Source organism: Hippopotamus amphibius, chromosome 6 (genome assembly GCF_030028045.1).
Source record: "Hippopotamus amphibius kiboko isolate mHipAmp2 chromosome 6, mHipAmp2.hap2, whole genome shotgun sequence".
NCBI lineage: Eukaryota > Metazoa > Chordata > Mammalia > Artiodactyla > Hippopotamidae > Hippopotamus > Hippopotamus amphibius.
In genome coordinates, this window is record NC_080191.1 from 48,736,633 (window position 1) to 49,890,065 (window position 1,153,433).

The 1,153,433-nt window shown below is 38.0% G+C and overlaps 3 protein-coding genes, 1 non-coding gene and 2 pseudogenes across 15 annotated transcripts; 4 read left to right on the forward strand and 2 right to left on the reverse strand.

Moving 5' to 3' along the window:
• The first annotated feature begins 20,588 nt into the window (after window positions 1-20,588).
• STX11 (syntaxin 11) lies at window positions 20,589-52,818 on the forward strand. 2 transcript variants are annotated; one of them, XM_057740168.1, is made up of 3 exons: window positions 20,589-20,809; window positions 32,138-33,220; window positions 51,201-52,818. In XM_057740168.1, the coding sequence occupies exon 3, from the start codon at window positions 51,206-51,208 to the stop codon at window positions 52,067-52,069; it is 864 nt and encodes a 287-aa protein (XP_057596151.1). In that variant the 5' UTR covers window positions 20,589-20,809; window positions 32,138-33,220; window positions 51,201-51,205; the 3' UTR covers window positions 52,070-52,818. The 2 variants fall into 2 exon arrangements, with proteins under 2 accessions (XP_057596151.1, XP_057596150.1); XM_057740167.1 differs by lacking the exon at window positions 32,138-33,220.
• Window positions 52,819-63,185: 10,367 nt separating this feature from the next.
• Window positions 63,186-71,192, reverse strand: LOC130854891 (uncharacterized). The gene is made up of 5 exons (XM_057737759.1): window positions 71,103-71,192; window positions 69,200-69,331; window positions 67,894-68,215; window positions 65,547-67,789; window positions 63,186-64,667 (listed from the first exon to the last, which is right to left on the reverse strand). The coding sequence occupies exons 1-4, from the start codon at window positions 71,190-71,192 to the stop codon at window positions 66,729-66,731; spliced, it is 1,605 nt and encodes a 534-aa protein (XP_057593742.1). The 3' UTR covers window positions 63,186-64,667; window positions 65,547-66,728.
• Window positions 67,759-67,841, forward strand: TRNAL-UAA (transfer RNA leucine (anticodon UAA)). The gene has a single exon. It is a non-coding gene; the product is annotated as a tRNA-Leu (tRNA).
• A 32,635-nt stretch (window positions 71,193-103,827) lies between the features above and the next one.
• On the reverse strand, window positions 103,828-104,258 carry LOC130856051 (single-stranded DNA-binding protein, mitochondrial-like; annotated as a pseudogene).
• A 19,306-nt stretch (window positions 104,259-123,564) lies between these two features.
• Window positions 123,565-624,703, forward strand: UTRN (utrophin). Of its 11 annotated transcripts, none has more exons than XM_057739402.1 (75): window positions 123,565-124,097; window positions 128,624-128,790; window positions 226,981-227,042; window positions 243,254-243,346; window positions 244,539-244,616; window positions 244,961-245,053; window positions 247,226-247,398; window positions 250,060-250,175; window positions 250,870-251,030; window positions 255,480-255,683; window positions 256,594-256,775; window positions 257,461-257,611; window positions 258,797-258,916; window positions 261,483-261,584; window positions 264,997-265,104; window positions 265,374-265,553; window positions 266,389-266,558; window positions 271,996-272,119; window positions 275,800-275,887; window positions 279,317-279,558; window positions 279,722-279,902; window positions 281,866-282,011; window positions 282,661-282,873; window positions 295,053-295,166; window positions 295,945-296,100; window positions 299,601-299,771; window positions 301,551-301,730; window positions 305,545-305,679; window positions 307,695-307,862; window positions 308,950-309,111; window positions 309,552-309,680; window positions 310,391-310,564; window positions 312,260-312,415; window positions 316,854-317,024; window positions 321,265-321,444; window positions 323,591-323,719; window positions 325,883-326,053; window positions 327,538-327,699; window positions 328,126-328,263; window positions 333,976-334,164; window positions 335,036-335,208; window positions 339,234-339,384; window positions 340,623-340,798; window positions 344,893-345,028; window positions 346,340-346,489; window positions 350,005-350,080; window positions 358,414-358,628; window positions 361,432-361,549; window positions 366,886-367,091; window positions 368,677-368,831; window positions 393,495-393,684; window positions 468,866-469,038; window positions 483,598-483,754; window positions 506,182-506,311; window positions 519,986-520,254; window positions 525,723-525,869; window positions 528,284-528,362; window positions 531,463-531,523; window positions 546,101-546,162; window positions 547,804-547,878; window positions 555,233-555,434; window positions 563,997-564,082; window positions 568,592-568,749; window positions 570,502-570,668; window positions 571,557-571,668; window positions 593,990-594,126; window positions 599,751-599,789; window positions 600,015-600,080; window positions 601,373-601,438; window positions 609,476-609,634; window positions 610,024-610,264; window positions 613,081-613,189; window positions 614,522-614,614; window positions 620,234-620,256; window positions 622,608-624,703. In XM_057739402.1, exons 2-75 carry the CDS (start codon window positions 128,712-128,714, stop codon window positions 622,614-622,616), a joined length of 10,317 nt encoding a protein of 3,438 aa, XP_057595385.1. In that variant the 5' UTR covers window positions 123,565-124,097; window positions 128,624-128,711; the 3' UTR covers window positions 622,617-624,703. The 11 variants fall into 11 exon arrangements, with proteins under 11 accessions (XP_057595385.1, XP_057595387.1, XP_057595389.1 ...); XM_057739404.1 differs by having other exon boundaries at window positions 307,695-307,844; XM_057739401.1 differs by lacking the exons at window positions 123,565-124,097; window positions 128,624-128,790 and adding exons at window positions 170,863-170,997; window positions 183,662-183,767.
• Window positions 624,704-914,466: 289,763 nt separating this feature from the next.
• On the forward strand, window positions 914,467-914,583 carry LOC130856239 (U2 spliceosomal RNA; annotated as a pseudogene).
• Window positions 914,584-1,153,433: the final 238,850 nt, after the last annotated feature.

A 1,153,433-nucleotide genomic window follows, 5' to 3' on the forward strand; every position in this document is an offset into this window, starting at 1 on the left:
TGTTTATTCGAGATTTTTCTTGTTTCTTGAGGTAGGACTGTATTGCTATAAACTTCCCTCTTAGAACTGCTTTTGCTGCGTCCCATAGGTTTTGGGTTGTTGTGTTTTCATTGTCATTTGTTTCTAGATTTTTTTGATTTCCTCTTTGATTTCTTTAGTGATTTCTTGGTTGTTTAATAGCATATTGTTTAGCCTCCATGTGTTTGTATTTTTTGCAGTTTTTTTCATGTAATTGATATCTAGTCTCATGGCATTGTGGTCAGAGAAGATGCTTGATATGATTTCAATTTTCTTGAATTTGCTGAGGTTTGATTTGTGACCCAAGATGTGCTCTATCCTGGAGAATGTTCCATGCGCACTTGAGAAGAAAGTGTATTCTGTCATTTTTGGATGGAATGTCCTATAAATATCAATTAAGTCAAGATGTCTGATGTGTCACTTAAAGCTTGTGTGTCCTTACTGATTTTCTGTTTGGATGATCTGTCCATTGATGTAAGTGGGGTGTTCAAGTCTCCTACTATTATTGTGTTGCTGTCGATTTCCCCTTTTATGGCTGTTAGCATTTGCCTATGTATCGAGGTGCTCCTATGTTGGCTGCATAGATATTTACAATTGTTATATCTTCTTCTTGGATGGATCCCTTGATCATTATGTAGTGTCCTTCCTTGTCTCTTGTAATAGTTAAAGTCTAATTTGTCTGATATGTGTATTGCTACTCCAGCTTTCTTTTGACTTCCATTTGCATGGAATATCTTTTTCCATCCCTTTACTTTCAGTCTATATGTGTCCCTTGGTCTGAAGGGGGTTTCTTGTAGGCAGCATATAGAAGGGTCTTGTTTTTTATCCATTCAGCCAGTCTGTGTCTTTTGGTTGGAGCATTTAATCCATTTACATTTAAGGTAATTATTGACACGTGTGTTCCTATTGCCATTTTCTTAATGGTTTTGGGTTTGCTTTTGTAGGTGTTTTCCTTCTCTTGTGTTTCCTACTTAGAGAAGTTCCTTTAGCACTTATTGTAAGGCTGGTTTGGTGGGGCTGAATTCTCTTAACTTTTGCTTGTCTGTAAAGCTTTTAATTTCTCCGTTGAATCTGAATGAGATGCTTGCTGGGTAGAGTTTTCTTGGCTGTAGGTTTTTCTCTTTCAGGACTTTCAGTATATCCTGCCATTCCCTTCTGGCTTGCAGAGTTTCTGCAGAAAGATCAGCTGTTATCCTTATGGATTTTCCCTTATATGTTATTTGTTGCTTTTCTCTTGCTGCTTTTAATATTTTTTCTTTGTTTTTAATTTTCATTAGTTTGATTGATATGTGCCTTGGTGTATTTCTCCTTGGGTTTATTCTGTATGGGACTCTCTGTGCTTCTTGGATGTGATTAATTATTTCCTTTCCCATGTTGGGGAAGTTTTTTCCACTATAACCTCTTCAAATATTTTCTCAGACCCTTTCTTTTTTTCTTCTTCTTCTGAGATGCCTATGATTTGAATGTTGGTGCACTTAATGTTGTCACCAAGGTCTCTGAGACTGTCTTCCATTCTTTTCATTCTTTTTTCTATTTCTTGCTCTGTGGCAGTTATTTCCCCCATTCTATCTTCCAACTCACTTATTCATCCTTCTGCCTCCATTATTCTGCTGTTTATACCATCTACAGTATTTTTAATTTCATTTATTTTGTTGTCCATAACTGTCTGTTTGCTCTTTAGTTCTTCTGAGTCCTTATTAACTGTTTCTTGTATTTTCTCTATTTTGCTGTTGAGATTTTGGATCATCTTTACTATCATTACTCTGAATTCTTTTTCAGGCAATTTTCCTATTTCTTCTTTGTTTATTTGGTCTTGTGGGTTTTTTTCCTGCTCCTTTGCATGCATGGTGTTTCTTTGTTTTCTCATTTTGTCTAATTTATAGGATTTGCTGTCTCCTTTCCCTATGCTGCCTAGTAGTCATTCCTCTTGTTTCTGCCCTCTGTCCCCAGTGGTGGGGTTTGTCCAGTGTCTTAAGTAGGCTTCCTGGTGGGGGGATCTGGTGTCTCCTTTCCGGTGTGTGGCTCTGTGTCTTTTCTCTCTGATGAGCAGGGCTGTGTCAGGAGGTGTGTTTTAGGGTATCTGTGAGGTTAATATGGCTTTAAGTAGTCTGGTGTGCTGATGGGTGGATTTGTCTTCCTGTCTTGTTTGTAGTTTTGTGTGAGGTGTCCAGCACCGGCAGTTGTAGACAGTCAGACGAAGCCAAGTCTTAGACTCTGATACAGGGCTCTGTGAGAGTTCTCTGCAGTTAATCTTCCCTGTGGGATGGATTTTTATGCAGCAATAATCAGATCATTATACCAGTATACTAAAAAACCAATTAAAAGGAGAGGAGCAGTGGAGGAATATTTCCAGAATCTTCAATTTGACTTCCTTCTCTTCCTTCCTTCTATCTTCTCTCATTTTTTTGCATATTTAACAATATTTACTTGTTTGACAATATAGATGACAAGCTTGTTTTGCATAACTACAATGAAGCTTTCCATTCAAGCTGGAATGTATTTCCCTAAAGAAATATTCTGGGCATCATATCCTATCATCCTCCACTCACCATTCCTAACATCCTCTACTCACCATTCAAAACCCAGGACAAGCAAAGTCCTCTCTAGAATCACCAGGTATAGCAGATTACTCCATCTTTTGTACTTCTAAGACACAAATATTATATTATATTATATTACACACTGCATGCTTACTGTTCTTCCCACCTTGTACTTATACACACAACTTGGAGCAGGATGCTTGTGTCTTCATATTTAACAAGTGCCTTTCTTGGAGGCAGCATATAATTGCATTTTGCTTTTTTTCTAATCTGATGATCTCTGCCTTTAAGCTGAAGTTATTAGGCCATTTACCTTTAACATGATTATTATGTGTTAGGTTGAAATCTAACATTGCACCCTGTTTTCTATTTGTTCTGTTCTTTGTTCCCCTTTCTCCTCTTTTTCTGCTTTCTTTTGAATCAATTGAGTATTTCAATAGTTGCATTTGTTCTTTTCCTTTGCTGGCATGTTAGTTTTATCTCTTTGTCATTTTAGCTGCTTTTGGGTTTATAGTATACCTCATTAACTTATCACAGCTTACTTTCAAGTGGTATTATACCCCTTTACATATAAGAACCTTATAATAACATACTTCCATTTCTCTCCTCCCAAATGTCATGCTATTATGGTCATACATTTTACATTAACTTATTTTATAAACCCCACCCTATATTATTATTTTTGCTTAAATAGTTAACTTTTTAAAAAGACATTTAATAAGAAGGAAAAAAGTTCATATGTTTATTCATGTAGTTACCATTTCCAGTGTTCTTCATTTTTGTGTGTGTAGATGTCCATATTTTCATATAGTATCACTTTCCTTTTGCCTGAAAGACTTCATTTTACGTACCTTATAGTGTGAGTCTGCTGGTAATGAATTCTTTCACTTTTTGTTTCATCTTCATTTGTGAAAGATATATTCATTGGGTAGAGAATAAGTTGGCCATTTTTTTCTTTTAGTATTTTTTTCTTTTAGTCCTCTACTGTTTCTCTGGTGCATTATTTCATGTGAATTTTGCTGTTGTCCTTAACTTTTTTCTTATATTTTCCCCCTCTACATTATGTGTCTCTTTTTTGCCCTCTGGCTGCTTTTTCCCTTTGTCACTGGTTTTGAGTAGTTTAGTTATGCTGTGCCTTGGTATGCTTCATGTTTCTTGTGCTTGTGTTCATTGGGCTTCTTGGATTTGTGGATTTATAGGTTAATGAAATCTGGAAAACTTTTGACCATTATTCTCTTCAAATATTTTTCCTATCCCTTCTCTCCTTTGGGGACAGCATATATATAAAAGCTTTATCAAATCATCTGAAGTTTTACCAAACTTGTTGATATACTGCTAATTAAAATTGTTTTTTCTTTCTGTGCTTCATTCTATGTAGTTTTATTAATATGTCTCCAAATTCACTAATCTTTCCTTCTGCAATATCTAATCTGCCTTTTATTCCACTACTGTATTTTTAATCTCAGATATTGTATCTTTTATCTTCAGGGTTCATTTGGGTCTTTTCTTAATATTTTCTATAGCTCAACTCTTTGAACCTATGAAATACAGTCACAATAAATTGTTTTAATATCCTTATCTGCCAAACCTAACATTTTTGCCAGTTCTGACTGATTTTCTTCTAATTACAGTAAGCCCCTACATACAAACCTTCAAGTTGTGAACTTTCAAAGATGTGAATGTGCATTCGCATGTCCAATCACGTTAGCTCACGTGTCTGGCGTATATTGTCAGTTGTGTGCATCCTCTATGAGTTGTTATGCTTTTGTTTACTTTACTGTACAGTACTGTATAGAGTACAGTATCTTTATTTCAAGTAGTACAGTATCTTTATTTCAAGCCCAGGAAGTCTGGAAGCAAGCATAATAGCAGCGGTGATGTAGCTGGTACTGCTAAGAAGCACAAGCTGTTGTACTGTACTACTGTACTCTTCAAGGTCCTGTACTGTAAGATTAAAAATGTTTTCTTCACATTTTGTATTTGTTTGTTTATGCATTATTTGTATGAAAAATATTATAAACTTGTTACAGTACAGTACTATGAGGTGAGTGGTAAATTATCCACACTCCGGTTATATTAAAACTTCTGTAAATTCTACAGAGTGTGGATAATTTTTGACTCACTCCTGTATATAGCCAATTGTGTTAGCTGGGTACCTAAGCCAACTTTGTTGTACTTACAAACAAATTGGACTTATGAATGTGCTCTCAGAACAGAACTCATTCATATGTAGGCAATTTAATGTATTGATTAAAACTTCCTGTTCTTTAATATGCCAGTAATTTTTAAGTGAATGCCATAGGTTATATATTACACCTTGCTAGTATACTCAATAGTTTTGTATTACCATAAGCATTCTTGAAGTTCGTCATGTTAAATTACTTAGAAACAGTTTGATCTTACTGAGGAAAAATTCTTCTGGACATTCCACCCAGTAAATTATGAGGTTTCCCAGTCTGGCAAGAATAGGCACTATTTCTGGCTCTGTGTGAGCAACAGTTATTGTTCTCACCAATCCTTTTAGGTGGTTTTGCCCCTAGGCTCAGGTAGTTTCTGACATTCGTGTACTGATAAATTCTCTGCTGAATTCTCGAGAGGGATTCTGTTCAGATGTACTGGGATCTCTCTCTATTGATTTCTCTCTCTCCCCAGTACTCTATCCTATGAGCATTAGTCACCTTGGTCTCCCTGGAAATTCAGTTGGTCTTCTCAACTAAGGCAATCTTCCTGGCTTTTCCTACCCTGTTCCATGTGCTGGAAGCTCTCTCAAAGCATTAAGATGGGGCAAGCGTTTTCCACAGTTTGGGAATTGCAGTCCTTCATTAGGTGATATCCAATATCTCGAAAACTGGTGTTTCATATATTTTGTTTGCTGTTATTATTCAGTGTGAAGGGCAAATTTGGTCTTTGTTCCTCTAAAAATGCTGGAAGCAGAAGTCAATGAATGTTACCTAAGCACTATAGCAGCACCTTGGTTCATTTCACTCAGCTGGGGGAAGAAAAATGGCTGTTAATAGCCAAGACTTAAGGTGGGCTTCCCTGAATTTATGGATTTATTATAAACTTTTAGAGTTAGAAAGATGTACAAAAATTATCTAGCCTAAAATGATATGATGCCTGTGAATAGTCCAGAGTAGAAGGGATAAGTATGAGGGAATGAATCAACCACGAGCTGATAACTCTTTTAGCTTAGTGATGAACTATTCTAGAGACTTTTGTATAGGCCTGACATTTGCCATCATAAAAAGTTAAAAAAAAATATCCAGTCCAACTCCTTGATTTAACAGATAGGAGACCTGTTAGGAGAGAGTGGCTCTCAGTTGGGGGTAACATAATGATGATGATGAAGATGATAATGCTGCTGCTGCTGACAATAATAATAATAATAATAATGTTCATTTTTTATTGCACTCAGCAATATACTTTCTCATTTCATCCAGCACAAAAGAAAGAAGTGAAAGAATGATGAGTGTTTGGAGAAAGGTAACTAGGTCTAACTTATTAACGTGTGATGAAGATTTGTGGTTGTTGGAAATAAAGCTGAAAGTGATCCTGATAATTAGAATAGCTTACTACTTTCTAGGCATTGTTCTAGGCAGTTTTCATGAATTATTATTTCACTGAATTATCATAACTTCCATACATAAGATAGTCTACAATGCACATTTTTTCACATTTTGACATTTCTGAAATCAGTATGCATCTTTTGACTACTGGCATGGTACAGTTATGGTCAATATGTATAGAAGTCTACTGTTTTCAGAGAGGGTGTGACTATTCTTCAGCCAGTTATTTGGTGGCAAAACCAAACCAATTCCACTATAAATTAAACTGTCTGCTTGAGGCTCTTTGTCCCACACAGGTAATGTGATTTCAGACTTCAAATTTCTATGACTGTCAACTTTATGCAAATTCTCTGGGAGAGATTTTTTTCCCTCCCCACATCTTGTGTCACATTTAGACAGAGGTAAGACTCAAATAGAGGCAAGATGGTGGGCTTGCAATGAGGAGCTGTCAAGGGATGAAAATTGGTGTGACTAGAAGCAGATTGTGAAAGCCGTTTGTATCAACATTTTTTCCACTCCATCTGTAAGCATCTTGATTCTTTATGGCAGTAGCAGAAATAAAATAGGCAATATCAAAGAGAATTATCTTGAAACATTTATTTTTAATTCAAAATGGAGCTTTAAACTGTGTTTGCTATAAATCTACATATTCTTCTCTTCCAGATGACTATACATGCAAAGCAGAGCTTGCTTTGATATTTTCAACAATGAATAGATCACCCAGGCAGACAATCAATAAGGAAACATGTTAGACCAGATGGGCTTAACAGATATTTACAGAACATTGCATTCAACAGCAGCAGAATACACACTTTCTCCAGTACCCATGGAACATTCTCCAGGTTAGATCACATATTAGGCCACAAAACATCTCTTAATAAATTTAAGAAGATTGAGATCATATTAAGCATTTTTTCTGACTACAATGGTATGAAACTAGAAATCAACTACAAGAAGAAAATTGGAAAATTTGCAAATATGTGGAGATTAAATAATGCTACCAAACAACTAATGGGTCAAAGAAGATATCAAAAGAGAAATTCAAAAATATCTCAAGATAAAGGAAAATGGAAGTACAACACCTCCAAACTTATATAATACAGCAAAGCAGTTCTAAGGGAAATCCACAGCAATAAATGCATACATTAAGAAGAAATTGAGACTCAAATAAACAACCTTCCTCTATATATCAAGGAACTAGAAAAAGAACAAACAAAGCCCAGAAGGAAATAAGAAATATCAGAATGGAAATAAAGGAAATAGAGAATAATAAGACAGTAGAAAAGATCAGTGACTCTAAGAGCTGTTTTTTTGTTTGTTTGTTTTTTTAATAAAGAGAAACAAAATGGACAAATTTTAGCTAGACCCACCAAGAAAAAAAGAGAGGATGTAAATAAATAAAATTAGAAATGAAAGAGGAGATATTACAAGTGATATCATAGAAATACAAAGGATTATAAGAGGCCACTATGAACAATTACATATGAACAAATTGGACGACCTAGAAGAAATGGAAAATTCCTAGAAACATACAACCTACCAAGACTGAATCACGAAGAAATAGAAAATCTGAACAGTTCCATTACTAATAGGGAGATTGGATCAGTAATTTAAAAAACTCCCAACAAACAAAAGCCCAGGTCCAGATGGCTTCGCTGGTGAGTTCTACCAAACATTTAAAGAAAAATTAATACCAATCTTTCTCTAACTCTTCCAGAAAATAGAAGAGGAGGGAACACTTCCAAACTCATCTTATGAGGTGAGCATTACCCTAATACTAAATCCAGGCAAGAACACCACAAGAAAAGAAAATTACAGGCCAATATTCCTGATGAATTTAGATGCAAAAATCCTCAACAAAATATTAGCAAACCAAATTCACTAATACCGTAAAAGGATCATACACAATCAAGTGGGATTTACTGCAGGGATGCAAGGATTGTTCAACATCTGCAAATCAATCAATGAGATACATCACAATAACAAAATGAAGGATAAAAGTCATATAATCATTTCAATAGATGCAGAAAAAGCATTTGACAAAATTCAACATTCATTCATGATAAGAACTCTCAACAAACTGGGTATAGAGAAAATATACCTCAACATAATAAAAGCCACATACAACAAGTCCACAGTTGACATCATGCTCAAAGGTGAAAAGCTGAAAGCTCTTCCTCTAAGATCAGGAACAAGACAAAGATGCCCACTCTTGTCACTTTTATTCAATATACTACTGGAAGTCCTAGCCAGAGAAATTGGGCAAGAAAAAGAAATAAAAGAAGTCCAAGTCTAAAAGGAAGAACTAAAACTTTCTCAATTTGTGGATGATATATTATAAATAGAAAACTATAAATACTCCATCAAAAAAACTATTAGAGCTAACTAATGAATTCAGTAAAGGTGGAGGATACAAAGTTAACATACAAAAATCATTTGTGTTTCTATACACTAACAATGAACTATCATAAAGAGAAATTAGGAAAGCACTCTGATTTACAATTGCATCAAAAAGAATAATACACCTAGGAATAAATTTAACCAAGGAGCTGAATATCCTTGTCAGCCAATCCTAACATTTTTGCCAATTCTGATTGATTTATTTTCAATCAATTGAAAATTGAAAGAAATTAAAGAAGACATAAATAAATGAAAAGGTATTCTGTGCTCATGAACTAGAAGAATTAATGTTGTTAAAATATCCATACCATCCAACAAAGTTTGATAGGTATTCAATGCAATCTCTATCAAAATTCCAATGGCATTTTGACAGAAACAGTATGGTATTTGACATAAATACAGAAACATAGATCAATGGAATAGAATAGAGAGCCCAGAAATAAACTTATGCATATATGGTCAATTAATTTTCCACAAAGGAGCTAGGAATATACAAAGGGAAAATGACAGTCCCTTCAATAAGTGGTGTTAGGAAAACTGGACAGCCAAATGCAAAAGAATGAAACTGGACCTCTATCCCACACCAAACAGAAAAATCAGTTCAAAATGGATTAAATACTTGAACAGAAGACCTGAAACCATATGACTCCTAGGGATAAGCTCTTTGACACTGGCAATGATTTTTTTGGATTGGACACCAAAGCAAAGGCAACAAAGGCAAAAATAAACAAATGGGAGTACATCAAATAAAAAGCTTCTGCACAGCAAAGGAACCCATCAACAAAGTGAAAAGTTAATTTACTGAATGAGAAAATATATTTACAAATCATATATATCTTGATATGAGGTTAATGTCCAAAACATGTAAGGGATTTCTACAACTCAAAAGCAAAAAAACCCAAACAACCAGATTTTTAAATGGGCAGAGGAAATGAATAGACATTTCTCCAAAGACATACAAATGGCCAACAGTACATGAAAAAGTGCTCAACATACTAATCATCAGGGAAATACAAATCACAACCATAATGAGTTATCACCTCACACATGTTAGAATGGCTATCATCAGAAAGACAAGAGATAAAAACTGTTGGCAAGAATGTGGAGAAAAGAGAACATTTATGCACTGTTGGTGGGAATATAAATTGGTGTGGCCACTATGGAAGACAGTATGGGAGTTCCCCCCAAAATTAAATAGAACTACTATATGACCCAGCAATCCCAATTCTGGATATAAATCCAAAGGAAATGAAAACAAGATATTAAAGGTATATCTGCACTCCCATGTTCACTGCAGTATTATTCACAATAACCAGGATATGGAAACAACCTAAGTGCCCATCAACAGATAAATGGATAAGGAATATATGTTATACATAAATACATATCTATATTTATATAAATATAAATAATACACAAAATAAATATGTAATATGATTTGTCATGAGAAAGAAAGAAATCTTGCTATTTGCAACAACATGGTGGACCTTGAGGGCATGATGCTGAGTGAAGCAAGCCAGACACAGAAAGACGATTATTGTATCGTATCACTTATATGTGGAATCTTAAAAAAAAAAAAGTCAAACATAGAAACAGAGATTACAAAAGTGGTTGTCAGGATCTGCAGTTTGGGGGAAATAAGGAAAGTCTGGTAAAAGGCTACAAACTTTCAGCTATGAGGTGAATAAGTTCTGAGGATTTAATATAAAACATGGTGACTATAGTTCGTAACACTGTACAGTTGACCCTTGCACAACACAGGTTTGAACTGCACAGTTCCACTTATACATTTTTTTTTCAATTAAATGCATACTACATGATCTGTGGTTGGTTGAATACTTGGACTTGAAACTGTGGATACAGAAGCCTGACTATAAAGTTATATTCCGATTTTCTACTGCGTGGGAGGTTGGTGCCCCTGACCACCATATTGTTCAAGGGTCAACTGTATTATATAATTGAAATTTGCTAAGAGGATAGAACTTAACTGTTCTCACCAAAAAAAAAAAAAAAAAAAAGGATAAATATGTGATGTGATGGATATGTTAATTAACTAGATAGTGGTAATCCTTTCACAATGTGTACATACATCAGATCACCACCATGCATACTTTAAATTTCTTACAATTTTATTTGTCAATTATACCTCAATAAAGCTGAAAAAAAATCATCAACCTGGCTTGATGATTCAAGATGAATGTATAGTTTAAAAGGAAAAGCCATAGCAATGACAAGGAGGATCATTCAAATGAATATGGTGTTCAAAATAGAGTTTGATAAATTAGTGAAATGCAAAATACCCCAATGCACTTTTCTACTTTTGGAACAAACATTTGTGGTTTTGCTTGATCAAAAAAAATTAAATCAATGCTGTTTATTTTAATGTTATTAACTTTACACTTGTGTGGATTGGTTTTGATTTTACAGTTTCTTAAAGAGTCTATAGTCCTAAGGAATTTGTGCCATGTTTACAAAGTTACATGGCATTTATATTATATTCATGTAATTTGTCGACACTGGGTGCCACACTCATTACTCAAGCTGGAGAGATGATGTACTAAGACCGTGAAAGACATAAGGCGTGAATAGATTAGGTCCAGCACCCATATTTGCATTGTAATAAATTATGAATTTGTATGGGGGCATTTGTTTTGTAAATGTTTCTTTGTGACTGGGGATATAGAGTTGTGTCAAAAGTTCCTGTTTCATAATTGACCTTTGCCATCATCAGCCTACAGAAAATAGGGTTTCAAGAGATCAGATGGAGTGGCCCGCTTTCAACACCCAGAGCTAGTGATGCAAGACCATGTCAGCTTCTACCAAGGATTCTTGTTCACATTGGGACACGTAAGTAAGGTGAGGAGCTGTGGATCTGAGAGTAACATCTGTCAGCTTCTCCAAAGTCTTCTCAACAAGATCATCATCCCAAGAGCAGGTATCCTCAAGGAAAGACTGTCCATTGAAACTATGAGTTCACTGCTCAGACTTTAATCTATTTTCATTGCATCATTTTTTACCAAATTCATCTTAAAGATGCTCATCACTTGAAACATTTCTTTTTGCGTGGTGCCAATATTGTACTTTTACGTTTTCTTTAGGGTCATGAAAGAATGCTGGTTGTGGTCCATGAGCAAACAGAAATTATAAACCATCTTTGATGAAGGAATCAGTCCATCTAAAGAGTGTATTAAAGGGAAAAATATAAAGACATGGAACTGCAGCAAGGGGATGAAATGGATGAAGAGGAAAAAGAGAAGAAAACCACGTCTCAGCCCCAAAGTAAGGCCTTTTGTTGTAGAAACATGTAATTTCTAAATGGATTGCACAAATTCTTCTATATGAACAAAATATGGATGTAAAAATGTTTAGTCTATTTGTGAAAGCTACACTTTTGAGAATTAATTTAATTATTCAAATTCAAAACCAGTATTTAAAGACTTATGACTAAATATTATCTGTAACAGGCATGGCTTGTTTGTTACATTCTTTTTAAGCTTTTTTTTGTTTCACTTTTATCAGTTCCGCAGGACAGGGCTATGGTGCAAAAAGGGGTTTACCAGAAGTGAGTATTGAGTAACAGTCTCATCATAAAATACTTTTTTAAGTTGTTATGCAAAAATCACAGTTGCAGAAAAATCACTGAGCTAATTAAATAGATCAATTATGTGATCTCTAGTCCAGATTCTTTTAGCTTGTTCTCTTTCACAGAGAATGTTCCATTTGTATGCATGGAGTAGCCACTACACGTTAAATGTCAGGCCTCTTATAGCACATATGCCAATATAGCAGAGGAAAGTTTTCACTTGATTGCAATTTGTGTTAAAATAAAAATACAATGGTGTCATTTCAGGAACTGTAGGCAGGGATTAAATTTAGCTAATACCAAAATAGTAAAATTTCCACTCTCATTTTCTACCCCTTCTTGTGTACCATGCACAGAAAAATAAGCTTACCAAACAACAAGATATTTGCTTTTCTATGAGAGTTTTCTGTTGCTTTTTTTTTTTTTTTTTAGTAATTGTTCTAAGCTTACTTAGATTTTGATACTGCTCTTTGAATGCAGGGAACAGGAAGCAATAAATTTATGTGCTTTGGAAAGTTCTTATTATTGGTTTTCCTGAGTTGCTATTGGATGCTTTATTGGTAGTTAAGAACACAGACTTTTGTATTGGATACTAGGATTTGAATCTAGGGTCCTTTGTTTGCTGGTGCTGGGACAGTGGACAGGAGGTTTGAAGGCTCATTTCCTCTTCTGTCAAATGGGGTTGGGTTGTGCATACCTCATACATTTGCGATGCAAATGGTAAGTGTTGGTTATCTTTGATATAGGTAATAGCAATACAGGTTTTCTTTTTAATGATCTGTTGCTAATAACTGTACATTTACATCTTGAGCTTCAAAGGTGTCTTAATTTGTTGGGTTATATGCTATACAAAAATGCTCAGACTGGGTGGCTTATGAACAACAGAAATTTATTTCTCACAGTTTTGGAGGCTGGGAAGCCTAAGATCACGGTACTGACAAATTCAGTGTTTGGTGAGAGCCTGCTTTCTGGTTCACAGATGGCTATCTTCTTGCTATGTCCTCACACAGCAGAAGGGGCAAGGGAGCTCTCTGGGGCCTCTTTTATGAGGGCACTAATTCCATTCGTGAGGGCTCCATCTTCACGACTCAATCACCTCCCAAGATTCCACTTCCCAATATCATCACATTGGGATTGGGTTTTAACATATGAATTTCAGGGAAACATTCAGTGTATAGAAAGGGTTAGAAACTGTGTCCTCTGGTAAGCTGTGTATACTGAGTAACGATGGCTTGTTTGAAATACTGAGGTACGGATTTCCTCACATACCTTTAAAAAGCTTATTAGATATTGGGATATTTGAAACCTTAAAAAGTTACCTATTTACTTTATAAAGTCTAATTTCTGTATTTCCATAAATTACATTTTATGTAGAGAAGCTGCATGCAAGAAGATTTGCCTGTGAATCTGAGAATATTTTTCTAGTCTGAGTGTACTAGAGAAAAATTTATATCATACGACATACAACATTGTTTCTTCAAAATGCTAACCACTGGATTTAAATAAGAAGATGAAAATATCATCAGGCAACATTTTCATAGACTGTAGTTATAAACATAACAGAGCAGGGATTTGGATACTATGCTCTAGCTACCATTTAAGAATGCTGTATCACTAATATGTATAAAATAGATAACTAATGAGAACATGCTGTATAGCACAGGGAACTCCACTTCACTGTATAGCAGAAACTAACACAACATGGTGAAACAACTATACCCCAAATTAAAAAGAATGAAAATAAAAAACAATGCTGTATCATTTAGGGTCTCAATGTGAAAGAGATAGCTCATGCAAATTAGAATAATTCAAGGAAGGTTTATAAATAAGGGTATTATCATGAAGGTATAGGCAGAGGGGGAACCTGTAGGGATCCCTGGGCTGTTATACCCCAGGCCTGAAAATCACGAGTAGAGACAGGTATCAGGAATGAACAGAGAGAGAATTACATAGAACAGATCACCTTAGAGGAATAGTAAGCTTATGCTGAGGGAAACAAAGCCCTTCTATTTGGAATAAAGTCTCTGACCTCATCCCCTGCAGGAGTTCCCTTTTGGCCAAACCCAAGGGAAGCAAAAGGGCACAGGAGCCTGTTAGAATAATATATTCAGATCAACCTCCCAAGGTGGAGAGCAGGATAGAGGGTGGTAGAAAGTGGATCTGAAGGGGCAAATGAAAGATATCTGCACACATGCTGACATCATAAAATCGAGAATTTGTTTTTTCTTGTTACATCATTGCTGGCAAGTATTCATAAAATAGAGTTGAAATTTCATAAACATGCAATAGACAAGCTCCTTATAGGAATTTTAAAGCTACTTTTTCAACAGTGGGATCAAAGAACACAGCATAAATTCCATGTTCTGGTTTAAAAAAAAAAGTCTTTTTAAACTGTATCAATGCTAGAGATACATTCCTAAATCTCGTTATGCCTGGCTGTCACCCTCTAAAAATGCTCTCTCAGTGCCTTGAGGTTCCTTAGGTTCCATTTGGGGCTTACTTTGGTCATTCACTCACTCATCACGTAATAAATATTTATCCAGGTATTGTACTAGGCTTTGTACCCAAACAGTAGTAAGTAGAATAGACACAACCTACACTGTGAATCTGAGAATGTTTTTCAAAATTTATGGTTTAGTAGGTAAGTGTTTCAAAGGATGTAAAGAAAGATTTAAATAGTTTATGTCTGTGTTCATAAAGGTAATCATCAAGTGCAATGGAAACATGTGATCACGAAAAGTCCAAATTAATATGTAAACATAAAAATTTTGAGAATTCACAGAGCAGCCATGTATGTGCTAAAGAGCCATAGACATTTTAGGCAGCATATTTCCTCCCTTCTAAAAGAAGGATTTTTTTTATCTTAAGTTTTAGTTGTCCAGTTTTGGAAAAGCTTATTCAAATATGATTTATGAGACAAAGAAGAAGTAGCTACCGGGATCTAGAAGGTGCTCTCCAAAAAGAAAAAAAAAAGGAAGTGTTGTCCAATAAAGTAGCCAAATAATTGTTTGCAATAATAGAAATGTTCTATTCTGCACTGTCTAATATATTGGATACTAATAATCACTAGTTGTTACGGTGCAATGTCACTAATGAGCTGATGAACTGAATTTAAAAATTGGTTTAATTTTACTTAATTTAAATTTAATTAGCCACATGTGGGTACAGTAAGATAGAACAAGATGTGTTAGGTGGGGCTTGCTGAATACAAGTTGATTCATTTAATCTCATTTCCCTTCTCAACAGTGTTAATAACAGTTATTTGTTTACTCATGCATCATCATGTGCCCAGCAGGGTGTCAAATAGAGAGGAAATCAAAGATAGGTTATATGGAAATAACAAGTGTTAACAAAGAAGTGGAAACTTTGGAACTCTTGTGCGTTGCTGTATGAATCTAAAGTGGTGCAGCTGCTGTGGAAAACAGTATACTGTTCCCATAAAAACAGAATTATCATTTGACCCAGCAATTCCACTTCTGGGTATATACCCCAGAAAAATGAAGGCAGATGCTGAAAGAGGAATATTACCAGTCTTAAACAGGAAGAAGATTCTGACACATGATATAACATGCACAAACCTTGAAGCCATTATACTGAGTGAAATAAGTCAGTTATAAAAGGACAAATATTGTATGATTTTACTTATTTGTGGCATCTAGAGGAGTCAAATTCACAGAGACAGAAAGGAGAATGGTGGTTGCCAGGGGCTGGGGAGAGAGGGAATGAGGAGTTGGTGTTTAATGGGCACAGAGTTGTCAATTGGGAAGGTGAAAAGTTTCTGGAAATGGATGGTGATGGTTGCACAACCATGTGAATGTACTTAATGCAACTGAACTTCACATTTTAAAATGGATACAATGGTAAATTTTATGTCACATATATTTTATCACAATTTTTAAACGATAGGTTAAACACACGTCCTCAAGTAATTTGAAAACTAGCATAGAAGAGAAATGGCAGCTGGTGATTACTACATGGTGTGGGGATATAAAAGAACTATTTATAGATGATCTTCCAACCCTGAGATCCAATGGGCTTATGAGCCCTTCAAATGAGGGATGGCGGTAGTACACAAGATGATGTATACAGAACACAGGGGATGAGCCTTTATGTGGCAGCTATGCGCCTCTTCAAGCGCTTGCCCTGCTTTATCTAGGCTTTACCCTAAACTACTCATGGCTTAAAAAACCCAGACTGGAGGTGAGGGCCAACATCTCCAGAAAAATGTCTAAAACACAGAAGACCTAGCTGGGAGCCTAGCCAGGGTGATCAGGTCAATTGCAGAGAATCCAGGTCAGTCTAGACCTTGCCATTATGAATAATCTGCATCCCTGCATAGTCCACTGTCTGACAACCAACCTGTCTTTTTTCCAACTGAATCTCTCTAATGTCCCAAATGCAGTAATTTTTTGACACCCTGGAACTTCCAATCCTTTAACCTAATATCTTTTCACTTGGCCTCATCACTATCATTCATGTCCTCCCTTCTCTCCTTACTCGGTTTAGATGCCATGGTCCTTCATCATAATCATTCCCTTGTGTAGACCCTCAACACTCTTGTCCCTGTCTCCTCCATCATGTTCACCTGGTAGCTCCAAACTCTGGTTATATCTGAATCCCTGCCTAGTTTTATTGTAGCCCAAGTGGGCAAATGAGGCTCGTGAAAACACACAACTATACTGGCTGGCCTCCCTTTGTACTCCTGACTGATCCCTGACTTCAAATGAACCCTTAGTACGACTCAACAATCTATTTTCAAAGTCCATTTGCTCTCTCCCTGTCACAAGATGCTACTTCCCACTTTCTCCTCTCTTCTCAAACTTCCTCTTACTCCTCACTCGCAGCTGATGGCCTTGCTCCTTCGCTGATAATACACGTTCCTGTCTCCACATTGAGCATCTGCGCTCAAACATTCTGCCTGGCCCTCCACCATCAGGGAAGAACCCTATCTTCTCCTATTTAATCCCAGCTTTCCATCTGTGCCCTGGATCCCATCTCTGCTCATCTACTCAGGAGCATTGCTCCGGCAATTATCTTTTTTCTCTTCTGCATTGTCACTTTTTCCTTTCCTTCTGGCTCAGGCCCGTGAGCATACAAACATGTATATCTCCTAATTTTAAAAAATATTCTCCCTTGACCATACATTTCCTTCCAGCAACTGCCTCATTTCTCTAACTCCAATTCCTCTCCTTTTATTCTCTCTGGGTTCCACAGAGGCTTTTGTCACCATACACCACCAAACTCTTCTTATCAGGTTCACCATTGACCTCCATATGGCCAAGACCATTGCTCAGTTTTCAATTCCAATTTTACCCACTTTAGCAGCATTTGATAGAGTTGACCACTCTTGAAACATTTCTTCATTTGGCTTCTGGAACGTTCTTCGTCAGTTTACCTCCTCTCTCACTGATTATACCCTCTTATTCTCCTTTCTCGTTCTTCATCTTCCTGCCCTCTGAACTTTGGAGTTCCCCAGGACTCAGACTTCAGACATCTAAATTCTGTCTGCACACCATCTATGTGCTGAAGACTTCCATACTGAAACCATCATCCCAGACTCACCAATCCAACTGCCTTCTTGACAACTTAACAACTCCAAACTTCAAGCATCCAAAATGGAACTTTTAGTCCCCACAAACCTCCCCTTCCCTCCCTCAACCCCTACAACTTGCTTCCCAGGCAGTCTACCCGCCCTCAACATAAGGAACCTCTTTTCTTCTCGTTGCTCCAAGGAAAACCTTGACTCATCCTTCACTCCCCCCTCTCTCTCTCTCACCCCACATCCACTTAATCAACCAGTGCTCTCAGTCCGTCTTCGGGAACACATCCGGAATCTGCTTACTCCTCACCAGCTCCACCGTCATGGCTTTGTGTTAGTCAGGGTTTTCCGGAGAAGCAGAACCAATAGGAGATATCTCTATATCTATACTGAGAGATTGAACTGTATCATAAGGAATTGGCTCAAGTGATTATGGAGGCTGAGAAGTCCCAAGATCTGCAGGTAGCAAGCTGTTCACCCAGAAAAGTTGATGGTATAATTCCAACCTGAGTCTGGGGGCCTGAGAAGCAGGAGAGCAAATGGCCTAAGTTCCACTTTGAGGTGAAGTCTGAAATCAGGAGAAAACTGATGTCCTAGCTCAAAGACAGTCAGGCTTAGGGAGAACAACTTCTCCCTTATCCTGTCTTTTGTTCTATTCAGGCCTTCAATAGATTGGATGAGGCCCACCCACACTGGGGAGGGCAACCTGCTTTACTCAGTCTATGGATTCAAATGTTAATCTCATTTAGAAACACTCTCACAGACATACCCAGAATAACGTTTAACCAAATACCTGGGCAACCTAGGCCCGGTCAGGCTGACACATAAAATGAACCATCACAGCTTCCTAATGGGCTGGCCCACTTCCATTCTTGTCTCTTAATGTATTTTCAATACAACAGTGGCCTGAAGGAAAAAAAAAAAAAGCCACATCGGATCACTCCTCTGTTAAAAACTTTTCAATGTCTTCCCTTCCCAATCAAAGTAAAATTTAAAAGCTATCATGACCACCAAGGCCCTGCATGCTCTATTCCCCACCCCAGCCCCACCACCTATCACTCTGCCCCCATTCATTCTGCTCCCTCCACACTGATATTACTCCAAGAAGCCGAGCATGCTCCTGTTTCAGGGCCTTTACATCCGCAGCTCCCTCAGCTTGAAATGGTCGTAACCCAAATATCCACATTGTTTCCTCCCTCAACTGTTTTATCTTAGAGGCCTTTGCATTAAATCTATTTTCTTCAGTTTATTATAGCACCCCTTCATCTCTCTTACTTTGCTTTACACTTAAAACAAACTTAATTTTTTCAGAATGGTTTTAGATTTACAGAAAAATTTGAAAGATAATATAGGGAGTTTCCATAAACCTTGTTCCCATTTTCCCCCATTATTACCATCGTACAATTAAGTATGGTACATCATCACAACTCATGAACCCCCATCTTGATACTTTATTACTAACAAAAGTCCATGCTTTATTTAGATTTCCTTAGATTTCATTTAGAGGCCTGTTTCTGTCCCAGGATCCCATCCAGGACACCACATACATTTAGTTGTCAGGTTTCCTTAGGATCCCCTGGGCTGTGGCAGTTTTTCAAACGTTCCTTGTTTTTTATGACATTCACAGCTTTGAGAAATATTGGTCAGGTATTTTGCGGGGTATCCCACTATTGGAATTTGCCTGATGTTTTCCTTATGACAAGACCGGGGTTATGGGGTTTTGGGAGGAAGATCACAGAAGTAAAAGTGCCACGTGCATCACATCATATCAGGAACACATACTATCAAAATGATGTATACTGTTAATGTCGACCTTGATCACCTGGCTGAGGCAGTGTTTTTCAGACGTCTCCTCTGAAAAGCTACTCTTTTCCCACCTTTTCCATACTGTACTTTTGGGGAGAAAGTCACTATAAGCAGCTTATCCTTAAGGAGTGGGAAGATGGGTTTCTACTCTTTGAGGGTGGAGTACCCACACAAGTTATTAGGAATTCTGAAGGAGAGCTTCTCTCTTCACCACTTATGTATTCAACCATTATATCACTATGCACTCATGGTGAGGGGAGTTGTTTTGGTTTTTTGTTTGTTTTCACTTTAGGTTGTAATCTAATACTACTTAATTCTGTTGTTCAAATTGCTCCGCTTTTGGCTGTGGGAGCTCTTTCAGTTGGCTCCTGCGTTTCTTTGACATTCCCCATCAGTGCAGGTCTTTTTTTTACCCCTTTTTTGAGCACCTCCTAACTTTTAAGCCTCAGCCTTATTTTCCAAGATACCACTAACCTCACATGATAAACACTTTATTTGTTCACCTTTCCTCACTGGAGTGCCAGGTCCTTCAGGGCAATGTCTTGGCGGTGCTTTTGACCACGTAGTATCCTCAGCAGTTGTGTGGACGCTGGGTTGGTATTGAATGAATGAATGAATGAATGAACGGGACGGGTGTTTAAAGCTCACCGGAAAGGGGCGAATCCGGGTGGGTTCTGGGAAGGCGGTGCTCAGCCTCGGGGTGGCCCGCAGCCTCCTTGCCGGCCGCCTACAGGGTCGCGCGGCAGGTGCAGCGCCGGCCGCAGCCCCTCGCAGTCACGCCCACACTCAGAGCCGCGCGGGAAACTCACCAGCGCCGCCAGCGAACGGCACCAGCGCAGGGGGGATCCCCAGGGAAAGTCCCGCGCCTTTGGGCCACCCCCCGCGCTGGGGGCGCCGAGGAGGAGGGGGCTCATAGGGAAGGGGGTGAAGTGCCTCGGGCTGCGCACACCGTGGCTCGTCAGCGCCCCCGCGCCGGGTATCCGGGGGCGCGCAGGGGTAGGAAGAGGCTGCAGTGGGTCCGCCGGGCCGGCTCCCCTCAGTCCGCAGCTCATCGGTTCCAGGCGGGGCGGGGCGGGGCGGGGCGGGGCGGGGCGGGGCCGCGCGCGCGGGGGGCCGGCGCCGTCGTCCAGGGGCGGGGCCTGGTCCCCAGCTGTGGGCCCTTGCGACGCCTGCGGTGGGGGGGCCCGGCCGGCGCCCAGATGCGGCGGCGGCAGAGCGAAGCTAGGACGGCCGCGGAGGAGCCGCTGGAGGCGCCGGGAGCCCTTCGGCCAGGAGTCGCGCCACAGGTTGCCATCCCCGCGCCGGCGCGCGCCCGCTGGAGAGGGCTTCTCGGTTCGCACGCGCGGTCCCGTTCCTGGTTGGTGTTTCTCTCCTTAGGTCTCTTTTTCTCTCCTTCTCCGCCCCGGGAGCGAGGACGCGCCCCGCTAGGCTGTGCGCTGAGAGCTGCGGGGCGGCTCGCTCGCTCGGGGACACGAGGGCTGCCTCCGGGCGGGGGGAACGTCGGGTCCCTCGCCGCCTCTCGGCACGTCGAGGAACACGGCCTGTGGGTTTCTCATACCGAGCGAGGGATTGTTTTCTCCCAGTGGGCAAGGGACTGCGCATTTAGGGCTTCATATAAATGATTTCAGGGACACCTGTTGGTAGGCTTCCCTTATACAGTATCCACCCAAGACTACTTTTGTTTTTGAGTCGAAAGGCTGAATTTTTTTTTTTTAAATGAGTGGGGACATTACTTCGGTTTGATCACCTCCACTTCCTATTAGGTTGCACTTTTTCAAAATACCAGAATGGGAACAATTTCTTGGCTTGAACTTGGCAGTATGACTTAGGAGCCAAGAAATACGGAGAAGCTGATACCGCCCTGAGGTTGTTCTTTCCAAGCCCACATAAGACTTTTTCTTTTTGGAAGAATGGAGACAGTGGCAGCGCCTAGGAGCACCACAGCGTCTCGAGAGGGAATTCTAGCCTGGGCTCACAGTAGCCGAGATCTGTATTACTTCCTGTGGTTCTCACGCACTTGTTTAAGCCGTTTCTCAGCAAAGGGAGGAGTTGTTATTTCCACACGGGTATCCAAAAATGAGTCACAGGGCTGCTCTCTTCATTGTGAGACTTTGTTAATGAACTTCTGAAAAGTGAGGTTTGCTCTGGCCGTATTTAAAATAAGATTAAGATGTGAAATGCAGGCGCTGCTAAGCCGGAGCTGGTGGTATAAGAAGTTTAAAGTTTTGTTTCCAAGAGCGCCTGATGGTACAGCGTACCAGCTAGGGTCACTAGGCTGATGTAAGATAACCATTAAAATCATGTGCTTTGCCACAGAGGCCCAAGAGAAAATTAATTTCATTATTCAATAACTGGTTTGTTATTACTTTCACTGGAATGGTGTGGTAGAAATATGTCATGTTACATAGTGATTGTATGTCGCTGAATCAAAATCTTTTGGACAGTGTGTCTTTAGTAAATTAGTGCCACATGAAAAATTGTGAAGATAGTGGATACCAGTTGGAGCTGAGAAATTAAAATGTTTAAGCTGATAAGTCCTGTTGCAGCTGGATAGTAGCTCTTAGGAAGGTTCACAGTAGAGAAGTGGAGAGCATCACTGTTGGAGCTGAGTTGAGCTGAATTCAGCCCAGCAAACAGTTATTGGGCACCTTCTCTGTGCCAGTCGCTTTACAAAGCTCTGGTTATACAGTTGAGAATAAGACAGGATCTTTCTGACAAGGACCCTAAAGACCGGTGTAGAAGGTTGGCAAATCCACTGAAAAATCCAATAGAAGGAGATGAGTGCAATGACAAATCCATGCCCAGAGTAGAGCCTCTGTCCCAGTGTGACTGAAGTTCTCAAAGATCTGGGGTTTTGAATGAAGTGGGTCATCATTGCTGGAAGAACGAGGAAGGTTTTGCATTTAATCATCTACTTGTCTTTGTAGGCAGCCGGTTGGGCTTATTTAGTCAGCGTTTCATTCAGTAAGTGATTTAACAATATATTAATTAGAAAGGCATAATTTTTAGAGATTTTGAGTTAACCATATTTCATATTATCTAATAACCATGTAAAAATAAGCCCAGCCTATTATTACCCCTAGATAATCACAGGCATTTTTAAATGACTAATTCATCACATATAACGTTGTAATGCCATATTGAAACAACTTTCTGATCATTGTTTTTAGAGTTCAGCTGTATGACTCAAAATTAATAAACCCACTGTTGGGACTGAAATCTGCTGAGGTGCTTTTGGACCTGATACCAAACTATATTCAGTTTCTCCAATTCCATAAGATATTCAACTAGTGAGGGAAACAGTGCTAAATTTGAGACTTTACCTTAATTTCCGTACTTTATTTCTCTCTCAAGAACCTCAAAATTACTTTTTCTGTGAGAAAGGGTTGAGGGCGATCTTCATTGCTTTACTCTCTGAACTTGGCACCGGCTTCAGTGATGATAAGTGTTAGGAAGTATGTACTGATTAAATAATGAACTTTAATGTAAGAGGAGGAGTCGTCAGCAGACGAAGGGGTAGACGACCCAGCAGAAGGATCGGCCTGTCTGAGGTGGACATTGGCTGGGGATAGGGCTGGAGGGACAGGCTGGGTCAGGTCATGGAGGCCTGTATGTTGCGTAGGAGCTCTGAGTTTATCTTGCAAAGGACTTTAATCAAGGAAATGATATTGTCAGATACGCGTTTTAAGAAGACAGCTCAGAATCAAGACAGAGAATAGATTGGATGAGAGCAGCGCTGGCCTTAGGGAGATGCAGACGAGATTGTTGTAATATTCAAGATGAGAAATTAAAGGCTTGAGTCAAGCAGTGACTGTGAAGAGTGGAACAGAGGGAAGGAGCTGACAGGTGTTTGGTAGGCGGAACCTGGCCGCAGAACCCAGAAGTGGGCATGAGGGAGAGGGAGGAGGTTAGGGGGACTCCCACATTTCTAGTTGCTGACTCAGGTGGGCGCATAAATGGAAGAGTAGGCTTGGTTTCAAGGATAACAAGGAGCTTATCCAATGTTTGGCGTATCGTCAGTACTCATGAGAAATATTTGAATGAAGACTGATAATAGCTAAAGTGTATGGAGTGCGTGTTAGTTCCAGGCACTATCCTAGGCTTGTTATGTGAATCGAGTCTTTTGTTCCTTATTGCAATCCTGTGAGATAGGTCCTAGGGTTAACTACTTCTGACGGGTGAGGAAAGTGCAGTGCTAGTAGTTGTCAGAGCCAGGAATTGATCCCAAACCTCTGGCCCCAGACTTTGCATTCTTTTTAAAACAATTTTAATGTAATTTTTATTTTATAGTAGAGTATAGCTGATTTACAATTTTGTGTTAGTTTTAGGTGTACAGTAATCCCGTTATACATATCTCCATTCTTTTTTTTTTTTTAAGAACTTTTATTGAGATACAGTTAACAGACAATAAACAGCATATATTTAGAGTGTACAATTTGGTATCCCAATCTCCCAGTTCACCCCCCCCAACCCTCCCCACTTTCCACACTTGGTGTCCATGTGTTTGTTCTCTACACCTGTGTCTCTATTTCTGCCTTGCATTTCCTCTTTCATAGTTGTTAGCATTTGCCTTATGTATTGAGGTGCTCCTATATTGGGGGCATATATATTTATAATTGTTATCTCCTCTTCTTGGATGGATCCCTTGATCTTTATGTAATGTCCTTTCTTGTCTCTTGTAACATTTTTTATCTTAAAGTCTATTTTATCTGATATGACAATTGCTACTCCAGCTTTCTTTTGATTTTCATTTGCATGGAATATCTTTTTCCATCCCCTCACTTTCCGTCTGTATGTGTCCCTAGGTCTGAAGTGGGTCTCTTGTAGACAGCATATATATGGGTCTTGTTTTTGTATCCATTCAGCCAGTCTGTGTGTTCTGGTTGATGCATTTAGTCCATTTACATTCAAGGTAATTACTGATATGTATGTTCCTATTACCATTTTCTTAATTGTTTTGTTTTTGTCTTTGTAGGTCCTTTTCTTCTCTTCTGTTTCCTGCTTAGAGAAGTTCCTTTAGCATTTGTTGTAAGGCTGGTTTAGTGGTGCTGAATTCTCTCAGCTGTTGCTTGTCTGTAAAGCTTTTGATGTCTCCGTCGAATCTGAATGAGATCCTTGCTGGGTAGAGTATTCTTAGTTGTAGGTTCTTCCCTTTCATCACTTGAAATATATCGTGCCACTCCCTTCTGGCCTGCAGAGTTTCTGCTGAGAAATCAGCTGTTACCCTTATGGGAGTTCCCTTGTATGTTATTTGTCGTTTTTCCCTTGTTGCTTTTAATAACATCTCTCTGTTTAATTTTTGTCAATTTGACTACTATATGTCTTGGTGTGTTTCTCCTTGGGTTTATCCTACCTGGGACTCTGAGCTTCCTGGACTTGGGTAGCCATTTCCTTTCCCATGTTAGGGAAGTTTTCAACTAGAATCTCTTCCAATATTTTCTTAGGTCCTTTCTCTCTCTCTTCTCCTTCTAGGACCCCTATAATGCAAATGTTGGTGCATTTAACATTGTCTCAGAGGTCTCTTAGGCTGTCTTCTGTTCTTTTCATTCTTTTTTCCTTATTCTTTTCTGCATCAGTGATTATCACCATTCTGTCTTCCATGTCACTTATTCGCCATTCTGCCTCAGTTAATCTGCTGTTGGTTCCTTCTAGTGTATTTTTCATTTCAGTTACTGTGCTGCATATCTCTTTTTGTTTGTTCTTTAATTCCTCTAGGTCTTTGGTAAACTTTTTGATCTTTGCATCTAGTCTTTTTTCAAAGTCCTAGATCACCTTCACCATCATTATTCTGAATTCTTTTTCGGGAAGGGTGCCTATCTCCTCTTCATTTAGTTGCTTTTCGGGGGTTTTATCCTGTCCCTTCATCTGGTACAAAGTCTCCTGCTTTTTCATTTTCTGTATCTTTCTGTGGCTGTGGTTTTCAGTTCACAAGACGAAACACTGCTGATACTGCTTGATACTGCTGTCTTCCTTCTTGTGGAGGAAGGTATCTAAGAGGCTTGTGCGTGCTTACTGATGGGAGGGACTATATCTCCATTCTTTTTCAGACTCTTTTCCCATGTAGGTTATTACAGAATATCGAGTAGAGTTCCCTGTGCTATCCAGTAGGTCCTTGTCGATGATCTATTTCGTATGTGGTAGGTGTGTGTATGTTAATCCCAGAGTCCTAATTTATCCCTCCCCCCACATTTCTCCTTTGCAGACCTTGCATTCTTCACCACTCTGCTCTGATACGGTGTCTCTATCAATGAGCGAGTGAATGAATGAATGACGTTGTGAACACTGTGGTTAAACTCAAACTAGAGTCACCTTCCCTGTCCTGGCAATTCTCCCTCACCCAGGAATAGCCCCATCAATACGTGAGATGGGCTCCCTGTGGTCCTGTTGTGCTGTGGTACCCTCCCAACTACCTTCACCTCGAGAAATACCTAGTTAGTCTAGGAATAAACCTAAAATAATCAGAACATTTCTCCTGGGAATTTAAAACATTTTAATGGAGACTCACAGTGACTGAAGGTTCTCAGAGCTTCCACAACTGTCCTCAGAGTTACCTCAGTTACTGCCCTTCCAGAGCGCTGGATATTCAGCACTTTGTATTTCTTAGATACACTTCATGTTTTGTTGCTAAGATCTGTAGTATCCCTGCCATGGCGAAGCAGAAAGGTTGACCAGGGGTCATTAATCTACAGAGCAGGATCCGGTGGTATTAAGATTTACTAACAGATGCAGGCAGGTCCATAACAGCTCCAAGTCTTACACTCCTGGTTTATGATCTGCCTCCTGGGGCCTATGTTGTTCTGGTTTACCCTGAAGCAGGTACTTGCCAGCCCCTCTTCTTCTAACTTCCAGAATTTTGGTAAGTGCAGCTGGCCCTGCTGATTCCCGTTTTCTTGATTTTGGCTGGGCAAGTTGATTTAAGTTTCCTGAATTCGGGTCCTCATTTCTCTTTACAGGTCCATTCCTTTGGTCCTGATAAAGATGTTTCTCACTAACAATCCCTCCTCCCGGCTCCCCCCGCCCCCATCTACCGCAACTCTTCACTATTCTCATCGGGTCGTGATTCAGCCTACCATGGCTTGAAATAATTCTCTGATTTTTTTCAGCAAGCAGGGTCTAATTCTCTTTTTCCTCAGAGGCCTCTACTTTGGACCACATAAGGATTATAGACACTGAATTAATGTTATACCTCAACAAATCAACAGACTTACTTAAAGTTTGAAGTTTTATAATGTTCAGGTATCTAAAACGTGAAGTTTTGAAATGTTTTCTCCACGCATGAATGAAATGTTTCATTCAGCATTTCTTTAGGTTTACCAGGAAATCTAGATAGTTATAGTTGCTCATTATATGAAACTGACATGAAGCCTTCCGGGATGATCCAACCCACACGTTTACCCCTTGGTCTAAATTCCTATATGCCTGCCTGTAATTCATTCAGTGCTCAGAGAACAAGAAAGGGAGGGTTTTGGTTAATATTTCATGTGGGTTTGTCTGGCCTCCTCATTTCAACTGTGGTTTCCCTGAGAGCAGAGAATTACCAGAGTTAGGGGCTCTGGTAGGTCTCTTAGCCTTCTCCGAGTTCTAACCATTCTGTGACTTTTACTAATAATGAAACCATCTGTTAGAGTAAGTCATTTGCTGGTCACTCCTTCTGAGTCTGTGGATACCAGACATTTGTGTATCTCATTCACGTTCTTTGTAAGGCTCAGTAATTTGGTAATTTTTAGTAGGAAGAAGTTTTAGGATTGGAAATTTCCAGGTATCTTTCTTAAGCTAATTAAATGTTTTCAGTTAATGTACTTCTTTTTTCTTTTTAGTGTATACAGTATCAAGAAATCGAGAAGTACAAAGTTGCTTAGAAAAGTGTTCCCCATTTTGTTTAACCAGTTGTTGTGCTTGTTTCTCTGTTCAGAGATATAAAATGGCATTTCACTGCTCATTGCATAAGGTGTTGGGTAATCATGTGAGTTCTGACTTTTCAGAGTAGTGGAAATAACTCTGTTGCTATCTTCATATGGAAAAAGAGTGAACAAGGATAGTTCTAGCTTCTGTTTCAGTTTCAGGGTTTCAGCAATGCATGTCTCACCTCCTGGTTTTGTTTTCAATTTTCTGTTATGTGCTTGGGTGATTAGTGACACAAATCTGTTAATTTGAGATAAAGCTGGACACAGCATAAGCTGAATTGTGTAATATTCATAGATATCCCACTTCTTCCTTCCCTCTTCCCTGATTATCACATGGTAAACCAGCATCGAGTGATATTTGCTGACAGGATTATACAGTTCTTCATTACTTACAAAGTGCTCTCATAGATATTTTCTCTTTTAAATCTTGTAAAAGCCTGGGAAAACAGATATAATAAGTATTATTACTGTTGTTGTTGTCTATATTCACTTTCTACAGATGAGGAAGGAGACCCTGGGAGAGATTAAGTGACTACCCAACATTAGCCGAGAAATCAGGGGCAGAGGCCTAGTACGCTATGCTGTCACTGCTTGACTAAAAGAGGCAAGTTCAGTACCTTAGGTCAGGCTTCCTGGAAACAAACTCTGAGATTTGCATACAAGAAGTTTACTGGGAGGAGCTCTGGGAATAACACTGGGCAGGGAGAGAGGACAGCAGGATGATGCAGAGGGAGGAATTAACTGCAGTTCATGTACCATGGTGGTCTTGGCAGTGGGGAACTTTGGAGGTGGGATGGCCGTTCAGGATTGTTCTGCCACCATGAAGCAAGGCAGCTGGTCATTGTATCCCACGTCGTGTGGGCTGCATCCAGGCAGAAAGTGTAATCTTGGACAAAGCAGCTCCCTTTAGTCAAGGGCAATTCCTGGAGCTGTGAACCTTCCGCAGCCAACGTTCCTGGCAGCCAGGGGAATGAGGGCCTTGGTCGTAAAGGGGTCTGAGTATCCCATCATCCATTACATTTCTCTGGAAAACAGCATTCTCTCTATGAGGGCCTTGCCGTGTCTTTCTGACCTAGACCATTGCCTTGCTGAGTGGAGCCCAGAAAGCTGGCATTGTGTCCAAAGCTCTTAAGGATTTCAAATAGCTGACCAGAGAGCAAGAAGACAGTAGCCTTAATCCTGGGAAGATTAGGAGCAGAAGAGCCAGGTGAGGGTCATCCAGGATGAGTGGAGTGGGGTGCATGCTAGAGAAGGCTAACCAAACACGCAGGCTGTCCAGACCAACAACAGAAATGCTGGTCTTTGCTGCAGTTCAAGGCTTTACCATTGTTAAATGGTAAACAATTTTGTGATGTTTTCTCTACCTTTTCTCTCTCTTGTCTCCCCCTCCCCTCTCCCTTTTTTATAAGCCTTTAACAGGCCCCAAACTGGTCCAGTGACTCTCAATATGTAGCTTGCAGGTTATAAGATCAGAATTGCCTGGGATATTTTAAGACATCCTCAACAAACAAACAAACAACAACAAAAAGAAAACAGAAAGGGAAGACCAGGCCCACGTTCGAGATCTACTAGAACAAAATCTTTAAAAGTGGAGCCCATGAATTGACATTTTCAGCACATTTTCCCCAGATGATTTTGATCCTTGCTATAGCTTAAGAACCATTGCCCTGACCTGTTATGCCCTTGATGGTGACCAAGCCTTTTGGGATTTTTCAGATTAGCAAGAAGCCATGGGAACTGTGGAACAGAAGGGCACCTGAGCTTTAATCCTGGCAGGCTTGATAGAGGGATATTCACCCCTTGTCTTTCATAGCATATTCCTGGTGTGGCCAATGGAGAGCTTGGTGCAAATTCTTTGGCTGGCTTCCAACCAGGATTGCTGGAGAGAGATGTTTCTGGCTTGGCCTTTTACTATCTTGATAACTGGGGGAGAGATGCCAAATTCCTGGAATAGCTGTAGATAAAAGGGTGGGAGGGGGAGGAAATCAGTGAATTTATAGGAATCAGTAAACTTTCTAGGAGAGGAAGAAAGTTCCAGAAAATCTTATGCCAGATGAAACTTTGAGGTGCTGTCTTAAAGCTTTAAATGAGCATCTAATAGGATGAGCCAGATAACTGTGACAGAAAAATATATTATCTGATTCATTGAAATAGGGAATAGTTATTTTTCCTCAAAGGGAAAAGCACTGATTTTGAGTCAGGTCATTGCAGGAAACACAATATTAGTCACCTAGAGAATAATCTGGTAAACTCCTAGCACCTACTGATATGTTTGGCTCACTCCTGCGGCACCAAATTGCTGTAGTTCCTGTACCTTCAGTGCTTCATGCCTTTGCTTAGGTTGTCTCTGCTTGGTCCTTTCCCCTTCTCCTTGCCCATCTAACTCCCACTAAACCATTTAGAATCGGCTCAGACATCACCTTGTCTAGGAAGCCTTCCCTTCCCCTCATCTCGTTGAGTTCGCCATCTTCCACTGAGCTCAGAAAGTACACCCATACATCCCCCTGTTGTTACATTTTATCATTACCCTCCCTACCAGCCTGTGAGCACCTTGAAGGCAATGACTGTCTTCTTCATCTTGGTGTGCAAGAGAGCTAGCCTCATCAAAAATGATTGAAAGAAATAATCAGTCTAGTTATTCAACAGATATTTATTGAGGCTTTCATTAGCTGGACACCCTGGGCTACATGGCAAACACAATAAGTACAGCCCTTGACCCCATGGAGCTTGTTGGCAAGCAAAGAAGACAAGCAATGGAACAATTAACAGTAGAATGTGATGAATATCAGGAAAGAGGAAGTATCAGAAAGTGTGAGATCATGGAGCCAGTAACCCAGCTTAGTCTAAGGTCAGAGAAAATTTCCCATTCTCATGAAACACAATTTATATAAAAACAGAAGCTATGAGCCTGGCTTTGGTTATGAGAAAAGGGACCTCTTTTTTGAAAAGGAAGATCTTTTCATCTATCTAGTTCAAAATTGACCATCCTTCACATGCGTGTGTGCATGTATGGGTGTGGTGTGTGTGTGTGTGTCCAGTATGTGAGCACACAGACTGGCAAAGAGTGAACAAGAAAGTGACTCCTTCATTTAATGAATAAAATAGATGGCAAAGAACAGAAAAGGAAGTTTCTGTGTATCTCTTTCAATGTGACGTTGCTAGAAGCCAATTTGTTAATATTTTAATATGTAATATACAGTAAAAGAATATAAACTTAAAGCTCTGAAAATCATGAGCTTATATTATAGCTTTTTAAGAGTTAATTTTAAGAATCTGATGATTATGGCCTAGGAGCGTGCTTGACAGGTTTGCCTTTGGGTGTTATTATAGACCAAGGTTGGAGCACCTTTGCTCAGAGGTCAGTGTCTGCTCTGACTTCTCATCCCTCCACTTCACTCTCTCAGCCCTGCTGAGAGAGGATGCAGCCCTGGTGTTGCAATTTGTAGCCTCTACCTGGCTTAACAGCTCATGCTGGTTCCTTTAATTCCTATTAGGGCTAGTTCTTGCTCTTTGATTATTTCTGTACCTGCTTCTTTCTCCCCATACACTTTTAAGCTTAGCTGAGGGCAGGCATTGTGACTTCTTGATTTTTTAATCTTTGAATCTCCTGCATCTCTTCTACTGCAACTTATTTATGTTTATAACATTAGATAAATAAATAACCTTAAATATAGTATTTGAATTGAGTCCTTGGGTTGAGAAAGTAACCAGATTGCTTCTCTACAGAGAACCTATTTCATGTTTAACCAGACATCACAAAGCAAATATGTGCACATTTAACCTATGAATGTCTACTCGAACTACTAAGAATATCATCCATTGGGGAATTCCCTGGCAGTCCAGTGGTTAGGACTTGGCACTTTCACTGCCAAGGCCCGGGTTCGATCCTTGGTAGGGGAACTAAGATCCCGCAAATTGTGCATTGCGGCCAAAAAAAAGGAAAAAAAAGAATGCCATCCATTTGGCTGATTGCAGGGAAGGGAGGATTAAACTGTCACAGGGCAGCATTTACTAGATGTAGATGGAGGTGTAGAATGCTCTTCTGTTTCTCATTAAAGTCAACTTAAACACATCCCCACCATCCACCATCCAGCATCTCAAAACCACACTGATACTAAAAAATGGAATTAAAGACTATAGTGCAAGTGAAAATATAACTCAGACTTGAAGTGCGATTTTTAAGTGAATGGACGTGTGATGTCCTATGATGACCATTTGCCATGTTTTGATACATCTTTCCTCCCATGCTTTGGCATATTCCTTTGGTATTGCAAGTATAAGTTAATTTATGTTCTAATTTTTTTTCTTGCTTTTACTATAAATAGTGTATATAGGGAGTATATGAAAGGCGAGGAAATAATTCTAAACATTTGTTCTTACACTGTCTATTTTACATAGTTCAAGCTTGGTTTATTGCTGCAGTGTAGATGGGTGACAAGTTTAACCACTGTGCATCCAACTGAATACTTTTGTAAATTAGTTCAACTTTTATATTTTCATTAAGAATGAGAATTTTTTTAATAAAAGGCTATGGTGGTGCACTGAAATATTTTTCTCTTTTTGAAAATGTAGATCTCTTTAGAGGATGAAGCTTATTCCTTAAAGAGTCAAAATTATAGTAGTATCCACTCATCTGAAAAGATTAGCAGTTGGTAGAAGAAAATTCCATGTAGTCAGCATAATTTTGTTGTTGTTTAATTAGGAAATTTCTCAAGGTATTAATTGCCCTTTGCTGAAACTTAGAGTGCCATGGACATTTTCTCCTTTCTGTTGACATCTAGATACTTACACCTACTACTGACAGCGGCATAAACATACGATAAGTATTTTCAATTTTATTCTTTCATCTAGCAAGTAAAGCATCAATAAACCTTGTATTGTGTTTTTTTCCCCTCATTTCTGTTTAAGTTAATAAGTCTAAATTACTATCTTATTTTTAATTTGCATTTATTTTCTAAAAAGCAGATACTATCATTTCATATTTTTATTGAGAATATTTTAGCTCCTGTTATTGTCTTTCTATATATTTTCCTCAATATATTTTGTCATGTTATTTTCTTATCAGTTTAGGTTATCTGTTCGCTTAATAATGTGTACCTACCTAACGTACAAATATTTTCTTCCAACCTCTTGCTTTAATTTTTAATATTTATTATTATTTTTTGTTGCATAGGGATTTCAAATTTTATGTAGTCAAATTCAGTTATCTTTTTCTTTGCGAGTTCTTCCACAACCTCAAATCCCATAGCAAGTTATTATCGCAGAGTACTGGTAAATATTCCACTTTATCGTCTATTAATGTTTCTGTTATTGATGTTTGCATTTTTAATTCTTTGATGTTCTTGAAGTATATTGTGGAGTATATGGTAAGGATCAGAGAGAAATAAATTCTTGCTAGTCACTCTAGTTGCTTAAATTTTTTCCTCCCCTATTATTTTTTGATGCCTGCTTCTTCATAAACTAATATTTTATATATAATTGGTCTATTTCTCCACGTTTTATTTGTGTCCATTTATCTAATTTTCATGTTTGCCTTTAATTATTGTCTTATAATAGGTGTTACTGTCTGCTAGGGCTTCCACTGCTTCACCAGTACTGTGTGTTCTTTCCAATTTCTAAAAAAATTCATCATTTATTATTTGAGCTTTATTTTAGGATCACTTTCTTTTTCAGATTTTTTTTTTTAACCCCAGCAAGAATTTTGGATTCAGTTCAGTCAAAATGTTAACTTGAAGAGAGTTTTGGATTCCACTTATAAATGTGTATGTGTTAACTCTAAAGCAGAACCTGTAAAGAGATGTTTACACAAGAAAGAGAGAGAAAGAAGTAAGCAGACAAGATAGAGGATTCCTGAAGAGTTTTAGGTTAGTGCCAAGCCAAACTCATGAATTCACACCACTGCCCTTTTGATTAGTGTTTTGGATTTCTAGAAAGCCTTTTTCTTCCTCCCTCCCTCCCTCCCTTCCTTCCTTCCTTCATGCTTTCTTCCCTCCCACCCTTCTTTTCTCCCTCCCTTCCTGCCCTCCTTCCTTCTTTCTCTCTCTAGTTTTTAACTTCATCAAATTTACACATATATAGCCAACTAGTTCCAGAAAACATTTAATGAAAAATAGAAGTCTAATGACAAAAGATCTGTTTCATTTCCCCCTTCCTAAAGGCAGCTACTTTCGACTATTTTTGCTGTTCTTTTAGTATCTATATTCATGTCTCTAAATAACACACTTCTATTACTGTTTCTTGATTGTTTTTTGTTTTAGGCATACCCTATTGACTTCTCTGTATGGAAGATGGTGTTTTAGCTCATTTTCACATCTCTTTTCCACAGACTTGCACCCTTTCTGTCCCTTCCTCCCATCCTCTCAACACAACTCCATTATAATTTGTTAGGTCGGTATTCCATGATTGTATTTTTAAGATGATGAAAATGCTAATCACAGCTGAGTCATGTATTATATCATGATTACTTTCCTGTAACTACATAATATTTTTTGCTTTCCTGGAAGTTAACTGGTTTTTGTTGTCGTTGTTAGTCTTATTTACACTTACAACCTACTCAACCCCAAATTGTCTAAATCTCCTTTCAAGCAATTTTGCCCCATCAGGAATTCTGTCAGTTTCATCTTTCTGAAGAAATCTGTCCTACTCACCTAATCTAGGCAGATATCTTTTTAGCTAGCTTCATAGCTGTCATCTTAGAGTTTCCCTTTGCCATCATCCTGGGATGCCTTTCCCTCTCTCCTCTGTTAGAATCCGTTAGGATTCTATATTTTGTATCTTTCCTGCTTCACTTTCTTCTTTTGTTGGAATGCATTCCACACCTTCTTCCTGAGAAAGAGAACAGAGGAGATAAAAAAATTTTCAGACTTTTTTGAGACTGAAAATGTTGTTCTTCTACCTTCACATTTGATTGATGGTTTGACTGAATTCTGGGTTGAAAATACATCTTCCGCAAAAGTTTAAAAGGCGTTGTTCCAATAATTTTAAGTGTTTTGACCTTAAATGTTTTGTAGGTGATCTGTTTCTCTCTCTCTCTCTCTCCCCTTGTATAATGTCCTCTCTCTGGAATTTCTGTTATTTGGAATTGAGCTTAAAGGATTGGACCCCTAAATTCCTCTTCTTTTCTGTTATTTTTTACTTCTTTTTTTCTTTCTTTCTACTTTATGGAAAAGAGTCTTCCATTCTCCTGTCTATAGGATCTAGGTCAGTGTGGCTGGGTGGTAGGTGAACGAGGCTTGGAGGTCCAGCATTCTCTATAAAAACATTCACTTAATCCTCCTCTCTCCAGGTGGGTATCTCTAACCCAGTCTAGAGTCAGAGTCCAGCCTTGCTACTCTCCTGCCACAGTAGCACGAGATGGTGGATACACTCACTTCTTAAAATGGCTTCTAACCAAACATATTTGTTGTTACCCTGCCACCATCACCTCCTTTTCTGAAAGTACTCAGCCTTCAATTCTGGTTCCTGAGCCTTGGAGTACTTACTTATGGTGTAGTTATTTCTTGGCCTTCTCTTTGCTTAGAAGTCAGCTTCTTGTATCTGCTGGGCTAGTTATCACTTGCCCATTTGCTTTACAACTTCTTAAATTTTGTTGCTACTCTCTTCTACGTTGTTCTTCACCTCATGAGCGTATGCCTTTTCAAAAGTTCCTTTAGTGGAATTTTGGAAGGGAAAAAAAGTAATGTTCAGTTTGCCATTTTACCCAGAATATAGGTCTTCTTTAAACATATAAGTGTTTTTTCTGGATTGAGTAGTATATTAAGCTACTAGCACATAAGAACAGACACATTCATCAAAATAGCTATTTACTGCCTTAAAAAGTGGAGAGTGGAACATAGGAATGGGATATTGAAGTGGCCAAGTTTTGAGTTTGGGTAGGGGTTGGGGAGGGGTGAGATATCGCTGGTTGGAGGGCATATGTCAAAAGAGGGCAGGAGGAGATGGCCACAGTGGAGTTTCTTTGGGCCAGGACAGACTAAGAGCAGTAAAGTTAAAAGTAAATAACTCTCATTTATAGGTTTTCCTATTGATAGTTATGGAGAGTGTGTCTGTTTACCAACATGAGGAAAACACTTGCCTTTGTTGAAGATTCACTCACTGTGTGTCAAGCACCTTACTAAGCCCCCCTGGAGACTGATAGCGTTATTCCAATTTGCTTAGAACTGCGAATCCAGTGCAGGTTTATTTGACTTTGCAGCATGGTTTAAACTCTAAGCGGTTATATCTTCATGTCATAGATGACACCAGTTATTGAAATTAAGAAAAATTTTGTAATTACACAGAAAACTGAAGATGTATTTCCCTCAATATCTTCATAGTTATGTCTTTAAATTGTTGAGAATGGGCAAGTTGCATAAGTTTAGTTTCACCTATACCTGTATTTTAGATATTTCAGAAGTCTTAGCTCACGTTTTTGAAATTTTCATTTATTTCTTGAAAAATGCTTTCTGTAAGCATTCTTTGCTTATCTAAAAAAAATATTTTTAAAGGACTGAGACCATGACTCTTTTGCTCATTGAGCTAACATCCTCTCATATTTCCTGGCACATAGTAGATACTCAGGAAATACTAGTTGAATAAACACATGAAAGTCTGTCCCAGTAGCCTGTGGAAGCATGCTTGTCCCGAAAGACTTGTATAAGAACAGCAATCACATAGTCTATTTTATGAATATTACTTAGAAGCTAATTAACACAGTGCCCAACTTGGTTTATCTAACAGATGCCATTATATATTTTGTTATATATTTTGGTTAAAACAATTGAGATTTTAGAATATAATGTTCAAATCTGATTACAGTATAATGAATACTCAACAGAAAATAAAAATGAAAGATATGATATTTAAAATTGTATGTGTTTCATGGTTACTGGTAATTATTCTACACTAATATTGATAGTTTGTTTGTGAGAGAACAAATAAAGTTATTCTTTAGCTATAGAATTTTCTGCAGTTTTAGTCAGATAGAAAGTTATCCCCTACTCGAGGATGGAAGATGCCTTAGAGGACTGGGGCAGGGAGGGTGGGGGGGACTCGAGGGGGGGGAGTCAAGGAAGGGAGGGAATATGGGGATATGTGTATAAAAACAGATGATTGAACCTGGTGTACCCCCCAAAAAAAAAAAAAAAAAAGTTATCCCCTGATTCCAATTATGAATGTTACCAATTACCACAGCAAAGATGCAGCATCCTTTTTTTTAAAATTTTTTTTATTTTATTTTATTTTTTTTAATTTATTTATTATTTTTTGGGGGGGTACACCAAGTTCAATCATCTGTTTTTATACACATATCCCCGTATTCCCTCCCTCCCTCGACTCTCCCCCCACCCTCCCTCGAGTCCCCCCCATCCTCCCCCTCCCAGTCCTCTAAGGCATCTTCCATCCTCGAGTTGAACACCCTTTGTTATATAACAACTTCCCACTGGCTATCTGTTTTACAGTTGGTAGTATATATATGTCTGTGCTACTCTCTCGCTTCATCTCAGCTTCCCCTTCACCCCCCGCCCCCTCCCAAACCTCGAGTTCTCCAGTCCATTCTCTGCATCTGCGTCCTTATTCTTGTCACTGAGTTCATCAGTACAATTTTTAGATTCCGTGTATGTGAGTTAGCATACAATATTTGTCTTTCTCTTTCTGACTTACTTCACTCTGTATGACAGACTACAGCATCCTTTTAATATAAAATAGAAGCTCAGCTATAAAGGAAGTTTTTTAATCTTGTTAATATTGAAAGGTCCATAAGATTATATTTTTAACACCTATTTGTGTTGATTCTGTACAGTACTAAATAGCACAGCTGCTACGTGGAACAGTTTATGTTGGAGTAGATATATAAGAAACTTGGTCAGCTCCTGCTTTTTAGTTTGTTAGTTTTGTTTTCAAAACTTGTTTTTCAAAATTTGTTTTCTTTGATAAGTGTAATATGAGATATTCCCTTTGAAATACAAATTTAATTATGATAAATGAGTTTATTTCCTTGAACATCTTTTATACAGTAAATGCAAGGCATCTAACTCATACTTTGCTGAGGTTCTGAATGAATATAGGGCATTAAAATTCAGTCACTTGAGTTATAGGAGTAATATAGAAACCGATAATAGAATAGTTGTTTGGCTTTGTAGGATCATTTAAAATCACTTAGTCTGCCCGTGTTTCTTAAGGAGTGGTACTTGTAATATTTTGAATAAACTACGTGGTGAAATAAACTGATTATGGATGGCAACTCTGCAAAATAATAACTCCTAATACCATGTTTGTAAACTACTCTTAAATTTACAGAGTGCTTTTATATACATTATTTACCTCATTTAATGATCAAAAAAGAAACCCTTATGAGATAGATAGGTAGTGTCATTACCATTTTACAGATGGGGAAACTGACACTCAGAGATATGAAATGTCTCGCTCCACTTTATACAGCTAGCGATGGAAATGAGGCGAAGTCCTGTGACACCCAGGGGAGCACTCTTTCTCCCATGCCACATCTGTTTTCAGGACTCAGGTCAGTTAGCTGATGAGCAAGACTTCTTCCCTGCATGTTCCTGGAAAGCAAAACGAACACCCCCACCACTGGCAACAAAACCTCGTAGGGTGGGGTGGGGCATGAGGCTCACCTTTGTGAGACATTTCTGAGAGAGATGTTCGAAGGATGTTTACTGAATTAAAATTGTTCATCTCTTCCCCAAAGAAAGCCTAGCCACTGACTTTATAAACACTGAGTCCTGAAGATACCAGTCCTCACACCGGCTTAGGCACTTCAAGACTCACAGTTTTCCAGCTGTGTGGAATTGGGGTAACTACCTTGAGATTCTTAAGCATGAAAGTGAAACATACATATTCTCTTTAAGAATTTCCTTTACCTTTCTTGGTTGCCTTCAGTGTTCCTTTTTACCTGATTTCACCTGCATGAAAATGGTGGTGGTGAAAGTACGGTGGCACCTGCCCTATGGCCCTGCATCCCTGAGAGGTCCCCTGGCAGGAAGAAACCTCAGAGAATTCTTGCAGTTTACCAGAAAAATGTTCCATAGTTCACAGTATCAGGGTCAGTTCTTCTGGGTGCTGTCTCTTAAGAATTCACAACCTTCTAGAATAGAAAAGAGTCTGGGAGAATGTGTATTATTAGACTTTTATCATTGGTTATTTTATAGTTATTATATATAACAGTATTAAATAATGAGAAATTTTTACTTTCCATTCTGTCATTGGATTATTTCTTCTTCTTTTCAAAGAGCAAGAGTTGCTTTAATGCTCAGAAAAAAAAAAGAGATTTTTACAAAAAAAGAATTGGAAAAAAAAGTTATTGAAAACTTTAAATAATCTGGTGACCCCCAGGTATTAGTGTTCACTTATGATTATGAGATGAGTAACAGACTGTTAGTAATAAACCGTTAGTAGTATATCAGCAAATGCACTCTTTATGCTAATAGTTACTGAGTCTGTGTTCATTTTTTGAGTGAATTAAAATCACAGAATAGATGACCGCAGGGTGCATATACAGAGTGCTTACTCTCTGCTGGGCACTCTCCTAAGAGCTTCATGTGGATTATCTCATTTAATTCTATTCCTCATCTTATGCAGTCAGTATTTATACATGTGGAAGATAAGGCAGAGAGAAACGGATTACAAGGAAATGTGACATCAGCAGACATTTGAAACGCACTTATCTATTAGGAATTGCCTTCTCTTACTTCTGGGAACCCTGAAACCACTGAGGAAGCCCAGCCTAGTCCCAGTGGTGGCAGAGTTTGTCTCCCCAGGCTGAACACTTAGCCACTCTCTTCTACTGCCCTGAGTGGGTGTGGAATTCTAAGCAGATTCTACAACTGAGAAGCAGTATCCTGATTGCCTTAAACACTCTGATAGACTAGTAGGGTCTTAATCAACTCCTGATGTTCCTTAGGAACCTGGTACATATTACACTAATTTTTCTTCTTTTTAATCTGATAGCAAGAAATGTCTCTGGTTCAGTCTTGGATGACAAAGGAAGGTTTGGAATATGGCAGGAAAATCATGTTTGGAAGTTGCATTTTGCCTACCTGGTGTTCTTTACTTTAGTGATCTGAGCAGTGCACTTGTGATACACTTAACTCTCTACCTCCGTTTCAAAACTGGCTTTTCAAGTTTTCAGAACCTCTTATCAGACTGAAACTCAGCCAAGGTTAAAACTGCCTAGTATCTCTGTGCTGTCCTACCCCCACTGCTCAAGAACCCCAATTTAGCATACTGCATTATCAAACAGCTTCAGCAGAGTCTTTCTTGTGGAGGCTGCTTGCATGTGAGATAATCTTTTTTTAGCATCATTTTTTTTTCTCCTTACCATGCTTATGACCACAATCCTCAAGAGGAAAGGAAGGCTGTCCTCAGACTTGTTAAGAAACACATGCTCCTTTTATGTGTATGCTTTACATTCATATTTGTATACAATAAGAAAAGAAAATTGTAAGTGTATATTGTATCAAAATCCGGGGGTGTAATTAGGCCATGATCGTCAAGTAGGTGTCAGATATCATCAGGACAGTTATCTGGTACACATAGCTTATGTTTGTATTTTTAAATTGTAGCAATGAACTTTGTTTTAAATGCAACAGCATTTACTTTCCAAAAATTATGGTTTATGCATGAGTCACATCATCCTCCTAGGTCCTCTTTAAGAAGAACACACATTATAGGATATACAGAAACCTAAAGAGGGGTGTATCATTTAACTTTGTCATTATAACAAACCACCTCCAAATCACGATTTGTTATTTCTCATAGTTATGAGGATTAAATGAGATAATCTATGTAAAGCTTCTACAACAGTACCTGGCAGAAAGTAAATACCGAGTGGTTCTTCCAATGGGCCTACCTGGGCTTAATCATAGTTGTAGTGGTGGGTCACCTGGGGGCTGGCCTCACTCTCCATGTGGTCCTCATCCTCCAGGAGGCTAGCCTGAGCTTCCACACATAGAGTTTTTGGTGTTCTTGATAGTAAGAGGGGACAAGCCCCAAGGTGCTAGTGCTATTCCAGCCTCTGCTTGCATCATGTTTTCCGTTGTCCTCTCAATCAAAGAAAGTCTCATGGCCAAGCCCAGACTGAAGGAGTAGAGAAATTGAAACTCCTTCTCCTTTTCCCCTCCCTCTCCTCCTCCTCCACCTCCCCCCTTCTTCCTCTTCCTCCTCTTCTCCTTCTCCTACTCCTTCCTCTTCTTTGAGAATGATACTCTTTGTCGCATTACAAATCGTATAAGCATGCACAGGGAATTCCCTGGTGATCCAGTGGTTAGGACTCCATGCTTTCACTGCCGAGGGCACAGGTTTGATCCCTGGTCAGGGAACTAAGATCCCACAAGCTGCACTGCACGCCCTACCACCAAAAAAAAAGCACACATATATACAAGTATATAGATTGAAAGCTTTTGATGCCCCCTCACTAAGGAAAACACTTCCAGACAGATCCAATTAGTATGTTAACTGCTGCTCAATGCAGGCTGGTCTCCTCTTCTTCCACGTGCTCTCTAGGTACTGTTGCACCTTCTCTTCTGTAGGGACCCCACTTATTTCCAGGTCTATGACTTTCCTAGTCCTTTGCCCTGTCTGTGAGTTGCTGCACACTGCCTGCTGAGAAGGCAGCAGATTACTGCTAACGAAACTTTGCCTCTTTTATTAACAGGGCATGTCTTTTCCGTCAACACCACTTCTTGATCAGGGGTGCTGCTAAGAATTTGTGGCCAGTTTTTTTTTTGTAATCAAATATAGTCTGCCTTTGACAAAAATTACTCATATTTCTCCTGGAAGACAGATACACTTACCCCCATCATAGGATTTCCAGAAGCCTCATCCCATTAAGGCATCAGCCTCTAAGTCTAGAGGCTTATCTGTGATCTGCATCACTTCTGGATACAGATGAGACTGCTCAGATACAGCCCTTCAGAGGTGGATCCTCTTGATCCTGAGACAATGAACTTTTTAGTTATCTAGTTGTCATTGATAACTATCATATATCTGTATAGCATATAGATATGATATATATACTATATATGATAACATAACTATCATATATTTTTGTTATCTAGTTATCATAGTTTTTAGTTATCATAGAGAAATTCTCTCCCCATACACAACCAACATATAATGGTGAAATAGGGAAAAGATAATCCCCCCAAACTACAGAACCAATACAAATAGCACTCAGCAGTCCACAGCAACTCTATCCAGGTCCGTGCTGCTAGGTGCTTCCCACTCCTGGGCCAGGGGAGGTTCCTTGATTAGGACCCAGTTCTCTTCCTTGGGAATGGATCACTGGTGTCTATTTCTCTACGGCTCTTGGCTCTGACTCTCCGAAACATTCTTCCTCTTCCATAAGAAATGGCTTATTTTTACTTCTAAATAATTTCTTTGGCCTAATCCTACTGTAAAAAAGTGAGCATCCGGAGACCTCCTTTCCTTTGAATGGCTTTTTGTCTCTTTTAGGTCATACTTTTGTGCTTTTCAGTAAAACTCTCAAAAAATTTTGGTGGCTTTCCTAAGAATCTCATAGGATTCATGCCCCTGAAACCCTCAGCCACAGTTTTTTGTTTGTTTGTATTTTTGTTTTTCCAAGTCAAGACAGATCTATCTCTACTCTGGGCTGAATGTCAGACTGCTATGAGACAGCTCCTCTAGGAGTCTCAGAGGCCCTTTTGTCCAGCTGAGAAGAGCTACAAGGAACCACATTAAATTTTACAAAGGACTTCACTCTGAGGCCATTTCTTGCTCTAAGAATCTTGTCCTTCAGGTGAAGAGACTGGAGAGATAAAAGATTTTCTTTTCCAATCTCATGAGTTTTGGTTCTTCTCTAGTTTCTCTAAACAATGCTCATTCACTAGATAATTCATTTTTCAGCTCATCTCTATTTTGCAGAACCTTATATGCACCTAGAAACACTCAGTGAACACTTCCAACATTCTTCCTGGAGATCTTTGCAGCTAAATGCAAAGTTCATTTTCTATCTCCCATGCTGCCACAGGCATCACTTTTGCCAGTTGTTTTGCTGCAGTAGAATGTGGGTTGCCTTTTCCCTGACTGCTCTACAGTTTCCTGATCACTTCTCCAGCCTCTGCTAACAGTTGGCATGCTATTTTCCTGGTTTTTGCTAATAATTACCTCACTACTTTTCACCTGCTATCTGGTCCCAAAGCTGATACTGAATATTTTAGGTTTTTGTTATGGCAACGTGCTACTTCTAGGTACCGACTTCTGTATCAGTTTTTGTGTCTTAAGAAACTGCTGCAGGGACTTCCCTTGTGGCACAGTGGTTAAGAATCCGCCTGCCAATGAAGGGGACATGGGTTCAATCCCTGGTCTGGGAAGATCCCACATGCCATAGAGCAACTAAGCCTATGAACCACAACTACTGAGCCCTCATGTCACAACTGTTGAAGCCCATGTGCCTAGACAGCAACCCAACACAGCCAAAAAATAAATTAAAAAAAGAAACCGCTACAAATCTTAATAGCTTAAACAACAATGATTAATTATTTCTGACAGTTCTGTTGATTGGCTGATCCATCTTCTGTTGGTGTCTCCTGGCTCATTCATGTAGCTATAGTCAGTTGATCTGTTAGCTGGGGGCTGGATTCAGCCGGCATTACTAAGACTCCTGGGTGCCAGCCCAGGCTTCTTCATATGGTTGTATCGGGGTCCCCAGTAACAAGCTTTTTTGCACAAGTGCTTTTCAAGCCCCTGCTTGCGTTATATTTACTGATATCTCATTAGCAAAAGCAAGTTCCAGTCTCATGGCCACACTGCAGATTCAAGGAGTTGACAAGTAGTCTATACCTGTTGATTGGAGGATGTGCGAAGAATGTGTAGTGCATTTGCTTCAGCCTTCCACAAAGAGTATGAAAAAATTTGGGAGGGGTGGGGGAGAATGAGCCACATAGGAAGTCAGATTAAGAAAGTTGGATGTGAATTGATGGTCATCATATCATGGAAATAATCTTACAATTTGAAGCTTTGATAGTTATCATGAAGATTGTTGGTAGATTGTATATCAGTTGTCCAGTACAAAGGCAGGCTCGTAGTGGACATTCAAGTTTGTCACTGACAATTTTTCCTTCCTTGCTTTACTTAGTAGGTTTGACTGCAGAGGGTTGCTTACCATTGTTAAATGCTTGGTTTTTATCTAATTTCTTGGTCTGATACAACCTGTAAGGGGAGTGAGAGGAATGTCAGTAGCAGTATATGGGGATGTCTGAGGTAAGGTTTGACATTGTAACCGTGAGAAGAGAAACATTTTAAAACAAACAAAAGTGCATGGGAATTCCTTGGCAGTCCGGTGATTAGGACTCAGTGCTTTCACTGCCAAGGGCCCAGGTTCAATCCCTGATCAGGGAACTAAGATCCTGTAAGCCACGTGGCATGGCCAAAAATATAAAAAACAAAGCAAACAAATGTGTATCATCACACAGTTCAAAGATGTTAGTAATGATAATCTGAGTCACTAATAAATTGTGTTCAGTGTCCGCTCTTTTTTGGGCGAGGGGGGAGCTTGCCCTTGGAAGAAAAGGTCATAAATGATTCTGGAAACTCTACTGACTTTTCTTTTTTAAAAAAGTACTCCATGGAATAGTTATGAAATATAAAATTCAATCAAGCTAGACTCAATGATTTATTCCCCATCATTTTTTCTTTCTATATAGATTTCTTCTGTATTTTCCAGTCAAAAGTTTGCTTCACATTCCAGGGCCAAAGCCAAATCAGATGTAACATACAACAACCACCACTGTGTTTGTTTGTAAATGCTGCTACAGATAACAGTGGAAAAACTTGTAGGGATGATTTGACTCTTGAACCTGGAGAGCTCCTCTCTTTACTTTCTCCCTTAGCAAGGCTATCTACTAGCATTCCCTCAGTTGTCACTTCCACATCCCCGACTGTAAAACTTCTGCCTCCAAGTAGCAGTGCTTTGATACTTCAACAGTCTTGGGCCAGTCAAAACCACGGTGAATCTTTGTTAGAAGAGAATTATCTTTGGTTGTTAATAATTTTGTGGGCTTTTAGACAGTTATGATGAGTGACTATCTGACTGCTTTAATAACTGAAACATTACAGTGTTGGGGAAGCTCTGATATGAAAAAACTATTGTGGGAAAGAAAGTAATGGTTGTAATAGTGAAAAGATTTTCCTGTGTTCATCCAGATCTAGGTTATTAGAAGCTAATAATTGCTCCAAATATAAAACCTCAATTCAGGAATGCTACGATCTGGGTACCCCCGCAAATTGCCGGGTTGAAATCCGGCTCATGTACCCCCGCAAATTGCCGGGTTGAAATCCTAACCCCCAAGGTGGTGGTATTGGGAGGTGGGGTCTTTGGGAGGTGACTAGGTCATGAGCATGGAGCCCTCATGGATGGGATGTGCCCTCATAAAAGAGACCCCAGAGAGCTTGCTTGCCTCTTCTGCCATGTGAGGTTAAAGTGAGAAGAAGGGCATTTACGAATGCAGAAGCAGACCTTTACCAGGCCAGGAACGTGACCATACTGGCACCCTGATTTCAAACTTCCAGCCTGCAGAACTGTGAGAAATAAATTTCTGTTGTTTACAAGCAAATTTCTATTGTTTATAAGCCATCTAGTATGTGGTATGTTGTTACAGCAACCCTGAGTTCCCTATAAGATTAACGATTTCAGAAACCTTTCTGGAGCGAGTTCAGGAAAAAGAAGCTAGTGTAGCTTTATGGTTTACAGAAGGGCTCTCAAGTCAGATTTTCTGGATTCAGATCTCAGTTCCATATTTATTAACTGTGTGACTTTAGGCAAGTTGCTTAAAACACTGGGTTTTACTCATTTGAATGAAATTATTATTTACGGATCTGAATCAACCTGCCTTGGAAAGTACAATCCTTGCCCTTTAAGGTTCGTGTTACTCTGGTGTGTCCTAAAAAGTAACCACTGAATTACATTGCCAGAGGACCTATGGGATTTCCTGGCCCCTGCTGCATGTGTGTGGTGGTGATGGGCAGGAGGAACTGGGTGAGGTAGTCGAGAAAGGTGTTTTCAGGATGATCATGTAGGGCTGTGCAAGTTGTGTTCAGCACAAGGGCTGGAAACCCATCCCGTGCCCAGTTCATCGGTCCCTGTGCCCTGGCACAGGGCTGCATCTACCCAGAGATGTCATGTGTCATATGTCAGATGTCATATGATCCCTACACAAGGGCTCATCAAGGCACCATATCGACCAATGGAGGACTTAGGCATAAAGACACATTCTGATTTGTAATCATCATTTTCTTTTAACAAGATTTAAAAAATTGGTATAAAATAAGGATTTAGGAGATAGAGATTATAAAAGCTAAAAATCAGAATGTGGGTGCTACATTCTTGTTTTTTGTGTTTTTTTCCTTTTGTGGTTTTTGTTTTTGTTTTGTTTTGTTTTGCCACACCCTGAAGCATGCGGGATCTTAGTTTCCCTGACCAGGAATTGAACCCGTGCCCCCTGCAGTGGAGGCATAGAGTCTTAATCACTGGACCTCCGGGGAAGTCCCTGGGTGCTACATTTCAAGTCACTGCTTGAAAGTGCTCATTTGGAGCACATATCTGGGGGCAGGATCTTTGTAACTTTATTAATAACTGAATCCTCTGTGTGTGTATGTGTGTGTCAAAATGTGTACTTTAGTTCCTGCTGAAACAAGAGTCCTAAACTTTCTGAACTCACATGACATAAGAATAGTCCCTAAAGCATCTCTTTGTCATCAATACAGAAAGGAAGGCTCTTCCCTGCTTTTGGATTTGTTCCCCTCCTGTCATCTACAAGTCGATCTCCATAATAAACCTCACATGATTTGTACATTGCCCTGCTGCTCTCCATTGCATCTTGCTGTGTCTGAGTTTCTCACATATTGCTGCAAAGCAGGAAAAGTTTTTTTTCCTGATAGTAGGCAAAATTTACTTAATATATGTATTGCTTAATGTATTATAATGTATGTGTTACAAAAAGATATCTTTTTCATTTAATTCTCTCTTTAAAGACTTTATTTCCAAATAGAATTATATTCTGAAGTCCTGGGGTTAGGGCTTCAACATATGAATCCCCACTGCAGATTGGGGAGGTGAGACAATTCAGCCCATAACTACGTATGAACAATTTTTTTCTTGTTTTCCTTAGAATAGTAGGCACAAAGCCTCTCTTTTGTGTGTTGTGTTTATAACTGGTTCCCTTAGAAGCAAATGGGGAATAATGCTTTCGTGGTTATTCCTTGTAGCACCCAACATGTTGTGTTACCGACGTAGTTATCACCCCCACTCATTGATCTGCTGAGGTAGGTAGAAACCTGCTTTTGGAGTCTTCCTTTCCTGCTCCTTCTGAATCCTTCTCTATTAGTTGTTTGCTTACCAAAACTGCCCCACCCTGGGGACTATTATAAGTTGTCCAGGACTGCATGCTGTTTATGAATAGAAAGGTGCCATGATAAGTATCTATGGAATGGGTCACAAATTTGAATGTGCATTAAAAGCACCCAAAGGTCATCCTGGGCCCTCTGAATCAGAATCTCCAGGGTTGCAGGCATCTGCACTGTTGGTAGCTCTCCAGAAGTTGCTGTTGCCTCCTGAAGTCTGAGAGTCACCAAGCTGCCATCATCTGTCTCTTTATTTTCTCTTACATCAAATCATATTGCTCAATGAAAGAAGGCTTACACAATTTCCCCAACTTCTCTATGGGATCCAGGTCTTAGGACAGATGGCATGTGTGCCTGAAAAGAAAATTAGAAAATAGAAGCAGATTTCTGGTAGCTGGTTGTAAATTTTCTTTTGAATTCATCTCCATGTGAATCAAAGCAGGGCTTATTTTAACAGCTTTATGAATACAATTTACCAAAGTTTATGACATTATCCTTCATCATAATGAAACAAAAAGGTCAATAGAATTGTTTGACTTTTCTTTCTCATTTGCCATAGTTCCCTTTTTCAGATATGACAGTACAGAACCAAGCTATTGGGTGTGTAACTTATTTTGATGTTCTTTCTATGCCTACTTCTATGTATTGGTATAACTACAGTAAGGAGTACATTTTAACCTTTTGGGGAACGTTCTTAGAAGACTCTTCGTTGACTTTCTGTTGTAGTTTTTCTCATGTTTGCTTCTTGGCAACCAGGAAACCTTCTGGATCCGTGGGAGCAACTCATTTGGGGCTAGGCTGGGCCAGGAAAGGTGGGCAGGAAGGCAAGGTAAAGGCTACTTTCTTATCTACACTTCCTTAAAGAATCTTGAGTTCCCCACACCCTTCTTATCTCTCTCTTTATCAGATTATGGACTTGAGCCTTCAAGTGAGCTTAGACTTTCATGTGATTTAGGACCCATGGCTTCGGGCTGTTAGGTCTTCAGAAGGAATGACTGTCTCTGAACACCTTCTTCCAAGGCCATTTTCTATATGATTGCAGGGCACTTTTCTCTTCATATTATAAATGAAATGATTTTCCCAAATAGCTTTTTCTGGGCTTTAAGAAAGCAATACAGAGCCTGGGACCTGTCTAGAACGAGTGGGAGACCAACAAGCAGGTCCCTCATGTTCTGGTGTGTGATGCTGCCCCTTAACCACCTTCCATGCGAGTGCCTCCTAAGCCTTCCTTGCATCTATTACCATTTCTTGCCTCATTCATCAAAATTTATCCATTCTCTGTCTTATCCACTTGTTGCAGAATAGAATATATTGGCTACTAACTTAAGCAGATAAATACAGCTCAGCTCCTTACTAACCAACTAATGGACCGTCTCTATGTCACATAAGGTGGTATAACCTGATTGTAATGCATACATCTTAAAGAAGGATCTTAAGGAGGTAGTCCTTTAAACAAATATTTATAATTTTGTGGGGCTTTATTTAATTAGCAAATCTACATAGACATTATAAAAATGTTTGGAAATACAGAAAAGCACAAGGAAATAATTAAAACCACTTATAACACCACAATTTAAAGAAAACTACATTTTGATGTATATTATTCAAGTCTTTATTTCATGATGTATGCATGATAGAACCGCTCATTCTCTTCCTTTTACATACTTTTTCTACCTAAAATGGTATTTACACTTTTCATCCCATTAGATAGCCTTCTAAACTCTGTGATTATGTAGCAGTCAATACCTCATCTTTTGCACCTTTTAATTATTTTTGAATTTCTGTGAAAACTGTGGTGATGAACATATTTACAGCAATGAACTTCACACACCCCTGCATATATCCTTAGAATAAATGTATTTAAGACAAAAAAAATACATATTTTAAAAGCTTTTTAATACATATTATTAAACGGCCCTCAAAATGTTTCTATCAATTTGCCCTCCTACAAGCATTTTTTCAGAGTTCCCAGAATTCTCTTTTAAATTATTATTTTAAAAAGTTCCTGCCAGCTTAGTGGCTTCATTTGCATTTCCTCGTTTTAATAGTGAAGTCCCTCATGCCTCACCTTTATACACCTGCTGGAGATAGTTGAGTATAGTAGTTAAGTGGGGCTACTCTAGAGCCGGACTATTCACTTACCAAGGACCTTGGGTATGTTCCTTAATCTCCCTAAACGCACTTACCAACTCTGATAATGACAATACCTACTTCATGAAGTCCATATGAAGAATATAGAGAGTATCACATGAAAAGTGCTTAGAACATGCTTACTGGCGTTACAGTAAGTACCTGATACATATTAACTATCTCTGTGTTCTCTGGCATTTGTATTTGGTCTTATACGAATTGTCTTTTCATTGTCATTGGGCAAGTGGTTCTTTTGGTTTTTGTTTTGGGGAGGCAGGAGTTTTTAATATTGATAGTATGTTAACCCATTATCTATAATATATTGAAATCCCCATCCCCCCAATTTATGTTTGTCTTTAAATTTTGTCCAAAATGAGGAAATATTTGGATATCAGGCAGTTCAGGCCAGGGAAGGCATAGTTTTGGTCCAGCCTGGGTCTTTTTTCTGCCTCTCAGTTGTGCTTCTGTGAGTCACCTTCCCTATCACTGAGAAAGTCAGGTATTGATTTTTGCTACCAGAAAGGAGAAATGGCATTTTAAGCAGGATAACTTGTATTAAAAATCACCACTATGGAATAAAACTTTGCTTAATTTATGTAAATTATGATCATGGCGATGAGAACCCATGGTTAATATTTCACCATTTTCCATTTATCACTAAATCCAACTTGTCAGCATTCCATTAGTGGTGCGATAAAATTAATTACTTCAACTTGAGGGAAGCTTTTAATTTAAGATCAAGATCCCTGATAGACTGAGTAGCCCTTAAGTGCTAGTACTTTTCCCTTTTCTGCAAATTATATAGAAAGAGAATCTAGCCACAAAATCTTGTATAAAAAGGTGAAATGTTCATTATTTTGGCATATATACACACTATTAAAAATGAAAGTTTTTCACTTCATTGGAAATAATATGAGAAGAGAATACTGTTTTTGCCTTGCTAAGCAGGGAATTGATCAGAACCACCCTTATAAAAACATGCAAATACTGCTTGAGCTGCCAACTTGTTTCAAAAAGCTATTAAGAATGGCCAAATATTGGGGCTTCCTAGGTGGTGCAGTGGTTAAGAATCCGCTTGCCAATGCAGGGGACACGGGTTCGACCCCTGCTCCAGGAAGAGCCCACATGCCGTGGAGCAGCTAAGCCCATGCACTGCAACTGTTGAGCCTGCACTTTAGAGCCTGTGAGCCACAACTATTGAGCCCATGTGCTGGAGCCCGTGCACCACAACGAAGAGTAGCCCTCACTCACAACTAAAGAAAGCCCGCACACAGCAAAAAAGACCCAATACAGCCAATTAAATAAATAAAATTATAAAAAAGAAAAGAATGGGCCAATATTGCGGCTGTGTGATGGATAATTGGGAGTGTGTTACATTATTGCCACTTGGCTTGTGTACGATTGAAATTTTCCACATAAAACGTTTTTAAAAAGCAGTTTTGTTAGTGACACTTACCACTAGGGACCTTGGGAAAAACTGAACGTCTTTTACTTCTGATTCTTCATCTGGCTTTTGCTATGTGATTCCTGCCAAATAAATATCTTCTTTCTGCTCACCTCTCCTACTTATTAAAATCACATAAAACACTTAACTGTTTTCTTATCTCTTTTACTCTTAATATCTTCCATTAGAATATATTTTGGGGTTTTTCTCCCCAAATATTTTTAAGTACTGACTATCAAACAAACATTCAAACTTAAGTATGTACGGGTGATATTAGGCAGAAAAGCAAGGAAATTTCAACTCTTTGTCTTTATTTTGTCTTTTTCATTTTGTTGTTTTACTTTAAGCATGTTTTATTTTTTATAACATTTTAAAGATAAAAAATTAAACCATGATTTATATTGTGATGATGTACAGGACTGAGGATGCTCACCAGTGCTGAAATAGACACAGAATAGACAACACTTAGAGTTGGCCCCAAAGCCTTGTAAATTAACTGTCCTTATTTAACAATATTTATCTTTGCAAGTCTTTCCTTCTTATTTTTCCTTTCTCTGGTGTGTTTTGATTTACAATTATTGGAGAACTGTAAAGCAAGAAAAAGAGATGGGTTCCCAATGCAATCTAAAATTTGAAATTGCTGGTTGAGTTCCGGGTACCTCTACTATTGAACTGAGATACCTACAAGCTATGAAATACAAATGTGTTCGTGACTCTCGGTCACATTAGTCCTTTACTCATAAGCAAAATGTTATGAAACATTCAGCTCCTTTAGTACATTTCTTACCTACACCCGGGAGTAAAAAATTGGGAGTGCTGAACAGTGAGCAGAATGTTTCTTTATTTCACTCTAATTCTCTCAATGCAAATATTTGACTCTTGCTAGAGGAATTTAACCTCCGTATTTCTCTTTGCAGGCAAAATGAAAGACCGGCTAGTAGAACTTGTGGAGTTAACCAAGAACTATGACCAGCAGTTCCCAGACAACGACGATGAATCTGACTCGTCCCCTGAGGACATCGTGTTCGAGACCGACCACATCCTGGAATCCTTGTACCGAGACATCCAGGACCTTCAGAATGAAAACCAGCAGCTGACTGCTGACGTGAAGCGGCTGGGAAAGCAGAACGCCCGCTTCCTCACGTCTATGCGGCGCCTCAGCAGCATCAAGCGCGACACCAACTCCATTGCCAAGGACATCAAGGCGCGGGGCGAGAGCATCCACCGGAAGCTGAGCGCCATGAAGGCGCTGAGCGAGAATGCCGAGGCCGAGCACGGCGCAAACTCGGCCGTGGCGCGAATCGCGCGCGCACAGTTCAGCGCGCTCACCCGCACCTTCCAGGCCGCCATGCACGAGTACAACCAGGCCGAGATGAAGCAGCGCGAAAACTGCAAGATCCGCATCCAGCGCCAGCTGGAGATCATGGGCAAGGACGTGTCGGGCGACCAGATCGAGGACATGTTCGAACAGGGCAAGTGGGACGTGTTCTCCGAGAACTTGCTGGCCGACGTGAAGGGCGCGCGGGCGGCCCTCAATGAGATCGAGAGCCGCCACCGCGAGATGCTGCGGCTGGAGAGCCGCATCCGCGACCTTCACGACCTCTTCCTTCAGATGGCCATGCTGGTGGAGCAGCAGGCTGACACCCTGGACGTCATCGAGTTAAACGTGCAGAAGACCCTCGACTACACCGGCCAGGCCAAGGTGCAGGTGCGCAAGGCTGTGCAGTACAAAAAGAAGAACCCCTGCCGGACCATCTGCTGCTTCTGCTGCCCCTGCCTCAACTAGCAGGTGGCCTGCAGCCCGCCACACCCCATCCCCGACGGGAATGGGCCGGTAAGCACACTGGGAAAGATTCTGACGCCATCTGCACGGGGGTGAGTTGCCCTAATCCCTAGGGTCCTCAGCCTTTAGAGAAGGAAAAAACTCGAGGTCCAAGAATTCCAGCCTAGCTCGTACTAGGAACGAGGGTTGATCCCACCCGCGTTGTCATCAGTAAGAACTTATGCCCACTAAGATTTCGTGAGGTCATTATATGGCACATAGCACCCTTGCCTCTTAAAGGAAGACAAATAAGGAACTGACGTTGTAGCCTACTCTAGGGTAGATGGCCAAGGCATGTTTGTATATGAACCTCTTAAGGAGGAAGTCAGTTCTGCATCGGCTCACAGTATGAACTCGTTGTTAAAACTTCAGTTCATTTACCCTATCCTAAAAGTACCTTGGTTCTGTTCATTTTCAAGTGAACTGACCTTGGGAAAAACTGCACATCTTCCATTTCTGATTCTTCATCTGGTTTATGCTATGTGATTTCCACCTGGATGTATATCTTCTTTATGCTCATGTCCTCTACTTATTAAAATCACATTTAACACTTACTCTATCCTTACCTCTTTCCTTTTAATGTCTTCCATAAGAATGTATTTTGGGATTTTTTTTCCAAAAATTTTTAAGCACTGAGTATTGAACAAGCACTCAAATTGAAGTATGGATGTCACATTTTATATATATATTTCATAAATAAAAGTAATTTAAAATTTATCTTTGTAGTTGATTATTACGAATGTACCTATGTGTAAATGTGAAGTACCAATATAATGCATGTACATAATGACCAGTTGGTTTAACTTTACTTTTGTAAATATAGTATATAAATATCAAGAAAGGGACTTCCCTAGTGGCACGTGGTTAAGAATCTGCCTGCCAATGCAGGAGACACCGGTTCGATCCCTGGTTGGGGAAGATACCACATGCCAGGGAGCAACCAAGTCTGTGCTCCACAACTACTGAGCCTGTGCTCTAGAGCTCAAGAGTCACAACTACTGAGCCTGCATGCTGCAACTACTGAAGCCTGTGTCCCTAGAGCCTGTGCAATGAGAAGCCACTGCAATGAGAAGCCCATGCACCACAATGAAGAGAAGCCCCCACTCGCCACAGCTAGAGAAAGCCTGTATGCAGCAACAAAGACTCAATGCAGCCAAAAAAATAAATTAAAAAAATTTTTAAAATAAAAAATAAATATCAAGGAAAACATTTTTTAGTGGCTATTGGTGTTTTGCTTGTTTTGAATTTATCTCACTCCCATCTGCATCTCCATAGTCCAATTTGGGTCAAAACTTTATTTTGAACAACTCTGAGTTGGTTATAATGGCAAAAAACAGATGTAAAATGCTGAAAATGCATACAGAACTAGAAATAATAAAACACTGTCTTAGAAATAATTACTTTTGTTTTACTGTGGCCCATTCCTTCATACATTGAAATGTAGTAATTCAAAATAAAATAATCCTGTTTTTCAAGTTAATTTAATAAACATTACATTATAAACATCCTTTTTCATGCATTTGTGTCTTGACCATTTATATCTTAGTCTCCTTTTTCAATTATTGTTTTAAAAAATTCTTCTACTACCTGCCTGAGGCTGCAACAGCTGGATGGAACTCTGAATAGAGGTGTGGGAATGAAAAAGAATTCACATGGGGGTGTGTTGCTTTCTCTCCTGAATTATTTATAATAATTTAGCAAAGTCATCATGTTTTGGAGATGTAGTTTCGTTTGCAAACTTTGTGATGCCCTGCCCACACTTATCATGTTTCCTGTCTTTCGAGTCAACTCTTAACTCTTTCCTCTCCTTATTTAATAAATGAGAGTTTATTCAGTGGTCATTATTCTCAGGTCCTTCAGACAGTGAAATTTTAAAAGAAGTAGAAAGTAGAGTATGTGAACTGTTTGGAAGTCACTGACTAACCTGCTTATGACCATGAAATCTAAGCCTGCTTCTAATTTTAATTTCATGGTTAAATATGAGAATTGTGGAAACCAAGTCCCGCTGGATTCTTTTCAGATTTCTCCCAATTCTTTCTCAGCCAATTCCAGGAATACGTTTCACCTTTGACCTAATTCCCTTTCTCTAAAAAAAAAAGAAAAGAAAAAAGAAGAGGAACTGTGAAAGACACAGCTCCATTGCTATGTCTTTCATGGTAGGGAAGAGATATTGGAAAAACAGGCCACCAGCCAGTTTCCACAGAGAGTTCATGATTTAAACCCGTAAAGCATTTTCTTCATTTGGAACCATTATAAAAGTCAAGGAGTTTGCTGGCTCTGTGTATTTTTTAATTGGAGAATTAGGTAAACACTTTAATATACTAAGAGATTAGTGAACTGTTGCTTATTGGAAGGCAAGAATTTTTCTTCCTACTTTTTAGTAACTGTCTGGGTGTGGCATAGCGGTTAAGAACACAGATTCAGGACCCCACTCTCTGGGTTTAAACCATGACTTAGCCATATACCAGCTGTATGAGACTTGTGCCTCAGTTTCCTCATCTGTTAAATGGATGTGATAGGATCTACCTCATACAGTTGTTGGAAGAAGTGGATGACTAAATATGTAAAAGCACTTAGGACAGTGCCTGGCACATGCTAAGTGCTGTGTTCATTATTGTTTTTGCATAACTTTCTTGTAGACTGAGAGAACTGCTATTAACTTAGTTAAATGAATAGTTATTAACTTCTGAGGAAAAATAAATGCTTATTATTCTGTTAATAGTCTTTAAAAGAATAAAAAAACCAAGACCCTATCTTCTTTGAATATTAGGGTTATAAAATCTTTTTTTTACAATGAAAGATCTGTTTTCACAGTGGCATTTCATTTCTGCTTATAACCAAGCATGTTATGAAGATGAAATTAGATGTTCCACTCAAAAAAGAGTTAAGCAGGAAGCAGCTGTTCTGCTCAATTTGGCAAGTGCTGTCCCCTAATTCTTTCCAAGCTGTGAGTCAAAAAGTCCCAGAAGAATTTCAGTTGTGGCGGCCAGGTCACAACAGACTAAAGGAAAGGGATCAGTTGGCTTTTCCCACATCCTGCCCTGTTTCCCAGAAGCCCTTCCTGGCTCTGACTGCCATGCCAAGATGTGAGTGAAATGCTGGCTTTTTCCTTAGGAAAGGGTGCTCCAGTGACACCAAGAGGGCCTGAAGAGCTGGGTTTACCTGATCCTGTGATGCTCGTTTGGCAAACTCTGGAAGTTGACTTTGGGTAAGAAGAAGACTTTGTGGCAAATCTGCAAATTTCATACACTAATATCACTTATGTACACAATGAAAGAACCAATCACAAAGAACAATAGATCCTTCAGGGGGTGAAGGTGGCATTCTTTTAAAGCTATTTTAACATATGCAGTGACTCCTTCTAACTAGCCAAATGCTCAATCCTACAGTCACAGCCACAGACTATAGGTGGTGACAACTCCAGAAATATCAAAAATAGGAAAGGTGCTCACCTAGAGTGCATCAGTATCCAGGATAATAAGAGTTAGAATTTATAAAAAGCTGATCAGGGACTTCCTAGGTGGCTCAGTGGTTAAGAATCTGCCTGCCAATGCAGGGGACAAGTGTTCGATCCCTGTTCCAGGAAGATCCCACATGCCTCGGAGCAACTAAGCCCGTGTGCCACAACTACTGAGCCTGCACTCTGGAGCCCGAGAGCCACAACTATTGAGCCCGTGTGCCACAAGCCTGTGTGCCGCAACTATTGAAGCCCTCGTGCCTAGATTCTGTGCTCCACAACAAGAGAAGCCACCGCCGTGAGAAGCCCATGAACCACAACGAAGAGTAGCCCCTGCTCACCGCAACTAGAGAAAACCTGTGTGCAGCATCGAAGACCCAAAGCAGCCAATAAAAAAATTAAGAAAAAAAAAAAGACAGTGGTCTCCACATTAAAAAAAAAAAAGCTGATCAATAATATGAAAATGTTTGAACTGTGACATCACAGGAGTAAATTGATGGCCTTTCACGATAGCAACTTGGAAAAAGAACAGGGTTCTTCTTGTACCAATGCTTTATGTATATTTAAAAACAGTTTCAGTGTTTTATAGTTAAATGTCATATGCAAATATTTTTCAGACTCTACAGTATAAACTTCCCATCTTGACAGGAAACTACTGAATATTGTGCATAGCTTAAAAATAATAAAATAGGAAAAAAAATAATAAAATAGGGTAAGACTGGTCTTGATCCTACCATTCTATTTTCTACCATCAGACGCCCCTCTTCAAAATACGCAAGGTATCTTGAACTACAGCAGGTAAGTCACTCATTTGTAATCAAGGTGATAGTTTGAAATATCCATTTGTAACAGTTGACTTGCTTTGGTAGCAGAATTGAAAATCACTGGAATTAATAAAATAGTATTGTTGGGAATGGAAAGTGAACAGGATCTAGAATGTAACTTCACCATCATATAAGTGTTGAGCATCTTAATTACCAACATGTGTTATAAAGAATGGACAAGATGTCCTTATACACATAACAATACATGTTGGTAGAATACTTTTTTTGTTTCTTGGCCACGTGACTGGCAGGATCTCAGTTCTCCGACCAGGGATTGATCCTGGGCCCTGGCAGTGAAAGATTGGAATCCTAACCACTAGGCAACCATGCAACTTCCCTATAAGCTGCTTTGATTTCATTTTTTTTTCATGGCAATTCTATGAAGTAATATTACCATCTCATTTTTTCTAAGAAGTGGAAACTAAGAATGCAGTCCTGTGCTTGGCACTGGGCCTAGATTTGGGGGCAGTATCCTGGGAGCAGGGGTAGGTCTTGGTGAGAGGAAGAGAAATGGGACTGCAGAAAAAGCTACTTTGGAGAAGCAGATCATCCAAGGGAATGGTCAACCTGAAAAGGCTGCACGGAGAGAGAATGAAGGTCTGTGTCACAGGAACTGAAGTTGGCAGAACTGGGGGCAAATTGAGACCAGGATTGGCTGCCACAAGGTAGAGCCAGGAAGACTCTGTACCTTATTAAAGGTACAGACCAAGGTGGGATGCAAAGAAAGTTGTAAAACTAAGTTTTAAGAAGGGATTCCCCCCCGTCCCCTTTTTATTCTTCCAGTCAAACGAAACAAAGATTATTTTAAAAATTGTGGACAAAATACGTTGGCTTAGGTTTCAGCTGTACATATTCCTCTCTCATGAGGCATCTAGTAGGGTAATTTACACAAAACACTTAGCTCCCTGCTTCTAGTCATAAAAGGCTGTGTTTCAGGGAGGTGTCTTTGGGCATCGGTCCTAAACTGTCCTCAATCACTGAGGTCTCTTTTTATGAGGCTGCCCCGAGATGCTTCGGTCCATTTTCCTAAGTATGTCAGGTTAGCTCCACTTCCCCACACACATACAGAATCCTAAGGGATTTATAATACTTGCTCAATATAAAAATGCTCAACAGCAGTTGTATTGTGCAGAGAAATAACTGGCAAGGTCATTCCTTCTGCTGTAGGAATTGAAGATCAAGGAGAGATTGGAGGACCCCAAACTGCCCTTCCTTTGAGCTGTGAGCTTGGCTGGCTTGCATGGCCTCACTCTCCCTGTTGAAGCCGTCCTGGCAGACCTCCTGTTACGTGCCTCCCAGCTGCCAGTAGCTGGTGCTCCAACTCTTCCAAAAGATGGTTTTGGACCATATCAAGAAGAGAATCTCCAGCGGGGTAGAGAGGATATACAAGGAATGTCACCCCTAGGTAAGAAGAAATTATTTAGCCTGCATGTGACAAAACAGGAATTTCTCTTGCGGCTAGGAATGTTTAACTAGTTCATTCTTTCGCCCTGCCCTGTGGTTTACCCTGGTCTAAAGCATCCTTAAAAGGGCATAAATGAGGTAGCGCGGTCTCTCTTCATGACCTTCATTGCACTTGGTAATCTGGTTCGTGGAAGAAACCTGTCAAACAAGAAATGTTACTGAGTGGCAAGATGTTAAAACATGCCTGTACCCAGGAGAAAGTAAAACTGTCTGGGAAATGAAAGAATGTGCCAGTTATTTCAATGCTGGGACTCAGTAGGGGAGCTTCTTGTGTTTGGCACCCTGCCTTGGCTGTTATCAATAACTTTGCAACAAGTGCTCATTTCCAAAAGGAAATCACAGCTTTATTAGCAAAAGTTGCATCCCTTCTGACTGATAATAGTTTGTGTTACATTAAAAATGACTGGCAGTACACATCGGGGATATGGAAATGGTGGAGAGAAATCCTTTCCTTCTTGATAAGACAAGAGGCTTAAAATAAATATTTTTGGAAAGAATCATCCAGTGGTGTGAATAAATTTGAGGTTTAAATAAGATGAAAGGAAGAAGGAAGGATGACCTATTCCTAAGGCCAGACAGCAAGATAAACCTGGACACCCAAAAGAGCAGAGTGGGATCGGGGACATGGCTGAAGTGGACTGAAGAAATTGAATCTGGAAGCTGAAAATACTAAAAGTAGACTTCCCTGTGAACTAACCCAATTGATTTTCATCTGTGAACTAATAAACAGAAATGGTGAGCAAATGACTTCCTTGGCTGACGTCAACAGGGACCATAGTTTCGCTTAGAAGTTGGTAGGTTATCTTTTTTCCCCCTTTGTGTATGTCCTGTGAGTAGAATTTGGTTGAATTATGTACTGTGATATTCTGTAATATGATTTTGTTTGGGCTTAAATTCATATAGTAAGTGGGTTGAAAATTTTGGAAATTTCTCCTCACGCCTAAAGGCCTGTATAGATTGCTGATAACTCAGAGGCTTTATATTCACTTGCATATTGATTTATTTTCCTTTTACTTTTTTGTAAAAAAAAAAAGTGTGCCTCATAGTTTGATAAAGTATAATTGCCAGTCCTCTCTTCACCTCACTATTGCATTATTCTTTAACAGTAAATAAAACTGGGGGACACTGATGCGAGTAATTCCATTCAGTCTACTGTTTCTTTGCTTGGTCTGCTTTTTTATTCAGAAGAAAATTTATATGTGTGTGTATATATACATAAAATAAAAAGCATAATATATACATTTATATATACATGTATTTCCATTTTCAAAAATTTCACAAAGACATGAAAACAAAATGGATACTACAGGTTATACCTCAAATGAAAACTCCTGGAATTAAGGTACACCATGTAACAACTGAGTGATTGAATCACCTTCTTAAAGTATGTTGCCGGAGCAAAACAGAAGGAAATATTCATGCATTCAGATTTATATTACCAACTCTTCTGATTCATTTGACAGGAGAAAGAGGCTGTGATTTGCCAATGTCCACATACCTTGTGTGGGCTCAGCTGACAGGATTTGCCTTCTGCATAGCTACATCTGCACACTACACAGCTATAGTACATCATCAGATGTGGTTAACGCAACTAAGAAAAAGGGGGAGGGAAATGACTGCTCCCTAGTGCTTGGTAGCATAGAAACACAGAGGTGCCTCATATATTTTTCAGAGTATTGGGTCAAACGAGTTAGCCCACACACCGCCATGTGAAATGGCCAAGGAGTCTACCCTTGACTCTTTCTTCTCTATACCTTCTTTGTAGGTGATCTCATCCATCCCATGGTTTCATTACCTTATGGTGATAATTTCCAAACTTCTATGGAGAGAAGATTGGTCACTGGTGACCCCAGCAGCTCTCTTTAGTTTGCTTGATAAGGAGGAAACATACAGTCTCAATTGCACCCAAGGTATCCAGGTGCTGTCAGCGTGAGTGGGCAACCTCCCTGAGCAGGTGGCACTTGAGCGAGACTCTTCTGTTCGCAAGACTGCTCTTATTCTCATCTTTGAAAAATATTGTTTTTGAGTTGCAGGGGTGAGCTCATAATGAATGTAGCTGGGTCCTGCCCAAGCATATCCTGGGATCACTACACACAACATGGCATTACCCTGGGGCTACTCCCTCCCCGCCTGTGGTTCCGCTGGCGCGTGGGCACAGGCATTTGCCTGAGCCATTCACTCAATAATCTACATCTTTGGCCTAGACTTGTCTCCTGAACTGCAGACTTTTATATCCTACTGTCTACTTGACTTCTCTTCCTGAATGTCCCACAGGTTCTTCAAACTCAGCATTCTGTTCTTCCTCCGATGGACCACCTTCAGTTAATGGAATCATTGCCCTCCCAGATATCTAGAGGCAAATCATTGCCCTCCAGAATCAGCTTCATTCAGTTCTATCCTCTCTGTCCACAACCAAATGAAAATAAAGAATTGCTGTTTATACTTAAAAAAAAAAAAAGAATATTTGTGGGCTATTGCGTGCTTAGTGTCATCCAAAACGCACACCAGATACTTGAGCTGCAAGGGCAGCTACAATTTTCTGTCTGGATTTTCCTAATTGACCCAACAAGAAAGCTTCACACATCAGGAATTGTGTTTTGATTTACATTTAAGTTTATATAATCATCAATGTGGTTGTTCATTCAATAAACGCTTAAGTACAGAGCTGATATTTCTTAACTCTGGTGCAAACTTGCATACATATTTCTTTTACATACGTTTTTAAGTTGCCTGGAACCAGCTTCTTGCAGACCTGTTGTCCCAGCATAACTTTTAATAGCTTTTCCTTTCACTTTCACAAGTGTCTGAGTTTGGACAGTAAATTGTATGGCCACCCAACATACATGCGATATACAATTTGGGTGTCCCTTTGTATGACATTTTCTAAGTTCACCCTGCCCCTTAATATCTAGACAATTTAGTCTGAGTCTCCACGCTGAGTGGCTGCAGGAAGACCCTACCTTTTGTTAGATTGTCCCTCTTCTTGCTGTGGAGGCTGTGAGGACAGAGGATATGGCCTTTCTTCACTGCCACTTCCTGAGGCCATGTTTCTTACTTGCCAAAAACACAAAGTGAAATAAATATCCCTGAAAAAAAGATTAAGTATAATAACACAAGGAAGAGAGAAAATTAAGAAAAACTAAAATGTTAAAATAAAGGGGTTAAGATAGAAATGTCATGAAAAGTGAACTATTACAAGATAAAATAACTAGATTTAATTATGAAATAAAAATTAAAAGCTACAACGTATAAAATAAAATCAAAACATGAATATAGATTAAGAGAAAACTCTAAACTTAACAAGGAATAAATATAATTTCAATTGGATGTAAAGTAATAATACTTTTTTAAAAATGTTTTTTACCTCATGATGAGAACCTTTAAAAATTTATTTATTTATTTATTTATTTATTTATTTACTTATTTATTGGCTGCGTTGGGTCTTCATTGCTGCACATGGTCTTTCTCTAGCTGCAGCGAGCAGGGGCTACTCTTCATTGTGGTGCGCAGGCTCCTCATTGCCGTGGTTTCTCTTGTTGATAACCATTGCACCACTTAAGAAATCCAGTCATAATAATTTTAAAGGAAATGCAAATAAAGACAAAGTAAGGAAAACAAGATAGAGGCAGAACACTTAAAGAATGAAGAACTAAAATAGAAATGGGGAAAATTAGATAAAATGAGTAAAATGAGATGATACATGTAAAGTGCTTCTCACAGTAGTGATGTTAAGACACTGCTCCATAAAACAAAATTTGTCTTTAATAAAATTGGAAAACAAAAGATGAGGAGGAAGGGAGGAGAAAGTAAACAGCCCTGAAGAAAGCGGGGTAAGAGTCCTTTGCAAAATTCCCACTGGACTTCTCAATAGTTGAGTCCTGAATTGCTGGGAGATGGGAGACACCAGGAAATATGAACCTCCATCCCCTGACCCTTATCCCATGTCCCAGCAAACTTGCATCCCTTTGTGGTACCTCTGGCTCAGAGCTGTCTGAAAGAGCCTCACCACAATTTCAGCAGAGTCAGGGTTGGTTGGCCTCACACTCACTCAGCCACCAACTCTGTTCTTTGGAACCCAGAAGAATAGCACACTCAGGTATCTGAAAGTGCCTGGAAAGTATTTGGTAATCACCAGTGTAAGCAAACAGAATGCTTCTCATTCTCACCTTCGCATGAGAAAATATGTCCTAGTGTTGATGCTGTTTAGTGATAATGTTACCGACCTGGCTCTTGCACTCTTTAATCAATAGAAATTGGTAAGCAGGACTTCCTAGGTTGTGCAGTGGTTAAGAATCCACCTGCCAATGCAGGAGACACAGGTTCGATCCCTGCTCTAGGAAGATCCCACATACCGCAGAGCAACTAAGCCCGTGTGCCACAACTATTGAGCCTCTGTGTCACAACTACTGAAGCCCAAGTGCCTAGAGCCTGTGCTCCACAAGAGAAGCCACCGCAATGAGAAGCCCGCATACTACGATGAAGAGTAGCCCCTGCTCGCTGCAACTAGAGGAAGCCCGTGTACAACAACGAAGACCCAACGCAGCCAATAAATAAAGTAATTAATTAAAAAAATAGAAATTAGTAAGGGGCCAGACAAGAAATTCAGGCAAGGCTTTACTGAGACTTGGGCTAAAATGAGTAATACGTTCCCTTTCTCGCTCCCTGAGGAGGGGTGAGGTTGTCCCTTAAATCTGGTGAGGGTAGGACCAGATCCATGCGTTGGGGTTGGAGGGGTGATTTAAATGGTCTGCCCACCCCCTTGGTGGTGCTGTGTGCAGAGATCATGTCCAGTACCCTGCTTTTGCTCCTGACACCTCAGAAGTGGCAGTTGGGTTTTTGGTCTTATCGTACCTTGTCGTTCACAATTTGTCCCAACTGCACATGTACACAGTTACTTTTAGTCCCTTATAGTTTCTTTGTATCCTGTTACTCAAGGAGAGGTTTGTCCTGGTGCAAGCACTGCAGCAAAGGATCCCAGGTCCCAGATGCCAGCCTGTCTCAATAATATTCTGAAAATCTATGATATGGCCATATTTCTTCATTATTGAGATAAAGAAGGGGCTTAACAGTAACCTGGAAGTTGAAGTGTTTATCTGATGTTGAAATAAAAGGGTGTTAGAATGAGATTAGGAAGTGAGAGATGTCTGGGAAAGTGAAAATGAAGATTCCGTCAAAGACAAGACACACCTGAGGAGAAGGCAGCTTCAGTGTTCCACACAATAACTGTGTATTTATTTAAATACAGAAAGACAGCAAGTGCACCCTCAGGAGAAAGGCTCACTTAGCAGAAAAAGATAAACAACAAGAAATCAAGCCAATAATGGAGAATCAGTCAAGGAAGCTACCTCTGGGGAATACTGTAGAACCCTTTGACCATTCTGCATGGACTGTTTGAGCCCGCAGGAAGGTTTTGGCAGAAACCCTACTGAGAAAACAGGGCCATTAAAATCTGAGCATGCCTCATAATCACCTAATTCTGAAACACAGATTCAGGATGTTGGGGTGGGGGCTGAGAATTTGCATTTCCAACAAGTTCCCAGGTGATCCTGACACTTTGAGAACCACTGGCATACATTTAAAGACATGTTAATTATCCCATATCTCAGGTGGATTGGAGGTAGGTAGTTTCTGGCTAGCTGTGGTTCCTAAAGGTCTTTTAGCACAAAGTTACTTTCAAACATATTCTTCTGACATCTTTGGGTGTTAGCTCCTTACCCATAGGCTTGTCTCCTTGTAGTCACAGGATGCTAACACAGCTCCAAGAATTTCACCTCACACCATCTCATTGAGGGCAGGAAGAAAAAGGGAAGGAATAGCACAAGCTTTCATTTCCCTTTTTTTTAATTCTGAAAGAATATCTTTCTCAGAAGCCCCAGCCAATTTTCCTTACCTCTCATTAGCCAGAACTGGATCACTGGCCCACTCTCCCCCTTATCCCTACCCCAGGCCAATTATCAGCAAAAGGCCAATAATAATTCACCCCCTGGGGCAGAGGGAGGAAATCAAACAGGGAACGGCTGTTGGAAAAGCAACAAACATTGATTATCACAGGAGCCCACCTCCAGCCAAGCACCCCGCTAGATACTTTACATTTCTCTGAGGCAGGTATTATTATTCCCACTTTACAGATGGGGAAACTGAGACTTGAAGACGTTAAGTATATTACCTACACAGCTTGGAAAAAAACAGAATTTGAACTAGATCTGTTGACTCTCAGACAGGAAAGGGGCAGGCCACAACATTTAAAAGAATGATATAGCCCGAGGACACGACATAAACTGATTAGAACCAACTAGGTTCAAGATGGCAGACCACTGACTTCCACTAGACCTTGAGCCTCAGTATAGCTCATTGCAATACATCAGCAAGCTAAATGACACACCCACAGGTGCTGTGACAGTTCCAAAGCTACCCATAAAAGGTCAAAAAGTGGGTGGTGGCTCAGTTCCTGGAAATCCCCACCCCTTCCCCCAAATACCTGGAATATTCCTCCCACTCATTAGCCTTTGAAATTACCCATCCCTATAAAAACTGACAACCACATACCCTGGTGCCTCTTGCCTTCCAAGATGGCCCACGGTCTGCCTACGGAATGTGTATCTTCCTAAATAAATCTTATTTTACTTTACTATGGCTTGCTCTTGAATTCTTTCCTACATGAAGCTAAGAACCCACACTTGGTGGCTGTCCCAGGGACTCACCTGAGACCTGTGAACATCCTCGCGTGCCCTCCTCTCTTCCTTGCAACAACTCCACAGCCTAGATAATATCTTTACATTATGACATCTTGCTGCCTTGTTTCATCAGTAAAAAATCACTGCTGTCAAAACAATAACCCTTAATTATGGACAAAAAAGACTACTTTATATACTGCTTAATATATAGGCAATGTGTATTCCACATTTCATGAGATTTGAGACCAAAAATTTAAATTCTATAACTTGGAAAATTACGTAAAAATTTTGTTTTCAGTAAAAAGAATGTTATCACATATTGTTATCACGTACCTTACTGTTATCCTAATGTTATCACATACCTTAATTTTTATTATAATAAACAAGATCAGGCAAAATGATAAGGATACTTCTGAAGTCTAATTTGAAGTTCCCTATGTTTTGTACACTCATATTTGCAAGTAAATGTAACTTATTTCACTTTACAATTCTATGTGTGGTGGGAAGGTAGGGTTTATGTTGGGCCTTGGAGGAGAGTTGGGCAGAAACAAGCAGGAGGAGAGAGACAGAAAATGGCTTAACAGCTTTAAGGGGCAAGGGGTCCCGATTTAGTATGACTGGAATGACTGGGTTGAGGAAAGGGGTTATGCATTCTACTTTATTCATGTCTATATTGTTTGAACTTCACAGAGCTTTTGCAACTGGAATCTGTTTTAGTAAATACGTTATCATTCTGAAAAGATAAAGAGAGAGAAAAGGGTAGAAGCCACACAGCAGAAGACTCTGGGGAAAAGTGAAAGTAAGTGAGTGGACTTGGAAAGTTCAGGCAACTCCATTCAAGAGTTTGAAAACAAATGGAAGAAGGAAAGTTCAGTGTTAGCAAAAGTGTCAGCAGGATTATTTTTTTTAGGGTATATGTATGGAAACAAAATATATGCCTGTGGATACATTGTTAAAGCTAGAGAAACTAACTTTGGCTAGTATATCTATTAGTTACCTATAGCTGCATAAAAATTACACACAAAATATTTATCTTATGTAGTTTCTGAGGGTCAGGAAATCAGGGTTTCGCTGGGTGGTTCTGATGCAGGGTCTCTCAAGAGGTTGCAGTCAAGATGTTGGCCAGGGCTACAGTCATCTGAAGACTTGACTGGGCTGAGACCTCAGTTCCTTGCCGGCTGCTCTTTACCACCTGGGCCTCTCAAAAGGCAGCTGGTTTCCTCTAGAAGGATCATCCAACAGAGAGAAACCAAGCTGACAGCAGCAGTGCCTTTTGATGAGCTAGTCTCCGAGGTTGCACACTGTCTCTTCTGTTTTATTCTACTCGTTAGAAATAAGACCCAGCCCACACTGAAGGAGAAGGGAATTAGGCTCCACCTCTTGAAGACAGGAGTATCAAAGTAGTTATGGACATATTTTTTAAGCCACCATAGAATGCATAAAGAATATCATGGCTTACACACACACACACACACACACTGAAAAATACAAGGGTTAGTCAAAAATTATCCACACTCTGGTTATATTAAAACTTCTATAAATTCTACAGCCAGAGTGCGGATAATTTTTGACTCACCTTCGTAGTTTAAATCGAGTGAAACATTTCCCCATAAGCAGTATGTCAAATGCAACTTCCTGAACATGAAACCATTTCAACATTATAAAATCTGTCTTAGAACTGTCTTTTGCTTGCTAATATTGTCAGTTATAACAAATGTCATTGCATAGTGCTTTTCACATTTTATCCTAACATTCTAGTGGATATTTGTCATGCCTGGCAGTTGCCAGCATCTTTTGAGCACCCTCCTGCCGTTTAGAGAATTTCCTCCATTTCGAGGCCCGCTTCCGAAGGTACAAGACAGAACTTAGTCTCCTAGATGGAGATGGTGAATAGTGGGTGGTGATCCTGTGTCATCACCACATTAATGCCTCTAGACCCTGGCAAGAGTCCAAGTCCTCCTTCTTCTCTCAGCAGGACAGGGCCAGGTCTAATTTAGCCGAGGGATAGTACTGATGCCAGAATGTAGACTCAGGCCACTGATCCCTCACTGTGTTATATGGCGAAGTGGGTAGGGCGGCAATGCCACCCCTTACTATCCTGGGGAGCTCTCTTAGGGTCGGTCCATGTTATTGACTGGAACTCAGAAAACCAGGGCAGCAGGCTGGGCGAAGGTCTCCGCAGGTCATGGCAACGTTCCCAGGAGTCACAGGCGTCCTGGAGGTGGCAGGGCAATGGGTTTCTCACAACGTGACCCAGTGGGTGAGGAGCCAGAGGGTGACGTGAATGTGAACAGTCTCCGGGATGAAGGAAGTTCTTGGTCAAAGACGGCCGCCTGCACTGTCTGAACAAACGGTGGCGCAGTCCCCAGGCTCCCTGACGCCCCAGGACACAGAAGCCGTGGCTCTGTGGTGGACTCCAGGTCCTCTGTAGCGGAGAATGGTGTGAAAGCCCCGGAAAAGGAAGTCAACTGAAAGGACGAACTGAAATCTCTTTTGCACAAGAAGGAAGGAGAGCATTGCAGAACAGTTAAGAGAACACGAACATCTAGGTGCATGGGCGGGTCTGGGAACAGAGAGGAGGTCCCCGCATCCGCATCTGCAGCGTGTCCGCAGCCAGCCAGGAGGGCGAATGTGCCGCGCTCCCCGCACGCGGCGGCGCAATGCAGACACAGGTTGCCACAACACTCCCTGCCCGTGTGCCTTGCGGGGAAGAAAAGCGGCCCACGGGCCCGCGGGTCCGGGAGCCCTGCCGCCGCCCACGCAACCCAGTCCTCGAAGTTCATGCTACCTGGGATAAAACAAACCACAGCAACAAACCGACCGCCACTCTCTGGGCCGCGTCCCAGCGCCGCCACCCGTCCCGGGCGCCTCCTAAACGTGCTCCCAGGAATCCAGAGGTGTGCTGGCGTGTTTGTTTCCCGCGCCCGCGCCCCTCGAAACCGAAAGCAGAGCGGCGGGGCCCGAGTTCCGCCTGAGCCAGCCGACTGCCGCCGCCGCCGCCGAAAGCGCGCCAAGCTCGGCTGCAGTTGCCCTGGCGGCCGCGGCGGGCCAGGGGCAACAGTGAGCTGCGGCGGCGGAAAAAGGAGGCTCCGGCTGGCACGCAGCTCCAGCTCGGGCTGGGAAAACGAAGGGAGCGGCGGCGAAGGCCCCCTGGCATTCCTGAGGGAGGGGGGGCGCAAAGCAGACGGTGGAGTAGGCCTTGTAGGAAGAGCGAACGACAAGTCGTGCGCCTGCACCAGGATGGCCGAGTGGTTAAGGCGTTGGACTTAAGATCCAATGGACATATGTCCGCGTGGGTTCGAACCCCACTCCTGGTAGCTAGTTTTTCCCATTCAAAAAATTTTTTAACTTTTTAAATATAAATTTCACCGAGCCCATCACGCCTGGGACGCAGGAATTCTGTCTCCTGGCTGAGAGAGGGGCAAGCCCCACAACACGCGGCTCCGCTTCCCACAGGCCAGAGGCGACTCAGCGAGGTGGCTGGGCGTGGGCCGCGGGCGCTGTCCCCGGGCCGGGGAGGGGGCCGGGCAGGGGATGTGTGTGTGCGGGTGGGATGTGGAGTTGGGGGGGGTGGGGGGCGGGGTGAGCGTCGCACCCGGTCAGCGGCTTCGCGGGGCTCAGGTGGGGTCTGGACTCGGGCGGCAGCGGGCGCTGCGGGGCTCAGCTTCCTCGCTTGCAGGGAGGCAGCCAGCTGGGCAGGAAGGGCGCTTGTGATAAAGCAGCGTAGTTAGAAAAGTGCCTGTGCAGGAAAGTAAGAAATGCATCTCTACCTTTTCCTGTTTTTTCGCCAAAATTAATTGTGTGCACACAGTTCTTCCGTTAAATTCATGAAGGCGGAGACAGTACTTACTCATCATAGCTACAAAATGGACTCATTGGTAATCGGCTAAGAATTTTAAAATACGAATGGCACGGTCTAGGTTTTGGGGTTTTTTTTTATTACTTTAAAAAAAGTGAAGGTAATCTAAAATCGGGGCGGGGGAGGCGGGGGGGGGGAGGCGAAGTTGCAACTACAGTGGAAAGAATTTTTTTTCTTCAGATTATTTGAGAGCAGTATACCAAACAGATGCTCCAGTACAACCGTTAAAATCAGGAAATCAACGTTGATAATTTACTGCCATCTAATCCTCAGGCTCCATTTAATCAACAGCGTCCTTTAAAGTAAAAGCCTCCTGTTCAGAATAATGCATTGTATTTACCTGTCACGTGGCCTTAGGCTTCTGCAGTCTGGAAAGATTCCTCAGTCCCTCCTGACTTTCACGATCTTGAAACTTCTGAAGAAAATAGGCTTGTCATTTTGTAGAGCATCCCTTTGTCAATTTGGGTTTGTCCACTGTTTTCTCGTGATTAGATTCAAGTTATGCTTATAAATAAAGTGGGGCTATCCTGGAAGTGATGCTGTATTTGCACTGCAGTCTCTCAGGCAGCATGATTTTGGTCTGTCCTGTAACTGATCTTAATTCATTTGATAAGACTTTTCTGCCAGTTTTCTCCACTATAGTTAACCCTTTGTGATTAATATGTATTTTGAGGGGAAGTGCTTTGAAGCTATGTAAATATCCCATTACTCACCAAACTTTCCATTTTATTCAATTATTATGGAATAAGTTATGCAAGTATGTACCCATAGTGTCCTATTTTAATTAATGGTTACAATCCATTTTATAATTATTACTTTTGATGCTGAAAGTGTCCCAGATTTGGTCAGTGGGAGGCTATTCAAGCTGAGTTTTGACACGTCTTCATCATTTTTTAGCACTTCCTTACTTCCTAGTCCAAGATATTCCATGCTTGCCTTGTATTCCTCCTGATCCAAACAATGTAGAGTCAGACATTCTGAAAAGAATCCCAGTTTCCTTTAGTGGAGAATGGTAGTTAGAAACCAAGATCTCAGTACTAGGTGTGCTCATTGGTTTTGATGTGTTACTAGTCCCACATCCTCTCAGTGGAGAGAGTTAGGGAGTGTGTGTGTGTGTGTGTGTGTGTATGTGTACATACCTATATTTATCTGTCTATATATCTACTTAGATTTAGGAGTTCATACCAATACTCTAATTCTGATCCAACACTATAAATTTTGTTCCCATTTTTCTATCCATATTTGTAATTCCCCTACCCCAGTGTAACATCTACCTTGCTTGGGCCCATCTAACGGACTTAGAATTGAATTGTTCAAGAAGAAGGGAAGAGGAAAAGAAAGAGTGTCTAAACAGTTTAGAAATAAACATCCTGCCAGCACTGAGAACTGGCTATGAGCCAGTCACTGTTAGACATTTGAGATGTGCAGATAAATAAGCCAGCCTCTCCTTCAAGGAGCTTAGATAGTGACAGAGATTTTAATAAACCACACTTATACTGAGAAAATATAAATTATGCCCAAGGTGCTAAAGGAGCAGTTCTGAAAGTCCTAACTCTTTCCCAGAGCGTCAGCTTCAGCTGAAAACTGAAGGAAGAGGAGTAGGTTCAGGAAGAGGCTGGGAAGAGAGGGAGAGGGATACAGGTGGGGGAAAACATCTTGAAACCATGCTAAGTTTGGTGCCTGGAGTCCACTGAAGGATCCGAAACAAGAAGCAACCTGACTAGTGTTGCATTTGGAAGTATCTCTATCTATTGATGTAGACACTCAGTCAGTCTATATATGCTCAGGACAGGGGCGCGTGTTGAATTGGCAGAAAATATTTTTTAGGGAAAAATTGTTTGATTCAGTCAACAGCCAGTTAGACTGAGCTCAGTCTATGTCACTCTTCTTCCTTAAAAGCTGAGCAAAGGGAAGGAACAATATTGACTTGAGGCCTTTCCAGTCTGAACTCAGGGGCTCTTGCTAATTTGTTTGCATTAATATGTTCAAGTGCAAATATGGAATAATACTTCCGAGAATAGGCAGAGTAGTACAGATTTTTACTTTGTTCCTTTAAAGCTATATTGTAAATCAAGCTTCTAGTCAGTAATAACCAGCTACTGTGCTATAGCAGAGATGGTAAAAGACCAGCTAGTATTCTTCCTGTGCTTGTTAAAATTCTGACACACAGATCACTGAGATGCCAGAAAAAGGGGTGAAATGACGTCTGAAAGCTGCTGCTCTGGAAACAAGAGAATCTATCAGATGGATCCTGGGGCACTGAATCACAACTTTTTGATTGATCAATATATGTGGCCTATTTAACTGCCATCTTCACATGCCAATTTAGAGGGAATCTTTTGCTTTACTATATCCTTCTTTATAAAATGTTCTATCATTAATTTCCTCTGACTAGCAGGATTCTGTAAGTGAATTTCAATTTAGTGCAGCAAACGTGAAGAATATGATTCAGTTTATGAAGTATATATTACAAGGTGACTCAGTAGGAAAAACCCAGGCTTTGGGGTCAGACACACTTATCAAGTTTCCCAGGTTATCAGCCTTCTTTCTTAATTTGCAAATAGGAAAATAATATTTACCTCCACAAAACAGTTGTGAGGGTGTAATATTCTTCTCACAAAAGTGGGTGTTTTGTAACTGAGTTCCCTTCCCTTTTCTGAAGCCATCTTTTGTGGGAAGTACAGTAGAAATACACTTTGCACGTAGGAAGAACTCTTACCTTGCATGTGTAGACCACTTTGCAGTTTTCCAAAACACTTTTACACTTGTAGCCTCCTTTGACAGACAATATCATACACCCAAGACCCATTGTACCTCCGTGGTAGGTACGATTACACACAATTTTGCTTAATAAATTTAAAGGATAATGTTTTCTTTCACTCAAAATCACATAGATAGAGCTAGAGAATATCAATAGTTCTTAAAAATGCAAACCCTGCCTAAAATATAGCAGAATTTTTACCTTTCCTTGAGAAGTAGACCTGTTATATTCAACTCTTTATTTTTAAAAATTCTTAAAATATTTTGAATTTAAATTTGAGCCATTTGTGGATATACCACCGTTTAGAATGATTTTCCAATGATTATTTTAACAATAAGAAATTAAGACACTAAGTTGAACTATAAATATGAGTGTGGATTTATAAGCATATTTTAAGTTACTCAAATTTTTTTTTCTATTGGACTTAACACAGAACTCTGTAGGAAAAGTGTTGCCAATGCATTTAAATAGTGACACCTACTGGTTAATTTGAGGCAAATTTGTTTGTTCACTTCTGTCTGCCTTATTCTGACTGTAAAATCCTGATAGTTATGCCACAGTTTCTGTGTTTAGGAGCACCTTAAAGCTATGTGTAATCCAGCCAGTAAATTGACCTTTTTTTTCCCCCTCTCTTTCAATCATTAATGATAAATCTGCCACTGAAAAGAATCTCAAGTCACTGGCACCACTTACATGAGCTATTATTTTAATTGTATGAGTAGGGCTTTTATCTCATCATATCCATCATCTTTGTTTCTTTCAATATAATATATATATTTTTCAAACTCCAAAACTCACTATCAAGTTGAAGAAAAATAGAGATTTGGATTAGTCATCAGATTAGTCATCATGACTTACAGAAGTCATGTCCAATTTGAGAAATCCTGAACAAGAAGCTTTCTTTGTCCTTAGTAGCAAGTTGGAATTTGGAGAACTTAATTATTATCTTTGCTTTACATTTTGCTTTGAAATACAAAATTGCTGCTATTTAATGAACAAATTAATTGCATGTCACGCATTTGCTAATTGTTCAAATGATATAAATGATAATCCCCCAAGTTTTAATGAGTGTGTTCAATTACAAAGATGCCATGGAAGAATCAGGAACATAATCCCAGGTCCCTTGCATCCACTCTTTTACTGGATAGAGGACCATTGTGAACCACCTGGTTCATTTGTGAACCACCTGATTTCATTTTTATCCATATAGGTTTTGATGTCTCTGAACCACTTATCAGAGTGGTGGGCAGAGAAGTTCTTAGCAGAGAAGCAATAATTGCACTGTGTCCTTACTGAAGTGAGATAGAAACTGCCTAGCAGAGTGTCTCTATACATTGTATGCAGTATAGAAATGCTGGTTGAATAAATGAACAACCCTGAAATCCAATGAGTATATTTCACAGTTCATTCTATTTATCGTACACACTTTAATCTTCATCTGGGATATGCATCTTAAAATGTACCCAGGATTTGCTTTAATCAGGTGTGGTAAGATATGCAGACACGGAAATGACCGTCATGAAGGGAGAATTTTTTATACTCACAGATCGCAAGAAACAAGAGCCACAGTGCACCATTGCAGGACCATTTAGGGAAGAATCAGGGCCAGTCAGGAGGCAGAGGGAGCAAGGGCAAAGCATGGGCAGGAACTTTTATTGTGATTTTCACATGAAGGAATGAGCAAGGCAGGGCGGACAGGTTTAGGACTGGCTAGTTTGAATAATTTCAGCAGGCTCTGGAGTGTAGGGGCTGCCTTGAGTTTTCTGGTATTTCTAGGAATTAGCTAACCCTGGGAGGAGCAGTCCCTCCCTGGTCAGCAAGGCCCCAGAGCCAGAGCATCGAGAATATAGAAAGTGAGAAAGTATAGTTAGCACAGTGTGGGTTCAGGCATTCTCACACTTTTTTTTTCCTTCTCTTTCCCCTCCTTCTTCTTCAGCTAGGGTAGACCTTACTCATTAGGAGAATCAAGATTCAGAAGCCCAAAGAGACAAACGTTTAAGTAGTTTTTGAATCATTTCCATCTGGGTAAGCTATACAATATACCCGTGCAATTCAAGTCTCAAATTTGTCTTTGGGTTTAGGTTGTATTTTCAGTCATTTTATTCATTCCTATGCTGTAATGAGGCTAGCAGTTACTGAATAAGGTAACTTTTTAAAATTTCATGGGAAAGATAGGTTACTAAAAAGAATATCGCATATTTGTCTCAATTCTACAATCTCCTTTATATATAAACATAGGAGTATATGTACTTGTGAAATATGCAGTGTGGGTCCTAAGTGGCAACATAGAACTGTGAGTAGGAGTCAGATGGCCCAAGTTCTTTTCTTTAACATGTAAGTCTGAGGTGTACACCATTATAATTTGACATGTGTATGCACCGTGAAGTGACCCCCACCACGTGGAGTTACCATCCATCGCCATACAGTTAAGCCCCTTCATCCATTTTGGCTCCCCCCTACCCCCGCTCCACATGCCACTTCCTCCCTGGTAACCCTAATCTGATCTCTGTATCTGTGAGCTCGTCTTTGTTTTATTTTGTTTGTTTGTTTTGTTTTTTGATTCCACATATATGTGAACTCCTACAGTATTTGTCTTTCTTCTGACTTTTCATTTAGCATAATACCTCCAAGTTCCATCCGTGTTGTCGCAAAAGGTAGAATTTTGTTCTTTTTTTTAATGGCTGAATAATAGTCCATTGTATATAGAGATATAGATATAGGTATAGATGTAGATATAGATACCATAGCTTCTTTACTCATCCATCATTAGAAACTTAGGTTGTTTCTGTATCTTGGCTATTGTAAAAATTGCTGCAATGAACATATGTCTGTATATATCTTTTTGAATTCTGTTTTTGTGTTCTTTGGATAAATACCCAGATGTGGAATTGCTCGGTCATATGATAGTTCTATTTTTAATGTTTTGAGGGATTTCCATGCTGTTTTCCACAGCGCCTGCAACAATTTACAGTTCCACGAACAGTGTATGGAGGTTCTCTTTTCTCCACATCCTCTCCAACATTTGCTATTTCTTATCTTTTCTATAATGGCCATTCTAACAGGTGTGAGATGATTTCTCATTGAGGTTTTGATTTTCATTTCCCTAACGGTTACTGATGCTGAGCGTCTTTTCATGTGCTTGTTAGCCATCTGTATGTCTTCTTTGCGAAAAAAAGTCTATTCAGACCCTCTGCCCATTTTAAAATCAAGTTTTTGTTGTTGAGTTTTATGAATTCTTTATATATTTGGATATTAGCCCCTATTGGATATATGATTTGCAAATATTTTCTCCCATTCGGTATGTTGCCTTTTCATTTTGATAATGGTTTCCTTTGCTAAGATGCTTCTTAGTTTAATATAGTCCCATTTGTTTATTTTTGCTTTTGTTTCCCTTGCCTTTGGAATCAGATCCAGATTTTTCATTACTGTTTCATTCCCCTTACTAGTAATTGGTCCTTTTATATTTTCTATTTCTTTATAATTCACTCAGAAGATTGAACATTTCTAGGAATTTATGCATCTCTTCTAGGTTGTTCAATTTGCTGATATATAGTTGTTCATAGTAGTCTCTTATGATCCTTTATATTTCTGTTGTATCAATTGTAACTTCTCTTTTATTTCTGATTTCATTTATTTGAGTCCTCTCTCTTTTTCTTGGTGAGTCTAGCTAAAGGTTTGTTGATTTTGTTTGTCTTTTCAAAGAACCACCTTTTAGTTTCATTGATCTTCTCTGTTGTTTTCTTAGTCTCTATTTAATTTATTTCTGCTCTTATCTTTATTATTTTCTTCCTTCTGCTAATTTTGGGCTTCACTTGTTCTTCTTTTTCTAGTTCCTTTAGGTGTAAATTTAGATTGTTTATTTGGGATTTTTATTGTTTCTTGAGGTAGGCCTATATTGCTATGAACTTACCTTTTAGAACTGCTTTTGCTGCATCCTTTAAATTTTGGTATATTGTTTTTCTGTTTTCATTTGTTTCCAGGTATTTTTTAATTTCTCCTTTGATTTCAATGACTCAGTTGTTCAGTAGCATGTTGTTTAATATCCATGTTTTCATGGTTTTTCCCATTTTTTTTTTTTGTGATTGACTTATAGTTTTATACCATAGTAGCCAGAGAAGATGCTTGATATGATTTCAATCTTGAATTTCTCAAGACTTATATTTTGACCTAACATATGGTCTATACTGGAGAATGTTTCATGTGCACTTGAGAAGAATGTATATCTGCTGCTTTTGGATGGAACATTCTATACATATCTGTTAAGTTCTTCTGATCTAATGTGTTATTTAAGTCTGAGCTTTCCTTATTGATTTTCTGTCTGGTTGAACTACCCATTGATATAAGTGGGGTGTTAAAGTTCCATACTATTGTTGTATTGCTTTCATTTTTTCCCTTTAAATCCATTAATATTTCCTTTATATTTGTTGGGCTCCTCTGTTGGGTGCATGTACATTTATAAATGTTATATCTTCTTGCTAGATTGACCCATTTATTATTATGTAATGCCCTTATTCATCTTTCATTACAGTCTTTGTTTTAAAGTTTATTTTGTCTGACATGAGTATAGCTACTCCAGCTTTCTTTTCACTTTCGTATGCATGAATATATTTTTCCATCCCTTCACTTTCAGTCTGTGTATGTCCTTTCTTCTGAACTGAGTGTGTTGTGTGCAGCACATAGATGGGTCTAGGTTTTTTAAATCCATTCAGCCACTATGTCTTTTGATTGTCAAATTTAGTCCATTTTCAGCAACTTCTTATTGATACATATTTTGTAATTTTGTGAATTTTGTTCATTGTTTTCTGACTGTTTTTGTAGTTCCTCTCTGTTCCTTTCTTGTCTTTCTCTCTTCCCTTCTGTTTCGGTGGTTTTCTTTAGTGTTGTTTCAATTCCCTTCTCATTTTCTTTTAGTTATTTACTATAGGTTTTTTCCTTTTGGTTACTGTGAGGTTCACTTATAACATACTATGTAAATAATAGCCTGTTTTAAGTTGGTAGCAACTGTAATATGAACACATTCCAAAGCTTTATCTTTTTACCCTCTGTAATGTGAATATTATTCTTCTTCATGTTGTCCCAAAGGTCCCTTAAAGTATATTTACTTTTTTTAATTCTTTTTAAATTTTGCTGCTCTGTCTATGTGAGTTCTATTGCTTTGTCTTCCAGCTTATTGATTTCTTCTTCTCCCTTGTCCAGTTTTCTATTGAAACCCTCTAATGTATTGTTCAGTTCAATTATAGCTTTTGTTTGGCACTTTCTTTTTAAGATTTATTTTATTATTTATTATTATTATTATTATTTATTTTTTTGGCTGTGTTGGATCTTCATTGCTGTGTGCAGGTTTTCTCTAGTTGTGGAGAGTGGGGCTACTCTTTGTTGCAGGGCTTCTCCGTGTGGTGGCTTCTCTTGTTGCAGAGCATGGGCTCTAGGTGCACAAGCTTCAGTAGTTGCAGCATATGGGCTCAGTAGTTGTGGCTCACAGGCTTAGTTGCTCTGCGGCATGTGAGATCTTCCCAGCCCAGGGATTGAACCTATGTCCGCTACATCAGCAGGCAGATTCTTAACCACCGTGCCACGAGGAAAGCCCTTGTTTGATACTTTCTTTCTTTTTTTTAAATCTCTTTGTTGAAGTTCTCACTGTGTTCATCCATTCTTCTCCTGTGTTCAGTGAGCATTTTTATGACCACTACTTTGAACTCTTTATCAAGTAGTTTGCTTATCTCTGTTTCATTTAGTTCTTTTTCTGAGTTTTTTGTCTTGTTCTTTTGATTGGAACATATTCTTTTGTGTCCTTATTTTACCTAATTTTCTGTGTTTGTTTCTATATATTAGGTAAATCAGCTCTCCCAGTCTCAAAGGACTGGCCTTATTTAGGAAATGGTCTGTGGGGCTCAGAGGAACAATCCTGCTGGGCCACAAGATACAGGAACTCAAGGGATGTCCCCTATATGGGCTGCATACACCCTCCTGTTGTATCAGGGTTTTGGCTACTGCTGTGGTGTACTGGTGGGCTAGGCTGGACCCTGGACTGGCTGCAGGGCCTGGCCATGGCCATTCCAAGTTTTAATCTCATCTCCAAACCTCATTGGTTGTATGACTTTGGACTGATTATTGAGCATCTCCAAGTCTTTGTTTTTTCACCTATAAAATGGGGTGATAACAAAAGTATCTATTAAACAATTTGTTGTGAGAATCAAGTGTGATGTTGATAAAGTACTTAGGAAATGCATGGCATAAGAGTGCTCAAGAGATTAATCCATAGTTATACTTTAGTGATTCTTACAAAATATACCTATGGATTGACTATGAGCCCAGTTTTGTTAAAAAGGGAAAAGTTGTTCATGGAATTGATTCTGCTGAAGGAAATACATTGTATTTGTCATAGAAACTGCAACAAAAGACACGATTTTTAAAAGACATGAAATTTGGGAGAAAGGCTTAGATTGCATTCTTCTGATTTGTTCATTAAACAATTTTCCCATTTAAAAGTCTTCAAATGCCTAATTTTCCATTTTGTTTCTCTTAATAAACAAAATTCCCATAATTCCTTTAATAATTTGTATGTTAAAAAATAGCACAGAATTCTAAACTCTAAGTTTTCAAATTCATAATAAGTGAACTTATTGTTTTCCCTTGAGTGTCACACCCACTGGGTTAGTCACAAATAGCTATATTAAGGATGTTGTTTGCATTTTTTAAACACTAGCAATTCTGACCCACCCAGTTCAGCTTCAATTTTAAAAACACCCTGACTAAAAATTTTGTTTTTATTCTGCATGAGAAAAATAAGAAACCCCTGTCACTTGGAATGTATGCAAAATAATATATAATGTAATGCTTTTAAGTGTGGAAAAGTGCTTCATACAACATAGACTGGCATTGAAGTCTATTATTTTGCAGGAGAACACTTTTACAGTGATTCAGTGTAATGCCGAATTTTATTAGTGCATTACAAAGAACAACATGTAAAAGTGTACATAGATTTTAAAGTGGCCTAATGAATTGAAATTACCTCAGTAATGTACTAATTGAATCAATTAGTCAATTTCTTTAATGCTGATTTTAGTCTCCTATGAGTAATTCTAAGACCAAAGTGAAATGGGGATGAATTTGGATAATTCTGGATGGAGAAGCCCTTTAGGTGAATTTGGGGTGAAGAGGATTCCTGCCATTGGATTTCTCTATTCTGCTTCTACATCTGAGTACAATAAGCCAGCCCAATGCCAGCTACTGTTGCCTTTTGCCCATGTTTTCAAAATGTCTAGGAAATTCTCATGGAGAAATATCAGCACTGGAAGCCGGGCAACCTCTAGTTCCAACAGAACAATTCACTCATTCTATAAGTATTTTTTCAGTGACAAGAATGAGCAGTGCTATGCTGGCTGCTGGGGTACAGCAATGAATAAGAAAGACAAGGTCCTGTGCTCACAGAGCTTACATTTTATTAGGGAACACAGGCATTAAACAACTTATTAAATTTTTCATAGTCACAGTTTCCTGTGGGGCACAGTTCAGAGTAGGAGAGGAGAAGCAGAGGCCTTTCAGAGAGCAGATAGAATGTGAATAGAAGATGGCCCATAGCCATCTGCCCATCACCAGGAGAGAGCCTGGATTCAGCCCGCACAAAGAGAAAAAGAAAGAGAGAGATATAGGGAGAGAGTGAAGGAAAAGAAGAGGGGATAGAGGTAGGGGGAGAAAGGAAGGAAGGGAAAGGAAGGAAAGGAAGGCAGGAAGGAAGGGTAAGGGTACCCAAGACCTCACTTGAATTCTTGCATCCTCTTGTTTCGGAATCAGCTCCACACTCATGTTTCCAAGTTAAGACAGTAAATTCCTCTTCTGTGTGTGGAAGGATGCAAATTTGTGTTGGTTTCTTGTTATGTGAAGCTAAAAGAGTTCTCACTGATATAACTTTTAAGTATTGGTATAAATTGAGTATCTTTTTGAATATCAAAGAAGCAAAAACCTATAATAATTCAGAAGGTGAACGAGTAATTGCTTCATGAGATTTAATCGTGGACTTCTTGAATATTAGAGTTCAAAGGGATTTACTTAGACAAAGCTTCCAGTAAGGCAGGAATAACCCACTGACCACTCCTAGCAGATGTAAACTTGTCTCTAAACCAATGGTCCTTAACACTGATAACACTGGTGCTCGAGGACATTCTGGAAGAAAGTAGGACACTTTTGGCTTGTCACAATAATTCATGGGGTCTCCTGCCATTAGGGAGGGACCGGGGATGCTGGGCATGCTGCAGTGTGTGGGTGTCCCACACGATAAAGAATTATCCCTCATCCTGCAAGATTTTGGAATGTCCAGCAGGATATCCCTGTAGGTTAAAAACCTGTTTACCTGAACCTACAACCTAAAGGCATTTTTCATGTTAAACATAAAACGTTTTTGCAGACTTTCAATATGCAGTGCATTTTCCAAGTGCACAACTACCATGTAAATCAGGGGAACATTGTATTTTGTTTTATTCAGAATTTCATCAAGAGTTAGTTTCCCTGTTGGAAAATTCACGTCACTCACAGCAAAAGCTCTGGTGGTATCTGAGTCACTGATTCAACACACCTGCACCAGCATGTGTTTGTAGCTGTTGTACTCCTCGTGATTCAATGGGCTCTGCCTTCTATAGTCATGCTCTAGTACTTACATACTGAGGTATAATTTAGAACCAGACGTCTTCAGCCTTCTCATACATCAAGATAGGCCTTTCTGGTGATGTTCACTTTTATAACTTGGATAAGATGGTATTGGACAGGTTTTCCACTGTAAAATTAATTACTAAGAATTTTATATTTTCACCCACTAGCATTAGCCTCCATTGATGATTTTGTTTGAAAAAAATTATTACTTTGACTTTTTTCTATGTCCATCATTCCTTCTGTATTTCTTAGTTGGCCTTCTACTATAAGTTGGCCTTTTCTCGTCTCCCTCACATATTAATCCATTTACTTACTTATCATTAATATGGGCTCATGGATTCTTATTTTATTCAACTAGTTATAATCCATACAATCAGTAACTAAAATTTCACTGTTCAAATTTTTAAAGATTTGGCCAGTAAGAGCCCCTTCAAGTTGATCATCTTCTCCCTGACTTTCTTCATACCTGCCAGCCAAGTGGACCCAGTCTGCTTGCTCTGGTCACGTTGACCTGACACCCTTCCTAACTCTAGGCCATACCCATAGCCCAAGGAGCTATGAATTTAAATGCTGAACTTGACACAGCTCTTTTAATAGCCTTTATTTCAGCTATTTTTTTCAAATTATTGAGATCATTTTGAAATTTGCTTCTGTCATTCAGTGCGTTCACTGTCCCTCCTACTTTTGAGCCACCCAAGCATTTAATACATTTTATATTCAAGTTGTTGATAAAATCTAGAACATAATAGAGTGAGACTTTCCTGCTATTAGATATTCTTTCCAGGGGGAATTGATACATTAATACACATCTGTGTATGGCATTGTTCAGCTAACTCCAAACTTAATGATTATCCATTTTACATTTATTCACTGTGACCACTAGAATATCTTGAGACATTTTTTCTAATGGTGTGCCAAAATTAAAATGCACTCTGTCTGTGCATAGTAGTGACCTCATAAAAGATAAAAATCATGTTAGTTTGAGCTAAGGTGTTATTAATGAACCCATGCTGGCTTCTGCTTCTCATTGCTTTCTTTTTTTCTTTTTTTTTTTAAATTTATTTATTTATTTATTTAATTGGCTGTGTTGGGTCTTTTTTGCTGTGCACAGGCTTTCTTTTTAGTTGCGGGGAGTGGGGGCTACTCTTCTTTGTGGTGCGCAGGCTCCTCATTGCCGTGGCTTCTCTTGTTGTGGAGCATGGGCTCTAGGCACATGGGCTTCAGTAGTTGCAGCACATGGGCTCAATAGTTGTGGCTCACGGGCTCTAGAGCACAGGCTCAGTAGTTGTGGCACTTGGGCTTAGTTGCTCCGTGGCATGTGGGATCTTCCTGGAGCAGGTATCGAACTTGTGTGCCCTGTGTTGGGAGGCAGATTCTCAACCACTGCACCACCTAGGAAGCCCCTTTCATTGCTTTCTTATCAGAGGGTTTAAGTAACTTGCTCAAAGTATTGCTACTAAATGAAGTCCTGGAATTTGAATCCAGGCTGGTGTATCTCTAAAGCCTTACTCTTTTTTTTTTTTTTTTAAGTGAATCAGCTGTATTTATACACATATCCCCATATCCCCTCCCTCCCGTGACTCCCCCCCACCTTCCCTGTCCCAGCCCTCCAAGGCATCATCCATCATCGAGTTGATCTCCCTTTGTTATACAGTGACTTCCCACTAGCTATCTATTTTACAGTTGGTAGTATATACATATGTCTATGCAACTCTCTCACTTTGTCCCAGCTTCCCTTTCGCCAATCCGCCTCAACCCCGTGTCCTCCAGTCCATTCTCTGCATCTGCATCCTTATTCTTGTCCTGTCATTGATTCATCAGTACCATTTTTTTTCTTTTTTTAGATTCTGTATATATGAGTTAGCATACAATATTTGTTTTCCTCTTTCTGGCTTACTTCAGTCTGTATGACAGACTCTAGGTCTTTCCACCTCATTGCATATAGCTCCATTTCATCCCCTTTTATGGCTGAGTATTAGTCCATTGTATATATATGCCACATCTTCTTTACCCATTCACCTGTTGATGGGCATTTAGGTTGCTTCCATGTCCTGGCTATTGTAAATAGGGCTGCAATGAACATTATGGTACATGTTTCTTTTTGGATTATGGTTTTCTCAGGGTATATGCCCAGGAGTGGGATTACTGGATCATATAGTAGTTCTATTTTTAGTTTTTTAAGGAACCTCCAAACTGTTTTCCATAGTGGCTGTATCAACTTACATTCCCACCAGCAGTGCAGGAGAGTTCCCTTTTCTCCACACCCTCTCCAACATTTATTGTTTCTAGATGTTTTGATGATGGCCATTCTGATCGGTGTGAGGTGATACCTCATTGTGGCTTTGACTTGCATTTTTCTAATGATGAGTGATGTTGAGCATCTTTTCATGTGTTTGTTGGCCATCTATATGTCTTCTTTGGAGAAGTGTCTATTTAGGTCTTCCACCCATTTGTGGATTGGGTTATTTGCTTTTTTGTATTAAGCTGCATGAGCTGCTTGTATATTTTGGAGATTAATCCTTTGTCCCTTGCTTTGTTGGCAAGTATTTTCTCCCATTCTGAGGGTTGTCTTCTTGTCTTGTTTATGGTTTCTTTCGCTGTGCAAAAGCTTTTCAGTTTCATTAGGTCCCATGTTTATTCTTGATTTTATTTCCTAAAGCCTTGCTCTTTTCATAACCCCTCCATTAGTTTACATGGAGATGGGGGAAGGACTTCCTCTTTCTGATTTTACATTATGCTACTTTAATGAGATTGCCAGGGTGCAGGTCTTGGCCCATAGGCATGCTCAATGGCAAGGCAAGGGTTAATCTGGTAGGACCCAGGAGTTACCACTGTCTCGGGCCCCTGGGTGGTATACAGGCAGCCTTTACAGTAAGTCCCCTACATGCAAATGAGTTCTGTTCCGAGAGTGGGTTTGTAAGTCCAATTTGTTTATAAGTCCAACAAAGTGAGCCTAGGTACCCAACCAACACAATCAGCTATATAGTACTGTACTGTAATAAGTTTATAATACTTTTCACACAAATAATACATAAAAAACAAACACAAAAAATAAAGAAAACATTGTTAATCTTACAGTATTGTACCTTGAAAAGTAGAGTAGTGCAGTACAACAGCTGGCACACACAGGCTGGCATCAACTGAACAGGCAAGAAGAGTTACTGACTGGAGGAGGGAGGGGAATTGGGAGATAGTTGAGCTGCAGGGTCGTCAGCATAAGAGACGAAGGGCAAGGTGCAATGTCACTCACACCTGATGTTGATGGCACGGGTTCTGGTTTCTTGCTGGATTCAATTCTATCTACCCTCTTAAAAAATCGATCCAGTGATGTCTAGGTAGTAGCTCTTTTTTTCTCATCATAGATGACAGGTGTAGCACTGGATCATGTTCTGAATGGCTACTGCAACCCTCGTGTACCATTCTGTGTTTGGGTCCTCTGCCTCAAAAGCTAACAATGCCTCCTCAAATAAAGGAAATCCTCTTGCCATTTCCTGGGTTGTGAATCTCTTCAGTTCTTCCGTTATTTCTGCTTCCTCCACTTTTGTTTCCATCGTTATCACTTGGCGATTCCTTGCAGTACCAATTACATCACCACTGCTTTTACACTTGCTTCCAGATATCCTGGGCTTGAAATAAAGATACTGTACTACTGTACTCTATACAGTACTGTACAGTAAAGTACACTAAAGCACAACCACTTGTAGAGGATGCACACACTTGACAATGTATGCCAGAACGTAAACTAACATGTGATTGGACATGCCAACGCATGTTGGCATCTTTGAGAGTTCACAACTTGAAGGTTCATAGGTAGGGGACTTTTAGTATATTTACAATTTTTTGAACCCCTTCTTAAGATGTCCTACAGAACTGCCCATTTGATGTATAGATTGAAACCTAACTTAGAAAAGCAGGTGTGTGTCTCTTTGATTAAGAGCCAAGCATTTCTCAGGGGATGTGGGTTTGATCCCTGGTCAGGGAACCAAGATCCCACATGCTATGGGGCAACTAAGCCCATGTGCCACAACTACTGAGCTTACGTGCTTCAACGAGAGAGCTTGCAGGCCACCAACTGCAGAGCCCACATGCCCTGAGGCCAGCGTGCCACAACTAGAGAGAGGCCTGTGTGATACAATGCAGAGCCAGTGTGCTGCAACAAAAGATCCCGTGTGCCTCAATGGAGATCCTGCATGCTGTAACTAAGACCTGATGCAGCCAAAAAAAAAGAAAAAAAGAAAAGAGCTAAGCATTTCTAAAACACAATTATGAAATTGAATTATTTGAACATGTGAAATATTTACCCAACATTATTGTATTTCTCAGAATATCAATATTTCAAATATGGATTTCTATGTAGCTTTTTAGTTCAAGAAAGTTAAGAATTTTTTGGTTGTTGTTTACTTCCTTTATAATGCCTTTAATCTAAAGCTCACTACAGGGGCTTCCCTGGTGGTGCAGTGGTTAAGAATCCGCCTGTCATTGCAGGGGACACGGGTTCAAGCCCTGGTCTGGGAAGATCCCACATGCCGTGGAGCAACTGAGCCCGTGCACCACAACTACTGAGCCTGCACTCTAGAGCCTGCGAGCCACAGCTACTGAAGCCCGCTTGCGAAGCCTGCTTGCCTGCCGCCCGTGCTCTAGAAGAGAAGCCACCACAATGAGAAGCCTGAACATCTCAACGAAGAGTAGAGGTGCTCAACGCAACTAGAGAAATCCCACCTGCAGCAACAAAGATCCAACACAACCATAAATAAAATTAATTAATTAAAAAAATAAAGCTCACTACAGCTTAGAAATGCCACAAAACCATGGAAGACATACCCATACCCATGTACTTGATGAAGGTGGCTTTGCTAGACAAAAAAAAAAAGGTAAAAACAAAAATCCCCTTAAGTACTAAGAGTGGTCTATTGAGGCTTTTTGCTGGATTTGTTAGAATGTTTTGTGCAAAGATCACATTCTTGAGGTTGTGGTCGTGTTGAAGGGGTAAGAGCAGAGGAAGAGGAAAGATTCTGAACAAAGGAAGATTTTAAGTTGACTAGCAGGGAGAAAAATCCCCACAGAGGAGTCTGTAAATTCAAGAGAAGTGGTGGGAGTCCTCAGTGGAATACTTGGAGATGAACTGCACGAAATAACAGAGGCCCTTCTGTGGGGAACCATCCCAAGCTGGCAGCTGCTCAGACAAGTCCACCCACCAGGACCAGAGGCACTTATGGCTCTATGGCTCTCTCGGCTTTTGGATAAGTGGTCCCTGCCTACTGCCTCTTGGGAAAATGGCCTGTGAGCCCCTAAATCCCATGCCGTGTCCCACCCGTGCCGTGTTGCACCTGAAACTGAGCAAGCATGAGAACCCTTGAAAAGAATTCTATGTGCTCATTGATTTTTCTCCACAAAATCTTTATGCAAAAGTAACATTTCCATTCCCTGTCACGATCAAGCAAATCTAGGTATTTTCTCAAGGTTTTATTCATTGTACAGAAAATGATATTGCTGAGACTGCTTGTTGTACCCCTCTCCATACATATTCTTCATGTCATCCACAGTAATTGAAGCACAATGTTTGATGGACACAGAATGGCCTGGAATAAAGACCACATTGTCTAGCTTTTCCCTTAACTGCAAGCAGCAATGTGAATAATTGGGCAGTGACTTATATGTAGAAGTGTTACTGGAAAGCATCCAGAAAAAAACATACTTAAAAGACTGTGCCCTTTGCCTGCTCCTGGGAACATCAATTTGATGGCTGGTGCTTCGACCATCATATTGGACCACGAGGATGGAGGTCACAGCCTAGAATTGAAAGAGAAGTGTACTAGAGTTTTTTGCCTGAAGCCTTACTAGAGTTTCCATCCCAACTCTGGACTATCAACCTTCAGACTTCCATGAAGACGGAGATAGGCTGTTATTTGGAGAAGGTTTCTTTCATCTGTAGCCAATGCTAGTCCTACCTGATATTAGTACAAATTAGTATAAATATTAATATTAGTATAAGAAATACATGAAAGAAGTCACTGACCGTCTCCCCATAATAAAACTATAGCTTTTTCTTTTTATCACGTCCTCTCAATCCTGTTCTGAAATAATGACATACAGTCTAAAGGAATTATTAAATTTTCAACTTGTCTACCTAAGTGTTGACTTAGAAGAGAAATACATGCTGAACTTCTTTTCACTTCTGAATAACATTACAATACACTAATATTAAGGTGCCAGGCAAAACAGACATCATCCTCACATATTTTAAGTTTATTTAGGACACTAAAGGAGCAAAAGAATCTCTGAAACTGAGGGCTCTGGTCCCATTAATATGTCCCTCCTCTCTGGATCCTCCCATTCTCTACTTCCCCAAGGACCCTCAGATATATGAGATCAAAGCTCAGGAGAAATATCTGTTAAGAGGACAGACGTCATGTCAAATGTTCTTATCATAATACATTTTTAAAAATTTATTTTAAAAGAAGAGTATTGACTTCAACACCAGGTGTGAGAGAGAAAAGAGTTAAATTTTAAGAAGGAGATACTTTCATAGTAAACTGCATACACTAAAAAACAAAAAACAAAACAAAAAAAAAACTCAGGAGAGAGGCAGGCTAGAGCTGTTAGATGAGAGTCATCCACCTATAGGTGACAATGAAACCAGAGGGCTGAAAACAATTATTCAAGAATAAAGAGAGAAGTGAAAAGAGGGTCCCTGATGAAGTTCTGCAGAAAGTTCACATTTAAGTAATGGGTAGAGAAAGGAAACCCCACAAGGAAGACCATGAAGAAGTGGTCAGAGATTCTGAAGGAAAAATAAACAACAAAAAAGACATTATCCATGTCTTTTGTTGATTAACTGGTAAACAGTATCAGCTTCTTGTGATCTGGGAAATAAGATATGAGTTTATGACTGGTTACTTGGATCTAGCAACTAGGAGGTCATCAGTGAGGACTGATGGAAAGAGCAGTTTCAGGTGGCAGGACTGCGGGTGAGGAGAGGTTCAGGCAGGAGTGGGGCTGAGATACTGTGCATGGACTTATCCAAGGCTACATCCAGCACACAAACTATTAGGCTGCTTTTTGTTTGTGTTCAATGGCAAAGTCAGCTGAAAAGTCAGTTGCTTGAGTGATTGGACTTTTTAAGTCCTTTGAAGCAAGTTAAAATTTGTATGCAGACTCAACTCCTGTTAGAGGAAAAAGAATACTGGAAAGCAGCTTTTCTTGGAGGGTAGAAAAATTTTTATGGCAGGCACCATAGTGCTGCCAAAGTGCCTGTTGGAGCTTTTAGAAAAGGCAGGGAAGCCCTAATGGCCTCCACTAGGTTGAATCTTCACATTAGCCTTGAAAGGCATTAGAGATCTAAGCAACTGCTCCACTGTATACAAAATCAGACACTCATAACAGGGAGGGAGGCTGGAAACTGGGAGAGAAAAAGCCAGGCCAAGTGCCTGAGAAACTGGCCTGTCTTTTGGCAGCTAGAATTAGGATGGAAATTTGGAACTTGGAAGACTTTCTGTTTTTTCACCACTGTTTGTATATTTTATAATTATTTTCTTTTTGCAGAAGCTTGGTATTTTGTAAAGTTCTCTAATCATGTAGAGACAGTTTCTTCTTTTTTATCTCTGTTTCTCAGTGCCTTGCGTTATCGTGTGCTAAATATATTTCACCATTTTATTTACTTTGTGCTGAAGCGCTGACACCATTATGTGACTTCTCCACATCCAACTCCAAGTTGCACATTTCAAAGATAAATCACTGTAATTATTTATTCTCTTGAAAAGGAGCAGGAGGTGTAAAAGCCAAACTAATATGCACCTTTAGCTCACCCAAATGACACTTTGGAACCCGATTGCTCTGAACCCTTAACTCTCGGCTCCCTAATTTCACATCCTCTAATAGTCTGAGATAATTGAGGTTTGTGGAACAAGTTGGGAAATTTTACTTATTTTTCAAAGACTACCAAACACAGCTACATATTTACTTGGATTTTTACTGAGTCCCACAGTGTCAGCTCTCAGGGCTGGTAAATTCATCAAAAACTCAGAAATAAACTGAAATCTAAATGTTTGGAATATAGGGTGAGCTTTCAAAGCTAGGGCTAGGGAAGTTTTTATTGGGTTGCTTTGGTTTATTTGTAGAAGGCAATTTTTTTTCTCACTAGCAATTTTTTTAGGTAACTTAAAATGCAATCATAATCACAAACTCAAATCCCCTTCCCTTCCTGGTGGCAGAAAAAGAAGTTTATTGCAAATTATTTCCTATTGCATTCTGAGGCAGAAAGAGAAGTTTTCTGGACATTTTTTCTTTAGATGGATGGACAAAAAAATGGCCCACATAAGTACCTTGAACTAGCTTTGTAAAAATAATATGCATAAAAGTACTCACTGTTTTCTTCAGGAAATGTACCAGTGTCAGGGCCTAATGTCAAATACAACCTCTTACGCCGACACAGTTGCCAAGTTGTGCTTAAAAAAATATTTTCTACTGTAAAAGTTTCTTGGTTCATTGTCGACAAGTACCTCCCAGGCCTTTGGGAGAAACCTTGGCGGGTCAGAAGTGGTTTATGTTTTCCTTCTCCCTACCCCTGCTTTTTTATTTTTAAACGCTTTAAAAATGTAGTCTCTTAATTACATGTTACTCAGAGAAATCTTTGTGGAAAATACTAAGGTTTAATTCATTTTCACATAAGCAAAAGTTTTAAATGATAGAAGCTAATCATAAGCAGAAGCTAAGAAAATAACATGCAGATTCATCCAATTCATTGAAGGCCAGTATTTTAAAAGCTAATTTGCAGACTAACATGTCAAAATTATATGAATTTACAAAATTCACTCTTTTACAAAATGTTCAATTTAGCAAAATGTAAGCATTTCATATGGGAATCTTTCAGCTCTTACTTTTTTCTTAATATACAAGATTGTTTTAGGTAAATTCTGATTTATTTTAGTCAGTTTTATATCTGAAATTAAAAGTGAAAGCTGATAGGAATGTGAAAATGTTCCTATGAAAGCTGATAAATACGTTTGTAAAATCAATAAATCTGCTAAGTTGGTCATTTGGCAAATTTTCATGAAAACTTGATGTGTGGTGACTAGATCAAGACGCGGACCCCCTGCATAGTGTGTACACTGCATAAATCCAGGGCACCATTCACGTGGGCTATGAAACGAATGGGGCCGCTTAGAGTTGTGTAACACAGAGACCCCAAATCTGAGCTGGATCGCAAGAGGCCTGGCCGCAGCCAAGTAGCCTATTGGGAGCTCCATTAACCAAACCAACAATTTCAGTCTAATTTGGAGGAGCACACATGTCCGAGAAGTTCAAACTAAGGGGATAAACCAGGGCCATCGACACAGCTTATAGGGTATGATAGAATTGTCTGGCAGAGATTTTTAAAATGCTATATCGAGGTTGTACCCCAGACCAATTAAATGAGAATCTCTTGGTGGGATCCAGGTATGGACATTTTTAAAAAAGCTTATTAGGCAATTGCAATATGCAACTGTTGTAAAGCATTTGACTGCCATCTATCCCTAGTTCCTGGAGGGGAGTCTAAATTCTTGGAATTCCCGCAGTGATAGGAGTATCATTGTTATTCAATGTGGGCCCTTGGATCCCACCTGTGTTTATACTCAGAAGATGACTCGGAATGGGGGCTAGTCATGCCTAAAAGACCAACGGTGGGATCAGAGAGTTGAGTCTTTGAACCATAGTGATATATATTTTTTAATGTTTATTACTATTAATATTATTATTTTTGGCTGTGTTGTGGGCAGCATGCGGGATCTTAGTTTCCAGACCAGAGATCAATCCCATGCCCCCTGCAGTGGGAGCAGAGCCCTAACCCCTGGACTGCCAGGGAATTCCCTGAACCGCAGTGATATTTGTACAACCTCTCAATCTCCAGGGAGGAGAGGAGAGCTAGAGATTGGGTTCAGTCACGTGGCCAAGGATTGAATCAATCATGCCTATATAATGAAACTTCAATAAAACTCTGGACACTGAGGCTTGGGGGAGCTTCCTGGTTGGTGAACGCATCAATGTGCTGGGAAGGGCATGTGTCCTGATTCCATGGCGAGAGGGCATGGAAGCTCTGCATGCAGACCCTCCCATATCTCCCCCAATGTATCTCTTCATTTTGCTGGTCCTGATTTGTATCCTTTACAATAAAACTGTAATCATAACTATAGCACTTTCCTGACTTCTGTAAGTCTTTCTAGCAAATTATCAAAGCTGAAGGGGTAGTAGGAACTCCTGAAATTTGCAACCAGTTGATCAGATGTGCAGGTAGCCTGGAGACCCCCCAAACTTGTGGCTGGTGCCTGAAGTGAGGGCAGTCCTGTTGGGGACTTCCCTTAAACCTGCAGTCTCATGCTAACAGTAGGTGGTTAACATCAAAACTGAACTGTAGTTTGGCAGCAACCACGTTGAGAACCACTATTCTAGGAAATGGTGGTTCAGAGCATTGAGCGGCAGAATCAAATCATCCATCCAGGTCAAGGCAGGGGCACTATCAGGGTCCACCTAGGATGGGAGTGAGAGTATGGAAGGAGGCAGAGGGCAGGCAGGAATGAGATACAAGGGCTTGGCCTTAAAGTCCCTTATGGGAATGAGAGTAGATATTATGAACCAGAACAAAAGGTCAGTCCTGCAAAGCGCCCATACGTTGTAGCTCGGTGCTCAAACAAATGAGCTCCATTGTCCCCAGAGGCAGAGGGTACAAGCCACAGGCTCTTTCCAGTATCACCACCAGCAAACGTTATTGGAAGGAAGCCCTCTATTTAACTAGTGTGGAATTGAACCAGCATGTGCTAGAGTTATCATTGCTACAGCTGGATGGATCTGGAGTCTAAGACACGATTTAAATAATTTAAATCCTTCCTATACGTGGTTTCTTTAAAAAAAAGTATGCCGATCAGAGAATAATTTCAGTATATCTTGGTGTCTTGGATTTCTTGGTAGTGAAGTCTGAATGAGAGGCTCTTGTCAAGGTTGGGTTGTCGCTGAGAAAGGTGGACCAATGGGCTGGCTTCCAAGTGGTCTCCCAGGGTGGCATTTATCTTAATGCATTTATCACACTCCACTGTCTCTCTTAGCTTTCCAGATGCATAATTGCCATCTTGCCACCACTGTAGAGTTGATTCAAGTTGGACAAGTCAACTCACACTGTGTAAACACCAGGTATACATATACATATATATACTGAAGTATATAAACCAGAATATGTGTTAATTCATAATATATCAATATGACTAGGATTTCTCTGTACATAAAACTACTTGGGAAAAATAATTTTAGGAAAATGTTTTGTGGTGAGCATGCAGTGTATTTAGAGTGCCCAATGGCCCGAAGCTCTATGAGGTGTATGGCATCCATCTCTACCCAGGAGCTGTGCACACCTGCTCTGTGACCAGCCTTCAGACTCTCCACATGGCACAGGTAAGGCCCTGCAACGCTTGCCTCTACCACGGTCCCTTTTCTTTGCTTTCTTTATTGATCAGTGTTCTCTGCTGATTGATTCTTTCTTTAAATGCATTGTTAACTTTAATCACGTTACTGTCAAATCTTGCAGCCCTGGGAGCCATTCTGTCTCTTTATCAAGGTGACTTTACATAACTCTCCTCTGGTCCATCATGTAGTAATTTTATTTTGACTTTCAGAAGATAGTTTTTAAAGATTATCTTTTTTGTTTTCTTCTGACTTAAAAATACACTTTTTGTTGGAAAATTCAGAAAAATATAAAAATAATTCCACCATCTGGTTGAAACTTTTTTTTTTTTTAACTTACAAAGTTTATTTCTGCATTACTGTGAGTGTTCTGTTTTTGTTTTTTTTAACAGCTCTTTTGATATACAACTTACATATAGAATTCACCCATTTTAATTGTACAGTTTGGTGATTCTTAGTAAATATATGGAGCTGTGAAACCACCATCACGATCCAATTTGAGAACATTTCCATCAGTTCAAATCAACCCCCCATTGCTGGAGCCCATTCCTACCTCCAGCACCAGCAACCACTAACCCACTAGTGTCTGTAGATTTGTCTATCTGGACATTTCATAGAAATGGACCGTATAATATCTGATCTTTTGTGACTGGCTTTTTTCACTTAGCATAATGTTTTTGAGGCTCGTCCATGTTGTAGCATGCACTGTTCCTTTTTTATTGCAGGCTAGTCTTCTATTACGGATATACCACATCTTAACCATTCACTACTTGAGAGAAGTTTGGATGCTTTCCACTTTTTGGTTATTGTGAATAATGATGCTGTGAACATTTACGTGCAAGTCTTTGTGTGGACATATGTTTTCCTTCCTCTTGAGCAGATACCTGGAAGTGAAATTGCTGCACTATATGGTAAATTTATGTTCAATATTTTAAGAAACTGTCAAACTCTTGTCTAAAGTGGTTGCCCCATTTTAAATTCCTGCCAGCCATGTATGAAGTTTCCAATTTTTTCAACACTTGGTATTGCCTGATTTTTTTATTGTAATTATTCTAGTGGGTGTGAAGCAGTATCTTATTACAGTTTTAACTTGCATTTTCCTAATAACTAGTGATGTTGGACATGATTTCATATGCTTATTAGCCACTTGTATATATTCTTTGGTGAAATGTGCATTAAGCCTTTTGTCTATTTCTAAAATCCAGTTATTGGTCTTCTTATTGATTTGAAAGAATTCTTTATATATTCTAGATACTAGTAATTTATCAGATATATAATTTGCAAATTATTTTCTTTTTCTACAACTTGTCTTTTCATTTTATTGATAGTATCCTTTGAAGCACAAAATGTTTTACTTTTGATGAAGTCTAATTTAGCATGATTTATACTTTGCTCTGTGATCTATTTTGAATTTTTCTGGAATATAATGTGAGGTAAGGAACTAAGTTCATCTTTGTGCATGTGGATATTTAATTAGTCTGACACCATTTGTCGAAAAGACAAGTCACATTGAATTGTCTTGGCTCCCTTTTCAAAAAATCTAATGACCATAAGTGTTTATGAGCTATAAATTCTATTCTATTGATTTATATGTTTTTAAAAAAATATTAATATCACACTGTCTTAATTACTGTAGTTTTATATCAAGTTTTGAAACTGGCAACTCCGGTTTTCTTTTTGGCAGTTCTACTCTTCTTTTTGAGCTATAGTCACCACTTGGTATGCTTTTTCTATTTCCTTTCTTGCTATCAGTTCTCATACCTGGTTGCTATCAGAGTATCCAATACTAGGACTCCCTTTTTCTCTTCTTTTCCTTCTTCTCCACTTCCTCCTCCTCCTCCTCCTTTTTTTCACCAGCTCATTTTAAACATATACTTAGGTCTGGAAACCAAAGAACACTTTTTATGTTGATGTAATGCTTTCTATTTCTCACATCATGTATGAGTTACCAACATAGAGAGAGAACTGGAAAATAACCACCCCTGGTATAGTTTTACAATGGGGAACATGTGCTCAGTCACTCCTATATTGATATATAAAGCTCATGATAAAGGAGGTGATTGTCCTGCTGTATTTTCTGGTCTTACCTCACCCAGGGTACTGAGTTTGTATCTGGACAACACGAGATAAGTGTTTCTAGTAAACACAACTTGCTTTCCCTCTGGGACACCAACTGCTTCCCCACATAAGGCCATGTGTTTCCGATAAAGATGTCCTTACTCCTGACCAACCAGCATATTGCATTCTTTTGGTGACAGTGGTTAGCTCAGGGGAAAGCATTTGACACATTCAGAGCTACTAATATGCAATGAGACTTTTTCTGGAATTCCTGAAAGATTCCCTCTCTTCTCTACTAGACTTGAGATTGTAAGAAGGTAAGACTGGAATTCTTTAACCATTTTGCTATCCTGAGGGAAAAGCCTGCCTGAATTTCTTTCTTAGAGAAATGGAGCTGGGAGATGAGAGAGACAGCAAATCCTGATTCTGGGGATCTTCTGTGAGCTCCTGTTTCAAACCATGTCTTTAATGAAACTTATTCTGGAGTTTTAAATTATGTGAGCCAATAAAATCTCCTTTTTGCCTAAGCCAGCTTAAACCGGGTTTTCTGGGTTTTGTGCAACCAAAATATTTTTTACTAGTTCATTTTAAGAGAGACACTGATAAATTAGACTAAGCCCAGAGAAGAATTGCCAGGGGGGTGAGTGTGACCAGAAGTATGCTAAAGGGGGAGAAATCGAAGAGAGTTTGGCTTGAGGAAAGACGGTTTGGTGTGTATGTGGCCCAGGAAAAGAAGGATGTTAAAAGTATGGGGGAGGATACTAAAGAAAGAGAAATATCTTCAAATACGTAATTAGAATTCATGATAGGAAGAACCTGGGAAAGAAATTTCAGCTCAAAGTGTTAAAATTTTAACAATTTAATGTATCTGAAAACTGAATAAACTGTGTTGATAATATGCTTGCTAAATCTAGAACCATTTAAAATCACTTATCAGAGATACTGTAGAGTGAATTCAGTAGATGATGTTTTCTGAACTTCAGTCACTTGAATATAGTTTTCACAATTTTTGCCATATGGGAGGGTGCCATTGTACCATTTTTTTTTCTGCTCAGTGTTTTCTTTGCATCAACTCCCTTTTTTGTCTAAGTAAGTTTATTTTTAAATAAAACTTTAAATCACTATAAAAGAAAAAAGCTCTGTGCCTGTGATCTGGTCTCTGTTTGTTAAAAGGAAAGTTAATTTGTTGGAGACATAGTAACACCAAATCAATCATTTCTCTTTCTCTTGTTAGAAGGATTGAAGGACAATTGAATGGGAAAAATTTTTTCTCACTAAACAGTTCAGTGTTTTTAGTGTCCTACCTTTGTGCCATCTAAATCATCAATCTATTCGCACATTTGGAAAACCTACACTGGGTGTAATTCACACCAGCGTTTCCCAATCTTTTCACAACTTGTCACACACAGAGAACCGTATTGTGTGGCACACTGGGGTAAACTAAGGCAGCTGCTTACCAGCTGGCAGGGACAACGGGCCTAGGGGAGCCGACTCCAGCCCAGGCAGCGCCTCCCCCCCGACCTGGGGCAGAGGAGATGGATGTATTGACACACAGTTACTTCTTAACATTCTATTAAGAGTTTTTTTTCTAGAAGTCTGTAATTCTATACAACTTCCTCTTCAAGTTTCTGGAATCCAAACCTTCAGCTTGAAGTAGTTACTTTCTGTGTATATGTCTATGAGCTTACAGGCTGACTACAGACCATCTCTGCACCTTCTGAAATATTCTCTTTCAGAGTATTTGGCATCTCCCTTTGTACATATGACAGAGGAGCAGCACTGAAATCAAGTTGCTATGTTACGATGGGAAAACAAATCCCCCTTGCTCCCTAACCATTGAATGAAACCACAGACAGCTTCTCTTCTTGGATTATAAATCCTTTTCTCCAACTGATCCACTGGAAACTCTGACTCAGGAAAAATGTGGTGTGAGTGTGTAAAGAAACCTTTTTTTAACAATCCTTCCAATCTTACATGTATACATGCACTATAGTTCTGAAAACAATCAGTTCATTCTAAACCAAGTAGATAAACAGGTAAGAAGAAATTGTTGTCTTTAAGAGCATAGCTTTTGGCTGGGGTTACCTTATTTGGAAGAATTTGAAATGTTGCTAAGGCTCCCTGTGGCTCTATGACTGGAGAACATCTGATACCAGTTTACAGAATCCATGATTCATTAAAGGATTTTGGTCTGTTTCTACTGTGTTAGTCTCCTGTCTTTATTCTAAAGATTTCCCCACAAACAGACTTCAGCATATTCCTAAATGGACAGATTATCTCTCTGAGTTTATTTGTGTGGGTTTTTTTTTTTTTTTTCCATTGTCTTTTTTTCTAATTGTGATTTACTGTCACTGGTGTTTTTCTTTTGAGTTCCTTTCTTGGATGGGAGATCATTTTTGGCTTCATACTGGAATTTCCCAGAATAACTGCTGTTTAAAAGACTATTTGTGTGTTGCAATTTTAAGGAACTCTCATGATTGAGGCCGAGATCTATCTATAGGCACCAAATAGAGTGGGACTATTTATATCTCTGATTTCTGTACTAAGACTCCCATTACTTCAAAGTACATTTAGCCCAATTTTCTTCTTGGGCCTGGAAGAAGCAAAGCAGTAAATGGACACCTAAGTGTCTATAGACTGAATGTTTTATGTGCCCCCAAATTCATATGCTGAAAGCCAATCCCCAATGTGATGGTATTTGGAGGTGGAATCTTTGGGAATTAATTAGGTCATGCGGGTGGATCCCTTATGAATGGGATTAGTGCCCTTATAAAAAATACCCCAGAGAGCTCCCTGCACCTTCTGCCCTGTGAAGACACAGCCAAAAGACAGCTGTTTATAAACCAGACATCAAATTTGCTGGCGCCAGTGATCTTAGACTTCCCAGCCTTCAGAACCATAAGAATAGATGCTTGCTGTTTAAGACACCCAGTTTATGATATTTTTGTTATAGTAGCCCAAATGGATTAAGACTGCATATTATAGTAAGAGGCAGGATTTTTGACTCTCGGTGCTTTTCAATCATCTGAGGACCTTGTTAAAATGCAGATTCTGAGTCAGTAGGTCTGGAGTAGGGACTGAAAAATTGTCTTTCTAACAAATTCCTGGATGATACTGATGCTGCTGGTCTAGGTACCATACTTTGAGAACCACTGGTATATTGTACTTCCCAAAATTGCCTGAAGGTAAGGCTCATCAGAAGTGGCTGTTGTATATACAAAATACCAAATCTTTCCCTGGGAACAGTGATTCAGAGGTCTGCTTTGGGATCTTTAGTCCACCATTTCAAGAACCTCTTCATGCTCTTGTTCCAAACTACCTCTGACCTGATGTACTGGTACTCCTCTACTCTCCATTCATTCATTTTCTTCCCACCCTTCCTTCCTTTCAATCTTTCTCTTTCTCTCCCTTCCTTCTTCCCAACAAATATTTGTTGAGCATGTCTTTGGGATTTATATCTGAATAAGAGAGACAGACTCCACCCTTACAGATAATAGACAAATAAACTGGTAAATAAACAGGAGAACTACAATTGGTGATATAAGCTAAGAAGGAAATAAATAGGATGATGAGATGCAGAGGGATGAGGTGGAGGTGGAAACCATTTAAGCCAAGGTTGTCAGGGGTGTTCTCTAAGGAAGATGTTTAAGCTAAAATTCTTACTAATCGTCCAGCCTAAGCCTCACTGCTTGCTGAAGGTACCTGTGTTTTGTGGACACGTTGCCTTTGTTCACGCTGTTTTTTCCATCATGAGTGTCATCTCACTAAACCCATCTGCCAATTAATTAAAGACCAATCGAAATGCCACCACCTTCACCCAGATTCCCCCAGCCATATGTGATACCTCACCCCTCTGAGCTCCTAAAGCACCAATTATATTTCTAATCTTGTCTCGATATTCTGCCTTAAATTGTAGTTGTTTTGCGATAATAATAGCTGTCTTTTGTTAGGGTGCTTTATTAGTTTGCATACATTCTCTCAAATTATTCAGCAACACTGACAGGTGATCTTGTTATCTCCATATTACAGGTAAAGAGACAAACTTGGGGAAGCTAAGTAATTTGCCCAAAGTCACACAACAAATAAGCAAAGAGCTGAGATTCAAAGTATGCCCTCCCAGTCGGTCTGTTTTATCTCCTGTAGCAGATCTTAAGCACCATGAAGGAAATGACTATTTTATCATTGTATCTTATTTATTTATTTATTTATTTGGTTGTGTCACGTGGCTTGTGGAATCTTAGTTCCTTGACCAGGGATTTAAACCAGGCCCTCAGCAGTGAGAGTACAGAGTCCTAACCACTGGACAGCCAGGGAATTCCCTGTATCTTTAAATATTTTTTAAAAATTCAAGTTGCATAAGAGCCCTAACATTAGTGTAACATTAAAGAGAAAAAACATAAAAGAGAACAGAATTCCCTTCCCATCTTGTATTAGTTTGCTAGGATGCTGTAACAAAGTACACATATGAGTGGTTTGAACAATAGAAATTTATTGTCTTACAGCCTTAGCGGCTAGAAGTCTGAGATTAAGTTGTCAGCAGAACCATTCTCCCCCTGAAGGTGCAGAGAAGTATTTGTTCTGGGCCTCCCTCCTGGCTTCTGGTAGTTCCTTGGTTTAAGGCAGCATAACTCTGCTCCTCCATGGTGTTCTCCCCGTGTGTGAATCTCTATGGCCAAATTTCCCTTTTTATGAAGACACCAGTCATACTGGATTAGAGGCCCATCCTACTGACCTCAACCTTAATTTAAGTAATTATGTATGTAAAAATCCCATTTCCAAATAAAGTCACATTCTGAGCTACTATGGGTTAAGACTTCACATACAAACTTTTAAGAGATAACGATTCAACTGTAGACAAAAAACGTCACTGCCTGCCTTGTCATCAAGCCATCATTCACTGCAGCCACCCACCTAGGGTGCACCCTGAGGGGATTCAGGATGAAGAAAACTGGACACTGGCCCTAGATAGTTATGGTGCATATCAAAGGAATGATTTCAATGAACCCAGACTCTTGCATCTTCCCATGCATAGAAACGTGCTAAATTCATTAACTTGAGATGGCTGTTTTTTCTTTAAGTAACAGTAATCTTTTGATGTTCTGACCATGTGGGGCTTTTTTTGTTTGTTCGTTTGTTTTGCGAAAACTCCTGCATATCCTGGCGCCCTCCCTTGCCTCTTCAGAGCAGTGACTCAGGGCTATCTGAGAGGGTGTCTCCCAGGCTTAAGTTTGGTCTGTTGAATAAAACATAATTCTCAACTTTTAGGTTGTGAAATTTTTTCAGTTGACATAACCCATAACACATTTCTACTACATAGTTTCTCTCACAATGCTGATCCCTAACCTAGAGAACCTGACGTAGTTGTCCTATTTGCCCTTCCCCAAAGCTAACCCTGTAGAGGAGTCAAATGGTCCCCTCAGGTCAAGTGATCCTCACAGTTTCACTGCGGCAAAATTGAACCAAGTTTAGTGTCGATCTTCAATAGATGTAGTTGTCCTACAGTCACTCCAGCTCCAGTGTTAGTGAGTTTTTCACATAAGCAAAAGAGGTCACCTACATAACACCAAAAACTCAGTCTACTTTAAGCTGTGATAAACTGCGATTCCTTCTGCCCCTCACTTAAAGGGTGAGTTGAGTTGATTTCTGTATATAAAATTACAATATCTAGAAGTTATGTTTGATGATGCTTAAAATACTTAAACTTTATTTCAAAATGATTTTAATTTAGTAAGTTTCACTAAATTTCAGCAGTAAAGGGAAATGAAACATTGAAACTGAGCAGGTCCCTGTGGGGCACTCCTGGGTACAAAGCCTTTCTGCGTCCTTCATTTCTTGTTTGTAGGGAAAAGGCTTCATCCTCCTAGACCTTCCCTGAGTTCCAAACAGCAGATTCAAACAGTTACTAATTAGGGAGGGGAAGTAATGCAGAAACAAACGAGAAGTCAAGAAACAGTAGTGCTGCTATAAAGCAGGATCCTGGTTCCTCCTCAAGGGATGTACATAACAGGAAGTAAAGCCTCTGTCCAGGTGGAGGATGGTAGCTTCAGGTTGAGCACAAGATTCCTGGAACACTGCCCTCACCACCAACCAATCAGAGGAAAGTCACACACTTTCAGCCTTTACCCCAAACTTTGCCGATTAAAAATTTCTTCCTCCAAACCATTGGGGAGTTTGGGGTTTTTGAGCCATCTGTTCTCCTTTCTTGGCCCTGCAGTAAACCCTTCTCTGCTCCAAACTCCTACATTTTTGTTTGCTTGGCCTTACTGTGCATCAGGCACATGAGCTTGCATTCAGTAATGCTATTAATATCAAGAAATAGTGATAATCAAGAAAGAAGTGGGGCTGGTAATTTAGGAAGCGCTAAATGGGAAATGGACTATACACAGTATGTCATAATGCAAAATAAGTTAGTGTTGCAGAGTCAAATTTTTAAAGTCCAATCAACCGTCAAGCACAGGGTATGTAAATATTAACAATATTGACTAGGCCAATAGGGCATTTTGCTTACTAGACTGCAGAATTTCTGGAGAGAGATTCTGTCATCTGACTCAACTTTGATCCTTAACAGTGCCTAGCCCAAGGCATTGCACAGAACAGATCTTGATACATTAAATTGAATGAAGTTTTTAAAGTGGCTTATCTCCCTTAACAGAGATAAGAAGCATTCAAAGTTAAATTTAAGAAGTCAAATAAAGTAAAACTCTACTTGTCAGGAACTGTTCCAAGTACAGAGACTGAAGTAGACTCTATTATCTCCATCTTAAACATAAAGGAACAGAGAGATGAAATAGCTCTCATAACTATGGAATAATAACCGTGGGAATTCACACCTGCGGAGTTTCCATTTACAACCATTACGGTCCACATTCTCAACCATTGTGCTATATGTCAATTAACACCACAGGTGAATAGACAAAGATGCAGAGCTTCCTTTTTCTAAGGAATTCTTCGGCTTGCTATCAGCTTATCAGTGTATTGCTCCTGTTGAGTTCAAGAAACACACTGTAGGGATTATGCTTTCCATCTTCCGCATTGCTCTATACCTAAATTCAAATTCTGGCTTTGGCATAGTGTGGCTTGTGTTACTCAACTTTTCCAAACTAAGTTTCATCATCTCTAAAATAAGGCTAATTATTTCTACCTCATAGAGTTGTGATTTCATGTTTAAAGCACTTAGCACTGTTCTTGGTACATAATTAAAACCCAATAAATAATATCTAAAAAGTATGCTTATTTTGTAAGTAATATGTCATTGTATGAAAATACATAATTTGTTTATTCACTGTTGATATATATTTGGGTTGTTACTAGCTTTTGACTGTTACAAATAAAGCTACTAGGAACATTCTTATACATGTCTTTGTATAGACTTATGCTTTAATTTCTCTTGGGTAAATTCCTACAGTGGAAGAGGAGATATATTTTTAGTTTTTATAAAATTGCCAAAGTGTTTTCCAAGGTGGTTGTACCATTTGATAATCCCACTAGCAGTGTATGAGAGTTCCAGTTCCTCCACATTCTTATCAACAATTGGTATGGTCAGTTTTATTTATTTATTTACAGAATTTGTGTGTGTGGTAAAAATAAAATTTACCATGTTTATTTTTAGTGTATAGTTCATTAGTGTTAGGTTTTACACTGTTGTGAAGCATCTTTGAACCTTTAAATCTTGCAGAACTGAAAGAATCTATACCCATTAAACAACACCCCTTTGCCACTTCCCCCCAGTCCCTAGCAACCACTATTCTACTTTCTGTCTCTATGAATTTGCCTACTTTAGATACCTCATCTAAGTGAAATGATACAGCATTTATCCTTTTGTGACTGGATAATTTCACATAGCATAATGTCCTCAAGATTCATCAGTGTTATAGCATGTGACAAGATTTCCTTGCCTTTTAAGGTGGCATAGCCTTCCATTGTACCCATACTCATTTTGTTTATCCATCCATCTGTTGGTGGACATTTGTGTTGCTTTTACCTTTTGGCTATTGTGAATAGTGCTGCTATGCACATGGATGTGCCAATCTCCTAAATGATGCTTTCAGTTTCAGGGGATATATATCCAGAAGTAAAAATTTCTGGATCATATGGTAGTTCTATTTAAACTAAAATTGTATGAATAATTAAATTAGTAATTACTTTAAGGTAATTAACTGAGTAATTAAAGTAGAAATCAAAAATAATATGAGGAACTGCCATACTGTTTTCCAAGGTGCCTGCACCATTTAAAAATCCCATCAACAATGCTTCAACTTCTCCATATCCTTATCAGCACTCCTTCCTTCCTTCCTTCCTTCCTTCCTTCCTTCCTTCCTTCCTCTCTCTCTCTCCCTTTCTTTCTTTTTCTTTCTTTCTTTTCTTTCTTTCTTTCTTTCTTTCTTTCTTTCTTTCTTTCTTTCTTTCTTTCTTTCTTTCTTTCTTCCTTTCTTTCTCTCTTTCTTTCTTTCTTTCTTTCTTTTCTTTCCTTCTTTCTCTCTCTCTTTCTTTCACAGTAGCCTTCTCAGTGAATATGAGGTGATATCTCACTGTGGTTTTGATTTGCATTTCTTTGATGATTAATGATGTTGAGCATTTTTTCATACACTTGTTGGTCATTTGTATATCATCTTTGGAGAAATATCTATTCAAGTCCTTTATCCATTTTTTAATTGGGTTAACTGATTTTGTTGTTGTTGAACTGTAGGAGTTCTTTCTATATTCAGGATATTAATACCATATTAGACATAAGATTTGCAAATATTTTCTTGCACCCCATAGGTTGCCTCTTCACTCTGTTGATTATGTCTTTCAATGAACAAAAGTCTTTAAGTTTGATGTAGTTCCATTTGTTTATTTTTTGCTTTCATTGCCTGTGCTTTTAGTTTCAAGTACAAGAATTCATTACCAAATTTAATGCATGAAAAATTTCCCCCTATATTTTCTTTCAGAAGTTTTGCATATTTAGGTCTTTATTCCATTATGAGTCAATTTTTGTGTACAGTGTAAAATAAAGGCCCAACTTCATTATTTGCTTGTGAATATCCAGGTTTCCTGGCACCACTTGTTGAAGAAACTGCCCTTTTCTCATTGAGTGGTCTTATTATACTTGTCAAAGATCATTGGAGCACATACTCAAGGGTTTATTTCTGGGCTCCCTATTCTATTTCATTGGTCTATAAACACTGTTTTGATTACCATTTTGTTATTTTTTTTAAGGCAGTAAGTGTGAGTTCTCCAACTTTGTTCTTTTTCAAAATTATTTTGGCTATGCCAGGTCCTTTGTGATTCCATGTGAATTTTAGTATGATTTTTTTTCTATTTCTGCAAAAACTTCCATTGAGATTTTGATAGGGATTGTTTTGAATCTGTAGATCACTTTGGGTGGTGTGCATATTTTAGCATTATTAATTCTTCCAATCCATGAACAGGGAATGTATTTCTATTTATTTGTTTCTTTTTAAATTTTTTTCAACAATGTTCTGTAGCTTTCAGTGTACTTGCATTTCATTTCCTTAGGTATATTCCTAAGTATTTTTTGTGTTATCATAAATGGAATTGTTTTCTTAATTTCCTTTTCCAATTGATAATTGTTAGTGTATAGAAATGCAACTGATTTTGGTTAGTTGATTTTGAATCCTGCAACTTTGCTGAATTTGTTTATTAGTTCTAACAGGTTTGTGTGTGTGTGTGTGTGTGTGTGTGTGTGATCTTTAGGGTTTTCTATAGATAAGATCATGTCATCTGCAAACAGGTAATTTTACTTTTTCTTTTCCAACTTGGATGCCTTTTATTCCTTCTTTTTCTTGCTTAATTGCACTGGCTAGTACTGACAATACTATGTTGAACAGAAGTGGTGAAAGAGGGCATCCTTGTCTTATTCTTGATCTCAGAGGAAAATTTTTCAGTCTTTCACCACTGAGTATGGTGTTAGTTGTAGGCTTTTCATATATTGGCTTTATTATGTTGGTGGTTTATTATGAAGGTATTTCCTTCAGTTCCTATTTGGTTGAGTGTTCTTACCATGAAAGGGTTTTAGATCTTGTAAAATACTTTTTCTGTATCAGTTGAGATGATTATGTGCTTTTTGTCCTTCAGTCTGTGAATCTGGTCTATTATATTGATTGCTTTTTATATGTTGAAACATATTTACATTCCAGAAATAAATCTGGCTTGGTCATGGTGTATATTCCTCTTACTATGCTGTTGAATTTAGTTTGCTAGTATTTTGTTGAGAATTTTGCATTAATATTCATCAGGGATATTAGTCTGTAGTTTTATTATAGTATCTTTATCTGGCTTTGTACCAGGGTAATGCTACCCTCATACAATAAATTTGAATGTGTTCCTTTCTGCTCAATTTTTGCAAGAATTTGAGAAGAATTAGAGTTAACTCTTCTTTAAATGTTTGGTAGACATCTTCAGTAATATTGGCTTGTCTTAAGCTTTTTGTTAGGAGATATATACCCATTCCTCTCTAGAAACTATAAACTTGTCACTAGAAACTATAAAGACTATACATAATTTGGAAATCAGACTATACCAAACAATGGCCAAAGAAAAACCATCCATTTTATGCCTTCTCTTTTGTCAGGTTACTCAGAAATATAATATTATCAGCTATAGTGTTTGTTGCTCATCTCTTTGAATTATTCTTTATTTATGCATTCACTTGCATCTACTTTCCCTTCCATATAAATTCAAGACCCTTTTTCACATACTATTATGCCAAGTCTCTGGCCAGAATACTGATGTTCTGTGCCATGTTGTCTTTTGACTGACATTGCCCTTTTGGTATACCTTACTTTCCCCTGATCGCCACATTTCATTTATTGCTAGAGAAAAGGATTGCTGGATTTTTCCTTTCCACCTGTCTCATGACAGAGTCCTAACCCTCTTGCCCAAGTAACTGCACACAATTCAAAGATCTTTTGAGAACCAAACTGCTAGCTATTTGAGACTCACAAACTGATGAAATACCTGTAATACAGATTTTTGAAACATACCTTCTATTTTTTTCTTACAATCTTTAATTTTTTCTGATGCTCTAGCCTTGACATCTGAGAGCTGGGAGATCTGTTGGGAGGTTTTTGTTTACTGATTCAGTCTCCTTACTAGTTATTGGTCTGTTCAGATTTTCTTTTTCTTCAATATTTAGTTTTGGCAGGTTTTCCCATTTCTTTTAGGTTATCCAATTTGTTGGCATACAATTATTCATACTATTCTCTCATAATCCTTTTTACTTCTTTATCATTGGTTGAAATGCCCCTTTTTCATTTCTGATTTTAGTTATTTTTTTTCTTTAACTAAGGGTTCCTCAATTTTGTCGATCTTTTAAAAAAAGCAACTCAGTTTTTTTTTTGTTTGTTTCGTTTTGTTTTTTAACACGTGGGAGGCTTTATTGTCTGAGCAGAAAAGACAGAGCCAGGACCACTCCTGTTCGACCCTGGGCTGTTGGGGACTCCCCCAGGCCAAGGAGCTTGGGTGGCAGAAGTGGACGGTTCCGAGTGCCCAGGATAGACAGGGAGCACTGCCCCGCTGCCTACAGCATGAACATCTCTGACCCCACAATAACACACCGCATGTGACACCACACGCATCTTGAGGCTTCCTCCCCTGGGGATTCTGGGGCTCACCCCCACACTCAGATTCTGCCTGCAGCCAGCAAGCAGATGCAGTCTGAGTGCTAGGACCCCTCCCTGGGGGCTGCAGGAGCGTCCACCTCAGTTTTATTGAATTTTTCTATTTTTTTCTGTTCTCAATTTCATTAATTTCTGCTTTAATCTTTGTTATATCCTTAAGATAGTAATTTTATGTTTTTTATCATAATTTTTAAAATTTTAAAATATTTTTTAAAAAGGAGATGAATTTCCCTGGGGGAAGGAACAAGTGTGAGGAGAAGGGTCCTGAGGAAACTTTTGGAGACGGATAGATTTTTTTGATTGTGGTGATGGTTTCACAGATATAAACATATGTCAAAATTCATTAAATTGTACATTTTACATATGTATAGTTTATTGTATGTAATTATTCCTTAGTAAAGCTCTCAAATGGCCGATTTCTAAAAACAAGTCAAATATTTAAATCTGCAGGCATACGTTATTCCAAGTGAATTTTTTTAAAGAACGTTTGTGGAGATTCCAAGTGATTTTACTCTAAGTGTAGTCTATTCAAAACTACTGCACTAAAAAGTCAATATTTGATAATATTTGTCTCCTGTACTTTGCATGTTCCTGGCTCTCCAGTTTTGATCCTGATCTGCTGTTCAATTCTGAGCCCATCACCCTCAGTTTCCTTCAGTAGAGGCCTCACTATCAAGGCACTGACGTTCAAAAGAGATATGCTACAACCATTTTTCAATTAGACTCTTTCATCATCATATTTTCAGATAGCTTTTCACCCCATTGAAGAAGATTGTATCTGTGAAATGATCTTGTTCTCTTAATTTTTAAAAGCAGATAGTATTTATGACACTACTGCAGAACTTCATATGTTTAACTTTGGAGATTTATTTTTCAAGAGCTTTATTTATCAACAACAATAAAGCCAGCAATGATATTACACTACCCTAGATGGCTTTAAGATGCTAATCGTGTTGCGGAAATTGTACAGTTTAAGTCACAGATGTGACTAGTTTTATACTAGTACTTTGAAAAATCTACAACTCCTCTTTGTTAAAGTAACTGAACCTAAAATAGTAATATGTGTTCTGTAATAGATGAAAGATGTTTTAAGATAGGCAGACCTATGGGCAATTTGGCATTTTTCTCTTTGATTCTTAATTATTACCAATGTAACCATACCAGGTTCAGTGTAATCGCAAGATTCTTCCCTGTTTTTGCCTTCAAAACTAGAAATTCCCACTTTTTCATCTAATTGATTCCATTATATACTCCATCACCTTGTACACCTATAGCAACTCCAAATTCACCTAGTGGTTTCATCTGTAATTTAAATCTACTGGCTCCAATCATCCCTGTTGAAGGCTATGGCTTCAATGTAATTTATTCAGCATTTTATTCAAAAGATATTTGTTGAATGTCAAACTATGTGCCAGGGCTCTATACCAGATACACAGTAGTGAATAAGGAAAAACATAATCACTCTCATGGAATTTGTAGTCTAATTGGGAGGCAGATATTGAACAAGCAATTATAAGATTGATAAATGTAACAGTAAAGTAAGTACAGGATGTTTGCTACGGGAACATTTCTTTTTCCTCTGAGCTTCGGGGAGCAAAACCACTAGATTAAAAATGAGTGTGTGTTCCTTCCAACTGTGTGTTCCTTCCAACGCCCTGCTCCTGACAACTCAAAGGAAAGACTCCACATAGGGAATATCGTGTCAAGAGGTAGAAATGAGCCCCAATGACTAATTCTTTTTTTCCTTTTTAGAAAAGTAGAAGCATCCTTCTTAACAATAGGCATTCTTTCAGTTTAGCTGCTGCTGATCAAGACGAGGTATTTATAACGGTTCTCCTAGGTTTCTCTTGGTGGCTACAACTGTCCCCTGTATTTTATACGCTCTCCCTACCTGGGAGATACTTAGAAACACTCTCCAACAAAGATTGCATTCCTATGTTTTTAAACAATAGTTCAGAGAGTTGTTAGACCATATCTACAAATTGGTTTTATGAGAATCTTAAGGGGAGTTTTTTGTTTTCTTTTGTCTTAGATTTCTTGACATACCTGGGAGCTCTCAGAGAAAAGACTTTATTGACTTTAAGGCTATGTTTACAAGTCAACAACTCAGAAACATTTTTGCTATGAAAACCATTTGGTGGTTCTACAAGCACAGTTAAGCTTGTCAGAGAGGAAGTAAATGAACAAATTAGGCATCTTCTGAAAGATCAGTGGGTGCAAACCCAACCCCAATGTCAACAGCAGCCGAAACAACAGAAAAAGAGAGGCACACCTGGTTAAAAATACAAAAGAGAGATAAGATGCTTTTCAAAAGGCTAACCTAGGATTATCTTTCAATCAGGGCTAAACCAAATAGAAGATAAATTACATGTTTACATGCAGAATCCTATCGTATTCACGCAGACCCGGGGGCCAGGCTGGCTTAAGTGAGTTGCTTTCTCTCCATGTTTGTCACCCCAGTTCACAGAGGAGGGCAGAGGAGTTTGGGAACCTGCCACTCAGGTCTTCCCCCAGCCCTCAGCTTCCAAACATCCCTGGTGTGCAGGGGTGGATCTGTGAGACTAGTTCAGCATTTTGATTGAGTCTATAATTCTCCTGGCTGACAAGGACAAAACATTGTGCTGGCAACAGACCTAGAATAATCAGGCAGCACGTCGGCATGAATGTTAGCACCTAAGCATGGAAAGAGCCCTAAACTTTGGGAAAATCACGTAACCTCTCTGGGTCTCATTTTTTCCTTGTTTTAAAAAGGGCTAGATTTGAAGACTGCACATCGGAATCACTTGGAATTCTTGTTAAATGTAGGTATTTCTGGCCCATCCTTACAGATTCTGATGAGTGGTCTGGCATGAGCATGGGGGTGGGAGATAGGAGTCGGGCTGGGTATGGGAGTGTGGGTTGCAATCTGTTTTCTAAAAACTCTGCTGGTAATTCTGCAGGGTGGCCAGTCAAATTCTGTTGTAAATTTTTCCAGGGATGATTTCAGAAACCACAAAGTTAATATTCCACGAGGAATATCCTAGTATTGTACTATGTAAAGTATTACGATCTGTGCTGAAAAGACAATATTTGGTACTCTTTCCTCCCATCTCCCAAAGACTAACCTGAGTTGACCCCGAAGTTATAAGTTGTAGTAGTAGTAGCAATAACAATGATAGTAACATTAAAATTTACTACATGCCAGGCACTGTCCTAAATACTTCATAGGTCTTCACACAATTCTCTCAACAACCCTGTGAGGGAGAGTATTACTATTATCTCCGTTTGACAAATGAAGAAACTAAGGCACAGAGAATTCAGGTAACTTACATATGGTAACACAGCAAAATGGACCAGTCGGATTCAGGCTGGCTCAGAGGAACTTTCTATCTGGAGAAACCCAAGTAGTTTCCCTCTAACATTTGGGGGCAGCCTGGTTTTAGGGAAAAAAGCCAAGGCTTCGGTGTTGAACACTTATTCAAATTCTGCTGCAATTACTCACTGCTTGTGTGGTCTTGAGTGACCTTACTAGAATACCGCAGGCTGGGTGGCTTAAAAGACAGACATTTATTTCTCACAGATCTAAAAACTGGGAAATCTGAGATCTAGCTGCCCGCCAATATTACTTCTGTTTTATGTTTTAGTTTTTTGGTCATGAGGCATGTGGAATCTTAGCTCCCCAAGATGACAGCTAAGATCTAACCCACACCCCCTGCACTGAAAGGCAGAGTCTTAACCCCTGGACTGCCAGGGAAGGCCCCCTGCCCTCTACTCTTAACATCTGTTACCCAAGGCCAACTTCAAGGGGAGAAATATAGCTCTGAAATCATTAGCCTAAGGGCAACATTCTTTTCTAGCTCCAGAATTCTTTAGTGTATGAGCTGTTGTGCAGCTCTTAGTTCTCTGTTTCTGATTCACCGATGGAGTACATAAACATTTAATACTCTCTCCTTTAGAATAATTCTTCCGTGACCTTTTCACCTCCAGCGCAGCCTGTAGGCTGAACATCTCGGTTAAAGACAGGACAGCTTCGGTTTTAGGGGAAATGATAAACAAACAGGGACTGAGTTTCCTTCTTAGGGAAAATTTTCTAGATTAAAAAAAAGCAGTGTTATTTTAATATTTTAAAAATGTGTTGGTTATGAAATGCTTGGAAAAATATAAAGTAGTATTGAAATTTTCTGAGGAAACTGCACGGTAATCACAAAACCACACAACTGGTATTAGAAACAAAAGCACTGACAGAAAAGCCTCTTTTCCAACATAATCGGAAAAATGGATATAAACCACTGAATCTCTATTTGGCAGGATGCAAACACTCAGCTACTTAAGGTAACCACTGGAGAAGCTGGCGGTCAAGTCCAAGAAGGTGCCACAGAGAAACCACACTATTCATCCAGCCAACACAAGACAGCTCATCAATCACAAAGACAGAAAAATTAACAATGAGACTTCTAGAATTTAAAGAAGTTAACCCCGGGAATCTCGGCTCTGTTGATGCAATGACCCCTCAAGTTAATATTGGACAGACCATACCATTATCTGAAGGGAGATAAGCAAAATACGTAGGGCTCTGGCACAGCTGGATCGAGCCACTTACGGGTCTATGAGTAATGGCCTGTACTAACATTTTGTGATAATTAAACAAGCATTGTTATTCACAATAATTGTGGCACAACACCAAGAAGTAATCAAAAATTTATTCATGTGTTTCTGGGTCTTAACCTCGTTCCTGACCTTATTTTATCTTTCCAACCTATAATTTTAACTTGGTCCAGCTTTCCTCAGCCATCTAGTTTCAATTTTATTTAATCGTTATATAAATAACCTTAAATCCCATGGAGAATCAGCAGATCACTAAATAATTAAATACTTATTAAGACAATGACAGCAAGAAATTTCTCTCTCCCTCTCTCCTCTCTTTTTTAAACGGAAATTGGTTGAGAGTGTGGTGATCTCAGGCCTAAAGTATTTGGCTTTACCCTTTGTTCAGGACTCCCTGAAAGCTGGGGTGGGCTATTGATCTACAATTAAGATGACAGTCTCTCCTCCCTCCTCTTCTGCCCCATGCTTTGCATGTAGAAATTGAAACTTTAGGATTTTACAATGTGCTAGCACTCTAAAAAGCTATTAATACAATTGCCTTTTGGTTGACAGATTTGTAGTTACTGTAACTCATCTGAGCTAAAAGATGAAGTAGAGATTTGTGCAAATTCAAACAAGATCTATTATTATTATGGAAAAACAAGCAAACAACTCAGCTTCCGTAATTAATTTCAAAGGACAACCATCAGAGCAGTATTCTTTCCTCCAAAGTGGGAAATTTAAAAAAATATGTATTTTAAATGATTTTACAACTGCCAAACAGACAAAAGTTCCTCCACTTAAAATTTGAGGTTAATAAACTTCAGAAATCTTGCAAACGAATGAATGAGGCCTGTCTCCTAAGCACCCCCTGTTGTAGTTAGGGAAGAAAAGGCTCCTTTCTGTACCCTTCCCCCACCCAGAAGGAAGAGCTGGAACAAGACGTCTGGTGAGAGGCCACCAAAGGGAGGGTTTATCCCTTCCCAGCTTGGGTACCGTGAGTGCTACTAGGACAGCATGCTGGTTGAGTACAAGCCTGGCTGGAATTCCTAAAAAAGAGGCACAGCCAGGGTGGGACAGAAGCACAGGCCTCCACAGTCACAGCTGCTGTCAGTTTCCCAAACTGTTTTTAGAATCCACAGGGCTGAGAGCGGGATAGGTTATACTCAGTACTGTTTGGTTTGCAAATCTAGGAAGGGAGCCAGATAGAGTTTTCTCCCATGATTTTGGAGATGATGTGTCCTCTCCAGAGACATGTGAAGTTACATAGAACTGGGCCTTTGGAGATCATCCAATGAATCCCTCCACTCGTTTTACAGAAAAGGCAATGGAGGCGCCAAATGTTAAGCAATTTGTCCGAGGTCATCACACAGTTGTTCTCTGATCCAGCAACGGCTCAAACCCAGTGTTTTCTTCCAGCTCATTCATATTTGATAAACCAAGCAGATAGCATATCAAAATTGTCAGATATAATGTGAAGATACATAAAACATGGACTCTGGAATAGTATACATATAATAATTTTAATTGTAGTAAAATATGCATAACAAAATTTACATCTTGACCATTTTTAAGTGTATAGTTCAGTGGTTTTAAATACATTCATATTCATATATATATTCATATATATTATATATTCATAGGTATTATATATATTCATATATATATATAATGTCAGATACCTACATGGAAGTAGAAAAGCTCAGCCCAACATATTTTTCTCTTATCAATCACTTATTCAATGGACACATACTATGTAACTAATACCATGTTAGGATCAGACAGACTCTAGGCCCTCAGGAGCTTACAATTTGTTCAGGCAACAAGATGCATAAACAGGAGCGTACAACTAAACATAAAAGGCAGTATGATCCTTTTTTTTTTTTAGGCTGTGCAGCTTGTGTGATCTCTCAGCTCCTTGACCAGGAGTTGAAACTGGACCACGGCAGTGAAAGCACTGAACCCTAACCACTAGACCACCAGGGAATTCCAAAAAGCAGTATAATTCATTTTAAATGAATGGTACTGACAATAAGTGTGTAGAATCCAGAGGACACAATCATTATGAGATGAGTAGTCAGGAAAAGCTTCAAAGAGAAGATGGACTTGAGCCACATTAGTAAAAAGGGAGAAGTCATAAGAGGACACTCCAGAAGAAAGAACAAAGTGACCAAAGGTATAGGGGTGCACTGTAAAAGACTTTTTGACACAAACTGAATTAAAAATCTGAGAATAGCTGAAGAGTAGTTTGCTGCAAGATGCAAATGGCCAATTTTATCCAGGAGGCAATTGAGAGCCATCGAAGACTCTTGAACAACATGATTATAACAGCACGATGTAATGGAAAAGTGTAGGCTGGACTGAAGGAGAAAGAATGAGTGAGGCCACTTAGGAAGCCATTACAAAATTTCAAATACAGAGAAGAAAAAGGGTGGTGAGTCTGGGAACTGGTGCCATAGCTACGTGAAATATTGCAAAGGAAGAATCAATAGAGCTTATTAATCAGATATTGAGAGTGGGGATGAGAGGGCAAGAATCCTAGGTTCAAGCTAGCATGCCCAGAATTGTGGTACCAATTGAATGGATTGAGTCAAGAGAGGGAGATAATATTAAAGGAAAGTTCAGTTTTAGATATGCTGAAATGGAAATAATAGAAAGACATTCGAGTAGAAAAGAGAAAGTACTTAGACAAATGTATAGAGTTGCACATATGCAAGGTATTAGTCAAACAAATTTTAAAGAAAATCTTTTAATTTTTACCTGCATCTTTGGGAACAAAGTCTTGATCTCTTCAACTTAACCAACTGAAATGGGAATGATTAAGTCGATCACAATGTATGATGTAATCTTCACATAGAAGTATAAAGATTGTAACTCAAAGTTTCACTTTACAATAATGGAGAAAGAACTGGAGACAGAAAAGCCTTTTAATATTGTATTCAGTTGAGAATAAACATATGAAAAACTGAAAATACATCCAACTTTAATATTGGTTTACATTAAGCTGTGAGATTCAAACATTTCAACATAATGTTACTGCCATGAAATAAATTTAGAAAAATCAAGAGAAAATACTGTGTAAAATGGTTTTGTACTAACAATGTTGGGATCAGAGCAAAAATAGTTTTATTGTTTATAATATTATCTAATTTGCCATCATTCTGACCTAGAAATTTCCCTAGCAGAGAGAGCATTGTTAACTACACAATAAATAGAAATGTGTGTTTTTCTCCTTTCTTTCTCCTGTAGGGTGGATTTAACCAGTAGGCACAGTGCTAAAGGCACATGATAGTCTTAAAAAGTCAATGAAATTTTATTAAATGTTCTCTAAGAAGAAAAGTTGAAGTAAATTACATCAAAAATAATTTAAAATATTGATACTATAGTGGGAGGGGCCCACAAAGTCAAAAGTGCCAGGACCCACGAACGTCATAATGTGCCCTGCCTCCTGTACTTAGATCTGGGTCTCTTGTTCTAACGATAAACCACTGCTTGTCATACTATTCTGCATGTACTTATGAATTGTCAGCCTGTTATTTTCTTTTTATTAAAGTCAAATAGGCTCATAATTTTAAGAATCAGCTAGTTTCACAAAGTTAGCAGGGGCAAATGTCAGTCTCCAACTGCTTTTCTCTATATCCCCTTTCTCAGAGACACCTGCTTCAAACTTTTAAAGCTACTCTTCTATTACCTCCAAATCTCTAAGTGACAAGCTTGTGATGTTCCTTCTTGTCTTTTTCAGATATTATCTACTGACATCCTATCACGAAGAAGAAGATTTGAATACCTTGTCTCCTCCACTCTTACTGAACCCAGTCATAAACACCTCTGCTGTTCATCTTCCGGATTGAGATTTTGTTTTTAAAGACATTATTTTTTATTTATCTACGTATTTTGGGCTGTGTTGGGTCTTCGTTGCCATGTGTGGGCTTTCTCTAGTTGTGACGAGTGGGGGCTTCTCAGTGTGGGGGCTTCTCTTGTTGCAGAGCATGCACTCTAGGCACTGGGCTTCAGGAGCTGTGGCACATGGGCTCAGTAGTTGTGGCGCATGGGCTTAGTTGCTCCAAGACATGTGGGATCTTCCTGGCCCAGGGCTTGAACCTGTGTCCTCCGTATGGGCAGGCAGATTCTTAACCCCTGAGCCACCAGGGAAGCCCTCCTTGAGATTTGCTGTGGTTTTAATTGACTCAACATTCAGGGTTAACATTATTATGACTCTGGAGGCTATTCAGTGGTGAGTCATCTAGTAAATATCTATGATCACTTTTCCTTTACTGCACAAACTTGTAGTTTTCCCTCAGTTAAGAACTGTTGTTTTCTCATTTGCCTAGTTTTATGTGTACATACTTATCATTTCTGGGGACACGTGTCCACCAGATGTTTAAATATCTTCTCAGTACATTTATTTGTGTTGCGTATTATATCACTTTTATTTTCTTAAGACTCTTCCGGAGCATTTGGGTCTTTATGAGTCCAGATGGGTCGTCCCCATGCTTGATGCATGATCCTGGGTAAATAAGAGAGTTCCTTTGCACCTATCCTGTGTTGGATCTCCTTTATTCTGAAAATCATGTCTTCTTTTCTCTTGATTTACTCCATTGTGTTGGTTGTACATAATTCTTGAGTAACTCTGAGAAAAAGTATGCATGTGTGGAGTGAAGGTAAAGTTTTTCACTGAAAGATTTTTATCCTCACAACTTAGTTGAAAAGTTGGCTAGACGTTTAATATTAGTTAAAAATCACTTACCTTCGGAATTTTGAATGCATTGCTCCATTTTCTTCTAACTTCCTGTGTTGCTGCTGAGAAGTTTGGAGTCATTTTGATTCCTGTTACTTTGTCTGTGTTCTTTTCCCCCGCTTCTCTCTGGAAACTTATACAATCTTCTCATTGTCCTCTATGTTCTGAAATATCTCTATGATGTATCTTGGTGGGGGTCTATTTTCATTGCTGGACACTCAGTAAGCCCTTTCACACTGGAAATATATATCCTGCAATTTTCAGAAACCTTGAATTATTTCATTGATGAAATAATTGTTTTCTCTAGTCTCTCTTAGAGGAAATTCTCCAGGACTAGTGCTTTAATTTGCTTATGTTTTTCCTTCTATTTTTCATGCTTTTTTCTTTTTGTTTTTCTACTGCAAGATTTCTTCTACATTATCTTCCAATCCATCTATTGAGTTTTTGTTTTTACAACCATGTTTAGATTTTGTTGTTGTTGTTCTCTAACTTTTCTTTTTGGAGCTACCTACTTTTGTTTAATTCAGAACCTTCTACTATCTTCTGTAGATATTAATAGTAATTAAAAAAATTTTTCCCCTGCCAACCTAGTCATTGTTTCCTTCAAATTGCCTTGTTCTATTTATATATATTTATCCAACATTTACATGAGAGGTTATCCTCAGATGTCTGATAGTTCAAAGTTGTTTGTTGGTGCATGATTAAGGGTGTTCTAATAAAAAGTTGAATGAAACTCTCAGTGCATTGATGACTTTCATTTTTTCTTTTTCTTTTTTTTCTTTTTTTCCTTGCTGTTTTATTTATTTATTTATTTACTTTTTTTTTAATAAATGATTCACATTCTTTATTAGTATTTATTTACTTTTTTATTGGCTGTGTTGTGTCTTTTTTGCTGTGCGTAGGCTTTCTTTAGTTGCAGTGAGTGGGGCCTTCTCTTGTTGTGGAGCACGGGCTCTAGGTGCATGGGCTTCAGTAGTTGCAGCACATGGGCTCAAGAGTTGTGGCTCAAGGGCTCTAGAGTGCAGGCTCAATATTTGTGGCGCACGGGCTTTGTTGCTGCGCGGCATGTGGGATCTTCCTGGAGCAGGGATGGAACCCGTGTCTCCTGCATTGGCAGATGGGTTCTTAACCACTGTGCCACCTAGGAAGCCTGACTTTCACTTTTTCTGTATGTAAGTGATGTGGGTCATCTGTTCTGGAACCTCTATTGTCTGCTTTGTCTCTTGGGTGTTCAGATACCCCATAGGAAGTACTTCCAGTCTCCCATGTGGAGGATATAGACCTGCTGCCTATATTCTAGGAGTCACACTGGGAACAGAGGCTGGGGACATAAGCTTTGAATATGCATACTCAATCCCCCCTTCTTTGGGTATAGTTCCCTTACCTTTGGCTTGGTTTCCCTGATCCAGAGAATACATTTCTGATCTTCGCTAGGGTTAGGGAGAGGCCATCGTCCAGCTGTATGGGGTGGGCTGAGGAACTGAGGGATCTAACTTCTTATGACCAATCCTTTTGATTTTCTCCCCATCACCCTCATCTTTTAGGGTAACTGGTGCCATCATTTCCTGGCTGTGGGGCTGATATTTCAGTAGAAATCAGATTTATTCTCAGCCTCCCTCCACTGCTGACTTAATTAGTCTTTTTCAGGCCTGCAAAGTCAATTTCCACTTGATCATCTATTTGCTTGCTTCAAAAGTAGTGTTGTCATCGTCACCTTTATCTTGTGGTCTTATGCCTTAAAATAAGTCTCTTAGGTGCAGGTTCAGTAGAGTTTTTGAAGAAGCAAGATTAGATGATGTTTTTTATTTCCATCTTTACCTAGAAGTCACTGAAATTGAGTTGTTGATTATCCAGAGATTCAAGTATTCAGCGTTATACAAACACAGTGACTTACGGGGGCTTTCGATGCTTCTGATAATAAAAAATCTATGATTGTACTGACCAGTCTTAACACAATATGTGTTAGCCCAATGTTTTTCAAACTTGAGTAATGTTCTAACCCCATTTAAGGAAAAATAAAATCTATAGACATCTGGCACTGAGTTACATTATTTTAATTATATTACTTTAATGTGTATAAATGTAAATTTAGACTATTTATGCTTACAACTCTTGTGCATTTATTTAAGCAAAAGCAAAACAAAAACCAAAAAACAAAACACTAAGTTAATACAAGAAAGTCATAAATGTTGTTAATGTAAGATGTTATTTTAATGGAACTAAATTGCAACTCTAAATGTAAATATGGTACTTAAATTGTGTCCACTGTCTACATACTACCATGTATTGCATGAGAAACAAATTTGTCCATTTCCCTGAATTTGAAACAGGGAAACCTTTTTTTCAGATAGCAAGATCTGTTATCATATGGGCATCATTTAGCAAGAATGCAAGCTTGACCTATTGAGCCTGCATCTGTTCTTTTTATATTAGTCTCTAACAAATAAAATAACACTTCATGATGCCAAGAGGATCATAAATGTGAACAAAAACTTGCCCCATAGTTTAATTTAGAAGTATTTTCTCAGGAAGGCTCTGGCTGCACACGTGAGTTGACCAATGACCCCCTTAGGTCCTTAGATCTCTGGGACGCCTCCTTGGTGGACGTGACTGCTATGTCAAAGTAGGGGCTCAGTGTATACCTGAGTAGAATTACAGAAGTGAAATACCTTTACCTTGCTTTTCTTCACAAAGAGCAGATACGTGAATAAAGATGCTTATTGGAGGACAGGTACAGTTGACCAGGTGACATAATTTCATTCTAGCGCAGGTAGCCACTAGTTGGATATCTGTGGTGTCTGTAACTACACCAAAAAACAGTTTGTCCTAATTTCATAAAACAAAGTAGTTGAATTTAGTAAAATAATCAATACTTAAAATTGTCTGCACATTACCAATAAACTGCCCAAATATTTTACCCTGTTACTGTGATTGGATCTTTGGGTTCTTCTTCAGGCCCACGTGGCTGGAAATGCGCACTAATCAGCAAGGAGCCACTGACTGGTGTATCTGCGGTCCCTGCTAGTTCTCCAGGGGGAGAAGTCTGCTGACTTCCAGGCACACATAACACAGGATGGGGAAAGGGATGTGGTAATATGTCTTTTAAAAGCAGGGTGAGAACACAGGCATCTACTTGAAAACTTTAAGAGAGTTTTCAATATGCAAAAAAAAAATGTTTACTAAAGCAGGGCCAGTTGGTGAACATCACAACCTGGTCAGGCTTGGGTTTAAGCCGTCCCACAATACAGTGAGGCCGCTGCCCAGAGGGAGGAGTCTTGGAAAGAAGGGCTATGGAAACAGTTTGGGCTGTAAAGCATGTCCCTTTTGAATCATGCAGCTGAGCACTTTAGTGTTTGCCCTCCAGGGGGGCTTCAGGAACACAGACCTCACCTAATGGAGCCTTCCTGTTGCACTGGAACCAGAGGAGCACAGCCCGGGCTGGATTGTCAATGCCAGAGGGGTGTATCTATGTGTAAGTGGACCCAGAGGCACATCCAGGAGCCTGAACTCTGGCCCTGGGCAAGCAACCAGGCAGAGCTAGGCTGAGCGTTAGGGCTCTTGCCAGATAGGCTGTGATTCAGCACATATTCCAGTTGGAATATCCAACTGGAGTTTAAGGTGGTGGAACTAATTCACAATGTAGGCACATAAAATGTATGACCACAGCCTAGACATCTCGATGGTGATCCCCAACCTTACCAGGCTAAGGCAGTGGATGTATGGATGTATTTGGGTTGGCATGTTTAGTGTTGTCCATAGAGAACTGACGGGGTCGAGCAGGACTTCAACGAAAGGAAGTGTTCCTCCTTCAACCCACCACCACACATACACATCCTATGCTTATTCTTTCCCTCAAGCTGTCACTTAGGCCTCCCCTTTACCTGGTTAATTTTTAAATTAGATTGGGCTCCTTCAGTCACAAGTGATAGAATTCCAACATGATTAACATTCAGAAAAAAGGGAGCTATAAAAAGGACACTGCCTTTGTGCGTGGAAACCAGGGACTCTCACATCTTCGAGTTTCTTTTTTCTGTATTTATTCAGCTCCTGGTGCGATGCTTTCATTTTCTCCTCTATCGGTATAGAACTCCGGCTAGCAGCAGGAGCAGGAGAGGGGTGTGGAGGGATTCCATTTTATGCTACTCCAGTTAACGAATTCCAAAGAGGAAAAAGAGAAGTTTCCCTTCCAGTGTTACTGTGAAATCTCCTCTGGAAGGACTCAGATGGGCCTAGCCTGGATCTCCTGTCCTCACTTTGGGTTAATCACTATCACTGGGGTTGAGGCCTATGATTGGCTGTTCCTGATCATAAACTCACCCCAAGGCAAAGTGGAGAAGTGATTGACAGCCCCACGGAAGTTGATTGACGCAGGAGAACAGCAATTACCTAAAGGAAGAGGTAACATGCCTTCCTAAAGAGGAGAAAAGATGCTGGGCAGAGGCAAGACAATAGTTGTCCTCTCTGATCCCTATGGTCTCTTAAGGCTCAGCTCAGATGTCGCTTCTTGATACCCTGCTGTCCCTGTCTCCTCCTGTTGGGTTACATGTCCCTCTCCAGGCTCATGTTACATCTTGGCTGTACTCGTGCACCCATATTCATTTATAATTGTCTGCCTATGTGTTGGTCTCTCTCTAGACAGGAGCTTTCTGAAGAGAGCTACTGTGGCTCATTCCCATTGGCACACCCAGCCCCACAGCAGATAGTGGGAGCTCCAGAAATGTTTTCAAAAAAATAATAAATGAAGATGATTACAAAATGGCACCAAATCCTCTTAAATTAAGAGAAAGAGGAAGGAACAAAATAAAAGTTTAAAAGTTTAAAAGTACCAGACACTGGGATACATGGTTTATGTTAAGTCAGTCATGTGATTCTCACGACAGCATTTGAGGGAGATATTCTTTCTGTTTCACAGACAGGAAGTTAAAGGTTAAGGTCCACAAGCTCATATAGCTGATACCTATCAGTATAATAGTTCGCACTTCGGTAACTTCAATCTAGCCTGTTCTCTTTCAGCTACATCTTCTGCCCTCCTCCTTCTTTAGGGAAATAATAAACTTATGTAACATAGTGATGCTCTTTTCCCTTCTTAGTAACTTGGACATTTTCTGCCAATTGATTGTTTTATTTTACCTAGATGCACTCCTTAGTCAGTTTTGCATCTTTCATTTGTTTCTTTACCCACAAAATTAGAGGGCTGAAGGAGAGACTCTGTAAAATTCCTGCCAACATTATAAAATTATACAAAGTAAATGAAACCAAGTAAAAGTAACAAGGATGATAACTCCAGTTTTCTGGTTGTCAGTGGGCAGGCACACCGTGTAAGAGTTGGTCTGGATTTACACCCTCCGCTCTCTGCTCCTCTTTCTTCTGTTTCAGAGCCTCCTTTATTCTCTCCTTTTGTATCAGTTGCTCTTTCCTCCCCAACAGTTTGGTCCTTTTATTTTGTCCTTAGCTTCTTTGGACCCTGCATTTCAGCTCCCATACCCTCCACAGTCCTCTTTTCCCTGCCCTCCTGCCATCAGACTTTCCCTGCAGAACATCCGGGAGGGCTTTGTACCACGGAGCAGGTTGAATTGCCCAGAAGGCTCCTGAGGTGTGAATGACCTTTGGCAATCTCAGTGGTGACCCACGACTGAATGAAACACTTGAATGCGAAGAGCTAAGGCTAATCGTAGGTATTCTGAAATTATGATCGATCCAGGATGGATTTTTTTTTTCTTGTAGGGCAATTTCTAGACGCATTCAATCATCCAAAGCGGTCTATTTGAGGCCAGCCCCTTAGGGAACAGTGGCTCAAAGTGCAATTCCCCAACCACCTTGATCTAACCTCATGGGTTGCCTGTTAAAACTGCAGCTTCCTGGGCCTCACCAGACCTAGTAAATCAGAATTTCTTGGAGCTGGCAGGCAATCTGAATTTCAGATATGTTCCTTGGTGATTCTTAAGTTCACTAAATTGTGAGAAACTCTGCCTTTGTGCTTATTATCCTCTAAAAAGTTCATACATTATCTTTTTGCTTCTTTAATTATATCACAAAGAATTTTATTTGTGTCTTCAACTTGCACAAGTATAGATATTTGACTTAAGAATTTAGCAACAATATTCAGCAAATATTCTAGCTTTATTATAGATAACCCACAGAGCTATACTTTCTTGACCTGAAAAAGATAAGAAGAGGCAAATTCTTCAACCTGTGTCCCTCTTTTAAATGCTTCTGTGTGGGGATTTATTCGTAGTCAACACCAACGGTAAAGCTGAAGGAGAGCCTTGTTCTTATTTATTTACTTAACATTTATTTATTTATTTATTTACTGGCTGCGTTGGGTCTTCGTTGCTGCACACGGGCTTTCTCTAGCTGCAGAGAGCGGGGGGCTGCTCTTCATCTCTTCACTGTGGAACTCGGGCTCCTCACTGCTGTGGCTTCTCTTGTTGCGGAGCACGGGCTCTAGGCGCGCCGGCTTCAGTAGTTGCGGCATGTAGGCTCAATATTTGTGGCTCACGGGCTCTAGAGAGCAGGCTCAATAGTCGTGGCTCACGGGCTTAGTTGCGTCGCGGCATATGGGATCTTCCTGAAGCAGGGATCGAACCCATGTCCCCTGCATTGGTAGGTGGATTCTTAACCACCGCACCCCCAGGAAGCCCTGAGCGCCTTGTTTTTAAACATTGTGCACTTCCTCATATTTCTGTTGTTGAGAGAAACTCTGTTTATACAATTTTTCATAAAAAGTTTAGTAGCAAAGTTTTCTTCTTGGCTCTTATGTTAGGATGCACTTCCCTGTATATGAACCATATCTATGTAGAATCATGTCTCTATGTATTATATATACCTACACATGCCTGTATCTTTATATAGAAATCTATACACTACTCATGTCATCATATTTTCTCCTATGTTAAGGGCTATATTCCAGAGACATCAGTTCAGTTTTCTTGAATTTTAACTGTTCTCTGGTGACTGGGAGGCAATTCAGAGTTTGAGTTAATGGCAGACCCAGGCCACACTCCTATCACTTTCTCTGAATGTTGTACATCCATCTTTGGGTTGGCAGACAAAACCCATCACAGGCACATGGACTGCAGCTGGAATGTTGGTCTCGGGTGCACTAACTGCTACCCATGTCCTGGTGGTCTGTCTCCACTTTCCCCTCAACTCCATCCTCAGCCTGTGAAGGAAGGTCACACTGTCTCTTCTATGGAAACATAGTCCTCGGAGATCAAAATCTCCCACTGAATGTGGTTTCCTTACTTACAAAGCAAACAGGGAGCAGGACCAGAGTGGGAACGCTTGGTTATCCCATCAGTAGGAAGTTCTTTCGCTTCTTTTGCTCATGGCCTACAAAGAATATCAGTCTCTGGGTGAGGGGAGAAGGGCTCGAAACAGGTAGGGCACAGGTCCCCAGGTAAGACACCATAAGCCTCTGAAGGTGGGTGTGGCTGGAGTCGGTGTCATACAGGTGGTGGATGCTGTCCCACATGTCCCTTTCCGCAGTGCCTTCTGGGAAGCTTAACTAAACATCCCCTCAGAGCTTGAAAACTCAGAAATTCTAGGTCTCCAAATGACTGTGTTTTTCCAAAATTTTGAGTTAAATAAATATTTGTGTCACACTTTGCAATTTACAAAGTGCTTTTCACTTACATAATTTTAAGTAATGAAATCCTTAAACACGCCAATGTGGTTTTATTTTAAAGGAAGAAATCTGAGTTTCTATCAACTACACTGGGGTACCGTGCATGACCAGCAGATTTAAAGGTCTGTAGAATTATCAGTTAAAAGAAACCTCAGTCTCCCTTGATACAGCCAGACTCAAAAAGCTCTTGATGTGTCCTCCCAGGGCACTTACCGCTGATCTTGCATATCCTTACTTATTTACTTGCCTTATCTCATCTACTAGATTTGAAGTTCTTTAAGGCAACATCTCTATTCCATTTATCTTTGTATTATTCATGGAGCCAGTGGGCCTGGCAGGCCCCAAATTGGTGTTTGTAAAATGAATGAATGAATGAATGAATGAAGGCGGATAAATAAATTATACCCATTTCCTATTAATCTCCTGGATTTTATTTGGCTTATGTGAAGAAAATTCCCACAAAGGAAGGAGGCTAAGCTAAAGACTTTATAAGAAATACTATCTTTCAGACCCTCCCCCCACCCCCACTATGGACTGGGGAACCTTTTACTTTATAACTAATAAAAGACTAGTAAGTTCTTTCTGAAAAATTTGTTTAAGGTCCCTAGTGGTTTATCTTTACGAACTCGTAAACTGTTAACTCTCAGATATTAAACCAGCCGTAAACCAGAGCTCCCTTATCAATCATCCTTTCCTCACTGTTTATACGAACTCGGAATTCAGGTTACTGGTTTTTTTCCCCCTCCCAAGTGTGATGGTCATGTAAAAGAATCACAGGAACACATCGGGAATGAAATACGTAAAAAAGAAAAATGCATACACAGCACAAACTCATTTCTTCCCAGATACTATTTTGCCATCAGCTCAGCCTTGCAACAGGCTCTGTAACAGATGTGTCTGTGTGTATGTATACTGGAAAAATAGAAAAATAAGGTAGCGCAAACACTATTTGTACATATGAACGAATGTAAAAGGAAATGTAAAGTTTTTCTTAATATTAAAAGCGACACCAAGAAAATTATATAAAGTAAATATACCCTTGGAACAAGGATCAAAAATTCAGCAACATCAGCACTCTGAGATGGGAGAAAAAAAATCCACCCTGACTAGAGACCGGGTGTGCCTGGGGTGGCTGTGACTCACATTTTCGGATAACCTGAATAAAGGGGATCGTGTCAGCTCGAGGCATCCATGCTAGCTCCGCGCCCTGGGCACGCACAGCCCGCTCCGGGTGCGCCGCCCCAGGCCAGCCGAGCGCCAGCCAGGCTGCTGCCGGCGGGGAGGGCGCGCCGGGCGGGCGCTGATTGACGGGGCGCGCGGTCAGGTGACCCCAGGCGCCACGTTCCCGGAGCGCAGCCTGCGGTGGCCGCCTGGGCCGGGCCGGGGCCGAACCCGGAGCCGAGAGGAGCTGATCTCCCGGAACAAAGTTGCCGGCCCCGCAGCGGCGGCGGCGGCGGCGGCGGCGGCGGCGGGGCAGTGGAGCCGAGGGGCAGCGGGAGTGTCGGGGCGGCGCCGGCCTGCGGGCCGGACCTGCTCGGCCCCCTTCTCCTCGGGAGAGCGAACCCCGAGAGCCGGATTAAGAACCGGTTCCCAGGAGGACGGCCGCGCGCACCCCGGCGGTCCTGCGCCCTACGCTCCCCGCACGGCCTCCAGCGCTCATCTGGCTTCCCCAACAAAGGGGCAGGCCCGCGGGGCGGGGCTCGGGGGGCGGGGTGGGTGGGGGGCGGTGGTGAAGGAGGAGCCGGAGGAGCGAGCGGCTCGCGCACAAAGTTGTGGAGTCGCCTTTCCTCGGAGGAGGGGAGCGGGCAGCCGCCGCCTGCCGCGGGCTTTCTCCCGCCGAGGGGCGAGGAGGAGCCTCCGGTTCCCGAAGCCGATTGGGGGATCTCGGGGAGCAGTGCCCCCCTTCTTTCGGGTCATTTCTGCAGACGGAAAACTCTCTAGTGTTTGGCAAACTTGGTGCCTATGCGCCTGTTCCAGGTTTGCACTTGGACTGTTTTTTGTTTTTGGCGGAACTACGGGGCAGGAAGATTGCACAAGTTAGGGGCGTTTTCAGTTGGGTGTCAAAAAAGAAAAAATCTTTTTTTTTCCTTTCGGATCTTGTCTGCTTTTCCATATTTCCTTTTAAAAAAACATCGCACCACAAAGCTCACGTTCGCACACACCCCCGCGATTAATACGCCTCAAACACATCTGAGGAGCCCTCGGCCCGCTCGGGACGCGGCGGCAGCGGCGGCGGCGGGCAGGCGAGGCGGGCCCGCGGGTCACGGGAGCAGGTAAGCCCAAGCATTATTGAGCCTCGGGCCGGGCAGGGTGACCACAGCCCCGGGGAGATGGGGCGTAGGCTGCGGGGAGGATGGACTTTTCTACGACGTCTGCGCCCAGAATCAGCGTCCCGAGTTCCTTCTCAAGGCTGAACCTGAGATGTAACCAACTTTTGCGTGCACTTTCCTTGGACCCTCAGTTCAGCTCCCCGCGGCGGGACAGAGAATGCCAGAAAGAGAGCTCGAGAGAGGAGGTCCTCGGAATCCGTGTCGTAGCGAACGACCCAAACTCCTCTGACTGGTTCTGGACTCCCGCTTGACTCCCCCAGCCTTGCTCCCCGCTGGGGTGAGAGGGTCGCGCCTCCGTGCGCGCTGGGCCAGGGATCTCCAAGAGGGGACGTGGCTTCCTAGGAGGGCCTGTCACACGCACCCCAGCCCCCAGGAAGGCGGGGCCCCGGAGGTGTCCGCAAGGACAGGGTGGGGAGAGGTTCCCAGCTATCCGCCTGGCAGGAAACGTCCTCGACCTCCGGGCCGTTGCTGCTCCCGAGGGTGGGGCTCTGGAGAGGTGACGAGGGGTGCTGGGTCGGTGCGTAGTCCCGCGCGGTCGCCTCTTCTGGTTTCCCGGGCCCTTGGCATCTCTTGCTGCCAGGTAATTCATGTCCCTGTGTGGCTCCGGGTCCGAGGCTCTGGTTGCCCAAGGCCCCCTTTAAAAACCAAGACAGCGCTCATTTTAGGCTGTGCAGCTTTTAGAAGGCACGCTGTTAAAAGTGAATTTTTTCGCCAAGCCCCAGGTTACGACAGGGACTCGTGCCAGGGTTGTTTCAAGGAGGAGAAAACGTGCCCGACTTCCAAGAGCCAGGGGACTCACAATTTGTTTTTACGCTGAACTGGGGAGCCCGGGTCTAACCTGGGTCTAACGGCCCCTCTCTCTGGGTTCCCCGGGGACAGCCTCCTCTGCACCAACCTCCAGGTCACCTGGGTCACCAGGGCCTCACGGGTCGGTTCTTCATGGACCTCCCCTTGGGAGGGTCAGTTGCCGTAGCCGGCGTGCACCGAGTTCGGGGAAGCCCGGATTCCCGGCGTTCTGGCGGGAGCTCGCGGCCTCCGGGACCCCCGGCAGCAGCCTCTTCCACTCCTTTGTAACTTGCATGGGCCTCAGGAAGTGGGGTGGGCCGCTCGGGCTGGCTGCGGGTGGGTCTGGGGGACGCAGCCTGCCGACACCGCCGCGCGTCAGGCGAGGGCTGCAGGAATGCGAAGCTCTTGCGTGCTGTGGCTTCCAGAGGACCCGGCGGCGAGGGCCGTGGTTTACGCCGAGCCGTTCCCCGCCCCCTGGACCCGCATTTACGGGACCGATGAGACAGCTCTTTAACTCTCCTTCAGATGTTTGCCTAAAATTGATTGCCCTTGTAAACAATATTAACCACAACAGTATTAACCTTCCCTTGGAGCGCTTCCGAGAATGAATGGCAGTTCTTGGCACTGGGCGGTGTCTTTTACGAAGTTTCAGGCAGAGCCTTGCAAACTCTGGCCCTCTGGGCTTCCCTTTCCACTCTCCCTGGCATTCTTAGGTTTTGGTTCCCGGTGTAAATGAATGAATAGTTTTTGTCCAAGGACCTACACTATATTTCCGTCATAATTGCACGTTGTTAAACATGTTTGTATTCTCACATTTTGTAATTTCCAAATTTTTCAAATATTAAAGCGTTCGTTTTGCCTTTAAGGCCATCCCCCATACTTTCAATCCAGGTTTATTGCCACACACTCACGGTTTCTGAGTATGCCATGCCCTTTGACAGCCAGAGGCGTTCTGAAGAAAGTTGGCGAATATAGAGTGTGTTTCTCCCTTTCAGGGAGAAAGAGCTGGCTAAACTTTGCAGAACATCATTATGAGGAAACGGAACCGTTGTAGAGGGCTTGAAGCGTGTAAAGCAACATCCCAGTCATTTATTCGGTTTCTCACCTAGCTTGGTGGGGAAGATGGCCTTGCTTCCATACTATAGATGTGGAAGTGGAGGGTCACACGGAGGCACGTTGTTACTGATGAAACTTTGATCCTGTCTTCTGACAGCCAATAATGAGCTGCTGCCTTATGTGACTCAGCTTGGAGACCCCTGCCCATTAGTGGCGCCGCGTGTCGGTGGCTGGCTGTCACTGTTAAGATGGTCTTCTGCGGTTCTCCTGCCCTCCCATGCTTTCTTGTTCTCTGATTCCCCTTACTGCTATTTCTTTGTAGCGTATAAAGAAGAGGAAATTTGAGAGATTAAGTCGTGGCAAAATAAAATATTGTGATGAAGGAATATTAATGTGCAAATGAAATAAAGTTCTGTGTGAAGTTAACTTTTCTTTCAGGAAATGGGAAAAGTCTTTGGAAAGTGTTGAAGTGAAGACTCTTGGCTACGACCATTTATGAAGGAGAGCATTAGAAATATCTTTTAAAGGGAGTAATTGGTAGCTTTCTAGTAAAGAGAATTTTTTTGTGGGGCAAAACGGATTTTCCATAATAAAATTTTATGTGCATTCTTCTGAACAAAGTTTTTTGTTCTTGAATATAATAAAATACACTTAAAAATCCAACAAATCTTTTGCAGTTATGTACCCTCCCAAAGAACTTAATTACATAATAATCCATACAGTATAATGGTAGTGGACGATAGAAAAAATGAAAAATTTTTTTATACCCTCACAGAATCTGTCAGGCTGATGATCCAATCCATATATTCTTCCCTACTGGAGAGCAAATTGTTCCTAAAGCTTTCATCTGCCTCAAATGCTTTAACACTTAAAACTTTTCCTTAAGTAATTTTGATCTCTTTATTATTAGATCACACCTTTTTCTTAACTGGTAAGGAAAAAAATAATATATTTTATATATTTACATTATTATAAAATAATATGGTGTTTCCTTGAATGTTATGCCATAAAGCATTGTAATATATAACACTTCTAATTATTACATAAATATGTAAAGTTAAATATATTACAAAATAATAATGCCACATGGCATATCCTTGAAATAAGAACTGAGTTTCTAATCCCAGTTAGCAGTAAACTCTGGTTGTGATATCTATTGTAATATGTGAATTAATGTCTATTATGTGTAGATTAATATTTGGATGTGTTGACTGTTATATTCCCAATTAAATGATTAGTTTACTTAACTGGCATTTGGGGTGCTCATAAGGGGATGCTAGGATATAGCCAAGTTGCTGAACTTAAACTTGAATTCTGATTCTGTGTGGGTTGTTCGGGCATTGTGTTCCAGAAAGTACTAGGGCAATAATTATTGACGTTCCTAAAGAAAAGTGGTACTGCAGGATAGAATCCTCAATTCTTTAAATTTTAAAGATGACTCTGACTAATTGCTAAAGATTAAAATTATTTTGAGTGATATCTATTCTCAGCAGAATTCTTATGATGTATTTTCCAGAATAAAATCTGTGTCAATAACATGTAACTGTCCAGATTTACATATAATCCAGACCATTCCTGAGATCATACTTTTTTGTTATCTCCACTTGTATATCTCAGAGGCATCTCAAACTCAGTAAATCCAAATCACATGCATTGTTTCTTTCCTTGAAGACTCATCCTTCAGTGTTCCCCAGCTCAGTGAATGACTCAGTTGCCCAAGTCAAAGCTACGCAGTCATTTTGCACCTCAGTATCCTGAAGCTCTCATATCAAATCAGTTTCCACATCCTATTGAACTTCTTGATTAAATATCTAACATATCACATGTCCACCAACCTCTTTGCATCCACCGTTATTTAGGCCACAATCGTGTTGCTTCCCAGCTTAAAACCATTTACTGGATTTCTACTGCTCTTTAGGAAAGCCTTGACCTGGTCTCCAAGGCCCTGGTCCCTGGTCCTGTCTACCTGCCTCACCTAGTTCAGCAGATCTCTCTCCTCTTGGCTGTCTTCTCTCCCAAAGCACTGGCCTTTGCTCAGATTCTTGAATGCTCCATGATTCACCACTTAACATGGAAAGTCTTACCTTTTTCTCTTCCCACCTCTCTTTTTGGCTAAATTCAGCTCATCCTTGAAGGCTTGGCTCAAATGTCACTTCTTCAAGAAAGCCTTCTTTCATTGCCCAGAGCAGGTCAGATCCCTCTTTTGTATGTTCATATTACTCTACCTTTCTCCTTTGTACATTTGTAACATATTAGTATTATAATGAAGTAATTCATTATATAATTAATTGCTTGGTATCTGTGAATTTCAAAATAGTAGAGGCTGTCTCTCGCTTTCTTTTTTTTTAATGTCTCTCTTTTTGATAGTCATATTTCCAATGTCCAGATCAGTGCCTTACACATAGGCACTGAATAAATATTTGCTGAATGATTGGTTACTGTATATAATTATATATAACTGCGTATGACTTGTATATAAAGTATATGTATAATTTGATATTTGTAGTCACGTATAGTCACTATATATATTATAGTTATGTATTATAGCAACAATATATATGTCAACATATATATTGTAGTCATATATATGTACTTTTCAAATTGATGCTTCCCGCTTTTCTCTTTAGGTATTGGTGTTGATCATTATAGAAAACTGAAAGTCTTAAAAAAAGACGACCTTGTAAAATCTTTGGATTGTACTGAAACTCAGCTAAGATGGCCAAGTATGGAGAACACGAGGCCAGGGCTGATGATGGGCAGAACGAGTTCAGTGACATCATTAAATCCAGATCTGGTAAGTAATGGAAGCTTAAGAAAATGACTGATTTTTATGTATAAACTACGTAGAAGATACAGGGTTTTTTTTTGGCTTGTTCTTTACTGTTCTTGTGAGACAAACTTCTTTTGAGAAACAGAAATCTGGCGAATGACTATTACATTGTAAAAGGTAATATAATATCTCTGTGTAGCCTATCTTAATTTCTCAACCCAATTTGGTCTTCCGGTATGTTGATTGGCATTGCTCGGTGAAACTGCCACCTGTTATTTGATTGCTGTTCATTTATAAGAAGCCCCTTGAACATAAAATGCAGCTTAAAAAATGATGCTTAAAATAGGAAGTACTGTGGCCTCTGGTGGGATGGATCCTCTTGAGTTTTTCTTCCATACCGCCTTTCCCCCATCTGCTTGGTGACCAGTGCTAGGCCAGCAGGTATCCTCCTACCTGTTCTTCTCTTTTTGAAACTTCTTATGAACCTTCTCAAGGCACAGTTTTCACTTAGGTAATCTAATAAACTAGACTAAGACAAGATTAATGGTTTTCATACGAACATTTAAATTGGGGACCAAAGGGTACCACTCCCTCCCCTAATGTTTTTATATAACCGAGTGTTTTTTGACTCTGGCTGTACAAATGAATCAACTGGGGAGTTTTTTTTTTTTTTAAATGCAGATGCATTGGCTCCACTCTAGATCTATTGAATAAAATTTTCTGTATTTTTAAAAAGCTTCAAATATGATTCTGAGATAGACTCTACAGCGAGATATTTTTGAGCAGACAGGACCTTTCCGAGTTTTGAAAATTACACAGAGCTCCACCCTGGGTGTGAACACTATACTTAAGTAACTTTGAGAGTTACTTTGGGCTATAAACTTACATCCAGTGTCACTTTAAAACCAAAAAAGGAACCTAAAGTCTGTTTATGCTCTGTGCACCATCTTTATTTATTTTAGGAAATTATTCCTTATTATATGAATCTTCAGAAATATGCACTGAAAATAAGCTCTAAATTAACAGAGATATACATTTCAGATATATTTCCCTCCATGACACTGCTGTTGGTTGATTGGAAAAGGTTTTGGTTATTACAGTCTTGGCTCTACATATGTAGCTGCTGTTGTGTAGCTTGAAGGATCTTTTGGGGGGTACAGCTTAATATCTTATTTTAAAGTGTGCTCCGAGAATGTTTTATTCCCCCAGAATTAGTTTTGATTTAAATGCTTTAGTAGCATAAAGTACTGTGTCAATATAAGGGATTATTAATATCTTCTTAAGAGTATAGAATGTATATCCAGAACTATATAAATGTAACAAGGAGGAAAATGAAAGTGAGACAATTTAATGTATCCATGCTTGTCATGTTCTATAAATTGTGAGGAGTTATGTTCTTAAATAGTTTTCTGAGTCAACCTCCATTACAGTAAGACCTTTGATATTTATAACTATGTACTTTAGCCATGTCCATAAAAAAGTAATTATATAAGTTTAAAAATACTGAGTATATATGATGAGTACACATAACTTTCAGACTGTTCTTTAAATTAAAAATGATCGTTTCAAAAGACTGCCTATTCTCATACACTATTGGGGGATAGTTGGGCAGAAATTATTACATATTTTCGATATATGCATACCAGTTGGCTCAGTAACTCTATTTTTGGAGTTTTGTTCCCAGGGAACACACAGAAGTATACAAGCAAAAAGTTGATCACAGCATTTTTATTACAGAAGAAACTTAGAAACACCATAAAGATCCAATATTGAGGATTGGTTAAATCATAATTTCCCAAAGTGTTTTAAAAGGAGCATAAGTTCTAATGTGTAATTCAAATAAGGATGTCATAGGCAAATAACTTTAGGCAACAATGGTTAACCTACTCTATTCCTTTTAAGTGTGGGGCACTTGAATAGATCATATAGAATCTCAGTGGAGCTAATTAAATTAGGATGTATTCATAAAGTAGAAGATTCTACATTCATCAAAATGTTATGAACGTGTATATATATATGAGCATAGAAATATGTTCTTGAGGTTGTTATGTAAAAATTATATGCAATATGAAGTCATGTATGTGAACATTTTTTTTTTCAAAAAAGTTTAGCAGGGTATATACTAAAATGTTAATAGTGGTCATCTTGGCATTTGGGGATTATTATTTTTCTCTTTCTTGTTCATATGTACTTTCTAAAGTTTTTCAGTGAGCCTGTATAACTTCTTTTTTTTTTTCCAGCTAATTAGTTTTCTTTTTTTTAATTTTTTTAAGGTCTTTATTGGAATATAATTGCTTTACACTGTTGTGCTAGTTTTTGAGGTACCCCAAAGTGAATCAGCTGTATTTATACATATATCCCCATATTCCCTCCCTCCCGTGACTGCCTCCCACCCTCCCTATCCCACCCCTCTAAGTCATCACCCATCATCGAGTTGATCTCCCTATGCTATGCAGCAACTTCCCACTAGCTATCTATTTTACATTTGGTAGTGTATACATGTCAATGCTACTCTCTCACTTTGTCCCTACTTCTTATATATTAAAAGTATTTTTAAAGTAGTCTTAAAAATCTTAAGTTGCTTCGAGTGTTTTAATGCCAAGGTGATGACTATTACTTTTTTTTTTTTTGATGGTTACTACTTCAGAAAACATTGAAAAGTTAGCTGTTGCATAGCTGAGATCTGAATCACATTCTTTCAGCTGGATTATGTTGCAAAAGGCAGTAGATAAATTTGGATTTGAATGGGCCTATTAGTTCCAGTCTTGCTTTCTGGAAGGCACTTTTTTGATTCTTTTGACATAAATATTAATACAGTGGTCAGTTCTCATGGTACTCTAAAATTTACATATTGGAAAGGGATCTTTAGTTCAGATTAGGTCAAAGAAATCATCTACAAATAATGCACATTTTTAAAGATCCTCCTTGGATGTGTTCTGTGCTGAATTTCTGCTTTTTCATTTTTTTAAGGGAATGTTGTCCTATAGGAGAATTTTGATTCAAATCTGTTCCTCTATGTTTATTCCTTTTGAGGGACTAGCTGTGGGGGAGAGGATAGAGGTTGGAGTGGGAAAGACATAATGTTGAGATTATACTGATACATTTATCTCTTGGTTTATGAAGATTCTTCTCCTTCCTCCCCAAATCCTTGAGTTTGGACAGTCTAAAAGCCTGGCATCATAAAAATATTGGTGCATTTTGTGTTAAGGTATTAGGATTGTTTACATTGCCCTCATTCAGTATTAATTGCTTTATGCAGTGTATGAGGTTTAATAATTTTTTAGTCATTTTCACCATCTAGCAGAAATTGGAAATATCAAGAGTAGGTGAGGAAATAGTTTCATGAATATAAAAGTCATAAATTTCTTTATGGTTGTAATACATTTGCCTTGGATTTGAGTGAATTTTCTTTTATTTTCTCTTTATTTATTTTTAAAAATATTTATTTATTTATTTGGCTGCCCTGGGTCTTAGTTGCAGCAGGCAGGATCTTCATTGCCACAGGTGGACTCTTACTTATGGCGTATGGGACCTAGTTCCCTGACTGGGGATCAAACCTGGGCCCCCTGCACTGGGAACACGGAGCCTTAGCCACTGGGCCACCAGGGAAGTCCTTGAGTGAATTTTAGAAAAGAACTTGAAAGAATATGACCTTTAATGATTCAGGGCTTGGGGCTGGGTAAAAGCAAATCTTTCTCTAACTTAAAGACCTGCAAGTCAAGTTTGTCCATCATTACTGAGTGCATCTTTGATAGCCTGAATTAGTGAGCTTCAGAAAGTTTAACAATTTATTAAGTATGTTGAGAGTAGGCCAAGAGTAAGAATTTTTTTTTAAGTGAACTATATGGTCAGTGGAGTCTGTGATGCATAAACTTTTGCTCGGAGAATTTTAAACATGAAATAATAAAATGGTTTGCGATACTTGTAAAATCAAAGAATATCCTCGCTGCTGTTTTATTCTGTCAATAGCTGACACTTTGATGCCAATAACATAGAATAAGTCGATCTTTTCTCTTCTTCTCAGTGCTGTTGTGGTGAGTTTTAGCTCAAAGCCCCCTAAAGAGGTTAGACCTCAGGGCTAAAGACTGTGCCAACTAGTTCCATGTGGGGATTTTAACTATTTAGGGATTAGAATCATTGCTTCTCAGATGGGAAGGGGCCATTTGTTGAGGAATTAGTCAGTAAACTCTGCATTGTTGCAAGATTCAAAGCATTCTTTAAAAGCCTTTAGGCAAGAAGCCTGACTGTAACAATTTTATCATTTCTTCCTTGACCTTTTCTCTACTTGTGTAATCCTGGGATCTACTTGTTGAGGGAGCCTTAGAGGCCCTATCACCTGACCATGCCTGTGCAGTGGCTACCTCACCTCTGCTTGCACACCTCCAGTGATGGGATCTCACTGATGATGATGATGGTGATGATGATATGATGATGATGATATGATGATGATTCCAGCAGCTTACATTTATGGAACACATACAGTGTGCGGATGTGGTGCTCAGAGTTTAATCCTCACAACCGCAGTTTTACAGAAGACAGACAAGAGCCATGCAGAAGTAATTTGCCACACTGGCCCTCTTTTTATTTCTCTGAAGGGCCTGGTCATGCCTACCTCAGGGCCTTTGCATACCCCTCTTCCCCTGCCTTTGCTTGATGGGCTCTTTCTTGTCATTTAGATTTAGGCTTCACTGTCACCTCTGAGAGAACTTCCCTGCTGACTTTAGAAAGTAGCTCTCCCAGACATGCTTGACTGTTATCACTGTATTTAAGTTCCCAATATGCTCTGTCACTATCTGGCACTTTTCTTTTTTGTGTGTGTGTTTCTTAATGTCCTTCCTACTAAAATTTAATTCCACAAGAGCAGGGACCCATATATCCCTGGCACCAAGCCCAATGTCTAGCTCATAGTAGGTGAGCAATGAATGTCTGTTCAATGAAAAAGGCTACAGAGCTAGAAAGTGCCAGAGCTGGGGTGAGAACTCAGGTGATCTGACTCCAGAAATCCTGCATTTGACCACTATGGAATGTCCAGTTTCCTCATTTACCAGGTAGTTTATTCTGTTATTGCTGGATGGTTCTTTTTCATTTTGTGCCTAAATCTATCCCTTACAAATTTTGCAGAGTATTAATTGTATTTATACATCCATCTGCCTCTGCCTTCGCAGTTACAAGATTGGGACCCTGGGCTGTGAGACAGCTGCTCTAGGCCCCTGGCTGGCATCACAGCCCTGCCAAGGGAGGGCTGATTGCAGGAGACACAACCAGCTCTCCTGGCCTTGATTACTGGCTCTAGTCTCTGTCATTCTCTGTTAAGAGTTAGCAAAGGGGAAAATACCAGAGGACAGGCAGTCCTCTGGGTGGAAGGTAGAAAAATTGATAATCTGTTTCTGACGTGAATTCCCTTTTCTCTTTTCCTCTGCCTGCTGCTCAAGGCTTTTAACTGGCTGGTGAAAAAAAGGTAGTGGATTTCAGATGCACTGTGATCTGGCTCAGTTTAAGTCCTGGTCTGATGCCCAGATGGGTATCTGTGGTGTTGAAAGAGCTGGTAGGGGTGGGGGGAAGGGGAGGGAAGAAAAGAGAGGCCAGCGAAATAAAAATAAGACAAATTATTTAATATGGAATATTATACCCGGTTACATTTATAGCAGTTCTAAAAAGATGCTATGTTTGCAATAAAGTAAACTTTCTTAACAAAATGGGGTTTTATGAAACTATGAGGAAGATTACCTTATTTATCTTTTTGAGGCTTTTCTTTACGAAAGACAGTGGTTACCTTGTATTTCCCATTGGTCTACCTCTTTCTCTTTCATTTGAAGAAATATCTGTGAAGGGATTTTCCTAAAGAGTTTAAGGGACTGTGAAAAATAGTTTTTCTTCTTCATTTTTTTCCTTTCTGAAGCTTTACCAGCTGGAACACCTGTGCTTTGAAGAGAGTCTTTGAGCAGGTTTGTTTTTTCCCATGAGCCCTGGGGATTTGTGGTGAGGGACAGTGACCCTGGTGAAAATTCAACTCTGGCTGAGGAGAGCAGCTATTCTTGTCATGCGCATAAAAATACTCTCTGTGTTGGTACCTCATTATACTGAGGTAGTGCCATCATAGAAAAGATTTTTGTATTCATGTGATTCTCATGACCTGTTACTAGAGCTGTGATTCTCATGACCTGTTACTAGGGTTGTGTACGTCGTCTGTTCTCGACGGGAAAACATGAATTGCAGAGAATGTTCTATGTGGTGGAAGTACTTTATTATATAAACAGAACGGAAAACTCAATTTTATTGAACCTAATTTGAGCCCAGATTTGAGCTAGATGCCGACAGGATGATTTTGTGGGAACAAGGGAACACGCAAGATGATTGAAGCAGTTGTGGATATTACTTAAAATTTTATTGCGAAAGATTACTCAGGTGGTTTTACATGTATTGGTTAGATTTTTTTTTTCCTCCTTTAGCTGTGTGTGTGGAGACAGAGGTATTTATCGTATTACTCTTTTTACTTTTTTGGTATGCCTTAAGCGGTCAATAATAAATACAGTCAGTTTAGTATTTGAAAGATGAGTCAGCGTGAGCTTTTAATATATATTTACTTTGGAAATGATGGCTGTGGACTGAAGAACTAAGCTGGATCTTGTCCTTTCACTTTTCTTTCCTCTGCTCCTGGATTAACACATGGCAAGTGTGGGAGGCAGGTAGTTCCAGCTCTCTGGAACGTGGCACTGCTGGCTTTGCACAACCAAAGATTTATTTATATTCCATGGGCCTTCTCCGTCAGAAGCGTGTTCTTCTAGCCTAGCTAATAAGGGGAATTATTTGTGTGTGTGCTCATTTGGCAGCTAAGATTAAGGTGGGGAGCCTCACAAATTGAGTTTTGAGAACTCAATTTACTAAAAAAAAAAAAAAAATCAGTTTTTTCTGTTATAGCCATTAAGCTCATGATGTAGAGAGAGAATTACACTTCCTAGGTGAATATTTTCAAATGAACTTTTCTTGGTAAGTGGGTGGCATGCTAATTATTATGACTTCTGTCCAGGTCAATAATCTTAGCATTGAATTATGTATTATTTTTTTTTCCAGAGAGCAGAAAAAAAGTACATAATGACATTTCTGATGTAGCAGAGAAATCCGATAAAAACTATGACTTTACTAAAATAGCACAACTTTGAAAAATACCATGGTTGAAAAAATATTATCTGCTTAGATCATCTTCTCTAATTCCATAGTTTTAATATTTGCACATTTCTTTTTTTTAAGCTTTTTATTGGACTATAATTGCTTTATTTGCACATTTCTTCCATGCCATGTTCTAAGTAAGATTTTGGTGTAGGATGTTTATGTGGAGAAGACCTGGGGGTGGAGAATAGCATTTTGCGGTTAATACTGATTGGTTTTCTTGCTCTTCATTAGCTACGTGTGAGTCTTGTGATTTCACATTAGTTCAGTGATTACATAGATGTAGACATGTGCTTTTATTTTGAAAGTCGGGTCTTGGGCTCACCTCTATGAAGTTCCTAACTCAGGCTGCATGTCAGATGGATCCTTGGGGATTCCGATTCAGTCACGTGGGATGCTGTCGCGGCATCTGGAGTTTTAACAAGCTCCGCGGGTTATTCTGTTTAGTGCCCTTGATTTATGGACAAAGGAGGTAGGTTTAAGACTCTTGGAACCAAAGTAAAAGTGGTCTGTGCATTTCAGAGGAGTAAGGAGAGCTATGGTCAAATGTTGATTATTTTTTTACTTACAAACTCTTCTTTCTAAATAATTTAAAAAGGTACCGGATTTCTTGGTGTTGCACATTTTTTCTTATGCCCTGTGTTCTGAAGGGTTTTGGTTTGGTTTAGCAAAGGTAAAACTGTGAAAGTGAGTCAGGAGAGTGATGAAGCTTGCTGCATTTCCTCCTGTGGGCTGTTCAACCAGAAGATCATACCAAAATATTCAACCCTGAAATATTTCTTCATGGGGCACCTTGGCCTTCAACTTGGTGCATTTAACCTCTTCCTGCTGCAAGCTTAAAGTCAAATCCTGAATTCTTTTGTGGAGTTGTCTGAACGCATCATAAAAATTTATTGTCTATCTTTTCTAAGGAAAATTCCCAAGACAGATGTGGTTTGACTCATGGTGAGGAAAAATCCTCACATCCGTCTTCTATGTTGGTTTTCTTTCTTTTTTTTTCAGTTGTTATAATTTATTCATACAAAAGAATGGTTTGCAATGAAAAAAATCACGTCCTTTCTGTATTTATATGGGATGATTTCCAAGATATGATATAAAATGTAAAAACAATAACGTTACGCTAGTTTTCTTATCTTCTTTGAGGTTAATAGTTGCTGCGAGCAGAGCGGGGGCTACTCTTTGTTGCTGTGCGAGGGCTTCTCAGTGTGGTGGCTTCTCTTGTTGCAGAGCACAGGCTCTAGGTGTATGGGCTTCAGTAGTTGTGGTGCACAGGCTCAGTAGCTGTGGTGCACAGGCTTAGTTGCTCTGAGGCATGTGGGATCTTCCCAGCCCAGGGATGGAACCTGTGTGCCCTGCATTGGGCAGGCAGATTCCTAACCACTGTGCCACCAGGGAAGTCCCCCTCCTTGTTTTTGTAATTTTTAATAGGTGAAATCTAGTACTTATATTTAATAAAACTATGTTTTCTTTTTGATATAAAGTAATTTAAAAATGAGTGAATTTTAAAAGATGAATAATGATTTTTTTTGTCAGTGATAAGTTAGGAGTTAAGTAATGTATGGACCACCACAGCAAGTTCCCTAAGTATCTACAAATATAGCCCAGAGGTCTTGGGATGTCCTTATATTCACTTAACCAAACCTAACCAAACACCAAACCCCCAATCTCTTATAGTCCTTCAGTTATTTGCAGTAAAGTCTTTGAGCTCTAATCTTTAACCTCTTTGAAGATGCAGAAAGGGATCTTCATTTCTTTATTGATTAAACAACCTTCAGGGTGGTCTGAGATACATAATTGCTTTTCCATGTCTTCCGTGAATTTGAGATCAGTCTCAGAATTTAATGAAATCTGTTCCTGAGGCAGTTTTAAGATTGAGGCTTACAAAGAGAGCACCTGGTGAGGCCTGAGTGGAATGATGATTTCTATTTGAACAGAGACTTTTGTGCAGAGGTTGTGGAAGTGTGAGTAAATTTTGTTTCCTCCAATTTTATTGAGATATAATTGACATACATCACTGTGTAAGTTTAATGTGTACAGTATATGCATAAGGTATAATGATTTGACTTACATACAACATGAAATGATTAGCATAATAAATTTAGTGAATATCTATCATCTCATTTAAAATCAAAATTTAAAAAATAGAAAAAAAATTGTTTTCTGTTATGAGAACTCAGGATTTACTCTCTTCCTAACTTTCATATATAACATACAGCAGTGTTAATTACATTTATAATGTTGTACAGTACATCCCTAGTATTAATTTATCTTGTAAATGCAAGTTTGTCCCTTTTGACCAAAATATGGGTAAATTTTTTTTTGTGATTTTTTTTTTGGATAATGTTTTTATTATGGGAAAATATACATAACATAAAATTTACCCTAAAAAATTTTAAAGTATACGCTTCAGTGGCATTAAGGTACGTTCATATTATTGTGCTGTCATCATCACCATCCACTTCCAGGGCTTTTCCATCTTCCCAAACTGAGACTCTGTCCTCGTTAAACACTAACTCCCACTCCCCCTCTCCCAGCCCTTGGCCCCCATCATCCTTAGGAGGATTTATCCCTTTCAGATTTATCTGAAACAAATAGACCACAAAATAAAACCAGTAAAATCCACCCCAAAACAGACTTAGAAACAAAATTTGGTTCTAAGTTGTAAATGATCCATTTCTCAAAGCGAATTGTTATACTGCCAGTTTAGAAATTATGATGTCTTTTGGGCTTCCTAGGTGGCACAGTGGTTAAGAATCCGCCTGCCAATGCAGGGGACACGGGTTCGATCCCTGCTCCAGGAAGATCCCACATGCCGTGGAGCAACTAAGCTCGTGTGCCACGACTGTTGAGCCCACGTGCTGCAACAACTGAAGCCCACGCACCTAGAGCCTGTGCTCTTCAACAAGAGAAGCCATGGCAATGAGGAGCCCATGCACCACAACGAAGAATAGCCCCCACTCACCACAACTAAAGAAAGCCCTCGCACAGCAAAAAAAGACCCAACACAGCCAATAAAATAAATAAATTTATGTAAAAAAAATTATAATGTCCTTTTAGAATTGAGATATAGTTGACATATAATATGATATGAGCCTCAGGTATACAACATAATGATTCAATATTTGTGTATTTTGTGAAATATACTCACCACAGTGAGTCTAATTAACATGTCACCATAGTTACAGCATTTTATTTTCTTGTAATGAAAACTTTTAAAAATCTACTCTCTTAGAAACTTTTAAATATGCAATACATTATTAACTATAGTTACCATGCTATATTTTATAGCCCTAGGACTTATTTATTTTATAACTGGAAGTTTGTACCTTTTGACCCCCCCCTCACTCATTATGTCCACTTCCCAAGCCCTGCCTCTGGCAACCACCAGTCTGTTATCTGTATCTTTGAGCTTTTCTTTTTTTAGATTCCATATATAAGTGAGATCATAAGGTATTTGTCTTTTTCTGTCTGACTTATTTCACTTAGCATAATCCCCTCAAGGTTCATTTATGTTGTTGCAAGGGGCAAGAATTCCATCTTTTTTATGGTGGAATAATATTCCAGTGTATATTTTTTTTATTCATCTGTTGATGGACACAGTTTGCTTTCATATCTTGCCTATTGTAAAGAATGGTGCCGTGAACCTGGGGGGTTCATATATCTTTTCTAGTTAGTGTTTTCATTTTCTTTGCATAAATACCCAAAAGTAGAATTGTTGGATCATATGGTAGTTCTGTTTTTAATTTTTTGGGGAACTTCTATACTATTTTCCATAGTGGCTGTATCAATTTATATTCCTACCATCAGTGCACAAGAATTTCCTTTTTTCTGCATCCTCACCCACACTTATTATTTCTTGTCTTTTTGATGCTAGCTATTCTAACAGGTGTCTGGTGATATCTCACTGTGGTTTTGATTGGCATTTCCTTGATGATTAGTGATGTGGAGCACCTTTTCAGGTACCTGTTGATCATCTGTATGTCTTCTTTGAAAAAATGTGTGTTCCAATCTTTTGCCCATTTTTAAATCAGATTGTTTGGGGGGTATTTTGGGCTATTGAATTGTATTAGTTCTTTATATATTTTTGATATTAACCTGTTGGAGGAGGTCATCCAGAGATGTGACTGCTGGTTGACCTGCAAGGAGGATCCAGGCAATCAGAGGCTCCTCACCCCCTCCCCATCCTTGGCATGCAGTCTTGAGAGAGTAAAGTGTTATTTATTTTTTTAATAAATTTATTTATTTATTTACTTATGTATGTATGTATTTTATTTTATTTTTGGCTGCATTGGGTCTTCGTTGCTGTGTGCAGGCTTTCTCTAGTTGTGAGTGGGGGCTACTCTTTGTTGTGGTGTGCAGGCTTCTTATTGTGGTGGCTTCTCTTCTAGAGCATGGGCTCTAGGCACATGGGCTTCAGTAATTGTGGCATGTGGACTCAGTAGTTGTGGCGCATGGGTTTAGCTGCTCTGTAGTGTGTAGGATCTTCCTGGTCCAGAGCTCGAACCCATGTTCCCTCCATTGGCAGGTGGATTCTTAACCACTGCACATAGGTGTTTTGAAAATGTTACACTGTAGAATGTAAAGACATTTATTTTTGTGCTTTCACATATGGTATCAGTGGCCACAGTTCTATAATATAACAGACCCTTAGTCATAGGTTAAATGCCATCTTAATGCTTTGTCTGTAAAGAATTATCAGAGTGACTTGAATTATTTTAACTATGTATGTTTTTCAAGAGACGTAGCCTGTCAGAAGAGTATTGGTATTTGGAGAATGCACACACATGCTTGCTCTCTGTCTCAGGCTGGCCTTATTGAGCGTTTGGTGTAGCGCAGATCTTCTTCTGGGGACCTAGCGTCAAGGCAGAGTGCTCAGAGAGGGGAACTCATTTGCATGTATGTTTCAAAGAAACATTTAGGGAAGTCTGAGGCTGACCTATATTTCTGGCCTCCCCCCACCCCCCACCGCCTGCAGAATACCCTGTGAGGGAGGCAGATGGTGCCGTGTGAGGACGGCCTGTGGTCCTTTTCTTGCCTTTGGGACGTGGCTTGCTTTGTTTTCTGTGCTCGATTGTTTGTCGCTCCCCACCCCTTACTTTTGAAACCTCCATCTTTCACACATCAGCATAAATGCCACTAAGCGTTCTATTCTTCGATCGATCACAGAGCCACAATCAATCTCCTTTCCTCTTGTTTGCTCTTTATATCTATTTTTGGCTCTTCTTGCTTGTGTATGGGTATATGCTTTCCTAATTTGACCTGCCGGTTGCGAGTCTTTAGCTTAGTCTCCACACACAGTAAGTGCTCAGTAAAGGCTTACTGTGCACTTTAATGGTTTAATGAATCACACTTGCTTATATACATACTTTATTATTATTATTATTTATTAATTAATTTATTTATTGGCTGTATTGGGTCTTTGTTGCTGCACACGGGCTTTCTCTAGTTGCGGCGGGGGCGGGGGGCTACTCTTCATTGTGGTGCGCAGGCTCCTCGTTGCCGTGGCTTCTGTTGTTGTAGAGCACGGGCTCTAGGTGCGTGGGCTTCAGTAGCTGCGGCACATGGGCTCAGTAGTTGTGGGGCACGGGCTTAGTTGCTCCACGCAATGCGGGATCTTCCTGGAGCAGGGATCAAATCCCTGTCCCCTGTATTGGCAGGTGCATTCTTAATCACTGCACCACCTAGGAAGTCCGCTTATATACATACTTTATTCACTCAGCAAATGCTTGTTGTTCAGTGAGTGTTGTTAGACGCTGGGCCCAGAGGTAAGCAAGACATGCGTCTCTTCTTCATGTGCTCTCAGGATGGCTGGGAAGAGAGGCCTAAAGAGACATTCCTGCACAAAAGCCGGCGCAATGTACACAAGGCTGTGGGAACAACAGGAGGAGGAAGGACAAAGTCTTACCTTGTTGGGAAGGAGCGTAGAGCTGGAAAGAGAGACCCCTATGAGGAAGGAGGTTCAGATGTGCCTTGAAGGTTGCATAGGCGGTAGCCGTGTAGACGGTGAAGGAAGGGCATTCCAGGCTGATGGGAAAGAACAATGTATTTTGAGTCTGCAGCTGGAGGTAAGGGTGGCCCGGGTGTCACAGACAATGGGAGAGGTTGGGACCAGATTTTGAAAGCTCTTTTGAAGCAGGCTAAGGGAGCCACTACAGGATTTTAAGTGGGTTAATGATGAACGGGCTCAGTACTGTTTTTCAAAAAGATAACTAGGTTGACAGCATGCAAGATAAATTTAGAAGAGGGCAGAGTTGAAGGGAGTAGGTAAGAATTGTATAAATAACTAAGGTTAGAGATCATGGGGGCTTGGACCAGAGTGGTACGGGTAGAGAAGGAGTAGGGGAAAGGATTTGAAAGATGGTTAGCAGTAAGTAACAACGTGTATAAAGACACAATGTAAACTTCATTTCATGGGGTTTGTTTTATATATTTCAATCCTGTGTACAACTTTTCAAATTATAGTTCATATATATATTTTCAATCAGATGTATAATTTTAAAAGTTATGTTATAAATCATGTTATAGCCCTTTCAGTATTAGCTCTTCCTCTAGAATTAATATTCTTAACTTGATTAATTTCTACATTTTAAAGGTAGTTTTACTCCTTAGTTACATTGACTACAGCTGTTTTTCTAAAGTATTGCCTCTTGGTCAGTTTATTTAGGTAACTTTGAATTGAATTGTTTCAATAGCATTTGTAATTTATTCTATACGTATATTCTGAAAGAAAGGTCATGCTTTGGAAAAAAGTATGAAAAAAATTAAATGAAAAAAAGAAAAACTTCATTCATATTTATTTAGTACAATATAAAAGTTCTTTGAAAAGATAGCAAAGAAAGGTAATATTAATCTCATATTAAAGGGAAGATAATAGTCTTGGACAGCTAAAAGAAAATCTGTGTGTGAAAAGAACCTGGAATACTATTTCAGAGGAACTTATTTGTTGTTTCATGTGAGGATAATGTCATCCTATATTACTAATTTCAGCTTCAACAGATAGGATAGAGTAAATGCAAATTAAAAGTAAATTAAGAACAGATGTTGAGAAATACCTTTCATTTAGGGAATAATTAAATGGTGGAAAGGTCGTTGGAGTTCAGTCAATAAAGCGGAGAAGCTCAGAAATGGAAATTATTCAGGTAACAGATGCTTTTCTTAGTGTGATGCTGTGCCGGGGAGGTTTGAGGAATAGAAGAAAGAAGAGGTTATTATTGTCATCTTGTTTTTCTTTTGAGTTCTATCTTTCCAATCCTAATATAGTAAGTCCCCTACATACGAACCTTTCAAGTTGCGTTCGCATGTGCAATCATGTAAGTTAATTCAAGTGTCTGGCATACATTGTCACGTGTGTGCATCCTCTACAAGTGGTTGTGCTTTTGTGTGCTCTACTGTACCGTGCTGTATAGAGTACAGTAGTACAGTGTCTTTATTTCAAGCCCAGGATGTTCACTTGATGCCAGCCCATGGATGCCAGCTGTTGTACCATACTACTGTACTTTTCAAGGTGCTGTACTGTAAGATTAAAAAATGTTTTATTTTTGTGTTTGTTTTTTATGTATTATTTGTGTGAAAAGCGTTATAAACCTATTAACAGTACAGTACTATATAGCCGTTGTGTTAGTTGGGTAACCTAGGCTAACTTTGTTGGACTTACGAACAAATTGGACTTATGAATGTGCTCTCAAAAGGGAACTTGTTCATATGCAGGGACTTACTGTATTCCGTGGGCTAACTTTAAATGCTAATATAGAAGCCAGTATTTCAGAATGATGGTTCCCTTGACCTTTAAGGAAAAGCAGAAGAGCTCATTTGAAAATTCTGCGTTGTTGAGTTGTGCATTGTGGTTCCTAAGGTTTTGATTCAGCCAGTTTGTCTCTTTAGGCTGTGAATCCGACTTTAAGATTTAGCCTTATTTAGGCCAGACACTATAAAACTCCTAGAGGAAAACATAGGCAGAACACTCTATGACATACATCAAAGCAACATCCTTTTTGACCCACCTCCTAGAATCAGGGAAATAAAATCAAGAATAAACAAATGGGACCTCATGAAACTTAAAAGCTTTTGCACAGCAAAAGAAACCATAAACAAGACTAAAAGGCAACCCTCAGAATGGGAAAAAATAATTGCCTATGAAACAACGGACAAAGGATTAACCTCCAAAATATACAAGCAGCTCATGCAGCTTCATACCAAAAAAGCAAATAACCCAATCCACAAATGGGCAGAAGACCTAAATAGACATTTCTCCAAAGAAGACATACAGATGGCCAACAAACACATGAAAAGATGCTCAACTTCACTAATCATCAGAGAAATGCAAGTCAAAGCCACAGTGAGGTATCACCTCACACCGATCAGAATGGCCATCATCACAAAGTCTGGAAACCACAAGTGTTGGAGAGGGTGTGGAGAAAAGGGAACTCTCCTGCACTATTGGTGGGACTGTAAGTTGGTATAGCCACTATGGAAAACAATTTGGAGGTTCCTTAAAAAACTACAAATAGAATTTCCATATGATCCAGTAATCCCACTCCTGGGCATATACCCAAAGAAAACCATAATCCCAAAAGAAACGTGTACCATAATGTTTATTGCAGCATTCTTTACAATAGCCAGGACGTGGAAGCAACCTAAATGCCCATCAACAAATGAATGGATACAGAAGATGTGGCATATATATACAATGGAATATTACTCAGCTCTAAAAAGGGATGAGATGGAGCTATATGTAATGAGGTGGATAGAACTACAATCTGTCATACATAGTGAAGTAAGTCAGAAAGAGAAGGACAAATATTGTATGCTAACTCACATATACGGAATCTAAAAATGGTACTGATGAACTCAGTGACAAGAATAAGGATGCAGATACAGAGAATGGACTGGAGAACTCGAGGTATGGGAGGGGGCGGGGGGTGAAGGGGAAACTGAGATGAAGCGAGAGGGTAGCACAGACATATATATACTACCAACTGTAAAATAGTCAGTGGGAAGTTGTTGTATAACGAAGGGAGTCCAGCTCGAGGATGGAAGATGCCTTAGAGGACTGGGGCAGGGAGGGTGGGGGGACTCGAGGGGGGGGGAGTCAAGGAAGGGAGGGAATACGGGGATATGTGTATAAAAACAGATGATTGAACCTGGTGTACCCCCCCCCCCAAAAAAAAAAAAGATTTAGCCTTATTTTATGTTATGGAGATTGTTAGGGAAGGACTTATTTGCCTGTCTGTCTGTCTGTCTGTATCTATCCATCTGTCTGTCTGTCCGTCCATCCATCCATCCCATTTGTAAAAGACGTCTTGAATAGCATGTTGTTGCCTTGCTCCTACTGTATGTTAAGCACTTGGATTGGCACAGGGTGACTGAGACACAGTTCCAAGGGTCAGTTACCTTTCACTTAGAGAGGGCAGTTGCACAAGCTTTTAAGTAAACAGATTGAACAGGCAGTTAGAGTTTTAAGAAGTGAAACAGCACAGGATGCTCTGTGAGCGCCTGAGAGGGGTATCTGATGTCTAGGGGCCTCAGGAAAAGCATCTTGGGAGAATGGATATCTAAACTAAGATTGGAAGAGTGAATACAAGTGAGAGAAAAAGTTAAGAGGTGGAGGTGAGGAGGGCTGTTACGATTGAGGGAATCAATGACATATCAGAGGTTTGGAGGTGCGAACTGAAAATCCCTCTATGGCTGAAGTGGGGCGTGAGAAGTGAAGATAAAGGCTGGAAAGTTAAGCTAAGCCCAACTAATGAAGAGTCTTGTAAGCCACAGTTAGGAGTTTGGATTGTATTCTAAAAGTGACCTTGAAAGGATTTTCTAAAGTTTAAAATTTAACATTATTTAAAAAAATATTGAAGCAGTCAATATAAATAAATGTAGAGGAAATGATATATGAGATATGTGTGCCCTCGTTTGAAATGTATCAGCTATTAGTATTTTGACATATTTGCTTTAGAGGATATGTTAAGGATCTAATCATATCAACGTTGATAAACCTTAAAAATAATTTTGAGTATAAACAAGCTGTAGAATGTATTGAATGGTATCATATATAAAGTCCAAATACCCTCAGAAATTACTATGTAATGTTTATGTATTCATAAATACATTCATAAATACATAAATGTTCATGGAAATGATAAACACTGAATTAAAAATTGTGGACTTCTCTAGAGATAATGGGAGAGGAGGGTCTTCAATTGTGTCTGTAATTCCCCAGTGAAAACAAAAATAATATCTGAAGCACATATGCAGTAATGCTAATTTGTAAAGCTGAGTGATGATTGCCTTAGTTTCAGTTGCTTGGAAATAGAATTTGAGACACAGGTTTGTGTGCCCTTGAGAATGATTCCTAAAACAAATGAGGGAAGAAGGTTTGGGTGGAAGGAAAGACTGAACTGCATTTCAGTTACAACAGGGGCACCATCAGATTCCATAGGGAGCCCTGGAGCTGGGATGGCCCTTCAGAGGTTTCCCCAAGTGAGACCATGGTGTTGAATCTTGGGACCCATGTTTTTTACCTGTATGTTGACTTCAGGCTGACCCTGGGAAGGAGGTGAGGTGAAGGTTTGGCCAAACCAACTACCTTCAGCCAAATGCCATTCCTGGAGTGATGCCCAGCTCTGAGCCCTCAGCTGCCAGCACTTTGTGCTGCTGGAGGAAGGAATGTGTGCATTGCCTTCTGCGTAGTGCACCGTAGAATCCCTTACAATGATATACATTGTGTCATATTACTATTGTATGTTTGCAGGTTTGAAATATTTCATATTTTTTCAAACCTTAGCATTAAAAAAAAAAATCTTCCAATTTTTAGGTACTTCCCAAACTACTCCTCCAACACACACACACATGCACACACACACACACACACACAGAGGCACGCACATAAGCACACACCACAACATAAACCCCGATTCAAATATCCAGTCACATACTTACTATTTGTTTTTCTCTGGCAATTGGAGATGCCCTCCTCTCTCTCACTCCTGATTTTAGAAGGTTTTGTTGCCTCTGTGAGGTTTTAAACAAAGGGATGATCTGCTCAGATTTACTCTTTAGGAAAATAGATGACTTGGGTTAGGGCAGTGACTGGGGCAAGGCTAGAGGCCTGGAGGACACTGTGTGACTGTCACAGTTGAAGGGGGAGGGGTATTGTTGGCCTGAACTAAGGAGTGGTGATTGGGGTAGAGAAGAGGGGAAAGTTGGGAAGCTTTAGGTAGGCATAGACTTGATGGGACAGAGTGGTAGGGTGGTGCTTTCTGTCTTCAGCACCTGGCAGGTGAAGCCTTTCTATTAAGGTTTTGGGGGAGGGAGATGGTTAAGGGGATGCATTCTATCTATCTGTGTCTCTCTGTCTGCTGATAGATCTATCTTATCTTAATCTTATCTTATGTACCTGTTACCTGTATCTCCCAGGAGAGTGGCCCAGACTGGGATCACATCCTTGAAAATTGACAACTGGAACCTTCAGTATTTTCCTCAGTTTCCATGGAACTCTTTTAAATATATGCTTAAATTTTCTCAAATTTCATCAAGAACTATTTTATTTCCTGCCATATTTTTTGAGATTTTTGACTGACCCTAGAATGAACATCTGGAGAAAGGGTAATTTAAGAGCTGGTAGATAATGCGGTGGAAGATGAGGAATTAAGAAGTATTTAATTTTTAATATTTTTAGCAGATATTGGTAGCTAACCCTTTAGGAGTTGACTGTGATTATCTCCCAGAGTCATAGGAAACCAACTTGCAGATATTTTTCTAGCTGACTTGGTTAGCTTGGGAAGGGAGTAGGGAGGGTTATTAAGAAATGCTTGTAGGGACTTCCCTGGTGGCGCAGTGGTTAAGAATCCACCTGCCAATACAGGGGACATGGGTTAGTTCGAGCCCTGGTCCGGGAAGATCCCACATGCCACGGAGCAACTAAGCCTGTGAGCAACAACTGTTCAGCCCACATGCCGCAACTACTGAAGCCCACGCACCTAGAGCCCGTGCTCTGCAACAAGAGAAGCCACGGCAGTGAGGAGCCCGCACACCACAATGAAGAGTAGCCCCCACTTTCAGCAACCAGAGGAAGCCCGTGTGCAGCAATGAAGACCCGATGCAGCCAATAAATAAATAGATAAAATAAAAAAATAAAGACTAACACTTATTTAAAAAAAAAAGAAATGCTTGTAATGTGTACAGAATTTTTACAAATGTGCCTGTGCACATTTTTGGGGAAAGAGTATCACAGTTTTCATTTTTTTCTCAAAGGAGGTCTGTGACCCACCAAAAAGTTGAGTCTTAGTAGGGTTGTCTCTGGTGCTGCTTCAGTCTTTTCTGATGGGACTGAAATTGGTGATCTGGCACTCTTGCTGAGTTTGGGATCCACACTATTGCCACAGCTTAAATTCTGGGCCATATGTTTCCTCTGTTGTCTCAGAACCATTCAAACAAAAGGGCTGATTGCTAGAATTAGGGTGAGTAGACACAAACTTTGAAGGGCAGAATTTCTGATAATGTTTGACCCAGTTTTGCATATAATGAATTTTTATTTGTTGATGATTCTTTCCCTTTTGTTGCTAAAAGTGGCAAATAATCAGACATAAATTACTAATTAACAGTCGGGTTGAGAATTTTTTTTTTTAATTAGTGGAACTTGTGCTTCATCAAGCTCAGGTGGAGTGGGTATCACAGTGCTTTATTTTTTCTGCCATCAAACATTTTTCAAAAATGTTGATGTGTTTGTTACTTGAAAACAGGCCAGGCAGTCTCTCCCATACTCACGGAGTAAGAATAGTGGTCCTCACCGGAGGACTCCGCTTCCTGTTGGCCTTTCTGGTAACTCCTTTCTCTCACCCTCTCTTATTTCTGGAGAGGTCTGGTCGTGTTCCCTTTGCTTCTCATGTCACATCCTGACCAGACATCCCCAGCTTAAGTTTCATGTCATTGAATCACATCACTCGCTAAATTCAGTGTTGTGATGGCATGCTCTCTAAAAGTCACTCTTTTAAAACAAGCTTATGGTTACCAAACGGGAAAGGAGTGGGGAGGGATAGATTAGGAGGTTGGGATTAACATATGTACACTACTATATGTAAAATAGATGACCAGTAAGGACCTACTATATAGCACAGGAAACTCTACTCAAAATTTTGTAATAACCTATAAGGGAAATGAATCAGGAAAAGAATACACACATGCACTCACATGTATAACTGATTCACTGTGCCGTACACCTGAAACTAACATGATATTGTAAATCAGCTATACCTCAGTTAAAGAAAAATTTTTTTAATGTTACTCTTGTTTTAGTGATTTCAATCACAAACACAGATGATTCTTCCAACACTCTACTCTCTCAGTTTTTGAGCTCTTTCTAGTGAACTTGTCTTCCACTTCGTTGCCTTTATCCTGGCCACACCATACCATCATTTAGGGCTGCAACACCTCCATAACCTGAATTTCAAGTGTCACACTTTCTGCTGACCACATCTTATATTTATAGCTCACTCCGTCTTTTTGTTTGTTTGTTTGGCCACACCACCCGGCTTGCAGTATCTTAGATCTGGACCAGGGGTTGAACCCAGGCCCCCTGCAGTGGAAGCTCAGAGTCCTAACTGCTGGACCTCTCGGGAATTCCCTAGCTTAGTCCCTCTTGTATCATAACAGCAGTCTCTGCTCCAATGGGGTCTATAATCCATTGATTCTACTACCATTATGTTGTTGCCCATCCCTTCACATCCTTTCTTTGCCCTTTACTGAGATTGTGTGGTCAGTCAAAATCACTCCTTTCTCATGGCTTCAATTCCCTTGCTGTCCTTGCTTCATCACAGCTGTGTCAAACTCCACTCCTGGTTAAATCTAACTCTCCATGTATTCTGTGCCAGCCTTCATGCAGAGGAACATTGCTGTAGAAAAGCATATCCTTCATTCCCTGCCTCAGTGTAATTTATGATCACATGTGAGACCTTGATACTACTTGGCAATCATCTCCCACTGTTCGACATGATTATTTCATACCGTCTCCTCTTTCCTGAAGCCTTTGCCCCTTCCTTCCTATTCTGACTCTTAGCTCATGACTTTGCCTACTCTTGTCCTAAGAAAACTGAAGTCAACTGAAGAGGAATCCACAAGGTCTGACACCACATCTACCTCTAACTGGCACCCACCCAAGGCCACCCCAACCGTGTAATGGTATCCCATTCTGTCTTGCTCACTCAAGGACATCTTCCCTCTCCCTTCTGCATCCCTACTGTTCTCCTCTCTAGTGGATTTTTTTTTTACCATCAGCATACCTACTATTACTTTTATTCTCCTAAAAACCCCTTTACTCTTGATCTCCCACCTCTCTCCAGCTATCACTTCACTTCCTTGTTCCCCTTTATGAAAGACTTCCTCAGAAGACTTTTACATACACAGTGGCAATTCCTCTCCTTTCATTCTCTCTTGAAACCACTTTAATGGCACTTAAGGTCATAGCCCCTACCATTCAACTAAAACTGCTCTTAGCAAAGTTACTAGAGACTTCCCTGCTGCTCAATCTGGGGGTCAGTTCCCAGTCCTCATTTTGCTTATCTCTCAGGAGTATCAACACAGTTCATCATTTTTTCCTCCATGAGATCCTTCCTTCACTCGGCTTCAGGGATACACGACACTCTCCCGGTTTCCCTCTCATTGCTGATTCTTCTTCCTAACATTGGTGGATCCAGGGTATAGTCCTCGGACCTCTTCGTTATCACCACTCACTCCCTTAGTCATCTCCCCAGTCTCGTGGTCTTAAATATCATCCGAACACTGGACTCACGTTTCCATCTCTGGCCTAGACCTGTGCTCCTGGGCTGCATACTTGTATTTCCAGTTGCCCACTTGACATCTCCACTTGCATGTTCAAATCTGAACTCCTGATCTCCCCCCAAGCTGAACCTAATCCCACAATCTTGCCCATCTCTCCTCTAGGCAGTTGGATTTTTCTAGTTGCTCAGGTTGAAGGCTGAAAATTTTGGAGTCATCCTTGCAGTCCTTTCTCTTATAACTACATCCAGTGCATCAGCAAATCCTGTTAGCTCTGTTTTCCAAATACTATTTGTACAGAATCCTAGGCTTATTTTACCATCTCCACAGCCACCACCATGGTCTAGGCCACCATTACACTTGCCTGAATTTCTGCAGTCACCTCCTCACTGGTGTCCCTACTTTCCATCTTGTCCCACTAAAGCTGGTCTGAACCAGCAGCAGAGTGAGCTTATTAAAAACAGAAGTAGGACTTCCCTGGTGGTCCAGGGGTTAAGACTCCACACTTCCACTGCATGGGGAGCTGGTTCGATCCCTGGTCAGGGAAGTTCCACATGCCACCTGGTGCGGCCAAAAAAAGAAAAAAAAAAAATACAGAAACAAAAGTAGATTATGTTATTCTAGGTTCACAATTCTGTAGCCACTCCCCATGTTATTTATAATAAAAGCTAAAGACCTGGCAGTAACCCACAGGCCCCAGGTGATCTGGCTTTCTCTCTCCTCACCCTCTTTCTCCTTGTGCACAGCCAGTGCCCTCCCAGTTCAGGGCCTTTGCTCTGGTAGCCCCTGCCTGGAGCATTCTTCCCTCAGGTAGTTGTCTGGGTGACCACCTGATTAAAAGTGTAAACCCTCCTTTCTTCAGCACTCTCCACCCACTTTACCTGGCTTAATTTTTTCCCCGTTAACACTTCTCACCTACTAGCACACTCTATAATTTACTTGTTTGGTATGCTGATGTTTGTCTCTTTCCACTAGAATGCAGACCCCACGAGGGCAGGTCTTCTGTCTTAGTTGAATTGCTAGCATCTCAAACAGTAGCTGGCACATAGTATGCATTCAATAAATATATGGTTTTTTGTTGCTTTCAATAAACGTGTAATCCCTGGGACAAATATCAGTTTAATCTTTATTATAGCTTTATTGTACTGATTGATTAGCTCAGTGTTAGCCTGTGACCGTTTCCCAAATGCTGATTGGCAGACCACTTGATGTTTTCAACTCTCAGACAGGAAATGAGAAGACTAAGGCCAAAATAATGTAGATATATGTCAGTGTAAGCTTGTCAACTGCCTTTTCTTTTCCAAGATTGTCCTTTAGTTGGAGAATATGTTAACTTTTTATTTGGCACAAGAATGACCATTTAATGAAATGATAGTGATAGTTTTTCTATGAGGTGAATTCTGGCAGTAGGAAGGTTTCTTTAGAGTAAGCATGCCAAAATGGCCCAGGTATAGGGTTCTTGAAAGTAAGGATGCTAATACTTTGTAATCTTCCCTCCCTCCCTTTCTTCTTTCCCTTCTTCTTTCCTTTCTTTCTTTTTCTTTTTATAAAATGTTTATTCTCTTAAATCCAATGCTTCTTTCCTTCTTTCTTCCCTCCCTCCCTCCCTTCCTTCCTTCTTCTTTCTTTTCTTTCTTCCTTCTTTCCGTTCTCTTGCCTTGGCAGTCTTTCTGAAAACAAGTCTTAGCTGGAGGCCCATTTTTTAGGAATGTGACAATGCATCACTCTTCTCTTTAAAGGCTGACAAGCAGTGGGTAGCTTTAGGGGATGCGAGTGGCGGGAAGCCCACCTCAGGCCTCTGAGGGTCCTTCATGGTTTTTGGAACCTAAATTAAAATCACTGCTTTAGTTGATAAATTCTGGAAAAGCTGGACACCCTATTGAAAAGAAAGACCTTACCTTAGTCTCAGAGAGAAGTTAGGTTCTAGTTTTGTTCTTCAAATAACCAGGTTTGGGACCTTGAATTAATCAGTCAGTTTCTCTGTGCAGTTAATTGATTTGTTTGTAGCTGTAAGGATTGTGGGCTAGATGATCTCACACTGATTGCTTTAGAAGCTCCAGAGAATCGAATTGTTGCCGTTTAATTGTCAAATCTATGTTAGGGAAGGTTGTGTTCTGTTACTTTCTTCCTTATTGCTATAATTTCAGTTTTATCTGCATTGATCTTGTGACTGTCCCAAATATTCTACAAATGTGGATTCTTACAAGCAATATTGTTGGTGGGATTATAGAAGGGATTCTATAATAGCATTTGGGATAAGCATTTTATCTCTCAGTTGGGTTAGGAATCAAGTATAGATGATATATTTCATACAATATTTGAAAATCAGAATAAGAAAATCCTACAGTATTTAAAAATTTTATCAGTACTCTCTTGTAGGGACTTCCCTGGTGGTCGAGTGGTTAAGACTCCATGCTTCCACTACAGCCGGCACTGGTTTGATCCCTGGTCAGGGAACTAAGGATTTCGAATGCCACACGGCAGCGGCCAAAAAACAAACAAACAAACAAACAAAAGAAAAGAAAAGATAAAAAGCACTTTCTTGTAGTGATACTATAGGCAAAACCGTATCAGAAGAGGCGGTTTTGAATCAAAACATGGCTACCCACTGGCTGTGTAAACTTGGACAAATTGCTTAGCTGTTCTGTGCTTCAGTTTCCTTATCAATAAAGTGGACATAGTAATAGTACCTCCTTCCTCGTGTTGTTGTAAAAATTAAATTAACATATGTAAAAGTACTTTGATATGTTGAAGCACTCGGTAAATGTTAGTCACTACCATATAAGTACTTATTATAATTGTGGTGGTATTCTTTCCAGTCTTTTAAAATAAGCATGTAACAACCGCTTTAATCATATCACATGAGCAAAATTTGTGTTTTTATTTTTCAAGTATATCCAAAATTTTCTTTTTTATATCCAATAAGACAACATTCTAGGATAGACTGAGCATTTTCAGGTCACTCTATAGACCTTTTGATGCTATGATTAATTCTCATTTGGAGCTCTTTATTTTTTCTTGTGTATTTAACTGTATATTTGATGCATTTTTCTGGTAGGATTTTTGAAAAAAGTAACTCTGCATGCATACAAAGCCCCTCCTCCCTTTCTGCATTTTTTTTTTCTTGCTAAGGCTTGGTGCTGTAGTCTTGTCTAGGATCACTATAGTTGACATATTGAATGCCTTAGCACACCCCCAAGTATCTAATTTATAACCAGTTTATTTAGATCATTTGCAAATATATTACTTAGAAAGAGCCTAAACCTAAGAAACCCCCAAATTCAGTGGCTCAAACAAGAGCAGAGTTCTTTTCCCCCTCACCTTACAGTTGAGAGTTGGTGGGTGCCTTGGTGGCTCTGCTCCATTTGGTCTCTCAGGGATCCTGGTTCCTTCTTCCTTGCCGTTCTGTCACTCTGCAGTGTTGTCTCCTCTTCTTGCTTGCGGCTGCCCCTCCACACTATGTCCAAGTTCTATCCAAGGAGAGGGGAAAGAGAAGGATTGAAAAATAAGCAATTTCTGGGCTTCCTAGGTGGCGCAGTGGTTGAGAATCTGCCTGCCAATGCAGGGGACACGGTTTGATCCCTGCTCCAGGAAGATCCCACATGCCTCGGAGCAACTAAGCCCATGCGCCACAACTATTGAGCCTGTGCTTTAGAGCCCGTGAGCCACGACTATTGAGCCCATGTGCTGCAGCTACTGAAGCCCACTCGCCTAGAGTCCGTGCTCTGCCACAAGGGAAGCCACGGCAATGAGGAGCCCACGCACCACAATGAAGAGTAGCCCCCACTCACTGCAACTAAAAAAAGAAAGCTTGCGCCCAGCAAAAAAAGACCCAACACAGCCAATAAAATAAATAAATCAATAAATTTATTTAAAAAAAAAAAAGAAAAATAAGCAATTTCTTTTGTGAAGGATGTGACCCGGAGATTGCATCCAAGATTCCTTTTGCCTTCCCATTGGCTGCAGCTTGGTCACATGGTCTCTTCCAGTAGGAAGGAAGGTTGAAAAGTGTGATTGGTGGTGGGTGGCCATGTGCTGAGCTAAAAATTGCAGGGGAACCTGGAGAGTGCTGGGTGTCTGATACCAAAAAAAGAGGAAGGGAGAATGGATAATGCCAAGTATACTTTTATAACAACTTGGTGGGCCAGGTTTGAACTTAGAGTTCTCTACCTCCTAAGAGTTCTGTGGCAGACCATTGTGGCCAGAAGAGCTGGCCTTCCCCCTTATTTTCCCATGTCTACTCCATTCTGCACTGAGAAGGACCCTGTGCACACGTTGGTGGTCACCCTGGCCAAACCTCCATGGTCTCTCTCCGTATCCCACTTGCAAACAGCGGTGTGGCTCACCCTTGGGAAGTGAGCTTGGGCCTCATTTGGGCAGAAGAGGTTGCATGGATGCATGGGTGCATGTGTCCCCTTGGCCCTGTGTTCTCTGCATCCCATGGGGAGGGATGGGGCTGGAAGAGGCCAGAATAGAGCCCCCAAAAGGGCAGTGTTGAAGGCAGGGCCCTTCTTGTTTAGGTCAGAGGGTGGTATTGTAAAGGGAGACATTAACTTGATTTAGTTCTTAAAGTTTTCCACTCTGCCTGTCTGCTGCTTCATTTTCATGCTTCATGGTACTCATATTTATCCTTTATAGTATATACGTTATATATTTAATCCACTAAGAGTGGAGTATCTTTGGAATGAGTGGAGTGTCATTTTAATGGATAGTAAGGGTGGGGAAGGACAGTGAAGGAGGCTGGAGAACATTCACTTATTTAGCTTAATGTTTTCAACAGCTTAAAAAAAAAAAAAACAAAATCCTTTGAGCGGCCCTTGTGATTCAATGGCAGTTTGCCCAGACTCAAGGGAGCCAGTGTTGGGAATGAAAACTAGATTCACTTTGGAAATTTAGAAAAAAAAGTGACTAAACAAGTTATAAGAATGTGCCTGATGGCTTGTGTCCTCTGAGAGCAAGTGAGGTACTGTAGCTGGCTTGGTTTCCACATTCCCCTCTCCGCTCACCCCTCAGCTTTTCATCCTCTGCCCCTGTGACTGGCTGGCTTAGACCCAGGACCCAGATCCTGACCTGCCCCTGGCTTGAGCCCCCTGCTACACTGACAACATGACAACTTGCTGATGGGACATGTAGTTGAAATCCAGCATATCAGACTGCTCTTGGGTTGATTCAGCAAACCATCACCACCTTCAGTTTAGAGATGGGTTGTCATACACACTCAATCCCTTATCCAAAACCCTTGGAACCAGATGTATTTCAGAATTAATGATTTTTTTTTTTTTTTTTTTTTTTTTTTAGTTTCAGAGAGTTTATGGTACTTATATGCCCTATACGAACATCTCCGGGGGAGTTTGGGACAGCACCCTGTAATTAAATAGATTAATATTTCTGCATTAAAATGTATGCGTAGTCACACAAATGGAACATAAATGAGGTTATAAATAGCCTCAGGTCATTTCAGGTTGTGTTTTGCTGCCAAATGGTTTATGAGAAAAACTTTGGTTTTCAGAGATTTTGGGATGCTGGCATCGTGGATAAGGGATTGTGCACCTGTGATGGTCACTATTTTCTCTGTGCCAGACACTCCCATGTATTGAGTTTTGTAGCGCTCACAACAGACTTGGGAGGAAGATATTTCATTATCCTTTCTTCTTTCTCTCTTTCTCCCTCTCTCTCTCCTCCATCCCTCCTTCCTCTGTCTCCGTCTCTCTTCTTTCTTTTTCCAGATAAGGAAATTGAGCTTTAGTGAGGCTGAGTGGCTTGCTTGAGATCAAGAGAAGGGGCCCTGGATACTTGGTCTGGGCACTTACTGTGCTACAAAAGCACTTACTGTGCTTTCAGATTTGCTTGTTTGAAAGTCTAAGTTGGCCTGCAGAATCCTATGTCACATTTAATGGTAGCTGAAAGACAGGGCAGCACTAACAGTGCCCTTGGAGGTAATCATCCTTTATAACATTGTTTCTTGATAAAATGCCTCTTAGTTCACCCAGCAGGGCAGGGAGCAGGGTCCGGGGACTGGGCTTGTCTGTAACTGATCGCCCTTCTGGCAGCTTTACGGCTCCTCCTCCAGGCCTGGCAGGGGCAGTGGGTCAGGGCACTCTTCCAGGGCTGATGGGAGTGCGGGCGGAACGTGGGTAAAATGCAGGGCAGAGAAGGGGAAGGTTTGGGTGTTTGGTGTGATAGAAGAGGTCAGGGAAGGGGAAATTGGCTGAGATTCTGACACTACTTGGTCAGGGCCCAGCTCCAGACTCTTGCTCCTGTTCTCATAGTGGTTGCCGTGGGCACTGCAGAAGGAGGTATCAGAGAGGTGGTGAGTTCAGTGAATCTGTTGGGGCTGCTGCTTGGCGATGTTTTGTCTTTATGAATATTAGGCCAAAGCGGTCCTCTGGGTGGGCAGTTGGACAAAGGTATCCCGTCTGGAGAGAAGCACACAGTCTTTTGGACTCACTTACTTAGTGGGCTGTGCCTTTGTGCAAGGAAAAAGGTGTTCCTTCTCTGAGTCCCTGTGCTGGCTGGGTTTCATTCAGCCTCTTTGCCCCCTGGCCCGGTGCCTTCATGCAGTGTCCAGACTTCATACCTGACTGTGGCAGCGTGGCAGTAGTAGGGATCTGGCCGAAAAGCCCTTTATCCATGTTAGCATCCTAGGAACTGTTTTATGATGATCCAGGGAATGGACGTGACTGCTGTTCGACAGATGCAAGGCCGTGGCTCTGGGTGCTGCTTGAGCTCATCCCAAGAGTCTGTGACTGCTGGCTCCCTGGCATCCTGTTCAGGTCGATTTTTTGCCCACTCCCTCCTCCCAAGTGGAAGATGCAGCTTTGTGATTTCAGCATCTGTTTTCCCCAATGTTTCATCCTTCGCTACTCTTTCATTATTGTACTAAAAAACGGCTAGACCGATATTATTATCACTTTTAAAAGTTATTTATTTATTTACTTATTTATTTTTTATTTATTTATTTCTTTTTTTATTGTCTGCCTTGGGTCTTTGTTGCTGCGTGTACGCTTTCTCTAGTTGGGGTGAGCAGGGCTACTCTTCCTTGCGGTGCCCAGGCTTCTCATTGCGGTGGCTTCTCTTGTTGCAGGGCAACAGGCTCTAGGCGCGCAGGCTTCAGTAGTTGTGGCTTGTGGGCTCCAGAGCACAGGCTCAGTAGTTGTGGCGCACGGGCTTAATTGCTCTACGGCATGTGGGATCTTCTCGGCCCAGGGATCGAACCTGTGTCCCCTGCTTTGGCTGGCGGATTCTTAACCACTGTGCCACCAGGGAAGTCCCCTGATATTGATTATTACTTGGAGGAAGTGTCAATTGTTGGCTCTGCCCGACCTCATAGCTGTCACTCCTGTAGTTTGGGTTACAGTGGGCTCATTGGTGTACCACTGAGTGGGGAAATGCAGTTATGTTAAAAGAAAACGTTGCAAATTAGAAGGTCTGGGTAAATATATTAGTATACCATGTTACAGTGTCTTCATTTACATGACCCTCATTTAAAATTCAACATAATTTGTTAAACTTTTACTTCATGTAATATATGGGTCCAGGAGTCTTAGCCAAACTCAATTTTTTTTTTATGGGAAGTATCTGGATATACATTAACCTTTTAGAATTGTAACTGGTTAGTTACACCATAAAAGCTAGCAATGTGTGAACTCATTGATTGCTTGCTAAATCCAGAGAACATGAGGAAAATTAATTTTAGGTTGAGAAGGTATTTCCTAAAAGAGGAGGAGGCAGAGGGGGTCAGCGTATGTGCTGGGACTTTTCACATACATTATTTCATTTACCCCTACACTGATTCTATGGGGAAGGTATAATTGTTTCTGTTTTGTACACCAGGATACATCTGAGTTATTAGTTGGGTCTTACAGTAAGTTTTATGTAATATTTAAAATATTACACCCCATCTGATTCCAGATTCCTACAGAAAGTCACATATGAAGTAGAATTTGGAAAAAAAAAATCAACAAAAGTGCAGAGAAGAAATGAGTTGATTAGTAAGATAAGGCCAAGAGGAGTTAGTACACAGACATTCTGCTTGCTTTACATAAAATGCCCTGTCCTGTTATTAAACTTTGGATGCAGATTTGTCTATTAGGCAATGCAAAGAGGAAAATATTTATAAGATTGACATTACACGTAAATTTTCAAAATGACATTTACTAATGTGGAACAGTTTTTTTCATGGCCCTAAGCCATGAAAAACATTTTCCCTGGTACCTCATAATGGAATAGTGAATGATATGGAGAAAGCTATCTCCTCAGCTCTATGTGGTATCTATACGAATAGACTCTTGACTTGTGGCATCCTTTATTGTAAACCAGGTACATATTTATAAAATCATTAAAAAATAGATATGGGAAGAAGTTCTCTAGTGATTTGCCTTAAATCTGAAACAAATTTAAAAGATTCTATTATCTCGATCAGTTATCAAATTGTTGTAATATGAAGATAACACCTACTCTTACCTTCCTTTTCATAAATTAATTTTTAAAAAAGTGGTCCTCAGACTTTCCTGTCGAGAAACCCTGTGATATCTGATCATATCTCATGGAACTTTTCCCATAGTTGTGTATACATTTCTGCTCTCACAATCAGTAATTCTTAACAGAGGCTTCCTATCTGGGTTTTGTTCTTTCTTCCTTTCCCTTCCTAGAAATAGCTTCCAGATGGGAATTTTTTTTTTTTCTCCAAACCTCAGGTCCTTATGTTTTACCATTTTTTGACCTATTATCTTTTTTGCCAAGTTTCATTTTTGGCTTAGGTACTCTGCTTTTAGGATTTTATTACTCTGTAATATACGCTGAAAATGCTTGGCAACTGTTGTGAGGCTGTGCAATAATTCTGCTGCTGATGCTGTGCTCTGGACTTCTCTGGCACTCCCAGTTCTTTGACAAATAATCTTCCTTCAGTATATTCCTTCTTTTGTACTCCTTTAGGTTTACTTAGAATCTAGCAAGAAATATATGGTTGCTTAGTTTAATTCCTGTATAACCTCTATTGAAAAAATAGTAAAAAGACAAACTTGTTTGAAACTGTTTTGGATTAAAGTGAATTTCTATAATATTAGGCTTTTCCCCCCCTCATTATTCTTTTGTAATTTTCTAAATTAAGCCACATGCCTTTCACCCCTATAATGTCGGGCCCAAGGTGGTGTTCCTGTCCATAAGGTCTTTTCCTTGGGAGTGCTGGTTTTGGGTATGCCAGAGTTTCTGTACTTACATGCACTCGCAGTCAGAGACCTTGATACTTAAGGATTTGTTGATAGAATGCTTTCAGTTGTTTGTTTTATGAGACATTCACTTGGTTCTAAAGATTTAGATGATTGTTCCTCCGGAGTAACTTGGGTCCTTAATATCCTGCTTCTTTTCTCGTCTTCATTTCAGTAAATAATAGAGTCTGGTAGGTTTTCCTGTAGAATTTTATATACCATGAGATTTATTTGAGACATTGTATCTGTCTTCAATTTTTGTCCCACGTTATTTAAAGTAAAATTTAAAGAATGTAAAATCCGGGGACTAAGTAGAAGGGAAAGAATGATTCTACTAAGTTCTGATAGATCTGTGGAGTTGCTGTGAGGATTAAATGAGTTGAGTGTTCAGGGAATACTGTTGGAGGCTCTTGCTTTTGCTGTTATTATTTTTATTCTTGTCACTTTCTGCCTTCGTTCGCCTCCTCCTTTTCCCCTTTGCATCGTTGCTCTTGCCGTGCTGAAGCCTGCTGAGTGAGACAGCAGGTACCTCTCTTGGTCCAAGTTACCAGGTCTGGCTGAATGGACTCTGACCCATGTTTCCGGCTACTATATTGGTTGGCACATGCCTGGTGCTCACACAGTGTGACATTCTGGTTGGGTTTCACAATGTAGGGAGTAAGGGGAGCAGCAGGAGAGCAAGGAAGTGTATAAACTAAGGCGAGAGGGGGGCTTTCTGGAGCAAAGGACAATTTCTCCTAGGTAGGATTACTGAGACAAAAACATTAATCAAAACAGTTAGTGCCACTCACTCTGTTTTTTAGCCCTTCCTTTCACTCTGGCTGTGAAATATTAGCATTCAGGTTGATGATGGAGTCACATAAGCCTCATTTAATACTGGGAACATTCACCCGAGTCAGCTTTTTAAAATCTTTTATGTACTTTCTCAACTCCGAGATGCTACTTGTGCTTTATTTACCATATTCTCTTATGGCCTTTTTCTGCTAATGGGGATGGAGTGGGGGAAGGTGCTGGTGGAAAGCACTCAGATAAGCTTGCTGTGTATGGATGGCTGTATGGGCACAGATGTTTGGAATCAGCTGATAACTTTAAATAATCTCTGTCTCATCATATTAAATACACTTGCACATGTTTAGCGTTTGCTTAACTTTAATCTGAAACACCATGTGAAAAAATTTGGTGTATAAGAAGCGTTGCAGTAACAAGGAGACTAGCTTAATGGTTTTTGGATGCTTCAAGTGCCAGCCACTGTTTAACTGCTTTAATATTATTTATTTACACAAACACCCATATATGTGTATATGTGTTTATACACATGTATATGTATATATACATAGGGACACACACACATGAATTTAATTCTCAAAACAGCACTGTGAAAGTGGCACTTCTGTTACCATTCCCATTTTACAGTGAAGGAACCGAAGCGCGGAGGGGTTAAGTAACTTACCCAACGTAGCACAGGTAGTGAGTGGCAGATCTAGAATTTAAACCCAAGTAGCTGTGCCACAGTCTAAATCACTGCCCTGTAGTACTTCTCAGTGTTTTTCATCTTTAACTCCAAGCAAATAATAAGCATAGTAAGTCAGTCCAAAGTTATCTTATTACAGGAAAATCTTAAAACGATATATGGTTGACCCTTGGACAATGCTGGCTTGAACTGTGCAGGGCTACTTAAACATGGATATTTTCAATAGTAAATATTATAGTGCTACACAGCTGGATGGCTGATTGAATCCCCACATGGGGAGGAACCATGGACATAGCAGGGCAGCTATAAATTATACTTGTTCAGCAGTCAACTGTAATTTAAAATCTGGAACCTGGTTTCTGTTGCATAGCGTATATTGGCCTTGGTTTGGGATTTCGCTGTTTCTGTTTGTTAAGTAGAATGTTTAGTTGCCTGGATGTTTATGTGACAGACGTCTTTGTGACTCCCTGCACTGTGTCCTGCATTAGTGAGCACTCAGCAAGTGTGTCCACTGGATCTACTGTCTCTCATCTGGGAACCTGTATCAGCTAATTCGCTTTCACAGTGGCCTTTCACAGTGGCCTGGCAGGTAACTTTGTGGTGCAGGCATTCATTTCAACCATCAAACTCATTGTTGTGACTCATCGCCTAGGGCTTATATCTTTCCTTATTAGGTATTGGAAATTAAAGAAACTAACTCGGAAATGTTTTCCACACAGGGACCCATTAAAGGAGACAGATATCTTGGTATGCTGAGTATTGGAGAAAAAAAAAAAAAAGGATTTCATGGACCATTTTACGTCACTGTGTTGAATGATGCTTGACACATAGGGACTGGATACCCATATAAAGGATTAATAAGTAGAATACCTTAGGTTTGAATGCAGGAAAATTTGTAGGGAGTATTTGATTTTGATTTTTTTTTTAGAAGGTAAATTCTGTTTGCATGTAGAGAGTGGCACTATTTTGGCTTGCCCAGGAACTCGAGGACTAATTCCCACATTTGTGTGATAAAGATGGAACGAAGGAACTTCAGTACAAGTAAAACCTTGGTTTGTGAGCATAATTCGTTCTGGAAACATGCTTGTAATCCAAAGCACTTGTATATCAAAGCGAATTTCCCCTTAAGAAATAATGGAAACTCAGATGATTTGCTCTACAACCCAAAAATATTCAGATAAAAATGATAATACAGTAATATAATACAAAATAATAAGAAAATACAAAATATAAAGAAAAATAAACAAATTAACCTGCACTTACCTTTTGAAACCTTCGTGGCTGGTGTGAGGGAGACAGAGAGGAGGGTTATTGTGTAGGACGACTTTCACTATCACTAACGGAATCACTGCTATCTATTGGCTCAACGGAATCTTTTTCTTTTCATGCAGCTTTAACAAGGAACCTATCCAATGACACTTGCTTTTGCCTCCTTTTGAGGATTTCGCAGAATTGTGACATTGCATTGTCATTAAACAGATTCATCGCTCACACTGCTACAGCCTTATTCGGGTGGTGATTTTCTATAAAATTTTGCACCGTTTCCCACATTTTACACATCTTCCTAATCTCATTTCAAGTGAGGGATTCCTCCGCCTTTTTCTCCTCCTCCTCTGCAGATGAGATCTCCTCCATAACCTCTTGCTGTTGCTCACGATGCAGACCCATCAGTTCTTCAGTGGTCAGCTCCATTGGCTCAGTTATGGTCATGCGATGTTCGGCGTCAGTACTACTTCCTATTGCAAAACATTGATCGTTTATCAAGTTAAAATTTACTAGAAATGTTTGCTCGTCTTGCAGAGCACTCGCGGAACAAGTTATGCGCAATCCAAGGTTTTACTCTAATTCTTAAATTTGGTAATTGGATCGATTATACTTACTTAAGTAGGCCATTAAATTGTTGTGACCACCAGGTAGATTGAGGATTAAATACTAAAAATATTATTTGTACATATTTTAGTATCTTCATCTCCATTCATGTTGCCAAGAATAACTGATTACAGTTGACACAGTTTGGATGAGAGCAGAATGATCGTCCATCTCTAATGATGTGATAGAAAGGAGCAGGGAGACACATTTTTGAGATACTCTGTTTTGAATGTTAGGCGGTATTAAATATTCCCCCTAATCTACGGAGCACAACACTGATACTTATTTTGCTTTAAAGTTTGAAGTCATGTAATAGTCATTACCGTAATTAACTTCAGCTCTCTCAGAAATATAAAGTTTTAAAGGAAATAAAGGAAAGAAATGTAATGTTATTACATTTTTTTTGCTTCCTTTCCTCACTTAGTATCCTTTTGTGGTACATTAAAGATATATCACAACCTTGGTAAAATATTTTCTACAAGCTTCTGTGACTTCCAGTGGCTTAATCAGACTGGCTGTATGTGAGCTTCTAAACCAAGTGTTTTGGGCAAAAGTTTGTAATTTTATGAATATGCTGGAAAACCTTACCTTTCTTAGCGTGAGAAGTTTCTACCCTCCTTAGGTAGCCACAGTCAATTTCACTGGGTTTTGTAGGGGAATATTGACATGCAGCTGTGAAGTTCTTTCTAGTCCAAAGGAAGGTATTGAGAAATTATTTCTGTATTTCTGCATGTTACTATTATGGGAATTGCTTCCTGTATTTTAAAACTTATAGGCAGTTCTGTGAGACACTAAGCATTTGGGTTATAGGAACATCTACACTGGGTGTTTTTTCTTTCGTTATTAATAATATGCTTGATACAATTATAGACTTTTTCTTTAGTAAAGATGAACTTTGCGCTTCTGTGTTTATTTTAGCATACATTTTTCAGAGATAAAATTCATTTGAATTTTTAATAAAGTGTTAAGATAATTTGATATTTTTAATACATACAAATCAGTCTGCATTGAGGTCCCCAAATAGCAGCAATGATTTGGCTGGATTGAATTACTAAGTGTAAAGTGAAATTTCACATTTAAAGATCAAAGAAAGAAATGTAATTTTATACTGTATAAAATTTCATTGTCATTGTGTTGTAAATATTGAATTACAATCCCAAATTGCGTCCAATCATGAAGAGAATAATTAAATGACAGTTACATCTGATGCTATGAATATTACTGTACAAAGTCTGGTTTGACCTTAAAATATTCAGCAAGATTGTCTCTTGGAATTTGAGATTGTGAGAACCAGGTTTTGCCTGCACCCTCCTGCCACGTGCAAGCAGTGCCTGGCTCGTGGTAATGAGACCACCTTAGGAGGCTTCCTAAGCATAACTTGAAGGGTGCAGAACTTGTGGTAAAAAGTAAAAGAGTCCATATGTATTCATCATTGCTACTGCAGTAGTAGCACTAGAGTTACCGCAAAAGACAAAAAAGGAATAAACTTAAATGACCAAGGGGAAGTGGAGACAAGGTAGCTGTGTGTGATTGAGGCATCACATGTTGGAAGATGCTGGTAGAGTGGGGACTGCTGAGGGGACCAGGGCAGGGTGTGGCAGCCAGAGGCTTCCTGATGCATCTCCCACACTTGGCAAGCACCCTACCTTAGAGTCACCAGTACTGTCTGAGGTTGGGTCAGGGGAAGTGGAAGTTTGAGGCTAAAAACTGTAAACTGTGTACTTTGACTCCCAGATCTTTCCCCTTCATCTGCTCTTGCACAGGAGCACAGAGATTTATACATTCTCTGGAGAAATCAAACTCTGTCTTGGGATCCCTGTCCCAGAGAGGATGGTGAGGTTCTAGTTTGACATCAGGAAGATGAAGGGACATCAGAATTCCTGAAGCTACCCCAGCCCAAATCAGAGGATGCTTTCCTTGGGAGTATAGTATAGTCATAGCATGGAATTTGATGACCTACTTTGAGGCCGGCAGTTGGCAGGTGACACCTAAGCTCACAGAACTTGAGCATTTGACTGCTTCATTTGAAATGTGAGAGGCTGCCAGGAGTCAGATATTGGGGGAAAGCCTCTGTCATTAAAGCCACACCCAAACAACAGCAAAAAGGAACTTAGGGGAAATAGAAATGATACGTAATATTATATCTATCAGAGAGGTGGGAAAATAATTGCATCTTTGAAACAAGAAAATGTTATAAAAAATCAGATTCAGAGAATAAGAGACTGTGGAAATTAAAAGTATGACATCAGAAACTGAGAGAGTGAATATGAGAGTTAAGTTCTTATCCACTATAACAAAGATTCTGTAAATAATGTTTGACAATCAGAAAATAGTAGCATAAGCATAGTATTTAGAAATGCATAAGTGAATGTCAGAATAAATAGATAACAGATGAAAGGGGCAGCCTCTTGAAAGCAAGACTGAAGCAGGACTACTACATTTTGTTGTAGTCCTATTAGATTTGAAACAACTAAGTGCATTTATTACTGTGGTAAGAATAACAAGAGATTTACTTTGGAAATAATTTTGTTGAAAAAATTTATTGACAGGATAGAAGATGCGGCACAGTATTACTCTTTGGCAATTTCAGAAGTAGTATGGTCCCTTGCATTTTTTTAGTAGCTGTCTTTTCTCAGCACCTGATTTCTTGCTGTAGTTAGGTATGGTTATCCTAACATCTTCTATGCCTTCTGCCAGGCCTAACAAGCTTCGTGGCTTTTGAAATCATTTATTGTGCACGTGAATTACACACATTCAGCCAGATACTTTCTGTATTGCTAGTGATTATGGGAAGATTTTCTATTAGATGTGTCACAAGTTGTGGTTGTAATAGAATACAAATGTAAGGAATGAAACGTTTTAAATGAACGCTAAGAGCGTGCAGACTTTCAAGCTGAAATGGTCTCTCTCCAGCGTTTCCTGACTTAGAAATCATTTTTAGAGGTAAGTGGCCTCCTTCGGCTCTTCCCTCTCACTTTTAATCATGGATGGCTGTTGTGGTAACATGCACCTTCACAGAATTTTAGAGCAGGAAGATGCTTTAAGGGGCCGTCTAGTCCACTTCCGTTGCCTGATAATTGATAAAATTCATTCCAGGAGTGGGAAGTGATTTTCCCAGGATTATACAGCAGCCCCAGACTCAGTGTTCTTTCTGCTTCTCCAGGCTCCCTGGACCTCAGGGAAGTGTCTTGCTCACTTTCCTTCAAACCTCATTTGGTTGTTGATGGTTGTCTGATGGATTTGTGTCTGAAAAGAGACAGATTTCCAAGAAATATTCTGGTGGGAAGAGTGGGGTGTGTGGACGTCTTGAAGGATTTTAGGTTTATATTTACTGTGTTAGGGGGTTTTGTTAATTTCCTGAAAGAGGTGTGACATGTACCCATGGTTTAAAATAGGCAGATCTTGGGCTTGAAGCCTTTAGTTTTAGCATAAACAGGGAGAAGGTGAGAGAGAGGGGAAACAGGAGGAGGAAGAACAGGGCAGGGGTGCAAGGACCATTTCTTTCCTATTATTTCCCTTTCAGTGGGGGAGACAGAATTAATTTGTGTGAAAGAAGAGCTGCGGTGTTTAGTCTTCCAGAGCAATCTTTACAATGCAGCTGGGACCTGCTGGCTGCTGTTAAGGTTCATGCAAAATTGGATTTTTGTACCTTCTCTGAACTTTTCGCCGCTGACCCAGCCCTTAGATGTTGTTCACTGGCCTTCTAACTCCATCCAGGCCTGGCATCTCCCAGAGATCCTTTTTTATTGGAGTGTTGTGGGTATTAAATGATTGGCTGATTAAAGCAACTCACAGTAAGGCTGTTAATGATTACTCTGTTACTTCTCCTGGAGGGCATGTGTGTATTCTCACAGAGCTGTTACAGAAATAAGATGAGGCGAACCTCCAACTGGTAGGTTGTAACTGTGGAAACACCTGGTAGAAGTCGGAGTGTGATATGTTTTGTAATCCTACCTGCCTAGTATCCTTACTTTGCAAACCCCAGGGGCTTAGTGGCTCAAAGATGAGTCTTTCTGGAAGAAAGTTGGAGAAGTTTCATCATTATCAAGAAAACATTGAAATGGTGCTCAATCAACATTACTAATTATCAGGGAAATGCAAATCAAAACCACGAGATAGCATCTCACACCTGTTAGAATGGCTGTTATCAAAAAGACCAGAAATAATAATTTGGTGATGTTGTGGAGAAAAGAGAACCCTTGTGCACTGTTGATGGGAATGTAAATGGATGTAGCCACTATGGAAAATAGTATGGAGGTTCCTCCCCAAAATTAAAAATAGAACTACCATATGATCTAGCAATTCCACTTCTGGGTATATATCTGAAGGAAATGAAATGATTATCTATTAAGAGGTATCTGCACCCCCATGTTCTTTGTAGCATTTTTAACAGTAGCTGAGACACAGAAACAACCTAAATGTCTATTGACACAGAAAGAAGGTGTGAGATATATATATATATACATATACACACACACCCAATGGAATGTTATTCAGCCATGAAAAGGAAGGAAATCCTGCGATTTGGGACAACATGGGTAAACCTTGAAGGCATTAAGCTAAGTGAAATAAGTCAGACAGAGGAGAACAAACACTGTATGATCTCACTTATATGTGGAATCTGAAAAAAAAAGAAAGAAAGAAAGAAAAAAAAAACCCACCTGGACTTATAGATACAGAGAACAAATTGGTGATTATAGGGGCAGGGTGTTGGAGGTGGGGATAAATGGGTGAAGGTGGTCAAAAGCTACAAAAATAAATCCTGGAAATTTTAAGGACAGCATGGTGACTACAGTTAACAGTGCTGTATGGTGTATTTGAAAGTTGGTAAGAGAATAGATCTTAAAATTCTCATCACAAGAAAAAAATTGTAACTGTGTGTGGTGATGGATATTAACTGAACTTTTTATTGTGGTAATCATTTTGTAGTACATACATGTATCAATTATTTCTGTTGTGCACGTAAAACTAATACAATCTTATATGTCAATTACATCTCAAAAAAAAAAAGAATATGTCAAGGATATCTGTTAGTTGAACTGTGCAGTAACTGTTAAGCTTGTGAATGTCCCTTGAGAATTTCTTCTTTAAAAGCTGTTTTATGCTAAAACTACTGAAATACATATTTTTATTTGTTACAAAAAATGACTTCTTAATTTAATAATACTGTTTATGTTAAATCATATTTCTTTCAGAAGTGTTTTATTCATTTCCCCAGTGAGTAAAAATGCATTCAACCTATTGGAAACAGAATGTAAGGGTTTCCCGGTGCATCAGATGTTTACATCTCATGCCGAGGATGTAGAGCAGGGTTTTAATTCCTCCTCATCACATCCCTTCCTTTTTGTACCCAGGGACCCCCTTTGGTAGCTTGGTGAATCCAGACAAAAAATTTTTTAAAAATTTTTAAAATTTTTTAAATTTGGGGAGTTTTTTTTAAAAAAATTGGAGTATAGTTAATTTACAATGTTGTGTTAGTTTCAGGTGTACAGCAGAGTGAGTCACTTGTACATATGCATATATCCACTCTTTTTTAGATTGTTTTCCCACATGGGCTATTACAGAAGTATTGAGAAGAGTTCCCTGTGCTATACAGTAGGTCCTTATTAGTTATCTGTTTTATGTATAGTAGTGTGCATATGTCAATCCCAATCTCCCCATTTATTCCTCCCCCCTGCTAACCGTAAGTTTGTTTTCTACATCTGTGACTCTATTTCTGTTTTATAAATAAGTTCATTTGTACCATTTTTAAGATTCCATATATAAGTGGTATCATATGATATTCAGTCAAATGTTTTTAAATGCGTAGAATAAAATATATAGCATCACAAAGGAAAAGACATCATATTGAAATTCAGTTACAAAATGCTTAAAAAGCCTGTGATAGAGTAATACTTGTTTTTTACTAATGCATTCAATGACAAGATTGAACAGTAGGTCCAGTAACTTCCGTTCTAGTCTAGTCTAGTCTAGTCTGTTCTGAGGTGTTTATGAGCCAAATGATTTTTCAGCTGTAATGTGATGTGAAAAATGGCTGTGATTCCTGTTGGTAACCCAGCCAAAGATACTCCTAGTAGTGTGTTTTGTGACCTAACTTTGTAATAGAAGCAGATACAAATTTCTGTTAGAAATGAGTGAAGATATCTAATTTTTTTTCCTGTCCAAGTTCAGGGAGCCCTGGCGTTGTAATAACCCTGGATGAATATGATGGTTTAAGATGAATATTTATTTCCTTAGAGCTTTGGCAGTGACAGCAGTAGGCCATAAAGAGTATTTTTTAAATTAATTTTTATTGGAGTATAGTTGATTTACAAGCAGCAAAGTGAATCAGTTATGCATATATCTACTCTTTTTAAAATTCGTTTCCCATATAGGTCAATACAGAATATTGAGTAGAGTTCCCTGTGCTATACAGTAGGTCTTTATTAGTTATCCTTTTGTACATATAGTAGTGTGTATATGTCAATCCCAATCTCCCAGTACCCTCCCCGTGACCATAAGTTTGTTTTCTACACCTGTGACTCTATTTCAGTTATGTAAATAAGTTCATTTGTACCATTTTTTTATATTCCACATATAAGCAATATCATATGATATTTGTGTTAAAAAAGTATTTTTACAGAGATGACAGTTTGAAGTGGAAATAACTCTTTGCTGCAGGCCACCCCCCTTCTTCCCCCCCTCCTCCCCAGACCGGTCACTGTCAACAAAACTGGCGAACACACAGTAGTGGTGTCTGGCTTCTGCAGAGTACAGACTAGTAGAAGGAACAGATACTAAGCTTCAGCATATACAAAGAGTTGTTTAATTGCTGAGAGGAAGCATGTCCTGCAGTGCTGTGATAGTGTGTCATGAGGGGGCTTCCCTGGGCCTGAAATGGGCTCCAGTGGTGAGGAAAGGCCTCCTTAAGGAAGACAGATTTAACTCGACACACGGGTGTTGGCAGAGGGTGGAGCTTGGCCCAAGGAAAACCTGAATGAGGGCATTGATGGGGAATGAAGTGAGCAGAGGGCTGTGCATTGAGGCTGGCAGAAAGATGCCATTTGTATTTCACTCAGTAGTGTTTTTACTCCTGGTTGAAGAGGCAGAGTTTACCTTTTAGCTTGACAGTGTGTATTATTTAGTGTATTAATGGCTAGATCTCTAAAAGCTTTGGAGATTAGTTTGGAGTACATAGGCTGAAAAATTGATTGTAAAATTTATGAGAACAAGCTCTCTTGCAAAAAAAAGCCGGACACTTAAGAACATTTTTTATCGTTTAATTCCTAAACACTGTTCCTCACCCACGTTTTCATTTGGCACAAATGTAAGGAAAACCTAAGGAGAATTGAGGAAAGCGCTAGGCTCCTCTGTGTTTGTAGAAATGCAAGCCTTCGTTACCTGGCTATTCCTAGGCAGGTAAGTGTTGTTGCACGTCTGATTTTAAGGTGACAGGCACCAGAGCCTGGCAGAGGCTCAGACGGAGTAGAAGGGGATTGGGCTGTGCACGGGGCAGGAATGCAACCATTCTGGTCAGGCCAGTTGGGGAGGGACTCCTCTTCCCACGATTTCCATACTGTTTTTCCCTGTTTGAAAATTTGACTCCGGCAAAGTACGCTCTCCTGCTGAGGGGTACACGTATCTTTGTGACTTCAGAAAGCATGCATGGTTGGTTTGTGAACCTGAACTACCTTTGGAGGACTTGCTGAGCCAGAAAGAAGATGGAAGTGACATTTGCTTTTATGCGTGGGGACCGCAAAGGGTCACAGGCAGGTAAAGAAGACTCACTTAGAATGTTATGGTTCCTTAAATTTTTGTGCATTGGTTGTAGAAAGGAAACCTCAGCATGACTCAGTAAGCCAGGAATTAGTGTGAAAAATCCTCAGCAACAGATTCTAAATAATTTTGTCCCTTGGGTGACCTTGGAATTTAAAAAGAAAACATTTTCTTTTAAAAATATTATGAAAAGTTAGTTCCATGTAAGGAATCTTACAGTGTGTGTCATTAACAGTATTTTGGAAATAGGGTTTGCTCTTGCTAGTGCTGCAGGTCTTCCAGGATAGGACAGAGCCACTGTCAGCCACCGAGCCTAATACCTGGCCTGGAACCCACATCTAATGACACTGAAAATTATACCATCACTTCTCTGTGATGCCAGAAGATTTGTCCCAAAGTGTTTGTTGTATGGAAATCATTTGGGGTTAGAAATCATCTTGCCCTCCCCCCAGACTATAGATGGGTTAATCAGCTGTGACTGTGGTGCTGTTCCAGACCTCCAAGGCTGAGTAATGAATTGGCATTGGTGGCCCTCCGGCGTTCATTTCATTTGTCCTTTCCTCTCTCGGTTTGTTCGCTTACTCACTTCTCATTTATTGCGTGTCTGCTGGTGCTGAATTCCGGGATAGACTGTTGGGAACCAGAGACAAATAAAGCAAGACCCCTGCTTTGCGGCTTTTGAACTAGTGATTCCGTGCCGTGTATTAAGGGGTTGTAATAGTGGCAAGTACTAGGTGCAGGGGGATGAAGGATTGGAAGCGATTCATTTCTGGAGTTTTATTCTTCCTTGGAGAGTCAAGGGATGTTTTCCAGAGGACGAAGCTGCAAGATGGCTCAGGAGAGTGTGGAAGGGAGGGATTCCAGGCCGAGGGGAAAGTGTGTGTTAGGGCAAAGGCACGTTGGGCGAATTACGTGCTGAGATGCCGCTTCCGTATTTATAAATGAGCCTCCTGTGTCGCTGCCGATCGCCTCAGCCGCGGCCAGCTTGCTCTCCGGAAACAACCTCTTTACCGGCTCTTTCCTCTGCCTGGAATACCTCCCCCAGCTCTTGGCTAGCCCCTTCTGCTCTATTTGGGCACTGGATTAAATTGCACCTCTTCTGAGATGCCTGCCCTGACTACTCATCAGAAGTAGATTCGTCCTGTTACTCCTACCATCCGTCCTGTTGCTTGCTACAGCACACTTGTCACCATGCTGATTGCTTTGTTTAATTAGTTGCTGAGAGGTCCCCAGACTGTGATCTCCATCAGGGCAGGGACCAGGATTTTCATTAGTGCATCCATAGTGCTTTGCACAACACCTGACCTGTAGGGAGGATAGATCCTTGCAAATGAATGACTGAATGTATGGGTGAATGAATGAATGAATTAAAAGGCCTCACTTGAAAACCAAAGACATTCATAATGGATCTGCTATTCCAGTTTATTGCTTGAAGTTTGAGGTAATTCTTAACTAGGCGCTTAGGATCTCAGTGAAGAATTGTATTCAAGACCTTTGGGTGTTTGTTACCTTGAGGTAAAAGAAAGAGGGAGTTTACTCTGGATCTTGGAAGGAGTGACTTGAAAAATCTAAGGATTCCTTACATTGAATACACAGGGATGAGAGAAATTCTACTCAGAATACTTAAGGTGTAAACAAAAGAGAAATTCATGAATGTAAAGAAAGTTGAATGAAATGCATCATTAAATCGTCATTCTTTATAGTCATTTTATAAAATTATTTATTTTTCCTTTATCTTTCTTTTCAACTTTATTGTAGTATAGTTGACGTAGAATATTATATTAGTTGCAGGTGTACAACATAGCAATTCAACATTTATATACAGTACAAATTGATCACCATAAGTCCAGTAACTGTCACCAAATATATTGCAATATTATTGATTGTATTCTCTATGTTGTACACTATATCCCCATGACTTACTTATTTTTTAAATTTTATTTTAGTTATCTATTTTATACATATTAGCGTGTATGTCAACCCCAATCTCCCAATTCATCCCACCCCCCAAAATTATTTATTACACTACATTTTTATTTGTACTGCTTAGTTCTCTATGTCCTGATACTTATCTGTGCTCTGAAACCTTATTTTCATAATTAATATCATTATCATTATTTAAGCCCCTTATATAAATCAGTGATGTTCTCATACCAATAATTATTCTTTTTATGTAATGCAGTATTCATATAACATTCTCCATCTGTGGACTCAATTTCATTGCCATTTTCCTTCACTTTTTCTGTCAGTTTTTATTGCTCATAAAACGTCTTCATTTCTCCTTCATCTTACCCACGCTCATATTTTTCTTGTACATGTCACATATAGCACAAGATATTTTCCATAACATATTATCAGCAGATTAGTTTCATGTTGAAAGATAATACGACAAAATTTATTTTGTAAATTCTGTAGTGATGGCAGGTGGAAACTGTTATGTGAAATGGCATACTGAATGAAAGGAAAATCCGAAAGTGGATTGCTGCAATGCTTATGATTGTTTTTCCCTGTTGGTCTTCTCCGAATGAGAATTCCCTGCGTAGATCTGTGAATCCCAAGGGGCGGCAGACAGGGCTTCTCGGCTTTAGCCAGGGGTTGGGTGGTTGGCACTTCCTAGTATGTTTTATTTGCAATATCTCTTGCTCTGGGCTTCTGATTCCAGCCTTTTGTTCCCTTCTTGGAGGAATGGGGAAAAATACACTTATATACTCTTTTGAAGGTAAGATTTTGGTTATCTTTATTTGTGAAGATAACTTTTAATTTACCTGCTTGTTTGATTCCTTCATCCAATAAATGCTTATTGCCCACCTACTCCATACCAGGCTAGGCTACTTACTCACTAGCACTAAACAATGTTTTAGTATGACCAACATTTGAATTATTTTCGAGTGAAGTGTTTTGGGAGAGGACAGCGCAAGAAGTCTGATGTCAGCAGAGGAATATTTTGTGGTCTGTCTGGTAAATTTTTTTTCCTTCAGAGTTGCTACTGGCTAGGAAATGATGCTGGCTTCCACTTCTGAACAGCGCTGCTCATGTCGGGTTTCTGTGCTTGGGTCCTTTGTGCTGCGGAGGCGAGAGGCGTTTGGAGAGTCTTAATTTCACCGGAACGCTGCACCTGTTGCTGGCTAGTCTCGCATACGAAATCCAGAACCTAGAGTCGCTTGCTTTCATTTCCTTTTCCTGCCCCCTCTTTCCGGCGGGGAGGGGCTCAGTTTAGTAACTCGCACGAAGAGGCATCGCCTGGTTTCTTCGGGGCTATGGTTTTAATGCCCTCGGGAGTGGACGTGTCAGGGCCTTCTGTCATTCTGTTGCGGAAAGACGCACATCTGAGTGGCCTCAGGATCCTGAAGCTTGTGTTTGTGCCAGAGTTTGGGACTGGGGTGGGGGTGGGGCCGGCTTCCAACAGCTGCGGAGGCTACCTGATACCTGGAACCTGATTGCTGTTGAGGAACATGTATTTCCTCTTGGTTTCATATGGTTTTTGGCTATGACTTTGAGGAAGAGAGGAAGTATTGTATAGTTTTATTTACCCTCAGAAAAATAACTTTGAAATCTCTGTTTCAGGCGGTGCTGTTGACAGCCAGTGAGCTGCTTCTAGAAGGCCCACGGTGGGATGGGAGGAAAGACTTTGGGGCTGGGAATTGGTTCTGAGCTTCACAACACCCACGGCAGGAATGTGGTGTTTTTCTCAGTGTCATGAAACCTTAGTTACCTCATTTTTCAACCGGGACTTGAGATATTGATACAGCTTAACTTATAAGAATTGTGCAGGCATGCATGAAAATAAATGTGAAAGGACTTTTGAAGTTCAGAGGTCCCTAAAATTGGTCAGTTTTTACTGACCAAGTTACATAGTGATGTTCCAATAGAAACATTGGTAGTTCCAGCCCTCTACTGAGTTGGCAACCTCCAGGAAGTTATTTTTAGTGCAATATTCCTAATTTAAAAACAGGTTTCTTCTATTGGCCCTATTTATAAGTCTTTTATAGACAGATTTGCTCATGGACGTTCTCTGGAGGAGAAAGCTTTTATGGAAAGTGGAGCTTTGTGTGAAATGGCACCTGAATGGTCCCATCCTGCAGACTGTGGGATAGCTTACTTACGGTCAGGGATGGCCCTGGAATAAGAGCCTGGCTTTCTTCTCCTCTTCTTCCTGGATCACTGTTGTTTTCTGTTTTGTACCTTCTGGTAGTGTTTCCAAGTTCCACCCTCCCATCTTCCTCCCTCTTCTCTGTCTCTTCTTAGCATGCTTTAATAATAGGCTGTTTGTGTGTTTCTTGCCTCTGTGGTGTTCACTCCCCCCTTGCTCGGCAGCCCTTGCCCTCTCCTTTCCCCTTTTGGAGGCCCCGGCCTGTCTCAGGGGCCGATCCCTGAGGCGGTGACAGCAGCACCACACACTTCCTCTGCAGCACTGGTGTTACCTCACGTCACTGGCCTGGGAACTAATTCTCGTCTGCACCATGTGGAACATAGTAGGCACTCAGTAAACAAATCAGTTAGCTGACTGCCTCTGACAGACCCAAGGCCCAGGGACCTTGTTCCTTAGTCCTGAGGATCATAAATTCTTCTTTTTTTTTTAAATGAGCAATTGTTTCTCTTTTTCTTATGGACAATTTCTATTTTTTTTCCTTTTTTCTATATTTTATTATTTTTTTTATTTTTTGGCTGCGTTGGGTCTTCTTTGCTGTACGAGGACTTTCTCTAGTTGCAGAGAGTGGGGGCTACTCTTCGTTGCAGCGTGCGGGCTTAGTGCAGTGGGTTCTCTTGTTGTGGAGCACAAGGCCTAGAGTATGTGGGCTTCAGCAGTTGCGGCACGTAGGCTCAGTAGTTGTGGCACACGGGCTTAGTTGTTCCACGGCATGTGGAATCTTCTGGGACCAGGGCTCAAACCTGTGTCCCCTGCATTGGCAGGCAGGTTCTTAACCATTGCACCAGCAGGGAAGTCCCAAGGCTCATAAATTCTTGACCGATAACCATTGCTTGCATTGTCTGTTCCTCACCTGGTTATCGCTTGGCAACTATATCATCCTAGAAACCCTGGAATGGATTTAAAGTACTCGAGGTCAGCTCCTTGGCATTGGTTCTGTCTTGTTATTACCAGGATCCTTCATTTTCTCCCCACTCTCAGCCCTCAGTTATCACATGTAGATGATTATATCTCATTCCCAAGGCGAGAGATATGACACATGGGAGTGGGGTGGGTGTGCCTATGAGTAGGCAGGGCTATCTTTGTGTGGTATCAGCTGCAGACTGAATATACAGATGACTCATACAAGTTAATACCCATATCTAGTGACAGACCAGCATCTTCAGTTTTGCATAAGTGCCTAAGAGCTCCACGGGTAACATTGAATTGAAATTGTCACTGCAGGTGACCAAGGGACAAAGTGTTATGAGTGTCACATCTAGACTCATAGGCTGTTGTGCCTTATGGGACACTTAGGTCACTTCTCCCACTAGATATTTTTAACAGCAAAGAATGATCCCCATGCTTCTTTTCTTCACACCTTCCCATGAAGCTTGAGAGTTCTGGAAACTTCTAGAAACTAGAGAAGTTTCCCTCACAATGGAAGCAGGTGTACTTCCAGAAAACTCACTGGCTGATCTTTGATCCACAGCTCAGCAGGTTGCCACTGAGGTTGCCGCTACTCTTATGGCGCTTTTATTTCCAAATTAATCCTTCTTTTACATTCCCCAAAGCACCCTTCTCACTTGGTCACAGCTCTCTAGTTCCTTTCTGCAATACTGCGGTCTGCCCCAGAGCTGAGTCTGCCCCAGAACTGCTAGTTTTGATTTAGCTCATTTTATAGACTGTGGCACCTCCTTTCTGCATCAGGCGGGCTTGTTGCGTGAGCTCTTTGGGTGTGAGAGACACCCAGGGTTCCTCTCACTGTCCTGGTCCACTCTTACTTTTGCTCTGATGTCTTCCACATCAGCTCCTGTCTCTTCTTTCAGTAAATGCTCATTTATTAAGTCCTTATCGTGTGCCAGGCTGCATGCTAAAGGATGACAATACAAAGGTAAATGAAAAATGACAGTGCTTATTTTTCACCTGTTTGATAAAAACAGAACATGTAGAAAATTCAGGAAAATTACTGCCATTCTCTTTCTTTTTTGGTAATGTTTTAAAAATCCTCTTTCTTTTTGAAGCATTTGAGTTTTATTCATCTCTTTTCATGTCTCCCTAAATAACTATTTCTGCTCCCTGAGGAACCACCACAATAACCTTCCTTTCCTTCTGCTAGAGTGAGGTGTTTGCCACCTGAATGGCTGTCCTTAAGCAACAGGCACTGCAGGGTTCCACCCAGGGCCCTGGCAGATTACATCCTGGCTTTTACAGAGCAGTTGGCATCCCTCGGCACCCATGCAGTGTTGGCCTGTTCTACCATGATTGCTGTCAGCTACCGGATACCTCACCTCAGCCGGTTCCAGGCAGTTGTCACTTCTGTTTGGAAGCAACACTGCCAGCGAGAAACCTGCCATGCGTGTGCGCACGCGCACACACACACACACACACACAGTCTGTTGTGAGAGGAGGGCTGCCTTGGCAGAGACCCCTCCTCCCCTCTCTTGGTGTAGGGAAATCACGTGTATACCTACTACCTCTCTCTACTCCCCTCATTCCGAGATATGGTGGTGGTGTTCTTTACCTCTTACTGTCACTGCTTTTGTGTACTTTTTTTTTGAGATAATTGTAAGAAAAGTTAAAATTTTATCTTGAAATACAACTTCTAGGAACTTTTCTTTTAATTCATCATTCCAAGTAACTGTCTTTGACTGTTTGCACATTAGAAAATAAAACTAACATGCTTAAGATGTGATTTCTTTCCTCTTTCATTGGCATGTTCCTTAAAGTCTGTGTCGGAGATCAGCCTCTGTGTGGTTGGGGATAAATCTAAACTCTTCGATGGTGGGATTTTTGTTTAGCTCTCTCTAACATAACTTTGTTGGATATAATGTCATTCAATTCCATTAGTATACTAATATGGAAACAAAGGCATGGTTTCAGATTTTATTTATATCTTTGTGCTTTGGAAAAACAATCTCATGAGAAATCACTCAACCCATTAAATACCATCTTTGACGTTACTTTTTTGGGTTTGCTTGTTTTTAGAAGTTTTCCTGGCTTTCGCTCTTTGTAACCTCAACAGTAGCATAGCAAGTATTTTTAGACATGTGTTGTTAGAATCATGTGAAAAATCCTTTTCATGTCAACATGTGGGATTTTGTTAGTAATCTTTAACATGATCAAGAACTAAGGTAGAATTTCCTAGCTAGAAAAGAATGAGTTAAAAAAAAAAATCCCAATATATTCTTTGATGACTTGAGAAGCTATATTCTATCTTTTTACTTTGATGAAAATATTCAAGAGATTGAATTAGATTGGAAGCTCCCGGAGGACAGAGACTATGCCTTTTTCATTTTTGTATTCTTCTTGGGTGTAACACTGTATAGATCGTCTGTACAGCCAGAGGAGTTGGTGCAGATGGTAGAGGGCCTCGTAAGCTTTGTGAAGATTAGACTCCAACTTCCTTCCTTGCATGAGTAATCTTTAAGGATTTTGAAGCTAGAGAGTTGCAAGTAATTTAGAAGGATCACTCTGGAGGCTCTGTGGGAGGGTGAATTGGAGTGAAGAGAGCCTGGGGGCAGAGGCAACACTGGAGGTAAAAGAGGGTGTGGTGTGAAGGTGGGTGCATGAGGCCACGGATTTCGTAAGTACAGGTTCCACACTCCCTTATTTGCAGTTATAATAGCTAAAAAGAGCTGGAAAACTGAAAGGTATTTTCTTTATAATTCATTTGTTAGTAAAACCTGAGCTTGACCTGAGCTCAATTTAGTGGCAAAATTTGACCTGAAGTGTTGAGATGCTTTTAAAATCTTTACTTATCCCACTCACCTCATAAAATACACATATTTACTGCAGAAGTATGTGTGTTTGATTAAGGGAAATTGCCTTGGATCTTGCTGTTTTTGTTTAAATGTAATGTAGAGCCTATGTGCTGTTTAACTTTTCTCAAATGGAAAAAGTTCTGATTTGACCACACATCTGGTTCTAAGGGTTTTGGACAAGAGATTGTGAAACTCTGACCTGTGTTTACAAGATGACGTTGATGAGACTCACAGATTAGGTGTGAAGAGAATTGTGGAGGAAATAACTATTTGTAGCCTGGAGCACTCAGTGGTCAATGATGAAACTACCTCATCAACATGAAAGAAAACAGGACCTTTGTGGGGGAGGGACCAGAAACATCCATTAGATAGTTCGTGAAAGGGTGCATTATTGAAGTGTTGCTTGTGTGCATAATCTGGGATTGACTCATGAACCAGAAAAAAGGAACAGCTGGAGAAATTCGAATTAAGATTTGTAGAGTAGTTCATTGCATTGCATCAGTGCTAATTTTCTGGTTTCGATCATAGTACTCTGGTTATGTAAGATGATAACATGTGGGGAAGCTGGGGGAAGGGAGTATGAAAACTATATGAACTATTTTTACAACTTTTGGGGTAAATCTAACATTATTTCAAGTTTTAAAAAATGAGGAGAAAGTTGCTTGTCAAACCAAGAAATGGTATCATCCATGCTCCCTTTAAGTAGAGTATATCTGTTAGCAGGAGTAGAGTTTTCTTAGAGATTTTGAACTCTAAAAATGCAAGTTAAGTGGACTTTCAAAGTCATGTCTCTACCCCTCCCCAATTTTTTTTAAGGCTGACCTTGTTTTTATAGAAGAAGATTAATTGAAAAAATTTTGATCCGAGAAAAAGTCTTGATCCTAGCTTACATGCATCCAGAAGAGTTACAACGTGAAGCCAGTTGTGTCAGGACAATTCATGGGAAGTGTTGTAACTTGTGTTCCCTTACATTTGGTCTCCCTGGTGTTGGAGGGTGTGGTTTAATCTCTGGCTTATGTCTGCTGCTCTGCGGGCTTGGGTGTAGGTTCAGTGTTTAGGACGGACAGTTGTTAATAAGATGTTCGAAGCCCAGAGGGTTTGCAGATAACAGATGGAATGAAGAAAATGTCTGCCTTTAGTGGTCAAGGTTGGCTGACCTGGGCTTGGCTGTGCTGATGTGCCTGGTGTGTGTCTCTCCAGTGGAAGGAGGGTTAGTCTTGAATGCCTCTGCTTCACTCTCTCACTTCCACACCACCTCCTGTAGTTTCAGCTGATTTGCTCTGTAATTCTCTCTGCAGTCCACTCCTTTCTTTCCTTTTGCAATGAGAGTAGACCCAGGCTGTCAGCCAGTTGCTGTTGAGCTATAATAGAGCTAGTGGTATGTACAAAATTTGATTACTGCTGTCAACACCAGATTGAATAAGAAAGTGCATGCCCTAGACAGATACTTGCAACATAAATGGTCTATTGATTTCACAAGAACTAGAAATGAGGCCACCGTGTAATCTAGCAGAAGAAGGGGTCAGTGGATAGATATTACAGAACAGTTTTTAAAAGTGCCCTTCTTTTAGATCTTTTTGGAAGAACTTTCAGATAACTTTGATAAACTGATTGTTGCTTCTGATTTTCTTCACTGTCAACTATTTACAGAAACTCCAGTGTAGGCTTTGTACTTGTTTTTGTTCAGTGGTTTGCCTTTCCTGTGTAGAATCCAGTTTAGAAATTGTACTGGGTGATACAGACCATATTTGCTCCTGAACTATGATGACATTTCCACTTAGCTTAATATGAATGTTTTAGAAATTTCCCACAATGGAAAGTTCTATTTGACATAAGAAAGTTCAGTAGTCAGTTTCATAGTCAACTGTATGCCAAGAAATAATGAAAACAATGGATTACACAGTGCAGCCTTAGGACATGGAAAATTTCTTAGAAGATGAATGAATCATATTATTAATACATCTTGTAAGGTCTGAGGCCATATATTGAAAAATAAGGGAAAAAGTTATTTTTTAAAGCTTGTAGGCTTTTTGTATATTCTTATGCCTTATGTAGATTTTATTCTGTTTAATTACTTTAAGGGATTAAAAAATTAAAACCCTAAAATAGAATGTTTTAGGAAAGAGATAATTAACATCATTGTAAATGAATTTATTCAAACGCCAGAAGGTCTGAAAAATGATAGTCTGTCTGAATAGGTTGAGTTAGATTAGCTAATCCCTTTGAATTAGAAAATATAATCCCTTTGAGTTGGATTAGATTAGATTTTTTGAATTTTGAATTAGATAATCTCTGAATTTTATTGGATAATTGCTTTGAATTAGAATAATTACTATCCTTCCAATATCACATTTTTTAGAGAAAAGGGAAAAACATTGCTAGTGTCTAGATCCTGACTTGTCCCTCTTGGCTTCCTTAAAATTTTGTAATGTCCTTAATCTTAAATCAAATCTGGTCTAAAATTTCTTCCTGTAAATAATTATGGTTATTTACTTATAAAAGGCTGCTTTAATGGAAACTGTTTCTATTTAGGAAGAAGACAAATATAGAAAGACAGGCGGAAACCACTAATTTATAAATGATTAAAAAGTCATATTTTCATTGAGAATTTAATTTTCTTGTAATTTTTTATAAGCAGCCCTTGGGTGAAGAGGAAGAGCCAACTGCTTTAGCAGCCTCTTGCTAGAGAAAGAATCTGAAGGCCAGCAGTATTTAACTGGTATGTTATACCAGATTAAAATGTTGAAATTCTTTAATACCTATTGGAAAATTGCCGCTGATAAAGCTAGACACCTTCAAGATCTTGCTTCAGTACTGTAGCCAGTATCTCTTCTGATTAAGTGGTACCCATGCCTTACTGATTGTTGTGTATTTTGAGTTTTTAGCCCTGTGTATAAAGATGGAGACATTTTTGATGCAGACATTTACTGATGCAAATTGGGCTTTGATAACCATCAGGGAAATGTATATCAAACTGAGACGAGATGAGATGTCCCTTCACACCCACTAGGGTGCTATAATAATAATAATAAAAAAACAGATAATAAGACCTCTTGGTGAGAATGGAGAGAATTGGAACCTTCATTTACTGCTAGTGGGAATGTAGGGTGGTGTAGCCACTTTGGAAAACTGTCTGGTAGTTCTTCCAAAGCTTAACCCTACAGTTACTATATGATCCAGCAATGCTACTCCTAGGTATATATACTCAAGAGAAATGAAAACATATGTCAACCTAAAAACTTTCACATGAATGCTTATAGTGGTGTTATTCATATTGGCCAAAAGGCAGAAATAACCCAGATGTCCATGAACTGATTAGTGAATGAAGAAAATGTAGAGTATTCATACAATGGAAGATTATTTAGCAATAAAAAGAAATGATATACTGACATACTACAATGTGAATGAAACTTTGAAAACAAGTGAAAGAAGTAAAAGAAGTCAGTCATAAAAGACCACATATCTATAATTTTATTTATGTCAAATGCTCAGGAGAGGCAAATCTATAGAGACTGAAATTAAATTTTCATGGTTGACTAAGGCTGGGGTGTGGGGAGAGAATGAAGAGTAAGTGCTTTTTGGGGTGATGAAAATTGAACAAATTTGATTGCGGTGATGGATACACAACTCTGTGAATATACTAATAACCACTGAATTATACACTTTAAATATGTTAATTGCATACTTTGTGAATTATATCTCAATAAAGCTGTTACCAAAAAAAAAAAAAATGGGCTTTGACTATGTGACATAATCTGTGTCATTGTGCTTTCCACTGTCTCTCTCTTCACAACAATCCCAGGAGATAGGTGAGGTCCCTACTCCCATTTTACAGATTTGGAGATTGAGGCCAGTCATATGGCTTCCAGTGTGGAAACTAACAGAGATAAGGAGGAGAGTGGGGCAAGTACTGCTTGGTTCTTTTTCTGATCTTAGCCAGTAGCAGGAAGAGAATTACCTTCTGATTTAAATCTGTGTGTATCCTGACAAGGGTAAATGTAATATGAAAATCTTTCCACATAAGTAGAAAGTTTCTGTTTCAAAGCAGAAGAGAAAAAAGAGATACATAGGGATAAGAAAGCAGATGAGGCAATAGGGGTAATGATTTTCCTTGCTTGTTGTGTATATGTGGATGACATCTGCATAAATGTTAGCAAAAGCGCAAGGCAAATACACAAGATAGAACAGACTGGAAAATATGAATCAACACTGTCACCTCTCATCTTATTATTCTGTGTGGTTGAGCTTATTTTTTCCATAATAGCAATCTCTAAGGAATGAAGAAGACATCCTTTGGAGTTTCATTTTTCCCAAGGTGTATATGCATATTAAAGTGAAATAGCAAGTCTGATTTATTCTTTGAAGTATAATTAATATGTAACCAAACTTTTCAGCCCAGTTGTATACCAAGGCAAACGCCTCTATTTATATTCATAGTGGGTAAGGAGGTGGGTGGAGGTGTCCCTTACCAGCTGACGCTGTCAAAAACAGGAAGCAAAGTTAAAATCTCTTTGTAGTAGATGAGAAACATTCAAAAGCTCTTAGTTGTGACAATTAAAAAAAAAACCCAACAAAAAATGACCTGAGGAATTTTCACTAACTGTGAAGTGTAACTTCCTGTCTGGTATTTGGAAGAGATTCAGTTAGGTTTAGTCAGATCCTCTCATGGGAAAAATAAAAGCCACCCCAAAACAGGACATCCCAGTGTGCAGTTCGCAGGCTGCTTTTGTTAAAATCCACTTCCTCTGCATCTTTTTCCTCTTCACTTAAGCAAATGTAGGTGATGAGCGGCCCGGCAGCCACCGCATTCCGCTGGAAAAAGTGCAGATTTGATTTGCCAGGGCAGATAGCTCGCCAGGCCGGCAAGCATTTACCAGGTAAGTTTGTCAGCTTGCGTGACTCCCTGCCCTCCCGCCTGTGAGGTTTTGAAAAGAGGATGTCAGCAAAGACAAGGCTCTCTCAGTCACTGAACTGAACTCAGCCTGTTAAGTAACAGAGCCATTGGAGGCAGGTCCTGGCTGGGGAGTGATCGGAACAGCCCGGCCCGTTCTTCCTGATGCCACCTCTGTTGTGGACTCTGACTACTTGAGACCAGCGCTGTGGGCTTCACCCTTCTCTTCAGAATGCGATGATTTTCCAGTTCTTGGCTTCTTAGAGAAAAGTACTCAAGAAACCATACGTTTGTTGTGACAAATGTACTTCACGTATTTTCAAACTAGCTTGTAATGTGTTGACTGTTTACTGTCCTGCAGAGAAAGTTTCCTTTGCGCCATTGTACAGGGATAGTGCTTGTTGTACTTGATTTACTGTGCTGACTAAAAATGTATTTTACTTTTAAAAATAGTTCAGGGCCGATTAAGGGGAGAATCAGACATTTGTACTTTTGGAGAGCAGGCTGTAAATGGAGGGGTTTTGTTTTAAGGCAGACTTGTTCAGGAGAAACACAGAGGCAGAACTTCATGTTGGATGTGGTCATGCACTTTGCTGTCACTGGAGTTTACTTCCAGGGTGACCTAGTTTTTCTGATCGGTTCAGATGTCCATATGTTGTTTAATCTGTATATTCTAGTGTTGGTCATATAAGCTTTATGAAGAAAAAAAAAGTGATGTATAATATTTGACCCTGCATATCATGCTTGAATATTGTTACTTTGGGACAATTTTTAAGCTGGTTAGAATTTTTTTTTAATTGTTTTCTTTCCTTTGGAATTACTCTTTCCTTCTTAATGTTTTCCTTACTAATTCCATATGAGCGAGGTGGTAAAGGTTGGTAGGCATCCTCTCTCTGGATGCCAACTTAGTTCACATTTGAACTGAAATGATTGGAGCAGCCCATATTGTTTTAGCCAATTTGGTTTCTTGACCAAGTGTAATAGGAGATCAGTGTACTATCATTCTCATCCTTGGCTATTGCTTTTCTCTCTTATGTAAAGAACCATGTGGTCTCAACAGAGAATCAAAACACCTATCAGGGACCTGAATTAAAACCCCATGTACAAGAGCAGCATTGCAGCCTGTGGCTTTTCAAAAGTATCTCTTGACTCTCACTTAATCCTCTTTCTTTCCTTGGCATGAATAGTCTGCATCATCTGCTAGTCTGTGTGTTACTATCTTGCTACAAAGGGTCTCAGGTAACTATAGTGGTTGAAATAAGAAGATAATGGAAAAAAAATACAAACAAGCCTTTAAATAACAAGCAGACTTTTAAATGAGTAGACTGCAGCTTTAAATATGAATTCTGGTTCATTCAGATAGCATTCTTTCCTGCCCTATGATTAGCCCAAAGGCTTTAGGAAAATAGCAGGCATTAAAAAACAAATTTCAGGGCATGTTATTTTAATAAAAATAGAAAATCAGTATTACATGATTTCAGATTCTACAAGGGCCTACGCGCTCTTCTTATTGGCTGTTATTAATTTACTGTTTTCTTGTATCTGCAGGGTAGATCTCTTTAGTGATCTTGTCATAAATAAAGATATAAAAAAGAGTACATGTTTATGGATGGCATATTCTATTACAACACATGGCCTTTTTTTTGGTCTTCAAAGCAGTCTCTGTTATAGATTAAACTTTGGGGTGAATCCTTTATTTACAGACCTCAAGTAAGGTGGAAATAGTGAAACCTTAAGTGTTTTCATTAAACTCTTGACAGTACAGGGGTTGATGTTTCAAATAAGTATTGCAGAACCTAATGGGAATAATAAAACAAGTAATAAAATGGAATAAATTAAAATACGTATTTGTTCAAACTTAGCCTGTCGTTATTTTTGAAATTGCCCATCTTTTTGCTCTCTGTTCTCTTAAAAAGTGTGGAACTCTGATTTAGGGAATTTGCCTCACAGCTATCCATTGAGATACAACAAGGGAAAATTGAATACGTTGAAATCTGAATATCTGTATCTGTCCATCTTTGGTATATAATTTTTATATTTTAAAATGTTTACTTTTCCTTTACTTAATCTTGATGTCTGGGTACAAATGATCAAATGTTACAAATAGTCTAATTGAAGGAGAACAACTTTAAAAAAAAAATCCTGCAAGTTTGAAATAAAAAATTATTTGGAGTTGTAGACATCTCCTAAAGCACAGATGATTTAGGTCTAGAAGCTGCCCTGCTCAGGAAGCCACTTCTGTGAGGCCTCGCTTTTCTTGCCATCCTTCCTGCTTTCTTGTCAGGCTGACAGGACTCTGTGTCAGCCGTTTCCTTTTTAGATGAACAGGTTCAAATATTCTCGACTTGGCTCCACATGAGAATCACCGGCATGCTGGAGCCCCCTACTCAGAATCCTGGTATAATTAGACTGAGGCCTTCACTTTGTAGGTGTTCCAAAACCGTCCAAGTGATTCTGAAGTGGATTCAAGATGGAGGTGCACAGGGGAAAGTTATTGGTTCCCTGCTAGACTGAAAGCTCAGAAGCGGGGCAAGAAGGAAGCTTTGTCAGTGCTGTACCTCAGCACCAGACCCACAGCCTCTTAGCAGCAGAGCCTCCGTCTCTGCTTGCAGAGTGGTGGGATGAGCAGATTCCTCTGAGCAGCGGGAGGCTGGATGAGGGCTGGACCTCCTTGTTTCCGGTTCGTGCTGATGAAGGGGCATGTGTTATATGAGACGGTGGCCCATCTGAGGGTGAGCTGTCATCAAGAAGAAGCTCTTGGAAGAGATCACAGGGGAACAGGCTAGCTCAGGGCACACTGAGCAGACTTCTCTGAAGAGACAAGGCACCTGGTTGGTGGTGTCTTCACGAAGCAAGGCAGGTAGAGAACTTCCGAATAAGAATTTCATCAGGGGCTGAGGTGTCCGTGTGTGTGAACCTGGAGGTGGGGCCGGTTGGAGACACCACGGGGTGGGCGGTGGGCATTGCTCCCAAGGTTCTCGGGTGCCAGGGTTAGTTTGAAAGGAAGGGGTGTGATGATCTTTGCCAGATAGCCGTGGCTTCCTGACTCACCGGTTGCCTGTTCGAATGAAGGAAACGGTATCAGACATTTGGAGTTACCAGAGTGCAGTGAGGTTTGGGAGAATTTCTCAGGGCTTGTGAATTTTTAGCTGATCTTAATGTTTATGAAGAAAATGAGTTCGTGGGTGGGCAGACCAGGTGGAATGTAATTTGCAGAGGCTTGAAAGAAAAAAAAAAATTGTTCCCTTGGGCAAAGGGTAGCCAGACGGACTTGTTTGAAATAGAAGAATTTTGGGGGGAAATGAGAAGTGTGATTAACATGGTACGAAGAGTCATTTGAAGGAGGGGACCTGGGTCCCAGTTCCCTCTGCCATCGACTGTGTAAGACACAGAACTTCTGAGACCGGTCTCCCAACTCGTAGTCTCCCCCAGGGGATTGTGGTCAGGATTAATGATGTAACACGTTTTAAAGCACCTTGCAAGTTATAGTAACAGTTCCAGGTAAATACAAGGAAGAATAAGTTCTGTAAAAATGATAAAAATATAGTCAGTTGATAAGGAGATTTGCTTGCTATCTTCAGTGTAGGAATGGAGATCAAGTATTATGTTCATATGGTACTTAAAATATATTTAAGCTGAAGCTGTGCACTCTGTCATGTCTTTAGTTGTGTTTTTCCTTGGCATTACTTGAAAGGCATGATTGCAACACAGATCCTGGTTTCATGTTTCACTTGGGTTCTTTGACCCTCGTTAGAGGGCACCAGGTGCTTCCTACTCTAATCGTTTGCCAACTCAGGATTTGGTTGGAGGGCCACAGAAAGGGCTTGTGTGAGAATTAGGATCTGGAGGCAGTGACTCCCTTGCCCTTGCCCCAATATTTTGACCTTGATTTGAACAGTTCAGTGAACTGGCAGCTCAAGTAGTTTTTTCCCACTGAACTAGAACTTTCATTGTTTGGCAGAGGAAGATGAGTCATAGCTCAGTCCTACCATTGTGACAAAGTGAAATTTTAGTCCAGGGCTAAAGGAACACAGGTCAAAAACTTTCTGTCTAAACCACAAAGTATTGAAACTTGGATTGTGAGCTAGGAGGGAATTAATGTGGCCTTCTCTGTGGGGTTGCTCTCAAGTTAAGGAAGCATTTTGTTGTAATACATTTTTGATCCTAAATCTAATTTTTAGTAATATATGTAAATAATCAGGCTCCTTCTTCCCTTTTTTTTTTTTTTTTTTGGCTGCACCATGTGGCACATGTGGGATCTTAGTTCCCTGACCAGGGATCGAATCTGTGGCCCCTGCATTGCGAGCTCGGAGTCTTAGCCGTTGGACTGCCAGGGAAGTCCCCAGGCTCCTTCTTAAAAAAATTCAATGCAGAATTAAAATTATACGGAGTGGAAAATTGTCAGTTCTTCTCCCCCCCTGCAATCATTGTTACTAGTTTTGTTTGTGCTGCCAAACTTTTTTCTATGAACATACAAATGTATATATAGCGTTACATCCAGAATTCCCACAAGTACAGTTTTTCTTTTTAAGCTAATGTTGAAACCATCCTGTCATAGTGCATCCCATTTAAAAATATTGAAAATAATGACCTGTGTACGTATATTTTAGTTCATTTGGGTAACTTCTGGGGCCAACATGCTTTTACTGTTAAACTGCTATCCATAAAGGGAAGATGAAAAGTAACAGGTAATTTTTTCAACTTACATTTTGTGTGTGTGTGTGTGTGCATGTGAAATTGAATTTCTCTGCATATGTTTTTTGTCTCTTTGGACAAATTCTTCAATGAATTGTCTTTTCATACATTGCCACCCCCCCCGCCATTTGTGGGTCTCTGACTTTTAAACCCTTACTGATTCTGAATGAAATGAATGCAAAATGGAAGATTTTGAATGACATTTGAATCTTGAGCTTTAAGATGGTTAACTTTCAACTTAAAAGACAGACCTGATTTCTGGATCTCTGGGACAGAAGTTTGAGTCTTTGCATTTGGACTCTATATTTTCTTTCTCTTTTGGCTGTGAAAGCTGTCATCATCCCAAACTGTGCTGAAGCTAGTAATTATTTAGGTGCCCTCAAGACTGGTAATTATTGAGGTGCCCTCACTATTTTATTACATTTTCATCTCCTGATAACTCATTTTCATATGGATGGTGAATCCCAGTTTTAGTTTTAGAATAATCCATTTTCTGTATAATTTGTGGAACATATTAGAGTTACCAGAAAGGCTCTGAACTGAGACTTACATGGTTGAATCCCAGCTTCGCTGCATCCTGTGTCTCAGTTTCCTCTCTTGCAAAATGGAGATAATGGAGCTGTTCTAAGTCTTTAAAGGTATATGTGTGTAAAGTCCCTCACGCATTAGCTGGCAAATTGAAGGAAGGGTTATAATAAATGCTGGCTATTTATGTTAGTAGACCTTTTAAAGTTAATAACAGGAAAAAATACAGTTTAGATGTTAAGTGAAGATAAAACATTGGCTTAAATGAAGCCCCACGTGCACCATCATACCGAAAATTCACCAGTTTTTTTCTCATCCTTCGATCGAGATTTATTAGTGATTTTTTCACATCAGAGCATTGAAGCTGTAATTCTCTGCTGGGCTTGTTTAACCACAGATCCAGTACGTGGCAAGAAATTTAGAGCTATACAGGACAGCAAACAGCCTGAAGTTGCTTGGAGAATATCCTTGTGGCAGGGTGCCTGAAATGTTTTGCTGGTTGCAAAGTTCACTTTCATTTGTTCGGAAAGGTTTTTATTGTTTGCAAGCAAGCAAGGCAAGCAAAGGGAAAGGGCACAAAGCCTTGCACATGATTCTGTGCTGTGTGACCTGTTTGCCTTTTGGTACCTTATATAATAAAAAGCTTTTAGTGTGCAGAGGCGACCGTTTCTCCAAATAGAGGGAAACTGTCATAATGGTCTGGAAACGTGATAGATTTCAGTTTAATGCCATTGATCCAGATACTGTTAGAGGCTGGGCTGCACAGCAGTCGTAAGATAGGCATCTTGCACACATTCTTCCAGGCATCTTGCACAAATTCTTCCAGGTCACTTGCATATCATCAGTGGGAATGCCTCATCTGATAGCCATGCACTTGGCCTTCTGAGAAACAGCTCCTCGTATCACACCAACACTGACCCTTTTCTTCTGGCCCAGCCAGCCCATCCCTAGCTAGGAACCTGCTGCCAGAATGAATCTTCAGACTTTTGACCTGACCTGTTTTCTTGTTTGACTCCTGGATTCTGTGCTTTTAGCTTCTGCTTCTGACTCTTAGGAAATAACGCCCTTTCTGGTATTAGAAGCTACTGGATTGTGTTTGACAGAAGAAATTTATTTCCCCAGCAGATTCATTTTCTCCCTACATCACTCTGACCCATCTGTGCAGTCTGGTATCTGACAATACTCTGAGAACTGTTTAGTTAGTTGTTAGATATTTATTGCCAAATGCTGAATAACTAATGTTACAGCAGGCAAAGGAAAAGTATAGTTTGTGTGTATTTGCGGGGCCAGTGATTTATGAGACATTTGGAGGAGAAAAAAAATCATGAAATACATTTCATCTCTGACCTTGTGAATTCTTTAAAGTAATGATTACATTCTATCTTTGCTCCTATGCATTTAAAAAATCATGCAGTGGTTAAGAATCCGCCTGCCAATGCAGGGAACATGGGTTCAAGCCCTGCTCTGGGAAGATTCCACGTGCCACGGAGCAACTAAGCCTGTGCGCCACAACTGTTGAGTCTGTGCTCTAGAGCCCGTGAGCCACAACTGTTGAGCCCATGTGCCGCAACCATTGAAGCCCACGCACCTAGAGCCCGTGCTCTGCAACAAGAGAAGACACTACAATGAAGGAGGAGGCCGCACACCACAATGAAGAGTAGCCCCTGCTCGCAGCAACTAGAGAAAGCCCGTGTGCAGCAACGAAGACCCAACGCAGCCAGTAAATAAATTAAATAAATAAAATAAATAAATAAATAAATAAATAAATTAATAAAAAAAATCATGGTGGATTTTGTAGTGATGGATTTTAGGAGGGAAGTTATGGGTACTTTGTAAGTGGGTTGAGAAAGCAGTCCTCATTTTCCCCTCCATGTCCCACTGGATCCTTCTTATCTCCACCTCCTTCCTACCCATTTGTTCTGCTGTTACAAGAAGAATCCTATGTTTTATGATGAGAATTTTTCTGCGGCTAAATGAACTGAGCACCATTAAAAAAAAGTCCGTGAGGGCTTCCTAGGTGGAGCAGTGGTTAAGAATCCGCCTGCCAATGCAGAGGACATGGGTTCGATCCCTGCTCCAGGAAGATCCCACATGCCGTGGAGCAACTAAGCCCGTGTGCCAAAAAAAAAAAAAAAAAAAAAGTCTGTGAGATTGCATTCTGTGTATTTACTGAATTAGTTGCTAGGCCTTATGCTGCAGAATTTCTCTAAATAATAAAATCCAAATAAAAATGAATGGTGTTGAAGGTAAATCTCCCTCTTGATTACTGTAATAAAGAGTTGACATTTACTTTCCATAATTTGGAAGTCATTCAGTGGGTAATATTTGCCTGGTGTTTCATGATGAACAGTTCTTACCCTGTTGGGTTTGTGTTAGGAAGAAAGTAAGCATTGCTTTCCCTTTAATTTTCAAAAAATTTGTTTCTCATCTTTGTTTCTTACATAGAGTAGTGCTCAGTTTTCTGTCAACCTCAACTCAGCCACACATGGTTAAGAATGAGAAAAAAAAAGAGCCAAAAATAAATGATTCAGAGAATACTTATGGAGACCTGCTGTTTTCTGGGTCCTGTTGTCATTGCTGGGCTGTTTTAAATCAAGTTTTAAACTAAATGATTCTGTTCACCAGCAGCCCAGGACCACTGTGTACCCTGCGGGCTGCACATAGATGGCAACGGACATTTGCACATGTGTGCAATGCGGGGGCATCAGTGAAGTGCCTTCGGCTCTCGTTTTAGTGACTGTTTCCTTAATTCAGACTTAAGTATTCAGTCTTGAAGTAAATTTGAAGGGTAGGGGGCCTGAGTGCCGCTAAAAATGGACACACTGAAAAACATGAGATGTGCCTTTTGGCAGGCTGTTTATAGAGGAGACAAAAAAATAAAGAGCAAAAAAAATCTCAAAGCCAAGCAACCTGAGTCAATATGACATAATATTTTGCTACTCAAGTAGGCAAAAATGGAGAAAACCATTAGCACATGAAAAAGCTCTTCCAGTGAGATGACACAAGTGAGAGGAGGCAGGGTTGTTTTCTGCAGCATCCAATCAGGCTCTTTGCGTATTTTGTCGGTAACTGAATTCAAATGAAGAAAGCCCCTTTCTCTGGCCCTGGAGCGGTCTGAGTTAGGCTCATCTGTGCTGCTGGTTTCCAGCTGCTGGGTTGGTACTTTGTAGTCAGCGTTCAGTTACTTTCAGAAGCTATAAATGTTCTTGGTACTGAGCCTTCCCTGCTCTAAGCGGGGTGTGTCCTCAAGTTCATTCTGTTAGATAACTAATTCACGCCAACGCGTGATCAAGTAAACCTTTTCTACAAATTCTTCCCTGACCTCCAGGTGTGAGTTGGGTGCCCTCTCTGCTCCTCCCAACTTCCCTGCCAGGATCAAAGTCAGTGATCCCTAGAAGTGTTCATCTGTCCCAGCATTTATGGCAGATGTTATAGATCAGTGTTTTTGAAAGTGTGGTCTGTCGCTGCATTTTAACAATCTCCCCAAGTGGTCGTTTTGCCTGTTGAGAACCCCAGTTCTAGACTGTGAGCTTGGAGGCAGCGCCTGTTCTTGTGTTTGGATCCTCAGACCTACTGCAGCTCCTGGCACGTGTTAGTCGCTCAGTTTTCTTTTTTTTTCTGTTCAGTTAAGGAGAGAGAATTCTGGTCAGAAATGTATGGAAAGCAGGTGTGCACGTGGAATCCAGCAACACAGTCAAAAGCCACCCAGATGATTCTTGACCATTTTTCTTTATCGTTTTGTAAGTCAACAGTGTGTGAGACGGAAAATGTAACATGGATGTACCCAAATTAGCTTTTCTTAATTTCTAGTACAGAAAAATATACTGTAACTTTATTATTTGTATTTTTATCTTGTTTGGAGCACATTTTATTTTAGGATGGTTGTACATTTATAGAAATTAAATGCAAAGATGGTGCAGGGAATTCCCGATATACAGCTCACTGTGTCCCCTTCCCTCTGTTGTTGACATCTTACATTACTATGTGACATTTACTGTGTCACAATTAATGAACCAGCACTGATACATTATTATTCATTGTTATTATTAATAGCATTAACCAAAGACCTCCTTAAGACTTATTGTTAAAAGTTTGTAGATTTACAGATGAAATACTATTTATAACTTGTATCAAGTTTTTCTTTAAGTTAGGATTTTGCATTTGAATTCTTACATGTAGTCACAGTCGCAAGTATATTCGCAAAGCAAGTGGGCCAGTTCCTGAGATAATTAGATTATGAAAAAGATTTTTCAGGTGTCATTGGCCTTCTGAGACCTGGAAAAGGGGAAAGTTATTTTCAAAGGCTGACATGCGGTTTGTATATCTGAAGTACTCCATATTAATGAAATTATTTATTGACATCTCAGCTGTTGTTAGGTATAACATTTGTTTTTACTGTTCATAGTATATTCAGGCAGAGGTATACTATTAAAAATATTTAACAACTGGTATGGCATGGGACCCCACCAATCAGATGGATGTCCAAATAATCAGAAGGGATAATGTCTGGTGAATGTGTTTGTCAGTCCAGCTAATGTCTAAAATCTCCTAAAAATATCTCCTGACATTGTCAAATGTCTCCTCAGGGGCATGATCGCTCCTGGTTGAAAACTCCTGATGGAAAGCATTTCCCTCAGCCTGTTACTGCTTTTGTAAGTGTTGTATAAATAGTTGCTCTTGTTGTTATTGTTGTTGGTATCTTCCTTCACTTCAGTTCTTGCTGATGTTTAAAAACATACAGCTAAGAAAGACACATCAGGATTCTTTATATAGTGAAATCTCCACATATAAATAAGGCTATATTTTTGATAAGATTTACTCCCAATTTGTCAGACACATACCTATGGTGGGAAGGAATCTCAGCTCCATCCACAAAGGAGGTTTTCTGCTTGCCTCACCTGCCACCTTCCTGACTGTGTAGCCTTTCTGACTTTGTGACTAAGACAGCTCACAGGTGTGGAGTTTGGAGGTTTTTGTAGGTGTGGAATGTGGAGACCAGTTGTTCCTCCTCCCTCACACCAACCTGTAGCCTGTTTTGAGTTGATAGTGGCTCAGCCTGGTAGGAGCCTGTACTTTGGTTCATGCCAAATTCCCCTCGTTTCCCCATGATGATATGTTATTAGTGTCCTGATCCCTGTTATTTGTTAAGTTAATCTTCGCTTCAGGGATATCAGAAGATCACAGCATTTTGTTTTCAGTGACTTCATTTCGTAATATATACTCTGGGGAGGTGAGACTAGACTACAGACATTTAAGCCCAATAATTTAATATCTACAAATAGTGTTTTATATTTAACCTTCCTAACCATTCCTCTTTAGCATTCTAGAAACAGATGCTTAAATGGTTTAAAGAGACAGTCCCCTGTGCCTTAGTCTGAGTATCCATTTTCCTGTTGACAGGAGATACACTTATTTTTTTAATCCTCATATCTATGAATATCCAATAGGCTATGAGGATCAGATAAAATCCCCTCATGTTAGAATCATCGATCATAACTCTGTGGAAACTCTGACAGAGTTTTGTTTTTTCCCCTTTGAATCCACTCAGCTGTTTTTGGCAAGTGTTTATTTGTCAATATTGATTGATTATTAAAATAATTATTTATAATATTTAAATCTGAAATAATAAAAATTAATTTTAGTAATTTAAAATTATTTAAAATATAAGATCCTATTGGTTAAGTCATTGTTAGGTCTACTCAGAAAAACTTAGGAAATGTATTTCAAAAGGCAGGTTTTACATCCCGTGTATCAGGTACATGGTCAGTTCCTTGCTGTAGGGAGAGGAGCAAGGGCAGGGCCTATCTTTCCCTCACTGCCACCTTGTCCCCAGCACACTTATATTTTGATTGGAGCAGTTGGGCTTCAGAGTCAGACTGCCTGACTTTCAATTCACATACCTCCCTTTACTGTACACCCTTGGCAAATTCCTTAATTTTGAATGTCTCTGAGCTCTGCTGAGAAATGGGGACCATTTATTTTACCTCATGTGGATGTTGTAGGGATTAGATTACATAGTAATTCATGTAGGAAGCATTGAATACATGTTGCTTATAATAGCAATAATAATAATGTTACTACTACTAATATTATTACTATTATTAATACATTTAAAATAACAATTTAAATTACCTATGTAATAGAGATACCAAGATGAATCAAATGTAGCTGAATTAAAATTTGATTCTTTTCCCCCATTATCTTTAGGTAATAGTGAGCCATGAAATCAAAGTAAATGATAGAGAAGTAGATATAAAATCTAGCTAATTCCTTCTTACCCCCAACAGGAATATTATGACTTCAGAATTTAAAGCACTAACATTTGGTGCTATTCTATGGAAATCCTTCTTAAGTATCTTGATATTAGCTATATTCTTAGCTTGTTAACTCTTGTGTTGTTAAAATAAGATATTCCTTATTTCATAAAAACTTTCATTCTTTACAGAAAATTCCAAATTTCTTATCTCCATTGTTGAGTGTTTTTTCTTTTAAAAATCACAGTAAGGACTTCCCTGGTGGCGCAGTGGTTAAGAATCCACCTGCCAATGCAGGGGACACTGGTTTGAGTCCTAGTCCAGGAAAATCCCGCATACCGCGAAGCAACTAAGCCCGTGCGCTACAACTACTGAGCCTGTGCTCTAGAGCCTGTGCTCCACAACAAGAGAAGCCACCACAATGAGAAGCCCGCCCACCCCAGCGAAGAGTAGCCCCTACTCTCCACAGCTAGAGAAAGCCTGCATGTAGCAATGAAGACCTAATGCAGCCAAAAATAAATAAATAAATTTATAAAAAGATAAAAGCAAACTATTAAAAAAATCACAGTAGTATGAAAGAATGTTAGAAAAAATAGTATCCATTCCTATTTCTGTCGTCTTAACAAAATAGTAACTTTCATGTCCTTATTTTCCCATTTAGTCCTTATATCCATATCTTAAAATAATTGTAATAATATGAAACATAATTCTTTGTTCTGGTATTTTAGTTTTATTATATTTCATAAGTAATTTTCATACTTCCATTGGGTTGCTTTACATAATTTATTAACTCCTTGTTTTTTCATATTTAGTTTATTCCTAGTTTTTCCACATTCTGGATAATAGTGTATCAAAAAATTATCTTTATTGATCTGTAAAATGGAGATAATAAAAATACCATAGGATTGTTGAGGATTATATAAGTGAATGGATGTAAAGCAGGGTTTCTTAACCATGACACTGTTGCCATTTTGGGCAATAAATCTTTGCTGGGGGAGCTGTCCTGTACATTGCAGATGTTTAACAGCATTCCTGCACCCTACCCACCAGTTTTGATAACCAAAAATGTCTCCAGACATTGCCAGATGTCTCCTAGAAGGCAGACTTGCTCTCAGTTGGGAACCCTGATATAAAACATTTAGAGCAGCCCGTCACTGCTCTAGTGTGTGCTGTATAAATATTATTTATTATTATTGTTGTTTGCTACCATGCTTCCTTTCAATTACTTATTTCCGTTAAGTTCCTAGAAATAGAATTTCTGGGACAAGAGGTTTAGTTTTAGCGTTTCTGACATGTGTGACTAAATGCTCTCCAGAAGGGCTACGTTTAATGCCATCAGTTGTATATAAATATGTCAATATCTCTGAGCTCCAGCCAGTATCCAGTTGTGAGTACCACATAGTGTTTTATTTTCAGCCCGCATAATTACTAGTCAAGACAAGCATTTCCTATGTTTCTTTATTTGTATTGTCCTATCTGAGGAGTCTGGCTTATCCAGCCAGCCCACACACTGTTTTTTTGGAGCTCCTTTGCCATCCACCACTTGAAGTTGAAAAGTTATACCCTCAATAACCAAGTCTGTATTAAATCTCTTTGCTTGACCTTTAATTGCATCCAAGCTGAACATTGTTGAGGTCCTTTCAGATTACTGTGTTTTACCCAAACAGTCCTTTGCTGTTTCAGATTAAGACACAGTAATTGACAGTGTCCCATAATATGAGACCTTTCAGGATTTAAATATAAGGTGGCATCCTCTTTTTTTGAAGGATATTTTGGTGGAAAAGCACTCAACCTTGTATTCTGTGATATGTGTCATCTAACGTGGTTGCCTCTGCCTTACCCTTTGGGAAATAATCCCGATCCTAGCTGTAGCAGAGGCTGTTGGTGCCCTACCTGTAACCCCTGCTTTCAGCACTTTGGTACGCAGGGACTGGCGATTCAGGTACCTGCATTCATCTGCATTCCCTTGCTTGGCTGGAAAAGCTCACACTCAGGGTTGGCAGGAAGTGCCAGCCTCCAGCAGCCCACAGCCAATGACTACTGTAGTATTTATAAATGTCCTGGCTCTCTTGCATCTCAGGTATGATATCTTTGAGATGATTCAGGTGAGATACCTTTGAGATGAGCATTTGACACTGATTTTCCCAAGTTCCCTGGTGGAGTAAGATTCAGTGATAACTTAATTGCAAATGACCCTTTTGTTGGCTACCTTTTCTTTCCTGCCTCAATTCTTCATTCCCCACCAATGTTTCCTGGGATCACCTCCAAAGTAAACTACTTATCCTTGAATCCTTATCTCATGGTCTCTTTCTGGGGGGAACCTAAGATGTTAGCCAACTTTTCCTTTGACCTTGATGAAAGAAGAGGAAAAACAGACCAGGAAAATAGAAATCTTTTAAAGATGTGGCTGTACAGGAAGTAGATGAGTTTAGTTTCACTGACTGAAGAGACCGTTTGGGCAAGTACGGTGTCCCAAGAAAGAAAGAGTCTCTGGACTGCCTGATGGGATTAAAGCCATGGCAGGTTGGCTTTTAGTGTTCCTGCCTAAAGTGACTTTCCACCTACTTCCTTCACACCATGCAGTGACTCTGGGGCTTGATGGTTTTCAGAGACTGGTTTTCAGTTTGTGGCTTTATCCGTATAGAGATGGACTAATGTTAGGAAGAAAAAAAATTCCTCATCTGTTGTCCTCCTAATTTTGTCCATGTTTTTGAGCTAATTATTAATGCCTTGGGAAAAATTTTTAGCTTGCAGCTCCTCTAGTTTGGCAGGCAGGGCCATATTAATTTCCACTTCAGGCTTAGTCTAGAGGGCTATGTTTGAGTTAAAAGCATCCAGGAATTGAGGGAGGGACCGGATGGATTTATTTCTGGATCCTAAAAGGGATAGCTGATAAGGAAAGAAGTGCCTTTTAAATTAGAGACATAAGTTGATTCCAGGGATTTTTTTCATTATGCTGCCACTGCATTACTAAAATTTAAAAAATAAAAACAAAGGCCAAATTAATGACACATAGTAATAGTAATGGAAACAAAGAAAATGAATAAAATATTTGCTTCGCTAATTAAAAAAATCAACTCATTGGAGCTGATTTTTAAAAAGTCAAATTTGGCTAGCAGGTAGTAACTCAATTTCTTTAAATGGGTGGAGTCAGAATGCTGAGCTCCTGGTGTTGGCACCCTAGACAGGGTGGAAATTTCTCCCTCAGGCACTCACTGAAAGAGCCCACCTGGGGAGGGGAGGTGATCAGCATATACAGAGGCATCTGTATCCTTGCCCCTCCCGACACTCTCCCATCTGCCTATCCCCCAGCAGCTGTCTGTCAGTACACCCTTTTCCGAGTGCAGACCTCCAGGAGCACTTATCTAAAAGTCACAGAGCTGTGCTGTTTCCTCGCCGGCTCAATGTTGAATGTAGGTTCTAAAAAGCCGAGGTCATTCCAAGGGCTTCAGTGATCTTAGCTGTGAGCGTGACCCAGAGTGACACACAATGAATGTTTGGTCCGCATAAGTTTTACATTTTTCATGTGAAAGTTCTTCCTTTGTTGTTCGTGATTAATAACTGAATAGGATATAGAGCCAAATGATTTCATTGTTGAACACAGACTTGAAGGTCATGAGAAAATGCCTGTTCAAAGTAAACTTTGCCAAGATATGGAGAACAGGTCTACATTAACACCTGGATAGTTTTGGAAGCAAAGCAAAGAAAAAAAGAAAAAAAATTAAATGTTTTTTATATAATGTAAAATTTGATTTCAATTAGGTGAAATGATCACTGGATCTTTAGAACAGATGATGACCCATAAGGCTGAGTTTGCACTGTGAGTAACACTTTTGAAACACAGGTATATTTGAGGACCTACTCTGTGCAAGGTTGTCCAGAATAGAAATGTGGTGAACAGTTAGTTGTAGGTATGTCTGCTTTGTTAATAGCTTGATTTTTAAGTTTGATATTGTATTGCTTTGCTATTTGAAATATGATTTTGAATTAAGGTTCTTAGTACTTTGCACTTTGAATTTTATATTTTCAGAAGAATTAAAGAGTAACATAATGATTGAAGGGATTAACTACTTAAATTTAAAAGCAGAGAGACAAATAGACAAAATATTATGATATGAAAACCAATATCTTATGGAACTATATTTTGTGCTTATCTTTTTTTCTATGTATTTTGTAGGCTTTTGAGTCAGAAGTTAGGAAAAGATTGACTTCTAGTCTGTCCATCTTTACTTGTCCCACTGGAGATGGAAGTGCCCCAGCTCTTAGTTATATATTTATGTAAATATGTCCATTGGTATGGTGAATTGCTACAATATCTAGTGGCTATAACATATTCTAAGGATAGATTCATTTAGAAAGCTGAGAGACTGGCTTTCCCAGGACTGGTGTGATATAAAATGGTTGAGAGGTGAGTGGGCCTGGTTGTATCCTGTTTGTCCTGTTATTACTTGCTTGCTTTCCAGCTGTGGTTTTTTAAAAAATATTTATTTATTTATTTATTTATTTATTTATTTAGGCTGCTCCAGGTGTTAGTTGCAGCACGTGGGATCTTTGTTGCAATGTGTGGCTTCTTTTAGTTGCAACGTGCAGGATTTTTTAGTTGCGGCATGCGGGCTTCTTAGTTGCAGCATGCACTTGGAATGTAGTTCCCTGACCAGGGATTGAACCTGGGCCCCCTGCTTTGGGAGCACGGAGTCTTAGCCACTGAACAGCCAGAGAAGTCCCCCAGCTGGGTCTTATATCTCCACTTTCAGGACAGCTTCTAGGCTCTAAGTCAGCTGGTAGGAATTTGATTGTCTGGTAGGAATAACTGCAGATGGGCAGAGATTCAAACTATTTACTCAACAGTTCCTATTAGCATTTTCCCCTGCTTGAAACAAGCAAAGAAAACAAAACAACCCCCCCCCCCCAGATTATAATTTTGTTGGAGTTGAATTAGCCTTGTTAAAGAAGTTTTCTTTTTTTTTTAAAGCGATTCACTTTGAATTCCATGTTGACTCTTTTTTTAAAAAATTTATTATTTATTTATTTATTGGCTGCATTGGATCTTTGTTGCTATGCCCAGGCTTTCTGTGATTGTGGAGAGTGGGGGCTATTCTTCATTGCAGTGCATGGACTTCTCATTGTGGTGGCTTCTCTCGTTGAGGAGCATGGGCTCTAGGCAAGCGGGCTTCGGTAGTTGCAGCACGTGGGCTTAATAGTTATGGCTCTCGGGCTGTAGAGCGCAGGCTCAGTAGTTGTGGCACTTGGGCTTAGTTGCTCTGTGGGCATGTGGGGTCTTCCGGGACCAGGGCTCGAACCCATGTCCCCTGCATTGGCAGGTGGATTCTTAACCACAGCTCCACCAGGGAAGCCCCTACATGGCTAACTCTTAATTTCTTCATAATGATCAGGATTTTTCTCTTTTCCCTAAAGATATATTGGGTTGTTTCTTTGGTAATTCCAGAAATATTTATTGTGTACTTATGATGTGTAAGGAACTATGTGAGAGAGGCCAGGAGATAAGACAGTATCTTCCTTCAGGGAATTAAGGATCTCATTAGAAGGGGAGATCAACATGGGAATGGATATATATATATATACACACACATACATATATATAATATTATTAACTTTCATAATCCCCCAAATATTTTATTGTAAGTAAGGAACAAAATACAATGTGAATTCAAAAGGTGGGAGTGGAGTAGGTATTAGAATTGTATCAGGACAGGAAATCTATCTACAGGCTTCATGAAAGAGAGGGTACCACTTGATATAGAAACTGATGGGGATACTGGGCTGGAGGAGAATTCCCAGGCAGAGGGCACAGATTAGTAGGGAATGACTGTAGGAAAGTGTGCTTAATGCCACTCTGTATCATAGAGATAGCTACGCATGACTTTGAAGGCACTGGGCGATGTTTGGAGGTTTTATGTGTGCAGAACTTTGTGGTCAAAGTTAATCTGTCGAAGGTCTTTAGGATGCAAATAGGAGGAGGGTGGACAGAATAGGAGGTTACTGTGGTACATTGAAGGAAGGATTGAGGACCTGGACATTGGGGTTGGCCGCTTGGCAATATCTTGGTGCTGCTGAAGAATTAAATTGAGTTATGGCAAAGCTCACTACATGGTTTTCAGTATTTAAGATTCTGCTGCCAGAAGCTGAACTCACGCTTCTCCTGGGTGTAACTGTGATTGAGAGAACCTGTGTGTGAATGATTCTTCCCTTTTGTTGCATTTACAGTGTCAGTTTCTAGTTTAGGAGCTCAGCTCATACCTGCAGAAATTGCTTCTGATTGTGACCTGCTTTTCCCTTCCTGTCTCTTTTGGTTTTTTTTCTAGTTATTGTTCCCTTGAAAGACAAAAGGAGGCTCTTAGGCCAAATTTCATTCTTTTGGTTCAGTTTGTGTGGGATTACACCCAGTGCAGGCTTTGTTAGTAGGGTCTGATGTATATATTTTGCCTAACGAGGGCTAGAAGCTTGGATAGCTACAGCTTTGCTCTCCTTGCTCTCCCTGCTTTGTATTCCTACTTCTGATTATATTTCCAAGACTGTGATTCACAGGCAAGGATGAATGGCTTGAGAAATGTTGCAGAAGAGTGGGTGTGTTCGTTTTCTGTTGCTGCTGTAGCAAATGAGCATGAATTTGATGGCTTAAAACAACACAAATTTATTATCTTACAGTTCTGGAGGTCAGAAGTCAGACACAGGTGTCACTGTACTAAAAGCAGGGTGTTGGTAGGCCTGCATTCCTTCTGAAAGTCCTAGGGGAGAATCAGTTTCCTTGTCTTTTCCAGCTTCAAGAGGCTGCCCACGTTCCTTGGCTCATGGCCCCCTTCCATCTTTATTTTTTTTTAATTAAAAAAAATTTTTTATGGTCTTTATTGGAGTATAATTGCTTTACACTGTTGTGCCAGTTTCTGCTGTATAATAAAGTGAGTCAACTGTATTTATATATATATCCCCATATCCCCTCCCTCCTGCGACTGCCTCCCACCCTCCCTATCCCACCCCTCTAAGTCATCACCCATCATCGAGTTGCTCTCCCTGTGTCATGCAGCAGCTTCCCACTAGCTATCTGTTTTGCATTTGGTAGTGTATATATGTCAATGCTACTCTCTCACTTCGTTCCAGCTTTCCCTTTACTGTGTTGTCCCTGCCCCCCTGCCCCCATCCTTAAGTCAAGAGTCTGTTCTCTACATCTGCATCTTTATTCCCTTCCATCTTTAAAATCAGAAGTGGTGGGTCAAGTCCTTCTCATGTTGTGGTGGATAACTTTTTTTTAAAAATAAATTTATTTACTTTATTTATTGGCTGTATTGGGTCTTTGTTGCTGCACACGGGCTTTCTCTAGCTGCTGGGAGAGGGGGCTGCTCTTCCTTGTGGTGTGCCGGCTCCTCATTGCCGTGGCTTCTCTTGTTGCAGAGCACAGGCTCTAGGTGCATGGGCTTCAGTAGTTGCAGCACCTGGGCTCTAGAGCACAGGCTCAATAGTTGTGGCGCATGGGCTCAGTAGCTCCGTGGCACGTGGAATCGTCCCAGAGCAGGGCTTGAACCCGTGTCCCCTGCATTGGCAGGTGGATTCTCAACCACTGCAGCACCTAGGAAGTCCCTGGATAACTCTTAATTTGCTTTTTTTTTTTTTTTTTTAAAGAAAAGAACTTCTGCACAAAGAATTTGGCGTGGTGGTTGATTCCCCAGTCATTTCTGCTTATCCAAAATAAATGTCATCACTTTGCTTTGGCAACTGACATAGTTAATTTTTACAAATGTTGGAAGAAGTGTGTGTGTGTGTTATTATATTATGATCTGCATGTTTATCTGATGATGGGAAAAGGGAAGGAATAACCCATGTGCTTTCAGCTGCAAGGACAGCATAGGATTGCAATTCTGGAATGGATCATGAAGTGTAGACTTAACTTTGCTGTGACAAAAACATGTAAACCGCTCATGATTCTCCACTTTTTATACTTTATTCTGAACATGTATACTTCAATTAATGTCATTTCATGGTTTTCTCTCAGTGTCGTTTGGCAGGATGTTATTAAGGAGAAATATCCAATGTGGTGTTGAAGTGTATTTGGGAACAAAACAAGTGACTAGTCAAATTAGAAGTGGAATTTAAATGACTCATTTTATGAAGAATGAAGAAGGTCAGAGGTTACTTAACCAGGTGCTTCTTTGTTCATCTGTGAATTCAGTGATAGTTTGGCCTTTGGAAGGAATTTATTTTAGGTCAATTAGTATTATTAGGGCCAATGTTAGAGATTTTATATTCATTGCACTCTACTGTTGGCATAAGAACTTGGACATTATAATTATTTTATGAATATAAAAGTTGATGCTTATAGTAGTACAGTTTATGTTAATTTAGTTTAAACTAAGGAGCATACCTGTGGGAGATGTCACTTCCAAGAAATCTCACCTTACATTCTTAAGGACCTATATGTGAGTCAAGGATTTATTAAGAAAATACTACCAAGACAATAATGGATGTCATTGAGACACATTATTCTTCCTTGATAATTTTATAGATATAATTTTTTTCTGACTCCCACCCCAGTCATCATTATATAGATGATGCAACTTTTGTTGAATAATATTTGGAATTTTTAGAATAATAATATTTAGAATAATTTTTAGAAAGTATATACTTCATAGCTACTCAGTTTACTGTTAGAATTAAAGTAAGGTTTTGTCATAGAAAAATAGATGTCACTTTAATAACCCACTAGCTTACATAGTGCCTGAGTCTTTTGTTTTCCTGTGATAAATTTGATTAACTTTTATTTTCAAGGAGAAACTTATCTTCAAGGAGATAAATTATTTGTTGAATGAAGGCCAAGAGAAAAAGTCTAGGAATGTTAAGCCCCTATATAGGAGGAAGTTCGTGTTTCTTTTATTACTGATAATCCTTAGTGATCTACCGATTGAAGTCCTGTGAGTTTATCACTACTCTTCCTTTTCATTTCCCACAAAGAGCCTTTGTACAGGCAGTTGAGAATGATCACATGGACGTTTAAGATGGCCTGATGCTGGACATTCATTCCTTCAGTTTCTGTATTCTGCAGCAAGGAGAAGAAAGAAGGAAAAACCCTGGGCTGTAACAAATAAGAATGACATTAGCTAGGGAACAGCGGGTCTGACTTATCATAGATGCTCAATAAACAGTGTTGAAAGGAGTGAACCAAGTAATTTGTTTGTAAATGTAGTTAAAACAGTTAGTTTTCCTAGGTGGACTCTCTCTCTCTCTCTCTCTCCCCAGCTCCCTTTCTTTTTGCTTTGGGAAAGGTGTTTGTGTTGTAGCTAAAGGAAAGAGAAACATTTTTTTAATGTTTAGAAGTATGAATAATAAACTTAAAAGTAAGATTGGCTTAGGGTTATCCTAAGAATTACAGAGGAGGGCCTAAAACAGATTTAGTGACTATTTTTTCATGATTTAGATGTCTCTACTGTATTTAGCTTAAGGGATTTTGTTTTGTTATTTGATCCTTTAGTTTCTGTCTTGACCGTTCATAAAATGAGACCTGATGATAATCTTTTGAGATAATTTTCTTAAACTTTTTTTGGGTCAGGGAGTCATTTAAAAATTGATAGGAACTATGAAATTTCTGCCCCCACTCTAAATCACATATGCAAGTACACAGTTTTTCTCACAACTTCAAGAAGTTTGTAAAGTCACTAAAACTTATCCAGATATAGAGCAAAATATAGCCTTTTGTTCATTTGTTCATTTCATTCATATTTGTTCATTCATTTCCATGGCTTTTAAGGTTTGTAGGATTATTGGAGAGAATGCTACCCTTTTTTAAAAAAAACAAAATATTATGTATATATGTTTAAGAAGTCAACATTTTCATCATATACAAATTATGTCCTACTCCCAGGGAGGGAAATCCCCATCATGAGATGATTGGTTTTTTTTTTTTTTTTGGTTTGTGTGCATGTACTAGCAGGTGTATTACAATATATAGTCATAATGCCTATTTTTAATAAATAAAAAAATCATATTTTTTTACAGGTTTTTTTGTTTTTGCTTTAGCTATATGTATTGAATCCCTTTCCATGGCAGTACTGGTAGATCTAGCATATTCCTTTATTTTTATTTATTTATTTTTTTTCAGATCTTTATTGGAGTATAATTGCTTTACAATGTTGTGCCAGTTTCTGCTGTACAACAAAGTGAATCAGCTGTATTTATACATATATCCCTATATCCCCTCCCTCCCGTGACTCCTTCCCACTCTCCTTGTCCCACCCCTCTAGGTCATCACCAAGCATTGAGTTGATCTCCCTATACTGTGTAGCAGCTTCCAACTAGCCATCTGTTTTACATTTGGTAGTGTATATATAGCATTTTCCTTTAAAACCGCTACTTCACCGTTTATGTACCATGAACCTAATTCTACAGACATACTAAAATTATTTGCAGATTGACTTATATTTAACATGGTTGGTGGCAGAAATAAGAGGAGAGTAAGGAGCAACTGGTCAGAATGACATCTTAGTTGCTGAAACTCTGCTTTGTTCCTCTTCTCAGAGAGTGGCTGTGTAGAGCTGGAGGAGGCATACATTTTGAACAGAGGGGGGTTGTTGGCCAAGAAATAGGCCTCCACCTAACACAACACCCACTGTGAAGATTTACAGTGTTTAAATCTCAGCAAAAATACCACTTGTATTCTGAATTCCTTTGTTTCAACTACATAACTCAATAAGAAAGAAAGTTTCCTACAATTGAAAAGAATAGACACTGTTTAGAGGCCAAGTTTTGCCTTTTAAGGCTGAATGTGCTTTATTTTAAGCTACTCTTTCTTCTCAAGAAGACTGGTATAAAGAAGAGGAGGGCCCTCTGGTATTCTGTGCAGAGCATCACTGATACTGTTTTTTTGAAGTTAATTATTTTGAATCCTGCTTATTTATTTAGTGCCTAATGCTGTAGCACCTAATGAGCTGAGTGTTTCTGACAACACATCCTACTGATGACTGGAGGCCGACTGCCTGGGTTGCAATCTCTTCTTCTTAAATCTTGTTAGTTATGAAACCAGATAAGTTTAGTAACTCTGTTTCCTCATCAATAAAATGGGGGGGACTCATGTGGTTGTTATGAGGATTAAATAAGATAACACAAGTGAAAAGATAGTCCAGGGAATGGGAGAGAATATTTGCAAATTGTATGTCTAATAAGGATCTAGGATCCAGAATATATAAAGAATTCTTATAACTCAACAATAAAAAGACAAGTAGCCCAGTTTAATTTTTGAATAGACATTTCTCCAAAAATATACAAATGGCCAATATACTTGTGAAAAATATATTCAGCATCATTAGTCTATAGGGAAAGGCAAAACAAAACCCACGAGATTGTACTAGGATGAGTATAATAAAAAATATGGGCAAGAAGTGTTGATGAGGATGTGGAGAAATTAGAACCCTCATGCACTGCTGGAGGAAATGTAGACTGGGTATAGCACTTTGGGAAACAGTTTGCTGTTTCCAGAAAGTTCCTCAAAAAGTTAAGTGTTGTGTTATCTAACTCAGAAATTCCACTCTATGTTATATCCCCAAGAGAATTGAAAACATATGTTCACAGAAAAACTTGTTCATGAATGTTCATAGCAGCATTCTTCATAATAGGCAAAAAGTGGAAGCAACCAAAACACTACATTAGCTGATGAATGGATCAACAAAATGTGGTCTGTGCATACAATGGAACATTACTTAGCCATAAAAAGCAATGCAGTATTGATATAAACATGAACCTTGGAAACATAAAGGTAAGCGAAAGAAGCCTGGCACAAAAGGCCACATATCATATAATCTATTTATGTGAAATGTCTAGAATAGGAAAATCTGTAGAAAGTAGATGAGTGATTGACTAGGGCTGGGGATGGGGAGGGAATGGGAAATGACTGATAAATGGGTACAGGGTTTTGGGGGTAATGAAAATGTTCTAGAATTAGATAATGATGATTGTTGAACAACTTTGCAAATATACTAAAAACCTCTGAGTTGTACACTTTAAATGGATGGATTTTGTGCCATGTGAATTATATCTCAACACAAATATGCGATAATGCAGGGGGAGTGGTACCATGCCTTCACATGGTAAGAACTCTGCACATATGAACTATTTCTGCTACTGCTATCATTATTACCCTTATTGTTATAAAAGGATAATTGTTTGCAATGTGCTTATATTATTTCTAGTTTTCTTCTTCAGATTACTCAAATATTAGTAATTTGGTGCTTGCAAAATGTTTTTCACGATCTGCATTTGTGAACAGGTTCTGTGATGGAAAGCTGTTGAATTATTGTGAATGTTTTCTCCATTTGCTTGCACTGCATCTTAGTGTAAAATAAAGTACTTCTTGGCAGGTCCTATGGCATTTATAGATTTTCTTTTTCTTTCTACTCTCTTTCATTTGATTTATTTGATTGGACATACTCAACAACTGTGATGAAGAGAAAGGAGAGGAACCAAGAATAGGATAATCTAGACGAATTCCTCAGTCTTGATGAAATCTCCTTTTAATATTTTTCCTCCCACTGTTAAACCAGGAATATTTCTTCTTCTGGGCAATAGCTACATCTTACAGTAGTACAATGTGCTAACGTAACTGCACTTGGATGTTTTTTGACAACATTTTATATAAAATATATGTAAAAGTCGAGTCTTTACATAGTCATCTGGAATAACATTGGACTTGGCTACATATGTCTATGGTATCCTCAACGCTGATCCTTTTAGAACAATTAATAGATGAGACTTGGGGGCATTTCATGGTTTTCAGGATTAAATGGTATTTATGTAAGTATACAGACTTTAATACATTCTGGTTTATAACATGTTAGAATATTTGATTATGGCTAGGGAAATGCACATTATCTGCCTGTTACAGGATCTAAAATTGATCTGAGCTGTAACTTTCCTTTCCAGATTTACTCCTTCAGTCTTAAAGGGTGCTCTAATTTCATTACCATCAACATCAACAGAAGATCATTTCAGTTTCCTTGTAGCTGGGTGTCATGGTGATTTTTTTTTTGGCCAGTTTCTTTTTTTGAATGTGTGACCTTGTTTGAGTTGTCTTTGATTGTTATATATCTCTGCTTAGTCTGATTTGCCTGGCTATTGATTTGCTACTTCACTTTGACCTTTGATAAAGCTGTTACACTGACTCTTTCTTTCCTAGTGGGGACCTACCTGGTTGCCCTGCCAGTTGGAGGCTTTGGTCTTGCTTGTTGGTTGGAGTCAGTCCCTTGATGGCCTTAAAAGCTGGTGTCCTTGTTTCCTAGCTCCTGCCTGGGTGCTGCCTGGAGACACCTCTTTTCTGTTCTAGTGCACAGGCTGGTCTCTGACAGTTGCCAGCTTCTGCTTGGCAGTTTTATGGCTTGATTTCCTGCACCCCGCCCTCCCACCAAAGGTAGCAGCCTTTTTATAAACTGTATGTTTAACGTGATTATTAATACTAAAGTCATTACTTATATATGAATACATTATATATGGCTATTATTTTGATTTGAAAATTTCTATAGTAATTGTGTCCTAAATGTATTATTTATATTCTTATTGTTCAAAAAAATAGTTTAATCAGTGAGCTCTGGTAATTTATACATTAAAGAATTATGTATACAACTGCCATAGGTGTCTTTGGTTAAATTCTTTTCTTAAAATTTCACTTTTAGTGAAGTGAAAAACTTACCATTATTTCTCTGTGTGCAAGTGTGAAATATATTGTAATGTATTTATATGTATAATTGAGGTTATATTATATTTGTATGTATTCATATAAATCTATTAAGTTAAAACATGTGCCGTTTATCAAAGTTTGACACAATTATGTGTTTGTTCATCTTGAAATTTAGCCTCCATGCTGGGCTGATAGTCTGTGTGTATGAATGTAGGGGAAAGACCGATGCGTGGTTTCTGTTTTTCCACCATGCGGGCCCTGCACAGTTTCTTCTCTGGTTAGTTGCTGCCGACATTATTGTGGGGCTGCTCCCTGTGTGTGGCTTGGCCTCAGAACCCACACTGTCTGCTCCCAGACCCACTCCTTCTCCGATTGCAAGGCAGTGTAGTATTTACTGGAAATGAGTAACTGCGTATGGTTGCTTTATGCTGTGCTCCAGCTTGCCCTTATTAGTATTTCTTGGTTCTCCCATCAGCAGGTCTCTGATTTCTTCATCAAAAATAATCTTGTTTAGAGTCATGATCCCTGTCTTTACAAATCAACCAAGCTTTGGAAAGGGAAATGATTGTTCATCAAAACTCTAAACACTGGGATAAAATGTTCCTATTTAGATGAATCAGGGGTCAGCTTAGTTTTCTAAAGAGCTTTAGAATTGCTTTTCTTGTCTGCCTTTAGGGACTGTTTTAATTCTAGCTCTTCTTCTTTTTAATGTTTCTAGAAGTCACATTTTCACTCTTTGCCAATAATAAAATGATCTTTAAACACGTGGAAAAGAGGAAATGAGAGAAAATCTGGGTCATCTCAGTAACCATGATTTTAAAATTTTGCAGATGGATGAAGAGGCCATAGATATAACAGAATCATGTTCTTTTATTGACATGGACAGTTTATAAGTCTAGATTGAATTATCGTCAATAAACTGTTTGGACTTAGTGAACACCTTAAATACATTCATTCAATAATTTTTAAAATTGACAACCTGTATTGGGAGCTGTATATACTATGGCGATCAAAGTAGATTTTTCTTGCCCTCATGGACTTACACAAATCAGTATGTAATCAAATTGAGATAGGTATAGGGTGCAAAAGAAAACAGGATACTTTGAGAGGTTGGGGAGGTCTAGATGTCTGCTCTGAAGAAAAGATGTTTAAAATTAGACCTGAAATAGCCATAGGAGTTAAGCAGGTTGAGAATGGGGTGAACAGCATTGTAAGCAGACATAGCAGAGTGAGCAAATATCCTGGGGCAGGAAAGGGCTGGGTGCATCTAAGTAACACAAAGGCCAGTGTGGCTGGAGCTATTGAGAGGAAGGGAGAGCACTGGAAGATAAGACTTGGCACAGTCAGGGGTCAGATGATTCAGAGCTTTGTAAACCATGTTAATCTAGTTGTTGCAGAGTTCATTGTCAAATTGGCTACCATTTAGAAAGTGGGTTGGAAAGGAACAAGAACAGAAATTAGGAGATGGTGTCAGGTTATTGGCATTAGGTTAGTGGATTCCAAGCAGGAGATGACAGTAGCTCAGACTGGGAGATGACTGGGAGATGAAGAGTTGTGGATGGAGTTAAAGTATATTTAGGAATTTGGGACCAACAAAAGTTGGTGATAGACTGCAGTATTAGATAGATTGTGGAATGCCAAGGATTGGTTTTAGTGTCCTGGCATGAACAAGTGAGTGGATGAAGGTGTTGCGTACTGAGTTATGAAAGACTGGAGACAGAATTGATTTCAGAGAAGACCAACAGTTCATTTTCAGATGTGTTAAGTTTGAAATGAGTCTGTGAGATATCTCAGTGCAGGTGTCAGATCAATGGTTGGATACATGCTGTGCTATTTATCTCTTGCTGCATGACAAATTACTCTGAAACTTAGCATCGAATCTATGTTAGTTTTCCATTGCTGTATAACAAATTACCCCAACCTTTAGAAGCTTAAAACAACAAGTATTTGTTATCTCATGCAGTCTCCTGAGTCAGGAATTTGGGAGTGACTTTGCTTGGTGATTCCAGCCTTGACTGAAGCTGGAGGATCTGATCCCCAAATGACTTATGCACATGGCTTTTGGCTTACTATCGGCCCAAACTGGGCCACATGGTTATCCTTAGCTTCAAGGGGAAGTGAGTATTGTAACTGGCTATCTTGCTTCAAGGAAAAAAAAAAGGAGATTAGGCTTGTAAGTAAGAAAGGGAAAAAGGATGATTGAGTAGGTAACCAGCAGTATCTACCACAATGAGTGTGAGCAGATGTTTCCCTCTAAGATGACTAGAAGCATGGTCATGGTGAGAACAATTCTGATTCTAGAATTCAGAATACCTGCCTTTATAATCCAAAGGAATATGTTAAAAATATGAGTTTTAAAAGATGAAATTGGAACCAAGCGAAATTTCCTCATTTGTCTTGTTGGGGCATGTATGTGTTGAGACGTACTAAATATCTCTTGTTTGAAAATCAGGTTGAAATAGAAATGAAAAATGTTTATTGCAGATGCTTTCTTTTTTCCTAAATTTTTTTTGTGGTGCAATACACATAACATAAATTTTTACCATCATAACCATTTCTAAGTGAACAGCTCAGTGGTATTAAGTACATTTACATTATTGAGTAACTCTGACTGCCATCTACCTCCATAACTCTTTATCTTGCAAAGTGGGAACTCTGTACCTATTAAACAATGACTCCCAATTCTTATCTCCTCTCAGTTTCTAGAAACCACCACCTACTTTATGTTTTTATAAATCTGACTACTGTAGGCACCTCATATAAATTGAATCATACAGTATTTCTTTTTTTTGTGTGACTGGCTTATTTCATTTAGCAAAATGTCCTCACGATTTATCCATGTTGTACAGTGTGTCAGAATTTTCTTCCTTTTTAAAGGCCGAATAATATTCCATTGTCTATATATGCCATATTTTGTTTATCCATTCATCCATGGGCAGACAGTTGGGTTGCTTCTACTTTTTAGCTATTGTGAATAATGCTGCTATGAATATGGGTGTGCAGATGTCTCTTCAAGATTCTGCTTTCAGTTCTTTTGGGCATATTGTTGTATGTGCTTTTAACTCAGGTTCAGTCAGGTTTGCTAGTTTACCCTTGTCCTGAGGGAAGTGCTAATGCTTTGAAGAAAGATTATCTGTCCAAATCTTTTTGTTTGATTCACTCTCTTGCTAACTTCAAGAAAACTTTGTCATCATGAATTATATTTTACAGTATATAGTCTAGGATGATGGAAGAGAGGGAGCAGTTGTAGAATTCTCAGAAGACGCTGGCCATTGGGTTGCTGCAGTGTTAAAGGACAGTGGTTTTTAGGGTGTCATTAGGAAGGAAGCATGAAAGAAAACAGAGAACATTATCCTTTCTTTGCAAAGCTGCGTTGACTGTGCAGATGGATTACTCTCTGAGATTCTGGTCTCCTACTTAAGAAATGATTTTACAGTGAGAGAAGTCTAGTAAGGGAACCTAAGTCTTGGAGCAAAGGCTTTTGTTGTTTTTATGAAACTGACTGAAATGGTTCAGACTCTTCAGCCTGAAATGGTGAAAGTGGAGAGAAGATGTGATTACTGGTTATAAAATCATTTATTTCAGAAAAGCAAACATGAACTTGTTCTTCTAGTCTTCAATGAAATTAATTAAATTAATCTTCAACTAAGTTAAATTAATCTAGACTTTTTGATGCTTTAAGACGAAGAAAAGGAAGATCTGTTATACAGACAAAATTACCAAGTTTTTGCTATTCCCAGAGATGGTATAGACTGAGTTTACAAATTTTCAAAAAAGGCGAATAAAAGATCAGAGCCACGGTAGAGACTGTTAAATAAAGATGGTGCTGATTTGAGGCAGGATCCTAATTTTCGAAAGTGACTTAGGTCCAGTGGTTAAGTCCTGGCGGTTCAGTGGTTAAGTCTGTGTGCTCCTAATGCAGGGGGCGTGAGTTTGATACCTGGTCAGGGAACTAAGATTCCACATCCTGCGCGGCGTGGCCAAAAAGTTAAAAAAAAAAAAAAGAGACTTAGAGGATAAATGATCATAGAGGATAACAGTGTGCTAGAGGAGTGGCGTCTTTCAGTTTTGTTCATACTTCGGATTTTATCTTTTATCTTCTTGTCCAACCCCACCTAAATAAGCTCTTCAGTAAGAATTATTAATAACCCTTGTAACGTTTTTACATAGTTATGTAAATTGAAAATGAGGAGATGTGCATTTTTCAATATAAGGCTGTATTTAAATTATTTTACTCATTAACTTTCAATTTATACACTTTTAAGCAAGGAGTGCTGTGCTTCATGGGCTGATTTCTTAAGTGTGAGGTTCATGGGAAAAATCTTTACCTCGGAGTTTTTTTTTTTTTTTTTTGGGCACACAGGCTTACTTGCTCCGCGGCATGTGGGATCTTCCTGGAGCTAGGATCGAACCCGTGACCTCTGCATTGGTAGGCGGATTCTTAACCGCTGCGCCACCTAGGAAGCCCTACCTCTGAGTTTTTAAGGGGAAACATAGTGTTCCCTTCTGGCATGTTCTTCCCCTTTGCCACCCCTCCCCAACCCCGTTGCAAAGGTGTATTTTAAATGATGAAACTTCCTCTTCCCCAATGTGTCTATAGTGAATAGACTGGAAGATGGGGAGAGATGGACTGACTTAGGCACAGTTATTTCACATCTGGCTAATGACTTCTTCAGGCTAAAGCGGAAAACTCACTGGAAAGACAGATGCAATTAAAAGCAGTTTAACCTGGAGAGTTTCATTTTTAGAAATATGTGCCCTTAACTGCATCTAACTTAGGAGTGTGGATCCTGATGTCTCTCACTCATCCTCTGGGGTTTGGCTCCATAAGGGAGCCCTTCCTGGGTGCTGAGTTTTGGTATCTAACATCTCTCCCTCCTTCCTAGATCCTTCCTGTCTGCATGTGATTACAGATACACAGAAGTCTCCTGTTCTCACCATCCCCCCCAAAGCAGACAAACAGGCAGACTGACCTCCTCCGAGCCCAGTTTATTTTTATAGCTGCCAAATTCTCTAACCTTCCTACTTGTCCACATTAAAGTGGAGAAAAACAGACCTTCTGCAGGATGGGTGATATAAAGAAAAGAATGGTACAGAGTATTATATACTTATTTCAGAAATTAGAAAATATAGCTAATAAAAATAGAATATAAGAATCAGGATCTTCTGAGAAATAAACAATGCTAACATTTTGGCTCTTGCCTTTCTGGTTATATGTATACATTATATAAATGAAGCACCCTGTGTACTCTTTGGCCTGCATTTTTATTCTTTAATATATTGTGAAAAATCCTTCTATGTCTTTATATATTCTTGTTTAGTATCATTTTTGGTGGTTGTATTTACGTATGAAAATATACTTCTAAATAATCCCCAAGGATGGACGTTTAGATTAACAGGTTTCTGCAATCATGAAGAGTGCTTTGAAGAACATCCTTTTAAAGATGTCTGAATATTTGTGTATCTAATGATTTCCTTAAGGTAAATTTCCAAAATTTCTGGGTCAGTGGTTACATAATTTAAAAATATTTTAATATAGATGTTGTCACATTGCTCCAGGAAACTTGTAATAATTTATACATCTGCCAGTGCAAAGCCAGCTTATCTGTTCCCTCACAACATCACATACCATCTCGGTCTTAGGGGTTAAGTTCACTTATCCTTTTTCCAGGCCTCATTTTCCCCAGCTTCTCTGGTAGCTTGCTTTAACGCTGTGGAATATTTCTTCCTTCTGAGCTTCTGAGATGGTCTCCTCTATGTGAAGACCGTCTCCCGTTTGCTCTAGTCCAGCTTGATATCTTCACCTAAATATCCTGCTAACCTCTAACTCATTAGGTGCAAAGAAGAACTTCCTTTCCTAATCCATTTCTTTTCTTGTGTGTATCTTTTTCTTTCCTTCTTCCTCCCTCCCTCCCTTTCTTCCTTCCTCCCTCCCTTTCTTCCTTCCTCTCTTTCTTTCTTTCTTTCTCTCTCTCTCTCTTCCCTTCCTTCCTTCCTTCCTTCCTTCCTTCCTTCCTTCCTTCCTTCCTTCCTTTCTTCGAGAGAGGCACTACCATCCTTTAGGTTAACCCAAAAGCTTGGGAGCTTTTTGGACTCTCTTTCTCCTTCATTACCCTTGCAATAATTTGGCAATCAAGTCCTGGCAACCTTACCTCTACAACTCTCTACCTCTTGCATCCATCTCTTTTTCTCTAATCTCGTTGCAACTCCACTACTTCAGGCTTTCAGATGTGTAGCATGGGAGATTATAATACACCTCAAACCAGCTTCCTTTCTCCCAGCCGCCTTTCCTACTAACCTAGTTTTCATAGTAAACTCAACTATAGGACACTTCTAATTGTGTCACTCTTTTGCTCAGTAAAAGTCAATGGCCCACATTGCTTGCTTGTTTAAACCTTCAGCTTGATATTCAAAATCCTCTACAATCTAGCTTCAGTCTGTTTCCAAAATTCAGTGACATTGTAGCTCTGGTCCAAAACCGTCCAGCCAGAGAAATGACTCACATTTTTGTCTGCCTGCCCTGTTCTTTTCATGCCTTTAGGACTTTGCTTTAGCTGTTCTTGTCCACAAATGCCCCCTTTAACCATTTTTATATGCCTTTAACGTATCAATTCAAGGCCTAATTCAAGTATAACTTATTCCTTGAATTCTTCTCTGATCTCCTCCTCACCTCCACAAAGAAGAAATAGTTTTCCTCTGAATTTATATATGTTTCTGTACCTAGTATATTTGCTATAATTGTCCATAATAGATAGACAGTTCTTCACATACCTCCCCTTGATGGCTTCTTTTTTAAAAAAGTAAGTAATTAATTAATTTTTGGCTGCACTGGGTCTTCATTACTGAGCGCGGGCTTTCTCTAGTTGTGGAGAGCAGGGGGCTACTCTTCGTTGTGGTGCATGTGCTTCTCAGTGTGGTGGCTTCTCTTGTTGCAGAGCATGGGCTCTAGGTGCACAGGCTTCAGTAGTTGTGGCACATGGGCTCAGTAGTTGTGGCACACAGGCTTAGTTCCTCCAAGGCATGTGGGATCTTCCCGGACAAGAGATCGAACCTGTGTCCCCTGCATTGGCAGGCTGATTCTTAACCACTGCGCCACCTGGGAAGTCTTGTTTTTCCTTAATGATTTGTCTTTTCTGCTGCTTGGAATAAAAGTGCACATTACACTGTAGTATCCTGGTATCTTGACTTTATCCCTGATGACAAGTAATGCTAGATAAGTTTTATCTCATTTATTTTCCACGATGAAATCAGAGAGTGCTGTTCTGTATTCTTCAGCAACCTCCTCTATCTTTATCCTTTTTTAACACTAGGAACCGCCATCTGCCAGTGTTGGAGGGTTGCCTCTAGAGGTGGGAGGGCGGCCGTGGCTCACCACGGGTCGGGGACGCTGGCGGTGGGGGTTCTGGGAAGTGCTCCTTGGCGGAGGCCTCTCGGAGTCCGCCATGAGCCCGTCCAAAGAGCCTGTAAGCCGATGACTTCATGAAGGCAGCACTTGGATCTCTTTTGGAACCGATATAGTTGGTCTGATGCTCAGTAAATGTCAGATGGGCATCTGTTTCTTTGTACAGTGTTTTCCACAAAATAGATGAAGAACTAACTTTCATTAAAAGAGTAGGAAATATAAAACTTTAAATGAAGAATATAAGAAAGAGCTAGAAATATATCCTATTCTTACTGTCTATTTATTGGACCTTACAAAATGGACAAAACCAATTTGTTCACGCACAACTGTAAATTTTTGCTTTACTTTTGCTCAGTAATGCTAGCTCCCAGTCCTTAAAAGTAGGGTGTCAAGGGTAACCGTTGTCCCACTCTCAGGGTTATAATAAAGGCAACTTTCGGACCAAAGCTGCCATGCATATGGGCATTCCTTAAACAATCATTATTAGCAAAATGGCTCAAAAAAAGTTCACGCAGCCTGTTTCGTGAGCTTGGCTCTCTGTCCTTTTGAAGCACATGAAGGTTTTAGTTGCAGGAAATGCAGCAATATTCTAGAGCTGTGCAATGCAATGCGAAGGCTGCTGTGACTAGTCCAAGATGAGATGTGCTATAAATGTGAAATACATACCAGATTTCAAACACAGTAAGAAAAAAAAAGAATGTAAGATATCAATAGTTTTAAAAATATTGAGTTTATGTTGAAATGATAATATTTTGGATATGTTGGGTTAAATCACGTTACAAAAATTATTCTTACCTCTTTTTTTTAATGTTGATACTATAAAATTTAAAATTATGTATATTTCTATTAGACAATGTGATTTTAGAGAAAAAAATTAGTCTTATAGACAGCATCGGGTAACTAGAATCCTCCCAGCTAAAGGCTGAACACAGGGCCTTAAGGGATCTAGCCTCCTGGACGCACTAGATTTTAATTGTTTAATTGATGTTGGGACATGTCTATAAAATATTTTGGCCAGTTCACGTGCATTGAATAACACTAAATTCACCAGTGGGAGATTGTTTCTAACCTTCTAATTATGCCAGTTCTCAAGCCACAGTAAAAGCACATTTCTCACATTCATTAAATTAATTAGCAAAGGCTCTGGTGTTAATGGTGACAAAGATAATTGATGGCTTTGTAGTGGCCACCTCTGGAGTTTAGCCTTTCTAATTAAATTACAGCTCATCATCTCTGGAGTGTTATCTTGGGTTAGGACAATTGTGAGCCCCTAGAGTGGTTTGCACACTGGAATATGTGTGTCTCTTTGTGGCCGGCTTTTCTAGGTTGTTTAAGCCACCTGAGGAGGCATCTTAGGTATCTGCCTTCTGCTTTCTCATCTTTCTTTTTAGGTTCTCCTCTTGCAGTTTACTAGAGAAAGACACACCTCTCACCCTCCCCAAATCTTACTGTGCTGCATTACTATGAGACAGTAAACAAGGGGACAATTTAAAAATGCAAAGCAAAGAACACTTCCTTAAGAATGATTAAAATAGTGCCTTACTGCATCCGGGGCAAGCTTTTGTGCCCCTCTTCCATCCATCCATCCATCCATCCATCCATCCATCCATCCATCCACCTTAGAATGAGAAATCTGAAGTGAGCCGTTACCCTGTAGGTACATATGAACATGGTTTTTATTTTAAAAAATTTTAAATATTTATTTACTTATTTGGCTGCACTGTACGGCTTCCAGAGTCTTGGTTCCCTGACCAGGGATCGAACCCTGGCCCCGGCAGTGAAAGTGCTGAGTTTTAACTACTGGACCACCAGGGAATTCCCTGAATGTGGTTTTTATTTGTATTTTATTTTATTTTTTAACTGTGTGTTCTTTATTATAGAATATTTAAAATCTGAACTCGGTTTTTAAATAGAAAACTAAAGTAGACTTCCCATGTCAGAAATTATGTTTGATTTAGCTGATTAGTTTGACACTGAGGGCTAGTTTTGCCAATTAGGGAATAGAGGAGACATTTTCTATTAATCGAATGATCTAGATTTGCAGCTCTTTAACAATGTGCTGGGAATTACATCTTTTTTCAGTATTTAAGTTTACTATAAATATTACTTGTTAACTTAAAATGTGCCTGGGAATTCTTTTAGAGGCTCACGAGTGAAAAATGTTTGAAGTCTCTCGCTTAAACGAACACAAATGTAACATCACACTTCCTATGTTGAAATCTTTAAGTATATTATAGTCATTATACAGGAAGTTTTAAGAAGAGAAAGAAAAGATGCCAAAAGACACTAGAAGAGAAATGGTAAAACGAAAGGTACTCAGATGGTGTTTGGATTGCCTCAGGGCAACCAGGACCCATGCAGCCATGCAGGCTTTATGGCTGAGAATTCCAAAATGGTGATCTAGGCCACGGCAGGTCCAGGGAAGAGTGGTGGAAAAGAATATTCAGGGAGGCAGGATGTAGCAAGGTTTGGATGTGCAAAAAGCGAGGCAGGCAGAAGAAGGAGGTAGGTAATGAATATGAAGAGGAGAGAAAGTGGGGAAGAGTTCCAGCTCAGTGATTCTCCAGATGGTGGGGTGTAGTCAACAGGCTGGCAGCTCTGTTTATGGGAATGTTCATTCTGGCCTCTTTGGTTGTCCAGACTTTTGCAAGTGTCCAGTCTTGATGATCCTTGAGTTCCTTGAGGTTGCATTGCCCTTTGGGGCTCCCTGGGCACTTTTCTGCTTCGCCAAATTGAATGGCAGCCCTTGTATCTGCGTGGATGGTTGCTTTCTGGGTCTTCATCTGCCTCAAGGAGTTAGTATGGATCCTGACACGTAGAGAACTAATTTGAAGTAGTTCTAAGGAGGGAAGCCAAACCGTATTGCCTTTTAACTCACTGGAGCTGTTGGCTTCGGAATGTTATCATTGGCGTCTCCAGTGCTCATTCACTGGTTAGCCATTGCTCCCTGTTTTTCAGTGTACATATATTTTTATCTGGTGATGACCTAGAGTCATGATTATAGTTGTGATTATAGCTGTATCTATAGCTTTAAAGGTTTTCTACATCAGTTTTATATAAAATAATAGCGTTCCCACATAGGAGTGCAGGGAAATATTTGGGTACTGAAAGTATTGTTTTCTTTTTCTTCGAATATTTGTCTTCAAGTTTTTTGTTTGAGAAGTACTGTTTCTTGGATATTTTTATTCTTTTATCATATGGATTTATGAAGAATCAAAGAATCTTTGAGATTCCTCATAGTACGGAGAAAATAATAAAGTAATTAAAAATCACAAATATGATAAGAATATTAAACTGTCTTGAAAGGACACATTTTTGCTCCTATTTTGGAAAGTAGAACTTGTCATGACAAAGAACTTGTCTGAGGTCAGATCACTGGAATGCTTTTCATATTAAAAAAAAAAACTTTTCCTCATTCTTATGGAAACTCATTTGCATGGATTTTCTACATCTAGAGATATATGTTTATGAAATAGTCACTTTTTTCTTGAGCCTTCTCTAGACAGTATTTAGAACATAATAAATCTTTATTTAACAAGAATAAAGTGAAGAATCAAATTTCACAGAAAATCTTTTAATAAGTGTAACTTTTGTCAATCACTACGAAAAAATTAGTTTTCTGTTGGCTTTTCATGACAGTGACTCATCATCTTTATGACTCATTCAGCTCCTCCTAAATAACCTCTCTTTATTCTATGATATTTCCAGTGATTCTAATAAAACTCTCTTGCTCTCAGGAAAAAAAGTCCAAAGTGAAGTGTTTGTATGTAAAGTTTATAATTTCTGTCTGCATAAATTGAATCCTTGTTCTTCTGCATTTGTAACACATATAATATGGTTATGCCTGAGATGTTGAGTTCTTCCAAAAGATGTTTCCACAGAGAAGGTTTCAAACAATGCCAGATGCTTATAAGCCTTACAGACATCTTTCAGTTAAGTTGAGCAGCTCTAAAAAGTGAAAGTGGGAAAACATTCCCTCCTGTATTCCTGTGCATTCATTTAAAAAGCATGAGGAACTCATCAAGGAGAAAATAGGTAGGAGGTAAATAAATTCTAAAATTAGAATATGGGCAGGAATTAATGGTTATATCTAATTCTGAAAATAATTCTTTGAGGAATAAATTAATCATTCTGCAATATTGTGTGGATTAAGTGCAAAAGAACTGTCTCTGAATCCCAGCCACTTTGTAGTAGCATGCTTTTGAACTTGGGCTTGTCCAGAAAGTCTTCGGGATATTTTGAGGGATTTTGCTTGGTAGTTTTTTTGCTTGGTAGTTTGCATTTCCAAAATGCAGTCTTATGGTCAGCATCATTAAGTCATTAGAGAAATGCAGATACAACCATGACATACCACTTCACACTTACTAGGATGGCTATAATATTAATAATTTAAAGAAGGGAAGTAAATGTTAGTGAGAATGTGGAGAGTTTGAAACCCATGTACATTGCTGGTAGGAGTGTAAAATAGTGCACCTGTTATGGAGAATAGTTTAGCAGTTCCTCAAAAATCTAAACATAGAATTGCCATATGACCCAGCAATTCCACTCCTAGGTGTATCCAAAGGAACTGAAAGCAGGGATTGGAACAGACACTAGTATGCCAGTTTATTGTAGCATTATTCACAGTGGCCAAGAGATAGAAACAACCCAAGTGTCCATCAACAGATGAATGGATAGATAAAATGTGATATATACATGCAGTGGACTATTAGCCACAAAAAAGGAATGAAATTCTGACACAGGATACAACATGGATGAACCTTGAAAACGTTATGCTAAGTGAAATAAGCCAGACACAAGATATTGCCAGACACAGTTATTGTATGATTTCACTTGTATGAAATATTAAGAAGGGGCAGATACGTAGAGATAGAAAATAGATTAGAGGTTACCAGGGCCTGGTGAAGTGGGGGAATGGGAGAATTATTGCTTAACAGTTACACAGTTTTCTGTTTTGGTGGATGAAAAGTTTTAGAAATAGTGACAGTGGTTGCACAGCATTGTAAATGAGATTAATGCTACTGAATCGTACACTTTAATATTGTTAAAATAGGAAATTTTCTGTTATATATATTTTACCACAATCTAAAACATTCACAATTGAATATACCAAAACCCATTGAATTGCATACTTTAAATGGCTGACTTGTTTGGCATGTAAATTCTATCTGAATAAAGATAAAAAAAAAAAAAGGAAGTTTTGAGAGCATGAGGAGTATTAGATTAGGAGACCTGGACCCTGATTTGATTTGTGGCTCCAACTAACTGCTTCTGACATTTCTGGTCTCAGGATGGGGTTCGCTAGATCAGGTACCCTTTTATACCATCCTGTTCTTATACACTCTGATTCTGTGATAGTAAGGTGGGTAGTTTCTGTTGTTTAGGTTGGTTCTCAGCTGTAACAAACATCTTCCCCTAATGCTGAAAATGATGGAAATACTCTACACAGTCCTGGTAGGACTGTGGACTTTCTGAAACCCAAGGGCTCCAGAATTGTGATGAATTTGGGAGCAGAGTGGATGGGTTACATGCTAGCAGAGCATGTTTTGGCTTAAAGAGGTTGATTTTCAAAGAATCTGTGTTTTCTTATGAAAACATTTTTTGAGCATTTATTTCTAACTCTACCGTGTAAACAGTTTCCAGGATTGAAAAGTTTCCGAAGTTTGGATTATTTTAGGACATTATTTTGATATCATTATATGTTACAGCCCTCTGTGTTTTCTCATAGGTACACAATTATGTTTTTATTAAATGTGCTCTTTTTTTTGGTCAGGTATTGGGTCTGAGGGTAGTGTAGTATTCTATCATGTGTCTGTTGTGTCTAGAATGCCCTTCTTGCCATCTTTGCGTGAACTAGACTTCATCTGTTCTTCAAGATGTATTTTAAATGCCACTTTCCTCATGAAACTGTCGCTGACCTCGTTGGTCACTTGGCAGTGCATTGAACACAGGCTCAGAAGTCAGTCACACTTGTCCTGTTTGTGATTCTGCCACTTGCTGGGTGGGGGATGCTGGATGCTTCACTTAACTTTGGTCCCTGGCTCTCAGCCTTCTCATTTGATTAGTGGAATTGTTTTCCTTTTCCTTCTCATCCCATCCATCTCCATTTCTCTCGAAGAGACCATCAGCTTGCTTTTAGCTTTTGAAAGAGTGAAGCAAAAGCCATTTGTTTGTTTACTTATTTATTTATCCTAAACATTTATTTTTGTTTACTTATATTTGTTTACTTAACTTCTAATAAAAGTGACTCAAATATATTAAAAAAAAACAGTTTTTAAAACTGTAAATTTGCCCCTTGGCAAAAATCTATTTTAAATGCAGTTTTTAGCTTTAATCACTTCAAAGTATAAATGTGATAAGCTTATAGAAAGATCAGTTGGAATGTTAAACTTACAGAGAGATCAGTTGAAATGTTAAATATCTGAACTTCTCATACATTTAAATAGTTTTAACAGTTTTGAACAGGACGTTTTTAATTTTAAGGTTTTTTTCCCAGGTCTTCTGAGAACGTCAGATTAAAAAAATAAAATTTAAAAATTAAAAAAATTTCTTTGGAGTTGAATTTTGGTGTATAAAAATGAAAGGAATTTTTTGTTTCTGATAGGATTAGTTTAACAAGTGACTTGATTGATTGATTGGAATATAGTTGAAGTACAATATTATGCTAGAGAATGTCAGATTTCGAAACAGACTTGGGAGTTTAAGCACTCGGCTTGAGAGCAGTGTGTCTTGTCTTGTCTCTCTTTATCTACCTGCTTATAATATTTTACAGATTATTACAAATATTTATATGTTTCCATATGACATTTTGGTGCATGTTGTTGGAATAAATGAATTGGTGTTGTTCTGAGAGCACAGATTGGGGATGAGAAAACAAGGGAGGAGGATGATGTGACCACACCTTAGTGGGAGATGTGTCTTGGGTTGATTCACATACAGCGCCCAGAAAAAGAAGTGGGAGTATGGTCTGTAATGCTTTCATTGCTTCCGAAATAGTCTCTTTTGTTAATGAGAAACTGGCTTTCTAGAGTGTATTAAATTTTATGAAAGAGGCTTCAAATAAGGTCAATCTAAGTTTAAAATCATCCAACAAGATATTTCTTTTTTGGCCTAGAGTCTAAGGATTTCTTTTCCAAATTGTTGCATTTTTTGGAACTCAGGTTATTACCAGCCAGGCTGGACACTCTTCAATTGCTTTGAAAGATGTACTTTAAGGATCATGCTTTCTCTCTAACTGTAGTAGAGTTTTAATGGTGGTATACATATTCCTAAGACTTGTGTGTTTCCATAGGGGAAACAACTCCTAATTTCCCTGCCACATTTCCAGATTAAGATTAAAATTGAGATTTGCTGCTAGGTTCTGCTAAAAGAATTTCTGATGTGCATTGGAGCTGGTGAAGTGAAAAAAAATTTAAACTAGTTTCCTTGAAGATTTATCAGGCGGTTTTGTTGATGTTTCTTGCTTCACTTCTTTTACCCATGACAGAAATAAAACTCCAGCCCGGGCAGCCGTCCCTGGAGCTGTGTGAGCTTGTCAAAAACATTTTAAGAAGAGCAAAATATTTAGAGGAAGAATTTGGAAAATCAGCCTTAAGGGATTTAACACATTTTTCTTCTCCTAATTCAGTCTCGTGTTTGTCCCCCCTAATGGGGAAAGGTCATTAATGGGTAAGATTTACTAAGCCAAGAAAGGGTTTCAGAAACTAAATGGTTTTGTTTTGTTTTTTTTTTTTAATCCAAATTTAAAGAAAACATTTGTTTGGAATCCTGAAAGAATATATTTAGCATGTGAATTATACTTACTCACTTAATACGTATATAAATAATCCAGTTATATATAAATTTGTGTTGTCTGCTTACACATTTTTATTTTGGAAACATGAAATAACTAATTGGTTTGATAATGAAGAGTTGAACAACTCTGAGACTTGAAATTCAGTATAAATTTCTAGGAGGGCAAAATGACTGATCGGAATCTTGGGGGTTAGGGTTTAAGTTGTCCTGGGCATCACTTTGCTAGCAGATTTTTGCCTCCCTGAAACAGAGACCTTGGCCAAGGTTTTTAGCTTAATTTTCTTGTGGTGTGGAGGGCAGCTCTATACTACTAACTCTTCCAAATCTGTTACATTTTAAAAACCTCATAATTGAAAAGCTGCAGGCTAATTCCTGTTCTTTTACTGAATTCCTGCCTGGTAGAAAGTAGGAGGGGTGTGTGTGTGTGTCTGTGTGTGTGTGTGTGTGTGTGTGAAAAAAGGGAAATGTTAACTAAAGGCTTACTGAGAAATAAATCCCTTCCCCCCACCCCCTTTTAACTGTACCAGGAAAATGAATAAAGAAGAGTGTTTATACATTTTGGAGTATTTTTGAAAAGTTTGAATGCAAGACAATTTATCTTTTATAAGCCAATACTTTATTTCATATAATTTCCTTAGACTCATATTCAGGCTTTGATTTGACCCAGAGATAAAGATTATTATAGAAACATTACCTTTTAATTTTTATAAACAGCTCTGTATGATGGGAACCTATTTTTAAGATTTGATCTCATTCTGTGTATGATTAAATCGAAGTTTCTTAGTTATCATTTGATAAGGTGACAGGTACTCATTTGTTTGTTCATAATATTTCTGGAGAGGAACCCATTTAGTGTTAGATATTTTAATATGTTTTTGAAAATAAGAAGGTTAAATGCTCAGAAAAGAGGTTAAGAAAAAATAAAATGTAGAAATGTGGAACAAATAAATTAAAAATAAAATAGAAAATAAAGTTTATTTCTCAGAATTCCCCCATTTTATGGTAAAACATTATTAAATTGTGTGGGTTTTATGGAATTAAGAGAATTAAGAGAATTTAATATTTATGACCTTCATATATGTTTTTGTTCATTTATTGGACTTTCCAAGTACTCTGAACACTGATATTTAATATTAAATTAATATTGATGGGGCTGATATAGCACTCTGTCTTCCTGCTTTATATACTGTGTATAATCTCAGCTCTGTCTCTCCTGGGTGTGATGGCCAAGGCTGAGACCTTCAGAGTGGGTCAGCAAGTCCTCTTGGTTAATAAATGGCTTGTATGTGGAATTGATCAGATGGTAGAAAGCCTGAAATCGAGGCTGATACTGACTGTGTTGTCCTTTCTGGAAGGAAGGCCACCTCTTAGCACAATTAACAACATGAAGTTTCTTAGAGAACAGTTTTCTTTTTGATCTAATTGCCCCCTTTGTGCCTCAGAGCCAGTCTCCAGTTACCCTTATGGATCTGTAGAAGTGCACTCTTCTCTGACGCTGCTGCTATGTTTATTCCAGGAGTGACCTTTTAATTACAAACTCTCCTTCTAGAACAGAGTTAAGGCCGAAAGATACCACTAACTTGGTGAAGTAGTGGGTGAAGGTCTAATTATGCTATCAGGGATGAGCAAGGAGGTCTGGGTTGAAGGGAGAGAGCCCTTTGAAATTGACGCACTGGGGGGCAGAGCACACTTGAGCCTTCTCTGTTATTATTTTGCTGTTATCATGTGGGAAGCAGCTTGGCAGTATGGACGGTCGTGAAACAAGCAGTGTGTATATATACAGTTAAAACCGCAGCTTTCTGCACTGTTCCAAATACTCCTTATGCAGCTTTCAGAACTACTTAGAGACTGTTAACATGCTGCTTTGTAGGATTTAGGCCAACAATGACTCTTGCTAGTTTTAACAGAGAATTGGGGAGCAGCTGAGGATATGATTACAAGTAACAGAAAGGGTAACATGGATATTTACCTGCCTGTTCACATATATACTATAATAGTAATAATAATGAGAACAACATCAAAGAGCTCAATGCCAGCTCTTTGCCAAAGGTTTTCCACTCATATCCATAAATCCTCACAGTGCCCTTGTAAGTGTTATTTATTCTCATTTTACGTGGCTTCCTTATACTTAACTAAATCACTCTGCCCATCGCCAGTAAGTTAAGGATGCTTTACTTTTTTAAGGTCAAGTTTTATTTGTGTGGCCTGGAAAATGAATTTGTAATCCAAACCACAGTTGGTCATTTTAAAAAAAAGACTCTGATTTCTCTGCTTATAAAATGCATAGATTGCTTTTATAGATCGTTAAAACTTTTGTCATGTCAGTCTCACTACAGGAAAACGGGTTATGGAATTGGCTATAAACCTTACAGTAGTGTTTGTTCTGGAGGGTGTAGGACTTGTACGAAAAGGAGGGAAATCATGCGTTTCTAAGTTTTTAAAGGATAACTTTGATTTTTTGTCTTGAAAATGCTGTAACATTTTTATCATGCTAAACCTGTACTTAAACAAAATGCAACAGAAAGTATTGTGTGTAATACTTTAAGAATAAGGTCCTGATTCTTTTCTCACAAACGTGGGTTTAATGGCTGGTGGCAATATGCTGAGGTGTCGGGTGAGAAAGCCAGCTCCCTGGGAAGGTGCCTGGGGTTGCCCTCTGCTACAGGCGTTCGTTAGCAGGCTCCATATATGCTGAACTTGTCAGCCATCCCTTCTTCATTAGCTGGGGATCATTGTGCCTCATGAATGCTACTAATAGACAAGTTAAAACTCTCCAGGATGGAGATGATCTTATTTAGCACCCTGAGTAAAGGTACAAACTCTCATACCTTTCCCTTCTCTCTCCTTTTCCCTCCCACAGATGAACACAATGACGTGCAGAAGAAAACCTTCACCAAATGGATAAATGCTCGATTTTCAAAGGTAACGGAGCCCTTCAAAAACTCTGATGATTCAGATGCCGCATTCTGGTTGATGGAGTTTGGTTGGAGGTGCAGTGAATTTTCCCCCTGAAATGTGACCTAACAGAAATCTTCTGAGTATGCAGATACATTTATGTGTCCTTTATTCTCTCTGAAATATGTTTAAGTGGAAATTCTGGTGTAAACAATTCATGGTATAAACATTCATGGTGTAAACAGCTCTTTATTTTTACCTAGCAGTCTCTAGATACCAAGCCAACAGTGTACGGCTTTGGACTCTGAATTCTTGGTACATTTAGGAAGTAATATCTCATTGGGGAAATTTTGTGTTCACTTAGCTAAAAAGATGATGCTTTCATTTTTGCCTGGTTTAAATCAAGTTGGTATCGTTCAGGCGGCCTTTCTACCTTGTGTAGAAGTGCTTAGGGATTGTCATACTCAAGGGCATGGCAGATAATGTTATCTGTCCCGTGGTTCTTTTTTTGTGAACTTCCTCACTTATTTCCCCCAAATCTGTTCTGTCTCAGCATTTCTAAGCGCTTGGAACAATAATCAGTGTTTTGATCAATATCTTTTTAGGGGCAGAAAATGTTGAAGAGAGAAATTGATAGTGCTATTTTTAAACTTGTTCTAATATAATTATCCATTGGTTATTGGAGTTGAAATTTTGTCCTCTAAATCTGAGATGGGAGGAGAATTTTCAAGTTAATGGATTATAGGACTATACTATAGCAAGATTAAAAAATAAAGAGAGATCTGCTATGGGGTTTTAAATTTTAAAATTTCATATTTTTCTGTTTGAGAAGGTTGCAAAGGCCAGGAAAATAAACATTGGTATTTCTCTGAGGCAAAATGAGAATGTTTTAGGATTACTTTGAGTAGCATTGCAGTTTAAAAATTGTTCCACATCCCACTATTTACAGTTGATTGTTTGATTGCAATGTATTTTTAGGTTTTGCAAGGTTTTGTTGAGGGACATTTTATCTTGCTTCTGAGAATGTAAGGAATGTGAAAACTGCCTGACTTTGACAGAGGGTCAAGAAAAAAATTACTCTCATAACTGGTGGTTTTATGTGTAGGATTATTCCAAAGCAGACATAGGTGTTTTCTGGTAAATTTTTATTTGTTTTGTTCAAGAGGCACAGGTAACATCTGTGTGCTTTGGATTTAACATTATTCAAAACTTTTGAAGTATCTGTCTTTGTGTGACTAGATTCTAGGCAACATAATTTTAGGAACTAAGAGGGTCTGGATATAAGATATTTCATCCCAGGGTTTTCGTGAGTGCTCAGGTGTGTAAGATTATCCATCCTGACTATTACTGAGGATAATATGGTCATTTCCTAGGTAGAGCAAGTTAAGCAGACCTAGTTTTTAGAGCTTAATTGAGTCATTGGGGAAGAATTTACCTTAGAACTGATTTTGAAGACCGATTTGAAAGCTTCGTAGTCTTGGTAGACCTACGTTTAGGGAACATTTGAAACTAGGTGAATTACTTTTGTTCCTATTTATGAGACTAGACAGAGGTAGACAGTATGATAGCACACAAAAAGGTGGAAAGTAGGAGATAGAGATGACAGTTGAGAAAGAATGGTTGAAGATGTTTAACCTTTTCATTATTGCCATGAATTTGGCTCAGACAAGACATTACCTTGATAGCACATGATAGACTTTTGAACTGGGGCATCACCCAGCAGATCCACACCATTTCCAGGTCCACTGCCATCACTGATACATGCAAGGTTAGAACCTTGAACCCAGTGCTGCCCAAGTACTCCTTCACTCTGAGCTTTAAAAATATCCTCACTGCAGTTATTGTCCTGTGACTTATTTTCCACTGGACGGTTCTCAGTATCTGTTGATCATTTGGGTCATGTACCCAACCCCGAATTCTCTCAAGAAGTATCTCAGTATTTATCATGTGTCACTGATATCTTTAAAAAGATCTGAACACAGAGCCCAGTAGTACTAGAATAGTTTATTTAGTGAACTTGGTATTTAAATATATACATTTATAATGTATATATTGTTTTGTAATATTAAATGAGGGCTTTAAGTCCCATGTAAATTCTTTGCCCCAGGAAGCTTGTAATTATTACCAAGACAATGAAAAGATCAGGTGATGTGATAATTTTTAGTAACAGGTCCAGTTATGTAAACTGACATGGAAGCTAAAAGCTTGTTGTTGTTGTTTTTCAAGAACAATTTTTATTAAGGCCACTATTCGATTTTTTTTTCAAGAACAATTTTTTTTAAGATTACTATTAAAAGCTTGTTTTGTTTGGAGAAAAATATCAAAGTAGAGCTGACCCTGGAAACATTTCTTTTCAGATCATTCAGATTACTTCTAGTAAGAAATCAAAGTCTAGAAGGAAATTAGGATGGGTCTAGAATACATTTATCAAAGGAATTATGACTATTTAGATATAAAGAGAAGGAGAGCTCATAGCAGTCACACTAAACTTCAGCCACAGTTTTTCCTTTCCTCTGGCTGTTTTAATTCCATAAGGCAGGCTGCTTCCACACTGGTGATCGGGAAAGGGAATAACAGTTCTAAACTGGGAGATTTCCATAAACCTCCCACAAACTCTTGCCGACTTGGGATGAGGTTGTATTTGGTCATGATATCACTAGATAATCCAGCAGCTAGCAAGAGAAAAAAAATTCCTGTTGAAGGGAACAGATTTTATTTCATTTCTTTTTTATCCACATCCTTTGGCATACTGTGGTGGACTTTAAAAATATAATTATTGATTGAATCGGCTTCTTCTGTGCAGTGAGTCCCTCTGCAGAGCAATAGTGCCCCTGTGCTGAGAAATCCAAACAGACCCAGATGGCATCTTCTGCCATTTAGGAATTTGTTTTAAATTCCTTCCCTGGACATCTCCTTCTTGAGCCCCACCCCTACCCCACCCTGTGTGACCCCAGCCAAAGTCTCAAATGCCAAGTCTTGTTGATTCTAGTACCATATATATTCAATGTTGTCCATTTTCCTCCATCTTTACTGACACCCCCCTTTGCCAAGTCATTATTATCTGAGTTAGAAATAATGGTGAAAGACTTTACAATGGGCAGAAAAATTAGTGGGAGTCCTGTCAGCTCAGCCATCTGGGAAATCTGCCTTCCATCATCTTTGAGCTACTGTACAACTCAGCGAGGTGTAGAAAGCAGATAGTAATGCAAATGGTTCTTATCCATAAAAATGCAAAGTAACTGGAATGCAATTGATTATTTCCCCTTGGATAGACTTGTTTTTGCATCTGTTGTAAATTTATTTCAGCTTTCCTTTATTGCATAGAAATGCGTGTCTTTTTTGAATTTTTCTTTGAACCGGTTGTAACACCTTACTGGTTTCCTCATTACTTAATGAGTTAAAGTCTTTAACATAGTTTAATATTACATTTGTATGAGAGTTATGACTTTACTACTTTTGGAAAAATATCCCTGAACGCGTGGGCTACTGTCATAATCTACTACTGGTTGTTCCTTTCCACCGTTCACCGTATCCATCTCCTTCCTTCCATTTTCTACAGAATAGCTAGAGTGTATCTTAAAGTGTAAGCCTAAAAACCTCTTTCTCTTCAGTAAAATCTTTCAATGGCTGCCTCTTGTTTTTATTTGGCTTTTAAGAGCCTAAGTAGTTGTCCCCTCCAACCTACTCCTAATTTCACTTCAGCTCTTCATTGTACTCTGGCCACCGCAGTGGGCCTTCTCAGGGCTTTTACACATGCTCCTTCCTCCATCTTTTTTGGGCAACTCCTACTCCTCCTTCTTGTCTGAGCTTAAATGTCACTTTCCCAAGGACACTTTTTTGGAGTTCCCAGACTAGGCTACACATACTCTATATTCCTAAGGTGTTAGCTTATCACAATTCTTCTTTAAATGATGGCATCTCAAAATATTTGTCTCTCCTTTCCGAGACAGTGGTATGCTCCATGGGTGCAGGAATGGTCTATTTTGTTCACTGGCATAATTTCTGGCATTTAGTAAGCACCCAGTGAGAGTTTATAGGCTTAATAAATAAATGAATGGCAGTGACAGAAACATTCATTTAAATGCCTAATACTGTATATATCCATAAACCAGTTGGAAGTGGTTGTATTGGAAATAGATGGGAGTAGAGTGTGGACTTGAGTGCAAAATGGCATAAATTGTGTTATTTCATGGAAACGAATGAATCAGGGATTTTGCTACATTTATTCACAAAAACAAATCCAGCTATGCAAAGTTTCCACATTTACCTGGTGTCTTGGAGATGTGCTGGAAAGATTGTTAAGTCATCATTTGGATTTAATACATATGATCCTCTTATTTATGGGATAGGATTCGTCAAATAGGATCCATCTACTAAATGCACAGTAACGAAAAATGAGACTTAAAACTTAAAATTGGCTCAATTCATTCCTCGATAAGGGATTTGGTAAAGAGCTTGCGAATATTAAATAATATTTTGATAGCTATGACAGCATTCACTATAAACTCATATTTTTTTGCTGCAAGTTCTTGTTACTATGTCACAGAATACACAGCACTTTGGAGTCTGAGTATCCTAAGAAGTCGCACAGGGTAAAATAACTTATGCTTGTTGGATTTTGAGAAGTTATGAAGAACTCAGGAGAAAATGATTATCTAAAGGAACTGAGAATTAGGAAATTAAGTACTTATTCCTGGATATGTTGCTCATTTATTTATGACCTTGGGCAAATTATTAACCAATTTTTTTCGGCTCACTTGGTTTTTATTCCTTTAGCTATAAAACACATTTGAGCGTAATTACTTGCCTCATATTGCTAAAAAATATTGAGGCATTATTGTGAAACATTATAGGAGATTATAATTACGTAGGAATGCTAAATTAAAACTCTATCGGGGGCTTCCTAGGTGGCGCAGTGGTTAAGAATCTGCCTGCCAATTCAGGGGACACAGGTTCGAGCCCTGCTCCAGGAAGATCCCACATGCTGTGGAGCAACTAATCCCATGTGCCACAACTATTGAGCCTACTGAGCCCATGTGCTGCAACTACTGAAGCCCACGCGCCTAGAGCCCGTGTTTCACAACAAGAGAAGCCATGGCAATGAGGAGCCCGCGCACCACAAAGAAGAGTAGCCCCCACTCACCGCAACTAGAGAAAGCCCTCTCACAGCAAAAAAAGACCCAACACGGCCAATTAAATAAATTAATTAATTAATTAATTAAAACAACAAAAAAACTCTATCAGGGACAACAACAACAAAAAACTCTATCAGGGACTCCTCCAACTTGTGGTATCCCTGATCTGTGCTATACATATATTTTAAAGCAGAAATGGAAAAAAGCATTGGCCATTAAGGTACTTTATTCCATTGTCTGGTGGGTGAAGTTTGAATGTTTTGTTCCCTCTAATTCTGAGAGCTTCGTTCCTTAGTGGGCTGGTCTCCCAAGGGAGGCAGTGAAGGCCTCACTCTTTCAGTGCTGGAAAATTTATTCTAACTTTAAGCCTGCATTTTCTTTAGCTGACTTTCAGAGCTGCTCATCTGTGAGAGCAGAGACGTACAAATTGCAGAAGCTCTTTTATCAGTTTGGTGAGGCAGCTCTCAAAAGCAGTTTAAAAAATAAAAGTTAGGTGGAGATTAGGCAAACTTAAAAATGCTCAACTTCAGTTTGGGCAGATTTCTGCTTTTCCTTTTTTGAAGACAAAGGTGAGCCAAGTTTTCATTTAGCTGCTATTCCAAACTTGAACTTTAAATGGATGGAACCTAAGAGAGGAAATCTGTGAAGCATTTTTTAAACATTTCAACGTGAGGAGCCATTCCAGTGTGTTGCTTTTGGAGACAGTGGGACATTGCTTTCAGTGTCCTATTGTTTGTAACTTTGTTCACGTTGGAAGTGGATTGTCACAAAAATAGGAGTGGGAAAGGATGTGTGGGAGGGTGCAACAAAAGCAGCCTGTAGATGTTTAGTCCTCTTTTTAGTCTCATGAAGGAGACTGTACAGGCTTCCTTGTGTGACAATAAATAACATCTATAGTAGAGATTTGAGCTGGAGTTACACGCTTGGTCTACTGTTGATTTATTTTCATGAATATATGTATGGCGACTCAACTAATTATTTTAGGGTGCCATAAACATTCAAATGGTCCCTTAAATTTCAACTTATGTCTGTTCACCAATACCTCTAAAGCAAACAATAAAATGCGTTTCATATTCCTAAACAGCTTCCAGACGTGTTTTAGCTATATTATGCAAATATGTTTGGGGTTTTTTTTTTTTTTTTGATTGTTGTTTGTTTTCATTCAGTTTGATTGTTTTGGTTCCAAACATTATACTTGCAGAATGACTTTCACCTGGTTACTGTGGTTAAATTAAAAAAAAAATACATAAATATTATTTAACGTGCTCTTGTCTGTACATATTGAGGACTTAATAAATGATTGTGATTGAGCCTATTAGTGTTTGTAATTGTTAAACAGATTTGGAAATTTGGTAGTATATGCTAAGTCTTTGCAGTTGATGGTCAATTTTGGGATTGATCTGCTGAGAGGAAATGACTTTTCACCCTTCACCTAGAGAGGGGAGAGCTGAGCCACCTACCTTGTGCTTTTGCATTCAGCCTGTGTGACCCCACTATCTCCGCCTTCAGAGATGGGCTCTGATTGGTGCATGGCTGTGTGGGCCAGTGAGTTATAAAGAGAGGACTGTTGGAGAGGTGGTGGTTTTGGGGGAAGGAAGCTCTTCCTGTTAAAGAGGGCTAGGGGACACTGGAGCCATTTTCAACTGTACTTGCCCTAGGAAGCTTTTAACTCCGGTTTCTACTGGTAGCCACCCTCTAACCATGGCTAATCACGAGCGGAGCCAGACTGGGTGAGAAGAAGAGGGAGTTGACACCGCTATTTTTATTTTTATGATCTCTTGGGGAAATAAAAATCCTCTCAAAAAAGATCTTTATTCAACATAGGATGCAGAGAAAACACAATTTATTATTGAATATTTGTATCAGATGAGGTGCATGCAGGCAGTTGATAAAAGACTGGAAAGGCTGGACAGAATTTCATACAAACATACAGTGAAGTAGAATAAAGAATGATTGTGTATCTCCTGGAGAGAAAAGTGGATGCTCCTTGTGCTGGTCTCCTGTCAACCTCCAGAGAGAATGAGCTCATTTTGAGGCCTTTGTTATCTTGCATGGGAAAACTGGAGATGGGTTTACCTAATTCCTGACCCCAAAATTGGGCCTATTATGTTTTTAAGGAGACACCCTAAGGAGAAGGAAGGGGCAGGGCAGCTGCCTCTCCTTTATTAAACAAAGGAAATGTTTTCTTTACCTTTACATTATCATTATCAATGCCCTAACTAACACCTCGCCCTGGTCTCATGGAAACCTATCTTTTGAGGAACTGCATTCTTCAAACCTTTCCACTGCTCTGCCAGTTGTGTGTATATGGAGTGAGCTGTATTGTTTATTGAGTTGGCTTGCAGACCTTGCCTGGTGGGCATATGGAGTCCAAGTCTATTCAGCCTGCAGACCTCGCCTGGTTATTTGTCCATGGAGAGTGAGAGTGGCCCTGCCCCGGGCCGCCAGGCGTGGGAGCCCACGTGTGGTTCCTTTTCATCCCAGTTTTCTCAGCACTATTTCGGGTACTTTGCTTACCAAAATCAAAGTAAAAATTCTGCTATGTGCTCTGTGACTTTTGATTCTCTGAAAGATATTACTTGATTTAGCTTGGTTTTACAGTTTTTTTGTAATTTCTGAGGTAGATGTACCTTCCTTGCTTTGACTCCTTTGTGAGAACTGCATAAATCACTGCTGTGTCGTTACTATGACGTGAATAGGATTACCTGAGCCATCTGTTTCTCCAGTTTCTCTCTCTTCTTCCTTTTCTTCTTTCCCTCCCTCCTTCCAAACAGGCGTCTAAATGGAATCTTGTTCAATTCTTAAGAACTTGCGCTGACCACCATGAATCCTTAAAGAGAATGGCTGAGAGCTGTGCACTCAGTAATTCTTCAGGTGACTGTGGCACGTGTTGCTGGTTTTCCTTTGTCAAGGTGCTTAATGACCTCCGTGGGCATTTTAATGCAGTCGTTTTGCTTTTCAGTTGAAAGCAATGCTGCTTTCACTCTTTCACCACGGGGTTGAATCATAAAGTAGACACTGAAGATTATGCCCTCTTCATTTCATCCATTAAGCTGTATGCTTTATAATGGTGATGAACCATTGTAAAGTTTCATCAGTTTGCTTAATTTTAACTAGAGATACCACTTTTTAAACAATCTATATTTTATACAATAGTACACATTACAGAAGATTACATAATAGAAGAAATCCAAGGAGACTTTTTTAAACCACTTTTATTTCCATCATCAAGAGAAAAAGTACATTTTTGTTGTAAAATACTTAAAAGAAATCCATTTACACATAACATAATTAACCAAAATGACATTGTTCATAGCACTCACTGATACATTATTGATTTTTAAGAAAATAAAGAATTACAAGAGCTATATTTTTATTAGCACTGAGATTTGGGATTCATAAATTAAAAGACTCTGGTTTTTAAAATATTAAAAGAAATATTAAATTAAATCATTTACTTCTTTTTGAGTTTTTAAAATAACCAGCTCCTTGCAAAAAAAAAATCACTCAAAGAAAGAGAGAGACTATAAAGCTTAGAATATGTTATCAGATGCTGAAGCATCATTTTAAAATTGATCGGAGCATCAGACTGACCTGAGAAGAATGCAAAAACATGGTGTATATACTGTATACGTGTATGTATGTGTATATATATGTGTGTGTGTGTGTGTATATGTATGTGTGTGTGTGTATATATATGTGCCATACATATCCATATGTATGATATACACAGAATTAGACACACACACATACACATATGCTCACACACACATGCTGTAAACAGTGGGGATATTAATTGAATTGAATAGACTGCCTCAAATCCTGTTTTGAAAATAGGTAGAGTATAAATAAATACCAGAATAATCAAACAGTGTCAAAGGGCTCAAATTTATTATTTGTTTGTAAGATACCACCATCAGACCTGTTAGTGGTGAAAGCATTTAAAAACTGTTATCTTTTGGGACTTTCCTGGCAGTCCCGTGTTTAAGACTCCATGTTCCCAATGCAGGGGCCACGGGTTTGATTCCTGGTTGGGGAACTACAATCCTGCATGCTGCACGGCACGGCCACAAAACAAGAACAGAAAAAACTCCTGTTATCTTTTCACCTTTCTCCATGTTATACACAGTTATAACTTTATTATTGATGATAGGATTAGATAAATCCCAGGATAGAATCTGTCTCTGTACTGTATTTCTTGTTTGCTATGACTTTTGCAGAATCAAGCTAGTTCATCAGTCCCTTTTACTGTTTTCCCCATGCTATGTGGCACTGGTTCTGTTTACTCTATTAGGTTCTGAGTGCCGTGAAGGCACGGGCTGCGTTTGTCATCCTCCACTTGTCAGGGTCAGCACAGCACACCACAGAGAGGAGGCAGTCTTCTGAACCCCAAATCCAAGTCCCAGTGCTACCTCTGGTTTGTGTGTTGTAGCTACAAAGCATTAGCATTTCACCCTTTGAAGAACTCCAAACTGTACTTCCTAAACTTTACTTTCTTATTCAACCTTTTACAGATTTTTTCCCCTATTATTACTACTCCTGCTATTAAAAAATTTGACCCATGATGGAAATAATTATGATTTGTGAGTATTGAAGAAAGGGGAGAATAATAGAGTATTCGATGATTAGATTAGAGAGAGGGTAGAGAGCAGATCACATGGGATCTCTTATTTGGAGTTTGAGTTGTATTTCCCTATGATGGGAGTCCATTAGGTTAAAGCAGAGACATGACGTGATGTGATCTGCACCTTAAATTAGAGTTATTCTGACTCTTAGGCAGAAGTAAAGTGATTGGTTGGCCTGGTATTGGAGACGTGGATGAGAGTGGGGCCGATAAGGATAAGGAGTAGTGGTGACCTTTGAAATGTGTTTTTAGAGGTAGGAATGACAGGGTTGTTATGGATTAGAGATGAGGAATGAGTGAGAGGAAAATAATCTGGTGTTGTTTTTGGTCTGAGCAAGTATAATGACTGCTGGTATTTTGCAATCAATCATATTCCCTAGTCTGTGGATGTTGCGTGTGTGTGTGTGTGTGTGTGTGTTTGTCCTTTCACAGAGCTTATCAGTTCCTCAGAGGACTCACTGTTGACTAATCTTATATTTCACCTGTTCATGGTTGTGCCCTGTGAGAGAGATCGCTGATCAGTCATCCTAGGAGCCAGTGTGCCTGTAGACAAAGTTTGTTTATCTGGCACAATGTTTTAGGATGTTACAAATATCAGGAGATTATACACATAAATTCAGATTTCCAGTTTTTTTGAGAAGCCAGAAGCCCTACACACAGTGGACTGGGATTCCCACGTGGCCACTGCTGGCTGGAACTGAGCACTCGCTGTCGCTTTCAGCTTCTAGGGCTGGCTGGTTCAGCAGGTGTGATGGGCCCATCAGGTTTGCCGCATTCCGTTGTACAGTCACTTATCCATGACTGTATTTGCAGCCCCTGCATTCTCTCAGACCCCCGCTTATCCCTCCTGCACTGTGATGACTGCTTGCTTCAGTCCTCTGACATTTTATTTTTTATTTTTTTTATTATTTTATTTTTTTTAAATTTTTTATTTATTATTTTATTTATTCATTTATTTTTTATTGGCTGTGTTGAGTCTTTGTTGCTGCACACGGGCTTTCTTTACTTGCAGCGAGCGGGGGCTACTCTTCATTGTGGTGCGCAGGCTTCTCGTTGCAGTGGCCTCTCTTGTTGCAGAGCACAGGCTCTAGGCACGTGGGCTTCAGTAGTTGCGGCACATGGGCTCAGTAGTTGTGGCTCACGGGCTTAGTTGCTCCGCGGCATGTGGTATCTTCCTGGGGCAGGGATCGAACCCATGTCCCCTGCATTGGCAGGCTGATTCTTACCCACTGTGCCACCTAGGAAGTCCCTCTGACATTTTAGATTCAGGAGCTTCAGTGTCTCCACTGTAGATATTAATGCCGGTCACTTTTTTTTTTTAAATAAATAAATTTATTTATTTATTTATTTATTTATTGGCTGTGTTGGGTCTTCATTGCTGCACACGGTCTTTCTCTAGTTGCTGCAAGTGGAGCTACTCATCGTTGCAGTGCGCAGGCTCCTCATTGAGGTGGCTTCTCTTGTTGTGGAGCACGGGCTCTAGGGCGTGGGCTTCAGTAGTTGCAGCACATGGCCTCAACAGTCGTGGCTCACGGGCTTAGTTGCTCCTCGGCATGTGAGATCTTCCTGGAGTAGGGCTCAAACCTGTGTCCCCTGCATTGGCAGGCGGATTCTTAACCACAGCGCCACCTAGGAAGTCCCAATGCTGATCCCTCTTGAAGTCAAAATGGTGTTAGAACTGGTGTTCAGAAAGTTCAAAGACCAGGGGACCAGGGGATGAGAGATGAAGGCAGACAAAGCGAGTCACCTGTTAACATCTGTCACTTGGATTCCTATCATTGTTGCCTTTTTTTAAAAGGCTAAATGCGACTTGAATCTTATATGTCTTTCAAGTTCAAGATTATTCATTTGTACTATTTTGTGTTTATTGGAAAACTATGGAAACCCTTGCCTGTAAATGGGGAGGGTGACTTGAAGTTGGCATTTCTGCAGGGCCAGGCACAAAGGAGGTATTCACCAAATATTTGTCCAATTGAATTATTAAACTGTATTCTCTCTGTCAGAGAAGTTTCTACAAATAAGTCTTTGCAAAGAATTAAAAATCTAAATAAGAGTTTAACTGTCAGGCTGAATCATCTTTTATTTTTATTAAACGACTTCTGACATTTCCCAGCTGTTTCCCAGGATGGGTCCTGTGTTTAGAGCCTGTGATTCGTTAGTACCAGAGATGCTTTGAAGCCATGAGCTTGTAAAAATTTTTTCATTTTGAGTTCACTTAAATGTGGTATGTATCTTGTTGCCTCTTTGGGCAGTCATTAAATATACTTCCCCCTATTCTCCCCCAACACCACCACTGATTGACTGTTTCCTTCCCTATATGTCATGACGCCGTACCCTCATAATTTTAGTTGCAGTGTAGCGTGGACTTTGAAAACATGGATTTGGGGTCAGATCTTGTGATGTCACATCCTGGTTCTCCCTCTCACTTGTCATGTCATCTCTATGTCTCAGTTTCCTTACCTTAAAGTTATATTTAAAGAAACAAAGAATGCATCTAAATCTCTGTTAATCTCTTAGAACATACCTGATACATAGTATGTACTGCTACCATTATGTCTGGGACGTTTCATGTTTCCACTTTTGTATGGCGCATGAGCTAAGAATGGTTTTCATATTTTTAGGTGGTTGCAAAAAGTCATAAAAAGAAGACTATTTCATGATGCATGGACAGTATATGAAATTAGGATTTCCATGTCCAGAAATCAAGTTTTGTTGGAACACAGTCACTATCCCCATTGGCTCATCTGTTTATATATTTTCTGTAATGTTTTTACATCACGACAAAAGAGCTGAGAAGTTGCAATAGGGCCCACCTGGCCAACAAAGCCTAAACTAAGTACTAGCTGGACCTTTACAGAAGCCATTTTCTGACCTCTGTTGTAAGGCACAACGCACTGAATCACTGTACTTACATATAGGTGCTACTCTTCTAGGTGGCAGATGGAGTGGGCTCTTTGTCATAGTTTGGTTCTTTCCATCTGCATGTGGGACACTCCTAAATTGTGTTTGTTAGGAATAGGTAGTATTTGTAGTGATCGGCCATGTGTGCAGGGAGTATGGGTGTGTGTTTTATATGTAGATTTTGAACCACAGTTTTGGATTTGCAAGGGCCCTGGTACCTTCCTTCATTGCCCAGTGAGGATATCCACGGGCTGTGTTTTCCATCCTGCAGGTGTATGCGGCTCTTCTGAAGGTACCAGATGGGAGTATTCCACGACCATGCCATTACTGGGGGTGGGGTGGGGGAGTATTAGGAGTATGAGCACAAAACATATTCTTACTGATTGCGATCAGTATTTATCTGAAATTTGGAAAAAGAATAAAGAAATTGAGTTGTTGTTACTGTCAGGTTTGTTTTTGTATTTATTTATTGATTGATTGGCTGCATTGGATCTTCCTTGCTCTGTGCGGGCTTTTCTCTAGTTGTGGTGAGTGGGGGCTACTCTTCGTTGTGGTATGAGGGCTTCTCATTATGGTGGTTTCTCTTGTTGTGGAGCATGGACTCTAGGCGCCTGGGCTTCAGTAGCTGCAGCACGCGGGCTCAGTAGTTGTGGCACATGGGCTTCAGTAGTTGTGGCACATAGGCTTAAGTTGCTCCACGGCATGCGGGATCTTCCCGGACCAGGGCTCGAACCTGTGTCCCCTGCGTTGGCAGGGGGATTCTTAACCACTGTGCTACCAGGGAAGTCCCTGTTTTTGTTTTCAAAGAATATAAAGGCATTGGTTTCCCTTGTATGAGTGATTGACTTCTAGAAGGACAGGACTGTATCTCTGTCACCTTTGTTACAAGAGAAGGCCTCACAAGGAGTCTTCCTCAAGATTTGTTGCTCAGAAAATGAATGACTGGACAAGAGAGAGGATAAGAGTGTCTCGTGCAGAAAATTAATGCTGCCTCTTAATGAACACCTCCCGCTTTACCACTGAGCAGCAGTGGAGCTTAGGGAAGCATCCATTGAGTTTGTCTCACAGTGCATACCTAAAGCACAGGTGTGCTCTTGTATGGTCATGCTTGTTATTTTTGAATGGGATGTATTGCTGCAGGTCACTGTATTAGTGAATTTGGGACTTGGAAGATCTTTCTCTGTGAAGCGACACTAACATGTACTCAGGTTCAAAATCTGCTTTTACATTTCTGCCTGAGATGAAGTGCTTATTTGTTTTATCCATTCTTTCATCTATTGTTGAAATTTTATGGCACTTTTATGACAGTAGAAAACATTAACGTTATGCTTCTGATATGAATGATAATATCAACCATGGATCTGTCATCTTAGTGTTTAACAGACGAGCCAATAGATGTAGAAAGGCCACTTTTCCAAAGTTACATGTCCGGTAAGAGGCTTATCTACAGTGAAGTCATCGATGGGCATTCATAATTATTTGTAACATGGACTAGTATTTATATTTATTTTGTTCAGTGCTGGTTTGTGTTACTTTGTTTCTTTTTTGGAAAATGGGTAGTGTAGTGGATTTGAGAAGGGTTAAATGCTCCCCGGACATTATTTAGCTGCTCTTGTCCTCAGTAATTGCTAAGATCCTTTCTGTGCCTAGATATCCCTATTTGTTTTTCCCATGAACTTTACCTATATTGTTGTCTCTTTGCTCTAAGACTAGAGTTGTTCACCTCTTCCTGAAAGGGAATCTGGGTATTTGGTGGCTAATTTGCTGAAGTGTACTTGGGTGGGTTTTGAGAGGAGGAAGGTAAGAGGTAAGCAGATGACCAGGGCCACTTCTGCCCTTTGCGTTTACTGAGAGCAGGTAGGAAGTCTTTAATGTGCAAAAAACTTCCCCGCTCTGCCCCTTGAAGTATTGTCTCTGGATCTGGTCTCCTGTATCACTCAAATCTGTTTATTATTGTGATTGATGGAGATAATCCTTGTATTTCTGACATCATCATTGCTCACACAGTGGCAGCTGGAAATAGGAAAGCAGCTTTGTTTCAGATATAAATAAGTCATAGTTTATTCCTTACTGATTCTAAGGGGAAGACTTTACCATACTTCCCCTCATTTCGTGCATATGAACTATGGAAAAGCTATATGATAGAAACCACTAGTTGACTATACATTATACATAATTAAAAATGTAAGAAATCAAGAAGAGAGGGAAAAAAAAGGAAAATGCAAAATTTTAGGAAACTTCAGAATAGCTTCCTTCCCTCTCATCCATTTCAAGCTCAGAGTAAAATTTTGTTTTGTATGACTATGTGCATGTTTTAAAGTGAAGAATAAAGAAGATGCAATAATTACTGGTTATAAAATATCTTTATTATTGACAGGAACTAAATACTGACAAGAACTAAAACTATGAATCTCTGGGGATTTCATATTAGAAGGAAATAATTTAATAATTTAATTCAGCATAATCATACAACATTTATTACATTGTGCTTTATAGCTATCTGGACATTTGCGCATAATATTCTTTACTTGATCTTTACGATACCTGTGATTTAGAAGAAGGTAAATAGTAGTAAGTAGCTGACTTAGGTTCACCATTTATTTAATAGCCAAACAGATTAAAACTGAGGAGTCCTGATTTTCTGTTTGGTAATTGTCCTTTGCATACAATCATGATATCACACACAGACAGTCAAGGTCTACCCTTGAATGGGTAGGAGTTTTCAGTATGAGATGCTAGAATACGTTTATCAGGGGAAGTTGATGCAGTTTATCAGTCAGAAACAAGAGTTTAGAAATTCTATAAATTTTGTCGTTCAAAATACAGGATTGGTACTGGATTTAGACACAGAGCCAAAAGTGTCCTAATCATTCAGAAATTAATAGCTAGAAATATAGACCTAGCGCCTGAGAGCGGAAGTTGAATTGGAGAGCTGAAATTGATGATGACATGACCTGGTTCCATAGTAGAAATACCAAAAGCCATGCTAGACTGTGAATGTAAAGTGCAAAGCTGGAATAAGAATCTGCATACTTTTCTTTAGCCTCTGCACCCAGGTGCTGTATGCTCATGTATATTTTTAACACATCTTCTCTCTCAAGAATACATTGGACCCTTGAACAACGTGGGGGATTAGGGGTGCTGACTCTGAAGAATTGAAAATCCATGAGTGATTTAGTCAGCTCTCTGCTATCCCAGTTCCACATCAGCGGATTCAACCAAGCACAGAACATGTAATACTCATGTAATACTCTCATATTTACTACTGAAAAAAAATCCACCCATAAGTGGACTTGCACAGTTCAAACCCGTGTTGTTCAAGGGTCAACTGTATATACAAGGCATATTGACAGTAATCACAGTTTTATTTGCCTCCCTTTCTAAGAAATAATGCAATTTATATCTTTCAGCTCAAAACGTTTGTTATAGATTTCAAAGTTCTTTGTACTTCTATCCATACAAGGCAAACTTGTATAATCTGCTGATTATCCTGACTTTTAGTTGGAAGAAATGAAACTATTTATTTTCAGTTTACGTATGAAATTTCTGCTGCTGAAATTGTACTTTTTCTTTTATAGAGTGGAAAACCACCCATCAGTGATATGTTCACAGACCTCAAAGATGGAAGGAAGCTACTGGATCTTCTAGAAGGCCTCACAGGAACCTCACTGGTGAGAGATGTCATCTTCGTGTATCTCTCATCATTACTGATACTTGAAGACCCTCTGGGGGTTCTTACAATGTAAAGGCTGAAATAGGAAAATTAAAAAGGGGTTTTAATGAATTTTTTGATAGAGTGATATTTAGGCTTTATTGAGGGTTCTATTTTTATTAAAAAATACTTTGTGTGTTTATTGCTCTCAGACAGTAGAGAACTACAAAGAAGAGCAGATATGTAAAGAGGGCATAGTGTTTTGAATAGTAGAAAGTACAGGCAAATACATTTAAATGTTATTTAACAAATAGTAAAAAAAGGTTATAAAAACTGATGGCATTTATTTTCATTCAGATTTTCAGTATTATCTGCATACTCTATTACTTTATGTGTAAGGTACGCAATACTCACACAGAAATAACTCTGCCAATGAGGAGGATGCATTTTATGGTACAACCTTTAACACTAGAGCTAGAATTATTATAAAAGGTGTAGAGAGATGCACTTCTGAAGATGAATTTCTTCTTGCCGAAGTGTGGGGTGTTACATTCTACCTTTTGCCTTCCAGATGGTGGGTAGGCACCTCTTGGAGAGGCTGATCCCTTTCTCAGATAAGATTCCCTGGCCAGTGAGGCAGAAAGAAGCCTCCCAGATCACCTTTCCCCAGGTGGCAATTCCAGTCTTCCCAGTGGGCCCTTGTAATGCTACCTGGAACCTGGAATAGCACCTCTGAATCCTCTCTGCTCTGTCTACACTAGTACAGGGTGGAGGGGACACAACTTCTAAATCTTTCTGCATCCAGCCCAACTGAGATAGAAGAAGCTTTGTCCCTGGTGGAGCACTGGTTCCCAAACTTGTTTGCACATTAGAATCACCAGGGAAATCTTTAACAAATTCCAAACCCAGACTATCTTCCACACTCATTAAGTCACAATCTTTGTTGGACACAGACATTGGTATTTTTGGAAGCTGTCTAGGAGATTCCAGTGTTCAGGCAAGCTAAGGAGCTACCACCTTCAGATGCTGTTAGTGGGAGAATTTGCACTGTGTCATCACCAGCCTCCACGGTGGCCTGAGAACCCAGCCAGAGCTCCTGGCACAGAGGGGCTCTGTATGCTGAGCTGCTGTTCCACGTGCATCTCAATGTCAGTGTTTGACAGCAACATGGAGGGACTCTGCCTCATTTGATTTTGTGTTTTGTTTTCCAGCCAAAGGAACGTGGCTCCACAAGGGTACATGCTTTAAATAATGTTAACAGAGTGCTGCAGGTTTTACATCAGAACAGTGTAAGTTTGTGATGTGACTTTGGGGGGGTCCTTTGATGCCATCGGGATGATTTAGTATGAGACCAACCATCTGCTCTGGGCATTGGCATCAACTGATTTTTGGAAACATTTTTCTTATGAGAAGTATTGAACCTGTTTTATGAGTGAAGGAATAGTTGTGCTTTTTGTGATTACTTTATTGATCTATGGTGTCAGTAATACATTTTTGAGATTTAGGTTTACGCGATTCTCTAAAATGAAATTTTTCTTGTCATTTACTTATATTGCCGTCCAAACATGCTAAAACAAAAACCTGGGTTTCCATAGAAAAATTGTCTTAAAAGTTATTTTTTTCATCTTACTAGGTGGATTTAGTGAACATAGGAGGAACGGACATTGTAGATGGAAATCACAAACTGACTTTAGGATTACTTTGGAGCATCATTTTGCACTGGCAGGTGGGAAAATTTTCAAAAACTTCTTAATAGGAGTTGGAAATGTATCATTTGTGTATTAGTTTCTTAGGCTGCCACAAAGTACCACAAACTGGGTGGCTTCAAAACAGAAATTTATTTTCTCCAATTTTGGAGGCTGGAAATCAGCAAGGTTGGTTTCTTCTCCTTTGTTCATAGATGTTTGCCTTCTTCCTGTGTCCTCACATGGTCTTCTCTGTGTATGTGTGTGTGTCCTAATCTCCTTTGCTTATTCCAAGACACCAGTCATATTGGATTAGGGCCAACCCATATGATCTCATTTTACCTAAGCTACTTCTTTAAGGACCCCATTTCTAATACATTCATATTATGAGGTGCTGGGGTTAGCACTTCAACATATGAATTTGGGGAGGGGACACAGTTCAGCTTATAATAATTTGAAGTGAAAGAGCCTGACAAACTACTCTATTTTCCTGGTATAGAAAAAAAAGTATCTGTTTTTTAAATATTAAATTTAAAAAATATCATACTTATAAAAAAAGTTGCAAAAATAGCTCAAAGAATTCCTGGATACGTTTCACTCAGATTCTCCAAATGTTAACAGCTGTCTGTATTTCTGTGTTTTCTCTCTCTCTCCCCGTCTTTCTCTTTGACTAAATAGTTCAGTGAATATTTTGCAAAAACAAATAATTTTTCTAAAAACAAGGAGTTTTGTTACATAACTACAGTATATTAATATCATAATATAAAATGTCTAATACATAATATTAACATTTATAATGCTAGTATTAATTATCATACATATGGTAATTATGATATTATGCACTAACAAGTAGCATGTAATTATTAAAATCAGGAAAATAATATTGAAACAATACAATTATGTAATCTATAGGTCTTATGGAGATTTTGTCAAATGCCCCAGTAATATCCTTTATAGGAAAAGAAAATACACGATCATTCATTACATTCATTTGTCTTTTTAGTCATCTTTAATCTGGCATAATTTCTGAGTCTTTCTTTGTATTTCATATTGACACTTTTGAAGAGTACTGAACCGTTATTTTGTAGAATGTTCTTTCATGTGGGTTCGGCTAATATTTTCTCATGATTAGACTCAGGTTATTCATTTTTGGGAGGAATGCCACAAAAATGATATTGAGTTATTCTTAATACACCATATCAGGAAGCACGTGCTGTCCATTGGCTTTTTTTCTGGAAGCATTAACTCTCATCATGTGGGTCAGGTGGAAACTGCAGATGTCTCCGTTGTAATGTGACTGCCGTTTGTTGTTAAAAAGTCCCTTGTGGAGATATACTTTGAGACTGTAAATATTCAGCTACTTATTAAACTTTTGTTTGCTAATTTTAAGATCCATTCATAGTTCTTACCTGATCACTAATTATAATGATGCTTGGCAAAGTGACTTTCTAATTTCATCATTTCTTCTACATTTGTTAATTGTCTTTCCATTTGTGAGGAAGAGCTTTTCCTCGCCTCTTGTTTCTCTGTATCATCTATCTATCAATCATCTGTCTATCCATTCATTTATATATCTGTGTACACTTATGGGTTTTTACTTATTTAATAGGTTGTGATCTTTCACTATCGTTATTTATTTCACAAGCCTCCTTAAGTTGGCTCTTGCGGAGTCTGGTTTTTTTGCTTTTGTTTTTTTTGATATGTCCACATCATTCTTTGAACACTTTCTTAAAAGGTATCTACTAATTTGGAATAATAATATAAAATATTAGTTCTAGATTATAATTATTATTGCCATCAGGAAGTGCACTTCATTCTTGAATTTTGTAGTCAGCCAAAAGTTCTTACCTTCTTTCACGTTTCTGTAGAAAATAAAAATTGTGTTTTCTTCCTTTTAAAAGTTGTTTGTAAATGTATAGTTTTAAAATATTACTTTTTTGTGGTTATGAAAGTAATGTTCACTGTAATCAAATGTAATATAAGTATTGCTAAGACATAGAAAATGCCATAATATACAAAAGTGAGGTTAAAATCACCTCTAAGTTGAAATCATTGCTGTTAAAATGTATTTATCTTTCCAGTGTTTAAAGGAAAGTTTTGAAATAAAATGAATACCAGTGGCCTGATCCAGTGGTTCATGAATATTCTTTATTCAAGGACTGGATTCCAGTGACTGCGAGAGGTTATTGACAGGCATGGTTTCTTTTGAACAGGTGAAAGATGTCATGAAGGATATCATGTCAGACCTGCAGCAGACGAACAGCGAGAAGATCCTGCTGAGCTGGGTGCGCCAGTCCACCAGGCCGTACAGCCAAGTCAACGTCCTCAACTTCACCACCAGCTGGACGGACGGGCTTGCCTTTAATGCTGTGCTCCACCGACATAAGTGAGATGTGACTCTTCTTAGATGTGCAGATTTGTACAAATTTGTGCCTCCTCTCTGTCCCTCCCTTACTTACTCCTCCCTAAAGCCCCTTCCCACTACCACCTCTCTCCTCTGTCCTCTGCACGTGCTCTAAGAAGACATAAAGAATGGGGGCTTCCCTGGTGGTGCAGTGGTTAAGAATCCGCCTGCCAGTGCAGGGGACATGGGTCCTAGCCGTGGTCCGGGAAGATCCCACATGCCGTGGAGCAACTAAGCCCGTGCACCACAACTACTGAGCCCACATGCCACAACTTCTGAAGCCTGTGTGCCTAGAGCCCATGCTCTAGAGGAGAAATCACCGAAATGAGAAGCCCCTGTACCGTGACAAAGAGTAGCCCCTGCTTACCACAACTAGAGAAAGCCTACGCACAGCAACGAAGACCCAGTGCAGCCAAAAAAAAAAAAAAAAAAAAAAAAGAAAACATAAAAGAAAGAAATATTGTGGAAAAAAAGCTACCTATCACATCTTTGTTTCCATAGGACTTAAATGTCAGAGTGCAACGTCCATGGTTTCTTCTACATATTTATAAGTTAAAAAATGTAAAATAATTCACATAGTTCAAGCCCACTCATTCAGCATTAACCAGTAATATACACAAAGAACTGTGATAGTTTTCAGCTTCCTACTAAAAGGAAAACTATACATTCAACACAATCCCGATTAAAAATAAATGATTTTTTTCATGAAACTTTTGAACAGATTCTAATTATGTAATAAAAGACGAAAGGACCAAAAAAAGCCACTACTCTCCTGAAGAGACAGGCTGAAGTACTTCCCAAACAGAAACCAAAACTAATTATGAAGCTATATTAATCGAAACTATAGAAATAAAATGCTAATATAATAATAGGCTGAAGCATATGAAATTGCCAGTATTTGACTGTTTTTGACATAAAAGGCAGTTTCATATAGTTCAACCTAATGGAATAAACAGCTGAGAAGTAGCTCCATCCTGATCTACAGCTGAGCCGATGTTGCAGATTAATAGATGGTATGGAACAAATGGAATTCGGTGAATTGGAGCCCGGTCTCACCATACCCTGAGCAGACTCCAGATGCATCAGGGGTTTAAATGTGAGAGGCAAAATTCATCATGTGCTTTATTCCTCTTGTAAATTATTTATTGTCTCAAGTTTTAGTTCCTTTATGTTCTTTGCTGATATATGAAAATGCAGCTGACTTTTCTATACCTTATATCTGGAAACTTTTTAAATTCTTAGAAATTTTGAATTTGTTACTGTAGGATTCTTTTTTGGGGGGTAGATGACCATGAATTATAATAGTTTCTTACCTCCGTCCCCTTCTCTCCCCTCCCCTCCTTTCCCTTCCCTTTCCTTCTTTTCTATTCTCTTTTCTGATCGTTTGTGCCCTGTCCTTCAATACAATATTGATTTGACTTGGTGGTAGTGAGCAGAATGTTTTGTTCTTGATAACAAAGGGAGTGGTTTTAATGTTTGATCATAAGATTGCTATTTGCTGTAGCTTTTTTCATATACCTTTTATCTGGTTAAAAAAATCCACACCCAATCTTCTTCTACTTCTCCTTTATCAGTTTAAGGGGGTTGCCCTCTGTTTATATTTGGTTAACAGATGCTATCAGAAAACTTGAATTTTAGCTAAAACACTTTTCCATCTATTACTTAATTGATTTAACAAGTATGTGTGGAGTGCCTTCTATGTGCTGGGCATAGGATGCAGAGCAGAGAACAAAAATCCCAGTCCTCCTTGGAGTTAATGTTCTAATAGAGGGAGGCAGACAGTTTTTAAAAAATGAAAATGTGAGTTGTGCAGCATTTAGGAATGGTAAATATTGCCGAAGAAAAATATCAGGCAAAAGGGGAGGAGGTACCTGGCATGTGAGTAAGGGGAATAATGGGAGATGGAGTCAGAGAGGGAACTGGGAGTGAGGGTGAGGGAGGCAAATCCCAGGAGGGTAGGTGAGTCCAAGATGCAAGAAGAGATTGAGCACAAGGAAAATGATCAGCTTTTGAGTAAATCAGAGCAACAATAATGTCCAATTTGTAAGATTAAAAGAAAATCAAGATAGAAATGAAATACTAGATAATAGCTGTATGGAGAGGGTGGACGGAAATTCTTTCAGGGTCTTTGCTTTAGGAGTATCCTGTGAAGAGATTTTAGAGCTGGATTTTCTATTCTGCTAATCTTGGTCTTTTAATTGGAGAATTTAGTTCATTAACATTATTGTGATGATGTATTTATGTTCATTTTTACCACTTATTTTGAGCTTCTCATTTTTCTTACTTTTTCTGTGTCTTCTTTTCTTTCTTGTCTTGCACTGGTAGGTTCTTCCTCCCTTTTTTTCCTTTCACTATTTGGGAAATATTATACCCTTTCTAGTTTTTCAGTGGTTACTCCAGAATTTTAACAGGCATGTTTAACCAATACAAAAAACCTGAGAATGTTTTACCTGTTGCTTTCATCTTTATAATTACTATAAAATGTTATATGTTTGACAAGCCTTTGGGATATAAAAGATAAACTTTTAAATTTATATTCACAAATAAAAAAATCTAAAACTGAAATGTATTAGATTATAACAATAACAACTTTGTTTCCACATATTTCATCTTCACTGAATTTTATTTGCATGCTGATTTCAGACCTGATCTCTTCAGCTGGGAGAGAGTTGTCAAAATGTCCCCAATTGAGAGACTTGAACATGCCTTCAGCAAGGCTCAAACTTACTTGGGAATCGAAAAGTTGTTAGATCCTGAAGGTATTGTTCAGTGTTTAATTTCAACCTTGATTTTGCTTTACAATTTTGAATACTTGAAAAGCAGTGCTTTTTTGTTCCCCCTTTTTAGAAAGAATTGTGAGAATTGAAGAAGTGTTTTTCCTTTTGAAGTGTGGTACAAGCCATTTTATTACAGACATAATACTTCTGTGCTTAACAATTTCTAGGATCCTTCAGGAGGAAATTTAATTACATCGTTGGAGAATAGTTAATCAACACCAGCATAAGATTTAAAGTTTTAGGAAAATAAAATAATTAGATAAACAACTTAGTATTTGGTTTATTTCATTAAAGTGTGTTTTTGTATGAGCTTCTTGTATGTGATGTGAAAACTTTAGTTGCAAATGTTGCAGGATTGAATTCTAGACTTATTTTTATAATATGAATGAAATCTGTGACATTATCTTAAATGATAGCTTATCTTTGAGCCTCTTGGGGAAGCTTTCAGGGAAGATTTTTAAGAAATAGGATATTGAACAAAATTAAGCAGGTAATCATCTTTACCTTTGTCTCATATATTAAATGAAATAGAAATTTACTGAGCCGTGGTATTGCAAAGACTATATACTAGTATTGTTTATGGGTACTAAGGACAGTTATTTTATACCTAATATCGAGCAATTCACATACTTTGGACATCTAATTTAAGCTGGTTCTTATTTTCTTCCACTTTTAGATGTTGCTGTTCAGCTTCCTGACAAGAAATCCATAATTATGTATTTAACATCTTTGTTTGAGGTGCTACCTCAGCAAGTCACTATAGATGCCATCCGTGAGGTAGAGACACTTCCAAGGAAATATAAGAAAGAATGTGAAGAAGGAGAAATTAACATTCAGGTACAGGTACATTTTTATTAATATATTTGACTTGCCATATTTGTTTTCTCTTAAGTACTAGATAAAAACACTTTCAGAGGATTTTTTTCTTGACTAAGAACCTCTTGGTTTCTCAGCATTAGAAGTTCAGTTTATGAGTTAGGATGCTGTCACATATCACGTGTATGCAATAGAGAACCATAACTTTACTGATTTTACTTTTTAAGAAGGAGACTATGTTATTTCATACAGCAAGGCTACAGTTAGAGTCTAGGATTGTGGTCATGCTTCTGCGTAACATGCTTAAGGACCTATGTTTTTCTGTCATCTGGTCAGCATCTTTTATCACTGTTGTCCTGTGCTGAAGGTGGTATTTCTCACGTCAGCTTAGTTCTGTTCTAAGTACTAATTTTTTTTTCTTTTTTTGCCATTAGAGAATGGCTTTGTACTGTCACATTCTCACAAGGGCCATCAAAATATAAGCTTTATTTTCCCTTTCATTTAGGAGGAATAATTGTTACTTGGTGAGTTTTTTCACTTAAGGGCTCGCAGTGGTTTTATTCATCAGGATATAAGTGAAGATTTTTTTTCAGGAGATATAAATAAAGTCATGAAATTTTCTTCCTGAATTATCCTGCCTTGAATCAATCTGTATTTTATCTTATTCTGTTTTAGTCTAACCAGTTTGCCTAATTCATAAAATGAGAGAATGTTAACAGTTGGATGAGACCTTAAAAGTCATTTGGTCTAACATTTATCAACAAAGCAATCAAAAGATACACATGGATTTCAAAATAAGAAATACATTTTAGAGAGGCAGAAAGCATGGGCTTTGAAGCTTAAATTTCATCCCTGTTACTACTTGTTTTGGGTTGGTTGCTTACCCTCTCATCCTGTTTTATTGTAAAATCTGAATAAAACCACCCACTTTATAAAGTTAATAAATTCAAAGTACCTAAAACGATATTCATAAGCAGCCAACAAGCAGCAGCTATTATTATTATAATTTTTCCTTCTCATTTTATTTAGGTATTATCATTCATTTTTATTCAACAAGATTTTTTTTCAAATGTTAGTTAGTTCTCATATAATTAATAGTCTTGAATTGGCATAGCATTTGTTTTTCCTTCTCCAAGCTTCAGAGGACTTACTATTTCAGGTTTTCTTTGGGTAGTAGGTACCACTTCTTTTATTTTCTCCATTTCAAAAAACTACGATTTATAGAAAAAGAGAAAAGCTTTTTGAGGAAAAGAGGGCATGAGATGGGGCCAGAATGTGAACCTAGGGCTCTTTTTAGTAGTTCTGAAAATCAAGTGATATTGAGGAAAAGGCATCATGTTTTATAATTGACTGAATGTGTGCTGAGAAGCATTTGTCTCTAGTTGTATAGTCATTATCCTACATTAATGATACACCCTTTTCAGTGGCTCAAATAATCTTTAAAGTTTGCCTTTTGGTTTAGAATCATTTCTTCATCAGATTGGGGTTCCTTTTGTTAGAAAGATGGGATATTCTACTTCTTATAGTGAAGTCTATTCTCTTTTAAAAAGGAGGGAGGTTTCATTTGCCTTTCATGTTGTGCAGATAAAATAATCAGTTCTGTTTAGGGCTCAGGTTGGCATGATAAGAATTGTAGAAGCCATTGGCTGTTTGATTAAGAGCAAGAGTGTTAATATTGACCTCTTCATTGCCATGATTTCATTAATGCCTTAGAGGTTGAATTAAGTTAATTGAAGAAATAAAACGTGATCAAGTTGTAATCATCTACTGTTTGATATATCTTGCCATCCTCTACTTTCCAGTGGACACTAATAGCCTGGCTTCCTCTCTTACTCTTTCTACCAACATGTGCTATAGAGCATTAGGTGGTCAGCAAATAATTCCTGAATTTCTCTTTAATCTCTCAGTTGAAAGTCTCCTCTTGTATTTGAATGAATACCTCCTGAACACTTGCATTTAGATAATGCCTTCCATTTCCCACCTCATATATCCTAGTGCCTGTCTCAGTGACCTCTGGCTGGTCACTAACTTTCTTAGTTCTCAGATATCCTCATTAGAATATTGAGATTTGGTACTAAATGATCTTCAGGATTGTTTTGGCTTTCCAGTTTGAGGGTTTTAGGTCCAGAACTTAACTCCCTTTCCCTTCTTTGTCTTTGGCACCATATCTCTCTCATTTCATCTGTGAGCCACTGATTCATTGTTTTTAACTCCTGCATATCATTTACCGGTCCATTTGGATTCTTCCTCTGAAATATCTTTGGTGTGTGTTTTCTTTCTGTTCCAGCCCTCATAGTAATTAAATACCTCATCTCCTCCTGTGGTTTACAATGTCCAGCCCACCGCCCCAACTCATCTTAGGCCACTGCACTGCAGTTGTGGTGGACTTCTTCCTCTCCTTCTCCAGGATTCTTGTATACGTGGGTTGCGCTCTGTGAAATGCTCCTCCACCCACTGTTTGCATGGCAGGCTTCCCATATTTCCTCAATTTCAATGCAACTGTTTCAGAGAAGACTTCCGTGATTAACCTAATTGAAATCCAACCCTACACACACACACACACACACATGCACACATACACAGAGTCACACTCACACACTCACGCTGTTTCTTGCTGTCACAGTGTTTTTGTAAACTATGTTAAGAATTTTTAATTGTAACTTAAGAGCATTGAGAATGCAGTGAAAGATTGTAAGCAGGGAAGTCATGATGTGATTACATTTTCCAACATCCTTCTGGCTGCTCTGTGAGAAGTGGATGGTGGAGGTAGAAGTCTGGGTAACAGCAGGAAAGTAAAGACACCAGTTAGCAGGCTGTTGCAGTGCTGAGGACAAATCGTTGTTGTGAAGATGGAGAGGCCTGGATGGATTTGAGATGAATTTTGAAGGTAGGAATTGCTTATACATACATATTAAATGTGGGAGGTGAGAGAGAGGAACCAAGGCTGGTTCTTTTATATTTAGCTGGAGGCATTAAGTGCAGGGAGGAGCGACTTACTGAAATGGGAAGCCTGAAGAAGCTGGGGAAGAAATGAAGGGTGTAAAGACTGGCAAAGTTTGCTATGCCTATGAGACATCGATGTGGAGAACTTAAGGAAGTAGGACATAGGAGTTTGGAGTTTGGGACCAGGAATATAAAGGTAATAGGATATAGATAGCTCTTTAAATCCAAGGGGAATGGATGAAACGATGCAGGCCAAGTACATAGAGAGAAGAGAAAAGGGCCTGGGACTTAATTTTGAGGAGCTTCATTACTTACATGTTGGCAGATGCTATTGAACTAGGAGGAAAGCCAAGGTGGTGTATTTGAAGCAGGGAAAGGAGAGCTTCAAGAGGATGGGGACTGGTCAGGTGTATAGAATGCCACTGAGAGTTTAAGAAACATAAGGTGACCGGACCTCCAGGTTTGCTTAGAACAGTTCTGGTTTATGTGTGTTGTTCTTGCACTGTGATTATCAAAAATGTTCTAGTTATTTGTTAATTACATGGTCATCCTAAAGATGATGCTAGAAAAGTAGATTTGTCAATAAGAAGGTTATTGGTGACATTAGTGAAAGCCTTTCCAGGTGTGTGGTGGGGACCAGTGCCTAATCAGCATGAAAGGGAGTGTTAACAAATGTAGCTGTTACATACACGAGCATTTCTTATATTGTTCTCTATTCATTTGTGTATGTTTGAGATACATAGAAATTGTGGATGAGAGGTGATAAAGTGGAGACAGGCTGTAGGCAAATTTCAAAGAACTTTTGCTCTGGAAGGGAATAAATAAATGAAAGAGGTGGTTGGTTTGGATATACGATTCTAAAGTATATAAGAAAATGCTCTCTATTGCTTAGAAGGAGCTTGGAATAACTTATTCTGTGGGCTCTTCAAAAAAAAAAAAAAAAAAAAAAGCCCAACTAGGAAACTAGAGGACAACTGCCTCAAAAAAATATCATCACTACAACAGCCTGTACGTGTGGCTGTCTTTCTGTGTCTAAAATGCAATGCTAAAATGCACTTCAGTAAAAGCACTTTACCTAAGGTCAAAGCAGAGTTCTAATGTCTGTCTCTTTAAATGACATCCATCCTTCAAGACCCAGCATGTTCGAGATCCTCTATGAAACTTTCCTATTTTAGTCCTTGGCAAATTCAAATAGCATTCCTTGTTGGACCCATGGAATTTATAACTTTGTTAATAGCCTTTTTATTTTTGTTCAGAAGTGATTTATGTTATTTGTCTCTTCCCAACTATATTAGAATGTCCCCAAGAACAGAATCCATGAGTGATGCAGCTTTTGTACTCTTTGCCATCGTAGTATTAATAACTGCATTCTGACTATTTCATGGCGTTCCTCACCTAGCTCCTGAGAATCGGATGGATGCCTAAGACACAGTGATGCCTACCTTAGGTTCTCCACCCAGTGTGTCTTTGTTGAATACCTTCTGGTCTTCATGACGCTTGTGGGTTTTCTTGGCTTTGTTTTTATAGAGCTCAGCGCCAGAGGAGGAGCAAGAGAGTCCCCGAGCTGAAACCCCCAGCACTGTCACCGAGATTGACATGGACCTGGACAGCTATCAGATAGCACTGGAGGAAGTGCTCACCTGGTTGCTCTCTGCCGAGGACACTTTCCAGGAGCAGGATGACATTTCCGATGACGTTGAAGAAGTCAAAGACCAGTTTGCAACCCACGAAGTAAATAATCTGTAGCTGATGAGCAGGATATATGTGCCATGGTGCCTGAGCCTTAATCAGGGGCTATACGCTGATGTTTGTTGTTTACAGAATTCTGCTCCACAGAAAGGTCATGGCATATTTTAAGACTTGTGATATTTAAATAGGGCTTTGTTATAAAAGTGGTGTGGGTGACTTAACTGTGCATTGGAATTAGATTTCGGATTTTAATCTTATCATAATTTGTAGATTCTGTGGAGCCACTGACAAAAATCAGTACATAGTACTGCTCGTTTCTGAAGTGTATTGTTATAGTTAAAATACAAAATGGCTAATTAATACACCAAATCTTTAGATTTGAATGTTCCCCAGGAAGTGATTATTTTTATTTATTGTATGTTTAAGCAAACTCATATCTGCTATTCCTGTGTAATTTTATATAATGAAAATTTCCTGTTATTTCAGGGATATATTGCAGTTTAGTGATTGGATTATGGGAAGAGTTCTTTTGATTAAGTAGTTTTTTGGTGTGGATATATTAATTGACAGGCCTTATTTGCTGTTTTGGCTCGAAAATAATAGAGATGGTCATTTTCTTTAAGAAGTTCCTCTTGGGTGAACTTGGTGTTTTATTTATTATATCTTCTCATAATTCCATGGTCACGACCTCTCAGTAGCATAATCAGCAATTACTTAAAAGTAGCTGGTGTCGTCAAAGTAACATTGTCCTCTTTGGTCTATTCTCCTTTTTCCTTCAGGCAGCTGCTTATTTCCTCTATTCAGAGCTTAAAAAATTGGATCAACGTCTTCTTTATTTGCACTCTGCATGGTTACTTTTTTGTCACAGCATTGATATTTAGGCATTAACAATTTATTAAGATTTTTTTCCTTCAACGAGCAGCTCACAAATCATAATGATGTTCTTTCCCAGGCTTTCATGATGGAGCTGACAGCGCACCAGAGCAGTGTGGGGAATGTCCTGCAGGCAGGAAACCAGCTGATAACACAAGGAACTCTGTCAGATGAAGAGGAGTTTGAGATTCAGGAACAAATGACCCTGTTGAATGCCAGATGGGAGGCACTTAGGGTGGAAAGTATGGACAGACAGTCCCGGTGAGTGGAAGCACAGAGAGGAACACTGCGTTGCCCAGTTTAGCACAAGTAAAAGTCTGCATGTCTGTGAGAACAAGGTAACCAGAGAAATGGCCTTGTAAAGTTTTGACTCTTTCCTTTACGTAGTGTTGCTGGAATTTTGTATGATCTTTGTTTCCCTTTTGATATGTTAACCAAATGAAAAGGTCAAAGTTGCAATACAGAAATTAGCAAAAAAAGGCAAAGTCATTTTATATGGACTTTGCAGTATTAAAATTGGCTATTAACTCTGATATGAAGATAGGACTACGTTATATTTATCCACAATTCCATTTTGTAACTTTTTTTAAAGTGTTTTTTTCCCCATGTTTCATTTTATTTCATGTATTGTGTGTGAAGGAGCAAACTGCATTCCATGGCAATTTCCACCTATTTAATAGGCAGGAATTCCTGACTGAAGAAACAATGATTCTGATACAAATAGAGGGTGCTGTTTTTTGCATTCTTTGACTGCATTTAATTGACTCCATGTAGGAAGAAAAAAAAAATTTTTTTTTGCTGGTTTCTATATTTAAAGACCAAGTGCTACTTTAAATGGTTTAGACAAGAATGTGTTCCCTGCCCCATTTCTTTGGTGCCTGGAGTGCGTATTTGCCTTTGCAAAGGGAAGAAGGAGTAGGAATAATGCTGTGTTCCCCTTGGACAGGCTGCATGATGTGCTCATGGAACTGCAGAGGAAGCAGCTCCAGCAGCTCTCCGCCTGGTTAACACTCACAGAAGAACGCATTCAGAAGATGGAAACTTGCCCCCTGGATGATGATGTAAAATCCCTACAAAAGCTGCTAGAAGATCATAAAGTAAATCTGGCTCATATTTCTTTTATACCTTATCAAATATGAAAAAGCAGCACTTAGCATCCTCAGGGGCCAATGGCTTCTATCATTAGTGCAGAGATGGGACACTTCTTCAGTGTGCTCTTTTATTCCGCAGCTTGTAGGGTGAAGTGCATGGGGATGTGACTTTTCTGAGCCAGGGATGAAAGTGCAGGAAAAATTTTATTGTGGGTGTGTATAGTTTTCTTAGGAAAGTACATAGTGTTCATAAGATTCTCAGGGTTTTTTTGGACCTGTGAGTGGTTAAGAGCCTTAGTGCTTTGCGTGAATAAGGAGATCCTCAGATTGTTCTGTAGCTAATCCTTCCAGGGAAGCTATTGCTTCCTCTCCTAGTGAGGGTTCCAAATTTGGTGGGTGATTTAATTTGGTCACAAATTTAGGAGATAACTTTTCATAGTCAAGGAAAGGTAGAGTAAAATAGCCTCTCTGCAAACTGTTTGAAGAATTTTATTTTTCAGTGAAATATCTAGTTAACTGATAAATAAAACTTTAGGGATACATCAAACAAAAACTTTGACAACACTATTGGTAGTGTTTGAATAAATTAAATTGCCTATATACATATGTCTTATGACCTGCCTGTACTGTTCCCATGGAAGAGGTGGGAAGGCAAGTAGTCTGTATACCTCTAATTGTTTTCCTAGGTAACAGATCAGAACAGCTTCTGACTATCAATAGCATTTAACTTATCTCCCACTTTTTATGATGCTACAGTAGATAAAATGATCTCTGACTGTATTTAACTTTGGGACTTTTTTGATTTAACGGTTCTATATTCTTAATTCCTACTATAGGCACTCAGCTTGTTTATGTGACACCTGTCTTCTTTTTCTTTTGGCCAAAACTTGGAATAAAAGTGATAACATCCCATTTGCAATCTCTTATGACATTACATTTTCAAACTGCTTTGGTTTATAGTGAAATGTAAAGATATACAGTGGGCTTGTTTCATTAGTAGAAACACTCAGGCTAATGATTAGAAATTTAAACACGATGCCTCATTGTGTCCTTAATTACTGTTGACAACCAAGTGGATTTTAAATAGGTCAGTGGGAAAGAGTAGACATAATGGTTTATCTTAATTTTTTCTCTAGCATTTGCAAAATGATCTTGAGGCTACATAATGGTTTATCTTAATTTTTTCTCTAGAGTTTGCAAAATGATCTTGAGGCTGAACAGGTGAAGGTAAATTCCCTAACTCACATGGTGGTGATTGTGGATGAAAACAGTGGCGAGAGTGCTACAGCTATTCTGGAAGATCAGTTACAGGTAAGGACCCTGTGAAGTAAGATAGTCCCCAAATGTCCTGTGGTCTGAGCCCCAATTACACATTGCCTCTATTCTGTATGTGCAGTCTCATTGTTGATTTAGAATCAGAGAACAATCTTTTTTAGATTGTGCTTCCCAGTTGGGGTTCCACAGCGCAGGGGTTTACAGGAGAACCGAGGTATCATTCCTTTACTTCAGCCCTTGGGATGAATGGTGGTGCTGCTTGTGGTCCGCAGCTTCCTTGGGCATATGAATAAGATTTGGAAGCATAAGAACTGATCTCAACAAGTGGTCCACAGACTTCTTGCTCAGAATCACTTCACAACTTTGTTAAAATGCATATTTCTGGGCTCCACGTAGTCCCGAATCCCTGGGAGTGGAGCCCAATGAATATGTTAAAAAAATGTAAAGTTTGAGAATTTCAGCTGTGTGGGATTTAATATCCCTGTTTCTTTGGTAAATCAATGGGTGAATGTCAACACTAGTTTTGGGAGCCCCGACAACTTGCTTCTTTTTGCTTAGTGACTATAGTGTATCTTTACACGTCTTTATAAAGAGAATTATTGGTACAGTTGACCCTTGAACACATGGGGTTAGGGGCACTGACCTCTCAAGCAGTGGAAAATCCAAGTATAACTTTTTACTTCCCCAAAACTTAACTACCAATAGCCTATTGTTGACCAGAAGCCTTACTGGTAACAAACAGTCCATTAGCACATATTTTGTATATGCATATCTACAGATATTTTATGCATTCATGAATACCTCACTTTTTCTTAATTTTTTCGATATTTCTAGGCTATGTGGTTTGTCTTTATTTCAAATTGTCACTAATCTCCAAAAATTTTTCCAATGTATCTACTGAAAAAAATCCAAGTATGAGTGGACCCAAGCAGCTTAAACCCCTGTTGTCCAAGAGTCAATGTATTTTATTTGAACAATACTTGGATTACCTGACATAATATTGTCAGTTGGTGATTTTCGGTAACTTTCAGACTATAATTTAACTATATGAAATCCTTTTTCTTTTATAATATTTAAAATTGGCCAGTGGTTTTTAGACTTTGGTGCAATAGTATTTAGTTATTACAATAATCTGAGAGATAGGCATTCATGTCTTGCCTATGTAATAGTGAGGAAATTCAGAGAAGTTAAGTGATGCCCCTGAGGTTTAAATAGGTGATGAGTTTTCATGCTGAGACAAGAGACCTATCTTCTGGCTCTAAGTTCTCTACTCTTCGCACTATACAAAGCTTACTCTGGTATTAAATATCAAAATGAGATAATATGAATTAAATAATTCTTGCTCCCATGTAAGTAACAAAGAAACAAAAATTTACAATTTGTTAATCATTATTTATAAAGTGATAGTAAAATAATTTGTTGGGAAAGTCATGAAGAATCATTTTTTAAAATTAATCAAATTTATTATTTAATCTTCTAATACTTGTAATATTCTGTTGCTAAGTTTTGTGGAAGTTATCTATAGATCATGCGGTGTAAACAGAACAAATCAATTAAGTTTTTTTTCATAGAAATTCTCATATTCAAAACATAGTTTGACGAAGTGAGAGAGTAGCATAGACATATATATACTACCAACTGTACAATAGATAGCCAGTGGGAAGTTGCTGTATAACAAAGGGAGTTCAACTCGAGGATGGATGATGCCTTAGAGGACTGGGACGGGGAGGGTGGTAGGGAGTCGAGGGAGGGAGGGAATACGGGGATATGTGTATAAAAACAGATGATTGATCTTGGTGTACCCCTCAAAAAATAATAAATAAATAAATAAAATGAGAAAAAAACAAAAAAACAAAAAAAAACAAAAATAAAGTTTATCAGATGCTTTTTCAGCATATATTGATTTGATCACATCATTTTTCTCCCTTAATTTGTTGATGTAATAAGTTCTCTGAAGAAATTTCGTGCTAATTGTACCACCCTTACATTGCTGGAATAAGCCTTTTATACTCATTGTGCAGTTTGCTGGAGTCTCCTTGCTAATATTTACTTAGAATTCTTGCATCTATATTAAATAATAAAAGTAATATGTTTTGGAGGGAAAAAAAGAAATTCTCATATTCAAAACATAGTTTTTATAAGTTAAAATTTTTTTTTTCATGATTTTGGTACTATGGATGAAAATTGTCTTGGCATGTAAAAGATGGTTAAGAAATAATTGATGCACTGAATTCTGTCTTAAAGATAATTATAGCCTGAAAAAATGGAAGCACCGAAAATAGATGTTTGTTTTATTTTGAAGGTATATATGAAATTGTTAAATGCTTATATAAAAACCACAAAGTGGAAAAGATCGGGAGTTTGGAGTCAAAAGTTACAGGATGGAGTTCTCGTTGTGCCACTTCCTAGCCATGTAGTGTGAAATAATTAAATTCTGTGGAAATTAGTTTTTCTTATCTATAAGTTTACAGGATTCATCTGTATTATTTAAAGCAACTTTCATAAAAATATTTTTCATGAATTGCTACTTTGTAATAGAGAACAATGGATGTCAAGAATTTCTTTAAGGATTGTGACCAAGGTTGGTTTCTTCCTTTCCTAGAAACTTGGTGAACGCTGGACAGCTGTGTGCCGATGGACTGAAGAACGTTGGAACAGGTTACAGGAAATCAATATTTTGTGGCAGGAATTATTGGAAGAGCAGGTATGAAGCTGCTATCCATAATGGGCAAAATAGATGGTGAAAAGTAACCCATTGTTAATTATGGCATTTGAATAAAGTTGTTTACTTTCTTCAAAAGGAAAATTTACAAATATTTATTATGTTAGAAGTCAGATTTCTATTATTTTATCATGCAGTTGATTCATAGAGATTGCATTATAAATTAGCTCCATTGTAATAAAAGTTTGACCTTGTTATTACTTAGCATGTTTGTATTTAGATATCCTACTTTTAGGATTTGCTTGGCATACTTTTTTTTACTGCATTTGTGTTGGGTAATGTATTTGAACTTGTATCCACACAGGTACTTAGCATATGGTGTGCACCCAGTACCTAGTGATAAATGAATCCACTCGATACTTTGTGAACTTTAAACCACAAGGATTTTTCATTATTTTTAACTAGATTAAATACTGAAATTAACAAGGAAAGATTACATTGATGGAACACTCGGTTAATAATATTTTTTTTCCACTAAGGGTTAACATAGAAAATGAACCTTTGGTGCAAAGCTGCCACTTTAAGTTTTCAATCTGAGTGGTGGCCCTTTGCCCATCTCCATCCTTCCAGAAAAGCAACTGTTAAAACAGAATACAAATAAGCAAGACTTTTCTTCAAAATGCCAAAGAGTTGTGGTTTAGAAAATAAGCAGATACTCTGTTCCTGGATCTCAGTGTCCATTGTGATTGTGTTAAATGCATTTCATTTCCATCCACAAAAAGCGACTATATTCTTTTTACAGGATAAAAACAAATGTATGATGTTTTGTGATTTACTAAATATAGTGGCAGAGAGAACATCTTAGAAAGCAGGTGGCAAAATTTGTCCTAATGTAAATTGTAAGTTGCTGCAACCTGCCCCCAATCTTTGACCAGAATTTTCCTATTAAGAATGGACCTGGGGGCTTCCTAGATGGCGCAGTGGTTAAGAATCCGCCTGCCAATGCAGAGGTCACGGGTTCGATCCCAGCTCCAGGAAGATCCCACATGCCGCGGAGCAACTAAGCCCGTGTGCCAAAAAAATAAATTAAAAAAAAAAAAAAAAGAATGGACCTGATTCTGATTTCTGAAATGTACATTTCGCTTTACAAAGATCTAAATTTGCTTAGACCCTTTTATTCAGGCCAAAGAGTCACACAGTATAATTACATTTTACTTTATTAACAATTATAGGAGACATTGATTGCTAGGGAACCATTGTGTTACTCTTCTAAGGAAAATAATTTAAAATTGGGAAAGAATAAAAATTTGGTAATTTAAAGTATTTAAAAGTAGAGAATGGCTGGGATTTTGGCCATTTATTACCTTAGGTTTAAAACTGACCTTTGAATGGCCTTCTGTTAGTGATATGGAAGGAGGAATCTTGTTAAAATGTAGAACTGATGCCAACATTGGTACTTAATTGATAATTTGCTGTTACAGAGAATGAGACCAATTAACTGTGTCTGAATTAAAAAATCTTTCAAGGGATTATTGTTCACTCAGTTGCAAAGGCTTTAAGATAGTTAGAAACGGACTCTGAGAATTAGTTCAAAATTTCTGCAGCATATGTGGCAAGCGGGGTATTCTGTGATTGTCTTTAATCTACCTTTCCAAACTTAACTTTCCTCAGTCCTTCCGTGTGCCCATTGCTCAGATCCTGAATTTCCAGCTTGTAGTTCATTCCTAGACTGTCATGGCCACGAGAGTAATGCTGGTTCTTTTTCACGGCTCTATTCCCAATGCCTGGTGCATCGTAGATTGCTTATGGGTTTTGTTGTATTGTTTCCATTTTTTTTTGGGAAGAGTGAACTAGTTTTGTAGCCTCTGTGTTTTTGTTTGCGTGGCATCTGCCTTGGAATGCTCATCTCTTTATTTTTAAGTGCTCCCCACCTGTTACCAACCCTTTTGCCCTCTTGCCCAGTGACGTTGGAGCCAATAGAATGAAACCGAGTTTGGTTCAGAAGCAAAGGAAAGTTTTATTCTCTGAGGAAAGAATGGAGAGGAGTGAGCTTGTGCTCTAGAGTTGATGCTCTCCCCAGCAGTGATCGGCCAGGCTGCTTTAGAGTGTTCTTCTTTTTGGGGAGGGGCTGGAGTTCTCGCAGGTCTGGGCCAAGTGTGTTGCTCAAGCACCAGGTCACAGTGCCGGGTGCAGCCTCTGCAGCCACTATCTTGGACTGAGGTGTCGTGCACACCAGCCGTGGAATAGAGGTGTCGGGCTCAGTGGTTCTCCTCTGGGAACTCTAATCCACCTTGTTAGGTGACAGGACTCTGCACATGGCCCCCTATAGGCAAGTGAAACTAGACTAAGCACAAAAGAAGAGGTTAGACCTTATCACACAGATTCCACCTTAGTTTCCCAGTACTCCAGTGGGCTTTGCTGATGACGTATCCATCAAGGACCATGAAATCACGTATAAACTCCCTGCCCCTCCCCCACTGTCTCCAAACTGGAAGCAGTCTCTTCATGGTGCCACTTTCTGTCTGGTGCCACAGTTATTTTTGTGAGTATCTTATCACTCTTACTGCATTGAGGACAGGATCCATATTTGTCTTGTATTTTCTCAATCTTTGTCCTTCTTTTGGTGGAATATAAAGGCAGAGAATGGTTGTTAAATAATGATAAATAAAACAACTAGAGAAAGAGTTGATTCCAAACACAGAATGAATTCCTCCCCTCAACTCTATAGAAAAAGAGTTTCTGTGGTAAATACTACATTTTGGGAAAAATTATCCCAATGCAACCTGTTTTTTTTTCTTTTTCTTTTTTTTACTCCTCCAAGTTTCTCTCTCTACTTTACTAAATATCTTCTGCCTAAAAGACATGCATCATTGGCCAATGAAGTTTAAAGATCTTTATATTGACTTTGGACGATCCTCAAACTTTGTCCTCTAATCATAATTGCTGTTGAACCTGGAGCATAAGTGTTTCCATGCAACATGCATGGAAAAACCATTGGCTTTGCAGTGTGGGTCTTTGATCTGGCTCTGCAGTTAACAAGCCAGGAGATCGTGGACATATAATTTGGCTTCTCTCTCTTTCTTCCCTAAAATGAGAGGCTGAGACAAGAAAATCTCTGACCTTTCCTCTGCATCTAGAGAGTTATAAAGTGATTCTTTTGCAGACTTGGGTAGTTGGATTTAGCCTTTTAGACCCACCTACCTCCCTGAGAATTAGGTTTAGTTATCCAGGTGTGGGGCTAACTTCAGGTTGATCTGTTGCAAATCTGAGAAGGGTACTATCTTCAAGAAAGATGTCTTCCTGGGTCATTTATGCCTCAGGCTTAGGTGTTTGAAATCCTTCTTATCTCAGATAAGCCTCTAGTAACATTAAAATTAGAGATTTTGGAACTTGATTGAGTTGAATTACCAAATGATTCCTTAAATATATTTCTAACTAACTTTATTATTTGTAGTGCTTGTTGAAGGCATGGCTAACTGAAAAAGAAGAGGCTTTAAATAAAGTCCAGACGAGCAACTTCAAAGACCAAAAGGAACTAAGTGTCAGTGTTCGACGACTGGCTGTAAGTGATGTCATTGTCAGCATCTGTCTTGTAAGCCTATGATATCTTAGTGTTTATATCGATGGTTCATACAATTTCGTGAATAGACTCATTACCTAACATGAGAGTGCTGGCATGAAACGATCTAGAACCAGGATTCTTATGCTTTAGCTTAGGGAATTGCAGATAAATTTAACTATAAAATATACATATTTACATTTTCTGACTGGAGAACAGGAAGATAAAGTCCTCTTAAAAGGGAGTCATCTAATAAGTGTCTGAAATACTAGATTTTGAAGGAAGACATGGAAATGAAGCGTCAAGCATTGGATCAGCTGAGTGAGATTGGCCAGGATGTGGGTCAATTACTTGATAATCCTAAAACATCCAAGAAGATCAACAGTGACTCAGAAGAACTGACTCAGAGATGGGATTCCTTGGTCCAGAGACTAGAAGATTCCTCCAACCAGGTACCTTTTGCTTTGGGTAATATGTTGTGCCATTAAGTAGAAATTATATGTTTAGGTTTGTTTTAGTTTCTATGAAATAAAAGTAGTAAACTAAAAAGCTGGTTTTTTATACCTGGTTTACTATAAAATTGAAAAATTGACATGTGAATATCTTCTTTAGTTTTCTAAAGTAAATTTTAGTAGACCTTCAAAACACTTACTGCTACCCAGTCATTTAACCTGTAGGAACTGATAACACAGACACGAATCCATTAAATGATCTTTAAACCATAAACAACCTTATTAATTTAAAGTATATTTTAGCAAATTGATCAAAAATAACACTTTGGTTTGTACATGAATGTTCATAGCAGCATTACTCATAATAGCCAAAAAGTGAAACAACTAATGTATCCATCAATAGATGGATGGATAAGCAAAATGTGGTATATCCATACAATTATCAGGCAATAGTAAAATGAAGTACAGATACATGATACAACATGGATGAACCCTGAGAACATTGTGCAAAGCAAAAGTAGCCAGTCACAAGGTTAGTGCACTATGATTCTGTCTATGTGAAATATCCAGAATAGGCAAATCCATAGAGACAGGAAGTAGATTAGTGGTTGCCAGGGGCCAAGAGAGAGAGAAGAATGGGGAGTGACTGTTTTGGGGGCAGGGTTTCTTTTTGACATGATAAAACTATCCTGGGATTAGTGGGCATGGTTGAACAACTCTGAATATATTAATAACCATTGGACCATGCATTTTCAAGGGGAGAATTTTATGGCATGTGCATTATATCCCAACAAAGCTGTTATAAAACATTAAAACTGGCCAATTTTTATTTCAGGTGACTCAGGCTGTCGCAAAGCTGGGAATGTCCCAGATTCCGCAGAAGGATCTTTTGGAGACGGTTCGCCTAAGAGAACAAGTAACTACAAAAAGGTCTAAGCAAGAGCTGCCTCCTCCTCCTCCCCCAAAGAAGAGACAGATCCCTGTGGACTTGGAAGCTAAGAAAAAGTGAGAACAGATAGAGACTATTTTCCAAACCCAATTCCCTCACATAATGTATTTTGTACTCGGTACTTATTTTGTACTAATCACTAATCATATGCAAATTTAGACATAATTATTGTAATGGAAATTCAACTACTGAACCACTCACTACCTCTGAGTCTTCTGAATATTCCACTTTACACATGTAAATCATCTGGATGATTTTACTTATCTTGGGTTCAATTGGAAAAACTGTTTGACAGAACCCTTCTTCCTTTCCCATCAGTTACCTTGGGTGCATGTGGTTGTCCACGAGCCCTCATTTATTCTTTCTTTCACTATCACAGTTCCTACAATTTTGCTTTAGATCCATCTCCTTATTCTTTGTGACTCTCCTTCCTCTTCTTGCCTTTAAAAAATAATTCACAGAAGTAATTCCTTTTTAGTATCCTTTTTTCTTCCTTCTCCTCCTTCATTCTTTTTCCGTGTTTTCTTTCTTTCTTTGTTAGTTCCTTTGTCATATTTATTAGCAGATTCTTCGTGTTTGGCTTTGAAATCCATCTTTGATAAAATATCTTTTCATTTCTGACTCAAAAGAAACTCGGAGATCCTTATAGGAGGAATAACCATGGCTGGCGTATATTGAGCTTTTACTAGAGTCAGATCGTCTGTAGAGCTCTCCTGTGGGCCAGGGACCGTTCCTCACAGGCACTGGAGCAGGTGGTCTCAGAGCAGCCCCTGAGTAGTGCGGTTATTCTCGCCCTTTCCCAGTGGAATCCCAGTGCTGGGGTGAATGAGCAGTTATTTTTGCCTGAATAAAAGTGATATGATTTCCCCAATTTAGCTTTTGTTAGACAAAGCAGGATTGCAGTTTTACCTGATGACTTTCATTTTGGTCATAAGGCTGCGTTCCTGCCTCCTAAGAGCATCTCCTTGCAGGACCAGTGGACCTCTGAGTTGCAAGCAGCAGCTGTGGAACTTTGACTTCTGGCGCCAAGACAGCAGATGATGAGGGAGACGCTTCAGATGTTGATTTTACCATAGACCTTTCATTTCCTGAGTGTTTATATTCTGTCAGTGTATCTGGCAGTGTGTTTCTCCAGGGCTGACTTTGTGCATTTGGAAGCTGGGAAGCTTGTGAAAGACTAGGGTGTATAAATAGGTTCTGGTACCAATTTCAGTTTTGGTGGGGGGGATTCCCTACACCAACAAGCAATTCTTGGGACACCAGCCGAGTATCCTACAGTTCAGCTCAATCCTGACACTGTCTACCGGGAGATAGCGTAAGATTTCCCAGGTTAAGGGTTTCGTCCTAAAAGACTGCCTTTGCCCCCTCCTGCCCCGCCCCAGATCAGTTGCCAATCACAAGCCCAGGTTACCTGTGCTTGTTACCAACTGGCTACAGGTTGGAGGTTTCCATGACCTCCTCCTTGGTCTTCAGACACCAGTTGCAAATCCAAGTTGTCACCTACAGTTCTGACCAACTGGCTGTAATTCAGAAGTTTCTAACATCCCCTCCTCTGGTTCAGTTAGTTGGCTAGAGCAGCTTCAAGAACTCAGAGAAACATTTTACTTGATAGATTACCAGTTTATTATAAAAGGATGTAACTAAGAAACAGCCAGACTGAAGAGATGCACAGGGCAAGGCGTGGGGAAAGGGCGTGGAGCTCACATGCCCACTCCAGGTGCCCCACTCTCCCTGAATATCCACGGGTCACCAACCTGAAGCTCTCTGAACCCCATCCTCTTGGGTTTTTAGGGAGGCTTCATAGCATGGTCACGACTGATTAAATCATTCGCCTTTGGCGACTGCTTCGACCTCTAGCCCCTCTCCCCTCCCCTGAGATCAGGATAAGACTGAAAGTTCCAGCCCTCTCATCACAGGGTTGGGTCTCCTGACAATCAGCCCACCTTTTTACGTGGGATCCAAAGGTCATCTCACTAACATAACAAAGGACACCTTCATTACTCTCATCAGTTTGGAAATTCCAAGGGTTTGGGGAACACTGTGCCAGAAACAGGGACAAAGACCAAATATACATTTCTTACTATAAATCACAGTATCACAGTGCATAATATAAAATCTTGAACATGACCGTGTTATATAGGGTGAATTCTGCTGCAAGAAACAGAATACTGTACCCAAAGTGACTTAATGAGGTCATTGATTATCTCACATTACAAGAAGTCTGGAGGTGGGGCAGTTTGAATAGGATGCTGTGGGTCAGCATCCTGGCACCTTGTCTCTGCTCTCCTCAGCATGTTGGCTTTTATCTTGTCTTCTCATGGTCCCGAGATGCTGCTGTAGCATTGGGCATAACATCCTTGTATAACCTGCTTTATAGACAGGCAGGGCAGGGAAGTTTTTCCTTATTTGTCTTTTTTTTTTTTTTGAAGTTTTATTTAAGTATAGTTTTTTTGTTGTTGTTTTTGGCTTCATTGGGTCTTCATTGCTGCATGTGGGCTTTCTCTAGTTGTGGCGAGTGGGGGCTACTCTTCGTTGCGGTGTGCCGGCTTCTCATTGTAGTGGCTTCTCTTTGTTGCAGAGCATGGGTCTAGGTGCACAGGCTTCAGTAGTTGTGGCGCACGGGCTTTAGAGCACAGGCTCAGTAGTTGTGGCACATGGGCTTAGATGCTCTGCAGCACTTGGGATCTTCCCAGACTAGGGATCAAACCCGTGTCCCCTGCATGGGCAGGCGGATTCTCAGCCACTGTGCTGCCAGGGAAGTCCCCTTATTTGTCTTTAAAAATTTTTTTTAATCAGGGAGAAAGACCTTTCCTGGAAGATATTAGCTAACTCCCCCACCCTGGTCTCACTGACCAGGACTTAGTCACTTGCCCATATCCTGGATTCCTGGGAAGTTGAAACTGTCTTGCCTTTTCAGTCTTTATGGTTGTGTTCTGGGGTACTCGGGCAGCAAGGAAGAAGTGTGGTGGGGGGGAGGTGTCTGTTAGGTGGGCAACTAGCTGTGAGTTCCACAGTCTTCTACCCATGATTTGCTTGATGCAGAAGTGCCTTCATTTCATTCCCGGACAAACAGAGGCTTGAGTACATCCAGTTCATTATAATAGACAGCAGTGAAATTTCATTATTAGAAATTTTGCCCAGACAAAGTTGGCCCTCTCTGTCTACTGAACTGTGCTAGTTTTGCATTTTGGAGTGATCCAGAACCACATCAACCCCCTTCAATATGGTACCTCTTCAGAATTTAAAGATAGGTTTCATACTCTAATTTACCTTGTCTTAAAGTCCAGAGTATTCTTAAACATCCTAGTGTGACATGGTTTCCAGATCCTTTAATGTTTTTAGTCTGATGTAGAAACCACCATTAGCTTGTCTTAAAATGGGCTGTCCGAGCAGATGTGAACCTTGAATAACTGCTTAGCGTAGCTTACAATAGATGCTTCAAAAATGATGGTTTATTTCCTCTTGTCCTCTCCTGGTGCTGCTAGTGGCTGTTTTTTTTGTTTTTTATTTTTTTCCCAGGTACCACAGGGAGAGTCATCTATAATCTAGATACACATCTGTTGACATGACCTGAGATCACTGCAGCTCTAATGCATTCACATAGCTCTTGCTCATATTGAGGGCAGAGATGGACTAAGTCTCCAAGGTCATTTGAAACATATGATCTTTGGCTTGTGCTCCTCTTCTCTGAAAGATTAAATAGAAACCTGCTGTTAAGATGACAGGAGGAGTGTACCATTGTTTGAGTGATACTGTGACCCCTGGTTATTTACCTAGAGTGTCACAAAATCCTGTTCAAATTACACGAAAAATTTACCTTGATGAAAAGACAAATGTTCATAATTCACTAGAAACACTTTGAGCCAAGTTCCCAGAAGAATCAGCAAGGACAACCTGTGCTTGCCTGAAAGTCTCTGAAAATACCCAAACGTTGTTTTGAGAAGCCTTGCAGGCAGAGCACTGGTTAAGAGGACAGACTCCTCGCTTGAATCCCAGCTCTACCCTTTGTTAATGTTGTGGCCTGGAGTAGTTATTTAAAACCTCTGTGAGCTCAATTGCTTCATCATTAGAAGGGATAATAATAGTGTAGACTCGTAGGGCTGCTGTGAGGATTCCTTGAGTTCATAATGCACACAGAACATTTAGAAAAGGGCCTGGCATATGGCCAGCAACCAGTGACTGTTTCTCCTCTTGTTCCTCCTTACTGTGTGTTTTTTTGTTTTGTTTTTTTGTTTTTTCTTTTGGGCTGCTTTGGGTCTTCATTGCTGTGTGCGGGCTTCTTCTAGTTGCAGCGAGTGGGGGCTACTCTTCGTTGCAGTGTGCAGGCTTCTCAGTGCAGTGGCTTCTCTTGTTGCAGAGTAGGGGCTGCAGTAGTTGAAGCACGTGGGCTCAGTAGTTGTGGTGCATGGGATTAGTTGTTCAGCAGCTTTTGGGATCTTCCTGGCCCAGGGATCGAACCTGTGTGCCCTGTATTGACAAGAGGATTCTTAACCACTGTGCCACCAGGGAAGTCCCTCACTGTGGTTTTGACTGACCTTCTCAGCACCTCTCAGGTCTGTCCCCTTTGCTCCTTTTCCACAGTCACCTGCTTCTGGCTCCTGTTACTACCACAGTCTGTTCTCTGCACTTGCCTCTCTTTATTCTTTCTCCTCAGTGAACACAGAAGGATGAATATAATCACATCTGTCCCATGCTTTAAACCCCTCACTGGCTCTCAGTTGCCTTTTGGTTAGGGTCCAGCTCCTTAATCTATCCTGCAGGGCTTTCCAGTTGCTGGTCCCTGGGGCTCTCTGCCACATGGGCAATTGTTCCTCCCCACCTAGTACTCACTCTTCCAGCCACACCTAACTATGTACAGTGTGCAAAGTGTGGTCCTCCCTTTCTTTGCAAGGAAAACTCCTGGGCATAATGCTGTTGTTCTCCAGGAAGCCATCCCTCCCGCGTTGGATTAGGAGGCATCCTGTGAATTCCTGGGATTAGCACCTAGCAAATTATTTTGTTATTGCTGTTATTTTCCATTGCCTATATGAGACTGGAATCTCTGGGAGGGCTGGGATTGTGTCTGGTTTACCTTCATATTAAGAGCCTAGTCCTGTGCCTGGCATATAGGAGACTCAGTAATTACATGTTAAATTAAAGAAGGCATTAACTTAGGACTGTCTGTATTTGTTTTTTTCTGTTGTTATCTAACCAGATCTGTTTTTCTTGATCTACAAAGGGTTTACGAAAGTATAAGTGACTTCTTATAATGCTTAAAATTCTTATTTATTTTCTTTATTTATTACTGTTTTGTTTTTGTTCCTCTTTTTATACTTTTAATTGTAAAAGTATGATCTTATTTTGTGTGGTTACTGTATTTCTGGGTTGCCTTTATTTTTGAGGAGCGCTTAAAAACACATGCCTGATGGGTATTGTGGTTGCTCTCTTTCTTGAGCCAAGTGAAATAATAGAAGAAAATGACTGACAATTGGTAACATCTGAATCTTAAATCAGGTTTGATGCTGTAAGTGCTGAGCTGTTGAAATGGATCTTAAAATCAAAGACTGCCATTCAGGCCACAGAGATAAAAGAGTATAAGAAGATGCAAGAAACATCAGAAATGAAAAAGAAATTGAAGGTAAAACACAACAAAAATATCCTAGTGAATAAAATTTTTCATCAGGATGGTTTTGCTGTTGGCATAAAGATGTGATGGGATCCGGAATTTTCCTGTTAAATAAATGTAGCCATAAGATAGCTTTTAGAACATTGTAGTACATTTTGAATCTGTTCAAGCTGGCTGGCATCGGATCCCTGTGTGGAGGAGGAGTTTTTTTCCTCCTTCTGTAATCATTGAGTTGTGCAGGAGGGGACGCTTGCTAAAGTGACCCAGTTGTTATTACTACGTTTTAGCTTGATTAGAGCTACCTAAATCTGGTACCTGACAGTATACATGTGTATGTTGAAAATGTTTTCCGAATACAACAAACTATTTCAAATCTCAAGATTTCTTCTGTATACATCCTTTTTAGAGGATAGACATATTTAGAACAAATAAATACTATAAAAGGTATGGGATTGTAGCTCTGCTACTCTGTACTGCATGTGTGTTACTGTAAATTGTGATAGGGAGATTGCAGTGATTTATGTCATTGGTGTTCATTAAGTCTCTGTACATCCTTGCATGAATTATTTGGGCACCTAGAGCAAGTCTGGATCACCATCTACCTCAGCAATGGAGTTTGTAAAGAGTTTGGAGATGGTTTAAAAAACAAGATGTGTGTGTGGATATCGATGATGTGAGTTAGAGAGTGGTAGGTACTGAGAGAATTGAGAGGAGGCCGGCATTGTGGCTGTCTCTATACACTGGTAAAATCCAGAGGGCAAAGTGACACTGAAGGAGGGGGCTTGGAGCTGGGCAGAAGGGCACACCAGGCAGGAGGCGCCCCTGAGCAGAGGCTTGGAGCAGGGCAAGTGTGTTATGATGCTTGGAACAAGTAATTCATTTTGTTTTGTGCTAGGTGTATGTGTAAAAGTAGTACAGAGTTAAGTTGGAGAGGTGGCTTGGGATCAGACCCTGGAGGACTTTGAATGTTTGGATGAAAAGTTGAGACTGACTTTTGCCTTATCATTCCACTGTAACTGTTCTCATTTAGATGGCACCATTGACGACTGCTTTCGAAATCCAAAGGATAGATTTCCATTCTCATCAGATTTCCTTTCTCTGCAGCATTCGCCACTGTTTACTTTCCCTTCTTACATGTCACTTAATAAAGATATTTTTTAAGCTTAAATAAAATGCTAGCAACTAGAACTCAATAACACATGAAAAGGTAGTCTTTTACTTATAGTCAAATGGTATTTTTTATAGGAACCCGCAAATAGTCTAAAATTAGAAAATCTATTAATATACAGCATTAGTAGATTTAAATTCAAATCAAATAAATTTTAAAAGATACTCATCTCCATAGTAGAATTCTTCTTAACATGTCTTTAAGACGTCTAATTCAAACCATTTGTCAACATTTTACTTAATAGCGAAATAAAAAAATAATTCCCATTAAAATTACACATTTATGAAATTACCCTTATTATTTAATGTTATTGGTACTAATAATATCATCTGTCACTCGATGAATTCTAAGATATAAATTTGGTTACACAGCTTTAGTGCTTGCAATTAATTAACGATTTCCCATTGCTGTGGGGATAAAATGTGAAGGCCACAGTGCCCCAGCGTACAAGGCCTTCCAGACAGCTCTCTTCCCTACCTCTGAGCACAGCCTCAGCACCTCTCATTCACTCATCGCAGCTCCAGCCCTCCTGACTCGTGCTCTTTTCTCAGTATCCTGCCTTCACCATGTGTTGCTTTCCGGGCTTCAAAAGATCCCTTATTAAGCCTTTGTGCTGTGTGGCTGAAATGCCCTCTGCTTCAGAAAGCCTTTTAACCTCATTAGGCAGATTCCGTATTGCTTTGACCATACCTCTGTTAAAGCCATTATTGCATTTATGCCATTATTTGTTTTTATGCCTGCTGCCACTGCTTAGAAAGTGAGGATGATTTTCCATTGAAACCTGTAGTTTCAGCACTCCATAAAGTTCTTGGCTCATGGAAGGAGAGAATGATGACTGTGGACAGTGGGGATGTGGAGCTACCACCATCAGAGCCCTCTGCACAGGGGATCAAGAGAGCCAGACGTGAGGGCTCTGTTCCACCATTTCATGTTCCTCTGAAAGACCCGTAGATGATATTAATAATCATTCAGCAGCCCCATTCTCAAAGGCAATAAAGTGGCAGAGAATTTGGAAGTTACAGTGATCCATATGGAACAAGTCCCACAAAATATTGATAAGTTAAATTCCATCCTGTGACCTAAGAACAATTTTACTTCCAGAAATTGTTACGATAACATTTGAGGGGGTAAAAGTAACAATTGTGTATGTTTGCCTGAGGCATGATTGGCAGTGCCTGTGTTTTTCCCTTATTTATGAGTTCGTTTATTTTGTTGTTTTAGACAAGAAGTAGTAGATGCCAAAGGTCTGGGGAAAATGGAAAATAAAGAAAATTTAACCATTGCTTTAATCATTAATTTTTCTTGCAAATTTGGGAAATATCAACTTAATTTTATTTTAGTGAAGGAATAACTTGTTCCAACTGATGCAATACCTGGATGGAGAATCCCTAGTCTAATCTACCGCCACCATAAAAAATAGCAAAAAATCAGTTTGTATAAAGCAGGTAATAATTTTTCTCCAGTTTGATGGTGACTTTTTGCATTGATAGTTAAACAAAAGTAGTGTTTCTTAGAATCTCTTGTTCTTTCTTGATCTTTAACTATAAAAATGGTTGTTTTACTTAGTCACATTAAAGTCTGTGCAGAGCAAAATAGGAGAGCTAAGTTTATTTGATAGTGCTTTACATACATAGACCCTGGAAGTGGGATTCTTCTCTAGATTGTCTGGTTGAAGTAATATGCGTTGCTTGGATGCTTTGATTGTGCTATTTGGGACACTTTTTGAGTAGTTAGAGATAATTATCAAATGGAGAAATTTCAAATACTGACTGTGTACATCATTCGTGTGTGTGTGTATGTGTGTTTATGATTTTACTCAGCCCTTTCTAACTAATTCTGGAAGATTTTGTCTTCCCTGGTCTCTGAGATATAGGGACATTGAGAATATCAAATCATAGAGACATAAATATTAAAATGAAGAGCCATTCTTTGAATATAAAGGATAAAATACTTTGGTTTGGGTCCTAAAGCATATTGTCATTGTTTAAAAGTTCTGTATGAATTAATTATGGTTGTGGTTGAAGTTTGCGTTTGACCTTATGCTTATTGTAGCACCAACAAATAATATTGAGGCTCAGATTATTTCTTTCATATTTATTTTTGTTTGGTGATTTCTGTCTTCATAGCACATTCAGTTCATGTGACTCAAACTGTTATTTTTATGGTGTGGAGGATACTGAGGCCATGTATGGGAATAAATATTCTGAATCTGAAATACTAATTTAAATTACTTCCTCCTGATAGGAACTCATGTACGTAGTGTACAGTTTTTTCTTCTTAAAAAATAAACCAAATTTTTATATTGTTTGTTTGAATTTAACTTTTGAAATTGAATCATCTCTAGTGTTCTGGAGGGCAGGCTGAAATGGCATAGTTTCATCTTGTAGTATTTTCTTAGGTAAACTTTGACTGTAACACCTAAAGAGAATGTGGGGGGGACATTAAATATAAAAACTTCAGTAAGCATTAATATTATATCGAGAAGAAAGTTTGCAGTATTCTTATGTCGGGACTTTATTTTCAGGGGTTAGAAAAGGAACAGATGGAAAGAAGTTCCAGACTGGGTGAATTAAACCAAACCGGACAAATCCTTTTGGAGCAAATGGGAAAAGGTGAGAACCTTAATTTTTTTTTTTAAAGTTTTCTTAGATGGTGGCACTGAATACTGTTTACAGTTTAACAAATCAAATATTCATTTTAACACTCTTTGCTAGACAAGTGGTTTTCAAAAACATTTTTAGGCAGAAGAATCTTTTTAGAAATGAAATTTATGCTGAAGCTGATGTAAAACAGATAAAAGCAAAGTTGTTCTGCTTTTTGTAGGGGTAAGGGAACCTGAGTAAAACTCTGATACCTCATCAGAAGAGTTAAAATCCACTGGTGGTAGAAGATTTAAAAATCTCATCTTTGGGGTTATATATGGGAAATTTTTTTTGGAGGGAGGTAGTAAAAGAAAATTTTGGTTTGGCAACATTGGGGAAATGTCTCTCTCCCTCATCCCTCCTCTCCCTCTTTCCTTCCTTCCTTCCAAACAGAACAGTATTTTCATTCAAACTTCACCCTAGCTGGATGTGGGCACCCAGCTTTGAGATTACTTTTTCGAGTAGTTACTTGAAGGGACTTAGAGACTGAGAGGCAACATAATTTCCCTTGAGATACTTCAATAATTACAATAAATCTTGTGTTAAATTTATGTTAGTTACAATCATAGATTCTTCACTTCCACATCAACATTGTAGCTTGGAAACCAGACTTTATATGGGTGATGTGGAGTAATTTCATGAGTCTGTGAACTGAATTAACTTCATGTCTGTGTCAGCTTTTAGGAGTGTGGCAGAATTAGAGTACAGAGATTCATTTATTTTAAAAAATCTGTTATTAAAAAATTTTAAGATGGGGTGGGAAGCTTAGAAATGGGGATATTGTTCTGAACAGGGTCTATATGTTCTGGGTTTGATTTTCTCATTTTGGGGGAGTGTCTGCCTTTTGTTAGTGAGAGAATAACAGTGATTTTTAAAATTTCCCACTGTCATTCCATTTTATCCATTATTCTGATTTTACAGTATTGCATTTTACTTCTCTATGTGTGGTTAGTGCTGTTAATCCTACTACTGTTTTAAAACCAGAAATGTTGAACAGAAATGAAAGCACAACTGGGTGATTCTCCTTGCCTTTCCTGTTCCTCAATACATTTGAAATAAATCCTAGACCATGGATAATTAATGTAGAAGCTTTTTGTACAGAGTGTAATTTGTCCAGAGTCTGCCTATGTAAGGATGCAGATATATGATTCAGTTCAGTTAGAAAAGCACATCAAATTCTTCAGTAAAACAGATGTTCGAATAATTACATCACTAGTTTTCTCAAACCAGTTTCATCAAAAAAATCCCAGCACAGTGAAGTCTGATAGGACCTTTCTACCTAATACATGTGAATTAAATTTTGTGATATCTCTTGTAGCACAAAAATGTTTACAAAAAATGAAATAACCTGTTTCAATTGACTTTCACAACTGCTGTACCAAACCTGGTTTTCTTGGTTTAACTTATTTTGTTCCTAAAGATAGTCAACTGCGCTAACAGAGTAATGGGGCTCTTGGATGATGTAGCTTTAAAAATTGACTCCCATATGTCTGGCAAAGTATATAAGCCTGTGGAATTTGAGGATGATCCTATGTTTTGTAAACATTTCTCTTGGTTTTAATAGTGATAGATTGAAAAGCTAAAGTCAAGTGAGAGTAAGTAGCAGGAATATGTTATATATTATTCCTTCTAGAAAATTAATAAAAGGATGGGATATTGATTTTGGCTTTTGATTAGTCATCTAAGAATTGGATGTTCTATAGAAAAGCTACAGCTCTGGATCTCTAGGAGAAAAACAATTATTTTAAAAGACAGTGTACAGTTTTCCTTTTTTAAGATGTAAATTGTGCTTTATTTATTACTTGATACTGATCCAAACTATAATATCAAGCTTAGAGGAGGGAGATTTAAATTTTGAGAACTGGTTTGAAAGGGCAAAGTGAATGGGTCATAAAATACTGTCAGTGAAGAAAAAAAATTATTGAAGAAGTTCCCTTACCTAGTATCTAAAGTGATAACCTCTTTCCTATTTTCTGGATTAGTGGTGATAATTTTCCATCTCAAAAATTTTATTTGCCAGCTTAATTTTCTTTCTTGTTTATCATAAATTGCCCTGGCATGTAAATGAAGTGGCTGATGTTAGTCCTTTGCCCACTTAAAATAGAAATGACCTGGCAGAAGCACAGCCTAGATCTCCATTGCTCAGATGGTTTGTCAGAAAAATGGTAATTTATTTAGTTTATGACCTCCATTAACAGGGATAATTGAACCTGGACTGTGGTGTGAATGTTATGTCTAAGTGTAATATTCTGTTACCTGTGTGATGGTGGACAGTTTGCCTCGGCAGTTGACATTGGTGATGTATTCAAATTATGTAATGTCACACTTGCATTTCTAATTTTCAGTGGATACAGTGTGTTATAGAAATTTTCAAAATTGCATCATCTCTGGATCCTAAATAATCTTTTGTTTTACGTGCCATTTTTTTCCCCTTACAGCTCTCATTGCCCTGGACTTTGATTGCATATGTTTACAAAGTTTTATTGCCCTCCTACTCAAATAACGATGTTAAGTCCATTTTTCAACATGCATGCTCTCCTCAGGAGATAAAGATTCCTTTGTAGATTTCCCATACTTTTTCATAGTAATTTTCAATGATTTGATGGTATTTTATATTAAGGGAAGGACTGTGATAAAACCTATTATTATATATAATTCTTATTTCTATGAACATTCTCTCTCAAAAATATGAGAAACAAAATTATAAGATGTCAGTAATAAACATAATGGCATTTTTTTCTGATGTGTTTCTAAAGTAGATAATGTTAGCATTGCATTGATATTTTGGCATTTACTGGTCTATGTATAGCATTCCCCGTAGGCTTACTGATGCTTCTTGGGCCTGGCTGCTGGCTTAGTATTCCTGCACTCACCAGGCTGCTCCCAGTTCTAGCCCTTCGCTTTGTAATTCCTATGACGCTGAGGTTTGGTTACCGAAGTTTCAAGTTGCCGCCTCCTTTTTCTAGCCAGTTTTCTTTTTCCTGATGACAGAGGGTCTGCCTTCTGATGTGAGAGCCCCAGACAAGTCCAGACAGTTCATTTCATTTCTCCTGCTCAGACGAGAAACTAGTAGAGCAGTAGGAGGCCAAGGATGGAAACACACGTTCTGTATAAAAGGCAGTGGCTGACACTCCACTGATGTGCTTTTCATGATGGTCATCCCACTCCTGAACTGCTATTTTAAGCCCCTCTCTTCCCATTTTTATCAAGCAATTAAACAAAGTTATTTTTAAGTGCATGATTGTAATGTTTGTTGTGGTGTTAAAAAGGATTTAAGGGAGTGATCATTACGTATGACATTGCATCATTATTTTAAATAGGTTAGAATGCTTATAACAAATCCAAAACAAGTTTTGTAATAATATATGAAGCATCTGCTTATTTTTCATGGCTGCGTAGACGGTCTTCCTACTGAAGAAATAAAAAATGTTCTGGAGAAGGTATCATCAGAATGGAAGAATATATCACAGCATCTGGAAGATCTGGCGAGAAAAATTCAGCTACAGGAAGATATAAATGCTTATTTTAAGCACCTTGATGAGCTCGAAAAGACCATAAAGACAAAGGAGGAGTGGGTAAAACACACACCCTTTTCAGAATCTCCCCAGCAGTCCTTGCCAAGCTTGAAGGATTCCTGTCAGGTAAACACACAACCATCCAGAACGTGAAAGAATTCTATGTCCAGTCCCATATTTAAAGAAGATGCTCCTTGTGTCATGAACCTTAGGTTAATTCTGCTCTGATTAACTTTCTGTGAGGATGTTCACCTTCAGTGAGTAGAGCGATCGTATTTTCTCTTCATAGCGAGAGTTGACAAACCTCCGTAGTCTCCACCCCAGAATTGAAATGCTGCGTGCTAGCTGCTCAGCCCTGAAGTCTCAGCCTTCTGCCCCAGCCTTTGTCCAGCAGGATTTTGAGAGCTTTGTGGGCCGCTACCAGGCTGTGCAACAGGATTTAGAGGAGCATCACCAACAGCTCGAGAACGGTAAACCCATTCTCCTGGGCTTTTTATTAGACAGTTCCACCATCTCCCTTCTCCGTTTGCCTTAACTTAAAAATTACTCCCAATATTTAGACGTTTTTAGTACACTTGCTTGTTTTGCACCAGCCTTACTCTGTTTTCCTCCGGGCCTGCTACTGCTCCAGTTCTTAAAGTATACTCAGACTATTTCCTGCATTCACGCTTGTTTGTAAAAATGCAGACAGCTTTCATGTGCTGTTAAAATTGTGTTAACAGGATATGATGATTTTTAAAGAGTTTCTTTAAGGGTGTTGTTTCTCCCTTTCATGGAAGGAGGCCAGCTGATATCCTCACTAGCAGGGCTAAAAAGAATGATCCCTTGCTTCTGTTTGCTCAGAATGGTTAAAGTTTTAGCAATACCACCTCTTCTTTTCAAAGAAATCATGCTCCTCTTTCAAAGTCTGAAAAACTTTGAAGAGTTTTTACTTTTGAAATAAGCCTGGTTTGGGAAGGTTAGCCATTAAAGGTTTTGAAAGCTCACCTCTCATATATTGTATTTTTTTCTCCTTGGCTCTTAAGTCAGGAATTGTCTTGCATTATGTAGTGTTATGGGGAGTGCATGCTAAAAAGCTACCCACTTCACCGTACCCTTCCTTGCAGCAATTGTAGGTTATGTAATGACTTGTAAGACTCTGTTTGTGTGCATGGTAAGAAAATGTGTCAGGTTTCCTTTCTTCTGGAAAGGCATTTGGACGCCATACTCTTTGTTTATTGAATTCAATTAACCTAGACTGTGAAGTGTTTGAGAGTACCTCCTTTTCAATTTGCTTTTACAAAATATGCTTTCATTTTTGACAAGGCAGTTTAAATGTTTAGTTTTTTAACTTTGAAACAATTTGTAAATTTATTTTTTTTTTTGTTTTTGATTGTGGTAAAATATACATAACATACAATTTACTGTGGTAACCATTTTAAAGTGTAGAGTTCAGGAGTGTAAAATAGATTCACATTGTTGTGCAACCTGTCCCCAGAACGTCTTCGTCTTGTAAAACCGAAACTATACCCATTAAATGACAGCTCTTCATTTCCTGCTCCCTCCAGCCCCATTCTACTTTCTTTTTCTAGGAGTTGGACTGTTCTAGATACCTCACCTAAGTGGAATCACTCATTTTTTGTATTTTTGTGACTGGCTTGTGTCACTTATCCTCAAGGTTCCTTTGTGTGGGTTGCACGTGTCAGAATTCCCTTCCTTTTTAAAGGCCGAATAGTATTCCATCGTATGTGTACACCATGTTTTGTTTATCCATTCTTTTGTAGATGGGCGTTTGGGTTGTTTCCACCCTTTGGCTGTTATGAGTAACACTTCCAGTTTCTTAACTTTTGCTGCTGGTTGGTTTCACCTCTTTGTGCTTCAAATGAGCTGGCTTCCTCTCTACACAAGAGTTGCTTGTCTGTAAATCTGACGTCAGTGGCTGAAGTAGACACCACTCCAACTGCCTTGGACAGCCATTATTTCTCAGGGTACCTGGGTGGCTTGGCTGTGGTGTTCAACATAACGTCCACCCCTCTGTGGATGGCAGTTTGTCTACACGCATGAACTTAGAGGAGGACTGGTTGAGGGGATCTTTGTCTCCTTTTATTCTTTGTGTAGCTACTGGGGAAAAGGAAATTATATGAGACAAAAGGAACATTGTAGTACCGTCTTCAGAGAGACATTTCATCATGATGAAATGAAGAAAAGTGATGGTGGGTTACTTAATATTTCAAACATCAACATCCCACAGGAATGAAGTCACTGTCTGACTCTCAGAAATGCCAGTGGAGTGATTTATTTTATTTCTAACAGAGACTGTTTTTAATTTTAATTATGGAGTTTAACCTCTTATGTATTAGAATTCATTTATTATATATGGAAGATTAACAGTGTGAATAACAATATTAGTTTCCTAACATTATTTTCTCAAAGTAAGTATTTTTCAATAAACAGAACTGAAGAGCCGACCTGGACCTGCATATTTGGAAACACTGAAAACGCTGACAGATCTGCTAAATGACTCTGAAGATAAGGCCCAGATGTCTTTGAATGTCTTGAGTGATCTTGCAAAGGTGGAGAAGGCCCTGCAAGAAAAAAAGGTGATATATATTTTAAGCCTTAGAAGTCTAGGCTCATTTCTAATATCTCATATCACATATTTTGAAATATTTTTTCAGCTACTTAAAAAATATATTAGTTTTGGTTAAAATTGGTCAAACATTTCTTATACTTCTTATAATTTGAAGGTTAATTACTATAACATGGGACCTCAGCTGGAAGGTAGTTATTAAATATTTTTAATAGAATAAAAGCATATTTTCTCCTATTGTGACTAGCTTAAAATTCTCAACTGGATAAAATATCTTTAATGAAATGAAGAGTATTGACTGTGTTATTCTTTTTCAGTGTTGAATGAAAATGCTTCCCTGGTCATTTAAGTATGTGCCTCTGCATTCTTTCATCAGATACAACAGATCCCCTGGAGCCCTGCACACTGGGCCTTCACTGGACCTGTTGTTCAACTGGTTTTTAGTGCAGAGAATACACTGTATCAAAACTACATACAACTCATGTAGGGAAAGCTGTGACTTTTTAGATTACACTTATTCTTTTTTTCATGAGTTTTTCACAATTCTTTTTTTTTTATTAAATTATTTGTAAAAAGTGATTTTGACTGTTTATAGTCAGTGTTATTGCATCTGCACAGACAAATTATTTGTATTTTTAATCTTAAAAACTATTTTCCAGGCCCTTGATGAAATCCTAGAGAATCAAAAACCTACATTATATAAACTTGCAGAAGAAACAAAGGCTTTAGAGAAAAACATTTCTCCAAATGTAGAAAAAACATATAAGCAAGAATTCGATGATGTTCAAGGAAGGTGGAACAAACTAAAGGTCAAGGTTTCTAAAGATCTGCATTTGCTTGAAGAAATTACCCCCAAACTCAGAACTTTTGAGGTAAATCTAAATGTCATTAGGAGTTTAAATTTATTACAGAGTAAATAGTAATTATAAGTAAATATCTATTATTTGAGTATTTTGCATCCTTTCTAGTCCCACACTTATTATGTGCTTAAGTTGGGATATATAAATCCCAACCGAAGACATACTTTTAATGTTCTGGAGAACACGTTTATCTCCTTTTGCCTTGCGAAAAGGCTTCTTGGTAGAGGTAAACTGGACCTTGAAGCCTTTTCGCAAGTTTTGATTTGCATTTCTCTAATAATTAGTGATGTTGAGCAGCTTTTCATGTGCCTCTTGGCCACCTGTTTGTCTTCTTTGGAGAAATGCCTATTTAGGTCTTCTGCCCATTTTTTGATTGGGTTGTTTGTTTTTTGGTATTGAGCTGCATGAACTGTTTATATATTTTGGAGATTAATCCTTTGTCTGTTGATTCATTTGCAAATATTTTCTCCCATTCTGAGGGTTTTCTTCTTGTCTTGCTTATAGTTTCCTTTGCTGTGCAGAAGCTTTGAAGTTTCATTATATCCCACTTATTTATTTATTTATTTATTTTATTTCCATTACTCTAGGGGGTGGATCAAAAAAGATCTTGCTGTTATTTACGTCGAGGAGTATTCTTCCTATGTTTTCCTCTAGGAGTTTTATAGTGTCTGGACTTAAATTTAGGTCTTTAATTCATTTTGAGTTTATTTTTGTGTATGGTGTTAGGGACTCTTCTAATTTCATTCTTTTATATGTAGCTGTCCAGTTTTCCTAGCACCACTTATTGAAGAGGCTGCCTTTTCTCCATTGTGCATCCTTGCCTCCTTTGTCATAGATTAGTTGACCATAGTTTATCTCTGGGCTCTCTATCCTGTTCCATTGATCTATATTTCTGTTTTGGTACCAGTACCATACTGTCTTGATCACTGTAGCCTTATAGTATAGTTTGAAGTCAGGAAGCCTGATTCCACCAACTCCGTCTTTTCTTCTCAAGATTGCTTTGGCTATTTGGGGTCTTTTGCGTTTCCATACAAATTGTAAAATTTCTTGTCCTAGTTCTGTGAAAAATGGCATTGGTAATTTGATAGGGATTCCATTGAATCTGTAAATTGCTTTGGGTAGCATGCCAATATTTTAACATGGAATTTAAAGAGAATAAAGATTCCTTCAAAGCACAAAAGAATGTCCTGTAGTTATAGTAGTCCATCTGTAAGCTTTAGTGGGTTATTACTGATGTAGCAAATCCCGGAACTTAAAAGTAGCCAGTTGGAGCATATGACACATTTATTTCCATTAAAAATATCTCACTTCAAGCACCTGTGTCTGGATATTTAGATTTTGGGGGTTGTTTTTATTACAGTAACAGATTTGTAATGTAAATTACAAATTTTTAATTTACTTTTTGTGTCCTGACTGTTGACAGTGTCTATCGTGCAACTTCTGTATTGAAAGATTTATTTTTTAATTCTAAAGAACATTTTGCTCCTTTATTTGCTTTGAAGGAATTGCTTATTACTTAACTACTCACAAGTCACTTAGGAAGACTTCTAAATTTTCCCTTAAAGATAATTGCAGTGAATATTCATTTGCAGGTTAAAATTGTTTTTCCTTTTTCAAAGACCTGGTGTCTGTTTTTTTAGGCATTCAAGTTCTATTTGTCTTTAAGGCATGAAGTACAGTAGGTTTTCAACTCAGTGCCAATTTATGATGATGTTTCTTAGGAAAGTGGTTGACTTGTTTATTTTTAGAATGCATTTTAAATTATATGAGAAATACATAAATACTGCTCATTGAAGACATTGAATAATAGAGAAGTTTGAGAGTGAGCATTTGGAATTCCCTTTCTTTCCCAATGCCATTTTCTTTCCTGGAAGCAGCTAACATTAACAGTGATCCTTGCTGGAGGTTAACATACTCAAAGAAGAAAGTTCATGAATATTACTAATTCTAATCATTTTTTCCCACACTAACAGAACCAAATGACACTGGAACTCCATAAGGGATATTTAAATAGACGGTACACAAATGCTCGAATATGGATAGGCGTGTGAATCCTGATACTCAAAATAATAATGCTTTCTGTTGACACAACACATTTAAACTTTGAAAGTACTTTCATAGCCATGTACTTATGCGTACCTTTTTCCTACCATCCTACAATACTTGTAAGGTGATCTTGTTACCTGTTTATGTTTCAGTCTTATGTGATTTGTTTCCCTTATGTGCCTGCATTTCCTGTATCTGTATGGCTGGTTTCTTCTGTACACGTGGAGGTTGGATCTGCATTGTTACTCATAGTGTCATGCTCAAATATGTTTTTAAATTCTTTTTTTGTCTATTCCATGCCAAATTAATGACCTAAATTCCTGTACTTAAGAATTAAAATGTGAATTGGTGCTTTTAAAAACTCTCTTGGAAAGACCTACCACTCCTTCCAGGAAGCAAAATATTTAAAAATACACAAAAAAGGTCATATTTTCACTATGGATTTTACTGACATGACTTTTTTATGAATTATGAGGATTAAATATTATAAAATCCTAAGACGCTACTTACCACCAGCAATAATATCTTTGAATTCAGGGGCTGCAAAGATATTTTGTATTGTGTCCTTTCCCCTATTCAAGATCCCCTGCAGTGTGGTATAACCATGAAATTGTGAACCTGTCTTCAAGGCCCGCACAAAACTCTCTCTTATGTTTACCAATGTTCCCGCCTCTTTGGACCCCCTCTTTAGCCCCTTCCTTCTGTTTGCAGACTCTCATGTAATCTTTTGCCCTGATGATCCCATTCCCTTTAAATCTGATTCCTGCTTGCAGTCTCTCCTCTCTTGAATTCATTGTCCACACGGATGCCAGAGTTGTATTTCTGGAAAGGATTGGTTGTCTTTGCCATAATAATACAGAGTGCTCTCACGGACATCTCATAGCTCCTGCCCTTTCCTTGCCCTGGAGCCCTGCCTGCATCTTCTCCTGTGCACTGCTTTGGCTGGGAGACAGTGTGATGGGTCACAACGAACATTCACATTGGACAATTGCCTTTCTCTGGAAATGTCACTTACTTGCTAGGGATTCACAGACTGCTCTTCTCAGCTCGTTCTTTAAGAATAAGCTGCTTCTACAAGCAGTCTTACTCACCATCACACGCACCTTCCTCTGCTACATGTTGTTTATACCTTCACAATAACCCCATCTCAGGCCAACTTTTATTATGACTGAGACCTGCCTGTCTGTCCTCCTGCAGGGCATGAGCTCTTTGAGCATAGGAACCTTGTCTGGTGTACAGCAGGTAAGCGGTTGTAAGTTTCTGCTTTGCAGGTGCCTAGAGACATCATACCTACTTGTACCTCTATAGTGAGGTTGGATCTATAAAATCTAAATGCCTGATTGTCCTTGGCAGGACACCCATGTAGTCACACCTCTTCCTTTAATTCCTGAGCAAAGACACACACTGAACATTCTGTGTCCTCACCCAGAGCGGGAAGGGGACGTGCTGGAGCTCTGAAACATGTAGAACCAGGTTTAGAAATTGCTTTGGAACACATTTCAGGGTAAAAACCCAATGGTAAATATATTCTAACAGTAATATGCAGTCAGTATAGCTGATTTAATTCTTTCTAGGTAACACATAACTGATAGAATGATCTCATAAGAGTTTTTTTTTCTCATTCTGAATGCATTTTAATATAATAAAGGGAATCTTGGTGCTTTCTGAATCTTAAATTTAAGAACTCTCTTGGTTTCTGATAAATAAATGTAGTAGCAATGTCACTGCTGGCCTTCCCTACTAAGTGAGGGAACCCTTTTTAGAGTGTTTTGAGGTTAATGAATATTATCAAACAAACAAACAAAAACCCTATTGCCTTAAAATGCTGTTTTAATTCTGTTTTCACAATTCTTTTGCCTGTGTCTTTGTTTAGATATTGGCTGCTTAAGAAGCTGTGGACATTCCAACAGATGGGGGAGGAGCAAAATAAACTGCCAAGAATTTGGCTGTAAAAATCTTGGGAAGAAGTTGTATACCTTGGAATCTTATTGTCTTGAGTCCAGAATTACCAAGCTTCAGTTTTCCTCCATCCCTGGCTCCGGGGGTGGGGGCTGGGAGATGGGAGGGTGTAGGGTTAAAGGAATTGTTTTAATGACCTCACATTCCTTTTCTGTGACCCAGCAGCAGCAGGTGTTACTCATCCAAAGTGCTTACAGATCCGTGCTTCTGAGCAGTGATGCTCAGTGTAGCATTTTGACCCCTCCAAACTAGAGAATTTGATACTTTGGTTTTCAAAGCTACCATATGAATCATTTTCTATTTCTTTGAGAATTTATGAGTATAAATAGGAATGGGAAATGGTTACCCGATATTAGTACTTGCAGTTTGTTCTCGCGTGTGAAATAATAACAGACATTTATTGTAGAAATTTTCTAGTATTTTTTATTTTAGTATTGCTTTAAAAGAACTGAAGTCCCCCAAAGTAGATAGAACTTTAGAAATTACCCAATTTAAATATCTCTATATATCTCTGTCTATTTCTATATTCATTCTGCAAGTGAATGTAGATGGTGAAAAAATTAAATACTCATTATTGTACATTAGAAACTCGTAAGTGCATCAGCTGATGCACTTTTAAATGGACAGAGAAACACTCTTCATGCGAGCTCTTTCACTTTCTTTGTAACCTCTTTGCTGTACAATTGACTTAAAGATGAGCCAATTCTGGTATTTTTTAAAAGCACAGGAAACATCTGCTACAAGTGGATTGAGACAAATATTTTCCTTCTAGGGAAAGAGGAGATACTGGAGGGCAGAGCAGAGCTCTCTATCCCCTACATTTACCTGAACACAAGTGGCTGTTAGTAGTGACCTTAGTGCCCTGATAACCTTGCCCACATGGTGTGGCCACAGGGTAGGGATGCCTTGTGAAGCTGCTGCTATCAGGCATCTCTAGAGTTTGGGCCTTTCCTCGTGTACTTTGCTTCCTTCTGCTGAGCTGAATTCAGCCGGGTCTAGTCAGAACTACCATAATTATGCAGGAGCCCTCTCAGTCACGTTTGAGCAGTTATGTGGTGGAACAAGCATTAATGCTGGCAGCGATTAAACACATTAAACTGATGCTTATGCAAATATGTACTCACCCTGGCTACTCATTCCTGTGAAGTGTCTGTTGGGAACAGACACTAGAGCTTGAAGTGGTAACTCTTTTACGGGGTGAGTCTTGGTAATAAAGCACTTGATTTTGCAGAGCTGAGTAATAACAGCTACCATCTACTGCATACCTGCTCTGTACCAGGCCCTGTCCAAACCATCTCTGTTTTTCAAGCCAATCAAGTGAGGTAGTTGTTGTTCTTCCTGTTTTACAGGTGAGCTGTAGAAGCTCCTAGAAGAGAAATTGAGAAATTAGTTTCTCAAGCCCTCGTGGCTGGTAAGGTGCTGAGCTAGGTATTCAGACCTTGGTCTTTCTTTTCATGGGGCACACTGCCTGTCTGAGAAAACTCAGTGTGGTCAGGACTACCTGCAGGATTTTTAGTTGTGAAAACAGCTTTTCGGATTCCTCTCTGTTCCCTTTGTTCCTATTGGGACGATCAGTTGGCCTGTGTGGCTTGTCTGTGTCTGTTGCTTCTCTCTCTTTTTTTCTCATGTGTCACTGTAAGGGGAGGAGCAGGTGTGTGTGCATTGTGTGTGCTCACACGGGTCCGTGTGTGTCTGAAGGAGGGAGGAAGGGGGTTGACACCGCAAAACCTCCTCTCCTGTGCCAGCGACGGGGGTCATTGAGGCTGCTTGCTTCAGTCAAGGCTGAGTGTGGTTAAAACCTTGGAATACAATGCTTCCATGTAATGTTCAAAATTGTTGGCCCAGGAGACTATTGCTTTTCTTTATTTCAGAGTAGATTTAATGAATTTGCCAGTTACACAGCAGTAATGCTGCCTTGAATTCTTAAAAAGCTCAGACTGGAGATTAACAGTGCAAGAAGTGGTGACAAGTTAAATGGACAGTTAAAAAAGGCCCTTCGTGAACTCTATAGATGCATTCGTTCTTGCTCTGTTTTTGCAGTTTTATCTTTTACATACTCCATCCTGCCCTGATCATGTCTTCCTCAGCCATCTTCCAGGATAAGATCTGAGAATTCGGGAGCAAACCTAGAAGAAGGGATATGTCATCGATTGAAAATGTATAAGAGTAGTGTGGATGTATGAGAATAGTGACAGGCAGGCTGAAGAAAAGCGGGAGAGGAAGCTTGGGGAGACTGCAGGGTGTGACTGAAAGAGCTTTCAAAGCTGTGCTTGGGAGAAGGGGAACGAGGAAGTGCTTGCACAGGATGGTGTAATATGAACAGAGGAGACAGAAAGGCCCAGCCATATAAGCACTTTTTGCTTCCCATTTTCATCAGAGAATGACCCTACAAACTAGAAAGTGGAGAATGGTCATTATTGAGAGTGCATTAGAGCCTGAATTGTGAATTAGATGGAACAACGACACGATCCTCTAGATGCCTAACCTATATCCGGAGTAGTGTGGGATTTTACTCATGATCTCAAGGTTGCATTATGTGACTTGTGAGAAAATTACCTGAAAAAATGGAGATGGGTGAATGTCCTAAATAAGGGGAAACATTATTTTCTAGAAGCTAAAGATCTGAAGTAAGCTTGATGTCAGTTCCTGACAAAGCTGTAGATAAATGACCAACCAGAGATCTTATATGGGCTTAGGAAAGAACGTGGTGGTCACCAGGAATCAGCAGAGATACGACTCATAAGCCCTGTCCAGACTCATTTCCTTTATTTATTTATTTATTTATTTTCTCTTACTTTTGTCCCCCCTTTTATATTTCTTTTCTTTTTTTTTTTTTTTAGAACTTTTATTGAGATACAGTTAACAGACAATAAACAGCATATATTTAGAGTGTACAATTTGGTATCCCAATCTCCCAATTCATTCCCCTCCAACCCTCCTGACTTTACCCACTTGGTGTCCATGTGTTTGCTCTCTACATCTGTGTCTCTATTTCTGCCTTGAATACTGGTTGATTTATACCATTTTTTTTTTAGGCTCTGTATTGGAATATAATTGCTTTACGCTCTTGTACCAGTTTTTGAGGTACACCAAAGTCAATCACCTGTATTTATACACATATCCCCATATTCCCTCGCTCCCTCGACTCCCCCCCACCCTCCCTGTCCCAGCGCTCTAAGGCATCACCCGTCATCTAGTTGATTTCCCTTTGTTATACAGCAACTTCCCACTAGCTATCTATTTTACAATTTGTAGTATATATATGTCTATGCTACTCTCTCACTTTGTCCCAGCTTCCCCTTTGCCCCCCATCCCCCAACCTCGTGTTGTACCATTTTTCTATAGTCCACATATGTGTGTTAATATACGATATTTGTTTTTCTCTTTCTGATTCATTTCACTTTGTATGACAGTCTCTAGGTCCATCCATGTCTCTACAGCTGTCCCAGTTTGTCTACTAACTTTGGGTTTTGTTTGCGCTTCTTTCTCTAGTTTCTTTAGGTGTAAGGTTAGATTGTTTATTTGGGATTTTTCTAGTTTCTTGAGGTAGGATTGTATTGCTATAAATTTCCCTCTTAGAACTGCCTTTGCTGCATCCCATAGGTTTTGGATCATTGTGTTTTCATTGTCATTTGTCTCTAGGTATTTTTGGATTTCCTCTTTGATTTCTTCAATAATCTCTTGGTTATTTAGTATCATACTGTTTAGCCTCCATGTGTTTGTGTTTTTTACAGTTTATTTTCCTGTAATTGATTTCTAATCTCATAGCATTGTGGTTGGAAAAGGTGCTTGATATGGTTTCAATTTTCTTAAATTTACCAGGGCTTGATTTGTGACCCAAAATGTGATCTATCCTGGAGAATGTTCCATGTGCACTTGAGAAGAATGTGTAACTGCTGTTTTTGGATGTAATGTCCTATAGATATCCATTAAATCAAGCTGCTTTATTGTGTCATTTAAGGCTTGTGTTTCCTTATTAATTTTCTGTGTGGATGATCTGTCCATTGGTGTAAGTGGGGTGTTAAAGTCCCCCACTATGATTGTGTTACTGTCGATTTCCTCTTTCATAGTTGTTAGCATTTGCCTTTTGTATTGAGGTGCTCCTATATTGGGGGCATATATATTTATAATTGTTATCTCTTCTTCTTGGATTGACCCTTCAATCTTTATGTAGTGTCCTTTCTTGTCTCTTGTAACATTTTTTATTTTGAAGTCTATTTTATCTGATATGAGTATCACTACTCCAGCTTTCTTTTGATTTCCATTTGCATGGAATATCTTTTTCCATCCCCTCACTTTCCGTCTGTATGTGTCCCTAGGTCTGAAGTGGGTCTCTTGGAGACAGCATATATATGGGTCTTGTTTTTGTATCCATTCAGCCAGTCTGTGTCTTTTGGTTGTTGCAGTTAGTCCATTTACATTCAAGGTAATTGTCGATATGTATGTTTCCTATTACCATTTTCTTAATTGTTTTGTTTTTGTTTTTGTAGGTCCTTCTCTTCTGTTTCCTGCTTAGAGAAGTTCCTTTAGCATTTGTTGTAGGGCTGGTTTGGTGGTGCTGAATTCTCTTAGCTGTTGCTTGTCTGTAAAGCTTTTGATGTCTCTGTCAAATCTGAATGAGATCCTTGCTGGGTAGAGTATTCTTGGCTGTAGGTTCTTCCCTTTCATCTCTTTAAATATATCATGCCACTCCCTTCTGGCTTGCAGAGTTTCTGCTGAGAAATCAGCCATTAACCTTATGGGAGTTCCCTCGTATGTTATTTGTCATTTTTCCCTTGTTGCTTTTAATAACTTTTCTCTCTGTTTAATTTTTGTCAGTTTGACTACTATATGTCTTGGCATGTGTCTCCTTGGGTTTATCCCACCTGGGACTCTCTGCGCTTCCTGGACTTGGGTAGCTATTTCCTTTCCCATGGTAGGGAAGTTTTCAACTATAATCTCTTCCAATATTTTCTCGGGTCCTTTCTCTCTCTCTTCTCCTTCTGGGACCCCTATAATGCAAATGTTGGTGTGTTTAACATTGTCCCAGAGGCCTCTTAGGCTGTCTTCAGTTCTTTTCATTCTTTTTTCCTTATTCTTTTCCACATCAGTGATTATCACCATTCTGTCTTCCAGGTCACTTGTTTGCCCTTCTGCCTCAGTTAATCTGCTATTGGTTCCTTCTAGTGTATTTTTCATTTCAGTTATTGTGTTGCAGATATCTGTTTGTTTGTTCTTTAATTCTTCTAGGTCTTTGGTAAACTTTTCTTGCAACTTTTTGATCTTTGCATCCAGTCTTTTTTCAAAGTCCTGGGTCATCTTCACCATCGTTATTCTGAATTCTTTTTCTGGAAGAGTGCCTATCTCCTCTTCATTTAGTTGCTTTTCTGGTATTTTATCTTGTCCCTTTATCTGGTACAAAGTCTTCTGCCTTTTCATTTTCTCTATCTTTCTGTGGCTGTGGTTTTCAGTTCCACAAGATGAAATACTGCTAATACTGCTTGATACTGCTGTCTGCCCTCTTGTGGAGGAAGCCATCTAGGAGGCTTGTGGATGCTTCCTGATGGGAGGGACTGATGGTGGGTTGGGCTGGGTGGGAGGAGCTCATTAAAACTTTAATGTGATTTGGTGGGCGGAGCTCAGTGACACTTTAATCAGCTTCTCTGCCAATGGGTGGGGCTGTGTTCCCACCTTGTCGGTTATTTGGCCTGAGGCTACCCATCACTGGAGCTTACAGGCTCTTTGGCGGGGTTAATGGTGGACTCTGGGAGGGCTCATGCTAGTGAGCACTTCCCAGAACCCCTGCCACCAGTGCCCCTGTCTCCTCGGTGAGCCACAGCTGCCCCCCACCTCTGCAGGCAACCTCCAACACCAGCAGGTAGGTCTGGTTCAGTCTCCTATGGGGTCACTGCTCCTTCCCCCTGGGTCCCAGTGAGCATACTTTTTTGTGTGCCTTCCAAGAGTCAAGTCTGTTTCTGCCAGTCCTGTGGAGGTACTGCAATCAAATCCCACTGGCTTTCAAATTCTGATTCTCTGGGGATTCCTCCTCCCATTGCTGGACCCCCAGGTTGGGGAGCCTGATGTGGGGCTCAGAACCCTCACTTTAGTGGGTGGACTTCTGCAGTATAACTGTTCTCCAGTTTGTGAGTCACCCACCCAGCATTTATGGGATTTGATTTTAACGCTGTTGGGCCCCTACTTCTATCTCATTGTGGTTTCTCTTTTGTCTCTGGATGTGGGGTGTCTTTTTTGGTGAGTTCCAGTGTCTTTCTGTTGATGATTGTTCAGCAGTTAGTTGTAATTCCGATGCTCTTGCAAGAGGGAGTGAGCGCATGTCCTCCTACTCCACCATCTTGATCTGTGGCCTAATACAGACTCATTTCCTTTAAGTACTGCTTGCTTTTATTTATTTTTTGAAGGAGGGATACTTGGTTATTAGATATACAGATTCATAGTCTCACATTTCACATGTGCTCATTCAGGTCAAATAATGCTACTATTTTGGGTAAAGCTTGATTTCAGTAAAGTATTTGAGAAAATCTCTTATAACCTTATAAGAAGGAAGTGGAAAGCTACCTAGATGCTAGTATTATGTTGATTCCCATGTTTTGAAAACTAAGCCTTAAGTGTGTTGGTTAATGAATGGGATGGTGTCCTTGTGGGCGAATGCTCAGGTAGGCACTGTAATTGGCCTTATTTTTCACCTGAGAAAAAATCCAAAACTCAACCCAAAAAACGCAACAGAAAAAGAATACCTCACTGTCAGATTTGCACATAAGAGAAAGCTGGGAGGCATAGCTGATAAGAAAATGAGGAGACTAAAAATTCAGATCATTCTGTTGGCTTTTTATTGTTATAGTGTTAACTAGTATCGTTAACATAACAAGGCAAAATTTAATATTTATAAATATCAAGTTCTGAATTTATTACAGAAGTCAAACAATATGGGATAGGGAAAATGTACTTTTGAGGTAGTTGTGGGAATTTTGGAGTTTTAGCTAACCATGACATTATCTATAAAGAAATAAAAATACTAAAGGCAGCAAAACCCAACCCTACAATAAGAAAAATGAAACTGAAAAAAAAGTTTAGATTGCATTTTCTGAGAGTAATATTCACATATGAAATACCAGTTAGGTTCCATTTTTGTCATTCATTCCAACATTTTAAGAATAAGAGTACTTGGTTCTCGGTGGCGTATTTGTAGTACATTAAAAAGTTGATGTAATTTCCAGAGCATGCTGATCAGAGTGTTGAGTACAATATCTGGGTATCATGTCCTAGAGACATCACAGAAAGAATTGGCAGTGTTTAACCACTAAAAGACTAAGCAAAGACATAGTGGCTGCCTTCCAATCTGAAGATTATTTTTGAATAAGATAGTTAATGTATTTCCATTCCCAGGGAGGAGCGAGAAACAAGTAATTGAGGAAGGTACAAGCAAACAAATTCAGCTCAATGTAAGTGAAAGTAACAGGTCAGGCTGACCAATGATGAATGGTGGACCTTGGAAAGAAATGACAATCACTTTAGTTTCGGAGCTCAAGTTGGACCTAATTATTGCATTCTTTAAGATCCAGTTCCAATGTTACTACCTCTCTGAAGTCTCATTCTTTCTGCAAAATGTTCCCTTTCTTATTCCCCCCAGCACCACACACAGTAGCTGGATTACAGTGGGTGCTTAGTAAATGCTGGATGAAAGAATGGAGCTGGGTAGTGGACCATACTGGGTTCTTAGATAACAAGGCACCCAAACACAGAACTAAAAACAATCTATTGTATTCCCTCCACTGTGCTGTTTATTTAGTCCTGCTTTGTGTTGCTAACTTAAGGAGAGAATTGTTCTAAATTATATGAGAATGAATGATTTTTAAGCTGATTATACCTAAAACATTTTTTTCCCTTTAATTTGAATTTTTAATCATAGATATTGCTCACATTAAGCAAAATAACTTTGCTCATTGGAGATTGTTTTGAAATTTTTAGAACGATCACCAAGATATCATCTCATGAGGATTTTTGGCAACAATGAAGAAAATAATTATTTTCAACGTTGGAAGTTAAAAAAAAAAAGAAATAAAATAAATGAAAATGATGCTATCGAAGTTTTGAAGAGTTGCCTTTTTTTCCAGTAGCAATAGATCGTGGGATATAGTAGGTTGAATGTCACTGAGTAATATCCCCCTTTGTTATTGTGTTTGATTTAGACTGATTCGAAAGTCATTGAGAAGTGGATGGATGGTGTGAAAGACTTCTTAATGAAAGAGCAGGCTGTCCAAGGAGATGCCGAAGGGCTACAAAGACAGCTTGACCAGTGCTCTGTGAGTTCTGCTGATCTAGGGAACATACTGTACTAAATAACATTTTCTTATTCTTCTTTATTATTTGCTGTTGTTATTAAAATTGTAAGAATATGGCATGACAGTAAACCTAGATAAAATGTCTTTCATCATAAACCTTTTTTTTTGACTTTATGACTAGTCGAAGAATGATTTTTCATATTTCTATTTTTGGCCATGGTGATAGAATTTTTAAAAAAATTTTATTTTATATTGGAGCATAGTTGATTAAGAATGTTGTGTTCATTTCAGATGTACAGCAAAGGGATTGAGTTATACATAAACATGTGTCTATTCTTTTTCAGATTAGATTTTGGATGGAGAACACAAGAGCAATTTTAGTTCATTAGTAACTGCTGTTTTGTGTTACAGTGACAATCCTAGTTTCATAATTACCAATTGTATATGGCTCTTATTGTGTTACATGGTGAGGTTTTAAGAACATATTTTAAAAATGAAGTTTGCCAGTAATACTTCTTGCATTTTATATATGGTGAAATCATTAGACTTCTCTAAATTAATTAAAAGTACTATTCCCTGCTGAGAGTCAAGTATTTCCAGTCTAATTTGGAAGATGGCTGTATGAAACACCCAGGTGAAATGAATTTCTTAAGACACAGTATTTCTTAGGTAGTTAAAAGTCCCGACTTCCAAGCAGTCTGTTCTTAAAGTATTTGCAGGAATGCAGGCAGACAGACTATAGTAATGGTATCCACTTATATAGGCATGAACTCAGCAAGGACTTATTTTATGTGTTCAGGCATTTGTTAATGAAATAGAAACAATCGAATCATCTCTCAAAGACATGAAAGAAATAGAGGCTAACCTTCGAAGCTGTCCAGTTGCTGGAATCAAAACCTGGATGCAAACAAAGCTAGTTGACTACCAAACACAGCTGGAGAAATATAGCAAAGAGGTGAGTTTTTCAACTTTACTGCCTGTGATTTTCAACAGGTAGTTAGTGACTTCTCTTGACTGAGTAAACTGATCTTATAGCCCATCCAGTTTGAAAAACAATGATCTTGAATAACTACAGCGTGGGTGGCAGGTTGGGGAATGAATTGGGTCATTTTTTTTTAATGAAGGGAGGGTATTATTGTACCTTTGGCCCCTGGGTGGGAATGAGCTTGATATGTTCAATAAAGAACAAGAAATCTGTTGTAACTGGAATAGAATGAATGGAGGAGTTAGCAGGTTGGAGAATGGGAAGATTTGAGGTCAGAAGGTAGGTGGAGATGGATTGTATATGGCCTTTGAAATATAGATTTTGAATTTTATTTCAAGTATGATTTTACATAGAAAGCAGAGTGTTTTGAGCAAGGAATTGACATGTGATAGATCTTTTAAGATCATTCTGGATTCCATGTAGATAATTTGCTCTGGGAAAGCAAGAATAAAAATGGGGCGAATACTTAAAGGTTATTGCGGTCTTGGAGAGAGAGGATGGCCCCTTGGACTAGGGAGATAGTGGTGGAGGTCAGGGGAAATGTTAGGTAAATTGTGGTGCCACAATTTACTGAAATGGTGGCGACTCAAGGAGAAGCTTCTGTGAGAGCGGGTTAAGTGATGGTTTCTGTACTGGAAGGATTAAATTCAAGATTATGAGTCATGCATATGGGGTCTCTAGCACTTATCAGTGGCCAAGAATGCTAAGAAAGAAAGGTCAGCTAGAGGGGAAATGCCAGGAGAGTGTGAAGCCCAGTGGCTGGGTGTAGAAAGCTTTTCACAGTGCTCAGTACTGGGGACTGCTGAGGGCAATCAGAACTGGAAAGCAGGCTTTAGATTTGACAAGGTGATCACTTTTATTGACCTTGAGAAAAGTGGTTCCAGTGGAGTGGTGGGCAAGAAAGTCACACTGGAGAATGTTGAAGAGAGGAAAGCAGATGAGGTACTGGGGCAAGTGTAACCAATTTTGAGAATTTCTCTATTCAAGGGAGTAGAGAAATGGGGTAAGTGCTGGAAGGGGGTGTAGGATCCGAAGAGCTATTTCTGTAATTTTTAAAAATAAGGGGTATTACTGGAAGTTTGCATGCCGAAAAGGACTTCACTTAGAAAGAGAAAGTGGTACAGAAGAGCTGGAGAGAATATAATTGCTGAAGCAAAGTCTCTGATTAGGCAAGAGGGGAGGAGGTCCACCCTCTAAGGGAAAGAATTGTTTTTCACATAGTCCCTCTGTTAATGAAAGGAAGGCACTTGTGGGTACAGAAGGAATATGATGTTGTTCTCTTCTGATTGCTTCTGTTTGTTAGTGAAATAACAGAGAGGCTGCATACAGCTGCGGTGGGTGAGAAAGGGGTAAAAAGCAAGAGGAGATAATGTGAAATTCAGGAACACCCCACAGACAGTTGTGTAGATAGTACATATCTCTTAATACAATGATTTTTGTTTAATGTTTATACAGGAAAATTTTATATTTGCATCCCTGAGTATTTTATTTTGTTTTCCCCCAAGTTCCTTATTTTGAACAAGTTGAAATTTAAAGAAAAGTTGAAATAGTGATTGAGAGAACAGCCATAAACCATTCCTAAATTTGCCAGTTGTTAATGTTTTACCACATTTGTCTTTTCTCTCTCTCCCCCTCTCTTCACACACACACACACACACACACACACACACGTATACCTTTTTTTTCTTTTGCTAAATAAATATGTAGTTTTGACAGCAAGTCGAAAATATTATGACACTTCATTCCTAAATACTTCAGCATGCTTCTTCCATGAATGAGGACAGTCTTCTACAAAACTGCAATATCTTTGTCACACTTAAGAAAATGAGTTCATAATATCATCTTACATTCTAGTCAAATTCAAACTCCTCTAAATGTGCTATAATTTGATGACGTGCTTGAAGGAGCTGGGTTTTTTGGGGAAGTAAATAAGGAAAATGGTTTGGAAGTGACAGTAAGGAGCAAGGAAGGCAATAGATAGACAGATAGATAGATAGATGCATAGACACATGTAGATATTTAGACGTATGTATCTATTTATCTATCTACATATACACATACATATGCAAATGACAACATGGAATTAATTGTGGATTATTATTGATTCAAAGTATGGGAATAAATGCTTGGGAAATTGTGTCTTCAGCAAGGAGGCAACCACGTGCTGTGTGAGTAATTATCTAAAGCAGTTCTAGACTATTGTATATCATTGAGTAGTAAAAGGTTGAAGAAATTTTGCAGAGACATAATGTTGCCAAGTTTTGATTTTTCTAAGAAAGGATAGACATGTAAAATCAACAAATAAAAACAGCCTATTATATCCATGATATCATGAAAGGAAAACATTTTAATGCCAAAATGTAGACAGTATATAATCTCAGGATAATTAATGATAATTGTGAGCTTCCTTTTTTTTGAGAAGTTTGCTACAGTGTCTTTATTTTTCTCACTTTTCTGTGGATCCATGAAAATTATATAACTGACTAGTGTTTAGAAACTACTAATAAAAGGACTTTTGGGGAAGCGGGGCCCTGAAATCTGTATTTTTTTAAAAAAGCTCTCCAGGTTAAAGTGTTGATCAGCAAGACTTGGCGAGCAGGGCTGTGTATATTGCTGGCGGTAGGTTCTCTGAGTACCGTGTTGGGCAGTGAAATCCAAGCTTCTGTTTAGTGCCTATCTATTTTTATGGCTGTGATCCTGTTTGGAGAGTGGAACAGGAGGGCCACTAAGTATTCCCCCTTAGTCTCAAGAGTCATCCTATTCCTGTACTGCCCTTTCGTCACCATCCGTTTCACAGCCAAGCAAGCCCTGGCAGGGTGACCACTACTGCGAGATTTCATTCGAGCGGGAGGTTGAAGAGTGGAGTGAGCCCTGGATGATCTGTGTGGTGTGATCTTCTTCCCCCAGTAGAAGTCAGTGTGTGGTTAGAGGGAGGATCTCTCTGAAAGATATTTTTAGGCTTCCTGAAATAGTTAACAAAGTTATTGAACCAGGTTCAGACACAAACCTGTTTTCTAATGTAACTTTTTTGTGTTTGTGTGGAATATACAAGTATAGCAGGTTATCAAATCCTGTTAAAAAGGAGAAAAAGGACATTTTGGCTGCTTCGGTTTTTTTCTCATAAATAAGGCTACAGTAGATTTCCTTGAAATATATGCTTTTATTGATGTAGGTTAGAATCCTTCAGTTGAGGATTACTCTGTCAAAAGTTACACATTTTCAAAATTATAATAGATGTTTCCAGATGAATGTCCAAAATGTGATATCAAATCCCAGTTATAATTATCATTTTCATTATTGCTTATATTCCACAGCATCAGCGCAAAATGTATAAAGGGAATTTCATGGGAATTTTAAGCCTAAGATTCTTTGTGGAGAGATATTACTATGTCTTTAGATATTAGAAATTAGAAGTTGACATTTAATGTATTAAGATTTGTTTATTTGAGTGAATGGCTTTTCCTTCCTAGATTGCTATTCAAAAAAATAGGTTGTCTGAAAGTCAGGAAAAAGTGGTGAACCTGAAAAAAGACTTGGCAGAGATGCAGGAATGGATGACCCAGGCAGAAGAAGACTACCTGGAGAGGGATTTTGAATACAAGTCACCAGAAGAACTTGAGAGTGCTGTGGAGGAAATGAAGGTGAGGCTGGGACAGTCAGCGTCAAGAGACTTTATATCTCCCCTCCCCCCTTTAAAGTCAATCAGTCCATCAATCATCTACCTAGCTGTAAGGCGTGATAGGTGCATATAATCTTTCACAGTAAGATTTCAAATTACCAAAAAAAAAAAATAAAAGGAAGGGCAGATGCTATGATTTTAGTAGGGATAGGAAGCTGAAACTCTACAGTGTTAACTTGGCCCATGAGTTGAGTCCTGAGGGCCCCTGAGAAAATCTCTTACTAGAACCTTGGTGAGCCACAGGGAATGACTCAAAAATTTAGTGGCATCAATTATATTCACAATGTTGTGCAACCATCACCACTATCTATTTCCAAAAATTTTCGGGAAGAATTATTTTTTGTAAGGAACAAGAGAGACTTCCCAGTTTAGTTGGAGTTTGTCTTTATTTCACCAGCTGTATTCTTCTAGTTAATCTGTGGGGCACACACGAATACCAGAATTTTGTTGGAGCAGGTAAGAGGAGCAGTAGGAATGTTGTCCAGGGATTTAATATCAGTTGGGTCACAGGATATATTTCCTGTTAACTTATATTCCTGTGTCAATAGTCTTGCACGCTTTCTTTTTTTTATATAATAAAAGAACTGGGCATCATTCCCACATTTCTAACACTGCTTGAAGTGTCCTTCAGTGTTAAAGCCAAGGGAGATAGTGTCTTAAAAGCTACTTTTTAAAAAATAAGAGTTGCAACTTGCCTACAAGTATAACAAAAGCAGAAATCTCTGTGCAGATAGTTTTTAAAAGGATTGTATTTTGTCAATGGATTATTGTATATGAGTCAAAGTAAATAAAATAGACTTTTATTGTAGTATTTTCACAGAAACACTTTTTTTCTTTTAGTATAGCTTTCCTTGAAACTTTAAAACTATTCAGTATATAAGGTATTTTAAAGGTAGCCTACCATGTTAAGAACCATCTCATTACTATTGGCATTGTAGTTCTGTGGTTTTTTTTTTAAGGTCACTAGGAATGAAAATTTAGAACAAAGAGATTAAAATCCTTGATTAGGCAACATTTTATTTTTATTCTGCCAAACAAACATTAGAATTTAAAAAACCACTACACTTAGTTATTTTATCCCAACCTAGAGAAATTTAAGACCATTAAATAGTAAAGAAAGCTACAAGAGAAAGTGAAAGGCTGTTTTGGGTTGATTTTCCTGAGTATGAGACTTCATCTTAAGCACGGAAGGAGAGACAGGCAAGAAGCTACTTTTAGATTAGATCTTCCCAGTATAATTTTGTCATCTTTGAAATGCTGTTAATTATCAGAAGGGTAGGTATATTTACGTTACAGGAGAAAAAAAATATATTTATATTATTTTTAAAGAATACTTCTACCATGGTGCACTTCCATTTTTTTGTGAAAATGTATTTATTTCAGTCTAATAGGCTCAGACTTCCAGTGGTCAATTAAAATTAATTCACTTAATTCTTATGATGGACACAGACTTTGAAAATACTTCCTGTCAGTAAATGTAAGTTAGGATAACTTAGGTGTTAATAGTGCTGTTATTACATGAAAACGTCTGCATGGGGACTGTGTACATTGGAATACGAGTGAAAATTTATAGTTAGCATTCTTATTTGACAAGTACTCTCTAGTGATTACCTAAATAATACCGTTAGGTGATTAGAATCACCCGGGTGCTTTAGTTTTAGTTTTGTTATATTTTGAAAAAGAAAGAAATTGATTATTGAGATGGGGAGTTGGTTTTCAAGTTCATTCTGTCTTGGAACAGAGGGCAAAAGAGGATGTGCTGCAGAAGGAGGTGAGAGTGAAGATTCTCAAGGACAACATCAAGTTATTAGCTGCAAAAGTGCCCTCTGGTGGCCAGGAATTGACATCTGAGCTGAACGTTGTGCTGGAGAATTATCAGCTTCTTTGTAATAGAATTCGAGGAAAGTGCCACACGCTGGAGGTATGGTATTTTTTCGCTGAAGCATTTCTGAGATTCAGATTCTGTAACATACTTGCTGTTTCCTGTATCTTAGAAAAAAACCCTCCATTTTTCTTTTCAAATACTAGATCGCAAAAGAAAAGTAGTTCTTTCATGATCGAGATAATAACAATAATAATATAATCACTAGATAATAATTTAGGTAGTAGCTTGTGAAAAATGAAGCAGAGAAAAGAAAATTGAAGATTAAGATCTGCCTTCAGTTGGTGGAAGTTTCTTGGAAAAGTCGTTTCTAGCTTTTGACGTTTATTAATATGTGAAATCAAGGTTTTCATATTATAGATGACCTGTAGGGTCAGTTCCAGTTCTAAAACTCTAAAATAAAATACTGTGAGTATCTCCTTTTTTTTTTTTTTTTGCCTGGTTAGTACACAAAGGTGAATTGAGGTTTCTTTTTTAGAGTGGTGTCTAAAATTATAGGTTTTATTTAGAGTGAAAGAAAGACTAACTTGAATGTGCTGGCATTTTACTGGACCATTTCCCTTACCTTGGCAGTTGGGTTTAAGATGTAGATCATTCTATGAGTTGTTTTTTTTTTTAAGTAAGATTAAGTTTTTGATCATTTGTTTTCACATTAGTGTGACATTGTCACATCTCATTGAAAAGACCTAAGAAGCCCTTTAATTTATAGCAGTTTAATTTAAATTCAGTTCAACCTAAAACAAATGATTTCATTGTGATAAATCCTAAAATGGTGATCTCAACTGCAGTATTTAAACTAAATTCACTCCTTACTCACTTGTTCTCAATCTATTTTGTGCTAAGATAAAATATGTGTAATTTGGATTAGTTAATAAGAAAGCTACAAGTCAAACAAAGCCTCTTTCTTTAATATTAAGATATTGTCTAACATAAAACACCTGAGGTTACTCATTTGAGAATTTAAAATTCTGTGAACATAATATGTAACATTATGTATGGCTAATCTTAAGTCCCAGTAGATGATCTTGGAATTGAATTCTATTACAGTCTTGTCCATGTTTTCTTCTCTGTCCTGACCACCCATGATTTTGCTTTTTTGTTTGTTTGTTTTTCTGTCTATTTATAGCCAAAGTGACTACTCATGTATGTTTAAATAATGGAGTCCCCAGGTTATCCCACGCTGACGAAAGACCACTATGAATTGTGTCATTTCTTCACTCTGTCTTTATGACCCAGAGGTGACAGTTTGAGGATGAGGAACGAAATATTTCAAGGTTGTAGTATTGCTTGGAGAATTACTTTTAGAATTATTTTGGAATTAGTTTGAGAGAAGAAAAGGAAAAGTGTAAGAAAACAATATAGATAAAAGAGAAAAGATGACACCCAGATATCTTTGAAAGGGGAAGTGACAGGAAGAAAAAAGAGATTTCACAATGGAAGCATTCTTAAAATTACATGAGGGATTACCGAGAGATCTCGGGTAGAAACAGCCCAAGTTTCGAAATTAGAGTAAGGATGCCTTTCTTCCGAAAAGTCCAAATTTATTACCTTGATTATTTCTAGAGTCCTTTTAAATATCTTAAATCATGAAATATTTCAAACTTATAGAAGAGTACAGATAATATTACTAACTCCCATATACACATCCCTCAGCTATAACTAATGTTTACATTTTGCTATATTTTTCCAGATCTCGTTTTTTAAAATAAAACTAATTGGCCTCATAGAACCTGTTCCTTTTTCCCCCATCTCATACCATCTCTTGATCCCTCGCCTGAAGTAATCATTATCCAGAAGGTGGTGTATAATCTTCCCAAATGTGTTTTTGTATTTTTAACATACACGTATGTTTCAGTTATTAATTGCTCTGTAACAAACCTTGCCAAAACGTAATGGCTTACAAAAACAACCGTCTATTATTTTTCATGATTCTGAGGTTGGATTTGGCTCAGCTGCATCGTTCTGCTCCATGTGATTTATGGATTTTCTACTCAGGTCCTCTCTTGTCCACCAGGTCTCCTTCCACATGGTCTCTTAATTTTACGGCTTCTCTACAGTATGGCGGCTGGCTTTTAAAAGGGAGAAAGCGGAAGCTCCCAGTTCTCTTAAAGGCTAGGTCTGCACTTGGACACAGCATCACCTCTGTAGCCTTCTTTTGGTCTAAACAAGTCACAAGGCCAGCCCACATTCTAGGAGAGGAGAAAACAATGTCACCGTTTCATGGGAGTAGCTGCAATAAATCTGTGGCCATCATTAATGCAGCAGAGTTCTCTCTCTGGTCATAGGTTAGTTACATTCCTTCCACAGGGAAGATACTCTTATACTCTCCCAGGGACTCCTAAGGTCTTACCTAGTACAGCATCAAGCTCAGAATCCAGTATTTTGCCATCTGCATCAGGTCCACATGCAAATGTGGCTCCTTGGAACAGTTTCTTCAGGTGCCGTTGTGTAGGTGTGGCACCTCTCCACCTGGCGACCTGGACTCTAAGATGATACGTTATCTGCACCCCATATACCCAACACAGTGGTGAGATAAGTATAGGGAAACCTCAGCGGACATTCCCCTTCAAAAATGGTGCGGCAGTGGAAGGTAAAACTAGCAGGCACTGGTATTAGTGCTCTGAAATCTAATGCTGTTAGTTCTGAAGTCTAGCCAGGCACGTGCAGTCAGGGCCCCCTCTCGCAGGGGGAGGGACTGTTGCTTGATTAGGGAGGGACAGTGCTGCTTCTTGGGAGAGCTTCTCTGTGAGCCGTCTTTCCCTTCCCAGAAGAAATAGGGCTCTTCTTGCAGCTGAATAGATTTCTCAGCCTGCTTTCTGCCTATAGAAATTTGGGGACCAGATACCTCTTTTCCTTTTTTCGTCTTAGCCAGGGGTTGGCACATTACAGCTTAAGGGTCAGATTTGGTTTGTGGCCTGTTTCTGTATGGTTCAGGAGCTAAAAATGGTTTGTATGTTTTTAATTTTTAAAGAGTTGTTGAACACAACACACACACAGAAAAAATAAACAGAGAAGAACTTGTGACAGAGACCAGATGTGGTCTGTAAAACCTAAAATATTTATATCTGGCTTTTTATAGAAAAAGTGCTGACCCCTGACCTGGTAAGTATACCTCATACAGGGTGCATGCTGGAATGTATCCTCTCTCAGTCAGTGGTCTGAGAAAGGACCAGCCCAGGAGGCTCCGTGCTGAACTCTTGTCTTCCAAATTTATCAATAGGCTCCTCCCAAGGGGCTTGTTCCTCCCATAATTTTGCTCCTAGGAAGCAGAGGATAAATTCATGCCCTAGCCCCCACGTCCCCACAGAAATGGGGAGTAAGTTGATTGCAACTAATAGAGTAAGCATAGTAAAACTCCAATTTGGATAAAATGTGGCTCTCTTCATACAAAGACACATTCATACGGATTTAGAAAAAAGTTGGAAAGCGTCTACATCAAATGCTTAAACCCATTAGCTCTCAGTTGGAAGAGGGTGGCCCTCAGGGAATTCCAGTTTCCTGTATAGTTGTTGAAAAGTGTTGCAAGTCTGAGTATTATTTACTTTTCTATTAAAAAAAAAAAAACTAATAATGTTTTCCTCTTGGTTTCTTCAACTAATTATATAATTTTATTTTTGACACTTAAACAGATCTCTTTGCCTCCCACCTCCCTCCAGTTGGTCTAATGCAATTAATTGAAGAATTTGATTTTATTTCATTTATTTGAAATTCCAGCTTCATCAGTTTCTAAATGCCCATTTATACTTGTATCTAAATGAAATTATTCTTGATTAGAGAGAATGTGCAGCAGTAGAGATGCACCACATCTCTAAATGGCTTCTTATCTTGTCCAACTTTTCCCTGCCTGTTTTAGGAGGTATGGTCCTGTTGGATTGAACTGCTTCACTATTTGGATCTTGAGACCACCTGGCTAAACACTTTGGAAGAGCGGGTGAAGAGCACAGAGGCCATGCCTGAGAAGACAGATGCTGTCAGCGAAACCCTGGAGGTGGGATCCTGCATTCTGGGTGGTTCTTTTTGTTGCAATAAGTTCGAATGAGTATTCAAACAAGGAACATAGTGCCTTATGCCAGCAAACACTTTTGCTTCCTTGGTGGTTTTCGGTGTAACTTGTGTTTTCTTCCATTGCCTGAAGTATTTATACATCATGTATATTTAGATTATTGGTGACCCGCTATCCCAGCCTCATGAGGTGGTTAGTTGTTTGCTAATTAGTACATTTTAGACATCATAAAGCACTCTAGTGAATTTCCAGATTGTTTTTTACCAGTCCCTGGATAAAACTCTGCCTTACGTTATTAGGACAGTTGCTTTCTTGTTTCTTCATAAAGTTATTTTTGCTCATTAGATACGGCAAGGACTGTGTTTACAGTGGCTCCTACTCTGTTGTCTTCAGATGTGGAAAGTTGGAGGACAGGTTGGAGAGGGCAGTGTCTGAGGCCTGGGATCCTGTCCCTAAGCCTGGACATGAGCTCCTTGAGGCTAAGAAATGTGCCTGAACTTTTTGTTGTTCCTCAGTTACCAGCACAGTGTGACACATGATAATAACTGTTTCTTAGGTGGATTAAGTGTGAAAAGAATAGATTTTCTTAAAAAAAAAAAAAAAAAAGAGGGAGATGCTTTTAAAACTGTAGGAATGTGATGTAGTATTTAAGTAGATGACTTGATTAAAGGTCAGAAATAAGTCAAGGGACTTTCCTGGCAGTCCAGTGGTTAAGACTTCACCTTCTTATGCAGGGGGGTGTGGGTTTGATCCCTGGCTGGGGAGCTAAGATCCCACATGCCTCATGGCCAAAAAACCAAAACATAAAGCAGAAGCAATATTGTGACAAATTCAATAAAGACTTTAAAAATGGTCCACATCAAAAAAATCTTAAAAAAAAAAAAAAAAAGAAGAAGTCAAATGTGGTACCTAAATTCCAGGAGCCACATTCTCTGCTGGAGAAAAGATGTCACTTCTCAAATAAAATAGCATAGTGAGTGATTGAGAGTATTAAAATAATATTATGGAAGCTTATTTTAAAAACACGTACTTGGAGGGTGGGGGGGAGTCGAGGGAGGGAGGGAATACGGGGATATGTGTATAAATACAGATGATTGAATTTGGTGTACCTCAAAAAAAAATAAATAAAATGAAAAAAAAAAAGTACAAGAAATTTTAAATGAGCTGTGAAAAAATAAAAGTTAGATGGGTCATGCATAAATTAAATGCTCATGACACCCAAATTTGGTAACTTTCAAGAAATAAAAAAGTTTAACCTCAAAAAAAAAAAATAAAAACACATACTTTCCTAACATGGGAGTTAAGACATGTACATCCTAGAAATATGGAAAATGGAGAAAAGTATAAAGTCTAAGGTAATACTTTAGAACAATTTAGTGTACTTCTTCTGAATTATTTTTATTATTTTTATATATACATGCTGGAAGGTAGCAGTTTATACTAACTGGATCAAAGGGCTTCATAATCACCTTGGTTCCAAGTTGGAATCTTAGCTCTTCTTTTTACTTTGTGTATGATGGCAAATTGCTTAACCTCTCTTAGCTTCAGTTTTCCCATCTGTAATATGGGAATAATATTTAGCCTGATGATGAATTAGGTTTATGTATAAAGTATATGTATAAAACAGTGCCTTGCATTTTATTTATGTTATAGAAAAATAAGTACCTATTTTTAGTAATATAATTAATAACAGATAATTTTATTTGTATAATATTGTTTTCTGCTTTTAAACTTTGTATCATACCATGAACATTTCCCCATGTAACTAGTAATTATCGAAATTATTTTTATGGAATTATCATATATCATCATTCGTGTGGAGTTCTCAATTTTATGTATTTACTAATACTATGCAGGGTATTTTGTGAATTAATAATTTATGATCTTGTTCCTTAGGTAGATTTCTTAGAAAAAGGAATTATTTGTTGAGAAAAAGATTTAGAATCCTTGATACGCTTTGCCTTCGTAAACGCATTATTTTTTCCCCCATCCCTGCCCAGGCTCTAGAATCTGTTTTGCGACATCCAGCAGACAATCGCACCCAGATTCGGGAACTTGGCCAGACTCTGATTGATGGAGGGATCCTCGATGACATAATTAGTGAGAAACTGGAGGCTTTCAACAGTCGGTACGAAGAACTGAGTCGCCTGGTAAGAGCCGGGCCATCTGTGAGTGTCCATTAGATGTTTATGGTTTGGAGCTGACCTCCAAGACACCAAGGGGAAAGTCGGTAACCAGTGGGAGTGTTGAGGACATTGAAATACGAGGTAGGGGAGGGCAGACCTTACACTTATAACACAGGCAGAACTTGATTAAAAAAATCTGTCTGTGGGATTGTTTCTACTTATGAACTTTTTGATTTCCTTTAAGGATCATATTGTAGGTGTATATAAGAATAATAACTCCTATTTTCCTAGCAGATGTTAAAGCCATCAGAATTTGACATAAGCTGCTATTATAAAATGCCAGTCTCTTAGATACGTACTCAGAATGTATCACAACGTGCATGTCCATATCAGTAAGTAGAGAAAGGAGACTGTTTTCATAGGAGAGTTGGGGGCATATTAGAAGCTTTCAAACACATATTAAAAAAAAATTATTGATGTTTAGATCATGAATAGTATCAGCCTTAACCCAAAAGTGCAATAAACAGTGGCTCAACAGCATACACATCTATAGTACTTTTTTAAACTTTGGAAAAAGAATCATATGTTCACTCTATTCAGAGACATTTGTTGTATTTTATATTTTTATCTATAGGTTTATTGCTGAGGCCTAAATACCCTAAATTTGTAATAAATGACATATTTTTATTCTCTCCTTTATTTTAATATGTTATGTTTATTGAGGTATAATTGACATATAACATTATATTATATATGTAATAGAACATATTTTGTTTTTGTTATTTTTTAAATTCCACATATAAGTGAGGTCATATAGTATTTGTCCTTCTCTGTCTGACTTATTTCACTTAATACAATGCTCTTAAGGGCATTTTTGTATTTTGTCATTTTGTTTAGAAAGAAGTAAAAATTAGTAATTTCCTGCAAGTTGCATAAGATACTAGAAGGACCTTTTCACTGTTATCATTGCTAATTATAATTTGTTTATAATGCAGGCCAAAGTCTTCAAGTAGTGCTTTTGTAGTATGTTCCTTTTCTTAATAGTTATCGCATAAGGGTTTTCTTATATTCATTATATTAGCTGTTTATATTTGTGCTGAGCGACTAATGATAATTATCCCCCCTGTAGGCAGAGAGCAAGCAGATTTCTTTGGAAAAGCAACTCCAGGTCCTGCGGGAAACTGACCACATGCTCCAGGTCTTGCAGGAGAGCTTAGGGGAGCTGGACAAACAGCTCACAACGTACTTGACTGACAGGATAGATGCCTTCCAAGTTCCGCAGGAAGCCCAGGTACTACCGTGGATGTGAGGGGATTTGAGTTGTAAAGAGAGCATATGTAATCGTCTCCTCACCTGCAACGGCAGCAGCCCCTCCTGCCATCCCAATCGAGAGTCAGTGAGAAAGGCCGGTCTTACTTACAGGGCAGCATGTGGGTTTGGGGGTTCTCATGTAAGATACTAGCAAATTATCATTGTTTAAAAATTATATTTTCTTAGCTATGAAATTGGGAAAATTCCCTCTTTATAAATAAGTGGTGAACATTCGAAATGACAAACTCAAAGACCTCTGTGAACAGCACACAGCAGTCCTACAATACAGGTGGCCTGTGTTATTATTATATGCACACTTATTAAAGCTTGTATAGAGGTCAATATATTCTTATCTGTTGTATGACTCTATGAGACTTAAAAAAAAAGACATTGTCTCTCCCTTTTCTAATCTCTTTGTAGAAAATCCAAGCGGAGATTTCAGCCCACGAGCTAACCCTCGAGGAGTTGAGAAGAAATACACATTCTCAGCCTCCGAGCTCCCCAGAAGGCCGGACTGCCAGAGGAGGAAGTCAGATGGATGTGCTGCAGGTGAAGGGGGAGGAGGGCAGCTTCCTTTTTATTTTTAGCCTATTGGGCATGAAAAGAAAATGAGAAAGAGCTGATGACTTGGATGGCTTTGGTCTTCTCTATGATATAGAGAGTGGGATGGGAGTGATGTGTTGAAGGTGCACTGCATCCCAGGCAGGGCAGCAGAAACAAATTATTGCCTGGGTGGAAACTATTGGATCTGAGTTCTCTAGTTAAGTTGAGAAGAGAGTGCAATCTAGCTTTAGAAGTTCACTCTGTGTGGGTTTTTCCATTGACTCAGAGCCTCCATCTGTAAAGGTATGGCTGGTACACTGGGCAGCCTGAGTGCATGGGATGCAGTACCTTTTAGGTCCTCAATGGGGGATGCAGAAAGACGTTCACTGTGAGCTTGTGATGAAGGGCATTGTGAGTTATAGGTTCCTGAACTGTGTTTTTCAAACAGACAAAATTAATGCAGTTTTAATTCTAGCAAGGCTAGCTTAGCCTTTCATTATATCTCATACTGAGACACTGAGCGTCAAGTAATTCACGACACTGGGCTGTGCAGTTCCCCAAGGTGATCAGGCAACTTCACTGAGCTCCTTTAAAGAATGTTTTTATTGGTGCTTTATTTTACAGCTTTCTAGCAGTATGTATTATGCTAATATTGTCTGCTGAGAAAGATTATCATTCTGATGTGAATTGCTTATTATTTTCATTTCTGCAAACAGAGGAAACTTCGAGAGGTGTCCACAAAGTTCCAGCTTTTCCAGAAGCCTGCTAACTTTGAACAGCGCATGCTTGACTGCAAGCGTGTGCTGGATGGTGTGAAAGCAGAACTTCATGTTCTGGATGTGAAGGATGTGGACCCTGATGTCATACAGACCCACTTGGACAAGTGTATGGTGAGGCCATTGGGTGGTTAATGTGTCCAGTGGGTTTTCCTGTCGCTGATATGGCTTCTTCTAGCACTTTATATACATGGTTTGTTCAATAATTGTCAGTCTAAAGTGTGCTAAGAGTAGGAATATATGATGAAAAACAAGTTGAAAAATTAGAAGTGTGGTCATTTCTTCCCAGGAAATTAGAAGAGATAGGAGAGATAGCCTGCAGAGAGTAAAATCAATTAGTACAGTGTAATGAGATAAGGAAACTAGAATAGACATGTATATAACATGATTTAAAAAAGGTAAGAAAACATATCTTAATCACAGTATGAAGTTAGGGGAGGCTTTGGCAGAATGTGACTAATCTGCTAAATTTTAAAGGATAAATTTGAGTTAGCTAGAAGACCCATATTAGAATGAATGTCAGGAATATTGCAGTGTACAGCAAATTCATTCTCAAGGGAAGTAAAATGTAAAATTTTAATTTATAAAGTTTAAGCCTAAAGTGTGAAAGAAGAAATTATACTTAGAATGGATGTCAGAAATGTTATAGCATAAAAAATCATTCTCTAGGAAAATGAAATTTTAAGTCAGAGTTTAAACCTATGATGTAAAAGAAGAAATTATTTAAAAGCCCTTATTACTATTTTAGTCTTGAACTTTAAAACTCAATTCCATAGAAATTTGAAAATAACGTGGCCAAACATGCATAATCTTAGAATTAGTGTTCTGCTTGAGAAGAGTCACAAAAAACTGAAGATGACACGTGTTGAGGCAAGAAAAGCCTGGGAAGAGTTCTTTGTGCTTTTTGAAATTGCAGTCTCCATGTGTCTGTTACGTACTGAAGGTTGTTTGATTACTTGAAAGCTGGAATGGGTGGAAGAATGAACAAGTAGGATGAATTTTTGTATATAATGTGTGCGCATGTGCACATATGACTGTAAATATTTATTTAATGACATATAGAGCAGAGCAAGCACTGTCCTTGACCTTGTGTAATTTAGTCCATTGTCTGTTATTATGTGACAGTTTCACATGAGGTGTTTCAGGTCTAGATTATGATGAATGGAGCTAAGAGAACCTGCCCAGAATAAAGCTTTTTAGTTTCAAAGTAACGAGGATGAGGGCAGCTCTGAATTTGACCCACATAACTTTGACTTCCTACAGTCATATATATCTTGATGTATTTAGTTTTTATACGTCTTTTCACTGTGTAACTAATATGTGCTCATTGTGGTAGACTTGGTACTTCAGAGAATTGTAAGAAAAAAGATGAATCTTAATATTTCCAAATTCCAACAGCCAGAAATAGCCAGCATTGGCTTTTTTCTTGTAATAGCATTTAGGATTTTAAAAAATGTAACTAAAAAAATGTTAGACATTCAATTTTTATTCCTAATATTTTCCCATTTTATGTAGAAAAAATTTTCATATTATCAAGTACCATCATAAACCTTAAAGATACGTGTTTGAGTTTTTTTTTTAAATAAAATAAGTATGATCTCTATGAGTATATTTTCTTACCTGATTTTAAAAAGTTATTGCAACCTTGGTTTCATTTTACTTATCCTTTGAACCAGATCTGAGAAAGATAAAACCTTTTGATCTCCATAGTTAGTTCTTAGCTGTCAATCTTTGTAAGTCATGTTCTGAAATGGTTCTAGTCAGCACCTTTTCACTAATATGTAAAATTTGTCATGCTTTATTTTTAAGAAACTCTATAAAATTTTGAGTGAAGTCAAGCTTGAAGTGGAGACTGTAATCAAAACAGGAAGGCACATTGTTCAGAAACAGCAAACCGACAACCCCAAGGGGATGGATGAGCAGCTGACTTCTCTCAAGGTTCTCTACAATGACCTGGGTGCTCAGGTGAGCAGAGCAAGTGCGCTGCCCGTCTCTGTCTCTCTTATTCATGTATTTTAAAATTTCACCTTTGGGGGAATGCATCTTTGAATTTTATGGCATCAATAATATATGTTTTCATTTATTCCAGTAATTTTCATTATATTTCTTTAAATGTATGTGTTACTGTTACAATGATGAATAGTGACATAGAAATGTATTTTTAATATTTAATTCAGATTCATTTCTGTATTTTCAATGGCTAGTGACATTTCATAAGTTATTCTAAGGAAACTCTGTGAATAATAGTCTCTGTATAAACTCAAGTTATTGGTCCTTGGATTTCTAGATTGAATAATCTACTGAGAAATGTTAAAAACATTAGGACTCTAATAAATAGTAAGTGACAGGAAGTTCACATTAATCTAGCGGGATTTAAAATTCTTTCAAGAAACATCTATAATTTGGGCATTTTAGTGAATTCATGGGGAAGATGTTAGGCCCTGTGAATGACTGACTGGATCCAACAGGCTTAAAGTCTTCTCTTATTGAGACTCTCTGCCCTGAAACCAGAGAAGCAAAAACAAGGTAAAACAAACAAAAAAAGAAACAAATAAAAAATGTGTGGAAGTGAAACCTTCTCATCAATATTGAAAAGCTGTGATAGAGAATATATTAGACCCTTCTTTGGTTATTAAATATTAACTAAGCTTCAGCACAAGCCCAGAGAATACTAGCTGAAATTTTGTGATCACTTTCAGTTTAGAAAGAAGGAACAGTCCTACATTTCCTGGGCAATTTGGACCTCACTTCTGCAAGATTAGATTACTGGTGTGATACATTGTGTATCATTTTGATACACAGCATATCTGGAACACATATATGAGAGCTTCTTTGTATATTATACAGCTGAAGTTATTTGTGAAGTATTATTGTATTTATTAATTGACTGGGCATTTTATAAATGGGAATGGTGTGGCTGGTTTGTATACCAGATCTCTAACTGTGATTATGGTTTTAGAATTAAGTCATTTTCTCACTCAGCACAATTGAGACTTTACTGTGTGTGAGGAGTTATACAGACAGAGATACAGTGGTGAGCAAAAACATAAGTTATCTCTCTGCCTAATGGAACTGAGAGAAATAAAAGAAGAAAACATTAAGTAGTCACACAAAGTAATGTCAGAATATCAGCCTGAAATGTTATGAAGGAATGTATGTAGTGCTTTAGGCATATATGTAAAGGGGGATTTGGTTCACTCTGGGTTAGGAAAGCTACCCTGAGGAAGTGGTGCATAAGCTGAGATCTGAAGGATGAATAGGAGTAGCCTGGGTGAAACCAGTGGAGGAGCTTTCGAGGCTGATGGAACAGCGTATGTGAAGGCCCTGTGGCAGGAGGCAGCATGGTACATTTGTGTGCCTAAAGCAGAGAGAGCAAGTGTGGGAACATGGTGTTGGAGAGAAGGGATGAGACCAGATCCTACTAGTGTCTTAGAGTTTGTGGTAAAAGTTTTAATCTCTGTCTTAAGAGCAATGAGCAATCATGGCTGGGTTTTAGCAGGGAGATAACATGCTCAGATAGATGTTTTTTAAAAGGTCACACACTGCAGTTTGGAGGGTGGATTGCAGAGAGAGAAGAATGGATGTGAGAAAACCAGTTAGGAGGTCATTGTTATGCTCTTAATGAGAGATAATGTTGCTTGAACTAGGGTGAAGCAGTGGAGATGGTGTGAGCCAATTTTTAAAGACATATTTAGAAAGTGAAATGAGTAGGACTTGGTAAAGGATCTGATGTGGGAATGCAGGAGAGAGAGATGAAGGATGACTCCTGGGTTTCTGGCTTGATTATGTGGAAGATCATTGTGCTGTCATTGGGGTGGAGTGCTGGAAGGAAAGGCAGAAGCATGGAGAAATCATAAGCGTGTATTGGACATGTTGACATTTTAAGTGCCTTTGAGAGAGGTAACTGCATACGTCAGATATTCACAAAGTTATTCGAGTCTGGAGAATATATCTGGGCTGAAGATGTAAATTTTATGAGTCATCTGCATAGAAGTGGTAAAGTCTTCAGTGATGATGTGATTGCCTAGGGAGAGGTTATAGTGAAAAAAGAAAAGGGCCTGAATTCAGTCTTGAGGGATTACATCATTTAGGAGGGAATTTTAGGAAGATGAGCTTGTAAAAGAAACTAAAGTATGTATGTGTATAGATATATATATATACATGCATATACCACATTTTCTTTATCCATTCATCTATCAGTAGCTATTGTGAATAATGCTGTAATGAGTATGGGAGTGCAGATATCTCTTTAAAATAGTGATTTTGCTTCCTTTGGATATGTACTGAGAAGTAGGATTGCTGGATCATATAGTAGTTCTTTTTTAAATTTTTTGAGGAACCATATATTATGTATATATAATATATACATTATATTCTATGATGTACATAAAATATATGTGAAATATATATTACATTACAAAGTATATTATGCGTATATAATATATATGAAACCACAGTGCGTAGCAAAAATTGGTGGCACACCAAGAAAGTGCTAGGTCTGGGAAGCCAAAGAAAGGAGGGTATTTTGAGAATGAGTGTAGGCTACTGGTTTGAATATTATTGAAAGTTAAATATGATATCCACTTAAAAGTGTCCATTAGATCTATTGCCATTAGGGTCATTGTTGAGCTTAGCAGACAATTTCTGTGCAGTGATAGGGATAGAAGCCAGAATATCATGGCTTGAAGTATGTATGGGAGGTGGGAATTGTTTTGAGAATATGTATGGGGAAGGTGGGAGAGAGGGAAGTCCTTAGGAGAGGCGAGGCCAAAGTAGGAAGTGTGTGTGTGTGTGTGTGTGTGTGTGTGTGTGTGAGAAAGAGAGAGAGGGAGAGAAACAGAAACAGATGGACACTTGAGCATGTTTCACACCTGATAGGAATGATTCTGTTGACAGAGAATGGTTGCATATCCAAGGAGAGGGGATAAATGGTTAGGTAAAAGATTTACAACTTGAGGGACTTCCCTGGAGGTCCAGAGGTTAAGGTCTGTGCTTCTGCTGCAGGGGCGAAGGTTCGATCCCTGGTCGGGGAACTAGGACCCGCATGCTTCAGAGCACAGCCAAAAAAAAAAAGAGATTTATAACTGGATATGGCCTAATTCAATATGCAGTACATCTTAAAATGTATTGATAAGGCTGAGAAGAGTGTAAATTGTTATAAGTTGAACTGTGAGTTATCTTCTTCCTGGTATACAGAAATCTTTGGTAGCATTAAGTTTTAGGATGATTGTGTAGTTGCCTGGGCGTGTCAAAGTCTGATAAATATCATAATATCTTTTAATAGAATTCAGGTATTTGTCTCCTAAATTCTACATTGAGGTACTATTAATTTAGAGTCATGAATTTTAATTAAACTCCATAGGAAAAAAATTTCACTTTTAAGAAGGAATTTAATAATAATCAGTCCTTGAGACATGAAAGAGTAAAACTGAACCTATGGGACCAGTAAAAAAGAAATGTAATCCTGTTTTACTAATTAAGAAAATTTGGTCTTTATATCTAAGAAATTTTATATCATCTAAATAAAAAAATTTCTTCCCATACATGACATTACTACTACCTAGGTAATGATATCGAATATACATATGTGTACTTGAAAGGAAGACCATGTTTTTGTGCATGTATTGTGTTGTGACATCCTTTAAAGTGTCAACTCTGCGTTAGGTTGTGAAGGACTGTTTAGTTTGAGTACCATCATAAGTGCAAAGGGTCAGACCAGGCTCATTCTGATGGTCATGCTGCCCTGGTCATGGCCATAACCTTTTTAAGCGTCACTGTCCTGTTCTGTTAAATGGAAAAGATAGTGCCTTTCACAGGGTTTTATTGTATAGCATGTGTAGATTTGTTAGCACAATACGAGAACTGTATTAAGAGTCTGATAAATATCAGTTCTGTTCATTTTGCTTTCTGTCAATTTACTGTATTTTAAGTGGTTAATTGTAAAACATATGATTGTAAAAAATCTTGCTGTTTTCCCCGCACATTGCTAGAATACGTGTGTGTTTGTGTGTTTTTTAAACAATCCCTCATTGAGAGGATTTTAAGGCATCTTCTGTTCAAAATGATAAAAGATACTATTCATTGATTCCTTAACTTTGCTGCAGGGACTGGGTCAAGCCCTTTGCGGATAATTTTTTTCACTGAAAACTCATAGCCACATTTTGAGGGCTGTACCTCCACCAAGGTTTCTTAGGAAGTAAGTGGTAGAGCTAAGGTGAAAACTCAGGGTTGCCTGACATGTAACCACTACAGTATGTTGTCTGCAAGGATGAAGTGATTCTAGGTTTCCGAGATAAAGGTTAGGTATGTCTTGGGGGTTAAATATGAATCTGTTCAGATCTTTAGTTAATGTTCTGATTCATTCCCACTCATGTTGATCTCTCTTGCGCTCTTTTTCTTTAAGGTGACAGAGGGAAAACAGGATTTGGAAAGAGCATCTCAGTTGGCTCGAAAAATGAAGAAGGAGGCTGCTTCTCTCTCTGAATGGCTTTCTGTTACTGAAACTGAACTGGTGCAGAAATCCACGTCAGAAACTTTGCTTGGTGACTTGGATACAGAAATTTCCTGGGCTAAAGTAAGTTGCAGTTCAGGTGAACCACCAATATTACGCCGGTGTGATTTGTGGCATTATGGTCAGGGAGATTTGGGGTGGGTGTCATTTCTTTCCATTTCATATTAAATATAGGCTTTTCTTTTTTCCATTCTTTTTTCCGCATCTCTGTCCTGAGAAAGAAGAATAAGAATATTTTAAAAACACAGCTGTCTTCAGAAGATATTTTTATCTTGATTCTGAAAGAGTTAAACTCACGTGGCTCCTCAGCAAAGCCCTTGTACATTATGCTTAGGCTGTACTTGAAAACATTATAATGATCACCTTCGAAAGCAGTGACTTTTTTGGGTATTCATTCTTCACAAAGTATTGTGCTGAATTTATTTATTAATTCTCCTATAGTAACTTTTATACCAGTAACTAATCTTTCTGTTGCAAGCTAACTGGTGTGAAGAGCATAGGAACAGAATTTTCAAAAAAAATTAATAAAAGATCCAAGTGTTTTTTCTAGCCCTGAAGTTACTTAGAAATCACAGAGATTAGAGAGTTGATTTGCCAGTTCTCTCTTTTGAGGTGGACAAAGAATCTAATGAAACACAAAGTAGCTTTTCCTTTTTTTCCTTTTTTTTACCGAGGCATTCTGTTCCTGAATTTATTTTCAAAGAGGGAAGCATGCATACTAGAGATAAGTGCTGAAAATAAATGACCACTACTGTGACAGAACTTTACATAAAGCCACAGGTGTCAGTTTTGACATCCTCTCTAGAAGAGGAGGTGTTATGAGGTTGTGGGGTAATACAACTCCTAATTTGAATGGTCTTTGGAGATAACTGTTGTCAGAAAGTCAAGATGTTAGTCACTTGAAAGAATGTTTGCAGTTTAGAAAATAGCTCATGAAAAGTATAATTGCCATGGGCTGTGCGAAGTGAAAAGGGATGTATGAAGGAAATGAAAAACACTGGAATTCGTGGGTTACAGGGGATGAATGCCAACCAAAGGCACCGAGCTTTATTTTTGTTAAAATTTTCAAGGAAATATTATCTTCTTTGTATAATACACTTTGAAAGTCATTATTTTCTTATTAGTACCATAAGTGATATAAACTAATTGCATGACATTTGCATAGTGTAATACAAAACAAAAACAAAAACAGGAGCAAAAGTCATCTCTAATCAAAGAATACCCTGTTATCATTTCAGTTTTTTATAGGCACATGTAGACATAAAGGCACAAGCATATATTTTAAAAAAGAATTATATTGTATCGTTGTTTCATGACCTTCTTGAAAAGCCTTATATCTTTAACATTTTCCTTTACCTACGAGTGTTTTTGTGTCACACATTGGAGATAGGAATCGTATTTCATTGTATATTCTATTTTTTATTATCCCATTCCTCCATTCATGTCCATTTAAATTATTACCAATTTGCACTGTGGTAAAAAATGCTCTGATGAATATATTTGTGGCTAAATCACATCATACATTCATAATTATTTCCTAAGGATAAATTCTTAGCTCTAAAAATATTGGGTCAAGGGATATATCCATTTTAAAGTCATACATGTTATGAAATTGTCCTTCAGAAATGTTGTGAGTGAGAATTCCTACTTTCTTGTTTTAACTACACTTTTGACAATGGTAGGCAAATAACGTTTTGGTCATTTAATTAGAACGTTTTCCATTAGTTTATAGGCCACTTGTAGCTTCTATCAGAGTTTGATCTTTTAATTTAGAGCTCCTTACTTGTTACAATTCTTAATGCTTAGTGTATTGTGTATTGGTGCAAAGTTTTTTTGTTGTTGTTGTTTTTTCTTTTGTTTTGTTTTTTGTTTTTTGCCACTGTAGTTTCCTTTCTGTTCTCTATTTTTTTTAAAAAAAAAAAACACATTTATTTATTTAAAAAAACACATATATTAAAAGAATAAATTTTTTTTTTCCTTAATTATTTCTGCCTCTAGTGCTTAGAAAGGCCAACTCTACTCCAAAAAGTTATGTAATTATTTACTTATATTTCATTCTAGATCTTTTATAGTTTCATCTCTTTACCTTTAATGCTTTAATCCTTCTGGAATTTAGTTTGGTGTATATAATGAGGTAAGGCGCTAACCTTTTATTCCAAATAGTTTACCAGTTGTTTCAGCACTATTTATTGAGTAGTTATCCTTTCCCCACTGATTTGACATGCTCAATTCATATATTCTTTTTGCCTATTACTTTTCTTTGTTTTCTGCTTCACTGATCTGATCCTCTGAAATGCTCTTCAACTGTTTAACTGTGCAGCTTTATAATATATTTTAACATGCAGTTAAAGACAGGATTTCCTGACTTTATGTTTCTTCTTTTGTATATACTCATATGAATTTTAGAATTATTACTCTCAAATTTTTAGAAGAATTCTGTTAGAAATTTTGATTTGAATTGCTTACATTTATAAATTTGTTTTAAAGGGAATTTACATCTTTGTTATGTTTGTCTTTTTAGTAATGTGGAATGTCTCATTTCCCCCCCAAATTCTCCTACATAATGCTTTGGGTTTTCTTCATTGTAAACATTGTCATATATGCAAAAAAGTTTATTCCTACATATTTATTTGATTTTATTGGTATGTAAAAAGTATGCTTTAGCTTTTTTTTTTTTTTTACTAATTTCTTTCGCTTCTGCATAAGTTATACTGATTTTTGCATGTTTAATTTTTAATCGTACATCTTTGTGCACTCACAAATTCAATTAGTTTTTCACTTGATTCTCATCATTTTTAAGGTCAAGACAGTAAGTAATGATAAATTTGTTTCCTTTGGAGCTCTTAAATTCCCATTTAATCTTATTTCAGATGTGAAATAATGAAGATGGTATATACAAATCATGAATTCATAGTACATTCTCTTCACTAGAGTAAACCAAATGAGACATTAGTATATAACATAATCACCCTTTTTTTTCAATGTTGTGCTATCAGATTTAAGAAGCATCCATATTTCAAAACATTTTAATGTATTTCCACTATAATATTATGTAAAATTATTTTCAATGCAAAATTTAAATAGTGTCTTCGTTCTGGAACTTCTGTGTTTTTATTCCATAGCTTAAAAATCATTATTTTCAATGTAGCCATTTTCTTTATGATAAAATCTATTAACATAGTGTGTGTACTGTTTAAATTTAATTGCTTGTAGTTAATTATTTCTTATCATTTTTAAAGACTACTCTAGTCAATCAGTCCATAGCCAGTGAAGGAATGCAGAAAGTTATTAACTGCAGAGAGCATGGCTGTGGGTATTGTTTTGTTTTTGTTTTTTCCCCACCCTGCTGGAGGACACTTGAGAGAAATATTTCAGTGTCTTTACAAATATACTAGTCACTGATGTGGCCAAATGAGTCCTTACACCTTGGCTCACTTGCGAATTTGTAGTTTTTATGCCTTTCAAAATGTGATTTAATGATGTGAGATTAAATGTAGACTTGAGCTCCTTGAAGTGATTTATTTAAATATTGTTCTAAAAAGGTGCAATAGCAGTAAGGTAGATATATGCATGTTACTTTCTGATTGAAAGAACTTTGTAGTTTTAATTTTGGAACCTGACATTCTCTTTGTAATTCTCTGACTGCACACTTTGCCTGGTCAAACTTATAAATGTGAGAATCAAGTAATCATAATACCATCCAGAGTATTAGCTTTACATGTTATGACAACTGTAAAACCAAAGCTTAGATGCACTAGTTCTCCTATGATGTACAGTACAAGATGAAATATTTTTTGTAATGCTTATAAACAGACTATATGTTAAGTCATCTAGTTACAGGATGTAGCCCATACAAATAAATATAGTGCATATCAGTAGTTTCCTGTAGTAGTCAAAGAGATAAATTCATTATGAATTTTTTAGAAGTTTGAGTTCTGGGATAGTCCTGCTTTGCCAGCTTGTAGTTACTGAAAATGAAATAGATTCATTACTTCTAGAGTTTTGATGAAGATAATTGGTGTTGGTGTGTAATGAATGGAATTTATTCTCAAAATAAATGAAATAATTATCTTTCAACATCTGTTACATTCTTTGATATTTGCATAACTAAATATTAAATTTTTATTTGAAACAGAACCTGTCATCAAGTTAGTAAATTGTGTAATCTTGTGAACTTTTGACATGTGTAAGTTATCTAGGGAGTCATGTATACGTGGAAGAAACATTTTTTAAAAATGAAGGTTGTATAAACTTTTATAATGTTCCAAAAGATCGAGTAGGTCTTGGAATTTTTATTTTCTAGAATATTCTGAAAGATCTGGAAAGGAGAAAAGCTGATTTAAATACCATCACAGAGAGTAGTGCTGCCCTGCAGAATTTAATCGAGGGCAGTGAGCCTGTTTTAGAAGAGAAGCTCTGTGTCCTTAATGCCGGGTGGAGCCGGGTTCGCACCTGGACAGAGGACTGGTGCAACACCTTGATGGTATGTTTCAGGAACAATTTCGTGGTGAAATCTTCTTTCCTTTAATTATGTAAAAACGAATACAGTTTTGATTACAATTCCAAGTCCTATTTTCTGTTTATCACAATAATGTTTTGCTTGTGAATTAATTTCATTAGACTACATTTTATCTTTTCCTTTGAAAAGATAATAACTAGAAAGAGTTCAAAATGTCTCTATTAAGTAATAAACCATTTGTGATATATATAGAAATGTGTACTTTAATATCTTAGCAAATGTACTTTATTTGCTACATTTTAATGACATTGTATTTAATTTTCATACTATTATAAACTATATATATAATATTTGCAATATTCTAATATTGGTGTACTAGTTAAGGGCACAGGTTCTAGCATCTGATGGCCTAAGTTAAAGTTTGACTACAAGCTGGATAACATTGGTCATGTTATGGGTGGCCCACCCAATACTTAAACGCTAAGTCTCCGTTTTCTCACATGTAAAATGGGCATTATTATAATTTCTACCTCACACAGTTTTTGTGATTATATGACATAAATCATGTAGGGTTCTTATATAACTATACTGAAAACAACCAATTTTGTTAGTGTTATTATGATCATGGTAATTGTTAAATGTTATATGTTGTTAGTCTTTGGTTATATCAATACCACTACACTGTTAACCAGTATTTCATGGAAATAGTGACCATTTAATTTCATAGTGGTTTTCTGTCCCTCTTATACTAACAATGAAGATATGGCAACCGTACCCTCTCTTCCCATAAAAAGTTCTTATTTATAAATTATTATTTGTTCTGATATATCTGAGATAGAACTTTTCCCAAATTCATAGGATTACTGGGGTAATGGATAGAAACAGAGAAAAATAAATTATTGTGCATTTGGATATTTATTGAAATCAATCAGAATGTATAAGGCATTGAAGCTGGTGGGTTTACGTCTTGGTCTGTCAGATTCATATCCAGAGTTCATCTGTGACTTACTGTCTTCATAACCCTGGGTAAATTACTTAATGTCACTATGCTTTAATTTTCCTATGTATAAAATAGGATTAAAAGAACATATCTAACAGAGTTGTTAAATGTTGAATAACAAATGTGAAATTCTTGGCTCATAGAATATGTTCATTAAATATTTTATGTATTCATTTTTATTGTAATTAGTTTTATTCCACATTCTCATGGCCCTTACTTCTGTCTTCTTCAGTCTGTACCTTCTAAATTCTCCTTTCAAATAATATCTTTCTACTTCTTTTAGAACATTTGATTTACCTGCGTTATCGAGGTAAATAAGTCTGGTGTTTATCAATCTTCTTACTTAGAATCCAGACCACTGTCAAAACTTTCCTTATGACCTTTATTGGTTCTGTTTTATTTTCTCAGTGATTTTTCCATATTATAGATTAATAATTTGTTTCCTTGTTTTTAAACACTTCTCAGTTTCTTCTAGTTTCCTTCGTCTTATAAAATATAGCTTCTAAAAGTTGTTGATTTCATCACAAGGCTCCCCTACTCTTTTTCATCAAGTTCTAAATTCTTGCCTTAGCCTCAGCAGTTTTGCCCACTTTTAATCGGCTTAAGTGTTTGCTTCTGTTTTCAAATGTATTCTCTCAATCACATGTTATGTCTTGCTTCAGGAAATATCACTGAGGCCTGTTCCAGGTGTAATGTTAAGTGCTGATGGTACTGAGGTGGAAAGACACAGGCCCTGCCTTTAAGTACTTACAGTCCATTGAGCAGGCAAAATCTTATTCAACTGTATTTGAATCACTTTTTAATATTATTACTTACTTAAATGAATTTTAACAAATATAATCAAAGAGGGACCAATGGGATTATTTGTAATATAAGAATGAGGAATAGGGATTAAAACAAAATGAAATTCAAAAAGAAACTTTCATCTTTTATTCTTCTTCAGCTTTTCATTATATTGAGATCTAAATTAAAATTAAAAAGTGCTCAACCACAGTGTACATTTTTAAGGAGTGAGATTTTTCCATTGGGGAAGAGTTTTGCAGGAAGGTGGAGATTCTTCTTGAAATTCAGTGCACAGTTAGCACTTTGAAGGTCTTTTAAATGTCCTCTACGATTGTTGTCTTAAATATTTCAGGTGATTGCATCAGCATTTTATTAATTCCTTTCTAGAACCACCAAAACCAGTTGGAAATATTTGATGGAAATGTTGCTCACATAAGCACCTGGCTTTATCAAGCTGAAGCGCTGTTGGATGAGATTGAAAAAAAACCAGCAAGTAAACAGGAAGAAATTGTGAAGGTAGCAAACATAGAGGATCAGTAACACTTCTGGGAATGGAAGGTTTTGCTGTTATTTTTCTCTCGAGGAGTACTCCAAGTTACTTGCTTCTTATGAAGTAGATTCATTAGCTTTGATGTTGGTGGGATAAACTGAATCAGTCTTTTTTTGTTTGTTTTTTGTCTTAGCTTATTTTTTGTTCCATTCCTTTCAGGTAAGAATTAGCATTTAAAAACACCACATTATGTGACTGTTAATAAAATTTTTCCATTGTAATTTAATAAGCTATAAAAAATACTTCTCCATTTTGTCATACAAGGTAGTTGAATGCTGGGTCATTAGTTAGAGAAAGGTCCTTCTTAGTTACTTTTTTAATGACTTGCAAATTTGGTGGCAATATAGAAAACAAAACTGACTTCAGAATGAGTATTTGGCTTTCATTTATTGCTGCATATTGCCCCCGACCCAGCTTTTCAGAGGAATCAGCTCTATGAAAAAGATAGTATACTTTTTGAGAAGCACGAAGTCTGGCAAACTTCTTCACTTTGCTCAGCCTCTTGATACTCTAGCTCAGTGGTGTTCAGCAAAGAAGAAATTGTTGTCTCCGGGGCTTCAGAGTCTCAGAAAAGTGCCTCGAGTACCCCTTATTCATTCTTGTGTTTCTGCATTTAGTTTCAAAGTTGAAGGTCAAACCTAGCTTTTAAGAATTCCTCTTTGGGAATCTTTTCTATTTACCACTCAGGCCCCAGCAGTCCTTCCTTCAAACCCTCTGTCATGTCAGGCATGGGTGAACAATTGAATTCTAGGTTACAAATGTACTTTCTCAGCATTTTGCAGACATCACTGAATGAATCTTTTTTTTCCCTTAAGTTGCTTATTAATGATAGAAACAGTACATAATTAAAGATTTTATGAGGAACCTGCAAACAATAAAGAATGTGTCTGTGACCAGCAAAATACAGTTATTTCAGGTCCTTTAGACGTTACAGGTAGAGTTATTTCACACCAGATGGTTCATATGTAACAAAGACATTTAAAAATGTTTAATTGTTCTTCTATAAAACCTTTGAAGAATGAGGTAGTTTCCTTTACTCACCATGTTTCCCACATTTCCACGATTATACTTTTAGTGAATTTATTAAATCCTTTTAACATAATCTTTAAACAATTTTTCATGAAAGCCAAGCCTTATTTACAAACTATTTCTTTCCATTTGATTTTTCTTAAAGAGAATTTCAAGAATCACTCACAGCTAGCAAAATTTGAGAAAAGCAATGGCTGTTCTTTTCTTTAATTACAATCAGATTTAGATGCAAGAGAATACATTCTAAAAATTACAAGTTAAGTTGATGTTCTTCTGTTTCTATCTATATACACTGATTTAAAAACTACTTCCTCAAACTACTTATTTTCTCTCAGCTACCATAACAAGTAGCACACATTCTTCAGAACATTGGGTTAGGCTCCATGTATTAACTAATTGGGTGCATTGCTGGATCATTCTGGTAAATCAGGAGGAAAACATCTGCAGGATTTATAGATGCATACAGATTAGCTAGCGTATTTTTAAGACTTCATTCAAAATCCACATACAGCCATACTCTTGAGAGAATTCCAACACTCTTCAAAAACTTATCGATGAAGTAGATACTGAGGCAGGTATTTGCAATCCTTTCTTAGCCCCGAGAATGAATTTAATGACAGTTGTGAAGTTAGCTTGAGAAAACTGCATAATGTTGTTGCATATTTTAGTTAAAACCTAAATGATAATACTGAAGTAATTTCCAAATCAGTTCCTCTTTACCGAGGAAAGGGGGATGGTGATAAACAATATTTCTAGGGGAAAAGAAGCCACCGTCTACTCCTTGCCACTTATTCTTTTATTCAGCCTCAAGAAGCTTTACAACTCAGAATAAAACAGTTGAAGAAATGACACAATAAATCTTACAGACTATTCAATTACAAAGGAAAGTTTTATCCAATCTGGTAGTGATTGAAAATGCTTCCTATGTAATGTGAATGAGTCATAATATATGAACAACTCTTATTTAAATTGATGGTGCTGAAATCTCTTACTAGGAATCTCAGACATTTATTTAAACTACCTTTACTTCTGAGTTAGCATTGCACCCATGTTTGGTTTTGAATTTTCCCATGTGATAATTTTGTTTTTCTTACAATTAGCGTTTGCTCTCTGAGCTGGATGATGCTGACCGCCAAGTAGAAAATGTCCGCGATCAAGCTGTTGTTTTGATGAATGCACGTGGGGGCTCAAGCAGGGAGCTTGTTGAGCCCAAATTAGCTGAATTGAATAGAAACTTTGAAAAGGTTTCTCAACACATCAAAAGTGCCAAAGTAAGTAATTATGTTTTTATATAAAACTATTTTTCTTATAGCTATGTAGCTAAATGATAGATAATTATACGGTATATACATCAAAAATTTTTAAGTTAAAATGATTTTATCACTTTGATAGGAGCATTTGTTCTTATTTATTTATGATTATGCATATGAAGGAGAGAGTATAAGAAATTAGTATTAAAGAAAATAACCCATTTGGCAAAAGGTTTCAGAGTATTGAAATTATCTAAGAGGAAGGATCATCTTTTGCAGAAAGTAAATATATTCTAACTTTGTTTTGAAATATTGGATATAATAGACCAATCTTTCATAGCCTATGAATATACTTAGATTATTTGTAACTTAAAGAAAACAACAAAAATCTGGCTTTAACTTTTGTCTTCCTTAGCCTTGACCCTACTTCTTTACCTTCTGACATCAGCTCACTTATTCTTTTCAGTAGATCTATGGGAGATTTTTCCTACATATGTAAAAGAGTAATGCAGGAGACATAGGAGATGGAGTGAGAGAAAGTACAAAGAAAATTATTGTTCTCCCCATAAATAATTTATGTTAACATTTTGGCATTCATATCCACTTTTACTCATGTGTATGTGATATTAAAATATCAAAAATTTTATATTGTTTTGTATATTCTCCTCTGACAAGGTTTTTGACAGCTATTCAATTAAATGATCTGTTACACTGTTCTAAGTCAATTTTCCACTTCTATTGTGCTTTTATAAATACGGTATTGTTAAAATTCTTTTATGTATGTCTTTTTGTTCATTTCTTAATATGCCCTTAGGATCACTTCTTAGAATTCCTTGAAATTGTTGTGAAAGTTGGACATATAAATGCTATTAAATAGATTTTTCTAAAGAGCCCTACAGTAAGTTTGTGCCAGTTTATACTTTCATAAGCAGAGTGTGAGATTGGTAGCTTCCCCATGCTCAGCCAACACTGCTTGTTATTTTCCTGTGTTTGATTTTATTAAAGTTGTTACATTGATTTTAGGCACATAAATATTGATATAAATAAAGTCTTTCTATATAGATACTGCCTAAAAATACTGCATTGAGAAATATGTACTTTTTTGAAGTTTGGGTGTCAAAATCCAAGGGGCATTCTACTGGGGAAAGTTGACTGGGAGGCATTCTTTGGGATGTTCCTGTACTAGGTAGTGGCCTTTCTTCCTCTGTGTGGCCATGGCAGGGATAGCTTCTGGATCCTGGCACTGTTTCCTGCTGTGCTCACCTGTGGTCCCAGAACCCTCCTCATACTCCAGGCAGCCACAGTCATTTGCACACTACTTCACATCCCTGGCTGGGGTTTGGAGAACATGGGTAATCAGAGAAGCCCAAGTTGGTAAAATTATTGCTGTGTGAATGAATGAAATTAAAGTCAGTTCAAATAAGTGTGAGTTGTTTCTTGACATTGATTAATGGTGAAAGGTCAGGTTAAGAATATCTTTTCAAAGAACATTTTTCCTTCTATAGTTGCTGATTGGCCAGGAACCGTTTTCATACCAATGTCTGGTCAGCACTGAAGCTTTTGAATCTGGTGTGCCTTTCTCTGACTTGGAAAAATTAGAAAATGACTTAGAAAATATGTTAAAAGTTATGGAAAAACACTTGGAATCCAGTGATGAAGATGAAAAGGTTGGCTCAAAGAGATTTTCAAAACCGTGGTGTTCTCACTTTTCTTCTTTGTTAATTATATCTTTACATTAATGATATTTACCCAATATCTGCCAAACATGATAGAACAGATTTAAATGTGATTTTCTGATGAGTGTCAGTATAAGATTTGTCATGTGATTTACATAATGCTTAAAAAAATAGACATACTTTCTGACTATAAAGGTAGTGTTATCTTACTGCTATTTAACTTCTGCTAAGCTAGCATTCTTTGTGAGTTATTTTAACTTCATATATGGAATATTTTAGAAAAACTTAAACTTTTGTTGTGTATCATTCAGATAAACATATGATGACATAGTTTGTAGGTTAGTTCTGCTTGGAAACTGATGGTAAGTGACCCTGTGCATTTTTCTTTTGAGTAATTTTTATCTTTTAAACATTCAGATGGATGAGGAGAGAGCCCAGATTGAGGAAGTTCTACAAAGAGGTGAACAAATGTTACATCAACCTATGGAGGATAATAAAAAAGAAAAGATCCGTTTGCAGTTACTGCTTTTGCACACGAGATACAACAAAACTAAGGTATTGTCATGGGGAAGTCTCTGTTCTACTTAAATAACTTTTTCAGCTCTTGCCATTCAGAAGTGTGGTGCTGCATTCAATGACATCTCAAAACAAACCAGTTGAAACGCAGTCTCCTTCTCCTTTCTAGTGTGCATTGCTAGATATGTTTATATTTTTGGATAAGGCAAGAAACTCAAAGAAAATAGAAACATGAAACGTTATTATCGGACATCTCTTTTGGATTTCTGATAATGTTTTAAATGATTGGGGAGTGACTTCCTCCTTCAGTTTTGTATTGTATGTGTGGAGTTCTTGAGCACGTCAAAAAAAAAAAGTTCTAGTTTACAAATAACTAAATTTGTGAAATTGATAAAATACGATTTATATTCTAGAAAAAGATTCACCAGCAGCTCCCTTTTTAATGGCCGTATTTGCAGCTGCATTGTAAATGTGCTGGTGTTCCCCAGAGGTCTGTACTTAGGTAATCCTTCTAGAACCAGTTTTAGTTGATGATGTTGGAATCTACTAGAAAATTCGGGTTTCTCGGCTTGCTGCCTGTTGGATATCTCTGTTTGTACTGCAGCCTTATAACAGGTCCCAAGCTGAACCGCCCTCTCTGCCCCTACAACCTGTTTCCTACTTTATTCCTTATCTTAGTTATTACTTATAAAAACTACTCGTTCTCAAGGTAGAAACCTCAAAATCTTCTCAGTCATTTCCTGTTCCTCACATACCTTGTTCCTTACACCACATTGAGGAAGGATTAAAGCCATTGGGTCTGAATGAAGTAGATACAGGTCTGACCCTGAAGTTAGATACAGCTCTACCAGTTGCTTGTTTTGTGAGCCTGGGAAAGAAGCTTAACTTCTTTAGTCTACTATCCTTTCCATAATTCAGACTCTTATGATTTTCACCCATTAGTTATTTCCCAAGTTGGTTTTTAAGTCCAGTTTTTCTTAATTCCAGCCCATCTTCTGTATTTTTCTCCGAATAATTCCCCCCAAAGTCGTGGCTGATCATATGATTCCTTTCCCTAAGAACTTGTTCAGGGAAATATTGCAAAATGAAGAAAAAGCCATAAATGCAAGGTTAGTCATGGTAATGGTATATAGAGGTTTTGGTTTGACCTCTGGCTACCTCTTTGATTTACTGTCATTCACCATGTAGTACAGCTATATCGGTTTTCTCTACCTTTGCCCAACATACTGGTGCCTTAGCACCTCTGAAATCTTGCTAATTTTATTGTTATTCCCTGGTGTGGGTTTTATCTTCTTATTTTACCTGAAAACTGTGTTATCTTTTAAGACTCGGTTCTGTTTTTATTTCTAATGTCTTTCAGATTGTATTATAGTTCTTAGTTTAACTGTTAAAAGTATCTTTCTTCTCTGGAACTTCTTTATCTTTGGGTCCCAAATCAGAAATCATCAATGGTCCAAAATAGAAATAATTTTTAGACTTTTAATACATAAATAAACTTGTTTTTCAAAAATACTAACATATACTGTTACAGGCTCATTTCATTTTGGTTTCACTAGCATTAGTTGTTATAATTAAAATTATTTTAAAACATTAAAAGTTTTTTGTTCTTATTTCATTAGCCCATATACTTCTTCAAATCTGTAGTTTTTAAAACTATTTTTTAACTGTGAATATTAAAATCCTTTGTGGAACTTAAAAAAAAAATCAAACCTCAAACCAGTTAAATCAGAATCTGTCAGGTTGTGCCTAGGTGTGGGTGCTTGGAAAAAAAAAAAAAACTTTGTAGAAGATTCTAATGTGCAGTCAGCATTGAGGACCACCAGTTTACAGAACTTTTTTCTTTCCTTTCCTTTCCTTTCCTTTCCTTTCCTTTCCTTTCCTTTCCTTTCCTTTCCTTTCCTTTCCTTTCCTTTCCTTTCCTTTCCTTTCCTTTCCTTTCCTTTCCTTCTTTTTTTGTTTCATTTCTTTTCCCTTCTTCTTCTTCTCCTCCTTCTCCATTTCCTTCTCCTTTTAGATGAGCAGTGAGCTACTGCATGCTATGAGCAATATTTTATCCCTGTTGAGTGATTTGAGAAAGTTTATGTGGACAGGAGGAGATAGGGAAGGGCGTAGGAAGGATTGGGTGATCTGTGCCCCAATAAAAAGCTGGAGCATGAGGAGGTTTTTAGCTGAAAAAATTCTTTCACGTCCCCCTCAGTTAGTTTTCATTTGGATTAACCTCCTTATGAAATCAGGTTGGAAATGGGAACAGGCATGAGACAGGAGAAATGGGTGGAGGTTGGTGAAGAGAGAGAAAATGGAAGGTGGTGACAGGCAGTGGGTAACCAAAGACTATTGAGAAGGGACATTAAATTTCTTGTTTGTTTGTTTGTTTTTGCTCTTTTAAAATTGACTTTATTTTTTGGTGCAGTTTTAGGTTCACAGCAAAGAGTCTCCGCATTCCCCCATCCCCTCACCCCCAACACGCACACAGCCTTCTCCACTATCAACATCCCCCACCGGAGAGGTGTATTTGTTACAATTGATGAGCCTAACATTGACGCATCATAGTCAAAGTCCCTAGTGTATGTTAGGGCAGGGACATTAAATTTGTTTCAGTCAAGATTAAACTCATCCGTATCAAATTGTACACTTTAAACATATGCAGTTTATTGTATGTCAATTGTATCTCAATAAAAGTTCTTAAAAAAAAGTTATAATGCACACACACACACAAAAAGATTAAACTCATCCTCAGGGACTTCCCTTTGATCCAGTGATTAAGCATCCGCCTTCCAGTGCAGGGGATGTGGGTTCCATCCCTGGTCGAGGAGCTAAGATCCCACATACCTGGGGGCAACTAAGCCCACAAGCCACAATGAAGATCCCGCGCAACTAAGACCCAATGCAGCCAAAAGTAAAATAAGAAACAAACAAAAAACCCATATACAAACTCATCCTCAGTGGGTCCTTCTCTTCCGTCCCAGGTCCCATATTTATCATGTAAATGGTTCCTCAGGTCAAGTACCTCCAGAGTCTCCCCTAAGGGTACAGAGGGGCTCGTGTCTGTCATTTTCATTTTCATCCTCTGGCTTTCATGTGGTTTCTCCTACAAAGTTATATAAGTGGCTTTTTAAAAATTATGAGTTTATTTAAACTAAAAAAAGGACTCATTTTCTTATTTCAAATCTTTATTGAATGACCTTTTCTCATTTGTTTACTAGGGTATTACTATTTTAAAATATGTGCAAGCTCTTCATAAATAAAGATATTAACCTCTTGTCATATTTGCTATAAAAAGTATCATCTTAGATTTTTATCTTCTAATCATTTTGTCTTTAATATAAAACCATTTGAAATTTTTGTTTAGCCACACATGACTAGGTTTTTCTTTTGTGATTTTCTTAAAAAGTCCTTATCCTCCAGAGAGTTGATGGATATTCAACTCTGTTTAGTTCCAAGTTTTCCCTATGGTTTGACAAAAACAAAACTTAGAACATTTTTGTAAAGTGTCATTTAAAATCAATTTTTTAATCTATCTGGAGTTTAGGTTGCTTTTATGACATAAGCTGCATTATGTAACATTATCTAATTTTAGTGCCTTGTATATATTTATAGATGTATATCTTGTAGTATATCTGTATCTTTGTGTCCTAGCTGAATTCTTTAAAATAAAATTATCCAGAAGTAAACTCTGGGTCAGATCTGGAGGACATTTTTCTTTTTCTCCTAGGGCATTTTGATTGATCACTCTCCTGCGATGAAATCTATTTTGGGAATATAGAAAGCACATACTTGAATCTTGAATGGCCTTGCTGCTTCTGCAAGAGTATAGAGGCTCAGGAAATCCTAGATTATGTGTATAGTAATAGAAAAATACGGTGTTAACGAATATGATTTTTTTTAAAAAAAACCTTGGAACTTTCTATTTACAATACCTACTCACCTCCCCAGTTCGTCCTAAAGACTCAGATACATGTGACCTTGCAGAATGACACTCTGTTGTGTAACTGAAGCAGCAGCGCAGAATTCCTGGCCTTGTAGTGGTTGTTAACGTATACAAGTGCCTCTCACCAATTATCCAGCAGAACAGATTAAAAAACAAAAATATAGCATATGATGTTTGGTGATACTGATGAGGAAAGTACTATAAAATTGAATGTCCTACAAGCACAAATCAAATAGCTGGTGGCCTGGAGTCCTTTTTGGTCTTGGAAAAACAGAGGCTCTCTGCGCAAGACACTGGTTGATAGATGAGAAAGCCAAGTAGGAGAACAGGTCCCTGTTTTTTTACTCCTTTGATATGATTACTCAACTTATAAATACTTTCTTTGTGTCTTTTTCTTTTTCCTTAAAGTTAAGAGGAGGAACAATTGATCTTCCTTTTGTGATCTGCCAAAATATTGGGCTATTCAAAATTAAAATATGAAAAAATGTTAAAAAAATTTAAATTAAGACATATTTCATATCTTTTTATTAAAACTGGTTCCTGGGTGAACACATTATTTATTTCATCATTCTTTTATATTGGCTTAAAATATACAGTTTGCCTTCTTAGACCTAGAAATGTTTTCTGACTAAAATTTGAATGTGTGGCATTAGGATAATGCAATTAATATTAGTGTCAAGTATAAACAAGCCTGTGGATAGTCAGGAGATCAGAAGACTTGCTTCTCACCTGGTTATCCAGGACTTGACTGCCCATCACTTGGTGAAAGTCGTAGTTTATCAAATTCTGAGAGACAGATAAATGCAGACCTTGAGATTCAACAACATGTTATTCACTCAGTGTTGTTAATCTTGGGAATTGGTTTCATTTAGGAATTGTACCCATTTTCAGAGTCACAAACTCAGTGAACATGGGCTTATGATCATTTGCACTGCCATCTGAGTTTAAAGAGGAATATCATTTTTCAGAGGTTCAGTACAGGAATATAGTGAAAGTGTTGAGGAAACTACCTTAATTCATGAGTGGATATACTTTGGCCATTTGTAAGCAGTCAGGAGCAGTTATTAACTGGTAGGAGTTAGGACTTGAACCCAGGGACTAGTGGTCCATCCCAGAGAGCACTTTATTGTTTAGAAAGCTCTGATTAGAGGATACAGAAAATATTATGCTAGGGTAATTAAGTTACCCACTCAGCTTAGAATCTGTCTGAATTTAGCATGGAAGAACCTATCATCTTATGTAGGATATTCATGGTTTGTAATATTCGTCTCAAGGGTTAAGATTATGTATTGAATTGCCTGGATATTATTTTAATTAAACCTCCTGTTGCATTTGTTATGTTATGTTACAAATATGTTTCACTTAATTTCTTTTTCATCAGCGAGGCCCAGAAGTGTTTAATTGAATTGTGAGATTTAAAAAAAAGGTGAAATAATAATGGTATTAAAATTTTTACTTCATACGGAATTTTATGATTTGCAGCATATTCTCATTTTTTCAGTAACTTAGGAAAGGAGTCATTATGTTTTCCTGTTTGCTAAATGAGTTTAGGTGGCTTAAGTCCTAAAGGAAAACCTTTCAAGCATTAACAGCTTATTTAAGCCTTTTAACAGCAGGCTACAGATGAAAATTAAAATAGAGATTGTTAATGGTTTCTAGAGCAGTGCAGGGCACATTTTTAAAAATTAAAACAAGTTTTAAAATTTTTGCTCATGGAAATGAATTTCTTCACAAATTAATATTATGTTTTTTTGTCAATTTGCTACTATTCATTGTGGGGATAATTTAAGAGATGTGTGTTATTATTATTGATGTCTTTATAGGCAATCCCTATTCAACAGAGAACAGGTCAGCTCGCTTCTGGAATTAGATCACCACCTCTCCCCACAGATTATCTGATTGAAATTAACAAAGTTTTACTTTCCATGGATGATGCCGAATTATCACTTAATACTCCAGAGCTAAGTTCTGTTGTCTATGAAGACTTCTCTTTTCAGGAAGATTCTCTGAAGGTAAATATCCAGGGACTGCATTTGAATAGCTGCAGTTAATGTAGAAATAAAGCAAGAAATTTGTCATTGTGCCTACTTAGGTTATCCGTAACCTTTTACATTTGTGCTAAGGAATTAATATTATGTATGAAAAATAAGCTTTTCCTATATTCACCTGTGAAATACTGTCAAAAATTTAAATTTATTAAAAGTAGGTATGGAGTTTTAAGCATGCACATTATTAATTCTTTGCAACATCAGAGACTTTTTAAAATCAAACACATGCTCAAACCATATTCCTTTCCTATAAACTCGATTGTCATTTGATGTAAAATGTCAGCATTTATCTTGCCACCTATAATGATTAAGATTGGCTAGTGGTTGGGTATGGAATGACATGCTGACTGTAAATTAATTAGGGATCTGAAAGTTTTCATTTAATTCACAAAACTATTTAATATCATCAAGACTTTCATATAATTTGATTGCACTTATATATCAAGTCACAATAAACTTGCGGATGGAGTTGATTGGTTTGATAGGTCGTCTGTCATTTAAATTAGCATTATTAGATATTTGAAAATATAAATAATTTCTGTCTTCAAACACTTCATTGCCTTTACAGAATGTTACTGAAGCTTTTTATATGTCCTGTACAAATGCCACTTTGAACATCTCTGAGGAATTTTTTCCTGCCATTAGGTATTATGTAACATTCCTCATGCTTTGGCCAATACAGGGTATTGTATTTTTTTAAAGTTTCCAGTTCTGGTGAGCCACAATTATGGTGTCTCATTATTTTAAGTAACTTAATATAAATTTTTAGTCTCCTGTGATTCCATTATTTTATCTCTTTGCTGGATTTTATTAATGTATGGCAATATATTCATAGAATATCAAAGACCAACTGGACAAACTTGGAGAGCAGATTGCAGTCATTCATGAAAAACAACCAGATGTTATCCTTGAAGCTTCTGGACCTGAAGCCATTCAGATCCGGGATACACTTACTCAGTTGAATGCAAAATGGGACAAAATTAATAGAATGTACAATGATCGTAAAGGGTATGTGTAAATTAATATTTAAGTTTTTAAGAAGGTCTATGAGTTCATATGTACATTAAGATTAATGAGGATATGTTTCACATTCTTATAATAGTCCTTGTTTAATAAATTGTGTTGTAGTTCCTTAAAGAGGAATCAGTTCACATATACATGATCATTTGCAACTAATATATTAATATCTTAATAATTAAGGGAGCATTTTTATTTATTTACTTTTATTGAAGTATAAGAATCTATAGATTCAATCCCTATCAAAACACCCATGGTATTTTTCACAGAACTAGAACAAAGAATCCTAATATTCGGAACCACTGAAACCCAGAATAGCCAAAGCAATCTTGTGAAAGAAGAACAAAGATGGAGGTATCATGGTCTCTGACTTCAAACTATATTACAAAGCTGTATTCATCATTACAGTATGGTACTGGCAGAAAAAGACACTAGATCAATGGTATGGAATAGAGAGCCCAGAAATAAACCCACATATACACAATCTGTGACAAAGAAGGCAAGAGTGTACAGTGGAGAAAAGGAAGCACCTTTAATTCTTAGTATCTGAATAGTGTCCATTTTCTTTAAAAGCCTTGGGAAGAATTTTCAGTAATGTTCACGTTCTCCACACACTGGATGATTAATGTGAGTGAAGAGCAGAGACAGCTGCAGATAATTGGAATCCATATATAACCCCAAAGCCTTTAAAAAAAAATAATCTTCTGTTTAATAGAATGTTTTTGAGCCTCCTTCTTTCTAGTTTTTCAACCAGGCCTATTAATAGGTAGAAACGAAAATTGGTAAGACTTTTGCTGGTAGCTGTGTATGTTTGGAAAGTCAAGTATGATGTGAAATGGCTCAGTATAAATTACTGTGTATGAGTAATGTTAACCCAGAAAAGTATACCAGAAAACTTTAGAGACATACACACAAAAATAGACATCGTGCTCTTCATCTTTTTTGTTTTGGCTTACATATTTCATGTGATATTTATCCTCTGTATCTTCTTTGTGCCTCTCACTGCTGTGTGGACAAAGTTCAGTCTTCTTATCCTGAACTTAGAAGCTTTTTAACAGTGTTCTCCAGTCAGCCTAATTTCTAATACCTTATACATACTGCTCAAAAAAAGTTTTCTTCACTCATTTCACACAAACTTGATTAAAATTTCCTTTGTCTTCTTTGCCTTCCCAGCTTTCTGATTTTTACTCAGAATTCCATCTTTTACCAGGATTAGTTTTCCTTCTTAATTTAATCAGTCTTTCTTTTCCCATCATTTAAAAAGTGTTTGAAACTCAGTTTCATCATAAAAGACTTCACCCATCCTCCTACCTATGTATACCTATACCTGTCTATCCGTGAACCATTCATTTGATGAATATTTATTGAGTGCTGACTAATGCAAGGCACTTGGAGCCAGCATATAAGTAGTAGTTATAAAGGATTACAAGGCAGATATACTAAATAGATACAGACTCTTTCTCAGGGTCCAAAGGTATAGTGGAAAAAAATAGACCCTTATTAAACATTGCATAGTGCTATGATGAAGGCAATACCGGAGGTCATGTTAGGGACTCTGAGGGACATGGGAAGGGTTTTTAGAGATTGCAAAGTTAGCCATGTGGAGGGATAGAGGGAACACAATATTGCATAATGTCACAGATAAGAGAAAGTGTAGTGCTTTTGAGGAAATGAAAATAGTTCTGGAGGGCTAGAAATCATAGCAAGGAGATGAAACTGGAAAGGTCTAAATAGAATATACCAGAAGGACCTTGTATATCATGTTGATTAGTTTGTGTTTTACTCTTAGAACAATAGGGAGCCACTGCCAAGGGAATGACATTTGCTGAGTGTAGAATGGATCAGTAGAGAACAAAACTGAGAGCTGGAAAACCCGTCTGTGCTTGTCACATGATAATAGCTTGAGTAGGGAAGTGGCTGTGGATGTGGAGACTAAGAGGAAAATTTGATAATTAAATAGTTGAATCAATAAAATGTGATGAGTTGATGGAGTTAAGGAAGAGGGAGGAGTAAAAAAATGAGCCACAAGTCTTTGGCTTGAGCACTTAGGTAGGCGCTGGCACCATTGTCAGAGATAGGGAACACACATGGTGAGATGAGTTTGGGAGGGAAGATAGCAAGTTGGAATATTAGAGACAGCAAACTTACATATTTCTAGTTCAAATCCAAACCAAGGATGGGATGAGACTTGGACGTTGTGTCCTTTGACTCTCTGGAAGTCCATAGCCCTTCAGAATTCCCTATTGTCTCCCATCTAAGCTGGCTGGATTAGAGAGGAGGAGATGGCTTTTTGAATCATACCTGAACATGAGTCTCTCTCTCTCTCTTTTTTAAAACAAAATCCACAACTATAATGCTTAGATTTGTTTGAAATTTATGTTCTTTACTGAGTAATGGTCTTTACTAAGTTTAATATTTGTGTTCTCAAAGTCTTTAGATCTTTGGGGCAGCCTTTCTAGCAACATTTTCTGTTCATATTGCACCATCTCAAAAGTCGGAATTTGTGTTTGCTGCTTAGTTATTGCACATTTTTATAAATGATAGTGAAGATTGTCATAATATAGTCTCTTAGTGCTTTGTTTGAAGTGCTTTTATTTTCGTTATGCCCAATGGAATGTTGCTTCCCTGTGGGCGCTCAACAAATATTAATGGAATTTTTATTCAGTGATTTTCATGGAAGAAGGAAACAAAGATTATTTAGGAGTTAGTGATATCAGGGACCATTTTATTATTTTTTAAAATAATAATATCTTTTTTATTATATAAACATTTTAGTAGCATCAATAAAATTTCAGAGATCTCTTCTAAACTTCTACTCTAAACAAAAAGGCAGAAGGAAATTCCATAGGATCCCAATCCAACAAGGCTTTTCCTTTTTACACTTATTTTATGTGTTCCAAATATGACAGGCATGGAGTTTGACTCTATCTTATTTCTCAAGGAGGTAAGTATTAACAGAAGTCTTGGTAGTCTTTGTCTTGTTGCCTAACCTGAGCTTTGCAGATGCTCCCATCCTGTGCTGTATTCAGATCAGTGGGACACACCGGATTAGTCCCTGCACAGAGTATGTTAGTCTGCTAGGGCAGCCATAATAAGATACCGCAGACAGAATGGCTTACACAGCAGACCTTTATTTTCTGTCAGTTCTGGAGGCTAGAAGTCCAAGATCAAGGTACCAGCAGAGTTAGTTTCCTGTGAGGTTTCTTTTACTGGCTTGCAGATGGCCACCTTCTTGCTGTGTCCTTACGTGGCCTCTCCTTTGTGCTCTTGGAGAGAGAGAGAGAGGCAGAGAGATGGAGAGACAGAAGGAGATACACATAGAGAGAGATGTCTCTGGTGTCTCTTCCTCTTATTTGGACAACAGTCCTATGGGGTTAATAACCCATATGATGTCATTTAACTTTCATTACCTCCCTAAACACCCTGTTTCCATATATAGTCATGTTGGGGGTTAGGGCTTCAACATATGAATTTTGGGGGACACAATTCAGTCCATAACACAGAGATAATGGACTGCAAGAAAATTTTGAAATGTGTTAGGCTTTTGGATTTTGTTCTAGCTGGAAACTAAGTGTTCTGGAAGTAAAACACCCTATTTTTTTTTCCTAAGAGAATAGAGTAATTAATCATATTTTACATTTCATGATATTTGAAATGTTAAGTGTTTAAAGTTGGGTGGGTTATCATGCCTGCAGCTAATCTATCTTGATTTTCCAAGCCAGAGAAGGCTGTCTTTTCAGTTAAAAAGCTGCCTAGTGTGTGTGTCTGTGTGCATGAATGTGAGGAGTGGGGCTGGTATGCTAATTGCTTTGCTCTTGGTATGATGCATGTTTCTCTAAGAGGAACCCTTAACTGTAATCCACTACAAAAACTGGTCTTATAGAGCAGTGAGCTGTGAATTCACTCATTTTGAGGCTTTCAGTTGAAATGAGATTTGAATTTCCTTTTCAGAAAATTGCTTCTAGATGGTCCTGCAAAGTTTGGAAACCTGTTTTATTTTGTTTGTTGTCCTCTAGTTATTTTGATAGGGCTGTGGAAGAATGGAGACAGTTCCATTGTGACCTTAATGACCTCACACAGTGGCTAACGGAAGCTGAAGAGTTACTGGCTGATACTTTTGCTCCAGATGGTGGCCTGGACTTAGAGAAAGCCAGGATACATCAGCAGGTGAGTGCTTTCTCTCAGAGGATGAGAATCTGCTAAAAAGATGTCATATGTACTTAGTATGTGCCATTTAAGACAGATTTTGAAAGTAGGGGCTCACTATATTAATTTTTCCAGGAGTATATAGAAAATCTGTAATTTTTGTTCCAGTTCTAGTTTCCAGTTTTAAAGGTTTAAGAGAAAATGGTTATTTCAATTTTTAATTAGGATTTTAAAGAAATTTAAGTAAAAAAATACTCTTTAGTGGAAAATGTGAAAAAAAATTTTATTTTTAAAATTTTATATCCAGAATAACACTTGTACAATTTTGTACACCAGACTGTATTAAGGAAAGAAAGATATCTGCATACTTCACCACACCTCTACTTTCTATACTTGTACACTTAGGCAAATTATTTTTCTTTGTATCATTGATCATTATCATAAAAGTAAATTATTCTTGAGCTGTATATCAGGGCAGCTGCTCATGTGAGTCTAATTCAGTCTTGGGAAAATATAACACAAATAAATCAGTTCTGCTGATAATAATAGGTCCTCAAAAATAATGGTTGAAAGCAAGCAAAATTTAAATTTACCATTGTTGAAAATATTTTCTCTTTTATTAAATTTTTAAAATATATTTTATGTATAAGGCTTATGAAGAGTTAGAGAATGCTTCTTTTTTCTCATAAGTATGTTAATGTATTTTTTCTTATTTTTAGAGTTATAGAGAAGTGCTTAAATTTGACTTTAAAATATCCTTTCTTAATTCGTTGTTTAAAAATTTACAGACCAGTGAAGCAATGTCTCAGTAAAATGCACATTGAGGTTTACTTACATATGGTAGGACATAATGGTATATGGAGGTGGAGGGTTTAAAAAATTTTTAAGAGACTTTCAAGCACATGTTTCGAAGATAGGCAGTTCACTTCAGTCAAACATGATTGATGCTTGTGCGTCAATGTAAACAGCAGTGATTTATTTTATGGTATTAGGCTGTCCTCTTCCACTCTATTTTGCCTGATGACGTTCATGAGAGTGGGTTAGATTTCAAAAGAGATTTCATTTAATGTGTTCATTGAAATGTAATTAAAATGTTGAAAATGCCTTTTTCATGTACATAAAACATCCTTCCCGGGCTTTGTTTCTCTAACACTGAAATTGACGGCACGCCACAGTACCTGGGTGGATTTGGTGGAGTCATTGCCTGAGAACAGCTTAGTTTAGTAGTGAAGTGAATCTTGAGTTGTTCTCTGTCACAGGAACTCGAGGAGGGCATCAGCAGCCGCCAGCCCAGTTTTGCAGCACTAAACAGAACTGGGGACGGGATTGCACAGAAACTCTCCCCCACAGATGGAAGGTTCTTGAAGGACAAGCTGGCAGGTTTAAACCAACGCTGGGATGCTGTCACTGCCGAAGTGAAGGATCGGCGGCCAAGGTGACTTAGCCGTGGTAACTCGAGGGTGTGGGGTGAAGGTATTTGGGCAGAGCCTTTTGAGATACAATCCAGTGAATTTCAAACTTTTGTCGTCTGATATTACAATAGGAGTTTTATTGACGTTTAAGACTTCTACTGCCCATGTTCTGTATTTTTAGAACATGGTCTCTTTCTGTGTTTTTAGGGTATCCATAGGCTTAGGCTTACTTTTTTACTCACATATCATACATGTCCAAAAAAACCTTTATTCCTTATTTTGATACGGCGACTATGTGGCAGGAGTTGAAGTAGGTGGAGGAACACTCTGGACTCCCAGTCTGAAGATCTGGATTCAGGGTCAGGCCTCTCCCTCCGTTTCCTGACAGGCCTCGGGGTCTTCGTGAGTAATCCCTCTTACTTGGTAGTTTGCAGTGTCTAAGGGTGTCCGATATCCTTATATTCCAGTGCTGTGTACATAATACAGTTCCTCATCTATGTGACATAATAAATATATTGTATTATTGTGTGTTTTCATGATTATGGTACAATGCCCCAGATTTTATCAGTGTGTCTTCTGGATGCAAACACGTTTGATTAACTGTGAATATAATACTCAACATTACACATATTATTTTATATATTACTTTACAGTTATTTCAAGTTATGTTTTGAGACAATCGAGGTTTAATGGATGATTCCTACTTTGCTTAATACATTTCATCTCATTAATGGCCTTTTTTTGGGGGGGGTTAATGATAGTTTGGGGTTAAAAAGTCCCAGATCATTTTTTTCCTGCTAATTTTAACTCTGTAGATGATGTATTATTTTCCTGATAAGTTATTGTTATGTTAAAGGCTAATCTAATACTTTATCAAGTTTAGTATTATAGTATAACATAAAATATTGAATTTCGAGTATTTGGCTTATGGCTTTTTTAAAGGTTTATTTTATTCTCTTTTATTATAAAAGTAATACATGCTTATTGCAAGAAGGGCTTATGGCTACTTTTTATAAAATGTCCTCTGTTATTTTGTGTGTTTTGGTAAGAGTCAAATCACAGTTTGTGTGTCTTGGTTGAGAGGTTGCCATGTGGAAGAGACAGTGTTTGGCCTCATTTAATCCTCACAACTACCCTCTGAGGGTACTATTCAGACCCATTATACAGTTTTGGAAACAGACTCAGAGAGGAGAGGTTAAGTAACCTGTCCAGGGTCTCACAGAAAGTTAGTGACGGTGCTAACTTACGCTCTCAAATACTCTGCCCGTAAAACTTTGGAAGACCTCAGAGTTCGCTGGCCAAGTTTCCTCCTCTGTGAATGAGAACTAGGATATCGTCTCAGAGGAGTGTGATGAGGGTTAAAGGAGACAGTTTTTGTAAAAAGCACATGCCCTGACTACTCATAGTGAACATTCAAAGTATCTAGTTCTGTAACAGGAAGTTAACCTATAACTTATTCTCTAAGCTGAATTTTGCCTGTGACTGATTGAATGATTTGATCAATATTAATTGAGCCTTGTGTTTAGCATGAGGGATACAGCATGACTAAGGAATTCAGACTAAGATGAAGAAAAAGTTTAAAGGAAAAAATGATCTGATGTGAATAAAGGACATGTTATTAAGAAGACAGAGTGTTGTCGCAGACACAGGGGTGGTGGGCTGTGGAATTTAGGCATCGCAGGGGAGGGACCCTGAAGCTGGTTTTGAAGCATTTATAGCAATTTCCCATAAATTGCTCTTAGGGATGGTCTTGTAGGGTAAAGGCACAGAATAGGCAAGGTGAGAGGTATGAAATAGTATGGCCAGATAAGAAATCTGTGAAGGTTAGATGGGGAGGAGGGGTCAGGGGACCAGGAGTAGGGTTGGAAGCTGAGATCCTATAGGATTTTATGTGCCGTGCTAGGGAGTCGGCAGGGAGAGTCCCTCTAGATTGAAAATGATCTTCTCTTAAGGAAAAAAATGTGCCCGCTGGCATGGTATTAGCAATAACTGCAGAAATTCCCCTAATCAGTTTCATATGGGTCTCTGTGAAATTATTGCTCCTGGGACTGAAGGTGAAGCTAATACATGTTTTACACATTTTTTGGAAGAGAAAAGAATAGTGAATCTCTCCTCCAACATCTTGTATTTTAACTAAAACAATATTTGTTTTCATAAATTCATGTTTAACTTTACTTCAGGTTGTAATTTATCTTAAAATGGGGCCACGTTGCATTTTTATGAGCTTGTGTGTACTGTTATCAGTCATTGAGAAATAGCACATAGCTCAATTTACTTTTTGTATTGATTGCCTGTTAAATATTTGCACAGTTCAGCAACTTATGGTGTTATTCTGTAATGAGCAATTGTTATGTACTGTTTGAACGTGAATTTATAACTTGTTTTTACTTAGTGATAACATTTAAAATGTAGATTATGTTTAGCTAGTTTGCAGATGAAAATTTGTGTGACTCAAATATGTCTTATTTAAATTACTTGATAATGTTAGTTTTCTTCAAAGATATATTTTCAAAACACTAAATCAGTCATGATTATGAAACACTGGAAATTTAAATTACACCTTTTTTTTTTGAAACACAAGGTCTATAGTAGTATTTTAGTTGTTTCCAAAGTTGTTGTTTAATGACTGTTCAATACAGAGGGTAAATTACTTGTTTTGGTACTGGCAGTCTAAACAATTCGTACTATTGCTTTATTTATTTATTTATTTATTTAAAATCTTGAAGCAGTGTCCTCTCCTGTTGGATACTTAAAAATGAAAACTTATGATTTTGTAGTGAGTATCATTAGGTTTTTTTTAATTGAATTATAGTTTATTTACAATGTTGTGTTAGTTTCAGGTGTGCCACAAATCGATTCAGTTATATAGATAGATAGATAGATATGTTCTTTTTTATTGATAGATTCTTTTCCCTTATAGGTTACTACAAAATATTAAGTATAGTTCCCTATGCTATACAGTAGGTCCTTGTTGGTTATCTGTTTGTGTGTACATGTTAATCCCAAACTCCTAATTTATTTCTCCCCCGTTTCCCTTATTAGTTTTTTAAACATTAAAATATCTCCTTCAAATATTACTGAATCTCTGTTAAGTATATAAGATTTATTTAGCATTTTGTTCTGTATATATATTACATTATTATGTTAGGTTTATTTGTGATTAAAAAGTCATAGCCATAAAAAATGTAAATTCTTATTAGGGATGACATAATGTAATTCATTTAAAAAATTGCTTTCTATTTTTAAACCAGCAGCTAATAACAGTAGCTATAAAAATGATACCACCACCAAACTCTAAATAGCTTTCAGACTCTTTCTTAAAAATACGTAATCTTGTCATATGAGTTCTAATCATATTCTCATTTTTTGACAGATGGTTTATATAATTATAAATGTTATTCTTATAACATTAACAAGATGTAATTAAGACAGTTCCTTTTTTATATTCATATGACTGTTTCCTTAAAGCCTTTAAAACTTTGGCTTTGTTTTTTCTAGATCTTTTTTTGTAACTTTGTGCTATATTCAAATATAATACTTGTTTTAATGAGCTAATCGAATCTCTTTTTTTTTATTGTCTTTACTGGTATTTGTAAAAATTTCCCTTTCTCAGTATCTTGCCTTGTTCTTGTTCTTTCTTTCCTGTGAATAAAGTAGAGTAATAGTTGCCACCTAATGTGAATAATATATCATGTAATGATACCTTTCTATCTCCATGGAGTACTCAAAGAGAATTATGTATTTTTCGTTGTTATTTTAGATAAAGACATTTTTCATGTTTTCTTTTTAAAACCTCCATTATGTTGTGCAGTGGTATCTAGCTTAAAAAAAGTCCTTTGTATTAAATTTCTATATAGTTTTTCACGATAAGAGACGATGACATTCTTTAGTTTTGATGTTTTTTAATTTAATGAATGAAGAAATCATTCTTATGTTTGCAAATAATCTTTGGTATTGCAGAGTGTGTACATTACTATTAACACTCATTTAGAATATATATTAAAATAGTTATTTTTTTGTGTGTGACATATTTAGTTAGAATATCCAATGCAAATATATAATGTTCTAGTTAATTGGATAATTTTTCTCAATATTTTTCAATAATTTATTCTTTTAGGTTAAAAGAAGAAAGTAAGCAGGTGATGGATTATAGAAAAAGACTAGATGAGATTATCTGTTGGTTAACAAAGGCTGAAAGTGCTGTGCAAAAAAGATCAACCACTGAGCTGGAAGAAAACCTGCAAGAATTAACAGTAAGTAGTTTATTTGTCTCTATATTTGCCCGTGCTTTTGATGTATGAACATTTACACTAAAAATAAGATATTGCATGACTAAAGAAGGGGAAGAAACTTTGAATTTTGCGGTAAATGTGGTGAACTTTAAAGAGAAATATCCTTTTTTTTTTAAAATGTTAGAGAGCATCTGTCATTTTATTCTTGCAGAGGTAAGGCTTCACTCACATAAAAGTGATAAGTCATGTGGTCTTAGTATTAGACCAAAAGTTTTTAGAATATTTTAAACAGAGATCATTTCAGAATATAATAATGCTGTGAAGTATAGTGTTTTGCTTTAGGATTTAGATGATAATTACTGATGACTATCTATAAGACTGAGTCTTACCACCTCAACTTACTGTGGACTTACATCATGGTTGTATTGATATTAATCAAATTTTTTTTGCTGATCTACAACCAACAAGAATTGTGTATAGTTGTATAGGTATATAACATATAAAAACCTATAAAGATATACAGATATGTTAATATACCCTAATATCCATATGTTTTTATATCCACAAATTTTATATTTTTGTGTTAGGAATTAAAGTACTTTTTGCAGAACAATATGCATAATGTGCTCACCTTTTTATTAAACAAAAACAAATTGCATGTGAGTGTGGATACACACGTCTGTGCATCAAAGTGTACCTAAAAGGATACCCACTAAGCTGATAAGAGATTTTGTCTAAAAGAATCTAAGTATCTTGGGAAAGAAACTTTTAATAATCATGAAAAATACGTGGCAAAAAATTATTGTTTTTTTTTTTCAAAATGTGACAGATATCTAACAGACTTGTTCCTGTTTTAACTAAAATTTTCGGTAGTTTTCTTGGAATATGCCTTTTGTAAAAAACTTGGGGACAGTCACAAGGGCTGGGACAGTATGTATATTAGGGTAGGTAGAGGTAAGGTAGAGATGCTTGCATAAAATGGTCCTGTTGCTTCCGGGGGTTTTGGCCTTTCATTAGAATAGACATCATTTTCTTGTTTAAGAACAGAATGTTAAATTGTCGAGGTAAATATGATATAATATGACACCTGTCAAGAGATGGGGGGTCAGGGGGTAGTAGTTCACGTACATACAAACGCACACTGAAAGTGGGAGTTCATTCCCAGATTAGTTACAGTTTGTTAACTTCAGGCTTCTTAGAAGTTTATTTTCCATTTAGGAAATTAAAGGTCCACATTTATAGGAATATTTCCCAGAGGGATTTCTAGTATAGTTCTTGATCTTTTCCTGGTATGACAACCTTTTAACCAAACCTCTCTTCTGACTCCTTTAGGACTTAACCCAGGAGATGGACATACAAGCCGAAAAACTCAAATGGCTGAATAGAACTGAATTGGAAATGCTTTCAGATAAAAGTCTGAGTTTACATGAAAGAGAAAAAATTTCAGAAAGCTTAAGAACTGTAAATTCGACATGGAATAAGGTGTGTATTAAGAATTACTGTGACATCTTTCTCATGTTTATTGATTTTGTTGTCAAAGAAGTGGGATCTTGCAACTGTTTTACTAAATATACCCAAATATGGGCACATTCTACTAATGCTTCCTAATATTGATAAATTATATTTTTTTCATCTGTCATGGATGGAAGCATATATTCTCAAAGAATACTTTTTATTTTACACGTAATTTTTTGGCCTAGGAGATTTATACATTATATACGATATTAAATAATGAGTATGTATTAGAATGTCAATAAAGTGCTAATAATTATACTCTGAAAATGAAAGCATTAAAATAACTGTGATGCTGCACGTGACTTTTCACATATGTAGATTTATTTTTAATGATTTTATTCATTCAACATGTATTTCCTAGGTTCCTGCTGGGATGTAATGGTATGTGGCTACACATGACTAAGATAAAGTCCTTTCTCTTATACCGTTACTTTTTTGCAGTTGAAACAGAGGTAGATAAACTAATAGATTTCTATTTATTTTGGCTTGGGTACATACTATAACAGAGAATGAGGTCTGTCTGGGACATTGAATGGATATGTTTCTGCCCTGGTTTGGATAGGCCCCGTATCAGTCATTTTCCTCCCTCTCCATCCTTTTAAAATGATAGCAATCATTCCGTATCTAATGATTTAGGTGCTTTATTGATCTAGCCTCTCTGCTTGAGAATTACCGTCTTGATGAGTCACTGTTGCTGATGACTCACACGTCTGTATCTTTGGCCTGGGCCTCTCTCATTACTCTAGACTTCATCACAGCTGCCTCCTCAGCATCTCCACCTTCCTCCTGTGCCTTACTACTTCTCCCACTTCAGTTACTGGTAATTACTTCCTTGTTATTGTTTATGCCAAAAACCCTGGACTCGATCTTATGGTATGTGAATTATATCTTTTCAATTTCTTTTTTTTTCTTTTTTAGCTCTTTATTGGAATATAATTGCTTTACACTGTTGTGCCAGTTTTTGCTGTGCAACAAAGTGAATCAGCTGTGTTTATACATATATCCCCACATACCCTCCCTCCCTCGACTGCCTTCCACCCTCCCTATCACACCCCTCTAAGTCATCACCTATCATCAAGTTGATCTCCCTGTGTTATGCAGCAGCTTCCCGCTAGCTATCCGTTTTACATTTGGTAGTGTATATATGTCAGTGCTACTCTCTCACTTTATCCCAGCTTCGCCTTCACCCCCCCCCCCACCCCCCGCCAACCCCCGTCCTCACGTTCATTCTCTACATCTGCATCTTTACTCTTGCCTGTCACTGGGTTCATCTGTACCATTTTTTTAGATTCCATATATATAAGTTAGCATATGGTATTTGTTTTTCTCTTTCTGGCTTCTTCGCTCTATATGACAGACTCTAGGTCCATCCAACTCACTACAAATAACTCAGTTTCAGTGAATTATATCTTGATTAAAAACAAACACGTAAACCTTGGAGTCACCATCATCAGCTTCTGCTTCAAAATACCGGTCTCTTTGATGGATGGTTTGAAGGATGACCAGATGACTAGATACAGGATAGGGCAAATAAAGCAAAATTTTAACAGTTGTAGATATTGAGTGGCACATGGGTGTTCCCTGGGCAATTCTTTCAGCTTTTCTTAGGTTTGCAAAATTTGATAAATTTGACTACTTCTCACTACCCCTATGGCCGCTAAGTTGTTTCAAGCCACCATCATCTCGTGTTGTGGGGTTCCTGCCATGGCCACTTCACTACTCTCCCTGTTTCCTGCTTTTCCCTTTGTCAGTTTCTTCTTAACAAAGCAGCCAAAGTATTTGTTAAAACATAATTCAGATCTAGTAACTCCCCTGAGCAAAGGCCCACTAGTGCTGTTCCATCTCATTCAGAGTAAAGGCCAGAGTCCTTGCTGTGACTTAGGCTCATCATGTTCTGGCTTCCTGTTATCTCTCTGACTTCATCTGCTACTCTTTCTCCCTGTGCTGCTTTCCAGACATGTTGGCCCCATGTCAGACGTGCCAGACTCAGGCTTGTGCATATTCAATCAGAGCACACGTTTATTTAGCACAAAGGATGTCAATGGGTGTTGTGTAGAATAGGGCGTGGTGATCACTTTGGGAGCGTGATGTTAAACAGAGCCCAAGCTTCCTGTATCGCCCGACTGCACAAGATTTTACACAAAGTATGTGAATTATGAATGTGCAAGACCAAGCAGTGCTTACTGTGTAGAGGATTTCAACAAACACATCTTAGGAAGTACTAATCTGGGATATTTCATTCATTCATGCTTTTATTCACTCAATAGGTTTTTACTGGACTCTCATTTTATGCCAGGCAGATGGTAAGAACTAGGAATAATACATCAAGCGTAGGACACTGCTTCTAACCCAAAGAGCTTATTGTGGGTAAGATAAGTAGATAAGTACTTATAACACAGAGGTATCCGTGGGGACATAAAGGTAGGGCTCCCACCTGGCTTTGGGTGATAGCCATGGAAGATTTTGTGGAGGTCATATCCAAGCTGGTTTATAAAAGACGAGTAAGTATCCGTCAGATGGAGAACAGATGGAGAATGGAGGAAAAGGCATTGCAGGGAAAAGAAGCAGTATTTGAAATGATGTAGAGGAGACAGAGACTGAATCTGGGTCCTTGAAGTAGCTCAATACGAAGTGGTAGGACAAGTGATGCTTGCAGAGATGTAGGGGCCTCACCATGCATTACAAGGAATTTGAGTTCTGTGCTGAGGCCATTTCACCACCTTGAAAGCAATGGGAAGCTGTTGATGGGTTTTAAACAAGTTACACTTTGAAAGGTCACCGTTAGCTGCACCATAGAGATGGATGGAGCGATCCTGAGAATATCCTTAGGACATCAGGACATCAAGTAACTCCTCTGAGCCAAGCCCACCATCCAGATCAGGGTAATTGATCTGGAAAAATCAGTTAGTCATTAGACAACTTTGCAAAGAGGGAGTCAGGGAGACAGATGATGAATCCAGATTTGGATATGTGTGAATATACAGTTGACAGGGAGAGCTGGACTGAAGATATGTTCTGGAGAGTCTTCGGCCTCTTAAAACTCCACTTGATAAATGAAACAATTAGAAACCAGGGAGAGAGGCCAGGGTCAAGGGTAAGAAGACCGCAAAACCTACCCTGTAGGATATTGGTATTTGATGATGGGCAGAGGAAAATGAACTGGTGAAGGACACTTAGAAAATCAGTCAGAGAGGTGGGAGTAAAATGGAGATTGTAGAATATTAACAGAATTCAAGGGAGAGGGAGCGGCAGCATTAAATGTTGCAAGGGAGCAGGGCAGCTAAGGACTGGATGACGTTCTTGATGTCGGTGGAGCTGGGGGAGGTCAGTGGATAGTGAAAGTGGACACAGAAGCTTAGGTATGGAGGGGAAGGAAAGTGGCAGGGCAGCGTTATCATTTAGAGGAATGCTTCCTCTTTAGAAAATATAATCATCTTTATTTATATGCTACCCTTCTCTTTCTGTTTTGCCTGATGCTATAGATATGCAGAGAAGTGCCTAGTGCGCTGCAGGAATGCATCCAGGAATCCTGTTCTGTTGCTCAGACAAGAATTGCTGGTAAGATACAGTTTTTTCCTTCACAGAATTTTTTATAAACATAGCAGAATTTTATGATTGTGATCATTGTGTATGAATTAGAAAAGCTTATTTAAAAACATGATGCGGTTGTGATTTATTATTTTGCTTTCAATCATTTGAAAAGAACCTCTTCTCTACACACAAGACATATTTCACTGCCCAGTGTGTGCAAGGCATTTGCTCTTATGGGAAATAAGACGTTTAGCCTTTCCTGGGACCAGAGTGGTACTTGAGCCTCTACAGAGCGGGGAATGGTTTTCTGGGGACATGCAGCTTTTCAGCAAATCAGCTATAACTCACTGTGTTAACATGTTCTGGAGATGTGTGTAGACGCTGCTGTTGACTGAAAACAAGAAGTTTGGATGTCCTGGGGACCAGGTGGGAGATGGGGATGTAGAAGAGTTCTCCATCCCAGGGGAGCTGTTTATTGACAGATGCTGATCACTTAGATGTGGGGACAGAAGAGTGTTTTCTCACTCTTTATTTCCTTCTCTCCTTACTGAGATTAGAGTGCAGACTACTGCGCCATAGCCACTGTGACCTCTGCTAGTTAATCACTGCTTTGCAAGCTCTCTGAACCACCTTGGCCTGCTCTCCTGCTGTTGAGTCGCCAGGCAGAACCCTGAATGTGATTAACCCTAAGTGCTTCCTCTGTGCCTGCTGCTGCTGTTTCCCCCTTCTCCCGCCCCCTCCTCCCTCCCCCCTCTCCTCACCTCTCTCCCTTTTTCCCTCCTGTTCCCTTCCAGGAGTCAGAAAATGATGAGTGACAAGACTTTGGTTTTTTTCCTTTTTTGAGATTGCAAGCTTGCTAAGGGCCAAGTTTATGTTCCATTTTCCTTGTATCTCCCAGTACCTTGTACAAGAGATACCTGGCACTGGATCGGGTTTGTTGATTAAGATCCAAAACACGTGGATTAGCATTTGGGTACTGCTGCCTTACCACCTCGAGCTCAACTCCGTAGCGGTAGGGAAGAGGCTTGATGCGTTTTGTAAAAAACATTAGGTTATCATTATGGCAAAGGAGCAGGGAAAATTTGAATGTCTATTTAAAAGTACAAAAAACTGCCAGCAAAACTATACACTCTGGTAGGCAGGCAGTTCATTCTTCATAAGATAGTCCTCCCTGAAACAGGTAGGAGACCTGAAACTAATTCGGTGTGCCCCTCTCCTCCTATATGGTGTTTTAGTTCAGCTTTTTATTCTTTTAAAATTATATTAAACAAAATTAACCATTTTAAAGTGAACAATTCAGGGGCATTTAGTACATTCACAGTATTGTGCAACCCCCACCTCTATCTAGTTTCAAAATATTTCCATCACTCCGGAGTAAACTCTTACTCAACAATGTCTCTGTTCCCGTCTAGTCCCAACCCCTGACAACCACCAATCTGTGTCCTGTCTCTATGGATTTATCTGTTCTGGATATTTCCTGTAAGTGGAATTGTACAGTGCTTCTTTCACTTCTGTACTGGTTATGAGGTTTATCCATGCTGGCTTCTTGCTGACTTTACTCTGATGGGCACTCAGCACTGAAGACAGTCCAACTGCACTTTCTTCTCGGTGCCCCTTGCTCCCCGTTTCTCTACCAATAACCTCATCTTGTTTTTAAAAGATAAAATACTGTTTGTTCCACAAAATCTGCATTTTCCTTTATAGAGTCCCTCATCCTACCTGCATCTATACCCACAAACTCTACATGCTTTCTTCCTATTCAGTGGAAGAGGTCTCTCTTCCTTTCTAAGACCATCTCCTCCACCTGTGGTTTGGATCACATCTTCTCTTGACTTTTATGCTCTTTGTCTCCTCTCTACTGGATCATTCTCATTAGCATACATTTTGATGCATGTATATTCAGTGCTAGTATATTCATTTAAATTAATGTGTAGTATTTCATGCGTGGATATACTTCAGTCCTCAGAATTTTCTTATCTGGCTTTGTTCACCAGTCCCACAACTTTAGACATTTTTAAATTTTAGATAATTCAGCCAGTTCTTAGGCCAATACACTTGGATTCATCCTTGACTCTTCTCTGGATTTCATATCCAATCCATCAGCATATTGTATCGGTTCCATGACCCATCCCAATTACTTCCCTGGTCTTAGACACTCTTATCTTTTGTGTAGATTGTTGGAATATTCTCCTAACTCACTGTCTGATTCTATTCTTACCTTACCACTCCTTGATAATCTATTCTTCTGATAGTAGTTAAGTGATGCTTTAGAAACAGGTTTGATGTTACTCCTTTGATTTCAGTCTTTTAATCACTTCCAACTTACGTAAGTGAGTTCTACAGTCTTACCATGGTCCGGAAGACCATGTCTGCTTCTTGTCTTTGTAATCCCATTTCTTATCACTTTTTCCTTTGTTCATTTTGCTTCAAACACACTGGTTGTCTTGTTGTTTCTAACATGCCAAGAACATTTCCATTTATGGCCCTTGGACTTGCTGTCTCTTCTTTCTTTCTTACCCGGATGTCCTTCCCTCAGATATTGCATGTTTCACAGACTTCATTCAGTTCCCTTCTCAATATTCCCTTCTTGGATGGGCCTTTCCTGACCTGAACACCATATCGCAGATACATCCTCTCTCTCTCCAACTTCTCACATTGGTTTTACTTTGGGACATATATCCATCCACTGCCACCAGAATGTAAGCTCCACGAGGTCAAGGTCTTTGTCTTATACATTCCCATACCTGCAGCATCTAGTAAAGTGCCTTGCACATGGTAGGTTCTTAATAGATATTTGATGAACTGAAACAATGAATGAATATTTAGGCTGTTTTCAATTTTTTAAAACTGCAAAAAGTGACAACCAGGATTGGGCAGAATGATGTATGAGTTATTCTCTAGGGTACATAGTGGTGAATCACTGGGGTGATCATGGTGACTGTGGGCAACTTCACTTCACTAGCTGCTAGGTGTTCCAGGTTACCCTTCCACCAGCTGAATGTGAGGGTTCTCATTGTTCTACAGGGTTCCCCGCACTTCAACATTTTACTCCCAGGATCCCTGTAGGCTCTTAAAACTTACTGATTACCCCCAAAGACCTTTTGTTTGTGTGAGTTATGGTCATCGGTATTTACCTAATTAGAAAGTAAAACTGGAAATTTCACAAGTTATTTGTTGATTAATTTGTTAAAATAACTAATAAAAGTATATTAGGTAAATAAAAGAATATATTTAAGATATTAACATAAGAAAGTATATTTTCCAAAACAAAAACAAATTAGAAAAGTGACATGACATTACATTTTTGAAAATCTTAAAATATCTGCCACAAGAGAAGACACCTGGATTCTTACATCTGCTTGTGCATTGGCTCTGTTGTGATAGCATGTCACGTAGCCTTGAGTGAAATGCCACTCTACATTTGAGAAAGCATGAGCAGGGAGAAGCAAATAACTTAGGGTGATGATGATGGTGATTTAGGCATCCACACCCCTCGGGGGGATCTTGAGGGACCCAGAGCTCCCCGGACATCACATTTGGAACCCGTGACCTGTGAAGATAGGGCACTTCATTTTAATTTGCATTTCCTCAATTACCTGTGTGCTTGAGCCTTTTGAAAATATGTTTATTGTCTTTCTTATTTCCTCTTCTGTGGATTGTTGGTTGATGTTTTGTGAGTTTGAAAAACTCTTTTGGTTACTAATTCCTTGTCTGGAATGTGCATTGCAGATACCTTCTCCCTTCATCTGTGGCTTTTAAAAGTTTTATTTGTAGTACTATTTTCAGAATTCTTAAACATTAATGGTCTATTAATAGCTTTCCTTTTTGTGATTGATTTTAGAGCTCCTTTAGTCTTCTGAAGTCATGAAGATATTCTGTATTTTACAATTTTAGTCTTCATATGCAGGTCCTTAATTCCACTGAGAATTAGCTTTCCTAAGGTGCATGTGAGGTCAGAGTATGTCCCATCATCTTCCCGCTGCAGCCATGGCTTTTCCCGGAATCATTTATTGACCAGTAAATTCCTCCTCATTGATCTCTGATGTGTTCTTTGCCAAGGTCGGGTTTCTCTGCCACCTATGCACTGTGGCTTTTCTTTTCTAGTGGTCTGTTTGAATGTCTGGATCTGTGATACATGAAGTTAATCATTCATTATTAGCTAAGTAATACAACTAAATATCTGGTAGCACATGACCCTCTATCAAAAATAAAAAATTTTGACTGTTTTTGGACCTTTTCTTTCCTATATTAATTTTAAAGTCAAAATTTGGATGTAAAATTTGGTCAAGTTACACACGCAAACCTGTTGGGATTTTTTAAAAAATTGTGCTGAATTTACAGATTGACTGTATTTTTTAGAAAATTATTTGAGCCTCATTTAATATACCACATGCTAAAGTGGGTTCCAGATAGACCTAATAATTAATTCAACCACCTCTTGTATAAAAATTAAAGAAAAACAATAACTAATCTCCCACTGTTCTAAACAAGACAGAAACGTACAAACAAAAAATATAGAGAAAATATTTCTCAAATCTTTGGAGAAGACACGAGTAAGTTCTGGGAACACAATCCGCCAAAACAGATTTATGGATTTGATCACCTCAACTTTGTTAACATCTATATGTTGAAAAGAACTTAAATCCTAAAATAGAAACATTGTTTCAGCAGTGTGACAAGGATTTATCTTTGCTGTATAAAGAGTTCATCCAGATTCATAAGGAAGCAGATAAAGAACACAGACAGTTATAAATTATACCACATTTGGTTAACAAACATGAAGAATGTTTATCGTCACTGGCAACAAAAAAGATGTTAAATGAAGCAATGGTGAAAGATGTGTGTTTATCTATGGTGATAGAGTTTTGTTTGTGTGGATGCAGGATGTTCGTCAGTTCCACACACTCTGCTGGAAGTCTAAATGTCCAACTTACAAATTTTTACAATTTGGCAATTAGTAATAGATACATTAAATTTTTTCATATTTTTTAACCCAGTGGTTCTGTTTTGGGAAATTTCTACCATGGTGGCAATCAGAAATGTAAAGAATACACAAAAAGATACTTCTTGCAAGTTCTTTTTTTCTGGTTTTGTTGTTATTGTTTTTGCAAATTTTTTTTTTAATTGAACAAATGTTTATGGAGCACCTGCTGTGGGCCAGGTATAGTTCAGGTGTCAGGGATTCATCAGTAAATACACATGATAAATAAGTGAAGTACATGGTATATTAGGAGAAAGATAGAGACGTGTAAGAGAGACTGTGCCACTGAGGTTGGCTGTGGAGCACAGGAGGCGAGCAGGTGTGCTGAGAGGAATAGGAAATTTTAAAAAGAATATCAAGAGGCCTCATTTAGAAGATACCAAGTAAGCAAAGGCTAAGAGCAAAAGCACTTTTGTTGAATTTCCTTAATATTGTTGTTTATGTTCTCTGACTTTCAGTGTTGTGATAGGAATTTAAAAATATCCTTGACAGATGTCTGTAGCTGCACCTGTGTTAAAGTTCTGTCGATAATAGCTTATCTGAAAACCGACAGGTGTTAACCACCTAGGTATAAAAAGTTTGTTCTAAAGCATTCAGAATAATGATTTCTGAGCTGTTTTTATTCTTTTGAAAAACAGGTAAAATATGACTAAACACTCAATAATACTGTTAATTAAATTTATTGATTGGGGGGGTCCTGATTTATCAAGCTTTTCTCTGAACTTGGAATGTTACATCTAAACATTTGTCTATGGCTGACTAGCCCCTACATATGGACACAAGAAAAGCAAAGTAATCGCATACACAGTTTAGGTCAAAACGCTACTATTTAGGGAAGGAAAGAGGTACTCTAGACTATCTAAAGTGACTGATGGATGACAAGAAAATATCTTAATTTTCATGTCCCTTGGAGCCGTGAATGGAAGCTAGGTTTTATCGATTTCTTTTAATTGTCAGTGGCTCTATGAAATGTTGTGTTGAAAAGGATTCTGATGCTGCATCTTAAATCACTGAAAAAAATGTTTGTGATTGTTAGAAATGTCCACAGTGCAAGGAAAGAGGGCAAAGGGATAGCCCTTGGGCAAAGGGGTAGCCCTTGTGCCAAGTTTTTATCAGCTCGACCTACATTAGCAGCGTAGCTTACATGCCACATCAAATCCAGGCCCAGCATGCCAGGGTTTTGTAAAATCAAAACCAAGGGCTTGTGCTTTCTCTGCTTTGTAAAATCTGTACTGAGAGTCAGTGAGCAGAAACGGACTGAGTCAATAATCTAAAAGGTTCAGCCATGGAGAAGGCAGAATAAAGCCTATGTCTCTAAGTGTGTGTCATAAGTCTAAGCTGAAAATATAGCAAATGGATAGACAAAAATGGCATTTATGTATCAGAACCTGTGAAGATCAAGAAAGGCAACTAAAAATAGGGATATTTAAGACATATTTATTAAGTGAACCTATTGGAACTCTGCCAGCAGGTGTTTCTGAATCATGGTGCCACTGTTCATGGGGTTCTTGTATACTCCACCTTTCTTTGCTGCCTGTGAGAGGCTGTGCTCAGAATCTGGCACTAACAAAATTATTAGAATTGCAGAGTCTATTATTTAGCTTATTATGGCTAACTTTGATATGCATACTCTATTACTTTGCTTCTTTAAACCTAGTTTTTTTTCCAGTTTTATTGAGAAACAATTGACATACATCACTATATAATTTTAAGGCATACAGCATGATGGTTTGATTTACATGTATTGTGAAGTGATTGCCACAAATAAATTATCTTCTCATGTAAATACAGTAGAAAAGAGAAAAAAAGGAAAATTTTTCACTTTATGATGAGAACTCATCATAAGGAGAAATAGGATTTACTCTCTTAACAATTTGCCTCTATGTCATGTAGTAGTGTTAACTGTACTCTTCAAGTTGTAGATTACATCCCTGGTAACTTGTTTATCTTGTAACTGGAAGTTTGTACCTTTTGGCCATCTTTCTCCAGTTTCCCTTCCTCCCACCCTTCGCCTCTGGTAACCACAGGTCTGACTGATCTCTTTTTCTGTGAATATTTTTTTTTCTTTTTAGATTCCATATATGAGTGAGATTATACAATATTTGTCTTTCTTTGTCTGACCTATTTTACTTAGCATAATGCCTTTAAGGTCCATCCATGTTGTCTCAAATGATAGGATTTTCTAAGTTTTTTAAGTCTGAATTACATGCATGCGTGTATGTTTGCATACATATATATATGTATTTCAATATTAACCCCTTATCAGATTGTGCCTTGCAAATTTTTTTTTCCCATTCTTTGTAGGTTGTCTTTTCACTTTGTTGTGTTGGTGGTTTCTTTTGCTGTGTAGAAGCTTTTTAGTTTGATGTAGTCCCACTTGTTCAATTTTGATTTTGTTGCCTATGCTTTAGCTGTTATATTCTTTAAGGTGTTATTTTCAAAAAGTCAGTACCAAGATCCATGTCAAGGAGCTTTATTCCTATGTTTCCTTCTAGGAGTTTCATGGTTTCAGGACTTACATTTAAGTCCTTATTCCATTTTGAGTTAGTTTTTGTGAGTGCTGTAAGACATGGGTCCAAATTTATTCTTTTACATGTGAATGTCCTAGTACCATTTATTGAAAAGACTGTCTTTTCTCCATTGCATATCCTTGGCTCCCTTGTCAAGTATTAGTTGACTGCATATGCAGGGCTTTTTTGTTTGTTTGGTTTTTGTTTTTGCTTGTTTGTTTTTTGTTTTTGGCTGTACCATGTGGCTTATGGGATCTCAGTTCTCTTAGCAGGGATTGAACCCAGGCCACAAGAGTGAAAGCGGAGAATCCTAACCACTAGACCACCAGGGAACTCCCCTGCAAGTTCTTTTTTAAATTAAAAGCTCAGGAGCAGTCTAAGTATCCAGCTATAGGAAAAGGGGTAACTAAAAGTTAGTGACTATATATGTAGATTATTCACAAAGATGTTTATTAAGAATGACTAATGCTTATGTTAGAAAGTTAACTGAAAAAGAACAGAAAATTACAAATAAATTGGCTTTATAATTAAAGCAAAAACATCTTGACAAAGTAAAATAACACTCCTGATTTTCTCATGGTTGATGTATTTTTTATTTTATTTTCTCTTGATATCGGTATTAGTTACTTGTGAGTTATTGCTGCCCTAGAATATAGTGAAACTATATGTTTAATTGCCTTCATGGTGACCAAAGACATGTAGATACTTAAGGAAATACCATTGCCATTTCAGTGTTAAAAAATAAAACTCTTTCATTTGTTTTACTTAAACTAATTTTTACATAAATACACACACACACTTCACCATTCCATCACCGCAGTCAGATTATCCTGCTGTGTTTCTAATACTTTGCTACATTTTTATTTCAGCTCATCCCAGTGTCCAAAAGGTGGTGCTAGCATCATCTGCGTCAGATATTCCTGTTCAGTCTCCTCGTACTTCAGAAATTTCAGTTCCTGCTGATCTGGATAAAACGATAACAGAACTAGCCGACTGGCTGGTATTGATCGACCAGATGCTGAAGTCCAACATTGTCACTGTCGGGGATGTAGACGAGATCAATAAGACAATTTCCCGAATGAAAGTAGGTACCTAGTGTAAAGGCTTGTCATGGAAACGCCACAACACAGAGGTAGATAAGATCTCTTTGGATCACTTTTATCTTAAACTCTGGGAGAATGAGCTTTTAAAAATGCTTGATCTGCCAGACAGCCATCCTGGGCTAGAATGAGTGAAGCTTTTCTTGCATTGGTGCTGTTTTCGTAAGAACAGGTTTAACAATGGGAGCTATAGACTGAGTGAATTTTAAGATCTGAAACTGATACCGTAAATCCAGCCACATCAGTATAAATGTAAACTAGTATTACATTTAATGCCTAGTGTCATGCAGGATAATTTGTTAAAGTGCCTTTTCAACTTATATTTCATAATGAGCATATTTGTTTAATAGCTGACATCATGAGTGAGAATTTCCTGACTATAATTTTATTTCTATACATATGCCATCTTACATCAACTTGTAAAGTTCTTTTTCCATATTCAGTGTGTTTTTTTTTTAAACATTTTTTAAAAAATATATTTATTTATTTATTGGCTGCCTTGGGTCTTCGTTGCTGCACACGGGCTTTCTCTAGTTGCTGCAAGCGGGGGCTACTCTTCATTGTGGTGTGGAGGCTCCTCATTGTAGTGGCTTCTCTTATTGTGGAGCACGGGCCCTAGGCATGTGGGCTTCAACAGTTGTGGCAGATGGGCTCAGTAGTTGTGGCTCACGGGCTCTAGAGCGCAGGCTCAATAGTTGTGGCTCACGGGCTTAGTTGCTCCATGGCATGTGGAATCTTCCCAGGACAGGGCTTGAACCTGTGTCCCCTGCATTGGCAGGCGGATTCTTTACCACTGCGCCACCTAGGAAGTCCTTCAGTGTGTTTTTGGTACTGGGCTGAGTGTTGTCTAGGGATACTGGAATGAATAACCAGATAGATAATGGGAATGAACCATGAAACAATAATGACAGCTATTGCTGCCTCTTATTAAGTGCTTAATGTATGCTAGATATTTTCCTGAGTATTTTACATGTATTATCTGATTCACTTTAACAATCCTGTGAGGTAGGTACCAGTTTTATTCGCATATTTAAAATATGTGTGACCAGGCACAGTCTAATAAAAGCCATGGGGCAGGTACAAGCCATCTGTAAGGGGGAGCCAGGATGATGAAAGGGTTATATCCACGGTTAAGGAAGACAGACTATGTGGAATTTTGACCTTTAGAGACAAATGAATGGCATTCCTGGTATAGGGACCAGGGTGAATAAAAACGTGAGGCGGGGAGCATGAAGGATGTTGGGTCAAGAATTGCGCAGTAAAGAGGTGTAATGGGAAGTCAGATAGCAAAGACAGCTCAAGTTCACATTGTGAAGGAGCTTGTAGACCATGCAAGGCTCTTCAGACTTTTAGTCTGTAAGCAATTGCCAAGCATCTTCTTTTCCCTTTTTTAAATTGTGGCTGGAGACTGATGATGATAATGCTCTGCTTGAGTAAGAAGACTGGGAATAGTGCAAGAGATGCTTAAAACAAGGAGAAAAGCCCTTTCTGAGTGGCTGAGATGATGCTATTGCAATTAGCGGAAATCAGGAACAGAAGAAATGGAATTCTGGATGAGGGTTTGATCGATTTCGTTTCAGATAAGTTGTGTTGAGAGGCCCTTATGCCATTTAGAAAGAAATGATCAGCATTCATTGACCTGTCTCTCTGCGACTCAGAATTAGAAGTTGTGGATAAGGCATTTAGAAATAATATTTGACACTAGAGGAGTAATTGAAATCTGAAAAATTAGTGAATTCACAGAGGAAGAGCTCAGAGAGAATCTTTGGAAACTGGGTGTTTTTTTTTCTTAATTTTAATTTTTGGCTGCATTGGGTCTTCATTGCTGCGAGCAGGCTTTCTCTAGTTGTGGCGAGTGGGGGCTACTCTTCCTTATGGTGCATGGGCTTCTCAGTGCGGTGGCTTCTCTTGTTGTGGAGCACAGGCTCTAGGCATGCGGGCTTCAGTAGCTGTGGCACGTGGGCTCTGTAGTTGTGGCAGGCATGCTCTAGGGCACATAGGCTTCAGTAGTTGTGGCTTGCAGGCTCTAGAGTGCAGGCTCAGTAGTTGTGGTGCACGGGCTTAGTTGTTCCGCGGCATGTGGAATCTTCCTGGACCAGGGATTGAACCCTTGTCCCCTGCAGTGGCAGGTGGATTCTTAACCACTGTGCCACCAGGGAAGTCTGGAAATTGTATTTTCTAATCTTTATGGCTATTTATTTGTTGTATAATTAGAATACACCTTTTTCCTGATATTGCTAACTTTTCTCCCATGTTTATTAGTACTAAGAGACACGAACTTTCTAGAGCTGCAGTTTTTCATGTCTAAGATTATTTAATTTGCAGTTATGCCAATTAGCATTTTTCTAATGCCTCACCTCCATCTCCGGAAGTGCCATTAATTTATGTTCATACCTGATGTAGGGCGGATACGCAGAGCATCAGCTGTAGAAATCACTGCTAATGTTTTGAAAGCGCTTTTTAATTTTCAAAGGGATTTTCTTCATTTAATTTTCTCAGACTTGATATAGCTGAACTGCAAGCATTTTATTATTTCCTTTTGTGAAAACAAAAACACAGAGAGGTAAGGTGCCTTTCCTGGTGATCCAGGTGATAAAGTGGGGGAGCTGAGATTTGAACCTAGGACCTCTGACTTCAAATCCTGTACTTTCTCCCCTACATCAGTGATGTATCACTATCCTTTATAGGAGGAGAATAACAACTTTCATGTCAGCGACCACTTTTGCTTTGTTAGTATTTTATCATGCGGCTTTTTAACCTATCTTAACAATCATTTTGTCTTAACAGATCACAAAGTCTGACTTAGAACAGCGCCATCCTCAGCTTGATTATGTTTTTACATTGGCACAGAATTTGAAAAATAAAGCTTCCAGTTCAGACGTGAGAACAGCAATTACAGAAAAATGTAAGTTTTTAAAAAAATTACATATCATCATTCGCTTTCCCTGAAAATGGAAACACACACACACAGACACAGACACACACAGACACACACACACACACACATCTTTGAAGATTATTCAACCAGAAATTAATATTATTTGATAATCTGATATTTGATACTCTTTATCCATTAATAAAATAGCTTTCCTTTTGTGAACATTGTCATAATTCCCTTATGAATTCCTTAAGGTATTAACATCATTACTTTTAAGTAATTACTGATACATTGAAGTTTTTTCTTTTAAGTTAGAATTTTTTTAAAGGAACAACAACAACAAAAAGTTAGAGAAACCCTTAGGTATGTAAATGCATTCTTCTGTTATATTCACTGAAACCTTATCGTACCATGTCTTTTAACTCATCTTCTCAAAATTCATTACAAAAATATTTACTGAGCAGCTACTATGTACTTGTATGTCTGGCATTAATTTGGGACTGCTTTAGTTAAGTACAAAATAAAACAAAACAAAAATTAAAAACAAAACAGCAACAACAAAGTTCCCTGATTCAAGTTTGCTTTCTGACTTAAAGGCATCCGTTAAATCTGTATGTCATACAAAACAAAGTCAAAATTCTCAAGAATGTCACATAGGGGATAATCACTGTCTGCTTTCATCGCTCCCTCTCTTTAGCCCGCAGCACTGTCTGTAACTATTCTGTGCTATATAAATTCTTTAAAACATCCTGACATCTCTTAGTCTCCTTACCTTTATTCACATTGTTTTTTCTTCTTCTTGGCCTTCTCTCCCCAGGAGAAATTCTACTCAGCAGCTAAAATGTCACCCGCTTTGTGAAGTCTTTCCCACCCTCTCCTACTCCCTGGTGAACTATATTTTCTATCTTTAGTTCCTGCTGTGGCCTATTCCCCCATAATTTCATTGCAGATCTCATAGTTAATTCTCTCTCCTCTCTGTAGATTGTACATACTCCCCTTTTTGGCTCTGAGGCCCCTCACAGGGCCCAGCACCAATTAGGTACTTAATAAATATTTATTTGTGGCAGACTATAAACTGGAAAGTATTTTATTACTTTGTTTAATATTTCTGAAGGAAAGTCAACTATCTGCCTATAAAAACTGTTTTGATTTCAAAATAAATGTGGCAGCAGCAAGGTTATTACAAGAGATGAGTTAGCAGAGAACTTTTAGTGTCTCACAATGTTGGTTTATTTTTACTAAGTAAGCCATTTCCTTTCTTTCCCCCTCTTGTTATTAGCTGATGGGGTGCATGTACCCATTAGGGAACTCTGGAGTGACCCTCTTTCCCATCACATGGCAAAGGAGCTCCTTGGCTTTGGTGATACCCAACTATTTACAAAGATGTCTTCACGTTGCTTTTTCTACTGTTTTGTGTTTGTTCCACCACCTCTCCTCTTTGTCGAAAGTTTCTTTTAAGATTTTCTATGCCCGAATATCTTCCTTTTCCACTTTAACTCCCTCTCTTTGTTTTCGTTCAATTTTTTCTGGTATAGAGACTGCCTAGTCTTTATCACTATTCATTACATGAAAAACCTCCCTCAGCAAGAGGGTACTACTAATAGTGACCCGCTTTTTGCACTTCTTCCCAATGAATAGGATAATTTGCTTATTTTTTATGATAAACCTATGATACTTGCTGTCACTTGATGTCTTTAGTTTTATTTGTTCAGTATTAAAGAATTCTATTAGTTACAGAATTGGTGTAAGTACTTTATGTATCTTTATAACTGACAAGTAAAATGTTATTACAAATTTGCCCTCTCCCTAAGTTAAAAATTGAAGCAATTTATTTAATTACTTTGTTTAATTTAAACTGTTAAATAAGACAGCATAAAACAATCTCATTGAACAATTTTTTAGAATTATTATACATAAGTGTAATTTACATTTTTCTGAACAGTCTTAAATGGATAGCTTGTATGGTTTACTATAACCCAGTGTTATTTGAAGAATTTTATGGAAAGGTGTCATTGTGACTTAGCTGCAATGTTACTTTTTAGTTAAGTTCTTCTTGGCCTGGTACTGAACTATAGCCCTTCAGTCTTTCATGTATACAAGGCATCTTCTACAAGTTTGTTTCTAACTTTCTACCTACTTATTATGAATGGGTTGTTGAAGATATTTAAAGTTATTGTTTACTAGTACTTCAGTTCAAATCATGAATTGCCCTTGAAATTATCAATCAAAAGCTTGTTTCCTTAGATCTCTTTTTCCTTAACTCCATGTTAAAAATAGAAGAGGAAAGAAAGTAGGGGAGAGAAAGGGAGAAGAGAACGGGACAGAAAGAGAGAATGAAAGAAAGAGAAATAGAAAGGAACAATAAAAAAGAGAGAGGAAAAGAGCCAATATGGATTTTTTTTTTATAATAAAAAACTGCTGAGTACATAGAACTTGAATCTAATTTACTTTTAATGCTTCTCATGAATGTATAAAAAGACTTCCTTTTAGAGAGGTTTCATGCTACAGTAAATCAAATGTGAAAAGTATTCTAAAATATTTTGTTTTCTTTTTTTTTTAAGCTCCTTATTGGAATATAATTGCTTTACACTTTTGTACCAGCTTTTGAGGTACACCAAAGTGAATCAGCTGTATTTATACATATATCCCCATATCTCCTCCCTCCCGCAACTCCCTCCCACCCTCCCTGTCCAGGCCCTCTAAGGCATCACCCATCATCGAGTTGATCTCCCTTTGTTATAGAGCAACTTCCCACTAGCTATCTATTTTAACAGTTGGTAGTGTAAATATGTCTATGCTACTCTTGCACTTCGTCCCAGCTTCCCCTTCACCCCTTGCCCCCCCAACCCCATGTCCTCCAGTCCATTCTCTGCATCTGCATCCTTACTCTTGCCCTGTCACTCGGTTCATCAGTCCCTTTTTTTTTTTTTTTTTTTAAAGATTCTGTATATATGAGTTAGCATACAGTATTTGTTTCTCTCTTTTCTGGCTTACTTCACTCTGTATGACAGACTCTAGGTCTATCTACCTCATTACATATAGCTCCATCTCATTCCTTTTTATGGCTGAGTAATATTCCTTTGTATATATGTGCTACATCTTCTTTATCCAGTCATCTGCTGATGGGCATTTAGGTTGCTTCCATATCTTGGCTATTGTAAATAGTGCTGCAATAAACATTATGGTCCATGTTTCTTTTGGGATTATGGTTTTCTCCAGGTATATGCCCAGCAGTGGGATTACTGGATCATATGGTAGTTCTATTTTTAGTTTCTTAAGGAACCTCCAAACTGTTTTCCATAGTGGCTGTACCAACTTACATTCCCACCAACAATGCAGGAGAGTTCCCTTTTCTCCACACTCTCTCCAACATTTATTGTTTCTAGATGTTTTGATGATGGCCATTCTGACTGATGTGAGGTGATACCTCATTGTGGCTTTGACTTGTATTTCTCTAATGATGAGTGATGTTGACCATCTTTTCATGTGTTTGTTGGCCATCTGTATGTCTTCTTTGGAGAAATGTCTATTTAGGTCTTCCACCCATTTGTGGATTGGGTTTTTTGCTTTTTTGGTATGAAGCTGCATGAGCTCCTTGTGTATTTTGGAGATTAATCCTTTGTCCGTTGCTTTGTTGGCAAGTATTTTCTCCCCTTCTGAGGGTCGTCTTCTTGTCTTGTTTATGGTTTTTCTTGCTGTGCAAAAGCTTTTAAGTTTCATGAGGTCCCATTTGTTTATTCTTGATTTTATTTCCATGATTCTAGGAGGTGGGTCAAAAAGGATGTTGCTCTGATGGATGTCATAGAGTGTTCTGCCTACGTTTTCCTCTAGGAGTTTTATAGTGTCTGGCCTTGCGTTTAGGTCTTTAATCCATTTGGAGTTTATTTTTGTGTATGGTGTTAGGAAGTGTTCTAATTTCATTCTTTTACATGTCGCTGTCCAGTTTCCCAGCACCACTGATTGAAGAGGCTGTCTTTTTTCCATTGTATATTCTCGCCTCCTTTGTCAAAGATAAGGTGCCCATATGTGCTTGGGTTTACCTCTGGGTTCTCTATTCTATTCCATTGATCTTCCTTGTCTACTTTTGTGCCAGTACCATACTGTCTTGATCACTGTGGCTTGTAGTATATTTTGAAGTCAGGAAGCCTAATTCCACTACTCTGTCTTTCCTTCTCAAGATTGTTTTGGCTATTCGGGGTCTTTTGCATTTCCATACAAATTGTAAGATTTCTTTCTCTAGTTCTGTGAAAAATGCTGTTGGTAATTTGATGGGGATTGCGTTGAATCTGTAAATTGCTTTGGGTAGTATAGTCATTTTCACAATGTTGATTCTTCCAATCCAAGAACATGGTATGTCCCTCCATCTGTTTGTGTCATCTTTGATTTCTTTCATCTGTGTCTTATAGTTTTCTGCGTACAGGTCTTTTGCCTCCTTAGGCCAGTTTCTTCCTAGGTATTTTATTCTTTTTGTTGCAATGGTAAATGGGAGAGTTTCCTTAATTTCTCTTTCTGCTCTTCCGTTGTTAGTGTATAGGAATGCAAGAGATTTCTGTGCATTAACTTTGTATTCTGCTACTTTACTAAATTCATCAATTAGTGCTAACAGTTTTCTGGTAGAATCTTTAGGGTTTTCTATGTATAATATCGTCATCTGCAAAGAGTGACAATTTTACTTCTTCTTTTCCAATTTGGATTCCTTTTGTTTCATTTTCTTCTCTGATTGCTGTGGCTAAAACTTCCAAAACTATGTTGAATAATAATGGTGAGAGTGGACACCCTTGTCTTGTTCCTGTTCTTAGAGGGAATTCTTCCAGTTTTTCCCCATTGAGAATGATGTTGGCTTTTGGTTTCTCATATATGGCTTTTATGATGTTGAGGTAATTTCCTTCTATGCCTGTTTTTTGTTTTCTTTTAAAATCAATGCTACCTTAGTGCATTTCTTTAGAGGATGACAAGTGACTATATCTTTGGTCATAAAATTCTATCATAAGGTACTGTTTAAAATCTTCCTTCTTCAAGCCATGTTCTGTAAATATAAATTAGGTAGGAATTTATTTTCTTTATGATTTTTGTTTTATCAGTTTATAATAGTGAATATCTTTATTGTTGAGGTATTTTAATACATTTAAAATAGAGTTTAATTCAAGATTTTTTCTTCAGGGGTGGTTTCAGAAATATATCAGTCATATTGTATGGCAGACATAATAAAATTCCATTCAAATGTATTACCATTTTGCCTCCTTTCTCTTTTCTATATATGACCTTATTTAGGATAAATTTGCTATCAGTTATTTTTTTCCCTTTCCTGATAGTTACTTTCTGGGATTTTTTTTTTCCTTTAATATATATAATGCCTCCTCCAGTGGAAAAGGTCAAGACCCAGTGGGATAGCACCCAGCATGGTGTGGAGTTAAGACAGCAGCAGCTGGAGGACATGATCATTGACAGTCTTCAGTGGGATGACCATAGGGAAGAGACCGAGGAGCTCATGAGAAAATATGAGGCGCGCCTCTACATCCTTCAGCAAGCTCGCAGGGATCCACTCACCAAACAGATTGCTGATAATCAGGTCAGACTCGTTAGCTACTTTCTGGCATTATCAATTTGTGGGATGTGTTTTTTTCTTCTATTGTTAACTGTAATTTTTAGGACCCTTGTCATAATGTTTTCCCAAATGCTTAGAATGTATACTGAAATTTATGTAAAAAATTTGACCAGGAAGCATTTTGAAAAATTTCTGGAGGCATAACAAATAGAAATCTTGTAGCCTAGATTTATACCTCACTGACTCTTTGCAAATGGAACTCACCCATGTACCAGCATCTAGAAAGAAAACATTTTCAGGATCCCAGGAACCCTCCTTTTGTTCCCTTCCATATCTACCCTGAAGGTTTTAATTATGTATGAAATCACCTGAGACTTTCATTTGAGGGCTACTGTAGAGAACAAATCAATTATTAAGTAAGTTTAATTTCTTTTAATACAGTTTATAACCAAACTGTTTTATCAATATCATCATAACAGGTACCTTTTTTGTGATTAGTTTGATTATAGAGTTGATGCTATTGAACACTTATGGTATTTTTGAAGTGCTATTTTAAATCTCTCTGCAATCATAGAAAATATTCTTGAATTGGAGGTTATGGTTGTTAAGTTATATTTTTGTGTAACATTTATTTGCCCTTCAGATAGCCTAAATAAAAGTGTATGCTTGTGAAGAATATAATAAAGGATATATGGAAAGCAAAGTCTAAAACATGAGAGTATGTTTTTATTCTTCAGACATGTAGACTTTCCATGGTTACAATTTAAAAAGCAAGTGGCCAGGTATCCTGGTTTCCTGGATCATTCTCTGTGTTTATGCTATCTGCTGATTTGTTTTCACCAAATGACTCAAAAGTAATAATCATCAAAGCCTCTAGACACTTAACCAGAGGAATACAATTAAAAGTGATGCAGGTGTTTCAGTCATCACATTCAGAATATTCTTTTCTAAGAATATTCTTGTGGTTCTATTCTTCTGGAACTTTAGGGTAGATTTTTCTGCTGATTGCTACAAAAATCATTATAGGAAAATTCATTTGTCCTTTAGATTTCATGGAGAGTATCTTGATGCAGGGACTCTCAGAGGTGGAAAGAATGTATCAAGGAACCAATTAATGCCTGTGGATACACTACATCAATGTAGTTTACTCAGGCAACTCTCAGTAAACCTTGCTTGGCTACTGGATCCACCCAAGCAGTTACCTTTGTAAATATACTCAGTGATCCAGGGGCAAGAAAACTTGCGTATTGTCACCGTTTCCGTATCTCCAAGCACATGTAGAGGAACTAGCTTTCCTGTAAAATGCATGTTCCCATTAAGGATCAGACGTATAGTAGTAGGAATGAAAAAGACAAATGATTTGAGGAAGTAAAATATATCAAAGAGGAAAAGAGTAATCTTTTAATATCATCTGCTATGTACCTGCTCACTTTTCACTTCCAGAATTATTTTTGTTTGAGCTTATATGCAAGAGCTTGTTTTATAATTTGTTTCCTTCTTTTGATATCTGTATCTAAAACATGTTAAAACCTATGGGAAGGGCCAGTGTTTTGGTCATACTTATTACTAAGTGATCCAGTCTAACAATTACATCTGAAATTACACCTAGGTGTTGCTTCAAGAACTGGCTCCTGGTGATGGTATCGTAATGGCATTCGATAATGTCCTGCAGAAACTGCTGGAGGAATATGGCAGTGATGACACGAGGAATGTGAAAGAAACCACAGAGTACTTAAAAACATCATGGATCAATCTAAAACAAAGGTAATGCTAAGGCCCTGGCAGGTGTATGTGTGCATGTTGTCAAGTTGAGAATTTGATTGCTTTGGCTTTCTTATGGAAGCATGTGGAACAGGTCACTGCTAGATGCATATTTTATTATTTTTACATTTTTACGCTGTACTGAGTTAGTATTATCACACTTAGTATAGAATGTATATTTATACATTAGGTACTTGAATTTCTGCAGTGGAATTTTTCCTTGAATAAGTCTAAACCTTTCCCGTGATCATTTTATGTGTCCTGATTTTCTTATGCCTCTTGGCATTGCCTCGAGTACACTTTGTAGTACCCTGATAGTAAGGGATACTTAGGTATTGCAGAGGCATCAGGGTAATACTATCCCTAATGGTAATTAAAACAGTGTGCTGTTGGGTCAGGTTATCCTCGGTTGAAGCTGAGAATGCATGGATCCACACCAGACTCCTGAAATATACTAAGTGTATGTTGGGCTTCAAGTAATTTATTATCTTTTCATTACTCTGTCTCGTCAGTATATTTGGAGCAGTCTAAAATAGCATATGTGTTTATAAGAGACATTTTTCTGTCACTTGAACATGTAGAATTTGAGGCCCTGTGAACAGTGGTTAGCCTCTCTTTAAGACTGCATATTTACATTCCTCATCTGTACAAAGATGTTTTCTTCCTGCGTAGTTCTGGGTGTACCTGTGTCTAAATGAAAGTATGGCTTCACGCACATCTTATATATTCAGATGCAACTGCCTGAAAGCCAATTTGATATCAAAACCACATTTACTTTGCAGTGAATAAAATGGATAGTATTAGAACACTTGATGATATATATATTACTGGTAATGAAGTATGGCCAAGTGTTTAGTAACAGTTTGGTGTGGAGGTATTCTATGCATTTTTAGAATGTCATTTTTAGTTAGAATCTCCAGTGTAAATTTTGGGAAACTCAGGAGAATTATGAGTCAGTACATGAACATGAGTGTGTTGCTGCATATTCCTAGGATTCTGGAGAAAATAAAGACAAGGGTAGCAAATAGAAAACTTCAAAGTGGTTAAAGCAGAATATAGTTATAATATTAGTCTCTCTGGCATTTTGGTACAACTGCTTTTCTCTTGTTGTAACAGGTAATATGGTAAGGATCCCAAAACTAAGGCAGGGAAGAGGGGAATTAAAAACAGCTTTAAATACAAATTTCCAGTTACAAGATAAGTTCTAGGGATGTAACATACAGTTATGATGACTGTAGTTAATGGTACTGTATTGTGTATTTGAAAGTCACTAAATCTCAAAAGTTATCATCACAAGAAAAAAATGTGTAACCGTGTGTGATGATGGATGTTAACTAAAATACTGTACTAATCATTTTGCAGTATATACGTATATCAAATCATTGTGGTGTACACCTAAAGCTAATACAGTGTTGTATGTTAATTATATCTCAGTTAAAAAAACTCAGCCTTAACACTAAGAGAGATCGTCCTTAAGCATACTTTACCTGTGTGTTTCCAAAAATTCCGTCTGTAAGAATTATGACTTTTTTTTATTGTAAACAGTACCAGAAAAATTGATCACTTGGGAATGTGTGGCCAGCTTTATTTAGCAACTCCAGTTCTTTCTTTGCTTTTACTTTGTAAATATTTTAAGACACTCTACAGCAGTAGTTAGATTAGATGGAAGAGGCAATTAAAAATGAATTATATTCCAAGGTGATCTTTCATTTATCATAGCTAAGACGACCACAGTGTGCCAGTTGTATGGTAGTTGCAAGTCATCTTTATTCTGTTTTCTTTCTGCATTTTAGGGGAAATAAGTAAACATGTTAATATTTTGACATGATTTATATATATTATATATAATATATATTATTATTATATTAATATATAATAATATATAATAGTATATTATTATCTATAAAGCAGAGAAAATACAACAAAATTGTGGCTCACGGGATCCCATCAGAGTGGTAGCTGGGTTTTCTATGTATTGCCAGGATTTTCTCTTTTGAACACAGTGTTATTTACAATTTTTAACTGTTTAGTTGGAGATCTTTCTGGAATATACAAATCTTTCCTTGCTTTCTTAAGCAAAGTACATGAATCTATATTAAGCATTTTTTGAATTCTTGGCATTATTGTTCTGAAGATAGAATTAAGGAGCTATAAGAGCTATACCTGACCTTACAGTTCATTTATACCAGTGTTTCTCGACCTTTTTTACATTATCAACCATCTAAGGAGCGTTTTCAGATACTTGTCCATAGGACATTTTATTACGGTGGGCATACTGTGTATCTGTTTCTGTACTTTATAGTTATAGTTTATACATAAAAGAGTAGGTTTTTCCCACTCCCCATCCACCACCTTGCCCCACCAAAGAACCATTTATCTCTTCCATTGAGAATGTTTGGTTTACTCTAATGCTCTGAGGCTCAGAGAAGTTAAATGTCATGTTCAGAGGCATAGAGCAGAGCCAAGGTGATATTTTTCGACACTAAATTATAACAGTGCTCTCCATGCTCTGAAGAATTGGTAGTGAATTTATTCAGGCTGCTATGCTTTGTGACACTGTGTGCTTTGTTTTTAGAGTATACATTTTATTGGGCATCTCCTCATTGTCAGGCTCTGTGCTAAGCTCTTCACTTGCATTATTTTATTTAATGACCATAGGAGATAGGCAGAATTTTCATCAACATTATGTTGATGAATAAACTGAAGCTGGGAGAAGTTAAGGAACACACAAGATCACACAGCTCACATGGGCAGAGCTGAGATTGCAATTCAAGCCTTTTTGACTGCAGTTGTGCTCTTACCTTTCTTTAAAAATAGTTTTACTTTTCTTCTTTGCTATCAGAACTTCAGCGATTGCTGATGACGACTCTGGGTACCCACCTCTTGGATCTCTGTGATTCTGCTTACTGGTTCTTATCTGTGTTGAACTTAGAACCAGGTCTGATTAAAGATATGGGGGCCTCTGCAATGAATAAATGCAGCTCTCTCCAGTACAGGGCCACTGTGCCTGCTGTAGTGGCCCTGAGCGTCCTTATACGTAACGTGTCTTTTCTCTTTTCTCCCAGCCATATTCTGAATATGCGTCATGGTCAGCCAAATTCTGGAGGGGTGAAAGGTTATTATATTGCACATGGAATACTGTTATTGTGGCATAATGTGTGAAGTTCAATATCAGCTTTCAAAGGAAATGTTTTGTCTGAATTGCAGTTGGGCTAAGTAGTTTGGCCATTCACAGTTACAGGTCCACAATCCCTTATCTTACCATGCCTGAATCCAATATGCTCTGATAACAGAAAGCTTTGAATTGACATGAGGCTATTTATTATGGTCTTTATTTTCTTGCTTAGTGTGAATAGCCTTGCTCCTAGCTGCAGAAATATTAATGTGTTTGCTGCCTCAGAGCATAATTGGGGGTAGGATGTCGTTTAGATACATTCACAAAGATAGTTTTCTAATGTAAAAAATTCTTAGTTCTTAACACAACTGGTTCCTGATATTTTGGATTCTGTAAACAACAGGTCTGTCTCTAACATTTTAAACTAATTGACATATCTTGAGCACTACTCTTTTCACTGGTGAAATTTCTTTTCTTACATCTCTTAATGCTGGTTAACAAATTTTGTAGTGCAAATTGAGATAATGTTAGTTGAAATGTACTTATAGTAACTTTTGGAGTACAGATGCCTCATTTGGCTCTGAAACATTATTTTAACCCTGGAGTGCATATATTCATGTATATGTGTATGTATATACACATCCACACTTTCTTGCTCACATACATATACATGCACACAGTTATTTATGCTGAAATATTGTGAAGGAAATGAGACAATGTAACTTTATGTTATAAAGAATATCCTATAGATCATTAATTACTATATATTTTTGTCTTTGCCCTCATCCCCTGGAAGCCATCTTTTATTGCCTACTTTAAGGCATTTCTTGGTTTGTACAGGCAGGACAAAAAGCACATTGGCTACTGAGATTAGCATCTCAACTTATTCACTGTGTGAACTGTGACCAAGTTATTTCAACTCAGTGAATCTCAATTCCTTGCTTGTAAAGTAGAGAACATATCTAATGGGTAAGATTATTATGAAGATCAAAAATTGTGTATATAAGTTCCTTGTACACGGGAATGTGCTTAACAAAAGATTACCCCAAGTTATCTTCATCTGCTCTGTCATACTGTGTCTTCCTTCTAAATTCATTGCCCTTCACTCTGTTTTATAGTACTGCCTGTGGTTAACTTAGCGGGAGGTTGAGTCATAAGTAGTTGTTTGTCTATAGTCATTTTGAATAGTCTCCACTTACGTTAAGGATACAATGGTAGTTGACGATCTGATTTACTGAGTGTAGTATAGATATTCTAAATGTTTATTACCAGATGAAACTTTTAGAAAATGCAGTTTTCGTGGTTAGTGTCTTTGTCTGTTCAGTCTGCTGTAAGAAACACCACAGACTGGGTGGCTTATAAACTATGGAAATGTACTTCTTGTGTTTCTGGAGGCGGGATGTGTGAGATCAGGGTGCCAACATGGTCGGATGAGGACCCTCTTCTGGGTAGCAGACCTCTCGTTTCCCCACATGGCAGAAGGGGTAAGAGAGCTTGCTCAGGCCTCTTCTATAAGGCCATTAATCTCATATATGGTGGCTCTGCCCACGTGACCTAATCAGCTCCCAAAGGCTGACCGACCTCCTAATATCATCACATTGGGCATTAAGATTTCAACATAGGAAATTTGGGAAGGACAGACACATTCAGATTGTAATAGTTAGTAAAATCATCATGGTTGCTGAATTTACGTTGCATTTAAGTGTTTTTTGCTTAAGTAGAAGTCTAACCATCCTGGAAAGAAAGGGTGTAGTATTTTTAAAAGTTTATTTCATGTGAGAGCCACAAATACAGTTTTATCTAGGAAAGGAACTTTACTCTCTTCTTTTGAAATGACACTGTCTTTCTAATTAATGTTCATTAACTTATTAATAATGGCCTGCTGGACATGTGGAATGCACATAGTTTACAAGGGTTGTATAAATATTGTGTATACTAAAGACTGAATTTGTGAAGCCCTTGACTATTTTGAAAACAATTACATTCCGAAAATTTGAATTTATCTTTGATTGCTTTCCCAGTTATTTTTATTGTATATTTTGAAACTTTCATTATTTCAGTCATTACTTTTTCAGTAGTGATTGTTTATTGTCCCAGCTGGCTAATAAAAATGAAATGTTCTTCCTCAGCATTTATCCATTGTTTGATTTGGCCAATTTCTTTGAACTGTGGTCAGTGGAGATACTCATATGGGGATTGTGTCCTATGGCCTGATATCAACCTGGCTCAACCTTTTGCACTCTTAAAATGAATGTTGTAGTGGCTGTCACTCCCAACTTAATGAGCTTAGGTGAAAAGTACTGGTAGCCATATCATTTGAGCCTGTACACTAGCATGAGGTTCAGAGATTTGGGTCAGTCAACTTGATTTATCCTCTCTGAAGCTTACTTCTTTCCCGGAACATGACCTTTATTTTCCAACCTGCTTCTTTTGTTTTCATCGCTAGCATTTCATTTTTAGTTTTCCCTTCTGAGCTGGGAAGGAAAGTGGTAAAGAAGAAAAGTGTAAAAATTATTCTCTTTATTTTCCTTTTTTGTTATATTGTTTTAATATTTCAATTACTGTTTTATTGTCTTTGAAAAAAATTTACCAACAATGTCATTGTGGTAGATGCCTAACAATACTAGTGTTTTCATTTTGTACATATCAAGCTCAAGCAAGCAGATATTTTCTTAGTTCATTTAACTCCATAAGAAACAAACTGAAGGACCAGTATCTGTAGCCTTTGTCTTTGCTTTCATTTGTTCTTTTCCTCCCATTAATTAGTTAATTAAATGCTTGTTTATTTATTTATTTTTAAGCTCTTTATTGGAATATAATTGCTTTACACTGTTGTGCCAGTTTTTGCTGTACAACAAAGAGAATCAGCTGTGTTTATACAAATATCCCCATATCCCCTCCCTCCCTCGACTCCTTCCCACCTACCCTGTCCCACCCCTCTAAGTCATCACCCATCATCGAGTTGATCTCCCTGTATTATGCAGCAGCTTCCCACTAGCTATCTATTTTACATTTGGTAGAAAGGCTTATTTATTTAACCTTCTCTCTGTCAAGCTCTGTGTTCAGCCCTGAAGGTTCAACCATAAACGATGTCCTGTGCCTACCCCCCAGGAAGCTTACCTTTCATAGGAAGAGCCAGGTAGTAAAAAGAAAATAATACATAATTATATATGATTATTTTGCAGGCAAAAGAAATTAAGAGGTACTACATAAGAGAGGGGAATTATTTAGCTCGGCTAAATTTAGAAAGCATGATGTAGAAGGTAGCATTTGAGCTGATTCAGGTTAAGAAGAACCATCTGAAAAAAATTCTAGAGTAAATAGCAAGGGTAAAAGTTATGAGGCAGGAAACAGCATAGAATGTGGTTGAAATCTAATGAATAAGGGGTAGAAGAGGGAGGCAGAGGCAACATCATGTTGAACTTTGTAAGACATGGGAAGGGGTTTGGATACTGTAAGTACAATGGAAAGCTCTTGGAATCAGTAAGCAAGGGATGACACCGTCTAATTTACTATATTAAATTTAATCTCTCTTAATCTTATGTGGAGAATAGATTTTAGGGGTACAAAAGAGTAATTGCGGAGGCCAGTAAGGAAGTGATTGTTGTGGTCCAGATGAGAGATGGTGGGTACCCTGGGATATTGTGTGCCAGCCATGGTGGAAAGAAGGTCATGGGTTTGGGTGTACTATGGAAGTAGAAGAGATGTTTGATTAGATATGTGATTTGGGGGAGTGGAAACAATCTAAGATGGCACTTTGTGAAAGGATGAGTGGTCGTACCATTCACTGGGAAAGGCTCTGGGCGTTTTGGGGAGGAAAAAAATCAAGAGCTGGATTTTGACATGCTTATTTGGCATGCCTGTTAGGTATCCAAGTGTATAGGTCCAATAGACAACGTGAATCTGGAGCTCCAGCATTCCAGACCTCAGGTAGGAACTAGGGGGTGTAAGCATCTACGCTGGAGAGTAAATCTGTGAGACTGGATGAGATCACTGGGAGAAGAATCAAGATGCAGAAGAGGGAGCCTGATTGAGTTCATAGAGTCTAAGGTTTGACGATGAAGCCAAAAAAGGAGAAGAGAACAGAAAAGGCTCAGAAAAATCTTCCCATGTAGTAAAAAGAAAATCCAGGTGTTCAGAAGTATAGGAAAGAGAATATTTCTAAGAGGGACTGGAGAGAGGAGAATGTTTCTAAGAAGGAGTGATACATTGTGTGTAATTAGGCTGAGAAATTCGAGAAGATGACACAACGCCATTACTGGAATTCCACATTTTGGAGATACGGGTGATTTTGAAAATTTCTGGGGAGTAATGGGGTAGAAGCTAGCGAATGAGATGAAGTTGAGGAAGTGGAAACAATCTGGGGAAAGATCACTAGAGAAGCTTGTTGTGAAGAGGAGCAGAGAGATTAGGTAGTACCTGGAGGGGAATGAAGGGTAAAGAGAGATGAATGACTTTTCTTTAAAATGGGGCATGATAAATAAAGCATGTGTGTATTCTCAAGGGAATGATCTAGTAGAGTGATGATTCAAGACTGAGGGGATGGAGGAAGAGGAGAGAAGCCCCTCTGCTGATAAGAAGGTGAGATCTGTAGAACTGAGTTTAGTAAGAGCTGGGATGCTTTTTCCATTATGACAGGAAAGACAGTGAGAAGATGAGTACAGATGCACGTGGATTGAAACTTTAGTAGTGGAAAGATGAAATATTCTCAGTTCAGTGACTTCTGTTTCTTTATGATCTGTGATGCATGCTCTTGGTGAGGCTGGAGGTGCAACTGAGAGAAATTTGAAGAAAGAGCATCAGTTGTAAAATCAGAATCTAGGTGGGTGGGACAGAGAGCTTCCCAGGGGAGCTTTAGTTCTGGGCAGTGATGGGTGCCCATTTGTGATTTATAATAATAATGTAAAGGGAAGATAGCCCTGTTGTAGTGTTCTTTAGCAATACATATCTACTCAGAGGCAAGTAGAAAGAATGCAGAGGAAAGAGAGGGAGCAGGGGAGAAGAAGGTATTTGTAAGGGAGTGGAGACCGGGATGCCTCTAGTCCATAATGGTGTCTATCAGGTCCCTTTCCTTGGGGGGTGCAGCCCCTCACTAGAGCCTGTGGTTTAGCAAGCAGATCTTGAGTTGAATTTCAGACTCCACTTACCTGTTGAGGCAGTGAGCAACCTATATGCAGTTACCATGGACCTGGAAATCAGTGTTTGAACATAGTGGAAAATGTCTTTTGCTTTGAAGGAGTAGGATTTTGCTTGGGAGATCAATGGCTTGGAAGTAGCAATGGGAAGAAGGCAAACCCTTATTCCAACTCTTCACCCTGAGGCGTATAGTGTCTGCAAGAAAAAAGGAAAAAACTTTGTTAAGAGTTGCAGACAAATTGATGGCCCTAGCGAAGCCAATTTCACTTAAGGGAAAGGATTGATCTGAGGAGTCTGCCAGTCATAGAAAAGGTTTCCAGGCTTAAAAGAAGAAGGGTTTTGGGCATAGTTTGGGGAAAGTATGGAGTAATATTGGGGTTATGGTCCCATATTGGTTGGCTAATGAAGACTGAATATCTGTAGTGACTTAGATAAGGGGAGATAGGATGTGGTGTGATAAATCCTCACATAGGAGTAGTTCTGTCTTGGGGGGGGGGGCTGTACCTCTCTTAAGCTTCCCAAGTGGTGTGGCATTAGCAGCTTAGAACAGTCTCCTTGAGTTCCGTGGAGTGAATGTTTAAGTGCTTGATGATGACCCAATCATGATGTAAGAAAGACTGGTCACAAAGTACCATAGATGGTTAATTTGATTCTTCATTAAATCCACTGCATTTCCTCACTGCATTAAAGTGTGCTTTAATATATTTCCTAGCTAAATGATATCTTATACACCAAAGGACAAATTACTTTGTGAAGGTACTCACTGGAGAGCTTAAAGAATTGTTTCATTGTAAGTTTTCCACATGCCACTCAAACTACTGATGCTACTCTTTTCCACTCTAGAAGAGATAAATATATTTAAATCTCATGTAACTATAAAGGTCACCTTTAAAATATACCAGAATTTAGCAACACATATCTGTGGGTTTGCTAAGGCACTCTTTTCCATTGAAGTCTTAAAAAAAAAAAAGACATACCTACTTGTGTTCAGACACTCTTTTCACTAATTATAAGCACACGCACATTTGATTAAACAATGTTATATCTTGTAGCTTCAAAATGAAGCATTATTCAACAATTAAAATAACATTTTAAAAAGTCAGTTATATGGGTGGCCATATTTTGTAATGGTACAAAATGACTGTAAGCTATTTTGTAGCATATCATAGCTGCTTTTATAACAGAAATCTCTTTCAAAGCTAAGAGTTTACATTTAAAAAATCCCAGTTCTCTTTAATATAAACTATTATAAATCTGTCACCCATGCATTCCTTACATCTTTTATGAGAAGTTATTTATGCTTTCAGTCTGCACCATTTCTTGCACTGCAGAATTCTATAGTGTGTTACTTCTGTTTGAAGTAAAAATTTTATTTTTGCTAAAATTATCCTTCTAAACTTCAAAAGTTGTATTTTTGAGGTTTTCAGCCTATCCTTATTCTTTATGATTTGTGGTTTTTGAAAGATTAGAAAAAATCTTCTGTGCCTTTGTCTAGTAGCCACAATTTCCTGAGCTTAAAATCATTTGTTTTTCTTTGCTAGTGTTCCTTCTGCTATACTGTCTCATTTGCATTGCTCAGAACATCCTTCAGCTCTGTTCTGATCATAAGATGTAGCAACCAGGACTGCCAGATAGAAACTCTGCATTGAGACTCATAGACTAGCGTAAGTTCAGTGTTGGATGTGATTTTAGGAATGAATCTTCCACATTAGCGCTTCCCAACCTCTTTGCTGTCTGCATACCAAATATCTATTCCCTTCAGTAACATTTCATTTACATTCAGTAAATGTAATGATGCTGAAATTGAAGCTAGGGATGGAGTGAGAATAGGAACTCTTCCAGTAGATTTTATAATCTCTGTGAAGGATTATGTAGTTTTAAAAAACCCCTAGTGATTCTGACATAGGCCCTTTACTCAACTAGTCCAAGCTCCTTATTTTAAGGATGGAAAAAGAAAATTGGAGACTTGAAGTGGTTTACACCAAAGAATATAGCTAGTAAATGGCAGAGGTGGTAAAAATAGGTGGTTCCCTTCTGAGAGCAGTATACAGATGGCATTAAAAGTAACCTATTAGCCTGTGTCAGAAAGTGTGTGTACATGCTCCTGAGCATCTAATTTTAGTGATTTTTTTTCCCGTATGGTATTATGATAAATCGTGTGAAATTCCTTGAAAATAAAGATTCTTGTAGTATCTTGTGTTCAGTACTTTTAAAAGTACTCCTTACCTCAACATAAATAAAGCCGTATATGAGAACCCAAAAGCCAACATTGTTCTAAATGGGGAAAAATTGAAAGAATTCCCTCTAAGAACAGGAACAAGACAAGGGTGTCCACTCTCACCATTATTATTCAACATAGTTTTGGAAGTTTTAGCCACAGCAATCAGAGAAGAAAATGAAACAAAAGGAATCCAAATTGGAAAAGAAGAAGTAAAATTGTCACTCTTTGCAGATGATGATATTATACATAGAAAACCCTAAAGATTCTACCAGAAAACTGCTAGCACTAGTCAATGAATTTAGTAAAGTAGCAGAATACAAAATTAATGCACAGAAATCTCTTGCATTCCTATACACTAACTACGAAAAAGCAGAAAGAGAAATTAAGGAAACTCTCCCATTTACTATAGCAATAAAAAGAATAAAATACCTAGGAAGAAACTGGCCTAAGGAGGCAAAAGACCTGTATGCAGAAAACTATAAGACACTGATGAAAGAAATCAAAGGCGATACAAACTGATGGAGGGACATACCATGTTCTTGGATTGGAAGAATCAACATTGTGAAAATGACTATACTACCCAAAGCAATTTACAGATTCAACGCAATCCCCATCAAATTACCAACGGCATTTTTCAAAGAACTAGAACAATAAAGCTTACGATTTGTATGGAAATGCAAAAGACCCTGAATAGCCAAAGCAATCTTGAGAAGGAAAGACGGAGTTGGTGGAATCAGGCTTCTTGACTTCAGAGTATACTACAAGGCCACAGTGATCAAGACAGTATGGTACTGGCACAAAAACAGAAATATAGATCAATGGAATAGAATAGAGAACTCAGAGGTAAACCCAAGCACATATGGGCACCTTATCTTTGACAAAGGAGGCAAGAATATACAATGGAAAGAAGACAGCCTCTTCAATCAGTGGTGCTGGGAAACTGGACAGCGACATGTGAAAGAATGAAATTAGAACACCTCCTAACACCATACACAAAAATAAACTCAAAATGGATTAAAGACCTAAATGCAAGGCCAGACACTATCAAACTCCTCGAGGAAAACATAGGCAGAACACTCTATGACATCCATCAGAGCAAGATCCTTTTTGACCCACCTCCTAGAATCATGGAAATAAAATCAAGAATAAACAAATGGAACCTAATGAAACTTAAAAGCTTTTGCACAGCAAGAAAAACCATAAACAAGACAAGAAGACGACCCTCAGAAGGGGAGAAAATACTTGCCAACAAAGCAACGGACAAGGGATTAATCTCCAAAATACACAAGGAGCTCATGCAGCTTCATACCAAAAAAGCAAAAAACCCAATCCACAAATGGGTGGAAGACCTAAATAGACATTTCTCCAAAGAAGACATACAGATAGCCACTGGGAAGTTGCTGTATAACAAAGGGGGATAAACTCGATGATGGGTGATGTCTTAGAGATCCAGGACAGGGAGAGCGGGAGGGAGTCATGTGAGGGAGGGAATATGGGGATATATGTATAAATACAGCTGATTCACTTTGGTGTACCTCAAAAGCTGATACAAAGGTATAAAGCAATTATATTCCAATGACGAACTTAAAAAAAAAAAAAGTACTCTAGGGATTTCCAAGGTGGCGCAGTGGTTAAGAATCCGCCTGCCAATGCAGGGGACATGGGTTCGATCCCTGCTCCAGGAAAATCCCACATGCCACAGAGCATCTAAGCCCATATGCCACAACTGTTGAGCATGTGTGCCACAATTGCTGAAGCCCATGAGCCTAGAACCTATGCTCCACAACAAGAGAAGCCACCGCAATGAGGAGCCCGCACACCACAATGAAGAATACCCCGCTCACCACAACTAGAGAAAGCCTGAGTGCATCAATGAAGACCCAACACAGCCAATAAATAAATAAATAAATAATAAATAAGTAAATAAAGTTTTTTTAAAAAAGTACTCTAGACTTTCAAGAAAAAGAGTAAAATGAGTGATGTGGAGAGCTAATACTTTTGAGCTATATTTTATTAGAGATTTCATAAGAAATTATACTAATTTCAAAAGTTAGACTATAAATTAATATAAATACTATGATTATACATTTAAAAATGTATATAATGACATGAAGACAACTGGACTGCTGTAAACAGAGTTTAGTTTTCAGCATATTCATTGTTTTTAGTCATTGATTATGATCATGATAAAAATATGACACCAGATATTTGTGAATTTAAAAAAGTTCCCTAGGGCATTTATTATCAAATTGCACATTTGCATCCTATAAATAAAATTAATTTCCCAGTATTTCATCAAATCCATATACAAGGTTAGGGAAAATGTTATAAGCCACTATGTTTGTGATGATTTGTTGTTACAGCAGCAATAGCCTGCTAATAGGCACCATAAGAGAATTTATGGGATACTATGGAATGAGATACCATTGGCTTGGAAGGTGTCTGCACCAAGTTCTATAGGGCAAATAGAAATTGACCAGTGGAAAGGGAAAAGTTTGTGGGGGAGATGGAGGGGTGAGGAAGGATATTTAAAGTGAAAGAAGTAAAAAGTAAAGCTCTGAATGTGAAACAGTTGCCACTTTGAAGGTTAGTAATTGGTTCATTTTTGTAGGTAGCATGAGGCTTGAAGTAATGACATGATCCTTGGAAAGGTAAGCAAGACTCAGACCATGGAGGACCTTGTGTGGCAAGTGGAGTTTAGGGAGGATGAAAACGATGGGTGAGGAGATGGGCAGCTGCCCTAGGTTTCACAGCTTGTCGGTGGTGGAGCCATGTCTACCTTGATCCAAAACCTATATTCTTTTGCTGTAGTAATCAACAAAGTAGACATCTCTTAACCCGTTGTCTAAAAGTTACTTTTTAGCAGTTTCCTACAAAGTGAATATTTTTAAAGGAGGATCTCTTTTCCCACTGATGACTGGTAGATAATTTCACAGTTTTACAATAAATGCCCTAGTTTCTGAATTCAGAATGTTCCACTGGTCACCAGAGTGTGCTGCTGGTATTACCCAACCCAGTGGACCCAATACTGTCTAAGCTCAAGGGCTCATGATCCTCTTACCTCCCTTTTCCTCTGAAGAGTTGCTTTAGGCTTTCCACTTACCCTACTAGCCTGGTCCTTCATGCTTGTTAAGTATATAAATGTCTCTCATGTAGAGGGAATCTCTGACTGCACCCATGAAGTTTCTTAGACATTTCCATCCTTTTTCCTAGTCTGGGGCATTCTTAGGGTTTGATAGGCTTAATCCATGATGATTTTTTTTATTGGAATATAATTGCTTTACACTCTTGTACCAGTTTTTGAGGTACACCAAGGTCAATCATCTGTATTTATACACATAACCCCATATCCCCTCCCTCCCTTGACTACCTGCCACCCTCCCCATCCCAGTCCTCCAAGGCATCATCTATCATCGAGCTGAACTCCCTTTGTTATACAGCAACTTCCCAGTGGCTATTTTACAGTTGGTAGTATATATATGTCTATGCTACTCTCTCACTTCGCCGCAGCTTCCCCTTCACCGCCTGCCCCCCCAAACCTCGAGATCTCCAGTCCATTCTCTGCATCTGCATCCTTACTCTTGCCCTGTCACTCGGTTCATCAGTCCCTTTTTTTTTTTAAATTCTGTATATATGAGTTAGCATATAGTATTTGTTTCTCTCTTTCTGCCTTACTTCACTCTGTAGGAAAGACTCTAGGTCTATCCACCTCATTACATATAGCTCCATCTCATTCCTTTCTATGGCTGAGTAATATTCCATTGTATATATGTGCCACATCTTTATCCATTCATCTGTTGATGGGCATTTAGGTTGCTTCCGTGTCCTGGCTATTGTAAATAGTGTTGCAATAAACATTATGGTCCATGTTTCTTTTGGGATTATGGTTTTCTCCGGGTACATGCCCATCAGTGGGATTACTGGATCATATGGTAGTTCTATTTTTAGTTTCTTAAGGAACCTCCAAACTGTTTTCCATAGTGGCTGTACCAACTTACATTCCCACCAACAGTGCAAGAGAGATCCCTTTCCGCCACACCCTCTCCAACATTTATTGTTTCTAGATGTTTTGATGATGGCCATTCTGACTGGTGTGAGGTGATACCTCATTGTGGCTTTGACTTGCATTTCTCTAATGATGAGTGATGTAGACCATCTTTTCATGTGTTTGTTGGCCATCTGTATGTCTTCTTTGGAGAAATGTCTATTTAGGTCTTCCACCCATTTGTGGATTGGGTTTTTTGCTTTTTTGGTATGAAGCTGCATGAGCTCCTTGTGTATTTTGGAGATTAATCCCTTGTCCGTTGCTTTGTTGGCAAGTATTTTCTCCCCTTCTGAGGGTCGTCTTCTTGTCTTGTTTATGGTTTTTCTTGCTGTGCAAAAGCTTTTAAGTTTCATTAGGTTCCATTTGTTTATTCTTGATTTTATTTCCATGATTCTAGGAGGTGGGTCAAAAAGGATCTTGCTCTGATGGATGTCATAGAGTGTTCTGCCTATGTTTTCCTCGAGGAGTTTGATAGTGTCTGGCCTTGCATTTAGGTCTTTAATCCATTTTGAGTTTATTTTTGTGTATGGTGTTAGGAGGTGTTCTAATTTCATTCTTTCACATGTCGCTGTCCAGTTTCCCAGCACCACTGATTGAAGAGGCTGTCTTCTTTCCATTGTATATTCTTGCCTCCTTTGTCAAAGATAAGGTGCCCATATGTGCTTGGGTTTACCTCTGAGTTCTCTATTCTATTCCATTGATCTATATTTCTGTTTTTGTGCCAGTACCATACTGTCTTGATCACTGTGGCCTTGTAGTATACTCTGAAGTCAAGAAGCCTGATTCCACCAACTCCGTCTTTCCTTCTCAAGATTGCTTTGGCTATTCAGGGTCTTTTGCATTTCCATACAAATCGTAAGCTTTATTGTTCTAGTTCTTTGAAAAATGCCGTTGGTAATTTGATGGGGATTGCGTTGAATCTGTAAATTGCTTTGGGTAGTATAGTCATTTTCACAATGTTGATTCTTCCAATCCAAGAACATGGTATGTCCCTCCATCAGTTTGTATCGCCTTTGATTTCTTTCATCAGTGTCTTATAGTTTTCTGCATACAGGTCTTTTGCCTCCTTAGGCCAGTTTCTTCCTAGGTATTTTATTCTTTTTATTGCTATAGTAAATGGGAGAGTTTCCTTAATTTCTCTTTCTGCTTTTTCGTAGTTAGTGTATAGGAATGCAAGAGATTTCTGTGCATTAATTTTGTATTCTGCTACTTTACTAAATTCATTGACTAGTGCTAGCAGTTTTCTGGTAGAATCTTTAGGGTTTTCTATGTATAATATCGTCATCTGCAAAGAGTGACAATTTTACTTCTTCTTTTCCAATTTGGATTCCTTTTGTTTCATTTTCTTCTCTGATTGCTGTGGCTAAAACTTCCAAAACTATGTTGAATAATAATGGTGAGAGTGGACACCCTTGTCTTGTTCCTGTTCTTAGAGGGAATTCTTTCAATTTTTCCCCATTTAGAACGATGTTGGCTTTTGGGTTCTCATATATGGCTTTTATTATGTTGAGGTAATTTCCTTCTGTGCCCATTTTCTGCAGAGCTTTTATCATAAATGGATGTTGAATTTTGTCAAAAGCTTTTTCTGCATCTATTGAGATTATCATATGGTTTTTATCCTTCAATTTGCTGATATGATGTATCACTTTGGTTGATTTGCATATATTGAAGAATCCTTGCATCCCAGGGATAAACCCCACTTTATCATGGTGTGTGATTTTTTTAATGTGCTGTTGTATTCTGTTGGCTGGTATTTTGTTGAGGATTTTTGCATCTATATTCATCAGTGATATTGGTCTGTAATTTTCTTTTTTTGTGACATCTTTGCCTGGTTTTGGTATCAGGGTGATGGTGGCCTTGTAGAATGAGTTTGGAAGTGTTCCTCCTTCTGCGATATTTTGGAAAAGTTTAGAAGGATAGGTGTTAGCTCTTCTCTAAATGTTTGATAGAATTCACCCATGAATCCATCTGGCCCTGGGCTTTTGTTTGTTGGGAGATTTTTAATCACAGTCTCAATTTCCGTACTTGTGATTGGTCTGTTCATAGTTTCTATTTCTTCCTGGTTCAGTCTTGGAAGATTGTATTTTTCTAAGAATTCATCCATTTCTTCCAGGTTATCCAATTTATTGTCATATAGTTGCTTGTAGTAGTCTCTCGCGATCTTTTGTATTTCTGTGGTGTCCGTTGCTACTTCTCCTTTTTCATTTCTAATTCTGTTGATTTGCATCTTCTCCCTTTATTTCTTGATGAGTCTGGCTAATGGTTTATCAATTTTGTTAATCTTCTCAAAGAACCAGCTTTTAGTTTTATTAATTTTTGCTATTGTTTCCTTCCTTTCTTTTTCATTTATTTCTGCTCTGATCTTTATGATTTCTTTCCTTCTGCTCACTTTGGGGTTTCTTTGTTCTTCTTTCTCTAATTGTTTTAGGTGTAAGGTTAGGTTGTTTATTCGATATTTTTCTTGTTTCTTAAGGTAGGACTGTATTGCTATAAACTTCCCTCTTAGAACTGCTTCTGCTGCGTCCCATAGGTTTTGGGTTATTGTGTCTTCATTGTCGTTTGTTTCTAGATGTTTTTTGATTTCCTCTTTGATTTCTTTAATGATTTCTTGGTTGTTTAATAGTGAATTGTTTAGCCTCTATGTGATTGTATTTTTTGCAGTTTTTTTCCTGTAATTGATATCTAGTCTCATGGCGTTGTAGTCTGAGAAGTTGCTTGATATGATTTCAATTTTCTTGAATTTGCCGAGGTTTGATTTGTGACCCAAGATGTGATCTATCCTGGAAAATATTCTGTGTGCACTTGAGAAGAAAGTGTATTCTGTCATTTTTGGATGGAATGTCCTATAAATATCAATTAAGTCAAGATGGTCTAATGTGTCATTTAAAACTTGTGTGTCCTTATTTATCTTCTGTTTGGATGATCTGTCCATTGATGTAAGTGGGGTGTTCAAGTCTCCCACTATTATTGTGTTACTGTCGATTTCCCCTTTTATGGCTGTTAGCATTTGCCTTCTGTATTGAGGTGCTCCTGTGCTGGGTGCATAGATATTTACCATTGTGATATGTTCTTCTTGGATTGATCCCTTGATGATTATGTAGTGTCCTTCCTTGTCTCTTGTGATAGTCTTTACTTTAAAGTCTAATTTGTCTGATATGAGTATTGCTGTTCCAGCTTTCTTTTGACTTCCATTTGCATGGAATATCTTTTTCCATCCCTTTACTTTCAGTCTATATGTGTCCCTTGGTCTGAAGTGGGTTTCTTGTAGGCAGCATATAGAAGGGTCTTGTTTTTGTATCCATTCAGCCAGTCTGTGTCTTTTGGTTGGAGCATGTAATCCATTTACATTTAAGGTAATTATTGACATGTGTGTTCCTATTACCATTTTCTTAATGGTTTTGGGTTTGTATTTGTAGCTGTTTTCTTTTTCTTGTGTTTCCTACTTAGAGAAGTTCCTTTAGCACTTGTTGTAAGGCTGGTTTGGTGGTGCTGAATTCTCTTCACTTTTGCTTGTCTGGAAAGCTTTTGATTTCTCCATTGAATCTGAATGGGATTCTTTCTGGGTAGAGTATTCTTGGCTGTAGGTTTTTCTCTTTCAGGACTTTCAGTATATCCTGCCATTCCCTTCTGGCCTGCAGAGTTTCTGTAGAAAGGTCAGATGTTATCTTTATGGGTTTTCCCTTATATGTTATTTGTTGCTTTTCTCTTGCTGCTTTTAATATATTTTCTTTGTGTTTGTCATTAGTTTGATTAATATGTGCCTTGGAGTATTTCTCCTTGGGTTTATTCTGTATGGGACTCTCTATGCTTCTTGGACTTGGTTAATTATTTCCTTTCCCATGTTGGGGAAGTTTTCCACTATAACCTCTTCAAATATTTTCTCAGACCCTTTCTTTTTTTCTTCTTCTTCTGGGATGCCTATGATTCGAATGTTGGTACATTTAATGTTATCACTGAGGTCTCTGAGACTGTCTTCTATTCTTTTTATTCTTTTTTCTTTTTCCTGCTCTGTGGCAGTTATTTCCCCCATTCTATCTTCCAACTCACTTATTTGTTCTTCTGCCTCCATTATTCTGCTGGTTATAGCATCTAGAGTATTTTTAATTTCAGTTATTTTGTTATCTATTGCTGTTTGTTTGTTCTTTAGTTCTTCTGAGTTCTTATGAACTGTTTCTTGTACTTTCTCTATTTTGTTATCGAGATTTTGTATCATTTTTACTATCATTACTCTGAATTCTTTTTCAGACATTTTTCCTATTTCCTCTCCATTTATTTGGTCTTGTGGGTTTTTTCCCTGCTCCTTTGCCTGCATTGTGTTTCTTTGTTTCCTCATGGTTGTCCAAACTTTTGGGGTTGCTTGTCCCATTGATAGAGGGGTTTATAGAAGACTATCCAAGTGCCAGACTAATGTCCGAGTGTTGGATTAAACAAATACTAAGTCTAGGAAACAGATACATGTATAAGACACACAATTACTGAATCCGTTAGGACATGAGGCTCTGGAAAGACTTGACAGAAGAACCCCAGTATGCTATCAGATATTCAAAGAGAAGCCCAACAGAAATTGAAAATGAAAACAGAACAAAACAGAAACAAAAGCAAAAACAAACAAACAAACAAACAACACCTTACACTTACAAACACAAATCCAGGGAGATATTGAAAGCTAGGATCAAATATAAAAAAGAACTAGGGTACCACCAGACAGAATGGAGATTCTCAGAATGAAATTAGACAATTGTACTAAGAACTAAGATAAAGGCAAAAACCTAATATTAAATACCAAGGTTGTGTGTCATCTGGAGAATAGAGCAAGGAGTCTGAGCAGATCGATAGTGTTGCTTATATGTTAAGATAAAATAAACTAAAAATGGGTGGAAGACAGGGTAACAGAAGATCATAGCATGCCTGGAAATATGTAAATAAAAAGAAGGGAATAGAAATGTATAAAGGATAGAGATGAAAGGAAGGTAAGGAGAGATATATAGTCTGTACTACCAAAAACTTAGCTAGAAATAGAAGTATCTAAAAAGGGCTAACAATAAAAATAGAATAAAAATAGAATAAGAAATATGTTATAAAACTTGTAGATCCCTTAGGACTAAGATCATAATTAATAAAAAAAAAAAAAAAACTGGAACTGATCCCAGAATGGACCAGTTCAATAGAATTTTTACTAATATTTCTGTTTCCTTAGATTCTCAGCTGTAAGTGTCCTTCTACTCGCCTTGGGTTTTTTGTATTATTCTGTGACCAGCAGAGCTTCCTTTATTGTTCGTCTGTAAACGTTGGTGTGTGAGGAGGGAGAGAGTACAATAGTGGCTCCTTCCCCTGGGAGTTAGTGAGCAGTGGCGCTGTGTCGTTTCAGTTGGGCTTGGAGGTGCCTGTTGCGGAGGGGTGCCAGTGGCTCAGGTGTAAACAGAATGTCTCAGAGTTGGGCCTCTCTCTGGGCTTCTTTGTTCTCGGCAGCCTCCCTGCTGCTGGCATTCCAAGGGGTTTTAAGATAGCCCTGCCTGAGGGCCTGAGGATCGCTGTTATCCCTGAGTGCCTTAGGTGGCCCACAGGGGTCACTCCACTGCCCACTGCAGGCACCGAAAGAGAGAGAGAGGCTATGCCTGTGGCTCCTCTCCCCCGCCCGTGAGCCTGCAGCATTCAGCTGCCATCATGGCCGGGCAGCTCTCAGGGACAGGCACTCCTCGCCGCAGAGCTCTTCCCTCCTGTCCTCTCGGTCCGTCACCCTACTGGCAACAATTTTTCTCGCCCTGAACCAGCTCTCTGGTTCCCATGCTCCCACTCCCGGACCCTCTGTTCAGCTGTGAATCAACATCTCAGTCCGGGAACACTGAGCTGTGGTGTGGACCCTCCGTGTGTTTCTCACTCCCTTCCGTCTGCCATAGCTCAGCCACTTCACCCTCTTTGAGCCATCGTAGATGCCTCCCTACCAGTTATGTTGGGATCCTTGCGGTCCTTTCTGGTGTCCGAGGTCTTCTGCTGGTGTTCAGTTGGTTCTCTGTGGGAGTTATTGCGTCTTTTGGTGTGTTCCCAATGCATCTGTGGAGAGCGATGCATTCCACGTCCCTCTACTCCGCCGACATCTTTTCCCACCTCAATGATGTGTTTTTACATTAGCTGTTTGCCATGTAACCTGGCATGTACATGTGAATTTTCTTAAGAATAAAGGATACTGGTTATGTAAGATGAAGGTGTTTGACTTCACTAAATTTTATAATTACTAAATTTTATATGTGCCCTTAAAGTAAGAACAGTCTACTTTACTAAATTTTATAATTACTAAATTTTATATGTGCCCTTAAAGTAAGAACAGTCTACTTTACTAAATTTTATAATTACTAAATTTTATATGTGTTCTTAAAATTAGAATCTTCTGTTCATGGTTGATTAACTGTACATGTGTACTCTAATTCTAGTTCTTTTTCTGGCATAGCCTTTATTTGGCTATTCTTAATACTTTTTTCAGTTGATATTTTATTAATTGAAAATGTGGGCAGGGTTAGGTGGAAGATTAAACACCATCACCACCAACCACCCGAATTCTGGTGGATAACTTCTAAATATAAAAAATTAAAGAAACATATGCATATGATTACCAAAAATATTTAAAATACTGAAAGACTTGTAATAGAGTATAGTGGTGCTCTCACTATTCACCACAGTCCCCCTTCCTAGGGGCAACTTTTTTCCTCTCCTTGCTTGATCATGTTAATTTTGTTTTGAATTTTTTGAGGAACTGCCATATTGTTTTCCATAGTGGCTGTACCATCTTATCATTGAATTTTTAGAGACGCAGATATTCACGGTTGACATTATTATGCTTGCCTAAACATCATTAACAGCCAAACCTTGAAGTTTACTATAATTTTGCTTCTTCTCTGTTTATTTTACCTGAAATTAATAATTGCCTTGCTTTTATATGCTTTTTATATGTTTTCTTTGCACCTCTTGCTAACTCTTCCCACATTTTCCAGTGGCCTGACAGTACAATTTCCTACAAGGTCAATCACATTAAGCGGTCTATCACTTCTAATATTTTTTCTTGTAGACATTTCTTCTGGAGACAGCTTTCCAGGCCTGCTGCATAGCCATTATCCTGGGGATTTTCTATGGTTTCCTCCCAGGATCTCATGGAGTTTGTTTGTTTGTTTTTGTGCTTTTTTGAGTTATTATTTTGTCAGAGTGTCTCCTTTGTTAATTTTGTCAAATTAAAACAAGAAACATAGCAGATGAAATGGTGAAGACAGCCCTCATCTACTCCAATTTGGATGCATTACCCTCTTTTCTGAGATCTCCTTTCACCATCAGCATGAGAGCCTGTTTGCTTCTCCATGTGTTGGATTTCTTGTTTTTAAGCTTCTTATATTGTCTTCTTTCTGGATTTATGAAATGAGTGTTGTAGAGGACGTCTCTCAGTAGCTTCTTGAAAAGTGGTGTTTGGGAGGTAATTTTAAAGTCATATGCTAGAAGGATTTCCATTATTCTGTAAACACTGTTATAATGCTATAATAAAGACTCTGAGAAACATGGAGATACAAAAGACTGCTTCTGCCCATAGTGAGTTTATGGAACAGGGCGACAGACAAGAAACCTCTATGATACAGTTAAAGTAAAATTTAAGGGTGAAATAAAATCACAGTCTAAGGGCCTTTCCAGGATACATGTGATGAATTTCCAAATGAAGAAGAGTTTTGACCTTTTGTGAACTCAGAGCAAGAAAACCTAATTGGGCTGAGATGTTCTGGAGGAAGTAGTCCTTAACCCTAAAGAATTGGAAAGATTTTGATAGGTGGCTCTGGTCAGAAGGACTTTTTTATGTGGGTATAAAATTTTTATGTGGACATAATATTAAGAATATTCTAGAGAAAAGGGAACATACCACTTTGATCTGAACTAAAAGAACTAGGGGGGTAAAGGTGGAAAAGTAAGTTAGCGATAGATTATGGAGGACATTTAGTTCCAGGAGAAGCAATTTGAGGTTTAGGCAGTCAAAGCCTGTTGGCGGTTTTTCAGTAAGTAAATGCTGAGATGAGACTGATGACATTCCAGAATAGTGTATAAATGGGATCATAGTATCTAGCTTTTATGTTTGTCTTCTTTCATTTAGCAAAATGTACTTGAGGTTCCATCCATGTTGTTGCATCCATCATTAGTTTTTAGATTTTTATTGCTTAGTAGTATTGCATTATATGCATGTACCCCAGTTTATCTGTTTACTAGTTAATGACATCTGGGTTATTATCAGTTTTGGACCATCATGAATACCGCTGCTATGAGCATTTGCATACAGGTTTTGTGTGGACATATGTCTTTGTTTCTCTTGGGTAAATACTTAGGAATAGGGTTACCAGCTTGTATCTTAAGTGCATGGTTAACTTTATAAAAAACGCCAAACTGTTTTTCAGAATGGCTATACCATTTTATACTCCTACCTGCAATGTATGCAGTTGCAGTTACTTTACATTCTTACCAGCACTTGGTTTGGTCTTTAAGCCGTTCTAATATGTAGTGATATCTCATTGTGGTTTGCATTTACATTTTTCTGATGAGTAATGTTGCTGAGCATCTTTTCATATGCTTTTTTGCCATCCATATATCTTCTATGATGATATGTCTGTTTAAATGTTTTACCCCGTTTTTTTTTAAAGGAATGTGTTTATTGATATGTAAAAAAGATATTTGTTCAGTATAAATTAAAAGAATGCAGAAAAGTACAAATAGGAAAGGAAACTACATTAAATCCCAGCACTTGGAACTATTTTAAGTTAGTGTTCCAAACATTTCTTCCTCTCTCCCTCTATGTATATATAGATAGAAGGACAGATGGGTGAATGATGGTTGAGTGGATGGACAGATAGGAAAAATATGTAAATAAGATCATATTACATGTATTGACTTTTAAATTGTGATATAGTTCATATACCATGAAATTCACCCTTTTAAAGTGTACAACTTAGTGGTTTTAGTATATTTTCTCTGTTGTGCAACCATCACCACACTGTTAATTTCAGAACTGTTTATCACCCTGAAAAGAAACCCATCGCTCATTAGCAGTCAGTCCCCTTTCCCCTCTACCTTCCAGTCCTAGTCAGCAACTAATCTACTTTCTTTTTCTATGGATTTACTTCTTTTAAATGTTTCATATAAATGGAATCACACTATATGTGGCCTTTTGTTTCTGGTTTCTTTCACTTGGCATAATGTTTTTTCAAGGTCCATCCATGTTGAGCATGTATCGGTGCTTCATTCCTTTTTATGGCTGAATAATATTTTGTGGATGAATATAGTACATTTTGTTTAGCATATCTTCTCTCAGTTGGTGAATATTTGCGTTGATTCTGCTATTTGACTCTTTAAATAATGCTGCTGTAAACATTTATGTACAAGGTTTTGTGTGGACATATGTTTTCAGTTCTCTTGGGTTTAAATACCTAGGAATGAAATTGTTGGTGCCCATCCGTAAATTGTTTGTTTTCTTCTTACGGAACTTTGAGATATATGAAGTTTTAAAGGTTGGATTTACAGGTGGATTATAGGTCTCTTAAACATGCAACTCCAGGATAGTTACATTCTTTAATTTTGATGTAGAGTTAATGAATGCTTTATGAAAACCTGACTGCCTAGTGTTTTCCAAATATATTATTATATCAGCTTAAAGAACCAATTTGCACTGATCTGAAGTGTTTAAAACGTATCAAGTAAATCCTTTAAATTATTTGATTGTATCTTAAACATTTCTTCAGATTTTACTTCTTCCTAGAATCCATTTAGTCCCTTGTGTGTTTATTGATACTGCATTTTGAGTGTCAGGCATGATACTAAGGTATTGAAATAAAACGTATGGGGAATAACTTATACAATTACCAAGTTGTAAAATGTTATAATTATTTTATAATATGGATGTGATTTTGTTAATATTTATCTCTCTCTCCCTCTCCTTCGTCTCAAAATTCACATTACCCTCCCCATTAAGGATTATTCAGGATGCACACATAAACAAATCTGCCAGTTACATTAGCTACTTAAATACATAAAGGTTGCTTGGAGGCCATCCGTTAATTGTTCTTTAGGGTGTACATGATGTGGACTGTCACACTGTAAGTAATGGAGACGTGCCTGTCATGTTGTTACTTGCAGCATTGGTGACAGACAGAGTGCCTTGGAGGCTGAGCTGAGGACAGTGCAGGCCTCTCGCAGGGATCTGGAGAACTTCCTAAAGTGGATCCAAGAAGCAGAAACCACAGTTAATGTGCTTGCAGATGCCTCTCAGCGGGAGAATGCTCTTCAGGACACTGTCCTGGCCAGGGAACTCACACAGCAGATGCAGGCAAGTGCACGGGAAACTGCACCTTGTATTTTAATTTTACTGTGCTCTTTTGATTCATCTACATACAGAATTTATTACCGTTCAAAGGTGAGGTTGTCACCTTATCCTGTTATGAAATCCATGCTCCCCTATGAATAATTGGTTTCTGGAAATAAGATCTATAAAGTACTTTTACTTAATAATTAAGGAAAAAGCACCTTGTTTTATGGAAGTAATAATTGTTTATTTAGACTTATAGGCTCATAACTATTCTATTTTCTGTCATTTTAAGCCCTATTACAGTTAGCCTTATTGACGCCTGAATTATGAGGACATTTCCTGTTAATACGAAGTTATTTCTTTCTCCATTTATTATAAATACTTAATATAAAAGCTTCAAAGGCTCTATGGCTTAGTTTATAACTAAGAATATTGGGCTTGAGGGTATTACTTTTCTGTCTTTAGCTTGATAACTATGATTGTGAATGTAGTCTGAGGTTCAAATTTTCTTCTACATGAAATGTGATAGTACAGAATCTTTCCTTTAAAATAACTTATGGGGAATCTTATGAAACATGTCTGAATCTTTTTTCTGGCCCCAAGTACAGCTGCCTCGGTGGCCTTGAATTTCCCATTTTCTTTGTGCAGAATGACCTACTCTTGCCAATCATCAGCCTGCTCACTTAGAGCTTGGTTTTAAATCTGTTTCAATGGAGAAGTCTCCTTGTTTACCACAGTTTTACACGTGCTTACTTCTTTATGCCGTGTCATTCTCACAGCATTTTGACAGTTATTATTTCTAATATGCTTGTGAACTCATGATCCATTGTCATCTGATGCCTGTCTCCTCCTTTCCTAGTTGATCACATGGTTCTTCAAGGGCAGAGACTACATTATCCCATATTGTTGCCTATGCAGAGGTCTGTGTGGAAATTCTAAGTAAATACTGACCACTGCCCTTGGACCCTAAAGCTTCATCATTATGAAATTCAGTATGATGACCTTTTCTGAATCCTTTCTTTGGAAATCTTTTCCCTTGAAATATCAGAATGTTAACAAATATGTGGGTCTGGATGAAGGGTATAGAAGCTTTCTTGGAATTATTCTTACAAATTTTCTCCTAAGTTTGAAATTATCATTAAAAAGTTATAAATTAATAAAAAGACCCTTTTTGGAATAGACTTATTAATAACTTATTCCCATGCATAAAGGCTATTAGGGAGTTTTATGGTTGAATTCTCAAGAATTAATTTAACAAAAATCTATGTTTACTTACATTACTTCTTATTTCTTATTCATTGATTCATTGCATAATACACTTGTGACTTGATAATGAGAGTGAGCAGACAAGTATCAAAGATAAATCTATTCTTTTTTGTCTTACCCTCTAGAGTCTTATGAGGTCACCACAAATGTTAATTGATAAAATATTTAGCTATCATCTCATTTTTAGAGGGTTACAGAGGGCTCTAAATGTGGGTATATGCTAGAATATATTATTTTTTATGACTTAAACAATGATAAGCCTGACCTAGTAATGCTCATAGATACTGAATTTATGTAACGATGTTAAACTCAAAGCATATCCAGGCTGTGCACTTGAGAAGGTAACAGTTTTAGACAAAGAGCGAAGGAAGCTTGAAGTGGACCTTGGTGATGAGCACCAGCAGGTCTGAAACAAACCTGTTTTAGAGTTTAATAATGTCTTCCAGTACATTTTATCCTGGGATATGTTCTTACATAGCCAAAGACTCTTCTCAATAGTTAATGAATATTCAAATTGTGGAAGAAATACATGTAAATGGAGATGTTTAAAATCTTTCTGAATAAAAATAACTAAGCACAGGATTACTTATCTTATGGCAACCAGCATCAAGAAAGAAACGTTGCTGACTAAAATACGTTATAACACAAATGGTAAATGCTAACTCATATATACGGAATCTAAAAAAATGGTACTGATAAACCCAGTGACAGGGCAAAAATAAGGATGCAGATGCAGAGAATGGACTGGAGGACACGGGGTTGGGGGGGCGTGAAGAGGAAACTGGGACGAAGTGAGAGAGTAGCATTGACATATATACACTACCAACTGTAAAATAGATAGCTAGTGGGAAGTTGCTGTATCACAAAGGGAGATCCCTTAGAGGGCCAGGACAGGGAGAGCGGGAGGGAGTCGCGGGAGCGAGGGGATATGGGGATATATGTATAAATACAGCCGATTCACTTTGGTGTACCTCAAAAACTGGTACACGAGTGCAAAGCAATTATATTCCAATAAAGAGCTAAAAAAAACCAAACTAATTTAATATTGCTAAAATAATCTGTTGTGGCTCATAAGAAATATTAAAACAGGGCATTTATTAAGAGTCTATTAAAATCTATCTAAAGATAAACACATGCATCTGTTTATATTTCAGATGTTTCACATTATGGTAGTTTGCATGATTTTTCACTCCCTTGCTCCTTTGTTAGGTGCTCTTAATTTTAAAACGTTCTCTTCACTTTGTTAAAGAAATCCATGACTTTGTTTTGGGCATCTTATAGGTAGATGATTTTAAGAGTTAGTACCATTGCTGAGTATTTCTTAGGCAAGAGAATTTTAATTTTCCTTTGGGTTTTTGTAGTAATGACTCCCCTTTTGTGTGAGTAGATGGTTAAAATGGAAACTTATTTGGAAATGGAAAGATGTTTGTTGAAGAAAATGAAAGTGGAAGAGCACCTGAAATTATAAAATAAATGTTTTGGTGGCATGGCGGCGGCGGTGGTGGTGGTGATGGGTGTGTGTGCACAAGAATTATGGAATAAGGACCTTGGCAAGTGTGTGCTCTGTGTACAAGGGGTGTATGTAGAGCTGCTTACACAACACATTCTTGGGTTGTACTTGCTTCGTGTCTTAAGACAGCTGGATGCAGGGCCATGGGAATATTTTAGGAAGGTGAAGAAGTTTACTCTGTATTTGGTTTAAGGTGAATTTGGGTACATTTTGAGTACATTTTGATAAAGCACGGTGTGGAAGCACAATGGAAGATGAAGATTAATTTCTGGGAGTATGCTATGATATGTGCCATTTCTGGTAAGAGTGGATGATCACTTAGATTTATGTTTCATTGCCCTGCTACAAGGCAGGTTTTTCTCCTCAGTAGAGGACTATTGGCAAGAGAAAACCTGATCTTTTGGAGATAAAAGCTCCTGGAGAGCTGAGTGGTCCAGATCACAGAGGGTCTTGTATGACTTGCTAAGTATTTCATATTTTAACCTGGTGGCAATGGGGAAAAGTCTTTAAAGAATATTAAGCAAGAGAGTGACGCAGTGGAATTTGTATTTTATAGGAATCTAGTCTATGGCTTTATGGAGAGTGGGTTTGAACTGGTCGTGACTGGCATCCGAGCAGTCTGTTAGGATGCTCTAGCCATCTGGTCAGTGGTGATGTTGACCAGAACTGAGGCAGTGACAAGGAATAGACCTAATGACTTGACAGTATGGGTAGACTAAGGGCGGGGGGAGGGACACTGACAAAGAAGATTGCCCTATGGTGTTAGAATCTGAGATTGGAAATATAGGAAAAGTCAGGGCAGCAATGCAAGTTAGTGTGGAGTATGATGTGATGCTAAATTCCGTTTTGACTATGTTGAAATGGGCATCTGAGTAACATCCAGGAGGAGATGCCTAGTATGCAGTTGTCACTGTGGGTCTGTATTCAGATGAGAGAATTTGGCCAAAGATGCAGAAACTTTTTTTTTTGCTTTTAAATGAAAGTCTACTGTTGACTTCCCAATCAGTTTATCTATTAATTCAGATGCATTTGTTCTGAATTTTCCATGCCCATATTTTAAGATATTATTATCATTTTAATTATATTTCAAAATATAAGCTTTAAATTTTTACCCGTTTCAATTAATTAACGTACTTTGATTCTTTCCTGGGTAAAATTCTGTTGCCCTGCTGCCTTTCTGGGGTTGCTGTTTTTGCTGTATATGCTTTGGGATTATTATGTTTTCATCTCCTGTGTTCTCTTCAGCCTAATTTTTATCCTCTTTTCCACAGGTGCAGACTTTGATTATTTAGATTGTTTCATTACTTCCCCTGTACCCAGCTCCATACCCAGCATGGTATTTGGCGGGTATTACCTGTACTGTGGAAACTTCACCTGCTGGTTTAGGGACAGGAATCACAACTTCTTCTTCTTCTTTTTTTTTTTTTTGATAACACCTTTATTGACATTTCACATACCAAAGAATCCATCCATTTAAGTTGTACAATTGAGTTGTTTTTACTATATTCTCAGGGTTGTGCAACTATCACCAGAATCAAATTAGAACATTTTCATCACCTCAAAAAGAAACCCTGTACCCCTTGGCCATCAATCCCCTATTGCCAATTCTCCAACCCCTAAGTAATCATTGATCTACTTCCTGTTTCCATATATTTGCCAAATAAATTGCTATTTTAAATTACATCATTCATTGATGATCTCTTCCGGTTTTGGCTTTATATAGATATTTTGACATTGTTAGCCTATCCAGAGGGAGGCAGTATAGATTCTCAGGATAGAGCTGCAGGGAAAAAATAGACAAGAAGAAGCCCACAAAAGCAGTTTGATAAACACAACCCTATAAGACCCAGTTCGGGGCTTTAAGTCATGCTAAAATTGAAGGAATGAGAACGCAAAGTAAAAGAAGAGAAATTTTTTTTTTTTTTTTTTGAGAAATATTTTTAAGTGCTGCATTTCTTTTAAAGAATCATGACAATAGTAGGGAAAAGTGAAAATACAGACTTACCCAGGTTATTAATTTGAACAGGACATTGATAATGAGAAACATCTGGGTTCCATTTCTGGCTGTGCCCTTTGACCCAGTCATTTAATCATTCTGGGTTATTTTGCTTATTTCCTAACAGTACTTTGCCCCAATTGATACTTATAATGGTATTCAGATATAAAGGTATCTGAAATATATACACAGAAACATAAAACCCCAAAATTCTGTGCTGTGTTTTTCTACTTTTATGACATATATATAATATCATATATATATGTATATGGTCTTATATTTCTTACTCATAAAATTAAAACAGCTTTATGGCAAATAAAATGAGATGAAGATGCTGTCTAAGGGGAAATGTGGTAATTTGGAATGTAACAGTCAATTACAGACTTTGTTGTTTTTTATTAACCTTACCGTTTAATTAGAGGAGTCTTAACCTAATATTAGAATTCTATTTCTGATGTCTTTCCTTCTAGGCAAGCATCTGAGAGCCTGTGGACGGCTCTGTTTTTAGGGTGTCTTAGGTAAAGCCACATAGACCCTGCAGGTGCTTTTTGTTTTGTTTTAGATGATCTTGTTCTGAGACCTGTGTGGAGGTGATTTATTAGCACTTAAAGTCTGGGCTGATATCATTAGAGTCCAGTACCCTTCTTTTCTGCCTAAAATTTGTAACGGGCTCTATTCACTCATCGCACAGAACACAGCCAGAGCTGCATTTAGTTCGCTAGCGAACGCATCCCTCTTTAGAGTGAGGGAGTGAATGGCACTCGATCGCTTAATATAAGCCCGCTACAAGGCATGCATCTTGGTGATGTGTTGAATCTCTGTTCCCAGGGGATGTCTGCTTTGTATCTGCAGCTTTAATGTTTCACTTAATATCCTTTTTGGCTACTGAGCGCACTCCTCTCCAGCAGCAGGCAGCGTTTGGCTGCCCGACAACTTGCCTCATTGTCTGGCCGCTCTGGGCTGAGCAAGCACTGGCTGTGAGCATCTGCTGGGGGCTTTCTGGGTGGCGTTTGTGTGTGTGTTTTAAATTGAAAAGAAGTTGAAGGAATACCAGCTTCCGTTTGCCTAGCACCTAAGTCCCCTGTATTTTTCAAATGCTTTCCTGGAAACGAGCATGCTCAGAGAACTGGCAAATCATTGTCCAGTGACCGGGAGGAAATGATCATTGCTCTTCATTTATAATGCAAATTCTGAGGTGTCTGCAGAAGTGTGGTAAACTTAAAATGATGGCTGTGGTGAGAACGTCTCTGCAGAAAGTTGTGGTTTTGTTACATCGTTTACAAAGGATGGCAGTTTCTTCTCCTCGGTATCAGAAGCTCTGTAAGGTAACTGAGTGATTGAAAATGAGGATCTCTGGTGTCAGACAATTTTACTGTTTCTCAGACTCTAAAATCTAATCTTTCAGGGTTCTTATCAAGGAAAGATTCCTTTTCTTAGTGACTGATTGTAAAATCTGCTAAATTGCTTGATTAAATTTTGTTTAAGACTCAGAAACAAGTACTATTTTAGTGCATATTTTATTTTGCAATTGACAAAATCTTGTTTTTTGAGAAGGGCTAGTGAACTGTTTGGAGAAAATACAGCGAAACTACATTCATTAAGACCTGTTACCTCTGAGATACTTATGGTCTTAATATTAAATGGCAAATTAATCTTACGTAAATGTCAGTAAATTTTTAAAAAGTTTAATCTTTGGGTAGGTCACTTAAAAATGGTCTATGTCTTTATACTTAATTGTTTATCAATTAAAAAAATTAAAACACATCTTAGAAACTACTGGATTTCATCTCATGGTAAAATATTCCCCATATTCTTGAATCTTTGTATGCTATGGTTAAAAGTGAAGAACTGAATTTTATTTGGACAGGTGGATTAAGTACACTTTCAGAAGGCAACTTGTTTGACAGTTGCAAATTTCAAATACTACATCATCCTAAACATAAACGATTGAATGAGCTCCTGTATTTTTTTTAAAAGTTAGCTATTATATTTTTGATCATTGTTTTGTTTTATTTATACTAGGGTCATACTATCTCATTACTTTTGTCAGAAATTGGAATGATTTGATATAAAAAAGGAAGGGAGGAATTATAACTGGAATGCTAAAGCAATTTATCCAGCACCGCAGTACAAAATTCTCCCTTCATGTCATGTTCTTAGTACCATTCCCAAGAATGATCTTCTTGCCCTGTTAGCTGCCCAAACCCATTTGTAATTAGAGCAACTGTCTCTAGGACTTTATTTTTCTGATGTTATAAAATATGACATGTCTGAGCACCTAAATTGTGCTTATTATATGGCAGTGGATTAGAGGGAAAAAGCAGAATTCTTTTAACTTTATCCTATAATATTATTTCTTACATTTTGGCCAATTAAATGTATTTATGTCTGGAATCTTTTTTTTTTTTTTTTTTTTTTTTTTGAGTTTTAGGAGACAGATTAAGGTAGTGGGCATTCTTTGCAGAGATACTTAGAAGTGTTTTCATTTGTATAAGAAGTTAATTAAACTTAATACAACTTAATAATTTATTTAGTTGTAAGAATCCATAAATTATTTATTTTAATACGTTGTGTTTTGGTTCACTTCAGAGAATAAATTTATTCTGGTGAAATGTTTATGAACAGGCAGTTTTGATAATAGAGAAGAAAAGGTCATTCACTAATGCATGTTATTTTATCCTTTTAATCTACAAGTATGAATATAGAAAACATTCTGTTTTATTAGCTGGATTATTCTTCTGATCCATTTGTATACATACTTTCACAAAATTAGGTATTTTCCTCAAGTCATGTGACCAAGGTATTAAGATGGTAAAAAGTGGACGTTCAAATACTGGGGAAGGTTGCTTAACTAGTTTCATAATCATACCCCAGATTAGCACAAATTAAGTTAATGAAGTCATTGGATAAGTTAATTCCCAGCAGAATTACTCTTTGGGCAGACTTCTTGAGATTTATAATACCCTAAAGAAACCATTACAATTTAAATGTTTAGAATTAAATGTTGCTTTTTTCTTTAAAGAAAATTAAAATTTGTATTATTCTCAGTTAAGATGTTATCTTTCACATTTCTTTTCTCAAAAGCAAGATTAACAACTGTCCAGATAATGAAATGAGAAATATACAATTCCAGTATTTTCCAGCAGGTGTCAATATAAGGCAGTGATATATGAAACTTGGCTGAAGAACCCGAAACCTAACATAGGAAGTGGCAAAATTACTATGAAATAAAACACCTAGTAACAGATATATTTTATTTGCTTGGTTATATTTTGAAAACTGATCTTAATTACTGAACTATATTAGCTCATAAAACATGAATAAAAGTTTTAGTTGCAGAGGTGCATATTAATTAAGAGTTACCATCTCAGATACTGACATAGGTAAGATATCTATACCAGCTGAAAGTATTTAATTGTATTTTAATTATCAATAGTCTATGTAATACTTAAAAGTTTAAATAAGGTTGGTCTTTATTTACTGTAAGACACTATAAATTCTTTTCCCCTTAAATTTTAAATGCTATCATGATTTTATCTCTCCCTATACCTTCTACATTCTCTAAATTTAGTTTCTTAGAAAGGAAATGCTGTAAATTTCAGTGTTTCTTCACAGAAAAATAGAGGTGGTCTATTGTAAATATGTTTACAGACTGGAATGGGAAAAAGTGTTAGGAGACATGACTATTTTAAATTCATATTTGCGTTTTGAAATCCAGTGTCTGTTAATATTTTATCCCCTTTTTTATTCCTCTTTAGGATCTCTGTTTTTACATATTATATGGAAATTCAGACTTTTTCCTCTGTGATACCTTGTCTTTCTTTACTTATGTTCACACATCTTTTGTCTATAGGAAAATAGATTATGTATGACACAGTTGGAAATTTGCTTTGAATATTATCATTTTGTGTTTTTTTCCTATATGTTTTGAAGATTAGGGAGGAATGAAAAGAGGCACATGGAATTTATAGCTCTTGGAGTTAAATATCTTTTTTCCCTTCTTTTAACCTATTTACACTTGTATTTTTGGCATTTAAAAATATTTCTTCCTGGTCATACATCCCATAAAATTTGGACAGGAAACTGAAACATAAGTGCTGCTTACATGAAGATATAATTAGCAGCATTGAAATTGCCCTGATGACCTAAAATCACCTTATGCTGGATGCTGATTTTTCCAGATGTGGTTTTGATTGCTTAGTTCCTTAAAAATATTAATGACTATAACAACAATATTTCTTCTAATAGAGCACAGTAGAAGCAAAGGTGAATGTAAATGATTAAAAAAATGAAATTAACTTTTAATTTGTTTTCATTATTATCTGATTATTTGTGGATATTTCATCACTAAATCTTTGCATTGGAAGCTAAATAAATTTGTTTTATAAGTGCCATTCTTTTCCTTAGTGCTAATTTTCATGAAATATTTATTAATTGAGGGCATGGAAAAAGCAGCTTTTTGTAAAGTAGATTGAAATATGAACCATTGTAGAAAAATAAGAAAAAATGTAAAATTATTATTATAAATTGAATTATTTATGATTTAAGCATTTAAAAAAATTTGGTTTAAGTAATGTAACTTCTATTTGCCTGCATATATGTATGTAAAACTCACTTTAGCTTACATGGTTTTGATCACCTCCAAACTTTTTAGATCATGTAAGTCCTATCAGTAAAAATATTTTAAATATATGTGTGTGTATGTATATATATTCATATAAAAATTACACATATGCCATGGTAAGATTCCATGTTAAATATTAGTAGAGTATAATTTTGTTCATACTTGCTACTGTTCTCTTCTTGTACCCCAGTTGGTTGTCTTTTTCTCTCTATGTGATATATCCACACCAATTTGGTGACTACTGGTTCATCTGTACAGTGAAACTCTGACTATTCTTAGCCTAGTCTTCTGGAGCACTCAGGTTTTCAGAATGGTGCTGATCTCAAAGTTATCTCTGAAAAAACATGTCTTCAATCAGAGCAGCTGCCTCTTAGCACTCTGTGAACAGTAGAGACCAGAAGATTCCACCCAGCAATCTGGGTTGATGGGTGATGTCTGTAAAAGTCTTGCTCTGTGTGTGTCTGTGTGTGTGTGTTTGCATGTAGACAACAGAGAGCTATGTGGAGGCTTGTGGTGCCAAAAAGCAAAGGTATGTGATGACAAAGGCACTTAATCTCTGAATAGATTTTCAGATTCACTGATGAAGTATGTTTACGTACCACTTTTCATCTACATGTGTGGGTCCCCTTTATTTAGAGGTAGTTAAGGTTGATTATTTGTTTTTCAAGAAGACATAGAGTAGAATGGTGCTCTTCAAATGATTTACACCCAATATAGTTAAATTTTATAGTTTTTCCCCAATCCCCCTCCCCTTTTTTCAGGTGGAAAATTCTGCATTGCTTGAATAATTAAATCCTCAAGTGTTCTAGGGCAATGGAACTTTACTTTGTCATGATCTGAGTGTTGAGATGCAGCTATTTGAAGCTCAGCCCTCAGATTCCCTCAGTTTCTTTCCGTAATCAAATCACACACATATTGTTTGAACCATGGGAAAGGTCAGAGTCATGGTCTCCTGCCTGGAGGTGGAACTCCAGTTGATCACATGAGTACTGTCTCTTCTCAGTTGTATGAGAATTATGGTTTGGTTAGTTCAAAAAATTTGTGAAGCCTGAGGTATTTAATGGAAAAAAGTGCCAGATATGGAAGTATTTGCCTACATCTCCCGTCTCCATTGATGTCCTGGGCATGTTGCCTCAGGGCTGTGTGGGCAGATTACTTCCCTTACTCTCACTCTGTTTCTGTGCTTTCTCAATAGGTTGCGATTATAGCTAAAAGTGAGGCAGGTCAAGAGAGATAGTACCTACATTCATATTTGTCGTCAGATATTTTCCTGTGGCTTCCAAAAGCAGCAGCGCTATTTACATGACTCCCTGATGTCTGTTTTGCTGTGGCTCCCCAAGTCAATGTGTATCTCAAAATTATTTTTTAAAAGTTATCGAATTAACATTTTGTTGATCAGAAAACTCATGCTATCAGTGACTTTTAGCTAAAAGCAGTATAATCAGATATGATGTAATGGTTTTCCAATTAACTAAAAAATAATTGAAACCATTCTACAGGATTGCATTTTAAATAATTTTTTAACAGCCAAGATATCATCATTTGTGTAAGTCTAGATATGTAATCTACAAATCAGGGACAAACAGTCATTCTGACGGTGTTGGAATAGCATTATGGATATGGATAAAGGGTCTCCTTTTCTTTTAGAGTATCTAAATTTGATAATTTGTACAAAAATATTCATGATTTGTGTTTACTTAGGGCTAATGTTTATTAAATTTCAAGGGGAAGTTTCCAAGTGGAAGGCACTGCTAGATTTTAAATGTACAGAAATCATCCACTCTCTTTACTAGTGACTGTGAGCATTTCCAGCTTCTCTTAGTATATTTGATAGTTTACTTTTAGCCTTCTAAAATAAGCAATTAGTAGAACTTCTATCATAGAGATAGGAAAATATAGAAAATTTCATGCTATGGTAGCTTTCTCAGTTACACAAAGTTTACTCATTTCTGGGCAGGGTAAATGAGTCCAAATAATTGAAATTGGAAAGCATATGAAGTGCATCAGAGGGTTTCTTTTCATTTTTCTTCTAGTTTGTTCAGTTCTGTGGAATTCCAGAAGATTAATTTATAACAAAGCTCACTTATGAAAGCAGACAGAACCTTTTAATGCTTAATAAATAATAGGCTGATATGAAAGTAGAGCTAAGTAAAGCTTAAGCAAGAATTTTGGAAAACCATCAAATGGAAGAACACATTGAACTGTTTCCACAATAGGCTATTTTACTTTTGCTTTAAGAAAATTGAAAGAAAATGGTTAAACACAGCAATAAAATAACTGCAAGCTTCTGTGACTGAAAAAGGTCTTGTTACTACTGAGGCGATTTTTTGGGAGTGTTTTAGAATTTACAGTGTATTTTCTTATATATTTTATCATTAATACATATGGCATTAATTAATAATTACATGATTATTTATCCTTAAGAACTAGGTAGGAAAGAATTTGTCACTATTCCCATTTAACAAGTGGAGAAGCAGATTTTGTAAATTGGCAAGTTAAGAAGTATGTCATTAATTGCTCAGCTAGTATGTGGCACAACTTGCACTAAACATAGGTTTTCTTATTCCAGATTCAATGTCTCTTTACACTTAATTTCAGGTATAATTTTAGGAGTTATACTGGACTGGTGGGTGGGATGAATTGCGAGATTGGGATTGACATTTATACACTATTATGTATAGAATAGGTAACTAATGAGAACCTGCTGAATAGCATAGGGAATTCCACTTCGCTGTACAGTGGAAACTAACATAACATTGTAAAACAACTATACCCCAATTTAAAAGAAAAAGGGAATTATACTGGACTAAAATGAGCTAAGCATTATAGAAGGTATAGAAAGAGATTATATTAAATAGTAGATGTTGTTTCATTCTAAATTATCTTTATGTACATCTCATTTTCAATTATTTTTATGTACGTTTATAATAGTATCCTTTAAGATGTGAGCTATAGAATCCTGGAGCAAGAGATGTTGGAAAAAACCATTTAATTCATCCATTTTATTTGACAGATGAGGAAACAGATCATCTATAATGGATATTTTATTGCTGCTAGTTTTTTGTGAGGTGGTGATATACTTATTTTCTTCTAGAAGTTTAAGCAAAATGAAATATGTTCTTTTCAAAACTATTTTGGTATTTGAGTTCTGGCTATGTAATTTTAAGAGAACAAAGACTTTGTTCTAGTTTAAATTTGTACATTGGATGCTTTTTTAATGGGCTCATTTTGTAGATTTGAGAAGATGGATTGGTTCATTTTAATGCAAATTTTAACATAGTTTTGGTTTTTGATTCATAATTTAGTTAGAGTGCCTGTACCAAAAGTATTGAATTATGTATTCATAATTTTCTATACTTAAATACAGTTTTTTTTTAAGTTATTGTGTTTAAAAGGGCATAATAGCTCCTTAAAAATCAAAGTGAAAAGCCAACTAATTTTCTAGACTGGATTTTTCTAATAAAAATTTTGTCTTTTTTTTTTTTTTTTTGGCAATTCAACTCAAAGATCATGAATTGAATGGCTGTCATATGCCAAAGGTATGTGGTAAGCAGCATAAACATAAACACCGTGTTGCATTTTCCATGAAAAACAATGAAGTTCAAATAACTTGTTCTGAAGCATTTTAATGGTTGAGAGAGTTGACGCTAGTCTAGAATTAGACTGTGAATTCAAATAATCCAGGCTTTGCTACTTACCAGTGATGTGACATTGGGCAAGTCATTTAGCATCTCTGTGTCTCAGCTTCCTTTCCAGAAAATGGAGTTGGAATTAGTCTCTCTCTTTCAAAGGGTGGTTGTGAGAATTTTAAAAGTTAAAAGTTTTATCATTTATAAAATAGTAAAACACAACCTGGCACATAATAAATGCCACGTGTGTTGGTTACTCAGAGTTGGTTAGTATCACTATTACCATGATTGTTCTCACACGTTGGTGGTGTGTGGATCAAATGAGATGGTCTACGTGATGTGCCCAGCATAGTGCCTTGAACATAGAGATTTCCTAATGTCTCTGGGTGTTGGGGTGTTTTCATCATCCTTATTATCCTTATCTTTGAAGGAGCCTTTAGATCTTAACAAAGGGATTCACATTGCAGTTTTCCAGGGAACTTTTCCAAAAACTTCATGCCTCATAGATTTTGACTTGCTGGGTCTGAGGTGCAACTTGGGCCATCTCTGCTTTTAACAATGGGGTAGGAAAAGAATCTTTGACATTTTTCTGGGGTTATTTTCTGTGTTTGAGATTCAGCTTGAAGAAGTGCAAGAAAGAGCTTCCCTTGACCAATAAGCTTGTGACAGAAGTTCTTATAGGATGAGTATTCACCAATTTATCAGGGCTCCTCTAGGTTATTGATTAGATTCCTAGATGGCAGCTAAAAATCTAGTTAGCATGCAGTGAAACTGATGTAATCCAAATTTCCATAAAACATTATATTAAAAAGATATCCTGTTCCATTACTAGAAACTGAACAAAGCAAAGGAAAGGTTATCTTTACAGTGACTGATACAGAAGGAAGCACAAACATGCTTGCTTAGAAGAGAATGGAAAGAAATACAGACTCTTAAATGTATTCTTAACACTTTTAAGAGTTATTTTGATGCCATCAATTTTGAGTCTAAGTTTACTCCCAAAGCATCTGAATTTACTGTTCTTGGTATAGGTATACTATTAGTTGTAGCCTGTTATGTAAAGCTCTTGATATTTGGGTCAAAAATAGTAGACGATGAGTTGTTTTACTTTTTTCAGGGTACTCTTTGCAAGAGTTTAAAGCAATTGAGGGAAAAGGAACTTTTTTTTTTTTTGCTTGAAAACATTATCTGAGATCATATTTACTCAGGGTTCAGAATTTTAAAAGACCAAGGTGTGTGTGCACCTACTGATATCCCTCATGCCAGTGTGATTATGATATGGAAAGCAAGGGAAGTATTGTTTGTGATTAGGTTTCCTCTGGAATTCTATAGCCTTCCTTTTAAACTTTACACATAATGAATGTTTTTCCATGTCAGTAAACATTTTGTTATATTGTGATTTTTTAAAAATAGTGTAAATAAAAATTCTATTGAATAGCTGCAGGATAATTTATTTAAGATAGTTAGGTTATTACCAATGTTCTCATGATAAATAATTCTGTGATGAACATCCTCATAAATCATTGAGACCATCCTGATTATCTCCTGGGTATGTTTTTAGAATACAGTAACTAGATCAAGTGGACATTTAATGACATTTACTATATATTACAAGATTTCCCTCTTGCAAGGTAATAGCTATTTACATGCCCACTAGCAGCTTGAATGCTGATTTCCTGCATCTTCCCAGAAAATAGATGATATCAATTAAAAATATTTTATGAAATTATTAGATGAAAAATGAAACCATGTTGTAGACTATAAACTCAAATATGGTGATGTTAACTGATTTGCTGAATTGTGGGAACAAATCATCTATTCCAAACTGTCTGAATTCCAGATGCTAGGCTGGGGATCCAAACACTGTAATGTCTAAAATGGGATGTGACAAATATCTTATAATAAAGTTAAAAGCTGCTTGAATACAGAAGAGAGTATATTTTGACTAGAAAATGTAAGAGAAGAGTTTAGAGAAAAGGTAATACCTAATAGGGATCTTGAGAGTAGGTAGAGTTGAATAGAGTAGAGAATTCTGGGAATAGACAACTCATTGAGCAAAAACATAGGGCACAGAAGTGCACTCTTTGTATTTAGAGAACATTGGGTACTGGTTTACCAGAAGTGGCTGTGCAAATCACTCATTAACATTTTCATCTCAATAAAAAAAATTACTGTTTTGATTGTCAGCTATGTATGCCAGGTCATTCCCTTTTAACTGTTTCCAAAATTTAGAGCAGTTTTAAAGAAGAAATGTTTGTGAATATTGGAGATATTCAAACATGGAGATCATTTCTAAGACAGAATTCTAAAATGAAAAATTATACAATACTCATATCTTTGAAATGAGAACATAGTTCTTCTGAATGTTTCCTTTAAATGGAAGAACATTCCTTTGGATGGTTTTGGTATGATAGTGACAAAAAAAGTTACACTTTTAATTGTAACTGAGTTAATGAGAAAATGACAATTTTTCAAGTAAAAAGGAAAAATAATTCATGGTAGCAGTCTATCTAGTATTAATCTAAATTATAGATTTTTAAAAAAAATTTTATTTACTTATTTATCTGGCTGCTCTGGGTCTTAGTTGCAACACGTGGACTCCTTAGTTGTGGCATGTGGGATCTTGTTCCCTGATCAGGGATCAAACCTGGGCCCCCTGCATCAGGAGCATGGAGTCCTAACTACTGCGCCACCAGGGAAGTCTCTAAATTATAGATTTATAAAAATTTACAATATATAGAAGTTGTAGAAATTATTTAACCATTTTTCTCATTTTATATATGAGGAAACACTGCCTTAACATTTATGTAATGCTTTATTCTTAATGTGCTTTAATATATTATTTTATGCTGCCCAAGGTCACACAGCAAGTGATACTTGGCTACATATTTAAGTTTCCAGGGGATTACTCTAGTGTCCGTTACATTTTATGTGTTCTTATTTTTATAGAATTTATATTTAACTTTGCCTGGTGTTAAAATTCACTGTGTATTTCACTGTTTTACCTTCTGAATAATTGTCAGTTTCTTGAATTTGGGGCCATATCTTATTGTAAAAGTGTTTTGAACAGAGCAGGTATTTATAAATGTTGAATAAATAACCCACATTTCAGTTTTTCCTTAGATTTACAACATTATTATGATAAGTAAAAATACTGTACTTTGACTCCTTGTTTTTCTTTTTAAAATAGCTTTATTGAGATATATAGTAATTCACATACAGTACAATTCAGTCACTTAAAGTGTGCAATTCACTGTTTTTTAGTATACTCACAGGGTTGTGCACCTATTACTACAATGAAATTTTAGAACATTTTGGCATATTCTGAGACTATAAATAGCTGGAAGAGTTGGGAGATTTCAGAATTATTTATGACATGTAGTTTGTGCTCTTGATTAATTACTCTTGATTAACCTCTCTGCTCTTTAAATTAAATCAAAATTAACAAATATTTAGTGCAGTCTGGGAGAAACCTCATTTGAGGCTCAAAGCACTGCATAAAACAGTAGAATATTTCCTTTAATAAAAGCCAGAAATTGAAGACTGGGAATCTACCACCCCATTTCCTGATATATACCTGTTTTGGACAAGTGCGTATCAGGAAATGGGGTAGTATATTAGGGCTGGAAGGAATTGAGGAAGGGCACTCATTTAAATAGTTCTCCATGTTATTTTACATTGAAAAGACCTTTTGGGAGGTTAAAGAATTAAGGTATAGTTGACCCTCATTACCCTCATACCCTGTATCCATGTAGCCAAAGCTCAAAAATATTTGAAAAGAAAAGCTCCAGAAGTTTCCAAAAAGCAAAACTTGAATTTGTGATGCACCCAGCAACTATTTACATAGCATTTGCAGTGTGTGTACAAGTATTTACATAGCATTTACATGGTATTAGGTATTATAAGTAATCTAGAGATGATTTGAAGTGTTCAGGAGGATGGGAGAATGTGCATAGATTATATGCAAATACTGTGCTGTTTTATATAAGGGACTTGAGCATCCATGGATTTTGCTGTCTCTGATAGTCCTGGAAGCGGTCACCCCCAGACACTGAGGGACGACTTCACTTCTGAAGCAGTGAGGGGCAGTGGAGGAAACCCTGGAGCGGGGGTGGGGGAATTATCTTTCTGGACATGAAAGCTGTACTGAGTGAAGTGGGTATGTCACTTACCTTGCCGAGCCTTGGTTTTTCATCTTGAAGTTGATATAAAAATTGTTTTTTAAGAAAAAGCTGTGAATTATACTGTTGTCAAAGACAGTAATGACAGTCAGCTTTTAAATATGTATGTGCATATATAGCAAACCACCTTTAATTTTTTTTGCAAATTGAAACAGATTTCATTAGTTTTAAAGATAGCATTTACATTTTTACCCCTGGATATATGAAAAAGAAAGTGCTCTTTTTGTAAAATGCAGAAAGAAAGGAAGAAGAAAATAAAACTTACCGGTTAATTTTGGTGCTTAGAAGGAAATGTTATTGATGCTTTCCACTATTTCATTTTACTTTTTTTGTGTAAATATATTTGTATAAAGCATATTTATACAAATTTGGTATCATATTTTATATCATACTTTTGCCTTTTTGAATATTGATTTTTCCTCTCATAAGAGTATTTTATAAACATTTTTATATTTCTTTATATTAAAAAATCATGATTTTTTAAATGGTAGTGTTAGATATTCCATTGTGCTTTGTGAATTGGACAAATGACTTTTTTCTAATTTTGACCTTATAATGCTGCAATGGATTCTTTCTGTATAAATCTTTGGCCGGTTTGTGATTTTTTTTCTTAGGATGAGTTCTCATAAGTGGCTCTGCTGGATCGAAAGTTGTACACTGTCGGATGGCTGTCACCAAGTATACTCCTATAGTGTATGAGAATATTGGTCTCATCATACTATTGTTGGCCATGAATTTTATAATTTTAAAATATTTGTTGATTGCAATTACTAATTACTTATAAGAATTTTTTCCTTATATTTATTGGTCCTTTGTCTATGACAAAATTTCAATTTCCTTTGAGCTGTTTTACATCTGTTTGCTATTTCAACACTTGGTCGACATCTATTTGATGTTATGGAATTCAAATTTATTAGGAAGCAATTCCATCATTGAAGTTATGAAGTACATAGTTTCCTAAGTATTTGAGAGCAAAATAGCAAATCTCAGTTCCTATGGTAAAAGGTTTTGACATCTTACGAAAAAAATCAGATATTTCAATGATTTCTAAAAGATGTTGATTCACAGATATATCTATTACTCCTCAGAATAACAGCAGGTTACAAGCACAGTCTTAGCATTATTTAAACAATTATTATTTTCTTGGGAATTCACATATATTTTTAATTCTGAAAGGATCTAGTCCACTCCTGACACAGGAGTAGTGTATCAATATTCATAGTCTCATAAGATTTAAATAAACGAAATGTTTGAATTAAATGATTTTAGATATGGTTGAAGTAGAAGACCTTCCAGAATATGAATTACATCTATACCCTTGTATCTTTATCTCTACTTCTATTTCCATATTATTCCAGAGCCTCTGATCTTTGATCACACTCTGTTTTGTCACTTTCAAGCTGTATGAACCCTGTTTCTACATCTATGTGGTAGACAAAGTAATTCATATCTATGAGAGTTGTCCATGAGACAGACTCTGCATGGCAAGTACCTGCATAACACACAAATGTAGGAGGTCTCCCAAAAACACTTCAGAAAGACCAAACAGGATTATGAGAGGAAAAGAAGAATGGGAAGTAAGCTTAACTTCTACCCAATTATGAATGATCTAGTCTTAAGAAATCAATGACCTGATTTTAAGAGTTTAAATAATTAAAAATTGAATGTTATTTTCACATTTCAAAAATTATAGGCTTATATTCAGATATAATTGACATATAACATGTAATACAGTATTGTTAACTTTAGTCGCCATGCTGTACCATAGATCCCTGGAACTTATTCCTCTTATAACTGAAAGCTTGTACCCTCTGACCAACAATCTCCCCGGATGCCGCACTCCTCAGCCCCTGGCATCCACCACTGTACTTCCTGTCTCTGAGTACAGTGTTTTTAGATTCCACATATAAGTGAGATCATACTGTACTACAAGTGACTTATTATTCTACTAAAGATAGCTTCTTTATATTATAAGAACTTGTCTTTCTTTCATCATCTGTCTGCCTGGTATAGTGGATAGGACATTTTGTAATTGTTGCTTAATTCTAAATATTGCAGTTTGGTAGTGTGTTTGGAGGCTTTAATAGGTGAAAACGGGAATTTCTTGGCAGTCAAGTGGTTAGGACTCTGCACTTTCACTGCTGAGGGCCCTGATTCAGAACTAAGAGCCCCACAAGCCTCACAGCGCGGGCGGCTGGGGCGGGGATGGGGGGTGGGGTTGAAGACTAAAATCACTAAAGTCTGCAAATATTTGATCTAAGCCTAGTCTCTTGTAGTATTTGTGGAAGGATCCACTTATCATTGTCTATCCTTGGCTCCCCTGTAGCTCTGTTGCTATTGAGTAAAATTCTACTGCCCTGAAAAGGTTTTTCCAAGTCCCTAGCGAACACAAGATCTCTCTCTGGCACTAGCTTGATATTACCTCTTGGGCCTTAGACTTGATTATATTGCCTTTGTACCACCTCAAAGGACCTACTCAATTCATCACTTCTTTCTGACAGTTATATTCAAAACAGCAAGGTACAAAATTTGTAACAAAAATAGATTTTCTATGCATCAAAATTCTATAGCACATCTGTCAAAGGTTTGCTGTACACTGAAAATCACAGCCTTGATATCCAGCATTGGTACATAATAGGTATTCAAAAGTATTTGATGAAATAAATTAGGATAGAATATCAGTTTGCTAGGCAGGGCATTGATAATAGAACTTCCTCTGCAATTTCATTGTTAAACTTTAATTCCAGATCTGTTCCCACTCTTCTTTCATTATGACTGAATAACTTTTCCCTTATCATCACTTTGGCAAGAGATAACCTGTCAATTACTTGTAGAAAATTACTTAGAAATGAATCAATATTCTATTTATTGTGTCATCTCTACTTTAAAAGGCTACAGGCCCGTGTTTCTTGCAACTAATCTCAGAATTCTTTTAGTGTGTGCACCATTTTTTTTAAACCTTCCATCATTTATATCTAACAACTGAACTTAATACTAGGTATGAAGTAATACATTTTCATTTTCAGCTTTTATTGGTATAAACTTAGGTTAAGTAAGTTTTCTGGTATCTAGGATATTTAGAAATTAAGCAGAAGAAGTTATTTTGAGGATTTCAGACAGCTTTCTATTCTCATTTTGGATCTCCCTTTTCTTTGTAAATGTTTACCTTTGTGAGTTGCTAAAAAAGAATAATTTTCAAGTTATATACCTGTTTTAATGATATTTAAGTTCACACTGCAAAGACTTTTTCTTGGAAAGTTAACATGGAATATATTTTGTGATATTTTTCTGTGTCTTAACATTTTATTTTGAGCATATTTGTTTATTAGAAGCTAACAGAAATAAATTCTGATTGTACCCCATCGACCTAAAGTGTGACAATGGTCAGAGATCATAGATGAACTTCATTTTATTCAGTACTATTTATAAAACAGTGTTTAACAATGGGGAGTAAAATAACTGATCTCTTTGTTATTTTGGTGTGGTGACATCCTACACAAAACACAATTTCAAATCATATGCAGTTTATACATGCACAGATGTAGTCACTAATACAAACCAAGAAAGAGAGAGACAGAGAGACAGAGAGAGCTAGATGGTGGCTAGGGCATATAATAATTAGCATTTGCAGTAACAACATCTGCTGCTGGCAATATTGGCAGCATTGGAGGAGAAAGTGATCATTTAAAATTAGCTAATGCTCAGTTTAAGTGCCACGCAATGTACTGACATTTTCAATATTTTTACTAGTTTTCTATTTTCCCATTTCAATAAATATGTGTTTTTGAGTTTGTATGAATGCCTTGTATTGTATTTAAAGGAGTCTTTAGACCTTCTCTCCAAATCGATCTGGTGCTAAGGCTCATATATCCAGTTAGCGTTGATCCAAACTGTCATAAACATATGTCATCCAGCATCCTTGAACTGGATCTTTGTGTGTTTGATCCTACTTGATTTAGATCCCCTCCCCGTTAGAAATCTCCTCCCCCCCAACCTGAAATACACAAATTCCCCCAAATCTTATTCTCTTACCTTGATACCTCATCCTGCAGTTCCTATTTGAAGTTTGTGTCAATATAAACTTTAAAAATTTAGTGCAGCTTATTAAGTCAATTAGATTAATTTGACAGGTATCCCATTAACTCCAGACCTGTGAATTCTGACCGGTAGAGGGACGTGTCACCCACCAAGCCTCACATAAGCCCCTTAAGGAGGCAGAAAGTGAGTGCTTTCTGCTGCACACTTGGTGCTTTTGATCTCCTTGCACAGTCTTCACTGTATACTCGTTTGCTGGTTTGGGAGTATGGCAAAGTGGAAAAAGAAAAGTAATATATGCTCTCTTTAAAGGTGAAACTCATCAGTGAATCAATATTTGAATCATATACTAAGATGCAAAGCAAATGTGGAGTCTATATAATTGCTTATGAGCATCAATACAGAACTAGAAATTGTGTTTCTGGAAACATTTTGATGAACTGAAGTATTTCCCATGTATTGACATATCTTGTTAGGCCTGTGTTTAACAAACTGGCTATCTGTCAAACCCTGTCCTGGGAAGATATTAAAATGTCTACTGCGAATGTGATTTCTGTGGTCTGATTAGTTTGGAAAATTCTGCAAATTATATCTTCCTGTGGTGCCACACAATGTACATTATATATTCAAGGCTATGAAAAGTCCCGTAGGAAAGAAACGTTTGATTTTGTTCATCTCAGTATTTTTCAAACATTTTTCCCCTTGAGCCGGTTTTTATTATGGAAACCAGTTTCATAAATACTGTTCCAGTCATTCCAAAGTTTCACTGCTATTCATGTTTGTTGAAGGTTGCAGAAAGGGATTCTAGGTAAAGGCTGGTTGTCTGACTTGTAACAGGCATTTTCATGGCTGGATTGGCTCCTAGATTTTATCAGTAAACTTAGAGATGGATCTTTAGTATCAAAATTCACAAGAAACAGCTATATAAACCACAGTGAATTTACTCATTTATATTGGAGGATGTCTTTTCCAAGGACTGGTGTGCCCATGAACCTATATAAATGTAATGTAGATAAAGTTAGAGACAAACTGGAAGAATTATTGGTGAGATTTAGATGAGGATAAAGACTGATGAAACATCTTTCCCTTAGGATGACCTTGTCTGGTCATGCTTTGGACTTTCCCAGTTTTAATACTGAGGTCTGTTTGCCCTGAGATACCTGTCAGTCCCTGACAAACCAGGATGGTTTGTAGCACAAAACACATTTGCAGTGGCTTCTTGTGTTCCCCATGGTTCATTTTTCCTTTTCTCTCACAAGTTGTAACAGTTAATTTTATCTGTCAACTTGGCTAGGCCATATTACCCAGATATTTGGTCAAACATTAGTCTAGATATTTTTATGAAGTTTTCTTTTTTAAAATGAGTTTACCATTTAACAGTAGACTTTTAGAAAAGCAGATTACTCTCCACAATGTGGGTGGGCCGCAGTTGAAGCCCTTAATAGTGGAGAAGGAATTCTGCCAGCAGGCTGCCTCCAGACTTGAACAGCAACACTTCCCTGGGTTCCAGCCTGATGGCTTACCCTGTGGATTTTGGACTTGCTAATAAGTCTTTCAGTCATCTCTCTCTCCCTCTCTCTCGACATGAGAGAGAGAGGGAGAATATATACATATATTTTGATTTTTTTCTGCAGAACCTAGTCAAAGATTTGTTACCCACTTTTGTTCTTCTGCTCTGTGTTTTTCTATGTTGGCCACCAATTTTTTTGAGACATTTGTTTTCTTAGACACATTAGTAAACTTGATTAAGCTACCCTCACTTCCACCAGACCCAAGAACAGGAATTCACTTTCTTCTAATTATGATACCAATTAATTTTACTTTGAGGACAGTTTTCCTGGGAACAATCTCTTTCACCACAAATGTGTACCAGTTTTTTTTTTTTTTTTTAATACTGAAAGTCCACAACAGTGAGAGTAACTAGGTTTTGCCTACAGAGAAGGATTTGTGATGTTTAATTGTTATCCATCGCGATACTCAATAGTGTTGCTATAGACTCTAGCTTTAGGAGACACACAAGGTCAGAGTCTTACAAAGAAGGAAGACAGTAACTTTTAAAAGTTTATTTTGTTTTTTTTAAAGCAATATTCAAGGAGAACGATTCTGCAGCTCTGTTTGGTGGCCTGTCCTGGTGTTTAATCAGTTTTACACTCAAATATTTTCTTTGTCAGAACCCAAACCATCTTGTAATTGAACTCATTTTTTTTCCTTAAAGATCTCTTTTTTAACGAATAAGCCCAAATATCCAAGCTATTTCAATTCTGAGGGACATGAAGCTGAAAAGGGCAATGTCTTGCATGCAGAAGACAACACTCAAAGATAGCAGTGCTCTGCTGGCATTCCAAACCTTATTCAATCCCAATGAGATTCAGATCAGCAGAGATTTAAGTAAATTCCTGCATTTAAAAAAAAATGCAGTGCAGAATTATGGGATAGAGGAAACTCATTAATTGTTGGTCATTTCAATTGAAGAGAGTCCATAGAACATACTGTAACACAGAAGTTTTGAGGAAATATGTAACTTTCTGTTTTGGCTTTATTGAGGGAAAATGAAGACAATACTGCCTTTTCAGTGGAGCCTCATCCTTTTCTCTTCCCAACCCACATCCAAGGAGAGGAACATTATTGTGTTTCTAAAGGTCAAAATTTGGGTTTCCTCGCCCTCTAAGGAAGACAGGTAGATAGACAGACAGACATATACACCTTTTTTGAGGGAGAGAAGAATTTGAGAATGCTGTTGTTACTAGGGTGGCCCTTGACATGACTCTCTTTTGTGTTTCATAACAGCACCGCAGGGCAATTAGGCTAGGGTATTTGTAGGAAAAGGAAATAAAAATGTTTTTGAAAAGTTGATATTAGTAAACAACCCTAATCTATTAAGGTGTCTCTGGGTTGATCCGTATGAGGGTGGCAGATGCATTTCTTCTTTCAATTATTTATTCATCCATTCCCAGACTCATTCGCAAAGCATCGATCAGGTACCTGCTGTGGGCAGGCAATGTTTTGTGGCTGGGGATACGTCAATGGGCAAATTCGACCTGCCCACCTGGTGCTCACATTCTAGCGGGGGAGTTAGGGCAAGTGCTGTGACGGGCAGGCGAGCTCCATTTGTGAGTCCTGGGAGGACAGATCTTTCATATTTGCACAGTTCACCACTAGTTCATTCTGGTTAACCTCAGCTGTGTTTGAAAAAAGAGCAAAAATGGCTTTGGGAACTCTCTTTGCCCTGTATGTGGGCTAGAACCATGTCAGTTTCCCATATAATATGAATATTGAATAAAGGATGTAGGTTTGCAGAGAATTTTCACCAAAATATCATTGGAACTTTACAAAAAAAATTCATGAGATGAAAGCTCCTTTAAAGTTGTAAGGGAAGTCTTAAATGTTCAGAAATGGCATTTTCATAGTCAAAATAATATCAAGATTGACTTCCTTCTGCTTTATATATTATCCTTTTCCCTAGCGGACAATAAATGGATTGAAGGGTCTCTATGGAAAACACTAAATTTAAGTTTAAAAAAAATAACAGTAATACCGCCATTAGTGACGTTTTTGAAAGATTTAATGAATAAATGAGGGTAACATATATTTTCCACAGCTGAATCCATAGCTGTATTTTTTCACCTAAATGTTGTATATGTTGATATGATGGTGAGCTTGAGTTTGTGGATTACTGATGAGCTTTGGGGTCCTTGATGGAGCGTAAGAGACAGAAAACTGAGAAAGGAATTTTGGAAAATTGTGTTAAGATTTAATTATATTCTGTAAAATATAAAAATATATATGCATACATTATATTAAAATGTATACATATACTTACATGTATATTTTTAAAAAACATTATTCTGACCACTGCTACTAAAAGTATCTGTCAGACTGTTACTAGTTTCTCTTGCCTTTCCCCCAGCTTGTTACTGTAGGAAGGAATGGATTCTCTTCTTAGGAACCAGAGCCTTTTTCTTTTTTTCCAAACTTACAATAACTTCTTAGCACTAGAAGTGCTCTTAGCAACCTGGTTTTGTCCATCATTAATTTTTTAATGGAATGGAATGTATATGATAGGTTATGCAGTACAATGCTGTCGTTTAATGCTTTCTGCCTGCTTCCAAAACGTGCTATTTTCAGATGTGTTGAGTGAGATTCTCGGTGGTAAACAAGAACATAAATTCAAATGTTAGCTTAAAACAGAAACAGTAAAGCACAGAGGAAAGATTCAGCAGATTCTAGGAAGAGCAGATGAAGCAGAAAAATGAGTGAAAAAATACATAAGAAACATTATATTATTTTCTCAGATATATAATATGAATTCTGTGTCAGTTACATACTCTGCAAGCAAAACGAATGAATGAATGAACAAATGAATGAATAAAAGGCGCCTGGTTGTCAGCTTCCATTACAAGCAGCAGGTTAATTAGTTACATTGAACCTGTAAAAGAAGTAGTTGAATGTTGTGCACAGTAGTATGAAGTGTGAGGAAGGATAAAGTCCTTTCAGTACTTTGAGCTATGGATTCCATATGAGTTTAGAAATAATAACCTTTTCCTAAATTGTTTCCTTCCCAGGGAAGAATTTACATCATAATTACAGAAGTTCATAAGCAATTCTGGTGTTAAACAAAAATAACTTCTGTCTTTCAATATATGAATCTTTAAGAAACCCTAACTATTCCAAAGTGTTCCAAATTAGAGCACTTCATTTCCTTTAGCAAAGCTTCAGCTTGGGTAGTATGCATAAGAGGTGCCTCTTTCCTGGTGTTGATTTACAGGGTGTTAAAATATTGACAGAGAATTTAAGATTAGAAAAAAAATTACTAAATTGTTTAAAATATTGTTACAAATCGATTGTGTTTCAGTGTATGAAAAACTTGTAATTGTTCAAAAATATGTTTATTCACACAATGTCCCTAACTGGTAGATCTATAGTTTCAGTGAGGAATCAGTATGTATATCATATAAAATTGCACATTTCTCAATGGCTCACTTCCAAAAGTCCTTTTCTTTACTATTTGGCCGTTATTCAGTTTCTGAAGTATGTGGACCTAATCTTTTAATTCTGAGCCTTGGTAAATATTATTCCTTCTGACTACGTAGAGTGCTCTTTTTAGCAGTCTCCTATCTAATTCCTTCTGCTGCTGAATCAGATACTACTTCTGGAAAATCCATCCGACTGCTTCTGCCTTCAGACCCCTGGCCTAGGAATTTCTCTGTACTCATGTGGTACCCTCTCCCACCTTGTTAACTTAATCCCGACTAGCTTCTGAAATTTTTAGCTCAAAATAAAACCCTTCAAGTAATGCTTAATTGCTCATTTTTCACCTGTCTCATGCTCCACCACTATTTGGTCCACATCAAGGAGCACATTGGTCTGTCTCCAAAGTGTATTCTCAGTCAGACCATTTCTCTGCATCTTCACTGTTAATCAGTGAAAGCCACGCCATTTTAACTAGACAAATGTAGTGGCCATCTAAGTGTTCTTTTTACTTCTATTATTACTCCCCTGTAGTCTAATCAGCAGCCCCAGTGATCTTTCAGCAACATAAATCAAGTCATATCAGGTTTCTGCTTAAAATACTGACTCATTTCTACCACAAGACCTTGGCATCACTTATCCTGAAACGGTTTTCACAGATCTTCATGTGGTAATTCCTCATTAGCAGCAGCACTAGGGCCTAAAGACATACAACATTTAATCCATGTTTCATTCAGTTACTGTGAACTAGATAGATAGTGGGCCATACAGCATATCCAAGTGAAATCTTGAACCATTTAAGAAGTTACTGACTCTGAACTGTCTCTTAAATAATTCTCACAGTTAACTATAATTAGCATTGTTGCTTAAGAACTACTTAATAAAGTGAGGCTTGGGGTTGGAATTTGAAGAGAATTTATTAGATATCTTCAAATAATAAAAATGGCTCACACAGATGAGAGGAAATACCTGTTAGCAAATCTCTTTGGATTAAGCCACAAGCTGTAATAATTTGCAGCAGCAAGGCTTGTGATACTAATCACAATTGTGAATCAGTTTTATCTGTTTCTTATTTAGTCATGAATCAGTGGTTGCTTTGGAACTTTGCATTTTCTCTAACAGATTTTTCTTTTATAGGCTTTTTTATTTTTGGATTTGAGAAATTGAGGTGAATTTTACATAACATAAAATTGACCAAAGTGAACATCTTTGATAGACTTTAAACTCTGCTTTTCATCTATATTACTACAGTTATTTAGTATTTTCTAAAAAGACCCAGAATGTTTTTCCAATGTTTGAAAAGAATTCTTTCGTCTCCCCAGATCATATGCCTACTGGCTCATTGGATGGTCTCTCTGAAATCTATGCCAGTTCTGCTCTTGTGAATTGTGAGCCTGCATTTCTTGTGCCAGGTTCTGCTCCAGGCGCAGGTGGGCTGCAACACAGCCAACCTGCCGTGGAGCTCTACCACCTGGTGAAGAAATCTGTCAGGAGTATGAGAAGACTGTTTGTGGCTTTTCTTGACTATTCCTTTGCCTTTGAATCTCTGAACAGAAATCCACGATTGAATGAAGCACCATGAATTCAGTTCAGGCCCTGCATTATTGATTTTTAAGCAGAACTAGTGCCATAATATTGTTATACTCTTGGTTACATTCAGGGTCAATAGAAATGATCTCTTGAGAAATCAGAGTGCAGTTTTCATTGATATTAGACAGGAGTGTGTTCTCGTCTTCCATCTGTCCACATATTTTAAGTTCTTAATGATTTAATACCAGTTTTGGATGAGTTAGTTTCACCACCACCTTACTCTGGTGAACAGAAAGAGAAGTGTTCTCTAGAATGCAGATAACATGTTTAGTAACAGAAACTAAGAATATTTTACATCACCCATTGACCCAGCTATCCAATCCTTGCCATCAATTCATTATTCTAAAACCATCATGTGTTCTCACTTTACGTTCCCTGAATTTAAGCTAGTATGATTGGAAGTCTGAAAGAGCAAGTTGCATCAATTTGGTACCCAGGTTTGTATTTGGCAACTAATTCCTTTTAACAGCATCAGGAGAGCACATGTTTTAAAGCTCGACCTGCTGAAGTTATGTTTATGAAGTCTAAGGCTGTGAGTGTGAGGTTATGTTTGCGTTAAACATCCTCCAAGTTAGAGTCATTGTGACCATTCTCTGTGGATGAACTGTAGGAATTTGATTGCCCCTGAGTTTGCATTAGAGTGATCTTAGCCCCTGAATTCCTTCAGGTCATCTTAGGAGAGTTGAGTTGGGCTTCTCTTTAGAACTGTGTTCTTTTTATTTGGCTCCTTATAAATGTCCATCAGCCCTGCTCTACATGCCCAGATTGTTGAAGCATAATCACTTCCCATTTAATAAGCTACATAGATAGAATTACTGTTCTACTGGGAAGTATACTTGCAGGGAGCGTAATCTTAAAGTTATTGCCACCCACTCAGTATCATTCAGCGCTTGCCTGAGAATTTAGGAAGGATTACCTGAAATATGCAGTCCAGTCATTCCTCCAGATCATCAAAATCTATCCCCAGATTTAGCAAGCCTTTGGGAAGTCCCTTACTTTGTATTGTGTTGGTTCTCTAAAAGCTTGCTTTAATTAAATTGCACCTTGGTGTTTTAAAAAGAGAACACATATGAGTGTTAATACACTTATATTGTAATTCAGAAGATGAATTTTTTTCAAACTAAATGAAAAGTTACAGTGACCATTCAGAGACGTCATCTGTCACTATTTGAAAGTTATAGTTAAGATAATAATTTTTAATGTCACTGTCATATGTTGGAAAAGAAAAGCATTGGGACATAAATTTGAGGTTCTTCCCCCTCCTCTGTAATGTCACACTACTTCACAATTTGGAAATATATTCGGCTGAATATTTTTTCAATTTTTAAATGATACTTATTTTTTAATTCTTGATACTGCTGGGCACAATGTCTTCTTGCATATGATGTTCCTTAATCAATATTTCTTCAATTTATATGAATCCTCTGCCACAGCCAATCTTCAATTTGAACTTTGAATTTATACTCCTGTATAAATTAGATAAGTACAAAACAGGAAGTTGATAACTGCATTTTAGTTACAGACTAAAAAACTTCAGAGTTGATTTTCAAAATCCATTTGCTTCAAATAATTTTAGTCCTCAGTAGTTAACCATGAAATTTAAAAAAATGAAGCCCATTTCAATTTTATTTATGTGTCCAGCTATTTATTCGTTTGACAGATATTTATCTGTGCTTACTATGTACCTGGCACTATGAAAACCTTTGCTCAGTTCTTTTTCTCTGTCATAATTAATTTTTGGAGATTAAAATACTTTATGGTTACGTGCTTTATTAGTTAGAGCTATGCATGGTACTGTGTCATCAAGCATAATAATAACAGCCAAAAAATGTCAGGATGCACCAAATATACTTTATTTATAGTCAAAGATTTAATATGACATATTAAGATGTAATGTTTAAGTTTCATGTTACATCAGAATTTATATTTTCTCGAGAAATATTTGTAAGAGGAGAATTAAATTGACCACGTGTGATTCTTGATGAAACTAAACGATTTAGCATTTTAAAACAGAACCATTTCATTGTGACACTTAGCAAATAGCCCGTTATATTAAATATAATTGCTTTGTGATCATAGTAAGTTTAAAATCATAAATGACTCTCAAAGTTTTAGTAGCATATTATGAATTTGCTCACTATGTGACTCAATGAGCACAGCAAATTCATATCATATTGGTCAATGCATGTTTTATTACTGTGCCAGTAGACTAGTCGGCTTTTATGTTATTATTAATTTTTTCAATCAATGAGTAGAAGTATGACCACAATTTCATACTCATTAGTCAAGTACAACTGCTTTTTAGCCATTAGGAATATTTGGCACTTAAGCAGTGCTTTCTACTTTAAATAATGCCATTATCATTTGAGAACTCTACCTATCAATTTGGCCAGTGTAGAAATGCAACCCATTATGGGATGAAGTAGAATAACTAACTAATGAAGCAGAATACAGCTTTATAATCTCTTATATCAGAATATGGAAGAAGTCCAGTTTACTTTTAAAACGTTTTGGTGTCTGCATGGAAAAAGGTGTTAATATGCCTTGTGAAATTTCTCAAGAAGTACACAATGGTGAATACATTTATTGTTCTACATGATTTATTCCTGAAGAGTTCCTTTAATCTATGTGAAGTTGCCCTGGAATTTTGTTGTTTGCCAATGTACCAAAAACGTAAAGTATCTTACCTCTATGACTTGTAGCACATAATCTGAAGACAGTTACACTGCCTCCATGGGAAAGAAGAGAATTTAAATGACCTCTTAAAATCTCTCCCAGTCCTGAAAGTGTGATTTTTGTGAATTAATGTTTATATATTACAATTGTGTTAGAAATAAGGAAGCATTTTAAAACCATATGGGTGTTTAAACACCAGACCACCCAGAAAAGGCATTTGACAGCTAAAAAAAGGCCTTTAACCCTGGAATAGCTCACCATGTGTATTGTTTAAGTAAGGACTTCTTTTGAGCCAGAGCCCTAAGCCAGATATCCTGTACGCATACATGAATGCGTCTGTTTGTCTGTCTCCCTTTCTTTCTCTTTTTTGCTGAGAATGCAGACGGAATGTAATATATTGTATTCCTTTTGTATCATTAGTTTACTGTAGTTACCGTCTGCTTCTATTGAGCCTGGTTTATTTGGGGTTAGCCTGTGAATTTAATGAGATCATAATGCATTGTGATGGCCATGATTGCAGAGTGGAAAATGTCACCACTACGTGCCAGTTCATTTAAATCATTTTTAAGTACCCACCTGTGCTGCTAAACTCTCCATTTGAATTTTATTGGCTAATGTGTTTTGCTCCAATTTCGGTTCCTTTAACTCTTTTAAGTAGGTAAATTAATCTGGGTGTCTGTGCTGTTGCCCTTTTAGCTTCTGTTCTTGTTCTAATAAAGGCACCATCTGCTTAATTGGTAGACATATAGTCCTTTCTTATTTTAAACATCAACTTGAAAAACATAGTTTGTAAAGGGCAAAAAGAACCACGACACTTTAAAGAGTATTATTTGGGAGATATTCAGTTTCTGCTGTTGATCTGCTGAGTTGTAATGAATGAGAAACAGCATCCAAAACAATGATTTTTTTTTTTACAACTTTTTTCCACCCATGGTGCATCTTTGTTTCTGTATTTCATGAAAATCTGCCTTCTCTGGTAGAGGCTTTGTGAGCTGGGGACAAGCAGCTCTGGGGATCTTCCTGTCTGTCTCACACAGACGCTGTACTCTTTTTCTTTAATCCTACTGTCCTCTTGGTGACATTACCATGAGAATTAGGAGGGAATAAGGGATTCACAGAGAGTGACATGAAAGTTTTGCAGTCTGAAACAGTGAGAGGAAAGAGGAAGAGGAAAGGAGTGGAAAAGGATTCTAACTAGAGGCAGGAGGTGAGTTTGAGGTCTGGGATCTCCTTTCCTTTTGTACAGAGTGCATTAAATTAGTCAGGCATAAGGAGATACTTGTATAGTAAGGGCTGCTGTGGTGCAGTATAATTAGGGTTGATGTTTCAGTACATGGGTTAGATCATGGCTCTAAGGTCATCCTGAAGTGAAACTGTGTGACTTTGGGCAAATTAATTAACCTCTCTGGGCCTCAGTATCTTCATCTATAAAATGGGGATAGTAATAGTAGTGCTTACCTCTTAGGGCTGTTGTGAGGATTAAATGAGTTATTATAGACAAAGTGCATAGAAAATGCTTATTAATTATAATAGTCTTATTTAATAATTATCATTAGTAGGAGTGGGAATAGCAATCTGAGTTCCATTTTAGAGAGAAATGGTTGTTTTGTTGCTAATGTGAATAGACCATATTGTACGTCAAATTTTTCATGAGTCTTCAAAGGAACCATGCATTTTTCTGATTTTGTGCCTCTCCTTTTGCCCAGAATGCCTTCTTTTTAGAAACACTTACTGATCCTTCAGGGCTCATCTCAGATGCCATCTTCTCAGGGAATTCTCTCTGAATGCCTGTAGGCAGAATTAGTTTACCCCCTCCCAAGGGCTCCCATGGTGCTTATAAAGTTAATATCTTTAATTTGGCACTTATCTCATTATAATGAGACTATCTTTTTACATTTGTGTATTCCATCCTTACTGGAATAATAATAATCGATGTGTGCAGTCTGTGTATATGAAACAAGTGGATGTCACTAATACTTGATTAAGAAAGGTATAAGATTCTTCTAGTGTTCACAGGTAAGATTCTCTTCATACCTGGACACTGCCATACCTTTTACCCTGCATATGAGATCCCATTTTGAGAATGTAATAAACATCTGTTTCATTTCCCAAGAAATGCTCAAGGGAACTGGTAAGCTGATCTGGATGGTTATGGAAAAGAAATGTTTATTTTGTTTCTTCCTCTTCCTTTTCTCCTTTTCCATCTTCTCTTCTTTTCCCCCCTTTTTCCTCTTCCTTCTTTACCCCTGCTTCCTTTTTTGGGTATAGTTAGTTTATTTAAAGCTGCTGTTTATTTTTGCTCATCCATTTAGACATTTACTTAATCTTGGTATAAATAGATTTGCATCATATTTCTGAAATATTTTATCACATTTTCATGAAATTTTAATTGATAACCAGTTGAATATTTTCTGTGTATAAAATACTTATATAAACACAATATCCACCCCCAATATGTTATTCTTTTATTTTACAACAGGTGGTGTTCTGTAATTAAGGGAAAAAATAGTACAACTGTGACACCAAATTTAAGAACAATAGCCATATACAAATTTGTGGGATCAGCTGATAAGAGATATATACTGGTTTATTATTCTTAAATGGATTAATACTATGTTTTGTTCTGATATCTTTACAGGTATTTTAGAAATCATCTGTATTATAATGCTATATCATCTAATCTAAGGGGAAATAAAGCATAAACATTTATAGGATTTTATTTATAAATGGATCTTTTAGATATGTTTCCTCACAAAGAGGAAATTTCATTCTAGAAAACAGGAAAGGATTGTAGAAACTCCCATTTACTTTGCAAAGTGTCTTTTCTTCTCATACTGGGCCAGTGATTGTTGCAAATGATATCTATTTCATTCTGAATCACCTCTATTTAAAAATTAGAGACTAATTAATATGAGTGAGATTATTAACAACTTCATAAATACTAGTATAAAGACAGTACTGGTGAGGTATGTTTGGAGCACAAAGTAAGAGTTGTCCCTTGGTATCCATGGGGGATTGGTTCCAGATCTTCCCTCCTTGCCCTCGCATCTCTGCCCAGGATGCCAAAATCTGAAGATGCTCAAGTCCCTTACATAAAATGGCTTAGTGTTTGCATGTAGTAACCAATGTACATCCTCTCGTATACTTTAAATCATCTCTAGATTAATTATAATACCTAATACAATGTAAATACTATATAAATCGTTGTAAATATAGTGTAAATGCTATGTAAATAATTGTTGGGTGTGTGGCAAAGTCAAGTTTTGCTTTTTGGAACTTTCTGGAATTTTCTTTTTCTTGAATACTTTTGATCCAAGGTTGGTTAAATCAGTGGATGTGGAACCTGTGGCTGCAGAGGGCTGACTGTATGAGAGGCATTATAAAGAAATGCCATGACAGTGCTCCCAATCAACCAGGTTTTTTCCAGAAAATTATAGAAGAATCTCATATAAACTTATTTTCTTACTGGTTGTATTTTATCACTCAGAGGAGTGGCTCTGTTGACTTGAGGACTGAATGCAATGTGGATCCTGACTTTGCAACTTTATCAGCTGCATGCATTGAGTCATTTAAGTTCTCTGACCTTTATTTTCTTCATCTGTAAGATGGGAAAGGTTGAAATAATTGACTTGGTACTACATTTTATCAATCTTAATAGAAACACTAGTGACATCAGTAAAGCTTGAGCCTATGAAGTCATTTCAGTCATTTAAGGAACTTAGATATAAAATACATCTTTGAAATTCTTTACAAAGTGTTATATTTTTATTTCATTCATAAATGGAAATGGATCTCATTTAGGACACTGGGGAAGGTTTCTTTTAATTTCATTATGGCACACAGAATTTAGTAAAGAAAAAGGATAGCCTCCTTTGGGGTAGATGACTAAATCAGCTGTTTGAAATTCTTGGTGTTAAAGGTCCTAGGGACCTGCAAGCTATAGCTATAGAAACAGGAAATATATTCGCTTCAATATTCCCAATTCATTCTTTGGTGTGTCAGTGTTTTACAGATGTCAAGGCTTTTTTCCTTTCGTTTTAATGAATATTTATGAAATTTGTTCCCTTCATTCAACAACAGGTTATAGCGCACATCTTAGGGAAATTATCCTGCATTGGTAGGGGAAAGCAATATATAAAGATGAAAGATAGTGATACCTTTAAAAAAACTCTGGAATTTTGGAGGACAGATAAAACTATATCACTGTAGCAATAAAAGAAAACAAGTAGAATGAAGTTATTATTGAAAGAGAGGCACAAAGTGTTACAGTGATTCAGACTTGGGAGACATTACTTCTAGTTGGGAAAACTGGCAAACTGGTGAACGTTTCTCAAGGTGAGAGTGGTGGAAAAGGGGGACAAGGGCACCGGGGACAGAAGGGATAGTTTGAGTTGCAGCTTGGGAATGGGATTAAGCCAATATTGCCAAGTAGTACTCAGTAAAAGGAGAAAGGTAGAATTAGGTCAGATTACAGAGAATTTGGATTTCTTGTAAAAATTTTTGAACTTGATGCTTTCTAGATTCAAGGAGGTTATTAAAGGTTTTTGAGCAAGTGAGTGCATCATTATATTTTGGAAAGATTAATCTGGCCACAGTGTATAACATAGAAGGGTAATAGGTGGAAGGAAGGGGGAGAACCAGGTATGATGACCTTATTAATACTTTAGGCAAGACAATAAACAATTGAAGAATGGAAATGTCAGTGAAAATCAACAAGCAATAGTTGATTTGGGCAGTTAGAATTAGTAGAAAATAGTTGTTGATATCTGGTTATCAGGGATGTTTGAGAGAGGGAGAGGGAAGAGTTGGAGATGCTTCTCAAGATTTCGGCTTAGCGGACCAGAAGGCATGGTTGGGAGGACCATGACCAGAAAGAGTGAAGCGAGGCTAAGGTTGGTTGGGGCTGGGTAGAGCGGACAATGGGAAGGGATGAAGAGTTAGGTTCTAAATTCATGGAGATTTTGACACACATGTCGGCTCTCCAGTGAGAGATGCCCAGCAGGCTTCTGGCCATATAGTACTAAGTGACTATAGGAAGTCAGACCTTTAGGAAAGTATCTGAGTAAGTAGCTCTAGGAACTTAGATTAAAAGTCAGTGCTTCGTGAGGCAATGAGTATAGTTAAATTTTTGGCAGTGAAAGTAAACCAAATGCCATGAATAGGTTGAGGGAGTAATGGGGCTGAGAGATTTGTACTCAGACTATATACATGGATGAATTGATGAGATGCTACTGGAAAGAAACCAATGGATGTAACTCAGGTTGAGCACACAAGCAAACTGAGTTTCAAATACAGAGCAGACACAGAGAAATTGCATAATACTAGGTCAACAATGAATTAATTAATACCAGATAGATTTCTTACAAAAATTTTCTCTTCTGCCTTCATCAGATATTTCAGATACCCATATAGGCTACCTGGCATATGACAAACTATGTTCTTATACAATTCTGACTTGTGTTTTTATGGTGTCTGCTTTCCATGGAGAAATTTGATAGGATCACTTGTTGGTAGGGCATTTATTTGTGTATTTAATTCCTGTGTGTATTTGATAGCTGTGACTCATCAATTTTGTTAGTTTTCAGAATTAAAAACTTGAATTTTGTTAAGAAAGCATTTTGTGTATTTTTGGTTTGTAAACAATACCTGACATAAAATCACTACCATTAGAATTCACTTGGAGTTGTCAAAGGAGGTGGTTGAAAAGCTTGAGGATTCAAGGGGAAAAAATTGGTATGTTTTGTTCAGTGAAAAGCTACAACATGCATGAGGAAATGTAATAACAAACACGCTTATGAATTTATTTGGTCTGAATATTTTCCCTTGTGCCCTTTAGTCCTTTGTTACTTACTAGAATCAATTCTATGCAACATGAAACAAAACATAAGTGATTTCTTTGGATCAGTTGAATATATTTCACCTTCCATTTATGCATGCATATATGACAAAAATGATTGGGAAACACTGAATGATGCTTAATTATTTTGAAAAGAGAAACAAAATTGGAGATTTAAAATGCTTAGTTCTGAAACTGAATTGGGGAAAAAATCAGTTTCCAGCCGAAAATCTTTATGTTGACTCTGGACCGAGTAAATAGTTTTCTTTTGAGACAATATTTCTGTAGCTGTATCATAGATATTAAGGCCTGACAGTGGCCAGTAAATAATTCATTTTCACTGCCTCAAACTTTTAAAGAAAGCAAATGTGGATTTGGAAAGTTCTTGATTAAAATATAAGTAGATAAGCAACAAGAATTTACTGTATAGCACAGGAAATTAGACCCAATATCTTGTAATAACCTATCGTGGAATATAATCTGCAAAAAAGACAAAAATGAATTAGTATGCTGTACACCTGAAACTAACACTGTGTTGTAAATCAGATGTACTTCAGTGAAAAAAAACTATGTATGTTAAGTGATGGGTGTTTATTTAGAGAATTAATGAGACCCCTGATTTACATTTTTAAACCAGTCTTCCTATTCTCTTTCACCTTTTCCATTTGTTTTCCATGGTACAAAAATTATTTCAATAAATCTGAAAAACTCTTGCTAATGTATCAGTAATAACAGTCCATAATTCTTAGCAAGGCTTTCAGAAACATCTGCAGATTTTCTGTTCACAAAGTATCTCTTTTCTTTTCCTTTTTTTTTTAATTTTAAAAAACTTTTTATTTTGAAATGATTTTAAACTTACAAACAAGTTCCAAAAATTGCACAGTGAGTTTAAAGTACCTCTTTACTAACACTAGATCTTCTACTCGGTTAAGGACCAGGTTTTATAAGTACTGCTATGGTTTCTCACCTCAAACATGTCATCTGCTCTCATTCTACAGTTTTACTCCACCTTCAAGACACAATCCCAGAGCTATATTTTACGAGAAGCTTCATTTCCATTAGCTCAAAATAATTTCTCTTGGAGAATTGGTTGTTATAATAGCAGTGGACTTGTACAAGACAGCAACTGTCTGGAAGTGAGCAGATGTTCCCCTGCTCTGTTTCTCCACAGTAGCCCTACCAGCCACTGCATTTTCTCCAACATTGAGGTCGTCACCTCTCTGACATCAAGTTTGTGATGTTATTTTCCTTACACACAGTTCGCTTTGTGCATTTATGGTACCTACATTTCAGTTTGCAGCTCTGGTAAATAGCTTATGTCTGAGGAGATCAGGCCTCTTTTGATAACTATTTTAACCGCTTTTAAGTGTACAGCTCACTGGCATTAAGTACATTCACAATGTTGTGCAACCATCACCATTATCCATCTCCAGAGCCCTCGCATTATCTCAAGCTGAGTCTCTGTACCCATGAATCAATGACTCCCCATTCCCCGCACCCGGATAGTTCTACTTTTGTCTCTTTGAATTTGACTTCTAGGCATCTCATATAAATGGAATTATACAATGCTTGTCTTTTTGTGTCAGACTTATTTCACTTAGCATAATGTTTTCAAGGTTCATCAATGGTTTATCATGTATCAAAATTTCATTCCTCCTTTTTTACATAAAAACAGTATATATTAATATTTATTTTGCACATAGCCACCAGAGAAAATAAGCCTATTTTGAACCATTATAGATTTTATATGTGTATAAATTATGAAATTATACATGTGTAATTTTAGTAACAGGTATGCTATAAAATAATTGTCTTGGCACCATATTGGCTGATATTTTTCTCTTTTAAAAGTTGTGGGATAATACACGTAAATTGGACAGCAACGTGTAAAAGAATGAAATTAGAACACTTCCTAACACCATACACAAAAATAAACTCCAAATGGATTAAAGACCTACATGTAAGGCCAGACACTATCAAACTCCTAGAGGAAAACATAGGCAGAACACTCTATGACATCCATCAAAGCAAGATCCTTTTTGACCCACCTCCTAGAATCATGGAAATAAAATCAAGAATAAACAAATGGGACCTCATGAAACTTAAAAGCTTTTGCACAGCAAAAGAAACCATAAACAAGACTAGAAGGCAACCCTCAGAATGGGAAAAAATAGTTGCCTATGAAACAACGGACAAAGGATTAACCTTCAAAATATACAAGCAGCTCATGCAGCTTCATACCAAAAAAGCAAATAACCCAATCCACAAATGGGCGGAAGACCTAAATAGACATTTCTCCAAAGAAGACATACAGATGGCCAACAAACACATGAAAAGATGCTCAACATCACTCATCATCAGAGAAATGCAAGTCAAAGCCACAATGAGGTATCACCTCACACCGATCAGAATGGCCATCATCACAAAATCTGGAAACCACAAATGTTGGAGAGGGTGTAGAGAAAAGGGAGCTCTCCTGCACTGTTGGTGGGAATGTAAGTTGGTACAGCCACTATGGAAAACAATTTGGAGGTTCCTTAAAAAACTACAAATAGAACTACCGTATGATCCAGTAACCCCACTCCTGGGCATATACCCAAAGAAAACCATAACCGCAAAAGAAACTTGTACCATAATGTTTATTGCAGCACTCTTTACAATAGCCAGGACATGGAAGCAACCTAAATGCCCATCAACAGATGAATGGATAAAGAAGATGTGGCATATATATACAATGGAATATTACTCAGTTATGAAAAGGGATGAGATGGAGCTATATGTAATGAGATGGATAGACCTACAGTGTCATACAGAGTGAAGTAAGTCAGAAAGAGAAGGACAAATATTGTATGCTAACTCACATATACGGAATCTAAAAATGGTACTGATGAACTCAGTGACAAGAACAAGGATGCAGATGCAGAGAATGGACTGGAGAACTCGAGGTTTGGGAGGGGGCGGGGGGTGAAGGGGAAGCTGAGACAAAGCGAGAGAGTAGCATAGACATATATATACTACCAACTGTAAAATAGATAGCCAGTGGGAAGTTGTTGTATAACAAAGGGAGTCCAACTCGAGGATGGAAGATGCCTTAGAGGACTGGGATGGGGAGGGTGGGGGGGAGTCGAGGGAGGGAGGGAATACAGGGGTATGTGTATAAAAACAGATGATTGAACTTGGTGTACCCCCTCAAAAATAATAAATAAATAAATAAAATTTTAAAACAAGGCAAAAGTTGTGGGATAATACACGTAAATGTAAAATTTATCATCTTAACAATTTTGAAATATATAGTTCAGTGTTAAGTACATTTCCATTGTTGTGCAACCATAATCACCATCTATCTCCAGGAGTCTTTTCCTTTTGCAAAACTGAAAGTCTGCCTATTAAACAATAGCTTTTCATTCCCTCTTTCCCTGCGACCCTGGCAACCACTGTTCTACTTTGTGTCTCTGATTTTGGATACTCTAGGTACCTCATAAAAGTAGAATCATACCATATATTTATTTTGATGACTGGCTTATTTTGCTTAGCATAATGTCCTCAAGGTTCATGCATGGTGTAGCATGGGTCTGAGTTTCCTTCTTTTTTAAGGGTGAACACTATTCCATTTTATGTTGGGTAACACATTTTGCTTAGCCATGTTTCTGGTGGTGGACTTGTGTTGCTTCCACCTTGTGGTTATGTGAGTAATGCTGCTGTGAACATGGGTGTATAGTACCTGAGTCACTACTTTCAATTCTTTTAGGTATATATAAATGACTTTTTAATCAAGTATTTTATTCACCTCTCATAGTTCTTGTCCCAATGAATATTTCCTTTGATATCTAAATGTATATACTATTCTTTCATTATTATATTCCTAAGAGGAGTGTGGTAGCCCTTTTCTTTGAAATGTGTACAGAACTCCAGTGCGTGAAACTTCCATCTGAAACCATTGGTTCCTATCCCACAAGAACTACACTGAAGCTCTGCTCTTTAGAAACTCTGCTGAAACCATGCTTCTTTAGACCTTCCAATATTTGTAGCTTTTCTTTGACTTTTTCTGTAGTAGATATTCTTTAGGTAAAGCTCATTCACTTATTGATTACTGGATTTTCTAGCTTATGGATTATCTAAATTGAGTCATCTAATTAGAGGACATGGAAACATTCAGTGGATTTTATTTTGGTTGGTGTGTTGAGACCGAGGGTTTCTTATTCTAGGAATGAATCTGATTTCCCACTCTGAGCACTCTGAGGCCAAGGGTTATAGATGAGATGATTCACAGCTCTTGATTTTCTTGGGGTACATCAGTTGTCATTGTAGAGAAGTGCAACCTGCCTGGGAGATGGGAGGATCTGGGGTAGGACTGGTTTAACTAATCAGGCCACTTAAGCTGTACCTGTAATGCATCATGAATTTGGGGACTGTAGAAGTAAGGCTCTACAGCTGTTAAATTTGACGAATGATCATAATTGGTTACTACATTTGCAGCTCTTTTTTTTCTTTTTTTTTTTTAATTTTCTATTGTGCTGAGTGTGGGCACTAGGAACACTTACTCCTATATTTGAGATGTTTCCCTTTAAGTGTGAATGCAAATCTTCATTACCTACCCTCAATTTTTTTTTATAAATTTATTTATTTTATTTATTTATTGGCTGTGTTGGGTCTTTGCTGCTGCACACGGGCTTTCTCTAGTTGCTGCGAGCGGGGACTACTCCTCACTGCAGTGCGCGGGCTCCTCATGGTAATGGCTTCTCTTCTTGTGGAGCACAGGCTCTAGGTGTGTGGGCTTCAATAGCTGTGGCACACGGGCTCAATCATTGTGGCTCATGGGCTCTAAAGCACAGGCTCAATAGTTGTGGTGCACAGGCCCAGCTGCTCCGTGGCATGTGCAATCTTCCCAGAGCAGGGCTCAAACCTGTGTCCCCTACATTGGCAGGCGGATTCTTAACCACTGCGCCACCTAGGAAGTCCTATCCTCAATTTTAATGTGATGTATGGGTGAAGTTTTAACATATTTACTTATTTGTTGGCTTTTACTTACTTTTCAAAAAGTGCTACATATATTTAGTTTTTTAAAAAAGTGGAAAGGATGTGTAGTGAACATTTTTCTCCCGTTTCTTCTGTGTTCTTGTGTGTTCTAGGGATGCTCGATGTATTCCTTTTATGGTAGAGTGCAGCATATATACAGAATGGTATATAAAACATGTATGTACAGTATAAAGAATTAGAATAAAAATGAGCCCTTAGGAAAAAGTTATTGCTGGTCCTTCATATCTGTCTGTGTGTGCCTCCCCGGTTGGACCCCCCTCTCTTCTCTCAAGAAGTAACTGTAATTCTGACTTTCATGATAACCATTCTCTGTGTCCAGCAAGAAAGCAGGGACACTGGATCATAAATGCCCTTTTACATACATTATTTAAATACAGAGACTGAGTCTTTAAAGCACTGATGATTCTTCATAATATTTTTAAATTACATTGCAGGTGTTTCAGTGTAATCACAGTGTTCCTCATCTAGCTGAAACTTTGCTCCTTTAGCCATGACATGATTTAGATATTTGAAGAGTAATTCCACCTATAAGAGCAATTCAAAATTTAATATATTCATGTTATTTTAGGCATATTGCACACCTGCTAATGTAGAATGGAGATTTGGAAAATGGAAGACAATTTTTAAAATTTTAGAGCATTCAAAAATGGCATCTGGGAATTACTAAATTTTTATTGTGGGAAGGATTAACATTCAAAAAGAGAGCTTAGTCTTGTTCATTCTGATGGTCTACAGGGTGCTTATACATAACAGGTTATTAATAAATGTTTATTGAATAGTACTGAACTGAATTGTTCATTTGGCATATGTGTACCTAAGTCATTCTGCACACCACTCATACTTTTTCCTCTGTTTGGTGGCTTGAGGTTAGTATTTATCTACCTGACTCTGTCCTGTGCTCCAGTTGTCACCCTTCCGTGTCCCTCACTCAGCTCTCCATCTTTTACAATAAGCATTCTAAGACTTTTTCAGGTTTCTTTTGATCTGAGTGAGAAAAGAAGGAAGAAAAGAAGATACTTTTATTCAATTTCAGTTCTCTCATCCCTTTGTCCATGTAGTGATATTAGTGATAATGTCCCGACATTGCTTGTGATGGAGCAGAGGCTGTCAGATCAGCTACACCGAGAAGACTCTTCACAATCCTAGTCTGTTGCTGAGCCTGATAAGTGACACCCTCCCCCAGAATGAGAATGGAGGGCATGTTTTTAAGATTGCTTTACTAGAAGTAAAAACCAAAGTGTGTATATGCATTAACAACTGTTCATTTTAAGATGTCCTGGGACTATTCCTGAGTAACTTCCTGTCTGGAATTCACTCATTTCACCTGGCAAACTCCAGCTATGCTGTTCCTTGGATATTTTACCGTACAGCTCATATTCCAAATGTTGGAACAAAGAGAGGAAGCTTGTAAAGAAATTTCATTTTACAGAACTTGTAAAATATTCACGGCTCATGATTCATCATTCTTTAAGTTTCAGAAACGACAGGGTAATTTGTGTGAACAAATAATTAAGGAAAAAAAAGATTTTGTGTTGGAAAGGAGGAGCAGGCAGAACAGAGCTAGGCACAGTTATTGGAAAATCACGGTAATTTAGCAGGTAATCAAAGATGTTGAGAGCAGTGCTTGTCATGATTTCAAGGAAATAGAGAATATTTTCTTTGGTTTCGTCTACTGTGGGTCAGTTCTCCTTCAGTTTGCTGCTTCTCCCACTTCTCATTTGTCAGGGCTTTGAGCTCTATTTTTTTCCATTTATAAAAAAGACTTATTTTGTTTAAAATTATATTCCAGTTGGCATTGGGAAAGCAATAATGTCTTGTACTTCAGTATGGCATACTAACGCTTTGAAAAGAAAGAAGAAGGAAGGAAAAGAATTTAGAAGAAACAAAAGCTAAATTTTCCATGGTGAAGTAATTATGAACTTTTCTGAGTAATCCTGGAGGACTGACATTCAGATGTTAAGGGAAAAGTCTTTCAGTTGCCTTGGCTTCTGAGGGACCTGAGGAGGCCCCAGGGTACATCAAAATGTAAAGAAATTTATTAGAACCTGCATATCTGTAAGCGTTCTGAGTTCCCTGAGGATCATCCAGCCTTCAGAGTATCTTGAGAGAAAGTTGTAGTAAGAAAACTCAATTTCCTCTTAACTCAGTCCTATTAGAAAACAACTTAAGTCTCAGCTGCTCTAAAGAATACGAAAATGAATCATTTTTTTTTTAATTTGGTTTTTTGGTTATTCATGCTGTCTGTATTCTGCATGACAGCTGTATCCAACAGTTAAAGAAATCTTTTCTAAATATACTGAAACAGAAAAGGAAATCGAGTTGAGAAACATTTATGGATACAGTTACAGAGTCTCAGTAAGAGATGGACATCTGCCCAAATATAAGATCCAGGAAGTACAGTTGTCCTTAGGTGTATGCAAAGGATTGGCTCCAGGAGCTCCTGTAAATACTAATGCCCAAGGATGCTTATGTATAAAATAGCTTAGTATTTGCATATGACTTTTGCGCATCCTTCCATATACATTAAATAAACTCTAGATTACTTATAATACCTAATACCATGTAAATGCTATATAATTAGTTGCTAGCACACAGCAAATTCAAATTTTGCTTTGTGGGTCTTTGTGGGGTTTTGTTTGTTTGTTTTAGTATTTTTGATTTGAGGTTGGTTGAATCTGAGGATACAGAACCTTTGGATATGGAGGGCCGACTATAATAGAATGTTATAGACAGATTAAGGTATGGTTTAACTACTTGTTCTCTGGGAAATTCCAGAAATGTGAAGACTGAAGTAATAGCAAATATGGCTTCCATGTCTTCAGACCTTTAAATGGTCTGTCTTAACAGCAAAGATAAGCAATTTTGTAAAATATTGTTTTCGGTATTGAACCACGGAAACTCACTTCTCTAATGGCTGCTGATAGTTAGACTTACATGTTTATTTTCACCCTATGATTATAATGAGACCTACCAATGATAAGCTTTCACAAATGTTTGAGATGCTGTGTAAGAATACACATCATTTTATATTCTGAACTTTTACCTTTTTACAGTGTGCTTTTAAGTGATTAATATATGGTATAATTTGCCAATACTTCATTGCATATTTGCAAAGTGGCATTTAACAGAATGAATTGGGAGTGTAGATTTATAATTCTTTCACCTATTCAGTCAGATAATGTATTTCTTAAGGAGTGAAGAAACTTGAACTATAACCTCCTGCTTCTCCATTTTAAAAACAAAAATGTTTTTTCCTCAGAAATGTGATATTTAATTATCCATTGTTTTGTAGTGAGGACATTATCTCAGTGAACACAATTTCTTTCAGATAGCCACCAGAATAATCATCAAAAGGAAAAGCCGTACCATTTAATGTGCTGTAATACACGAATATTCTATTGAGTTCTGTTTGAGGAATTGACTGGATATTTTTGGTGATCTGTTTGGATAATTTTCATTCTTTTTCTTCCATTCAGTATGATAAATTCTTTCCAAATGCTTTTATTCAACCCCAGGAAACCAAAAATAAATGAAAAAAATCTTATTTTGCACTATCTCAGAAAATGTTTCATCAATACTTGACTGTCTTGTAATCTCTTATGTTGTCTGTAGAGTATCTGTTTAGGAGGTGGAAAGTTCTGGGGTTCAAAGTGCAGTAATAGGCATTCCGGTAGCCATAGGTGTCCAGCTGCACAAGCTGGCAGTCAGATCAGGCTGCCCAAGGGAGTTCCCACTGTCAGCCACATTCAGATAGGACAATGCTGTGGTAGCCCAGTGTCCAAGCTGGTGGCTGAAGCACAAGGAGGACGAATCCAGGCATAGGATTTGCGGATGTGCAATCTTACCAGTGGTAAAGAACTCTGGAATTTAGACCCTTTAAGTAGGGTGAATAGGCTGTGAGAACTAGGGTTTAGAAAAATCCTGACAGCTGGGGCACCAAGAAGTTCGAGGAATTTGGGCATAGAAGTCCTGTTATACATTGGGAGGTGCCTGTCAATTTCCAACTGTCTGTTGAGTGAGTCTGCTGGTCATCTGTGGTTAGAGCTGCATGTGGGTGACAACTAGAAGACTTTACAGTAGATCTCCACAGATTCCTGGCTGGGGTGGTTTAGATTCTTTGTGCCCTCTGGCAGGGTTGGCTCAGAAATAGGGTTTATAAGGTTGAGATCAATGAATACAATGGGGGGGGGGGCGGGTCTTGATTTGTTAATATGTTTCCTTTTTTAAATTTTTAACAGCTTTATTGAGATGTAATTCTCATACCTTGTAACTTAACCCTTTTAAATTATGCAATTTGGTGGTATTTAGTATATACATGGAGTTGCACACCCATCGCCACAGGCTATTTTAAACCATTTTTATCACTCCAAAAGGAAATCCCATAACCCTTTGCCAGTATTTTCTAATCTCCACATTTCACCAGCCCCTGGTAACCTCAAATCTACTTTCCATTTCTATAGATTTGCCATTCTGCATATTTCATATTAGTGGAATTATACAATTTGTAGTACTTTTGTGACCGACTTTTTTTCACTAAGCATGATGTTTTCAAGAATTGTCCATGGTGTAGCTTTTATTGGTATTTTCTGTTTATTGTTAAATGATATTCCATTGTATGGCTATACCACATTTTATTTATTCATCCATCCGTTGATGGATATTTGCATTATTTCCTCTTTTTGGCTGTTATGAAAAATGCTGCTATGAACATTCCTGCACAATTTTTTTGTGTATGAATGTATGTTTTAATGTATTTTAGGTCTTCCACGTAGGAGTAGAATTGCTAGGCTGGTTAATATGTTTTTAATTTTTTATATGTGCTTGGGGCCATTATCAGCTAGTGTGAAATGTTTTATCAACAACATAAAACCTCCAGTTATTTGTGGTTGCCATTAGAAAGCTTTTTATATTTTCCTTTTAGTACAATCATGTTTTCTGAATTGACAGTAGCCAGCCCTTCTTTTCTATCCAAAGTTTTAAAATATTTAAGCCTATTCTCAATTTCTTTGGCTCACGGTCTCTTAGACAATTGTTTTGTTACTTTTTTATAAGAATGTGATGTTTTGGCACCATATAAAGGTTCTTGCTTATTTATATGTATGAATTTTAAGTATCTTAAAAATTATAGTATGTGTATGATAGTATTTTTAAAATAGAAAATTCTAACACATAATATGTTGCAAGTTGTTAATAAATAGTTCCCTTGTATTGAAATGTGAACTTCCATGATTTGATTTGTGACTTCATTATGCTTATAATGAAATTAGTCTTTTTAAATTGGATTCTCCAACAAAGTTTTCCTTTAATGATGAAGATAATAAAGATAGACTAGAGCAACAGAAATATTCTTTTCTCCATTTTTTTTCAGACGTTTTCATAGTCGTCTTTATAATTTACTCCAGGACCATAACTTGGAATTATAGTTGTTTACAGTGTAGAATTTTATGTGTTTGAATTTTTATTTTCTTCTTGTGAGTCATTCTGAGAATAACTCTTCCTTTTTATTTTTTTCTATTTATTCATTTTCTCTCTCCCTTCCTCTCTCATACTCCCTTTCACACCATCTCTCACTGGTCTTATGAAATAACATGATTAGATTTCTGCTTTGACCTATCTTTAAATTTGATTCCACACTATAATAGAATAACATTGAGTTTTTTAAATGGTAATTGTTTTGTAATCATGTGGTAGAAATCATGCTTCTTTATTTTGATCATATTATCATGTTTAGAATCTAAAGCAGTTATTTGGCCCTTAGGTTATAGTGATATCCACTATCTTCTTTATTATTTTGCTCTTACTTATATTAGATTTTGAAATGACAAAATAATGCATTTCTTTTAAGAAAAACATGAATGTAGTAGCATATAAATTGTAAATATCTCCCACACTGTGATTCTTTATCTCCCAAGTACCACAGCCCAGAGCAACCAGTTTTGTATGTAGCCTTCCAGAAAATGTTAATGTACATACACGCACTTATATTCACATACATGCTCTTCTAAAATAGAAATGGTGTTATTCTATACATTACATAGGTTTCAACATCTTGCCTCCCCTCCTCCTACTTATGCTTGACATTGGAGAGTGATATAACTGATTTCTGCTTTTATGTTTGCTTTGACAGTCAAGGAGCTTTGGACTCATTCACAATTGCCAGGAGCCCCTTGTTCAATTATAGTTGCCTATTATAGCCCCAATTTTCTGGTTTAATTTGTCTTTTCTCTTTTTAAAATCTTTTTTTTTTTTTTGGTGGGGGGTGAGTTATTATGTCTTCTTTACATAAGCCATTTAAACAATTTCAGTAAATTAGAATTGGAAAATTATTATTAATAAAAGAGATCTATTTGACCTTATGCACCAGTTATTCTTAGATGCTACTCTGTATAACTTTAGGACTTTGGAAGCTCTAAAGAGCAAGACAATATTTAGGAAATTGCATTTTCATTATAGCAGTTTGTGCTGAAGTACTCCAAATGGTTAATGTAGTTCACAAACTCAGGAAAGCTTTTTATCAAATGAGAGCACTATTAAAAAAAACACTAATGATTTTCTAGTTGAAACATTTTAAACAATTTTGAAATACAGGGTAATTTTTTTTTAAAGGTAGCGACCATTTTATCCTTAAGATAAGCTCTTGTGCATCTGTTATCATCCTTGTTGATATAGTTACACTGTTTTTATTCTTTGGCACATATTTAAATAGAAAATATATTTCATGAATTTTTGTTGTTCTCTGAGTCTGCAGTGTTATATTTTGAATGTGGTAAATATTGATTTATTACCCTTTGGGACTGCTTATCTCTGGACCCTAGGTTCTTCCCTTGAGCATGGATTCACAAGTGGTAAAATCAATAGAATTTTTGTTTAGCAATGAGAGATGTCATTTCACATAGGTCTGTTTTTGTTTGCCTTTGTATGTAGAATTGTTAGTAGCACAGTATCCATTTTCTTAGCAAGGAAATTAGGCCTAGGATATATCTCTTTGGAAAATTAGATTATAATTGATTTTCAATTAATCAGAGTTACTAATTAGTGTTTCTGATTAACAGTAGTATTAAACATTATTTTTGAAAGGTGTGTGTGTGTTGTTTCCTGTCTTTTTTTTAAATGATTGAACACCCATGTATTACATTGTGGCTCCTGCCTGTGATCCTTTTCTAGAGGGCAATGAGATGAACTGGCCCATCACTATCAAGTGACTTCAGTGCTAGGATTTCAGTTATTTAATTAAAAGAACTAAGACTAGAATCACTACTGTTCATACGTTATTGCATCTGTTAGTGGTTAGCTCAGCCAGTCTTGTTTTTCAGTGTTTAATGACCCATCAGGATAAGCTGTTCTTTAACATTCATTCATTCATAATTTCTTTCATGGTCAGACATCTTGAAACAGTTTCTATTCACATTGTTTTGACATCCTCACTTCCCGTTTGCCCTCAGTATAATGCAATCTAGCTTTTACTTCAACCACAGCATTGCCATGGCCAGGATCGTCAATGACTTTGTTGCTTATGTGTTCCCAGGTCTTACCTAATTTTGTCTTTCTGTACCATTTTACACTGACAGTACTCTCCAAGTGTTCTCATCTCTTGGCGTATCACATACTCTTAATTTTATTGCTGTAGTTGGCTGTCTCTTCTCTTTATTCTTTGTTGGCTATCTTTCCTTTGTTCAATATTGAGCTAATTTTCCAGAGTTCTGTCCCTCAAACCTATTTCATTTTCACTTGATGCACTCTTCCCTGGCCTCTGTAACTGTCTGTTTGCTGATGACTCCCAGATTTTTATTTCCAACTCTTGTCTTTCTCTGGCTCTAAATTCTTGTGTCTAACTGCTGACTAGATATTTCAGTTGGTGCTTTCACAGACCCTTTAAAAACCCAAATCCATGTCTCTTACTATATTCCTTCTGTTTACTTAATCTTGCCCAGTTATCCAAGACAGAAATTTAAGCATCCGTCTTGAAGACTTTCTCTTCATCATTTGCCACATCCAGGCAATCAAATTCCAAGTCCTGTTGCTTCATACTTTTTTTCTTGTCTTATTGCTTTTTCTGCCACTATTTCTTGAATCACAAAGTCACATAAACAGACAAGGTAAGGTGGCAGGTATTATATTAGGGCTGTCTGCAGGAAGCTGCTATGGGAGTTGCTAGGTAGAGAGAGGGGGCACTTAACCAAGCCTTGAGATGTCAAAGCATACTTTCTAGAAGTTACCATTTGCAGAGAGAAGAATGTTTTGGCATTATCCTGGACAAAGGGGCATGAGGCATTATTAGGAGAATGAGAGAGAGGGACTATTCCCAGGAAAGACTCCAGCATGTGCCAGAAACTATGCAGGCAACATTAAGATAAAGCTATAAAATCTAGCACTAAAAAGGAGTTTAGTAAAAGTGGTTTAGCCAAGAAACTATTCTAGGCTAAAAACAGAAGAGAAAACTGAGAGTCGTGATCATTACATTCAAATAGAGGAAGGATCATCTTTTGAAAATGTGAGTTTGTTCTGTGATATCAGCAAAAGGGGAAGGTAAAATGTATCACGGAGGCACCTTTTTTCCCCTCTTTAATGTAAAGTAGAAATCTTGGAACCTGATGCATTGAGAGGCAGTTTTTCATCGGGTCAGGTGTTTGTATAGGAATTGGAAAATACTTACCAAGTTTATTTTAGATGGAATCATCATACTGATTATTATAATGATCATACTACTAATAATATAATTATGGGAAATCATTATATTAACTGTCATTATATAATTGTAATTGTAGATTAGAGAGCCCTCTAAAATCCACTCGAAACATCCTTTGTTGTAATACTAAAGAACCTCAGAAACTGTGGTTTACTGTTAAGCCTGAAAGTATTTGCAAGAATAGACTACTTAATGGACAAAGTCTAAACTTTCTTTTACATCTATTTTCTGAACAGGTATCATAAATAAAATTTATATATTTATTCTCAACTAAGATTATTAGCTTATGATTTCCTGAGAAATTGCCAGAAAAAGAATGTCTTGCTTTATTTTTATATTCTGTAAAGAGCATCTTGCAACATCCATATTTGAGGCAGGGAGACATATAATCATGAGTACAGTTTATATTTATTTGTTCAAAGATCTGGTCTCATGAAAATTGCTATATGAATACTTGTTTTCACAACTGTTATTATTAGGGATTTGTATGAAAGTCTGCCAACATGGTCCCAATATTTATATTATAGATCAAAATATTTTGAAAAGAGCTGCTTCTCAACTGTGATCTTTGTTGTTTTTGTAGTTCAAAATGTACTGTAGTTATTTTCATTTAATGCAGTTGAAATAGATTGTATTGCAAGTCTTTTTTCCCTTTTTAAACTTAAAGACCAGAAGTTCTTGGACAAAGAGTTTCTGTTTCAGACTACTAAGTAAGTAAAGTAAAATAAAAGAATTTTTTTTTGGAACAAAGGAAGGTGAACTAAGAAAATTTACATCCTTAAATGTTGGTATCTTAGTGATCCTACACATCCTCACCAATGATGATAACTCATTATGAGATTATTCTTTGGTCCTAAGGTTGTCATAGATTCTGAATAGTATGATTATATTAAGTGATATAACACAAAACACTGATTTTAGAGTTTGAGTTTGTCTTACCTTCAGTAATTTCAATTGAGCAGAATTCAGTTTTTAAGGAAAAAATACTCAAAATCTGAATAATAGTGCCATGAGCAAGGTACTTAATTTGTGATTGGTTCATTTTATGCTTTTAAGTTCACAGAAATCTTACTGCTCAGGAATCTTGACACAGGCAATGCAGGTGTTTACATGAATATAAAATTAGCAACTATATTTAGCTGTAATTAAAATCTACTATGGTATGTAAAACCTGTTTGTCTTTTACTAGAACTTATTCCAAGTTAATGAGATCTCAAACAAGGCATAGAGTGTATGTCCCTTTTTGAAAAGATGATGATATTTTCCTAATGAGTGTCTGTGTGTGGGTTAGCCAATTTTGACTTAGTTAAAAACCTGCAAAAGCATGGTCTGAACTTCTTTGGTAATTATGGCTAATTTTCCTTTACATTTATACTACTTGTACAAATACCCTGTATAGTGAGCCAAGAAATTTCATAGGTATGGATTTAATTTGCAGTGTGGGTCCACAGAGGTTTACATATTGTATAAAACTTCAGTTTTTTTTTCTTAGTTGGCCTAGTCATGTTTAGATCTTTTTTGTAGTCATTTCTCTTTTACTTCCTGCTAATCTGACATCATTTTCGTCATAATCAATTTCTTTTTTTTAATGTGATCTTTTGTTTTTTTAACCTTAATCCCAGGAGGTAAAATTAATATATTTTGAGGGATTTGGGAAGAATGTTTTCAATTTCTGCCTTCTATGTTTGCTTTCTTCTTCCCTCTCAGACAAGTTGCACTGCTTACAGCTCATCCCAACTGTTTTATGGCGTAGTGACAGAAGGCCAGTTTAGAGATAAAATGTCACAAATCTACCCACTCTCTCCACCTTCTCAAGGAACTCTGTAACTTCCCATTTTCTTACCTTTTAACTGTAAATTATTTCTTTGTTTTTAGAAAATTTTAAAAACACTGATACAATATCCCTAACCCTTGAAGGAGATCTTTTTCTCATGGGGTAGTTGTTTTATTCTGAGGGTAAAGGGTAGTCATCTTTATTTAGGGGAATAAATATTGGTGTGATTTTATTATATTGACTTCCCTGCATAAATTATATTTGTAACTGTGCAAAGTATTACGGGATGTGCTTCTTAAATTGTTGTTCTATAAGCAAGAAAATTTTGACACTGAGCCTAGTTTAATACTTTTTGCTCCTTCTCAATTTACATAAACTTTTTGATTTTCTCATAGAGACTATCAGAGCCCAAAGCACTCTTTTTCAGTTGCTCCTCTGCCCAACAGATCATACAGCTTTAGCGAAAATCATAGTACATTGTCCTGGAAAATTTGTTGATGCATGGAGGTAAAGTATAAGGCAAGAGTTAAAGGTACTGTGTCATCAAAGACTTTTGTCTCTCTCAGAGAATGATGAGGTCTAGAAAGTAAAATGAGTGGTCACCATTTTAGAATTAGAGAGAGTTTCATGGAAGAAATGGGGAGGGGACTTTAAAGGTGGAAGTTTAAATTTTGATTTACCAGAAAGAACTGGAAAATAATGTATTTTAAGGGAACTATCCAAGGTTTAGGTTCAGGTCAGAGTATTGTATGCAGCAAAAACAGGAAGAAAATGAGCTTAACTTTGTCCAGTGAAGAGTAGGTTGGATTGGATAGTTTTGTTGGAAATATGCAACTTTCCGTTTATTTTATAAATAATTCGGTTTTGTTAAAGATGTATGTTAACTTTGCTGAAGCTGTCCTGGGACTGGATCAGAAATTGTACTGCTATGTACTTATACATACCTGCATGTGGACACTTCTCAAAATTATGTTTTGCACGTACAGTGGAATTCCTAGTTATCTATGGCTTGCCGTATTTGTGGTTTAGTTAATTATTTTTGTCATCTTCTTCAAAAGAGAAAAATCAGTAGGAAATTTTTCTCTTTAATATGGTGTCATATGTGACTATAATTTATTTTTACCTTTGCATAGGTGGGATATTTGTGAATAAAAGCATGGCTCCGTAATTGCAGAAGTAAATTAATACCATGTAGGAAAAGCAAAACCCTGTAGTACCATGTACAAAACTCAGTGTTTATTAAGAAAAAATTTCTAATCTTCATCCTTGTCAAATGACAAAAATAATACCATTTAGCAAGTTTGATGTCTTTTATTCAAGGGAAACAGCCCATGGATTCGGGGAGTACAGTGCCTCACAAGCAGTGGGGCCCTCTTCCCTCACAAGCAAATGAGGCATTTGGGGCAAGACTGAGTTGTACTGTATTTAGAAGAGGCAGTGTGGAAATGAGGGCATGGTTACTAGGAGGTCGGGATTTTCTTATAAGGCTAAAAGGCCCTGTTTTCTAGAGTAAGGTAAGCTAACTGGGGCTGATTGTGACTGGTGTATGTTGTTTCCTTGACAGGATGTGTTTCCCCATAAGTGCAGGCTGACTTAGGTTCAGATTTGTGACCTGAGCTGGTCCACTGGGGCAGCCTCTATTTTGTGGGTCCTAATATACATATCATCTTTATCATCCTCTTATGCTGTTTTAAATGAAATCTAAAATTAGTATTGAAAAAGTCTCTCTGACTAGTTCAAATGGCTTATGTTTACAACATTTTCGATCCAGATATCCAAAATATAGAGTTTTCTACAAAGGTACAATAATTTTCTTAACTGAATTAGGCTTTTGGTATAAAATACCAGGGTATTCAGGGTATAATGACCTCTCATCTGAGTGATTAAGGATTAAAAGAAGAAAATTCATGACACGATATTTAGTTTTATAAACTGTTAATATCCTAATAATAATTCTAAGAACTTTAAAATAAAGAGAAAATTATCATAGCTAGGTATATGTTTAATGATATATTTGGTCATACATTTATTTTTAGAGGCCTAATTTATTTTTTCCCTAGCAGTTTTTTAGTTATATTTTCCCATAATGTTTTTTAAAAAAATAACTATCATTTCATAATTTTTAGTTGCTCAGAGAAACAAGCTTTATCTCATTTTTAGTAAATAGTATTAATGAATTCAAATCTAATTGGCATAGATTCTCTGAAGTCTTGGAAATATATCCATACCAGTGATTAACTGAATTCTTATTCTCATGTAATTTTTTTTTTCTTGAGGATACTATAAAGAATCATTTTGTCTGTCCTAATTATTATGCATAATTTTGTTCCTCTAGTACAATAGAATTGTAAGTCTAACTTTAAAAAAAATAGTCAGAACTTAGATACTGTTTAATTATAAAGTATTTTGTTTTGAAGATTTGTTTATATTTAATGGCTCCAAAGACAACTTTTGTATTCCAGCTTGGACCTTGTACCTAGTTCAATTTGAAAATAGAGAAAACACAAGAATTTAGGTAAATGACGCAAATATGATCCACATGGTAGAATGGTGCTTTGCAGTAGTAACAAGGTAGTTAATACAAGTCAACAGGGTAGGTTGACCCTTGCTCTTTGATTAATAACAGGAGACAAAATATTAAGGGTTAGAGACAATACGTAAGAATCTGTAGAAAATAAAATAAAATGTACCAGAAAAGGCAGGCTTAGAGTTAGCTGGTAATTAAGAAATTTGTGCTGAATAGAGGGGATGTTAGGGCTTAAGGAAGCAAAAAAAAAAAAAAAAAAAAAAAAAGGCGGGGGTGGGGTGGGGTGGTGGGAGAGGGAGACATGTAGAAAGCTGTGTTGGTGAGTGTGCTGAGGTGATGGGAGCGTGATTCTGACTGGCAGCAAGTGGGAGATGCCCAAAGGTTGACTGCTAGTGAGGGGATGAGGGAGAAAGCACCTCTTTAAAAAAATTTATGTCAAAATGGTGTTCAGTGGTCTATCACATTGAATCAACACACCTTTACTGAAAACATTATTCATCACACGCTAGGGGGGCACATTTCTCTTATTCTTTGAACTTGAAAACCTTTTCTCGTTGATCTTTAGTATGGGTCATTGAACAGATTCTGTTTTACCTGATTAAATAAATGGTAACAAGACAGGTTGACTTCTTCTGTTTTACTGTACATACTTTAACAGTGCACTTTGTCAAATGTCTACCCCCTCTACAAGATTAAGAAAATTAGTGGTTACAATGTAACGTAATTTATTCAGCTTGAAAAGTCACTGAGGCATATATTTTCCCACCTTCTTAACCATCATTTATTTGTTAGAAGCATTCCCTGAAGTGTATGATGAGTCAACATTTTTCTTGCCTAAGTCCAGTAAAATCAAAGCATTATTGAATTCAAAATGTTATAAATCATGTGCCTGTTAATGTTCTTTTCTTAACATTTAATTGGAGATTTTTTTTTCAGTTAGCTCACTAAAATGTTACTAGGTTCCTCTGTGGCTGTCTGGTATTTGAACAGAGAGGCAGCTAATTAGAATAAGAGAACAGCATGATTGTCATTCCTGCATTTTGATAGGTTTTTTTTAAGGGATTTTTTTTTTAAAGGAAGGAGTGCCAAAAATGTATTATATTACTAAATACAAGATCCATACTCTTCCTTAAAGCACTTTTTCATCTTGCTTTCTAGACAGTCCTTTATTCTCTATCATAATACTAGTCAAGAAATCAGGTGTTTTCCCAAGTTAAAAAAAAAATCTCATGCATAAAAATTCAAACTGCTAAAAACAAATATATCAGGGGGTGGCTTTTAATTTGACAGCAGATCTTCTACATTAGAAAAGAATTTCCTGAAGATTACTTTAACTAGACAACTCCCTTAGTGTGCTGGGAATCACATCAAAGAATGTTCCAAGTTTTAAACACTTTCTTTTATGGGCACACCTGTTCCTAATATTCATATGTAAATGGAAGCTATTTACATGTGTGTCCCAGTGTGGGGGGTAAGTGAAAACTGTTGTGAATTGCTAATGTTGGAAAAATAGTCAAGATGGCTTAGTCTCCTCTTGCTGTATACTATTTTGTCCAGCTAACCTCTCATCCTTTCATCCCAGTCCCAGAGGAGCAGGTGGGAGGGAAAGTGAAATCTCACTCTAAGAAGCATACTCTGTGGAAAGAGGAAACTATTAGATAACACTAAACTTCTTTTTTCTTTCCTATTCTAGTTCTCAGTACCCTTAGATTGAGATAATCTATATTTGCCGCTCAAGTAAAGTTTTCAGTAAGTCGGTCTATTGGATCCTTAAAGCCGGTAGGATTTATAGCAGTCATTTCTGTGAATTGTGAATTGTGAATCTGCTCACATTTGTTCTTCATGAAATTGTGGGAAGATTTTCCATGTATTTTCATGGGTAGCTCTGAATGTGAGCTCCTTCAAAGTAATACTTTCGTGGCTTTTTTTTTTTAATGGTACCTGTTACTTGTACCTGGTACCTTGTACCTAGTACCACATAATGGATGCCTGAATAAAGGACAACATATATTGCAATTGTTAGACTTTATTTTACCTCTGCTATTTCACTTAATCTCAACACAAATCTATGCAGTTGGGGCATTATTAGAATACTCACCTTACATGTAAGTACGTGGACTTGAAGACAGATCTTGCCCAGTGTCATACGGTGAGTTGACTTTAGACTTGCTGTGTGGTCATTGAGTCATCTATTCCTTCACTGGCTCTTGCTCCCATTCTCCCCTCAGTAATACAAATGAAAAAACTACAGTGTTTTATTCTTATTATTGTGAAACTATACCAGTCATTCATTCATTCATTATTTTTCAGTTATAGTACAAGTGTAAGCAGTTCACTATGATGACCCATTCCTCATTTGTTTGGAAAATTCACCAAGAATAGGAGCGAGAGACTTCAGAGGGGGAAACACATACAATTTGGAGATAAACTATTTTGTTTTAATGTTAAAATTTAACTTTTAATCCCATTGCAGATTTACTCAACTGTCACTAAAATGATAAATCTTCTACCTCATTTCACAAGAGGGCAGCACTTTCTTTTAAAATTTAAAGTATGACTCAAAAAATACAGTCAAATTAACTTTTTCTCTCTTGAAGTTAAGCTTGAGTGGTTTTACAGAAGGACTAGCACCTCTCTTTCTTTGGGGAAATTTATGAGTAAGATAAGTGCAAAATTTTAGAGTAACTTGGGATCCTTTCAGAAAATGGAAAGATGGATTAAAACAACCCTTCAAATTTTTTACTTGAAAGTTGAATTAGATGAACTACTTTAGTAACTTTGTAATTGCTAAGAGTCTACTACGATCATGACTTTCTCTTCAACTGTAAAATCACATTCAGGGTTTATCATTTTAGTAAATTCTAATCATTTTACTCTTGTCAATTAAAAACTATTTATTGAACAAAGACTATGTTAAGCAGTCTACAGGTCATCTGAGGCACAAACTTTTCTCCTTCTCTCAAAGAGCTTGCTCCCTAATGAGGTGAAAGGAAAGGTAAAACAGATTCACAAAACAACCTCTAAACAAAACAAGCTATGTGTAAGTAAAGTACAGGGTAATAGTGCAGCATGATGGAGATTGTTGAGTGAAAGCTATATTACCCGGCGTTGAGTAGGGGGTGGCGATTGAATTGGAACTTGATGGCTGGATAAAATTTGAACAGATAGAAAATAAAAGACTTATTTAAGAGAAAAGAATTCTATCAACAGAGAAAAAGTTGAGTATGTATTAGAGAAAGTTACAAAAACATATCCTTGAGAATATTGTGAGGAAATCACACCTGGAATGTATAGCAGGGCCACTAGCCACATGTGATTATTTACATTTAAATTAAAATTAACTAAAATCAAACAAAATTAAAATGTTGTTCCTCAGTCACACTAGCCACATTTCGAGTATTCCAAAGCCAAACTACTCTTTTGGATGTCAAAGATAGAGAATATTTCCACCATTTCAGAAAGTTCTATCGAACAGTGCTACATTACAGTTCAGATATTTTGGGACTGGGATGTGGAAAACCATTAAATAAAGATAGAAGGGCTGATATGATAGTATCAAGAACTTTTGGTAAAAGTGGCATATGTTTGGAAAAGTGAGATCAGTTTTATTATTTGGCTTTCTTGTTCATTATAAAGGCATCTCTGAAGCAATATTCCAAAAAGGTTTTGTGCAGTAGCAACATCATCTGGGTATTTGTTTAGCCTCCAAGGTTATAATTTTAATGTCAGTACTCCTTTTATAAGCATAAATTCTAGATTCGGTGTTGTGCTTTCAAAGGCTCTATTACTACAGTTGTCTCGTAGTTTTATTTTAAAGTTAAAACACCCACCAGATCAAATTTTGGATTTAAACTGTGCTGTAAATCCTTGGCTTGACAATATTTAATGTTGAGCTAGCGATTATAAACCTCCTTCTATTATTTAATATGGCCTTAAACAAGAAGTTGCCGGATTTTGGTGTCCCACGGTTGCTTAACCTGTATGGTACATTTCCTGAAGTATTTTGTTAGAACATCAGGGATACCTTCTCCAGACATGACAAGCATGGTAGGGTCCACAGCCTTTTCTCTTTCACTACAGTAACTTAGATCCATGAAAGAAATTGTTATTTGTATTTGCAGCATCTCTTAAGCCATTAGTGGACCCTAGTGCTCAAATCTCTCTGCCAACCTACTAGATAGGATCACTTAGCCTAGTTTGAAAATGAAGCCATGCTTCAATTGCCTTGAACAAATCAGGCTAGATTTTCTTTTCCTTTTTTTTTAAGGGGGGGGCAGTATTTCAGTGGATTTTATAAGCATTTCCAAAATTTTTATATGGTAGAATACCACAGAATTAGATGACAATAGGATTACTGGTTTCCTTAGAGAATAACTTGAATTGTATAATACCTATTTAGACACAAAGTTATTACTTAAATAAGCTGGAGTTACTAGTTATAGAGTAACTTATGAGAACAAAAAGGCTTTGTCTCTGTCTCTTTTAGAAAAGTTTACTATTGACCAGCCCACTGCTGCTGAAGGCTTGTTTCTATTGAGGGCTGATTTGCTACAATGTCAGACCATCTGGCACCTCAAAGCTTCTGAAGCTTTCAGAGACCAAAATGATTGTCTCTGATGGCATTTACTTTCAGATCTAATGAGGCCACCATTTTTTAATCGCTGTCTACCTAGAAAGATAAATGTGTTTTACTTGGGAATTTTCTATTTCTTGACTTAATTGTGTGTGGAAAAAAGTACCATGTGCCTGTGGTAAAAGGTTCACACAGTATAAAAGACAAAGTAAATAAAGGGTCCCATTCTAGGCACTCACATCTCCAGTCCCTCTCTCAGAGGTAACCATCGTTGCTATCTTATCTCATTCCAGAAATATTATATGTATTTCATGGATTGTACCTTTACATAACTGTATCAATCTCCTCTTTTTTGGTGTGTGTGTATATATATATATATATACACACATATATATTAGAGATGATTTCTTATCAGCACATAGCCATCATCACCCTCTTTTCCATAGCCATATAGCATTCCATTGTGGGACTCTGCCATAATTTATTTACATAATTACTTATTGATGGACAGTTAGATTATTTTCAGCTTTTTGCTATGTCAAATATGACTTACTGAGCATCCTCCTACATATGTCTGTACGCATGTTTGCAAATTAAATTCCTAGGGATAGAATTTCTGACTCAAAGTTTATATGCATTTTAATGCTTGATGAATATTGCTAGATGATCCCAAGCCCCAAGTTAGGCGGGTTTTTAAAAGTCAACTCTGCTGCTTTTAATAATCTCCAGGAAATGTAATGGCTTAACTTAATGCCATCAAACATAGCAATTCCTCATTCTGTAATCAGCCTACTGATTTTATTATGAGCTGCGTAATGCGTTGTCTGGGTTCACTGTCTAGAAGTTTTATTGAACCTTTTTTAGGAAAGAAACAAAGACATAATGTAGAACTCGTTGCTTAGTGTAAACATATGAGGGAACGGAGATAAAGGTACAGAAAGTAAATAAAATTGAAGATCCCCAGGGGGGGAAAAGGATGATTATATTCTATGACTTTGCGGGAAGCCATGTTTGTAAGTTTGATTGGTTCATGTGGTAAGTGTATTGACTGGTTATTGTTGAGACGAGTGAGGGTGAATCATGCTTAGGGAGTCGAAGTACGTTTGGGGTGTGATTTTGCGGAGAATTCCTAATGGGATGCTAAGGAGAAAGATGGCAGGAGCATGGATCTGAGTTGAAGCAGTAACTCAGCTCTGAATGGATTGTCCTGCAAGCATCACAAAAGCCCGGCTTGTTTTATTATACACAGAAGCATAGATGATCTCACTGGGTTAGTTTGAACTTCTTCGGGGTTCACTGAATGTCTACTTCCTTAAATATATATTCAGATTTTAGGAACACTGCCCTCCTGGGAAGAGTACCAGTGTTTTACTTGGGAGTGAAAACAGCACCTTCAATTCTGATTTATCTTGACATGTTTGTTGTTATTAAAATTTGTATTTTAATTTTGGCTTTAATTTTCTCAATCTGGAGAGCTGGGGAAAGTTGGAAAAACCCTTAGAAAATCTTTAAGGACCTTCTCCAAAGCCTTGTGCAATTTAACTGTGTATCCCATAGGCTTGTACTGTCACTACACATCTGGAATTGAAAGGCTGGGCCGTCTGAGATGGTTTCACTCTTGTCTGATGCTGCATATTTTTTAGAAGGATATGGTTTTGAAATATTAACTTATCTTGGCATTATTTTTAGTCACCTAATAAAGTGCTCTCTGAATCATTAAATATTTAGAAGGTTGCTGAAGGCTGACCTCTGCACCTGGTTGGCTAATTCAGAAGCAGATCAGCCAGCATTTTTCTTCCTCAATCCCCACCACACCCATCCACTCCCCTTAAGAAAAAAAGCTCTTTGTGCCTTTAAAAATGTCTATTGGAGTCTTCTGGCTATAGGTTACGGAAATATATATGGGGTCATTTTCTTACGAATTATAATTTTTATTTCCCAATTGCTACCGGCATGATTATCAGAATAGGTGACATTATTGAAGAGATGAACGTTAAAAATAACTCTTTGTGTACAAAGCATATTGCCTGAACTTCCTGGGATAAAAGGAGAGTTCTGCCTTTCATCAGGGGGCTCAGGCCTCCATTTTAGATTGAACCCTCTGCCCTTTAGGGCTGTATATTACTTTAAATAGCTACCAGCTGACAGACTTGGTTGCTGGCTGATGTTAACTAGAAACCTGTACTGTATTGAGTAGTCTCCCCTTAATAGAACCACGGCGGCAGTAGACAATGAATTGAAATCCCAGATCATGATTGGGGTCTAGAGTCTATCTAAAATAAACCCCAGGTTAGAAAAGTTATGAAAAAGATAATTGTGTATATTCCTTTCTAAGCCGTTATAATTGGGATCTTTCCTTAAGTCTGAATGTGTTTATAATAAGTACATTTTTCTACCCATGCCTGAAGCTCTTCACTCTGAATAAAGCCATGATGTACTGATTTATTTGTAATCACCTATTGACCTCCATATGCTTTGCTTTAGAAGCTCCCAAGAAACCTTTCTTTTCTTCTTTTTGTTCTTTATCTTGACCAATATAAAAAGAAACCTGTTAGGTTTTGCATAGAAAACATACTTTGTCTTTACAGTGTTTATAAATATGAAGTTTATGTTTAGTGGGAAGGGTACTTTAAGATCCACTACATGGGTAAGGCATTCCAGCAAAGTGTTCAGACTTCTCTACTTGCATATATTTGACTGAACCCTAAAGAATGTCTTCTTGCCTTGGTGAAATTGCTAAATAAGTCATCTGTTAACAAATTAAATGAAATATTGTTTTTAATCATAAAAAGTTTTAAAATTAGCCTAGCATTTAAAAGTTTTTGCCAAAGCCATATATACATTTAGGTCTCTTCATTTTGGCAGTGGAATGTGGTTTTTATTAAGTAATTTAAGTTTAGATTTTATTGATTCCATTTTTGAGTTTTTCTGTGCTTCTCTCTGGTTCTGTGACCTTCACTTTCTCATGAAACTATGTTGTCTGTGTTGGAGACATGGCTTATTTAACTGGCGATTCTTAGGATAGTCAGTGTTTGTTGATCTGTTACAAACAGATTGGTAGTATTATATTATGTTTATTCCAATTCTTGAAGGTTTAGTGCACAATTTATTTGCACACTAGTTTAGACTGGCAAAATGTCAACTACTTCAAATTTCATCATCCAATTTACTAAGTCTCTGTGGTGATGTATTGCTTTCACTGGGGGCCTGTATTTTTTGTTTTAATGATTACAGGATTATAGGAGATAATTTATCAAAGAGGTGCTTGGTTAAAAAAAGAAAAGGCTGTGAAGATGTAAGGAATATTACCAAGAGGTTATTTTGTATACAGAATTTAAACTGAGACAGTATTCTTATTTATGGATCTCAAACACAAATACATAATAAAATGTGCTCACAGTTATGAACACAATTCACATTTACATTTTACAAGTCTTCTAATGTGTCACTCAGTTATTAAAGAGCACAGTACTTTTGAATAATATATTAAATGTTTAGCTATTTGAATTTTACGGAATATCTTTGGACTTTTACATAAATAAGTTGTCTTATTGTTAATGCCAGTTATACTTCAATTTTAAAAATAACATTTTTAGTTGCTTTTCATTGTTTAAATGAGGATGTAGTTACCCTCATTAAAATAAGGTGAGAATTTAATTTTTTTTTGTTTTGAAGGGTTCCATGTGGATCTGCTGAGTATTTTGCCCCGTTTTTATCCTAAAGAGGGTATCATAGCTAGGTTCATCAATATCTTAGTTTTTGGTATTTTATAACTGTGAGTAGGGAGCTTTATTTAAGTGTTTCTTTTTCTCCCCAAGCAAAGGATGTCAGCTCTGAAAATGGGTATCAAGCATTTGCAGGGAACATCAGGGAAGCGAGTGGCTGGTACAGGCTCTGACTTGTGGACACTCCACTCTTGAATTCCCTGTGAGAATATACGCTTCCTCTCTTTCCTTATCCTGTCTTTATCTCTTCTACCACTGAAGTGCCAATCATGCTGACAAAGTTTCCCCTGCTCTTTTCTTTTGTGAAGATTCCCTAATACACTGTTTCTTTTCCTTGAAAAAGATTAGCCTTGTCTAAGGATACAAGATACTGGGAGCTCTGATGATACCCCTTCTTGTCTTGGTATAAAAACCCTCTAAACATAAGACTGTGCTTTAGAGAAAGACTGTGGTTCTCTGTTGTTACAGAGAGTTTTTACTTGATTCACCCTTCTGATATGTGCATGGGGGTTGCCTGTTTGCACATGTCTCTGATCACAATCACCCAGCACCCTGGGTGGTAGTTGGAAGTTTGCCCAGCTGAGAAAGAGTGTTCTTTTTCTCTCTTTCCTTTATTTATTTATTTATTTTGTAGTGGTGTTGCTGGAGGTGGTGTTGGTGCTGGTGGTTCCTTTTGTCTTGTATTTATGTAAAAAGTTTATTTGTTGCTGCTGAAAGATCTCAGCATGTGGCCCCAGAGCCCTCACAGATCTGGGTTGGCCTGGTCAATTTCTGTCTAAGTTTCTTTGCTCTATTTCTCATGACTGGCCTTCATGCTGATGTCAGTGTTTTTTTTCTGGATACAAACTACATGGATTAATTTTATTTATAAATTTCTGGGTAATCAATTTACCACACTTGTTTTTGAAATTAATAGTGTCTATGTATAATTCTGAATCAGGCACTTTGAGGTGAAACACATTCTGCTAGAAATCTCCTAAAGCCAACTTGCCTCTGGAGACATGTTGGTTTTTATGAATAAATGATGAAAATATTTATGAAAGCTTGTTAAGTTTTGTATAGATTCGCATATGTAAAACATATGCTATTTCAATACTGATGTGAATAACTTGGGAGTGACATGGAAAGAAAAATGGTTTGCAAATCCAAAAAATAATAACTGCATTGTTTACTATTCCCTGACAGCATTTTGTTTCTTTCTGTTGTTAATGAAATCACTTTCTCTCTGTGGTTGAATGAATACTAACAATTTTGATATTTAAGTAATTCAAATAGCCTTTTAAGAGATACACATTCTAATTTCATGGTTATTTTTTTCCTTTGCTCTATGCCCTGATGCAAAAACAAAAAACTTAGTTATATTAAGATTAGTATCATTCCATTTGTGAGACTGTCACTTTTAAGAACATTACATATTTATGCTGAAATTCTGCACACAACTAGAGAAATATGTTTCATATGAACATATCTGTCATACTTTTATTGGTATACCAAATAGCTATGTAAAGCAAAAACAAAATCACATTTTTGCCTTGGAAAGATGTCCATAATAGCAGTGCAAAGAACACATCATTTGGATTCAACTTTTTCCTTGAAAGCACTTAAACTCTTAAAATTTTGTAAAAGATAGTTTCTCTCAGTGCCAGTAATAATTTAACATCAAAATGGAGGACACGTTTAAAAATAACTGGTTATTACTCACATTTTGAGTAGTTTCACTTATTAAGTTTTATTTCAGAAACAAGTAGATTCCCAACATGAAAACAGTCAATGAGATTAAAAAAAAACAACTTTCCTTCGAAAGGATTTTCCCCATCCACTTTACTGTTAAAATCTTTTTGGAAGTAATACAATTGACCACACATATTTTGTTTGATGATTTGTATTGTTCTGTGCACCCAGCCCCTTGTGTTTTCTTGGGTGAGCTCCAAACTGGAATATGGACCCTGTGATCATTTAGGACCGAGACAATTTGAGAGATCCCGTACTGCAGTTTGGGGGGGGAAGACCTCCAGGAAGTGGGAGTGAGCTTCACTTCAAACTGTGTGTGAGGGGTGGTGGAAGGGAGGATGCTGATTAAAATAATAAACAACTGCTGGAAAGAGATGTGGCTTACCACACTCTTGTCATTGCGGCGAGGGGAGCTGCCAGAGCTGATGAGGCTGCCCTCCCTGCCGCAAATTCTGCAAAGGGGACCGTGGGACCTGCTGCTTAAACTTTTCTCCAGGTGGATAGAACGACTTTTTAAATAACTTAGTTCTGTTGCACTGACATAGCATCCCTTAGGCACAGCCTGACTTAGGGAAATGGATTGAAACTAGCTTGGTGGTTACCATAGCAGCGCAGGCTGCCAGTGTCTGGGAGAGTGCAAGCCGGTGGCCTCTTGTCCCCTGTTTGGGTGTTTCTTCAGACAGGAGTGCCCTCCTTGCTGTTCGAACTCTACATAAGTCATGCTTTTTGAAAACTGGCTCCTTACTCAGGATTTTTTTTTTTTTTCTTTTTCTTCTTGAAACCAGTCTGAATGGAGGAAGTTGGTAATACTTGGCTCTTTATTTATTTTTTTTTCCTTCTTCTTCTTTTTTTTTTTTTGGCCTTCTCTCATGCAAGTTTCCAGGATATAGCTTCTTTTTTGCTGTATGTAATTGAGACCAAACTCTAAGCTTGGGGCCCAGGAGAGAACAGTTGTGGGCTGCAGGTCATTAGTGAGGTGAACAGAAGGGAATCCTGGGCTTCCCAGAGAAAAAGGAGACATGCCAGCCTCGTGAAATGCAGCTACCAGAGAACAGACCAGCAGGTCTATTCCTTGCGAACTCCGAAGCCCATGCAGTCCCGGACTCGCAGTGGGGTGGCTAAAATGTCCCAGCGCAGGCAGCTGCTGCTCATGGACCGTAGCTCAAGGGCAAGGCTTGTAAAGGATTTTACAAAGGATTTTAAAGTATAGCCAAAAAAGATACCGTTTTTAGACGTTAAACACTGTTGTCTGAAGGAAGTTTGCCGGAAAGATGTAGGCTTCAAGGGCTGCTGGACGATGATTGGTCTGAACTTCAACTTACGGGAATTGCTGACAAAATTTGAAAAGGTATGCAGAAAGCAGACTTCATGAATGTACTTTTTTCTTTCTTCCTTTCCCTTCCTTTTCTTTTCTTTTTTTCACTCTGCATTTAGATGGCAGATATTCTATTGATTCTGATTATTTAATATAATTTCTAAGGCATATTTGATTTGATATCCTAAGTTTTTTCTTTTTCAACTAAAGATCAAGTTAGCAATCTTTCTTTTGGTCAGGAGGAAAGATGCCTGATGCCTGTCAGTTTTAGAATTTCACATCAGAAGAGATCCTTTGTACTCTAGTCGGCTGGTAATTTAATTGAAAGTTATTTTGGAAAAAAACAAACAAACAAACAAACAGCAACAACACTGGATTTTCGTGCCAAAGTCTGACTTCATCAGGCATGGGTTCTGTTTTCCATGCCCCTCAGGTTTATCTCCCTGCAGCAGCTGAGCACTGACTTTTCCAGCCTCCTTTCTGAAGATTCAATTCTGAGAGCTGGGAGTGGATGCCTCACAGTGACGATGGCATCGCTGACCTCAGAGTTTTCCTTTTCCTTTCTGATTGTGTCTTTCTTAAATGTGGAGTGCTTGCGTGCACTGTGGAGCTTTAATGCGTGGATCATTATTTTTGCATTTAGTTCTTTTTTCCATAGGAAAGTTCTTGGCACACTCTAGGATTGAGCCTAGCCTGCCAAATGCTACCTTACATTTACAGTTAAACAAAACAGAAAACCCCAACGTGCTGCTCCTGCCTTCCTTAGCCTTTGGATGCCAAACACCTATCTTCTTTCAACTTCCCAGCTGCAAAGAAAAGGAAAGGGGCGAAGTACTCTCTGTGCATAAAGCACTTACTTATCGGTTGTTAAAGATGTACTCAGTGGCTTTCACCACGAATACCCTATGGTTCATTGCAAGTACAAATATAAGCAAGACTGTATTGAGTCATTTACAGAATAATGGGCTTTTTCTTACAAAACCACAATTGCCCGAGGAAAGAGGCGTAAAACCATGTCATTTAAAAAGTTTGAAAGCTTTTCCAAAACAATTGCAGTCATTGCTTGCCTCCTGATGGTAGAAGCAGTGCAGTGGGAAGAGGATGGAGAAAGGAGAATTCAGCTTCTCCTGGTTGAATCCTCCCTCCTTCCCGGTTCTCTCCCCACACCCCAACTGTCTTAGTGAGGATTCTAACACAAGGCTCACTTTGACCTCTCCCTTTGATATGTTATTAAGCACCTACATTCCTGAGGGTAAAGGATGGTTCCTGGTCAACTTGCTCACCATTTAGAAGGGGTGGAGGAGGTTAGAGAAACTTTCTTTATGGCAGCTGGTAACAGCAGGTGACAAACTTTATGACCATAAAGAGGTCTGTTAGCTTGATTTGTATAGATTTGTCTGTTTCTTCCTAAAATGGTATAGGGCATACGTTACATGAATAATTCATTACTTAGACCCCCTGAGAGGCAGTAATTGTGGGCAATCGCTGGACTTTTGTATTGTAATTGCTGCTATTAGTCTTGAAAACCTAGGTCAGAGAGGTTAGTAACCTGCCTCAGCCTTTTGGCCATTTTATTGACAAAGTGACAAGTTCTGGTCATGTTAGTTTGTTTCCTCCTTTAACTCCTAAACCTTAGTGTCTGCATATTCCTTATTTTTATTATAGTAGTTAAATTGACAGTAAAAGAAGCCTACGGGCTTAGTCCTGTCAAAGGCTTGATTTGGGAATTTTTTTTTTTTATTTTGAGACCAAGAGCAAATTCAAAGAAACAATCTTGCTGCCATTCACAGTCTGAAGTTCTCCATACGTGTTTATTTTTGTGTTAGACACCTTTATAAAAGTCCCTGTGAAAGTTAATCTCTTTGCCATATTTCGTTTGTAGGAAGTTGTCATATATGAATGTATTTTTCTCCAACTCAAGTCTTTTTTAAAAAAAATCCCTTGTGTATTTTCACAAAACCTGTCTCATATATTTAGCCTATGCTACATTGAGTCATTGCCAGGAAAACTGTATTATGGAAAGGTACCACTACCTCACACCTCTCAAATACAACTAGCTTCTCCCAACTCTGAAAGCAAAAATGTCATTTCTAGGGAAAGACCAAGGCGTACTGCTCTAACACAAAAGCCACATGATACCTTCAGAAGCTGAGTTACAGTCTTCCCATAGTCCCTTTATTCTTATTCTTTATTCCTTAGTCTATCTCTTCCTCAGTATTAGTGATCTGCTTCTAGGGAGAATACTAACCTTGGTGATTTAACACTTATCATCAGTAATTGTAGTAGTTCAGGCTGATGTTTAAGTTCCCAGAGCAAAAAGATGTTTTGCTGGATTCCTGAAGCCATTTCAGGCTTTAAGAAAACTAGAGTCCAAGGTTGGGATCGTCGTGGGTCTTCCAGTGATGTTAATCTGAAAAGTGGAAGGCTGGTCAAATAGCTGCAATTTCCAGATGACAGCAGACCTTCAGCATAACTTCAAGACAGCAGTTTGTTTGTGAGGTAAATTGAAAGGGGGTATCGAGTTTATATTTTTGAATTTCAAAGAAATCTAGTGGTTTGTAACTTATATTGGGCATCTGTTCATACATAGATGTTTGGCATGTGGTTGGGATCTGTAATTTAGTTATCTAGTCCCAAAATGTGTGATGCCAGAATTGTGGTTTTCCAGCATAGGCAGGATGGGCAAATTACACTTGGTACTCAGAGTTCCTGGAGAGCCAGGGGGCAGGAAGCATTATCTACTGTTTTCTTCAAGGTGACAGCTCACTAAGGATCAGGAAGCCCCAGTTGAAAGGAACCACACGTTCCCCAGAGTGGTCTTAAAGAGGAGACTGAAACAGGAACTTCTCACCAGGGGAGAATGACCTTACGGCAAGGAGTGCCAACCAGCAAGCAGGTCCTAATCACCCAAGCAGGTGATGATGGGGGAGCGGTTGTGACCAGGGTGACTGTACAGAGTGCAGACTCACAGCTGACTTGACACAGAAAGCTGATCCACCAAAGCACCTTTCTGAAATCCAGCCTATGAGTTGGTTTTATTGCCACCTTGATTTTAATGAATTAATTTTCTCCTTGAAAAAGTACTTCATAAAGGAAGTATCTGATGGACTCTGTGGTTGTTAATATATTGTCATACTTGAGCCATCTGCACTGTGTACTGTCTGTTCCATTTATTTAGTAGCCATAGAAGATTGAATAATGGACAATTTTAGCTTAGTGACATTTTGAGTGACTGTTGCTTGTTATTAACTTATACAGTTCTGCCACTAGATGATTAATGATAATGGTAGTTCTCTAAGGGGGTGTGTGTGTGTGTGTGTGTGTGTGAGAGAGAGAGTCTGAGTAGTACCACCCTCTTGGTGAATCCTTTGGGAAAGATGCTTCCCATAGTGACAACACAGAGAGAAACCACTCGATGCTAAATTTCCTTTATGATATTGACCTCCTTTAGGGTGCCCAATATTTAAAATTATAATTTGAAGCTATATTTTGCTGCTCAATTTGCAATATCTAATTTTTAAAAATTTTATCTTGAAAAGACACAGTACTTCCAATTTCAAGGTCTACTCTTTCTTTACGAACTGCATACTATGTACCAGACGTTGAGCTGGGTTCAAGGATGGGCTGGATAACAGGGTCGACCTCCTCTCTTTGAGCTTACAGCCTAGGTGGAGAATACAGACCTTAAACACGTCTGTACTCTGTAAGCCTGTGATTGAGCAAAAGGAGGGAGCTGTAAGAGTAAGAGCTAGACATAATCTAATCTGAGTGCTGTGAAGTTTCTCCTGAAGAAATAACAGTTAAGCTGGGACTTAAAATGACTTTAAAATTGAGGAAGGAACTGAGTGGGCTGATATGTGGGGAATGTGTATTGGGGAAGAAATGGAGAGCTTTCTGGGCGATAGTAACTGCTTTTTTCACAGGTCAGGAGTTGAAGAGTTGGCTGCCTCAGGACTGTAGTTTAAAACACTTAAAATACAAAAACCTTTGAGTTTTCAAACTTGTTCAGTTTCACTTAGACAATCTGATTTTGGGAATTAAGGTGGGGCAAGAGTTTGACGACTTGAAAACATTTGTTAATAACTGTTCTTAAACTCATGTTCATGTACAAATCAAACCTGCTTATATAAAGTGCACCTCAGAAGGAAAGCCACTGTGTTTTAACCCACTACGATGTTAGTGTGTTTTAGTAACAATTGGTATAGAGTCAAGGATTTGGATTTTTTGTCATGAAAAATATTTTTCTTAATAGCAGTGTTTGCTGAGTTGGAATTTAAAATGTAGTTTGTTTCTTGATTTTCTATCCTTTCAAGCTGGCTTGTTTAGATTATCTTGAAAGTGCAGTTAATTGTAAATTTGTTCCACTTACTGATTTAACTTTTTTCCTACTCTACTGTCTAACATATATTTATAATCACAGATAATGGGAAAAGAACATTACTGTCATTGATTTCTTACTTTTTAAATGCTTCTGTAGGCCAGGTGATACCACTTTCTTTTGTCTGTTAAAATGTGATTCCATAATTGTTAAGAGTGGCTAAAATTTATGAGATTAGTTGTTGAAAGAAAGTCTAATTTATAAATAATTAATTGAATAATTTGTTGAAAACAGCAAATTAATTGTAATAATTAATTGGCTAATTAATTGCAATTACTCACTATCCCAGAAGTCTCACAAACTGTCTCAAAGCAGGTTTACATAGCACGTAACAACCTTTGAGGATGTTATTTATTCGTTTTTTGTGTGTTTGTTTGAAGTAATACTGTACCTGACTATTTTTTTATTATCCCTCATTTTCAAAACTTGAAACTCTGGCAGTGATCCTGCTGAGCTCTTGACACCAATCGTAAACTGTCTCTGAATTCCGGTCTTACTTTTTCTCTTTTTTAAGCTCTTTATTGGAATGTAATTGCTTTACACTCTTGTACCAGCTTTTGAGGTACACCAAAGGAACAGTGGATTTCCTTTCCCCTAATGGTTAACTTTGTTGATTTAGCCTGAGCCTTGGGATATAGTTGGGAAGTTGTTGCTAACCTCACTTCTTTACCTTCAGAACAGGGCTCAGAACTCCAGAGAAAACACTGCTATGGCCGTGTAGGGTTAGGTAAATATGCCATGCAGAAATAAACCAAAATTATGTTAACAAGACCCAAAGAGGATGAATCTATCCTAATAGCAACTTAGTTGTTGAAGACTTCCTAGTGGTACTGTTCTAAATCTGTTTCTTATCAAAAGGTTCGAACAGTTCTATTTATTGTAACCTAAGGACATATCTTTGTTTACATAGTTACAGACACTACTTGATTATAGAACATTATAAAGAAATAAAATGTATGTGATTTACATTATAAAATGTTTGCATATAATATCTCTATGGGTTATAACATTAAAGAAATGTCCGGTTAGGGCAAAACTGGTATTAAAATATCAATTATTAAATAAGTAAATAAATGTTTTCCTTTATTTGTGCAGTTTATTTTGACCTGGGTGGTGGGTGTTTCATACAAAAAGACTAATTGTTGATCAGTGAACCTCTGTAAGCTATCTCCTGCAAGGTTCTTCCGAAAGTGTGCCTCTTACGCTTTTGATAGTATTTTACTTAGAGAAAAATATGTGGTCCCTTTATTCTAACCCCTAGCTTTTCTTAACCTGCTACATTATGCTTACGTTGTTTGAAGGTACACTGCAAGCCTTTCAAGGGAATTCTTAAAGTACTTCTTCTGTTCTGTTTTCAAATGTTTAACTGCTTGAATACCTTGCTGTGGTCCCTCTGTGCACATGACTGGCTTATGCTAAATGCTTGGAAGAGCATTGCTTTGTGCTTCTAGATGGGTTACATTGCCGTAACTATTATCAATAAGCATTTTGTGCTTTAACATTTATTTAATGGTCAGAAAGTCTATCAGGTGACAGAGGTAAGCATTAGTAGAGCAAGTCTCCCAGCTGTGCAGTGAGAGTCAATCCTCTTTCATACAACTTTAATTTGTTTTAGCATTTGATGTTACATCAGGGTCATGATCTGACAGCCCCGCATACTGGCATCTTGATTTTAAAACCAGTGCATCATTACACAGGGATTTATGGAGGAGCATGATTCATTAACTGCGTGTAATTCTAAATTTCCAGCGAAAAGCTTAGGCAAGGCTTTGCAGTGCAGGCTTCTAAATACTTTTAGGTTCTCCATGTTAAATTTTTTAAATGAAGAGATTAAACAAAATGATTACCACATTTCCTTCTAATTATTTGCCTGATTTTTCTTGGCATTACAGAGGCTAATATGACAGTCAATCAAGATGAACTTATTCACACATTCATTTATGCATTTTTACATCCATCTGTCTTTCTGTCTGTGTGTCTATGTATCTTTGTATCTATGTATCTATGCATCTGTCTGTCTATATCTATCATCTGTCTACCTATCTATATCTATCATCTATCTATCTATCTATCTATCTATCTATCTATCTATCTATCTATCATCTTTCTGCATCTATTTTTCATTAGGCTTACTCTGTGTAACAGAGACTCTGAAGGATACAGAAGAGATATTAAGATGATTTTCTGTCTTTAGAAACTCTTGATGTATTTGGCCAAATAAATATGTCACCAAATGTTAAATTAAAAAAATAACATCTGCTGATTTCCTTTTCTTTGATCATTTTCTGGTTGTTGATTTTCTTCCTTCTTTTTGTTGAGGCTCATATATGGAAGGGTTTCCACATATTGAAACTTACATTCCAACATGAGTATGTGATCACTGGTGGTGCTCTTAACCAAAGCTTTATAGAAATATTATAATCATTGACTGGGCCAGTGATGCAGTTCTGTTTTACTCCATTTGTCATTGTGGCTGGATTGGAAAAGGCAGCACCTGATCTGATGTGAAGAGCCAAATTTGCTTCATGCTTTTGGGATCCAAATTTCCTCATGTTGTGGAATGCTCTTGTGAAACTTAGAAGACAATTTATGAATCTTAATGTGTTCTTTCTATGTCTCTTGAATATGAAAAGAAGCAAATAGGTCAGGCTGCTTCAGGGGGTTGTGGTTTGAAGTTACCTTGTGATTTTAGGTGTGGTCCTCTGATAATGACATTTAGGAACCTGCACAGGAAATTAGAGGCCAGATTCTCCTCGGCAATACAGAGCAAACAGAGGCCTTGCTTATTCACTCTGTCACTGAACCTCTTGAGAAAGATGGCTAGAATACATATTTACAGCCCAAGTTTAAAATTTGGCTTTTAAGGTATCTCTTTGGCTGTCTTAAAATACATTTTGGAACACAAAAATAGAACAGTTCTATTCTAAAGAATAGGACTGTGTAATTCAGGCGATGTCATCAAAAAATCTTTCAGCAGAACTTTCTTTTTCTTTTTCTTTTTTACTGAGAATTTCTATTTGAAACATCCCAAATTGTGATTATAACCAGATTTCATTTACATGCATAATGTTGCCCAGGCTGAGAACCTTGAGTCAGTATCTGGCTCTGTTCCCCTGCTTTCCCATCAGTGACTGGGATGGAGGTGCTAGTAAAATGCAGAAGAGTCAACAGTGTTAGAGTTTTTGTTCAGTGGTTAACCTTAATTCTGGGTGTACTCAGATTACACTTTGCAGGAAGAGCCGATTTGGTTTTGTCATTAGATAACACAGAGACCAATGGGCTTGCAAATCTGGAGCATCTATTTTGCAGAAGCTGTCCATCAAACTTTGTGCACACCTCTCCCACCTCTCAAATATGACCCTATTAATGTCATGTTAGATGTCACAGATCTTCCCAGAAGTTATAATACAACAGTTCTGCCCCTTCACCTCCTGTGACACCTTTTTACCATGCTGACTGGAGTAGTGAGGTGCAAAAGGCTTTTGCATGTGTCCTGGTTTGTGTAGGTCTGCAGATGATTGAAGATCACTTCAGTCCTGGCTACTAAGCCTTGGTTCTTAATAGAATACATGGGTTGCTTATCAGGATTGAGTTCTGAATTAATAATAGCATTCTGAGTATTCTAAGAATTTCCATTTAAATTTTTACTATGCTCATTTAGAATTGGAGAAACTTAAGAAGAATGACACTTATAAAGGAAAATTGAAGATAAGTGTAATAAAATTATAGTGTTTAAGAGTTTGCTCTTCTTTTACTAATTCTAGTTCATTACCAGAAATACAATTTTTATTTCTGCAGTATGTTGCCTTAATATTCCTTACCAATTAATGTCACGGAGACTCACCCCACACCTTCATGACCCCTTCTGGTGTCTGTTTTTCCATTTGTAAGTTCACAGTTGTTGGATGGTAGTGGCTGTCACACAAAAATTAGCTACAGATACCATTTTTCAAGAAGAAAAGGTGATTGACAAAATAATACAGAAAATTTTGCTGACAACCTTGTAACAGAAGAGTACTAAACAATCAGTAAGACCCTCTGTATTTTAAAGTTTAAATTTGTCATATTTATTTAATCACAAAAAGAAACCCTGTTTTTTGCAGGAACTTCAAAACTCAGAGAAGTGTAAAGAAGAAAACTAAAATCACCTTTAATCCTCTTATACAGAATTGCAATATTTTGACTTATTTCTTACAGTCTTCTAATGTATATGCATGCAATGATTTACAAATACACACGCTAATTTAAACACCTACTTTAAAAGTTGATACCACAATATATAGTTTCGTATCCTCCATTTTAAAACCTAATAGTATATTAGCCTCAGTATATTACGGTATTTTTTACTTTTTTACTTTAAAAAAAATCAATGTGGTAAATATGTTTATACATAAATCTTCCTAGTATAGATAATTTCAACAGTTTTAAGGCTTTTGATACAAATTGCCAAAATGCTTCTTCAAAGTCTGAACCAATTTTTATTATTAATTTATAATAATTCTTATTTTACTTAAAGTATACTCAAGTTAACTTTATAAAAGTGAATAAAATATTTTCCTTTTTAATAGGGGAAATATTTTGTCATTATTTTTTATTTCTTCATGAAGATAAATATTTTTATGAAAATGCTTTTTTAAATTTTAGAAATAAATTTTATTAGGTTGAAAGGATGAACTATTAGTAAGTTTGTCTAAGTGTAAAAAAATTTTTTTAATTATGTAATATCTTAGTGACATCTGTAAAACTTCATATTTTGAGGGAAGTTTTGTCTGTGTGGAAGGGGAAGAAAGAATTTGTTTGCATATTAAGCAAAGTTGAATGATTTGGCAACCACAACGGTACAGAATTTCAAAAATTTCTCATTGAATCTGAGCATTTAACTAGCTGATACATGAAATTTAGATTATAATATTGATGCATTCTGTTTTTAAGAATGGGGGGAATCAGTCTTAAAGATTTAAAGACTGTTATTTTCAATGTAGAAATTGTGAAAACAAATTTGTTAGCATTTAAGGTAAAATTAGCTATTTTGCTTTTTAAAAACTCATCTGTTATATAAAAAAGTAAAGCTCTGTATAGAAATCCCAAGTAATGTTGACACTAATACCTAATATTTGCATTATCTCTTTGCCTTTTTCTGTTCAGGACATCCAGGCAGAAATTGATGCCCACAATGACATATTTAAAAGCATTGATGGAAACAGGCAGAAGATGGTAAAAGCTTTGGGAAATTCTGAAGAGGCTACTATGCTTCAGCATCGACTGGATGATATGAACCAAAGATGGAACGACTTAAAAGCAAAATCTGCCAGCATCAGGTCAGTGTTGTCAGTATCAAAACAAAAATAATGGGGGGAAGAATTTTCATGACTTTTGCATATCAGGAAGAGAACAGGAAGCCTTACCAGCATGCTACTTCTTCAGAAACAGTTAAGATTTAAATGCAAAAACTATTTTTTAAAAGTTACAGTTTTAGCTCCATTTATGTCCAGTGCCCTCTGTCAGCTGTTCGTGACTATGCACAAATTTGCATATTATATTTTAAACCTAATAATACTAATGATGTTACCAGTACCTGCCAGTTGTTGAGTGTTTACCTTGACCATGGCCATCTCTGTGTTAGGACCTTTACAGACATTACTATATTTAGTATTCAGAAAATCCTAGTGAAGTGAATAGTAAGATCCTTTCTTGCAGGAGGTAACAGAGGCTTAGTGAATATAAATACCTTGACAAGTTTTTGAGCTAACAAGTGCCACACCAGGATTTGAATCTAGATCTTTTTGACTCTCGGCAATGAATGTGTTTTGTTTCATCATGCGATTTGTATGTCCAATTTGAAGAGGTACTTTTAGAAATTAAATATCACTTATGGAAAACTGATGATTCATGTCTCCATTTGGAGAAAGTAAAATTAAATAAGGATGAATTTGAGGACCAGAATGTTGACTTAGAAAGGACCTTGAAAAAAGACCTATCGTGACAACTGTTACTGTTATGGGGAGTTAAGAACATTTCAGAATTATGTTTACTAGATGGTGGATAATACCTAACTGGATGTGCGTTTAGTGGAAACTGAGAACATATTATTGAGCAAAGGTCCAAAAGAGGAATGTTGGTAGAAAGACCTGAATCTTGCACTTCGGTCAGATTCTTAAGTTTTAAAGTTCAGAAACTGTACGATGTATTGAAAAATGTACAACCTTAAACCAAATGATCTTGAATTTGACTCCTAGTTTACTGTTTACTTATGGATCTTCGGCAAGTCACTTAGTTACTCTGAGCCTTGCTTTTCTCATTTACAAAATCAAAATGTAAATATTTAACCTACATGATTGCTATGAAGATTGAGTAGGATAATCTGATAGTTCCTTAATCTATGTAAGGACTGTCTAATGTAGCATCTGGTTTATTTTTTCTTACATAAAGTGGCTCAGTGGATCTGGTTCCGCTGGTTTCTGCATTTCATAGACTACTTCAGGGAGAGCAGAAATCTTTCAGTGATTATTTATTGTGAATGAATTTTTTTAAAAAATTTATTTCTGAAGAAATATCCTGAAGGTTTTTATTCTTCTGGGGCTCATAAAGGGAGTTTTGTACTTCTTTTTACACTTAAAGAAGGAGGTAATGTAGCATGACTGTGGAAGCATCTGTATAAAGATCCTGTTGGACATTATCAACCAACTACTCTTTTTCAGTAAGAGAGGAAAATTAGGGAGTATTGTACAGTGAGAGAATATACTTATGCTTGCTTAAAATTGAATTTTCAACTGTCCAGATCCCATTGGGTTTCACCTTTCTGTTCTACATAAATATCAATAAAAAGATTTAAACTGTTAATATAGTGAAAAATATTCACTGAGGTTCTAGAAAAACCAACTAGTCTAACAAGCTAAAATCCACAGGGCTGACCCTGGTGAAGGTTGTACACATGGTGCTGGAATTTTGAGAGTCTGGAGGACGAGTTCTTCCGGAAGGAGAGTTTAATAAAAATAAAAAAATCTTTGACCTTTCATGACCTTTATTGCCTAAGCCTGTCAAGTCACTTTTTTTTTTTTCTAACCTGGAAAGAAAGGACTCATAAACTGTAATTGGATTATTATGTAATAAATAATGTTATTTTTAGCAGATGGGAAAATAAGCTTTTGCCAATGGACTTCTGCATCAAGACAAATTATACATTCCAGTAAAATGTGTTAGTAATGTGATAATGAAGTAAAATAATTTTTAGCCTTATTACCCATCTCTGGAGATTCAAGCATTTAATTAGGACTTACTTCTAAGTTTAAGGCATTATGAATCATAAATAAGATCTGGCCCCTCCCCCTAGGGGGTTCAGAGCTCTGTTCAGGCTAAGATGGGTCCAGAGGAGGAAGTGGTTAGTTTTACTTCAGATGATCATCAAAGGCTTCATAAAAGAGACGATTACTAAGCTGAGCTTTGAAAATGTATAGTTTTCTCCAGATGGACTGGTTGAGGACTGGAGAAAGACATCTAAGCAGGAGGCTGGAAATAACACTGTGTTTTCATGGAACAGTTGAGAAGTTCAGTCTGACTGAGAATAGAATTTGCTGAGGATGTAGAGGGGAAAGATTGTGATTGGAGAAAAAGGTGAAGAGAGAGATAAGACACAAATCATGGAACACCTGTGTGCACCATACTTCATTCCACTGCTAATGAAATTTGAAAATTTTTAGGTGGCATAATTAGATTTAAGCTTTGGAAAGATCCCTCCCACACAACTATGGAGAGTGCATTATTAGGTGAGCAAAGTTCTAAAGACAAGGAGAGCTGTTAAGAGACCCTTTCAGATAAATACCCAAGAGTGGAACTGCTGGATTGTATGGTAGTTGTGTTTTTAATTTTTTAAATTAATTAATTAGTTTATTTATTTATTGGCTGTGTTGGGTCTTCGTTGTTGTGCAAGGGCTTTCTCTAGGTGCGAGAGCGGGGCTACTCTTCATTGTGGTGTGCAGGCTTCTCATTGCAGTGGCTTCTCTTGTGGAGTATGGGTTCTAGGCACGCGTGCCCACAGGCTTCAGTAGTTGTGGCAGGCAAGTTCAATAGTTGTGGCTCGAGGGCTGTAGAGCACAGGCTCAATAGTGGTGGTGTACCGGCTTAGTTGCTTCTCGACTTGTGGGATCTTCCCAGACCAGGGCTTGAACCTGTGTCTCCTGCATTGGCAGGTGGATTCTTAACCACTGTGCCACCAGGGAAGCCCTATTTTTAATTTTTTGGAGTACCATTATACTCTTTTCCATAGCGGCTGCACCTATTTACATTCCCACCAGCAGTATACAAGGGTTCCCTTTTCTCCATGTCCTCACCAACACTTATTATTTCTTGTCTTTTTTTTTTTTTTTTATGGCGCACGGGCTTAGTTGCTCCGTGGCATGTGGAATCTTCCCAGAGCAGGGCTCGAACCCATGTCTCCTGCCTTGGCAGGCGGATTCTTTACCACTGCGTCACCTAGGAAGTCCCTATTTCTTGTCTTTTTGACTATAGCTATTCTGACAGGTGCAAAGTGATATCTCATTTGATTTGCATTTTCCTGATGATCAGTGATGTTGAGCATATTTTCATGTGCCTGTTGGACATCTGTATGTCATCTTTGGAAAAATGCCTATTCCGATTCTCTGCCCATTTTTAAATAGGATTGTGTGTTTTTCTATTGAGTTTATGAGTTCTTTACATAGTTTAGGTATTAACCCCTTATGGGACACATCATTGGCAAATATCTTCTCCCCTTCAGTAGATTACCTTTTCATTTTGTGGATGGTTTCCTTCTCTGTGCAAAAATTTTTTAGTGTGATTAGATCCCATTCATTTATTTTTGCTTTTGTTGCTTTTGCCTAAGGAGACAAAACTAAAAAAAAAAAAAAATTGTTGCTAAGACTAACAAAGAGTGTACTGCATAGATGTTTTCTTCCAGGAGTTTTATGATTTCAGGTCTTACATTTAAGTCTTTAGTCTATTTTACATTTATTTTTGTATACAATGTGAGAAAATGGTTTAGTTTCATTTTTTTCACATATAGCTGTCCAGTTTTCCCAACACTACTTATTGAAGAGACTGTCTTCTCCCCACTGTATAGTCTTGCCTCTTTTGTTGTAGATTTAATTGACCATATGTGCATGGGCTTATTTCTGAGCTATTCTGTTCCATTGATCAATGTTTCTGTTTTTGTGCCAGTAACATACTATTTTGATTATGGTTGCTTTGGGTATTGAGCCAAAGAAAATGAAAACACTACTTTGAAAAGATATATACAGCCCAATGTTCATAGCAACATTATTTACAATAGCCTTGATATAGAAACAGCCTACATGTTTATCAAGAGTTGAATGCATAAAGATTATATGTGTGTGTTTGTGTGTGTGTGTACACACATACAATGGAATATTTATATGTAGATAGACACACATATATATATATCGTGGAATATAATGGACTATTACTCAGCCATAAAAAGGAATGACATTTTACCATCTGCGACAACATGGATGAACCTGGAGGGTGTTATACTTACTGAAATAAGTAAGACAAAGACAAATGCTGTATGTTTTCACTCACAGGTAGAAGCTAGAAAATTAAACAATTGAACAAATATAACAAAACAGAAACAGACTCACAGATACAGAGAACAAACTAGTGGTTACCAGAGGGGAGTGGGGGGGGCAACATAGATGAAGGGAATTAAGGTATAAAACAAATAAGTTTCGGGGATGCAATGTACAGAACAAGGAATATAGTCATTATTTTATATAACTGTATGGAGTATAATCAATAAAAATATTGAATCACTATGTAGTACATCTGACACTGTTATATGTCAATTATATCTCAATTTAAAAAAAGGTAAAATGGTTTATTATTCTTAGTAATGCGCCCTCATATAGGAAGCACACCTCAGAGCGAAGTGGTACAGGATGCATTTAATACTCTGGAGCTAGTCTGCCTAGGTTCAAACACTGGTTTTATCCCTTGGCAGCTGCAATGCTGCCAGGAGGTTACTTAGCCAACATGTATTTCCTCATGTGCAAAATAGGGATAACAAGAGTAAGTTCCTCAGAGTCATCATGAATAGTTGATTTAATTAGCCTTTATAAAGTACCTAAAACAATGGCACATGGTAAGCACTAAATAATTGTTAACTATTTATTATTGTTACTGCTCTCATTGATTACCATTATGTTCAGAACTAATTAGTTCAGAAGACATAGGAATTCTCCCTACCCCAATCTTTTTCTTAGTCACTGATATTAGAAATTTCTGAGAAGGTCCCCAACAAGTAGCATCCCTCTTTCCTGCCTGGATTCAGAAGGAATATGAAACAAAAGTAAGGACAAGTGAGAACAACAATGTCATGTTATTACTGACAGAGGCCAGGCTGGAGGAGGTATTTAGAGTGAGAACTAAATGGGGCTGTTAACCGAACTCCAGAAGCAGACAGAATTACCAGCAATCACTGGACAATGTGGCCTCCCACGAGGGAAACCCTACATGGAAGAGTAGAAAAGAACTCAGTCTTTGCAGACTTGTTCTCAAAGGGAAGGGTGGGCTGAGCTAAGTGTATCCAGTTATCCCCCAAATCTACAAATCAGATTCCTCACTCTACTTCTGCAGGAATGGAGAGAGTAAAGGGGTGGAGAAGAGGCCAGGAACGTGCTTAGTGAGAAAATCCCTTCCCAAGGAGTTGGGACGTGGAAGTGTTCTCATTAATAAAAATGTAGGGTAACCCATCCCCCCCAGCCAACTGCCTCCCTCAGTCCTTACTGAAAATGATGCTTGCTGAGTGCTATGAACTTCTGTTCCTTTGTTCTTTCCTCTCATTCCTTTAAAGTATAGTCTACCTTTGCACTGGCTTCTATTGTAAACAAATTCTCCTGTGTCTTTAATATTTCTATAAACTCTCGCACTACTTTTCTCTATAATTGAAAATTGTCCCCTTAATTGCCTACTTAAAACACTCTATAATAGAGTTCAGTTTTCCCATTTTCCTCATCTGGCAGTCAACAGGAATATTCTGAATATTTAACAGCTACTATGGACACCAAACAATTAAAATGCCAGCCATATACTCCCAGTATGGCGCCCGCAGACACTGGCTGAGCCAGAGCCTTGCCTGAGGGAAAGTTGGCAGCCTCACTGCTATTTCTTTAGCATTGCTTCTCCATCTCTCAACAAGTTGTCTTTAGAAGTGAATACATCCGTTATTCGACCCTCTCACCATCTTAGTCCTGCTTCCTCCTGATCTGTAGGACCCTCTTCTACTTTACTCATTGATTTGAGCATCTGACTTCCTTTTTATTCTCCATCTTTTCCTCAGCTATCATTCTAAGTATCGATATCTATACTGATAACTTTTTATGTTTTGAGTTAGTTTCTTTTTACTTTATAAACGCTTTTATTCCTATTTTGTTTCTAAGCCCCATAGATCTGGCCATGCCTGGGACTCAGTTAACATCCCATGTTATCTTGGCATCTCTGGGATGATCAATTTCCAGGAAACCAGGGGCAAATTGTTTTCAAAGCACACATTTTATTTTATTACATCCCACCTGGCCGTGCACGTCTGAGTGCCATTGATTTTGCCATGTTAGTTGGAGAAGAGCCCTCTGTTGTAGCAAAGCAGGATTGTTTAGAACATCATCAGTAAAACAACTCTCCTTCACAGTAAAGTTATAGATTTTATGAAGAGGACCTTTCTTCATTAGCTTCTTACAAACCAGGACCATCTATATACTATCCTCTAACTTTATAATTTTATTCTGTATGTATAATTTGTCTACAGTATTCCAACTAGATTGTTTAAAAATGCACATCCTCTATTATTTTCAACTGTGAAATTGCTAGCTTTCTTTTTATTTTTCCTTCATCTTCCCGAACCCACCCATCTTTCTCTTAATCTTTAGTTGCTTAAACCCTTCCTCTTTTCAGACTTCATCAACCCCTCTGCCCAGCTTGGATTTCATTATAAGCCATTTCAGTAATGTTAGGACGTTGAAATTCCTCTCCTTCTTGAAATTCCTGTCTGCTTTTCCAATCTTTGATTCTCTGGTGACCATACCCTCCCTATCCCCGATCTAAATTCTGGGCTTCCTCGTGTTGCACTGGAAAGTAAAAAATAACATTTCTTCAACTATAATTTGACAGTTTCTAGTTATCATTGGCATTGTGATTCTGAATGATTTTCTATCATATTCACCACTATCCCTAACTTTTAAAGATTTCGATTCCTCTTTAGCTTCCCAGACCTCTCCAAGTCTCCCTTGCTGCATGCGGCCTTGCTTCATTCCTTACGCAATAAGAGATGGTATATCTTTACTCCTGTTAATTTGAATCATCAAATTCTTTGGCAGACCTACTACTTTCCAAGTGTATCTTTACTTGTCTACAGGCATATCTGGGCAGTGTCTACCTGCCCTCTTAAGCGCTGTCCATGATGAAAGCAGTGTGGTGGAGCACCTGCTCTAATATCAGGCACTATACTGTTTCAGAAATAGAAGATAGCTAGTAATTTGAAACTTGAGCTAGAAGATAGGCTCTTAAGAACGTTGACAATGTTTTTTACTCCCTGGAAAAATGTGAATTGGAAAATTACTAATAAACTCAGTAATGTGAATGCCATGGCTTCAACTTTTATGTTAAATTTGTATAATTTAGGATTATGTTCATTAAATATCCACTTATCAGCTTAATGATGTTTAATGTGGATCCTTATTAACATATGGTTTCAAAGGCCAGTGAAATTGTCAAATCTAATAAAAACAGAGTTCAAAGATAAAATTCTATCTTCCCTTTCTTTTATGAGCCTCTTAAAGATTCAGAGCACCTTTTTAGAAGCCCTTAGAGAAGATTAACCTTTAACATCACTATTACATCTAATGTTATCACACTTTTACAGTGTCATTGACACCACTTTTAACTTTTGCTAGTTGATTTCGCTCACCATGTTAAAACTACTAAAATTTTCTTTCCTCGAATCTCATAGAGGAAGATTCTGCAGCTTTCCATCTTTTTTTTCCTGTGGCTCATTGCTTTTCTATAAGACTTTCCGCAATGATGGAAATGTTCTGCATCTGCACTGTTCATTATAGTAGCCACTAGACATTTGTGGCATGTTGAGCAGTTGAAATGTGGCTAGTGCAGCTGGTGAACTAAATTTCCCATTTTACTTATTTTAGATACCTTAAGCTTTAAATTGAAATAGCTATATGTTGCTGGTGGCTACAATATTGGGAGCACAGCTCTGGTGTTCTTTTTAGAACAAACAATTCTGAGGACTCCACTTTTTTCTCCTAGTCAGTCTTAATTTCCTTTTCTGGGAGCAGGAAAAATCCTCTTTAAATGTTATTGGTTATTTTTGCACTAATGAAGGTGTTTTCTTTCATTATAACTTTATTTTTTAAAATTTTTTTAAGAACTTTTATTGAGATACAGTTAACAGACAATAAACTGCATATATTTAGAGTGTACAGTCTGGTATCCCAATCTCCCAATTCATTCCTCCCTAACCCTCCCCGCTCTCTCCACTTGGTGTCCATAATTTTTTTAACTACATCTGTGTCTCTATTTTTGCCTTGCAAACTGGTTGATTTGTACCATTTTTCTATATTCCGCATATATGTGTTAACATACGATATTTGTTTTTCTCTTTCTGACTCACTTCACTCTGTATGAGTCTCTAGGTCCATCCATGTCTCTACAACGGTCCCAGTTTCATTCCTTTTTACAGCTGAGTAATATTCCATTGTATATATGTACCACATCTTCTTTATCCATTCATCTGTTGACGGACATTTAGGTTGCTTCCATGGCCTGGCTATTGTAAATAGTGCTGCAGTGAACATGGGAGCGCATGTCTCTTTTTGCATTATGGTGTTCTCTGGGTATATGCCCAGTAGTGGGATTGCGGGGTCACGTGGTAACTCTAGTTTTAGTTTTGCAAGGAGCCTCCATACTGTTCTCCATAGTGGCTGTATCAATTTACATTCCCACCAGCAGTGCAAGAGCGTTCCCCTTTCTCCACACCCTCTCCAGCATTTACTGTTTGTAGATTTTCTGATGATGCCCATTCTAACCGGTGTGAGGTGAAACCTCCTTGTAGTTTTGATTTGCATTTCTCTAGTAATTAATGATGTTGAGCAGCTTTTCCTGGGCCTCTTGGCCATCCATATGTCTTCTTTGGAGAAATGCCTATTTAGGTCTTCTGCCCATTTTTTGATTGCATTGTTTGATTTCTTGATATTGAGCTGCCTGAACTGTTTATATATTTTGGAGATTAATCCTTTGTTGGTTCATTTGCTAATATTTTCTCCCATTCTGAGGGTTGTCTTTTCGTCTTGCTTACAGTTTCTTTTGCTGTGCAGAAGCTTTGAAGTTTCATTTGGTCCCACTTATTTATTTTTGTTTTTATTTCCACTACTCTAGGGGGTGGATCAAAAAAGATCTTGCTGTTATTTACATTGAAGAGTGTTCTTCCTGTGTATTCCTCTAGGAATTTTATAGTGTCTGGCCTTACATTTAGGTCTTTAATGCATTTTGAGTTTATTTTTGTGTATGGTGTTAAGGAGTGTTCTAATTTCATTCTTTTCCATGTAGCTGTCCAGTTTTCCCAGCACCACTTATTGAAGAGGCTGCCTTTTCTCCATTGTATATCCCTGCCTCCTTTCTCATAGATTAGTTGACCATAGTTTATCTCTGGGCTTTCTATCCTGTTCCATTGATCTATATTTCTGTTTTTGTGCCAGTACCATACTGTCTTGATCACTGTAGCCTTGTAGTATAGTTTGAAGTCAGGAAGCCTGATTCCACCAACTCTGTCTTCCCTTCTCAAGATTGCTTTGGCTATTCGGGGTCTTTTGTGTTTCCATACAAATTGTAAGATTTCTTGTTCTAGTTCTGTGAAAAATGGCATTGGTAATTTGATAGGAATTGCATTGAATCTGTAAATTGCTTTTGGTAGTATAGTCATTTTCACAATGTTGATTCTTCCAATCCAAGAACATGGTATATCTCTCCATCTGTTTGTGTTGTCCTTGATTTGTTTCTTTAGTGTCTTATAGTTTTCTGAGTACAGGTCTTTTACCTCCTTGGTTAGGTTTATCCCTAGGTATTTTATGCTTTTTGTTGCAATGGTGAATGGAATTGTTTCCTTAATCTCTCTTTCTGATCTTTCAGTGTTAGTGTATAGAAATGCAAGAGATTTCTGTGTATTAATTTTGTATCCTGCCACTTTACCAAATTCATTGACGAGCTCAAGTAGTTTTTTGGTGGCATCTTTAGGATTTTCTATGTACAGTATCATGTCATCTGCAAACAGTGACAGTTTTACTTCTTCTTTTCCAATTTGGATTCCTTTTATTTCTTTTTCTTCTCTGATTGCTGTGGCAAGGACTTCCAAAACTATGTTGAATAGTAGTGGAGAGAGTGGACTTGTTCCTGATCTTAGAGGGAATGCTTTCAGTTTTTCCCCATTGAGAATGATGTTTGCTGTGGGCTTGTCCAATATGGCCTTTATTATGTTGAGGTAGGTTCCCTCTATGCCCACCTTCTGGAGAGTTTTTATCATAAATGGGTGTTGAATTTTGTCAAAAGCTTTTTCTGCATCTCTTGAGATGATCATGTGGTTTTTATGCTTCAGTTTATTAATATGGTGCATCACATTGATTGATTTGCGTATATTGAAGGATCCTTGCATTCCAGGGATAAACCCCACTTGATCATGGTGTATGATCCTTTTAATGTGCTGTTGGATTCTGTTGGCTAGTATTTTGTTGAGGATTTTTGCATCTAAATTCATCAGTGATATTGGTCTGTAATTTTCTTTTTTTGTAGTATCTTTGTCTGGTTTTGGTATCAGGGTGATGGTGGCCTCATAAAATGTATAGCTCAATTTATAATCTATGAGTTTTACCATAAACTAAAAAGAAGTTTATTTGTAGTAAGAATGCCAAAGTGAATATTTAATTATGTACATTCATTCCTTACACAATAGGAGATGGTATATCTTTACTCCTTTTAATTTGAATCTTCAAATTCTTTGGCAGACTTACTGCTTTCCAAGTGCATCTTTACTTGTCTACAGACATATCTGGGCACTTTCTATCTGCCCTCTTAAGTGCTGTCCATGATGAAAGCAATGTAGTGGAAAAATCTTAGAATTTAGTGTGAATTCCAAATTCTCACCATGGCTTCCTGAACAAGTTTCTTTCTTCTCTGAGCTGTAGTTGCCTCAGAGAGTTATTATGAGGTTTCCTATCTCAGAGTGTATTTGGTTTACTTATCTGTCTCCTAACTTGACCCTAAAACCTTCTGTTTCTGAAACAGTATAGTGCCTAATATCATAGCAGGTGCTCCACAGATGTTTGTTTTTATTGAAAAAATGAAAAACTATGTTTTATTTTAATAAGTGCCTCTGTTACTTATTCACACTGCTTGCTCTCTTCTCTTATATCTGTACATTGGGAGAAGGGATAAAATCTTCTCTGAAAAAATATAAAAGGTAGAGGCTTTTGGTGATTTGAAATAGATATTAATAGATAGTTTTGTCCATAGTTCCCTTTCTACTATATTTAAATGAAGAGGTGCTATTTTTATGGATGTTTACTTTCTAAAAACTTTTCATATTGTCGTTTTAAAAATAACTCGTCACTTAAAAAATGTTTGGAGAGTTGTAAAATAGATGATTCAATCTAAAAAGAGGTAACTTGTGTGAAACATTTTCTGTAGTAGACATCACCCTGAGTTGCTAATATAGCAGTGAAAGTATCTGTTGCTTTGTACGTGTCAGGTACCCAAAGAATGAACTAAAGCAGGTGAGAGGATAGTTAAGTTTATTTTCCAAAATGTGAGTGCCCACAGATATGTTTTAGATAAAGAAATGTTTTAAGTGAAAATTCTGAAATCATGATTGATTATTATTTGTAGTCATGGGGAAATATAAGCTTCAGAATATTTAAAGTAAAACTGAAAAAGTACGACTACACCAAACAACAATGTAAGGTTTCTTTTTGCAAAGCATTCAACCCAGTGCCCAAGAAAAGGCTTTCATCTAGAAAGATGAAAGAATTAAATTGAAACTAGGACACTGAAGGCTACTACGGAAGCATGCATTTTTTGGGCATATGGTAGTAATCCACTAAACACATATTTATAATCTGTTGGAGAATAATCAGAACAGATTTTCTAGGCAGAGATTCTGTCAGATCAGCTTGCTTGTTATGATGGAAAAAGTAAGATGCAGAGAAGCACATAGACCAATGTTATCTTCTTTATTTCAAAGTCACTTCAGTGTCTCTCTTAAAAAGTATTGTCTTCATCTTTATAAATAGTTCTTCAGGTGCTGGATGCCATAGATTTCAATGATCTATTTCATTATTTCTGTGCAGTCAAAAAGATAATTGCATGTGAAAAAAACATTTGCATGCTTTTCAATACAATGAGTGTGTAACTGGATTTCAGAGGAATATAATGTCTGGTTTGGTTATTGATTAAAGAGTTAAACTATTGACATTGAAGATGCAGAGTCAAATAATCTAAAATAAGCGGTCAGGGTGTGTGCCTAAGTGTTTTGCACACAAAGACACTCAAGCACTTCTCGATTGGCTAAGGACTTCTGACTTCTAGCCATTATTTATTTATCAGTATTTATTTTTTGCATTTAAAAATACCGGCAAGAAATTGCACCAACTCAATCAGATATACTTAGGACAAAATGCATTGTAACTGGCAGAGAGAATTTTCCGTTAATATAATGGAAATCATTTAGTTCTTTTCTGTGCCAAGTAAAATTATTGTTTGTCAGGGATGGGTAATTACATATTTGGCCTGAAATTAATCAATATGAACACGGAAAAGCTGGCCCTCAAACAGAACTGGGATCTCATTAAAGCATAAGTTTGTAATGTGAGGTCAATCATAGCACCATAGAATGAACAGAAAAGACTGTAAATACAAGAGAATTAAATTTTTTAAAATTGTAATTATAAGCTACCTCCAACTTCTTTCTGTATTTATAATTTAAAAAATTATATCATACCTAGCTTTTTTGAATAAGACAGAATTTTATAGTTTGAATAGTTTATTTTATATTAACCAGTTGACAATGGAAGTATAAATAAATTGCAGGACAATTGGTCTTTTGTGTGTGACTGAATGCAGGTTCATGGTATTTTAGAGATATACAGAACTCCCATTTTTTTCTTTTAGCCAAAAGTATTGGCTGATAGACTATGGCCATTGTTTTAGGAATTAGAGATGAATTAGAGATCAGAGATACATAGTTGTTCTTCTGAAAACATTATGAAATTTTAAACAAGACATGATATGGTTGAATATCCACTGCTGGGAATATCACCTAATGTAATCAATGGGGAAATACTTGTTTGAATGAAGTATAGCAGAGCTATTAGCTTTGAGACAAAGATTCAAGTGGATCAGATATCCAAAAAGAAAACTACTGATAGGTCTGAGGGACAGTAGTTGCTGTGCTTGGTTGATTTGTTTCATATCACTGAGTAAAGGAGCAGTTTTGTGGAAGTGGGGATCATAAGCCAATGTTAAGGTGAAAGTTGTATGAGAGGCTGTGAAACTTGGTCAACAGAGGTTCCTTGTACCTGGGGTTGCCCCAAATGAGTCATCTTTTGCTGTCATAAGTCTTTAGTCTTTGGAGGCTATTGTGTAAGGCTTATGTCTGTCTCCATCAACCTTGCCCCTCTCATGATGAAAGGTCATGGAGAGTCAAGATAATTCCATTTCATGCAATTTAGTGTGTAAGTCCACTGGGGTGATGCAAGATTGAGGAAGCACTGATTCCTTGAGTCTTTCAAGATGTTTTTGACTGATTCATCTTTTCAAATCCAACTCATGTGCTGTGGGCTTGAGGCTGGATAAGTGGGCTTTCTTATCCAAGAAAGACTCTAACAGGAGCAACTAGCAAACTTGTCATTTATTTTCATCTCTATTTTCAAAGACTTTTACTCTTACTGAACCCTTCGTCTCATAAAAGTGTACTTTCTAAACATAGTTCCCTAATTATGAAGTTCATAATTTAAGAATGTGAAGGTACTTTTCTGTGCTAAAAACAAATTATTATTGAAACAAAGACCTCATCTTTGAATCAGAGTATAAAGTACTGCAATCAATGATTTTTCCCCAACTGTTTTCTACTCATAATGAACATTTGTCACTGGACATCAGTCAGCCATAAGCCAAATAGTGTTCTGTCCAAGTAATGCTTTATTGTTTTTCAACTTTTTGAGGTAAATGTTTGTGATGTTCTGCTCTCAGTAATGTATTTGAATAGAAGGGAAATCAAGACATTAGTAACACCCCCCCAAAAATTAACTTTTTTGTAAAGAAAAATTATATGAGCCTGTTGCGTATACTCAATTAGTAAAAAAATATGTAAAAATTAAGTGTTCATTGTGTTCTCAGTAGTAGCTACATGTGGTATGTATCTTTCTAAACATTTTATATGCATATAATTTCTTATGTATCCCTCTCTTCATATATATAGATGAAATGAGAAAAAAGTTACATTTGAATGTACATATATACTATACATAAACTACTGAAACTTGCTTAAATAATTTTTTATTATATCATGGACATTCTTCTTGAAAGCCTCATATTGATGCCTTTGTGGTGTGGAGGTGTATGTTTTAACATTTGACAGGTATTACCAACGTATCCATAATATTCTAGCTTATTCAAAATAACTGTTTCTTACAGGAAATAAATATTCTTTTTACAAAATTTCAGCCTCTTTCTTAGACTTGAGCATTAGTTAGTTATACATGATTATTAGGTCAAAGGAAAGTGTGTAATTTTTTGGATGCATTTCAAACGTGGTCAGTGTTATCTCTCAACAGGGCTCATTTGGAGGCCAGTGCTGAGAAGTGGAACAGGTTGTTGGCGTCTTTAGAAGAACTGATCAAATGGCTGAATATAAAAGATGAAGAGCTTAAAAAACAAATGCCTATTGGAGGGGATGTCCCAGCCTTACAACTCCAATATGATCATTGTAAAGTAAGTTGACCACCTATGATGGGTACCTTTTATATTCATTTTTATTTCGATGAAGTAAATACTCAGAATAAAATAAATATGTGAGTGGAACCAATTATGATAGGTTTTTTTCCCCCATTGTTTCCAGTTATCAGTATTTAGGCATTTTTTAAAAATTGCATGCATTGCTCCCTTTTGTTTCAAATTAAGTTTTCATGTTTAACTGAAGTTTTTTCAAACATTGCAAGTATCTAAAGCATAATATTGCTTTTAGCTGATCATGAAATTTATCTATTGTTAATAGATTTTAAAATATTAATATATTATATTGGGGAAAGAGTTACTGTAAGTTAATCTTAAATTCAGAAGTTATAAAATCATAAAGAATTACAAACGATCTTGTTTTATTAAATGAAAGTAGAAAAAAATAAAGACTTGTAGTAGTAAGAAAATAGAATAGATATAAATCTGAAAGCAAATGAAAACCATTGTATTTAAGATCATTTTATGGGTTTTTTTTTTTTTGTCTGAACTTAGACCCTTTTTGTTACGTTTTTATTCTGCTCAAATATCTATCTCTATGCAAATTTGTACTTTTACTCTGAAAAAAAATATACTGAATGTTATTAACTGACACGTTGATTCTTATATCCTTGTATTATTTAAATTCTTTACCTCATTAATTTCCATTCGTTTATATAATACCTCTTCATACCCATTTTCTCATATATCACATATCACCTTGTTTTGTTATATTTTTTACTCTTCACATGCAACACAAGTTCTTATTCTAAATCTGTACATTTTAATGTGATGTTAGAACTCTTTTCCCATTAAAAAAATCATAAATACTGACACATGCTCCTTCTAACGAAGTTGTCCTGTGTGTTATAAGTTGCTGCAATACAAAGTGATAAGACCTTGAAATGTATTTTATTTTGAATGCTTGTGACCAGGTTATTCAAGTTATCATCTGAGTAAATTTTCTCTTTGTACTTGAAAACAGAATATGATAGAGATATAGCTCTAAGATTAAAATAAAAAAGGAAGACACTGTTGGTATATAATATGCAAAAAAAATAATAATGATAGGAGATTTAAGATTACTGATTTAAGAAAATCAATTTCTCCTTACTTTTTTTCAGTTTTCCCTTCTATTAATTATTCATATACCCTTTTGAAGGATTCAGGTATTAGTGATGAAATAGAATAATACAAAGCTCTTCTAATAGAAGTGCTTTGTTAAGAAATAAAATGTCTTATGACCATGTGCTACCATTTTGATTAAAACTGAAATCTTGAGGTAGGAATTTGTCCACTTCTAGCTTTAAGAAGTAAAGTGCACATCAGCATTTCTGGTATGTGCTGGCTATGTTCTAACCCCTGCTCCCACCAAAGGTACCTGGTTTTAGGTTGTGTTTTGTTTTGTCTTAGGGTGCAGTTGCCCTGTGTCAACCCTTTGGCCCCAGGCGTTTAGATTATACAGACAATATTGATAATGATGCCGATGATAACATCAATTCATTCATTCAGCAAGTCTCTGAGTGCCTAATATGCACCAGGCACTATCAACAAACGAGCATAAGTTCTTGCCTGGTTCTGAGCGATACAGACACCAGACCGATAAGCTGTCCTATGGTAATAAGTGCCATGAAAAAAGTAAAGCAAGGTCAAGGAGAGAGAGAGGGAGGGGATAGTATGTGGAGAAGGTTAGAAAAGTTCTGTAAGTGGGGTGATTTTCAAATAGAGACCTGAAGTTCAGGAGTTCAGGAATGTATTTCAGTCATCCAAGTGTGGGACGGTAATGACTCGGACAGAGATATCACATTGGAGGTAGTAAGAAATAACTTGTTTCTAAACATATTTGGAAATAACAACAGGATTCGCTAATGGGTTAGATATATGGGCTGTGAGAGAAAGAGAAGAGAGTGTCAGGAGTCAAAAGTTTTTGGACAAAGCAAATGAAAGAATGGAAGTGTTCAGAGAGATGTGGAAAATGCTGGATGAGCAGTCTGGGGAAGAAATTTAAGAGTTTGTTTTTTGACATTTTAAGCTTAAGATGCTTATTAGGCAGTTAGATATACAAGTCTGATGTCAAGGGAAATGTCAACAAATCAAAATTATCAGCATATATATTAGCCATGGAATTGGATGAGATGACCCAGGGAGTCAAAAATTCCAACACATGACCCCCCGAGTCACCGTATGTTTAAAGGCTGGGAAGATGAGGAGACTGAGAAGGCTGAGCCAAAGCGTGGAAGAACCAAGAGAGAAGAGAGCCTAGGATACCAAAGGCAGAAAGTCTTTCATGAAGGAGAGTGTAATCACGGGGATCAAATATTGCTGAGAGGCAGAATAAGATGAGAACAGAAAATTGACCATCTATAGACTGTCTTGTTGACCTTGACAAGAATCCTTTCAGTGGTGTGGTGAAGTTGGAAGCCTGACTGGAGTAGATTCAAGAAAAAATATGGGTCGAAGAAGTATTGAGAACCCCTTCAAGGATTTTTACAACAAAGGAAACAAAGAAATGAGACAGTAGCTGGAGGGAGATTATGGGGTTAAGTAATGGTTTTATAAAGATGGAGAATAATTCAACATGTTTCTATGTTGATGGGAATGTTCCTGTAAAGCAGGAAAAGACAGTGATGTGAGAGAGAGGGTACCATGTAGGAACAGTGATGGGATGGGATCCAGTGCAAAAGGGGAACAGTTTGTGTTAGGTAGAACGGCTCATCCATTTTAACAGGAAGAAATGTGGAATATATGGGTACAGGTGAAGGTAGGTTGGTAGATGTGGGTGTGAGAACATATAGACATTCTCTTTCTATTGTCTCAATGAAATAAGATGCAAGGTCATCAACTGAATATAAGAAGAGGTAAGCAGATGTAGATGTCTGAGGAGAGAAGAGGTAGAAAATGTAGTGTCAATGTGGGTGCATCAGTAAACTAGGAAATATACCAAGATCGCAGGGCAGCAAGACAAGCCCACCTGGGGTCAGTGCTCGTGAACTAGAAGTGAGAACAGCCAGTGTGAATGTTTTTCTTCATATGTGTTTAGTTGCTCCAGTGAAGGTGAGGAGTTAATTGGAGAGTTGAATTGAGACAGACAAATGTGATGGAGGATGAGAGGGGCAGGGGAGTTACAGAAATACAAGGGAGTTATATAATGAGTGCACATGGGATTGAAGCTGGGTAAAGGGAGATGTGAGGGTATGGAAGATATGAGGGGCAGTAAAACAGTGTTCAAAGTCAGTGCTTTGGCGGGCTGAAGAGCTGTTCAAAGTGCGGAACTGTGGGAGCACGTTCTATAAAGAAAGCAGGTGGTGGTCAGAGAAGGGATGCCGAAGTCGAATTTATGGAGGGGTGCCTTTACGGTTTATGACAACATCCAGTGTCTTTTTGTTAAAATGAACTGTGTAAGTTGGGTGGAGAATGAAGTCTTAGAGGAGAGCAGGTTGAGGAGCTGAGAGGCTAGGTAGTGGAAGGATCGCATATGTGGGTAGTAAAATCACCATGACCAGGAGAGAGAGCCAGATGTGTCAAAATGATGGTTAAAGAAGGGAGGGTAATGGTGATATAGTTTGGGATTATAACATAAAGATGATGTTTTCATATTCCTTTAATCCTTCAAGTCTTAAAACTACTCAAAATCCCCTTAGTGGGAGATGGAAGAGGGGAATAGTATAAGTTGGATATAGATTGTCCCAGCTTTCTAGATTTCTTGGTGCCTTGTTCTAGACTTTACTCAGGTTATTTGTTATCACAATTGCTGTCACTTAGCAGGTCATGCAGACCTGGGTCCAGACTACTGTTGAAGGATTTTCCTTATCAGTAAGTCAAGAGTTTCCATTTAACAGTCTGTACTTTTTTAACTTTCTGAGTTATATATTAGATGGTTTATATGAATAGCCCAGATTGAGTTTCTGAGTATGTGTTCTCATCTCACTGTTATAGCCTCACTGGAAATAGTCCTTTGTAGAGAGGTTCATGTTGATTCCAGATTCTAGAACATATTTTATCATAATCTGCCTTCCAATTTGTCAGTGATCCCAAACTACAGGTTTTCTTAACATTATATATTATTAGTGTTGTGACAAAAGTTTCATATTTAACTCTGAGAACTAGGCAGGGAAAGATGCTAGGAGAATTAAATTATGGAAGAGTTTAAAGTTTGTGGAGATGTGTATTAGTTTGCTAGGGCCACCATAATAAAGCTAATAGACAGGTGGGTCAAACAACAGAAGTTTATTTTCTCATAATTCTGGAGGCTAAAGAGTTTGAAATCAAGATGTAAGCAGAGCTGGTTTCTTCTGAGGGCCCTCTCCTTGGCTTGTGGATGGCCATCTTCTCCCTGTGTCTTCACATGGCGTACCCTCTGTGGGTATCTGTGTCTTAAAACTGCTCAAAATACCCTCTTTTTTTTATTAGCACCCCAGTCATATCAGATTATGGCCCACTCTGATGAATGTCATCATTTTAACTTGATCACCGCTTTAAAAACCCTGTCTCCAAATATAGTCACATTCTGTCAGAAGTAACCTTCTTTCCCAACTGCCAAGGGTAATGTTTCTAATCACTATAGATTATTACAAGGAGGGCGAATCACTGCATTAGTACAATTAGGGCAATATTTAAAGATGTGACACTTACCTGTAGTAGTTTCCTTTTCTTGCTGAACTTCACCAGCTGTAGACATTGTCTATATGTAGTGGAACCTCAGCCTTGCCAGTGTTCTAACCTAATATAATTCTCTAATTTATCCTCAGTCTTTTCTTAAAATCAAAATCAGTTTGGATGTACATGTGGTAGCTCTGTGTTTCAGGCAAGATTTTTCTTTCCTATGTCTTTGGAGATATCTTTTCCCCTGGCCTTCAGATTTTTTTTTTTTAAATCAGGGGAAGTCGTGTGTGCGTGTGTGTGTGTGTGTGTGTGTGTGTGTGTGTGTACAACTTAGAAATATCAATTATTAGGACTGAAAGGAACCCAAGAAATAATTTAGTCCAATCCCCTTATTTATAGTGGAAGCAAATGAGAGGCATGTGATTTAATGATATCTGAGTTTTATCTCCTTCCTTCACTTCCAGCAAATACTTATCATTTACTTCGTGTGTGTCTGGCAGTTTCTAAGACACCAGAAGGACACAGGTACAGAAAAGAGACACAGTCCCTGTCTGCATAGAGCTTACAGTCAGGGAGAGCCTGTGTTTGTCGTTTTCAGACATACAGTTCCTGTGTCTTCTCTGTGCCATGAGAAGTCATTGCCAACAAGGTTTGTAGCTGAGTTGTGAACTGCACATTGCTGTCCCAAATCTCTGGTTGTCTGCCTAACCATCCATTTCTCTAACTGCCAACTTTGGTCCCTTGGTTATTATTCAGGCGTGTTTTCTGTTCGTGTGCACATTTATTACCAATCTTTTTTCCTTAAGAGATTGTAGAATTCTCCTCAATTATAACATTATGATGTAGCTTTAAACAGAACATAAAATAATTTTAAACTAATTTTTTCACAGATATGTTTAGCATGAAATTTAGCATTTAATCTTTTCTTTTAGCTTTTTCTGTTATTACAAACTGTAATTTTTTTCTGACTTCTTGCTACTTTAGGTCTTTAATTGTCATAATAAAGTTTTAAAAACTCTTTTTAACTCCAAAGAATTCTTGCTTTATGACTTAAAAATATTTAGTTAGAACAATCAAAATCAACCCTTTAGTGGTTTGATACTAATATTAGGCAAGATGTTTTATTCTCTCAAATTTTCCCGTAGAAAGAGGGGGAACTTGTATTTGCTTTGACTCATTCTCCCATTTTACAGTGGCTGTCTGAATTACTTTATTTTGAACAACACATTACTATTTAGGGAAGTTGAGTTAATTTGACATGATCTCTCCATGCTTAATTAGAATGTCTAGAGATTACCAGATGGATTTTTAAGTGAGAGACAAAGAATTTTAACTTTGATTTGTTAATTATTCCAAGAGATATGATTGCATGAATGCAAGTTGTATACAAGTCTTTTAAATGTCATTGTATACAAGTCTTTTAAAAATCAATTTAGAAAGTGATACCGTATGTTCTTCAGTTATGGACAAGACAAATACACATCTACCAGACGCATCTAAGAGCCACCTGTGCTGATGTTACACCTAATTAGCACTTAAGTTTTACATTAAAATTTCCTGTGACATTATTATCTACAAAAGTAAAATACGAATTTGTGTCTCAGTACTTTAGGTGGATGTGGAATTACTACATGCTAGGGAACTGTTAGGTGACTCAAAAGTTGCTTCCAGTGATGTCAAAGTCTAATGTCAAAGAGTTATATGAAGAATTTAAAGAAAATAATTATAAGTAGACATCTGACTTTTTAACCCATATCCTTCAGCAGTACATGTATTCAAGTTCATGGAAAACTTTTCTTTGGCTTTTCTCACTTGGATAGTGGCGTGTTATTTATTCTCTATTCTGAGGCACCTGATGTTGGGCTTGACTGTGCAGAGTTGTTCAGTGTGGCACATGGGCTTAGGTAGACCTGATTTCAATTCCCACCCCCTCCATACACTAGCCCTAGAATCTGGGCTTTGGGGCATGTTGTCCGATCTCTTCTATCCTGTTTCTGACCATCGCTATAAACCACTTAGCAGAGTACAAATACTAAGTGTTCCATAAGCAGTAGCTGTTGGGGTTATTCTTTAAACTTATATTTTATAGTATGTTTTTAATTTTAGTTGCTCTGTGTCTGCATTTTGTATGTTTCCTTGGATTCACCATGTTTGAACACTATAAATTCTGATATCATAACGTACACTTAATTGTTTTAGCCTATTGGTGCTGTAAAAAACTTAGACTTCTCAAAAAATTGGATGAAGCCATTGAAACAATATTTTTAAGAATTTGTATGGGATAAGATATGAGCCTAGAGACTGGATGGTGATTTATTTCTTGTTCCTAATAAAAGAAAACAGCTTATCATGGAAAGGCCAAGCCCACAAGACATATCTGTATGCACTGCCTTTAGTTAACTTATTAAAACTTAATAGGCAAATTGTGTATGTTTAACCATGAATCTAATTACCTTAAAAGGCAATATTTGAGTGTTTATAAGTAAAAGAACATAAATAATATACATTATCTTACATTTGCATCTCTTTACCCTGGATCCAGTCTGCTTTCACCATCACAGATGGTAAGAGACTCTGATATCTCAGATATATGTGTCAGTCACCTCAGATACAAAGGGGTTGGTTTATGGGAACTCATATATTCTCAGAGTTTTCTGAGTCCCACACATATTTCTATACTATAGTCCTTTATGTGTACATCAGTGATTTAATGACACTTTTTCATAACTATTCTTTGATAATGGCAGTGCCAGTCTCACTTCACCATCCATCCATCCATCCATCCATCCATCCATCCATCCATCCACCCATCCATCCGTTCATTCATCCACTCACACTATTCATGGATTTTTTTATATGTTGAAATTGATGCTGAATATACAAGGGTGAGTCAAAAATTATCCGCACTCCGGCTGTAGAAATAAGTTTTGACTCACTCTCATACGTAGGGCAGTAAGGCACAGGCTCTACTGCAGTGACATATGTTAGTCATTCCTATACCTAAATGCTCTATGCTTATAACTGTACCCAGAAGGAATACTATACATTTAAATATTTAGGTGATGCTTCTGAGACTTCAGTTACAATGATACTGTAAGGTCACACTTCAAAGCACCTTATCTGCTCAAACACCTAACAATTATAGATAAAATATAAAAAACAGAAAATCAAACATGGCAAAATTGGGCTCCAAAATACAGCAAACATTCTATAGACCAGAAACAAAGCAGAAAAGCAAAGTACTTAGTAGGGTTGGTGCTTCTGAAAAAATGTAGCAGTCCTAGGCAATGAGCAAGCAGAAAGCCCAATAGCAAATCTCGGCTCAGAATCTGTTTTATACAGTGAAATGGGTGACTCACAGATTGGCGTCTTTTCCTTCTGTTATCTAAATGTCTCAGGAACTGATATTATGAAACATTGATATATTTTCGACCCTTAATTAAATACCTATACTTTCTTGGATGTTTGAACCAGTGACAGAACATTGATAGATTTTCAGCAACAACCATAATAAACACTTTGTTCAGCGTTTTAACAACCCATCACATAGGCAGACTTGTTAAATCATGGTCATAATCATAAGTCTAAGTGCCTTGATGGTTAAGTGTTTGGCATGGGACCTGGTCCACAGTAAATACCCAGTAAATGGTGTCTGATCTCATCTCCTGTAATTGCTGAGGATCTGTCTTGATAGTTTTGTTTTGTTTACATCTGTCTAGGCTATATGAGTTGTTTTAATTAAATAAAACCATATTAATATCTGTATTTATTGTCCAGCAGAACTAGCCCCTTGTTACAATCTAGGGTCAACTTGTTAAATTAAACAGGAATCACCCTCCAGACTTTTTAGGTATCTGTTTGGTAAACAATACAATCATATTGTTTTTTTTAAGGTAGATACAAATTTCATCCCCTCAAATGTCAAAATAAATTACTACTTTAAAATATATAATATTTCTAATGACTTCTAGGATAAATTGATAAAGTTGAATTTTCCCACTTTTAATGACTTAAATTTGTATTATCATTTAGAAAGTTTTTTGGCAAGTGAGGTCACTTATATGTAGCTTCACTTTCAAAAGTGTGAGATTATCATTCAATCAACAATTACTTAGAAAGTACCTATAATGTGTGTAATGTTCATTTGTAATGTTATGAATTTACTTCAGTCAGATACTTGTAGATTGTATAAAATTGCAGATTCGGTTTTTGCTGTTCAATTTGCACTTCATTTTCATAACAGTGTACATATTGTTATGTAGGAACAGTTATCAGAGCTCTAACACCCTTTCTGCAGCTTAATGCGTGTTTGACTTTAGAAAAGGAAATCACCAAGAATAATTGAAAGTGTATGATTCAAGTCAATATCTTAGGGGCTTTTCCATTCCTTCAGGGCTATTCTGTCCTTTGCTTAACCCAATTTAATTCCTATATTCAAAGCTAATTAAATAAGAATCAGGACATTTGGGCCTTACACTGAATTGCCAAGATACAAATTTGAACATTGTCTTTAAAACAGCAACACCCCAGTGTTAAATTTAGTGTGTGCGTGTGCGCGCGCGCGGTTATTCTCCCTACTGACACTCTGCCTGCAAACCTGTAATTTCAATGTCTTGCTGTATTATGAAGTTACCTAATGTGAAAAATTGGCCTTTTTTGAAAATTGATTAAATTATTTCCCAAGTTCCTCTTCAGCCTTTGCCACTTATGTTGACTGCCTTGTTATTAAAATCAGAGCCCTGCAGGGTCTGTTAGCAAAGGCTGTGTGAAGACCTGAAGCAGCAGTTCTCTATGTGAGCCTGCACCTATCTGCCACACCCCATTCACTTAACTGCATTTATCTCCCAAGCCTGATATGGGTAATTGGAACCTCACCCCAAAGGGCCATAGAATATCCAAGTTTATAGGGAGAGGCAGGACACCCTAATAATTGCCACTCCCTAATGGTGAAATTAAAGAGTGGACAACAGATGTAAGCAAGTAGAGGTCTATAAAATCAAGTAATACAGCCCATCCCTAATGAACTGCCTCTGGACATATTTAGCCCAGAGACAGTTTCATTTATCTAACAGTTCATTTATTCATTCAGGAAACTTTTGAGTTGCACCTGATGTTTGCTATGTACTTTGCTAGGTGCTGAGATTACATCAGTTCCTAAGGCTGTTTTTGCTGTCACAGATTTCACTGTCTAATGGCAGAGACAGGCTTGAAAACAAGTGACTATGGTAGATATCAAAAGCTCTATAATGTGAGTATGAACACACAGCCAGGGAGACACAGATGAATCAGATTGTTTGTACTTGGGAAGATTGGAAAAGCTCCATAGCGCTAGTATGTAGCCTTTGAGCTGCAAAGAGACCTTGGAATAAGAATTCACTTGACTGTTGTCAAAACTCCTGGAGGGAGAATCCTCCAAATTAGCCATGGTGTGACGTGGAGTATGCAAGAGAGCAAGAGATGTTGCTCCCCTCCCTCTTTGATTATATTTAGAAAAAGGCTGAAAGAGAAAGAAAATACAAGTTCAGGACCTAATGCAGTGCCTGTTGATAGTAAACACTGAATGTATTTGCTAGATGAAGGAACACACTTTTGGTGCCCATATTTTTTAAAGTGTAGGGAAGAATACCGTTTTATTACTGTGAGCAGCTAGAGGATTCCCATCTTAGTTTTAGCATTCATACTTAGTGTGCTGATTCAGGCATCATTATTTGTGTCAATGGGGTGGAACCAAAATGAATTTATATATTAAATGTTCATTGAGGGACGTTAACCAAAACTTTTAAAACACTATGGAGATTTTTTTTATTTTGTCTGCATTCCAGTGAAAAGTAAGCCTGTTTTCTTTCCCTTTTTTTCATGTAGTTTTATTAGTGCTATCAAATTTAACGACTCTTCTGCCTTTTTTTTGCTGTCATACTATAATGACTTCGGATCCATATATGCTGATTTAGCTTTGAAAGCAAGTGGGGAAAAAAGTAAATTATGTTCTAACAGATTCTCCTTATGTTTGTATCATTTTTTTTTCTGCTTGCATTCTCCAATAAGCAGTTAAGTGCTTTTTCTTGAAACCAGAAGCTAGGAAAGCCTGCTGTACCAACAATACTTCTGTTTGTTATAGTTCAGAGGCCTTGCGTCATGGGCATGCATGCTGTACAGTCATGGTCACACAAGGTTCTGCTCCTGTGGGGGCCCTGTACTTGATTTAACGCTCCGCTGTTGCCATCTTGAAATCCTTAGTAGTATTTGGACGAGGGGCCCTGCAATTGCACTTTGTATGGTGCTCTGCAAATTATATAGCCAGAGCTGCTTACATCAAAAAGAAAAACATTAATGTATGTTTTGACATATATAAAACAGCACTTTTACAATAACACTCTTATAACTTACTGCAAGCTTCTCTTTTCTTCTCCAGTAAGAGCCATCCTGAGCCCCCTGTCTGAGTTATATGTCCTGCATCGTAGCTTGTGTCTCTGTTGATGTTGGCTGAGTTGTGACCATTCTTGGTCCTCCCTTTCCTGTTGACTCACTGACTGTATTTCTGTCCTGTCCTCTTACCTCACTGCTAGGATACTTCTCTATCCCGATTTTCTTCTTATCTCACTGGTAACTCCTTCTCAGTTTCCTTTGTTAGTTCCTCCTTCTTTCCTTAGCCTCCTAAAATTGGGATGCTTCAAGCATCAGGCCATGCCAAATTCTCTACACTGTACTCATTCCTTCCTGAACTCATCTGACCTCCTGATGAGTTGTACATGTCATCTAAATGGTAATCACTCCCAGATTTATATGTTTACCTACTATCTCCACCTGGGAATCTCCAGCTTTGTATGTCTGAACTAAATTCCTGAACCTGCCCCTCAAAACTTGATCTACCCAGTCTCCCTCATTTTAATTGATAGAGTCCTATTCTGGTTGCTAGGTAAAAAATAATCACCTTCAATCTTGTCTTTCTTGCATATTCAGTCTGTTAGGAAATCTTGGTGGTTCTACGTTCAGAACATAGAATTTGAATCTGTCTACCCTCTTACCAGATGTTCAGAGCTGCAATTACGTCTCTGTTATTCTCACCACAACAGCCAGAGGGTTCCTATTCAGATACATCAGAAGTCTGTAGTGACTTCCTATCTAATTCAGAAGAAAAGCTACAGTTCTCACAATGGTCTGCAAAACCCTACATGATCTGACCTACCTCCCGCTCACACCTTGCTCATCTCATTCTTACTATTTTCTCTCTTTTATGCTGGTGTCAGCCATGCTGTGACTTCAGTCACAGAGCCATGCTGTCTTCTATGCCTGGAATGCTCTTTCCCTGATATGCGCATGGTTAACTACCCACTGCTTTCCAATGTTTGCTCTAAGGCACCTTCCTAGTGAAGCCTACCTAGACTTCTCTACCTGAATTGTAAGTTCCATCCCAGGACTCCTAAGCTCTCCTACTCTCGTCTGCTTTTCTCTTTTTCCATAGCGTTTATCATCATCTAAGATAACTACTTATTTTTTATTGTGTGCTTGTCTACTTCTGGCACTCTAGATGCTCAGTCAATATTTGTTGATGTTAAGTGAATGAAATATACCCAGAGATAACAGGTCCTTTGGTAAGAATGTTCCTTTTTCCTCTTTATCTCTCTATAATCCTTTTTTATTTGTTCAAAAAAATGTTACATTTTGAAAATATTTCTATTTTAAATAGCCGACTCTTTAATAAAGATAATAGCTGGCAGAAATGTAGGCAGCAGTCTTTCCTCAAGAGCTGGAAATAGCATACTCGAAGTTGTAAGAAAATTTATCAATACCATTATACTTTATGCCTTAATATGTAGTCAGGTAAGAGATTACCTTTTTCCTGTCTTAATACTGCCTAAATTATTCAAAACAAGAGCTGGAAAGATTTTTTATGAGGGGAAAAGAATTGGTGTATCTTTGATTGTTGAGGTAGGTTTTAAAATATAGCTTATTATTTTACCCTCTTGTGCTGAGTATCACCAGATTCTCCCAGTGTTTGAGCTTCTCTCTTGTGTAGATTTGACACCTTAAAAGCTAGATGAGTTAAGATCCCTAACAAACGTAGGGAGTTGCTTCAAACATATGGAGTCTCTCATTTAGTAACTGTGTTGTCATGTATTCCATTTTGTAAATAAATCTAGCTTCAGAGAGCTCATTGGAGTAAAACATAATGGAAAAGTTTTATGATTGTTATAGATATAAAAAGTATGCTTCTAAAACACATTTGTAATTCTTAATAATGCTGTTCTTTAAAAGTGGTAATTTGTTCAATTATAAATTAACTTGTTTCCCTTTGGCATTCTTTTCTTAAAAGCATAATTTTTAATTGTGAAAATAATTTATTATAGATTTCATAAAATAAAGAGCAAAATATTGCCATAATTTTACCACTCTAATACAACCATTTTCATTTTGGGTTATTTTCTTTTCTCATATTCACCTTTCACACAGTTTTAATAGGGTACATAATTTTTTTTCCTGTCTTTTTCACGTAGATACATGTCATACCTATTTTTTCATGTTGCTATGCAGTCATTTTCACAATAATTTTTCACAGTTAGTTAATGATCCCCAGTGTAACTGTACTGTGGTGAACCTAAATATTTTCCAGGTGTTAGATGTTTAAATTGCCTTCATTTTTTTAATCATAAATGATGTTATAAGGAAAACTTTTGTGTTTGTAGCTCTTTCTGGATCATTTTCTTAGGATATAGTCCCAAAGGCGAAATTCTTGTTTCACACAATATGAACATAGTAATGACTCTTGATATATTGCCAACTTACTTTACCAAATGGTTGAACCAATTTTCTGCTTCCACCAACGTATAAAAGTAAAGTTTCATTGTAACCTTGCCTATGATTTCTCATTTTTGTCCCATTTTCCTGTGGACCTTGTTCTGTTAGCATTAAAATACTGGTATTCCATGTCAGCATGGGAATTTAGAAAACAATTTTAGGATGCCTGGTTTAAGTTCTCTCTCAAAAAGAAGAAAGAGGGAGAACGGGTGGCTGTATTTGACTTAGTTGTGCCTAGAAGGATAGGAAAAAAGTCCACTGTTTGTTGGACTGATCAGTTGAAGAAATTTGATATTTATACCAAATTAGTGTGAGTGATGTAATCTGGCTAACCATTTTTACCACCACAGAGGTTTACATTGCCATTTTATTCTGGAACAAAGTGGTTCACGAAAAGACACTACATTTATTTCTTTGCCTTCCAAGAATCTGAATTGACTTAAGAGTCTTACAACACAGTTTTATGCTTACCAAACATTTTGACTTAATCTTGGAGGACTGCAGAATTCCACTTTTCTCATAATTAAATAATTTAGCCCTTAGAAAAGTTAAATTCAATTGTCTCTGCTAATGGAGGTTTGGGTACTGGTTTTGCTTCTCCCAAGCTGTAGATAAAACAGCTAGAACTTTCCCCCACAAATAACAGTGAATAATGGCTGAGGAAAGAAACTCAGTCTTGGAGAAGAGCTGAGATTGATGGTAAGACTTTATATTACTATCATCTTTATATTAGTTGATATTGATAGTAAGACTTTATATTAGCATCATGTTAGTAACTCATTATTCTACAGCAGTGAATAGTTTCAGAGTATGTTCACATTCAGTATATCACCTGTGAAGTTAGTAGAATGATTTTGTTATTAACCTGCAGAGAAGTTATGGGACAAATTCAAGGGCCCGTGGTGGGTAAAGGTGTGCCTAGATGGTGTGCACCGAACTGTTAACACATGGCTTTTGGCTGCAAATCTCTATCTGGTTTTACTGCACCACAAAACACTTTTTAAATACCTCCTGATTCTTTCATACACAAATTCACTGAGTTTCTACTCTACCCTCTGGGGCATAGACATGAGCCTTCAGAGAGTGTTCATTCTGGTGTAGCAGGCAGGTCTGCAAAGAAGCCAGGACAGACATGCATGGTGAATGTTTCAGCAAAGCAGATGCCAAGTGCTGTAGTGGCAAAGAGGAGGGTGGGCTGGCTCTGCCGGGGAGACAGGTGATGTTTATCCTGATGGTAAGTTGAGTATTAGAGCTGGGTCCCTAAAGGGTCAGGAAGGGTGACCCTGGTGTATCCCTTTGACTTTGACCAGTGAGGATCAGTGAGACTGCTAAGAAAACACACAGATATTATGTCTTGAGAAATAACTTTTTCTGTGAAGGGCTGTGAGACGACTGCTTCCCTCCTCCCACTGCTCAGAATTGTTCTATACTGCTTTCTTCTACAGACCAACTTCGTATGCGCTACTTACATTTCCCAGGAGTTTTCCTTCCTTGAGTCCCACATCTTCTTTCAAGTCACTTGACTCATTTCTTTCTTTATTCACCCAACGGTCATACTGAATGTGGAGATCTAAATAATGCGAAGGAGCCAGACTTTGGAGATTTGAAGCAGAAGCTTTCTGGATTGCAAAGGCCATGGGGCAGGAGAAGCTTGACATATTCTAGGAATAGGAATAAAGACTTTGAGACTGGAAATTAGGGTGTATGAGTAGTTGAGGTTGGGAGAGTTGGGGAGGTCCAAATCTTGGTAGGAAGTAGAGAATTTGTTCTATGTGCAGCAGGTAGCCATTGGAGGGTTTTTAGCAGAAGAACAAAAAGATCTAATTTATCTCTAAATTTAATGTAATCTAGAAATTTTAAAGAAAAGTGCATACCAGTGAACATTGCCACTTGATGCACAGACAATGTGGATAAGGGCTTTAGATTAAAGAGAGGAAAGGGGATAGCTGTGATTTAAAGAAGAGGGAATGACATGGATTTAGTTCACACGCACATGTTTGTCATTCTTCTCCCCTGTCTCAGTCCAGTGTGACAGTGTGACAGCTGAGGACAGAAGGGATGGCAGTAATTCCCCTCCTCCCTCCGGGTTCTCTCAGACCCTGTGTTCATATTACGGGGCTTGCAGGATCCTGTCCATGTCCATGGCAGTGCTGCCAGGAACAACTGATAGTACTGCTGTTTCCCTGGCAGCGATTCAGCCATCACAGTGAGCGATGCCTTGTTCACGATGAAAATGAAGAGGAGCTGATTGACTCGGGAGACTTTCTTACTTAAGCCACGCTGGTCACTTTTATATCTCCTTATCCCTTAATCCCCAGCCTTCCCACGAACTAATAGCGGATGTGGAGAAATGTTGCCCGACCACTCAGGAAGATCATTGAGAATCTCCCTTTAGGCATTTAAAGTTGACTAAGGAGCGATTTACTCTGCTGCCTGACACTCACTGGAACAGCAGGAGCCACTGAAGATAAGTGGGAGGAAAGACAGGCTCTGCTGAAGGGGTGTTGGGTTCATAGAAATGATTGAGAATGAAAACTCTTGTGATTTTAGTAGTTAGATTCTTTTTTTTTTAAATTTTATTTATTTATTATTTTTTGGGGGGTACACCAAGTTCAATCATCTGTTTTTATACACATATCCCCGTATTCCCTCCCTTCCTTGACTCCCCCCCCGAGTCCCCCCCACCCGCCCCGTCCCAGTCCTCTAAGGCATCTTCCATCCTCAAGTTGGACTCCCTTTGTTATACAACAACTTCCCACTGACTATCTGTGTTACAGATGGTAGTATATATATGTCTGTGCTACTCTCTCGCTTCGTCTCAGCTTCCCCTTCACCCCCCGCCCCCTCCCAAACCTCGAGTTCTCCAGTCCATTCTCTGTATCTGCATCCTTGTTCTTGTCACTGAGTTCATCAGTACCATTTTTAGATTCCGTATATGTGAGTTAGCATACAATATTTGTCTTTCTCTTTCTGACTTACTTCACTCTGTATGACAGACTGTAGGTCTATCCACCTCATTACATATAGCTCCATCTCATCCCTTTTTAGAGCTGAGTAATATTCCATTGTATATATATGCCACATCTTCTTTATCCATTCATTTGTTGATGGGCATTTAGGTTGCTTCCATGTCCTGGCTATTGTAAATAGTGCTGCAATAAACATTATGGTACAAGTTTCTTTTGGGATTATGGTTTTCTTTGGGTATATGCCCAGTAGTGGGATTACTGGATTTTGCGCAGCGAAAGAAACCATAAACAAGACTAAAAGGCAACCCTCAGAATGGGAAAAAATAATTGCCTATGAAACAACGGACAAAGGATTAACCTCCAAAATATACAAGCAGCTCATGCAGCTTCATACCAAAAAAGCAAATAACCCAATCCACAAATGAGCGGAAGACCTAAATAGACATTTCTCCAAAGAAGACATACAGATGGCCAACAAACACATGAAAAGATGCTCAACATCACTAATCATCAGAGAAATGCAAGTCAAAGCCACAATGAGGTATCACCTCACACCAATCAGAATGGCCATCATCACAAAATCTGGAAACAACAAATGTTGGAGAGTGTGGAGAAAAGGGAACTCTCCTGCACTGTTGGTGGGACTGTAAGTTGGTACAGCCACTATGGAAAACAATTTGGAGGTTCCTTAAAAAACTACAAGTAGTTAGATTCTGACATGCGCATCAGATCTTCATCTGTCTGGCATTCCGGGGCTTCATTTCGTTTAAATGAGCATGCAGAAGCTACCTAATAGGGAAAACAATGAAAGACGAAATTACCTTACCTGTTTGTTCTGTTTGCTTGGATTGCTTTTCCCCTAATTACCTTTAGTCTGATTCCAATTTCTTTTTCAACACACACTTTACACATTTTTGATAAGGTTGCCTGCTACCCCCTCCACCTCCCTCCTTCCTCTGTGTGTTTCCTCAGTGCCCTGTTTATACGGCTCTCAAAGGCTGTTGGCACTTACCGCGTTCTCAGTAGAACTATTCTCTCTCTTAAGAGTTCCTTAAGAGTTTGAATCATGGGCTTATTAATTGGTGCCTTCTCTTGTGCCTGGCATATTTCTTTATAGACTATGAATTTAATATGAGTGTTGAATTTTGAATTTTGGTGGAAATGTTTGTTGGAAAATTCTAGTATATACTCTCATGCCACCTTGGGATGGCAGAGAAGTTGAATATTTTCTTATGGCCATGGGACAATCATTGTGCCCTCCATTTATTATTCTTGACCCTTGAGGTACCTGAGTCTCTATCCCTTTATATTAAACACCTTAGAGCATGCAGCTTGTAAAATACAAGATGCCTTCATGAGAACTTACATAAAACATTACCAACTCCATGGGCCAATGTTACCCACCCAACCCTCTCTTTCCCCTTTATCCTGTGTGGTAGGTTGTTAAAATAATGCATCATGCCTCTCTGTGTCCAAGACTGTATGCAAAGGGCCATTGTAGTTCCCCTCATCAAGAGGTGAACTGTATTCTTCCATTCTCTTGAATCTGTGCTGGCCTTATGACTTGTTTCAAATGATAGAATGTGGTGGAAGTGATGTGAAGCTTTTTTTTGGACAGAGCTGATGCCTTAAAAGATCTTGCAGTTTTCACTCTGTCCGTTGGGAACACCAATCATCGTGTTGAAGAAGCCCAGTCCCCTCTACTGGACAATTAGAGATCACATAGCGGGAAACCGAGGTGATGCAGCCAATAGCCAGTAATAATTTCCAGATATGTGAGTGAGGCCATCTTGGACTTCCAATCCCATTTAGGTCACAGCTGATTACAGCCTCGGAGTAATCCCTGTGGCAGCAGCAGAAGAGCTGGCCAAATTGCCAGTCCACAGCATCATGAAAAATAAATTGTCATTGTTTTTGTAACTTTTTTATTTATTTGTTTTTTAAATCTTTTTTGTTGTTGTTTAATATGTATTTATTTATTTATTGGCTGCATTGGGTCTTCGTTGCTGTGCAAGGGCTTTCTCTAGTTGTGGTGAGTAGTGCCTACTCTTTGTTGAGGTGTGCAGGCATCTCATTGCAGTGGCTTCTCTTGTTGCAGAGCATGGGCTCTAGGTGAGTGGGCTTCAGTAGTTGTGGCATGTGGGCTCAGTAGTTGAGGCTCGCGGGCTCTAGAGCGCAGGCTCAGTAGCTGTGGCTCATGGGCTTAGCTGCTCCTTGGCACGTGGGATCCCAGCCCAGGGATCGAACCCGTGTCCAGTGCATGGGCAGGCGGATTCTTAACCACTGCGCCACCAGGGAAGTGCCTGTCATTGTTTTAAGTCAATATGTTTTACATGAATTTGACACAATAGTAATAACAGATACTACCTTCAGTCTAGTGACTGCATTAGTTTTGAAACTATGCCCTATGCAGTTACCTCATGAATTAGGATGTGGAAAAAAGAGGGAAGATGCAGTGTCACCCCTTGCAGTGAGATTAGTTCCTTGTTTACGGAGAAAAAAGGATATTTGCTATTAATAAAATAATGACCAGCAGCAAACTGAAATACTTAGTACTTTCTAGCTGAGTTAGATGATAGGAGGAAATTAACTTGGCATCAAAAATTATTTACCAATAATTTTCAAAGTAGTTCAAATAATGCAGAGCTAACTGGAATCCAATAATTATTCCATTTTAGGGTAATCAGATTTGGGGGACTTTGGTGTATTTTGCTTGGTCATAATTTAAAATCATACATAGTATTTAATTCTGAAAGCAAGCCTTCTTTTATTCATTGTTCCCCAAGCATTTATTGAGTACTTTCTGTGTATGTCTAGACAGGCACTGAAAATTTTGAATGATTAAGAGGTGAGCCTACCCTGGAAGAACCGACAGTATAATGGAGGGGACAGATGCATGGTCACAATATATCAGGATGAGCTGTGTTAGAGAACTAGGATGTGTTCTGGAAACACTGAGGTGGGAACATACTAAATATGCAGGATGAGCTACTTATTACCTTTCAGTTGGGGGGGGAGAGAGGTTAGTAAATAAACAGAGTGTCTAGAGGGCATTTTTGGGAAAAAGAACAGAATTATTTTATTTTAATAACTTTATTGAGATGTTATTCACATAACATAGAATTCACTCTATTAAAGTGATCAGTTCAGTGGCTTTTAGTATATTCAGATTTGTACAACCATTATCACTATCTATAATAGTCTCAGAACACTTTCATTACCCCCCCGAGAAACGTGATACCCATGAGCAGTTACCCATTCTTCCCTCAACCCCCCAGCCCTAAGCAGTCACCAGTTTACTTTCTGTCTCTATACACTTACCTATTTGGGCATTTCAGAGTAACGGGTTTTGTGTGTGTGTGGCTTCTTTCACTTAGCATAATGTTTTGAAGATTCATCCATGTTGTAACATGTATCACTATTCCATTCATTTTTATTGTTGAATAGGAGTCCATTATATGGATATACTACATTTTGTTTACCCATTCACCAGTTGATGGTGACTTTTTTTTTTTTTTTTTGGCCGCAGTATGTATCATGTGGGATCTTAGTTCCCTGACCAGGGATCAAACCCATGCCCCCTGCAATGGAAGCATGGAATCCTAACCACTGGACCATGAGGGAAGTCCCCATTCATCAGTTGATGGATGTTTGGGTTGTGTCCACATTTTGGCTCTTATGAATAATATTGCTGTGAACATTCATGTGCAAGTTTTTATGTGGACATATGCTTTTAGTTCTTAGGTATATACTGAAGCGTGATATTGCTGGGTCGTATGGTACTCTATGTTTAACATTTTTTAGACATTTCCAAATTGGTTTTCAAAGTGGACACACATTTTAAGCATTTCAACCGTGGTGTATGAAGGTTCCAACTTCTTCACAACCTTGCCAATACTTGTTATTGCCTGAGAACAGAATTGTTTTGAATGAAAATATAACCATTAAAACAGAAAAAATTCCAATTAGATTGTTATACTCATTTAAGACAGCCCAAATATGTCATGTGATATTAGAACCTAAATCTGAATGCCGCTTTGTAGCTCTGTGTACAAAACAACTCCGTTGGAGTCTAATTATCTTATCATTAACGTTCACCAGGTGGTTAGGAAATGCTGGTTTTCTTTTATGTCTAATTGAGAGGTAAAGGGTGGTGAAACGATTATATATGTAGTGCTGTTGAAAGTTAAACCCATTTTTGACATGCAATTAAATATAATTGAAATAGAACAAATTGAATAAGAAACTAAATTTGCAAAATAGAGTATGAGCAGGTATGAAATGTATGCTGTTCCCTAGGATGTTTGGGTGGTGAGTTGGCATTCGATCTTGAGCCCCATATTTTTACTTCCTCGGCATGGTTCCCGCTTGCCCACGCTTGCCTACTCTGCTTCCCTACCTCGGTGTCTCCAAGGAGTTCAGGAGATGTTCCCCCACCAACCCCCTGTGCAGAGAGGATTGTTTTATGAAGCACTGGGGTTTAATGCGGTCAGGAAGGAAACTAGCTTCTCCAGACCTGTGGGGCTTTCTCGGACTCAGACTTGTTTTGTTTAGTTTTGTTTTGGTGGCTGTGCCACATGTGGAATTTTAGTTCCCTGACCAGGGTTGAACCCATGCCCCCTGCGATGGAAGTGCGAAGTCCCAACCACTGGATCACCAGGGAAATCCCCAGGTGTGTTTTTTATGAATAGCAGAGACCTGTATTATAAAAAAACAAAAATACGTATCTGACAGACCATTACCACTGCCTTGTCCAGCTCTTCAGTGACTTCCTAGCACCCATTATTGGTTAAGTCACAGGTGCTCAGGACACAGTCCCTGTCACTCCATTTCTCTCTGGTCTTCGCCTGCTCTTCTCACTCCTCCCTACCTGTGTTGATCTCTTTCAGCTTCATTACCAGTGTTTTCCTGTTGTTTACTTTCAGTTTTTTTAACATAAGATTATTCTGATATTTCTAGATATTTAAAGTTTTTGCTTATTTACTGTGAAAGATAAGGATATAGCCTCCAAATACTGTCATCCCAACATATATCAAATGCTGTTAAAAAAGTACTTATATTCAGGAAGATTTGTTGATTCTAAAATACTATGAGAGTGTAATATTTTAGAAAATAAAAAGTTGAGTTTTCATAATGCATTGCCAAGGAACTGTATTAAAAGCAAAATATTAGAGCCAGTAGGTGTCTATGTACATAATTTAAGAGGTAACTATATTAAGAACAATTTTGATTTAGCTACAGTATTAAAATAGCACATGCTAAAGTCTTCATTTACTTTTATCTTGCAGTAGTGACTGGATTAGTTTTGTTGTTTTTTAAACCCTAGTCAATTAGTTTTAATCACCAAACATTTTATAGGAGCAGAGGTGAAAGTTTGACCCTACTTAAAACAACAAGAGTACTAAAGACAAACTATTCTGAGACTCATAGATTTGCATGAAAAACGTCACAAGGGGAAAAGTGTAATTGCCTCAGCGTGAGAGATGGAATATATTTTAAGATAATTGGGGACTGTCTTTTATGTGTTCTCTTTGGTTTAGTTTTGATTTCATGTACTTTAATTTGTTTCTATCTCTTAATTTTTTTTCTTAATATATTCCAAAGAATGTAAAACACTTCTGAGGATCTCATTACTACTTGTGAAATTGCCTCTTTCTGTACCACTGGATGTAATTTTTTTGGTTGGTCAGTCTTATAAGAAAAAAGTATCTTAGATCAGGCTATTATATTTTAGCAATCTGACAGTAGTGATAACTCTAACAGTACATTTTGTATAAGATTAAATATACTGTAGCAATTTCCCTTAGGTGAATATTATAAATTTGGGGGGTTTGGTGGGGTTTTTTTTCATATAAGTTCTACAGGAATCATCTTTTTGCTTTTATTCATGTTTCATCATTCATATGTGTAAAATTTACATTTTCACTTCTAACCTCGCTAACATGCTGGTGATTAGACATTCCTTTGACAAGTGTGATCAGAAGTGGTCCAATTGAAGATGTTCCATGACGTGGTGAACACATTAGGTTACAAATTCAACTTTTGCTTCTCTTTGCAAAGGCACTGAGACGTGAGTTAAAGGAGAAAGAGTATTCTGTCCTGAATGCTATAGACCAAGCTCGAGTTTTCCTGGCTGATCAGCCAATTGAGGCCCCTGAAGAACCAAGAAGAAACCTGCAATCGAAAACAGGTGAGACTGGTTTCTTTAGTAGATCATAAAAACACATGTGAGGTGAACAAAACACCAAAATCAAGTAGAGAATTTTCTTACAGCATATTGGGACCTGATATTTTAAAATTTCTTACAGAATTTCAGGATCTAGTGTTAAAATTTTTCTTCTAAGTATTACTTTAGTCAAATATGTCATTATTTAACAAATATTGAGATTCTTAAATTAAAAAATGAAATGGCTGTATACTTCAGTATCATTTTAAAGGGGAATTAATTGCAGAAAAATACTTTATTAAAAACATACTGTAAAAATAATTTTTCAGAAATAAAAATTTGCATTTCTTATATTTAAACTACATAAGTAATTGTAAGTAGAAGAGTGATATTTAAAATACAAGAGTAAACAAATTATTTAAATATCTAGAAAGTAAGATTTTTCAACTTTTTCAAGATTACTTTTTTATTTTTATTATTTGCTGCATTGGGTCTTTGTTGCTGCACATGAGCTTTTCTCTCCAGTTGTGGCGAGCAGGGGCTGCTCTTCATTGTGGTACGTGGGCTTCTGAGTGTGGTGGCTTTTCTCATTGTGGAGCATGGACTCTAGGTGCCCGGGCTTCAGTAGTTGCGGAGCATGGGCTCAGTAGTTGTGGTGCACGGTCTTAGTTGCTCTGCGGCATGTGGGGTCTTCCTGGAGCAGGGATCGAACCTGTGTCCCCTGCATTGGTAGGTGGATAGTTAACCATTATACCACCAGGGAAGTCCCAAGATTAATTTTTTAAATGACACCAAAGCGCCTTTCTTTTACAAGCAGACAGAATTTAATTTAAACATAACAACCAACATTATTTATGTACTTTGGCTTAAAACTGAGACAGTATCTGCCTTACTAGCAAATAGTATAAATCACATAGTAGATTTAAGAGATTAATTTGGGGGGCCAACATATATCTTTATTTTGATTTTTCACTTTTGGCGTAAAAGCATTCTGATGCATTTAAAAAAAAAAACCATGCCATTCAAAATATTTTCTCATCATTCACTTTCCATGGTAAACGCAGACCTGAAAGACTGCCTCATGCTATGTCCAGCAGTGTAATTCATGAGCATTTATTACTTGTAAGAGAAGTACAGTTGGAAAATGCTTTGACTGTAGCTGGAACTGGATCAGACATTTGGAAAGTAGCCATTTTCCTCCTCAGCCTGTCTCAGGGAAGCTCTGCTTCAATCGGAATAAACTTTCCATCAGGATCATGATTTTCTTGACCCGTGTGTGTGTGTGTGTGTGTGTGTGTGTGTACACAGAGACACACACAGCACATTTATCATCTCTTCCAGCATTGGTTTTTATTTTCTACTAGCAGTATCACTATTTTTCCAGTCAGCCTACTGGGGACCTAAGTTATTGTTGAGTCTCCACCTTACTCAGTCTGCAAATCACTCATGATTGTCATCTCCATCTTTGGAGAATTATGCTTTCTGAGTACTCTGTGATATACGTATTATACACACATGTGGACGTATGTATGCACACCATGTGGCACACACCTGCACTGTAGGTGGTTGAATGGCTGGGATGCTGAGCGCTCTCGGGTGTGGGTAGGAAGTGATTAGCTGGGGCAGGATCACTGGAAGCAGCATCCCAGAGTGAGGAGCCGAGCGGCTCTGTGTCAGGGAAGTCAGCAGAGCTGGGGGCAGGGCAGGGGGGCCATGGGGGGTTTGGTCAGGGGCTGTGCCTGCACAGGAGGTAGGAGTGAGACACTTGTATGTGCTGTCTGGTGCAGATTCAGAGGTGCTGGAAAGTTGGACAGAACTTTTCGACTTAAACACAGCAAGAAGAAGGCACTGTTTCACTTGTTTGTTTTTTTAAGCTTGGAACAAAAATAAGTGCACTTGTCTCACCTTATCCAATTTAAAGTCTAGCCTAAATCTGCTTGTCTCGTCTCTTGCTTCCCCAGTACTTTTCAGAGAATAGAGGAAACATTTTTATGCAGTAGAAAAGTGTTATGTCACTAGAGTTTCACTTTGCTATAAATTTTCTTCCTCAGTGCTTAGTCAGTTTAAAGGGTAAAAACATATTGCTTTTTGAGTCCTTATTTTCCTGTTACATTCAGGACATTTTTAAGGCCCATTTTCATATACTATATTTGGGAGGAAAGAAAACAAGTCATGACAGTTTAACCTTATGATTTTCTTTTTGTTTTTTGGGGTTTTTTGTTTTTTTCATTTTTACAATTAGCAATTTTCATGCTTTCTCATTTCCTGATAATATTTTGTGTAATGTTGGCTGATTTTACGTGTTGTTAAAAGTAAATGAAAGAAAATTACCCGTAATAGCTTTTATACTTTGTTGTTTACCATGACTTATGAAGGACTGCTCTCAGAAATAGAGAGCATTTGAACATGTTATCTTGTGTGATGCTACTCAAAGTACTCAATGTTGGAGGGAATAGAGCAGGGAGAAATTGTATAATGAGTTTTGGGTTCTCTTTAATAAGCATTTATTGATTTCACTATGTGTAATGTGCCATAGGGACACCCTGAGGTGAATGCATCTCTTTACTTTTGAATAACTATTCCTGAAAATACCTCTCTCCATGATTTTTCTCTCCCAAAGCCTTTTCTCCTAGCTTCTTCTTTTTTCTATTATCAATTATCTTATAGTGTCATATGTGTATATATGCATTTTATGATAGCTTATGGAGTTTTATTACTAAGTCACAGAATGAACTGCTCTCAGGCATCTTTTAATTGATTAACGCTATTAAAAACAAGCAAATTAATTATTTCAACCAAATGATCAGTTGCTGACAAAGAATCTTATCAGGTATGCTCTGATAGTGTTTTCTCTTTTTTTTCCCTGGTTTTATTGAGATATAACTGACATAACATTGTACAAGTTTAAGGTGTACAACATAATGATTTGATATTTGTATGTATTGTGAAATAATCACCACGGTAAGTCTAGTTAATGTCTATCACCTCACGTAGTTGCAGTTTTTTTCCTTTTAAGATCTACTCTCCTAGCAACTTTCAAGTATGTCTATTTTAAACATTTGAAAGTCACTACTAACATTACCCTATTTCAGGCCCTTACCATCTTTTGCTAGGACTGTTGCAATACTTTCTTAATTGATATCTCTGCATCAACATAGATGCTACAGTGATATATCTAAAACACAGAACTGGCATTTAAAAACCACTGGTAGCCTCTGAAATGGGATCTGAGTTCCTTCATCTGCCGTATAAGGCTGCACAGTGATTTGGCCTCAGTTTTCTTGTGCAGCAGCATCTCATGCCTCTCTCTGCTCCAAACTAATGTCCATTTGACACCAACTTCTCATGATATTCTCCAGGTAATGGTCTTCTTGTCTTTATCCTATTGCCCATCCTGTTTTTTTCTGCCCATAGGTCCCCCTACCTGATCTGCAGCTCCTTCCTCCATTGCCTGCCCAACCCCTGCTCATTCTGTCCCACTCACTACAGGCTTTGTGTCTTCCTGGACCCATTCCTCTCTCAGCTTTCCTCCCCGCCTCCCTGGTACCCCATCATCTCTCTGACTATATTACTGATATCTGTGTCTGAAGCTCAACCCTGCCCTTGCTTAGTGACCTTTCTCAGTTACCGAGAATCTGAAAGAGTGTGAAAAATTATCTGAGCGGCCAAGACAGATATTATGTAGAAAATATAGTGATCTTATTAGCTCATAGAAGAACCACTCTCTCAGAGGTATTAACTCTTACTTTAGACACTGTTGTAACTTGTTTAACTTGTTTTCCAGTGAATTATGGCTATGTAGCAAGACAGAAATGACAGGACAGAGGAAAAGGTGACAGTGAGAAATGACTTCAGGCAGCCTGACAGCAATGAGGAGAAAGAAAATTATAAAAAGGATACATGACAATTCAAAATAAAACAAAACAGAATAGTCTTTGGGGCTTTTTACAATAAAAGAAAAGCTGAGGCTGCGAATTGTGGTTTGTTTATTTTTAAAGACAGAATATAAATCAGTTAAGAGAAGGCATAAAATGAAGTTTATACTTTAGTAAATTTCCTTCCAAAATGGCAACCTTAAAAAAATAGGGTTAAATGAATGAAATACAGCTACCCAGAATTACTCATTCTGCTTATAAATAGTTATTATGTCAATGTAATTTTCACTTGAACTAAAATTATCTGAATAATTACAGAAATTTTACAAAGGTCACAGCTTTGTCAGTAGTCCCTTTATCTTGAATGATATGGAACTACTTAATTTGATTTGAACTGTTTTATGTCAGTATAAAATATTTCCTTTTAATGAAGTCAAATCATTTTCCATTTGATTTTAACCACCTGGTTTATATCTGTTAAAAAGTAGAACAATGGAACAACAGATGTCTCATCATTACATATTGTTCTTCGTACTTGTGCTTCTCAAACCACTTTTGTATTTTCCTAAGGATCCCAATGAGTTGAGCAGGTCGTACAGTATGCCTTTTTAAAAAAAATTTAAGCACAAAGGCCAAGAAAATGTCGTGGTGCCAGCTAAGGTCATCAGCTAATGTGGATCGAGGGACAGAGCAGTAAGCTTCTGTGTTGGTGACTTTCCTTAACCTCCAGTTTTTTGGCTGGCTTTCAACTCATCCCTTCATTTTTATCTCCTCTGTCTTTCTCTCTGTTCACTGGCCACTGACCTCCTCGCTCCTTCTTGACTTTCAGTCTCTGAAGCCTCTTAACCCTGCACAAATATTTCTTGGCTTCTTCCTTGTTCACTCAACCTCCCTGCTGTTCTCAGTACCAGATTTGAATTCCTTTGAAAACCACACAGCTGCATAGTGAAAGTAGGTTGCAGGACAGCCTACTCGTGTCCCCACACCTCTCGAGGTGGTCGGGGAATACCTCACCCTGTATCGGCCGTCTCACCCTATTTGTTACCTAACAGCTTAGGTCAAAATTGCACAGGGGAGTTAGAGCCTTACGTCTGCATCCCCCTGTCTACCCCGCACACAGATGCAGGCAGGTGCATATCAGATGTGCGTGCACACACAGACACACATTTTATGAGCTGAGGCTATAGTAGCAATCACTAAATAAAATGGTTAACGCTTAAATAGGATATTTCACCTCTAAAAGTGTTTAGAAAATTATACAACTATTGTATATGTGGGTGTAGAAAAGCTGTTTTCCTCTGCTCAGGTTTTGGTTTTAAGACAAAAAAAGATTGCACTTTTTTTTGTTCATAAATTTCCTCTTGAGTCTTCTTTAAAATTTATTCCAGTCAAGGCGTTACTGTTACTACAACTATAGTTTTACTGCAGGCTGTCTGAACATTATTTCTTTTTCAACCTGGTGCAGTTACTTAATTTATTTTGTTTCATTTAAATGATGGAGGGGGAAAAAAAGCTATTGCTTTAGTGTGTTCGTGCATTCACAGTTGTGTGTAGTGTCTATAGTCGTGTTTTTGTGTATTTATTCATATACAACTTTTTATACTTGGATATGATTGTACCTGTGATTAATGGCTAATAATAAAGTTTTCAGGTGAAAAAGTATGTATGGATTAGTGTTTTTCCTCTTTGGTCTTAGACAGCTGTGTGTATATTTAGTAGTAGTTAATATTGGGTTGGCCAAAAAGTTTGTCTGGGCTTTTCTGTACCATCGTGCAGAAAAAAATCCGAATGAACTTTTTGGCCAACCCAATATTTTAACTCAGAATATACTGTTTTCCTTTAATTATTAAGTGCTTCATAATATTTTAGAAAGCCAATTAGGAGTATTTTTCACCTATGTGAAATCTCATATATTTTATGATATAACAACGAAGTAATAAATGACATTTTTCAGTCCACTATGTCACTCCTTTTTGTGCCAGTATTTGCAAACTTGTGCAAATAAAATTTCATGATCATTAAATGAGTGAGAAGGTGAAATTATCATAGAGTTTAGAAGTTACTTTTATATTGATTCTCGGTATAACATAAGGTTACATTAAAAAGATGGCAATAATTATTTCCTTGCATCTCATAAAATAAGGCCAAATTACACATAACCTAATCTAAGTAATTAGGTAGTAAAACTCATGGGTGTTTTTTCCCCAGGGCATTTTTTGTTTCCCTAATAACCACTGTATTAATTAGAACCCTATTCATTTTGAATGACAAACACTCTGTGCAGGCACAGGAGGGAATGTGTTAGCCCCATAACTGAATTAGAGTGAGCACAAGGACACAGCTGGCCACAGGAACCGAAATGCCAGGCAGAGCCTTTCTGCATGTCTCCCTTTCTGCCTCTCTCCACAATTGTTCATTTTCTTAGCTTTCCTGTGACCTTAAACCTTGCAACCGCATACCAAGGAGGGAAAGCCCATCTTTAGAACTAACACATTCTAAGAGAGAGCAGGAACTGACTCAGCTTGAGTAGCATGGAGCTCAGGGTCCTCTGGGATCGGCAGCCCCCTTTATAAGCATGGTGTTAGATGAAGGAGGAATCAACACCCAAAAAGGAAAGGAGAAGAGAGGAATGTTAGTCAACCTAGATGTTCACAACAAACTGGCATTTATCTGGGGCTTACAGAGTGCCAGGCACTGTTTCCTTTAATTCTCATAGCAAATCTTTGAGGTATGAGTACTGTTACCACCCATTTGACAGATGAGGAAACTGAAACTTTGAGATGTTTGGATGCCTACTGTCACCCATGTGACAGAGCTGAAACACCAACTCAGGCTGGTCACAACCCTTGATGCCCTTGACCGTCATAACATAGTATCTTAACTACCCCAATAATCAAAACGCTTCTAGATAGGCAGTAAAAATAAGATTTTACTTTCTATATCCTTCTACTTATAAAAATTTCATACAATAATGATATGCTTTTCCCTTCATTCTTACTTTTCCTTTGCTGAAATATTAGGCTGCTTAATAGAATGATATACCAGTTCACTGATTTCCTGGCACCAAGGGAGAAGGTGTTTAGGCAATATTAGACTTTGTCTTTTTAATTTTCATATAAAACTTGAAGGATAAATAATTGCTTTCAGGCCTATAGACCAAGGCAATAATTTAATTAGCTTCTTAAGTCCAAATTAGATTGGTAAAGTTGTAATGCATGAAAAAGCACAGAAAAAATGTTACTTTCATTTCCCGTGTTAACTACAGAGCAGCAATGTGATCCTTCCCATTTTAAGGTTCCATCTGTATGGATGGATGTGGTGAATCCAGTCTTCAACTTTCCAAAAATATGAGATGGCTGAGTAAGCCTGTTGATTGGATAAAAACTTCAAAAACTTGTTTGCATGCTAATGAATACCATCATACATCATAGTGAAATTCAATTTAAATAAATCAACATTCTTAATGAAGAATTATATGATAACAAAGGTTAGGTTGATAGACACAGCATTTAAAATTAATTATTTACCATCTGTTATGGTCTCTAATCACCATTAGAACCATCCATAAATCACATGTGCCTCGTAAAAAAGATGGCAGTAATTTACATGTATGTATTTTATTGAAATCAACATCTGGGGTGTCACGCTCTGATTTAAACATAAAGAATAGGAGGAGACTAAACGCTTTCAATGTGGTGTGCTCCTCTTTTCCTGTTGTTGCTGTTCCTCTTGAAAGCTGGAGTCTTCAAGAGTGAGTTGGAGGGTTTGCTATCTTTTAAAAAGTGGAATCCTAGCCAAGGCATAAATTCTCCACTTGAAACTTCTCACTTATTTTGGCAGTACATAAACCTAAGACATGCCTGACTTCTTTCTAAGAATGGCTAAGCTTGAATAGAAAGCCTAGGACTTGGTTAGTATGTTGAAGGAAAATTAGCTATTGTGTTCCTCAGGGAAGCAGCCTGGGGAGAGATGGGCAGTAGTGTGGCAAGAAATGTGAGACTTGTGATTGAAGACTCCTGTCCTTCAATTGACCTTAAAGGTAAATTTTTTTCAAAACGAAGATATTGTGCATAGCTCTGTTCATTAGTTTGACCAGTACTTACTGAGTGCCGACCATGTGCCAGGTAGTGTTCTAGATACTGGGGAGACAGCAGTGAGCAGAACACACCCTTGCCCTCCTGGAACCGGCCTTCCCAGCTTCTCTTGTCCCCTCTCAGGACTACCTTCCTGTTTCCAGTGACTTGTCTGCTGCTGTCCAACACTCAAAACTGACTTGAATAAATTATGAAACCGCCATTAGTGTGAGGAAATTCAGGGGATATTCCATTACAGAAAATTGAAAGCTGGATCTCAGGTGGCTTAGCTAGGTCTGTTCCAGGGTCTTTCTGCTGTTCCTGCTTTTCCTTGGAGGTTAACCTTTTTAATGGTCTCTTCATGCTTCATCCTCAGCTTGATGCTGGGTTTGTTTACTTTGGTCCACTTTATGGGAAAAGTAAAACTTTAACATATTCAGACTTTAGCTCGACCTTGATTGACTTCTGGTTGGAAGTGCTGTTTATCTCTCTCCACGATGTGGTTTATATTCCTGTTCTCTCCATTCACCCCACCTCCACCCCTAACCCCCATTAGTACCTTATATTTTGGTATTTGTGGAAGATAGTCCCTAAATCTCTTTACTTTGGAGTTCTTGCTTTTCCCTGAATGTATCTGTTCACTGTCTTTTATTTTCCCTGAAGAGTTTGACAGATTCCTTGGCAGCGTGGGTGGAGCCGTATCACCTTCACCATATTCTTACTGAAAGATTTAGTCTACACAGTATCAGTCAGTCTACTCTGGGTAGCCTCTTACTGTTGTCATCCTCATAATTTATTAGATGAACGTAATTAGAAATATTACAGTAAAAAAAGAAATATTACAGTAATCAGCTGGTAGCACTTGATGGTGTACTTGTAATCTGGTGCCTAATGAATTGTTGTCACCAGTCATCCTATAGAATAAGAAGTGAGCAGGGTCCTCTTCAACAGTGATCGTTTCAAAGAGATTAAGTTGATCTCAATCATGTAATCAGAAAATTTGAGGAGTATATATTTTTTATCATCTTAATCAGAAGCATCTTTTGGTCATGAAGGAGAGAGAAAAAAGTGAAGTGAGGATGAAGAGAGAGAGAGAAAGTCAGGTCTAGTCTCTATATCTATAGGGATGCTTTGTTTTTTTCCTGTGAATTCTTGTTGGCCAATCAACTTGGTTAGCTTATGTGAAAATCTCTAGCGATATTGAAACCTCCCAGGCTAAGTAACAAAATCATTTTAAAAATGAAAGAAATTAACCTCTGCTGAAGCTTTTCTGTGTGTCAGGCATGTGTCAGTAGCTTTACAGATGTTAACTGAAGTTCAAGGAGATAAGGAATATATCCATGAGTATATAACTAATTAGTATTGGAATTGGCATATGAATGAATCTTTCCTTGCACCAAATTGTCCATGGTTTGAAAATGCTACAGTGGAGAATTTTTTTTCCTATATGTTCCTATACTTTGTTCCTCTTCATTTCTTGGTGAAATACAGTAAGATTATAGATATATGTAAAAAATAAGCAAACAGTACACATATGATGGAATTAACATATTTGAAATGACTTTGTAAGGTTTATCCTTCTCTTTCACAGTAAAAAAAATTTTTTTTAATACAAATGCGGTAATGGATTTGGGGAGAAGAAAGAAAAATAAGTGGAAAGATTTTCACTTAAAATTATGAAGTTGGATATTCTCAGTAAAGAGTAAAACTGAGAATTCCATTCAGAAAATTGAAAATTTCAATTCAGTAATTATGTATATTGGGGACATACTAGTCTGTAGACTGAGTACTGCAAAACCAATATGAAAAGAACAAACATGCATGATGTAAGGCTTTAGAGTCGAAGAATAAAAACTCACTATGGAGATTGTCAATTCTATAATTGAGAAAGAAAATATGATAAATATGGGAAATCTTTATTTAAAATAACTGGGCTGATACTAATTGATTTGTATATTATTTCATAGGAGGAACATATACTTTCATGTTTTTAAACGTAAAAAAAATTTTTATAAGCACACAAAAGGAGATTTTTTTCCCCTCTACTGTAAGGTTTCTTTGAGACACACTGCTGCTTTGCCTTTCTTATGTAATTGAATTTTAGAGGTAAAAGAGGCACTTAGCGTAAAATGTTTTCCCAGAATGAGAAAATAGCATTCCCACTTGCTAACACTGGGATGAGCAGGTCATCTAGCTCACCTAGGAGCCAAGGGCAGGGTGGGAGCAGTGCTGATTGCAAGTCTTAGTCTCTGCTTCTGGTCCAGGTTCATTTTCCACCTGTATTCCAGTGAAGCATGTGAGTATTTCTCCCCTGGGTAGAGAGTGGGATAAATGCCATGAAATTAATTTGCATATTTGAAGAATAAAGACCACTGGACAAGAGAGAAAACTTCAGGATTGGTCATTCTTTTCTCCTCTCTTCTTTCTTCTTCCTAAAAGATAGTTATCTACCTTTCCTTAAATATTTTATAACACAGTAAAGAAATTGCTATTTTAATTATATAAATATAAAGTAAATATGTTAATATTTACAATACATTATAACACATTATACTATATATACATATATAATATAAATATAAATATAAAAATTAAATACAATCTCATCCTCAGAGTTAGGCCAAATAAATGGCAGGCATGAAGGGAGAGGAACGGGAGGATGGATAGTGAAACAGAGTACTCCCTCTCAAACACACACACACACACATACACACACACACATACACACACGCACGCACAACGCACACACAGAGTAGAAAAGTGACCTAGGAAAAGCGCTTCCGATCTGTGAATTGTCAGTAAATTTACTTGGTTTTATCCTGCTGTTTCCTCTGTCTCTCCATTAGCCTCTATTACTGCCTTTTCAAATGCAAATTAGATTACCCTCTTATCACCGAGCTTCATTTGCTCTCCCGCGTGCGCCTTTGGTAGTTAGTGCCCTGTTCTGCGTGGGAATGACACAGCAGCTCACTGGAGTGGAAACACACTGTCCAGCTTCAGCAGCAGTGACCAGAGAAATCAATTTATAAGCCAGTAGGCTGGCAGTGCTCCGTCCTGACGACACATTACCGTCACCTGGGGAGCTTTTTAAACTATATCCGTGCTGCCCTTCACCCTTAACCAGCTAGACCAGAATCTTTAAATACTTGGTCCTTGGGGATCAGCATCTAAAAACAAATAAGCAAGCAAACAGACTGTCAGGGTGGTTTCTAATATGTCACCAGAGTTCAGAACCACTAGTCCAGAAGATTCTCCACTCTTGCATGAGGGTCTTAAAATTTACCGCAAAATATCTATTCGGAAAATGTGAAGCAAATTTTGTCCTTTGATTTTTCAAGTAACAGGAGGTTTTTTTTTTTTTTAAATGTCAGGATATACCTTTATTATTTTCATCTTTTATGCTTTCTTGCTGCTTTCATTTTTCTTTTTTCTTACCCCAAATGGTCATAACTTCGGATTTCACATGTTGCTTCCTATTACCTGTTTCGCAAACGTTCTGGAAAGTTTTTGTTTGGCTTTTTACTGTTCCTGGTTTAAAGTATGCATTAAACTGAGATTGTTGCTGCAACAGGAGGCACTTTTATTCTGACTCTGTGCTTAGTTAATATGCCTCCTTTCTGGCAAACAGATGGTGAATTGAACGTAGAACTTTTCTTCTGAGTAGCTGCTTGAGTAGGATTATATATAAATACTACAAAAGGACTGCTCAATCAGAAGATTTTACATTAAGTGAAGACAAAAAGTCACAGCCAGTGTTGGATATTTTGTCACAGGACAAAGAAGCTGTGTCTCCCTGCCAGGTTATTCAGTGACTGACTGAGAAACAGTTTTTACTTTATCCAGAGAAAATCATCATAATTAAGTTGTCTCTTCTGAAATTGGCACTGTATTTTTCCTTTTTTACAAAAGTCAGTAAAACATGAGTGCTTAAAATACATCTTTGAAAAAGCCCAAGTAATTTATTAACAAACACAGGTGTTACCATCATGAAAATTATCAACTCCCTTTCTCATCAGGCTAAGAATGATCTTTTTCATCTTACACTGAGCATATTTTTATATAAAATATGGATAGTATTAATATTACATATTTTTCTTTTATAAAAAACATCTTGAAGGCTTAAGGATTTAAATAAAGTTGCCCTTTTTAATGATGAACCTTTCCTCACAGTTTTTTCTCTGGAACCTTGAAATCCTGACATGTTACAAGTTTTAGGGCTTTTTCCCCAGGATTCTTGACTCCCTCCCCCCACCGTTGTACTGGACTGTATCTGAGCCTAAGCATTCCTTGAAGCTGGATCTCTAATTCACTTATTTTCCTTATTTATCATTTACTGGTAAACTTAATCTGTCTGCTTAACATAACACTGTCTCCTCTTGTAATCAATTCAGCTGACGAGGGATTGGTCACGTTTCTGTGCAGCCATCCATGTTGTTCCTAGAGATTTATTATAGCTGCTTTCGTCTAAATATTGAGGTCTAGAACTTTCTGGAAACTTAGATAAAAATAAATGTTCTGTCCCTTTTATCTTGACTTTTAAATAATATTTAAATAAAAACAGGCAAACGAATTTATGTTGCATAGGAAAGTTACAGTTTAGGAGAGCTTGCTTCATGGTTCATCTTACCATGAATTTCATTTCACCAGGAAGTCTGATGAACTTCAGTGCATTTTATGAATGGTTTGGAATACTTTGAGGTGAAGTGGATGTTGCTAATGTGATTGCTGCTAAAAGATGGGATGTTATCACGAAGAAGAATATGCACTTCTATCTTAAATTAATATAAAGTTTACCTTGACTTGCTTCTCTGTTTCCAGGGGACCAGCAGGACAACCATCAAACTAGCTAGAGAGGAAAGGAGGCATCCTGGGGTGCTGAGGGTGGTGACGCCCTGGATTGTTTAGCTGGGGATCTTATTGAACCTTGTCTCGCCCTTGTCTTGCCAGCTTCTCATCACTATGTTTCTGACCCTTGGCCTTCAACTTGACTTTGACTTCTGTCTGTTTCCTTTGCTTGTCCTGTGGACTCTTCCTGTTTCTTCCTGCCCCTGTCCTGTGGCAGCATCTTGCATTATGCCTGCCCTTTCCAGTCTGAAAAGTCTACTTTATTTCAGACATTCTGGAAGCCCTCTTGCTCTATTAAATATTGAGGGTGGTCCTTGAAGTCTTGCTGTCTTCTTGTTGAAATATTTGTGAATGTGCTACACTTCTGGGCTACAGAGAATGCCTTGTATTAAAAGATGAACTAACTGCCAAACAGATTCAGTGATGATAAAGTATCTAAGATATGTTATTTTTCTTCAGTTGTATTTTTTTTGTTAATACAATAAATTAATCTTATTTTCTCAGAGTTTTTCCTCATAACTTAGAGCTATTTCTCTCCCAATTATCTTTCCCATTTCTCTTGAAGACAATGAAAAACTAATGAAAAGCTGTCTTTGGATTTTATGTAACTAAATTCATGTTGAAGAAAAATTGTTTTATTTCTTGAGTTATCTTGTTATATTTCAAGGTTTGCAAAATATTAAAATTCAAAAGTTACCAAAAGCACTGAGCCACTTATTACTCTGAGTAGCTATTTTCTTCTTTGGAGAAGTAGCAAGGGATTAGTGGAAGCAGTATAGAGACAGTTCTTACCCTGGTTAGTGTGCCCTGGGTAGCAACTCTTTGAAAGGTGGTATTCACAATTGCCTGTAAGAATGTAGAGTTGATCAGGCATGCAAATATTCTTTTTTTTTTTTTAATCACAGAATTGACTCCTGAGGAGAGAGCCCAAAAGATTGCCAAAGCCATGCGCAAACAGTCTTCTGAAGTCAAAGAGAAGTGGGAAAGTCTAAATGCTGTTACTAGCAATTGGCAAAAGCAAGTGGACAAGGCGTTGGAGAAGCTCAGAGACCTACAGGGAGCAATGGACGACCTGGATGCTGACCTGAAGGAAGCCGAGGCCGTGCGGAATGGCTGGAAGCCTGTGGGGGACTTGCTCATCGATTCACTGCAGGACCACATTGAGAAAACCATGGTCAGTATCCCTGCCTCAGATAAAGGATTTCTTTATGGTTAAATATGACACAAATAAGGAGAGCCACATATATAAAACATTATAAGGGACTGTTATAAGGCCAACACTGTTACAACCGCCACCAAAATCAGACTATAGAACTTTTTCAGACACAACAGATGTTTTCCATATGCCCCCCACCATCAGAACCCCCCCCCCGCCAAAAGAACAACTAAGGTGACTTATACAATAATTTACTTTTATTTCTCTTTATACATTTTCACCCATCCCTAAACAATATAGATTAGTTTTACCTGTTTTTGTAAGGATATTTTAAGGTCCCTTTTAATCTCCAGATGTCTCCTTTATCTTTTGTTTGTTTTCTTTGCAATGTGTTCATTGAAGAAACTGAATTGTTTCTTTTATAGTGTTTCTCACAGCCTGGATCTTACAGAATGGCATCCACATGGTGTTGTCTGGCAGGTTTCTTTTTAAATCGGTGGTTGGATTCAGAGGTTTAATCAAAAGTGTACTGTTTTATTGGGAGTTCTTATCTACTAATTATATCTTATTGTCCGAACATATAGTGAAGAATTAGTTTAGCTATAAATTCTGTTTGTAATCAGGTATTGCCCAAAGTTAAGGGTGTTAGACCTCTGGTCTAGATTCCCTTTGGCTCCCATATTCTAGAACATATCCGGAAAAGCAGTTAATGGAATTTAGGCAGTAAAAGACACAAATAACAGATTTGGCATGTATTAGGGTTTGTAGTAGCATAGTAAACTATACACTAGGTAGTCATAAATCAAATCAAAGTATAAACAGATGAAAAATCAGACCAACATCGATATCATGAATGGAATTTTTATTGCAGAAGATATACATCTTTTGTGCACAGATATTAGATAATACTCTCCCTTTGTTTTGCATGTGGCTGAATAGGAAAGAGAAGAAAGGTCTAGAAAATTAACTGAATCCTACTCAGACAAGTTACATAAGTAAATATGTATGTGTAGACATAGGGATAATAGTAGCTAGCATTTATTGATGCTTACTGTGTGCCAAGAACTGTTCTTAGCTAGTTTATATAGGTATCTCTTTTAATCCTCACACCAACCCAACAAGATACATATTATTATTATGTCCATTTTACAAATGATGACACTGCAGATATTGCTCAAGCCCACATAGCTAGTAAGTGGTGGAGTTTTCATGATTTCTTTCTTGCTCTTCTCTTTCATTGTAGAGACCTCATTCATAATAATGTAATTAAGCTCAACTTTGATCAGCTATTTGAATTTGAATCTTTAAAGGTTACATATTACATTTCAACAAAAAAATTTTATTACTAAAAGTATTGGGGTCTGCTATCTTTCATTGTAAATATACGTTTCCAGTGACCCTATGCATTAAGTAGGCTTCTTCCTATAACTATAGTATCCAAAAAACTTTCCATAATTGAGTTTGAGTTAAAATAACAAAATAAAACCTTTTAGGATAGGTTCTTTGGAAGCGGCACACTTCTTGTATTTTAAAAGGTGATTTTTAAACACTGAAAATCTTTAAGCCAATGGTTTTCAAAAAGTATGTTCTGTTGGTTTGGAGCAAGCATTTACCCATTTGAATTTGAAAGCATCCGTTTTTAATACAGGATGATTAGTGCTGAGGGAAAAATGAAATTACACCTGGCCTAAAAATTTGGGAGTTGTTAATCCCATTTGCTTGAAGAAATTACTCATCTCTGCATCCAAATCCTTCTGTTTAAATTTCTGCTTACGTGGGAAAGCTAGGGAAAATACAATTAATATTTAAGACAAAGTAATAAACTATGGATTAAAATATTTTAACATCTTATTAGGAAAAAAGAAAATAAAACTCAAGTCTCTTTAAACCAAGTAAAATGGATTCAAAGTCCAGGGTGTTTTACGTGTACTCTAAAGTATACCCCAATGCCAATGAAACTACAGGCAGGTGAAAATAAGTTCTAATTATTGCTAAATATTATTAAATATGCCAAAGCAACTGGAAAACAAAATCTTTTAGGGTAATCAAATAATTTTAACTTCGTAAAATTATCCTTAATCATTCTTATGTGCAGAATACACACCTCTGACAGGAGAAGGGCTGCCAGTCAGCACCTTTAACACTAGCAGATGTTTCTGTTTTTATAGCAAAGAAAACCCACATAGATTTTTATTCTCCTATAGGAAAGGGCAGCCAAAACATGAGAAATTGGTTCTTTATACCAGAACACACAACAGATCTGAAACCATTTTAAAATTTGCTTTATTTCAGAAAGCCCCTTAATTTGGAGCTCCTAAAAACCAAAAGATAAACTTTCCTAATAGAAAGATTCCTCGTTACCATAAAACACTGGACCACAAAAACAAAATTAAACCTAAAATGCATTATTTGTCTAAGACCTTTTAATGTTTTTACCTGTGGCTTGTAAGAGAGAAGCATTATTTTTATTGAGGGAAAAAAAATGTTTCTTCTATAAGATTTTAAAAAATCTGTCAAAGTTATTTTTAAAAAACTTTCACCATCTTTTGAAATAAAACTGGTTATTATTTAAAATTATATACATCTGAGAATGTTTTCAGGCATTTCATTTTTAATCTTTAATGCCTTCAAAGTATAAACATATTGATTTTAAAAGCTGGTTATTAGTGTACGATGTAAAAATTACAACTGAATAAACCTTGAAAGATTTGAGTTCTGTAATTATTCTCAAACTGAATCTGAGGGAACTCAGGTCCTTTCAAAGTCCAGACTGAAAAATTCTCTTTTCCCGCTCCTCTCTCTGTCCCATGCTTCTATACTGATTATTAATTCTTTAGATCTATAATGTCTCTATTATCATAAATCTGCTTTTCGCATTGAACTGTACTTGTGAATCTGTTTATTTATACACATTGTCATCCATGAAAGGTCAACATCTGCAGTCATGGAGAAAAACTGTCACAGCTCTGAACTCCTTCCATGCTGCAGCAATTTTCACATCTTCATGGACTTCCCTTCTTCTATCTGATTTTGAATTTTTTTTTTTTTTGCTTTATGCTATATTACAGAGTAATTTATCTAACCCCACAACCTCAGTCATCATTTATTTACAGCTGAATCCCAAATGTCCATCTCCAGGCCTGACTTTGAAATGCTGGTGTTTTCAGAATTCTGACCATATTTCTGTGCATTGATTTCCATGCTCACTGTTTCAGGTGTCATTTACACAGCTATCTCCAAAGTCCATATCTTTCACTCTGTCTCTGGGCTCCAGGTGTGTTCTTCTGGCTCTCCAGCTTGATCTTCTTCATGTAGTTTTTGGCCGTGTTTAAGAATTTTGAAATACTAAAACATGGTCTCAGGTTTACCTAAAATTAACTTTCTTTTTAAAAATAAGGTTATATTCTTAATATTATTTTGATATTTACCAACCACGATGATTATTTTTAGCCTTTACTTGTTATAAAAGGTGGAACTGGGAAGTGGTTAAAGAGGTTTTCTTTTTATAAGCATAAGGAGGAAGTCAAATTAATATTGTAGTGTTTTAATAAAACATTATAGCCTTCAAAGCACTTTGATACCTATTATTCATTAGTTAAACTTGGAGTGATGAAAGAGGAGAAGAAAGGGGGCTCATAGACATATGCCTTGTCTCTTTAGGGGTGGAGATTGTAGAAATGATGAAACTTTAGAGCTGATGCTAATAGTATGTTCACAACACCTAATACTTATAGTTTGGTACATGATTAACTCTAATTTTTAAAAATTTATTTATTTATGCATTGACTGCTTTGGGTCTTCTTTGCTGCGTGTGGGCTTTCTCTAGTGGTGGAGAGTGGGGGCTACTCTTCGTTGCGGTGCATGGGCTTCTCATTGTGGTGCATGGGCTTCTCATTGTGTTGGCTTCTCTTGTTGCGGAGCACAGACTCTAGGCACGTGGGCTTCAGTAGTTGTGGCACAAGGGCTCGGTAGCTGTGGCTCACGGACTCTAGAGCACAGGCTCTTTAGCTGTGGCGCACGGGCTTAGCTGCTCCACGGCCTGTGGGATCTTCCCGGACCAGGGCTCGAACCCGTGTCCCCTGCATTGGCAGGCAGATTCTTAGCCACTAGCACCACCAGGAAAGCCCCTAACTCTTAATTTTTGACACACCAAAGAATTAAAAATATGCTGCTCTCTTTTAATATTCTAACTCTCTTCCCAGTTCTTTATTGGCTTAATCTTGCCTCAAATACCATGTTTTAAGCCTTCATCGTTAGAAATGACCTCTGCCCCTCTTGTATTGCAAACCTTGTGCTGAGTACTGGAGGATGTCCATTCTCTAGAAGCTTCCATTCTATGAGGGGTGGGGGAAGACATTCAAATATGAATGCTTGCAATATCAAGAACTAAGAGCTCTGATAAGAAATGTTTAAAATCTATAGCAAGTGGTTCATATGGCACTAAACAGTCAAGAATGTCCCCCACCATAAAACCTGATTTGTGTGTCCAGAGATGTGCAGGTTGGAAATCCTGGCTGGGTTGGAGATGGCAGCTAGAATACTGGGGAGCGCCTGGGTGGGGCCTCCAGGCAGAACTGGGGAGGGAAAGACCTCTGAGAAATCTTCCCAAAGGGTGGGGCACCCCAGTGAGTCTTTTATGGATGGGATCTAAGCAAAGACTTTGTGGAAAAAAGGATACATGAACACAGAAGGGGTTGGAATTATGTAGAGAAAGGAGAAAACAGTGTTTTGATTATTTTGTTGTTTGTTCTCATAGGACATATCACTGTCATTGACCCCAAATATTTTTTGTTTTATTTTCCCCTCTTCATATACACCCCTTCAACGCCCACCTATACCAGCTCTCTTAGTGTGCCCAGAACTGTCATCTGTCAGTTCTAAGCTTCATTTACCTCTTTTCTGATAGACCCTGATCTTCTTGTCCTACCTCTAACCGCAAAGAGAGGTCATAAATGACTTTGAAAAAGCTAAACCTTACCTCTCGAGTGTATAATAGCCATGGATTTTGTGGTTAGGAAAGCTTTTTTTCCCCTAGCCACTTTCAAACTTAATTTTCAATGAAAACAATTCAAACCAAGTTGTTGCATCAGGTGAAAAAATATTAAAGTATCCATATTAAAAAAGGAACTATGAAAGAAAATTAAAGATAAAATCAAGACTAGAAATTAGTAAAATGGATAATAATGGCAAAAATTTTCCAGACTAAATTGCACATAATGAAAAACTTGAAGGAAATACTTAATCATTTAAATGAGTTTGCATTATAATTTTTCTCTTCATGCATCTGTTTAGATTCTCCGGCTTGTAAAGGGTGATTCTTTGGCCAGTGGTCCTGGTTGCTTAAGACCTGAATTGAGTCAGCTGTTGTTGAGTGGGCAGCTATAGTTGATGGCCTTTTAGCTGATCTTTTTTTTTTAATGAAATATGGAATACTAGGTTTTGTTATATTCTTTCCTGATGACATTTTTCTTGTCCTTTTCTTCCAGGCATTTAGAGAAGAAATTGCACCAATCAACTTAAAAGTTAAAACAGTGAATGATTTATCCAGTCAGCTGTCTCCACTTGACCTGCACCCATCTCTAAAGATGTCTCGCCAGCTAGATGACCTTAATATGCGATGGAAACTTTTGCAGGTATCAGCTGATTCCTCTTCATAATGCAGGCTTACACTTTGGTTTTTAAGCCCTACCTCTCTGTTCTACCACCCGCGATCCTTTTCTTTCTGTGACAGTAGCCTGTGACGACGACAGTTGTCTTTCAGTATCTTGAGCCTAAAGGCCTCATTTCTTTATGAATATAGATTTTGAGGTAATTTTGTGATGTTCTCTTCATATGATATGTGTGGAAAATTGCAAAAGGTCAGATAAATCACAGTAGTTGAAACCTATGGTAGGTCACAGAAACAATTTTTCCATAATGCCTCATAAAGAGTCTTTTTTTTTTTAACTTTAATCATGTATTTTTTTTTTTCCTTTTGAAAAGTTAAGAAAGTCTCCATCCTTCTTCTTCCTCTGCCTGCTATTTAGGCATCTTGCTTATTTTTTCCAGCTAGCACACTTTACTGTAGTGGGTTTACCTTCAGCTTTTAGATCTTAGCTGCTCTAATGCAGTTGTTTTAATGATTAGCTCTAACTTGTGCATCCCAGCTTTAAAAAAGCCAAAGCCTCTTGAGTGTTAATAAGTATCAGCATTTGCAAGTCACCACATGTGCCAGTCAGTAGTTTTTGGCTCAATCTTTGTGGTACTTTGTCACATTTAGTGGCCAGTTTCTAGGAGTCATAATAATCATTTCTTCCCCCTGAAAAGTACTGGGATAGTTTAAGTGCAAGATTGAAAAAATAATTCTTACTAATCTTCCTCTATATTTTGGACCTAAAATGATGTGATATTTAACAAGATAAATATGCAATTTTGAGGTAGCACATAAAATAATTTTATTTTAAAGGTGTAATATTTTATAGCATGATAGGTCCTGAATTAATTCAAATGTTGAACCACCCAATGGTTTACATTTTCTTCATGAAATTGAAGAGGTAATAAATGAGCGTATAGTATTATACAGTCTTTTCTCTCTTTGAAAAGAATATTGATAATCTGGGATCAATAAAGCGGGATCTGTTAAACTCATATATGACTTTCTAGTGAATAGAACACAGAAGCATTTGATTTGTACTCCTTATTTCTTCTGCCCCATTTCTCTGATTCATTGCCTTCATGTAGGTATTGCTGTGGTCCATCTTCATTCGCTTCTCACTCTGCTTCTGTTATTACCATCTGCAAAGATTGGAAGTCAGGGAATACGTTATGTGTGAAAAAGGATGTGTATTCTTTCATCCTGATCTCTGAGCCTGATAACCTCTAGAGCTCAGATGTTAGTTGATTGAATGAGAAGCACAGTTTATGCTGGCAGACAATGGTGTTAAATTTCAAGAGCAGCATCTTGTGTTCTCCTCCGGAATGTAAAAGTGTGGCGTTTGAATGCTTTTTGGCCATAACAAAGTACCTGCTAATGTCATTTAAATAGCTAACCAGGAGAAACTAGACGTGCCTAGTGAGCCAGAGACACACGTTCCATTTAAAGGCGGCTGAAAATAAGATTGGCAATCTAAGCGGAACACCTGACTGGCACTACTAGACAAAGACCAGGAAAAGGAAATGGAAATGTCAGTAGGCTGAGTGCAATTGTTATTGATTTGCAGTTAGTGTCTCAGGGTACCAACTCTGCATTTTCAAAATGTAAAGAACTAAGAATGTGGATAAACAAACATATAGAGTACCTGTATGTTATTCAGCTGGTATACACTTGAATACTCCCCAGTCAAGATGATGGATACGAACTTGAAGGAATATAAGACATTCCATGTTCATGTGTCCTTTCACTCTCCGTCTATATCTATCTACCTAGATCTGTCTGTCTGTCTGTGTTTCTATCTGTCTGTCTATCTACCTGTCTGTGTATTTTTATCATCATCATCTGTCTATTCATCTATCTGTTTTTCCCCTTGGAATATTTTAGACTTCTTTTTCATTTGTTCCCTATAGCCCTTTTTACCGTCTTCCTTACAAAAGAGAGATGAGTAGCCGCTGACCCCATGGCCACATCCTGACTTCAGATGCTTTAGAGTGTTACTGCTTTTGAGTAAAGTGTAGAATAACAGTCAAGACATAGTTTCTGGCATCTATGGGCTGGGTATGAATACTACAATTGCCACATACTAACTTTATGTCCTTGGACACCTCTTTGTTATCTCCATATCTTCATACGTTAAACAATGATAATAATGAGTACTACTTACCCAATATGATTTTTGTGAGGGTTAAAAGAATTAATTCATATAAATTACTTAGAAGAGTGCCTGGCATTATTAACTGTTACTTGATGTCAGAAGGAGTCTATTTTCCTACCAATACTTTGATTCCAGACACAGAGAAGTCTGTACTAGCAATCATATCTTGGACAGTAGCATCATTTTATAATACTTAAATCAAGGATATTATTAAGGTTATTGTTTTGAGATAAAATTATTTCTTGTGTGTGTATGTGCAGGTTTCTGTGGACGATCGCCTTAAACAGCTTCAGGAAGCCCATAGAGATTTTGGACCATCCTCTCAGCATTTTCTCTCTAGTAAGTGTCAGTAAACTTGACTGATCTCATTAATTGAATGATTCAGTACATTTTTTCACTCTCACTCAAGAAACAATATTCTTTGCTGTAAATATATTTACTTTATTAAATGAATATATGAAAGAAGATATCAACATCAATGACAATATTGTTTATTGGTTATTGTTTCTATAATCTGGTCATGGTAAGTCTTTGAAGTGAAGCCAAATTAATTCATCTTTAGCTAGGGTTTTTCTCTGGACCATCTGTTATAGTAACTAATATAGTATCATATCATTGCTTTGCCATATGCAAAGATTATGAACTTTTTCACAATGAAGACATCATTTTTCTATTTTAAGTTTTTAAATTAATTTACCTCCTTAAAATGTACATATTAGTTTAAAATGCACCTGGAGCCTTAGAAACTAAAAAAAAAAATTACTCCCCACAAATCTTTGAGAAGATTTTGGTTTATTTGGCCCACTGTGATCATACTTAGCTTTTCTTCTAGTTAAGTATTGCAGATTTAGCCAAACCACATATGTAGATTTTTATGCAATAGCCTTCAACTGAAATTTTTTATTTTATGGACTGTTCATGAGACCTTAAATAAGTAATTTGAGCTCCTACTTTATCACTCACTGCTAAGGAAACCAGAGAATGTAGGATTCAGTCACCCAGACTGAGATTCAAATATTAATTCTGCCTTTTACCAGGCCTGTGAATCCCTGAAAGTTAATTTCTTTACCTTAGAATTACTATAATAACACTTATTTCCTCTGATTGCCTTGAGATTTAAATAAGAAAACCATATCAAGTTACACAAAACACCTAGCTCAGTTCTTAGCACAAATGCTTTCACTAAATGTTGATTTCTTTCCTTCTCTCCTGCAAACATATATAAGCAAGCACTTCATTTAATTCAATTTAAGTGAAGGTTGAAACTCAATGCAAAGCTTATTTTCCCAGTTATGGGAAATACAATTCTTTGTATCTATAGTCATTGAGAAAAGTGAAGTAATAATACTGTGTTTTCTAATGAAATTGCTTACATTTATATTTTCTCTTAATCTTTGTCATGGTCTGTAATATGCTTTACCTCAATTCAAGGTCAGGCTTTTCTTACTCTCACAATTTCAAGAATCCTGACCAGTCATTTCCTGACTTTCCTGTCCTATGCCTCTTTAGTGCTCAAGCTAGCTCTCCCTAGTGTGTTTCTCTTTCTGTGTCTCTGTCTCTGTCTCTCTCTCCCCCACCCTCCTTCACCCTGCCACCCCCCCCCCCCATACCTGTTTCACACACCTGAGCTCTTAGGTAGCCTATCTTTGAGTGATATTTAGTCCTGCCTGGAATATATTGTCTACCTGGGTGCCAGGTTACATTTCCAAAGTTTGGATACTATTGTTGATGAAGTAAATAGGTTTGCAGAATACTCATTAGGTATGAATTACTCCAGATTGCTTACACTTAATTTTATAGAAATGTAAAGCTATATGCTAAGACCAAATTAAAGAGAAATTTCACAAATAATTGAGACTCTATAGTTCTAAAGCATATATATTTATTAGCACCAAAGAAACTGAACACTTTCACCTAGCAACCCTTCTTTCATAATAAAAATCAAACTGTTGTTCTTTAGGAAATGAAGCAGTGTAAAAATTGTGAAACTCAAGCACATTGCCTTTCATAACCTAGTAGTGACAGTCCAAGGAGGTCAAAGTTATTCAAATCAAAATGATTATTAAAATGAATGGAGAAGTGTAAACAAAATCCCAATTAATAAATTTAATAGTTGTTATCCATTGCTGCTTGGAATCTTTGGCTTTATTATATTTCTTGGATTTTAGCCATGATTATAAAAGGAGCCTGTTAAGTTAGGCACAAAATAAAAACTGACCTATTAACCTGGTGCCAATGCTGAAACGAGGTTGGCTCTAATGAGAAATTTAATATACCTAGTTCCACATTTTCATCCCCCTTTTCTACTTTCATGGCTGTCGTTAGAGAAGGGAATGCTCATACTTTATAAAGAATTGTTGAATAGAAATATTGCTGAACTAGTGGTCAGAATTCCTGAAATCACATCTGGGCTCAGCCATTTATTTATTGGGCAAGTAACTTCACCTCTAATATTTAGTTCCTCATTGTTGGCTTCCTTATCAATAGATATATTTGAAAATGCTTTGCAAAGTTTAGAATGCTACATATTAGTGAGATAGTATTATGAGATCATATTTAGGGAAAAAAAACATTGGTGACAACTGGTTATATGAGAATCTAGTGATACTTGCAAAGTTTTATTTGAATTTGCTTGTTTATTAGTTCATTTGCCAAAATTCCTTAATAGTTCTAGATGCACATATATAATTCTTCTCAAATAAATCTTAAAATAATTGGTTTAATATAGGGCAAGAATATTTTTATAAATAAGGAGTAAATGGAATTGTAAAAAATTAGTACCTCAGTAAAACAAAACATAAAATCTCAATCGTAGTGATGGCTAGTGGAAAGTAGGGAACTGTATTTTCTGTGCATTTCAAATGAAAGTAAGTATTTGGAACTCTTCTATATAGATAATTGCCTTGGTTCTTTACAACCCTTTGGCTATGTTTATTTTAATTTTACCTTTTTAAAATTCATATAATTGAGTTTCTTGAAATGCCATTTGTCCTAAATAGTTATTCCTGTGACTGTGAAGCAAAGTAAAGAGTGTTATTAGTGATCTGGAAAATGCAGTCTTAAGAAATCTAGTTTACAATCTGGATATACTAGGTAAAACTAATTTTGGTTTTAGCTTAATCAAAGTATATACAGAGCACAGTTTCCAGGTAGCACTAAATTTTAATTTTTGATTGTTGTAAACAAAAGTTGATTTTTAAAAATGTTTCTATCAACAAGGTTCAATTAGAGTTGGCATTAGAAATTGAGACTGTATTGTTTTCTCCCTTGTGTCAAATGAATCTTTAAAGCCACTCTTTGTTTGGCCTAGCCGATTTCACAATTATAGGAATCCAGCAGTTCTCACTGAATTTGCTATAAAATGTGTTCAGTTGTTTGCATTAAGGCGTAAGGCTTTTGGGTTAGCAGTGTTTCCAATAACCTCCCTTTGTTTCTTCAGCTTCAGTCCAGCTGCCATGGCAAAGATCCATTTCACATAATAAAGTGCCCTATTACATCAAGTAAGTTGATTTTAATTCTCCTTTATGATACCAAGAAAATGACGTTATGTTGATAACTTAAGAGGCTTTCCCCATGTAACTTTAAAAAGTAGATTTCAGTCCTATTATATGAAGAAAATTATATGTCTATATGTTTATATAGCTATAAAGATATGTATTTAATATTTGAAAGAAATTAGTTTAAAAATCAGAATGATATTTGTAATTCATTAAATGAGGCTGTAGGTATATTTAGCTGATATTTCTATAAAGCAGATATTTCTATAAAGCAGATATTTCTATAAAGCAGATATTAAATATTTGGGGAAAAAGACAAAATTCCTATGTATTCTTGATGTAATGATGTTTCTCAAACTGTACTAATTCTAAGACATTTTTGTATCTCCCAGAAAAATTGATTGAAAAAGTACTTGTACTCTTCTCATTTTAATCCACCAAAAAGAAACAGTGGGTTTTATCATTAAAAAGTTCAATATTTTCAAGTTTTTTAGACTTATGGAAATTATCTGCAACATTAGGCTTATTATCCTGCATTTTTGTTGTCAACTGGACAGTTTCTCCTTTTTTACACAGTAAATTTCTCCTTATTATGTAACATTTTATACATTGTGTATAATTTCACAAGGTCTGCATAGGATTTGATCCATGGCTTAGTCTGTGTATTGTCATTGGACAGAATGATAAAATTCATCTTCTGAAATCCCTTGAGATGTAAATTATTGATTTACAATGTGATGAAGGTGATAAGAGTTGCGGTTGGATCTATTTTATGTATAAGGTGAACAGTGGCCTCGTTATGAAAAAGATGTTCACTGTTATCAGGAGTCTGCTGTGTCTCAGATTAGTCCTGTGACCTTCTGCAAGTCAGATGAAGATCTCTGGGCCAAGTTTCCTTTATATCCTTCCTAAAAGAGTATGTGGTATCTCCAAAATCCATGCCAACGCTAATAACCTACTCTTCCAGTATCCCTCTTTGTGTGTGAAATCAAAATGTTTAGAAATAGTATTTTCCTATGAAGGTTTTACTGTGGTCTGAAATATTTAAAAAAATAAATAATTTTGCCATAATACATAACAAATATAATAAGCAATATCTGTTACGCTGTCTTAAGAGAATTATGCTTTTATCAGTTTATAATCTACCATGTACTGAGTTGTGATAAATTTAGGTATAAGGTAGAAAAGCAGTGGATTGATATCAAATTCATGCAGGCATCAAGGACAGGCAATCTGAGGCTCGGCAAATTGACGTCTTTATTAAGAAAAGATGAGATCGTCTGACCCAAATTTAAAACATTTTAATTTATATTCCACATGATAGTAATAAGCATAATAATATTTATAGTATTAGAGAATTTTAATTTGCTGGGTGAATATCGATTTGAATTGAATATTACAGGTTTTGGTATAATCTGATGTACTACAGAAGGTAGAATCTGGCCATAGAAAGATGCCCACATCCTGACTCCTAGATGTGAATGGGTTAGGCTATATGAAGATGGAGACGGGGGCATGAGCCAGGGAAGGCTGGCAGCCTCTAGAAGCTGGGAAAGGAAAGGAAAAGGAAGTGTTCTTGGAACCTCCAGAAAGAAACACAGCCCTGCAAACCTAGATTTTAGCTCAGGAAGACATTTATTTTATGGTAATATGTTACAGCAACAATAGAAAACTAATATATGTATTATACAAAATCTAGAAGTCCATGCAAGTTAATCAAATTAATTAATTTACTGAATTGACCTAGACTTCTGTATCATCTGATTTTTAAAAAATGTAAATTGGATTCAGGAGGCATATTTTTGTTTTTACTAGATTAAGGAAATATTAAATCTGGGAATTTTCTGGTGGTCCAGTGCTTAGGATTCCTTGCTTTCAACTGTGGAGGGTGCAGGTTCTATCCGATTGGGGAACTAAGATCCCACAAGCTGTGTGGTGAGGCCAAAAGGAGAAGAACAGAAAATTTTAAATCTGTTGCTAGATTATGTTTATGCAATGGTTACCTATTTGATTTGACACTTTAAAAAATCCATCCTTCATTTCAGCACTGCTATTAAAAGGAATTTTTATATGTCCAGGTCAGTTATATGTGACTGAGAATTACATTGTCTAAGTTAGAATTTCACTAATTCAATATTTTTATAATTTTGAAAAGATCCAGCAGAATTGTACTCTTGCTCAGTCTACAAGTTCTTATAGGACATACAGGTAGAGTGAAAGCTGGTTTATCTGGCATCTTATTGGCTAGAGTGCTATAACCAGCATTTCAAAATATATGTAGTGCATTGATGGCCAATATTTTTAATGTGACCTATAGGATTGTAGCATCCTGAAATATTTTCAGCATTATTAGCAAAAGTTTGGATTTTCTCAAATATTTCAAAATTTTAATGTTGAATGTCTTAGGATTTCCAAATATTTGGAGATCTGCCCATGTATGTAGAGTGAATTCTCATTTTTAGGAAACTTATTTAACCAGATTCTTTCATTACTTGCTCTATTGTGTAACCTAACAGTTTATTTCCTCATTAAGAAGGTATATCAATCACTAGAGATAAGGTTATACAGGCCAGTATTTCCAGATGAAAAATCATTATGAAAACAAAATTTAATTCCCAAACAAATTAATAAGCAAGTAAATGATGAGTGAAAAGGCTTTTAATATGCACTTCCCTTTGCATGGCTGCACAAGTAGGTGGAAGAAAAATGTTAGAAACAAATTTTGCATGATTGTCATGCAACTAGAGTTTCCAGGAGCATATTAGGATGTATCAATTTGGCCAACAAGAAAATAATCTTCAGGTAGAAATATTAGATATTCTCCATACTTAAGTATACAGTTTTATATACACTAATGCCAGAATATAGCAAGAAAGTTGGCAGAGAATGGAAAGGACAAATTGTTTTTATTTTGTATTTTAATTTTAGGTTAGTTAAAACATACTGGGATGGCTCCCCAATGCATTTCTTTCTCTTTAGGTAATTCCTTATTAGTATTTTGAGGCGTTCTGCCATGGTTCCATGACTCAATTGTTTCTAGAAAATGACAGAATATAGATCTGAACTGTAAGACTCTATGTAGTATAAATCCCTCTATGTTAATATCTTAAGTTGAAACTCATATCTTTAAATGATATTTGCTGCTTCTAAGGTAGACTTTTCAAAGCTGATCTAAATTGTTTTTCTTTTCTAGTACAATCCAATGACAGCTCATTGTTCTATCAATTTAAGAAAATTTGAAATGGCTCTTGCTGCCTTCACAATGCACAAAAATCTACTGTAAAAGCAGGATCTCCTTCTCTGTGAATTTTTGGTCATGTGTTGCGCCGTTTATACAAGTTGTTCATTTCCTCAACCAAAAGTTAACATCCAGGGAGTTTCAGGTGTAAAGAGAATGGTAAATAAAAGCCTTGGTTGAATTTTCTTAATATGTCATATTAATCATGTAAAACTCATTGCTTCTCTTTTTGATCCAGAAATAATAATAACAACAACAACAGCCATGGTGGGTGATAATAAGGATTATTATAATAAATTATACATTTCAAATATTCATTTGCCAGCCGCTGTGCTAATCCTGTGCATGGGTTATCTCTTTTAATTCTCACAGTAGGCCAGTGACATGTAGATACCATCATTACCCCCATTTACAGGCAACACTTAGGTAATAAGTGCACACATAGCTTTCTTGAGATCACACAGCCAGGAAATATAAGAGCTGGCATTCAAACCAGGGACTGACTCAAGTGTCTGAACTTGTGACCACTATGCACTTACTGCCTCTTGTTCTCTGTATTAGAGGAGGTAGAGAAATTTTTAGTCACATGGAAAATTTGGGTGGGATAAAGGATTATATTTAGGAAAGTGCAGTCAGATGGAGAAAATATGAGCAAACATCCTTTCTTTCATACTCTAGACTGGTTACCATTAATTGTGCACCTGCTATGTGCCAGCAGTTAAGTACAGAACTGTCCAAGAGCAAGGCTGTGCTCTCTCCAGCGCTGCACACTGCCATTTCTATAGGATTCTCTATAAGCTAAGTCCTGTAGACCTAATATATGATTTAGGAAAGTTCACACTGTGGTCTGATAATGGACAAAGGTGCTTTTCTGTAGATAGCAAATGTCATTCTCCACAGTCCTGCCAGTGGGATCATGACAGGAATTCTGAGATGGGGGAGCAAACTGGCCCTCCTCTACCTTTGCTCTTTCACAGGGTCTGGAGCTTTCTGGCATTGAGGAGATTTCCATCTGTGAGGAGCATGGCCAACAAAACTCACTTGTAGGTCCCCCGGGGCTTTTAGCATAGGTGTTGCTCTACCTTATTCAGCCTGTTAGTAAACTGTTCTGTTTCATACAATTTAGTAAGGGATAGTTAGGAAATATGGTTTTCCTTTCTCCCTCTACAGTGTCTTCTCTAAACCCCAAGTGCGTGATTTTGTCTTGGTACAAATGATGCTTCTTCTCTTGTGATGGCTTCACACTCACAGTTCAATGGTTGTATAGCTTTGTTTTTCCCACTAGAATCTGAAGTACAAAGCTGAATTCTTTATAATGCAGTCACATACACCCAGCTTTAACATGAACATTTTAGTCATCTCTGATTATATAGATCATACCTATCACATTCTTTACAACTGACATTCCTCAATATTACAGTGTATCAACCAGAATAAACTAATCTGTATCTACAGATACCACTACCTTGCAGGCTCTGCCTTGTTCTAACTCCGCCTTATGAATAGGTCTAAATCAAGATTTTCCTCAATTTATTACATCTCTTTTATGCTTTCCTTTTCTGTCCTTGTGTTCATTATGGATAATCCCGCAGTACCGTTTTACTGTTTTAGACACCTTTCTCGCCTCCCAAGGGCACCCTCTACTGCCCTTAACCATCAATTGCTAGAAAAAAAAAATGAAGTTTATAGTTGTAAATGAAATCTTGGAGAACAAGTAGTTGTTCTTTATAGCAGTCATGCAATTTATTTGCATAAACTGTATATACTTGTCTCATTATGTATGTACAGTCTAAGGGAGAGAATTAATGCTTATTTCTTTTAGAGGAATTGCGAACCCTGCTTAGATGATGTAGGTGAAATATTTCTTCCCTAAATAAGAGCAGAGAGGAGTGGCAGCAATGGGAAATTCAAATATCCAGCCTCACTGGAAAATCAGAGCTAAGAAATAAGTATAACAACACCAAGAAAGAAATTAACATAAAGCGTTTTTTCTTTAAAGGTTAAGGAAGCTCATTCCAAAACAAAACAATTCAATAACAAAGATATTTCTAACAAAGAAAGATAAATGTAGTTCTCTCTGAAAAGCTTCCTATAGCAGCCTTCATCTATCTCCTTCTCCTTAATCAAGATGGGAGAGGGCATCCTTTTGGTTCTAGAATTTTAAGTGGAGAAGTCTTGGGACACACTTTGAGTCTCTTTCCAGAAATGGGGCTTGTGTTTTTGGTTTTAATGATAAAGAAATAAATGAAATAGAAATATAAGAGAATATACTGGAGAGAGTGTTTTTCCAGGAAATGGTCTGTGACTTTATTTTTATTGAAAATAAATATTTAAAACTCATTGGGCCAACTCTGCTGATGAGGAAGTAAGAACAAAATTGCTTTATGAAAGAATGTAAGCATCTTGGGATCACTAAACCTCCCCCAGACTTGGAGGCAGAATCAGACAAACGAGCATACCTTGACTAACTAGAAAACTAAACAGCAGACCACCTGCCGTGCCGCAGCCCCAAACGGGCAACTGCTAGAGTATCCACCAGTGTCCCGGTTTGTTGAAATATAGGTGGAGTTGACATTGCTTTGAAATATGTTGACTAGTTCAGGACTTAAGAAGATATCATCTCACCTGCCATCATCTATACGTTGCTGGTGCCAGAGTTGTTATAACCGTGAAGTGGAATTTTGGCTTGGAATCTTCTAGATTACTCAGCTTCATTGACTTATAACAGCATCATCAGTCTTACTATACAGTTTGATTTTTAGAGTCAATTTATGCAATTAGTAAAGGTCTACCATCTGGTACAGGAAGGGTCACTGAGGGGCCATTAAGGGAAGGAGAAAAAAAAGGTATCTGTACTTGAATTTGTAATGGTTAAATTTTTTAAATAGTCATTACAATTAGCAACAGTACAGAAGTAATAATGTGAAAATTGTGAACTAAATAGAATGCCTTTTTCTGTACCAATTATAAACTGAAATGATACAGTAAAAGAGTCAATACAACTCTATAGAAAAAATTAGAATTAATTTCTCATTTAAAAAATACATGTGAAAGAGATAAAGTACTTCAATTAAAAAAAACTAAATGATATAAATTCGGCTTTGAAGAACAAACCTTAAGGATACAGTGATAAACTGAACTCTGATGAGAACATAATCCTGGGTTTAACACCCCGAGGCAGCGGCATACAGGGCTCCCCAGGGCCAATGCAGCAGCAGAAGACCTACAGGAGTGTTGGTTGATGGTCTGATTCTCCCTAGTTTGAGGGCTTAGAGAGACAGTAGGGTAGATTTGGGTGTGGTTGGGGCTTCCTCTGAGTTCTGGGCCCAAGTAGAGATATTACCAGAGAAGAGGCTCCCCTGCGTTTCTTGTTTGAGGTACCAGACAATCTTCCAGTGCCTTCAAAATAACTGTTACCTGAATCTGCCTTCACACCCAGGCACATCCATTTTGGTCATTAATTCTACTACTTTACTTAAAAACAAACACAAACAATCCTTGTCTTATTGTTCTATCATCCATGCCTGGGGTATTGACACTTGTATTTTGGGGTGTGCTGTAGCCTCTGTTTCTGTATAGCCCTTTTCATGCTTGTGTCTTTGAGCCTACTCCTACATGTGGAATAATTTTAAGTGCATTGTTAAAAAATGAAACTCAACTGAGTAAATGTAAAGATCTAATTGGCTTTATTCAACAATTTATGAGTTGACAGCATCCCATTCAGTAAATAGAAAGGAGCTTCAAGGAACTGGACAAAATAGAAAGCTTTTATAGAAACTGGGGGAAGGTGGAGGGGCTGATAACAAGGAAGTTATTAGCAAAAGAAAAAAAAGGATTGGTTCAGGCCAGGTCATCTTCTTTTGTGGGGAAGGGAATGGAAGTCTCCTCATATAGATTCCCTCACTGGTGCTGACAGGACATTCCAGACTGATTGGTTTATTCCACCCCTGGGAGAGACTAGAACTTCATTGAGGTTAAGTATTAAGTCTTGGTGGTGTTTAGCACAAGGCACTCCATTTGGGGCTTGTTGTTTCTTTTTAACTGCATTTTATAATTGAATCCAACAGATGTGGAATTATCCATTGTTGACAGTTTAGTCTTCCTGTCTTGTGCCTTCATCATGACATATAATGGCATTTTTGTAAGGAAGACTCTGTGCTTTTACTACATCCATTGTCAAGTGGGATCATATATCTTGTTTGGGTTTTGAACAGAGGGTTTTCTTTTTTTTCTTGAAATGTTGACATTCAAACTTTGTTTTCCCTTTGATTTATTCTTATGTTTCCAAAAGTATAATCTTGGATATTCTGCCTTTAAAATGCCTAGAGAATGGTAGAAAGTGTTTGTGAGGGTTCAAGAAATTATATATAACCTGAGGAATATATGTTTCCCTTCACACAGTATCCTCATCTGCTGCCCCTGTCCCCTTCCCAGCGGCCCCTCAACCTGTCACACACGTAAGCACACACAAACACACAAGCACAGCCACAGAGCAAGAAGCAACGTTACTTATAGGAGTGTTCCATATTCTTCACATATTCTGCAAATATTCATGCATGATGAAACCAAGATTAAGGGGATTATAAATTCCAAAATGTCACCTCAGATCTTTAAAAAGATATTACTCACATAAATGACATCACATCAGGTTGCCAAAATGTGTTTTCAGTCTTTATGTTTTAGTCACCTGATGCAACTTTGATTACTTGGGAGCCCTGCTTGATTCCTAGATATAACTTGTTTAAGTAGAGGCAAAGAGGGTGTTTGAAGAGCCTACGTTTTGCCTGTGTCAGCTTCATTCTGGAGATTCTATTTTATTACATAGCACCTCTCAGCTTCTACTACACTATATAACTTACTTATGAAGCTTACTGTCACTTCCCTATTTCTCCCCACTTGTGAGGAGAAGTCTAGTGAGCTGAAGACAGAAAAGCAGGCATTCCACTTGACAACATGGAGTTCATTGATAATTTTGACAGTTTGGGTGGAGGAGTGAGGTTAGAAACCAAATAGAAGTGGGTTGAGTCCTGAATGGGACATGAGGATGTGGACTGTTCATTTGAGAATTTTGTCTGTAAAGAAGAGAAAAGGGGTGCTAGCTAGCAGGAAAGGCAGATTCAAGATAGGGGTGGTGTGCGTGTGTGTGCGTGTGTGTGTGTGTGTGTGTGAGAGAGAGAGAGAGAGGGAGGGAGGAGGGAGGGAGGGAGATTAAGGATGGCAGACCTTTCAACATTTGCATTCTGAGACTAGTCTTATTGAGAGGGGTTGATTAACAGCACAAGAGTTGTTCAGAAATCTTTGGGAAGAATTGCCTTTGATAGGAGAGGGAATCACTCCTCATTTTAAAAAGTGAGGGAAAGAGGGGGGTAAGAACACAGTCTGGAAGATGGAGGGAAGTTTATTGATTTAGTGGTGGGAAGATGAAGGAATTCTAGTCTTATGGTTTTTAGTTTTTTCAATGAAGTGTGAGATCAAGTTAAATGATACTAAGGAAGGCCGTGAAACTTACTTAGGTTTGAAGAGATGGTGGTAGTAAAGTGTTGTCTTGGGAAGCATGTTTATTAGGGAATGTAGTGCATTTGCCAGCACTTGGACATTTGAGGTTTGAAGTCAAATATTTAAAGTAAAATCAGGCTGTCTGTTGAGTGATTTTCTCCAGCTGTATTCATGCACAGCTGCTCTGGTCCAGAGAAGGCAAGTAATTGAGCTGATCCATACTTCAGTTTGCCAGGAATGAAAGAAACAAGGGAGTCATGTTTGTAATGATTATAATGATGGACCTCAGACTCAAATTTAGACAGATTCATCAGAAATATTTTAAACCTCAATCGTGCAAGTATACTTCCATATTAAGTACTCAGGCTTACAATCAGACCATCTGGGTTCAAATTCCATTTCTACTATTTATTGTGACTGAGCAGGTTATCTAAGTTTGTAAAGTAGGGATAATATTGGCACCGACCTCATAGAATTATTATTTGAATTTGAGTTTACACATAGACAGAGTTTAGAAGAGTCCTCATACAAACTGAGCACTCAGATAATAGACTCTTACTGTAATTAATATTATACATTCTCACCTAGTGCGTTATCTTTCATTATGTACAGAAAAGAAGAAATATTTCTCTCTGTGATTGTCTTATCCAGAGCATCATACCTATTTTTTTCCTCACATTTGTATTTTCAATTAACTCACTCGCCTATGATTTTTTTCTCTTGTACACCTTTATAATTAAAATTGGAATGGAATGATAAATGGCAAAGCCCACAAAACCCAGTTTCAAACATAAAATTGGATAGATAAGTAACAAGTAAGTGTATTTGGCTAAGTGTCAGTTTTTGGATAACCAGGATCCCATCTCATTATCTTTTTTTTTTAATTAATTAATTAATTTATTATTATCATTCTTTTTATTTTTATTTATTTATTTATTTTTGGCTGTGTTGGGTCTTCGTTGCTGCACGTGGACTTTCTGTAGTTGCATAGATTGGGGGCTACTCTTTGTTGTGGTGCGTGGGCTTCCCATTACAGTGGCTTCTCTTGTTGCAGAGCACGGGCTCTAGGCACACGGGCTTCAGTAGTTGCGGAGCGTGGGCCTATCAGTTGTGGCTCACGGGCTCTAGAGCACAGACTCGGTAGTTGTGGTGCATGGGCATAGTTGCTGCACAGTGTGTGGGATCTTCCCGAACCAGGGATTGAACCCGTGTCCCCTGCATTGGCAGGTGGATTCTTAACCACTGTGCTACCAGGGAAGCCCCCATCTCACCATCTTTTAATGGAAAAAATGAGACCACTCTAATGAAAACAAAAGGGTTTAAAGAGTATCTTCCCTAGAGCAGTCTTTGCCCAGGCATCAGTATCTTATCAACATTACGTGTAAATTGCTGTTGGTTCATTGTCTTATACTGGGCATGGTTGTGACACAACATTTTTTTGAGTTCTATTCATTGGTGTACAATCTTATTTGTGTTTAACTTTCTGTGACTTGTGAGAATACATTGTGAATAATAATAGGTAGAAGCATATTCTACTTATTAATCTTACTGATTTAATATTTCATCGAAGTCCATAAACTATTGGGTCATGTGTTATCCCAACTGGGACACTTAAGAGGACAGGGGCACTTTAATAATTAGGACTGTCCTGGGTATTGAAGGATAATTTTAAAAATTGGGTAATGGAGATCTAATGTACAACACAGTGATTTATAAACATCAGTACTGTATGATAAACTTCAAAGTTGCTGAGAGACTAGACCTTAAATGTTCTTTTTTTTTTTTAATTTTATTTATTATTTTTTGGGGGGTACACCAAGTTCAATTGTCTGTTTTTATACACAATCCCCGTATTCCCTCCCTTCCTTGACTCCCCCCCCCTCAAGTCCCCCCCACCCTCCCCTTAAATGTTCTTACTACAAAAAAAAGAAATCATGATTGTGTGGTATGATAGAGGTGTTAGCTCAATGCTACTGTGGTAATCATATTGCGATATACAAATATATCAAACCAGCATGTTGTACACCTTAAACATACACAATGTTATATGCCAACTGTATTTCAGTCAAAACATAAAAATTTTAAAAATTTAAATAAATAAAATTTAAACTAGGTAAAATTTTGACTTGTACAAATATAAAAAGAGCATGTGTCAAAGATTTCATTCAACTCACCAATAAAAAGGGAATGGATAAGAAGTTATAACAGGTTCCAAGGAGAGTACCAAGGACTAGTCTTTATAGTCAAGCAAGAGATGCTGAAATGAATTAACAATGGATGCAAAGCTGACAAACTGGTCAGTATCCATCAGGACAATAATCAATTGCACTCGAGTGGACACAATCTGCATTTCTGTGGACAAAAAATCATTTGCATTACTATTAGTTTTCTTCATTTTGCAGAGTTTAAAATAGCTCAGAGATAATCTCAGCTACACAGTTGTATCACTTACTAATTTCTGGCCCACATCAAAGGCTTCACCATTTTTCCCCACGCAAGCAAAACTGGTCTGGCTGGGTACCCTAGTTAGTTATATGTCACATATTCTCTCTGTTGTTTGCCTTGTGTTATTTGGGCTCAACTCCTCCTAATTGCTGCTTTGTTAGATTTTTAATTTTTCGTTTTATTCTTGGACAGATTCCTCCGTCTGTTCCCTCTTACAAAGAGGATCTTTAATAACAAATTACAACTTTATTTTATAGTTTATCAAGCTGTACAATGTTAAGTTCTAGTCCTCTTTCATATTTTAGATTGGCCAGAACATAAACTGTTGTTATTTTGGGGGGAGGAAAGTGCCACTTTGACTCTGCTTTGGTTGCCTCCTCTGGGGGGACCCAGGAGGAGCTGAGCAATCTGCAGCTGTTCAAACAGGTTGAGGCTTTGGATTGAGTGTGGATTTTGCTTTAAAACCCTCCCCCCACTTAAAAGAAGAAAGAAAGAAAGAGAATCCAACCGCCAACTGCATCTACTCCTTTTTTTTTTAACTGTTGTTTGGTAAGCTGCACTTATACTTTTGTAACCAGAGGCTGTGTTTATTTTCAGTGTTGGCAGTTCTGCCTAATGAATCAACTGGTATTGAATTCACCAAGGGAGGTGCTGTGTCCCTCCCTGCATCTGTTTGCCAAATGTGTGTGTTCCCTCGGCTCCTAGTGGTGGTTTCACTAAAAAGAGCCATTAGCAAGTGGGTATTCTCATTGAATTCTCATTCCTGTCTGACTGCTTGGTGGTATTTTTCCCTTGTGGTTCCATAGAAGTTGTTTGCCAAAGCGCCACACTTGTGATTCTAGAGAAAGTGTACTTATGTTTGTTGTTTAAGTATAAAGTCTGGCTCTGCATTACTCATAGTTTTAGTTTGGTTCGTGAGCCTTGGTTTGGTCCTTCACGATGGCATGTCTGTCTCTGAGCGGTAGTGTTGCCATGGGGATTGAAAGGACTCCAAAGAGGAGAGGAGAGATCCAGTGAATACTGGTAGGCTCTTTAAAGACTGGGAGCCCTTGATGAATTTCTTTGGATTACGCTATATTTTCAGCAAATTCTTCTTTAATTCTTTTTTATTTCTTCCTTAATTCTTATTAATAGTAGGGAGGAAGTTGTTTCATTAGCAAAGTTTGGAAATGTCTTTTTTACTTTTATTTTTTACTTACATTCATGTATGAGGAGCCTTTTAGGTCAGTACTTCTCAAACTTGAATGTGCGTATGAATTACTCGAGATTTTGATGAGATGAAGATTCTGGTTCAGTAGAATTAGGGGTCTGAGATTCTGCATTTCTATCAAGCTTTGGGCCACACTGTGAACGCTAAAAATATCAGGGCAAACAAATTTGGTGCTTTCTCTGTGGTCTTTGGAGCAATTTACATAGTTAGAGGGTAGGATGATGTGGTTGGTGTCCAGTAGCAACATATTTGGAAATATTTGCCTTCACATTGATGTCAGGAACCAGGTAGAGGAGTCAACTTTCCAGCTCGTCCCGAGATAGACCTTCACATTGAACATAGGCTATTTCATTTGAGTTTTTGGAATTTCCAGGACATTTTACATACCCAGTTTCAAATCTAAACTTGAACTATTTTTCAAAGCAAATTATGAGTAATTTGAGGGTTCTTTTACCTTGTACAATAACATTGATTATGTTCTTTCCCCAGTTACATGCCCCACTTCTTGATATATTCCATAGGTTTTAAAAAACAATTTCCCTGAAATTTGATTATATGAATATTTTAATATCACTGGCTCTTGTGTATGGTGCGATTTCACTTAGTTTACTAAACAGTTTTATAAAAACTGTGTCATCTAAGAAGTCTTTTGAGTACTATTAAATGTTATTACTCTATTCTGACCTAGATAATGGACAGTAAACTATTTTTAAATAAGGCCACTGACCAATTGAAAGCTGTTCACCACACACGCTCACACACGCACACACACGCACTCACACACACTCATGCACGCACACACGCACGCATGCACACACATGTACGCGCACAGAAGGAACCTAATTTAAGCACTGCATTGATCTGTATCACCCTCACCTTATTCCCTGAAACTTCTGATTAGTTTTGGAATTTACTGAAAAAGAGAAAGTATAAAAACTTGCTTTTAAAGTGAAGAATAAGTATCATGAGAAAAACTGTTCAATACCTATAAAAAATACTGGTTAACCAGGGGAGTCTGAGAGCTGAGAGAGGAGTGTGAAGTTAAAATGGCAAAAGAGAAACACGTATGTGAGGGGAGTGGAAAGTCCAGGTGCTCCTGAAGAACATGTCAGGGAGGAGAAACTATTTTTTTCTCTGCCCTCTCAGGTTTGGTTTCTGGTGGCCTGTGAATTAAACTGACTAAAGACAAATTTACAAGAGAAAAGAGCTTATTTATGGATGCAGTCTGCATACAGTGATGAGTAACTCAAAAAGGTGGTTGGAATTTGGGGTTTATATACTCAATTTAGTAGGGGAAAGGGATTGGGGAGAAAAGGCTTCTGTGAGAAGAACCAGTAGGTTTCTATAGGAAAGATATGTGTTTCTTTAGGAGAACAAACAGGAGATAAGAAAGTTTCTGATAATGTTTGTTTGTACAGGTGCAAGTGGTTTTCCTGTCTTCTTCACAGTCCTGAAACTCTCCTGGAGAGAGGATTTGTGGTAGCGGCATTTCCCAGAAGGTGCTACTTTTAGTCAGATAAAGGAAGCTCTGACAAAGCTTCTTTCTGTATTTGTTGAATCTCATATGTCTTCAGTTTAAGATAATCTTTGTACCAAATCTAGGGGTCTGGGTGAGTCCCCACAGGGGAAAAGGGCAATTTACACCGAAGAAGGAAAGACTCCCTGTTGAAGAGGAGGAAGACTCAGTAGACTATGCGGTGGAGATGTTATTCACAGTTAAACTCCTCATTTCTCTGTTCTTTGGAAATTTGATTAGGACTTCTAAAGTTTAGCAACTCTTCAGAGCACTTCTGCTCTCAGAGGATTTATTCTGAATGAGAATCTACATCTGCCAAACACCAGTAGAATTATTCTGGAGCCTACACTGATCTGGCTCTGTCAAACCTGAGGCTCCAGGGTCCGTGACAGTTACATTTTATATCTAGGCTTTAATCTTTAGTTGCAATTCTTTTTGAAATAGATAAAGCAATATTTTTCATCTATAGTTTCATGATATAATTGCTCAAATAAAAATCTATTGTTTCAAATATCAAGTAATAACTGGGCATCAGGTTTCTGAGTGATCCATCAGGGGGATAATTTTGCATGTATTCTTTAAAAATTTGAATAAAAATTCTATTTGCATATTTCCTGTGTGACAGTTATTATTTTATACATTCTTTTATTTAAATATATTACTATTTTTTTCCAGTCATCAAACACAGACAACCTGTTGGGATCATCCTAAAATGACCGAACTCTTTCAGTCCCTTGGTGAGTGTTATTTTAGGTAATAGTAATGAATTAACGTAAACAACTGAGAATTGTATATTCTTAAATGGACACTAGTCACCAGCTTTCCTTACATGGCATATTATGTTTAAAGGATCATGTCGTGGGCATATAAAAGCAGTTGAATTTCTAAGGGCAATGCAGTGAACAAATTTTACCTTTCTTCTTAAGAGAATGCATGGTTTGAAACGGTGTGAGGTAAAGAAGGTTGATTTTAAAAGGAGTGTAATTGGTTTTACCTCCCTCATATTGAGTCATCTTAAACTTCAGCTTTGTGTGAAAACAAAACCAAAAACAATGAGTACAGCAGCCTCTAATCCACTGCTTTAAATTTGCTTTTTGCTCACTTTTTTATTTAGTAAATATTATTAAATTAGCTGGCCTAATTTCATTTTGTCTAAGTAGTCATTAAAAGCTAAATTCATTTTAATATAAAAATGCACAGAAACACATGAAATGAGAATTCTGACCTTGTAGATTTCCAGTAGAATGTGTCTTTGAACTGATTACTTAGCTGCTTGCCTTAGGTCGTTCCAGTGGCTTTGAAAGAGTTTTCTTTGCGGGGAGCTAAGGTATTGCAGGAGAAGGAAAATGGCACCCCAAGATTCTTATGCCCATTCCCATTTCAGCAAGGAGGGGGCACCCCTTTTTATCTCTTTACATAGGCTTCTGTGTGAGCTTCCATTTGGGTGAGTGAGGACAGCTGCAAAGGTTGAATAAGCAAGAGAAAAGCCACTGGATTATTTAGTTTGTAAAACGAGGGGGCCAATGTTGATGATTTCTGAGTTTTCCTCTGACTCTTCTAGTCTCTCATACTCTGTCTTTAGGAGACACAAGAAATTCCAGTGTCTTTTTTTCATCAACTTGATGCTAAATTTTTAAGATTTTTTAATTAAGATAAAATTGACATATAACATTATATTAGTTTCAGGTGTACAACATAATGATTCGATGTTTATATATATTGTAAAACGATCACCACAAAAAGTCTAGTTAACATCCATCGTGAGACATAGTTACATAGTTTTTTGTGTGTGTGATGAGAACTTTTAAGATCTACTCTTTTAGCAACTTTAAAATATACAACACAATATTATTAACTGGAGTTAGTCTATTGTTTCTAAAGATTTGAGTATTGGTTATAGTATAATTTTCACCAGATTGATAAAAGGGCAGAAGAAGCAAATAGATCAGGATGAAAATAGCAAAGGAATAAGACTAGCTTTGTGAGTAGTGAGACGGACAGCCTAGTTGACAGAAAACTGATTGTCCTTGGGGAAGATGCCCTGGAGGAGGATCCCTCCTAGCAGCACAGAAGGCAGGGCCCTCAGCCTATGGTATGGTCTATTTATTAGGCCATGAAAAGTCAACAGGCTGTGTTTCCTTTTCCTCATTTCCCTCCTTTCCCTATTTGAAAATGCTTTCTTGAAATGTGTGTAGCACTGCTTTGGAAAGTATCTTACCATGGTGCTAATGAACATTAAATTATTTTCTTAAATAGATTTTAGGAATAGACCTTTTCATGCGAACAGACGTAATACTTTTCCATCATTGAAGTAAACAAATATATTCTTGCCATTCAACATAAGCATGCTTTTGAATGTGTTCTGTTTCCCATTTCAGCCGACCTGAATAATGTACGTTTCTCTGCCTACCGTACAGCCATCAAAATCCGAAGACTACAGAAAGCACTATGTTGTGAGTTTATTCTGCCAAAGTTAATCACTCTGTTATTATTTGGATTGCCTTTTTTTTTTTAAGACAAAGATAAATGAAGAGGCTGTTGTGTTTGTCGTGTTAATCTGATTTTCAGTGTACCTCACTCAAGGAGTTGCCTGTTTCTGTGAATGCTCTGTTATTCACCCCATCAGCATTCATGCAGTAGTAAAACAAATGAACATATGCCATTCTCAGTTGGAGAACAAAATTAACCAAAATACAGGAGTCACATAAAAAGCTTTCTCAAAAATTATGCTGCCACCCAATTTAAAAGAATTAAATCAAGGAATCGAAGTAGTACATCATTGCCTTTTTAGTACTTTGTATTCATTTGGAAGTGTAGGATTCCAAACAGTTTGATTCAATGCAATCGTATAATAAAGAAACACTGAAAAATGGCATTCCTGATCCAAATTTGAACTGGTACCTGATCTAAATTTGAATATTAGATAAAAGGCTCTGTGTTCATTTAAATATGTCTTGAGATATTTAATATTATCAATATGAACTTTAACCTGTAGTGATTATGTTCAGAGTGAGAGTCTCTGATGGGTTTATTAAAGGATTATTCCTTCCCCCATAACCTAAATTTAAGTATAAATATGAATGCTTGTAATAGGGTATAGATTTAAGGTGTCTGGATTCTATTTGTGGTTGTAGTTTTAATGATTGAGTCTACTCAGAGAACATTTAAGCCTTGTCAGGTAGTTAATATGGAAAGTCACATTTGCCTGTATCTTTACGACAGCATAATTTGACTAATTCCAGATAGTCTTGTTTGCTGCCTTTTAACAGTTGTTATAAGTCTAGGCTGTTCAGTGACGCTTTGCTGATTATCCTTAGAAAAATGATATGTTAAGGTCAAAAATCTGCTGTTTAAGTCAGTAGAAATTAGAAATATATTTTAAGCTGGTTACGTGAGGAGAGTTGAGGGAAGAGAAGTGTTAGAATCATTCCGAGAAAATATAGCAAGGCAAAGCTTTAGAGTAAGAAAAACTTAAGCTTTGTGTGGAAGAGCTGTCTGAAGGGCTGAGAAATACCTCCAGGTTAGGCGATGGACGAGAGGCTGAGATAGCCTGGGAGCCCATATCTTTGGAGCCCTAGAGGTTGTAGTGGTCACAGCAAGTATGGCAGAATGACCAGTCCCAAAATATAAAGCCAGCACACTCTGGCTAGTGATCTGTATATTGAGCCAGAAGGGAATAGGGAGAGAATTAGGAGCACACAGAAGGGATTTCAGTGAGCTCAGTTGGGTCAGGGTGACAGCAGCTTTGAAAGAGGCTCAGCTGCATGTCCAGTATCCAGCTGACAGACCTGGAAGGGCTTCGCAGGCCTGATGAGCTATAAAATGAGGACAAGTGACTCAGCCACAAAATCTCCATTGACAGGAGGCTGCTTTGTATCACTGTGAACATGGGCCCAGTTTTCAGTAATACTTCTGGGCAGATCAGCATATTAACGCATTTGCTGTTCTCTTCTGCGGGTCCTTTTGAGTCCTAAAGAAAAAACTCTATCCTTCAGGTCATCCCTCCAAACCAGAGAGGAGCAGGAAAGAGATGCCTCCCACCTCTAAACTAAACGACATTTAGTAACGCACACTTAGAAATATGCTGGGCTGTGTTTGGTTGTAAGCGTTCAAGGTGATGTCCTTAGGGCCCCCAGGCCTCCACTTTCCTCCGCTGCCTCTTGTCCCCACTGCTTTCCTAGTGGGGCCTTGGCACCACTGGTCCAGCTACCTGTTTATGATTAATCTGTTCCTTCCTCTCTCATCCTTTCTGTTTATTCGAAATGCCCTGACCCTTCCTCTGCAATTGTCTGTAACTCTTTATTCCTCCCAAATTCTGTTAAAAATTTACTTCTTTTGGAAACATTTACCAGCTAATCCCACCTGCCTCCACTTTTTCCAGAACTTTATGATGGCCTGTAACGGCTTTCTCTACCATCTGCACCCCTTGCGTGCCTTTGTGTGACAGATAATGTGAGGAGGATTGCCCCGTCTGCGTTGACACCTGCTTTAGGTCAACGGTCGTCTCTCATTTAGTGTAAATCTCCGCCCAGCACAGTGTCCTTACAAAGAGGGCACACTGTTGATGCTGTTATTGTTCATTCATTTATTGGGCTCCAAGACTATGCGGGAGATAAAACAATGTAAAGAAACTTGGTTCCCACACTCAAGGAACATAAATTCGGAGACAGCACGTTACACGTGGACACGACACCCCTGCTTACAACAGATGCTGCTGCCCTCAGCACTGAACAGCCTTTGCCTTGGCCGTTCTCTCCATCCACCTCATTCACCGTGGCCCACAGTGGCTCTCATAGTTCTAGTGGACATTGAAATGGCAAACTCTGTTTTCTGGTCCTCCTGCCTGAGGAGCTTCTGTCTTAGCTCTTTGCGACTGGTACGTTCTCTTCCTTTTTAGGTCCTAGTTTAATTCACCCATTTCTAATGAGGCTTTCTTGGCTACTCTACTCCAAACTAGGTCACTCCTGATTTTCCATCTCACAGATTCAGTTCTTTCCTTATGTGGCACTTGTCATAATATTTGATTTGCTATGTATTTACTTACTTACTGTCTGGCTCTCCAAGTGAAGTAAGCGTTCATGTGAGGGATGAGTCTGTTTTCTTCTCCAATTTGGGCCTCATACAACTTCTGGCACAGAGCAGTCTCCGAGGACACGAGTGAACAATTTGACTTTGACAGTTTTTGGAGTACACTAGGAAATATGTATAGGATTTATAGCAGCACTTTTTAATAGTAATATTTGTTTAATTTTGGCATATTCATAAATATGATATGCAGCAGCAAAAATAAGCTACTAATCAGCATCAACATGATTGAATCTTAGAATTATAAAGTTGCATGAAAAAAATCAAGTAGCAGAAAAAATCTATACAGTTTGATTCCATTTATTTATATAGTTCAAAACCAGGCAGAACTAAGTGCTCTATTACTTAGGGACACATATAGATTTTCAGAAATTAAAAGTGAAATACAAAGATTAGTGGTTCTCCCTGTGATTGTGAGGGGATGTAATTAGATTTTTCCAAGGGGCTTCCAACACATCAGTGATAGTCTATTTCTTCAGCTGTGTAATGAATTAATGGGAGTTTGTTCTATTATTTTTCTTTAGACCACATGTATGTGTTATACATATTCTTTTGTGTCTTGATTTAAAAACCTTGTGCTAGGCAGCAAAAGAGAAGCCGAAGGCAAGTCCTAGCAGAGGAGGAAGAGATTCGCTTTTATCATGAAGAATAAGGCAAGTTTCCTTAAGCAGAAAGCATATTATCCAGGACCTGAAAGCACACAAGATTTAGGCACATGGCTGTAATCAAGGATAGGAAGGAAGGGAGTTATATTCATGACAGTCAAAGGCTTGGGTGGAGTTCAGGGAACATCAGGTAATAATGGAGTCTAAATGGAGTAGCTTATGAGCTAATTTTGTCTAGTATTCCAAAATGTCATTAAAATTGGTTTAGATCCAGTTTCAAGGTCATTTTTTAATGAAATCTTCTCTGATTCCCTTAGTTTTTGTTCCTCAAGCTCTTGCAATGTTGTGTTTAATGTTTGGATGTTTTCTTTATATATTGGGGTACTATAGAACAGTTCTCTGTTTTGTGTAAGTTAGGAGATAGGGCCAGTTGTGGATGTATGCATTAGACAATATCTATGGTCAAAGGACCAAGGGAACAGAGGACAAGTAAAGAGTTCAGGTAAAAGATGATGGAGGCTGAGTATAGGAAGGGAGATGAGGGCACGGATTTGTGAGGAGGAGGGAGAACTAATGACTGGGGGATTTGGTACTTGATAGATTGCAAAGTGGGAAAGAAGGAGAGTATTAGGATACCTTGGGATTAGCAGACTGACGGTCTATGGAAGATAGTAACAGCATTACTGGATTTCTGCATAACAAAACGGCAAGACCTTTATTTGGACATATTAAGGTCTGAAAGAGGGTAGTATAGGTATGCTCGGGAACAAAGCAGTGGAATGTGGATCAGGTATTCCAGCAGGAGATCAGGATGAGAAAACAGAATCTGGAGCCAGGACTTCCCTGGTGGCGCAGTAGTTAAGAATCCACCTGCCAATGCAGGGGACATGGGTTCGATCCCTGGTTGAGGAAGATCCTACATGCCACGGAGCAAGTAAGCCCCTGGGCCACATCTACGAAGCCCACATGCCACAGCTAGTGAAGCCTGCACACCCCAAAAGTCCGTGTGCCGTAACTGCTGAGCCTGCATGCTACAATACGGAAGCCTGTGTGCCTAGAGCCTGTGCTCTGCAACAAGAGAAGCCCGAGCACCACAATGAAGGGTAGTCCCCGCTACCATAACTAGAGAAAGTCCACACACAGCAACGAAGAACCAACGCAGCCAAAAAAAAAAGAAAAAGAAAAAAAGTATCTGGAGCCATCCTGAAAGAAGTAATAACTGTAGTAATAATGAAAGTGAATGAGAGCATCAGGCTTATAGAGGGAAAGGGCAGACACAAGACCTTGAGTACCATTGACGTTTCTGAGCTGTCTGGGGAAGGGGAGACAGGAAAGGTGCTAAGAAGGGACGGTCAAACGGTTTGAGAGGAGGCGAGTTGTGCAAGCCCAAGGTTGGGTGCTAAACAGTATTTTTTGCAGGAGAACGATGATCCAATTCTATTCAACCCCCTTTGCCTTGTTGTGGGCTTTAGAAAAAGCCGGAAAGTTGGTGGAAAGTGATTCTGCTGTTTGTTTCATTTGCTGCATGACTGAGCTGTCATTTATCTCCCTTTGAAAAAAGAAAATCATAATTTTCTGTGATTTAAATGTAGTCAGTCTTTAAAGGTACCTAAATGTGACACACTTCAGGAAGATGTATTCGTGGCTTAGGCACAAAGGCAAAGTGTCAGAGTAAATCACTGAGAATTAAAGACATGAGAGTCTGTGGGATGTGGCAAATTACTGTCACAGCTACACAGTGTATCACAAAGGAAGCTTTTCTAGAAGAAACACAAGGACAGCCTGATCCAGGAAATGATCTTTTTAGAATTTGGTCTATTGTCGCTTTATGCCATGTAGGGATGGAATAGCAGTGCTGTGCTGCTGGCATAATTAGTGCTGAAATTCAGAAAACAGAGCATTTGGGCAGTATTTAAGTATGTTTCTTTATATCTGCGTGGAATTATAGTTCTGTGGCTACTGTCATTTATTAAGTACTTCTCTTTGTCAAGTACTGTGAAGAACGAATTTGAATTTTATTCTTGCCCTCTGGAAATTTATAATCAAAAATAGTGTACAGTGCCAAGAAATGGGGTAAAAATGACAATGAAAACTGCAGATGGTTCTTTTTTTTTTTTTTTTTTTTCCTGACACCATCTCAAACTCATGTGAAGCTTACACAGGTTACTTTTGTAATTAGTGGCAATTTTACCAGTGATGTTTTTGACATCTGAAGGAAATGGATTGATCTTTTATCCAGACTTGTACGTTTTATATTTGTCTTTCTCTCTTTAAAAAAAAAATTACTTCTCTATTGAGTTGTTTTAGAAATAATTTTAATCTTTATAATTTTAAAGCAATTTTCCATTGTAGATAACTTGGAGGAAAAAAAATAAATCATTCTAGGGTGTTTAAGCAGCTAGAGTAGACACATTTCACAAATGTCTTTTAAAAATTCAAAATTAGTGGTTATTCAGTGGTTAAAAATAGAAAAATACAAAGGAAGCTATTTGTTCATTTTACTTAACTGTCAAAATATGTCATATTTTTGAGGGAACAGTTTTGTATCATGCAAAGAGAAAGTAGTAGTTTATATATATATATATATATATATATATATATAAAAAGTTTTCCTAAGTTTATTTTTTTTAATGTTAAAAAGTTAAGTATGGAGATAAGGGAAGAATTTTATAAAGCAGTAATTTCCATGAGCAAATCTTAAGTTCACGTGGGTTCTGTAATTTCCCAGACCTACATGTTTAGATTTAGAAGAGTCATCTCCACACTCAGTAAATGTATAGATAGATAGATACCTGGTAGTTTGATAATCTGTTTTCCTATTTTCAGTTAGCTAATGAATGACTCAAAGTTGATTAAAAAGAAAGATTATGTAAGATTCTTCTGTTTGTCTAAACCCTTCCTCCTGGCCTTGGAGGCCCCCCCACCCCGCCCCCAGACCAGCATGGCCTGCCCCCTGAGCTCTACCACATGATAACCACGTGCCACCCATGTGTAAGCCACACACCATCCACACTGCAGTCATCATTTCTTAGAGCTGCCTGGACTTCCTTGAATTCTTGTCTTTTTTCAAGCAGTTCTGTCTTCCTGGAATTCTTTCCTTGCTTTACATTGATCTCTTGTATCTTATCTATTCTTTAAGGTCCATTTCAAATCCCACCTTCCCAGGGAGCTTTTTCTAGGCTGCTTCCACTCTGCGAGCAGTAATAGCTCTCATAGAAATTTATGTCTTCTTTTAGGGCATTTTCACCCCTTTTAGTAAAGTTATCAGTGTGCTTATCCTCCTTCTCAGACCGGCCATCTTTGAGAGCAGAGCTCCACTTTATCCTTCTGTGCCCACCCTGCATGGTCTAGCACCAGCCACATCCATTGCAGAGGTTCTCTCCATGAAGAGTAAGGAATGGGAGCAAATACATGAAGAGCTTTGGATGTGGGGACTGTGCTGTGAGCCTCCTCTAATCCTACCTAGCTACAGGTTGCCTATTTGCCAAAGCATCATGGGCAGCAAACCAGGTTAGGGCCTGATTTTGAGGGCCTTGTAGGTCAGGCTTGACTCAGTAGCAGCAGAGAACTAATATTTTTCTCCAAACCTGTTTTATTAACTGAATATCTTCAGTGAACTTTGTATTTCATGATGTACATATGGAGAAACTGTTTAAAAATGATCAGTTATGCAGTGATATAAAGGATAAATGAGAGAGTGGTGAGCTGGCTGTTCTCAAAAGTTTGGAGAAGAGCAATGTCATATTTTAGATGTTCTACCATTAGGAATAGACTTAGAGATGTATGCTTTCCTACATTTAAAAGTACAAAGAGGCTGAAGAGAGAAAAGCCAGAAAAATTAAGTAGGAAAATGGTTGTTCTGAAGAGTGAAAAATAAAGTCGTATTGAAAAGTGGCAAAGTTTAGATTCAAAAGCATGAATGTAAGAGATGTGGATAAAAAAGAATTTAGAGATGTAAGAATGGAAATGCTATTTATTTCTTTAAGAATTGAAATTAGCTACAAAGGATAGATTCTTAAACTGAAGAATCAAGCTGAAAACTCAAGACTGGAAGTGGTTTGTTTCAATGCTGTTCTGTAATATAATGACTGCATATTCCTTTTCCTCACCTGATTAGTGGATCTCTTAGAGTTGAATACAACAAATGAAGTTTTCAAACAGCACAAGCTGAACCAAAACGATCAGCTTCTTAGTGTTCCAGATGTCATCAACTGCCTGACAACAACTTACGATGGCCTTGAACAAATGCATAAGAATCTGGTCAACGTTCCTCTCTGTGTGGACATGTGTCTCAACTGGCTACTCAATGTATATGATACGTAAGTTTGCATTTTTTTCCCATTAAAATACAATCATTGGATGAAATTTGTTGATAATGCAAAATGTTTAAATTTTTAAATTGAATTTTTAAGAGAATATTTTCAAAGTACTTTTACTAGTGTAAATATTTATGTTAATCGTTGAAAAGGAACGACTTGCTAAAAATTGAGCTCTTAACCAACAATAGAACAAAAAAGAATGTCCGTCTATGAGTTTAAGATTTTGCTTCAACATATAAAGGCTGTCAAATTTGTAGTGTTTTTCGTCACTGTGCTAGGGGAAACCTAATGGAAAAAGTCTGATCTCCTTCCAGCATAATGTTTATAGCATTTCATTTTTCAAAAGACAAAATTTTGTATTTATTGTTACAAATTTAAAAATTTATTGGTTCATAATAATCCACTCTGCATTTTTTGTAGGACAACTTCAGAGCAATTTGAATGGCAATTAAAAGGATTTAATTTCTCTTCTGATATTAGCTTTATTTATTGCAGTGGTGGTTGTGTATATATGGTGTTTGAAATAATTTACCCTTTAGGACACTCTAATATCTGTAATTTAATTAGATGCTCGCTATACATAAAAAGCACTCACAACTTCTAGCATAAATCATTTGCCATTAATTTGGCTTTTTTGAATGTGACAATGCATTTGTGAAATAATCAATTTTAGAAAGACCTGCTGTGGGTTGACATTTCTGAAACATTAGAAATTATTCATTCTTCTGGTAGGGGGTTAAAGTATGCAAAGATGAAATAAGAAAATTAGAACTTTTGTTTTTCTCTCAGACTCTAAAAGTTATTTTCTGTTAATTAGCTGTCTGAAAATTTGTGCTTATCAGTTTTTTATTTGATTTAGAGAGAAAGAAGATAAATGATAGTTTGTAAATGCACACACGTTTAGCAGCTGATTGATTCTATATAAGAAGTAAATGATAATTATAATAGCTTCCAAGATGATTTAATTAAAATTTCACTTATTCTTTTCATTAGAAAAATCTTTTATCTTATGATATTCACAAATATCATAACAAAGTCTTTTTTTAAATAATCAAATGGCCATTGTATGCTTGAGGGCTCTTAAGAAACTCACTGAAGAACAGATAGCATGAATCTCCATTACCATGATGAATGTGAGCTTTACTATCTCCCTGTCTGATATCTTTTAATACATTTCATTTTAACAAATTTTTTATTCCTAGGGTAAAATATGACTGTTAGCATTAATTCACTGTTGAATCGATTTTCAATTTTTTTAAACCTCTGAGACATTTTCTATAGTAAATTCACCAAAATAACTGGTCAATTAGGTGTTTTAACTACAAAGCCTATAACTTAATTTTATGTCCCAGGAAGAATGATAAATTCATGGGCTACTTAGTTAAGAACTTCATTAAACTCTATGGAGTATGATAGAGGTGTGCATTTTGAGCCATATTTTAAGAAAGAACTGAGGAAGATGTTAAATCACCCTCCTTTGGCATTATCTGTGACTCTAACACAGTACATTATTCTTTATGGGCTGCCTTAACAAAGTATCACAGACTAGTTGGCTTAAACAACAGAAATTTATTTCTCACAGTCCTGGAAACAAGAAGTCCAAAGTCAACATATCAGCAGGTTTGGTTTTTTCTGAGGCCTCTCTCCTTGACTTATAGATGGTTCTCTTCTCCCTGTGTCCTCAGGTCTTTCTTCTGTGTGTCTGTGTCCTAATGTTCTATAAGAACACCAGTCACATATTGGATTAGGGCCGACCCTAATGACTTCATTTCAACTTAATCACCTCTTTAAAGACCCTATCTGGGAGTTGCATCCTGAGGTACTGGGAGTTAGGACTTCAGCATATGAATTTTAGGTGGATGTAACTCAGCCCATAACATATGCATATGCTATTTTCACTGGACAGCCCAAAGGGAATATTGCCACTTAGTTGGGAAGGAAGCAGTATGTGAAATGTTGTGATTTATATTCTAGGGAGTTAAATGTTGGCATACTTTCACTTTCTACCATCAAATGTGAACACACAGGAAATGCTGCATAGAGATACAGTTTCTTATTTGGAAAGAGAGTATCTTGAAATTTTCCTTTTTTAAAGGAAAAAAAAAAGCTTTTAGGATTTATCCTTCTTCCGTGCCAAAGAAATATATCAAAGATGTATTAGGGGACTTCCTAGGTGGCGCACTGGTTAAGAATCCGCCTGCCAATGCAGGGGACATGGGTTCAGTCCCTGAGCCAGGAGGATCCCAAATGCCACTGAGCAACTAAGCCCATGCACTACAACTATTGAGCCTGGGTGCTCAACTGCTGAAGCCCATGCTCCACAACAAGAGAGAGCCACCACAATAAGGACCCCGCACACCACAATGAAGAGTAGCCCCCACTCGCCGCAACTAGAGAAAGCCCACAAGCCTCAATGAAGACCCAACTCAACCAATAAATAAATAGATAAATAAATTTATTTAAAAAAAAGAGACATATTAGATATACTAGGTTAGAACAGTGTCCATTCAGTCAAGTTTTCAATCTTGGAGAGGAATATCATGAATTAACCTAAGGAAAAAACATAGTTACTCATAGGATGGTAGTCTCAGATGGCCAAAGTTGATCACCCAAATTTGTCTAGCAACTGTGACTTATTCCTTTATCTAAACAAGAGTTATTAACTGTTTTCAAGTCACTGGTTTCCTTTGAGAATCTGATGGAACTGTGATCTACTCCATCCAATGCACCAGGACATTATGGAACCCTAAGAAGTCTCTGAACCTTGGAAATGGTACCATGACCTAACCCTTCCATTCATTCAGTTAACCCAAAGTTCATCTGTTAACCATGTATTTTTTTTAAAGAACTTTTATTGAGATACAGTTAACAGACAATAAACTGCATATATTTATATTTAGAGAGTACAATTTTTTTTTTATTAATAATGTATATATGGCAATCCCAATCACCCAGTTCATTCCCCCCAACCCTCCCCGCTTTCCCCACTTAGTGTCCATATGTTTGTCCTCTACATCTGTGTCTATTTCTGCCTTGCAAACCGGCTGATTTGTACCATTTTTCTATAGTCCACATATATGTGTTAATATATGGTATTTGTTTTTCTCTTTCTGACTCACTTTACTCTGCATGACAGTCTCCAGGTCCATCCACGTCTCTACAAATGTCCCAGTTTCATTCTTTTTTACAGCTGAGTAATATTCCATTGTATATATGTACCACATCTTCTTTATCCATTCATCTGTTGATGGACATTTAGGTTGCTTCCATGGCCTGGCTACTGTAAATAGTGCTGCAATGAACATTGGAGTGCATGTGTCTTTTTGAATTATGGTGTTCTCTGGATGTATGCCCAGCAGTGGGATTGTTGGGTCACATGGTAACTCTAGTTTTAGTTTTGCAAGGAGCCTCCATACTGTTCTCCATAGTGGCTGTATCAATTTACATTCCCACCAGCAGTGCAAGAGCGATCCCTTTTCTCCACACCCTCTCCAGCATTTAATGTTCGTAGATTTTCTGATGATGCCCATTCTAACTGGTGTGAGGTGATACTTCATTGTCGTTTTGATTTGCATTTCTCTAATAATTAGTGATGTTGAGCAGCTTTTCATGTGCCTCTTGGCCATCCATATGTCTTCTTTGGAGAAATGCCTATTTAGGTCTTCTGCCCATGTTTTGATTGGGTTGTTTGTTTTTTGATATTGAGCTGCCTGAACTGTTTATATATTTTGAAGATTAATCCTTTGTCTGTTCATTTGCAAATGTTTTCTCCCATTCTGAGGGTTGTCTTTTCTTCTTGCTTATTGTTTCCTTTGCTGTGCAGAACCTTTTAAGTTTCATTAGGTTCCACTTATTTATTTTTGTTTTTATTTCCATTACTCTAGGGAGTGGATCAAAAAAGATCTTGCTGTGTGATTTAGGTCGAAGAGTGTTCTTCCTATGTTTTCCTCTAGGAGTTTTAGAGTGTCTGGCCTTACATTTAGGTCTTTAATGCATTTTGAGTTTATTTCTGTGTATGGTGTTAAGGAGTGTTCTAATTTCAATCTTTTCCATGTAGCTGTCCAGTTTTCCCAGCACCACTTATTGAAGAGGCTGCCTTTTCTCCATTGTATATCCCTGCCTACTTTGTCATAGATTAGTTGACCATAGTTTATCTCTGGGCTTTCTATCCTGTTCCATTGATCTATATTTCTGTTTTTGTGCCAGTACTATACCGTCTTGATCACTGTAGCCTTGTAGTATAGCCTGAAGTTGGGAAGCCTGATTCCACCAACTCCATCTTTCCTTCTCAAGCTTGCTTTGGCTATTCGGGGTCTTTTGTGTTTCCATACAAATCGTAAGATTTCTTGTTCTAGTTCTGTGAAAAATGGCATTGGTAATTTGATAGGGACTGCATTGAATCTGTAAATTGCTTTGGGTAGTATAGTCATTTTCACAATGTTGATTCTGCCAATCCAGGAACATGGTATATCTCTCCATCTGTTTGTGTCATCTTTGATTACTTTCATTAGTGTCTTATAGTTTTCTGAGTACAGGTCTTTTACCTCCTTGGTTAGGTTTATCCCTAGGTATTTTATGCTTTTTGTTGCAATGGTGAATGGAATTGTTTCCTTAATATCTCTTTCTGATCTTTCATTGTTAGTGTATAGAAATGCAAGAGATTTCTGTGTATTAATTTTGTATCCTGCCACTTTACCAAATTCATTGATGAGCTCAAGTAGTTTTCTGGTGGCATCTTTAGGATTTTCTATATATAGTATCATGTCATCTGCAAACAGTGACAGTTTTACTTCTTTTCCAATTTGGATTCCTTTTATTTCTTTTTCTTCTATGATTGCTGTGGCAAGGACTTCCATAACCATGTATTTTTTACTGCATTACTTTGTGTAGTATGTTGCAGTGAGTCCTGGTATTTTCAGCTCTTGAAATACATTTAACTAGTTCTTGAAATAACATGTGATGCACATACAGGAAATCCTAGAATTCTGGAAGCAGAAGGACTTTGAGCATCTTCCATTCTGCCCTCCTCATTTTACTGATTGAGAAACTGACCCAGTGAGATAAGACAATTTATCCACAGCCACCTAGTGCATGTTAGTGGTAGATATGGAACTAATATTCAGATTTTTTGATAATCACTTGATTGTTCCTATCATACTGCCATATCTAAGAAAAATAGTACTTTATAAATTATATACTTTACTATTTCTTTCAGCTTTTAACATGTATCCAACTCCTGATATTCTGAATTATCTGAAAAAAAATCTATTTTCTTCTGTTGTAGAGGACAAGAATCCAAATTTTAGTTCTTGTTGCTTTACAACTTGGCAGCCACTTTACTTTTGGCATCTCAATTTCACATCTGAAAAATTGAGATAAAATTATCTGCTCTGCTTCTCATACATAAGTGATCGTGAAGGGCAAATGAACTAATATATACAGAAAGGACTTCATAACCTATAAAGATAAAATTGATTCCATTTATGAGTTCACAGCCTCAGTCTTCATCTTTCTGGGTTTAAAAGTCTTAATTCCATAATCTTCCTTCTAAATTTAATGGAAATCAAATTTGTTTAAATCAAGGTTTACAGCAGTAGTCTAGATTACTTGGTTTAAATATTTTTGTCCCTGCAGAAAATATTAACCTCATTTGATGCCATGTTAAGTCATTTCCCCCAGTATTCCAAGGTGGATATAATTTTATTTATAAGGTACATATCTTTCTGTATTGATTTCAGAAAACTATCAGGGAACCAAATACTTAATCAGTATTAAATATACTTAATCAGGGAACCAAATACTTAAATACTTAACACTTAAATACTTAAATGTTGGGTTATGTCACTCACTAATAAATTTCATTGACTCCCTATTCTCTTTCAAATTCTGATATCTTATTTAACATCAAAGCCCTCTATCACCTGACTCCATGTAACCTGGACAACTCTATCAGCCATTTACCATTGATGCAAGTTCTTGCTGTACCTGACAGATCTTGCCACTGGTACTCACACCCACTTCCTCTCTCCCCTTGTCTGGGCTGTTCCTATGATAATCTACTTTCTCCTAGTTGGGGACAGTCTAGCTGTGTCATGCTTTCAATGTCTAACTTTAGACTTCTCTATCAAATGTTGTAAGACTAATAACTACTCAGACTAACCACCAGTCACTAATGACTAATCAGCCACAATTATCTCGTACTTATTTCCATGCATAAGATTGGTCTCATATTTTCTTTCGATTCTCTACTTGTTTTCTTGTCTCACCTCTCCAGCTAGTTGTGGGTAGGAATCGTGTCTTGCACTTTTCTTTTGGTCCCTGTGGTACATAGAACACTGCTGGGATCACAGTAAGCCTTCATAATTGTTGATGGTGGGATGACTGGATTGTTGACATTTCCAGTAGTCTTCCTGATGATGTTCCTTTCTTGTGTTGTCACCATAGACTGCAGGTCAACCTCCAATAGCACCAGTTGGGTCTTTCCCTTAAGGGCTTACTTTGTCCTTAGCCACATTCATGTACGAGTCCATTTGCACAGCTTTTTGTTATTTTCTGCAAGTTTATTGTTTGATTGTGTCCAGAGGATAAAATTTCCTGATTTTTGGAGGGAAGAAAATAGATGTAGTCTATTTTCGTGTGATAATTAGGAAACACCTAAAAAATATGAAATAGACACACACTTAATAGCATGGCTTAGTTTAAGGTTAATTTGGAACTAATGTTTCTATAATTGTGGGAAACTGGAATGAGTATGTAAACTTTAGATTTCTGCTTATAATGGCTCCATTTATTTTAAAATTTATGTATTAGTTATTTCACAGAGCAATTCTGAATGTTGTACACATACCTAGCAAAGGTTCAGTATGTTTGTTGGGTATGATTTAATATAGATTATAAACTCTAGGCTATCAAGGAACTTTGGGGAGGGGGGCACACTCTGCGGCTTGCGGAATCTTAGTTCCCTGATCAGAGATAGAACCTGCGCCCTTGGCAGTGAAAGCACAGAGTCCTAACCACTGGACCGCCAGGGAATTCCCACAAGGAACTATTTGAAAATACATTTTACCAATTCCTAAGCATGTTTTCCTTTTTTAAAATTTTATTTTATACTTTATATGTCATGGTATGAATACAGAAACTTACTTGAGTATTTCTAATTTGAGAATGAAAGATGTTGATTTGTATTAATAGTAAAAATATCAGTGAGCCAGACTTAAATACTGTTTGACAAGACTACCTAGAATTAAAATTACATGGTAAAAATATTTATATGTTTCTGAATAGCATAAATTACTAAATTTTAAGTATTCGTATAATTATGTAAACATTTAGTTACAGGTTTTGAATGTGTTGTATTTGTATATTGAAAACATATCATAAGAAATTAACAATAAAAACTGCAACTGAAAACTGATCCTGTTTATATGAAGTAATAAAGATAGCAATCTTCATATCTTTGTTTTTTTCTGGACTGTGTGTTCTTTCACAGCAAGGATCACGTGTTACTAATTTTTGTAGCTTCTGTGTTTTCCTTTCTCCAGCCTCAGGATCTAGTACAGCATGACATTTGCTAAACAACTCATTTATTCTTTGATAAAACACAAAATAAAGGTAACTCTATGCTTTTAAAGATGAAATAAAGTATTCTAGCCAAATTGTAAGTGAAATTGAAATTGTCTCTCATTGGCATAATATGAAGCTGTTTCCTAGTGTTAATTAATTAATACATTTTGTATTTAATTATAATTTGATATTCCCCAGATAAAGATTGCACACCTGGGTGTTTAAGATTATTGACTATTATACTTGCAGTAGTAATTTATAGAAACCGCATTGACAAAGATCAAAATCAATGAAGAGGAGAAGTTTTTAAGTATCCAATAATTTATAAGCCCTCAATATATAGTTAAGGGACTTTCCTGGTGGTCCAGTGGTTAAGAATCTACCTTCCAATGCAGGGGACGTGGGTTTGATCACTGGTCAGGAAACCGAGATCCAACATGCCACGGGGCAACTAAACCTGAGTGTTTCAACAAAAGATCCCGTGTGCCACAACGAAGAATAGATGCAGCCAAATAAATAAATGAATTTAAAAAAATATAGTTAATTTTCCAGTCAATTTTCTTACATCTATTTTTAGATATATCATTATACGTTTCTTGCTATATTGTCACATGTGTATTATATATACTCTAGCTATTATTTTGAATCTTGCACTTACAATTATTAACAGATTTTAGTTCACAGTGTTTATGAAAATGAAATCCTTTCAGCTTTATAATTAACATTTTCATTTTACTTTCTTTTGTTCTTCCTAGTTCATGTGTTGTGTGTAATGTGACTTCAGGCTGTATATTTTTCCAAACTAAGTCAAATATATTATTAAGATATGTCGTGAACTTATGGTATGGGTTTAACATTAAAAAAAGTGAATAGAAAGTTGCATTTTTAAGGTGCAATATTTTCATGGTTTACCCTCAAGAAAATAGATATTCAGAAATCATTAGCATACTATATACAGTTTTAAATGCATCTAACACATTGAGATTCTTATAATTTCAGGGGTCGGACTGGAAAAATAAGAGTGCAGAGTCTGAAGATTGGATTGATCTCTCTCTCCAAAGGTCTCTTAGAAGATAAGTACAAATGTATGTAAGACCTTTCCTATACCAATAATGTTTTTAGTAATAATAATGATAATAAAAACATATTGGAGACTTACTTTATATGATTTGCTAGTAATAATAGTTCCCTTTTCTCTTTTTTTAAACCCTGACCATACACATACCAGGCTAGACAAAGGGTGTCAGTGCAAAGTGATGTGAATTTGTGTGAAGTGGAAAGCTGATGATGGGATCAAGATATGAGGTGCATTGATGCAGATTATATCTCATTTAATTCTTAGAATAATAGCCCCATATTGTAGGCATTGTGATTTCCATTTTCCAGCTGAAAAAAAATAATGCTTGGGATAGGTTAAAATCTAGTTAAGGCTTCAGAGACAGTAAATCGTGGGGCTAGAATTAGATCATAGATATTTCTGACTCTAAAGCCCAAGCCTTTTCTATTTCCATATATTTTCAATGCTTATGAAAATCCGCATGGGCTAGAACTGCTATAGTCACAGTTGAGACAATTTTATTTTATAGTATGAGAAAATAAAAAGTGATACTTTTTTATTTCGTTATATTTGTTTTTATTCACCAAATAAATCAGTGGTGACCTTTAAGCTGTCAGTTAATAAAGGGCATCTTGACATCTCCCAGGCTCGGGAGTCAGGGAGACCTGCCTTCAGTTTTCAGCTCTACCACTCAGTGGCTGGGTGACTTTGGGCAGGTTACCTGATTCCATTGAATACCGATGGCTAAGAGGTAGTAATAATACTCCCATTTCACGTTCCAGGGAGCTGAAATTCAGTGATTTTTTTTCAGCTAAAGAATGAAGCTAATAATTTTTGCTTTGAAAGCAAATTAGAGATCACATGTTAAAAGTACTTAGAAATAGCAGTTGTTGAACAAACGGTAGCAATTGTGCTATGTCTCCGAACTCTTAATTACTGTAAATTTTTTTAATTTAATTTTATCCATAAAATGTAACTTGATCCTACCATGCATAGCCCCATATGATTCTGTACGGTTATATCCATACCTTTGAGGGCGGGGGAGAGGGATATTTCATGAATAGAAAGATATGAAAAACAGGAGAATATTCGATCATGGGTCCTATAAATTTTAAGTTTTGCATCTTCTGTGAACACACATACATTTTAAAATACTTTTATTTTCTGGGATGGCTGTGAGGCGATTTGATTTTGAATTCCAGGGCTAGATCATGATGGCTGTTTTTCTTACACAGTTTGACAAGAATGTCAGTGAAAAGAGACAGGGATTTGTATGAAACGAAAAGCTGATTGTAGGATCAGGAGGTGAGGCGCCTTGATAGAGTCAGAACCTAGTAAACCATGCAGAAAAAAGCTTTGCACAGGCTTTTGTTTGGTGGCACTTTATCTAGAATTTAAATCATCTTCAGCATCATAATTGTCAGAAGATATTTTCAAAGCTAAAAAAGTTATTTCTATAATGAGTGGGAAAGAAAAATGTTAATGAAAGCATCAGTAGATGAAATTAGAAAAGGACTTTTAAAAAAATCAACTGTGATTTGGGGTTTTCATGTGTTCCTGAAAGAATTTAGGGTTCTCTGAAAATAACAATTATGTCATGGTGTTCAACTTACTCTGAAAAGAATGCAATTCCAATCTCAAAGTTTATCATGAATCTTATTAAAATGCAAGGGTGATCTGTTTTTCTAGATCAAGGATTCCGTCTCCCTTTATTTTTCAAGCTGATTATCAGAGTAATCTGTGGGCAGAAGAAAGAATTACAACATGATAGCTGTAGTTTTAGAGCAAAACCCAAATTTTATGCAATATACAAAAAATGTCTTTTATCTATGCACATACCTTCACACGTATTTCTTTCTCTTTTTTTTTAAAGGGTTTTTTTTTTTTTTTGGAACCTGTATTGAGATACAGTTAACAGACAATAAACTGCATATATTTAGAGCATACAATTTGGTATCCCAATCTCCCAGTTCATTCCCCCCCAACCGTCCCCGGTTTCCCCACTTGGTGTCCATATGTTTGTTCTCTACATCTGTGTCTCTATTTCCACCTTGCAAACTGGTTGATTTGTACTATTTTTCTATAGTCCACATACATGTGTTAATATACGGTATTTGTTTTTCCCTTTCTGACTCACTTCACTCTGTATGACAGACGTATTTCTGAAGCATATAATCTTTCAAATGAAGAGGTATTTCAGCACACATGTGCTCATACACTCGTGCTACAGTACAAATGTCAGGAAACAATACTCTATAATTCCACATTAAACTTTCAGATTATGGCGGGGAAGCAGAAGCCCTGTAATGAGAATGTCTGATATTTTATTTAATCCATGAAGTATGCCATTTAGAACTTAATTAAATAAGAAATCTTTGGGTTGAAATCTTTAAATCTTTCCTGAGAGTGTTGAGACTCTGGAAATGTTCTGGGGTTTTGTTTTGTTTTTTACTTTGAGGTCCTTAGCAACTCTGATTCCAGTTTTGATTTCCCCAGTGGTATCAGAACACTTCCTCATTATTATTTTCTTTGTTGGAATTAATATTCAAGACAATTTGCTCTCCAAACTCAATGGCAGAGGTGCTTTTCTGGGTCAATTGTTATCCATCTGGACATTGATTTTGCAATGGCTCATGTCAGTGTCTCTACCCTGGTGACACCTTCTTTTCTCCTCGTGCCTTTTTGAGAATGTCCCTTGATTGGGTTCTGACAGCACTCTGGCCTTGCTGCTTATAGCTCAGTGGCTTCCTTGCCTCATCAGCAACACATTTACAAAGATCCTTTTGAATGGCCTTTTGCATCTCTTCTGTGCTGACTTATTGGAACTTGGGTTTTAGATTGGGACTTTCTTCTGCTCCATCCCCACGTCCTGACACTCCTTTTCATATCTGGCTGTAACATCAAAATGTGGACTTTTATAAGAATTCAGAAATGTGTTAGAATGTTAAGGAATCTTTTATGTTTTGTGTGTAGTTTTACCCTACTAGTGGCATAGTAGTATAGCTGTCTTCCTCAAAAGAGGAAAGCTGGGCTTTCCTGATTGATCTTGCTGACCATGTGCACTTCTCTCTACAGATTATTATTATACATACACATCAGCTCTGTACTGACTTACAAGGCCTCGTCCCAGGATTGGGTTTACAATGAGAATCATAATAAGAATCCTGGATAAATACTTTCTGGCTATGATACTCTTATTTTTAATAAAGGAAGAGAAGAACTTCCCTCTCAAGTAGAACTCTAACCAAATCTAAGTGAACAAATGATAATAAAAATTAAATTTATTTTAATTGAATTTGCTTTCCCTATGTATGCTTGTAATTAAAGTCATATTTCATTATAGTTACTGTGTCAATATCACTGAGCTTGGTTTAATTGTTTGAAAATTTACTGTTGTCAGTGTTACATCTAGCCTTATTTCCCTAAAAAAAAAGGGATGATACATTTTGATTTGATATTTATCAGGTATTTTTTGAAAATGGTTTTTAGGATCCAATAAATATTTGCTCTGTTTACTCCCCTTTCTTCTATTCTTGAAAAACCTCACATGAAAACCATTTAGAACTTGTGCGATTTTGAATTTTTAGAACTTGGAGATTTTTCCAAAAAGTATTAATTTCTATAATGAAGTGGATTGTTTTCATGTGAAATTTCTCCCTACTCCAAAAGTAACTTATTTAAATATATTAGCTTTGTTGCTGGAAATATGGTAATAATTTTTGTCTTCAAAATACTGCAAGTGATGAAAAGAAGATAAGCCAATACTAAAAGGAAGAAAAGTTTTTATTTTACAGAATCAAAAAAATTTTTTTAAACATCTTTTTTTTAATGAATAGAAAAGCCTAAGAACTGTGTGAAAGTGTGCATGAGTTTTTAAGTCCTTTACATTTGAATTAATATATTTTATTACATGAAATGAAGTAAAACAAAAATAATTTTTATCACTAATAAGGAACAAGAGACTGATTGGGCCTAAAAAAAATAACCCTTAAAAAGACACCTTCTTGTACTCTTTAATGTTTTTATGCAAAATACATTTGCATATAGAAATCTTTAAAAGAAATTAAAATATATATGTTTAATGAATCTTGAAGTTAGGAGTGAACACAAAAAGCTGATAAAGAAATCTTTTAGAATTTAAAGATTTGCTCCTTAAGGTACTTGCTACTTCCTTTGACAAGTCATAAAGAAAGCTTCATTTTAGCTCTCTGTCTTTTTCAATAAGAAGGGAAACCTTAGTGAGACCCTTGAATGAATCCACATGCATACACTGGGCCATTTAAGAAGGAAATTTGTATTTATTCACATACTGCAGTAGATTGTTTCAGGAAACACGTGGTTAACCAGTTCCTTATTATAAACAAGCAGAATATTAAGGTTGTCAGAATTCAGGAGACAACTAATGTCCTCATAAGCTTTTCATGTCCCCATAAGTTTTATAATCTACATTGTTCATCCCACATAATCAAAGGTATATTTTACTTAAAAGACCAGAATAGGCAGATGGAGGTTAACCTCTTGCCTCTCCTCCTTGTAGATCTCTTTAACGAAGTGGCGGGGCCCACAGAAATGTGTGATCAGAGACAGCTTGGCCTGTTACTTCATGATGCCATCCAGATCCCTCGGCAGCTGGGGGAAGTAGCAGCTTTTGGAGGCAGTAATATTGAACCCAGTGTTCGCAGCTGCTTCCAACAGGTAAACATTTGTGAAGGATCACTATTGTGTAGAATGTGTGGGGAATCGTATTGAGGATGTTCTGAGAAATGGAACGGGGGACTTGGGCTGAAACCAGGTGGTGGAAGATGCTGAGTACCATCCCAGTAAGTTTATTTCTTAAGGCACATTTGATTCAAGGAAAAGCAACCCCCTCAAGGAGATTTTCTGTTCCTCAATGGATAAAACCTCAGATCTTTAACATGTGCCATTAAAGTGCTATGATTTGGCCCTGCTTTTGCCCCAGCCTCATCTTGTACCACTGGTCCCCTTGCTCTCTGCTTTCCAGCCGTGCTGTTTTAGTTCCTTCATTCCGGCCCTAGTGTCTTTGGACATACGCCCTCTGTTTAGAATGTTCTTCCTTTCACTTCACCCACAAACTCCCTTCTCATTGCTAATTCTTATTCATTCTTTAGATCTTCCTTTATATCTCACATCCTCTGAAAAACCTTCTCTGACTCCTTCAGTTGAGTTTATGTGTTCCTACTATATTCACCTGGACCTCCTCTGCCTTCTTATCATGCTCATTAAATTGATAATTACATACCAAATTATATAATTACTTGTTTAGTGGGTTTTTTTCTTCTATATAAACCTGAGCTCCATGAACAGGGACTGTTTCTATCTTTTTACTGTTGTATCCCTTTGTACAGTGCCTTGAACATCATAGCTACTTAATAGATGTTTGCTAAATAAATGAATAAAAATGCCCTGAGTTCCTTACTGTAGGCAAGATTTTTTTAAAATATCAATTAAAGAAGTTATTGAAATTGCAGTCTTTTCTTTGAAACATATGTACAAAAGGAGAATGATGTACAAAGTTGTATACTGATCTAAGTTACTGATATTAAACTGGAAAAGCACGTTAGTTTCTTTTTATTGCTTACTGTATAGAAAATCAGTTTAGAAATGTTACTACTAATGTTATGCATATGCATAAAGTACAAGCCCAGATATTTTGCCTATGCATATCTAGTGATTTATCATTGCTGAGGAAAAAAAATGCTCACACCATCTCTTTAAGGAGAACTGATGTTATGGGTTATTACATTTTATAGTGGCCCTTTCTCTCGTTTTAAAGATACAAAAAACACCAAATGAAAATTCTAAATATGATTCTCATATGTGCTGGTTCATAGAATGACCTTGACAACAGCAGGAGAAGGATGTTTGTACGAATTTAACTTTGCACATGTGAAAAGGACGTAGTATTAGGATTTAAAAAGAGAGACCAAGATATTTCATTCATTTTACCAGGATACATGTGGAAATCCTGCAAAGTCTATTCATTGTAATGTGCTCCTGGTGTGATGTTGTAACAGGACTGGAGCAGGACACAGAAATAACAGTTTTTATTTGGCATTTACAATGGCCTTCAAGTTTGGGAAGTTATCAATGAGTCTTTACTTTCTCAAATATTTACTGTCTTAGATGAATGAGTTTTATAGTTTCAAAGTATCTATGTGAAGAGTACCTAGGATTGGGTGGGTTTCTTTTTTGTTTTTTTAAATATGAGTCTATTAAGGTATTGGGATTTTTTTCTTTTTTGTATACCATAATTTCTCTTTATTCTCTTTTTAAATTCTAGAATTTTTTTTACCTTGAAGAACCTTAAATATTTCATGATTTAACTGACCTCTGTACAGATTTTCAGAAGATTTTGAAGCAGCAGCACTTGCTGCAGTTTAAATGAAGACATTTTCTTCACTTTTAACATATTTGTTTCTTCACCAGAATAACAACAAGCCAGAGATAAGTGTGAAAGAGTTCATAGATTGGATGCGTCTGGAACCACAGTCCATGGTTTGGCTGCCGGTTCTACATCGAGTGGCAGCAGCTGAGACTGCAAAACATCAGGCCAAATGCAACATCTGTAAAGAATGTCCAATTGTTGGATTCAGGTAGGGTGATCTCCTACCAATGGTAGCAGGAGGCTATTTTTCCTTCTATTTGTGTAGTTTCATTGTGTCCATCATTCCTTACCACTGATTCCCACTTGAGAGTTTGCCTCCTAAAGAAATAGGATGCCTGGCACATTCCACCTATCTGAAAATGGCATTCCCTCAAATAGCCAGTACATGAAGCTTATTTTATTATTATTGTTATTCATACTATTTTGCTCCAGACCCAGAGATCTTTCTGAATTTCTATTTACATGGGTCACAGAAGTGTTCATGCTAATAATTGCATGACTCATTATACATATATGACCCTGATGGAATTTGATGATGTTCTAAGACCTTTAGGGTCAAACTCGGTAAGCAGGCAGTAGCATTGAAACACTAACTGAGAAGTAATCAGATTACTTCGAGTTACTTCTGCCAAGTTTGGCATGAAGTAGATTGACCCGACTTTCACAGGAGGAGCCTTTGTCAGGGAATTTTGGGACTCATTTTTTATTGATGGTATAAGTGGTATTTTAAATTTTGATGTATCAAGCTAATAATCATAACACACTTTTCTTCTGTTGTTTTGCATTCACATTCAAACGTTACAGAGAATCTTCTCATTATGTTGAAACAGATGAAAACATGATTTAGAGACTTCAACTACAAAAATTTGCTTTTCTTCCTCACTTGGGAGGTGGTTTCCTTAATTTCTTTTGTGAAATTTGATTCTTTTTGTCTTAATTTGGAGCCAAAATACTAAATAAGCAAATTCCACATTTGTGGCCAATATAACTTTTATTTTCATGGTGATTTGAATGAATGAAATTCCTTACCACAAGTGAGTGTTTTGGACTATATAATAAGCTTTCAAGCCAATGAATTTTCTTTTCTTCTCTCTAGGTATAGAAGCCTAAAGCATTTTAACTATGATGTCTGCCAGAGTTGCTTTTTTTCGGGTCGAACAGCAAAAGGTCACAAATTACATTACCCAATGGTGGAATATTGTATACCTGTGAGTACTGAGCCACTGTTATTTTTATTTTTTTAACATATTGCTTTTGGATTAACTAGTGTCTAAAATTATTCAGTTTATTTAGACTTAACCTTATCTGGAAAAAAATCCCTTTCAAGATCGCTTAATCATATATTTTTTGTTGTTTTGTTTTCTTTTAAGCAAACACATCTATGTTGAGTTTATTAGCACAAAATAATTATACTATTTCAGAAAAATTAATTTATTAAATTTTATTTACATTCGTGTTTTGATTTTAAACTTAACATTCTTGGTAGCAAACTCTTTTAAGAGCTCACACTGACCTACATTGAAAATGATACTATGTGATAAGAAATTGTTTCTTTTAGACATATTTGACATGTGTTTACATAATTAAATATTGGATTTTCATTAACAAAAGTGTAGGAATTTGGAGAAGGTAAAAAATTTATAAATCTAGCTCCTGAATAAACTACCTGGCAATATTCTTCCATATCTCTGATTTTAAGATTTTGTTTTCATATTTCTGTAATTGTGATACTACTTTTTTCACTGAATGTGTTGTATAGTAAGTATTCCCCCATGTTGTCAGGCAGTATAATTTTTCCAAGATACAGAATGTTTGAGTGAATTACTATAATTTATCTAAACGTTCCTTTAAATTTGGACATTTAGTTTATTTTCAGTTTTCTGATAGTATAAGCAATACTCTTATAAATGTCTTTGTGAAAATAGTTCTTTCCGTATATTACATAAATTACACTTCCATAAAATAAAGCATTTGTGTCAATGGCCAGAATACCTCATGTCAGGTTATTTTCCAAAAGAGGTTTATACCACTTTACATTATTATCACACTTTGTTAATGCTTCAGTAGTGTTGGATACTGATTCCTGTTTTTCCTTTGATCTAAAATATTTTTTTCTGAAGCTATCTTCATTTTCTGTCAATAGCTACTTTTTAGCTTCTTTCCAAATAGTGAACCAAAATTTATTCATAGAGCTGTACATTTTCTTTGACTTAGGGAATTGAGTTACTTTTTGGGTCATAAATTGACAGAAAGGCAGCAATACTTATAAAATATACACACATAAATCTCACTCACACTCTTAGGTATCTTATCTCAAATAAATAGGTACCGTATATGTGGAGAAAAGAATGTTGCTGAATTATAATAGATGAAATACTCATAGCGCATAACAACTTTAACTAGGAAGAAAAATTCCAAGAAAATTTGTGAAGCACCATTTATTACTATGATTAACATATTCATTCACTCAACAAATAAATATTGAGGACTTGCCATGTGTCAGATGCTATTTTTGACTCTGATAATTCATCCCTTTACAACCAAGATAGACAAGATTAGTGACTCTCCTGCTACTTTCCGTTCAGGAGGAGGAGATGTGTGACAGAGAACAAGGAAACAAATAAATGAGATCATTACAGATTGCAGTAAGTGCCTCTAAAGAAATAAATGGATAATGAGGTAGAAGATTAAAGGAGGCACTTTAAATAAAGAAATCAGGGAAGGTCTTTCAGAGAAATTAACATTTTAGTTGAGCTTGAAGGATGAGAAAGAATCGGCTGTGTAAAGAACTGGTATAGAAGGGTATTTTGGAAGTGGTCTGGAGGTGTGGAAGAGGTTGGCGTGATTGGGGCACAGAAGAAAGTGGAGCTTATTAGTCCCCAAGGAAAGTGTGGTAGGTTGTTACTGGCTATTTGAAGTGCCCAGAGCAAAATGAACTTGTGGGGCCCTTTGCTAAAAATTTATTGCAACTTTCAAGACGGCAACAGCAGAGCATTAAGCCAAGCTCAGGGAGCTTCTGAGTGTGGGACCCTGTGCACCTGCCCAGGTCACACCTGCACAGAGTAGGCTCTGGGTAGGGGGGGCGGGGAAAGAGGTGAGAAAGAGTAGGGAACAGAAAGAAACTAGAGTGAATTTCACAAAGAGTGAATTTCTCCCTTCACAAAGAGGAGAATGAGAATAGTAGGAGATGGGATTAAAGAGAAATGCGGGTATCAAGCTGTGTAGACCCCTGCTAGTCACTGTAAGGTATTTGGATTGGGGAGAAATAGGGTATTAAAATTTGCATGATTAGACCTGGAAATTTAGGAAAATGATTATAAATACCTAATGTCAAAATGGGAAAAATCATAAATATATGTTAAAGATGTATAAAAATGACTACATATTTAAAGATGTATAAAGTCAGTAAAGTGTATAAAATTACTATTTTTCTTGGTCTTAAATACAATAATTCATAATGATTTTGCAAAATACTCACACAATTTCAAATCTATCTCTTCAACATCAATCTATGGCCAGTGGGGGCGAGCTTGAGAATCACTGATATGCTGATGAATTTCACTCTCCAGCTATCATTTAAAATAAAATTTGTAAGTTATCCAAAGCCCTTCTTGTTACCTAGTCTTTGCAAAGTCACCGTTATCATGCCTAAGATTGCAGCTTACCCTGCATTTTACTGGAAAGCTTCCTTTTTGCAGATGTGCTTTGGAAAGTTTTTTGCCCCTTTCTGAAGTTTGTGTAGTGATCTTAATCAGCAACCTACTGATAAATCATCTCTTAGGACAGGTTATTTTCTGCGTTTGACCCCACAATTTTTGATAAAAATGACTAGAAATATATATATATACAAATTGAACCTTTGAAAGGCATACTCTTAAATACAAGTAGTAATGAATTATTTGCTTTAACTGCTTTCTAAAATTGCTTTCTTTTCCTTTAAATGAGCTTTATTTTGGTGCATCCATCTTTACCCAATGTTCCCTAAACTCATCTGATCTTAAACTCATCTGATCTGCCTTATAAAATGAACTCAAATGTGAATTTTTCTTTTTTTTTTTTTTACAGTTTTTTTTAAAATTTATTTATTATTTTTTTTGGGGGGTACACCAAGTTCAATCATCTGTTTTTATACACATATCCCCGAAATGTGAATTTTTCAATACAGTCGTAGTAAGCACCACTCAAGTGTTAAATGGATTAGACCTTTCTGTATAAATCCTGAGTTGGCATTTCTCATAGTGAATCTCCGTTTGTGGTCAGGAGAATGCTATAGTCATATTACTGACTTGATTTGTTTCCTGTTCAAGTTTGTTTTTCGGCTGAATCTGAATTGTTAAAAGCTTTCTGAAGTTTATAAGCCTGGTTATAAACCTCAAAGCCCAAGAAATACTTCTTCAAGTGTACCAGCTTATTGTCTATGACAGTGTTTGTCTTTAGATGTAGAAAGACTAATGGTGTATGAATTAGTTCTCATAATTTATAAAGGTATTTTATGAAGTTGGTAATAAAACATTCATCTACAGAAATGAGGTAGAATTTTTCTTTTGCTGGGAAATGATTTTTTAAAAACTCTTACTCCCCCCCTCCACCACCATTCTATAATCCAAATTTGTACTAAAATTCTTTCATTGGGCCAAAAAAGTTCATCTAAAAACAGAAAGCACGACGTAGACTACATTTAATGTTTGTTACCATTATCTCTCCATTCATTCAAATCTCACTTTTTCACCAAAAAAGCATGACTTTTACTTTGTGTGTGAAATCTTCCCCAATTCTTCTGGCCTCCCCTCACCAAAACACATCATTCTGTGGCCTCTACCAGTAGCCCCTACTTTACCAGTTAGGATTTGATTCTGCGTTATCTTGTATTGTTTTCTGTGTTGGTGTTTTGCCTCCTCAACTATCTTTTTAACTCCTTGGGACAAGGGTGACTCATACTTTTCTTACTATACTTAGTTAATCTGGTACACAAAAGCTAAATGTGCTCATATCTGACATTATAAATACTATTTATAGAATATTAAAGCTGGAAAGAGTCTAAGAAATTATCTAACTCATCCTCATTTTTTAAAAAAAGACTAAGTCTTAGAGAAGATAAATGATTTGTTCAAAGTTAGTGGCATGGATTTAGTGATTTAACTCCGTTTGGGAAATATATACACAATTTAGCACATTAGCAAACAGTGTTTTCTGTATGCATGCTGAAATATTATATTTGTGAAGTACCTGTTGTATACCAGGCATTTTGCTGGGGACTAGAGATACAGAAAAAATATAATGAAGGAGAAAAAAATGTCTTTATGTGGACAAATTCAACAAGACACAGATGTAGAGAACAGACTTGAGGACATGGGGAGGGGGAGAAGGAGAAGCTGGGACAAAGTGAAAGAGTAGTGTTGACATTTATATACTACCGAATGTGAAATAGATGGCTTGTAGGAAGCAACTGCGCAACACAGGGAGATCAACTTGATGATTGGTGGTGACCTAGAGGGGTGGGATAGGGTGGCTGGGAGGGAGGCTCAAGAGGGAGGGGATACGGGGATATATGTATAAATACAGCTGATTCACTTTGTTGAACAGCTGAAACTGGCACAACAGTGTAAAGCTATTATACTCCAATAAAGATAGAAAGAAAAAAAAAAAGATTATATGTAATATTTTTTAGAATGAGGAAGCTTATGGATCAAGATAATACCCAAATTTTTTTCTTATCTTCACACTACGTTTGGATTCTGAGACTAAATTTGTTTTAAAAATGGTTACATTTTATATTAAAGATGTTCACATTTTAAGTTTTTTTTATTGGAATAAGAGTTTATGGTCACTTAATTTCACAGTGAAAGCTGCCATAATTGGATCTTTTTTTTAAAAAATCTCTATTTTCTGTTATAAATAACCAAATTTAATTCAAATTAGGAACATATGAAAAATTAACATTTTTGTATGTTAGGACATACAGTAGATAGTTTAAATTAGAGAGTGAGGGTGTTGAATATCACATATGATTTATAAGAGTTTATGCAATTGCTGACAGTGAGAGAAGCTGGATAAGGTTAAATATGAATGAGGAGGGAATTATTTGGAAATGCTACTGGGGGCCAGCATGAGTTACCAAGAGATCAGTAAATTGACGGCTCCATTGCCACAGAAGTGCAGCTGAGATTGGTTGACAGGATTTGCAGTCCGTGACTCCATCACTGCTTAGTGGCTTTGGAATTAAAAGATGGTGGGTACAGTTAAAGGCCAAGGGGGTGCATGATTCAAAGGTGTTAATGATACTGGGATGGATTTGCGCTATCCTCATGCTGAAGAAACCAAAGGGGGTTTAGGGGCTAGAGATCAAGATGATGGGGGCAAGAAGTAGGAGCAAGAGTCAGAAGGTTTGAATTACTGAAAGGTTTTTCCAAGTTAAAGATTCGGGATCGAAAGATGTTTTGAGTTATGAAGAAGCCTGACGTGTGGCCAGACCCCAGTGTGTGATAGAAGTGGGATATAGGAGGTTTTAGAGATGAGATGGCACTTAGAAGATCATCAGTATGTCTCTAGAAATGACAGATGATAGCTGTGTCTGTCCAAGTGCAGTCAGAGGGGAGCGGATGGGCATATTGGTTTTAGTAGGTGTTAAGGGCGAGGTTAAGAGAGAAACGTAGACGTACTTTATTCTTGGCCTTTGATTATACAGCCCATTACAGAGAGGATTGTAGGGGTGATGGTGTTATCATGGGAGCACCAGTATTCACTGAAGGAGAAAGGCTGAAACTGCAGTTATGAACAAGATGTAGGGGAATGTGTCCGTAAGTAGAACACAGAGCCCATGGTAACAGCTAACAGCAAAGAGAGGTAAGTAGAGGCTGTGTGCATCTACTGAGGGACAGTGGCCTAATCCACGTAGGGAAAGTGGGAAAGTGGGGTAGCTCAGTAGAGAGAGTACTTACCCATTGGTAAATATAAAAATCAGGAACTGAAGTGTTAGCCCAGATAAGAAGATGGTTTGAGAGTCATGTTAGCCCAGGGAGATATTTGTAAAATTTTATTGCTAGGAAGGTCAGCAACATCAGCTACTCCCAGCATTCAGATTGTTGGGGGTGGAATCATGGCAAAATTCTCAGCTTACGTGCTGGATTTGGACAGGACTGGTTTGTTCTGATAGTTTTGTTGAGATTTTGGTGAGAAGGAGGAGGACAGAAAACAGCTTATTAAAAGTTAACACTTAAAACAGATTTGTATTGCATTTTTTAAGAAGTGTATGTTACTTTTAAAGCACCAGGTTCAAGCATGTTCTTGTCAATATTGGCTAATATATGAGGAAACAAATAAAATTTCATATTTTCAGTGTTTTTAGAAACTTTAGAAAAATCAGTTTCCGACTAAAAACACAGAGAAAGTTTTCTTTTTAAAGTTAAAAGTGAAATTACTCTTTTCTTTACAAACAATATGTGGTCGGCAAGAAACAAACAAAAACAGAAAGAACAAAGGAAAAATATAGAAAGAGTTGTTTTGCCTACCCCTCTCCACCCCTGCTAGCATCAATGTATTTGTAAGAGTGGAAACATCAAATAGAGAAAATGCTGATTCATTCTTTGGAAAGGTCTCTGTTGAGTCAGTATAGTTCGTTTCTGGCAGTCTTACTTCTTTGGATGAGACTTGAGATGTTTGCCAATATGCTAAAAACACGGCATCATTGCTATTTCTCTGACTTCCACATCTTAAAGTGGTTTATCAGTTCTTGCCCACCTTACATTGTTTTCGCAGTAAGTTGAGTGCATTTAGATTGTACTGTTAGCTTTTAAGGTGACATTTAAACAAATCCATTTTACTTTGGATGACTCATTACCCTACTTATTCTTGACCCTTTAATGATTCTGTTAATGCTAATATTTTAGTTTCATATTTCTCCATTAGAACTGGAAAGGCTCTGAGCTCATCTTACTGATTTCATCCTACCCATAGAATCAGTGTGTCTGAATTTCAGCTTGTTGAAATCAATGAAACTTAAAGCAAACTGAAACTGTTGCAAAACTGTTGTTTTGCAATTTTTAGAAAACTAACTGGAACATCTTTAAGATAAGCCTTATGATAATGAAACATACTCTTTAGAAGTATGCATCTATCATTTGAGACTACTGAGTTTTAAAAAATTTTTTGAGTGTAGTTGTTTTACAATGTTGTGTTAGTTCCAGCTGTACAGCAAAGTGAATCAGTTATATGTATACATATATCCCCTCTTTTTTAGATTTCCTTCCCATTTAGGTCACAACAGAGCATTGAGTTCTCTGTGCTATCCAGTAGGTTCTCATTAGTTACCTATTTTATACATAGTAGTGTATATATGTCAATCCCAATCTCCGAATTCATCCAACCCGCCCTTCCCACCTTTGTATCCATAGTTTGTTCTGTACATCTGTGTCTCTATTTCTGCTTTGCAAATAAGTTCATCTGTTCCATTTTTCTAGATTCCACATATTAGCGATATTATATGATATTGTTTTCCTCTTTCTGACTTACTTCACTCTGTGTGACAGTCTCTGTGTCTATCCATGTCTCTGCGAATGGCACTATTTCATTCCTTTTTATGGCTGAGTAATATTCCATTGTATATATGTTCCACATCTTTATCTGTTCCTTTGTTGATGGACATTTAGGTGGCTTCCGTGTCCTGACTATTGTAAATAGTGCTTCAGTGAAAATTGGGGTGTATGAATCTTTTTGAATGATGGTTATCTCTGGATATATGCCCAGGTGTGAGATTGCTGGATACTATGATAACTATATTTTTAGTTTTATGAGGAACCTCCATACTGTTCTCCATAGTGGCTGCACCAATTTACATTCCTATCAACAGTATAGGATGGTTCCCTTTTCTCCACATCCTCTCCAGCATTTATATTGTTTGTAGATTTTTTGATGATGGCCATCTGACTAGTGTGAGGTGATACCGTGTTATAGTTTTGATTTGCATTCCTCTAATAATTAGTCACGTTGAGCATCTTTTCATGTGTTTGTTGGCCATCTGTATGTCTTCTTGTCTGTTTAGGTCTTCTGCCCATTTTTTCATTGGGTTATTTGTTTTTTTTGACATTGAGCTGCATGAGCTGTTTGTATATTTTGGAGATTAATCACTTGTAGGTTGCTTCATTTGCAAATATTTTCTCCCATTCTGAGGGTTGTCTTCATTTTGTTATTGGTTTCCTTTGCTGTGCAAAAGCTTTTAAGTTTAATTAGGTCCCATTTGTTTATTTTTGTTTTTATTTTCATTACTCTAAGAGGTGAATCAAAAAAGGTCATGTTGCAATTTATGTCAAAGAGTGTTCTGCTTATGCTTTCCTCTAAGAGTTTATAGTATCTGGTCTTACATTTAGGTTTAGGCTTTACATTTTGAGTTTATTTTTGTGTATGGTGTTAGAGAGTGTTCTAATTTCATTCTTTTACATGCAGTTGTACAGTTTTCCCAGCACCACTTATTGAAGAGGCTGCCTTTTCTTCATTGTATATTCTTGCCTCCTTTCTCATAGATAAGGTGACCATACATGCTGGGTTTATCTCTGGGCTTTCTATCCTGTTCCATTGATCTGCATTTCTGTTTTTGTGCCAGTACCATACTGTCTTGATTACTGTAATTCTGTAATATAGTCTGAAGTTAGGGAACTTGATTCCTCCAGCTCCGTTTTTCTTTCTCAAGATTGCTTTGGCTCTTCGGGGCCTTCTGTGTTTCCATAAAAATTGTAAATTTTTTTGTTCTAATTCTGTGAAAAATGCCATTGGTAATTTGATATGGAGTGCATTGAATCTGTAGATTGCTTTGGGTAGTATAGTTATTTTCACAGTATTGATTCTTCCAGTCAGGAATGTGGTATATCTCTCCATCAATTTGTGTCATCTTTGATTTCTTTCATCAGTATCCTGTGGTTTTCTGAGTACAGGTCTTTTGTCTCCTTAGGTGGGTTTACTCCTAGGTATTTTTAAGAAGTAAATCTTGCTAATGAGGGTGTTGTTCAACATTGATTTTTGTATTTGTGTATGATCCAAATAATACTATTTAATTATTCTACTCATGTACCAAAGATCATGTTGTTTCCTGTGTAACCTTGGTTTTCTTCCTTGTACTTCCTTATTTTCATCTATAACTAACACATATTTTTAGTTAAGTTGAAAATCTAATGTTGGGAGTATTTGTTAAGGAATTAAATAATACTGCCATCCCAAGTTATAAGTTGACCAGAGAAATTTTTGGGAGATTTAAAATGAACATGGTTTTGTTTTTTAATTTGTAATTCTTTAAATTTTGCTCTATATGATGTTTATATTTGTTCCCAATCAAGGAGTAAAACAGAGGGAAATTTAAAATACCCCCAAATTTTGTTGGCAAAATAGAACTCAGTAATGAAAAATCATCTCATATCAGCTTATACAAGAGTTTTGGGCGTTTTAGTAGAGAGTTACCCCAGGTTACATTTTATAATTCAGCAACACTTTTTTCTTTTTTTTTCTTTTTTAAGAACTTTTATTGAGATACAATTGACATACAATAAACTGTATATATTTAAAGTGTACAATTTGATTTTTTTTCTTATTAGTAATGCATATGTGGCAATCCCAATTGAACAACCTTTTTTAAAAAGCAGTTTTGAAAGAGTGGGAACTGGGCATGCCACGTTCTCGGTGAGGACGTGCTGCAGGCACGCACTGTGGGGCATGGTCAGCAACACTTTTTTAAATAATTGATTTGTACTAGTTGGTGGGGAGTAAGAACTAATTACTTCTTATTATCCAAATAAGTTTTCATATTATCTCACTGCTACTTAATAGCAGCACAGTGAAGGAAAGTATAACTTTGAGTATCCATGAACCCACTTGTCTGTGTAGGTTCAGTTTTAAAATGTTTTTCACAGTGACTCACCTTCATTAGATTTCCAAAAATGACAGTTTGAAGGACAGTCCTCATTTGAATATGAGAGTTCTTATGTGCTTGTTAAAAATCAATCCAGAAGGATTTTAAGGAGATGGTGGTAGCAGTAGCTTCAGATTTTTTCAATCTCTTTTGCCTTTGCCATTTTCTTCCCATTTGTAAAGTACCTACATAAAAAGAGACAGAGCAGCTAGACAGCAAAACCAAACCTCTGGGTAATATTAAGAACAAAACTAGGTAACGAGATATCCCCAGAATAAATCTAGGTGGTAACAAGTCACCACCAGCCACAAAATCTGCAAGATACTATTGGGGAGGAAAAAATTTATATCTGCCCTTCTCGGTTCTTCTAGCTGGTCTAATAATTAAATTGACATTGCACAGATTAACAAGAGAAAATCAAATTTTAATTTTGTATGTACAAGAGACGCAAAGAAGTCTTTTGTAGCTTTCAGACAAAGACAAAACAACAACAACAAAAAGCAAACAAAATAAAAACAAAAAAAAACTTTGTGAAGAACTGACAAGACAAAGGAACTTATTAGGCTTAGGTGCCAATTAGAGAAGAATCTAAGCAGATGGTTTACACAACTTTCTCAGCCTTCATTTCCCTATTTCTAGCAATAAGGATGTCTGTCTGCCTCCTGGTGCAGGGAGGGTACCTTTTACATGGGAGATTATTTCCTGTTTTCAGGGGGACAAAGAGGAGGGTCAGACTGTTCTTGCACTGGCTGTTTCTCAAGGAACTTTAATTCAAACTGATCAATATCCCCTTTGGCATATTTTGGGGTGACAGAACTCAAGAAAGAATTAGAAATAAAAGAAAAATAGTTTTGGAAATTGACTAATTAATTTTTTAGTCTTAAGAAACAGGGCAGATAAATAACATAAAAGAAATAGAAGGTGAATAAGAGGCAAACTTTAAAACTCAAAAAGAAGTGAAGAAAGCAATATATAAGCGATTCAAGAGAAAATGACAAAAAAAAAAGAAAAGATTGAAAGTATGGAAAATATGAGTCTCTGAAGAAGAAACCCACGGTAAGGTAGAACAAACACTAAAATTAAAAAGGAAAAAAAAAAAAAAAGGAAAACTAATCAATTCTACTTCAAAAAAATTTTTTTAAGAAAATCCTCCTTCCAAAAAAAAAAGAAAAGAAAAAGTGAATCTATATACTGAAAGAGTATATTATGCCTGAGAACACTAACTCAGAATGACCAGCACTGTGGCATATTCTGGTAAAATTACTGGACTTTAAAGTAAAAGAAAAAAATCCTTTGGTCATTTAAACAAAAGGAAAAACTGACTTAAAAGAGAAAGAAAATTGAATAACCATCAGGCTTTTCAACAGCAATCCTTTATACCAAAAGAAAATGGAGGAAGATACTTAAGAAACTCAGGGGGAAAATGTATAAGTCAAGGATTTCATATCCAGAAAAACCAACCTTCCAGTAACTAGCAAAGGACACAGGAAATCTGTCTCAGGTAATATTGGTAGCACTCCTTGGGGAATTTATTAGAGACTAGGCTTCAGACAACCAAAGTAACTAGAAAAGTAATATCCTAAGGACTGTTGGAGAGCATTAAATATATTGTTACCAGTAGAACTTAAACTAAATGGGACAATCAGGAAGAGACCCCTACTGGCCAAAGATGGGACAGTTTGAGCTTCAATAATGATAATATAGTTAACTCTTGAACAGCTCAGGGCTTAGGAGTGCCAGCCCCCTAAACAGTGGAAAATTCATGTATAACTTTACAGTGGGCCCTCCATATCCACGGTTTGTATAGTGCTATTTAGTGTTATTTAGTGTATAGTGCTACTGAGTGAAAAAAAATTGTGTATGAGTGGACCCACTTAGTTCAAACCTGTATTGATCAAGGGTCAACTGTCATTGCAATAAATCAAAACTCATGAAATATATTAATCTATGAATTCATAATGCTGTTTTAAAATAAGTTAAAAATTGGTCATCTTTGTAAGATGACAGGAAACCAATTCATTACAGGGAAAATTGGCCAATAAAAGAGAAAAATCAAACATGTAATCTTGCCTTTCCTGAATGAACTGTACTACTGAGTAACTAAATAGATGAGGGGGAAGTATTTAAATTTTTTTGCAACTAAAAATGAATGATAGAATTAGAATATCACGACTTTAAAGCCCTCATTGGAAGGATATTGGCATTTAGCATGAAAGCTACTAGGATTACATAAGAGGGATGACCAGACATCATGTGTCTCCCATAACTCTACCAATAATCTTGCTGAAAGAGCAAACCTGAGGCTCATACATTCTCTTGGTCCAGCTGCCAATTTGCAGGATATCCAAGGGAACGTGCTGAACTGCACCAAAAATATGCAACCAGCAAAATCCAGACAATAGAAAACTCTACAGGTCAAATTGCCTGAGTTTCCAACAGATAAATTGTAAGAAAATGGCAAGTATGAAGAAGAAATCTGGTAGATTAAAAGTGACTTAAAATCTTTCAGATCTTTTAAAGTGAGCTAGACTAAGCTGTAAAACTATTTTTAAAACACAAGGAAGTTATTATTATAAAAATGAGGATGATGGTTTTATGGAGGTGGGGAGGGGTTATGACTGGAATGAGGCTTCTGGAATGTCCAACAAAGTTCAGTTTCCTGAGTGGATGGTGTTCATCATATAATTTAATTTATTAAAACATATGTCTATTGTATATAGTTTTATATATGTGTGTTTTATTTTGCAATAAAAAGGATTAAAAAATAAATCAGTCTAGTCAAAAACATTTTAAGACTGGTTATCCCTGGGTAGCAGAAGAGCTGGCAATTTTAATTTTTCTCCTTTTTTTTCTTTCATGTGTATTTTTTTCTAATTGTACCTACACTTAACATTTCTTAGATATGCAATATAAAAGTTATAAACTGACTTTTTAATATAAATTTTGTAAAAATCAGCCACAGGGTATCTTAGTAGTACTTTATTTAAAATAAAGGGGAGAGAGGTGGAGATCAAGATGGTGGAGTAGGTGGACGTGCACTCACTCCTTCTTGCAAGAGCGCCAGAATTACAACTAACTGCTGAACAACCATCAACAGAAAGACACTGGAACTCACCAAAAAAAACCACCCCATGTCCAGAGACAAAGGAGAAGGCACAATGAGATGGTAGGAGGGGTACAATCGTGTTACAATCAAATCCCATAAATTCTGGGTGGGTGACACACAAGCTGGAGAACAGTTATACTGCAGAAGTCCTGAGGGTTCTGAGCCCCACATCAGGCTTTCTAACATGGGGGTCCAGCAACGGGAGGAGGAATCCCCAGAGAATCAGACTTTGAAAGCCAGTGGGATTTGATTGCAGGACCTCCACAGGACTGGGGGAAACAGACTCCACTCTTGGAGGGCACACAAAAAAGTGTGCTCACCAGGACCCAGGGGGAAGGAGCAGTGACCCCATAGGAGACCGACCAGACCTACCTGCTGGTGTTGGCAGGTTGCCTGCAGAGGTGGGGGGCAGCTGTGGCTCACTGAGGAGACAGGGGCACTGGCGGCAGGGGTTTTGAGAAGCGCTCATTGGCATGAGCCCTCCCAGAGTCCATCATTAGCCTCACCAAAGAGCCTGTAAGCTCCAGTGCTGGGTTGCCTCAGGCCAAACGACCACCAGGATGGGAACACAGCCCCACCCATTGGCAGACAAGCAGATTAAAGTGTCGCTGAGCTCCACCCACCAAATCAGATTAAAGTTTTCCTGAGCTCCACCCACCCATCCCAACCCACCATCAGTCCCTCCCATCAGGAAGCACCCATGAGCCTCCTAGACAGCTTCCTTCACAAGAGGGCAGGCAGCAGAATCAAGCAGTATCAGCAGTATTTCATCTTGTGGAACTGAAAATCACAACCACAGAGAGACAGAGAAAATGAAAAGGCAAAAGACTTTGTACCAGATGAAGGGACAAGATAAAACCCCAGAAAAACAACTAAATGGAGAGGAGATAGGCACTATTCCGGAAAAAGAATTCAGAATAATGATGGTGAAGATGATCCAGGACTTTGAAAAAAGACTGGATGCAACGATCAAAAAGTTTCAGGAAAGCTTACCAAAGACCTAGAAGAATTAAAGAACAAACAAACAGAGATATGCAACACAATAACTGAAATGAAAAATACACTAGAAGGAACCAATAACAGATTAACTGAGGCAGAATGGCGAGTAAGTGACCTGGAAGACAGAATGGTGATAATCACTGATGCAGAAAAGAATAAAGAAAAAAGAATGAAAAGAACTGAAGACAGCCTAAGAGGCCTCTGGGACAATGTTAAACGCACCAACATTCGCATTATAGGGGTCCCAGAAGGAGAAGAGAGAGAAAAAGGACCCAAGAAAATACTGGAAGAGATTCTAGTTGAAAACTTCCCTACCATGGGAAAGGAAATAGCTACCCAAGTCCAGGAAGCGCAGAGAGTCCCAGGCAGGATGAACCCAGGGAGAAACATGCCAAGACATATAGTAGTCCAATGGACAAAAATTAAAGACAGAGAAAAGTTATTAAAAGCAACAAGGGAAAAATGACAAATAACATACAAGGGAACTCCCATAAGGTTAACCGCTGATTTCTCAGCAGAAACTCTGCAAGCCGGAAGGGAGTGGCACAATATATTTCAAGTGATGAAAGGGAAGAATCTACAACCAAGAATACTCTACCCAGCAAGAATCTCATTCAGATTCGACGGAGACATCAAAAGCTTTACAGACAGGCAACAGCTAAGAGAATTCAGCACCACCAAACCAGCCCTACAACAAATGCTAAAGGAACTTCTCTAAGCGGGAAACATAAGAGAAGGACCTACAGAAAAAAAAAAAAAAAAAAAAAAACAATTAAGAAAATGGTAATAGGAACATACATATTGATAATTACCTTGAATGTAAGTGGACTAAATGCACCAACCAAAAGACACAGACTGGCTGAATGGATACAAAAACAAGACCCATATATATGCTGTCTCCAAGAGACCCACTTCAGACCTAGGGACACATACAGACGGAAAGTGAGGGGATGGAAAAAGATATTCTATGCAAATGGAAATCAAAAGAAAGCTGGAGTAGCAATACTCATATCAGAAAAAATAGACTTTGAAATAAAAAATGTTACAAGAGACAAGAAAGGTCACTACATAAAGACTGAGGGATCAATCCAAGAAGAGGAGATAACAATTATAAATATATATGTACCCAATATAGGAGCACCTCAATACATAAGGCAAATGCTAACAACTATGAAAGAGGAAATCGACAGTAACACAATCATACTGGGGACTTTAACACCCCACTTACCCCATTGGACGGATCATCCACACAGAAAATTAATAAGGAAGCACAAGCTTTAAATGACACAATAAATCAGCTTGTGTTAATAGATATCTATAGGACATTACATCCAAAAACAGCAGATTACACATTCTTCTCAAGTGCACATGCAACATTCTCCAGGATAGATCATATTTTGGGTCATAAATCAAGCCTTGGTAAATTCAAGAAAATTGAAATCATATCAAGCATCTTTTCTGACCACAATGCTATGAGATTAGAAATCAATTACAGGAAAAAAACTGTAAAAAAACACAAACACATGGAGGCTAAACAGTATGCTACTAAATAACCAACAGATCATTGAAGAAATCAAAGAGGAAATCAAAAAATACCTAGAGACAAATGACAATGAAAACACAATGATCCAAAACCTATGGGATGCAGCAAAGGCAGTTCTAAGAGGGAAATTTATAGCAATACAATCCTACCTCAAGAAACAAGAAAAATCCCAAATAAACAATGTGACCTTGCACCTAAAGAAACTAGAGAAAGAAGAGCAAACAAAACCCAATATTAGTAGACAGAAATCATAAAGATCAGAGCAGAAAAAAATGAAATAGAAACAAAGAAAACAATAGCAAAAATCAATAAAACTAAAAGCTGGTTCTTTGAGAAGATAAATAAAATTGATAAACCTCTAGCAAGACTCATCAAGAAAAAGAGGGAGAGGACTCAAATCAATAAAATCAGAAATGAAACAGGAGAAATTACAATGGACACCACAGAAATAAAAAGCACCATAAGAGACTACTACAAGCAAGTATATGCCAATAAAATGGACAACCTGGATGAAATGGACAGATTCTTAGAAAGCTATAACCTTCCAAGACTGAATCAGGAAGACATAGAAAATATGAACAGACCAATCACAAGTATGGAAATTGAGACTGTGGTTAAAATCTCCCAACAAACAAAAGCCCAGGGCCAGATGGCTTCACAGGTGAATTCTATCAAACATTTAGAGAAGAGCTAACAGCTATCCTTCTCAGACTCTTCCAAAATATTGCAGAAGGCGGAACACTCCCAAATTTATTCTACAAGGCCACCATCACCCTGATACCAAAACCAGACAAAGATACTACAAAAAAAGAAAACTACAGACCAACATCACTGATGAATTTAGATGCAAAAATCCTCGACAAAATACTAGCCAACAGAATCCAACAACACCTTAGAAGGATCATACACTATGATCAAGTGGGGTTTATCCCAGGAATGCAAGGATCCTTTAATATACGCAAATCAATCAATGTGATGCACCATATTAATAAACTGAAGGATAAAAACCACATGATCATCTCAATAGATGCAGAAAAAGCTTTTGACAAAATTCAACACTGATTTATGATAAAAACTCTCCAGAAGGTGGGCATAGAGGGAACCTACCTCAACATAATAAAGGCCATATATGACAAACCCACAGCAAACATCATTCTCAATGGTGAAAAACTGGAAGCATTCCCTCTAAGATCAGGAACAAGACAAGGATGTCCACTCTCTCCACTACTATTCAACATAGTTTTGGAAGTCCTTGCCTCAGCAATCAGAGAAGAAAAAGAAATAAAAGGAATCCAAATTGGAAAAGAAGTAAAACTGTCACTGTTTGCAGATGACATGATACTATATATAGAAAATCCTAAAGATGCCACCAGAAAACTACTTGAGCTAATCATGAATTTGGTAAAGTTGCAGGATACGAAATTAACACACAGAAATCTCTTGCATTTCTATACACTAACATTGAAAGATCAGAAAGAGAGATTAAGGAAACAATCCCATTCACCACTGCAACAAAAAGAATAAAATACCTAGGAATAAACCTAACCAAGGAGGTAAAAGACCTGTACTCAGAAAACTATAAGACACTAATGAAAGTAATCAAAGATGACACAAACAGATGGAGGGACATACCATATTCTTGGATTGGAAGAATCAACATTGTGAAAATGACTATATTACCGAAAGCAATTTACAGATTCAATGCAATCCCTATCAAATTACCAATGCCATTTTTCACGGAACTAGAATATGAAATTTTACTATTTGTATGGAAACACAAAAGACCCCGAATAGCCAAAGCAATCTTGAAAAGGAAAGACGGAGTTGGTGGAATCAGGCTTCCTGACTTCAGGCTATACTACAAGGCTACAGTGATCAAGACAGTATGGTACTGGCACAAAAACAGAAACATATATCAATGGAACAGGATAGAAAGCCCAGAGATAAACTATGGTCAACTAATCTATGAGAAAGGAGCCAAGGATATACAATAGAGAAAAGGCAGCCTCTTCAATAAGTGGTGCTGGGAAAACTGGACAGCTACATGGAAAAGAACGAAATTAGAACACTCCCTAACACCATACACAAAAATAAACTCAAAATGCATTAAAGACCTAAATGTAAGGCCAGACACTATAAAATTCCTAGAGGAAAACATAGGAAGAACACTCTTCGACCTAAATCACACAGCAAGATCTTTTTTGATGCACTCCCTAGAGTAATGGAAATAAAAAATAAAAATAAATAAGTGGGACCTAATGAAACTTCAAAGCTTCTGCACATCAAAGGAAACTATAAGCAAGAAGAAAAGACAACCCTCAGAATGGGAGAAAATATTTGCAAACTATTCAACAGACAAAGAATTAATCTCCAAAATATATAAACAGTTCATCCAGCTCAATATCAAAAAAACAAAGAACCCAATCAAAACATGGGCAGAAGACCTAAATAGGCATTTCTCCAAAGGAGACATATGGATGGCCAAGAGGCACATGAAAAGCTGCTCAACATCACTAATTATTAGAGAAATGCAAATCAAAACGACAATGAGGTATCACCTCACACCAGTTAGAATGGGCATCATCAGAAAATCTACAAACGGTAATGCTGGAGAGGGTGTGGAGAAAAGGGATCGCTCTTGCACTGCTGGTGGGAATGTAAATTGATACAGCCACTATGGAGAACAGTATGGAGGTTCCTTGCAAAACTAAAAATAGAACTACCATATGACCCAGCAATCCCACTGCTGGGCATACACCCAGAGAACACCATAATTCAAAAAGACACATGCACTCCAATGTTCATTGCAGCACTATGTACAAAAGCCAGGCCATGGAAGCAACCTAAATGTCCATCAACAGATGAATGGATAAAGAAGATGTGGTACATATACACAATGGAATATTACTCAGCTGTAAAAAAGAATGAAACTGGGACATTTATAGAGACATGGATGGACCTAGAGACTGTTATACAGAGTGAAGTGAGTCAGAAAGAGAAAAACAAATATCATATATTAACACATATATGCGGACTATAGAAAAATGATACGAATCAGCCAGTTTGCAAGGCAGAAATAGAGACACAGATGTAGAGAACAAACATATGGACACCAAGTGGCGAAAGCGGGGAGGGTTGGGGGGGGATGAACTGGGAGATTGGAATACCAAATTGTACGCTCTAAATATATGCAGTTTATTGTTAACGATAAACAATAAAAAATTTTAAAAAATAAAGGGGAAATCCAGAATGTAATAATAGTTTAGTCAATGATTATGGCTTCTTTTTTTTATAAAACTTAAAACTATTCCGTTTTTCTTAGAGAGGTGACATAGTGCTGGTATGGTGAAAAGACCCAGGTTTGCAAGAGTGGCTGTATCCTTTCTGACCTTGTCAATGTGAATCCCTGAAAGTCTTAGAGTCAGTTTCTTTTGGGTCAAAAAAGTGATGATAATCTCACTGCCCTTGATAGTAAAAAGAGAGTGAAGGAAAGCTATTTATAAGGCAAGACTTCTGTGCTAATATATTACCCTTATTACATCTTATGAGATCTACAAAATCTTTTGTTCTTACTTCTTTTCTTCCTTCCAGCAGTAAGTGAAAACCTAGTCTTTTCGAGAAATGCATGGATAACTTGCAATGCTGGATAATTTGTGTAGTAATGAATGATTCTTTCAATTGCATCGCCATATCATAACATTGATAGTTGTTTGTTTAAAAAAGAACAACTCAGTGTCCATACTAGCATGGAGACAGAGTTGAGTTTGATAATATTCATTATGCTAGGGGAGTGGTCCTCTGCTTCGCTTTTTACCAAACCATTGCTCTAGCACCTTCCAACAGAGAGATATTAGGTACTGTCAGATAGCAAATTAAACCAAATATGTACAAATATATTTTAACCTTTTTTGGTGAGAAAATAAGCATAATTAATTTTCTTGGCTCTCTCTCAACTAAGGAATTGCATTCCCATGGGATGAATTACTTTTCCCTTTTTCCTTTAATATTGCATAAAGTTCATGGTATTAGCAAATTACAAGGGCACTTTTTCCTCATTAGTATTCTCTATATGAGAATGCACCGATATTTTCTAAATATAAAATTTGAGCATTATCAGGAACTCCTGATACTTTTTGGGAGGCAAGTAGGTGTTTTTTGTTTGCTTTTTTGTGGCAGAGAGAAGAGTTTTTTGTTGGTTGGTTGGTTTTGCTTTGTTCTTCCATGTCCTGAATGTATTAAGCTAAAGAATGTGTGTTGCGGAATTGGACTTGTACTTTTATATGATGTGTCATTTTTTTCCTAAGCAAGAGTTCACAGTGAAACCAAAATAGAGATAAGCTAGAAGAACATTATACTAAGTGAAAGAAGCCAGTCACAAAAGACCACATACTATATGATTCCATTTATAAGAAATGTCCAGAATAGACAAAGCCATAGAAACAGAAAGTAGATTAGTGGTTGCCAGGGGCTGAGGGCAGGAGATGGAGGTGGGTGGGAATGATTGCTAATGGGTACAGGCTTGCTTTCTTTTTGAAGTGATGATGATGTTCTAGGATTAGATAGTGGTGATGGTTGCACATCGCCATGAATACTAAAGGGCATTGCACTGTGTACTGTCCTGGCTGAGGCAGACTGGGGAAGTGCCTGGTGCCTTGCCCACCTGGCCTTTTCTCCCACTCACCCCACTCGGGGCTGCCTGAGTTAAAGACCTGGATATGGCTTGAAAATCACTGGCCTGAGCAATAAAAACCTTTTTATTGCCAGATGGAAATGGGCCAAGTAAAAGCTGGAGGCTGTTACTTCCTTATCTCCTTGTATATTAACAATGTGTTAAGAGCAGACATAGAAATAAATTGGGTCATAAATGCTTATTCTTGCATGGGGCCTTCTTTTTGTATTTCTATCATGGAAAACTTCTTCCTTTTTTTCTCTTTACCAAAACATTCAGGATAAACATATCTATAAACTTAATGATCTGTGGTTGTGATACCCATGGCTAAAAGTCCAAATGTCCTTTATAATAGTGATATATCCTTTTGGCTTTATTCTCGGTACCAGGCATTGTGTCTCTAAATAGTGCCTTCTTTACTTCCAACTATGTTCTGCTTCTCTCTCCTGTTCTGCCTGGTTAGATTTTAATACCCCCAAACCATCATCTCATAGCAAGCCTTCTTCCCTCTACAGAGTGCCCTGTATTCTTTTTTTTTTTTCCCTTTAATAGCTTATTTTCTATACTTTATATTTGGGAGGGTCTGTATCTATATAACTGCAGATATTATATAGTTTATTCTTTGTTATTCAGGAAAAGATTTGACATTGTAGGTCTTGATAGCAAGGCGTAGTGATAACGTGGGCTTTGCTTGCTATACATATTCTTTTAAATAAAGTGAAAATTGATGTATAAATAGCTTGGGCTGATTTATGTTTTCTCTCTGCTCTGCAAGCTTAGAGAATCAAAAGTTATCTTAATTGCTTACTAGAAGAAGACATATTTAGGTAGAATGGGAGCAAACAGAAAGTAACAAAACCGCATAAGGGTTGACTCAGAATTCAGTTGTTTTAAAAAAATAATTATATTTTGTTAAACTTCGGTTTGCAAAACAAGTTTGTTATGAGTCTTGGGCATGCTTGTCATGAGGGAAAAGACAGACTGGGGGGTTCAAGGGCTGGTGGGAGCAGGTGGCAAGTACGTCAATGTATTTAGCAATGTTTGTTATTACAGAAAAGTTATCTGGTTTCGTTTTATAAAGAGATTGGAGTGAGGTCTATCTAGTTGTAAAGGGGATAGCCAACCAAGAGTCAGACGACCAAGGTTTCAGTTCAGTTCTGCACAGATCAATATTTTTTTAATTAATTAATTGATTGGCTGCATTGGGTCTTTGTTGCTGCACACAGGCTTTCTCTAGTTGCAGCGAGAGGGAGCTACTCTTCATTGTGGTGTGAGGGCTCCCCATTGCAGTGGCTTCTTTTGTTGCAAAGCATGGGCTCTAGGCATGTAGGCTTCAGTAGTTGCAGCACATGGGCTCAATAGTTGTGGTTCACGGGCTCTAGAGCACAGGCTTAGTTGCTCTATGGCATGTGGGATCTTCCTGGAGCAGGGAACGAACCCGTTTCCCCTGAGTTGGCAGGCAGATTCTAAACCACTGCGCCACCTAGGAAGTCTCTAGATCAATATTTTAAATACGTTTTCAGAAAGACTAAAGTTGATGTCTGTTTAACATATTATAGGAAAACTAGAATTGATGACAGAGAGTAGAAAACTGGGGCTCAGAGAACAGTTCATGGAATGGGATGAGAGGTGAGGATTGGGATAGATTTCAGCCCACCTCACTCTAAATGATTATTAACTAATCATCTTGAAATGCTTTGAAAAAGTCACATTTTGTATCACCGTTAGTAATTTAGCCCATGTCAAGTAATTATATGTTTGTATAGTTGGAAAAGAACAAAGAATCTAACAGTATTTCTTGCAATATAGAGAACCACTGTGTTCCTGCTCTTTCTCTCTTGTGTATTTCTCCCTTTTCCCAGATCACAATTTATGCTGACTTGTGTGAAGTCAGTACAGGCTATATATATAGCTCACCCTCATTTATTCATCTTAGTTAAAACCATATAATATCCAGAATACTGCATCATCGCCAAATGTTTAATAGCACATTGCAGCTTCTTTAGTGAAAGAAATCAACCAATAACATTGCCAAAACTAATTTTACCTTTAGGCCCAATTTTTAACATATTGGGGAAATGACTACTTATGGTTTATGCTCAACAAAAAGTTAAAAATTATAAACTAATTGCTGGATATATTTAATGATATATCCTGAATGCCATGTGTTCTCATGACCTTGTATGCTATTCCAAAAATACATAAAGCTACTGAAACTGTGGTCATTTAATTGCATCAGTTTGCATCTGCTCTAATTTAATTGTGGATAGTTGTATCCTTCCATTTTAATGAGAAAAGTGTAATTTTTATGAACCTCATAGACAACATCTGGGGAAGATGTACGGGACTTCACAAAGGTACTGAAGAATAAGTTCAGGTCGAAGAAATACTTTGCCAAACATCCTAGGCTTGGCTACCTGCCTGTCCAGACAGTTCTTGAAGGTGACAACTTAGAGACGTAAGTTTAATTTTACTGTTAAAACTTGTATTTGTATATGCTCTTCTTATATCTGCTACTTTTATGTTAGTGACAAAAGAGAAATCTGATACCAAAAAGAATTTGTGTTTTGGTAAACTGTTTCATTTTTAAAAAGGTATAATAAACTTGGAGTCAGTCTTCACAACATGAATTTTGACTATTTTCTTTTGACATCGCAGCAAAACTCTCAGGTTTAATTTTGCATGTGTTCCTAAACTTTTAAAATATGTAATAATGTGTAAGCCTTTGCATTAGTCATCTCTTTTATTCTTAAAAATACTTAAAGCAAATTGTGATATTATATGCTCTTTCATTTTATTTATTTTCCATTTTTCCCTCTTTGTGGGATGTTTTTACAATTTCTTGTAGTATGTTTTGCACTCCTTTTACATATTTTTAATATAAATTTATTAATAATAATCTGTTGCTCCAGATATATACCTATGCTAAATCCCATCAAAATCTCACATTACGTTTCTAATTTCTTTGTTTTCATGAACATGAAAACAAAGAAATGAGATAGCTTTATATAGTACATGAAATAGACAAAATTTCTTAAAAGTATATAATTTGAGTTTGCAAACATAAATGAAACAAAGTTTCAGGTAGCAAAGTTACTTCAGGATTATAAAGCAAAGAGTAACAATTTATAGCCTGAAATGAAAAGAAAAAGAAATTTTAAAATGGACCAGAAGGAATGCAAGAACAAATTTTGTTACTAAACAATTATATATTAAGATTAAAATAAATGATTTTAAATATTTGAATCACTTTTTAAAAATATCATCATAAATATGCCTGCCAAGGCAATTTTCTTGTGCATGAATCTTGGGGAAAATTAACCTTTATTGTTAATCATCACCAGAGTGCCTAGTCATAAAGAATTGTGAAGTTCTAGGACTTCCTAGGTAGTACAGTGGTTAAGAATCCATCTGCCAATGCAGGGGACATGGGTTTGATCCCTGCTCCAGGAAGATTCCACGTGCTGCGAAGCCACTAAGCCCATGTGCCACAAGTATTGAGCCTGCACTCTAGAGCCCATGAGCCATGACCATGGAGCCCATGTGCTGCAACTACTGAAGCCCACATGCCTAGAGCTCGTGCTCCACAACAAGCGAAGCCACGGCAATGAGGAGCCCGCACACCACAAAGAAGAGTAGCCCCTGGTTGCAGCAACTAGAGAAAGCCCACGTGCAACAACGAAGACCCAACACAAGCAATAAATAAATTTTAAAAAAAGTAAAAAAAAAAGAATAGTGTTCTAGTTAACAGAAATATGCTCTCTTAAATAACTACAGAAGAGAAGTTCTAAAGTATGAAGTGTGGAGTTTTCTACATTATACAGTAGAGAAAATTGTAGTAAGAAGTATAAAAATGTGTTGACATTTAACCTTCAAAACTCATAGTTCATTTTACTGTGTACATGAGAGAATCAGAGAACAGTAATAGTCCAGTGTATTATGACAGCCCATGGCTCAAAGATGTCAAAATAGAGGGATAGAGTATTTAGTCCAAATTTTTTTTCCATAGAAAACCCTATAGATCAGAGGCTTTGCTACATGTATATGCAATGTTTTTTTAATCTGTTGAACTGCTAAGAAGTAGAAGAAAGACCACAGCCAAAGCATAGTGGGTATTTTCATCCCTCTGTAGGTAATGTTATAGGTGCGCATGCAGAAAGAAACATAACACAGCTGTATATGTAGATAGGTCCAAAGCACCACGTACTCACTGAAGGCATACCAAAGAATTCAAAATTTTTGATAACCTTGCTTGATATCAAATTCTGTACAATTTAGATATATGCCTCCCAGTCATTTTTTCCGTAGTTCATTTTAGAAGAAATTTTATTGAAATGATTTAAGTTTAAAGGACTCTATTCAAATACTTGAAATCCATAAGGAAAGATATTTTTGGTCCTCTCTTTGTTTTGTGGGTAGATTTTTTTCCCCTTTTTTTCAAAAGGTGTATGATAATACATTCTTATTTGTCTTAGTATCTAATATATAGTTTAACTATGCTTAACACCTTCTAATAAAGACAAAATTTTACTTATCTTGGTACCAGATGTAAATAACCTTTGAAGTAACTGCCTGAAGCATAGAATTATCACACAGTGCTTTTATTTACAGGATAATTTGATAGGTTTGAAATAGCAATGTGCCCTTCAGTCTTTGGATAAACCATTGGCATTTTATGTCACAAATATCTACATCCTTCATATGAGTCATGCAGGTAGAGAGATCTTTTAAACTCCTTTTAAGCAATTTTGATAATTTGCCTTTCATTGTCAAAATAATCACTGACATCAATCATTCTATTCTGAGTGACTCAGTTAAAGTACAAAAGAACAGCAAAGTGTGTCAAATAATTTTGTGCTATGATTTTTGGCTGTAACTCTGAAGATGCCTCATTTCTTCTAACGTGAATTTACCAACATTCTCAGTGAGAGGAAAACAAAAGAAAGAAAAGGAGTGTAAGATTAAATCAGATGTCACAAGCTCCTTTTTGAAAAAGATTTATGAACAACTAGATACATTTCTTCTTTTTTTACTCTTAGAAGGCATTCTTTAAGTCAGTATAGTTCATTTTTCTACTGAGCCCTTCGCAGTACAGGGCCACTTAATCTTCTGGTGTAACAATTTATGTGAGTGGGTAGTAAAAAATTTGATTTCATTTATTCTCCTCTTTGTGGGAAGAGAACATTAGAGAAAAACCAGCGAAGTGGTAAATGTGTTGAAGTTATTTATGAAGCTGATTAAAATTTTCTTTTGCTTCTTTCTCTTTCATCCCTACAAAATGTAAGGTATTATCCCCTATCTAGTAATTATACATGCATGCGTGGAGGGGATTTATGGGAAAATTAGTTATTACTAAAAAGAGATAAACACATGCTTAAGTTTATTCAATTAATTTCATAACTATGCAAGTTTTTTTTCCAAAGAATAAATCAAAATAAATAAATAGAGCTTGATGAAAGAGTTACCACTGAAAATAAACCTGAGAAACAAGCTCAAAGAGTTACAAAGTAATTTGAGAATTGAGTGAGATTTATTGGCTAAAAAGGTAGTTTGGTTTCCCTCAGGATTAAAAGGATTAAAATAGACACCTCTCCTTGGTATTGGTTAAGGTGGAAGAGATGAGTTTCATGGTTTTTTCAGTTCTTACTGTAGCAAGAACCAACTCTTAGTAAGTGGAATTATGGTTGTGGGAGCATTGCAGTGGGGGGAAGTGACAGCTAACCTGAGAACTGAAAAATTAATAGGGTCAAATGCTGTGTTTGGTGCCCAGGGAGGCGAGGGAGAGTTTCCAGGCAAGGCAAACATTTTCAGAAGCCTGGAGACACATTGTTTTGGTAACTGGGATGGGAAGCTGGGAATCGTGACAAGAAATGAGAGCAGAGAGAAAATCAAGAACCAGGTAATGAAGGGCCTTGTAAGCCATGCCACGGTGTTTGTGGTTTACCCGAGAGCCGTGGAGAGCCATTGGAGATTTGCATGTTAGAGCTCGCTGGGACCCCATGTACTCTGCTAGGGCACAAACGGACTTCAGAAGACAAAAAATTGGAAGCACGGGGAGCACTCTGCTGAGGATCCAAGGCATTAGAAAAGTCACGAAGTTCTTCAAAGAAAGTCTGGGTTATATTTCATATAACATTAAGTATATTTAGTGGATTCTGATTCCTTGCATATTAGTGTGTGATTAACCAGGCTCTGTTCAGACACACTCTGGAAGGCAGGGATGGGCAGCATTATGACATCTGGGCTAACACACAGGTTGGTCTTATTTTTAATTTTTAACCCCCTTTAATTATAGATTCTACCAATGCAGGGAGAATATTGCCCAGTTCTCTTCTTCTACAATTAAATGAAAAAGCTTATCACTTAACATTTTTTCCCCTACAAATCAAAGTACTTTGAAGTCAATAAAGCCTAAAGTTTTGTGACTTTTTAATCGTAGTTCTTTTCATAGAAATTTTCACAATGTATAAAAAACTTTCTTTTGAGAAACTCTTCGATTCGGCTTTTTGCCTCTGCCATTCTGTCTTAGTTCAGTGAATCACTATTGTGTTAACTGAATTAACCTTAAAGGAGCCAGTCAAGCAGTTTCACAAAGCTTTTCCGAGTTCAATTAAGATAAAAAAAATATTTTTCTTACATTTAAAGCTCACAGCAAATGTGGTACGCTTGAAGTTTAGAAATGATCTCTCAAGCAGTTCCTAATTTTTAGAAAGTGGATAGCAAATCGTTTACCTGACACTTAACATCCGTATTTCATAGTTAATAAAAAACAGTGATGTAAAAAGCCTATTGAATGATTTTGTTCTGTTTCACTGTTGTTGTACCTATTTTACACATGGGTAATTAAGTCTGTTTACAGTATAGATGTTCTGACAAACATAGGCTGAATAAATGCCTGTATTTGAAAGTAGGTCAAAAGCCTCAGTTCTCCGTCCCAAGAAAATGACATCCCATCTTCTTTTAATCTGCTATGTGGACATCAACTTTTGCTTCCCAGTAGGAGACAGTGAGATCATTAACTTTTTCTTAAGTATGTATCTATACTAGAAATAGGAGAATCAGGTAGATTTAGAATAATTTACACTTTCCTTCCCCTTTGTTTCAATCAGCATTAGCTTTTGCAGGAGACTTTATTTAATAAGACAACTAATTTTCTTTAGACTTTTAAATTTCCACATTCATCAGTATTTCCTCCCCTTCCTTCCCCCCCCCCCCCAATAAAAAAGGTTAGGGTTTGAACTAGCTTTTAATTAGGATCATTTGTTTTCAAATGATACATAGAGACTCTGGGATTTCTAGGCAGTGCTGGGAGGTTGGAGTGTACCCCCAGGGCAAGGAGGGCATACTGAATGAGCAAGTTCCAGTCTCAAGCCCTGATTCAAGCAGACAGTGTTCCTTTTATCAGTTTCTTAGAACTTCTGGACAAAATTTTGTTTGAAGAAAGTGCATCATGATCTAGAAAAGTTGCTTTCAGTTTTATGGGTAATTGAGAATTTTGGCCGGGAGCAGAGGAGAGCAGCTACATTGTATCTTTTTCAGTGTATCTGTGAGGTTGAGATACTTTGTGTACACCTGGATTTGGATTTTTACATTTAAAATTGGGCAGGGATTCAGAACATTCTCATTTTATTGCAACTGTGCTATCAATATTTAATGTACACTGGTGTTTAACTTTACCATTCTAATCAAGTTTCTTCTCCAGGAAAAACAAAAATATGATTGCATCTTCCTTCAGCATATTATGAAACATTATTTTTAAAATTATTCCATAATTTTGAGCTGTTTTAGAGCATTGTTTCTTTTTTTAATCAGACTATTTAAAAATGTGTTTGCTATCTATAACAAATATCCTGTAGTATCTGTGAAAAGGACCCTGCAGGCACTTGAATACACAGCATCTTTTCTAGAATAAATAGTCATTTCTGTTAGTTTTGATTTCGTCATGGTGGACCTCAGGGCAACCAAATATGGGAGCAGAAGACAACTGAGAATTTCCCCCACCCCAGTGCCCCACTGCTTTTGTCTTCAATTGCTCTAAAGTGTTTGTTCTATGACTTTTGTCTCCTTCTGCCCTCTTTGCAGTCCTATCACACTCATCAGTATGTGGCCAGAGCACTATGAGTGAGTATTCACCACTCTGTATGCACAAGATGGATGTTCGGATCAGTGTTATTAGCATGGGGTGATTACTAAACTCATTCTAAAATAATAGTTCTGTCTCCTGGGTAACAATCCTAGTGGTGTGCTTGCATGTCAAATTCATTATTTAACTAAGCTAACATTCTTAATAGGAACATCTGTCAATATCTGGACATAAAACTTGTTTATTTGCTTTCTCTCTTGTAGCCCTTCACAGTCTCCTCAGCTGTTTCACGATGACACCCACTCAAGAATAGAACAGTATGCTACACGGTAAGAAACTTTGATAGGAGCCCTCCACAGCACTTCACCCAGAATGTATCTCTTTCTGTATTAACCCTGTATCAGCATGCCTTGATTTAAGGGATGTAGTTTTGCAGGAGTTGTGATTCCATTATATTTGAAATCTGGGGTTTCATCTTTCCATGTTGTAATTTGCACTTTACCAAACCCCTGCTATACATTCTATGGTGTAAATCTCCATGGGATGTGATTGTTGAGCTCATGAGAATCCAAACACTGTACAAGCAGGATTTAGATAATGTAACCCAGTTTCAGTGAATGAAAATAGGGATTGAAAGTGTTCTCAGGAGATGGTGCACATGTGAATTACAATATGTAATTAAATTTATGCTAATGTTTTATTATGGGGTTTTTTTACAGAGTCCCCAGACAGTATAGAGTATAGGCTGGTCTTGATGGTATGTACAAACTTTCAGGAAAAAAATGTATACTAAGCATCAGCAGTGCTAGTTACTAGCTATGCCTTAAAAGGTTAGTTCAAGCACCATAAGAGTTAATTAACATTTGAACTGAGTCTAGGACAAATAGAAATTTGGGGAAAAAGTTAGACTTGTACCATTGGGAAAACATACTCGAAAACATTGAGCTAGGAAAGAACATGGTTTATTTAAAGTATTTCAGGTAGAGAAAGGGGAAAGGATGAGAAGGAAGGAAGGGACAGAAGCTGAAGTCCAATCATGAGGGGCCCACTTGCTAAGGAGTAGGATTCTGTCCTTTGATAAAGGGGAGTCATGGAGAGTCTTTAAACATGAGAGGAACATAATCACATGTGTGTGAGAATGAAGACTGACTTAAGAGTCTGGGAGATCAATTAGGTGATTAGGTCTATTAGGAGACTATGTAACATGATATAAAATAAAGGTCTCCAGGCCTAAAGCAGTGGTGATAGAAATATAACTCAAGGGACTTCCCTGATGATGCAATGGTTAAGACTCTATGCTCCCAATGCAGGGGGACTGGGTTTGATCCCTGGTCAGGGAACTAGATCCCACATGCATGCTGCAACTAAAAGTTCACATACCACAACTAAAGAGCCCGAGTGCCACAACTAAGACTCAGTGCAACCAAATAAATAAGTAAATATTTTTTAGAAACGAAATATAACTCAACGTTAGACGTTGTTTTAATCTCAAAGTCTTATTAGGGGATTTGGGCAGTTCTGTATTTTGTGAGAATTAGGACAGTTTAAGAAACACTGAGGGTGTACCAATTGACTATGCCTTATGACCACCTTCTCTAACCTCTTTATTTTCATTTTTCAGACTGGCCCAAATGGAAAGGACTAATGGGTCTTTCCTCACTGATAGCAGCTCTACCACAGGAAGTGTGTAAGTAAATCATGAAATTAGTGCTGCCTGGGAAAGCTAGTTCTTATATTATGGCTGTTGGAAATAATCTTCATTGATTGCGGCCCTGAATTTTGATCCCAATCAAAATTGATAAGTGTGGTTATAAAAATGTCTGCATAGATTTTATGCTTTCAAGGCATGGTAGTATGAATTGAATATGTTTGTTTATTTAGTTTTGCATAAGTTACTGGCCACTCATCTGCCTCAGGAAAATCAGATTGTTTTATTTATAAATAGAGGTATAGACATTCATTCCATTTGTCTAGAATTTCTTGTTAATTTAACAAATGTAACTCTACAGAATATATGCCTTTCTGTAAAATTCTCTTCCATCTGTGTGCTCACATTTTCTCCATATTCTCTGCCATGATAATTATGACCCACACAGGCTTGGACATGTACACCCCATCTTTCGCTGAAAAGTGTTAACTCCTCTGCCAATATTTGATTTTATTAGCAACTAAGAAGAGCCTCATTAACTTTAGAACCTTTTAAAAAGCTTTCTAGGCAGATATTTTACCTGTGATTATCCCACTGTCCTGTGCCATCTTGCTTTTAGAACTTTTCCCACCCTTCCCCACCTTGGAATTAACATTTTAAATTCTGAATCATGTCTAGAAGAGTTCAGTAGTGTCAAGTTTACTTGACTGACACAGATTGATTGTGATTTGGATCTGGTGGGAAATAGTAAGGTAGCCAGAAAAGTTGTAGAACATAGTACTTAGGTATTTTCTACTAAAAAAGATCATGGAGAGAGCCAAGTTGAAATACCTTAGGGCACTCTAACATGGAATGTCTCCTGGTCAATATGTTTTTTTTAATTGTTTTGCTATCATTAAGCTTATAAATAAAAGCTCAGGAGATTTTTCATTTTTCATTTCAAAGATTAGCGAGTTAATACTTTATAATAATATAGTAGTGATTTATACATTATTATTAATTTACTGTGAGTTTGGAACAATTCCCAAACCAAGATAATAGCATATTCATAATGCTTGTTTCATATTTAACCTCCTAGTATGTATTTCTTGTAAGGTAGTTACATATCTTGAGTATCCTAAATTTGCATTATTTCCACCAAGGTTGACAAATAGCTAAAGAATTAAACAAAATTAAAAAATAATAATTAAAACCAAACTTAAATTGTTTAAAATGTATTTGTCACACCTTGTGAACAGAGTAGAGGCAATGCTCAAAATTAGTATCTCCTATTTTCTAATTAGAATAAGCACTATTTATTTTTAAATTTAGCACTAATGCCTGAGAAAATATAAAATAATTAGATGACTAACAGCTGAATACATTTTAAAATACTATCAATAGATATATTAACTCATTCTTCCATCCAACAAATATTTACTGTTTACCTGCCTTGCAATGGTGTGCTGGAGGCAATTGTGAGAGCTGGTTGTTAAATTTTCAAGACTTTTGTAAGCTTCATTTTTTTCTCCCTTAAGTGTATAATATTTACTTTTAAAATATTTTAATCAGTACTATTGACTTGAGGAGGTGAGTACGTATTACAATAATGAATACCTCCCTCCCAATGGATAGAGCATCCCAGCGTGGATGCTTAGTTCCTCCTTTGCACTGATGGCGCTCCTCATGGTCTGTGAGAGCTGGGTTAGGAGTGAAGCCCACTGTTTTCCTGGCTCTCCTGCTCAGTTTCCCATCTAATAATTTAGCATCTTGGATCATAGGATACAGTAAGAAATGTTCCCTGCTCTTAACAAGACACAGTGCTGTTCCATCCTTGCTTTTGTTTTGTTTTTTCATTTTTATAAATCTATTTATTTATTTATGTATTTATTGGCTGCTTTGGGTCTTCGTTGCTGCGCACGGGCTTTCTCTAGCGGTGGAGAGCGGGGGCTTCTCTTCATTGCCGTGTTCGGGCTTCTCGTTGTGGTGGCTTCTCTTGTTTGGGAGTATGGGCTCTAGGCACCACGCAGGCTTCAGTAGTTGTAGTGCGTGGGCTCAATAGTTGTGGCTTGCAGGCTCCAGAGCACAGGCTCAGTAGTGTGGCACATAGGCTTAATTGCTCCGCGGCATGTGGGATCTTCCTGGACCAGGGCTTGAATCCATGTCCCCTGCGTTGGCAGGTGAATTCTTAACCACTGCACCACCAGGGAAGCCCCATCCTTGCTTTTAGCTTGGATCAAAGCTTATCTGTTTCTTACAGGACCTTATTGTAGTAGCAGGAAGTATGTGTGCAACATACTCTAGCACCATGGCCTTTTCCTGGAAGTTTCCTAAGGCTCTGGCATTGTTAGGGTCATGATACAGTCCCTGGAGACAGTGGATGACAGTTTTCAGTGTCACCTAACAGTATTGCTGGCTTCTGAGTGAGGGATTAGTGGCTGTTCAGGGCAGCCTTGGGTCTTCTACTTCGCTTTCAGGTCTGTCTTGAGGCAACCAACATCAAGGTATTAGCAATTTTTTCTCTCTCGCTCTCTCTCTTTTTTTTTTTTGCCATGCCGTTAGGCATGTGGAATCTTAGTTCCCTGACCAGAAATCGAACCTACACCCCCTGCAGTGGAAGCTCAGAGTCTTAACCACTGGACCACTGGAGAAGTCCCAAAGTATTAGCAATTTTTGTTGTTGTTGAGAAAGATTAAAAAACCAACTCAAAGTGCCTGAAGCAAAAAATGGTGTTAGCAGACTTCCACGATAATTTTTGGAACTTTTTCTCTCTCTTGAATTCTCCACCTTACCTCTAGGCCCTCTTGAGTTGAGGTTTTTGTTATTCCGAGCTGGGGTGTAAAAATATTGGTAAATTTCTCTTGAATAATAATGGTGATGGTGTAGAAACAGCCACTATCTCCTCCTTGATATAGAGAGTCCTCAGGGCTAGGCACTGTTCTAAGCACTTTGCCCACCTTTGCTTATTTAATTATCACAGAACCCTTCGAGATGGTGCTCTTGTTCTTGTTACACCACTTTATACATGAGGAATAGAGACCCTGCAAGGTGAAGGAGCATGCCCAGGGTCTCGCAGTCAGTAAGTGGTAGAGCTGGGATTCAAACTCAGGCAGCCTGGCCCCAGGCACGGGCACCCTGACCACCCCTGACCACGCCACTGCACTGCCTCAGCTGCTGTGGGAAGAGAGGGCTTCCTGCAGTGCGGGTGGGGGGGATGGGGGGGGTCAGAGCATCTGCAGATCCTCCCAGTCCTCACTGTTCTTGTCCCCATTCTGCCCACCTCTGTCCATGTTCCAGCTTCACAGTCCAGACCTAACTAGAAGATTTTGTAGTTCAGTGTCTGCTGGGCCCAATCTCCCAAATTTGGTTTTGGGTGTTCTCAGCCATGAGCAATAGAAGAAGCCCTATGCCTTGAGGTAGGAATTTTGAGACTTGAACTTGTAATTCTCTCTAAGTTACCCAAGGCCCTTTTAGTCATTTGTATCTTCAGAAGCAACCATCCTACCCCGCAGTTTGAGCCTTTCTCAGTCCCTCAAATTGGTCTGTGAAACCAGTTCCCTGGCTCCTCACAGCGTTCATTTTCTGTGAAGCTGCTAAATGAGTTGTTGCACCTCCATGCATCGTGGGCTACGACCTCCCCAGCCTAGATCTAAATCAATCTCATGGCTTTTTGCCCAGCATATACCCAATTCCCAATACTCCCTTTGCTCCTGAAAGTCTGACTGTGGACAACTTAAAGGCATTAATTCTAAGGATACTAATGTTCTTTCAAGGAGGAATGGAGCAACCATATCTCAAAAGGAGACAGGACCCAGGATAGTCCTGGGGAATCTGAATAGCTGGAATTCAAAGACATCCCCTTCGGCCATTGCCATCAGGATGTCTCACTCCATCTGCTGTCTGTCCTTGAGCAACACTGCTGTATGTGGAAGGATCACATCAGGGGGCTGGCGTGATTTGCACTGGCATTGCTCTTTGCAGCTCTGAAGCCTGGAACAGAACAAGTCTTTAAAAGAAGGAAATTATTGTTATTTTTATTTATGTCCTGCTTACTTTCAAAAGGTCATTGAATGAATCATAGTTCTTTTGTCATTGGATAAGTACTAATTTTGTAATCTAGATAGTGTTTACTATGCATGACTTAAATATAGTGTAATTATATTCCATCCAACAGTATTTCTTTGGTACAGACCTATATTTTGGTGACATTTTCTATTTTAGCACTGAGCACACTCTCGATGTTGAATGACCTTAATCTGGTACCTCATGACTGTCTGCATTTAAAGAGTATGCTCTTGCTCTTCACTATATATAATTAAGAACTTGAATGTATCTTTTTTTATGTTTAACTTTTAGGCCTAATACTTTGTGAAAACCACTTAAGACTAAAATTATATGTTATATCTGAATGACACTTAAATTCTTATTTTTGTAAAAATTGTCCTAATTTCCTCCCAGATACCTAATTGAAAGAATGTAATGATGGAGGTGGTGATGTTAATTATATCTTTTAAATAATAGTGAAATATGTTGAACCCCCATCAGCTTCCCTAAAGAACTGAATCTATATAAATGTTGACAAACAAGATGCATCTCAAATCTAAGTTTGATTCTTATCTGTATGTATTTGTTTTCACTGTGGATAGTCTTCAAATACCTAAAACGAATATTTAAATGGTGTTGATATTAAGCATTAAATATCATTCCTGAGGTCAGCCACCTGATGGCATTAGTGCTCTAAGGGCATGAATGGTCTAATGGGGGGGAAACGGGAGCTGCTCCGTGTGAGGGTCTATGATCCAATCACAGGTCTGCTGGAGAGCATATAGGACCCAAGCTTTCCTTTAACTCTTCTTGTCCTTACAGTACTTTTTAAAAAACTTTTACTCTGGCCTTTAATTTTCTTTGAGGTGGATTATTCACAGAAATCATACAATTAATTGTTTTTTTAACCAATGTGGGAATCAGTTTACCTCTTATTTATCACAGTAGCTGAGATTACCACCTACTTTTGTTCTGTTTTGCATTATCCTCACTCTTTCTTTCTTTTGCTTTATGGACAAAGCACTTCGTTGTACATTTACATGACCTGGCTGGTCATATGAATGGCTAGTTTAGGGCTCTAGACATTGTCCATTGTCTTTGGACATTGAATATTGTGGAGAGTAGGAAGCTAAACCTTTTTCTTTCTTTACATACGATTTAATGTTTTGTTTTGATTTCTGGCTGATTGCTTGTGATACTTCATCCTGAATAGACAACATGTTCACTGGGATGTGTATGAATGCTTTTCTTGTGTTACTATTTCTCTTTCGCAGACTCTGTCTTTTTAGTTTCCATACTCATCGTTTTCCACCTGAGAAATATTTAGAACTGTTCTGCTCTACTCTTACTTTTTTATTACTTTATTTTATTATTTTACGTTATTATTTATTTTATGCACACTATCTTTATACTTTGTCCATTTGTCCTGTCCATGTATTAGATCTGTGCTTTTTAATCCTCTCTTATTATAGCCTCTCTCTTCACTTAAATTGGGTGAAGTGCCTCCAAGCATCACTGACTTAGAGTCTTGTCATCCTCAGCAGCTGATCTGTGTCCCTGCGGTGTTGATCCATTAGCCTCATAGCCTTCTCTGTTCCTTCATAATACAGTTATGTTTAGGGTATAATAATAAATTATCCATTTATTCCCTATCAGGAAAACACCCTCCCGCACCTCCAAACACACGCGCACATACCTCCTTGCCAGATTTCTGTTTGATTTTGCTACATGGGCATCCTAGGAACTTTGGGTCCGTCCTTCCTTCCTTCCTTCCTTCCTTCCTTCCTTCCTTCCTTCCTCTCTTCCTTCCTCTCTTTCTTTCCTTCTTCCTTTCTTATGTATTTTTTTGGCCATGCCGTGCAGCTTGAGGAATCTTAGTTTCCCCACCAGGGATTGAACCCATGCCCCCTGCCGTGGAAGTGCAGAGTCTTAACCACTGGACTGTCAGGGAAATCCCTGGGTTCTGCTTTCAAACACTGCTGCTCTGCAGTGGTGCAGGACCCATTTGCTTCTCTTATCCTCATCCTTCTAAATTTAGGGGCAAGCATGAGATTCTTCTCAAGCTTCCCTTATTTATATCACAGTGATACCGTGATTTTCACAGGATAGGTAATCAAAGGATGATGCCCTAGCTTATTTTAATCCTTCCCATCTATGTTTCTTATTTCCAGTTTCCAACTGTGTTGTAAGAGTCCCACTCCTTTTTTTAGTCATTTGATAGCAGAAGGAAGCTTAGGGAGGTTTACTGATAAAGGAAGCAAAGTAAATCAACAAGTGGCTCATTTGAACCTTTGCTTTGGCTGTTTTGCAGGCCTAACCTTCATTATTTTCAATTGCTTCTTTATATCGCTCTGATCTCAGTGCTCAGGAGACACCTTTTCTAAGAATTCACTACCTCTTAGATGCAATTTCATGTCCCCTCTTTATCAGAGTAAACTGTGATAACACAGGGTTGGATTTTCAAATTAGACTCACAGAATCAAAGATCTCACCCAGTATCAAGCATTACTCATCAGCTCCAGGACTGCCCGTGCCACTCACCAGGTTCCTCCTGGCTGCATTAGGATGTGCTTGGACCCCAGTGTAACAGATGAGGTCTTTAAAGGAAAGTTGCAGTCACTTCGCTTACACAGTAGGGAGCTGGTTCAGTCATGGGATAGCTCCATTTTATACTCTGATCGCTGCATAACTTACAAGATGTTTTTCTGAAGCCCTATCTTATAAATCCATAGATTCCAGGATTTATTTACCAGAGACCATCAAAACAGATCAGGTACAATCTGCCAAAGGTTTTCTATAGCAGGACCCTCCGGGTAGCATTAGCCAGGAAGTCTGTCATTTGCACATTTACAAGGAAATCTTACTGGATCTCTGGTAAAAGAAGGGAAGGGATTTCAGGCTTCTGGAATAAGCTGATAAGCATTTCTTTCGCATAAACTCATCAACTTTGTCTATTTTGTGATACTTCTGTTCCTGTCAATCATTAGATTTGACCACATTATTAATACATCTAGTTCATTAGACAAGTAGTTAGAAAAGTGGGAGAACCCAAGTGAATTAAATGGAGTTCCTTGTTTAATGCAGAATGATTGATCCCAGAAATGATGTGCTAATAATATCAGGTAAAATATCTGTAGATGTTTTATAAATATCTACAGTTATAATTTATGCTAAGTTATTTAAATGAAAGAATATAAGGATTAGCTTCTACCATCCTTTGGGTTACAAAGCCTTATAAAATTGCTTTTAATCACATGCTAAAGACAGTGAAGTCAACTAGTTGATTGGGACTGTTACAGCAAAAAACTATAAACTGGGTGGCCTATAAGTGACAAACATTTTTTTCTCATTGTTCTGGAGACTGTGAAGTCCAAGATCAAGGAGCCAGCGGGTTAGTGTCTGATGAGGACCCACCTTCCTGGTTCATAGCTGTTGTTTTGCAGTTCCCTCACGTGGCAGGAGAAAGGGAGCGCTTTGGGGTCTCTTTCATAAGGACACTAATCCAATTCATGGAGGCTCCACCCTCATGACCTAATCACCTCCCAGAGACCCCACCTCCACACACCTTTACGCTGGGGATTAGGTTTAAACATATGAATTTCGGGGAGGGGAAACAAACAGTCTATAGCAGTTTACTTTTTTTTTTTTAATTTTATTTATTTATTTGGGGAGCGTACACCAAGTTCAATCATCTAGCAGTTTACTTTTAATAAACAGTCTTTTAACCTACTCTTTTGGCATTCAGTTATTGATTTTGCCTATAAAATCTTTGTTGTATATCCTCTGCTGAGTAAAATACGTCTTCTAAGGTTTGTGAGATATACATGTTAGACCAAGGCAAAGCATGAAATGTTGGCATGTGTGTGTAGTACACATACACTATTAGGTAAAAATATCTTCCCAGAGTTTTAAAGGGAGGTCATGGGGACATTGAGCTTTAAGGCAGTCATGGCTCCTCAGCCACCCTGACCATCATTGTTTCTACTTCCTTTACGTCCAGAGCCATCCAGGTCCAGATGTGAGCCTTTGTGTGCATCTCCTTTGTCTCCATAGGGAGGATGAGCACGCCCTCATCCAGCAGTACTGCCAGACGCTCGGAGGGGAGTCCCCGGTGAGCCAGCCCCAGAGTCCAGCTCAGATCCTGAAGTCGGTAGAAAGGGAAGAACGAGGAGAACTGGAGAGGATCATTGCTGACCTGGAGGAAGAGCAAAGGTGTGCTCGGCCTGGGAGGAGAAGCTGTGTCACCCTGGGAAAACTTCTGATGGGCATTTCTTTCACAGTCACTTCAACATGGCCCTTACCCATTCTTTTTGCAGAACTATTGTCCAAGAAGGACAGTGAAGGCAAAGATTTAGAGGACATTAACACGCTAGGCAGCTGGCTGCAGATTACAGCTGCATTTCAGGGTTCAGGGATGATGTCTGTTAGAACACTTGTTTATTTAAAGCTATGGTTTAATTCATGCTTGCTGATCTCATTGGTATACATGTTTTTACCTACAAGGAAATGAGTCGCATGGGCTACACTTGGAGCTCATGGACAGTGTTGGAGAGAAGATGATATACACAACACTAATTCCAGTTTTCCCTTCTCTCTACTAGAAATCTGCAGGTGGAATATGAGCAGCTGAAAGAGCAGCACTTGAGAAGGGGCCTCCCTGTCGGCTCGCCTCCAGACTCCGTTGTGTCTCCTCATCACACGTCTGAGGATTCAGAACTTATAGCAGAAGCAAAACTCCTCAGGCAGCACAAAGGTCGGCTGGAGGCTAGGATGCAGATTTTAGAAGATCACAACAAGCAGCTGGAGTCTCAGCTGCACCGACTTCGGCAGCTGCTAGAGCAGGTAGAGTGTGCGGAACTTGGTGTCACCTGTCCCCACGCCATCCGCCCCAGTCCCGGGTCCCATGGGGCTCAGTCCCAGAGTCAGTAGAGAGGCTCACTTCTGGTTTCTCCTCTCCGTAGTTGATGTAGACAGGCTTAGAAATCTCTCTTTAAACATAAGCTCACTGGCAGCAAAAAATGAGTTTTCCCAGCTTAAGATTGAAGTGCCCATTATTCTTGAATGCCAAAATCTATCTCAGCTCTGAATAATTTAAGGGAAAAGAGCCTATAACATACATCTGCATAAACTACATTTGAGAAACATCTGTAGACAATAAGGGAAAGGAAGTGACCTGAACTCTTCATGCTAAAACCTCCTTCCAATGAGCTATTTTCAAAAAATTAAGTAACAGATGTTTATTAATTTGCAGCTATTATTTCCTAACATAGCACCAGGTTTTATGGCAGTTGTTTGCAAACTTTCTTGACAATGAAAAATATAATTTGCATTATGATGAATGCATACACGTATGATGAACACAAAATACTAATTGCTGTTATTAAAAAATTCTGTCTCTTACTTTTAATTTTTCCCTTCCTTCCTCCCTCCCTCCCTCCCTCTCATTTTTCTTTTGTCTTTCTTACTTAGTGCTGGTCAGGACCTACCAATTCAATTTGATAACTCATTAATGGGTAATAACCTGCAATTTTGAAAAACACTGTTCTTTGGGATATAAGAGAAGCATCAGATACAGTTTCTGCCTTTTTACCTGCAATCTTGTTACGGACCATAACAAGATAGTATGAGATATAACAAGATGGTATCATCTATAAGGACACAACACACTATAGAGACTTAGGTACCTGATTACATCTAACAGTTAAAGAATAGGTGTCATGTTACAGAACTAGTAGTGAAGATGTCTTTGCAGCAGGTATATTGTGTAGAATCCCAGCAAATGGGCCTGGAACTTTTCTCTCTTGAAGAATCCCTGACATCAACATTCATGTCATCTTTTTGCCTTTTTCTCTGGCTTATACAGTATGGGTCCTCTAGGCAGTGAATAGGAATGCCTTTCTCCAAAAATGAGTTATTGAATCAAAGGCAGAAACAACTTTTTTGCCAGTGATTTTCTCAAATTTTAGAAAACCATCTCTTCACAATTGCTATCAGTATCTTTTAACTTGTCAGAATCATTCGAAACAGTGTAATTTTTGCATTACCTACACAGCGGGCCACGGAACACCCCTTATACTTTCTGAATGTCTGTCACTGTTTCAGACTTTGTGTGAGATTGTTTCAGGGAAGGTTTACTTTGGAATTGTACATCAGTAGACCTTCCCCCAAGGCCTGGGTGACTTTCTCTGAGTCCTCTGAATATTTGATTCTTACCTTGGTGCCACTCCAGTACATTGGAAAAGCTACGTTGTTAGTTTTGTGAATTTGACATTCCTGAATGGTGCCTGGGTGAGGGATGACTTTTCTCTTGAACTTTCATACTTAGAATATGAGGTGTTAGTATTAAGGACTTAGTGCATAGGTAGAATTGTTGTGGAAGGAAGCTGTGCTTGAAAGCCTTGTTTGCCATAGCCTGTTGATGCTCTAAAGAGAGCCAGAGGCTCTTCTGCTCACCCCTACCTTCTCCTAATCTCTTCCTCCCATTAGACAGAGCTGCCTGATGGCTCCTGAGCCTTCAGACTTGCACAGTAATGCTTTTCGAGATATCGGATATCTAAAGGGCGCTGTGTATTCCAGACTGTAGAGCTCTTATCTCTTCTTAATGACCTAGCATGAATGCCAGAAGTTGATGGAAAATTCAACTCTGATAGTAAAAACTAGCAGAACTACCAGACTTCAGCTAATATAGATTTAATGGAAAAAGCAGCATCAAAAACATTGTAACTTCTGCATTCCCTCTACAATGGATCACACTTTTCTAATGTGACCATGTACTTGTGAACGTATTCATCACGATTTCAAACCTTCTGCCTTTGTGAAGTATTTATTAGGTGTCAGATTCTGTTCTCATTGTTTTAGAAATACTAATTGATCACCTCTTTCACAAAACCCTCTGACACAGGCACTTTGATCACCATCCCTACTTTGTAAATAAAAAATCCAGATTTTTATAAATAAAAAGCAGACAGTTATAAAATTTTCTCAGAATTACACAGCTCTGAGTGACCGAGTTTCTGTCTACACAGCTGAATCGAAAATCGTGCTCTTCAAACACAGGGAACTCTGTTCAGTGCTCTGTAATGACTTATATGGGAATAGAATCTTAAAAAGAGTGGATACATGTGTGTGTGTAACTGACTCACTTTGCTGTGCCGCAGAAACTAACACAACATTGTAAATCAACTATACTCCAAGAAAAAACAAAAAACAATATTGGAGAGTGCGCTTCACCACTCTCCAATATTGTCCTTAAATATTGATTTAAATTAAAAAGAGCTACTTTTGAAATTATATAAATTTACTGTAGGAAAAACAGTGTTACTTTTTTAAAGATGAATGAAACGTTTCTAAATTCACTTGGTTGACATAAAAATAATAGAACAATTGAGGGATGACGCTGACATTGATAGGTAAATCTTGCCATACAACCAAGTGAGTTCTTCAAGGTGCCCACATCAAAAGGCAAGGACCACTTGGTCCTCAGGGGAATGCTAGTGAGCCCACCAACTGATGCTAACGTGTAAATGGTTGAAAATGACTGAGGGCAAAGAATGTGATTTAATTATCCATAATAGGGGAGGGGAAGTTAGAAATGGAACTGTTTTCTTTAATTGTTATTTGAATCTTTCCTCTGTTCTAACTTCTGAATGTAATTCCAGCCTGAATCTGATTCCCACATCAATGGCATCTCCCCCTGGCCTTCACCTCAGCAGTCGGCACTGAACTACTCACTGGATCCGGACCCCGGCCCGCAGAGCCACCAGGCAGGTGGGTGTCCCCAAGACTCGGCCGCTCCCTCCCCTGGTCCATTCTGGGCTTTGCCGTTTGTTTGCTTTTCATTTTAAATAACATTCTTACACCCGGGTACCTTAGGGCATACAGGAGTTTGTCGTCTCTTTGGTCTCAGCTGAGTACAAAGCCATTTTAGCAATACCAAAAAAGCAAACATTTTAGAATAATAAACTATAAAGCCCTTGTTTATATAAGGTGTAGTAGTGGATTGAATTCTGATGAAAGATGAAAGAGAGCTCTTTCCTTTTGGGATAAGCAGCAATTTATTTTTTTTTCTTTGCCTTTGGAACGATTTTTTTTCTCCAGTAAATTTCCTGTCTCTGAAATTTCATATTTGTACACATTCAGAATAAAATACTAAAGACTATTACACCGAACACAGTTTTCTCTATCCAGGGCCAGGGACTCAGTATTCTGCTTTCTCCATCCTAGTTCCTGCAGACATTGCCGCCTCTCCCATGCCCATCTGAGGCTGCAGTCCCACCCAGCCTGTCATTGGTCACAGTGGGGACCAGTCACTGCTGCTAGGAAGGGCCCTGTCAACCAGGCGTTCTGGAATGACATTTTGTTATTGGTGAAATTAAGTTCTAAAATTCTGTTGAGGACCACATACTTTAACCAAATTAGTTTATGGGCTGTCTTTTACTATACTAATCAGAAGAAAACCTAAAATATTAATATTATTTTAATTTTAAATAAGAATTATTCTGCTATTGATTATAGACTAAAAAGTATCCAAGTAAAAAGTATCTTACAAAATACCTCTAGTGGGAATTCCCTGGAGATTCAGTGGTTAGGACTCCGAGCTTCTACTGCAAGGGCATGGGTTCGATCCTTGTTCCGGGAACTAAGATCCCGCACGCCCCGTGGCATGGCCAAAAAAAAAAATACCTCTAGTATTGTGGCAGTATAACCTAGCCTGTGTCTCCAAAAAGAAGGAAGGAAAAAGAAATTAATGGAGTATCTTTCTCATATGAAAAAATACTTGTAATGCAAAATAATGGAATTCTAACTAATAAATTGAACTAATATGACTCTATTATTTATTTTTCACTCGTGAGTTTTCCGCTGGCACATGGATTATTTCTATAGAAACATCTAATATGTTTTACTTATGTAAAATTCTATTACCACAAATTAATACAAAATTGGTTTTGAAATTTCCCCCTGAAATTATCCTTTGTAAGGAGAACTGTTTTCACACTGATATTTAGAGGCCAGTGCTAGTATTTTCTCCCTGAATTGGGGTTTTTGTGGAAGACCGGACATTGATTTCAGAGTGTCTGTTCTCTCTATCTGCTGTCACAGTGGCGGAGGACCTGCTGGCCCCCCCTCGTGACACCAGCACGGACCTCACAGAGGTTATGGAGCAGATCAACAGTACGTTTCCGTCTTGCTGCCGTGAGTATGAAAGATCATAAGACGACTGCTATGCTTTTTCCTTCCATTTCTTTTTTCCTGCATGGGGCCCTTTGTCTTCTTTGGTAAGATAACAAAAACCAATATTAGAAACAAGATTGAATATTATTTGAAGATAAATCAAACATTCCATATGTCCACAAAGCAAATGAAGCCCAGCCTAGATACCATCACATCACTGGGGGCAGGGCCAGTGCGACCCTGCTCTTTGAGATTCTTTGGTCTACCTTCTGAGAGATAACATGAGGTAAATAAAACAAGCCTGTCTTTAAGGAGACATTATCCTCTTCACTGCAGGCGAGAGTAAGAAACGTGTATTACTTCAAAGGAAAGCTTTTAGTGGCATACCAAATGAGGTATGAAAATAGCCTTTTCTAATGTAATTCCCTCTCTTCTCTTCAGACATTGTCTTCTGATGTCATCAAATTCAGATGTAGAAAGGGATTATTTGCAAATTTTCCTCTTTTTTTGTCCTTCGTTCTTTTTTGTTGTTTTGGTCTGGGGTTCTTTTTTGTTTTGGAGCTCTTTTCTCGTGGAATAAAATAGTCACTGTATAAAGGCCAAACAATTTAAGGCATCACAGATTATGACCCTGTGAATTTTCCATATGAAAACCAAGGGCCAGAAAATAACCAAATAACAACAGTTCAAATCCCAGAGGAAATTATAGAATGATTGTTATTTATTGATTTTTTTTCCCAAACATTTTGTCTGCAGCACCTTGCTACCTTGCAGTTTCTGCTGAACTCTCACCAAAAACACTTCTGCTGTTTCAGTTTACTGTATATACATACATACTACTTAATGCTACAGTTACATTTTAAATAATCTTTTAAATAAATATGATTATTTATAAATACATTTATAATTTTATAATAGCTGATTAAATCGTCAGCTATTACACTAAGATTTTAGTATATACATGCAGTTATATATCATATATCATCATGTATATGTAGTATCTATATAAAACAGACTCTCATTGCACCCTTTCCATCCTCTCCTGGGAAAATATTTTAAATGAGGGAAAAGACATTATCAGGAATATAGGTAAATATGATATATTGACTTTGTTTAAAAAGTATGCTTCAATTTATACTGGTCTACAGTTTACAAAATGCCAACATTAGTGGGAAGTGGAAACAGCTACTTGAAATATAATCTTCTCTGAATTTTCAGAAGTAATTGCCTGAAGGACGTGTGGCAGTTTCCACAAGTCCATAAATATATTTGTATTTGGGAGTATATAACTTCCCAGGTTATTATTTGTACTTTCACTTCTCAAAGTTTGCAGAATCATATGTACTATATGTTAGCCTCCACGCTTATCCCCCCAAAAGCATGCGCGTGCACACACACACACACACATGCACGCACGCACGCACGCACATATACACACACACAGACACACATATACACACACAGGTTTTTGGCCCTGTAGAGTGTCACAGAAGCGTCAGAGGGTCAGGTGAAGCCCATATGCTATCAGATTTTTATTTATTTACCAGGCTCTATAACAGCCATAATAGATGAACAGATTAAATTTTTGAATTAATTATAATTCAAGGTTAAATTTAATACAGATTATGGGTTCTGCATTGTATTTTACTTAATGGCTACATAAAACCTCATAATAGTTTTTATAAGCCAGAATTTCAAAATTAAATTACTTTTTAGTTCAGCTTACATCCAAATACATTAATAATTATTAAAGAACAAATTCTGTAAGTCAAACCTGTTTAGAAGTTTTTATTCAACTATCATAATATCTATCTATCCATTATGATAGTTGAGTAAAAACTTCTGAACAGGTTAAAAGTCAATTGGCATTGAGAGCTAGGATGGGAAATTTGTTTAAATGTGTGCTTTCTAGTGGATATAAAATGTATAATTTCCATATTAGAATTTTTTTTTTTTTTTTTTTTTGCTCTGGGCGAGCTTTCTTTAGTTGTGGTGAGTGGGGGCTACTCTTCGTTGTGGTGCGCAGGCTCCTCATTGCCGTGGCTTCTCTTGTTGTGGAGCACGGGCTCTAGGCGTGTGAGCTTCAGTAGTTGCAGCACATGGGCTCAATGGTTGTGGCTCACGGGCTCTAAAGCACAGGCTCAATAGTTGTGGCACACAGGCTTAGTTGCTCCGCAGCATGTGGGATCTTCCTGGAGCAGGGATCGAACCCGTGTCCCCTACATTGGCAGGTGGATTCTTAACCACTGTGCCACCTAGGAAGCCCCATATTAAAATTTTTATACAAGAATTCATGATATGTTTTAAAAGTTTAATTTTCTAAAGCAGTTACTCTTAAATCTTTTCACAGTATATTCTTACATGGAGATATTGTATAAGGCTGATCTATGTCATATTTTACAAGAGAATACAATTAAAAATAAATAATAACATAAGTATAGAGCAAAAATGAATCTTAAGAGATGGGTGTGTTCATCTCATTTTATGGCTTCCCTTAAAGGCAAGTGTAAAATTCCTATTGGTTGGAATCTTATTAGCCATTAATAGCTATTATTGGTTCCTAAGAAGAGTATATATCTTCAATGGGACCCACATGACAGGTTAAACTCCCACTTTGCATTGGTGCTTTCTCACCTGTGTCCATTCTCTGTTGTGAGGGTGAGTTGTGGAAATCCAAGAGTCCTTAACAGGATGCTGGCCCTGTATTCTCATAGTCAGTTTGGACATTCACAAATATTTGTAATATTTATAGTTTTCTGTGGATGAGTATTAGTAGTCATGTTATTTTGAAGAGCTCAAATACATCCATATGAGAAATGATGCCTAGTATATTTTAGAATCGTTTTAAATTTAGATCTTATTAATTTTTTATTTCTGAAGTTCTGCTATTAATTTGGGTTTAGGTTGCTCTTCTAGGTATTTATATATTAGACTTTGCTTTGATAATATAAAAATCTCCAAGATAGGGACAGCTTTCAATAAAAATAAAGGCTTAATTGATTTATTTATAAAATCGACATACATTTTTATGATTCTGCCCAAAGTTATTAAACTTTTTTAAAAAGTGGGTGCAGAATAGAAATGAGCACCTGCCATGGATTTGGTGCTCAGTACATTTCTGAATTGAATGAGTGAATGAGTGAGTGATTACATTTTCCCATTGGGAAGGAAGGTTTAGTTGTTGAAGTTTCCTCCAGATAGTACTTACAAGGTTCTCTAGGATTCCTTTGCTTTGTTGCCCCTTTTAAGTTACTCAAGCTGACAAATATTTTAATAAGCCTTCGCATTCCCGAAGCTCACTGACCACCTTTGGAGGACTTTTTTGAAAGCAAAACAGATTGGCGTCCATCCTCCCAGTGGCAAACCAACCCCTCGAGGCCCTGTAACTAATGAGAACTTTAAAATTGCTTGTCACCAGCATACAATGAATTGATCTGCATGTTAATCTTGACTTTTGATCCTTTGTGAATTAAAAATTAGCATGGTCACAAGTGAATTTCCACTCCTGGCAATCTTGGAATTAAAATGAAACTGTATTCTAAAACCCTAATTGCATGAATTGCCTACTTAAACATGACTTTTTTTTCTTACTGGGTCTGTGTATTATTGCACGTAACACTTTAGAACTCCTCTATGTTGGAGTACTATCCCAATTGGTCCTGATAGCATCCTTAAATTATGGGCTTTTAAAGTTTTCTTTTAATTATTTACATTGAGTTTCAGAGCAGAGAGGCAAGCCTTTCCATCTCTTCCTGGCAAGGAGTTAATGAAGGGAATTTAATTGTGTTGCCTATTAACCAAGAGATTAAAATTTCCACTAGCTACTGTAACTGATTTTTTTAGTGTAAAATCTTGTGTTGTTTTTTTCTTTTGTGTCATCCAAATATATATGACATTAGTAGTAAGCTGAATATTATTTTTTGCTAATAGACCAACAAATACTTTTTAAACTTTTTTATCTACAAGCATATTTTCACTGTGAATTTCCTATATTTATTAAGCTTGACTGACATTCATCAAAACCTCAAGACCGACTAAAATGCAGTGATTTCCTGATTTCTTTAAAACATTTTTGTATGATTTGTTCAGTATGATTTAAAAGGCTGCAGGGTTAAAAATGTTAATTTGGAGCAAAATGGATTTGATTTCTCTTTGGATCTGGCTGTTTGTTACTTAGAAGAGAAGCATAACTTTGCTTATGGTATACTTTATGCTAATGCAACTAAGCTTTCCCTTGGGAGGGTGTAGTTCCCGTACATGTAAGGAGGTCCACTCTTTTTTTTGTTTTTAATTAATTAATTGATTAATTTTTGGCTGCATTGGGTCTTCGATGCTGTGCACGGGCTTTCTCTAGTTGCGGTGAGTGGGAGCTTCTCTTGCTGCGGAGCACGGGCTCTAGGTGCGCAGGCTTCAGTAGTTGCAGCATGTGGGCTCAGTAGTTGTGGCACACAGGCTCAGTTGCTCTGCAGCATGTGGGATCTTCCTGAACCAGGGCTCGAACCCGTGTCCCCTGCATTGGCAGGCAGATTCTTAACCACTTAGCCACCAGGGAAGTCCCGGTCCACTCTTTCTTTCCTGATATAATTTACATAGCTGGCAGGACGAGGATTTTTTAGCCTGATCATTCCCTGCAGTACTACTGGGGCTCCCACTTTCCCTCTAGGCATCATAAGAAGGTCGCCCTTCTTGCTCTCTTCTTTTCTCACAAAGCACCCACTGTGTGATCACAGATGTCTTTTTTTTTTTCCCTCAGCAAAGAAAAATGAGAGATGAAAGGAGTCACATACTGTTTGATTAGGGACAATTCTTAGCTGACCCAGAGCAGATGTTACCATCGTTGGGGGGTGGAGCTCCCCCTTTTCCCCAGGGTTGAATACCAGTCCAGTAATTGTGAGATGACACAGTGAAAGGGAAAGATGAAAAGCAGAGGCCTTAGAGAAGAGACTTGCTAGTGGCTGCCCTCCCAGGTCCCACCGGATCAGCTCCACTGTCCTGTGGCCTCTGTAACCAAGAAGAAATTGAGCTGTTCAGATACAAAGGCAAATTAGACACCATATTCTAACTTCTGTGATGCTCTTAACTTAGCCCGCAGAAGGCACAAGTTCCTAGAAGACATCTGAGTGCTGAGAACTAGGTCAGACCTTTCCTTGATGCAAATCACATGTCTTCCTAGGCTTTGGGGTAAGGGTGGCAGAAACTAAAGACTCAGGCCCCTTCATTTCCCTAATGACCTCTTGGTCAGAATCTGTACTATTCAGCAGAATGTACAGAATTTGCTCTGTTCTAATACATAAACTAATTACATGGCATGATTTCAATAGGAAATTTTGAGATTTTTTGAGGAACTAATTACTCACTGAATGCTTTGGTGTGTACTTATTTGAGAGAGCCAGCATATCGTTTGCATATTTTGGTGGAAGTTTTGTGTCTTACAGCACATGGGATAGGAGAAGCTAACTAGGGAAACTAGCCCTGTTAAAGCATCTAGGCAAAAAACAAACCAACCAACCGAAAACCCCAAATCTGTTCTTATTTTCTTATTAACATCCACTTAACAGCTAGGAATGGTGCAGTCAGCACTTTTGCATGCCTGAAAGGGGGAACCACCCTTCAATTGATTACTTTTGTTTTCTCTTTCAGCAAATCTCCCCAGCAGGCCACAGGTAAGAGTTAATGGGTTGATTGGTTTAAGTGTTACAGATTATAACCTGGAGTAAGTGATTAGCTACCATCGATTTTAGTGCTACCTTATTCCCCATGTAAGTAAGTAAACTTGCTTGACATGTTAATTGATTTAGTACAACAGTTTGTCAGTCTGGGGAGGGGAACCTCTCCCAAGCCAGTTCTTCCAGTTGCCCAGAATGCCATGTGCTTGACCTTTTGTGTTCAAACAGCTTTTTAAAGGCCTCGTATGTACTATGTAAAATTACCCTGGATAGATTTGGCTGACGTTGTTCTCCCAGATATCTACTTAAGGTAGCTATCACAGAACACGGACTTAAAAGCAATGACTAGGGCAGTACACAAAGGTGGTTTTGTTACTTTGAGGGGAAAAGGTTTTGATTTTTCATTTAAAAATCTGCTGAGGACTGTGGGCAGCTATAGCCATGTGCCTTTCAGTATTTTCTCTATCAGGTACTCTTAGAAATAATGTGTCCCAAGACCACAGTAAATCTTTGGAGAACATTTCCTCTAATGAACTTGTTTATGAATCTTTTTGAAACAGTGAACCCTCTGATTGTGTTACTGCCTTAATGGCAAGAGGGGCTGAGGTCTTAAGGAGAAGCACAGATGGTTCATCTTTAGTAACTGGAGGGAAAACAAAGGAATATGAAGTAGATTATTGGATGTGGTGTGAGAGCTCATGAGAAGGAAAGACCTCATCCCAGAGGGTAAGACCCTCTGATTGCTTCTGTTGTCTTAGTGAATCAGAAGTAGGGGCTTCAGCTGAGAGTAAGGATGGGGAGGAGGCCTCAGAGTGTGAGGAGAGACTGGAGGATGTGTAGTAGCTGCTTGGAGCTCAGGACAGCACACGGACAGAGAAATAGAGTGACTACCAGGCAGTATTAAAGGCCACCATTTGCTTGCTTGTGAATTTAACCTGAGGCCTGTCTGCTATGTGTTGCCCTTCAGTGATATTCAAGTTCATGAGCACAACGCCAGAGTAGGCCACGTATTGCAATTAACCAAAGTCGAGGTGTGGTTTGGCCAAGAGAGTCCAGCAGTTCAAGGGAAGAGGCAAAGGGGTGATGATGAGTGAACAAGCACCTGAGTCTGGTAGGAAAGGCAGTGAGGATGCATTAGGTATGAGAGACAGACAGTCAGTGGGTTGTAGCACCAAGGGATTGGTGAAGTCAGGGTCCTAGTGGAAGTAAGCTGGAAAGGTGCAGGTGGGTTGTCAGAAAGTGGCATGATTGAAACTGAAATGTTGGATGGGATGCAGGTATTGGCAATGGTCCAGATTTGGAACTTTGAGTGAGTGACTGAGAAGGGTGAGGACGGATTCTCAGAGGAGAGGAGCTCAAGGAACTGAGGCCAGAATTTTGGAAGATTCGTCTATGTGCGCTTGAAATCATGAACATTTAAAAATAGTGAGTGACAGTGAGCCATTTTTTCTTCAAGAGGTAAGGGGACAGGAGCCAAGGAGCCAGAAGATGACTGCATAGTGGGTGGTATAGTCTGATGACGGGAGATTCAAAGCTGGGTATTTTTAGGGAGAACAGAGAGACAGGGCCCTGAAAAACACAGTGTGGACCTATCCAATATCTGAGGAGCGTGAGGGATGAAAAATAGTCCTGTGTTGAAGCTGTGTCTTCAGGGGAGAGCCAGATATCCATCAGAGCGAGCAAGTGGAAGGCGCATTCAGGGGAGAGTTGGAGGACATGGGGTTTGAGCTTCTCTTCAAAAGGTGTTGCCGCACCTGAGTGTGGCCTGGATTTCTGCCCTTCCTTGCCTACGTACATTGGCCTTGAGCCTTTAACTGGCACCACTGCATACCCTTGGACTGTAATTCCTGTCTCGAGTTCTTGTTGCCTGGACGCCAACTGGGGACTGAGACCAGTTGCAAATGTCAAGGGTACCTCCCACAGGCCCTCGGGGAGAGACAGGGTGCTTGCACCATCCTAATTCACTCAACATTGGTACCTCCCACAAGTAAATAAATAAATAAATAAATAAATAAATAAATACATACATACATACATACATAAATAAAGACAAGTCTTCTCAATTTTAACTTGGTTTCCAGCCTGGGCAAGAGAAAAGTCTTCCAGACTTCCCCTATATCAGCTGAGTGGATAAAAAGCAGACTAGGTAATTTCAGGATGAGAGCAAAGCACCTCATCCCAGGAACAAAACTCACATGGGAGTAAAGTGTTGCCAACGAATATAGCAAAATAGGGCTTGTCTGGTTTTGAAAAAAGGCACTTTTTTTTTTTTAAAGAGTTGAGGTCTCTGCTACCTGTAATGTTTTCTGTAAATGTTATTCTGACAGCGCTGTTTTCCCTTCCCACAGGCAATGTGACGTATTCATCCAGCCAACCAACATTTCTTGAGCTACAGGGTTGCCCTTTTCAGCAAATGCCAATTTTAAGTTCCATTTAATCAGAAGCTCTGTGGCTCTTTGAATCATGCTGTTGAGCGCTGACTGTGTGTTCTACTGAGGGAGTAAAACACTGACTATCCAAAGAGGAAAGGATATTTTGTTTTTATAGTAATCATATATTATTGTTTTCTTCTTCCCTTTCTATGCAACTGTAAATTAATGAACAGAGTGGTATTTGGAAATGGTAATACATTTGTCACTGATTTGTATACTGTATACAGTATTGGGAAAGTGGGTGGGGGCTTTCTAATATGATACCTTCTTTATAATAACCATGACAAAAAAGAATTAGAAGACAATTTTACATTTTTACATTCCTTCATATTAACCTTGTACAATAACTTCATTTATTTCTTTGACTCTTTTACCATTATGTTTTGGTTATTTATAATTCATCAGCCACATGACCAAATAGATTTTCTTTATTTGTTTCCATGGTTTGGCCAAATTAATACGTTCATATATTTCAATCAAATATTCTATGTTTATGGGTTAGGCTACAGCTCTGTGTATTCTGTTTAACTTAATTTGACATCGTACACTTATTTCTTTAGCGACCACTTGGATAACCACAATAAAAATCCTGTGGGCCTAACTGGCATTTCTATTGGGATTTTTTCTCCTGCCTTTTATTTCCCTGCTTTATAAGATCTATAAGTAGGTCTTGATTTCTTTATTTATTTCATGTCCCAGTCTATATGACAGGATTATAATAATCTCAAAGATCATTTTACCAAAGGTTGCCCATTTAAGCATATTTTCATTTTGACACAGAAACAAAACTTGGTCCAACTTTGCTTAGTTCCCAGGTCTCGATTTTCATCATTCAATACACAGCAGACCTTTACCTAATTGTGATACCGAAACACATGCTCGTCTTTGGTTCCCTTTGAAGAAAGTTTTATGGTTGTTTATATGTACTCAAGCCTTCCATGACTCTGGAAACCCTGTTAATTTCCTTCTGAAAGCAGACAGAAATTCAATGAATGTCTCATTTTACCTTTTGAGTGAATGAACAGCTGTTTTATTACCCTTCATTTGATCACTACATTTGGGAACAATGTTCATCAAAAGCCTATGTCACTGCTTCTAAAGAAGAATGAAATTAATGCTTAGATGGTGGAACCCTGGCTTAGGCCTTTGAGTGCATTCAGTTAGGTATTTGGTTCAGCTTCTGATTCAGCACTTATTTGATTCAGCTTAAACATGTTATGTAATTTACCAAATGTAGAGAAACCAAAAAAAAGTGAAAATAATATGTTTTGATTCAAGCATATATGCTTTTAAAACATCAGGACATTTTAACTTTGAGTTCTCTTTAACTGGGATCTGGCCAGAAGGAGGCTTAAAGTTAGAAATTCCTATTCTTTTAGAATAGGTTGGGTGGGTTGGGGGGCAAGGGTGTCTATTTGCAGCAAAGATATTTTGAGAAGAAGAAAATTGTTTTATATAAGAGGAAAGCCATGACCACCTTTCTACCTCAGATCCATCTTCATCCATCGCATTGGAAATAGCTTTATGCCGCTGCAATCTGAAAAATCTAGAGCTTTTATCAGGTCACATCATACCCAATAAAAGTACCTATTTAAAGAAAAAAAATTCCCTGAACTCTGAACTACAAGTTGTAGATTTGGTGTCTTCCTTGTCCTTACTTTGAAAAGTTATGTATTAATTTTTTTCTGCCTGTAATTGTGTGCAACATGTTCTCTATCTGCTATTAAGGAAAAGCTACATAAAACACTACATTGTAACCTTCAAAGTAATAATAAATATAAAGAAATATATTGCAGTAACAACAAGGGGAAATAAGTATGTAGTTCTTTTGAAATATGTGGTAAAGAACTAATCATAGACTATCATCTAATCTGGTTACATGTTGTATTTTTCATCCTGAATAAAAGTAATTTTAACACAAGATGACTTTGATATTCTTCAGCAGTGTTCACTGACAGATTTCAAACTTTGAATGTACATTTATGAAAATAAAATATAAAGAGAGCCTGTATCCTGATAAATCTAGATGTGTTCTTGCAATTTCTCTCATACACACTAATACAACTCTCTCTCTTTTTCTGTGTTCCTCTCTTCTCTATCATATTTCCTTTACAGATAGAAGGCTTAGTGATAGAAAAAAAGTAATGTTGGATGTTAAAAATATGTACATAAAACCTATTGAGCTTTTGTTTTAATAGCTTAGGTGCTATTGGTATTTAGTCAGTTACCCTTTCAAATCCACTTTTAGCCTCATGCTCTTAAATAATGCACTTTTTGTATATGCACTGGATTTTACCACTCTGGTGGTAGATTTAATCCATTTCAGAAGCCACCCCAGGGGAAATAGCATTGAGAATTGTTACTTGATTCTAACAGTAAAAACTATCTATGAAATAGAAAAATCCCCAAACATATAATTTGTTAAAGAAAATCAATCCATTTCAATGCACATACATTTTAAACATCCTACCTCAAAGTAATATCTACATTAAGCATTCCTAAAGAACCCATTGTTGGTTTCCAGCAACCTGTTGAATAGGTAGTTGAAAATGGAGGTGAGAACAAATGAAAAAGTTTTGTTTTTATACTGAGCCTAAGTCTTCAGCTTGTTACTTCTATCACCGAGGATGGAGATGGATAAATATAAAGATACATATATATATCTTTAGGATATTCCCCCACCCCTCTGCACCACCACCATTCAACAGTTTCAGTAGACCAACTTTTTCAGGGGCCTTTCTTAATTCACTCGTTGAAAATTTATTGAAACCCTAATACCACACCACCTAACACTGTGCATAGGATCCTCAAAGTTCATTGGCATACGACATCAGCTTGTGTGTTTGTGAGGTTAATTAATTAACACGAGTGAGACTTCAATGAATGCCAGAAGCCAATCACAATCACATAACATTCACTACCTGTGGTATTAGTTATAAGTTGCCACAATAATGGGACGCAGCAGCCATAAAACCTCATAATAAGCATTTATGTAGCTCATGGGATGTGGGGTTCAGCTGATCTGGACAGGACCCTTCCAATCCCAGCCGGACTTGCCCACATGTCTGGAGTTGACCGGCTGTTGAGTGCTATGGGATGGCCAGACTGGGATGACTGCGGCAACTAGGCTGGGCTCTTTCAACCGCTAGTAACCTAACTACCTGGGTGTGTTCTTGTGCAATGACAGAAGCGTGGGAGTGCAGATGGGGGGCTTTGCTGAGAACTGGTGCATCATCACTTCTACTGAATTCTTTTGGTCAAAGCAAATTACAAAGCTGGGTATGGGGAATAGATTCCAGCACTTTCGTGAGACAAACTTCGGATTCACAGGACAAAGGGGGAGGGGCCATCCGGTTTCACCTTATAAACTTATAGGGAGGCAAAGCAGAGGACTTGGGCCAGAATACTAAAGTGTCCATTTCCTTGGGCATGATGTCCACTGCCTCAATGGAGTGGGAAGGAAGTAGCCTTTTTACAAGGCCTTCTTTTAAAACAAAGGTCAAGAAGATCAGCCCTTGCTCCCCAGGCTATCAGTCCAATTTCAGAAGGAAACACAAGTAGGAAAACTTAGCATGTCTTTGCCCAAATCCTAGGAGAAGCAGAAGACCTCCTGATAGAAAAGGACTGGTAGTAAAATTAGAAAAAATAAAATAAAAACAAAAAAACCTAGATAAGAAATGGAATAAAAGGGATATTATTATAAACTGCTCAGAAGGTTTATTCAAATTGAATTGTTAATTTTTAGCTGGAAGAATACACAATACACAGGAGGTTCTTCACACTGACCAAATGAGTAAGTACATGTGATATCGTACCCTGGCAAGCATTTGTTTAGAAACATGCAATTTATTTGCACTTTATTTAAACTTACCAACTTGGTACTAATCTTGCATTTTGAAGGCATTCCAATTCGTGACATAGCTTTCATAATTTGGGAATATTTGCAGTGTGTGCTAGGGTTGAGCCTTTTAAGGAAAGCTTCTTTTTTGGTACTGTTTTGAATTCTGTACGTGAGTAATTAGCAAAAGTTAATTGACAGTTTGTCCGCACCTTGCTCTGTTGTCAGTCCTAAAAGCACAAATGTTGAATTTGTAATTAAGTGAGAAGAGTTCCCAGGCTGCCATGGGACGTAATTACAATTCGTTCCTGATATTACTTTCTTAAGAACCATTTTTCAAAAGTATTAAAATACTGATTTTTAAATTTTTACTTCGAATCAATTTTTTTCTTTTAATTTAGATAAAATAAAATGACATTATAAAACTATTGGAAAGAATTGAGCCATTCTTGTGTAAATCTGACCCGTGCACCTGTCAAAATCTAGAACAGTCTTGTTCATTACACTCCATGAATCTCACGAGCTGTGTTTCCCTCTTAGCAAGCTGAGGACCACTATTTATTGCTGCTTGGGATGTCTGCGAGGGCAGTTTCAAAAGCTCAACCCTTCCCCAAATAATCCTCACGTGTCCTGTTCTTTCCCCACTCCCACCCCCACCAGGCAGGTTTATATTGGTAATGATGTCCAAAATAAGATGCTGCTTAGCACAAAACAAAACGCATGCTGGATACTATATCTCCAAAATGGCACTGATGAAATAATAAAGTTTAAAAAGTTAAGAGGAATCTTATGATTAACTGGAAGATGTTAACCACAGATCAAAATTCTGCCTCGGCTTGAAATTTAGTGGCTCTAACCAAATTGGAAACAAACGATCCAAGTGGCTGGGATGGGCAAGGCGTTGTTCAAGTTGCTGAAAACAGAGTTAGGGAACAAATGCCTGCCTGCCTAATCTAATGGATCAGCCTAATGATAAGCAAGAGAGTATGATAATGGTAATGGAAGCTGGAAGGAGGATTAGCAGGTCCTTATCAGAATTTACAGTGCACTCTAGATCCCCCCAGGATGTGGATCCAAATACAGGGAGACAGCTCAAGAAGAAACTGTGTAGCCTTTAACCACCACCTATAGAACCATATCCCAGTAATTTCATCGTGATGTCTCAATGTGCTTGTTGGTGATGTTAGAGTCCAAAGAAGATATCACAGTGATCACGAAAAATGCAATGGATGTAGCAGGATTTCCCCAGTAAAAGAATTCCCTGGCTGAGACTTCCCTGGTGGTACGGTGGTTAAGAATCCCCTTGCCAGTGCAGAGGACATGGGTTTGATCCCTGGTCTGGGAAGATCCCACATGATGTGGAGCAACTAAGCCCATGCGCCTCAACGACTGAATCCCGCACGCCCTAGAGCCCGTGCTCTGCAACAAGAGAAGCCCCCGCACTGAGAAGCCCATGCACCACAGCAAAGAGTAGTCCCCACTTGCCACAACCAGAGAAAGCCCGCACGCAGCAACGAAGACCCAATGCAGACAAAAAAAAAGAGTATCCCTGGCTAAATAATTCTGAGAAACAGTGCATGCTCTAGAGGCCTTTGGAGATTCGCATTGCACATGAACATAATAAACGCTTTGAGAAATCCTAAAGTGAAGAAACGTGCCTAACTGTGTATCACTGTATTTCTAAAGCATTTAACAATAGAACCCTTTTGCCATTTACCTGTAAACATTCTACAGTGTATACTCTGGGTGCTGAATTAATGTCATAGGTTTTAATCTTGCAAATATATATAGGTAGTGAGTCCATGAAGTCTGGAAAAGTGACAGGTGAAAAGTAAAACAATTATCAGTATGAATTCAGGGTTTTAAAACAAAGTAATCTTGTGTGACAACCAATATAGTCCTATCATTACAAAGAGATGCTAAAGCATGGGTAAGAATCAAGACAGTTTGCCCTCTGTTTTCAGCTCAGGAAACATTTATATTTCTAGAGGAAAATAATTTCTATTTCTAAAATCCATGTCTTCCTAGACAAGCCATGCATAGCAGGCATTACTAAACTAGGCATGCATTACAAAAACCACAGCTTCTAGGAATGGTTGGGGTATCCAAAAATTGTTTCCTGAGATCTCATTTTTTGTTTCTTCCTTGGCTTTATTAGTAATGGGAATTCCTGGTGTCTGCTAAAACTGACCCAAACATTATCCAGTCACAATATGATTGCCAGGACTTCCCTGGTGGTCCAGTGGTTAAGACTCTGGGCTTCCAATGCAGGGGACATGGGTTCAATCCCTGTGTGGGGAACTAAGATCCTACATGCCACACAACTGAAAAGAAAATAGACAAACAAAAACAATATGATTGCCATGTTAAATGGAGCTATAAGTACCATATATTTTCTCTCTTCCAAAAGCCCCTTTCTTTTGCTGTCTGGCTCTTTCCCATGCACGTAAAAACTCTGTCATATTTTCCTCCAGATCTATTCATATTTTTTAAAAATTAACAAAACAATGTTCTAGATTGTCACAATCTATTTGAATTATTTTCCAATCTATTCCTTTAGTGTTTTGAGAAAACATGTTCTGATTAGTAAATTCATTTCCCACCTACTATTGGTAACAAAGGAGTTGTAGAACAGCAATTTTTGGAAATGAGCGCTGTGAATGTGAATGGGCGTTGTCTGAGGCTATCTGTTGAAGAAAGAACTGAACAGTTTGATGTTCATATACATGGGTTTTTCAGGAAGTTTCTGGAACAATGAAGTTATAATACAGTAATGATGATGGAGACAGAGGAATACCTAAGCTATGTTAGTGAGGACAATAGAATTCTAAACTTATGACATTGTAGACAAAGTTGAGTGGGTGTAGATGCTCTCAGTTCTCAGCTTCTTCAGCCTGAGCTGAAGGACAGACCATTAATATCTAGAAGGGTGATCAAGCTGCAACTTCACGTCAATTTATTACAATCAAGCATCATGTTTCTGGGGTGGTTTTTCAACTGCCCTAAGGGTCAGGTTTTCCTTTCTTTTTGTTGGAGAATCACTTGTTGGATCATTAAACGGGACAGCAGCTACACACAGTACACAAAACTCTGAGGATCACAGATCTGAACACTGCAATGCAGACAAAAAGCAAGTAAAGGTTTATGATCAGAGTTTGCATTCCATTTCTCAGGAGCCACAAGTACCCAAACTAAACCAAGAGAATAAATACAATCACCCATCTGAAGAGCCTACAGAATTAGCTATGCAGTTGTCAGCAAGAAAAACTTCATAATTTCTTTGTTTGCATCCTGGATCTCAGTAATATTTTAGATACCAGAGAGGTCTAGAGAGATGTAATTATAACACCCTTCATCTAAAATAGCATCTGTTCCCTTTAGAGGTCCACATTACATGGCAGGTCTATTCCAAACCACCTGATATATTCCTGTTTCAGTGTTAAGGTATGTCATATCAACAATCAAAACTAAGTCTTGATTTTCTTTCTTTTCTTTTTTCTTTTTTTTTTTTTTCTTTTGGCTGTGTTGGGTCTTTGTTGCTATGAGCAGGAGCTACTCTTTGTTGTGGTGCTCTGGCTTCTCAGTGCAGTGGCTTCTCTTGTTGCGGAGCACAGGCTCTAGGTGCACAGGCTTCAGTAGTTGCGGTGTGTTGGCTCAGTAGTTGTGGCACATGGGCTTAGTTGCTCCTCGGCATGTGTGATCTTCCAGGACTAGGGATGGAACCTGCGTCCCCTGCATTGGCAGGTAGATTCTTAACCACTGTGTCACCTGGGAAGTCCCAGTCTTGATTTTTTAAACTAGTTTCTAGCCTATCTATTGAAGGGACTAGATAGTTTGCAGAGGTTAGACAGTCTTAATTGCCTCCTTCTTAAGGATGATGGAAGAAGAGTAGCAGTATTCAAAGCATTACAGTGATGCATGGAAATATATGAGAGAGAAAAGAACAGGATTTCCTAGAAGGTAAGTCTACTTGCAGAGAGGCATTGTTTATTTTCAATGAGCAACAAAGAATGTGCAACATGAGGGACTTTCAAGTTGAAATGAGACCCTAAAAAACAAGTTAACAGAGCCTCCACTAGTTTGGCTGCTGTGGCTTGTGCCCTTAACAAGATGAGTAGACTCTTGCCACTAGGTCAAGAAAGAAACTGTAGTAAGCTAGCGGTCTCTAATGATTCACAGAAGTTGAGTCAGAACACCCAGGGCTTGTTCAAATCCTCATATGATATACAATTAGACGAGCTTATGATAATTAGATAGGCCCAGAGTGGGAGGTTTTGGGAGTTAATTTTAATTCATGAAAGGATTGTTTGTGCTTAGATTTTCAAAGGGGTTGATTGCAGATTTGATTGAGTCATACCGCGATGTGGAGACTGTGTGTGAAAAGCTAGGAACTGCAGTGGCTAGTCCAATCCAGGAATCCTCTCAATTGTCTCCCAGTTAATGGCCTGGTAAAGTTTTGTAAAGCCAAATCTGTTAAGAGATAGAAATTTACCTCCTGGGATAAGTTCTAGGTTTATCTAGACAAAATCTAGTTTGTTACTTTGACAAAATGGTAACTTCTTGAAACCTCCTGCCCTCTCTGAGCTAAAACAGTAAGCAGATAAATGGAATCCATCTTAGAACTCATCCCATGGTAAGAACACCACAAAGGTCATCCACGTGTTAGATAAGGACAGAATCACAAGGAAATGTATGTCCTTTATGCTGTGGTTGAAGAACAGGAGGGTGCTTCAATAGCACTTTTGGCCATAGTAGTCCAGGTATATTGTTGATTTTTACAGGAGAAGGCAAACAAGTGTCGATTATTTTGACCTAAAGTAACACTAAAACAAGCAGAACACAGAGTTACTACTGTAGAATTTTAGCTTCAGGAGCCACCAAAAAGAAAGTAATATTTGGCCTTGGTACAACAGGGACGCAGGGAATAACCATGCTCGTGTCCTCGATAAGTACATACAGCTGTCACTGGGTAATCCTGCAGGATTGGATCCAGGACCCCGTGGACACCAAAACATACGGGTGCCCGTTTCTTACACAAAATCTGTATGGTACTTACAAATAACCTACACACAGTCTCCTGTATACTTTAAATCATCTTTAGATTATGACGATACCTAATGCAATGGAAATGCTGTATAAATAGTTGCCTGCGCGTGATAAATTCAAGTTTCAGTTTTTGGAACTTTACAGACTTTTTTTTTCAAATATTTTTGACCGGCGCTAGGCGGAGCCGGGCTCGGCGGGACCCGTATTGTGTCTGGTGGGTTATTAAGAGGAATGATACGAGTGTTACAGGGAATGCTACAAGGTATGGTGCCTCCTATTTTGGCTGTTGTTTGTAGTCTGTCTTTAACTCTCACGAAGAGGCTGTTGTGAAAATTTGAGTTGACGGTTCGGTGGGGTGGTCTTCACCTTGTTGGGCCCAGCCCCAGTAATGCTTCCTAGAATATGTTGCTCACGAGAAGTCTGGTGCCTCAGAGGTTTGCAGTGTGAGATTTCTGTCATTGGTAAGTCACTCTGTCCAAATTAGCTGTGCCATTATGATGCATAGGTGGCCCTCGGGGGCTTCAAGGAAGGAACTATTAGCATATTTAGTTTGGCAATTCAATTTGCACAGTAAACCACTGCATATGAGTTAGCAGGTGCGTGTGATCATTAAGGAGGAAAACATGTTCCTTGGTTAAAGATCCGAGGGTGATGGTTACAGCTGGGACACAAGGAAAGCCAGGATTTTTAGAGACATCCACCACGGAGGAGTCTAATAATTCTGTGCTCTGTTTTAATATATTTGCAAAGTTCACTCCCAAAGTGAGGTTGTGTAACAGTGGTAGAATTTCAGGTGGATATTGCAGCACCTGTATCAATAAAAATTTTGCAAGGTTTCCTTTTAATATTTAGAGAAGTTTCTACTTGTAAGTTTAATAGTAAAACAGGAAATTGGGTGCCCAGGTCCCCGTTGGAGCACATTTACTGATGATTCACTTCATTTTGTTCCTGTAATTTCTTGGCTAACACAAGGTAATTGTTTTTCCAGTGCGTTTTTGTTTACAGTAACTACTCATGGCTTCATCAGAAGATGGCCTTTTCCCATATAGAATGACTGAGGTAGAAGTAGCTAGCTGTTTTTTGTTTTTGTTTTCTGTAAAGGAATAAATGTACCCTGACTCCTACTCTATTTCTGTTTCAAGCCTTTTTCAAAATATTCAGCATGGTACTTGAGGCCTGCTAAAAGGCTATTTCCCATTCTAGCTTTTGCTTTCGTATTAAATTCCCTCTTTGTAGCTTAAGACTATTGATAAAAAGTGAAAAGAGAGCTGGGGTCACATCTCGCTCAAGATCTACTCCTAAATTCTGCTTAAATAGTAGAGAGCCTGTCCCTGAAATATCAAATGAGCTTATTCTTGCATTCTACAGGACTATATCATAGTCCAATCTATTTTCATAGGGAAGCCTTTGGTGATAGCCACCAAAAGACGGTGCTCAACATTTCAAGCTTTTCTAAACCTCTCTAGATCCCTTTTTAATTAGGACTCTATTCAGTTACCCTTGAGATCTTCCCATTCTGCCTTATTCTCCTAATTTTCTGCACCTGAGTTTCCACTAAAGTATTAATTAATTGGTATAAATCTGGAAGCCCTGGATTATTGGTTTCTAAAGTTATCCTACCTTCCTCTGCAAATTTCTTTCTATCTCATATAGACTTTGGAAACTGTTTGACAGTGGCTTTCAACTCATAGTGAGACCTCAGCTTAAAACCAACCACAAAAGATTTTTCCTCTTCTGAGGGCAGTTTAAAGAGTTAATTGAGCTTTGGGGGTTTCTGTCCAGCCAGGCAAGAAGGGGGAGAGTCCCAGAGGGAGAGCTAGAGTAGAGAGAAGTGAAGGTGTATAGTATGGTAGAAAAGAATCACAAGATAAATGCTAGTAGGTTCATTTTGTAATTTGAGGGAATCAAAACAGGAGATAGTTTTATATTTTTCACATTTTCTTTTGCTTTGTTGGAGAATTTTTTTAAGGAAACAACTTTGTATCTGAATTTCTTTTAGTCACTTCCTTACGCTAATCAAAATTTCCAGGAATGCAAGGGTTCTTCAATACACGCAAATCAATCACTGTGATACATCATATCAACAAATTGAAGGATAAAAACCACATGATCATCTCAATAGATGCAGGAAAAGCTTTTGACAAAAATCAACATCCATTTATGATAAAAACTTTCCAGAAAATGGGCACAGAAGGAAATTACCTCAACATAATAAAAGCCATATATGAGAAACCAAAAGCCAACATCATTCTAAATGGTAAAAAACTGAAAGAATTCCCTCTAAGAACAGGAACAAGACAAGGGTGTCCACTCTCACCATTATTATTCGATATAGTTTTGGGAGTTTTAGCCACCGCAATCAGAGAAGAAAATGAAATAAAAGGAATCCAAATTGGAAAAGAAGAAGTAAAATTGTCACTCTTTGCAGATGACATGATATTATACTTAGAAAACCCTAAAGATGCTACCAGAAAACTGCTAGCACTAATTGATGAATTTAGTAAAGTAGCAGAATACAAAATTAATGCGCAGAAATCTCTTACATTCCTATACACTAACAACGAAAAAGCAGAAAGAGAAATTAAGGAAACTCTCCCATTTACCATTGCAACAAAAAGAATAAAATACCTAGGAATAAACCAGCCTAAGGAGGCAAAAGACCTGTATGCAGAAAACTATAAGAAACTGATGAAAGAAATCAAAGACAATGCAAACGGATGGAGAGACATACCAAGTTCTTGGATTGGAAGGATCAACATTGTGAAAATGACTGTATTACCCAAAACAATTTACAGATTCAACACAATCCCTATCAAATGACCAATGGCATTTTTCACAGAACTAGAACAAAAAATCTTATGATTTGTATGGAAACGCAAAAGACCCCGAATATCCAAAGCAATCTTGAGAAGGAAAGATGGAGTTGGTGGAATAAGGCTTCCTGACTTCAAATTATACTACAAGGCCACAGTGATCAAGACAGTATGGTACTGGCACAAAAATGGAAAGGAAGATCAGTGGAACAGAATAGAGAACTCGGAGGTAAACCCAAGCACATATGGGCACCTTATCTTTGACAAAGGAGGCAAGAATATACAATGGAAAAAAGACAGCCTCTTCAATAAGTGGTGCTGGGAAAATTGGACAGCAACATGTAAAAGAATGAAATTAGAACACTTCCTGACACCACACACAAAAATAAACTCAAAATGGATTAAAGACCTACATGTAAGGCCAGACACTATAAAACTCCTAGAGGAAAACATAGGCAGAACACTATGACATCCATCAAAGCAAGATCCTTTCTGACCCATGTCCTAGAATAATGGAAATAAAATCAAGAATAAACAAATGGGACCTCATGAAACTTAAAAGCTTTTGCACAGTGAAAGAAACCATAAACAAGACAGGAAGATGACCCTCAGAATGGGAGAAACTTGCCAATGAAGCAATGGACAAAAGATTAGTCTCCAAAATATACAAGCAGCTCATGTAGCTTAATACCAAAAAAGCAAATAAACCAGTTCACAAATGGGCAGAAGACCTAAATAGACATTTCTCCAAAGAAGACATACAGATGGCCAACAAACACACGAAAAGATGCTCAACTAATCATTAGAGAAATGCAAGTCAAAGCCGCAATGAGGTATCACCTCACACTGGTCAGAATGGCCATCATCAAAACATCTAGAAACAATAAATGTTGGAGAGGGTGTGGAGAAAAAGGAGCCCTCCTGCACTGTTGGTGGGAATGTAAGTTGGTACAGCCACTATGGAAAACATTTTGGAGGTTCCTTAAAAAACTACAAATAGAACTACCATATGATCCAGTAATCCCACTACTGGGCATATACCCAGAGAAAACCATAATCCAAAAAGAAACATGTTCCATAATGTTCATTGCAGCACTATTTACAATAGCCAGGACATGGAAGCAACCTAAATGCCCATCAACAGATGAATGGATAAAGAAGATGTGGCACATATATAAATGCAATATTACTCAGCCATAAAAAGGAATGAAATGGAGCTGTATGTCATGAGGTGGATAGGTCTAGAGTCTGTCCTACAGAGTGAAGTAAGCCAGAAAGAGAAAAACAAATACTGTATGCTAACTCATATAGATGGAATCAAAAAAAAAATATGATACTGATGAACCCAGTGACAGGGCAAGAATAAGGATGCAGATGCAGAGAATGGACTGGAGGACACAGGATTGGGGGGTGGGGGCAAAGTTGAAGCTGGGACGAAGCAAGAGAGTAGCATAGACATAGATACACTACAAACTGTAAAATAGATAGCTAGTGGGAAGTTGCTGTATAACAAAGGGAGATCACCTCGATGATGGGTGATGCCTTAGAAAGCCAGGACAGAGAGTGTGGGAGGGAGTCATGGGAGGGAGGGGATATGGGGATATATGTATAAATACAGCTGATTCACTTTGGCGTACCTCAAAAGCTGGTACAAGAGTGTAAAGCAATTACATTCCAATAAAGAGCTAAAAAAATTTTTTTTCCAAAAATTGGATATTTGAAATTTTGTTCCCGTTTTGGTTCTAAGGTGACTCTCAAATGAACACTTTGGATTATATCAAAAAGTTTCCCCAGAGAGACTACTGTAATTCTAAATTATCCTTGAATTATGTCATTTAGAAAGCTAAGCTCATGATTTGCAGTTGTAGTGTTAAAAATATGAGAACTAGATATCTGGCCCAGAGGGAATACAGTTTTATATATGTATGGAGATAAACCCATAGGAGTCTGGGAATGGTTAGTCAGTGAGGGTGGTTTGTGCACCTCATGACTCTGGCCCACCAGCCTAAAGGCCAGGCCATCCCTGATTAGTCACAGAGGATGGAGGAGCTTGGAGCAATCTTTCCCAAACTGGACTCCCTTGGGCAAAATAAATCAAGATTGAGGAAAGTCCTCCTAGATTTGGTAAGGGACCAGGACAGTTTGTTCCAAGGATTCATTCTGGTAAGAAACTACTGAACGTCTCAGTTTCTTAGGGCCAGTTTGATGAAGGAACTTACTGGGATCTCTGTTCCTCCTTTTTTCTATGAACTTTTTCTTATAGATATACAACCAAAATGACAAGGACAGATAGGAACAAGTAATTGTAATAAGGCAGTTTGCACCAAGAATATATATATATTTTTCAAATATAAGCAGACACTAAAGAATTCCTATAATGGGTTCCTTTTTCCTAGAAGTTGGTCACAGCATTTTGGAAGCTCACCACTAGAGTTTTTTGATTGAGTAATTTTGGGCGTGGAGCAGGGTTAAGAATGTGTATTTCTAACAAGTTTCCTTGGCAGGAAGTCAAGGGGACTTAGAGTAGCAATGTCCTAGTCAAGGGTCTTGGGCTACTACAGTAAGGAGATCTAGACTGGGTGTTGGTAGGAACTCCAAGGTTGTCAAATACTGGCTCCCTGGGGGGAGAAAAAAACAACAAAACAAACAAACAAAAACACTAAAATAACCTACTGATAAGACAAAGCTGAGTTTATTTTGAGCATGGTGAAAGAGAGCACTGCTTAATAGAGTCTCGGACGGGGTTATATATTAGCATTTGTAGATCTTTTAATACAGGTGTTTGATTAGGATTGGATAAATATCAGTATCATGATATAATAGTTTAGGATTTGTAGACCCAACAAGGAAAGGATTTTAAGGCAAGGGTTTTAAAGAGCTGTGAGGAGTAAACAGATGTTTGATGCTATTTATTGAAGAGTGAACAGTTTGATATTCATTTCAATGATGTTTTGGGAAGTTCCTGAAATAAGCAATGAAGTTATTTGCAACTTTTATCTTCCTGGACAAGAGATTCTTGGAATAGCAAAAGCATGTTGACAAAGACAGTGAAATGCTAAAGTTATGTTAGTGAAGATGGCCTAATCGTAAAATCACATTAACAGAAACAGTAAGCTGTGCAGGCATAGATTTTGTGGATATATTTTCATACTTCTCAGAGCATTGCATATACACAAAATGTCAATAGCCCAATCACATATACAATTGTCATATTATTGATAAAAATGGACTGCAAACAGCAATATTGATATTAAAATTAACCAGTAATCATACAATTAATAGGGTTTAAGTAACATATCTTCATTCTATCTTTATCTTATACATCATACAAACATTTATTGAAAATTACGCTGTGATTTTTATATTTTGAGTCCAAGAAAGCCTCGTTTTAAGGGAAAGAAACAGAATAGGTGATTTATTTTGCCAGGGATGAGAGGTGGGGTGGGGAGTAGGAAGGATAGTATTATTTTACCAAATCAAACTAAAAACACAATGCACTAATACATTTGACTTACTTTTGGGTATAAAAATTGTAGTTAAGGAGGTGGGATATTTAAGAGAAGTCCCAGTAAACTTTAATTAAATGAGAAAAGTGTTGTCAAATTTATGGGAAAGAAAAGAGCTATTATTGATAAAGTGGAATCTTTAGACCAATATTAGATGATATTTCTAAGCAATGTAATCAATAAATTTAGGCTTACTTTTAGACAGTTGTTCTCAAAGTGTTGTCCCTGGACCAGCAGCATCACAGTCACTGGGAACTTGTTGGAACACAAATTCTTGGGCCCCACCTCAGACCTAGTGACTCAAAACTCTGGGATTGGGCCTGGAAATCTTGTTTCAACAAGGCCTAATAATGATACTGATACAGGTTCAAGTTTGACAGCCCCTACTGTAGGATAGAGTCAAATTGCACTGAAACACAGATCACCACATTTCTTCTGAGTGTTTTTGGCTCCAAATATTACCTTGGAACTTCTTTAGTAAAGTCAATTGAAGCTGGGAGACTTATATTAACAAATTGTAACAAATATAGTAATATTAACCAGTTACAGTTTATAAATGTTTTTAGAGATCTCTGAGGGCCCATAGAGTTCGAATACAATTGCTTTAATTTTATTAAAAAGTTAAAATCATGACTCTCATACAAATATAAAATGAACGCATTTCAAAAATTTTATGTAACTTACTAAATCAACAAAAGAGCCAAAGATATTAAAACCATGCCGTTGAATATTTCAAGCTGAAGCAAAAGCAACAAGGTTAAGACTAAGGATTTGCCGTTGAGAAATATATGGGTACACGAATTTTTTGAAGGAGAAATTATAGATATGAAAGAGCGGATATCCAATACATTTAAAGAACTTAGAGATCAAGAACAGATGTGACAATTGATTAGGAGATCATTAGAAACTTTAAGTACATTTTTAGTAGGGCACTAGAGGTATATACAAATCACAAGGGACTAATTGAATGGGGGGGTCATCGGAAATGATCTGTATTAACTCATTTAAGAAATGTAACTGTAAAAGAGAATGAGAAATATAATATGAAGTGTAGAGTAGCAACGGAGACATAACTTTTCTTTAAGTTGGGATCTCCATTTCAGAGGGTTCTGTTCTGCCAGGGTGAAGTGCTGAGACAAGGGAGAAGGAGCTAAACTCAGAGCAAGAGAGACTGCATCTGTAATCTTGGGGTATTCTCTTTCAGTTCATCTACATAATACCCAAGAAGAGTATGGATTCAAGAAAATTCTGATTCTGCTTATTTTGCAGTTAACAGGGAAGCATCTCTGAAACTTCACTTTGGATGCCAAGATCTTATCTTTAGGAGTTAATTTATATTCATTCTACTAGTAATAGTCTGTCTCGGTCTCTCTCTGTCTCACACACACACACACTCAGAATTCAAAGGCAAAGGGAAATGAATTCTCTAATTGACCAAAAAAATCCCCCCCAAAACAAAAAACAGAACCCTCCACATAGAAATCACAATGCTCATTTGTCTGTAATTATCCCAATTTGGTCCCCATTTACCATTAAGCCTCATGGAAAACAGGAGGGAAAAATATTTCCAGCAAGGAACACTTTGCGATCCTTTGAACAGGAAACTTTCCTATTTATCCATTTTAAAAATGGTAAGACGCCACTGAGCAGTGCAGGATAGACCATTTCTCCGTTTGAGGTCACCATTTTCTCTGCGATTAACAAGAACTAGGTGTTTGCTTCAGGGATCGTGGATAATTCCTTTGACAACATAATTTCTAAAAAAGTTAAGAAAGAACGTGCTGTTTCTATTGAACTCTTGCAGATGTGTTCAATGTGTTTAAATATGGCTGATATTTAATAACCACAGAACTTTAGGCCTTCCTGCTTTCATATATGTCTTTCCCAGTGAAAAACCTGTCCCTAAGTCTTGTTACTTGTTAATTGCCTCTAGGCATTGGGAAGATGCATTCAATCACCTCCAGGTTCCCGAATCCATTCTTCCCCGGTGCTTCACTAGAAATTAAAATAACAGGTCTTTCCTTTATTGAACACTTTCTGTGTTGTTAGACACTTGTGTTAGACTCAGTACATACCTTGCTCCAGTCCTCATAACACTGTGAAGATGGGTAATTTGGTCCCATCTTACAGTGGAGAGAAACTGTTCAGCAAGGTGGCTTCCTCTGTAAGTAACAGGACGGCCTGGGCTTTGATCCTAAATATGCTCCACCCAAAGTTGTGTTCTTACCTCAAAAACCAGCCACTGGAAAGAGCAGGAGTGCTGCAGATAATTCAACACCAGTCAGGTGAAAACTCCAGTGAGGCAAGCATATCATGAAGTAAGGTTTGAGAATGACGGCTACTTTTAGTAGAACCCCAAGTCTTCCTTCATGTGTACTGCAAGATGATAGCTTAGATAAGCCAAGTCAGGTGTTTTTAGTGCTGTCCCCAAGCTCTCTCACATCAGAGACTTTCTGGGCATTGAGCTGCTTCTTTCTTTTGATTGACAGGTGCAGAGGGCTGAGCCAATCATAGCCTCTAGTTCAAGTCACACTATTGCCCTGCTTGGTGCCAGATCCCTCTCCTGTTGTTCTCTGTCTGATCATTCCCTTCTATCACCATTATCCACCCTTCTTTCTACGCCCCCTGCCACGAAGGCAAAGACTGCAGGCTCCAGTCCTAACTCTGCCCCTCACCAGCCAAAGACATTTCCACGGCCAGCTGTCCTCTGTGAACCTGTTCCTTCATCTCAAAGTGAGGATAAGGCTACCTGCCTTGCCTCTTTCTCAGAGTTGTAGGAACCAAATAAGACATGATTCTAAAGACATTTTTAAGCTATAAAGCTCACATGTACGGTTTTATCTCAGAAATCATCTGTGCTATGAAAAGTGGTGGCTGTTTTGATAAGCCCACTTTTTGAAGTGGTCTCATGTAGGAGAAATCTGCTTCCAAGCTGTTATGGGCTGAACTGTGTTCTTTCAAAATTCATATGTTGAAGCCCTACTTCCACTGTGACTGTATTTGGAGATAGGGCCTATAGGGAGATGATACAGGTTGAATGAGGTCAGAGGGTGGGACCTGAATCCAATAGGACTCCTGTCCTTATATGAAGAGTGAGAGACACTGGCGATCTCTCTCTCCCCACACATGCACAGAGCAGAGGCCATGGGAAGACAGAACGAGAAACTGGGAAGAGAGGTCTCACCGGGAACCGACCCTGACAGAACCTTGACCTTGGACTTCTGGCCTCCAGAACTGTGAGAAAATAAATTTCTGTTGTTTCAGCCACCCAGTCTGTGGCATTTTGTTATGGCAGCTTGAGGAGAATAATACACGGGCACTCCTGTGCTGTGTGTGATTTGGATGCAAAGAAAGCAACTTTGAAGGGATGCTTCCTAACTCTGGAGTGTGTCTGACACCCTGGACTGATAACTCAATTTGGAGTTCATTTGCATTTTCTTTAATTTAATATGTGCTACATGGCATTTTTGAAAAAGAGTCATAGCATTAGGGCTGCCAGCACTGCCCCAAGTGACAGCAGCATCCTGCTGATAACACATCCATTGGCGAGGATCCCTCATTCGACTCAGTGACTCAATGGTTGCTCCTCTTAAGATGCATCTCAACAGAATAACACGAATTTCTGGGCAACCCATTTGTTGCTCTCTAACACCTGGAACAGGAAAACACAAGGTCTCAGAGAAGTTTGGCTGGGTAGCAGGTAGTTAAATTAACTAACTTCTGTTTTTTGTTTTTTGATGCCTCTTTGCTCAGTCCCTTTAGCATTTGTGGGCTCAAAAGTCATTTCTGGGATGGCCAATATAACTGATAAAAAAGAGCCAATGTTACTAGATAAACACCTGGCACCAGAATTCCCCTTAAAAGAGAACTGTTTTTGTATTTGGAAAATACCTTGGCAGAGCTTGGGGATAGCCAGTGACATCTCATGTCTCCTAGAAGTAATACAACTGTTCTGCAGAAGACAAAGGGAGAAATGTGTCTATCATTCTGGAAAAGGGGTGTTGAGGGAGGAGACAGAAGAAGAATGCCGTTGGGGTCAGTGAGAGAGAGGTTTTGCTGAAGGCTGCCTGCCATATGATAGGACCATCCCCTGAGATTCTTCCCAACTCCAGTAAAGTTAGTATATCTGTGTATGGTGTGACTGTATCTATTATGGACTCAGGTGAAAGGTGGGGCTTGTGCCTTGGCAGTGACTGAGGCAGCTCAAATGGACACAGGGTAGAAGACACCCTGAGCAAGCTAACCACCAGGAATCAGGAGAAATCATGTGAAGGTTCTCAGTTCCTACAGGACTTAAAATTGATTATCTGAGTCAGACTGACCTGCACAAGCCTGGTGGACATTGAAACCACATAGATAGAAGGAGAAAGCCAAGTTGCCATGAATTTTTGAACACTTAGGTGGAGTTTGGAGGAATGTGTCTACCAAAATATCTCCACTGCAGCACCCTCAGACTCACACTTCCACTGAGCTGGCTTTCCCAGGAAGAGGTGAAGTGAGGAACAAGAGCCATGTCAGGCTGCAGAAAGGGAGGGTAAGTCCCAGAGAGACTGAAAACCAAGCGCAGGAAGCCTGAGTTGCAAGAGGCAGCTGTAGAGCTAGACTGGGGTGACCGTCAGTTGTTCTAACTGGTTCCTCAGTGGTGAGCACATGAATTCTTCCTTCTGTCCCACGGTTGTGGCAAGCGTGTAATCATGCAGCATTTTCAGACAGGTGGGGAGCTGACTGGCCAGAGGTGTGAGTCTGAGATGGTACATCGTTTTCCTGAATAGTTCTACCTTCCCCTCATGTCTTCGCTAGCAGCAACTTTCTGAAGCTTGAGCTCAGCCTCTTCCTCTATATAATACAGCATACATTTAAAATGGATGCTTCATTTTAAATGTTGGGAAAATAGAATTAGAAAGGATTGAGAGGGTGTCGGACTGACAGTTTTGCACTGAGTTACCAACAAGGATAGACTATCTCTCTCTGATTCCTGACAGGTAAGGGGTTAATTTCATTTTTCATGCCTTCTCTTGGTGGATGGTGCTGACCAGGTTTTAATCCATAACAGGACAGTGTGGCAAACAGTGTCTTTGTTCAGGTGCCTGTCCTTCGCCTCTGAGGCCTGCTCTGCAAACAAAGGAGAGGTTCTGACCTATTTGTTTCTAATAGTAATTATAGCTCTTACCAGTTTTCCATGAAAATCAGATGTGGGGTAAAACAAAAGTGAAAACTGGATGGAACAAAACATGGGGTTGAATAAGAATGTCACTCCCCCTCCCCTGTTTCACTTTTCTCTTAACTGTAATGAACACATTCCCTTGGAGGCAGAAACCCAAGGCTAGTTGTGACAGAAATGAATATCAGGCAATTCAGGTTCATTGCCATAGAAGTGTTATGATTCAGTTTCAGTAGACAAGAGGTACCCAGGGAGTCTGCTTGTTTTGCTACATTCTCACCGCCACTCTTTACCAAATTTGCTTAATTGGGAATTAGAATTTACATTATGGGGATGAGGATGTTCTCTCTCCCCATTTAGGGCCATCACCGGGAACATCCTCACCCCATTGTCCACTCACGGAAAGATGGAGGGGCTGAGGGAGACAGAATACTTCCCTGGAGGCAAATTGATACATTCAGGCTTTATCTTCCCTTCCAGTGCATGCATGGGGAATATATATAGAAACCTCTGGAGACGTTATGTGGAGCTAGCCAGAAGGAAACATTCTGAAAACTGGCTCCTTTCTAATGAAGCTGTAGGTCATTTTGAAAGCCCAGTTTCAAGGTAAATTTGTCACCAGGCTCTTAAACATGTCATGATGGTAAAGAAGCTGGGGTTGCGGCAGGGGGTGGGGGTGGGGGTGTGCGGGGGTGGGGGGGAGAGCAAGTGATGGGGGGTGAGGGGGGATTGACAGCGGGCTGTGTGTGGGGGGCTCACAGGCACAGTGTCGGGGGGACCTGCAAAAGGACTGGGTGAGGCAGAGTTGGAGAAGAGGAAGACAGAGACTGGAGGAAGCCCACGAACGCTGCCTGCCCTTGAGCCCTGCACCCTGCTGCTCTTGAGGGCGTCTCCTCTTCTCTGTCACCTGACAGGCAGAGATTTCCTGGGTGTCCCAAGCCCAGTCACACTAGGAAATGAACACTGTATTTGAAACAAGAGACAAAATACGGCATGGCAAATATAATTTGGATGAAACAACATTAAGTATTCAGAAATTGGAAAATAATCACTAGAAACACAGTTGTCCCCTTCACTGTTTTCACATAGGACTAATTACCAGTTTTCCACAAGACAGCACCTGGAGTCTCAGTGTGATAGATGGTGACAGGTCTTGGAAATGTTTACTCTGGTTGGCCAACAAGAAACACCCCACTGCTTTCCTAAAACTCGTGGAGTTCAAGGTCAGCCTGTTGTGCTAGAGGAATCATGGGTAGAAATCCCACTTATCAGCTGGCACAAAAGACAGCGACTTTCAAATGAGACGTGGTTGAACATTGCTCATCTGCTTTGATAAATATTCAGGGAAGCAGCACTGCCCAGCATGTGGAGATAAAACCTGTTTCACTTTGACCATGGGAGTCCTCCGAGTCCGATATTTTTAACAGAGTTCAGCATTCTGGCCAGTCAGGGAATAAGCCTATGGCTTTTAAACATGTGTGGAAATCCAGCAAGCCTGTTGGTGCCTGTCATTAAAAATTATGAATTTATAGTAAGTCATGTGGTTCTGAGCCAAGGGGCTGATTCCACTTTGGAAGGATCAGGGAGACTGAGCACACAGGAAACAGCACAGACCGTGAGAAAAGCTCAGCCCCTTTGAGCTTGGCCTGGGCAGGGCCACCACGGAGGGTCCTCAGGCCAGCTCTCCTGGGCTCTCACCTATCAGATGGGCTTGGATTTCCTAAGAGTTGCAGGGACCCAATCGTCTCTCTGTGCCCAGGAAGGGTTTTTTTCACTGATGCCACAAATCCCTTCCTTCCCTGTTACGGGCTAAATTGTGTCCGTCCCCGCCCTCCCCCCACCCCCTCCGCCCCGCCCCCGCCCCCCCACCCCAATATGGAGATGCTCTAAATTCCACGACATCAGAATGAGACTGTAATTGGAGAATGGACCTTTAAAGAAGCAAGTAAATTAAAACGAGGGCCTTAGGGTGGGCCCTGATCTAATGTGATTGGTGTCCCTGGAGGAAGAGGAAATTTGGATACATGAAGAGACAGGAGGGACACATGCACAGAGGGACGACCGTGTGAAGACACAGGAAAAAGACAGCTATCTGCAAGCCCAGGAGAGAGGCCTCACAAGGAACCAAACCTACTGACATCTTGATCTTGGACTTCTTGCCTCTAAAACTGTGAGAAATTAAATATAAGATGTTTAAGCCACTCAGTCTGGGTATTTTGTTATGGCAGCCCTAGTAGACTAATACACTCCCTTTATCAGAAACTTTGTTTCCTTCCCCTTCTCCTTTTTGGTTTTCTCTCTATGAAAACTCAATTTAAATAAAACATCTCAAGATCATTCATGTTAAAATGTAAACAACAAAGAGACCTTGAAATGTCCCCTTTCTCTGGGCTCTCATGTCACTTAAATTTTTTAAAAATATATTTATTTATTTATTGGCTGCGTTGGGTCTTCATTGCTGCACACGGGCTTTCTCTAGTTGCTGAGAGCGGGGGCTACTCTTCATTGTTGTGCGCAGGCTTCTCACTGTAGTGGTTTCTCTTGTTGCAGAGCATGGGCTCTAGGTGCGTGAGCTTCAATATTTGCAGCACACAGGCTCAATAGTTGGGTCTCACAAGCTGTAGAGCGCAGGCTCAATAGTTGTGGCACACAGGCTTAGTTGCTCTGCAGCATGTGGGATCTTCACGGACCAGGGATCAAACTCGTGTCCCCTGCATTGGCAAGCAGATTCTTAACCACTGCGCCACCTAGGAAGTCCCTCATGTCACTTAAATTTAACATGATCCCTACCGTGAGTCCCAGGAGTGGAGATCTAAGTGAATGGCCAGGCACCAGGAGGGATGTGGGTGGACACTGGTCATCTCTGAGGGGTCCTTGTACTTTAGGCCTCCAACTCTGGTGCTTGCCCTGGAGCCTCAGGCCAAAGGACAAGATATGGACCAGAAAATTGATTTTTGTTTCTTGGCACAGAGGGGATAAAATGCCAGGCCTGGAGGTAGGATGCCAGGGTCCCTGTTTGAAAATTTCCCTTACCATAGGAAAACTCCAGTGGTGCCCTCCCCCCACCCTCAATTTTCCCATCATCTTATTTTTAAGAAATCTTCAACTGAAAAGGAGAAATGCCAAAACTCCAGTTACAGGTTTTACATGGTAATAGGAACCCAACTCAAAGGGGTTTAAACATAAAAGACTTCCTTATCTTGAATATTGGCAAGTCCAGGAGGAGAGTTGGCTTCACATGGATTTAATGGCCAGGCACCCAGTCTGTCCTCCCTCTCTCTTTACTTCCCTCAGTGTCAACTTCATTCTCAGACATGCCAGCAACCAGAAGGAAAGGAGAGTGTATTTTCCTGTAGCTTTTCCTTAGGAACCAGAAGACTCCTCAGGAGTCTCTTAGGCAATTCTTTTTCAAATTTTGGTTTTCTATAAATAAAGAAGGCCGCAGGAGGGAATAGATGTCAAGTAGTGACTAACAATACCCACTGCAGTGCACTCCGCTTCTAAGTTTCTTTCAGATCTGAGAGTCAAGCACAGCAATGAATGATCATAGAAAAGGGGGTATTGGCTAAGCCCTGTGCTGACCAGGAGATTACAGCCACCTCCAGCAGTGGGGTTACGATGAGATCAGTGGTGTGAAGAGAGATTGAACGGTTCTTGAAGGGTCACAGCTGCTCCATGATCCAGCTAACCCCTGAGACTATGCTACTTTTTTGGTCTCTGCTTGTCTTTTTATATTTTATTTCTATTCTTTTCACTACCCACCCACTGGCTATCTCTCTTATTTCCCTATCTGGATTCCATTCAGAGACAGTGTGTGTGGCCTGCCTGGCAGCACCTTTTGCTCTTGACCACTGTCCTGGGCATGCCTAGCTTACAGCCAGATTGCCCTCAGGCCAGGGGACTACCTTTGGTTCCATCACCAGAGATCTTGAGCCAGAGCAGGAATATTGGCATATTCAGTGTAGTCATCATACCTCTCTCTTTTAAACTCCAAGAACAAGTCTGTATTTACATTTTCTTCAATGTGGTAACACCAAAAGAGAAAAGGATTTTATGATCCAAATCAAACATAAAAGTCTAATGTCATCATCTTTTTAAGTAACATGGTATGTTTCCTACAGTGTGTAAGAAGAGAGAAACAGGAAAAAGGCAGGGGCTATAGTTATTTATGTTTGTTTCTTGTTAAACTTTAGGGTTTTAAGTACTACAATATTAAAACATGTTGGGGTATTTAAGGATATTAACTGAGTCCCCAAGTACTTTATTTTCACTGTTATCTACATGCTGTTCTTTCAAATACCATCATGGAGTATAGAAGAAGGAAATGATGCAGAACTTTAAACAATTCCTAATGCACATATTGTTCCATAGAATACTCAGCCACCACACGTGTGGGCTTACATTTCGTTCACAGCCAGGACCATCAATGACACCTTTTCTCGCGCGCGCGTGTGCTCTCTCTGCCTTCTGAAAACATTTGAAGAAGAAACAGAGCTAAGGACGGAACTCCATCATTCTTTGTACGTCTGCTGATTCCCAAGATCTTTACTGGGGCTCTGTGTTGACACCCAGTCTGCTGTGTTGAGCAGTATAGTGCTGATCCGCTTTGACAAGATCTCATACCTTGCCTAACCGGGCAGAATAAATACAAGATGAAGGAAGTGTCTGCAGAAAAATTGGCATATATAAAAATGGAACAAGAGGAGAAAAATAGTTTGTAGGCATTCAGGAGCAGGTGTGAGTGGAGGTGGCAGTGGGAGATTTTCAAAAGAGAAAATTGTACGAAACTCAGCACATTTTATTGTTCTCTGTCTTTCTCTGATTGCTTCGTGTCTCTTCTCTCCTGGCTGGCTTATTAATGGAGACAGGGCTTACACATGAATACAATGTGATAGCAGTGTTCTGGGCAATCAAGGAGTCCTTGTCAACTTCAGCAGCAGAGAAGTAGGTATGAACCACCATAATCCAGATTATAAGGATGCTTACTATAATAATCAGTTCAATTGTAGTTATTAAGAATAATTGTAGCAAAAAGCTAAGGCTTACGTTGGTGTTAAAGGATCAGTCTGGAAAGGACTGTAATGAAGGCTAGAAAAGACTGAAGCTGAATGGGTGAAAGCGTTAAAGGTGCATGTCTGTGTGTGTGAACTCAAGTGGATAGAGTTAATGGAAGTTTAAGATAAGGGAAAGCACAATGGGAGAATGACAGTTGTATCATGATGTCTCTCGAGCTGAAACAGAAGTGAAACAGGACCAATAAAGTGGGACCTGGTATGGTCTGATCAGCATACTCTATTGAGACCTTTTACGCTAGGGAGAGTTTGCAGCAAAAGAGATTACAGATAAGAAGATGCCATGACAATACATGAAAATCACTTAGAACCCTGCCTTCTATATTGGAAGAGCTTAATATTGCACAAAATTGCAATATTAGTTTTATCAATATTGCACAAAATTGTCAGTATCTCAGTAACTGCTGCATTTTCAGACTTTAAATTTATATAAACATATACTCATGTACTTAGGTAGCTACTTCTTTTCCTATTGGTTACTACCCAGAGCCATGTAATACTGAAATAAACAGATGTGTGCCTTTCTCCTATGCCTGCAAACATGCCTGTCACAGCTGTTATAGACGCCCAGCTTTATTTTTTCTGTGTTAATGCAGTGAAAGGGCTTATATATATTAATTTTTATGTTTTAGTATGTGGAGAAAAACTATACCTGCTTAAAATATTAAAGTCATCCTGCCATTATTCAGTTATGTTCACTTTTCTGTGTAGACCATCAAATGCTTTCCTGTCCCGGCTTCCCCACTAGCAGCAGCGGCTGGGTTAATTGCCTAGTCTAGTTGATGCCTTGCTTTTTAACATTGTCATGCTCACTTATGAATACATTATATATGTAGAAAAACTGCTGCAAATTTCTTGGCTTTTTGTATAAAAAGCCGAGAAAATGAAATTTCCTCAGGCCCTCGAGTCAGAACAGACCAAAGCTGCCATCTGCTTCTGCCTGATTATAGATGACCACTGTGAATGAATTATGGTACCTAAGAACTACCTGTGTTTCTCTCTCTCTCTCTCGGTTTTCCTACATACATATTAAAGAAATTTATTTGGAAACTGGAATACCGTATTTTGTTTGAATCTTTTCCTGTTCCTTTTTTGTTTACATTTTCCATATAAATAGCATTATTTTAAGAAAGGTCTAAAGAGACATGAAATATTTTAGAAAACATGAGTGTAACCCATTTGCATTAGAGTTCAAATCTTAACTAAGTAAAATATATCTTGACATCCACTTTAAAATTGAGCACAGAGTTGTATTATAGTTTTTCTTGAAGAACTCCATTAAAATAATCATAAAGGGGTATTCAAGAGTTACAAACCGACAAAAGTGGAAAGAATGAAACAGAAGCTAACAGTAGATGAAAATTGTCAACCAGTGTATGGTGTATTAGAGTTCTCCAGAGAAACAGAACCAATAAGATATATATGTATATATTAAGAGATTTATTTTAAGGGATTGGTTCATGGACTTGTGGGGTCTGGCAAGTTTGAAATCTACAGAGAAGACCAGCAGGCTGAAAATCAGGCAGGAGTTGATGTTGCCGTTTTGAGGTGGAATTTCTTCTTTGGGAAATCTGTTTTTGTTCTTAAGGCCTTCAACTGATTGGATGAAGTTCACCCACATTGTGGAGGGTAATCTCATTTATTTAAAGTCAGCTGATTTGTCTATGGCCATATGACCCTGAATGGGCCCGATCTTGTCTAATAAAATCAGCTGATTTGTAGATGTTAACCACATCTACAAAATACTGTCTCAGCATCACTGAGACTAGTGTGTGATTGAATAACTGGGTATGATAGCCTAGCCAAGTTGACCCATAAAACTGACCATCGCATATGTTGACTGACAAAGCAGAGAGATGAAAATTGTAAAGGGCAATGACTACAGCCCAGAGGGCCTGATCGTTCTCCCTCTACCTAAGGAAGAGAGGACGAAACACTTAGGAGCCAGGAAACTACTGCCCCATGACACAATCTGTGGTAGACAGACCCTAAGTGATCCTCAATGATCTCCACTTTCTAAAGTTTACATTTTTGTATACTCTTCTCCCCTTGAATGTGGCAGGACCTGTGACTTGTTTCTAACCACCTGACTTTAACAAAAGTCACAGGATGTCACTCTTGTGGTTATGTTACATTACATAAGCCTCTTTTCTAAGAAGACTCATTTTAGATATTCTCTTTGTGAGACTGATGAAGTGACAAACCACGTTGAGGAAGCCCAGAAAGTAAGGAATTAGAAGTGACTTCTTGCAGCTGAAGGCCACCTCTAAATGAATTCTTCCAACAACCTGAGTGTGCTTGAAAGCAAATTCTTTCCCAGTTGAACCATCAGATAAGAACTGTCTTTATTCACAGATGGCATGATCTTCTATAAGGAAAATATGATGAAATCTGTAAAAAAGCTACTAGAAATAAAAAGTGAGTTTAACAAGGCTGTATAATCTAAGATCAATTTACAGAACTCAGCTGTATTTCTATAATTAAAACTTGGAAATTAAAAATTTAAAAATACCATGCAACATTGCATAACAAATATAAAATGCTTAGGGATCAAACTGACAAAGATTGTGTAAGATCTGTGCATGGAAAACTACAAGACATCACTGAGAGAAATTATAGAAGACCTAAACAAATTGAGAGATATACCATGTTTATGAATCAAAAGATGCAAATATTTTAGATGGCCATCCTTCTTAAATTAATCTATAGGTTCAATGCCATCTCATTCAAAATATCAGCACAATTTTTCTATAGACATTGACAAGCTGATTCTATTGTAAAATTAATGTGGAAATGCAATGTAAATATCTAAATAGTCAAAATCGCTTTCAAAAAGAAAGTCAGTGAGCCTCTTCTTGACTCCACATCTTATTAAAATGTATAATAATCAAGGCAGTGTGATATTACATAATGATAGACCAATGAAACTGGATAGAATCTAGAAATAGACTCCTACATATGTGGTCAGTTTAATATTCAGTGGTGAAAGGATAGGCTTTTCAACATTTGGCGTGGGGAAAATTGGATATGCATATGCAAAACAAATGAACCCTGAACTGTATAAAAAATTAACGCATTGAGTTATAGTTCTGAATCTAAAACCATAAACTAGAAAACGTCAAGAAGAAACCATACAAGAAAAATATTTGCAACATTGAGTTAGGGAAATTTCTTTTAGACATGACACCAATAACACAATCTGTAAAAGAAAGTATTGGGAACTTAAACTTTATCAAATTTAGGCCCCATTGCTCATATAAACACACTGCAGAGGATAAAAAGAGTAGCCACAAAATGGAATATTTGTAAATCATGTGTCTGGTAAAGGACTTCTATCTAGATATATAAAGAACTCTAAGAATATAAAAAATTCCAATTAAAATGGTCAGAAAATTTGAAACAGCACTTCAGCAAAAAAAGTGTGGCATGGATAAAAGTCCATGAGAAGATGCTAAATATTAATTATTAGGGCAATGCAAATCAAAAGCACGAGATAACATTCTGAACCTATTCAAATGACTAAAATTAAAAAGACTAACCATACCAAGTATCTTTAGGGATATGGAGCAACTGAAACTCTTATATGCTGTTGAGAATGTAAAATGATACAGCCACTTTGGAAAATAGTTTGGCAGTTTCTTAGAATATTAAACATATACTTACCATAGCACCTAGCAATAAGAGAAATGAAAGCATGTAATGACAAAAAATTGTGCAAGAATTTTAGCAACTTTATTTGTAATAGCCCCATGTAAATTTCCTAGGGCTGCCACAACCGATTACAACAAACTTGGTGGCTGAAAACAACAGAAATGCATTCTTTCACAGTTCTGAAAGCCAGAAGCCTGACATCAAGATATCAGCAGAGCTACACTTCCTCTAAAGGCTCTAGAGGAGAATCCTTTCTTGCCTCTTCCAGCTTCTGGTGCCTCCGAACATTCCTTGCCTTGTAGCTGCATAACTCCTTTCTCTACTTCTATCTTTACGTGACCTTCTTCCCTGTATTTCTGTATATCTCAAATATCTTTTCTCTTATGACACCAGTCATTGGATGCAGGATCCACTCTAAATTCAGGAAGATGACACCCCAAAATCCTTAGCTTGATTACAGCTGCAATGTTGGGGCTTAGGACCTGAGCATATCTTTGGGGGGACACAATTTAATCCACTACAGCCCCAAACTAAAAAAAAAAAAAACAAATTTTCTATCAATAGGGAATGGATAAACAAATTGTAGGACATCCTTACAGGAGAATACCACTTAGCTAAAAAAAGGAATGAACTATTCATGAATTCCATAACATGGATGGATTTCAAAATAACTCTGGTGAATGAGAGAAGCCAGACAGAAGAGAAGGCATACTGTGTAATTCAGTTTATTTAAAATTTAGTAATTGGAGACTAATCTATAGTGATAGAAATCTGATTACTTGTTGCCTGGGGAGAGGGATGGAGTAAAGTGGGAAGAGGTGAAACAGGGGGTTACAAAGGCACATGAGGAAAATTTCTGGGGAGAAAGAATATGTTCATTATCTTGACTGTAGTGATAGTTTCACAGTATGTGTGTGTGTGTAGATATATGCATGTAGAGAGATATATATGTCAGAACTTATCCAATTGGATGGATTATTAATATTTGCTCTGCTTCTGAATGCTTCCTTTGGTTAAGTTCCCCTTTCCTCACTCCACATGATTGTGAAAAGCCTGACAAACAAAGGAGCGCCCAACTCTTCTGCCAGGTGAGGCTACATAGAGGCCTTTCTAGTGACTGATTCAGATGCTGGAACAAAGTGGCCACGGGTATGGACCATGACTTCCTGGAGCTGAGGTCTGGAGGGTCATCTTTACTATATGGGGAGAGAGTCTTGGTTTAAATAAAGTCTACAGAAGAAAGCACGGAAAGGGAAAATAAACTTTGAGACATCGTTTGAATCCTCAGATCCAGCCATTTCTGAAACCAGTAATAACCTTGCACTTGCCAAATAAATGAGCCAGACAATTCCCTTTTTAGGTTTCAGATAGTCTGAGTTTCTATCACCACAACTGAAAAGGAGACTGACTGGCAAAATGCTGAATCCAAATTTGTGTCACTCCAGAACTGAAGCTCAAAGACACGGTGCTACACCACCTCACTGGCTGTCTTAGTGTGCCAGAATCAGTCCAGTGGAAATGTTACCTTGGAAGGTAATTAACAATTAAATGAAGTATAATCCAGGTATACAGGGATGACAATAGCATTTTCTATAGAGCAGGAAGATTTAGACATCAAATAATTCAAAGATATAATTCGGATATCTGCCTGAAGAATGAAGTTGAATTGTGTGTCGAAGACAATAGAAGGACACAGGGCAGAATTGTGCACAGGGTGGGGTCAGGCTAACCTAGTTTCCTGTTCAGAATAAAATGCCTGCCACATAGATTAATGGCAAGTTTTTCTGTAATAGAATATTAAGTTCCAGACAGCCTAGCCTCACTGTTTGACCTTGGGAGAGCCTCATCTTCCCTTGGGCCCTCAACTTCCTCATCTGTAAAATGAGGCCAGTTCAACACTGGTGTTCTTCAATTCCACTATTTTATTTTCTTTTTTAAAGAGGAGGATGTCTGGCTAATGGGATGCAAGGGTGGGTCCTAGAATGCCTCCTTTTGAGGGACCTCACCAAGGGCCCCCTGAAAGCTAATCTTCCTCTGGAATAGGGTCTCTCAACCAAATGTCACTATTGACATTTTGGACTGGACGAGTCTTTGTTGTGGGGCTGACCGGAGCATTGTAGTATGTTTAGTAGTATCTCTGATTTCTACCCACATGATGCTAGTGGCAACCCCGTCCCCTGAGCTGTGACAACCAAAATGCCTCCAGACATAGCCATGTTTCTGGGGGGCAAAATCACCCCTGGCTGAGAACCTTTTGAGGCTTTGTGCACCTACAGGTAAGTACATTTGGAGTCAGGAGAGAAAAGCCTCCATGATACAAAATGGGTGGCAAAGAGGCAAGTTGTGATTTGGGGTGTGGAAGAAGTAATTTCTAATAAAAATCTGCAAGAACAGCATTCTCCTTGGATCCAAACTGGCTGCTTTTGATCTTGAGCCTGTGTTGCACGGGTCTCTGTCACCCCAGCCCTGGAGAACCAGGGGAGGTGATTAAAGAATCATCACAGCAGACCTGTAAGGAAGGGCTCATCAGCCTGGAGGAGAGGTGGCCACCATTGCCTGATATGACTGGACTCAAAGTTCAGCCTTAAGAAGTCGGGGCCCACCTGCTGTGCTGGTTTCTCAGATTCCCCACTCCAACCCAGGCCCCAACACCCCTGGGGGGACGTTCGTCTTTTTCTTCCATTTCTTCTTCTTGTTATTTGTACTTTGAGAACTCTCTTTGATCTATTTAAACTTTGTTCCTTTCTCCTGATCAGTTCACTCCACTTAGGGGGTTGACTTACTGTTGCCATTGAGTCTGTGGAGAGACGTTTAAATTGGACCCTCTTTGTTTCATTTGCTCCACCTCTTTGTTTGGAGTCCTGCCTTCTGCTTGTTGAATGTCATGGGTAATTTAATTAAAGGTTACCAGGCATGTTGAGTAGGAACTGTCTCTGACTGCATTCACGCAGAGGTTACAAAGGAAACGAAGGAAACTCTTGCTCCCTCCCTCTTTTAAGATATTACGAATGTTTATCTCAATAAGGAGAGCCAGTTAAAGGTGGAAACGATACATAAGGACCAGATATGAGTATGCCAGGCCTATGGGAAATTAAGAATCACAGAATAGTTTGTCTCTGAGGGACAGAGGGTGTGGGGAGTCAACAGACAGCACAGCGTCTGGAGTTCCAGGGGTGGTTCTGGGATGTACACGGTGGTGGCAAATTTATTCACCCTGAACTGAGACTTCAAGGAAAATGTAACTTTTATGCGCCCCGTGTTACTGATCATTTTGAGATAATAGGAGAGAGGAGCTGTATGTATGTGTGAGGGCGGAGAATTGATTAATGCACGCCAGTAATTTTAGGATGATAAACACAGCATATTTTGCTGATTAGATAAATGATTCAAGCCCATTGCAAAAATCCAAAAAATATATATAAGTAAAGAAGGAAGGAAAAAATCTTGAAATTCTGCCAACCCTGAATACGTTGGTGACCATTCAATGGTTTAAGCAATCCCTTTGGGTTGAATGCTTGGTCTTTCAGATCTCCTCCCTTCCCTTCCCTTTCCCAGGATGGCATCCGGGTGCATGAAGAGGCTCCCTGTGACGTCCCACGAGCAGAATGAAAGGCTCTTTATATCTGGCTCTTCTGGTCTCTATAGCACTACTTTTTGCCCACAGTCTCTGCTGCCATTTGTAGTTTGAAGTTGGAGGCTGATATGATTCATGGCTACAGCTTTTGTGGTTTGGTCAGGGCCCTTGGTTTTGTTGGTCTCACCTCAGCTCCTGCTGGGACCGTGGACCCCTCTGAGCGTCTGCCCTATCCTCTGTTTGGCTCCCTTGCTCCTACTAAACAGGCCTATGGCAGGCCCACTGATGCCCAGCTGAGCTATCTTCACAGGCCACTTGAGGACCGCAGTAAGTTCTGGGGACCTAATACAGCATGGTGACTGTGGTTGATAATACTGCATACTTCAAATTTTCTGAGAGAGTAGATCTTAAGCGTTCTCATTCCCCCAAAGAGATGACCATGTGAGGTAATAGATGTGTTAATTAACCGGATTGTAGCAATCGTTACATAAAAGATATATATATCTCTCAAATCATCATGCAGTACACTTTAAATATACACAATTTTGTTTGTCAATTATACCTCAGTAAAGCTGGGGAGGGGGAAAGAATTTCTGCTACCTGTCCATGAAGTGAGGGCAGCCCCCAAATGATCTGTTCCAGAATCCACATGGGAACCAATGCAAAAGCCTGTGGCTCACGTCATTCCCCTCAGTTTATCTGTACCAACGTCTACTCTCTTGGCCAAAGCCTGGAGCAGGGACATTCTTCTGTTTCACCACTGTCCCCATGCTGCCCTGCAGGGCTAGAAATGATGAGCCTCTTCCTACATCAGCCCTATCCCCCACCCCTGGGGTCCTCCTTGCCCTGGGACTATTCTGGTGGTTGAGGTGAGAACAGAGATGAGTTGGTTTGCCAATTAGCGAAATACAATGCCTGTTACAAGGTACAACAAATGACAGGATGTTTTTGAATGTGAGGATCACCTCACTGAAGAGAGAATGGAAGGAAACACGTTACTCCTCCCAGATGATGTGACTTCTGTAGTATTCTTAAAGATTATACAGTTTCTCCCTTTCAAGAACATCTCATCCATTAAACCTGCCCCATTCTCCTCCTAGACAAGGGAAGACGCTCCTACCGTATCTCTAAGAGCCTGTGGTCATCAGGTATGTTGGCTTGTTTCTTAGTCCCCTCAGGGGGCAGAGCAGGAGGCAGTAGCTGGGATTATTCATGATTGTACCTAGCCAGTGCTTGGCACAGTTGCCTCTCCACAAACATTTGTTGAAGGGAAGAATGAGAAAATAAATGATGGATAAATGCTATTCTACATAGCTAGACTAAACTTTATTTTGTTCGAAGTGAGAAACAAAGAAGATGCCCCTCCAAGGTCATGGGTGAGTCTGTGAGTCAATGTATACACTTCCATGGCTAGACAGCAAGATATTAAAATCCATCAACGTTTCATGCTGTCCACCTAGCCGGCTGCTCGGCTTGGCACTGACATCTGTAAACAGGTCATTTGTATTCTTCTGTCACCTGTGTTACTCTGAAGGAACATCCCTCAGGTTCACAGAAATTAGTTATCCCGCAGGCTGGACAGATGATGGATAGGTGGCTTTTTCACTGGCCCCACTCGGTTTGGAAAATGCCAGATGCCTTCGCTGTTCCGCTTATGCTGTTGATGCGCATGGTTAGAGAGCCGGGGGCACAGTCAGAGCAGGAGCACAAGAAGCAGACGTTTCTCCCGCAAGAGAATTGTCTCAAGCGACCCAGGACTGCTGTTGTACTGGGACAATCTGTGACGTCCTTTCCACTCCCTACCCTCCCCAGAGAGAAACTTGACGGAGTTGCAACCTTGGAGCAAGGAGGCTGCCAGCTGGTTATCTTCACTTTTCTCAGCGGGGTCTTTCTCTGCCTAATTGTCCCATTTTCTTTTCCTGTTCCCTTTTAAAAGCCTGGCATTCAAAGCAGAAAGAATTCTGTTCTAGGATGCTGCCAACGTGAAATCTACCTACTTTTGAATTCCAAAACTCACCCTATTCTTCTAAATAAAAGCAGGACATTTGTTGGTTTGTGTCCTTCTGATACCGCCTTCTTTTTTTCTTGATCCAACAGGCAGAACAACCTGTATTCATTGTTCCATTGGTTAAGATGAAAAGGACATTCAAATTGCCCCCTAAAGCCATCTAGCATCTATCTTTGGGCTACTAGACAAACCTGATCAGAGCAGTGGGGGCACAGTGGGGGGATGCAGGAGTTTGGTTCAGGGGATGTGCTTGCACCCTGACCCCTTGAGATTTCGAGAACATCACGAGTTTATCACGAAGAAATATTTGGATTTCATCCTTCATTCTTATCTTCTGTCGTAGACTGCTCCCTAAAAGGCAAACTTTAAAATATTGTTTGTAAACACTCTAAAGAATGATATTTTATGTGTCTTTTAGCCTATTATTGATAGGAACACCAGCAAACATTCTTTTCGGTTTTTTGTTTGGTTTTTTTTTGCTGTTGTTTTTGTTACAGAATCCACAATGCCAATGACAAGGTGGCTTTTCTGGTGCCTCACATTTCTCACAAATACATATTCCCCATTACTTAAACATGTAGCTCATCTTTTTGATTCAATTTATATTGAATACTGTATTAGTTTGCTAGAGCTCTCATAACAAAATACCACAGACTGGGTGGCTTAAACAACAGAGATTAATTTTCTCGTAATTCTAGAGGCTGAGAAGTCCAGGATCAAGATGTCAGCTGGTTTGGTTCTTCTGAGGCCTCTCTCCTTGGCTCGCATACAGCTGCCTTCTCCTGGAGTCCTCATGTGGCCTTTCCTTTGTGCATGTGAATCCTTGGTGTCTCTGTGTGTCCAACTTTTCTTATAAGGACACAGTCGCATTAGATTAGGGCCCACCCTAATGGTATCATTTTAGCTTAAATACCTCTTTAAAGGCCCCATCTCCAAAAGCAGTTGTATTCTGAGGTACTAGGCTTAGGACTTCAACATGTGAATTTCGGGGGTGGGGGTGGAAGGACACAGTTCAACCCATGACAAACACCTAAGGTTTTTTCCTGAGTTCTCTTTGGTGCCAGCCACTGAGGTAGGCATTTATGCTCTTGTTTAATCCTCACCATGTTCTCAAATAGTTGTACTGATTGTCTACCTGGTCAGAAACTTTAAAGCAGCCATACCCACCTAGAGATTACTCACAGGATTGTCTATGGAAATGTCCTGGCAATGGACTTCATTTCTGAGCTATACCCCTTCCTGCACCCCTCTAGTACTGCAGCCCTGACTTTCATCCATGATCTCAAGTTCCACACACCCAACCCTCCTATATTCTGAGGGCTGCAGCTGATAGCTCTTTTTCAACAAATCCTCGTCCAGCAAGACTTGGTTTGCAAATAGAAAAATGAAATACAGGAGGTCACGTGACTTCCCCAGGGTGTGCGACAGAGCCATCATTCTGACGTCTCACTGAAGTCCAGTCCTTTTTACCCCATGCAGTCCCCAGTCAGTGATTGGAACCAGCTGAAATGACTAGCACCTCTGCTTTGAATCCTCAAGACATTTATCAGGCCTTAAAAAACATATTCTAAATAAGTAGGCACATCACCCTAAGTCTATTAAATCAACTAATTTGTCAGTTGGTGATAGAATAATTTCTAATTTTTCTGGTGACAAAAACTCCTCACCTCCTTTAAGAAGAAGTGTAAGGGAGGAATTCTATTTTCATCCTGATATAGTTATGATTCTGTTGATCCGGTGGTGTCTGTCAAGCCCCTTGGGGTTCAGTCATTGAGATTTCTGAGGCTTGGTAAAGTTAAAGCTTGTTGTGAGTGAGAGTCTCTTATTTCCACAGGTGATTCAGAGGTTTTCTTTCTGAAATGCCACAGCCCCTCGCCTTTGATATATAATGTTCAAAAAAGATATTCTGAATATGTCTGATTATTAAAAGCATGATGTACGGCTCTGTGCACTCTTTTTTGTTCACAGCCAAATCGATTTTCTGAGGTTTTCTTTCATGATGAATTAGAAGTTTCTCTTGGATTTGATTTTGATCTCTGTTCTTGGGGCTTTCCTGAAAGTTCCTCCTAATTGATGAAGTAATTGGGAATCAGGTGTTGTGAGGTTTTATGACAAGGATTGCCTCCCTCTCTCTTGCTCCTGATTGTTTGCCAGGAAGAAATGTACCCTGGATTTTCTGCAATGGCAAAAACAGCATGGAAAAAAAAATCCCCTAGAATTTTAAGTACTCACTCATTCATGGGGGCCCTAACTCCATAAATAGTGTTAAACATGTATGTTCTTTGTTTTTCTTATTTTCTAAAAACAACTTTGTGGAACCATACTTTACATAAGATAAAATACACAATTTTTTTTTTAAAGAATGTTTTTATTTTATTTTTTTAAGATTTATTTTATTATTGATTGATTGATTTTGATTTTTGGCTGCATTGGGTCTTCGTTGCTGCTCACGGGCTTTCTCTAGTTGTGGCAAACAGGGGCTGCTCTTCGTTGCAGTGCGAAGGCTTCTCATTGCTGTGGCTTCTCTTTTTGCAGAGCATGGGCTCTAGGCTCATGGGCTCAGTAGTTGTGGCTCACAGGCTTAGTTGCTCCAAGACATGTGGGATCTTCCCAGACCAGGGATCAAACCTGTGTCCCCAGCATTGATAGGCGGATTCTTAACCACTGCACCACCAGGGAAGCCCTAAAATACACAATTTTAAGGGAAGAGTTTAATGAGTTTCAATAAATGTGTAGACCTGTGTACCTTCATGAAAGTAAAATTAGTCTTTCCATTATCCCCCAAATTTCTTCTAGCCCTTTGTAATGAATCTCAACACCCAGCACTAGCCTCAAGAAAGAAATCTGCTCTCTGTAATTACAGTTTTGCCTGTTTTAGAACTTCATATAAATGGAATTAAACAGTATGTACTTTTGTACCTGGATTCTTTCACTCAGCATATTTTTTAAATTTGTGATTCATCCATGATATTGTATGTAACAAAAGTTTATTGCTTTTTATTATAAAGTAATAGCACATTGTATGTGTGTATATTATCACCATCTTCTTACCCATTTACATGTTAATAAATATTTGGGTTGTTTCCAATTTGGGGCAATTTTGAATAAAGATGTTACATACAAATCTCTTTTCTTTTTTCTTGGGTTAATACTTAGGAGTGTAACTACTAGGTTGTATATTAAGAGTAAGTTAACTTTATAAGAAGCTGCAAACTATTTTCCAAAGTGATTGCACCATATTATATCCCCATCAGCAGTGAATGACAGTTCCAGTTTTTCCATGTCCTTACCAGCACTTGGTATTGTCAGTCTTTTTAATTTTTAATTTTAGTAGTTGTGAGTTTCCAGTGGTACCTCTAGTTTTAAATCTTGTTTTCCTGATGACTAATGATGTTGAGCATTTTTTCATGTATTTATTAGTTATTTTAAAGTCATGTGAGTATATTTTCATGTTCTTATTAGTCACTTATGTGCTTATTGGTCATGTGTTTAATAACATCATTTGCTAAAATATTTTGCCCATTTTTATTAGGTTATCTTATAATTACATTGTAGAATTTCTTTATAAATTCTGGATATAAATCCTTTGTCAGATGTATGTATTGCAGATCTTTTCTCCCAGTGTAGCTTACTTTTTCTTTTTCTTATTGTTATCTTTCAAATAGCAGAAGTTTTAAATTTTGAGGAAGTCCAATTTATCAATTTTTCTACTATGCTTGTGTTTTTTGTGTTCTAAGAAATTTTTGCCTAACTCCAAAGTAGGAACCCAAGGATCCTGTATATTTTTCCTAAAAGTTTTAGCCTTTCTTTTAGCAGTGTTGTAATTTAGCTTTTATGTTTAGGTTAACACTTCAACTTAATATTGTATGTGGTGTAAGATAAGGGATGCAGTTCTTTTTTCACTTTTTGAAATATGGTTGTCTACTTGTACAAACACCATTTGTTGGAAAGGCTTTTCTTTCTCAGTTGGCATTTTAAAAAGATCAGTTTACTGTGTGTGTGTGTGCTTATTTCTGGACTTTATTCTGTTACTTTGATTTGTATTTCTGTCCTTACACCAATATTGTCTTGCTGACTTTTGTATTACAATGTCTTAAAAACCAAGTAAGGTAAATTCTACAACTTTGTTCTTCCATTTTAGAATTATTTTGCTTAATCCTTTTGCATTTCCATAAAACTTTAGAATACATTTTTTAGTTCTACAAAATGAGGTTGCTGGACTTTTGAATGAGGTTGTGATATACTGAAGATTAATTTGGGGGGAATGGATATCTTAATATTGAGTCTTCTAATTCATAAGCATGGTATATATCTCTCTATGTTTTTCATTATTTTTTTTTCAGCAGTGTTCTGATATTTTATTGTACAGGATTTGCACATAGTTTGTTAAATTTACTCCCAACTATTTTATGTTATTGATACTTTTCTGAAGTAAATTTTGATATTTTAAAAAATTTCATTTCCCAGTTTTTTTGTTAGTATTTAGAAATATAAATGATTTATCCTATATCCTAGGACCTTGCTAAATTCACTTACTAATTTTTGTAACTTGTGGTTTCTTTAGGATTTTCTACATACATGATTACATATCTGCAAATAAAGACAGTTTTTTTTTTTTTTTTTCCAATCCATATATTTTTACTTCTTTTATGTACTTATTTTTTTTTTACTTTATTCCACTTGGTAAGCTCTTTAGAACTATGTTGAATTAGAAGTGGGGAGAGTGGAAGCCTTAATTCATTCTTGATTTTAAGTGGAAAGAGCTTAGGCTTTTTCTCTTAAGTATGAAACTAGCTGTAGGGTTTTTTGACACATACACATACACACACTCTGCATCAGGTTGAGCAGGTTTTCCGTTACTAGTTACTGAGAGTTTTTATAGTGATGTAAATTCTCTCAGCTTTTGTTGATAAAATTCTCACCTTTTATGCAGTTGGGGAAAGTCAGTTTTATTTATTTGTCTTTATTGAGGTAATACTCACATAACATAAAATTAACCATTTAAAAGTATACAATTCAGTAACATTTAGTATAGTCACAGTGTTATGCAATCACCTCCTCTACATGGTTCCAAAACATTTTCATCTCCCGCAGAGGAGACTCTGTACCGATTAAGCAGTAACTCCTCATTGCCTATTGCCCTAGCCCCTAGTAACCACTAATCTGTGTCCATACACTTACCTATTCTGGATATTTCATGTAAATGGAATCGTATAATATGTGACCTTCTGTGTTTGACTTCTTCCACTTAGCATGACATTTCTGCAGCTGATCACGTTGTGGCACATATCCGTACTTCATTTTTGTTTAGAGCTGAATAATATTCTATTGTATGGGTATATCAGAATTTGTTTATTCATTCATCCATTGATGGAAACTTGGGTTGTTTCCATCTTTTGCCTACTGTAAATGGTGCTGCTATGAGCATTCATGTACAAGTATTTGTTTGAGCCCCTATTTTCAATTCCTTTGAATAAATACGTAGGAGTGAATTGCTGGATCATATACTAATATTATGTTTAATCTTTTGAGGAATCCCCAAGCTGTTTTCCTTAGTGGCTGCACCATTTTGTATTCCTGTTAGGTATGTAGGAGGGTTCTAATTTTTCCATAGCCCTGCTAACACCTGTTATTTTCCTTTTTTAAAAAAATTATAGTCATTCTAGTGAGTATGAAGTGGTATCTCATTGTATCTTTGATTAGCATTTATAATAGGTAAAAAAAAAAACCCATTCTGATAGAGATTGCATTGATTAAATCTATAGATCACTTTGGGGAGTATTAGCATCCTGACAGTATCAAGCATTTCAATCCAGGGACATAAGGTGTCTTTCCATTTATTTAGATATTCCTTAATTTCTTTAAAAATGTTTGTTGTTTTATAGAACTTCTAGTAAGATGTTGAACATAAGTTGTGAAAGTGGGCAGGCATCCTTGTCTTATTCCTGATCCTAGGAAGAAAGATTTCAGTTTTTCATCATCGAGTGTGTGATATGAGGTGTGGGTTTTTCACAGATGTCTTTTATCGAGTTAAGGGAGTTTCTTTTTATTCTCTGTTTAGTATTTTTATCATGTGGCAATGCTTTTTGCATGTCATTTGAAATGATCATGTGGTCAGTTTATTAATGTGTAATGTATTATATTGATTCATTTTTGTATACTGAACCACTCTTGCATTCCTGAGATAAGTCCCACATAATTCACCTTCAGTCCTGAAGGATATTTTTATCAAGTATAGTATTCTAGATTGGCAGTGTTTTCTTTCAGAAATTGAAAATTTTATATGTTATTTTCTAGCTTCCTTCTTTTTCTGACATGAGGTCTTTATTAATTCCTTTTCCTCTGATTGTTTTAAATTCCTCTTAACACTGGTTTTTAGCAGTTTTATTATGATGTGCCTTGATATGGTTTTTCTTTGTTTCTTCTACCTGAGGTTTGTTAATTTTCTTGTATTTGTGAATTTATAATTTCTATTACAAATGGAAAGTTTTTGTCCATAATTTATTCATATGTTTTTCTTTAGCCATTTCCTTCCTCTGAGACCTCGATTACAATATATCAGACTAGGACATTGTCTCAGAAGTCACCAAGAAGCTGTTCTTTTAAAATTATTTTGTCTTTTTTCTCTCTTTTCTTTAGTTTGCATAGTCTCTATTGCCGTTTTCAAGTCATTGATATTTTCTTCAAAAGCATTTAATCTTCTCAAACAGCAAGACTACTACTTTGTTTTCTCTGCCTGTGCTTCACAAAGTGCTTTCCAAGCAGAAATCCTGAGCAATTAAATGCTTACCTTGTATGATTCCTTTTCTCAGGGTCACAGTCTGATACTACCTATTGTGTAGTGCTTGAAGGTAATTATTTTATATATTTTGTCCTGTTTTTAAGTTGTTTAACATGGTCAGAACTTTTGGTATTTGTTACTGCATCATGTCCAGAAGCAGAAGTCTCTTGTTTCTTTTCTTTTCTTTCTTTTTTTTTCATTTAGTTCCTGAGTGATAGTTTGGCTTCAACTTTTAACTGATTACCTTAATATAGATGTCTCTAAATGGTTACCTGACTCTGAAATTGATTGAAAAATTGAAAGATCTGTTTTCAAGACTCTGGAGATTTCAAACAGGAAGTAGAAGTTGTACTAAACAACTATATTGAATAAATGCAAAGATCCAATTACTATGCTGAGGGTCTAAGTCTTAAAAATGTAGGATAGGATGAACTTCTCTTACTCATAGGTCAGTTCTCTTGACAACACATTGACCTCCTTCCCCCTTGTCTGCAGGGAGCAGGTGTTGGCCCCAAGTATTCTAAAGAGACACCACCATTACCAGCAGGAAACCCTCTACAGCCATCATTGTATTTCTCCTACTCATATTTCATGTATCTATTTATAGTTTGAGAACCATATGTGATTTGACTTAGCACATAAGAGTGCAAAATGAAAGAGGAGTTTACAGTTTCAAAGGGACTGGAAAGACAGTGTCAACAAAAACTTGTTATCACAACTACCATATATTGTATGACTAGTATATGATAGTACTTTATAATATTTCTAATCCTCACAACCATGCTAAAAGGGAGAGAGTCTAATCATTATTTTAGTAAGGCAGGAACTGTGTAAAGTGAGATAAAGTACTTTCAAGGTCCCAGGCTGTGTGACAGACACAGCTAGAATTTAAATTTCCATCAGATATACTAGGAAACCTTGTTCGTTCTACTACATCATATTGATACCAGTGAATTCTGCAAAGGAGCAAAACCATGGACTCTTGTTTATTTCCTATTTTGCATTTTGTGGAGAAATGGCCTTCACTCTTCTCTCAGTAACAGTTTCTTACTGGAGAGACACTTCTACTTGACTCTGTTACTAAAGGTTCTGATAGGATTCTCACACCAAGTCTTAGAGTAGTTTCCTTTATGCCTTCTGAAGCTCATCCTCTTCAGATCCCAAATACTCCCTAGGGAATTCCCTGGTGGTCCAGTTGTTAGGACTCTGTGCTTCCACTGCAGGGGGCACAGGTTTAATACCTAGTCAGGGAACTAAGATCCTGCAGGCCGTGTGTCATGGCCCCCCCCAAAAAAGATCCCAAATACGCCTCTAAGACCTCCATTCTCATGTTACCTCTCCTTAGCAATGACAAAATGACTTATGACAATATGACTTACAAGAATAGCACAGAGATTCATCATTGTAGAACAGTGGAGATTCTGGCTTCAGCATGGATGGTATATGTATTATTCATATGGCTACACTCAAATTTTAAAATACTCAGGATGATAATCACATTCACTAAAATTATATTTAATATCAAAATACGTCTTTTGTTAATATAAAAATTAAATAAACCTCTCTATAAGCCTACATCCATGTAGCTATCCTAAGGGCTAATAAAATCTTGTTATTTCCCTTTGCCTATTACTTGAAATATGATGTGAGAATAGTAAGCTGTAGTTGGAAAATATTTTCAATAGACTAGAATTGAAGGAAAGCATTCCAGGTACAGAAAACAAATTGGGTCTGTCTGCAAATCACTTGCAGCATGAGATTTGGAGCCCCTATTCAAAAAATGCATTTTTCTTCTTAATTTTCCAATTGATAGTAATATAAGCTCCTGGCATTTGTCAATGGCTCATCTCCAGTTATCTTACAAATATGCCCCAGAGCAAAGATGTACATTGTTTTCCTTCCCATAAAAAAGGCATACTGAGTTATTACTAGCAGTCTCTCAGTGGCAATGGTCCTTCATTTTCACAATTTATCAGCGATTTTCTGGGACTAACAAGTTATATTTTGATGAGAGACAATGAACTAAAATTTGAAAATTATACACATTAATACTTCTAAGAATGAACATAGAAGTAATAATGGTTTCTTTGTCATTTCTTTTGCTTATCTAATTTTGCCGTTATCAGGCATTTAAAAATACAATTGTTAAATGATTGTTATCTTTGTGCTGCTTTCATCTTCCTACCATATTTAAGCTCTTTAGGCAAGGCCATGATATTAGTTACCTTTGCCTCTCATGTAGTGTCTGGCAGTGTGTTTGGCAAATAGTAGGCATATGTAATGTATATTTAAGTAAGTGAACGAATGTTCAAAATATGTCATTTCCTAGAATTTTCAGAAAGACACATTATCAGCTTCACAGTGGGAGGTTCTGATGAGTATATTGAGGATTCTCCATCATTGTTTTATATACATATGTATATATATATAAAATTTAAATGAATCTTAGAAATTAAAAAGTTTAGAACAGTAAAAAGAATACAGCAAATACCTATATTCCTACCATCCTGAATTAACAATGCCTAGCATTTAATTACGTTTGTTTCCTTTAAAAAAATAGGGAAAAAAGCATTACAGATACAGCTAAGGTCTTTTTAAATGTCCCCTGCTCCATTGTCCCCTTTTGCTACTCTTATTGGATGGGCCAAAAGGTTTGTTTGTTTGTTTCCTTAAGGTATCTCTAGTAGCACTTAGTTGTCTTTAACTTCATTTGAAATTATTTTGTTAGGTTGTATGTGACAGCTACATTTAAAAAAAAGACATCAAAAGTGGTGAATTTTTGTGTGACCATTTTATTATTGAAGACGGAATTTAAAAAAGCAACATTTTTGGCATATTATGCTTTATTATTTCAAGTAAGGCAAATACACAACTGAAACGCAAAAAAAAAAAAAAGAGTTGTGCAGTGTATGGAGAAGGTGCTGTGACTGATAGAACGTGTCAAAAGTATTTTGCGAAGTTTCATGCTGAAGATTTCTCGCTGAATGATGCTCCACAGTCGGGTAGACCAGTTGAAGTTGATAACGATCAAATTGGAACAATAATTGAGAACAATCGATGTTATACCACGTGGGAGATAGCCGACATACTCAAAATATCTAAATCAAGCATTGAAAATTAATTGCACCAGCTTGGTTATGTGAATTGCTTTGATGTTTTGGTTTCATGTAAGTTAAGTGAAAAAACCTTGACCATATTTCTGCATGTGATTCTCTACTGAAACGTAATGAAAATGTTCTCTTTTTAAAACAAATTGTGATGGGCGATGAAAAGTGGATACTGTACAACAATGTGGAATGGAAGAGATTGTCTGGCAAGCAAAATGAACCAGCACCAACCACACCAAATGCCAGTCTCCATCCAAAGAAGGTGATGTGTATGTGGTGGGATTGGAAGGAAGTCTTCTATTATGAGCTCCTTCTGGAAAACCAAATGATTAGTTCCAACAAATACTGCTCCCAGTTAGACCAACTGAAAGTGGGCACTCGACAAAAAGTGTCCAGAATTAGTCAGCAGAAAATGCATAATCTTCCATCAGGATAATGCAAGATTGCATGTTTCTTTGATGACCAGGCAAAAAAGTGTTACCATTTGGCAGGGAAGTTCCAATTCAACCACCATATTCACCAGACATTGCACCATTGGATTTCCATTTATTTTGGTCTTTACAAAACTCTCTTAATGGAAGAATTTCAATTCCCTGGAAGACTGTAAAAGGCACCTGGAACAGTTCTTTGCTCAAAAAGATAAAAAGTTTTGGGAAGATGGAATTATGAAGTTGCCTGGAAAACAGTGGAAAGTAGTGGAACAAAAGGGTGAATATGTTGTTTAATAAAGTTCTTGGTGAAAATGAAAAATATGTCTTTTATTTTTACTTAAAAAACCAAAGGCACTTTTTGACCCACCCAATGTATATATCCAAATATAATATATTTGTGAACATTTATTTTGATTTGGATAAATGCCATAATATGGTATGTGTTGACCTGTGTATTGATTTTATTACTTCACATAGTATTCTGAGGTTTATTTGTGTGGATATGTCACATATCTGTTGCATTCTAATTAGCGTCTGTGTAGTTCTCCATTATATGGCGTTCCAACACCATTCTCATTTGTGTTATTTTCAAATTTTGACTTGTACAAGCCATTCTATACTATACAGTCTTGCAACTATCCTTGTGCATATTCATAAGAACTTCTCCCAATTGTATACCAGAAGTAGGACTGCTCATCACAGGCTATGTTCATTTTCTCTTTTATTATGTACTATTAAGTTGCTTTCCAAATATTTCCTATATCTCCACGTCTTTTCTCCCTTTGAAAGTGTCAAACTTAAAATTTTGTGTTCTGGCAAGTTTGAAATGGAATCTTGTTGTTTTTGTGTGAATTCCTTTGATTACTAATGAAATCAGCATCATTTCTTTTGTTTATGATCTGTTTGGGTTTATTCTGTCCTAATTTGATCACAATTATTACTCCTTTTAAAAATTAGATTGGTTGGACTTCCTAGGTGGCTCAGTGGTTAAGAATCCACATGCCAATGAAGGGGACAGGGGTTCAATCCCTGCTCCAGGAAGATCCCACATGTCACAGAGCAACTAAGCTCATGAGCCACAACTATTGAGCCTATGTGCTGCAACTACTGAAGCCAGCACCCCTAGAGCCCGTGCTCCACAACAAGAGAAGCCACTGCAATGATGAGCCTGCTCACCACAATGAGGAGTAGCCCCTGCTCGCCACAACTAGAGAAAGCCTGTGTGCAGCAATGAAGACCCAATGCAGCCATAAATAAATAAAATAAAATAAAATAAAAAGATTGGTAGTGTGATTGTAGGATTTATATATTCTGAGCCTTAATTATTTGATGTATATATTTGAAGAAACTTCTTCCACTTGCCTTTTAACTTTCTTTCTCTCTTTCTTCCTTTCTCTTTCCATCCCTCCCCCTTCCCCTTCCTTTCTTCCTTCCTGGCTTCCTTCCTTCCTTTAACATTTTTACTGTATAAAAGTTTTAAATTTTGATGTTTATTTCATTAACTTTTTCTTTAATTGCTTGTGTTTTCTGTATTTTAATTATTCTTATCTTGAGATTTATTTATATGATATACAAATAATGATTCTTTTAGAAAAAGCAAATACAGAGTAAAATGAAGTGTTAAATGAAGCAGTAATAGCAGGAGTTATTGATTTTTTTCTTAACTTTAATAAGAATTCTTATATCATCTCACCATTAATCTCACCAGGTTTTTGGTAGATATCCTTTTACGTGGTTGAGGAACTCCTAATTTACTGAGAGGTATAATTTGTTCTGCTTTTAAAAAAATAATTAGTGGCTATTGAATATTTTTTGCATTTATTGAAATGACATTGTTTTCCTTAAATCTGCTAAGGTGGTGATCTATAAAAATAATTTTTTCTAATGTTGAACCATCATTACACTCTTAGGGTAAAAACATTTAAAAAATGTGATTCAGAAATTGGTTTACTAGAAGCTATTTTTGATGTTTCCTTCAAAAATTTTATGTGTATATTTACTTAGAGTCTAAGGTTAATATTCTTAACTCTCCTGTGAATTATAAGTGATAGAGCTTTTTAATTCTGATAATTTTCTTTTCTGTCTTATGTCATTTTTCACAATTTTAATTCTACCATCAAAATTCATCATTGCCAAAATTATTAATATTTTAGTTTATGTAGTTAATCTTTGTGTAGATTTGTCTGTATTTGCCTGAGATTTTGCTCATAATTCTTTTATGTAGCTCAAGACTTGCTCCTGGGTTTGCTTTTTATTTTTTATTTTTTTCCTGGAGTTTTAAAAGTAAACTTTAGATTATGTCTGTCTGAATGGTTTTTTTGTTCACCTACATTCTTTGCTGGATCTGAAGATACTATTCAAATCTTTTCTGCTTTCAATCGTTGACATTGATTTATCTGTAGTTAGTCTAATTAATTCTATGTTAGAACATAGTATTTTCTTTCTTTTCTTTTAAGGTTTTTGGTATTCCACATATTAATTATGCTAGTTGTGGATTTCTTTACATTTATCTTGCCTTGGATTAACGAATCCAAAGGTTCTTTATTCTGCTGACATATCTTTTATCAATTCTGGAAAATTCTCCACTCTTCCCAATTTCTCTAATCTTCCTTTCCAAAACAATGTTTAAATGAAAAAGATGTATGTTGCATCTTCTTGTTCTATCTTTTCTGTCTCATTACTTCTCTTTCTTTTCTGACTAAATTCTTTTGATGAATTTGGGTTAATTTCTTGAGCTCAATATTCCATTTTATTAATGACCTTTTTATTGGTGCCTCATTACTATTAACTTGTCAACTTAGATTTTAATTTTATAAATCAATATAAATTCCTCATGTAAGTATTTAATCATTTTAATTTCAAACCTATATTTGATAATTCTATTATCTCAAGTTTTTAGGGCATTAAGTTTGCTTTTGATTATGCCTGCTGTCTTCTGCTTATGAAGAATTCTTTCCCTGTGGATGTGCTCCTGTTTGGTGGGGGATGATTTGTAGAACCCTGTGTATTTTGAAGAAGGTATATTCTTCCAGACAGTACATGCATTTCTTTATGTAAGGACTACCACCATCTTGGGACAATTTTTATGTTGATTTTTCACTCTAGTGGTTCTCAGATGACATGGGTAGTGTAAATTCAAACTCCAAACTTGTGTGAACACAGACCTGGGCTCTCTGGGGAGAATTATTTTTTCACCTGGATGCTAGCCTTAGAAAGACAAGAGACCTATCATCACTCTAGGGTGATAGATGATGTTTTTCTAATCCTCCCTTTTATGAAGGTTATAGCCCATTAAGAGTCTAGGCTTCATGAGAAGGTTGTTAGTTCTAACTTTTCCCTCATATGAGCTCAAGGTCTCTAATCTTTTTCCTGTCTGTTAGAACCCAAGCTGCTTGATAATTGGGAAATATACCTCTATTCCATACAGCTACAGCATCAACATCTGCTGTTGCTTGTTTATAATTCTCTTTGTTTTGGCCCTTAGGAATTTATAGTTCTTGAGAGATATTTATTATATTTTCCAGAATTTCTAGTGTTTTATTTTAAAAGCAGAGAGTATTTCTAGTTATTGGTAGCACACTGCATTATTGCCAGAAACTGATGTGTCTATTGGGCTTTCTATGTAGATAGTCATGTTCTGCATCAAACGACCAATTTATTTCTTCCTTTCAAGAATATGTATCTTTTTTCTCCTTGTTTAGTTTGTCAGGACCTTCAGTCTTGAACTTAATGGTAATTTCACCATTCAGAATGATACTGGCTATAGATTTTAGGTAGAGCTCTTTAATCAAATGAAGAATGTTATCTTCTAATACCAATTTCCTAAGAGTTTTTTGATTTTAATCATAAATGGATTTGCATTTATTATATGTTTTTCCTGCATATGGTAAAATCATTGTTTTTTTCCTCCATTAATCTCTGGATTTTGAGAATCACTTTGACAGTTTTTCTAAAGTTGAACTATATTTTTATCTCTGGGATGAATCTAAACTAATCATGATATATTTCCCCCAACTTTTTATTCTGAAAAATTTTAAACCTTCTAGTAAAAAGAAATAGTTCACTGAACAACCATATATCTTTCATCCTCATTTGTTAACTTTTTGCCATATTTGATGTCTATACCTTTCTCTTTGTGCACAAACACCTCTTTGTGCACACACACAGACACACACACAAATGATGGGTAGCATAATATGTCATCCCCAAATATGCTACTTTGGCATAGGATTATTTTGAGCTGAAGGTATTTGAGAATAAGCAGTTTCAAGAAAAACTTTCTGCCTTTCTCCCTATTTACCTAAAAGCAAGACATATCCCATCTTTTGTCTCTTACTAGGAAGGAGAGACGTTAATCACTGGAGATAATTCTAGACTCTGATTAGTCCAGAGAGGGCACCAGAGGAATCCACATAACAGCCCTTACTTAAACTAGCATAAGGGTTCTGGGTATCCAATTCCAGCATGTGGGGAGTTGGATTTTCCCCGCACCACCAAGCAATGCTGCAGACACTAGCTAAGTGTCCTACAATTTAACTCAGTTCTGACATTGTCTACTTGGAGACAGCATCAGATCCCATAGGTTAAGGATGAAACTCAGCAAGACTGCCATCCCCCATCCTCCCCCAACTTCAGACACCATTTGCAAGCCCAGGTTATCACCTGTACTTCAGACCAAGTAGCTATAGGTTCAAGCTTCCAATCACCTCCACCTTGGGTTCCATTAATTTGTTAGAGCAGCTCACAAAACTTAGAGAAGCATTTTATTTACCATATCTTTGGCTCATTGTAAAAGAATGTAACTCAGGAACAGTCAGATGGAAGAAATGCAAAGGGCAAGGTATGGGGAAATGGCACAGGTCTCCCATGCCATCTCCCAGCATGACTTTCTCCCCCAATCTCCATGTGTTCACCAACTGAAAGCTCTCTGACCTTCTTCTTTTGGGTTCTTATGGAGGCTTCATTACATAGGCAGAATTGATTAAATCATTGGCCATGGCTGATTGATTCAACACTCTCCCTTCCCTGCAATTGGGAGGGGAAACTAAAAGTCCCGACCCTCTAATCACATGGTTGGCTCCCCTGGCAACCAGCATCCTCCCCTGCTCTCCCTCCCCTTTCCCAAACCCCACCTTCATCTTTAGGGAACTTCCAAAAGTCACCTCATTAATATAAACTGAGTTGTATTTGGAAGGGACTTGCAATGAATAATGAGACACCCATTTTACCTTTATAGCTCTGAAGTGATTTCAGGAACTGAGGAAAAGAAACCAAACAATATAACAAAAGTGGTCCCATCAGGAAATCCCCTCAGGAAATTCCAAGGGTTTTGGGCACCACCATGAAAGGTTTTAAAGAGAGAATCATTTCGAGAGGGGTGCAAAGTCTTCTCATCTTCCACTGTGTGCAGACTTTCTTCTGATTAGTTGGTGGTGAGGTAACAGGGTGCTGTCCCAGGAATCTTGTACTTAGTCTGAAGTTATCATCCTCCACCTGGGTGGGGCCTTAGTTTCTACAGAAGAATTCAAAAGTATTGTTCTATATATTCCTTAAGGAGGACCCAGGACCCTGCCCCACTGCTGCACTATTGTTTCTTCACTGCTTCCTTTAGTTTATGCATTCTCTCCCTTCCCTGATAAGCAGCTACTTGAATCTGCCCTTAGGAACTCAGGGAAAGTCAAGGAGGCTAAATGAAGTCTATTTCATATGAACAAGAAATGGAGGACATGGAAAGGTTTTGTACCTGGGAAGGCCCCACAGGGTCTTTCTAATTATTTTAAAGTGGGGGAGATAAAGTTTACTAAGGATATATAGTAGCACTATTTTACCAAATTAATTGTCCAGTTATAATTTGTGCTAAAATAAACAAAATTTAATTAAATTAAAATTTATTTTAAATTTAAATTAAATTAACTCATCTAATTAAGGTGAGTCCATTTGGCACAACTGTGTGGTTTTCTCCAGGCTCATTCAGTTGATTTGGTGCAGGTGAGGAGTAAGTGGCACTACCAGAATTAGGTGTTGCTGAGGGAATTCAGAAGAGGGAGAACAGGGAAACGACATTAAAAGTGTTCGCTCTACATTGAATCCTAAATAGCTACAAGGAGAAGTGAGGACATTCATGTCATATTATTTAGTGAAAATGTATATTATTGAAGGTCTCGTGGAGGTCAGAATATTACTGGAATGGAGTTATTAGAGTACACTGGAACATAGAACCTGAGAATCAGACAGAGGGAGATTAAAAAATGATAGTTTAATGCAGTCTTTCATCTTGCCAAGGTATGGCCATCCGTTGCGTGGCTCAGGTCTTCTCTTGAGAGAAGAATAATTAGAGATAAAAACATCAAGAACCTGAGAAGTGTCAAAAGTGAATCTTGAGATCACAATAAATTATGCCAAGGCATATGGTGGAGAGTTAGGCAGCAAAGCAGTTGCTGAAGTCATTAGTGAGTAAGGGAGAATGATTAAGGGACTGTATTTGAAGCAAATGGGAGTGATCAACGATTTTGAAGTCAGTTGACATGCAGTTCAACGAAGCAGGTGGAGTTTTGGGATTTTTTTTGTTTTTTGTTTCCAAGCAGAAAAAAGAATTTTTGCCTGATAATGTCTAGACAACAAACATTTATTGTTTGTTCTTGGTTGAATGCTTCCATGAACTAAACGTTCTGAATGAAATGCATCTCTCTGGGTCCATTTAGAACTTTTACACTAGCTCCTTGTTGATTACATTTTCTTTAGGGTCACAAAGCTTTTAACCGTGTCGTACAAAAGAGTGCTCTTCTTGTTCCCCCAAATAGCTCCTGAAAAGTAGTTAAGAGCTCCCTGTTCTCCATAAAATTCAAACTGAAATTCAATCTAAGGCACATATGGCATAGTCTAACTGCATATCTTCCTGTTATTTGTAAAATGTGTGACTTTGCCTTTGACCTGGTTCACAAGAATGTATAAGCCTGGAATGTGCATAAGCATTGGAATATGCAAAACACTGAAGTAGGGAGAAATAACTTTTTCTCTGGGCTGAAGCTACATCACTTCTTTAAGTAGTTGGGACACTAACAATCTCCTTAAAGAAGCTCTGTTTTATAGTCACAAGTCACAGGACAACAGTTGGGTTATGCAACATTCACTGATAGCCCTGGAAGGAGCCAGTGTGTCATACCACCCATGGCGGGCAGTAAACACAGACTAATATTGAGCCAAGACAAGGAGACAACTGGACAGGTTAGTTGCCAAAGTTTAATATCTGCTAAGAGCTTGAGAACAAAACATTAAGAAAGCATCAGATTTATTATGGTCAAGAGGAAGAACTTTGCTTATGAAAAAAATTGAAAACGTACGAAAAGATTGGACATTTTTTAAGGAAAATGATAAATTAGCACACTTGACTTAAAAGAACAAAAAATCTGCATAGACTAATAACCATTAGAGAAATAAAATTCTAATAAAAATTCTTTTCTTACCTATTCAACCAAAAAATACACTAGGCCAGGTTTATAGGTAAATTTTTGCAAATTTTCTAAGGGTGTTAAGCACTATCTTATAAAAAATATACCTGATAATACAAAAAGAGCTAAAGCTATCTGACTCATTTTTATTACCTTGTTATAAAAACTAGAAAAAGACAGTACAAGAAAATAAAATTGTAGGCCAAGAAATTGAATCGAACAGCACATTACAAATAACCGTTATAACCAAGCTGGTCTATTGCAGAATGAAATGATAGTTCAACATTAGAATATCTACCAGTGTAATGCTCCACATTACTTGGAGATTAATAAAGAAGATCCATATGCAGAAAAAAAGCATTCGATAAAATTCAGCATCAACTGATGATAAATCTGTTAGCAATAAAAACTCTTAGCAAACTAAGAGCAGAAGAAGGGACTTTTCTTGGCTTGGTAAAGGATATAAAATATCAGAAGCAAACATGATGTTTACTGATCAGCTGTTAGAATGTATTCCCATTAAATCCATGAATAAGACGGGATGTCTGCTCTTCCTACTGTTGGTTACCATCAAAATGTAGGTCCTGGTCCTTCTAATAGGAAAAAGAAAAGAAATGAAAGGTATAAAGATCAGAAAGAAAAAGGTAAAACGGTCGTTGCTTGAGAAAATTATCATCTCTTAAGAAACATATTGAGAGGATAAATGGACAAACTCTTTAGGCTAAAAGAGAGCTCAACATTATACCAAATTCAATAATGTTTCATTGCACCATTAATAAATGAAAAATGTATTAGGAAAAGTAACACTGGTTTTAAAACTATAAAAAATATGTAAGTCCTTTCCAAGAGCTGGTCTAAAGCACTGGCTAGGCCAAGCATTTAAAAAGATGAACTTCACCGTAAGAGGAAAGTGGAACCAGAAGAGAGCTGAGTCAAACACTGTAATGTTTTCAATTATTCACTTAACTATTAGTCTGTGCTCTACATTCTTGTTTTTGAAACAGTTTAGTCCTATTAATTCTAATAATTCTCACCGACAGATCCTTCTGATTGGAATGTCCTTCTTAGTCATTTGCTGGGTTACTCTGCCGTGCATTGAGCTCCTTTCAGGTCTGACTGTGTCTCACTTACCTCTGTATCTTCAGTGTCTAATGCAGTATTTGCCATGTAGGAGAGGGCACAGCACATCTTTCTTTGTTGAATTGCTGGCACTTGGAAGAGAAAGACTTGCCATGTACATATTTTTATATATATTTTTTAATGTCCTTGGTCACCTGACACTAAAGGTTGAAAGTGTTTTGTGTGTGTGTGTGTGTGGTGGAAACATGTAGAAGGTTGATACTGTAATATTTATATCACATAATAATATTGTATCTTAAAAATAAGATAATTTATAGCATTCAAAAGAGACTAAAGAAGCTTTAAGCCAAGGACACTGTGTTTATGTTTGTGATGAAATGCGCTTTTCTCAGGAAAAGGCTGAGCAGGGTGGTACTTCAAAATAACATCAGGCTCCCAAGCTACTGAAAATACATCCATTCAGGATTCTGTGTAGGCCCTTAACGCTCTGGTTGTGAATTGCATACTTAGTCATTCACTGGAGCCCTCTGCTCTCAGGCTTTAGTTCTCAAGTAATCAAACCAGCGTTGAGTCTCCTACTCTTGCTTTCTTCCTTACATGATCCTTTCCAGTTGCTTCTGAGGGAAGATTGCCTTTAACAGACTGACTCAGTCTCAGGGAGGGATACCGCAGGAGGGCTGGTTTTGCTGCACCACTTGCCCTATCCCTGCAGCACCTGTGGCTTTGCTGGTATCCTAATTGCATCGCCCATTTTCTTTATGATTCCTTTTCAATCCTCATAAAGATAATAACAATAATACCTTATATTTATGCTTTAAAATTTTTCTTTTTGGATATGGACCATTTTTAAAGTCTTTATTGAATTTGATACAATATTGCTTCTGTTTTATGTTTTTTTTTTTTTTTTTTTTGTCATTATGCGTGTTGGATCTTAGCTCCCCAACCAGGTATGGTACACGCACCCCTTGTACTGGAAGGTGAAGTCTTAACCGCTGGACTGCCAGGGAAGTCCCTGCATTGTTATATTTAATAATATTCCAGGTTTTTTCAAATTAAAAAAAAATGTTTTCCCTTCTCTCTTCAAATAAAATCTTACTTAGAAGCTTAAAATAAATAATCAGATTAAATGGCCGAGATGCTCTGGTTAACGTGTGTGTACAGTGGAAGGTGTGGGAAGGAAGGAGTGTCTCAGAGTCCTAAGATTTCTGCCTCCCTGAGGCTACATGGATCCAACTTCAGAAGCACTGGCATGTATTATTGCCTCAACGCTTCAAACCAGATTGGGCAGGCATTTTTAATTCAAATTTTTTAGGTAAATGAATTTAAGCAATTTGTGCAAGATCTTTTTTTTAATTTTTTAAAAAATAAAGTTAAAATAAAGTTAAAATAATAAATAAAAAATTTAACTTACTTATTTTTGGCTGCATTGGGTCTTCGTTGCTGTGTGTGGGCTTTCTCTAGTTGTGGTGAGCAGGGGCTACTTTTCATTATGGTGTGTGGGCCTCTCAGTGTGGTGGCTTCTCTTGTTGTGGAGCACGGGCTCTAGGTGCCTGGGCTTCGGTAGTTGTGGCACATGGGCTCCGTAGTTGTGGCACACAGGCTGAGTTGCTCTGCAGCATGTGGGATCTTCCCGGACCAGGGCTTGAACCGTGTCGCCTGCATTGGCAGGTGGATTCTTAACCACTGCACCACCAGCGAAGTCCTGCCCAAGATCTTGCACCTAGTAATTCACAGAGCTGAGACTGGGGCTGATATCTATTCAAAAGAATGCAGTAGTGTTTTTACAAACATGATGGGTAATTAAAACCTGGGCAAAAATGAATTTTACATGTGAAATAATGAGTAACACTGCGTACATTCTAGTTAAAATTATCATACTCATAAATATTTTTCTTCAACTAAAAATTTATCCAATTGGTTAAATAAATGATGGTACATCCTTTCCATAGACAGTTTTGCAGTTGTTAAAAAGAATAAGGCACTCTATATGTATTGATATAAAATAACTTAATTGTCAAATAAAAACAAAGCAAGACAGAACATTGTCTGGTATATAGTTTTTAGTGTAAAAATGTATGTAAATATACCTGTGTGCATTTAGGTATATGTATATGTGTAGAGTAGAATGGAAGAATACACCTGAAACTGTTGACACTGGTTCTTTCCAGGAGCAGAACGGGGTGATTGGGGATAAGGAATGGGAGAGAAAACTATTCTTCATCTTATGTCACCAGTACATTTGATTTGTACCACCTCAATTTAACCACAGTTAACAAGTAATTATTTTATATAAAAACTTGGTCTGTGACAGTAATTTTTACTAAGGGCCGTTTTGTGACCCTCAACCGTATCAGGTTCCCCATGGCATGTTCTCATGTCACTGTGTATCTTTAATCTAGTCATCAATTTGCAATTATTCAACTGTTTTGTCATTGGTTGATTAATATCAATCTTTCACAAGACTAAGCTCCAGAAAGTCAAGACCATCTCTGTTTTTGCTCTTTTAAACTATCAGGAAAAATTGTCTGAGACTTGAACATTGGCAAAAGAGGTAGCTGGATGTCCTTTTGTTGTCTAGTGGACCCTCCAAAGATTATCTGACTCTCTGAGGATCTACATCTTTATCTTTCTACTGACTAAGTTATTTTAGAACTCTGTATGTAGGAGTTACAGAAAACTAAGAGTTACACAAATGATTTTCATCTTCAGGAATGCAAAGAATTTGTCTGGTAGCTTATGCCTTATTGAAATGATAGCATCTCAAACATTACGTTTTATTGCCGTATAGGATATTAACCAGTTTTACATCTATTAGTCAATTAATTTCAGTATTTTTGATTCTGATTGTATACATATAATCAATAATAATATGTATGATCTATATATATTTATATTCACTCTTCAAATTCTTCTTTGAACCATTTTTAACATTTTACTACTTCCTATTAAGTCAGAAACTGTGACAGACCTGAGATATTCCTTTGCTTGCAGAAACACCAGACTCTGAATAGGATGTCACACCTTTGTTATTCATAGCAATAACAGTATAGCACTGATTCCTCATGCCCAACACCTTACTAGGTGATGTGATGAAAGCCAGATGGTTACACCTGTGCATGTAGGAGGTTCTACCACAGGAGAGAAACTCTCAAATTATGAACCTCAGAGCTTACATAGGAGCTGGAACACCTACCTCTCCTCCCCTCTAGGGAAAGAGAAAGAGATTATTTTTTATTTACAATGCAAACAAATCCTCTCTGGGAGGGCAGGAATGTCCCTACCCTGGAAAATACCCATTTGGTTCCAGGAGAGATAGGAACGATGCTATTAATCATTGAACGGGAGCAGATGCCTCTGCCATGAAGGAGGCAAGCAGCTTCATGTGGAATACCCTTCAAACGTGAAGAGTAGATTCTTCTGGGGGGAAAGGACATATTCCCTATCATTCTAGTGAGTTGGTTTCAGTGCGCAGGAGGCACATTCTGTGTAGGAATATGGAGTAACAGAGGAAGGATTGCCTTCCAACAGTTTCTTCAGTAATGAGTTGAATAAAATCTTTGACATGCATTCAGTTTACAATTATACAAAGGTAAGGATGTTAGCTTTTGAAAATTATACTTTAGGAATCCCAGTGTCTTTCATAGTACCCATTACATAAAAGATGTTCAATAAATATTTATTGAATAAATAAATAATAAATTAATAAAAGGTAAGAATTTAAATTTTTTCTATTTTCAAAAAATGATTATGAAATTTTAATGATTTAAACAAAATTAGAGAAAATGCCTACCTCTTTCTTCCCTTTTCCATTTTTTTACTGGTAGGACTTGTAATTATCATTAATTGAGCTACTTTATTCTAAAAATAAACCTATCCTACTTTGCACATTAGGTCCTGTGTTCCTTTATTTGTTCTCAAGAGATTAGCCATGCACATCCTGTATCAGCTTGCAGTAAAGGAGGGCCTGATGATCATGTGTGATGCTTTGAGAAGGAAAAAGCGTCTAAATAGGCAAGTTCCAAATTCCCTTGATTACAGTTTATATTGATTAGGACTCTTTGCTTACAAATAACAGAAAATCAATTCAAACTACTTTAAGCAAAAAAGAAAATTTATTGCAGGGATAATGGACTATGTCATTGAATTTGAGGGTAATGAAGCAGCCGAACCTTACGAACAATAGATTGCAATGCTTCAGGGAACCCAGAAAGCTCTCTCTCCATCTCTCATTCCTGCCTCTCTCTCTCTGTACATCTGTTTCATTACTCTCTCTCACTGCTTTCTTATTAGTTGCATGGCCTGGTAGAAAATGGCTGGTACCTCCTGCTCCCAAGTAATAGTTACTTATTGCAGACTGGTGACCCAGTAGCAAATAGATCTCCTGCTTGCTCTGGCAAAGGAATTGCTTTCCAATTCCCAGGGAAGAGACTGACTGCCCAGCTGGGTCAGGTACGCAATTAATGAGGCAAGAGGATGTAGGTGTGGGGTGACACGCTGTAGGAGTGTGTCAGCTTCTGGAATAACCTTATGGTTAGCTGAGAAGGAGGTTATTTCTAGAAAAGTAGAGTTAGTGAGATAATTCAGTAAGTGCTCACTAGAGTAACTTTTCAAAACAATTTGTGAATAAAGGAAAGCATCAACCCAGCAAACTGGGAAAGCATAAAAGAGGGCAAAGGCACAGTCTGGTAATTAAGAGAGAGAATGGAGAATGTAAAGTTGTGGAAAAACAGAGTAAATGAGACTCAGAGGGAGAAGGGAGAAGGTGGAAATTTTCCAGTAGGATGATAATGGTGCTTGCATTTTCCTAGAGGTGTTTGAAAGTCTAACGAATGAAGTTGTAAAAGTGTTTTGTCATCTATTCTATTAAACTTTCTGCAATGACAGAAATGTTCTGTATCTACACAATCCAGTTCAGTAGTCCATCGCCACATATGGCTATTGAATGCTTAGAATGTAGCTAATGTGACTGAGCAACTGAATTTTAAATTTTATGTTTTAATTAATTTAAGTTTAAATAGTCACATGTGGCTAGTGGCTACCATACTGGATAGTGCAGCCTCATACTGAGGGACAGAATATAAAAACAGACAATGGCCATACCACACACACACACACACAAAATAGAACTCTTACAACCTGCAGTAAGCTGTCCAGGAAACCAACGCAAGAGGCCAGCCTGCTATACCCAGGAAGCCAGATCACTATGTCTGGTAACAACTAGGAAGCCAAACAATACCTGTAACATTTAGTCCCAAATGGCTAGGACTTGATTAAAAACTGGGAGCTTCACTAATTTTGTCCCTGCTTCCAACTTAGGACCGACCAGGGAAAGCCAAATATGTATTCTCAGTCAATCACGTAGGATGACCTCGTGCAGCTTACAATCAGCGCTCACCCAAAGCCTTCCCTTTTTCCCACTATAAACCTTTCCCACTCCACTGCCTGCATTTGAGTCTCTGCCAGAATATAAGTGATGGTGGCTGACGCATGTGGTATAGCAATTCTGAATATAGGCTTTTCTTGTTCTGATTTGGGTGGTCCTTTTTTCTCCTAGTGTTTATGTAGTGTGTCTTAATTTATTCCTGTATGGATCTCAAGAAATGCCAAAGGGTTAGAGATGACCATGCCCTTAAATTGGCTAGGCATGTGTTCCTTAGTGCTGTACTTTCATGGTATTTTAATGGGGAATCACTGTTCCATAGGGATTTATATTTTAAAAAAAGAATTGACAAGAGCCCCAATCATCCTTAGTATATGGGGACATGCATTCAGTTGTCTGCTTATGTTTATTACTTGTGCCCCTTTATAAGTGAATATATTAGGGTTGCTAGAGTTAGCAAACAAAAAACATAGGACATCCAGTTAAATTTGAATTTCAGATAAAGAACAAATTAATTTTTTGTATAAGTATATCCCATGCAATATTGGCTCTGTTATGTTAAAATATGATTTATTGTTTACCTGCAATTTAAAATTAACTTGGCACCCTGCATTTTATCCAGCAGCCCTAGTATATATGCTCCTCCCAATATGTGAATATGTCTCTTATCCAGCCTCACTCTGGCCAGGTTTTATATAGGGTACAAACTTCAGGAGAAAGGGCAGGTAGGACCAGAAATGTTTCTAGATATGCTACTTTATTATGTTCCTCTTTCCTTGGATGGAAGGAAAGATTTAGAATAAAGATAATAGAGGAAAGCAGAGCAGAACAATGGTGAGGATTGTTTTGCTCAGGTGAGGCAAGGGGACCAGAATGGACAGAATCCCCAGGAGATCAGCCGTGTGGCACCCATGTCATCTGTGCCCTGGGGATTCAGCACTGTACAGGATTCAGAGGGAGAGCCTACAGCCTGTATAATCTTTCCAGGGACCCAGAAATGCAGTTCACCTCATTGAATATGAAGAGGCTTCTATATCTGCCTTGTCTCCTTGATCCTGGCTCAGCAAACCTACAGGGTTCACTCATTTATTAACAGTTTTAATGAGAATCTACTATGTGCCAGGCATTGTCCTAGTTACCAGGAATTCTGCCAAGGATAAAACAAAAAAGATCCCTGCCGTTATGGATCTTGTATTCTACTCATTATGGATTTTGTTTTCTTTTTTTTTTTTTTTTTAATATTTATTTATTTATTTGGTTGCACTGGGTATCAGTTGCAGCACTTGGGATCTTAGTTGTGGCATGCATGTGGGATCTAGTTCCCTGATCAGGGGTCAAACCCGGGCCCCCTGCATTGGGAGCACAGAGTCTTACCCACTGGACCATCAGGGAAGTCCCATGGATCTTGTTTTCTATAGGAAAAACATAAATGTGCAACACTTAAATCATTATGTACCTTCCTGTCAGTAAGAAATGACACGAATACAAACTAAACAGGATAAGGAGAAAGAAGGTGGGCAGAGTCAAGTGCCAACTCCTCTCCCAAATCATCAAAATAACCTGTTGATAAAACAAAGATGAGTTAATTGCAACTGTGACTTCAGTGCTGAGAGGAAGAGCGCCGCCTTGATAGTGTCAGCCATGCCTCAGATGGGGAGGGAAAAGTGGAATACTGAGTTTTGGAAGGTCTAGTTTAAGGCAGGCTTTTCAGTGTCAGTCCAGATTGGGATTGTTGAACACACCAGAGGCTTGGGTTTGGAACTGAAGAGGGAACTATTTGATGAGCTCTGCTAATGTACTTGAACGACGTCTAGTGTTCTTTGGATGAATGAATATTCAGAAGTTCCTGAAATAAGCAAAAACATTATCTGCAAATCAGTTTTCCTGAGCAGGAGTTTCCTAGGATGGTGAAGTCCTAATGCTGCAAACAGTGAGCTATGTGGTTGTGATAGTTTGAGGGCTGGGGATTATTTCAGCTAGTTTGGAGAGGAAAGGCCTTCCTAGTTGATGACAATTGTGTAAGGGCTGACTGATGTGAAGGGTGAGTTACAGGCAGTTCTGGAAAAAAAGCATTCAAGGTAGGAAGAAGAGAAAGAGCCAAGTCCCTGGGATGGGAATAATTTTTTTTCTTTAAGAAGTTTTATTGAGATACAATTGACATACAATAAACTGCATATATTTAAAGTGTATAATTTGATATTTTTTTCGTATTAGTAATGTATATATGGCAATCTCAGTCTCCCAGTTCATCCCCCCCACCCCACCCCCACTTTCCCCATGGTGTTCATATGTTTGTTCTCTACATCTGTGTCTCTATTTCTGGCTTGCAAACCAGTTGATCTGTACCATTTTTCTAGATTTTGCATATGTGTTAATATACGATATTTGTTTTTCTCTGACTCACTTCACTCAGCATGACAGTCTCTACGTCCATCCATGTCTCTACAAATGTCCCAATTTCATTCCTTTTTATAGCTGAGTAATATTCCATTGTATATATGTACCACACCTTCTTTATCCATTCATCTGTTGATGGACATTTAGGTTGCTTCCAAGTCCCGGATATTGTAAATAGTGCTGGAATGAACATTGGAGTGCATGTGTCTTTTTGAATTATGGTGTTCTCTGGGTATATGCCCAGTAGTGGGATTGCTGGGTCATATGGTAACTCTATTTTTAGTTTTTCAAGGAACCTCAGAATGGGAATAATTCTGAATGTTCAAGGGCCAACAAGAGAACCAGGAAGGCTGGGGAGCCTAGTGAACAAGGGAGAAATTACTTTGGAAATATAGTCAGCAGCGAGGTTGTTCAGGACCTTCCTAACCCTAAGAAAGGGGTTGGATTGAACTCTTCTTTTTTTTTTTTTAATTTTTAAATTTATTTTTGGCTGCATTGTATCTTTGTTGCTGTGCGCGGGCTTTGTCTAGTTGTGGCGAGCAGGGACTACTCTTGGCTGTGGTGCGTGTGTTTCTCATTGAGGTGTCTTCGCTTGTTGTGGAGCATGGGCTCCAGGTGCGCAGGCTTTGGTAGTTGTGGCACATGGGCTCGGTAGTTGTGGCTCATGAGCTTAGTTGTTCCATGGCATGTGGGATCTTCCCCGACCAGGGACTGAACCTGTGTCCCCTGCATTGGCAGGAAGATTCTTAACCAGTGTGCCACCAGGGAAGGCCTAGACTGAATTCTAAGTGATATGGGAAGCATAAATGGTTTTGAAAAGAGGAATAATCTGATTCATAGGGTTAAAGGATGACTTTGCAGGGAGACCAGTTAGGAAGCTATTGCAGTGGTCCTGCTGAAAGATCGAGTGGCTTGGTCTTTAGTTGTAGCTGTGGAAGTGATGAGACATCACTGATGCAGAGGGATATTTTAAAGGTAGATTGATTAGATGTGGGATGTGAGAGAAAAAGAGGGATCAAGGATAGCTCCTAGTATTTTGGCTTGAACAGCAGATGAAAAGTTGTATGCCATGTGCTATAGTCTGAATTGTGTTCCCCCCAAATTCATATGTTGCAGTCCTAACTCCCAGTGCGACTGTATTTGGAGATAGCGCCTTTGGGGTGGTAATTAAAGTTAAATGAGGCCATAAAAGCAGGGACCTAATCTGATAGGACTGGTGTTCACCTGAGATCTCTTTCTGCATCCACAAAGTAAAGGCCATGTGAAGACACAGCAAGGAGGCCACCGTTTGCAAGCCAAGAAGAGACCTCTCACCAAAACCAGCCCTGCTGGCACCTTAATCAAGACTCTGGCCTCCAGAACTGTAAGCATATAAATTTCTGTTGTTTAAGCCTCTCAGTCTGTGGTATTCTGTTACGGCAGCCCTAATAGGCTAAAATACCATTCAGTGGTATATAGAAAACTGTGGAAGGAGTAGATTTGGTGGGGTGGAAGGGTGGGCTGAAACTCAAGAGTTCTCCTTATGGAGATGTGGCGTGGGTGATTGGTATATAGTAGAGGATGTTGAGATACAAATGTGTGAGTCAGTAATATGTGGCTCAGAGATTTTGATTTCCCTTTTCTTCCTAAACATCTGACCACCATCACCACCTGCCCCCCTTCCTGCCTTCTCCAGTACCTACTGCTTTTATGCCATTTCTCATCTTCCTACTGAAAAATATTTTCTGAAAAGGATTAGCTGTAGTATAAAAATCTCTGGATATGGGACTTCCCTAATGGCGCAGTGGTTAAGAATCCACCTGCCAATGCAGGGGACACAGGTTCAAGCTCTGATATGGGAAGATTCCCACATGGCATGGAGCAACTAAGCCCTTGTGCCAAAACTACTGAGCCTGAGAGCCTAGAGCCCATGCTCTGCAATAAGAGAAGCTGCCGCAATGAGATGCCCACATACCACAATGAAGACTCAACAGAGACAAAAATAAATTTTTTTTGAATTATTTAAAAAAAAGATTAAAAAAATCTCTGGACATGGTGTTAAATACACTGCATTTATGTGCCATTTCTAACACTCACCATCTCCAGCTAGGGAGGCTTGGCAACCAATTCACTTAATCTCACTTGGCATCAAGCTCCTTGCCTGCAATAAGAATAAGGATATTTGTCTTACAGGATTACTGTGAAATAACAATGATGCAGGAGAAAAATGAATGTGAAAGTATTTTATAAAGTTAAAATTTCAATTAAAATATACAGAGTCATTGGTCTCATTCAATTACATTTTAGTGTGGCAAGTTAAGTATAACCTATGGGGTTATATGTAAAAATATATGTAAAACATGTAAAAAAAATTTGATGCATGAGAAACATGTCTAGAGTTAATGATTCAAGAGAACTTCTGTCCACTGTCCTTCCCCAAATCTCATCAGATAAAAGAGTGACTAACCTATTTACAAATGAAACCAGTTTCATCCTCAATTCTCTGTGAGTGGATCTGTTTCTGTTTACAAACCAGACTGCCTTGTTCTAGAAGATATAATACAGACTATAACATAGAGTTATAAAATGATAAGATGTTAAAGTGAAAGAGTCCTTAGATATATTTCCAAGGATGGTAAAATTGCAACTTAAATCACCACTCTTCTATACTTTGACCATGGAAAATGTTTCTTATCCATCATAGTGTACTTTTCCCCTAGGCCTTTGTATAGCCTCAAAAATCCTTTTTTTTTTTTTTAATGGTACTCATATATAACAACTGCCATTTAGTTTTAGTGGACAAATTTTACTTCCTATCTATGATTTTAGTTAAATCCTCTCATTATACATATGAAGAAACTGAGACCTGAAAATTAACTTGTCTAACAGTGTGCTTAATGTTTTCAGTAGATGCCAAAACTATCCAAGCAGATAGCTATATTCCTATATGTGTAAAATAAATGTGTTTATTATGAATGTGCATGCCATATCCTCAATGCCCGCCCCTCCCCCCATATGGGTGATTGTTCATTTGAAGTCTTCCCTTCTGATTGAAGATATCCCTAGGGAAGCTGGAGGCGTCATTCATTCAACAAATCTTCCTGGACCAATATTAACCGTATTGAAGCACTGCCTTCTGAGAGATACTTGCCTTTTGCCTACTTAATTAATAGAGCAAAATAAAAGTAAGATAGGAATTATTAGATTCTTGTAATCCATTGTTAAGTTGCTGCATTACAACTGAGCTCTTCCATTCTTAAATCTCTTTTAACTTCTGAAAAATGCAGGCAGAGCGGTTTCTTCTCCTTTGATCTTCTTAAGGACAGTGATACAATAAGGGATGCTCTCATGTCTCAGGCTGCCAAAATTTAACACTAATAACACTGTGTGCTCTCTGAACATAACATCCTTCCTATAATATCTTCCCTTCATGAGCATCTACACGGGCCTCTTGATGAAATGTTCTGTGTTTGTGGACAGTTTTGTTTCATTTAATTAGCTGTCTGCATGAGCAACACATGAAGAGAGTTGCCTCCTTCGAAAAAAAAAAGGGTGGAGGGGGTGGGGAATGTCACCCATTTCTAAAGATAGACTAAATTGAAGATTCCTAAATTAGAAAAATAATCACTTTGGGGGTTCTAAGTAAGCCCTCAATATGCAATCCCCCATGTTACAGTATTTTTTGCGCCATCTAACCTCACTTATGAATTCACAAATCTTTCATAAGATTACTCTTGACACAGGGTGTTAAAAATGGGACTCTTCCTATCTCAATTTTAGTTGAGGCCCAAAACAATAGAGGCTTCCTTCTAAAGTGAATTCTAAGTCAAGTCACCGTGGTTTAATTCATACATAAACCACATTGAGGGTCTAAAAAGTGTTCCGTTATTGGGCCTAACGAGAATTAGGAGAGGATTTCTTTGGAGAAAGCTACCCCATTGAGTCCACCCCATCAAAAGAGAGAAGTGTGTGTTTACAGGAGGAAAGCGTTTCCTAATCCCAGTCTAATAAGAGGATCTCCAATGAGATCACAGTAAGAGCTTGCTATGGAATTTCTACAGGAATAGGACATAGATTACTGAGGCTAGATTTGTGCTTGAGAAAGCTAAAGCATCTTGTGGCATAGAAGTGGGCTGTGTCTGGAAAAGTCCTGCCTCCCTTTCAACTGCAGATCACAGGGCATAAACTACAGGGAACAAATGTGATACCCAAACAGGTAATGTCAGCTTGAAGTAATTTTAAAAGAAACCAGCCAAGAAGGACTTCCGTTTAGGGTAGTATGAAGAAGTTGCTGAATCTTCTCAGAGAAACTGTGCACAATTTTAAAAAGAAAAAATATTTCAGGGCTCTGGACCACAGAGCCCATATTGTGTAGACCACAGTTTGAGAAGCATATATTCTTTAAAAAACTGGAGTGCTTTGGGTAAGAAGAGCAGGTGTCTATGACCTTTTGTGTGGACTACGCTCATCCTCTCTCCCACCCCAGCACAACTTGCAAGAAATATAGTATAACTAGCTTAGAGTTGGCTGCAAAACTCAGTAGCCTTATTGCCAGAGTGGGCAATGCCAATTTGGGGAAGGAGGCAAAAATCTATAACCCTATCAGCTAAAAGTGAAGAACTTGGTAGGAAATACATAGGGAAAATTGTAGTTTTGCTTGCTCAAGTTTGTGGTCCTGGTTAGGGTAAGAAATGGACTAGCAAGAAATTTAATGAGGTGGTCCTGGAAAAGAGAGAGCTCTAAAAGGGCTGAGTAGATAAACTCTCTATAACCCTTGGCCTACTGGGAAACTACATTTATCCCAGTTTTTTTTTTGCAGCATAAAGTATAAGTTAGGGGAAACTTGAGGATTTGCTGCAACTTGGAATGTACTTCCTGGTCCATATATTAGATCAATAGACAGAAGGTCTCAACACAAATTATAGGCTGATCACAAAGCTATGTAGCCACAAGGATGACCTCTAAAGAGACAGGCTAAAATATAATAATAAGAAAACTGAACAGAGACATCAGTTCTGTTCAGCGTGCATTGTAGGCAGATAAGCATCGCAGTTTATGTCCAGGCAAATGAAAGCAAATCTCAGAAAAATAAACTGGAATTCACAGTTGCCATAATAGGTTATCTAAAATGTCCATTTTTCAACTAAAAATTATGAGACATGCACAGAAATAGGAAAGTATCACCCCATACTCAAGGAAAAAAACAGCTAATAGAAACTGACTCTGAGTAGATTCAAATGTAGGCTTTAGTAGACTAAGACTTCAAAGCAGCTATTATAAATATGTTCAAAGAAGTAAAGAAAATATTATGACAATGACTCAACAAGCAGGGAAACTTGAGAGAATAGACTCTAAGAAATAACCACATAAAATTCTGATGAAATCCAAAAACAAAGAGAAAATATTGAAAGCAGCAAGAAAAAAGTGACTCATTACACATGGGGGGAATGTCAGTACAATGAATGGTTGACCTCTCATCCAAAACAATGGAGTCCAGAAGGCAGTGGAATGATATACTCATATTGTTGAAAGAAAGAAATAACTGCCCATCAAGAGTCTTATATACAATGAACTTTTTCAAAAGTGAAGATAAAATAAAGATATTCCCTGATAAACAAAAAACTGGGGGAATTTCTTGCTGGCAGACCTGTCCTACCAGAAATACTAAAGGATCTCCTTCAGGTTAAAAGGAAATAACATCAGACAGTAATTTAAATTTGCAGGAAGAGGACTTCTTAGGTGGTACAGTGGGAAGGATCTGTCTGCCAATGCAGGGGACGTGGGTTCCGTCCCTGCCCCAGGAAGATACCACATGCCTGCAGAGCAACTAAACCTGTGCACCACAACTATTGAGCCTGCGCTCTAGAGCCCATGAGCCGCAACTATTGAGCCCATGTGCTGCAACTACTGCAAGTGCCCAAAGCCTGTGCTCTGCAACAAGAGAGGCCACCACAATGAGGAGCCCATGTACCACAATGAAGAGTAGGCCCCGCTCGCCACAACTAGAGAAAGCCCTTGTGCAGCAACGAAGACCCAACACAGCCAATAAAATAAATAAATAAATAAATAATAAATAAGAATGAAATTTAAAAAAATTTGCAGGAGGAAATGAAATAAAGATGTGAGTATATGTGAGACTGTGTGTGTATTTATATATATATATAAATATTATATATATATATATTTTTTTTTTCCTCCCTCTATTCTTTTATAAAGATGCTGCCTTGCCAGGTGAAGGGTCAAGCAGTAAAGAAGCCAGGATAGAAATTCAGAGGGAATCAGGAGTAGTTAGCTGAAGGAGAGGATTATGTCCATGATGATAATTGCAGTCCAGAGGGCCCAGACGGACATCTGTGAAGAAGGCACAAATGTGATTTGGGAGAAGAATAAGCTTAAAATACTTGCTGGATTCAGAGAGCATGAAGCTTTCTTTAAAAAGGAATAGTCAAATAGGAACTCTCCAGTCCCCCTTACTCTCCCTCAGCCTGGCTCTGCTTCCATTCTGGCAAGAGTTGAAATAGCTTAGTGAGTGGGGACAAAGAGAAGAAGCCAGCCATATATGTACCTTCCCAGGTGGGGGGTAGCTCACCTATAACTAGCCCTAACTCAAGGTGAGGACAGGGATAAGCCTCATCTTTCAACAAGAATTGAATTGAGAATTGCTATTGAACTGGACATTTTTTATTACTGGAATGTTTGTGTATTAAAGGTCTGTAGAACTTTTCACTACCTAAGAGAGGCCAAAAGAGTTGAGCTTTTCTAGGTAGCAGCAGAGGACATTCTACCCCCATGCCCCTGCCTGACAGGTTTAAAGGACAAGTGGGGGCCAAAAGCAATGTTCCTTTATGAATTCATCCCATCCTTCCTGCATGTTAAATATCCACTACACTTGCTTGTTCTTCACCAGCTCTGAGATTTCTAATCCCTCAATCCTTTCATTCTTCCCTCCATGTTCATTCTTAGGACTTAGCATTCTTATCTATTCAGAACAGCCCCCACAATTTGTTGCTTTAATGAAATTCTTCCCTGTATGTTTTAATGATTACCTCTGTTTTTCCATCATACAAATCTTGTAATCAATCTGACCTTTGGAGAAAATCAAACAGTTGGATTCTTGGTACCAGGATCATGTAATGGTCTCCAGCCTCAGATGGACCATTTACACTACTCATCAAGACTTTTGTCTGCCTCTGGTCAGTTTCCTCCCCCACTCACCCCATGTTTACCACAGATTTTAACTACTCTGTTCAAACTCCTTTTTCTGAACTTCCCCTTTCCTCCTCCAGCTGGTAAAGATGCTGTCTGCATCCCCAGAATAATTGAAGTGGGATAAACTCTATGCTCACTCACATCTTCACTTCTTCCCCTGCAGCCTTAGGGAAAGAAGCTTCTATTTACAGCTGATCTTAAGCTCATTCATCCTCACTTGTCTGTTCTATATTTATCCCTCTTCTGTATTTTTAAACTTATCCTCTTCACTAGCTTCTCAACACCTTGGAAACATGTTAAAGTTGTTCTCACTTAGAAATTAACCCTGCTGTCAGCCCCTTGTATTCCTTCTCTTAGAGCCCTATATCAGGCACCCCTTTACAACCAGGCATATTGAAAAGTAGTCTCTATTTTCTATCTTCACTTTTTCAGAACCCATTCACTCTGCTCCTAGAAATGGGTATTTATATCTTCTGCTTGACAAAGACAATGCTAGTTTCGCATCTGCCCCGAGGGATTTGATACTATTGATGACCCCCCTCCCCCAACCCCCACAGACCCCTCTCCTTCCTTGACTTCTAGGACATCACTCTCCCCTGGTTACCTTCCTTCTTCCATGATGCTTCATTCCCTCTGCCCGTTCCTTTCTATTTCTGAGAGTCCTGTCCTCAGATTTTTATTCTTTTACTCTGTATTTTGTCCCTAAATGATGACATCTGATCTCAGAGGTTTTTTCTTAAAAAAATTTATTTATTTATTTATTTATTTATTTATTTATTTATTTTGGCCACACTAGGTCTTAGTTGCAGCACTTGAGATCTTTTGTTGCAGCGTGTGGGCTCTTTATTGTAGCATGTGGGCTCTCCAGTTATGGCACACAGGCTCAGTAGTTGTGGCACATGGGCTTAGTTGCCCCTTGGCATGTGGGATCTTAGTTCCCTGATCAGAGACCAAACCCACATCCCCTGCATTGGAAGGCAGATTCTTAACCACTGGACCACTGGGGAAGTCCCTGAGCTCAAAGTTTTAATTGTGGACCCGTAATAACTGGACCCAATCTCTGTCTATTCAAGACTTTGGACATCTTCACTCAGATTTCCATTCCCCACACATCACAAACTTAATGTATGGAATACTCATTTTATTACCTTATCCCAGTGCATATGTCTTGCCTATCATAGTGAATGGCTTCACCTATCATTTTGCTATCCAAACCAGACATCTGAGTTAAATTACCACCTATTTAATTTACTTCTCTTCTATCTACACAACACACACACACACACACACACACACACACACACAGACACACACATTTTTGGCCACACTGCACAGCATGTGGAATCTTAGTTCCATGATTGGGGATCAAACCCATGTCCCCCGCATTCCTGCACTGAAGCATGCAGTCTTAGCTACTGGACCACCAGGCAAGTCCCTGTCTACACATATTAAATTGATTTTCAAATCCTGTAGATTTTGCCACCTTGATATCTAGCCTATACTTTTCAACTCTTCTGTTAAAGTCTCAGTCTAGGCCCTCAAAACTCTCATGGATTATTCCTATACTCTTTCTACAACTCTGCCAGACTGTTTTAAAATGTACTTTCCTGCTTAAATCTCTTTAATCTCCATAGCTTTCAAGTTCAAACTTAAATTTCTTATCAGGCTTACAGGTCTTTTATGATATAGTCTGTGCCTCCCTCCCAGACTGTACCATGTTCCCATCCTCTCCAGCATTACCCAGCGCTTTTTATCTTCACTGAATTATTTGTTCTTGTTCACATCTACTGTATTTTCATGCCACTGTCCTTTTGTGAGTGCTATCCCTACTGCTTCTATGCCTTTTCCCTGCTTGCTACTCACCTTTCAAATCTCAGAACTCTCTCTTTTTCTCTAGTAGAACTGATCCTTCCCTTATTTCTGCCCTCACTTTATTCTATAAATTCACCTTTGTGTCAACTTGGGATTCAATTAGGCTTCCTGTTAGGTTCTTGAGGGCAGAACCTCATCTGGTCCATTACTGTGTACACAACATAGAGCAGAGTGCCTGGCATGCAGTAGCCAACCAATCAGGGTTTCTTCAGTATAACTGACTTAACAGTAATAAATTTCTCTGTGTCTAGATAGCACACTTCTTTCTCTTACCAGCCTTAGTCGCTCAGATTTTGTGTGGGGGTCAGGATTGACAGCCCACACTTGAACAGGCCCTAATTTCATCTCTTGAGGAAACCAAGGGAGGAGCGGGCTGTAGGTGGGCTCCTAGAGCTTTCTCTGGATCTTTGTGCTGAGACCCTTCAGTGAACCCCAAAGCATCATTTCAGGTGAGAGAGCTCACACCCATGATGGTTTTTTCTATTTGTTTATCTATTTTAAAAATAAATAATCAAGAATTTTAGAATACATGCCCTAAAATTCTAGTTACTATTCTAATGTCTGGTACAACATAGTCATCTAAGGTTCTGAACTAATTGGGAAACGTAACCTAATGTTTAGTGTTGTATCTTCCTTTTTTCGGAGAAACACAGCGTGTGAGGTTCAGTGACTTACCAAAGGAGATTTCTAAGTTTTTGATGAATTAGAAAGAAATGCTTGCTCTTCTTATATCTAGTCCAGGACCCCTTCTTATGTCCTTTTAAGGAAATGAAATTGGGTGTTATGGAAATATTCTTCTCAAATTGCTAGTGTTTTAGATTTAAATTCTTTTCCTTTTAACTTTATTTATTCTCTTACCACCCAATCCATCAAAGGATATTGGCTGATCACCTTTTACCTTGGACATGGTGCTACACTTGAGACTTGCAGCCATCTAGAGCTGGTCTTAAATCTCAGCCTTTTGCCTAGCAGCTATGTGATCTTGGATCACTTATTAACCCCTCTTAAGTTTCTCAGCAGTAGAATGCATTTGGAGGGAGTATAAAGAGACATGATTGATTCTGACCCTAAAGATTTGTTCCTCAATGGGATACATGTGCATTGCAATCCATAGACCAATGGTGCCACAGCATAAAGAAATAGTTTCCAGACTTCATTTCCACAGGAACTAGAGCACAGGAGAAGGGGATTGGTCAGAATGGTGAGCAAGGCCAAAAGATGTGTAACTTGTGGATAAGGATCCATTGAATTTTCTTTCTTTCTTTTTTCTTTTTTTTTTTTTATAAACTTGAAGTGTCTTCTTGGTTTAGTGGTGGAAGAAGAAATTGCCTTCCTTAATTATATTCTTCCCACTTGTTTGCCCTCACTACCTCCTTCTCCGGTGGCTGTCCTCCTGTCACCCATGCCTTTTACCTGGTGATTATTTTTCACAAACTATTAGCCTGTCATGTAGGCTTATTTTCTACCTGCTCCTTCTTTAGAACCTGGAAATCTCATTGGTATGGTTGATAAAGCCATAGCCCAAAGCCCTAGAATTCTAAAGATCTAATTCTGGGACAGAAAATCTCTGACTGATGCAGGGAAAAAGCCATTTGTTATTATTTTGTTCTATCTTACTGACTTCGTAGATTTGTTACAAGGATAGCTGAAATTAGGGGTGTCAGATACTCTGTTTAAAGACTGACAATGCAAGATAGTTTATGTATTTAATACATATTAATAAAACAGCCTTCTGAAAGTAAAGTCCTTTCCGTGTGTTCATTTGTTTCTTGCTTGTCCCACCATGCTTTTGAAACTGTCAAGACACACATTCTATAAGCACAACACATGTAATGCTGATGAGGTGTGGCTGCTATGCAAAGTTTGAGCTTCCCTTGCATGGACTATTCTGTACCTGGCCTTAGCATCTACCCCAAACATCAAGAGGCAAACCAGAAAGACTTAATTCTTGAAGCACATATTTCCCTTTATTTGAGGTACAGTTGGGGTACCAAAGCCCTGTTCTATTTCTTCGTAGTAGCAGGGAAAACCAAGTCAGTGAAAGGGGTGGCCCAGAGCACCCATCCCTCTGTCAGAGCCAAGCAGGGCTGAGTCAAGAGGCAGCATCACAAAAGAAGCTGATGGCACCCATCCTCACATTGTAGAGCTGCCTATTGGAAGGCATGGGATTCTAAGCAAGCAATGTAAGCTTTTTCTTATTGCTACTACCTTCCAGAATTTAAAATGAGCAGGCTGCAATCTTGAGACAATCCTTGCGAGAAAGTGCAGTAAATAAATGTTAACCTTGATGCCAGATGATTGTTTTGCCTTCTGGATTATGGCTATGAAATTTTTGTGGGACCCTAATTGGTGATGGTTTTTAGGAATGTCTCTTCAGTTGGTTAATAACTTCTCATGGGCTTGGTTCATTGGTGTCAGAGTTGGTGATGGGAGTTTTAAAATATTTTTGGAGGTCATTTTGTAAAAGACATTAGTGATGGTGAATTATGACAGTCATCTCGGTAAATGGTTTGGGATGATGTGTCACAGGATTCAGGAATATAAAAATAATAGAACAGAAATCATGGGATTTAGGGAAAAAATGGTGACGGGATCATGAACTTAGAAGTAAATTGTGAGAAATGGAAGAAAAATCTTCCAGAACTCAAGGATAAGGTGACTGGATAGGGCCAAGGACAAGCAAAAATAAGCAAATATTGATTGAAGTAGTTCCAGGGAGCTGTGGGACATTTTTCAAGTACATTCACTTCTGTGAATGCCATCGCAAACACAAAGGACACTGAGTTATGTCTGTGAATCATTCATGAAATGACTTTAAAATGTTCTCTTTAATGAGTGATGACAACCAACTGGCCAGTTTAAGGGTCTCGGTGGACTGGATTAGATTAAGTCCACCAGGGATGGTGTTCGGTGACCCAGCACATGGCAGAAAGTCCTCCCATCTCATCAGAGCTGCAGTGTGTGTAAACTCCATGTCTGAGCTAGCTGAGAAAAACACCCTTTTGACTTTTAGAAGGGACTTTTTAAAACTGGGAATGACTGAAGCAGTATGTTTTGCCAAGAGAAAGAGGCATAAAGAAAATTGACTCCACAGAGAGCAGAGACCTTTGCAATACTAAGGAGAAAGAAGTGAAAAACAATATGCCTGACTCTTCCAGGGAGACAGAGAATGCACTCTTCTAGGAAGCAAAATAAGGGGCTGGGTTTTCCCAATCCTACATTTTCTCCCAGGATTCAGACCCCATGTGGAGGATGTCTAGGTCCAAATTAATGGTACCTGCATTGTGTCTCTATTTTTTGCCCTGTCTATTATTTACATGTAAAGTAGTAAGATCACTGTGGACCAAGAGAGCTCTGGTGACCCCAAAGGACAATCAAATTGTGGGAAGTAAACTGCCATATACAAGGGTGAGTCAAAAATTATCCACACTAAAATTATCTGGTTATATTAAAACTTCTGTTGGCTGCACTGTCTTATCAGCGCTTTCCGTTCAAGGCTACTGTCTCCCCAGTCACTGCTGTGCAGATGTGAACATGTTACATCAGTTCATTTCTAACTGCAGTGCAAACAAAAATGGATGCCCCACTTGTGATGTGCATGAAAGAAGAGCAGGGTGTAATGATTCGGTTTTTGTGGTCTGAGGGTGTATCTGGTGCCGTTGTTTATCAAAGACTTTGTGTGTGGTATGGAGAAAGTGTTTGGCGTGAAGAAGTGTGTATGAATGGATAGAGAAGTTCAAGGAAGGTTGCACAAGTGTTAGCCATCAAGAAGGAGCTGGACACCCATCCACATCCACAGCTGATGACAACATTGAGCATACACATGAAATAATGCTGTTTTCTGGGATTCTCAAGGGCCAGTATTGGAACATTATCAGGAAAAAGTTCAACAATCATCAGTGCTCATTACAGTGAAATGCTTATTGAAGAGCTGAAGCCTAAACTTTGGATTAAATGCAGAGGACTGCTATCCAAGGGTGTTGTGATCTTGCATGATAATGCACGTCTGCACACTATCGACTCTCTGCAAAAGCTTTGTTATGAGGTGTTAAAGCATCCTCCCTATAGTCCTGATCTTGCTCAATCGGGCTTTCACCTATTTGGCCCCATGAAATCAGCCCTATGGGGACGAAGATTCACCTCTGATGAAGAAGTGAAGACAGCGGTGCATTCGTGGCTCGAAGCTCAGCCTAAAACATTTTTAATGAGGGAATACGAAAGCTTGTTGACAGATGGACAAAGTGTATTGAAAAGCAAGGAGATTATGCCGAAAAATGATGTATTTGTCTTTTCTAAAAGATAATTAAAGTAAATTCTACAGCCAGAGTGCAGATAATTTTTGACTTACCCTGGTAGATACTTGCACTGAAGTCTCACAACTTCGTCTTTGTTTCTGTCTGCCTGTCTGTTTGTCCATCCATCTCTCTCTTTCTCTTTTGCCCTTTGTGGTCAAACCCAATCTCCCAAAACTCCTACTTCCCCAACTGAAAGGGTCAAAGGATCTGTCAGGTGATCCTGCTATTGAGTTTGGAATTTTAGATACCCTCTGAAGTGAGCCTTTGAGTATGTTATCCAGCATTTGTACATCATCATGGCCTAGGGCTATCAGCAAACATTATTATAATTATTTAAAAATTTTTTTAAATTTATTAAAAAAATTTTATTGGAGTCTAGTTGCTTTACAATATTGTGTTAGTTTCTACTGTACAGCAAAAACAAGGAACTCTACCCAATGCTCTGTGGTGACCTAAAGGGGAGGGAAATCCAAAAAAGAGGGGATATATGTAAACTTTTTATTATTTTATTTTACCTTATTTTGTTTTATTTTATTTTATAATTTTATTTTATTATTTGTTAACATGAGGTAATATCTACACTGGATTGACAGACACAGAATTACTGAAAAGTATTCAGCCATTCTCATTACCTTCACAACCATCTCTCTGACCTCAGTCACTATCCATTCTCACCAGGATTATTTCAATTGTTTCTAATTGGCTCTTACCTCTTCCCTTTGCCCCTTTTCTCCACAAGTGGCAGACTTTAATGTAATCCTGATCATGTTACTCCTTTGCTCAAGAGCTTGCAATGACTCCTTATTTCAATTTTAGTAAAAGCTGGTGTCCTTACAGTCGCCTCCAAGGTCTGGATATTCTGGCTTCTCACTAAATTTCTCTTCACATCCTGCGACTCTTCTCTACAGTCACTCCTCTTCACACACGATGGCCTTCTCACTGTTCAATCACGTGAAACTCTGATGAAGGTCAGTTTGGAAGCTCTGATGTCTCAAAAACCATCCACTCAAAAATCTCTCTTATCCGATAACATAAAATGTCTAAGGTAGGAGGCTGGCTGAATCCTGGAGCCAGAAAAGACTTTAGACTTGGTCTCCCTATGGACCTTGATAATACAGAGGCCGACTCCTTGAACTCAGGGCTCAGCCAACTTCTGTCTCATCACCCTCATTGCGGGATCCAAGAGAACATTTGGAACTCACACTTGCTGAACCACTCTTTTAGGACATTTATGCTTCTGAAGACACAGCAAAGTCTTTTGTTCTCAGGTGCTCTGGAAAGTGTGCTGGTTAATTCTAGATGGAATCCAACATGCTCAAATGTGACCACTGTAGATTGAGAACCACACATTTGAGACCGATGATTGAGTGTGGGTTTAGTTACCAAACCTGGAAGGGCCTGAGACCATTTCCTAACCTACTGAATCCAGACGTAAGGGTGAGAGAGAATGCTGGAGGCCAAAGGAAGGAAAAGAATATCATTTCCTTCCTTAGAGTGTATTAAATAGCCCAACACGATCTCCCTAAATAACACTTTGTAATTAATGCTACAACCAAACATTAACCTCTGAAGTTGGAAGAAATGGACAACCCTGGATTGGGATATAAACCAAAGATCCGTTGATTTCCTGGCACAAATATTGAGGCAGAAGAATAGAGTCTCTTTGGTGATATATCAGTTTCTGATTTTTGACAGAAAATTATTTGCAGGTTGTGTTATGACCTGAGTTATGGAACAAGCCATTAAAACCTCCAAGGAAAATTGTATTGATATTATACCATAGTGCTGGTCAATGTCAATGAAGGACAAGTAAGATTTCTGTTCTTGTGAGGAACTGAGATATGGCAGGCTATGAGTCTGTGTGTGGTCATGTTTGGAAGTTGTTCCTAACAGTGAGGATGGGTTGCCCTTCAGTAAGCACATTTACCCAATCTATCCTTGTAGGTTGGCATTTGGCCTGCATTTTCTGCCCAGAGAAGAGACTTGTGTGTTCTTTCTACACATTGAGGACAAACCTCAGACTGAACACAAAGCACTCTTTTAAAATATTAGAATCTGGTCATTTAATTCTCCTGCTTAAAACCTTCAAGGCTTCTCAGTGCGTTGATCAACATTTTAAGAGTCTCCAAGGTCATAAAGAGTCTGACTTATGTCTACTAGTCATTTCCTGCCACCACACTTTGCTCATAGTGCTCCAGGCACAATGACCGTCTCAATGGTCTTTCAGTTGCACAAGCTGCTCATCCCACTTTCTGGAGTTTCTCTCCCTGAAACACCCTTCCCTGCATACTCATATGACCAAATTCCACTCCCTCAGATTTTAGCTTAAATGTCACTTTGGGAGTAAACATCTTGCCTGATATCTCCAAAGGCAGGGTGCCTGAGATTTTGTTATTATTGTACCTTACACATTTTTTTATAACCATCATTTTAGTTGGAATAATTCAGTATCTCCTTCTTTATTAGACTGCAGATTCCATGACCTTAGGAGCTGTTTTCACCCCAGACTCTGATCTATTCAATTCCTTGCATAGGGCCTGGCACAAAGAAAGTGGTCAGGAAATACACTCTGAAAATTGAATGATTTATAACCATGACCTTAATCATTTTAGTCTCATGCTGGGATTCTTGTATAATGAACCTGTAATGCTGGAAGATTCTTTTGAAACAAATATTTTAAGCTTAACAAAGGGAACTTTTTTTTTTTTGATGTAAAAAGGAAACAGCAGAAATCTAGCAGAAATAATATTGTAAGGAATTCAGTCCTTATGCTTCAGAGAGTAAACCAATCACCATTTCAGGGTAAGTTGAAAGATGTTTCCCTCTTACCTCACCTATCAGAGTATTGCAGTTGGCAGACTTCTTTATGAATTCACTTTTCTTCCTCTGAATGATCTTGGATGTGGTCTGGAACATTTCTCAGTGACACTACAAAGGACAAAGCATCAGAATATTTCCAAATTAGGGCTGTTCTGTGTCCACAAAATAGTATGAAAGACAAATGTCTAAAAGGTACCACTTTCTCAAAGAAGTTTTGGGCTTAGTACTCCTGATGATTGAAGGATGCTTGTGGCAAGGCTAATTCATTTAGGTTCATACCTAGTGCTATAGTTGCCTAGCCTCTTAGAATTCTGAGTAGAAGAGGTTTTGTTACTAAATTCAATAAAGACAGAACTATACCAACACCAGAAAGAGAAGGTCTCAGAGATGTTTTGCCATCTCACTGCTTGGAGATTCAAGACTCTTTTTTGTGAAGAGGGAGAGAACTCTCTTACCATCTTAGAATTCAAGACCTCTACAATATCTGTGAATAGCTCTTCTTAAACCTGAGTTTGAATGAAGACACATGATACAGATTATGATATTTTATATGCTTATAAATATATAAATATTAGTGTTAATGTATTAACATTAGGTAGAGCTCTTTCTAATATGAACATGTATATTCTCCATATTTAATAAATTCAATACTGTATAAATAATCTTATTTCCCTTGAACATTGGGGATTTTCCCATGCCTCTATGCCATGAATATTAGTTTTTATTTTCTAGAATTGTAGCTGCAAATACAAAAACTGTGAAAGATTGGAATAAATGTTTACAGACCCCCAAAATTTCATTTTTTGGATCTTTAATTACCAGTCTGAGTTTATTTTCTCTTGTTTCTTCCCTCTAATATTAAATGCCAAAAGAATTCCAACAGAGTAAGTCATCCAATTTGAGGAGTTCCGTTTGTTGGAATATTTGTCATAAATTTAAGAGAGGTAATAATTTCTAAATCTTTAACAATATCTCCTACAGTATTCCACAGAGATGAATTTTGTTTGGTCTAAACTTAGATAGGAGACAGAAACCTCAAAACAAAATTCACCTGATTTTTTGATGTCTAGGAATCAAGAGTTTTTGCAGAGCTTGAGTGGCAAGTTGTAATAGATGTGTGTGTGTGTGTGTGTGTGTGTGTGTTATTCTCTCATCCCAAACAACTCCCTATGAAAGAATAACTTTTATCAATACTTTACTTTTATTGGCTACCTCCCCTGATGCAGGAATTGTACTTCTAGAAAGAAAAAAAATGTTCAATTGTAGCTTGTAACTAGGGCATTGTAAACGGATGGGAAGTTGCATAAATAAAAATGGAAAAAGAGAAGGGAGACTGAGATTGTTTTTGCTATTTCCTAACTGGCAAAGGAAGATTTGTTTGCAGGTGACATATGCAAAAATAATGACATATGTAAAACACGAGCATTCCATAAGTAAGGAAGCTAATGTTGTGGGTCTACTCTGTGCCTCATATTACACACACACATATTTCATTGAGTCTTTAAAGTAGACTTGTGAGGTAAATGTTATTATCCACATTCATAGATGTTAGGTAGCTTGTCACGGCATACATAATTAATAGGTAATTCACATCAGATCTCTCATACTCCAAATTTATGGTCTTCCTATGGAAATCATCACATATCACATAAAAACAATTAAATTCTGAGTATATTCAGGAGTGAAGCAGCAAGGGAAAATGCCTGTCTAAGTCTTGATTCAGGGTGAAGAAAAAATATAAACCCCTCCTGAGAATTCATAATCAAAAGTCTGCCCACAGATGTGTTTGAAAACCTCAAACCAAAAATTTTATTTAAAGTAGTCTTAGATTTGACGATTAGGCAAAAATAAATAAGTAAATAAACTTAAAAAAATCACAAAATATAGAAAGAAGCAATTCATCATGAGTGAGAACAAGGACGACCAACAGTCAGTAGAATCAGACATGAAAATTACAGGTATTGAAATTATCAGACTGAAAATATAAAATAAATATATTTAACATGATTTAAGATTTAAAATACACTCTTAAAATATCCCACCAAATATCAAGAAACTGTAAAAATGACTAAAAAGTTTTGTCAAACAACAAATTTCTACAAATTAAAAACATTATAATTGAACTTAAAGAACTGATTAGTTGAACAGAAGTTTAGAAACAGCTAGACTCAAGAAGACAGAATGTGGTTTTGAAGAAATTTTCCATATGTCAACCTAGAGAGAAAACAAAAGCAGTTAATGAATTTGGAACATAGAGTGAGAATTTTCATTATGTACCTAATCCCAGAAGGAGATAACACAGAGAAATGAAGCATAAATATTTGAAGAGAATTTTAACAATTGTTAAAAGACATCAAACTTAAAATCCTTAATTACCAGCAGGGCAAATAAAAAGACACATTATAGTGGAGAACATCAATGATAAAGAGTAGATCTTAAATACTTGGAGAGAGAAAAGATCGATTACCTCATATGAAAACAGTTAGACAGAAGGTTAGTATCTCAATAGCAACAAAAAAGTTAAAATGCAGTGGAATGTTATCTTCAATATGCTGAGAATAAAAACCCCAAATCCTCTAAACTTAGAATTCTACACTCAAAGAAACTACCTTTCAATAACAAGGGAGAAATACAGATGTTTTCAGTCAAGTTAAGAATTGAAAGAGTTAATTACAGTAGACATTCATGAGGGAAGTTCTAAAGGGTGTATTGTACTTAAGGTAGAAACAAAATAATCCCAGATGGAAGGTCTGAATCTATACATGAATGGCAAGCAGAGAAAGTGGTCATTAAGGATGACTCTGACAAGCTCTGACTTTGACAGGCAATGTTAATAGCTTCTAATTTGTAGGGTTATAAAACAAGATGACACTAAAATGTTGGACAAAAGCAACATATAAATTGAGAGGAGATGATTAGAGTTCAAGTGTTCAAAGACCCTTGTATTCTCCAGGAAACTGGAAAACCTTTATCTTAAAAGTAGTGTGTATGCATGTTAAAAGACTTAGGGTATAAAGTGTATAATTTGCAAACTAGTAGAGCGAATAAAAAGGAGTGAGAAAATGAAAAAAAAAAAAAGATTTGAAAGAAGAGATGCAAGGAGAAAAAAGAAAGAAACAGGAAGAGTGAGACAAGTTGGGCTAAATTATGTCTTCCACCTCCTTAAATTCTTATGTTGAAGCCCTAATCTGCAGGACCCCAGAATGTGACTATATTTGGTCCTTTAAAGGGCTGATTAGGTTAAAGTAGTTAAAATTGATTATGATGCCCCCATCCAATTTGACTGGTGTCCTTATAAGAAGAGACTAGGATACAGAGGGATGCCAGGGGCATGAGAGCACAGAGGGGCAACCGTGTAAAGAAGCAGCAAGAGGGCAGCCATTTGTAAACCAAAGAGAGAGAGGCTCCAGAAGAAACCAAGCCTGCTGGCACCTTGCTTTTGGACTTGCAGCCTCTAGAACTGTCATAAAATAAGTTTCTGTTCTTTAAAGCCACCAGCCTATGGTATTTTATTATGGCCATCCTAGCAAACTAATATACACAGTCTCCCCAGAATATTTGCACTTCTTGATCTCTCTGCCCACAATACTCTTTCCACAAATACACACAGGTCTCATTTTCTTACTAATTTCATGTAGGTTTTTACACGAATATAATCTTCTCAGTGAGGTCTTCCCTGCCTAGAAGTGAAAACTGCCACTTCCAGCACTTTCTTCCCACTTCCCTGCTTTATTCTCTTCATAGCACTTCTCACCATCTACCACTCACCTATCTTACTTATGTTATTATTCTCTGTGTCCCATCACTAGAATATGAATTGCATGAGGGTAAGGTTTTCATCTGTTTGTTCATTGCTTTATTCTCAGAGCCAGAATAGTGCTTGTCACAAGGCAGGCACACAATAGATATCTATTAAATACATTGGAAAAAACCTCTCTCAGAAATCCACATATTAAGCGTATACATTATTGTTGTCAAAGGAGAGAGCAAGCATCTCCTACAGAGGGAACCAAGCTCTCTGGCAAGGGGACCTGAAGGCCTGCTGAGATGAGTGGGCTTATAACCAGGTGAGGATAGAGCTCTATCTGTAACTTCACCCAGAAAACGAAGCAAACTTGCCATTTCAGAACTTCTCTAGAATTTCAAAATTACAGTCAGTAATTCTGGTAGTTAGGGAAAAAATTGTTTTTCTTTATCCAGGGGTGGCATTAGTGAATGTAAAATTTTCTCTTTTAATGGGCAGGGTTTTTTTTTCTTCCATATTTTTTTAGAAAGCAGAAATTTCATTATTTAGTTCAGAGAATAGAAACTCAATTACAGCCTGTACCCTGAAGGATAAACGTACTCTGCTTTTGTGTGTGGGGTACTTGTGTATGTGTGTGTGTCCGTGTGTGTGTGTGTGTGTATGTGTGTATAGGTTTATGTGTGTGTATGCTTGGGAAGACTCAGCTGGATTTTAAGGTTGTACAGAGAGAGAACAGGCTTTATTTGCTCCCCTGGCTGTACCAACTTTCATTTCACTCTATAATAAATGGATTTATTGTCCTGGGACAGTCTCCATCGATTTGAATTTAAAGACATACTTTTCATGCTGCATTCATGCACGGCACAGGAATTCAGTTGTGCATAAAACATCTTACTTTGCAAATTCAAAATGTTTTCAGATGATTTGACTCACATCAGTAAGGTGAAATGTGGCCAGGGGCCACTTGAACATATTTCATCTCTTGGGACTTGAGAACGGTTATGGATCTGGACTTTGGAGTTGATCAGAGATGGTTTGAATCCCATGTGACCACTTCCAAACTACTGTGGTCAAACCATGTCACCTCGTTTTGTCTCATTGTTTTGTATTTCTGAAATTTGTAACTCAGAAATCTATAAAATGAGGATTCCTCATGAAATCTAGAAGGTCAGACTTTAGGGGTTTGAATTGGGAAAAATCCTTATCACTGTAGAGACAAAGGAAGTTTCTTTCTGGCAGCTTTGAACACAGTAGAATGCAAACAAAAGTTTACCAAATAAACGCATTATTCCCTAAAATGTTTCTATGTATCCTTTTATTAGGTTCGTTGTGTAAAATTTCAAGGTCAGAAAAACGAATTAGGGACAAAATCGTTAGCTGGTAGCTTCTTTGCCCTAATTTGATAGGTGTGGGCCAGAGGGCAGTGCAGTACCACTCGAGACATTGGTAGGAGTGGCCCTTGCATGGGAAGCCATGCTTTAGAGGGTTCTGCTCTGGCCCTGCTCTAGTTAAGCCCCTCCACATCAAATGAGGAGTTTGGGAGGCCAAGAGGATGTCCTTGCCTAGAGCCTCCCCCCTCCTTTCTAGACTATACGTGACGTCCCTAGGATCCCCAGATTCCCTGCTCAAATGGCCTAGAGCAAAGCCCCCATGTCAGTCCATTTTAAGCAGACCACCGACAGTGTGTACACTCCTAGGCCCCAGGCATGGCCAAGGAGCAGTGGTTTGGGGGGTGGGGGATGGCGGGATGGAGCTGTACATATGGACTGGGGGGTCTCTGCATGTGCATGAGGCCCCTCATCACACAGGACAGAGCCTGGGGTGAGAAGCAAAGAGGAGACAGGCTGTAGGCTGAGGGCCTGGCGGGGAGGGGCTGGCTCTCCCAGTGCCGCCACATTCTGGGATTCTAAGGGGTCCAGGAATTCTAAATTCAAATTTAGCCTCCCAGGTCTTTTAAAGGTATGTTACCAAACATATTTTAACTGCCTTTTCCCTTGATTTATAGAACTTTTGTGTTATACTGTGTTATGTATGTGGAATTCCATTTGTACTCTCACTCCGGACCCTGCAAATGTTAGATGCAGGCTGCAGTGCAGGACATGTTACAGGGAGTCATAGATTATAGAAAGTCAGAGTGGCAGTAGTCAAGATATAGTACAGTCATCTCATTTTCAGAGAAGGAAAATTATACCCTTTAGAGACTGACAAAAATTTAATAGCATTATAGATTTTTGGATGAAAGAGGACACAGGTTCTATAATACAGGAGATAGGATGGCTAAGAATTTCAACTGTGTTAATTATTGTGTTTGAAATTCAGAAGATATTGGTATTTTATTTTGTGTTTTGTGCACTTAAAAAAGTGTTTGCCAGTGACAGGGCAAGAATAAGGATGCAGATGCAGAGAATGGACTGGAGGACACGGGGTTGGGGGGGCGGGGGGCGAAGCGGAATCTGGGATGAAGTGAGAGAGTAGCATAGTCATATAGATAAAATATGTAAAACAGATAGCTAGTGGGAAGTTGCTGTATAACAAAGGGAGATCAACTCGATGATGCATGATACCTTAGAGGGCCAGGACAGGGAGGGTGGGAGGGAGCTGCGGGAGGGAGGGGATATGGGGATACATGTATAAACACAGCTGATTCACTTTGGTGGACCTCAAAAGCTGATACAAGACTGTAAAGCAATTATATTCCAATAAAGAGTTTAAAAAAATATTGATATGTCCAAACTTAAAAAAAAAAAGCGTTTGGTTACCTTTTCCTGACAGATGGTGGTTGGAGGTACCAGTGAACTAGAGTTCAAGCCTCACGTTCCTTCAGGGAGCCAGTGCCACTTCTGGGAGATTCTGCCCTACACCCTCCAGTAGGAAGCAGATCTGAGTGCATCCTTATACTCAGGTGACCATACTCTGTTCCACCCAGTGCCCTTATCCTGGCCACTACTGAATGCACCAGAAGCATACGCTCAACTCTAGGAGCCCACTTGACTTGCCAAACACCTGTTAAGTAGCTGATAGGACTGTCTTGCCTGGCAGGGATATTAGTGACTAATTTGACCCTCTCTTAGGAAATCTGAATGTAAAATACAGAGAGTACTGGGGGTAGATATGGGGGACAGAATTCAAGTGCCACACAGAGAGAAAGCAGCATGGGGACATCATGAACAAGCAGAAGCTGGGAAGACAGCAGCAGTAAAGTCAAGGAAAGAAGCAATAGACGCAGGTCAGGAGAAAAGTTGAGTCATATTAGTGGTGAAGACGGGTGAAAAATAGATCTATAGCTGAGGTGGGTTAGGTGGGGGAGGAAACAAAATAACTTGGTTATCGGCACTACTGAGATTCTCCATGACTTACCGGTTCATGATACTCCAAACTTCACGAGGCCTGCTGGACTGAGTTTGATTTTCTTTCCCCAAAATTCTTACCATTTAGCTTTTCCTGAAGCATAGAAACATAACGCTGATGAATGACAACATTCACTGAGCTCCCATTTTTTGCCAGAACTGTTTGAACATTTTTTCAAGGATTTTCTCTGTAATCCACAAAACAATTCTTTGAAGTAGGTACTTTCATTAACTGCATTTTAAAAATGAGAAAAGCGAGGCAAGAAAGGTTAAATAACTTGTCCAACGTCACACAGTATGTAGGAGTAGAACTTGGAATTCAAATGTAGCTGGCATGATTTAAAGCCCAAAGTCCAATTGGCCATACGATACCACTCTGCATGGTTGAGGTTTGTTTCCTCTATTCTTATGTTTATTAATATTTTGCCACTCACCCGTCACACACCATATTCTAGATGGGGTTTATGTTTCTTGCAACCCAGAGTTCCTAATTATGTACTCTAGTTCTTGGCAACGGCAGACCTGCCAGTCTCAATCACTAGGCAACCAATTTTAATTCCCTTTTCATAGGCATGGGTGTTATGCTGACCCTGCTGTCCATATAAGCAGGCCAGCTCCTTGGAATACAGTGTTTCTCTCTGACTTATTCCTAAGAAGAGTGCTCCTCTGTCCTAGCACATCCTGTCCTAAGCTCAGCTGAATTGTTGTCTGTCTCCTCCCCCAGACTGAGATCTCCTGAGAGTACAAATTGTTCTTTTATTTTTTTGTCTCTGGTACTTCTCACACTGCCTGGGACAAAGTAGATGCTCCAAAACAGCTCAGTAAATGAACATACTTCCTTCTCATCATGCTCTGGGCTTCAGATGTCTGTCCCAGCCTATCTTGGGAACAAGCCAACTGGTTGATAAAAAATATATACCTGAAAAAAAAGGAAAGAAAAGAAAAAGAATATATACCTAATCCAGGTGGCTGTCAACTCAGAATGATAACATGTAAATCAAAAAAGATTACTTTGGATTTAGAGACAGAAGGCCAAACTGATAACTTTGTATCAAGATGTATGTGATTGAGTGAACAGTACATAACTGAAAATAATACCTTTGTGAAGCACTTTATGGAGTGACAAGCATTTTCACTTAAATGGTCTCATATGATACTCCCCGTGTACGTTTGAAGATTTATCCTTCTGGTCTTGAAGACTGCCCCTTACTAAACAGTGGCACACTGCACGCACAGCCACGTGGGCCAGTCCTACCTTCTCTGCTGCCGTTCCGTGGGACTTTCTACTCTGTAGATCACTGGTGGACCTGCTTAGAAAATGCCAGGATGGGGGTGGGATGGGGTGGGGATGGAGGAGTTCCTCCTCGGGTCTATCTGAGATCAAACCTCTGCACGTGAGGGGCAGGTGGTCATTTCCCCCTGGGCATCACCCTCCTTCTTGTCACCATCCTGCCAGTCTTCTTCAACTCGTCATGCACTCAACTACGGTGGAGGTTGAAGATTCCTAATGGCTCAGATTTCAGAGGCGGGTGTATCTCTATCTAAGGACTTAGGCTTCAAAAGAAGGGTGAACCATGCAAAACTCTCTCTTTCCTGATCTTTTTCATCTCTGTTGCCTCCCCTGTCAATCTTTTCTCCAGTCTCCTACACCTTTCCTTGAGAATCTCCATGACTCTCCACTTGAGGATGCATCCACCACCCTTTCTACCTTCCTAAACCTTAGCCCAATTATTAATTCAAGAGGCATGTCTGCACAGTCATGAATTATTCAGAGGTGAGACTGTGGGCCATGATCCTGCCAGTGCTGATGGAGATAAGAACTTCAGATCACTTCAGTCTCTTCACCAGAGATGAATCAAGTAAATTTCCTCACAGGTTTACCTGGGATACTGGCACATGTTGTCACAGTCCAAATTACTTTCTCTGTGATAATACAGTCAAATGTCTGAGACAGAAAGAATAGTCACCTTGCCTCTTGAGAACAATAAACTATGGCATTATTATGTGGGCCTTTGACTCTTTCCTGGACTTGGATCAAGTTACCAGAGCTTCTCTCAGTTGCAAACCTGTTTCTTTTTGCCATCCAAGAAAGATGACCCGCCTCTGATTAATTTTCTAATGGTTCAAATTTTTTCTTCTTCCACACCAAACCCAGTCCCTCTTGCCCAAGGGACTGGGGTCAACTGATTCTACCACAGTGCTAAGAAAATGGAACCTTAGAGAAATTAAGTGGATTACCAAGCATTGGCAGATGTACACCCTGCAGTATCTCACTCATAAATATTAATTATGTACTCTGCATAAGATTTACTGGCAGCTCTAAGGAAACTTCTGATGGTAAATTATTGAATCTACTTGTTGATCTCATTTTCTACAGTTCCTCCTTTTCCTTTCCAGCGCCCTCTTAAAAAAAAAGTGTTAAATATATTCAAAACTTTTGATTTAGAATGATCAAGAGGTAAAGTTTTGTCTCTTAAATTGGCAAAGTGGAAATTTCTGAAGATACAAAGGTAGAGGGTAAGTTTTTTTTATGTAATTACTTCTTTATAGCTCCTTCAGAGTAAATGCTCATAGCATATGTGTTCTATATAATTATCTCCTCTGCCGACACTGTGCTTTGCACATAGTAGGAATTCAACAAAATCATAATTCTCTGTATGATTTTATTGAGAATGTTCATATAACATCATCCTAGAAGCCAGAACTTTGCCAATAATATTCAGGCTGGGTCACTTGCCTGCCAACCAATTCTGCTCTGTCATTGAGATTTTTTTTTTAAATAAAATTATGTGAAAGTTAATGTGTTTACCAAAATGGAAAGGTCTAGAAAACATTTTTATCTTTATTTATATTTTTTGGCTGCATCATGTGGCATGTGGGATCTTAGTCCCCCAACCAGGGACTGAACCTGCAGTGGAAGCGCAGAATCCTAACCGCTGGACTGCCAGGGACGTCCCCATTTTTCTCTTTATTTTTGAGGAGCTCCAATCATGGCAGAAAAAAATTCTGGCTCACTATTCTCTGAGCAGTGCCTTGCCTAAGAAGATGTGCATCTTCCTTTCTCACTCAGCTTTTCTGGTCAAGCCTAAAGACCATTGAGTTTCAAAAACAAAAAAACAAACAAACCCCCGCCCCCAAACAAAACAAAACAAAACAAAACAAAAACCCTCTTCCTCACTTTACCTTCCCTCCAAAACTCTCATTTCACCATCATACAACCTTGCTGCCACTCCTCCCCGCCCCCAAATTCTGCTCGCTGTCTCTCCTGTATTTAATACACACCTGCATAAAGTGGAATTTCCCTTGGTGAATGCTTATTATATTTGTTTTAACAGCCATTTTATGTGCTGGGAACTTGTTTTCTCACCTCTGTCAGTAGTCTAAGCATCCCTGGGCCATATTTTCAGATTTTCAAGGAAAGAAGCCCTGTTTTCAAGCTATGGGTAATGGCCTCCTTTTTTCAGATTGGCGGGTGTGCCACAGGCTGGGTATAACCTGTGGTCTTTCCAGTAGCCATGAGGGAACGTGACTGGCTTTCAAAGGCATTACTTTCAGTCCTGGTAATTGTAGAGCAAGCTGAACCACATCGCAAAAATGCAGACCGTGAGTAGATACTTGAATGGGATGGACAAGGGAAGGCAAATACGCCACAAAGACGTTTATAGAATGGGGCCTGAATAGAGCACATGTGTGTGACAGGATGTTAGGTAAGATTCTTCCTGCTGTTGCACTTATAGCTGAGGCCTCAGAGCTGAGAACAGAAGGTGGCAAGTACCCCACATTCTGAAAAGGATGCTCTAGCATGCCCAGAAGATGAGGGTTTCCTTGAGGTAAATAAATGGATGACTGCAATGGCCTTCTCTTTCCACTGGGGAGAGGGTAAGATTGCTTCCCAGTATATCAAGAGAGAACCTAAGGGCCTCAAGAAACCCTTTCAAAGTTGGCAGAGATGTCTGCCAGGAAGGGGACTGCCATTTCAATCCCCTTCTCATGACATGTACATTAAGGAAATTTGTGGTCCTGTGTCATTGAGGGACGATCCTGGATGGAAGCAAAGGCATGGAGAGAGTTCTTGGAGAACTTGACCTGTGCATCCTAGACTTTGGAGTCTCAGAGACTGTGTCTGGTCCTCACCTGGGAGGTCCAAAGGCAAGAAGCTGGCTGACGTTGCCTCTGAGGGCAGCACGAAGAGAAGGGGCCATGTACACTTCCAGGGTTGGCAGGGAACGTGCTGAGTGTTTTGCCGAGAGCCAGGACAAGCGTGAGGCAAGGGCCAGGCTTTTCACCTCGAAAAGGGTTCCACTCCAAAGGGCTGCTTGATACCAGGAAAAACCCAGCAGACACAGCAGCACTGGGAGTAGGACTCAGGGGTGCTTCTCAGTGTCTAGCCAGAGATTATATAGGCCAGAAGAGGGGTTACTTGGGGGAGAAATCTCTATGGGGAAGGGGTGGAAAATTCTTTAGAAGTGCCCTGTGAAAGAAAGACCCAACATTAGGAGAGAGGACCGTGGTAACGGATTGCCACTATAACATTCAGGGAGCCTTTTCACCCTTTCTCCGCCTGAAGCCCCTCTGCCGCTGCACATCCCCAGCTCCAAGGGCAATACAGTGAGAGGGGGGAAGAGTGAATGAGGAGGATGAAGAAATAGGGACCATAGGGACAAGGCAGAGCTTACTTCTGCCCTACCGTGGGTTTTGAGCCTGAATTAGGCTCAAGTCAGAGGAGTCAGAAAAACTTGAAATCGTTTGAGAGAGTGAAATTTGATATTAGACAGGACTAGACTTTTTTATACCTAAAGACAGTACTGTTTATTATTATCTGAAAGGCACTAGAGAAGCTTATGAGATCTGTCTAAGAAATTGCCCAGAGAGGAAAAAAAAAGGTGTACATGAGAAAGAACAAACATTTCTTTTTTATCTTCATGCTCTACTGGGCCCAACTTATTCAATAAATCAGTTATATGTTCCATCAATAAATGTTTGGCAAAACTCTACCTCAATTTATTTCACTTCTGATAAGAAGCCCACGTGGCCAGACTCCTCAGTATATTAAGGTTAAAGGAACAAAAGGGATTCTAAAAGACTTGGATGAGAAGGGATTGTTGTAGAATAAAGATTTGAAAACCCACTACAAACTTTTCTAGAATTTGCTCAAGATGTTCACGAGTTCCTTTTGGTGAATTTCAGATACAAATGCTCTCTGAGACTGGAAGCATAGCTTGGAGCAACTCACATAACGGCTCATGGCCCTGGTCCTTGCTAGGATCTTAATTTACGTAACATTACACATCACATCGTTGGGAATTACAAAGAAGTTCATTATCTTCCTTTGAAGAGGAGTGCAGGAGTGCAGGAGAACTATTATTTCAAGTGTTACATTGGATCACGTGTAGTGGTGTCTTAATCTAGCAAAACTTTGTGTAGATAGTACACGTGGGCATAGAGAAAATTTTACTGTGATGAGTTGAATAATTTCTTGGGGATGGATATTCAATTTCTTACAGTTATAAAAGAATTTCGATATTCACTGTTTGGGGACTGGTTCTGCGGTGGTCCAAAGCTCTAGCCTATAGTGGCATATGTATACGAGGCTTATATGTGATAAATTAAGCCCCCAAGCAACAAAATTTTAGGACCTCGGTAAAACCGATAGAAATGCCATGAAGTGTACACACTGAGAATATTAGGTCTATCCCATGCAGCTGCCAAGAATTAGGTGATTTTCTTCTCCAGAAGAGATTAGATTGGTGATCTCCAAATATAAGAAGAAAAGTGTAAGTGAGGGGTAGTTTGTTTGTTCTTTCTTTTCGCATCTCATATGGGTAAAGCCGAAAAATTAAGTATAAAATATAGCACCTAAAATTTAGATTAGACAAAATAAAACATTTAAATAAGGATTGCTGAGAGTGTGGAATCTCTTGGCCCAGTTGTATAGCAAAGGCAGTACCCTGATTTTGATGTTGGGATATATGTCACTGAGGACAAATGACTAGGCGCTAGGAATCCATTCAACACTCTTAACGGTATTTTCCGTATTCCCATATTTCACCAAACATTTTAGTTTGGGGTGTACAGATGTTTGTGAGGTGCTAGCCTCCTCTCTTGTTTTTTGAAATGTCTAGGTTTTTTGTCGTTGTTGTTGTTTGTTTGTTTGTTTTTGGCTGTGCTGCGTGGCTTGCAACATCTTTGTTCCCAGACCAGGGATTGAACCCGGCCCTCAGCGGTGAAAGCGCTGAGTCCTAACCACTGGACTGCCGGGGAAGTCCTGGCCTTACATTGCCTTCCACCTGTGGGTTTCCAGACCATCAAACAAACCTTTCACTTTAATTGAAATTAGAACCTAGGTTTAAATATTTTCAAACTGAACTGCTTTTCCTAAAGATTTTCATGATAACTTTGACATTCAAAATTAAAATCAAGAGGCTTATTTATAACCAACTATTTAAAAATCATCAAACATTTCACTCATTTCTGTTTGGGAACAAGGGACCTATTTGCAAAAAAAGCTTAGAGATGGGCATACCCATTACAGATTCTCCTGGAGCCCACCTTTTAGAAATTGCAAATGCATGTCTTTAAATAAGGTGTTCCTATTAAGTTGTGTGGTTAGTAGGTAAAAATCTAACACCCCATAACTCAAACAACTATAGTGAAATTTATTCTGTACTTCCAGTTAAGTTCCTCAGTGAAATCATACATGATGAGCTTGTTATCATGAGAAATACAAAGCAGAAAAATGCCAATTTCTATTACTGTTATGCAAGCAAACTTCTTAGGAAAAATACAATCACAGATGCAATGAATCTATGAAAGAAAGTTAAAGTTTCAGTGTTTACCTACATATTTATATAATCTATTGGCATAAAATCATAATAAATATACTCATATGAAAGCATTATTCATTTTGAATTCATTATAATTTTTCTAGTGTTATCTAAACATTTAATGTATTATTTAATACCTATCAAAAAAAGAATATTCATCTTAGAAGAAAAATTATAGAATTGCTTATTTCCAAAGTATTTTCTATAATTAGAGGCAAACCTTTCCTTATTTTGCATCACAGTGTCTCCATTTTCTCCCACTGACCCATGCTACCAACAATTCTCTTCTTGCATTTTTATTGCTATCTTGAAAGAATTTATAGACTATAACTATGTTCCTCTGAGTCTCCTCTTTTCTATTATATATGTTTAGCTCTTCTAGGCTCTTAATATGTCATCCCATCTGACTGCTGAATTTTTCTGAGTTTTCTTGATTTGGGTCTCCATGGGGTTGTTTATACGTGTTGGCCAAGTTGTTGGGAGCTGAGGTGCATATGAGGTCGTTTGTGTAATCAGTCCCAGCCCATATCTCCTCCTATAACCCGGGGCTTAAATCAGACCCAGTCTCAGATTAGATAGAGTCCACTAGGCTCTGTACATCTTCACAGTGGAGTAGGGGCAGGAAGAGCTATTTGTACCACTGGGTTTGGCTTAATGAGGTGGTGGGAGAACAGTCCAGAGAAGGAGCAGATCCAATGCCTTCTTTCACTATGGCATCCCACAGGGAACATTTGCTGCCTTCTCTGAATGCTTCACCAACAATCATGCAAAAAGCAGATACTGGATTCAGATGTATCCTAAATCCAAGTCTTCTTCCTTAGGTTAGTGAAAGGCTCTGGTCTGTTTGTTATCAAATCAGCCTCATTACATCATAGTCATGCTATGAATAAGGCAAAGATGCCATCACGAGTATTTGAAAAAGTAAAGATCAATATCGTGAGAATCCTGGAATCCCCTACATGTGTCATTTGAAAATAAATCCAAATTCTCTGAGCTCTGTCTGACCCTTCTGTAAGGAATTAATAGAAAGAGTCACAGCACCCATAGTGTGCCAGTAGATGCTTAACAATAAGGTCTGGGGAAGAAAAAAATATTTGTGTGTATATATGTACGTAAGTATATTATAAATTTTATTGATATAAAGGATGTGTGGCACACAAGTGACAAATAACAATAAAATATGAAATACTCTTTATTTATTGTTAATGCCATATAGCCAACTCAGAATGCTGTAGCTGATTTTTGCTGAACTCTATGTAGCCAACCTATGGTTGTAACTGATGAATGAGTACAGTTTTGATATGAATGTTGGTTGATATTTTTATTTATAAATAAGACTAAAAATGAAAGTGAAACAATGAAGATGTTTATCAGAACTTCATCACCATGTCAGTGGTGTGAGCAACTACTTTGCTTCAAATACTGGGACAATAGTCCTCAACTTTTTTGTGCTACTCACATTGTAATGGATATAGACACTTACGAGTGTAATCTGCATCATTAACATGTTCTCCATTACTTCTCAAGTCAAGACAATCAACAACAACAACAAAAATCAAGCTCTCGTTGGTAGGCACCACGTTCAATTTAAAGCTACAAACATAATGTTACTTACTGCAGAGTTGGGAGGAGATATGCAGTAGCACATCATCATAAATTCTTCCTAACATACAGATAGAATAGGCGTAAATAACCTCAAAGGCATAGATAACATAAAAATGTAGTATAGTAATTGGGATGTGATACATTTTGAGGATTTGTTGTCTTTATTTTTAATATGATTCCTTTAATATATGTTTATGTAATGTAATTTTAAATAACGGCTATATATAACAACTCACAAAATTCCTGAAAAGTTATTAATCAGCTCTTGTAAGCAAGTGTAAGTGGGCTCAAAATACCACTGGCCACAGCTCAGAAGTATAACAATGGGAAATTGGAGCTGGAGTGGATCCCTTCCATTGTCCCTGGTAAGTGTGGACTCTGACCTGCTATGGTTTGCATAGGACACCGTCAGCAGAGTAAGTTCTGGTCGGGTTCCCAGGTTCCTGGTGGTTTAAATCACTGAGAAAGCATCTCTAGCATAAGTTGGGCCTCTTCAAGGGGAAGCTTGGCAGGGGAGTGGCAGCTCTCGATGAGGACCAGGCCGACCTCTGTGTCTCCGTGTTATGTATGTGTATGTGCGGGAAGGTGGAGCAGAGAAAAAGGGAGATGTTAGCAATTTGCACGCTACCACCCAGGACTCTAAACCCTAGGGCACTGTGGGGCTTTGAGAGTGTCTGGGTTCCCCTAGGAGGAAGATTTTCTCTGTATATTCAGAAACAATCAGATGACAGTAAGCACGGAAATGAAGTTTTGGGGAGAAATGAAGTTTCAAAACTGTGATTATGCAGAATGGAGGAGGAAAAAGTTAAAATCATCAACTCCAGCTGGGACTAGAAACATAATAGCTACGAGCAGTTAACATTTACTGATTTACTGCATATTTATAATATGCTAAGCACTTTACATGCATAATTTCACTTCACTTCACCACAACCATATAAAATAGGTCCTATTTTTCTCATCATTTTTTCGGATAAGAGAAACTGGTTGAGATAGTTGCACAGGGTAACACAGACAGAAAAGGGCAGAGCTGGAATTCACAGAAAACACACACTTTTGAATCATGAACATACACAGTCGTTTAAATTTCTCCACCAGTTTTCCATGTATTGGGGACCAAGAAGAACAGGGTTGCGCTTTACTTGTTAGATGGGACAGAAAAGCAAGGGAGAGGAGAGGAAGAGTGTTGCTCTTGGTCCTCTGGAATACTATTGTAGGACTGGAATGAAAGAGAACGTACCAACCCAACTATTTTTAGCAGGGGAATGGCAGCTCTTGATGAGGGCCAGGCCAACCTCTGCGTCTTCGTGTTATGTATGTGTATATGTGGGAAGGTGGGGGCGATTATTTCTATCACCATTAAAACCCTGGTCAAATGCCACCATCACCACCCCCAATACTAACAAAGTGCTATGAATAACCAAAGGATTATTAAATTCCAGGTTCCTAGACCCCAAGAATGAAGACTGTAATCATGCGTCCCTCCTTTGAAGCTCCTGTTACCACTTAACTATTTGTTGTCATAGAATGTTGTTTTTACCCCAAAACTAGTCTGAACAGAACAGAGGCAAATCAGTGCTGACTGTCAGAGTGAAGACAGGGGTTAATTAAGAAGCAGTGGTGGTATCCATCTCTGGTTATGGCGTAATGTCTCAGTGGGCTGGGCTGCGACTGAATCTCCGCTATGAGTGGAGTAGACAGCAGAAAGAAAGTAGCCATGCGTTTAACAAGGGCGCATGGCAGGTCTTGTGTGGGTCTACCCTATTGTTGTCCTGAGTTGGTGATTTGGATTCAGTATTTTCTTGACTCCCGGGTATACTCAGCCCTACTTACCATCTTCAGAGTGACAAAACTACCGGCAACAATATTTTTTCTACTACACACATCATCTCTTAGCTTGCTTAATATTTAAAAATAAAGCTGAATTTGTCGCTGTTGCTGTGGTGGCTTTACTGGCTAGCCCCAAATGCAAGTCTGATAAGAATGAAGGAAAAAGGGACATGCTTGCTATATCATACATTGCAGTTTTAAAACATGGTCTCTAAATTCCGAGGTGGAGTCTGGGTCCTTTCCACGTAAATTTAGGTACAATTTTCACTACAGTTACACATCAGGTGGTGATATCTGAAGCTGGGGCAGAAAAGGCAGTTCAGTGTCTAGCTTAGAACTTTCTCTTTCTAGGAAATTCCACTCTGAACCCAGTCTCCATGCTGTGAGAAGCTCAAACCATATGGAGAAAGACTTGTTAGATGCTCTGTTCAACAGTTCTAGTTGAACTAGTCTTTATGTCAGCTCAGCCCAGGCACCAAACATGTGAGTGAAGAAGCCACCTTGGAAGCATCCTCTCACCCAAGTGATGCCACCCTTCAGCCATGCAGGTCTTTCAGACTGAGTCCCCGGACATTGTCGGGCAGAGAAAAAACTATCCCAACCGTGCTCTCTCCTAATTCTTGACCTACAGAATCTGCGAGCATAATAAAATGGTCATTGTTTTATGTTACTAAATTAACGATGGTCTGTTTCATTGCAAAGATAACGGGAACACATACCAAAGAAGCAGCTCCACAAACATAAGCGTCGGCATTAGCGTGCATCTGGCACATGCGAAAATCACTATCCTATCATTGCTGTGCGCCTTCAGAGGGAAGAGTTGCCTAGGTTGTTGGCTCCTGGAGAAGTGGAGATTCCATGAGTGAGAGTCCTTTCACCGGCTTCCAAGAAACCAGCAGCGGCCTACCATTTAAAGTTGATAGAAGAAACATCAGCACAAGCGAGGAATGAGGACGGTCCCTGTTATTATCATAATCCCTATAGTAATGGGACTAGACATCTGTTTTCACTGCAGCGCGTATCCTATTCTATTTGCATTAGAATCTCTGAGGGTTTCGGGTACATAGTGTTTGGGGGCTCTTTCTATATCTTATTCTATTTACACTTGAGTCTTTGAGTGTTTTGTGCGCATAATGGTTACAAGAATTCAGAGTAGCATCTGTGTGCCCAGAAGCATGAAGCACAGGCGATGATCGCACCCTGGCCCAAATCAAATACAGGGTCAAATAGCTCACATCTCTGGTTTCTCCCCAGAGGCCACTAGGAGTGTGATTGGTGAGACCCCACCCCAGAGGCCACTAAGAGTGCAATTGGTGAGACCCAGAGATCCCTTGCTCTGGTTCCTGGCATGATCCAGGCAAGCTTAGATTGAAAACTGCTCTGGGGATAGGGGCTTTCTATTTCCAGACTTCCAAGATGCTTTAATCAAAGTGAGCTGCACATTGAAAAAAAATGTGTAATGGATGCCTAGTTTCTGTAATTGTATCAATATCGAAATTGTCTTTTTTTACATTTAATTGCCTGTTGATATTTTATTGAACGGCTTCTGGGTGAAATTTTACTTTTTTAAGTACTGACAGAGACAGTAGGTACTGATTTGGGCATTGTTATATGCAAGTAAGTTGTTTGGGTTAATCTTTGGGTTAAATAGGCTTGTTTGTTCAATCCAACAATTGGTCATTTCCCTCAATATTTGATAGCTTATTTCCTAAGAATCATTCCAGCTGTGTTATTGGATGAAATGGTTATTTTTATATGCCATTGTTGCAGTTTAGTGCAGACACGTTATTAATAACATAAGCAAACAAACATTAAACAATACATAAATTAAACATTTGCATTATCCGCAATCAAAAGCATTCTCAGGAATTGTGATTGCCTTACCATCTAGAGTTCTTCCAATAATTATAGAAATCGGAGAGGTTTCTGGGCATTATGTTAATTAGGGAAAAGGAAATATTGCATTTTCTGGAGAAACCCTCATTAACTACAATTTTTTTCTAAAAAAGAAAGGTGAACGAGTGAAGTACAATAGCAATGAATTTTATGTACCCCCGCCCCTGCCCTGTTTAGAGCCTGTCCAGGCTGGGCGAAGGAGAAAATCCCTGAGAGGAGAAAGCCCCCTCCCCTTTTAAGGGATGACCATATGTCCCAGTTTGCCCTAGGCAGCCAAATTTGTATCTGCTCCCCTGACATAATTATTATTAGAACTCCTTTTCACTCTTAAAAATGTTGTGATTTGAATGATAAATTATATGGTCACTCTACTCACAAGTCCAGTCAAAAATCTCTCTACCACACATACATATAGATCTGGTGGCAGATTCCTTTGTTCATATGAATCACTGGCCACAACACGGGATCTTGTGTCCAATCTCTTCCATCATGTGTGAAACAGAGTCCATTAAATCTATATTCCCCTTGGTTTTCACTATAAAACAAAATTACCTCCAGTTAAAGCCCTGTTTGTTTCATTTGTGTGAATTAAACACCTGTGACATTTACTACGTATCTTTTGGGATTGGTTCAAATTTTGCAAATATATTATTTGCAACCATTAAAGCCTCAATTTTAACATAGTTTTCTAGAATGGACTAAGTACTGTTTTCCATAAGATTTTCTTAGATTCAATTAGACTGAAAGGGCAGATAGAGTGTGGAGGAAAGAACATCAGACTTGGGATCTGGAGTTCTATGCTTAAGTCCATACTCTGCCCCTGGAAAGTAGAGGACAATACATCCCAGTTTGTTCAGGATCGTCCCAATTTATATCTGCTCTTCAGTGCAGTAATTAAGAGTGCCTCTTTTCCTTCTCAAAAGTGTCTTGGTTTAAAAGATAAATGATATGGTCACTCTACTTTTACTATGTAGAATCAGGCAAGTAAGTAATCCTTTTGTGTCTTCATCCCTCATCTGCCTAAAAATACCCATCCCAAAAAGTTGTTTTGAGGAATGAGAGAGAAAACATGAAAGAGATTTAAAAGCCCAATATACTAAGCAAATGAAATGTATTTGAGGAGCTTCCTATTTTTCATACTACTGCCCTGGTGTTAGCAAGATCCAGGATCTGTAGATTCCCATGGCTGAGCCCGATTCTTGCTCTGCTTTCTATCAGGGCCCAGGTGGCTCAGTGAGAGGGCAGGTAGGCATGTCCATGTGACTGGGTTCTGGCCAATGGAATGCTGGCAGATGTGACACAGGCTGCTTCCTGGTCAACACATGATCTCCCACATGTGATCTTCCATAGTCTTTCCCTTCTGCCTGGCCAGATGGAAAAGACCCACAGAGAAACACTGAGAGTCCCAGATTGGAGAGCTTTCACTACAAATCTGGTTTCTAAGTTAGTGCTTGGAGGAGAGCTATGCAAAATGGAACACTAGTAATGGACTGAGAGGGAAATAATCTTTTTACTATCTTTAGTCAGTGAAATTTGAGGTTTGCTTGCTATTATTAGTTATTATTAGTTATTGTACTGGTGCTTTCTTGATCTTATCAGAATAATCAAGGGATTTTTTTTCCCCCTTCACATACTATGTCACTAATGGCAGTGACTATAAGAATCTACCCACTGTAGGATGCACGTTGATTTCAGAGACGTTAACAGGTAAAAAAAATGTGCATCTTTGAATTGGTGAAATAGGACAATTCAGTGTTCCAGTGTGGATTTTTTCATACCATTGTCTGAGTCCCACAGCTAATGCCGTGAAGAATGGAGAAACTGCTGTTTCTGATGTTCAAAATGTAGGTTGCTAGAGGACAAAATTTATCTGCTTTGTTTGCTTTTATAGCTTCAGCATCTACAGCATCACCTCCTAGATTGTAGGAACTCAGTGAAATTTGTTGAATAAGGGACTGATGTCCACATTTAAGAAATAAAATGTTAATTTACTAATTTCTTACGAGAAATCTCATTTGATCATGCTCCCTGCAGCATTCAGGTCTGTGTGAGGAGTAAATTCTCCATCTGTAGCTAAGCCACATGGGAAAGTGAGTGACAATGAGAAGCATGGACTCACAGTTTGGAGTTGTTCTAACGAATTGGGTACTTAAAGGCATTGTGGTATGATGCATGCTCATGGGGCTTCTGAAACGTGTGGGAAAGGAGTACATGGAGGCAGAGACCTTACCTTATAATGTGGACTCTCAAGACTTCAGAAGCTGAATTTATTTATTTATTTATTTGAATTATGGTCTACAGTGTTAGAAAATCCATAAAGCTGTTTGCTCTATTTGGTTCTAAATAATTGCAGGTGGATGATATTTTAAAAATGTTTTTATTGGGGTATAGTTGTTTTACAATGTTGTGTTAGTTTCTGCTGTACGGTGAAGTGAAGCAGAGTTCTCTGTGCTATACAGCAGGTTCTCATTAGTATCTATTTTATACATATTAGTGTATACATGTCAATCCCAATCTCCCAATTCATCCCATTCCCACCTTTCCTCCCTTGGTGTCCATAAATTTGTTCTCTATGTCTGTGTCTCTGTTTCTGCCTTGCAAACTGGTTCATCTCTACCATTTTTCTATATTCCATATATATGCATTAATAAATGATTTTTTTTTTCTCATTCTGACTTAACTTCACTCTGTATAACAGTCTATAGGTCCATCCACGTCTCTACAGATGACCCATTTTCATTCCTTTTTATGGCTGAGTAATATTCCATTATATATATGCACCACATCTTCTTTATCCACTCATCTGTCAATGGGCATTTAGGTTGCTTCCATGACCTGGCTATTGTAAATACTGCTGCAGTGAACATTGGAGTGCATGTGTCTTTTTGAATTATGGTTTTCTCTGGGTATATGCCCAGTAGTGGGATTGCTGGGCTTTCTCTGTGACTAGGAGAGGACCACACACCACATCAAGAGCTTGTTCTGCTCAGACATGCCCCGAGTTGGCTCTTTGTGGTAGGACAGAGAGCAAGGACTGTGTCTTGCCCATGGCTGCATCCCCAGTGCCCAGGATAGCACTTGGCACAGATTTGATGCTCGATGTGTATTTCATGAATAAATTGTAACTATTATTTAGAAAGGATGAATGGATGAATCAAAGCTGAAAACCTATCTGGAGTTGCAAAATTATAATAGCCCCAGATTTTGAGCGTTGATCATGAGCCAGGCACTTTTCATATTTTATCTTGACCAATGTAAGAGAAAAGCAGTAGCATTATCTCTATAATCCAGAAGACGTTGAGACCCAGAAGGACAAACACTTGCACAAAGTCGCGAAGTGACAAGAATTCAGGTGTGAGCTCAGGTGTGATCTCACGTTAAGCCGTTCTTAACCACTGTGCCTGATGAGAAATGGTGCTCTTGGGGCCATGGAATAGCATTGGCGCAGCTCCAGCCATGGATACTCCTACCTCCTTGGTAGAGGGGCACGACCTCAAATCAGGGAGCCCAACATAGAAGTGAGTAATACTAATTTTTGAAAAAAAATGTTCCAGTTGAGCCGTACGTGTTCAGGCACCTGTATGAGGCATCTGTGATACGAGGTGAGAGTGATCAATCACACACCATCTATTACCCCAGCAGCTGGGGATCCACAGTGAATTCCAGACACCAGCTTATGCACATAATATTTCAGGCTCCAAGTGACCAAAACATTTGCAAGGACATAGATTTCCTGGAGGTACTAGTGGTAGGTCTCCCCAGGAAATGAAAAGATTCAATGTCATCATTCTTTAAGTTATAATAAAGCACCCATAGTTTTCCTTTCAATTTGAATGAAAAATCAACATATTTTTTACCCTGTGGCAGAATAAAACTGGGACTTATGTTTCAAAATAAACATCTCTGATGTCCTGTTCTATGTCCAGTTTATTTTGATTTGGACACTTGCAATCCATTTTTCCTCCAGGAAGTTGGAGTGGCAGTGTGTATGGTGCCCCCTTTCTCCTTCCCTGAGTTCTCACCCAATCTTACACATTCATAGCATCATACTAGTCACAGGTTGAAAGGATTTTACAAGTCACATGCTGGAATAACTCAATGTATTTCACGTTTCAGATGGGCCAGCAAACATATAGTCTTATTTTATTCAGAGCGAGGAGCTCAACTAAGTGAGGTCATTTTCAAGGAACTGATTATTTGTCAGGCATCAGTCTCTGGAACTGTAGTTTACAGTATTCTTTGCAGAAGCCATGAATGCAATGCTCACTGTTTTCTGAGTGTTGACTGGAAACCAGGGGAGCTTTGTATACTTAGTGATTCTATGCAGAAGTTTTCATGGAGGTGCAAGACCACATTAGGGTCTCTGATTAGTGTGCAGCAGGGGGTCATGGAAAAACCCAAGTGTGAGGCAGAACATTGTTCATTTTCAGTGACATATTTTTACCTTAATTTTGTCCTAAGCAATTAAGAAAATAATATATAACTACGGAATTGAAAGGCAGTCACTTTTTACACTTTCTGAAAACGAGAATATGCATAAATATCTTTAGAGAGTTATGGACTGTCCTTTGAAATTATTGTCAATGAAAATAATGCCTGATTACTTTTCTCAGCTAGTGTCATACCTCTATCTATAATGATATTAGTTTGTTATAACCTTTCTGATTATTGAGGTGGTGTTCAGAAATGATAAGTATCTCACATGAAATATTGAGATAATAGCGGGCCTGGATTTGCAACCATAATCTCAACCTGGGCATGCAAGATGTGTTTTATTCCTTTATTGTCAAATAAAGTCTATTCTGAGCCCCTGTCCGGTTAGGCTGGTGAGAAGCTGGTTATTATGGGGGACTAGGGAGTTTCCAGTTTATTAGAAAACAACAATGGCAATAGAAATGACAAGAATAACAACAAGAAAAAACCCAACTTCAAAGTGTTCCCTCTAGCTTTCTGTGAGGATGCAGCTGTTCAAGCTTCTGAGGCCCTTAAAAGTCAGCTACTTCGTGGCTTCTATGTCTCATTTTGGCAAAAGAAGGTTTTGATGCCAAGAATTCAGCCTCGTCAGGAACGCTTCTTAGTCCTTCTCCTTGGAGGTGCTCATTGGGCAGGGCGTGCTCCCTTTGCTCTCTGACCCTGATGTTGTATTCCTGTGACAGGAGGTGGATTTACTATAAAGCTAATTAAAACTTGCGTCAAGGGACCTCACTTTCGAGGGCCCTTCTGGGTTATCAGATGGACCCTGGCTGCGTATTCATATGATCATGTACCTTAACCATGATCAGTGAGGACTACCGTCTCCACTGTGGTTCCATCATCGTGTTAGGTAGCTTTGGTGTTTACTGGCATTTTGGAAGTCATGCTACATGGAAGTTGAGTTGAGGAAATGTTTAGTTTCTTTAGATCATGTTCAGTGCCTTTTGTGTGTGATTATGTTATTGCTAGTGGTAGGTGTAGTATAGGACTGGCTTCCAGAAATCCTCCCAGGGCACACTCAGCATCGTGAAACAGTAGTGCAGGATGACAGCTTGGTTGGGATATAAATATATCCTAAGGCAATGGAAATATGTGGGCAGTGAGGAAAAAATGTGGTTTGAAAAGTTTGGCGCTGGAAGCTATTTTATGGGAAATTCTTCACGTCATCAGATATTAGTGCTGAAGCAATTCCTACTGATGCCTAGTCAGAACATTCTCCATAAGGAAATATACTTGATATATTATACACAATTATAAATGTAACATATATTTTCTTTTAAAATGAAAATCACAAAAACATTATTTGTCAAAATTTCTGTATTTGTAGAACATAAATTTATAGCAGTACTTTAAATATTAAGTACTTTTATGTGTGAAATCACGTTTTTTTTTCATCTCAACACATTAGCTCTCATCCTAGTGTATTTGAGGCATGTTGCCCTGAAGTAGTCTGGAGGTTGCAGATGAAGTGACATGCAAAATTACCACCAACATAGCCAAACATCCTCAAGAAACAAGTGGTCCAGTGACAGAGCTCCTACACATATTCATTAATGTGTTAATGTATTTAATATTAGAGACGTATTATTATACAACTACGTAGGTCCCTATAGTGTGGCAGCAGACTAAAAATAAATTTAATTTTTTATATGCCTTAATTTCAGATAAATTAAATACATCGTTACCCAGAATTATTAATTTAACACAAATTCAGATACTATGGAAAGAGATAATTCTAGTGAAAGCTAAAAAATGTAACAAACAATTTTGGAAAAAGACAATTTGACACAAAAAGACAAACTTTGGCACACAAAAACTCTCTTATTGCAACTGAAACTAAAAATTTGTATGATCACCAGAGCATGCAGAGTTTTCAACAACAGTTTTATTGGGAAGTCATTGACTTTCATATGTACCATGTTTGTCCTGATAGCACTGTTTAATAAAAGAAAGCTGTTTTTTCCTCCCAAATCATGATGCTGGTAATATTTACAGAGAATTAAACAGAACATACAACAGACATTAGAAATATTTTTCAAGTAAATGTTATGAACAACTACAACAAAAAGAACAATGTTCCAACAGTAGTAAGATTCCAGCTACTGAGTCCAAGATATTTTATAATTTATAAAGTGTTTTCAATAAGTTAGACTTAACTTCCTGAAAGTCAGGAGGACTCCATAGATAAGAAGGTACTTGAATTACACATCGATCAAATACAAGTGCACTAGATGAGCACCTTGAAGAACAGAGAAGAAAGAACAGTTTTATTGACAATGTTTAGTATTATTTTCAAGCATTTAAAAGAGTACTTATGCCTATTAAATTTTTAGTGAAGGGGATTTGCCCTTCAGAGGGTACAATGAAAAGTGGTGTTCTTTAAATAATGATAATTACTGAAATCGTGGGAGTTATTGAACAAATCACTACATTTGATTCAGTTTTGTATGAGCACATTGAAAAAAGTCAAAATGAAAAAGTAAATGTGACTTAATTATCCCAAATCATTTTTTTCAGAATTAAATAATAGGCAAATGTGTAAAAATGAAGTGTTAGACAAGTAAAACAGATGCCAAATATTACTACTTATTGTCGAGTCTTCACCAAATGTAATTGGCTGGCCATTATTGTATGCTACGCTTCTCGCTGAAACCTTATGAATAATTTTTAATTCTTTTGCCAGCCAAAAATTTTCTCTGTGTGAGAGGAAGTGATACATAGGGATAATGAATATGCCTTTGGATTGCTTAATATTCCAGTTAATGAAAGGGAGTGACTCATGAGAACACATTGGAAAACATTTAAATTTCTTGCTGTTTTGATGTAAAGTACTGACTTCAGTGATCATATTATAAATGCATAATGCAACACTACAATGAAGACAACAACATGACAAACTGGTCACCGGGTGTCATCAGTCAAAAGAGGAAGATTTGTCACAGTAAAGAAAACTTGAAACGACCCGAAGTCTTCCAGCTCATATATAAAAGAGACTTGATAGAGATTTCTTGAATTTGACAACAATTCCAAAAATTTACATATTACCAAAAAGAATAAGCTGAAAGAAAATTTTCTAAATTTTAAATAAATAACCAAAGATGATAATATACCAAAATGCAATTGACAAGGCTAGAAGAAATACAGAATTATCTACCATTTCTATAGAAAATACACAATTTTTTTTTGTTAACAATTCTTTTTTTTCAACTTTTTTTTTTTTTTGGTTGCATTGGGTCTTTGTTGCTACACATGGGCTTTCTCTAGTTGCGGTGAGCAGGGCTACTCTTCCTTGCAGTGCACAGCCTTCTCAGTGTGGTGGCTTCTGCTGTTGCAGAGCACAGGCTCTAGGTGCATGGGCTCAGTAGTTGTGACTCGTGGGCTCTAGAGCACAGGCTCAATAGTTATGGCACATGGGCTCTAGTTGCTCTGTGGCATGTGGGTTCTTCCTGGACCTGGGATCAAACCCGTGTCCCTTGCATTGGCAGGTGGATTCTTAACCTCTGCACCATCAGGGAAATCCTACATAATTGTTATATAAAGAAATCATTGAAGAGTATGCAGCTGGAAAGTATAAGCAAAAGCAGTGTCAAATGGGTGTGTAGGCAGTTATCAATAAAAATATTATATTTATGAATTTGTGATGTTTTCTGTTTTTAAATGCCTTAAAAATTTGTAATTTGTGGCAATTTCTCCTTCTAAATTTATTTTTAAATCTAAGTTTGTATTCGTAACTTGTTTATTTAAGAAGCTCTCTCACACTGTGTAAGCTTCAGAACCATGAAACCTTTGGTCTGTCCTCATTTTAGGCTTCTTTCCAGTTTGGGAAGGTCTCTTCTTTCTCCCTCTTTGGACCTCTCTTCTTCCTGGAATCAGTTGTGGCTTACACTTTAGCTGAGAAGGTCAGAAGGCAACTTCTGCTATAGGAGCAATCACATATTTCTCCCCTGCAGCCCTAGATCCCCACAGAGAAGGGGAATGTCAGGGAGGGTGGGGAAAATATTGCGAGGCTGAAACAAGACTCTGCCACCATCTAGCATCCTACCACACTTGGACTGCTGATTGACATGTCTGCCCCTTGCTGTGCCAGCCTCCCTTCTCCTGTTCATTCCCCACTGCAGTCAGAGTAATCTCAAAAGCAAAAATTAGAATGACAAATGAAAGCCTTATTTGATCACATGACTCTACCAATGTATTTATTGAGCACCTGCCCTGCCCAAACAGCTCTGCACTGTCCACAGGAGGCATGTTCAAAGGCCTGGGGTCTTTAAGGAAGGACCTTAGGCTATATGTGGAGGGTGGAGGCGAGGGGTCAGGTGGCCACACAGCAGCCCGGGACAACTTTTTCTACTTTATAGGCTGGACTTTGGCATAAGATTTTCTCAAAGAATGCGTCTATGTTTAGAAATGTTTTGAATATCATTAGTCTTGAGGGAATTATAAACTCGTGACTTTCAAGATCTAGCCCATCTTGTCCAAGGTCATTTCCTGCCCACAATATGCATTTTCTATTCCAGCCACAGAGAACCACTGCTCTTTTCTCAAACATGCCAAAGGCTCTCTCCAAGCCTTGCACACTTTCCTCTCTCCCTCATCCAGGAGTGCCTTTCCTTCTTTGTTGGAGAGAGAAACTCCTTTTACTCAGCCTCAGCTTAAAAGCCACCTCTGTCCAGTGGCGGCTCTCTTGACCCTGTTCACATTTTCTCTTTCCCTCTGGCAAGCCCATGCAATGATTTCTTTATTTGGATTAATTTCAGAACAGGACTTTGACACTGTCTCATAATTATTTGTCCAGTTGGCTCATTATGTGTTTTCCAATAGCACTTATCCTGTTAATCTTGTATCTTTGAGACCTGGCTCAGGATTTGGTAACATAGCAGGTGCTTGGGAAAAAAAAAATTAAATGAATGAAGAAAAGTTAAAAAATAATCTAAGCTAAACTATGTTTGTCAATTCAAAAGAATACTTCCCTGAAAAGCCAGTTTCTGAGCGATAAACCTTTAATTTGTGTTTGTACTAAACACATGAGTTGTGAGATATGTCCTGACTTCATTCTACCCTGTAATCCCTCTCCCCTTCCCTGATTAAGACAGCCTTAGGCTATCTGAATGATACTTCCTTTCGGTCAGTTCTAGAAATTGTATGCAATGATTTCTTCCCTACCAATTGCTTCTTCCCTCTGAAATGAGAGAATTCAGAGGCTGTATTAGCCCGTTTCTTTGAATTGTTTATTTTCCCAAAGCTTATTCCACTGTGGAAAATCTAACCTCCCTTCTTTTCAGGCATCTAAGGAAGATCCCTTTTCTCTTCCTTTGTTGCATTTCTAAGACAATATCCTCAAACTACATCATGGTGTAAGAATCATGTGAATATTACAGTTTTATCAAGAAAAGGGAGGGTTGCTTTAAAAATACATGAACACAACAAATATCAATATTTATTGAGCACAGGCTGTGCTATGTAATATGGACATAGAGGTGACAAGGACAGTGTCCCTGATATCATGGAGCTTGTCTCTAGCTGGGAAGATAAGGTTAAAGAAATACTCAGAACAAGTAACTGTACTAATTCCTAATACTTATAATAGAGATTAAACGCATGAATCCTCAGCCCAGGACGCTATGCTGTGTTCTAAGGAGGACCAGATCTCATCTGGATGGCCCTCTAATCTGAGATCTGAAGATGAGTAAGGGGTAGCCAGATGATGTGGGGAAGATGGGTGGAGGAGGAGAACTTGAAAGACAGAAGCAGCAGCATGACAGAGATCCTGAGCTCAGAGGAGCCTGCAAAGACTGAGGAAGAGAGAAAAGTCTGTGAGATAGGAGCAGAGAGTGCTAGAGGGGAAGTTCATTAACAGAGTGAAGTAACAAAGCAGTGTGTTCAGCTTAAAGCCCTTAACACTGTCCAAGGGTTCTTTTTCAGACTAAGTTTCTTTCCTCAGTTTTATCGCTTTTCCTGTTGTTTAATTATGAATATAGATACCATAGTTTCTCCTCCTTCCTCGATATTGTGAATTTTAACCGAGTTATGAGTAGCTTAAGCATTTGTGGACACGTGTAGAACTCCGATCAACATTTATGTGTTTGCCTCTAGGGGACAAAGCCTCCTGGAATTCAAACAGCCCACTTTCTGTGTTGTATTGGAGCCCCTGGTTTCTAAGCTGGGGAATGTCAGCATTGCTACACAGATGCCTCATCTGTGATGACTGCTGAGGGGTTAACATTAAACTCGTGGATAGCAAATAATAAGGCTTTTCTACTTGTCAGAGAAATTGTGGTTTTCATAATTTTATTGCTGAAGTAATAGTTGTCATGGCAATAATTTATGTAACTTTGAGCAGCCATTGGTTAAGAAGTACTGTTAATGGTGTACTTTCAATGTACCAAAAAAGTACGGCATAATGAAGCTTTTGCTCAAAGCTTTGTCGGGGTTGGTGTATTTTCCTGGTTTTCCTGAAAAAATTAATCAAGTTTTTAGAGCCTCAGGTGATTTTTGTACATGTTTATTTTAATCCCTCAAGATGTTCCATTATGTCAGGAATTGTCCCTCTGCTTCTTCGTGCTTTAATCTTATTCCTTCAGTCATGTAGGTTTGCAGAATGCACCTGTGAGATTCGAATCTTAGCAACTCAAGAATAATTTAGTGAAATCCAAAAATTATTTTCGAGTGCATAATATGAACATGACATAATGCTAGGCCCTGCAAAGGACAGAGTGGATTCTGAGGGCTGTGTCTAAAAAAACGCAGCAGAAAATTTGGAAATAAATGTTGCTTGATGTTATGACTAATAACATAACATTTGGAAATAAATATAAATGCTACTTGCTGCTATGATTAATATAGAGTAGCATTGCTATGAGTTAGAATTTGCAGCTCATGCCACATGAGAGTGAGCTCGATGAGGAGTGGATGGCGGTCACGTGGTGAATTTTCTATACTCTCTTCTGTTTTATTTTCTTACTGTTCTCCTTGTAAAAGGGAGGCAGAGTAACGTAATGCAGACATTAAGAGTGGAATCTGGGACTCCCCCACTTAAACATGTTTCTTATCTTCTCCCTGAATTCAGTTTCTTCTCTGTAAAATGGGGTTATAAAACTATTTTCTTTAGAGATTCATTTTGGAGTCTACATGAGTTAGCATACACAAAGTACTTAAAGCGGTACAGCATACGCCAAGCAGTTAATAATAATAATGATAACTATTATTATTATTAATGGATGGTGGTCCATTTAGACACATCTGGCACATCTTGGTTCCCTGGTTTAGTCCAACTTTGGGTCTTTTAAATCAGTAATTTCTCTGGTTCAAAGAAATGAATATGTCCATCCACCCAACCATCCATCCATCCATCCATCCATCCATCCATCCATCCAGTAGTCATTTATTCAATAAACATAAATTGGAAGTTTAGAGCTGAAAGTATAGTGATAAACAGACATAGTCTGGGAATGATGGGAAGGAGCAAGATCAGTGGTTGTAGCTGTTTTAGATTTCATGGAGCAATAACATTGCAAATACAAGTTTGAAGACTGGCACTGGGTTGTTAACATTTTATTTTGCCAAGTAAGGATGTTAAAAAGAGGCAATTTCGTTTTGTATCACCATATTTCAACCCCCAGACAGGAGGAAGAACATAACGTCAGAATAGATAGGCTGTAAATTTAAATAAATTTAGTGCTGGAGACAAAAAGCTGACTGTGTTTACCTGGCACAACATAAGTGTTCGATAATTATTTGTTGAATGAATACGCAGACCAGTGAAACTCTGCACAGCAGTGTTAAGGAATGTGGGAGAAAATGGTCTTCTGGCTGTGCATTTAGATTAGAATCCGCAGACACCTTTTACTTCATGCTTCTTCAAGGAGAAACCTAGGTGCAGTGGTGTATCTGATTAACAGAAGGTAGTGAATGATATCCAAAGAAAAGGGGTATCAAGGATAAGGCTTGGAGTGCTCTTCTGTAAATTATGGGAATGAATTTTACTTCATACATCAAAATCTTTTATCAGTTTTGTGATCTTTACATGCTTTGTGGTTGAAGGGTATATTCTTGAGAGTTTAAGCACAAACCTCATGCTTAACAGTTAAACATCTTAGAAGCACTCAGCTTGCTCTCTGTAGAGATAACGAGACAGGACCTGTAAGGGTATAAACTGAGAGACCTTTTATTCACCAGGATCATCTTTTTTTTTTTTTTTTTTCTTTTTTGGCACACGGGCTTAGTTGCTCCGCGGCATGTGGGATCTTCCTGGAGCTGGGATCGAACCCATGACCTCTGCATTGGCAGGCGGATTCTTAACCACTGCGCCCCCTAGGAAGCCCAGGATCATCTTTTATCAGTGCCCTTTGTTCACTGCGATCCTGCTTTCAAGGAATGTTACTATTTTTTTTACCTTTTGTACTTTATCTTTGCAGCACACAACTATAATGGACTTATGTCAGCAGGATGCTTCCTCCCAAGGCTTATTAGATACCACCAGGTGTTACATTTTTTTCTTAATTTTAACCAAGGCTGAACAATTTTTTTTCTTAATAGCTTTATTTCTACAGGAACCACTGATCAAAAAGTGGCTATAATCCAACTGATTTCTTAAGATTGAAAGTAACAACATTTCTTTATATAGAACATGATACATTTATCTAAAATGAGGATGATTTTGTGGTTTTGAAAAGTGCCAGCACTTGAAGGACTGCAAATCAATGTAGGAACGGCAAATTGAAAGGGTGTACCTGTCGGCTTTATGATTGTCCTTATAAACTTTGGGTTCTCTGGGGTTGGGATGCTGATGAGTGGGATAGAATTTTTTTTGAAGTCATCAAATTGTAGATGGCAGGAATGAAGAGTCACATATCCTGGGAATCAGAGAGTCTTCGTAAGGCCTGTCTCAGGTGAGCAGTAACAGACAGACTTGGGATGATGATACTATCCTGGAAGTCCAGCTCAGCTTCTTTGAGATATAGAAATGAACTTGTCTCCAGGAAGTGACATTATGATCATTTAAACTTTCTATTTTGGTGTTTTCAATTTGCTATGAGGAAAATAAATTATTTTTATAAACTCTGAGTGTTAGTATGCTTTTCCAAATAAAAGGTCAAGTAATGTATGTCAAAGACCTAAAGTTCTTGAAGAATAATTCAAATTTGCATTCAAAACCTATTTACCCTTATTCTGGACACAATTCTAATGTGTTTGGTTATTTGCTTCATTAGCTTGTTTTAGGGGAAAAGGAGTAAATAACAAAGGGTGAAGAACTTGCAGTTGCAAAAGCAAAGGCACTAATTATAATTTAAGAAAAAATAGAGCCTGACGGCAAGAATGGTAAATATTCTAAATCTAAACATAAAAAAATTTTTTGAGCATAAAACATTCCAATCCATTCCACTGACTATAGGGACATAGTCTTTGTGTTCTTTGATTCTGTCCTCCCCCAAAGTAACATTATATTTAATGCCTTTTAATTAAGAAGACAGGAATATGTGTAATGTGTTCAAATATTTTTTTCTTTTAAACATGTTTAAGAAGAAAGTCAAGGGGAAACTGTCATTATAAGGGTAATTCATTTCTTCAGCCAGGGAATTCTGTTAAATGCAACACGTTTGTAAGAGAGCAGAATCATTAGTGCATTTATCCCAACCTCTCCAAAAAAAGTCTTTTCCTGCCCCCTTAAAATCATGCCTCTGTTTAGTAGTCAAGGAGAATCAGCCAAAGGAAAAGTTACCAGACTGGAGCTGTAAGCCTTTCATATTTCCTGCAGAAGAAAACCTAGAACACTCATTCTCCTTTCCATGGTGATATACATTAGAATCTTAAGGAAGGGTATTTGTATGCTACAGGTGGTGATCAGTTAGACTCTAGTATTCATTTTCTAAATTGCGCTATGTGTGAGCTGCCCTATGGTAATTTTGGAGACATTACTTGGGTTTACAGTATTTCTACATCTGGGTAGCTTTGTGCTACTTTTGCTGTTTCTCAAATCAGGTCATCTTATGGACCTAGAGATTGTCATACAGAGCGAAGTAAGCCAGAAAGAGAAAAAAAAATACTGTATGCTGACTCACATATATGGAATCTAAAAAAAATGGTACTGATGAACACAGTGACAGGGCAAGAATAAAGGTGGAGATGTAGAGAACGAACTTGAGGATACAGGGTGGGCAGGGGGTGGAGTGGGGGCGAAGGGGAAGCTGGGATGAAGTGAGAGAGTAGCACTGACATATATATACTATCAAATGTAAAATAGATAGCTAGTGGGAAGTTGCTGCATAACATAGGGAGATCAACTCGATGATGGGTGATGACTTAGAGGGCTGGGATAGGGAGGGTGGGAGGGAGTCATGGGAGGGGATATGGGGATATATGTATAAATACAGTTGATTCACTCTGGTGTACATCAAAAACTGGCACAACAGTGTAAAGCAATTATATTCCACTAAAGAGCTTAAAAAGAAAAATCAGGTCATCTTAGCCACAGCATATGGTCAGGGACCAACTCAAAGTCTCCCTTTCTATGCCCGATGGTCTCAGCACTTACCGATTCCTGTGCTTTCTGACCTTCTGGAATATTTGTCATTTATCCCACAGAATTTAATCCTTTGTTAACTGCTAACTTCCATTGCTGCTTTTCCATTCTACTCTCTGAGATTGGGTCAGGTGAAGAACTACACAAGGCTATCTCATATCACTACTGTATCACCCGTAAAGACTAGCTCAGTCCAGGCACATGAGCTGTCACTCAGCAAATGTATGATGACCAGTTAGTATATTAAAGTCTAAGTTTAAGGGGAACTATATTGGTAATTAAGGACATACATAACATTCAGATTATTATATTTGAATATGTTTATATATTTATACCACACCTTGAATCAAAATAATTTAATATGGCTAAATATATCTACTTAATGTTTTATCTAGACTGTTTACTTGAAATTTCCTTAATTGATTATTGATTCAGAGGTCAGGGAATACACTGTATTATATTAATATGGATAAACATCATGAAGTCCAAAAAAATGTTCTCTAAGTCCTCTGTAGATCTGTATATTTTTAAACACTATGCAAAGATGATTAATCTCATGTGTGCTTTATTACACATTTATATTCTGTAAGAGTTACACCGGCTGTAATCACCTTTTATCCCCACCCTCATAATAGTTTTTCAATCTATGATTCAAAGAGCAGCAACAACTACAGCAACCATTTATACTTTATATTGAGCCCAAGGTTTAGAAAACTATCTATGGGAAAGGAATTAGGTATTTTAAAAAATTTTTAATTTGTTGTGGACCTAATACTTTTATAAAACACAATACAAATGGACTTGGATTTAGTAGCAATATGCAATGTTCTATATGCTTAGTTGCAATTGTTGTACTTATCTCACTGGTAGCAAACAGTTTGCAAACTGGTATAAGCCCACAGACAACCCTGAGGAGCAATGGTTTAGAAGACATTAAGCCTAAAGGCATTATCTGCAATTGCCCCATTGAATTAGTGAATGCGTCCAGAGTTATGTGGGCCGTGGGACTCTCCAGGTCATGGAGGACAGCCTTGGTAGTCAGGCAGAGCTGGTATTCTAATTCTATCTCTTCCGCTTAGTAGTTGTGTGATCCAAGGTGTCTTATTTACCTCATGTGAGCCTCAGTTTCTTCATCTCTAAAACGGGGTATATGAGTTCTCCAGAGATATAGAACCAATAGTATATTTATTTTTATTGATATTTATTATCTATCTGTGTCTCTAAGATATATAGAGATTTATATCTATTTCCAGATATAATGAGATTTAACATGAGGAATGGGCTCACGTGATTATGCAGACTGATAAGTCCCATGGTCTGCCATCTACAAATCTGAGTCCTAGGAATCCAAAGGTGTAGTTTGAAGGCCTGAGAGCCAGACAGCCAATGATGTAGATTCCAGTTCGAGTCTGAAAGTCTGAGAACCAGGAGTGCCAAGGGTAGATAGAGAGTGAATTCAGCCTTCTTCTGCCTTTCTGTTCTGCTCAAGCCCTCAGCAGATTGGGTGGTGCCCACCGACACTGGGGAGCACCATCTGCTTTAATCAGCTTGACAGTGTAAATGCTAATCTCTTTTGGAAATACCCTTAGAGACACACTCAGAAATAGTGTTTAACCAGATTTCTGGGACTCTTACAGCAGCTGAAGCACAATATTAACCATCATGTTAATATATCATATTAACTATATCAGCCAGTCAATGTCCAACCAGGAGACAAAAACTACACAGAGATTATTAAAAGAGAAGTTTAGTATAAAAATTGCAAACTCTAATGGAAGATGGACATAATGAAGGATTGACTAGAAGGGAGGAAGAGAACCGTAGAGGACAGGAATAGGGAAGGTCAGCAGCAGCCGCTCGCCTGGGGACAGGTAGAGCCCTGGGAAAAGGACCTTCCAGGACTGAGATCCAAATCTCATTGGAGGGGGCGTGGGACGGCAGGGAAGTCACTCTGGTGCTGTGCGTGTGGCTTTTGCTAGAAATCCACGGTTTGAGGTTCCAGGGAAATTTGCTGTGACGCTGCCTTGGGTGGTACATGAGGGGGTGTGTGTCAGGGGGTTTCTGGATGAGTATCCAGAACACAGGATTCTGTCTAACCCTGTGCTCTAGTTAATAGTCTGTCTTCTGCTAGGTGGCCCCAGCTCCAGCTGCCCTCTGATACGAAACAGGTCAAGTCTCTAGGAAGAGTGTGATAAATTTTCAAGTCTCCTGAAATTTGTTTTTAAGAGTCAGGGGACATGAGGAGAGAATAAGGAAGGTAATATATATACTGAAAATGTTGAGGCCCTTCTCCAGGAGGATTTAGAACTTATTTTCAGCAACATGCTGAAAATATAATGAGCTTGGTGGTTCCTAAGCTACATCCCAAAGGAAATATTAATTTGATTTCTTCAAGTTGCAAGAAAAAGAAACCAATCCTTTCTAGCTTAAAGAAAAAAAAGGAATTCATTGGAAAGATATTAGGAAAGCTCATGAAATTAAAGAAAAAGTTGAACATCTTAGAGTTTGGAAGGGAAGATCCTAGTGCAACTCTGGAGTCTCAGAAGCAGAAATGATTGTCCTTTATATCTTCAACTCTTGCCATCACCTCAACTCAGCTCCAATAAATGTCAGTCCCCAGCCCTCGCCATTAGGCACAGGAGACAGCCTATGACTGATCCAGCTTGGGCAAGATTGAGCCCTTGCCTGGAACTTCCAGTGATGGCCCAGAACACAAGTCACAGAGTATGGTCATGACCAACAGACATCTGAACTTGGTATCAGGGTCAGAACCAGAAATGCTGGCATCCTGTTGAGCCAGGAAGCCAATGGAGAGAAAGCTGCACAAAGAAGAAATTTTACCTGTAGCTGTTCTTGCTAATAAAATGTGCAAGGAACTGTCTGGGAGCAGCCAGTCCCCTTCTCTCAATTGAGAGCCAGTCCTCATTTGGGAATCTTCAAGTTGTGACTGGCCAGACGTCCATTATCATCAGATAAAGCCTGGCAATAATGAACATCTTCTTGATAACTCTTGTCACTCTTTTCCAAGAAGCAGAAAATGGTAATTAATGCAAAAGCTGTGTTTATTAGTTCGTGAAATTGAGTGTATGCAGTCCTTTGATACTGTGTCTTCTTGATAGTGAAAGTTTGGGAGGGGGCAGGAAACATACTGCACATTAAAGACAATTTATTTGACAAGATATTGCAACAAAGACAACCTCATGTATACGACAATCTTGGGCTTTTGTTTGCTGTACCAAAGTAGAGACAACAGAGCAAGAAGCAGATGTTCTCTTCATTCCTCCCTTCTCTCAGAGCCCCAACCAACTCCTTCACTTTGTTTACATCCTTAATAAGGCAACTGCAGGTTTGAGATGACATTGACTATTTCACTCAAGGACAGGGCTCAGAGTTCTGCCCCTAAAACTCCTCTCACTCTGAGTTCTTACTAGGAGGCCAGAGTGAGCAATTTTATCTGATAAATTTCCAAGCCCTCAAGGAGACATCGAGGCATGGAAGGGTAGAAAGATCTCTTCTGTAGCATAAGGAAATAGGAAATCGTGCTTAATTAATAAGGATTCTAGGACTGAGATCCTCATAGCTGGAAGCCCTGAATATGCTCCTCCTTTGATTAAATTGTGTTTTGGTTGTGACCAAATCTGGATTGGGGAGGGTTTTGTTGTCAAATGTTAGTCCTGATGGAAGTGAAAGAAATGCTGAGGGGAGGCTTCAAGAACTCTTACACACACACACACACACACACACACGCACACACTCACACAGACACACACACACAGACACACAGAAGAGGAAGAAGCAATGTGACTGGAGAGACAGAGACTGCAGTGATGTGGCCACAAGTCAAGGAGTGTCACAGCCATCAGAAGCTAGAAGGTGAGCATAGGCAACAGTTGGAGATTTTGAGCAGAAATAGTAGGGAAGATTCTCAAAATCTGGGGACTTTCAGGATTGGAAAATCTAATGTTTTTGGATTTGAAACACTAAGTAATGAGAACGAAAAGAAGTTTGAACGAAGACATATTAGGATTTTTGTAGTTAAACAGGAGCCTTACTCTTGCAACAAAGAACTTATTAAGGATATTTCTTTCTTACCCATGTCTATATTTTAGGTGGCCCCAAAGAAGCTACCATTAAGATAAAAGACATGTGGGCAAGAAAGCCATAAAATTAAACAATGTAGAGTAATAATGTCACAGGCTCTTGACACATGGAGCTGAATAGAAACAATTGTATCAAAAGCCTAGTAAGCTTTTAAGAGAATTGTACTGTCAAAGTCATCACAAGCTTGCACGCAAAAAGGCCCGTGTTCACAATTCAACCTGAAGGTACCATCAGGACATGAGCTGTAGCCCCCACGGAGGGAACACCTCCCAATGCCCAGTTTAAAGATGACCATGGAAGATAATAGATGAAAAGAAACTCCCAGGAAAAAGAACCAGGGGCTATGGAGAGCTATGGACAAGGGAGTTTCTCAGGAAAAGCAGAAGCGGAGTCAAAGCATGGAACTTCTTCCATTGCTAAGGCAGAGGGTCTTTATTATTTCTTCCTGAAAAGATTCCTTATTGCTGGGGGCCATGGCTGCTAAGTATCACCGTTCTTCCCTTTACACAAAGGGAACTTTAATTGGACTGTGGGTCACTGGCCCACAAGGGGACACACCTGTCCCCGATGGAGAACACCGTACACCATAAAGGGAGCCTGGACAGAGCCAGGCACAGTGACTGGATGTGACTTGGGGTTGACTTCTTTGGGGCAGCAGTGAGTGTGTTTTATGTGTGGGAAGGAGGGTGTACCAGAGGGACTGGCTGTGCAGAGATGGCTTTCTGTCCATAAAGATTTATGCGTCACCTTCCATATTGTTGGTGGGAGATGGTGCCTGGCTAAGGGCCAGCATTACCAGCCTCACTTCCTTCAAGGTGAGGCCATATGATCAGTACTTCACCAAGGAAGTGATGTGTATCATTCCTCATTTAAGAAATACCTCTACCCTCTCTTACCCCTTCTTCTCGGATGCAGTGAACTCTGAGAATTTAGGGAACAGTAGAGCCACAAGATGTTAGGACTGAGGGTTTTTGCACTACCTATTGCACAAGGGAAAAATATTCACCAACCAGAAACACCTGCATTGGGTTATTACATGAGAGGGAAGAAATGACTTTTACGTTAAACTACCTCATTGTAAGATTTATTTATTATAGCATTTTGTATCATACTAATGCACATATCATATATACATACTATACATGCACAAACATACTACTCACAGCCACATACGCACACATAAATTACTCTTTTATTTTCTTCTATTGAAGTATAGTTGCTGTACAATATTGTATAGGTTACAGGTATACGATATAGATTCACAATTTTATAGCTATTATAAATGTTGTATTCCATTCATAGTTATTAAAAATACTGGCTATATTCCCCATGTTGTACAATGTATCCTTGTAGCTTATTTTATACCTAATAGTTTGTACCTCCTAATCCCCTGCCCCTATATTGCCCCTCTACCCTTCTCTCCCCCCACTGGTAACTACTAGTTTGTTCTCTATATCTGTGAGTCTTCTTTTTTGTTATATTCAGTAGTTTGTTGTATTTTTTAGATTCCACATATACGTGATATCATACAGTATTTGTCTCTCTGACTTTTTTCACTTAGCATAATGCCCTCCAAGTCTATCCATGTTGCTGCAAATGGCAAAATTTCATTCTTTTTTATGGCTGAGTAGTATTCCACAGTATATATATATACCACATTTTCTTTATCCATTCATCTGTTTATGGTCACTTAGGTTGCTGCCACATCTTGGCATTTGTAAATAATCCTGCTAAAAACATTGGGGTGCATGTATCTTTTTGAATTAATGTTTTTGTTTTCTTTTTCAGATATATACCCAGGAGTGGAATTGCTGGGTCATATGACAGTCCTGTTTTAAGTTTTTTGAGACACCTCCATTCTGTTTTCCACAGTGGCTGCACCAATTTACATTCCCACCAACAGTGCACAAGGGTTCTGTTTTCTTTACATGTGTTGTTTGTGTTCTTTTTAATGATACCCATTCTGGCAGGATCACACACATTTTCTTTGGAAGTCTCTCTGACTTCTCTGCTACGCCAGCACATGTGCCAGAAAGTCGCTGGGTCCATGACCTCTTTGGACCATTGAGGGCATATTTACAGTTAGGAGAAGAAGTTCTTGATTATCAAAGACCGATGTTGCAGTTTGGGATTTATCTAGATATGCTTTGCCCTCCTGAGTTTTATTTTTTAAAAGGTCAAGAGCCCTTTTGCAATACACGGAGATGGGTAGGTGAGGTTGTAGAGTAGCACTAAGTAGTTAGAATTGGAGTGGTCTTGTGGATAATTACACAGAGGGAAAAGTGAAGCAGTTTTCAGGAGATGATGACTAGCTGGTGGTAGAACTAGGTTTAGGGGTGAGATCTGCTAAGTTTCTGTTCAATGATCTTTCTATCTGACTGGTCTTCTTCCCACTTTGAGAAACCTCTTAAATCACACATACCTCTAATAAGAAGCTTATTCCTAGAGGAAATTAAAACTATTGACAACAGTGAAGTTCAAGGTTGCTTGTAGGCTCCAATCATCTTGTGATACATAGCTTCATGAATGATTAAATAGAAGGTGGTTATGACCAAGAATCAGCACTCACTCTTTACTCATTATGGGGTTTACTATTTTCTAAAAAAATGCTTTCCAATTTGCATCTATAATAGTTTATTTTTAACCTCATTATTTCTCTAAGTTCGAATAAAGATTTTCAGTGTAACCTCTGTTCCTTCCTCCTGGAGCTATGAGCAGATGGCCTTGCCACATTAACAAGGATTCTGGAGACCATCAACATGAATTGTTTAAACTCTGACTCCTCCCCCGGAACCTGCCTGTACCCTTTCTTACCTAACATCAGAAGAATAGAAATTCTTCTCCCTGCCTAACTCAAAATCCTTCATCTGTGCTCATGGTATCATTTCTGTCTAGTTCTTCCTGAAGTTTGCATTATCAAATATTCTGTCATTCTCTCTCCTGTGTGTTTAAATTCTCATCTTAGCCTATAAACATGCATGCATCTCTTTATATACAACCCCCAGATTAAACCTTTCAACCTTTTCCAGCTGATACCTTATCTCCACTGTTCCCTTAAATCTTACCAGAATTCTTGTGCTTTCTGTTCATTCTCTCCACCTCCTCATATCTCCTTTATTCCTTACCTCATTGCAATATGAATGGTCACCAGTAAGGTCCTAATTGCAAAGCATTGGAATCACTTTATTTCTACCGCCTTTGACTTAGCTCTGGTATTTAACCTTAGTTACCACTCCCTTCTCTCTTGCCTCTCTTGGTTCTCCTTCTACTGCTCTAACAACACCTACTTCATTTCCTTTACCCCTCCCCTTTCTTCTTAGGATTTACTATCTAAAGCTGGGATATAATGGTATGTGGCCCTTGGATTTATTATGTGAATGAAATGATATAATTTATGTAAAATGTATGTCAAGCACTTGGGACAGAGTAAGTGCTTGGAAAAAAATATAGTCACTCTTCATGAGTTCAGTTTTAGAATGGTCAGTTTGAAATGCTTGTGACATCCTAAAGGTAGCTAGAAATAAGAATCTGGATTTCAAGAGTGAGAGCTAAAGTCGTGGGCCTGATTTCATCAATGCACAGTTACAGCTGAAGATACGTGAGTTTATAAAATCACTCAGGGAGTATGTGTCTGTCAGGATAGACTAGGTTAAGCTGAGGTATCCCCAAAACTTAGTGGCTTTAAGCAACAAAAGTTTAGTTCTCATGCATGATACGTGTCTATTTAGGGTTACAGCTCATTGGTAACATTCAGTTACTCAGGCTGCCTGAATAGACCGCCCCCTCAAATGCGGACAGTTATAGTGTCAGAAGGAAAGGAGCTCTGGAGAGTCTCTGTAAGCAAGAAAGTGCTCTGGTTGCTTTTGCTCACAACTGATTGGGTAAAGCTTACCACGAGGTGCACTCATCCCCAGGTAAGGGCAAGAAGTGCAATTCTACCAAATGCCAGGGAGCTGGAGAGCCAGAGATATTTGATGAGTAGCACCCATCAGTACCAGACTATGTCTGGGGTGAAAAGCACGTAGAATATAGTCAGGAGAAGACACTGGATTGCCTTTCTTTGTCCTCTGCCTTTCCCCTCTCCAGCCCAATGCCTGCATTGTTTTTCAGATCTCACTTTTCCAGATACTCAATCCTGATATCTCTAAATATCTGTGGCTCTTTCATCTCCTTCACTCTTTACCTCTAATTTAAGTATAAAATTTTATCAATTCAATAAGCATGATATTCACTGAATCCATTCCCTTCTCTGTATCATCTCTGGGACTATTATTAGACCCACCAAACTGCTCTTAGTTAGAGTGACCTTCTGAAGCACAAATTTTGTCATCCCACATAGCTTTAAAAATAGATTTTTTTTCTAATAAAATAATCTGCAGGATGGGATAAAGATGGAGTGCTGGTGGTTATGTATGAGAGTTTTTATATATAAAAATATAGGCTGGGGGTGGGAAAAATGGAGAAAAGACGCGTAAAAAGGAATAAACACATATCTCCTTGTGGAATTTGACATGTTCACCTACTCCTTCTTGAAACTACTCATGTGGTTCTAGCACTCTCTCTCGTTTTCCATCTAACTGCTTATCGGCCCTTTATCAGTTCTTTCCTCCTTGGCAGGAATCTTGGGGTCCTGTTTTGGTTCAAGCCTCCTCTCCTTCTCTTACTCTATATACTCTCTCTGCTGATCTTAGTGGTTTCCTCCATACCTTATCACACACATATCCAGCACCAACCTCTTTCTTAATGTTCTTTTACAATGTTAAGCATAGTGTGTTCAAAACTTCTCATTCCCCCCACTGCCAATTATTCCTCTGCCCAATTCCTGACAAGTTGCCCAAGCCAGACATGTAATTATCCACAAGTGTCCCCTCTTCTATACCCTTTTTACACAATTAGAAACAAGCACTGTTGTTTCTAAATTTTCTCTAGATCTCTTACTCTCTTCTTCATACCCATGGTCACTGGCTTAACTCAGATACCATTTCTCACCTGGGGATGGGCAAGAAAGACCCTTTGCGGGTCTCCCTCTATTTCCTTACCTTTCCCACAACCCTCAATCCACCAATATACCCTGTCACTGCAGAAGTAGACTGATTCTTCTAAAAAACAAAGCTGATCATGTTATTCCTCTTTTTTTTTAACTTTTTATTTTATATTGGAGTATAGCCAATTAACAGTGCTGTGATAGTTTCAGGTGCACAGCAAAGCGACTCAGCCATTCATATGCATATATCCATTCTCCCCCAAACTCCCCTCCCATCCAGGCTGCCATATAACATTGAGCAGAGTTCTCTGTGCTATACAGTAAGTCCTTGCTGCTTATCCATTTTAAATATAGCGGTGAGTACATGTCAATCCCAAACTCCCTAACTATCCCTGCCCCCACCTCCGCGCCGCAGCCTTCCCACTGGTAAATGAAATTAGGTCATTCTTTAACACCATATATGAAAATAAGCTCAAAATGGACTAAATACCTAAATGTGAGACCAGACACTCTAAAACTCCTAGAGGAAAACATGTTATTCCTCTTTTAATTCTTTAGTGGCTCCCTATTGTCTTCAGGATAAAATCCTTGGTTCCTTAGGCACAGCACAGAAGGTTTCCATGACCTGATTCTTCCTTGCTTCTCAGTCTTGCTTGCAGTCTTATCTCTTGCAGATTCTTCAGGAACACCTTGAAATTCAGAGATGCCAATGTTTGGTCCTTTAAGGCAGCACATTGTTTACTTCTCTATAAAGATCTTTTCTGCATGGCATGGTCTTTTCTTATCCTTCCTGTCTCCACACATCCTTTTTCTTATGAGATCAAGTATATTCTACTCCTACTCATCATTTAAGATTCTACTCTGCAGTGAACTCTTCAAGAGTTTTCGTGACACTCCTGAAATCTCCCCCTCTGTCCTAGTTCCATCCTCTGGTTTCCATGACATTCTGTATTCAGCTTTAACTTGACAATTGATTGTTACACTGTAGGGTAATTTTGTATTAACCACGATGTGCTTGAGGGAAAATAACTTTGTATTCCTGGCATCTCGAACTGTACCTGGCACCAACACGACATTCAGAGATACAGGTGAGAGGAGTGACTGTGCTCAGTGCTCCCATGGCTCTTTAGACAGCACTTCTATCACTGCGTTGCCATTATTTCATTTATATGTCTTTCTCTACTAGACTGTAAAAATCTCCAACATGTACACGGTTCTAGACACAAAATAAGTACTGGAGAAATGTTACTTGATGTTGTCTAATTTGGAAATTGTTATACATTTCAAAATGCTGTTCAAGGTAAGGATTTATCTCAGAGCTTAGCATAAAGTAGAATATATGACCCGTTGTTATTTTCGTGATGACCCTAAGATGTAGAGATGGGGAGAACCTGATACTAATTTTGTATGAACTTTCTTCCTCTTCCACAGTTAATTTAATTCTCTTAGCTTTTCAAGATTGTTCCTAACAAATATAAGAAGTTGTCCTAATGTCTTCCTAAGGAGAATGAAAGAAGTGAGAGGGAAGTAAGAATAGAAGAGAGAAGGGACTTCCTGGTTGCCCAGTGGTTGAAACTCTGTGCTTCCAGTGCAGGGGGTGAGGGTTTGGTCCCTGGTCGTGGAACTAGGATCCCACATGCCATGTGGTGTGGGAAAAAAAAAAGAGAGAGAGAGAGAAGAGGAAAGAATGAGGGAAGGGGAAGAGAAAGGAAAACATAGGTATAAAAGGGAAAGTTTACTTATCCAATACACTGATATTTATTTAAAAAATAATGAAATTTTTCAAAGGAGTTAATTATTCATTTCATTTCAAGAAACAGACTGAAAGGTATCTTTACATATTTAAAACCACATATAAATATTTATACATTTGAAAGAATTGATTAAAAGTGCACTAGATCTAACATTGTATTTAAGTTGTAAATTTAACATTTATTATAGGAAATGAATCTGTTTTATTCCTCCCCTTGTGTTAGTATCACACTTTGTTATATACCATAGTGAAGGGACACTGTTGTCATGCTGGAACAAAAGAAACATTAGCATTTCCACCACATCTTAAATGCATATTGGCAATAGATGAGAATCACAAATAATTTCTGATGTGTTTTCCTTAACTGTTAAATTTTCATGTTTTAATGAACTCCTTACATTTGCTGGTTAAATCTATTCCATCAGTCTTGAATTATTTTCTTGGGGGAAACGATTAAGGAAGAAAATCTCTTTTAGAGGAAAAGTTCTCGGTAATATGAGTTAATCAAAGAACAAATAAAAGAGGATTAAATTCAATGAGGCAGCTACATTTCTAAATATGTTTTCCATCTCTTCAATCAAGACAAGGGTCTTGTTCTTAAGAGACTTATAATCTAATTGGGGAAACAGAGCATATACAAAAAAAGATGAATAGCACTATGAGGAATCCAAATGAATAGTCCAGACAGTAAATGTTTCCAATTTCAGACTCTGGAGTAGTGCCTAAAAGCTGGGGTGACTGGATTTTAAATTGATCTTCAAAGAAATGGGGGGGATCTTCAACAAGGGGTGAGGGGAAATAGAGAGTGACTGTTAATGCATATAGGGTTTCTTTTGGGGGGATGGTGAAATGTTCTAAAATTGATTGTGCTGACAGTTGCATGTTATCTATGACTATGTTAAAAACGATTTAATCATACATTTCCAATGGGTGAATTGTATAGTATGTGAATTTTATCTCAATAAAACTGCTATTTAAAAAAATTCAGCTATGGTCTTGGCACCAGTTACTGCGATGGGGACAGCAGGAGCTATGGATATCCTCTCTCCCCTTCCCCTTTTTCCTTTCTGTACATTTTTTGTAAAGGGAATTTGGTGGTACTAAATAATTTAGTTCACAAGTCACTAGACGAATGAGAAGCCACATCCAAAACAGATGTGAATGACTGCATATCACCTGAAGTTCATGAATTATTGAGACAAAAATAATGACTGATGGGACTTGTCTTCTTTCTTTGAGGAGAGTATGAGAACAACTTTCTACAAAGAAGAGTTGCACCATATTAGGCAGGAGCTTGAGGTGGGGTATGAGAATAAAATATGGTAGAAAGGCAAGAATAGATTCAGCGTGATCCACCTTTGGCATGTTTTGCTCTCAGATCCATTCTTCACCTTCCTTTGACTCTGCTCTGTATAACCTCCTCTGAGGTTGTGGGGAGAGGGGTAACTTCTGTGGATTGCATTTTCCAGGTTATAATGACCACTGGCTTCTCGACTGGTTTGTCGAGAAAGAGGCACTAGCAGACACTGGAGGACAACAAGAAGTGAGAATCCAGGCTATTTCTCACTCTCTCTTCCTGCTTGAGCAGTGTTTCTGGCAACAGCTGCAACTTTTTTGTTGCTGTAGCTTCTGTCATGGTTGCAACTTCTTCTGGGTGATCTTAAATCATGAACCTTCTACCAAAACCTCCTCTCATTCTTCTAGCCAAGATTAGCTTTTGCTAATCTATGTGTTACTTCATCATCCCCTGTTTGGCTTCCATCACTTGTGTAACCAATTTCCTGTATGAAGTTCCTTCTGTATAGAATATTTTGAGTGGTTTCTTGTTTTCTGTTTGGATTTTCAAATGACAGGGTATGGGCTTAGTAAATGTTTATTGAATAAATACACTTAGTAAATGGGGAACTGGAAACATCCTGAGTCCACTCCAAACATGGAGACATTTGGTGAAGATAGTAAGTTTGAATTTAGGCATGTAGAATCTGGGGAAATGTGGTGGTAATGAGTCATTTGCTGAAGTATGGGAAGAGGGTTGGGACTGAGTACACAAAACTTGAGATCTGTTTCCATAGAAATGAGTCCTGAAGTGAAAGCAATAGGAAAAGAAAAATTAACAAGCGAGAATGTGGAGAAGATGAAGGAAAATAAAAGGTCATGGAGAAAAACTGAAGTCGCCATAGAGACAGACTTTAGGGAACCAGTAAAGGATTACAAAGATTAGTTAAAGTTAAGGAAAGATCTGCTTAGCGGTGAAGGTGATGTCATGGAAGCCAGGTAAAAGAGATAAAGAAGGAAAAATAGTGAAAAGGTATGTAATACATGGTAGTCAGGGAAAAGGGAGACTGAAAAAGTTTATTAAATTTGGTGATTAGGAGGTTATTGATGATCTTGAAAGTGTTGTTTCATGAGTAATGTAATGGCTGATCATGTATTGGCAAACGGTTACTTAGGCAAAGAAAAAAATTGAGGTTAAAGAATACAGAGGAAATTTGATTGTAGACTTTTTTTGGAAATGAAAGACAGAACTAGAACAGTAGCTAGCAGGGGTTTAATAGGGATTTTATTTTTACTTTTTAGGAAATGTAAAATCTGAACAAATTTATAGATGAAAGAAAAAATACCAATGGATATTGAATGAATGAAAATGAACTACAGAGGATAAATACTAGAATTAAACGTTGGGAAAAGTGAGCAAAAACAGGGTTCAGGACACATAGAAGTAGATACACTAGTGAAAATGTGAAACACTTATTTTGAAATAGAAAGAACAGATATTTATAGGTAGAGAAACAGATTTGGAGATGCAGAGTACAGAAACTTAAGGAACTTGTGGTTATCTGTGGAGAGTGAGGGAGGTGGGATATTGATAAGCATCTGTGAGAGACTGAGGAAGGTTAGAGAGCAAGAGATCCATGACCAGGGTGTCCGCAGAGAAAGTGACCGGTGGACAAGGTTAAGGGAATGCTAGTGGATAAGCGTAGGTTTGAGAAGTAGTAGGATGTGGTGGGAAAGCCAAAAGCACTTGATTATCCATCTGAATGAGGCAACATAGAAAAGTGTTAAGTGAAGGCTGACACCAAGTTTATTACCACTGATAGATAATGTTTCTCTGGATGGGAGTAGGTGAAAAATGATGTGCTTGGTGTACATGTGACATTTTAAATTTGAGTTGAAAATGTCTAGTGTGCAGTTGGAGATGTTGGACTAAATCTCTGAGATGCAGATGTAAATTTGAAGTCAAAAGGGAAGAGTTGAGAGTGAGGCTAAGAAAATGAATTGAGAGCTCTGAGGTACACAGTGAACAAGACAATTAGAATGCCAAGGACTAAATGCATAACCACATCTGGGGATAAGAGAGGAAATGGAGTCAGAATATGCAGAAATGAAAATTAAAAGCCTTTTCTCAAGTGGAAAGTAGCAGTGCTTTCTCTCTAAGTTAAATTCCTGTAATCCAAACGTTTCACAAGTGGAGCTACTGGTTTTGTCCATATCCTGCACATTTGCATCCCTAATAGACATCTTGCAGATCCCTTTGAATGGCTCTAATGTTTTTCCACATTTAAGGAGATGAACCCATTCACAGAGAAGCACACTAACTGAAAGAGAAATTTCTGCAAATGGTTCGTAATAGGCACATTCATGGGTTACAAAGCACACTGAAAATTCCTAAAGATGTATGTGTAGGAGCTGAATCAATACTTGTGGTTGGTTGTGTTAAAGGAAAATAAACCACAGGCCCAAAATGACGTCACTTGTGCTAAAGCTCATGATACCAAACCTAGATATAGTAAATGACCTGACTGTAGTTTCTACCTTCACCAGAAATGTAATGTTAATCAACCAGTCTGGCATTTTCTGGTAAGCTCCGATAAAGTAATCTGTCATGTGGATCCTCTCCACTCCCCATTCCTCCAGCGGCAGAAGAGGAATCTGCATGATAAAACCCTTGCTATCCGCTGCCCCCCACTCCCACCCCCAAAGATATGAGACCTAAAAAAATCCTTTTTTTCTTTTGCTAATCGCTCCCTTGCCCCACCCTCCTTCCTAAAAAACTTCCCATTTGTACAAGGCTGGGAGAATCCTTCTAGTTGCTAAATGGGATGCTGCCTGATTCATGAATCATTGAACGAAGCCAATTCTATCTTCAAATTTACTTGGCTGAAGTTTGTCTTTTGGTATTTGAGAGTGCGAACGTGGAGCTATCATTGTCAGGTCTTCAGATTTGTTCTGTGTCCTTGACGATACATTACTACAATGCCAGGTTTTCCCAGGAATTCATTGTGGCCTGAGACTACACTATGGTGGCTTAGTCTTGTCTAAGACATCTGATACATACATGAGACAGGATATTATTCTATTCATCTAAAATAAGCTCTTGGACTTCCTAAGTGGCACAGTGGTTAAGAATCCACCTGCCAATGCAGGGGACATGTCTTCAATCCCTGCTCCAGGAAGATCTCACATGTCGCGGAGTAACGAAGCCCATGCACCACAACTATCAAGCCTTCGCTCTAGACCCCGTGAGCCAAAACTATTGAGCCCATGTGCCACAGCTACTGAAGCCCACGTGCCTAGAGAGAGGCCGCAACAAGAGAGGCCACTGCAGTGAGGAGCCTGCACACCACAACGAAGAGTAGCCCCCACTTGCCGCAACTAGAGAAAGCCCGTGTGCAGCAAAGAAGACCCAACACAACCAATAAAATAAATAAATAAATAATAAATAAATAAATAAATTTATTAAAAAAAATAAGCTCTTTACAATATTAAAAGTCTCTAGTTCCTCAGAGTAGACATGATGTGAAGCTACAGGTGGCATCCCGGTAATAGTCACCTCTGAACTCCAAAAGATTCACACCAAATTGCTTATCAGAGGCCAATAAGTGGAAGTGGAAGTAGGGATGGGGTTATATCAATATCGCATAAGAAACCCTTTGAAATACACATGCTCCGTAATCGCTCTTCTTCCCCCACTGCATCCCTCCCAAAATACCGCCAACTCAAATTTACTTTAGGATAATTCTTGTCATTGTTAAACTTATACATTAATAATGAATCAAGCTTTCTGCTTTGAGGAAATATTCCTGATCCAAAGACCTAGAAGCATCTAAATATTTCTATGACAGCCATCTAGCAATTCCTGTAAGCTTATAGGTATTTCGTGGTTTCAAAATGAGATCTTTATGATTCTAACTTCTTGATAGGGCTCAGACTTGCCCTCTCCTCTCCATTCTCACTGCCACGTGTGGCTCAAACAACTATCATCTCTAGTCTGATTATGAAACTTATTTCTTAACCCTCTCCTTACCTTTAATCTTATCATGCAAAAAATTTTTTTTTTTGTATTGCTATCAGGATAAACTTTTTTTTTTCAGGATAAACTTTTAAAATCACAAATTGTTAATGTTCATTCATTTGTTAAAAAAGATTGGTTGAGCACTGACTATTTGTCAGACACTGTATTAGATGCCAGAAGTACAATACTGACACAAAAGTTCAATGAGAAAGACATATAATGAAGTAATCACACTACAGAACATGTGACCTACACAGGGATGTCAGGAAAGTTATCGTGACAATAGAGGAGAGGCATGAGAAGTAGAGAGGAGGAAAGGGAAGTTAATCTAGAACAAGGAAACAGCGCATGCAACAGGAGTCGGGGGAGGGGGGACATGCTTTGTTTGAAGAGTTGAGAGAAGGTGGGAATGGCTATAGTTCAGAGGGAGTGAGGTGAGAAGAGCTGGGAAAGGCAGCAAGAGCTTAACCATGTAGGTTCTTATAGCCCCTTTTTATCATAAGAGCATTGTGAAGGTTTTAAACATGGCAAAGATGGGATGAGATTTGCATTTTGAACAGATCTGGCTGTGACGTGAATATCAGATTGCAGGAGAATCAACTGGGGAGACTGGAAGATGCTTTACTACCATAGTCCAAATGAGGAATAGTGGTAACTTTGATTAGGGTGACAACAGTGGATGAGGAGATACATGGATTATAGAGACACTTTAGTAGTGGTTTGGTGACAGTATGAAAATGGGGATGAAGAGCTTTAGTATTAAGGATGCTGTATATCTCTCTGGCTTATGAAACAGCACAGATGATGGTGACATTCACTGGAAAATGGAATACCAGATGAGAGCTAGTTTTGGAGGGAAACTAGATGTATTGAGCTTGGATACATTGAATTTAAAGTGATGTTGAGATTTCTAAGTTTAAAAGTGTTTAATGGCTTTCCATTGCCAAAGAATTCAATAAAATTTCTTCAAAATGGATTTATAAAATCTTTGTGATCTAATTCCAAGCTTATCTTCCATCATATTCACATACACTCCTAATTTCAACCATTCTGATTTAGTGCAAATTTCCGAATGCCCCAAAGTATTTCATAGATTGATGGCTTTGCAAATACTGTTATTTTTGTTGGACAGATCTTCCCCTCTACTCCCTTCTAGAATGCCAAGTTAACTCTTGGACTTCTGTAATACTCAGCTTAAATATCATCTCCTCTAGAAAGAGTTCCTTTTACTTTGTCCCTAACCTGATGTATATGTGTGTGTCTACATACATACACACACACATAGACGTCTATATATGTATATAGGTGTATTGTATATGAAACCGTGGGTAATGAGTCAAATCCATTACACCTGCCTTACTAATCGAGATTGTTTTAAGACTTGCATGTCCTCCAAGCGGCACGCAGTCTAAATAACAAGACATTTGTCTGAGTTGTTTTTCAGAAACCTGGAGTCAGCTGCATCTAGTTCTAGCTGAGCTGGTTAAGATTGGATGGGGCCACCTACGCTTCAACTGGGCCTGTGCAAGTGTCGCTCTGTGACCTTTCAAATGTGCAGAGACCTGTGGCTTAGTTATGCCTGCATACTGTTGTGCAATCATTTTCCCCCATGCTCCCCACGCCCCCCACACCTCAGGCTGCCCTGCTTCTTTATTCTGTGTCACGTATGCACCCTGAGTCCCTGGCCTCCAGGGAGGTGGATTGGAACTTTGTTCTCCTGTCTTCTTGCTCAGCTATATTGCAAAGAAAACTTCTCTTTGCTACAAACCTCAACGTCTCTTTTGGCTTGCTGTGTGCTGGGCAAGATGAGCCTGTTTTGGTAGCATGTGTGTATCTATATAATTGTTTATGATGGTCAGTTTATTAGTTTTTCCTACTAGATTGTGAATTCCTTGAGGTCAGGGACTATATTTTGTTCATTTCTATAAACCCAGTGTGTAGCCATCAATAAATGAGTTAATTAATGGAATAAATGAAGTAATGAATTTTGAATACTTTTCCTTCTTTCCAAGAAAATATTTTTTTAAACAGGCTATTTTTGGTTAATATAACCAGAGACTGCTGACAATACTGAAAAATCAGAACTCCTGTACCTGTGAAATAGTAATATTAACAATATGGAACTAAAGAATTCATGTCTCTATTTCGCTGCCCCATCAGAAGTAAAAACTGAAATTAAAAAGCCAAAATACCTTTCATAAGATACATAGAACATCATTCTAACATGACCATAAACTAAAAGTCAAGGCTAATAAGAAAAAACAGAATTAAAAAATATTTTTTCCTGATTATAGAAGTGATGTAGGTCCACTGAGAAAAATACAGAGCACAAAAATTATAAAATGTAAATATAATATCACCACCAAGAGAGAACCACTTTTAATATCTTATTTCTAAATCTTTTCTGTGTATGCGCATGCATTTTACCAGCTTTCCTAATGGAGAAAAGAGTTAGATTTATGCCAAAGGCTAGAATTCTAAATCACCTTTTAACTGGCCATCAAAGTGATTATGTGTTAAAAAATACATGAAGGTTTTTTGGTTCTCTCCAGGGTCTGCACCTCCTGCTTCCTCTCTTTAAGACGTTAGAGGAATAGTCAAGGCCAGGTTCACCTTGGGTAGGCTGGCTATTCCTTCTCTTTCTCTTTCTAGAAATAAATGAACATTGTAGCTTTAAGAGTCAGATTTGGAGAGAGTTAGTAAAAGATCACACTTGGTCCTCAAGGCCTGAGCTTTGTTCTCAACAGTTTTTTAAACAGGCAGCCTTGCTGTGGGGGATATTATTCAACGACTTAACTGCTGGAATGGATGAGTCATACTGTGAGTCAGATTCATTTTCTTGTATATACTCCTCTAAAAGGGTATGTAGGGAGGACACATCACTGTTAAGCAAGTACTCAGGCATTTCTGTGTTCCCAGGACATAAATGCATTTGAAATTCCACATCTGAATTCTAACCAACACCGTGTATCTCATAAGATTAAGGGATAAAGTGGTGACAAAAGTGTACAGATGATATGTTCATTTGGCTACATGGAGTATCACAATAGCAAATGAGGGATCGTAAAACATAGACATAAAACATATATATATAGTTTGTGTATATATGTACATACACACATATGTGTACACACACACACACACACACATACATTCACATGCAGGTACACACACATATCATCAAAAAGTAAGCTCCAGACCTAGGATATTTGTCAGAATTATTTCTGTTTATTTTATGGCAATTTAAAAAATCGCAAATGTATTTGCTTTACTTTTATTTGATTTTACAAAATGACAGTGTTTTTAATCAGTTGATACACTTTAATTCTAACACGGCAGAGCGGCTTGTTAATTATGAGACACCTTTTCCCCTGAGTGTTCATTCATTCTCTTATTATTCACTCAGTTACTTGGCTGAGAAGAAATGTCACAATAACTGGCTGTGGATTTCTTAGCTTAGTTTTTAAGGCAACATGAACACTGTCAATGTTTCCCTCGCCTTTGACCGTTGTCAGTTCTGCATCCTGCCACCTGCTCACGCTTAGGTGTAGCAGTTTGCATATACTTTATGCATGGGTCCCAAATCCCTGTTGGCTTTCCTACCTTGAATTACAATGAATTTTGTGGAAATCTGAAAAAGAAGGCAACAATGACAAAAACACCAAATGCACCAAACCTTCTCAGCCTCGCTGGTCAAGAGCCCAGTTGGAGCTATCCTTACATGCATTGCTTGTTGACCGCCTTTTCCCATGAGGCTGTCTCACCCAGGAGGCTGTTGAAGATTTAGAGGCAACAGTTGTGTTACAGAACACCATTCTGGGGATGTGGTAGTCTGTTTGAGGGAGTCAAAAAGATTTTCTCAGGTTTCTTTTATCCAGAGGATCTGAGAGGGCTACTCTCTATGAAGTGTAGGTCAAGAAAATACATCTTAAAAAAGGTTTTGCTCGACAATGGTGCAGCATAGTCTGACCATGGCTCAGAAGCACTTATTCTATCAGGATCCAGTGAACCAAAGAGCCCGGTGGTCCAGCTGGAGCTTTCCTAGCTTAAAGTTATCTATCATTATTAAACTTCCTCCTCTATTGTTCTTTTTTGTCTTTGTCTTAGTTTCCCTCAAAACAGTAGTTTTTAAGTCAGGCAGAATTGTTTTCATGTCATCCATCCTTTCACTTTGAAATGTAAGGGATATTTATTCAATCACTGGTCACTCTGAAAAATTATATATTTTTACTTATAGAAAACACAGCTCATAACATATATGCCACCATAATCCTATGCTAAATGTTGTTAATGCACATTAATCAGATTAAATATTTTTCTAATTAAAGAAAGGAATACACCCATGGGCTTTATTATCTCAGTTTTAAAGAATATTGTTAGATATTGAATAATGCAAAAATTATGTTTGTATCAATTTAACCTATGTCTCCCAAATCAATGACACATAAATGGCTCATAGTTAAAAACAAAGTAAAACAAATACCCTAGATATGAAGATTACGTCAACCAAAAAGACAATATTTGTAGTAGATGCTATAGTGTTTTGCTCAGATTCCTGAGGACCAAGATACTTATAAAAATAAATTGTTTTAATCATCTAATAAATGACATTTGAACATGTATGATATAGAAAGTGATAAAACAGACATGATTTTTACTCTCTTTTAACATAGAACCCATCAAGGTAGGTGGATATGGAACAAGAAATAAATTTGATGAGTAATTTGAAAAGAAATACAGGATAATGTAAGAAACTTAAAGGTAATATCCTAACATTTACTTCCAGAATTATAGAATAAAAAGAAGACAATTTCTTGAATTTGGAAGTTTGTTTCATTGATGGAAGTTCCTTGCAATAGACAGAAATATAATTTTATGATTTCAGTATGGAAAATAAAAATAGCATCTCACTCAGGCTCATCTGGCTTTGGTTGTTTTGCCATATGCCTTTGCTCCTGGCTTTCTCATGGTTGGCTCTATCTCATTCTTTAAGAATTGGCCCCATTCCAGTCCTTCTCTGACCATATTTCTTTATGTATCCTGATTCTTTTCTTTTTTTTCTCTTACTTTTTTCTTAGTTTTCATAGTACTTTATTTTTTATTCTTTTAATTTTTAAATTTTTTGACATACAATAAAGGGCATATATTTAAGATGTACAAATTGATATTTTTTTCTTATTAGTAACGTATATATGACAATCCCAAGCTCCCATTTCATCCCATCCCAACTCTGTCCCCCCGCCCCCACTCACTTTCCTCTCTTGGTGTCCATATGTTTGTTCTCTACATCTGTGTCTCTATTTCCGCCTTGCAAACTGATTGACCTGTAGCATTTTTCTAGATTCCACATATATACGTTAATATATGATATTTGTTTTTCTCTTTCTGACTCACTTTACTCTGTATGACAGTCTCTAGGTCCATCCATGTCTCTATAAACGTCCCAATTTCGTTCCTTTTTACAGCTGAGTAATATTCCATTGTATATAGGTACCACCTCTTCTTTATCCATTCATCCGTTGATGGACATTTAGGTTGCTTCCATGCCCTGACTATTGTAAATAGTGCTGCAATGACCATTGGGGTGCATGTGTCTTTTTGAATTATGGTGTTCTCTGGGTATATGCCCAGTAGTGGAATTGCTGGGTCATGTGGTAGCTCTATTTTTAGTTTTTTAACCTCCATACTGTTCTCCATAGTGGCTGTATCCATTTACATTCCCACCAGCAGTGCAAGAGGATTCCCTTTGCTCCACACCCTCTCCAGCATTTACTATTTTGTAAATTTTCTGATGATGCCCATTCTAACTGGTGTGAGGTGATACCTCATTGTCATTTTGATTTGCATTTCTCTAATAATTAGTGATGTTGAGCAGCTTTTCATGTGCCTCTTGACCATCTATATGTCTTCTTTGGAGAAATGCCTATTTAGGTCTTCTGCCCATTTTTTGATTGGGTTGTTTTTTTTTTTGATATTGAACTGGTTGAACTGTTTATACATTTTGCAGATTAATCCTTTGTTGATTCATTTGAAAATATTTTCTCCCCTTCAGAGGGCTGTCTTTTTGTCTTGTTTACAGTTCCCTTTGCAATCCTGATTATTTTCATCATAGCACTTGACACTATTAGTAATCATTTGATATTTTTATTGCCTGTTTTTTATTCCCAAATGACAGGACCCATGTCTGTTTTATTTACCTGTGTATTATGCAGTAACTATTATTATGTGGATATACAGTTTGCTCTGAATAAATTTTTTGATGAATAAATGGATGAGCAAAATTCATAAGACCATGAGATAAGTTTGAATTTCCAGTTGTCCTAGAGAATATAAATGATACTCTTACCCACTTAACCACTATTTATTAAATATGATCAATGAAGTCCCAAGAGATTTTATTTGTTATTTTTTAAAGAGTCCTATGGTTGGATAAGTTTGGCAACCATTGACTTAAATAAACTAATCTGATTCCCTTGGGTTTCTCAGTATATCTATATCTATATATCTGTAACTGTATCTATATCTCTGTGGAGTATAGTTAGAGAAATGCTTGCTTACTCTGTTAGGAGGTGGGACCTATTAAGTGAGAGATCACAGAGCTTTGCAATCTAGTTTAGCAGTGAACATGGCTGGGTCTGATTCAGAGATGGCCTCAGGAAGGCACTGGGACATAAATTGACCAGATATCCTCCTTTTGGGACTGGTAGACTTTTATGTAAAGCTACTTCCTAGTCACAGCAAGACTTCTGTGCCACGCTGGCAGGGATTAGAGAAATGATCAGTCAACTTGCTGCCCTGACCCTTGCTGAGCTATTTCCCATGCTGTACCCCTAAGGCTGTTGCCTGTGTTCTTTATGATTCAGCCTGCTGAGAATTTTATCTCCTCAAAAATCCTCACACCACACTTGCTATTTTTTGTTGAAAATAGCTTTCTGGTCTTATCCCTACCCTCCAGGAATCCTGTATTAATACACTGCGTACCAAGAGATATTTTAAGATCAAGAGGAGAAGATGTTCTCCCATCATTTAGACAATTCATGCTCGGAGTTCATGTCTCTGCCCAATGGGTCATCTCGCTTTATAGGTCTAAACATAAGACCCTCTGCAGCAATAGAGATACAGACCTCAGGCAAGGGACGTTTGGTCCTCTCCTCCTGCAGAAGAAGGGAAAAGAGGTCCTCCCTGCGTTTGCCTCAGTGTGGCCACCGTCTGGTAATTTCCCTCTCTCCTGGTGACGTAGGTTTCCTGGGTTAACCTTGTGAGACCCATATCTTTCCAGAGCTCTGTTCATCTGCAACAGGAGAGCCTTCCAGGCTCCAGCCACTTCCATTCAGCCTGTGCAATGCCGCTCTTATCTCCCAAGGCCCGTTGATGGCATCCTCACCCAGCTTTCTAGAGTGGCCTCTATTCATGTATTACTTGTAACTAAAATTTTTTTTTCACATTTTAAAGCTCTTTATTGGAATATAATTGCTTTACACTGTTGTGCCAGTTTTTGCTGTACAACAAAGCGAATCAGCTGTATTTACGCATATATCCCCATTTCCTCTCCCTCCTGCAACTCCCTCCCACCTTCACTATCCCAGCCATCTAAGTCATCACCCATCATCGCGTTGATCTCCCTGTGTTATTGCAGCAGCTTCCCACTGGCTATGTTTCACATTTGGTAGTATATATATGTCAATACTATTCTCTTGCTTCGTCCCAGCTTCCCCTCCACCCCCCCACCCCCTGTCCTCAAGTCCATTCTCTACAACTGTATCTTTATTCCTGCCCTGTCACTGGGTTCATCAGTACCATTTTTTTAGATTCCATATATATGAGTTAGCATACTGTATTTGTTTTTCTCTTTCTAGCTTACTTTGCTTTGTATGACAGACTCTAGGTCAATCCACCTCAATACAAATTACTCAATTTCATTCCTTTTTATGGCTGAGTAATATTCCATTGTATATATGTGCCACATCTTCTTTATCCATTCATCTGTTGATGGACATTTAGGTTGCTTGCATGTCCTGGCTATTGTAAATAGTGCTGCAATGAACATTGGAGTACATGTGTCTTTTTGAATTATGGTGTTCTCTGGGTATATGCCCAGTGATGGGATTGTTGTAACTAAAATTTAATTTGACAATAGCAACACTCTTCCAAGTCTTTTTTGCTTCCATTCTGATCTAACCTATCCAGATGTATTCCAACCCTATACTGTGGAAAAGAACTCATCTAGCATGGTAGGATGTTAACATGCCTCCTGTAAGAAAAAGATTGCAGTACGGGTCACTGCTTCCTTTTTCTGAAGGTGCCCCTTAGCTGCTAGGAATTGCTAGAGATGTAATCTGCCTTGCAGATATTTAATATTCTCTTGAGGGCAGCTGTTTTTGCTCAGAGTGACCAGTACTTGAGCTTTAAACAGAGACTGTTGCATCACTCTGACTTGGAGTTGACTCTCTTTTTTATCTTTAAATGGCACCCCAAAGTATTGGAGATATGAATAATAGTGTTTTCAAAGTGTTTTTAGCCCTATGAAGTACTGGGATATTTTCTTCTTATGATAGGATTATTGTGAAAATGTAGTAAAATATGTAATTGCCTTGTACTCAGTAAGTTTTAATTCTTTTCTCTCTCATAAATCTAGTGCAAAGAAGATGAAAATATGTTTGCATGTTTGCTTTCAGTATCCAGTTTTTCTGTACCAGAATCTTAATGCTCCTGGGTCAGAATTCTAGCAGTTGTAAAGTGCAAATTAAATTCTTCTGTAGGTCATTGGAGTTAGGAAGGAAGCTGGGGGTTTCTCTTTCGAACCGTATTTTTACGCCACTGAGCAAAACTGGAAGAACCAAACTGCACAGACTGATTTTTTACTTCCCTGTATCTTATTGACATGCAGCTGAGGTACTACCTCCAGCATTCCTAGCCCTTCTATTTCAGTGGCCCATAATCTCTTCTTTCTGTGAGGAAGGCAAATAGTATTCTTGATCCTGATTACCTGGATTAATATTGAAAAGCCTCTTCAGGCTGGTGTCCTAGAGAAATTGAAAAAGTTCCCTTTCCTTTTGAAATGACTTAAACAGTAAGGCTGGAACAAAGGACTCATCTCTTCGATAATCATCTCACCTTCTTGTCACTTGGAGTCCAATGAAATGAATGACTACCTGATCCTTTGTCAATTGTCAGCAGATCTGGCTTTCACATTTAATCAGCCTGCACATCATGTGGCTTTTTAAATTCTTTTTTCATCCTTTTCTTTGTCCATATATATGAGAGTAGGAGTTGAAAAGAGTAAGTTTCAGAATAAGATAAATATGCAGATTTCTGTAAGCATTCTTCATATTCTTTCTGAGTCACCTTCCCTCTGCAAAAATAATTAGGCCACTGATTTACCTTGTCAGGATCGCTGAATGACTTCCTCATGCTGTGGGAGCCTTCCATTCAGGAAGATGTTTTAAAGGACTGTTTTTTCTACTTTTTGCTGCTATTCCTATCTTTAAAGCGCATAGCTTCCTTTTAAACAACAAAAACATGCTCTTTAACTGGAAATTGGTTGGAGGAAAAATAGGTGCTTGAAAACAGCAACATATCGTCTGTCTTTGAATGACTTAGGAGTCTGTCCTCCTAGTCTGTGGATATGGTCCTGTAATGAGTGTTTCTATGCTACTCAGATTGGATGAGATCTGATTCTTTTTCTCAAGGAAAAAGTCCTTGATTCAAAGAGGATTGCAAGTGAAGGGGGCACCAGAACGGAAGACAGAAATGTTAACAAGAGAAGAAATAAAGATTCAGTAACATTCACGTGGACTGATCAGCAGTGTTAATCTATATGTGTGCAGAGTCCTCACTTCATTTTCTGCAATACAGGCAGCAGTGCCACTAGGAGGGGAGTCTGGAAGTTGACGTCTTTTCTTATAGGATTATACATGTCATGGCACCCGGGAAAAGTTTACCTATCATCTTTTCTTTACCTTCGACTCAGATGAAAATGGTAGCTTTCAATTAATGTCTGTCAGGACCAAAAGCAAAATAACAAAGGAGAGTTAAAAATAGCTTGTAAAACTTTTCTTTTTAGCAATATGAGCCACTAGTTATTTCACTACCCTGCAAAAGTGTTGCTAGGCAAAATCTAGCAGGACATTTTGATTGCATGGCTAAATTTTAAAGATAGAAAGGGAAAACACCCATGACAGGAAGGTGAGAATCAAGGAGCTGAGCTGTCTTTGGGGCACTTGCTGGATTTAGTGACCAGGTTTTAACTGCCCCTTGGAGTATCCTAACAGCTGGTGAAAGGATGGGCTAAGAAAAAAAAGTGCTGTGTACCAGCAGAGGTAGACTATAAGAAAAAGTATCTATGTTGGCCTTGGTAGTGGATAGAAGAAAGAAAAAATGACACCACTGAGACTTTGTAACCATAGGTCTGGCCTCATTTCATTATCTGTTTTGAAAATACAGAGTTTACCTCTTGAACACTCGAGGTGGTGATGTATATGAGCATAGTCCCCAGGACACACTAAACTAATGCAAGTGTGAATCCTTTCTGTAGGGCTGTGCTCTCTGCACAGGCCAAGAGCAAGTGTCATTGGAAGTAATTGAAAATGAATGCAAATTTAGGTCCGCAAGAACTTAAAGTAATGGGAAATTGAGATTCATATTATCTTTCATGGTGTACTACAAATTGTTATAAAAAGAAGAGATGAAATAAAAATGTGATAGATTAATAAGCTATTAGAACAAAGCAGGCAGGTTTAGAAAAGAATCAAAACGCAGTTTCTGAAAATGAAAAATACAACTCTTGTAATGAGTCATTTAATAGGTCATAGATGCAGTGAAGAAAGAATTTTTGAACTAAAAGCTAGACATAGTGAAATTCATCAGGAAACAGCAAAAAGAGATAAAAAGATAAACAGAGAGGGAGATTTAAAGATGGAAAAGAGAATGAGAAGCTCTCTCATACATTTAACTTACATCCAGATAGAGAAAATTGAAAAAATGAGAAGCAATATTCAATGAGATAGAGTGAGAATTTTCCAGAATTGAAGAGAGATATGAATCTACAAAACACAGTCCTAAGCAGGATACATTTTTTAAAAAAAGAAACCGCCACGTAAACACATTGTAATGAAACTGTAGAACACCAAAGACCTTAAAAGCAGCCAGAAAGAAAAGACAGATTACTTACAATGAAGCCACTCTTATACTGACAACAGATTTCTCAACAACAATATAAATAGGAAAAATGTTTGGAACCTGAAAACAGAATAGAGAGCTCAAATTTGCTGGTTGAAATAAATCCAAATAAACCAATATTTACAATAAAAGTAGACTAAAACGATCACAAAAATTTTCTTCACTGAGGAATTTCATGTGATTTTTTTTTTCCGGTTAAATAGTAAAAATTAGTCTTTTGTTATCAATGAGGCTACATTCATTCATTAAACATAAATAATTCACTTCTTTATTTCCAGCACATAGTAGGCATTCAGTTTCATGTGCCAAAAACAGACAAGTGTAGGAAAGTGGCAAAGTCTCTATTGTCATGGATCTTATTACATACATTCAAAAAGCCATTCACTAACTGACTGTAATGTGCAAGGTATTTCTTAAGGCATCTCCATATTAAAAAAAAAGTTTTTGAGCCAAAGATATTTTTTTTAATTTTCCTGTAAGAAAATTAAAATTTTCTCATTTTTATTTGTTCACCTAAGATACAATGAAAAATAACAAAGCTCTCTAAGATTAAGAACTCTACTTTCAGAACATGATCACAGTTTATAGCATTTTTGCTACTGAAAGAATGATATCTGAAAAATTTCTGCCAAAACACCCTGCTGAGATTTGAGGAAATATCAGATATTCAATAATTAAATCTATTGGGTAATCATATCTTACTGGATGAAGAAATGATCAGAAAATTAAGGAATTGAATCTCTAGAGTTTATTTCCAATTAGCTATAAATGTATCTGAAAACTCCTCAGAAGTAGAGACTGTGTCTGTTCTGTTTAGTGTTCTGTCTCCAATGTGTAGCACAGTCCCTGGCATGAAGTAGGTGCTCAATAAATATTGATCGAATCTGTTGTGAATGAATGACCATTGCAAGTCAGCTAACCTAAATTACACCACACAAGGCCAGTGAGAAAAACACAAATCAAAATCAATTACATCTTTCTGTCTACAATTCTAGGAGATTGGAGAAAATAAATAAACTAGAACATAGGAATATACTTTTGACCCTCTAAATGAAATGCCATATGAATTGAACTGTGATTATCATAGTTTTAAATTTTACCATCTGAATCACATCTATACCCAATTATCTTAAACACCAGCATGAGTATACAACACCCAGTCTTTCCATACTTGTCAATTAGAGTCACACATGGGCCTTTTAGGCCAGTTACCCAAGAGTATAACAAGTATGGGAAGACATACATATATTAAGCTCTCAAGTACTAATTTTTTAAAAAGTGAGTCTATTACAGAGATATGGGGGAGACAGGAACTTGGAACAAGGGCCAGGGAGTTACTTGTTTAGGGAAGGGTATCTGAACTGGCCTAGGATCCTCTGGGGACCATTTCCGTACTTGGGTATCATCATTGGCAAACATTGAGAGATGAGATCTCAGTTCTTCCAGAAGACCCAGAATAATCATATGCACTATTTCTTAATTCATTGCTATGAAGATAGGGATTTTTTCCCTTTCCTCAAATAAATAGAGCAAACAGAATTCAAATACTTTTTACAGCCTATTATCACTGTCCTACTGTAATGACTGAAGACACATTAAGTATTTAATTATTAGCAATCTGGCTAGCACTTCATAACAAAGTCTACTTGCTAATTGAGATGAAATGTGTTTTGTCATCAACAAATTGAAACAATATTGCTATGCATGCTGCAATATTTGTTTCTCTTTTTTCATATCCTAATATGAAAAGATCATTAGTTTAGCACCATTTGGTCATCATACTCTCTCTGAGTTTCAGAGCAATTCCAAAGGAAGCAGATATTCTGATACAATGTGCTCAATCTGTTGAGTGCCACTCATTAATTTTGGAAATTAAATGGTTATGCTTATTAACGTGAGCTTTCACCACCCTCCAAGCCTTCAAAACGGAACTGAAAAAATGGCTTCACATGAATCCACAGTGGTAAAATGTGAATAATGCCTGTGTTCTTCTTTGGTGGAGGAGGGATTCTTCAAGGTCAAACCAAACTGTTTCTGTTCCATATGCATAGGTTGGAGAGAAGCAGCTTATCAAAAAGGCAGGAAATAAAAGAGCAGGGTACTATTATAGAACTTCAATTTAGAATTTTTGATTTCTTTGTGCTCAGCCTATTGCTCATGGTGGTGCATCTGAAAGTCACAAAAATCAATGAGAGGGTTTTTGAAGACACAGCATGAAGGCCCAATCTGCTGTCTTAATGCCTAATTCCTTGGGGTTGAGAAGGAGGTTAATCAATATATATATATTTTGGATTTAGATGTATTTCAGGTTAGGATACCTTCTTTGAAAGACTGTGGTTATGACTAGATAATTGGCCTCAGTGTCTCTTCTTGACCACAGTAAATCTGTTTTCTCTTTCAATGAGTCTAGAAAAAATAGCAGAGGACTGCCCTAGGTTTTATCTCTGCATCCATGTGTGCTGACGCCGCATGAAAGAGGAACGTGCCAAGAAAATGAGAAAAAGCTGGTGGTGAAAAAGTTTATGATGACTTGTGAACTCTTTCTTTCTCTCCTCATGTAATTATTTGTGGCGTAATCTGTAGCACTGAAAGTCAGGCTTTTTAGTTTCTGGCACTTCATGCAAAAAGAGTTCATTGGCCTTACCTGGGGAAAGAATTACGCCGACAGGCAGTAGGCAGCAGTGACCTGAACCATTTCATCTTCCGTGCTATCTGTCATCTCCTATCCTAACCATTTGTCTGAGTCGTCCTATTTCTTAAAGAAATGAGACTGCCATCTTCTGGTGGCCTTCGGTGTAGTTAGGTGACTATCATTAACTTAGTCATTTTTTTTGCTATACGTATTTCTCTATTACTGTTTATATCATTTAAATATGCTTGTCTTAGGCTTCAGGAATAAAAATTCAAATTTGGTCAACAAAATGGAGAACTGACTGCATGTTGACAGTTTCACCATTTTTTTCTTTTGATGTGTTCATATCAGCACATCTGTGTTGTAGCTATTGCAGTGGAATAAAAAATTAGTTGATGATTCATTTCTAGAATCAGCACATCAGGCAAATACTGTATGTAGTCAAAACTATATGATAAAAGTTGTTTGAATTGCTCATAAAGTGTAGTAAACATGGTTTTGTGTATACAGTTGTACATAGTAACGTGAATATCACCAGTGTACAATGTATGCAGTATGATTATATATAATGAAGTATGCAGATATAAAATATAATTTTATAGTGTTTTTAACTATGTAAAAGAGGACCATTTGGTTGAATATCCAAAGTTAAATGTAATATAATATCTCTACTTTACAAATGAGATAATTAAAACTCAGATAATATATGCCCTAAGTCATATATTATAAGAAACAAAATTAAATTGTGTACTAATATATTTATTCTACGTATAAACCTTCTGTTAAAGTTATGAGACTTTAAGGCTGATAGAAAAGACCACATTCACTGTAGTGCCATACTTTTCAAAAAGATAAAATTCATTTGACTTCTGTACTATTTGTTGACTCACTTAGTGATTCCAAAATATTTCTTCCTTGTACCTGCTCCCTCTCCTGACCTTGTCTATTCGAACAGATCCCATGTCTCAGCTCATTTCTTCTTTTATCAGGGAGAATTTAAATAACATGTAATTTGTGTTAGAAAAATTTCTTTAGTTCTCACACTGGTTATCTATGCATATTATTACACTGACATGTCTACTGCTTAAGAAAAATCTGTGAAAACAGATGTTAACAATAAGTGTGACATTTAATTTACCACGGTCTATTGCTACTGACCAAAGAACATTAGAAATATATCTGTATCAAAGTTAAATTCATTAATGTTATTGTTGACACATACCAAGGTAACTGTAGAGTGTTTTGAAAAAGAGGGAGTTAAGGAAATGTACTTGCAGGTTGGAGTTGATCATATGGCTGGGTTTCGCAGTGATTAGTCAGAATTTTTAAACTAGGGAGTTTACCAGTTAAGAGATTTTATGAATCCAGGCAAAGTTAAATCAGTTTGTAGTTTTGTCTTGGAATATATGGGTCTGAATGAAGTGAGAAATTTGAGCTTAAATAATTTGCTTGCATGTCGCAGTTTGGTATAGTTTACCTGTTCTGTGAGTTAGAAGACAGTTTTGCAAGTTGTTGTTCTGTTTCACTTCTTAATACTGAAATAATTTCATTTTTGGTAGCCTTGATTCTGCAGAGATAAAATTTGTGATTCCTCCCTCTTTGTCTCTAACAGCTGTTTTTATCTTCAAATATTTATAAATGATCAGATACATGGCAGACATTGTACTAGTGTTACATGGAGCTTATAATCTAGTTAGACAGTGATTTAATTATACAATTAAAGCAATTATTGTTTGGCTTTTCCAGTCCCATGTCTGCATTAAAAAAAAAAAGATTCTAATTTTTAATTGTATTACTCTTTGCAATGAACTGAATGTCTGTATCCACCCCCCCACCCCCATGCCCAAATTCACTTGTTGAAATCTTCACTCCCAATGCGATGCTGTTAGGAGGTGGGGACTTTGGAATGTAATTAAGTTATAAGGGTGGAGCCCTCATGAATGGGATTAGTGCCCTTATAAAAGGGACCCCCACAGAGGTCTTTCAGTTTCTTTCCACCATGGAAGAATACATCAGGAGGAAGGCAATCTGCAACCTGGAAGAGGGCTTTTATTAGAACCAGATCATGATGGCACCCTGATCTTAGACTTTGGCCTCCAGAACTGTGAGAAATAAAAATTTTTGTTGTTTATATGCCACCCAGTTTATGGTACTTTGTTATAACAGCCCAAACTAAGACTCTCTCTAATTCAGGTGGAAAGATATTTGGTTTTTACCTACTGTGGGAGAGAATATTGACTGATTTACCTATAGAGGACTCGGTTTATGGATGAGCATGTGGCTGTCTGAAATCACAACTTCCTATAATTAGGTGTGACCACTTGATGAAATTATGGCAACAGAATATAAGTGAAAATGGTATTTACACTCCAGGAAGCATGTTCAACGCAAAAGGAAGGTGTATGTCTTCTTCAAAACTTTTTCCCTTCTGATGGCTGAAATGCAGATGTAATTGATGGCTGGAGCTGATCAGCATCTTGGTCAATTAGGTAGAATCTGTATGATGAGAATGACAGAGGAACAGAACAGAACAGAAGAAACCAGAGTCCCTAAAGATCATTATGTCCCATTTACCTCCAGAGTTCATTTACTTCAGCAGGAAATAATTGTTTATCTTGTTTAGACCATTTCTACTTTGGGACATCTGTCACTACTTAAACCTATTTTGCTCAAGGGTGAAATAAGCAAGAATCAAAAGTATCACATATAACAAGCCCACTACAGATGGACAATGGTTGGAATATTGAATATTTTAAACTTTAGTAATTTTTAATCATGAGACTGTAAAGTTTCTTATATGGCACTTTTTACATTTCAGAAAATTTTGCAGATGTGAACTTATTTGATCCTTATGGCAATGGGTAAAGGAAACAGGAAAAGTATTAATGACCTCATTTTAAGGATGAGGGAACTGTGACTTAGAAGAATTATCACATTCTCAAGCTTACCGAGCAGGGTGGTGATTTATCCAGGGCTAAAATCCAGGCCATCCGGGTCCAGAGATTTTCCTACCACAGTTCTTGAGTAGCAAATCATGCTTACCCTGGCTTTCAGTAATCATGAGAGGTTAATCAGGACTCCATGTTTTTGTCCATGTTTGAATCTATCACAACTGATAAGCAAATTTTATTCTTTTCAGAGGTACCTGACTGAAACGGTCAAGTCTGGGAGTCCTGGGCTCTAACTCTGACTCTGTTTTAACTTAACTTCTTGTCTGTTAAAAGAAAACCAGTAGAGAAAAAATTACCTCTAAGGAATGCATTCTCTCTAGGGGGCCTATCCAGCACTGATAACTTCTGATTGGTTAGGAGAGTCTAACTGACATACAAACACTTGTTTGTTCCTTTCTTTTGGAGAAATTATAAAGAATCGAGAGAACGTTTATTAGTTTAAAAAAAGAAAATGCTTCCATTAGAAACTTGTGGCTACTCTATTGCAGGAATCCTTATCTGAGAATAAATATGACCAAAGCTTTCCGTGAATTGGGAATGATTTCAATTTCTATTGGTTTCCATGGCAGGAGGATTGCAATATTTAAAAAGTAAAAATGCAGGATGCCCAAATAAGTCTGAATTTCAGGTAAGTAATGAAGACATTTTCAGTATCAGTATGTCTCTTGCAATATATGGAAAATTATGAGAATTATTTGTTGTTTATCTGAAATTCTAATTTAACTGGGTGTTGTACTTTATCAGGCAATTCTTCATGGCAGATACTGGAGACTGGCTTGTTTACCATCCAGTCAGCCTCCTTTTAGTGCCTCATTGTACCATGGAAGTTGTAAAGCATTTTGCATGTGATTTAGGTATTGTCGATCTGATGCACTTGTCCAAAACTTAAATTCAGAACTGGGTTACACAGTAAGAGAAGAAAGCATGAAGCTCAATCTCCCTGGTGCAGATCATACAGAGGCAATGTTCTCTGGGAGCTAGCAGATGTAAGCAGAGCTTTCTAGTTTTGCAAGCTGCTTCCTGGTCATGGCAGGAGAAGCAGCTCTTTGCAGTGCCCATTTCTTGTTAGAGCCTTGAGAATTATCTCTGGAAACTCAGCCTAGAGTCTGTTTCCTCAACCATCGCCTTGATCCAGGAATAAATGCCATCCGGCTTAATCTAGTTGGAACGGTTTCTTTCCTTTGTAACTGGACCATGACTGATACAGTTCTTAAATTATTTTAACTGTTAAAGGGAAGGGGGAAAGGTGAGATGTTATTCTCTGTTTTTAAGCTTATAAACAGCATTATAGAAATAGACATTTATTAAAGAAAGAAATACAGCCTCCATCCCACCACCCTAAGTAATCCTATATTTCAATTCATCAAAAAAAAATCATTTTTGTATTCCTTCCAGTCCTAGTTCTTATGCAGACATTGTTTTTCATATTGTAATCATAATGCAGATACAATTTTACATTCTACTTTTCTCCCTTAACATTATTCCATAAATACTTTCTGTATTGTTACATGGTTTCCATAATTATTTTAATAGCTGTATAACTAATAGTTCTTCTAGTTGATATATTGTAATTCATTTAATTATTCTCTTATTTTTTGATGTAAAGGTTTTTTTTTTTGCCATTATAAGTAATTCTTTAGTTAATAAGAGGTTTTTTCCTTCTTCTGAATTATTTCCTTAAGATAAATTCCCAGCAGTGAGATAACTAGGTCAAAGGCTGTGAACATTCTGTGTCTCTTAAAATGTTTTTCCAAATCGCTTTCCACAAGGGATGTGACAATTTTAACTGGGTGGTAGATTTCACTGGTGACTGAATTAAGGAAAGTCAGTGAAAGCTAAACATTATCCAGAATATATGTGACCCAGCTGTATACAACCCACACACAAAAAGGAGAAATGCATGGAACATGTGGCCAAATAAACAAGTAAAAAATGTATTAGAAAGCTTTGTTTTTAATAATTTTAAAGTTTAAAAACACGTCTGCGTGAGGAGCCAGAAGTAGCTCCTCTGGCCTTCCATCTCGTGTTCTCACTTTCCCAAACTTTGTCTCTTATTCAGCAAATGGAGCAACCCACCAAAAATATGCCTCTTTTATCAACGCAAATTAATATCAAGGGCTTGTTATTTGTTTTCAGATTTGGCTCAGAAATATTGGTGCTGACGCCCCTGTGATGTACAGTTGGCTCCTTGTGAGGAGAACAGAGATAGGAACTTTACTTATTTTAAAGTAAACTGGTCTTTAAATTTTTTTCCAAAGATTTTCAAATTTGGAGTTTTTTTCCCAGTCACTAAATGTAATCTAGACTTATGACTGTCACATCCTCTTATTTTCCTGCCAACATTACCTCCAATGTGGCTTTTTAGGTATTCAACTCTAAGTAACTAGAGGAAGTTTCTGGGAGAGGATGCTTCATATAGAAGAACCTGGGTAATTCCCATTGGAAATGGTAATTTTTGTCCCATTTGAACCATCAAAATAGAAAATGTTTTCAGGTGTCAGGTCTCCTTATGACATGTTGCTATCTTGGAAAATTTTGGACAAAATGAGCTATTTAATTATCATGATGGTAGCTGACTAACTTTTCTCAGAGTTGATCAACTTTTCTTATAGTGGTCTGACTTCATAAAGCAGGGAAACAGTAAATTTTTCTGCTATGGGCCAGATTGTAAATATGTTCAGCTTTGCAGGCCAAGCTCTGTCCCAGTTATTTAATTCTGTCCTTGTAGTGTGGAAGCAGCAATAGAGAATATGTAAATGGATGGGTGTGACCGTGTTCCAATAAAAGTACATTTACATTCTCTGTGGGAAGTTGTTGTATAACAAAGGGAGTCCAACTGGAGGATGCAAGATGCCTTAGAGGACTGGGGCGGGGTGGGGGGGGGTGACTCGAGGTGGGGGGGGAGGGAGTCAAGGAAGGGAGGGAATACGGGGATATGTGTATAAAAACAGATGATTGAACTTGGTGTACCCCCCCAAAAATAATAAATAATAAATAAAATTAAAAAAAAAAAAAGTACATTTACAAAATTAGGCTACAGGCCCATTTAGGCAGCTGGCCATAGTTTAGCGACCCCTGACTTCAGGAATCTGGCTTTAGATGGCCTCTAGTAGTAATGTAACTTTGTTTCATAAATCCCTTAAAACTGATAAGATTATCAACTTTACAATGAAAGAAAAAAAGTTAGTAAGAAAAAGAAATCTTGGCTTAAAATGAACTCTGATGATGTTTTAAAAAGAAATAAAGGTTGTGTATGAGATAATCCAGAAGTACTGATAATGAGAAAGAACACTGATCTTAGGAATAAACTTAGAAGAGCTATCCAGGATTTGAAAGAGCTTTGGAAAATGGATTCCTTCAAAAAAGTCCAACCAAAACCTAGGACAAGGATTGAAGTAGCTAGCCAGTCTCAGGAATAATAACTATGCCCTAGCCCAGTCATGGTATCCCCTCTCTCAGAGTTTGAGTCAATCTAAGGACAGAGTTATTGACCTTAGGACAGTGCTTTTTTCTGGCTAGAGTGGACCAACATCCTTAGAGTTCTTGAGGCAGACAGCTAACCCTGCACACTCTACTCCACTCCAATGTGGAAACCGGGGGACTGTGTTAAAGGTTGAGTCTCTGGAGTACAGAGGTATGGGGACTGGGTGGGCATCGTTCCTAATCCTCTGTAGCTGCCAATCAGTGGCAGAGTCGCAACAACAGCTAGAGGTGCTTGTTAGGCCCTTGGTATGTCGCTGATGTAGTGAACACTAATTTTTAATGTTTTACTTCAAGTTTAGTCAATAGGCTCTCTTTAACAGCAACGTTTCTTATTTATTCTGAGTTGGGACCTGCTCAGCTATCCTAGTTACAGTAAATATAATCCACATAATAATAGCTAGCATTTATTGCATATACCTGGAGGTACATATAGTACTAAACATACCTTTTTAAATTATCACAGCAACTCCACCGAGTGGGGAATATTATTATTCACATTTTATAAGCAAGGAAACAGAGGCACCAGGAGTTTAGAGAGCCCAGGCACCAAGAGTTTAGAGAGCCGTGCTGAGTTCTCCACCACTACACACCCGGTTTTCTTGACTATAAGGCTCTTAAACATGACACACTCTCTCTTTTGGTTAGGTAGAAAACAAGAACTTTTTCTTCTTTTTTTCCCCTATTACTTCAAGTAAGCAAGTGGACAAAAGTGAAAGATAAAACACCTCTTATTGTTTCAGAGATGTCTGGTCATCTTTAAAAGTGGTCACTTAAAAATAGCCAGCTTTGAAAATGAGAAACCTGGGAAGTAAGACCTTCCTACATATACAGGACTGCTGATCTGCCTGTACTTCTGCTGCCTATTCACTGAGGAAGATGCACCCTCATTGGTGAAAGCAAGCATCCCTCCAGTGGGTAAAACCCCAGAGAGGTAAAGAAACAAGATGGATTCCTCAAAGGATAATGATTCCACTGGTTCTCTCTGCAGAAGCATCACTATACGTATTTCTTCACGGTCTGAGCAATATCCTTTGGCTTCTCCTCCTGCCATAGACCTTCCAGTAGCTGATTTCTTCTACTCCTTAGGATCATCTTGCTTCTCATCCTCTCTAACTGTGCCTTGGTGTCTATCCTTGTTCCCTGATCACAATTAGAGATGCTAACATTTATTTTAATCACAGTGACTTCTTGCTAAATTTCAAAGGTTGAAGTGAACATGGAGGTGGGGAAATCACTGAATGAACATGCCAAGCTGCCTATTTCCTCTGTGTTTCATGAGAACTTACTTTTTGGCAGTCCTGATTTCTGGGTTCTGAAATTCCATGAGTGACCAAAATATCAAAAACCTTCAGGTGTCATTTATAGCTCTGCCAAGTTTTAAATTTTGTCTGTTAAGGACATTGAAAAACAAACACAAGTAATTACCATGATAACCACTATCATTCCATAATTGAAAGAACACTTTTAAATACCAGAAGTGGGCTGTAATCTCAGAAAAAGAACAATGTTTTAAATTGAATTCATTTTGCTTTATAAAAAACTCACTACATCGTCCTTGTATTTTTCATTCTGCTTCTGACAGCTTAAAACTTAATTTTGAGCTGGCCCAGGTCCAAGGCCTGGTGTTTGGGAACTGCTGGAGTAATGGAAAGAATCTTATCTTGGGGTCAGGTAGTTCTGGCTTCAAATCCTGGCTTCTCGATTTGACTTTGAGCAAGTCAGACAATGGGTCCGAAGCTCTCCTAATGGGAGGAACTGCAAGGCCCCCAGGAGGTAGCTATGTGTGCACCTGGTGAGAACCTCTTCCTGATTCATTTCTACTCTTTGTCATCCTTTTCTCCTTTATGTATCACAACTGTTGAACAATAAGAAACAAAGCAAACTTACCATGAAAACTATTTTTAATGGTTTTGTTTTTGTTGATATAAACGTATGAGTTATTTAAATTGTAGCCATTCTATAAACTCACAAATACCAATTAGCAAAGATTACTTGTATGATTTCTAAATTATTTGAACAGATGGCCAATAAACCAAAAGAAAACAAACACAATCAAACATGTAGGTAAATCTGGTCCATTTCTTGAACCTTGGGCTAACACACCTCTGTTAGTGTGAAGGCTACTGTATCATTTGACAAGGGCTCTTGCTCCTTGATGGAACATTAGTCAGGCTGCTCTTAGCCCTCTTCTCTAGCAGGTCTTATCCTTGGCCTGCCAGTCTAGTTCAGCAAGAATCCTGCCAAGCCAGTTTAGCAGGAGTTCCTCTATCCTTGATACCAAACCAACTTTCTAGTAATAATTTTCGATCTACTCCCTCACCCTGCCCATTGGCTACAAATACCCAGCTGCATTGGTGGTGTTCACAGTTAAGTTCAGTCCCTCTCCCCTATTGCAGTAGTCTTGACCTGTACTGAGATGGCCTTGAATAAAGTCCTCTTTACCCATTGAATCCGTGCAGTGCAACGTTTCTTTGATGTACCCCAAACCCACGCTGTGTTGGAAAGAGATCTACATAAGAAGATGTGGAACGTCACATGAGGAGTTAACCCCAGGAATAGTCAGTTCCAGCCTTTATAAATTAATTTTTTTAATTTCAGGGATGAAAACTAGATAGAATTGTTCTAATTTGATCATTTAGGGGAAAGGAGAAGTTAATTTCCATCCTTAGGAACTAATAATTTGGGAAGGAATTGGGCAAAAGAAGAATCACTCCTTTTTCACTCACGAAATGTTTGTTAAATGCCTTACATTACCATAATTATTTTTCTAGTGTTCGGAAGACTAGCAAGGAAGTTTTCTTAAGTGCCTTCACTGATGACAGGTTTGTTATAGGTAAAAATGCCAGAGGTTTTTTCCAGCAAGTGTCAGCACCGATGTTGCTATTAGTAATTACCTCTCCAACAACACTTTGCTTCCTGCTGCTTCATGTTGGCTTCTTAATTATGGAAAAGAAAGGAATCCTGGGGGAAGGGGGAGAAAAAGTAGTTCAGAAAGTTTTCTTTTCTCTACAGCGCTGCTTAAGAAACCAGTTGATTTGCATTGTACCTTTTTGTCCTGAAGTTATTATATTTTTTTTCTCTGCAGTGGTTTATAAGCCATTTCACAATATGGCCCACCTGCTGTGTACTCACAACTTTGATCTTCTTGTACATTATTCCACTGTGTTGCTAACCCGACAGGGTCATTGAAAGGAAGACAAAAATCTTTTTTTTTTTTTCCTGCGAAAGTCAGTGGCAGTTTTGATTCCAAGCTCCTCCAAAGCAGGGCTTTGTCTTAAGCAGCTTTGTGTTCTCTACAGCCCCAATTTGAGGCATAGTTAGTGCACAATAAATAGGTATTGAATTTATTTGGCATCCATTTTTGAACTTCTCATCCAATTTTCTCCTCAGGCCTATTACTTTTCTAGGGCTGCTGTAACAAACTGGGTGGCTTACAACAGCTCTTTTCTCATAGCTCTGAAGGCTAGATGTCCAAAATCAAGATGTTGGTGGGGCCATCCTCTCTGAGAAAGCTCCAGAGGAGAGTGCTTCCTTTTATCTTCCTAGCTTCCTGTGCTGGCTGGCAATCCTTGTTACTTCTTTTTTTTTTAAGAACTTTTATTGAGATACAGTTAACATACAATAAACTGCATATATTTAGAGTGTACAATTTGGTATCCCAGTCTCCCAGTTCATTCCCCCCTAACCCTCTCCGCTTTCCCCCCTCGGTGTCTATATGTTTGTCCTCTACATCTGTGTCTATGACTGCCTTGCAAACCGGTTGATTTGTACCATTTTTCTATACTCCACATATATGTGTTAATATATGATATTTGTTTTTCTCTTTCTGACTCACTTCACTCTGTATAACAGTCTCTAGGTCCATCCATGTCTCTACAAATGTCCCAGTTTCATTGCTTTTTACAGCTGAGTAATATTCCATTGTATTATGTACCACATCTTTTTTATCCTTTCATCTGTTGATGGACATTTAGGTTGCTTCCATGTCCTGGCTATTGTAAATAGTGCTGCAGTGAACATTGGAGTGCATGTGTCTTTTTGAATTATGGTATTCTCTGGGTGTATGCCCAGCAGTGGGATTGCTGGGTCATATGGTAACTTTATTTTTAGTTTTGCAAGGAACCTCCATACTGTTCTTCATAGTGGCTGTATCAATTTACATTCCCAACAACAGTGCAAGAGCATTCCCCTTTCTCCACACCCTCTCCAGCATTTACTGTTTATAGATTTTCTGATGATGCTCATTCTAACCGGTGTGAGGGGATACCTCATTGAAGTTTTGATTTGCATTTCTCTAATAATTAGTGATGTTGAGCAGCTTTTCATGTGCCTCTTGGCCATCTGTATGTCTTCTTTGGAGAAATGCCTATTTAGGTCTTCTGCCCATGTTTTGATTGGGTTGTTTGTTTTTTTGATATTGAGCTGGATGAACTGTTTATATATTTTGGAGATTAATTCTTTGTCTGTTGAATAGTTTGCAAATATTTTCTCCCATTCTGAGGGTTGTCTTTTCTTCTTGCTTATAGTTTCCTTTGATGTGCAGAAGCTTTGAAGTTTCATTAGGTCCCACTTATTTATTTTTATTTTTTATTTCCATTACTCTAGGGAGTGGATCAAAAAAGATCTTGCTGTGTGATTTAGGTCGAAGAGTGTTCTTCCTATGTTTTCCTTTAGGAGTTTTACAGTGTCTGGCCTTAAATTTAGGTCTTTAATCCATTTTGAATTTATTTTTGTGTATGGTGTTAAAGAGTGTTCTAATTTCATTCTTTTCCATGTAGCTGTCCAGTTTTCCCAGCACCACTTATTGAAGAGGCTGCCTTTTATCTATTGTATATCCTTGCCTCCTTTGTCATAGATTAGTTGACCATAGTTGATTTCTGGGCTTTCTATCCTGTTCCATTGATCTATATTTCTGTGTTTATGCCAGTGCCATACTGTCTTGATCACTGTAGCCTTGTAATATAGCCTGAAGTCAGGAAGCCTGATTCTACCAACTCCATCTTTCCTTCTCAAGATTGCTTTGGCTATTCGGGGTCTTTTGTGTTTCCATACAAATCATCAAATTTCTTGTTCTAGTTCTGTGAAAAATGCCGTTGATAATTTGATAGGGACTGCATTGAATCTGTAAATTGCTTTGGGTAGTACAGTCATTTTCACAACGTTGATTCTTCCAATCCAAGAACATGTTATGTCCCTCCATCTGTTTGTGTCGTCTTTGATTTCCTTCATTAGTGTCTTATAGTTTTCTGAGTACAGGTCTTTTACCTCCTTGGTTAGGTTTATTCCTAGGTGTTTTATTCTTTTTGTTGCAATGGTGAATGGGATTGTTTCCTTAATTTCCCTTTCTGATCTTTCATTGTTAGTGTATAGAAATGCAAGAGATTTCTGTGTGTTAATTTTGTATCCTGCCACTTTACCAAATTCATTGATGAGCTCAAGTAATTTTCTGGTGGCATCTTTAGGATTTTCTGTGTATAGTATCATGTCATTTGCAAACAGTGACAGTTTGACTTCTTTTCCAATTTGGATTCCTTTTATTTCATTTTCTTCTCTCATTGCTGTGGCAAGGACTTCCAAAACTATGTTGAATAGTAGTGGAGAGAGTGGACATCCTTGTCTTGCTCCTGATCTTAGAGGGAACGCTTCCAGTTTTTCATCAATGAGAATGATGTTTGCTGTGGGTTTGTCATACATGGCCTTTATTGTGTTGAGGTAGGTTCCCTCTATGTCCACCTTCTGGAGAGTTTTTATCATAAATGGTGTTGAATTTTGTCAAAAGCTTTTTCTGCATCTATTGAGATGATCATGTGGGTTTTTTAAAATTAATTAATTAAATTAATTAATTAATTTTATTGGCTGTGTTGAGTCTTTTGCTGCACACGAGCTTTCTTTGTAGTTGTGGTGAGTGGGGGCTACTCTTCATTGTGGTGCACACGCTCCTCATTGCTGTGGCTTCTTTTGTTGCAGGGCATGGGCTCTAGGCGCGTGGGCTTCAGTAGTTGCAGCACATGGGCTCAATAGTTGTGGCTCACGGGCTCTAAAGCGCAGGCTCAATAGTTGTGGTTCGCAGGCTTAGTTGCTCCGTGGCATGTGGGATCTTCCTGGAGCAGGGCTCGAACCTGTGTCCCCTGCATTGGCAGGCGGATTCTCAACCACTGTGCCACCTAGGAAGCCCAGTCATATGGTTTTTATCCTTCAATTTGTTAAATATGGTGTATCACATTGATTGATTTGCGTATATTGAAGAATCCTTACATTCCAGGGATAAACCCCACTTGATCATGGTGTATGATCCTTTTCATGTGTTGTTGGATTCTGTTGGCTAGTATTTTGTTCAGGATTTTTGCATCTAAATTCATCAGTGATGTTGGTCTGTAGTTTTCTTTTTTTGTATTATCTTTGTCTGGTTTTGGTATCAGGGTGATGGTGGCCTCATAAAATGAGTTTGGGAGTGTTCCTTCCTCTGCAATTTTTTGGAAGAGCTTGAGAAGGATGGGTATTAGTTTGTCTCTAAATGTTTGATAAAATTCACCTGTGAATCCATCTGGTCCTGGACTTTTCTTTGTTGGGAGATTTTTAGTCACAGTTTCAATTTCAGTGCTTGTGATTGATCTGTTCATATTTTCTATATCTTCCTGATTCAGTCTTGGAAGATTATACCTTTCAAAGAATCTGTCCATTTCATCCAGGTTGTCCATTTTATTGGCATATGCTTGCTTGTAGTAGTCTCTTATGGTGCTTTTTATTTCTGTGGTGTCCATTGTAACTTCTCCTGTTTCATTTCTAATTTTATTGATTTGAGTCCGCTCCCTCTTTTTCTTGATGAGTCTTGCGAGAGGTTTATTGATTTTATTTATCTTCTCAAAGAACCAGCTTTTAGTTTTATTGATTTTTGCTATTGTTTTCTTTGTTTCTATTTCATTTTTTTCTGCTCTGATCTTTATGATTTCTCTTCATCTACTAACTTGGGGTTTTGTTTGTGCTTCTTTCTCTAGTTTCTTTTGGTGTAAGGTCACATTGTTTACTTGGAATTTTTCTTGTTTCTTGAGGTAGGATTGTATTACTATAAACTTCCCTCTTAGAACTGCCTTTGCTGCATCCCATAGGTTTTGGATCGTTGCGTTTTCATTGTCATTTGTCTCTAGGTAATTTTTGATTTCCTCTTTGATTTCTTCAGTGATCTCTTGGTTGTTTAGTAGCGTATTGTTCAGCCTCCACGTGTTTGTGTTTTTTACAGTTTATTTTCCTGTAATTGATTTCTAATTTCATAGCATTGTGGTTGGAAAAGATGCTTGATATCATTTCAATTTTCTTAAATTTACCAGGGCTTGATTTGTGACCCAAAATGTGATCTATCCTGGAGAATGTTCCATGTGCACTTGAGAAGAACGTGTAACTGCTGTTTTTGGATGTAATGCCCTATAGATATCTATTAAATCAAGCAGCTTTATTGTGTCATTTAAGGCTTGTGTTTCTTTATTAATTTTCTGTGTGGATGATCTGTCCATTGGTGTAAGTGGGGTGTTAAAGTCCCCCACTATGATTGTGTTACTGTCGATTTCCTCTTTCATAGCTGTTAGCATTTGCCTTTTGTATTGAGATGCTCCTATATTGGGTGCATATATATTTATAATTGTTATCTCTTCTTCTTGGATTGATCCCTCGATCTTTATGTAGTGTCCTTTCTTGTCTCTTGTAACATTTTTTATTTTGAAGTCTATTTTATCTGATATGAGTATTGCTACTCCAGCTTTCTTTTGATTTCCATTTGCATGGAATATCTTTTTCCATCCCCTCACTTTCCGTCTGTATGTGTCCCTAGGTCTGAAGTGGGACTCTTGTAGACAGCATATATATGGGTCTTGTTTTTGTATCCATTCAGTCAGTCTGTGTCTTTTGGTTGGTGCAGTTAGTCCATTTACATTCAAGGTAATTATTGATATGTATGTTCCTATTACCATTTTCTTAATTGTTTTTTTTTTTTGTTTTTGTAGGTCCTTTTCTTCTCTTATGTTTCCCGCTTAGAGAAGTTCCTTTAGCATTTGTTGTAGGGCTTTTGATTTCTCCATCAAATCTGAATGAGATCCTTTCTGGGTAGGGTATTCTTGGTTGTAGGTTCTTCCCTTTCAGCACTTGAAATATATCATGCCACTCCCTTCTGGCTTGCAGAGTTTCTGCTGAGAAATCAGCTGTTAACCTGATGGGAGTTCCCTTATATGTTATTTGTTGTTTTTCCCTTGTTGTTTTTAATAACTTTTCTCTGTCTTTAATTTTTGTCAGTTTGACTATTCTATGTCTTGGTGTGTTTCTCCTTGGGTTTATCCTGCCTGGGACTCTGTGCTTCCTGGACTTGGGTAGCTATTTCCTTTCCCATGGTAGGGAAGTTTTCAACTAGAATCTCTTCCAATATTTTCTCAGGTCCTTTCTCTCTCTCTTCTCCTTCTGGGACCCCTATAATGTGAATATTGGTGTGTTTAACACTGTCCCAGAGGTCTCTCAGGCAGTTTTCAATTCTTTTCATTCTTTTTTCTTTATCCTTTTCTGCATCAGTGATTATCACCATTCTGTCTTCCAGCTCACTTATTCGCCCTTCTGCCTCAGTTAATCTGCTGTTGGTTCCTTCTAGTGTATTTTTTCATTTCAGTTATTGTGTTGCATATCTCTGTTTGTTTGCTCTTTAATTCTTCTAGGTCTTTGGTAAACTTTTTGATCTTTGCATCCAGTCTTTTTTCAAAGTCCTGGATCATCTTCACCATCATTATTCTGAATTCTTTTTCTGGAAGGGTGCCTATCTCCTCTTCATTTAGTTGTTTTTCTGGTGTTTTATCCTGTCCCTTCATCTGGTACAAAGTCCTCTGCTTTTTCATTTTCTCCATCTTTCTGTGGCTGTGGTTTTCAGTTCCACAACACAAAATACTGCTGATACTGCTTGGTACTGCTGTCTGCCCTCCTGTGGAGGAAGCTATCTAGGAGGTTCATGGGTGCTTCCTGATGGGAGGGACTGATGGTGGGTAGGGCTGGGTGGGCGGAGCTCAGTAAAACTTTAATCTGCTTGTCTGCCATTGGGTTGCGCTGTGTCCCCACCTTGCTGGTTGTTTGGCCTGAGACTACCCAGTGCTGCTGCTTACAGGCTCTTTGGTGGGGTTAATGGCAGACTCTGTGAGGGTTCACACCAATGAGCACTTCCCAGAACCCCTGCCAACAGTGCCCCTGTCTCCTTGGTGAGCCACAGCTGTCCCCACCTCTGCAGGCAACTCTCCAAAACCAGCAGGTAGGTCTGCATCAGTGATTCTCCTATGGGATCACTGCTCCTTTCCCTGGGTCCTGGTGAGCACACTATTTTTTATGTGCCTTGCAAGAGTGGAGTCTCTGTTTCCCTCAGTCCTGTGGAGGTCCTGTAATCAAATCCCACTGGCTTTCAAAGTCTGATTCTCTGGGGATTCCTCCTCCCATTGCTGGACCCCCAGGTTGGGAAGCCTGATATGGGGCTCAGAACCCTCACTTTAGTGGGTGGGCTTGTGCAGTATAACTGTTCTCAAGTTTGTGAGTCACCCCCCCCCCACATTTATGAGATTTGATTTTAATGCGATTGTGCCCCTCCTACCATCTCTTTGCAGCTTCTCCTTTGTCTCTGGATGTGGGATGTCTTTTTTGTGAGTTCTAGTGTCTTTCTGTCAATGATTGTTCAGCAGTTAGTTGTAATTCTGGTGCTCTTGCAAGAGGGAGTAAGCACACATCCTCCTACTCAGCCATCTTGATCCCTTGTTACTTCTTGGCTTTCATCACTAGTGTCCCTCTGCCTCTGCCCTACTTCCCTATATCTGTGTCACATTCCTTCTTCTTAACAAGATACCAGTCATTGGTTAAGGCTCACCCTTATCTGGTATGATTTCATCCTATCTTGATTATATCTGCAAAGAACCCATTTCCAAATAAGGTCACACTCAAAGGTCCTGGGTAGACATGAATTTGGAGGGTCACTATTTAACCTAGTAGAAGGCATACAGAATCCTTCACCCCAGAAGGGTGGTAGAATAAGCCACCCCAAATATGCCACTTTGGCATAAGAATTGTTTTGAGCTGAGGGAACTGAGAAGAAGCAGATACAAGGAAAGGCCCTGCCCTTCCTGTATTTGCCTAAATAAATTTTACAGCACATAAATATGTCACTCTTCTCCTCTCTACCAGGAAGAACAAAAATTAATCCCCAGAAACACCTTTAGACCTTATCAGCTTGAAGAAGGCACCAGAGGAATCTACATAACAAACTTTAATAACCAGACTTCATCTATTCCTAGTTTCCTCCCATAGATCTACCTTCTCACCATTTGCCACCCATGGAAGTAAAAAACGTCTTTCTTTTCTCTCATCATTTCTTCATGAATTTATTGTTCTTTGTTGAAGATGCTATGTATAAGGTGGAGTTTCAAGCCTTCACTTTGAGTTACTCAGTTTTCTCTGGGTATCTCCCATACATTCATGAGGTATATATATGAATAAACTTGTTTGCTTTTCTCTTGTTAATTTCTTTTATTACAGGGTCTCAGCCAGGAACTCAGAAGAGTAGATGGAAAAGTTTTTTTTCCTCTTCTACTCCCCATATCATTTTAGACTTTTATAGTTATCTGTATAGCTCCAACACCTTAATATAGCTCTTGGCTATTCAAGGTATTAAAACTTCCTTGGTTTCCTTTTAGCTCTGAGTTAAAACCTAATATCTCTTGATGCTCTTAACCATCACTTGTTTTGAAGGGCTACCCAGCTTCTCAGTTTTTTTGCCCAGAGGATATGGCTTTTTGCTCCACACAGCTCAGCTAGAAGCAGAAGGCAGGTTACAATAATCCCAAGAGCCTGCCTCCCTAGTGTGAAGCCCTCAAGACTGTCCTTTTTCAATTAGGATGAATAATTTTCTTCCTCTGACTACTTCCTCTTCCTCAGATCCTTGCCCTTTGAAGCCTGGAACCAGTATAAATGCTAATTTGAAATTAACATACAATTTATTTTATTTTTTTTTTGCTAAGCTCTCCTGGCTTACTTCCAGCTTCTTAACTTGGCCTCTCACAAATACTTTAGGCACTAATTTACTTCCTTTTTAAAGAGCCCATAACTATTTTTCTCCAGGTAATGTTGGAATCTGTTTAAATTTTCTGTCTCTTATATGTATGTGAGGCTGGGGATGGGCAGTGAACATGTTTACAGGTGTATGTGTGAAGCAAGGACACTGGACAAATTAATGTTTTCTACCTGTCTACCTCAGGTACCTAGGAGAGCAATATAAGGTTTCATCTGCAAGTAAAAAGCCACTTCTTATTTATTACTAAATTTCAGAACCTTCTGGCAGTGTTCACTCCTTAGAGGCAAATTATTGAAAAGACATTTGAACAGGTAGTCCCACTAGACACTCCCTCAGAGACCATCCCTTTTGCCTGGGAGGGAAATATTTTTTGCCAGTCATTGTGACTCTTTTCATTTTCCCATGGCATCCTGTACCTCTCTCTGATTAAGTGACATCGTTTTGGTGCATACCATGTTGAAAGGTTTTGTAGTGCTATTCCTGTGGGTCATGGCTAAGCAATGCCACCTGAAGGCATGCTTCCTGTGACCTTCTCAAATGGCTTCATTGCAAAGACACTTCCTGTGGCTAATCATACTTAATTAGGGTTCACTGCTGTTTGGGCCTTTTATTTCTCTCTCTCTTTCCCTTTCTTCTTCTCAAATATTTATTGAGCTTCTATTCTTTACCAGAGTTGGGGCTGGAATCCATTGAGAAAAATTAAAACAAGTCATAGGATTTTCCCTGAGACACTAAGTATACAAATGGGCAATGGGTAAACCATATGTAACAGTAGAAGTCTGACAGATAATCTCTGCAGCAATCAGCCTGGGAAGTCAAACCAACACTTGTGCAGCAATCAGGCAAGAATGGTCAGGACTTGGTCTGTGAGTGCCAGCTTCTCTATTTTTTGTCCCTGCTTCTAACTCAGGACCAACAACAGAGAGCCAAATATGCTCCATAAAACAATCACATAAGACACCTTGCTTCCAGTTAGCCCACCTCCTACTTCCCTGTGTCAACAAACCTCCAGTCAAAGCCTACTTAGAGTCTTCCTTTTTTTGCGCTATCATGTTTTCCACTCCCTTGCCTGCCTTTGAGTCTTTGTCAAGTGCAAGTGGTGGTCACTGACTCCCTTGCTATAGAAAGCTCTGAATGAGTAGGCCTGTTTGTTCTCATTTGGATGGTCTTTGTTTATTTCCAAGTTTTCCTGGAGATTCCACTGAGATCCACTCTGCACTGCCTGTCACTTTGATGTGTGATTCTCATGGAGGCCCCTGTGTTTTGCTGCTTGAGGCTGCTGAATCCATGCCATGGTGGTAAGTCAGCACTAGGCCTGAACTTGGCTCTTTTTGTGTTATTTGGCTATTTATTCTCAGTTTGGTACTGGGGTTTTGTTATTGGTTCCCATTTGTTTGGCAGCCTTGGTGGAATCAAGCCATTCCTTTTCATCTCCTTTTGCACTTTCAATTTTTTTCATACATTTTTTTTTAAAGGTTGTATTTTATTTTTATTTTTTTAATTTATTTTATTGGCTGTGTTGGGTCTTTTTTGCTGTGCGCGGGCTTTCTTATTAGTTGCAATGAGTGGGGGCTACACTTCATTGTGGTGCGCGGGCTTCTCATTGCTGTGGCTTCTCTTGTTGTGGATCATGGGCTCTAGGCGTGGGCAGTAGTTGCAGCATATGGGCTCAATAGTTGTGGCTCATGGGCTCTAAAGCACAGGCTCAATAGTTGTGGCGCACGGGCTTAGTTGCTCCACAGCATGTGGGATCTTCCTGGAGCAGGGATCGAACCCGTGTGCCCTACATTGGCAGGCAGATTCTCAACCACTGAGCCACCTAGGAAGCCCCTTGCACTTCCAGTTTTTGTTGTGTGTGTAAAAGTGTTGTGATCAGAAGAAGACTCACTGAATAGAACATAGGCATAGATGCTTATAGGGTATAAGCCTGTTGTGCAAAAGCCAGCTTCTCTGACCGTTGAGTTTATGGTTTCCATCAAGCCAGTATCCATTTGGAAAACTCTTTGTTGTATGTCAACAACACTTGGCAAGGTTCTCCTTCCATCTTTAATTTCTGATTTGAGGGCTTGGCTTTGAGAGTCCTGAGAGTTTTATGACTGTTGGACAAGGTACAGACTGGCAGGTCTGTGTTTAGAGACAGATAAATATTAGTTGGGGCCCAAGGCATGAGGTGCAAAATCATCACTTTTGAGCAATCATTGCTATGGGATTGTCTAAACCTAAATCATCTCTTTTTCACTGGAAAAATTTCTGCTTCTTATAGGTGCTCTCTTAAGTCCTGTACCTATTTCTCTAATGGCATAACTTCACTGAGGATGGTTTGGTTTTTAGTGGCCACTCTGGGGAATATTTGATTTGAACACAATTGTTCTTTCAATATTTCCATCACCAGGTTTTATGACCCCAGAGAGAGCCACAATTGTGCCCCCGCCATCTCCCTAGGAGACCCTCCAAGACCAGCAGGTAGGTCTGGCCCAGGCTCCTATGAAGTCACTGCTTTTGCCCTGGGTTCTGGTGTGCATGAAACCTTGTGTGTGCCCTCCAAAAGTGGAGTTTCTGGTTCCCCCAGTCCTGTGGAGCACCTGCAATCAAGCCCCACTGGCCTTCAAAGCCAAACACTCTGGGGGCTCCTCCTCCAAACCCCCCAGGCTGGGGAGTCTGATGTGGGGGCTCAGAATTCTCACTTCCATGGGAGAACTTCTGTGATATAATTATTTTTCAGTTTGTAGGTCACAGATCCAGGGGGTATGGGCTTTTATTATATCGCAAGTGCACCCCTCCTACTGTCTCATTGCGTTTCTTCTTTATGTCTTTGGATGCGGAAAATCTCTTTTGGTATGTTCACCTTTTTTGTTGTTGGTTATTCAGCAGCTAGTTGTGATTCTGGTGTTCTCATGAGAGGAGGTGAACTCAAGGTCCTTCTACTCTGCCATCTTGTCTCTAATCTCCAATTGTTCATTTGGGAGACATCTTAGAAAGAAACAGAATAATATTTTTCAGGCCCAATGGGCAGCATTTTTTATCGGTAGCAGAGCCCTCCAAATAAAATTCTCATCAACAGTTTCTTTACTAGACGATTATTTGGCCAACACTAATGAGCAATTTGACAAATTCATAAAACAAAAAATAAGACTAATTTCTCAGATAAATCTTCCCCGTCCTTTTCTTCCAGTTGTCTTTCACTTACCAAATATTCCTCTTCTTTTTTCCCTTCTGATCTCTCCTTTTATACCTCTTTTCTCTCCTCCCTTTTCTTTCTCTTGTCCAGATCACCTAATTCTTTTAAGAATTCAGACTGTAGTTTCCTCTAAAGATCCATCCCACCCATGAGTCAAATGTGTAGGCAACTGTAGAATTTAAATTTTGGAACCAAACTATATCAACAGCTATAACCAGGATCTCCCTAAACCCAGACAAGACCAGCAAATATTCAGAGAAGAATTCAAAATTCTTTGGGGTGCATTAGACCCTGGTTACCTGATCTATATTAAGTTGTACACATGTTGGTTAGAACCTCAGATGCTAAATTCTGAGTTGCAAAAGGTGATTGGACTGACCCAGAAAGGGAACTATAGGATCCTTCCTTCCACAATAAACTTGAGAGTCAAAAAATGCATTTCCCCAATACAGTAAATTCTCCTAAAAGTTATACTCAAAATATTTCCAGTAAAAATCAATTGAAGATCTGTTGCATAATAATGTGAATGTAGTTAACACTACTAAACTGAACACTTAAAAATGGTTAAGAAGATTAAGTTTTATGTTATGTTTTGTAATCACAATTTAAAATTTTAAAAAATTTAAACATTTAAAAATTTGGTTGAACCGTAGCTTAATCATGCAAACAGAAAAGAGATGAAATAATGGAAAATTTTTGGAAAGATTAGAAAATACCTTCCAAAAATATTTAGGAGTTAAAGAAGGGGCAGTCCTTTTATCTCTTTTTGACAATGGAGTTAAACATGAAATTGGAGATCTAATTCAAAGACGAAATTGAAATCTTAAAATGTCCCTTTACCTGAATTACACCTGACAGAATATTTTGAATGGGATTTTGAACAAAAAACAAGATGGAACCCCAAATAACCTTAAGGTGCTATATATCAAATAGTTAGGTGACCCACTTCCCAACTAACCATCTATTGAAAAGGACACTTGTAGATATTTATAAATTGAAATGACACAGGAAAAAAAGGCAGTCCCATCCAACCAAAGAAAAACCAAGGCAAAGAAAAATTCTTTAATTCAGATAAATGAGGGATGCTTTAAGGAAGGAAAAGGAGCTCAATATTTTCCTTAACTTTAAACATTCAGGGTGAATTAAATATAAATATAGATGGTCACCCTCATCAGTTACTGGTAGACAAAGACACTCCTCTTTCTACATTAAGCTCTGCCATGTTTTCTCAACCTCTTCCTGAGAGTAAACACACCACTCAGATAGTAGGTATTACAAATAACCACAGACGTTCCCTGTCTCCCAGCCCTTAACTGCAACCCTTGGGCGCTTGACTAAAAACATTCCTTCCTGTTCTGTGATACCACCCCTGCAAACTTAATAGGGAAGGATTTACTTTACAAATGAGACTGTATTATTAAATACACACCAGAGGGATCATTTCTTGAGGACACCCTTACTTGTAATCAAGTTGTGTCTTCTCTGGATAGTCCTTTGTCTTCTCCATTATATCTGGTACGTAGCCCAGATAAAGGTCTTTACATTATACCTGACACTATGAGCTAAAATTTCAGCTGACATAGGAAAAATAACAGAAGCGTAACTTAGCAAAATTCAGGTAGATCCTACCAAACTATTATCCAAACTTCCCCAATATCTCTTGAAGCCAGAAGCAAATTAAGGGATCAAACCTATAGTTAAAAGCTTTATATCCAAAGGTTTTATATTACACAATAGCCTTTGTAACACTCTTGTCCTGATAGTAAAGAAACTAGACAGATGAGTATATCAATATGTTCAAACCTCAGGACCATCAGTGAAATTGTTATCCTTTGGTTCCTGATAGTACCTAATGTAAATACCATTGTGTCATTAACTCTGCCTGAAGTCACTTGTTTTACTGTATTGGATTGTTTCCTCTCTCTTTTTTAGTGTGGCTTTAGAACAGAATAGGCAATATCTCTTTGTCTTTACCTGAATAAGACAATAATACACCTGGACAATCACACCCCAGGGTTTTTTCCTCAAATCAATACTTAAAGATTAAGTTTCCCTTGTGATTCAGCTGTGAAGAATATGTGGATGATCTCCTACTTTGTTCAGAGAACAAGAAAACTCATAAAAAAGTATTCAATTTACATTCTCTCAGCCTTAGCAGAAAAGGTACATACAGTTTCAAAAGACACCTTTGCTAAAATATAGTTCATTATTTAGCATATGGCCTATATAATGAGGGAAAAAACACTCTCTTCTAACAGACTAAAAAGAATCTAAACTTATGCTAGACCCTTCAAAATATAACTATTAAGAGAATTTCTAAGTTTAACTGGATATTTTAGACAATGGGTGCCAAATTTTACAAAAATCGCAAGACCCTTTTAGAAGTTGACCGAGTCTACACTAAGAAGCTCTCTCTTCAGCGAGCCCAAACATTAATAGACCTTCTATAACCTGAAGAGGGCTCTTCAACAGACTTACTCTGACATCATTATCTAAAAAAAGCCTTTTTGTCTATTTGTGCAAGCTGAACAAGATTTTGCAGTTGTAACTCAATTTCATGGGAACCACCAAAAATGCATTACTTACTATGAGCTCACTCCTGATATGATAGCTGCTGTTGTAAAACTTTTCAGTGCTTCTGCTGAACTAGATCTGGGTTCCCTGCTCGACCTCATGGCTTCTCATGCAGTATAGATATTACTGCTGGCTGAAAACACACAATACTTTTCAGCCAGCCAGTTAACTTTTTATGAAATTGAAATTCTTTCACTCTCCCTCTCACATTATTATTCTCCATTGCAATATCTGAATCCTACCACTCTCCCATTCTTGCTAGAAGAAGCAGCCTCATGATTGTCAGTTAAGGAACTCTCCATACTCCACCCAGGTTTACTGGAGACTCCCACTGAGAACTCAGACCTGATTATTTATTGATGAATCATACCTCAAAACTGAAACTGAAGATTATCAAACAGGATATGATATCACTAATTTAAGCTCCCCTTTAGAATATAGTCATCTTCCATAGGTATATATAGTTGTCTACCATATGTAAAATAAACCTAAATGGAGAACTTACTGTACTTACTAGACCTTGTCAATTAACCAAAGATCAGAGAGTAAATATATATATATATACAGATTGTAGATATGCTTTTGGCATAGTTATGGCTTTATGGTGCTTTGGAAACAAAAGAAGACTTTCACTTCTGCTAGAACCCTCATTAGAAATGAAAAGTAAATTAAGGATCTCCTACTTTCCTAGAGAGGTGGCTATTACAAAAGCTGGGGCTTATGCCAAAAAACATAGTATGGAAACTAAAGGAAAAGCTCTAGCAGGTCAGTATATCAAAAAAGCAGGTTATTAACCTGTCTAATCCCTGGAAGGATAAGTCCTGGAAGGATTCAGAGAGGTCTTTATAAATTACTAACATTTAGCCCCTGGTTTGTAAAGGGAAGAATGGGAAAAATCTGGTTGCACGCTTCCCTCAGATGCTGAAACCATTCATTGGCCTGGGACTATTTGTCATGGTATAGACAGACTGGTTACTATCTTAAATCAACATTGGTGGAGAAATTTAAAAAACACAGCTGAGGTTATTTTGGGGTCACGTAACCATATCGACAACATAATGTGGGAAAAATTATAAAGGTGTTCCATGGCCAGAAACCAAAGCCTCGAGGGCTTTTTGAACACCCTCAAATACATTTTATCCGGCTTCTACCTCCATGGGATTTGACTATGTTTTAGTTATTGCATATCTACTTTCAGAACAGGTTGAAGCATTTCGTTGCTGAAAAACTATAGTCCCTACAGTTGCTAAAAATCTGCTTGAATTTATGTTTCCAACCTGTGGCATATCAACATTTATGTCAGTGGCCAAGGGATACACTATATGGGAAATGATAAAAAGAAAAAAGAACTCTGTAAAGTGTTACCTTTTCTTAAAACTTATACTGTCCTTACACATATGATCTAGAAAGGTGAAAAGAACCAAAGGCTTCCTTAAATTAAAATTAGAAGAACCTTCAGAAACCCTTGAGCTCCCTTGGCCAAAGCATTCTCACTAGTTCTTATGGTCATATGGTCCACTCCCTGAGCAACACATTGGTGACTGGAAGTCTCATGAGGTCAGTGATTTCATCTTCAATACTAAACTCTTCCCTACTGCATGCAGATAGGACAAAATATTGCAAGGGGCTCATGTGCTATACTCATTCCCTTTACCAACAGATGAAAGCCACCTTTCTACAACATCTTCCCAAAGAGTCTCTGTATGATATTCAACCAGGAGGTTTCATATATTGGAAGAGACATCAAAGAAAAACTGCCCTTGAACCTCCCTGGAAGTAACCTTATCTGGTAGTGTTAACAACAAACACAGCAGTGAAATTCCAGGGAGTCAATCTTTGGGTTCACATTTCACAACTAAAGAGGCAGTTACAAATTCCACATAATTGGAAGACTACACAAGTAGGGGACCTCAAACTGAGGATTCTGAGAAATCCTTTAGAATAGCTCTATTTTCAGAAGCAGGCACTAGCCCAAGAACTTTAAAACAAGCAGATGACCTCAGATAATGTATACACTCCCACAAGACATTGGACCAAAACACCTGCCTAGTTCTTGCTTTGTTTGTGATTTGCTTGTGTATATTCATGGTTTTTCTCATTTTCTAAAGATTATTGGTTTTTGACTACCCGTGGCTCTTTTTCTTTTTTTCTTCCTTCCTAATAATAGTTGTTAGAGTATACTCTAATGCCATTCTTAGATTACCCTAAATGCTATCCACTCCCCTCAATCTCACTGATTGCTAGAAATGCCAGCTATCACTAGATTCCTATCATCAAAACCTCTGGGCAATTCTGGTCTCATCAAATGAGACCACAGGGAATTACAGCTGGTGATATTTCCACCTGCATTTACATGAACAGATGGCCTTAAAAAAATCAACCGGTGACTTTGCTAGTGTCCTTCTTTTCCAGAAAGAGAACCAATTATTATAATTTCTTGATCAGATCCTAGATAATTCTAAATTTTAACTCAACAACCTTTAAAGGGCAATGACCAAACATGCGTCATTTGGAAAAGACTAATAGAGATCCAAATATGTAACCCAGGTAATGTAATGGCTTGGTTCCAACTTTATGTCATAAATGACTCCTTTTTCCCTGGATCTCCATGTGCCCCTATAGGATACCACTTGCTTTGTGCCGACACAGTGGTCCTGTTTGCTTCACACTAACATCTCATTTACTTCAGAAAAGGTATTCTGAGAATTTTCTGTACACAGAGAACTTAATTCTCTAAGTCACCAAGGCTGGGGAGAAGATTTATTATTATTACAAATCTATAAATAATGAAATCTTATATTATTTACAATTCCATAAATCAGATGTGAGCTCCTAAATGAGGGCACTTATAATTATTCAAACACTCTACCTGGAAGAATTACTTACTCATTGTTTATGCAAACAGAGAAGTATTCACAGTGATGGAAATGAGACACATAGACAAATAGTCAGGTGTTATTAACAATACCACTTCTGCCTTAGATGCAAAACAGATCAATTTGAACTGGCTGGCATGAGTAGTGATGCATGGTTTTATTGCTATTTCTTGTTGGCTAGTTCTGGTGGCATCTGTGACACTGCTAATACTTTTTGCTGTACTTGGATCAATGAAATGGATCCAAGGAAGGTAGAACAAGCTTAAGGAAAAAGCCTTAAGGAAAAATCTGCTTGGATCTCTAAGGCTGATCTTCATAACATATAGGATTTATTCTCCTGACCTGGGTTAGGCAACTAGAGTTCCTGATTCTGAATCATCTTACAGGGACTGTTCATTATTCTTGTTTTTATCATAGTGGTCACGATGCTGGTTTGTCGTATTTTATCCAAAGTCTTAAATGCTTCTACACAACCGACTCAGATGATCGTCAGGGTGATATAACAACAGAAAGGTCAAAGAGATTTTGTAATACTATTGACCATGGAGACAACTAGAGAATCCACAAGCAGTAAAGTTAAAGATCTTGGTATCTACCCTACCCTGAATTGGTCAACTTTCTGCAAGAGTGTCAATTATAAAATGGGAATACTGAGAGACTAGTATATAAATGGACAATGATCAGATTACATATGACAATAGGATTCTGACCCACAGTCTGTAGCAGTCAGCCAAGAATGGTCAGGACTTGGTCTATGAGTGCCAGCGTCTATTTTTTTATTTTTGCCTCTGTTTCCAAATCAAGACCAACCAGAAAGCCAAGCATGTTCTCCAGACTTACCACATAAGATACTCCACTTCTGTTTAGCCCACCTCTGCTTCCTCATGCCAACCACTTCTAATCAGAGCATACCTGAAGCATTTTTGGCATTATAAAGCTTTCTCTCTTCTCTTGCCTGCATTTGAGTTTCTACTAAATACAAGCGATGGTTGCTGACTCCTTTGCTATACAATCTCTGAATAGATACAACCTTTGCTTTTTTCATTTGGGTGGGATTGTTTCTCTCCATAGCTCCTCAAGGAACTCATAGCCTTGTGGGGAGAGACAGTATTAAACATATAATTATCATATGCTCATATATGCAAACAATCAAATTATATACTAAAAGGTATAGAGGAGGCAGAAAAAAAGGGACTAATAGATAATTCCTTTTTTTCATTGATTGGCTTATTTTATTGTATCACTGTTTCGCTTTTGGTGAAGACTGTTGGGGTAGCCTGAGGATTCCTCGGGAGACTTGTGTTCAGCTGTAGCTGAGGAAGCCAAGGAATGTAGATCACATTCAGTCATCATCAGATGGAGCTTCTGCCTCCTGCTGCCTGATAGTCCTTAGTCTACATCGACAAAGCAGTAAAGGACATCATAGCCACCAGGATGTCTATGGCCACGTGACACGGCAGTAGCTTGTATAGAGTATTCTTGCCAGAACCTGGCTGACTATAGAGCGTGATCTGCACCTGGAGGCTGAGCTGGAGGAGGAGCGGTACAGTTAGGGCGTTGTATAATTCTGGTTCTAGTTAGGAGCGTCATCGGCAGGGGTGTGATGAAAGGAGAACTATCTGAGGGAGAGGCGTTTCTGCGATCTTACTCTGCCTAGGTCCAGTCCTATGGTGAGCACATGATCTTCCTACTAGAAGGGTTTTGTGATGGCTGGGTATTGCTAAAGAAATCCTGGCTGCCTCAGAAGAGAATAATATAGATTTTGGCTTATCATTCCTCCTGGAAATTGAAGCTTTCTGGAATAAGCCCATCCATCCGTCCGTGCAAAGCAAATGGCCTTCTCTTGCCATATGGGTCTTATGATAGCTATTGCTCCTCCTCTCTAGGTGCCAAGAACAAACTGAGTGAAAAATTAGGAGACTAAAAATTTCAGTAGCTGGGGAGTTTCCACCAAATGTTTTGGCTGCCATGCAAGAAAGGCATGATGGCTCGATAACCATCCCCCCCTTTTTTATCTTTTGGGTGAGGTGGTGGGCACAAGGAGCCCTGACAGTAGAATTTTAGTAGTGGGGTTTTTAACACCATCATCACCAACAGCAGCATAGGGTTTATTTTCATAAAGATGTTTGATGATTTCAAGTGAAGATGGCCTAATAAATCTACCTTCATCTTTTGTATCTGTCTCCCACTGGGCCTGAGCAGTCAGTTCTTAGACTAGACACACACTATTAGGAACAGAGTTGACTCGATAATGCCAGTATACCCACTGGAGCTACTCATTCTGTCCTCCCATGGTTAACTGAGCCCTTTAATATGGCTACCTATTGTTCTTTAGATTTAACTGTATTTTCATTCTGATTATAGTTGAAGTTTGTGGGTCTAGGTACAACTCTTTCTTTCAGAGATGAATTTGCTTAATTCTTTTCTAATCCTTTAAGCATTGATTTTCTTTTTTTTAACTCTCAGAGAATATATATATTTTACATTGGAGTTTGAAGAGATGCTTCTTTCCAGCCCACAAGAGCTGTCAAGCACTCTTACTTTAAAAATAATCCTTTTTTAAATTCACTGATTGCCCTGTTTCTTGAGTGTCAATCCTTATAATTATTTCTTAATGTAAAAGAGTGAAGCTGTAATGAAAAGTTTAAAAAAATTCACTCACATATTCTAGAGGGGAAGCTTGATGTTATACTCTTATTATTGAATCTTTGGTCTTATTTATCATACAAAAATCCTCAGTGGAAGAGTGGAAAGCACTCTTAACTTGAAGTCAGGTTGTGTGGATTTTTTTTTAATCATTTGATAATTATACTAATATCAAATGTCTGATATTTGTGAAGACATCAAACATCAAGTGAGTGATAGTTTTTCTAACATAAGGAATAAGTTGAAATTCTCTGAGCCTTAGGCTTTTAAAAATTTGTAAATTAAAGATGCTACTACCCAACCTGATAACCTCACAGAGTTGTTCTAAAGAAAAATGTAATTTTTCAAAATAATTCATAAATAGTAAAGTGTCCTATAGTCACATTATTTTACTAAAAATTTGTTTTAATAATACTAATAATTCTTAGAATATTAATTTTTGGGTGGTGTACATGTTTTTTTGTCCTGCCCAGAGTTCTTCTCCAGGACTAGAGTACTTATTCCCAGCTGATAGAAGGGCTGCCAGAAGATGACCCTTAGCCATCAGTCTTCCTTCGGAATTCTTCCTTAGCGTTCTTTTCCATCTCTACCCAAAAAGAGAAACAGAAAGTTTGTATTCACTTTGGACAGTAGTATTTACCATTATTTCCAGTGTTATGTCAATTCTCTCTTCAGCTGTCATAGTATGGACCAGATGAGCTTCCTATAGAACATTACACTGGTCTGCTATATTGATAATATCATGTAAAACAGAATAATAAGCAAGAAATGGCTAGTATGCTGGAGAACTTGGTAAGACATGTGCTCTAGAGAACGGGGACTAAACATTCAAGGACTCTTCACATCCTCCACATCAGTACATCTCCTCCAAAGTAAAGGACAGATTTTTCATTTTTCAGCTTCTACCATAAAGAAGAAAATCCAATGTTTGGCAGCCTTTTTAAGTTTTAGATGCTCCACACTTGGGAATAATATTCTGACCTATATATTGGGTGACACAAAAGGCTGCCAGCTTTGAGTTAGGCCCAGGGCAGGAAAGAGTCTTGCAGCAAGTCTGGGCTTCAGTGCGAGTGCCCTGCCACTTGGGCTATGTGATCTGTCAGTCCATATAGTGGTGTAATAGATATTTGTGGTGGAAAAACACATCATGTGGAAATTATGGTAAGTCCTTACTGGGAAAAAATACAATGTCCCACTGGAGAAAGGCTATGCCATTTGAAGCAGAGAATTATACATCTTTTAAAATGCAGCTCCTGGCATATTACTAGCGTTAGGAGAGATAGAACACCTGACCATGACACAGCAGGTGCTCATTTGGGCAGAACTGCCCATTATGAGCTGGATTTTATCAGACCCACTATATTGTAAGGTCAGGCACATCAGCTAACCATTCATAGGATGGAAGATATTCATCTGTGATCTAAACAGAGCTAGGGGCACAAGCAATCTGAACTAGCATGTGGAGCAGTTACCCACTTTCTCTACCACTATTGTCCTAGTGGCTCTCTTTCAGTCTGCATCTGTGGTCACGTGGGTCATCCTTTACACCAGCTGATGGAAGGGGAAAAAGCCTAAGCATTGTTAATAAGGGGAGTAGCTGAAAATGAACAGTGGTTGCACGAGAGTATAATTCAGGCATACTCTTGAAAAAAGATGGTGACAAAAAGCCTTCCCAATGGGCAGAGCTTTAGGCAGTGTAACTGGTCTTTTACTTTGTGGCTCAAGGATAAAACATATAAAACACATGGGTAGTAGTGAATGGTTTGGTTGAAGAAGAATGGCCGCTCTAGAAGAAGAAAGATTAGAAGATTGGGGACATTGAGATCTGGGGGAGAGGCACATGGATGGGCATATGGTATGAATACAAAGCATGAAGAACTTTCTATTGCATACTGATACCCACCAGAGACTATCCACCACGGAAGAGGCACTGAACAACAAACTAGATTGTGAAAATCAGCCAGTTTCTCTCCTCATTTACTCTCAATGCTGACATACATGCATGAAGTGAGTAGCCATGATTGCAGAGATGGAGCTCTACACCGGTTCAACAGCACTTGTAAAGGCTCATTGAGCCAACAATGGATGTCCGCACTGCCAGTGGCAGAGATCATGAATGAGCCACAAATACAGCACCATCCCTTGGCAAGACTGAAGTCTACTTGGAAGCATGTTGACTACATTTGAGCGCTTCTATCCTGGAAGAAGCAGTAATTCCATTTTGCAGGAATAGATGCATATCCCAGGTATGGGTGGTTTGCCTTTCTTGCCTGGAGGGCTTCAGCCAATACCACTCTCACCGGGTTTACAGGTTGTTCTATCCCTAAGCCAGGATCCCCATACATTGGGCCGACAGACACACAGACACCCGAGCAGGAGTACAGGTGGGGGTCAATGACCATGGAATTCACTGTGTAATGCATACTGTATCATGCAGTAGTTGCCAGCTTGATAGAATACAGGAGCAGACTGTTGAAGGCTCACTGAATAGCTAACTCGAAAACAATATTTTACCAGGACGGACTTCCATCTTCTAGGATGCAGGATACCTTAAATCAAAGACCTTTCAATGGTGCTATGTCTCCAATAGGTGGAATATATAGTTCAGGAACCAAATGCGGGAGAAGCAGGAAGGATCCCCCTACCCATAATTCCCATCAACCCACTTAGGAAATGTGTGCTTCCCATTCCTGTGAGTTTAGAGACCCTTCTTCTCAAAAGGGGAGCACTTTCATCAGGGGACACAGCAAAACTCCCATTGAACCACAAGCCAAAGCTGCTATCTAGGCCCTTTGGGCTCCTTGTGCCAAAGAACAGCAGGCAAGAAGATGAATTTGCTTTTTGGCAGAGATCACTGATCCTGATCCGGAGGAGGAGGTAGGGCTGCTGGTACACATGGGAATATGGAGGGATACATCTTGCACCGGCGTGATTCACCTGGACATGTCTTGGTGCTCCCTTGCCCCACATTGACTGTAATTAGACAAGGACATCAACCCCAGTCAGAGAAGGTCACGGTGATCAGATTTCATGGACTAGGTTCTGAGTTACACCATCTGGTAAATCGTGGTGACCAGAGGAAGTCCTGGCTGCGGGTGAGGGGAATCTAGACTGGGGGGTAGAGGGGGAGACAGTGAGCATCAGTTGTGACCCTAAGACCAGCTCCAGCAGAGGAGGCTCCGGTTCTTCTCACAAGCCTACCTCTTCTAAGCTTCCGCCAGGAAGAGAAGTCTACCAGAATCCTGGAGGAGCTGCCCCAGAAAGAAGCGGATTAGTATGGTGCAAGTGTAGGTCGTGGTGTACGGCGTGATGTGCTGCCCAGATGCCGTTCAGGAATGAAGGCCTTAGTCTCCAGCTGCTGGGAGTGCTGCTGGAAGCCAGTCCTCAGCTGTCAGTCCTCTTTGACAGTTGCTTCTGTGGAAGAAAACTGACTCGCCCAAGGTCACGCCTCTGTCCAGGGGCAGCCCATATCCAGTGACTATCAATGAAGGGGCATGTTGGCCCTGGCTCTTGCCCCAGCTTGGATCAACTCTGGGTGGTGGCCTTGAGCTGACTGAGGCAGGTGGTAGCCTTGTATCGGGTTGCACTTATCTCTCTACACAATCCTGCTTCCTTTCTGTCCCTTCATTGGTGTTGCTCTCACTGTTCCTGTGAAAGACTTGGCCGGGGCTAACAGGCTTGTGGGTGACCAGCCCCCACTGCTGGGGAAGGAAAATCCAGACTGTGGGCCGGGGAGCTGAAATGACTGGGGTCATTTTTTTTCTCCTGTAAATTTACAGGTTGGACCTTGAGAAACTGAGACGGTTAAGCTGTGGGGAGCCAAGAAGAAAGGCCGTGTAGAGTGTGTGTTTGGCTGGAGTGGGGTGCGGCGGGGGAGGGAGTAAAGTTAGTGGAGTTAGAGAAATAGAGGGAAAATGCATCATTTATGAGAAGTCATGGTGGGGGGTGGGGGGGAAGAGAGTGGAGAGAGTCCCTGGCCTCTCTACGTTCCATTTCCTAGCTGTAGTTAATTAGGGCCCGTCAGCACTTCCTTGACATTCCCCTGAATCAGAGACCCACTTCTGAAACTCCAGATGTACACGAACTGCTCGGAGTTAGCTTGAGTTGCTTGCTCTTCTTGCAACCAAGAGTCTTGACCAGAGCAATTACATAGTATCATTAACTTTCAAAAATGTTTTTACACGTGTTCTTGAATTAATATAAAAATTAGGAATCTGAGCTAATGTTTTAGATGCACAGAATGGAAATGAATGGAAATTTGTATTAGTCTGTGCCCTGCAGAGAATACTCCAATATTGTGGTGTGTGAATTCTTGGCCTAGCAAATGAGATAGAACTAAGACAATTATCATTCATGTTATTTTTCTTCATTCAAATGTCTTTGGAGCAAGGGAAGTCCATGAGAATGGAAAGCTGCTTCATTATTGCCACTGAGACATTAACAAAGAGGCAGAATTAGGAGTGAGGGGCAGAGAGAGAACAAGAGTGAAATAACATCATTTAATAAGAGGAAATTCTGTTGAGTTTGTCACCTCTAATTTCAAAAATTAATCTTCATAGAAAAAAATTTGTGACATTTGAGGAACAATACTGTACTATTAGCAAAATAAATATGGGAAGTTATTTTAGGTGCTGTGCCTGCATGTAAGAGTCTGTCCCTGCAGACGGGAAGCCCTGGCATTCTGCATGATTTCCACATGCCTGGAAATGGCCATGTGGGTAGGGATGATGGCAAGAAGGGAGTTTACTGATGGACCGGTGGTTTTCAAAGTGAGGTCTCCTAGCAGCGGCAGCAGCATCACCTGGGAACTTGTGGGAAATACCCTCCACCGCATCCCCGCTCTGCGGGATGCCCTAAATCCTAACCTACTGAAAATGGTATCCTATGAATCCCACTGACTTTGGATGTCAGACACCAAGGTGATATGGTTTTCTTTTCCCAGATTGAGGTAGCTTTGTGAGAAGAGCAGCTATTTGCCTCAGATTTTAGGAACACAGATTATAAATTTAGAGCCTGTGGATTCCAAGACACTGGAGCCTCAATGCCTCAGCAGCAGGTCATTTGTAGTTTATGGGGTCAGCTGAGGTTTACACTGCCAGATTACTCCCCAAGGGCCAGATGATAGGAGATGAGAAGGAGGACAGGAGATGTGGAGTTAAAAACCTGAGAATCTCACTTTACTCTATTGCTCCTAGCTTATCCGTGCATCCCCTTGAAACCTAGTAAATTTTATTTGATGATGGTAAAACACCTTTCTAGGACAAATATTTAAATTATATAACTACATAGTCTTTTAACCAAATTTATTTTCTGAACACTTCCGTATTAGAAATTAACTAGAATATACACCCAATACAAGGAGTCTACATATATCTTCCTGACTAACTAGATGACTGAATCCATTTTCCTCTACTCATTAGACCAGCTCCATTCAATCTGGGTCAAAACCAAAAATCACCAAACTGAATTTAAATTTCAAAAGGGAGGAGCAGGGCACAGAAGATGTGTATGTTTCTTCTCTCATCTTCTTCAACTATTCACGAGTACTTTTGATTTTTCTTAAATTCCTCTATCCAGAGTCATTTCTAGTTATTAAACATCTATTAGATGATCCAACACTGTGTGACATAGATTGGCATTAAAATGGTGGCATCTGTTATCATAAAATAAGCGGTGAAACCATTTTTTCATTGAGTCTCAAAATACTAGTACACTAATAGTAAGATAGCATGCTAATGAATCACCATTAAATCACCAAATTTAGTAAGCTTTAAAAAAAAAAAAAAACTAAATCATATAATCTTCTCTTCCCAGAGCCACTTAGCTTCACCACAGAAGGGAAAAATGGCTAATGGAATACAATTAAATATACACCATTTACTACTTTATGTTTTTCCCACTGTCTTTTTTTTAATCTTCTTTCATGTTGTGTTTATTATACCAAGTGAGTTAACAAGCATAAGATTGATTTTAGTCTAAATTTGACTTCTCAATTCCCAGAATTTTACTAGAATTTGGTTCTCTGGGTAGCTACATAGAACTTGCCACCTAGAGTACAAGCTGGTTTGACTAGGGAAATGAGTAAGAAATGAGGTTCAAGGTCTCTGTAATCATAATCAGTGTATTTCATCCAGCTCTATCTTGTTCAGGTATCCATGCAGAGAGCAGCCATTTCCTTGAAACTGATCCTTGAAGCTTTTCATGATTAACCCAAGCCCACATGATCCCCTGCTTTGTCTGCACACTTGTATATACCATTTATTTGACATTGATCATCTAGTGCCTATAATTCCGTATCTGTTTATTCTGCCTGAAGGCTAAATTGCAAGCCCTCTGAGCATAGGAACAATCTTTTCTAACTTACTTACATGTGATAGAGCCATAGAGTCTTGTATAAAACATTCTTGTATAAAATTCTAGTCCAGCTTCCTACTTGCTTGGGTTAATAAATATTTAATGTTTTTAATGTACTATACTAATAACTTCTCTCAAATATTTTCTCATAGCAAAAACAATGAAATATTTCCCCAAGAATCTCAAGTCATGCAATTCAGCGATATTCTAGAGAATGTTGTTCTCTAAGGCATGCTTGAAAAGAAAGCTGTAAAGGAAGAAAAGAGAATATTATAAAATTAAGCAGAAGCAAATAGTGCCACATCCGAAAAGATTGCATACATAAATAAAGAAAGCCAGATGGTCTTCTTCATTAGAAAGATATGAAATCTGGTACCGACATGCAGAAAGGATTTTGGTTGTCAGCTTTTCTTCAGTTCTAAACTTCACCTTAAATTACAAGTTAAATTGATTCTCCAAGAAAATTCTAATTGCTTTATGATGATTTTGAGGTTTGTTTTAGGGGATTAAGCTGGTGTTGTCCTTGTATATATATCATACTTTGCTAGCTTTGGAATAAATCTACCCTTTCTTTAAAATGTTTCTATCTTTTATATTATGTAAATCTATATATTAAATCTTCCTTCATGTCTTGCTTTCTGTGTTTTTCTTGGATTAGAATTTATGTCTAAAGGATTAGAGTTTCATATTTCTCTGCTCCGATGTTTTTCTCTTTCTGGGCTCACTGTCCTTTCTTTTCCTACTGATTGGGTGTGTTCTTGCTCTTTGCTGTCTTAAGATATTATGTTATTGACTTTGTTTCTTCATGTCAACATAATACAAAATTATAGTTAAAACTCTGCCCTTGGGGTTGAGCTGTATGTTTTTATTATAAAGTGAGATTTAGCACTAAAGTAAAAAAGTTCTATCAAGATCTTATCTACATTGGCTGTATAATAAGACAGACTTTCAGTGTATAAACTATGACAAATATTTGTAATTCTTGAGTATTCCAATGATGTCAAGTGTATGGAAACTCTCAGTCCTATACAGGTAACAGACTTTATCTAAATGTATTCCCAAGTATCTGTGACATGTGTCCTGTGCTTTTGCAGTCCTATCCCTCAATTTCTTGTGATACTATGTGTAATGCTTAAAGTCTGGTTACTGGCATTTAGGGCAATTTCCCTCCATTCTCTGGGAGAATGTCATCTCCTCATCTTAAAGATACATTTGAACCAAAGTTAGTGATTGAGCTTTTTTAAATGAGTTAGAGCTGCTAATTTTTCAAAGTACAATGGCAGAAAACAGTGTTGTAAGTATTTCCAGATGCAATGTGGTTGCATAGGATTTAGTAACTAAATGTCCATGGGCTCCTAGGGAATCAGTTCATGGGCTTCAGGGGGCCACCCAGAAACCCTCTGAAATATGGTGTATTTGTGCATCTGTTTTTTTCTATACAGAGAGATTGATCATTTAATCAAATTCATAACAAGGTTAAAAATCATGACCCTAAAGGGAGGCAGCATAGGAAAACTGCATGGAGACTTTAGTATGAAAACTTGCATTTAATTCATTGATGTAACAGTGTTAGACAACAGGGACACACGGGAAGCTGGGTAGCAGTGCCGCTTGCCTTAGGAAGCACATTATTCCCAAATGCAGGGGATGGGGGTGCAATGGCGTTATCATTTCCCATTTTGTGGAAGCCTTTCAGCACCCAGACAAAGCAGTTCTTTTTAAAACGACTCATCAATGTCCAGGACCTCAGTCAAGTGTGGCAGAGAGGAGAAGAAAGAACAGCTACGGTCCCCTCCCAGCTACCAAATCCAGTTCAGAGAGGACATGATGGATTTAGGAAAGGTTTCTTTCTGGAAAGAAACTGCTGACAGTTTTGCTGTCCCCTATATCAAGAAGTTTATTGGAAAATATCTCTATATGGGTTCAAGATGGTTTAGACAGAGAATTCAATCTTCAGGCAGGGGGAAGCAGTGAAAGTTATTTCTGGATATTAATTCATTCTATATTTGTTAGGAAATAAAGGCTCTGTGGAACCCTTTCAGCTGTCTCATGGTGCTCTGAGTTTTCAAGCCCAGTGCAAAAAGTGAGAGTCAAAGTACCATCTTGCCTAGCGAAGGAAGGCAAGCTAATTTGGACTTTGGAACACTGGGATTGTTAAGGCTAAATAAGGTACTCTGATGTGGTTCTGCTGTGTTTTCCTCTCCCTTCTCCTCCTCATTCTGTTCCTCCCCCTCCTCCCACTTCTTCTTTGTGCCTGTACAAAATAAAATCTAGAGGACCCTGATTTTACCCAAAGAAGTTATGGAATAGTTACCGTAAAGTTATAGAATAATTACGCAAAGAAGTTATCCAGTTCAAACTCCTACCATGTGTGAATTTATTCTAAAACATCATGACATGATTGTTTTAAGATTTGCTTAAGCACCACCAGATAGACTGAAATGCATGTTCCTACAGAGGGCTTTTGAGATTTGGAGAATGATCCCTAGGGATCCTCTGTGCAGGGGAATGATGAAGAGTCTGAGATGTCATAGGTAAAGTCTTTCCGGCTGGGTAGATGAATACAGGTTTGCACACTTCCTGAAGTTGGCCAGTGCCCTCCAGATGCTCCTCCTTGCCTATTTTCCTCAAATGAGTACACACTGGTTTCCAAAGGAGGTTTGAGTTGCCCTTTCATTTTTCCTTTGTAAGTGTCCTGAACCAAAGCAGCGTGTATTTGGAATTAAGTCCTGGTGTAACATAGGGGCTCCTTTGGTAAGTCTCCCTTCAGAGGGTGACTCAGTATAGATGCTCCTTACTTCCATGATGCTAAACCTTCTCCTCGACAATCCCTACCATGTTCTAACCACTCCCATGTAACTCTCTTTAACCCTTTGCTACCCAGCATCTCCACATTCTCTCCCTGGACACACAAAAGTGTTCAGAGACCTAGCCCAGTACCACTTGCCTTTCCAGTCTCATCCTCAAGTCTCTTGGCTGGATGTCAGTGGAGCTTTGTCTCCTCTAAAAGTCTTAGCATCGCTGAAAGGGGCCCACTCATCCTCGGGAGTTGGGGTTGAGAGAGTGGAAGGTGCTTCAACTCTTCTTCTATCTTTGCCCTATAACAGATCTGTGATTTGTTATTCTCCTCAAGTTTTTGACATAAACATTGTGGCGACCATGAGAATTAATTTTTTTTCTTTCAAAAATCACCCATGTCTAGTTTTCATGAGACGTGTATTTCTCCTTTTAACAAATCTTAGTCATACTTTTCATGAAATAAAGAACCTGGCCTTTTTAATGTACAAAAGCACACGTTTCGCTTGTTTTTTAGGCATCCCTCCACCTTATGTCTCAGTGAAGCTACACATTAAGTGACAATGCTACTCTTCAGATAAATGGCACCTTGTTCCCAAACTTTTTTCTAATCTTTAAGCTTGTCCCTTTATCCAGGGAAAGGGGTTTTTATGCTTCTCGTCAAATTAGAAATTATGAGGCACAGATTCCGTAGACACAATGGCAAAGGATGATATCAAGGACTTGATGTATTGAGGTTTTAACTGTCTTTATCACAAGAGAGCGAGACCAGGACCACAGCTGTTTTTACCTCTGAAATCTTGGCCTTCCATTTCCACTTAGCTTTTCTAAGGTGAATTTTTGGTTTGGAGTTTAAAAATCAGGAGCAAATCTTGATTTAAGTTCAGCGCTCGAAGGGAAACTGTATGATCCAGCCATTAACCAGACCTGTCCTCATGGCGCATATTCCCTCAAGGAAGAATTTGATCAACTTTACAGAATCTACACAGTACCTGACAATATGTTTATATGAACAGCTGAGTGCTCTCAGATCCCTTTTAAATTGATATAAACCTACCTTATTTTACAGTCTCCAGAGGTGTTTGTCATGATGGTGATTTATGAAGTTAGAAGAAAATACAGGCAGACAGGAAGTAATTAGTCATAAGTCCACATGCTACATGAGGAAGATTAACAGGGTCTGGCCAGGAAAGCAGTGAGTTAAAAAAAATAGTATTGAGTATGTATGTTATAAAATAGACTATCTTTGTAACTGTATAAAGCCTACAAAACCTTTGGTTTCATTTTTTTGCTGAATGCGTTAAAATGCATTTTTATAGAAAAAATAATGCAGGTACTTTACTTTTATTTTCAGTTTCCCCAACTTCTTATCTACAATAAATGTGTAGGATTGCTGTGTTGGGAACAAGTCACTGTGTTTAACTGTAATTCTCTGATATTAAAAATTTCATTCTCATTTCCTAAGAAATCTTAGAGTAGTAGTAATATACCCTTATACAAGACAGTGTAGGAAACAATGGAGTACATTATTCACATGCCACAATGTAATAATCAGAGGACCATTACACGTTATAGAATACTATGCCCAGTGACAATACCTGTAACAATGAGTTAATAGCAGCCGTGAACACTCAGGGGAGAAGGTGTATGAGTCATTGAACAGATTCTACCATCATTAATAATAAACACTAGGAATCAGGTATTAAGGTTTTCATCATTACTGCTATTGCTCAGACTGTAGACTTATTTTCAAAGTTTGAATTGATGATCACATAAAATTAAGAACAGTATTCATGGAAATAACAAAATGTAAGTTAACACATGATAGAAGCGTTGAAAACCAGCCCTTACTATTTGCTCTAATGCATGGCCTAGATATCTGCATTTAGTGGGTAATTGCTGAATGATAAGATTGTATTTTCCAAACAGCAATCTGAAGCTCTAATGGTTCCTGTACATCCCCTTTGGGGTTGCCTTTAGTCAGGGGTGGGAGGTACGTAGAGAAGTTGGGTGCCTTCTCCCTCTTAATTTTCTCTTCAAATTGTAACTTCTTTTGTGGCATATTTTAAGTCCTCCCCCCCACCCCGCCCCCGCCAGCTCAGATGCTTCTCTTGGCTCCAAGACCCTCTGGTTCTCTCAATTTCCAAATTGCTTATTATTTGGACATTGCCTTTTGGCACTTGGGCACACAGCTCTTGACACGGATGGGCCTCTCCAAAAAGATGATAAGTTTCTGAAGTCAGAGGTTATGCGTTTATGTTTGTTTAATATTTTCCAGTGCATGTGGCATTGTACACATGGCAGGCACTCAATAAAAATTTGAACTGTATGCAAATGATATAATTATAGCATTTTTGACCTTATGAGACATTCAGAAATCATTTAATTCATGTCCCAGTTTTACAGATGAGAAAAATGAAGCCAACAGGGTTGTTCTTGCTCAAGGTCATATGACTAATGTATAATTTTAAAATAATCCAAGCATTTCCTTGCTTAGGAAGTAGATGTCTCGTTCATATTCTTGCTTACCCTATTTTGTTCTTAATAGACTTCCTTTTTCACCAACAATGCAAAATGTACCTCATCCCGACTACTGAGGGGACACGTGAGAATTTGACATATTTGCCATTCTCTTTAGAGCCCTAATGCTGTGATTAATATGCACAAACACATTTGTAAATGCTTGTAAACTCTCTTCATCATCAAATCTCTATCCTTTGTCCCAGTTGGAATTAATGCATCTCTCTGCTCCCACAGAACTTTATTTCTCCTTCAATTTTGTTGCTTCCCACAATTAGACCTGTACTGTCGTTTGGTGAATAGATGTTTCTCTCCCTTACTATTCTGGGGCTGTTTAAGGGTGGGGGGAATCACATAACGATTACCTTGATTTTTCTGTATCACCTAGCCCAGTGCTTTGAGTACAGTAAAAACTGCAAACATGCTGAAATATTATTTTGTCCAGTCTCATATAATGAAACGATAATTATAAGAATCTGTTTCTGAAAATCAGGCATTTTGCATGAAAATGCTAACCAAATCCTATTGCCAATCATTTAAAAGGAGAAAAATTATAATCCCTTATATGTCGACACAAAACAACCACCTAATTTCCTAAAATGTAACTAAAACCCAGTAAAAGGTCTAGGTAGAAGTGACTACCATGTCAGGAAGTAAAAAGATTAACCATTCCTTCCTGATCAGCAAACACTTAGCAAGACTGTTAATAATGCTTTTTATGCAGTAACATGTACAATTTTTACTCCATGTCATAAATATGTTTATGATAGGGCAAAGAAATGGATACACCACAATAAATATGGTTGTTGGGGAAAAAAGCTAAAAGTTTACAATAAGGAGTTCATTTCTTGTAATGAATTGTCAGTTGCAGGTTGAAAAAAGTTAAGAACAGAATTGGGGAGGAATTGGGGTGAAGGGTTGAAGCTATTGTTTGTCAAGGGTTATGGAAGGAGTTGGTGTAAGGAGTTGGCGTGACTGGGTGAAAATAAGGCCAATTTCAGGCAAACAATCAGAATCAGAGGAACTGTAGAGCGGTGCTGCATTTCTGAGGCTTCTCTCAAGGTTCCTGAACAGAAGACTGTGATTAGCCTTCAATGCGCCGGTTTAGGCTTTAGGATGCAAAAACAACCAACTTTGCTTATTTTTTTTTTAGAGGTTTTCACCAGATTCTTGTCACATTGCCAATGTGTTCCAGCATAATCTTTGTCATCGCATCTGCATGACCGCTTGTGCTATGATCCACTCTTAGGATCCACTTTCTTATACCAGCAACAGCTGGGATATTCCCACATCCTTTATACTCTGTGATGCTGTATTTTGAATGTAACAAGACTTTTATCTGCATGTCACGTTCTTAATAATGTTGCACTGAGGTTTGGTGACAAATTTTTTCCTTTATCATTATTGAGAGAAGAAGATTGTATTTAAAGATACATGTGTTGTTTCTTTTTAAGATTTATTTTATTTATTTTTAAAAAAAATTTTTGGCTGCATTTGGTCTTTGTTGCTGCACACGGGCTTTCTCTAGTTGTGGCGAGGGGGGCTACTCTTCATTGCGGTGTGTGGGTTTCTCACTGTGGTGGCTTCTCTTGTTGCAGAGCACAGGCTCTAGGTGCATGGGCTTCAGTAGTTGTGGCTTGTAGGCTCAGTTGTTGTGGCTCATGGACTCTAGAGCACAGGTTCAGTAGTTGTGGCACATGGGCTTAGTTGCTCCATGGCATACGGGATTTTCCTGGTCCAGGGCTCAAACCCGTGTCCCTTGCATTGGCAGGCAGATTCTTAACCACTGTGCCATCAGGGAAGCCCCTACATGTGTTTTATGAAGTTTGCATATTAAAATCTAAGAGGAAGCTTACTGAGAAATGACTAATATGGGTTGTAGTCCATGGAAATGTGTATAGTTTTGCTTGCTTTGTTCCACTTCAAGAGGTATATGGTTCTTCCAAGGGAATAAAATTCTCAAGTCATTAAAGAAATGTATTGAGTGCATAGAATGTTTATAGCATTGTCAAAAGTACTGTAGAGAAGACAGACACATCAGGCAAGGATCCTGAGATAAGGATTGTCCAGAATCAGCTACACAACTTGGTGGGAAATGATCAGATCTGAAAGCAAGGTGAAGAGTCCAGAAGAGTGGGGTCCTGTGTCACAGAGGAAACAGCTGCACCTGGAAGGAATTGGTGGCATCGTCCAGGGCAAAGGTAGAAATCAAGCATGAATATGAGCAAGACCACACTCTTATTTAAAAGCAAATTGATTCTTTACAATGACAGGTGTCCCCATGGGGAGTGGGTGATTATTTATGTTTGTGAATTGGGTTTTCCGTGGCAGGTCGTGACTTTTTATTGAGTTATTGGTCCTCTCCCTCTTAGGCTCTTTGGGAACTGTGGTGAACCAGGGATAGTGCTTCAGTCTGCGGAACTGGGAAGTCATACACACATCCTGTTCAAGATGACATCTTAGGAACTATGAATTAATGCTGGTTGAGTACTGATTTGGGAACTTTAATTCTTGCAAGGGATGCTGCCTTAAGACAGCATGGACTGGTTAAGAATAGATTCGTAGGGTATAGGAGCTAAAAGAACCTGTAGCTAGCATCTACCATCTGTGGTGAATATCTGCTCTTTGCGGCTCAGCATTCATCCTCACTCCTAGTTTTTCTTTGGCTGCCACTCCCCATTCTCAGCCATTGGGGTGTGGTTTTGACCTCGCTGCTGTCTCCAGGGTTGGGTCTTGACTGTGTTGAATCTACCAGTGTGTCTCTCCTTCAGTAGAGTGATTGCATCAGGGATATTCATGTCCTACCTATGGACAGAATTAGATGTGAAATGTTTGCTGAGGCAGCCACGAGGGAGAAGTTTCTATAAGAAAGAAACTTATCTTTCTCTCTTCTTTGGAAAAAGTAAGAAAGTAAGTTCCAGAACCAATGACATGTCTATTATTATTGGTATTTATTTGTTTTTAAATTTTAATTTGTTTTGCTTTGCTTTCGGCTTTGGCGTCCACAGGAAGAAAACTTGGAGCTCTTGGAAGATAGAGTGGATGTCTCAGGGTGGGTAAACCAGACACTATGCAGAGCAGAGAGACAGAGAAACTAGGCCCTTGGTGACAGTGTCAGGGCTATTAGGTCAAGTTTACCTATAGCTGGCCCCTAGGGGAATAAAGAATATTCCTGATGCTGTCATGCTATAAATCTCTTCAGTGTTATTTGGGCAAGATTGTGTGAATGAGTGTGTGTGTGTCTGTGTACATGCACATGTGAATTCAGTGTGAGTAGGCACAACAAGGGCCAACCAAGTTTGAAATGAGACTATTGTAAAAACAAGCATGGAAAGCCTCGGAACAGGGTGAGGCACAGTCATCTTACAGCAGTAGAATGACCTGCTTTCAGTGTCAATACATCTAAAATTGTCTTGGAAAATCCAAGTGAATCAACTGAAAGATTTTAAATTAATGGGAATTCAAAAAGCATCTAAATCAGGAGAAATGCACAGAAGTCAATTCTTCTTCTCTATACCAGTGACAACTGGTAAGCAAACATAATGGAAAAAAATTCCATTTACAATAGTGCCTCAATCCCATGAACTAATTATGAGCCAATAAAAAAGAGATGTGTAAGTCTCATATGAAAAAAATTACAAAAGCGTAAGAAAGATATGAAAGAAGATTGACTTTTAGCTGGATGGAAGGACTCACTATTTTAAAGGTATAAAACCTTTCTTGAATTAATGTTAAAATACTACTACAATTTAAATTTGTATAGCTTTTTTTTTGAACTTGACAAATTAAAGTAACATTTTAGGAAAAAATTATAGGTGAGAATAGCTGTTTCAGGAATTTTTATTTTTGTTTAAATCGCAATGAGTGCTGCTTTTCCTTGCCAAGCCCCAAGTTAATTGAGTCTTTTTACAGGGAAGTAGATGAAAGTATAATAACTATGAGACAGACATCAGTTTGAAGGGTTATTCAATCAAGTTATTTGATTTTCTCCCCAATATGATATTAAATTAAAATAAACTATCACCTGAATCGATTTTATAGCCCTCTGTTGATGGTAACTTTTTCCTGAAATTCTATTAAATGTCTAAGGAAATCTGGGGATTTATTCCTCCATCTCATGTGAGACTGGTCATAGCCTCTCTTCCAGAGGGACCTGCTTCCCTCTTTAAGGACCAAAAAAGACAATGATGTCATCAAATTCAACTTTCCGGTTTTCTTTTTCTTTTTTTTTGGCACTAGGGATAGGTTTCCTCAGTCCTCCAACAGTGATATGAAATTGCACAGACTTGAAAATTTTTATGACATGGTGAAGCCTAAAGAACAGATTATACCATTCTTCTCTTTCTCGTATTGAGATTTATGTAAGCCATCTCACAGAAATAGAATTAATGACTCTGTACTCTGCTCTCTGGGTGGCATGTATTGAAAGTAAAAAAAGCACTTTCACATTTAAATTCGTATTTCATATTCATTCACAGATGTTTACAGTACTGGTTATCAAAGAAGTGCAGATTAAAATGAGGAGAAAAGTTACTTGGTCAATTTTATAAAGATAGGATTGATGGTAACTCATAAAGCTGCTGAGGGGGATGAAAAAAGGACACCCAGGTACTGATGGTGGACATGTATATTGGTACAACTTTTCTGGTCATTTCTGGCACATCAGAGGGAAGAGACATAGGATTAAGCAAATGTTGACAGTGCCCTCTACAGGGCACTTGTCATGGTCTTTTATTTTATTTTATTTTGGCCACACTGCGTGGCGTGTGCGATCTTAGTTCCCCCTCCAGGGATGGAACCCGTGCCCCCTGCATTGAAGCATGGAGTCTTAACCACTGGAAGTGGAAGTCCCTCCTTGTCATGTTTTATGGCTGCTCAACTTCTGTTGAACATCTGCTGATCTTTGGGAACGTCCCACATTATGATTTCCATCTACCCGAGGGTATAAGCCACGTTTCACTTTCCTAGCCTTCCTTGCAGCAGTCGTGTGACCTTGGCTTCACCAATTAAATGCATCTGTATGGAGGCGTGCGCCAGAGGAATGTAACATGAGGAAGCAGGTGCTGAAAGTAAGTTCCATTTTCTGGTGTGAGAAGCAGTGGAGTTGCTTTCTTGAGAATCAGTGGGTGAGAGTCACATACCCAGCAGCAGCAGTGTGAGCAGCGGTGTCTGTGCCCAGTGAGGGCAGAAGCCATGACATCAGCAACCCTCTTGCATGGTGTGGTTGGTGTTGCCCCTGGCTTATAGCCTCCAAGTCTCTGGCCCTTTCAAGATTCCATAAACTAATGCTCTTTAAGAAACAGTTTTTCTGCTTATTCTAGCTAGAGTAGATTTTTTAATTTGCACAACTTTTGGAAGGGATGCCCTGGACAAAATATCCTTCACTTTTCTTCCCATGGAAATGTATGCATTGAATTACCAAGAGTCTGATGTCATTGAAACGTTCAACTAACTTCCTTGCTAATGAGACAGCTTCATGATTATCGTTTGTGTCTACTGGGAGAAAATGCACTGAAAATGCTGACGTGTTCTAAGCAATAAAACAGTTATGCTTCTCATTAATTCATAAATTATAATTCTTGTTTTTGCACAAGTCTTTTGTGAGCTTGCTTTAGTATGAATTAGTCCTAAGAGATGAATTTACTCTCTGTATGCTGACACAATTAAATTGCCAAATTTAAAAGCTAGGATCACAATCTGGGTCTCATTACATATTTTTTTGTTATTTGACCTCTTGTAAAGACACAACCAAGCACGTTTCTTGGTGACACTTTGATATCACCATGAGATTTTCCTTTTAATATTTACAGTTATTCATACAGTTTCAGGAATAACCTGTGTGACCTTTTTTGGGACATGTTAAATATATTAATATAATATACTTTAAAAAAAAAGAGCAGCTCACCTATAACAGTTTTTTCTAAATAATGTTTTAAATTTTACTTTGATCCAAGCAGCTGCCCCCTCTTCATGAACTCATTCAACCTGAACAAAAAAACAAACAGTCAGAGTCTTTATTGGAATTAAATTCAGGTGTACAGTTTTACATGGAAAGTGGGAAAGAGGAGCAGTGGAAAGAAGTCCATTTGAACATGGACTATATAATCTCCCTCAGATAATAGGACAGATCTTCACTCTGCCAAATTCTTTTTAGAGAAATAATTCCCCTTTAACATTAAAAAAAAGCCTGTTGAGTGTTATGAGGCTCTTTGTACCCCATCTACATTCTCTCACTTGGTCAATATATCACAATTTCTTCCAGGTTCTTTCAAGTAATTGAATCAACTTAAAAAAACTGGCTTGTGACCCAGAAATAAGAAGCTGCTTGTTGAGAAATAGTCACTTAGGTTTAATGATTGTGATTTAGTCTCAAAAGATTCTTCTATGAAAAGCATAAAGTGAAAATGTTCAAGGACACTTCAGGGAATTAACAGTAACATTGAAGATGGTAGGGAGTAGAAAGTGCCAGACCTAGAAAAGCACCAAAAGTCACGTAGGAAGTATTGTAAGCAACTCTAGCTGTCAGAGAGTGGATGGTAGGTACTATTATGGCAAACTTGTCCTTCAATAATCATTAAAATCAGGATATTTCAGTCAATTGGTCTTAATTTAAATTTGATGGAATGAAATCAATTGATAGAATAATTTTGCAACATATGAATAAGTAAATGTTTTTTTAAAGATATTAGAGAACATGTGGAGTAACTGAAACTCTCTTACATTGCTGATGAGAATGAAGAACACAGCAACTGCATTTGGAACATGATTTGGCAGCATCTAGCCAAATTAACATATGCCTAACCTATGACTCAGTAGTGCTACTCTGATAGATACGCTCAAGAGAATGAATGCATGTACCCATAAAACACATATGCAACAAGGTTCATAGCAGCTTTATTCATAATAACCTAATGGGAAACAGCAACCAAAGTCTGCATCAATGGGAATGGAAATAATGGAATATTCATATAATGGAATGCTAAATAGAAAGAAAACAAAAAAACAAGAAGAAACTCCACATACACATAATAACATAGATAAATTTCATAGATATAACATAAGAGTGAAAGAAGCCAGAAACAAAAGAGTACAAACTGTGATTATATTTTTATGAAGTCCAAGAATAAGCAAAGCTAAGCTATAAATTTAGAAGTCAGCATAGTGATTACCTCTGAGTGAGGATTTGACTAGAAGGAGCACATGGCAAATTATTTGGGTTCTGGGAATATTCCCTGTCTTTACAAGATAGTGGTTGCACAGATATACACGCATGAAAAGTTCTTTGAGTTGTACATTTAGTGTAATCTAAATCTAACCTAATTAGTGCAATAAAACTATTTTATCTCATTTTAGTTTTTTAAATGTTTCCTAATTTATTTGACTGTGTTGGGTCTTCGTTGTTGCATTCAGCTTTCTCTAGTTGTGGCAAGCGGGGGCTGCTTTTCATTGCGGTGCCAGTGTGGTGCGTGTCTTCTCATTGAAGTGGCTTCTCTTGTTGCGGAGTATGGGCTCTAGGTGGGTGGGCTCCAGTAGTTGTGGCATGCGGGCTCAGTAGTTGTGGCACATGGGCTTATTGCTCAGCAGCATGTGGGATTGTCCCGGACCAGGGATCGAAACTGTGTCCCCTGCATTGGCAGGGGGATTCTCAATCACTGCACCACCACGGAAGTCCCAATAAAACAATTTTAAAGGGAATTCCCTAGTGGTCTGGTGGTTAGGACCCTGAGCTTTCACTGCTGAGAGCTCAGGTTCCATCCTTGGTCAGAGAACTAAGTTCCCAAAAGCTGTGTGACACGGCCAAAACAAAAACAAAACAATAAAAAAACAGTTGATGAAGTCATTATTCAGAGGAGAAAATATTTGATTGTACATCTCTTTTTTCTTCCACTTCTCAACTAGATACTTTCAGCTTAGTGAGGAAATAATAATATCACCAAATAGACATTATTAAATAGAGCCAAAGGCCAACTGGCTGTTTAACCACAGTTTAGCTGCTGGATTGTCCTAAGTCTTTGTTGGAAAAATCCCATGTGTACTATATTTCTCATCTGTTAAACCTAATGCCATCAGAAGCCTTTACTATTATATCATCCACTTCCCCCTCTCTGGCATTTATCATAGTGAAATACAATAAGTACCATTTTCCAAAAAAAAAGTTTTTCTTAATAGTTTGACTCGATATCATGGAATCATGAGAGCATCACTCAGGTGCAAGATCAGTGGATGTGTCCATTCAACTATATTCTTGCCTCTACAACTGCTGTGCATTGAGCTGGCATAACTGTAAACTTTTTCCAGTTGCATTAAAAAACAAGTTATGTATTTGATCTAAAAAATAAAGCAAAACCAAAAACCAGACAAAAACAAAGGAGAAAAAAGACTCCAAACTAAACAAAACAGTAGCATGTAGCACATGGAAAACTGAAAATCAGGCGTGAAGTGCTAAAAAACAAGGGATTATATAAAAGTCTACAATAGAGATGTTAATTCCACTACCTCATCTTCTTCTCCCTACCCTGTTCCCAAAGTGCTATCAGGTTTATGACCTTCATATTTTCTTTAGCAGCTAAGGAGGAAAGATATGGTCACTTTGGTAGCATCCCTGGAAAAGCACCTCATTCATTCTCAGTCACCACACAGAAAAGCAGTTCTTAAATCTGTAGTACCCCATCCTTAAATATCAATAAAAAACCAAGTGTACTGGACACTTGAGGAAAGTTTCCAACATGAAAGAAACTGAAATAAACAAAAAGAAACTTCAGAAGAATAAATAGGAAACTGCTGTCACCTAAAAACCTATAATTGATAATCTTCACAGAAAATATTGCTTCCATTAATTGAGAAGAGAATACCATAAAAAAAAATTAGAGGAAATAAGAAAGAGCTTTTAGGGCTTCCCTGGTAGCACAGTGGTTAAGAATCTGCCTGCCAATGCAGGGGATACAGGTTTGATCCCTGGTCCGGGAAGATCTCACATGCCACAGAACAACTAAGCCCATGTGCCACAACTACTGAGCCTGTGCTCTAGGGCCACCAGCCACAACTAACGAGACCATGTGCTGCAACAAGAGAAGCCATCACAAAGAGAAGCCCGTGCACTGCAATGAAGAGTAGCTCCCGCTCACCTCAACTAGAGAAAACCTGCACACAGTAATGAAGACCCAATACGTCCAATAAATAAATAAATAAATAAATAATTTTTTTTTTTAAAAAAAGAAAGAACTTTTAGAAAATGAAAACATGATAGTAGAAATTTCAAAGAGATCCATAGAAGAATGGAATGCAAAGTTGATGAGATCTTCCAGAAAGTAGAGCCAAAATATAAGGATGGAAATTAGGGAAAGAAAAATTTATAGGAGCAATAACTGATCAGTAGGCATTTCAAAAAAAATAAATCACAAATAAAATGATAGTGGTGGTTGGGGGGTGATTGTCAAAGAAATAATGCAGAATATATCACATTGGAAGGACCCACCACGTGGCCAGCACAATGAGTAAGAAAGGACTTCCTTCATTGTACAATATCTGAATACAGCTAAAGAGAAGGAGGAAACTAGGTCTCACAAAAAGGACTCAGCATCAGATTGACACTGGACTTTTCAACAATACATTGAAGCTAGAAGGTAATGGAGCAATGACTTTAAAAAGACCAAGGGAAAATTCCAACCTAGAATTTTATACCCAGAAAACTAGTGTACATGTCACATAAATTGATTTCATATAGGCAAGTTCTCAAAAAATTTTACCTCTCATACAGCCCATTTTGTCAAGCTAATGGAACAATTAATAAATCAACAAAGAGGAAGACATATCATACATGAAACAGGTGATTTAACACAGGAGAAAGGAAAGGGGTTAATGATTAGAGGAAGTCTCCATGTAGCTTCTCTCAGGGAGAGAGAGAGAGTGAGAGAGCAACTAGCTCACATAGCACATCTTGGATCAGAAGGGCCATAGCTCTAGGAGGAATCTCTAAAAGGGAAAATAAATTGACATGTTAGATTCCCTGAGGTGTATGACTGCACTGAGTGGTGAGTTTTACAGTTCTGCTGAAGATTTGGGAAAGAATTAGTGATAGGAACACAGAAATTAAGGAAAAAAAAAAAAAAAGGAAAAGCTACAAATCAACTTCCAGAGAAATAAAATTATGTAAAAGAAAAGTGACATAATCATTATCTACTACATGGCTCAGCTGTGGAAAATACTTATGTGGTAATAATAATGTAAACACTGAGTGTTGAGAAGTTGGAGGAGGGAAGAGGGGATGTGCAGGTTGGAATGAGAGTGCTGTGGCAGATTGCATTTTCCAAAGAAGCCCCTAACCATGCTTCCCATCCATGTGCTTTGCTGCTAAGTGATTTTACCAATCTCACATCCAGAGATGGAGTCTCATTTCCCTCTGGCCTCATGATCCATTTGTTACCAACAGAATGCAGTGGAAGTGATGCTGAGTGACTTCCAAAACCAAGTCAGAAAAAATCATGACTTTTGTCTTGTTCTCTTGAACCAGAGAACCCTCATCTGCCATCTAAGAAGTTTACTTACCTTGAGACCACAATGCTGAAGGGACCACGTAGAGGCCCACAAGCCTCAGCTGGAGCAGCCCTCAGCCATGTCAGCCATTGCAGCAATTAGATACGTGAGTGCAGAAGGTGACTCCCTCAAGATGGATCCAACCATCTGACTGAAGCCACATGAAGAATGCTGAGACACCTAGATGAGCCCACCTGAACCTACAGGAATCACAGAATTGTGAGATTATAATGGATGATTGCATTAAGCTTTTATGTTTTGAGGGTAGATTTTAATAAAGCAAAAGATGAGCCAAACAAGTGCTAAATCCTTAATTTTCTAGTTGGAAGTCAAATAACAGAGTATAAACAAGCCAAGAAATAGAAGTTCAAGCATAGAATTTAGAAACATGGTTGTAAATATGAGAAGAAACAACTGAAAGAGATAAAAGTATTTGCTTCTAGAGAGTAAGATTTGAAGAGTAGGGATAGGAGAGACAGGGACCACTGTTAGTAGTTGAAAGTCTTACAGAGCTATTTCACTTTTAAAGATAAATACTTTTTTTATTTGTTAAAAATAAAAATTAAATTAAAAATCAACCAAAAAATGGGGCTATCTATCCTGCCTAGGAATCACATTGTGAGTGTGTGCTAGAGTATATGAGAATGGAAACTTTGAAAACTCTAAACTACTATCCACATGCTTCATTTTACCTATTATTTTCCAATTTCTCATTCTGCCTTCAAACTTATTCAACAAAAGTTTGAAAAGAATTAATTTATGATGAAAATGTGGTTTCTAGTACCAGTTTTGTACTACATGTACAAGACCTTAATCAATTTGGGCCTTGATTTCCTTACTTATTAATAAAGCAGTGAGTAGAAATAGATATGACATTGATGATGTCACTCCAAAATATTACAATCTGTAACACCTCTTGGACTTTACCCTAAAGCTCTTTATTACTAGGTTCTGTGATGGTAGATTTTAGATAGTCTAAGACAGGAATTCTCACTTTTTGACCTCAGGAGCCATTTATACTTTTTCAATTATTGAGGACCCCAAAAAGCTTTTGTTTATGTGAATTGTCTTTTGATATTTACCTTATTAAAAGTTAAAAATTTTAAATAAACTTATTTGAAAAATAATAAATCTGTCACATGTTAACTTTTTTTTATTGAAAAAATCATTGTTTTCCCAAGTAAGGCAATTTAGTGAGAAGAGTGGAATTGTTTTATATTTTGCCAATTACTTTAATGTCTAGCTTAATAGATGAGAGTCACATTATCATACCTGCTTCTGCATGCAACTACTGCAATGTCATACATTAGGCAATCTCTGAAAAACTCCACTGTACACTTATCTACAGAATGAAAATGAAAAGGCAAATAATGTTTTGGTATTATTATAAAAGTAGTTTTAACCTCACAGATCCTATGAAAGAGCTTTGAGGACCTCTGGTCTAAGACATTAAAATGCACTGACTTGAAGAACTTTCAAGGGTGAACCTCTTAAAGAGTCAATCAAGGACTTCCTAGGTGGCACAGTGGTAAAGAATCTGCCTGTCAATGCAGGGGACATGGGTTCGAGCCCTGCTCTGGGAAGATTCCACATGCCACGGAGCTACTAAGCCCGCGCACCACAACTATTGAGCCTGTGCTCTAGAGCCTATGAGCCACAACCACTGAGCCCATGTGCCACAACTATTGAACCCCACATGCCTAGGGCCCATGCTCCACAAGAGAAGCCACTACAGTGAGGAGCCTGCACACCACAATGAAGAGTAGCCCCTGCTCGCAACAACTAGAGAAAGCCCGTGTGCAGCAATGAAGACCCAACACAGCCAATAAATAAATTAAATAAATAAATAAAAATAAATTTATAAAAAAGAAAGTCAATCAAGGACTTCCCTGGTGGTGCAGTGGTTAAGAATCCACCTGCCGAGTACTATCCCATTGTATATATATGCCACATCTTCTTTATCCATTCATTTGTTGATGGGCATTTAGGTTGCTTCCATGTCCTGGCTATTGTAAATAATGCTGCAATAAACATTATGGTACAAGTTTCTTTTGGGATTATGGCTTTCTTTGGGTATATGCCCAGTATTGGGATTACTGGATCATATGGTAGTTCTATTCGTAGTTTTTTAAGGAACCTCCAAATTGTTTTCCATAGTGGCTATACCAACTTACAGTCCCACCAACAGTGCAGGAGAGTTCCCTTTTCTCCACATCCTCTCCAACATTTGTTTTTTCCAGATTTTGCTAACTCACATATACAGAATCTAAAAATGGTACTGATGAACTCAGTGACAAGAACAAGGATGCAGATACAGAGAATGGACTGGAGAACTCGAGGTTTGGGAGGGGACGGGGGGTGAAGGGGAAGCTGAGACGAAGCGAGAGAGTAGCACAGACATATATATACTACCAACTGTAAAATAGATAGTCAGTGGTAAGTTGTAGTTTAACAAAGGGAGTCCAACTCGAGGATGAAAGATGCCTTAGAGGACTGGGGCGGGGAGGGTGGGGGGGACTCAGGTGGGGGAGTCAAGGAAGGGAGGGAATATGGGGATATGTGTATAAAAATAGATGATTGAACTTGGTGTACTCCCCCCCCCCCCAAAAAAAAATGCATGGCAGCAGTCTAAATAAAAGGATATGATAACCTAATTAAGATAACAGCAATGGAATAAAACTAAAGGATCAAAAAAAAAAAAAAATCACCAGCCACAAGATATAATGGGGTAAGAGCCAACCTCTAAAGAGCTATTTCTAAGTTAGAATGAGAGTTACTGACTAATTTATAGAGGTCAGGGTAAGAGATGGGTTGATGTAAAGTGTTAAAAAAAAAATTAGGAATATGAACTCAGAGAAGCAGCATAACCTAGGGTAAGAACTCTGTTTTTGGAATCTGACCACAGGGGTTCAAGTACTGGCTCTGCTGTGGCAACTTGGACAAGTTACTGAGTCTCTCTGGGCCTAAAGGGTTATTATCAGAGTTAAATGTGTCAATATCTCTAAGCACTTAGAATATTGACTGGCACATAATCAGCAATAACATATGTTTGCATAATAATAAAAGCTTCTTCCAGAGGGGGGAAAAATCAAATTCAGCTGACCTTATGGCAGAAGGTGTGTGTTCTATCCAGGCTTTACCACTTATGGAACACATGACCTTGGGCAATTATTCAAACACCTGACCCCTAGTTTCTCTGAACATACATCCTCTACAAAAGAGTTGTGTGTCTCAACTGCGATGGCATTTATGAAAACAGTTTGGGAAAAGCTAAGAACTATGCTGCTCTGGAAATGTAAGGAGTTATCCTTATTTATATTCTCATCTATGGGATGATCTGCCTTAAATAATATCATGGCTTTTGATAACTTTAAGTATTACTTGTCCTTCTGTATTTCCTTTGCCTGTGAGTGTCAGGAATGCAACTATTGAAACATTCCTTCCTCTGCCTTTTGGCATTTTGATTTCTGTTTCATGAGTAGTGTTCCTTTCCAAAGTAACCTCATTAGGCAGCTTTTGGATAAATGATTTGGTTTTCACATCATGTAAAATTTGCATGTTTATCAATCCCCTAGGGCCTCCACAGGACAGAAGTGGGGAGGGAGACAAAAAGCTCTTAGAAATACCATTATTACTGTAATTATTCACTATAGGCAGAAGCTGATTTTATTTTAGATTCAAAGTGTTGCCAGGAGGAGGGAGAGAGCGGAGAGCTGAGACAGGGAAGTAAACACTTTGGCTGGGATGTTCTAGCATTTTGGAGTGAAAAGAGGCCTTGGGAAGTCTGTTTCCATTCCATCCACTCAGATCTGAGGAAGATGAAACAGACACAGAAAGGCAACACCCATCTCCTGGAGCCTACATCCCGCCTTTGAGCAGGGCTACCGATGGATTCAGTCTTCTCAAGCTGCAACCAGGAATTTAGATTGTTTCATGACTCTTTGGTCTATAAAATACAGTCAAGTCCAGCCACTCACCCTACACCCCACCCCCATCTTGGAACTATGGTCGTTTCTAGAATTGTGTGTGTTCTTTTACCTCTGCCCTTAGTGCATGCTAGGGCCTCTGCCTGATACTTCTTTTTGGTCTGGTGAACTCTTGTTTTTCCTTCAAGACAGGCCAATTGCTAACTTCTCTGGGACTCCCCTAAGAAAATTTCAATACTTTTTCTTTGTCTACTTCCATTTAGGTCTAATTTATAGAATCTAGACTTGACTTAAAGCCCCCCAAGGCATTTATTTATTCATAAATGTTTGTTAGCATGTCTATTTCTATAGTGGACATTGAGTTTTCTTGTGGGCAGGAGCTCTCACTGCACCACACACACTTCTGTAGCCTTAAGACCTTTCATAGTTCATGTTGGGATAATCAGTAAATGTTTACGGAATGAATGCATGAGGAATGCCAGGATCACTCCACATCTGGAGTATACTGTAGGGTAAAACCACTGAATGATGGTTGGAACCTTCCTTCCTTGGATCCTGGACTTCATGGTCTTGAGGCTGAGAACAAGAACACAGGCAGGGTGAGTGGTGGCAATGAGGGTGCCATGTGGTGAAGATAAATTTCAACTCCTTGCAAGGCTCCCATAGGGGAGAAGACAAGAGGGGTGGGGTGAGAACACTACAGTTCAAAGGCTCCATAACCCAGCATGCTTTAGATGCTTATAAACACAGTGATTTCAGTAGGAACTCAAGAAGTTAAGATACTACACTGGATGGAACTTGGGCTTTGGGCATCATATACAACAGGGTTCAGATCCTGTTCCCACGACTCAATGGAAGCCTGATTTTGGATGAGTTAGATAACTAAATCCAATCTCAGTTTTCTTGTTTAGTTCTGTTTTAAAACAGGACTAAATATTCTTTTTTTATAAGAACTTTTATTGAGATAATAAACAGCATATAGAGTGTACAATTTGGTATCCCAATCTCCCAATTCACTCCCCCCCAACCCTCTCCGTTTTCCCCACTTGGTGTCCATATGTTTGTTCTCTACATCTGTGTCTCTATTTCTGCCTTGCATTTCCTCTTTCATAGCTGTTAGCACTTGCCTTATGTATTGAGGTGCTCCTATATTGGGTGCATATATATTTGTAATTGTTATCTCTTCTTCTTGGATGGATCCCTTGATCTTTATGTAATATCCTTTTTATCTCTTGTAATATTTTTTATTTTAAAGTCTATTTTATCTGATATGATTATCACCACTCCAGCTTTCTTTTGATTTCCATTTGCATGGAATATCTTTTTCCATCCCCTCACTTTCAGTCTGTATGTGTCCCTAGGTCTGAAGTGGGTCTCTTGTAGACACCATGTATATGGGTCTTGTTTTTATATCCATTCAGCCAGTCTGTGTCTTTTGGTTGGTGCATTTAGTCCATTTACATTCAAGGTAATTATCGATATGTATATTCCTATTACCATTTTCATTAATTGTTTTGTTTTTGTTTTTGTAGGTCCTTTTCTTAAGTTTACAGCTTAGAGAAGTTCCTTTAGCATTTGTTGTAGGGCTGGTTTGGTGGTGCTGAATTCTCTTAGCTGTTACTTGTCTGTAAAGCTTTTGATTTCTTCATCAAATCTGAATGAGATCCTTGCTAGGTAGGGTATTCTGGGTTGTAGGTTCTTCTCTTTCAACACTTGAAATATATCATGCCACTCCCTTCTGGCTTGCAGAGTTTCTGCTGAGAAATCAGCTGTTAACCTTATGGGAGTTCCCTTGTATGTTGTTTGTCTTTTTTCCCTTGTTGCTTTTAATAACTTTTCTCTGTCTTTAATTTTTGTCCATTTGACTACTATATGTCTTGGTGTGTTTCTCCTTGGGTTTATCCTGCCTGGGACTCTCTGTGCTTCCTGGATTTGGGTAGCTATTTCCTTTCCCATGGTAGGGAAGTTTTCAACTAGAATCTCTTCCAGTATTTTCTCAGGTCCTTTCTCTCTCTCTTCTCCTTCTGGGACCCCTATAATGTGAATATTGGTGTGTTTAACATTGTCCCAGAGGTCTCTCAGGCTGTTTTCAATTCTTTTCATTCTTTTTTCTTTATCCTTTTCTGCACCAGTGATTATCACCATTCTGTCTTCCAGCTCACTTATTCGCCCTTCTGCCTCAGTTAATCTGCTATTGGTTCCTTCTAGTGTATTTTTCATTTCAGTTATTGTGTTGCATATTTCTGTTTGTTTGTTCTTTAATTCTTCTAGGTCTTTGGTAAACTTTTTGATCTTTGCATCCAGTCTTTTTTCAAAGTCCTGGATCATCTTCACCATCATTATTCTGAATTCTTTTTCTGGAAGGGTGCCTATCTCCTCTTCATTTAGCTGTTTTTCTGGTGTTTTATCCTGTCCCTTCATGTGGTACAAAGTCCTCTGCTTTTTCATTTTCTCTATCTTTCTGTGGCTGTGGTTTTCAGTTCCACAACACGAAATACTGCTGATACTGTTTGGTACTGCTGTCTGCCCTCTTGTGGAGGGAGCTATCTAGGAGGTTCATGGGTGCTTCCTGATGGGAGGGACTGATGGTGGGTAGGGCTGAGTGGGCGGAGCTCAGTAAGCCTTTAATCTGCTTGTTTGCCAATGGGTGGGGCTGTGTTCCCACCTTGTTGGTTATTTGGCCTGAGCCTACCCAGCACTGGAGCCCACAGGCTCTTTGGTGGGGCTAATGGCAAACTCTGCGAGGGCTCACACCAATGAGCACTTCCCAGAACCCCTGCCAACAGTGCCCCTGTCTCCTTGGTGAGCCACAGCTGTCCCCACCTCTGCAGGCAACCCTCCAAAACCAGCAGGTAGGTCTGGTTCAGTCTGCTATGGGGTGACTGCTCCTTTCCCCTGGGTCCTGGTGAGCACACTATTTTTTGTGTGCCCTCCAAGAGTGGAGTCTCTGTTTCCCTCAGTCCTGTGGAGGTCCTGCAATCAAATCCCACTGGCTTTCAAAGTCTGATTCTCTGGGGATTCCTCCTCCCATTGCTGGACCCCCAGGTTGGGAAGCCTGATATGGGGCTCAGAACCCTCACTTTAGTGGGTGGACTTGTGCAGTATAACTGTTCTCCAGTTTGTAGTCACCCACCCAGCATTTATGGGATTTGATTTTAACACGATTGCGCTCCTCCTACAGTCTCATTGCGGCTTCTCCTTTGTCTCTGGATGTGGGTTGTCTTTTTTGGTGAGTTCCAGTGTCTTTCTGTTGATGATTGTTCAGCAGTTAGTTGTAATTCTGATGCTCTTGCGAGAGGGAGTGAACGCACATTCTCCTACTCCACCATCTTGATCCTGTCTCCAGGACTAAATATTCTTAAGGCAGTGAGGAGTTTTTAAAATTAAATGTGACTGATTTTATAATGTTCCATGTTCAATTTTAATTTGGGCACTTAGAAAAATCCTAGGGTATCCTCCGTTTTCCTCTCTTTAAATGGGGATAAAAATAGTACCCGGCATATATACAATGGAATATTACTCACCTATAAAAAGGAACAAAATTGGGACATTTGTAGAGATATCGATGGACCTAGAGACTGTCATACAGAGTGAAGTGAGTCAGAAAGAGAAACACAAGTATCACATATTAACACATATATGCAGAATATAGAAAAATGGTACAAATCAACTGGTTTGCAAGGCAGAAATAGAGACACAGATGCAGAGAACAAACATATGGACACCAAGTGGGGAAAGTGGGGGGGTGTTGACGGGGAATGAATTGGGAGATTGGGATTGCCATATATACGTTACTAATGAGAAAAAAAATCAAATTGTACACTTTAAATATATGCAGTTTATTGTATGTCAATTGTATCTCAATAAAAGTTCCTAAAGAAAAAAAATAGTACCTGGAAGGTTGTAAGCATTAAATTAAAGAATGTACATAAATTATGTCCCAGTAATGACTGACATAGAGTTTAACAAATGTACGCTATTATTTTTATTAGAGGATATGTGAAGCATCCAGCACACAGCAAGCTCTCAGCACATGTTAGCTTCCTTCCCATTCAATAGGGTGGAGAGGTATCACCGACTTGGCTTGGTTCTATCATAGTGGTCCATTACAGTCATAAAGGTTAGAAAAATGAACTGCATGAAAACATGAGCTCCTTCTTTCCCTTTTTCATTCCTTCCTCCTTCTTTCTCTCCCTCTCGTCCTTTCTTTTTTCCTTCCTTTCTTCCACCTTTTTTTCTTCCTTCCTTTCAGGTAGATTTCTGCACAGCCTGAGGATAAAGATGCAAAGACCAATCCCTTATATTAAATGATCATGCATTTCTTCCCCCCAAACACCTTAACACACTGCACTGAAGAAGGTCAGCTCTTGAAACTTTTTTTTCCTGTTACCCTGTGCAGGACTCAGATGATAAATCACAAGCTCATGTCCACACTGGTGTCTGGGAGGAAACACTTGTGAGCTGACAAAATACAGTTTAACTAAAAATGGAATTACAAGTGTTTAATCTATATTGAAAAAGTGTGTGGCAGGGATGGAAAGGCCCTGGAGGAGGGAGAGAAGGAGAGGAGCCAATATTACCCACTCAGCTGGAGCTGCGGCCCCTTTTCTCAGGGGCACTGAGATGCAGGCGCCTGAGCCCTCGGCTGGGGAGAGCCTCCTGTGGCTTTGGGGCTCAGGTGGACTCTCAGCCTTATCTAAATCTAAATGAACTCTTTTCCCCTCGAGCCTGCTGGAAGCCAGAAAAAGATCTCTCTTGTACAGCGAGGGAGGGCTGCCTGGTTCATGGATTAGCAAGTATAGTACAGCAGCTTCAGCTTCAGTGGTTTTGATCCAGGCAAGATAGTTAGGAATATCTCAGGGAGACCTGTCAGCTGTTCAGTGGTTATGAGAATTGAGTGTGGGTAGCTGCTGTGTTCTTTTAGGCAAATATTTTATAGGCCTCCAAAAAAGTCTACTTTGGGTTCTCAACTATATGTGATGTAGTTTTGAAACCGTGCACCTCAGATTGGGACTTGAACCCACATGCTGGGTCTCAAACCCAGCTAAACTCAGATTGGGACTTGAACCCATGTGGCTGGGACTCGAACCCAGCCAAAACCCAAGATTTTGCAACTGAGATCACACACCTGGTTTCAGGACTTAATGAAGCTCAGGTTCTTGATGTCTCATCACAGAAAGAATTCAGTGAGAGACAAAGTGATAGGTAAGAAGTTTATTTCAGATTTATTTAGAGAGAAACACACTCTGCAGACAGAGTGTGGGCCATCCCAGAGGTAAGACAGAGTGTGGGCCATCCCAGAGGTAAGAAAGACCAGGATTGTCAGTTTTAAGAAAGGCACCAGGATTGTCAGTTTTTGTAAGGGTGTGTAATTTCATAGGCTAATGAGTGGGTGGAGTATTCCATAATTGGGCCACCACCCACTTTTGGAACTGTCATGGTGCCTGGAAGTTGACTTGTATTACTTGTCTGCCATCTTTGATCCATTTGGTTCTAATCAGTTTATGTTATGTCCTCGGGCTATGTAGTTCTTTCAAAGGTTGTGCCCTGCCCCCTTCCCTCCTGTTTCAGTTTCACATATGTCTATGCCAAATTCCTGAAAACATTAACAAGAGAGAATTGCCCAGATGTGAACAATTACAGCTATATAAAGATCCATATTCAAAAAAAATTTCTATTTTAAATAGATGTCTTAGTTCATTTAAGATACTATGACAAAAATACTACAGATTAGGTGATTTAATGATGAAAATTGGTTTCTCACAGTTCTGGTGGTTGGGAAGTCCAAGATAAAGGCACCTACAGATCTGGTGTCTGATGAGGTCCTGCTTTCCAGTTCTTGCCTGTGTCCTTACATGGCAGAAGGAGAGAACTCTGGTCTCTTCAACCCCTTGTAAGGCACTAATCCCATTCATGAGGGCTCCACCCTTATGACCCTAATGATCTCCCAAAGGCCCCACTTCCTAATACCATTATATTTGGAGTTAGGATTTCAACATATGAATGTTTGGAGGGACACAAACATTCAGTCCATATGAGGTAGGCTTACCCAATTTATCAGAAATTATAAATGTTAATATGGCCTCTGATACTGATAAACAAGATTAGAAACAAGCAAAGATGGAAACCAGCTGTGCAACTTTATTAATTCACCAAAACTTGACCACCACCCAGGCCATGGATGTCATTATCTGTTAATTGTACTTTATCATGATGGGAGGAGCTCTCTGTGCTTGGGCAGTTATAGGTCTTTGTGAAAAAATACACTTAGGTTAAGAGGGTGTGCTGCCAATACTTTGGAATGAAACACTTGTAACTAGAGCAAACAGAATAAAACACAATGTTGGCCTCTCCAGTGAGCAGGAATTCATCAGTGAGATTGCCTTTTATCTGCAGAATGACTTTATATCAGCTCTTCTATAGTCTGTTTAGAACAAATTTTGTCATCTAAGATATTTTTGAACTCATAGATTTTAAAACATAAAATTTTCCTTAACAATTTAAAGTTTAACATGGTTTTTAGGATCAGTTCTAACACTACCTGTGTAATCTTGTGTGGTCTTTTCAGCTCTCTGCATTTAATTTCCTCAATGTAAAAATTTTGTTGGATCATGGTTGAATTGGATGATTAATCAATTTCCTTCTTGCGCTAAAACTTTTTTGAACAAAATTATTTGTTTGTAAACAGGCTGACACTGAAGAGAATTTATCTGTAAAAAATTCATAGACAACATGAAATAGTGATTCACTCATTGGATCCCAGTATACTATAAATTACATAACTATTTTTTTATTAAAGTATGAGAAGAGATGAGATTTTGTTGAATATTTGTGAATCAGAGTCACAGTCTCAATAGGAAATAACTGGCAAACTCAAATGAACACATTTAGGTGAATTCAGGTGAAGTAACTACTTATATAGGTATAGGTGGGATTGAAGGACACCAATAAAGTATTGTGAATACCCCAAGTAAACAACAATAGGAAACTATAGCTTCCCCTAGGCTTGAAGAAGTGAGAGGGCAGAGTGGTCATCATAACCCAGAGAAAGAGAGACCTAGAACATTAAGATAGGAAAGGGCCACTGGACAGGTGCCACAGCCATAAGTAGGACAGAGATAGTCATTGCTAACCCACTGCCCCACAGGAAGGGAGCCAGGGAAGACCTCACTTTTCTCCCTTTACTCTGATCTCCTGTCTGTCCTCCTATTGACAAAGCCAAATCCAAAGCCAGAGAATAGGGAGCCTATGGATATATTAGTCAGGGTTTTCTAGAGAAAAAGGAATATATATAGGAATATATATATATACATATAAAGAGAGAGAGAGAGACAGAGAGACACACAGAGAGAGAGGTAGGGGGGTGGGGTGGGGGGAGAAGACTGAGAGAGAAAGAGACACAGAGAGAAAGAAATTTATTTTAAGGAGCTGGTTCACATTATTAACTGTAGAGCCTGAAAAGTCTGAAATTTGCAGACTAGCCTGGCAGGCTGGAGAAAAAGAGAAGAGTTGCTACTGCAAACTTGAGTCGGAACACAGTCTAAATGTGGAATTCCTTCCCTCTCAGGGGACCTCAGTCTTTGATCTCAGGTCTTCAACTTATTGCATGAGGCCCACCCACATTAAGGAGAATAATCTGCTTTACTTAAAGTCCATTAATTTAAATGCTCATCACATCTTTTTTTTTTTTAATTGATTTTTTGGGGGGGGGTACACCAAGTTCAATCATCTGTTTTTAATACACATATCCCTGTATTCCCTCCCTTCCTTGACTCCCCCCCCAAGCCCCCCCACCCTCCCCGCCCCAGTCCTCTAAGGCATCTTCCATCCTCGAGTTGAACTCCCTTTGTTATACAACAACTTCCCACTATCTATTTTACAGTTGGTAGTATATGTATGTCTGTGCTACTCTCTCTCTTCATCTCAGTTTCCCCTTCACCCCCTGCCCCCTCCCATACCTCGAGTTCTCCAGTCCATTCTCTGTATCTGCATCCTTGTTCTTGTCACTGAGTGCATCAGTACCATTTTTAGATTCCGTATATGTGAGTTAGCATACAATATTTGTCCTTCTCTTTCTGACTTACTTCACTATGTATGACAGATTGTAGTTCTATCCACCTCATTACATATAGCTCCATCTTATCTCTTTTTAGAGCTGAGTAATATTCCATTGTGTATATATGCCACATCTTCTGTATCCATTCATCTGTTGATGGGCATTTAGGTTGCTTCTGTGTCCTGGCTATTGTAAATAGTGCTGCAATAAACATTATGGTATATGTTTCTTTTGGGATTATGGTTTTCTTTGGGTATATGCCCAGGAGTGGGATGACTGGATCATATGGTAGTTCTATTCGTAGTTTTTTAAGGAACCTCCAAATTGTTTTCCATAGTGGCTGTACCAACTTACATTCCCACCAACAGTGCAGGAGAGTTCCCTTTTCTCCACACCCTCTCCAACATTTGTGGTTTCCAGATTTTGTGATGATGGCCATTCTGATCGGTGTGAGGTGATACCTCATTGTGGCTTTGACTTGCATTTCTCTGATGATTAGTGAGGTTGAGCATCTTTTCATGTGTTTATTGGCCATTGTATGTCTTCTTTGGAGAAATGTCTATTTAGGTCTTCTGCCCATTTGTGGATTGGATTATTTGCTTTTTTGGTATTAAGCTTCATGAGCTGCTTGCATATTTTGGAGGTTAATCCTTTGTCTGTTGTTTCATAGGCAATTATTTTTTCCCATTCTGAGGGTTGCCTTCTAGTCTTGTTTATGGTTTCTTTCGCTGTGCAAAAGCTTTTAAGTTTCATGAGGTCCCATTTGTTTATTCTTGATTTTATTTCCATGATTCTAGGAGGTGGGTCAAAAAGGATGTTGCTTTGATGGATGTCATAGAGTGTTCTGCCTATGTTTTCCTCTAGAAGTTTTATAGTGTCTGGCCTTACATGTAGGTCTTTAATCCATTTGGAGTTTATTTTTGTGTATGGTGTTAGGAAGTGTTCTAATTTCATTCTTTTACATGTTGCTGTCCAATTTTCCCAGCACCACTTATTGAAGAGGCTGTCTTTTGTCCATTGTATACTCGTGCCTCCTTTGTCAGAGATAAGGTGCCCATATGTGTTTGGGCTTACTTCTGAGTTCTCTATTCTATTCCATTGATCTTCCTTTCTATTTTTGTGCCAGTACCATACTGTCTTGATCACTATGGCCTTGTAGTATAGTTTGAAGTCAGGAAGCCTGATTCCACCAACTCCATCTTTCCTTCTCAAGATTGCTTTGGCTATTTGGGGTCTTTTGCATTTCCATACAAATTGTAAGATTTCTTGCTCTAGTTCTGTGAAAAATGCCGTTGGTAATTTGATCGGGATTGCATTGAATCTGTAAATTGCTTTGGGTAGTACAGTCATTTTCACAATGTTGATTCTTCCAATCCAGGAACATTGTATGTCCCTCCATCTGTTTGTGTCGTCTTTGATTTCTTTCATCAATGTCTTAAAGTTTTCTGCATACAGGTCTTTTGCCTCCTTAAGCAGGTTTATTCCTAGGTATTTTATTCTTTTTGTTGCAATGGTGAATGGGAGAGTTTCCTTAATTTCTCTTTCTGCTCTTCCATTGTTAGTGTATAGGAATGCAAGAGATTTCTGTGCATTAATTTTGTATCCTGCTACTTTGCTAAACTCATCAATGAGTGCTAGCAGTTTTCTGGTAGAGTCTTTAGGGTTTTCTATATATAATATCATGTCATCTGCAAAGAGTGACAATTTTACTTCTTCTTTTCCAATTTGGATTCCTTTGATTTCTTTTTCTTCTCTGATTGCTGTGGCTAAAACTTCCAAATCTATGTTGAATAATAATGGTGAGAGTGGACACCCTTGTCTTGTTCCTGTTCTTAGAGGGACTACTTCCAGGTTTTCCCCATTGAGAACGATGTTGGCTTTTAGTTTTTCATATATGGCTTTTATTATGTTGAGGTAATTTCCTTCTATGCCCATTTTCTGGAGAGCTTTTATCATAAATGGATGTTGAACTTTGTCAAAAGCTTTTTCTGCATCTATTGAGATGATTATATGGTTTTTATCCTTCAAGTTGTTGATATGATGTATCACATTGATTGATTTGCATATATTGAGGAATCCTTGCATCCCAGGGATAAACCCCACTTGATCATGGTGTATGAGTTTTTTAATGTGCTGTTGGAGTCTGTTAGCTAGTATTTTGTTGAGGATTTTTGCACCTATATTCATCAGTGATATTGGTCTGTAGTTTTCTTTTGTTGTGACATCTTTGCCTGGTTTTGGTATCAGGGTGATGGTAGCCTCGTAGAATGAGTTTGGTAGTGCTCCGCCTTCTGCAATATTTTGGAAGAGTTTGAGAAGGATAAGTATTAGCTCTTCTCGAAATGTTTGATAGAATTCGCCCGTGAACCCATCTGGTCCTGGGCTTTTGTGTGTTGGGAGATTTTTAATCACTGCCTCAATTTCCGTACTTGTGATTGGTCTGTTCATGGTTTCTATTTCTTCCTGGTTCAGTCTTGGAAGATTGTATTTTTCTAAGAATGTATCCATTTCTTCCAGGTTATCCAATTGATTGGCATATAGTTGCTTGTAGTAGTCTCTCATGATGTTTTGTATTTCTGAGGTGTCCGTTGTGACTTCTCCTTTTTCATTTCTAATTCTGTTGATTTGCATCTTCTCCCTTTTTTTCTTGATGAGTCTGGCTAATGGTTTATCAATTTTGTTAATCTTCTCAAAGAACCAGCTTTTAGTTTTATTGATTTTTGCTATGGTTTCCTTCCTTTCTTTTTCATTTATTTCTGCTCTGATCTTTATGATTTCTTTCCTTCTGCTCACTTTGGGGTTTCTTTGTTCTTCTTTCTCTAGTTGTATGAGGTGTAAGATTAGGTTGTTTATTCGATAATTTTCTTGTTTCTTAAGGTAGGACTGTATTGCTATAAACTTCCTTCTTAGGACTGCTTTTGCTGCGTCCCATAGGTTTTGGGTTGTTGTGTTTTCGTTGTCATTTGTTTCTAGATATTTTTTTATTTCCTCTTTGATTTCTTTAGTGATTCCTTGGTTGTTTAAGAGTGAATTGTTTAGCCTCCATGTGTTTGTATTTTTTGCAGTTTTTTTTCCTGTAATTGATATCTAGTCTCATGGCGTTGTGGTCTGAGAAGATGCTTGAGATGATTTCAATTTTCTTGAATTTGCTGAGGTTTGATTTGTGACCCAAGATGTGATCTATCCTGGAAAATGTTCCGTGTGCACTTGAGAAGAAAGTGTAGTCTGTCATTTTTGGATGGAATGTCCTATAAATATCAATTAAGTCGAGATGGTCTAATGTGTCATTTATAGCTTGTGTGTCCTTATTTATTTTCTGTTTGGATGATCTGTCCATTGATGTAAATGGGGTGTTCAAGTCTCCCACTATTATTGTGTTCCTGTCGATGTCCCCTTTTATAGCTGTTAGCATTTGCCTTATGTATTGAGGTGCTCCTATATTGGGGGCATAGATATTTAGCATTGTGATATGTTCTTCTTGAATGGATCCCTTGATCATTATGTAGTGTCCTTCCTTGTCTCTTGTAATAGTCTTTACTTTCAAGTCTAATTTGTCTGATATGAGGATTGCTACTCCAGCTTTCTTTTGACTTCCATTTGCATGGAATATCTTTTTCCATCCCTTTACTTTCAGTCTATATGTATCCCTTGGTCTGAAGTGGGTTTCTTGTAGGCAGCATATAGAAGGGTCTTGTTTTTGTATCCATTCAGCCAGTCTGTGTCTTTTGGTTGGAGCATGTAATCCATTTACATTTAAGGTGATTATTGACATGTGTGTTCCAATTACCATTTTCTGAATTGTTTTGGGTTTGTATTTGTAGGTGTTTTCCTTTTCTTGTGTTTCCTACTTAGAGAAGTTCCTTTAGCACTTGTTGTAAGGCTGGTTTGGTGGTGCTGAATTCTCTTAACTTTTGCTTGTCTGGAAAGCTTTTGATTTCTCCCTCAAATCTGAATGAGATTCTTGCTGGGTAGAGTATTCTTGGCTGTAGGTTTCTCTCTTTCAGGACTTTCAGTACACCCTGCCATTCCCTTCTGGCCTGCAGAGTTTCTGTAGAAAGGTCAGCTGTTATCCTGATGGGTTTTCCCTTATATATTGTTTGTTGCTTTTCTCTTGCTGCTTTGAATATTTTTTCTTTGTGTTTAATTGTCATTACCTTGATTAATATGTGTCTTGGTGTATTTCTCCTTGGGTTTATTCTGTATGGGACTCTCTCTGCTTCTTGGACTTGGTTCATTATTTCCTTTCCCATGTTGGGGAAGTTTTCCACTAGAACTTCTTCAAATATTTTCTCAGACCCTTTCTTGTTTTCTTCTTCTTCTGGGATGCCTATAATTCGAATGTTGGTACGCTTAATGTTATCACTGAAGTCTCGGAGACTGTCTTCTATTCTTTTTATTCTTTTTTCTTTTTCTTGCTCTGTGGCATTTATTTCCCCCATTCTATCTTCCAACTCACTTATTCTTTCTTCTGCCTCAGTCATTCTGCTGGTTATAGCATCTAGAGTATTTTTAATTTCAGTTATTTTGTTATCCATTGCTGTTTTTTTTTTCCTGAGTTCTTATGAACTGTTTCTTGTACTTTCTCTATTTTGTTATCGAGATTTTGTATCATTTTTACTATCATTACTCTAAATTCTTTTTCAGGCATTTTTCCTATTTCCTCCTCAGTTATTTGGTCTTGTGGGTTTTGTCCTTGCTCCTTTGCCTGCATAGTGTTTCTTTGTTTCCTCATGGTTGTGCAAACTTTTGGGGTTGCTTGTCCTGGTGATAGAGGTGTTTGTAGAAGACTGTCCAAGCCTCAGATGAATGTCCAAGTATTGGATTAAACGAATATTAAGTCTAGGAGACACATACATGTATAAGACACACAATTACTGACTCCATTAGGACATAAGGCTCTAGAAAGACCTGACAGAACCCCAGTGTGCTATCAGATATTCAAAGAGAAACCCAGCAGAAATTGACAACTGAAACAGAACAAATCAGAGACAAAAGCAAAAGCAAACAAACAAACAAATAACATCTTACACATACAAACATTAATCCAGGGAGATTTTGTAAGCTAGGATCAAATATAGAAAAGAGCCAGAGTACCACCAGAGATAGGAGATTCTCAGAATGTAATTAGGCAACTGTACTAAGAACTAGGATAAAGACAAAAGCCTAATGTTAAATACCACGGCAGTGCATCATCTGGAGAATAGAGCAAGGAGTCTGAGCAGACCGATAGTGTTGCTTATAAGCATAAGATAAAATAAACTTAAAATGGCTGGAAGAAAGGGGAACAGAAGAGCGTAATGTGGTTGGAAATATGTAAATAAAAAGAAAGGAATAGAAATGTATAAAAGATAGGGATGAAAGGAAAGTATGAAAGATATATTGTCCGTACTACCAAAAACTTAGCTAGATATAGAAGTATATAAAAACGCAAAAAAAAAAAAGAATAAAAAATATCATTAAAAAATTATGTTATAAAACTTGTAGATCTCTTAGGGCTAAGATTGTATTTAATAAAGAAAAAAAAAAAAAAAGAGAGAGAAAAAGAAAAAAAAAAATCAGAACTGATCCCAGAATGGACCAGTTCAATAGGTATTGATACTGCTATTTCTGTTTCCTTAGCGTCTCAGCTGTAAGTGTCCTTCTCCTTGCCTTGGGTTTTTTTGCGTTATTCTGTGACCAGCAGAGGTTCCTTTATTGTTTGTCTGTAAGCGTCGGTGTGTGGGGAGGGAGAGGGTACAATAGTGGCTCCTTCTCCTGGGAGTGAGTGAGCAGTGGCGCACTGTTGTTTCAGTCGGGCTTGGAGGTGCCTGTTGCAGAGGGACGCTGGTGGCTCAGGCGTAAACAGAAAGCCTTAGTCTCAGGGTTTTTTTTTTGTTGCTGTTGTTTTTTTTTTTTTTTTCTCTTGGCAGCCTCCCTGCTGCTGGTGTTGCAAGGGGTTTTAATCTAGCCCCGCCCGAGCACCTGAGGGTGCTTGTTATCCCTGAGCGCCTTAGGTGGCCCGCAGGGCGTCTCTCCACTGCCTGTTGCAGAGGCGCCGAAAGAGAGAGAGGCTACGCGCGCGGCTCCTCCCCCCGCTGGTGAGCCTGCAGCCTCCAGCCGCCATCATGGCCGGGCAGCTCTCAGGGACCAGCACTCCTCTCCGCGGACCTCCTCCCTCCTGTCCTCTCGGTCCGTCACCCTACCGGCAGCAATGTTTCTCACCCTGAACCAGCTCTCCGGTTCCCACACTCCCGCTCCCGGACCCTCCGTTCAGCCGCGGATCGACCTCTTGGTCTGGGAACACTGATCTGCGCTGCGGACCCTCCGTATGTTTCTCACTCCCTCCCATCTGCCACAGCTCCGCCGCTTCACCCTCTTTGAGCCCTCGTAGATGCCTCCCTACCAGCTATGTCGGGCTCCCCATGGTCCTTTCTGGTGTCCGAGGCCGTCTGCTGGTGTTCAGCTGGTTCTCTGTGGGAATTACTGTGTCCTTCCGTGCATTCCCAATGCATCTGTGGAGAGGGATGCACTCTATGTCCCTCTACTTCGCCGCCATCTCAAGAGATGCTCATCACATCCTAAAAATACCTTCACAGCAACATCTAGACTGGTATTTGACCAAACGGCTGGCCGCCATGTCTTACCCAAGTTGATCCATGAAATTAACCATTACAGTATCCATGTAGGTCTGGCTTCGGGGGTACAGAGGACTGGGAAAAGTAGAGATAGGGTCTGAGAGGGGAGATACAAACAGAATATTTGGCAGCCCAGGTGGATAGCAATTCCACTGACTTCCCATTCTTTCCTGCCAGGCTTCCTGAAGGTAGAAAGTTGGAGCATTTTGTACATTTCTGGGTTCCTAGTATCTAGACCAATACCCGACACATACTATAGTATATTCTCCAAGAATACTGATTAAATTGGCTTGAATGTTATAGATCAAGTTCTGAGAAACCAGTGTCCAGTGAGGTGGCCCTGGGGAATAGCAATATCTCAAGAGTAATTTGCAAGAAAAAGATAAATAGCATGACAAATTTTTATTATCTTTTGCGTGTAGGGCAAAGCACCACATCAAATTAATCAGATGTGATCATATCTTCTAAGGTTTAACACCAGATGACATTTCCAAGCTTTACTCTATGCCTTATTAATGGAATAAATTTAGTCATTGAACTGGATGATCACCTATGCTGGCAAAGACTTCAAATTGCTCCTTTTGTAACCATGCAATTATATAAAGGATTGGCTGTATTGCTGAGTATGGTGGAAGTCATTTATCAGGTAAATAATCTTGAAGACAGTCTAGTCTTAATGGTCCACACCTGCTAGGAATGTGACATCAGATTTACTTCCAACAAAGAAATGGGCTGGGAATCAGAATGCATCTTATGTGTCTCAGGACAATGAAGATAGAATACAAATGGATAAAACTGAAAAGATTTAGGGTGTAAAGTGCACCCTAGCATTTTTGACATTATTTTTGAAGTTCCTTAAATGGTTGTTCAAAAGCTACTGAAATATTACCTGTTGTGAAATCAGTTTTTTTGGCCAGTTCATTTTCATCATCCTAAAATCAGGAACAGGGCAGCTATAAATGTGGAAAGGAATGATGAAGATCATGGGATGCAGAATGGCACCTCCAAGGCCATTGTGTCACCAAGTTGCTCAGCAGCTATCAATCAAAATGCGTTTGGCTTCGTGTGTCAGTTGGTTCTGATAAGAATCTTTCTCTTGTTTCTGTTGCTTTCTTGGTTTGCCATCAGGATGTGCAGGTTTTTAAGTGGGAAATTAGTAATCAAGCATCAGAGAACAAAAGTGACGAAACTATGTAAATACCTCATGCAGGCTCCTGAGGCATGGGTGGTGCTGCTTATTGTGACATGTTATAAAAAGAAATTATCTTACGGAGACAGCCTGAGGCAAAAGTGTGAAGTGGCTGAAACTTGTCTCTGGAACTTTTGCTTTCTGTACCTGCTTCTTTGTCTTGTCTAAAGACTGCCATCTCTCCAACATGCCCCCAATACATGCGCATAAACACACACACACACACACACACACACACACACCTCTCCTGCTGCTATCCTGGGTCTTATTCCTACAGAGCCTGATCTAGCTATTTCTCAATGAAGCTGGAGCCATTGACTTTAACTTGTGTCTGGGGCTTAGCGTAGCACCTAAATACTGAAGGTGCCCAATACATTTCTCATGAGTGAATGAAGCTTCAGTAAGCTGTTAGATGAGAGTATCTCAGCCACTTCTGGGGTTGGGAGTGTTTACAATTTAAAAAGAGATTCTTCAACTTAGAATTTTTAATGACACAATTTCTGGCAATGCCACAGTCAAGGGTCACGAATTTGAGCAGCTAGCTTTACAGAACGCTGAGAAAGTCACGCCCAAATCTCCTTGTTGTTGGTGAGCAAAAGGCAACACCTGGCATTTCTCCGAGTTCTGGGTTCTATCTCAGTCAGGAGCATCAAGTCACAGAAGGCTGTCAAGAAGTGGCTTCCATCTCTCCTCAGCTCCTGAATAAACTGGCAGACTAGGGGGCGTCCTTCTTTCCAGTCCTCTGAGGGAAGCATGGGCTAAAATCAGAACTTAACAGAATATTTTTCAGATAAGTTATTAAATACATATTTTTTTTTTGCTTGATTGATTTCAACTTGCTGGTTAGAACTACAAATTCTTGAACCTCTGATTTCCCTAAGGAAGTTACTTTTGAATTTTTCATTGCATTTTTTTTTCTGGCTAAACATTACATATATACATTCTTGCTTAAAATATTCTCTAGTGACTTCTCATTACAAAGAGTGGTTTATTTTCCCCAACCCATTTGCTAGTGAAACTGAGAAGGACCCTGAGAAGTCTCCTGGGCACAAAAGCCTTTTTTGGTCCCCCATTTCTTGTAGGCAAGACTCCAGCTTCCACGACCTTCCCTGAGTTCCAAAGGGCAGATTCGGACGGTTGCTAAGCAAGGGAGGAGCAGCCAGAAAACCACCTGCAGCAAGAATAAAGGGACCAGAGGAGCTCATCAAGAGTAGGAGACCTGACCACCTGAGACGAGATTAAGGGAGTACAGCCCTGCACACACCCTAACCTTGTCAGCAACTCCACGCTTCAACCATTGCTATAAAAGTCCTCATCAGATCCTCCCGGGTTGGGACACACAGTTTCGAGAGGCTTGAACCTGCTGCGTCCTCCTTTGCCTGGCAAAGCAATAAAGCTATACTCCTCTACTTCACCCAACACTGTGTCTCTGAGATTCAATTTTGCACCGGTGTACAGAGGCTGAGTGTTCAGCATCATTAATAATAGGTCCTAGCCTGGTGAAATACTAATGCTCATGCCAGCTGAAGACTGTTCACATAGGGCTCTGCATAGCTCAAGGCCCCAGCCTGATTGCCTCTGGCCATAAGCAGCATCTCTGTTTAACCCAGCTTACTGCTCAAATGTTACCATTTTCCTCACATACCATGATGTGGGGTCAGGGCAAAAGTTGGAAAGCATTGCTTCATTGCAGAGGTCAGCAGACTTTTTCTGTAAAAGGTCAGGTAGTGAATAATTAGGTTTTGGGGGCCACATGGTCTCTGTCTCAAGTAAACTCTGCCATTGTAACATGAAAACAGTCACAGGTAATCCTGAATAAACTGGGTGTGACTGTATTACAAGCAAACTATTTACAAAAATAGGTGGTTGGATGGGGATTTGGCCCAAGGGCCATGTTTGCCAACCTCTAGTGCACAGGATGAAGTTTACTCTCCTTGTTACAGTTGATCTCCCCAAGATCTTGCCTTTGTCTACCTCTTCAGCTCCATTTCTTCTACTGGCTCAAATGTCCCACACCCTGGAAGAAGTCCATCCTGTTTCCAAACAGAGTTAGGTGACTACCTGTGTCCATGCTCTCAAAGCAATGTGTTCAAACATCTTCCCACTTCAGTGCAATAACCACTATATTAGAAGGTCTGTCTTTTCCATCAGACTGTAAAATCTTTTATGGTGGAGACTATGTCACAGTTATATAAGTATCCGTTAGACAATGTCTGTCATATTGTTGGTTCTCCATGTTCATTGAATGCAGGAGAAGGAAGCATCGATGGAAAGAAGGGAAAAAGGAAGGAAGGGAGGAAGAAAGGATTCTCTCTCTGGTTGAACATTTTAAGTAAAGTTTCATTGTCTCCAAAGAGTTTGGGTGTCAGGGGATAAGTGCTGATAAATAAGGTCAGTGAGGGTGGTAAAGAAAGTGAGACGATGATTGATTTAGAGACAAATTGGGACCAAAGGCAGTAGGAAATTGTCTGAATTCTACAACGTTTGTTGGCTGCATTTGAACCTGCACTATATCTGAATTTACTTGATGTTATACCAGATAAACCCGCACCATAAAAATATATGCCTCAAGTGGTGAGATAAAAGGTTACTGTGGCAAAAAGCAACTCAGCGATGCATTTGCAGTGACTCTGGGGCTCTAGAATTTACGACCAGCAAATGAACCAAAAGTAAATGAATCAGAAACCATAACAAGGAATAACTGCAAACTATAATTTAGTTAATAATATATCTCAATTAAGAAGTACATCTAGAAACTTCACAAATTTATTTCTTTTTTTGCCCTTTCTCTTTCTTTCTTATAATTGTTTCCAGGTTTCCCCTGTGGTATAAGTTATCATATCATGGCATTTTCAGTGTAATTTCATTCATCACATCCAAGACCTAGAGTGAAAACTTCTTTATCTTAGAAAGAAAAAGTACAAAAGTTTCATGAGCTAATCTTAAGTGTATCTCTCTGAGTTATGTTTCCTTAACTACTAGAGCTTAACCCCCAATTATATTTAGTGCTGGGTAATATACAGTGAAGTCTGACACAGAATCCAGAAAAATTCCAAAAATAGAATATTTTTATTTTCATGTCATAATTTGTACATTATAAATAACTTATTTCCATTTACATTATTTTAATTTGTCTTTTAAATATGAATATTATAGGAACCTAGACTGTAAATACTGAAGCTTTCAACCTTTCATTCTTCTGATATTGCCTTATATGGTCTACACAGAGTCACTGAAGAGACAGGCAAAGCAGAAATTTGGTATCCCCACCCCCGCTGCCCCAGGTCCTATCAATACTGTCATGTGCCTGGGAAAATAAGGTGATTTTTTTCTATTGATCTTTTTAGTTTATATTAAATGTTCTAAGCATTAATGGTGCTAACTTCTGGTGTAAAAATTTTATTTGATAGTAAGTTGCTTTTGAAATGCATTCCCCAGGTTGGTATCACCTAACTTTTTCAGTGCTTCCAAAGCGATACAGATTTTACCCTCTAGAAGGTAAAACCTACTAGTTAGAAGAGGCCAGTTATTCAAATCCAGGGGGTGCTATAAGGATGAAATAAAGTATGTATGTTTGTTCTTGTTCAGGAGCTATAATGTACTGAGATATGGTTATTGAGTTGAGGTCCATGGCTACTTCTCTTTGTAGAGCATTTATGGCCCCTCTCTCTTTTTTTTTAATTGTTTATTTATTTATTTATTTTTGGCTGCATTGGGTTTTCATTGCTGCGTGCAAGCTTTCTCTAGTTGTGGCCAGCAGGGCTACTCTTTGTTGTAGTGCACCAGCTTCTCAGTGCGGTGGCTTCTCTTGTCGCGGAGCACAGGCTCTAGGCGTGCAGGCTTCAGTAGCTGCAGTGCATGGGCTCAGTAGTTGTGGCACATGGGCTTACTTGCTCTGCGGCATGTGGGATCTTCCCAGGCCAGGGATCAAACCTGCATCCCCTGCATTGGCAGGCGGATTCTTAACCACTGAGCCACCAGGGAAATCCCTGGCCTCTCTTAAGGGAATGGTTGTTCTGATGTCAATTACAAGGGCAAGAGGAGCTTCTCAGATAAGAAATAAAGACTCTGAAGGTAGGTCTTAGGTAGAGGGGAGAGAACACAATCTTTGTCTTGCTCAGTCTTTTCTCTTTGTTCTAAACAGAAGAATGTACATTTCTAGTTCCATGTTCCCAAGAGACTTGGAGGATCTGCTGGTACTCACAGTGGGGAGATGAACCCAGAAAGAGAATGAGTTAGATACTGTGAGCCCCAGAAAGCAAATGAGATCTGTTAAGTAGAAGTATCTGCAGTCACCTTACTCTAGGAATGTATTGTTTCCCTTTTGCTATGGCTGAGAGTTCGAGAAAGTCTTACCCAAATGTTTCAGCCTTGCAACAGCTATGCAATTAGGTGCACAAGGTCAGGTTGGAGCTATGCTTCTGCTAGTTATTTGAAGGAGTGCACGGTTCTCTGAGATCCGTGTGGAGGCAGCAGTGGGAAATGATGAGAGCTTTCTAAGGTAGATGGGGCTTAGGATACACGTGGGACTCCATAGTCCAGTGACCACCATCCAGGTCGAGGTCCTTCTTCAGGTTCTAACTTTTCATTATAGAAAGACCCATGGCTGGTTAGGCCAGATTGGGGGCCTTCCAAAATCTTATAGTCCATTCTGCAGGCTCCACATAGGCCCCAAGCAAATGCAATGTCAAACCCACACAGAGGTGTAACAACATATTGGCCTATAATACTGCTTCTAGTCATTTTCAGTTTATGGTAATAATGCTCTGATGGCATTAAGCATGTAATTTGAAAACACATAACAGTTTAAATTATACGTTTAATGAGATTAGTTTTTCTTCTCAGCTTAACTTGATCCTTCTACTACTTATTGCTACTCAAAAACATACCAATGGGCAATATTTTTTTAAATTCCTAAATGTGTACTATGATGATGGAAGTAAAGCTGAGTTAGTACAATTCCAAAAACTTTTCCCTAGGTGTCCTAAATCAGTTAACCTAGGACATTTCCATTATTGTCAAGAGGGAAAATATTCTTGGCTTTCACTCCTGTTTTACTACAGCTTGTCATATATACAATAAAACTTTTCCTCTCATGAGTCTCAAGAAATTGGGAGACTAGTTAAATTATTCGTCACCGGGTAGAGTATACATTAAGGTCAGTTTTTGCTAAGATTCTTTTTTTCCTGCTGTCAATTATGCCCCTAAGATAGACTGGCTTTATGCAGAGGCAACTTTTAGGGGCATTTGGGTAATTCACCTTCCCTGAGTTCTCTGAGAAAGCAGTATTTCACTGGCCAAATGAAACCCTTCTTTTATTTAACCAGGAACATAATGGAAGCAAATGTTTTCGGCATCAGCATTGCTCTTGGCCTAATATATGTTTTAATGTTCTATAAACGTAAATGATTTTAATGGCCTTATGTTCAGGAAACAAACACATAAATGAGTTGCAGAGAAACTTTTCCTTCAGTGTTTCTCTTTTTGATGGCTACTTGGGGAGAAAAATAAATGCAATTTCTATATTTTGAAGAAAATATTCAAGCCCCTCAAGTTATCCCTGGAATGCTTTAAGAAATATGTATTATTAATTTTTAGGGTCTAAAAGCTAACATTTTCTTGCTTACTATGTGGTAAGATTTATTAGGAATGTTTTGAATGTTTAAAAATGTTTTTAACCCTCATGAGATCTATATGCTTTTATTGTTATCCTCCTCATTTTACAAATGAAGAAATGGAAGCACAAAGAAGCTAAATAACTTGCTCAAGGCTCTGCCACAATTAGGCAGTAGAGGGAGGGTTCAGACTTGGACCTGATCCCGAACCTGTCCTCTTAGCACCAGGCTACCCTGTGCCCTGTCATCTAATTGAGTACATGTGCCAGGTGACTTACCTGTGATATTGCTCATACCTGTCACAGCAGTGAAGATGTTACTGCCTTCCATTTTCTAGATGAGAAATGAGAGGCTCACGAAGACCAAAGAACTGGTCAGAGCTCACATTGCCCATAAGGAGATCTAGGATGTGAACTTTGACTTTCTAAGTTTCATTCTTTCCAAGACCACACAATTTTACTCCATTCAGGGCCACTAAGATGGTGAAAGTTTTCACTGTGCACCCTAAAATCTATTTTGGAAGGAGAGACAATTTAAGAGTTAATTCTAGAACTTCCAAAAAAAGCTTTCTAAGGGACTTTGCATATTCACAGAGGAGATTACAAATTAAATTTATAACTAGGTTCTTGGGGTGTTTGTAACTGGGGATTGTAACTCACAGGCAAGCTGTGAGCTGGGGGTCAGCCTGGACTGATTTTCTAAGAGGAGTCCCTGGGAATTTAAAAGTAGGTGGTGAAATATTAGGAAGAAAAGGAGCAGAAGCAATACAAAAGACATTTCTATATCGTACTTAGAATCGGGGTTTGAGGTCTTTGAAGACCCAGTGCCATGTTTAGGAAATCAGCTGAAAATGGATCAAAAGCCATGTGCAACTAACCATAAACACAACTAGATAAAACTTTTCCAAGTAGATTCATCCACAGTTGACATAATTTCCTAATCTTAAATAAGTGTAAGAACAGGGCCTTTCTCGCAGGGTTGTTGTGGTCACTAAATGGTGTTAACAAAAGCAAAGCACTTAAAACAGTGCCTTGCATAAAGTAGGTGAACTTGGATTATGACTGTTGTTATTCCTGTCACCAGGGTAGGCTGGGTGACTTACTGCCCACTGTCCTCCTGGGAGAGACTGAGAGGAGTGTGTCCTGAGACCAGCATCACTCACGCGGTCCACAAAGTTGTGTGTTTCCTACAGCTCCTCCCAGGGATTAGTGTAGAGTAAATGATGAAGTTTTGAGTGTGCCTGCTTGCTTTCATAGGCCAGCCACCTGTGGTTGGATTTCTCTCAGGAGCTTTTCTAGGTGCTGATGGCAGTGAGGAAAACATCTGTGGTTCCAGTCCTCAGGAATTTTTCAATGGGAGAAAGAAAATAAAGAAGCACATGTTTAATATAGTAGATAATGCTAAGTGTTATAAAAAAAAATGAGGCCAGGTTAGGAGGCTAGAGATTGAAATGGGGCTGGGACTATTGGAAAGATGCTATTTTAGTCACAGTGGGCAGTGAATGTCTCTCTGCTAACATTTGAGCAGAGACTTGAGTGAAAAGTGGGGGATGGCATGCAGCTATCTGGGAGAAGAACCTTCCTGGCAGAGGTAGCTCAGGCCCTTGTTTGGTGTGTTCCAGGAACATCAAAGAGGCCAGTATGGATATAGTGCAGTAGGCAAGGGACAGAGTAATAGAGATGAGGTCAGAGGGGGTAGAAGGGGCTAAATCATGGAGGATCTCAGAGGCAGTGATGAGGATTTTGGATTTTATTCTAGGTGAGATGAAAAGTCATTGAAGTGTTTTGATTGGAGAAGTGATTATTTTCAAAGGATCTCTCTGGCTATTGTGAGGAGAGTATGGCAGGGAACAGGTGGAAACAGGAGACCTCACAGAAGACAAGAATCCAGAGGAAAGGTGATGATGACTAGAAACACAGTAGCTATTGAAGAGGTGAGAAGCGGTGGGACCCTGGATAGCTGCTGAAGAAGGAGCCAATTCAAACTCACTTAAGTTTAAAAAAAAAAATTGTGAAACCAGACTAAAAAGAGCAGGGGCAATGCTGGTCTCAGGACACTCTTTTTCTCAGTCTCTCCCATTGATTTCTCTCCATGGTCATCTTCTTTCTCTCAGAACAATTTTCCCATGGCTGTGGGTATTTATGAGCTAAGATTCTTAACCACTTGTTCCTTGAGAGGAAAGAAATTCTTTGGTCCTGCCGAGGTCAAGAGCATCCTTGAAGGAAAGTCCTGTTACCACAAAGGTTTCACTTAAACATCCAGGCCAGTTTCTGCTTACCACCCTCAACCAAGAGCTACCAGAAGTGCCCCAATTTAAATCACCTCTCCCCTAGTCCATCCATCCTCCCACATATGAACCTGTTCCAGTTCAGAAGCTACAGACCTTCTGCCTGACCCTGTGTGGATTTGGGGGGAATTTCAGCTTTTTGTACAGGCCAAGAATCAAAAGGGTGAGTAGCAGAAGGCACCATAATTAGGGAGAATATGCCAGGCAGCAAGTAGGGCCTGACAACTTAACGCAACCCCAATGAGCTAGTAAGGCCCTTTTCTGTTTTAAAATCCTTTCACAGTTTATTTAATCTTCACAGTAGCCCCTGAAATTGAGTATGATAGGAAATGAGCTGCCACCCATTCTTCACTCTTCTCCTTTCCCCTTCCCTCCCTCAACCATTCTGAGTGAAGGAAAAGGCGATCAGAGAGGTTAAGCCATCCATCAAGGCTGAGAAGCAATTAGGTGGCAGCTTCAGGTATGGGTTCCTCAGTCTTCCCAGTGCTATTCCTATTTGTATAGAAAACCATATTCCATCACCCATATGTTCCCTAAAGGAGATTGCTGATGCTTTTGTGGCTTTCCTTAAGAGGCTTACCAGATTGTGCAATTTCTTTCTTTGACAGTAAAATGAAAGAAACCTAAACACCAAGCACAGAAAAAGAAATCACACAACTCTCAGGCTAAGAAATGCAAATGGCTACACAGAAGTACCATGGGAGACTGTTATAAAATATTTTGGACAAAAACATCAGTACCATATCTGATGAGAAGACAGGCTACCCAAAGAGCTAAAGTCTCTGTGAAACAAACAAACAAACAAACAAGCAAACAAACAGCCCCAAAACAAAAACCTGAAATGAACAGGGATGTTTGGGAAGGGTAGCTGGTTATTCTCTCATCTGGGTAACACCCATTCCCCGCCCCCCTTGCCCCATACAGAGCTTGGTGCCCATGGCATTTCTTTCAGAAGTCAAGGGCAATGATCTGACCTGGTGAGACAAGTTAGTCACGCAAACCATATCTTTCATGATGAGAGTTTGTGAAAATTCTCATTCAGTTTTGCTCTCAGCACTTTCTGAACTGACAGCAATGATAGACACAGCTTTCTAAGCTTTGTTTTTCTAACGTCTAGACACAATATGTGTATTTTTTTATATACCACTAGCAATTAATCTCCCTGCTATAAATGGCTGTACAGTTCACAGATTCTTATAAGGAAGCTCTGATATTTGTTAATGTGAACACTTTTTCTTATCATATTTCATATCAATTCAACATTTATTTCTTTCTTCACTCACACATTCACTCACTCACATATTCACTCCCTCCCTATTACCTTCCTTAATTTCACTAAATATTTCATGAGTGCCTACTGTGTACAAGGCTCTATGTAGATAGGACAGGGTCTGGTGAATGGGCTGTGAATATTGTGGATGGGGTGAATTCTGTGGTCAATGTTACTGATGAGGTATATCGTCAAAATCGAACATTTGCCATGAGTTCCAGTTTTAAACAAAATATAGATTATTTTGTTAAGTCAGCCAGTCAGCCCATCCCTGGAGTTTTGTATTCTTTTTTTAGTAGTTCTCATTTCCTTTCCAATTACAAGAACAATTAGCTTGGGGTAGACATTTATCCACTGCAAGAAATTCTAAAGAGACTTTGGTCTGTATACTCTTCCATTGGATGCTGACAAAGTCTGCCATCAGGTGTGGATGGCTTCTGATGCACGTTTTACAGTTTCATATTTCTTTACTTGAACAAAGTGGTAATTGTTCCTAAAAAGTCATTGTAATAATTAATTAATTAAAATAATAAATAATTATTTCACTTATATCTTGCTTCTTTTGCTTTCCCAAGGCTTTCATACTAATTTCCTAATCTCATTTCTTGTCCTTATAAGTCCTAAACAGTACCTAGGGCCTCCCCGGTGGTGTAGTGGTTAGGAATCCACCTACCAATGCAGGGGGCACGGGTTCGATCCCTGGGCTGGGAAGATCCCACATGCCGCAGAGAAACTGAGCCCGTGAACCACAAATACTGAGCCCACACATCGTAACTACTGAAGCCTGTGCCAGTAGAGCCGTGCTCCGCAACAAGAGAAGCCATCTCACTGAGAAGCCCAAGCACCACAACCAAGAGTAGCCCCGACTCTGCAACCACAGAAAGCCCACGCACAGCAATGAAGACCCAAAGCAGCCAATAAATAAAAAATTTTTAAAAATTAATTAATTAACTAGAAAAAAACCCAGTATCTACTATTTGGAAGCTCTTAAAAAGGGGGAGGCAGTAGGGAATGAAGGGCTTGTTTTGATCTTAGATGTTATGGCTGAATAAGTAGGGAAGAAAACATAAATGATGTAATCTACGATTCTCTCCTAATTAGTGCTCACGACCTGACTTTCTGAGTCTTCTCTTTTATTTTAAAAGAGCAATATTCTACTATTCTGACATATAAGTTGATTTTGTAGAAGCCACATAATTTCTTGGCTTATTTGAATTCATTCTGGGCCCCCCAAAAACAACATTGTGTTTTATTCTTCCCACAGTGTAACTGGTAAATAAGTAGGAGTTTAGATGGCATCTTTTATCATTATCCTGACTGTCTACCTCCATCCATACAACAGACACTTAGACCTTACCTAGATTATTTTCGGAGGTAAAAAAAAAAACAAAACTCTACAAACTTCACATTTAAGACAAGAATTATTTCCTTTGTCTTAAAAATGAAGTAAATTGCCTTGAGGTGCTGTCAGTATTACAGCCCAGAAAGGATGCACATTGCTGACCCCTCACCAGAATGGCTCGCGAGGGGTATGCTCGTCTCATGTTTGGAATATGCACAGGGACTTCGAAGTAACACAGCATCCTTGATGTTATGTATTGTGGGAAGACATTCTGGAACCTTTTTGAAACATTGAAAATGTTGAAGTACGTGGGCCGAGCGATGGGATTCAGAATGTCCTGCTTGAGCAGTGGAGGAGCTGAGGGTGTGGGGCGTGGAGACTAATATCACCCTGTTTGGTCCTGAGGGATGGCTGGTTAGCCAAAGACGGGTAAGATTCCTCAGAGGAGGAACAACCTAAGACAGGCACAGCCGCAGAGGGGCCAACAGGGGTAGTGCATAGAGCCTTCCTTATATCACCGTGTTTGGCCCTGGAGGATGACTGGTTAGCCAGAGACGGGTAAGATTCCTCAAGGGAGGAACAACCTAAGACAGGCACAGTCGCAGAGGGGCCAACACGGGTGGGGCACAGACCCTTAATCCTTTTGAGAGAGGTCTCCTGCCCCCAGGGCTGCTTTGCTCTCCACGCCCAGCTCAAATCAGGACCCAGGGGGCAAAAAAAGATCATTGCCCCCAGTCATGTGAGGCCTTTGATTGTTTATGGGATTAACCTGGGAGTGTTAGACCCTTAGGCTATGCCGAGACCTCAATAAAAGCAACGAGAACTCAATAAAAGCAACGTGGGATCAATCAGCAGGGCTCTTGATCCTAGAGGTCTTGAGTCCCCCGGTCCCATCTTTCTCTTCAGTCTGTGTCTGTGTCTTCTTCAAGCTTGCGGCACCCGTCACTCACCTCGAGTCGCCGAGTTGATCCCGGCAATGTATTGTTGTGATAATTTAATGTTATGACTCTGTGGCCCCATTTGCCCATGTTGCAATCATACCACGGAACAGAGCAGAATCTGCCATTTGGATATATTGGCTGACAATATATTTAAGCACCTGTCAAGTTTAGCCTCATTAGATATATATAGAGCTTTTACTGTATACTCAGTTCCACTTAAAGTTTCTTCTGCCCTTGTTCCTCTCTTTTCCCCCTTAATGATTTATCTTGACCACCTATATAATGCTGTGGTGTACCTCTGCTCCAACTGTTAACTCTAAGGAAAAGTGGTGTCTACTGAAAAGCCCTGGACTTTTCTTTAAAATGTGAAAGTTAGAGCTAGAGTATAGGAAGATCCAGTCTTCAATTCAGTTAAGTCAAATGTTTTCTGCACAGAAGAAGTGAATTCAAATTAAGAACCTAGACAGAGGCACCTAATTTTTTATATCAGATGTAGGTTTGGGAACCAGAGACCTGTACTGTTTTATCCTTAACAACTCAGATGAGGTCTTAGCTACCTGGGCAGTGGCCCCCTTCTCTACAAGATCATTGGTATCCCAAGAGCTAATGATCATATTTCTCTTTGCAGGTAGACACATTAACATTCAGGGATTGCTATGAAGGACACTGGGAAAAATACTCCTCTATTTCTCAGAGATGTAAACTTTCAAATACAATTCAAAATTCATATTGAAGACGCAATAGCTAAACCCCATGTGGAATATCTGTCAGCAGTTGTCAACAACATAAAATTGTGATGCCAGAGTAGTTGTATTCCCCTTGGTGATTCTCTACTGTCATCTGTGAATATGTCAATCTTGCAAGGTTAAATGCTACCGTATTTCTGAGAAGCAACGAGGGACATGTGTTGGAGATCCCTTTGAATCTGGTTTGTTTATCTTCTATTTGTGTCATAACAAGACAAATTCCTCAAAAGATTTTAAAACAGAGGTGTAACTAGAGGGAATGTTTTTTTGAGGGATATGGTTATAATGTGCGCTTTAGGTACGCTCATGTGTAATATGTATAATGTGTTCCTGAAGAAAATATTTAACACAATTTTTCTTGTGTGTAGGAAATCAAATGAAGAGATTAGGGATGCAGTGAGGCCTGAGGTAAATCGTGGTAAAAAGAGAAGGAAATATAATCTTATGTAAATATCTAAATAAATTTGCTAATGAAAAATTTAACTTCTCAGTAAAAAAAAAAATGGGGTTTTATCTTTTCTCTTCCATTCTTTCCCCAAATATTGGAGGAAAAAAACTTTCAATACCTATTTTTAAAAGATTTTCCTCAGACAGCCTATTTTGAAAACTGTCAAACCTACAGAAAATTTGTAAGAATAGTACAATCAACATCCATATGTCATTTACTTAGATTCACCGATTGTTAACATTTTGCCACATTTGCTTTTTCCCTTTCAATCTCTCTCTGATTATTTGATGTTCCATTTTAATCTCAGTTGCAGATAATCAGTCTGAACCTCAGTCCGCTAAGAATAAGGACTTTCTCCTATAAAACTGCATTACATTATCAACTTGGTAAATTTAACATTGATTTTATCTTATTATCTAATTTGTAGCACATATTAACATTTCCACATTAATGACCGTAATATCCGTTAGGTTTTATTTTTAATCCAAGATCCAGTTGAGGTGCATACTTTGGTCTTAGTTGTCATATTTGCTACATCATTTCAGGCATTAGAAGAAAACCATACCCTTTGGAAATAATTCTATCTAACAGTACTTTTTTTAATCCACAAAGGGATCAGCATCGTTCCAAGTCAAAGATGCTGCTGGGTTGCTTACTCTCCGCATGAGCTGTGCCCCTTGCTGTGCTGTTCTCTCTGTCTCTATCTTTCTGATAGCTCTCTATCTTTCTGATAGCTCTCTATCTCAAGTTAATTGACTATGGCATTTAAAAAAGTACGTATTTTGAGTTTTATTCTCATGGGACCATGCTTTTGCCTAAGATAAGGAAGGTAGTACAAAAATCTAGGCCAGTGGCTGACAAATCTGTTCTGCATAGGACCAGATGGCAAATATTTTAGACTTTGTGGGCCTAAAGTGGTCTCTGTTGCAACTACTCAGCTCTGTCACTGTGACTTGAACGTAGCCACAGACAATATGTAAATGAATGGGCATGATTGTTTTCCAATAAAACTATTTGCAGCAGCAGGCGTTGGCCAGGATTTGAGCTGTGCACAATACTTTGCTGACCCTTCATCTAGGCTAATATGATAATAGGTAGTAATAGCTGAGAAATTAGCCTCCGTGGGTAGCTTAATTTTACATTAGCTGCAGCATTCTGGAAACAGTCCTTTCATGGGGAAAAAAATTTCTTTCGGACGTTGGAGAGTAAGTACCCTGACTTCAAGAAATCTACAAATACCACTTTAAGAAATTATTAAGTCTTAATCTCTGAAACTATTTTTCAACTGTGGATTATCACTGCAAAAGCGAAATTAATCTTTATAATGACAGAGTGCTCAAAGATTTTCATGTAAATAGAAGAAAAAACAAGATTAGAAAATTCTATTGGAAACCTCAGACCCACATTTTATGTCTATCTTGACCTGCTGGTATGAACTTGAGGGACTGTAGCAGCTTTTTGGGAAATAAATTTTGCCAGAGTGGGGCCTGGGAGTTAGTGAAACTCTAATAACCCCCTCCTAAACACCCCCCCCACCCGCCCCCATACCCTGCCATGTGGCCTTATACTCTGTCTATACTGGAGACTGGTCTGGCTGACCTGTTGGGCTTCTCTCTCTCCACTTGCTCAAACACACACTGGCATAAAGCCTGCAAAGAGTGGATTGCCAGGTAATCAGGCACAGAGCCTTCCGGTGCTTTCACAAGCTGAATGCCGATTTACCTCTCTTGTCCTTCTGTCCCAAACTTCTGAGTTGGGTTGTATGTACTACTAAATAGAAAAACAGTATGAAATTTTTTTTAAAATTTTTATTGGGGTATCGTTGTTTTCCAGTGTTGTGTAAGTTTCTACTGTGCAGTGAAGTGAATCAGCCATATGTAAAATATAGCCCCTCCTTTTTGAATTCCTTCCCATTTAGGTCACCACAGAGCACTAGAGGTCCCTGTGCCATACAGCAGGTTCTCATTAGTTATCTATTTTATACACATTAATGTATATATGTTTTAAAATATAATTTTAATTGAAATTTAACAGTTATATAAAAATGCAAAAATCACAAGTTTACTACCTCAGTGAATTTTTATGTAGTAAAGACACTACTCAGATCAAGCATCACAGACACCCAGAAGCCTCCCTCATCAGCCCTGGATCCCCAGTAATCTTGTCCCCACCAAAGAAACCACAACTCTGACTTTCATTCCATAGATTATATAACTGGAGTTATATAGCATGTGCTCTTTGGTGTCTGACTTCATTTACTTAATGCTATTGGTAAGGCTCAAATATTGTTTTGTGTGAGTAATTTTCTCATTACCATTGCCATACAACATTCCATTATTTAAATATTTCACACTGTATTTATTTATTCTGCTGTTGAAGGAAATAGATATTTATTTATTCTGCTGTTGAAAGAAATAGAGTTGTTTCTAGATGCTGGCTGATACAACTAAGGCAGCTATGAACCGGCTCGTTCTTATCTCTTTGATCTTTTGGAGCACATAGTATGAGAAAGTGGATTGCCAAGTCACAGTAAGTCACACACACACACACACACACACACACACACACACACAGGTATATTTATGTACTCAGCTTAAATAGATATTGCCAATTTTCCAAAGGTAATTACCCCAATTTCTACCCCCAGTAACTGTATGAGAGTTCCAGTAGCCCTTTTGAAATTAGGTTGTCTGTTTTTTTCTTATTGACCTATATGGGTTCTTATATACTTTCAGACACAAAGCCTTTTTAGGGTGTACATATTGCAAATATCTACTCCTTTTCTGTGACTTGCCATTTCACCCTATTAATTTTATCTTCTGATGAACAAAAGACTTTGGTTTCAATGACATTTTTTCAATCTTTTCCTTCATAGTGCTTTTTGTGCTCTAAGAAAAATTTGCTTTTTTCCAAATAAAAAAATATTCTTCTATGTCTATTCTCTAGAAATGTTGTTGCTTTACCTTTCATATTTCATTCTTCAGGCCACTTGGAAATGACATTTTGTGTGATATGAGGTGAAGTTCAAAATTCCAATTTTACAATATGGACATCCAATTAACCTGTACTATTTATTGTAAAGGCCATTCAATTCCCATTGCACTTCACTGTCAAATTTGTCACAAAGGAATTTCCACATATGGTACTCAGTTCTGCTAAATTGATTTATTTGTGTATGTGATAAATAATTTACTACCTATACCATCTGAACCTGGAATTTTCTTTGTTGGAAGGTTTTAAATTAAGAATTTGATGTGTATGTGTTATAAATACATATACTTCTTGTGTCAGTTTTGATGTTTATGTTTTTCAGGGAATTTTATCTACATTTTCAAATGTATTGTCATAATATTAATAGTATGTTCTCATATTTTTAATGTACATAGATTTGTAATTATATTATTTATGTAATTATGTAATTATTATGTTATATAATTGTTACAGAATTATGTAATATAAATAATTATGTAATTTTTACTAGTATTTATAATTTGTTACTACTTTCTCAATTTTTTCTTAATCTGTCTTACTAGGGTTTACTCATTTTATTATTCTTTTAAAGGACCAACTCTAGGTTTGGTTAATTATTTTTTACCATACAATTGTTTCCATTTCAATTAACTCTATTCTTATCTTAAATATTTCCTCTTACTTTCTTCAGAATTAATTTGCCATTCCCTTACTAACTGCTTGAGATGGATATTTGTATCATTTTCAGATTTTCTTCTTTTCTAATATATGCATTTAAGGATATAAATTTTACTCTAAGTATAGCTTTAGCTGTACCACATGAACTATGTTATGTCATATTTTCCATTACTATCCAGTTAAAGTATTGCCTAATATCCACTCTTGCCCTCTGCAGCTCAAAAATAAGTAAATATCTTGAGGAAAAATGTGGTGCAGAATGTTAAGCTCACAGCTTTGAGGTTATCTTTTCTTGAGGATCTTGATCTCTCAAGTCCTGAAGGTTTTTTTTTTTTTTATTTTTTTATTTTTTTATTTTTTTGGGGGGTACACCAGGTTCAATCAACTGTTTTTATACACATATCCCCATATTAGTCCTGAAGGTTTTACCTCTGAACTTCTGGCTGCCAAAAACTTCAACAAGCATTTTCTGCTCAGCCTGAGTGTTGTACTACTTATGGATCCACAAATACTTAGGAAAGAAAATGGTGAATATCCACAATTCATTGGGTCTTCCTTCTTTCCAGGATCTTTTGCCCTCAAGCCCTGGCTGCCTTAGTTGCTCTCCCATTTTTTTCCAAACAGCTATTTAAAAAAATATGTAATTCAATTTTTATAGATTTTCTCTGTGGGAAAGCTGGTCTGAATCAGATATTTTGTCACAGCAGAGGTACAAATCTTCTCAACAAATAACTTTGGGTCTGGGGAAAACTTTAGAGATTAAGGTTTTTGTAATTGGTCAAATGCTACAGATTATTTAGCGGCAGAGCCGGCACTAGAATCTGTAATTCTTGATTGCTTTAAGAGTACAAACAGCATGAGAATGTGGCTCTGGGGTCACAGATTTACACACACACACATATATATATACATATACACATATATATAGCATGAGTGTATACATATACTCATTCCTTTCCAGTTTCGGATTTAGGGACAACCATTTTCTAATCCCGTAAGATCTCCCAAATGCCCCAACTATGTGAATCATAATTTTGAATACAAGAAAAAAAATAGAGCCTCCAACTGTACCCAAACTGTCAAACTTCTGTTGACAGTTAATATTTTATAAATCATTGTTCCTGTGTTCACCACATATTAGGAATTTTTCTAGGACTAGAAATACAAAGATGAAAAACACAACTTTTTCTTCAAGCAGCTCATAGCCAAGTATGGGAAAGAGAGAAACAAACAATAAGAAAATAACTTTCAAGAGGGATAGAGATGTACAATGGGAGCACTGCTGAAGAAGCAAGGAAATGCCTGGGGAGTTATGAAAGGCTTCACTGAAGACTTGAAAGAACTGTCTAGTCTCGAGACAGAGCCGCTCCTGCCTGGGGGACCACATCAGCAAAGAGAAACTTAGATAACTCTCGTGTACCTGTAGATGCTCTGCTTGACCAGAAAAGCAGTATATCCAGTAGCCAATCTCCAAATGCCATCAGGCTCTATACATACTTCCTGATTCCTTATTCATTTTCTTTCTTTTCTTTGCTCCTTGTTCTTCATTCTATAAAAACTTCCTGCCTTTGGCACCATTTTGCTGTCCCTGGATCCTTGGAAATGAATACTGTCCACTTTATGAAGTATTAAGTTTATTTGTATCACCTAAATTGTCTTCCTTAATCATTTTCAACATATCCTAACATGTATATACTCACATATACATATATACTTCTATATATGTCTGCTGAACTGCACCCCACCTACACACACACAGATACACAGACCACACATTTTTAATAAACTATATATCCAACTTTGTGTACTTTCATGTTCCCTTGTTCTGAATTATTCTCTTCTATATAACCCAGGCTGGCAACCTTTTTATTTCTTGATTTGTCCCCTGCCTCAATTCTGCATTCACACCTCAGATCTACTGCTAGATATAAACTACTCATTCCAGCTCCCTCAAATGACATGAGTTGCAATTTATCTTCATATAACAGCCCTCTCAGATCTGCAGAAGCAGAAGGAACCATGTATCCAGTGAGTGGTGTCCAAATGGCTCTGGATTTGCCCTGCAAGTCTCAGAAATTTAAATCTCAGAAAGTTAAAACACATTCTGCCTCTACTAGAGAGTCTCAATCCTGAAATTTTAGCAACCATCTGAAGCCCTTTGCACTCCCTCCATTTTCATCTTTTCCTCTGAACCCTGCAGTATTTTTTGCATTTCCAGGGAAGACAATGGGCAGCAAATGAATAAATGATTCTATACCATCTGTAATAAAGAAATAGTCAAGGCATGGAAGCTTCTTCCTTCCTCTACTCTGCCCCCGTACCTATCACTTTCCCCCTACCACTGGTAGAGCCAAGGGATTTCCCCCTCCCTGCTGCATAATTACAAGAGCAAAAAGTAAAGTGAACACTGGGAAAGCCCTAAGTGTGATATTTTTTATGGGTTGCATCACTGGGTTTGTATTTCTTTCTACTGTGATAGTTCTTAGAAATATAATGGAAACTAGAACAAAAATATCATTAAAGAGTATATATAAATATTTTTTGTCTTAGCATCTATTAAATTCACACTTATACCAGGAAACTACTAAAAAATAGAGATTCAAATATGAATTAAAAAATCACTGCATTTAAAAAAGCCAGATAAATACACAGATAATTCAAATAACTATGATAAGAATTATGGGATTATGGAGGGAAGAATAATTAATTTGGGTATTTTGTAGAAAGAATAACAAAAACTATTCAGTATTTGAACTGTGCCTTAGAGTTATGATAGAAATTAAATGAAATTTCATACATGTAACTGATTTGTAAAGTGAGGGCTACCTGTCATTTCCTTAAACTCAGTAAATTTACATAATTTAAAAAAAATAGCAAAAATGACTGAAGTACTCGTGAGAATGGATTGAAAAGGAGATTTTAAGGATAGAAGTAAATTCAAGTAAGCAGCCAAAGCATCAGGACTCACATTCGTTATATCAAAGAGATTTGTCTACTGCCCTTCATGGCAAGATAAGAAATATTGACTAGACGGATCTATTATACAAGATGCTGGCCAAGGAGTTAAGCGACATTCTACTCTCAGCGCTACAACAAATGTGCTTGCTGACTTTGGGTAAATATCTTAACTTCCTTTTGTTTTCAAAATATCTCTGTTCCATCGACATTTGGATTATTTTCTTTATGGTAGCCATTGCCATGGGCCTTTCCTCAGGTGCTCTCATTTCCTAATGAAAATGAAAAATACATGAATACTTTTGCTCAAATGTGTATACTAAGTTCAAAAGGCTCTAAGTCTGAGTCTGTAAAATGAAAATAGTTCCATTAATTAGGATAGCTAGTGCAATCAGCATTGATTCCAAGACTCCATGAAGAAACCTGTGGAAAGATCCACTTTTTTAAATGATGAGTTTAGATGTTCCTTATTTTAACAGACACAGTCTTCAAGGTGAACAAAATTTTAAAGCAAAGAGGAAAAGAATGGATAGGTATTGAATAGAGCATCACAGATGGATACACACGAAAACCAAATGGAATATATAGGGATCAACTCCAGTTTACATAAAAGTCAGATGGAGTAGAGGAAAATGTGGAGTTGTGATGAAGTCTCAATCACAGCCTTATCTAATCACACAGGGTGTCCTGGACCCGAAATGACCCATTAGAGTTGTCCTACATTGGGCTAAGATGTTCTTTTTTTTTTTTTTTTTTAATTCGGGTATAGGTGTTTCACAATATTGTGTTAGTTTCTGCTGTACAGTGAAGTGAAATAGAGCTCCCTGTGCTATACAGCAGGTTCTCATTAGTTATCTATTATATATATATTAGTGTATATATGTCAATCCCAAATGCCAGTTCATCCCACTCGCTTCCTCCCCCCTTGGTGTCCACACATTTGTTCTCTACGTCTGTGTCTCTATTTCTACCTTGCAAACAGGTTCATCTGTAACATTTTTCTAGTTTCTACATATATGTGTTATTATATGATATTAACTGACTTACTTCACTCTGTATGACAGTCTCTAGCTCCATCCATGTCTCTACAAATGTCCCAATTTCGTTCCTTTTTTACAGCTGAGTAATATTCCATTGTATATATGTACCACATCTTCTTCATCCATTCATCTGTTGATGGGCATTTAGGTTGCTTCTATGACATAGCTATTGTAAATAGTGCTGCAATGACCATTGGGGTGCATGTGCCTTTTTGAATTATGGTTTTCTCTGGGTATATTCCCAGTAGTGGGATTGCTGGGTCATATGGTAATTCTATTTTTAGTTTTTTAAGAAACCTCCATACTGTTCTCCATAATGGCTGTATCAATTTACAAAATGTTCTTGAGATATAAATATCCTTACAGCACAAAAGTAAACTATCAGGCTATCTTGGCTTGGCGCAAAAATTTTTATGGCAAGTATTCTTTGGGAGGTTTTCTCATGATGAATCTTTATATGATGACCCATTTGCCCTCTGCTTGTGGCCAATCTATCTTCATTCCTAAGTTTATCTATAATTAGAGCAATATGTTAACATTCTGAGCAGTAAAACCAGTTTCTTACGAATCTAGAGAACTACTTGGGCTGCAAAAATTAAGTTTCTGTGCCTACATGTAGAGGACTACCCAGCACTATGTTGAAGAGTCCCTTATGGCCCTAGCTTGATCTGTACAGAAGCCTTTTTCTCCTGATCTAGCCCGTGACTGGTGAGGCAGGAGGTAGTCTAGAACTCTTTTTTTAGCTATAACTATATTTGGGATCTATATGCACATCTGTACAGCTAATAGAGCTAGGTCTATAGCTATAGCTATTCTCTTGGTCTATCATCTATCTATCCATCTATCTATCTATCATCTATTATCTATCTTTTCTGAAACACTTGCATTAAAATTGATGGCTGCCGATCAAGATGGCAAGATATCTTGGAGTATGCCTTCTTTCTTTAGAAGGGGCTCAGTCACCCCTAGTCATATAATTATCAAGAGAATATTCACTTACTAGTGTTGGAGAAGCTGGGATATGGGTGAAGTTATTCAAATGCAAATGCCTCAGACTGTATCATTAAGTGTGCCTAATGTCATACAAAGTTATCACAGAGAGAAGGGAGAACTGTGAAGGACAGAGGAGAGAGTGATGTGGTCCTCTCTCTCCCACTGGAAACCTTCAGAAGTCAGGCAAGGACCAAGAGCACATCAAGGGTATCCAGAGAGTAACCGGAGTTGAGTGAAGTGTAATTTTTAAGCTGATGTAAATCTGCACGAAGTAAGAGCACAGCCTCAGTGATGACTTTCTGAGGGGTCAAGAGCCTGAGAACTGAGGAATGGAACACACAGGTGGCAGAGGGGATGCACGGATGCAGTGAGAGACCTGGAGAATCCCAAGAACCCTGAGGTCTTCTGTCTTGTAGGTGGACACATTCAAGGGACTGGACATGCAGATTTGCTCGCTTTACTTCGTACTCCTTTTACTCTGCTGTGATTTGCTCTGATGGGTTGGAGAGATGGACGTGAAAACAAAACAAGAATATTTTTCTTGCCTATTGGTTATAGATTGCTTGATTTGCTATATTTTAAGGAATGGCAAGTGTATTGAATAGAGTTATTGCCTCTATTTTTAAAAACAGTGTACTCATTATTGTGTGGATAAAGGGATTCTGGGTGCTGCAAGGTGCTAAGGGTTTTGCAGAGCAAAGAGTAAACTTTAGTGTAAGAAAACACAGCACCCTTCAAATGATAACTACTGATGCCCACATTTTATAGGTGAGGAGATAAGTTTAGAGGAGTTAAATGGCTTGCCCTAGGTCTTACTTCTGATAAGAGACAAATACTGTTCTGCTTGATTTCAAACCTCAGGCTTTGAACCTCTGTGCTCAAAAATTGTTCAATAAATGTAGCACAGAGGAAACACGTGCCCAAAGTTGCTGTCAAAGACATTCAGGGGTTTTCTAAGGCAGGAATAGCCTCACAATCTCACAATCTTGTTTTCAGCCTTCTTCCTCATTCCTATTTCATGGGGCCAGCAGGCAAGGACAGAACAAAGGAACAGCATCTATTTGAAAGCTTGCAATAAATCTGCCATCTATCTTCTACTACTATTTATAGTTAATGCTGTTAAGAGGATCATTAATTAAAAATGATACCTTATATGTATATGGTTGTTTGCAATTTACAAAATGTTTCAGAGACATTTCTTCTTTCATTTGATTATGTTTCATTCCTATGGAACTTGTCAGATCAGCTCTATCTGCATAATTCCAAATGTTGAGTGAACTGTTTGGGGGAGTGGGGGGCAGAATGTGTGAAAATTGGTCATTCAGCCATGCTTGGATGCTTTGCATCCTGAGACACAACATTCATCGGATTGACTGATTTTTTTCCCCATTCTATTGGGATGTTTTGTTATAAGCCTCAATCGAAACTTTAAAAAAAGAAAAAAAAAACCTTAAAAATATATTCAACATTTTTCATCTGGCAGGCTTCCCAGATATTTCAAGTATATTTTATTTACTAGCATCAGGAGTTAAACCAGGCTGTTGCGCAGTGCTATTTCATTCAATCACTTCTCTTTCTTTATCTAGTCATACCTGCCTTTTGAAAAATTCATTTATCCATCTTTCAAAATTCATATCAATATAAATAAACACACACACCCCTAGCATCATAATATATAAAGTTTGGGTTAGTGACATTCCATGTGATTTATTGACAAATATTCACTTAGAAATTATGAGCCCTGAATTATTAAAATTAAGATCTCTAATTGACATACTAGTTGATTAATCAGAATATAATTCATTTTATCATTGTGCCATTAAGCATATATTGATTATATTTGGTTATCAGAATTGCAAAGTTAAGTGGCTAGAAATTAAAGAATATATAGTCTGTCCCCTAATTTTCAACAAGATGACTCCTAATTCCTCTGTCAATTAGAGTGTCTCAAAGATTAGTTATTTCTCTAACATCTTACACAGCCATTCATGGAAATCAAAGCATTTTATTTGAGTTCATGCAGTAAACTATACTTGGATATACATGTTAGAAAAACATGCATGTTTAATACACTGTTGTGCATCCTTTATTATTGTCCTTGCTTTGTGGTTAACATAAAGGTTATGACACCCTCCATGGATCTTTTTGCTCCTAATTATCAGGAGAATTAGAACTAAGTGTTGCCTTTATTCCCAACAGTTGCTATGCTTGATACTGACCTTGGACTAGGTTCTTTATTAAGTATCCCTTCTTTGCTTAATGTGTATTCTTTATGTTATAAAAGCATGTATCTCAAGAGATACTTTCCCGATTAATTCCTGATACATGCATAGGCCCTAAATTTCCACAGCAGTTGCTAAGTCCTTGATGAATCATCTTTCCCCTTTTGAATGGAAAATCTATTCATCCTGGGTGTTTCCCTGACAGGTGTGGTCATGGCCGCCATGATGGTCTCCACTAGTCACTGGAGGTTGAACACATTATGCAGTCCTCTGTAGCTATTCTCACAGACTCTTCTTAGAGAACAAAGCACCTGCCTCAAAACAAGAGTGGCACCTGATGTTCCTGAAATAAGATACTGGTTCAAGAAATGCTCACCTCCAAAAGATGGCCCAAATACTCCTTATTCAACCACTTCTGTACCCTGAAGTTTATCTCATGGTGTGCCAACTGTTTGCCCGTATTGTATCATATTGCATCACATCACCTTTGGAGTTGCAGGGCTCTTCTGGGTTGTAGGTGAGTCCAGCCATTCACTGTATCTGAATTGCTAGTGTCCTTTTTGTCAGGTGCAATGAAGTTGGTTGTTTCATCCCCAAAGATCGCCACCCTCATCATTTGGAGGTTGATGTGAGGTCTTGCTTGTGCTCCATTCTCCCAATATCAGGCACCAAAAAGCCATTGATATTATTACCTAATACTTCTGAGAGCAGTAACAGCACAAAGCCTTTTCCAGTTTAAGCTGAATATTGAACAATCTAGGAAGGCTACATACCTGGCAAACCCTGTACTCGGTATTCCTAAGAGTGAACACTGGGAAGGGGAGGCTTCTTGAAATCAGTCCAGCCAAGAGAGAATAGAGAGGTCAGATTTAGGCTGGAAGAACCTGTCTTAGGAGTCTTTTTGATAGTTCATATTATCTGAAGGCATGGATATTTGAAAATATAAGTCTGGCCATTGATTCTAGCAAACAAATAAAAGGGTTTTTCTGAGGTATGAAAAATTCCTGGTCTGGGAAACAGGAAGCCAAATTTCTATTCCTGCTTCTTTTTTTTTTTTCTCTCTTCTAACACTGTATCATCACAGTTAGTCAAATTATAGCTTCAAGTTATTACAATATTGAAGATCAAGACTTTTGATTGTCTGTAAGGAAATTACATTTTGAATGGAAAAATGGGAAAACATACAGAAGAAAGCAAAATTTGTATACCATGCAGGGATCTTAGAAATAACCCACAGAGAAAATAGTTACTCTATAGAGATGATCTGAAGGATGCCAAAGATTTTTTTTTTAATTGAAAGTTAAGAACTCTCTCCTGACAAAGATTACAAAACAAACACTATTATTGGGCCAACAATTCTGAAAAATTCAGAAGTCTGAATTGACATAGTATCATTGCTAAGAGTCCCTAATTTTAAACAATTTCACTGCAAGCCTGAGTTTGCTAATTATTTCACTAGCCAATTAAAGAAAAGTAGCAATTAAGAAGATATTATAAGTAAAATCAATGTAAGAAATTGTAAAATGAGAAAAGGAAAGTGAAAATTGAATGATTTTTAAATTTCTATGACTACTCATAAAGGATATATTTGCTACTATCAGTAGAACATGAAATATATTTTTCTTTTGCATATTGCAGAAGTTCAGCTTTACAAAACCTGCCACTTCATTTTCTTTTCTATACATTTTCACTTGCTAGTGTTAAATGAAACCCATCTCTCTTTAATTGTTTATAGCCTTTGTCCTTTCAGTCTCATCAATTCCATGTTATAGCATTAATAGTTTTTATAATATTAAATATAGACCCAGAAATGAGCAGGGAAAAGCAAGTCAACAGAAATGAGCAGCTTGGAGTTGCCTATCTCCTCTGTGATGCAGGTGAATATGTTTTTGTTCTGATTTTTTTCCAAGTGCATCCTTAAATATTTTCCCTATTTAATCCTGGCTTTCGCAAATTCTTTTGCACCCACTGTCTAATACTAAATTGGGATGGTGGTGGAATCCAACAGACCTGGGTTCATATTCCAGCTCTGGCTCTAAGAGTCAGTCTAGATAAGTCCTTTAATGCTCAGAGGCCCAGCATCCTCTTCTGTTCAATTGGATAACAATGCCGGGTTGGTACCAGTGATATGAAGTTGAGCTGATATTCTCAGTGCACCTGGCTTTATTACCTCGCGCAAAGTTGATGTTCATTAATAGTAGTTTGTGGCAGAGCAAGTGGAAACAGATTATTTCCCCAGACGCATTTACCTGGTTTCTTCTTTCTAACCAGTCTCTTCTTGCCCTGGTCTCTCTTTTATTTATTTTTTAATTATTTTTTTATTTTTCTTTCTTTCTTTTTAGATGAACACTTCTGTGAATGCTCCTTAAGATACGTGTACTTGGTTAGTAAACATATGGATAAATGAAAATGTTCCAGCTATTATATTAGCTGGAGTTCTCAATGACCCTCTTCTCAAATTCTTTGTCTCTAGCTTTCTGTTTCCTTCCACCCATCTTCTCCATTTGGACAAAGATCAAACATATATTCTTATATGGGTCACTCATTCCCAAATTACTTATGCATATTTTACATGAGTGCATAAAAATGTCTTTTTTAAGGCCTTAACTGTTTAAAAATAGCTTCTAATCCTCAATGATTCTTTGATTATGTCAGGGTCTTTTAGCAGTGAGATAATAAATTTAAAATGCCCAAGAGACCATGATACAGGATAGAAACTCAGGTGAAATTGAGTTAAGGTCCTTTCTCAATGTTCTTACTTTTACTCTATATAGTAGTTATTATTCTGTAATATAGTTTTGGCTTAGTCTCCTCTAACAGTTTGTGAGTTTGTCTAGGGTAGAGTCTTTGCATTTAAAGAAACCAACACACAGTTCAGCTCATAATAGTGTTTCACTACAAGTTTGTTGAATGAATAGAACAGTTTGCCAATGTTTTAACTAATGCTTCTTTATCAATTTTACTAAGAAAGCTTTTACAATAAATATAATTTAATTTTATAATAAATAAAATCACTTTGACTCATCATATTTTAACCTAAGAGTTGGAACACTTGGCTGTTCAAATTAAGCAGATAAATCCCACTCATATAAAAATGTGAAACACGACACTCGTAAGCCTAAAATGCTTCACATAAACTAAGTAAAGGAGTGGTCATCTCACTCTGTCCAGCCTGGAAGAAAGCTTGTTTATTATTGCTTTAGTCAGGTTCGAAGCCCTAGGACCAAAGATTGTCAGCATTCCTTCTACAAAGTTCACTGCCTGTAGAGGAAGCCTGTCCATGGTGCTACTCTGGTGATGCCAGTGAGTAAAGATGGGAAAGTCAGCAATTCCTAAGTGAACTAGTTAAGACAACTTACGTAGAAAATTAGGTTAGAGAATCCCTAGTTACCTGAAGTAAACTAGACAGAGTTAGGAGACCCTGAAAGCAGAGCCTCCCTTCTCTACTTATAATGCCATGTAATGTATTTAAATAAAACTTATTTTAGAATGAATTTAAGGGCTATACAAAGAGGCTATTTCTGCGGTAATTGGCAGATGGACGATTGGAGCAATGCTTTACAGATTTGTTTCCTTGCCTGCAGAGATGAACCCATGTAAAAACCACCTCCTGACTCTGTAGGAATCATTCTCTGTAATGAAGACAATGTTTTCTTTCCTTCTAATTTTATTTATTGCAAACACAATACTGTCACAACAGAAGAAAGATGCTATCCAATTTACCTTTGTGGTAAGTCTATATTTGGGTTTTCAAAAGGTTGTAATGTGCGTTTTGTGGGTGACCTAAAGCACCAATTGTTGGAAGATAGGAAAGTGATTAATCATTTCCTTGGAAGAAGGCCTGAGCTGAGAAATGTTTCAGAGGAGAGCCGTGAGGAAATAATGCACCTTTGTGAAGAAAGGTGTATTTTTTTTTTTTGGGGGGGGGGTACACCAGGTTCAATCATCTGTTTTAAGAAAGGTGTATTGAAATCTTTGTTTCCTGATGGGCAAGAAAGGTTATCAAATAAAAAACTAAATTTTTAAAATGTTTATGTTGGGACGCAGTAACCTGATATTTGTGAACATTCGTGCCAGGAAAGACAGCGTATTCTTCCCACAGACATTTATTAAGCATCTGCTGTGTTCTAAGCATTTTAGTCTCTGTGAACACACACCATTGTGGTTATGCAAACAAATATTGACAATGAACTGCAGTGTTGGCAATAAAAGAGGTACATGCAAGATGCAATGAAATCACAGAGAAATTAGCACTGAAGTTTGTCCAAAGTAATCAGAAAAGATGTCACTGGATTTTGTGACTCGGTGCTTTTTCCCTGTGACATCTTAACAGCTTGGATGGACCTGAACTCATGTATGTTCTGTCACCACCAAAACCCATCTCCCCACATCCACCCCGCTCCACCCTCCTTACACCCAACACCTGGACCAGTTCTGAATGAGGCATTGGGGTGAATTTCTCCCCTTGTCCTTTCTTTTTCTTGGGCTGACCAGCCCTCATCATCAGAGTGACTAGATACCTAACACTCCAATTAGTTTTTGGGTTTAAAGCAAAGGGCCAAGGAGGTCACTAAGTCTGCTTTTAGTGAAGGCCACAGGCCAGAGACAGTCAATAAGTCTTTCTAGTTCATCTAGTTCATTGCTATCCCAGACCCTAGCAATCTGAAACCAAACCATTTTATGCACTCATTTGAGAGATATTTATAGAGCTAAGGTCTATTCTAGGAGCTGAGGATAAAATAGTAAAAACTAGCAGAGAAAGTTTTCACCTTCATAGAAAATTGAGGTGGAGAGAGGTGAATTTATTTGCTGAAGGTCAAATTGAAAGTCACTGGCAGAATCTAGTTTAGTCCTCAGGTCTCTTAACTCCCAGAAATCATGAAGGTATTTTGCTACTGTTACAGTTTTGCTATTTATATGTTGACCTTGGATGTTCAAGATTCTGAATGTGTGTATGTGTGTATGAGAGAGAGAGAGAGAGAGAGCACACAGCCTGCCAGATCCTGCCAGTATCTTCAGCTCAATCAGCCTTGTGCTTACCATGACCAAATATCTGACATAGTTCACGTCCTCAATAATTTTATTCTCTTTGGATAAATTTTACATGGTGCCCTAAGCATGGTAAGTCCTTCATAAATATTTATAGAATGAATGAAGGGATGAATACACCACACACACGTGAAATGCGTGATGAACAATTTACTGTATTAATTGTGCAGGAACACAGTAAAATAAACAATTCACAAATGGAAAAGAATTCCAGAATGAAGATAATATAAGCAAGTCAACCCTCTAATTTGAAAATGCTCTGTTTCCCAAACAGGCTCCCTTCTAGTTTCTCCACCTAGGGTCAATTATTGAATTGGTTTGGCATAAATTGATATTGTTCTCAAGTCCATTTTCAAATTTAGCTAGGGTTTCTGAAAGACTGCCAGTGGACATTTTACACAGCAAACACACTCTTACCGGCAAATGCCCGAACTGTTACACAGCGGGTGACGTAATCACTTCAGCTGTTCAGCAATCAGTGTGACTTTCTCTCTGCCATCAAGGCTGATTGGGAAAGTGGTTGAAATGGATGGAGCACACACATGTGTTCAGACCAGGTTTGCATGTATTTTCCCTCTCCATCAGCCTCTCATAGTTTCTTTGTTATAGTAATTAGCCTTTGTTATAACCTGAGAGATTTCATATGAACTTTTTAAAAAAAATTATTTATTTTATTTTTTATTCATTGGCTGCATTTTGTCTTCGTTGCTGCATGTGGGCTTTCTGTAGTTGCAGAGAGTGGGGGCTACTCTTCATTGCAGTGCATGGGCTGCTTACTGCAGTGACTTCTCTTGTTGCGGAGCTCCAGCTCTAGGCTCTCGGGCTTCAGTAGTTGTGGCGCACAGGCTTAGTTGCTCTGCAGCATGTGTGATCTTCCTGGCCCAGGGATCGAAACTGTGTCCTCTGCATTGGCAGCTGGATTCTTAACCACTGCACCACCAGGGAAGCCTTCATATGAACTTTTTAAAAAGTAAAAGATTTCATTCTATTTGCTAAAACGAGCATGATTTTTAAAAATTTTTAACATACGCTCTATGGCGTTTTTTTCTCCCTGTGCCATGGTTCTGGGACTCAATTATTTCTGTGGTTGTCTTTTATATCTGTGGGGCCTGCTTCACTGGTAAGGAGGCAAGCTTCGGCTCTGACATCCATACTATATATTCAAGCCACAGTAAAAATTGTATCTAATTTATTCTCTGAAATGTTGAAAACAATATTGGGGAAGAAGCTAGAAATCAAAAGGTAATAAGGTTTGAGGAATAATTCTGCTACAGCTGTCAGAATGCTGATAAAAGACAGTCTCTCTTCATTTTAATCAGCCATTTCAATGTTGGGAGAAAGAAAAAGACAGGGGACTTGTCCTGAATTTTGCTTGCTAGGAAACTCAGGAAAGGGACAGATTGAGGCTCTAGTGCTAAGGGTGAAGGTACTTGGGTCATTTGTGATAAATCTCATCTTATGTCTGAAGGACTGGTGTCCTCTTGAAGATCTGAGCCTGGGCCCCTGCCATCGCACACCCTCCCAGGGAGCACTATATTGACCTCATGCCCACCTGCTCTCCCTGGAAGGATGCTCTTGAAATAGTTTCCTATGATCACAGTGTTTGGAGTAACCTGTTTTGCACTTTGGTTCTTTTGATAAAACAACATTGCACTGAGGTGCAGAGAATGGACTGGAGAACTCGAGGTTTGGAAGGGGGCAGGGGATGAAGGGGAACCTGAGACAAAGCGAGAGAATAGCACAGACATATATATACTACCAACTGTAAAGTAGATAGCCAGTGGGAAGTTGTTGTATAACAAAGGGAGTGGAAGGATGGAAGATGCCTTAGAGGACTGGGACAGGGAGGGTAGGGGGGACTCGAAGGGGGGTGGGGGGGAGTCAAGGGAGGGAGGGAATACGGGGATATGTGTATAAAAACAGATGATTGAACTTGGTGTACCCCCCCAAAAATAATAAATAAATAAAATTAAAAAAAAAACAAAAAAAACAACATTGCACTGAAAACGCTTATGAATCCAAAGAAGGGTCTGTTAGGGCAAGAGTCAACAGTAACTTTTAATCTCATACCATTTATTTTACAAGCATACCTTGTTTCATTGTACTTTATTGTGCTTTTCAGCTGCTGTATTTTTTTAACAAATTGAAGGTTTGTGGCAACTCTGAGTAGAGTGAGGCTATAGGTGCCATTTTCCCAACAGCATTTGCTCACTTCATGTCTCTGTGTCGCATTTGAGTAATTCTCACATTTCAAACTTTTTCATTATTATTATATTTGTTATGGTGATCTGTGATTTTTGATAAAATGATCTTTGATGTTACTATTGTAAATGTTTTGGCATTTTTTAAACAGTAAAGTATTATTTTAAATTGAAGTATGTACTTTTTTACACTTAATGCTATTGTACACTCAATAGACTACAGAGTAGTGTAAACAATGCTTTTATATGTACTGGGAAACCAAAAAATTCATGTGACTTGCCATATTGTGATATTTGCTTTGTTGAGGTGGTCTGGAACTGAGCCTGCAACATCTCTGAGGTATGCCTATATATGCTCATATGTTTTTATTTATACATTCACATTATTTATTTTATATTTATAATTATTGTTTAATATATTTATTAATATATTTTATATTAAAACATAAATACTTTGAGGAAGGGGGGTTATTTTGCCTTGGATTTTCTAGACGCAGAGCCAGAGACAAGGATTTGGATACAAATAGTTTCCTTGCAGGGCATCCTAGGAAATACTGACAAAGAACTGGAGAAAAAAGAACTGGGATAAAAAGGAAGCCAGCCAGTGCAGATGTGCAATGAGCAGGGACTGCTCTTGGCATCTAGGGCTCAGTGCCTCAGGTAGCTTCTAAGTCACTTTGTAAAGCATGGCTCAGAGCTCTCCCACCCAGAAGGGGAGGAAGCCAAAGTATTTATCCACCAACATCTACTTCATCTTTGGTTGAGAACGGCTGCCAGGGGCATTAGCACCAAGGAATTTGAGCCTCGGTTTCATACAGACAGAGCATACCCTTGTAGCCAGAGAAAGCCCTTGAGCAAAAAGTCAGAAGTTGGCAGTAAGAAGCTATGGATGTACCTGGGAGCAGTGAGTGCTGGGGAGAGATGGACAGGGCAGCAATGTCATCTGCTGCAGTGTGCCTGATCCACTTCCTGTGTGGGGAGAATCGCTAACTATACAGTACATGAAATGAAGGATAAGAATTGAGGGTGGGGGGGACTCGAGGGAGGGTGGGGGGGAGTTGAGGGAGGGAGGGAATTACGGGGATATGTGTATAAAAACAGATGGTTGAACTTACTGTATCCCCCCCCCAAAAAAATTATAAGTCAAGGGAAAAAAAAAAAGAATTGGGGCAAAGGATTCTGGGGCCTCAGCAATTGCTCCTTCTCTTGTCTTTCATCTGCCCTAGTGATTTTTTTTGAGTATTTTTAAAAATTAATTAATTAATTAATTTTATTAATTTATTGGCTGTGTTGGGTCTTCGTTGCTACACGCGAGCTTTCTCTAGCTGCTGCGAGCAAGGGCTACTCTTCATTGTGGTGCATGGGCTCCTCATTGTAGTGGCTTCTCATTGTGGAGCATGGGCTCTAGGTGTGTGGGCTTCAATAGTTGTGGCACATGGGCTCAATAGTTGTGGCTCACAGGCTCCAGAGCACAGGATCAATAGTTGTGGCACATGGGCTTAGTTGCTCCGTGGCATGGGGAATCTTCCCAGTGCAGGGCTCAAACCTGTGTTCCCTGCAATGGCAGGCAGATTCTTAACCACTGCGCAACCTAGTAAGTGCTGCCCTAGTGATTTTTAAAAGTGTTTTCCAAAAAGAAGTGAAAAAAGCTTGGACAATTGCATTTAAATTGGAGGAGCACAAAGGCATTCTCCCCATATTTTCTGCAGACAACTTCCAGGTCTGCTGCTTTCCTGAACAGTCTGGCCCTAGCTCATAACAATAATAATTTATTGGTTTCTGTCCTGTTAGTTTTCAAAGTATTCTCACTCTTATTAACTCGTTTGACCTTGTGGAGGCAGACAGACCATTCTCATCTACATTTTCACAATAAGAAGCTAAAAGCACATAGTTATTAAGTGAATTACTCAATAGAGCCAGGGATAAAACCTAGGTCTCAATGAATATTTATTGAACATCTATGTTCTAGAAACTGTCCTCAGCTTAGGGAATATAAAGATTAATTAGACATGGCCCTCATCCTTCAGGAGGTCACTGGCTACCAAGAGAAACAGATGTATGAGAATTCAATAATAATACAATGTGGTATTCACTAAAACAGATTTTAACAAAATGTGTGGGCATACAGAAGAATATGTGGGCATACAGGAAAATCTTCCTGGAGGAGGTAAGTAAGTGTTATTCGTCAAGATGGGGAGGTTGTAGTGTGAGAACAAATAACTCCAAAATCTTAGGGCCGTAACACAACAGGGATTTATTTCTCACTTTTTTTTTAAAGTTTTTATTATGTATATTTTTTATTTTTAAAATTCTATGGTGCTGGACTTCCTAGGTGGCACAGTGGTTAAGAATCTGCCTGCCAATGCAGGGGACACAGGCTCGAACCCTGCTCTGAGAAGATTCCATATGCCACGGAGCAACTAAGCCTGCACACCACAACTATTGAGCATGTGCTCTAGAGTCCATGAGCCACAACTATTGAGCTTGTGCTCGAGATCCCGTGAGCCACAACTATTGAAGCCCACGCAACTATAGCCTGTGCTCTGCAACAAGAGAAGCCACTACAGTGAGGAGCCTGTGCACCACAATGAAGAGTAGCCCTTGCTTGCAGCAACCAGAGAAAGCCTGTGTGTAGCAACGAAGACCCAATGCAGCCAATAAAAATAAATAAATAAAAAATTAAAAAAAAATTCTATGGTGCTTTGTAATTTTCAAAAGTTTTACATGATTCATATAATCCTATAATAACTCATTTTCCCCCCTACCCCTCTGTTGACCCTCTCCCATTCCCCTCTTCCCACTGGTAGCTGCTGGTTTGTTCTCTATGTCTGTGTCTGCTTCTTTTTTGTTTTATTCACTAGTTGTTGTATTTCTTAGATTCCACGTATGTGATATCATACAGTATCTGTCTTTCTTTGTCTGACTTATTTCACTTAGCATAATGTCTTCCAAGTCCATCCATATTGCTGAAATGGCAAAATTTCATTATCTTTGATGGCTGAGTAATATTCCATTGTATATATGTACCACATCTTCTTTATTCATTCATCTGTTGATGGATACTTGGGTTGCTTCCATATCTTGGCTATTGTAAATAATGCTGCAATGAACGTTGGGATGCATGTATCTTTTCAAATTAATGAGTTTGTTTTTCAGCTATTTCTCACATTTGAAAAATTCTATTGTGGTCAGGTCAATCATCTGTGCAATTGTTCTCTATGTGGTGACATGGTCCAGGATTGTGTTGAGATTCACCATCCTGTAGCTCCATAATCTTGAACAGTGGGTCTCCTCTGTTGGTTTGTCAAAGGAAGAGAGAATATAGAGAGTTGTACATAAGCTTTTAATTGTTTCCACAAAGAAGGGTCAAATGAACAAATGAACTCATTGCGTCAGCCAAAGCAAGTCACGTGGCCACATCTAAGTTTAAGCAGGTGGGGAAATGCAGTCTTGTATGTTTCTGGAAAGAGAAAAGAATCAAAAATATGCTGAGTAGCATATAGATTTCCAGAAGGAAAGGATATTTATCCTAGACCAATGATTAGGGAAAAGGGATTTGTGGCTGGCAAAAGAATTTGTGTAAAGGCACATAGATGTGACATGACCTCACATGTTCAGAGATTCAAAGTTCAGGAACTTTGAGGAACCCAGAGTGTGAGTAGGGAAGTGGTAGCAGATAATATTAGTGAGGTTACAAGAGCCAAATAGTTAAGTTTATTATTAAATGATTTTGGAATTTATCATCATGGAACCAACAGAAGTTTATAAGCATGAGAGATACACGATCATCTATGGGTTTTTAAAAAGGTATCCTGTGTTAATAGAGAATCACTACATTGTGACACCTCTCAGCCAACACAAGTTTCTAAGTCTATCTGAAAGTGGCTGACAAATCCAGCAGAGTAAATATTTGAGTATGGAAACAGTAGCAAGTGTCAGATAGATTCAGGGAATTAGGCTCTGTCTATTCACTCTGGCCTGGCCTCACTCCCCATTGAAAGTTTTGGGTTCATGGGCACAAAAGCACATAAGCACCAATACACTCAAGGGAGACCCATCCTTCATGTGTGTCCTTGGAAGGGCAGAAATGCAATGGTCTCTCTACCATGTGCCCTTGTTTATGACTTTACCCTGTAAATCTGCAGTCATTTCTTTTCCATTTTATGTGTCAAAGGATGAGGTGGTTGATATTTTTACTGTTGTCAGCCTTAAATAGGGTAGAGCAAACCTTTCATATAAAGGATGGATGGCAACAATGAGGGGCAGGCCTCTAAATCAAAGGCCAAATTTTAGGTGTGAGCCAAAATTTGGAATTTTGTCATCATAGGGCTGATTGGAAAATGACACGGTATCAATTCAGTTCTTTATTCTGTACCTTGTTCAAACACCCTGGAGGAAAATGTACATTCTCATGTGCTTAAACTCATGAGTCAGCAGTTTATTGGGTGCCAACATGGTAATGAGAGTAGTAGACACATAGTAGGTCCTCTATAAAGAGAAGTGACTAGAACTAAATTAAGTTCTTATGTTTCCTTCCTCACTACATTATAAATTCCTTGAAAGACAATAACTATTTCTTATGGATCTTTATATCCTAGTGTATAGCTCAGTGCCTAGTACGTTAGTGCCTGGTGCTCAATAAATGTTGATTGCATGGAACTGAATTGACCAAATACCCACTCCCAAGTGCTAATTGGAGCTACAGCTGCCTGAAAGAATGAACACATCTTGCCAATATGTGGCTAGATTGCTCTACAGTATCTAATCAAGCCAAGTCAAAACAGACCATTTGTTTGAGATGTGTACCTTAAACGGTGAGGGAGACAGACAGCTCACAACTTGACCTACAGACATAGTCTTAAAGAATGAGTACACACAATCAAGGAAGGGGAAAAAGCAGTCTGCCCTGATGTTCTTGGGCCAGTTAGATATATTGCTCTAATTTAGCTGCAAACAACACCCAGCTCAATTTTATAAATAGCGTATGAGAAGATTCTCTTGCTATTTCCAGCTAGCAAATCTATACAGGACAAAGAGCCTAGAGCACAGTTTTCAAGAGACTACCTGACTTTCTTCAGGATTTCTAATCAAGTCGCACCAAGACCCTGCAGATGTACCTTTGCAGAATTGCCTTCCAGCCAGATATTCAGTCAAGCCGCTGCACTCGGTTTTGTATCATCTCATGACATATAAATGGACAGAGATAGTAATCTGCAAATTTCGTATGTCCTTGGTGGCTCATTTTGTCATTTCCTCTTATTCAGAATTTCAAAGGACCAATAGAACCAGTATTTCTAATGTTCTTGACCTCTATGCTCATTATATCCCACAATCCTTATGACTTTTCTTTCACTAATCCATCAAGTCTTGTTAAAGTCACTAAAAACTTATTTTAATTAGTCTATTTTTTCACCTCCACAATCACTGCTACATCCCTTCAATTCACTCCTTCTTTCAGCTAAAATGTTTTAAAATTAGAATCTTTTATTCCTTTGGTTAAAAGCTTTCCATGGTTGTCCAAAGTCATGGAAACATGCAGAGACCCTTAACACTCTTCTTACTCCTACCTGACTCTTCACTCATCTATGATCACCCACCCCTCCCGCCTCAGCGCTCCCACCACAGTTCATCTTTCATTCACCTCCTTATCCCACCTGCACCTAAAGTGCTTCCCCTCTCCCAACACAAACACTCCCCCTTTAGTCTAATTAACTCTTATTCATCCTTCTGATTTCACTTCAAACTCTACTTCCCTGGCAATGTTTTTCCTACCCCATCCCCATTGCTCGAATTCATGTTCTGCTGTTAAGTGATCTCACCCTGCAACTATTCCTCACAGCCCTTAGAATTATATTTCTGTGAATCTGTATAAGTAATCAGAGGGCATGGATTGGGTCCATTTTGCTTGCTATTGTATCCCCAGCACCAGGTGTGGCGCCTGGTCTGTTGTGGACCTTCAGCGTACACTTGTATACTGTCAAATGAATGAAGAGGCCTCCTTGTTCATGAGTGTGTGTGTGGAGTCCGTAAGAGGCTGAGTGATCTGGGCTCCTTCAGGGAGACTGCCTTTAGGCAAAACATCTAGAAAGCTACTTTTGATGTTTCAGGGATCCAAATAAGGCCTACTTCAATTTTTACTCAATGTTAAGTTTTGAGGTTCTAGGGTAGAAAATGACTTTACGGCAGTTTTTGATATTTGAATTAATTTTACACTTGCATTCTTAGTCATATTTTTACTTCTTTTACAGCCAAGTAAAAAAAGAACTATATTGTTATCTCCATATCCTCTTCTCCTACCCATGCTTCGACTCAGCGCAATCTGATGTTGACTGAAAAAAATGCCCAATGTGAGAGTTGAGAGTTAAGTTTAATGCAGGAGATAGCCTCTCAGAGAGCTCTGGGTTGCTGCTCTGAAGGGGTTGGGGGAGGTCAGTACACGTGATTTTGGGGAAGGCAGAGATGTGCCGTCGAGCACATGTTTTGGCAGAAGGTCACTGCTGGTCACAGGAAGGGTGCTGTTGGTCACCAGGAGCCCATGTCTCCCTTAATGATTTTAGTGTTTTTCTAGATATGAGGAGATGCAAGACATTGGGCTCATAAAATCTTCTCCTGAAAAATATCTCACTACCTGAAGGCCTATTCTGCCAGTTTTTCCCAGACACAGAGTGCCGCATTCCTGATCTCCACCCTGAACTCCTTTCAGGGTGTGTCGAAGGTCAGCGACTGCAGTGGCTAGCAGCTTTATTCTAATAGAACCAGAAGGCAAGTGACAACTTTTAGTTGGCACTGGCTTTGGACAGTGAAATGAACTATTTTGTGTTGGTTTCAGCCTGTCCATAGTGATGCTATTGGCTAGGAACATCTGGGGGCACTCATCAGGACCCACTACTTGTGAGCCCCACAGCCATGGAAGGAGCCAGTGGTGTCTGGACCAGTTTTTGGCTCTTATTATGATTATAAGACACACCTCAGCAACAACCATCAGGGAACTTTGAAAAAACAAGATTTGTTACTCACAAGTCCCGGGCTACATTGTGTGGTTGCAGGTAGAGAGAGAGAAAGAAAGAGAGACTGAGAAAGAGAAAAAAAGAGACAGCACTAGAGCAGATCTGGGATTCTGCCCCTCTTAGGGTCCAGGGTGGGGTACCTAAGGGTTCATGTGTTCACATTTTATTGGAATTAAAGCACAGGAAGGGAAAATCATGATCATACAAGTGATCAGTTATCTAGGTCACCCAAGGCTTTATAAGGGTGGACTTCATGGGTAAGGTGACTATCTAGTTGTGTAGCTGGAAATATGCTTATTCAAGATGAATGTCTTTGAAATAGATGCCTTGGCAATCAAAAGCCTAATGGCAGGCACTTACATTACAATCAAAAAAAAAAAAAAGCTAATTGTCAGGTACTTACACTACACTAAGTCTTTCCCTATTTCCCTTGCTAAGGATATCAACAACCTGCAAATTGCTAAATCCACTGGATTCTTTTTAGTCATTATCTCGTTTGATCCCACAAGAGAATTTGACACAGGCAACCAAGCTCTCCCGTTGTGATTCTATTAGACCCTTTTTTTCTAACTCACCTCTTATTGACTGACCCATGTTCTCATGATGTTGCCTCTTTTCCTAACCTTGTACTTTAAGCTCAGCAAAAGAGGAAAGAAAAAAAAACCTATACATTTCCCAACACACTGTACTCTTTCATGCTTTTGTCTTTTGCACATGCTGTCTCCTCTTCCTGGAAATCCCTTTCCTGTTTGTCTATTTTGAAAGCTCAGTTCAACTTTGCCTACTGTTTAAATACATTTCTAGGCCCAAGATGGAGCCTTGGTACCACATGAGCAAACTGAAACTGAGATAACTTTCCAGTCCGTGTAAGTTCTCCATTTGGCCAGAAATGTAGTTCATCCTCCTGACAGCCAATCCCCAAACGCCGCGCCAGCTCTGGGCTCTATACTTATTTCCTTGCTCTTTATTTATTTTCTATTTTTCTCTTCCTTGTTTCTTATTCTTTACCGTATAAAAGCTTTCTGCCTTCAACCCCATTTTGCAGTTTTCTGGATCCTTGGGAACAAAAATTGCCTACTTCATGAAGTGTTAAATAATATTTGTTTGTATCCCCTAAATTGTTTTCTTTAATCATTTTTAACAGACTTTAACTACTGTAGGACTAGAAATTTACACTCTGAAAAGCATGGTGTTTTATGTTTTTTGTTCTCTTTTTGTACATTTAATTTATTTATGGGTCTTTTAATTTTTAAAATAAAACTTTTACAGGAAAAGATTCTCATCTCAATTATGCTAAGGGAAGCAAGGAGGTAGAATTTTGATTTGTTGACTTTTAAAACTAGTGTTATCATTGATTGATTGATGATAAGTTGCTGGGCCCCTTTAAAACTTTAAAAAGGGACATAACAAGTCTGGTTGAAAGTAAAATAAATCAATATTGAGCCATGAGGGTGTGGGATTACAGAAAACAGCATATGTTCCCAGAGTGAGATTTTATTCCAGATTGGCCAGCCTTCAGACACCCCACCTTCCACTGAATACACAGGCCAGTCCCCTTGTAGGGATGATATGTCACTTTGTCAGTCCACTCCTGCTCTGAATCCATACAAGGTTTTGGAAAATTTTTTGGGATCATGGATCACTGCACATTCCCAGAGTGCTTGAACCCCTCAGCCAACTCCTCTCTAGCCTATCGGCCCTGAAAACTGGCTGAATGAGTCCAGTTAGGTTGTGTAATCACAGGTGTAGCACAGAGAGCCGTGTTCTGGCCTTCTTTTTCCTCCCTTTCTCATTCGCAGGGTCCTTTCTTAGGATGGCGGCGCAGGATTGTCCTTTAGTGGACATAAGTCTCAGCTGACGAGACACTCTTTCCTTCCTGAGTCTCTTTTATACATTTTCAATCTTCCAATTTGAAAAGGGAGAAGGACACTTAGAAGCAGAGTTTTAAAGGAAGATAGTGTGCTCTCCTGGGGTCTGGTGTGATGGTGGAAAGGGAAATGTCAGTGAGAGGCTCCTAAAGAGATTTGGTGGGACCTTGCCTCCCATCCGGACTTTCCTCCTGTAGCTCTCCTTCATTCCAAATTTAAAAGGCTTTGTTTGTTTGACTACTTTATTTTATTTTATTATTTGTATAGTTGATTTACAATGTTGTGTTAATTTCTGCTGTACAGCAAAGTGATTCAGTTATACATATATGTGTGTGTGTGTGTGTGTATACACACATGCATTCTTTTTCATATTCTTTTCCATTATGGTTTATCACAGGATATTAAGTATAGTTTCCTGTATGATACAGTAGGACCATGTTGTTTATCCATCCTATACATAATAGTTTGCATCTGCTAATGCCAAACTCCCAATCCATCCTTCCCCACCCCTCCTCTCCCATGGCAACCACAAGTCTGTTCTTTATGTGTTTGACTGCTTTAAAATGGGATGTTTTTCCTTCACAGAAATCTATTTTATTGTAATTTAGAAGTATTTTATGGTACTGATGAACCCAGTGACAGGGCAAGAATAAGGATGCAGATGCAGAGAATGGACTGGAGGACACGGGGTTGAGGGGGTGGGGGATGAAGGGGAAGCTGGGACGAAGTGAGAGAGTAGCATAGATATGTATACACTATCACCTGTAAAATAGCTAGCTAGTGAGAAGTTGCTGTATAACAAAGGGAGATCAACTTGATGATGGGAGATGCCTTAGAGGGCCAGGACAGGGAGGGTGGGGGTGGGGGGGAGTCGTGGGAGGGAAGGGATATGGGGATATGTGTATAAATACAGCTGATTCACTTTGGTGTACCTCAAAAGCTGGTACAAGAGTGTAAAGCAATTATATTCCAATAAAGAGCTTAAAATAAAATTAAAAAAATATTTTAGGTAAAAACAATTCCCTTGATCTTTATGCATTCATTAAAATTCCCAAATAGCCACATCTGGTTTGGAAATGATCGTAAAAGTCACCATTTTCCCTTCTTTTCTTGGAAATCACACAAACCTCACAAGGAGAACTTGGAACAGGAACATACATTCCAGATGAAACCTGAACTACAAAATAAGTCAAGGGACTGCCAAAACAAGTGGAAATTGAACAGGGACATGCGGGGAGGGGAACAGAGAGACGTCTTCAATCTCAGAATGCCTTGGTTCCTTACACCTCTGTGTGGGGAAGAACCAGACCAAATCCCAGGCCTGCAGCAGTGGGAACATGTGGGTGCCTGGCTGCAGTAGGAGTTTCTCTGCTGATAAAAGGTATTTGCTAGAAGCTGAAGCCCTACCTCATTTGGGAAGGGGAGAGACCTGACGTTTACAGCCCAAATTTCAATCTTGAGGAGTCTTCTGCAAGGCTGCTGCTTGGTCCAGGCCCACTTCTACGTGAGTCTCCTGCTGCTGCTCATGACTCCTACCCCCAAAATGGGTCACATACTTCATTTGTATTTCTTACTTCTGTTTTTCTATGCAGCCTCTCATCTAGTTAATCTAGTGCCACGTACATTTACTTTTGTTTTGTTTTGTTGTTGTTTTTTTGGTGAGAACATTTAAGTTCTACTCTCTTAGCAAATTTTAATTATAGAACCCAGTGTCATCAACTGTATTCACCATGTTATATGTTAGATCCTTAGACCTTATTCATCTTATAACTAAAAGTTTGTTCTCCCTATTTCCCCATTCCCCAGCCCCTGGTAACTACTTTTCTACTTGTTTCTTTGAGTTTGACTTCTTTTTTTTTTTTTTTCGCCGAAAAGATTCCACATGTAAGTGATATCATACAGTATATATTTGCCTTTTTCAGTCTGGCTTATTTCACTTTACATAATGCCCTGTAGATCTACCCATGTTGTTGCAAATGGCAGGATTTCCTTCTTTCTCATGGCTAAATAATATTCCATTTTGTGTGTATGTGTATATATATATATATATATATTTTTTTTTTTTTTTTTCCTTTCACATCTTCTTTATCCATTCACACATTGATGGACACTTAGGTTTTTCCATGCTTTGGCTATTGTAAATAATGCTACTGTGGAAATGGTGGTGCACATATTTCTTCAATATCCTGTTTTCATTTCCTTTGGATATATGCCCAACAGTGGGTTTGCTGGATCATATGGTAGTTCTATTTTTAATATTTTTGAGGAAACACCATACTGTGTTCCAATATATATTTGAGTATATTAAATACATTAGTTTTATAAATACCTCCCAAATGTCATTTCACTTTGAATTTTTCAGTTTTAACCTGTTCTCTTTTGCAAATCCTTTTGATGTCAATTTCTGTCCTATAAGTAAGTGTTTTGGCATTTTTAGGATTTAGGTTTTGCTGTGTGAATAATGACAAAACTTACCAAATTATCAAAAAAAAATCTTTTAACTATATAGGAGGTTTATAACAGTTAGTATGACATGGAATATTTGTAATGATTTTCATGGAGTTCAGTATTTTTACTTTGTATTGAGGCATAACATGGAAATAGCAAAATGCATAAGTGGTAAGGATACGTAGTTCAATGAATTTTAACATATGTGTATGCCTGTGTAACCAGGTCCAGATACAGAATATTTCCAGTACCCAGAAAGCTCTCTCCCTGAATCCCCTTTCCAGTTCCTAACCCTTCAGGCCTCTATCTGATTTCTATCATGATCTCTAATAACATAGGATGGTTTTGTCTTTTCATAACAGCTTTTAAAAAGAATGTTCAATTTTCATCTGTCCCTACTCCCTGCTGCCTCAGCTGTTGGCAGGCAAAGTGTGGGAACTTACTGCTAGTGGAAGAAAGATGGAGGCTGCCAGTCCCAGGCAAGGGGGGGACCGAGGCAGAGGAGAAGGGACTGAGGCAGGGAGAAGGTGTGAAGATCCAGAACCCTGGAGCCTCAGCTTCCCACAACTCCTGTAGACCCTGCCAATCCAGCCAATATTAAGTATTAAAGGCATTACAAACAATTTAAGTAATCTATTTTTGATAAATACACAAGTGTGGAAAATTAATCATTTGATGACTTGATCTTCTAATGAGTAGCCTCTCAGTGAACTATTCATTGGCTGCACATTCAGGATGAGACACTCTGAGTCCACTGTAGCCTCTCTTTCTTATAACAGCCAAGCTATGATGCTGTTTAAAGGCCGGCTCTGGGACCAAGAAGGAAGGAATGTGTGAAATTCACAGGCTTGAAGAACTGTGCATCAGTGTGGCCCTCAGCTGTACCTCTTCATCCACCCAGAGATGATGAGGCAGAAACAGACTTGGGGCTTCATGGGGAGAGGAGCTCATGACTCTTGAGAGAGTTGGCCTGCCCTGACAGGCCTGGTGCTGAACAGCTGTCCCAAAGCACTGAAGTGGGGATGGCCTTGAGTAACTCCAGGTAAAGTCACGGTTTGACATCAGAATGCAGTTGTTGCAGTGATCCTGGTCACCGTCTCTGACCCTGTACAGAACCGACAAGACCTGATCGTCCGTTCTGTGTGTGAGTGAAGGGAACCAGGGAGAGGGCAAAACAAGGATAACCCAGTGTTTTCAGCTTGCTCAACAGAGTTCAGCGTAGTGTCATTTGCTAATTGGGAAAAGTAAAGGTATGTGAGAAAAATAAAGACCTCAGTTTTCATGAGGTTACATTTGATTTTCTTATGAGATGGCCAAATGGATAAGCAGTTGGATTTACAAGCCTGGATGTGAGAAGAGAGAGATAAATTTAGGAATTTTTCACATATAGATGTTATTTAAAGTCATGGGAAAGCAGTGTTTTTAGAACTGTGAATCACAATCCATTAGTGTTATCACATCAATTTAGTGGGTTAAGACTAATACTAAAAAAAAATTAAATAGAAGAGGATATAATATAGTGGAGTAGAAAGTATGAGAGAGAATCACATATTCTCATAAACTATTTTCTGAAACTGATAATGTCAATAACTATCTATGTGTATACGTATATGTGTTTGCATATGTATAGATATACATAGAGATAAACACACCCACACATACATATACAATATGTTTGACATACATGTTGTTAAGGTGAGAGTAAAGAAGAGAAGAGGACTTGATGTTAAGTCTGAGTGACAACACTTAGAGGTCTTACAGATGAGGGATGGTGAGGACTTACATGGCAGTGCAGTGGTTAAGAATCTGCCTGCCAATGCAAGGAACATGGATTCAAGCCTTCCTCCAGGAAGATCCCACATGCTGAGGAGCAATTAAGCCTGTGTGCCACAACTACTGAGCCTGTGCTCTAGAGTCTATGAGCCACAACTACTGAGCCTGTGTGCTGCAACTACTGAAGCCCACAGACCTAGAGCCCATGCTCTACAACAAGAGAAACCACCACAATGAGGAGCCCACGCATCACAATGAAGAGTAGCCCTTGCTCACGGCAACTAGAGAAAGCCTGTGTGCAGCAACCAAATGCAGCCAATAAATAAATAAAATAAACAAATAAATTATTAATTTAAAAAATTTAAAAAAAGGAGGAATGGTGAAATAGCTGGTGTTGGTATAAGGAAAACTGGAAATAGAAGGGTCATAGAATTCCCGAGAGAATGTTTCAAGTAGTAGAGAAAAAACAACTCTGTTTAGTAATGCTGAGAGGTAGGACAGGTGAGGGAAGAACTCCATCTATTGGATTTGGTTCGTTGGAGATTCCTGGTGACTTGGCAAGAGTCCTTTGAGTGGATAGTGGGAAAAAAAGCCATATTGGTATGGGTTGGTGAGAGAATGACAGATGAGAAAGTGGAGACAGGGTGGATATAGAATCTTTTGGGATATTTGACTGTGGAAGAGCTGAAACTGAAGGGGGAAGAATGGTACAAGGTAGATTCATTTTAAATAAATAAATAAGTTAAATAAAATGATTTTTACAGATAAGAGAATGTAGAATACGTTTGCATCTCTACTCCATTAATTCAAGCTCTGATGTTGGTTTCTTGGTTTAGACCAAAGATGGCAGCATGGATGAAGTGGGAATAGCTGCTTGGAGCAGTGCTGAGAAGGTCTATGAGGCTGAGTTTGACAGCACATTGCTGTGCTGACTTAGATTGAGATGTTGGAAGACAGTTATGAAAAAATGATTTTAAAGAGGGATGACTGTTTAGTTGTTAGATTTTGCTCAGTTGTCTTAAGAAAAGAACAATCTCATTCATTCAACAAAAATATATTTAATAACTATGTATCTAGGAAATTACTTTTTTTTGTAGAAAACAAAACAAGATTATATTGTACTATCAAGGATCTTATAATAAAGGCAGGGAGGCAAGGCATACACACAAAGCAAAAGAGTAGTGTATAATTTCATGCCTAAATGACTGGTAGAGAAAGTAAGTCCTACAAAATAAGATGATTAAAATGTGCTGTGGGAGCTGAGGAAAAGCTCATAGAGCATTTTTTGAATTGTGAATCTCAGCCCATTAAAGCATGGTATTAATTTTCCAGTACTGCCACCTTAGAAAACTTAAAAAAATAGATGACTTAAACAACAATTTATTTTTTGGTAGTTCTGGAAGCTAGAATTCTAAAGTCAAGGTGTCAGTACATTGCTTTCTCCTGAAACCTTTCCTCTTGGTTTATAGACGGCCATCTACTCTTGGTGTCTCCACGTGGTCTTCCCTTTATGTGGGTCTGTGTACAAATTTCCTCTTATTACGAGGACAGCAGTCACATTGGATTAGGACCCACCCTATGACCTCGTCATATGTTAGTTACCTCATTAAAATCCCTGTCTCCAAATAAAGTCACATTGTGAGGTAATGAGGCTTAGAACTTCAACATATAAGTTTTAGGAGACACAATTCCATGCATGATACAGTATTATTATGAAATCAATTTTGTGATTTAAGACCAGCATTAAAGAAGAAATACAATAGAATAAAGTACAGTAGAATAGAAAATATCAGTGTGTATCCTATAGAATCATGTTAATTTTTTTACAGGTGATAGTAAAAACAATAGTTTAAAAGCCACTGTCATAGAGGATCCTGGAATGCAACAGTGTGTGAATAGATGGAAGGACGGGGGGAAGATAATACAGAAACAGAATGAACAGGTGCTAAGAGGATACCAAACATGTCATCTTCTTAGGAGAAAAGTAAGAGTCACCCGTTTGGAAGTGAACTCTCAAGCCAAGATTTAGTTAGACCTTGAGGTTGGATCATACTGTAGTCTCGAAGGTCAAGCTAAGAATGTGAATTTTCACACTATTGGCAAAGGAGGATTTAAAGCAGTAATGAATTTGGTAGTTTATGAAGATACTCTGGATACTGAATTGGAGAGGGGAGAGCCTAGAAGCAAGAAGATTGGAAGCTGTTGGGGTTTCACTGGCATAGATTGAGGAGGTCCTTAAAGAAGCTGATGAAGGTGGAAATAGAAAAAGAAAGATGGCTACCAGACATATCAATATTTCAGAAAAAATATATCAGTAGGACTTGTTGACTGAATAAACAAAAAAGAGAAAAATACAACTAGTGAAGGTGAGAGGGGTTCTGGTTTTAAGGAAGTATATAAAATCATGTCCAATGTATTTTATTTTTTAATTCTTTTCTTTTTTTAATTTAATTTTTATTATGTGGGAGTATACATTGATTTACAATGTTGTGTTAGTTTCAGGTGTACAGCAAAGTGATTCAGACACAGACACACACATATATCCATTCTTTTTCAGATTAAAATTAAGTAAAAAATTCAGTTCCTCAGTCACGCTAGCCACATCCCAAGTGCTCAGTATTCACCATGTGCCTAGTGGCTACAGCATTAGATGGTGCAGATGTGGACCATCCATTATCACAGAGAGTTCTACTGGACAATACTAAAAAGCAATTCCTCATGGAGAACTTTCTTTTGAGATGCTAGCTCAGCACCCATACCTTTCATACTCAGAGCCATTTTCAGTTGTAACTTTGATAAAAATTACTTTGTGGTCACTAGAAAAGCCCATCTGTTCTGAAGTCATTCACTCATCAGCCTATTAAATTCCTACCATTAGTTTCCATTGCTTGGGCTTAAGCCTTATACAGATCTAATTCAATTCCCAATACGCTAAAAGAAGCATGAAGAACCACCATAAAGATGCTTTAAGAATTATTTTTTAGCTGTGTGAAAATCAAAGAAAGAATATGGCCCTTTTAAGAGTTAGAACCAACTTTTAAGCATCTGTCAGAAGCAAGTAGAGTTAATAAAATATGAAATGCAGTTAGGAAAACTATTTCCAAGTTAATTAGCTAATCTATAGAAATAAAATGGAACACAAATATGTCAACATCTTGGAGGGAAAACAAGGACTCCCAAGGCCTGATGTTCAAGAGCCAGTTTAAAATAGAGGAAAATGTTTACATATATTCACTAATCTCATCCTGTGAGACAGTTATTATTTTTCCTATTTTATATCAGAAGGAAAGGGGGTAGGAGAAGTTTACTAATGTGCTCAAGGTCTTTTAGCTATAAGTGACAGAGCACTCAGGATGGGCACTCAGGTCTTTGACTAATGCCCTGGTCTCATATGCTTTAGCCATCTCTCCATGGAAGCACAAACATCTCAGGTTGCCTGGTAGTGGTTCAATTAATTGAATTTTTACTGAGGAACTAGTATGGTCTGAGAGTATCCTCTTTTTACCTGGCTTGAAGGCGAGTGGTACCCGAAGATCTGGTGTATGATCAGCACTTGGGAAAACTAGTAGCATTCAAACATTTCATTCTTGCTGTCTAATATCTACCCTGGGACAGCTGTCTGATTGGGTTCATTATTATTACCTCCTGAGATGCATTTTATCAGTAGGATTTTCCCCACCTTTACTGGCTGACCAAAATATCCCTAAACTTAATCCACCAAACACACCCCAAAATATAGGAAAAAATCACATTTTAGGGGCAGTCCTTCTCCCTTGTAACATATCAAAACTTCATCATGCGGTGCCACAGGGGATGTGAGTAAAGCTGGGAAGTGATGACCTGTGTGTGCCAACTTTTCACAATTTTTTTTTCAGGTTTCCAGGCTACATGATTTAGAATTTTTAATGAGCTAGATTGCTGCCAGAAATATATTTGGTTTTTTTTTATAGGCGTATACACTGCAGCTTGTATGTAGATGATGTCATCCCATATGAGATTTCTCCAATTGTTAATACATATGTTCTCCCCATTTGTAGGCACTAATGGTGTGGCAGTAAAAATCCTACCAAAATTTCACTGAGGCCATGACTAACTTGCTTTCCCAGATGTATTATACATGACAATATGCTGGGAATTAATTTTTCTTATAGTTTTCAGCAATAAGAAGCCTGACTTTTATTCCTGGGAGGCTGGACAAAGGATACTGTAAAAGTGGAATGTGTTGGGAGAAATGCCGCCTGCCTCTGAAAGAACCTAGATGAGGCAAGAAGAAAATATTTTTAAAAATTCCTTACACAATTCCATATCTCTAGTACCTATACCCAGGGGATACCCAAAGCCAAAGTCCTTCAAGAATTGGAAGAAAACATTGAATTCAATATATGGTAAGACTCAGAATTAGGGTGCATAGTGGGTATTAATTGTAGACCTCATAGTAGAGAATATGAAATGGTATTTTTTCAGTGTGGAATATTATCATCTCTTGAAGATATCTTAGAACCATCAACCCTTCCTCTTCTGGCAGATTTTGTAGATTCTGGATCTGCTTATCAGAGAGAAAATCTCCATTAAGGGGATTGTATGCCAATGATACAGCCTATCTTGTCATGTCAAATGCAACAAGTTTCATCTTCTCAATACCCAGGCATCTGAGAAGCTGCATATTTCTTGGTTGTGAACAGAGGAAAAACGAGGGGTTTTTGGTTTTTTTTTTTTTTTTTTGCTGAGTTAGAACAGTTCCTCTCAGGGACCCAGTCTCAGGAAATGCTGAGATTTGCTCTGTTTTAATATTGACATCCATACTTTCTTTTGTCCCTTCTCAAGTCAGGCATCGTTTTGTTCTCTTTTCAATCATAGGCTCATCATCAGCCCTGTGTACTGTCACAAGAGTCTAAAATGGAGCTTCCTTCTGGTTCAGTCTCTCTCTCGCTCAATAAAAATATCTCTGCTCCCTTCATTGGTGCCTTTTATCCTCATACTCCTATAGCTTTTTCTTGATTCTCTTTTCTCTTTTCTTGCCCTCTTTAAGTAATCTCATTTACTTAATCTCTCCATTTCTGTACAGTTGACTTCCATATTAATTCACAGCCTTAAGCTTTCTATTCAATACATTTCTCTATATTTCTTTTTAAAAAAACCTCTTTAATAGAAAATTTCATACATACACAAAGTAGACAGAATAATGCAATGAATTCCCATGTTGCCATCACCTAGCTTAAAAATTATGGCTATTTTGCCAATCTTGTTTTATATATACCCAATAATGCTTATAAATTAGTGACTAGATCTAGAGGCTTTATTACATTCAGTTCAACTTTTTTAGGGAAGAATATATCATACACAGTTGGTGCTTATATTTTCTAATGAATCATTTAATTAGGCACATAATGACTTGTCATGTTCTTAAAGTTAATATTGTTCATTGGGTTCTCTTTATCTCAATATGATCAATTCATTGTAAGGTTCCCCATCAACCTAATTACTTTAGCAAAAGCCATACTTCTATTGCTGGACATTTGAATTTTTTTTCTGGTCTTTGCAAGCAAAGCTATAAAAAAAATTTTTTTAATGCTAGTATAAAAGTTAAAGTAATGTTATAGCAGCATTGTTTGTAATAGCAAAAGATAAGAAAGCCCTAAATGTCCAGCAATAAAGGTCTGGTTGAGTAAACTATTTTTATTCACATCCACTCAAAGGACTACTATGCAGCTATAAAGTGGGATAAGGAAGACTTCTACATATTGGTAAGTTCCAGGATAGACTGTTAAGTGAAAAATGCAAATGCAGAAGAGTAGTGTTTGTTAACTTTTGTATAAAAAAAGGAAAATATAAATTTATATGTATAGTTGCTTGATTTTATATTATCATATTAATATTTTGTATGATCATATTAATATTTATATTAAATAGAAATTAAATTATATGGTATTAATATTTCATATTTAATCTCTTTAATATAGAAAATAATATATATTTCTATATATTATTGTATATGATATATATCACAGTACCTATGATATATATATACACACATATATATCATTTTTTCCCACTGTATTTTTGAGATAGACTCCTAGAAGTAGGATTGATAGGTCAATGGAAATTAAATGTACATGTAATTTGGTTATGTTTTTGTCAAACTTTCTCCATGTGGATTATATAATTCTGCATTCCCACCAATAACACATTATAGTACTTGTTTCCCCACAGTCTTATCAAAAGAGACTATGGATTTTGCCTACCTAATGGGTGGGAAGTGGTTTCTTAGTGAATTAAAACTTGTATCTCTTTTATTATGAGTGATGCTAATCATTGTTTCTTATGTTTAAAATCTGGTTGAATTAATTTTTCTGCAAACTGCTCATTCATATTTTTTGCTTATTTTTCCTGTGTTGCAGTAATTGGTTTTTTAATTCTCAGTTTTTAGGAGTCCTTCATGTATTGAGGATATTAGCCCTTTATTTATCTTTTGCCAAAATGTTATATCCAATTTGTCATTTGTCTTCAGACTTAGCTGATGATGTTTCTTGTCAAAACTCTTCACGGTTGTACTGTCATATTTATTAATATGTTAAGTTGCTCCTGGATTTTGAATTACCAGTGCTATTTACCAATCCTTGTTTCATTTTTACATTTAAATCTCTGATTCCTTTCACTTTTCCATTTTTAATTTGAAATCAATATGTAAAAAAATTCGTTTCTCCTCTTCTACCTCTCTCTAGACTCACTTTCTTCTCTTGACTTCCTTACTTCTACTAATGGCTCCCAAAGATCTCTTTGTCACTTGAGCCCCAAATCTCCAAGTCATTCTTGATTTCTTGCCTTCCCTTCTCACCTCTGAATATATTTCTTTATTCTCTTTGTGATTTTCTTAGCTTGTAGGGGAAAATTCCACAGAATATTAAGATTATAGAAAAAGTCATAAAATTCAGGCTCATTTAATTAGATATTGAATGTATTTTGGTTTAAAACTACTATAAATGAAACATAGTATTTACTGGTCAATAATAGTAACTGGAAGAATATTTTTATTTTTATTAAGTATGATGAATCAATTGAATCTATAATTAATAAAACTCAAATTTTCTGAATGCATCCTAGAAAAAAGTAAATCAGTGAGAAATAAGCTTTCAAGAGCTTAGGTAAGGTGTGCAATCCATGACCATGTCAGCTTCTGATAAACAGTTAACTCAGGGATGGGGCAACTGAGTGGCATATCTTCTTTGCTCTAAGATCAAAAATCCCTAAGAAAAATGGTCCAACAGTTACCAAAGTATGATTCAGTAGGAGTCATCAGCATCAACTCTGCTAAAGGTTACATCTAATTTGTAGAAGAAACCTCAAGAACAAAATGTTTTGAATCAAGAGTATTTGGAGAGGAGTTTGGTGATTGGTGTCACTTCCATGTTTTTCTTTTTATTGCCTATAACACCCAATAAATAGGCTTATTTTCTTTTTTAAACTATTTGACGTTTTGAAGTTCAGTGTGGGAAGCCTGTGGTCAGTTTACATAAGCTATTGCTTAATTTTTAAAAGAAATCCAGATGTCCATTGTCATTTGGTAACCGATTTTTAAGGCAAAATAAAGCTTGTGGAGAGCAAATATTGAAATGTTGATAGGGCCTGTGTAGATCATAAAATCTATGGTCAACAAAACCAGGGTTTTATTGTCATGACTATTCAAAATAGTTCACATATTTCTAGGATTACTGATGCATCCAAAAATTATGAGCAGATTTACAAGTAGGTTATCAAGAGAGCACTAATTTTCTTTCACGTCAAAAGAGCAACAGCTTTCTTGATTTTAGTTTATCATCTACATTTGAAACAAAGCTTTTAACAATTGTCAGCAATTTAGCAAGATGAGATTAGCTTTAAAGAATGAATTAAAAAAGAACAATTCAAGCTGATCATTGATTAAGAAAACCTATGAAACTAAATGATTATTTGTGTGATTTCACAAATAATGATCAAAAATAAATGCCCAAAGGTATAGGGACATAATGTAAACAAAGTAAATAGGCTCCCTACTTATCTATTGATAATTGATTTTCTACTCGACATTGCTTGACTTTCAGTTGCTGTCCGTTACTTTACCCCAGATTATTTGTGCCAGTCAGTGCTGTAGCAATTTGTACATGATTTGTGGTTGACAAACAAGTGACATGCATAGAATCTATTTTAGTCCTGGTCTTACACTGTGACTAATGAAGAATCAATGACACAGTTTTCCCCAGTTGTTTAAAAGCTAGACACTGGGCTCCTAGACAAGTTAGCTATATTTAACTTTGTTTGCGATTATTTATCAAGCATCAGTTTGTAAACATTACCCAACATAAATGAAACCAAAGTAGGACATTCACGAATTATATTATTCCAAATTGCATAACAGAAATTACAAAATTAAACAAAACAAAACCAGAATGTAAAAATAAATCTAAAACTTTTTGTTCCCAGGCTTGTCTATTTCTATCAATGTAGTAAATTAGATACCGTAAATGCCTCTTGTGATTGAAACGATTAAAATTCTGGATAACATATACTTTACAAATCTTTTAAAACACGCTGATAAAAAGGAAGGAAGATGCAGAGGCAAAACCAAAGTTACATGGGAATGCTGGGGGGCAAGCCAGTGTCCATGCTGCCTTTTACTCAAGAGTTATCCGCACTGAGACCTTGAGCCTTCCTGCTGAGGCTGTACAAGCAAAGGAGATGTATATAAGTAAGTCCTCAGAAGTGCATAAAGTAGAGAACCTAACAAGAGACATAAATAAAGCTGGAACCCTGGAGAAGTACATTCTTTACTTTCTTAGTATAAGTAAGAAAGAAACCTCATTGTGAAGAAAGAGAAAGCTAAGAAACTTAACTATGCTTACCATGATCTGGGGTAGAGGAAAAAATAATCTCATCTGAGAATGTGTAACTAAATTCAGCCCTTGTGAATATGTGTGGTCTTGAGTTATTCTATCTATGTGGTCTGAAAAACCCCAAGTAGCAAATTTAAGGCGGTCCTTGTTTGGAAGTGACCCCAAGCAAATGACACAAGCAAATATAAATTACCTTTGGAGAAACTTAACTCCAACCCAGCCCTTGAAGTGTTTTTATAGGAAGAATTCCAAGGAAAGTGAGCTGCCCATAGTCAAAAATCACAAAGTATATGAAGTCCCATGAGAACAGGTGGGACAAGAGACACTAGAACAGACCCACAGGGACTTTTGGGATTATCATAAATTGAATACGAAATAACTATGGAATATGTCTAAATCTATTTGAAATAAGCTTGAAAATTGGAGCAGGCAGGACTTTCAAAAATACCCTAACAAATGGGAAAAAGAATCAAATAGAACTTTTGGAAATTAAAAATGTACAAAATAAATTTAAAATCCTATGGATGGATTAAATAGCAGGTTAGACAGAGTTGAAGAGAAAGAAACTCAGTGAACTGGAAGACAGAACTGAAAAAATGGAGAATAAAGATCCAAAAAGACAAAGTGAAGGGAATTATGAAAAGCAGAATAACTACTATGCTTATGGAGGACAGGAGTGATATATATCTACACATATGTGCTTATGGATTATGAGCGGTAAAATATATATATGTATATATACATACATATATACATATATAGAGATATATGTATATAATACATATATGTAATTTCAGGGATAAGTAATAGAAACAAAACGGAAGAGGCAATACCTAAGGGATAGTGAATGAAAATTTATGAGAATTGTTGTAAGACACCAATCCTTATAGGTAGGAAACCTACTGAATTACCATCAGCTCAAGGTACTTCACTGTATTCTAGTCCATCTCCAAAATACAGGTATTGAGTTTCTCATAATATCACAAACTTCAGCTAAAAGTATGCAATGACCTCCATTATGTTTCCAGTTTTCCCTTAGTGCTGATGAGCCTTGAGGGGAGTTTCTGGGAGTGCCAGAGGCAATGCTGGCTTGTGAAGGTGACTGAGAAAAGCAGGCGTGGTGGGGTCCTGTTGCTGAGGGCAGTCTTTGGGTATGTGTCATCCCCCAGCATGATCATATTAAGATGCTCATAATTGATGCAGAGAAAAGGGAAATTTGGTCATCAGCAAGACCTAAGGAATGAACGTGCTCTGCCTTACATTTTCCCTTAGTGCAGACAGTTACTACGCTAATACATCAATTTGGGGACATTTAAGGGTCAGAGAAAACTGGGCTCCATGAATTACAGGCAGCATGTTTCAGTCTGACCAAGTTTCTAAAAAATGCAGTTACTTATGATTTGCAGGAACAGCATAGAAAAGAATTGAATATTTACACATCTATGTCCAAATGCTGTGTTAGGGACTTTATATGCAGAGGTGTTTAACCAATCACAGGAGTCCTACGGAGATGCCATCAATGCTCAGAGAGATGCCAAGTACTTCTGTTGTTTGCTGACCAACGGCATCTTTTCTCTTCCTTTCTTGTAATACTATCTGAATTTCTTTACCTATCCCCTGTGTGGTTTGAGTGACAATGGCTCCACTCCAGTTCTTGAGGTGGGCTCTGATTGCTTTCAGTTAACTTGAGTGTCCTCATTTTCTGGGTGCAGTACTTGCCCTGGGATGGTTCAGTCAGTGTGTGCCCTGGACCATTGCAGGGAAGACTGGGATTTGGACTCCTTCTCTTCCACGACTGGGTGTCCCTTGAGGACAGGGAATCTGGAACTGGGACAAAGACTCTTCTTGACCGAACTCTAGACAGACTTTCTGAGCCCAGCTAACCCTGTCTTGAGCATCTCCTCAAGAGCCCAGTTTTAGCAAGAATCCTGCTAATTCAGGTTATCGAGAATTCCTCACCCTCACTATTTGATCACCCTCAACAGCTGATCAAATTTCTCATCCGTCACCATCCCGCAGGTGATATGTGATTACCCTGGCCTGCCTTCAGCAAGAATCCTGTCAAGTAGGTTTAGGCAGACTCCTCCTTACCACTGATGTTTCCTTGCAGCTTTCCAACCATTGACCCCCTCACCTTGCTTCTTGGCTATCAGTCCTTAGTTTTCCTGTTGTATTCAGAGTTGAGCCCAATTTCTCTCCCCTACTGCAGAACCTCATTGTTATGGTCCCTATGCCTATTGTAATAGTCCTAAGTCTGTCTTACTATTGTAACAAGTGTCAGAATAATATTTTCTTTCAGAGGTGCTATCTGGGAGGAGCCAACAGGAGAACATTGCAGAAAAATAACGTAGAAGTTCAGATGATGTGGTGAACCTCTGGACAACCTGGCTTGGGACCAAAATTTTTTTCTGATCAAATATTTTTTTCTTTCTTTCTTAAAGCACTTTAGAGCAATTCTGTTCCTTTAATCTGAAATATTCTGAACTGATATTAAATAGGAAATGGGATATTTAAAATATGGTTAACCTTTGAAATCTGTACTTCTTGTCCACTGTACAGCTTTCTAAGCCATAAGGATAATTAGAAAAAAGTAAATCTCCATCCACTTGACAAAAAACCTCAAAACAAAGATCCTAATCCATCTTTTGCTTTGACAGTCCTGGTCAGTAAATGAAGAAAGAAAATACTGAGTTAAAATTCAATATGTTGTTTAGTAGCAATTTTTATTCTAGCTGTTCACCTCTTCTCCTGACAGAGAAAGGCACAGCAGGAACTAAAAGCTAATCAAGGCTCAAAAGAGGAAAGGACTGAATAAAAGTAGAATAAAACTAGATCAAAATATTTTGATATTGGATTTTCTACTTCTACCATTTTGGAAAGCCAGGGTATTTCAGCTATCAAGAGGGTAGCCCTTGAGGATTGATTTTGCTGGTTAAGAAGAAACCCAAATCCTTTTGTTCTAGAGAAGCAATTTACGCTAAACACCAAAGCCCCTGGCCACTACAAATAGCTGTTATACACTCCAAGTCAGAATAAAATCCACACATTCATAGTAATTAGTCCATGTGGGCATTTGAAAGACCCTTTTATGGGCCCTTTACCTGAAGGACTCTGATGCCTCAGATGCCTTCACTAACCTGCTGCATATCTATTACAGGCATTAATTTTCGCAAAGAATTTCTAAGATATGATAGAAATTTATCTTAAGTACTCCTCATTTTGGTAGGGGAAGAATGCTCCTCAAATTTTATAGACAGACATGAGAGGTGCAGAGAGAGACGAAGTGTCCGTTAATATCAGAAGCTGACAAAGAGAGCTGCACGATCGCCTGTCTTTGTAGACGTTCAAGTCTTTTCTCGGTGTTTCCTCTGCTTGCCCTGGAACCACCAAATTCACTCAAGTATTAGAAGCTTAAAAGCCATAGAGGGGAGACCCCAGGAGAAGCCCATGAAGTGGACAGAACTATCCCCAGGCAGGTGTTCCCTGAGGAAATGAATTGGATTCTAAGCTCCAGCCAAGCTTGTCAGCTAGTAGGAACCATCTTTGAATGTAACAATAGGTAAGGGATTATTGCCAGGAAATTACTTTCATTTGGTAAAGCCTGGTGCCTCTGTCTCCTCAAGTTCAATGGGGGGTGTGTGTGTGTGTGTGTGTGTGTATAAGATTGACCTCAAGTCAGAATTAACCTTTGGATACAGAGAAATTTAAGGTATGCGTCTATATGCATTTCCACAGCAACAGGATTTTTTTCCCCCTAATCATTGGCCCCAAATGCCAATTTGATGATTTTACTCGAAATTTTAAAATCATATCTTAGGTAACGCTAACTCCATTTGTAACTTTTCAGAATTCTAACAGGCATAAATAAGCCAGACCACACTGTAGTGAAAAAATAATCGATTAGCTCTTATATCAATTTTGGATGATATAGCTAAAGGTAAAAATAAAGAGCTGAAAGACATTTCTGTGTTTGCTTTTTCCTTTTAAATATGTTTTATTTTTCCTCAGGCATATAATGGGACATTTGAATTAAAAGCTGCAGTAGGGTAGAAATGTGCCTGAAGCAGCACAATAACAGAGACATTTCTTATGTGTTAGTACCTTACCAGCTGTTGATGATGCTGGATTCAGTCACATGCTTTCCAGGGTTGGGTAATTTTTGGTGAAATCTCAATTCTAATTCTATTCTGTATTAAGGATCCCTAAAAATGTGTTCAAATAGTTCCCCTTATTGAAAATCACATATTAGTTTCAAAATAGCAAATTCTGATCACAAACTGTATACATAATTGCTTTTCAAAGCTATCAGAGATTTTTGCTGTCATTTGCTATTCAAAACTTTGAAAAGATTTTCTTCTGAACGTCACAACAGGATGGTGGTAGTAAGAAGACAGTATTCATTATGTCTCTTATCTTGAGTCTCAGAGAAGAACAATAATAGTCTTGAAAAATGATACAAAAAGGGCATGCCATTCTTAATTGTACAAATAGCAAACTATCAAGGATGGAGATTTGTACAGTCTATAACTCTCCATAGGAATTTATGTAAACAGTTGAAAATGTTAGAATATTGAGGCCGGGAGCCCTGAAAACAGCATGTAGCTAATGGCTCCATTCAAAGGAATTGTCACTTCACTCTTGTCCTTTTCATTAGTCACTGCTTCGCTTCTGTTTTGCCAGTTTCATTTTTCCTCCAGGCAAACATCCTGTAAGGCATAAGAGAAGAGGGTGGGAGACTAATTAGCGTGTCAAGGGGAACTAGAAGGTATGGTGAGAAATTCAGAATCTCATTTTCTTTTCACCCCCTTAGAATTGATTCTGCTGTCACCATTTAAAAAATAACAAATGGATGTGCTTATATTGTTTGATGGAGATAAAGTACTTTCTTCCTCTCTACATATAATTTGCTGCAAATTCTATTAACCAAATATATATTTCAGAACCAAAATTTTTAAAATTTTGAATGTCTTAAATAGTTTAATTATGACTATGAAATGAGTTGATTTGTATTTGTTTATATACATAATTATGATAAGTCCAGATAGAAGTAAGTTAAAATATGTAATTAGAGTGCTTGCCAGAAAAGTAATGATTTTTTAAAAGCTATGCATTAGGGGAAAAACTTTGCAATCTACTATTAAAAGCATTCCATTTATGTCATTATTTAGTTGCAGGTTGAATCAGAAGTAAAGCTTTGTTTGTTTTTAATCCACCTCTTGACTCCCATCCTGGTAGAAAGTCTTGTTGACAGTGTGGTAAGTGACTGCTGACAGAAAGTTTTCACAGGTGAACTCATTTTAAACGCCCTCTCGTTTTCTTGCTGGGGAAGGTGGTGGGCAGGTACCATCTCCTTCTGTGAACTACCTTCCTTTAATACTGGGAAGTGGGTGATTGATTCCTTTCCCTTGTTATGGTGTTTTGATTGATATTCACATCCTTCCCCATTAGTTGATATAGAGAAGTTAGACTCTCTTGCCAGGGGCTCATTAATCTGAGGTGTTAGGCATTGATTGGGTGAATGTTAACCCTACACTTCAGTTTCATACTTTGTTTCCTTTACTGGTTTCTGCCCTTTTCTCTTGTCCTAAGCCATAAATTCTGTTGTAGGCGTGTTTGTTTCCAACGAGACTGTTTTCCTACAGTTTAATTTGAAGAGATTGATTTACTCCTTTTCTTCCTCTGGAATGGTACTTTGATCTTACTTTACTTTATTATTTATATTTATTCATTTACTTCTTTAATTTGGTGCCAAAGAATCCATGGTCTTCCTTTTGTTTCCCCTTGCTTTCTTGTAGAAAGTTATTTTAATAATGATACCCTGTGGCACATTAACAACTAACTTGTACAATATATGAATGAAGGCATTCTGTTCTTTCTACTTGGAAGGTAGACTTCCTTTCTTTCTTTCTTCTTTCTTTTTTCCTCTTCCCTTCCTCTCTGTCTCCCTCCCATCTCCCAATCTCTCTCTCTCTCTCTCTGCCTGCCTGCCTCCCTTCCTCCCTCCTTTCCTCCCTTCCTTCTTTTCCTGGCCTATTATATGCCAGCTCTGCTTTGGGAAACATATTCCAGTTCTTAATAATGGGGTGGGGGGAAGTAACTGATGGCACTGAGTTATGAATCAGGGTCTAATCCCCACACTCATAAACCTCAAAAGATCAGACAAACCAAAGGAGAACTAGGCAGGAGTTCTGTAAGGAATCAGTAAAATTTTCTCCAAGTCCCTTTGAAGTTTGGTTTTCATGATCATCTGTGGAAGGCTGGACCAACATCAAGTCTTGTTCTTTCCACAGGGCTTTTAAAAACTGTGTTTAAAAAAAAAAGTGTTGAAAACTTAACTAAAAACCTTTTTATCAATTAAAAATAATGGTCTGCCTTCTCCGAAGGGAACAGAGAAGGGAAATTGTTAGACGTTAGAACAGAAGAAATGAAGAAGTACGAAGTGAAGAATAAAGGCAGAGTGAGGAGGGGAGCCCAGGAGGCTGAGGGCTGTTGGAGAAGCTCCAGGCCTGGCTCTCGGATCAGCCTCATCGGGGCCTCGCCCTGGCTGTGTGACTTCAGGCGCATCCCCTAACCTTTCTGACTTCCCAGTTTCTTCCTTTGTGAATGGGAAAATTACAAGTGCTTCCCAGGGTTTTGTGAGGATTAAAGGAGGTAACATTTACCCTGGACTATGCCTTTCTGTACCTTTCTGTGCCCCAGAATGTAATACTGTTTGGCACATAGTAGGTGCACAAGAAACAGTCAAAAAGGGAGAGAAGGACAAGGAGCCCAAGAGTGGGATATAAAATAAGTAGATCAGGAAGATAAGCAGGAAAACAAAAGAGGAAAAGTGGGAAAAACAAAAAATGCTCAGTGAAGCACAGAGGGCTGTTCAGGACTCCAGGTTAAAATTGTGAAGTATCCCAGAGCCACTGTCCCCTCTTCTCACGTCTCCTGGGGAGGGGCTCTTCTGTGGTGTTTTTCTAAAGCCCATCAAAGTCTAAACTGCAAAAACAGGATAAAAGCACACAGTGCTCGTACTGGGGATAAGGCTTCCTTCTGAATGAGTTTGTAAGCCAGACCCCACTACCCCACCCTGTCGAACGCTGATGGTCGCTTGTTCATATTCTCATCTCAGCTCACACATTCGTGAGAACTACAGTTTCAGTGCCACTACCCACACACCCACAACCGATAAAACTGTCCTGTGTCATTGTCTCATTTATTTAGGCTAGCAAACCCTGAGAAGTGGTAGTGAGTTTTTTTCCTGTTTTCTCAGTGATTTTTATTAATCTTCATTTGACACCTTGAAAAATGCTTATGGGTTGTAGATGGCCAGTTCAGAAAGGTCATCTAATGTCAGCTAAGCCCATGGCACATTGCAAATGAATCCTGGCTGCAGTGCAGTGGCATTTTGATGCTTTATTTATCATGAGTTTTGAATAGTTCTTTCATACTCCACTCTACAAAATCTATGATGTTTTGATGGATTTAGGGGACTCACTCCCTTCTGCTTACATCAAGATCAAGAACTTGAAGTTATCATGGGCTTTTCTATGAAGATCTAGTTTTGATGTTAATTATTAATGTCTCAAAATTCAAAATAAAATCTGTATATGCCAATGAAAAAGAAGACAATACTATAAACAGGAACGGACATTTCACAAATCAATATAAGAGAAGCCACCTAATTAAAATACAACTAACAAAGATAACAAAACCTCAAAATAAAATCAATGTATATATTTGAAAAACCCAATGTTTTAACCTAAATGAAAGACCTGGGCATTTGTTGAGAAAAGGACAGTTAAGTGAGAAATTGCACCTTTATATCCAGTCCAGAGGGACTTGCCTTTTGTATATTTTCTATTTGAAGTATAGTGGGTTTACAGTATTATATTAGTTTCAGGTATACAGCAAAGTGATTCACTTATATATACATATATATTTTTTCAGATTATTTTCCATTTAGGTTATTATAAGATATTGAATATAGTTCCCCGTGCTATACAGTAAATCCTTGTTGCTTATCTATTTTATGTATATTACTTTGTATCTGTTAATCCTATACTCCTTATTTATCCCTCCCCCCACTCCTTTTCCCTTTTAATAACCATAAGTTAGTTTTCTATGTCTGTGAATCTGTTTCTGTTTGTATATAGATTCATTTGTATTAATTTTTAGATTGCACATATAAGTGATATCATGATATTTGTCTCTTACTTACATCTTATATTAGTATGATAATCTTTAGGTCCATCTGTGTTGCTGAAAATGGTAATATTTCATTCTTTTTTATGGCTAAGTAATATTCCATTGCATGTATATATGGTGTATATATATACACATATCACATTTTCTTAAACCAATGGCCTGTTGATGGGCACTTGGGTTGTTTCTGTGTCTTGGTTGCTGTAAATAGTGCTGCTGTAAACATAGGTGTTGCCTCCTCTATTTTGGGGCTGTCAGCATGGCAGGTCCTCAGTCATCACTGAGTACTGGATGGTCAGGGACTGTCACCTCTGGGCTCTGAGAAGGGAGATCAGCTGCACTGTTTCCTGGTCATTCTTTTAGACCAGGAGAGGAGTTCTTCATGTGAGGTCAACACATAGGAGTGATATGTGATCCGGTTTGCAGCTCTCCTTTCCGTGTAACACAGATAAGGTCTCTGTTTAAGTCTATCGATTTCATGCCCTTTGGACATATTAAATTCTCAGAAGATTTCCAGTGTGTGAAAATTTCTTTGAATGGGTAATGAAATTTGATCTTTCAGAATGGACATTCAACATAAGAAGAGTGTTAATGTCACATTCGATTCAGTATCAACAAATTTTAATCGAACACCTACTGTGTCCCAGCACTGTGCTGGACTTTTCCAGACAGAATAGGGAACATGGCAGCTACAGATATCTAACACATAGTTCTGTATCTTGGTTATTGTCAAGGTAATGGTGAGAGTGTAACTCCTACAGTAAATTATGTTGACATAATACCTCAGATGGTAGGCTCCCTCTTCCTTGTTTTTCTGTTTTGTGCATTTCGTAGCCTCCTGGAAATGTCAATGCAAAGTTCCATTTTGGGGAATAATTCACTTACTCAGAGTGATAAGTGATAGGCCTTTGCTAAAGCAGGAAGAGCACACCGTGCCATTGAAAATAAAAGGTCCTTGGATTCTATCATTACTCAGATACTTACGACGCTGTGTTTCCTCCTCCTGATAAAACGGCCTTTCCTCACACTGTTGTAAGGGCTGAAAAGTCGTGTAGCCTTTGGCTTATCATTCAGAACTCTCAGGCAAGGGTCCAGTATCTTGTAACAGCCTTTTCCCCTCACTATATTAGAAGCATGTCTGATTGGAAAAATTGGATTAGGCTGGACTAAAGGGCTTCCTTCCCCTGTGATAAGCAGCACATTTTTCAATACTAAAAATATTGAAAAACTTAGTTGGAACATTTACTCTGAAGGACACTGTGTTCTCCAATATCTTCTTAGTTGTCTTCACAACAGCCCTGAGAGATAAAATAGTGAAGCAAATATTACTGTCCCTTCATGTAAGAGGTGGCAACTGAGGCTCAGAAAAATTAGATGTCTTGCCCAAGGTCATTCCTAGTTTTATTTGTCAGCTTGATAAATATTCATTAGTCATAGAATAACTGGCAGAGCAGAAAATACAATCTGATTTCCCAGCTCTGTGTTTCCCCACCAAGTTAGGCTTCCACTATCTTTTCAATGACTAGATTTGAAATGTTAATTTGTAAAAACCTGATTATATAAGATCCCAAACACAAAACTGTCTAAAATGGAAGAGAGTTGTCCCTGATTCAGAACATATCTTCCTAGACATTGTCGGTCTAAGCCAAGTAGGAGGTGGTCCCTTCCTTTGGAAAGCCATTTCAATACATTTTTGAAATGCTATCACATTTCACATATGGACATCGACAATGAAGCAGTAATATATAAATAGTCCTGGCACAAGCAACTTCAGAAAACATTTGCTTTGGTTTTCCTATCATGCTAGACTTCTGTCTCATGAATCTTAGAGAGGTATTTTGCCCCACTTTGCAGATGTCAGCTCACTACTTGTGAATGCTAGTCAAGGGGCTGGCCAATCTCAACCTTGGGTGAATAGCAGAACAGAACTTTTCCATGGAGGATGGCCATCCTTGGAAAGAAGCATCTGGGTCAGTGAGTGCAGGTAGGGTGTACTGAGTTCAATTAACGGGATGGCAGGGTACCAAACTGGGATCGGCCTCCTTTCACCTCCCGTTCAAGCACCTGCTCATCTAATCTGTTCATTTCCCCTTATTTTGGGAGGTTAACAGGAGGGACCAGTAACATGAGGGCAACAAGTGTATGTTTTTGATGAACACTTCTGTGAGTGACAGTGTTTTAAAGTGTTGCTTGCCTAAGGTTTCTATCATGGAGCTCCAGAGTGAACATTATTTTAGTGGCTATGCTCTGCTGAGCACCCTGATAGAGGCTGTTACCCTGTTTGGGCTGAGGAAGAGCCAGCAAAGCAAAGTGGGCAGGAAGAAGGAGGTAAAGAGGAACTCAAACACATGCGGCTTCAAGCCCTCAGTAAACATTTCTGTCATCTTTTCTGATAAGTGGAAACAAATATTTGTTTGCTTTTCTGTTTACAAAAGAGCATCTCATTTAAGAAGAATGTTCTTAAACAGAAAATTACTCTTAGAAGTTCTTAAAAGTTCTCATCACGTCATAGTTACAAACAAAATTTGTAACTGTGTCACATGTTAACTATATTTATTGTGGTGATCATTTTGCAATACACACAAATATTGAATCATGTTGTATGCCTGAAACTAATATGATGTTAGGTATCACTTACACCACAATAACTTTTTAATTAAAAAAGAATGATATTATTATCCTAATAATATTCCCTTTCTACTGCTTGTTCTAATTCACCTAGCAGGTAAATTGTAGGAGAGAACCTCCAGGTACACATAGTTCTCTTTTCACAGCCATTCTTTGTGCCTTTAATTATGGGAGGAGCTCCCTCAAGGCATGCGCTGTGTCTTCAGTAGAAGACCTCCCCTCCCAGCGTATTGAGTCTTTGCACACAGTGGTAAGTCAGTAAGTGCCATCATTCGTCTGATGGGTAATAGAATTTTGTGCATGAGTGCAATGGTGCTTTTCCTTCTCAGTGCAGCATGGCTGAGCAATCACATCTGCTCCCTGCAGCGCTTGCTATAATCACGGGCAGTAGCCTCTGGCTAGAGGGCCAGTTTTTGTTCAGAAAGCCATCGTTCAGTCTCCCAGATACATGTGGCTTTCAACAGAATTGCTGATTTTCAAGCATTTTAAAAGAAGATGAAATTTCATATCCATGAAAACAAGACAGCAACTGCTCTGGCAAGCAGACATGATAATCTAGCTAAGTTTAGTCTTTATGATGAATCATCTAGAGACTGTTACTTGCTCTGGGCCGTTAGATGTTTTATTTTTAGCAAATCTGAATTTCAGTTAAATCCATTTGGCAGTAGATAATCTGAGTGGATTCAGTCCAAACTAGGTAATTATAGGTCAGCTGGAGGTGATTATCTCCATCCGCGAGCTTGCCTGGGGGTAAGAGGCTCTTTGCAAGGCTTTTAAAGCAACATTCTCTTCCTCAGAACCAATTTAATATAAATGAAGCTCTTCAAGGGCTTTTTTTGCATCATCTTAACTTAGTTTGTTGTGTTTCTGCCTCTTCCTAGGGAAGTTAATCTTCTGGCCAAAATTCTTTTTGAAACAGTGAGAAAAAAGAGTGTTGTTGTGCTAGGCTGATATCAATAGACATGTCTACTGCAGCCAGGCCACCTTCATTTTGGGGTGTCCTTTTTTGGAATATTTTACAAGACTTTCCTGGACAGCTTGAAACCACCCTCCATGATTAAAAAGGAAATTTTACAGGGATAGTCTCTCTCTTTAAATTTTGTAGCCCTTAAAGTTCCAAAGAAGATTGGCAGGGCACTTTTCTTGTAGCCATTAGCAGGAGGAAGCAAATGCTTTTGTATTAGGTGGCTTAAGGCTGCGGGGCTGGTTTGTGTCTCTGGTGAGAGGGAGGATGCTTGGTGTGGCAGTGAGAATTTCCCATCTCCCAGCATGCACTTCTCCCCGAGCACCAGTTGTTTTTCTGTTGTTGAGCAGGCAGCATCTCCCTCATCTGGTCGACTCCTCACTGAGCCTGTGCTTCCTTGGCATCTTGTCTCACTGCCATGATGACATCTAAGAGGTCCTAATAAATGTGTCATCAACATCTCATGCTTTAGATCTTCTAATTCTCACTATCTGCTTAGGAATTCTAGAAGGAAAAGAAAAAACCTCTATCATTTAGACTCTACTGGAAGTAAGCCCAGGTTTCCCCAGTAGGGTTGTATATTATTTCAGAAAATGTGTTTTGGAAACCTCTTTGATGACCATGTCAACCTATAGGCTTCCTTCATTGATCCCTGGCTGCAGACAAATTCCTGGCCTCATTTAACTTGGAAATAGAACTTTCATAACTCTTCTATTCTTTCACTCTTGAATATAAATTGCAACAAGTGCAGGATGTTTGTGCCACTTAAAACATGACATGGTGAAAGGAAATTAATTTGTTAAGTTAGAATTATATGGGTCAACTAATGCAATGGTCACCCATTGATTAATCTTGGCATGCTTATATAATTGGAGTCAGTTTCTTCACTGAGGTAATGGTAAAATATGTATTCCACAGAATTATGGAAATCATCAGAAATGGCTTATAAACCAATAAATATTCCAAAGCTAATAATTATTAGCTTACTACCAATGTATACACCCATATGGTCTAATTTTGCCACACATATAGGAGGCAGAATTTGATATTTTATCTTGATGTGTGTCTAGGGTCTGTGCATACTGTGTATGTGACCATTTCTAATACAGCAGTGTGAGAGGTACAGATAGGAACTTAATGTATGCCATGTGAGCATGGAGTGGGCTAACTAATAACTGAGAAAAAGAAACTGAAATAAAATGGAGTTCTAGAATCATAAATCTGGAAAGAACTCTAAAGATGATGTAATGTGTATGGATTTAAGGGAAAGTAAGTTCCATAGATATTACGGGATCTGTTCAAAGTCTCCTTAGCTAGTTAGCCACAGACCTGGGCTGGCCCCAGGTCTCCTGACCTGACCCTCAGCCATCCCACCCCGCTCCCCAGCGTGCACACTGCCATTGTAACATGGTCTCTTTAAACTCTAGATGCAGGCATACTGGGTAAATATGAAGTGTTACCAATTAGAAGAGGGGGGTAACCTAGAACTTCAGGTATATGTGCCACATTCACAAAATATTACAATCGACTTGTACAGTGCCACCATTTTTTTTCGGCTCTTACCTTCCCCCCAACCCTGATAGGAGGGATTGCTTTATCTCATTTTGCTTCTTTGACCTCTGCTTCTCTCTTTCTGTGATCACCTCAGATACATTTATGATTCTGTGAATGGTGGGGAATACTGGAATCTTTTTTTTTTTTCCTTTCCCATCTGGTGAGAAATACCCTGTGACATTCAGCATCCGATTTCTGATATGCATTCTGAAGATCTTAAACCCCGGTTTTTACAATACACCCATATTTGACTTTAAAAACTAGGGTGGACAGGCAGTAAAATGAGGGCCAGGTAAACTTCTAGATTGAAATCAAATAGCTGATGTATTTAGTAGTAAGAATGGAGTCCATCTTGTTGTAGCCAAATCAATTCTCTTTAGAAGATACAGAACATTTCCCAAGATACAAACCAATCCTAAAAACTTATTTTAGAGGGAAAACTGCTGTTGGAAAATAACTTGACTAAATAACAACCTGAACAGGCCTCAATTTCCTCTGTAAAACAGGGATAATAACCTATTAGCAGAGCTGAAAGCAGCTCGAAAGGGGTAATAAATTTAGTGTACTTAGCACAGTATCTGGCATATAGTAAGTACTGAAAAAGAAAAATAATTTTTTTTCAAAACAGCCAGGATTTGATAAGGAGAAAACTTCATTTCGCACTAAAGAGGGATTGATATTTGCAGGTCATATTGGATAGATTACAGATGTGAGTTTGCACTGTGCTAACTGCTTAGATCAGGGGACACAGAGAACGAGTCAGGCTCCAGTTCAGCTCGCTGGTCCATCTCTTACTCTACAGAGTGTTAACTTGAGATATCTGAGTTCTTCCAAATAGAAAGCAAGCGAACCATTTAGATCATGTTTTACAGGTGAATATTAAAAATGGTTTTGATTCAGTAAATGTTCAGTTTGATTAGTTTAAGTACTTCCTAAACTGTGTTTAACTCTATTATAGCTAGCAGTGCCTGATTCCAAATGCTTCTAACTCCAGTCCACACAGTGGTTAAAGTTCTCATTGCTAAATTATCACTCACTAATTTCTTGAATGGTCTGGCTCAGTGTAGCATTGGCATCAGACAATGGCACAAAGAAAAAGTACAGAAAGTCTATAAAAAGACTCCATTTTTCTTATTAGCTGTATGGCCTAGGGATAAGATACAGTACTATATATCAATAAAAGCATAGCTGATAAGAATGGATCATTAAGGAAAAAAACAAGCTACAGATGATACAAATTTTCATCATCTCTCAAATTTTAATAAATTGCCTCCTCTAATTTTGTTATTTTATTCACATCTCTTTTATGTGACTCACTTAAAAATGGTAGGCACTATTATCTTAAAACAGAACGAAATAACCAGATTTTATTAAAGAATTTGAATTCAGTTTTCTGAGAATAATTTGGAAATGGAAATATATTATAATTAAGCAAATTTTAATGTGATAAGAATCATAGACTTGTAGTACCTCAAAAGATGACTAAGTTTTTTTAAACTTATTTTAATTTGAGAGGGAAAAAGGAGTGACGATTTTGAACTAACTTTTAAAATAGCCTGAAGAAATAAGGACGCTGATTTCTCTCCTCCTTCTCTCCCCATACGATGGAGCCTCTTTCTCTCTTACAAGCTCTCACGATGTTGAAAAATGCTCTTTCAGGTTTTAAACTACTTCTTTCCGTTTCTGTTCTATTAATGAACACTTGAATTACTCTGTTGGCTAATCATCTTGTGCAAAATTTTATTTCTATATTTAAACAAATTTTACAGCATAATAAATCATCCATTAATTCGATAGCATTTATCTAGTGCTTGATGTTTCCTTAGGTTATGAAGATATAAACTTGAGTAAGACCCACCTCTGTACTCAGGGACCTCACTTACCTTTGTCATGTGTCCTTGTCCAAGTCATTCCAGAGGCGCTTCCCCAGCACATCTGGAGTGTCCTAGATAGTCCCAGATTCATCACTATGACCCTTGACCCTTGATAGTGACACTGTGGTGCCTATTTGATATTCACTCAGCTGAAAATTAATCAGAATTTTAAAAAAGTTTAGGTACCACTTTCCAAGGATCTGATAGGCAGTGCTTCTCCAGAAATAAGGCTCTAGAGTCTTAAACTTTCCCCCTCATTCTGCTACCACGTCTTTGCATAACCTCATCAGTTTCTTCCACTGCAAAATTCTATTAATAAATCTGCTGAGAGCTCTTTGAAGATTTGCCAAAATGAAGATCAGCCATAAAAACTTCCAGCTTTTGAGCAAAGTAGCACAACTAGGTTTATTACAGTGGGGTGACTTTTATCTTCTTTCAAATAGTCTGATAGAAAAACTTCATTTTCCAAAAATCTAATTCATTTACAAATAACGGGCAAAAAGATCTCAACATCAGATATCCTCATTTTTACATCAAGGGCTCTCTCAGGTTTGTATGTAATGAAATATATTTCCTATAGTAAATCACCTATTCCCATTGTCCTATGCAGGAGTATTCTTCCAGAAGGTAAGAAGATAGGACAATGCCACCCCTACCACACAATCTATAATCTATTAACAATCATTTTACTTTACTTTTAAAATAGACAATTTAAATATTTTACATTTTTCCACGTAGAAACATTTACATGTAATTCTCACATAATACCTTTTCCCTAAGTTAGTCAAATGGCTAAGCTATTGAAACTTGCAAACTCATTTTAGTATGGGGCATATGTTTAAGTGGAGCACACAATTCCTCCATCCTCAGGGGTCCTCCCTGACTCTGGCTTTGAATATTTAAACAGTCATACTGGTTATGTCATTGCTTCAGTTGTTTGCCAGTCCCTGCTAATTACATTAAAACCACTGGAGACATGATTTAATCAGTTCACCCATAGCAAATGTTCTATAAAGAATGTGCACTCTCTTTAAAAAAGTCTAGATTTCTAGAATTAGGTTATCTAGCCTAGCCTTCTATAAGCATCCTTTTTAAGATAACTTTGGAAGATGGTACCCAGCCACCACTCGCTACTGGATGATGGGGCATTCCACTCCAGTGTTGGATAGTGCAAAGTCCTTTCCCAAAATTGTTAGTTATGGCTGCTGAAAAAGCAGAGGACAAGTCTTCCTTTGTCTCAGGACTGTTTCTTAAATATTTGAGGATAGAACGATTTCTTAAATATGTGAAGATAATATAGGGGTGGAATCAAGCCCTTGGCCTATTACTCTCTCCATTTGGACTTTACCAGTATTGGCACCAGCTGTTGAGAGATGCTGGCTGAAAAAGTTTAAACACCTCAGAGGTTTCCAATCTATTTTACCATGAGTTAAGGGCAAAGTGGAAGGCAGGAGTGCGGCATGCTGTGTAGACCTGCTTGGTCATTGTGAATCCGGTAGCTGGGCAAGGGCAGAAAGTTTCAAGGCTAAACTAAGAGAGGATCTGGGAAGCAAAGGATTTACATGACAGAAAGCCGGGATGTCCTGACAGAAGTTGCTGGTACAGCTCCCTGAATGTTTGTGCTTGAACCTTAAGTACTGCTGTGGAATTCAGAGGTGCTACAAGAGAAAAGTTAGTGATAAACTATGTTGGGGAAATCCTGGATTAAATAGAATGTAACAGCTTTCTTTACTGCAGGACTGTCAGTCTTTAACATACAGCGGTAGATTGTCATTCTCCCACAGGAAGGCATAAAGTGTTTCAAAACATCTTTAAACCTGAAATCCTTTCTTTTTGCAGGCAGCTTGCGTCTGTTGACTCATCCTCCTTTTGGATGGCCAGCTTCTCTGGGCTTAAGGGTCTGTAATAGTTTCTCAAATGATTAAAATAATCTCGGGTTAAAAGGAGACAGGATTATTCTATGCCAACTCATCATGGGAAATAAGAATTCGTATTTCCTATGATAATTGTTATCAAAAGTAGATGCCCTTCAGAATCACCAAGGGAACCAGTCAATAAAATGAGGCATCTGGGCCCTGGCTCAGTATCAGAATCTCCAGTATGGAGACCTGGAGTCTGGGTTCGAAGTTTCCAGGTGTCTTCTATTCAGCCGTCTGTCACTGCCATCAAGTCTACCAGACCCTGAATAGATCATTTGACCGACCCCTAAATAATACAAAGTGAGCAACTGAGCCGAGTTAGGAGCTGGGGCTTCACAAAGACGTAAAGTCCCATGGTGACTGTTAGGTGGTTTGTGGCCTTGAATAAATTTTTCAACGTTCCTAAATTTTGACTTTTTCATCTACCTCATAATACTTTCCTCATAATGTTTTCCTGAGAATAAACTGGAAAAAAAGCCGAGTGCCTAGTTTGTTTCATGGCACATACTGAGTTCTGACGCGCTATCTGGTAGCTATTGTTATTATTATTTTCATAAGTATGTTAAAATTAAATATAGCTGAAGAGGAAACATTGTTTGATATAACTTCAAAGCGTTTTTAGTTAAAAGTAGCTAAGCCTCCTAAAAGCCAGGTATACCCCCCCTCCTTTTACAAAGATTCAAAATAGGAAACAGACAAATGTTCCAGGCAGTTGACTCAAGGCTTTGTTTCCTTTTCTTAGAAGTTAGGCTTTGACTCTGGCAATGGTACAGATTCAATATGATTTAGAAAACTTCTGTATATTATGGGATGTGTCATTTAACATCCCATAATATACAAGCTAAAACTTGTATTCATAAGTGTGTTTCAAGGATCCCACCTAAAGAGCCCCTTTGCCAGATGCTGACCAGAGCTTCAGGACTCTGCCAAAGTCAGCATTTGCTTGATTATTTCCATGGTACGAATGGCTAGGAACTCACCAGCCCCTGAGGCAGTAAATCCCATTTCTGGGAAGTGTCAGTGAGGAGGAAAGTCTCTCTTACAATGGGAAACCTGGGCAGCCTGGGCTCTGGAAGAGTTTCCTTCCACCAGAGTACAGACAAACTTCTCTCTGAATTGGTAAGCAGAATTTTCTCCAGGCACCTTTATGTTGAGGGTACACCCGTTCAGGCTTCTCCTTTTTTTGCAGGAGTTTCTGTTCCAACTGCCTGCCAAAACCCAAGGTCTTAAATTCCATCATTGTCTCAGTGTTAGAGCCACTGTCCATTAGGGCGAATTTCTGGGTCTAATAACAGTTCTCTTTCTCATCCCATCTTAATCCCATCTTTTCTTCCTCCTTTCAGGCCTATGGAGATTTTCCTTTCTTGTAAGATTTCTCACTGCAATTTCCACCTGTCTGCTGATGTCACCCAAAAGGTCTTATTCCTTTTCTGCATAACATCTCTTTATATATTTGAATATAGTTATGGCATTCTATTTCCTTCCATAGATTTAACATTCCCAATTACTCAGTTTACTCACATTTTGGTCCTTGTTCTTTAGATGCTCTTTACTTTATCAGTTTACCTTAAAGACACAGTCCCAAAGCCTAATGCCTCAGGTTATGTTTTAACTAATGTAAATAGACTCGACTATCCCCTCCTTTGTTCTGAATGCTATTCTTCTGTTAATGTAATCTATGATCTCATATACTGGTTCATTCTGGCAGTCCTGCAATCTGTTGACCCAGATTAAGTTTAGTCAAAGAAGCTTCTTCTATGTGCTACTGTAATACTGGGTAGAATTAAAGTTTAATTCTTTTGACTGGTTTCAGTAAATTTAAAGAGATTGAAGATATATGTTAATTACATTGATTTTTGGAGAACTCAGTGATTTCTGTTATCTGCTTGAAGTATTTTGGTTAGATTATGGAGGAACAAAAATATTTACACGTTCTATGAAATTAATTCAAAGACACCATAATTTACCAAGTATAAAAAACCAAAACTTTACTGAAATGTATTCAATAGGTGGCCGATTTGGCCTTTTCACTTTTATTGGATCAATTTATGCATTTTTTACAAAGGTCAGTGTTTTGTATTTTCCATTTTGGTTCTTTTAATTTTTCATTGTCATTGACCTTGTGACATTACCTCTAATTAAACATACAAAATATTCAACCTACTTTTTTCTTCAAATTTTTCCTCCAGCCAATGAAAATTTAACTCTACCAAATACTTGAAGATAAATTTGGTTTAATTCAGCAGGTTGTTTCCATTTTTAAAAGAATAGGTGATGCAGTTACTGCCATCTGGTGGAGCACTTTAGAGGTAAGAAAAATAGCAACTAGACTAGTTAAAACATTAAAAATACTGAACAAGGTAAAATTTCTTCATTGAATTAGTATACTCATGTAACTGAAGCCGTGTGAAATTAATTCAAGCCCACATGAAACAAATTAATCTGAACCAAAGAAAAGGAAGTAGTATTTAATTATATCTCTTCTTCTAGTTATTAATTCACTATCGAAACTGGGAGCATTTCTTACAATTATAATTCACATTTGGTTGCTTAGACAGGGAGGTAAAAGTCATGAAAACCTAAACTCAAAAATTTCTATCTTAGATTTTCTTAGTTTTTGACACTATGTATTAATGTTTGTATTCCTTTGTGAGTTAGCCTCATTTAGGGTTTTGGTTTTTTAGATCTTGTTTTTTTACTCTCATCTGAGTTTTACAGGATGCTCTATTTAACATTCCAACAAATCAAAATCACCTAAATTTTATATTGGTGTTTCCTCACCCTCCAGTCCCTTTCTTCCCAAGTATTCTTCATTATTCCTCTTCTTTGTTCATGAATAAATAGTGAAGGATCTAGTGAAGGATCGTCTTCCTGCTAAACATCTCAGGCAAGCAATTGTACCTTTCATTCTCAAATTACACATCTTATAAGGACAGGAATTTACTTATATGATCTCTTACAATTTTGAAACTCCATGAAGTAATGAACAAATTCATTTAAATTGATTTGACCAGTTAAATTTAATAGAAGTGTTAGCATTTACTCGAGGCACTAGAAGCTGGTACAGTTGCCCAGATGTTAGTACTAGACTGAACAAAGAGCCTTCCCTTAAATCATACCACATGGGCAACTGCTTGGTTTATTATTTAAAATTTATATCACAGTTATTGTATCTTTTATTTATCAGCATGATAAATCTATGTTAGGTTTTGGAGACATAGTCATAAATAAACAACATTAGGAAGATAGACAGAGTAACAAATGATTACAATATAACTCAGTGGTTTATCAAATTTAATATCCATAAAGATCAACTTTAAGGTCAAATTGATAAAATTGAAGATGCCTGGGCTTTATTCCTGGAGATTCTAATTCAGTAGGTTTGGGATAAAGCCATAAACCTATATTTTTCAAAAGCATGTCAGGTGGTCCTAATGCAATTAGTGGGTTGGAAGAAAACTTGATATGGGGGATGAATGTTATAAAAAAGGTAAGAACACATAGGAGTGTTTAATTCAATTAGAAGGATTCAGGGAGGCTGATTAGGAGTAAAGCAAGAGAAGAATGAATCTAGGAAGAGGTCTAAAATTCCAAGCAAAGGAATGAGAGTTCCAGGTGGGAGAACTTGGCACTTTGAGGGGATACCAAGTAGTTCAGTATTTCTGAATGGTACAACCTGGGGATGAAATTTACCACATATTCAGATGTAAAGCAAGTGTCAATAAATTTCAAAGAATTAGTCTAATTTGGACAAAGTTTTCTGATAACAATGCATTTTATTTAGAAATCAGTACATTTTATAACTGCATATGTCTGGAAATTTAAAACCCAGATGTTTAAATAGTTCATAGGTCAAAGATGAAATCATAAAAAAAATTAAAAATGACAAAACTGAAATCTAATGAAAATGCTACACATTTGAACTAGTGGGAAATAGTTAAAATAGCATTTAGAAGAAAAAGTAGAGCAGAAAATAAGCAGAAAGTTTGAAAATTGAAGTGGAAGGAAGGAAATGATTAAAATATAAGATACTGAAAGTAGAATCCAAATACAGCAGAACAAGAATGGATTATTGTATCAATTTACAATGCCTCTGATAATTGAAAAAGACATGCACGCATGCACACGTGTGCATATATTTTTGACCTAAGAATTATTTAACCATCTGAGTTATTAATTATTTGACCTTTGAATTGGACTTATGAGTTGTTCAAACATGTAGGTTTTAAATTTCCAACATATGAATTTAAAAAAATAAGGTTTGTAGTTGTTATTGATTTACAGATCCAGGCCAAAGTTGCTACTCCACCATAATCCACCACAATGTGATTCCAACTGTATCCAAGAATATACACATTCTTTTTTTGAAATACATTTTCATGGGATCAGTTACTAGACACATGAGGACATTGTTAAGCCATAGTTCTCAGTGTGAGGTATGACATGACTCCTTACATTTTTCCCACCTAGTGATCAGAGAGAGAATGTATTGTTGTCAGGGTTATGGACAGAGATCCAATCCTTTATGTATGTATCATGTAAATATCTTTCTTCATTGTATATCAGTAAGGTAAAGAAAATAACCTATTTCCAAAGTAGCTAATACTTGCAAGTAAATAAATGTTATTTTTGACAACATCTTCAACCTCAGGGGATCAGCACAATACTATTTTTATTTCTTACAGCAGTTATAAAAACAAACGTTCTGATAATACAACTGAGATAGAAAGAGCCGGTGTAGCTGAGTATTCTTCTTAAATACCATGTTAATTCTACTTCAGTAGGCCTTATCTTTCTAAAATTCTTGCCCATAACCCAGTGATACTGAAGAAAAATATCTGCAGCAATTTATGGTCCATAAACATGTTGTATTAGGCTTGGATTATAATGAAAACCAGTGCTGATAATCCTGGACACGTCACCTGTCCCTCCCTTTGCACTGCATGCTATTAAGCATCTTGCTGACACTGTAGGTATTGGGAGTTTTGGAGAATCTTTGAGCAAGGCAGGAAGCCTTGAGAAACTAGCTCAAGAGCTTGGAGAATGTGACTATACAGAAGAGAATGAACATAGTAGACCTGATACTGCTATTCCTAGAAAGGCCTGTTTGCAAGTTGAGCCTTGATGGTGTTTGTTAACTTGGCTGGTAAACAGTTCTCAACACTGATACAAACTTTCCCTCAATAAAAGAGTGGGTGACTGTGCTTAAACTGTTTGTAAAAACAATATGGGTTTACACTGAACACCTGCTTTCCTTAGGAGAATTTGGAATTTTGGTACATGGTATGCTGAGGGTGCCTGTGTTACTAGACTCCAATAAAAACCTTGGGCACTGAGTCTCTAATGAGCTTCCTTGGTGGACAACATGTTGCCACAATTCAAAGCTATGTCCTATGCGACTTCAGTTGTGGAAGCTTGTGCCTGGTTTCATCTGGACTTCTCCCATCTGCCTTTTCCCTTTGCTGATTTTTCTTTGTATCCTCTCACTATAATAAGTTACAGCCAGGAGTATAACTATGCTGAGTCCTGTTAGTTCTTCTAGAAAATCATCAAACCTGAGGGTGGTCTTGGAGACCCACAACGCAGTAACAGGAATAGATGTCCAGGAAAGATAGACCTGTCATGTAATGTTCCCTATTCATGTTACTTGAAGGTAGAATAACACAAAAGAAAAAGAGGCATACGTTTCACCAATTTGAGGTTTATCTGGATTGAAAAACATCCTCTAAAACTGTAAAAATGTCTTCTAAAAGTTCCAAGGCGTTCATCAGTTACATACTGCAAGAGAAAATAGTACTAATACCCAATACTGTTGTAACACTTATACTAGGCATGGTCCCAAATTCATTACATGGATTGTGTTATTCAATCCTTACATTACCTGATAACAGAGGCTGTAATTATTCCTACTTTACAAATAGAGACTGAGGCTTACAGTGATTAAGTGACTTACCCTGGTAACATATCTAGTGAATAGCAGAGTCAGCATATGGGCATAGGGTATCTGACTCCAGAGCCTACCCTCTTAACCAACACTCTTCCTTGTCATTTCTGGATTTTCTAATCCCCCAGAAGGAAGAGAAGTTTTGATTGGAAGAAGGAGGGATAGGTAATTTTGGGATATAGAACACTGGATTCCTGGTAGTTGTTGGTTGCAACTCCCTATATTCCATCATACTGTGAGTCCATCTGTGTCAAAAAATAAGCAAGCATTGTACTAGAGACATAAGGGAAGGGTCCTGGAGCTTTTTTATCCCAGAGGCCTGAAAAAGGGGACTCAAAATGTAAGAGAGGTGAGAAAATGAATTAGGAAAGTAGCAAAGGTAAATTTAACCTATTTTTTAAAATGCGCGTAGAACCCAGTGATATTACTAAAGGAAGAAGACAGAGCTCAGAGTTTGGAAATTCAAGGAAGCTATATTTGGGAAGCAGATGACTAGAAATTAAGAATATATATTTGTATATTCATTCATCATATATGTGTATATATAATGTATATATCTTCAGAGGTCTGCAAAGGAGTCTTCTCAAATCTTTATTGGAATACTGATCTAGGTTTGCATATTAGGAAACTATCTGAGTCAGGGGAAAAATCACAGAAAGGAGCAGGCAGAACAATTCCCAGAGCTCACATAGGGTCAGGAACAATTGATGTTCCCAAAAACCAGAGTGGGAAAATATCTTTACACACAGGGCATTGGATACAGTTTTCAGGAAGTTATTATCTCTGTAGTTGACAAATTAGCCTAAAATTACCCCAAGCAGAAGAAACCACCACAAAGTATATCATAATAAGGCTGCTGAAATCAGTACTAAAGAGAAAATGTTAAAATCAGCCAGGAAACACAAAGACATGTTAAGTATACAGGAGTGACAGCCAACCTGTCATCAGAAACCAGTTAAGCCAGAAGAAAATGGTTGAACATCTTTAAAGAACTGAAATGAAGAAGAAAAATCAGCCTAGAATTCTTATGTCCAGGAAACATTATGTTTTAAAAATAAAATATAAATAAATACTTTTTCCAGACATAAAAAGGCTAGGAGAATTTTTTACTATCAGATCTTTACTACAAAAAACGTTAAGATAAATCTTTCAGGAGAAAAGAAAATGTTACCAGGAGTTTGAATCTACAAAAGGAATGAAGAACATTGGAAATGGTAATTATATGGGAACATTTAAAAGCTTTCAAAAGTATTTTAAAGACTTTAAAAGATAATAGGCTTTTAAAAGCAAAAATAACAGTGTATTTTGAGGTCTATAACATATGTAAAATAAAATATGACAAAAATAAAACAAATACCAGAAAGAAGCAAGGAAATGGAAATACTGTTGTAAGTTGTTATACTATAGATGAAGTTATATAATATTACTTGAATATAGAAGTCAAAGATGTATATTGCAAACCTTAGAAATACCATTAAAACTCCCAAAAGGGGTTTAGTTAATGATCCAACAGTATAGATGAAGTGGAATAATCAAAAACATTTATTTAATACCAAAACAGCAAGAAAAGAGGAAAAAACCACCACAACAAACATTAGGTAGGGCAAATAGAAATCATATAGCCAGAGGGTAAGTTGAAGCCTTACTTTATCAATAATTTCATTAAAAATTAACAGTATAATTAAAAGGCAGAGATAGAAAGATTGATATAAAAGCAAGACTCAATCATATGCTATCTAGAAAAATTCAGTTTAATTATAAAGAACCAGGTAGTTTAATGTAAAGAGATCATAAAATATTAATCCAAGGAAAGCTATAGTGGTTATATTATTATCAAAGGAAATTTTGAAACAAGGAATATTACCATGGGTAAAGAAGTTCATTTCCTAGTGATAAAGGTGTCAAATTATCAAGATGTAATAATTTTAATTTTGTTTATCCCTAATAATGAGCTTTAAAGTACATGAAGTAAAAACCAATAGAACAAAAAAGAAAGACAAATCCATAATTACTTTTGGATATATTAATATCCTATTCTCAATAATTAATAGAAGAGGAAAGACAGATCAGTAAGAACACACTAGTCTTGAATGACAATATCAATGTATTTAATCTCATTGACATTTACAAGACACTTCACCCAGAACAGCAGAATGTATGTTCTTTTCAAGTGCCCATGGAACATTTGTGAAGACAGACCACATTCTGGGACATAAAACAAGTTTCAATAAGTGTAAAAGGATTGAAATGTCAAAAAGTATGTTCTCTGACTGTAATAAAATTAAATGAAAAAAAAAATCAGCAATAGAAACATATCTGGAAGATCCCCAGATATTTGTGAATTGAATGACACATTTCTAAATAACGTATGGGTCAAAGAAAAAGTTTACATGAGAAAAATAGAAAATATTTTGAACTAAATGAAAATGCAATTACCACACAATGAAACTTGTGAGTTGCAGCCAAAGTAGTGGTTAGAGGAAAATTTATAGCAATAAATGCTTGTATTTGTAAGACCTCAATCAGTGATATAAATTTCTACCTTAAGAAACTATAAAAAGAAGAGAAAGTTAAACCAAAGTAAGTAAAAAGAAAGAAATAATAAATATGAGGAGTATTCAAAGAAATAGAAAATATAAAAACAATATAGAATATCAATAAAACAAAAAACGAATTATTTGAAAGGTCAATAAAATTGAAAAAAGTATAGTCAGACTGATGAGAAAAAAGGAGAAGACATATGTTATCAATAACAGGACTGAGGGAAAAGGCATCACTGCAGATCATGTAAATATTACAAGATTAATAAGGGAATAAAATAAGCAACTTTATGGCCATAAATTTCCAACTTGTATGACATGAACAATTTTCTTGTGAGGTAAAATCACAAAAGTGGGACTTCCCTGATGGTCCAGAGGCTAAGACTCTGTGCTCCCAATGCAGGGGGCCCAGGTTTGATCCCTGATCAGGTAACTATTGATAGATCCCACATGCTGCAACTAAGAGTTCACATGCCTCAAATAAAGATCCCACATGCCACAACTAAAGATCCCGCATGCCACAACAAAGATCTTGTGCACCACAACTAAGACCCGGCACAGCCAAGAGAAAAAAAAAAAACAAAAAACCACAAACGTTACTAGTAAATTTTAACAAACATTGAAAGGAGAAATAACATCAATTCTACATAATTTTTAGGGTTAAGTCTTGAAATCAAGTAGTGTTAAGTTCTCCAACTTTGTGTTTCTTTAAAAAAATGTTTCTTTGTGTCTATTTGCAGTTGTTTGTATTTCCATGTAAAGTTTAGAATCTGCTTCCTGAAAATAGGAGAAGACTCTTCCCAAATCACTCTATGAGGCCAGCATTACCCTGATACTAAAGTCAAAGACGATACAATAAAAAAAACTATTTATCAATATTTCTCATAAACGTAGATGCCAAAAATTCTTTACAAAAGTTTAGCAAATCAAATTCAGCAATATATAAAAGGGAACAAAAAATCATAGCCAAGTGGGATTTAGTTCAGCAATAAAAGATTTGTTTGACATTTGAAAATCAAAATTGTAGATCACTTCTCAGTCTTCTGGCTAAGATCAACTATAGTTTCTGTCCTTATCAGTTTAATATCTGGTATATTCTTCAACGAGAACAAGAAACAAAAAGAAAGAAGAAAAGAGAATAATTGTAATTCACCATGTTAACAGACTAAAAATTGGAAATCATATGATCATCTCAATAGGCACAGAAAAATCATTTGACAAAATTCAACACCCATTTAGAGAAAGAATTCTTAGCAAATCTAGGAAAAGAATGAAATTTCTTCAGCCTGACAAAGGGCACCTGCAAAAACCTTAAAGCTAACATCATGCTTCATGGAAACTTTATGTGGAAATGCAAACAACTGAAAATAGTAAAACAATTTAAAAAACCCTCACACAAAGTTGAAGAACTTGCACTACCTGGTTTCAGGGCTTAACCCTAAAGCTATAATAATCAAGACAGTGTAATATTTGGATAAATAAAGACACACATTGATGGAACAGAGTGGAATATGTGTATAAATAGAATTGATATCCAACAAAATTGTCAATTGATTTTCAACAAATGTGCCAAGGTAATTCGAAGAATGAAAAGACCTCTTTGACAAAAGATGTGGAAACAATCAGACAACTATATATAAAAATTAATAAAGAAGAAAGAGAGAGAAGGAAGTTAAACCTTAGTTCTTAGCTCTTACCTCACATCTATAAAAATTAACACAAAATTGATTTCAGACTGACTTTTGAAGTTTGACTCTTCAAAAGACACTGTTACAGCAATGAAAAGAAAAACCAGAGACTGGGAGAAAATATTTATAAAGCACATATTCCACGAAAGCTTTATGTTCAGAATATGTAAAAAATTCTTGCTACTCAATAAGAAAGCAAGTAATCAAGTTAAAAATGAGGGTTGAAACAAACACTTCACCAAAGATATACAAATGAAACGATTTTCAACATCATTAGTTTATTAAGCAATTTTAAACCATAATGAGATAGCACTAGCATTGCTAAAATTAAAAAGACTGACCATAAATGGGTGATAAAAATTGACAAAATCATTGAATTGAGAATTTGAGACTCATGCATTTTATTGCAAATTATATTTTAATTTAAAAGTGGCTTCTTGAAAAAGTTTCATAATTAATAAAATGTTAAGTTGGAAAAAGCAGCTTTATTCATTCATATCTGAAAAGAGAACTTTCACTCTTCCCCTTTCAGTGTATTTCAGTGTTTCTATGTATTATTAATATTAATAGTAGTAGAGTAGAAGTAGTGGTAGTAACAGGACAAATGGTAAAAAGAGAGTGCTTTGGGTCCATATAAAATATGTCCTCCTATCTTCCTTGATGATTTAATCAGTTCTGTTACTGGATCTGACATAAGTGAAATAATCTTACTGTAATTGGGATTGTGGATATTTCCAGGGTGACCATGATCAACATAGACATCCTTATGCTGCTGATCAAATGTCCATTCTAACCACAAAGTGACTCCACAAGGAAGAAGCAATGTTAATGTAAAATTTTGCTTTTTAAAGCATAAGTAAGCCTGCTATTTAAGAGAAAAAGAAATACTTGATGCACATAACAGAAAACTCACTATGTTATGAATTATCCAGTTAAAGCTCTTTAAATTGTTTTTGTTTCTGTTTGTCCCCTAGAATAAGGAATGCACGAAGTGGGAATTCCAAGACTGTTAAAATGGTTCTATGATGCCACTTGAGACCCTGGCTTTTTCTCTTTCCACTCAGCCTGTTTTCAGATTCTTCATGCATGTCTCCTCAAGGTTGACCCATGGCTGCACCGCCCCTAGCATCACATCAGTGTTCCATGTGCGAAGAGTGGAAAGGGCAAAGAGTCAAAGGTCATTGTCAACCTACTTTTAAAGAGCTTTCTGAGAAGCCATGCATAACGACTCCTGCTTACATTTCATTAGCCAGGAGAATGTCCCTGGCCATACATATCTTTACAAGGGAGGCTGGGAATTTCTTTTTTTTTTTAATGAGGAAACATTGATATCACAGAAACAACTGGGATTCTGATGGTGTAGAAAAAAGGGAAATGGTTAGTTAAGAGGCAACGAAGTGTCTGTTACAGGCTCTCTTCCGTGCAATCAATGGACCACTTTTATTGACTGGCTGTCTCATACTGAAGACATTAGGTTTGGATCTTTATAGATCTGGAGAATAATCCAACTATTTATATAGTGACTTCTGCTTTCCTTTGGTGTAAATTTTGAAGAAAAAGTGAGAGAATGGTTTCTTGAGTTGTGGAATGGCAGAGGCCCATCTGCATCTAGTATAAAGATTGTATTCCTTCAGATACTCCTTATCTTGACCTATAAAACATTAAAGAAAAAGGTTTTCTTTTTCCCAATAAACACATGGATCAGGTTACCCCTCCTGAAGGCTTTTAAATATATGTCTGAGTTGTGCCTACTCAAAATGCTAATTCATCAAAACAACTGCACAAACACCAATTTATCCAATGTTACTTTTTTTTTTCAAAAACAAACATGAGTACTTGGCAAATGGCATCCTGGAATGTTCATCAATGATGAATTTTAATCGAACATGATTACTTACTTTGTCTCCAAAAAGAATTAATTTAATTTGTCAGTCAATGGGTTGTGAAGTAATTCATTTACTTTAAGGATGGTAAACATTTTCAAAAGCAGCTGTGATTTTGAGAAAAAAGACAGATGTATTTAGAAACAATGAGGAATACAAAAGCATTGTTGCCAAGTGTATAAAATGATGATAAAAGAGAGGCCTAGAAAATTTCAATTTTATTCTTGACCCCTCTTCTCTGAATTTCTAAGACCTGCAGAAATTTGCTTTGACTCTACATAATGTCAAAAACATCCATATGCAAAATGAAAAAGGTTTTGATATCTTTTAGACATAGCTTTCATCTATCTGCACTTCAATTTTCTTCATACTGAGAAAAGAAATGCTTGTTTCTTACCCACTGTGAAGAGATGAAGAGATTTTCCTTTAAAGTTTGAATTCTTTAGCCAAATTGATTCCATCACATGAACAATATACAACTTCACCATGGGAAAAAAGATTTATTGCTACTATTTTAGGCTCCTTCTCTTCCTGTTTGAAAACAAAAGCAACTTCCCGACTGAAGCTTGGAGCAGTTGTAATTAATGGAGATTTAATTTGGAATAGGTGAAAAGAAAAACAAAGGGAAATAAAATAAGTACTTATTGAGAATGCTAGTGATATGCTAGGCTCTTTCGCGTACCTCATATAGGGAATGCTGATTTAGGAGTCAGAAAACCTAGTTTCAAGATCTAGTTCTATCATTTGATAAGTTTGAAATGTTGGACAAACATACATCTATGCCTGGGCCTCATATTTCTTAGTTACATATGGAGATGCAATACTGATGAAGATGCAGGATGCGTGTGTTTCCAGTGAGTCTGCTTTCTTAAAGGGAAACATGGATACAACACTGAGTTAAAACAACTTCCTTTCTGGTTTAATATATTCATGAAAATGATTCATATTCTTCAGGAGGAATCTGACAGGGCCTCTCAAAGCAAGGTATCACTTGGGTTTGCACTGAGCTATAGCTGAACTGAACTCTTTGACTGACACAGCTCACCTATTCCCTAGAAAAACTCAGTGAACTCCTTTGAGGCTTAAGTATGATCCAGGCTTGACTAATTGACCCACTAGAGCCAGTAGTTTTGCCAGTTGACTAAATAATAATTATATTTGCTGTTTACTTAGTAGATACTTCTTGGCTGGGCTCTGGGTTTTCATATATTATCTCAAATCTGCAGAATGAAACCTCAAAAGTGGGTATTAGTAGTCCTATTAGAGGAAGACAATTCCCATAAAGGGAAAGTAATTGCCCATGGCCAAGTAATTGTTAAATCCCAGAGATGAGCCTCAAGCCCAGGTCTGCTAGATTTCGAAGTCTTTTTCACGTGTTCAATTCCCAGTCAATTCCTAAGTTTGGAGGGGTGTTGCGTTCCTAATAGGCCATGTCCCACTTAGCACTACCTTTGGCTAAAATGGGACTCCTTAGCACTTCCAAAGCAGTATGAAACTTTTGGAGAACTCCAGAAGTGTGCAATAAACTCTACAAGAGTAGAGAGTTGTGTAGAAAAATCACAGAGCTCCCTCAAATGGGAATACTAGGCAGAGAATTACAGATGGGTTAACATTTGAAATGAGCTTGAAAGAAAAGGAGGCTGACAGATGGGGTAAGGAGTGGAGGCAGTTGGGGATATTGGCTATGTTCATGAGACATTGAGCTGTCCCTACCCACGGAAGTGCAGAGGGAGTTGTAGCTGAGTTGGGCAACAATATTCAAGGAAAGGAAGACAAAGCAAGACTTCATGTGTGCTAATTATGTCCCAAGCCCTCTTCTAGACTCTTCATAGTTAACGTTCCAAGGCCTGTTGAATGGGGGTGAGGGGTGTCAAGACAAAGAGATCGTAGTGTGTTTGAATTGTTTGATGAGGAGGATCCATTGAAGTCTTTGGAACAGAGTGTAACCAGATTAGTGCCGGGTTTTAAAGAGATTACTCTGTCAGTCCTCTGCTAAATACGTTAATCATATCAGGGAAAGTTGAAAGAAGACCTGTTAAAGCTAAATGGAACCCTAGTCCACAGGCACATGTAAATACTTGGATACACAAATGCTTTTCTCTACCCCACCTCCCAAGCAATAATTTGCATTTTTTAAGGATATTCATTTATTTTTAAACTTATGACAATATTTTAATAAATCACAATAGCTAATATTTTCTGAGCACATATTTAGGTACTATAGTCTAAGTACCTTTAATACATTTTTTCAATACGTATAAAAGTAGATAGTCTTATCTGATAAAGAATGGAAACTGAGGTTTAGACAGATTAAGGCACATGCCCAAGACCACATAACTGTGCTGGTGCTGGCATTTGTACTCAGCTGTGAATCCAGAGATTTTGTTCCTAACCATCTTGGTACAAGAGAACAGTACCATGTATTTCAAGTAAAGAAATGCCTTGCCATTTGAGAAAAACTTCATTTCTTTTTAGAGCTTGAAAAATTGCCTTTTGAGGCTTGGATATCAAGCTAACATAATGTTAAGAGCATTTGTAATATTAGACTGTTGGAGATAACTCTTTAGGTAGATAGCCAATGAGATGGCCCACTTAGAAGGAGGAAACCTTCAAAGTTTTATTTAAAGGAGATCCAATAAGAATCACTTTGAAAAGAAGTGGGGCCAAATGTATCAGTGAAGCACATCAAATACTCACAGTGCTTCCAAAATAAAGATCCAGCTGAACGAGCTGAGAATGATGGAGGGATCTGTGTGCCAGCAGCTGGGTGGTGCTGCAATGTGGCAAGATAAGGAGAGAATGTATTGGAAGGACTGACTCATTCTACTCCCCAGTGCAGCTATTCTGAGCTTAAAGATAAAGTTTAATAGTTGAACTCAATTTGCTGTTAAGGCGACTTGTCGAGAGGTGAGGTAATTGCAACTGATCTCAAGTCTCAGTGTACAATAGTCTCTCTCTCTTTTTTTTCCTGATGTTAGTCTTTATTTTTTTAAGTGGCATTATCCAGAGTGTCTGTGGTTACATGGAGTCTCATGGAGGCCAAACTGTTCCCGTTGTAGTTCCAATACCTGTAAAAGATCAGAGCATTTGTTTCAGGTGGCCTTATGGGGCGTCTGCATTTTGGTGAACTCCCCAACAGTCCAGTTTCTGGATCTACAATACTGAGGACCAGTTTATCATTAGGTTAAATTTCACTGGAAATTATTCATGCTACCCAAATGGGCACAGGAGGCTAATTTATAAACCAGAATTCAGTTATTAATTTTAAAGCTTTAAATCCTTTTTGGAATGAGTCAGAATATAAATAATGGGAGGCTGGGTGGTAACGTGGAGAGAACAGATGGTCTAGATTTAGACAAAACTGTTTCTGAGAACCTAGTTTAGCTACATGACCTTGAGCAACATCTTTACAACTCTGAGCTGCAGTTTCCTCCAAGAAATAAAATAGAAATGATGTAATCTTACGTCATAAGGTTAGTTTGGCTTTGCAATACTCAGCTCAAAGGCAAAGGGCACTGGTGAGAAGAAACACAGCAGGTTGCTAAGGCTGAGCCCCGAGACCACAGCTGGATGATCCAACACACACGGTCCCCAAAAAGAAGCTGTCCAGGTGGGGGTTAGGTTGGCGCACTACCAAGAGTCTCAATCTGGAGGTTGGACCATAACAGTTTCAAAGGACCTCTCCATTGTAGAAAACTCTAGTCTATAGTATCTTTGACTCCAAAGTATGAAATTGTCAAGGTATTAAATCATGGCTCTGATCAAATGGCATTAGTTTCACGGTCTGACCCCACTAATAGAAGAAGAGTAGCAACATGGTACAAGATAGCCAGGGCAATTTCAGGTGGAATTCTGTGCACTTAGCCATCCCTTATCAGGGGAGGAGCATCCCTGGTGCATGCCATCCAAGTCCTAACATTCCATCCCAATTCATGCTGTGTAACAGAAATACAGTTGTTATCCTCCCTGCAATTGGTATGACTAACTTTGCACAGTTGTGAAAGTCAACTCAGGGAGGCAGGACAGGGTCTATGAGAATAAAAAAGATTCAGCAGTAATGAGGCTCTAGGGGAGTTTTGGAAATTACCTCACCTCACAAAGAGCATCTCTTCCTAGTGCCAGTAAGGTATTAGCTGGAGACACCTGTATGTTGAGATCTAGATAACGTTAGCCCAGAACCCTCCCCAATTTCTCAGCCTGTGAAAGTTGCATGCCAAGATTTTCCTGAATTCCTTCCTCTACTTTGAAGGGAATATTTCCCCCTTCTTTCCTTTCTTCCTCCCTTCCTCTTTCTCTCTCCCTTCTTTTCTTTCTTTCTTTCTTTCTTTCTTTCTTTCTTTCTTTCTTTCTTTCTTTCTTTCTTTCTCTCTTTCTTTCTTTTTCTCTCTTTCTTTCTTTTTCTTTTCCTTTTCCTTTTCCTTCCTTCCTTCCTTCCTTCCTTCCTTCCTTCCTTCCTTCCTTCCTTCCTTCCTTTCGTTCTTCCTTCCTTCTCTCTTTCCCTTCCTTCCCTCCTCCTTCTCCCTCACTCTCTTTCTCTGTCTCTTTCCTATGCATCAGCAACTTTTGTTATGCACCGTGACAACCAAGATATGAAATTTAGTCTCTTCAAATTTTACATGCATGCATGTGCGTGCATGCGCTCACATGCACACGCATGCACATGCACACACACGCACACGAGCACACACACACTCTCTCTTTCTCTCAAACAAAGTGAGCGTGATCATGATTCTGGTAGATTTTACCAGCGGTTTTTGGAAATGAGTGAGAGAAGAGGTTCACACAATAGCCCTGGGGAAAATAAGTATAATGGATACTTATCCCATCCATGGAGATTTCATTACTCCTCTCTTCCTGTTTCCTTCTCATTCCTCTCCTATGAGTCTTTCCCATTTCCTTTTGGGCACAAACCCCTCAAATTACTCTTTTCTCAGGCAAAACAGCTCTCTTCCACATCAATTATAATGTTCTGGGCTGAGATTCATGCCCTCTGCTAAGTTCTCATCTTTCTTAATGGAACGTAAGGTAGTTTTTTGAAGACCATTTCCTCCCTAAGAGAAATTCTTAAGTAAAGATAGCAAAACAAATTTGACTTTATGTACTGGTCATAAGGATACTGGTGCTTAAATGACTCATAATCTTTATTCAATGATGCTAAGCAAACATTTACTAATTTTTTAAAAAGCTATTTCCCTTCTTTTCATCATTCTAGCAAAAGGCGTTTCTAGTTAATGTTACCTAATGATAGTCAACTTTCAAATACTAGTCAAGCTGAATTTTCCTTGTATTCCTTGTATTTTAGATCAAAGTCTTAGCATATATATTTTAAAGACATCCTGCTCTCATAAGCAATCCTTTTAGTAAAATACCTTTTAAAGTAAGATTTTTTTTAGAAAGAAATTCATAGCACATCTTTCATCTTGTTCTTTGTTGGATTCAATTTCTGAGAATAACCTTTTAACTTTCTCCCTTGATTCTGAAGATGGTCCTTACATAAAATTGGTGATTCCCTATTCCCTGGCCATTGCTTCCAGGAAGTGTTTTGACGATAACTTTTGGTCAAGTTAATTGTTATTGTCAGTCTAAATGGAAGCATAGTTTACAGGGATTCAGAAATGTCACTTATAATTTTTTGTGCAGAAAACTGTGGTTAGGTTTAATCAAAATTTTTGATGTGACTCTGCCAAAAGTACTGTGTCTCTGTGCAACAGGTAAGTTTGCTTTTGTATGCCCTATTGTGATGGTGGCCAAGAGCATTTGTTAGAATAAAAGTTACCTATTTTGCCACATTAACAACAGGAATATTTTATAACTTAATTAGTATCTAGGCTTTGGAAGCTAGGGGAAAAAAAGGTAAGGAGTAGTAAGTAAACTGGCCAGTAGGTTAGAACAAAAGGGAAATGTATCGTACTTTGAAGCTTAAGCATATTATAGAGAATAGTACAAGAAAAATCAATGTTCTTTTTATTCTAAAGAATGATACATTTTTCATTCTAAAGTGAAATATAAATTTCCATGAACCAAGTTTTAAATGCGAGAGCAATACTATTTTGAACAAGTGACATTTCTAAAGCACTGAGAAAAAGAAACTCAGATGAGAAAACTTAAAACATGACAATGTCTTTGTAAGACTAAGCTGTACTCAATAAAAACTGATAAATATTAAAAATTAAAAAAACATAAAAAACCCTAAGACAAAACAAAACAAAAAAACCCTACAAAATTTAAGCACAAAGCTGAATTTTTGTAGAAATTCTCTTCTGGTACATACCCAGAGATCTTTTTGGTGATTTCAAATGTCTGAAATAATTTGCATGTAGTTTTACACTAGTACTCCTTGAAGTTGGGAGACTTGCATAGAGAAAGTTAATACAACATCACAAAAGAAAAGATAAATATAAAACTAAAAACTGCTCAAGCATGTCCCAGTAATTTGCTGCTGCCAATGAACCAGGGCAAAAGCAATCATTTCTTGTCATCACTGTAGTTTGAATGGTACATTCACTGGCCAAAAGATTGTGGGTCTATTTTTTTTAAAGATTCCAGCACATTAAATAGAAGAATCTATTAATTACTTGGTGGTATATATTGGTAGATTAACATGCTTAATCATGCATGCCTTTCCCACTTCAATTCCTAAAACAATAAAGAAATATCTGTAATAAAATAGTAATAAAATAACTTTAAAATACATAGCTTAATATAAAAAAGTTTCCATGTATAAAATAGATCCCCTACTATTTATACTAATGATGGGGCCCCATCTGTGCTGCATTATGGGCTATTCTCTAGGGGAGAAATGGGCACGACAGGACCAGATTTTGGGCTGGGGCAGGATCGGGGAAATCTGACTAATAGAGCAAGGCTGCTTGCTTCCTCCCTCCCTCTTGGGAATGGACAAGGAGCCTAAGTCAATGAGTGTGTGACAATCTGCAATCCCTGCCCAGGCATTGGGATATAAATGTTGCACAGCCCCCAGTCCTTTGGAGAAGAGGTCTTCTCAGGGTCATGTGGAGCCTGCCGGGTCCTTAATAAGGAAGGATGATTCAATCTGATATTGAGAACTAGGAGAAGAGTTCTGATAGAGATGGGCAGGAAGAAGAAAGACCTAAAGACCTCAGCTCCTCAAGTTGGCTAGCTGAACCCTCAGGGCTGGTCTCTAATCCTACAGAGAGCTTGATAGTCAGAGAAAACAAGGGATCTCAGTAGAAGGACAATTGAGGTTAGTTCTGTATATGAAGTTGGGTAGATGGGGAGGTGTAGACTGGTGCCCATAGAATAAAATTCCTTTCTGAATCCCCAGGAGTATTTCCAGACACTTGGTGCTCATTTATACCAAGGGGCTGCATTCCAGTGGCCCAGAGCCTGAGTGGCAGGTATTAGAGCAGGCTTCTGGGTCCAGGTTGTAGCTGCCAGAGAACTAGAGTTTTGATATAGCTTATGGAATGATTTGAATAAATTGCAAATTAAATTATGTACATCTCCATAAAAATGTAATGCTGAAAAAGTGAAATATGAGAGTTAGGCTCGGTTATAATGGCATCTTTATATGAATTTTTTGTTCATACTCCTTCTGATCCTAAAGAAAAGTAAAGAGTACATTCTCTTCCTTCCGTTCTTGGGCTGGATTTCTTAAGACCCTACTCTGAAGCATGTCAGGCAGGAAGGAATTTTTTATTGCAACTAATACATCAGCATTATTGGCCTGAGATATCAAATAGGTCATATTCTTTCTCATATTCAAACTAGATGATGCTAAACCCTTATCCCACCTGTTGTAAGAGTATTTTTTTATTCTGGCTGGAATCTCTCTCTTATGATAACTGCAACAATCTCAGGAATGCATTTTAGTCTATTTAGTCCAAGAGTCAGGTCAATAACTGTTTTATTTTTTTTACTGTATTGCTGCCATATAGAAATACTAACACTCAGCTGGTCCTGCCATCCTAATACCTACCTTGTCTACTGAAAGGCAATCTGCCTTGAACAGAGCAGGTACCTCAACATTGACCTGGTAACCCAGTGAAATGGTGCAATCCCTGGTCTCTATTGAGATGCATTCTCTGCTGGGGTACATCCAACAATAGGAAGGAGGTATAGCATGTTCTTTGGTGTGTTTATATCTTAGGGTTGCTGTAACAAATGACCACAAACCGTAGCATAGAATAACAAAAATTTACCATCTCACAATCCTAGACACTAGAAATTTGAAATCAGGTATTGGCAGAGCCATGCTCTCTGAAGCCTCTAGGGAAGGACCATTCTTTCTCTTAGCTTCTGGTGTTGCTGACAATCCTTGGCACTCTTTGGCTTGTAGACACATCATTCCAGTCTCTGCCTCCATCATCACGTGGTGTTCTCCTGTGGGTGTGTCTGTGATCAGATTTCCCTTATCTTGTAGGAACATTGGTATTTGAATTAGGGCCCATCTTAATCCAGTATGAATTCACATTAACTTGATTATACCTGCAAAGACTGTATTTCAAATAAAGTCAAATTTACAGGTACCAGGGATAAGAACTCGACACATCTTTTGGGGAGACACAAGTCAATTCATAACAGTCCAACCTCTGGTCCCCCCAAATTCATATCCTTCCCACAAACAAAATATATCCCATCCCTACATCTCTAAAATCTTACACCTTCCAGCACTGGGTAATTTGGTTTTTTCCCCCTCTATGTGGATAGAGAGCTGTACCCATCAGTGGTGTGGGTTCAGGCTCACTCTTCAGTTACTTGGGTCTTTGAATCTATATCACCCCACCCCCCCAAACACACACACACGCCACACAAACACACACCCTTTTTTTCCCCTGATGCTTTTCTCAGGTACAAGTTGAAACAATGAATATCACAACCAGTGATTAGAAGCAGTCTGTGAGGAGAGAGTGGGAAGAAGCTAAAGGAGAGATAAAGTGAAAGAGAGCCCTTCTCTTTACGGAGAGTGGGGTATATAAGTGTAGGCTTAATGTAGACTATTCCCAGGTTTGCATGAGCACAGCCCTTTGAACCAAGAAGTGGCGCACCTGGCAATCCTAGCAGCTGTTTCTAAGGGAGGTGAGCCCTCTGATATGGTCTGAACAACACATCCTGCCACTCTGTTTAAGCAGGACCCACCTCTCCCTGACACTGAGCTTTGGCTCCCACTAGGGAACCCCTTGCCCTTCTGGCCTCCTTTGCCAGCAACTGCATTTGGGCTTTAGCTTGCCTTCTCATCTGCATCCTGCTCTAATGCTCTGTCCTCTGATTTGTTCCACATCTTCAGCTCCACAGGAAAGAATCGCATTGACCTCCTCAAGTGCTGCCTCTTCCAGACAGCCCAATTCAAATGGTTCTTTTCAGCATGGCACCCTCTGTCCACATCTGCTCGTGCAGCCTGATAAACTCTTCGATGGACACTGAATTAACCTCTCAAGTTGGATACTAGCCTAACTATAGGCTTGTGAGAGGCACATCTATATTCTAAAGGAGTTGAGAAGTGAAAAATCTTAGCCCACTTGAATCATGGAATTAATTAATTTCCTTAATCATTCAGTTCAGCGCTGTCCAATATAACTTTCTGTGAAGAAGGGAATGTTCTATTTCTGTGCTGGCCCATTCAGTAGCTACTAGCCACATCTGATGATGGAGTACTTGAAATGTAGCTATGGGCTGAAGAGTCAAGTTTTTAATTTTATTTAATTTAAATGAATGTGCATTTAAATTTAAATAGCAATATGTGGTTAATGATTACTGGGTTGGACAGAGCAGATCAACTTTATTCCTTTATATTCTGTGTCAGAACATAGTTAAACATTCAGGAGCAAATGATCAAATTGAATTCATTTGTTACGGTAAAAACTTTATAGGATCCTAAGGAGAAAAGCAAAAAAAAAAAAAACAAAGGTGACGAACTTGGATATTGGAGTCCAACCAAATAGCTCCACGGCAATGTGACTGAGGTTCATCATCGTTTATGTATGTTAGAGATTGATGTGCCCATCTTTCTAGCTCCAAGCATACTTTAAGAGCTATGGAAAATTTGACAAAGGGTGAAAAATTTTGAAGCATATTCAGCTAAGTTTTCCAGAAGCTTGATGAGATCCTGGAGGAGCTGAGGACCTAGCCTTTCCTGTTGAGTATCTCAGCCACTTGGTCAAATTGCTTGGCTCTCATTTAAGCTATTGCAGTTTAAGAGAGAGATTAAGGAATTATCCTGGCATTTTGAAATTGTCTCTTTCAATTTCTCTGAGTCCAATTTAGTGTTTTCTTCAGATAAATTACCTCATTAGCATTCATGTGCAAAATGTTATTCAGAATTTAAAACTAGAAGATGTCAAAGTTGAGGTAATGTATCTGATTGGGAGATTATCTTGCTCCTGAACTGGAAATCCAAAGAAAGCAAAGAAAAAGGGAGCAGCTAAGCAGAGACATATTATTGACTCTAGGGAGTGCTTCCATCATAAGGCCTGTGGGACAGTATTTTTTTATGCTGCACAAAGATGAACAACTTTATGGAGAATGTAATCAATTTGATTCGACTTAGATGTTAGGGCTTCCAAGTTCCATATGTTTCTGTGGTCATCAGGAAATCCTTGCACAGAAAAGTTTTAATTAAAAATAGCTCAGTCTGGAATTAGTATACTTTACCTTCCTATCTCATGAGATGGCTCTAGAGATGTAGATGTACACAGTAGACAGGAAAAAGCAAATGGATGAGTTGAGAAATAATTTAATAACATTGACTCGAATACATTAGTGCAATTGAAAATACACTTATATAAGCACAAAACCCTCAGTCTTTTTTCTTTCTGAATTCTCCCTTAAAGACCAAGTACTCTCCAGTGTGTGTGATTTTGCATGTCTGTATATTTACACAATGGCTTTTCAGTTATTTCACCAATTTCTTTAGGATACTTGTAAATAAAATCATTGTTTTTAGTAGATATGAAATAGCTCCTCTAAAATGTTAATTTTGGGCAATTTACTTTATTAAAACAGAACACTCTGTGTGTCTATGTAGCAGAGGAGACAAGTCCACTTCCCTCCCACTCCCTCCCTTCCTACCTTCCTTCTCTTCCTTCTTTTCCTTCCTTCCTTCTCGTCCTTCTCTTCCTTCTCTTCCCTCCTTCTCTTCTTCCCTTTTATCATATTGCTTTCTGGATGTAGGCAGAAATTATAGGAGGATTGACTGAGAAAATACACTATTTTAATATGTTGATTTTCAAAATATTTGTGAAAGCTTGAAGCCAGGCTTGAATAGGATTGTTGCCTGATTTCCATGGTGAAGTGAGAATCACCTGGTTATGAAACCCTCCTCCTTCTCTGTTACCCACCCCTCATTTTTATCTCTCAAAGACAAGAATGCTTTTCTTTTCATTCCCAGATTCTCCTTTTATTTATCTTATTAAGTCCTTTATTTTGCATAGAGATGAGGCGATGTTTTACTGTTCATATCACTGTCACTTGCCAGAGAACTGATTTATCGTATGTGACGCTAGAAAAAATAAAACACTAATTTATATTCATGAAGTTCTAATTTGTGCTTTCTAAACAGATATAATACAATCTGTCTAACCTCTCCAGGACGTTCTATAGCCCTGTCATTTTGTGACATTTTCAGTCCCATATAAGCAGGAGAAAAAATAGTATATGAGAAAAGTAAAAATATTACAAATGAAATTGAATCAAATATTTTTCAAATAATGAAAATTAAAAGAAGTTACTAAGTGAGGTTTTAGTTCCTAATTTAACTTTATGTACATGAGAAGATGGAACAAAATTTTGACCTGAAATTTGAGGATTATCACAATATGTCTTCCACGTGCAAATGAATATCTATGTGACAAGCAAACCAAAACCAAAAGACAGTCATCAGTAATAACTGGGCACATTCAACTAGAGAAACCTGCATCAAGAACTTTACCTGTAGACTTACAATGTGCCAAATCTTTTCTTTTTCTCTTACATATCCTGTAAAATTTTACCTTAACACATACCTCAATCAAACAAAAAAGTAATATTTACCTTTTTGAGGTTTTGTTTTTATACTTAGTGTCATAATATTCAAGATCTCCCAGTGAGGGCTGATCGAGTCACATAGTTTTAAGTCTCAGTTTAAAGATCACTTTCACAGAACAAGTTCCTGGATTTGGCTGGGTTTCCCTGGCATGTCCTCTTGCAGCCCTCTTTACTTTCATCATAGAACTTCGTACAATTGCAACCTAGGCAATTATTTTGCAAACATTTGTTTCATGACTGCTCAAAATTAGACTAATCTCCATGATGGAGACGCGACGTTGGTTCTGTTCCCCACTGCGTACCCAGGGCTGAACACAAGCCCTCTCTGCTATGTATACTGTACTTGCTGAAAAAAACACTTGGAATTAATAAGCATGATTTTTACAATCATCTTGAATGTACGTAAAGCACTTAACATTTGCATAAGGATAAAGGGATTGCTCCCTCTGAAGGGAATTGGGTTTAGGGTAAACGTACTAATCGATTGGCTCAGCACATCACAACATTGGATTCTGTCAAGGGCCCAGGAATATGTTCCTTTGTATTTGCTATTATATTCTGGAAATAACAGTGAGTAAGGTGAGACTACAGTATTTGTGTGATGAGGCCACAATGAGGCTTACTCTGTGATTAAGCTAATTCTTCTTCCAGCAGAAGTTCAAAGCTGAGGAAAATAAGATGCTGTCTCACATGCAGATGAGAGCAGGAGATGGAGCTCACTGACCAGGAGCGGAGCAGGCACAGGAAGCTTCAGAGCTGGAATCCAACACACATCAATTTCCTGTCTCAGCTGGGCAGAAGCTGCTACATTGAAAGAGAGTCAGAAACTTTTGTAAAGGGTGTTTGGAAAACAGATTGTTTGTAAACATACCAGCTGAGTGGTTGACGAGTCTAGTCTTTTGGAGTGTGGAAGGCTGGCTCTTTTAAAATGCCACTGAAAAGCCTGGAGGATTAGGCAAATCCGAGTTTACTGTTCACTAGTCAAGGAGAAGGGTGGGAAAACTCAGGATATTTTTGGGGCTTTGGCATCTGGTGTAAGGGTTAAAATTGAATAAGAACCATGACATAATAATGAAACATGCTGGAATGAACACAGGAGTATAGATATCCAAGGTATGGAAACAGTCTGTCTGCAAATGGATGAATTGATCAAGAAAATGTGATGTGAGTCTGTGTGTCTGTGTGTCTATCATCTATCTATCATCTATCTATCTATCTATCTAATCTATCTACCTATTTATCTAATGGGCTATTCTTCAATCCTTAAAAAGGAGAAAATCTTGCCATTTGCAACAATAGGTATGAAACTTGAGGGCATTATGCTAAGTGAAACAAGGCAGACAGAGAAAGACAAATACTGCATGGAATCACATATGTGGAAATTTCTTTTAAAAAGTTTAACTCGTAGAAACAGAGAGTAGAAAAGTGGTTGCCAGGGGTGGAACTAGGGGGAGGGAAAAATAGGAAAGGTTGATATAAGGATACAAACTTTCAGTTATAAGCTGAATAAGCTCTGAGGATCTAATGTACAACATGGTGACTGTAGTGATGACACTGGATTCTATAGCTGAAATTTGGTAAGAGAGTGGAACTTAAATATTCTCACCAAAAAACAGTGGGGGGGAAATATGTGAGGCGATAAATGCGTTAATTAACTTGATGAAAGAATCCTTTCAAAAAGTATACGCATATCAAATCATCACATTGTACACTTTAAGTAGCTTACTATTTTATTTGTCAATTATACCTAAGTAAACTTAAAAATTAAAATAGAATAAAATTGGTGAGTACCACAAGGCAAGCGTTTTATGGTGAGATTTCCAAGAGCCTCAGAGTGTAAACAGTCATTTGATGCTACCTCTCGAAAAGCCAGACCGTCTGATATTAGGTGAAATGGGATTTTGGAGAAGTTTCAAAAGTGAACAATGAAGCTATCTGCAACTTTTATGTTCCTGGGCAGGAGTTTCCTGGAATGCTAAAGTCCTGTTGATGCAGACAGTGGAATTGTTAGGTCCTGTTAAAAGTGGATGGTGACCTGCCTGGATGTGGATGTTTTCAGGTCTCTGTACCCCTCTTGCTTTGCAACATTCTTCTGTTTTAGCCAAAGGAGATCCATCAGAGGAGCGTTGGGAGAATAATGGTTACTTTAGCACAGAACTGTGAAAGTCAGCAGTGGCAAAGGACTGTGATATCTTTCAACCGACCTACTCTATCATGAGCAAGACTTATTCCTAAACCTCTACTTCAGAGTGGCTATTAGAGCTCGTAAATTTAAATCCTCTCACTCTCAGATTTCTAATGAAATAAACACAAAGCAATAAATAGATACCAGAGTAGGAAAAAAGGTGGAAATGGCAGATGCTACATTTACTTATTTAATTCATGTGCTTAGGGACTTCCAGAAATATTTGGTGGGAGAAATTATTTGTAGTGGGGATAGATAACATAGATTTATAAGGTTAGTTATTAATGCATTATGCACAGAAGGATAATAATGTAAGCAGTATAATATTTCTGATAGGTATGTGGGGAAATGCTGTTAAGTGGACCAGCTATAATTTGTATTGTCTTATTATATGCTTGGTTAAAAATGGCCATTCTCATAATCAAATGAATACCAGATGAAGTGAATGTTGTGATTCAATTCTAACACATGAAAAATGTTTCTAATAAAATACTATTTTATTTTTTTGGAAAAAAAATATTGCAACTAGACAAAATACATTAAAATGCTAAGCAGAATTCTAGAAAGAAAGTCAGTATGTCAAGGACCCTTCATGGAATGGGAGTCTAGCAAATCCTCCTGCCCTCACTGAGGAGACAAGAAAACATTCAAACAGTAATGGTTACAAAGAGCTACATGAACACACACTTGACCAACAGGGGTCAGATGATAGCAAGAGCATCTTCATTGTTTTAAGGCAGGGTTCCCCACCTGCCCGGGCCGCGGACTGGTACCTGTCAGTCAGCAACCTGTTAGGAACCGGGCCACACAGGAGGAGGTGAGTGGTAGGCGAGGGAGTGAAGTATCATCTGCTCCCTATCACTCCCCATCACTCATATTACTGCCTGAACCATCACCCCCCACCCAGTCCGTGGAAAAATTGTCTTCCACGAAACCGGTCCCTGGTGCCAAAAAGGATGGGGACCACTCTTTTACGGGATGTAGAGAGAATTGGATTGACTGGGATATTGGTGCGTCCCTACTTGTGGCCCTAACAGGACCCCTATGCTTTCCTAAAGGCTTCCCTCTGAGGTGATGGTGGTGAATCCATGTAAAGCTTAAGATACAAACTCACTTGCCCACAGGGAACAGGAACTCAACGTAAGACAGTGAGGTGGGTCAGTGTAAGATTCTGGGGAGCACTAAGGAGTGGTAACTGCTGAACTGGAAGGAGCAGCTTTTAATCAGATCTGGTCAGTTGCTACTACACAGGAATACATGTTCAATGTGTCAGTCTCAGTGTTTTAAGAAATGCTGGCAATTCAGATTTTTATGTAGTAGTTTTCTATGTATAAAGCACATTTTAATGGCCAAAAATATCCCACCCATCTGCAGGTTAAACTTTGCCTGTGAGCCACATCTTTTTTTTAATAGCTGAATTCTAAAGACAAAATAGCCAATATATAATCCAATGTGTCCCTTGCCCCACTTGTGTCAGATAGGAATTCAGTAATGCCTTTTAATTTGAGAGGAAAACTCCCACCCTACCCAAAGCATCCTTTACTACCTATAACAGGATCTGAATTTCCTTTGTTAGTGGCACATTATTCTTTTAGGACAGAGGGACCTTTAGTTCCCTGTTAAACATTAAAATATCTGTGGTTATCACCTTACTGCGGTAATAAAATAAATCTGAGTAGAAAATTTTGCTGAAACTGATTAACGAATAGATGACAGGAAGAAAGCAAAGCTTCAGGGAAGTGGTTCTACTGTTCAAAATGCAGATCCCCAGGCTGCAGCTCCAGAGATTCAGGTTTGTAGGATCTGGGAGAGAGGCCAGACCACCTGTCCAGCACACACTCCTGGGTGAACCTTATATGGGTTGTTTTTTTTTTTTTTTAGAAATGAACAAAACCAAAAATTTAAGCAGTAGTTCTCAAACTTTAATATGCAACAGAATCACATGGAGGACTTGTTATAACACCCCACTCCCAGAGCTTCTGATTTAGTAGGGCTGGGTGGGGCCTAAGAATTTGCATTTCTAGCCTATTCCCAGGGGGTGCTGCTGCTGCTGGTCCAGGGCTGGTCCAGGGCCCACACTGCATGCAGACAGGCTGTGTGGAGTGAGCCAGGGAGGCCTCTGTAACAGCACACGGGGGCTGAAAGTGAGCATGGGAGAGGCTGCAATGACTTTATCTGCTTCATAACATCGTGGCTTTGGATCTGGTGCTGGAGCCTGAGCTTAACTGAGCTGCAGAATTTGTAGCTGGTTCATTCACTCGTCAAATATTTATTGACATTTGCCATGTGCCCGATACCATGCCAGGCATGAGTCCATAAATTAATTAGATTATTAAATCAGTAATTAATTAATTCAACACATATTTGGGGGGCATCTCCCATTATCCAGGCCATGGGCTAATTGCTAATAAGAGACAGGCGTCAGCCTCCAATGAATCGGGAGCCCAGAATACTTGGCTTCTCTGCCGTCCTACACATTCCGAAGATGGCTGAGAAAATACTGGTTCTTGGTAGATAAGAAAAGCAGAGCACAACAGAGCTGGTTTGTGGTGTTATCCTGCAGGAGTGATGTTCTACTCGCATCCCTGAAGCTCGCAGTGGGAGGCATTTTTGTCTGAACGGTGCTGACATCTGTGGTCCTGGCGACCCAGCGGGGACCGTGAGCACTTTCCTGTCACAGCTACCAGGCTTCCCACAGTCACCCCTGTGCTTGGCAGCAGGACCTCTGACACACTTTTTCTAGAAATGGTGCGTGGCCAGTGATGATAAATGCATGTGAGACAGGCTGTCAGGAGCTGCCCCCATGCGGCCTTCTTTCACTGTTTCCTAGAGAACATGCCGGCTGCCCCACAGGAGGCCTGGCCTTCTCTGTGTCTGCAGACAGTGGGTAACAGAGGGCATGAGAGGTCAGAAGCACAAATATTTCTAAAGTTATAGAGGCTGCCCCGTATTACACCCGAAGACAAATAATTCATTTTTAAATGTAAAAGCCAGAGCTGGAGAAGAACTGGGAGGTTCCTGGTAGCTCTCTGTTGGCTTTCCTGGAGTCAGACCCCCTTGTACAAATATGGTACAATGACACTGATGACAAAAAGGCACTCTTGATCCAGTCTAGTTTTTTTTCTCTCCTTAGTTTTTCTGAGTCTAGCCATTTCTCAAAGCCTAAAAAGTAAATTATTATCTAAGGGAACAAATATGAAAAGTGTTGAATGTATTTTAGTGGATTGGTTACTTCGGCTTTAAAATATAGATCATTTCCTTGAGATATCATTGTGGATTCTAATATTATATTAATTTTTAAAATCACAAGTGTTTAGTTTGCCGTATTTAAACTAAAAACTCATTGAAAACAGGAAGTGGCTAATTCAGCTCTCTCTCTCTCCAAGGCTTGCACAGGGTGGACCCTGGATGTCTATTTGTTGAATAAATGCATGATAGAGTGAAAGCATGAATGAATATTACAGAGTATCAAGGAAACAGGCTCTGGGGAGTGCGGTGATGTCTCTGAGGTTTTCTTGCTACAGAAGCAGGTGAGAATCTGTCTCTTGCCTTGCAGGGCGGTCTTCACCATGCTCTGCTGTCAGAACCCTGCTGACCTTTACTGATAAGTATAGATGCTTGCTCTCTGTTACTAAAGTTGAGACTTGATGAGTTCAAGGAAAACTAAGCTCTATTCAGAATAGTAAATTTTTTAATATAAGTTGAAATTAAGAATAATTTATTTGGAAGGTCACTTTCCCCCCTCTGGGGGGGCAAATGTAAGAGGAGAATTTGATAGAAAATTTAATTTATAATCCTAGACTCAGGTAAAGATTCCCATAAAAACTTCAAATCCCATTAAAGCTGTTTCAGGGAAACATATGTACACCTTTTACTACAGATAGTTTAATTAGCTTGATAAATTGAGTTCACCAGTAGGTGGTAAAATCTCTGTTAGATTGGAAGGAGGAATATTTAATTTCCATATCTGCTCAGGAAACTATTTAAACTTAGAATGTTTGTCCTTATGGCCAGAAAATAAGGATTGTTTGACACTAGTGAATATAAAAATGGTGTAGTTCTAATAATTCTTTGTGTTTATCTCCTACGTGCTGTCTCTCAGTTAACAGACCACTCAGGCCTCAAGCTCTCAGGGCATCATCTAGTTCTACCGGTTACACCTCTGAAATACCTCCTACCTCTGTTCCTCTTTTCCATTTGCTTTGGCCAAATTTACATGCTTACCATCTCCCTTCTTCTCTTTCATGCTGCTGTTAGCTCTCATTTTGCAACACAAGACAGATTATGTCCTTTTCCAAAAGCCTAAAATAGCTCTCCACCGAACAGAGTGATGTCCTGACCCGAGAGCCAAGTGTTCAGGGTCCCTTACAGCCTTGCTCGGAACTGCTCCAACCAGACTCATCTCTCACCACTTCCCTCCACGCAAACTCTGTTCCAGCCATGCTCAGCTACTCAAGGTCCCTCTTCAGGTGATAAACAAGAAAGACAGTAACATGCAGCTGTTAAGAATAGGAGCTGTAATCAATGGAATACAACCTTTAAAAACTGAGCCACTATGTTGTATATCTAAAACTTATACACTATTGTACATCAACTACACTTCAATAAAAATAAATAAATAAATTTAAAGAATAAATATTCCTATAACAACAACAAAAAACCCCCAGGATCTCTGAAGTTACACGGCCTGGGTTCAAAAGCCAGCTCTGCCGTGAACTTGGTGACTTTGAGTAAGTTACATTACTTCTCCGTGTCTCAGTTTCCTCATCTGTGAAATAAGTAATGATAGAACCTGCCTTGCATGGTTATCAAGAGTTTAACACGGGAGGACACGTGTAATGTGCTCAGAACAGAGCATGTCAGTCGCCACTGTTATCTTTCATGTTGTTGCTGGTGATCCCCTCTCGGTTCTCATTGGGAGGACACTCGCCCAGCCGCCAACTGTTTCTTTACCACTTTCAAAACCAACAACGAGAACCATTGGTTTTTCTGGAGTCCTGCAGCACTTTGGTTGTCCTTACTTTGTTGTACCTTGAGTTGCAGTGAAGTGTTTTGCTATCTTCGTATCCCCACCAGATGATGAAATCCTTGAGAGCAGGAACCTTTGTGAATGTCTTTCCATCCTCTGTGCCAGCAGAGTGCTTTAGCACCTGGAAAATGCTCATTAAACAGTTGGCAAACAGAAGAAACTTATCCGTGAGGCGTTCAAAGCACTTTATGTTTGAGTGCACCCATCCAGGAAAATACTCTGATTTGAGACTACTACTTACATAAAAATTAACATCAGCCAGTTGACAAATATTTATTGAGTATTTACTATCACCAGTTACTGTTATAAGCACTGGGGAGACAGCAATTTAAAGAATAGTTTAAAAAAACAGTTAAAAAATTCCTGTCCTCAAGAGGCTTCTATTCTAATGAATGGAAAGAGTTAAGAAACAAGATTAAGAAGATGATAAGTGTTCTGGGTAAAAAGAAAGCAGGGACGAAAGATAGATGAAAGATTGCTATTTTACATGTGGATGGTCCAGGTAGACCTCATTGAGAGGGTAACATTTGAGTGAAGACCCAAGGGAAACTTGCAGCACCAGAAGAAGAGCTTCCCAGCAGAGGGAATGAGCAGTGCCAAGGCTATGAGGTAAAGCTTGCCTGGAGAGTTTAAGGACCAGCAATGAGACCTGTGTGGCTGGAAGAGTGTGACCCCAGGAGGGAGTGGTAGGAGTCAGGTCGGAGGCGCCTGGAACTGGAGCTTGTAGAACCTGCGGGGTTCATGCTGTTTGTATGCCTCTCTCCCCCTCCTCACCCCATCACAGGCTACCTTCAATATCAGTCTCTTCCTTTCCATCAAAAAAACCCTTTGGGGCCCAGTTCATAGCCTGCATCTTCTCCCCACCTTTTGAAAGTTAGTTTTAGATGCTTTCAACACCCAAGTAGACAAACCATCCGATGATGCAGCCACACAATTCCGGGTCCACACACCCTAGGTAATCTTTAGGGCTTCTCCAATCAGCTCCTCTTAACCTGGACCATGACGTCACCGGGAAACTGCCTCATTAGACATCTTTCCTGTCCAGTATGCCACCTTTCCAGCCTCATCTCCACCAGAACTGTCTTTGGTATCTTATAGACCTCCAGGCTGTTGAAGTCGCCACTTTCTCTCATTCCATCTGTTCCGCTGGAATGTCCTTCTGGTCTTTTCAGGCCAGACCCAAACTCTGGGTTCTTCTCCTACTTCCATTCTCGATATATTGGCACTCAATCCTTCTGCTGTCTCTGTCCCTTGAAATTCCAATCCTATGTTAAATGTTGAAAATCCATCTTCCTCATTCTTAATGATAGAATTTCTCAGTTTTGCTGGAAAACAAAAAAGCACACCTAACCATGCCAAGTAATACCCCTCCAAATTTGTGTTCCCTCAACTTGAGTGGATCATTAAACCTGCCCATTGATCTTTTTTTAAAATCTTTATTGGAGTACAATTGCTTTACAGTATTGTGTTAGTTTCTGCTGTACAACAAAGTGAATCAGCTATATGTATACATATATGCCTACATCCTCTCCCTCTTGAGCCTCCCTCCCACCCTCCCTATCCCACCCCTCTAGGTCTTCACAAAGCCGCAAGCTGATCTCCCTGTGCTCTGTAGCAGCTTCCCACTAGCTATCTATTTTACATTTGGTCATGTATATACATCAATGCTACTATCTCACTACATTCTAGCTTCCCCTCCCCCTCCATGTCCTCAAGTCTGTTCTCTACATCTGCATCTCTATTCCTGCCCTGCCACTAGGTTCCTCAGTACCATTTTTCTAGATTCCATGTATATATGTTAGTGTACGGCATTTGTTTTTCTCTTTCTGATTTCCTTCACTCTGTATGACAGACTCTAGGTCCCATTGATCATTTATTTCTCCTTTTTCAGTTCTTATTTCCCTTCCCCTCAATTGTCATTCCAAACTGCTGAGGATGGCCTTCAACCAAAACTGGGAGGCTATTCTGCTTTACATAGTTACTTAGATTAACTTTTTTTCAAGTAGTCAAAACATGTACAACATCAAAATTCAAAAGGTTAAAAAATAGGGCATATAGTGAAAAGCAAGTCTTCTGTGGCCCTGCCCCTTCAATACCCATTTCCCCTTTCAGAAGATGATGATTGTTTCAAATATCTTATATATCTATCTAGAGATATGCTATAAAACACACAAGTTAGGGGCTTCCTCAGTGGCGCAGTGGTTAAGAATCCACCTGCCAATGCAGAGGTCACGGGTTTGATCCCAGGTCCAGGAAGATCCCACATGCCGCGGAGCAACTAAGCCCATGTGCCAAAAAAAAAAACAAAAAACAAAAAACACACACAAGTTAGAACATTTATGTGTGTGCCTATAAATACCACTTGTAAACGTGTAAGCCTTTGTGTTTGTATGGATATACGTTTGGTAGAATATTATAGACACTACCGTACCTCTTTTCACATCACACTGTAATTTGGAGATTCTGCCACATCTGTGCAGGTGGATTTGCCACATTATTCTCAATAGCTTTATAATATTCCTTTGTATGCTTGCATCATCTTTTTTTTCTTGATCAGTGTTAAACTGATGGACATTTAGGTTGTTTTAACCTTTTGCTATCACAGACAATTCTGCCATGAAAAGCTTTCTATGTGTGTCATGTCTCACAAGTACTAGTTGTAATAGTCATAGGATATTCCTAGAAACAGAAGTGCTGATTTAAAGTGCATGAACATTTTAAATTTTGACAAACACTTCACATTTAGATAAATATTACCAAATTACCCTATGCAAAGGTTGTACGCATTTACGCTTTGGACAGCCATTACCTATGAGGATGTCTGTTTCTCCACTAAGTGGAAATGACATCTCACTGGAGTTTTAATTTGCAATTCTCTGATTATGAGTAAGGTTGACCATCTTTTCATATGTTTATGAGATATTTGTATTTCTTTCTCGAGGAGCAATCTGTTCATATTGGAGTCTATTTTGGATGCTGCTTAATTGTCAGATGTTTGGAGTCAAAACTCTTCTAGTTAATATTTCTTCCCATTAAGTTTCTGGGATTAAATGATGTTATAGCCTCTGTCATCCTGCTGTTTATCTATCAAACAGCTCCACCTAAATAGTTTGTCTAAACTTTGCCCTAATGAATATTTGTGCTTTGCAGATGTGAGCCAGGAGGCTGGAGTGGAGCAGTAGTGCTGTCCCAGGACAGTTTTGGTCAGACTTAGCTTGGATCTTCATATCTATAGTCTGTGAAGGTCCAAAGCCTACCCTCTCCCTAAAGTTCTCATTGTATCCGGGAGTCAGGGGAGCCCTACCCTCTCATGACCCCCCTCTTCTTCCTGTCTCTTTGGGTGATGTCTTTGTTTCTACCCTTCACTTTATCCCCATCCCTTCAGTACAGGCAACAAACTCACACCCTTTGCTGTCTCTCTCAAGCAATTCCACAGCAATATTTCTTGCATTTGGTTGAAATTATCAAAGATGTGATGGTTATGAGAAAGGTCACCCTTCCTTCCTCTTTATGACTTCCTCTCCTGTTCTCTTTCTCTTCACTGAACTCTTTCCCCCACTTTCTTCTCAAGGATAAAATAAATTCTTCTCATACATATTGCCTTTTTGTGAACATATTTTATGAAGTCTGTGATCTCAATCCCCATACAAAATGGCACATCCAAGTATTTCTTTTGAAAAATGCAGTGCTTCTACTAAGAGGAATTCTGGTGAACAAAGTTCCTTTCGTACGTGTATATATGGAAATCTCTGTGATTTTGATGTGTATCTCATCTACTAATGTTTGACACAAGGGATGGACCTAAGTGCTATGGTGTTGAGTCACATGATGCTGACTCCTCCAAAGAGAAGTATTTTGAGTCAAGTGAAGAGGTTTCTGTGATAAGGTCGAGGGAAGTGCTTTCCCTTCTCTTACCTGGATTTGTTTGGAACGGTCATTGATAGGCATTCATGCCCAGATTCTGATGGTGCTGCACACTCGTGATATCGTATAAGATTCTATGTGGCGGATCAACCCTCAGATTCTGTTAAACTTTCTTTAAAGGTTTAAGTCCTTTGGAAAAGAAGTCCTGGAACTAGCAACTTTTTTTTCTTTGATCAGACTTCCTACTGGACTGTTATTTCCTGATATGTTATGAGCCATTTAGTAGATGGCCTTTCTTTCTACCTTCCTGAGAATATTGAAGTCATTGGGCATAATGTATATTATTCAACTAACTGATTCTATTAACCAAGCTATCTACACCCATTCATTCTTTCCTCATTTACAGCAGTCTTAGTGGATTAGATGCTCCTCTTCCTTTTCAAGGTCAGCCCATTCATTCCTCTGTGCCCTTAACTCCACCCACAGCCATCTCCTTCTGCTGCTTCTCTACTCCAGTTATTTCTCCTTATTTTCTTTCAACTTGATTCTATGCATTAAACCATAAACCTGCTCAGATCCAGGTAATCTCCTCCCAACCAAAACCACAATCTCCCTCCAAAACTTGACTTTGAACCCCATTTAGCAATTTGCCAATCTTTTTGTCTATTTCTTATCAAATTTTTAGAAAGTAACTCCATCTGATGTTTTCCCTTCTTTCCCTTCTGCTTACTCAGCTAACAGTTGCAACTCGCCTTCTGTCCGCACCAATCTACTGATTTCATCAAGTTGGCAGTGATGATGCAATTTCCAAATGAAATGGAGTGTTTCTTAAATTTATCTAATTGGACCATTTATCTGCCTCTGTTGTTGCTGCTCTCTACCTAATTAAAACTCTTTCATTATGGCTTCCATAGGACCACCCTCTTTTAGTTTTCTGTGAACTTCCAATATCAATCCTGACCTGTATGGGTTTGGTTTTCTCCTCTGCCTTGACCCATCCTTAAAATGTCCCTTTCCCCAGGCTCTGTCATTGTCCACTACCCATGTAATCCTTCTGTTGCTTCTGCCCTTCAAAAGTCCAATCCTGTATTTTGTGTGCAAGCTTCACTCTTTCCTACTCTGCTGGAGATATCTCATGAAATGTTTGGTTTTCACCTACTACTAATATGCTGAGGACCCTCAAGTTTCTGTCCAGCTCAAATCTCTCTACAAGCGCCAAAATTTTAAGGGTAGCAGCACATTTAATATTTCACCCCAGTGTCCCAGTCGCTTCCGTTTGGCCTGTCTGAAACTGTGTCCATCTCTTCCCAGATCTGCTTCTCTTCTTGTTTTCTCTGTCTCCACAGGGAACAGGAACACAAGGATTCATTCCCCCAATATTTCATGCTAAGGTTCTGAGAGTTATTTTTAAATTTTTTCTGTACCTCTTCTTCATTGAAAATCAATGTTGCAAGTTTTATTTCCTAAATATTTCACAAATCATAAATGTTCCCTTTTCCTATTATTTCTGCCACCACTACCCCAGTTAAGTAAGGCCCTTTTTCTCTCTTGCCTATTATATTTCAGCAGTTTCCCAACAACACTTCTAGCCTCTCCAGTCTTTCTTTTTCAAATTATTCAGTATATGCTGAAGTCATGATTCTATAATGTAAGCATGATATTTTATTTATCTTTTAATCCTTGCTGTTTCTCCAGCTCATGTCTTATCACCCCTTTCCTCACAACACCGCCTCTTCTATGCCATGATGTCTCTTGTCTCAGGTGTTTTGTTCAGACTCGCTGATAGTAAATGCTCTCTCACCCGTCATTTCCTAATAAGCGAGCCACCCAGGAAAAGTCAAATGCTGCTTGTTTTTTCAAATTCAGATCAAGTGTCACCATCTCCAAAACTCTGATACATCCTTTCTACCCATGTCTAGTTTAGGCGATCCTTTCCTGTGTCCTCCTGGAACCCTGAACTTGCCTCTTTTTATCTTAGCACACTGTATTACGGTTGTCTGTTTACACAACCATCTCTCCCACTAGATTTGAGTATTTGAGGGCAGAAACTTCTTTACAAACCTGTGTATGTCTAATGACTAGGAAGGCCTTGGCGCATAGTTTATGCTTAATCATGCTGCTGAACGATTATGAAGGCATAGTTTAGAATAAAACATGAAATGGATATCTCAGAGTTGAGCTGAACACTGGGCCAGGATAATCTTTTCACTTCTCTTCCTTATTCTCCTTAATGTACAATGGGGTTAATAACAGCGAGTATCTCATATAACTTTTGTGAGGATTAAATGAGATAATATTACGTAAAGTACTTGTCATAGAGCCTGACATAGTAATTGTTCACTAAATATTTCAATATAATACTGACAATCAGCTCTATTATTTCTACTATTACTGTTGTTTAAGCATAGTCAGGAGAGCACTATGTGAAGTCTGTTCTTTTCACCACCACTATTATTAGCTTTAACACTGAGGAAATTGGCCTTAAGGTGGCTCATTTTCTCAATAAGTAAGCTTAACGATCATGCTGGCTTTATTACTATTTTTTAATTACAAAGCTCTTTTACTTTATTTTCCCAGTTGGGAAACAAAATGCAAGGAACATCTAAAAGTCGCTTGTTAGCCCCACTATCCAAATACAACTACTGTGGATGCATGTGTTTTTTTCCTGAGAGCCCCTTTCCTATGCACACACCGTTGAGGGTTGTTGTTAGTGCTGGAGGGAGCCCTGATGTTAAGTGCTACCTAATGCAAGGATCACAGGTGCTGAGGAAGTGCAAATTTAAAAGATCTGCAAAGTTTAACCTGAGTCTGGATTTGAACAAAAGCCCCAAGTGAAGACAAAAGTAAGACCCTCTATGATTGTCAAATCCTGCAGGGGACACAGAAACATTTTTTTGTTTATTTGAAAACTCCCAGACTTAAGAGTTGGTGATGTCTGTAAATAAAATAACTTTCTTGACCCCCCCTAATCTGAGGGGGTATGTTCCAAGACCCCTAGTGGATGCCTGAAACTGTGGATGGTATGAAACCGTATATATACTATGTTTTTCATACATATATAAATATATATATATGATAGCTATGATAAAGTGTAATTTATACATTAGGCACAGTAGGAGATTAATAACAACTAATAATAAAATACACTGAAATAAAAGTTATGTGAATGTGGTCTCTCTGTCTCAGAATATTGTATTGTACACATGTAATGCCTTTTCCATCCTAACGAAGCACTTATCATGGCCTGTGGCCATAACTTTTGCAGTGTGAGGTACAACAGCAAAACTAGCACAAATTTCATTTCCTTCTTCACAATTTCACAGATAGAAGATTCGTTCTTACCATATATCTTAACAACCTCAGCACAAGAGGTTTTTCTTGCCTTATTAAGTTGAGAACTTTCACCTTTTCACTTAAATGAAGCACTTTATTGCCAGCATCACCGTTCTTGCATTTTGGGGCCATTATTAAGGAAAGTAAGGGTGACTTGAACACAGGCACTGCGATACCACCACTGTGGGCCAGATAACTGAGCCACCTTTAAGTGCCTAACGGGAGGGATAAGCTGGGCAAAGGGAGGATTCGCCTCCCAGGCTGGAAGGAACAGGGCGGCATGAGATTTTATCATGCTACTCAGAATGGTGCTCAATTTAAAACTCATCAATTGCTTATTTCTGAAACTTTCCATTTAATATTTTCAGACCACGATTGACTGCAGGTAACTGAAACGTTGGAAAGTGAAACCGTGGATAAGCAGGGACTACTGTACTTGCTCAGCTAGTAAGGAATTCAGCAACATCTAACTTTCAACACACTTTGTTTCCTTATATTGTGATTTCTCAGCACATTACAGTTCTTGTTTTATCAACAGCCATTTCTTGGTGCCCTCTAGCCTTGAACACCTGTCCCTCTTACATAGACTTGTCAAAAGTCACCATTTATTTAATAGCAGATATTAAACAATAGTCATAGATATTATTTTATTGATTCATGCTAAAAGACTAAAACTGAAAAAAAAAAGTCATTCATTTATTTATTCTTTAATTAATTCCACAGTTATCTAATACCTGACTTTTATATTCCAGGCATAGTCCTTGGCTGTAGTTAAATTGTGATGAACAAACCTGACATGGCTGATGTCTTCAAGGTGCTACAGCACAGCCAAGGAACTGGTGGTAAACAAGAAGACAGTCAAATACATCTAAAATTTAGGATTATGTGATGTGCACTGAAAGGAAGAACACGCATCACTGGAACACAATAGCAGGGTTGGAGAGAATGGGGTGGGGGGTTACTTTTCAATAGCGAGGAGGCAATATTTTACGTGAAACCTAATGGGATGTAAGAGCCAACCAGGCTGCAGGTTGGGAGAAAAGCCCCCTGGCCTGGTGGCTAGGAAGAGCTTGCTCCCCGTGGGCACTGAAAGAAGACCAGTGTGGCTGGAGTGGGAGGTGAGCAAAGGAGTGAGAGGCCCAAATGAGGACACACAGGCCAGGTCTGGTCATGTAGGGCCTCGTAGGCTGTGTTAAAGAGTTTGAGTGTAATCAGATCCTACCCTGCCGAGGTATTATCAGAGTCTAACTGACCTGGGGAAAGAAAATCCTGTAACCAGTTTTAACAGTCCTGTCCCACCTATGGGGAGAGAAAAAAATAGAAGCACTGGTGAAGTTCAAAGTTCGGAGGCACAGGCTCACTTAAAGACTAAGACCTAATCTTAGGACTATAGAATGCTTCCCTTCCCTCCACACTCACCACCATATTACTAAAGGTCTGTCTATAGCAGTTGCTTTTACCCAGTACATCATGTCTGGCTATCAAGAAAAAATTACAAAAAAGGCAAAAAACCAACAAAAACAACCAACTTCCTCCATGAAGCCCTCTTTGAAGACAGAGCAAGCATCAGAACCAGATATGGCAGGAATGCTGGGATGACCAGACAAAGAATTTAAAACAACTATGATCAACAGACTAAAACTCTAATGGATAAAGTAGACAACCTGCAAGAACAGACGGGCAATATAAGAACTGAAAAAAAAAAAAGACATCCATTCATTAATTCTTTAATTATTTCAACAGTTACCTACTGGAAATCCTAAGGAAAATAAAAAGAAAAGGAAATGCTAGAGATAGGAGTCTGAGTGTCTCCAGACCCGTTATTTCCAAGCTTGTGCCTTCCCCGCTAGATGCTCTGCTCTAGATGATTGCCACCATTATCTGTCCAACACACCTGCGCATGATGTTACCTTGGTGCCTTAGTGCACACATGTTCCTCCTGCCTGGAATGGAAATGGTATCAACTTGAATTAGTATGTCTGCTCGGAGACCTATAAGCAACATAATCCTGGGTAAGGTTTGAACCCTGCTGGGTTTCATATCTTATAAAATTATGAAAAGGTATGTCTCAACATTTCAATGTGGGAAATAAATGAAATACTATTTGTAAAATCCCCTCACCTGGGGCCTGATGAAAAATAGCTGCTCAATAATTAGTTTTCCTGTATCTTTCCATCTGTTGAGTTTCTACCCATTCCATTCCATTGCTCTTTTTAAGCCACCAAAGGATTTTGTTTCTGTACCAACTATATTTCCTAGTTTAATAATTCACCGTAGGTTTGTTTTCTATGTGTGTTATGTCTTACTTCTCCCAACAGACTAGGGTGGAGACCATGGTCAAACTCGTAGCGACAAGTAGCAATGAATACAAAGGTGATGTCGGGTAAGTCAGTTGTGTTTGTGTAACTATCTTGACTGGCAAAACCATGGGGATTGCAGGTAACAAACAGGACAGTGAAAATGGATTCCGTGATTACAAGGAAGTTAAGGAAACCTGAAGAAGGAACTTGGGGTGAAGAGGAGAAAATGCCATTGTAGGAGGGAGAGAGTCCTTTAAATAATGATGGATAATTTAGAGATACCTGTGGGTATGTCTATAATCCCAAACTATGTAGTGAACTCAGTAGTGAATTAAAACAAACTGATTATTTGGACTCCTCTTTAACTAATTCATTCAGCAAACATTTATTTACTGTTTACTACTGCTGATATGTCTTAGGCTGGTACTAGATATTGGGAAAAATCTGAACTGAGTATCTTAATTTTGGACAGACTGAATATTGATGTTTCATCCAACTATATCTGTGGTGATTTTAATGTAGTGAGTTGAGACAAAGAGCTTATATTGTATTTTTCTATATTAAATATTTAACACATTAAATATTCAATTAACATAGATTATCTAATATATTTTTGCACACATTAAATTGTACATATTAAATTAAATCTTGTATCATTAAATTAAGCAATAAAAATTTCAGTGTATATACTTTTATAAGTAAAAGAAAAATGGTATTTTCAAAACATTTTCTTTGAACATTACCTTCAGGCATACTTTTGCTGACAGTCTTGAGGAATTTTGATACGGCAGTGTAAACATATAATTTCTAAAATACAAATAATGTGTTCCCAAGTCCCTGTGTAGAAAAGAGAGGAACAAAGTTGTTATTTCAAGATCTTATTTTTAAGATAATTTTTAACGTATATCCATCGTTTTACTTACCAGTTTTTTTCTACCTTCATGTTTCACTTTTCTTTCAACGTTTTAAAAGGTATACATTTTAAAGGCAGAGTAATTTATAAAATAGAATAATCCCTTGACTATTTTTGTGTTCCACTCTTCAGTTTCTCTATGTCCTTAGTCTCCCAGAAAAATATTTCTTTATTCCTTACCATAAGCAAAGTTCTCAGTTGTATAATCATTTGATTTAGAGATTCTGCATTAATAAGTTTATTCATCTAAACAGAGGAAAGTCCTTTAGTATATTAGCCAGGGTATTTCTCCAAGATATTTATATTTATCTTCAACTCTGTGGCCCAAGTTCCAAGAGACGCCTGTAATTAGATGTAATTACATGTCATATTGATCAAACGGTGTGACATATCAGGTTGCTGTTCTGCTACCATCCTCTTGTACCTTTTCCATGTTCTCTTTCCACCTCCCACTTAGAACTCCCCTTATCATTCCCACCAAGAAAATGTCTCTAAATCATATCCTATTTCTAAAACTGTCTGGGAAGCAGCTCCTTTGAGAGCCTGTAATCAAGTGTGATATCAGGGACACAACATTGTTATAATGTCCATTTTCCCCTGAGGAACATATCTTTAATTTCCAACTTTAAATCTCTGTTTACAACCCCCTCAGAAAAGGTAACTGCAGTTGAGTGGAGAGTCTTGTTCTGAAGGAGCGTCCTTGCTTTTGTATTTGTGTTATAACTCAGTGTCCATTGATACAATTTTTCTGATTTATTTTTTCTTACAGTTCCTCGGAGTGTAACAGCCAGAATAACAGTATGATTTCTCATGAATGTCAAAGGCTCACTTGCTGGCCTCCTTTCCAGAATATGCTTAAAAATAAAAGCTTTAGCCTCTGGCCCAGGTAGACTCTGGATGGAGTGTGAGGTTAGGCAGATGTCCTGAAGTGACTGTCTATGAAAATTTGTTTCCATTCTGCGCTCAATGTCCTGGAATTCTTCAGAGGCCTCCGCCTAAGGGATCAAGTGTGAGCAAGTGTACTAGAAAGTCTAGTTGTCATTTCCCAATTTTTTTAAACAAATTTTGCTTTTTGTTTCCACTTTCTAACATTGCAGTTGAAAATTTCCTTGCAGATTATTTTGAGTTGCTTAAATGAACCACTTGATAAATAATATAAATAGCAATTTGTTTGTTAACCCAGTTGGTATCAACTTTACAATCCTCCTTCCCCCTTCCCTAATTCAGTGAGTTTTCCTTAGCTTTACTGAACAGACCCAATTTGGTGGCTTCCCCGTATCACATTGAAGGATAGGCAAATATACTGTTGCCATGGAAACAAGGTAATTGCTCAGAGGCTTCATCTTGCATGGGTGATATTGAACTAACTGCTGTATAGTTTCTAATTTATTACAAAACATTTACAAGGAAAATGTGATGTGTTTCACGATGTTAAAGTGTTTGCCTTTTTTTCAAGAGGCTAGGTAAAAATTTCTTATTGGAACAAATGATAAATGGGGTGGAAACTCTTCAATTGAAAGTAAACTTAAAATACGCAGAGGGAACTGATGACACAAAAAATCAATTGGTGGGTGGAAGGCCTTGACTGGGTAGAGGATGTGAACACGAACACATCTCTTCTTTAGGTGTCAGTTGTTTATGTCTGCTGAGTTTTGCAGTGTTTGTCCCGAAACCCATCATGCACAAAAACACGTGGCTGGAGCACACATTCTCTGTGGTGCAGTTTAGACATCATTTCATATTCCTTTCTCTTTGACTTCCTCCTTTGCACAAAATGACCTGATCAACTTTTCTGTCCTAACTTCCTTTCTCTCTATGTAATTTCTCATATTCTGACCCATACTAACTTCCTTTAAAAAGGAAGGCAATTTTTCTCCTTTCCCTGACCTTGGACAGAATAGATTTTACCTCATATCTTAATTTCAATCTTAAGACACCACTTTGTGTGTAGTAGGATCTTAATAAATTTTCACTGACAATGCCTTCGGACAAGACCTTAATTCTCCTCAAAACCAGTCAACTAGAACACTGTCTCTCAGTTTCTTAGCTCACAAGTGGCTTCAAAGATAGCATGCCTTATGGTTAGGAGTACTTTGCTTTTCTTGTTCTAGTGCAATTCCATCCCTGTTCTCTATCCTAAGAAATCCCATTATATACTTTCTAAAAGTACACATGCCTCCTCATACAGTTTCTGCCCACTCTTAGTTTGACACCGAGACTTACGGTACTAGAACTAGAAGACTTCCAAATTCTCTTTCTGTGCTGATTCTCAGCAGCTCAGTGATACTGCTGTCCAGTCACTGAGTTTAAGAAACCTGATCTGACGAAGCTGGCTTAGCATTTCTTCTAGGAACTCCCAAATAGCCTATGCACACTTTTGTTGTTGCCCTCACCACATTTTCTTGATGTTAGCTCTTTAGCCATCTGACATTCTCCAATAGACTTGAATTTCTTGAGGATGAGTCTGTTTCTTATTTAGAGTTGTTTGTCTGTAGCCTAGCACAGGGGTTAACAAAGGACCTTCAACATGCATTTGGTGAATCCAACAAACGGATCATTACTAACGCTGATGTACCTATGTTGTCCGCATTACAGCTTTATCAGGGCATTAAAAGCAGATCCCAAGTGGGAAGCTTTTTAAACCCTTCGCTCATACAGCTGTCACATCTCCTAAAATGTGTTCAAGTTTCACTAGGACCAAGAAGCGTGAAGATGCCGATGGCGGTGTTGGGGTGGGGGTGGGGGGCGTTAATTGAAAGTGACTAAGCTTGAGGAACACATTTGGAGATTTGTTTGTGTTCTTATTTGTATGACATTCTCCCCATGCCAAGTTTGATTGGCTTGCTTACGTGGTGTACTGTTAACATCCATGCTTTACAAATGCTTGACCAGTTGTTTCTTCATAGTGTTGGTAATGGATGGCTACTTTTTCAGGCCACAGAAGGGGGCCAAATCATGATCCCTCCGCTTCCTCCTGAGGAGTTACAGCATTGAATTTCAGTTTCATAAAAATAAATAAAAAGAAAATGCATGCCCTTATATGAAATGTCAACCAAAATTAATAGTAATCTGTTTCTCTTGGAGCGGGAGCTGGACCCAATCAATTAGCAGTAAGCTTGTCAAAATGCACGGGACACACAGGTTGCTAGGTGCTTTATCATAATTTTATTTGCCCAAAGCATTTGAATAAATGAGGTGAAATGTTGCCTCAAGTCTCTGAATCTTTGATAGATAATTTCTGGGCCTCCTGCTGAAATACTGTTGACTAATTTTCTGCAGTAAGTTTTCTCAGTGATTGTCACAGCCTGTAGTAATAGACGACTTTTTCTCCCATATGTTATTATGCCTGGGTGCAGAGAGATGACACACAGGCTGTGTGTGTTTCTGTGAGAATGCAGCTGTGTGTGCATCTTTTGATGAAGAAAAATAACTTTCTCCAGAGATTTTGTTGAAAATCCCATTCCTCCTCCCAAATAGCAGGCACTCAATAAATATTCATTGAGTCACATTCTCGTTTTGCATTATTTGTTGATAGTCCCCACATCTGCAGGACCGGAAGCGGAGTGAAAGGGATAACGAAGAGAGGAAGGAAAGCCTCATGTGATATTGTACCAACATAGTCCTACGTAGAGGTCTAAATTGGCAATGAGACTCACAAGGTGTGAAGAAGCTTTGAGGCCACGTTTTCTTAGCTTTTTGGAAGATTACAGGGCAGGTGCTTGAGCGTCATCTCATGGCGACCCAGTAGCCACTCAGGTACACAGCTCCTCATGCCTCCTCCCTATTCAGGGTCAATGCAGCTGCCACAGATAGGAGACAAATTTCCCACACATCTTTGTGCCCTTCTAGTCACACAGGTCCAAGGCCTGCTTTCAGCTCCAAAGCCCAAGTGTAGTCCTACAGATAAGGAGTAAATACAACAATGCTGATATAACATTCCACATGTATCTTAACACTGAAGTTTCCAAAAAAGCAGTGCTTTAGGAAGACACTCTGGCCTGCATCCACTCAAGCCTGATGAAAACCCGTGACACAGGTATTAATTTCCATATCACTTGAATTGCAAAATAGACACAAGAAGCGGTTTCTTAAAAGAGAATTCTGTTTTCATTGTCCAATTGGAGAGATGCCCATGAGGGAAAATCACTCTGAGTGAAGTGAACACTTCAGCCACTAAGGGCTTAAGATGCTGATCCACCCATAGAAAAGTGACCGTGCACCTACCTGAAGAAACCCATTGGATGTTTGAATTAAAACCCAAGGAGTTCCCTTTTTGTGGAGCTTTTCAATTCTTTCCTTTGGTTCTGGACACCTCAACTATCTCTCTCAATTTGTCCCCTGCCTAGGAACTCATTTACTCTAAGTTTCTTGTCATCGATAACTTTGCACTTATTCTCGCTAAAAGATAATCTAAAAGACGTCTGTAGGCACCAATCACGATTGGATGGAAAATCCTTTAAGTACAAGGTTTTATTCAAAAACTATATTCTTCCCTATTGATTATATAAGAAATTCAAAGTTCCTAGTTTAATTTACCCCAAATGGGTGTGGTCTGAAGTCTCTTATTTCTTTGTAAGGATAGACGTATAAATGCAATAACAACAAGTATAAGCCCTACTTTTTAAAAAAAAGGCATAATAATCAAGTTCACAATTTTTCCAGAACTAAGAGTTCTCTGCCATCCTTAGCTTTATAATCAGAATGTATATTAACTCCAAAGATAAGTCTGAATCCCTTAACAAAGGACAAAATTGTATATTATACATTTATATGTAGGTATCTCCTTTGAGAGTGAAGCAGAAGTTCTTTTCCACTTGCCTTCTTGTTTCCCTAGTTGCTCATTACTCTAATAGAGAACAATTTAAGTACAGTTATGTTTGTGAAGAACTCACTTTGGAAAAGGTGCATGTCAAGCCTAGTTCCTAAGAAATGTGAAAACAAATGTAATGCCCATCAAAGTTTTAAGCACAAAGAAGAATGGATAAAAATGATTGAAATTGTTTAAAAACATGTCATTTCAGCATTATGCTTGAATTTATATTGCTCACATTTTAATATACTTTATATATAGAAATGCCCAGCAAACTTTTATAATTGGTATGACTACCTTTCAGTGAAAAGTTTAATTTATGTAGATTATTGATATAGGTCAAATTATTTGCAGTTGGGTACTCAGGGAAGAATTACTAAAATATTATGGCTAGTGGAAACATAAAATTATAAGAATTTATGTGATGTTACTAAAATTTTTACATTGCAAAATTTAGCCTGATTTCCCCAAAACCCTTGGTAAAAATTTCTGAGGAATACGGATTATCGTAATTCTTATATGTCTGCTTTTCCTTTATATGTGCAAAGTGCCATTTGTGGTTTCTCTTTATTTAATGCTTTAATTCCCTATAATTCCATTTTTTCAGTTTAATAATAATACTGCTATAATTTCTTCAATTTTCTCCATCTATATTTTTATGTGATTCATAGGTAACATAACAACTCGGCATTCTGGCTTCTCCATTTAAATAACGTTTTCTTTCAATCAAATGATTCAGTAAATTTAGACTAACATCTAGTGTTTGTTTATATTTAAATAAATGAATTATTTCATTTGGCATATATATCCAAATCGAAAAACCTTAAATTCACCAGCCTTGCTGAAGGGAAAAATTACAGTGCATTTTTGAGGTTATCGAAGGATAAAGATTAGTAAGAGAATGTCTTCAAACTGGACCTTCTAGTCAAATTCCTGCCAGAGTCCCCCAACAAATTACTTCGGTGGTCTTCCTTTCTAATGGAGAAAGGTGGACTCTACTTCCAGGTTTATCCTGCCAGTGTGCTCCAGGATAATTCAATACATTCTTGGAAAAGATGTTATTAACATATGTTACAATATACTTATATGATGTTATATGACACATTGTATTATAGCAGACTTGATACCACAGGCTAGGCTTTCTGCTTTGCTACTTTGTCAGCACTATCAGGAAATCACTCAGAAAGAGTTCCCATGTTGGTTGACTTGTAAAAGAGAGGTACGTGCCAGTGATAACCCCATTTCTGATGGAGGCTATGGGTGGGAATGAAAACTATATGTCTCAGAAGCCACTGGCTCTAAGCATATGTTGCAAATTCACGCTTGCTTGTCCCTTAATCTGAGAATTACAGTTTAGCTCATGTCTACTGAACCACTCTTTATCACGTGGTAGGCTTTGAACTCAGCCAGCTCTGAAAAGGATAGCTACAGCTTTAAGGTGCCAAATTCTCTTGCAGTTAATGTGTTACTACTTATGGCCTCAAGCCCTAAAATTAGTTATGTGAGCACACAGCAATTTCCAGTAGACTGTTTATTAGAAGGTGAGATTTGGAGTAAAATAAGATAGCTTTGGAAAAAAAAAAAAAGGAAATCACAGATAAAATTTTAAGATAACGTTTAGTGACTCTAAGTTAATGTTGTAGTTAGTTTGCATAACACATAAAATTTGGAAACATGCAAACATGACCAGTAACCCACACACCAGTAAATATTCATCACCTTTTAAGATCACTTTGCTGTGGCACACCAAGTCTCTAAACACCTAATAACCACGGCCTGAGACTACTTTTTTTTTACAATTCTTTTTTTTTTAATTTGAAGTATAGTTAATTTATGTTATGTTAGTTTAAAGTGAACATTAAAGTGATTCGGTTACATACGTATATGATACTACTTTTTTAATTTGAACACTAAAAAGAAAACAAAATAATTTGTTTCTATCCAATATACTCTTTAACTTAGTTTGTATAGCATCAAGGAAAATTGCTGTTGCTGTTTAAATTGTATAGAACTTGTACATCCCTAAACATTTTAAAGTATTAGGATCAGCCCCTGAGAGGGTGAAGTAAAAATAAAGGGTGATAAAGCACATATTAAACACAAATCATGTTTATGTGTACATCTATAGTAAAGCCATTGGGAAGCTCCTTCTGGTAACACAGGTTTGGGGATGCTGCATGCTAAATCATGTTTCTCTAGTGATGAATAGTGTTATGTTTCCAAAATATAACATGCGAAATGTAGAAAATGAGTGTAATTCTTGCGCTGTGACATTGTTTTATAATAGTATTTTGTATCTTTATGGATAACTTGCTATGTAATTTCACATTTGGCCAAGGTCTAATGAAGGTAAACATTGATTTAGAACGCCTTGTGTTGTCAATGAAAACGGAAAACTGGAGATATACCATTGACTTTATGTCCTTGGAGCCAGTAGAGACTAGGGCTTATATCAGTTTATGACATTATCCATTATAACGTAAGGAAAAAGCCAAATAACAGTTTCATGGTATTCAGACACAATACCAAAGGCTAAGAAGAGCTGGTCTTAAAAATACTCGTACATCTCTAACAAAAGCCGTAGCAGAAACAAAAATGATTATTTAAAGGGAAAAACAGATCACATTTTTTTCCTCAAAACTAATATTCAAAATGTGTTTCAGTTAATCATTGAATAGTGGGTATTCATCTCTGAGACTATTTTGCACAAAAATTAATTTTATGTAAAAACATTTTTTTCTGTAACTCCACATATATTTAAAATTGTGTGAAGAAAATGTCTGTTGTTTTCCCTATTTTGTTGTCCTTGGGAAAGGCAATATTGCCGTCATCATCATTGCAATTGCTATTATGACTTTATAAGCCACATTTAGTTTTCTGGTACTCTGCAGACTACAGCATTAGAAATGGCAGACCCCTACAGTACAGAAAAGACCCATTTTCATCACATGCACATGACTATTATATGGGTTTCTCTCTGTCTTGATCTGATTACCAGGACATGATCATCCGGCATGTCCGATAACAAATAGCTTTTTTTTTTCAATCTAATTTTGCTGATAAATTTGAAAAGATCATCATCAGATACAGAAGAAAAGTCACAGCTGACCCACAATCTTTTGATGGCATTGGACCTGACTTTGCTGAGAAAGGAAGTTGAGCTATGGGGCAGATTGAGCACTGAATATTTCACATACCCTTGGGCGAGGCTGGCCATCCTCCTAGACTGTTCATGGTGGGGCATTTCAGTGCAACTTCTCATCTATTTATCCAGTGAATTCTCCTGTGCCTGCTGGCTGAATTTTTACATTTCACTGAATTTCCATGAGAAACGTGTTTAGAACAGTGTTTCATAACTGAAATACTTTTACATTTAGATTCATTGAATTTTAGATCTGAGAGCTAAGGGAACATTTACTCCTACCCATCATTTAACAGATGCAGACACTGAAATTCAAAAGGTTAAGTGGCTCTTCTGTAGCCATCTAACTTTTTTGTGACAGAGCCCAGATATTCTCAATGCTGGTTCAGAGCTTTTTCATTTTCACTTTAAGATAATTCTTCCTTAAGTAGCTTATACTGTAAAAATCTATGTTAAAAGGCTGTGTCTTTTGCTCTAGGCTTTTTAAAAAGTTTTATCCATGGAGAGTTATTTATGTATATAAATTACCCAATGAAAATTATGATATAGAGTTGAGAAGGAATTCAAAGGGATGAATGTATTTGGTTATTAGTGATCGACTATGTATAACAAAAGAAAACATCTGTTAATATTTCTGAGAGGTTGTAACCTCAAAGAAAGCAGAGATCATGTGTAATGAATCTTATGTTCACGGTGCCTAGCAGCTTATCCAGCACATAGTAGACACTCAATATGTTTGTTGAATAACTAAAGAAAACATTTTGGTGGTGAAAAGTTAGAAGGAACCAAAAGCTCTTAATGTATATTTAAAATAGTTCTGCTACATAAAATTGCAATGACAAGATCCCAAGAAATTCACATAGGGACAAGTCATCTAAGAGGAGCTCAGGAAGGTGACAGAGCTGGCAGCTGGATCAAGGAACGGTTTTATCTTTTAGAAAAATCAAGAATCTTGAGGTGTAGCTGCTGGACTTAGGAAAAGAAGTAGAGACCCCAAAGTGGGAAAAGTTTGGATTAAAGCAAAGAAAGGCTACAGAGGACTGAACACTTTCTAAGTGGAGATGGGCTGCTGGTGACAGTTGGCTAGAACTTAATGAGGTCTGGAAAAGATACTCTGTGGTTTTGTTTCGCGTCCAAAGCTGACAACTCTATGGAGCAGAAATAATGAACTCTTGGGAGAGAGTCAGGACCAGCAGGGGTAACAAACCCTCCCACCCGAGAGTCTTTGTGGTGCACAATTTTTATTTTAACTTCATTTCTTATTACGCAAGTCAGAGAAAATAGTTCTTTCAATCACTTTCATAGAAATATATATTCTTCTGGAAAACGGAATTATACCCAGTGTTACAGGAAAAGTAATGTGGTCAAAAGTGAGACAAAAACCTTTTTTGAAGAGACTTCACATTAGGAATGAGATGAAGTAATCCATCTGAAATATAAGCAAGGTTAAAAAATAATTTAGAAATTAAACCTCTATTATGCAGGTAAATTATAGTCAGGAAGGGGCGGTGTAACGATACACGTAAACAGCTTGGTGTTCCTAAAGCAGGAAGAGTGAGACAGGAAGTGATGGGAGTTATTAGGTCCTCACTCGATGAGTCTTCATTACCTTGAGAATAAAGAGATTCCCAATCCCCTTACTCGTTGTTAGGCTTAGTGTTCCTAGGGAAAAAAATAAATAATGGCAAGCAAAAGGAATTGTATCAGAAACCTAAGTGAACACGACAGGTTTCAGAGGTTTTGGGGGTCCAAAACTTGGGAACCTCACCTCTGAGACTCTGAACTCATGTCAGCCCCTCCAGGGAAGTGAAGTCTTGTTCAGTTCTCAGTGGTTTAGGGGAGATGAAAGGTTTTCTTACTCAGTGAATACTGGTAAAACGCCTTCCAGGGGTTAGATAAAACCTACATTTTGCCTCAAGTTATTTTTCTTGCCCAGATTAGTGCTGGTGTACCAGCTTTCCTGAAGAAACAAAGTCCAAGGCTATCTGAGTTCTCCGAAACAAAAGATTTCATTGCATTTAAGTGACGTGTGAAAAAATAAGCTAAGTGGTCAAGATCTTTATGAAATGTAACCTCAGAAAACTATGAAATGCTCCAGAAGTTTTTGAGACTGACCATGCAATGAAATGCTAAAAATATGTTGGAGCTAAATTGGAAGGAAGGTCAGGACACAGCCATGTCTGAATGGGAGACATAAAGCTCTGTGAATACAAATAGATAACGCTAAAGCGAGAGATCACTTATTGCTCTTCCACTTCTACGGAACAAGCAATAAAATTGAAATGAATGGTCCAATTTTAGACCTAATTTTCATACAGCATCATTTCTCCTGAAGGTTCACCACAGAAAGAAATCAAAGAGAAAAATAAAGAGAAAACCAACTGACTTCATCCTCAACTCATCTCATTGATGAGGGGCTCAATATCTGGTCTGAGAAATACTTTTTAAAATACAAATTCTGAATTGCAAAATCTGAAAATATATTTTATTCTTATGTGCATGTGTTCTAAACTTGTATATTAATGCTCAGTATCCATATATACACATGAAAACATAGATACACATATATACTCACCCCCTCAAATCTGCACTTTATTCTCTCTCTGTCTCTGTGTCCCTGTCTTCATCTGTCTGTCATCTATCTATCATCTACCTATCTATCATCTATCTATCTATCCATCGATCTATCTATCATCTAACATCATCTATCTATCTATCTATCTATCTATCTATCTATCTATCTATCTATCATCTATCTATCTATCTATCATCTATCTGTCTATCACCTATCATCTTTCTATCTCTATACCTATCTATATATCTATATCTGTCCATCTATCTATATCTATCATCTTTATTTATGTCATTTAAAATATTGTTTTCATTCTGTGTTTTATAGTGGGGTTTTTCTTTGTTTTGTTTTGCTTTTTTGGGTTTTTTTGTTTTTGTTTTTGTTTTGGTCTCCTCATGCTTGTACCTGTCTTTTTCTCATTGACATCTATGTCTGCTTTAATTGTCTCCTAGGAGATAAAAAGTTGTTGCTTTGAGAGAGATTATAAAATCATCCTATGTGATTCTCTTTCTGGAACTTGCAGAACGTCAAGAACTATGAAAAGTCTGAAGTATTACCCTACTTGCAAATTAAGAAGGTAGCCTGCCACAGTTTCATGGACAATGCTAGCAGAAGACATAAGACTTGCATCTGAGACAAAGGACTTTATTACTTATGGTGCAGCAGGCCTTCTTAGGTGTCTGTTCACATTTATTTCCCTCATCCCCTAGTCCCAAGTGGGGTGTTACAAGGCAGCCGAGGTAGATATTACACACACAGTAGTCTTGTGTCCCAGGTAATGAATCGGAGCTGAGGAAACATTCTTTTAAAGGGGCTGTCAGCAAATAATGTTCAACCTTTGCCCCAGAGAGAGATATTATCTTTATTATTCTAGAGAAAAAAATAAAAAAATAAGTAAAAAATTCTTCTCCTGCCCCAGAGAGAGACACTTTTTCTATCTTCAAGAGTTGTTTGCTTAACAAAGATCCTTGAAAAGATGTTCCAGGAGGAAAGGCCATCAGTGCCTTCAGCAGAAACATAAGAGACCTATTGAGACTGGTCTCCCAGTAGAGACCTGCTTCAGCAGTTCTGAGCACACGTGCTCCTAATGTTCAGATTATTATTGGCCCACGAGAGAGTTTGCCTGTCAGTTTCCACAAAGTTCTCTTGTCAGACAATAAGCTCTATTTCTCTCTCTCTTTCTTCCTTTCTCTCTTTCTTTCTCTTGCTTCCTCCCACCCTCCCTCCCTCCCTTCCTTCATCAGTCCTGGCAAAGAGGTCTCAGTCTTGCGCTCCTGTGTTTTGTCCTTAACATCATGAACATGTTTTCCAACATGTGCCACATTTGGACAATCTTTCTATCTTTTCCTTCTTTCTGTCGTTTTTTCCTTCTTATTCCTCTACTACTTGGCTGAACATTCTAGCTCCAGTTTGTATTTGTTGCCAATGTCTGTTCCAACTGATGAATCAAGTTGTCTGTGCTTTTGAGAGGATCTCGGGGAGTGGGGATTCTAGCAGCATCGGAGTGCTCTATCCATGGACTTTTTACACATTGTGCAGTGCTCCCTCCTACTCCTTCAAGATCCCTCTGAGTATATATATCCCTTTATCTTATCACAGTTTCACACAGACAAAAGTTCATACTGCCAAAAAGCAAGGCTCTCAGAACCCCTGTGAATCATACAGGTTCATGTCAAATGCTCTGCCTGGATTCCTAAACCTAGGAAATAGGAGGGATATACATTTTTCTTTCATTTGTATGCTGTATGTGGAAATGCTACTCTGAAGGTAATGAAAATGATAAGAAACTTACCCTCAGTTTTGTATTTAGAGGAGTTTGAGCCCCCTCAAAACTTAACTTCTTGGAAGTCATATATTTACCCTTGTTTTTCTGCTTTTGCTCCAAATGTCCTTGGAATTCTTTTCAGAATCCAACATCTATTTTTTGGACTGTCTTCGGCAGTAGCCAATCTTTATCCTTTAATTCTGAATTTCATTTTGGAGAGAGCTAAAAGTTACTTAGAGCCCAATTTTTAAAAAAAGGCAGATAAACAAGCTGGGTTAAAAAAAAAAGTGAATATGTGCAATGAAACAGATATCCTGATGTGGTTGATAAACTGACCCTGAACACAGTTCCGGCAGAGGAGTTCCAAGTGCTCAGGGTTTTCAGTGCTCTGGGGGAGATTAAAAGTGGCTCTTCTTCCCCAAAGCGTTGAGAGCTCCTTCACTAAAGGTATAAATGATAATGAATTGTTAAAATATATACTGTTTTCTGTGTTATTTCTTTAACAGGAATCATTTTTAAGGTAAAGAGATTATATCAAAATGGAGGGATTTTGTCAGTGGGTGTGATCTGGGCGTTGCCGGAGCCAGCAGAAAGCACTTGCAGAGCTGCCTACTTACTAATAAAATGATTCTGTTAATTTCCCTTCTTTTGTGAATTTCCCACCCTTCTTTGTTTTGCCTTGTTTTTGAAAGATAGTGTGTTTGGTTAGGGAAAAAAATGGGCATCAGTGAGTAAATTCTGTAATTTACACAGCTCTGAATTAAACTTAGGCAGTTACTTAAGCATTTAGCATATTTACTCAAATTAAAAAATGGGAAGAATAATACCTGATTTACAGGATAGTTTTTAGATTAATGAGATACCATATTGGAAGGTGAATGGCAAAACTGAAAGGAAATCTATGCTCAATAATTTTCTTCCCACTCTCATTTTGTTTTCCTGCTTGCCCTGGGTTAGAATAATATCAGTTTAATATTTCCCCTAGAATAGAGGAAATGAATTGAAACCTCTAAGTTCATGAAGGCTGAGCTTCCTGCGTAAATTTTATTCTCAAATTTCATGCCTACGTCAAGACAAAGAGGCAAGATAGAGAAAGGACTTATTCCTGCTAGCACCTTCTCTGTGTAGATGCAGATGGGTGATTGTCACGTCATGGGACTATGAACTGACCCACCCCCAACTACTTGGCTGGGCTTCAATCCTATGATGTTAAGCATAGGGACTGTTGGAAAACAGTTTTCCCCAACACGTGACCCCCTCAGTGGGGGAACGATAAGGGAAAACATAAGAACCCTCTCCAGCGGGGTAAGAGGAGGCGATGAGAGCAGTGGAGAAGAATAAAGGAGTTGAGTTTTCTTTCCACCTGTGCCTCCTCTTGCTCAACAGGGGTGCTGCACCTGAGGGGAAAGGGCTCAGTAAGCATTGGGGGTCTGGTGCCTGTGGGACATGGGAGGGAGTGAAGCACTGGAGAAAAGACAGTTTTGAGAATCCTCCTTTTCTGTTTTGTTTAAGTTACTGACAAGGCTGGAAGATTTTTGTGGAGTAGCAGTAGCATAGTTTAAATGCATCCCTTTGACTGGCGTTCTGCCCGAGTCCAGTCTTGCAGGAATCTATAAGAGATGGCTGGAAGGATCTGGGTGCAGCAGAGGTAAGAAAAGTGGCATCCTCACAATAAAAAATCCAAGACGTGGTCCTTTCTTAGTGATTCACAGCTTCTACTTTTGAACTTCCATAGTTATTTTCAGCTGTTGGGTGGTGGTAGGGAGTTTAAATGCTGGTTTAAATATATGTTCTCCATTGAGTCTTGAAGCAGTGGGGAAGGAAAAGATAAATTGGTGCTGTTTGGGTTTGTCCTTGCCATCATTGTTTTGCTTATGCTTCAGTGTTCTGAGATTGGTCAGCACACAGCTCTGGTTCTATGGGACAAACTCTGAAGGTCAAGGGGACAGGAAAAAAAGTGCATGCAAAATGAAAATGGGGGAGAAAGGAGGAAAGTTGGGGATCAAGGAGGGGGCCATCTTAACCTACAGCTAGTCCCCACTATAAGCATTGTCTTTTTTTTTTCAATAAGCCTAGTATCCTTAAACTTTCCATTTTTAAAGAAGTCAAGAATGAAAATCTCTGCTCATTAAAATCATAACAACCTTTTTCACTGGCAGAAGCAAGTACACTTCTAAGAAAAGGATCCTAGCACTCTTCTACTGAGGTTTCCAGTAGCTGCCGAACAGTCCGAACAAGAACACACAACTGAAGCTCAATTAAAAAAAAAATATTCTGGTGGATGCTAAAGGGACTTTACCTTTTAAAAAGATTAAGGCAATAAGCAAAAAGGAGAAATTAGCAAGAGACCCTGGAGTAAAGTTGAAAATTAGACTCTGATTATCAGTATCATGCTTATTTACAGCTGTAAATATAGGTAGAGATTTCAAGGAAAAATTTGTGTTGGTCTCTTTGCCTGTGATCATCGAATTGTAATGAACTAACTACCCAACTTGGTGGGGCGTGTGGACTTCTGTCTTCTGTGTAGCAGAAATGAGATTCCTAGCTAGGAGTGCATGAGTAGATGTAATTCGTGAGCCCCGTGATTTTCTGTTAGGAAACCTCCAGGTGCTCTCTTAGTCTGGCCTCCTGACCAGGCCCGTGGTGTTGTGCACTCCGGTTGCACAGATGCTGCTGGTTTATACCCGCTGTGTTTGTCATGAAGGATCACCCCAGTGGGAGAACTGGGAGGAATTCTTAAGGTTTTATTCCTACAGCCACTGCTGGCTGTAAATCATCGTTACAGGTCTTGGCTTTCTCTGTGTGTGGCCCTGCCTGGCTGATGGTGTGAGGGGAAGGGTTGCTCAAGAAGGAAGGAGGTAACGATTTTGCATGAGAGTTTTGAAACTCAGTACATCTCGGGAGCTTGCTTCCACCTTGATGATTTTCATAGTAGCATTTTAAGGTGACTAGGATGCTAGTGAATAGCTCTCCTTGTGCATCACTAAATAACGTGGAAAATCAATGTCCTGTTTCAGGCAGTGGTTTATTTCACTAGGCTTTCTTGGTGGCTGCTCATAGTTCCAGTATAGAATTTTTTTTTTCTTCACTTTCCGTAAAGCCCAGAGAAACAAATAATACTATGTTACCTTTTAAATTTTTATCAATGACATTCCAATGGCTGTCTGAACTTTTATTAACTATTGTTTAAGAATGTAAGCAACAAAAATGTCTGAGAGTTTTTTGGATTTGTGATTCAAGTTTTTCTACCCACCATTCATAGACATCTATCAAGTTTCATAGGCAGGAAGTATATTATTATTTAATAATATATTATTATACTATATAAAATATATAATAATATATTATTATAATAACATTTTCTATGTATGTAGAGAGATATTATATAATATATAAAATATATCTATATATATGGAAAGAGATGAATTTATATATATTTATATACATGGAGTGAGAGACTATATTATACATATAAAAAGAAACAGATTTAGATTTATTTTAAGGAATTGGCTTACATGATTATAGAGCCTGGAAAGTCCAAAATCCATAGGCTAGATCAGCAGCCTGAAAACTCAGGCAGAATTTCTGTGTTGCAGTCCCAAAGAAGGAATTCTCCTTCTTCTCTGGGAAAACTCAGATATTTGCTCTTCAGACCTTCAACTGCATGAAGCTCACCCACACTTTGGAGGTTAATCTGCTTTACCTAAAATCAACTAGTTATAGATGTTAATCTCATCCCCAGATATCAGTACCTTCACAGCAGCAAACAGACAAGTATTGGACCAAACAACAGCCAAGCCAGTTGACACATAAAATTAACCATCACAAGATGCAAAGTATCTCAAGCCTCTCTACTCCTCTTTATCTTTACTGTTACTATTCTTTTTGTTAATAATTCACAAGCTTCCCTTTCCTGGATGCACGCAGGAGTCTTCTGACTTCTCTGTATCAGTCAGCTTACACCACCTAATGCTGTAGTAACAAGCAGTCCTCAGATCTCAGTAGCCTACGTTGGTGTTTATTTTTGGCTCACATGATGTATTGATTGTGGCTCTGCTCCATGGGTCTTCTTTACTCAAGCATTGAAGCTGAAGGAGAAGCCCCCTTTGGGATATGCTGCCTTCATGGCTGAAGGAAAAAGAATAATGACAAAATTTCACAGTGGCTCTTAGAACTTCTGCTCTGATGTGGCATAAGTTCTTCTCATAATTTATTGGCCAAAACAAGTAACAGGGCCAAGGCTGATTGCAAAGGGGCAGGTGGTATATCCTTTCTCAGGGAGGGCCAAAGAATATTTAGAAGCAATAATATAGTGACCACAACCTCCCTTGAATCCACTATTCTCCATGCTTTAATCAGAAATGTTCTTAAAGTTGGATTGTATCAATCCTTTGCTTAAAAAAACCTTTAGTGCTGTACTGTCAGGGTTCTCCAGGTACCTTGAGAGGCTTCTCCAGGAAAACAGAACCAATTGTGTGTGTGTGTAAAAGAGATTTACTATAAGGAATCAGCTCACATGATTATGAAAGCTGGCAAGTCCCAAGATCTGCAGGATGAGTCAGCAAGTTGGAGACCCAAGAGAGCAGATGGTGAAGTTCCCATCAGAGGCCAGTGGGCTTGAGCCCCAGGAAGAGCTGATGTCTCAGGGGGGAAAGGCTGATGTCCCAGTTCAAAAGTATCAGGCAGGAAGAATCTTCTCTTATTTTTGGAAGTGTCAGCCTTTTAGTTCTATTCATGCCTTCAGCTGATGGGATGAGGCCTACCCACATTGGGGAGAGCAATCTACTTTACTCAGTGCACTGATTTAAATATTAGCATCATCCCAAGACACCCACACAGAAACGCTCAGAATAATGTTTAACTGAATATTTGGGCACTCTGTGTCCCAGTTAAGTTGACATATAAAATTAGCCACCAAAAAAGCATTTTCAGATTCCCAACAGGCTTAAAATGAAACCCCAACTGCTCTTCAGGACTTACAAGGTTCCACAGGTGCTGGACTTTTCCACTTTCCCAGCCTCACCTCAGGTCAAATGCCCACTTGTTTTTTCTAATCATAGCGCTATCTGACTGTTGCTGAAACACACCAATCTTTTTGTTGCTGTATCGTTTTTATACTTGTTGAACTTCAGGCTGGGATCCCTCTTCCTCCACCCCCTACATTTCACATGTCATGACTGGATATTCCCACTTTGCTGTCCTCAGTTTAAATGCCTCTTCCTTGGAGATGCCTCCCTTGCTAATCATATCTAATGCAGCAGCACTTCCAATACGTTCTCTCTGTTAAAGAACCTTGTTTATTTAATAGTGATTTTTTCATCATCTAAAATTATTTTATTTATTATACCCCTCCTCTACTAGATTTAAGTACTAAGAGGGATACAGTCAATTCTGTTTCCTTCACTATGGCATATCCAGCCCTAACCCCACTCATGACACCTTGTAGGCACTAAATAAATGAATAATTGAATGGGTCATGGGATCACAGAAATGACTAACACTATTTCACTCATCCCAAATACAATCATAACTCAGTCAAAATGAAAGACCATTTTAAGATAGAAAATAATTAAATACCATCAAAGTCATCCATAAAGACAATTTAAAAAATATTGAGGTTAGTTTCAGGAGTCCTTGAGCTTTGCTTGACTCTTTCTTCTTCAGTAATAATTCAGAGAGTTTGGATGACTATCCTGTGATAACCCAAAGGTTTCTTTAATTCTGACTAACAATATTGTGTGACTGATAGAAAGAGCTGGCTTCACTTTGATTGAGGGACCTAAATTCTGGATTCCATAGTTAATGTTTTATTTGGCGTTATACTGGAGTAAGTTCGGAATATCATAAAACTCTTGGACTCCTTTGAGTTATGTTCTTCCAAAAAGCCATTGTCATATACAAACATCTGTCCCCAAGCCTCATTTTTCTTCCATCCATTGATACTATTTCCCTCCAAAAGTGCTTAGCATAGGTCTTATCTGACAGAAAATCTTAATGAGCTGTAGCTGTTCTTAGTGTCTAGGTGGTAAGAAAGGAAACCTTAAGTAGGTCAGCCCAGAGAGAAGGAAGGCTTGGCTCAGAAGACTGGGAGGCTCCAGCTGTAGGACAGACTAAAATCAAGGCAGTCTCATCACATATTTTCAGGGCCAAAACTTTAGAACTGAGGAGAACTGGACAGAGCAAGATAGTAGAGACTTTTGAAAGGAACCAGGTGAGAGTTTAAGATATAAGAACAGGGACTAAGGAGTGGGAAGAAAAGGCCAGAGCTCATTAGAGAGCTGAGGTTTGGCAGAATCTAAAATAAGTCTAATTCTATAGTGGATCACTGGTCCAAGTCTCCTTAAGCCTTTTCTGATAAGAATTGACCAAGCTAAGTAGCTCCACTGATGAAAATGAGGGCTTTGGGGCAAGGAGACAGGAAGGTTATACAGTCCTGTAGTAGACCCTAGGCTTTATTAGTCTCCCTGTGAATTAAAATAAGAGATTATTATTTAGGTGACAATGCCTTGACTTATGGTACTGATATAACGTCCTATCATCTAATCAATACTTTTACCTAGATAGGTTGTACTTCTTAGTCATTTAATAGATCTGAAAACTAAGGATAAAAATGGTCTGCTTATTGAGTTCACCCAGGAAGCTGTAGTGGAAGGATTATATAGGCCTTTTGACGTCCAACCCAGAATTTTACCATCTCTAGTAGGGTCCTACAACCAGTAAATATTGAAAGTATGCAACATCTTCTTACCAGCTTCTATCTTCCCCAGAAGAACCTTTGTCTATTTTGATTGGGTGCCTAGTGTACCCTCAGGTTTGGTCAGGGAAAGCCAGCCATGATTCTGGACTGGAGACCATCAACAAAACATATGAAATCATCTATCTTTTCCCCTTTTCTTATGAATCTAAGCTGTCTTGGCTGTTAACATTTCATTTTTATTACTGTGAATTGATTCTTTTTTCCTTTTATGATCAATATTGTAATTATCTTCATGTAGCATAATGTTACTTCTTATGCAGATAGCTGCCAATCAAGTACAGTTTGAGAAACTAGGTGATCTGATTCTCCTACTGCCCCACCCCTGTCACCTCCATTAACCAGCCAGGATGCCAAGGTGAGGTGCTACTGAGACCTTTGTGCAGCTACAGTTGTCACCTGGAAAGGAAACGTAATGAATCATCGTTAGTCATTAACACAATCTCAAATCAGTACATCAGGCGAGGAAGTCACAGTGCGATGGCTTTCTGTATATACATGCACTTTTCTTACTAAAAATAAGTATTTCCTTCTTTAAGAATAGATGTGAAAGAAGTTTCTATAAGAAAAAAGGTCTATTCTGAAAACTTTAGATTGTGGCTCTAAACTTTGGCTGCACATTAGAATAATCTGGGAAGATTTTAAAACCCTTGTGTTAAATCTGTATCCCAACAATATGTCTGAATCCCTGGAGGTAGGGTCCCAGATCCAGTGATGTTTATAAAGCTCTCTGAGTGATTGCATTGTGCAGCCGTAATCGAATGCCACTGCTCTAGATGTTTTCCAGAATGAATAAAATAATGATCTTAAGCATTTGTCCTTAAAGAAAAAGTCTTTTCCTCATAATGGAATTTAAAGGTTGAGTTAATTATTTAAAACATAGAATTAAAATAAATTGATCTTTGATCCAGGATATGGAGGCTGGGGGGAAGACAATGCCTTTATGATAAAAGGCTGCAAGAGTTTTCTTTACTGAACTTCTTAACCATGAGAAGAGAAGAGATACCCAGAGGATAAGAAAAATTAAGCATAGTCGCGTTGACAAAAAGAAGAGAGTTTGAGCAATAAGCTCTTTTATTGAATATTATTTTTCTCATATGACTAAAAAGCAAAATCGACACAACATCAGAATTTATGTTGTATTTCTTCTCACTTTAAAAAATTAAGATAGAATATACCTACTATAAAATTCACTATTTTTAGTGTATAGTTCTACAAGTTTTGACAGATATATACAGTTGTGTAACCACCTTATAGAACAATTTTATTACCCCCCAAATTACCCTCTGCTTATTGTAGTCAACCCCTCCTCCTTCCCCAAGACTCTGGAAACCACTGATCTGTTTTCTATTACTCTCATTTTTCCTTTGCTGAATGTTCTATAAATGGTGCCTTACAGTTTCATTGTATTTTTTTTTATTTTTTAATTTTTTTTTTTTGGTTAAGTCTTTCTCGCTGAATGCAGCCTCTCTCTGAGTTGCGGTGTATGGGCTTCTCAGTGCAGTGACTTCTCTTGTTGTGGAACACGGGCTCTAAGTTCAGGGCTTCAGTAGTTGCAGCCCGTGGACTCGGTAGCTGTAGCTTTCAGGCACAGAAGTGGAAGTTGTGGCTTGCATGCTCTAGAGTGCAGGCTCAGTAGTTGTGGCTTGGTTGCTCTGTAGCATATGGGATCTTCCCGGACCAGGTTTCGAACCCATGTCCCCTGCATTGGCAGGTGGATTCTTAACCACTGGGCCACCAGGGAAGTCCTCATTGTATTTTTAATAGTTATATTTTGATAGAAAATAATTAATGTGTAGATTTTGTGCAGTAAGCTCTGAAATGATCAAGCATCATTGTCTGAGAGAGGAAGCGAGCTGTCTCCTTAACCATGAAGCACTTTTGGGGAGCTTCCGGCACTGTCAGTCAACACGGGGACCAGGAGAGCCCGAGCCACTTGGAAGGGCAGAATTAACCAATTTAAAACAAATTTAGTGATAAAAATATTGAAATCAATTTAAAGAAATAGCAGTCAGAGTGAAGTAAGTCAGAGAGAGAAAGACATATGATATCATTTACGTGTGGAATCTAAAAATGGGTATGAATGAACTTACCTACAAAACAGAAATAGAGTCACAGATGTAGAAAACAAACTTATGGTTACCAGGGGTGTAAGTGAGGGCGGGGGAAGGGATAAATGGGAAGATTGGGATTGACATATACACACTACTATATATAAAATGGATAACTAATAAGGACCTACTGGATAGCACAGGGAATTTTAATCAGTACTCTGTAATGGCCTATGTGGGAAACTAAACAAGAGTGGATATATGTTTATGTATAACAGATTCACTTTGCTGTACACCTGAAACTAACACAACATTGTAAATCAACTGTACTTCTAAAATTTTAAAAATACATAAACACCAGTCACATAATTAAAACACAAGGCAGAGAAGAGACTTACTGTAATTAATAAAAAAGTGATTATTTTTCCTTTTACAAAAGTAATAGTAGGAAAAAATTTAGAAACAAAGGTAAGCAAATAGAAGGAAAAAACCCCAACCAACTAAAGAAAAATCATAGTATTTACCCAGACTTTAAAAATATTTCACACAGTCATGCTCACACACAAATACATGTAGAAATATACTTTTCAACATAAAACTGGGATGTTTTACTTGCTGTTTTATAAAAGATCTTTCCCTCAAATCCTTTTACTGAATTATGAATGATTTCTTTGTGCCAATAGTACATGGTAGCAGTTGAAAACACAGTAGTAAAGAACATGAACTTATTAATCAGACAGGCCTATTTATTATCCTGGCTCTTCCACTTACTAGATATGTGACCTTGGGCAAAATACTGAATTTCTCTGAGCTTCATTTTTCTCATAATAGCGATAATTATACCTAATTTGTATATTTGATGTGAGAATTAAAATGAAATGAGATAATACATGAAAAGCACTTAGCACACTGCCTGAAAAATAACAATGGCTTAGTTATTCTACCAAATTAATGAACAAGAAAAACTCAGGATATAAAGGGAACTTTTTGTTTTTGTCTCCCGTTGCCACCTCATAAAATATTGTCGTCATTGGTCCCTACCTAAAATTTTTCGAAGTCTCCTTGGCTTTTCTGTTCATTTTTAGGTAACTGAGTCCTGGGTCACTTTAAGTTGCAAATGAGTGTATTCTCATTCAGAAACTAGGTTGCTGGTCTCAGACTGTAATCACAGTTCTTAACTTGATATGATGTCAAGTTCTCCCCAGCCCTTGCTTTAGGCTGAACACTTCAATGGAAAGTGTAGTTATAATGATACCTTTTCAGTTTTTCTATTTTACTCTTGTCCTCCTTCCCCTGGCCTGCCACCCAGTTTCTGTTGCTTCTCTGTTAGGAGTTGAGGAGAAAACAGTGGTAAGTACATACAAAATGTCTTGTTGAACTTGGTATAGACAGACCTGGGGCTCTTGGGGCCAGTGGACAGCTGATTCTCTTGGCTCTTAGAGCACCTGTTGGGCACTCTGTCTTGCAGCTCTCTTGAGTCAGGTAGTACTCCTTAGTACTCCTCAGTTCCAGGAATCTGTCCTTTGCTTCCAGGTTCTGGCTACTTTTATTTCTCTGCCCCTTATGCTGTCGTTTTGATGGCACGTGCTGAATCCGTATCTACAGACAAGTATGACGACCAGGAGCCCTGAACAAAATAAGAAGGACCTGTTAAATTAAGTAGCAAATGACTTTTCTCAAATATTTGAGAGAACCATTTACTGTTCAGCCAAACTATAACTGCAATGATTTCTTTTGAACATTAATTCAGATTACCTGTGATAATTTTTTCCCATTCTTTTTCCCTCTCAAACACTGAACACTCATTAACTATTGCAGAGTAAATACTCTCACTAAATGAAACACCAGTATTACATCCCAGCTGCCTGATTCCTGATAATAAAGTACTGCCTAACTTGAGAATAGTTTAGTTAAATAAAATACAGGCTGTGCTAACGCCACAGAGCTGGCTCTGATTTAATTTTTTATTACCCAGTCAATGCACCATGTTGGTCACTGCTCATTTGAGTGACAGCATTTTCAGTCTATGCCTATCTCTATTCCTGACTTGGCATTTGATCAAAATAGCTGGACAGTGGTGGAATGGTTTTGAGGTTTTATTCTTTTTCTTTTCCTCACTAAAGCACTCTCACTGGGAAAGGCACCGGAGGGAAATATTCACAGGTGAGCAGGGTCTTTCATTATTCTTCAAGTTCCATTACTCTGCCCACATGTAGACCTGGCTCATATCCAATGTCCCAGAGCCTCTGGTTCTTAAGAGGCCCACATCCCAGCTGGAAAGATGCCCAAGTCAGGTAACATTTTGACTCAGGACCTTGAAACAGAGGTCAAAAGAAGTATGGTGCATTCAGCATTCTTTTGACATGCTGGAGGCTTTACTTCATGACCTTTCATAATAAATGTGAAAAAACTATATGCCCTTGTAGAAGCAGAGCTGTAAATGACTCAATTTTATTGATGAGTCTTGCCTAGTAAAATTCAACTGTCGTTTCTCATCTCTCCCTTGAAAGGGTTAACCTTCAGATTGATGTAGCTGGTAAAAATATTTGACAAATGTTTCAGCAAAAATTTAAAAAGTGCGTTCTAAATGTATTTAATTAAATATAATGAATATAAAATATGTATAACTTTTCTTAATGTAATGGTGTCTCTCTGTAAACTAGTTTGGATTCTTTTGGTTGCAAGTAATAGAAATGTAATCAGAACCAGTGAAAGACGAAAGAAAAAGGATACAGAAAGATATCCCAAAGTGTATGTGGAAACCAAAGCATGTGATGGAACCAGAAGACATGAAGTCCACTGGGCTTTAGAAATGGGCCACAGGACTGGAACTCTTGTGGGAAACTTGAGAAACCTTCATTTTGTGTCTTTTATCTTGGCTTTTCCCCATGAGTGTACTTTTTTCTTACCTTGTGCTGCTCCCAAGTCCACACAGGGGAGTGTCACTTTCAAAAAGTGCCCGTGTTTTATATGTCATAACTGAGGCATCCAGGGACTCTCCCCAAATTCCCAAGGCAGGGATCATTTGGCTCAGTCTAAGCCATGCACCCATCCCAGAAATAAATTGTGGCTGGGCTGACTGAGTCGTGCTACAAAGTTTCACATCTATGGATTGACATTGTTGGGGCAGCTCCCCAAAACTCTGAGGTATTTTCCTTGAAAAGTTTTATAAGGCAGAGGAGCTTGAGGCAAATCCCAAATATTGACATCTTGTACTTTCAACTTTTGGATAGTGAATGCCTAGTTGTTGAAGTTTTCAACAGAGTTATGTAGATAATTGAATGAATAATGGGAGAATTAAATATGCATAGCATTACCACTAAATAAAAATGCTACTTGAATTTATCTGGGAAACAGCTGCGATAATAGAAAAGGGAAATGTTGACTCTGGAAATTTTTTTGTCTAAATTTGAAATCTGACTCCAGTATTTACTAGCAGTGAGACTGCTCTTGTGCTCATGTTTACTATCTATATAATGGGAACAATAGTATTACCCATTTTGATGGGTTATGATGAGATTAAAATGAATTAATATACATGTAAAGTGCTTTTAACAGTGCCTGGCACATAGGAACATTCAAAAATGTTAATTGTTCTTACTCTTTTCTTTTGGATTTTCAGCATGAGAAATCAGTTCCACTTTTATCTCACCCCACCGAGCAACTGTGGTATAATACAAGACCCAATTTTTGCTGTATAAACTTGGACTCAGCTCTTTATGTAGCTAATACTGGCTTTTTCTGCCTTTACTGGGAACTAAACAGACCACTCAAAGTCATTAAACTCTTCAATAAAGCAAACAGCAAAGAATTGACAATATCTAATAGTCAGACTAGGTCTTGAATTCAATTTTAACTTTATGACTCTAGATGAATCTATATGACATTGGGACCCTTCTCTTTCACCCATCATAGAAGAAGACAGATGCAGGTGAAAAATGTTGCATTTCAAAATTATAGTCATTTTATGCACACATAAAATCAAGAGCCCTGCAGGTTAGGAAATAATAATATACCATTGTTTTCAGCTTCAGAAATATGCATAACTGCACATAAGTCTTCAAGTTTTCATAGGCTCATGAATAAATCCTGAGACATGAATTTGGCATGTATTTCTTATTTAGTGTTTATGTGTCTGTCCATCTGTTGTCTAATGATTGGATCATAGTGGAGCATCCATACAGCTAAAAGAAAGACGTATTTATACTTTCAGATCTGTTTTCACAAAACAATGGATTCATTTTTAAATGTTATATTTCCTGATGGAAGGGCACTATGGGACAAGCTACACGGCAGAAGCACATTCCAACCCTTGTTCAACATCACTTTCTCTTTCATCTGTATACTTACACACAAACACACACACACATACACAAACACACGCACACATCCATGCTACCCTAGTTATTACTTGAAACTGAAGCAAGCAGTCCCATAGCAAGCTGAAGTGGTTATTAGGTTTAGCTGTGTCTACAAAATTTACATAGTTATACAATAGTCCTGAATTCATTTTGACAATTCCAGAAGTCATATTTTTAAAAAGAATATTAATGACAAATTTTTTTAAAGCTCTTTCTTGAACTATAATAGCTTTAACTCTTGTAGCAGATTTTGAGGTACACCAAAGTGAATCAGCTGTATTTATACATATATCTCCATATCCCCTCCCTCCTGCGACTCCCTTCCACCCTTCCTGTCCTGGCCCTCCAAGGCATCACCCATCATCAAGTTGATCTCCCTTTGTTTTACAGCAACTTCTCACTAGCTATCTATTTTAGAGTTGGTAGTGTATATATGTCTATGCTACTCACTCACTTCATCCCAGCTTCCCCTCCGCCCCGCTGTCCCCCAACCCCTTGTCCTCGAGTCCATTCTCTGCATCTGCATCCTTATTCTTGCCCTGCCACTGGGTTCATCCGCACCATTTTTTTTTTTTTTTTAGATTCTGCATATATGAGTTAGCATACAGTATTTGTTTTTCTCTTTCTGGCTTACTTCACTCTGTAGGACAGACTCTAGATCCATCCACCTCATTACATATAGCTCCATTTCATTCCTTTTTATGGCTGAGTAATATTCCATTTTATACATCTTCTTTATCCATGCATCTGTTGATGGGCATTGAGGTAGCTTCCATGTCCTGGCTATTGTAACTAGTACTGCAATGAACATTATGGTACATGTTTCTTTTGGATTATGGTTTTCTCTGCGTATATGCCCAGCAGTGGGATTACTGGATCATAGGGTAGTTCCATTTTTAGTTTTCTAAGGAACCTCCAAACTGTTTTCCATAGTGGCTGTACCAACTTACATTCCCACCAACAGTGCAGGAGAGTTCTCCACACCCTCTCTAACATTTATTGTTTCTAGATGTTTTGATGATGGCCATTCTGACCAGTGTGAGGTGATACCTCACTGCAGCTTTGACTTGCATTTCTCTAATGAGTAGTGATGTTGAGCATCTTTTCATGGGTTTGTTGGCCAACTGTATGTCTTCTTTGGAGAAATGTCTATTTAGGTCTTCTGCCCATTTGTGGATTGGGTTCTTTGCTTTTTTGGTATGAAGCTGCATGAGCTGCTTGTATATTTTGGAGATTAACCCTTTGTCCGTTGATTCATTAGCAAGTATTTTCTCCCACTCTGAGGGTTGTCTTCTTGTCTTGTTTATGATTTCTTTCGCTGTGCAAAAGCTTCTAAGTCGCATTAGGTCCCATTTGTTTACTCTTGATTTTATTTCCATGATTCTAGGAGGTGGGTCAAAAAGGATCTTGTTTTCATATATGTCATAGAGTGTTCTGCTCATGTTTTCTTCTAGGAATTTTATAGTGTCTGGCCTCACATTTAGGTCTTTAATCCATTTCGAGTTTATTTTTGTACATGGTGTTAGGAAGTGTTCTAATTTCCTTCTTTTACATGTTGCTGTCCAATTTTCCCAGCACCACTTATTGAAGAGGCTGTTTTTTTTTTCCATTGTATATCCTTGCCTCCCTTGTCAAAGATAAGGTGCCCATATGTGCTTGGGTTTACCTCTGGGTTCTCTATTCTGTTCCATTGATCTTCCTATCCATTTTTGTGCCAGTACCATGCTGTCTTGATTACTGTGGCCTTGTAGTATAGTTTGAAGTCAGGAAGCCTCATTCCACCATCTCCATCTTTCCTTCTCAAGATTGCTTTGGCTATTCGGGGTCTTTTGCGTTTCTATGCAAATCATAAGATTTCTTGTTCTAGTTCTGTGAAAAATGCTGTTGGTAATTTGATCGGGATTGCTTTGAATCTGTAAATTGTTTTGGGTAGTACAGTCATTTTCACAATGTTGATTCTCCCAATCCAAGAACATGGTATGTCTCTCCATCTGTTTGTATCGTCTTTGATTTCTTTCATCAGTGTCTTATAGTTTTCTGCATACAGGTCTTTGGCCTCCTTAGGCAGGTTTATTCCTAGGTACTTTATTCTTTTTGTTGCAATGGTGAATGGGAGAGTTTCCTTAATTTCTCTTTCTGCTCTTCTGTTGTTCGTGTATAGGAATGCAAGAGATTTCTGTGCATTAATTTTGTATCCTGCTACTTTACTGAATTCATCGATTAGTGCTAGCAGTTTTCTGGTAGAGTCTTCAGGGTTTTCTATGTATAATATCATGTCATCTGCAAAGAATGACAGTTTGACTTCTTCTTTTCCAATTTGGATTCCTTTTATTTCATTTTCTTCTCTGATTGCTGTGGCTAAAACTTCCAAAACTATGTTGAATAATAATGGTGAGAGTGGGCACCCTTGTCTTGTTCCTTTCTTAGAGGGAATTCTTTCAGTTTTTCCCAATTTAGAATGATGTTGGCTTTTAGTTCCTCATATATGGCTTTTATTATGTTGAGGTAATTTCCTTCTGTGCCCATTTTCTGGAGAGTTTTTATCATAAATGGATGTTGAATTTTGTCAAAAGCTTTTTCTGCATCTATTGAGATGATCATGTGGTTTTTATCCTTCAGTTTGGTGATATGATGTATCACATTGATTCATTTGTGTATATTGAAGAATCCTTGCTTCGGAGGGATAAACCCCACTTGATCATGGTGTATGATCTTTTTAATGTGCTGTTGGATTCTGTTCGCTAGTATTTTGTTGAGGATTTTTGCATCTATATGCATCAGTGATATTGGCCTGTAATATTCTTTTTTTGTGACATCTTTTCCTGGTTTTGGTATCAGGGTGATGGTGGCCTCGTAGAATGAGTTTGGGAGTGTTCCTCCTTCTGCTATATTTTGGAAGCATTTGAGAAGGATAGATGTTATCAATAAGACAGATTTTGACCAGAGAGGAACAACCTCTAACCTTTAACACTGCTGTTAAAGGGTCTAAAAATTATGTGTTTGAAAAATGATGGAAAGAACCATGAACGTATTAAGCTTTTGTAACTCAGGGTTGCTCAATGGTCAAACCTCCTCATGGCCTTAAAAATTGTACTGGACATTGGACATAACTTTCATGCACAATATGCTTTAAAAACTAGTTTTTTTGTAATAGTATATAATTGTTTAAACATTCTAAAATATAGATAAACAAACAGATATTTGTTCTATTACCTAACAAGGCATTGTGCCAGGTGCTGGGTGTTATGGCTTAGCTTTGAATGCAAAGCATTTGAGGGGTTGTCAGCACAGTCATAATAATAACAGACAATTAGATACTCTGACCTGAATTGGAATAGAAAGATTAGGGCTGAATGTAAATAAATGAGGATGTCATTTAGGGAGAAATTATGATTAATGTAATCCTCACAATGAGATGGAAAAGGGCCGAGGAACAGAATTGGGATATTGAGGTTGCCTATATTCTAAGGGGAGCTAAATCTCCAAGCCCTGCTCATCCCATTTTACTCCTCTAACTTAGCCTGAACATGGTGACTAATCATTTTCTATTGAGGATGAGAGTAGACGTGGCATCATTCTTCCATGGCAGCCTTTGTGCACACGTGTATATGAAACACACGTGTTTGTGTGTGTGTGAGCATACTAGTACATGGGGAAGTGGTAAGTTTCCTTGAAAAGGAAACTGTTAAAATTTGTCAGGAAAGTAGAAGTTACAGTAAGAACCAGAAAAATAGAGTGTCGTTACTAACACCAAGAGTAAAGAAAATTTCAAAATCAGAGAGTGATTAATCATGTCAGATGGTATAGGGAGGAAAATAAGAATGTAAAAAAGCAATTGACTTGGATAATTAGTTTATTGAAGTCAGTCTGAAAAATAAGATGTAGTAGACTAGATCCTATTTTCAAAGAGTTGGAAAATAAACTGAATTTGGGGCCGGAGGGTGTTATAAGTGAAGTCTTTGAACATGACCTCTTATTTTTAGAAATTCCCTCTTAAAGGAAAGAGATTAGACAGTAGTTTAATGCAGAAGCAGGATCAAAGGAGGAATTTGTTTTAGAGTAGGAGATATAGAAACATGTTTATAATCAGAAGGGAAGAAACAGGAAAAAAGTGTAGGACTCAAGATGAAGGAACAGGGATGATTGATGGAGTGAAGTCCCAGAGGACAGAAGAATGAAAGGCATCAAGATAACAAGTGGAGTAATTATTCTACAAAAAGACAAAGTAATTCTTCCTCTGAGTCAGGACTAAAGGAAGAAGTATAGGTGCCAATCCAGAGAAAATTTGAGGCAAAGAGGAAGATAGTTAAAGTGGCTGTTCTCCTGAATCTCATGGAAATGCACTCAGGGTTTGGTTGTCTTCAGTCTAGGCAGAAGGGGATATTATTGGCTTGTAAAACTGTGGGTTTGTTGTGAATTATAATTAAGTCATGTCAGCATGAGGCTGAAATTTCTATTACTACATAAGGCAATAGTTTTGCTACTGAGACCTAATGACCAGGTGCAGGCTTTGGGAAGTACTGCTGGAATAGCACTGGGGCAATCTTCCTTTCCCTGCACTTGCTTTGCTGGGCCCAGCATTCTCCATTTATGGCTCTTCTCCCTTGAATTTCCATGAGCAGTTCTGACCACGGTCTTTTAAGGCAACGATTGCTTTTCTTTAAAGGCAGCAGTATTTGAACACTTTTTAGAGTCTTCTGTAAATATATAGAGGTAAATATATAGCTTGAGAACATACTTAGAGATGCAAAGAAAAAACAAAATACAACTGGAAAAAGCTGAGTCGAAGTTAATTTGTACTTTAATGATAAACTTGAGGAAGGTAGAGCGATTATATTCTAGTTGGTAAATATTGGGTACCTGTGAATAAATTAGAAGCTTGTGTTTGTATCAAAGTCAGAAAAGATTGTCAAACCAAATTATAAGCCCATGCTAAAAAACCAACCAATTCTTAGATTCACTTGAATTTTACCTTCTCATATTATGCAACAGTTAATGATCCAAATATTTTAAATTTCATTCTTGGATTAATTCAGACTCCCTGCAATCTATATGTTATTCCCCAGAACCACTTTTACTGGGCTATGATTTGGTATTTTGCGATGGGACATCATGGAGAGATTGTACAAAGTGTTCTCCTTTTATCTCTAGCAGAAATATTGCTGAAGGTAGTATTTACCACAGCAAGCAGAGTCTCCTTTATGTAGGCCTAGGGGAGTAATTTTTCTCTGGCCTCAGGGCCTAAGTTGAATTTTTTTCTGAGCAACTGGAACATTTTGATTCTATGGGCATTGGATATATTATAATTGGTTGTGATTCCTTTTTTGCTTTGGCTGTGTATCAACTTAGAATGCTCTTAGCCACAATTACTTACAATAGCTTAAGTAGGTTTTTCTCTCTCTTTTTACATAGCAAGAAGCCTGAAAATAAGTAACTGCTAGGATTGGCTCAGCATCTCATTTGGGGACCAGTGTCTCTGAATTTCCTTCAGACACTGGATGAACTACATCTCTAGCTGTAGTTCTCAAACATTGTTATGCGTTGGAATTATCTAGAGGGCTGATAAAGCAGACAGAGGTCCAGACTCCTTGAAGAATAGACCCTAGGCCTTTTATGTGTCACCAAGTTCCTCAAGTGATTCTAATATTGACCAAAGCTTGCTCCAGTGCCTGTCACCAAGGCTAGAAGCAAGAAATAAGGCAAATGTTTCTCCTTTCATCAGGCTCATCTTCTTAGCTAGAAAAAAACATTTCAGAGTCAACCCACTTTACTTCTTCTTACTCCTCCTCTAAGGAAGTCTGGGGAAGGACCTAACTTTTCAGAGATCAGAGAACTCTGTCTACTATCAACCCCAAACCTTGGTGTTAAGGAAGAAGCAAGTTCTTGGATGGGCAAAGGACAGTAGTTTGGGGCCAGAATTGCTAGTTATTATACAGGAACTTATTTTATATGTCTTTATGTGGTAACTTTATTCTGAATTAATTTTGCTTTCATATGCCTCTCTGATTTTTCTATTAAAAATTAGTAGTATGAAGTTATGTGATCTATCAAATTGTTTTTAAGTATGTGAGTATGGCGATTATGATAAAATTCTTGTACCCTATGTTCAAGGATCGCTACTTTCTCATTATCAACAAAAGGATCCAGGGGTGGTGATGTTCTGCTCAGTTGCCTCAGGGCTGTAATGAGCAGAATGCTTGCCTACTCCACTTTCTACTTGTTCATGCTCTTTGCCATGAAGCAGGCTGATTGGGCGATTCATAGAATCAAAGTTAAGCTGAGACTCCCCCTTGATTAGGTACAACCTGGGATTTGCCTCTCCTGGAAATTTTCTTTTAGCCTAAGTAGGTACCCTGGTTATTTTTTGACATGTCATGGCTCCAGCTCATTAGACCATACTGCTCATTACGCAGCAGGATGACCTGAAAAATACCGATGCCTTGCCCCATCTTGATTGGAGGTGAGGCCCAAGTATCCATGTTTTTACTCAAAAGGTCCCCAAGTGACCCTACTGTGCAGTCAGGGTTGCAGAGCCACTCTCTGCCTAACCCTGTCTTCTGTGCTCTTCATTTTCATTTCTGATCCTATTCTTGATTTCAGTCTCTGTCTCTAAGGATCTCTGTCCTTCAGTTCCCAGGTGGTAACCTGGCTTTGGTTGTGATAGCTCTCTGAGCTATTCCATTTTAGTTTCCTTGACCCTAGACTGCAGATTTTAATTAAGCTGCTCTAACATTTCAAAAGCAAAAGCTGAATTCCTTTCTCTGATTCTCAGTAGCATGCCAAATCATCCCACTGACAACCAGAAGGTATGGGGAAATCCTGGGACTGACAAAGTGGACACAGGTAGGCAACTATTGACTCTTCATGGGATAAGTACAGAGTTCCATGTTCAGGAAGCTTTCATTTCTTAGTTCCATCTAATTTCACTTCCAAGTCGGCTAGATTCTCCTTGGTCTCCAAAGGAACCTAGTTAAACCCCCCTCCTAAGCAGCCTCCTGAGACTCTCAGCTCGTGGCTCTATCCTCTGACTGTCACCACTCAGAAATCCCGAAAACTCTGCTCTCCCCCAAAGATCTCCAGTAGATCACCTTTTTATACTGATCCTTTTGCTGATTTAATCTTTACCCCCTAGATTAAGTTCTTTCTTGAGTTTCAAACTTTCTTTCTCATCAATTTACTTCATATTATCAGCCCTCTAGCTATACACTGTATACCAAGTACTGGAAAACACCAAATATGCTCCAAATATAGGTAATAAAATGTGGCTAAATGCTCTGGCTTTGGAGTTGAGCAGCTTAGGCCTAAATCCTCCATCTGTGCCTTCCAAGTTTGTTTCTCCACCTGCAAAATGGAGTAATAATAATACCTAATCTGTAAGATTCTTGGCAGAAGAAAACAAGATAATATATATAAATCTTAGAGGATTTCCTGGCACATAAGTGCTCAAGAAATGTTGGATGTTTGCCAAATATGCTGAGATGGAATTTGGCTCAAATTTATTTACTGGGGTTCAACACTTATGAAAGGAAGCAGGGAACAGGCCTTGGCAGAAGAAGAAGTTCAACTGAGATGTCAGCCTTGATGAGTTTTCAAGTGAATAATTGTTTAATTATTGTTAATAATAATTGGATGCAACACTGAAGAAGCTGACAGATGACAGCTGTTTACTGACCACACTCCTGTGGCAAATTCTGTCAAGATGGGGCATCTGGGCAGTCCTCTCTGTGCCTACCACAGTTTTTTGATCACCCTTTTGGTTTGCAGTTGTAAAGTGCACAGTCTGATGTGTACCTAGTTGAGGTGAGGTGGTTATTCCTCACATGCCTCTATTTAGAAATAATGTACTCTCTGAGATTCCTTATCAACAAATCAGTGGATAAACAAGGCATTCTGGAAGTCTGAATACATGGAAAATTTCAGGATATTAGATTCCTGGGCTAAAGTCTAGGTTTCATTATCACAAGTGAGAAGAGACAAAATAAGTAAAAATAAAGAGGGAAAGGAGTCATTTTTTTAAGCTCTTTATTGGAATATAACTGCTTTACAAGCTTGTACCAGATTTTGAGGTACACCAAAGTGAATCAGCTGTATTTATACATATATCCCCATTTCCCCTCCCTCCTGTGACTCCATCCTGCTCTCCCTGTCCTGGCGCTCTAAGGCATCACCCATCATCAAGTTGATCTCCCTTTGTTATACAGCAACTTCTCACTACCTATCTATTTTAGAGTTGGTAGTGTATATAAGTCCATGCTACTCACTCACTTCGTTCCAGCATCACCTTCACATCCACCCTGCCCCCAACCCTGTGTCCTCAAATCCGTTCTCCACATATGCATCCTTATTCTTACCTGGTCACTGGGTTCATCAGGACCATTTTTTTTTTTTTTTAGATTCCATATATATGAGTTAGCATACAGTATTTGTTTTTCTCTTTCTGGCTTACTTCACTCTGTAGGACAGACTCTAGGTCTATCCACCTCATAACATATAGCTCCATTTCATTCCTTTTTATGGCTGAGTAATAGTCCATTGTATATATGTGCCACATCTTCTTTATCCATTCATCTGTTGATGGGCATTTAGGTTGCTTCCATGTCCTGGCTATTGTAAATAGTGTTGCAATGAACATTATGGTACATGTTTCTTTTTGGAATATGGTTTTCTCTGGGTATATGCCCAGTAGTGGGATTACTAGAGCATATGGTAGTTCCATTTTTAGTTTTCTAAGGAACCTCCCAACTGTTTTCCATAGTGGCTGTACCAACTTACATTCCCACCAACAGTGCAGGAGAGTTCTCCACACCCTTTCCAGCATTTATTGTTTCTAGATGTTTTGATGATGGCCATTCTGACTGGTGTGAGGTGATACTTCATTATGGCTTTGACTTGCATTTCTCTAATGAGTAGTGATGTTGAGCACCTTTTCATGTGTTGTTTGGCCATCAGTATGTCTTCTTTGGAGAAATGTCTATTTAAGTCTTCTGCCCATTTGTGGATTGGGTTATTTGCTTTTTTGGTATGAAGCTGCATGAGCTGCTTGTATATTTTGGAGATTAATCCTTTGTCTGTTGCTTCATTGGCAAATATTTTCTCCCATTCTAAGGGTTGTCTTTTTGTCTTGTTTATGATTTCTTTCGCTGTGCAAAAGCTTCTAAGTCGCATTAGGTCCCATTTGCTTATTCTTGATTTTATTTCCATGATTCTAGGAGGTGGGTCAAAAAGGATCTTGCTTTGATGGATGTCATAGAGTGTTCTGCCTATGTTTTCCTCTGGGATTTTTATAGTATCTGGCCTCACATTTAGGTCTTTAATCCATTTTGAGTTTATTTTTGTGTATGGCGTTAGGAAGTGTTCTAATTTCCTTCTTTTACATGTTGCTGTCCAATTTTCCCAGCACCACTTATTGAAGAGGCTGTCTTTTTTCCATTGTATATTCGTGCCTCCTTTGTCAAAGATAAGGTGCCCATATGTGCTTGGGTTTACCTCTGGGTTCTCTATTCTGTTCCATTGATCATCCTTTCCATTTTATGCCAGTACCATATTGTCTTGATCACTGTGGCCTTGTAGTAGAGTTTGAAGTCAGGAAGCCTCATTCCACCAACTCCATCTCTCCTTCACAAGATTGCTATGGCTCTTTGGGGTCTTTTGCATTTCCATAGAAATTGTAAGATTTCTTGCTCTAATTCTGTGAAAAATGCTGTTGGTAATTTGATAGGGATTGCATTGGATTTGTAAATTGCTTTGGGTAGTACAGTCATTTTCACAATGTTGATTCTCCCAATCCAAGAACATGGTATGTCTCTCCATCTGTTTGTATCATCTTTGATTTCTTTCATCAGTGTCTTATACTTTTCTGCATACAGGTCTTTGGCCTCCTTAGGCAGGTTTATTCCCAGGTATTTTATTCTTTTTGTTGCAATGGTGAATGGGAGAGTTTCCTTAATTTCTCTTTCTGCTCTTCCGTTGTTCGTGTATAGGAATGTAAGAGATTTCTGTGCATTAATTTTGTATCCTGCTACTTTACTGAATTCATTGATTAGTGCTAGCAGTTTTCTGGTAGCATCTTTAGGGTTTTCTATGTATATCATGTCATCTGCAAAGAATGACAGTTTGACTTCTTCTTTTCCAATTTGGATTCCTTTTATTTCATTTTCTTCTCTGATTGCTGTGGCTAAAACTTCCAAAACTATGTTGAATAATAATGAGAGTGGGCACCCTTGTCTTGTTCCTTTCTTAGAGGGAATTCTTTCAGTTTTTCCCCATTTAGAATGATGTTGGCTTTTGGTTTCTCATATATGGCTTTTATTATGTTGAGGTAATTTCCTTCTACGCCCATTTTCTGGAGAGTTTTTATCATAAATGGATGTTGAATTTTGTCAAAAGCTTTTTCTGCATCTATTGAGATGATCATGTGGTTTTTATCCTTCAGTTTGGTGATATGATGTATCACATTGATTCATTTGTGTATATTGAAGAATCCTTGCTTCGGAGGGATAAACCCCACTTGATCATGGTGTATGATCTTTTTAATGTGCTGTTGGATTCTGTTCGCTAGTATTTTGTTGAGGATTTTTGCATCTATATGCATCAGTGATATTGGCCTGTAATATTCTTTTTTTGTGACATCTTTGCCTGGTTTTGGTATCAGGGTGATGGTGGCCTCGTAGAATGAGTTTGGGAGTGTTCCTCCTTCTGCTATATTTTGGAAGTGTTTGAGAAGGATAAGTGTTAGCTCTTCTCTCAATGTTTGATAGAACTTGCCTGTGAAGCCATCTGGCCCTGGGCTTTTGTTTGTTGGGAGATTTTTAATCACACTCTCAATTTCCGTACTTGTGATTGGTCTGTTCATATTTTCCATTTCTTCCTGATTCAGTCTTGGAAGATTGTACTTTTCTAAGAATTTATCCATTTCTTCCAGGTTATCCAATTTATTGTCATATAGTTGCTTGTAGTAGTCTCGCATGATCTTTTGTATTTCTGTGGTGTCCACTGTTACTTCTCCTTTTTCATTTCCAATTCTGTTGATTTGCATCGTCTCCTTTTTTTTCCTGACGAGTCTGGCTAACGGTTTATCAATTTTGTTTATCTTCTCAAAGAACCAGCTTCTAGTCATTGATCTTTGCTATGGTTTCCTTCCTTTCTTTTTCATTTATTTCTGCTCTGATCTTTGTGATTTCTTCTGCTCACTTTGGGGTTTCTTGGTTCTTCTTTCTCTATTGTTTTAGGTGTAAGGTTAGGTTGTTTATTCGAGATTTTTCTTGTTTCTTGAGGTAGGACTGTATTGCTATAAACTTCCATCTTATCACTGCTTTTGCTGTGTCCCATACGTTTTGGATTGTTGTGTTCTCATTGTCAGTTGTTTCTAGATATTTTTTGACTTCCTCTGATTTCTTTAGGGATTTCTTGCTTGTTTAATAGCATATTGTTTAGCCTCCATGTGATTGCATTTTTTACAGTTTTTTTCCTGTAATTGATATCTAGTCTCATGGTGTAGTGGTCAGAGAAGATGCTTGAGAAGATTTCAATTTTCTTGAATTTACTGAGGCTTGATTTGTGACCCAAGATGTGATCTATCCTGGAGATTTTTCCATGTGCACTTGAGAAGAAAGTGTATTCTGTAGCTTTTGCATGGAATGTCCTATAAATATCAGTTAAGTCAAGACGGTCTAATGTATCATTTAAAGCTTGGGTGTCCTTATCGATTTTCTGTTTGGATGATCTGTTCATTGATGTAAGTGGGGTGTTCAAGTCTCCCACTATTATTGTGTTACTGTCGATGTCCCCTTTGATGGCTGTTAGCATTTGCCTTATGTATTGAGGTGCTCCTATGTTGGGTGCATAGACAGTTACAATTGTTATATGTTCTTCTTGGATTGATCCCTCGATGATTATGTAGTGTCCTTCCTTGTCTCTTGTAATAGTCTTTACTTTCAAGTCTAATGTGTCTGATATGAGTATTGCTACTCCAGCTTTCTTTTGCCTTCCATTTGCATGGAGTATCTTTTCCCATCCCTTTACTTTCAGTCTATATGTGTCCCTTGGTCTGAAGGGGGTTTCTGGGAGGCGGCACATAGAAGAGTCTTATTTTTGTATCCATTCAGCCAGGCTGTGTTTTGGTTGGAACATTTAATCCATTTACATTTAAGGTGATTATTGACATGTGTGTTCCTATTACCATTTTCTTAATGGTTTTGGGTTTGTTTTTGTAGGTCTTTCCCTTCTCTTGTGTTCCCTACTTAGAAAAGTTCCTCTAGCAATTGTTGTAACGCTGGTTTGGTGGTGCTGAATTCTCTTAACTTTTGCTTGTCTGGAAAGCTTTTGACTTCTCCTTTGAATCTGAATGAGATTCTTGCTGGGTAGGGTATTCTTGGCTGTAGGTTTTTCTCTTTCAGGACTTTCAGAATATCCTGCCATTCCTTTGTGGCCTGCAGAGTTTCTGCAGTAAGATCAGCTGTTATCCTTATGACTTTCCTTTATATATTATTTGTTGCTTTTCCCTTGCTGCTTTTAATATTTTTTCTTTGTGTTTAATTTTCATTAGTTTGATTAATATGTGCCTTGATGTATTTCTCCTTGGGTTTATTCTGTCTGGGACTCTCTGTATTCTTGGACTTGATTAATTATTTCCTTTCCCATGTTGGGGAAGTTTTCCACTATAACCTCTTCAAATATTTTCTCAGACCCTTTCTCTTTTTCTACTTCTTCTGGGATGTCTATGATTCGAATGTTGGTGTGTTTAATGTTGTCACCAAGGTCTCTGAGACTGTCTTCCATTCTTTTTATTCTTTTTTCTTTTTCCTGCTCTGTGACAGTTATTTCCCCCATTCTATCTTCCAGCTCACTTATTTCTTCTTCTGCCTCAGTTATTCTGCTGTTTATACCATCTAGAGTGTTTTTAATTTCAGTTGTTTCATTGTCCATTACTGTTTGTTTGCTCTTTAGTTCTTCTGAGTCCTTATTAACTGTGTCTAGTCTTTTCTGTATTTTGTTGTTGAGATTTTGGATCTTTTCTATCATTACTCTGAATTCTTTTTTCAGGCAATTATTCTATTTCCTCTTCATTTGTTTGGTCTTGTGAACTTTTTCTTGCTCCTTTGCCTGCATGGTGTTTCTTTGTTTTCTCATTTTGTCTAATTTATAGGATTTGCTGTCTCCTTTGCCTATGCTGCCTAGTAGTAATGTGTCTTGTTTCTGCCCTCTGGCCATTATGGTGGGGTTTATCCATTGTCTTGAGTAGGCTTCCTGTTGGGGAGAGATCTTGTGTCTGCTTTCTGGTGTGTGGCTCTGTGTCTTTTCTCTCTGATCAGCAGGGCTGTGTCAGGTGGTGTGTTTTGGTGTATCTGTGAGGTTAATATGGCTTTAGGTAGCTGTGTGCTGATAGGAGGGTTTGTGTTCCTGTCCTGTTTGTAGTTTGGTGTGAGGTGTCCAGAACTGGCAGTTGCAGACTGTCAGGTGAAGCTAAGATTTAGACTCTGATACAGGGCTTTGTGAGAGTTCTCTGCAGTTAATCTTCCCTGTGTCTGAGGACTCGCTTGTAGTCTAGCATCCTGGATTTGGTGCTCCCTCCCCAGAGCCTCCTACTTGACCAGTGATGGAGTAGTCCAGACTGCAAAGGTTGTTTGTCCCAGCAACAAAGGGGTTTAAAGAAGACTGTCCAAGCCCCAGACTAATGGTAGAGTGTTGAGTGTGACAAATACTAAGTCAAGGAAACACATACATGTATAAGACACAGAAATACTGAATCCAGTAGAACACAAGGCACTAGAAAGACCTGACAGAAGAACCCCAGTATGCCATCAGACAATCAAAGAGAAAACCAGCAGTAATTCAAAACCAAACCAAACCAAAGAAAACAAAGCAAAAAAACCATACACACACAGACAGAAATCCAGGGAGATTTTGAAAGCTAGGATCAAATATAATAAAGAGCAAGAGTACCACCAGACGGACTGAAGATTCTCAGAATGAAATCAGACAATTATAGTTAAAACTAAGATAAAGACAGAACCTAATAATAAAAACCAAAGCAGTGTGTCATCTGGAGAATAAAGCAAAGAAACTGAGCAGACTGATAATATTGCTTATAAGTATATTAAGATAAAATGAACTAAAAAAGGATGGAAGACAGGGCAACAGAAGAGCCTAGTGTGACTGGAAATATGAAAAGAAAAAGAAAGAAATAGAAATGTATAAGAGATAGAGATGAAAAGAAGGTAGGAGAGATACAGTCAGCACTACAAAAAACTTAGCTAGAAATAGAGATATATAAAAAGGCTAAAAATAAAAATTGAATAAAAAATAGAATAAAAAATATGTTATAAAACGTGTAGATCACTTAGGACTAAGATCATAATTAATTAAAATAAAAACAATAAAAAAACAAAAAAACCCTAGAACTGACCCCAGAATGGACCAGATCAATAGAATTAATAACAATATTTCTGTTTCCTTGGGGTCTCAGCTGTAAGTGTCCTTCTATCTGCCTTGGGTTTTCTGTGTTACTCTGCGACTAGCAGAGATTCCTTTATTGTTCATCTGTAAGTGCCGGTGTGTGGGGAGAGAGAGGGTACAATAGTGGCTCCTTCCCCTGGGGCGAGCAGTGGCGCCCTGCCTGGGTCACGGTGGCTTGTGCGGCTCAGGCCGAGAGAGCAACTCCAATAGTGGCTCCTCCCGCCTGCTACGACTCTGTTGGTGTGCCCTGCCTCAGTCACAGTGGCTCAGTTGGCCCTGGAGGTGCCTGTTGCAAAGGGACGCTGGCAGCTCAGGTGTAAACAGAATGTCTCCAGAGCTGGGCCACTCTGCAGGCTTTTGGCTCTTGGCTGCAGGGCCTCTAGGCCAGCACTGCCCAGGGGTCTTTGTTATCCCTGAGTGTGTTAGCCAGGCCCAGAGAGGTCCTTCCTTTGTTCATCACAGGTGCTGAGAGAGAAGCTACACCTGCATCTCCTCCCCACTGATTGTGAGTCAGCAGTATCGAGCTGCTGCCATGGCTGCCCAGCTTTCCATGGTAGGCATTCTCCACTGAGGATTTCTTCCCTCCTGTCCTCTCAGTCTGTCTCCACACTGCCAACAATGTTTCTCACCCTGAACCATTTCTCTGGTTCCCATGTTCCAGCTCCGAGACACCCTGTTCAGCTGTGAACCGATGTCTCAGTTCGGACACACAGCTGTGGTGCAGACCCTCCATGTATTTCTCGCTCTTTCTCATCTTCCACAGCTCAGCCACTTCACCCTCTTTGAACAGTCCTGAATGCCTCCCTTCTGACCCAGGGAAATTCCCCTTTGGAGAAGGGGTTTCCCCATCAGATAAGGAACGTTTCCCTGAATTAGGCAATCTCCCCTCTGTTTCAGATCCCCCCACCCCAGGGTGTGGGACCCATCCCTTTCCTTTCTTCTCCTTCTCTTTCTCCTTTATTTCTTTCCCCCTCTGTCTTACGCAGTTATGTCAGAATCTTTGCAGTCCTTTCTGGTGTCCGAGGTCATTTGCTGGTGTTCAGCTGGTTCTCTGTGGGAATTATTGCATCTTTTAAGGTGTATTCCTGATGCATCTGTGGAGAGGGATGCATTCCACGTCCTTCTACTTCACCGCCATCTTTCTTCCAGGAGTCATTTTAAATGTGTGTCAATCGTCAGGCCTTTGTCTGAGGCAGTACCTGGAGATTCTGTTAACAACCTGTCAGCCAACAACAGCATTTGTGCACAGAACTCCCGGGAATCCACTTTCCAAAATTTCTCAGGGGACCACTTCATAATTTATAAAAGGACTAATTTCAGTAGCCTGCAAGACATTTTAGAAGAGAAAGCTAATCATTGATTTGCTGCTTATTTTCTAAAGTGACTAAAATTCAAACTCAATTTTCTTAAATTGCTTGTCCCAGAAATAAATGTTTAAATTTCTCAGGTGCTGGGCTCCTTGTCTCCATTCTTTAGTGTGAGCTCAGTAGGAACTGCATTAATCCCTGGGGAAAGATAAACTAAAAGGGATTTTCAGTAAAGTTGGGTAAATGTTATTTAAACTGCTTTGGCCAGGAGGGTGGTAAGTACATAGCATAATCAGACCTCTATGGCACCTCATGAGTGGGGGATGAAAGACCGTTAGACTCTGAACCGTCTTCAAGAGGACCATGGCCCTTGTGGTTCTTTGTGATAGCTCTTTAGTGCCTTCTGAAATCATCCTAGTCAAGCAGGAAATGCAGCATTGTGGGTGAATTCTGTCTACAATCATCTGAAACATGGAATTAGATCCTTATTTTCTATTCAAAGGTAGTGGAGTTTAGCAGCAAAGAGTACAATTCCTGTTGTAACAGATAAATGGGTTTAAATCTTGCCACTGAAAGAATGGCTGTGGAACTTCACCACAAATTGCGCTTCAGGCATACTGCTTTGCTTCTCCAAAATTTAATTTTCTTATCTTTAAAATGAGGATAATAATCCCTAACAATAGGGCATCAGTGTCTATTGTAGTGCTTCATACATTAGATATTCAACAAATGGCAAGTGACATCAACATCATCCTCACTGTCATCTCTCTTTCCTTTCACTCTAGCAACGATCAAGAGAAGACTGTTTTCTCCTAAATGCATTTCAAGTTTTAACCCTTATTGGCTTTAATTCTTTTTCCTTTTGCTTTTTCCCTTGTGAAAGTCACATCTTGTCATTCCAAGTATAGTTTCTTTTACTCCTGTTTTTTATTGATGGGGAGTTGTGTGGTATGAGTAGCTCACAGAGTGGGGGTGAGGGGTTTGGGCTATGCTGGTTCTCAGTGACTTCCAAATGATGACATCCCTGTCAAGGGTTAACATTGGACCAAATTATGTTTCTTGGCAATAGCTTTGCTTTCTGTACAATTGGCAAGATATTAAGTTCTCAATGGCCATGATGTGAAGCCCTAAAGATGAAGGAAACTCTATCTGCCATGGGAGATGTTAGCTCCACCTTGGATGGAACCATTACTCTGTGGATTTTACACTAAAGAAAGTCCAAATTTTTTTATACTGTAGAAGCATTTTCTAGCCTAAATTTGGGTTGGGACCAACATTGATTCTTTTTACTGCCTCTCCTAGATTTTTATATATATTTTTGCAGTTCTCCAAATTTCCCATCCTTGGCAACTGTTCTTGCTTTGTATACTTTTGAGTTAAAGCAGGGTTGACATGTTAATGACTGTGGAGTAAAGACTTTTGAAACCTGTGGTGGCTAGAAATGGGTTAGACAAAATGTGCAGCTATAGACACCAGCTTCAATGACTGTTAACGTGGTCGTAGTGGTTCAGCTATCACACTTTGAGGCCCTCATCACTACACAGACCAGTACTTCTGTAATTACTGCCTCTCTTCTCCTCTTTGCCTCTCTGTTAATATTATCTCAGTTCAGAATAGCTTTAAGATAACATGTTCTAGAATCAGACTGCCTACATTCACATTCTGGTTTTTCTTCTTATTAGGTTTTAACTTCTTATGGCTCAGTTTGCTCCTCTCTAAAACATGGCAATTATAAAACCTGTCTCAGGGGGTTATAAAGATCAGGTGAGAGAATACGTGTAACCTACTTAGGATTATGCCTGGAAAAATAAATGTTGGCTGCTAATATTTATTATAATTATTATTACTCACATGATAGGTATCCTAGCCGGGTTCCACAGAGATCTGGCTTCTTTTGGGTCACTAGCTTATGGAGCAATCATCCTCTGGTTCAGGCAAGGAGAGCTTTAACCAAAATAAAGAGATAACAAAGCTTAAGATTATCTGCATAGCATTATGAAGCATGTACAAATGAAATCTCTTCCATAAGGTTAAGGAGGGTGGAAGAATCCTGGACTGGTTAAAACTATTAGCTCAGCTTGCTATAACAAAATATCATTAGCTGGGTGGCTTATAAACAACAGAACTTTATTTCTCACAGTTCTGGAGACTCAAAGTCTGAAATCAAGATATGAGGATGGTCAGCTTTTGGTGAGAGCCCTCTTCTGGTTGCAGATGGCTGATTTATTGTATCTTCACATGATGGAAAACAAAGAAGAGGAAGCAGACTCTCTCATGACTCTTAGAAGGGCACTAATTCCATTCATGGGGGCTCCACCCTCATGATCTCATCTAATTCTAATTGTCTTCCAAAGGCCCTACCTCCTAATACCATTTCTTTGGGGGGTAGTGTTTCAACATATGAATTTGGGGGGATACATTCAGTCCATCACATCACCTCACCAAGCCCCATGACCTTGTAACCTGATGCAGACTTCCCATTCCTTCCTTCATCTTCTCTATCAGTAGAGGTCAATACAATAATAGCTCAAGGAATCAAGCCATTAGTAGAGTCATAAAGAAGTATAAAGAGAATTGGTAGAATGTGCAAAAGTTTGCTTTTCATTGACTCTATTTGGAACAATTTCTGAGGTCATTACTGACATGCTACACTGGCAAATGAACAACACAGGTGTTCTCAAAGAATACTCCTAAGGTGATCTTATTTGGCATAAAGATTTCTAGTAGTTAAAGAGACTTTGGAGGGAAAAAGAAAGGAAAAGCACTGATACTATTGATACATAACTAGGCACTCACTGACCAATTAGCCAGTCCTTCACACATTATTCTATATTAAAACAAAAAGGCTGTGAGAGGAAAGTAAGTCGAACTGGCTACAAATGTAAAAATATATGCTTTACCACAATTGTCAAGATATTTAGGAGTAAAGGAGTTGTAATATGAGTTAACTACAGCATATGACATTTGGTGGTGTTTAAAAATTGAGGTCTGTTGCAGTTTTTGGGCATTTCATTCCAGTATAAGGTCAATGCTGTCATCCTTACGTGTCATGGTGGTACAAGAAACCATATCATTGTCTCTATTATTGATCAGATTCTCCTCTATCCCCCATTTTCAAGCTCAACATGATTAAAATGTGCCATTCCCCACCCCTTAATTGAAAACATTCTTAATCTGTCTTTTCGATGTCTACACAGAGACACATGAAAATAGAAGGTAAATGATAATCTCCCCAACACACAGAATACAAAATGACAATGTTGAAGGCATGCGTAATTGAAACTTTACCTCACAGTATACAGTATACATTTGCATTAAGTATACCAATCCTTTAGAAATACATGCAAGTTTTCTGGACGAAAGAGAGAGGATCCATTTTAATGAGGTCTGAAAAAGTCTATGGAATAATAGTGATACAACCTGAAGCTTATAACAATACTGGCTTCTCCCAATAAAGTATGATAAATCTACAGTAATTTCAAACTCTGAAATTTTGATTCTGGCATTTGAGAGAAAGGGGTGTGTATATCACTGTTAGTGAATAAACAAAGTCTCAAAATGCATTATTCCATGAATTATAGGAATAAAAACCTAAGCATCTTTAGTGGAATAAACTTGAACAATAAAATGTGAAATACTCTATAAACATAAACCAATGCCTGAAGGCATGAATATTTTCTCCCTTGTTTATTTTTGCTTTTCTAGATAACAATTCATCTCACCTCTGATTTTATATCACTCCAGATAATAATTAACTTATTTCTGGGTAATGTAACCTGTGAAATGACAGCATGGAGCTGCTAACAATACCTCAGGAGGATATGATAATGATTTCTCCCAGGTGTTTGTCTGCAGAAAAAAAACAAGAATATAGGAAGGAGAAAGTGGATCTGATAAGCATTAAATGGCAGTTTGCTTTTAGACAGAAATAGCATGAATAATTTATCGACTGCATCAGTGGATATATTTAGCTGTGTGCTGTGAAGGTGAGCACTCGGCCACGTGTTCCTCTTGCATCACTGGAGCTCACAGCCACCAGCGTTAGATCACTAGCCTTTCCAAGAGCTATTTTAAAACAGATGTGGCAAATTTTCCCCTAACATAGTAACTAAGAAATAATCAGAAGTTTGTGTTGCCCAAATTCATGGACTTTATCTCAAGGGGGGAAATGCTTCAATAAGGGAATATGCCATAAAGGAGGAACAATATATTCCTAAAGACTCTTTGCTCCAGGTGGATTTGAACCCTGCACTGAAATAACCTCTTCTGTGCTCGGCAGTTCTCCAGTGTCCTCTTTCAGTAGCCTGTCCCTGATCTCTCTACAGGTCCATTGGCTTCAGAAACAACAATTATAGTAAGGACTGAAAAGTACACTCTAGAGGCAACCAGGCCATTGATACTTTTTCATTCTAAGCATATGCTCTTTGATACCATCACTACCTATTAGAAATTAAATTGTGTCCCCTAAAAAGATACTTTGAAATCCTAACCCCAGGAACTTGTGAAAGTGACCTTATTTGGAAATAGTGTTTGCAGATGTAATCAAGTGAACATAGGTCATTAGGGTGGGCCCTAATCCAGTATGAGTAGTGTCCTTATGAAAGAAGGAAAAGAGACCCAGACTCAGACCCAGGGAGAACACCCTGTGACACTGGAGGCAGGAATGCCTAGACAAGGAATGTCAGCAACAACAGGAGCTAAGAGAAAAGCATGCCACCAGATTCTCCTCTAGACTCTTCAGGGAGAGAAGGTTTATGCCAGTACCTTGATTGCAGACTTCTTGCCTCTAGAACTCTGAGGGAATAAATTTCTGCAGTGGTCCTCACCTTTTTGGCACCAGGGACCAGTTTTGTGGAAGACAATTTTTCCATGGATTGGGGGTGAGGGAATGGTTTCAGGATGATTCAAGTGCATTACATTTATTGTGCACTTTATTGTTATTACATCAGCTCCACCTCAGATCATCAGGCATTAAATCCTGGGCATTGGGGACCCCTGTTTTAAGCCACTTAGTTTGTGGTACTTTGTTACCAGAGCCCTAGAAAAACTAACATGCTATCTAAATTTAGATCCTCAAAGTGAGGGCCAATGAGGTAGCCAGTGTACCAAGATAGACATGATGTGGATGTTCACCATGGGTGCAAATGTTTCTACACAACCATTAATAAAAAAGCATGTTGCAGTGTAGGTTGATCAGGCTCATCTCAGTTTGTCCAGGAAGTCCTGTTTCCATTTACTTTCTGGTTATAATAATGAATAGTCCTCTTTTCACTCTCAAAATACCCTGGTTTGGATGACAAATTATATCACTCTACCTATCTGTACACTATTAACCACTTAGCAAAAAAATAAAATTTCACCACTTATGTTCAGTGTTTTTGATTTAAAAAAACAAAGATTTCTAGTGTCAGAGTCAAAATCCTTCCAAGATTGCAGCAAATTGAAGTTCCAAATTCCAGGAGTCTGGATCACTTAGGCTTAATTTACTCTGGGACCGACAAATTTACAGCACTCTTACTTGGGTCACTTTCCTCAGGAAATAATACTTCCAATTGTTTAAACCAGTTGAAATAAGCACTCGTCGCATCCCCAGGTGTCGAGGAGAGAGGAAGAGAGTAGCAAGTAAATTCAAGTATGGCAGGAGGAATATTCTGAACCTACAATTCATTCTGGTTATTGCAGGGTGACTGAGGCCAGCACTATGGGCATGAAAAAGAGTCAGAGATACAGCTTCTTGTTCCTCATTTTGTCATAAATCCTTCTAATCTTGAATAAATCTATCTTTGCCCTCAGTTTTCCCACTTGAAAACTGAGGGCTATAATAATTGATTTTTAATTTTGTTAATGTTTGCTGGCTAATCAGGGAATGCTGGCCAAATGCCTTCAACAATCTGAAAAGCACTTTGTATGTTCCATGTCTTGATGATGGACCTACACAGAATTTATTGCTCAGTGTTGGGAGGAAAACCAAATTCCCATTTCTTGTCAGTTCTATGCTTGTTATATTACTAAGTCATACTACTGGTGAAGTGAATATATATGAAAAATGACTCTGCACAAAGTCTATAGATCTTTGCTCACTTTTGTTAGCCTCTCCTGTATACTGTTTTCAATTTAAAGTAAAGCAGTTGATGTCATTTTCTTCTAGTGATTGCTTTTAGCCTCATCTCTGGTTTCTAAAGTTAAGATGAGGTTCACTGTTTCTTCCTACACTTATGACTCTCAATCTAACAACTTTGGAAGACAGTAGGGGATGTTGCTAACTGCAAAACTGGAAGATTGGCAGGTGCTGATATTGGGGCAGTGTGATGTTTCCCAGGATATTTGTAAATGTAGGTGTGGACAAGGTGGTCTAGTATGCTTGTTAACATCAGTACCCTACACCGCTTCTCCTCTGTGTTTGCACGATGGTCTATGAGTAGTGACACCATTGCAACGACGGCACCATAATTTTGTTTATAGCTTTGTTTCTTCCACTGGATGATGAGTTGATAAAATTTGTGAATATATTTTACTCAAATCTTTATGTTCAGTACTTCCTAAATAGTGGAAAAGAGACAGCATTCAATGCACATTTGTCGAATAAGAGAGTAGCAATCTTTTTTTTTTAAGCTCTATTGGAATATAATTGCTTTACACACTTGTACCAGATTTTGAGGTACACCAAAGTGAATCAGCTGTATTTATACATATATCCCCGTATCCCCTCCCTCCCGTGATGCCCTCCTGCTCTCCCTGTCCTGACCCTCTAAGGCATCACCCATTATTGAGTTGATTTCCCTTTGTTATACAGCACCTTCCCACTAGCTATCTATTTTACAGTTGGTGGTATAAATATATCTATGCTACTCTCTCACTTCGTCCCAGTTTCCTCTTCGCATCCCACCCCCTCCCCCACAAACCTATGTCCTCAAGTCTGTTCTCTATATCTGCATCTTTATTCTTGCCCTGTCACTGGGTTCATCAGTACCAGTATTTTAGATTCCATATATATGAGTTAGCATACAGTATTTGTTTTTCTCTTTCTGGCTTACTTCACTCTGTAGGACAGACTCTAGGTCTATCCACCTTATTACATATAGCTCCATTTTATTCCTTTCTATGCCTGAGTAATATTCCATTGTATATATGTGCCACATCTTCTTTATCCATTCATCTGTTGATGGGCCATTTAGGTTGCTTCCATGTCCTGGCTATTGTAAATAGTGTTGCAATGAACATTATGGTCCATGTTTCTTTTTGAATTATGGTTTTCTCTGGGTATATGCCCAGTAGTGGGATTACTAGAGCATATGGTAGTTCCATTTTTAGTTTTCTAAGGAACCTCCAAACTGTTTTCCATAGTGGCTGTACCAACTTACATTCACACCAATAGTACAGGAGAGTTCCCTTTTCTCCACACCCTCTCCAGCATTTATTGTTTCTAGATGTTTTGATGATGGCCATTCTGACTGGTATGACGTGATACCTCATTATGGCTTTGACTTGCATTTCTCTCATGAGTAGTGATGTTGAGCACCTTTTCATGTGTTTGTTGGCCATCTGTATGTCTTCTTTGGAGAAATGTCTATTTAGGTCTTCCACCCATTTGTGGATTCAGTTATTTGCTTTTTTGGTATGAAGCTGCATGAGCTGCTTGTATATTTTGGAGATTAATCCTTTGTCCGTTGCTTCATTGGCAAATATTTTTTCCCATTCTGAGGGTTGTCTTCTTGTCTTGTTGATGGTTTCTTTTGCTGTGCAAAAGCTTTTAAGTCTCATTAGGTCCCATTTGCTTATTCTTGATTTTATTTCCATGATTCTAGGAGGTGGGTCAAAAAGGATCTTGCTTTGATGGATGTTATAGAGTGTTCTGCCTATGTTTTCATCTAAGAGTTTTATAGTGTCTGGCCTTACATTTAGGTCTTTAATCCATTTTGAGTTTATTTTTGTGTATGGTGTTAGAAAGTGTTCTAATTTCATTCTTTTACATGTTGCTGTCCAATTTTCCCAGCACCACTTATTGAAGAGGCTGTCTTTTCTCCACTGTATATTCTTGCCTCCTTTGTCAAAAACAAGGTGCCCATATGTGCGTGGATTTACCTCTGAGTTCTCTATTCTGTTCCATTGATCTTCCTTTCCATTTTTGTGCCAGTATCATACTGTCTTGATCACTGTGGCCTTGTAGTATAGTTTGAAGTCAGGAAGCCTCATTCCACCAACTCCATCTTTCCTTCTCAAGATTGCTTTGGCTCTTCAGGGTCTTTTGCATTTCCATAGAAATTGTAAGATTTCTTGCTCTAGTTCTGTGAAAAATGCTGTTGGTAATTTGATAGGGATTGCATTCGATTTGTAAATTGCTTTGGGTAGTACAGTCATTTTCACAATGTTGATTCTCCCAATCCAAGAACATGGTATGTCTCTCCATCTGATTGTATTGATTTCTTTCATCCGTGTCTTATACTTTTCTGCATACAGGTCTTTGGCCTCCTTAGGCAGGTTTATTCCTAGGTACTTTATTCTTTTTGTTGCAATGGTAAATGGGAGAGTTTCCTTAATTTCTCTTTCTGGTTTTTTACTGTTAGTGTATAGGAATGCAAGAGATTTCTGTGCATTAATTTTGTATCCTGCTACTTTACTGAATTCATCAATTAGTGCTAGCTGTTTCCTGGTAGAGTCTTCAGGGCTTTCTATGTATAATATCATGTCATCTGCAAAGAGTGACAATTTTACTTCTTCTTTTCCAGTTTGGATTCCCTTTTTTTTCGTTTCCTTCTCTGATTGCTGTGGCTAAAACTTCCAAAACTGTGTTGAATAATAATGGTGAGAGTGGGCACCCTTGTCTTGTTCCTGTTCTTAGAGGGAATTCTTTCAGTTTTTCACCATTGAGAATGATGTTGGCTGTTCGTTTGTCATATATGGCTTTTATTATGCTGAGGTGAGTAGTAATCTTTTAAAGAACAACAATTGGCTGGTAATTTAACCAGCAAAATGGATGGGGGCTTTGTAATGTGTCAACTTGGCTAGACTCAACTATGTTACGAGATATTCTTTTTCTAAATGTTTTCTTTTAGAATGATCAATAAGAGATTTTTTTTTTTTGCCTGAGATTTGGAGAGTGGAAGTGATGCAGCACCCTCTTGTCTTTTAATGCCCAAAGTTTGAAGCAAGGTTGTCATATATTTTTGTAGCTCATTGTTGTTTATATGCTGGCTCACCTCCTTGTCATTGGAAAGCAACCAGGCTAGAAACTTCACCTGCCCTCTGATCCTCTTTGAGTTTCTCCCACTTGTATGTCACATTGTGTTTAGCTCCATGATGAAGGGTGATGGTGTGACCCATATATACTCACATATTCAAGTCTGGAAGCATTGAGAAATTAAGAACTGACACTGATTCCAGTCTGTCCTTGTGGGTTCCAAATTATCCCTGCCTTCCCTCACTCTCCAGCATTTTGCCTTCAGATAGCCTGTCTGTAGGCCTCAGGCTCCTGGTTGAGATGCAGAGACAATAGCTTCACTGAGACTGCTTAACTTCCACAGATGTGTAAGGTCAAATCCCTGTAACCTTTACAGACACACACACCACAGCCACCACCACCACCACCTCCTGCAGAAGCTTGTACTTCTCCAATTGAATGCTGTTTTGAGATAGCTAGTCTCTGAGAATATGTAAGTTAATTGCCTGAGTGCTTATCTATCTTTGAATGTATGTGTGTAGGTGTCCATAAAGGCACTATTGGTTAGTATAATGCTAGCTATTGGACTAACATATCCATAAAACAAAAATCTCAGCAATTTCACACAATAGATATCTTTTTACTGCTCTATGAATGTCTAGTGTGTGTATTCCTGCTTGATAGAGAGTGAACATATTCGTTCATTTTTTTACCTATTTAGAAACCCAGCCTGAGGAGATTGTATTACCTTCAAGAAGTGCCTTCTGAGAAATTTTGGGGCAAAAGTATTCAGCCAACAGATGGGAGAAGAGGGTAGAATATGCATATCCACTTCCTAGCCACCTCAGGCTAGAAGTGACACTCACCATTTGTTTATATTCCATTGATGAGAACAGGTCCCATGGTACCACTTAGAAGGAAGTGGCAGTGCTGGGAAAGGGGGTCACAGACTGGGCAGCCTCTCCTCAGATACAACTGTGTTGCAGAAGGAAAACACAGTTGTTTGGGGGAACAGACATCTATCACTGCCACACAGAATCTTCTGTAAAATATGTTGACTAAATCAGAAAACTCAATTGTCTTTGTTATTGAATTCTAGTCTGGTTTCTGGCCTGCTTAGGTGGAAAAAAAGAGTCAGTCTGTAGGGAGCCAGAGAGGAGGATTTGGCCAACTTCAGGATGGTTTGTTCAATTGTATCCTGAGGTGAATGGAAGGCATCACAGCTTGCAGCCACTTTAGAGGGAGATCTGGCCCTTGGAGATCAAGCTAAAATTGAAATATCCATTTGAAAATTCTACACTAACTGCCAACATCATTAACATCCAAGTTCCATCTGAATGTGTCTTGAAGGTAGCTGGCCAACTCCTGATGCAATAGCTCCACCACAGTTTGATCCCTTTGTTCCCTGCAGTTGGCTGCTGCAGGTACAGACATCAATGGTCTGGAGAAAGCAGTTATGTACCAGTGTTTGGTTCACCTTTTGGAATAAGTTGGCTGGCTGAATTTATAAGCCTTTCTTCTTATTTCCCTCCAGATTTGGCACTTTGGTGCTGGAGTCAAAGTCAACTTCTACTTGAAATCCCATTCTGTATTCTTTAAATATGTTTTATATTAAGCATTTTCAGTTTTCTATATAAATAAATGATCATAGATTTGCAATTTAGAAGGAAATCAACAACTATTTAGAACGCATATGTTTATGTTTTTCCTCCATTTACTCATTTGTATGTAAAATTGTTTTTCATTTAATTTTTTTCTGACCTAGTTTTTCTATTTTGGCGTTTTCCCCTTATGTTTGTTTCACAGATTGAAATTTTGTGATCTAATACAAACCACAAAGCTATCAGAAAGTCAAGATTTAGTAAGTAGTATGTATAATTCAACAAGCTATACATCTGCAGAAAATCTCTTTTTTCTAAAAGCAGCACATATGATGAATTCTTGACTTAATTTATTGATAGTTTACTCCATCCTCAAAAAGAAGAAACAACCAGAATGACTATTTTGTACTTAATTTTATTTTTTTGGGGGATGGGGGCTGTAATGAGTAGCTTGTGGTGTTTTAGTTCCCTGACCAGGGATCAAACCCAGGTCCACAGCAGTGAGAGCCCAAGTCTTAACCACTGGACCACCAGGGAGTTCCCTATTTTGTACTTAATTTTAATCTAACCAACAAAGATGTCTGTTTGGTGCTTTCAAGAAGTCAAGACCCATAAGACAATACTCTTGCCATCTTAGAGTTTTAGTATTTGAGAAAGGGAATGCTTAGCCTAGACAGACATGTGAAATAAAACCTAGATAAATATGTTTATACAAGTTCAGGAAAAAAATAATCGAATTACCAGTTGAGATGTTTTAACAAAAGTCTGAGAAGCTGAGAATTTGTGGAAGGTAAGGCCTGGGATCCTGAGCTAAGCTTTAAACAGTCTCACTTAAGACTCTAAATCAAAACTATGACCACAGTCAAGACTTGAGAAAAGATCTTGGAAAAATGAACAACATATTAGGTAAGCCCAATCATGCATTGCTTTTCCCCTTGAGGTATTTACCAGTTCATAAACAGTGCAGAACTAAAGGCTACAGATCAGAGCAGAAAGATTTTCCTAAAAGGTTGGGAGACTGAGCTGAGTTTCCAACAGTCTCACAAAGGTGGGGACACTAAACTTGGAATCAAAGCCTGTAAGGGGAAGGGACCACTAGACTTCTAGTTAGGTCCCCACAGGATCTGTACTGTAGGATTAAGATTAAAGAAGAAACTAACCAGTATACAGAAAAGATTGGCACACCTTCAAATTAGCTCTATCCCAGGAAGAATTCAGATGACATACCCTATTCTGAATGTTTGCAAGAAAGCAAAAGTTAATTCTATCTGGAAAATATAGCATTGGCCAGAGCCTTAAATTATCTATATAACTTTTCCTACATAATTTTTACTTTACCAGGCAGACTAGAAGACGTTAACAAGTGACAGAAAACCCAGAGAAAAATATAATAAAATAGAATCACAGGACATTCAGATATTGATGTTGATAGCTATAGACTTTAACAAAACTATGATTCATATCTCAAAGGAAAAAGAATGGATGGGTAACTTTACCAGAGAATTGGAATCTATACAAACATCAAATGGAAAAATGTATAAGTAAAAAATATAATAGTTGAAATTAAGAGTACAATGAATGATTTAACTGCAGACTAGACACACAGAAGAGATCAGTGAATTAGGAAACAAGTCAATAAAACATAGTAAGACAGAAAGAGAGAATAAAAAGCAAAATTATTTGAAGGATTGGAAGAACTGCATGGGAGTCCAGTAAAGAAAAAAGTAATTGATTCTAGAACAAGAGTTGGAAAGATTGGCTATGAATTGGTTGCCTGTTTTTGCAAAAACAATTTATTGGAAGACAACCATGCCTATTTAGTTACATGTTTTGGGCCACATTAGCAGCTGACTACTTGTACCAGAGATCATGTGAATTGCAAGCCTAAAATATTTAAGAAAAAGTTTGCCAAAGCATCCTTTGAGGGCACAACTAATCTTAAGACATTGCAGTTTTGAATATCCATATTTTTATATAATGACCTTTAGTTATTTCCCCCAAAGAAGTAGTACAAGTAGAATACAAAGAGCAAGACAGTAGGCTTAAGTTTAAAAACACAGTACTAGTAATGTAATTGTCAGACTGGATGAGAAAGACAAAACTTAAGTATATGCTTTTTACAAAAGGGATACTTAAATATAAAGATACAGAAAGATACGTCACCAAATACAAAAGATATATACCCTGCAAACCTAAGCAAAACACACACATACACACACACACACACACACATACACGTAAGAAGATAAAGTTTCACTGCTACTATCAATCAAAGTAGCTTTTAAGGTAAGAAATATTATTAGTAATAAGAAGTTTCAGTTTAGTAAAATAGTTAATCTATCAGAAAGATGTTATCAACTCTAAATTTGATGCAAGAAATAATATAGCCTCAAATATACAAAGCAAAAATAGATACAGCTAGCAAGAAAATTTAAAATCACTGTACTATATATAGAAAACCCTAAAGATGCTACCAGAAAATGATTAGAGTTAATCACAGAATTTGGTAAAGTTGCAGGATACAAAATTAATGCACAGAAATCTCTTGCATTCCTGTACACTAACAACCAAAAAGCAGAAAGAGAAATTAAGGAAACTCTCCCATTCACCATTGCACCAAAAAGAATAAAGTACCTAGGAATAAACCTGCCTAAGGAGGCCAAAGACCTGTATGCAGAAAAGTATAAGACACTGATGAAAGAAATCAATACAATCAGATGGAGAGATATACCATATTCTTGGATTGGAAGAATCAATATTGTGAAAATGACTGTACTACCCAAAACAATCTACAGATTCAATGCAATCCCTGTCAAATTACCAACAGCATTTTCCACAGAATTAGAACAAAAAAATTATACAGTTTATATGGAAACACAAAGGACCACGAATAGCCAAAGCAATTTAGAGGAGAAATAAATGGAGCTGCAAGAATCAAGCTCCTTGACTTCAGACTACACTACAAAGCTACAGTAATCAAGACAGTATGGTACTGGCACTAAAACAGAAATATAAATCAATGGAACAGGATAGAGAGCCCAGAGATGAGCCCATGTACATATGGTCACCTTTTCTTTGACAAAGGAGGCAAGAATATACAGTGGAGAAAAGACAGCCTCTTCAATAAGTGGTGCTGTGAAAACTGGACAGCTATTTGTAAAAAAAAATGAATTTAGAACACTCCCTAACACCATACACAAAAATAAACTCAAAATGGATCAAAGACCTAAATGTATGGCCTGACACTATAAAACTCTTAGATGAAAACATAGGCAGAACATTCTATGACATAAATGACAGCAAGATCTTTCTTGACCCACCTCCTAGGATAAAGGAAATAAAAATGAAAATAAACAAATGGGACCTGATGAAACTTAAAAGCTTTTGCACAGCAAAGGAAACCATAAAGATGATGAAAAGACAACCCTTAGAGTGGGAGAAAAAAATTTGCCAGGGAAGCAACTGACAAAAGATTATCTTCAAAATATATAAGGAGCTCATGAAGCTCAATATCAGAAAAACAAATAACCCTACTCAAAAATGGGCAGAAGACCTAAATAGACATTTCTCCAAAGAAGACATACAGGTGGCCAACAAACACATGAAAAGATGCTCAACATCACTAATCATTAGAGAAATGCAAATCGAAACTACAGTGAGGTATCACCTCACACCAGTCAGACTGGCCATCATCAAAAAATCTAGGAACAATGAATGCTGGGGAGGCTGTGGAGGAATGAGAACCCTCCTGCACTGTTGGTGGGGATGTAAATTGGTACTGCCACTATGGGAAACAGTATGGAGGTTCCTTAAAAAACTAAAAATAGAACTACCATATGACACAGCAATCCCACTACTGGGCACATACCTGGAGAAAACCATAATTTAAAAAGAAACATGTCCCACAATGTTCATTGCAGCATTATTTACAATAGCCAGGACATGGAAGCAACCTAAATGTCCATCAACAGATGAATGGATAAAGAAGATGTGGCACATATATGCAATGGAATTTTACTCAGCAATAAAAAAGGAATGAAATTGAGTTATATGTAGTGAGGTGGATGGACCTAGAGTCTGTCATACAGAGTGAAGTAACTCAGAAAGAGGAGAACAAATAGTGCATGCTAACTCATACATATGGAATCTAAAAAAATGGAATTGATGTACTCAGTGGTAGAGGAAGAATAAAGACTCAGAGGTAGAGAACAGATTTAAGGACACGGGGAGATTGGGAAGGAGAAGCTGGGACAAAGTGAAAGAGTAGTATTGACATTTATATACTACCAAATGTATAATAGATAGCTAGTGGGAAACAACTGCCTAACACAGAGAGATCAACTCGATGATTGGTAATGACTTAGGGGGTGGGATAGGGAGGGTGGGAAGCATGCTCCGGAGGGATGCTCAAGAGGGACAGATATGTGGATACATGTATAAATACAGCTGATTCATTTGTGGTTGTATAGTGGAAATTATCACAACAGTGTAAAGCTATTATACTCCAATAAAGATCGAAAAAAAACCAAAATCATGGTAGATCATTTTAATGTGTTTCTTTAAGTAACTGGTAAAACATGCAAAAAAGATCAGCACATATATAAAATATGTGAAAACTAAAATTAACAAACTTGACTTAATAGACATATAGAAACACTACCCACAACTTCAAAATAAATATCCCTTACAACAATGTATGGAAAATTTATTCATATTGACTTTTAATACAGCTAGTTTCAACAAATTTCAGATTAGAATCATTCATCATGTGTTCTCTGACAACAGTTCAATTAAGCAAAACAGATGCACATAAAAGGGAGAAATCCCCAAACGTTTGAACCCACGTGTGTTGAAGGTCCCCAGGGCCATTCTCAGGTTCAGTGATTTACCATGAGGATTCACAAGACTCAGCGTATAGTCATACTCAAAGCTATGATTTATTACCATGAAAGTATACAGAAAAAAATCATCAAAGGGAAAGGTAAATGGGTCAAAATCTGGGGGAAATCAGGTACAAGCTGCTAGAATCCTCTCTCAGTGGAGTCACACAGGATGCACTTAATTTCCCCAGCAACATGTTGAGACAGCGTATGTGAACTACTACCAACTAGGGCTCTCATAGAGACTCAGTGCCCAGGGTTTTTATTGGGGGTTGGTCAGACCAGCCTCTCCCTGGTATGTACCAAAATCCCAGACTCCCAGGAGGACAGCAAGTGACAGCATAAACCATACTGTTTGTGTAGTTTAGACTTCATGAGCCACTCTTATCAGTTCTGGGAATGGTGGAAACTCCCCAGATCTAAGTTCCCAGATGCCAATCAAGGGTCAACTTTGCTCACAGGCCTTTCAAAGGACAGTGGCCAGGCTTGCTTTATTAACCCTTTTCTGCACACTATGGATCAAAGAAGAAATTGCGGTGGGAATTAGAATATATATATTTCATTAAATGATAATATTATTCACCTGTGATGCCACTAAGGCCAGCCATGTTTAGAGAGAAATTCCTGTCTCCAGATGCATGCATGAGAAATAAGAAAGGCTGAAAATCAATGAGCTAAGTGTCCTTATAACTATACTAGAAAAAATAATAACAAATTAAACTCAAAGACTGACATGGAAGAAAAAAATGCAATAGAGAAAATCAACGTAGCCAAAAATTATTTCTTTGAAAAGTTTAATAAAAATGAAAAACTCTTGGGAAGATTGATCAAGAGAAAAAGAAAGATGGTTGTGCATTATAAACACCAAAGATGAAAAAGGAAACAGTATAGATATTTTACCCATTAAAAAATGATTAAAAATATATTATAACCAATTTTATACTAATCAATCTGAAAATTTAAATGAAATGAAAAAATTCCTTGAAAAAAATACAGCAAAAAAAAAACAAAAACACTGATACAAAGAAATATAAAATCTTAATAGTGAAATATAAAATAAAAATATATAATTAAAAACCATTCAATAAAAAAAGCTTCAGGCTCAGATGGCTTTAGCAATGAATTCTACAAACTTTTCAGTAAGAAATAACACTAAATATGCATGAAGTCTTCTAGAGAAGTAGAAAAGGAAGAAATATTTCCCAATTCTATTTATGAGTACAGTATAACCTTGATACAAAAACTTACAGAGCCGTTGCAAGAAAGGAAAATTACAAATGCAAAAATCCTAAACAAAATATTAGCAAATCAAATTTAGGAATATGTAAAAATGGTAACATATCATAAAAAGTTGGGTTTATTCCCAGAATGCAAGTTTGGCTTAACATTAAAAAATCAGTTGACATAATTCAGCACAGTTATGAAAGAAAGGAGGGAACCATATGATTCCTTACATGTGAAAAAGTATTTGATAAAATTTCAACACCCTTTCATTGTGTACTGTTATATAACCAATGTACGCTCAGCAGGATATTAAATTGGACTAAATGGAGAGGTGCTATTGAAGGGAGGGGATATGGTGGCAAGTGTTCTTTCATGAAATTATCTATAGCAAAATCATCTTATGACATGTCCATTCTCTGTCATGAGAACAGACAATTGAGTGGCCAGAGATGCAGGACTTCTCTTGTCCTCCCACCACCCAAGGAACCTCATATTTGCCCTCTTAGCAGTGCTCTTTTGTGGGAAGAAATTTCCTCCAGAAAACTATACTTGTTCTGCATTTGTGTTACTTGAGATGGGAACAAAGCAATGGGTTCATGAACATATGGGTACATATTAGTTTATCTGAGTAGCTAAGTTCTTGGAAGTAGAAAATAAGGATTGAGAGAAGGGGCCACAGGACAGGAACACATGAAAGCAGAGAAAGAAGGGATTCAGGAAAGTCCAGATTCCAGAGACTGGGCCTCTGTTTGGGGTGTCAAACTCATTAGGGGTACCAGGATGCCTTCCTGGGCAGAATTGGAGGAAGGTATTTTAACAGAAAGACAGGGAGAAACAATGAAGACGAACCTGAAAAGAAACCCAAAACTTGGAATCTACACTGGGAAGAGACCTTCCGGAACACATCTGAACAAATACCTAGGGTTGAACTGACTTCCTGAAGGTCTCATGGTCAATCAGTGGCAGGAGGAAAATGCCCTGAGGCATTTACTGCTCTTCCCATCAACTTAAAACAAAAATAGGAAAGCTTTCTATCTTCATTTTTTATGCTACTTTGACAGCTGAATTTTTAACCTATAGACATTGATAAAAATATAATTCCTACTTTAAATAGAAAATGAAGCACCTGAAATAATGTTTAAGTTAATTAATGTTGTGTTTTTGGTTACTTTTGTTAACAAATGCAAAAGCATCAGTTTGTGGAGATGAAAGAAATGAAAATTTAGTAAACATTCTGCAGCATGTCTTTATCTTTGCTCTTAGACTCCATACCTCTTAAGGAAAAATATTTAAGACTGATTTACCTTTATCTCTACTTTATTGTATTAAACAGGGTTGTATGCTTATAGTAGTTCAGTAATAAATGCTTATTAAGTGAATAAAGGAAAATATTTGCTTTATAAAATCACAACTCCTGTTATCTTCACTCAGATTTCTCTGTTTCTAACCCATCTAATAATAGAAGCGTTAAAAATCCAAGCCAAAGATTCAATTTGACATCACTTCTGTAGAACAAACTGTTAAATCACCAAATATCCATTTGTTCTCTACATTTCTGGGCCTCCTTTGTAGTTGCTTGTGCTTCGTGACTGGGTTCCAGCCAATGGAAATGTGCAAAGTGATTCCAGTGCTTAAAAATATTTTATGGTTCCTCCAGCCCTGTCTGCTGTGCTCTGGTGACATTGACATCATGTGTTCTGGATAGCAAAGCCTCATGATGGAGTGGGTCACCAAGCCTACAATGGGTTTTAATTTTGGGGGAAAAATCCTTATTGTACCAAGCCTCTGCAATTTCAGAATTTGCCTATGACATCAGCTAATTTTAATTACCTTATACGTGCTCCTTCCCCCACCAAGTACTACAATACGATGCTTTATGAAAACTTCAACTCTTCTGTGCTGACTGCCCTTAAAACTATATTCAGTAAGTGGTTTGTCTAAACCACATTCTCTTGGACTTTTCTTATAGAAGGGAACAGTGGCCAATGTGATATAGTAAAAGGCTGCTTACTCACTTTCAATAGCTTTACCTGATGCTGTTGGAAATATCTCTTCTTTAAAAGTATTTGTGGTGCAATCTCATTCCTGAGATTTTATTAGTAATTTAATTAGTAGATAATTAGAGGGTTTGTTAAAAAAATCTTAAGTTCTGAAGTGACATAGAATTTCTTCTGCATGTTGTGTTATATTTTGGATAGCTACAACAGACATCCAAAATTTGAAATTTTATCATATATACAAAAGGCAGTGTCAAGAGAATTGAAGAGAATTTAAGGCCCTACCTTTGCTTTCAAGGAATCTACCAGCTTGCCAGACCAATGACACAGGCCCATAGGAAGCAGTTGATCTACAGCACTTGCTCACATTTAACTGGAGAAACACACCTTTGGCAAAGAATCAAATTGCCTTTGCTGTGTTTTAATTCAATCATAATGTGTTTAACCCTATAGTTTGCCATTCAGTTACATTCTCAGCAGTGAGATAGGAAGATAATTTGAAGTTAAAGAAGTCAGGAACGGAGTTGGAAAGGATATTGGTTGTGTCGGCCAGATACATATGATATTAAAATAATAACATCCATCTAAGCAATTAAAGGATAACTGTTTTTTTATGTGAAGAAACTTCCCCCTCCTCCAGGTAACTCCAAACTTAAAGAATTCTCAGGGAACAAGAATCTTAAGTTAGATTTAGAGAGAGTGGAAGACAAGCCATGAGAAATTTTACCTCTTTATTTTATAAAGGATTGCTAGTATCTCAAAAACCATACACTTAAGTGTTTTAATCAAAGACTATTACAGAACATAAACTGCTATTAATATGTTGGAGAAAAAGATTGTAGTTGGGAGAAAAATATTATTGAAGTTGAGAGAATTTCACCAGAGAGTTAAAGTCTGTAAAAAAAAAAAAATTGAACTAATTATATAACTGAAAAATATAATAACTGGAAAAATACTTTATAAAGGACACATTAAGTTCAGAGGATCAATAAGTCTTATCACTGACTATTGAGCAGGTAATATGGAAACCAGTAGAAAATGGAATGACATTGTAGATACTGAAAGAAAAAACTTCCAACTTAGAATTCTATAACAAGTGAAAAAGCTTCTTTAAAAATGAAGGTAAAAGAAGTGCTTTTCAGCAGACAAAATCTGAAATACTTCATTGCCAGAAGATCTTTCACTACAAGAAAAACTAAAGGAATGTTTCCAGGCTAAAGGAGAAAGGATCTCAGATGGATACACAAGACTGCAGGAGGAATGAAGAGCAGCAGAATGGCTAAAAATGTGGATAATTAAAAAATACTAACCTTAAAACAATATGACAACATTGCCTTGTGGAGTTTACAGTCTATGGAGAAGCAAAATATAGAACAGCAATAATACAAAGTTGAGAGTGAAATAGAGTTAAACTGCTGTAAATTTCTCAGCATTGTTTCAGGGATCATAAAGTATTAACACAGGGAGATTGTGCTGAGTTAAATATACATGTTTTTATTTCTAGAGTAACCACTAATAAAAAAAATACAGGAATTGTTTACCTAAAGGATAAAAAAAAGTATAGAATGGAATAATAAATAAATACCAAACCAAGTCAGGAAAAGAGAAACTAAGCTATATAAATGTAGGTGAGACACATCCATTGACAGATGAATGGATAAAGATGTGGTGCATATATACAATGGAATATTACTCAGCCATAACAAGGAATGAAATTGGATCATTTGCAGAGACATGGATGGACCTAGAGACTGTCATGCAGAGTGAAGTAAGCCAGAAAGAGGAAAACAAATATCGTATATTAACGCGTATATGTGGAATCTAGAAAAATGGTACAGATGAGCTTATTTGCAAAGCAGAAATAGAGACACAGGTGTAGAGAACAAACATGGACACCGGGGGGGGGGGGGGGAAGCAGTGGGGAGGTTGGAATGGTATGAATTGGGAGATTGGGATTGACATATATACAAAATATGTACAAAATAGATGACCAATAAGAAAATCAAACTGAACACTTTAAATATATGTGGTTTATTGAAAGTCAGTTATATCTCAATAAAACTCTTTTTAAAAGAAAAAAATAGGAAAAAGATGGCAGTGAAGTAGAAGGAAGTGAAATGCATCCCTTTCCAAGGATGCACCAGGAATACACCAAAAGATGCAATAATTCCCACAGAGAACAAGCTAAGCACCAGCAAACGACCTTGGACACCAGGAAGGACTGCAAAGATTCTGACATAATTGGGTAGGACAGAGGAAAAAAAAAAAGGAAAAAGAGGAGGAGAAGAAAAGAAAGGAACAGGTCCCACACCCTAGGGCGGGGGGATCTGAAACAGAGAGGAGATTGCCGAATTCAGGGAAATGTCCCTTATCTGATGGGGAAACCCCTTCTCCAATGCGGAACTTCCCTGGGTCAGAAGGAAGGCATTCAAGACTGTTCAAAGAGGGTGAAGTGGCTGAGCTGTGGCAGACGGGAGTGAGAAACACATGGAGGGTCCGCACCATGGCTCAGAGTGTCTGAACTAAGATGTTGATTCACAGCTGCACAAGGGGTCTAAGAGCTGGAATGTGGGAACTGGAAAACTGGTTCAGGGTGAGAAACATTGTTGGCAGCGGGGAGACAGACTGAGAGGACAGGAGGGAAGAAATCCTCAGTGGAGAGTGCCTACCTTGGAAAGCTTCACGCCCGTAGTGGTGGCTCGACACTGCTGACTCACAAGCAGGGGGAAGGAGCCGCGGGTGTAGACTTTCTCTTGGTGCCTGCAATGGACAAAGGAAGGACCTCTGTGGGCCTAGCTAACACACTCAGGGATAACAAAGGCTCCCGGGCATGGCTGGCCTAGAGTGCCTGCAGCTGAGAGCCAAAAGCCCACAGAGAAGACCAGTTCTGGAGACATTCTGTTTACCTGAGCTGCCAGCGTCCCTCTGCAACAGGCAACACCATGGCCAACTGAGCCACCGTGACCCAGGCAGGGTGCATGGGTGGAGTCATAGCAGGGGGGAGGATCCGTGGTTGGAGTTGCTCTCCCAGCCTGAGCCACCCAAGTGGCCATGACCCAGGCATGGCGCCACTGCTCACTCACTCCCAGGGGAAGGAGCCACAATTGTACCTTCTCTCTCCCCACACACCAGCACTTATAGAGGAACAATAAAGGAAGCTCTGCTGGTCGCAGAATACTACAAAAAACTCAAGGTGGGTAGAAGGACACACAGCTGAGACCACAAGGAAACAGAAATATTATTATTAATTCTATTGATCTGGTCCATTCTGGGGTCAGTTCTAGTTTTTTTTTTTTTTCTCTTAATTATGGTCTTACTCCTAGGGATCTACATGTTTTATAACATTTTATTATTCTATTTTTTATTCTATTTTTATCTTTAGCCTTTTTATATATTTCTATTTGTAGCTAAGTATTTTGTAGTGCTGACTGTATTTCTCCTATCTTATTTTCATCTCTATCTTTTATACATTTCTGTTTCTTTCTTTTTCTTTTCATATTTCCAGTTACACTGTGCTCTTCTGTTGCCCTGTCTTCTATCCTTTTTTAGTTTATTTTATCTTAATATACTTATAAGAAATATATACAGTGTGCTCTGTTTCCTAGCTTTATTCTCCAGATGATATACTGATTTGGTATTTATTATTAAGTTTTGTCTTTAGTTCTTAGCATAATTGTCTGATTCATTCTGAGAATCTTCAGTCCATCTGATGGTACACTTGCTCTTTATTATATTTAATCCTAGCTTTCAAAATCTCCCTGGATTTGTGTTGGTGTGTGTGTGGTGTTTTGCTTTTGTTTTGTTTTATTTTGTTTTGTTTTGTTTTTGTTTCTGTTTTTGTTTTGTTCTGTTTTGGTTTTGAATTTCTGTTGGTTTTCCCTTTGATTGTCTGATGGCACACTGGTGTTCTTCTGTCAGGTCTTTCTAGTGCCTTATGTTCTATTGGATTCAGGATTTCTGTGTCTTATACATGTGTTTCCTTGATTTGGTATTTGTTTTACTCAACAATCTGCCATTAGTCTGGGGCTTGGACAGTCTTCTTTAAACCCCTTTATTGCTGGGACAAGCAACCTTTGCAGTCTGGACTACTCCATCAGAGGTCAAGTAGGAGGCTCTGGGGAGGGAGCACCAAATCCAGGATGCTAGACTACAAGTGAGTCCTCAGACACAGGGAAGATTAACTGCAGAGAACTCTCACAAAGCCCTGTATCAGAGTCTAAAGCACGGCTTCGCCTGACAGTCTGCAACTGCCAGTTCTGGACACCTCACACCAAACTACAAACAAGACAGGAACACAAACCCTCCCATCAGCACACAGCTACCTAAAGCCATATTAACCTCACAGATACACCAAAACACACCACCTGACACAGCCCTGCTGATCAGAGAGAAAAGACACAGAGCCACACACCAGAAAGCAGACACGAGATCTCTCCCCAACAGGAAGCCTACTCAAGACAATGGATAAACCCCACCATAATGGCCAGAGGGCAGAAACAAGACACATTACTACTAGGCAGCATAGGCAGCGTAGGCAAAGGAGACAGCAAATCCTATAAATTAGACAAAATGAGAAAACAAAGAAACACCATGCAGGCAAAGGAGCAAGAAAAAGTTCACAAGACCAAACAAATGAAGAGGAAATAGAATAATTGCCTGAAAAAGAATTCAGAGTAATGATAGAAAAGATCCAAAATCTCAACAACAAAATACAGAAAAGACTAGACACAGTTAATAAGGACTCAGAAGAACTAAAGAGCAAACAAACAGTAATGGACAATGAAACAACTGAAATTAAAAACACTCTAGATGGTATAAACAGCAGAATAACTGAGGCAGAAGAAGGAATAAGTGAGCTGGAAGATAGAATGGGGGAAATAACTGTCACAGAGCAGGAAAAAGAAAAAAGAATAAAAAGAATGGAAGACAGTCTCAGAGACCTTGGTGACAACATTAAACACACCAACATTCGAATCATAGACATCCCAGAAGAAGTAGAAAAAGAGAAAGGGTCTGAGAAAATATTTGAAGAGGTTATAGTGGAAAACTTCCCCAACATGGGAAAGGAAATAATTAATCAAGTCCAAGAATACAGAGAGTCCCAGACAGAATAAACCCAAGGAGAAATACATCAAGGCACATATTAATCAAACTAATGAAAATTAAACACAAAGAAAAAATATTAAAAGCAGCAAGGGAAAAGCAACAAATAATATATAAAGGAAAAGTCATAAGGATAACAGCTGATCTTACTGCAGAAACTCTGCAGGCCACAAAGGAATGGCAGGATATTCTGAAAGTCCTGAAAGAGAAAAACCTACAGCCAAGAATACCCTACCCAGCAAGAATCTCATTCAGATTCAAAGGAGAAGTCAAAAGCTTTCCAGACAAGCAAAAGTTAAGAGAATTCAGCACCACCAAACCAGCGTTACAACAATTGCTAGAGGAACTTTTCTAAGTAGGGAACACAAGAGAAGGGAAAGACCTACAAAAACAAACCCAAAACCATTAAGAAAATGGTAATAGGAACACACATGTCAATAATCACCTTAAATGTAAATGGATTAAATGTTCCAACCAAAACACAGCCTGGCTGAATGGATACAAAAATAAGACTCTTCTATGTGCCGCCTCCCAGAAACCCCCTTCAGACCAAGGGACACATATAGACTGAAAGTAAAGGGATGGGAAAAGATACTCCATGCAAATGGAAGGCAAAAGAAAGCTGGAGTAGCAATACTCATATCAGACACATTAGACTTGAAAGTAAAGACTATTACAAGAGACAAGGAAGGACACTACATAATCATTGAGGGATCAATCCAAGAAGAACATATAACAATTGTAACTGTCTATGCACCCAACATAGGAGCACCTCAATACATAAGGCAAATGCTAACAGCCATCAAAAGGGACATCGACAGTAACACAATAATAGTGGGAGACTTGAACACCCCACTTACATCAATGGACAGATCATCCAAACAGAAAATCGATAAGGACACCCAAGCTTTAAATGACACATTAGACCGTCTTGACTTAACTGATATTTATAGGACATTCCATGCAAAAGCTACAGAATACACTTTCTTCTCAAGTGCACATGGAAAAATCTCCAGGATAGATCACATCTTGGGTCACAAATCAAGCCTCAGTAAATTCAAGAAAATTGAAATCTTCTCAAGCATCTTCTCTGACCACTACACCATGAGACTAGATATCAATTACAGGAAAAAAACTGTAAAAAATGCAATCACATGAAGGCTAAACAATATGCTATTAAACAAGCAAGAAATCCCTAAAGAAATCAGAGGAAGTCAAAAAATATCTAGAAACAACTGACAATGAGAACACAACAATCCAAAACGTATGGGACACAGCAAAAGCAGTGATAAGATGGAAGTTTATAGCAATACAGTCCTACCTCAAGAAACAAGAAAAATCTCGAATAAACAACCTAACCTTACACCTAAAACAATAGAGAAAGAAGAACCAAGAAACCCCAAAGTGAGCAGAAGAAATCACAAAGATCAGAGCAGAAATAAATGAAAAAGAAAGGAAGGAAACCATAGCAAAGATCAATGACTAGAAGCTGGTTCTTTGAGAAGATAAACAAAATTGATAAACCGTTAGCCAGACTCGTCAGGAAAAAAAAGGAGAAGATGCAAATCAACAGAATTGGAAATGAAAAAGGAGAAGTAACAGTGGACACCACAGAAATACAAAAGATCATGCGAGACTACTACAAGCAACTATATGACAATAAATTGGATAACCTGGAAGAAATGGATAAATTCTTAGAAAAGTACAATCTTCCAAGACTGAATCAGGAAGAAATGGAAAATATGAACAGACCAATCGCAAGTACGGAAATTGAGAGTGTGATTAAAAATCTCCCAACAAACAAAAGCCCAGGGCCAGATGGCTTCACAGGCAAGTTCTATCAAACATTGAGAGAAGAGCTAACACTTATCCTTCTCAAACACTTCCAAAATATAGCAGAAGGAGGAACACTCCCAAACTCATTCTACGAGGCCACCATCACCCTGATACCAAAACCAGGCAAAGATGTCACAAAAAAAGAATATTACAGGCCAATATCACTGATGCATATAGATGCAAAAATCCTCAACAAAATACTAGCGAACAGAATCCAACAGCACATTAAAAAGATCATACACCATGATCAAGTGGGGTTTATCCCTCCGAAGCAAGGATTCTTCAATATACACAAATGAATCAATGTGATACATCATATCACCAAACTGAAGGATAAAAACCACATGATCATCTCAATAGATGCAGAAAAAGCTTTTGACAAAATTCAACATCCATTTATGATAAAAACTCTCCAGAAAATGGGCGTAGAAGGAAATTACCTCAACATAATAAAAGCCATATATGAGAAACCAAAAGCCAACATCATTCTAAATGGGGAAAAACTGAAAGAATTCCCTCTAAGAAAGGAACAAGACAAGGGTGCCCACTCTCATTATTATTCAACATAGTTTTGGAAGTTTTAGCCACAGCAATCAGAGAAGAAAATGAAATAAAAGGAATCCAAATTGGAAAAGAAGAAGTCAAACTGTCATTCTTTGCAGATGACATGATATACATAGAAAACCCTAAAGATGCTACCAGAAAACTGCTAGCACTAATCAATGAATTCAGTAAAGTAGCAGGATACAAAATTAATGCGCAGAAATCTCTTGCATTCCTATACACGAACAACGGAAGAGCAGAAAGAGAAATTAAGGAAACTCTCCCATTCACCATTGCAACAAAAAGAATAAAATACCTGGGAATAAACCTGCCTAAGGAGGCCAAAGACCTGTATGCAGAAAAGTATAAGACACTGATGAAAGAAATCAAAGATGATACAAACAGATGGAGAGACATACCATGTTCTTGGATTGGGAGAATCAATATTGTGAAAATGACTGTACTACCCAAAGCAATTTACAAATCCAATGCAATCCCTATCAAATTACCAACAGCATTTTTCACAGAATTAGAGCAAGAAATCTTACAATTTCTATGGAAATGCAAAAGACCCCGAAGAGCCATAGCAATCTTGTGAAGGAGAGATGGAGTTGGTGGAATGAGGCTTCCTGACTTCAAACTATACTACAAGGCCACAGTGATCAAGATAGCATGGTACTGGCACAAAAATGGAAAGGAAGATCAGTGGAACAGAATAGAGACCTTGGAGGTAAACCCAAGCACATAAGGGCACCTTATCTTTGATAGAGGAGGCAAGAATATATAATGGAAAAAGACAGCCTCTTCAATAAGTAGTGCTGGGAAAATTGGACAGCAACATGTAAAAGAATGAAATTAGAACACTTCCTAACGCCATACACAAAAATAAACTCAAAATGGATTAAAGACCTAAATATGAGGCCAGACACTATAAAACTCCCAGAGGAAAACATAGGCAGAACACTCTATGACATCCATCAAAGCAAGATCCTTTTTGACCCACCTCCTAGAATAATGGAAATAAAATCAAGAATAAACAAATGGGGAGATAGCTCCCTCCACAGGAGGGCAGACAGCAGTATCAAGCAGTATCTGCAGTATTTTTTCTTGTGAAACTGAAAACCACAGCCACAGAAAGATAGAGAAAATGAAAAAGCAGAGGACTTTGTGTCAGATGAAGGGACAGGATAAAAACCCAGAAAAACAACTAAATGAAGAGGAGATAGACACCCTTACAGAAAAAGAATTCAGAAAAATGATGGTGAAGATGATCCAGGGCTTTGAAACACGAGGCCTCTCAGACAATGTTAAACGCACCAACATTCACATTATAGGTGTCACAGAAGGAGAAGAGAGAAAGGACCGGAGAAAATATTGGAAGGGATTATACTTGAAAACTTCCCTACCATGGGAAAGGAAAGAGCTACCCAAGTCCAGGAAGCATAGAGAGTCCCAGGCAGGATAAACCCAAGGAGAAACATGCCAAGATATATAGTAGTCCAACTGACAACAATTAAAGATAGAGAAAAGTTATTAAAAGCAACAAGGGAAAAATGACAAATAACATACAAGGGAACTCCCATAAGGTTAACCGCTGATTTCTCAGCAGAAACTCTGCAAGCCGGAAGGGAGTGGCATGATATATTTAAAGTGATGAAAGGGAAGAATCTACAACCAAGAATACTCTACCCAGCAAGAATCTCATTCAGATTCGATGGAGACATCAAAAGCTTTACAGACAGGCAACAGCTAAGAGAATTCAGCACCACCAAACCAGCCCTACAACAAATGCTAAAGGAACTTTTCTAAGCGGAAAACGTAAGAGAAGAAAAAGACCTATGAAAACAAAACAATTAAGAAAATGGTAATAGGAACATACAAATCAATAATTACCTTGAATGTAAATGGACTAAATGCACCAACCAAAAGACACAGACTGGCTGAATGGATACAAAAACAAGACCCATATGTATGCTGTCTACAAGAGACCCACTTCACACCTAGGGACACATACAGACTGAAAGTGAGGGGATGGAAAAAGATATTCCATGCAAATGAAAATCAAAAGAAACCTGGAGTAGCAATAGTCACATCAGATAAAATAGACTTTAAAATAAAAAATGTTACAAGAGACAAGAAAGGACATTACATAAAGATCAAGGGATTCATCCAAGAAGAGGAGATAACAATTATAAATATATATGCACCCAATATAGGAGCACCTCAACACATAAAGCAAATGCTAACAACTATGAAAGAGGAAATGCAAGGCAGAAATAGACACAGATGTAGAGAACAAACACATGGACACCAAATGGGGAAAGTGGGGAGGGTTGGGGGGGGATGAATTGGGAGATTGGGATACCAAATTGTACACTCTAAATATATGCCTATATTGTCTGTTAACTGTATCTCAATAAAAGTTCTTAAAAAAAAAAAGAATAAACAAATGGGACCTAATGAGACTTAAAAGCTTTTGCACAGTGAAAGAAACCACAAATAAAACAAGAAGGCAACCCTCAGAATGGGAGAAAATTCTTGCCAATGAAGCAATGGACCAAGGATTAATCTCCGAAATATACAAGCAGCTCATGCAGCTTCATACCAAAAAGCAAATAATCCAATGCAAAAGTGAGCAGAAGTCCTAAATAGACATTTCTCCAAAGAAGGCATACAGATGGCAACAAACACATAAAAAGATGCTCAACATTACTAATCATTAGAGAAATGCAAGTCAAAGCTGCAATGAGGTATCACCTCACACCTGTCAGAATGGCCATCATCAAAACACCTAGAAACAATAAATGTTGGAGAGGGTGTGGAGAAAAGGGAACTCTCCTGCACTGTTGGTGGGAATGTAAGTTGGTACAGCCACTATGGAAAACAGTTTGGAGGTTCCTTAGAAAACTAAAAATGGAGCTACCATATGCTCTAGTAATTCCACTCCTGGGCATATACCCAGAGAAAACCATAATCCAAAAAGAAACATGGACCATAATGTTCATTGCAGCACTATTTACAATAGCCAGGACATGGAAGCAACCTCAATGCCCATCAACAGATGAATGGATAAAGAAGATGTGGCACATATATACAATGGAATATTACTCAGCCATAAAAAGGAGTGAAATGGAACTATATATAATGAAGTGGATAGACCTAGAGTCTGTCTTACAGAGTGAAGTAAGTCAGAAAGAGAAAAACAAATACTGTATGCTAACTCATATATATGGAGTCTAAAAAAAAAAATGGTACTGATGAACTCAGTGACAGGACAAGAATAAGGATGCACATGCAGAGAATGGACTGGAGGACATGGGGTTGGGCGGCGGGGGTAAAAGGGAAGCTGGGACGAAGTGCAAGAGTAGCATAGACATATATATACTACCAAGTGTAAAATAGATTGCTAGTGCGAAGTTGCTGTATAACAAAGGGAGATCAACTCGATGATGGGTGATGCCTTGGATGGCCAGGATGCGAAGGGTGGGGGGTAGTCGTGGGCGGAAGGGGATATGGGAATATATGTATAAATACAGCTGATTCACTTTGGTATACCTCAAAAGCTGGTACAAGAGTGTAAAGCAATTATATTCCAATAAAGAGCTTAAAAAAATCAGAGTGAAAAAAAAAAAGAAAAAATAGGTGAGACACATAGAAAATAAATAGTACCATAATTGCTATAAACCCAAAATATCAATAACTAAATTATATGCAATTTAATTCATACCTCAATGTTGGAGCAAGCAAGTGCTTGGGAGTGGGGAAACTCAGAGGTCTCTGGAAACAGATCTTTACAACCAGTAAGGATATATCAGTCCAGCTTTACCAGTTTCTACCAGCTGAATATCTGCCCTGCCTAGGTATTCACCATGTAGGTGAAGAACGTAAAGATGGTTGCTGTTACCTTTCATGTTCTCTATGTATCCTTCTAAAATCATATGCCACTCTTTCCTTTCTAATTGGTAATGATTATTCTGATTTTTGTGTTTGCTTTACTTTATAGGCTTACCAAATATGGGTCTGTGTGTAAATAATACAGTGTTTAGTTGTTCCTGCGCTCAAACTTTATATAAATGGAATCACACTGTATATATTCATCTTTGACTTTGCTTTTCCGTTCAGTATTGTTCTTGACATTTATCTTTGTTTTTACAGGCAGCTGAAATGCATTCAAATCCCCTGATACATAGTAATCTATCATATTATTGTTCCTTTTTTTTTCAATTCTACTGTGGATAGACATTTGTATATGTCAAAGTGTTTCTCTAGGGTAATTCCTTGGTATATTCTACTGGTGGAATAGTTGAGTTGCATTCACTGAATGAAATCAACTTTATCAAACAATGCTAAATTATTTTCTGAAGTGATTATACACTACCAGCAGTGCATAAGTGTACTTGTTACTCCATATCCTTAAAAACACTTAACTTTTGCAAATCTGGTAGGAAGAGAATGTATTGTAGTTAATTTCCCTGCCTACTAATGAGAATGAGCATCTTTTCATATGTTGTTTCTATATTACAGAGGCTTCCTCAATGAAATACCTCTTCAAGTCTTTTGTCAATCTCTTTCCGTCATTTATAAGCATTCTTTTCTTAAATTTTCAGATAATTTATTTTTAAAATGTTATTTAAATTCTATCTTTTTAACTAAATTATTTATTCTACTTGGTTTTGCTCATATATTGAAGTGCAATGATCTTTTAACAATCTATTTTACACTCAGGAAACTTGCTAGATTCTTATTATTTCTAATATTTTATGAGTATAATTTTTGATTTTCCATGTTCTTATCATATTACCTGTGAATAATGAAACATTTTTTCCTTCATTATCCTTACAACTTTTGTTTTTTACATCTTATTGTGCTTACTGGTTAGAGCTAGGGTTAGCATAACCCTACCTTCAGCATAATGAATAGTAGTGAGAGACATCACCCTTGTCTTGTTGCACCCTTGTCTTGTAGCACCCTTGTCTTGTTGCAGAGGAGGATTTTCTGTCTTTTTCTAGCCCCTTAACATATTAAGAAACTTCCCTTTTGCTCTTAGTTTGCTAAAAGTTTTTATTGAGACTCAACAGTAAACTTTATTGAAAAATTTTGTATCTCTTTAGATGATCATGTTTTTTTTTCCCCTTTAACCTCTTACTGTTGCTAATTAGTCATTTTTGGAATATTACTCCACCCTTGACATTTTAGGGTAAAGCCAGTATTTTCAAAATAAATGGCTTGATTCATTCTGCCATGAATTTGTGCTTCTGTCTCTAAAATTATTTGATATGTATGGTCAGAATTTGGAGGGAAGGAACATTCAGTAGCTCTATTCATAATAGCCCCAATTTAAAACAATCTGAATACCCATCATGAATAGGTAGGTAAATAAATAGTGATCTTTTCATAAAATTGAATACTATACAGCCATGAGAATGAACAGCTGCAGCTGTATGGATAAATGCCATAAACATAATGTTGAGTGAAAGAAGACAGGTGCAAAATATGCACACCCATTCATGTAAAGTGTAAAATTAGAGAAAATCAATCTATGTTCTTAGAACTCGAGATGGTGGACGCCCCTTGTGTGGGTGATGTAGTGACTGGAAGCTAATGGAGCCTATGGGCTACTCAGAATATGGTGATGCTTGGTCTGGTTGGTGCTCAGAAATTCATTGAGGTGTGAAGCTTTCATTATATATTCACTATGCATTATACATCAACAATACGTGTTTTGCTTTTTTCAATGAGAGAAGCAGCATGGACTAGGAAGCAAAAAAATATCAATTTTTACCCAAATTTTGCCCCTTAAAATTTGTATGATCTTGTTCTATGAATTTGATCTTTCTAGGTATTATTTTATTTATTTAATATTAAAATAGAAGAAATAACAATAACTACTATATATGGTGACAATAAGTAATTAAAGCCAGTTTGCTCCTTGAGAATTCCCTCTTGAGAGTTAAATTATAAATCAGCATGCAATAGATCAGGAGTATATATGCAAGGCCATCTTGAGGAGCTAGGATGACTTCTGAGCTTTTAAGAATCAACAGAAATATGACCGGAGGTGTATACGTACATAGAAAAGAGTGTGTCCAGGAGAACAGAAGTTTGGTCTGCGATGAAAGCACACAACTGAAGAGTCACAGGGCTAAATGTGGCTGTGACAGAGTCATCTTGGAGATGGGCAGATCAGACGCCACACACACTGTGACCAAAGTAGTGAAGTTACTATAGCTTGACAGCTATATTTCCAGTGAAACTGTTAAATTGACAATACAGTTTTAGATTTCAGAATCTTATGACATTTGTTCAAAAGATTAAACATCTCCAAACTGAATACATGCATTCATTCATTATTTATCAAAGCTATACTGACATCCTACTTACAGAGGAGATATAGATAGACAGGACGAACCTTGTCTTCAAGAAGTCAGTAATCTCATAAGACAGACATGGCTGTTAACAATATATGGACTTAAAGCTTGGACAGAGGTAAATGCAGAACCGTGTGGGACCATTTAGAAGGAGTCCACGTTTTTTAATTCAGGAAAATCTTCCTTGAGGGGAGATATTAAGATCCTGACAAGTAAGTGAATTTTTAAGTGAATTTCTGAACCTCCAGGACTAAGGTCTAAGCCTTTGTCCATGGCAAATTCACTCTTGTGAAAGTCATTTTGTGAGATTTCTCAGCTTACAGCCATAGAGCTTGTGTTGGTTGTGACACAGCATTTGCCTGGTGACAGCATGGCATGAGAGGGATGAGAAATGAAGCCAGACTCAGGGAGAGGAGGTAAGGCAGAAGCTAATAATCTCTCATGTTTGTCTGACTGTGCCTTCTGTTATGCCATGGTCTGTGTTCACAGAGTTATTTGTGAGGATTAAATGAAATATGTGTCCAGTTCCTTATGAGTCCTAAAGATCGGTTCACTTTCTAGTGAACTATTGCTATTTTCTCAGGAAAGTTATGCATTTGTTCATTAGGACTTAAATATTCAAAATATGCTTATTCTGGTTGACTGAAATATTCAATTCAGCCAGCACTTCTTGCATACTTCAGAGTGTCTGATCTTGTGAGCCAGAGGAATGCAGAAATGAAAAAGCTTCTGCCCCAAAAGGGCTCAAATTCAGGCATGGGTGGAAGATGTAAACAAACATTGTGTAACTCATGGCTGCCAAGACTGGCTGAGAGGGCTTCAGCACATAATCTCCATCAGCATCGCTAACTCCCCTAAATGAACATCCAATCTAAGTCGGTGTCTTTGATAACCAACCAAAACTTAAAGGCAATTACCCCAGTCTCACATACCCACTTCCAGCAGATGACTCCCCCAGTTTCTCATCCTACCAGGATGATAGGTACAACAAAACATTTACAGGAGGGAAAGGAGTCTGAGGAGGGACCCTGTGGAGATTATCTCTGAACTTGACTTTAAAGGACAGAAAAGGAAGTGCACACCAGGTAGAAAGGACCACCTGTGATTTAGAGTACAACACAGAGATGCAGAGAGAATTTGCAGGGTTTGGGGCTCCACTGTGGGCAGGAGAGTGTCGTTACCCAAAGAGACAAAGAAATAGGAACACAGAGGGCATTGCACACAATGCCAAAGTTTGGACTTGATCTGTAAGTAGGAGGGAAGCATCTAGCAGTTTTAATTAACTAATATTTAAGAAAATGTTTTGGTGGCAGTGTGGAGACTGGCCTGAAGGAGAGACATTAGAGGAACGGGGCACAGATCAAGACCAGTGAGTAACAGACATGCCCAATTTGTTGGTATTATGTTCCTTAGTTCTCTAATTCATACTCACCTTAAATGCTCTAAAGCATCTTTAACATATGGTTCAGACCATTCTGCCTTGCCAGATTCTTCTCATCATACTGTTTATTTTAGTGCTGTTCCTACCTCACAATGATAGTTGTTGCTGGAGTTTCATCTTGGAGCTATTTATTTTACAGCAATCTTAAGAGTTTTCACAGTCATTGCCAATTTGGCAAAAGCAAATTTTGAAGCCATCTTGCTGGATTTGTTTTTTTAATCAATGTGGTTATTTCATGACAGGAAGCAGATCTTGTGCTTTTTTTTCATTTTATAAGGCATTTTAAAAGCAACCAGTCATTTAATAAGATAATGCAACAGGAGTCCTGCCTGCTTCAATGGTTAATGAATGTGGCAGGATTCTTTCCAAATCAGCAACTTTGAGGAGGAGACAAACAGAGGTGTTTAAATAATGACAAACTTTGAATAGGGAATTAATGGGGTGGAGAATTGCTACCTTTAAGCTAAAAGGAGCTCATAACCACCACCACAATCAATTTCTATTCAAAAGGATTTTGCTGATTGAAGGAAATGAGACATTCTTGCATATATCCAGTCTCCCTCCCTCCCTCTCTCCCTCCCTCCCTCCATCTTTCTCTCTCTCTCTCTCTCTCTCACACACACACACACACACACACTGGAACCTTACAGAAGCTAATTTCCAGAGAATGAAAATATAGTGTGCTTTCTGGAATTATCGACTACAGTTAAATCCACAGCAAGCAATTTCTTGTATTTAACCTTCATGTCTCAAGCCTTGGCCCCAGACACAAAGCAATATTTCCTCTTGATGCAGTTTACTTCTTTCAGAACCTTGAGGAATGATGTAAACAACTTCCTTAGCCCTGTGGTTTTTACTGAGCCTGAACATTAATTTCATCACTGATTGTTTTTAGTAAATATGTGTACGTTGGAGACTTTTGCCCCTTAATTGTCTGTAATTACAGTTCTTTCACACTTTTTAAGAATTCAAAAGACAAAGTGAATAGACAGGAGTAGTTTAAACCTAAACTGTATGCAATCAAATATACTAGAAGGTTGTTATCATACGCAACAAAGTCACAGTCATGCAGGTTGTACACTGTGCAATTCCAGATGCCATTTACCTAGACGGCAATGAGACCAGTGCCTTGAAATTCTCATAAGATAGAGTAGTGGAAGAATGGCCCTCTGCCATGTGCATGTCACTTTGTTGAAACTCACTCTGTGTATGAGAGTGGCCAGTGATGGAAGTATACTGCGCCCAAGAACAGGAGGAAGGCAGAAATGAAGGTGGAGAAACTGACGATGTTGAGTAGCCAAGTTTGAGTCTATAACCCTCAAATAATAGTATATTTATCTCAATTTCAGGTTGTTCTTAGGATATCTTGGAAACATGTTTTTCTTCCTTTTGACTATCTTCTACAACTCAGTTTGGAAAACCTTATTTTGTGGATGCAGTGTGCAATGTAATAGCCAACAGTCTGGCTAAATTAAAATAATACTTATCAATTATTGAATGAATACATAATGATTTCTCTTGAGACTGAAGTACTTTGTATTGAAGTTTCAAATAGAAGGTGTATTGTTTATGGTGACGCAGAAGTGTAGAATATGGGGAAGGCTTGTTGAACCTCAGCTAGAAATTTACCTTGGAGACATTTATCATATGTCAGGGGCTGATCCTCAACTTTTGATGCCCAGAATCTTAATTTTTGTGAGTTATTTTATCTCTGAGGGATAAATTCAGGTTAGCAAATATTGCAGAAATATATATATGATATATATATCATATAAGATATATTTTATATAAATATATAATATATATTATTATATATTATTGAAATCTATAGTTTATCTAGAAATATATATTACATGTTATATATTTCAATCATGTACAATAGAATATATGATATAATAGAATACATATGATATATATTATATATTACTATATAATATGTTATATAAATCTATTTGTATATATGTACCTTGTCTATAAACAGATACAGATATACAGATTTTTCTCACTTTACAATGGAGTTATGTCCTGATGTCGTAAGTCAAAAATATTATACACTTAATCCACTGAACACCATAGCTTAGCCTAGCCTACCTTAAACGTGCTCAGAACACTTACATTAGTCCACAGTTGGGCAAAATCTTCTAACACAGGACCTATTTTATAAGAAAGACTTGAATATCTCATGTAATTTATTGAATACTGCAATGAAAGTGAAAAACATAATGGTTGTATGGGTACAGAACAGTTGCAAGTGTATCCGTTGTTTACCCTCATGATCTTGTGGCTGACCGGAAGCTGCCACTCTCTGCCCTGCCCAGCATCACAGGAGTACTATAATGCGTATCTCGGGAAAAGATCCAAACTCAAAATTCAAAGTACGGGTTCTACTAAATGTGTTCTGCTTTTATGCCACCATAAAGTCAAAAAATCGTAAGTTGAACAATGTCAGGGACTATTTATATTATACATATGTATTTGTAGATACATTTTGTTTATATATATAGTTATACTCATGTTGACAGAGCCATGCATGCTTGCCCTATAGTCAAATTACACAAAGTTGACTTTATGTGAAGGCTATTTGGCATGCGTGAGCTCAGAAGATGGAGGGTTAACATATGGCTTCCATGGAAATAACACATCTCTACAACAAATGCAATTTTCAGATGGACTGACAACAGCTTGTTCTCTCTTGGGCAGTGACTGGATTACTACTGCTTTTTGGAATTTCATTGTTTACCATCTAGAAATGCCTCTATACATACAGCACAATACAATACGCTAGGTTCCCACTTCCTGAGACACATTCCTGCCCTGATTTCCTGATGTACCAGATCAGTCATGGAAGGAGGTCCTCTCGTATCCTCAGAATGCCTGCCCACCCTTGTGAGGGGTTCCTTACACATAGTGGGTCATTTTTTTTTTTTAGTGGGTCATTTTTGTACTGCACGTTCCTGCTCCCTTGGCTACAGCTGATTAAGACAAGGCTGAATAGACCTGTGATCCTAAGGCAGAGGTTTCTGTTCTGTTTAGAGGCCTGCAAAGTGGTGATATGCAACTCCTGTTCAAGAAGATGCTGTGAACAGGTGACTTGGCCAGCCTATGTAGATCCTTTCCTACGGCACACTCGAGGAAGACTTGCAGAGGAGTCTGGCAGTAAGGTCAGTAGAAGCAAAAAGTACTTTAAAAGAAAGCAAAAGGAATCATGAGAGGCAGAAAGCCATGAGGCAGTAAAGCCTTAAGTAAGAATAAACGACCCCAATAAGGAGTGTGCACTGAGTCAATAGTGGTCAGATCAGAAGCAGCAGAAGTGAGGAACTGTAGATTCTTTGCAATGGCCAAGCTTGGAGGTGGAGCAATGGAAGCCCAGTTCTGATGAAAGGAATTCTCTTGGCTCCTGCTGACTCCAGAGCAGCCTTTCAGGGTCTGAAATCCCTGATTGTGAGGCTCCTGAGAACGTTTCTTGTCTCTTTTCCTTCCTTGTGATTCTTTGCAATAATTGTCCATTATTTGAGGTAGCCTGAGTATGCCTTTGCTTCTTGCTATCTTGAAAGGATCTGATTAATAATTTTGAAATTACTACCTGGTCACATGTATTGAGGTTTTGCAAACATCTACTGGTAATCTCTTAGAATTTACTCCCACAGGTAATCAATACCACATGTAGATTTCACTTGTTAAATTATCAGGGGCAAATTTATTTCCAGATTCTCAGGTGGCACATAATGGTGCCCTGATGTACTCACTCATGTAGAGGCAGACCAGCTCAAGACACTGTGTGGACTCCCTTAATGTATGGATTGCTCACTTTGCTTACAGGCTGAACTGACAAATCGCAGTGTATTTCTACCTTAATTAGTAGGACTGTAATCTTGTTCTTTAAGGTACTGCAAGGCAGTTTTCTATTACTTGAGGCCTTAACTTTAAGAAATGACCCGCACTTGGAGTAATATAACCATGTTCTAATCATTAGTCATTTGCAGCCAAATTGAGCAGAGACTGATTATGGTTGCAGTCTTGTAACCAAGATGTAGCACGTTGTTTATCCCTTAAATTTAGCATGTCATTGCCTGATTATTCATGCATGCAGTTTTATAGCAACAGCATAACACTTGAGCATCACCAAACTCTTCACCATATGAGTGGCAGCAGAAAGTGCCTGTGGCCTGTCCTTTCCACCCAATATAATGGCTAAATCCCAAAGAGGAAAACAAAATTCATAATGATGAGAAATATGAGAGAACCATTGAATATTCTGTAATCAGAGGGATAAACTGAGAAGATGAGTCATGATTTTAGTTTGTCTTATTTTTTCATCACAATAGAAAATAGAACAGGGACTTCCCTGGTTGCACAGTGGTTAAGAATCTGCCTGTCAATGCAGGGGACATGGGTTCGATCCCTGGGCCAGGAAGATCCCACATGCCATGGAGCAACTAAGCCCATGCGCTACAACCACTGAGCCTGTGCTCTAGAGCCCACGAGCCACAACTACTGAAGCCCACGCACCTAGAGCCCATGCTCTGCAACAAGAGAAGCCACTGCACTGAGAAGCCCGCACACCGCAATGAAGGGTAGCCCCCTGCTCACTGCAGCTAGAGAAAGCATGCACAGCAATGAAGACCCAAAGCAGCCAATAATAAATAAATAAATAATAAATAAATTAAATTTATTAAAAAAAAGAAAATAGAACAAAAGAGATTGACTGTCACTTCTTTATAATATCTGCCACTAGCACTTATTCCCTCCCCTTTTCAATGTCATACTTGCAATCAAACTACTTGTTGCCTGACCCTGTAAATGCTGGGCTTAGCAGGGTTTCACACTGAAGTCATATCTGGAAAGTGGGGGCTGCAATGACAGTACGCAACCAAAATGCCTTAAAAGCTCAGTAAAAAGACAGGAATCATCCCAAGAAATAACAAATTCAGAGCTGCAGAATTCCTTGCCCAAATTGCCTTTCTGGCCGTAAGACTGGAACATTATTCTTGTTGTTCTGGGCTATTCGGCCAGTCCCTCCACGGGCAGTGACTCTGAGCTTTCCCAGGTTGCAGGGATCTCTCCAAGAAAAGGCTCCCTTCTCTCTGTTGCCTCAGAGGAGGTACCACGGATGCACATCATCCAATGTGTAGCTGGGTGTTGGGGGCTTGAAAAAAGGGAAGAGGTGTTCATTTGTCATTCACTCGAATTCACTAAAGTTTAGGGAAATAGTGGATTGTTCACGGGTGATGTTTCATTAAATGAAATACAGCTCTAGGTAAGCAAACGAATAGACATTTATTAATCCACAAGTGATTCAAGGAATTAGTGATTTTGCTGAGAAGAAATACTTGTGGATTTAGAAATGCAGGAAAATGGATACAAGGTTTTGAAAATCCATACATAATATAAATTTGATGTTACCTTCCTATTGGAAGTAGCATTCCCAAATAAAAACAATATCTGGCTAGGATGATTTGACTTTCATGAATGGCGGTAGGGGGTGGACACAGCTGAAAATAAAATCAGAGCATTGAAAGGCATCCTGAGCATATCATTTTTTTACCTGTCTTTGTTCTTCCTGCTTTCATAGATAATTATAAAAAGTCTAAGAAAAGAATTCTTTTCGCTATGTATTTCAGAGACGTTTCCATTCTGTAGGGAATTCTGCGTCTGCTTAGGTGTCTGATGACAGTCAACATTTATTGTTGTCGAAATTTTTTTCCTGGAGTTTTAAATCAGATTTCTAAGCTGCTTTCTCCTCATACCCCAAACCTCTCTGAGTAGAGAATGAATTCTTACTAGTGATTATTTTAAGTCACTCCCATTGTCATAGGAACCAGTGATAGTTCCAGAACTCAAGGACTCAAACTCTCCAGCAGATCACAACAGAGAGAGGCAATGTTACTAAATCTTACTTAAGCCCAAGGTTCCCTGAGTGTGTGTATTTCCAAGTAATTGAGCTATGTGTGTAACAAACTGTGAAAACTGAAAATATGTGAACAGAATTTCATGTTGGGACGAAAGAAAATTTATAACGAAGACAATCTGATACTTCTTTAATGATCTGCATAAAATGGTGTAGGTTTGTATTTTACATATAAATGGAAGTCAATCTTATCAATAAAAATATATCTTATATGAATAGCCAAACCCAGCATTTTGGAGATCAACTGGAGTAAGGAAAAGTAGTTGGCCGTGGGAGACATGAACCGTAGGGTCAGTAGATTTGGGAAAAGGGTCTGGGGTGAGCTCTCCCCACCGCCAAAGGGTCTCTGCCTTTGCTCCAGTCTCCTCCAGCAGGACTTTATGGAACGGAGGTGTTGGTTAAATTAGCTCTGCGTCCAAAGTAAGTGCCCAGTGCTTGTATCTGATACCCAGTAGTAAACAAAACTGTTCACTGGGAGTTCCCAGGACACACAAGCTATCAGTACCCCTATAATATTTTTAGGAAGGAAAGAAAACAGAAAACAGAAATCTGGTGTGATGATTCATTAGTGGCTTAGATAACAGGCTATGTTTCTCTATAATAATGAATCAGAAGTCTATCAATGGGAGGGGTTTTAATCCTTGTCACTTGTTCTATGTGTCTATTGAACGCTGATCTCAGGGGCCATCCAAAGCGGCAAGGCACAAGCATGATGGTTTTCAGCTACAAGTCATAATATTTGTGAAGTCCCTTGAAACTGTGACCCACACTGTTCTGTCTCAGATGACATTTATGCATATTCTCAGAAATACTTCCTAAAAGTCCTTACTTCTCTCATACTTACACCTACTTTCCATGTACATCTCAGTTAATCTTGCGCGAATGTCAAACAACCTGAACTCCCGCTCCAGCCTCCTTCCTGTTGAACTTGTTACCATCTGCATCCCTGTCTCCTGATTCTGCATCATCAAAGCCCCAGTCACCCCATGGCAAGAGCCCTTTGTGGAGGAAGAGGGCTAAGGAGGGACTGATCAGAGAGAGGCCTTCTTAGGCGTCAGCGGAGAGGAAAGCCAAAGAATTGTCATATGTTAATCTTGTCCTCTCTCGTGTTACACAATTATATTGTTTTATGAACACCAGCACTAATGGAATAGACTTTGATTGGGGAACAAGAAAGAGAGAGAAGAGAAAGAGGTAATTTTAGAAATATGTACCGCAGAGGAAATGAACTCATGTGCTTGTACATCCTCATGTATTCAAAATCCAGAAGGTAAAACGAAAGTAGGTACTGTGAAAAATCTCCCATCTCTGTCTCTAGCCACACTCTTCCCCTTTGTAGAGGCAACCAGTGCTGTCAGTTTCAAGTGTTATTCTTTTAGAGATACATTAGGCAGATACAAATGAACATATGCTCTTTCCTCCACCTCTTTTTACCCAAATGGTAGTGTTCTACACAGGCTGTTCTGCACCTTGCTCTTTTCTGTCATCTATTTAACTTGGAGATCATCTGCTATCTGTACCGGGAAAGATGTCTCATTTCTGTGAGTGGATAGGATTCAAATGTGTGTGTTGGATAGGAGAGGCACAGTATATGACACCTGTGCTTTTCTCACCTGGGTTTTGAATTCACTGAGAGAGAACACAGTGTAAAGCAAATAAAGATTAAAATACATATGTATTACTGGTAAAGCTGATACTGGAGAATGCAGCTCAGATGCACAACAACAATGATTTCTTAATACTAAACCCTCAAATTAGAGAGAGTTAGCAACTTGGTCAAAGGTGGCTCAGAGAGCCACGGGCCTCCCTACGTGAACGGCTTCCCCAAAAGGCTCACGACCTGATGAAACAGATGTAAATATGGAGCAGGCAGATCCCAAAAAGAAAGATGGACAAACGGATCAGGTACACTGGTAATATCTCACTCAGACTCACTAATTAGGCAACTTACTTCAGGAAACAGTGGGGCAAGAAATTAAGAATGCTTAGGGAAAACTCTTTCTATTGAAAACCAGAAGAGTATGGCAGTAACAACCCTCCACAACCCCAACATTGTGACTGAACTCTAATTTAGTTAACTAGTCTCTTATCAATAGACACTAGAGATGCTTCCAATCTTTTACTATTACAAAATGCAATGAATATGAAGTTTCGATCTTTTGCTATTACAAAAATGTCATGGACATGAATATTCAAATATGGATAACATTGTACATATAAAATTTCACACATATGGGATTTTATCAGAATGATGAATTCCTGGAGGTGAAATTGCTGGGTGAAAAGAATATGTGCATTTAAAATTTTGTGAGATATTATCAAGTTTCCCTGTATGGAGGGTATAGCAATGCCCTCAGAAATGTGTGAAAGGGCCTGTTTCTCCACATCTTTTCAACGAGATATATTAATAAGACCTTTTAATGTTTGCCAATATAATATACAAAATGTGGTACCTTTATAGTGTTATAATTTATTTTCTCTTATTATGAGTAAGATTAAATATCTTTTCTTACCTTTAAGAGCTATTTTCAATTTTACATGTGCACTGTCTCTTGACATCCTATCCACTTTTCTATTGGATGGTCATGGATTTTTTTTTAATAGACTTTATTTTTTAGAACAATTTTAGCTTCACAGCAAAATGGAGCAGAAGGCACAGAGATTTCCATAAACTCTGTTCCCACACTGACATAATTTCCCCATTATCAACATCCTATTGTGAGGTGTTTTTATATTAATCTGTAGACACTTTTCATATTTTAGAAAAATGTTAATTATGATACAAATTGCAAATCTTTTTCTAGGTGGTGACCTTCTTTGCCATTGCTTATAGTGGTTTACCCATGTTGAATTTATTTTTAGCATAGTCTAATTTATCATACTTTTCTGTTATGTTTTCTGAGTTTTGTGCTATTCTTAGAAAGGACTTCCCTACTCTTAGATTATTAAAAAAATCCCCACCATTGTCTTCCAGTACTTTTATAGTTTCATTTTTGGTTTGTATTAAAATCTTTGAACAATTTGAATCCAACAGGTGAGAATCTAACTTTTTTTCTAGAAAACTACCCAATATCATTTATTAATGAATTCATATTTTCTTCACTGCTTTGAAATTCTAACAATTATTGTTCCCAGGTTAATGGGGTCAGATAAGTGAAAGGTTTAAACATATAGATAAAGACCCTCAAACCAGAAATCATCTATTTGAAAATATTGTTCACAATTGTTCCTCTCCTTAACACTCTTAGAAATTTATCTGGTTTCAAATTCCTACTCATCCGTTTACTAGTTGCAAAACCCTAGGCAAGTACACATTTCTGAGAATGTGGCTTTGGGTTTGTTGTGGGGATTATATGAGAGAATATGTAAAGTCTGGTAAAATATAGCTGTCATTAATATTAATGTATTGTTTAATTCTTGTTAAGTCTTTTTTCAGTCCATCCTTCTACTCTCTCCCCTGCAATGACTTCTGATCATGGGTAATAATGCCACCATCCTCCTGTGCTTATGAAATGCCAAAGGAACAGCCAAAATGCTTCAGAAATCTTCTCCACAGAAATGCTGAGGCAGAGATAGGTCTGTCTGGGTTACCTTGGGGCATATTTACATGATTCACAGGGCTGAGCTTAGATTCAGCTTTGTAGAAACTACATTACCAGTCTTACTTAGGACACATGCTCAGGAATAGAGTCCCAACTTTTGAAGAAGTAAATAGAAACGTGTTCTTGGTTGCTTATTAGATATACCAAGGTCTTTTGGAATAAGGAGGAGTGATACTGGAAATCTAATACAGGAGAGGTGAGGGATGGGTGTTCTCCCTACTATTTCTTGAAAGGGACTGGGAGGAAATGGAATTTTCTGTCTCATTTTCATGAGACCCTTCCACTCAGCCACCCCAAATATATCAGCCCTGTTCTCAAATATATCCAGAACGATAGGTTAACTGATATTTCTTGGTATCAATTTCTAGAAAGTAACAATGATCAGAACTTCTTTTGGTAATCACGAACTTTATTGTTCTTGCTTTAGTCTTTTCTTTGTCCTTTGTGGAAATGAAAAATAACTGATTGGTATGCGTGACTTCATATTCCAAAAAGTAATTATTAACTGTATCTCAGCTTGATATTATAAAAATACCACTTTCTTTAAGTTTCCCTGAATGTTCCTGGAAGATTATTCAGCTAGGGAAAAATGAAGGCACTAGAACCATTATTATAATAAAACAAGAGGTAAGTTAATCACAGCAAAACAAAAATGAATAATCATTAGTGGTTAATGAGTACACTCTTTAAAGAATTCAATATTCAGAATTTTTAATTACTCTTAGACACTGACAATAAAATACAGCATTTGGAGATAATACCAGTAGATACTGATGGTAATTATGAAATATAATTTGGGGCACTGCGGATTTGAGAGTTTGAGTATTCATGATGAAAGGCAAAATGTATGTTTTGATATTTTGATGCTTATTTCTGTTTTCTGTTAGAAGAAATTCAGTGTTAGTGGAAGAGTGACTCAGAATCAGAAAATCATAGAATTTCAATATTGGAATAGACATAATAGATCACCTTGTTCCAGCTGCCTGGCTTTACAGATGAGGAAACTAAAACTCAGAGATGAAGAGGAATTTGCCAGGTTATCCAGAGTCTTAATGGCCAAGCCAGGGTTGTACTCAACACTGACTCTTAGTCTAGCACTTATTTCATATCATTTCTTTTTTAAAGCAAACACTTATTTCAGTGATAGTGATATTACATGAATTTTACAGTAATTTTCTTTCTTCACTTCTTTACTTATGACATCAGGTTTTAATAGAATTTTCCAGTGTAAAGTGTGTATATACACAGATTATATCATCCAGATTTTTCCAGACAGTTTCATTTTTTTTTTTGGCACAAGGGCTTAGTTGCTCTGCGGCATGTGGGATCTTCCTGGAGCTGGGATCGAACCCATGACCTCTGCATTGGCAGGCGGATTCTTAACCACTGTGCCACCTAGGAAACCCCAGACAGTTTCATTTTTAAGTTCTCTGTTTTTACTCGAAGTACAGGTGAAGCTTGGGTACAAATTTACCTTTCTACTACCTTACATATAGTAGATAATCCGTAAAGGTCTCCTGATGGATAGCATAGCATTGCTGATTGGGTCAAGCAACTTCCCCCAAAATAAACCAACAGTACAAATGACACTAGCATGTGTTGAGTTAACATTCCTATTAAAAACAAAAAACCAAACAAGCTAGAAGCCGCATTTGGAAAATGTGCTCAGTAAATGACAAGACTTGTTTTAAATGTGTACTGGGAATCTTGATTCCCAAAACAAATCTTTAAACTATATCCTTCATGTCAAGTGGGGATTGACTTTTTTTTTTTTTTTTTTTAAGTGGGGATTGACTTTTGACGATGATTCCAGGCTATTGTTCCAGAAAGAAGCAGTGAATGGGTGACTGGTGAGAGGAGATTTTGCATGCTGAAGTCATGGAGACAAGCGGGGCTGCTGCTGCTTCCAGAGTTTCAGCACAGCTTCATTTTTCTGCTTGTCTGAAGACTTCAGTGTTTTCAGGCCTGATACAGGAGTTGAAGATGCCCGAGATTTTATATATGTATACATAATCCAGCAGGAATTATCTGGTTGATTTGACTGGCAGGTATTGATACTGACAAACGACCTGTCCTCAACAGTCATCTGTATGTACTCCCATTCGTCCTCTGACAGACACCAAGCCCTTCTTTAAAGCCTCACAGAGGCCTCACTAGAAGGAAAGAACAGAGAAGGCGTTAGTAATGCTGTCTCGCCGTTACTGTCTGGCCAGTCTAGAGGAGGCTGCGGGTGGTCCCCATTGAGTTCAGTGATTTGGTGATAAATGGGTCCACTCTCTGCTGTGCTGCAGACTGAGAATGACTCCTCAGGAATGCCTTCTTCCCTGTCATCTGCCTCAGATGCGGGCTGTGAAACAGGAATGCGAGAGTCTGGAAGGAAGTGCCTTTCTCACCCCTACCCTCTTTCAGAGGAAGTTTTATTTGAGAAACTTGCTTACTATTGAGTCAGTATGAACCAAATGGGTGTTTTAAGGTAGAGGCCCCTGTTACTTCACAGCGTAGAATAAAGAAAGGCCAGATTTATATTCCACTCTAAGGGATTTGATTTGAGCCCATGATTATGGGGAGCCTGGGTCTGGGCCCTGCCTGCCTTTGCCTTGGTGGTCCGGTTGCCAGAGCAGGAACCCTGGCAATTGTGTTCTCAAATTCCATGGTTAGACTGTAATTGCTAAAGGCACAGAAGGTATGTTTCTGTCTCCAGAATGCAAACAGGACACTGAGCCCTTCATCTTTATTCTTAGTCCCTTGTACTTTCACATAATCACACACACACGCACACACATACATATACATACACACGGATGAGGAAGGCAGTGTAAAATTTTACCTCTCGGGGGCAAAACGTCAAACAATTTTTTTAATTTTAAATATACTTAATTTACATAACATTAAATACATTCAAATTTTTATTATTTTTATTATTTTAAATATAGTTAATTTATATAACATTAAATACATTCAAATTAAATTTTACACATACTGTGCATACATCTTTTCCAGAAAATTATAACATATGAAGTAGAACAACAATTTATCAAGATGCCTGGTCTGGTATTTTTGAGAATTCAGGCATCCTTTTATGTATAAGAAGCAATCTCATAGACCTTTATGCCCTTGCTTTCAGCCACCTTAATGGGGAAAAACTCAGGGTGTTCAGGTGAGTCATTTTTGTGGTTGAATCATAGGAATTTTGTGGAATGTATAGAAAAAGCATTCTCACTTTTCTTCTTCTGACCTATTAACCTCTCCTAAATTTATAAATTAAAGGGAAGGGAGAAAATAAAAAAGGATTTTCTTCTGACAAGAGGAACTGGGCTCAAACTTCAGCTTTGAGTATTACTGTTATATTGGGGAAAATATTTTTGTGTATACAAATGCTAGTTGAGGCCAGCATGGGCATAGTGGATAGTGGATAGAGGAAAATTTCATTCACTAGGCTGCGGGAAGATCCATCAACCTTTTGCTAGTCTGAGTGGTTTAGGTGGCTGATTAAAATCTAGTGTCAGAAATTGCCCCACATGGATAAAATCTACCCTTTAGGTACAAATATCTCTTACTACAGAATAGCTCCAAATGACCAGAAATATAGAAAGGGCTTTTAGCAAGACGTTTTTGTATAATAAATGGAAAGGAGTTACCAGAGGTTTAGCAGAGTAAAGAATGGTAGCAAGTACAACTTCAGATAAGTCTGCCTGACTGTGGGATAGACCCGTGCACAGTCCAGCGGGTGGGATGACCTTGCCTTTTCTCATGCTGCTGTAACACCAGTGTTCAAAACTCAATGAGCCTTTACAGGTGTATCATATGGAAAATGCTGTTGGTAAATATTTTTAGGCCAATGTGCACACTTTTGCAAATACTTCATGATTACACACAAACGTACACACCCGTGCACCATCTGTAGTGGAAATATATCTAGATGCATCACCCAAAGACCACGGGTTTGCGTTTTAGAACCTAAACAATCATGCTTCTTCCTATGTCTCTTTTCTCAATTGAAATGATGTCTCTCCTCCAAGGTGACTTTTCACGTAAGGAGGTTAGACATGAGGAGAGAAGCCAGAGGACCTTCCTTCCTCCCCGGTGTTAATCACCCACCTCCCAAAGTCCCCCTCTCCTCCTCAACTTCCATAGTGACTCCAGGGATGCTGACAGAAGCAGGTCACATCCAGCCTTCAATTTCTATTCTCAGTTCCATTGTCTTTATCGGCATGACGTGGTGTACAAGTGTTGCCAAAATTAATACATCATGTTGATTTACAACAAGTAGTGTTTGGTGTCTGTTTCCCATAACTTCATATTTCTGTGACGGGGCAGTGCTGACGACTTGTAAGTCTGTCCCGGTTCTTTATTCTTTCAGCCAAGAAGTATGCAGGTATGTACTTCTCTCTTGCTAATCAAGGTCTATTTATTAGTTTTGACAGAGGAAAATGTAATTTCTAACTTCTCTGTGAGCAGGGCTGCTGAGGAGCCCCAGTTTTACACCTCAACAGTGCCATGGTCAAAGGCATGGGCTCTGTGTGAGCCTGCCTTCAAGTTCAGGCTCTGCCACTTTTTTAAGAGGCAAGTTGCTTAACTTCTCTAAGTCTCCAGTTTTTGTATGTGTAACTTTTGTACTTTTTGAATTTTGTAACATGAGCATAACTTACCTATTCAGAAAGAAATAAAAATATTAAAAAAAAAAAACAATTAAGCTGAGCAGGTATGATACACACAATGTGCAGTCCCCAAAGAGGAAAATCTGGAGGAGTTGTTTGGGTCATAGCACAGTAATCAGGTCTGAGTTGAGAAGATCCTACACTTGAGAGTGAGAGGAGAGAGGATGGATTGATCAGAAAACACAGCCCAGACCCTGAGGACTGAGGTTGGGTTTCACTGTGGCAGCTGGTTGATGTCTGTTTCAGAAAGCAGGTCCTCCCATTGGGCTTCTCCCTCCCAGATCCGCCTGCCCTCACTATCTGCCCTTTATTCCCCCCGCCCACTTTCCACTTTCCACCAACCTTTGCAGCTTCTTTGATAAATTCCAAATCAGAACTTCTGAACTTCATAACCTGCCTGATCTTTACATTCTCCATCTCACTAGAGACTTTTCAAAGCATGTTCTACGATTCTAACAGATTTGAAAGGGATTTTTTGGGCCATAATTCTTTACATTCTCCTTCTCGCTAGACACTTTCCAATGTGTGTTGTATGATTCCAATACATTTGAAAGGGATTTTTTTTTTGTCATAATTCCTCTCTTCTGTTATATTGGAGCCCAACCCTTTGTCCCTTCTGCTTTCAGGAATGTGATAGATTGTTTGCACAAAAAGTGGTAATACCTCCTCTCATCCTTGAATCCATATCCCATGACTTTGTGGCTCTTCCCATGAGGAACTGAAAGTCTATTTCCCCGTGCTTAGAGTCTGGGCTGGCCTTGTGACTTCCTTTGGCCAATAGAATGTGGCAGAAATGACGTTGTGAGACGTCTGAAGCTTCTGTTCGACCCCTCTTGGAATGTTGCTCTGAATCCACCATGTCAGGAAGCGTGGCCCATCATGTGGAAGAGAACCCGGCTGCCCTGCCTGCCAGAGATGTGGGAGGGGCCATCTTAGCCCAGAGTTGAGTTGCTAAGTGACTGCAATGGCACGAATGACACCAGCCCACATTGCTGAGCCCCAGAATCGTAAACAAGTCAACAGCCTTTATTTTAAGCAACTAAGCTTTGGGGGGTATGTTATGCAGGATAGAAAACTGAGGCAAGGATTCTGATTAAAGGTAGTGTTAGAACATTCCTTCTTGTTTATCATTAGGTATAGCTGTGAATTCACACACTGGCAGAAGCAGTCACAGTTAAGGGAGGAAATAGCAGATGAGCAGGTAGGAACCCCTGAGCCTGTACCTGCTGGAGCTCTTTCTTCCCGGAAATAGCAGCATAATTGCCAGCAGCAATTTTCCTGTAGATTTAATTTTTCACTTACTGAGCAAATATATATATAGCAGAGATCATAAAATTTCATTCCTGTCTTTTATTGGTGGTAAATATCAAGATATGTGCATGATTCTCCCCAATTTTAGATCTTTTCTGTGACTATTCAGGAATATGGTCACCACAGACAAGATATTCTTGTCTACAAAGTCTGGACATGCCATCATGGATTAGAAGAGAAGGGAGGTGAATTGCTGTTACAATTGGTAGAAGCAAAAGGCACCTGGAAGAGGGAGACGGCAGAGCGGGGGGGTGGGTGGGGGGGACCCGCATGGAGCTGCTGTTGCACCCAATGACCCCTATGTCTAGAATCAAACACAGCCCCTTGAGATTTGATTTGGGGTTACTATAGAGTAGGGCACAGACACTTAAACATCCACAGGGGAAACTAGTTACATGAAAAGGCGCAGTCCACTGGGTGAACAATGAGAAGTGGTAAAGCCTGGTGTGTAGAAAGCACGTGCAGTGTTTAAAGGGGGCAATTGCACTCTTCTCTGGTAATTTTTTAGAATGAAAGCCCAATGTTGCCAGGGTCTCCGGGTTTTTGAGAGGAGCCAAAAATTTGGATTATTCCTTGAGGTCACTATAGTTTTGAATGGTAAATGACAATTTTAGAATAATGTAAAATCCTGGGAAGGTCACACAAATCATGTCTATAGGACTCTAGTTTGGAACCTCTGACAAATACAGTCAGAAATGATATTCACTATACTTAGCAGCTGGTGGATTCACCATGTTCAGTAGCTGGTGTGTCCACTATGGCCACAGTGCTAACTAAGTCCATGCTTGACCGGATATTAACCTTTAGCTGCTGGATTATGAGGAATTGGAGAGGATACAGGGACAGGGGCTGGGTAGCTGGGACCCTCCATGATTCTCAGGGGGCTTCCAAGGGCAATGGCTATTTTGTAACCAGTGTGGAATTATTTCAGTATCTTAACAAAGGGTAGTGTCTACTTGGTGTGTTTCAGATGATTATCAGCTCTGTAACAAAGAGAGTGAGTTCACAGTATCCAACTTTTTTGGTATTTTATTTTCAGTTTTATTATTAAAAGCAAAAAGATTAATGTAGAATCTTGCTGTTGAATATTATAGCAGTTCTTGCTTTTATTCTCAAATGGCTCCTCTAGTGCCCAGCAATTGTCTCCACAGCAACGACTTCTGTTTTTATAAATCTTCGATTGTGAAGAGGTGGGGAGGAAGCAAAAGTAATGGCAAAATCTTTACAAGCCAAGATTTTCTTTTAAACATGAAAAAGTTTGTAATAAAAGCTGAGATCCTCTGCTTTCCGATTTATAGCCATATCTTGAGTGCCCGAGTGCCAGTTATAACCTGGGCAAATGAACTTTATAGTTCAATCAATCAAATATGTATTGAACATCCACTGTGCATCCAGTACTTTTCTAGGTACTGTCAGGGATTCAAAAGAAAAACCAGGCTCTAAAAGACCATCACAATTTCGTGGGGAACCAAAAGAGATACCACAGCAATAGTTGAATCAGAGTACAAAAAGGAGTGTGGGTTGATCTGAGTGGAGCTGCGTATTGAGGAATAATGACGGGAGCTGGAGAGAGCAGAGAAATTTGAATTCTAGGCTGACAAAACTTATCTTCTGCCTCTACATACCAGGGTGTTTAACTTAAACCAGTTGCTTCCCTTTCTACAGACACGACCAGGGCTATCACCATCATGCTTCACAGTGATTGTTAGAAGCCCAAGTTTCCCAGATGGTGCTCTACCATCCCAGTATACGAGGGTGAGTCAAAAATTATCCACACCCCAGATAAATTAATTGGCCTCACTGTCTTATCAGCACCTTCCATTCAAGGCTACTGTCTCCCCAGTCACTGCTGTGCAGGTGAACGTGTTACATCAGTTCATTTGTAACTGTGGTGTGAGCAAAAATGGATACCCCAACTTGTGATTTGCATGAAAGAAGAGCAGCGTGCAATGAATCCTTTTTTGTGGTCTGAGGGTGTGCATGTCCGTACACTTCTGCCCACACTGTTGACACTCTGCAAAAACTTCATTTTGAGGTGTTAAAGCATCCTCCCTCTCGTCCCGATCTTGCTCCATCGGACTTTCACCTGTCTGGTCCCCTGAAAGCAGCCCTACGTGGATGACGGTTCACTTCTGATGAAGAAGTGAAGACAGCAGTGCAGTCGTGTCTCGCAGCTCAGCCTAAAACACTTTTTAATGAGGGAATAGGAAAGCTTGTTGACAGATGGACAAAGCGTATTTGAAAAGCAAGGAGATTACATCGAAAAATGATGTATTTGTCTTTTTAAAAAGTTAATTGAAATAAATTCTACAGCCAGAGTGAGGATAATTTTTGACTCACGCTTGTATATACTGCTGAGTATATGATCGGACACTTGATTTCCATCCCACACCAGCTTCCCACACCTTGCCACACATGTGGGTTGTTGCGCCTTCTGTGAACACAGTAAGTCAACAGCGATTGCCCCTAACAAGCCTCAGTCCCTCTTCTGGACATTGCCTTCATGACCTAGCTAGAACTGAATTTAGCTGCAGCCCTGAGGACACTGCTTTGCTGGGAATTTCATCAAGTAAAACTCCCCCCCAACCCCCACACCATGTGTCTGGACCATGATGTTTATACCCTCCTTGCTTTTTATTTAGCTTTTAAAATTTTTTCTCTTTTTTGTTTATTAAGACAAAACAAAAACAATTAAACCAAAACCCAGGTCTTTGGTAAATTCTACCAGACTCTACCATATTGCCCCTCCTTTTTGCTTTCAGCACAGACCTGCAGACTACATCTACGAATCCATTAAAACTGGACCACATTCCTCTTCTCCATTGTTCCTTTTGCTATCATTCAAATTCCAGGGAGAGGATTCCCCTACACAGAGGTCTTATAGCTTTGTGACCTCTTCATCAGCAATGCTCTTTTTCTCCACATCACAATCTCCCACTCCGTAGATTTTTTACAGATTTTGTTACCACCCTAAATCTTGCTTTTCTGAACTCAGTGTTAGACATCTGACTTCTGACTTCCATCTCTTATGCTTCTAGTTCTCTTTTTCTAGTATTTCCGCTCCAACTTTCAAACTTATTAGGACATACAGTCTGTTGACTATTGAATTTATTCTCCTTACTCTTCCTTACATTTCCTCACTCATAAAAAAACTTTTACAGTAATGTTAAAAGAAAATCCAGAGAGCTTGACTGGATATGAATATTTTATTGAGTGAGAAATAAGCTGTTCACAAACAGGGATACTTCAAACCTGAAACTAGTGTGAAGCTCAGAGGCATGACATTCCAGGATGGCTTAAAAACTGAAAATGAGGAAGCTGTTTAAAATTTAAAATGATTGGTTATTATATACAGTGGGGATTTCCAGATGGCAAGGGATTGGTTAAAAGTGATTATCTCATATTACTTTAGATAGGTGACTTGTTTCATTTATGATTATCAGAGGTGTGTACAAGAAATAATTTTTGCTTATGTTCATGAAATAAACTTAGTTTTGCTTACTGGTTTTGTCTGCCTGAGGAATCTTCAAACATGGTCTTTATTTTATATTAGTTTAATATTTATCCTCTATCCTATTTAAAATATGAAACTCTTCTTTGATCTCATTCCTACCTCCATCACCCCTGAAGTAACCATAGTACTGAGTTTTTTAATATTTAAATTTAAAAAATTATTGCATGAATATATTTTCACTTTTAATACATATGTATAACCTCTAAACATATGTAGAATTGTTTAGCATGTTTTTAGATTTTATAAGAATTGTATTCTACTATATATCTTTTATCGATTGCCTTTGCTGCTCAAAATTGTTTTCTAAATTCGTTTGTGTTGGTACATGGAATCCAATTCTGCCATTTTCATTTGTTGCATATTGTCTCATAGAATAAATATGCCACGATTTATTCATTTATTCTTCTGTTAATGGACATTATGTTGTCTGTTATTGTGAAGGCTGTTCTTTTCTATTACAAACAATGCTGATCATACAGGTTGTCTTTTTTCCATATTGTGGTACCTTGCTTAATCTTTGTTTATTGTGGGACTCTCAGAATAAACCCAATTTGGCTATTGTCTTAGTCCATTTGGGCTGCTGTATGAGAATACCATAGACTGGGTGGCTTACAAACAATAGACATTTATTTCTTACAGTTTTGGAGGCTGGAAATCCAAGATCAAAGGTGCTGACAGTGTCAGTGTCTGGTGAGGACTCTGGTTCTTAGCCATCTTCTCACTCTGTCCTCACATGGTGGCAGGGGCATGGGAGCTCTCTGCAGTCTATTTTACAGACACTAACCTCATTCATGAGGGCTTTATCCTTATAACCTAATCACCTCCCAAAGGCCCCAGTCTCCAAATGCCATCACATTAGGGATTAGGTTTCAACACATGGATTTTGCAGAGGACACAAACATCCAGTCCATAGAAGATACACTGAGTCTTTTTTTTTAATGTATATTTTATTTGCTACAATGTTTTTATCCATGTTCATAAGTGAGATCACCTATGGATTTTCCTTTTCCTTAAGTATGGCCTTTCATCATATATGTATGAGAAATTAGACTCACCATCCTGATACAGTGAGTTAGAGTGTTTCTTTTTCATTCCTTGGAAGAGTTTGTACAGATTGAAATTGCCTGTAACTTGAATGTTTGCTAGATGTTGCCAATAAAACAGTCATAGTGTGGTATGTTTTTATGAGTAGATTTTTAATTGCTTATTCAAAATATTTAATATTGTAGGCTTTTTTAGATTTTCAATTTTTATTTGGAGTTAGCTTTCACAAGTTATGTTTTGCTGGAAAATAACTTACTTCCTCTTAGTTTTTAAAATTACTATCCTGAGGTTGTTTCAGTGTTCTTTATTACCTCATCAGTCTCTGCTGTGTCTGTAGTTATACAGCTCCTTTTATTCTAAGTAGGTATGTATTTATGGCTTCTCTTTTTTTTTCTTCTCTTCTTAAGCCTTCTCAAAGGTTGAGTACTTTTTCAGCTTTTCCAAAGAACATACTTTTGGTTTTGTTAATTTTCTCTATGAATGTTTGTTTTCAATTTCATTTACTTCCACTCATCTTTATGGCTTTATTCATTCTCTGTTCGTATTGATTATTTACCTTTTCTCTGTTGTAATAGCTCATTTTAAAACATTTTTCTAAGTACTACAATAGCTGTTACTCAAAAGTTTTTCTAGATTGTATTTTTGTCATTGATGAGTTCCAAGCATTTCTCTTATGATTCTTTGAGCCATGAATTATTCAGAAGTGTGTTTTTAATTTCCAGATCTATTTATTGTTTCAAAAGTTTTATAACAGATGTCTGCCTCAATTGTATTGAGTATATGAAATTGTATTGAGTGTATGAGCTATGATATTAATTATATAAAATTTGTTAAAAAACATTTTATGGTATGCGCTATAGTCATTTTTTTTCTAAATGTGCCACTTGTGGTTGAAAAGAATGCATATCCTCTAATGGGGGTGCAGTGCTTTATATATCCATAGCACAAGCTTATTAAATTTTGCATAGCATTACTGAGTTTCTGTCTGTTTGATTTGTTCATTACTGAGACCAGTATAAAAATTTCCCAAATTATGGCATATTTGTTTATTTTTTCCTTGTAATTATATAAATATTAATCTCTAATATACATTTTGAAGTTGTGCTAATTGATGCTTGTACATTTCAAATCATAATGTTTCCTTTTTCCAGCTTTACTGAGATATTAACATATAACATATGTAAGCTTAAGATGTACAATGTGATGACTTGATACATGTGTATATTGGGAAATGATTGCCACAATAATTGGGAAAAGATTGCCACAAACCAACATTCCTGCACATAATTACCCTTTTTATGTGTGTGGTGATAAGATTTAAGATCTACTCTTTTAACTCTCCAGTCTATAATACAGTATTGTTGATTATAACTACCATACTGTACATTAGATCCCCACAATTTATTCATCTTATAGCTGAAAGTTTATACCCTTTGATAAACATCTCCCTGTTTCCCACACCCCCAGCCCCGGCTACCACTATTCTACTTTCTATTTCTTTAAGTTTCGCTTTTTAGATTTCATAGTGGCTGTACCAGTTTATATTCCCACCAAGAGCACACATGGATTCTTTTGTTCTCCACATCCTCACCAAAACTTGCTATCTCTTGTTTTTTTGATGATGGCCATTCTAACAGGTGTGAGGTGATACCTCATTGTGGTTTTGATTTGCATTTCCCTTATGATTAGTGATGTTGAGCATCTTTTCAAGTGCCTGTTGGTCATGTACTTGTATATCTCCTTTGGAAGAATATTTATTCAAGTCCTCTGCACTATTCAACCTGTCCACATTCTCAGTGGACCATCTGATGGTGCCTGCAGGCAGGCTTGCTGTTGGAGTCCTTAGGCAGACAAATCTGTTTCTTGGGTCAACAGATGGCCAGCGCTGGTGCTTGAGTACATGAGGATCAGCCTGGTGCCTGGGTCTGCAGGGAGCAGGCCTGGAGCCTGGGTTCACTGAAGCCAACCAGGTGCTGAGGACACTGGGATATGCCCAGAATCTGGGTCTAAGGGAGCCAGTCCAGTACTGTCTCCTGCTGGCAGCCTAGTTTTCCTAGAGGCTTGGGTCACAGGGACCAGCTGGCCTGATGCTACGGTTAGACTGACACCAGAGCTAAAGGAGTCGGCATCTAAACTGGGGCTTTGGGGACTGGCCTTGAGGTTGAGTCGGCAAAGGAGCTGATTTGGCACTAGGGTAGGACAGGAGCCTGGGTTTAGGGAGCCCATTGGGAGCCTGGCACTGCAGGAGCCACATGGGGCTGTGGGAGGGTCCTGAGGTCACTGGAACCAGTAGGCTCTGTGGTGAGCCAGGACCGTAGGTTCACGGGAGGCTGCCTGGAGCCACCTAGAGCTGTGGGCGTACTGGGGCAGGCCAGCACTGGGGTCTGTGGTGAAATCAGGCCCCCACTGCACTCTCCTCCCATGGGGAGGGCTGCCTGGGCTTGGGAGGGGTGATGGGGGTGGCTGAGTCTATCTTTTCTATCCTCCTCAATGCCTCTTTTCTTATGTGTGTGCTTCACCCAGGTGCTACAATTCCTCACCTGGAATCCTTAGCTCTTGTGAAGGTATTTTCATACATGGATAGATGTTCAAACTTCTGTTTCTGGGAAGGGACAGGTGCTAGAATTTCCTACATCATCATTTTTCTGACATCATTCTGGCATGCATTTTCATTTCTAGCTGTATAATGTTCATCCAGAATTAAAAGCTGAAAGGTTGGAAAGTTTACAAAGAGACTTCCTTGTAGGTGATGCTTTTCCTATTAGTGACGGAAAGGTTTAAAAGGGAATAAGAGCTACACAGTGCAAGGTCTGTGGGAAGGGGCAGAGCTTCCAGGCCCTCTCCGTGCCTAGCACTCTCCCCGCACCTCCACACATCCACCAACCCAGAAGCTCCCATAATGTTTCCTTTGTGAATTGAGTCACTTAACACTATGAAACTTCCCTCTCTGTATATAAGGATAAAGGCCTTTAAACAACAAGCTTATTCAGTCTGATATTAATATTGCTATATCATCTTTATTTTTGTTAATATTTTCTGGCTTATAGTTTTTATACCTTCATTTTTAGTTATTCTGCATCCTTATATTTTAGGAGTGCCTATGCTAAATAACATGCAGGTAGAGCCTGCCTGCCTTCTTTCCTTCCCTCCTTTTTACCTCCCTTCCTTCTTATCCTTTCATCACTGTACTTAAATGGGACTTTACTCTTTTTATATTTCTTTAAATTACTGACACAAACATTTTGTATCTCTTCTATGATTCTTTTTTACTTCTCCTGCTTTCTTTTGAATTGGTCTTTTCCTTCTTAATTTGAAATATTACCTATACTTAGATTCTATTTCTATTTTGCTAGTGGTTATTTCTAAACTTTTAATCCTCACAGCTAATAAATCCTAAACAGCAACATCTGACCAACATAAGAACATCCATATTCTTTAATATATCATGTCTCAACTTACTGTTATATTTCCTAGTATTTTAGATTCACTATTGGTACCCTCCACATTAGACATTGTTATTATAATAGCATTATATTAATATTATTATAGTATATTCTTATTATTATTGTTTTATACATCTAATGCTAGTTTAGATGCACCTCAGTTTCTCAGTTTCTTTTCTTGTCATTTACTTCTGTATCTCAGACTTCTTTCTGGAGTCACTTCCTTTTCACTAAAATACATTATTTAAATTTTCTTTTACTGATGGTCACTTGTTTGCAAACTCCCTCAGTTATCAGTTTTTCTGAAAATGTCTCTATTTTAGTTCTATTCTGAAATATGGTTTACTGTATATATAGAATTCTATATTGACAGTTATTTTTTCTCAGCTTTTGAAAATATTGTTTTACTTTCTGGCATCCATCATGGGAGTTGAGAGGTTTGTTATGAGTCTAATTGTCATTCCTTTGGGGATAATCTGTCTTTTTTCTCTGGCTGTTTTTAAGATATTCACTTTGGTTCTCTGAGATTTTATGCTGTGGATTAAGGTGGAACCCACTTTGGATTGGTTGAATATTCCAAGTCTGAAAATATATATACAGAAATATATACATGCATATATCTATAAATCAATTCTGGAAAATTCTTAGCCACTAACTCTTTGGATATTGCCTCTTCCCATTTTTCTTAATCACTAATCCTTTCCTTTCTTTGTGAAGCTCCAGTTATACATACGTTAGGCTTTCTCATTTGCAATAGATATTACTTTAGTGCTTCTTGGTATCTCAGGATGTTCCCTCCAACATCAGCTCTGGGCTTGGCCATGTGACTTCCTTTGTCTAGTGAGATATTAGCAAATGTGACACAAGAAGGCTTGATAACACACTAGCACATTAGAGCTGGCTGTCTTGAAGCATTGCTACTACTATGTGAGGAAAGCTGATCTACCCTCCTTGAGGATGAAGATCTCATGAAGAGAGAGATACAGCTTTCTTAGCTGTCTGAGCCAAGCCTAATCAACACTTGAGTTAAATGCAGGCATATGAGTATGAGTCCAGGTGGAACCAGACACAGAAAATAACATATAACTGATACATCATTCAGTCTTCCATGTCTCCTGACCTCACTCATAGTTTCCATCCTATTGTCTCTCTGTTTCTTTGAAACTGATTTTATTCAGGTCTATTTTCTAATTTGCTAAGTTTTTTTCTTCTGCTGGGTTTAACTGCTCTTTAACTCATCAACAGAGTTGTTCATTTTGATTGTTATATATTTAATTTCTAAATGTCTCTTTGGTGCTTTGTTCAAATCTGACTGGGTTTTTGGTTAGCACTGGGTTTCTCTCTCGGTTTTTATTCTGCATTTTATTAACCCTTTCTTACAATTTCTTTAAAGTAAAACATCAAAAGAAATAAAATATGAAATCAGCTTTCATTATCTGACAGTCCTAGGAGTCCAGCTCTGTTCTTTGATTTTCCTTCTGTAGCAGCTGTGGTGTCCTATTTCCTCTTGTGTTTGTAATCTTGTATTTTAGGTTGTATTTGCTTAGAAATTCTATGCTGTCTGGGTTGAGGGCACATGGGTATCATCCAGAGGAGACTTTCTTTGTCCTGCTCCAGCATCCTGAGTTGTTGTAGCCCAGGACCACTTTTATTAAATTCTTGGCTTAGCATTTACTACCCTGGGCAAATATTATAAAGTCAAATCCCAATCTTTGTGAACAGAATTATAATTAAAATTGTTCAGGAGATTACTTTTTTAATCCAGATCCCAGGTCAAGTTTGATAAATTTTTTTGCCGTCTTTCTGGAGAACTACTATTTTTGTAAATCACTATTTGAGGCAGGTTTAGGTGAGTGTCTAATACCCAAACCTTGTGGATATTAAAATCTGCCTATCAAATGGAGAAATACTTGTAGATCAACAGAACTTCTGCAGCTGCTTCACCCTATTTTTTCAGTTTCCTTTTTGCTTTGGAGCTCTGAGGATTTCTGTTATTTTTTTCATGAGTTCTGCCATATAGTTGAGAGGATGTTTGCTATATTTCCTCAAATATTTCAAGTCCTTTTTTTAAACTGTGAGGATTTCAGATTACAGAGAACACCATACTGCCAGAAATAAAACTCCCATTTCCTCTTTGCTACTTCCACTTACTGACTCCTCTTTAACAAAAACAGTGGTTAATTCTCTACCCCATCTTAACTGACCTCTTAGCTGCATTTGATGCATTTGGCGACATATCCCTTAAAATATTTTTCAACCTTGGACTCCGAGGCTCCACATCTCTCTGTTTTCCTCCCTATTCCACTGGATATCCTTCTGTGTTTTTGTAGGAACCACCTCCTGGGTCAGGCTTCCAAGTTTGGGAACGTCCTAGGGGCTGGCTGTCAGTTCTCCTTTACCATCCTAAGTGATTGCACCTGTCCCACGGCTTCACATGCCCTCTGTGCAATGACTGCTCCTGAGTGTGTATCTTTAATTCCTGATACCTTTCCAGGTTAAGATGCACTGATTCAGCTCGATATCTCCACTCAGGTGTTGTGTAGGGCTGAAAAACCCGGCTCCCTCCACCCCGCCAAATATCTATATCCTAATTTCTGAAATCTTATTTAGAAACAGAGCCTTTGCAGATGTAACAAAGTTAAGGATCTGGAGGTGGAGAAATTATTCTGGATTATCCAAGTAGAACTTAGATGTAATAATACATATTGTTATAAGAGAGAGAAAAAAAATGACACATAGATGAGAAAACACATAGGAGAGTAGAAGGAAAGGTGACCATGGAGCCAAGTGATGACAGCAGCCACTAAAGGCAGGAAATGGCAAGGATTGGTTGTACCCGAGCCTCCAAAAGAAATGTGGGCTTGCTGACACGGGGAATTTGGCCCGGTGTAACTGAATTTGGACTTCTGGCCTCCAGAACTGTGACAGAGTAAATCTCTGTTGTTTTAAACCACCAAGTTATTGGTAACTTGTTATTGTAGCCATGGGAAACTAATGTTGATGTCCAATGGGCAACTTCTGATCTAAAGCCGAACTCCTGATCTTCTCCCCCAAATCTGCTCTGACTTCGCTTCATAATTACCATTTCCATTTTCAAAAAATAAAGTGATCCATAATATTTATTTTATTCCCCTTTACTCATCCAATTCAATGACATATTCAGTCGACATAACCTTCAGAATATAATCTAATTACATATAATTTCTCAATTTTCCCACCTCCATTACAAACCACCACTCTGTCTCACTGACAGCAGTCTCCTGTACGATCTCCAAACTCCCATTTTACTAACAGTTGATTTTCCACAAAGGTACCAAACAGATCTCTAAAAAAATGTAAATCAGATATATATCTCCCTTACTTAAAATGCCCCAATGACTTCCTTTGCTATTAGCTTAAAATTCAGATTCCTTATAAGACCCACTCCCTATCTCCCCAGTGGATCCCCTCCCTCACCGTGTCTGTTCTTCCAGCACAGTCAAGACTTTGCATTGCTCTTCCCTCTCCCTGAAACACTCTGCTTTGAGATGTTTCATGTTAGTATCTTCTCATTATCCAGATTAAATATCACCTCTTCAGAGAGGCCATCACTCTCTATATCTATCTATATCTTTATCAGTATCTATTTCTATTTCTTTGTCTCTATCTCTGTCATTTCCATCTCCCTATCTATCTACCTATTCTCCTTCTCTCTTTTTCTTCTTTTCTTTCTTTCTTCTTTCTTTCTTTCCTCTCTCCCTTTCTCCCTCCCTTCCTTCCTTCCCTCCTTCCTTCCTTCCTATCTATCCTTCTATCTGTCCACACTCATCACTCTAGAGCTAAGCTTAACCAGTAGAATCTCCTGTGATAATGGAAATGTTTTTCTGTGCTATCTGATATGACAGCACTAGCTCTGTGTGGTTATAGCACTTGAAATATATGGTACGACTGAGGAACTGATACTGATCTTTTTAAAATTTAATTTTAATCACTTTAAATTCAAATATCCATATATGGCTGTGGCTCCCTTATTGGTCAGCACAAATCTATAGCAACCTCACTCCCATCCTTACCCCACGTAATAACTGTATATCTCATTGCCTTTTTAAATTGTATTCTTAGCACTCATCACTATCTGTAGTTACCTTATTTATTCATTGTTCACGTGTATTTTCTATCGGCCTCCTACTTGCTATGAAGTTAGAGCTATGAGAACAGGGACCTCATCTGTTTTGTTTACCAGTTTTCCCAGTGCTGAATTTAGAAGTCACAATTACTGCTAAAGTCACGGTGGGAGGCTCTAGCAGCACTGAAGCAGGTATTTGACTTTGCCGCCAGTTAACATGTGACCACAGAAGTTACTACTAGCTAACATTTAATGAGTACTTTCTGTATGCCAGATTTTGAGCTAAGTTATGAACTTAAATTGTTACCTAAGTATATGATAAGTCTATGAAGTGTCATTATTATCTCCAATTTACAGATGAGGAAATTAAAGCTTAGAGAGGTTCAGTAATATGAAACTCAAACCAAGGTCTACTTAAACCCTAAGTTTTTATTTATTACCACTCCACAATATTGCTTCCGTCTGTTCAGGGAATATCTGCAAATTGAGGGAGTTTGGCTTAAAGAAACTTCTACTTTCCTTTAGCTTGTATATTTTGTAAGTCTATACTTGGAACTTACTATTTTACACAGGAGTCAACAAACTACAACCTGCAGGCTAAAGCCATCCTGCTTACTGTTTTTGTAAATAAAGTTTTATTGGGACACAGTTATGTTCATTTTTCACCCATGTTGTCTCTGGCTATGTTCATACTACAATGGCTGAGTTGAGTAGCGTGATAGAGATTTTTGAGTGTACAGGGCCCAAAATATTTATTATCTGACCCTTTTCAGAAAAAGCTTCCTTACTTCTTTTATAGTAGTTTATAATTGTAAACTCTATATGTCCTTGATTCATAATCAAACTCAAATGATAGTATACTAGTTTAAGAAAAACACATTTTAAGACTATCTACTTGGTGGATCACCCTGATACCAAAACCAGGCAAAGATGTCACAAAAAAAGAAAATTACAGACCAATATCACTGATGAATATAGATGCAAAAATCCTCAACAAAATACTAGCTAACAGACTCCAACAGCACATTAAAAAAATCATCCACCACGATCAAGTGGGGTTTATCCCTGGGATGCAAGGATTCTTCAATATACGCAAATCAATCAACGTGATACATCATATCAACAAATTGAAGGATGAAAACCATATGATCATCTCAATAGATGCAGAAAAAGCTTTTGACAAAGTTCAACATCCATTTATGATAAAAAGCTCTCCAGAAAATGGGCATAGAAGGAAATTACCTCAACATAATAAAAGCCATATATGAAAAACCAAAAGCCAACATCGTTCTAAAAACTGAAAGAATTCACTCTAAGAACAGGAACAAGACAAGGGTGCCCACTCTCACCATTATTATTCAACATAGTTTTGGAAGTTTTAGCCACAGCAATCAGAGAAGAAAAAGAAATAAAAGGAATCCAAATTGGAAAAGAAGATGTAAAATTGTCACTCTTTGCAGATGACATGATATTATACATAGAAAACCCTGAAGACTACCAGAAAACTGCTAGCACTAATTGATGAGTTTAGTAAAGTAGCAGGATACAAAATTAATGCACAGAAATCTCTTGCATTCCTATACACGAACAACGGAAGAGCAGAAAGAGAAATTAAGGAAACTCTCCCATTCACCATTGCAACCAAAAGAATAAAATACCTAGGAATAAACCTGCTTAAGGAGGCCAAAGACCTGTATGCAGAAAACTATAAGACACTGATGAAAGAAATCAAAGATGATACAAACAGATGGAGGGACATACCATGTTCCTGGATTGGAAGAATCAACATCGTGAAAATGACTGTACTACCCAAAGCAACTTACAGATTCAATGCAATCCCGATCAAATTACCAACAGCATTTTTCACAGAACTAGAGCAAGAAATCTTACGATTTGTATGGAAACACAAAAGACCCCGAATAGCCAAAGCAATCTTGAGAAGGAAAGATGGAGATGTTGGAATGAGGCTTCCTAACTTCAAACTATACTACAAGGCCACAGTGATCAAGACAGTACGGTACTGGCACAAAAATGGAAAGGAAGATCAATGGAATAGAATAGAGAACTCAGAGGTAAGCCCAAACACAAATGGGTACCTTATCTTTGACAAAGAAGGCACAAATATACAATGGAAAAAAGACAGCCTCTTCAATAAGTGGTGCTGGGAAAATTGGACAGCAACATGTAAAAGAATGAAATTAGAACACTTCCTAACCCAATACACAAAAATAAACTCCAAATGGATTAAAGACCTACATGTAAGGCCAGACACTATAAAACTCCTAGAGGAAAACATAGGCAGAACACTCTATGACATCCATCAAAGCAAGATCTTTTTTGACCCACCTCCTAGAATCATGGAAATAAAATCAAGAATAAACAAATGGGACCTAATGAAACTTAAAAGCTTTTGCACAGTGAAGGAAACCACCAACAAGACTAGAAAGCAACCCTCAGAATGGGAAAAAATAGTTGCCTATGAAACAACGGACAAAGGATTAACCTCCAAAATATACAAGCAGCTCATGCAGCTTAATACCAAAAAAGCAAAGAACCCAATCCACAAATGGGCAGAAGACCTAAATAGACATTTCTCCAAAGAAGACATACAGATGGCTAACAAACACATGAAAAGATGCTCAACATCACTAATCGTCAGAGAAATGCAAGTTAAAGCCACAATGAGGTATCACCTCACACCGATCAGAATGGCCATCATCACAAAATCTGGAAACCACAAATGTTGGAGAGGGTGTGGAGAAAAGGGAACTCTCCTGCACTGTTGGTGGGAATGTAAGTTGGTCCAGCCACTATGGAAAACAGTTTGGAGGTTCCTTAAAAAACTGCAAATAGAACTACCATATGATCCAGTAATCCCACTACTGGGCATATACCTAGAGAAAACCATAATCCCAAAAGAAACATGTACCATAATGTTTATTGCAACGCTATTTACAATAGCCAGGACATGGAAGCAACCTAGATGCCCATCAACACATGAATGGATAAAGAAGATGTGGCGTATATATACAATGGAATATTACTCAGCTCTAAAAAGGGATGAGATAGAGCTATATGTAATGAGGTGGATAGAGCTAGAGTCTGTCATACAGAGTGAAGTAAGTCAGAAAGAGAAAGACAAATACTGTATGCTAACTCATATATACGGAATCTTAAAAAAAAAAATGGTACTGATGAACTCAGTGACAAGACAAGAACAAGGACACAGATGCAGAGAATGGGCTGGAGTACTTGAGGTTTGGGGGGGCGGGGGGTGAAGGGGAAGATGAGCCGAAGTGAGAGAGTAGCATAGTCATATATATACTACCAACTGTAAAATAGCCAGTCGGAAGTTGCTGTATAACAAAGGGAGTTCAACTCAAGGATGGATGATGTCTTAGAAGACTGGGACAGGGAGGGTGGGGGGGAGTTGAGGGAGGGAGGGAATACGGGGATATGTGTATAAAAACAGATGATTGAACTTGGTGTACCTCAAAAAAAATAATAATAAATAAAGACTATCTTACTTGGTGCCAAACTTCAGTATATTGATTAATTTTATTTATTTTCCAGTTTCATTGAGATATAATTGACACAAACCATTGTGTAAGTTTAAGGTGGACAAGGTGTTGATTTGATACACTTATATTTTGCAAAATGATTACCACCATAGGTAGCTAACACCCGTATCACTTCACATAGTTATCATTTGTTTTTTGTGGGGAGAACATTTAAGATCAACTCTCTCAGTAATTAATTTTCCTGTATATTTTCTAAAATTTTTAAAGCAGTACATATTAATTTACATTAAATTTTAAAAGCAACACACACCTACTCTAGAAAAATTTTAAACACCGTAAATATAAAAACAGTATAAACATAAATGTTGGAGTTGCTGCTCTACCATTTAGAGGTAAATTCTATTTCAAGTTCTTATATTTCCTCTTAGACCTTTTATTTTTAGAGTCAAGATCATACTCTTCTGTGTGTATTTACAAAGAACAATTTTGAGGGGACAGTCTCTGGATGAAAGTGGTGACTCTTCATATAAGAAATTTAATCTCTATTTTTAAGAGGTTTTAGCAAACTGTGGCAGACTTCATCTGATCCACAGGTGGTCACTATGGTCTCATCATTGTTTCATCTCCTCCTAGAGATTTCCATCAAAAAGTATATGAGAGGACAATAGGCGTTAACATCTGCAGTGCACCGGAGGTCAAGTGAAAATGGACCCTTTCGTGTTGCTCTATTTCAATTGATCTTGAAATCACAATGACCACTCTATTGTATTTGCTTTGCTGGAGTAGGAAGTATGCAAAATAAAATGTATTTTATATTTGGCAGTAAATTTTGTGAGAGATAGCTCTTCATTGAGAAATTTTATGACTTATAAAGTTTCTACCAGAGACATTAGAGCACAGTGTTCAAAGTAAAGGTTGTGGGACAGGTTCAAATTCTGCCTCTGCCAGTTTCTAGCTGTTTGATCTCAGGCAATTTATTACCCAATATATGCTTTAATTTCTTCATCTGTAAAATGGACATAATTATTGGACTGAATTCCTAGGGCTGCTGTGAAGATTCAAAGAGTTAAAATATATAAATTTACTTAGACGATTACCTGACATGCAGGAAGTATGCTTAGCATAGTTATTTATTATTGAAATGAGAATGTCATATTTTGGGGGAGAAAGAATAAATTAATTTTACCTTTGTTGGTGATTTAACTCGGAGTCACTTTTTGAAGATAAAAAGACTCATCTAATCTATGGCAGTGCTGCCTCAATATGATACACATAATAAAAAGATTTTGGATTAAGTTTTCAAACTGAAACAGTTTGCAATTGGGGAAAGCCTTGGATACCATTTATACTATTTTCCTAAGGACTTTAGTTAATTTGGCCCTCTTTTTTCGTCCTTACAGAATCATCAGGAAAACATCCCTTTTTAGCAAACTAAGCACCTTCTTTCCTTCCTCCTTTATGGCTAATTTTCATTTAAACTGTGTCCTATAGGACAGAATCAGACAGACAGCACAGCCCAGAGCCACATTTCTATCTTAGCGATAGTGTCCGCTTGAACCAGCTCCTCAATCTTTTTGAGCATCAGTTTTCTCAACTCTGAATTGAGCAGACTAATAAGTATTCTCTCTAAATTACAGAGGTATTGTGAGGACCAAATGTGATAATGTGAAAGCTAAAAATACAGTATGATACCAATACATATTTATAGCACCATTGCTACAATTCCCATCCTTCTTCTATCCACACACATTTGTAATTCTAGAAGGACCATTGGTTTATTGACTTAGACTCACAAGGCTGCAATGACTAGTGAACAGATTGGTTTATTGCCCCTGTCAACCACGGTACAGTTGCCCATGATCAGCACTTCTTGTCTACTGATGCCAAAGTGACACACAGCGAGCCAATACCACTTAGCAGAGCAGCAAGAATACAAATCCTCACTGTGAACCACAGGAAAGCATATACGTAGAAAGTGGGTGATTTTCTAGGATGGTAAGGGGACAACATCCAGAGAGATGATGACAAATGTGCATTTCCCACTTAGCTTAAATTTCTATTGTGGTAAACCGAAAATGGATTCTCTTATTTTAATATCTCTTTGGTGACTATCTCACTCCCTTTTGGAGTGGCAGAGAGGATAGAGAAGAAATAATTTTCCAGAAAATTAGCTTCTTTATGGCTATCTCCTGTGCCTGTGCCCAGGCAACAGGCTGTGCCAGTAAAGTTGGCAGGGTTGATTCAGTCAGTAATGCTATTAGATGGCATGTGCTTAGAAGACTATGAAATTTGGTTTCTCTTGCCCAAGATAAAATTTCTCCCTGTAAAATTAGAGCTTACGTGAATTTTGCAATCTTATTAGATTTTACAATCTCTTATTAGAATTTTGGATCTTTCTGAATGATTCAAATGTTCTGCCCTGTCTCATTCACTCATTGACTACATACACATGGCAAGCAGACTGGATGCAGGCATTGGGGCAGGTGCTGAAAAGAGACAGCAACCCTGCTCTCTGTGAGTTTATACTGTGGAGTATAGTAATTGTGTCCTGCCTATTCACAAGAGGATTTTGAGTAGTATATATAATTAAAACGAAAGCCAAGAAAAGAAAGCGAATTAAAAATAAGGATGAAAGAGACCCCTAATAAGAAAAACACAACAGTAGATTTCACCTGTCCCCTGCGGGGAGCTAATCACTATTCTTTGGAAATGGATTGGCTTGAGTTACGTCGGCTCCTAAAGAAAAAGAGATTCACTTCATGCTACATAGTCAGGTACTCCAATGAACTTCTCTGCCCCCTCATTGCCATCCACATTTTTCTGGAAAGGCAAGGATTTCTCTGATTAAACTTAGGCCATTGTAATCCTTGTTTTATTACAGAAACATTGTTCAAATAGGCAAATGTGATACTGAACTTTTTACAAAGAAAAGGGTATATATGAATCCAATCCAGTCAAGGCATTTTTGTTTGTTTTTTGTAGAGGCCTAAAATAACTGTGGCTCAGCTACTTCTTAGGGATGAACTCAGGATAAATCCGGACAAACTAATGCATAGATACTGCACTCTTTGGATAGATTCTCTTAACAAATTAGATTCATTTCCCTCATTCGTCAAATATGCAGTTTACCCTTGAACAAAGTCAGAGTGAAGAGTGTCAACCGTCTGCACAGTCAAAAATTCTAGTGTAGTTTATAGTCAGCCCTCTATATCCACAGTTCCTCAGCATCTGTGGATTCAACCATCCACAGATCATGTTGTACTCGAGTATTTACTACTGAAAAAAATCTGGGTATAGGTGGACCTGGCCACTTCAAACCCATGTTGTTCAAGGGCCAATTATGTAAATAGTATTTCCTCTTGTAACTTAATCAAAGCCTTTACTGATTCCAGCATGCAGTGTGTTTAAGATCCCTGCATGGGTGTTTTGGGAATCAAAGACTGAGTATGTGCTGACGAATCCTGCAAATAAAATCAAATATGAAAAACAAAAATCTAACAAGCAGATTAGAATTTGAGAGTGATAAAACTCTTCCATTTAAAAGTTTAAAATAAACTTTATGTCTACTCCAAGGATGTCGTAGATATAGACTTGTAGTTAATCAAGCAACTAGTTTGACAAGTGCTAGAACCCACCCATTGGGATAGATGCTAAATTATTCAGGTGGCAAGAAATCCTTTCATGGGAACTTGTACAATGTTAAGAAATTGATCACATATTTTAAAGTGACTACACAAAGTATACTTAGTCTCAACAGATGAAATCTCTGGGATTCATAACCCATAGACTGTGTAATTAACAATGGTGGGTAACATTTACTGTGGATTTACTAAGTGACAGAAATACTCTAAGTGATTTACACAAGTAATCTACTCTCTGTTCTTGTAGACACTATTAGCTCTTACCTCCCACTCCAGGAGCTTCTGCTCCAGAATGTGGTTTTTCACCACTCAGTTTATAAGAATGACTCAAATTTAGACCTTTGTTCCACAAATATTTATTTAGTACTGACTATACATCAGGCATTGTGCTAGATGCTAAGGATGAAAGAGGCTATGCTCTTAGCAAATGTAAATTTAAATAGTTTCATCTAAAATATTTGGCACATCCACCCCTAACATCAGCAGAGCCTGGGCAGAGTACCAAGGGAAACCTGACTGCTGTTGTTTGAATATTTGGATGTTATAAGCTCGTAATCTCTTAAATAAAACATGGTCTATTCTCCTACTTTGACAAATATACTTTCCTAATGCTCTAGAGGGATGGGATCTTAATTAGAATTCTTGGGCTCCTTGGAATTCTGTGTTGGAACATAGAGTTGAGGAAAAAGCACGTCCCAGTGTTTAGCCCCTAGGTAGGTTACCTCTCTTCCCATCTTTGGTTCATCCCAAATCAAGTGGTGCCTCACATACATCCATGTGTGTTCACACATCTGCACACAGCCTCCTTCTGACTATCCCTTAAGCATAAAGGTGATCACATGTGTAGTGTGGTCCATCCTCAGGGGAATAGATGCTGAGGTTCATAGAGTCCTGACAGCAGGCTTAGGGCCACCGAGAAGGGAATTTTGAGATCCCTGGTATCCAAACATAACTAGAAGGAAAGAGGCTTGGGCTCCTGGTGTCTATGTTGTGTTAGTACCATGAACCCCTACCCTGAGGGGTGAAGCACAACGAGAAGAGGGCCAAGAGGGTGTCCTCTCTACTGTGGGAGTAGGAAGAAGGCAAGGGTAGGGTGCCTGTTGTCTGGGTATAAAGGTAGTAGCTGTTGCAAGTGAAGAGAGGCTAACCATCCCAACAACTCCCTTCACAAACTATGTGGTCCACCTGTCTGTATATCACTCCCTGGCTCCACGCATAATGACCTGCAAGAATATGAGAGAATAACGAGAACTTTCTAGAGTATGCAAAAGACCCACTCAACTCATATCCTTCACTTAAGAGCCTATCTTACCTATTGTGCAAGTGCTAGGCGTACGCATACAATCCCAACTCCCCAAACAAGGAAAAGACTAATGTTCAAAGGCCAAATTACAGCTTTGCTTCCCTTGTAGCTAACATTTCCACCCCTTGTATCACTCAGTCTCCTTCTTTTATTTATAAATGCTTCCAGCTCCTGAAGGATATGTGTTGGTATATTTTCTAAGATAACTTAACTGATGTTCTAACAGAGAATAGCTCTTTGAAATTGTTTAGGAAACTGATGGTTAGAAGACCTTTTCCGATTGATTCTTAATACTTAAAATTTTTTGAAAAATAGTCTCCCAAATGCAAATGTGACTGTTTTCCCATCTTCCATACACTCTTTAATTTTCTTTTGGCACCATAATAAGTTTCATAAACCAGGCTGGAATAAAAGCATTCCCCAAGCATGGTTTGATAATCATTAATAATAATTTTCATTTTGCAACTTTTTGGGAGAATATAAAATATATATGTAAGTAGAAACATAATATCTGTTAAATAATTGGCACAATTAAAGGATTGCTATTACAATTTTTCAGTATTATTTTAACTCTTCAGTAAGGAATATCAGGAAACTCTAGTCAGATTTTAAAAATTCAGGTCAATAAACCACTAACTTTCCAGCTTAAGTAGTAAATAATCTTTTGAACTCATTTTATAATTGATGTTAATTCAAAAATAATTCTACTTTTACATTATGCTTATACGGCTTAATTCTCTTCAGCATCTAGCATTTGTCCTCTTAATGCTCCATCAATCAGTCCTTTTGGATCATGAATTAGCAAGCCTCCAAAATAAAGTGACAGGTTAATTAAATTATGCAAGGAAAATGGTTTTCAATTCCATACCCCCACAGAGAGGAGAGGGACATTGAAAATTTATGATTACATCCAGTCTTCTCTGCATTTTCTATCATTCCCTAATAATAACTCCAGGTCAATGACAGAGCAATCCCTCTAAACTTTTAAGGATCTAAATATCATCAAATTTGACCTGGTTAAATCATATAAGCTCCAACAATGAAAGTGTTACTAGCAAAAACTTCCCAGTGAAAACTCTAATGTCAGGGAATATTTTCGTAAGAGTTTATCTCATTAGAGATGTCACTTTCTTAATCTGCACCACACAACACATCTAATGGAACAGTCTTGGCAAGTGTGTAGCTATATAGTCATACCCACTGAGACACATTCTTTGGGAACAAACTATTTGTAAACAGTGATTTTTTGTACTATTTTCCTCTTTTATTCTTTTGATCGTTGTGAAGAATACTATGTTCTCTGTGAGAAGAACTAGGGTAATCAAATTGTAGCAACAGATGTAATAATCATGTTATCTTAGTATATTTTAGTATGCATTTCAGACTTCTGAGAGTATTATTTGAAAACTAAAGCAAAATCCAGGGAGGAAGAATGTAATTGTTGAAATATGGTAGTCGTGAAAATAGCCACTTGCCCAGGAGTCCCAGGTTCTAAAGAAGCCATTTAAATCCAAAGGACAATCCACGTGCCTAGGGTAGATTTAATGTACTTGGCTCTTTTCTCCTCTTTCTCTTTCTGTTTTTCATCAGCAGTGGATCTATACTTATGAGATAATTGTGTGATGTCAGTCATAAGCAACATTGTGAAATTCAGTAACCTTTTCTCAGATATCTCAAAAATGTTTCCTTTCCATGACTTTTCCTCTTTAAAAATGTATCTCTCTTTATCTCTCCCTGACTGGAGCACACACATTGTCCCGATTCCTTTTGTTCTAGGAGAAAACAGTTACTCTTCCAAGCATATTGCAGACTCTGAAAGGACCACAGGAAGAAAATGTTTTCCATAAAGGAAATAATACATGTAGAATTTCAGACCTTTCAGATAAGGAGTTAGGAGAGCATTTCTGGGGAAATGATGGCTTTTCAGGAGCTGACTTGGGAAGTTGGGAGACAGGCAATGGCCAGGGCTCAGTGGTGATATGTTAGACACTAGGTCTATGCCTGTCTTTCGCCATGATATACCCATCTACTTGCACAACATGTGCACCCTCACTCAAAGCTTGCTGTGTGAACGAACATAAGGTGGACACGTTCAGCCAGGCAGTAGGTCTATTTTTAAAGGATTCCACCTCTGGCTGTACTCTGCTCAGTCAAAGGTATAAAAGTACCCCTAAGGAGGCATTACAGAAGTCCACCATGGAGAAGCAGCATATGACCCAGGGCACAGACAGAAATGGTTGGGAGTTGAGGCCCATTCCTGCTATTGTTTCACCCACTGACTTCTGAGGGAGGTTTGAGTCATTACAATGACTCTTTGGCCATCTAAAAGTGATCTTCGCTTTTCTTTCTTCTCGTCTCTTTTCTTTGTCCTTCCCACTGGAGGAGGCTCTTAGGTGTTTCCGATATTGTGTTTGCTGAGTCCTGAGAATGAAAAACACCTAATTCCCCAAGCTGGGTATAAATACTCTACCTTGTAAAATATTGCTCATTTCTTCCCTTTCTTATTGAAGAAGGTATTCATTTTGATAAGAGGATTGAAGTAGGTCATTATTTAGATATCTATTTTACCTCTTAAAAGATATTCCATTACAATTATTTTGTAATTTCACTTCAATATAGCCTCCAATAAGCATCCAATCTGAGATGCTTCCACAAGTAATAATCTCACTTTCTTGTGTGTTTACTTCTATATATAGTGATATTCCTTCTTGACTGATATAGATTAAAAGAATTAATGTTTTATGGTTGCTGTAGTTTACAGGTACATTGCTAATGAGAGTCTTCTTAATATGTGAACAACCTGTGGGCTTCTCCTCAGGGTAATTAAGTTAATCATACCAAAATTTTAGAACAAATTTTTTACTGTATATGGATCTAATATACTGTAGTAACTTCCTACAGGCTTTAAAGAGCCCTGGAATTGTCTTTCTCAGACAATCTTCTGCATAAGCATAGTTGATTTTGAGGAAAAGGAGTAATTGTTATGGGATTATTTCAAATGAATGGCAAGAAAGTCTTGGAGTACTGTGGACTGTGTCTCATTCATTTTTGCATTTTAGGAAAGACTAGCCAAATTCCAGCATATACTGGATGCTCAGTGTGGAACTGAATGGAACATTTTAAAGTTTCCATATTCACACAATAAAATGGTTAAAATTTCAAAAATCTAATTATATTAAGTGTTGGCAACTGGAATTTACATACACTGTTGGTAGACATGTAAAATGATATAATCAATCTGGAAAACTGTTCATCAGAATTTTACTAAAGCTACGCATTCCTCTGCAATGAACCAGCAATTCCACTCAGGTATATTTACAGTAGACGTGTGTAAGTATATGCAACAAAAGACATGTACAAAATGCTGATAGCAACACTAGTCATCATCACTGCAAAATGGGAGCAACCCAAATGTCTATCAACAGTAGAACGAATAAAAAATCATGGTGTGTATTCACAGAATGAATACGATTCAGCAATGAAAATGGACATAATGCTTCTTTACTTTACACAACAACATTATTGGCTCTCTCTCTCTCTCTCTCACACACACACACACACACAAGCATACACACATGCTGTTGAACAAAAGATGTGGACACAAACTGATCCCATTTCTATAAAGTTCAAAAACAAGTATAATTAGCCTATACTGTTAGAAATCAGTTGAGTGGATGGTTACCTTTGGAGAAGCATAGGAGGATTTCTGAAATGCTTTAAAGTTCTATTCTATTTTTGGATCTGAGTAATGGTTACATGGGTGTGTTCTGCTTGTGATATTTCATTAACCTTCTATAGGAAAAATGTACTGTTTTCCTTTACTCTCACAGTACTACCACATTCACAACACTTTTGATGCACGGTATTGGCTTTTTCACACCAAGCAATTCTGAAACTAACTGCCTGGAGTTAGCGGTAGATTGCACAGGTTAAGGACTCAATCCACAAGACTGTCCCCCACTTCAGGCACCACTCACAAGTGATGGGTCCCCAGGTTACCCACAACTTCTGTCCTACTTTGATTACAACTCAGAGATTCCCATGACCCCCTCTTTTGGATTCAATTATTTGCTAGAACAGCTTACAGAACTAAGGAAACACATTTACCAGTTTATTATGTGATAAAGGATATGATAAAGGATGCAGATGAACAACCAGATACATAAGGTGAGGTCTCTCCGGGTCTTCAGTGCAGGAGCTTCTATCCCTTGGAGTCGAGGGGCACCACCCTCCCTGCATGAAGATGTGTTCACAAACTCTGAAGCTCTCCAAACCTCCTATTTTGGAGATTCTTTAAAGGCTTCATCATATAGGCATGATTGATTGTTAACTCAATCTTTTATCCCCTCTTCCTTTCCTGGAGGATGGTGGTGGAGCCGAAAGTTCCAAGCTTCTAATTATGGCTTGATCTTTCTGGTGACCAGTTCCCATCTAGAAGCCCACCAAGAGTTGTCCCTTAGAACAAAAGACATTCCTATCACCCAGGAAATTCCAAGGGCCTTAGGAGTTCTTAGGTCAAGAGCTAGAGTCAAGGAACAAATGTTAAAACAAAAGATGTTCCTACTGCTCTTATCACTTAAGAAATTACATGGGTCTTAGGAGCTCTGTGCCAGGAACCAGCGGCAGATATATAAAATTATTTCATAGCCTGCAATGTATAATTTCCTTATAGTGAACTTTTCTGTGAAATGCCTACTTATTTTTGCTAAATCTAGGTATTAGATTTTTATCTTGTACTCTGAAGCAGTTGGCTCTAGTAGAATTAGAAGAATGGTGATTGAAGATTTAGATACGGTGCCAGCTTGGAAATAATATCAGTGAGATTATGGTGTTTAAGTGCAGAATACAATCCAAGCTTGTTGGCATGACACGCAATACTTTTTGTGACTTAATTCTCACTTATTTCTATTTTTTGCCTTTCTCATATATATACCATTTTCCAGCCACACTAAATCTCTTGTAGTTTTATAATACATGATGCTTTTTCTTACCTCCATACACTGGAAATTAAAACAGTATTTCAACTGATTAACATAGTGTTCTCCATATGGAGAAATCTTACCCTCATAACAAAGCTTGAGTATCAGGTACCCTGGGAAGACTTCTCTGATTTACTTTTATGATTATATGTGTGTATATGTATAAGCATATAAAATTCACACCTATATGGAAAAAACTTTAAGGATACATCTAGTTCATATTTAGAAACCAAAACGGATTTCATTCTGTCTGTATCAGAATAGACATATATATACACAACTGCTGCTAATTTTTAAAATTTTCAAAATGAATTTTTCACAACTATTCAAATAGTTCAAATGACTCTATTAACCTGCCACATGTAAGTTGATGTTTGCATTCCTATGCACATTTAAAAAGTTCAGTTGACAAAGTAACTTTGAATGACCCTGAACATCCTATGTTGGATAAAGTCCAGATCGTCACTCATATTCTATGGAATGCAACATGTAAACAAAATTCATTTGTCAGACTAAATAGTAAGAAGATTCACCCAGTTACAGAAGTCAGACTTATCTACTATTTCAAACGAAATTACTTTCTTTTACCTTGGGGCATGTAAATTAATCCAAATTATACTTATCAGAGGTTAAATGCCCAAGGTTCCATTAAAAAATATATGAGAATAATTAACTGGGATAGCAAATATTTGTCTGTATGTTAATGGACATGTCTAATTATTGACAGTATTTATAATGTTTATTTTAAAGTACGAATATTTGCCTTCAACTTTGTAACAAACCAGATACCCCATCCTATATAACTCCTCTCCATCCAGTTTAAAGTCACCATAGCAATATGTCAACATTTTAGTTGTATGTATTCAAACCACCTTCCTATTTGAAAGGAACCCTTCTTGATATGAATCTTGGTGGAAAGAAATGTCCTGCTTCCCAACATGATCCCAAAGAGAGTCAATGGTTTTATCCTGTGCCCAGAAGCAGCTGGCCTTAGAAAAATGAGAGAAAGGATGACTGACGACTTAGTTATGGTGCCTGCCAGCTTGGAGGCAACCCCAGGAGAGATTGTGGTGCAGGACTGAAGGATATGATAGGTGCTCTGAATCAGCAAACAATTATGTGGTAGTTACTTTCATGTCAGAATACATGCATTCAGAGAAAAAAGATCTACACATAAAATATTTGCTTCCCATTCCTGTAAGCCTCAATTTGCAGGTCTGAAGTGCTGGGATTTTAAATGCCCGAGGAAGGATAGCTTCTCGCAGTGGATACAGCTGTTCTTCAGAATTGAAATAAGACAGTTTTGCAGGTGATTTCCTCAGGAAGTGGACTCTGAGATGTAGAATAGCATACAGATTTATCACGGAGTGCTCTAGTGTTCTGCACCTGTGGAAGGAAAAAGATATGGAGGCAGAACTTGACAGAGGGCAAAGTCAAGCTGTGTTGTGATTTCAAGCAACTTCAGCCTGCCCTGTGAGTAGCTAACATGGATTGATTCTTTAGAACTGCTCTGGATTGGATAAGAGGGCCAGGCCTTTATACTCCTGAGTCTATCAGTCATTGGACATGGGTCACCCCAAAAGAGGATGTGAACTTCAGTGAAATGGCTCTCTTCAGCTGAGGCAATCCCTAAAGCGTGATGACAGCTGAGGGCTGTCTGCCAGCAGCCTTCTTAGCATGTAGCAGATTAGGTCCTTCATTCCAGGAGAAACAGAGGGATCAGTATGGTGCTTCACAGAGTCTACCACAGGCAGTTTGCTTCCCAGTTGTTCGTGCTACTGGGAAAATAGGAAAGATAAAGTTATAATGTTGGATAGGCTAAGAATTATCCCTCTTAATGTGGTCAAAGATAGCTATTTCACCAAGAGGGGAGGAAGGAGGATTAATGGAACTGAGGAAGCTCCTGAGGCACTGCCTTCTACTATTGTGTCCGAAGCTAATGGGAGACTACTAGTTACACAAAACTGCCAGGACCAACAAGGGTCAAGATCCCTCCAGAATAAAACCTTGGGTCATCAAACCACTTAAAGGGCTCTGAGCTGTAGAGGTAATGGCTGAAAACAAAGGCAATATATTGGGTTGGCCAAAAAGTTCATTTGGGTTTTATGGCAAAACTTTGGCCAACCAAATAAAATGTGTGGGAGTTATGAATAATGATACAAGCTACACTTTTACAACCAATTCCGTGCTTATAACAAGTAACAGGGTAGTCACTAGGCTAAAGCTCCTCTTAAATAGGACTAAGCCTCCTACCAATATTTTCCTCCTTGTCATGTCATGTATAATTTATATATTTTAACATCTGACATCATTTCTCTCCTTTTTTCCTACTATTGCATGTCAGCAGTGGCTAATATTACAACCCTGTACTGTTCAATAAGATAACCACTAGCTACATGTGGCTATTTAAGTTTAAATTAAATTAAATTAAATTTAAAATTCCGTTCCTCAGCCATACTAGCATTTGCTCAATAGCCACATATAAGTATTGGCTACTGTACTGGATGGTACAGATATAGAATATTTCCATCATCATAGAAATTTCTATGAACCAATGGCTCTTAGAATCACCTAGAGAGCTTGTTAAAATTCAGATTGCTGAGTACCATGCCCAAAGGTTCTAATTTAATAGGTATGGTTGTGACCAAATAATTTGCATTTCTAACAAGTTCCTAGGTGATGATGATGCTTTGGGTCCAGGGAGAATAGTGTTTAGGCTCTACATTAGACACTATGGAAGCGGGATTGTGACAGATCTGAAGATGGAAGAATTTAATAATAGAAGAGATGAAAGAGATTCTGGTCTTGGAGTAGAGTGGGTACAGTTTTTGACAAAACAATTATTAGCTACATTAGGCAAGAACTTTTTATTTTGGAATATTAGTATGAGGATAAATGTATACATGGATGTTGGGCAGCTAAAATGGTGAAGGATATTGGGATATTTGTCAGTTTTCCTGCTCAGAATCTAATCCTTGTTTCTTTTCCAGGGAAATCCCTATTGTGTAAATCTTAGTAAAATGCAAAGCTTTATCTCTCACTATGGGAGCCAAAGGAACCAGCCAGATCTGCTCCCTGAGCCTGGGAAGGGAATAGTATGTTGGCTCAGAAGATTGAATACATTTGCCCGGGATTTTGAACCTTGTGGGAGTGATTCAGGAGCACAGAACAATCAGAATTTGTTGAATGTGGTGTGGTCTATGAGAGGCTCTGCCAGGCTTGGGTTCCACCATGGAGGCAATGTGCCCAGCAGCAACTGGGGCTTAGAGAAATGATGACAAGGTGGCATCTTGATCAGATTTTTGTTGCTATATAGTTTTAGGCACCATCTTGTTTCCTGTTTTCCAAGATTGTTCTTCCATTTTTCCACCACTTCTATGATCCTCTCTATGCTTGCTCAATAATTACCCATTTTTCCCAAATCAGCCTGAGTTAGATTCTGAACTGTGCAACCAATAGACTTGACTGGTATCCTCTTCCTTGCCCAGGAAGACTTCTTTAATGTGGAGTGAACTGGTCATTGTCTTGTTTCACAGAGAGATTAATTCCAGCTGATATAAGTCAAAAAGTATTGCTGAATGAATGTATAGAACTTTATTAAATGCCTTGTTCTTTTGTTGAATCCTCCTCTTAGATAGTAAGCTCCTTGTAGAACAAAACTGCTGTTTTCATCTTGTATTCCCTACAATCAACTAGCAAAACATTTGAATATTTCAGAAGAAAGAAGAGCATCCTTTTGCTTCGCACTCTCAGCAGAAATGTCACCTCATTTATAAGCCCTTTCCTCATCATCTGTAGCCAGGCCAACCCCAGCCAATTGTTTTTTTTTTTTTTATTATTCTGGTTTATTTTCTTTATAACACATATCACTATTGAATTATATGCTTTTACATATGTGTTAATTTATTTATCTCTTTCCCCTCTTGAATATAAGCTCAGTAAGAGCAGCAACCTTCACTACAGATCAGCCTAGACAAAAAAATTAAACTCTCAGTGGTTTCAACAAAATTCTTTCCACACACAGAATTTTAAGCTTGGCTAAAATTAGCAAACAGTTAAAAGTCAGAGGAAAGAGTCCCTTCCATCAAAGCATGACCATCTGCATGTCACTGGCTGAAATCTCCCTCTTTTTTCCCCTTTCTTCTCTTTTCCATTTCCAAGCAGCATAAAGTGCTCTGTTTTTTTAATGCACAACATTTATAAATTAGCATTTGAAGGCTCAGCAGATTTCAGAATCCCATTCTTTACCTTCATTTATCTATCAAAACAGCTCTCCATAGAAGTAATTAAATGTATATGTGTTACATTACTGACTACAATCTTCTTCATCTAGATTACTCCTGCCACAAATTAAAGATTAGTGGAATCAAAGTATGTGTGTGTGTGTGTGCGTGTGTGTGTGTGTGACATGTACCTGTGCGGGAACCTTGAGGGGAAAAGATATCTCATTTCTTAGCCTCTCTGCCTGCAGACATTTCGCTGAGTACTTGAATCTAATCCTGGCTGCATCACTGGTCAGTAAACAAATCACCAGGAATCCTTGACTTGCATTTTCTTATTCATGAAACTAATGGAGTATATCAATTGATCATGCATATGAATTTGCAAATACATAGATGGAAGGTGATAGATGGCTTTTGTCTTTATTGAATAAAAGGGGACTCATGGTTTAAAACTTTATTAGGCTTAGCTCTTTGCAAACAAAAGAACTCATTGTGGGATGCAGGCTTACTTACTTGTCTTCAGATATGCTTACCTCAGGTGTCAAACTGATTGTAGTCAACAAATCTGACAGAGATGATAACAGGAGGATTAGCACGGAGCTGGAGAGAAACAGCACAAATCCTAAAAGACTGCATTTCAGCTGGGCTGATAAACTGTCATTTTACAGAGCACACAAGTGCCGCCTTCCTTTAGGCAAAGATAATCTGAGACTGTGAGCTTGGTATTAATTTAGCAACCAGAGAGAGGAGAAAAATAGAAAAGGACCCATAGCTGAGGGGCGCTTTAAAGCCTTGCCACAGTAGAACAATACCGCATTCTGCATAAACAGAGAGAAAAAGAGATTTAAAAGGGGCTCTGGTGGAAGGACTGACATCCAACATCACCCTGCCTGAACTGAGCTCCCAAACTCAGCATGGTGTCTGAGGGATAAATCGCCTTTCTCTCTTTCACTGGTAGTTTCAGTTAAACACAAACTCTTCACCTTGGACTTTGTTTGCTTTTCCCATATTCAATACATTTCACCTCCTCACCTCTCTGGTCTCCTTTCCGTAACAAATCCACTCCCCCACCTCCACTACCACATCCGCACACACCCTAGAAAGCACAAATAGAAAAAACACAACCTGTATTATGGACTGTTGACTGAGTGATGCATATCTGAACAGAAACAAGAAGGTTGCGGAAAATACACCAACGTTTTGGTCTTTACTGTCACCTCTTCCATGTCGCTTGTCCATGCCAAGACCCACAGGGAGATTCAACATTCTCCCTTGTTCTGTGAGTTGTGACCTTTTCCTAATTAACCTGATCACAATCTTTTCTTGCCATATTTTAACTTGCCTATTTTAAAACACTTGTGCAATGTGTATGGCTATCCTAACTATGCTAATATTCTACTGCCTGGTCGTTCACTTACAGAGATGTACCTCTAGGGATAGGGAGAAGCATGTGCTTGTCTGACTGTGAAGCCAGCATCACACCCCAGGGATGGTGATGTGCTGCTGTGTGACAGGAAGAACAAATGTAAATCCAGTCAGAATAATTACATTTTTATGAACAGGAGAAGTTTGAGACAGAAATAGACATATTTAAGGGCTTAGGGCTTTAAAGAGAAAGAGCTGAGTTACATAAAACTTAAACCAGCTTCAGAATGTAACTTCTCAAGAGGTGTGGTCCTTTTTGGTTCTTTAACATTTTTAAGGATGCTAACCTGTCCAGTCCTAAAGAGGCTAAAAGATTAGAAAACCCTTGGACGTGACCATGGAATGTGGTGAAAAGCATACCCAGGCCATAAAGTAAGCATTACAGATAAGTGACCTTGTGCAGAACCATTTAGAGGAAACAGCAGAGCAGGAGCTGCTGCTCAATCTGGCTGGAAGACGAATGCACATGCGAGGAGGGTGAGAAAAGACTGTGAGAACCAGACAGCTAATGTGCCTCCACCAACTGGTACCACTAGATAGATACATACATACATACATCGTGATAGGAGTTTGAAGTTTATATTTAATGACTCAGGTCCTAGATGGTGAACAGTAAAAATCACATCTCCAATGTTCCACATTTATTTTAGGCTTCATGCTGCTGTTTTAGGGAACCCCCTTCCCCTTCTTCTGTCTCCATCAGGATTATTGTTGATGTCTACTTGACCTGCATTTCACCTGCACAAAAATGTGAGCAGTGATAAGGAGAGTCTTTAACTCTATTTTCTCAAAGCATCTTTCCCCTATTCTATTTTGTTTGATTCCACTAAACAAATACATCCCTCTTCCAAACTAGATGCCACCAAAACGTGAGCTTTCAGATGAACAAGGTAGAGGATGAAATTCTGCCAGGAGGCTATACCAAGAAGTGATAAGCATCTGAGATTTTACTCTATTTATAAGCTGACAAGTTAGTTTGCTAATGTCCTGAATGCGGGCAGAAGCGTAGACAGGACGTTACTGCTCGTGGCAGAGCAAGCAGCAGGAGGACTGGCATATTTGCACCAGTTTCCCTTGTTCTCAAGTTCTAGCGGCTGGGGGAAGTTGTGATGGGCCCATTTGATACCTACCTGCTCTGCGGATGCATTACAGCAGAGGAGCCCTGAGTTTAGGGAACACTGATTTTTTATAATGGGAAGCCTTCAGAGGGAGACCTTATCTTTATTATATAGGACTGTAAGCATGCTTGCCCATCATTCTGGAGGGAGATATCTCTGTCTTCTAAGGCTGTTTGCTATACAGACATCCTGGAAAAGATAGTCTAGAGTAAAAGATACCCAGTGCCGTTACTTGCAAGAGACACACAAGACTCCATGGAGAAGTGTCTCCCTGTAGATTACTTGGCTCTGTTTCTTACTATCTTCCTCACGCCCCCTGCCCCCTCTTCACTGTCTGCCACATTAAGCTCCCACTGTGCCCTGTGCCCACCCTCTCACCCCACTGATCACTTGTGCTGTACCCGCTTGCTTGGTTATGTGCCTCTCCAATTTGACTATAAACTTCTTACAGGATGAGACCATTATTCATCTTGGCATCACCAGTCTAGCACAGTGCTTGACCCTCAATAAATGTTGGAATAATGGATGGCAACATTTAGATACTTCCTTGAAGTCAGGGGCTGTATCCTATATATCTCTGTATCACAAACTGTATCTCCTAAAAGGGTTTTTTTTTTTATATAACAGACATAACTATCGTAATAAAATTAACTAATTAGTAATAAATTTCCCAAGCAGGCTAACAAAGTCCAGCCTTCCAGACCAGGAGTCTCAACCTGAAAAACAAACTAGCTCTCTTAAATCATAGTTGCATTTCACAGCAAGATCATTTTGAAAAGTGAAATATTTTAAATATTGCCCTTTTTTCATTTTTATAATCATGCATCTTTCCCAGATGTTTTTATAGTTTTGACCATAGATTGTTCTTCATGGTATCTCAGGTTTCTTCTTTTAAACATTCTTTATATAAAACTCATAGTTCTAGTCTTCACTTTAGCAACAAAACATGTTCACATCAACTTTTCTTGAAACACACTCTTATTTTCCCACTTTGGAAAGAGAAAACCCAGTATGAGTTGTTTTACTTACCTTTTAGCTCTGCTGCAGGAAAAACAGTGGTGTGGGACAGCTGTAGGCAGTGCCTCTTGGCCTCAACAATTGGGATTTTGCAGGGAGAGTAGGCACACAGGAAGCTCACCTCTTCCCTCAAGGATGGTTGTTTCTCAGTCCAGCCCAGTGCTGTCAGTTCTTTTGACATTGTAAGAAGTGTTTGAAATCTAGATTTTTACGTGAAAGCTCCTAATTTTATTTATTGACCACTTACTCAAGAAAAAATCAAATATGATGTACAGATTTCTCAGACCCTGGCGCCTAAATTTGTTATGTCTGAAGCTGCCTGGAGTGGAGAAGAGACAGGTACCTAAGGAGTGTTAAAGCTCAAAGTGGGAACAGTAAACAAATGGATGAAACATCTACACTGTGTGCACAGGGCAGAGAAAAGCCTTTTATGGTGCATCGAATACATGGAGAACATAGAATACATGGAGACTTGGAGCCTGCCCTAAAGAAACTTCCAGTCTATGGATAATGTCGTGTGAAAGCCAGGGGCACTTTCAGTGCTTGTAATTGAAAGTCCTAGAGAGTCTTTTAAAAAGTTTTTGTTTTTAATTTTTAAAATTTCTTACTTTTTTAATTGAAGTATAGTTGCTGTACAATATTATATGTTACAGGTGTACAATACAGTGATTCCCAATTTTTAAAGTTTATACTAAATTTATAGTTATTATAAAATATTGGCTATATTCCGCATGTTGTCCAGATAGAGCCTTATGAGTACCTTTTGTGGATGTACCTTCTGCAAACACTAAGTCTTTCAGAGAAATGTTTATGAAAAAGACTTGACCTGGTTTCATCCTATAAATAGCAGGCAAAACAACAGTCAGGGAAGTACATATACAACTGCACCCCCCACCCATGCACATATTCACCAGGGTCAAACCATCCTTGGAAGGAGAAAACACTGGCACTCTAGCAGAACATAGCCTAGAAGAAGTAATCGTTTGAGTCAGAGGAAAGCCAGCCCTGCCTCAGGACGACGGGAGCGCAGCAGAGAAGCACCACAGGGGGACGTTTGGTACCGCTTCTCAGAACAGTGTTCCAATGTCATGCACTGAGGACAGGCGAGGATTCTCAACATTTATATGTATGGCCTTGGAGTTAAGAAATGAGCCTTTGAAATGAAACAAATCTGGTTCAAATTCTGCCTCTGTCACTTACAAGCACACTTGGCTTTGGCCAAGTAACTTCATATCCCTAAGCTTCAGTTTCCTCATCTATAAAATGGAAATAATAAAAATAATAGTGTGTACCATGTGACATTTTGTAAGGACACAACTAAACCGTCTGGAGTAGGATCCGAGGCAGAGAAGGAATAGAGAAGCGTGGCAGCGTGGGGGCTGCAGTGAAGCAGCCGTCTGCAGGCTGGAGACGTGGGGCAGAGGCAGGGCCAAAGCAGCCGCTGAAGGTAAGCAGTCCAGAGCAGCCTTGATGTGAAGCTGGAGTAGCAGCAGAGCCAGTAGAGAATGGAGACAAGAGTGAAAGCACACAAGGACTTGGTGGACGATGGTTCCCTGTATGAGTGAGCACCCATTCTTGGATCCTGGTGGTAAAGAAGCAATTGAGTATGTTTTTATTTTCACTGGTCCATACCCTTGGTATGAAACTGGCAAAAATCTCCTTAAAAGGTCTAGAAAAATGACAGCCTGAAATTGTGACAATGAGTCTATAAAACATGGATTGTGATATAGCTCCTAAATTTCTTGGAGGCAGGAAACATCACATCACCTTTAAACTACTTTGACTTCTCAGATTTGGCTTTATTTTAAAGGACTTTAGAAAACAAGCCCTTGGGTGAAAATAGAGTCTTAGGTTTTTACTCTGGCTTCACAACTAACTTCTTTGAATAGGACAGTTGATCACTCTGGGCTTCATGTTTGCTGTGTAGAAAATGGGAATTAGTAATATCTGCATCTACTTTCTTCATGAAGATGAAGTGCAGGTAAAGCTGACACCTGAAGCATCTAGCACCTGAGATAGAATGTGTAGTAGGAATTCTAGATTGTGTATCATTTATTAATAATACATTTTAGAAACTTTTAGAAAAAATGAGCCCCCCCATTTTTTTTAGAAACAAGAGAGATTATTGTCTCTATTACTCTCAAAAAGAAAATGACAATACACTATTTTTTTTATGATGTTTGAGAAAACTGGCAAAGAGAATTGAAGAGCGAGTTTTTTCTAAAACTTTTATTACTGTGGATATTGGCCACTTCAGAAATAAAGGTCTCATTACATTAATGTTAAAGGTGGGAAACAAACCATTTCACTTAGATTTTCAAAAGGCATTAATACACTGTTCTTTTAAGGACTCTCAAAACCATGTTTCATTGCATACCTATAGGACCATCATTTCTTAGTCCAAAGGATTAAAAGAAGCAACATCAAGGTTACCCATGATTGATGCTAAATAATTCACTATGAATATATATATAAATGCCTTCAGGAAAAGAGCATGAAATCTAGAATATATAAATATTAAACAAAAGTAAATCCTTCAGAATGTTTCCAGCATTAGGGAGCAGAGGAGAAAGACTCAGAATGAGACTCCAGGATAGTGATTAAAGGAAGAAAACATTTTAAATATCTATAAACTCTAATTTTTTTAACATAGCTAGAGAGTCTGTATTTTTAAAATACCAAGTGTTTTTATAATCTTTAAAATTATTTTATACCATCCCATTAGTTTAACAACATGGTTATTTTGATGCCGTAGAATCCGTTTAGGGAGTGGATTCGTGATCTCCGAAGGAAAAGAATTTCTCCTCGGGATTAATAACAAGCTGTCGCTCAGGTTTAAGTAAAAGAATAACAGTTTTTTAAGGAGAGAGAGAGAGTATGATAGCTTCTGGCACAAACACCAGAAGGGGGAGGAGAGACCCGAGAAGGGGTCTTACATGAGCACGTTATATACCATCAGAGCAGAGTTAATTACAGTCCCCACCTTGGGACTGATTATTAGGAGTAATTGTTAGGTTTGATTGTTTCCTTAGAAACGTTCCTGATATTCATCAGAACAGAGAACTTCGTTACTCAGTGATCTTGTGACGTCCCAGGGAACCCCAACCCTGGAGTCATAAGAATCAGTCTTAAAGAATGAGTGAGGTTAAGTCACGTTTTTCCAGTTCTTCCACCCCTCCCCTGGCCAAGTCAGCTCCTGGAACTCTCAATTTCAGACATGGAATTTATGGTAGATAATCTGGACTGAATATTTTCAACGGGAAACACCTTGAAGGCCTCTCCCACCAAAATATAACTAGATACTGAACTTGTAATTGTATTTTGGAATCTCAGAAAATTTTTAATAAATTTCTGAAGATTTCCTATCTCTCTGAAAAAAAAAATGAGCTTAATCCAGAGCTTGAAACAGTGAACAAAGAAGAAATTGGAAAGATGGAGCTGTTCCATGTCAATTGTTTATAGCATCACTGTGGTTCAGAAAGTCTGCCAAGAAACAATGTACTAATAGTTGTAGAACACTAAAGATTAAGCACTCAAAAGGAAATCAAAGGGAAAACTAAAATAACAAACTAAGGATATGACAGCAGATTTCTTGATGCAAATAAAGGGAGCCAGAAGACAGTGGAATATATTTTCATTTTCTTTGCTCACCTTGCTATTCCACAGGACAGTTAGCTGGCCCAATGCATTGATGACATCATTCTGACTGAACTTTACTAGATGTCCTAGTAAGATACATGAAGCAGGTTTGGGGAGACAAATCAGATCATCAGGCGTACGTTCTAGGTCTTCCTGAGAAACGTCCCCTGGAAAATGGAAACACCTGTATTAATACATATTAAAATGCCTCAATAATGGAACAGTGTGTTCTTGCTGCTTATAACAGAGGTAAATCCATGGTATAGAATATAAAGTCCAGAAACAGACCTAAATACATATGAGACTAGTACGTGATAAAGATGGCAATTCAAAATAGTGTGTGAATTATGGACAGTTAATAAATGAGTAAATGAAACAAATTTATAGCCTTCTAAAAATAATATAATGAAGTTGGAACTACACCTCATCAGAAAAAAATTCAAATAGATCAAAAGATTTACATATAAAAACTAAAATCATGAAAGAACTAGAAAAAAAATAGAGATGATTCTTTTATAAACTCAGTATGGGTTCTTAATTATAATAGAAAAGTTTGATATGTTTAACCACACAAAATAAAAAATTTCTACATGGTGAAAAGGGGGAAAAAATGAAAATAAAGTCAAAATAAATGACAAACTGAGAAAAATTATTTGCAACTCATAGACCAAGGGCTGATATAACACATAAAGTGCTTGTAATGGGTAAAAAAAAGATCAACATTGCAACAGAAAAATAGGCAAAAGACATGAACAGTTAACAGGAAAGGAACAACAGATGTCCCTAAAACTCATTAAAATATTCCTAATGTTAATGATAGTAAGGGAAAGGTGATTTAAAACTACATTTTCAATCAGATTGAAAAATATGTAAGGGTGTGATAATGCCCTCTCTTTGAGTCCATGAACATTCTCATACATTGGTCTTGGGAGTTTAAATTTGTACGATCTTTTAGAGGGTAATTTGTCAATATGTTTCCAAAATTCCAAATATAAAGACACTTTGGACCAAGAATTGCACTTCTGTAAATCTATCGTATAGATGTAGTTTCACATGTGTGAAGTGAAATCCTAGGCTAGTCCTTATAAGAAATATACTGGTACTAACCTAAGCATAGATCAGTGGGACGCTGTTTCAATAAGGATACGATGTAGATAGTGAATAACAAGGAGGTGCTCTCGGGCTTCCCTGGTGGCACACTGGTTAAGAATCTGCCTGCCAATGCAGGGGACACAGGTTCAATCCCTGGTCTGGGAAGATCCCACATGCCATGGCGCTTCTAAGCCTGTGCGCCACAACTACTGAACCTGTGCTCTAGAGCCCATCAGCCACAACTATTAAGCCCACATGCCACAACTACTGAAGCCCACACCTAGAGCCTGTGCTCTGAAGCAAGAGAAGCCACCACAATGAGAAGCCCGTGCACCACAACGAAGAGTAACCCCCACTCTCTGCAACTAGAGAAAGCCTGTGCACAGCAGCGAAGACCCAATGCAGCCAATAAATAAATAAATAAATTTTAAAGAACAAAGCAAACAAAAAATAACAACAACAACAAAAATACAAGGAGGTGCTCTCCGTACAGCAACAGAAAGCTCTCTAAGGTACAGAGGTAAATGGGAAAAGCAAGACAAGAAAATTAAAATTATAAAAATATAATCAAAAAATTAAGATGTTATATCTAAACTAGAAGTTACATCTAGTTATATGTAAAATTTTACCTAAAATAGTTCTGGTAAGCTATATGTAAAACAGCAATAGTTATGTACCTGGAGGTACATGCCTTTTATAAGAAATGCACTTAATACAAAGAAATACATATGTTGATATGTAGACATTAGGCAAATACTAACCAGAGAGTGCTTGGATAGCAGACATAATTGACTTTAAGACAGAAAAATATTATTAGGATGCCATTAGAGATGGAGAGAGTCACTGAGTAAAGATAAAAGCTTGAACTCATCAGAATATGTGTTCCAGATTTGTACACAAATGAATTGTCTTCACAATATCTAAAGAAAGGTTTGGACAAATTAGCCAACACAATGGGAGAATCTCCTATCACTAATAAGTAAAATTAGTAAAAATATAAATGATTTGGACAACACTATTAATAAGCCTGATTTAATCTAGAAATATAGATCAATTGATACTGTCTTCCTAAGCAAAAATGAAACAAATGAATTAAAGTTCCATCAATTCTACCAAACAGGTCTCAGTAATTTCAAAGAAATTTCTTATAAAGTACTCACTGTCTACAATATAATTAAATTAGAAGTCAAAAATAATAAGAAATAAAAGCTCCATATATATGTAAAATAAAACATAATTCTAAATAACTCATATGACCAAGGAAAACTCAAAATGGGAAATACTCCTAATTGAATGGGTTTTTCTTTCAATTTTGAGTGTAATGGCAAAATGTTTTCAGTAAATAAGAACATCAGAATTTCTACTTTATACTATGCAAAATATAAGTTACATTTTGATCTTAAGTATGATAACAGAAATGATTGAACAATGATCCGTGCAGGGTAGGAATCAGGAGCATCCAAGTAACTTGATTTTAGTGACATTTGCAATTTTAGAAAGCAGACAAATAGTGAAAGTCAAAGTTGTAGAATCAGTACTGCATGGGGATTTTAAATAATAAATTTAACTCTGTTTTACAGATAAGGAAAATTAAGGTTGAAAGAAGTGTCTTATAAAATCTTCTACAATTAGTTCAATTAGTTGATGTCAAACTAGGATTCAAACTAAGGTCTCCTGACGGCAGAATGTCACAGATTCAGACAGACATGGGTTCAACTCTTTTCTCTACAACTTATCTCCCAGCATAGCTTCAGTTTCCACATCTGCCAAAAAAAAAAAAAAAAGAAAGAAAAAAGAGTTACTTGGTTAATGGTTCTTATTTCCAAGTTTGCAAAATTTGTAAAATTATATAAACTATTACATCTGAGTAAAGAATGCTCATTGTTTACCAGATAATAGCCTTTCTATTAAACAACTTGTTCTGAGGAAGTTGCTGCCATATTTTAAACATAAAATGATATAAAATGATTTTGTGCTCATCTATTTCTTAAAGGGATTCATGCCTTAAGTTATATTTTCACATAAATGATCCTTTGCAGATATGCTAGAGAGTTTGAAATAGCCATTTGTGAATGTGAGTAGAACGCTACACAAATATTCTAAGACAGTGGTTTATAGAGTTTTAGTCATAAATCTCTGATGATCACTTGACATTAAGCAACTTTATTTTTTCTCATCTCCATTTCTGGAATGAACATTATGATTAACCTGGCCTCTAACATTGCAACTGTGCTTGGATGTCTATTTTGCTTCATTCAACACCTCTGTATGAGGTTAACCAATGAGCTTCAAGCACACATGGCAGGTAAATGGTTCTAAGGGGCTTCAGCTAGACCAGCAGCTTATTTTCCCAAACCCAAGAGATTTAGTTAGGGGAGCTTTTCCACAGAAGAGAGGACCCTGTAATGCTCCTGCAGGGTGGAAGCTGGAAGACAATTTCTGTCTTATTTTGAGGAATAGAAGCCACAGATGGGCAGGCAAGATCTCACAGAATTCTTAGGTCAGCCTCTGTGGAAACGTCTCTGCCGCTGGCACAGACCCTGAGGACTTGCGGTCTGCGCCCAGTCTCTCTCACGGAATTGAAAAATGTGGAGGCTCTGAGTCTACAATGACCAACTGATTCCATATTTCAGGTGAAAACCCCAGGCCTCTGTATTTTAATCGTTCGATTTAGATTCTGATAGGTACCAGAGTTGAGAAACGAAGTCCTAAGTTTTCCTCTTTCTACATCACAGCTCTGATGATATCATTTCCTTGCTTAAAAACCTTTAACGGCTCCCTGTTGCCCCAGGAATTAGGTACTAACTGCTTAGGTTGCCATTTGCCTTCCACAGTATCATCTAAAAAGCTCTATTTCCGTCTCATATCCCATAGCCCTGTGACAGAAACCCAAGGCTACGAGCTGAACACACTCTAATCTTTCCAAATGCCTGTCTCCAAGTCAGCGGCATGAGAACGCCTGGAGTGCTTGTTAGAATGGCAGATTCCCGTTGCTGCTGCCAGCCTGCCTGGATTCAGTGGGTGTAGGGATCCGCCTATGTAACGAGCAACTGAGCTGAGCCTGGAGAAGGTCTTGTCACTTACTCCTCATGCTGATTTTGGTCCTGCTGTTTTCAACCTAAGTACCCCCTGCTCCACCTGGCAGACTCTTAAGGCTCAGCTCAGATTCACCATCAACTGTCTGACTACCCCTCTGACTAAGTAAACTTCTTTTACACAAGACCCCAATGTATAGCATCTTTGGTCTTTTATTCAGCATCTCTTGTGCTCTCCTTGCCCATAGATCCCTGAGAACAGAATCTGTCTTCCCATTTTTATTTTTTCCATAATGCTTATTATAGTGAGTGCTTAGAGATAAGTGATCAATCAGTTTCTCTGGAATTGAAAAGAATATAAAAATGGGATGGAGACTGGGCCTGATTGAGAGCAGGCAGGGCTAAAATGTATGGCGGGGAAGGGGTACAAAAGGAGTGGTATTCTCAGCAGGTGGTCAGGGCCAAGGCCTTTGGCATGGCTAGAACTTCTCTCAAAAGTTTAGATCATCTGTTCTCCGGGAAAGTGGGAAACTTGTACGTACATAATGGTGGAAAAAATAACTTCAATTACGTATTCAGTCTGCCTAAAAGGAGACAAATATACCCAACCTCAACAGTGGTTCTCTCTAGGACTACAGGGGCTTTTGTTTTTCTAGCTATGATTTTATATTTTTTCTTAAGTTTTCTTCAGTAAGAAACATTTTATTTTTACAATCATAAGAAAAGTGAGGTTTTTTGTTTGTTTTTTAATCATCGGATAATTTTCAATTTTGTCTCAAAGTTACTCTTTTAACTGAGGGAGGATTACCTGCAGCTTATAGTCGTTCCTGTTAACATTCAATCAGCAAACACCTAGTAAACAACATCAGTTGCCAGGAACTTTGCTAGAGCCTGAGGACTGGGAGATGGCTAACACAAGGTCCCTGTCCTCACAGAGCTAACAGGCCGGCTGGGGGCAGACACAGGGCCAGAGCAGTTCAGTATTATGGGGTAAATGCAGCATCAGAGAAACGCATAGGGTGCTAGCAATCACCTGGCTGTGCCATCTAATCCTGTCCCCCCCACCCCACCCCCCGTGGAGGCTTCATGGATGCGGAGGACGCGAGTGGTTCCGGGGACAAATAGGAGTGAGTCAGCTCTAGAAGCAAACAATAGGCATTCCAGGTAAAGGAAAGAGAGTAATGGATGAAGGTAAGAAGCAGCATTCCAGCTCTGGGGATGCTTCTATTCAATTGGGTTTTAGGGAGGAAGAAGTGAGTGACAAAGCAGAAAAGCAAATGGGTGTTGACCACCAGAGAACACAGGCAGTCATAGGAAGGAGGCTGCAAACATTTTTTCTATTTCTGTTTCAAAATCTCATTTTGCTATATGCAGTGGTCTGATATTTAAAACATCACAAAATAACTATACCACAAATCTCCTGTATGAAATTTTCTTTATATAGCAGATAACTGAGGGAGAAACTCGAAGTTGTTTCTGAACCTGGTTGATAATCAGAATCACTGTGGGTTCTTGAAGAAACACAGATTCCCTGCTCACCCCAGACAGGATTTTTAAATTCTCAGTTAATTCTAATAGTAAATCCTGTTTGGGAACTATTCTTCTAGATGATCTGTTTTTCTCAACATTTTCTGCCACTAGAATCACCTGGAGAACTTCTTAAACCTACAGATGTCCAGGTAGGTCCTTCCCCAAAGATTCATCAATCCCAGGCGAGGCCAGGAATATGCATTTAATAAAAAATCCCCAGGTGACACCAGTGTGCAGTCTGGCTAACGACTGTTGCTGAGTCTCAACTCTACTGTTGCACCAGATAAGATGTACCAGAAGAAAGGCGGGAGAGGAGAAGTCTTTATAGAATTCGGCAGGTGGCGGGGAGGATGGCATCCTGGTTAAGAGCACCAGCTTTGGAATCAAACACACAGGGTTTGGGCTTCCCAGTTATGAGACAATCATCGAGCTACCTAATCTTTCTGAGCCTCCGCTTCCGCACCAGTAAATGAAGTTGATTATGTGGCTGTAAAGTTCTTAGCATCATGCATGTTAAATGTGAGCTATTAGTGTTAAGAAAGTATTTTGGGCAGAAGGAAGTATTAAGTGTTGCTGGAGGGTGAAATGAGATTAGTCCTAAAGATTTTCAATGAAATTAGCAACATGAAAGTCATGTTCATCTCAACGAGAGCAATTTGGATACAGTGATAGGGAGGAAATCCAAAATTTATTCTGGGCTGCATTTCTATAATCATTTAGATCTCCAGAAAACTACAGACTTGGACTTGTAACTTCACTGTCTGGTAGGAAGCCCTTCACATAACTTTAGTATTGTCCTCATCTTTATTAAGAACTCATAAATGAAATGATTGTGTGAAAGCACTTAACATAGTGACCTCCATTTTCAAAAAGAACTTTTGTTTTAAAATGATTACATGTGTAAGACCGGTGCATTTTTTTTTTGTAAATCTGCTATCAGTACATCATTATAAAGTTGTATAATCACCCCTTAATTTTTTTTCTCCTTAGAGCTCAGAGCCAGGATCACTCCCCCGTAGAAGAGCAGACCAAGTCCTGAGAAGCAGTGCAGGCAGTAGAGGTATTAGCACAATCTCAACTCTATCCAGGCCACCCAGTCCACATCCATTCTTGCCTCTCCCTGGTAGCGGATCCTTCCTTTAGGTTGCATGTTTTTTCCCTCAGACCTGGCATTTGCACTTTCCTGCCTTGCAAGGCCACTGTAGCATGGACACAGGCTCCCCGCTGCTCCCTGAGCCAGTCAGGGCAGCTGAGGTTCCCCACACCGACTGCAATAGTGATCAAGCCAACGTGTGTCTAGAAAGCAGCGTTTCCCAGCATGCAAAATTGACAACAGCCTAGAAGACCATGTTAAGGGAATAACTAAAAACAAAGTAAAACAAAATCAAAACGCAAAAACATTAGTTTTGACACACTAAAAATACATTTAAAATGGCAATTATTCTGATACCTACAAAAAATGTGTATGTCACAATACTACAATATATGGCAAAGGGTGCAGTTTAACATATGTACAGTGATTATCAATATGTAGAATGAAGTCCATGTACATTGACAAAGTAGGAAGGTAATTTAGAAAGACGTAAAAAGTTAGAGTTTAATATTTGTCAGACTTCCTTACTCTGCAAAAATGGCCTATGTGAAGAGAAATCAAGCTGGAAACTGCTTGACCTGTTTATGTTAAATCAGCCTTCCTGAGACTCTTACTAATGAAAGCAATTTGTCCATCAAATCTTTCACCAAGAGATCAATTACTTTTTAGGATATGCGATGAATAAGCATTGGTTTTGTCTCTTAAATCAGGTTCACTCTTCTAAATAAGTGACATTTTTGACTTCTGCGATTTGTTAATCAGAACCATAAAAGTTAAACCTCAGCAGGTCAAGTAAATTTGTAGATGGGAATTCAGAGAGAGGTCTTCTATCTCAATGAAACACAAAATTGGCTGCCTTGTAAAATTAAACATTTGACTTGGAAAATAAATTTTAAAGGAATTATAAACCACTCTGCATTTGCTATGTAGGCTTGTAATAAATAAAAAGGCAAATAAATGGACCCTAAATATCATTTTCTATTTAACTAAAAATAAACACACTGACTTGCCTTAAAAATTCCATCACTTATTTAATTGGACACTCTCTTTAAAGAAAATGGTTTTTGCTACATATTTGTATGTCTCCAGACCTTAAGGATCAGTCTTAATACTTCCACTTCACCTGTTGGCATGACCATAGACATGGCTGCCCATGCCCTGTACAAGGGGCCTGACTCTACATATAAACTGCTTGTAGGTCTTGCTCCAGGCTTGGTAACCCATATCCATTCCAGAAGATGTTCACTCTATCTTCTGAGTCTACGACAGACCTTTACCCAGAGACCCAGTCTTTACCCTCTGCCTGGGTCTTTTGTATTGGATGAGCCTTTTGGACTACTTCCTTCTTTCCTTACTCCTGCTCTGCCTCTGGATGGCGTGTTTAGTTTTCTGTTTGCTCTTTCTTGGCAACCAAAAGCTAGACTCACGGCACTTCTGTGACTGCCATCAGCTCCTGGCATCAAAATGTAAGGACCCCTGCTCAATTTGGTGTATATTGAGTACATATCAAACTCCTCATCTGGGTAAGCCAAATGGGCCTTATATTTTTACATTCTTATACACACACACACACACACACACACTAAAAGGTGAGAAAAGATATAATATCCTCGCATAACAACTTCTTGAAATCCAACTTCCTTTCCGATACCTATCCCCACCCTCTCCCCTGACACTTGATTTCTCCCTCTCTTCTCCTTTAGGATTTTACTCTATCAATTAATTGTTCTTTCTTTTATCTTCAATAATTTCTTCTTTACTATCTCCCTAATTTCTTATCATCACATTATCACTGTCAGTAGTACCACCTGCATGACCCAAATCTTGATGTCATCTTTACCTCTTCACCATCCTGCTCTCCCTCTATGTGTAGACCAAGCCTTTCCTTGTTCCTAACCGCACAGCTGAGTTAAGGCAGTGATGTTTGGTGGGGCTTTAGTAAGAGGTCAGAATTGTGGAAGCAGAGTATTTTCACCCACTAGACACTGTGGGGACAGCACCTGTCAATCAAAAAGCAACACAGGAGACTGCAAATAAGGAAAGCGTTTATTTGGGGTCTTAAGAATTGCAATTTGGGAGACAGATTTGAGTAAAGCCGAAAGTGTTCTGGGGAAGAAGTCAGGGGCTTATAAAGACAAAAAGCCAAGAGGTTGTGAAAAGTTGCCTGGTGAGAACTGTGGTTGACTCTGACTCCAGCCAGGAAGTATATGTTCTGAAGGCATCATGAGTTATTTTAGGATAGGGGGGCCAATAAGTATCTTGAGCTTCTGGAAGATATTCTGGATGACTTCATTCTGGACAATAAGAAATCAAAAGTTCATATTCCATCCAGGCCAAGATGTGTATAAGTCACACTTAATGGCCTACCAGCTCCATTTTAGAGAGCTCTCAGTATTTCTCAAAGTGTGAATTATTAGATAAACAACAAAACAACTCTATTAACTGGGTAGACCCCCCTCCCCCTCAAAAACTCTGTGAGTAGTAAGTAAAGCCATATGACTCTCATTTACTTAGGCAGAGAAATGGGGGTTCTTTTTGTATGTTTGCAGACCAGTATTCTAGAAGACAGTGCTACACTAACCCTTGATGAAAGCAGCTCTTTTGCCCCTTTCCTGTTTGCCCATTTCTGTTCCCCTCTAACCTTAAAAGAACCTAATTATGGGAATGAGATCATTACGCAGTTTAAACTAACTCCTGACTTATGATGTTCTGAATACACACAATGTCTTCCCTAACCTGTTGATCTTTTCCTAGATTGAAAGAAGAAAGAATGAAGAATTAAGTAGTTAAAGAACGACTTGCTTTTTACCCCCCCAATAGCATCCTTAGCAATCCTGTAGGCAGATCACACAGGCAAGATAACAGCTGAAGAGTCAGCCCGCCTGCAGGCAGTCGGGGAAGATGCACAATCTAACCTCCTGCCTCCGTAATTCAGAGATTCTTCCCACTCTTTTCCCTTTAGAAACTGTCACAGCTGAGCGGAATCTTTGGACTTCATCCAAAGATTTATGAACATGAGTTCACCTTCTTCCCAGATTGCCAGCTTTCCTGAGGAAAGCAGCTTCTCTTTCTATTGACAATTGCCCCTGGATTACTGGCTTTTGAACAGTGAGCAGCCAAACCTGAGTTTGGTGACATTGAGAATTGGGAGCTGATTTGCCTGTAGAGAGGTTGCAGATCTTGCTTTTTTTTTGGCTCTGCTGGAAAGGCTTTAAACATTTGCAAAGGAGGAGAAAGTACACTGACATCATTTTATCAATTAAAAAAAAAAAGGACAGCGATTCCCTTTCACAGGTGCCCTAACAGGTTAAATGTTTACATTAAACTTCATTAAAATCATGCCCCCAGGCCTATCTAAGGGAAACATCCCCAAATCTAGCCCTGTCAGTATTCCCACCAGAGACACTTGTGCCCAGTTTCCTGAGGGATAAAACTTGACTCCAGAGAGTTTTAGCATTGGAATGGCTCAGGAAGTTGGACTAATTTCTCCCAGTGTTGCTAGAAAGTTCTAAACATTACTTAAAGAAAGTTGCTTTAAAACGTCACCAACAGGCACCCCCTGAGGCACTCTTCTTTTGGCAATTCTCAGAAGCTTTTATAGAGCGAACCAAGAGGTCAGATGTCTGCTGTAGGGGTTCCTTGAAAGAGCCCTTTTGAACCATTTCTAAAGAGGAAAATAAGACCAGGAAATGCCTCAGGGCAAATACTACTTGTCAAGTCTTATTGTCACCACAGGAAGGAGTCACATTTTTAGAATTTTCTTCTATAATTGAAACCCTTGTCTTTCAACTGAAGACAAGATATTTCAGGCTGTGATAATTATAACAGTCAGTGGAACAACCTTTATATCCTAGAGTAAGTGTCTTCCAATTTTTATCAAGTATGTTTATTACACGGTTTGATTCGGATACTGAGAATTGGAAAATGAGTATTTTAATATATCAGTAGTTACATAGAAAGTATTTCCCTCGCTGTAGCACACTCCCAACATTTTTCTTTTCTCTCATTAAAAACTTCTACTATTTTATTAGTGTTTTATATATTCATTGTCAAAAACAATAGAATACAGAAATAAGGAAAAAGAAAAATATCACCTGTGGAAACACTACCCTGTTATCCTGGCTAATATTTTGGTATATAATATTTTGTTGTATGTTATTTTAGTATAAAATATTCTAATCCTTGTTTATGCAAATACATGCATGTAAATTTGCATTAAATATGCTAAAATAAGACTCTTTTTTAAGAAATTATATGGTTTCTTTCTTTCTTTCTTTCTTTCTTTCTTTCTTTCTTTCTTTCTTTCTTTCTTTCTTTCTTTCTTTCTTTCATTTTTGTCCGCGTTGAGTCTTCATTGCTGCGCACAGGTTTTCTCTAGCAGTCGTGAGCGGGAGCGACTCTTTGTTTTTGTGGTGCTCAGGCTTCTCATTGCAGTGGTTTCTCTTGCTGCGGAGCCTTGGCTCTAGGCTCATGGGCTTCAGTAGTTGTGGCACGTGGGCTCAGTAGCTGTGGCTCGAGGGCTCTAGGGCACAGGCTCAGTAGTTGTGGCACATGGGCTTAGTTGCTCCTTGGCATGTGGGTTCTTCCCGGACCAGGGATGGAACCCATGCCTCCTGCATTGGCAGGCAGATTCTTAACCACTGTGCTACCAGGGAAGCCCAAGACCATTATTTTTCAGTAATAAATTGTAACCATCTCTTCAAAATGTAGTCTGACGTTAAAATTCTTAATGACTGCATAGTGCCCAAGGTATGGTATATCGCTAATTATTTAACTAATTCTCTGCTGTTTAATATTCTGGTTAGTTACTAGTTAAGATAGGCTGGGTTATGCTATGGTAACAAATGAACTCCTGAATTGTAGTAGCTTTAAACAACAAGGTTTATTTCTTGTCATGATGCATGTCCATTGTGGGTTAACTGGGGGGGGCTCTTCTTAACAAGGACTACACCCCAGGACCCAGGCTGATGCAACAACCACAACTGATTTTCTGCTTGCATTGAGAGAGGCAAAGAGAGCTTGGGGGATGTTGCATGAGTGAGGAATAGTCTGCTTCTCACAACTGATTGGCCAGGACTTGTCACATGACTCCACTCAGATACAAAGAGGCAAGAAAGTACAATCCTACCATGGTTTCAAAACTCTCAGATTGAATTCCATTGCCCTGTTGAAAAGTTAATTAAAAGTGAATGAGGAACTAGAAAAAGAGTGGCAGCATTTATAGCACACACATTTTAAGAGAAAACTCAAGTCCAGAAATGCTTGGAAGCTGGTCCAAGGAAATAAGCTATCAAACGGCTGAGTCAAGACTCACAGTGCTGCTTGGGAAAGAAAAACTGATCAGCTCTATCTGTATTTCCCTTTAAAACTCTTTCTCCATACAATTAAATTTTCTCATTGCTCCAATTTTTAAGAAACTATTATCACTAGAGAAAATTACTTAATCCAGTAATCACAGCCTGAGCTTTGTTTCATGAGTATTAAATCAGCTCTCAACCTCTAGGTGCATAATTTTCAACTTTTTGATTACATTTAATTACAGCAATAAAAATACTCTTACTTTAGGGTTTTAAATTTAGCATATTTTCTTTCTTCTTGAAAATTTCTATTTTAAGGGTCAGGATGATAAAAAGTTAATATTTATCAAAAATCCTCAAACTGAGCTGCATTCTGAACATTCCAAGACAGTTGGCTTCTGTTTGTTGAGTTTATTTATTGACTTAGTTCTCTTCTGTTCTCAGAAAACTTATTGAAACATTTTTTCTTGTTCTATGAAATGCTTTTATTTTTACTTTGACTTTTTAACTTACCTTCAAATTTTCCCATGTGAATTTTAGGCTTTTTCCTTATATCTTATTTTATTATCAACTTTCTAGCTTGGTATTAAATATTTTTTATTAAAGCAAAATCGAGTTAAGTTCAAATCTGGGCCTTTCTCATTATTCAGATTTTTAAATATGTATATTACATGCATAATTTCTCTCTTGTGATTACAAAAGATAATTTGGAAAGCACAAAAAATTTTTAAAAGAACAAAAATATTATTCATTATGCTATTAACCAGAAAAAAATGTAGTTAATATTTGGCATATATTTTCTAGTACTTAAAGACGTTTTTTAAATAGTTGAGATTATGTCATCAATTAAAATGTTGTATTATGCGTTGTTTACTTACAACATTTCCTCATATTATAAACATTATTGTAAATATAATCTTAATGATGGTATGATATTCCATGGCATGACCAGGCCAAATTAATTTACTTAATGTTGAGTATTTAGGATATTTTTAGATTTAAGTTACACAATTATTTTTAAAAGATAATGTTTTATGCATACATCATTGAGTATCGTTCTGGTTATTTTCTCATAGAAAATCTTAAATGTGGGAAACAGAGGGTATACATATTCTTAAGGCTCCTGACCCTGTTTGCAAATTTTTTTCTAAATAGATGACACTGCTGGATGAGAATACCTATATCACTCTACCAGAACAAGACTGACTACTGTAATTATGCAAATGAGATTAAGAAATAATGAAATAACTGGCTTTAATTTCCATTTCTTGGATTACTATTTAGGTTAATCAATTATAGGCTTTTAAGCAATTTGTATTTCATCATTTATGAACTACTGCTTATATCCCTTGCCTATTAGCCATAGAACACTAAGATTCTCATATTTTCCCTTTACTATTGTGTGACTGCTTTACACCGAATAGTGCTAATCTAGTGTCATAATGACAGTAAGCATATTTTCCTAGATTGTTGATTGTTTTTAATTTTGCTTTAAAAATGCTATTCCGAGGGAAGGGAAGATGGCAGTAGTGCTCCACATCACAGATGCAAGAAGTGATTTGGACAAAAAGCAACATCCATTTCACACCCATTTTATATTAAAAACTCTCAGATAACTTGGAAGTGAAATAAATTTTTCCAATCTGATGAAAGGCATCCATCAAAAAACTACAACTAACATGGTACCTTCTGGTGAACCATTAAAACTTTTCCTGAGATTAGAAACAAGGCAAAGATGTGCATGCTCACCACTTTTTCTTAGAAGTCTTATGATTATAGAAGTCTTTACTAGAAGTCTTATGATTATAAAGTAGAAGAACTCAAGAAATCTACCAAAAAACAACTCTTTACAAGAACTAAAATTTAAAAGACTGACAACACCAAATGCTGACAAGGATATGGAACAACTGAGACTCTGTGCATTGTGATGTAAAATAATGCAACTTATTTGGAGAGTTGTTTGGCAGCTCTTAAAAATTTAAATATGCCTCTACCCCATGACCCAGCAATTCCACTGCCAGGTGCTTACCCAAGAGAAACAAAAACATGTGTTCACATAAAAGCTTGTACTTGGGGGCTTCCCTGGGCATCCAGTGGTTGAGACTCTGCTTCCATTGCAGGGGACAGGGTTAGATCCCCGGAGGGGGAACTAAAATCCCACATGCCTCACAGTGAGGCCAAAATAAATAAATAAGTAAACAGAAAAACAAAAAAAAAACTTGCACATGAATGTTTATAGCCGCCAACACGAGGGCCAACAACAATCTAAATGTTCGTCAAAAGGAGATGGGGTAAGCAAGTTGTGGTACATTCATCTAACACAACACTATTCAACAATGAAAAGGAATGAACTACTGATACAGCAGCATGGATGATTTTCAAAAACATTGTTTTAAACCAAAAAGGCAGTTACAAAAGTATAGTTTTGAATGAGTCCATGCAGATAATGTGTAAGAAAAAACAAAACTCATCTATGGAGATGAAAGTCAGAAATTGGATGGCTCTGTTCAGAAGGAAATGACTGAAAAATGGAATGAGTTAAATTCCTGGGGTGATGCTAGTATTCTCTATCTTGTTTTGTGTGCTAGTTATACAAGTACACACTGTTGCTAAAACTCATTGAACTGAACACTTAAGATTATGTGTATTTTGCTACATATAGCTTACATCCCAATTTAAAAAATTGAGATACCAAATCCATTTATTCAGAGAAATTTTTTGATAAACGCTGAATCCATCTATAAATAACTACATTTGTTACACTTTCCTCAATACTTTACATTCTACTGAATCATGTTTATCGGAATTGTGTCCAAATAAATAGCACCCATCAGTTCAATAGAGTACATCATGATGGAGTACATGCATGTATTTGGATTTCCCAAATCTTAAAGGACGTTTTCCTTCATTCATAAAACAGTTTACAAATGTTCTCTCAAATTGCTCTATATGTTGGTTTTCATCTCACCTGGAGAGATTTTATCTATGTATCTGTTTTTTTTCAGTTATAAAATAATTTCTCCCAGGTAGGAACACTTTTATCAAATTGGATGAAAATACGATGTAGATATTTGGTTAAGAAGAGAACTCCCTTTCCTGCAAAATAATCTAAAGTAGGTTTTTTTTAGTTAAAATTGTTGTATTACAAAAATAGTGTGATGGTATGGGACATAATTAATTAAGAATACACATTACAAAAGATAGTTAAAATAAATCAGTGATGTCTCTTGCTTTGTGCCTGCCCCAGTGGTTACATATTTTAGATTAAGAATTGTTCAAGTTTGAACCTAAGAGAGAATGGAAACTCCGAGAAATACAATTTTCTTAAATTTTCTTCAATACAATTTAGGAAGTTAACTTTTCTAGACACAATTCACCTAAAAGCCTTTTTTTTTTTTTTTAGCATAAATACTTGACTAGAGCTTGAATTTAGATGTCATCTCCCAAGAGGACTAGTTTTCTTTGGCAAGGAAGAGTATCTGAGAAAACCTTTCAAAAGAGAACCATTGGGAAATAGATGTGCCTGCAGAAGATTTTTAGTTTTAGTTAAAAACAAAGCTGTCTCTAGACATTCCCACTTATAAAATATTTCTGTTTTGTAAGAGAAAATATTTCTGTTTTGCAGGGGGAAAGTGAACTTGGAGGTTGAAGACTGGGTAGGATAATAAAATACAAGTATTTTTGAATTGCTGTCTTGAAAGCGATAAAAGAAATTGAAGTGAACCTTGGAACTTCATTCTGATCCTTTTGTATGGTTAAAAATGGGAACAAAAGAAGCCAGGTACAAAGCACCTTGCTTTATTCTGATGTACCATGGCATAAAATCATAAGCAAAAATACAGCAATATAACATCAGGTGCTGCTTCAGAAATAAGGTTATATGCATTTACCTCTGTGGTGAATAAGAAGGTACAACAGAGAAATTCTCTCTTAGCTATCCTGAACACTACATATGAAGTAAAGGGTATTGGAAGCTATTTGTTTTTTCTTTTTAAATGTTTTATTTTTATTGTTAGTTAAATAACATACTTATTGTAATTAGTGTAACCATGAAAAAATATACAAATAATTATCGATGCTCTCCTTATCCCCCTGAGGTAACCAAAGTTAGCCTAGTATCCTAGGTCGAATTCTCCCAAAAGCAAATGCTAAGATGACAATTTGGCTGGAAATGATTTACTAAAGATTTACTCCCAGAAGAAACCAGTAAGGAAATGGAGGAAACAGGTTAGAAGTAGGGAAAGAGCCAGGCAAGGGTATAATTTCAGGGGAAGTCCCAAACTCCATCTGCTCTCTCAGAAAGCTCTGGAGTGTAAATTATGCTTTGAGAGTTTGTCTGCCTACAGGCAAAGGCTTTGGACTTAGCCCAGTACAAACGCCCATGGGGTGGGATGGAGAGGAAACTCCCAAGTATTTCCAGCTCTCTTAAGAATGAGTTAGCTGCAGAACTTCCCTGGTGGCACAGTGGTTAAGAATCTGCCTGCCAATGCAGGGGACATGGGTTTCATCCCTGGTCCAGGAAGATCCCACATGCCGCAGAGCAACTAAGCCTGCGGGCCACAACTACTAAGCCCATGTGCCACAACTATTGAAACCTGCATGCCTAGAGCCCATGCTCTGCAACAAGAGAAGCCACCACAATGAGAAGCCCTTGCACCACAATGAAAAGTAGTCCCCACTCGCTGCAACTGGAGAAAGCCCAACGCAGCCAATTAATTAATTAATTAATTAATTCTTTTAAAAAAAAGAATGAGTTAGCCCCCCTGCCCAAAGCAATCTTTTCAATGTCACAAGTAAGTCTTAGCAGCAAAACATGGCAAAACTGGGATGGGTACACAGAGCTGACACAAAGACCAGGGCAATAGATGGGGAATGGACGTTGCCTTCCACAACTTTCTCCGTATGTGTATATAATTTGCATATATATATATACACACATACACTTCCAAATATATGTATATATGTGTATGCATGTGTGTGTGTGTGTATATATATACACACTTGTACTTTTAAAATATTTCTGTGCGTATACACAAACACACAGTTAAGAAATGAAATATATTATTCACTATTCCTCAACCCATTTTACTCACTAGCTAACTCGTATAAACAGATATATTTGTCCAGTTCAATAGATATAGCACTAATTTGTTTATTGACAGCTGCATACTATTCCATAATTTAGATTTGCTGTAATTAATCCAACAATTCTCCAACTAATGGACATTCAATTTTGCTGTTCTTGCCACCACAAAGAATTGAGGCATTGAAAAAACAAAACAAAACAAACACCTTGTTTCCACAGGCTGCAATTTCAAAACTGGGACTGCTAAATCAAAGGTGTGTATATACTTTTATAATTTTCAGATAGTACCATATCTCCTTTCCACATGGTTAGAGCAATTTATCTGCCTGGCAATCATGAGTGAGAACCCCTGCTTCTCTGTATCCTCACCAGCAGGATGGCAGAACTCTTTTAAATTTGCCAATACAACAGATGCAAATGGTAGCACGTTGTTGATTTGGCTCTCATTTCCCTGACCCTAGAGATTGAGCATATTTTCCTCCTTTTTACCGTCCATTTGGATTTCTTTCTTGCATTACTTGTTCTTATACTTGGCTCATTTTTCTACGAGGATTAATTGTCTGATAAATTTGTAGGTGCTTGTTATAAATTAGATTCATGAAGCTCTTCTCTTTCATGTATCCTGTGAATATTTACTCCAGTTTATCATTAAATAAATTTAACAACCCTCAAAGTCTTAATTTTAATTCAGTCAAAAATATCTATCTTTTTTTATGACTTCTGGGGTTTCTCCCTTGTAAGTTTACAAAAATATTCTATTAAAAATATACTTGTATTTTTAATTTTTGTATTTATAATCTCTAGGTGTGTCGTTTGTATAAAGTATGAAATTTATTTTCTATCACATTTATTTTCTGTCATAAGGATGATGAGTTATTCTAGCACTAATATTTTTAACATTTTCCATTGAAACAAAATACAACATTGCAATTTATTAAAGTCTCAATTATTTATATTGATTTCTAGTCTTTTTCATATCTTACCTCTGAGAAAGGTAAGATATGAGAAAGATTTGCTTATTCCTGCATCAATAAAAATAGTAATAGAAATCAGTATGTTTATTGACTTTATAGTAAGTTTTAATATCGTGTAAGACAAATACACAATCATGTTTTTAAATTTGCATAATTTTCTTGATTATTTTCAAGCATTTATCTTTTAATATGAAATTTAAAATTATTTAATATTTTTCCAAAATTTTCAATATTTATTCACATTGTATTAAATATATGTATTAACTTGGGAAGAATTCACATTTTTTGATATTGTTTTCTTAATTTAGAAATAAGTTTTATTTTGGGGGTACAATTCATTTATTTCAATAAGGTTTTATGGTTTTCTTTGTATAGATCTGACAGTTCCTGCTAAATATATTTTAAAATATTTTACAGTCTTTGTCACAATTATAAATATGCTATTTTTCAGTTTCTACTTATAACTGAATATTGACCAAGTTCTTGATTTTAGTAGTTGCATGCTCTAGATATAGAAGACCATCATTTACAATTAAAGATAATTTGGTCTTTTTTTCCCAATTTTTATATGGATTTAATTTTTTATGTTAATAAAAGTCATTTGTTAAAATAATGCTTATGTAAGGTATCTCCGCCTTATTCCTGATTTTGATATAAAAGCTTTCAGTGTGTTAGATATTACTGTGGAAACTACTACTAGTATTTGGTGGTGTTTTTCATATCAAAGTAGTTAATTCTGTAACTTTAAAATTACTAGGAATGCTGAATTTCTGTAAATGCCTTTCAACTACTATTGACACCATCCACCTTGAACATATTAATCTAATAAATTATGTTGATAGATTCTTAATGTTGAAGCATCTTTTGTATTCTTGGGAGGTCTTATTAGGACATGGCATATTTTCCTTTCAGGACAATTTGATTTAATGATATTTTATTCAGATTTTTTGGAAAACATATTTTTCTAAGCTATATTTAGAGGAATTTTTTCCATATTTTGCTATGTTCTAGAATAGTTTAAGAAGTCCTTTCTGTCTCCAACTCTTCCTGTCTCAAGCATCCAATTTGTCCTGATTCTGAAGTGCTGACAGGGATTGAGATTGGTGTTCACAACATCCACAGCACTGGCCCTCTTTTTATGTCTGTCCTTGCCTACTGTCTTCCTCCTTTTACGATCTAGTTCAAAAAAAAAAAAAAGAAGAGTCTTGGGGCTATTTTCTTATATACCTGTAGGAGACATTAAGTAAGTAGTTAGTAATAACTTCTAACTATCCAATTCATGATGGAAAATGGCAAATCCTGAATTTTCTTCTTTCACTTAAGTGCGTTTTGGAAAAATGTAAATACTAACACTTAAAAGCTATGTTAAGACCATTTCAAGGAAGAGATGTACTCTACCTCAGAAAGAGCTCTGTGATAATTTGGGTTCCTGGGAAGGCAGTCTCTGAGATGGAGGTTTGTTATTAGCAAGTAATCTTGAGATCAACACCTACTGGAGAGTAGAAGTAAGCAGCATTGGGCAGAGGGAAAATTGGGGTTAGGATTCCATGTCATTAAAGGCATGAGCTGACTTCTCAGGAAGCTTGAGAGCTGAGTCAGTCTGCTGGGTGGGAGTTGGGACAAGGAGGCTGGGCTTTATCCCACCTTGTTGACCTGGTATTGGCTGCAGGCTGCCTCAGGGGAGCTGGGGACGGGAAGAGTGGCTCTCCAGCAGAGAGCAATCCCAAAGGAGTGTTGTCAGTAAACAGCGCTCTCAGAAGTTGGGGAGTAAGTCTTTCAGTCCTGAAGGGGGCTCTAGGTGGTACATCTGAGCACCCACCATAATTAACAGAAGCCAAGAAAGCAGTTATCCTTGTATCCTCACATGGTGGAAGGAGAGTGAGAGAGCTCTTGGGGTTCCCTTTGTAAAAGCATGAATCCCATTCATAAGAGCTTTACTCTCATGACCTAATCACCTCCCAAAGCCCAACCTTCTAATACCATCACATCTTGTGCTAGCATTTCAATATATGAATTCTGGGGGGACACAAACATTCAGTTGATAACTGAAAGTTCAGAATAAACTTCTTGAGGAAAAAGTTGAAAAGATAAGTGAAGAGATTAAGGGAACAAGTAGGTCTCCCTAGAAACATAAATCTTATTTGGAGAAACTAAGAATACAGAGACAGGAATAGTGAACCACTATCAATAATCTTTTTATATAATTGTATTTATTTATTTATTTATTGGCTGCATTTCGTTGCTGCTCCCAGGCTTTCTGTAGTTGCGGCAAGCGGAGGCTACTATTCATTGTGGTGCGCAGGCTTCTTATTGTGGTGGCTTCTCTTGTTGTGGAGCACCAGCTATAGGTGCGTGGGCTTCAGTAGTTGCAGTGTGTGGGCTCAGTAGTTGTGGTGCATGGGCTTAGTTGCTCTGCGGCATGTGGGATCTTCCCAGACCATGGCTCGAACCCGTGTCCCCTACATTGGCAGGCGGATTCTTAACCACTGCGCCACTAGAGAAGCCCTAACAATAATCTTTTAAATATCAAGAAAAATAGAAATGATATCTTATGAATAAATGTTTTCCAAATTTTTTAATGAAATGAAAAATGGATTTAGAATCCTACAAAATGGTAAGAGTTTTTTCTTTTTATTAAAGAATTTCAGGATGGATTAAAAATCATTTTAACCATCTAGAAAATCATGTGGCGATGATTTAGGAATTAGTGTATCACTTCAAGAACAAATGACACTTTTTCAGAGAGTTACTAAGGACAGAGAGAGCCTTGCCTTTGAATAGCTTCTTGTGTAATAAGATGATCATTTTTTTTTTTTTTCACTGAATAAACTCAAACCATGTATTTGGTTTGGGATCTTGTACTTACCTTAAAAATAAAGTCCTTAAGTCCTACCTTAAAAATAAAGCTAACTGTGAATGAGAAAAGCTTTGAATATTCTGGTGTTTACAAATTGAACTGAAGCTGTTTACTGAGTTTTTGATTGACACAAACATTCAAAGGTATTGACTCTGGGTGGGATTGATTTTGATTTTTGCTACATTGCAGATTATACCAACCTCACAGGAGAATGCATTTTACTTACATGACATTGGATTCAGTGTTTTCCTATTTTGAAATTTTTTTCCAGGCAAGAATGGGGCATAATAAAAAATAGCAGTTGATGAAACCCCCTGTTGCCACCCCCCCATCTTATAAACCTTCACAATATTTAGGACAGTGACATTTTTGTAATAATCCATTCCTTGCTATATAGGAATCTAATTTTTAAAATTTTTATTATCCCATGTCATACGATGTTTCTTGTCTATCGGTTTTTCTCACTCAGTATTTCTTCATAATCTCTCAATCTCCTTTTAGCTTGAAATCAAGAATATAAAATTCACTGTGGATTTCAGACTTCTGTAAACAGAACTACACCCCAGGGGGACTTCATTCAGATCGCTAATGCTCTTCAGTTTCTATGACTTTATTGGTTTCTAAATTAATGAACAAAATGGCCCAAGAGTACTTTAGTACTACATTCAATACTGGCTTCTAGAAAACATAAACAAGATTTAAGAGAAAGGTATAATCTATAGCAAACTATATTCAATTACTAAATAGCATAAAATCCAAGGTTGTTATAATTATCTTCCTATAATCACAGAGGCTAGCTCAGCATTTTGTGCCCTCAAAAGATTTGTTGCACAAATAAATGAATTCATTAAACACCTCCTGCAACTGCTTCTTGAACACTATTGAGTTTAGTCTGCACTCTTGTAACAAAAACTGTATTGAAAACAAACAGAAAGCCTTTTGAACAACACAAAAGGATGTTCTAAGTAATCTGAATTATTAACATTTTCCTATTTGTAGGAAAATTGCCAACCATTTTTTAAACAGTTCTAAAACCTTCGAAATTGAGAATTTCAATCATGTAATACAGACTTCACTAGATATTCCACAGTGACTATGGTCCTGTCGACCATGGGACTTCTTTTCCTCAGAGAAGCAAAAGGATTCATTCTTTTCCCATGTTTATTATCCCCGATGTTCTTTTTCCTTCTCTCTTTCCATGGTATCAATCTATTCTTGCATTTTGTTCTCTCTGCTTTTTACTCTGACAATTGCTGACTTGCTTTTGTTCATATTTGCTGCATTTACATATCACCTTTTCTCCTCCCGAGACCAGATTTTTCTGCTTGCCCCTCAAATATGTAAGGTGTATTGTGTCTGACCAGCCTCAACCTTAAATATGCTCACCTATAGCTAACTTTCTACACATAAAAAAATGTAGAAAGTTAGCTATTTTTTATATGAAAAGAATTGTAAATAACACGTTAATGGGAAAATGAAAACTTCTATTATTTATGGAGCATTTGTCATGTGTATATTTGTGCCCATCTTTATATATATTTTTTATTAAAAGTATCCTATTTTCCCGATCTTTTCAATTAAACGTTCTCTAACCTTACCAAGGTCTTTGATCCTGATTTTAAGGTCTGGTGACCAGAAGGGCAAAAAGCATCCCTTGCATAGAAATGTATCATTTTAAGGAAGAAGAATAATTTATGTTTTATTTCTAGTCACTTTTCTTGTTGATACCTAGAATGTATTTGACTTTTGGGTCTACCTTGTGTCAGACACAGTGTGAAGCCCTTTACGTGAATGTTCTTAAAATATTCTACCCTGAAAAACTGTGACCTAATATGAGGATTAAAGAAGTTTAATAACTGGTCTGACATTATACAATTAGAAAGGATTAAGGTAAAAATTAAACCCAAGCCTTTTGACCTCATCGGCTGAAGTCTCCATTAATAAACTTTATTGCCTCTCAAGTGCTTTGTTAATTAGCACTGCTTTAAATGCCTAAGGTCTGTCAGTTTACTATTAAACATTTTTTTGTGTGTGCCAGAAAGTAAGGCAGTGCTTAAATTACAGTGGAGTCAATTCAAAAAGACACAGGAGCTGGTTTTCAGTGGTCAAATCTGGGAAAATTTGAACATCAAACAAAATAATGAGAGTAAAGATTATAAACTGATGAGTAATATAAGAATTAGTGAGTTGGTGGTAATATAACTAATGAATAAATAAGAGAGAGAGAAGGGAAAACTCTTCCTAGATCAGAAAGCCTACTAATGCATGTGGAAAGACTGGGAAAATTAGGAAAGCACCGTCTGACGGTCATCAGAAAAATTATATGTTTAGGCAAGACATCAATAGATATTAAAACTAGTAGGAGAAAGTTCAGGGAATAATAGGATATTTACATAGTCTCAACATATCTCCCTCCAAATTGCTTCTTAATTACAAAGAGAAAGATGGTAACTTGGAAATGGAGAAAACTGACAAATACCTTCTTATTCAAGTGATTAAGATAAATGACACTGTAACGGAACAAATCAACCTCATGCACCTATTGATAGATGCGCTGAGAACACAGCATCACTCCTGTGGTGTTTCTGCCAAAAACACATAAACTGAATCTAATCACGAGGAAATTTGGATACATTTAAATTGAGGGAATTTCCACAAAATAATGGGCCTGTTACCCTTCCAAAGATTCAAATGTCATGAAAGAGAGAGTCAGGAAATCCTCCAGATTAAAGGAAACTAAGGAGATATGACACTGGAATATAATGCTTGAGCTGGGAATTTTCTTATCCTATAAAGAAAAATTTGGGGACAATTGATAAAATTTCAATAGGTCTGTAAATTAAGTAATAATATGGAATAAATGTTAATTTCCTGGTTTAAATAATTACATTCTGATTGTTTTTTAAGGAAACATACACTGACATTTAAAAAGTGGTGGAACATTATATTTGAAAGTTTTTCTCAAATCATGCAGAAAAATAACAGTATAGATAAAGAGTGTGAAAACACAGGCAAATGAGTTACCATTTGGAATATCTGGGTGAATTATTTGAATTATTCTTGAAACTTCTCTGTTAGTTTGAACTTATATTAAATATAAAATTAAAAGGAAAGAAATTTGTTATAGAGGGGTAAATCTACTTTATTCCTATATACATATGAGTTATTTTCTACAGTATAAACCTAAATTTGAGACTTCCATTTAAAAGATATGTGGATGTTCTATCTTAATGCCAAATTACTCTCCAGAGTTGTTACATCAATTTATATTTCCAGCAATGTAGAGAGTTCCCAAACTTCAATAACTTTCCCCAAACCTGATACTATTACACTTAAATGTTTTCTACTCTGATAATTATGAAGTTATTTTGATTTGCACCTCTCTGATTGGTCTTATGTTTCAATATATTTTCATGTGTTTTTAGACATTTGAGGTTTTTTTTTTTAAGCTTCTTAATGGAATATAATTGCTTTACACTCTTGTACCAGCTTTTGAAGTACACCAAAGTGAATCAGCTGTATTTATACATATATCCCCATATCCTCTTCCTCACGTGACTCCCTCCCACGCCCCCTGTCCTGGCCCTCTAAGGCATCACCCATCATCGAGTTGATCTCCCTTTGTTATACAGCAACTTCTCACTACCTATCTATTTTACAGTTAGTAGTGTATACATGTCTATGCCATTCTCTCACTTCTTCTCAGCTTCCCCTTCACCACCACCCCCAACCCCATGTGCTTGAGTCCATTCTCTGCATCTGCATCCTTATTCTTGCCCTGTCACTGGGTTCATCAGTACCATTTTTTTTAGATTCTGTATATATAAGTTAGCATACGATATTTGTTTTTCTCTTTCTGGCTTACTTCACTCTGTATGAAAGACTCTAGGTCTATCCACCTCATTACATACAGCTCCATTTCATTCCTTTTTATGGCTGAGTAATATTCCATTGTATATATGTGCCACATCTTCTTTATCCATTCATCTGTTGATGGGCATTGAGGTTGCTTCCATGTCCTGGCTATTGTAAATAGTGCTGCAATGAACATTATGGTCCATATTTCTTTTTGGATTATGGTTTTCTCTGGGTATATGCCCAAGAGTGGGATTACTGGATCATATGGTACTTCCATTTTTAGTTTTCTAAGGAAACTCCAAACTGTTTTCCATAGTGGCTGTACCAACTTACATTTGCACCAACAGTGCAGGAGAATTCCCTATTCTCCACACCCTCTCCAACATTTATTGTTTCTAGATGTTTTGATGATGGCCATTCTGACAGGTGTGAGGTGATACCTCATTGTGGCTTTGACTTGCATTTCTCTAATGATTAGTGATGTTGAGCATCTTTTCATGTGTTTGTTCGCCATCTGCATGTCTTCTTTGGAGAAATGTCTGTTTAGGTCTTCCGCCCATTTGTGGATTGGGTTATTTGCTTTTTTGGTATGAAGCTGCGTGAGCTGCTTGTATATTTTGGAGATTAATCCTTTGTCCACTGCTTCATTGGCAAGTATTTTCTCCCATTCTGAGGGTTGTCTTCTTTAGACATGTGAGTTTTTACTTCTATGAATTGTCTGTTCATATCTTTTGCCCATTCTTAATGCTTTCATTGTGTTCTTATTGATGTCTATTTCTTTATATACTCTCTTTATTTCATATATAAACTGTTTTTTTAGATGTGTACACACTTGTCTAAAAATTTTTACCTTTAAAGGTCAGAATAAGGGTGTATAGGCTGAAAGTATCAATTAAAGCTCACCATTCATGAGTCATGTGCTGTGTGGATGCTTGGGGCAACCTGAGGTATTGTCATGGCTACTCTGCAGCTCATTTCAATAGTAGCACTCCTCAGTAGATTTGTTTTTAAATTATCTTCAAAGCTTTCTATTCCCTGTTTCTAAATTTTGTTGTAAAATAGACTCAACATTATTGGTTCTGAAAATCCAACAAAATAATTCATTTCTAATTCAATCCTTTGCTTCTTGGAAGACATATTTAAATAAAACTCCTAGCAGTTTGCGATTTGCTTTGGGATTTTGTTTTAAGGTATTTGTCCCCCGTCCTCACACATTCATGAGAGATTAGTGATTTGATTGTTATGGATTTAAAGGGATGCAAAAACCTAACACAGTTGTTTTGGGATACAAGCCAATTGATCTTCATTTTTCATAAAAGATATATATATAATTTGTAAAACTTGATGTCCACAAGCTGAATTTGTAGAGGACAGTAATGAACACCTTCAACACTATACTTCTAAATTAAATATGACATTAATGGGAACCATTTAACGCAGTTCAGCTCTGCTCTGAAGGCCATTTTAATTGGATTGCTGCAGCTGTGAATAGAAAAGCTGCTGACAATGTTAGAAAAACTGGGCTTACACTACAGTACCACCTATGAAGATGTGGGTTTGAATCTGCATGTATAATCAGTAAAATTCACTCATCATATGCCCCTTTCAGGAGTGCAATTGTCAATCCTATGGCTTATGCTCTGATGACAAAAGTCTTTTTCCTGAACCAAACGTCATATCTGCTTTGCTGCTGTGGCTTCTGCTTATATCACATAATTACCAGACAGTCATTTCATCCTGAGGTGAGGCTTTCTATTGTTGATGATGAGTATTAATTGAGACCAGAGTTAAACACAAAATTGAAAAAAGATAAAGTTCATGCCAGAAGCAGAAATGACTATAATAAGGTTTTCCTGATAAAACACTGTCCTATGGAGATCATTCTTTCTTTTCTTTTAAAATTTTTTTTAAAAACTACTTTTCAGTTTTATTGAGATATAACTGACATATAACATTGTGGAAGTTTAAGGTATATACACATATATATTGTGAAATTGAGGCAGGAGACAGATGAGCCCCCAGGGCAAACGGTTTGAGTTCATTCCCTGTGGACCGATGCTTCAAGTTGGGAATGACAGGACAATTGAGAAAGGAAGCTGGGCCCTGCCCAGGTAGAAGATAAGAGACCACATATTCCTCATTTTGTCAGAAGACCTCCACTGACTACGCATGGGCAGAAAGGCTCCTTGGAGGTCAAAAAAGGAGTGCTGCCAAGTGGCCAAAGCTACCCATAGGCCTCTTTGGTAGAATCCATCTTGGCTAAGAGATGCGCTCGCACACACATGGGAAAATCCTGAGATACACCAAATGTGGAATCTGAACCAGGCATATCAAAATGATTAGCTAAAGGAAACATGGAAGAAATGCTCCAGAAAAGTGATTCAAACTGCCACCAGGGCGCGACTCTCTCTCTGAGCCCGACCTTGTGTCTATACACACTTACTCTATTTTTTTTCCTAATAAATACTTTACTTGTTTCACTACTTTCCACCTTTGTGGGAATTCTCTTCTGCAAAGCCATAGGGCCAGGGCCTTATCACTGACCACTGGTCTAGCAGCTAGGATTCATTGCTCTCACCACCACGACACGACCTCAACCACTGGTCAGGAACCAAAACTGTGCTTCAAGCCAATGTAGGCTGAGGCTACCCGAGATCAAAATGATTACCACAATAAAGTTAGTTAACAGCTCCATTACCTCACATAATTACTTTTTTTTCTTTTGATTTGAACATTTAAGATCCACTTTCTCAGACATGGAAGCAACCTAAATGTCCATCAACAGATGAATGGATAAAGAAGATGTGGCACATATATACAATGGAATATTACTCAGCTATAAAAAGGGATGAAAATGAAGTATAAGTAATGAGGTGGATAGACCTAGAGTCTGTCATGCAGAGCGAAGTAAGCCAGAAAGAGAAAAACAAATATCGTATGCTAACTCATATATATAGAATCTGAAGAAATGGTACTGATGAACCCAGTGACAGGGCAAGAATAAGGATGCAGATGCAGAGAATGGACTTGAGGACACGGGGCTGGGGTGGGGGGGGTGAATGGGAAGCTGTGATGAAGTGAGAGAGTAGCATAGACATAGATATACTACCAACTATAAAACAGATAGCTAGTGGGAAGTTGCTGTATAACAAAGGGAGATCAACTCGATGATGGGTGATGCCTTAGAGGGCCAGGACAGGGAGGGTGGGAGAGAGTCATGGGAGGGAGGGGATATGGTTATATATGTATAAATACAGCTGATTCACTTTGGTGTACCTCAAAAACTGGTACAAGAGTGTAAAGCAATTATATTCCAATAAAGAACTTAAATAAATAAAATAAAATATCCACTTTCTCAGTAGTATAAGATAGTGTTCAATCTTATTCTTTTGCATGTGCATATCCAGTTTTTCCAATACCATTTATTGAAGAGACTATCTTTTCCCCATTGAGTATTCTTGGCTCTCTTGTCAAATATTAGTTGACCATATATCTGTCACTTTATTTCCGGATTCTCTATTATACTCTGTTGGTCTATGTGGCTGCATTTATGCCAGTACCACACTGTTTGGACTGCTACAGCTTCATATCAGAAAATCAGAAAATTGATGCCTCAAACTTTATTCTTCTTTCTCAAGGTTGCGTTGGCTATTTGGGATTTCCTGTGGTCTACATGAATTTTAGGATTATTTGTTCTAGACTGAAAAACGCCATTGGAATTTTGAAGAACTCTCTTTAGCATTTCTTGTAAGGCATATCTTGTGGTAATGTAGCTTTTGTTTGCCTGGTAATGTCTTTATTTCTCCTTCATTTCCAAAGGACAGTTTTTCCAGGTATACTCTTCTGGCTCAACAGTTTTTCTTTCACTACTGTGAATATATCATTCCACTCCCTCCTGGCCTACAAGGTTTCTGTAGAGAAATCCACTGATAGCCTGATGGAGTTTCCTTGTATGTAAGGAATTATTTGTCTCTTATCCTCTCAAAAATTTTTGCTTCTCTTTTACTTTTAACATTATAGTGTGCCTTGGAGTGATCTTCTCTGGGTTTATCTTGCTTGGAGTCTGAGCTTCCTGTACCTGGATAGCCATAATCTCTTCCAAGATTTGGAAAGTTTTCAATTATTATTACCTTAAATAAGCCTTCTGCCCCTTTCGTTCTCTCTTCTCCCTCTGGGATTTCCATGACTCAAATGCTTTTTCAGTTGATGATGTTCCATAATTCGCATAAATTTTCTTCACTCTTTTTCATTCTTTTTCTTTATGTTCCTCTAATTAGCTAATTTCAAATGACCTGTCTTTGAGTTTGCTGATTCTTTTTTTCTACATGATTAAATCTGCTGTTAAAACTCTCTATTGAATTTTTCAGTTCTGTCATTGTATTGTTTAGCTCCTGGGTTTTATTTTGTTTCTTTTTCATAGCTTCTATTTCTTTATTAAGCTTATCATTTTGTTCACACACTGTTTTCCTGATTTTGTTTAGTTGTCTCTCCATGTTCTCTTGCATTTCATTCAGTTTCTTTAAGATGATTATTTTGAATTCTTTGTCAGGTAAATTGTAGATCTCCACTTCTTTGGGGCCATTTACTAGAGCTTTATAAATTTCCATTGGTGGTATCATATTTGCCTGGTTCTTTGTGATTTATGTAAACTTGCTTTGGGTCTATACATTTGAAGGAGCAAACTCCTCTTTCAATCTTTATAGACTAGTTTTAGCAGACAAACACCTTTTCTTGGGATTACCTCTGGAATCACAGTTGTGCTGGCTTAGAGCCAGTTCTGAAGAAACCTGAATCCAAGACATTGGGCCATTTTAAGCTCCACAGCTATGACTAAGGCCTGCAGATATGGCTCTAGAGGCACAGATCGGCATGTCTCCCACCAGGTTCCCAGATGACCTGGCCTGTTCCCAACCACGTCTGGAGCCAAGTAGAGGGCCCTATAAGGATCTCCTGAGTTGCAGACATGAGTGTCTCCCACCTGCAGACCATTCTTTTAAAATTGGTTTTGAACTCTCCTTTGTAAATCTTAAAAAATAAAGCACCAGAAATATACAAAATTATTTCTTTAATTCCAAAGAATAAGAATCAGGACTATTATTTTATCTAGTTTGCCTCTGAAAGAAGTTATTGAATTTAATGTCAACTTATAAACTTGGAGATATAACCAAATGGGAGAACTACTAGGTTAGAGAGTATCCAGGTCAGAAATAGTCATTCTGGAGATTGTTGAAAAGCTGTTTTCTAGTATACCGCCATTTTTTGTGTTAAATTTATTTTACTGTAAGCTACACAAGTGGTTATATCCAGTTTACAACTTTTCTTCAATCTAATTATTCCTTCAGTATTATTTGAAATTGACTATCCATGAACATTAGTTTCTTGTTAAAAACTCTTAGGGGGGATATTTAATAATGGAGAAACCTCTACACACACACACACACATGCACGCACACACACACACATGCACACACAAAACCATTGCATATTTCAATTCTGTTTATATTTCTTTAACACCGTGAAAATATTCAGATAATTTTCTTTTTTGGTTTTCAGATAATTAATGCAGGCCTCTTTACTGTTGAAATAACACTCGTAGCCAGAAGCCAAAGGCTGTTGCTGCTAAAGGCTGCTGCTTTTTGTACAACCAAAGGATTTTTTAAAAATTAGATTAGTTTGAAAATGAACTAAAGTCACTGTTTTTTATCTTCTTCTAGAAGAGGAAGGTAGCCATGGCAAGGTGAACATGTAAGTTCCTAAATGAACTAGGTTAATACACAAGAAGCCTTAAATAACTCTTTTCTTTTCATATACAAAGATTTAATACAATGCTAGACCTATGGCTCTAATGGTGATGCTTCAGAATAAGGGTGCTGCTACTGAAATTGCATCTTTCATTGTCATTTAATTTCCATTCTTAAGGAGGCGACCATTACACGTGAAAGTGGTAAGAGGAATAACGTCTGATAAATGCTCTATCAAATGCATACACATAAATGAGAATTGCCTGTTATCTGACTGGAATTCCCTCTTCTATTGGCAGCTACCAAAATGTCAGATAAGAAGGGATAGCTGGACAGGTGGTGTGAATGCAGTGTAAGTTATGACATTGAGTCAGAGACAGTGGATTTTCTAGGGAAAGAGAATGTCTCAGAAGTAGGAAGAGTAACAAATGTCTTTGGCCAGTATTGGTTTAGGGAAGAAATCTTGCCAGGGATAAATGAGACTGATGGTTCTTAAAGTGAGAACCCCTCACCAACAGCATTTTCACTTGGGAGATTATCAAAAATGCAGATTCTTGGGCCACATTCCAGGCTTACTGAATCTGAAACTCTGGAGTATAAAGGTATTTTAACAAGCCCTTCAGGTGATTCTACCAAACTCAAGTTTGAAAACCACTGTCTAGAAGAAGCAGTGATTTTCCAAAGGAAGGAATGGAGACTCACCTGGAAGCTCAGTTGGGAAGGAGCTGGGTAAGTGCTGGGAATAGCAGAATCATGCCCAGTGGCAATGCGAAATGTGCAGATACTGACAGCATGATCTGTGGCTGAACCCAGGGTTATATTTCACTAGCCATTGTCTGAAACAGTAAAATTCCCATGTTCTGAAAAAGAAAAACTGCTATACAGATGATACGGAATATTTGAGATTTGTTTCCAGTGAAACTATATTCATAAATCTGGCCAAGGTACATTGAGACAATCGACATGCACTAAAATTATTTAAAACACTTGCTCTAATTTGAGCAATCTCAGACATTTACACTAAATTAAGCCAAATACCTGTCTTAGGCAAAATACGATCTCTGAGCATGCAACTAAGAGACTCCTGTCAGAGGCTACATACCCTGAAAGAGTCTCTAAAATCAGCCACATAATTAGGAATATTTTATAGGCTTATCATGTCACATTGACATAATGAGAGCAAATCAAGAAAAGGCTGCCGCATAAATGCATATTTACTGCAAGTTCTGCACACCTATGCAAAATATGAGAAAACTACTAGCTTCCCTATAATTGTGGAGGATTATAACAATTTACAATTGTACAAGTACCACATGAATTAAACTAAAATGCCGTTTAGCAGATTTTTCCAAGTTATGTGTCTAAAAACTATTTCCCTTTACTAGCATTACATATATTTTATAGTTTAAATCAGAAAGATGTTTCCGTTGTGTTTGTTACTAAAATGTGAACTTTTATTCATGTCAGACATGGACTAATACTATTAAAATTTTTCTAAAAAGTTGTCATCAAGTCAAGAAGTTATTAATGAACATAGAGAGAATGCTGTCAGTTTGACTGAAGCTTGTAGCTGATTTTTCAACATCTTCTGGGTATGTTGGATATTTATATACTTAAGTAGATAGGAAGTTGTATCTAACTGATTTAAACGGCAGTAACATTGAGATAGTTATGTATTTAATATTCCCCCTGGAACTTAAAGCACTTTTTCATGATTAACAAAAATGACACTTGCTTCCTCTCACTCATGAGATTTGAGGGCACAGTCCCTTACTTCTCCTTTTATCTTGAATCTGAGCCCCTGCCTGGTTATGAGCCCTCGTGTCTAGCTGTCGCTTGGAATGTATCTCTCTTTTCTATGCCTACCATATATCAATGGGGCTATTCTGCCATTATATAAAAAACAACATTACATTTTGTCTTGAAAATTTTTCATTGTCCATCATCAATTAATTCTCTACTCTCCTCCCTCCTACTCTGTGTCCCAGGAAGCTGATCCGTATAAACTACATCATCCCAGCTGACTGCTTTACTCTCTGGCATTGGTTTGCATTTAGCCAGTGTGGAGCATGGGCAGGAGAGGAAAATGTACGAGGAGGGTGAAGTCCAAGAATTCATTCCCTCTAGCCCCTCCTTGTTAGGCTGAGACCAGTTGGCTGCATCCTCCACCAAAGCCACAGTTGCTGGAGGGCCTTCTCCTGCAGTTACTCTCTCTGGGTTCCATTAACTGTTCCTTCCTCTCGTTTCTCTTAACCCTGTTAAACTGTCCTCAGTTTCCCATGTGAGTGGGCCATCTCTTTCCTTCAGAAACCTTGACTACTGCAATTGTTAATAGACATCTGCTGGGCGCATAACAGCCAAAGAGATAGTGCAGTACTAAAGCCACAACATTTCTTTCTTTTGCCCTTTCTCTTATTTTCAGAAAGCCAGAGGTGTGTGTATCACAGTGACATGTCTAATTCTAGTCTTAGCAAAGCAAAATAAGTACCAAAGTAGAAGTACTAAGGCACTTTAACTTGATAGAAAAATAAACTGATGCAAGCCATGATGCCTTATGTCTATAGAATACTTCATAGCTTATAAGATGCCCTCATATACATAATCCCCCTTAAAAAACCATGTCTGAGAAATGATGATAAAAGAAAGAGAAAAACTGATTTCATAACTTTGCAGCTCAGGGACAATGTTTTATGTCTGTAGAGAACATCTTGTTCTATATCTATGTATGTAGCCATTTTGATGCATATAAAGCTCATGCATATGTAAAGTCCCTTAGTAAGCACTCAATAAATGATGGTTCCTTTCTCTAATTCCATATGCAGTATCTAATTTTGCTATAGTATGGAATGGTATCTGAATAATTGCATGGGTTTTAAAAATTTAAACAAATATTCTATACCAAAGGAGCTGACAGTGCAGTTGGGAGGTAAATTATATACTATTATTTTTCCACTTATTATTTAATCATCACCTCAAAACTTAGTGGCTTAAAAATAATAATCATTTATTATCTTCCCCAATTCCTGTAAGTCAAGAGTTTGGAAGTGGCTTAGATAGATAGTTTTGGCTCAGTCCTCTCAAGTGGTTGTTTGTCTTGACTAGATTCTGGAGAAAGGATCTATTTCTCAGGTAGCTCACTCACACAGCTGGCAAGTTGAGGCTGGTAAATTGGTTCCTATGCACCTGGGCCTCTCTGCAGGGCTGCATGAGTGTCCTTATGACATGTCTCCCAAGTGAGTGATCCAAAAGAGCGAGGCTAAGTTGTAATACCTCTTATGACCTAGTCTGGGACTCACACACTGTCACTTCTGCCATACTCCATCGGTGGCAAAAGCCAGCTCTGATCCAATATGGAAGTTGAACACACAAAGTTGTGTTATATTGGGAGTTATCTTGGATGCTTGCTACCATATCCACTTAGAAAATAAAACAGTAATGGGATTAAGTATCCAAATGAGGGTTATTGAGAGACAATTCTACGGAGAGTCAAAAGAGCAGAAATCAATGAGGTTTGGAGTTATAGAGAAGGCCCAGGGGGTGAGGTGGCTCTTGATTTGGAATGGTAGGATTGTAATAGTGGAGAGGGAAGAAAACGTGGGCAAACAAAAGCTTTCTTGGACAATGCAACAAAACAAGGGTGACCAAATTTAGTGTGTTTGCATACTCCTAAAGATGAGAAGTGCGAGGTTTGAGAATAAATAGGAGCCAAGTTGGGATTGGAATTTAATCCTTGCAGGCAATAGAAAAGCATGTAACCAACATAATGACATCAATACTGTAAGATGAAGTTGGTAGTAAAGAACTTATTGGAGTAGCATAGTAAAGAATCCTTTGGAATTGTTGGAAGTCATGGGGAAAAAAAGGAGAGGATGTCGGGGACATTTTGGCAGAAGAATTAACAAGGTTTTGTTGTGGACAATGCCCACATTGACTCCATGTTTTCAAACCCAAATAACTCAGAGAATGAGGGTGCCAGAAGTGAGAACCAGAAAAGCTGCTTCTTTGGACTTGGATTGGGTGATAAGTTGTGTCTGAGGCAGGACAATAAAATAAATTTTAAAAGGGCATCTTCAAACTCTGTTTTTATTTGCAGCACCTGCTATTATTAGTGACTCCAGCCACACCTACAATTTTTCAGAAAGGAGTTGGCCCACTAAAAATGATTCTTATTATAAACAGTATATTTCAGACAGTTCCAGCAGACACTGACCAGTTCTGACCAATAACCTCACAATTTGATCACCATAGTTAGAAAAGATGGCAGCCTAGAAAACGAATAAGAAATACGAGATAAAGGAAACTAACAAAGAGAGAAATGTGAAATTTGTCATCTATGTTATGAACTAGGGAGGCTCTGACAATTGTTTACATTTGCTCTATGAAAACCTGTGCTACAGAATCATTGCTGTGGATATTAGTGATGGTTAACTCTGAGACAGAGGCCAAGAGGGCTACTATGACTTGAGCTGTGTTACTAACTAGTTAGTGCTCCGTACTCAGGTCTCATGAGTACAAAAGAGCCCAGCTCTTTCTATGATGACGATATACATTTCTTAATATGTTTATTTTTGAACCAATATATGAACTGTACAAATATGACATTTCCTTTGTTACTGATTCTGGCATAATGACTTTATTGATTTAAAGATAGAAATAGTCATTATCAAAGTGTATTTGCTAAACATCTAATTATACAAAGACCTGAGCCATAAATGCTTGAGATGGTTCAAAACCTCAAGGGCAAAATATGATCAATTTTGCAATACTGGTACAGATGGGAGGTATGTTGGAGATTATAAAAGGAAATCAATTAAGTTTGGAAAAGAAAAGAGATTAGGTGTGAGGGTGCTTAAAACATATTAAAATATAATATACTGCACAAGCCAGGCCTTTAAAAAATATTTTACTAAGAAAATTTAAAACATAAACAATAGTACAATGAAGCTCATGTACCATCACCCAGCTACAAAAATCACTGACCCACATAGGCCAAGCATTTTACATATGTTACTTAATATGCAAAGAGGATAAAAACTTTGCCCAAGAATATACAATTAGTAGGTAGTAAAGTTGGGATTTGAATTCATGTCTGTATGACAAACACTCTGGCACTTTCTACAATAGTAGAACAAGGAGAGTATATAACCTCCAAAAACACCTTCACAGTTTGAGTATTGGCCTAATAAAAGATTTTATCCTTATCTTGGCAATGCTGGCACGCATACATTATTTAGATTATATATTGAATAACCATAATTTTGAATCAATACATATTTGAAAATCAAAGTATACATAATATATACACATTCCTGACAAATATGTGATAGATGGATCTGAAATGTCACAGGCATCTTACAAAAGCTTGTTGAATCAAATGCAAGTTCCTTCATGGGAGTAAAAAATGAGAGTGGGTAAATCACATACCTACCATGTCAACTGATTCTGCAGACAAAAACTAAATTAATTTTTCTTTTTTACTGAATTCTGATAATTTTTCTTTTTTACTGAATTCCACTTAGCATTATTATTGAACACTGATTTTGACTTTGGCCCCTTATTTAGATTATTTTAAAGTATAGGGGATCCTGTATGATTTCCATTTTGCCTCTCTCATAGAGTCCAGAACACTGATCAACACATAATCAGAACTCAGAATATATTTACTAAAGAATTCAACAAGCTGATTGAGACTGGGATTCTTACTCACTTCTCATCCACTCCATTACCTATGTCATTAGGGAGAAACGTATAACTTCTGTTGGAACTGTCATTTTAAATAAATGAACATCCTGTTGTACTTGTCATAGTTATAGGAGGCAGGGAAATGTCTTTTCACAATAGGTCCTGAGATTTTCTTGTGACTGTTGCTAAGGCAACAGAAGGAAGGGAAGGCATCTGGGGTCCTCTGCTGCCTGGCTCCCCTGGGGTGGTTTTTTCGTACCCTACCATTATTCTATTGGTTGCTTCCACCTTGGCAGACATATAGATTCTATGGTAATTTAAATATGGTGACACATGCCAGGGTTTGCTCTTTATGTCTTATTAATTTTCTATTTTCCTAAGGTAGGTGAAATCAACAGTGACTGTGAAGAGGGAAGAGCATAAGAACAATGCAGTGCATGGGGGACAAACGATTCTCATTTTGAAGGTCACTACACTGGATCAGTTGCAATGAAATGATGCTACTAAATACAGAGAATTTCTGGAGGGAGAACTGGGAAGTCAAGGGGAAAACTTTGTTAAGACTTAGCCACCCGGCTGTATTTCAGAGCATGATTTCTAACCAAGAGCAGGCCAAATTATTTTCCTAAGTATTCATGGAGGCCATTAAAGGTTTATGACAACTTTATATAATGAAGACATAAATTTTTATTATGTAGTTTGAAATCACCACCATGCCCTGTAAAGTTAAATCCAGTACTTGCAGAAAGGCAGGAACAAAGTCTTATAAATTTTACTCACAGAGTCTTAACAGTAAACAAATTAGGAAGATCCTGCCACCATTCTGGAAATATGCTCTTACCATGGTGCTAGGAACTCCTCATGAGATGAAATGAGATGAAATCACACACACACTGTAATATTATTTAGCCATGAGGAAAGAGGATATCCTGCTGGCATTTGTGACAATATGGATAAACCTTGAGCACATTAGCTAAGTAAGATAAGTCAGATAGAGAAAGGCAAGTACTGTATGATATCACTTAGGTGTGGAATCTAAAAAAGTCAAACTCATAGAAAACAGAAGAGTAAAATGGTGGGTACCAAGGAATGAGAGACAGGGGGATAAGGCTGATGTTTCTCAAGAAAACAAACCAAAAAATAAGCTGTAGAGATCTAATACACAGTATAATAAATATAGACAACAATATTGTACTGCAATTATCAGACTTGCTGAGAGACTAAAACTTAGCTATCCCATAGACTAAAAAGAAGAAATAATTATGTAACATGATAGAGATGCTAAATATTGCATCAATCATATTACAATATAGAAATGTATCAAACTAACATATCATATACCTTAAATTTACATAAAGTTTTATGTCAAATATATTCAATTTAAAAAAGCATGTCCTTCTTTATACTGAGACAAATATTGCCCTTGCAACCTTTATCCATTGGCCATAGTTACAAAGCCTTAGGGCCACAAAAATCAAGTATTTTTTCTGATGAAAAACTTCTCACTGCTAGGCTGACTCACTTATTTTCTTCTCCTGGGTCTATGGTGGTTAAAGGGATGGGGTGGTAGGTGGCTTAGGCAGTCCGCTCTCCATTTCCCTTCCTTGCACTTCTCCTCTCCCATCTTTCTTTAGGTAGCTTTTCCCTTCTCCCTAGAAATGGACTGAGTAGGAGAGAGGACTGGTGAAACCAGGTAAGGTTTACCTGATGGGTAAGACCATCACATGGCACTGATGCTGTCTGGGCTGGATGCTGCCGGAGTCCTATTACTCCTCTAGGTGAGCCTCTTGGGCAGATCAAAATAACTCTGGTGTGGGAAGACATTCGAAAACCTTGAAAATGTTGAAGTATGTGGGCCGAGAGATGGGATTCAGAATGTCCTGCTTGAGCAGTGGAGGAGCTGAGGGTGCGGGGCGTGGAGACTAATATCACCCTGTTTGGTCCTGAGGGATGGCTGGTTAGCCAAAGACGGGTAAGATTCCACAGAGGAGGAACAATCTAAGACAGGCACAGCCGCAGAGGGGCCAACAGGGGTGGTGCATAGAGCCTTCCTTATATCACCGTGTTTGGCCCTGGAGGATGACTGGTTAGCCAGAGACGGGTAAGATTCCTCAAGGGAGGAACAACCTAAGACAGGCACAGTCGCAGAGGGGCCAACAGGGGTGGGGCACAGACCCCCAATATCTGAGAGAGGTCTCCTGCCCCCAGGGCTGTTTTGCTCTCCACACCCAGCTCAAATCCACACCTGCTCAGCTCGGACCCAGGAGGCAAACAAGGATCATTGCCCCAGTCATGTGAGGCCTTTGATTGTTTATGAGTGTAACCTGAGAATGTTAGCCCACAAACTCAATAAAAGCAACCTGGGATGAGTCAGCAGGGCTCTTGATCCGAGAGGTCTTGAGTCCCCCGGTCCCATCTTTCTCTTCAGTCTGTGTCTGTGTCTTCTTCAAGCTTGCGGCACCCGTCACTCACCTCGAGTCGCCGAGTTGATCCCGGCACTCTGGGACAGCTCTCTCCACATTTCCACCTTCAGCACAAGTACAGCCGCTCCCAGGGCTGCCCTTTCTGCTCTGCTATCCAGGACAGCTGGCCAGCCACCACACTGCCTTCTGGCTTTTTTAGATGTGGGTCTGGTACCAGTCTCTGAAGCTCAGAAACTCTAGATTTCCAAGTTAAACTTTCCAGGTAGCTTTCTTGAAGCCCATTGGTCTCTGCTTGATGTGGAGGAATAAGCACAAGTACATTCCTCCTCTGGCCTCTGGTAGGGATGGGGTGGCAAAGAATGTCTCAGCACTCAAGTAGCTACTTCAGAAGAAATTATCTCCAAAACCAGGCCTGCCTCTTTATAACATCGACCTCTTATCTACCACTAGATTTTTCTGGCTTGTCTTTTATTCCCCTTATAATTCCTGTGTAGAGGATCCATCATCACACTTTGAAAAATGAAAGGGGTACTTATCACCTCAGTTTTGCCCTCCTTCTTTGGGGCTTTAACCAAAACCGAGGCAGAGAGACTTCTGTTCTAACATCCTATTACACAAATATCACACTTCACTCTCTTGTCTTCTCTGTCCTTTGATCTGCAAGTTCAGTTTGCATGTCAAATTCCCCTGCATGGCACTTTCCTCCTCAATCCCTTTTCCATCCTATAATTTCTTCTTGCTGGACTTCCTACCTTTGAAAATATGCTACCCTTTTCCACCAGTCCACCTAACAGCATCTGTCTCTGTTTCTTTCAGTCTATTATTTTTTTCTTTCATTCTAGAAAGTTCATGGTGTCTTTCTACAGATCTAAATAATTATTTTTTAAATCATTCTTCAGAGGCCTCCGTTGGGTCACTATTTTTTTCCTGTATCCTATTTTGTCTCCTGTTTCCTATTTATTCTGCTCATTCACTGCACTTAGGCTCTGCCCTTAGTCAAAACTGGGCATTGCTCTAACTGTTACTTCAGCCATAATCAACAAGTACTCACTAAATACCTACAGAGTACTTAGCACTTTTCTGGCAGCATGCAAGATCAGAGAAGTTTAGGGTCTGCCCTTAAGGAGTTTCACTTTCATTAGTCATTACAGAACACATCAAAAGACTGGAGAGCAGAGTGTTAAAATATGTTATCTGGCAACATGCAGGCTTTCTCTTGGACCATAAAGTTGGCTTTCATAGACTTTAAAAAGATTCTCAAATCTCTCCTGATATGCGAAGTCTTCCCACATTTTTCACTGAAGCACTACCTGTTGTACTCTGACATTTTTGAACATGTTGGGTCCACAGACGTATTTGCCTTCAACTTCCACCACTAAGATAAATTTTCCCTAAACTTGTACATGAGATACATTTTTAATTTAGGTTTTGTACACATTAATGAAATCATTTCACTTCCAATTACATCCGTGCCTGATATTTAGCACCTAAATTGTTGGATAAAGAATCAGATTCTTGTCTTTTTTTTTTTCATTCTTTTCCAGCTTATGGACTTATTAGATATTCTGGGCTTCGTAACGATGATAATAATGTCAGTGACAATAATGTCACCTCCCATTTGTGTTACACTTCCCAAAGCGCTGTCGTGTACATTATCTGTTTCATTCTAAAAATGCACCAAATGATTATGATGACTCTGTTCACGACTGAACCTCTCACCGCCCATAACAGCTCCTCTGCCTCCCACCAGCCCTGCCACAGACACTGCTTAGAGAGCTACCGCTCTGAGCTCTGCTGCTCAGGTAAACCTCCAGCTCCCAAGTGCAGCTGTTCATACTCCTCCAACCCAAACTGTAAAGCTGTGGATTCGGTGGCTCCCATTCTTGCCCGTCACCCGTTTCTCAGCCCTGACCTGGTCCCTGGCTTCTCAGACCTGCCTTACTCCACAACACATACTTTGGTTCCACGTTGCTCTGTGCCCTCTAGCCAAGCGCCATCACGACGCACTCTCACTGCAGAGCTTGAAATCACAGTCTTGACCCTGCTTACTTAGGGAGGGAGGTCTTCAGTAATTGCCAGCAGAAGGAGTAATCTAAAAGCCCCAGTTCAGAGACCCTGCAGGAGTTACTACTTTTTCCCACACGGAAGCATGATTCTAGGACACAATACCCTCAGTGAAGTCAGCCCATCGTTCTGAAAGCCTATGGTCCTTGTTGTTTTTAATGTAGATTTGTTGTTGGCACAAAATGAAGTCCATTTTCCAACATTTGTGATGATATTAAAGCCTGACCATTGGGACCATGTTAGGTGATGTCTAATTTCACATTTTGGCATTTCCTTAATGCTTTTTCTTATGAAACTTGACTACTACTAGCCCAGCTTTTGTTTCCTAAGGGATTATAAAATAAACAGCTCACATTGAGCCATAGGACTGCCAATGACGTGCAGGAATTAAAAACCTAGCAGATAAATACAGGGATGGCAGGAAGCCCGAAGGAGGGGGATAATGTTGGGAGATCAGACAGCTGACTGTTGCCTCTATAGGAAGAGTTTGCACACGGCATGCTTTTAGCCTAGACAAGAGTATTTCTATTTTAGAGTAAGTCATCCCATATTTCCTGAGGGAAAACTGTTTGGAATGCTTTTATTTACAAGTTTAGAGCATTACAGGATGTGCTTTTATTCTTGTTATTAAAATATAGGTGATTTGTTACAGAACAGGCAAACCAACAGCACTCCAAAGGTGATTTATGTTTAGGATTGTAGGAAATATAAATTGATTTCTTCATTTATTTTTACTGTCATTCTATTCCCAGAGTAAGTGCATTTTGTGAAAAGAATGGTAAAACAATTTTTAAAAAGAGTTCTATGAAAAGTTCTATAAAAAGAGTTCCTACAGGATGTTTGGAGGACAGAAAAATTCCCTCTGTTAAGAAATTGAAGCTCTTCTTCTAATGGCTGAACTCACTCTCCTAGCCAAGCAGGCTGCGCGTTGGCTGAAGCAACATTAAGACCAGATTGGTGCTGCTGACAAAGCTTAGGGAGCTTGTCAGGGTGGGTGTGCAGCCTGGAGTTTAGATAAGATTTGCCAAAGGTTTTAGTTGTTCTTCGCTTATTTCAATTTGGCTTTCTCCTTAGCTGGCTCCTACTTAGCGTTTCAAGCTCATGTTACTATCCTGGTTTTCAACAGTAGCAAATCCTAAGGTAGTCTATAAAACTGTACCGCTGTGACTCACATGGAAAAACATACTTTTGCATCTCCTGCCGTGGAATATGGCTCTAAAATTGGCAGTCTCACAAATGCTTTGACCCTTTAGCATTCCAGGAGGTTGGTCTGTCACTTTTCTCTCCTTTTATAGCTTTTAAAAAATGGAGTCCTGAGTTAGTCAGGCTCGGGGGCTAAAATTCTCTTCAGTAAGTGTGTTTTTTCATAGCATAGTGCATTCATAAATGCCGGTAAAAGAATAACGCTCCTGGAAAAGAACTGTGAGATGGATGTGCTAGATGGGGCTCCAATATAATTTGACTCTAAGTGCAGCTCAAGGCAATAACTTATCAACTCTCATCACTCATTTCTATATTCATATTTTTTTGATATTTTCTTAAACCTGAGGGAGTGATTTTTTTCTCAATTTAGACTTTGCTCCTGTCCTATCAACTTTAGGCCCATCTCACCTCAGCCACACACATGAATCAGCTGCATCCAGACTCCTCACCTGAACCCTGAACGGTGAAAGTCCTCCCTGTGGTCACAACTCCTGTGGCTACTCACGGCTACACCACACACACCAAGAAAGCAGCTCTTTGACATGACAGCTTCCAGTTGCTGTGCTGCCCCACGTCCCAGCCTCTTTCAGCTACCTTCCACATGGACTCCATAATCAAAACGTAAACTATAGGTTGGGGGGAATGAATTGGGAGATTGGGATACCAAATTGTACACCCTAAGTATATGCAGTTTATTGTATGTTAACTGGATTTCAATAAAACTTCTTAAAAAAAATTAAAAAAAAGAGTAAACTACATTCGCACCACAATCCCCAAGAACTCACGGCTCCCACTTCGTCCCTCACCACTCAATTCCAGTTTCTCTTCCCTTCACTCAGCCTCATTGGAAGAACAGCAGAACTAGGAGATGATGGTCTAGTTACCTGGCCTGCCCTTTGCACATTTCTGACTTTCTTCTGGGACAGGCTACTCGGCAACCTTTACATCACCTGTGATCGGCTGCATGCTGGCTCCAAGACTCCTACAGTTTCTCCTGTGTAATAGGGAAGAACAAGTCTCACTCTATATTGATCTGGATTTTTTACTTGAACCTTGTATTCTATTGCTTTTGCTACAAGTTAATCACTAAAGGGATGTTGCCTATAGCTTAAAGTATACATAATGGCTCATCTCTGGGAACCCTGCTTCCCATGCTTAAGCATTAAGCTAAAATACCTTTGTTTAGCTCACAGGAAGCATCCTGACCAGGCCCACCCGTGAATGGCTGTAGGAAAGAAGAAATTAATACATTCCCTCCAAAGTATGGCCAGAATCAGGAAATATTTGCAACAATTGAAGGCCTCTTTTACTTTGCCTCCTCACCTCCCCCTCTTTGTTTTATGAAAGAGACTAGTATCCAAACCCTGGCAAGATGTTTCTTTGGGACACTAGTCCACCCTCTTCTCCGTCTGCTAGCTTTCCAAATTAAGTCGTCATTCCTCGGCTGGATAACTCACCTCTCGATTTATTGGCCTGTCGTGCGGCAAGCAGTATGAGCTTGGACTCGGTAACACTCAGTCAATGCTCTAAGTGAGAAAACAGAAAAGAGCTGGCATGAATTCCCACAAATTCTTCCTCTCCAGTGCTAAATGTTTTCTGTTCAGTTTTTGTTCACTCTTATTTTATTCCTTTCCGTAAAGCTTCTTTCCAGGAATACCTCCTCCACTGTATGATTTGTCCCATCTGTCAAGTGAAGCCTAAGGGAAAGGAGGCTTTAGGTGGGAGAATAGCATGAGTTGGGGAGGAGAATCTCTGCTCGTGACCACTGCACAGGAATCCAGAAAGAATGCAGGGACTAACTGTCTCCAAAAAGCAGGGTTTGAAGACTCTGCTGGAATGAGACTTCTCTCAAGATGGGCACTGGAGTGGACAGGTGTTGCTTTGCCTGCCCACCTCCAGTCCACCCTTCCTTGGATATTAACACTAATTTTTCTTTACAAAAGCAACCCTTCGGTTTTGGGATTCCTGATCTAGATACCCCACTCCACTCCCGCTGAAAGATGGGCAATTGACCCCAGGTTGTTGGCTGAATTTAATTCATGAATGAATGATATATGAACTGTTGACCTGATTCTTTCTGGCCAGTGAAAGAACATCTCTTTGTTCCTGAGAGCAAGTGCCCAGAGCTATTCTGAAACCTGGTTCTTGCATTTTCCTTTCAATTCCATGAACAATCCTATGCACTTAAAATTTTCTTCTTTTTAAATTAGATTACCCAAAGTCAGTTTGTATTGTTTGCAAAGGAAGAAATCTAAATTTTGTGGGACTTGAATGTAGCATGGTATTTGAAGAAAGGGCGTTGGATTAGAGTCAGGACACATAGGCTCTAGTTCTATTTCTGCTCTAGACAACTGGGATTTACTTGTTCTCATTGTTTTACCTACAAAATGAAGATTCTCAGCTGAGGGGACATATTCAGATCTCTTGGGTGTTTTTTTAAAACCATGCACACTCATTCGTTATGCAAATTCTGTCAAAATTCTCACTCTACCATGTATTGCCTTACCTTTGAAAATTACAGTCCAGTGAGCTGCCTTTCCTAACAGAAGTGTATTATGCCTCTCAGATGTGTTGGATGGAAAAATATTCTACTGAACGAGGATATTTCTAAAGGTTATTCTAGGGCTAATATCTTTTGAGTTGATGAATTACTTTTTAAAATATATAACTGTTTTAGACAGGTTATGAAAGAAAATTTAAAGTGAAAGCAGATGGAGATCTAGGAATAGAAACAGGAATCAAATCTCAAAAATTGGAGGAATAGTTGTGAAAAATTTTATGAGTTGCCTTAAGTACAATGATAAAACTTGTAGCAAACATATTCATTAGGACTCGTGAGACTCATATATATTTTTTTTAAATAAATTTATTTATTTATCTATCCATTAGCTGTGTTGGGTCTTCATTGCTGCACACGGGCTTTCTCTAGTTGTGGTGAGTGGGGCTACTCTTCACTGTGGTGCACCGGCCCCTCACTGCCATGGCCTCTCCCATTGCGGAGCAGGGGCTGTAGGCACGCAGGCTTAAGCAGTTGTGGCACATGGGCTCAGTAGGTGTGGCCCACGGGCTCCAGAGCGCAGGCTCAATTGCTGTGACACATGGGCCTAGTTGCTCCTTGGCATGTGGGATCCTCCCGGGGCAGGGATCGAACCCATGTCCCCTGCATTGGCAGGCGGATTCTCAACCACTGCGCCACCAGGGAAGCCCGAGACTTATATTTTAATTCTCCAGCACAGAATACTTCAATTTTTTGAAAAAAAATTTTTTTGAAAAAAAAAAAACTTGATTTTTGTTAACACATTCTGAGTTTAGAAAATTTCCATCGCACTAAATATTAAGACCATCAGTGTGGTCATATAACAACTAGAATTCAATGTCCAAAAGAATAGGTTTCTGAGAAGTTTAACCAAAGGTTACTAATCTAAAAGAACCTGATATCAAAACTTTCTGAATAATTTGTTATTCATTAATGAAATATATAACAAATGCAAATGATACAAAAAAGAAAAATAATCCAAATAAATCAAATATACACTCATGAACTAAAATGAAATGTGAATTAAACATTGAATAGTTGACATTGAAAAATATTTAAATAAAAATTTTAAAAATATTAAAAATATTTTTTAATGAGTCAACATTTCTGCTCTACATTACTGGCTTTTTTTTTTTTTTTTAAAGTATTTACGCTTTCATTTTATTGTTTTTATGAATTAAACTGCCACCTCAGTAGTCTTAAGAGCAATATAATGAAACATACATACATTCAATTTAGACTTATGTCCATCATAGCTTCAAAGGCTTCCCTGAAACAAGGCTGGGATTCACATCTTTTTCCTTAAGGAAAGAAACACTAACAGTAATTTTGTTATCCTTCTGGCTTCTTTTGATGGAGAAATATTAAGAATACTGAAATTAAAACTATGGTCTCTAACTGCCAATGAGTTTGACATGATCAACTCCTGAGTCCAATTAAATATTTATAATGAACATACTTTATTTTAATTAAGTCATCAGTTATTTTTATAGTCTCTTTCTCTTTAACACACTCACACACACTTACACCACCACTACCATAGGATTCAGGCCAACAATATTTAACATTGCTCTATTTTGACACGTAAAAGAGCATACTCTTTGATATGATATTCTCTGCCCCTAAAATTGCTTCAGATCATATGGAATAAACCCATATGCTTATTACGTTCTGCAATTTCTGCAAACTGCTTGCCATATGTTCCTACTGGAACTTTTAAAATTATGTTTTATCCTTGCTGCATCAATAATTTTGGAGGCTCTTGCATGCATATAATTATGTACATTATAACTTCATCCTCTTCATTGCTGTATACCTTTTATAAGTTCCTTTTATATAAACAGGTAAAAAACATTTGTTCAAAGAAATGAGGTAATTAAAATGTAAAAGCCAATCATGAATCTAACTAGTTCCTTACCTCGGCAGTGAACATCCACTTAAGAAACTTCTAATTATTTCAACAATAATTACATTGGCAGGAGGACAATGAAGTATGAAATTTATGATAATAATTATACCATTCAGCTGTCTGTATCTTACCTAAGAAAATCTTTGTGAGAACTGATGCTTCGGTAACACTCTGACTTATTTCACAGTTGTATCACTCAGTCTGTTTTGCAAGTTTCATTCACTGTTTCATCAAGAGGAGATAAAACACAGTATGTAACATGCTGGAAATGGACAATGAAGGACGAAACAAGAAGCACAATACTTTGTGAGTACATTATATTACATACTTTCACCCATGAGACACTCAAATTTTGGGTCTTGCTACTTGCTTAGCATTGAATAACAAACATTTTTCTGTGCTATTGTATAGTTTTGGGGAAGTGATGAGGGAGTTTTCTATCATCGTGTTCATGTATATGTATAACTTTTTAAACACTCCAGGAGAAAAAAGCATTGCAAAGCATTTCAAGTTTCTATGGGAATTTTTGGGGGAAATTACAAAGATATTTATAAGAAAATTCAAGGATAACCATTATAGAGAATATGTAAACACTTTCACATTTCAATAAGATAAATAAAAAACACAGGAGTAAAGAAAAAGGTAAACAGAAAACTAAAATAAGGTAACATAAATAAGTTCAAATATGCCAGTGATAATAATAAAAATAGAGGGGTTAGGTTTTAAATATAGATAATATCAATTTGGATTAAAGATAGGAGTTAAAGTCCCTTTATGAGAAATATATCTAAAGCAAAAAGATAGGTTTAAAACAAGATAACTGTGAAAGATATAGCTGACAAACACTAAACGAAAAAACATTACTATGAGATAAAATAATAATTTAAGGAAAAAACTTGCTAAAAGAAACAAAAGGAGATATTACACCATGAGTTTTGCCACTCAACCATATCTTCAAAATATTGTCAAGTGAAACTGATAGAATTACAAAGATTTTTAAAATCCACAAAAGTATAGATTTTAACTCACCTGTTAAAAATAGTAGATTAAATCGAATATATATAGTAGATTAAATAGGATATATATATATGATTAGAAATTAGTTTAAAATACCTGAAAGTACCAGCTTTGTACCTTTCATAATTGGAACACTTTAATTTTTTTCTATTTTCTAATTCTATTCTTTATGAGCCAGTCAGAGGATTTATCCTTGTAGATATGACATACCATATATGTCATCTATCATGAAAAAAAAAAAAAAGACCTGAAAAATTGGTTATCTTTATGTCACTGGAAACCAGAAATGTTACTCAAACTGAATTGTATTCCATATCATTTAAACTTGGGCCAATTCACCTTCCTCAGGAAGCTATTGGCCATCAGGAAAATTGCTGACTCTAGAGAGGGGTCAAAATGTCTTCAGTCACCATCACCAACTCTATTAGCACCATCCTTTGACAAGTGTGATTGATGTTTTCTCAGTTTATATGCAGTAGAATAAGAAAACAATTTTGTTATTTTTATCCTACTTCCCCTTCCCTTTCCGACTGAATTGCCTCCCACTTCTCTTCCTAAACTGAAATTATGTGGTCACCAATAATGAACAAGCTGGTACCCACAAGAGTGCTGCTGTTTTCAACGCTTCGTCACAGAAGACTTTGTCCTCAGCATTTCACCCAAAGACTAACTCACTTTTACCCTACAATGTTTAACCCTGGTTATATTTTATAAGAATGAATATTGGTCACATATTTTCACACATAATAAATTATAGTCACTTAGTAGTTACTATTAGTTAGAGCCCATTTTACTAAGCTGAAAGAGAGATTCAGAAAAGTAAAATGTATGGTCTCTTTTCATACCCTACTTCCAGATCTTCATCATTGTTTCTTTTTATCCTTACTCCTATCTCTTTTTAAAATCTCTTCTCCACTGTGGGAAGACATTCTGGAACCTTTTTGAAACATTGAAAATGTTGAAGTATGTGGGCCGAGCTATGGGATTCAGAATGTCCTGCTTGAGCAGTGGAGGAACTGAGGGTGCGGGGCGTGGAGACTAATATCACCCTGTTTGGTCCTGAAGGATGGCTGGTTAGCCAAAGACGGGTAAGATTCCTCAGAGGAGGAACAACCTAAGACAGGCACAGCCGCAGAGGGGCCAACAGGGGTGGTGCATAGAACCTTCCTTATATCACCGTGTTTGGCCCTGGAGGATGACTGGTTAGCCAGAGACGGGTAAGATTCCTCAAGGGAGGAACAACCTAAGACAGGCACAGTCGCAGAGGGGCCAACAGGGGTGGGGCACAGACCCCCAATATCTGAGAGAGGTCTCCTGCCCCCAGGGCTGTTTTGCTCTCCACCCCCAGCTCAAATCCACACCTGCTCAACTGGGACCCAGGAAGTAAACAAAGATAATTGCCTCAGTCATGTGAGGCCCTTGATTGTTTATGAGTGTAACCTGAGAATGTTAGCCCACGAACTCAATAAAAGCAACCTGGGATGAGTCAGCAGGGCTCTTGATCCGAGAGGTCTTGAGCCCCCCGGTCCCACTTTTCTCTTCAGTCTGTGTCTGTGTCTTCTTCAAGCTTGCGGCACCCGTCACTCACCTCGAGTCGCCGAGCTGGTCTCGGCACTCCACCTTCTCTATATCCCACAATGATTTTCAACAGATAATCATTTTTTAACCACTTGATTTAAGCCTCTCTAATGTCTTCCAAAATTTTATTGTTTTTATTGCTCTGGGATAGAATATACATCCATCTAGAAGAAGAAGTAATTTCTCAGCTTTGATTATGACTTGCTCTTTTATTTGCTTCCCCCCCTAGCATGGCAATAGTTGTTACATGAAGGTTTTGACAAGATAGAAAAAGAGTTTCTACACAGCTTTGGCAGTCTTGACCAGCAAGTTCAGTAAAATCAAGGGTGGAGAAAACACAGAGTATTAATGGGGATGTGTCTTGTCATATGGAAGGAGGAATCCTGCTCCTGCCGGCCACAGTGGAAAGGAAAACAAAGTCAGAAGTAGGGGAAGCAAGTATTCAGACCTTTGGGTCCTGACCTTCCCACATGCATAGAAGTTCCAGAAGGGAAAGAACAATGAGCAGAAGGTCTTCTACCCACTTCCTGTTTAGAACTTTGGGCGGAGGTGGCCAGGCATGATGACCTCGCCAGTAGGAGGATGGCAACAGCTAGCACAGCAGCAGAGAAGTATTGAGATTATTGAGTCTGGAGCAATTCCCAGACACCTTCTACTCACTGTTTGACAAAGAAGAACTCAGTAGTTCTATATATTCTTCCAGCCTCCCAAGTGGGGATTGAGAAGGAACTGAAGAAATGGCTGGGGAGATTCCAGAAAAGACTCAGGGGTTAACATTACATAGGGGAAATCATTCCCTAGCTAAGTACTATAAAATACATTATTGGGCTGGAGACTAAGTGGGAGTGTCTGCCAGAAACCAGACATGAGTGGGAACCGATGGGACTAAGCAACAAGGTAAATTGGCTATGCTCCCTAGAGCACTGCCTAAACACAACACAGCACAGGTAACCCTACCCGTGGTCTACAGCACCAGCCTCAAGCAGGAAGCCCATGATAGGAACAGCCCAACCACACCTTGGTGAGTACCAAGGTGCCCTGCAGCTAAAGCCAGCAGAAACCCTGCACCCTGCCCCAACCCTTCAGGAAACCTTCCCTTAATTCTAAATATCATCTCAGACAGGAAGAAGCAGAATAGAGAAATAACTTGATGGTGAGGGTAGCTTTGAACTGATTACATATTTGGCTGAAAGAGGATGTTTTAAACTGAAGGAAATTTCTTAAACTGGGAAAGAAAAAATAGCAGTAATTGGAAAATTTTAAATTTAAGTTATTTATAACTTAATGCCTAGCATGGTATGGTCTATTCAGAAAAATTAATTAGTTACAGGGAAATAAGTAAAGAAGGGTATAGAAGTGTTGAAGTATAAATAATTGCACAGTCCACATCATAGTGTGAATAAATAATTCACAGTAATGATTGTGAATGGTCTCTTTACTAGATATAGCTACAGATACATATAGATCTACTATCTTTATTCACCTCTATCTATCTATCTACCTATCTATCATCATCTATCTATCTACCTATCATCTTCATCACTGTCTGTGTAATCTATATATAGCTATATACAGTATGGTATAGTATACAGTCGAGTTTGTGTGTTTTCTCATATGCAAAATTTCAACAAATATCTTTCTGTATAAGTTATTGTCTGAATTTTCTATTATTTTATGGAAGTAAAATTACTAGGCAGTAAGAATAAGCATTTTAAAAATTATTGAGATAGTTTGCCAAATAGTTATATTTTCTTTATCTAAACCAATCCATTCCCATAAAACAGCCAGTTATTTAGGAATGATACAGAGAAGCATAAGAGACTATATCAATTAAGTATGGCATTTGTTGTCATTTTTACTCTCATTGTTATGAAGGCCAGTTTTCAGGGGATTGTTTGATTCTTCTGAGGCATTTGCTCCTAATTGAAGACACATAGGCACCCGCTGGAAGGTAGCAATGTGTATTTGCCTCATGTTGTCTTATGTCTGTCTAGCTCAAAGATATGTCTTTCCATTTCAATAAACTATAAATCATCTAGGTATCATTATTAAGTACTTTCCCCACCAAGACTCAACTGCTATTGATTGCATGAGGCTCATGAAGATTAATGCTTTCTATTCAACCAAAATCCATTATTAGACATTTAAAATTCTCTATATAAAAACTTATGTAAGAATTTGAAATTTTTTTAAATAATAAAATGAAAAGTAATTGTGAATGACCTCTGCAAAGAATGTAGCAATATTTACTGTATGCTACCTCTAGGAGTGTCTGTTGAATTCTTCTGTGGTTGATATTCCAGGCATCAAGCTGCAATCCTCACCCTTTCAGGAAAGAATCAACTCACTATTGGCTAAAGTTCACAGAAGGCCAAGACAGGATAAAGTTGGAACCATTGCTTTTCCTTCCTTGTTCTTCCCGTCAGAATCAGGGCTGCCTTCACACTCTTCCCTTTGCGTACTCTGAGCTAGTAGGTTTATACATAGTCTTCTTTCAAAACCAGATTCATGTTGAAATGTCTCAATTTCCAAAATTAACATTGTAGCACACATTTTTCTAAATATTTAAGTGGATTAATCTTATTTTAAAAGATGTGATAGTAGATTGAAGAGCTTAATGTACAGAAAATAATGCAAAAACAAATACAGCTATTCATTCCTAAAATCACAAAGAAGGAAAATATACATACATGTATACACAAATTTTTCTCAGGTTTGTTTTTTTTTTTTGCTAGTATACTATACAAAAGTTTTAAAAGCAAGTTCTTTTACTCTAAAGTTTCCTTAAGCATAAAACTGCAAAAATTAGAAGTGCCAAAATTGACATGGAATTTAATTTTTTAAAATCTTTTAAATATTTTACATGTGACATTTCAATTTTTAATGCACATTTGTATTTCCTTGCTTTCATCCATTTTCTTAATTGGCTTCAAAAGACTGTATTTTTATTTCATATCTGTTTACATCTTCCCAAAATTCCTGAATAATCTTCAAAATGCACTCAAGGGATGACCTTAATGATCACAAAGAATTCTTCCTCTTCTTCAGTTTAAGTGCATAGATATATATTTCACTCCGAATAATATCAAGCTTAGAAAAGAGATGCAACTTTTTTCCTTTCTACTTGGGGGTATTTTTGCTTAGTATAGTCACTCTTGGAGTTCAAAGAAATTTTCTTCAACAGAGCATGGAAGAGTTCCTGACATAGCATCCTTCAAATGAATTTCATCTTGCACAAACCCTAACAGCCTTAGATAGCCAGTATCATGCCCACACCATTACATTCCCTCCTGTAGCTAATATAATATTGTTTTTTTATAAGACCAATGAATAAGACATAAGGAAAAGGGAATCAAGCTTGTAGAGTTTGAGGGGGAAGGGCAGATAATTTTAAATAGAGCAGCAAATTCTAAAGAAGGTAAAGGAGTTAGTTGTGTAGATTTCTGGGACCAGGGTGTATAAGCAGACAGAACGGCTAGTGACAAGGACACAATTATCTATCACCACACAGAATTATACAATTCTTCTTTATTAGAATTTATGATGTATACACACTCTCACACACAGAGTTTATCATGTATGTTTGGGCTTTATTTGAGGAAAAGGGTTTTTCTTTCCTTGCTGTGGCAGATGGTTTTACACGTTGCTTTGTAAACACAATGAGGAAGACAGGGTAATTCAGAAGGACTTAACATCTGCGTGCAACACAGATTCCTGGTCTTCCTCATTGCACATTGAGAGCCTCCAAGAACCATTTGGAAGACTGCAAAGGCAGACACCAAATTTTCCTTGCCTCAGCACTTCCTTTCATTAAACCAGAGTTTTCCAGCTGCTGGTGCTGAAAAGTTATCCTTAGGGAGGTATTTCTTTCAAAGGGAGCAGCGCTTCTTTGAAACCACATTCACAGATTTCTATTCAGTACAAGAGAGCTTATAATCAAAAGAATCAAAAGAACCAACTCAGTTTTCCATTTACAAATGACTGAGCTCATGAAGTATTTTAGATGATTAGATTCTCAAATTATTTTCAAATATTATCTACACAAAAAATAATTCACTGTAATTTGATGGTGTCAATATTTTTTTACAAAACCAAAAATTTATAAAGCAAAAAAACAAAAACAAAAACATGAAACTCTTCATTGCCAGCCTTTTTTTCTGGCGATACTGGCCATTTTTCTGTTTCGATTAAGCTGTTTCCTGTCCCCAGAATGTTTTTTACCTAATCCATCCAAACTAAACTAGCCATTAGTTATCACATTATATGGTATTTTAATTCTTAAACAAAACATTTACCACAGTCTGATATATTTTAGTTTATCTGTCAATCCATTTATTTATCTAATCTCTGTTTCCCTCTTGAGAGCAAGAATCTCCTCCACATTAATTTGCTTCCATCTCCATGCACCTAAAACAAGTCCTGCGATGTAGTAGGTGCTTAGTATATATTTCTCGGAAGATAGAGAATATTACAATAGTCTGAAATAATGAATAAACTTTAATTTTATCATTATAGACCTAGAAAATATGAAATCATCAGATTAAATATCCCATATTTTATAATGTTTTATTAAACATTTGCAGAACTTAGAATTATTCATTTCTCTTAATCATCTTTAAGATGGAAAAGAAATTTAAGATTTTAATATGTTATAAGGAACAATACATGTACATCATTGTGAAATAAACAAGTGAGTTTCTCCTGTGGAAATTATTGATGATTTTTTTTGTAAAATAGCAAAATGTTTTTAAACTTTTCTTATAAGAGAGTTAATCAACAGACATTTTTTAAGTAAAAAGGATATATGACTGTGATATTCTGATGGCTCAGGTGAAAGTCAAATGCCCCAGGGTTACTTAAAAAGATATTTGAGGGAAAATAAAAAACAAATAACCCCCAAAGTTCAGAAATGTCATTTGTATCAACAGGGAGGAAACTGGAGGTTAAAAATAAGTCATTGATAGCATACAAGGCAAAACTTAGAATATAACAGAAGTGGAATGAAATTTCTTCTTTCTCCATCTCCATCTGTCTGATATCTGAGATTAGATTTTTTAAAAGCAGTGAATTCATTTGTCTTCAATTAAAGATGAATATAAAAAATGAACTACAAAAATTACTGCCAAATTAACTGGTGCTAAGGAACTAAATCTAGGTGCAGAGGAATGCTGGAAAAAATATTCTGTTTCAACCTCATACAGATTTTTATTTTTAGGAAAATAAAGAATTATAAAATATGAAAGCCAAAATAATTATTTATGCAATTTGAGGATTTTCCAGTTATGTTTCCATTCTTCCGACCTTCAAACATTAGCACTTAAGGAAAAATAGAGCTCTGGTTTCCCATAGGCTAATTATGGACACCTAACTTCAAATTTTCCCACACATGCTTCTCCCAAAAACATTTACATGAACAAAAAAAAAAAAAAAACAAATGCCATCACCCATAACCTATCACAATAGCAGGGAGGCAGAAATTTTTGAAAATTTTGATTCACGTGTAAGTAAACATTCTCTAGATTACAAACCAGGGCAGAGGGTCAGATGAAGATTGTGCTGAAGAGAGCAGAATACAATAGGATCCTAGTAGAAGTAAAATAGAGATAATATTGACTGTGATTTATCCCCAGTAAAGGAGCGTTGTATCTTGAGTGGATGAATACTGAGAAAATATCTAAAGTCCGGTAGATCAGAGCACTGACAATAGGGGAGTTAAATGAAGTCTTCTTAGAAAGTGCATAGAACCAGCAGAGGCACACTTAGGAAGGCACTGTTTCTGGGCAGAGATAATGACAGTTTTGTTGAGACAACGCTTCCTAGAGGCTTAGTGCTGAAGAGGACGAAGTAAACATCTAGAGATAATGGCTGTATAAAAACCAAATATTATCAAAGAATCAGAGGAAGAAAGACTCTTCCCAAAAGGTGCCCTTTGTTAAAGATATTGCACTTCATATACAATAGTACTCTTGAATTAAGAAACCAAGTAAGCCACATTTTTTCAGTTCAAACTCATCTTTCTCAGTCTATAGTATGACCTTTTATTCCTTACGCAGGAAAATCCAATGCAGCTAAAAATAAACAAATAAACAAGCAAAATTCCCAGAATCTATACAAAATAACTGTACAAATAAAGAAGAAAATGAGGATGGAAACTTTTGGGTATGTAAAAGACACCAAAAAATAGTTGGAAAGAAAAACTGTAACGCAGCACTGTCACACACAATTCACTAATTCAACTGTTTACTCTTATACCTAGGGCTTAGTCCTGGATTGTTTACCAGGCTTACTTCCTTCATAGATTCTTTTTTTTTTCTTTGAAAGTGCAAAAATCTCCTCTTAGCTTTCTAGCTCCTCATCACTGCTCCAGTGTGGTTTCTTAGAAAATTTTTCCATATGTACATAACTTTGGAGTTGGTATATGCCTCAAAAGAATGCCACGGAGTAGAAATTGTGCACAGTGTGTCAGGATCACATCTGTGTGGTACCTTTTTCCACTGGAAGCTTTTTCCTAATGTCACAGTTACCTTGGATATTCTCTGAGGTCTTCAAATACTTGTTTTTTTATTTTTTATTTTTAAATCCTGCTTTAACAGATGTTCATGATGGGAGAATTGGTTTGATAGCAGTTACTCCATCAGAAATCAAAGTGGAAGTTTATCCTGCAGTATTTTTTCCTCCACAGCACTTTACATACTCTGTATTCACTTGTTTATTCATTCTACGTCTCCTTAATATAGTGCCTTGAGAGTAGGAACTCAGTTTTGTTCACTGTGTAGTCCCAAAGCTTAGAAAAATGGCTGGAATGAAAAAGGCATGCAATAAATATTTTCAAAGGAAGGGGAAAATGGAGGAAAGAAACCAGCAGGCTTGTATTTCTCTTAATGATTCTTTCATCCAAGTATACACCTGGGAACCTTGATTTAAGGACTTTGTCCTCTTTGATAAATATTTTTAAACTTCTCCTACTCCCCAACTCTGCACATCCAATTAGCTACCAAGTTCTGTTAATTCCACATTTTTAATATCTTTCCAATATGCTCTTCCCTCTTCATCTTTGCTGTCTCAAGAATGAAGGATGAAGGATGCCATCTCATCATCTCTTACCTGGTTACTAAGTAAATCTGTTCATTAATGCTGAGCTTCACCTTTTCCTTCCCTTCATTCTTTCTTTCCCTAACATACTGTTTTTTGGTGTTTTTCTCAAACACAAATCTTATATTTCAGGAGTTTAAAAATATTTTAAAGTCTCATTGGCTCAACAGAATTATACAAGGATAAATATGAAACTTTTATTTTCATGGAATACAAGGAACTTCAAACACGTCTTACCATGACAAACTAGATCTCTTCAATAAACCTCAAAATCATCATAATGTTCATCTTAAAGTGTCTAAAAATCCAAGAGTATGAGCATGTCACCATGATTTCATGCATAGCTTTTGATGGCCAAAAATGACTCAGAGGAATGATTATTAGGCTGTAGATATTAAGGATGAGACTGAAGAAGAAAGCAAGATATAAACACAATATGTAAATATATGCTTTTGTTGGTAGCAAGCAAAGTTTACATTCATATCTACTTTTTTGGAATTTTTGAAGACTTACATTAAACTCTTATGGATTCTTATACTAATAAACTGTTAGTATTATTTTATTTCTTGAATACTTAATGAGTGCCTGCTGTGTGTCAATTGCTCTGATTCTTCAGAATATAAATATATATTAGATCATTTTTTTCCTCTCAAAGGGCACAGGGAGTAGTTATTCCACATAATTCATTAATTAAATAGTGTTGTGATTATTTTCCATTTTTAATTTAAAATTTTATTTATTAAAATGTGAGCAAAATGTTTTATTAAAATGTGAGCAAAATGTTTAAGATTCTTAATGAAGTATTCCTTCATCTGTCATCGGCTTCTACATGCAATGGTGGATTTAGCACTTTCTATCTCATTACCCATACTTATAGGCAACCTTGATATAAGTAAAATTTTCCATGGAGACTGTGGGAGGAAAAAGACAATAGAATTTGGGAAACAATTGCTTTGAAGAGCAGAGTAGAAGAATGGGATAAGCAAAAGGGACATTGAATGAGTATTAAAAAGGAAAAGGAAAGGGATGTAAACTTTTTAAGCCTCAGTTTTCTTATCTGAAATATAGAAATAATATATTTAACTTGTATAATCATTGAAAAGAAAAGATTAATGCAAGCAGAACTGTTAGTGTGATACTCAATGTTTAGTAAACACTCATAAATACTGTTGGTTTTGTTTGATTTAAAGCAACAATAATTTGGTGCTTAAGCAACTAAATCTATAGCTAAACAATAAGTGAAATTCCTTATCACCAACAGTGCCTGAGATACCTATTCCTTGAATCGTTGCTTATCTTATTTACTTAAATAGAAAAATGAAAACACAGAGATGATTTATAGGCTTAAAATTTGAAATTTAACAGATGATTTGTTACACTGTACTTTTACTAAAGAGACACAATCCAGACAAAGTCTCCTCCACTTTTCAAAACATTCCCTTAGTCATTGAACTCACAAGTTATTGTGATGTTCTCTAAAAGTGAGTGGCATGAGAATTGCAATGAAAAATTATGGGTCTCATCAAAATGAATAATACAAAATGTAGGAGACAGAAGTATCAGGGCCAAGGAGCTATTTCAGACCTATTCACTTTGTGATATTTTGTTTTATCTGGGAGGTTTCACAGGCTCTGCCTTTATCTAAGAGGGGAGGTAGAATGTCTAATGATACCCATTTAGCAGCTTTTTCAGGGCTACTGTGACTTATAGACACTTTATGTTAATTAGGATTATGTTGATGGCATATTTAGACACCCACTACAATTTTTTAAAATATTTAAATCAAGCCAAACATAAGGCTTCAGGTGGTAGAGGTATTTCAGGAATGACAGCACCAAAGAAAAAATAATTAGCAAACCCTTTCATGATAGCTAGTTTTCACTGGGCCATGTGCAGTCTATTTTTGTACCACCAGATGCCCCCTTCAATGTAGTCTTATTTTTATTTACATTGCAAAGTTATTTCTAAAGTTGACAGAGATCTGTCAATTTGTTCTAATTTTGTTGAGAGAAAATTTACCAGTGTCATGTGACAACATCTTCTGTCCCATTTATCCAAATGTCTCACTTGGTGAGGTAAGTTGGCCTAACATTAAAGTTGGAAATAGCAAACCTCCCCCACAAGCTCATGAGGGGAAGTCTTTGCTATTCAGCTCATTCTGAGATCTGATCATCACCCACTGGCTAATTAAAGCTTGAGCCGAATTACTCAGTTTGGTAAAGTATTTCCAGCTAGTGCAATCAATGAAGATTTTCCAAAGCTACTTTCTAAATAGTGTTTTTCCTAAATTTCAGATTTGCAGTGGACTTTTCCCAAGATAGTCAAACAACTCTGATGGAAAATTTCCTTTAAGCTTTGATATATGAGTATATTATTTCTAAGGAGAAAAAAGTTCTAAGTCAATAAAACAAGAAATTGTTTTTATTACAAAGTTATTTCAATGATTAGTTATACCATAACGATGATATGAACAAAGTCAATGAACATAGAAAAAGGAACTCGATTCCATAGTAATCAGGGAAATGAAAATTAAAACTGAATGAGCTAATATACACCTGAATGAATAAAATAAAAACGATAACACAAGGGTTAAAGAGGATGTAGAAAAACTGAAACCATTAGTGGGAGTGTTAAATTGGTGCATCTACTAAAGACGAATATTACATAGCCTCTCAATTCCACTCCTAGGCATTTACTCAGCAGAAAAGTATGTGTATACTCCACAAAAGACACAAACAAGAGTGATCACAGTGCTGTTCATCTCTAATCACTTGGAGTGAGTCTTTCCCTGAGGTTGGGTACATTTTGTTACATGTATATGCTGAGCAGTGAGCTGCTGAATGTTCTTGGGGGAAGTTCTCTACAGAATCTCCAGGCTTCTTTGTACAATTCTCCTTTCCTATACTCTGTCCTACTAACTGGAGCACCTTGTTCTGCCTGAACTCTCAGCTACATGTCCTCAACGGGGGTCATCTCACAGGCTCTTTCTCGGTTTCCTGTCTCTGCACCATGACTCTCTAAGGTAGTAAGCTGGAGCAATTACAGAGGTACATCATTTGCTTTCCATCTCTCAGGGATCTGTTCCAATGTCTTGAAAACCGTTGTTTTATATACTTGGCCCATTTTAAAAATCAGGTAGTTGGGGAAATCCAGTTCTCATTACTCCATCTTGTCCAGGACCTGACATCCTTAGGAATACCATTTTTACCCGAAAGAAACAACTGAGGGCCAGCCTATGGTTCTTCAGGATTGAGCGTTTGGCAAATATTTTCTGTAGCATCAACCAAGTGAGACTGTCACTTCAAGAAAAACAACTGATAGCATCTGTTGTCAATGATAACGTGAGTTTTCAAGCAAAATTTAGAATTTTAGAAAATGTGTATCTGCCACATTTAGTCTGACAGCATCTGACCACATGAATACTTCCCTAATGAAATCAGTGATCTTATCACATGTGATTTTTGAATATTATATAATGAAATGTGTCAATTTGGGAAAGGCTGCATTATTCACTGCACTAATATTTTCCAAATGACCAATGCATGATATTACAAAATCATGCATGGGTACAATATCTATTTTAAGACCAAGATAGACAAATGGATTTTAATGTAACAACATGGATATTGTTGCAAATCTACACTTAAGTTTTAAAGAACTACCATTTCTTGAGTTTTGGTATAATATTAAAGATGAATATTCACTGTTTTTTAAAAAGACTATTATAATATTCTTCCCTTTTCCAAATTCAAACCTCTTTGTGACCTGATTTTCTTCATATTCTTCAATAAAAATATGCTGTAACAAACTGAATTCAGAAACAGATATGCAAATCCAGGTACATTTTATTAAGCCAGACATTAAATTGACTTTCAAAATGTAAATCAGAGAGAGAAAAAGATGGCGGCGAAGTAGAGAGACGTGGAGTGCATCCCTCTCCACAGATGCATTGGGAATGCACGGAAGGACGCAGTCATTCCCACAGAGAACCAGCTGAACACCAGCAGACGGCCTTGGACACCAGAAAGGGCTGCGGGGAGCCCGACATAGCCGGTAGGGAGGCATCTACGAGGGCTCAGAGAGGGTGAAGCGGCGGAGCTGTGGCAGACGGGAGGGAGTGAGAAACATACGGAGGGTCCACAGAGCAGCTCAGTGTTCCCGGACCGAGACATCGATCCGCTGCTGAACGGAGGGTCCAGGAGCGGGAGCGTGGGAACCGGAGAGCTGGTTCAGGGTGAGAAACATTGTTGCCGGTAGGGTGACGGACCGAGAGGACAGGAGGGAGGAGGTCCGCGGAGAGGAGTGCCGGTCCCTGAGAACTGCCCGGCCATGATGGCGGCTGGAGGCTGCAGGCTCACGGGCGGGGGGGAGGAGCCGCGCGCATAGCCTCTCCCTCTCTTTCGGTGCCTCTGCAACAGGCAGTGGAGAGACGCCCTGCGGGCCACCTAAGGCGCTCAGGGATAACAAGCACCCTCAGGCACTCGGGCGGGGCTAGATTAAAACTCCTTGCAACGCCAGCAGCAGGGAGGCTGCCGAGAGAAAAAAAAAAACCAGCATCAAAAAGAAAAAACCCCGAGAGAGGCCCAACTCTAAGACTTTCTGTGTACGCCTGAGCCACCAGCGCCCTCTGCAACAGGCACCTCCAAGCCTGACTGAAACAACAGTGCGCCACTGCTCACTCACTCCCAGGAGAAGGAGCCACTATTGTACCCTCTCCCTCCCCACACACCGAGGCTTACAGACGAACAATAAAGGAACCTCTGCTGGTCACAGAATAATGCAAAAAAAAAAAACCCAAGGCAAGGAGAAGGACACTTACAGCTGAGACGCTAAGGAAACAGAAATAGTAGTATCAATACCTATTGAACTGGTCCATTCTGGGATCAGTTCTGGATTTTTTTTTTTTTTTTTCTTTCTCTCTCTCTCTTTTTTTTTTTTTTTTTTTTTTTTGATTTATTAAATACGATCTTAGCCCTAAGGGATCTACAAGTTTTACAACATAATTTTTTAAGGATATTTTTTATTCTTTTTTTTTTTTTTTTTTGCCTTTTTATATACTTCTATATCTAGCTAAGTTTTTGGTAGTATGGACAAAATATCTTTCATACTTTCCTTTCATCCCTTTCTTTTATACACTTCTATTCCTTTCTTTTTCTTTGCATATTTCCAACCACATTACGCACTTCTGTTCCCCTTTCTTCCAGCCATTTTAAGTGTATTTTATCTTAACATACTTAGAAGCAACACTATCGGTCTGCTCAGACTCCTTGCTCTATTCTCCAGATGATGCACTGCCTTGGTATTAATATTAGGCTTTTGTCTTTATCTTAGTTCTTAGTAGAGTTGTCTAATTACATTCTGAGAATCTCCATTCTCTCTGGTGGTACTCCAGCTCATTTCTATATTTGATCCTAGCTTACAAAATCTCCCTGGATTGATGTTTGTATGTGTAGGGTGTTATTTGTTGTTTGTTTGCTTTTGCTTTTGTCTCTGATTTGTTCTGTTTCAGTTGTCAATTTCTTCTGGGTTTCTCTTTGAATATCTGATAGCACACTGGGGTTCTGTCAGGTCTTTCTAGAGCCTTATGTCCTAATGGATTCAATAATTGTGTGTCTTATACATGTATGTGTTTCCTAGACTGAATATTCGTTTAATCCAATACTTGGACATTAGTCTGAGGCTTGGACAGTCTTCTATAAACAACTCTATCACCAGGACAAGCAACCCCAAAAGCTTGGACAACCATGAGGAAACAAAGAAACCCCATGCAGGCAAAGGAGCAGGAAAAAAACCCACAAGACCAAAGAAATGAGGAGGAAATAGGAAAAATGCCTGAAAAAGAATTTAGAGTAATGATAGTAAAAATGATACAAAATCTCGATACCAAAATAGAGAAAGTACAAGAAACAGTTCATAAGAACTCAGAAAAACAAACAGCAATGGATAACAAAATAACTGAAATTAAAAATACTCTAGATGCTATAACCAGCAGAATGACTGAGGCAGAAGAACAAATAAGTGAGTTGGAAGATAGAATGGGAGAAATAAATGCCACAGAGCAGGAAAAAGAAAAAAAAATAAAAAGACTAGAAGACAGCCTCAGAGACCTCAGTGATAACCTTAAACGTACCAACATTCGAATTATAGGCATCCCAGAAGAAGAAGAAAACAAGAAAGGGTCTGAGAAAATATTTGAAGAGGTTCTAGTGGAAAACTTCCCCAACATGGGAAAGGAAATAATTCACCAAGTCCAAGAAGCACAGAGAGTCCCATACAGAATAAACCCAAGGAGAAATACACCAAGACACATATTAATCAAACTAACGACAATTAAACACAAAGAAAAAATATTAAAAGCAGCAAGAGAAAAGCAACAAACAACATATAAGGGAAAATCCATCAGGATAACAGCTGACCTTTCTACAGAAACTCTGCAGGCCAGAAGGGAATGGCAGGATATACTGAAAGTCCTGAAAGAGAGAAACCTACAGCCAAGAAGACTCTACCCAGCAAGAATCTCATTCAGATTTGAGGGAGAAATCCAAAGCTTTCCAGACAAGCAAAAGTGAAGAGAATTCAGCACCACCAAACCAGCCTTACAACAAGTGCTAAAGGAACTTCTCTAAGTAGGAAACACAAGAAAAGGAAAACACCTACAAATACAAACCCAAAACAATTCAGAAAATGGTCATTGGAACACACATGTCAATAATCACTTTAAATGTAAATGGATTAAATGCTCCAACCAAAAGACACAGACTGGCTGAATGGATACAAAAACAAGACCCCTCTATATGCTGCCTACAAGAAACCCACTTCAGACCAAGGGATACATATAGACTGAAAGTGAAGGGATGGAAAAAGATATTCCATGCAAATGCAAGTCAAAAGAAAGCTGGAGTAGCAATCCTCATATCAGACAAATTAGACTTGAAAGTAAAGACTATTAAAAGAGACAAGGAAGGGCACTACATAATGATCAAGGGATCCATCCAAGAAGAACATATCACAATGGTAAATATCTATGCCCCCAATATAGGAGCACCTCAATACATAAGGCAAATGCTAACAGCTATAAAAGGGGACATCGACAGGAACACAATTATAGTGGGAGACTTGAACACCCCACTTACATCAATGGACAGATCATCCAAACAGAAAATAAATAAAGACACACAAGCTTTAAATGACACATTAGACCATCTCGACTTAATTGATATTTATAGGACATTCCATCCAAAAACGACAGACAACACTTTCTTCTCAAGTGCACACGGAACATTTTCCAGGATAGATCACATCTTGGGTCACAAATCAAACCTCAGCAAATTCAAGAAAATTGAAATCATTTCAAGCATCTTCTCAGACCACAACGCCATGAGACTAGATATCAATTACAGGAAAAAACTGCAAAAAAGACAAACACATGGAGGCTAAACAATTCACTCTTAAACAACCAAGGAATCACTACAGAAATCAAAGAGGAAATCAAAAAATATCTAGAAACAAATGACAACAAAAACACAACAACCCAAAACCTATGGGATGCAGCAAAAGCAGTTCTAAGAGGGAAGTTGATAGCAATACAGTCCTACCTTAAGAAACAAGAAAATGATCGAATAAACAACCTAACCTTACACCTCAAACAACTAGAGAAAGAAGAACAAAGAAACCCCAAAGTGAGCAGAAGGAAAGGAATCATAAAGATCAGAGCAGAAATAAATGAAAAAGAAAGGAAAGAAACCATAAGAAAAATAAATAAAACTAAAAGCTGGTTCTTTGAGAAGATTAACAAAATTGATAAACCATTAGCCAGACTCATCAAGAAAAAAAGGGAGAAGATGCAAATCAACAGAATCAGAAATGAAAAAGGAGAAGTCACAACGGACACCTCAGAAATACAAAACATCATGAGAGACTACTACAAGCAACTATATGACAATCAATTGGATAACCTGGAAGAAATGGATACATTCTTAGAAAAAGACAATCTTCCAAGACTGAACCAGGAAGAAATAGAAACCATGAACAGACCAATCACAAGTACAGAAATTGAGGCACTGATTAAAAATCTCCCAACACACAAAAGCCCAGGACCAGATGGATTCACAGGCGAATTCTATCAAACATTTCGAGAAGAGTTAACACCTATCCTTCTCAAACTCTTCCAAAATATTGCAGAAGGCGGAGCACTCCCAAACTCATTCTACAAGGCTACCATCACCCTGATACCAAAGCCAGGCAAAGATGTCACAACAAAAGAAAACTACAGACCAATATCACTGATGAATATAGATGCAAAAATCCTCAACAAAATACTAGCTAACAGACTCCAACAGCACATTAAAAAAATCATCCACCACGATCAAGTGGGGTTTATCCCTGGGATGCAAGGATTCTTCAATATACGCAAATCAATCAACGTGATACATCATATCAACAACTTGAAGGATAAAAACCATATGATCATCTCAATAGATGCAGAAAAAGCTTTTGACAACGTTCAACATCCATTTATGATAAAAGCTCTCCAGAAAATGGGCATAGAAGGAAATTACCTCAACATAATAAAAGCCATATATGAAAAACCAAAAGCCAACATTGTTCTCAATGGAGAAAAACTGGAAGAATTCCCTCTAAGAACAGGAACAAGACAAGGGTGTCCACTCTCACCACTGTTATTCAACATAGTTTTGGAAGTGTTAGCCACAGCAATCAGAGAAGAAAAAGAAATTAAAGGAATCCAAATTGGAAAAGAAGAAGTAAAATTGTCACTCTTTGCAGATGACATGATATTATACTTAGAAAACCCTAAAGACTCTACCAGAAAACTGCTAGCACTCATTGATGAGTTTAGTAAAGTAGCAGGATACAAAATTAATGCACAGAAATCTCTTGCATTCCTATACACTAACAACGGAAGAGCAGAAAGAGAAATTAAGGAAACTCTCCCATTCACCATTGCAACCAAAAGAATAAAATACCTAAGAATAAACCTGCCTAAGGAGGCAAAAGATCTGTATGCAGAAAACTTTAAGACATTGATGAAAGAAATCAAAGATGACACAAACAGTTGGAGGAACATACCATGTTCCTGGATTGGAAGAATCAACATCGTGAAAATGACTGTACTACCCAAAGCAATTTACAGATTCAATGCAATCCCAATCAAATTACCAACAGCATTTTTCACAGAACTAGAGCAAGAAATCTTACGATTTGTATGGAAACTCAAAAGACCCCGAATAGCCAAAGCAATCTTGAGAAGGAAAAATGGAGTTGGTGGAATCAGGCTTCCTGACTTCAAACTATACTACAAGGCCATAGTGATCAAGACAGTATGGTACTGGCACAAAAATAGAAAGGAAGATCAATGGAATAGAATAGAGAACTCAGAAGTAAGCCCAAACACATATGGGCACCTTATCTTTGACAAAGGAGGCACGAGTATACAATGGAAAAAAGACAGCCTCTTCAATAAGTGGTGCTGGGAAAATTGGACAGCAACATGGAAAAGAATGAAATTAGAACACTTCCTAACACCATACACAAAAATCAACTCCAAATGGATTAAAGACCTACATGTAAGGCCAGACACGATAAAACTCCTAGAGGAAAACATAGGCAGAACACTCTTTGACATCCATCAAAGCAACATCCTTTTTGACCCACCTCCTAGAATCATGGAAATAAAATCAAGAATAAACAAATGGGAACTCATGAAACTTAAAATCTTTTGCACAGCAAAAGAAACCATAAACAAGACTAAAAGGCAACCCTCAGAATGGGAAAAAATAATTGCCTATGAAACAACGGACAAAGGACTAACCTCCAAAATATACAAGCAGCTCATGCAGCTTCATACCAAAAAAGCAAATAACCCAATCCACAAATGGGCAGAAGACCTAAATAGACATTGCTCCAAAGAAGACATACAGATGGCCAACAAACACATGAAAAGATGCTCAACATCACTAATCATCAGAGAAATGCAAGTCAAAGCCACAATGAGGTATCACCTCACACCGATCAGAATGGCCATCATCACAAAATCTGGAAACAACAAATGTTGGAGAGGGTGTGGAGAAAAGGGAACTCTTCTGCACTGTTGGTGGGACTGTAAGTTGGTACAGCCACTATGGAAAACCATTTGGAGGTTCCTTAAAAAACTACAAATAGAACTACCATATGATCCAGTCATCCCACTCCTGGGCATATACCCAAAGAAAACCATAATCCCAAAAGAAACTTGTACCATAATGTTTATTGCAGCACTCTTTACAATAGCCAGGACATGGAAGCAACCTAAATGCCCATCAACAAATGAATGGATACAGAAGATGTGGCACATATATACAATGGAATATTACTCAGCTATAAAAAGGGATGAGATGGAGCTATATGTAATGAGGTGGATAGAACTACAATCTGTCATACAGAGAGAAGTAAGTCAGAAAGAGAAGGACAAATATTGTATGCTAACTCACATATACGGAATCTAAAAATGGTACTGATGAACTCAGTGACAAGAACAAGGAAGCAGATACAGAGAATGGACTGGAGAACTCGAGGTATGGGAGGGGGCGGGGGGTGAAGGGGAAACTGAGAAGAAGCGAGAGAGTAGCACAGACATATATATACTACCAACTGTAAAATAGTCAGTGGGAAGTTGTTGTATAACAAAGGGAGTCCAACTCAAGGATGGACGTTGCCTTAGAGGACTGGGGCAGGGAGGGTGGGGGGGACTCGAGGGGGGGGGCGTCAAGGAAGGGAGGGAATATGGGGATATGTGTATAAAAACAGTTGATTGAACCTGGTGTACCCCCCCCAAAAAAAAAATGATAAAAAAAAAAAATGTAAATCAAAGTCAGTCTTCTCACCATATGTTCTTGTTTTAGAAAATATGCTAGTTTTTTCATAAAAATAAGTTATTTCTGTTAACTTGATTTGGGTATATTATTGTAATTTTTTAAATGAATTAAGAAGTTTTAATTTTCTTAAATTTTAATTTATACTATGGTAAATATCAATTCATATCACTATGTAAACAGAAGACTTTTGAGAGCTCCAATAATCTTTAGGTGTGTAAAGGGCTTTGGAGAACAAACAGTTTGTGAACCTGTGGTGTAGAAAACCACTGGTTAGAAGACTTCTCTACAACTTTCTTTTCTTATTGTTTCTTCATTTAAAGTTCTCTTCCCAGTCTTCTGCTTTCTGTGTCTGTCCAGCCCTTTGTCCTTCCATAGTCTGCTGCAGTCATTAACACCTCGCTTTGTTAACAGGGTCCAGCCCTGATGCCCCTTAAGGTTATTTCTGTATTCCACTCTCCAAACCCAGGCATCAGCCACTGATGCTCGAACTACTCCTTGCAAATGTGGGCCTACCCGATCTCTGTCCGTTGGCCCCCAGTAGGTACATGTCTGACTCCATATCATCATGTTCCTTCTCTTTACTTGCTGTGTGACTTGTGTTAACCAGGCATCTCCAAGGGCCTTTTCAGTTCTGTGTTCTTACTGCCTGCTATGAATCTGTCTGTGTTTTCCTGAATTTCAGATGTTGTTCCCTACTTCGCCAACAGAGATGAACTCCAAATTGTGATAGATAAAAATAATTGTATACTTCCAAGGGATATTTGGATTTAAAAATATTTCCACAAAAGATTTGCACATCTTTAGTGGATCTCTAGTAGTAAAATATGCCTTCCAGTAGTGCTGGGCATGTGCATAATGGGGATAGAAAGCTGTCTGCAGATATGGGAAATTTCCTGGTGCTTCACAAACCAAATACCTGTGTACTCTACCTATGTGAAACTTCCTGCCTGTTCAATTGCAATGATACAGAATTTTGTTTGACTTCATGTAGTAGATGCTCAGGACTCCCAAATATTTTGTGTATTGTAACAAATAGCTGAAAGACCATAGCCTTGTTTCTTGTTTAAATTGTTTTCCAAAGTCCCTTACTTTCGAGGTGTTGTCTCTAAAACTTTCCATGCCATTTTCTTGTCCAACAGGCTCGCAATCTCTCCTTGTAATTTTTCCTAACACCCACTAAATTTATTCCCCAGAAGAGCACAATGTTATTTCTCTGAAGTTACTTTCTATCCCATCATTTTGAAAAATATTACATAAGATCAATCCTTGGGGTTGCTTGAAGGAGAGGAGGTAGGGAAAAGAAAATCCTTTTCATTTAGAGTTTTCCATCCAGATAAATATCCCATTCTGTATTGTCCTGAAAGAAAAAAAAATTCTTACAGGTTTTTGAAAGGGTACATTGTCTGCTTTTCCCCCCAAATAGATGCAATGTCATGAAAGTAAAAAAAAAAAAAATTAAATTCTCTTGCTATAACTTGCCCCTGGTCCTCCTTGATTGTATTGTAGCTGTGCAAAGAGTGGATTAAGAAGAGTAGGATTTCCTGAGGAAGTGGTTTCCTTTTTAACTTTGTCACTGTTAGTGTTTCCCTCATTGTTTCAGAGTCTGGCAATCTTGGAATAGCAGATCAAAAAGTATTTAATTAATGAGTAGTTTTCACGTGGCATACGGCTCTGTGGTTATTAGCTAACAACACAAAGTAAAATACTCACAAACTAACTTCTCATCATATGTCACTGGTTACTGGGGCTATTTTTCAGTAAGAGACTCAACAATAATTGCTTGGAGGTAGTAGTTGTGCTCCCTTAACTTTAAAGATTATTTTTTAATCTTTAGTTGGTGTTGTTTCCTTCAATAAATTTATTCTCATTTTTCTCTGTCTAATGCTATCTCCAATTAAAATAAAAGAGGAGAAAGAAAAACCCTTAAGTACATCCTTTAGGTATTTTGTCCAATTATTCCAGCTCAAAAAGAATGACTCCCATCTGTTTTTTTTTTTTTCCCATCTGTTTTTGACAGTTTTGTCAAAATGTTGATAGCCTCCATGGACATCTAATAATATGCTTAGACTATTAAATCAGATTTGTATTCTGTGAAAAGTTCACAAAATTCAGCATGTCACTTCCTTAAGAATACGTTCAGGAACTCCTGTTTCCAATAATATGGCAGATTAGTCACACAAAATAATTCTCCAAAGTGCTGGTTGTGTCTGAAGAAACTAAATTGCTGAAAAAAATTTGCTAAAATGTATAAAACACCTTCCTAAATGCATTTTTAGGAAATTTTAGAACTTTCAGGAAGTCAGTAAATCCTCAAAACTCCCAAATAAATGAAGCAATGAAATCTTACCAGCTCAGCAAGCCCCAAAGCTAATTTTTATCTGAGGATGATTATACATCTCTAGTTATTTTGAGCTTCCATGGTGGTATGAGGTGTGGGAAAGAAGATGTAAAACTCAGGACGTTTCCAAGGTACGGTATATAATAAGAGATTGGACTCCATAGAGCTTGGGCCCCTCTCAATGGGCTACACACACAGTAAGAGAGAGAATTAGAATTAGGCAAGAAATAAACTTTGTCATGCAAAGGAAAATTTTCCTATCTCAGGTCCAGGACTAAGTGGAGGGAAAAAAATTGTCTTTGAATTTTTGTAATCCCATACTGGCCCTTGCAATGCATTTGAGATCTGAATTCATACCACCTGGGCAATTCAAAAATTCCTCAGAGAAAGAATTTAAAGTTGTACCAGGCAACTGGCAGAATCAAATGCAAATATCTTTAGGAATTTAGTTTTAACTCTGGTCTCAAAGAAAAATGAACAGTTCAAAGTCAAAAGTCACAAAACATAAAAGGAAATAAAGAAACATGGGTGGGAGCTAGCAGAAACAACAGTCAACAGATTAAAAAAATTTAAATTAATTTAGATATTGAAAATATCAGAGGCACAACTTGTACAAGCAATGTTTAATAAAAGAAAAACTTGAAAATATGATCAGGGAATAAGCAGATTTGAGAAGGAGCCAAATAAAGCTTCTGGAAATAAAACAATAAATACTAAAATAAAATTCTAAACAGAAAATTAAACAGCCAATTAAATATAGCTGAAGAGAGAATTTGTGAACTGAAAAACAGATATTAATAAAATATCTAGAATATATTCTAGAAAAAGACAAACAGATAAAAGATTATAAGACATAAAAAATATAACACACATTTAAACAGTATTCCAGAGGAAAATAATGCAGATAATAGGATATACACAATGTTGAAAAGAAATAATCATCAAATCTACAGATTTTTTAAAAATCTCAAGAAGGTAAATAAATACAAATCCATCTCTAGTCTCACCATAAACAAAATGCAGGACAACAAAGAAAAAGAAGAGATCTTAAAAACAGTTGAAATGACATGTTCCTAAAAGAATAATAAGACTGACAACTGAACTCTCAACAATAATAGAATCTGGAAGTGGAGGAAAACATATATTCAGTGAGTTGAGAGAAAATAGTTATGAATCTAGAATTGTAAACCTAGTGAAACTATCTCTCAAGATTGAGGGTAAAGATATTTTCAGATAAACATAAACTGAGAGGGTTGAATACTGAATACCTTCACAAAAAGAAAACAGAAGTATGTAATTTAGGTAGCAGAAAGACACAGAGAGAGAGAGAGAGAGAGAGTATGAAAGACCCAAATGAGAGTGATGCGGTGGCATGCACGAGGGGAGTGGTATGCAAAGAAAAAATTTCAGTTGTGTATTGTCTACAAGGGAAGCATGCAAGGTGTAAGGACACCAAAATATTAAAGCAAATAATGAAAAACATATACCAAGCGAATACTAACCATAGGAAAGCTGGTATAAGGCAAAGAAAGGGCTTTAAAACGAAAACAAGCAGACAAAACAAAATAAAAATGGTTTTATAAGTGTTGGTTACTTTATTATGAGACAAGTTTCAACTCACCAGTAAGATATAATAGCCTCAAACTGTATAAGAAACTAAGACATCTACAGGGAGAACACTATTATGGTAGAAAATTTCAACAGATCTCGTTCGTTAATGTAGAGATAATTCAGATAAGGCTGTAGAAAATTTAAAAAGGACAATAAACAATATTGATGTAATGGAAATGTGTAAAACTTTATATCCATTAATGAAAAAATACACTTTTTAAAGGAAAAAAATATGGAATATTCATGAAAATTGATTCCATGCTATACTTATAATCTCAGCAAATTCCAAAGGATCAATGTATAACTCACCTCCTTTGACTTCAGTGATATTAAGTTGGAAATAAAAGAGAATAACTGGAAAAACTGATTATGTTTGGAAATTTCACAATTTTGTGCAAAAATTTCACGTGTGTTCATATGTGTATGTATATGTGTGTATGTGTGTATATAAACATACATTTGTGTGTGTGTGAATATAAATACACATATACATTTATTTACGTTACTAGTGGTTGAAGAGGGCATGATGATATATACAAATACTGTTTTTAAATGCATGGGCATATGAGAATGTTTAAAATTGTGTAGTGATAACAAGTAAAAATAGGAAAATATAGAAGTATCATTTAAATGTATTCCTCTTCAAATCATTGTGTATTAAATTTTGGTACTAAATGTATGTATGTGTATGCATGTTTTTATAAATGAACTGTTGTTTCAAATGTAAAGTTAAAGAATAAAGAATTATATACTTACATGATCTAGATGATTTTCTTTTAAATAAACAATTTAAAATTTTTCAATGCATATGATCACCTTATTTTACTTTCTTCTTCAAAAAGCCTTCTAGATATTGCAATATTGGTTTTTGAAAATTTTATGTGTTAAAATATTTATGTCTGAGAATATGTATTTATAAACTCTATGAATGATTCCTTGGGACCATCTGAATATTCATTTCTTGTAATCAAAATTCATGTAAAATTTATTATAGAATGAACTTTAAAATTTCTCTAGATACTCTTTGGAGGATGTAACTCATTTATTTCTGTAATTACTGTATGATATTAGTATTATTCAGTAAATTGTGATTTTTTTTAATGAAAACCCTATATAGTTATTCTAATAGTATGTAAATGTGCACACCAAAGTGGATTGAGGAAACAATAAGAAGTTTTCACTAGAGGGAGATATGAAATAAGTTATCTGTGACATGTTTCACTGTCAGAAGGTGATTGGGGAGGTAAAAGACCAAAGGCAAATTTGTTGTTAAGATAGCAATGACCTGCTTATTGCAAATCAAGGTAGAAAATAAGAAATTGCCAATTACCAGCTCATGGTGGTTACCCAAACTCCAAAATATTATACTTAGTACCCAGCTACCAGGAGCTAAATAAATCTTTTGGGTGAATGAACAAAGGTGTGCCTGCATGCAAAGGAACCGATCTATAGTTGGGCCATTTGCAACCCCTCCAAATCTTTGTAAAGGAAAAGAATGAGAGACAGAAAGAGAAAGAGAGAGAGAATAAAAAAGCAACGCCTTTCCATTTTATGAGAAATCCACTGTGTGTTCCTCCTGCCCCCAAAGCCTTGATCATTTCAATTACATTTTTTCTTTTCTTAACTAATAGTGACAAAAGGTACCACTTATCGGGGGATTACTATGTGCCAAACAGAGGAAAGAATTAAAACAAAGATAGAGAAATGAGGATAAGGATTGAAGGGAACTTAATTTTATTTACAAAAATATATGAATAAATATACCACAATTATGTGAACAAAAGAGATAGGAAGCAAATAGGAACAAATATGTAGATTCTTATTTTCCCATTAAGTTACACACTACCGTCAGGTAGCAGTCTAGGCTATGTTTATTCATATTCTCTCCAGATATAGATCACCCTGAAATTTTTAATGTATATATTTTAGACATTTCTATCTTGAATCACTTTGTAGGTGATATCTAAAGATCACATGACAACATTATAAAATGGAAATATTCAAATAGACTCTATGAGAATACAAATGTTTTACAGTTGAATACACAAATGGATTATTATGCACTAAGCGAGGTTTATTAGAACTTAACATATATTTGCTCATTTAATACTTGCAATAACCAGATGACTTGACCATAATCATTATTCCTACTTTACAGACAATAGAGGCAAAAACTTAAATAATTTGTGCGATGTTTGGTTGCTAGTAAGCAGCAGAGTTAGCATTCAAACAAGGCAAATTTGCCTTCACTGCATGTGTCTCCCTTCTCCATTTATATCACCTCATTCATTCACTTAACTTTTTATTGGCTACGTAGGACAGTGATGATCATCCTAAGAGGTCAATGAGAACCTGAGGCCAGAGCAATGAGGTGACTCACAGAGGTACAGTCAGATGCATGTGGGGATGAAAATGAAACTCTCCTTTCCCAACTCTCAAATGTGGGCTCATTTTTCTTCCGAGCAGCCAGAGGTTGAAGTACGAGTCTCACGAGTCCTACTTCTTTGTGATATTTGTCAAGATAGATTTGTCTGAATGTAGAGAATTACTAACGTCTGTTCAAATACAAATGTAATACTGAGTAGAATAAATAATACAAGAAACTTGTTAGACAATAGTTATGAAATTTGTGTAACCTGAAACAGTGATGCCTTTAATAGAAATGTTTAACCTTCTAAGCCTCTAAATCCAATGACAATTGCATTAATACTAATACTCAAATCCATAGAGTTCTGGTGTTCTATTAACCCATGTTGGAAGTCCAGACCTTTTGGTGTTCCTGTCCTGAAAGTATTTCTGGGAATTCCCAGTGTGTCCATGTGTCAGTCTATCATTAGTCACTTATTAGGGGTAGTCAGCCACCACTGCTCAATGCCAGTCCCTGCCAGTTCTCCCACTGCAAGGATAAATGCTCTAGGAGAGGGAGGGGGAGAATGACCCCTCCCTCTGTGCTGAGCTCAGCTGGGACACTGTCACTAACCAATTGTATGATCTTGGGCAATTTCTTAACCATCCTGATCACCATCTCTTCATCTATAAAATAAGAGGGAAGAGATCAGTAGTTATGTCACTTACAGTTTAAAAATCCTAGTTTTATGTGAGATTAAACTGGGTGGAATGGATAAAATTAGCATATATAAAGAAAGCAGCTCCCACTCAGCTGGTGCACAGTAAATCCTCAAAATAAAGTTAACCCACTTTCTGTTTTCCCTCCTTAATCTTTCCTCTTAGTTTCCTTTCTACTTTCTTTCCTTTCCTCCTTCTTTCCTTCAGGTGTGAACTGGAAGATAAGGACTGGGGGGCACTGGGGAGGATGGGTGGGTAGCTGAGCATTAGATAGCAGACTGCAATAGACAGTAGACTGCTTACTTGATTGGAGTTTTAGAATATGCTACTTGGATCCTAAGAGAAAACTGTACAAAATAAGTTTTAAAACATGCTTAACCATCTAACGATAGGAATATTCTCTTTAGCAAGTCACCAATGTAATTAGTTTTATAGCTTTAACTTTTAAGAGTCAAATCCAGACATGTTCTCTAAAATGTACCCCTGATTTGGCATATCAAATATCCAACATGACCATATTAACGTAAAATATTAATGTGCAACTGGTAATTAGTGTTTTTTATTCCCCATTCAGTGGCCTTTTGAACCAAAGATCAAACATTCTGACTGCAATATGCCCTCTTTCTCACCAATCCCCTCATTCATCTGCTCAGTGAGTGTGCAGTTAAATACCATTTCTGTTCTAATCCTTATCAGCTATGCTCTTTCTTTTAAAGTGGGATCTAAGTCTACTTAGAAGACTGGAAAATACTTTTATCCCAAAGAAATACTCCTGCCTAATTTAAGAAGTTGAGCAAAAATCATAGGCGATGAGTTCAGTTTTGTGTAGAATCTGTCATTTGGGTTTGACTGAAGCAGGTGGTGGGCTTTGTTTTCAATGCATTACAGTCAGTACAGTCAGGACAGGGGGATGCATGTGAATACGAGGCAGCTAGGGAGGTTTTCACGTTCATGGAGCAATTTTAAAAGGCAATGTCAGTGCTATGTATAACAAAGTACAAGCCGACTTGAGAAAAGCAGTGCATAAAATAGAGCCAAAGAGATTAAAGAAGAGACACGCCTGTTCCCCTTCTGCACGGTATTAGGCTCCATTTGTATGTACCTTTACCGTAAAATTTGAATGATTGAGCAATAACCAGAAAATCTAGCGCCATATGTTGTGAGAGGTGTCACTGGAAAGAGTCTGTTAATTGTCTGAAGAGAAAAGGTCTCCTGAGGAGAGAGGAACTACCTTCTGGAGGAGAGAAGGGAGAAATAAGTAAGGTCTCTGAATCAAAGAACACAGAAAAGATGGCGAGTGCCAGCAAAACATAAATTGATTTCTTTTATTCTCAGCAAAATATTTGACTTTGGGCAGTGGTGAGTCCTAGCTATGGGTCAGCACATCATGTCCCTGAGGAGTTGGGGCAGGCGTTTCAGAGGGACCCTTGAAGTGGGAGAAACTTCAATGGCAACCAGAAGCTCAACCAGGCAAAACTATGTGTGAAGACCCTCCATCACATTAAAGCTGGGCTGTGGGCGCGTAAATGAACTAGGGCTTGACAGTCCATCTATCACAGTACTCAAAAGCATAGGCCCAGGAGCCAGAGTGCCTGGGTTCAAATCCCAGGTCTGCAACTTACCAGCTGTGAGACTTTGAGCAAGTTCCTCAATCTCTCATTTCCTCTTGGAAGAGTGCTTAGCACTGTTATGTGCTGAGGACATATTAACTATTATTAAAACAGCAAGAATCAAACTTATTTTATTATTTCATACATATTTATTTTACCAATAATATACAGCCATGCTGAAGAGTTCTAGTCTTGTATTTTGAATATTTCCAGGAATTTCCAACAGGAGAAAGGAAAATATGGCAGGCTGTCTATTGTACTTGAAATTACCCAAGGGAATTTACGAGATTGTGTGTGGATGGATGGAGGATAGGGACTGGGGACTGACTCCTGTCTGACAAATATGTCATTCCTCTTTGCTTCAAGTCAAGTAGGAAATCAACTGAAGATACATTGTATGCAAAATTGTATACTTAAGTATATTTTTCCAAGGAGAAGTTCCTTTCATCAACTCTCAAAAGACTAGATATTTCTAGCTTACTTATCCATAAACATTTTCATAGAGAATTTTTTATCACACACCTACCTTTAGCAACTAATTAAAAGTTATGTTGCTCATAACTTAAAATATAGCTTGGTATTCAGCTCAGCTATGACCCCACAGATGTCTGCTGGAATTTTCATTGAAGTGAGTGTGACAGTCAATACAGCCAGAACTTAGAAGTCTGTGCATGGAAGTCCATCTTACACTCTCTCCCCAACAAGCACGACACAGTGGCCACCCTTCTCCCAGGGCAAGAAATTTCTAGGCCCATTAATTTATCACTGTCAACAACCCATTAATTTTCTTTTTTATTCAGTAAAGAGGATTCCTGCTTTTGCTTCAAATGCAAATCAAGTAGGTAAATGCAAGTAGTATGATAAATTGAGTTATGCTATAGTTGATTTAATACAAAAATTTCTATTCAGGTATTCAAATATCATATTCTTTTACTTACATTTTCAGTCACTCTCTTTTTACATCTCTTTTGGTTTGTTATTAATTATATAAGAAAATGTATTTTATGAGAACGATTCAACCACAGAGATATTACAATGTAAGAATGAAGAGTCCAATTTAACTTCCTTATCCACATCCCTGAATCTCACTCCCCTCTCCCTAGGTAATCAGAGTTAACAGTGGACTGTGAATTCCTTCAGGCCACTTTCAACGCAATATGTAAGATATATATATGTATAAATTTATATATGTATATATTAACTTTTTTAACATTTCTCTGTCTAAATTACATAATTATATACTGAATATCAGCAACTTATTTTTTCCACTTCCTAATATGTACTAGATATCTTTCCATGTTTATATACATAGAACTATGTGACCACTCCACAGGACAGAGGTGCCACAGTTCAACTATTCCATGACTGATCGATGTATAGGTTGATGCCAGTTTTTTCTTTTCTATCAACTTTTATTGTGTTTGCATCTTTGGACAAATGGGAGTTATTTCTCTAGAAAATGTGTTTGTTACTTGTCTTTTAATTATTGTGACTTTTGTCATTTTAAAGTTTGTAATTTTTACATGGAAAAATACAACACTCTCCTTTATGGTTTCTGAATTTACAGCCATTCTCAGGAAATGCTTTGAGACTCTATAAATGAATAATACTCTAGTTTCTCAGCATAACTTTATATTTCTGTTATTTATGTATAATTGCTTGATATGCTTCAAAACAATTTTGTGAGGATGTGAGGTAGGGCAAAACTTGTTTTTTTTTCAAATTGTCATCTAATTGTCCCATGACTTTTTTTTAAGCTCTTTATTGGAATATAATTGCTTTACACTGTTGTGCCAGATTCTGCTGTGCAACAAAGTGAATCAGCTGTATTTATACATATATCCCAATATCCCCTCCCTCCCTATCTTACCCCTCTAAGTCATCACTAAGCATTGAGTTGATCTCCCTGGGTTATGCAGCAGCTTCCCACTAGCTATCTATTTTATATTTGGTAGTGTATATATGCCAATGCTACTCGAAGTAAGAGAGTAGCATTGTCCCATGACTTTTTTTTAAATTAATTTATTTATTTATTGGCTGTGTTGGGTCTTTGTTGCTGTGCGCAGGCTTCTTCTAGTTGTGGAGAGCAGGGGCTACTCTTCATTGCTGTGTGAGGGCTTCTCATTGAGGTGGCTTCTATTCTTGTGGAGCACCAGTTCTTGGCAGGCGGGCTTCAGTAGCTGTGGCACATGGGCTCAATAGTTGTGGCTTGAGGGCTCTAGAGCACAGACTCAGTAGTTGTGGTGCACGGGCTTAGTTGCTCCACGGCATGTGGGATGTTCCCGGACCAGGGCGCGAACCTGTGTCCCCTGCATTGGCAGGCGGATTCTTAACCACTGTGCCACCAGGGAAGCCCGTCTCATGAATTATTAAATATTCCATCAATTCCCCACTAATTTCCTTGAAAGGTAACACCCAATGTTGCCTTTGTCACATGTTAAATTTCCATAATTAGCTGGATCTGATCTCACATTCTACTTTTCTGTGCAATCAAGCAGTCTGTTCCTGAACAATAACTTATACAGGTTTAGCTACTATAGTTTTACACCAGGTATTTTTAACATGATTGAGGAAATACCACTTTTTGATCTTTTTTCAAAATATTCCTGGCTATTACGTTTTTATCTTCAATTGAACTTTAAACCTGTCAAGCCCCATAAATAGCTCTTTTAGGATTTTATGTGGGATTGCATTAAATTTATAGATTAATTTGGGAAGAACTAACATTTTTTACATGTTAAATGTTCTTTTTCAAGAACATGATCTCCCCCTACATTTATTTAGGTTGGGTTACATATCCCTCAGAAAGTGTTATGTACTTTCTTGCATTAGTCTTTCAGATTTTTGTTAGTTTTAATTCTCACTGTTTTTTGGTCTCCCTTGCTATTGTGATTGGGATTTTTTCCATGATGGGTTCTAATTGGTTACTGACCTTTGTAGAAAAGCTATTATGTTCTATTTTGTATACAAGCACCTTATTAATTTTAATAGTTTTTTTCTGGTTGATTCCCTTAGATTTTCTAGGTAGATGATTACATTGTGTACAAATGATAGTTTTATCCTTCCCTAATTAGTACATACATATGCGTGTGTCCTGTTTAAATTCAGTCTTTATAAAATTTTGAATAGTTATGTTGAGAATAGATACTATATATTCCTCATGATTGCATAATGGCCATTCACAAATAAATAAGACATAATATTGCAAAGCTTCAAATTTCCCGTCACCTGTTTTATTCAGGGGACATTTGCATTTCTATAGCTGCAGAAATAACCACAAACTATAATACTGTGCATGATAAGCAATACTCCAACTCTCTGTCACCGCTGTCCATTGTAAGCTCTTCATACAAGCCACCAAGGCTAAAACATGGTGTCTTTAATAAATTTTATTTGCTCACCAATGGAAATTATTATAA

Coding starts and splice junctions, on each gene's coding strand:
- STX11 (XM_057740168.1), top strand. CDS start 51,206: ATGAAAGACCGGCTAGTAGAACTTGTGGAGTTAACCAAGAACTATGAC.
- LOC130854891 (XM_057737759.1), bottom strand. CDS start 71,192: ATGGGTCTTGGGTGTATGATATTGTCTGTCAAAGGAGGCTACAAGTGT. Junction 69,332..71,102: donor AAGTGGTCTACACATGCAAG/GTAAGAGTTCTT, acceptor TGTTTGGATCAG/GAGGAATACAAGGCAAGCAT. Junction 68,216..69,199: donor GGACACTTTCAGCATCAAAA/GTAATAATTATA, acceptor CTTCCTGCCCAG/CTGGCTGCCTCCCTGCAAGC.
- UTRN (XM_057739401.1), top strand. CDS start 183,674: ATGAGCGGCCCGGCAGCCACCGCATTCCGCTGGAAAAAGTGCAGATTT. Junction 227,043..243,253: donor TAAATGCTCGATTTTCAAAG/GTAACGGAGCCC, acceptor TTTCTTTTATAG/AGTGGAAAACCACCCATCAG. Junction 265,554..266,388: donor TAGAAGATTCCTCCAACCAG/GTACCTTTTGCT, acceptor TTTTTATTTCAG/GTGACTCAGGCTGTCGCAAA.